Genomic DNA, 1,119,380 nt, shown 5'->3' with positions numbered 1-1,119,380 from the left:
GTACTTAAAGAAGTAATGGCTAAAAATGATAAAAATTTAGCAAAAGGCAAAAATCTATAGATTAAAGCCAAAACAGGATAAAGCTAAAGAAATCCACATCAAGACACATCACAGTCGGGGATGCCTGGGTGGCTCAGTCAGTTAAGTGTCCAACTCTTAGTTTCAGCTCAGTTCATGATCTCAGGGTCGTGAGGTCAAGCCCTGCATTGGGCTCTGGACTGGGCATGGAGCCTGCTTGAGATTCTCTCTCTCCCTCTGCTCCTCACCCTCTCTCTCAATCAAAAAAAAAAAAAAAAGACACATCATGGTCAAACTTCTGAAAACTAAAGACAAAGGTAACAATTGTGAAAGTGGAAAAAAAAAAAGAGAGAGATGACACCTTACCAATTGGGAAACAATTTGAATGATAAAAGATTTCTCATCAGAAACTATGGATGCCATTTTTAAAAAGTGGCACAACATTTTTTAAGTGCTGAAAGAAAAGAACTGTCAAACTAGAACTTTATATCTGCAAAATTTTCCTTCAGGAAAGAAGAAGGAATCAAAACATTTTCAGATGAAGGAAAACTTAGAGAATTCATCACCAGTACAACTACCTTAAAAGAATGGCTAAAGAAGTTTTTTACATGTAAATGAAATGATAAAAGAAGGAATCTTGGATTATCTGGAAGGAGGAAGGAACAATGGAAAGAACAAAAGTATGGGTATATACAAGAAGCTTTACTGCTCCTTTTGAGTTTTCCAAATTTTTATTCAATAACATTGTCTTATGTGGTTCTCAAAATATGGAGAGAACAGGGGCGCCTGGGTGGCTCAGTCATTTAAGCATCTGCCTTTGGCTCAGGTCATGATCCCAGGGTCCTGGGTTCGAGCCCCGCATCAGGCTCCCTGCTCGGCGGGAAGCCTGGTTCTTCCTCTTCCACTCCGCCTGCTTGTGTTCCCTCTCTCGCTGTGTCTCTCTCTGTCAAATAAATAAAATCTTTAAAAGAAAAAAAATATGGAGAAAACATATTTAAGACCCTTATATTATAAATGAGGGAATATAAAAGGACTTAAAAGTAGGTAAGTTTTCTGTACTTCACTTGAACTGGTAAAATTTTAACACCGGTAAACTGTGATATTTATGTATGATATACATAGGATAAGGAACAAAAAACCCTGAGGAAGACAAAAGAAAATAAAGAAACTGGGGCCCCTGGGTGACTCAGTTGGTTAAGTGTCTGCCTTCGGCTCAGGTCATGATCCCAGGGTCCTGGGATCGAGCCCCATGTCGGGCTCTCTGCTCAGTGGAGATCCTGCTTCTTCCTCTCCCTCTGCCCCTCCCCCCACTCATTCTCTCTCTCTCTCTTGCTCACTCTCGCTCTATCTCGAATAAATAAAATCTTACAAAAAGAAAACAAACAAACAAAAAAACACTAAGTGGCGATTTAAGCCCTAACATACGGATAATTACATTAAATGTAAATGGTCCAAATACAGCAATTAAAAGATGAAGATTGGCAGCTTGGATTTTTCAAATGACCCAATTATATGCGGTCTACAAGAAATTCTCTTCAAATACAACAGTATAGGTAGGTTGAAAATAAAACGGTGGAAAAAGATATGCAAACATTAACCAGAATAAATCAGGGGTGGTTATATTAATATCAGATAAAAGTAGATCTCAGAGCAAGAAATTTATCTGGAACAGAGAATGACATTACATAATGATCAAAGAGTCAATTCACCAAGAAGACATAGCAATTCCAAATTTGTATGAACCAGTCAATAGAACTACAAGACACGTGAAGCAAAAACTAATAGAACTGAAAGGAGAAATAGTTAAATTCACAAGTAACAGTTGATAAAACAACTGCCCATAAAATCAGAAAGAATATAGAAGAACTCAAAAACTAATGATGTAATGTATGGTGATTAACATAACAATAAAAATTTTTTAAAAAATAAAAAATATAGAAGAACTCAACAACATCATCAAGCAACAGGTTCTAATGATCATTTATAGAACACTCCACCCAACTACAGCAGAATATACATTCTTTTCAAGCACCAACAAATCATTTACTGAGTTCGATCATGCTCTGAGGGTAACAAAACCTCAACAAATATAAAAGGATTGAAATCGTACAGATTATTTCTGACCAAAATGAACTCAAACTAGAAATCAATTACAGAAAGATAACAGCAAAGTCTCCAAACACTTGGAAACTAAACAATACAGTTATAAATAATCCATGGGTCAAAGAGCAAGGAAGTTAAAAAATACATCAAACTGAAGGAAAGTGAAATATTCTGGTAACATACTTTATAATTCGGTAATTAAAAGGGGTAGCTTTTATTAAAAGTTAAAAAAATTTAAAAATCACAATTTATTTCTTAATTTGAATGTTTCCATAAGAATATTTTGTTAATTCCAATTACTACTGCTGCTCTTTAATGGTTTCTTGGAGTGGTCAATCAGCAGAGGTTAGCAATTTTGTTGAAAGAAAGCAAGAAAAAATTTATGAAATAATTATAGAATTTATAAATTATTTATCTCTATTGGATTCTTCTGTTCAAACATCACTAGCCTATCAAGAGAACAGTCAAACATAAACAAGAGTAGTAAGATTCCATCAGCTCTGATATTTTGTCAACTTTCAGCCGTATAAAAAACCGCTCTACACATACTTTTTATTTTTATTATAGACGTATATTTGTGAAAATAAGAGGCGAACATATTTAACAAATTGTAACTTGATTTGTATCTTTTAAATATTTAGATACACGGTATGTCTATCTCCCTTTCTTCTCTTACCCTGGGCCCAGCCGATGTTAGGGGCGGGCCTGTCCTAACCTCCTTAACTCTCAGAACCGCAGCTCCTTTTCCGGAGAAGGAGGATAACACTTCTGAGCTCACGGAATTGGGATGAACGAGGCAACTGAGAAAATGTGGCTAATGTAAGTTCTCTCACTCTCCTGCGGAGGAATCAGTGTCCAAGGAATGTTTTAGAGTTTTGTTTTTTTTTCTTTTTTTCTCTCGTTAAGAATTTATTTTTACTTTTATTTTGGGGGGGATGCAGGGGAGACGAACGTGTTTGAGGCTCGTGGTTAAGGAAGTGAAGACACCGAAGAGAGAAGTGTGATGGGGCGGGGTGGGATCGGCTCCGAGGAACTGGCTTTGGTAGTGGTAATGAAGAAGAGGAATCCCCATCCACCCCCGCAGGAAACGCTCCAGTGATTGGAGGTGTGTGTGGCTGCGTGTGTGCCTGTGTGTGAGGAGGGGGCTAGCTCCAACTCCCGCAGACATCACCACGCATGACGAAGCTACTTCCCCTCACGCGGTCCAAGGCGCACACGCGCGATCCACAGCCACGCCCGCACACACTCAACACACACAGGGCGTCCGAGGGTCCAGTTGCCATGGCGAACAGGAGCGCGTGAGCCCAGCCGCCCCTCCCGCCCCCAGCCAAGCCCGGTCAACTCCAGCTCTGATTGGTCGCTGCCTCCTCATTATGCAAATCATTTGCGTAGACTCGGCGGCCGGCTGCCTGACGTCACCAAGCACGGGGGCTGGGGCTCGGGGCTCGGCTCCGGGAGAGCTCGGGCGGGAGCCCGGATAGCGCCACGCGGGGACCTCAACCCAGACCCCAGCGTCCCGCCGCCTCGGCCCGGTCCTGCCCCGCCCCCGGCCCCGCCCCTTTCCAGCCCGCCCCACCCCCTCTACGCCCCTCCACCCGGACCCCGCCCCCTGTGAAGCCCCCCCGCCCCCGCAGCCCGGACCCCGCCCCCTCCCCCCTGGCCCTCGCCATCGGTCCAGGGAGGGGACGGCGGGACAGGCGGGACTGGTGGGACCGGCGGGAGGGCGGACCGGGCGGGGATATGGCCGCGGCGCCCGGAGGGTCTGCGCCGCCCGCCGGCCCCGGCCCGCGCCTGGGTTTCAGCACCGCGGACAGCGGCGTCGGCATGAGCGGGCTAAACCCCGGTCCTGCCGTGCCCATGAAGGACCACGACGCCATCAAGCTCTTCGTGGGGCAGATCCCGCGGGGCTTGGACGAGCAGGATCTCAAGCCGCTGTTCGAGGAATTCGGCCGCATCTACGAGCTGACGGTGCTGAAGGACCGGCTCACCGGCCTCCACAAAGGTGCGCGGGGTCAGCCCAGCCCAGCCCAGCCCAGCCCTGCCCCAATCCGATTAGAGTGGGCCCGGCCCAAACCCCAGCCTCAACCGCAGCCCCAACCTTAGCTCTGCCTAGAGTCAGTCCAACACCAGTCCAATACCAGTCCCACTTCAGCCCAGTCTCCTCCCCAGATCACAGAACCCCCCAACCCAGAATTTTCTCTCTGACATCCTCCCACTGATCATCACTCTGATCCCCTGACATGTTCTCCACTCTAACCTCTAACTCCCTACCCTTCATCTCTCACATCCCAACAGTCCCGACCTTTCAGTTGGACCTCCCTCCATCGTTCTTATCAGACACCCCAAAACCTGGAATTAGGAAACTTATTTGACCTTTCGGTCTCTAATACCCTCAATTTCCCAAACCCTGGACCCAATCATTTCTGACCTCCTCCCCCAATCTGGTGCCACCCCCACTCAGGCCTAACCACCCGCACACACATCTTGGACTTGTACCCCTCATTCTGGCCTCCAAGCTCAGTCAACCCCCACAGAGCTTTCCTTTGATGCAGATGCTAACCACCCCCTCCCCAACCCAAAGTCCTCCCTTCTTCAGAATCCAGGCCTGGCTAACTCACAAAATCCAATTCTCCTCGAGGAGGCTCTCGGCTCCAAATTCCACCCTTACGTTTGACAATAACCCAATCTCTCCAACCCCGACAGAATGCCAACACTCTGCCTCTTCTGACTTGAGTCCAGAACCCTGACGTCAGCTGGGAAAATCTGCCACCTTTTGCCCCCTCATTTCAGGTTTCCTGTCAGCTGAACCCACATTTCTTTTATCCTTTAATCTCCCCACTCTGGCGCCTCATCTTTACCCCTCCCCAATCCTCTTTATGGCCTCCTGCTTTCCCTCCTTCACAGGCTGGTCCTGGAGCAGAGCCTGTGGAACCAGAGCCTCAGGGTGGGTCAGGTTGAAGAGGCAGAAGAGATTTTTTCCCTGCCCTTGCTAAAGAGACAGGCACCACAGTCCTGTCCAGCCACACCCCTTTCTTCCTGTAGAGAGAGGGAGGAGGCTTGTTTACATGCAGAAAAGTCTGTCCAGGCTGGGCTAGAGTAAGAAAGCCAGAGTCACATGTCATACATGGGCTGGGGAAGGAAATTATTTGAAGAGAGACACTTCTACCTCTCCCCACCTTCTCCATGCTTCAGTTTCAGGATTTGAGGGGGAAGGGTCACCAACTATTCTCCATGATTTTCCTAGGAGAAAAGTGGTGGGCCCTGGGTAATAGCTAAAGGTACTTTCCTAAGGGTTGAGAGCTGGAATCAGGCTACCACCTCTTTTCAACTGGGAGGCCTTGGAAAGTTCCTAGGCACACTTACACAGGGGCTTCACAAAAATGCCCACAGAAGATCTGGGACCAGCGAGGTAGCAATGTGTCTTTGATACTTTGGGGTGGGATTACTTTAAAAGGGGCATGAAAGAATAAGACTATACCATCCAGATTCCTTCTAATGCAGTCCAACTCCCTGGCTGTCCATCTATCCATAGCAACTCACTTTCTTATTTTCCAGACATTTATTTCAGTATGTAAGCACAAGCTAATCTTTCTGGGCCATCTGTACAATAAGAGAAGTGTATAAGATACCTTTAATTCTCACTCTTCTCATTCAAATACCACCAGAGTCTCTGAATTGTTCCCTCATCCTTTTTCTCCCTCTCCATTTAGCTCTAATTCTTCCTGTTTTTTTATTTTCATGTGTCTCTCCCTCAAGCCATGCTTCTCTGTCTTTCCATCCCTCCTTCTTCCACCACCTACCCCAGGTAGTGCACATGGGGCTCCTTTGGGCAGCAGTTGGGCCCCTGAGACTTTCAGACAGGGCCCTGGCCCTGCCCAGTTCTGACGTCAGCTGATATGGCTGAGTGGCAGAAGATGGAGCAGAGACGTAAGCAAAATCAGGTGTTTGGTGATTTATCCCCAAACCAACCCGAAGTTCTCCAAGGCAGAGTTGCCTTGCAAGATGATGGGGAGGGTCTCCAAGTCAACATCTTCCCCACTTTCTCCCCAGGAACAGCGATATCCAAAAGCCAGAGTGACTCATTTTCCTTTTGATGACTGGGTACTGAGGGAGGCAGCCACGGTGCTTTGAAAACAACGTCAGCCTAGGAGTTAGGAGATTTGAAACCCTATTCTGCCACTGACACACTCTCTGGGTTCAGTTTCCCTATTGATACAATAGGAGTTTGTCTCAGGTGTTCTCTAAGGTCCCTTTAATTTAATGAATAACAGATAGCCACCCACCTTAAGGGGCAGCCACACAGAAGACGTCAGAAAAGATGTTCCATTTGCCTTCCTAGTCTGCTGAGGTCTAAGTAGAAAACTTCATGAAGCTCCTAATGGCTTCTCACATCCACTTTCTCTTCCTTCAGTCTTTCTCCTTCCTACACTCAGAAGGCTCTTTTTGAAAACATAGATCTTATATCATGTCAGATCTCAGCTTAAAATCCTTTAGTGGCTCTTCATTGCTCTTAGGTAAAAGTTCAAAATCCAGACTGAGGCATACAAGGTTATAGATGACCTGATCCCTGCACACCTCACTGTCCACTATGCCTCCTTTCACCAATCTCCAACCATACTAGTCTTCCATCCATTTCCCTAAGACATCAAATTCTTGCCTCAGTCTTCATATGTGCTATTCCCTCAGCCTGAAATAATCACCACTCTTTCTTGTCACCTGGTTAAGCCCTATTTGCTATTGAGGATTCAATGTGTTCTTTGAAGCATTCCTCAACCCTTTGGACTCAAATTACATTCCCCTCATGATTCTTTACATAATCCCCATGGGAGTAGGGAACGTGTCTGTCTTGTTACCACTTCATCCCCAAGCCCATTATAATGCCCCACTGTAATAAGTATTCAACTAATATTTTCTGAATGAGTGAGTGCTCAATGGCTGTTGGAAAAGAGGAGATCCCTGCCTCAGTGCGTCCTAGCAGGCTACAGTTTCTGAGGCTGAACCTAAAGAGGAGAAGGACTGATCCTTTGGCTCAACCGAGTCTCCTTCTCTGTCCCATAACTACTGGCTCTTTTAGAGAAGTAAGATTTTGGGCACAATAACCCTTTAACAGGCCCTATCTTGAAGTACTGGGAGAGCTGACAGATCAAGCTCCTTGGATAGGATTGGAGGTCCCTGAAAGCTCCTCTCTACAGAAAGTCCTTAAATTAGCCCCATCTTGCAAGCCTCAAATTAACCCATTCCTCAGCTTCAAACTTGGAGGAGGGAGGCATTAAGAAGAAGTTGTGGGGTCCTGGGTTTGGCTCCCAACCCTCTTCCTCTTTTTTGCCTCCTCCCATCTGAAACTGAGTTGGGAAGGAATTGAGGTTGATTCTGGGAGACTCTGTGAGTATGAATCCGAAAAGGAAGGGAGAGGCTGGGGTTAAAGCTGAAGGCAAAGCTGCTTAGGGAGGTTTAACCCCAACCGGACTTACGGCTGGAGTGGGGAGGGGAGATGTGGGATTGTATGAGCATGTGGCTGGATGTGGGTACACATGTTCCCTAGGCAAGAAGCCAGGAGCAAATGAGAGGGAGCCAGAATCTGGGACTCAGACACATGAAGCCCCTCCCTTCAGAGAAGGTGGGAGGCAGAGAAGACTTCTCAGAGCAGTGCCCTTGTTAAAGGAGAGTGGCCTTGAGTTTGTCACTTAATGGGGTCTTTCCAGGAAGAGTATTTGGGGGTTTCAGGAAACCCCCTGAGCCAGCCTCTTCCTCCCCAGGCTGTGCCTTCCTCACCTACTGCGCCCGGGACTCTGCTCTCAAGGCCCAGAGTGCACTGCACGAGCAGAAGACCCTGCCAGGGGTAAGTCCACCAGGGTTGGGGGGTGGGGTTCACCTCAGGCTGGGGACATGCCCTATGTGCATGCCAAAATAGGATGTAGGGGCTGGGTTGGGAGCAGGAACTAGAAGCAGAGTCACCTTTCTAAGAGTTGGCTTACCTGTGCCCTGAATAGCTATAGGTTCTTTGTTATATTTAGTCTTCTGGCTCAAAGAAATGGGCTTAACACTTGGGCCAAGTGTTCCACTGTACCTTTTCAGAGAGGCGTCAGTGTTGTGGGCTATGCTAGAATTTGTCAGCCTTGGCTAAAATCATGGCTTCATATGTCATTTGTCCCTGGTGTGAGAATATATGCAGATACATGGGGTAGAGACTCTGCTGGGCTGGTATCCTATTTTTTCCAGTTCTAGGGTCCTTTATAGCACTTCTCTCTGTCCTCTTCCAGTAAAATTTTTTTTTTTTTTTTGGTGCCTTGACTCACCAAGATTGCTTTCCCCCAAACACTTGGTTAAAGCTAAGAGGACCTGATTATATGTGTGCAGTTAGGCCATTATATATCAGTGGCACCTGGTATGGCCTTAGCTAATGGCTAATCATGGACAAAAAGCAAAGTGGGACCTATGGACCATGTGGCAGGAAGAGAATGGTGACTGTTAGGAACTAGTGTGGGTTCACCAAGAGCAAATCGTACGACAGAGTCTCATTTTCTCTTGTCAAAGGAGTGATGTGTCTACAACAAAAGCACTATTCAAATGCCCTGAGCAGGCCAAGCCTGGGACTATATCCAGTTTTAAGCTTCAGACTTAGGAGGATCATTAGCCTATCAGAAAGTGACCAGGATGGGATGGGGACATAAAATATGTCATGGATGATGGTTTGAAGAAATTGGAGATGTTTGGCTGGAGAAGATAGGGTTTAATGGGAGCCTTAATAGGGAGGCATCACAATGTAACGATTAAAAATACTACTTTTTGAGTCTCACAAATCTAGATTTGAATCCTAGTTTTGTCATTTAAGTTTTGTGTCTCCAGATACATTACTTAGACTCTTGAGCTTCAATTTCCTCATCTATAAGGAGTGGGTTATACTAACAGCTCACTGGGCTAGCATGAGGATTAACTGAGGCTTAGCAAGTACCTGGCACAGAGTAAGATCTCAATAAATATTACTGTTGGGGTGGGGGCAACCACCTTCAGATTCTGAAGAGGGATTTGGATTTCTATGGGTGGCTCTAGAGTGCAGGATCAGGATCAGTGGGTATAAAGAACAGACACTCTAATTTCAGCTCAGTATAAAGATATCACTTTTCTGAATTGAAGCTGTCCAGCAATGGCACAAGCTTTGCCTAGAGCTGATCAAGCTGTTAGTAGACCATCAGCTCATAGGACCAATCCCAGTAATTGAAGCATCTTGAGCCTCACGCTTGAAGACTCAGCATCAAGTAACACCAATGTATTACGCTCACCAGGTCTCTGTGTATAGGCTCTGGAGTCAGACAGACCTGGGTGTGGATCCAGGCCCTACCACTCACTAACTCTGTGTATGGCCTTGGGCAAGTCTTTACTTCTAAGCCTAAGCATCCTCCTATGTAAAACAGAATTCGTAGAATTGTTATAATAATTAAATGAGCTAACTCACATTGGCACAGTTCTTGGTAAAAACAAGGACTCAATATGGGTTAGCTGCTGGTGGTGGTAGTAGTAATAGTAACAGCAGCATTCGTAGGGGTAGTAGTAGAAGTTATTACTCATCCAGCCATGGGAGTAGATGACTTCTGCTGCTAAAACTGAAAGGCACTGAGACAAACTGTAACATTCCATGTGGGAAACAGCATGGTAAAGGTGCAGAGACAGAAGGAACAAGATGGGTGTGAAATGGGGTTGGGAGTGTGGAGGAGGGCCCGTGTGAGCATGGGCCAGGCCAGAGAGAAGATCCACCAGAGGGCAGTGGTGGAAGAGGAAACTTTGGATGCCAGACTGAGGGATTTGGACTTCATCCTGAAAGCAAATGGAAGCACTGAAAAAATTAGAATGAACTTTGGAATTAAAAAAAAAGGGGGGGGGCGGCGCCTGGGTGGCTCAGTTGGTTGAGCGGCTGCCTTCGGCTCAGGTCATGATCCCAGGGTCCTGGGATCGAGCCCTGCGTTGGGATCCCTGCTCGGTGGAGAGTCTGCTTCTCCCTCTCCCTCTGCCTGCCTCTCTGCCTACTTGTGCTCTCTATCTCTCTGTCAAATAAATAAATAAATCTTAAAAAAAAAAACCCTCTTCAACCAGCCACAAAGGGCTCCACAAAGGGAGGACTGTATGAGGCTGAGGGCACCTGAGATAAGAGTTGTGAAGCTCTAGACTAGTGGAATAATTTCTGAAGGAGAAAAGAGAATAGTAACTAGCATTTGTTGATTCCAGACAGTGTTCCTAGTATTTTGCATGTACAAAGTCATTTATTCCTTTGTGAAGAAGGTATTATCGGCCTTCCCATTTTACAGATGAGGAAATTCAGTCAAAGGAAACAAGTGACTTGCCCAAGGTTATGTAGCTACTGGTAGGAAGATCTGGAAAGATCCAGGTAGTCTGGCTCCAGAACTCATTCACTTAACCACTATACTATTACCTGTGCCAAGCTGATGGCAGACAGGGGTCTAAGGTTCTGGAGGGATCATGACTGGGTACATCTGCCCTCTCCCACCCTTTCATCCGCAGGCTTCCAACATGGCCTGGCTTTGTACTGCCAGGATGGCTTTATTCACCCTTTCCAGCTTAACAAAGTGAGAATTAATATTTAATTATTCTCCTAAATGAAAATCAATGGCTCTGTTGGCCAGCCCAAGCAATGTCCGTGCCATCAATCTTTTCTCTGGGCCTGCCAGGGGCAGCAGCAGCTTTAGTCACCTGGCCTCAGGCCCACCAGCATGAAGGGAGGAGGGTGTCCAGCTCCCTGTAGGCACTGGGCCCTGGGCACAGCTGCCATCTGCTGGAGAAGCAGGGAAAGACTTGAATCTGGGCTCCTACTAGAGACAGGCAGGACTGTCACTCTGGGAGCAGGAAAGGTTGGGTCTCCCCCAAGAGAAAGCCTGAACCCCTAGGGACAATTTCATAGTATCTACTGGACTGGGACCTCCCTTTGACTTCACTCCACATGCACCTGCTAATTTCTGTTACCTATCAAAACTTGGCTCCCTACTCAGGACTTCCTTAAACCTCAATGGTCTGTCCCATCTTCTGTAGCTTCTTCTCCATAAAGCTAAAGCTACTTCTTACAGCCTCATTTTAGGTTCCAGAACCTACCTAAAGAAGGTGGGCCCAACCTTAGCCCAGAGAGTGCCCCCCTACTTGTCTCTCTCCCTGCTCATGACCTCCTTTCCCTTGGGCATTCATCCCTTCAAACACTGTGAAGGAGACAGACAACTGAGTGCATTTGCTTTTGCAGGTTGTGCCCTGCACAAAACAGCTTGTGTGGAAAGGGCAGTGGGAGCTAAAATTCAGCCATGCTCTATTGGCCAAGCCATGAACATTATCACAGGGCTGTGTCAGCCCAAAGGAAGAGGCACATTTTTTTCTAATTCATCCACAGAGTTGGGGGAGTGCCTTTTTGTAACTCACACAAAGGCACTGTGTGTGTAGCAGCTGCCTAGTGAGTAAATCAGAACCTTTGCCCTCAAGGAGCTTTTTCCAGGCCAAAAATAACTCATTGCATCTCAGTGCAGTTTACACCTGGGCACATAAAAGAAGCATCAAGAGTAGAGAGAGAGGAGATGCTTCACAGAGGAAATGCTACCTGAGCCCAATTATGACTGTATTTCATCACATTTGAGGGTCTAGAAAGCTAAAAGACAAGGCAATTTCTGGAATTCTGGGTACAGTGTCAGGACTGGCAGGAAAGGTGTCCAATGGAGACAGCCAAGGCTCCATGTGAATGGAGAGTATTATGTATTTGGGGCAGCCAGGGAGGCAGGACTCACACGTTTGGACTGCCAGTCTTAGGATATTGGGCTTTATTGGGAGGCTTGCAATGGGGAACCATGGGTGGATATTAATCAGGGAAGAGTGAGGGACTGGTTTTAAAAAGTTCATTCCAGCTACAGTATGATGGTTGGGTTAGAGAGAAAGGAACACTGGAGGCAGATGATACTTTAGGACACTGTTGCTTGAGTGCAGCTGAATGATGATGCTGGCCTAGAGCTGGGGATAGGGCAGGAATGGGGAGGAGAGGATAGACTTAAGAGCTATATAGGATATCCCTATATATGCTAAAACTAGTGGGACTTGGCAGTGGATTGGATTAGAAGAGAGGGTGAGGTAGAACAGAGAGCTGAAAATTGTGAAGTTTGCTTTTTCTCTGCCTCTCTCTTCCCTGCATCCATGATACCTCTCTTAGACCCACCAGTAATCCTGATAAATATTCTTTCCATAATGGGGGTAAGAGGTTGAGGGCACAAATGCTAAGTGTAAGGAATAGTTGACATCAAGTCAGAATTGTCTGAAGAGGGCAAGGCTGAGCCCAAAGCAGGAATTTTAGGCAAGTCAAGCAGGGAAAAGGGGTAGGGCCTTGCCTTCCCTTCTGCTCACGGGAGCCAAAGTACCAGGGCTTCATATCTGTCTGTGCTGCCTCCAAACTTCCCCACTCCACTGCCTGGAATAGGTTCTTCTCTCCTCTTTCTGACATTCTCTCCCTTGATTTCCCTGGCAGGGCTGGGCCCTGAAGCAGACGTGGGCCTGGACTCTACCTGGGAAACTCTCAAGGGTATAGGTACGCAGCAAAGGGCAGGAGCTCACCTGAGGTCCCATGACAAATTCTTGGCCAAGGATGCAATGCCCTCTTTTCCTCAAGGGGGAACTGGGATTACCTCACCCTACTTCCACATCCTTCCCTTGGCTGTGGCAAGAACGAGGCAGGGTAGTGTTGCTTAGGCAGTTCATGTAGCCAGCTCTCTTTCTCCTCCAGTCACACAGAGTACACCTAAATCCCCGGTGTCCTCCCTAACCACTTCCCAGTGGGGACCAAAGAAAAACCACTCTCCCCGACTCTCCTCATCCTCTTGGGCTCCTCCCCTGGGACTTTCCCTGCATCTCCAAACTCCCAAACTGCCAACTTCCTCAACACCTAAGCCATAAACCTAAAAGTCAGCCAATATTTCCTTCTCTCCCTCAGTTCCCACATCCAATAAAACTTTAGTCCAGTTAATTCATCCTAAACATCTCTTGAATCTGCCCACTTCCTTCTGCCCTGGGCCAGGCCACCCTACCCCTTAACTGTATCATTGATCTTCCCACCTCTAATCTTTCCCTTTCCAACCTTTTTTTCTGCATAGTGACAGCTCATGGGATCTTTCCCCACTTAATATCCTTCCCTAGATCCCTATTGCCTTTGAAATACAACAAAGCCAAAATTTCTTGTGGTTTTCACAATCTGCCCCAATCTGGTCATTGGCTACCTTTTAGTTTTACACCCTTCCATTAAAAACAAACAAACAAACACAACACTGCAGGTTGGATCATGATTCCCTCTTTTACTAATGTGTATACTGAGGCTCAAAGACCTTAGAGAAGTTGCCAGTGATGGAGCCACAATTTAAATCCACATCTATATGACTCAGAAGCAATTTGCTCTACCCTGGCTACCTCCATGGCAGGTACTTACCAGAATCCTTGCTCCTTCAGACTTGCAGCTCCCTTTCCACCCCCCAGCCATCTGCAGTGCTCAGCCTCCAACTCTATCACTCCCACTACCTCCACATGGTCCAATGACCCCAGTCCCGCAAGGCCCAGGTCAAGTTTTGCCTCCTCTGTGAAGCTTTCCCTGTGTCAACCTCTCCAGCTGGAGTCAGCTTCTCCTACAGCACTCTACTTTGCACTCCTCCTAAGGCCCTGGTCACGCTATGCCTCATTACTTGTGTTCATTTCTTAAGAATGGAGTTGAGCAGCACAATGCAAAAACATGGTCTTCAGCATCAGACAGACCTGGGGACAAATCCCAGCTCAACCTCTTACCCATCCCGTGATCTCGGACAAGTGATTTAACCTCCCTCAGCCTCAGCTTTCCCATCTATACTACGGGGACAATGGTATTACCTTGCAGAGCAGTTGGAAGGAATTTAGAGACAATGTATGTATAGTGTCCCAGAAAGGGCCTGGTGAATAATGGCTCTTAGGAAATGGTGGCATTATCTTCCCCTCTATAAGTCATTGAGGACGAGATCTCAAGGGTCATTGCTGGGGCTCTTCACAGAGTTCAGGAAATGCAGGCAGCATGTCTGAGTGGTGGAAAGCTTAGGTGCCCAGACTCTGAGGCTTGGACTCTGCCAGGTCTATGGAACATGTATAGACCACCTAATGCCCACTCTCCATTCAAGAGTGAGAGAGCAGGGGAGGGAGAAAGGGGCATCCCCCAGAGCACTGATGAGCTCCATCTCTCCAGAAACCCAGCCGGGGAGGCAGCTGCCATGGAAACCACTGCTGTCACATGTGCTTGTCACTCTAGGTTCCAGGGAGAAATTCTCAGGATCTATTTAAGAACTAATAAAATAATGATGGTCTTGCTCACCCTCACTGCGCCCCACCCCAGGCTTCTACCCCTCTCTCCTTCTCCCCTGCCATACTCCTCCCTGCCTTTCCTGTGTTCCCTTCCTGACTCCTTATCCCTTCGTTTCCTTCCCATATCCACCAGTATTTCTCTCTTTCCTTGCCCCTTTCTGGGTCTGTCTCTTTCTCTCATCATTTCTGTCTTCTTGTGTCTCTTCATCTCTTCTTGTTCCTCTGCTCTCCATGGCTCTGTCTCTTGGTCTCTCCTCCACAATCACAGGTGGCCATGCCCAGGGACGGTTCCCGTTCCTCCTGGTCCCTGGTCCCGGCCAATCCAGACCTGTCCAGCTCGCCCTGATCTGCTTGGATTGATCTGTCATCCCCTCTAGACTGCAGCCTGAGTCCTGTCGGTGTCTCGGCCCCCACCCACAACCTGGTACACGGCAGGGGCGCCACCACCAGCGGGTGGGTGTGTCAGAGCGTATAAGATCCTGAGCCCTGGGTGGGAGGGGGATTGTGCTGGTTCAGGCTTGGCCTGTTTTCCTTTCCTTTCCTTTCCTTTCCTTTCCTTTCCTTTCCTTTCCTTTCCTTTCCTTTCCTTTCCTTTCCTTCTTTTCCTTTCCTTTCCTTTTTTTTTTAATAAGCCCTCCCCACTCCTCCACCCCCAAATTTGATCCAAAGGAAATTGCTCAACTGTGACTGCCAGGGCGTTGCCATGGTTACTGGGTAGCACTTGTGGCTATGGTAACAGGAAGCTGCCTGTTGTCTCGGCAACGAGCACATTGGTAGAGGATGGAGTGGCCCTGATTGGTGCAGAAACAGTGCATTTCCTGAAGGGAGGGGGTCAGATCATCACCTTCTCAGGCCAGATGGGCATCAGTACCCCTTCCTCCATGAACGGGAAGGCCGCTGTTCTTTCCTCCCGGCACTCAGCTGTCTGCCCCCAACAATAATTCCTCACATCCTACGCACCCAGCTCTTGGCAGTTTACAAAGATCTTTTGCGTCCCCAATATCTCATGTGATCCCCACAACACCCATGAGAGGAAGGTGAGATGGGGATTCAATCATGAATTCTCTCAGGGTGGTTGGGGGATGGGAATGTGTGGGGGTGTATGTCGAAATCACCTAGGAGCTTTTGCAAATGATACAATCCCCCAACTTGAGAGTCTGGTATGGTTCCCAGGTGATTCTTATCCACCCCTGATCAGGGAGCCCATGAATTAGAAGGTGAAATCGGTTGGTGGGGGAGGGGATAAAGGGAAGAGTCAAGCTGCTTTCCAGGTTTCTAGCTTGGATGATTGGAAGGATCAGGTCCGGGCAAAAAGATAAGCTCTGGTGCGGGTGCGTTGAGTGGAAGATGCCAGTGGGACGTTCTAGTCACGATGTCCAGCAAGTAGCTGGGTACATGGGTCTGAAGCTCAAGAGGGAGGTGTGGGCTGGGGATGCAGAGCTCTGAGTCAGCCCTGTGGGGATGGTAGCTGAGGCTGTGGGTGTGGGCGAGACTATCCAGGAAGAATGGGAACAGCGGGGTGAGCAGGGCCGAGGATAGTGCGCTGGAGATTGCCAGCGTCCTCAAGGGAAGGGGGCCCAGGGAGGGAACTGAGGGGATGAGTGTAGAAACTGTGGTGACACAGAAGCTGGGGAAGGTTTTCCCCCACTGAACAAGCTGACTCTGAGAGAGGGTGGCTTACTTGAAGTCATACAACCATGAAAAGGCAGAGTTGGGGTAGACAGCACTAAGTCTGATTCCCAGATTGTTTAATCTAAATGACATATAGAATTATATTCTCAGTTTTAGAACAAAACACAGATCTTCAGTATCCATTCCACCCTCCCACCCAACTCCTCACCCAAAGCCTTTTAAGGAGGTCCAGGAGCCAGAGGGACAGGCCTCACATAGTCCCAGGCCAGAGCCTAAAGCAGAATCTCTTTAGCCATCACAGTCCATCCTGGCTTGCCACCAAGCTTCCTATCACCCCACCCTTCAGGTTTCAGCACCTTCTGAATTCCCTAGTTTAAGGAAGAATCTTGGAGAAAATCTATAGTCCATCGTGAGAGTGGTGGAGTACAGAGTTCGCAGGGGCCAGGGTTTAGATCCTGAGGCATCCAGGGGAGGAGAAGCAGGGTGCCAGGACCAGGCAGTCATGCTGACTGGGTGTGTTGGTCCAATGTCTTTCAGATGAATCGTCCGATCCAAGTGAAGCCGGCTGCCAGTGAGGGCCGAGGAGGTAACTTCCCTATGTGACAAACCTCAGGGTATCACCCATGTCGGGGGTGGTGGGCCTACTCCTTGAGTCAGTCCTACCCATGGTTTATTAGTAGAGCTTCCTTGGGTTGGGAGAAAGTGGGTCCCAGAGTTGCTCAGCTCCGGAAACAGCTCAGTCTTCCCAGCTCAGACTGAGGAGGGATGGGGTCCCAAGGTCCCTAGACTCAAAAGAAGCAGGAAGAGCCTAAGAAGACGCTGGAGATAAAGAAGGGGGCTCTTGTCACCTTGCCCTGGAGAGAGTTCATTCCTGTTTTTTCAGGTGGGACTTCCAGATTTGTTTGGAAAACCAGGATGGAATTATTCTCTTTTTTCATATTCTTCTGATCAGAGAGGACCCAGTCCACTCTGCACTGGGGCCACTCATTTCTTCACTGCAATTGCCAATTACTTGTGGTAAAAGATGAGTCTGGTAAGACAGAATTTGCAGGCCATGTGAAGGAATTTGACTCTATACTGAGGACCATGGCAAGTCTTTGAAGGTTTTTTTTTTTTAGCAGCACTCTTTCCTGGTGCAGAAAGACCAATGCTTCTTAATAACAGGAGGGGTAGAAAGCCTGTGCTTTTTGACAACCAGCTATATTCCAGCAAGCTTCCATACTGGAAAAGTGATGCTAGCTTCTGGTATCAGTTCTTTGGTGTCTTTCTCACCCTTGGGTCTTATATCATTCCAGGATATCTGCCTATAGCCCTGATGTCTGCTGACTCTCTCCCTTGGATAAGACTGTCTCCCTGCCTTACCCAAGATCAGTCATGGTGTTGTTAGGTGGAAGAAGCTGCCCACGATCAGGGAGAGAACGGAACCCTGTTAACAGGACTCTATTAACTCCTACTAATTCTGCACATCCTCTCCGACTTCATGCTCCCTGTCTGCACTTACGAGGGGCTCTGGTAGCTTCATGGGTCCATTGTGGAGTTCTTTCCTCCATGAAATCCTTCCTTTATCCTTTTAGATTATCTGACCTCTGGTCTCTGATTCTCAATTTGAGGTCAAGATGTTATCACTTCTACTTTGCCTTGAAGAGATATTTCCAAGTTTCCTCCTCCCCTTCACACATGTATCCTCCTTTCCCACTTCATTCTTTCCAGACAGGTTTTTTTTTTTTTTTAAGATTTTATTTATTTATTTGACAGAGAGAGAGAGAGAGACAGCGAGAGAGGGAACACAAACAAGGGGAGTGGGAGAGGGAGAAGCAGGCTTCCCCCTGAGCAGGGAGCCCGATGCGGGGCTCGATCCCATGACCTGAGCCAAAGGCAGATGCTTTATGACTGAGCCACCCAGGCGCCCCTCCAGACAGGTTTTTGAGAAGTTCCAGCCTCCATGCGGAACCTCTGGTTCATTTGTTCCAAGAATTTCTGCCTTTTGGGAAGCTCTGTTAGGCATCAAGGCCATTGTTGGCCATTGTTGGTCATCTTCTAAGCCTTGTCCACAAACATTAACTACTCCCACAGCTCAGAGGCCAGTTTAGAGTATGTGAGTGAGCCAAGAAGCAGACAGGTTGAGCTGTAGTTTATTCAACCATCCAACCAGCATCTTCTGAGTAAATTACTCCACATTAGGAATAGAGATGTGAGCAAGGCAGACCAGGCACCTGGCCTCATTGAGCTCTGGAGCTATGAGGGGATAGTAAACAAGAGGTTACTATTCAGTGTGATCAGTGCTTTTCAAGTCCTGGAGGGATTGTGGGCACAATAACAAGGGGGCATCTATCTTAGTTGGGGAGGTCAAGGTGGATTTCCAGAGGTAGTAATATTCAAGCTGAGATCTCAAGGATGAACAAGAAGTAGTCAATTAGAGAAAGGAGGGGAGAGGGAGCAAGTTCTTAGTCACAGGGAATAGCATGCACAGAGTTCAGAACATGATGCAACTCGGATCTGGTTCAGGAACTAAGTCCACAGTGCTGGAGGCACTCTTACTGTTTGGAGTCCAATACATCTTGTCGGGGTGAGGGCAGCTCTCCAAAGGATGCTTCTGATGATGCTTCTGTTTGGCCTGGTCCATATGTCCTCATCATTTGGGCCCCACGCAGTGGCATCAGCCTGAGTTTTATCATTTTCCTCCCCTTTTTGCAGGGTTTTCAGTTGTCATGTCATTGACAAATTCTGTACCTGTGGCAGCCCACCTATACACACCTGTTCAGATTCAGAGCAGCTCAAGAGAGCAGGAAAAGCAAATCTAGTTGAAAAGAGGTCTGCCTGGCAGTACGATTCATAATTCTAGTAGTTATGTGTTGCACAGGTATTTCTTGACAAGTGATGGCTCTTAATGAGTATATACTCCAAAGGCATCCATAAATAATCCTTCTTGCCGATTTAGATGACCAGATCTCTCAATTCTTCCCTGCTCCCACTCAGAGTCACCAAATGTTCCCTGCTACATTTTCAGGAAAGAGGAGGCATACGTAATAAATCTTGCAAAAACAGTTGGGCCTTTACAATTTATAAGTATTTAACTACCAACTGATCCGTGTTAGATAATCTCGTTACTAATCAAAATGCGTTCCTTTTCTTCAATGTTTCTTCTAAAGTGAGTTCAGCTTTCTGCTGAATTTTAACACAAACTAACGCTTTAGAAACTCAGCTTTTAAAATGGTGTTGAATTTTGCTTTTGAAATGTAACATTTGACACCAGTGTAGGACAGCTTGCCCTATTCAAGTCTTACCTCTGTGATCCCAAACATTCAATAAACCTTCAGAGTTAATGGTCATACCTGTCCTTATATATTTAAGCCTATATACTTGCATATATTTTTATTATTCCTGAAATTAAATCCCTTAGTTTACAGTTGATTAATAATGATTTCTATATCTTTTAAGAATACTGGTATCAATACAGACATAATCCAAACAGTGTCAAGACAAACAGTATAATCTTCCAAGATTCCACCATTTTCTTCTGGAAGGGATTATTAGACTCCCCCCCCGCCCCATAAAACAGGGATCTCCAACTCAAATGCTACAGGAGCCAGGTAGGTAAATTTAAACGGATGAGACTGTCATGATTTAATTACAATTTACATTTTAATTATATTAAATGTTGGCAACTGATTCCACTTTTAAAAGTTTACCAGCACCGGGAGAACATAACCTAACTTACCAGTTTTGCTTCTTTGGCCCAAAGATTTCTATTTCTTCCCATCTGCATGTAGGAAGAATCTGTTGTGCACACATGAGCTTTTTAACGAAAATAGTTACTTTACATTCTCTCCCTTGAATTTTGATGCCAATGCAACAGAGTAGTATTTCTCTTACTTTTAATCAATAGACATGAGGTTTATGGTTGAAATAGCCTATGTTTTAAACACACTGTATGTTGTATTACTTTTAAAGATTATTGGTAACGCTTGTACATTCAATGCTTATAATGTAATCATAGTACCAACACAACAGGATCTGCCTGATAGCAGGTTCTGGGGTCCTCTTCTTCCATGACCATCCTCCGTACCCTTGATGATACTCAGAGTGTTAGCTGTGCGTCCAGGTCTTCATGGACTATGTTCTAGCAGCCTTTTCATGATCTCAGCCTGTTCCCATAAATTGTCCATGCTGTTCCTGTACTTTGTACTCTGTGCCTGTATTTTACATCCTGTGGCATTGAGCAGTATTCTTAAAGGAAAATGCGCCCTAATTTTCCAAAACAAAATGATATCCTAACTATAGTAAAGGCACATAGTGCCAGAAACTTTTCTCCTCAGCATTTGGATTTATTTGAATGTAAACATTAAAATGTTTGCCTTGGATAAAAATTCAAGGGTCGTGTATTTCAAAATGTTAACATCAAATTGTATGAGGTCAGAGCTAGGGATCCCTAAATCCTTCAGACAGTGGTCACTAAATAAGTCTCTTTTACTTGCTGTTCAACATGGAGGCTGTGGTTGATTTTTCCTAACTTACATGATCTCTACTATGGAAGCACAAAAAATAAGTTTATTTGTAGGTACCAATCTTATAGGAAAAATATTTTTTAGTCCTAAGGCAAAATCTTCAAAATCATTGAAACTCTTGTATATTTTTTTCTCTCTTTCAAATTTCATAACATAAAACCAATAAACTCATAAATCACAATAGTGATTGTTCCGCTTGTTCTATTCTCCAACTTTGGCAGTATTTTTTTACCGAGCACATATTTATGTTTCCAGGATGCCTGAGGTACAAATATAGGTTAAGACCAACCTGTGCACTCTTTCCACATTAGTTTTTTTAAACTTTAAAAATAATCTCTGAAGTGAGGCATCTCTTTTTTAATCTTAAAGTTTGGCTTAACTGAAGAGACCAATTATCTATTATCACATCAACCCTCCTATCACCGTCCTTTAATTAATTGTTTAGGTAATTTCTAACTGAATTTACATGGTTTTGTTTAAATATCAGCTTGGATTTTGAATAATAATAAATATATATAATTAGCAAACTAGGTGAGCCATGGTTTCCATATTTTTTTTTTAAGATTTTGTTTATTTATTTGACAGAGAGAGACACAGTGAGAGAGGGAACACAAGCAGGGGGAGTGGGAGAGGGAGAAGCAGGCTCCCCGCCGAGCAGGGAGCCCGATGCGGGGCTCGATCCCAGGACCCTGGGATCATGACCTGAGCCGAAGGCAGACGCTTAACGACTGAGCAACCCAGGTGGCCTGGTTTCCAAATTTTATCCAGGATTCTACTTCATTCAGTGTTTAACAACTAAACTTTGAGTTAAAGTTAAATTTTGAGCTAGAATTTTCAGCATTTCATAACCTGGGGCATATTCTCTGACCTAAATTGATATGGATCTTAGCTGCAACTGTTCTGCTGGTCTGTCAACACTCATATCTGTCTTTGATCCTTATACTTACTTAATTCTAAAAAGTATTCTTCCAGTGAAGACCTGACTGGATAAGTTTCACAGTACTGCTTAAGACTACTCAAGTTAAGGTTTCACTTCCTGAAATTAATTCTACCTCTGAAGGTAAAGGGAGGTACTTTCCTTCAGCTTGACTCAGAGCAGATCACCCAAAGCTGACTGTTGACACTTTTAGGTGATGGCATTGGCTAATCCTCTGACAAGCCCTTCAGGTACAGGTATACAGCCTGCAAAAGGAACATGAAATCTGGAGGCTGAGATTCTTTTCCCTCGGGGGGCGGGGGGGAACCTGGAATCTCAGGAGCGGTCTACCATTCCCTTACTTCCTGGTTCTCCTGGATCAGGATGAAGGGAAAATAGAGTCTCTGTTCTTCCTTGGTCTATGTACCTATTTTTCAGCCCTCCTTAAAGTCATTCTTCATTTTTAAAAATTATGTAAGATAGGAATAACATAAATTTTATCACCTTTACCATTTTTAAGTATACAGTTCAGTAGCGTTAAGTATATTTACATTGTTGTGCAACCTATCTCCAGGTTTCTTCCTTTTACAAAGCTCAAAATCTGTACCCATTAAATAATTCCCTCCCCCCCCAGCCCCTGGTAACCATCATTCTGCTCTGTTTTTATGAATTTGACTTCTCTAAATACCTCATATAAGTGAAATCATATAGTATTTGTCTTTTTGTCACTGGCTGATTTCACTTCGCATGATATCCTCAAGGTTCACCCATGTTGTAGCTTGTGTCAGATTTTCCTGCCTTTTAGAGGCTGAATAACATCCTATTGTATGTATGTACCACATTTAGTTTATCCATTCACTGGTTGAAAGACATTTGGGTTGCATCCACCTTTTAACTGTTGTGGATAATGCTACTGTGAACATGAGTGTACAAATACCTCTTTGAGACTCTGCTTTCAATTCTTTGGGCTATAATACCCAGAACTGGTATTGCTGGATCATATGATAATCCTATTTTTAATTTTGGAGGGAATTGCCATACTGTTTTCCATAGTGGCTATACATTCCCACCAGCAGTGCACAAAGGTTGCAATTTCTCCATATTCTTTCCAACTCTTTCTTTTCCTTCTCCTCCTTCAACTTCTCCTCCTCCTTCTACTTTTTCTTCTCCTTCTTCTTTCTTCTCCTTCTTCTTCTTCCCCTCCTCCTCCATCTCCTTTTCTCCATTTTCTCCTCCTCTTCCTCCTTTTCCTTCCTCTCCTCTTCTTTTTCTCCTTCTTCAACAGTCATCCTAATAGGTGTAAGGTGGTATTACATTGTGGTTTTAATTTGTACTTCCTTAATGATTAGTAATGTTAAGCATCCTTGCATATGCTTACTGGCCATTTGTATATCTTCTTTGGATAAATGCTTATTTAAGCCCTTTGCTCACTTATTTTTTGGGGGATTTATTTATTTATTTATTTGAGAGAGCGAGAATGAGAGAGAGAGAGAGAGAGCACATGAGAGGGGGGAGGGTCGGAGGGAGAAGCAGACTCCCTGCTGAGCAGGGAGCCCGATGCGGGACTCGATCCCGGGACTCCAGGATCATGACCTGAGCCGAAGGCAGTCGCTTAACTGACTGAGCCACCCAGGCGCCCCCTTTGCTCACTTTTTAATAGGATTATTTGTGGGGGTTTGTTTGTTTGTTTGAGTCATAGGAGCTCTTTATTCTGGATATTACCCCCTTATCAGATATATGATTTGCAAATATTTTCTCCCATTCTGTAGGTTGTCTTTTCACTCTGAGTGTGTCCTTTGATGCACGGAAGTTTTAAATTTTTATGTAGTTCAGTTTATCTATTTTTACACAACCGATTTTGTTTGTTGACTTTGTATTCTGCAACTTTGCTGGATTTGTTTACTAGTTCTCACAAGGTTGTTTTTGTTTGTTTAGTTGGTTGGTTGGGTTTTTTTTGGAATTTAAGCTCTTCTTGATGCTTATCAGATCAGGCCAGAAGACTCTGTTTGCCCTCACTGAATTTCCCAGGCTTTCTTGGTTCCTTATGCTGGAGTCATTACTAAGAATATCAGGGGAAAGATTATTTGCTCCATATGCTGCCACCAGCAGGATCCCCTGGGTTGGTATTTGGACTGAAAGGTAGATGAGTATTTTTAGGATGTATTTGGTGGTAGGTACCCCAATGCTGAAACCTTGTTCCTATACAGTCCCTACAATAATGACATCCCACCAACAGGAAGGTGAATGAGAATGAGAGGCCTAGAAGCTAGAAACTTGGGGCCCTTAGGAATTCCTCTGAGCCAACTTGAGGCAGAACCTCCTTTCTTGAACAGCATCTTGGTGCCTTTCCTGAGGAAGAGGGAATGGACTAACTCTGACTTTGGGCTCTCAATCCCATCATTTGCTGCATTAGAATCCCTGACCTATATGACCAGCTGCACAAGGCAGCTTTATGGAGCTGGGCCTCTGGGGCTCAAACAACTTGGTTTGGGTTCAGAAAAGCATTTGGTAGAAGAGCAAGGAGTACACATTAGTTGACAACAGGAGAATGCAGTTTTATCATTCGACTGTGTTTCTATCCAACTATGTCTCAACTCCATACTAATACTATCTTCTAATTCCTTCCACTCCAGGAAGACTGAGCCTCCTTATTTGATATTCCCATCTTTCTGGGGACCCACCCACCACCCAGGGGATGATTTTATTCAGACATTTCTGACCCACCTCTTACAGAATCCTCTCTTTACCAAACTGGTAGAGTTTGAACTAGAGGAAATTGAATTACCTGGGCTAAATCCCATCATCATCTCTCTCTGGGGGCACTGATCAGCCCTCAGAACCTTCAGGGCTGTATATTTGGGAGCTACTTTTAGGAGGTCTAGTCTGTACTTCTCTTAGACATGTCTCCTGAGAAACTTATCCCACCATTTCGGGATCATCTGAAACTCATGGTCATTGTGACCTTGATCATCTTGTTGTCAAACATAATCAAGCTCCCTTTAAAGTGGCAAAGAAAATACCAGCATTCAAGGTGATACCTGTGAAACAGGCAGTATAGAGCCCAGCCTCTAACCTAGCCTCATTTCAATTTCAAATTCTGTATAGCCCAGTAGTCCAGGACCACAGGGTCAGTGACTTCTCATGGAGATTAAAATTCTTGACTTGGCACTGGAAAAGAAGGATCAGAGAATTTCATGGTCTGTGGCACAAGGTTGAACTAACCACCATCAACAGGAAAGAGCAACAAGAGGAAGGGCAGATAAAGGATCAGACCACTGTCCACACAATCCTATTTCCTGTCTTGGGGTCTCCATCTCAGTCTTGATATTTCTCTTCCTACCTAGGGCTACCCGGATGCTGGTCCCTGTGGCATGGATATCTTACCTAGGTGCCATCACCATCTTGCAGACCCTATCCAATGACACAGCTGCACTATAAATTAGCATATTATGAAGCCCTCTTTAAGCCTTGGGACTCTGGAGGCCACAGGATCTTCTCTAGCCCCTCCTGGGCCTCTGACAGACACATGGACATGCTTTAGTGTCATAGCTCAGAACAATGACACAGTCTTCTGATGTTTGATTCCTTGACCAAACGGGGCCTGTCTTCCAATGTCAAGGCAAAGCCACTAGCAGACTGATCAAGCAATTTTTTCTTTATCTTCTTGGTTTCCTGAAGAGGGTGATCTAAGATCCCTCTTCCTATACCATGTGGAACTCTATTCACTATCTTTTAGGTCAGTTTTTAGGGGACTTTTTTTAGATTTTTTTAAAGGACTTTCCTTCTAACCCCCTTTAGGGGGTACTAGGAGAAGATTAAGCAAAAGGAACTTCAGCCCCATCCCCAGTCCCCACCTTTCTGGTTTCAGTCAGAGCAGTTCTACTCGTCTCTCATTTTTGAGTTTCATCCTAATATTTTTGTTAGAACAGCAGATTCCACAGCTTTTTAAAACAGTTGGGAAACCAGTGATCTGTTCCAAAAGCACTCTTCTGTGGCTAACGCTCCCAGAAGTGAAGCACACTCACCGATTATACTCTCACCACATCAGGTTGGCACTTCCTCTAGGATTCCAGCCACGAGTACGTTACACATCCCTCCCCCTTCGGGATCACTGGGCAGTAATCCTCTGGAGAGGAGGCAGGATTCTGCTGAAACATATTCTGCCTGTCCCATTTAATCACAGCCCCCACACGCCACACAGACACAGCACTGACAGACACTTTAGGGTCCCTGAGCAGCCTAAGCTGAACCCCACACCATCCAGGTAAAATACGGACATACATATAACCCTACTGGAAAGTCCCTCGACTGCTAACTCCAGGCAGTCTATTCTTTCTTCTCTTTAACACACAGGCTTCAGTTTATGACCCTCACCAGACTTGTCTCCCTTGCACTCAGGATCCAAGGATCCCCACTGGCCTAGCCAAACTTGTCAAGGAGTAAAGGAGTTTGGGATGGGTTTTCTTGGGCTCCAGGATCTGAAGGTGAAACCCGAAGCCAGATTTTCACCTGCTCCTTATCTCCCCACTTAATGTTCCCTGCGTGAAGCCACATCCTATTTCAGAGATTTATGTTGGTGCAGAAAGGAACAGGGCTTTGACAGCAGGCCCTGTGACCTGGGCCCCTCTACCCTGGGTTCCTGGATGGTGCTCCTGAGGCCTAACTTGCTAGATGTGCAGCTAAGCCCTGGTTTACAGCCCCAGCTCTCTAGCTTTCTCCAAGGAAAACATTCCCAGAGGAAGAGAGAACATAGGGAGGGATCAGACTTGTTCTCAGGTGGCCATCCAAGTCTACAGGCAGAACTTGTCCTTCTGTAGTGTGAACACCTGGGGAAGGATCAGGGCAGGAGCACAAGGGAAGCCAGAAAGGAGGCAGTAGGCCTGTGAGGGCCCAGGAAGCTCAGTGAGGGAATGAGGTGGTGGAGGTGGGAGTTAAGGAAAGGGGTTAAGGGCTTAGCAAGTGTAGAGAGGAAAATGCTAATGTTGGAGGCTCAGGAACCCAAGCTTCCTACCCTCTTTAGGCCTTTGGGAGGGGCACCCAAGTTGAGTTTGGTGCTAGGCTTAGAGAGTCATCATTCCAGTGCTCAACATCTGGGAATGAGGCAGTATGATGAGACAAGTTTTCTGTGCTGTTTTTTGGCCCAGAGCCCTTCTTGATTTGAGCAGGAAGGGGCATGATGTCACTGCCATTAACCTGACTAGCAAGGGAGTACTTCTTTTCTCCTAATCCAATCTGAATACAAAGGTCTTCTCTGAGGACCCCCTCCCTGAATAGGGCTAAAATGGTCCACAATTGCCTTTCCCAAACTTTCAGAACAGAAAGCTCAAACATATAAAAGATGCATATAGGGCCGTACCCAACTAAAGGTATCACCTGAATCACTTTCCACAAGAGCAGCAATCAGTCTTTCTTGTTTTTTCCCAGGACCCAGGTTTTCATGGTGTATCTGGGTTGAGTTCTTTTCCTCCAGATCTGTCTGTAGATCATCCTGCTCCTCAAAGAAACCCAACCTTGTAGCCCCAGGGCCTTCTCACTCCCTATACCTCTTCCCAGAGCTGGACTGTGGTGAGCTACCTTCTTAAGCTCCTCTGGCTACTCTGAGGAGTCCAAGAGGACTTAGGGTCTCCAGATCACTCCTGGATTTGTCCCCAGAGGACCGAAAGCTGTTTGTGGGGATGCTGGGGAAGCAGCAGGGTGAGGAGGACGTCAGGCGCCTGTTCCAGCCCTTTGGCCATATCGAGGAGTGCACCGTCTTGCGGAGCCCTGATGGCACCAGTAAAGGTGACTTGAGCTGACTGACCCTGGGATTTCCTGCCTCATTCTGGGCCTCATGACCCTTTGGCCCCTGTAGCCTGAGCCACCCAATCCTTCTATTCTGCCCCAGGCTGTGCCTTTGTGAAGTTCGGGAGTCAGGGGGAAGCTCAGGCAGCAATCCAGAGTCTGCATGGCAGCCGGACCATGGCGGTGAGGGCGGGTACCCCGGGTCCAGGGTGAGGCCAGTGGGGTGGGGACGGGCTTCTCCTCCCCATGTGTGATCGGTGCCCAGCAAAGGGCCTGATGGGTAAAGCGCTTGGCCTAGGGCCAGGGCTGGGGTCTGGACTGGTCACGGCGGACTCCCCTGCCCTACCCAGGGCGCCTCGTCCAGCCTCGTGGTCAAGCTGGCGGACACGGACCGGGAGCGCGCGCTGCGGCGGATGCAGCAGATGGCCGGCCAGCTGGGCGCCTTCCACCCGGCACCGCTGCCGCTGGGGGCGTGCGGAGCCTACACCACCGCGGTAGGTGCCCGGCCCCAGGGGACAGGGACGCGCGGACCCGAGGTCGGGAGCCGGGACAGCTGCCCGCCTCTGGGTCCTACACACCTGCCCTTCTTCCCTCCCAAAGATCCTGCAGCACCAGGCGGCCCTGCTGGCCGCGGCACAGGGCCCAGGCCTAGGCCCGGTGGCCGCAGTGGCGGCCCAGATGCAGCACGTGGCGGCCTTCAGCCTGGTAGCCGCGCCGCTGTTGCCCGCCGCAGGTACTGCGCTCGGGGGCGGGGCGGCGGCTGGGACCCCGCGGGGCAGGGCTGCGGCCTGACTCTCCCACCTCCTCCGCCTCCAGCAGCCAGCTCCCCGCCGGGCGGCGGCCCCGGCTCGCTTCCGGGTCTGCCAGCGCCCATCGGGGTCAATGGATTCGGCCCCCTGACGCCCCAGACCAACGGGCAGCCGGGCTCTGACACTCTCTACAATAACGGGCTCTCCCCTTACCCAGGTGGGCCCTCCGCTCCGCCCAAATCTCCCCGAAATGGAGTGGGGAGCGGGGGGGTGGGGGGAGGCGGCCACGGCCTTGGGAAGGGACTCCTCTTTCCCGGCTGCCTCTCACAACATCGCTCCACCTCCCTGCCCGCCCGCCTTCACCGTGGGCCTCGCGCCCCTCTCTCCCCAGCCCAGAGCCCTGGCGTGGCTGACCCCCTGCAGCAGGCCTACGCTGGGATGCACCACTACGCAGGTTTCACTTGGCGCTACGCGGCCTGGGGGGTTTGAAGGGCCCCAGAAAGGAATAGGGAGATTTGAGGGGGGCGGTTAGGCTCTCTTCTGAGGAGTCGACCCTCCCATCCCCCCACCTCTGGGCCCAGAACGACCTCTCTAAGGGGTGAGGGTTAATTGGACTGGGCCGAATTGGTCAAAGGTGGCCAGGCAGATGGGGCCATGCTTGGGGGATGGCTTCTGGGGGTCACTGCCCACTCCTACCTCTGTCTCCAGCAGCCTACCCGTCGGCCTATGCCCCAGTGAGCACAGCTTTTCCCCAGCAGTCTTCAGCCCTGCCCCAGCAGCAAAGAGAAGGTGAGGGACAGGGGGCTGGAGATCAGGGCCTGGTGGGGCTGGACTCAGGGTCCCTCCCCTGAGCCAGCCTGCTGCTGTTCCTGCAGGCCCCGAAGGCTGTAACCTCTTCATCTATCACCTGCCTCAGGAGTTTGGTGATGCAGAACTCATACAGACATTCCTGCCCTTTGGAGCTGTTGTCTCTGCCAAAGTCTTTGTGGACCGAGCCACCAACCAGAGCAAATGTTTCGGTAAGCTGAGCCCCATCCATGGACCCCTCCCACTCCTAACTTTGAGATTCACTACAGACCCTAAGCTTGTCTGTCCCTAAGTCAATGGCTCCCAGAAACTGAGTGTATGGTACAAAGCAAGCTCACAGACCAGTGACTTGGCTAAGCCCAGCCCAGGAACAAGTCTATTTCAGGTTCACCTGGGAAAGTCAGGTGTCTGGAAGATGCTCAGCCAGGTCAGGCTTAAGAGTCTAGAAGGACAGGAAGATGGACCAGAGGCCAGAGATCCCCTCCAACCCCCAGCTGCAGTTTAGAGGACCAGAATGGGAGCTGTAGAGGGAGAGAATCAACCCCTGCCAGGGAAAGACAGGCAAAACCCCCAAGCAGCACACTCCCCACCCCCAACACACACTTTCAGAATTGCCTCCTGTCCTTCCAAGAAACTTAGGCCGTCTGCCTATGTAAGTATGAGTGTGTGTTTGCGTGTGCGTGTGCACACGCAAACAATGGCGGTTGGAGGGGCATATGTTTGGAACTGGCCCGAGGGGAGAGGGACAGAGCGGCTGGTCAGAGAGAATGGAGGCCCTGCCAGGCAGAGTTCCCAGCTGATCTCTCTGTCCACACCCCCTAGGGTTTGTTAGCTTTGACAATCCAACCAGTGCCCAGACAGCTATTCAGGCCATGAATGGCTTTCAAATTGGCATGAAGAGGCTCAAGGTTCAGCTAAAGAGGCCCAAGGATGCCAATCGGCCTTACTGATCTTCTCTCACTGACCAGCCACAGAAAGGTAAGTCCGTGGTGGATCCCAGGCTGATGGGGCCTGAGTGACGGAGGCCCTGTCAGCTTTGATGTCCCTTTTGAGATGTTAGGAGCACCCACCTCTGAAAAAGTCTGGGAGAGAAGAGTTAAGGAGGAATCCCCAGTTGGAGACTTTGTGTTTCTCCTTCGGTCCTAGGATGGGGATAAATTTGACAACGTCCTGCCCCCACAGTCTGGGAGAGACAGTTATGGCAAGATCTAACCAGTTAGTTCTCCTTCAGAGATGGCCACAGGGGGCTGTGGGGGTAGAGAACCCGCGTGTGGGGAAGGACAGGGGGTTGGAGAATGAGGCTAGAAAACTTGGGAAGGCTCTTGAGTTTGGACTTTATCCTGAGGATGGTAGGGAACCACTGGGGAGTTTAGGCAAAGGGGAGAAGACACAGAGGCTGGGCCGATGGCAGAGAACCTGGAGATGAGGAGACAAGCAAATAAGCTAAAGAAGCAGGATCTGCAGGTTCCTGGTGAGTGATGGGGAGAGAGATGACAAGCTCCCTTAGGTTTCCAGCAGGGCCAGCTACCTGCACCTTCTAGAGATTTGCTGTCTCCGGAGGTCCACGTGGCCCGGCCTCACTGGTGCTACCCCAGGGAGTCCTTTGGGGAGGGTGTGGGGTCGGGGTCATCTTCCCAGGAGGCCCCAAGGTCACTTCAGTGGACCAGGCTGCTGCCTTGCCCCTGCTCCTCAGGAAGAGGTCAAGCCACTCACCTGCTCTGTCACTGCTGGGGCAGGCCGCTCTTCTTGTCTTGCCCTCCAGGGTGAGTTTTGCCTTTTTTAATTTTCTCTTTCCTCTCTCCTTATCAACAAATACCCAACAACAGAAACTGAAGAGTGAGAAGAAAGGAAAGGAAAAGCACAGAAATGCTTGAGCAGCCCTTCCTGGACGAGCAGCCACAGAGGGAGGTGGATCGGACCCAAGGCCGTGCCACATTAGGGATTGTTTCCATCAAGTGTGTTGTCCTGTGCCTGTGGCTTAGATCACAGGCCGGCAGGGCAGCTGGGGCTGGCTGAGGACCGACTGTCTAGGGGAACCAGCAGAGGGCCTTGGGGGTGCCAAGGGCTTCTCCACAAGGGAAGCCCAGATTTACTTCTTTCAAAATCATATCATTCCTTAGAGTTTAGGGACCAAAGGACTATTGCTTTTTTAAGAATATAAATATATCTATATAAATTAAAAGAAAGAAACAGAAAAACAAAAGAAAAAAAACCGCAAGAGAAACAAAAAGACAGTCTAGAGTCTCATACAAGCTGCCTTTAAATATCCCTAGGAGACAGGGTGAAGGAGACCCGTAAAAGCCCCAGCCTAGGCAGAGGGAGGCTGTGGAAAGAGTGTTCTGTGTCTCATTCCCTCTTAAATTGCCCCCCCCACCTTTTTAAAATAATTAAGGACTCAAGGTCTAGATTCCCATGCAGGCAGCAAAGAGAGTTATGGAAGCAGGGAACCCACAATCCCCAAACTCAGAGAAGATCCCTGAAGCCAGGAGGAGCTCTGGCCTGCCCTGGCCTTTGCTGTCCTGAGGGGCTCACTAGCCAGCGGGAGTGTCCTTGACAGTCTTTCCCGTGGAACCACTGCTTCCCCAGACAGGAAGAAAGAGGGAGTTTTAACCACCCCACCCTTTCCCTTCCCAACCCGGATAGACAGGCCCTGCCTTTGGCTGAGCTGAGACACTTCCTGTTTCCCCTCACCTTGAGCCGGCCCCAGTGTCCCCTTGCTCCAGGCCACCTTCTGTCTCCAAGTCTGTGTTTGCCCACCTGTAAAGTAGATTCAGGATATACGTAGAGGGCTGTGACAACAGACTTGGAAGGTTTGCTATTGTATATACTGCCATTGAGAAGGGGATCATTTTCAATATGTAGAAGCTTCAGAATTTAGAGGTCCCTCTTTACCCAAGACCTGGGAGGGAAGTAGATGTTTTGCCAAAATACTTCTTCATTCCTTTAAAAAGTACATCTTTCCTATGCAAGAGTGTCTCACATGTGCTTATCCAAGGTGCTTCTAGATGGTGAGCAGTGTTCCGCTTAGAAGTGGTGTGTGCTCTGTCTGTCTTTGTCTATCTGTTGTATTCAGTGGGTGCCATATAAAGCTGATCAATGGTGGTGCTTCCTGCCTGCTTCTGTGAGATGGGCAAAAGATTCAGCTTAGAACACCACGACTCACCTTGCCTTGGTCAGCCTGTCCTGGGCCTGCAGGGCCTTGCACATATTTTTCCCAGGAGGTGAATTTCCCCTCCACCTCACAGACCTGGATCAAAGAAGTATGGGGCCCCAGCTGTGTGGTGGGCACTCTGATCCCCAGATGTCGCTGAGGCTGGAGGCCTCTGATCTGCGATCATATCAGACAGTAAAGGAAAGGATGTGGGGGAGAGGGGTTGGAGGATTCCTCCTTCATAACAGTTTCTAAGAAAACTTGTTCCCACCTGTTCCTCTGTCTTTGACTCATTTTTGGGGGAAATGGGATGAAAAGTAGATACGGTAATGACATTACCAGGTAAGGTGTAATGCAATATCAACAAATTACTTACAACTGAGAGAGGAACAGTGTTGAGGGCATCATTACAGTGGCACAACGTGGACACATAGACTCATCACCCTGGACACAGGTGGACGTGTGGAGCACCTGTGCCTTCAAACAGATATTGCCATGGTGGCAGAGAGGTCCTTCACTGCTAGGTGCTGAGCACTGAGCTAGAAGCTAGGGCTCCGGCACGTTATACGTGCTCAGAGTTAGTGGGAAGGACAGACCAATTTGGGAGTTACGATGGAACAGGGTCTACGATCACAAGCAGAAGAGTATCTAATTCAGACTCGATTGGGAACAGAGGTCAGAGAAAGATTTCGTAAAGGAGTTGAAGGAGAGAAGGGTCTTCAAGGATGCACTGGGACTTTGAACAAAGCCGTTTGGACAGCTGCACCATTTTGATAAGTTATCTTTATTACCAAGAAATAATAATGATTACCATGTATTCAGTGCTGATTATGTGGGAGACAGTGGGCACGAAGACATCTCTACCCTGAACCTTAACTCATTACCAAGTCATATCAAGACACTTGAACCAAAATGGCACTTAAAGTATTTTGCTTCATGGTAGGGACTGACAGACTGTGTGTCAATGCTGCAGAGGGTGGCAGGGTCTAGATCAGGGGTTGGCAAACTGTGCTCTGTGGGCAAATCTGGCCTGCAACCTGTTTTTGTATGGCCTACAAACTAAGAATGGTTTTATATTTTTTAAAGGGTTGTGAAAATAAAACAAAGAAACAATGAGTATGAGATAGAGACCATATGTGCCCCCACAAAACTAAAATATTTATCTGGTCCTTTAGACAAAAATTTGCTGACCCCAGTAAGATCATGCAAGACTTGTACAATATCCAATGAGTTTGAACAACATTGTGTTTGTGTCTCTGTTGTGTGTGCATGTATCAGTCTGGACTCTTTCAGTTGCACGTATCAAAACCCCAACTCAAACATGTTTAATCCAGTAGGAAATTAACTGGCTTACACAATTGATAAACCAAAGGATGGATCAAAAAGCAAAACGAAACAACAAAAAAACCAAAGGATGGGTCTGCCCTCATGCATGGCTGGATCTAGGGGCTCAGTTGATGATGTCTCCCATCTCTTGGCTCTGCATCCTTCCATATGTCGGCCTCACTAGTTCTAGCTCTAAAGTCCTAGAGAGGACTTTGGCCACAATGGACATGTGCCTATGTCTAGGGTGGAAGAGTAGGCCACCATAATTGACAACTTCACCAGGATTGTGTAGAGGGGAGAAATGGGTCCCCAAAGGAAGGGATGGTGGGTAAATAAGCAATATGCATCCACTGTATTCCACCCCTTTATTGCCCAGCAGCTACCTATATTTTTCTTGACAAACATACAATTTCAAAAATGTACCTGCCCAACAGTGAAATGATCCTAGGCCCCCCAAAAAATGGGAGACAAAACGGAATCCTGTCCAATTGCTTTACTGAACTCTCAGTCCAGGGTCCTTTTGTGATGTGCATTTCTTCATCAGGTCTGGATGTAACTTATGATTCTACAATCTATGGCTAAAAGATTGATTTAGCTACCCCTGCATAATCAATATGAAATGGGAGGGGGAAATAGGGTAAGTATTTTTTTAAAAGAAAGAAACCTTCCATTTGGATTAGGGAAGAAGAAAAAACAACGGTCACTAACCTATAGCATATAGTACATCTTTCTGGGTTGTGGAACAAGTTTCTTGGTTAAAACTGATTGCTCTTAGTCCTTTTCACTGGGAAGCATCTCTTATTATCCACTGTTCTTTATGGAAATCCCTCAGAGGATGCTCCTTCTGGAACTGAAGCATTCCTCTTCCCTTTGGACATGGTTTCAGACCGTACCTTAAAGACTGCCTTAGAGATTATGCGTTCCCAGAGCCCTGTATAGCAGGGGTGAGGATTCTCTGGTGATACAATTCCTTTCAAACCAATTGATTTTATTCCTGGGCCCTCTGTGAGCTAGGAACCATCATCAAGAATCTTGCTGAGTCCTTGTCCTTGAACCTGGGTCAGGCCCTTGTGGTTTCTGTTTCTTAGCAATAGGTCACACTTTGCCCGTTCTCCTTCCCCTCAGTTTCATGGCTTCCACAATGGTCTGTCTATGCTGTCGATCTTAATCTGCTCAGTGCCCCCCCCACCAAAAAAAATCCATTATCTATTCAACACCTGGCAGGCTCATGCTCCAGTAGCCCTGACCAGATGATAGTCAGAATCCCTAGGTGGTACTGGCTCCTACATCTCAGCCCCAAGGAGATGCTTAGGATAGGAGTGAGACAGCCACACAAGCACTCCTTTTGGCCAACCTGCAGCTTGCTCTGTTCCCCGCCCCCTGGCCATGGTCCATTATTACACTGAGGCCACATCACCAAAGCAGTCCTAAGAGGAGTCTGTCCATGGACATCGAATTTGCGGGCCCTCTGAGAACTGGTATCACTTGGGGACTGTGAGCAAGCTCTTCAACCTTTGGCAGGGACTCTGGAATTTCTTTCTCCCTGGATGCAGCCTGGGTGTCTTAGATGTAGGAAGAAAAGACCTCTAGTCTGAGATAGGATGGATGACCTCTGACACTGGAAGCAGCTCTGGATCTGGTGTGTATTCTGACCACATCTGCAGTCTCGCCTCTGCCTCAGTGGAGCATAACATGCATAGAATACCCTCCCAAAGGAGGTGCTAAGGACATGGAGATCACTGAATCTCCCTTGATAATTTCCAGCTTCAGCTGTGATCTTTGGACATCCACTGTTCTGACTGCACCTGCCTGCCTCGCGACATGGCCAAATCCAGCCGGGACTCAGAGGCTGTTTTTGGTCTCCGGGCTCCCATTCATGGCCCGTACGTGTATACAATGATGTCACACAACCTTATGTTTTTGGGAGAACGAGTGAAGGAAGAAATCTCATAGACTTAGGGAGTTCAGAGTTCAGAGCCAATGCAGTCTAAGTGGCTGCCCTTCCAGGCTGAGCCATGTGGGGTCCACAAAGAGGTGACCAAATCTGTGCCAAGTGCAAACTTGGAAAGGGCAGAGAGCCACCCTTTCTCTCCCTAGTCCTGGTTTTACACTGCTATCCGTGTTCTCCACCCTCCACCAGCCTGGGTCGATCAGAGCCTTTGACTGCCCGGCCATCTGTAGAGGAGACTTTGAACTTCCACGCTCTGGCCTCCTGCTTTCGAGATGCCTAAGAGCAGAGACCCAGAAGTCAGACGCAGGCTGCAAGCCTGGGTCTGACTTTTCCCAAGGGAAGTATTAGGTGCCCAGGAAAAAATGCAGGGAAGCATGAAGACAGCCTGTGAAATGAGCCTCAGCTTCCCCTATGGAGTAAGCTAGATATGGCCCGATCTCTGCCCCCCAACCCCCCCAACCCCCAACCTTGGCCCTGGGCTCCTGATAGGAAGCCAGCAGTCTGGGCTAGATTCCCTGCATTTGGGCAGGAAATCTGCTCTGTCCACAGCAGTCCACAGTTGGGACTTAATGTTGGGACGGGGGCTTTGATTGTGGCTCTGTGTCTTAACCAAAGTACTCTAGAAACAGACTCTGAGACAAGGGTTACGGTGCTCACACTATTTGGGGAGATGGAAGGATGATGAGAGGGGAGGAGAGACATGAGTCAGGAAAGATGTGAAGCAATGCAAGACAAGGTATTACTGTGTTGGCGATGTCCTCACATGAGCCATGAGGAGAGGACAGGTCACATGACAGTGTTGTTTGCTAAGGACATGGTGCTTGCAAGGAGAAACCACCTTGGAACAGTTCACCAAGAGGAGAATTGGGAGGGAATTTATCTATCTGTTCCTCCCCTCATTTCCTGTTTCCCACTGACCAAGGTGCATACCTCCACCGTACTTCTGAGTTGCATCATTTGCCCCCAGGTGGCTGCTTGGGAAGTCAGATCCCACAGCCTGCCATGTGGCATTTCTACCACAGATGTGGAAGTGCAGGGGCTATTTGGCATAGGTGGGGATTTAAGTTTAAGAAGGCACATGAGGTTTGTGACCAATATATCCTACATTTTCCCACAGGATTCAAAGCCAATATCCCCACGCACACAGAATCCCCAGCACTGTCTGAATTCTAAGTGAAATAAATGTATAGTTCTTGGGGGGAGAAAAAAGATGCATTCAGGTGTGGCGTGGAGGATCAGACTTTTTCTTTGGAATTTCTCAGGCCGTAAGCTCCGGTATCTCCTGTTGGATGTCCCCATGTCTCTGCTTTTGTTTTCACTCACTTAAACTTGAGGAAGAGGATCTCCATCTAGAATGGATCCATGACCCAAATCTCAAGATAAGATAGGGGATCATTTAACCAGCTAATTTGATATCACATAACAGGGATTTCCAACTTCCCAGCCAAGGACTGTCAGATTCCCACTGCCCCCATTTCACTTCGGTTCCACCATTCTAGAGTCTGCACACCCCATTCCATTTTTGTATTAGAACTGGTTGGGGGACAGGTGATAGAACCCAACACAAACCAGCTTAAGCAAGAAGGAACTGAGAGGTGTAGTGGTATTACTGATTTAGGCGGGGCTGAATTCAAGGGCTCAATTAAATGTCATCAGCTAACCCTCACTCCATCTCTCAGGGCTCTGCTTCTCTTTGTGCCTTGGTCCCATTCTCTTTCCTGCCACAGACACACTTTCTCCGTGGGACAGAGAGAGCTGGATGCCAGCAGCTTCAATCTCATATGCTCCTAGCACCATGGCCTTAAAAGCAAGAGAGCTTTGAAGAGAAAACTGATTGGCTCTACTAAGGTCACAAACTCATGCCTAAACTAATCACTTTGGGCAGGGTGATGGGTCTTGTATCCATCTCTGTGGGGTGAAAGGGGGAGGGGGCAGAGGTGGCATTGTGACTCTCAGCCTATTGAGGACTTATGGAGTGTAAAGACATGTCCTGCAGGGTCTGTAAGAATGTGTGATTTGACCTGGCTGGAGTTTAGGATGCAGATGAAGGAGCAGTGAGAGTCAGGCGGGAGCCAAGTCCATAGAAAGGGTATCAGATTTATCACGGGGACAGGAAGGAGCCATTGAAGGGCTTTAAAAGAGGAGTGACATGATCAGATTTGTGTCTTAAAAAGATTCCACTGGACAGCTAAGTGGAGAATAGACCAGAGGAGTAGATACTGGGATTGAGGGTCTAGTTAGGAGGATAGTGCAATGGTTCTGGTGAGGAAGAGTAGGAATATAAAGGAGAGATTGATTTAAGATGTATTCAGAGGTAAAATGTAAGATGTTTACAAGACAAAATTGGTTTTTGTTTAAATGAGGGTGGGAGAACTCTAAGATGCTTCTCTCTCAGGGTTCAGGCTGAACAAGTCAGAGATGCTATTTACGAATCTAGGAACATGGAAGAGATGTAGACTGACAAGAAGATGTGTTTGCCTATGAGACGTACAAATGGAGTTGTCTAAAAGGCAACTTATCCAAAAGGCAACTTGAAGTTCAAGAAGGAAAGGAGGGAGATAGACATTTGGGAGTCCTAGTCACCTGCAGTCAGGGTGCCACCCAGGGTGATTTAAACAGAAAAACCATTTGTTGAAAGGGCACTGGGTGGGTCATAGTACTGCCAAGCAGGGCATGCAAGCTTGGGAAATGAGTGGGAACAACGGGAGGCCAGTCTGCCAGAGCAAAAGCCAAAGTCATATGTTATAACCAGACAGTGAGAATACTGTGGATTTCATCATCAGTGGGTGCTTGACGTCACCACCACCAGTACCCATACCACTATAGCCCCCATGCATGGGAGAGAGCTGACTTTGCTGTGTCCACTGCCAGGATGAATTCTCCACGGTTCTATTTCTCCGAATCATTTACCCCAGAATCTACGCTTCTGGGGGCTACTTGGCTAGGCCTAGGTCACATGCCTCTGCCTTAGCTGCCAACCTTTTCAATGTCTGTCATGGAATGTCGGCTCTGCTTATCTCCAAGACTTGTAAGAAGAAGGGGAATCAGATTCTGAGAACCCCCAAATTACCAAGGTCCGCTTCGGGTCGGTGCTGTGGAGGTCACTAGGAAGAATGAGGAGATGAGAAATTGGTCTGGACTAAACTGTTTTCTCATTTTGGGGGAAGATTTTTATTTTTAAGTAATCTCTACACCCAATGTGGGGCTTGAACTCACAACCCGAAGATCAAGAGTCGCATGCTCTGCCTGAGCCAGCCAGGGGCCCTGTTTTCTTATTTAAATAGTGAACGACACGAAAGGAGTCCATGAAGGATGCTGAGGAGTGTAGTGAGTGTAGGAAAAACTGCAATTGTGTAACGGAGAAAAGGGGTACAGGGTCAGGGTGATCAACAAAGCTAAATGACATCAAGTGGTCAAATAAGTTAAGCCTGAACATTTCCAGTGGATTTTTCAGTTCAGAAGTCATTTGCAACTTCAGTGAAAGTATTTTCAGTAGAGATTTTGGGAAGAGGTCACTAGATTTAAGCACTAAAGAGTGCATGGGAGGTGAGGAAGTGGAGATGGAGAGTCACATTACTCCTTAGAAGCTTGTCGAAGGCAAGAAAATATGCAACAGTCAGTAGCGTGTGGGATTAAAGGTGGATTTTTTTTTGTTTTTTGTTTTTTTAGGTTGGGCCATTTGATCAAGTTTATGTGCTGAGATCAAAAAGTAGGGGGCAGTGAAAAGTTGAATATCCATGAAAGAGAGGCATAAGTGAAGGAGCAAAGTTCCTGAAGAGACAAGAGATAATGAAATACACATCACAGTGAGAGGATTAACCTTGGATTTGAAGGGAGACCTCTCTTCTCTGAGAAAGAAAGGGTGGGAGAGATTCAGATGCTTGGAGGGGACTAGAAACTAAGACAGTTTCTTCCCACTTGCCTTCATTTTCTCTGTGAAGCAGAATGGGGGATGGTGGCAGAAGCTGCCATGTATAAGGATTGCTGAGTACACTATGGGCCCAACTGAAGAGACTGAATTTGCAGTAGCTCTGCACTGGGTACAAGTTAAGTTAGCTTAAAAGATTTATTCTAGATAAATGTGACTCAGAGACCCCAAGGTCAGAGGGCCTCACAAAGGGCCTGGGAAGCTTTTATTTTATTATTTTTTTTATTAAATATTGTATTTATTTATTAGAGAGAGAGAAAGCCTGACTGAGCCACCCAAGCGCCCCTCTGGGTATCTTTTAGGAACCAGAGACCAATCCCGCCATTTCTGGTCTCTGCCTCTAGATGGTTCATTCTCTCCTTGCAAGTAGTCTTTCTCCATCTCTCATTCCTCATAGTAGCTGGAGGTAGATGCACCATAGCTCCTGGATTTTTATCTCTTCTGTTCAGGAGACCAGTTCAGTCAGAATCATATTCTCTCATCCCTAATCCAAAATTCCCAGGAGAGTACATTTACTTAGCACAGCTTGGATTAGGAATCCACTCACAGTTCAAAAAACTGCAGCCACAGTGCCAGGGGTCACACAAAACAAACATGGCCCTGGGGCCCACAGATCTGGAGGGCGAGTATAGAAAATATAATTTCCAAAGAATAGGGTTTATGGGCTGGACTAACTCAAACAGTGTCCACTCACAAGCGCAGTTCTGCAGGATTGGGTGATTTCCCTTATCTTGGTTTAGGATGGGAGAGGAAAGGAGGTAAATGGCTGGAATGACCCAAGATTGCGATTTTAAGGGCAAGCATATTAACAAAAATGTGATAAAAGTAACTGACCATAGGATCTGGACTGGATAGGAAAAGAAGTGAAGCCAGGAAGATAATGATAAACCATGAGGCAGTCGAGATTCATGGGATTCATAATGAGTAGAAGAGCTGGTGGCATGAGATGGGAGGCGGTGAAGAGGGGAAATCCTGGAAGGTTGTGAAATACTGGATTTTGACATTTTACTCATGGGGACAGACTCCCTCTGCTTACCCAAAGTGCTCGTGTTCAAACACTGCCAGGCATGCATGGCTTTTAAAAGCTATTATGGGGCCCTTGCTAGGGAACTGTTGTAGGGAACAGAGTCAACCCCTTCCCCAACTACTCTGAACTTCTACACTCTGAGACTAAGGCTGTAAGTCCTGTTATTTTATATCCCTCGCTTTTTTCAGTTATTATTAATAATGGGTGTAACAAACTAATACTAAGACTGAGAGCAAGGTGAAAAGACTGGGGCAGGGGGCATCAAAAGGAGGGAATCAGAAAGGAGATGCTGAGGATATCCAAATGTAAAAAACATCACCAGGAAAATCCTGACTGCAAGGCTGCTCAGGATGGACAGACATAACATGCCTGTATTACTCAGGGCAAAGCCTTTCTTGAGCGTGCTGTATCCAGCTAAAAAGAGGGAGCGAGGAAGGAGAGTAGATCTAAGATAAGACTTTCCCCATTAGTGCTGATGGAAAAGAGGGGCATATGTGAGCCCTGACACCAAATTCTAAGGATGAAAGATCTGGCCATGTCTGAGATTAATAATCATAACTGCCACAATTATAGCTTCCATTTATGGACTACTTCCTAGGCGCAGATTCTCATATGTATTATGTTGAACCGTATGACACTGCAGGTATTTGACTCTTTATAGCCTACAAAACGGCAATTTCATAAGGTTCAAGCTATTATCTTATTTCATCCTCACCACAACAACCCCATTAAAAGGTATTATTGCCCCCACTTTACAGATGACAAAACTAAGACTCAGAAAGCGAAAGAAAGTCCCACGCTTTGAGGCTGAAGTAAGTGCTGAAACCAAGTTCTGAACCCAGATTGTTTGAATAGAAAGAGTGCTTTCCGACACGCCACAGCTACCAGGGGAGCAAGACCCCGAGGTCTTTGACTCCCCCATTGCAAACCAGAGATTTCTGGAGTCCGCGGGGTCTCAGGAAGCCCCTCTCAATCTCTACCTGCGGCCCGGCCTCCAACGTGGAAAGGCAGCGGGGACGGTCTTCCCTGCTCATTCCTCCCAACCACACGGGGCGCCAAGCGCCGACAGTCTTTTTCAGAAGGCTCTTCGCGCACCCCCAGAGCCCCTCCTTTTTCCACTCACCCGCCCTAACCCACGGCGCAGGCGCCACCTACCTCCGCCCCGCACCCCTCCCAACCAGCGCGCACCGCGCAAGCGTCGGAAGCCTGGCGTACCGGGCGGTGGCGCGCCCAGAAACAGGCCGCATGGCGATTGGTCAGAAGCCGGTCACGTGACTACGGTGTTGCCGCGCGAGCGTGCGCAGAGTGGCTCTGCGCGCCCGTGACGGAACGACGAGGCGTGGGGGTGCGCGACCTCGCCCGCCCGGCCCGGCCCCCGCCCCTTGGCCTGCCGCTCCGCCCCCGCGGGGCGTCCCGGGCCGCTCGTCCCCTCAGCGGCGGCCGCACGCGGCCCGGGGTCGCCGTGAGTACTCGCGAGGCCGGCCTCTGGGGCGGCCGCCACGGGGACGGGGCGGGGCGGCCGGGCCGCGGGAAGGGTGCGGGGCCCGCCCCGCCTCGGCAAGGGTGGATGAAGTGAGGGGCTTGGACCGGGGGGCTCTGAGGGGCGCTCCTCGGTTTGACAGGCTTCGCTCAAGGCCGGGCGGCTGGCAACACCGATCGGGCACAGAGCTTCTTCCCCGGGAGGCAGGTGTTGGGTGTCTTTGGGGGTCTCCGGAGGAAACCGGAGAAGAGCTATGACTGCTCCCCCCCAGGGAGGCCTCAGGGCCTGCCCTGGAAGCGCGGATAGCAGCCAGTGTTTTGGGGGCTAACCTCGTCCTCTTCCTCCACCGGGTGTACCGGAGATAGCGCCAGCCTTTGAGAATCTCCCCTCCGTGGGTTCTCCCCCGCACTCTTTGTTCAGTGTCTTAGTCTTTCTGAGAGAGGAGCACTCGGTATAGAGTGGAGTAACCCCCTTTCCCAGGACTACAAAGCTGAGAGTCAAACCCAGAGTTAAATGTTGGGATCGGAGGCTTTTTTGGCTAGATGAAAAGTTGTCAGAGCGAGAAGTGCCGGTGGACCTAGGGAAGGACTTTTGTGATCCGGACTTGAGGCTTATTTACATTTGACCTGTTCCCATACAGATCCGTAAAGCCTTCTGTCTTAGCTGCCATCATCCAGACTTTTTTTTTTTTAAAGATTTTATTTATTTATTTGAGAGAGAGAATGAGAGAGAGCATGAGAGGGAAGAGGGTCAGAGGGAGAAGCAGACTCCCTGCTGAGCAGGGAGCCTGATGTGGGACTCGATCCCGGGACTCTGGGATCATGACCTGAGCCGAAGGCAGTCGCTTAACCAACTGAGCCACCCAGGCGCCCCGCGATCATCCAGACTTAACACTGAGCTGAACACCCTTGTTTGGGTACTCTTCACACAGTGTATACTTGGCCCAGCTTCTCTTGAAAGGTTCCCTCCTTCACCTCATTTAGATAAATCAGATAGGTCTTTCTTGCTTAATTCATTAAACAACTCCTTTAATTAGTTATAACCACATTACAAGAAAATTGGATGCAATTAGGACCTGTCAAATGTTAAGTCTCAGTTCCACTATACTGATGCTAAGCAACTTGCTTGGCCTTCCTACACATGAGTATTCTATGTATAACAAGAAAGCACTGAGATACATGATCTTTTAGGCTTACTCCTCTTTCAGATGTCTGTGATTCTGTGAATTTCATGACCCACCACTTCCCTTTTCCCACTCTTTAAACCCATTCTCTACTTCCAGGGGAATGGGCATTGAGAGTAGAAGATGGGAGTCCCTTTCACTGAAACAGCCTGGTTTGGGAAAGATGGTAGTCTCTGAATTGTTTCTTCCCTGGACAAGAAAAATTCCCTCTGAACTGCCTTTTTCTCCTTGTGATAACAGCAGAAACCAAGCAGCAACAGCCCTTGGAGAGAGGCTAAGTTTTTCTTGACTTCTGCGGTGACAAAGACCTTGAGAAAGTTGGTACTTCTGGCCTACGCTGCCAACGTCTTACCACCCAGCCCAAGACAGCCCAAGCTGGACATTAGTGCCTCCCTCTTTATTCCTCTCTGATCATCCAGATCAGCACCTGACTGTTTATTTTCAAATCTCACAAACCCAGCTCAGCCCTCAGATCTTCATAATTTTGGTTCTCAGCTGCTCTTTAAGGTGAATGGAGTCTTGCTTTTTAAAATCATTTTTGTATGATTTTGTCCGTGTGTAGACACATTTAGGTTCTTCTGTGTATCTCCCTTTTGGTTTAGGTATCTAGCAGACAGTTCATTCATTCATCTGTTCATTCAATAAGTATGAGTTGAGGTACTGACAACAGACAATAAAGAGTCAAAGCCTCTGCCACCACAGAGCTTATATTCTGCTGGAAGATAAATAAAACAAACATTTTGTATGTCAGAGCATGGTGCTGTGGAAAATTGTAAAGCAGGTAAGGGGGATAGAAAGTGCTAGTGTGTGTGTGTTGAAGTTTTGCTGTTTTATAGAGGATGGTCAATATGACCTTTGAGCAGAAATATGAAAGTAAGGAGCATGCCATATGGATATCTGAAAAGCATTCCAAGAAGAGGCAACAGCAGGGACAAAGGCTTTGTGGTGGGAGTATGCTTGATATGTTTGAAGAACAGCAAGTAGGCAGTTGTGGAGTTTCAGGGATAATTTTCCTGTTCACACTTAGAGTTGACTTTTTAGGGCCCCTGAAAAAGTACAGGAGTAGGCTATGATTTTTTTTTAACTTGTTAGGGAATTTTCCAACTATACACAAGAGTATGAGAAACTCTCATGAACCCATCACTCAGATTGATCATTGGTATTTGCCATATTTATTTCATTCCCCCCCACCCCCCTTTTGGGGTGGAGTAGTATATACAAGTAAATCTCAGATATCAGGCCATTTCATCTCTAAGAACTTCAATTGCAGTTTCCCTTTGCATATTGTTTTTGATGAGTCAGGCACTGCTATCAGCTCGAGGACAGCTATGGTGTTTGCCTTGGCATTGTGCCGTATGTCCCCATCCTGGGTCAGTTACCAGGCTTAAGTTGGTTATCTGAGGAACAGACCACAGGCCCTTGGAGCACACAAGGATTTAGAACAGTGGTTCTCAAATTTTATCATGCATCAGCATAACTTGGAGGGCTTATTAAAACACAGATTACTGGACCCCATCTCTGGAGTTTCTAATTCAGTAGGTCTTAGTAGGGGTCTGAGAATTTACATTTTAAATAAGTTCCCAGGTGATGCTGATGTTGCAGATCCATAGACCCCACTCTGATCTATAAACCTAAGGTTCAGTAGAACCATATTAGAGACCAAGAACACTTCTGTTTAGGTTGGAGTGGGTGAGACAGATATGTGCAGAGTCAGGAAGGCCTAGATAGTTGTTCTTAATTTTGTGAAATGGCTAGGGGTTAGTGTTCTTCTGACTATTGGGATCATTATTGCATTTTTATTTGGGGAGTAGGTTCCGAGATCAGTCCAGGGTATTATTTTGGCCATGACAACTCAGACCGTGTCTACCAGAGGATGTTCAGTGTTGTTGAGGACTTTTTAAGTTAGCTATGATTGTCGTATAAAGGCTTCTAGTGATACTGATATTTAGTAAGACATGATGATTCAATTTGAGTAAATAACTAGGGGTAAAGATTCCCAAAAGAATCTGATTCTGATGAGGGTTGGTACTGTGAAGAATGTTCCTAAATGAACTGACTAGACAGAGTAGCATATCATCTGGTCCTGCTACCATCACTTTCGGCTTCAGGGGTTGATACAGCATTGTGATCTAGAGCAGGGACTTGCTCTAATCCAACTCTTGAGCTCAAATGGAACAGTAGTGTCTTATGTTTGTATAGTGCTTTCACAGTTCATTATCTTTAAAGAACTATGTGTACAAGTGTGTGTACATGCATGCAAGTATGTCTCTATGTGCAAGTGTCTGTAGTATGTCTAATAAAAGTGTATCCATAAACGTGTGCTTGTGTAAATACCATCTAGCTGTTAAGTGGTGATGAAACCAATTGTTGTCTACTTTCCACAGGACAGTGACTTGTTACCACCACCACAGCAGAGCCTGACATCCCCAGCAGATCTCCAGTCAGCCCCTGACATCACCCCCTCCCTTGTCTCCCTCTGTGGCCTCCTAAATGCCCATCCCGTTGGCCTGGGTTCAGCTGGTGGTATGGAGGGGTGCTGCCTAGCACTGACCTGGGAGTGTGTGTGACCCACTGACCCAATGGTGAGAACTGACTACCATCTCTCCAACTGATCATCCAGGGGATAGATGGGACCAAGTGCAAACCTCACTTTTTCCTGGTATTTTCCCTTCCATCCTTTTGAAAGGTAGAGTTGGTTATCTGACATTAAAGGAAGAAGGAGCATGGAGACTATATTACTTGGGGTGTGTACAGGTAGATTTTCTTGGGAAGGACAGAGAGAGTTAAATAAGGAATAGAAAGGGAGTGATAAGACAAGAGAGCTTAACTATGTGTGTAGCTGCTTTGCAGTAATGATCCGAGAAGAGGCCCAGCCTGCACTAGGATCTAGATATACCTAGGAATCGACATTGATGTTGAAGTCTGCATCCCTCCCCCACTGGCTACCAGAGCCTCAATCATCATACCTACACCCAAGAAGGCCAAAATTCCCTATCTTTTTCCATCCATCAGAAGTCAGAGGTAGGCCATGGATATGACCAGATCCAGGAAGAGACATGTCCCTTGTATAGTGCTTTCACAGTTGTCTACTTGTCTACCAAAGAGTGAAGTGAAGGGAGTAAAGGGAATAGGGCCTCAGTTATTCTTTTTTTTTTTTTTTAAGATTTATTTATTTGAGAGAGCGAGAATGAGAGAGAGAGAGTACATGAGATGGGGGAGGGTCAGAGGGAGAAGCAGGCTCCTCGCTGAGCAGGGAGCCCGATGTGGGACTCAATCCCGGGACTCCAGGATCATGACCTGAGCCGAAGGCAGTCGCTTAACCAACTGAGCCACCCAGGCGCCAAGGGCCTCAGTTACTCTGTCCTGAGGGGCTTCCCGTTCTTTGTGGGAATCTGTTTCCTATCACCCCACTCCGTTGCATGGGATGATAGGGATCCAACAAAGGTTGCATTCTTATTTCTCATCACTAGGACATCAAAGGCCAGTTCTGGAATGATGATGATTCGGAGGGAGATAATGAATCAGAGGAATTTCTCTATGGAGTTCAGGTGAGATTACAGCCCCTAAAGCCCATATTGGGTAGTCTAAATGTGTGCTTCTCTGAATACAACAAGTAGTGAGAGATTATTCTGGAGCAGAGATAAGATGATACAATACAGTGTTGGTGTGGTCTGAGCATTGTCTTACAAGAGCTCATCTCATATCCTTGCTCTTGCCTGGGACTCATACCTTTCTCAGAGTAAACTACATTTCTTGTATGTGGAAGGTACCCATGTGTTCTTGGTTGGAAATAATTAGTTTTTGACTCTTCCTTCACTAGCTAGTGGGTGTCATTTCATTCATTAGGGTCCAATTTTTAAAAGATTACCTTGCCAGTGATTGTACGCATAGTTCTTAAAGATTACGCTATCACTACCCAAGGCACAATCCTGAGGAGGAATGTTGGACTTTTCACACAGAACCATCTGAGTTAAATTCTGTGCTCTTCAGCCTGTCCTGAGTTCTCATGGAAGGGATACCTAAGTATCCCTGGTCAGAGTCAGAGGCAAAGCTGCAGACTTAAGGCTGTACTTCTTGAGCAAGGCCTGCATTTGGTCCGCTGAAAGTTCATAGAGTGGAGATGGTGGGAGACTTGTGTGCCAATGGTCGGTGGCTAGGGTCACCATCAAGAGCCCCTTCACAGAAGCTGCCTTTTGCTTATATGTACTACTGCTGTTTGATTTTCTTGTGCCTGCTGTTTGTTCATGTTCTTTTTATTTTGCATCTCTCTTTCCCCTCCCCCCAAACCTCCCCACTGTTTTTGCTGTTGACTCAGGGGAGCTGTGCAGCTGACCTGTATCGACACCCACAGCTCGATGCAGACATTGAAGCCGTGAAGGAGATCTACAGTGAGAACTCTGTATCCATCAGGTGGGACTCCACTTCAGGAGCGTGCCACTTCTTTCTGAGCTGTGGAAGGCTAGAGGTTTTTTTCTTTTTATGGTATGATAGGGGGTCTGTGGACCTGGATAAATTAGGAGCTTAGTGATAGTGGGAGTTGTTCAGCATACTTAAGCTTAGCTGAGAGCAGTGATGAAAGAAGTATAGCCACTTTTCTTAGAAGTTTCCTTTCATCCTAGAATCCCTCTAAGCTGATAGTTTGACCTTTGAGGTCAGAAGGGCTTCTGGCCTGGAGGAAGCCCTGATCGTGTAAGTGGCTTGAGGCTGTAGCTGAGTCTAGATACAGAGCTACCTTCCACTCTTCCCTCTCCCATGGCCCCAGGCTCAGTTTTCCCTCCACCTCAGTCTCTGTTCCCTTCTTTCTCCCTTACTGAGTCTCCCCTGTATCTCTGTAGAGAATATGGAACTATCGATGACGTGGACATTGACCTCCACATCAACATCAGCTTCCTCGATGTAAGTGGTGCTAGTACTGCCAACAACATGTCTAGCTGGACTTGTGGATTTTGTCATGTAGGCCAGGAGTCTTGTTCCTGAGTGCTGTATTTGGAGCACATATTCTTCATCCCTGTCTTTCCTAGACCATCAGCAGACAGTGGTGTGTACTGTCATGTGCATGTGTGTGTCATATAGGGAAAACTTCCAAGTCCATTCCTCTCTGTTGCTAAACTGGAACCTGTTTCCCTTACTCTTTTAGGAGGAAGTCTCTACAGCCTGGAAAGTCCTCCGAACAGAACCTATTGTGTTGAGGCTGCGATTTTCTCTCTCCCAGTACCTCGATGGACCAGGTAAAGGCAGTGACTTTGGGCATGTAGGTGTTTCAGTTGTGGACTAATCCAAAGTCCTAAGTTAAATGCGCCAAAGAAAAGCTAGGAATAAGGTCCTTGGGTATAATTTGCAGGCCATTGGTAGGGGCTTTTCAGTTTTCTGTCATTGGTGTCTTCATTTCCTGTCACCTGCTAGCCATCCCCTGAAGGCCTTCTTGGTTAATGAAATTGTTTACTCTGGTCCCCAGATATTATTTATTCTTTCTGTTCTCCTCGACCTCCTCATAGAAGCTGAAGTGATTTGGAATTGGTCAGAAAGCTCCCAGAATCTACCCTCTGCCTCAGATGCTTGCTTCTCCATCACTATTGGTTAGAGTACTCTTAGAATCTGAGGAAGCTCATCCACTGAACTGGGGCCTTGGATTCCCAGGAAAATAGAGACCTGTACATACTAGGAGCTTTTTCTTCTCTTTGCAGAACCATCAATTGAGGTTTTCCAGCCATCGAATAAGGAAGGGTTTGGGCTGGGTCTTCAGTTGAAAAAGTAAGAACTTTGATCTTTCTGGTTATGGACATATGAGGGGAAGAGACGGACATATGGATGGACAGGCAGACCTTTGGGTGGAATGTTTCCTCCCAAAAATATCTTTCTGAGATGTGCCCAAGAAAGACTAAATAAATTGGGAAAGCCAAATTTATGGTTAGGTGGGAGACCCTCTGGTTCTGGGATGTCTGGCCTTGAGACTTCCTAGAGGTGAGGTGGGGCTTATTAGTACTTACCATTTAAGGATAGGTACAACCCTAGAATTAGGGTCATGCTCTTCGTATTTTCTCTTGTGATTTTCTCTGAGTGGGGCTTTAGGAGTTCAGACAGTTTTAGTTTATGGAATGTGTTGAGCATCTTGCTGATATTTGGTGTACAAAGAGAAATAAATGAATTATATAGATTCTACCCTCAGTGAATACAGAGTCCAGTGGATACATGTTCTAATACAAGTGAACATGTAAGGTTTAAAAAGACTATAGAGAGGGACACCTGGGTGGCTCAGTCGGTGAAGCGTCTGCCTTCGGCTCAGGTCATGATCCCAGGGTCCTGGGATTGAGTCCCACATCGGTCTCCTTGCTCAGTGGGGAGTCTGCTTCTCCCTCTGCTTATGCTCTCTCTCTGTCAAATAAATAAAAATTAAAAAAAAAAAACTTAAAAAAAATATAGAGGAAGGGGTGACTCAGTCTGGTGGTGGGTGGAGGGCTATGAGTGAATGAATGAAAGGGAGATGATTCATGTTTTCAAGGATGGGTAAGAGTTGCCCATGCAGACAGACTCTGAGAGTGAATAACATTTACAAGGACACAGGTGAAGCAGCCTGTGTGTAGGAAGCTCAAGTAGTTAAATATTGCTAGTAAAATACAGGGGGAGAGTGGTAGGAACTGAAGCCAGAGAAGTAGGAAGGGGTCCAAATCAGAGAGGATCTTGGGCTTTTATCTTGTAGACACCCGGAGCTTTGAAGGGTTTTAAGCAAAGAAAGGACGTGGTCAGACTTCGTTTTAGAGAAATGATTCTGGTAGTGCTGTGTAAACTAGGTAGGAGGGGCTGAGACAAGAGACCAGAACTAGTTTAGTAGGAGACTTTTGTAGAAGTCCAGACATGAGATGATGAGGGCCTGAGCCAAAGTGTTAATGTGGGTGAGAATAGAGATGAAAGATGGACTGGAAAGATTTGTGGAGTGTAAAATCAATAAGACTTGAAGACCGATTTGGATATGTTGTATGTGGTCATAAAAACCAAGGAATAGTGGAAAACTGCTCTTAGGTTTCCAGCCTAGATGTCTGGGTAAATTAATAGAACACCAAATTAAATAGGGATGTAAGAAGAAGAGCAGGTTTATGGGATAAGGATAGATAATTAGTTCCATTTTAAACATCTTGTTTAAAGATAACCTGGTGGGGGGGGGTGTTACCTGGGTGGCTCAGTCAGTTAAGTGTCCAACTCTTGGTCTTGGCACAGGTCTTGATCTCAGGGTGGTGAGTTTAAGCCCCACATTGGGCTCCATGCTGGGGATGGAGCCTACTTAAAAACAAAAACAAAAAACCTTGGGATATTCAGATGGAGGCACTCAGTACATAGTTAGATATGTCACAGAAGTTAGGGTGGAAAATATATTCACTGAATGGGTGGAGATTACAACCAGTGTAGAGTATGCGATTGCTAAGGGAAAGCATGATAAAAAGAAAATAGGATCAAGGGCAAAACACCCTTTGACATCCAGACAAAATACCCAAGAAAAGCAGCAGGGTGGGCAGAAAAAGAACACTGAAGGAAGGTCAGAGAAGTTAGAGAAGAATAGGAAGTGAATGGTGTCACAGAAGGCAAGGGGGAGAGTTTCTACAAGGAGGGCAAAATGCCAGAAAGGATAAAGGTTAAGAAAGAGGAGATAAGTAAGTTTTTGTTGGATTTAGCATCAAGGTAAGAGCAATCATAGTGGAGTGGTGAAGGGAGAAACTGGACTGCGGTGAGTGGTTAGCAATGAAGTAGAAACAGTAAGTGTGGACCGAGATATTTGGATGCGGATAGGAGGGGAAGAAGGAGGTGTAACTAGACTGAGGTGCAGAAACTGAAACTTTTTGTAGACTTTGGGAAAGGAACTGACAGGAAAGGGGGATGATTGATGGATCAAGGTCCCTAAAGAGGCAAGGGCTGAGATCTAGAGAACAAATAGAGGAATTAAGAGAAGGGTCACCTTGTCTCCAGAGAATGGAGGAATCAAGGTAGAGTGGAAATGGAAATAGATTTTGTAGTAGGGTTGGAAAATTAAAGGAGCTGGTAACTGATGGCTTCAATTTTCCCTGTTAAGAAGGAAGAGGTTATCAGCTGTAGGTGAAGTTAAAAGCTTAGAGAAGGCGGTAAGGATTTAGAATAATAGCTTAGAGTAATGCCAGAGAGGACTGATCAAAGACCAGTGAAAGAATTGACAGGACTAGCTGGGGGCCCAGCTCAAGTTGGAAGCCATAAGTTTGGGGATATAATTTTTTGCCTAGCTGTGTCACTACCCCTCATGGCCCTACTCCTTCACGATTTACAAAGTAGAGGATGCTACTCAATTCCATCCCACTACTTCTGTTCCACTGTCAGTATAGTCATTCTTGGCAGTATATTCCCAGGTTTGTGGCCATTGAAGGCTCACCTTTGAGATCTTCCATTAAAGGCAAATCATCTCAGAATTGTTCTGGTCCATTAGACCAGGTAATGGGAGTGGATATTTAACCCCTAAGGTAAAGAGGTACTTTAGGACAGTACATTTCCATGTGCTAAGGTCATGATCGGGGGTCTTCAGACACACTTCACCACAAGTAGCTTTACAGCCCCTGGGTCTGAATTTTAGGTTAATTGCTTTTCATAGTTCTATTCCTTGACCTATTCCCCTGCCTGAGTTTTTGTAAGCCTATTCTCTTTGATTCCTTAGGATCCTGGGTATGTTCACTTCGCAACAATGGAAACATCTCAGCAACGATTTCTTGAAGACCCAGCAGGAAAAGAGGCACAGTTGGTTCAAGGCAAGTGGTACCATCAAGAAGTTCCGAGCTGGCCTCAGCATCTTCTCGCCCATCCCCAAGTAAGTGCTCCCCTAGGAGCAGATCATCTCTAATGACCATGGTGTTGTCTGAGCTTCCACCCCACTTTCTTGATTACCTAAAGTTATCTATTTTGCCCTCTCCCAAGGTCCTCTAAATTCTGCACCTTTAACTGTTAACACCAGCCACACGGTCCTGTCCCCTTGGTGTCTTTATCCCTGTAATTCTGACACCAGTATTCATACCTTGTCCTTTATGTAAAACACAATACCTAGCTCATGGTATGTATTTGAAGAATTGTATGCTAATTTTTTCCATCTTTTCTTTCTTTGAACCTCATCCATTACTCCCTCTCCTAAGAAGGCAGAATCTGAGAATAGTCATTAACTCCTTGTTCTCATGAGAGGGTGCACTGATTTATTATCTAGGTTTTAGAAATAAATATTGTCTCGTTCTCTGTCCCCAGGCCTTACATTTTGTCCCCCTGGGGCCTCTGACTTGCCCAAAGGCTAATATAAACCCAGATTTGTAGCTTCCCAGGCACTATTATCGACAGACATTAGGCTCTTTCATTCCATACCTGGCCTAGATGCCATAGAGATTGACTGAGGCTTTGCAACTACTTCTTGCTTAGTACAGTATTTAGCACTTAATCATATGTATATAAATACCACACACACACTCTTTCTCTCTCTCTGTCTCTGTCTCTCTCTCTCTCTCTCTAAATGAAACAGGCATCCTGTCCAAGGGATCATTCCATACCTGGCCTAGATGCCATAGAGATTGACTGAGGCTTTGCCTCTGCCTGTTCTCCGTGTTCCAATCTGAAGAACACACAAATAATGACATAATCAATTCAGGTTTGTGATACACTGTTTTAAAAGTGTTTAAAATCCAATGGAACTTTCCTCAGGTAGGAGTTCTTTGGCTTAAGTCACTTCACCCATCCTGGCCTAGGACCCACTTATCTCCAGTGTTTGTTTGTTTTTTTAAATTAAAGGTTTTTATTTATTTATTTGACAGAGAGAGACACAGCGAGAGAGGGAACACAAGCAGGGGGAGTGGGAGAGGGAGAAGCAGGCTTCCCGCGGAGCCGGGAGCCCGATGTGGGGCTCGATCCCAGGACCCTGGGATCATGACCTGAGACGAAGGCAGGCGCTTAACGACTGAGCCACCCGGGCGCTCCTCTCCAGTGTTCTTCTAGGGCTCATTCTGAATTCCCAGTTTCATCACTTCTCTTTGCTCTCTCTCCAGATCTCCCAGTTTCCCTATCATACAGGACTCCATGCTGAAAGGCAAACTGGGTGTACCAGAGCTTCGAGTTGGGCGCCTCATGAACCGTTCCATCTCCTGCACCATGAAGAACCCCAAAGTGGAGGTGTTTGGCTATCCTCCCAGCCCCCAGGCAGGTCTCCTGTGCCCCCAGCACGTGGGCCTCCCTCCCCCAGCACGGACCTCTCCTTTGGTACATGGGCTGGGGAGGGTTTGACTTGGGTGTCAGGAGGGTGGGAATGGAAATGTGGGAGTATGGCTTCTCAAAATGAGGTGGGAGTATGGCTCTTCAGGCATCCTAAATCAAACTTGGACATGTACCATGAATGGGTAGAATGGAGCACATTTTTTAATAGCTGAAAACATAACTGTCTGTCAAGCTTCTCTGATAGTAGGCCATGAAGCAGGGAGTCTGAGCTTGGGCATCCCAAGATGTCACGTATGATTTTATGTGGTTAGGACTTGGTCATCAGCTGCTGTATTAACCTATTCACCTACCTTGAAGAAGGTAGGAACCTTTGGCAAAAATGTCTAAAGGTCTTCTCTCCAGCTTTGGGATTATTTAGGCTAATTGGAGGTAAGGCATAGCTATTTCAGGAGAATCCTAGGTGATGAGTGTGAGGTCTCTCTGGCACCAGTTTCATAGGAGGCTCATGATGTCTGTCTTTCTACTCTCTTCAGGTCAGTGGTCACTGCAAGAACATCCCCACTCTGGAATATGGATTCCTTGTCCAGGTAATTGAGTTCAAAGCTTCATTCCTAAGCCTTTCCCCTGTTATTTGACTCATCTGATCCCCTAACATCTCCCAGCTCCTCAGTCAGTTAACAGATATTTCCTGAGTTGCTCTGCTCTTAGAACTGTACTAAGCATTGTGTGGATAGGAGAAAAGAAGGCATAGTTCCCATCCTCAAGAAGCTTATGGCATTATTGGGAAGATGCTAACAGATCATGTCTGATCAAGTGCCAAATGATGCATGACAAATTTTAAGTGCAATGGTGTCAAGATATGAGAGGGATTGACACTGATTTCCTTATGATCCCCAACATCCTCACTTGAGTGGTCTTAAGTTTTCCCTATACCGCTTTCATTGCCCAGCTTCTACTGGGTTTTTTTTTTTTTTTTTTATATCTCTTTATTACCTGGACATGCTTTCTTTGATTTTTGCGTCTCTATTATCTTTGTTCACATCATTCCCTCCACTGGCCTTCCTCCCCATATCTGCCTTTTGCAGTCAAGGCTCAATGCTACCTGTGCCATAAAATCATAATTGGTGGGAGTGATCTCTTCTCTCATTGAACTCTTAAGATGCTTTTTGTTTTGTATGGCACCTGTGTGTCACATACCATATGCTTTGAGTTGTAATTAATTTGTATACATGCCACATCTCCCTTGTTGGTGTTGAGGGTCTGAGAAGACAGTCTTTTATGTTATTGCATAATCAAGGAGACCATTCACCAAACTGGGTACGTAGTGGGCATTCAGTACATCTGAGTGAATAAAAGCCCTTGCATGTCCCTTTACCAGCCCAAAAGTATGTGAAATGCGAAGAACTTGATTCATACAAAACCTGCTACCTGATAGAAAGAGTCATGGTAAGACAGAGTATGGTTTGGGGTGCCTGAGTGGCTCAGTCGTTGGGCATCTGCCTTCGGCTCAGGTCATGATCCCAGGGTCCTGGGATCGAGCCCTGCGTCAGGCTCCCTGCTCTGCGGGAAGCCTGCTTCTCCCTCCCCCACTCCCCCTGCTTGTGTTCCCTCTCTCGCTGTGTCTCTGTCAAAATAAATAAATAAAATCTTAAAAAAAAAAGTGGTTTTATTTTGTTATTGTTGCTGTTTTTTAGGTTTTGTTTTTCTTTTTAAGTAAGCTCTACACCCAGTGTGGGGCTTGAGCTCATGACTCCGAGATTGAAAGTTGTGTGGTCCACTGACTGAGCCAGCCAGGTGCCCCTAGACAGGGCATTTTAAAAAATTCTTTAGTAATGAGCACTGGCTGTTATATGTAACTGATAAATCACTAAATTCTACCCTTGAAACTAATAAAACACTATATATTAACTTAAATTGTTTTTAGGGTATTGCCAAATGGCTCTGGATTTGTGCTCTCTTCCCAACAGAATTGTATCTATGCTTTTGACCAGTGAACGGGCCTCCTACCATATAATCATGGACTGAATATTCACCTATCTCAGAGGGACAATCTGTAATTACCACAACTAAGGTTAATAGTTTGGGTAGTACCTGTTAATGTTTATAAATACTACCATGAAGGGGCACCTGGGAGGCTCAGTCGTTAAGCCTCTGCCTTTGGCTCATGTCATGATCCCAGGGTTCTGGGATCGAGCCCTGCATCGGGCTCCCTGCTCCACGGAAAGCCTGCTTCTCCCTCTCCCACTCCCCCTGCTTGTGTTCCCTCTTTCGCTGTCTCTGTCAAATAAATAAAATCTTTAAAAAAAAATACTTTAATGAAATTATCTCATTAATCTCCATTCCTCTGTGGGGTTAATAATACCCACTTTATAAATGAAGACACCAAGGCTCAGGTTAACTGATTTGCCCAAAGTTATATATATATATATTTTTAAAGATTTTATTTATTTATTTGACGGAGAGCACAAGTAGGCGGAGTGGCAGGCCGATGGAGAGGGAGAAACAGGCTCTCCGCTGAGCAGGGAGCTGGATGCGGGGCTCTGTTCCAAGACCCCAGGATCATGACCTGAGCTGAAGGCAGTCGCCCAACGGACTGAGCCACCCAGGCGCCCCCAAAGTTATTTATGTTATTAAGTGGTAGAGGGGGGTAGGATTTTAACTCAGGTCTTCTGCCATGGCTGTTCCTATGTTTATAGTTGTAGCTCTAGAGTTGGGCCATCAGTTTAAGTGCAGGGCCCAAGAATAGATTCTGCCGTAGGCACAGGGCTGGGAGTAGGGAGAGTAGCTGGAAAGAAGCTTAAATAATTTCCCTTATCTGTGCCTGTACTTCCAAAGGACTTGATATAATCTCTTCTCTCCCCAGATCATGAAGTATGCAGAACAGAGGATTCCAACGTTGAATGAGTACTGTGTGGTGTGTGATGAGCAGCATGTCTTCCAGAATGGGTCCATGCTCAAGGTATATGCCCTAACTTATGACCCTCTTCCCTTGGACCCTTAGCCAAGGCTCCTTCACTCCTCATCTTGCCTTTCTTCCTTTCTTCCTAGGTCTATGGTAAAGGTAGAATTCTGTCCATACTCCCTGACTCTAGAAATAATTGTTTTTCTCAGAAAACAAATCTCAGCAGTCCTGTTTGGAAAGATGAGGATATATGAACATTTTTGAAGATACAACCCCCACCCAACATTTAAAAATAGGGATCAGGTATTGATCAAGATGATTGCATATGATGCTGTTCTTAAGGACTCCCAAGCGTAGGTAGGTGGACAGACACTGCACTATAAGTATGGAGAGGAGACACGAGCAGTGTTGTGGAAACTCACAAGAGAGAACATCTAACTACCTAGGGAAGTCATGGGAGGCTTCATAGAGGAGATAGCATTAACTCTCAAACTTATACATAAGGCGTTTTAATTAGGACTAATTTATAGTTTTCTTATGACGTAGAGGGCCCCAAATTCCTACCTCATTCTAGAGTTGTCTGAGGTCAGATTTGTCCTTCTCTCTATAACACCTTCTTACTGCACACCCTGTGCCACTATGTCTGTTTAATATGTCCATCCAGCCAGCCGTCTGTACTCGTGAGCTGTGTGTTTTCTCCTTCTACACGCTGGGAGTCATGTCCGGAGCTGCAGAGGAGGTCGCCACTGGAGCAGAGGTATGGGAGAGAGAAAAGCTGCTGGGGAACTGGTATCAAGAAAGGCCAGGCAACCTAGCAATTCCACTCCTTGCAATTTAACCTCCAGAAATGCTTACATGTGTAAGGATGTTCACGATACTCTTGTTTGCAGTAGTGAAAAAAAAAAAACATGGATACAGTTCCATCTCTGGGGTTCTGTTAAAGATACCATGGCATGTCCTTACAGTGGAAATACTCTACAGCTATTACTTATGGGTAGAACATTATATATAAAGAAGATAATGCAACAGTAAGTGTAGTGTAGTTTTCTTTTTCAGTTACCTATTTAATAAAATAACTAGTTCCATAGGAAGAATAATCTGAAAGGAGAGACATCAGACTTAACAGTAGTACCTGTGATATGTGAGATTTGTTTGGGGGTGGGGGATGATTTTTATCTTTTCTTTAGTCACTTTTTAATTCACTGTTACTTGAATTTTTATAAACAGTCTGTATTTTCTAATGAAACCATAAGCATATTTGCTTTTAAAGAAGAACAGCAGAGAGAAGTGCTGAGAGCCTCCAAAATGCTGGATACTGTGTGACTCCCAGCTCTGGGAGATCCTTTAGCTTCTGCCCTCTTTCTCTCTTTTCTCCTAAGGTGGTGGATCTGTTGGTGGCCATGTGTAGGGCAGCTTTGGAGTCCCCTAGAAAGAGCATCATCTTTGAGCCTTACCCGTCTGTGGTGGACCCCACTGATCCCAAGACTCTGGCCTTTAACCCCAAGGTATCGTTGCTTGGGAAGAAAGGGCTAAGGAATAGAAATGATAAGAGATAGTGGGAGTCTGTGGGCTGTCCTTCTGGTGTATATAACAGCTTGGAATGCGGGACAGAAGGAATGGAACACTTGGTTCTTGGGAACTCTTAAACCCCAAGCTTTAGCTGTTTTAACTAACTGAGTTTGTTAGAAGGAGGAGAGAAGAATTAACATTATTGGGTTTTACTAGTGAAGAATATTGACTTTGGAACCAGACAGACCTGGATTCCATTTGAGGTTGGTTCTACTGTTCCCTGGCTGAATGGTGTAAGAAAAGTCGCTTAACCTTTCTGAACCTTGATTTGCTTATCTGTAAAAAGGGGATAATACCTACTTTGCAGATTGTTATAAAAATGAGAGATAATATATGTAAAGTACTGTATTAGGGTTCTCTGGAGAAACAGAACCAATAGGAGATATATATAGAAAAAGATTTATTAGAAGGAAGTGGCTCATGCAGTTATGAAGGCTGAGAAGTCCCAGGATCTGCAGTTGGCAAGCTGGAGACCCAGGAGAGCCAGTGGTGTAAATTCCAATTCAAAAGCTGGCAGTCTTGAGATCCAAAAAGAGCAGATTTTTCAATTCCAGTCCAAAGGTAGGAAAAGACCAGTGAGTGTCCTAGCTTCAGCAGTCAGGCAGGGAGCGTTCCCTCTTCCTTGGCCTTTTTGTTCTCCTCAGACCTTCAACTGATTGTGTGAGGCCTGTCCAAATGAGGGCAGGCAATCTGCTGTACTCAGTCGGCTGATTCAGAGGTTAATCTCATCTAGAAACACCCTCACAGACACATCAAGAGTAATGCATGACAAAATGGGCACTCCATGACCCAGTCAGATCAACTTGATTAACCACTGACAAAATTAACCATCACAAGGGGCACCTCGGTGGCTCAGTTATTAAGTGTCTGCCTTCGGCTCAGGTCATGATCCCAGGGTCCTGGGATCAAGCCCCACACTGGGCTCCCTGCTCCGCGGGAAGCCTGCTTCTCCCTCTCCCACTCCCCCTGCTTGTGTTCCCTCTCTCGCTATATCTCTCTGTCAAATAAATAAAATCTTAAAAAAAAAAATTAACCATCACAAGTACCTAGCAGAGTGCCTCACTATTACCCTTTTTGCTATGTATCACACACTATATAGGTACTTTACATATGTTATTTAGTCCTCAGAACATCTCTGAGTATAGTGGGAATTTTTATCTTCATTAACATACAGGAATACTGAGGTTCTAAGAGGTTAAGTAACTTCCCCTATTACTTCCAGCTGGTAAAAGAGAACTAGCATGTGATTCCAGAACTGTCTGACATTCAATCTGTGTTCTTTCTATGACATGCTATTTCCCTGGGGCCTAGACTTCTTTTGTACATCTGGCCCTCCCTTTTCATTACATCCTACTCTCTACTTTTCTTCATCTGGGTCTTCTCTTCCTATTGATTCCCCACAGAAGAAGAATTATGAGCGACTTCAGAAAGCTCTGGATAGTGTGATGTCCATCCGGGAAATGACCCAGGTATTCTGCCTTCTGCCTGTCCTGCTTAAGTGCCCTGTTGTGCTTGGAATCCATGGGAATGGAGTGAAGATTTAGAAATGCTACTCAGATTCCTCACTGTATTTTCTTTAGTCTTCCCTCTTCAGCCTTCCCAATCCTTGTTCTCTGTTATTCCTCTTTCTCACTCCCGATGTCTCTCTCAACCTTTACCTTTGCTGCCAATTCCTTCACAAGTTGTTCACATTTAATGTTTTCCCCATAATTCTTAGGGAATTAGAGAAGTGAGGGAAAGACTTTTGCCCAGGGTTGGGAGGGTGAGGAGGGGGCTTGGACGTAAGGAACTAGCCCCAGGGGCCTACATCTTCTGTCCTTCTAGGGGTGGGGCAGCAACATGGAGCAGTGACCATCCTTTGACTCAAGGCTGCCCCTCACCAGACTTCCCCACCCCTCGTCTGCAATCTCTGCATGAATAGACATTCATTTGTACTCACATTTACAGGTGGGCCTCTTCTCAGCAAATCCTATATATCACAGTTCAGATTAACACATAAGATACACCTAGGAGGGATGATTTGTCAGAAGGACTCTGCTTTATGTAAAGTTTTACCACAGGATTCCTTAGCCTGATCTTCCTGGGACATTGATTTTATTTATTTTTTATTTAAAGTCAACTTTTTAGGGTTGTAGGAATTGCATAAAATGAGGGAGACCCACCTGCATGTTGTTTTGTAAGCATTTTCAGTCATTTTCATATTTATTTATGAGTCTTACCAATCTGACTGGGCTCCTTGAGGGTGGGAACCCCATCTCTGCTTGCCTTTGTGTGGCCTTCGGTGCCTATCTTGCCCTAGGCCCTGACAGTCTGTTTTAAGTGGGAGGGCCCCACCTCTCCTGGGAGATAACTTTATGGCCTCTGTCTTACAGGGCTCATATCTAGAAATCAAGAAGCAGATGGACAAGCTGGATCCCTTGGCCCATCCTCTCTTGCAGTGGTAAGTAGTATGGATAGAATGGTTCATCCTTCGGGGATTGGAAGGGAGGGAGGTGTGGGGGTGTATGATATTAGACATGGAACCTACACCTTCTTTTAGAGGCAGTTTTAGCATCCTCCCTGAGGTTATAGATGTTCTGGCTGCTTTTTCTTGGGGTTTTATTGATATACTTGCCCTGAAAAGAACTCAGAGCCTATTAAGAACTCACAAATTCTGACACCATGTTTCGGGTTCTCTTTAGGTGTTGTTTCCCCAATATGTTTTTAAGTATCCTCTTCATTTAAGCATTAGTACTGTTACAGCTCAGTTTTCTGTGCATCCAGAGAGGTCTGTCTCCCTCTTCTACTCTTTTTCCCTGTCTCAAGGCCTTCCCTGTTGATGTACACTATCCAGAGCCTTGAGGCACTATTATTATTCCTTTCTAACAAAGGTCCTGAACATTTCTACTGCCCTCCACCTCCTGCCCTTCTTCCCTGATCTTGATTTTTGTTGTTTTCCTGACATAGCTTTCCCCTCCTAGTCAGCTTTTGACATCAGTACTTTCTCAATGCAGCATGCTCCCACATAGCATGAGGAGTGATCAGGCATAGACTATCCAGGATGGCATCACAAGTAAATGGGTGAAGCCCAAAGAACCAAACTGTATCCGCTATATGAGATAACATTGCCTTGCTGAGCTCTCACTGTTTTATGCCTTTGTTCTCTCCTGCGCTCTGAGTTCAGCCTACACACAGCCCAATCTGTCCTTGAATCCTCAGGAAGATTGTTGTAGTTTCTTCTCTTTCTTTCTCCAGCCCAAACAGTAACTTTCTTTCCATTCCTCCCCATCCTCGAGAGCCCTGAAGGCTTCCTCTTAGCTCAGATGGGATGGCTCTTGAGCCCCAGTTGTGTGTCTCTAAATCCCAAGTACAAGTTGTCACCCTGCTAATAGAGATCCCTGCTTTCTGAATTTTTTTTTTTTTGTAGCTGATCTTATGTACTCTTCCTTTTGTATTATTCTTTTCTCTTCCTAGATGTAGCAGTCTCCCTTTCATCCCTGTCTTTCTTTCATCCATCGTTTACCCAGTAACTAGCTGGTCTCTGGTCAGTAGCTTCCCTTTTACATTTTTCTACACGAGCATTACAACCCCAGGAATACCCAGATAGTGACCTGAACATTTCACACAAAGCAGACAGCCCTGGAATCCTTGCTTGTTCTCCCAGGGGTTCAGCAAGGCTGCTGCTTTGTTCTGGATGGTCTGGCCACACATTCATTCTTTCCATTCCTTTTTTTTCTGTTTTATGCTAGGATCATCTCTAGCAACAGGTCACACATTGTCAAACTACCTCTCAGCAGGGTAAGTGACTATTCTTCTAAACTCTTTAAATTTCTGGTGAGGGGCAGGGAGGGGCTCCAAACCAGCTAACCACATTGGTCCTAGATTTGTTTCATTGGCTCTGTCCAACAGTAGTCTTTGGACCTAAGCATAATCTCTTTATTTGGGGTCAGTGCAAGCCTGATTTGCTCCCTCTCCCCAACCCTTCCCTCCCTGATCTCCATTTCTGCTCTATTTTCCTGACCCGACCCCCACCCTGGGCAGCAGCTGAAGTTCATGCACACCTCACACCAGTTCCTCCTGCTGAGCAGCCCTCCTGCCAAGGAGGCTCGGTTCCGGACCGCCAAGAAGCTCTATGGCAGCACCTTTGCCTTCCAGTGAGGAGGGTGGGGACTGGGGGTGGGGGTGGGGAGGACAACAAATAATTTAGGGGGATGGGAGGGCAACTTCACTTGAGGTATATGAGTGTGTGTTACCTATGTCCATCAACTGATCAGTCAAATATTTATTATTATTGTGGTAGGTGCTATAGAAGGTAGAAAGATACATACCATATGGTCTTTACTCTCAAGCTACTTATGTTATAGTTGAAGGAAAATGACATTTACATATAAAAAGATGTGGTTGAAGGAATAGATCGGAGGAGATAGATCTGAAAGCTACTTGGAAGGAAATCAGTGATTTATGCTGAATCGTGGGAGGGGAGAGAAAGTGAGAGAGAGATTAAGAAGGGCATGGTGGTGCCCTTTTCTTAAGATAGATGTCAAGTCAGGACTGGCAGCCATATTTGGGATCAGTGATAAGTTTGTTGAGTGTGAGATGCATCTACGTAACTTGAAATATCAGGAAAATAGATATATATACAAATAAAATGCTGAACCAGCATTTGGGGATTTAGGATGGGACTATATGAAGCACAGAGAAGAGGATGGGACTGGAAATTAAGATGGAGGGTTAGCCACACACACATATCTTGCATGCCTGTGACTGTATCCATGTGCATGTCCATCACTAGGTGTATCTGTGTCTATCATCATGTCCCGTGTGGGTGAGGATGGGTGGGAGTGGCAGTCTTAGAAGTGCTTCTGGGAACCTCATACTGTGAGGACACATGTCTTCTACCCTGCCTTACAGTGGGTCCCACATTGAGAACTGGCATTCGATCCTGCGCAATGGGCTGGTCAATGCATCCTACACCAAACTGCAGGTGAGGCTGTACCCCTTTCCCTTTCTCTCCACCGCCCCCCTCCCTGCCCCACTCAGTTTTGGGGAAGGCTGCTCTAGAGTACTCAGCTGTTTTTGCCTCAGCATCCTCAAATCTAGCCTGTTGTGGGGCTTCCCTAGGAAAGAGGTTGAAATTGTATAGAATGAATGTGGCTGTTGTATCATTGACCCCAGGCTGTATTTTTTGGTGGTTTTGGGAACGGGATTATAGTAATAGGCAGGAATATGAATTGCTAACTGCAGCCACTGTGATGAATTAACCTGTAAGACAAAGCTTTTTAATTTATGTGACTGTTCATTCAGTCAATTCAGAGAATTGATACAAAAGACTTATTTCTTTGCCCTGTGAGCCTCCAAGGAATGCGTATTGTTCCTCCTCTTGGCTACCTGTTCTGTAGTTCCTTTTTTGGAATCTGCATATGTGCCAAGACCTGGGGACAGGAGTATGGATTCTGAGGGACTGACTCAGTGGCTCTGCCACTCCTCACTTTCAAAGACATCAGTATCTAGTAGGGCAAAGGGGTTAATCTGCACCCACTTTTCAGCCAATCAGCTTTTCAAGAGTAGGTTCCTAGTGTTATCTGAATGAGTGAGAAGGTAATTGGAGGGACAGAGGGCTGGATAAGCCTTGTGGCTGCCTAATATACAGCCATGGGAGGGCCCAGGCTCATATTGCTCATCCTGGTGTTTCCCTGCAAGCTGCATGGAGCAGCCTATGGCAAAGGCATCTACCTGAGCCCCATCTCCAGTATTTCCTTTGGATACTCAGGTAAGAAATACTCTGTGGCCACCTTGACTGTATTTACGTCGCATTCATTTTGTAAATACATAATCTATGCTGTCTCCTCCTCGTTCATCACGGATACTTGGTCTATGTCAGCTCTCTCTCCAGTCATAGATACATAGTCTGTCTCTCTGCCTCCTCTTATTAGAAATTTAGATTCTTGGGCGCCTGGGTGGCTCAGTTGGTTAAGCGACTGCCTTCAGCTCAGGTCATGATCTGGAGTCCCGGGATCAAGTCCCACATCGGGCTCCCTGCTCAGCGGAGAGTCTGCTTCTCCCTCTGACCCTCTCCCCTCTCATGCTCTCTCTCTATCTCATTCTCTCTCTCAAATAAAAAAAAAAAAAAAAAAACTTAAAAAAAAAAGAAAAAAAAAGAAATTTAGATTCTTTACAAGACGAGGCCAGTTGTCTCCCTTTCTTTTAGGTAGTCCTCTTCTCCATGGGGATAGCTTTATTCATTGTAGAGGCTTGACTCTGAGATTAAGTTAGGGATTAACTGGGAGATTGAAATGAGGCTTTGTGTAGACTACATTTTTGGTGTTAGCGGTAGCCTGTCATTATTATGGATGCTGTATGTGCCCACGTGCATGTGAGTTTATATATGAATACACTTGAAGGCTTGAGTAACTTCCATTGGCTTACATGTCTGGAGACATTGTTCTCCCTGTCAACTACTTTTTTAAAATTTAAACTGTTTATAATTACATAACATTATAATAGTTACATTGGATGGAAGAGAAAGCCTTGTATTCCAAAGATAAGGCATGAATGAAGCCCATATTCTAGTCAGGAGATAAGTCCAGCTTTGTTCTGTTCAGAAAACAAATCTGACTAGAAGCTCTCTCAGTGTTCCAGGTTCATGTCTTAGTTCCTTTTCAGTCTTTTGTTCTTGTTCTGTATAGTCTCTGTATAAAGGATAACCACCATGTATTTACAAATCTGCCATATAAAAGGGACAGTATTAATTCTTTATAGGTTATTATTTAGTATTCTCCAGTAATTTAACTGTTACAAAGGTAAGAAAACTTAGATCCAGAATCATAGAACTTAGAATGAGTCTCTAAATTTTAAACTACTCTAACAACAACAGAAAAAACCCAAAAAACTCACCGAGCCCAGATAGTTTTATAAGTGAGTCTGAAACCAAACTTTAACCAAACCAAACCAATTATTACAGTCTTATACAAAATTACCCAGAGAATGGAAATAGAATTATAAATCATAAAAGATCAGTAAATTTGACTTTATTAAAACTAAAAACTGGTGTTCATCAGAAGACTTCTTAAGAAAGTGAAAAGCTACAAACCAGAAGACATTTAGCAACACATTTAACACATTAGTAATAAAAATGTTTTTTTTTTTAAATGTAAAGATTTGTTTTATTTTCTACTGGGGGAAGAAGGAGGATAAATAGAACTGTTTTCCAATTTGCTCTCCACTGTATACACACATACGCACACACATACATACACATACACACACCAAAAATACCCCAACGAAAAAACAGAAAACTGAGAATCAAACACCAAAACACCCTCAAACTGCACCAATACTTCGTATTTTGACTGAAAGAATAGATCCTGGGAGGAAGTGCAAAATGCAAAATCAAATGACCGAAAAATGCTGAACAAACAGCATTATTAATATACAAAATATTTATATTACTGAACTACTAGTAACAGTTGATGTTCTCCATGTCTGTAAAACTTTGGAACCACATAGCTGATTTGTTAAATCTAGTCCATGCCAGCTTCCAAACTCCAGAAAAATTTTTAGTTAGCTTCATTCTTTGATGCCTCATCAAAATTTTCTACAAGATCTGGAACATCATCATCCTCTTCATCAATGTCTTCTGGTTTTGGTGCTTTGCTATCCAACACTTGCCGAGGGAACTGTTCAGCTAACTTCCTAAGACTTGTTAAACTGTCAGCACCAAGCTGACTTAATATTCCAGGAAGCAATTCTGTGATTGGTTTGGCTTCTGCATGACCAGTAATTGCAAAGGTGTTAGCAGAAAGGGAAGCTTGGACTTTGGGATTGTTGAAATGAATAACTGTCCCATCATCTTTAATCATGTTCACCTCTTCAATACCAGCTATATTATTCACAGCCAGTTTTTTTTAGAGAACTCTGAAGTTTTTTGTCATCAGCCGTAGCTGTTCTATGTACCACCTTCTTCTTTCTGCGAGCTGTACCCTTGCCCTCTATCTGGACCTGAGCCTGAAGTTTGGCTAACTTTTCTTGATTCATGCTGTTGGTAAATCTGAAGCAGGGAGGGTCCTCCAACAACAGCACGCGGCAAGAGCAAGACGGCTGCCCAAAAATGTATTTTAAAAATCAGAGTGCTTGGGTGGCTCAGTCAGTTAAGCATCTGCCTTCAGGTCAGATCATGACCCCAGGGTCCTGGGATCGAGCCCCACGTCGGGCTCCCTGCTCAGTGTGGAGTCTGCTTTTCTCTCTGCCCCTCCCCCTGCTTGTGCTCTCTCTCTCTCTCTGTCTCTCGAATAAATACAATCTTTTTAAAAAAAAAATAAAATAATTAAAAATCAATAAGAAAAAGACAACTCGATAGGAAAATAGGTAAATGACATGAACAGGCATTTCACTGAAGAAATGACCAAAAAATATGAAAAGCTGCTCAACTGCTATTAAGGAAATAAAATCAAGACCAAAAAGACTTACTATTTAGCACCTATGTGGATTGGCAAAAATCAAGAAACCTGGTAATACCTCTAATGGTTCTAGAAGTTGTAGATCAGCAGGATCTCTTTTATTTTTAATGGGGATATAAATTGGTATAACCACTTTGGAAAATAATTTGGTGTTAAATTTCATAGAGCTGAAAAATTTTATCCCAGCCACCCAGCATTTTCATTCCTGCTTACATACACCCAAAGGTGTATGTGAATGTTCAAAACAATACTATTTGCAATAGCAAATCTTGGAAACAACCCAAATGCTCATTATTAGATTATCAGGAGGAAGGATAAATACATTTTAGTATATTCTCAGGGTGGATTATTATTTAGCAATGAAAATGGTTGAACAGTGGCTCTCAACTGTATGGAAAAATCTTAGTAATTAATTGATTTTAAAACAGGCAAGCCCAGGGGCACCTGGGTGGCTCAGTCGGTTAAGCGTCCAACTCTTGGTTTCAGCTCAGGTCATGATCTCAGAGTTGTGAGATCAAGCCCCATGTCAGGCTCTGCACTCACCATGGAGTCTGCTTGTCCCTCTCCCTCTGCTCCTCCCCCCACCTCCATGCTTTCTCTCTCTCTCTCAAATAAATAAATAAAATCTTTAAAAAAAAAAAAAAAGCAAGCCCAGAACACCACTGAATGATGTCTTTTTTATATTGTTCAAAAGCAAACAAAATTAAACATTTAGGTGCATGTGTGTATGTGTGTATGCTAAAACTAAAGAAATTTCAGGATAGTGGTTACCTCCAAGAAGAGGCAGATAGTTAGATGTAAGTCACTAGTAATGTTGGGTCTATAGGTATAATAGATAATGAGTAAATAAATTAATGATAGTGTGTCATGAACCAAACCTGATGATGAATCCACACAGGGTAATACTGATTGAATGCGTGAATGAATCTTATTCTGTGTGCCTGCCGTGCACAGTAGGGGTTGTGTTGGGGTAGTCTTTTTGGCTTCTTTGTCCAGGTTTCTTAATTTTTATCTTTGTCCAAGCCTGAGCTTCCCTCATTAAGCTCTTATTTTCTGAGTTAGATTCTTCTGGTTCTTGGTGCCCACAGAATTCTTGCTTCCTGATTGTTCTCTCCCTGTTCTCGCCCTCTTTCCTCTCTCACTGGCTTCTGTTTACTACTAAGTGCCTGAGTCCCTTTAGTTGCCATATGGAGCCAGGAATCTCTGTGGACCCCTTATCTTTCTTCATTACTTTCCTGATTACATAAAAACATCATATGGCACCATGCTTTTCCCTCTTGCAAAGGTCCATTGATTATGGATACAAAATGGCATAGGATTTTACTCTTAGAGTTACATCCAGTCCTTTATTACTTTACAGTTAGGAAAGCTCATACAGAGAAGTTAAAGGACTTTCGTGGGGTCACACAACTATGAGTAGCAGAGCTAGGATTAGAGTCTAGGCCCCCTAACTTCTAGGCCAGTTTTCTTATCACTTTCTTGGACTGACCAGGTAGGCTTTACTTGAATGACTGAGTCTTTGAGGGCCCAAAGATATGTGAGGGTCTCTATCATGTGAGATGTGTACAAATGTCCAGTTCATTGTAGTTACTCTAGCATTTAGCCAACTCTGTCTTCTTACATGTTTCCATCTACCCTATTTAGCTCTGGTTTTCTCTGTTCTTCCTCAGGGTATCCTTAGTTTTGTGGCATTCGGTGCCCTCTGGGAGCCGGTATAAATAGAGAGCATCCATTTGGCCCGTGGAGCCTCCATTCCAATGACTTGGCCATTGTGTGCAGGTTATAATGAGGGCCAGTGAGAAAGAAGATGGTAAACATCTGTTTGTTTAGTTCTGTTTAGAGACTTCTGATATGTGTGTACTCTGGACACAAAGCATCCAGGGATTATGTTAGCCACCATGTTCTCAGGTTCTGGTCTTGGTAAACTGACAGAAGATCATTGGGTCAATATGGACAGGGCAGTGTGCAACAGGATTGGGATGGGACAGGATTTGGATTGTATCATAAGGACCATCTCAAAGACCAGCCATAGAAGTCAGATTGTTCTTTCTTATCCTCTGGGGTAGAACTTGAGTGGGAATTTCACTCAGAATCTTGCACTGAAATACCCAGGATGAGAAGGTCATGATGTTTGGATTCAGAGCTAAACCTAGTTAAGGCTAATGGAGAAAGTGGAAATAGAGGGGTGGTAGGTGTTCTGTAGGAGGAAGAAATTAATTTAAGTCTTGCCCTGAGTTTTGTTCAGGCCGTAAATCTGTCATGGGACTTTAGTGTCAGTGCGTGATGAATTGACAGTCTGAGCAGTGAAGAATGTCAGTCCAGTCATCTGCACTCCTGCACCATGGCTAGCACAAAACCAAGAATTGAAGCAGAGTGGGATTAGTAATAGAAAGTTGCAGGATGGAGTGGTGAGATAGGGGCCTGGTTTATGGTCTGTTGTGATAGCATCATTTCCCATCTTCATCCATCTCCCTCTCTAACAGAAGGGGACGCGCGTGCGCGCGCGCGCACACACACACACACACACACACACACACGACTGTGATAAGGCTGGGCCTGTGAGAAAGCTTAGTACAAAGACTGAAGTCTTAGTCACAGGCCAAAAAGCAGTTGGGAGTAGGGGCACACAAGCACAGTTTTGTATCTAAATAAGAAAAATCTAGAAGGAGTCTATAAATGTTATAAATAGGGCTCTTCGCTGGGAGATAAGGATGGTGGAGGATTTATGGATTTAGGTAGGGGGGAAACTGGAGGGAATTGGCACCACTTCCTCAAAGAGTTGAGGAAGTAAGCAGGATTCTTAAGGTTGTTACCATTGTGGTTACTTGTGGAAAATTATTCATCACTTACCTGCTGTGCTTTCTGCCTTCTCTCTTAAGTGACTCTGGTCATAGTTTTCTGTGTAACTTTGAGACTAGAGCAGATCTGACTCACTCTGCTTGCTTCCTCGTCATTCATTTTGCTCAACCTGGCATTGATCCAAGGTGTTGATACCACTTTCCTGGCCCCTCATTCCTGGCTCACTTCATGTGTTCCTCCCCTGTCTTAGAGCCTTTTAGTGATTCTCTGATGTTCTCAGAATAAACTCCAGTTGCCTTAACATGGTCTGTAAGGCCTGCCTGATCTGACCTAGCTTAAAGCTTCCACATCATCTGTTGTCACTCCCCTTCCATTGACTATGCTCCATACAAACTAAGGCACATTGCTTTCTTCCTCCAGGACTTCCATGTCCTCTTACCTCTGCCAGAACACTTTCCTCCTCTTCATTTAACTAGTTCTTTCTAGCTGTCACTGGGAAGCCTTCTTCAAACCCCTAGAGCAGGCTAGTTCCCCTCCTGTAGCTCACACATTGTTCTAGATTCTCCCCATTACACCTCTTACCATACTGTGTTGTAATTACTTGTTCTTTGCTCTAGTCTCCATCAGACTAAATTGTGTCAGGGCAGATACCTTGTTTGTTTTATTCACTACATGTCTAGCTCAGTGCCTGGCACTTAGTATGCACCTTAGTAAATATTTGATTGAGGAATGGGTGCGTGAACTGGATTTGTTGTTCTGTGACAGGAATGGGAAAAGGACAGCACAGGATGCCCTCCAAGGATGAGCTGGTCCAGAGATATAACAGGATGAATACCATCCCCCAGGTATTATTGGTTGGCACTGCTCTAGTGAGGCAGAACCCTTCCCCTGGGATAAGTTTAGGCTACAGAGTTGGATGGGGAAACAGATGGTTGGGGAGGTGGGTAGTTTGCAGATCATTTGAAGGAATCAGATATGTTCTAAGATGAACACACTTTCAGAGTCATATGTGGCCTCAGTCATAAGTATGAAAGCAGAGACTGAGTTTAAATGCAGTGACGTGAAAATGTAAAGATGGAAGCTATGGACTCATCCAGACTGATTATGGGAAAGCAAATTTGGGCGAGGTGGTGTCTGGGGAGTCCCAAATATCCCTGATCCACACCCCTAGCCATCAGCAGCTAACCGTGCTGTCTAGGGAAAGCTGTAATAGTCTACCTGGCTCTGCTTTCCTTCTCTTCCAGACCCGATCCATTCAGTCGAGGTTCCTGCAGAGTCGGAATCTAAACTGTATAGCACTTTGTGAAGGTAGGTGGCTCACCCAGTCCCTGTTTTTCTGTGTCCCCAACCTTATGATCCAGCCAAGGGTGTTGTTGACACATCATGTCTTCCCTCCCCTCCCTGGACTGTGTGACTTAAGCATTATATCTATAACTTCTGGCCCCCTTTTCCCAGTGATTACATCTAAGGACCTCCAGAAGCATGGGAACATCTGGGTGTGCCCTGTGTCTGACCATGTCTGCACACGGTTCTTCTTTGTGTAAGTCTAGGAGGGTACCTTGGGGCTCACTCTGAGGAATGAGGGTGGGGGGGGGATGGTGTGATTACTGGGAAAGTCTGTTTCTGTCATCCAAGACTTGTCCCTGGCTACCTGCGTGGAGCTGGCACTGGAACTTTGCCTGTGGAAGATGGGGATGGGTATAGGTCAAGGTCTGTTTAAAGGAAATGAGATAAGCTGAATCTTTTCCACCCAGAAGAATAGCAAGAAAGATTTTTAACTTCTGGGATGGGATGGCCACACCTCCAAATATGATTCCACTGGTTGACATTATTCTGGTTTTGTTCTCCCCCTTGTGCTCACACTTGCCCTATCTTTGGCAGATATGAGGATGGTCAGGTGGGCGATGCCAACATTAATACTCAGGACCCCAAGATACAGAAGGAAATCATGCGTGTGATCGGAACTCAGGTTTACACAAACTGAGGGGGCCCCAGCCCTCGTACCACCCCTGTTCCCCCAGGATCCATCTGCCCTCATAAAAGGGCTCAGGAGCAGTGTGTGAGGCTGCCCTGAGGAATCAAGGGGCCATTACCAAGGGGCAGGAAAAGGATAGAAGAGGCGGCCTTCATGGTGGAGACTGACCCAGGAACCACTCCACATTTGGATGGCCCAGACTGACTCCCTACTCCTGATTTTCCCAGTTGACTTCACCCTGTTTGTAAATAAAACAATAAAATGGAAGGTGCTGTGGACTGGATATGATCACTGTGGTCTGACTAGCCTTGGCCCAGCACCTGCCCCAAGCCCCCAAATGGGGTGTTGGGTAGGGAGAGTGGCATATCCTCAGGGTTGGAACTAATTATGTTGGGTGGAGCCAAAGCTGAGTCCTCTAGCGCAGTGTCCTACAGATCTGGCAACATTTTTTTCAGTGGACTGGATAAAGAAGGGAAACTTACAGTTGTGCAGATGACACAAACTCAGAAGGATAGAGAATACCACTGATGCCTGTTCCTTAAGATTTAAAAGGACCATTGAGGCCAAACCAGCTCACATTTCCTACCCTTAGGACCTCTCTCTTCTTTCTGCATTTAACCTAGCCACTCTCCCTTGCTCTCTCAGGGGTTGGGCCCCTCTCTCTTCCTCCCAACTATTTCTTTAGGGAAAGGGAGGTGAGGGGGGAGTAGCTGACAGGTACAGGAAGTTGGCTTGGTCTCTAATTTGACATCTAGAGAAATGCAGCCTCCCTTGATAAAACAAAATCCAGATTCTACAAGAAAAGACAGCTGTTTCTAGGAGACCTAATTGTTTCATTGAAATTCCCACTGCCAACCTACTTCTGGCCTTTCAGGCTGTGCTTCATGTGCCTATAACCCTAAGTTAGTTCTCTGACAGGTTGGACATTGCCGAATATTTTATGAAATATTAATGAGGAAAAATAGATAAAAATAAGCACAGAGGTTACAAAAAACATTAAACAAGGCTGGCTTTTCAAGTATTGGCTTCTTATTCTGTTATAGCTGCCTTTTTTTTTTTTTTTAAGATTTTATTTATTTGACAGAGAGATCACAAGCAGGTGGGCCGACAGAGGGAGAGGGAGAAGCAGGCTCCTGGCCGAGCAGGGAGCCTGATGGCGGGGCTCAATCCCAGGACCCTGGGATCATGACCTGAGCCGAAGGCAGACGATTAACTGACTGAGCCACCCAGGCGCCCCTCCATTATAGCTTCTTGATTTACAGCGTCCACCCAACACCACCTATTGTCTTTCATTACCTTCACCCTACTTTGGAGATAACCTTCTCTGCCTGAGTACCTTACCTGTGTTGTAGTTCCTGACCTTACATAGAAGTACCATTCTTAAGGTCTGTCCCCCTAGGAACTTTTTCTTAAACTTCCTCACCCGTTCTTAATCAAGACTGTTACACTCTGACTCTGCAAGTCTCCTAAGGCTCTCTGTCCCATTCTGTTTTCAGGTCTAGGAGAAATACCCTTCCACTAAGTAAATGGCCCCATCAGGAAACCCACCCGGAATGAAATTCCTGTCTCCTAGGAGGAGCTCATCTGTATAGTATTAGAGATAGCTAACATTTTTTAGTTCTTACTAGGTAAGTGCTGGGCATTATACTAGTAAGAACCTTAATAATTTGCTAACAGTTTGGCTTACTGTATGCTTGGCATTGTTGTAAGCCCTCTACGTGTATGGACTAATACAATTTGCACAAGCCTATGAAGTAGGGGCTGGCATTCCCATTTTGTAGGTGAGAAAATGGAGGCACAGAGGATAAGTGATTTACTCATTCCACAGCTAGTGACCAACAGGTGACCTGACTTCCAGAACTGTTCCTCTGTTTCTAGGCTAGATAGCCTTTCATACTTTACAAGTCATTTTTTCATTTAGTCCTGATAACAAAGATGGAAGATAGGTTTTCTTTAGAGATCTTAAATAACATGTCTGAGGGCGCCTGGGTGGCTCAGTTGGTTAAGCGACTGCCTTCAGCTCAGGTCATGATCCTGGAGTCCCGGGATGGAGTCCCGCATCAGACTCCCTGCTCAGCGGGGAGTCTGCTTCTCCCTCTGACCTTCCCCCCTCTCATGTACTCTCTCTCTCTCATTCTCTCTCTCAAATAAATAAATAAAAAATCTTAAAAAAAAATAAATAAATAACATGTCTGAGGTCACACAGCTGGTTAGTGGCAGTGCTGGGTTTTTAACCAGAACTGCTCAACTCCAGAACCTGAGCTCTTAACCACTGTGTTAACTCCTCAGAGGTTCTCGGACTGCACACACAGGTGTTCCAGCAACTCAGCCTAGGTTCTTGGCCACTCCAGTGATAGAAAAACATTTTTGCTCAGTTTTCAGAAATTGTTAATGGATGTTTCTCAGTTGTAAGCATTTCTTATAATTTATCAGGGGCATCTGCTATAGAAAGTACTAGCAATAGCTAGAATGAGAAGTAAAGCACGGGTAGTATATGGCCAGGAAAAAACTCAAACACTTGAGCTGGTCTCATGGGTGTCACTTTTTTTTTTTTTTTACAGCATATACATAATGTCTTTTTTATGCCAATAAAATTGTAATGGCCCACCATTTTATAGTGTTCCACATTAAAGCAACAGGACTCTGAATCTAAGCAGTTTGAAAGCCATACATAATCATATCTGAAAAGTTTTAAAACCTATTTGATCTAAAACAAATCTAATTAAAACCTCTGGCACTTCTCTAACAACAATGCCTTCATTGCAGGGAACTTGCAGGGTTGGGCCCTGATTTTCTGGGGAGGAATGCTCCCACAGCCTGGAGGAGGAGTGGAGGGAGGATCGCCTCTTTCTCTGACCCAGGCCTGCCTACCAGGGAGGTGGGGAGGTGGGGCCTGTGAAAGCCAGGTCTGAACCAGAGCTCATCCTTCACAGAGGCCAAGGCTAGTACAAATACTGCACACACAGGTTGACAGTGGCCTCCTATCTTTCACATAGTCCTGGGCCCAAGTAGCCTTAGTTCATTTAGACCTCGACATGCTGAGTTAGGGCTAGGGCCAGGGAAAGAACTATCTTCCTCAGTTAGTTCCAGGTGGAGAGTAGATGGCTATGATTTCTGGATTGAGAACTCTGAAAAACCCCTGGAGTTTAACTTTCCTCTTCCTTCTCATGGTAGTTTTCCATACAGGCAGGGTGTGGTCCTGACTCAGTTTGTGGTGAGGATGTGGCCATCCATAGGGGAGGAGCCTTCTGCTTGGTTCTGCCTTTCATTCTGGCCAGTGGGGAGAGGGAGGAAAGAGTGTGGTGCTGAGTCATAACTGGGTTACTTAACAGCTTCTCATAGGATGGATTCTGACATGGAGGTTTGGGAGATGTCTCAGCTTCTGGGACCAATTTGAGAGTGGTGGGGAGGAAGCCTCATGGTCACACAATCCCCTCAGAGCGCCCGCCCCTCCCCAGAAAGGTGGGAATAAAAGTCGGCTCCAGTTCATTTGAAGAGGCATCATTCTCTCTCGAATATAGGACTTTCCACAGAGATTTCAGAACCACTCCCCCCCATACCTCTCCCAATGGGGCCAATGATGCCATCCTTTAAGTTAAAGCATTACCTACAAAAATATTTTATCTAGGAGAGAGACCAAAGTCTCCTTAGTTCTAGCTGTCCTTTCTAGACTAAGTGGGTCAGGTTAGTGGTAGCCAGTGAGCGTGGACATGAAGACTGGAGGTATGGTGCCAAGGAAAAAATTTGAATTGCAGCAGGAGGAATTTCTGGGGAAGGGGTCACTTAATCCATTGTTCACGGCTACTTTTCTTGGTCTTCCAAATCTCCGGTTACTTTTGGGGGGATAGGGTCTGCTTACAGTCCCACTAACATTTTAGCAAGCCTAGTTATGGTTACACTTGTAGGGAAAAAAGAGAGGGCACAGGGCCTCCGTGGGACTGGCTCAGTGGATAGGATTAAAGTACTTTAGGGAGACTTTGTCCTGTGAGCCCTAACAGTTATGGGCTAGAGACTTGCAATGGGTCACGTAGGCTGACAGGGTCACCTTGATGAGGCAGTACTTCTACTGGAATGAACAAGGACTCCTCAAGCTTCCCTCCTGCTTCTAAGTGCTGATGGGGCATTTCCTCAGGAGAGGGGACGTAGATACAAAGTTGCATTCAGAAAACATTCTTTATCTTTCCTCTCCCCTGGAATGGCCTTCCCATACTCATCTCTATGCTAACCAACCCTCCATGCCTCTTCCTACTTCATGTAGGAAGTTCCCAGACAACTTGTTCTCTCATTATCCCTAATTTGAAAAGTCCAACTTTCTCTTCCAGGAGTTTTCTGTGGGGGAACTCTGGAATTAAGATCTTGTGCGACCCTGGTGAGCCTGAAGAGCTCTTGGGAGTCTGAAGGAAGGCATAGAATAAATTACGTCTACTTGTCTGGCTCTGGAAAGGGCATATCAAGTCCAAAGTGATAAGCACTTCTGCTTTAAATTGGACATTCAGGGCCAATGGACTGCCCTGGAAATCTGTATTGGCCTGAAAGAGAAATAACTGGTGTTTCAGACAGGCCCAGAGTTCATGTAATGGTAAAGCCTGTAAACCTCACCCTCTTCACCAGGGCCAAAGCTTGTCTTTGGACCCCAGGGGTTTGGGTCCAGTACCATTTGCTGACACACTTACCCCATCAAGGGACTCCAAATGACCTTCGAGAATTAGACCATTTGATTCTGTGGTTCTGTGGCCATGAATCCAAACAGGTAACACAGCAATCTATACCCTCACTCTTACCCAGTCTAGTGAATCTAGCAGCTCCCCCTCCCATCCAGGGGAGGAGAGCATAGTGCAAGGACTGGCTCTAGGGGAGGAGCTTCGGGGGGGGGTCTGTGTTCTGCCTCACTTTCCCCCCCCCAGGTTCATGTAGCCTTGAGGTTACTTGTTGCTGGGTCAAAGGAGTGGAGATTCAAGATGACCAAGTGAAGGCAAACAGTTACTTGAATTCAGAAGGATGTTCTGGCACTAGTCAAGAGGACCAGCCTCCACAAGGTCAATTCCCAAAAAAGGGGAAGCCTGCTGGGCACCGTGCAGTACTCATTCACATACATCATCTGATCAAACCCCATCCTATGAAGCAGGAATCGTCTTCAATTTACTTTTAAGGAACTGGTCATAGAGCTAGTGAGTAGGATATGGTCATAGAACTAGTGAGTAGAATTGGAACTAAGATGGAATCCAAAGTTTCTTGTATATTATGCTGCTTTTTAGCAAAACAATGACAGTCACCTTCCATGTGACAAATTTTCACTATGCATCTAAATGTGAGCAAGGATATGCTGGATTAGTCTCTGCCAGAGTTTCATGGATGGCATTTTTTTATGGCTCTCCAGTTTAATACATGTGCATTTCAATCTTGGGAATACATCTAGACTTAGAACTTAAATGCAACATAGTCCAGCACTGGCCAGATCACTGACACCCCCACGCCCCAGTGTTGTCCACCACTCTTTTTAGTTCATCTTTAGCTCAGGGACAACCAACTTCCTATCTACAACTAAGGGGACAAGAAAAAGCTTCCAGAAGAAATTGAAGGATTCTATCGCAAACAGAAACTTAACTTTTAGTCATTTTCTGGTCCCATCTTATCTGAGCCAACAGGAAAGCAGAATGAAAGGCCTGTGATTCAGCTGCAAGGCAGATGTCTCTCTAGCAGGTCACACCCATTGGTCTCCTGTTCCGGGAAAAGGAAAGACCCAAAGAGAATAGTCTTAACGATTTTTAATGAGGCAACATTGTATCTGTTCTCAAAACTTGGCTTAATGAAGGCAAGAGTTAACAGCTGCTTCATTGATAACTGCTGTCCTCACTGGTTGTTGACCAATCATCGGGAATTGGAAAATACTTTGGAGAAAGATGTAAGGAAAGCTCTAACGATATTGATTTAAATACCTAAGGTTGAAAACAAAAGTGCTGATTCCTGCAGATTTTTTGGTTGTAACGTTCTGACATGTCCTGATGGTCAGTTCTGCACTAATATTAATACCTTCTATTCACTTTCTACTCTCAGGCACGCTCTGCAGGATTCCAGCCCCAACTAAAGTATTCACCTGGCCCCAACTTGTCCTTCCTTGTTCTAGCCCTAAGAACAAAAAGACCTCGCGCTCCCGCTCCATGTACACTCCGCCCTCCCTAGTTCTCCCCTCGCTCCAGTGCTGGGGCCCTTCCGAAGGCGACCTCCAACCATCCCACGAGTCTCCATCTCTCCCCACCTTCTGACCCCCACTCGGGCTCCCTAACTTCCTGTGCGACTCAGTTTCCAAGGTGTGTGCGGGGGCGGGCACCCGGAGGTATGGGGAGTCGCGGGACGGGGCTGGGGGAATGCTGTCGGAGATCCATAAATCTGGGCACTGCCCGGTTAGGTCAGGACGGCTGGGGCAGCCTGGGCCGAGGGTCAAGAGAAGAGCCCTTGTCCAGCACTCCCAAGTTGGCAGCAACGGGTGGTAGCCCCGGCGCCCGGGGGTCTGGGAGGGAGGTCTCCGGAGCTCCCGGGGCGGGCCCTGCCGCCTTGCCACTTCCCCATTGGCCCGCGCAGAGCGTCAAAGCTGCGAGTTTTCTGTAACGTGTCCCTCCGCCACAGAATATAGTCCTCCCCTAAAGGGCAACCTGACGGAGGGTTCCGCTCCGCTGCACTTCCTCCCGAAGGTGACTGCGCCCGGCGGGGACGCGGAGGGGCGGGGCCCGGCGAGCGGGGAGCCGGGATTGGGTGCGGGGCGGGGCGGCGGAGGGATTGCGGCGGCCGCAGCGGGGATAACCTTGGGGCTCAGGCGGCCGACTCTCGCACAGCAGCTCCGCCTCACGAGCGTGAAGACCGTTTTGCAGCGGCAGTGCAGCTCGAGCGGGACCGCGCCGGAGGTGAGCGGGGCAGAGGCCGGGGCCGGCGCAGGCTCCCCGGCATCTTGCACCCGGTGGGGTCGGGAGAGAGGAGAAAGACAGCTCGCGCCTAGGGCCTGCTCTTCAGAGCCCCCAGACGCCCAGCTTCTGTTTCTTCCAAAGCCGGCCCTCTCCTGCCCCAATGCTTACTCCCATTCTGGTCCCATCCTCACCTCCTCGATCTGCTTGCATCATCACCTTCCTTCCAGTATTCCCTCCTCATCGGGTTCCTTCCTCTCCTCCCTCCAGCCCCCGCTCCTCTGTTCGCTTCCTCCCGTGGCCCCTTAATACCATACCATTCCCCCTCCCCGTCTTCAACCTGGCCGTGTCCCCGATTCTGATGCTTTCCTTGTAACCTCTCCTCGAAACCCGTCCTCAGCTCCCTTCCCCCGTGTCGCCTCCATTCAGCGTCGTGTGCTCTTCCCGCGTCCTTGTCCCCCCCTCATGCCTACCCCTTCCCCCATTCATGCTCTGGTTCCGCCCCTCCCCCCTCCATTCTGGTCACGTCCGCTCCTCCGCATCCCTCTCCTCCGCTCTCTGATTCGTTCCGCCTGGGTCCTCGCCCCTCCCCTCCGTCCTGGTCACGTACGCCTGCACCCCCAGCCTCCCGCGTCTCTGCAGCGGGTGGGTCCTGGAGCCCCGGGCCCGCGTCCGGCGATCACCGCCCGAATCGCAGTGGTCTGCAGATGGGCAGAGCCGGCTCCCGTGCGGCTGGAGGATGCAGCGGCGGCCCGGGGCGCAGTTGGAAGATTACGTAACCCTCGGCCTTCTTGCACGGGGAGGAGAGGGTGGTTGCCCCTGTGGCGCATTCCTGCTTGAGAGCGCCCCGGATTCGCTGCGCTGGCCCCGAAGGGGTCGCGGGGCTCCCTCCCGCCGCGGCGGGGCTGCACGTAGCGGCCCGGGACCCGCCCCGCCCCTCCGGAGGACCAGCGCAGCCTCGCCTCTGCTTCACCTCGCTGAACATAGGCTCCCCGATCGCAGAACACGGAGGTCTCGGGTGGGTGGGAGCAGGTTATAGGCAGAGTAGAAATACGTCCAGAGCTTGGCGCCACGTACCGCGTTCACTCAGTAAAATCTCTTCTGTGCCAAGCTGTTTTGGGGAGGGGGGATGGCTAGAAAGGTCACAGCCCGCAACACGATGTGATTAGGGAACTAACATAAAAGTTACCAGTGGAAAGTGCTGCGAGGAAGGGACCGCTTCCTGAGTGAGGGATTGGGGGGGGCGGTGTGTGGAGAAAGGCCACACAAGGTGGCATCACACTGGGTTTAAAGCAGAAGAATACCTTCCAATGTGAAGGTTGTTTAAAAGTCCAGTCATGGAAAGGCATTCCTTGACGTTTTATCCGTGGTCTTTAAACCCGGCACATTGATCCTCTCCTGTACATGTGAGTCTGATAGTTAAGGTCCAGGCATGATGGACGGAAGCATTGGGAAGTTAACAGGCTTTTACATTCGGGTTTGACTCATTGATATACGGAAATGATGGAGGGAATTGAGCCCCAGGACCTCCGTTTCCCATTTGTGAACTGGAAGTAATATTCCCCTGGATCGTTGAAAGGATCGCTTACTTAGACACATACCTACATGTATATATGGTGAATACTGTCTGCACTGCCTAATCTCTAAATGAGATGTCCAGAAGAAATGGCTCCAGATGTATTCTTTGGTCACTGAGCACAATTACTTAAACTGTAATGGAGCGTGAGGGCTCATCTTCTCCATGCCATCCCCAAACACATACTCAGAGTTAATCTTGGGATTAACTATTTAGTCCGGTTTCTAAATACCAGACATCTCCTGGAAACCAGTCCCTTAAGGGATCGTGGTACACAGGGTTTACAAAGTAACTAATAATGTTACCTTGCAGCTCTCCACTTGGCTACAGGGGCTCTTTGGGTCTCCCGAGGATCAGGACCTGTAGACAAAGGAAGGCAAGGAGGGGCAGAATTCTAGCAGTTGGTGTTGGGCTGTAAGAGTAGAAACAAACTTGTAACCCCCAAACTGAAATCTGCACACCCTATCCCCACCTGCTCCAGGTGGAGTTCTAGGATTTGCTCAGCCAGGTGGTAAGTATGAGGATCGGAGGCAGGGACAGTAGTAGCCTCCTCTTGGCAGGACTGAGGGTGTGGCCACTCCCTGGGGTGCAGAGGATATCCTAGTCAGGACTCCTGCTCTGTGGCATTGTTAGCAAATAATTTACTCTCTTGTTGCCTGAAGATGCTGTTGGGAAATGGAGTGGGGCTGTCCTGAGGGGAAGGGTATGTAACCCATCACCAGGTCTGTGGGAGGGTGGGGGGCCTCTGGGAGGAAGATGACTCAACCTTTCAACTTCTCTGCTTTTGAGAGAATTCTCTATGTTGGGTGAGTGGGGAACTGCATTGTGGTTTTCGCAGGTTTAAAAAGTCCCTTCTCTCCATTTAGTGAATCAAATAGTGAAGCATGCATTTTCCCCAAGTTAAAAATGGTTTCAGTTAAGTGAAAAATGGTTGTCCAGGTGCCCTAGCTGTCTGTACTGCCCTAAGAGCTTAGGCATAGTGTGGCAGAACCCTGTGCCCTGGTCATGTAGTCTGTGCACCTGCTTTCCTGAGACATGGCAGCCCTTTGTGGGAGGGGGGCTGTCATGGTCATGAATAACGATGACTGAAAGAATGTCTTTGAACTCGTTCTTGAGTTACTGGACTTAAGTCAAAATAAATGGACATTAGTCTCTTCCTGTCTTAGTATAGCTGTTCTCATTTTAAGCACTGCATTAGGAGTAAATAATTTTAGTGTTGAATTCATAGTTTAACAACAAGCATTATTGGGTCTCTAATAATTTGCCAGTGACTTGGCAAATTTGGTAGCTGGGACTCCAAACAGACCTAGCACCTTGTAGGAGTTGCTTCTGTGCCTTGAATGTTGTGACATTAATGGGGGAGGGGGGGTTCACAGGAAAAGCCATTTTATTTCTTAAAGCTGTGTGTGTCTTAATGTTGAGGCAATGAAAGAAATGAGGAAATGCCTTACGAGCTAGAAAGCAGCTCTTAGCATTATCAGCTCACAGTACCCTGGTTCTAATTTACTTTGCTTCAGCTTGTATGAAGGCATGTCAGGATGTGTTGTTTTTGCCAAGAGCTAAGATTGAGCTCAAGGTGGGGGAAGATGACTCATCTGACATTTTCTTTCTGAATCATTCCAAACGTCCACAGTCAAATCTCAGTTAGTTGGCACACCACAAGGATAAGTTGCCCATGTGAGCAGAGTTCTCTTGCAACCTTTTTGAGGATGTTGGGAGATACAGAAGTGATTTACTTGAGAAGAGGTCTTAGAGGAGGGGCGCCTGGCTGGCTCAGTCAGTAGAGCATGCGACTCTTGATTGGGGTCGTGAGTTTGAGACCCACAGAGATTACTTAAAAAAAGAAAAATTTTTTAAAAAGTCCTCTAGGACCGTGAGTCATCACTTTTAACCTCAATTCTGGGACAGCTGAGAATAGAGCTAAAGGAAGACTGTTCTTAATACTAGCACACTTTCTGGGAACTTGGATTTTTCACCAAGAGCCAGCCTTAGACTCGATAAATAAATGGCCTGATTGTTTGGGGCTTTCGTTAAAGAAGCTGTTTTGGGAAAGGTGAGCGGGGCTGCCGAGCGAATGGCAGCGTGCAACATCTGGTGGGCCTTTCGGCCTCTCAGCTCTGGAGGGGAGGGTGGCAGGGCCATCAAGTGGTGTGGTGCCCCGCCCCTGCAGTGGTTTGTGCCTGTCTGCACGTAGGAGGGTGAGCCTGGTTGCAGTACCTCCTGCGGCCTCTGAGACTTACCTCCCCCACTTCTGTCCATAGGCAAAGCTTCTGGGGAGCTCTAAGCCGCTCTTTACTGACGCCAGCAAGCTATGTTTGGAAAGTTAGGCAGGGGCCCTGGTGGGGCAGATGCCAAGACCAGCTACGATAGTAGCAGCTTAGCTGACACAGTCTGAAAAATTCTCTAGAAAGGAGCCCATTCCTTCCAAGCCTTTGAAATCAACCTACAGCTAGTATTTCTTGAACTTTAGACAACTGGTGTCTTCCCTGTTTGCAGTGATGAGTGCAAAAGAATTACCCAGTCAGTGAGTTGGTCATGGTACAGGAGAAAAAACCATGGGCATTTTGGAGGAGCCCTGGGAGTTTTGATCTAGTTAGAGGTAGGGAAGTAGAGACTTTTAATATCTGGTATCCCTCTTTTGTTATTACATTAGAAAGCAGATGAATAAATACCACCTATCAGGAGGGTGAACATTTTAAAGCTCTGACAATATTGAATGTTGGCAGAGGTGTGAGAGGCCTAGAACTCACATCCCTCGTTGGTTGTAAATGGATATGACCGCTTTAGAGAGCAATTTGGCGATATTTGGTAAAATAGAAAATAAATATACCCTGTGACTCAGAAATTCCATTTCTGGGTATATGTAGAAGCTCACACTTGCACAAGGAGCCATGTACTAGGAGAGTTGTTATTGCATTGATTCATAGGAGAAAAATTGATTTAATGGGGGGAGGATGGCCAGCCAGTAAGGGAACACATAAATAAATGATCTAGTCATGCAGTGGATCAGGATAGCAGTTCATATGAATTAACTAGATCTACGTCCCCACTGGATAGATCTTAAATGTGCTGAAAAAAGCAAGATGTTTATTTGAACGGTATTCTACTTAGGGCATTTTAGAAAAACAGTATCATAGGGCTCAGCATAGATATCGATACACTTCCATGGATTAGAAGGATACAAAATCCCTGACAGTGGTTGTGTGTCAAAGTTCGGGAGGGGCTGTGGAAGGGTTGGAAAATAAACTACAAAATTGTAATGGGTTTTTTTTTTTTTAAGTCTAAAGGAATTCTGGCTAAAGGTTAGTGGTCAGTTCTGGGTGGTAGAAATACAGATGTTAATATTCCTTTTTTTTTTTTCTTTGTTTCAAAGTAAAACAGAATAGAAGCAGACCTGTGAAGGTCACTGTAGGAAGACCAGTGATTCGAACTAGGTCTGTTCTTGGAGAGGTGGCACTGTCCCCCCCCCCCGCTCCCTCCAGCCGTGATGCAGGGCGAGCTCCTGTAAATGCTGGGCTGGAACGCCTCACGTTGTGGAGCCCATCACCGATCCTGGTTGTATGTACCTGACTTTGAAGGGCCTTGAACTACAGAGTCCCCAGTCCCTTGCTGCTTCCAGAGTATGATTATCATGCCCTAAAACACTGCCTCATTACGTTAAGCCTAGTAAGGAGGCATCCTAACACAGGACAACAAAAGCTTCTTCCAAACTTCCTCCTTCAGGCTGAAACCACTTCTCTGCTTGGAGCATCTGTGGTCAAACAAGGGCATCTGAAGGTTCTCTGATTTGGGACTTCTGCCCTGGAGCTGTGGTCCTTGGTGGGGGCGTGGCGGGGGGGTAGGCCCATTTTGTATCTGCTTTTGTGCCCTATTCACACCCGAGTTTGAAATAGAACCTGAGATTCCTGTTTATAAAGTTGAAGTCCCTTAGGTTTAGCCCCAAATAAATAAAAGCAAGGGAATTTTATTTGAACCTGCAAGTGGGCTCATTTTGTTTTATGTAACCAGGTAAGCTAGACTTCGCTGTCTGTTATCAAGCCTGCTGAGGATAGAAGGGATTTCAGCTAAAAATTGCTTCTCCTCTATACCCCGTTCCATATGCAAATGCACGATATCATTACTCTAGCTGTAGATCAGGACAAATAGTCGTTTGGCGCAGACCTTCCTAGGTTCTGCGGGTGGCCCGGCACCCATTTTGATCTTCTTGTCATAGATTAGGGCCAGTCTTGGGAATTCTGTTGTACCATCATCTCTCTAGAGAGCAGGCTGGCCCGAACACCTCATCTGTTCTGAAGATGAGGGAATTGAAAGGCCTTCATCATGCTGGCTTGGAGCCTTGGAGGTGTAGGTAGCATATTGATACAGAACAGGGAAGACAATTGTGGGCATTGGATGCCATCATGATTGGGGTGCTCTGTGTGCTGAGGTCAGCATCAGAGCAGACTTGGTGCAGAGAGCCCTGGCTGGTTAGAAATTGGCATATGCACAGGGCGCCTGGGTGGCTCAGTTGGTTAAGCGACTGCCTTCGGCTCAGGTCATGATCCTGGAGTCCCGGGATCGAGTCCCATATCGGGCTCCCTGCTGAGCCAGGGAGTCTGCTTCTCCCTCTGACCCTCCCCCTCTCATGCTCTCTCTCTCTCATTCTCTCTCTCAAATAAATAAAATCTTTAAAGAAAAAAAGAAATTGGCGTATGCACGTACAGGCTCATGGGCCAGGTTGGTTTACTAGGGCAGAATGATTTGGGCCTTTGTGAAAGAATCGGTGGAGTGAAGTGTGAATCTGTCTTGGCACGACTTGCCAACAACAGTACTGGCTCTAAGAAGTGGCATGTCGTATTTTTTTATATGATCCCTCGCACTGTGGTTTCTGGAGCGTGGCCAGAGGATTGTGTCTGGCACAGAAGAGGCTCTAGTTTTAGAGAACCAGGAGCTGCTTCAGATAAGAACGGAAAGGTGGGAGTCTGCACTAAGGCCTCTCCTGGTGTCTCGTTTCTCACAGAGGAGAAATGGCTCTGAGGAAGATTTCCACTGCAGGGGCTCAGGCTCAAGAATAAGGTTCCCGTACCTGGACCCAGCATTTGCCACCCTCAGTGGATACACCGGGCTTCCACTGCTGGCTGGAGGTTGGCTCTGCATGTCTGTGCCTCCCGAGGAGGAGGATGCAGTAGTGTGTCAGACTGGCACCGGCTGGGCTACATGTCCTGGCAGGCCGCTGTCCAGATGGCCAGCACGAGGGAGGGGAGCTCTTCCCAGAGGCCCACCCTGAGAAGCCACGGCTCTGGCTGCTGTCCTGGGGCCAGGGGAGAGTCCCAGGATGTTTGAGGAAGAACTGGAGTTAGGTGGTTGGCAGGATGGGCAGTTGGTGCTCAGGAGGAAGAGGCTTCTAGAAGACCTGGGAGACAGGCAGCAGAGCGCTGACCTTTCAGCAAGGGAGGCTCCAGGGCACAGCCTGAGTCAGGAGACCAGTCGGTGACCTGGGGATGAGACCTGAGTTCTCCGGTTTTGTAGAGGTCTTGAAGGGCCTGTTGAGATTTCATAGGAGTCTGGACAAGCAGGCTTTTTTTTTTTGATTGCTGGTGTGTAAATCCACTCAAAATGCCAAATAAATTTTCTTTGTTATTTTTTGCATTTCATAGGCTGGGGTGAGCAAAAAATCAGTTTGCAAAACCTCAGATTTCATTTGAGATGGTAAAATAGGGTTATTGTTTGAGTGCAGTATAATTGTATCTGCTAATGGCATCTCCTGGCTTTGGAGACCGTCCTTCTGTACCAGAACATCCTTGTCATAAAGATTTTGCTGTGAAGCTGAGTCCAGACTAAAAACAGGAAAAGAAGTTTGCTGGATTTGGGTGTGTAACTCACAGGTTTTTGGCATAGAATTGTCCTGTGGATTATATTAACTTTTTTTTTTCTTTGAGGTTCTGAGTGGATCAAGGTTGGCCTTCTTAAGCCAGTGGAACAGTCTGGCAATGCATTTGTGATCTAGGGCCCGAGATGCGTTACCTCACCTCTGCCACATTTATTTTTATTTTTATTTTTTTTAAAGATTTTTTTCTATTTATTTGAGAGAGAAAGAATCAGACAGAGAGAGCGCATGATGGGGGGAGGGTCAGAGGGAGAAGCAGACTCCCTGCCGAACAGGGAGCCCGATGTGGGACTCGATTCCGGGACTCCAGGATCATGACCTGAGCCGAAGGCGGTCGCTTAACCAACTGAGCCACCCAGGCGCCCAGCAACCAGGTTCTTAATAGAATAGTGAAATGTTAGTAAACCACAGGCTTAAAGAGAACTTAGAGGGAAGATAATCTGGGTATTTGGGAGGAGATAAGCATTGTAGAGGAGCCAATAAGAACTTACCTGCAAATTTTCCGTGACCAGTTTCTTGGTATTTCCTTGGGAGGTATCTGTGTTTTTCTCTGTAATCTAGCTGAATCTCTAGGAGCAGCTACCACTGGTTACCTGGTTATTAAGGTAATTTTTCCATTGCCACAAAGAACTTCAGTTCCACTCAGCTTCTACCTTGATCCTTGTACAGCTCTGCAGAGCAAACCTTACTCAGCTCCGAGCGGTCTTTGCGAGTGGGGCCAAGTTGCCACTCTGAGCCAAAAAAAGATCATTATGTCACCGGAAGCCCAAGCCCCGAGAACACAAGGTATGACACAATAACCTGTGGGCCCCCGCCGGGTCTTTGCAAGGAAACCCTCATGTCTCAGGTCTAGAGAAGAGGCAGCTGATGATTTTTGCTTTTTTGTTTTGTTTTGTTTTGTTGGCAGCTGATAATTTTTAAGAAGATTGGGGTTTAGTTGCTCCAACCCACTCATTCAGATCTTAATTTGTTCATGACAACAGTCCTCAGACTGGATGATGACTCCACTTGGAGGCCACAGTAGGCCTTTGTGTTCCAGTTGGCTGGGTGTGCCTCCTGGTGCACATCTCTTCAGTCACGTTCCCTTAACAGCCAGTTGTACCTAAGCCCTGCCATGTGCTCTGAAGGCACACGATCCCGGACTGCCTGGAACCCTGGCCACCGAGGCAGTCCCTCCGGGAATTTATAAGTTCTCCAGATTTGGGGAAGAGGAGAAGGGAGGTATAACTTTGATTTTGACCACGAGGCCTTAAGATACACTGAAAGGTCATTCGACAGACCCTGGAATACTTCCAAGTACTAGGTGCTAACAGATCTAAAAGCGAATAGGTCATGGAGGAGAGGATCTCCAAACATTTTCGATTTGGTGCCTGGTGTGTATTAGGGAGTTAGGAAATGCACACTGAAAGAACAGTGCATTTGCCACGTGGAATAGTTAGCCAGTATCTTCTGTCCCATTTTTAAAGTTTGAGCTTCTGTAGCTGAAGACTTGTAGCCACCCGTTTTTAGTAGCTGACCGGAGGTTTGCTCACAGTTGGTCACAGAGCTTCTTGGGCTTTTAATCAGAATTCTTGAAGGTACAGAGATGGGTTGAGATGCTTGCTCTACCCAAGCTACCCTAAGAGGCCACAAAGTCAAGGACAGAGGGGAGGACAAAGAGTAGGAGGGATATTTATGGGGTGCCTTGATTTAGAGCGCTGAGATTTAGGAGGAGCTGGGATACGGCTGAAGAGGGGCTTGTTCTGGAGCCTGGGCTAAAGCCTATAGGCTCAAGGGTTTTAGGAGTAGCCTTTGGTCGGAGAACTTGAGGAAGGAATGGCCTTGTGATGAGGAATGTCGGGTTTCACACTCACATCCTTACCTGGTGGTTCTTCAGACGTTGCCTGGAAGCTTCTTAGGTCTTTGTGATCAGCTAACTAACCGGCTCAGTGAGTTCAGTTGTCAGTCAGTAATGAAGAAAGCAAAGGTCGGGACCAGTTGTCAGGATTGTGACCTGGCCTGGTTAATTACCTGAAACAGATAGTCTTTGCGGTGTACTTGTCAGAAAGGGAATTGGGATGGTGTATCAGAAAATCAGTTGGGAAATCAGTTGGGAAAAGGATTTGGCAAGTCATCTTGACTTCCTTGTGTTGTAACCATCCTGTGAAAATAGCTGTAATGTTTTTAGAACCAGACTGGTGCCATTGGGGTTATCTCTGGTTTTTTGCAAATTGGTTTGCACGTCCTAAAGTCCTGCTGACCAAAAGTGGTTGTAGTTTTTAGGTACAGACTCCTGGGGCAAAAGATTCTGCACATAGGGTTTTGGATCAACTTTGATTTTTGGATCAACTTCCTGTCGAAGGACTGGTTTTTACTGTCAGCGAACTGGGACCTACTCTCCTGCCAGACTGAGTTGAGGAGTGAACTTCGGTGATGCTCCAAGTTAGTGAAAATCTAGGATTCCCGAGCTCAAAGGACTGCCTGGATGGTGGTTGTCTTTACAACCAGGAAAATCACTTTGAGTTTGGGTGGGGATTGTTAAAAACCAATGTGGATGCCCCGCCCTGTAGCAGACATTTATAGCTTTGAGATAGCTTTTCGTACAAAGATCTATATTTGCCAAGGTACTAAACGAGGAGCCGGTTCTTTATATCGCTGGTTATATCACCGGAAGATTGGTTACAACTTTCTTTGGAGGTAGTTCCTTTGGTACTTGTGAAATGTTACTTGTAGGATTAACAGGAAAACTGTCAAGGTAGATACTAGCCCATTGTAAGGGAGGTTGGCTTACAGTGGATACTTGGGAAGTACATGCATTTGGTATGAGGTTTTAAATTATTCTCTGAGGTCTGTTCCGCTTGCTCACGGTCACGTGAACCCTCTGCCCGACTTGAGGAGTGCCCACATGGCCAGAGTGTGACGGGGCTCCCTGTGACTTGTGCACAGTGTGCTTATTGAGTTAATGTGTAAGCAGGAAACAGCCTTCTGTGCGGAGGGGTATATTAACCACCTGGGCCTCTCGGATTGATCACTTTCTCTTCAACTCCCCTGGATCCAGGACCTCAGCCATGTCAAAGCCCCATAGCGATGTCGGCACTGCCTTCATCCAGACCCAGCAGCTGCATGCGGCCATGGCCGACACATTCTTGGAACACATGTGCCGTCTGGACATTGACTCACCACCCATCACGGCCCGGAACACTGGCATCATCTGTACCATCGGTGAGTGGCTGTGGCCCCCCTGCCCCCCCCCCAAAAAAAAAACATGGGCTTCATAGGACCATGATCTTTTCTCTCCTGAAGAGTCAAAAGAAATGTAGCAAACCTGAGTGCTGAGTGAGATGCTACACAGGTTCTTTTGGAAGAAAGAAGTGGCGATAAGGAATCTGCATGCTCTGTGTTTGCTGCTAAAGGCAGAATTTAGATGGTGTCTTCCTTAATAGCACATCTTTTAGGAGCATCTCAGAAATCTAGGGAAGATGTTTTTGATATGCTCCAAGACTCTGTGGTTGGAAAGCCGACCAAGCTTTGGGGAGAGCAGAGAGGGCTGGCTAAGTCTTACTTAGGCTTTCCTTGTTAGATGTAGGAGCCTATAGGAGTTGAAGGGAATAGGAAAGGTGTTCCCTTAAATCAAGAAAATGGGTAAACACAGTAACAGCCATCTATATGCTTTTGAAAGAACCTTGAGTGATTTGTAGGAGGAAAATTTAGGGAAAAAGAATATCAAGGATTCTTCAAACTTGAAAGTGTTATTCCTCCTTTGAATAATTAACACCTTGGTTTTAAAACTTTTTTTCACTAGGCCCAGCTTCCCGATCGGTGGAGATGCTGAAGGAGATGATTAAGTCTGGAATGAACGTGGCTCGTATGAACTTCTCTCATGGAACCCACGAGGTGAGCCTCAGCTGCGTGGTTTGGCCACTGGGGCAGCATGCTGTTCCTTAGCCACAGTGGATCAAGCAAGAAAGAGTCTGGGGTTTATAGCCATTGCGGAGGCCGTCCTCACTGGCCGGTCCCTACTATCCTTCCCCCATCTCCTGCCATCCCAGCTGGCCAAGTCTCCTTACGTGGAGACGATCTCTTTGGTTATTGGCATGGTTTTCCCACACACCTGTGCTGACAAAAGTGTGCAAGGGTTGGGATGCCTGGCTGGCTCAGGCAGAGGAGCATGCAACTCTCGATCTCAGGGTTGGGGGTTTGGGTCCACGTTGGGTGTAGAGATGGCTGGGAAGATAAATAAACTTAAAAAAGTGTGGAAGGGTCTACTGGCGAACCCACAGTGCTTGCCATCTCCTACCCCTGGGTCTCCATAACAGTTCCTATTGCAGAGATGAACCAAAAGGTCACCCTGCAGGTGGATTTCTGGCGTAGTTTAGACCCATGATAACTGAGCAAGTCCAGGAGAGGAGTTTCTACCATTGCAAGTTAAGTGCTGAGTCTAATGCACCAACCCCGCTTCATCAACATTGTGTTCCTGGCCTCTCTCTTCCCAGGGGTCCTGGTACATTAAAACCAAGTCAGCACACTTCCCCAGCAGCCTGGTAGGAGTGTATTTGTGCTGAGGCTATGTAGGAGCTGACTTGCCCTGTGGACGGAGGCCTTACCCAGGGACCAGGTGGCAACTCCTGGGACGTGCTCCATCCCTTCTCCTGTTCCCAGACTCATTTAGAGGGAGGAGTGGAGGTTCCTTGAGGGATGGTTCCTTTTAAAACCCATCAGGCTCCATCTTAAGCTGTAGGATTTCATACTGGCATTGATACAGAAGAAATGGCTCAGCCAGACTTTCCCTTCTCTTGACTTCTGATACTTCCTGTTTGGAATAAAGAAAATGCTACCCTGTAAGGACAGGTGGTGAGGGGTTGCCCTCTGGCATTTGGAAACTGCTGTTAAGTTTAGACTAAAAATAAAGCCTCAGGAAGTACAGTCCAAGAAGTTAATTTCTCCTTCTGGAAATGTGAGACTCTCCATCGTGGGTTCCGTAACCTGTGTTTCATAAATAGTCTATGGCCTGGCAGGTGGCTGGCCTCCAAACGTCGTGGGGGCCTGACCAGGTTCACAGGAACTGTGTGCTCAGGTGGTACTTCAGGCAGCTTAAGACACATCAGTGCTGGCATTCTGTAATTTTCCAAAGTCAGGGGCCTTGGCGGGAGTCACCAGGAATTCTTGCAAGTGTTAGCTTAGCCCAAAGAGAAGAGCTAAAGATACCAGTGGGGATCGGTTCACCATTGATCCCTGCTGCTGGACCGTGCCAAGGTCTCCTGTGTGCAGCAGAAGAAGCAGAGATAGATTTGAAGATGTTGACCTTTAACTAGGCTTGATGGCCTCTTCCATCCAATCCAGTAAACTAACACTGCCACAGCTCCGAAATGGCAAGACCATGGGGTGTCTGCTGCACCTGCCTGCGGGGGCGGGAGGGGGCCAGCCCAAGGATTTGGGTGTTTTTAAACTACAAGAGGCGTTTGGAGATACTCTCTGCTTTAATTCTTATTCCCAGATTAGAATTGGGATTTAAAAAAACAAACACACACTCAAGTCCCTCTCCTGGGTTTGAGGTTTTTGACCAGGATAAGGTTGTCTCTGGGATCAGGGGTTTGGAAACTCATCTGAAATTGTTCTGATATTATATCCTGTAACGTAAAAAGTTTGACCGCATGTCAGGGCTCTTCGTAGGCACCTTTGACTAGTGGCTGCAACATGCTTTCCCAGCTCTTCACAATTTTTTAAGTGCTCTTCTAAGCAGAGCATTGAAATTGTTCTCTCTCGCTCACTCTGACAGAGGGACATCTGTCTGCATCTGCTCTTTTCTTCCAGCTTTGCCCACCGCGGTGCCCCTGGCCCCATTGGGCAGTTCAGGTGAACAAGATGCTTTCTTACTGAACGTGTGGCCCTAGAGATAATGACTTTGAAATGACCTAAATTTAGAACCTTCCACAAGGACAGTATTGATTGATGGAATTCTTTACCACTTGGTAGCATCCAACAAAACCACAGCCATAGCGGGAGACTGTAGTGTAGTACACCTCCCAGAAATATCCCCAGAGATGCCAGTAGAGAGGATTTGAATAATGTAAGACCTATAATCTCATTGGTGTCTGTACAGTAGATGATTTTATGTCCTCCAAGAACAAAAACACATGTTTATTTAAAATGCTTATGATTATAAAATTTATCAGGTCACCAAAAACCCTCAAGTTCCATAAAATGGAAATTATAGAGACCATATTCTCAGGCATTTTTTTTTTTTAATGGAAATTTAGGTCTAACCATAATCAAGAAAACTTACAGGGGCATGGGCACCTGGGTGGCTCAGTGGATTAAGCCTTCGACTCTTGATTCTGGCTCAGGTCATGATCTCAGGGTTGTGCTGAGTGTGGAGCCTGCTTAGGATTCTCTCTCTCCCCTCCCTCTGTCCCACCCCCCACCCCAAAAAGAGAAAACGGAAAAAAGAAAACTTACAGACTTAAATGTACTTACCAGAAAGCAAAAGTCTTAATGAAATAAATGAAATACTTCTAAATACTAGGAACCAAATAATCTAAAAGGGATGAAGGAAAAGCATTGATTTAAAAGCATAACTTGATGAAACAGAAAATAAATTTGACAAACCAAAAAATCCCTGTAAAACAGAAACTTTCAGAAAGCCTGGTCAAGTCTAAGGACTTCATGGATTCTTTTACCCGTCACATGAGCTCTGAGGAAAAGGCATTTGACAACATGAAACACCCATTCCTTCAAAAAATAAATTATCTCTATATTCTAGTTTATCTCTGTAGTTGGTTATGGTGGCAGTGTTCTAAAGTTTCTAAGATTGGCCCTAGAGTGAGTGAGTGCTGTAGAAGAAGGGGGCAGAAGCCAAAGAGATTGAAATGATCAGGTAGAGGGTGCTCGGTGACTGGCTGACCCTGATGCTAGACACAGCAGGTGGTCTAGAACATCACAGGTCTTTCCTGAGGGATCCTCTCAGCTCTGGTGCTGGATCCTTGTGTGGGAGCACCCCTGTCATCTTCCTACCTTTCCCTCAGTACCATGCAGAGACCATCAAGAACGTGCGCACCGCCACGGAAAGCTTTGCTTCCGACCCCATTCTCTACCGGCCGGTTGCCGTGGCCCTGGACACCAAAGGACCCGAGATCCGAACTGGGCTCATCAAGGGCGTGAGTATCACGGGGAGCAGCGAGAGGGAGGGCACAGGGGCAGCAGGCTCCAGAGAGCCATCCTCCGCAGTCTGTGCCCTGCTCAGAGGCTGTGTTCCTCAGGGTTCGGATCTAGATCTAGATGTGAGAGTTCTGTTTATCATGTTCTGTCAAAAAGGTTGATTTGGTGTACTTTGCTAAGACGTGATAGAGTGAGGAGCTTTTTACTCTAAAAACCTACTTCCCAAGTCTGTCTGTGTCGCTTTTCCCCCTATCATTTACATAGCGTGACTAAAACATTGTAGGTTTTCCTTGGGTGACTTCCTTGAGGTAAGTTCGAGAATATGATCATTGATTCGCAAAGCCAGAAGCTTTATTGTTACTTCTGGTGGAGATTTGAGCATTTTTCCCTGGAAGGAAGGGCTTTTCTTTGGACTCACGGCTTACTCTCTGGTCTGTAGAGTGGCACTGCGGAGGTAGAGCTGAAGAAAGGGGCCACGCTCAAGATCACTCTGGACAATGCCTACATGGACAAATGTGACGAGAACATCCTGTGGCTGGACTACAAGAACATCTGCAAGGTGGTGGAAGTGGGCAGCAAGATCTACGTGGATGATGGGCTTATCTCTCTGCAGGTGAAGCAGAAAGGTAGGTACAGGAGGTGGCATCTCATTCTCTAGAACCATCTCTAAATTCCCCTTGACCCAAGGATGATGGGAAGTTTGTTTGGCTGACAGCAAGAAGTCTATTTATTCGCAGGAATTCCTTTTCTGATTCCTTGTCCTTTATTTTCTTCTATTTTTATTATTTTTTTAAGATTTTATATATTGGACAGAGAGAGACACAGCGAGAGAGGGAACATAAGCAGGGGAATTGGAGAGGGAGAAGCAGGCTTCCTGCCGAGCAGGGAGCCCGAGGTGGGGCTCGATCCCAAGACCCTGGGATCAGGACCTGAGCCGAAGGCAGACACTTAACGACTGAGCCACCCAGGTGCCCCTGATTCCTTGTCCTTTAAAACAGACTTCAGTCCAACTTTATCGAGTGCTCGGGGAGCATACGAGAAGATGTCTTTTTTAATCCATTCTCACTGTTTCTGCCTTTCTGCTTTCCTTCCTCCATCCCTCAGTGTGATAGGTGCAGGAGTACCTGGGAATGATAGCTAATATCTAAGCATTTTACGTGGTAACTTGTTTAAATTTTAAAACAATCTCATGAGCAGGTATTATCCTGATTTAACAGGTGGGGAAACAGGCACAGACAGGTTAATTGACTTGCCCAAGATTATATAGTTAGTGAGTTGGGATCAGAATTCTGGACATACGACTCCAGTGCCCACAACGTGCCTCATTCCAGTTCATTCTACCGGGGGAGCCTGCTTCCGCTTGGACATTGTGCCCTCATTGCTCCCTCCCCAACCCCCGATTTCACATAGGTGCTGACTTCCTGGTGACGGAGGTGGAGAACGGTGGCTCCTTGGGGAGCAAGAAGGGTGTGAACCTCCCCGGGGCTGCTGTGGACTTGCCTGCTGTGTCAGAAAAGGACATCCAGGATCTGAAATTTGGGGTAGAACAGGATGTAGATATGGTGTTTGCATCTTTCATCCGCAAGGCCTCAGATGTCCATGAAGTCAGGAAGGTCCTGGGAGAGAAAGGGAAGAACATCAAGATAATCAGCAAAATTGAGAATCATGAGGGAGTTCGGAGGTGAGTGCCCCTCTCTGTCCCCTGGCCCTGCTTTCCAAAAAGCAGACTGTATCCTGTGAATACCCAGTTCCCAAACCTGGCGACCTGCCCATCCGACTACAGACTCCCTAGTTGAGGCCAGACCCACTGAGTCCAAATATCTGAAGAAGGGGAGTGGAAGGCATTGGTATTTTTATTTATTTATTTCATTTTATTTTTGTTTTTTAAAGATTTTATTTATTTGACAGAGCGAGAGAGGGAACAGAAGCTGGGGGAGTGGGAGAGGGAGAAGCAGGCTTCCCGTGGAGCCGGGAGCCCAATGCGGGGCTCGATCCCAGAACCCTGGGATCATGACCTGAGCTGAAGGCAGACGCTTAACAACTGGGCCACCCAGGCGCCCCTCGTTTTTTTTTTTGTTTTTTTTTTTTTAAAGTTTATTTAATCTCTACACCTGATGTGGGGCTCGAACCTGTGACCCTGAGACCAAGAGTTGCACGTTCTTCCTACTGAGCCAGCCAGGGGCCCCAAGGCATTGGTATCTTAAAAAACAAAAAAACAAAAACAGCATATATATCTTCCCAGGTGATTGGCATGCTGATGCTCCCCAGTGGTGATTGACATTGTTCCATAGGCCCGGGGACCAATGTTGGAGTGGACGGGGTCACTGCTTATAGGATCGTGCTGTTCTCCTGATCAGGAGTGCTACTTTGCTGGAATAAGGGGACATTGCCCCCCAAACCCCACCTCCACCACCATTTTTCCCAGTGGAAGATGGCAGGCTCTTAGGAAAGGGGGGGCTCTTTTGGCCCCTCACTTGGGACATCTGTGGAAGCTCCTTGTGTCCTTGTCTTCATGTAGAAAGCAGCTGGCCTGATGACTGGGCTGGCTCTGGCATGTGATCAGCTTCCTGGAGGAAAGCATGTGCCTCCTCCGGTGTGCCTGGGCCCAGCTCCACTTCACCACCTCCCCAGTGTTCCCAGTTAGAGCCAGTGAGTACGGCCAGCTAGGTGACACCTCTTTCTCTCCAGCTCCCTACTAGGAACATAAGTCAGCACAGCTAAAACCGTAGACCTACTTGTGTGATTTAGGCGCGTACTTGGGGAGGGCGGGAGGAGCGGCCCAGTGTTTGACCTTGCCATTCTTAGCTCTGTGTAGATGTCCTTTGTACCAGGCAGTGTGGAGTGCTCCTCCTGCCGTCCTGATAAACCGTGGGTGCCTGCTGACCTTGGCTGCAGGCCAGGCAAAGCCACATGTCCTCTTGCCTTCAGCAGGTGGGAGGGGGCTGCCTCAAGGAGCAGCCCTCAAGTGTCCTTAGCTGGAAGGCCACAGACCTTTGTATCAGGAGTATTCAGCTGGCCTTGTGTTCTCTTTCTGCTTTGGAAGTGCTGGCTGGAGTGCCGATGGTAGAGAGATGCCCTAAGAGGGGCCTCATGAGATGCAGATGGAAAGGAAGAAACCTTGTCCTCTCCCCAGCCCCTTCAGTGAAGTCCCCATCCTAGCACTAAAGAAGGTCAGCAAGCAGAACCGTTAGCCCGCCTTGGGAGATGAAGGTAGCTGGAACACCCTGTCACCTGCACACCCAGGAGGGTGGTCATGGACGGCTGTCCTGGTGAAGGGCTGCTAAGTCAGAGAATGCAGGAGAACCTCCTGAGCATCACTGCACTTGTGGCCTTGTTCCATAGAGCCTCTCTTTCTACTCCCTCTGGCAGGTTTGATGAGATCCTGGAAGCCAGCGATGGCATCATGGTGGCTCGTGGTGATCTAGGCATTGAGATTCCCGCAGAGAAGGTCTTCCTTGCTCAGAAGATGATGATTGGGCGGTGCAACCGAGTCGGGAAGCCTGTCATCTGTGCAACGCAGGCATGTGCCTCTCCCCATGCTCACACGCTCGTGGGGGGAGGGGGGGTGGCGGGTCTCTTCCCAGCATCCCACCCCCACCTCTCAAACATGCGCACCCTCCCTTCCCCTCATGCATGTACACAAAGCCATACTCTGTGCACAGACACACTCCCCAGGGAGTCAGGGTGTAGTCCTTCCTCTCTGAAGACTGCCCCGGCCACATCTCACTATGCTCTGTCCCCTCCCAGATGTTGGAGAGCATGATCAAGAAGCCCCGTCCCACCCGGGCTGAAGGCAGCGATGTGGCCAATGCGGTCTTGGATGGAGCAGACTGCATCATGCTGTCTGGAGAGACAGCCAAAGGGGACTACCCACTTGAGGCGGTTCGCATGCAGCACCTGGTGAGTTCTCGGGCCTCCCCATGTCCGCGGTCCACGGGCCGGGCCGGGGTGGAGGCAAGCTTCTGTACAGAGCGACACCTTTTGGGCTTCTGCGCCCACAACCTTTTATGATCCTCTGAGTCACAACAGGAGTGAGGAAGTGTGTGCTGGGGGGAGAGGAGTGTCTTGGTTTTTTTTCTCTTCTGCCTTCCCTGCCCACACTCCCTCCTGTTTCCTCCGGTTCTGGAGGCATCCTCCTCCATCTGTCATGACAGAGTTCACTTCCGGCTTCAAGGCTGTGAATCCCTTCCTCCGGACAGCCCAGAGGACCCGAGTACCTCTGCCCTGTTCTGGGAAAGGCCCTGGGCTCCTCCCAGCCAACCTGTTTGGTTTTTGTTTGGTTCCCCACCTGTCCCACATCAGCTGCCTCCCCCGGGGGCCCCTAGGCCCGCACCGGAAGCTGTTGCGTGTGCTGAGGTGACTTAGCTGGCCTTGCATGGCGCCGGCAGCAGGGCCTGCTTTGCTGAGCTGCTGCACTCGCCTCAGGCTGAAAGGTGGGGTTTAGTGACTGGCAGTAAGTCCACAAGTCGGGACAGCTGGAGAGAGACTGAGCCTACTGGGCCTGGCGTGAGAGAATCCAGAAGGGTCCGTGGCCACGTCCCACTGCCTGGCTCCTTCTCAGCTCCTTGGCCCTGTCTGGTCCTGCTCTCGACTCACTGAAGAGTTAACCCAGGGTTCAGTTACCAGGGCTCCTGAGGCCTGGGAGACGGAGTGCTGCAAATTCACTTTCTTACAATAGTCCAGTGTCAGTGCTTATAACGTGTGTGAGCTCAGCAGACTCGCCTCAGATCCTGAAGTGGTTTTTCTTTGAACTTCCAATTCTTTTCCCATCAGCAAAGGATCCCTGTGCCCTTTGTGTGACGCCCCCTCCCCTGCACTCCCCCAAATGTAAACACACCCCCCCCAACAAAGATCTCTTCCTTTCCTCCTTCACTTTCTGTGTGTCCAGTTATTAGGCTGTGTAGATTGATGTAATCTTTGTACCCTCTCCATGATCGATGTCACCCCGACTCACCGAGGAGGATTACGTGGTGATAAAGCCTCAGTTTGAACCCAGATCTGCTGGCTCCAGAGCCACTGTTCTCCTGTAACAAAGTGCTTTGTCTAGCGGGAGATGAGGCTAGGTCTCCAGCAGGGGCCTGTACTAAGAATCATGCTCTCGCCTCTGAACTGTTGTTTTTTCCATACCCCAGTCTTTCCTCTGAACAGACACCTTAGAGAGAACCACAGGGCTTGGATGGCCCTGCTCAGAAGATAAGTGATGGGCCCTGGGCTAGGCGGTGCAGGCCTCTCCTTTCCACGCCCCCAGTTAACACTGGCCAAGAGCTTCCCTTAATGGTTCACTGCTTTCTCTTGTGTCTAACTGAGGCAATTAACCACCCATGACTAAGGGCTAGGCAGCATCAGGTATGGTTCTATTTCCTGTTCACGTCTCCTGTCCTTTGGACTGCATGCCCTCCCTTAGAGAAAGAAAACCTTTAACCTAGTAAATCCTGCCATGTACCCGCTTCTACTGTCAAGTTAATGAGATGTTCTTACTGATTCTCCCTGCACCCCTCATCCTCCAAGATGCTGGTGATTGCATTATAATGTTCTGAAGCTTACATTTTCTTTCTAATCCTTGATGTTATCTGAGCAGGTGGCCTGTGAATAACTGAATGGCTTTCTCATGACTGTGGTAATCCTTACACTTTTAATCAAATGTCCTGTTAACACTCACCTGTGTGCTTCCACAGGCATCTGTCCCTTCACATGGCTGTTCCGCGTGCCCCTCACCAATCTGCCATTTTCCCCATCTTTGTGTTTGGACCACGGTTAAGCTGTGTGGCTTTGGCTTCATCTGACCCCAGCTTTCCGACGCTGCTTGGCGCGTTCCCGTGGCGGGCCATTGGAAAGGCTGGTAGCAGTCCCGTGCCTGAAGCCAAGCAAGTGTTCCACGTGTGCCTGGAAGCCAGGCGCCGAGCTCTGCGGTAACCAGACAGCCATGTGAGGAGAGAGGGCCTGTTCCTTCCTGTGAGCTGTGGAATGAGGCAGCATGGTCAGGTCCTGCCAGGGAGTGGTGTGGGTCCAGCCGGGGCATGTTTCCATGCCGAGGTGCTAGAGCCTGCCGCCATGTTGTCTCCCTCCACCCCTACCCCCAATCAAAAAATCCTTCCAGAATGGAAGAACCAATTTTCCCTCTGTGGGAGGGGAAGCAGTAGCAGTCGATGCTGGAAATTCTCCTCCCATCCCTGAGACTTGGGCTTTCCTCACGCTGCCTCTTTGCATCTGCATGAAGGACAGATTTAGCCAATTAACCTAAGTTTACCTTCCTCCGATTAATTCCCCGTTCTGTCTTTCCATGTGTTGTCTCTCTTGTTTCTTCCCTCCTCCTTCCCTCTCCCTCGCCTCTCCTCCCCCCTACACCTTACAGATAGCTCGTGAGGCTGAGGCAGCCATGTTCCACCGCAAGCTGTTTGAAGAACTTGTGCGAGGCTCAAGCCACTCCACAGACCTCATGGAAGCCATGGCCATGGGCAGCGTGGAGGCTTCTTATAAGTGTTTAGCAGCAGCTTTGATAGTTCTGACGGAGTCTGGCAGGTAGGGCCCCAAGGGCAGGTAACTCCGCAGGATAACCAGCCTCTTGCTCCAGCTGATCTAGAAGGCAGCTAGGGCCCTGCAGCTGCGGCCTGGGCTCCAATCCTCTTCTCGTCTGCAGGAAGACAGCCAGGGAGGTCAGGGCAGGGCACGACCAAAAGGGCCTTTGGCTCAGTAGGTGCAGTGGATGTCACTGGCTGCTGGTGAAGGGCTTGTTCCTATGAGTCTGGATCTTGCTCAGCTCAGCACCTCTGGTGGTTGGCCTTCTCTTGGCCTCACATCCAGGGACACGTTCCTCACCAGCTGTCTGGGCGACTCTTCCCCCCCCTCCCCGTCCATCGTGATGCGGCTCTGACAAAGCTCTGTCCCCCTCCTGTCCCTCTGGACGGATATCGCCCCCTACTAGATTGCCCGTGAGGCAGAGGCCGCCATCTACCACTTGCAATTATTTGAGGAACTCCGCCGCCTGGCGCCCATTACCAACGACCCCACAGAAGCTGCCGCCGTGGGCGCCGTGGAGGCCTCCTTCAAGTGCTGCAGTGGGGCCATAATCGTCCTCACCAAGTCTGGCAGGTAGGAGGTGGCGGCGGCTCCCCAGGGATGCCCTGCTCTGGGGCACCTTCCTTGGGTGTCCTGAGAGCGGTGCACTGAACAGGGCTCGGATGGCGCTGAGCCCAGGTAAGACCTGTCTGCCTGCCCCCTGGGCCCAGAGGACTCCAGACAGCGCCCACCGATGGTGTCGGGGCATTTGCATCCAAAGCAAGTTTACATCCTCAAGATAAACTAGAGAATTACAGAACTACAGATAGACCGATTACAGATGCTCATTTGATTATTTACCAGCTAATCTTTTTAAAAAGTAAAAGGTGGCCAGTTCTGTTCATTCCAGCTACTATGTGCTCTTTAAAAGTTCCGTTTGGAAAATCAGTGCTGTCCACCGACAATGCTGTTTGGTTGGTGCACCTGTCCCTGTCTGTCTTTGGGCCCCAAAGACAAGTGGGTTGAGGACCAGGAAAGGTCACCATGTTGTCTCGCGGGCCCTCTGGTGCTGTGCAACCAAGCTGAGGCCTATGCTTGGCCTTAGACTTAGACTTGGGATCTCTTCGTAGTCCGGCCTTGGAGTTAGCCTCTGTCACTGCCCCCGTCTGGGAGTGTGCTCCTCATGACTGGCCCTGTGCACCGAGGCAGGGCCAGTGGGGCTGCCTGTAGGACCAGGGCATGAGATCTGTGCAGATTGCTGCAGCAGAGGGCTCAGGATAAACAGCTCCTGCCATCAGAGTTGACCTTTGTGGAAAGGTCCAGCCTTTGCTATTTGGCTATTTTTAGTGCCAGTCTTCTGGGATTTCACTCTCGCAAGTCCCGACTTCACCAGTTGCTTCCCTCTGAAAGCCTTGTATGGGGCCAGGCCTTTAACGGGGCATTCTCTGCTGTGCTGTGGCTCAAGTTTCCCTGACACCTGTTGAGTGTTCTTAGAGCTTGCCTTCTGAGGCCCAGGGCCTCCTCTAAGCAAGCCCCTCCCCAACTCCCCAGACACATCTACAACCAGAAGGGTAGTGTCTGTGTTCAAGGAAGCATCTGGCACTGGGGCTCCAAGGGGCCCCCTACTCTCCAGAGGGGCCTTCACAGGCAGAGCCTCCCACACTAACCTTCCCATCTCCTGGTCTTTCCTCCTGGGTAACACCCAGATTTCGAAGCCTTGCTCAGAAATACTCAGTTTGGCTCTCGAGCCCAGTTGCTGGGACTGCTTCAGGGATGTGGGGGCCCTGTGGGCTGGGGAGAGGGCACAGCAGGAGAGAAGGCTTGCGTTGTAGATTCCTGGGGGGGGCTGGTGGGCTGTGCTCCTGTTCTTTGCAGATGTCAAAGAGTCAGGTGCTATTCACATGCTGCTTGGCTTGTAGCTGTTGCTGGCAGCAAGAGGAATGGGTGCAGGTGAGATTGGGCAGGGCTGTATCTGTGCCAGGATGGAAAAGTTCAGAGGAGGGGATTCTGCCAACTACGGGCCATGTTGGGTGAATGGGTGAGACTCACCATGCTGGGTCTGTATGATCCTGGGGCCTTGGGCTGTGGGGAGGGGAGGAAGGCAGTTGGGTAGTGTGGCATAAGAAGAGTCGTCTTCTATTCCTTGGAAGGTAGAGGACAAGGGGCTGCCCTGGCATCGGGAGCACATGATAAAATGGCCAGGGTCTCATACTGGCAGAGTGAGTTGGATTTAGAGGGTGAGCTGGTGCTGAAGGCCCTGCGGGGTATCCTGGGAGGCTCTGAACACTGTTTAATGGTCTCCTCTGCCCGTCCATCATCCCATCTCAGGTCTGCTCACCAGGTGGCTAGATACCGCCCCCGTGCCCCCATCATTGCTGTGACCCGGAATCACCAAACTGCTCGCCAGGCCCACCTGTACCGCGGCATCTTTCCTGTGGTGTGTAAGGACCCAGTGCAGGAGGCCTGGGCTGAGGATGTGGACCTCCGGGTGAACTTGGCCATGAATGTCGGTGCGTGGCTGGGAGCAAGGGCTAGAGCCTGGAGGGGTGGGAACAGTGTTTGAGCACTGGTCTCCTTAGGATCCTCTAGAAGGGGGAACACGCTGACCTTAGGCTGTGCAGGAGTCCTCGCTGTCATCCCTGGGAGTGTTCTCTGAATCCTCCTTCCCGTTCCCTGAAGTTCTGGGCTGAGCTGCCCACTTCTCTCTGTCTTCCAGTTTGGGGCTCAAAGCAAAGACTCCTGGATAGTCAGGGGTGTCCATTCTTGGGCATCTGCTCATTACTGAGAGTTAAAAACAGAAAATTAGCCATAGCTTCTACACCGTGGGGTGCCATACACACAGATGATGTACTCGTGGCCTTTGTCCCTGATAAAGTGGGATGTCAGTGGAGGAGAGGAAGCACTCTACTCTCTAGAGTGTAAAATGAGTGATGTCCAAAGGTCCCTGGCACCTCTGCCATTTGATTGATCAGGAAGTATCAGGGCAGGGCCTCCCCCGTCCCGGTTGCCTGGGCTGGGAGGCTTGCGCCACCTTGTGGTGTAAGGCAGTAATGGCCCGTCAGCCCTGCTCGCTACCTCCCGCGGGCAGTCGGCTAGGTGCGCACCTGCCTGGCTCGGCTTTTACTCACCAACCTTTCTTCTCTTCCTTCAGGCAAGGCCCGAGGGTTCTTCAAGAAGGGCGATGTTGTCATTGTGCTGACCGGGTGGCGCCCTGGCTCCGGCTTCACCAACACCATGCGTGTCGTGCCTGTGCCGTGATGGGCCCCAGAGCCCCTCCTCCTCCAGCCCCTGGCCCATCCCCTTTCCCCAACCCATCCGTTAGGCCAGCAATGCTTGTAGTGCTCACTTGGGGGCTGTCACGTGGCACTGGTGGGCTGGGATGCCAGGGAAGATTAATGCCTCTGTAAAACATGACTGTTTTTTAGGACCCTGTTCGGGTGAGGTGACCCAGAGCTGGGTTGCACATCATGTGACCTCACCCAAGCAAGGGACAAAGGAAGCCTGCAGTACTGGAAGCCCCAGAGCTTAACATGGAGGGCAAAAGCTCCTGCTTATCGTCCTTTGCCTACTCCATTCGGTACCTATAGAAAACGGATACCTAGAGAACTCCCAACCCTGGCCTGCGGTCAAGAGACTGCCAGCAAGAGTAGCAGCATAGGGCACCGGTTCCAGTTTTTAGGAGGCTGGCTCAGGCCCTCACTTGTATCTCCACCCCCCTCAGGCTCCCCCACTCCCACCTTGTGTGCGTTGTGCACTTATGTTCCTACACTCAGCTGTCGCTGCAGGCAAACACTCCACTCTCCACCCTCCATTTTCCCCACTGCTGCAGCCGCCCCCAGGCCTGTTGCTATAGAGCCTACCTGTGTGTCAATAAACAGCTGAAGCACCCGTTTCCTCGCTTTTCTGATGGCTTTTCTGATGGCTTTTCTGATGGGGGGGTGGGGGGTGAATCCTACCCTCCGAGTAGGGTGAAGGTGGCAAGACCCTTGCGCCTCCTGGTGGTCGCGCCTGTGTGGTGACCCAGGCCACCTGCAACCCGTCCTCCGCGGGGCGCAGAGGTGCTGGGAAAACGGGAGCTGTCTTGAGGAGATAGGTTATCCCTTCATCACCCTCAGGAGGTGGTAGCCGGGTCTCTAAAAGCTGCAGCTGGGACATTTTAATTGGCTTATTTGGACCAAAGAGGAGAGGGCAGCAACAAGGCCCCCTCCCTCCTGCTCTGGTTGGGTAGGTCTAATGCAGCAGAGGACCCTAATGTAAGGGCGTTGTAGGAGAACACCAGGTTCTGCTCCCAGTTTCCAGAATATTTCTGGGCTCCCTTTGTGCCCCACCTGTCTGCCAATGTCCTACCCCCCTGACAACGGGGCCAAGGGGTTGGTAGAGGTTTAGGAATGGAACGAGATCTGGCTTGCACCTTCCCTTTCCGGACCCCTCAAGAATCAAGCCCTACCTGGCAGGAGGGACTGGTCCTGAAGGCAGGGTAAGCTCGGGGAATCGGGCTTTTGACCGCATTCTCAAGGCCCAGGGCATTGTCCCATGGCACCACTCAGCTTTACTTGTCTTGCTTCCCGACTTGATTTTTGGCCATTGTGTCAGTCCCTCCCCAGGACCCAACTTGGAGAAATGGGCGAAAGCATCCTGGCTCCCGGGCTTTCCGACTGCCCGGGCTATCCTGTTTTAAAATCTGTGCTCCCTAAACTCATGTCACCTCTCTGGTGTGGGGAGAGGAAACCTACCCTGGAGCTCAGAGTCGGGAGGGTTTAGAGGAGGACGGGAACCGGTTGCTGCAGAGGGAGGGCTGAGGAGGAAGAACCTGGAGGGGACCCAAGGCCTGCGCTGGGAGGGGCAGGAGGTGCAGACCCAGGCACGGGCCACCCGGACTTGCTACTCTGGAGGTAGGAGTGGTAGAATCTGCGCAGAGCTCCAGCAAGAACCTGGAGGCGGAACGGCCAAGGGCCGGGGCTCGTCCCGCGCGAGCAGCCAATGGGCGGGCTGGGGCGGGCCCTCGGGGCGGGGGGCGGGGGCGGGCCGACAGGCGCGGGGTCTGGCCGCGCGGTTCCCGGCGCTCTCTGGAGGCGCCGCGATGACCGCTCTGAGCCGGGGCGAGGCGGCCGAGGCGGGCAGGTAAGGGGCTGAGGCCCGCGGGCTGGGCTGGGGGACGGGCGGGGGGTCCGGGGGCTGCCGCGAGGGGCGCTGCCTGGCGGGGCGAGGCGGCCGCGGGGGGCCCCTGCGCCTAGGCACATTCTGGCCGTGGGGCAGGCACTTCCCGGCCACCGGCATTTGGGCTCCGCTCCAGAGCTGCGCAGCGCGGGCCCGGGCGCCTCCGGGGACTGCGAGGTGTTGGCGAGGCGATAGATGGCCTGGCTGTCGGCTCCCCGTACCTGGGGGATGAGAGAAGTCCGGGCGGCATCAGGATGGGCACCCTCCTTGGGACGCCTCTTACCGCGTCTCCGCCACCATAGCTGTTCTTTCAACCGCGTTCTCATTCATTCATTCATTCCCTCATTCGTTTATTCACCAGCCAAACCGATTCCCTCGTCCTGACTGCCCCGCACCCCAAGTCTGGCGCTTCCCTGCTGGCTCTCGGAGGGGTCAGCCTCTCTCCTCGCCCAGCCGGGACTGCAGTTGTAGTGGCCCGCGGCGGCCCAGGAGGCAGCGTGGAGCTGTCCCGGCACGACCCAGCCGCGCCCGTGCGCCAGGCCCGTCCCGATCGGGCGCGCTGGGGCCGGTCTCTCAGCCGGGAGACCTGATCCAAAGTCGCTTTGGGAGGAAGGAAAGTTCTTGCAGCTGGGCAAGGGGCAAGGAGGCTGGGCAGGCTGGAGTGGGGTTTCAGGTGACACCAAGAACTGTGGCCTCGCTCCTTGAGGTCTTGGGTGCTGCGGGCGGGATTATTTAGGGAAGACAGAGGCAGTGAATGAAGCTGTAGCAAGTTCCTGCCCTTGCTCAGGTCCCAAGCCCCACAGTCTGAGCTCTGGAGGGCAGCCTGGCTCCCCTGGCCAGCTAGCACTGGGGAAGGTAGGGGTGAATGTGTGAGTCCTGTGCCCACTCTACACAGGTGTATGGAACTGGCTGAATCCTTAGGGGCTCCCTCTGCCCTGTTTTCAGAGGCTGGTGGGTCTCTACCCAGCTGTCATTTGCTCTTACTTGCTTTGCTTGTCTCCCCCCTCCTCATGGCTGTTTAAGGGTGCCCCCATCCTTGCAGGGGTCAGGCTCCTAGGGAATAAGACAGAGTGCCCTGACAATCTGTGATGTCTTCGCCCCATGTACATCTCTAGCTGGCTCCAAAGTCCAGCGCCTCTCAAAGATTTATGGGGTTGCAGGGAGAGGTGGCGTAGAGGGTGTCCCTCCCGTCCTGTAGTGAGAGGGCCAGGATACCCCCTCCACAGCCCTCTGATGTTGCTGGCCAGAGTCCAGCCCACGCTGACAGACACTCTCAGGTTTGAGGTTACAGTTTGACAGGGCCAGGTAAGCAGTGAGCATCCCTGAGGCAAATGGACAGGTCTAGAGGGCAAAGCTGGTGGAGGCTGCCACCCAGCTTCAGTGAGAGTTTCAGCTGGGACCAAGTCGAAGTTCTTCCCGACTTGCCTTAGGGAGAAATTTCAGAATTAGCCTAGAGGGGACAGCCCGGCCCGATCCATGCCTTGATGTTACAGGTTACTTTCAAATTTCTGAACTTAGGTGGGTCCTCAAAAGCCTTGATGCAGACCAGAAAGACCTGTGTGCCAATTCATCCACCTAAGATGACCCCCTGAGGTTGAGGTCGGCAGTACTCGGATGGGTTTATGCCAGCCGGCCTCCCTGAAGCTCTTTCAAGTGCCTGCTTAGGTGGCTCCGCCCAGTCCTTAACCTGGTTAAGCTGTGGTTTTGGCCACCCCCTCCCCCCCGCACTGCCACATATCTTGTTTATCGGACCAGCATGAAGAGCCTTGCTCCGGGAATCAGAAGTGAGTCTTAAGCCTCATGCTGTGAGACTTGGGAAAAGTCAGGTCCCCTCTCTGGGTCTACTTTGCTATCATCATAAGGTAAGGAGACTGGATTGTAGGCTCCCAAGGGCCTTCTCTATGATGTCATTCAGTGATTCTGCTAATTTGCCTCAATTTCCCCTCAATTTCTGGAGGTGCTTTATTTCTTCACATAATTTCTTCTTTGCTATGACTCCCTATAGAAAGTCCATGAAATCAAGGGGCGCCTGGCTGGCTCAGTTGGTGGAGCATGTGACTCTTGATCTCAGGGTCATGAGTTCAAGCCCCACGTTGGGCAGATAACTTAATAAACACAAACACAGGCCCATGAAATGGAAAACGGCGCAGCATTCCACTTGATACAGTGTCCAGTGTTTGAGTTTGGACACCAGAAAATAACTTGCTTTTCTCCTTTCCTGAAAAATGAAAATAGGCCCCTACATTTCTGCAGCTGCCTCTGGTGCCAAGTGTAAGTTTGGCCTGAAATCGGTCTGGGCCACCGTGCTGCCATTCACTTGGGCTGCAGGGCACCAATCTGTCACTGTCTGTTGTCACCAAACTTTGAAGCTTTGATGAATCCCCCAGGTGTTTACTCATGTAGGAAAGGAAGGAGGAGGGGAGAGCAGAGGCCCCTGGGAATGGAGCTTCCTGTGTGATAAGGAGTAACTGCCCCCCACCCCGAGGGGTACCTGCCTCCTATTGCACAGATTCCAGAAGGAAGGTTTTTTCCAAAGAATGTAAGCCTCTATAGAGTAAGCTGGTTCCTCCCCTCTCCCTGCCACAGCTACACATTTTTACTGGTTTAGAAATGCTTGGTCCTAATTTAGGACTGGAGTTTTAATAACCCGTGGAGGAGGTTGAACCACTCTTCAAGTGCTAGTCCTAACCGCATGTTCCCTCAGCTGATGTTTCATATCCACTAGAAAATCACATGGTGAGTTTTTTTAAACAGACGTGTTTCTGGGCTGGTACTATTTCTTTTCTTTTCTTTTTTTTTTTTTTTAAAGATTTTATTTATTTATTTGAGAGAGAGAGAGTGAGAGACAGAGAGCACGAGAGGGAAGAGGGTCAGAGGGAGAAGCAGACCCCCCGCTGAGCAGGGAGCCCGATGTGGGACTCGATCCCGGGACTCCAGGATCATGACCTGAGCCGAAGGCAGTCGCTTAACCAGCTGAGCCACCCAGGCGCCCCTGGCTGGTACTATTTCTTTCTTTTTTTTTCCTTTTTAAGTAATCTCTACACCCAACGTGGGGCCCGAACTTACAACCCTGAGATCAAGAGTCGCATGCTCCACTGACTGAGCCTGTCAGGCGCCCCACACTATTTCTATTTTAATCTGAAATAAGCAGCACATAAAGGATTAGGTTTAAATCAGGGGCACCTGGGTGGTGCAGTTGGTGAAGCATCTGACTCTGGGTTTTGGCTCAGGTCATGAGCTCAGGGTCATGGGATGGAGCCCCACGTCACACTCAGCGCAGAGTCTGCTTAAGTCTCTCTCTCTCCCTCTCCCTCTGTCCCACCCCATCCCCACTCTCTTGCACTCTCTCTCAAATAAATAAATACATCTTAAAAAAATAAAAATAATTAGTTTAAATCGAACACGAATTCCGTTTCCTCCTAACAGGCACATCAATGGTATATTAAGTAATTGTCAAAATTGTACTGGCATTTCATTCCATTGGCAACCGTCTTGTTTTCTGACTCAGGGTCAGAGCAGCATGGGTGGTATGCCTGAGCAAACAACTGTGACCAGTTACAAGGATGTTCGTTCTCTCTTCTGTAGAAAAAACTTTAAATGTTTCTAATATGTGTTAACATTAACTGGATTACTCAAAACTTGCCCATACTCACCCGGGCCACACAAAGTACGGGAGGCCTGAAATTCAAATAATTTTTGAATTTTGAAGGACTATCCAGAAATGTTATTGTAAAACAACCCAGCGACAGGGGCGCCTGGGTGGCTCAGTTGGTGAAGCATCTTGCTTTCGGCTCAGGTCATGATCGCAGGATCCTGAGATGGAGCCCCATGTTGGGCTCCCTGCTCAGCGGGGAGTCTGCTTTTCCTCTCTCTCTCCTCTGCCCCTCCCCATGCCCATGCACGAGCTCTCTCTCTCTCTCAAATAAATCAATCAAACTTTTTTTTAAAGATTTTATTTATTCATTTGACAGAGAGAGAGAGCACAAGCAGGGACGGAGGGAGAGGGAGAAACAGGCATCCCCACTGAGCAAGGAGCCCAGCGCGGGGCTCGATCCCAGGACCCCGGCATCACAACCTGGGCTGAACGCAGATACTTAACTGACTGAACCACCCAGGTGCCCAATAAAAAAATCTTTTTTTTTTTTTTAAGTTAAGAACAAAATAAAACAACCCAGTGACATTACCTCAGAATTGATATTCATACTGGGCTTCCTTGACTACCAAACAAGTTGAAAAATGCTTGTGTTTTTCATTGTTAAATCCTTTTATTGCAGAAAAATTCAAACATATATAAAAAGAGAGAATAGTATAGTAAGCAGGATGTGCCCATCACCCAGCTCCAATAATTACCAAGTTATGGTAATTATTGTTGTTTCATATATACCTCCCTCCTCTCTCACTCCTGGATTATTTTGAAGCAAATCTAAGATATTATTTTATCCACAACTATTTCCGTGTGTACCTATAAAAGATCAAGCCTTTAAAAAATATAACTACAATACTGTTACCACACCTAAAAAATAACAGTAACTCCTTAAAATCATCAATGAGTTAGCATTTAAAGTTCCCCCATTGTCTCATATACATGTTTGTACCTTTTGTTTGGTTTAATAACGACCTGAATGAGGTTTATGCAATTGGTTAACATACTGAATCTCTGTATCTATGTCTCTATAATCTTTTGTAATCTTTAGGTTCCCCTTCCATTTCTTCTTCTTCTTTTTTCTTCCTTGCAATTTTTAACTAATCTCTAGACCCAGCATGGGGCTTGAACTCACAACTCTGAGATCAAGAGTCGCTTGCTCTACCGGCTGAGCCACCCAGGCGCCCTTAGCTTGACTCTTTCTATAAAGAAATGTCTTTTCTTCAGCTATTTGGTCATTGAGGTATAGCAGCAACAGTGGAGATCTAGTTTTTTCGAGGAAGGAACAGGATGACAAAGGTTTGTTCCTTGGTGAAGGATCACTAGTTAGAACGAGGACCATTTAGGTGTTGGAAAGAACTTTCTAACAGAACTTTCTGCATGACACACCTGATGGATGATATTCACATGTAGGTACACATTTTTAAATTCCTTGTGCCTGATTGCAACTTTACCTTTTCTTTTTTTCTACCCACTGGACTATTTCCTTATACCAAGTTCATTGATGTGGGTAACACCTTTCTTTTCTTCCTTCCTTTCTTTCTTCCTTCCTTCCTTTCTTTCTTTCTTTCTTTCTTTTTCTTTCTTTCTTTCTTTCTTTCTTTCTTCCTTTCTTTCTTTCTTTCTTTCTTTCTTTTTCTTTCTTTCTTTCTTTCTTTCTTTCTTTCTTTCTTTCTTTCTTTCTTCCTTCCTTCCTTCCTTCCTTCCTTCCTTCCTTCCTTCCTTCCTTCCTTCCTTCCTTTCTTTCTTTCTCTTTCTCTTTCTTTCTTTTCTTTTTCTTTCTTTCTTTCTTTCTCTCTCTCTCTCTCTTTCTTTCTTTCTTTCTTTCTTTCTCCTCTCTTTCTTCCTCCCTCCCTCCCTTCCTTCCTTCCTTTCTTTCTTTCTTTTTTTTAAGATTTTATTTATTTGTCAGAGAGAGAGAGCATATGCAGAAGCAGGGGGTGTGGCAGGCAGAGGCAAAGGGAGAAGCAGGCTCCCCGCTGAGTAAGGAGCCCGATGTGGGACTCAATCCCAGGACCTGGGGATCATGACCTGAGCCGAAGGCAGACACTTAACCAATTGAGCCACCCAGGAGTTCCAGTTTTGTGTTTTTTTTTCTTTTAAGTCATTCTCAGATATGTAGTCACTGTGATAGAATAATAGGAATAGGCTGAGCGAAAGACCTGGATTCAAATCCTTTCTCCGCTACTGAATTACTACTGGCTCTGAGCCTCCCTTTCTTCGTCCGTAAAACAGAGTCACAGCGGCCGCTTCAAAGGTTCTCAGGCCGTGTAAGGGCCTGAGACACAGTAGGTGCTCACCAAAAGTTAGTTTCCCTGCAGTGCTTCCAGCTTTGAGAATCTGAGACCAGGCCTATGATGATCCAGCCCCAGCTTTAAGAAATCTTGGTCTGTTTTCCTTTTGAAGGTACAAAGTTTATTTTTCTGAAATAAACTTTATATTTTGAGGTAATTGTAGATTCACATGCAATTGTATGAAATAATACAAAGATCTCATGTACCTTTCACTCAGTTTCTCCCAGTGGTAACATCCTGCATAAGGAGAACACCATGGCACAATCAGAAAATTGACATTGATATAACCCATTGACCTTATTCAGATTTCACCGGTTTTATATGCACTCGTGTGTATGTGTGTGTGTGTGTGTGTGTGTGTGTGTTTAGTTTTGTGCAGTTTTATCACATGCGGAGATTTGGCAAAGTTCGTTTTTAAAATCAAGGTTTCTTTTTCTGTTGGATTCTAAGGGTTTTCATGTAAGAAGAATGAAGTTTTAGAAATCGGGCATTTCAGAGGTGTCTATTAGTTAATATTCTTGTGCCTTTGAAACATGTTTTTTTCTTGTTGTATCCTTTTTCTTCCTTTTTATTCTTTCCACCAAATGAAAATAGTGTATTGTGATCATAAAATTCAGGCAGAGTATACAGAAAAGTATAAAGAAGAAAATTTAAAAAAACACCTAAAATCCAACTCATGGGGAAAAATATTGTTGGAATTTTGGTGAGCATCTTTCCCACATATATTTTATTATGCATGCTGTTCTATATAATGCTTTCCCCAATGTTATGTAATGCTATCCTTTCATGTTCATATAGATTTAGTTTTAATAAATACCTCGATAAGTATCATTTTATTTATTTATTTTTAAGATTTTATTTTATTTGGGCGCCTGGGTGGCTCAGTCGTTGAGCGTCTGCCTTTGGCTCAGGTCATGATCCCAGGGTCCTGGGATCGAGCCCCGCATCGGGCTCCCTGCTCGGCGGGGAGCCTGCTTCTCCCTCTCCCACTCCCCCTGCTTGTGTTCCCTCTCTCGCTGTGTCTCTCTCTGTCAAATAAATAAATAAAATCTTTAAAAAAAAAGATTTTATTTATTTTTTTTAAGATTTTATTTGAGAGAGAGAGAATGAGAGATGGAGAGCACGAGAGGGAAGAGGGTCAGAGGGAGAAGCAGACTCCCTGCCGAGCAGGGAGCCCGATGTGGGACTCGATCCCGGGACTCCAGTATCATGACCTGAGCCGAAGGCAGTCGCTTAACCAACTGAGCCACCCAGGCGCCCCTATTTTTTTTTTAAGATTTTATTTATTTGTTTGACAGAGAGAGAGACACCAAGAGCAGGAACACAAGCAGGGGGAGTGGGAGAGGGAGAAGCAGGCTTCCCGCCGAGCAGGGAGCCCAATGTGGGGCTCGATCCTAGGACCCTGGGACCTGAGCCCAAGGCAGACACTTAATGACTGAGCCACCCAGGTGCCCCGATAAATATCATTTTGTTCCATAGCCTTTCCTCCATGAATAAACCACAATTTGTTCCTGGCTTATTCTTTTTTTCTTCTAACTACAGTTCAGTGAACATTCTTATACGTTTAAATTTGTGTCCAGTTATTTTCTAAGAATAAATTGCTAGAGTTGGAATTTATGGGCCTGACAGGTATCTACATATGAAGTGTATGTACCTTTTCTCACACTGCCCTATCACATAGTAGTGGGTGAGACTGCCCATTCATCAGCATGTTGATCAACAGTAGATATTATTAAGCTTTTAAGCCTTTGACATGTAATAAGTAAAAAAGATGATATCATTTATTCCTTTTACTTTAAATATTAAGAACAATCTTTCTTGTGTTTTGCTGATTTTGAAAGTATTACATGCCTGTTTTAATAAGTTTAAATAAAAGAGAAATTAAAGAGAGTAAAAATCAGGGGCACCTGGCTAGCTCAGTTGGTTAAGCATCTGCCTTCGGCTCAGGTCATGATCCCAGGGTCCTGGGATGGAGTCCCGCATCGGGCTCCCTGCTCAGCGGGGAGTCTGCTTCTCCCTCTTTCTCTGCCCCTCCCCCTGCTTGTGTGTGCTCTCTGTCAGAAAAATTAATAAAATCTTTAAAAAAGAGAGTAAAAATCACCCTATAATTGTCACACAAGATATAATCACTGTTGTTTGATACATACCCTTAGGTATAGAAGGTTAAATTTTATAAATGGATTAATTATATTTTCCTTACTAATCTGTACCTACTTTTCACTAAACAACACATTTTGGGCCTTTTTCTCTCTGAGCCCATGCAGCTGTACTCCACTCTTGTAGTCAATTGCATAGGAATCTATGATATTGATAACATATCATTTAGGTATTCCCACTTTTTCACCATAATTGTTAACCATATGAATACAAATTTTTGCCTACTTGTCCATTTATTTCCTTATGCCGAGTTATGTGAGATGGAGTTGTTGGATCAAAGGATCTGTAGATTTGTAATAAATCGTTGGTGGGACTGAGCACTATAAATTTTTTAGTGCTTAACAATAATATAGTTATGAGAAATATTATTTTGTGACTTGCCTCTTCAATATTCTTTGCTCGCTTTTCTATTAGATCGTTTACTTCCTTTTGCTGACTTGGATAAGTTCATTATATGTTTAAAAATATCAATTCTTTGTTTAAATGTACAAAGTTTTTAATTTTTATGCCATTAAATATTTTATGTGTTCTGGGTTTTATATCTTGCTTAGAAAAATCTTTCCTAATATTTTAATACTCTCCTCTATTTTTAGTTCTTTATTGATTTAGAAAATATTTGGATGTTTACTCTCCTTGGAATTTATTTTTGTGAATGATGGGTGCCTCAATACCATTTATTGGACAATCCATTCTTCTCTTACTTATTTGGAACACCTTCTTTATCATATACTAAATTCTCGGATAGCCATAGATCATGTTCTGGACTCCCTGTTAGGATCTGTTCATCTTTCTTAAGCTGATAAATACCATGGTATTTTGTTTTTTTTTTTTAATTAAATTTTATTTTATTTAAATTCAATTAATTAACATATAGTGCATTATTAGTTTCAGAGGTAGAATTCACTGATTCATCAGTTGCATAGAACATCCAGTGTTCATTACATCACGTGCCCTCTTTAATGTCCATCACCCAGTTACCCCATCCCCCCACCTGCTTCCCCTCCAGCAACCCTCAGTTTGTTTCCTATAAATACCATGGTATTTTGATTGCTCTAGCTTTGTAGTTTGTTCTGACATCTGGTAAGGCAAGCCCTTGCATTAAATTTGAGATAAATTCACTCCTTTAAAACTTTGTATCTTCCCACTCAAGAACATTTTATTCAAGTCTTTTATGTCTTTTAAAAAAGGTTTATGGTTTTCTTCTCATGGACTTTCGACATTTTAAAAGTTTATTCTTGGGTATTTTATATGTGTTTCCATGTGAATAGAATCATTTTCCCAAATATATTTTATGACTTTTATATATTTATATATATTATATAATTATATATATTTTATATATATATTTTTTTACTGTGGGTCTACAGAGAATCTATTGACTTTTATGTTGATCTTATAACCCCTAGAATAATAAACTCCATAAGAACTCACTATGTGTCTATCCCCACCACAGCTCTACCCAGCTTACTGCCAAAATATGAGTGGTCTGGGCCATTTTCTTTTGTTTGTTTTCAGTTGATTGTGTTCTCTAGATAGTTTACCTCACCATCTTTCAAATAAAAATTCTCTCTTTTTGGGGGAGTGCCTGGCTGGCTGAGTCGATGGAGCATACTACTCTTCTCGGGGTCGTGAGTTCAAGCCCCACTTTGGACGTAGAGCTTACTTAAAAATAAATAAATAAATAATAGAATTTCTCTCTTCTTAGTGTCTAAACATTTTCTTTCTTTTTCTTGCTTCTGTGCAATGGCTAGAACCTTCAGAACATTGTTGAATAATAGGGGCGAGAGCAGGTGTTCCGGGGGTTTCCACCAGTTCGGCCACCTGGAGTTCTCCCTGGAGGAAGAGGTCCCAGGACCCAGCAAGCCCCGTAAGACTAGGTCATGGCTCAGGAATCTGAACCCTTCGCCGCAGCACAGCTTGGGGGAGCCCAGTTGTGCAGCTTTGGGCCGTCCTAAATCCGGGCCAGCTACCAGGTTTGGTGCGGGACACCGATCCGAAAGGGGACCTCGGGTGGGGCGCTGGATCCCTTTTTGGAGAGGACCGGAGGTGCGGCGGGGCGTGCTGCACTCTGGACAGCACGCCCCGTCCGCACCAGCTTTTGCCCTAAACGCTTCAGGGCGCATCAGCCCCCTCGGAGGCTGGGCCGGCCGGCCGGGCGGGATCGCTGGCGCCCGGCCGCCGCCTCGGGGAGCTGAGCTCAGTGCCAGGCTGGAATTCCGGGTGTGGCCGCCCTCTGGCGCTGGGTGACCCCGGGCTTCCCATCCCCTGCGGAGGCAGGCGTCCAAAACGGACCGGTGCCTCCCGGGCTGCGGCAGACGCGCGCCGGGGCTGGAGGAGCGGCAGGTGAGGACGCCGGGGCGGGGCGGGCCCGGCAGTGAGGCTGCGGGCGCGGTGGGGCTGCGGGCGCGGGTAGCCCCCGCCCCGCAGGGAACCTTCTCCCGTCCTCCAGCATCTCCGCCGGCTTTCACTGGGAGCAAGGCAGCAGGATCCGAGGTTGGCGTGGCGCCGGGCTGGCCCCTGACTTGCGCTCAGCAGCATCCTCACTCGTACTCAGAGACCTGCCCTCACGGTCCGCCCCTGGGATGCGGTCACCAGCCTGGGAGGGAGGAAGGAGGAGCGGGCCTTTAGCACCCGAGTCTGGATTCATACCCCGACTACCCCACCGAGATTGCCGAAGTGACCCACCGTGTCCTTGCTGCTGAATCGACAGCCTTCAGTCTTCCTCCTACCTGCCTCTCAGCAACCACTGATTCCTATTCCTCCTTCTGACACATTCCTTGGGCTTCCATGACAACCCCTACCCCTAGGTTTCTTTCTAGCTCTCAGCTCTCTCTCTCCTAGTCTCCTCAGGGGGACCCTCTCCTGCACACAATCTTTAAGTGTTGTGCTTCTTCGGGTCCCAGGTTTCTCTCCTCCCTCTCCACCTCCTTGAGATATAATCCACATACCATAAGATTCACCCTTTTAAAGTGTACAATTCAGTCGCTTTTAATGTATTCACCAAGTTGCACCGCTCTCCCCACCGGCTAATTCCAGAACGGTTTCATGACCCCAAAAAGAAACCTGCGCCCATGAGTCACTTCCCATTTCCCCTTTCCCCAGCACCTTGGCAACCACTAATCTACTTTCTGTCTCCATGGATTTGCCAGTTCTCGACATTTCCTGTACATGGAATCATACACTATGTGGTCTTTCATAACTGACTTCTTTCACTTAGCATAATGTTTTACGTTTAATGTTTCTTTCATATTGTGGCTTGTAACAATACTTCACTCCTTTTCATGGCTCAGTAATATTCCATTGTGTGGAGGTACCACAGTTTATCTGCTCATCAGTTGATGGGTATTTGGGCTGTTTCCATTTTCGGGGGTTAATTATCATAATGCTATGAGTATTCTTGTACAAGACTTTGTATGCACATGTTTTCAGTTCTCTCGGGGTGTACACCTAGGAGTGCAACTGCTGGGTCCTATAGTAACTCTATGTTTAACCGTTTGAGGAACCACCAAACTGTTTTCCAAAGCAGTTGTACCATTTTACATTCCCACCAGCAATACATGAGGGCTCAGTTTCTCTGCATCCTCACCAACACCTAATACTGATTATGGTCCCCTAGTGGGTATGAAGTGGTATCTAATTGTGGTTTTGATTTGCATTTCCTTGATGGCTAATGATGTTGAGCATCTTTTCATGTACTTATTGGTCATTTGACATCACCTTTGGAAGAATGTTTAGTCAAACATTTGCCCAGTTTTAGTTGGATTACTTGACTTTATCATTCAATTTTAAGAGTTCTTTTTAGGGGGACACCTGGGTGGCTCAGTCGTTAAGCATCTGCCTTCAGCTCAGGTCATGATCCCAGGGTCTTGGGATCGAGCCCCGCATCGGGCTCCCTGCTCCACGGGAAGCCTGCTTCTCCCTCTCCCACTCCCCCTGCTTGTGTTCCCTCTCTCGCTGTGTCTCTCTCTGTCAAATAAATAAGTAAAATCTTAAAAAAAAAAGAGTTCTTTTTAGGGGGCGCCTGGATGGTGCACTCTTGGTTTTGACTCTGGTTTTGATCTCAGGGTCATGAGATTGAGTTGTGAGATGGAGCCCTAGGTCGACTCTGCCCTCAGCATGGAATCTGCTTAGGTTTCTCTCTCCCTCTCCCTGTGTCCCTCTCCCCACCTCCTGCAAGTGTGCGTGCTCTCTCTCTCTCAAATAAATAAATACATCCCCGCTGAACAGGGAGCCAGATGGGGAACTTGATCCCAGGACCCTGGGATTATAACCTGAGCTGAAGGCAGACGCTTAACTGACTGAGCCACCCAGGCGCCCCTAAATAAATCTTTTTTTTTTAAAGAGTTCTTTTTTAAAAAATTATTTTAATTGTGGTTAAGAAAAACACATAACATAAAATTTATCATCTTAACCATTTCTAAGTGCATTTGTACAGTTCGGTATTGTTAAGCATATTCATATTGTTGTGCAAACTGTCTCCAGAAATTTTTCATCTTGCAAAACTGAAATACCCACTAAATACCTCTCTACCTTCTCCTCCCTCCGGTCCCATTCTACTTTCTGTTTCTTTGAATTTGATACTCTAGATACTTCATATAAGTGGAATGATACAGTATTTATCTTTTGGGACTCGCTTATTTCACTTAGTATAATATTTTCAAGGTGGAGTTCTTTATATATTCTGGATATTAGTCTCTTATCAGATATATGATTTGCAAATATTTTCTCCCATTCTGTGGGTTGTCTTCACTTTCTTGATGAATCATTAGCACAAAAGTTTCCAATTTTGATAAGGCTCAGTTTATCTTTTCTTTTGTTTCCTGTGCTTTTGGTATCATATCTTTTTTTTTTTTTTAGATTTTATTTGTTTATTTGACAGGGAGAGAGACAATGAGAGAGGGACCACAAGCAGGGGGAGTGGGAGAGGGAGAAGCAAACTTCCCACTGAGCAGGGAGCCCGATGTGGGGCTCAATCCCAGGACCCTGGGATCATGACCTGAGCCGAAGGCAGATGCTTAACGACTGAGCCACCCAGGCGCTCCTCGGTATCATATCTTGAGACGATTGCCTAATCAAAGGTCACAAAAATTTACACTGTTTTAAAAATTTACAGATTTACACTGTTTTCTTCTAAAAGTTTTGTGGCGTTAGCTCTGACATTTTTGAGCTTATTTTTATATATGGTGTGAGATAGGGGTCCAACTTAAATCTTTTGCATGTAAATATCGAGTCCCAGCACCATTTGTTGAAAAGACTAATCTTTCTCCCATTGAATTGGTTTTGGCCCCCTTGTTGATAGCTTCTCTTCTTTATGTATCCACTTTGCTAGCTCCTGTACTCATTCGTGGTCCAATAACTCAGAAATTTATCCCTTTGTCCTGGACCTTTCTTCTGAGCTCCTTACTCCTATATAGCTTGACATCTCCACTTAAATGTTTCTCACACAACTTCAAGACTGAACTCTTGATTGTTTCCTTCAAATATGCTCTTTTTCCAATATATTTTTCCCTGTTTCATCTCAGTAAAACAGAGCAGTATCCTACTTGCTTAAGCCAGAAATCTAGAGTCATATTTGACATTTTTGCCCTTAGACCCCACGTCCAATGGATCACCAAGTCAGGTTGATTTTATTTGGAAATATATATCCTGAATCCATCCCTGGCCTTCCAATACCACTGCCACCAAGTGTGAGACATCATCTCTCCATTGGAATACAGTCTCCTAACTCATCTGTCTCCATGGAAAAATTTTATTTTTTTATTTTTTTATTTTTTTTTAAAGAATTTTATTTATTTATTTGAGAGAAAGAATGAGAGAGAGAGAGCACATGAGAGGGGGGAGGGTCAGAGGGAGAAGCAGACTCCCTGCTGAGCAGGGAGCCCGATGCGGGACTCGATCCCAGGACTCCAGGATCATGACCTGAGCCGAAGGCAGTGGCTTAACCAACTGAGCCACCCAGGCGTCCCTCCATGGAAAAATTTTAAACATATACAAAAAAGGAGAGAGGTGTAGGGTGGATACCCATCTATCCATCACCCAGGTATAATAATCATCAACAGCAGACTGTCCCTATTTCATCAATACTTACCTCTACTCCCCCCTTCCCCACCTCCTTTGGATTACTTTCAAGCATATCTATGTCAGAGTGCTCTCTTTAAGATACAAAGTTGATAGGGGTGCCTGGGTGGCTCAGTAGTTAAGTGTCTGCCTTTGGCTCGGGTCATGATCCCAGGGTCCTGGGATTGAGCCCCGCATCCGGCTCCCTGCTCGGCGGGAAGCCTGCTTCTCCCTCTCCCACTCCCCCTGCTTGTGTTCCCTCTCTCGCTGTGTCTCTCTCTGTCAAATAAATAAGTAAAATCTTTAAAAAAAAAAAAAAGATACAAAGTTGATAGTGTATTTCCCTGTTTAAATCCCCTTATTTATTCCCCACTGCTTTTAAGAAAATGAAAGAAACCGTTATTGGGGTGCACAGGGCCCTGCATGATCTAGCCCTGCCAACCCCTCCAGCTTCATTGCTCCCCACTTCACTACTTCCACCCTCTAGACACAAAGGCTCTGTTTATGTTCCTCATACATGCTACACACCTCTGGCCTCAGGGCCTTTGCACATCCATCATAAACCCTCTACAATGACCCCTCTCTAACTCCCTCCAAATACGCTCCCCCATCTGATTAGCACCCATTGGCTATCAGCTCAAAATGCCACTATTTAAGGAAAGCTTCCCTGCTTTCCACGGCTGAGTCAGGACTCCCTGATAGAGGTCCAACTAGGACGCTGGGCTCTTCTTTCGTAGCATAGATGACATAGTTATAATTATGTATTGATTTATATAAATAATTTGTTTCATGTCTGCCTCTCCCACCAGGCATTTTGGGGATAGTAGCTTGCCTTATCCCTCTTAGTACACACAGCACTTACACGGAGCTGAGTGAACAGCAGACGTTCAGCTGGGGTTTGTAGGAGGGAGGCAGGGAGGCTGGCAGCCCTTTGAGGACTGTGACCCTGCTAGCCTCTCCTGGGGTAGGGGCTTCTTCTGACCACAGGAGGGTCAGTGGCCATTTGCAGTTCACCCAGTTCCTAGCTCTGCTTTGTTTCTCCCTCAGACAACACTTGCTTTCCTTTCTGGGCTGAGGCTTTCTCGCCCCTTCACTGAGAGTAACTGAGGCCCATAGAGAGGGAGTGGCTTCTTCGAGCCCCCTTGGCAGTGACAGGTACTTCCAGGCCTGCCTCTCTGTCTTCTGGCCCCCACCCCCAGCCTCTTTCAGGACCCTAGACTCCTTCCACCTGGCCCCGTGCCCTGAGAAGAGCCTGGAGGGCCCACAGAGGCAGCGTGATTCTGAGGTGGGTGTTAGGGGATGGTTGGAATTGGGGTGCGTTGGATGGTATCCGTGGATGGACAGAGCAGGCTTGTCCGGAGAGTAGCCACACCCCCTGGTAGCCTTGGGCGGGGGTGGGGGGGTGGGAGGGGCCGCTGAGCGGGCCGAGCGGCCTGTGGGCCCTCCTTCAGCAGGCTGGGCAGAGGGTAGCTCCCAGGAGCACAGGAGTGCTCTGTTTCTTAATGAATGCAAGTCTGTTTTTCGACCTGAATGACCAGCTTCTTGTCTGGAAACGGCCAGGCCTGAAGTGGCCGGCCAAGAAAAAGTGGTCTGTGACCAGGTCCAGGGGTGCCAGCTCAAACAGATGCTTCCACAGCAGTGGAAATGTGGGATGAGGCCAGTGACAGGCAGGTCACTCTCCGCAGGGACCAACCGCCTGCTCCTCGCGGTGTGGCCTGGGCTTCATGAGAAATCCTGGCCGTGCCCAGCAGCAGAGCTTCCATGTTTCAGTTCTTTGTCCGTCTGTCTCCCTGGGGACTGTTGTCACTCTGCGGGCCTCTGAGCTCTGGCCGGGGAAGGGGGCGGCAACTGCTGGCCTCAGACCTCTGGGGGGGTGGGGTGGGATGCTGAGCGTGTGGGAGCTGAGCTGTGGGAGTACCTCCTGGCCGCCCCCCCGCAGCGGGACGGGGGGGGCAGTCCCTGGGTGGGGCCCAGGTGCAGAGAGGGCCGTCCCCGCAGAGGCTTGCTCGCTGTAGTCCCAGGGGAAGAGTCAGTCATGCAGGAGCTCTGTGGGTGCCGTTTGGGGCCTGGCGGGGCTTCAGTCTCTGCTTCCCATGGGCGGCTGCACTTCTAGGCATCCCTCAAGGGGCATGATGGGATGTAGAGCTCTCAGTGTTGCTGGCAGGGGTGGGGGGTGGAGGGCAAGGCTGTGAGAACCGCCCTCCCCACCACCCCGGGACTAGGCCATGACCTCTCAGACCCCCACAGCAGCCCTGAAGATCTGCAGGTCAGAGAGGGGATTTCCCCCCGTTTTATAGCAGAGCAGACCCAGAGGAATGTGACTGGGGACCACCCAGAAGGAGGTCAAGGGCAGCGAGAAGCAAACTTGAGTGACTTGCTCTCTCTCCAGGTCTTGTGTTTGTGTCCCGAGTCCCAGTGCGGCAGAACAAACTACACAGAGGAGCTTCTCAGCAGGGAGTGTTTGTTTATTCAGTATAGTTATTGAGCACTTACTGCATGCCTGAAGCTGTGTGCGGCCCCCGGGGTGAGAGATGAATAAGGAAGACGGTCTAGTGGGTCTAGTGGGAAGACAACCACTTAAATGGGCAGTACAGCAATGAAGATATCCGAGCAGGGGTCTGCTCTCCGCGGAGCTACAGGCTCGCCAGGCTTCGGGGAGCGGAGGTGTTGGGGGATAAGAGTGGGAAGGTCTCCATCTTGGGCAGGAGCTAAGCAGGACCCAGGCAGAGCCGGGAGGACAGCTCACTAGCAACCCTCCTGAATGCCTGAGAGGACTCAGCCTGAGCACTCTGATCCTGAATTCCATCCCTGTGAGGATCTGGGCCTTTCTAGTGTGCCCCGAGAGCCCAGAGCTGGATGGCGGGGGTGTGTGGGGGGCCCTAGAGCAGGGAAGAGGGCAACTGGGGTCCTTTAACCGGGGTGGGGCCAGTCAACCAAGCAGCTAAGGGCTTGGCTGACCAGCTCTGGGCTCCACAGAGAGACCTGGGCAGTGGGCAACGTCTTGGCTGCCAAGAGTGGGAGATGGGGCCAGCCTTGCTCTTGGCCCTCCCGGCTCCCATTGGGTGGAAGGCCCAGGAGCCTCTGAGATCCCTGTAGGTAGGTGTTCTTGTTGGCAGCAGAGCTCAAAGGGGTCCTTGTTCAGGCTGGATGCAGCCACCCCCAGAGGGCTAGCAAGCTCTCATCTCCTCCTGAACAACTAGCTCTCCCAGTTTGTTTGGTTCTTTGAGCAAAGAAGATAAAGCCTTGGTGGGGGTGGGGAATAGGAAGGGGTCTGATCTAGGGAACCCCACCTCTCAGACAGGCCCCTGCATGGCTGTCTCAGCTCAAGAGACCTCCTTTGGTCTCCCCCAAGCCCCGTCTACTGGGAGCACTATGAAGAGGGCAGAACACCAGGCCCAGAGCCCTCTGGGCGGCGTGCTGAAGGGGCAGAGTGCAGGATTTCGGGCAGACCGGAGTTTGAATTCAGCTCCACTCGTCCCTACTTGTGTGGTCGGGAGCTCGTGCCTTACCTGTCTGGGCTGCCTCCTCCTCTGTATGACCGGACGCCAGAGAGGGCCTCAGGGCTGGAGGTCCTGAGCCACAACTGTCCCCTCTCTCCCCAGGGGCTCCCTCCACTAATAGGGCTTGACTTGGTTTGAACCTTCCGAGTCCTTCCGCCTCCTGACCCCGAAGGCCTGTTGGGGGTGTGGTGGAACCCAGGCCTGGGTGTCAGACCTCCACGGGGTCCTGGCCCTGCCAACGACTGCATGTGGGCATGTCACTGGAGCCCGCTGGGCCTCCCTTCTGCCCCCATGAAATGCCAGCAGAACCACCTGCCCCACGTGAGTGGCTGAAATGACATCACAGGTGTGCCCTGGTTGTGGGGCTTCTGGTCTGGCTGCAAGTGCTGGGAAAGTGAACGGGCTGCAAGCGGGGCAGACCCTCTGCTCTCTCCCAGCCTGGGGCCTTGGCTCATGCCCTGCTGCTTCTCTCTCTGCTCTCTGCTCCCTCTTCGCCTGTGCTAGACCCAGCTCCGGGGACACCCGGAGGTTCTGCTCCAGTGTCCCTGCAGCATACGTCCGTCCTGCCTGCTCACTGCCTCTGGTTGGGCACCTCCCGTCTCTTAGGCTCTGGGGAGGATCCACTAGAAATGGAGTCGGATGGGCTAAGATCATCTTTCCCTCCAGAGAGGCTGCTGGTCAGTTTGCAGATGGCCCTGTGTAGGTCTGAAGCACCTGTAGTTCTGCCAGTGGCGGCCAGGGTCAGTTGGTCCAGACTGTGATGTCTTGGGAAGAAGGGCACCTGGCCTTCCACCTTCCCATTCATTTCAAAACTGCCCCGGGGTGTCAGAGGGAGCTAAGCACATCCCTGGCTCAGGTGTTCTCAGACCTCCTGGGAAGTAGGGCTCACAGCTGTGCTGAGCACTGCCCCTGCTGAGCCCTTTGCCAGGGCTGCTGAGCCAGACAGCTGGTTGGGGGACCCAGCGTGTGGCCCCCAACACACCAAGCCCCACCCCCTTATTCTCAGGATGGACTTCAGCTGTGGGCTTTTCTCTCCTTTTCTGGGCAGCAGAAGCAGCAAAGCAGTTGTCCTAGATAAGGAACATCAGCTTAGAAAATAAAGTGAGGTGCAGTTTCTGTGTAAGAAATACTAGGATTATTTTTGCAAAAGAAGATTGCCTTTTCTCTTCAGGTTTTAGAGTACTGATGATAAGCCTGACCCTATCAGCATTATGCCAGTTTCCCTTTGGCAGAGGTCTTGTCAGCCGGTGTCTGGGCTGTTTTTCAGGACTGTGGCCCTGGGAGGGACGTAAGGAGGCTCTCGGGAAGGACACAGAGCCAACCTCTGCCGCACAGAAAGCTACCCCTGCTTCCTTGGCGTGACCTGGTAAATGTGCTCTGTGACCTTAACAGATGAAGGAAATCTCTATGAACAATGTGGTTCCTGTCTTGCCGAGGGTGTTCCTGGAACTCCAGAGGGGCAGGGCCCTAGCTCCAGAGCCCAGGCGGGGAGATTCCACCTGGATTCCGGGGGAGGTATGCTTCTCCCTCTGAGCCCCAATGGAAGGAGAGACGTGGGGGTGAGAGTCATCCAGTGGTTTCTTTACACTGGTTGCATGTTTCAAATCACCTGAGAGCCTTGAAAAGCCTGAAACTGAACACAGGCCTACCTTCTGACCCACCAATTCCAATCCTAAGTGTTTACCCGTAGAAATGAATACTTGTGTCCACACGGCAGGTACTGGCATGTTCTTGACCACACTTTCACAACAGGCAAAAACTGAAAAACTGCCCAGATGCCCATCTAGAGTCAAATGAATAAATCAGTTGTAGTATGTCCGTGTAATGGGATACCAAACACTGGTGGAAAGGGAGTTTACAGCTACACACAACACCATGGACGGATCCCCCAAATGCACTGCTGAGTAAAGGAAGCCACATAAAAGAGTATGTGTGGTACGATTCCATTCACAGAAAGCCCGCAGAGGCAGAGACCACGTGTGCCGTGGAAGCCCGGATGATGGTCATCCTTGTGGGTTTCGGGGGAGGGGATGAGACTGGAAGGAGCAGGGTGGGGGGGCTTCTGGGGGCTGGTTTCCAAGTGTGTTCTATTTGTGAGATGCACTGAATTGTACACTTATTTTATGTGCGCTTTTCTGTATGCAAATTATTCTTTACTAAGAAGTTGAAAATATATAGTTACCTAGTGGCTCCCCCCAGAGGCTCTGATTTAATTGATGTGAGACAGGGCTCAGGCATCATTTTTTTGTTTGGTTTTTGGAGAAGGTCTCCATGTGATGTTCACGTGTAGCCAGAAGGCTGCACATCAGAGTTGACCGGACGGTCTCTCTCCTCTGTGAAGGAGGTGGTGCACCGTGCGCGGAGGTGGAGGTGGGCCACCTCGGTGGGCTGTGAGTTTTGTGCTTTCAGGGATGTGGTGCTAAGGTGTGTTTTTTTTGTTTGGAACCCTCTACTTGGAGGTCCCTGGGGCCCAGGGTCCTAGCTGGCTGCTGAAGGGGAGAAACTGTTGCTGGGCCCGGCCTTGAGAAGGGCTGGCAGGCCCCACAGGATGCTCTAGTATCTCGAATGCCCAGGAGAAGTCAACTTGGGAGGTAGCCGAGTTGCCCAGGGGACCTGCCTGCGACCCTGAAGGCCCGGCTCAGGCTGCTAGGCCTGGCTTTTTGCTTCAGCGTGGCTGGGGTATGGCTCCGGCTGGAGGCTTGGAGGAGCCCCGGGAGGAGGGGGGGGAGGTTTGCCCTGGGGCTACGAAGGGTTAAATGTGGACAAGGGGCTGGGTAAGCTGGAGGAGTGTTGCCTGGGCACAGGACAGCCCAGGGGCATGCCCTTCAGTGGACAGTGCAGGGGAGGCAGGAGGGCCCCAAATACCATGTCTATCCCATCCCGTCTGAGCCACTTTCTCCTTTTTCTTATGTCTTCTGCCTTCCACTTGAGCTCCCCGTTTGATCAGTCAGCCAGGATGGACTGGGTGCCTGGCGGTGCTGAGCTGGTGCTGACGACTGCTCCACGGCCAGGCTCCATCCGCCCGCAGGGGCCCCATGGGCTCCGTCCTCCGTCCTCATTCCCTCCTGCTGCCTGGCTTTTTCCTCCCCTCCCCCCTCTGGGAGTGTCACCATCTCTCTCTGTCTCCTTCCTTCACGGTAGCAAACACTAGGTGCCTGCTTTGTGCTGGGGATACGGGGGTGTATGAGACACACCCCTGGTGGAGCTCAGAGTTGACTGGGGGCAGACGGATGTGTAAACAGACAAGCACAGTCTGGTGTGGTAAGTGCTGGGGCAACAGCATGACGGAGGGGACGAGGGACCACAGAGGAGGGACTGACCAACTCTATAGGGGGGAAACTAGGGAAGGCTTCGCAGAGGAGGTGACATTTGAACTGGGGCTCGAAAGATGAGTGGAATTCCCCGGGTGGATGCGCGTGGAGAGGAATTCCAGGTGCGGAGGACGCGTCCCTGGGGAGGGCGACGGCGGCAAGGAAGCTGGGGCTCGGGGGAGCCTTGTGGGGGAGCCTGGGAAGGGAAGCAGGATGCTCAGGAAGGCCTGCAGAGGAGGCGAGAGGGAACTCAAGAAGGAACACCAGTTGCAGAGCGGCGGGATCGGGTCTGGGCCCCAGGTGGCTCTGTTGGCCGTGCAGGTGCGGAGAGGGCCAGGCATGTGAGCAAGCTTGTCGCCCGCATCCGCGGAGAGGACAGCGGTGATGGCGGCTGGCCCGCGCAGCAGGAGTGGAGAAAGTGAATGGTGTCATGGGTTAAGTGGTGGTAGGGCTCTTGGGGCCTTGGGGATCGATTGGTCGTAGGGGGCGTGGAGGAGAGAGCTACGGATTCTGGCTGGGGCCGCTGTGGCAGGAGGAACCTTTCAGGGATGTTGGGTGCTCGGAAGGAAGCAGATCGAGGGGGTGACACCGAGCGCGCCTTGCTGGGTGCATCCCGATGGCGGGCTGAAGCTCAGGAGGAGAGGGGGTGTCAAGGTTAGAGATTTAGATTTGGGAGTGCCCGCCTAGTGGGAGTATTTTGAGCCTGGGAAACATTGAGAGTGGAGTGCACATGGCAGGTGTCCTGTGAAGCATGATCCCTGAGTTTGTAGGACGCAGCTCAACTCTGGCACCTCTGGATTCCTTCCTCGTTGTCTCTCTTCCTCTCCTGCTCTCTCTGTGGCCCCCCCTTTCTTGACTGGCCTGGCTCCTCTCCTGACATCTCCCTGGATCTGCTAGCTGCCCATCCCTGCCCTTTCAGCAGCCCCAAGCGGCAGGCCCCACGCGGGGCTCATGGCACGATAAAGCTCAGTATTTGTGGAGGGAATGAAGGAAGGCTTGCGGGCGGGTCAAGTTCCTGCTGCGTCCTCTGGAGAGGCATCCTGCCCTGGGACCAGGCTCAGCAGGGTGAAAGGGCCCCATCGGGGCCTTCCCCAACCTTTTCTACCCTCTCTAATGTCCAAAGTATTGGGCCTCCCCTTGATTACAATAATGATATTTTGGGGTGGGGGGCTTTGATTGGAAAAACAGACACGGATTTGAGGACTTCTGATCTTACCCCACAGTGTGGAGGTGGGTGGGACTGGATGGGCTGGGGGCGTCGTTCACAACACACAGAGCAACTGGCTCGAGGAGGTCTGTGTGGGAATGCACAGAGGCCACCAGCATGGTGGGGAGGGGACCCAGGCTGGCCCCCCCATTCTCCAGCTTCCTGCTCTTGAAGCCCCCTTCCTGGCCTTCTGTGGCAGGGCCCAGTGGGTCCTTGGGGGCTCCCCTCCTGACTGGTTCTGTGGTGACCACTCTGCCCCAGGCCTACCTGTGCATCTGACTTCGCTCCCGTGTCTTTATTTTTACTCATCTAAACACTGTAGGGGAGAAGACTAATTGGTGGAAAGTCTGACTTGATCATTTTGAAAGCAGTATCTTGGGGCCCCAGGTGGGGTCTCTGTATCAGGAACATTAGGAGGCCGGCCAGGAGGGACTGGCCTTCACAGATGGACAGGTCGGAATGGCTTGTAACCATCCTGTTCATCATGCGTAAAGGAGTTGCTTTTAAGTTTAAGGATATTTGAAAGCCATTTGCTCCCAGTGACTGTGTTTTACCCCCGTTCTTCTCTTCCTGGAGATGCTGTGGGAAATGTGCAGAGCCTTCTTTTGTTTTTCTCGTGGTCTGTCCCTTCTCCAGCCTCACTTCCTGTCCCCACAGGGTCATTCCTCAAACGGGCCGTGTGTGACTGCCACACGCTGGCACTGCCCCCAGCTCAGGGCCTTCAGTGAGGGAGGAGGCAGGGTCCCTGCCATGCTGGAGCCCCTGGAGATGAGCAGTTCAGGCACCAACCCGGTGTGACGAGTGCCCAGAGGGAGGCAGGGATTGGGGTGCTGTGAGTGTCTGCCGCGGGGGCTCCTCACTAGGCCGGGAGAGGGCGGAGGGCAGGCTCCCCTCTCCCGGAGAAAGTCATGCCGGACCTAAGGATGAGTTCGGTCTAGGATCCCCGCACAGGCATGATTATGAACGGAAAGTTAGAGTATGGGAACCTATGCGGGGCGATAGTCCTACCCAGCCGGTAAGGTTCGGCTTCCTTTTCTCTGGGAGCCCTTCTGTGACTCTTGCTCTGTCTGCTCTCTGAGCTCCTGCGGCCCTGACACCTCCAATCACCCTTTCCAGTGCCTGAGTGACAGGCTCCCTGCCACTGAGACCATGGCCAAGGTCCTGCTTGGGGGTCTCACTCGATCCCTGGTCCTCCAGGTTAGAGTGTGTTCCTTCAAGTGGGCCCCACACCCACCCTTCTCTTCCCTGGTGGCCCAGGAAAGACCACAGGCTGCAGGGTCCAAGCTCTCCAAGGGCTCAGCGGTTTGACTTGTACACGTTCTGCGTTGGGGGACTCTCCAACCAAAGCATGCAAGCCAAGTGGGGAACCGAGAGATGGAAGACGTGGAAGGAATCCACCACAGAAAAATGGAACAAAACTAAAGGCAAATGACACACTGGGGGAGATGTTTGCAAACATGTTAAACTAAGGATTAATGTTCTCGAAAAAGCATTTAATACAAATCAATAAGACAAAGGTGGAGATCCTCATAGACGATTCACAGGTGGAAGTTCCAGGGGTTCATATGCCTACATGGGAAAACTCGTTCAACCCCTCCGTAAGCAGAAATAGAAATGAAAATAGCATGTTTTCACGTACCAAATTTGCAAAAGTGAGAAAAAGTGAATAGCCAGGGTAAGGACTCGATGTTGGGAAACAGGCTGATGGTCATGGTCACCAGTAGAGTATCTGGAAGCACTTTGGGAGTGGGTCTAAAGAGCCTGAGAAATATACATTCTCCACCCATGAATCACACTTCTGAGAATCTGTCTCAGCCATGGGCAGGGACACGGGGAATTCCTCATGAGATCATGTTAAGCAACAAAAGTAAGACTTACATTTTATAATGCATAATTCCATTCCCATAAATTGTATATTTATGCATAAACCTTTGGGTGATTTTTGAAGATTTTTTTCCTTCTGGGGGATTTTGATCATCATATTTATAGGTTTTATCTTTTTCATATTTTCTATAATGAGCATAATAAAAATCAAGAGGGGGAGGAAAAACCCTCTTGAAATGTGAAATGATGGAACCAAATAAATCTAGAAATTACCTTTGGGGGTCAAAAGGGTCAAATCACTAGCAAAACTTGTCGCTTTGCAAGATTCAGGAAACCTATGTTGATTTGTGCACCAAAATTCTCCATAAGGGCAAGGACAGAGGTCACCAGGCCACAGGGCTGTGGATGGGCTGATTTTGTAGGGTGAGGTCACCTGGCTCTTCACTGTGTGATACTGGGTCCCTTGGCTGGTCTGTTTCCTACTGTGTACACAGCATGGTAGGGGGTCAGACTATCTCATCTCTGAGGGTCTTGGCAGATCTCAGCTGAGTGGGCAACTCTGTTCTTGAAGAAGAGAACTTTGACTCACCCCAGTGAGAGCTGAGAGGGACTGCGGGCTGGTATTTGCAGGCTTCAGGTTCCAGCTCCTTATCTGCCCAGGACCTTGTAGCCTGTTTGCGACCACCACGGTGCCCTGCCTTGGCCCTGCTTCTTGGCCACCCTCTCTTCCTGTCAGCTTCTGGGCCCACTCTGTTGGGGGTGAGTTGGACTGCTCAGGCTTTATTGATTCCTAGCCTGTCTCCTGGAGGGGCAGGAACGGGGGACCCTATGCTTTAGAGCTGTTTAGGGGAGGCATGAACTCAAAAGCCACTGGGGAGCCCTACCTGCCCAGGGAGATGGCGGCTCCTCCCTCCAGGGCCCCCTCTCTGTGACATTTTTGAGATGGCTTGGCTCTCAGGGCCAAGGTGCCCTGTCCGTCCGAAGGCCACCAGACCACCTCCTGGTGCGGGTCCGCTCCTCCCCTCCCAGCCCATGGTTACCTGTGGGCTGACTGGAGACCCCCCCCCCTCACACACACCCTCACTGCACCAGTTCCTCAGCTCTGCTTCAGCCTCCTGTGCTCAGCATCCTTTCCCAGATCCCGATGGCTTATGGGAATGCCGCCCAGGCCCCTCAGGAACTTCTGTCAGCTGTGAGCAAGTCTTAGAGTCCTCCTTCCCACTGTGCTTTCTCAAGGGTGGGCCAGGCCTACCTGCCTGGTGCTCCACTAAGGTAGGCTGATTTTCTTTCCGGGCTGGGCATAAACTGACCTGCAGGCTTCCAGAAAAGGCGGCATGAGATTGCCCCCTCTGTCAGGAACCAGAGCACTCCTGCCTGAGCTGCTGCCTCTGACCGGTCACATCTTCAGCCTCCGCCTGAATAGCAGGGCCCGTCTGGGGTGCGGGCAGAGGAGCCGGCCTGGGCGTGTGAAGTTGCTAGGGAAAGGTGCTCCCACAGAGCCGCCCTTCCTGATGTGGGCCTGTTTCTGTGCAGCGACCAACAGATGCACGGAAAGACGGCTTCTCTGAAGAGCCCCGTGTCCTGCTCAGAGAAACTAGCCAAGGTTCAGGCACCCCTGGACTCCAGGTGAGGCCCCTCCCAGTCAGAGATACCTATGGATGGGGGGTGGGAAGCCTTCAGGAGGACATTAAAGAAAGAGGCAGGGCGCCTGGGTGGCTCAGTTGGTTAAGCGACTGCCTTCGGCTCAGGTCGTGATCCTGGAGTCCTGGGATCGAGTCCCACATCGGGCTCGCTGCTCAGCGGGGAGTCTGCTTCTCCCTCTGACCCTCTTCCCTCTCGTGCTCTCTGTCTCTCATTCTCTCTCTCTCAAATAAATAAAATCTTTAAAAAAAAAAGAAAGGGGCAGATAAAAAAGAATGAAATCTTGCCATTTGCAATGACATGGTTGGAGCTAGAGAGTATTATGCTAAGTGAAATTAAGTCCGAGAAAGACAAATACCATATGATTTCACTCATATGTGGAATTTAAGAGACAAATCAAACGAGCAAAGGGGAGAAGCGGAGAGAGAGAGGGACAAACCAAGAAACAGACTCTGGACTCAAGAGAACACACTGATGGGCACCAGCAGGGAGGTGGGTGGAGGGATGGCTGACATGGGTGATGGGGTTGAAGGAGTGCACTTGTCGTGATGAGGGTGATGTATGGAAGTATCGAATCACTTTATTGTACGCCTGAAATTAATATTGCACTGTATGTTAACTGGCTGGTGTTTAAATAAAAAATAAGAAAGGGGCAAAGGGCTTAAAGAAGGGGCAGAAAGGGGACCTTGCGTCTGGTGTTAGGCTGGGCATAGGCTGCCCCGCGCCTCTTCTTCCCAGTCCGGGGCCTGTCCCGGCACACGGGGACCTAGCAGAGTCTAGGCTTCTCAGATTACCGGCCTCCTCCCTGCCCACCTGTCCTCAGGCCAACCTGGCCAGGGCAAAGCTTTGCGTTCCAGCACCACCCCCTCTCCTTCAGCCTTGGTAGCCTCCCTCAGGTCAGGTGAGTCTGCTGAGCTCCAGGCTGCCGGGAGGGAGGAGGCTGCAAGGAGGGCAGTCCTGCCGGGATCATGGCCCATGGCCAGGCCCCGGAGCCGTGAGTCTGACATCTCCACCTCACCTGCAAACTGGTCCCGATCCCTGTGTCTCCTGCTCACCTATCCTTGGGTCTGCTCCTCTGCTTATCCTTTGGCCAGAGACGTGGGAGAGGGTTTTTGATACCCAGGGGTGGGCAGCTCCTAAGCATCTCTGGGAGATGGGAGATGGAGGCTCAGGAGGAGCATACCTCCTGGGGGGCCCGCTGCCCACTGCTGTCTGGGAGGAAGGCTCCCAGCGTGCACGAGTGCCCTTCCCCAGGGCTGAGCTCCGTCCTCCCTGTTGCTTATCACCTTGCTGTGGCTCCTAGAGAAGGGCCTCAGTCTTCAATCTCTCCCCCAAGCTTCTGGCTTGAAGCCAGGGCAGACCTGGCACCAAGGATGTATGGGCAGGACTCAAGGGTTCCTTGTCCCTGGAATGGAATGTCTCCTTTGCAGTCTGCACTGGCCAGAAGGCTTGAAGGGTGAAGAGATAAAGAAGTGTGGCCGAGAAGGGGTAAGTGCGTGGAGGCTGCCTTTTCACTGCCCATCAAGGGAGGGGCTCTGGGCAGCCCGAATCCAGGGACTGTTGGCTCCTTGGCCGCCAAGGCCTGTCACCAAGGGAAACCTGAGTGACTGTCCCCTCCTGGGTGGGGTGGTGCGTCCCCTTCCCGTCAGTGCTGCCCGTCAGGACCTCCTGTCGTCATGTCACCGAGAGACAAGCTGCGCTAGGGACTCAGCCTCTCACCCCTGCTGGCTCTTTGCCGACTGCTTGGTGCTAAGTCCCCGGAGCCCCTGCCCCCATGGCATTATTTCCTGGTGGCTGGTGCAGGGCCCCTTTGGGACTTCTCAGCCCCAGCTTGTGTGTTTGCAGACGCTACTGAGTAAATACAACCAACAATACCACAAGCTGTTTAAGGACATTCCCTTGGAGGAGGTGGTTCTCAAAGGTGAGCTGTCTCCCAGGTGTGCCTGGACAGGTGCCTAGAGTGCCTGAGGCCCAGGTCCTCTCCTCTGGAGCCTCCAAGGCACAATTTTGATATGGGAACTGGCTGCCCTTTGCATGTGGTTGCGCCTGTTTTCTTTAGAAGTCTGAGAAGACCGGGCAGATGGAGGATCTGAAATGGGATTTATGAAAGTATTCTTGGGGCAGTGTCAGGGCTTCCAAATTTATTTCTGTTCTGTTCTTATCCATGACTTTTCTTTCCTGCTCAGGCTTCTCAGTGAGCATGTGGGACACAATCGAGGCCCTCTCTCCAGGGCAGGGCAAGGAGTTCTGCCCAAGGGAGTGAGAATCCAGGCTTAGGGAACCCTCTGAAGCATGAGTAGAGGAAGAGGAAAGATCTAGCAGTTTGGTGGGCTCAGGTGGGGCAGTCAGGACTCTTGAGAAGGACTCAGGGTGCTGGTGGAATGGGTGGTTTGGGGCCTGGGGTTGGGAAGGGGGGTTCTGAGCAAGGCAGTCCCTGAGGCTGGGCTCTGGACTCCTGAGTGTGAGGACGTAGGCCCTGGGCCTTCGGGGTTGCTCATGGCAGTCTTCTTTCCTATGACTTCCCAGTGTGTTCCTGCGCCCTCCAGAGAGACCTCCTTCTCCAGGGCCGGCTCTACATCTCCCCCAACTGGCTCTGCTTCCATGCCAGCCTCTTTGGCAAGGATATAAAGGTAGTAATAAGTGGTAAGGGCTGCAATGGGCCCATGAGGCCCCAGCTGGGAAAGAGACAGGGCCCCTACCCTGCGGGCATTAGGCACCTGGTGAAGCCTCTCACTGTGAGGCATCCCACCTGGTCTCCAGGGAAGTAGCTTCACCCCTTCCAAAGCAGGGCCCCAATCTAGACTCCAGAGTCTAGAACAGTTCACAGCCAATTTATTCTGCCTATGGGTACCTCTGAAATGCCTTCAGAATCAGAGTGGTATGTCACACTTTGGGGGAGCCATAATTGTGGCCAGGTGGTGGCTCAGGGAAACTCCATTACTGGAGTATGGGGTTCACCAGGGCAACCAGCCTTGGCCTCCTGGATAATAGGGTGAGAGCCCAGAGGGCAGGGGCAGGGCGGTGGGACACCTGGAAGGGGAGCCTGCATCAGAGAGTAGAACGCTCACATATTCTCCCACATAGGGCCAGCCTTCTCCATGGTGTCCATGCTTGGCTGACTGCCAGTCAGGGGGCACTATGCAGGAAGCAAAGGGACTGTGTCCTTGGGGGTGAGTCCTGGAGAAGCATGCATCTCCTCCCTCAGGTGGTCATTCCCGTAGTGTCTGTCCAAATGATCAAAAAACACAAGATGGCGCGGCTTCTTCCCAATGGCCTGGCCATCACCACCAACACCAGCCAGAAGGTCAGTGAGTCTCTGGGCCGGCCATCCCTTGTAAGTCTCCTGTCCCAGCCCCAGGATCCTGACTCTGGTACTCTCTCCAGTCTGTACTTACACCACCCTTTTCTGTTTTCTTTCTCTGTCCCAGTACATCTTTGTGTCACTGCTTTCCCGGGACAGTGTATATGACATGCTGAGGAGGGTCTGCACACACCTCCAGGTATGGAGCTCCGGGGCAGGAGTTGGGCCAGGGCGGTTGCTCAGGCCTAGACTGAGGTCTTGGGACAAGGCTGTTGGGAGAGGTTGGCCCGTCTCTCCAGCACAGGGATCAAGAGCAGGGAGAGGCGAGTAATGGGCTCAGGCCCAGTGTATCTGAGCTTAGTCCTTGGACGGGGTGTCTATGCTTATGAGCATGTCTCTTTGAGTCCAGTGGCCGCTGTGTGTCCCCATGTGTATGCCCTCAGCGTGCAGACAGAAGCACGTGGCTGCTTTCCGGTATGCCTACAGCTCTCTTTGGCCCACGCTGAGGAAGTGGGGAGGGGCAGCAGCATGGGGAAGTACATTGCCTTGGATTTACCCTCTGCTCCAGCACTAACTAGGCGACTCTGGCAAACTCTGGGAGCTAGGCTTCCTCTGACCCAAGGTGGCTTATTTGGAGGTAAAGCTCTCTTGGAGAGTGCTAACACTTCCTCACTCCTGACCTTGGCTGTTCCTGGTGGACAAGTGACCCCAGTTCCCTTTCTTCCTTAGCCTTCCAGCAAGAAGAGCCTGAGTGTAAGAGAATTTCCGGAGGAACCTGAGTGCGAGTCCCTGGTGAGAACTGAGGTTGGAAGCGAAAGCTGCGGGTGTGAGGGAGCCTATGGCTCTGAGGCTTCAGGGCCTCCCGGGCAGCAGCCCACAATGTCCCCTCGTCCCCTTCCAGGCTCAAGAGCCAGTGGCCAGGCTATGCCAGGGGGTCCCCTAGACCTGACATGCTCCATGCCATGCGGAGCCACTAGGTCCTGGGCAGATCTGCTGACTTTCTGAGCAGAACAGATGTCCAGCCTCCAGAACACTGCCCAGGTTGGATCCCACACCTGTACAGCCACAGAGCCAGTGACCATCCTCTTTTCTTTAGCAGTGTTTAGGTCAGGAGGGCCTTCCAGGGGATGGAGATGTCCTCGGGGAAGAACTCCAAAGGCTATCACTGTAGAACTCAGACTCATTTGAGATGCCGAGGTCCCAGCAGTTTCCTTTGCTGCTGGGGTTCTGGGTAGGCAGAGCTTAGTTGCTAGAACGGTGATGGGGATGGAAATGACCCCAGGGTGTTTGAAGTCTCCTTCACTAACCACTAAGCATTTAGCCAAGCATATAATATGCACTATACTATGCAGGGGATAGAAGGTGCTGTTCCCATTTTTGTTGATGGGGACCCTAAGTACCCCCTGCTAAGGTCAGTGATGTACTTAGGGTCAGAGTCCAGATTAGGAGGACTTATCCAATCTAAGATACATCGTGCCAAGCTTTCCTGGGCTCAGCGGATCTGAGCACGTACCTGGGTTAGCTCACGTCTTGGATCCCACTGTGGTTCTATAGTAGCAGTCTTCAAAGACATTGTTCCCCGGAAGAATGGCTGGTCCCAGCAAGGAAGCAGGTAAGAGAGACATGTGGTTGCTAAGGCAATGGTTTCCCTCCTTCTGGGTACCTGCCATCATGCTCACTAGGTATCTGTATTGGTAGTACCTGGAAAAGCTTTGATAAACCCATTGTGGGCCCCTTAGGACAAGTGACATCCCAAGGGTCATAGAGAGACAGTTTCTCCTGCCTTCTCTGCAGGAAGTCCTCATCCCTGAGATGAAGTGGAGAAAAGTGTGCCCAGCCTCCAGGTCCCTGTCGCTCCCAGACAACATCCCTTGTATACCTCGGGCATCCATGGACTCCACGGACAGCTTCTTTCCCTCCAGGAAGCCTCCCGGGTCTGGTGAGCTCAGGGTGCTCGTCTGTGACAACTGTTTGCAAAGACCAGGCTTTCCCTGCCCCCACTTCTGCAAAATGGAAAAATCACAGCCAGCAAGGCTTCTGAGAGCTGTTTCGTACTTTATCCAAATCCATAAGGGAAAGCCAAGCCAAAAGCCTAAGCAGCTTGAGAATGAGGGGAGGTGGGCTTGCTCCTTGCTGGGCTGGGCGTCCTGCCACAGGACGAAGCCTAACTGCTCTCCTATCACAGAGAAGGCCGTCTGTGAGGAGGAGAAGCTGGAGGAAGAGCCCAGGAGCGACGGGGAGCTGAGGCTCTGGGATTACCAGCTCCTCAAGGTCATCTTTGTGCTGTAGGTGACTATATTGGAGATGGGAGGGGTCAAACTCATCTGGGTGTCTGGCTGTTTGGAGCAGGGGCCTCTGTGTGTGGGGAGGTCAATGTCCAGAGTGAGGGGAAGGTCCTAAGTCAACTGAAAGCTCCTGAGTGGTGTCTGGAGGCTACCTTCTGTAGCAAGACAAAGTGCCTCCAGTCTTTATTCATGCACCCCTGTAATTTAGGGTTAAGGCTGTGCAGTAGGGAGGGGCAGGATACGAAGCTATTGAAAAAAGGGAAAGTTGCACGGGACTGGGGAGGGGGACAGCTGACAAAATTGGAGAGGGCCATCAGATAGACTAGGGGAGAGCCATGGCCTTCCTGCCACCCACCTTTAGAGCAGTTTTTGGAACCCCAGACTTGTCTGTAATTCTGCCTAAGGACCAGCCGAATGGTGAGCATGGTGGGGCCCCTGGCTTCCCCTCACCTTACCTCATGATCTTCCTCTGGTTCTGCTGGCTGAGTTCCAACTGTCAGCCTCAGCACTTGCTGGGAGAAGGGGCGTACCACCTTGGGGGATAATCTTAGCGGCCTTGAAGAGGAGGCAGAGGACCAAGGTGGCTGGTCAGAGGGAAGGTGGGCTCAGTTTAAGGACCCAGAATTCCTGCTGGGCTTCAAAGACACCTCCATGGGGACGAGTCTCAGGACCCCCACATGGCCTCTGGGAACAAAGATTTCCAGGCCGAAATGTAGCTGAGAGGCAACGAGTTCTTTAATTCTGCCAGTTGCAGGAAGTAGCTTTGTCCCCACTCCTATTTTTGGTGAGCCTCCAAAAATGTCCTTTTTCCAGATAAGATATCCTTCTTATCTCTCTTCCTCTAGGATCTGCTTCTTGGTCATGGCCTCATCCTATCTGGCAGTCCGCATCTCCTGGCTAGAACAGCAGTTATGCTCCCTGAATTGGGATGGCCCGGTCCCTGGGCACAGGTGAAGTCCTGTCTCTTCCCAGTGCCTTAGGGATTGGAGGTAAAGGACAGGAGCCAATACCTATGGCCAGGCTGCTTGTTGTCCTGGTTGGACTTGGCCCTGCCCTTGGGCTGGCGCAAGCAAGGTTGGACACAGTGCGCAGGGTAAGGCCCCTTCTCTGATCTGGGGATCTCCTGTGTGCAGGTAACAACCACCTTGGCTTCTCCAAGAAGAACGCTCTGGGTGCTAAGCTTCCACCAGTGACCCCCGTGGTTTACGCTGTTGCTGTGCTGAGACGGAGTATGAAGGAAAATACTCCAGATCCTTCCTCCTCCCTGCAACTCTTATCCCTGCTGTTGACAAAGCTCCTACAATTTGGGGACTAAGACACGAAGCCAGATTCTTGGAACCAGCCGAGAAATTCTGCATACTAAGCTTCAGCAAGCCCTTGGACAAAGAAAGTTAGCGTGTTCCTTGGAAACAGTCTGGCACAGAGGCAGAGCACTAGGAACCACCCAAGGGACAAAGGCCACGATTTGGTACCTGGAATGCAGCTCTCCACGGCCACGTGGCTCGCGGCAGTAGTGGCACATAGGCCCAGACGCAAGCCACCAGTGGGGCTCTGCTCTCTCCCAACATACTGTGCTCTCACTGGGGCCCCCAAGGGTCCCTGTCCTGGGGCCCAAAGGGACTGGGAGCTAGGCACCTGTCAGGCCCAGAGCAGACAGGGGAGGTGGGGTGGGGGAGCTAGGAACGACCAGAGGAGGGTGCGTAGCTAGGATCCCAGCCAGAGGGGAAGGTTCCCGCCCCTCATGAGGAGGCTGGCTGAATCCGGAGGACAGTACTTGCAGCAGAGGATGGTGGCAGGGGCTGCGAAGGAGGGCCGAGGTCCAGCGTTCTGTGTCCTTAGCTGCCACTTCCTGGTGAGACAGGTGGAACAGGGCCTGTGGTCACTGTGGTCACAGACCTGGTACTGCCTCTTCCCCTGGTGTGCTCAAACAGTTCTAAGGTGCCCCAGGCAGGAAGTAGAGGATGGGGGGTGGGGAGGGGAAGGTCGGTGGCTTTGATTTGAGCTGGCTTTGTACTCCCTGCCTGACTGCCTGAGAGGCCATGACCAATAGCAGCCTGTTGGGGAGATGTGGCTGGGCAGCTGGGCATGAGGGTGTTGGGCCACCGCAGGGCAGAGCTCACTCGTGTCACTTGGAATCGGGGAGTTGCAGGCCATGGGGGAGGGTCCTCCACTCCATGAATAAGGTCGGGGTGTCCAAGGTGGGCCTGGTACAGTGCAGGGACCAGGTCAAGGGGTTCTGTCTGATACCTCTGGGGACAAGAGAGGTGGGGGATGGGAAGAGTGGACACAGTGGTAGCTTTGCCTTAGAGAGTTCTCCATCTCTCCAAGTGCCTCAGAACTCTGCCTGCTCTCCCTGGGACTCCAGTATGCCAAGACAGTGCCTTTGGGGGTTCTAGAAGGGCCTTCGTGAGGAGGTCAGGTGTGTCAGGCAAAGTCACTGGTGATGGGGTGAGTGTGTCAGAAACAGTCACTGCTTTTCCTTCTTCAAACACCTGAGAGGTTAATCAGGGAAAAATCCAAGTGGAAATGAGTTATTGTGGAGCCATGATTGTCCTGTTTATGACAAACCCAAATGAGGATGTGGGGGACGGATCTGTAGGTGACAAGTCCCTAAGCTCAGACGAGCGGTCTCTTTATTCTTCCCCGCTGCAGTTTCTAGGATTAAGCTTAGAGCCTGCCTGGGGGGTTGCTTGTACCACCTCTGTGGGTGTCAGGGGAACTCATATTCCATTCTCCCCACAGCACCACACTGGATAAAAACCCATCCTTTTTTTGGAACCAGCCCCCTTCAACACTCCTTTTTATCATTTTTCAGGGAAATAGTCCTACTTGCCCCAGTGTCTCCCCGCCTTGGTCCTTGCTGAAGGGCAGGGAGAACAGGTCCATTCTCTGAGCCCTGCTAGGTTGAGCCAGAGGCTCGTGAGAGGCCACCAGAGGTACCAAGTCATGGGTAGCTGTGCCAACATGCTGGTGAATCCGGTCTCCAGCCATGCCCTGGGCTCAGAAAAGGCAAGAGGCATGCTATAGGGGAGGTGGCTCTGGAGGTCCTCTTGGGCATGAGTGTGCCTGTCACTCTGGAGGGCCCCTTGTCCGTTTCTCCCTTTTGTTCCTCAGCCTGGTCCTGTGGGGCCACTGTCCTTTCCCTTGTGTTCATTTGTAAACTATGTGTATTTATACAGAACTGCTTGCACTGGCTGAGTCCCTTTGAGTCCCTGAGAGATTGGTTCGACTATCCTTGGGTTGTTCCAGCATGGCAGTAGCCTTTGAAAATATTTTAAAATATAAACATTTGATTTTTTCTAGTGTCCTGTGGTATGGAAAGTTCATTTTTATCTTTTGACGACTCACAAAAGGTCCTCATGTTAACATATTTGGCACTAAGGAGACTGACGGGGCCCAAGTCATCCCCAGAATCTCGAGTACTCTGCAAATCTCACAGGGCTGTGGCTGAGCCGCCTCATACTTCAGGCATACTGGGAAGGTGAAGAGCAGCCACAGGAAACCTCCGCAGCCTCCTGCCTCTGCTGAGGGGACACCGAGAAGGCTTCCCTATTTCTCTTGGGCAGCTCCAAAGCAACGTCCTGGGTTCAAATGGTACTGTGCTTCTGACTCAGGAATTCAAGTCCAGAACTCCGAGCCAGAAAATCCCTGTGTCCTTTTCTATGACATCGAGCCTAGGTTAGGGAGGTGAAGTTCCAATTTGTGTCACGTTACCTTTCTTTTTCCCTAGGATGCCCCTTCTAGTAGTGATTCATTCATTCAGCAAATACTGAGCCCAGAGCACGAGCCAGGTACTATGCGGGGCACTGGGGATATAGCAGTGAACATGTCACTCAGTATCTCTGTGTCCCCATGGCACTTACACACCATGTAAACATAAGTTCCAAGTAAATATGTAAACAAGCAAGGTAAGTACAGATTGTGGTTAGGTTCCATGAAGGGGAGAAACGGTGATATGAGTAAATGGGGAGTTGGCTATAGATGGGTGGTCGGTCAGGAAAGGTTCTCTGAAGTGACTTTTAGATTAATGTTAAAGGATGAGGAACCAGCCACGGGAGGAGCATTTCGTGGCAAATGGATCAGTAACTGCAAAACGTAGGAGAGAACACATATGTCTCTTCTGCACAGAGAGACTCTGCATGACGCTAGGATACTGATCAGGTGGGAGAGTGATGTGGAAAGAGGTTGGAGAGGTCAACACCAACAACATATACAACCAATTAAAAAATGGGTAAGGAACTTGAATGGACATTTCTCCGAAGAAGAGATACAAATGGCCGACAGGCACATGAAAAGATGCTCAGCATCACTAGTCACTAGGGAAATCAGAACCACAATCAGGCGCCACTTCACACACATTAGGACGGCTACTCTCAAACAGAAAACAAGTGTTGGTGAGGATGTGGGGAAATTGGAGGCCTTATGCACTGCAGGTGGGAATGTAAAATGGTGCCGCTGCCGCTGTGCAAAATAGTATGGCAGTTTTTCAAAACACTAAAGGCAATTACCATATGATCCAGTAATACCACTCCTGGCTGTATACCCAAAAGAACTGAAAGCAGAGTTTGAAGAGTTATCTATCTGCACACCCACGTTCAGAGGAGCATTACTCATAATAGCCGAAAGGTGGAAGCAACCCAGGTCAGGTGTCTATTAACCAATGAATGGATAAGCAAAATGTGGTATATGCATACAATGGAATGTTACTCATCCTTAAAAAGGAGGAAAATTCTAACACATGCTATAATATGGATGAACTTTGAGGACATTCTGCCAAGTGAAATAAGCCAGCCACAAAAAAGCAAACAGTGGGGCACCTGGGTGGCTCAGTCAGCTGAGCCACTGTCTCTTGATTTCGACTCAGGTCATGATCTCAGGGTCTTGGGATCGAACCCCTGTATTGGGCTCCGTGCTCAGTGGGGAGTCTTCTTCTCCCTCTCCCTCTGCTCCTCCCCCTGCTCACACACACACTCTCAAATAAATAAATCTTTAGAAAAAAAAAGATAAACACTGTATGATTCCACTTATATGAGGTACCTAGAGTGGTCACATTCATAGAGACAGAAAGTAGAGTGGTGTTTGCCAGGGGCTGGGGGGAAGGGAAGCGAGAGTTATTGTTTAATGGGCATAGAGTTTCAGTTTTACAAGACGAACAGAGTTCTGGAGACAGTGATGATGGTTGCACAACAATGGGAATATACTTGACACTATGGAACTATACACTTAAAAGTGATGACAGTAAATTTTATGTGTATTTTACCACACACACACACACAAACAAAGAGGCTGGAGAGGTAGACAGTAAAAGGGAATTTGGACTTTATACAATCCCTGGGTACTGCTGCTCAGATCAGAAAGTTTGGAGTCTGTAGGATCAGTGGTTGCTGAAAACAAATGCTTTCTTTTGCTAGATGAAATAAACACGTGAATGTAATATGCAGGAAAATATGGCTGATAATCTACATAATATACCCCTTTCCATTATTCTCAGGGACTGGTTCATAGCAGCAGCATCACAGAGAGGGCATACAATCCTTATAATTTTAAAGTTGAAATGAGCTAGCTTTATAAGGAAGAAACAACTGCCTTAAATTTGGAGACATTGGAGAATATATATATATATATATGCAGGAGCCTGGGTTTTACAACATGGGTGTAGCCAGACAAGGCAGGGTCGTGGGAGGAGCAGGGGCTCTGGTGAAAAGGACATTCAGGAATGAGGGGAGCTCTGGCTGAACTGTAACCCACAGGGGTCTCCTGTGAGTAAGAGACTGCCCCCACCCCTACCCCTGGCCCCCAGCCAGCCAGCCTTGGCCCGCCTACCTGGTGGCCATGGCATTAGGACACCTGTCGAGCTGGGTGAGGTCATGAACCTGGGCTGCCCCTCTCTCCCAGCTGCTGGGCTGCAGAAGCAGGGTGTCCTAGGGTAGAGAAGCTTCTCAGAGAAGGCTCTCAGGTTTGCCTCAGGCGGGGACTGAAGCCAGATCTCCAGGCTGGTCTCCTTGAGGGGGAAGAGATGCCATCTAGGCCACAAGGTGGCAGCAAAGCCCAGCAGGAGCTGGAGCCGCAGAGAGGACCAGACTTCATTCTCCTTCGGCAGAGAAAGGCCCCGGCTGCTGTTCCCTTGTGGGGTGAAACCGGGCCAGGTCTGGTCCGAGTCCAGTGCATCGCCTATCCAGCGGCAGAAGGGGAGCTCTGGCAAGCTCCCGTGGCCATTTCTCCACGGTCTCCTTTGGTCGTTTCTCTTTTCCTTTTCCTCTTCTTTCATGGGGGGGGAGGGGGGTTGGTGGGGGGCAGAATGGAATGCCTTCCCAAAGGCTCTCCAGACCTGAAGGTCAGGCCAGTAGGGAGGCAGACCTGGCAGGTGTGAAGAACCAGCATGTGTTGTTTGGGGGTGTGGGGTGAGGGGATGGGTGGATGTAGGAGGGGGAGGGTGGGGAGCTCGGCTACTCTTCCAACAAGGGCATAGAAATCCCAGGTTTCCCCTTGACCTGCCCTTGCTGTCAGCAGCATCTTCTTTTACTCAGGGCACAGAATTACAGAAACCTGGCTCCCCCAAAGTGTGATCTCAGGAGGCCACAACACTCCTTCCTCTCCTACCTTCATTCAGAGATGAGGGGCTAGAACCCAGAGAGCAGAGGATTCAGGTTTAGAGGTTTAGCACTGCTTTGTCCACCTGAAGTGAGAGGGAGGGAGGTGTTTAAGCCTCTGAAACGATAATCCAGAGAAACCCGAGTGCATTTCCCTGAGTGCCTGACCTCCACAGAGCCAAGGAGCACCTGGCGCCCAGCAGGCCCAGCTTGTCCGGCCCCCGTTGCGTTGGCAGGGCTCCTTGCCTTCCCGGAATGTGTTCCTTCTTGTTTGCCACTCAGTGCCTGGCCCAAAGCCAAACCTGGGCTGCTCGGAATACCAGGCCCCACTCCCTTCTCTCACAAGATCTGAGACAAGGCTCTCTTCCACTTGGGGAAAGGCCAGGACCTCTTTGCAGCCTCATCCCGCTGGTGCCCACTTCTCTAGGGATATCAGAGCCTCCAGCTGCTGAGAGCAGAATCACTTAGGGAGGTTACAGCTGGGACCCCAGCAAAGCTGAGTGTGGCCTATCGACATCCTATCCTATTCGGCAGCCTTCTAAAGTGGGCCAGAGTGGGCAAAGCTTACTCATGAGCTATTCATTAACTTGTTAAAGGCAGAAAGGTTGGCTTAGGCACCACTTTGAGAAAATGTGACACCCACTTCTCCTGGATTCACTCTAGCATGGAGGCGTGTTAATTGGTGTAGAATTTCTGATGCAAGTTTTTCTTTGCTGTTAGTTCCAAATACCAGGCTAGTCTGAATGCATGCTCTCTCCAGTACGTAACTACTATTAAAAGATTTATTAAGCACCTTCTGTGGGCTCCTGATTGTATGCTCCTATAGATACTATGATACTATAATTTTCTGAGCACTTAACTGGGTACCAGGCCCTGTACAAGGTGCTTTTTATACTCATCTCATTTGACTCTCAATACAAGAATCTCTCAATACAACCATACAGTTTTCACACCTTATGCTGTGCAAACTGAGACCGAAAGGCCAGAAATACAATGTGGAACCCTTCAGGGAGTTTATTGAGGAAACAAGATAGAGGGAAGAGCTATTCTAACAGTGTAAAACATGTGAGCCCATGGTAAGTACAGAAGGGAGTGGTACAAAAAAGGGACCAACTCATTGGCAGAGGGGTGTGAAGCGTGTGTGGGCTTCAAAGAATGAGTAAGAGCTGGATCAGAGAAGAGATGTGGGGAGGAGCCTCACAAGGTACGTGTGCGAGGGATAACATTGGTAAAAAGGACTGTGTGGAGGATGGTGCGGATGAAAACTTGTGAGAAGCAGAGTTCCTGCTGGGGAATGAAAACACAAGTGGGCAAAATCCTGAGGGATTTAAATGCCAGGATGAGAAGGAAAGATTTGAACTTTCAGGCAATGAGGGGCTACTGGAGCTACTGAAGCTTAGGAGTGATGTTTAGATAAATTTGGTGGTTTAGGAATGCTGGTTTGGCAGTGGAGTACAAAGCAGATTAAAAGTCCAAGCGAGGGGCACCTGGGTGGCTCGGTCATTAAGCGTCTGCCTTCCGCTCAGGTCATGATCCCAGGGTCTTGGGATCGAGCCCCGCATCGGGCTCCCTGCTCCGCAGGAAGCCTGCTTCTCCCTCTCCCTCTGCCCCTGCTTGGGTTCCCTCTCTCGCTGTGTTTCTCTCTCTGTCAAATAAATAAATAAAATCTTTTAAAAAAATAAAAATAAAAGTCCAAGCGAAATAAGTCAATCAGAAAAAGACGAGTATCATATGATCTCACTGGTATGAGGAATTCTTAATCTCAGGAAACAAACTGAGGGTTGCTGGAGTGGTGGGGGGTGGGAGGGATGGGGTGGCTGGGTGATAGACATTGGGGAGGGTATGTGCTATGGTGAGCGCTGTGAATTGTGTTAAGACTGTTGAATCACAGACCTGTACCTCTGAAACAAATAATACATTATATTTAAAAAAAAAAAGGTAGGAAGGGAAAAACAAAGGGGGGGTAAATTGGAGGGGGAGATGAACCATGAGAGACTATGGACTCTGAGAAACAAACTGAGGGTTCTAGAGGGGAGGGGGGTTGGGGGGATGGGTTAGCCTGGTGATGGGTATTAAAGAGGGCACGTACTGAATGGAGCACTGGGTGTTATACGCAAACAATGAATCATGGAACACTACAACAAAAACTAATGACGTAATGTATGGTGATTAACATAATAAAATAAAATTAAAAAAAAAAGTCCAGCAGAATAGTCGAGATCATGGTTTCTCAACTTCAGCACTACTGATATTTTGGGCTGCCGAGTTCTTTGTTATAGGGGTTTTCTGTGCATTGTAGGATGCTTAGCTGCATCCTGGGCCTCTGTCCACCTCACACCAGTAGCACCCCCCCCCCCGCCACCGCCCCTTGGTGTGATAACCAAAGACATCTTCAGATGTTGCCAAATGTCCCCTGTGAGGCGAAACTGCCCCTGATTGGGAATCACTGGTCTAGATGGCAGGAGATTAGGGCTCGGGCCTCAGGATATTGGCAGGTATTTTTACAACCACTGTGTCCATCTATTGACTTTTAGAATAGCTGACAAAAATAAAAGTGGTTTCTTTTCTACAGGAAATTCATCATCAATGCCAAAGAACTTAATGGCCTAGAGAAAAGAGGTCTCAGAAGTAGATCATTCTGCATATTAGAAACCTCTAGAGGATACTCCAAAGCTACAGATAATGTGTTCTACACTCATTAGTCAGAAAGTGGCTGATATCAGGGTTTTTCTCCCTATCTCCCACCCCCAAGTCCTATATTGCTCAACAGCCACTTTGAGTAAGGAATGCCCAATCTGTCTGCAGGCAGAGAAGCTACTCATCTGTAATTTTGCTAGGTTTGCATTCACTTTTCCAAAATTTTGTTTTTGGCAATTAGTAAAGTTGATGGGTAGAGCTTAGCCTGCCAATGAAGAGTTATGATTTACTGAGATATGTCTTTGTCTAAAGGAGAAATCAGTGAAGTACAGCCCACTAGTTGGCTGCTCATTTTTCTAAATAGTTTTATTGGAACACAGTCACGCCCATTTGTTTATATATACAGTCTCTGGCCACCTTAGAGCTCCCAAGGCAGAGGCTGTGTAGTTACAACAGAGACCGTATGAACTGTAAGCCTATAATATTTATTATTATTTAAGAAGAAGTTTGCTGATCCCTGGTCTAAAGGAAAATGTGTATTCTTGTATGAAATTGTGGACTTAGATTCTCATTCTGTTGCTGGGGATGACAGATTTCATTTTCATTTTCATTTTCATTTTTTTCACTCAGATAATTATCATTGAGTGAGTTAGGCATTGAATGACTTAGGCATGATGCTAAGTGCTTGGGATATATTAGTGAACAAGGTACAAAGAGATCTTTAGCTTCGTGGAGCTTATATATTGTAGTGGTGAGTGGAGGAAGATAAGATAATAAGCAACAAAGATACTAAATTATAATAGTTAATTATAACAATACATTATACAGTATGCTAGAAGGTGATTAAGTGCTAAAGGAAAAAGCGTAAAGCAAGAGAATTGGGATTGGAAATGCTGATGAGATACTGCAATTAAAAGAGGATAATGGTCATGCACTGCTGGTGGGAATGCAGACTGGTACAGCCACTGCAGAAAACAGTATAGAGGTTCCTCAAAAAATTAAAAAGAATTACCACACATATGATCCAGTAATTCCACTCCTGGGTATTTAGCCAAAGAATCTGAAAACACTAATTTGAAAAGATACATGCACCCCTATGTTTATAGCAGCACTATTTACAATAGCAAAGTTGTGGAAGCAGCCCAAGTGTCCATCAACAGATGAACAGGATAAAGAAGAGATGGTGTGTATATATATATATGTACATATATACACACCCTTATATTAATATTCCATATTATATATGGAATATTACTCAGCCATAAAAAATGAAATCTTACCATTTGCAACAACATGGATGAATCTAGAGGGTATAATGCTAAGTGAAATAAGTCAGAGAAAGACAAATACCATATGGTTTCACTCATATGTGGAATTTAAGAAACAAATGAACAAAGAAAAAAAAGAGACAAACCAAAAAACAGACTCTTTATATAGAGAACAAACAGATGGTCACCAGAGGGGAGGTGGGTGGGGGGATGGGTGAAATAGGTGTTGGGATTAAGAGTACACTTATCATGATGAGCACTGAGTAATGTATAGAATTACCGAAGCCCTATATTGTACCTGAAACCTACAACACTATACATTAACTATACTGGAATTAAAATAAAAAAATAAAAGAGGATGATGGTTAAGGGAAGATCTGACTGAAAAGTTGATATTTAAGTAAAGATGTAAAAGAAGTGAGAGAATACACTTTGTGGGGCATTCCAGGCAGAATAGCCAATGCAAAAGTTTTAAGGTGCCTGGCTTTGTTCAGTAACATCAAGGATGCAGGTGGAGCTGAAGAGAGACAACAAGGGGGCAGGGCAAGGAAGTGAGGTGAAAGAGGTAATAGTGGGGCAGGGCAGGGTGGCAGGGGATGGGGAGATCACAGAAGACCACTGGAAGAACTTAGGCTTTTACTGTGAATGAAATGGGAAGCAGAGGAGCAACAAGCTTTTCCTGTACAGGTTTTAAAAGGATCACCCTTGGCTGCTGGGGGTTGGGGGAGGTGGAAGCAGGGGGTTAATCTGAGACTTTTGTGGCAATACAGGTGAGAGATGATGGTGGTTCTGACCAGAGTGGTAGAAGTAGAGACGGTGGGAATGGGCAGATTCTGGATATATTCTGAAGGTAAAAATAACAGACTTGCCTGTCAAACTAGAGATGGGATATGACAGAAAAAGAGTGATAAAGGATGACTCTGTGTTTTGGCTTGAAAGGATGGATAGAGTTGCCAATGACCGAGATGGAGAAAACCATGAGTGGTGCGGTTTGAGGAAGGAATATCAGAAATGTAATATTGGACATGCTAAATTTGAGATGAGTTTTAAACTCATCTGGGTAAGTGGGGAATGTCAAGTGGGCAACACTGGAGAGAAGTCTGGGAGATACAAATTTGGGAACTGTCGACATAGGGATCGTATCTAGAAGCATGAACCTGGATGAGATATCACCAAGGGACTGAATCTGTCCACAGAGGAGAGGCTGGAGGTCTGGAGCCCTGTGGCACACCTTCACTGCGAGATCAGGAAGTTAAGTACTCTATATCAAGGACTGACAAATGCTGCTAATAAATCATATTTCTTTCACTGTGTCTGAACAAAAGTACTTTTTCAACTTGAATACAACTCCAAAGTTTCCGATCTGGCAACCCCGAACAATTTAATGTTTAAGGGTCATTCTCTCAATACCAAAATGGCCCCAGCCCCATTTCCACCCACTGTGGGAAGTCCTGAGACTTCAATTTCCCCAAGCGTTTCCAAGTTGCTTCTCTATCTCGTGGGTCAGACCAGGGTGCAGCCTGCTTGTCCTCTGGCTATTGCCCCTCTTGCCCATGCTGTGCCTGTCCTTTTCCTTCATTCTTGCAAATGACCCACCACCAAGATGGCTGGGTGTATCCAAATTGCACACAAGGTTTAGAGTTAATGGAAGGCTACAGCACAAAACAGAAAACAACTTCAAAGTCAGTGTATACGTGACTGCTCACAGAAATGGAAAGCCATTTTCCACTATCTTGGGAAACTTCTCACTAGTCATCTCCAGCAGGCCCCTGCCTCCTGCTGTGTTTCTGGCAGGCATCCCATCTCAGTTCTTCTCATCAATCTCCCTCCACTTCTTTCTTACCTAGGCTTCATTCTCTTTTCCTAGGGAATCCAACGAAAATTCAAATTTCTTTCCTTTTATTGTTTGGAGTAACTGATCTTTCTTTGTATCCCCCCAACCCACTCAAGCCAACCCAGGGAGTTGACTTTTCTCAAGCAAAAGGTCCATCTAGATATTTACCTCAACAAACAACAAGCTTTCTAGAAGTATATTACACTATACTCCTGAAATCAGAGAGGTTATTCCTTTTGAGAAAATAAAACAGAAAAAAACACCATCACTAACAAACATTATGTTGGTTAAGAGTACAGTTCTGGAATCAGTACATCTACATTTAAACCTTATCGAGTTACTTGACTTGAGCAATGCTAAGCCTTAGTTTTCTCATTACTAAAAGGGAGGAGATAGCATCTACCCTACAGTTTTATGGTGATTATTAAATGGGAAAATTCATATCAAATCCTTTGAAGTCCCTGGCACATAGAAAGAGCTCAATAAAAGTTATTATCTTTTAAACTTCACGAAATAAATTTAAACAAGTATAAAACCCAATGTTGGTAGGACTACATGGAATTAGATTTAGGTTTTGTATTATATATTGCATATAATACATAGCATATATATATTCAAGGATTTCATTTATTTTAGAGAGAGAGAGTGCACAAGCAGGAGGAGGGGTAGGAGGAGAGGGAGAGAATCTCAAGAGGGAGGAAATCACACAGAGGGAGATATTTAAGATGTGCAATCTCACGATGACCCTAAGATGACCTAGGCCGAAACCAAGTCAGATGCTTTACTGACTCAGCCACACAGGTGCTTCTGTATTATATATTTTTAATGGTACTATACACTGATTCTTTCTTTTGAGAACTCTCTATCTATATGAAGGGATAGAAATTGCTCATATGCTTTGATGTCCTAATTCCACTCTTATATTCCTCAAGGAGATAATTTGAAACAAAAAAGTTATTTATGAATAGTGTTTGTAGCACTGCTATTCCTAGCAACGTCAGAACTAACCAAAAGGCCTAGCAGTGGGGAAATGGCTAAGAAAATCATGACCTATTAACTTGAGGTAATCCCATGTTGCCTTTAAACATAACAAGTAGACAATGATTTAGGGTGGAAATTTGTAAAAAAGCAGAATTAAAACTGCTTACACATGGGGCGCCTGGCTGGCTCAGCTGGCACAGCATGCAACTTTTGTTCTCGGGGTCGTGAGTTCAAGCCCAATGTTGGATGTAGAGTTTACTTAGGAAAAAGAAAGTGGGGGAAAGAAATGCTTACACAGGGATTACAGCTTTGTAAAATGGGAAAATCTCAAATCAGCAGATAAATTGAAGAGATGTCCACATTAGAGTTATATGTTTCGTGAGTTTCTTGTTTTCTGTCAGGTTGCTTAAGTTCATCAACCTCCCTTCCCCCATGATAGCTTGCTCTTATGCAAGCATGAAACGTTATGCTGATAACATGGCATTTTGATTCCTATTGCAGTGCCATGGAGGGATGATGGGCTCTTTCTGATAAATTGCTTCTGTATTTGCACCTTTTCATTCAACAAATAACAACCAGTGTCTATGTGCCAGGCACTATATTAAGCAGCAGGGATTCAATGATGAACAAATCAGACATGGTCCCTAGCCTCCAGGGCATTTACAGTTTAGTGGGAAGAGAGATTTAACACCAAAAATTACATATGATTTGGGCACACTGAAAGCAAATTAGTCTGCTGCAGCAGGGAAGATTTCCCTGAGGAAGAGATGACATAGGAGTTTCCCTGATGAAGAGTGTGGGGGAATCAGAGGGAGAGAGATCATTAGGAGGGAAGACTTTAAGGGAAATAAAGAATGGGTTGTGTTGGAGGAACTACAAGAAAGTCTGCAGAGCTGGAGCACAGTAAACTAGGGCAAGGGTGGTTTAGCTCATAAAGACGTGGGAAAAGCAGGAAGGAGCCAGATTATGCTGAGCTTTAAGATATTGGCAGAATATAAAATGGACTGAGGGATGGAGAGTATGCATGAATACTGGAAGACTACCCTAGAAGCTATTGGGGCAGTCCAGATGAAAGCTGATGGTTGTTTGGACGACAGTGGTGGTATTGATGATAGACATACACAAATTTAAAGGATATTTAAGATGTGCAACAAACATGATTAGGAGATTGATAGATGTGGAATGTGTGAGAAAGAGACAAGTCAAGGATGGCTCCTAGATTTCTGGCGAGAACTTGGTGGGCAGTGGTGTCATTTCTGGAGGTAGGGAATATGGATAAAGCAGGTTTGATGATGGGGGAAGAGGAGTTGAGCTTTAGGATTTGTTGGGTTTGAGTTGCTAATGAAATATCCTAAAGGAAGATGTCTAGTAGAGGATACACAGGTAGAATTTTGGAAGAGTTCAGGAGAGAAGTACAGGTCAGAAGTGCCCAAATTTATCATTGGCCTGGGGAATGGCTGGGAGAGCCTAGGAAGTTTGGACAGAATGAGGAGAAGAGGGCTTTTGGGACAAAATCCTGAGAATCTCTATCAAGTTGAGAATAAACTTGATAAGAAACTTGAAAATAAGAAAGAATGGTCAGAGAAGTACTAGGAAAACTAGGTACCACATCAGTTAAAGAGTGGTTTGAAAAGGAAGGTTTAACATTGCTAGGAAGACTAGTAAAAATAAGAACCATAAATGATCTTACTGAGCATTTTTTGTACAGTAGTGGGAGCAGAATCTAGATTAAAGTGGGCTGAGAAATGAGAGGGAGGTGAGAAATTGTGACACTTTAGATTTGGCTGTTAAAGAGGAGGAAAGCAAAAGGTCAGTATCTAGAGGAAGACATGAGATCATGCTTCTATTTATTTTTAAAGATGGAGAGATTTAATACATCTATACATCTAGATGCTGATGGAAAGGAGCCAGCAGAGAAGTGGATGATGATGATGATGATGATGATGATGATGATGATGATGATGTTGTTGTGTGTGTGTTGTTTGCACAAGGTCCAGTGCATAGGTTAAGGGATTAGCCTTTTGCTATGAGGGTCATTGCAATAGGAGTGAAGAATGCTTAAAAATGGGTACAGGTGCAGGTAGGTTTGTAGATTTGGTGTCAGGAAAGCTGAAGGAGTTCAAGATAGTTGCTGTTTTCTCTGAAGTCGCAGAGTGCAGGAGGAGGTAAGGGCTTTGCAGGTTTGAGGAATGAAGACTGAGGTAGCAGCAGTGGAGAGCTGGCGGATGAGCCAGCTAGCAAAGCAGAACCCCCTGCAGAAAACCTTGATCCAGCTTGTGTCATGGGGAAAGGGTTTTCTTCCAAATACAGGATGCTTCATTTGGGTACACAGAGGGAAAAGAGCCATAAAGTAATTCTTCTCTTGTCTTTTAACACAAACTGCAGGATCTAAGATTAATTTTGTCCAGATTACTGGTAACTCCTCCCTACTACTGACATCGAAGTTGGCTACCATTTCCCCTGACAATCTGACACATTAGTTTCTCCCTAAGAAAACTTCGTTTACATGCATTTAGCACCTGATCTTTCCTTAGAGGATTTTGTCTCGTTTTCCCTGCTTTTGTACAGAGTGCTCCATCTGTGCTTAGTTTCATTTATATGAAATGAAATTCCTTTAAGTCCTCTTCTTTTTTATGAGATTCCTCAGGCTACTGCTCTCATTCTACCTCCCATCTTTTATATACAAGGAATCTGAAAGGAAGTACAATGTAGGACTTTTAAAATACGTTAGATCAGTAGAGCAATGTCAGGAGCTGATCCAAATATGACCTAATACATAAAACAAAGCCAGTTATTATAGAGGTTCTGCTACCTAGCAGTTAATTGAGATGACAATTTCTCACTATTGCTGTGATATGCTGGCTGAATTTAGGAAATTTATAAAGTGAGGTGAGATTATTTAAAATATTCAAGCAAGGAGTTCTGGCCACCATTTCTGGGAGAGGGAGAAAGGAATAAGTGGAGAATGTGAGGAGGGAGATGGAGGCCCTGCATATGAGTCTTGGCCCTGTCACTCTCAATCATGTGACTAAGCTTCTGAGTTGGGTTTCTTATCTATGCAGAGAACAAGGATAGCTGGCAAAACATGACAATTAAATGAGATTACATAATTATAATATGTAGTAACATATATAAAGTAACTTGCACATTATAAAGTGATACAAAGATTAGTTGTTGCCATTTACAATCCTTGAATAGTTTTCTCTTTTGTACATAGTAGTATTTATCAGGCCATTTTTTACATAGCTATTTAGTTGCAATATAAAACTAAGTTTTCAAACTTGTTGCTAGATTTAAAATGGAACTGGGTAGTGAGACAGAATGGGAATAGGTTTTAGTGTATGCTTTACATATAATAATCCTTTTGTACCCGCTTAAACAAGCTACTACTTTGATTTTGCAGATGAGGCTATGAAATCTTAAACCTGCCTGAGGCTATACATTTATAACAGATAGGGCCTGAATTTGATTAACACATTCATGCTCTTTCCCACAACCACAACCTGTAAATTTCTGTATTTTCCCTTTTTCTATTTTAAGTGATGGAAGAAAAAACTTAAATAACCACATGACTGAGAAATTGTCATTTCAATGAAATACGTATTAAAACATATGGTCAATATGGAAATAGTAAAAATAATAAGGTATGTATCAGAAATATAATCCACTTGTGATTTTTGAAAGATTCTGATCCAGTTAGGACTAGTGAATATAAACTTAAATAGCTATCTAGCCAAAGGAGAGAAATATTTTTGATTTGAACAGTATTAAATAGAAAGCTCACAGTATACCTAAAACTAATATAACATTGTTAGTTATAGTCAAATAAAAAAAAAGAAAGCCCACTGATACTTTTTATTTTTGACCACCATCTATAGCTGGGCTTACAAATGGTGACTTTTCCAAATTCCATGAGACACGGGTTGGATAAGTCTGAATATAGTATGGAGCAATACTTCAGGGTATTTGAAAGCAGGGAAGTTCAGTATAATAATTACTCAATCCAATTCTGAAAAACCTGCTTTCCTTTTGAATATTCTGAAGCTGAGTTTTGCAGACTGGATTATTCTGACTCTAAGAGAAAAGGAAACACAGTACCACAGAAGAGCTCTTCCCAATTTTGTATCGCATAGCATCAAAAGTGTATGGTCAAGCAAGTGCATAACCTATGGCTATTACAGTACCTAGGGAAATATTACAAGTAAACTCTCAAAGTCTCCTGTCATTTACAATGCTAACACTTACAAATAGCATACTCAAATATTGTATAGAAGACTAATCTGTGGCACAGTCCAACCATGTTATGTATTTGGAAAAGGAAACCTTAGATTTTTATCTTTTTTTCTTTTTTAAAGACTTTGCTAGTTTAGTTCAAAAAAATAACAACTTTTAGGGAGTCAGGAAAATTGCTCTCAGATGGATTGACTTGTAAGAGGGAGATAATCTGACATTTAAACAGACATACTTTGCTTTATCAGAACAAATTTTCCCAGAGAACCTTTGAGTCTTTCATAGTCTAGATACCTAAGTCAACAGTTACTGAAATGATAATTGCCTTCTTATCTTTATCTACACTTAATGGCCTCAGCCATCACTCCTCTTGCTGTCCTTCTCTCCCTATTTCACCTCTATGGCTGATTGCCAGTTCCGAATCTTTTATTTTCCTGCTCCCATTTTTATTAGGTCTCTTTTTTATCCAAAACATACTGACTTGAAATGGAAACTTTTTTGTAGCTTTCTCAGACTTTCAGTTTCAACTCATGTTCACTCAGCTTGCTATGTAACCTATATTACTTACACTGTGTTTTCCCTCCCTGACTAAAAGGAACCAAGTCACTGCCTTTGCGGTTACTGAGTGGTGAGGTTATTTTGGGCCATGAGGGCTGGGGGCAAAGGTAGGCTTGGGGAGGGAGGTGAAATAAATTTCACAGCTGAAACTAATCTTTGGTTTTCAAGCCTCATATGCATTGCAATCTAATTCTTGTTAGTACAATTAATGTGTGTACCCAACATATCATCTGGTTGTTAATTATCAGAAACTCAGAAAAACACACATCAATGATTTAGAAGGGATAGCGTTTCTTTTTATTCTTGGTTCCATATTTAAAAAATAACATCGTCTGCATTTTGAATTAAGTGGAAGGGTTGAGAAAGGTCACTTTTTTCTGCTTTATAATCGCAAAAACAAACCAATTTTTAGTCTGCAAGTTTTAGATACAATAATAGCCCTGATATCACCATGACATAACTGAAAACAATTCTGCCAGATCACAGATAGAGAGGAAAGGAAAAACTATGACTATCAGAAAGCAGCAATATTAGAAATAACAGGTAACTTTGGGAAGTTATCAGCTACGAGTTTTAAAACCACAGAACTTTGGATATAAGGAAGGAGTGTATGCATGGCTAACAGACAAAGTGAAGAAAAGCCGCTACCAATGCAGAGCAGCAAGTCGACCCCTTCACTGAGTGAACTAAAAGGTCTAACAGCCATATATTTTAATGAAGTTACTCAAGATTCCCCCTTTCTTAAAGCAGTCCAGGAATTAGATGGGGGAAGATGGGCTAACATCATCTTTATCAAATATCTGCAAAGGTTACAAAGATAGCCAGGAAAGCCTCTGCATGGTGAATGGAAGAGACACCACAGAAATGAGTATTTGATTCTAATATTTAGATCTTGAATTAGGTTAGATCTTGACCTGCTTCTAGCCAGTTGATCTCTGTGCAATACGTTTTTGATTCTTCTATAACGTTCTTCGTGCATTCCTCTAGATTTCACATATACTTGATTTCTTTAAAGATCACTGCTTTTCCTCTGGAATAAGCCAATGTGGATAAGGGAGACAAAAAGGGAATTAATAAATGTTAAGATAGCGTGGTTTTAAGGTTTTGATACATAACTTGAAGAAACTGTCACAGAGCATACACTCTCAAGTTAGGGTTAAAGTGAAACTTTCCATTTGGATAATGCAGAGGATGACATTCTTCCAGGGAAAAATGAGAACACTAAGCTTCCCTCTACTAGGCATCTTCCTTCAGGCACTGAGACTGCAGCCATCCAATAAATGGGGATGGGCAGAAAGAAGAGACTTCAAAAGTCACAGATACACTTTAATAGCTAATTTTTGGCAAGTCTGGCAATGAGAGCCTTCCATTCTCCTCTTTTTTTTGTGATGTATGTAGGAGTGAGTAGCTGCAATAGTGATTCTGGCTGTTGCCTAAAGAAGTTCTGACACAAGGCCTCAGTGTTACAAATCACATACATCCCACAGTCATAGCTGTTTTGTTGAGCAGGGGCTTTCTCTTCCACAAAGGCCAGTTTGTCTCCTTTTCTGCCTAAGAAAGCTTCCAGTTTCTCCGCTACCTGCTTTGCATGGACTGAGTTGCTTCTGCTATGGGAATCATAGTGAAAAAAGCTATTTTTATCTTGGACATAAACCAACAAACTCCAATGGGTTCCCCCAGCTGCCTCGTTGGAATTATCATTGATGGCTAAAAATACAACTCTCTTGTTGGGGAGGTCCAGGGGTTCAAGGAACATGGCAATCTCTGCTCGGTTGCTAGTGCACTTGATGAACTGGGTAACTTCGGGGCTGATGAAGCAGACATGGTCAGAACAGTCATGAAACTGACTGTTGGCAAAGTACTCAAAGGCAAATCCAATGATATGGTCATTGAGCCAGCTTGGAGGATCCAACAGTGAGACATCTGATTGCCGCAGTAGACTGTCCATATAACTCAAGACTACGGGGTCCATCTTGTACTGACCAGGGTTGATCAGAAATTCCAGAAGCTGGAGGAGAGGCAGAAGATAATATTTACTGTTGAATATGATACCGGGGTATAAAATGAGGGTCATAAACAGGAGCTACTCTTAGAGGGTTTTGGTAAAGATTAAATATAATTGTAAAATGTTCAGCAACAATACCTGGCCTAAGAGTAAACATTCAAGACACCCTCACTTACATGCTATATGTTAACAGTTAGAATGAAAACTTAGGAAATTTTTCATGCTGAAACAATAAGCATGAATTTGTAATTTCCTCTTTAGATGCAGAGTTTCGTTAAAATTATAAGAAACATTTATGAAACTTCCTAGCATTAACCATATACTTATTTGGCCCTTTATGCATGATAATAATGGCAAGTTATTTTTACATTAAAGTGAATTTTCAAAGAGTCTAAAGAAAAATGCTGCTCACTAGCAAAGGAAATAGTTTCCATTTCAACATTAATTTTCAAGAGATAAGATAAAAATATTGCTTCCTCATTCCATAATGGAAAGTGATAGTGATTAGAGTTGTAGTTAAAAGGAACTACAATTTGAAGAACAGAAAATTGTGAGTAACACAATGAAAAACATTCCTGGTTCTGCCTGAGTTGTGAGCATGAGTGATATAATATGTCCTAGTCCATTTCCCATCTTTAACCTCAAGTGGTAAGATAAAGACTATGTAATGTTTATAAGTTAGGTGGCACCTGGGTGGCTCAGGTGGTTAAGCATCTGCCTTCGGCTCAGGTCATGATTTCCAGGTCCTGGGATAGAGCCCCGCGTCGGGCTCCCAGCTCAACAGGGAGTCTGCTTCACCCTCTCCTCCTCCCCCTTGCTTGTGCTCTCTCTCTCTCAAATAAATAAATAAACCTTTAAAAAATATATATGTTAGAATTTTTTTTGTAAATTGAAAGGTAGTTAGGCACAGGAATCAAGAGACCTGGATCTAGCCCCAGTCCTATCACAAAATTTAAATGATTTTGTCCTTGCTTTTGTCTGTAAAAAGCGTGTACATTTGCTTTACATGCCTTAGTGAATTGTAGAAAAGGCCAAATAGTTTTACTTGAAGGTATTAAAAGAATATAAAATATTGTACTAATAGTATTTATATTATTAATTGATATTAGTAAGGTGATCAGAAAATCTAGATAGCACTCCATACCAATGGAAGCAAATGAGGTTTGGAAACAAACATCTATTCCTATTATCTTGTCCAAACAAAAGCATGACTAATTTAGAGTAGAGCAAGACAAATTATATGGTAAGATTAATACACTTATGATCACCCAAGGTAAGGTGCTAACAAAGACAAGAAGTCTGATCAGTGTGGAAGGTAACATAATATTTGAGCAAAAGAGAGTTAAGTGCTATTCATGACCTGGCAGCATTACAACATCACTACAAATCACAAAGCAATAAACAGTCACATGCAGATACAGTACAAAACAAAGCATACTGTAAGAAAATGTAACCATTTCTGTGAAAGACTGGGCTAGAATAACCAATTTAATCAATTCTCGCCATTAGACCAGGTTTCTACCACTTGATTACACTACTAAAATAATAAAATTTTGTGGCACAACCATTTTCCTGTGATTAAAACCCTGTGAAAACTATACAGAAAAATAAATATACCCCTCAAGAGAAAAAGCCTAAAGTAAATGAGGTAACTAAGAAGCACCAAAAATGGTTTTATGTGCATACATATATCATAATCTGAAATATTTCAGAAACAATATAAGGCTGTTTATGAGAAAATATATATATACATATTAATATACAAAATTAGATGGCATGAATTAAGATTTTCTTAAGAGAGAATAACTGCAGCAGAGACATAAACTAGAGCCAGGAACAAAGTTAACGAGGCATAGAGCACATTTGCTATGGGTGGGCCACAAATCTGGCTGTAAGCTTTTTGGCAGCTAACCAGAGAGCGTTAAGTTAGACATTCACAATGTCCATAAGGTAAAAACAAAGCAATTGCTCAGAAGAGGTAAAAGCATTCTTTGTATTAAGCTTAGACAGTTTTCTTTCAAGAAATTTTCATAAAAGACAGTGTCTCATAATGAATAATGTCCTACAATATTTTTATAAGAGATGAAGTAGTTTCAGAGGATTGTTTCTTATAATGATCCTTCATATCCAGCCTGATGGCAAATGAATAAACAGCAATCTAGTAAAGGCAAGTCTATGGAGGCTAGGTACTTAGCTTGCTGCTGATCTGACTTAAGAATAAACGATATGAAAAGGGAACGACTGCTTGTGCATCAAGCAAGTCTCCCTCAATCTCTCCCCCATGCTTTCAATGAATACTATGTAGTGGTAAGTGCCACATTGTACTGCCTGGCAAATACTTGGAGACCTACTTACTCTCTATGCTGTCAGCTGAAATCAGACCCACATCTTAACAGCCAAACCAACTAGGGATAGAAGTCTACAAGGAGAAGAGTGCCTGAAGAGACAGGCATCTCATCTTGGAGGGAGTGACCAAAGTGGCCAAGATTTCCTTCAGAAAAGTTGTAGTGTTTTGTTTGACTTTGAAAATACCCAAAATACAGACAATAGGTCAATCAAGGATCTGGCTCTACTCCACTGGGTGGAATGATTACATGACTGCAATAGTTTAACCCCAACAATCCTAAAGCAAATGGAACCAAACTAGCCTTTGGCCAAACCATCATTAGCCAAGAAAAATTCTAAACTTCACATCTGAAGACTTGAATTTTAGACTCAGTTCTGTTACTCATTGGCCATATGATCATAAATAAACTACTTAATTTCTTTAAGCCTCAGTATCCTCTTCTGTAAAGTGACAATATTAATACATGACCTTTAACAGAGTATTTGTCAATATAAAATGAAGAAACATTGATTAACTAAGATTTTTCAAAATATAACATAAAGTAGTATTTCCAGACATCCATTGTGTCATGAAGAAATTTATATCCCAATAACTGGTAACTGCAATGTATTTCATTTAACGAATGTTTATTGAGGGTGCTTGGGTGGCTCAGTTGTTAAGTGTCTGCCTTCGGCTCAGGTCATGGTCCTGGGGTCCTGGGATCAAGCCCCACATCGGGCTCCCTGCTCAGCGGGGAGCCTGCTTCTCCCTCTCCCACTCCCCCTACTTGTGCTTGCTCGCTCTCGCTGTGTCTCTCTCTGTCAAATAAATAAATAAAATCCTTAAAAAAACCCACAAAAAACAAAAACAAAAACAAATGTTTATTGAGTGTTTCCTCTGTGCTAGGAGTTGGAAATACAGAATGGGAATGAAATAGTCAATAGTTCCTACTCTCACTGAGCTTAAGCCTATTATGTTACAATGAAGACACTGTAAATATACAATTCTTTTAGTCAATAAACACCTACCAAGAACCTAGTATTTTTTTAAAAGATTTTATTGAGAGAGAGAGACACACACACAGAGACAGAGATCATGAGCAGGCAGGGAGGGGCAGAGGGAGCAGACCCCCGCTGAGCCAGGAGCCTTGATGTGGGACTTGATCCCAGGACCCTGGGATCATGACCTGAGCCGAAGGCAGACGCTTAACCGACTGAGCCACCCAGGCACCCCTGAGTACCTAATATTAGCTATTGTGGGAGATACCAAGATGTACAAGGTGGCTTATAGTCAATGAGATAAGAAACCCACAAGGGGCAGAAATAAAATGTATGGGAATTCAGAATAGGGAACAATCACTCCTGGCTAAGAGGGTGAAAGGGAAAGAGAGCTGAGATCAGGAACGACTTCAAGGAGAAAGTGACGTAAGGGTGGGCTGTTGAAAGGCAGGTAGAGTTGGATGCATGGAGAAGGGCATTAAGAAGGTGAGAGAGGCAAGGGAAGTGCCTTTAGAAGGGTGGTCCAGTCTGGCTGGAATGAAGTTTAAGAGTAAAGGTACAGGTGAGGGTAGAGGAAGATTAGAAGCTAAATGGTAACAGACTGAAGTCCAGGTGAAAGAGTTTGGAATTTATATTGGAGGAAATGGGAAGCCGTTATGGCAAGGCTGGTGCTTTAGGAAGTTTACTAATTCAGCCATGGTATATAGGATTAACTGGTAGGGAGAGAATTTGGAGGAAGAGATCAAGTAGATTTTTACTGAAAGTAAAGTTATAGGGGTGCCTGGGTGGTTCAATCGTTAAGTGTCTGCTGTTGGCTCAGGTCCTGGTCCCCGGGTCCTGGGATGGAGTCCCACATCAGGCTCCCTGCTCAGCGGGAAGCCTGCTTCTCCCTCTTCCACTCCCCCTGCTTGTGTTACCTCTCTCGCTGTGTCCCTTTCTGTCAAATAGATAAATAAAATCTTAAAAAAAAAAAAAGTGAAGGTATAGGAGGAAATGACCTAAATCAGGGGAAATGGTAGTAGAAATGGGGAGGCAAGGAGGAAAAGGTACTGTAGACAGAGACTCAGGAAGTGATCAGAGTAGTGGATAAGAGAGAATTAGGAAATGGTCTGTAGGTTTTAGGTGGGGTGACTGAAAGGATGATGATCCCATTATTAATGGGGTAGGGGAAAAGGAGACAGAAAGGGACCTAGCAAAAGAACCAAGAACCATCTAGAACCATCCTAGGGATATTTCCTTTCTATATAGTGAGCACTGTGCTTGGTGTATCTGAGGTACAATAAATGTCTGCCAGATGACTGAAACATTTCAAAAAAGGAGTCAGAACATAGAATAGGGAAAATAAGATAAATAAGGCCTCTTAAGATGTTTGTATTGTCTTTCACATCCCCATTTTTGCTTTGGTTTTGTGTTTTTTCTGTTCTCCTCTGTTAATAGTAAATAAGACCTATGTACTTGGTCTTGGTGGATGGTAAGGAATACTGGGGAGTGAACTGGGGAGACAATAACCTCCTAATTCTATTTGTAAAGTCCTACAAATTATATAGTTCTATATTTTGGGGTTAGGAGAGTTTGGGTCCAGGCTCTGACTTTGCCACTTGCCTATCTATGTGACTCTGGTCAAGTTATTTATTCTCTTTCTGGGCCTCATTTTCCTCATCTGTAAAATGAGGTAATAAAAACACCTGTCTCACAGGGTTGTTACACAAAATAAAAACATGAGTAAAAACACTCAGCATGGGGACACCTGGGTGGCTCATTCAGTTAAGCATCTGCCTTTGGCTCAGGTCATGATTCCATGGTCCTGGGATCAAGCCCCAAATTGGGCTCCCTGCTGAGCAGGGAGCCTGCTTCTCCCTCTGCCTGCCGCTCCCCCTGCTTGTGCTCTCTCTGACAAATAAAATAAAAAAACAAAACAAAACCCACAACACTCAGCATGTCATCTGACATACAGCAGGCTCTCAAAAAGAGTTTGCTTCCTTGCTCCCTATTATTTGGGGTGGTAATAATGGGACTTAGAATTTTTTTTTTTAAAGAATTTATTTATTTATTTGACAGCGAAAGAGGGAACACAAGCAAGGGGAGTGTGAGAGGGAGAAGCAGGCTTCCCGCTGAGCAGGGAGCCTGATGCAGGGCTTGATGTGGGACTCGATCCCAGAACCCTGTGATCATGACCTGAGCCAAAGGCCGACGTTTAATGGCTGAGCCACCCAGGCGCCCCTTTTTTTTTTTTTTAAAGATTTTATTTTATTTTTAAAGATTTATTTATTTGAAAGAGATAATGAGAGAGATAGAGAGCACATGAGAGTGAGGAGGGTCAGAGGGAGAAGCAGACTCCCTGCTGAAAAGGGAGCCCGATGCGGGACTCGATCCCGGGACTCCAGGATCATGACCTGAGCCGAAGGCAGTTGCTTAACCAACTGAGCCACCCAGGCGCCCTAAAGATTTTATTTATTTGAGAGAGAGAGAGAAAGAGAGAGAAAGCAGGGGGAGTGGCAGGCAGAGGGAGGGGGAGAAGCAGACTCCCTGTGGAGCAGGGAACTTGACACGGGGCTCGAGCCCAGGACCCTGGGATCATGACCTGAGCTGAAGGCAGACGCTTAACCGACTGAGATACCCAGGCACCCCAGAAATTTCTTGAAAATAAAGCATGTTTTTCTTTTTTATAAAGCCACAAAGTCATAAAGGATAGACCTAGCTAGGGCATGACTCTGCTCTGTGCTTTACCTTTGGCATAAGAAGAGTGAATGCTAACTCCAGAGAAAATTGTTCTCTCCACTGAGTGAAGCAATGATGTTAATGTGTTGTCAGTATACACAAGACTTGCAATTACAGTTTATCTTCCAACTTCTGTAGCTAAATGAAGCTAATACTAAAACCACAGCATGGAATATTGCCTAAACAAAGGCTTAATTTTTTAAAAAAGGGACTACTTTTTCATATTAATCTTAAAATCCTTAAACCCAAGCATATTATTTGAATATTTGTTATAAAAAATAAGGTAATTACATAAAAGGTAATAAAAACTACCTTAAAGGGAAAATTTATAATTTAATAGGAGTCAACCTGATTACCTGCTGATATAAGTAAGGGAAGAAGCTGCTGGTTCAGTAGAAAAAAACACTAGGTTGGGAGTCAGTTTCAATGAACTATGTTCTAAAGGAGTGCTGTCTAATAGTACTTTTGGTGATTTTGGAAATGTTCCTTATTGGCAATGTCCAAAACAGTAGTCACTTGCCACCTGTGGCTATCAAGCACTTGAAATGTAGCTAGTGTGAACTGAATATTTACTTTTACTTAAATTTAAATATCTACATGTGGCTATTGGCTATTATTTTGGACAGTACAGTTCCACAGATTTCATAGGTATTTCTTGAAAGAAAAAAAATAAGATTATATGATTAAATAAGTTAGGGAAATGCTGCATCCTAAAACTCCTTATTGGAGATTCATAACGCACACAAGCATATTAGAGGCTAGAAGAAATTCTGCAATAAAGAAAGGTAACTTTTCTTGGTCTTATTTTTTTCCCAAACTCATTTCACCATGAGACACTTTTTTTTTTTTTTAACAGAATTCTATTGACACCTTCTTGTCTGTGCAGTGAAGTTTGGAATATGCTTGCTGAGTTATTTAATAAATGGCATTGAGACAAACTGTTAAACATTTGATAAAAAAAGAAGTTAGATCTCTTAACTCATACCTTATATCAAATTATATTTTAGGTGGAGTAAAATTTAAATGTTAAGAAAGGAAACAAAAATATTAGAAGAAAATGGAGCTAATATACTTATGTGACTGGCCAATAAACACATGTAAAGAAACTCAACACCTCACTAGTAATCAAAACAAATCAAGTTGAAGCAAGATTTCATTTTTTACCTATCAAATAAGCAAAGATGACGAAAACTGGTAATAACTAGCATTGCTGAGAGACCATGGAAAAACAGGCATTCTCATTGTTTATAGGAATATAAACAAACGCAAGCTTTTTGAAGGGTATTCTGCCATTATATTTTAATTCTTAAGAAATGTCTACACGTAGGTATTAAACTTTCAGAAATTTATTTTAAGGGAAACATTAAGGATGTGTGCAATAATTTAACAAGAATGTTCATCACAGCTATGTTTATAAAAGAAAAACTGAAAGAATCGGAAAGTTCATAAGAGAACTAGTAAATTTAAATAACAGGCTTTCATACAATGAAATGTTTTCAGCCATTAAAAAATAAAGTTGTAGATACAAATTTATTGACATAGATATTCATGATATGCTATGAAAAGAAAGTTTATATAAAAACTTGTACAAGAAAAATAGACACAAAAATAATCAAGAATGATAGCCAAAGTTTAAATATCATTTTAAAAAGAGAATTATTAGCACTTCTTAACTTTTTTCCTTCTACCTTTTGATACTGTCTGCTTTTTTCACCCTTTTTACAATGAGCACATACCCAGTAAATACAGCTATTTCCATTAAGGAAAAAAAAGATATACCACCTCCCACTTTTACACTGACCTAAAATATGTCTGTTTCTTCAATTCACTGGTCTCACTTCTGTGCTCTGGAAAAAAACAGAGACAGTCTAATCTCTCTTCTATAACCCTTCAAACACAAAGATGTAAAATTAATCTTTTTACTAAAATTAGATTACGTCCAACTTCTAATGTATGATTCCATTTGTGATTTCACAAAAAGAATAAAATCCAAGACCAAATGTGCTTTTCATGGCAGCATAAGCAGAAATATTTTCAGGAAGGAAGTTCAAACTTTTTTTTTTTTTTGGTTTCAATTTCCCCCTATTAAACATTTCCTTTTAATGCTAGCTTAAACCATCCAAAGATTTGTATAAAGTGGAATATAAAAATTATCATCAAGATTTATACATCCCTCTTGAGGGCAGAGATTATTAGATTTTACTCATCCCTGTTTTCTTTAGTGCTTGACAAACTGGAGAAATTTTAATAAATGTTTTTCCTGAACAAAATACAGAAGTAAAATACATTTTGAAAAACTCTTAAAAACACAAAATTGTTATAAACATAGGAAGATCTCTCAACTTCATAAATTATTTATAAATTTGAACAATAGTCCTCTGACATCAATATTTTACAAGTAGCGGAATTCAGCTCTTAAAGTAGAAAAAGTACTTGGTATGATGATGATGCCTGTTACTACCATAAATTCCATTTGGTCCTGCCTTGGGCCAGGGAGATAAAACAGGTGGCTTTTTAGGATTTCTTCTAGAGTCAAGGTTCTCTATTTACTGCTCTGTTATTAGGTATGACTATCAAGGGCTAAGGTGTCATTGACCATGAAAAGAATTTTATTCTTGGGGCGCCTGGGTGGCTCAGTCGTTAAGCGTCTACCTTCGGCTCAGGTCATGATCCCGGGGTCCTGGGATTGAGCCCCGCATCGGGCTCCCTGCTCTGAGGGAAGCCTGTTTCTCCCTCTCCCAGTCCCCCTACTTGTGTTCACTCTTTCGCTCTCTCTCTGTCAAATGAATAAGTAAAATTTTATTCTTAGTCTATCATTTCTAACTCAAAGTTTCCATTTATAATTGTACCACACTTTTTTCCTTCATATATACCTGATGTAAACACCAGCCTTTTCTTAAACTGTGCTTTGCTGAGAATTTTCTGAGAAATGACTTTATACAATTGCAAAATTTAAAATACCTGGGGTTGTTAAGACAGTGTGTGGGGAGGCCAACAGGTTCAATGACAGGTCTGAGTAAGATAATATTTTAAAAGGAGGGGGCAGATTTTTATCATATGCATTATCAAATTAAAGCTAATAAGGTGTGATCAAGCTAAAGTTATAATCTGCCTGATTTCATAAATAACCACTGTATTCAGCACACAGTAGCTGTATGCAAACATAGTTTGAAAGAGTATGAAAAATCCATCATCTTTTAATCTTATTTGTCCTGTAGATTTCAAAGCCTGGTATATCATTTTTTCATAAATAGTTAGGAGGTAAACTGTTACTACAAACTCCTAACTACTGGGTTTCAAAAACATGGTTGACAACATAGTAGGGGTTCAATAAATATTTAATGAATGAATGAATGAATTTATGTTTTACTGTATTGTGCTCATAGGAAAATGAGATCTGAAGTGGCCCAATTATACATAAGGAATTTTCTGTTGTAGCAATTTGTCTTTAAATGTTAATTAACACAAATATTTGTGAGTTATCTGACCAAGCTTGAATTATATATTATTAAGCAGGGCTAAACATTTCTAGTAACTATTTATTTTAGCTGCTAATGTAAACTGCCAAGTTGCTACAACAAATAGTAGTGAGAATATTAGAGCCAACTAAGGCCCCAAATCCCCAAGCTATTGTTTTGAAGGAACTGAACCTACCACAGTACTCGGACAGAGTATTTATTCATTGGCCACCCGGAAGGAAGGCCACAAGTTTTTTTTTTTTTTTTTTAAGATTTTGTTTATTTGAGAGAGACAGAGATAGTGACAGAGATAGTGAGAGAGAGCACAAGCGGGGAGGAGAGGGAGAAGCAGGCTCCCCGCTGAGTAGGGAGCCCAATGTGGGGCTTGATCCCAGGACTCTGGGATCATGACCTGAGCCGAAGGCAGATGCTTAACCGACTGAGCCAGCCAGGCGCCCCAGAAGGCCTCAAGTTTTTAAACCTATAATTTAGATGCTCAAAAATAATAATTGTAATTGGGACAATTTCTTTTTTTTCAGTTTCAGGACTGTGTTCTAGTGCTTTTCTAACAGATGAAGGTGTGGAAGGGATAGCCATTTAATTGGAAGCCAGAGAAAGGAAATTTCAGAGATCTTTTTTAAGTAATATTCTTAAAAAGCTTCATAAGTTTCAAGTATTCTTGCTGCAGACAGACCTGTTTCCCCATTCCCCTAAAAAGTAGATAGATGAACCCCAACCTCTATATAAACTTGATTCTTAGTCTGTATTGAACCATAGCACTACCCAAATGGTCTCCAATAGTTACATGGACAAAATCAATATAGGCTAGTCATGCTGAAGAAGGTAGTCTCTCAGAGAAACTGATTCAGAAAGTTAACTTGACATTACTTATTTGGATTAGTAATACTTGGACCCCATAATTAACGTTTTGAATATGTTTAAAGCATACAAGTTGGGCACTAGCTGGAATTTGGGCAGTAAGTTTTGCATAGTTTGGTATTGATCAGTTTCTAAACAGATGGGTTATCTGGGCTTGGAGGACTTCTTTTTTGTTTGCTAATGCATTTTACTCATCCAAGAGGTTTAAGGAATTGACAAAGAGACAGCAATCTTGACCTTAAAAAGTCAGAAATATAGGACTTACAGGTAGATGGAATTTAACCAAGAAAGGCTTTAGCAACACCTGAGAACCTCTATCTATGGTAAAGCCATTGCCCATGTAAAATGTTAATTGACCTCCACACTAGTGTGTACATCTCTATTGAAAGGTATGTGATTTAGACCAATTTATGTTTCTTTAGTCAGTCACACTGGGGAAACAGTAACTTAGCAGACCCTTTAGAGATCACTTTATAGCAAAATTTAGTTAAAAAAATTTTAATTATTTACTGGTCCAGAGTCTTCATTCCTATCTTCTCTTTTGACAATCCAATCTACACACTACTAGTAGATTAACTTTTCAAACGAACTCTAATTACATTATTCTACTCCAAAAATTTTAACATCTTCATTATCTACCAAATTAAGTATAAATTATACCCTGGCATTCAGTGATTTCCACAAAAAGAGCCCCAACATACCTTTCCCAATTTATTTCCTAGTACTGCTCCTGCATATATAGCCACAAGTTCAATACTCCTGTAGGCCCAAATTATTAGGCAACAATGGATTAGTACTGGTTGCTGCCCTTAGGTACAAAAGGAGAAGAAAATAGCCAGTTCCCTACTCCCACAGAGAGGCTGGGAAGTGAACACTAGGCAGTACCTTCTGAAACACAGATCTGATCTGTCATGCTCTTGCTTAAAACCATTATAGTCAGCTTTTTATAAATCTACAGTCCATGGGCCAGGATGTAGTTAGAATTAAAGGCTCCATGAACTTGGACTGGGAAAAAATTGCATCTTGATTTTTGATATCTAACTGAAATTTAGCATTTTAATAAGTATAGGCAATGATCCATAGTAGTATTAGCAGTCCCTATATTTTTGTCACCAATAGAAATATATTTTCATATCACACTGAAGTTGTACAGGTATCTCAAAATATAATTTCTACTCATCACTATTTTGAAATTATTAGCTGCCAGGTGTTATTTAATGCATAAAGAAGCACATACATAACTACATCAGACACCTGTTTTTTAATATTTTTAAAACTTTCAATAAAATTGATTTTGTTTCTATGTATTTTATTTTCACATTTAAAAACATTCTGAGATAGGGCCCACAGGGCAGGCTGCCAAAGAAGTCCATGGTGTAAAAAAAGGTTATTTTATTTTTATCTTTGTTTTTTTATACCTATTAATTGCTTATAGTAGATCATCTAAACACTTTAGCATGGAATTCAAGGCTCCTCATAATCTCTCCACACCCACTTTATCATCTTTATCTCTGCCCCACCCCTACTCTCCATATTAAGCCCTAGTCATACTAGACAACAGTAACTCACTCTTTTCTGGAGGCTGATAGACAAGTTTTTGGATCAGCCCTAGTTAATAGACAGTAGCCGTGCACTGCCTTTGGCTTTGCCTTATAGAGACCTCTCTGCCTGCCAAGTGAATTGTTCTTTTCAAAGGTTTGTTTTCCCTAATAGTATGAGATCTTAATAGGGCCATATCTTAACTGTCTTTATATCTCTTTCCTAACTTAAATGATTGCTGAATAACAGAAGACAGATTCTAAATTGGCAAGGCACTGTATGCAGTAATCTCTAGGGGAGTAAAGTTAGTCCTTGAATCTCAAATTGACTTAGCTCTTTTTGGGGACAGAAATGAAGATGCCCTTGACTGAGCCCTAAGGTTGGATCCCCAGCTGATAGATGCTGGATGGTAGGGAAAGGGAAAGAGCCCTGAGATGGACTTAAGATTGAAGGATGGAACTGTGCTGAAGGAAAGGCAGAAGAAATGACACCTTTCCCATTGCCCAGAGTAGTTATCCCAAACTTCCATCACTCTGCTCCAGCTTCTCATTCCATCCCCAAATCTCTCATCAAGTGACTTCCATCTTAATGTTAAAGAGCCAACGCCATCAACTTCCTGCCCTTCCTTACTTCTGATCCTTTCCTTTCCTCAACCCTCACAGCACCTCAGGATCTTTAAAAAATACTGATGCCGGGGCCCTTAACCCCAGTTTGTTTAATTGGAACAACAGCATTGGTTTTATTAAAAAACAACAAAAAACAACTTCTCAGGTTATTCTAACGTGCACACAAGGTTGAGTTCCACTAGTGCTCTAGATGCTATAAATTAGCCACCTTCATCCATGAATTGTCCACTCCTGGGTTCCATGGTACACTTTTATGCCTAAGTCTCCTCCCATCTTTAAAGGAAACATTCTTTCGGCCCACATTCTCGCCCCTCATCTCTCTCACCCTTTACAACGATGCTTCTTTAAAGGGTAATCTACACCTATGGCCTCCACCAACTCTACTCCTCTAACTTTTTACTCTTACAGTCAATACTGTCATATACTTTTGCACCCGTCATTCTCTATGCTTCTATCTCCTATTTCTCGACCAGCTACTGCTCACTAGCCTTTTAACACAAGTTAGGAGTGACTCAAAGGTCACCTTGGAAAGGGTTTCCCCCAGTCCTTCCACACAATCAGGGGCCCCTCTTCTGCTATGCTCACAGGGTCCTGTGCTTTTTTTGTCATACTTTTATTACTACTGCGGATTCTCTCAACGTCTCCCACATAACACCGCACTTCAGAAAGCTGAAATTGTTTCATTTGCTTCTGACTTTCTAGAGTCTAAAGCACGAGAAAGCACTCTGTGAAAAGTCTGAGGAATGAATGGAAAATCAGACTAGGAAACGGCGGTCGGGGGCGGGGAAATGCGGCGGGAGAGGGCGTGTGTGTGGGAAGGGGCGGGGGCTAAGAGAGGCGGCGCTGAGAACCCTGCACCAGAACTGGGGAAGGGGCAAGGATATGCTGAGTCTGCGAGGGCTGAAAAGCGGCTCCCTGACGGGACAGACCGCCCGACCAACCGAAGTGGGGAGGCGGCTTCTTACCTGCCTCGGGCCTCACCACCCCAACCAGCCTTCAGGCACCTCTGTATTGGCCGGAAAGCGAGAGCTACAGTCGCAAACCCCGAGTTTTCTACCCCAACCTTGCGACATTCCTCTCCTAGTGGAGTGAGAATCTGAGGCACGGTTCCGAGCTCTGCCGTAAGGTGAGGAAGAAAAGTTTGGGCGGGGCCGCCCGGGGCGGGCGAATGGGGCGTGCCCGCGCAAGCGCCTGAGGTACTCTCTGGCGGCATCACGTGCGGGGGCCGGGCCGGCAGGCTGGCCGGCTCCCGCAGGCGATAGGGGGCGTGGGAGGTAAGTGCGCGCGCGCCTGCTCGTCTGCAGCCGGGGAGTCGCGCGGGGCGGGGCCGCATGCGCGGAGTCGGGGGCGCGCGGGCCTGAGCGGACGAGGGACGCGGCGGCGGTTGGCTGTGGCTGCTGAGAGTACCGCAAGGACTGTGAGAGGCGGCGGCGGAGGCACCCGCGGCCCCGGCAGAGACAGCGACAGCGGCTGAGGCGGCGGTCCGACGCGTGCTCTCTGGGCGGGGTGCGGCGGGGGATGTGCCTGCCCGGGCCGGGCGGAGTCTCTCTGACAGGGCGGGGGATGCGCGGCGGCCGCTCTCCCGGACCCTGAGGCTGCTGGGCCCACCCTCCCGGAACCGTCCGACCCTCGGTGGCCTCAGCCTCTGCTGTCTTCGGCGGCCTGACTCTGGAGCTGCGGGTAGGAGGTGGCTTCTGGCGAAGAGGAGGGGGCTGTGGTGGCCACCGCGGCGGAGCCCGAGGTAAGACCCGCCCAAGCCGCCCCGCGGCCCTGCTGCCCGGCCCGGCCCACGTCTCCGTCTCGCTCTTTGGCTCCTGCGGGGCCCCTCCGCCCCGCCCCAACGGAGACGCCCCGCGAGCGAGTCTGCCCGGGTGCCTCCCGGACACGCGATCACTGCGCCGGGTCCCTGGTAGACCCCACCCATCGTATCTTCCATTGGCCAGATACCATTCCGGCCCGCCAGACCCCCGGCGGTTCTGTCACGGGCCCCCACTCTAGCACAGCCCATTAGAAACGCCCTCGGACTCTCTTAGGACTCTTAATGGAGCCTCCAGACTCCGTTACGGCCTCCCGTAAGCTGACCTGATCACAGTTCCCCCGAGACCCAGTCACGGCCGCCCTCTAACCCATAGCGACCCCCAGCTCCACGGCAGATCCATCGCAGCCCACCCCCTCTCTGCTGACCCCTTCCCTCCCAGCTCGCTCCCGGTCAGCCCTACCCACCACCTCGGCTTTGGGGTAGTCTGTTTGGTGATGCTTTCACCTCCCAGGAGATGTGGTCAGCACCTCTGTAGACACCATCAGACAGCAGCCTCTCCCCCAGCCTTTCTCTCGGGCAGACCTTGTTATCTTTCTCTTTTCTTTGGTTGAAAGGGTTTGCTATTAGATCCTGAAGGGATGTTTGCTTAACTTAGTGCTCCCCCACCCCCCCGTGGGGCTTAAGGGGACCAACTGACACCGTGTTTGGAGGGTTTAATCTGGTGGCTGAGGAGGGAGGGACAGGGAGGAGTGTGGAAGCCCAGAGCAGAGGGTGTGTGTGCTAATAGAAGGTCACACAGCCTGCTTCTCATCTTGTCTCTTCTGTAGAACGTGTGACATTTAGGGACCTTTTAGGATTAAATCACATTACACTAAGGGATGTGACAGTGTCTCCATGTAATATCATTTGTCCCACCTTCCTGTAGATTTTTACGCATTTTTTTTTGTTTTTGAATGATACCGGGGGATTGTTTTTTTAATGTGTTGTTTTGAATTTGCTGGAAAAATACGTTTTGTAGCTTTCCTTAACCCCTGAAGATTTTAATGTCAATTTAATAATAAATTTCTGCTCCCTGATGCTGCTATCTTGCTTTTCTAAGGAGCAAGTACAGTTATCATGCAGTGTTGATTGATGTCATTACCAACAGCCTTCTCAACAGTAGTGATAATAGTGAATAAAATTTTGTGGAAGTTGAACTTCTGAGTTGTCAAGAAAAAAATGCAATGTTACACTAAATGATCAGTATCTAATTTTAACCTTGGTATAGGGATGTAGTGAGGTTTTTGTAGTTAGTACTTTTAAAATTTTTATTTTGTGTGTGTGAAGCTGAGGAGGGAGAACATCATATTAAAATTATAGGTAATAACTCGACATAGTATAAAAGTCAAGAGATTCAAAAGAGCATGCAGTAAAAAGTTTTTCTTCCCCCTATATCCTCCAACCACCCGTTTTCACTCTAGAGGCAACCTCTATTTCCATCTTTATGTGGGTCCTTCCTGTGATATTTCTAGCATGTACAAACCTATACATTCTCAAATTTATATTCTTAAAAATCACTACAAATACTTTACACTCTGTAGCTTCCTATACACTCTAGAGCTTTCCCCCCTCCTCTACCCCCTACTTAATAACAGATCTAGAAATCATACAACAATGCATATGGAAATGCCTCATTTATGGGCTGGACAGTATTGTTATGATCTTGAGATTATTTTTAGTCTTTGCTTTTACAGACAATGCTACATGCTTTTCTTTGAAATGTATTAGCTGTTATATGTATGTCCTAAGTAATTATCAGGATTTCAAATTTCCTGGTGACTCTTTTGTATTGAATTTACAAAAAAGGATATAACTCAAGTTCTCATTGAACTTCTGAGCTTCCATGGAGTGACTGGCTTTGATGCTGATTATAATATTTATCAAAGAAGTTATTGAAGGATATAAAGTAGGGTACTGAAATGATCAGATTGGCATTTTTAAAAGGTCACTGTGGCTGCAGTGAGTAGAATGGATTAAAGAGTAGTCTAAGACTAAAGGCAGGAATATCAGGCAAATGATGATAGTGGGTCTGGATTTGGGTATTGAGAGTAGACAGGACTTGGTGATTTCATTGGATTTGGGATTAAAGAGAAGGTTCATAGAAGATTTAGGTTTCTAGCTTGTACCTTTTACTGAAGTGGGAATCGATATGAGAGAGGAATGGGATTTTTATTTTTATTTTTGTCAAGAAAGAATTTAATTTGTGACAAGTTGGATTTGGGTGATTATACTTCTGTCAGATCTTGATGGCCAAGAGGCAGCTGGATTTGTGCCTTAAGTTCATTATCAACTTCTGGGATGGTAGTAATAGATTTTGGGGGAAAAATATATAAATGAGAGGAGAAAAGATTTTAAGACAGAAATCCAACATTTACAGTGTAGGTAGAGTTGAATGTCTAAAGCTAGTAAATTAAGTGATTAAATTCTTTTCCTTTTTTTAAAGATTTTATTTATTTATTTGACAGAGAGAGACACAGTGGGAGAGGGAACACAAGCAGGGGGAGTGGGAGAGGGAGAAGCAGGCTTCCCGCAGAGCAGGGAGACCGATGCGGGGCTCGATCCCAGGATCCTGGGATCATGACCTGAGCCGAAGGCACACGCTTAACGACTGAGCCACCTAGGCTCCCCTAAGTGATTAAATTCTTTTTTTTTAAAGATTTTATTTATTTATTTGAGAGAGAGAATGAGATAGAGAGAGAGAGCATGAGACGGGGGAGGGTCACAGGGAGAAGCAGACTCCCTGCTGAGCAGGGAGCCCGATGCGGGACTCGATCCCGGGACTCCAGGATCATGACCTGAGCCTAAGGCAGTCGCTTAACCAACTGAGCCACCCAGGCGCTCAAGTGATTAAATTCTTTAAAAAATCTTATTGTGGTATCAGTAGTGAGGTTCACTGTCTAACATGTGATTAAGTTTTTTTCCCGTAGTTAATATTAGTGGTAGATAGTTTATGAGGGAAATGGAATAAACTTAGATTTTTTTTTTTTTTAAGTAAAACCGCAGTAGAAATTAGTACTGTAAGTCCATCTTTTCTAATCATTTGGATTTTGCTATTTTAGAAGTTGGTTCAGTCTTCGTTTGTGGAGAAGTGCAGGATGTTTGAAAATATGGTTGCCAAAAATATTAAGTTTCTTAGTTTGCATCATTTTTTAAATTATATTAACTTAGTTTTAAATATAAGTCAAAGAATTTTGGGTCATGTTTTAAAATCTAACATCAACTTTATGTATTCCTAAGTCTAGAGCTGCTGTATAGATCTCTTTCAACTCTAGACCCCTGTGAATCACTGCTAATGGACTTCTGCACTTGGATTCACATTTCACAAACATTTCAGCCTTGTACAAAATAAAACTTTCTCTGCTTCTCTTCCTTCCAAAAAGGAGGGGGTAGAAGGAGGCAAACTGCAACAAATTTTGTTTTTGATTTCCTATCTTGATGAATTGTACCACTGTCCGCTCCAGAAGTCTTCAGGAACCTGTGAATCATCCTCCACTCTGTACCTTACTACCAATATCATTAAGTCCTGCACATTTTCCCTTATGCTATTTCAGATAATTTCTTATTGCTATTTTTGTTGTTTCTACTTTATTTTTTTATCTTATTTTTTTCTACTTTATTTTTTAAAAGATCTTATTTGAGAGAAAGCAAGTGAGAGAGAGAGAGTGCAAAAGAGGGGGGAGGGTCAGGAAGAGAAGCAGATACCCCGCTGAGTGGAGAGCGCTAAGTGGGGCTCTATCCCAGGACTTTGGGATCATGACCTGAGCTGAAGGCAGACACTTAATGGATTGAGCCACTCAGGTGCCCTGTTTCTACTTTATTTTAACCCCAGATGTCTGTTGTCCTTCTCTAATGGCTTTTTTTTTTTAAGATTTTATTTATTTATTTGACGGGGGGAGAGAGATGGGGGGTGTGGGAACACAAGCAGCGGGGCAGGAGAGGGAGAAACAGACTTCCCGCTGAGCAGGGAGCCAGATGCGGGGCTCGATCGCAGGACCCAGGGATCATGACCCGAGCCGAAGGCAGACGCTTAATGACCCAGCCACCCAGGTGCCCCTCCTCTAATGCTTTCTAAGTGGTCTTGTTGCTCTCTCTTTTCTGCCTCTTGTTTTGCCCTACCCTCCAGTTCATTCTCTGCACTGCTGCCAGAGTAGGTGTTCTAAAATGCTCTTTTTGTTAGGCTGTTTCATTTGCAGAAGAGACTCAAGTTACAGTAAGTAGTAGAGTGCTTTTTGAAGGGAAACATGCACAAGGGAACCTAGGAAAAGTTAAACAACTTGGTCTCAAGAAGAACAGAAGTTTAATAAATAAAACTAGAAGCAGGAAAAGACAGATTTCACTCTAGTGCTCTACGGTTAATTTGTCTTAGCTACTCTTACTATTTCTCTTTGGCTTACTTTTTCTCCCTACTCCAGTTTTTCCTCCTCTATCTCCCAGCTTCCATTTATTCCTAACTTCTGCCTTCTTACAAGTACTGTCACTCCTGTGCCAACATTTGCCTCCTGGTTGCTCTCGTTTTAACTTGAGCCCCTGTTTACTAACTTCTTCCTTCTCCCAGGGATTTTCTGGTTTGAATTCCTAAGAAACAATCTCTTTGGCTCAGCTCTTTTTCTCATGGACTGCTAGCAAGTCTGTATACTTGGGTCATGTGATCACTCCTGGCCATTTAGTGTTGGCCGTGTGTTTATTTGTGCTTGTGGGTGTGGGGCAGGATCATAACGGTGAAAAGCATAGGGGCAGTGTGCAGGTTAATTTCTCACAAATTGGGATTGCAAGCATGGAACATACTATTATTGACATTTGTAGTACAAATACAAATCTGATCATGTCCTTTCCTTTTGAAAGATCTTTAGTGTTTTCTTTTATTTTAAAGATTTTATTTATTTATTTGACAGAGAGAGACAGAGAGAGACAGCGAGAGAGGGAACACAAGCAGGGGGAGTGGGAGAGGGAGAAGCAGGCTTCCCACCGAGCAGGGAGCCCGATGCGGGGCTTGATCCCAGGACCCTGGGATTGTGACCTGAGCCAAAGGCAGACGCTTAACGACTGAGCCACCTGGGCGCCCCAGATCTTTAGTGTTTTCTCATTGCTTTCAGGATAAAGCTTAACTGTAGCATGTCATGTATGTGAGATTCTTCATGACCTGTTATTTCTCTAGGCTTTCCTTCCTTGCTCTCTTCCTTAAATTCTTTGATCCACCCTTATTGAACTGAGGTTTCTGCTCAGATAAAGTACTTTTTCTCTTGTCTTTGCATCTCTGTTCCTTTCCTGTCTCTCCCTTCTCCCATTCAGGACTCAGTTCAATCTTCAGGAAGCTTTTTTTTTGTTTTTTTTTTACCTACTCTAGGTTGAGTTAGATGCCACTCCTGTGTGCTCCTGCATAGTGCTTCCTTTTGTTATAGCTCCCTAATGAAATTCCTAATTACTTGTCTATTTTCTTCACTGGGCTTTAATTTCTTTGATATCCCTATGATATAGGAAGAAAGGTTTTTAGATTGGGGATTTAAAATTTATACATAAGCTTTTTATAAATTATAAAGTATACAAAAAAGTACACAGATCCTCAGTGAATTTTCACCAAGTAAGCACACCCATATTAAGATGCAGAATATTACAACTCCATAAGCCACCTCGTGCCCTCTTCTAGTCACTAATCCAGTTCAAAGAGGATTTAATTTTAAAATGGGAAAAAGTCTTTAACGTACAGATTTTTCTACATATTTTGTGTGTATCTTTAAACATAAAAGAGACAAAGATATTGGGATTTTGATCCTATAGAAAGAATAAACATAAGTTATGTTGTAGAAGTGCAATTTTTGCATACCTATATACAACAGACAAATTTAAAATCTCATTGTACTAATATTCTCATATTCAGTTGTGGGATGTTTGATTTAGGTAGATTTTCTCGTTTATAAGTTTACTATTTTAGAGTGGCAAAAAAGAATATCATAGATCAAAGAATATTTGTTGAAAATCACCTATTAATTTTGAAAGGTGAACTTGCTGGAGATGTGTATAGTAAACATGTAAAGCTCTTTCCAAATGGTGTTTGGCCTCTGAGTTTTAATGTGAATTATGTTGCTAGCATATTTTGGCAGTGGGGTCATCCAACGGGCAACTGGAGTGTAATTTTACATGTACAGTGAGGAAAGTACTAGCTGTCCTATGTCATAGACAGCTGGCTTGCTAAGAATTGGTTCTTTTTTACAACCAGCAATAATTTTAGAGTGTATTTTTTCTTTTTCTCAGTTTTGATTTTTCTTTAACATTATGTAGCTCTTTGAATATGAAGGTATTTTTTTAAATGTACTCTTTCCTTAGATGGACTTTTCTGTCTAAATATTAAATCCATTAAGGCCAATTAAGTGGAAAGAATATGGACTTTCAAACCTGGGTTTCCAATGACCTCAGTTCAATTTCCAGCCTCATCACTTACAAGCTGTCATTTATAGGCAAGTCATTTAACATTTCTGAGCTTCAAGAATGTTCATTTCTCAAATTGGAAATATTTACCTGAGACAAGATTATCATTAAACACTTTGTGTAAAACAGTAGGCACGTAGTTGATATTCAACAAGTCCCCCACTCCCCCCTCAAATGTGTCTATTTCTTGTTATATTTAAATAGGAGATCAGAAATTTAAAGAATTTCATTGGCATTTAGAATAAATGGCTAATCAAAGTTTGTTGCTAATAAAAGTAAATCTTAGAAAGATAGTTGGCTAGCTGTCTCGTGTGATCATACTTTTGCAGTAATTTCAAAGAAATGCTTTTCTTGATTTCTTACTAATAGTTTAATAGATGTGTTAGAATGTATTTTGATTCATTATGAGGTATCATAGTTCTGTTTGCCAATGACAAACATTCCTTAAATCATTGACAGATTGTAGTACTATTGCTGTTTGTAGTGTGTAAGTATTTGTTTGAAATCTGTTTACTTACATTGATCAGATGATAGTGGGCTAAGTAATCCCTGGATTTTTTTCTTAACTGTAAGGGAGAAAGTTCTTCAGGTGACCATGTAGATAGTGTTTATAAACGACTTTTAGATCATATTTTTTCCTTACTTGCTTTTGCAACTCTATCTTCTTTTAGTTCTCTTCCTGCCTCTCCCCTCCTTTTTTTTTTGTAATAAAAAACTTAGAAAATATTGAAAAGTTGAACAATCAGAACAAAGGTCATTGATATGTCTGCCACCTAGATTCAGGTTACCAATAGCCATCTATATATGCTTTATTGTTTTCTATATATATGTGCACTTGTATACTTTTACTGAACCTTTTGAAAGCTGTGAATATTGTGATGTTTACCTCAAAATACTTCAGTATGTATCTCCTAAGAAGATAGATATTCTTGAGGCACCTGGCTGGTTCAATCAGAAGAGCTTGTGATTCTTGATCCTAGGGGTCATGAGCCCAATGTTGGGTATAGAGATTACTTAAATAAATAAAACTTAAAAAGAAAATAGGTATCTCCACAGTCACCATTGTGCCATTACCAACACCTAAGAAAAATAGCAGTAATTTCCTAATAGCATTTAATACTCAGTCTGTGTTTAAAATTTTCCATTTGTTCCATAAAATGATTTTTTTCAAACCAGAATTCAGTCAAGATTTTTGCATTGCAGTTGATTCTTTTTAGTCTCTTTTAATCTAGAAAAGCTCCTTCCTCCACTCCTCTTTCTTATGATACTGACATTTCTTTGAGAAGATCAGGTCATTTCCTTATAGAGTGGCCTGTTTTCTAGAGTTATTTGATTGTTTCTTTGTGCTTTTGTTTTACCTGTTCTTTTGTTCACTGTATATCTTATAAACTGGAAGTTATATTTTAAAGGCTTGATTAGATGCATGTTAAAAAAGTTTTGGCGAGGGGCGCCTGGGTGGCTCAGATGGTTAAGCGTCTGCCTTCAGTTCAGGTCATGATCCCAGGGTCCTGGGATCAAGCCCCACATCAGGCTCCCTGCTGACCAGGGAGGCTGCTTCTCCCTCTCCCTCTGCCTCTCCCCCTGCTCATGCTCTCTCTCTCTCTCTCTCTCTATCTCTGTGTCTTAAATGAATAAATAAAATCTTTAAAAAAAATGTTTTGGCAAGAATACATCATAGGTGATGTTATATTTCATGTTACATATTATGGGAGGTACATACTATCACTATTAGTGATATAAGTTTTATGAAGTTTAAGGTTGGTGTTTGCTGTCTCTCCATTGTAGAAGTATATTTTTCCTGGTATGATCGTCAAGTGAAATAATCTGTGGGGGTGATACTTTGGTACCATATAAAATTCCATTCTTACGTATGCTTTACCTAATAATTTCAGCATCCTTTATTGAACCTTAGGCAAATCAGTTATTTAATTGAAGGTTGAAAATTGGTGATTTTTCTAATTCTGTAATTCTTTTACACTTATTAGCTATCATTCTTCAGTTAACAAGAGCTTTATAACCTTCCATCAGCTGGGAGTGAACTATATAGTTCTTCCTAAAGGGCAGAGTAAATAAATGCTTAATTCTTTCTCATCTAATTTTCAGAGTGAGCGGTTGGTCTAATGGTTATCTACAGTGGTGACAATGAATGGTTTTATGTTCTCTTGGATTTTTATGTGTTGTATTATAGTGAGTTACATTGTTTTTTTGATGCTGAAATTGTCTCAGATAAGGACATTGGGAGCCCCTCCAAGCATACTCCTCAGTTCTTTTTTTTTTTTTTGAAGATTTTACTTGTTTATTTATTTTAGAGAGAGAGAGTACGCTTGTGCAAGAGAGCATGAGCAGGGGGAGGGGCAGAGGGAGAGGGAAAGAGAGAATCTCAAGCAGAATCCATGCTGAGCATGGAGCCTGACTCACTCGGGGCTTGATCTCACAACCCTGAGATCATGACCTGAGCTGAAATCAAGAGTCAGATGCTTAACCTACTGAGTCACCCAGGTGCCCCTCCTCAGTTCTTTTTGCATAAATGCATTATTAGTCTTTGAGTGAGTCCTTACTTTTGGGTATAAGATATCTTGGCTCACCATGGACTTTTCCTGTTTTAGACTTCAATCAGCAATTTCTCTAAGTGTATGTGTATGCTCCTTGTTATGGGGCTGTCATTGCTTCCAGGTCTTGTCTGGAGGGAAAAAAAAGCATGAGGTCATATTGATAATTTTAATTCAGATTTAATATTGTGTGGTTTCTTTCTTCAGTCTTTTTTTTTTTTTAAGATTTTTTAGTTTATTTGTCAGAGAGAGCACAAGCAGGGGGAGCAGTAGGCAGAGGGAGAAGCAGGCTCCCTGCTGAGCAAGGAGCCTAGTGTGGGACTTGATCCCAGGACCTTGGGATCATGAGCTGAGCCGAAGGCAGACGTTAATTGACTGAGCCACCCAGGCGTCCCTTTTCAGTCTTTTTTTTTTAAAGTTCAGTTTTAATCTCTTTTACATTGAAAATCCTAGTTTTTATTAACATTGATATATACTTAATATATATTTATTTAAAGTACACCTAAAGTAGTTTAAAATAAATAAATCTACTCAGTGGAGCTTAAGATTTCTTTGCATTTCATTTTGCCCTTAGAATGTATCTCACTAAGGATATACTTTTTGTTAGTACTGTATTTAAAAGTTGCTTGAAATCATTATTTTCTCAGTGTAATTGTTACCAATTTAGTATGTATGTAGTTAGGTCCATTTGTTTTTCATTTTAGGGTTTGTTTCCCTTAGTTTTTTGGTTAATGTTACCCTTTGAATATATGAAAGATTTACATAGTTCAAAAGGAGACACCAGATGAAAAGGTATATATAGAAATCTCATTTTCTCTATCTCCCTCTTTCTCTTCTCTGTTTCCTCCTTGCTCTCCTATAAAGGTAACCATTTTTGTGAGTTTTTGATCAGTCATTCCAGTAAGATGTATGTGTGTATTCTCCCTTCATCTGCCAAAGGTAGTGTACATGTGTATCTTTATATACTGTCCTGTACCTCTTTTTTTTTTTGTCCTCTTAATATATTCTGGAGAGCACTCCATATTGATACATTCAGATCTTTCTTATGGAGGCATAATATTCTGCTCTGCTGATATACCATAATTTTATGAATGAATCTGGATCTGATATTTGTGTTTAATCTTTTGGATTAATAAGTAATACATATGGAATAAATTAATTAAAAAGTAAAAGTTTCTTCCCCCAAGTAATTGAGAAGCGGTTGATTTCTTTCAGAGAGCCTATATTTTGAGGGGACTTTATTGTGTTTGTTAGTTTTATTTATTTATTTTTTTTGTTAAGAGAATTTCAGAAGTAGATGTATCTTGGGACATAGGTACACTTTCTTGCCCCTAAATATTAAGTAATTGGTATCAGTGTTACTCTGCTTTAATTGTTGTATGAAACCTGGGTCAGACAATAGATAGTTTACTTGTTTTTTTTCCCTCTGCTTGTTGGCTTCTTGAAGGATTAGAACTAAAGATCTGATGTCGTGGGTGTTTTCATGTAAGGATAACTCAAGTTCTGTCCCCACTGTTTTTTTTCTCACACCTTCCCTCTCCCTAACTTTAGCTTTTTTTTTTCCTCTTTTCTGCCTTAAACCTCTCAGATTTTAGATTCCAAGCATTCAGTGACAGCTGCTGACAGTTTGATGTGTAGTAGGATGTATACAATGAGTATAAAGAGTAAGAGACTGGGAATATTAAAGGGAGAGGGAAGGGTATCTGTTAGGATAGAATTAATTGAAACTCTGGGGCTTGTGAATAGAAATTGGAAGTTAGGGAACCTAGCCATTCAGATGTAAATTGTCTTTTACTCCAGTGATTGAAAGTAATTTGTTTCATTTATCGGGTTTTTTTAATTGAAGTGTAGTTGACATACGGTGTTGTATTAGTTTCAGGTGTACAACATTGGGAATCCACAGTTCTTTCTATATGTGACCCATTAGGCAGTGTTCTCCATGGTAAGTGTATTTACCATCTGAATTTGTTTCATTTACTGAACAATATATTTGAGTATCTACCATAAGTAACTTTGGAGGATACAAAAATTATATAATTATAGTAGGTTTTTTTTAATGCACACTAGGTACCATACTTACGTAGGTTGCTTTATTGTATTAAATTACCATAGCAGTTGTATGCAGTTGTTACTTTTCCTCTTTATTTATATATACAGGAGAGTGAATAAAACTTGCAGTTTAAAGAAAATTATGAAGTGAATTGTGTTGTTATCACTCAGGCCAACAAACCAGGATTGCCTCCCCCGTACGTCTCCCTTCCCTTGCCCTTGTTGATATACATCCCCCTTGTTGGAAGTAGTTAATACCCTAACTTTTTTTAAAAAAGATTTTATTTATTTTTTGGAGAGAGAGAGAGAGAGAACCAGAGAGAATGAGTGGGGGAGGGGCTGAGGGAGAGGGAGAAGCAGACTCCCTGCCTAGCAAGGAGTCTGATGCATGGCTGGATCCCAGGACCGCAGCATCATGACCTGAGCTGAAGGCAGACGCTTAACTGACTGAGCCACCCAGGTGCCCTTATACCCTAATTTTTTTATTATCATTTTCTTGCTTTGCTTCATAATTTTGAATCTCAGGTTACCTTTTCATAAACAATATAGTTTAGTTTTCCTTGTTTTTGAACTTCATGTAGTATTTTATGTGATTTAAAAAATTGAGTTCAGGGGGGCCTGAGTGGCTCAGTTGGTTAAGCATCTGACTCTTGATTTCTGCTCAGGTAATGATCTCAGAGTCGTGAGATCGAGCACTGTGTCGGGCTCTGTGCTGGCCGTGAAGCCTGCTTAAGATTCTCTCTCTCCCTTTCCCTCTGCTCCCTACCCCTGCTCTCTCAGTAAATAAATAAAATAAAATAAAATAAAATAAAATAAAATAAAACGTTTAGTTCCGCATTTGTGAAATTTGTTTTAGGTTGTTGTAATTAGCCATAGTTCATTAGATTTCACTGTGGTCAAGTATTTTGTTTTATGATTACACTACAATTTATTCATTCTAGTTTTAATGGACATTTAAGTTTATTTCATTTTCTTGCTGTTATACACACAATTTGGTGGTGAGTGCACTTCTACTGTTTCATGTTTGCAAGTGTGCAAGTGTTTCTCTAGAATAGAATTTGTAGCAATGGAATTGCCACGTTGTGAGGTATGCACATACTCAACTTTGATAATGGTAAAGTGTTTTTCAGAATTATTATTTTAATTTATACTTCAACACAGTATTTGAGTTCCCATTGCTCTACATTCTTTTTAATTTATTTTATTTTATTTTATTTTTATTTTTAAGTAATCTCTGTACCCAGCATGGGGCTTGAATCTACAACCCCCAAATCAAGAGTTGCAGGCTCTACTGACTGAGCCAGCCAGGTGCCCCTCCATTGCTCTACATTCTTTTTTTTTTTTTTAGATTTTATTTATTTATTTGAGAGAGAGAGAGAGAGAGAGAAAGCATGAGAGGGGAGAGTGTCAGAGGGAGAAGCAGACTCCCCGCTGACTCGGGGAGCCTGATGCGGGACTCAATCCTGGGACTCCAGGATCATGACCTGAGCTGAAGGCGGTCGCTTAACCAGCTGAGCCACCCAGGTACCCATTGCTCTACATTCTTAATGCTTAGTATTGCGAGTCTGAAGGGTGTAATGGTATCTCATGATTTTAATTTGCATTTCCATGATTAATATAGTTGTACATTTTTCATAGTCATCTGAGTTTTCTTCATATGATGTGCCTATTCAGGTTGTTTGTCCAATTTTTTTCTTTTAGATGGTCTCTGCCTTTCTTACTGATTTTTAGGAATTGTGTATGTGTTTTGGATGCTGGCCCTTCAGTTATATTTGTTACAAGTATCTTACGTTTTTGGCTTGTTATTTTACTCTCTGTGGTGCCTGTTGATCCACAGAATTTCTCAGTTTTAATATAGTTGAATTTATCAACTTTGGCTAGTGCTTTTTGAACCCTTTTAAAGAAACCGTTTCCTAGGCTACATTACAGAAGATGTTCTAAGTTTTAACTTTTCAAAAATTTGCTCTTTACCTGGAATAGATTTTGTGTATAATGTGGGGTCTAGTTTCATTTATTCCCATCTGAAATGGGTACTTGATTGTCCTAGCATTGGTTTTGAAAAGTTTATCTTTTCTGCACTGATCTCAGTGCCACATCTGACATATATTAAGTATCTATCTTTGTGTAGGTGTGTTTCTGGACTTGGTCCTCTGCTGTATTGGTCTGTCTATTCCTGTATTTGTAACACACTCTTAACTACTTCTAGCTTTATAGGTTTTGATATCTGGTGAGGCAAGTCTTCCCACATTGTGCTTGTTCATCAGGAGAGTCTTGGCTGTTTTTGGCCCATTGTACTTTCATACATATTTTAGAATCACTGTGTCAAATTCCACACACAGATACACACACTAAATAATCCAATGTAAAAACAACATTTGGGATTTTTATTGAAACTTAATTGATTCTGTAGATTAATTTGGGGAGAACTGACATTTTTCCAACATTGAGTCTTATAGTCTATGAACATGGATATCTTTCCATTTCTGTAATGATTCATAATTAAGTCTCATTTTTTCAGTAGGTGCTTTGTCCATTATTTGTTAGATTCCTGAGCACTCATATTATCTGATGCAGTTTTAAGTAGTGATATCTTTAAAAGGTTATTTTCTAATTGTTGCTGGCATATAGAAATATGAAACTAAAATCAATTTATATCTGTTTCTTTTTTTTCTTTTTATTTCCTTGCCGTACCTTTCATCCCAGTGACTTATTCATTACATAACTAGAAGACTGTACCTCCCACTCTCCTTCACCCATTTTGCCCAACCCCCAAGCCCCCTCTCTCTGGCAACCACCAGTTCTCTGTATTTATGGGTCTGTTTCTGCTTTTTTTTGTTTGTTCATTTTTTTGGATTCCACATATAAGTGATATCATATGATATTTGTCTTTCTCTTTCTGATTTATTCCACTTACATAATACTCTCTTAAGCCCATCCATATTGTTGCAAATGGCAAGCTCTCATTCTTTTTTATGACTGAGTAATATTCCATCACACACACACACACACACACACACACACACACACACACACACACACCCACACCCCCACACACCCACCCACACACCCACCCACCACATCTTCTTTGTTCATTCATCTGTTGATGGACACGTAGGTTGTTTCCATATCCTGGCCACTTGTGAACAGTGTGCTGCACAAAACATAGGGGTGCATATATCTTTTCAGACTAGTGTTTTGTTTTCTTTCTTTCTGGTAAATACCCAGTAGTAGAATTATTGGATCATCTGGTATTTCTATTTTTAATTTTTTTGAGGAACCTCCATACTGTTTTCCACAATGGCTGAACCAGTTTGCATTCCCACCAGCAGTGTACGAGGTTTCCTTTTTCTCTGCATCCTCTCCAACACTTATTTCTTGTCTTTTTGATTCTAGCCGTTCTGACAAGTGTAATGTGGTACCTCATTGTAGTTTTAATTTGCATTTCCCTGATGATTAGTGATTTGAGCACCTCTTCATGTGTCTGTTGGCCATCTGGATGTCGTCTTTGGAAAAATGTCTTCTTAGGTCCTTGTTGTTAAATTATAAAATTAACAAGAGCTTATAGATTCTTTCAAATTTTCCATATACACAGTTATGTCATATGCAAATAAAAAGTTTTATTTCTTGTTTCTAATCCTTATGCCTTTTATTATTTTTTTTTGGCTTCCTATGCTGCTTAGGATCACCAGTATAATGTTGATAGAAGTATATGGGGGTCATCTTTATCTTGTTCCTGTTACCAAAGGGAAAATGTTTAGGCTTTCCCCATTAACTATGCTGTAGGTTTTTATAGGTGGTACCTTTTATCAAATTAAGGACGTTTTCTTCAATTCCTAGTTTGTGAAGATTCCTTTTGAGACATGAATAAATTTTGAATTTTTAGGGATTTCTTAAAATATGGTTGATTATATTAATTGGCCATCTGATAGTAATATCGGATTTATCTTTGCTTGGGATATGCCTAACTTGGTTATAGTATGTTATACTTCTAATGCTGGTTTTTGTTTGCTAATATTTGTTCGGAACTTTTGCATACAAGTTCAGGGGTAAGGTTGGCTTATGATATCTCTTTCTAGTCTGGTCCTTGCCAGAATTTTTGATTTGAGAGTTATGCCAGCTTCATAAAAAGAATTGGGAAGAATTTATTTAAGATTGGATTATTTATTCCTTGGGAGAACTTATAAAGCAGTATGGCTCTGGACTTTTCTTTGTGGGAAGATTTTTTTGTATTAGTCATTGTGTTTTGTTTTAATGGGACCACTTAAGTTTTCTGTATCTTCTTGAGTAAGTTTTGCTAAGTTATATTTATTTTTAGGATTTTTTCCAGTTTCATTTATATTAAAAAATCTTACTGTTGTAATGTTTGTAGTTTTTGCCCCCTTCGTCATTCCTGATCCCTTTCTCTTTTTTTTCCTTATCATCCTTGCCAGAAGTTTGCCAGTTTATAATTTTTTCAGGGACCCAACTTCTGGCTTTGTTGGACCTTTCTCTCTCTCTCTCTTTCTTTTTTTTTAAAGATTTTATTTATTTGAGAGAGCATGAGTGGGACGGGGTGGAGGGGCAGGGGCAGAGGGAGAGAGAGAAGTAGACCCACCTAAGCAGGGAGCCCAATGTGGCTCCATCCCAGGAGCCTGAGATCATGACCTGAGCCAAAGGTAGACACTTAACCAGCTTAGCCACCCAGGCGCCCCTGGACCTTTCTAATATATATTTTCTTTTATTTCTCATTTCTGTTATTTCCTTTTACTTGTCCTGGGTTTATTTTGCTCTTCTTTTCCTATCTTCTTGAATAGACGGTTCCCTAATTTTTGTTTTTTTCTGTTATACCTATTTAGAGTTATAAATTTCCTTGTCAGGTATTGCTTTAGCTGCATTTCACAAGTATTTTTGTTGTAGTTCAAAATATTTTCTATTTACTTATTTGTCACATGGATTATTTAGGACTATGTTTTATTTATTTTTATTTTTTTAAAGATTTTATTTATTTGAGAGAGAGAGAATGAGAGAGAGAGCATGGGGGGGGAGGATGAAAGGGAGAAGCAGACTCCCTGCTGAGCAGGGAGCCCGATGCGGGACTTGATCCCGGGACTCCAGGATCATGACCTGAGCCGAAGGCAGTCAATTAACCAACTGAGCCAGCCAAGTGCACCTATTTTTGTATTTTTAAAAGATTTTATTTATTTGAGAGAGAGAGTGTGCACAAGCAGGGGGAGAGGCAGAGAGAGTGGGAGAAGCAGACTCCCTGCTGAGTGGGGAGCCGGATGTGGGGCTTGATCTCAGGACCCTGGGATCATGATTTGAGCTGAAGACAGCCGCATTAACCAGCTGAGCCCCCAGGCACCCTAGGACGGACTGTGTTTACAACTCAGAGGATTTCCTTATATGTTAGGTATCTATTGTGGCATAACAAATTAAGCCCAAAATATAGTGGCTTATTATCATTTACAGTTTTTGTGGGTCTGGAATTCAGGAGCAGTTCAGCTTGGCAGTTCTGCTTCAGTTCCTTTCCAGGTGGATTTTTCCATGGAGTTTTTTTTTTTTTTAAGATTTTATTTAGTGAGAGAGAAAGCATGCATGCGAGCATGAGCAGGAGGAACAGCAGAGGGAGAGGGAGAAGCAGACCCCCTGCTGAGCAGGGAGCCTGATGTGGCACTTGATCCCAGGACCCCGGGATCATGACCTGAGCTGAAGGCAGATGCTTAACTGACTGAGCCACCCAGGCGTGCTCCATGGAGCTTTTAAAAGTGTTGTTCTGGTATGAACATTGGAATTCCTGAGGAAGAAAGTGCTAGGTAGAGGCCATGTTACTGTTTTTGAGCTAACCTCAGAAGTCATACAGCCTCACTTTACTGTATTTTGTTGGTGGAGACAGTTAAAAAGGTCCGTCCAAGTTCAGTGGGGGGAGAGAACGTAGGGAAGAGTGTGAACATTGTAAAAGGTATGTGGGATGGGATGTATGTTGGCATTACAGATACCATTTGTTACTCCTAGTCATCATTACTGATTTTGTTTTTTTCAAAGAGCATGATGTTATGATTTCAGTACTTTATTTTCCGAATCTCCAATTTACATATCTATTAATTTTTCTCTTTTTCTTAAATGTTTCTTCATCTTGTTTTCTTGTATTTTTCTTCTTTCATTATGGGTGATTTCTTCTTCACTGTTCCATTTTTTTTTTAGTTTTAATTGGTGTGTTTTACAATTTTAGAAGTTGTTTCCCAAGTCTTTCAAGGCATTTTTTATGGTTCTTGTTCCATTCAAATATTTTCAGTCTTGTTTATTGCTTTAAACATTAGTAAGCAGCTATTCTATGTTTTGTGTGTGATCATTTACAATATCTGACATTTTTGTAGATCTGTTTCTAACCTTTGTTTGCTTGCTCTCATACATGGTGTTTTGTTTTCTTTGTGCTTGGTCTAAATAATGCCTTTTCTTGGGACATTATTTGTGACATTTGCACAGTAAATGCCTGTAACCTGTTTTTTTTTTTTTTTTTTTTTGTAAAGATTTTATTTATTTATTTGAGACAGAGGGAGAGTGGGAGGGAGAAGCAGATTCCCCACTGAGTGGAGAGCCTGATGGTGGGACTCGATCCCAGGACCCTGAAATCATGACCTGAGCCAAAGGCAGACGCTTAACCGACTGAGCCGCCCAGGTGCCGGACCTGTTTTGTTTTGTGTTGTCATCTAGGTGATGTGAATTAGGGTCACAAATCTGTGTATGTAGGATAGTGGTAGCTTAGGTGGTGGTGTGTCTTGTGATTACAACTTAAGGCAGACTGCTCTGTGCCACCTGTTTTTGTAAGGTTGCAAGCTAAGAATGGTTTTTAGATTTTAAATGATTGGAAAAAATATTTTGTGACGTGAAAATTATATGAAACTCAAATTTCACTGTCCATAAATAAAGTTTTATTGGAGCTCAGCATGCTCATTTGTTTCTTTATTGTCTGTGGCTGTTTCCAAGCTACAACAAAAGAGTTGAGTAGTTGCGGCAGAGATCTCTGGCCTCCAGAGCGTAAAGTACTTACATCTGTCCCTTTACTGAAGAAGTTAAAGTTTGACAGGAACTCTCCTTTCCCCTTTTCCTTTACAGTTCACTGCCAAAGCAACTTTACTTACAGTTCTTAGGGGATGGATTAGAATGGAACAGCTTTTCTTTGGTTGATTTTATGGGTTCCAGTTGTATGGTATAGGGTCTCCTATCAGACTTACTACCTAGGGTGGGCCCTGGGCTTGGCTTCTATCTTTATGAGATTGTGATAATCAAAGCCCAAGTTTGGCTTTGGTTAGGGACTAACTTCGCTTCAGCATTCTGTTTTCCTCTGTGAATTCCTGCCCTTTCTTATGTTTTGGCTTTATGATTCCCTAGTATCTTATCAGCTTTTTGATAACTTTTAAGAATATATATATTTTTATTTTATTTAGTTTTTAAAATCTCTGTTTTGTTTCAAATAATTGGCCATATTATTAGAGATTGATATTGATACTATTTTTTAAATATGAAGCAATTAAGCCTTAGAGAGACTAGCTTGCCCCAAAGTTATATTACTAGTAAGTGGCAGACAGAGACTTTGACTTTAGAAAATTTATTCATGGGGCGCCTGGGTGCTCAGTTGGTTGGATGACTGCCTTTGGCTCAGGTCATGATCCTGGAGTCCCAGGATCGAGTCCTGCATTGGGCTCCCTGCTCGGCGGGGAGTCTGCTTCTCCCTCTGACCCTCTTCTCTCTGGTGCTATCTCTCATTCTCTCTCTCTCAAATAAATAAATAAAATCTTAAAAAAAAAAGAAAATTTATTCATGATCTAGAGTGTGAGTACTTAACGATTGCACATTCTTTCCCATGTTCCCAACACAGACCCCCTCCCCTCCATTGTTCCCAGTATAAGTCCTAAGGATTTCAGCTGCCTGGGCCATGCAGGAGAAGTCTCAGTTACAGAGGACAAGAAAGGCATAAAATACTCAAAAGCTATTTGGTGGGAGACACTGTAACACCATATATAGATACTAGAGAACTTAAAAATGTTGAAAAAGAAATGGAAAATTTTGTTGACTGTATAAAAGTTGATAAAATTGAGCATATTTGCCACGTTAACTTAAGTGAATCAAAGAAGAAAGTAGACCTTTTAATTGTGCACCGACTTTGTGAGAGTCATTGTTTTTTAATATTCAGTATCACATTTAACTTCATAGCAACTGTGAGGTGATGATGGTGATTACTTTTAACAAGTATGCAGACTTTTAGGGAAGATGGTTTATTATTTACCCAGGACTATACAGTTAATAAATGCTAAAAGTAGGATCTGAACCCCTGTGTGACTATAAAGCCCATATTTTCTCCATAAAATTATGTTGCAAAAAAGGAAAAAGTCTCCAAATAGTTAAGGGAGATTTTATGAAAATGTATGGTTGACATTTTTGTACTTGTATGAGAATCCCTTAGGCTTCCCTTTAGAGGTTAGTCTTATTTTAGACAATTCAGATAAGTATTTGGTTTCTAAGGTCACATGGATTAGAAGCAGCAATGAGAACAGAGGGGCATTTGTAGGTTGTTAGGCTGACAGCATGAAAAGCTTTTCTATAAACTAAAAGTAAGCCAATCTGGTGATACTGAGATAGGCACAGAGAACCATGCTTATGTATATCAGTAGTGGCTATGAATACCACTATGCTGTAAAAATTGACATTCACTACAAGATTTCCAGATTTTTCAGAAATACTTAAATTATATTTGGTATATTCTGCTTAAAAGGAAATAAAGTTAGAAATATGTTGTGGAGGGGCGCCTGGGTGGCTCAGTCGTTAAGCGTCTGCCTTTGGCTCAGGTCATGATCCCAGGGTCCTGGGATCGAGCCCCGCATCAGGCTCCCTGCTCGATGGGAAGCCTGCTTCTCCCTCTCCCACTCCCCCTGCTTGTGTTCCCTCTCTCGCTGTGTCTCTCTATGTCAAATAAATAAATAAAATCTTTAAAAAAAAAATATGTTGTGGAAATAATTTCACCCAGAGTATTTGAAAACAACTTCTCATCCTTAAAGAGCTGAAATTCCAGTGCTTTGGAAAAGTTGGATTTCTAGAATGACTTCTCAAAAATTCAGAGTAGCCGAGGGCGCCTGGGTGGCTCAGATGGTTGGCGTCTGCCTTCACCTCAGGTCATGATCCCAGAGTCCTGGGATCGAGTCCTGCATTGGGCTCCCTGCTCCTTGGGAGCCTGCTTCTCCCTCTGCCTCTCTCTCTCTCTCTCTGTCTCTCATGAATAAATAAATAAAAATCTTTAAAAAAAAAAAAAGGAAATGACATTTAAAAAAAATTCAGAGTAGCTGAGATTTTACCTATGTACTGATAAGTAATTTGTGACTTGCTATATATCTTAATTGAATAAGCAGTAAAATAATGGTTAACTTGTACTTTTATTTTACATAAACTGTTACCTTCTTATCATGAATACTTATTAATTTAGTTATTTATTATATTTAGTTATTAATTTAGCATTGTTACCTCACAGCGTAACAAAGTAGAGATAAGATTGTTTAGAATCCCACTTAAAGTCATTGGCACAATATAGTTTTTGGCACATAGTGAATGAAGACACCTTTTTAAAAGGATCAAAACTCAAGAAAACTTTTAATATTAAACTTTTCTGTAAGTGGTCTGGCAATATTGTGTTGATAAAAATCAAGATCTTGAAGGAATAAAAATGATACATTTTTCCATAATGTGTTGCTTCTTACTGAGACAGTAAGGCAATATTTGATGTGTATTTTGAAGCATTAACTTAGTTGTTCAGTGTACTAGTCTAATAAGAACAAAACTTTAGCCTTTATTCTTCAGTAAGTTGGTAAGGGATACTCTCTTTTCTGAACATACCCCTGTTTTTGGCTTTGTAGAAATGCCCATCCGTTGGTCAGAGAAGGGAGACTGGATAACTGGATAAATGAGCACAGACCTCTTAATGTAAGTTTCTACTTACATTAAGTCAACTCTTAGCACATGTTTTATTGATGGAAATCCACAAAGCTGGAATCTTTTTAGATAGTATTTGAAGAGCAGAGTTTTTCACTTTAATAAGCTACAGAGTTAAACATTGAATTTTCCCAACTCAGGGAACAGCTGCAAAAGATAGCCTATTGGTGTGAGCAATAAAATAAATAATAGAAAGCAGTGTGTTATTGTTTTGTTCATGGACCAGAAGTGCTCTCATTGGTTGGAGATGCTTCTGAATGCCAAGGCTGAGAAGTATATGTGAAGCAGATGGTAAAGGGCTGATTGGGGGTGGGGAGGGGAAGGTGTCAGAGTGGCAAGTGGCAAATATGTCAGATTACATATTTGATAGTATGTTGGAAAGCAGATGTCTATCGTAAATAACTAAGAGTAGAAATCAGAAATGATCACGGTTGAGGGGGTAGAAGAGAAAGGAATTGAGTATAATATTTCAAGCTCTGATGGGAAAAGAAAGCCATACGTATACGAGGCACAGAGGGGGAGGGCATTGTATTTCTCAGGCAATGGCAGAAAACTAGAGTTCATATCCTATAGAGTTCATTATAATATAGTGTCAAGGTGTATTAGTAATTGTGTGCCAAAGACTGTTACATAGTTGTGTTAGTTTGATAGGGCTGTCATAACAAAATACCATAGACTTGAGTGGCTTAAATAACAGAAATTTATTTTCTCATAGCTTTGGAGGCTGAAAGTCCAAGGTCAGGGTTTTGGCAGGTTTGGTTTCTCCTGAGGTCTCTCCTAGGCTTGCAGATGGCCACCTTTTCCTCACATGGCCTTTTCTCTGTGCATGTGCATCTCTGGTCTCTCTCTCTCTCCCTCTCTCTCTCTTTTTAAATAAGGACACCAGTCTGACTGGATTAGGGCCTGATGATCTCATTTAACTGTAATTACCTCTTTAAACATCCTATCTCCAAATATAGCCACATTGGGGGTTATGGCTTCAACATATGAATTTTGGGGGAATACAGTTCAGTCCATAATAGTAGTGTAAATCCAAACAGAGAAAAGAATAGAAGCTAAATCTTGTCTAGAGAAAGCCATAGTAGAAGAGTATAAGAGAAAAGACAAGCATAGGATAGTTTTGATGGTCTGGTACATTGTTTATTCATGTCGTGGTAGCATATCTCAGATCAGTTCTTGGCATATTCGGAAATAATGAATGCTGTTGAATGTTGTATTATAACTTCACTATTATAGTATCTGTCAGGATGTCAGACCCTATACTAGGTTTTTTGGAGGGGGTATCTAGGAGTCAGCTAAGTAGAGAAAGAGGAGGGTGCAATGGAAATACCGTAATCATTGTAGGGATAGAGTTATTGATAAACAGAAATCAGCAAATAGTGCTTGTTCCTTTCCCAATCACAGTTGAGTGATTTAAAATTTCTTATAGGTGTAGAAATATTTATAAAGATCTATGTCCACTGCTAATTCATGCCAAAGCTGTTTATTCTTAAAGGTTTAGGAGATGTTTTGGGGGTGCCTGGGTAGCTCAGATGGTTAAGCGTCTGCCTTCGGCTCAGGTCATGATCCCGGGGTCCTGGGATCGGGCCCCACATCGGGCTCCCTGCTGAGCGGGGAGCTTGCTTCTCCCTCTCCCTCTGCCTGCTGCTCCCCCTGCTTGTACTCTCTGTCTAATGAAAAATAAAAAACCTTAAAAAAAAAGACGTTTTGAAATTTGAGTTAAAAAATTAGTTAAAAATTATATTTGTTTTCTTCATTGGTACAGATTGAAAAGGTAGTGTTCTATTAATTACTTAATAGCATTAACAAGTTTGTTGGTATGTCTATGTGCCTTATGCTTTGCTTTCCTTCTCATTTCTAGTGAAGATGATATAAACTATATGGAGCATGCTCAATTTTTTATTATAGCACAGGAATGTCAGGTCATATCTAAATTTTCATTAGTTAATTTTGGATTTCAGCTTTTATGAGTAAAGGCCAGGTGATGTAAAGGTAAGTTTTTGTTTAGTGTTGTTCTTGTGCTATAAGGGCAGAGTTGAGTAGTTGGCAAAGAAACCATACAACCTGCAAAGTTTAACACATTTATTGTCTGGCCTTTTACAGATAAAATTTGCAGACCCCTGCACAGACCATAATTAAATGCCAATGAATAGTAATGCAAGTTAAATAACTTGTTCTGGGTCACACAGCTACTTTGCTTTTGGCTATCGTTTTTCATAACTTTTTGGAGAGCCTTTTAATTTCAGCAGACTGTGGTACCAAATTTACATATTACTTGTCATTGTTGGCATTTCCTATTGGTTGCTTTCTGTTAGTAGGCACTCAATTCCATCTATAAAAGTTCTCCAAATTGAGGAAGAATATTGTATATCAGTGCTGGTTTTTTCTTTTTTTTTTTGTAAAGTTCCCTAGGGAGCTTTTGCTATAAAATCAGTGCCTTGGTGAACTGTTGATAAAACAGCTAATCCCAGCTCTAGTTTATGTATTTGTTTGTCTCAATCAAACACATGGTTTCTGTGGCTCTTCCTAATCTAAATTTCTTTTTTATATTATTATGAGACTGTCATTGATGTTTTAATTTAGATTCCCTTGAGGTATGAAAAAAAGTGATATGTTGGCTCTATGGAATAAATTTACTAGAGTGGGGGTACAATTAAATCTAATGGTTGTAGCTAAATGCATTACTTGGCTATGATTTTTTCATGTTCCATGGACCCTTATTATAGTGGTGGTTGGTTGAGGTAGGTACACTTTCTGATTCATCCTAGTTACAAGAACCACTTGCAATAATTTTTAAGTATCTGAGGCAAATGTTGCAAGTTGTTGATCTTGATATATTTGTATTTACCTCTTTAGAGGTAAATGCAAATTCAGTGGAAGGTCACTCTTATTGGGTGGTTAGTGGTGGCTTAGCTTTAACTTCTGGGAACAGATGGTTTGCTCTATCTTCACAATGTCTTAAATACTCATATTACTAGAGGATGATACTATAAAAATAGATTACTAACCATGAATGATTTATAATAGGAAAGATGAGATGTCTGTTTATAGGTAGGTAATGGAATACTCAATAATAACTTATTTATCTCTCATACTGACCTCGTGAGGAGATTGGGGTAAATGCCCAGACTTAACTAGCTATAAAGAAAAATCAAATACAGAAATGGTGACAAATGATTTCCATGGTTTCAGATCTGTGGGAAATTTCTCTATCCTTGTCTGACTTCATTTGCTGCCTCTTGAAATACTTTTCTTTCAGGAGCCTTCACTTGTCTGGTGGTTTTCCTCTGCTAAGATGTGCTATCTAAAGCAGGGTGTTTATCCTCTGTTCTTCAGTTTCTCTATTTGAAAATAGTGATAATAGTGCTGCTTAGCTCCACAAAATTGTTCTAAGATTGAATGACTCAAATGAATAGTTTGGCACATACTAAGTATTCTAAGGGTTAACCATTAATACTATTTTTTTTAAAGAATTTATTTATTTGAGAGAGAGAGAATGAGAGATAGCACGAGAGGGAAGAGGGTCAGAGGGAGAAGCAGACTCCCCGCCGAGCAGGGAGCCCGATGTGAGACTTGATGTGGGACTCGATCCTGGGACTCCAGGATCATGACCTGAGCCGAAGGCAGTCGCTTAACCAACTGAGCCACCCAGGCGCCCCTACCATTAATACTATTATTACTAGTACTATTGCTATTATTACTGTGTGTTTTTAAGTTATTAACTGCTCTACTTTTGACTTCCATTCTTTATCTGCTGGACCACTAAACATGGTGACCCATACAGCTAGATCAAAGTTCTTTTTCTCGACCTACAGTCTCTTTGTATGTGAGTTCATCTAGTCTGATTGCCTAAAATGCCATCTATATGCTGATGGTTACCAGATGTGCCTTATCTGTAGCCCTTTCCTCATTTGTTTTCCCGACTTGTATATCTAGTTGCTTACATGGTATTTTCACTTGCATATCCTTTAAATGTTCTAGACTTAACATGGCCAAAGACTTACTAAGCCATATTCCCCCCTAAACAACAACAAAAACAACACCAACAAATGAACATGAAGAAACCTGTTTTTCTCCAGCTTTCTCATTTAATAAATAGAACCACTATTTACCTAGTTGCTTTCAAATAAACCTAAGTGTTGTGTTTGTTCCCACATCTAATCCATCAGTGAGTGCAAAATACATACCCAGTCTGTCCACTTCTTTCTTTCCCCACTGCTAGTACTCTATTCAAAAACCATTATCTTTTGCCCGGACTGCTGTAACAATCTTCTGACCGGTCTCCCTGCTTCTATTCCTTCTTCTCTCCCTCCTCTAATCCATTCTCTTTAAAGCAACTGGAGTAATCTTTTAAAAACAAATCAGTAATATTATTCCTTGTATATAAACAACAAAATAAAACAATACCTGGAGACTTTCTATTACATTTAGAATAAAATCCCAGGTACCATCCAACATCCAACCCCTTTCTACCTCTAACCTCATCTCTCACCATTTTCCTCTCAGAACACTTTGTTTCAGCCACTCTAACCTCCTTTCTGTTCCTCAGCCATGCCAAATTCGTTTCTGATTTAAACATTTTGCATTATCTATTCCTCTTAGCCTGGAGTATTTCTCACATATGTTATCATAGTTGTCTCCTTCATTTCATACAGGTTTCGCACCACCTCCCTGAGGCTTTACTGTGTACTACTGATAACTAAAATAGCATATGTAAGCCCTCTAGTATAATGATAGACAAACTGCTGTCCACAGGCCAGATCCGGCAGGTGGCCTGTTTTTGTTCTGTCTGAGAGCTAAAAATGGTTTTTACATTTTTAAACATTTAAAAGAGTAAAACAAAACAAACAGAAACCCTGAATATGTGAAGAGGCTTTATGTGACCCACAAAGCCTAAAATAATTATTATCTGGCTCTTTCTAGAAAAAGACCTATGGCTATCCAAAATTACTTTATTCGTTTGTTTCCTTGGTGTTTTGTTTTGTCCTCAGAATGCATAATTCTAAGAGTTTTGGAACATTGGTTAAATTATCTGGATTGGAGATACTGAGCAGTAGTTAAAAAGGGGACATTAGCATTATTGTTAAAGAGTAGAAAAACAGGGCAAATAAAAAATGTAGTAGGGATAAAAACTAAAGAGTCTGTGGGACATCTCTGTGGGTCAGAAGTGGACAAGAAGAGATGATCTATTAGAAGAATCTCCTGCCTACATGACTATGAAGGTCCCTCAGAATCATTCATATGGAGGATTCAAATCTGAGTTTAAAGTGTACCTGTAAAACTATTAAAGTGATTAAGAGTGTGCATATCTGAAAAGCCATTTAGTACCTGAAAGATGTCATATTTATGGAAATGTGTTCCATAAACAAAGTAGTAGAGTTGAAAGATACTCCTAGCCCATGCTTCTTAAATAAGTGCTGAATTCTTGTTGCTCAGGCTTAAGAATGTGGAAAGTGATGCTGAGCCTTAGCATTTTGATGTACATTTTATATTTTATAGTCACTGAGCATATCTGCCTTGTCAACAAGACTTTAAAATATGTGGACATTTATGAAGTTTGTAAGTGGATCAACCCATAGATGAACTCCCCAAGTCTCTGATTCTTACTGAAAGTTAAAAGGAAGAAGTGCTCAGAAGAAGGTTATCTTGAAAGAATTGAAGGAGTAAAAATTTATGAATATGTAAATTAAGAAAGTCTCTCTGCTTTGTTCTTATATTTACTGCTGGGTGTAAATAATATATGTTTCTACTATCTTTTTTTTTTTTAAAGATTTTATTTATTTATTTGTCAGAGAGAGAGAGGACGAGTAGGGGGAGGGGCAGAGGAGGAAGCAGACTCCCCGCTGAGCAAAGAGCCTGATGTGGGACTCAGTCCCAGGATCCTGAGATCATGACCTGAGCTGAAGGCAGACACTTAATCGAATGAGCCACCCAGGCGTTTCTATGTTTCTACTGCCTTACCACTATTCTTCCCTGCTCTCTTTTCTACTTCAAAAGCCTGATAAGTGGTTTATCACAAATTATATAATTGCTTATGGATCTCTTTTATATTATTGATTCTATTGACAGTGGCTATCGTGAGGTAAAGCCCTTCATAATAGAGTTTCACATATTTATTCAATATTTTTTGAGTTTCTACTAGGTACCAAACATTGTTTAGCAAATATAAAGACAAAGAAATAACTCTGCTTCAGGGGCGCCTGGGTGGCTCAGTCAGTTAAGTGTCTGACTCTGGATTTTGGGTCAGGTCATGTCTTAGAGTTGTGAGATAGAGCCCCACATCAGACTCCGTGCTGGGCGGGAAGCCTGCTTGAAATTCTCTCTCTCTCCCTCTGCCCCTCCCCGACCTTGAAACAAAAACAAAAACACTGTTCTTCAATAAGCATATAGACAAGTAGGGGAGACGGGCAAATACGGACTAAGCAGTTGATACTCAGTTTTAGAAGTCATTGGCAAGGCTGAGCTCAGACATCACTATTGCAGAGAAGTCTTCCTTCGGACCCCAGTGTGCCTCCTAGTGTCTTTTTGTTATTTACCAGTCCATATGCTAAAGAAAACCTAATGTTGAGCTCTAGTGGGGTCAGAAGATTTGATCTCTGCTCTATAAAAGCTTATGATTTCATAGAGGAACTATGACATGTACTTATCAACTATAACATGAAGCAGTTTATGAAAGGCAAAGTAGCATAATGTTTAGGAACTCAAATCCTAGGGTAGACCACTGAGGTCCAAATCTTGGCTCTGCCATTTAATTGTCCTATAACCTGATGCAAGTGGCAATCTCCATGTGCTTCAGTTTCTTGATTTGTAAAATGAGGATGATAATAATACACATTTGATTAGGACTGTTATGAGGATTAAATGATTTAAACACATAAGTGTGTTGCTGTTGTTATTGTCATCATCATGTTTCTTATTTATGCCAAGTGTAGCATATTGGTTAAGAAATTGGGACCTGGTTTCTAACCCCGTATCATTCACATACTAGTTATATCATCTTGGGAACATCACATAACCTTTCTGGAGTTTGTTTCTTCATCTGTAAAAGACAATAATAGAATACATTTCTTATTAAATGAAGTAATGCATACCACACATACAACACAGTGTCTATATGTTCTCAATAAAGAGGAGTTATTTTTCTTAAAGCTGTGAATGAAAATGTTACAGACTTTCAAAGAAGTGAAATGCTGCCGAGATGTAGCACATTCTGGAGCTTATAGGAGCCATTAAATGCATGTTCACTTAATACATTAATTATTTAGAGACTGGGAGCCTAGGGAGAAAGCTGTTTGAGGTACAGTTTTCTTCCTATAAAGGACTGTAGAAGAGTAATGTGATAGTCTTGTAGAGAAATATCATTGAGCTAGTAAAATGAAATCTTAGAATAAATGACCTAGAAAAAATCATGTAGAACTTTTTTTCTAATTACAAATAAAATTTTTGTATTTTCATTAAGAATTCTAAGGAATTGTAGGATTTGTATTCTGTCAAACTTTGCATTGTATAGTAATTACAAATAAACTTGTGAGGTTTTCTACAGAGTAGAAAATTTACTGAGTAAAACAATATAAAAATTTTTTTTGTAGCCTTAGAAGATTTTTATTAGAATGAATAAACATTTCGAAGCTTCTGGAATTTTATCAAGTGGATAAAAGCTCAGAAACATCATAATTACACCATCCATATTATGTTGGTGTATTAAGAAAGTCTTATTTGCAAATCTATCTAGAGATCTGTCTTGTAGAGGAAGAGATTTTATTTTTATTTTTAATTTCTTTTATTGTTTTGTTAATCATCATCATTAGTTTTTGATGTAGTGTTCCATGATTCATTGTTTGCGTATAATACCTAGTGCTCCATGCAGAACGTGCCCTCTTTAATACCCATCACCAGGCTAACCCATCCCCCCACCCCCCTCCCCTATAGAACCCTCAGTTTGTTTTTCAGAGTCCATAGTCTCTCATGGTTCGTCTCCCCTTCTGATTTCCCCACCTTCATTCTTCCCCTCCTGCTATCTTCTTCTTCTTCTTCCTCTTTTTTTTTTTTAACATATAATGTATTATTTGTTTCAGAGGTACAGGTCTGTGATTCAACAGTCTTACACAATTCACAGCACGAGGGAGAGATTTTAAATTAAGATTCATGTTTTGGTCTCCACATGGTGTCCCAGTAGAATGGCAAAAGGTCAGTGTATTTTGTATGTTAAAGTAATGTAATTAAAAAATAAATCTTTGGATTAATATTTAAACTAGATACTAATTTTTATACTTTACCCAGGTATTTAATGATAATAGTAAAGTGTAATTTTGAGGCTTTTTTTTTTTTTTAAAGATTTTTATTTATTTGACAGACACAGCAAGAGAGGGAGCACAAGCAGGGGGAGTGGGAGAAGGAGAAGCAGGCGTCCCGCCGAGCAGGGAGCCTGATGTGGGGCTGGATCCCAGGCCCCTGGGATCATGACCTGAGCCGAAGGCAGACGCTTAACAACTGAGCCACCCAGGCGCCCTGTTTTGAGACATTTTTAAGTTATACAGTAATAATTGCAATACTGGACTGATAATCAGTATTTATTACTTGGAATACCACTTTAGCTTCAAATAACCAATCTTATTGGTTATGCAAAAGTTTTTCCTTTCTTTTTTTTATTGAGGATACAGTGAAGTGCACAAGTCTTCAATTTTTACAGTTTAAAAATTATGTATATATCTGCTTACCCACCACTCAGATCAAGATAAAGACTGTTTGTAAAATTCCGTAAGGCTTCCTTTTGTGCCCTGCCTCCCTCTCCTAAAGGGAACCATGCTTCTGAAGTTTATAAACAGATTTATTTTGTTTGTAAACTTCATGGAAATTGGATAGCTTAGTTTATATCTCTCTGTATTTGGCTTTTTTCACTCAGCATTATGTCTGTGAGATTTATGTTGTGTGCATCAGCAATTTGTTCTTTTTTAATGCTGTATTGTATTCCATTTATTAATTTTATTGTTGATGCAATTTTAATTGTTTTTGTTTTTTGGCTATTTTGTGAATGAAGTGGCAATGAACATTCTTGTACATATCTATTAGTGGACATAGGGGAATTTTGGTGGAGGTTTGGTAGTTTCCCATTGTGATTTTGATTCACATTTCTCAGATGAATAATGAAATTGTATTTGTCAGATAATACTGCTAAACAACTTGAAAATTGCCAGTGGTGTACAACAATAAGTATTTATTTGTTGGTCATGATTTTGTGGGTCTGCTGGCAAAGCTCTGCTTTGCGTATCTCATCTTCCTACTGGGACTAGTAGGCTAGATAATGCATGTTCTCATAGTGTTGGCACAAATGCAAGAAAGCCTAGCTAACTGGGCAAGCATAGTTTGAGACCTTGTTTACATCATGTCTGTTGACCTCCCACTCTCCAAATTAAGTCATGCACTTAGCCCAGTTCAAGGGATGAGGAGGTATACCCCACTGGACTTGAGGATAGGTAGTGAATAGTTTTGAACAATAGTCTAATCCACCACAGATGTTGAGTTATTTTTCATATCCTTATTGGCCATTTGGAGATCCTCTTAAGAGCCATCTTCCATATATATTGCTAGGCACACTTACTATATCAGCAAAATCGATTAACTGCTTAGAAAAGAAATTTGATTACTTGCTCATTTTAATTAATTAATTTATTCTTTAAAATATTTGTTTTTAAGTAATCTCTACACCCAACATGGGGCTTGAACTTACACCCCAAGGTCAAGAATCACATGCTCTATCAACTGAGCCAGCCAGGTGTCCCTACTTGCTCATTTTTAAAGCCAGACATTGTCAAATTATTGTTAAAAACAGCTCTTACAGGAAGTCAAATAAAGTGATGTGTACAGATGAAAACAGGTGAGAAAGTAGAAAAAAGGAGAAAAAAGCTATTAATAAAATGACTACCTTAAGCAATAAAAATGATTTCTAAAATACATGAATTAATGCATATGTGAATTTGTTATTTCTTCAAATATATTTTTGAGCTGTGGATACCTATGATGGAAAAAACAAATCTTTTACCTTTTAGTGGGGAAGTCTTCCAATAGACAAAAAACCCAAATGAATAGTAATATAATTCTATGTAGTGTATCAGGTTCTCTGATTAAAAATAAATCAGGATAAGGAGAATAGAGCAGGGAAAGAGGGTTATAGATAGGGTAGTAAAGAAAATCCTGAGGAGTTGGCATTTGAGCAGAGACCTCAGTGAATGGAAAGAAGGTCCAGGTAGAAGGCGCAGAAGTGTAAAGGTCCTAAAGCAGGAATAAGCTTAAATTCAGAAAAAGACCAGTGAGGCTGCAGTGGAGTGGAGTGAGGGAAAGATGAAGTTAGACCACAGTAAGAGGTTGCAATTTTATTTAATTGTGTTATGGAGAGCCATTAAAGGTTTTGTTAAGAGAGTGACATGATCTATCTTAAGGGTTGACTCCCCCTGTTGGGTGTAAAATAGACTGTAGTAAAGCAGTGGTAGATACAGGCATATTGTACTCTTTCACTAATTTAGATGAGAGAATGATATTGGGCTTGAACTAGGTGGTAGAGATGGGAATGGCAAAAAATGGTTAGATTCAAGGTATATTTTATTTTTATTTATTTTTTAAGATTTTATTTATGTATTAGAGAGAGTCAGGCAGAGGGAGGGGGAGAAGCAGGCTCCCCACTGAGCAGAGAGCCTGACGTGGGGCTCAATCCCAGGACCCTGGGATCATGACCTGAGCCGAAGGCAGACACTTAACCATCTGAGCCACGCAGGCAGTCTGATTCAGGATATATTTTAAAGACAGACCCAATAGTACTTTTTGTTGGATTGGATATTGAGGAATTTCCTTATGGTGGAGGTTGGAAAAATTTTTAAATAATATATTAAGGTAGACTAACAGCTATTACTAAATGACCCCCAAATATCAGTGACTCTACACAATAAAATTTTGTGTTCTTATTTACATCAAAGTCCAATGTAGGTGGATGGGGATGGGGTGATGGTGGGTGCTTTTCTCAATGTGGTCGCTTGGGACTCAGGGTTCTTCCATCTAGTGGCTCTGTATCCCAGAGGGACCTTAGAGCTTTTCCCTGGATCCTCTCCATTTTCCAGCAGACAAGGAAAGGCAACTTCCCCCTCCTTTTAAGAGGCTCTTATTGGTTCCCCTGAAGGGATGTACATCACCCCTGCCCATATACCATTGGCCAAGGATTCAGTTGCATGGTACCAAATAATTAACTGCAAGGAAGGTTGGGAAATATAGCCTAGCAGTATGCCCAGGAAGAGGAGGAAATGGGTTTGTAAAAGAATATTTGGAGACTTTTGAAAAAAAAATGTTATTATAAAATACATAGTTTGCAAAAGTTTAAAAATAAAAATATTTACATATCTAAATGTTACATATTTATTTGTAAATTTAATTGTAAGTACTAAAAAATGAAGAAATATATTAGCTCTTGAACACCACTTTCTCAGTTATTTTTTTGTAAAATAAGTTCAGAACGTTCTGTTTAATAGCTCTCATGAAATTTACTGTATTGTTTTCTCAAATGGACCCTGCCTTGATAGCAGAATGTTTTCCTTTCATATGTACTGGTGAGATTTTTGCTTTGAGTTATTTTCTCTATAGTGAAACTAGATTTTTATTTTTTAGACATGAATATGCCTTTTATTCTACTCTCTTGTTACTGAATGGTAATAATATGATCTTACTAACATTCATCAGTAGATCCCTATGATAAAGTGAGTGTAAAGAGAAATAGATTGTCACCACTTTTTTTGTTTTTTGGAAATAACCTTGAGAACTTGGTGAAGAAGTAAAAGCAACCATAAACATTATTTGAAAATTAAATTTTATTAGCACACAGATGCAAAATATGGCATTAAAAATCTTTAGTTTTTTCTTTTTATCTTTTTAACTGAACTTCTAATTTAAAGGAAACTCAGTATTCCCTAACTCTGTTTTCTTTCTTCACCACAGTTTTCCTCTGTAATTAGTGTCTTCTAACTCAGTAGCATAAGCTGGCCTATTCTGAACCACACCCTACCGACCACGGCCACTGTCTCACCGCATTGTTTCCCTCTGTTAGCATATACTTTTGAAATAACTACTTTGGGATAGGGCGAAAAAAAGTATTAAATAATTTTCTTTATAACAGATACAGCAATGTGTCATTGCTATATAAGTGCCAGTAATGTGCTTAATTCTTTATTTGGATTGTTTAAATTATTTTATTCTCCCAATCAGTCATTTATCCATAATCTTTTTATCTGCTGGATGCCATCTTTATCATAAGGTAAATTTTCATAGACTTTTTTTTTGCTTTTTAAGCCTTAATTTGCTAATTTGAAAGGTATTAGTTTGTTCCCTGTCTCAGATTTCCTGTTCAACTCAAATGAGGTAATGCACATCAAACTTATTTTTGATGAAAACTATAAATAGAAATTTTGAAGATTACTCAGAAGTCTAATATTTTTGTCCTTTTTTATATATGTATGCCTTTATATATAATTTATATTTTAAGTTTTTTCATTTGACAATATATTGTACATCCCTTGCCATAGTTCTGCATGCCTGGCATTACAAGTATCCTTCACCATCCAAATCTGTCTTATCCAATCTTCAGTTTGGATAGTGAATTTGGATGTCAGGGGGTACTGCTCTGTTTGAATCTGTTTGGTTCCCCAAATTTGGGAAGCAAATAGCATGGTTGTGAAAAAAGTATCTAAAAGTTTACTTAAATATATTTGATTCCTGAGTTTAGACTATGAAATTTTTAGATATCAGGAATTTGAATAACAAGGGATAACTATATTGTCAAAGGGTATTGCACTGAAATGCTATCTATTGTAGTGGGTTCCTTTGATTGCAGAGAACAGAAACCCAACTCATAGTGGCTCAGGATAAAAATAATTGCTTGTCACACTTAATGAGAAAGTTCAGTGGTGGAGTTTGAGGCACAGCTAGATTCAGGGGCCCAAACAATGTTGATAAGGCTTTGCTATATGTATTTGTTAATTTTCTTTTACTGCATAGAGGCTTCTGTGCATTCAGGAAAGATGGCCGTGAACATTTCTAGATTTACATCTTTCCAGATAAACCAGCCCAGTAGAAAAGAAAAGGCTTCTTTCCTAAGAGTTGCAGCAGAGTTTCAGTATGGAATTTCAGTGAGCAACCACTGTTGCCAGGGGGAATGAATAAACTGATGGGCTGGGCCTGGGTCACGACTAATACTACCCTTCCCCCCTAACTGGGGGATGAGGTCAGTCCGTTCAAACTGTGTCAAATGACAAGGGGAGGTAGTTCTTCAAAGGCAAACACAGTATTGTACTTTCACTAGAAAAAGGGCTAGGCTAAACTGGTTAGCTGTCCGTGTACCTGTGTTATAGTGTGTTATAATTTCTTCCATCACCTTTTCTTAGTTGAAATACCAGAAAATGGATTTTCTCTCAGCACCCAATTTGACTTTTACTTGGCATTGACCTACTATAGGTAAAACTGGGCTTCTATATAATATCTAATGATGAAGATGAGCTAACGTGCACTTATGTCACATCTTACCGGAAAAGCCGCTTCTCAACTTTTTTTTTAAAATTCTTGAAGAGAAAGAAATAGTGTGTTTTATAGTTTCTGAGAGAGGCACCTGTCCACCTTGGACCTAAATCTCATTTAGTCTTGCTTACCAAAGAACCTTGGCTTATCAGATAGACTTAGCATTTTCTTAAGTTTTCAGTTTCTGCTTCTCTACTTGATTCTGTTGATAGCCATAAAGATGTGCTCCCAAGCCCTCTAACTTAGAAATGATTCACTCATACTTTTTTTTTCTTTAAAGATTTTACTTATTTATTTGAGAGAGAGAGAGAGAGATAGGGAGGAGGGAGAGCAAGTAGGGAAAAGAACAGAGCTCCAGAGAGGGACACACAGACTCTGTGCTGAGCTTAGTTGTTAGCCTGATGTCGGCCTCTATCTCATGACCCTCAGATCATGACCTGAGCCAAAATCAAGAGTCAGATGCTTAACCAACTGAGCCACCCAGGTACCTCTCACTCATACTTCTTTTTTTTCCTTTGTAGCAGATTTGACCATTCTCCACTAGTTTAGTTACTTGCCAGTCTATCTTCTGCCACTCCTTCCTTAACCTCTTGCTTCCTACTTTTCAGAGTCACCAATAATATCCAGAGACTTTTGTCTCAGGCTTAAACCTAGAATTAGTGTTAAAAGGGTTAAAAGGGACCTCAGATATATTTAATTAAACTTCTTTTATTTTTTTATTTTTTAAATTAAAAAAAATTTTTTTTCTGAAGATTTTTAAATTTATTTTTTAACAGAGAGAGAGACAGCGAGAGAGGGAACACAAGCAGGGGGAGAGGGAGAAGCAGGCTTCCCGCTGAGCAGGGAGCCCGACGCGGGGCTCGATCCCAGGCCCCTGGGATCATGACCTGAGCCAAAGGCAGATGCTTAACGACTGAGCCACCCAGGCACCCCTAAACTTCTTTTTTTAATTTTGCTTGATGCGATTTTGATTATACCAACTTTTTTTTGTCTAGAATTTACATGGTATACATAAGTTTTTTTTTTAAACTCTCAAATCTTGTATCCTCATATTATAGATGTGTGTCTATGGAATACAGCATGTAGTTGGATTTTAAAAATCTGTTGGCAATCTTTGTCTTTTAACTGGAGCATTTACATTTAGTATAGTTACTGATGTATGCTTTCCATTTGTTCCATCTGTTCTAACTCTCTCTAGGACCCCCCTCCTTTCTTGCCTTCTTTTGAATTGATTATTTTTTAATCATTCCTTCTTTTTCACACTGTTAATTGAGAAGTTATACTTTTTTTGTTTTGTTTTGTTTTTTTTTTTTTTCAGTGGTTACGCTAGAATAGGGGTCAGCAGCCTTTTTCTTTCAAGGGCAACCTAGTAAACATTTTTGGCTTTGTGAACCATATGGTCTGTCATTGTAGTGCAGAAACTTCCATAGATAACAGGTATTGATATAAATTACAGATAGAGGATTAGGTAAAGTCATCCAGGTGGAAGAGCACTGGGTTGAGACCAGAAACTGGGAGAAATTTTTTTTTTTTTTTTTTTGAAAGTGAGGTCATGGAAAAGGAGCTGTAAGAATGAGTCAGAAAAGGAGTGAGCCTATCAGGAAGATTACAAGAAAAATAATTGTCATGTGAGGGCAGTTTCAAGAATGAGAAGATGGCTTTCTAGGTTAAATGCTATAGTGTGGCATGTTAAGATGAGGATTCAGAAGAGGCCTTTGGATTTGGCAACTTTATGATAATTGGTGACATTTTCAAATAATATTGGTAGAGCTATGCTGTGTGGGAGGAGTAGTAGAAGAGTGGAAATATAAACCATTGATTCTCAAATACTATTTTTTGGACAAGCAACAACAGAACTGCATAGATTTCCCAACCTCAGAGCCATTATTGGGCTTAGAAATGTATACTTTTAAAACATTGCCCAGATGATTTTGATAAACACTAATGGCTTGCCATTAAGATTATTTATGAGTGATATCGTGAGGCAACCCCTCTTTCCCAAACACAAAGCAATGCTTGATAAAGTAAAAAGAGAAAACCAAATTGACATAAATGGGGCGCCAAAACGATAAGCATTTCAATGTTTCAGAAAAGCAGTAGAACACGAAGTAGTGAGTAGGGCTGTGGCTGGGACCCTGAAGGTAAAGCAGCTGAGGTTTGGGTTTCTTTGACATAACAGGGAGGTGGTGTTGGAATTGGGCTTATTGTTGGAAATTGTGGGCCAGGACGGATAAGGGCTCTTCTGTTAAAAAAGATACTTCTGAGTTTAGTTCTAGGGCCTGCCCTTTTGTACACCTTAGGAATCAGACCATAGTTATGCAGTGCATCTACTGGAGTAATGCAGGGCCTATCCTGCTTGGCTGTAAGGAGTAGCTTTGCTGCTGACTGCTGCCAGAAACCACAGTTTATATGAAGCCTTCTTATACCTAGGGATCCAGGGGAACACAAACAACTTTTCAACTAGGAACCTGCCATCTCAGAGCATATCCTTAATGTTAGTGCAGGACAGATCTCATTCGAGCAGACCAACTGTAAGAAAAATATTTATGAGATAATTGGTAAAATTGAATCCTGACCAGTAATACTAAATATTATTAATTTTTGAAGGTGTGATTAATGGTATTGTGGTTATGTTAAAAAAGTAAATAGGGGCGCCTGGGTGGCTCAGTCATTAAGCGTCTGCCTTCGGCTCAGATCATGATCCTGGGGTCCTGGGATCGAGCCCTGCGTCGGGCTCCCTGCTCAGCGGGAAGCCTGCTTCTCCCTCTCCCTCTGCCTCCTGTTCTGACTACTTGTGTTCTCTCTCTCTCTGTCAAATAAATAAATAAAACTCTTAAAAAAAAAAAGAAAATAGTAGGTTCTCAGTAAATGTATGAAAAGCAAAATTTCCATCAGAAAGTATATCTGTAAATCTAAATTTTCACAGATTAGGCCATCTAATGCTGAAAATATGAAATAAAATCCTAAGAGCCGTTTATTCTGGCTGACATTAAAATACTAGTCTGAAAATACCAAATTTTATATTTAGTATTTTCAAGGAGATGAGTAATATCCCTTAAATTAAAACAGTTATGGCATTTAAGGTAGAAAAAGATCAGGTGGATATGAAAATGACAGAAACTTTATAAGTGAAAGCTAGTGTAATTTAAAACAACAGCATGATGTTGATAAATAGGAAGTTGATAAATCGGATGTCTCTTTTCCAGTATCAGTCTATGAAATCAGTGTGTAGTGTTGATCAAAATGTCAGAAGGTTTTTTCATGGTGGACATCCTGATCTTAAAATTCTTATGGTAAAAAGTCAAAGTAACATTAAAGAAGAACAAATTGAAGTGATATGCCCTCCAGATATCAAAACTTACTACGGAGCTATAGTAATTAAGATAGGTTCAGGGATGGGCAAATAGACTAGTGGAAGAGAATACAGAACCCAGAACACATTGATATTTATATGGAATCTGCTACATGACAAAGGTGGCATTATAAATCAGAGGGGAAAGATTGGACTCTTGATTGTGATGCCACTAAAACTGTTAATCTGAATTGGCATGAAAACAATTAAAAGCCCTATGAAAATAAATTCTATATGGATTAAATGTGTAGATGAGAAAAGAACAATTTAGGCCTTTTAGAAGAAAATACAGGAAGATAACTTTATGTCCTCAGGATGAAGAGGGATTTTAAAAAAATTATACCAGGAGATAATGCTATGTAGGCGTTGGAGCCAGACTGCCTGCTTCAGATCTCAGCTTTATCACATTCTGGTTATGACTTTGGGCAAGTTATGTAATTTTTCTATGTTTTCTCATTTGTAAAATGATGATGATGATAAACCCTCAGAGGAATGCCTGGGTGGCTCAGTTGGTTAGGCGTCCAACTCTTGATTTTGGCTCAGGTCATGATCTTAGGGTAGTGGAATTGATCCCCAAGTTGGGCTCTGTGCTGGGCATGGAGTCTGCTTGGGACTTTCTCTCTCTCTCTCTCTCTGCCCCCCCCCCCACTTGCTTGCGCTCGCTCTCTTTCTCACACGCATGTGCTCTCTCAAAACAACAACAAAACAGCCCTCAGAGAGGAACTGTAAGAAATAAAACATGTGAAATGCTTAGAAAAATGACTCGTACAAATAAACATACAGAGCTAACTGTAGTTATTGTTACTGTAATTTACTAAGAAAGAAAGAAATAACCGGTAAAGGACTGATAAATTTGATTATTAAAAATAAAAACTTCTCTGCAACAAAAGGTAAACAAAATAGAAAGCTAAGGCACTGATTGGTGGGAGATATTTGTCACACATTTAACTGAAAATTGATTAATATCCAGGATATATGAAAAACTCATTCAAACCAATAAAGAAAAGGTAATTCAAAAACCGGAAACGAATAAGCAACATAGTCCATAAGACAAATGATAGGATAAGTGTTGCACTTGTCACACTAGTAATCAGGGAAATGCAAATTAAGGTAATGAGATACCTTTTGGCACTTAACGCTGGCAGAAACTCAAGTCTGCTGATACTAACTTTTATTGGTAAGGAGGCAGAGAAACATGAGCACTTTCTACACAGGCTGTGACATAGTTGGCACAACTACTTCAGAGAGTATTTTGTTAATACAATTCCACTCCTAGGTGTAAAGCCCAGCAAAGGCACAAGAAGAGACATATATGTGAACTGCAGCATTGTTTTAATAGTGTAATACTGGAAACATTCTAAGTGTTTGCTAGAAGGACAGTAGATTGATAAACTGTGGTATTTAAAAAAATACTTAATTTTTTAGAGCAGGTTTACGTTAGGTTCACAGCAAATTTGAACAGAAGATCCAGACCCTATGTCTGCCCCCACATATGCATGGCCTCCTCCATTATCAGCATCCCACCACCCCCACTCTGTGGCACCTTTGTTAAAATTAATGAACCTACATACAATGGCATAGTATTTGGCAGTTAATGAACTTTTACATGCATCAGCATTTATAAACAAAAGATAATGTGGGATGCGGACTATTAAATATGATATGACAATTTTTTAAAACTTAAAAAAGTGAAACAGTGGGACGCCTGGGTGGCTCAGTCGTTAAGCGTCTGCCTTCGGCTCCGGTCATGTCCCAGGGTCCTGGGATCGAGTCCCGCATCGGGCTCCCTGCTCAGCGGGAAGCCTGCTTCTCCTTCTGCCGCTCCCCCTGCTTGTGCTCTCTCTCTGTCTGTCAAATAAATAAATAAAATCTTTAAAAAAAGTGAAAGTACTATCTGTAATTTATGGAGACCCACATATGTAATAAAAATATAGAAATGTGTATGGGAATATCAAGCTCAGGATAGTGGTTATCTCTGCAGAGCAAAGGAAGGAGCTTTAACTATATCTCCAGTGTGTTGTTTATAAGCTGACCTGGAGTAATAGCAGTTTTCAAACTTGTTGAATTGGGTGGTAGATATAGGCCTGCTTTTTTTTTTTTAAATTAGTTTCAGAGGTAGAATTTCATGATTCATTAGTTGCATAGAACACCCAGTGCTCATTCCATCAAGTGCTTTCCTTAATGCCTGTCACCCAGTTCCCCCATCCCCTCCACCCACCACCCCTCCAGCAACCCTCAGTTTGTTTCCTAGAGTTCAGCATTTCTTATGGTTTGCCTCTCTCTCAATTTTCATCTTATTTTTCCTTCCCTTCTCCTTTGTTCATCTCTTCTGTTTCTTAAAATTCCGCTATGCGTGAAATCATATGGTATTTGTTTTTCTCTGACTTATTTCACTTAGCATAATACCCTCTAGTTCCATCCATGTCATTACAAAAGGCAAGATTTCATTCTTTTTTTTTTTTTTTTTTTAAGATCTTATTTATCTGAGGGATGCCTGGGTGGCTCAGTTGGTTAAGTGGCTGCCTTCAGCTCAGGTCATGATCTCAGGGTCCTGGGATCTCGAGTCCCGCATCGGGCTCCCTGCTCAGTGGTGAGCCTGCCTCTCCTTCTGCCTGCCGCTCCCCCTGCTGTGCTTTCTCTCTCTGTCAAGTAAGTAAAATCTTTTTTTAAAATATATTTTTAAAAGATTTTATTTATTTGAGAGAGAGAGAGAACATGAGCAGGAGGAGGGGCAGAGGGAAAGGGACAAGCAGACTCCGCACGGAGCAGGGCCCTGGGATCATGACCTGAGCCGAAGGCAGACACTTAACCCAACTGAGACATTCAGGTGCCCGTGATTTCATTCTTTTTGATGTCTGCATAATATTCCATTGTGTGTGTGTGTATGTGTGTGTGCGCGCGTGTGTGTATACCACATTCCATTGTGTGTATATATACACATACACCACATCTTCTTTATCCATTCATCTGTTGATGGACATCTGGGCTCTTTCCATATTTTGGCTCTGTGGACATTGCTGCTATAAACATTGGGGTGCATGTGTGCCTTCAAATCACTGTTTGCATCCTTTGGATAAATACCTAGTACTGCAATTGCTGGGTTGTAGGGTAGCTCTATTTTTAACTTCTTGAGGAACCTGCATACTGTTTCCCAGAGTGGCTACACCAGTTTGCATTCCCACCAACAGTGTAAGAGGGTTCTGCTTTCTCTGCATCCTCGCCCACATCTGTTGTTTCCTGAGTTGTTAATTTTAGCCATTCTGACTGGTGTGAAGCAGCATCTCATTGTGGTTTTGATTTGTATTTCCCTGATGTCAAGTGATATTGAGCATTTTTTCATGTATATGACTGCTTTTTATATGTTCCGTAATATTCTCTGTGTTTGAAAAATCATCTAGGAAAAAGGTTAAGAAACAGTTTCTTCATTTGAGGACTTGGACAAATATGCAGTAGTATGAGAAAGAAGTAACTGAAAGTATTTTTAAAAAATAACATGGCGGGGCACCTGGGTGACTCAGTTGGTTAAGTTTCTGCCTTCAGCTCGGGTCATGATCCCGGAGTCCTGGGATCGAGTCCCACATTGGGCTCCCTGCTCAGCAGGGAGCCTGCTCCTCCCTCTGCTCTTCACCCTGCTCATGCTCTCTCTCACTCTCTCTCAAATAAATAAATAAAATCTTTAAAAAAATAAAAAAAATAAAAATAACATGGCATCTTTATATGTTAAAGGCTGAAATAAACTAAAAAGGGAAAGAGTGATGACACATGAGAATGGTTTTTTTGATGGGGCAAGTTACTGAGGGAGATGATAAGAAATAGGTTTTATTAGCCCTGGAAAGGATGTGGAGTATTATTTTCTGTGTAAACTGGAATGGAAAAGCAGAGATGAGATGAAAATAGAAATATGTTTTGAGTTGGAAAAGACACTATTTTCTCAGTGAGTTTCCAAAGTTGAAATCATTCTCGAGGTGTTATATATGTGGGGTTTGAGAAGATTGGAAGGATATGCAGAATATTTGTAAGGAATGAAATAAAGTTAGATAAAAAAGTAGCTTTGAAGGAAAAGGGAAGGTTGAATGAAATTTATAGTAGTATTTTGCTGTATAATTTTATCAGCTTTGTTCAGCAAGCCAGTGGCAGGATCTTATTGTTGACTGCCTTAACTCACCACTTAGGGGAGGTGGAGAGTCAGAGCCCAAAAGTCCTTGAAAATATTTCTATTCTATAGCAGTTTTCTCTTATTATTCTCTTAGTTATAATTTCATGTAGTTTAGGTTCTCTGTGTATTTGATCTCATCTTCTTACTGTTTTTTTTTTCTCAAGTTTTTATTTAAATTTCAGTTAGTTAACATACAGTGTAACATTCGTTTCAGGTGTAGATTTTAGTGGTTCAACACTTACATACAACACCCAGTTTTCATCACAAGTGCCCTCCTAATTCCCATCACCTAAGTAACCGCCCCCCCCCCCACCTCTGGTAACCATAAGTTTGTTCTCTATAGTTAAGAGTCTTGGTTTGCCTCTCTTTCCGCCCCTCCATGTTCATTTGTTTTGTTTCTTAAATTCCACATGAGTGAAATCATGTGGTATTTGTTTTTCTCTGACTTATTTCACTTAGCATAATACTCTCTAGCTCGATCCATGTTGTAAATGGCAAGATTTCATTCTTTTTTTTTTAAAGATTTATTTATTTATTTTAGAAAGTGTGCATGAGTGGGGGGAGGGGCAGAGGGACATGGAGGGAATCTCAAGCAGACTTCCTGCTGAGTGGGGAGCCAGACTCAGGGCTGGATCTCAGGACCCTGAGATCATGACCTGAGCCGAAATCAGGAGTTGGACACTTAACTGACTGAGCCACCAAGATGCCCCAAGATTTCATTCTTTTTTATGGCTGAGTAATAGTAGGAATATTTGATATATATATATAATTATACACACATTATACACACACACATACATACCACCTCTTTTTATCCATTCATCAGTTGATGGGCATTTGGGCTCTTTCCATAATTTGGCTATTGTTAATAATGCTGCTATAAAATTAGTGTGCATGTATCCCTTTGATTAGTATTTTTGTATCCTTTGGGTAAATAGCTAGTAGTGCTGGATCATAAGGTAGTTCTATTTTTAACTTTTTGAGGAACTTCCATCCTATTTTCCAGAGTGGCTGCTCTAGTTTTCATTCCCACCAATAATGTAACAGGGTTCTTCTTTTTCTGCATCCTCACCAACACCTGTTGTTTCCTGTGTTGTTAATTTCATCTTCTTACTGCTTTTAATTTCACAAAAATTTGGCTTCATTGATGGCATTCTTTTTTGGTTTTGCTTTATTCATAAGAGCTTTTGGATACAGAGTGATTAGATTTGCATGATTATTCTGCCCATTTTAATTCAGCTTTGCTGAGGCTCTTCATATATAAAAAAAGAACTTGACTCCAATCTCAGGTACTTTAGAAACATTTGATATAGTGGAGGACAAAATAATTTTTATTTGTACTCTGGATTTTAAATTATTAGTATAATAAAACATGGAAAAAATCTTTGGCAATTTGCTGTTTTAGAAAGTGTCCAGATTTGGACAATAAAATGTAATATGTGGTCTTGAGACTGTTTTCAAGACTGTTTCTAGACTAAGAGTTAGGATTTTATGTTCTAAAAGATGTAATGAAATGATTTAAGCCTTCTTGAGTATCAGAAAGTAAAGATTGTGTAATATGATTTCTAAATGTTTCACACTTTTTACGTTACAGTTCTTTTGCCACAAAAATGGTTTGCACGGTCTTGAACACATACTATCCATGCTGATGGGACAGGGTCCAATATGAATATAAATGATGGAGGAAGACGACGCTTTGAGGATAATGAACATACATTACATATATATCCTGGGACAATTTCAGAAGGGACTATCTACTGTCCAATTCCTGCCAGAAAAAACTCCACAGCTGCTGAGGTGATTGACTCTCTTATAAACAGACTTCATCTTGACAAAACAAAATGTTATGTTCTTGCAGAAGTAAAGGAATTTGGTGGAGAAGAATGGATACTCAATCCAACAGACTGTCCAGTTCAGCGAATGATGTTGTGGCCCCGGATGGCTCTGGAAAATCGCCTGAGTGGAGAGGACTATCGCTTTCTTCTGAGAGAAAAAAACCTTGATGGATCAATCCATTATGGTAGTCTGCAGTCATGGCTACGGGTAACAGAAGAACGCCGCAGGATGATGGAACGGGGTTTTCTTCCACAGCCTCAACAGAAAGACTTTGATGATTTATGTAGCTTACCTGATTTGAATGAGAAAACTCTTTTAGAAAACCTACGAAATCGCTTTAAGCATGAAAAAATTTATACCTATGTTGGCAGTATTCTAATAGTTATTAACCCATTCAAGTTTCTTCCTATTTATAATCCCAAATATGTCAAAATGTATGATAACCACCAATTGGGAAAACTGGAGCCCCACATTTATGCTGTGGCTGATGTAGCTTATCATGCCATGCTTCAGCGCAAAAAGAATCAGTGCATCGTGATTTCAGGAGAGAGTGGTTCTGGGAAGACTCAAAGCACAAACTTCCTTATTCACCACCTTACTGCTCTCAGTCAGAAGGGATTTGCCAGTGGAGTGGAACAAATTATTCTTGGAGCTGGACCAGTACTTGAGGTAAGTGCATAGAAATACTTTGCTTACTCTTGTATGTTTATAAGGTATAAACTGATATGCTCTGACATGTTTATCTTTGAAAAATAAAAAGTAAAAATTTGGTAGATGTGAGAAAATGAAACTAGAAGTATAGACATCATTTTTAGTTACCAAGGAAAAATGGAAGATGGAAAGCAAAAAAGGCAGTGTGAAAGTTTAAAAGTGTGACAGTGGCATTATTTTTCAAAGGTGTTTTTGGGTCATAGTGATAAAGAAGGAGATGATTGGGGTTGTATGTATCCCCCTGTAAAGGGAAATAGCAGGGGCAGGACTCCTGTCTGTAATTGGGTTGTGGAATTAGGTGTTTGGGGAAAATACTCTTTTTTAAAAATTTTTTATTGTTATGTTAATCACTATACATGACATCACTCGTTTTTGATGTAGTGTTCCATGATTCATTGTTTGTGTATAACACCCAGTGCTCCATGCAGAACGTGCCCTCTTTAATACCCATCATCAGGCTAACCCATCCTCCCACCCCCCTCCCCTCTAGAACCTTCAGTTTGTTTTTCAGAGTCCATTGTCTCTCATGGTTGGTCTCCCCCTCCGATTCCCCCCCTTCATTCTTGGGGAAAATACTCTTATCAATATATTTATATCCTTGTAACTTTAACATCTGTGCCTAGTATTGAATTCTAAGAGTTCAGTTTGAAAATGTAAAGAATATGGGGAAAAGGTTTAGTTCTATAACGTTTAGAAGTAATATTACCAAAGGTAGAAAGGATAGAGAATACACCATTTTTGTTTTAGAGGTGAAAGGAAAAGGTAATGTTACTTATTTTTTTTTTAAAGATTTTATTTATTTGAGAGAGAGAGAGAGAGTGCGCACGTATGAACAGGAGGAGGGGCAGAGGGAGAGGGGCAAGCAGACTCCCCACTAAGCGGGAAACCAAGGTGGGGCTCAATCCCAGGACCCTGAGATCGTGACCTGAGCTGAAGTCAGATGCTTATCCAACTGAGCCACCCAGGTGCCCATATTACTTATTTTTTAAAAGGGATTTTGTGAGGTATAATTGAGATATATTAAACTGCACATATTGAAAATGTACAATTTGATAAAATTTGACATGTATACATAATAATTAAACCACCACCACAGTCAAGATACTGAATATATCCATTATTGCTAAAGTTTCCTCATATCTCTTTGTAATTCCTCTTAACCCTTTCCGGCTCAGTCATCTACAAGAAACCACTTACTTTGTCACTATAGATTAGTTTGTATTCTACAAACTAATTTTTATATAAATGGAATCATTTATTATGTACTCTTTTATGTTTGACTTCTCGTGGTATAATTATTTCAGGATTCATCCATGTTGTATGTGTCAGTAATTCATTCCTTTTGCTTAGGTAGAATTCCACTGTCTGGGTTTACCACACTTGTTAATCCATACACACACACACACGCACACACACACACACACACACACACACACACAGTGGTATCTCATTGAGGTTTTAATTTGCATTCTATAATGACTAATCCTGTGAGCATATTTTCATGTGTTTATTTGCCTTTTACATATCTTCTTTGGTGAAATGTTTGTCAAAATTTATTGTCCAACTTTTTACTGTGTTTTCTTACTGTTTTTTGGAAAGTTTTTTGTGTAGTGGGTATAAGTCCTTTATCACATATGTGTTTGCACACATTTTCTCCCAGATTTAACCACTTCTTTTTTTTTTTTTGAGTATAATTGACAATATGCTATATTAGTTTCAGGTGTACAACTTAGTGATTCCACACGTTTATAATATTGTGCTGTGTTTACCACAAGTTACCTACCATCTATCCTGATACATGCTGTTACAGTATCATTAACTATATTCCTTATGCTGTGCCTTTTATTCCCATGGTTTATTCATTCCATAAGTGGAAGCCTGTATCTCTCACTCCCCTTCACCCGTTAGGCCCAACCTCCCACTCCTTACCTCTCTGGCAACTATCAGTTTGTTCTCTATTTATAGGTTTGATTCTGCTTTTTATTTCTTTTTTTTTTCCCTAGATTCTTACGAGTGAAATCATATGGTATTTTTCTTTCTCAGCCTGACTTATTTCACTTAACATACTATCCTCTAGGTCCATCCATGTTGTCTCAGATGACATGATCTCATTCTTTTTTATGGCTGTGTAATATCCCTTTGTATATACACACTGCATCTTCCTTATCCATTCATCTGTTCATGAACACTTAGGTTGTTTCATATCTTGGCTATTGTAAATAATGCTGCAGTAAACATAGGAGTGCATATATCTCTTTGAATTAGTGTTTTCGTTTTCTTTGGGTAAATACCCAGTATCGAAATTATTGGATCATATGGTATTTCTATTTTTAATTTTTTGAGGAACCTCCATACTATTTTCCATATTGGCTGTGCCAATTTAAATTTCCACCAAGAGTGTACAAGGGTTCCTTTTTCTCCACATCCTCGCCAACACTTACTATTTCTTGTGTTTTTGATTATGGCCATTCTAGCAGGTGTAAGGTAATATCTCATTGTGGTTTTGATTTGCATTTCTCTGATAATGAGTGATATAGATCATCTTTTCATGTATCTGTTGGCCATCTGTATGTATTCAGGTCCTCTGCCCACTTTAATTGGATTATTTTTTTGGTGTTGTAGAAGTTTGTTTTTTTAAAGATTTTTTTGTTTATTTATTTGACAGAGAGATACACAGCGAGAGAGGGAACACAAGCAGGGGGAGTGGGAGAGGGAGAAGCAGGCTTCCCGCCGAGCAGGGAGCCTGATGGGGGCTCGATCCCAGGACCCTGGGATCATGACTTGAGCTGAAGGCAGACGCTTAATGACTGAGCCACCCAGGTGCCCCTAGAAGTTTTTTTAATATATTTTAGATATTAACTCTTTATTAGATACATCATTTGCAAATATTTTTCCCTCTCAGCAGTAGGTTGTTTTTGTTTCTTGATGGTTTCCTTCACTGTGTGAACGTTTTTTTTTGTTGTTTTTTTTTTTGGTGTCCCAGTAGCTTGTTTTTGTTTTTGTTTCCCTTGCCTTATGAAACATATCTAGAAAAATGTTGCTTTGGCCGATGTCAGAGAAATTACTACTTGTGTTCTATTCTAGGATTTTTATGGTTTCAGGTCTCATATTTAGGTTTTAATCCAGTTTGAGTTTATTTTTGTGTTACAAGGTGGTCAGTTTTCATTCTTTTGCATGTAGCTGTCCAATTTTCCCAGCCAGCACCATTTATTGAAGAGACTGTCTCCCCTTATATATTCTTGCTTCCTTTGTCATTGATTAATTACTGTATAAGTGTGGGTTTATTTCTGGGCTCTCTGTTCTGTGCCATTTATCTTTGTGTCTCTTTTTGTGCCAGTACCATACTGTTTTGATTACTACAGCTTTGTAGTATATGTTGAAATGTGAAATTGTGATACCTCCAGCTTTGTTTTTCTTTGTCAAGATTGTTTTGGTTAGGGTGCCTGGATGGCTCAGTTGTTAAGCGTCTGCCTTCAGCTCAGGTCATGATCCCAGGGTCCTGGGATCGAGTCCCACATCGGGCTCCTTGCTTCACGGGAAGCCTGCTTCTCCCTCTCTCACTCCCCCTGCTTGTGTTCCCTCTCTCACTGTGTCTCTCTCTGTCAAAAAATAAATGAAATCTTAAAAAAAAAAAAAAGATTGGTTATTCCAGGTCTTTTTTGGTTCCATAGAAATTTTACTGTCATTTGTTCTAGTTTTTTAAAAAGTGCTTTTGGTATTTTGATAGATATTGCATTGAATCTGTAGATTGCTTTGGTTAATAGAGACATTTTAACAATACTAATTCTTCCAGTCCGTGAGCCTGGAATATCTTCCATTTGTTTGTGTCATCTTCAGTTTCTTTCATCAGTATTTTATGATTTCAGAGTACAGATCTTTGACTTTTTTCGTTAAGTTTATTCTTAGGTCCTTAATTCTTTTTGGTGTAGTAGTAAATGGTGGTGTTTTCTTATTTCTCCATCTGCTGCTTTGTTATTAGGTTATAGAAATGCTACCGATTTCTGGGTGTTAATTTTGTATCCTGCATCTTTACTGAATTCATTTATTACTTCTAGTTGCTTTTTGGTGGAGTCTTTAAGATTTTCTATGTATAGTATCATGTCATCTGCAAATAGTGATAGTTTAACTTCTTTACCAGTGTGGATGCCTCTTATTTCTTTTTCTTGTCTGATTGCTGTGGCTGGGACTTCTGATACTGTGTTGAATAAAAGTAGCAAGAGTGGACATATTTGTCTTGTTCCTGATCTTAGAGGAAAAACTTTCAGTTTTTCACCATTGAGTATGATGTTAGCTGTAGGTTTTTCATATATAGTCTTTATTATGTTGAGGTATGTGCCCTCTAACCCCACTTTTTTGAGAGTTTGTATTGTCAGTGGAATTTGAATTTTGTCAAATGGTTTTTCTGCAACTACTGAGATGATCATATGATTTTTATCCTTTGTTTTGTTGATGTGGTGTATCACATCGATTTGTGAATACTGAACCATTCTTACATCCTTGGAGTAAATCTCACTTGATTGTGGTGAATGATCTTTTTAATGTATTGTGGTATGTGGTTGTGGTTTGGTAATATTTTGTAGAAGGTGTTTGCATCAGTGTTCATCAGGGATATTGGCTTGTAGTTTTTTTGTGTGTGGGTGTTGTCTTTTTTTGGTTTGGGCATCAGGGATGTATTTAGAAGCTTTCCTTACTCTTGTATTTTTTGGGATAGTTTGATGAGAATAGGTATTAATTCTTTTTAAAATGTTTGGTAGAATTCACCTGTGGATCCATCTGGTCTTGGACTTCTATTTTTCATTACTGATTCAGTTTTGTTACTTGTAGTGGGTCTGTTCAGATTTTCTGTTTCTCCTGTTCAGTTTTGAAAGATTGTATGTTTCTAGGAATTTATAGATTTCTTCTAGGTTGTCCAGTTTGTTGCCATATAATTTTTTATAGTATTCTCTTATAATTCTTTTTATTTCTGTGGTGTTAGTTGTTACATCTCTTTCATATCTGTTATTTGTTTGGGTCCTTCCTCTTTTCTTCTTGATGGATCTAAGGGTTTATCAATTTTGTTTACCTTTTCAAAGAACCAGCTCTTGATTTCATTGATTTTTTTCTGTTGCTTTTTTAAGTCTCTGTCATTCATTTCTACTCTGATCTCCTTCTACTCACCGTGGGTTTTATTTTATTATTTTTTTCTAGTTCCTTTAGTTGTATATTTAGATTGTTTATTTGAGCTTTTTGTTTCTTGAGGTAGGCCTGTGTCGCTATATATTTCCTTCTTAGAACTTCTTTGGCTGTGTCTCAGTGATTTTGGACTATTGTGTTTTCAGTTTAATTTAGATTTAACCCTTTCATGATACTACTTTTTGAAGAGCAGAATTTAAAATTTTTTACTCAGTTTTATTGAAATATAATTGACATACATCATTGTATTAATTTAAGGTATACAACATAATGATTTGATATATGTATATATTGAGAAGTGATTACCGCAGTAAGTTTAGTTAACATCTATCACCTGACATAATTTCAATTTTTTTTTGAGGTAAGAACTTTAAAGATTTACTCTCATAGTAACTTTCAAATATATGACACAGTACTGGTAAATATAGTCACCATGGTGTACATTACAGCCTCACAACTTATTTATCTTATAACTGGAAATTTGTACCTTTTGACCACCCTCACCCATTCCCCACTCCCCCATCCTCCCTGGAAACCTCCAGTCTTTTTTCATGAGTTTTGTTTTAGATTCCACATATAAGTGAGATGATACAGTATTTGTCTTTGCCTAACTTATCTAACTTATAATGCACTCGAAGTCCATCCATGTTGTTGCAGATGGCAGGATTTTCTTATTTTATGGCTGAATAATATTCCATCATATATACATAAACATTTAGCCATTCATTCATCATTGGGCACTCAGATTGTTTCCATGTCTTGGCTATTGTAAATAATGCTGCAGTGAACATGGGGGTGCAGATATCTCTTTGAGATAATAATTTCATTTCTTTCGGATATGTACCCAGAAGTGGAATTGCTGGATCATATGGCGTTTCTATTTCTATTTATTAATTTATTATTTATTTTTTTAGATACATAGTATGTGTGTGAGCAAGGGGGGAGGAGCAAAGGGAGAAGGAGAGAAAGAGAGAATCTTAAGCAGGTTCCACGCCCAGCATGGAGCATGATGCAGGGCTTGATCTCACAACCCTGAGGTCATGACCTGAGTGAAAATAAAGAGTTGGATGCTTAACCAACTGAACCACCCAGACGAGGGAGAAGCAGGCTCCCCGCTGTGCAGGGAGCCTGATGTGGGGCTTGATCCCAGGACTCCGGGATCATGACCTGAGCTGAAGGCAGATGCTTAATGACTAAGCCACCCAGATCCAGTGCTTTCCTATGAATATCTATTTGTTTCAAGACTATTTTTTGTTGAAAGACTTTTTTCTTTACCTTAGTGCCTTTGTGTCTTTGTCAAAAAATTGTCCATATATATGTGGGTTTATTTCTGAATTCTATCTTCTGTTCTGTTGATTCATTTGTCTTTATGATAGTGCTTTGCTACTTTCATTATGTAACTTTATAATAATTTTTGAAATTTGTTGTATTAATCCTTCTTTTGCTTAGTTGTTTGGATATTCTGTCCTTTGCATTTCCATATGAATTTTAGAACTAAATTGTCAGTTTCCTATAAAAGTTTTTTTTGGACTTTGGGATAGTGTTAAATCTGTAGTTTAATTTGGAGAGAACTGATATATGCTAACAATAGTAAGTCATCTGACTCATGAACAAGTTTATTTTCCCATTTATGAAGATCGTCTCTAATTTCTCTCAGTATTTTGTTGTTTTTAATGTAGAGAACTTCAACATATATAGTAAGTTATACTTGTCAGTATTTTTTGATGCTTTTGTAAATGGTATTTAAGTTTTCAATTGTTAGTTCCTAATATATAGAGATATAGTTGGTATTGGCACTTTGATTTTGTATTCTACAAACTGGCTAGATACAAATATTCTGGCTTTAAGTTTTCATTGGATTTTCCACATAAGAAATCATATTTATGAATAAAAAGGCAGTTTTGTTTCTTTTTTTCCAATCTGGATATTTTTTCCTTGCAGATTTCACTGATTATGCCAATATGAATATAAGTGGTTAAAGTAACATTCTTGTCTTAGGGGGAAAGCATTCAGCTTTAAACATTAAGTATGATAATAGCTATTGGTTTTGTGTCGATGCTCTTTATTAGATCGAGGACCATTCCCTTTTATTCCTACTTTGTTTAGAATTTTTATCAGGAATGGTTGTTGAATTTTGTCAAATGCTTTTTCTGTGTCTATTTGAGATGGTCATATGGTTTACAAAGAATAATTTGTTAATACGGTGAGTTATATTACTGGATTTTTGATTGGTAAACCATTTCAGCATTTCTGGGGTAAACACCACTTTTCATGATGTATTATCCTTTAATGTATTACTGGATTTGGTTTGCTAAAATTTTGTTTAGAATTTTTGATATGTTTTCTTTTCCTTCCTTCCTTCCTTCCATCCGTCCATCCGTCCGTCTGTCTCAGGTTAATTCTGGCCTCATGGGAATGAGTTGGGATGTTTTATGTTTTTGGAGGAGTTTGTGTAGAACTTTTTTTCCCCCTACTATCCGTGTTAGAATTGATATGAAACAATCTAGTCCTGTGTTTTTCTTTGCAGGAAGGTGTTTTTTTTAATTTTATTAAAAAAATTTTTTTTACATTATTAGCTCAGAGATAGAGTTAGTGCTTCATCAGTTGCTTATACCACCCAGTGCTTATTACATCAAGTGCCCTCCTTAATGCCCATAACCCAGTTATCCCTACTCCCCACCTACCTCCCTTCCAGCAACCCTCAGTTTGTTTCCTAGAGTTCAGCATCCCTTATGGTTTGCCTCTCTCTCAACTGTCATCTTATTTTATCTTTCCTTCCCTTCCCCTATGTTCATTTGTTTTGTTTCTTAAATTCCACATATGAGTGAAATCATATGGTATTTGTCTTTCTCTGACTGACTTATTTCACTTAGCACGATACCCTGTAGTTCCATCCACATCATTGTAGATGACAAGATTTCATTCTTTTTGATGGCTGAGTAATATTCCTGTGTGTGTATATGTGTGTGTGTAACATTTTTTATTTGCGAGGGAGCGAGGGAGAGAGAGAGAGAGAGAACAAGAGCAGGGGTAGGGAGACCTAGGCAATGCAGGGCTCAATCCCAGGACACTGGGATCGTGACCTGAGCCACAGGCAGATGCTTAAGTGACTGAGCCACCCAGAGCCCCATATACCACATCTTCTTTATCCATTCATCTGTTGATGGACGTCTGGGCTCTTTCCATATTTTGGCTATTGTGGACATTGCTGCTATAAACATTGGGATGCATGTGCCCCTTTGAATCACTGTTTGTATCCTTCGGGTAAATACCTAGTAGTGCAATTGCTGGGCTGTAGGGTAGCTCTATTTTTAACTTCTTGAACCTGCATACTGCTTCCCAGAGCGGCTACACCAGTTTGCATTCCCACCAGCAGTGTAAGAGGTTTCTGCTTTCTCTGCATCCTCACCGACATCTGTTGTTTCCTGAGTTGTTAATTTTAGCCATTCTAACTGGTGTGACGTGGCATCTCATTGTGGTTTTGATTTGTATTTACCTGATGTCAAGTGATGTTGAGCATTTTTTCATGTGTCTGTTGGCCATTTGTATATCTTCTTCAGAGAAATGTCTGTTCATGTCTTCTTTCCATTTCTTGACTGGATTTTTTGGTTTTTGGATGTTGAGTTTGGTAAGTTCTTTATAGATTTTTGGATACTAGCCCTTTATCTGATAAGTTTGCAGGAAAGTTTTAAACAAAGTTTCAAGTTTTAAAGTAGATATAGAACTACTATGAACTTGTCTGTGACTTTGAACCTCTGAAGTATGTCTCTTGGGGAAAGCATAGAGTTAGATCCTTAAAAAAAAATCTATTCTGCCATTTGTCTATCTTTGATCTTTGGAATGTTTGATCCATTTACAGTTAATGTAATTACTCATAATGTAGGATTTATGTCTGCCATTTTTTTATTTTATTATTATTATTTTTTCCTCTTCTGAGAGAGAGTGCATGGGGCAGAAGGGGAGGGAGAGAGGGAATCTTGTGCACCCTTCCTCCCAGCATGTAGCCTGATGTGGGGCTTGATCTCACAACCCTGAGGGTATGACCTGAGCTGAAATCAAGAGTCAGATGGTCAACCAACTGGGCCACGCTGGCTCACCTGCCATTTTTTTTTTATATGCTTTTTTATGTCTTGTATTCTTCCATTACTACTTTCTCTTATGTTAAAGAGATGTTTTCTAGCATACCATTTTAATTTTGTTGTGTCTCTTTTTGGGTTTTTTGGTTATTTTTTTAGTGGTATTTCTGAGTATTCCAATTAACAAAACAATTGAGTTTGGATTACTACCAACTTAATTTCAATAATATGCAAAAATTTTCTTCTGTACAGCTCTGTTCCTTTCTCCCTCCTTTGTGCTTTTATTTTCATATAGATATTTTTCTACATTGTATATCCATACACACAGATTTATATTTATTTTATGGAATTGTCTTTCAGGTCAGGTAGGAGGAAGAAAGTTACAAACAAAATATTGTACAATACAAAATGTATTGTACAATACAAAATGTAATGTAAATACAAAAAAAGTTACAAACTCTGTTTTGTATTTACATTACATTTACCTTTACTTGTGGTCTTTATTTCTTCATAAAGATTTGCTTTATTATCAAGTGTCTTTTCATTTCAGCTTGAATTACTTCATTTAGTATTTTTTGTAAGGCCTATCTGCTGAATGTATTCTTTCAATTTTTGTTTATTTAAATGTTTTAATTTCTCCTTTAATTTTGAAAGATAGTTTTACTGGACACAGAATTCTTGATTGACAGGCTTTTCTCAGTGATTTGAATATATAACTCCACTGTCTTTAATTTTTAATGTTTTATTTGGAGAAATTTTGTGTTATGCTTATTGAGGAACCTTTATATGGTGTGTGTTGCATCTCTTTCACTGCTTATAGGAACTATTCTTTTTTTTCTTTTTTTACAATTTTATTTATTAGAGAGAGAGAGTACAAGTGGGGGGAGAGGCAGATGGAGAGGGCGAGGTAGACTCTCTGTTGAGGAGGGATCCCGATGCGGGGCTCTGTCCCAGGACTCTAGGACCATATGAGAACTATTCTTTGTCTTTCAGCAATTTGATCATTATTTGTCTAGGTGCAGATCTTTTTTAGTTTTTCATGCTTGCAGTTTGTGAAGGTTGTTGGATATGTAGATTAGTGTTTTTCATGAAATTTGGGAAGTATTGGGCCTTTCATTGTGGAAATATTAATTTTGTGTTTTCCACTGTATCTACTTGTTTATGTCTCTACTGGAGCCCCTCCAATGAATTTTTCATTTTAGTTAATCTACTTTTCAATAATGGAATTTTTATGATTTCTAGCCCTTTACTGATATTCTCTATAGTTAAGGCATCTTTTTCATACTTGCCTTTAGTTTGAAAATATTTAAAATAGCTGATACAAAGTTTTGGCTTTGGTGGTCCAACATCTGGGCTTTGTCAGGGACAGTTTCTGTTTATTGCTTTTACAAAACTTTCCTGGTCCATACTTTCTTTCCTCTTTGCATGTCTTATTACAATGTTTTGGTGAAAAGTCGGCCATTGTATTAATACAGTGTGATAGTTCTGGAAATGAGATTTTTCCCTCCTCCCAGGGTTTGTGGTGATGGTTTTGTTATTGCTCTTTGGTTGTTCCATGACTTCTTTGGAATAAGTGTGTGAAGTCTGTTCTTTTTCCTGTGAGGCCTTTACATTCTTTCTTCATTTAACTTAGTGGTCAGATAATAATTGGAGGGGCGCCTGGGTGGCTCAGTTGGTTGGGCGACTGCCTTCGGCTCAGGTCATGATCCTGGAGTCCCGGGATCAAGTCCCGCATTGGGCTCCCTGCTCGGCGAGGAGCCTGCTTCTCCCTCTAACCCTACCCCCTCTCATGTACTCTTTCTCGCTCTCTCATTCTCACCCTCTCAAAATAAATAAATAAATCTTTAAAAAAAAAAAAAGATAATAATTGGACAAGGATTTTTTTTTAAATGTCCTGAAGCAATAAGGCTCCCAGTTTTTTTCTGTGAAGTTCTGTGTGCTTCTTGGATACTTGTCAACATTTAACCAGGCAGTTGTCAAATCTGCCTTACCTTTTACTTCCTATTTACATAGAACTTAAATATCAACCAGAGATCTCCGCTCTTTACTGAGCATGTGTATATTTCTGGGCATGTGCACAGTCCTGCACAGGTAAAACACCTTTTACATTCCCTGGAATATTTCAGATCTTTATTTTTTTTTTTTAAGATTTTATTTATTTACTTAGAGAGAGAGAGCACAAGCCAGTGGGAGAAGCAGATTCCTTGCTGAGCAGGGAGCCTGACTCGGGGCTGGATCCCAGGGACCCTGGGATCATGACCTGAGCCGAAGGCAGATGCTTAACTGACTGAGCCACCCAAGTGCCCCTATTTCAGATCTTTAAATGCCCCTTTTGTACAAGTCATTCCTATGTTTTCCTTTTAAGTTGTTTGGTTACTTCATTTTTTGCCTCATTCTCCTCTTGCTAACTCAGGCAGTTGCAGTGTTTAAACAGTTGCCTCTGGTTGTTTTTAACAAACATACACGGGTGAAAAGGCTGTCTCCTGTGAGTGAGCTCCAAGTCAGGTCAGGTAAAGATAATCTTTTGAGTGAGGTTTTCCAGGGAATTGCCATATAGCTCAAATTCTGACAGTTACCTGTGGGATGGGGCTTTAGCTGTAATCCTGTTTTGATCCTTCAGTGGCTTCTAGGCTGCCTTTTAAACAGACTAATTATAGAGTGTTGCATTTCTCTTCAGCATGGAGCTAGGGAGAGGGAGATGGTAATTGGGTAAGTTAAAATGCCACAAAGCCTGTTTTTCTTACTGAGATTTGGCTGTTTTCCTTGATTAAATGTTCCCCCACAAAGGATTATTATAAGCTTTTAGTTAATTTCTAGAATTGTCAAAAAGTTGATTTGGATACTTTTTTAAATTTTATTTCTCTTATGAAGAAGAGGGGATTTTCAGAGATCTTTATCATTTTCTCTAACCTCAGTTTCAATGATCTTTTCAAAAGATTTAAGTAATAAATACTTTATATATTTACATTTGTAGTTACCATTTTTGCTGTTCTCTATTCTGTACTTGATCATATTTGAGTATGATATTTTCCTTCTGCATGAAGGACTTCCTTTAATGTTCCTTTTAGTGTGGGCTGGCTTATGATGAAAATTTTCAGATTTACATATCAGAAATTGTCTTTTTTTGGGCCTTAATTTTTTAATTCACTTTTTTAGGAGATATTTAAATTACAAAAAATTAAATTTAAATAGAATTAAAATTTCAGTAAAATTTATGAATTTTAAAACATTAATTTGGGTAACTATCTCTATACAATCTGAATACAGAAAAGTTCCACTACTTCTTGAAACTCCTTCACACTGTTCTTTATCTTCATATTCTCTTACTTCTCTCCCATACTAATTCATGGGAACTACTTGTCTGATTTCCATTGCTGTTTTTTTCAAAATGTCACAGAAATGAAATCATACAGTAAGTAAAGTTTTGAGACTAGCTTCTCTCATTTAGCATTATGTCTTGGAAATTCATTCAATTTGTTGAATATGTAAGTTCAACCAGGGATTATTCTTTTAAATTTCAATTTTAAGAAATGTTATCGGGATATATAACTTACAGTACAGTATAGCCATTTAAAATTTATAGTTCATAGTTCAATGATTTTTGATAAATGTATATACACTTATATAACCACCATCATACAATGAAGCTATAGAATATTTTTATTACTCCTTGTGCCCCTTTTACACATTTCCCAATTCCCAGACAACTCTGATCTTCTTCCTGTTACTGTTGTTTCGCCTTTTCTAAAATTTTATAGTACAGTATGTACTCTTGAGTCTGGTTTTTTCCACGTCAAAATGTTTTCATATTTATCAGTGTTAATGTATGTACCAGTTTATCTTTATTGCTGGGTAGTATTTATTGCATTGTGTATACTTTGGTAACAATTTGGGCAACATATATTTTTAATTCTTTTTAAAATAGTACTGTAGCTTTGTTTTAGGTTGATGTGATAAAGTATACATTATGTAGTGAAATTTTATTTCATTTATACTGTTCTAAAATGGCAATTATTTTGATGTAATTATTCTGTTTCTAGCTCCTATTTAATTTAGCAAGATTTAAAAAAATACAGAAATATATTAAGGAAGCTTGCTGGCTCTCGAATGTAAAAGTTAAATTATTTTAAGGAGTTTTAAGTTTTTAAAATTAAGATTGGGCACCTGGGTGGCTCAGTTGGTTAAGCGACTGCCTTTGGCTCAGGTCATGATCCTGGAGTCCCAGGATTGAGTCCTGCATCGGGCTCCCTGCTCAGCGGGGAGTCTGCTTCTCCCTCTGACCCTGCCCCACTCATGTGCTCTCTCTCTCTCTCTCAAATAAATAAATAAAAAATCTTTAAAAAAATTAAAAAAATTAAAATTAAGATTTATTTTACTGAAAAGCATGAAGTACTTTCTACTTGGTTTTATTTCAACTGTTAATTGCTCTCTCTCTTTTTTTTAAAGATTTTATTTATTTATTAGAGAGAGAGAGAGCACAAGCAGGGTGAGCGACAGGCAGGGGAAGAGGGAGATGGAGAAGCAGGCTCCGTGCTGAGCAGAGAGCCCAGTGTGGGACTCGATCCCAGGATCTTGGGATCATGACCTGAGCCGAAGGCAGACGCTTAATGACTGAGCCACCCAGGCGCCCTGCTCTCTTTTACTTTACCTGAACCATATGAGTCTGAAGTTAAAGAGAATTGCATTTTGTCTCTTTGAGCCAACCTAAGCAAGATTTTCCATTTTTTAAAATGAAATTAATAAGAACTGTTTATTTTGACAGGCCTTTGGAAATGCAAAGACAGCTCATAATAACAATTCAAGTCGTTTTGGCAAATTTATTCAAGTAAATTACCAAGAAACTGGCACTGTACTTGGGTAAGTAGCAGTAGCAGGCTTTGGAGTATGTTTATATTTTCACCATTGTCTCTTCATAATCCATAGACTGTTCATTTGCTCTTTAATCAGAATAGTGACTTTGGTGTCTGCATTCAATTATTTTCCTCTAAACTTTTTTTTAAGTTGAAGTCTGAGAAATGTTCAAAGAATAGTGTAAGGCATACATCTGTAACTTAGATTTGCTAATTGTTAACAATTTGCTGCATTTGTTTTATTTCTCTGTATTATGCATACATTCATTTTTTTAAATTTGTTTTTGAGTAAGTTGGGCATATAATTTGACTCCCCACAGGAATCACAGCTGTATTTTCCTACGTAATGCTGTTATATTCAAGAAATTTAATTTTGTTACAATAACATTTCTTTTTTTTTCCCCAAAGATTTTATTTATTTATTTGAGAGAGAGAATTAGAGAGAGAGAGAGAGAGCACATGAGAGGGGGGAGGGTCAGAGGGAGAAGCAGACTCCCTGCCAAGCAGGGAGCCCGATGCGGGACTCGATCCTGGGACTCCAGGATCATGACCTGAGCCGAAGGCAGTCGCTTAACCAACTGAGCCACCCAGGCGCCCCTACAATAACATTTCTTATACAGTCTGTAAGTAGAGTACTTCTGGTTGTTCCAGCAATATTCCTTCTAACTTTAAAACATCTAATAGACTTTATTTTTAGAGCAGTTTTAGGGTCACAACAGAAATGAGTAGAAAGTACAAAGAGTTCCCATATACTTCTTCACCCTATCGACCAGTTTCCCCTATTAATATCATCTTGTATTGTTGTGTTCCATTTGTGTGGTGTGTTCTTTGGGCTTTGACAATTGTATAAAGACATTTATTCACCATTACAGTATCATGTGGAATAGTTTTACTGCTCTAACATCCTCTGTGGTTTGCCTGTTCATCCCTTCTTACTCAATAACTCTTGGCAACCACTTATCTTTTTATAGTACCCCTAATTTTGCCTTTTCCAGTATGTCCTATAGTTGGAACCTTATAGTCTTTTAGTCTTTAGGGTTTGGATTCTTCACCTTAGCACTCTATATTAAAGTTTCCTCCATGCCTTTCATGGCTTGATTTTATTGGACTAATGTTAAATGTGTATATTAATTTGGGGATAATTGACATTTTTGTGCTGTTTAGAAATGCTTTAAATTTTTTTGTATTTCTTATTGAGTGTTTTCCTGAGTATCTTATTTTAATGTTTTGTTGTTATTAAAAGTGTGATTTTCTCTTGCATTATATCTTCTAGTTGTTTGTATATAACATATATGTTCATATATATGGAGTTTATTAATTTTTATATTGTCTCTTGTTATCTTACTGAATTATTTTATTGTTTGCATTAGTGTTACTATTGTTTCTTTTACCTTTTCTTGGTATATCTGCAAAAATAGATATTCTTACCTGTTTTTTTGTTCTTATATCTTTAATTATTTTCTCTCTTGTCTGATTCCAAATAATATTGTTTCGGACCTTTATGTGAATGACTTTACTTTTCTCCACTGAGTAAAATACTGATTTTAGGACATTTTACCACATTAATGAATTAGGCATCAATTTAAATTTTCTATTAGTGTTTTTTTGAGTAACAAAATGATATTGCATTTTACCAAATGGATTTTGGGCATCTGTGAAGATTAGCATGATCTTCATTCTGAGATCTGTCAATGTTACCATTATTTTCCTAATACTGAATCATTTTGTGTTCCTGGGAAAACAATCCCACTTGATCGTACAAAGGTAGACTCACACACATGCATACATATGTACACGTATTTATACATGCACATATAAGTTGGTTGTTCTATTGTTTCGTAGTTTTTATTTATTTTATTTTTTTAAAGATTTTATTTATTTGACAGAGAGAGAGACAGCGAGAGAGGGAACACAAGCAGGGGGAGTGGGAGAGGGAGAAGCAGGCTTCCTGCGGAATGGGGAGCCCGATGTGGGGCTGGGATCATGACCTGAGCCGAAGGCAGACGCTTAACGACTGAGCCACCCAGGCGCCCCTGTTTCCTAGTTTTTATTTATGATTTTTGCATCCATATTAATAAGTGAGATTGGTTAGTATTTTTCTTTTTATGCTATTTTAGTTAAGCTTTTCATTTCTGCTTTTAATTTAAAAATTTTGACCAAAACTATGTGTATTCTACCTCCCCCAAGAAAAACAAAACAAGAAGGATAAGTCCTTCAGTGGCAAGTTTCATAACTCATTTCCTTTCTGATTTGAAAACCATGTTTCCAAAAGTATAGTTGGTACTTTTACTAAAAAAATGGGATGCAGTCAGGTTGTCAAGTTGCACTTTTCTAGTATTTATAATTGTGATACAAGAGATGTTGCTAATAGGTAAAGTTGTATATGTTGCTTTGTAACTTACAAAGTATCATTATATATATTCATTGATTCTTAAGACAGCTTCATGAGTTAGGAATGGCAGATATTTATTTTCCCATTTTATGAATGAAATTTTGACTCTTACATGTTAAGCGATTATCTGAAAAGGTTAAATGTTCTCTTACAACAGTGATGAGCAGAAATCTTCATCTTGATTAGTAAGTCAACACATACATATTGAAAATTTTTCATATTGAAAATATTTAACTCTTGGTAAATATATATTAAACATTTTCATCTTTCATTTTATCATTCATTAGGCAAACATTTATGGAGTACCAGGCACTGTGCTAAGTGTTCATGACAAAAAAAGTATACATGTTCTCTGCCATTAAAGTTCTCATAGTCTTTTGGGAGAGATAGGTTTACTTAAGAGGATTACAGTAAATGAGATAAGTACAGTTATTGAAGCATGTGTCTGGAGAAGGTCACAAAAAGTGATTTTTATTTTGGGTCTTGAAAAATTGCTAAGCAGAAAAAGTGGGAAATCACATTATCATTTGAGGAATTGGCATTAACAGATGAATGGAATCATAAGAACTTGGTGTACTTGAGGAGGTAAGTTCAGTGGCTTCAGATTATGGACATAGTGTTCAGTTGATTTCAGATTATGAATAAAGCTCTAATGTATCTAATTTATCCTCTTGACTGGGAAGCAGATTTTAAAGATTTTATTATAAAAAATGTGAAACATACCCAGAAGTAAAGAGAGTAGTAGAAAGACTGCCCATTTAGATTCAAGAATTATCACATTTTGCCATATTTGCTTTGTTTATTTTTTCTTTTTGTATGCTGATGCGTTGAAATAAAACAATCCCAGGTAGATGTAACCCTTGTGTACTTTAGTATGAGTAGCAAGTGAAAGTAGAGGAATAACATGAGTAGATCTTATTTTATGGATAACTAACTCTTATAGCAGTATAACTCATGGAGTGGAGAGGAGGAAGGTGAGATGTTTAGGAGTATGTTAGTATAGTTGAAAGAGGGAGCCTTTGTAGTTAATATAGACCTGGCTTCAAATCGTAGTTCTGCTGTTTACTGGCTGCATGATCTTAATATCTTTGAGCACCAGTTTCTCCACTTGTGAAATAGGCAGTAATATTTGCTATGCAGGGTGGGTTTAAGAATTTAATGTACTATGTGGAATCTAAAACATTAATGAATAAACAAAAAGCAGAATTAGACCTATAAATAAAGAGAACAAATTGATGGTTGCCAGAGGGAAGGAAGGTGGTGGAATGGGCAAAATGAGTGAAGGGGAGTGTGATATACAGGCTTCCAGTTATGGAATAAGTCATGGGAATAAAAGGCACCACGTAAGGAATATAGTCAATGATATTTTACAAGGGTATGGTGAAGGATGGTAGCTACATTTGTGGTGAGCATAGTATAATGTGTAAACTTATTGAATCACTATGTTACATACCTGAACACCTGAAACTAATGTAACGTGTGTCAACTATACTCAACAAAAGAATTTAGCATATTAGTTTATGTTCCCTTTCTCTCATTTTAGATAGATAAGAATCTGTTTCAGTAGTTTAGATTAGAGGTGATGATGGTAACTCAGAGGAAGTGATACAGTTTAATTACTGGTAGTGGTAGTAGTAAGGTGTTTGCAGAAAAGGCACGTTTGAGGTTCATTTTATGAATGAATGGAGCCTGTTGGAAAGAGAGTGGGTAGAGACTGTAGAATTAGAACTGGAAGGAAGAGCACGGACAATGCAGCCAGAGTGAATGGCATGCTTGAGGGAATGACCTGTATTTGGGAGTGACTGAAATACTGAGCATGCGATAGGAGGGAACTGATGGGAATAAAACTAAAAAGTCAGATTTTTGATTCCACAGAGGTTTGTGCTATGTAATTTGGATTCAAGAGTCGAAAACTTTTAAATTTCAGACTGTAGGATCCCCTTTTCCAGAGGGAGCTTACCTGATTGCTTCAGTTTGGGTGAGAGGTATTGAAGACTTGAAGAGGTACAGGCTGAATAAAGAGAATGACATATCAGAAATACAATTTATGTTTTAGTTCCTCATTACTTTCAGGATAAATTCCACTCTATATTGGTCCTTCTTCATGTAGTCCACTTGTCTATCTCATTCTCTCACCATGTTGAGGAATTATCTTCCCTGAGGTTAAGTACCCTCCTTTTATGCTTTTGCATAAAGCAGTTCTCCTGGCCTTCTGGTCAGTCTTTCAGATTTCAGAGTCATTTATTCAGTCAGTCACCAAATAGATTTTGTGAATGTTTACTATGTGCTGTGTACTCACCTCTCTGGGAATTGTTCCCTATATAATTGTTTCCTTCTTGGATGGAATCTTACCTGTATCTCTTGGTATAGCCATAATATTCTGGTCATTGCTCTATAATAAATCCTGTATCAACTCAGTATGATAGCCCCTTGTTTACATTTCCCTCCACTAGTCTGTAAGCCCCTTGAGAATAGATAGTGTATCACTTATTTCCATATTTGAACAGTGCTTAGCACAGTGCCCAATTAATGAAGTTGTTGAATAAATTAGTAAATAATAAATGGATTCCAGAATGTGGCAGTAGCATGAATATGTTAAGAAAGTATGTCTTTGAGTCTTATTTAGTCACCTGGCCAAAGTATAGTATCTGAAAGAATGTGTAGTGGCATATGAGCCTGGAAAGAAAGTAAAGCCTATGCCATGGGTGGGTCTTGGGTGCCATGTTTTGAACTTCTGACTTTATTTTGCTTTATTGAAAGCCAAAAAAAAAAAAAGACTTATGAGTTTATGAATTTAACACAGATAACACTAACAGCATTTATAACACAATTGTAATGGTAAGTGTACTAAAATGATCTGGATAGAATTCTTTATACTTTTGCATCTTCTCTGAAAAAATACTTATCTACCTTAAGCTTTATTATTTATATCAACCAATTTTATTTTTCTTCTAGTGCCTATGTTGAAAAATATCTACTGGAGAAGTCCAGACTCGTTTATCAAGAGCATAATGAACGGTACATATTTTTATTAGTATAATTAGATTAAGTTAACATTTTTATTATGCGATCGACTTTTAGGATGTTTGCATATTACGACCTTTAATTTAGCTTACACTGTGCATCGCTTTCCATATAATTGCTATTTCTGTCATGGGCAGAACATTATACTTTTCCAGAGGCTGCTAGATTTTTTAATAAGTACAAACAGACCTTGTTTTATTGCACTGCACAGATACTGTGTTTTTTTACACACGGTTTGTGTTGAGTAAGTCTTTTGGCACCATTTTTCCAACAGCCTTTGATCACTTCGTGTCTTTCTGTTTCGTATTTTGGAAATTCTTGCAATATTTCGAACTTTTATATTATTATTATATTTGTTACGGTGATCTGTGATCACAGCTAGCTGAAAGCTCAGATGATGGTTAGCATTTTTTAGCAATACAGTGCTTTTAAATTGAGGTATGTACATTGTATTTAATTAATTAATTAATTAATTTTTTAAAAAGATTTTATTTATTTGACAGAGAGAGACACAGTGAGAGAGGGAACACAAGCAGGGGGAGTGGGAGAGGGAGAAGCAGGCTTCCCACAGAGCAGGGAGCCTGATACGGGGCTCAATCCCAGGTCCCTGGGAGAATGACCTGAGCCGAAGGCAGACGTTTAACGACTCAGCCACCCAGGTGCCCCTGTACATTGTATTTTAGACATAATGCTGTTGCACACTTAAGAGACTACAGTGTAGTGTAGACGTAACTGTTACCTTCACTGGGAAACCAAAAAAATTATTTGCCTTATGTTATTTTGAGATTTGCTTTATTGTAGTGGTCTGGAACTGAACCCACGCTATCTCTGAGGTATGCCCGCATGTGGAACTGTTACTCTTTATAAATTCTAGGCATACTGTCCAAACAGAAAAACAGTGGTAGGGGCGCCTGGGTAGCTCAGTCGTTAAGTGTCTGCCTTCGGCTCAGGTCATGATCCCAGAGTCCTGGGATCGAGCCCTGCATCGGGCTCCCTGCTCAGCGGGAAGTCTGCTTCTCCTTCTCCCACTCCCCCTGCTTGTGTTCCTGCTCTAGCTATCTCTCTCTCTCTGTCAAATAAATAAGTAAAATCTTAAAAAAAAAAAAAAAGAAAAACAGTGGTAGTTCAGGTGTTTTACTGCTTTACGTGTCTTAGTATTCTGTTTCTAATGTGAGAAAATTTTTAATAAAGCACTTAATTTCATTATATTATAATAAGGTATACAGGACTTCAGAGATTATATATGTAACTTCCTGTAGATGAAGAAACCAAATGTCAGGGGGAAAAAAAAGAAACCAAATGTCAGAGAGGTAAATGATTTGCTTCATGCTGCAATGAGACAAAATAAAGAGCCAGAGTTTGAAGTTAAAGAGACCTACTATATTCAGATATTGAATATGGCTTTGGCATCTCTTTTAACTTTTCTGCTTCTTTGATATTTATTCCCATTTTATAGATAGATAACTGTCTTAGAGTTGTTTGGAAGAATAAATGAAGTAACATTTATAAAGTGCTTAGTGTGGTCCTTATGTATAATTATATTCAGTAATTAGTAGCTAACATTATCTAATGAATACCTGCCAGGTTAGGACTAGAACTCAAGACTTTCCTGTTCTTTTTTTTTTTTTTTTTTTTTTTTTTTGTGGCTAGTAGATAAGGAAATCTAAATTAGAGGTTTTTCTTGAAATGAAGGTAGAGAATTTTAGGAAGAGAATAACTTCATTAAAGTTTTGTAGAGTTAACAGATACTGCTATTAGAAGGTTATTATTAACTTTTCCAACACATTTTAATGGAGTGGTAGGGATACAGCATGGTTTCGAAGAATCAGTGGGAGGTGAAGATCTGGAACTTAAAAACTGATTCTCTATTATCTTGCTGGATTCTGTTTGTGAATGGGTCTTTAATATTTATTGGTATGTTGCTGAATGTGGGTTACTAGTATTTTGTTGAGGATTTATTGTGTCTGTATTCATAAGGGATATTGCTGTAAGGTTTTGTTTTTTTCTCCTGATGTCTTTGTCTAGTCTTGCTATTAGGATAATAATGGTTCATAGAATGAGTTGGAAAAGTTTGGGAAGGATTGGGTTAATTCTTTTTTAAATGTTTGCTAGAATTCACTAGTGAGGCCGTCTGGTTCTAGGTTCTTATTTGTGGGGAATTTTGATTACTAATCCAAACACTTTAGTTATTGTAAGTCTCTGTAGATTTTCGGTTTCTTCTTTAGCCAGGTTTGGTAGTTTTTATCATTCTAGGAATTTTTCCATTTCATCTAGGTCATCTAATTTGTTGGCAAAAAAAAATTGTTTATAGTATTCCCTTATAACAATTTTTATTTCTGACAGGTTGATAATGTTCCTACTTCTGTTCCTGAATTTGAGGTCTACTCCTATCTTTGGGCTGCTATAACAAAATACCTCAGTCTGGGTAACTTACAAACAACAGAAATTTATTTCTGAGTTCTGGAGGTTGGGAAGTCCAAGATCAAGGTGCCAGCATGGTTGTACTCTGCTCAGAGCTCTTCCTGGCTTATAACTCATACCTTCTTGCTTCATCCTCATATGGTGGAATGGGATAGGGAACTCTGTGGAATCTCTTTTATTAGATCACTAATCCCATTCATGAGGGCTCTACTCTCATGATCTAATCAACCCCAAAGGCCCCACCTCCTAATACCATTACCTTTTGGGGTTAGGATTTCAACATAGGACTTTGAGGGGCACACATTCAGACCATAGCAATCTCACCCACCTTTTGTGTCAGTTTAGATAAGAATGTGTTAATTTTATTGATCTTTTAAAAGGACCAAGTTTTGGTTGATTTTTCTCTATTTGTTTACTGTTCCTGTTTTATTTCTCTTATGCTTATCACTTCTGTATGCTTTGGGTTTAGTTTGCTCTTCTTTTAAATTAAAAAATTTTTTTTTAGTTTCTTAAGGTGAATGGTTAGATTTGAGATCTTTCTTCTGTTTTACCATGGGTTTACAGCTATAAAGACCCGTTGAACACTGTTTCAATGGTTCCCATATTTTGGCATGTTGTGTTTTGGTTTTTATGTACCTCAGTGTATTTTCTAGTTTCCTATGTGATTTCTTCTTAGAACCCATTTTTATTTAGGAGTGTGTTTTTGAATTTCCATGTATTTATGCATTTTGGAAATTTCTGTTATTGGAAATATTGTTATAATATATAAAATTCTGTTACTGATTTCTGATTTCATTGTAAGATCATCAGAGAATATAGTTTGTATGATTTCACTCCCCTTACATTGAGACTTGTCTTAGAGTTTAACATTTTTTAATCTGGAGAATGTTCCATGGGTATTTAGGAAAATATGTATCCTACTGTTGTTGGATGGAGTATTTTATAGATGTCTCTTAGGTGTAGTTGGTTTTTTTTAATAAAGATTTTATTTATTTGCGAGAGAGAGAATGAGAGATAGAGAGAATGAGAGGGAAGAGGGTCAGAGGGAGAAGCAGACTCCCCGCTGAGCAGGGAGCCCGATGTGGGACTCAATCCCGGGACTCCAGGATCATGACCTGAGCCGAAGGCAGTCGCTTAACCAACTGAGCCACCCAGGCGCCCCAGGTGTAGTTGGTTTTTAATAGTTTTCAAGTCCTCTTTTTCTTGTTGATCCTTTTTCATGTTCTGTTCATTATTGAAAGTAGGGTGTTGAAATATCTCAGTACTATTGTTGAATTGTTTTTTTTCTTTCTTCAATTCTTTCAGTTTTTGGTTTATGTATTTTGGGACTCTGTTTTTATATGCATTTACATTTAAAATTGTTATATCTTTCTGATGAATTGGCCCTTTTGTCATTATAAAATGTCCTTTGCATCTAGCAATAATTTTTGTCTTAAAGTCTATTTTATTTGATGTTAGTATAGACACTTTAGCTTTCTCCTTTTACTTTTGACTTATTTGTATCTTTGAGTCTATAGTGTGTCTATTGTAAATAGCATGTAGTTGGATTTTTTTTTTAATTCATTCTGCCAGTTACTCACCTTCGGACTCATTTATACTTAATATAATTGCTAAGATAGGATTTATGAATGTTATTTTGCTATTTGTTTTATGTATTTTTTATGATGGTTTAGTCCCTCTATTCTATTACTGCCTTATTTTGTATAAGTAGATGTTTTCTGGTGTACCATTGGCAAGTCTTTTATTACATATTTCTTGAATTATTTCCCTAATTGTTGCCCTGGCAATTACAGTTAACATTTTAGCAATCTTCTTTGGATTAATAACAGCTTAATTTTGATAATGTACAAGTAACTTTGCTTCTATGTAGCTCTGTTCCTTTCTCCTTCTTTTGTACTATTAAAATCATATAAATTACGTCTTTATAATAGTAGACCCATCAATACAGATTAGTCATTATTGTTTTTTGCTGGTATCTTTGAAATACAATAGGAGGGAAAAAAGTTATAGACAAAAAAGTGAGTTTAGGGGCACATGAGTGGCTCAGTCGGTTAAGTGGCTGCCTTCAGCTCACATCACGATCCCAGGGTTCTGGGATCGAGCCCCGCATCGGTCTCCCTGCTCAGCAGGAAGCCTGCTTCTCCCTCTCCCATCCTCCTGCTTGTGTTCCCTCTCTCATTGTCTCTCTCTGTCAAATAAATAAATAAAATCTTTAAAAAAATGAGTTTATACTATCTTTTATAGCCACATAGTTATCTTTACTAGTGCTGTTTATTATATGTTTAATTGAAACTTGTCTAGTTTCCTTTCTTTTCAGCTAGAAAAAGTCCCTTTATCTTTCCTTGTAGGGCCCATCTGCTAGCTATGAAGTCTCTTAATTTTTGTTTATCTGGGACTATCCTAATTTCTCCTTTATTTTTGAAGGGTATCTTTTCTGGGTGTATAATTTTTGATTGATAGTTTTTTTTCCCTCTCAGTACTTTGAGTATGTTATCCTTCTGCCATGGCTCCTAATGAGAAATCAGCTGGTAATCTTTTATTTTGTTTGTTTTAGTTTTTTTTTTTAAATTTCATTGTATTAGGTTAGTCACCATACAATACATCATTAGTTTTTGATGTAGTGATCCATGATTCATTGTTTTCGTATAACACCCAGTGCTCCATGCAGTACGTGCCCTCCTTAATACCCATCACCCGGCTAAGCGCCACCCCCCGCCAAAACCCTCAGTTTGTTTCTCAGAGTCCATAGTCTCTAATGGTTCATCTCTCCCTCTGATTTCCCCCCCTTCATTTTTCTCTTCCTTCTCCTAATGTCCTCCATGCTATTCCTATGTTCCACAAATAAGTGAAACCATATGATAATCGACTTTCTCTGCTTGACTTATTTCACTTAGCATAATCTCCTACGGTCCCATCCATGTTGATGTAAAAGTTGAGTATTCATCCTTTCTGATGTATATATGGACCACATCTTCTTTATCCATTTATCTCTTGAAGGGTATCTCGGCTCTTTCCACAGTTTGGCTATTGCAGACATTGCTGCTATGAACATTGGGGTGCATAGTGCAGTTGCTGGGTCATAGGGTCAGCTGGTAGTCTTTTATTAGGAATCCTCGATGAGGCATATCTTCTCATGGTGCTTTGAAAATTTGTCTTTGTTTTTCAATAGTTTTGATTTATCTAAGTGTGGATCTCTTTAAGTTTTTCTCCCTTAGGGTTTGTTGAGTTTCTTGAATGTGCAGATTGTTTTTTCATCAAATTTAAGGAGGTTTTGGTCATTTTTTTCAAATATTCTTTTTGCTCCTTTCCTCTCCTTTTGGGACTCCTATTGTTCCACAGATATCTGAGATCTGTTCAATTTTCTTCATTCATTTTTCTTTCTCTTCAGCCTAGTTTCAAGACCTGTTCACATCAGGTTCACTGATGCCTTCTTCTACCCACTCAGATCTGTTGTTGAGTGCCTCTAGATAGTTTTTCATTTTAGTTATTATATTTTTCAACTTTCTAATTCCTTTTTGATTATTTTTTAATAAGTTCTATATGTTTATTGATAGTCTCTATTTGATGAGACATCATTCTCATACTTTAGTTGTTTAAACATGGTTTCATTTAGTTCTTTGCACATATTTAAAAATCTTGTGTACTAAGCAATGCCTGGGCTTCCTCAAGGATGGTCACTACTGATTGTGCCTTTTTCTTTGTATGTACTATACTTTGTTTCTTTAATGCCTTATAAATTTTTGTTGAAAATTGGACATTTTAAATAATAATTGGACATTTTTAAAATCATGTGGCTGCTCTGGAAATGAGATTCTCCCTTTCCCAGGTTTTGTGGTTGTTTTTGTTTCTGTTATATCATGACTTTTTTGAACTAATTTTGTTAGATCTGTTCTCTTTCAAGTGTGGCCATTCTGGTATCTGCTTGGTTAGCTTAGTTGCCAGCTAATGATTGAACAGAGATTCACTTAAATGCTTGGAAATAGTAAATCTCCTAGTCTTTGCCTCAGGGCTTTCTGTGTGTATTGGGCCATGCCTTTAACACTCAGGTAGGCATTTTATAATTCTGCCTTTACCTTAACTTCTTGCTTGTGTATCCCTACAAGGTCAGCCAAGGGTGAGAGTTTAGTACCTTCTCTGGTCTCAGCTGAGAAGATGTAAAGCCCTGGGCACGTACACAACCTTATGCATGTGCATGGCCTTCTAGATTCCCAGGAATATATTGGAGCTTTTAAAACCCTGTGTGGTGATCACATTTCCCTTTAAATTTTTTGGTTAGCCTATTGTCTATTTATCATTTATCCGTTGTTTAACATTTATCCGTTGCTTCACGTAGCTGACATGTTAAAAAATTGCCTGTAATTTTTCATACCTGCCCCTGGGGAAAAGGTTTTCACACTGGGCTAACTCTGAGTCAGGTCAGTAAAGACAGTTTTGAACATGGCGTCTTCCAGGGACCCACCAGATAGTTCAAGTAATGATATTTCTCAGGGAATGAGGTTTTGAACAAGCCCCAACCTTCTTCTGCCCTCTTGTGATGACTGCCAGGCTTCTGGTGTCCATCATGATTGTAACCTATTGGTTTTGACGGCTACCCTGGATTTGGTGAACAGGAGATGGAATAGGGCAAGTTAAAAGGCTACAAAGGTTGCATTTTTTTATTGAGATTGAGCTGTTTTTCTTATGTAAACACTCCTTGGATTGCTATAAACTTTTGTTTAATTTTCAGAGTTCTGAAAAGTTTGATTCTGACAAATTTGCCAGTTTTCTAATTGGTTTTATGGAGGAGAGAATTTTCAGAGGTCTTAACCTTTGCCATATAGCTGCCTTCATGCCTCTCTTTTGAATTTAGCATCCAAAACATCATTTTATTTTATAGTACCTAAAATATTGAACTTACCACTTTTGTATTAAAAAATGAAACAAAGTTGAAACATTTCACTAATTAATGTTTGCTCATTTTTCTGTTAAATGATAACCATAGATCATGTTCATTATAAAGCCACACTCTTTGTTTTCAACAGGAACTATCATGTATTTTATTACCTCCTGGCAGGAGCAAGTGAAGAAGAAAGATTAGCATTCCATCTTAAACAACCAGAAGAGTATCATTATCTCAATCAGGTGAGAGTTCATGAAATGTATTTTGAAATGTAGGGCATTATTAAATTTTACTTCTTGAGAAAAATTTTTTTCCTAATACTTTGTGCCCCAAACCTAGTAATGGATATTAACTAGACTTTTCATACATGCAGTCTAAAAATTTATGTGATGTGCTTCTCAAATTTGAAAATTATTATTACTCATATGAGTTGGGAGAGGTTAGTTATATGTGTGCCCGTTGCTTTTTGTGAAACTCTTTCAGAGAACAATAAACTGTTTATATATGTACCTACATGTTAGAAAAATGGATTGGTCTTTTCAAAGTGATTTACCTTTTAAAGACAAGAGCATGTTCAGTGTTACTAATAATGTTTACCCTTTGCATGGGATTACTTGAAACCTTTTTGTATGTTTTGAAGTCTAATATGTATATCTCTTTGCATGATATTATACTAAGAGTTTGATTATTTTTATAATTTAGCAGATGATCCTATTCAGTATGAAATTCATTGTATCTTTCCATGAAACTAAAAATTCACTTCTAAATTTCCATAATTAAGGGATAATTTCTAGTAGTTTTTCATTACAATGGTTTCTCCAATTTTACTATTTCTCATATTAATAAAAATTCTAGAATCAATATATTAATGGAATTGGTATGACAGTAGATCACTTAAATAACAGATTGTCTTTTCTTGTTTTTTTTTGATTGTTCGAGGCAAGGTGTAATATACATGGAAATAAATGCCTTTATGGTAATTTAAAAAATCCTTGTGAGGGTTTTGTAAGGAAATTGACATTTTAATGATGGTTCAAAGGTTGTAGTATGTATTTAAGGTTATGAAAGTAACATCAGACTTTTCCCAAGATATACAGGATGCTATGTAACTGATATTTCTTAATTTTGAAACTATATATTTATATAAACTAATAAAACTTTGTATTAATATATTGATTTCAAAATTATTTAAAATATCACTTCTTGATATAATATTAGGCATTTGTACTGTATAAAATTAAGTAGATTTAAAAAAAATCATTGATTTAGCTTCTGAGCTTTTTCTTTTCCCTGTTAAACTCTTTGCAAATATTTGGGTGATTAAATATATCCTTTTTAAAAACTAATAATTGCTCATAAATGAGCTGATAGAACCGAGCTTTTTACTCTTCTTCCAGATACTTTTTTGTTATCAGTGGCCACACCATACATATTCTTGTCATAAAGTGGTCAGTATTCATGGAATATGAGACTGAGCAGTTAATACAAATCTCAGAGTCACTGGAAAACAGCAAGTGTGGATTGGTTGTAATAATATATGATCTCCCAGAATCTGAATGTTTACCTAGTTGTTTCTTGTTTTATGCTGCTACACAAAATAACTTTCTTTGGGTAGCAGCAGTGCTAACTGAATACTACATCTAAGAGATGATTAGAGAACAGTGATAACCATTACTTCTACCTAACTAATCTGCCTTACTTTCAGATAACAAAGAAACCCCTCAGACAGAGCTGGGATGATTATTGCTATGACTCTGAGCCGGTCAGTACAAGTACCTAAATATTCTGTGTTCCTGTTAAAGGACCCTCACTCACCTTGCTCATTTGCACCTATCTCATTACTTAGAAAATCAGCTGAAATACAAAGAACATAGGAAAGAAGATAAATTAATGTTTAATTTCTTTGAATTGATTTTGTGTGTGTATGGTCTGTGGATCAAAAACCAATTTACTTTTTAAAAAATTTATTTTTTTGTTGCTCATGTTTAGTCTATATTTATTTTGACAATAAATTGATTGTATTCCTGTCTTCAGCATTGATATGGATTCTTATGAACTACAGGTTTTTTTCTTGAGGTGTATTTTTTTTTCAATTATTATTTTAGTGGTTTCATTACTCACATGTTATGAGTAGTATGTAATGTTTATCTTAAAAAGGTATAGCCTTCCTGTTTTATGTGTCAGTTAACAGTCTTTTCACATGATGAATGCATGTACGTTTTTTCTTTGAAAGTTTTTTAGTGGCAAGAGAGGCTGTAGTCTTTATATAATTTTCTTAAAAAGAATTGAAATTCATATAAATAAGATTATTTTGTTTTTAATTGAGTGATTTAAGGGCATATATGATGTAATATAAAATGAGTAGGTAAATTTAGCTTTATTTTTATATTTTATAAGGACAAGTTTGTGATCAAAAAAGGACACAAAAAATCTTTTTCCTTTCCTTTGTAGTGAGGTCATATGTAAAGGCTGAAAACATGCACTCATCTATATCTATTAATTAACTAATGAACTAATTTATTAATTATTTCTTCTGGAAACATAACATGTCTTAGTTCTAGTTTTAAATAACTATGACTTTAATTTTCACTGTGTGTGATTACATACTCCACTAATTACAAAACTATACTGTTTCAGAGTTGAGAAGGATCAGGAATTATGGTCATTAATTTTTTCCTTCATATAAAATTTAATTGCATTACCTTTTTATAATATATCAAGTAATTTATGGTTTTAGATTTAACATTTCGGAAAATTTTAGACATTTAAGTTTATAGATTCTGATACATTTTAGTAGAAAAAATTTACACTGTTTTGCCACTCTTGAGAAGCTTCCATCTTTCACCTACTAACATCAAGTGACTGAGTCTCATTGGGAAGTAGGGAGGAGACTGGTAAAACTCAAATGGCAAGTGTAAGACTTGATTGCCTGTACAGAGCTTATCGTGACTTTATGAACTGATCTGCTGTTATTTAGACAGTCTAAGTTATGCTTCAGAATTTGGGCTCTGAAGCAGACAGACCTGACTTGAATACTGGCTTATCCACTTAACTAGTTTTTGAGAACCTGAGCAGGTCACATAATTCTTTTGTTTCCACCATCTTATATTTAATGGGATATAAATGGTCTTTAACTTTTGTGAGAATTAAATTAGACAATGCATCTAAATAGCTTGACAGAGTGTTTAATATTTAGTAAGTATACAGTACATGTTCCCAGAGCTGCTGCCACCATCAAAATCATCATTATCCATCTTTTCCTTATAGAATTTTGTACCCATACTCCTCTCCTCCCTTTATGTCTTTCATCACTAGCCTCTCACTTATTGTGTTTTCAATCTATTACTGTTTGAACTTTGAATAATTTGTTGCTTTTTCTCACAAGTTAATTAATGAAAGCAAGCAGTTAATCTGAGGATCTTTTGGTTTGTTTTTTCCTCTTAGCTCCTCAGAGTATATTTGGGGGCAAACTAAACTTTGTTTCCCTATGAGTTAGTTTTCCTGTAAAGTGTGCATGCATCTTAGAACTCATGTGACTTAGCATTATAAGAAGAGAGGATTGTTAGGTACTGTTTTGTAATTTGACCTATATTATCACACATATAATGGAATTGTATAGATGATCCCAAGAGGAACTGTGGTGAGAAAATTGCTTTTAACAAGGGATCTCTTGTTGCCCATTGAATGTTGATTTAATTTGTATTAAGGGTTATCCTATAAGCTTAAGCAACTGGTGTTGCCTGGGAGAGTGCAGAGGATTCAGAACTGGGTAGATTTTCATTTTGCCACCGCTGTCATTTAGGTGAATTATTTAACCTCTGAGCCTGTTTTCTTTCCTATTGAATGTATATATAATTATATATATGTACACATAATTATCCCCTTGTGTTTATATCAAATTTTAAACTTTATATCTACATTAGTAGTTTAAAAAGTTAAATGAGTACTTTCTCAAAAAGGAATGTTTCATTTAATTCAGTACTTATTCAGTAATTCAGTTATTACATATTTACTTTAGTAATTACTGTCCTCTTGGCACTAATATGATGCTGGAGATCAGCAGTGAATAAAACAGGTAACAGTTAAGGCATTTATTGAGTACTTGATGCAACATTCCACAGTAAGAGATAGACATTAAAAAAGTATATACCTGTGAGGAGGTTTTTGAAAATGTAGGTGTAAGGGACTGTGAGAACAAATAGTAAAGGGCTTTAAAAACTTATTTTAAAGATTATATATATGTTTGACTTTTTTGGGAGCTGAAATACAAGGGTTACTCTATTTTTTATTTTTTAAAGATTTTATTTATTTATTCATGGGAGAGAGAGAGAGAGAGAGGGGCAGAGGGAGAAGCTACCAAGGAGCAGGGAGCCCGATGCGGGACTCGATCCCAGAACCCTGGGATCATGACCTGAGCCGAAGGTGGACGCTTAACCATCTGAGCCACCCAGGCGCCCCAATACAAGGGTTACTCTAAAAATATTTTTTTTATTTTTATTTTAAATAAATAAATATTTATTTATTTAGTTCACAGCTATCTTTACTAACTAATGTGTGTATTTTGCAGATTTTTAATTTTCACGTATACTTTCTTTTGCTGATTGATAATCATGTTGTTTATATAATTTCATTAGGAACTATATTATCTAATATTGACATAAACATCTTTATATTATATAAATCTAGGCTCCATTTCTCAACTAAATCACTGCCTCTTCTAAAATTTATTTTTGTGTCTCAGCATCTAGTTCAGCGCCTTGCATAAGCGTAGGCATTTATTAAATATTTGTTGAATAAATAACATTTGTTTGTGGAATTGAGCTCTCTTTAATGCTTTGGATCTTCAGAACTCTTCATCACCACTCAGAACCAAACTTTGTATCAGAACATTTTATAATATTGTTAGCTCTTTATCTTAAGTTACTTTGAGATCCTTGCCTTGGTGATTGTGAAAGGGAGAATAAAAATGTAACTTACTGGTATTTTGGTAGGTATGTGTTTGGTATGCATACCTGTAATAAGAATTCTCTAAATATTTCACCAGCTCTAATTTTTATACACAGGTATGCTTACGTAGAATTATTCTTATTTCTGAGTGGCTTACCTTATTTTCAATAGATAATCTTGATTTCTTCCCCATTTTTCTTAAATAAGCAGGATTGCTTCTCGGTGGAGGGGGAAGATTTGAGGCATGACTTTGAACGCTTACAACTGGCCATGGAAATGGTAGGATTTCTTCCCAAGACACGAAGACAGTGAGTTTGTTTATTGTATTCTTACACCTTTGGTAGAGAACAAATCACAATGTGTGTTTCACAAGTTCCTCTTACTTGGTCCTTTGAAAGAATTTGCTAACAGATATTCCGGATCTAGTGCCTCCTCCTTCCTTGTTAAGCATTGCTTTGAAAATTTATTTTTTTAGAAGACTTGCTTTGAATTGCTTTTTTTATTATAAATTCTTTGAGAAGCTCTTGAAAGTTGGAACTCTTCTTCCTGTAAACTGTGCATGCATTAATATTTGCATATAGTTGCAGGAGTTCATTTTGCTCCTGAAGCCTGTCCATAGACCTTTCTTAGAAACTTGCTTTATAACACTATTTTTATAGCTTTATTTTCTGTATCATTGATCTCTAATCTTATTAAGGCATGTATACCTGTCAGTAAAACATAATTTTCTCTGTATTTAGTACTATTGTACTAAACATATTTTGTTTATTATAAACAAAGTAGAAATGTAAAAAGGTTGAGGGATAAAGATGAAGCAAATTATATTTAAAATAAAACAAACTATTTAAAATTAAAGCCCGATGATGGGTATTAATGAGGGCAGGTATTACAATGAGCACTGGGTGTTAACGCGCAAACAATGAATCATGGAACACTACATCAAAAACTAATGAAGTACTGTGTGGTGACTAACATACATAATAAAAAAGAAAATAGTAATACAAATAACCTTGACTCTCACCAGAAAAAAATAGTAACAGAACTATTTTTTTGGGAAGGGAATTAGTTATGTCAGATCTGATTATATTGTCAACTTTTAATGTCATACTAAAAGTAGAAGAATAACAGCTCTGCTGTTTTCTTGTTTGCTTGTGATTACTATGAATCTTGAGTTAGCAGATTATTTGCCAAACTCTTTTTTTGAAAGATAAATTAAGGGACGCCTGAGTGGCTCAGTTGGTTAAGTGGCTGCTTTCCACTCAGGTCATGATCCCATGGTCCTAGGATTGAGTTCCACATTGGGCTCCTTGCTCAGTTGGGAGTCTGCTTCTCCCTCTGCCTGCAGCTTCCCCTGCTTTTGCTCTCTCTCTCTCTCTCAAATAAAATCTTAAAAAAAAAGAAAGACAAAACCAAATGTAAATATGCAAGTCCATTTAATTGGTCACATAAACTGCAATTCACTGAAAGTTACTAAGTAAATGAGAGTAACCCTATAGTTCCTCCATGCTATATTACTTATATTCTTTCTTCAACATACCTCCTTTACCTCATGTGACACACCTGACTAATTGACATATATGGATCAAAGTGTCAATCTATATATTAAACGATAGTGAAACATAATTTCGTTTTTTTAGATAACATAAGTTGGAAATAAAATATGTACTTCTCATACGCCAAGGGGTTATGGGTTATGTGTCTTTCATACTTTCTGATATCACTGTATCCCATATTGGAAGCCACTGGAAAATATATGTAATATATTTAATAGCCTGGCCTGTAATTTGACCTTTCTCTATTTTAGATATTATCATCAGATATTCCCTAACACAAGTTTTGCATTTTAACTAGACTGATAGTATCCTCTAAAACATGTTGTATTCTGAATGTCCAGTATTTTCCCCATTTCTTGAAGGACCCATCTTTATCTCTTTTTTACTCATTGAAATACTTTCAGGTTTTTTTTTTATAACATACCATGTATACTGCTCTTCCCCTCTTTCTTTGACCATGATTGACTGTGCTAATAAATCACAGCATTCTTTTCACCTTCACTCAGATCTAACCCAAAATTCCTCCTAACACAACCTTGCAGGCATCCCAAAATTTGGTATGTCAAGGGAGACATGTTTGCTTTAGAGTACTGTTCATGTCCTCCCTTTTTATTTTTTAAGCTCTTTATTTATTTAAGTAATTTCTACACCTAATGTGGGGCTTGAACTCATGACTCCGAAATCGAGTTTCACTCTTCCTACTGAGCCAGCCATGCGCCCCATGTCCTATCTTTTTAATGAAAATTTTCTTAACTGTGCATTGTTTCTGTCTTTAGTATTTTAAGATACCCTGCCTTATAGTATAGAGTTTTTTTTTTATCTCCTAATGCAAGATTTTAAGCTTTTCGAAAGTAGGGATTTTTTATTCATATTTGTATGAATAAAAATAAAAATCTTTTTTATATTGAGTTATTATAGTATATTAGATTGTTTATATAACATTTATTGTTGGAGAATATGTATCATATATTTGTGTGTGAGAAAATATTAACGTACTGATTGTTGAACCCCAGATTCTGAAATGATATAATTAACAACCATATAAACTACTACTAAAAATAGTTTTTAATAAGTGGCCCATGAATTTGCATTTTTTAAAATTTTTTTTTAAAGATTTTATTTATTTGAGAGAGAGAGAATGAGAGATAGAGAGCACGAGAGGGAAGAGGGTCAGAGGGAGAAGCTGACTCCCCGCTGAGCAGGGAGCCCGATGCAGGGCTCGATCCTGGGACTCTAGGATCATGACCTGAGCCGAAGGCAGTCGCTTAACCAACTGAGCCACCCAGGCGCCCTGAATTTGCATTTTTGTATCTTTTGGCTTCCATTAGTCTTTATAATGATTCAGTTGATACTGTGTTTCCTCTCTAATTTACCCAGAGTACTTTTATGAATTATTCCTTTATAATTGACTTGTATTTTGTTTGAGTCATGTTAATGATTCAAACATTTACAATTTTAAATTATTTGAAAAATTAGATCTATCAATTAGATGTTGATTCAAGACCTTTGAAAGTGTGGCTGTTTGGTTCCTAAAGCAGTGTCTTTTTTTTTTTTTTTAAAGATTTTATTTTATTTATTTGACAGAGAGAGAGGGAACACAAGCAGGGGGAGTGGGAGAGGGAGAAGCAGGCTTCCCGCTGAGCAGGAGCTCGATGCGGGGCTCGATCCCAGGACCCTGAGATCATGACCTGAGCCGAAGGCAGATGCTTAACAGCTGAGCCACCCAGGCGCCCCAGCAGTGTCTTTATTTTATTTGGAATACTTCCTAATTGTCAGAAAACACATAGTTAAAATTTTATAGATAGAACAGGTTTATCATAAGGAAATAATTGGAAAGACACAAAGATATGTGTGTGTGTGTGTGTGTGTGCGTGCGCGCGTGTGCGTGTGTGTGTGTGTGTGTATAGGTTTCCAGGAAGGCTTTTAGATAGAGTGTGTGTGTGTGTGTGCGTGTGCGTGTGTGTGTGTGTGTATAGGTTTCCAGGAAGGGCTTTTAGATGCTGTGTTAAATGCCTTTGAGAAGTCAGATAAGTTAGGGTGTAACATAATTTTCTTAGTTATGTGGTGGTCCTTGGTAACTTCTCTGAGATATTTTAATGGGGTCAAATGTCAGGATATGATAGTAAGTAAGGAATGACAAAGTGAAGAAAAGGAGTATAAATTAACAGTTTAATAAGCTTATTTGTGAAGGTAAGGAGAAGATGTGGGATCTAGGATGGGTTGTTTAAGAGAAAAGTGAAGATAATATTATTTTGATAGAAAGTTCTTGTAGATTCAGGTAAGTGATAAGAAATATGCATAATAAAGTTCCTGAGTAAACTGGAGTTCATGAGATGTTGAAGAGCACAAGTAGGGGTCTAGTTTGACTGGAGGAAGGTCATGTTTTCCTCTAAGACAGAAGGGAAGAATGGAAGGGAGGGTCCAGTTGTAGATGTTTTATAGTTGGGGTCTGATATTAGGTAATACACCCCAATGGCCTCATATTGTTTATTTTAAAAGCATTTATCAGGACTTTTGTAGGAAACCATTTCTTAAATATAACTAATCATAAAAAGTCACCTAGGCTATTTGGTTAAGAAAATACAGATTCCAAGGCCTTGCCTTTGAAGATTCTGATTAAGTAGATCTGAAATAGACAATGTAGGGAAAGGGCATTCCAGGCAGGATGAAAAGCATTTGGAAAGGTATGGACTTTGAAACACTGTACAGATTCAGGCAATAGCAAATCCTCTTCAAACAACTATGTCCAGTGTTACAGTACTGAAAGTAAGGTTATGTAAAGCAGTTTGCATAGTGTCTGACATAGTACACATAAATTTTAGTTATTAGTTATTATTCCCATATTTTTTATTCTTATGAAGACTGAATACATCATTTGTACTGGTTTATTTGCTTGGTTAGAATTTTGCAGTGAAATAAGTTTGGAGACTGCACATAAGCAAGCTATAATTTATGGTTTTATTTTCACAGGATTTTCTCTCTTCTCTCAGCAATACTACATTTGGGTAATATCTGTTATAAAAAGAAGACATATCGGGATGACTCCATAGATATCTGTAATCCTGAAGTTCTACCTATTGTCTCAGAATTATTAGAAGTGAGTGATTATATTTTCAGTTATCATTTCTCAAATACTGGGTAACTTCTCACTTTTAATTTTGTGTAATTATTTGGTTAGGTGTAAATGGGTTAATGCTTTTTATTAATAGTATTTCTCCAAAAGATGGAATTTTTGCTGTTGATCGTGCCAGAATCTTTGGAAGGCTTGGGTTTTCTTGCCTGCCTCCCTTTGGCCTGGATATCCATAATCCCTCAATTTGCTGGATAGGAGCAGTATTTCATTCTAGACTGTACCATATTCTAAGCCATTAATAGTTTTTCTCCTTCTGTATTTGAGATTTATTCTCTTACTAAGATTTGGTTAGATTATTTATCTGAAGATGGACTATCTGGATGAGTGGAAAGAAAAAGGTACTAACTTTTTATCTTCATGTCTAAATAAGAGCCAGAGGTCTTCATCTACCATGCTTCTTCCTATTAAGGTCTTTATCACCTCATTTTTTCTTCCTGGAGTGATGATTTCTCATGTTTTCCCAGCTCACTTCTCATCTTGCTAGATTCATCTCGAAAGGGGCATCATTTCTTATAGGCCTTCTCCTCTCAGCAAGGAAATATATGTGTGTTTACTAACCTGTGTGTATTCACATACTATAGCTGTTTTTATATATCTATCATGTTTATCTGTTTAAAGATAAACATGAGGTCCTACTGATGTTCTTAACTAATACTTTATCTCATGTATCATTCTAGCCTTCTCTCCCTATCTATAAACTCCCATTTTAACAGTGAGGAAAGTATCTCCTACCTTCTGCTGTTCATTTACTTAATTATTCAATTTTAGTGTTCAGTTGACCCTTGAACAACACAGGGGCTAGGGGTACCAACCCCTCTGGCAGTCAAAAATCTGTGTATAACTTTTGACTCCCCTGAAACTTAATAGCCTACTGTTGACCAGCAGCCTTACTGATAACATAAACAGTTGATTGAAACATATTTTGTATGTTAGATGCATTATATACTGTGTTCTCACAATAAAGTAAGCTAGGAAAAGAAAATGTTAAGAAAATCATAAGGAAGAGGGGTGCCTGGGTGGCTCAGTCGTTAAGTGTCTGCCTTCGGCTCAGGTTATGATCCCAGGGTCCTGGGATCGAGCCCCGCATCAGGCTCCCTGCTCAGCGGGAAGCCTGCTTCTCCCTCTCCCACTCCCCCTGCTTGTGTTCCCTCTCTCGCTGTCTCTCTCTGTCAAATAAATAAAATCTTAAAAAAAAAAAATCATAAGGAAGAGAAAATACATTTACAGAACTGTATTTATTAAAAAAACCCCACAGGTAAGTGGACCTGTGTAGTTAAAACCCGTGTTGTTCAAGGATCAACTGTTCATGTATGGGAATGTACATGTATTTATGTATGTGTGCACTGCTATGGGAAATGACTTTATCAACTAGAGTATAATGTTCCTTTTGCCTTTAGTTTTTCAGACTCCATTAATTTCCAAAATTACTTAGGTTAGCACCTTTTCCTCCCACTCCCTTCACTGAGGCGGTTTCATATATTTGTCATACAGTTAGATTCTCTTGTCATGGTCTGCAGTCTTTCCTAGAATCCCCCAATGTCTGAAATAATTTTCTAAAAGATTCGTTCTTTGTGCTGTACGGTTTATGACAAGTGAGTAATGTCATGTTCCTCCATTACAGTATCATATAGAATAGTTTCAGTCCTAAAAATCCCCCGTGCTTCACCTATTCAATCCCTGTCCTCATACCCTTGGCAACCACTGATCTTTTACTACCTCTGTAGATTTGCCTTTTTCAGAATGTAGCGTAATTGAAATTATATAGTATACAACCTTTTTTCAGACTGACTTGTTTCATTTAGCGACATGCATTTGAGATTCATTCATGTCTTTTTGTGGCTTGATAGCTCATTTCTCTTTATTGCTGGGTAATATGCCATTGTATGGATGTACCATAGTTTTATTCATTCACCTATTGACAGACATCTTGGTTGCTTCCATTTTTTTTGCAGTTATGAGTAGCTTACCTTTTTTCTGTTAAAATATTACTCATCTTTCAAATCTTGGTTCATTTGCCACTTCAGTAGGGTTTAACCTTATTAAATGATCTAAACTGACTCCATTAGGTAGAACATTTGCATCTGCTTAGTGTAATTTAATTTTGATTTTGTAGCGGAAATTTAATTGTTTACTAGTTTGTGTCCATTATAAGGCAGCAATGCTCTTTGAGAGCAATAGATGCCTCTTTCTTATATATCTAACCTTACAGTGCTTATTATTTTGCACATGCCTGGGTGTTGTTTATTAACTTTAATGAAATGAGTTAGTCTGGCAGACGGGGCAGGAGAAGGGGATACATTAAATTGAAACTAGACTCACTCATTGGAAAGAAGTTCTACCAGGAGGTGGATGGAATGTGGTATCTAAAGGTGGTAATTTTCAAGGTCATGAGGATCAGGGAACAGATGGTATTTCAGTCAGACATTTTAGGTGATATTTTAGTCAACAGAAACACTTGGTATTGTGGTAATAATAGTGCATTGTAGCTAGTGGTTTTATTTATAAGTTCAGGCATTCAGCAAATTCCAAGGATTCTGGTCCTAGTACAGTATTGTTTCTTTGGTTAGAGACTGGTAAGAGCAATTCAGGTAATTCTAAAAGGAACCAAGTATTGGTGAAAAAGGAGAAATCTTGTTCTGAGAATTGGGCTTACCAGTGTCAAAGTTAGACCAACTGCAAATGTGATTGGTTACCAAATCTCACTTTTGAACCCAAGCTTCTTAACTTCCTTTTTTTTTTAATTTTGAACATTTTATTTATTTGAGAGAGAGAGACAGAGACAGAACATGTGAGTGGGGGGTGGGCAAAGGGAGAGAGAGAATCCCAAGCAGACTCCCTGCTGAGCAAGGAGCCCGTTGTAGGGCTCGATCCCACTAACCCTGAGATCATGACCTGAGCTGAAATCAAGAGTCGGATGCTTAACTGACTGAGCCAGCCAGGGACCCTTAACTTCCTTCTTGTTTGTTTAGTCTGGACTGGTTCTAGGAATGGAGGTTTGGTAATAAGTAGGAAGAAGTTATCTTCAAAGTTGAGGAGCTAGACAAGTACTGACAGGACCTATCGAATAGTATCCTGCTTGTATTTAGTTCTTAGAAATTATTTTTTAAAATGATTCCTAAACAAACAGGGTTTTGGGGGGGATGGGGTAACTGGGTGAAGGACATTAAGGAGGGCATGTGATGTAATGAGCACTGGGTGTTATATAAGATTGATGAATCACTGACCTCTACCTATGAAACTAATAATACATTTTTATATTAATTAATTGATTTTAAATAAAAAAATAAAATGGTTTCCTGTAATTGGTTAAAATTGATAATAATAATTGCAACCTTAAGGCTTTTGTTGAGGTAGAATTCAAAGATAGGAGCAATAACTGGTTTAATTAAAATGTAAAGTCTTTATTAGTTTTTTAAGATTTTATTTATTTGACAGAGAGAGAGATAGTGACAGCAGGAACACAAGCAGGGGGAGTGGGAGAGGGAGAAGCAGGCTTCCCGCAGAGCAGGGAGCCCAATGTGGGGCTCGATCCCAGGACTCTGGGATCATGACCTGAGCCGAAGGCAGATGCTTAATGACTGAGCCACCCTGGCGCCCCAAAATGTAAAGTCTTTAGTTAAGATTTAATTTAATTCCTCTCCTTCTTAAAGTGATTCAGTTCAATGATAATTATAGATTTAGTTTTTAAGAACAAATGTTTCTGAAATAATTTTATTTTATTTTTTCAATTATTTTTATAATTTTGTAGTTACCTCAGGCATTAGTGAATATTTTGAGTATTCTGTTCATTGAATTCTATTTGAGATATATACTTGTGAAATTATTGAAAGATGAACAAGCTCCAGTAGACTAATTGTGGGTAATTGTGGAACATATTTTTGTTGCATATTTTGGAGCATATTAGAACCATCATCATTATCAAAAACTGTTCAGTTTTTAGCAGATTTATGTATTTTGAATATATTTTAACATCTGTTGAAACAATATAAAGAATGGGTTTTTAACACATATCAGTTTCTCAATTAGGTGAATATGAGAAACATTGTAGACTTGGATGTTGAATCATTCTAAGTTATTTTGTGTTAATAAAATTTATTTTTTTAATTTTAAAAGTCACATGTACAACTAAGGACATTTGGGAAATTATAGAGGTAGTTGATTAAAATAGGAATTCACTAATATTTTCTTCAGGATGTTTATCAAAGATAAGCAAGATTAGTGTGTTTTGTATGTAGATCTTTGTATGATCATCATTAGGTTTTAGTGCCAGCATTAAGCCAACTCAAAATGAGTTGGGTAGTTTTTTATCTTTTCAAAACTTTTTCTGCGTTTAAGAGAAGAATCATTAGCAAAGAAAAATATGTTCCTTAAAGATTTGAGAGATATCAATCCTATGTTCAACTGTATTTGATGTCCTTCCAGTTTGTTTTGTATTAACTAGTTTTTTAGGATTTTCAAGTCTGGCTTGAGTTCATTTTTTTTTAAAGATTTCATTAATTTATTTAACACAGAGAGAATGACAGCAAGAGAGGGAACGCAAACAGGGGGAGTGGGAGAGGGAGAAGCAGGCTTCCCGCTGAGCAGGGAGCCCGATGGCAGGGCTCGTTCAGGACCTGAGCCGAAGGCAGACGCTTAAGGACTGAGCCACCTAGGCGCCCCTTGAGTTCATTTTGATGATTTTTCTTTATCCAGGAAATCATGTGTTGATTAAATGTTCAAAATTTATTATTTGGCATTCTTTGTAAATATTCTGTTAATGTTTAAAACCTTTTTCTTATGGTGTTAGCTTTCTGTTTGTATTTAATTTTTTTGATTTGGTGAGAGTCGTTTTTCATTTCTTATTTTCAAGTAAGTGGCCTTTAGATTTATCATTTCTACCAATTTACTTAATATGTTTTAATTTGTTTTAACATATTTTCTTCATTTTTCTCTTTGTTAAATTATGAATTGTTCTCAGGGCACAATATATATAGAAAACAATATAATAAACACCTGTGTACTCACAACTCCACTCATGTAATAAAATATTGCATATAATTGTAGCCCACTTTTTACTCTGCTATACCAGAAGTAAACACTGTTATGAGTTTGGTGTTTATCATTCTCATTCTTGTTTTTCTATTTTCAGAATAGGTAGATGTTTACGTAAGAATGTATAGGTTTCTATATAATTTCATATTTTATATAAATGTTTTACTGTATCATTCTAAAACTTGAATTTTTCATTCCATGCTATGTTTTTGAGATTTTTCAATACTGATTTAAACATTCTACATGATTCTTCTTAGTTGCTTTATAAAATTTCATTATATGAATAAAACATTTTTTTTAGTGGGGATTTGCGGTCATTTGTAATTTCTCATTTATTGGTAGTACTATGATAGACATTTTTTGTACATGTCTCTTTGCTGACATGTGTGAGAATTATTCTAGAGTATAAATAGTTTACTGATATTGACAGATTACTGTGTATAGTGGTTGTACCAGTTTATACAAGTATATGGAAGTGATTTTTTCTCCACATTGTTGCCAGCTTATATTTGTTTGTTCCTTTAAAAAAATTTCTTGAGTCTACTGCATAGATATTTTATTTTTTAAAGATTTCATTTATTTGACGGAGAGAGGGGGGAGAGAGAGAGAGGGAGAGAGGGAGCACACAAGCAGGGGGAGTGGAAGAGGGAGAAGCAGGCTCCCCACTGAGCAAGGAGCCCGATGCAGGGCTCCGATCCTAGGACCCTGGGATCATGACCCAAGCCGAAGGCAGTTGCTTAACCAACTGAGCCACCCAGGCACCCCAGATCATTTATTTTTAAATATTCACTTTTAATAATAATTGCTTAATCTCACAATATAATAGTGGTTTTTATCACTTAAGTTTTTTATTAGTTTTATTAGTTTTGTCATATTTGTGTAATCTGGTATTTTTGTTTTTCAAAATATTTTAAATATATGTGAAAGCTTGAGGTCTTATATTTAAACTTTGGCTATTTATTTTTAGTTTTACTGAAGTTGAAATTTTTTCCAATTTGTTTTGAATTTGAAGATTGAGCAGTGAATGCTCCAGAAGAAGGTATATTTCCTTTATGGTATCATATTTTAAAAAATGATTGATCTGTCATGAATTGCTGGTGGCAAGGTAATGCTTCACTCTGTTGTTTCGTAACTCAATTTCTCCTTATAATTGAATCTTTTTTGCTTGATATACTTCGTATATTATCTACTTAAAATTTTATGAGTGTTATGTCTTTATTTGTATGGATGCTTTTATAAAATGCCCTTGTTTTACCATTTCATGCCTCTCAGCGTGGCAAAAGTCAGTAGTCTGATAATACCAAGTATAGTCAAGGTTTGAAGAAATAGGAATGCTCAGGGCTGATGAGAGAGCAAATTGGTGAGAACTATGTACAGTAGTTTGGCAATATCCTTTAAAGATGAAAATGTGTATGCTATAACCTAGTAATTCCACTTTTAGATTTGTACTTGAGAGAAATTCTTGAACTCATATGTAAGAATATTCAGTTTACTTCCTAATAGTGTAAATGCCTACACATAGGATTACACACTGCAGTAATTTATATACTGGGAAGCTATATAGTAGTTAAAATGAATAAGCTTGATGATCAATGTAGTTAAATCTCAAAAACATATGGGCAATATGATTCCATACAGATAAGAGTTAAATACACTTGGCAGTATAATGTAGTGTTTACAAATACATCTGATAGATACATTATATATGTAGAAAAACCCAAACTGAGATAACATGTCAAATTCATGATAGTATTTACCTCTAGAGAGAATGAGAACAAAGGCAGCATCAACTTTATTTTAAAATTAACATATGCAAATAAATATAAACCATCTGAAACAAAAATTAGTACTTATTGTAATGTTCCTGGAATTCAAGAAGTATTGTCACTTTTTAGTCCTTGTCTGCTAGTTGTAGGATTATGGTTGATCTTCTTAAAATGTTTTTTGCACTATTCTATATTTTCCATATTTTGCACAAAGAAACACATTTCTCCATTATGATCAGAAAGAAAACTTTTAACTAGAAAGACCCATCTGTCTTACTTATCCTCTCATTTTGGGGGCGGGGTGGGAAGTAGGGTGAGTGGAACATTTAACTTTCACCTTGGCCAATATTTAAATGGCTAAGTGTACTGTCTTTGTTTTTTTCTGTTATATATTTGCTAATCTCATTAAACATTTTTTTCTTTATTTGGATTTTCAATAAATCATTCAGCTCGTCATAAATCTTATACACTGAATTTACTTTTCTGTTGTATAGGTTAAAGAAGAAATGCTATTTGAAGCGTTAGTTACAAGGAAGACTGTGACAGTGGGAGAAAAGCTTATTTTGCCATACAAGCTGGCAGAGGTATGAATAGATTTTCTTGAGATCAAAGTACTCTGAACAGTTTTAGAAGTTTGAATTTCTGTTCTTTCTTTTAACAGAATGAAAATAACATCAAAAAGAGTGTTGATTGAAATATTTTCTGGACCCTTGAAATTCAGCTGTGAACTTCCCATCAACTTGAAAATCGAATGTGATTTTAAGCAATAGGCATACATTTTTCTTCTGAGATCTTAATCTGTTCACCATTCTTAAGTTTTATATTATTAATATGGGGTGAACAGGTAGTAGATGGATTTACAAATGAGCAGTGTTTGATCCAGTTGATAATTTCTTCTTCGGCAGTTTCTTATCTTCCAGAATGTCATACTCTTCTGGTTCACTTTCTCATTGTTGGCCACTCATTTGTAATTCTTTTTGTTCGCTCTTTCTTTTTCACCTGACATAGTCTTTGTCTTTTCTTCTCTATATTCCTTATCTAGATTATCTCACATAGTCCCATTGCTTTAAGTATGATCTGTATACTGAGGCTTCCAGATGAGATTTTTATTGCAGCATTGCAATTATTATTATTAGAATATGCCACTCAAGTGTATATGAATGGGAAAATTATTGAAAAGCCTACTGTTCTGTAGTGTAATGACAGTGATGATAAATCAAACTATGACAGTTACTATAAAAATAGGATAGGAATGTGAGATTAGAAGACAGAGGTGGGGAAATAGTGATAGAACTGTAGAGAATGCTTTTTAGGCTGACACTGATCCATTTTTCCTATTTTTGGGGTTCTTCCTAACTGCCATCAAGTCTGCATTTCTTCATTATGTCATGTGTCTTATGTCATAATCTCCAAATTTAAGAACTCCTTTCTAAACAACAGAAAAAGCCAAACCTTTTTAAAAGTTTTAAAAGTTTCAGAACTTTTATATTTTCTTTTACAACTTTTTTCAATATAAAATATTTCCCGGGGCACCTGGATGGCTTAGTTGTCCTATAAAAATAGGACAGGAATGTGAGATTAGAAGACAGAGGTGGGGAAATAGTGATAGAACTGTAGAGAATGCTTTTTAGGCTGACACTGATCCATTTTTCCTATTTTTGGGGTTCTTCCTAACTGCCATCAAGTCTGCATTTCTTCATTATGTCATGTGTCTTATGTCATAATCTCCAAATTTAAGAACTCCTTTCTAAACAACAGAAAAAGCCAAACCTTTTTAAAAGTTTTAAAAGTTTCAGAACTTTTATATTTTCTTTTACAACTTTTTTCAATATAAAATATTTCCCGGGGCACCTGGATGGCTTAGTTGGTTAAGTGTCCGACTCTTTGGTTTCGGCTCAGGTCATGATCTCAGAGTTGTGAGATCAAGCCCTTGTGAGGCTCTGTGCTGGGCAGCGTGCAGCCTGCTTGAGATTCGCTCCCTTTGCCCCTCTCCTCTCTCACTCTCTCTTAAAAAGAATTTCCTTATGTTTATTTATATTTTTTTATTTTATTTTATTTTTTTATTTATTTGAGAGAGAGAGAGAGAGCACAAGACGGGGTAGGGTCAGAGGGAGGAGCAGACTCCCTGCTGAGCAGGAAGCCCGATGTGGGACTCGATCCCAGGACTCTGGAATCATGACCTGAACCGAAGGCAGTCGCTTAACCAACTGAGCCACCCAGGCGCCCTATTTATATTTTTAACTTTAAATTCAACTTTCTGAGATGATTTTTGTAGATCCTGATTTATTTTTGTTTATATCTGTTTGGTGTATTTATTTATTTATGTAGTAAATATTTGAAAATCTGTTTTGTGTCCAGAAATGTACTAGGCATTGGGGTAAAATAAGGAGCAGCCCTTAGGGATTTTAATATTTTATCTGACGAGCAATGGAAGAGCCTTAAAATGTTTTAAGCAAAAAAAGTGTCTTACATTTTTTTTTTTAAAGGATCACTTTCACAACAATGTACAAGAATCAATTAGAGGAGAGTGTATTGGTTTTCTATAATTGTGTAACAAACATAGTGACTTAATATTTTCTGACACTTTCCATGGATCAGTCTGGGCACAGGTTTGTTGGGTCCTCTGATCAGGGTTTCACCAGGCTGAAGTCAAGATGTCTGAAAAGGCTTGTGATCTCACCTGAGACTCAGCATCCTCTTCCTGGTTCACAGGTTGTTGATAGGATTCAGTTGTTTGCAGTTATAGGGTTGAGAGCCCTAATTTCTTTCTTTTTTTAATTTTATTTTAGTATGTTATGTTAATCACCATACATTATATCATTAGTTTTTGATGTAGTGTTCCATGATTCATTGTTTGCATATAACACCCAGTGCTCCATTCAATACATGCCCTCTTTAATACCCATCACCAGGCTAACCCATCTCCCAACTCCTCCCTTCCAGAACCCTCAGTTTGTTTCTCAAGTCCATAGTCTCTCATGGTTCGTCTCCCCCTCCAGTTTCCCCCCCCCCCTCCATTTTTCCCTTCCTACTATCTCCTCTCTCTCTCTTTTTTTTTTTAAACATATAATGTATTATTTGTTTCAGAGGTACAGGTCTGTGATTCATCAGTTTTACACAATTCACAGTGCTCACTATAGCACATACCCTCCCCAATGTCTGTCACCCAGCCACCCCATCCCTCCCACCCTCACCACTCCAGCAACCCTCAGTTTGTTTCCTGAGATTAAGAATTCCTCATATCAGTGAGATCATATGATACTTGTTTTTCTCTGATTGACTTATTTCACTTAGCATAATAGCTTCTAGTTCCATCCATGTCATTACAAATGGCAAGATTTCTTTTTTTGATGGCTGCATAATATTCCATTGTGTTTATATACACCACATCTTCTTTATCCATTCATCTGTCAATGGACATCTTGTCTCTTTCCACAGTTTGGCTATTGTGGACATTGCTGCTATAAGCATCGGGGTGCATGTATTCCTTCGGATCCCTACATTTGTATCTTTGGGGTAAATACCCAGTAATGCAATTGCTCGGTCGTACGGTAACTATTTTCAACTTTTTGAGGAACCTCCATACTGTTTTCCAGAGTGGCTGCGCCAGCTTGCGTTCCCACCAACAGTGTAGGAGGGTTCCCCTTTCTCCACATCCCTGCCAACACCTGTTTCCTGACTTGTTAATTTTAGCCATTCTGACTGGTGTGAGGTGGTATCTCATTGAGGTTTTGATTTGGATTTCCCTGATGCCGAGCGATGTTGAGCACTTTTTCATGTGTCTGTCGGCCATTTGGATGTCTTCTTTGGAAAAATTTCTGTTCATGTCTTCTGCCCATTTCTTGATTGGATCATTTGTTCTTTGGGTGTTGAGTTTGATAAGTTCTTTATAGATTTTGGATACTAGCCCTTTATCTGATATGTCATTTGCAAATATCTTCTCCCATTCTGTCGGTTGTCTTTTGGTTTTGTTGATTGTTTCCTTTGCTGTGCGGAAGCTTTTTATCTTGTTGAAGTCCCAATAGTTCATTTTTGCCCTTGCTTCCCTTGCCTTTGGCGATATTTCTAGGAAGAAGTTGCTGCGGCTGAGGTTGAAGAGGTTGCTGCTTGTGTTCTCCTCTAGGATTTTGATGGACTCCTGTCTCACATTTAGGTCTTTCATCCATTTGGAGTCTATTTTTGTGTGTGGTGTAAGGAAATGGTCCAGTTTCATTCTTCTGCATGTGGCTGTCCAATTTTCCCAACACCATTTGTTGAAGAGACTGTCTTTTTTCCGTTGGGCATTCTTTCCTGCTTTGTTGAAGATTGGTTGACCATAGAGTTGAGGGTCCATTTCTGGAGAGCACTAATTTCTTGTTAGCTGTCAGGGGCCATGCTCAGCAGCTGAGTCTGCTTGTGGTCCTGTACACAACATAGCAGTTTGTTTCTTTAGAGACCAGCAGGGGACTCTCTAATGGAAAGGGTCAGTCTCTTTTAAGAGATTTCTCTGATTAAGTCAGCTCTACCCAGTATAATCTTCCTTTGGTTAATTAAAAAAATCGGCTGATTTTGGGCCATAATTATATCTTTAAAATCCTTTGTCATATAATATAAGATGGTTACTGGAGTGAAATTCATCATATTTACAGTACTGCCCACACTTAACAGGAGGGGGTTATACAGAACATGTATACAAGGGAATGGGAATCTTGGTGACCATCTTAGGGTTCTAACATAGAGGGCAAGAGTGAATTTGGAGGCTGTAGTAGTACTCCTGAAGAGAAAGAGGTTGGCTGCTTTGTCTAGAATAGTGACATATTGATAGGGAGAAATGGGTATGAAAGAAATTTAGATGATAAAATCAACAGGATCTGGCAATGATTTGCTTACTGGGAAGCAAGGAGAAAGAAGGAAATATTAAGGATAAATCCTAATTTTCCGGCTCACACAACTGAAAGAGTATTAGTACCATTCATTGAGATAGGAAACAATGAGATCTTGTTTGGGTGGGAAAATGTTAATTGGTATTTGGGTTTATTAAGATTAAGCTGTGATAGGACCACATTTCAGAGAAGAGAGGCCAAAAGTATAATATTGGATGTTATGGAGTAAATACGTATTATATTGGTATATTTTGTATATCTGGATTCTGTCTGACTGGTTTAAACCATAGTAGGTGGGTTATAGTTTTTAATTTAATGTGAAGATCTGTCTTTTCACTAAAAAAATTCAACCCATTTGTATTTTTTATGGTACTATGTTTTCTTTCTCTGTGGTGTTTTTTTTTTTTTTGTTTGTTTTTTTTGTTTTTTGTCTATGCTTGTGTATTTAGTTTTAAAATCTTTTACTTTTGCTGAACTAGATCAGATTGTATTCATTCTTCCCTCTGGAGAAAAATAGATGGTTATTCTCTCTATGTATTCTATTACTGATTTTTTTGAATTTTAAAGATACTTGTTGATAACCTGCCTAAGTATAGAATTCTAGGGTCACATTCCTTTTTCTCTCAGAACTTGAACATTTTCCAATTGTTTTCAAGTTTCTGGTGTTGAAGATAGAGAATTTGATAGCATCTTCTCTTTCCTGTGCAGGTAATGGTTTAGGTAGTTAATTTTTGGTCTAGAAACTTGAAGCTTTCGTTTTTTTATTCACTGAAATTCAGAAATTAATTCATCATTCATGTGGTAAATTGTAGTATTATCTACATTTTACAAATGTATAAGCTGTAGCTTAAGAGTTAAAGTATCTTGGGCCAAGGTTACATCCCTAGAATAAGTAGAGGAACTGGGATTGGAAGACAGCCTAGCTTTTAATCATTATTCTCTATTTCCTCTAAACTGTAGGACAGATACATAAGTATGTACCTGAATATAAGGCTTAAGTAATTAGGACTTATATTCTCTAAGTGCTAGGACTCAATTCTCTAAAATATGTTCCCCTCCTTTTTTAGGTTGTAGTACTTTCTAAATGTTGATTGTTTTTTTAACTAATAGATTTTATTTTTTAGAACAATTTCAGATTTACAGAAATTTTGAGCAGTTAGTACAGAGAGTTTCCATAAACTGGGAAAAGCTTGAAGTGAGGGGGAAAAAAGAAATTTTAATGAAAGAATTATTACTCTATCTGGGGATGGAGAAATCCTTGAGGTTACGGTGGATGACAAGTTGAAGACAACCAGGAATGTAATTGTGGTGGTATTATTATTTTTTAAGAGTCTAACTAGGATTCCACAGATAACTGATGCCTGTTTGCCAACAGATTTATTCCTCTGCCTGGAATAGTCTTCCCCACTTTTGCTGGCAAGTTTGATTTGTTTGTAAACCTCCTATTACACCTTCTTTACTAGGTAAAATGTACACCCCAATTTTCAGTCAAAGTGTTTTGAACTAAGTGACCTACATTTTGTTTTTCTTACCTTTTAGCCTAGATTAGAGTTGAGACTAGATTAATGAGTATGGTTATATGGAAAGCTTCAGTTATAGGCTATTTAAATTGAGAGAAAATTAAATTTCTAACTCAGGATAGTAAGCTTTCTTTATTAGTTGAGCGCAAAATACACTTTGTTACAGTATCTTAGATTATTGCCATTTTCATTTGTTCTCCAACCCTTTTCTTTTTTTTTTTTTTTTTCAGGCTGTGACAGTGAGGAACTCCATGGCTAAGTCTTTATATAGTGCCCTGTTTGACTGGATAGTTTTTCGGATTAATCATGCACTTCTGAATAGTAAAGATTTGGAGCAAAATACAAAGGTACACATACATTGGATTATTATGTATTTTTCCTGGAAAATTGTTTTATTAAGATAATTGAAATTTAAAAACACAGAATTATGTAGAGTAATAAATAAGAATCACTGTTTGTCTGTATTCTGTGCTGTTTCCCTCCTTATGTATGTATGTTTTTATTACCCTGATATTTAGGGAAACTTGTTCTATGTGTCTTTCCAGACCTTTTTCTTATGTACATTTCTATGGATGTACATATACAGAGTTGCTTTTAAGCTTAAGAATAGAATTATGTTATCTGTATTGTTTCTAACTTGTATTTTTTATTTTACCTGATAGGTCTTGAAATAGATTTGGACCTCATTATTTTTAATAACTTTGTAATATTATATAGTATGCCTGTATACCATAAATTTCCCCTTAAAAATATACTGCTTTTGTTTTATTGTTATAAATGATGATGTAACAAATATTCTTTGTGTACATTTCTTTAGGATAAAATCCTCAAAATGAATTGCTGGATTTAAGAATATATACATTTTAGAATTTTGTTAGCTACTGCTAAATTGCTAAAGTGCTCAGAAAAGACTGCACTTCCACTGGTAGTGTATGAAAATGCCTATTTCCCTACACCTTTACTCATATTGGATATTATCAGTCTTTTCATCTACTAATCTGATTAGGACTATCCCAATTTATTGTCCGTTTTTTCAATGATAGATGAGAGTCGAGTATCTTCTCATGGTTTTTCATCATTTCATTATATATTCTGCTATTTTTATGTTGTTCATTTTGTTTTTTGGTTACTTCTTTCTTGGAGTCATTGTGGATATTGCAGAGATTCATAGTTTGATATATATTGCATATATTTTCTCTTAACTTTTAAGTTTTGTGTATGTTGTGTTTTAGGGCCTGTATGTTTTAAATTTTTGTGCAGTTAATTCTTCCATTCTTTTCCTTTATTTTCCTGGGTTTTATTTATTTATTTTTCTTATGTAGGAAGGCCTCTTTCAGCCTAAGATTATAAAAATATTCTCATACTTTTAGACTTTAATTTTTTTTATATTCGTTTTTTTTTCCATTGGAATTTATTTAAGATTTTATTTTTAAGTAATCTCTACACTCAATATGGGGCTCGAATTCACAACCCTGAAATCGAGTCACATGCTCCACTGATTGAGCCAACCAGGATCCTCTGGAATTTATTTTTTAATATGGCAGATTTTAGTATTTAAATCATTTCAAATCCATTTTTATTTCCCAGCAACTTTCTGTGAAGTAGTCTGCATCTTTAGGGTGATTAAAATATGTCATCTTTATTACTTAATCCTCCCATCTTAAATGTAAAATAGTTCTAACATTAATATTTCGTTGTTTGAGTAAGCCTACAGTTAGAAAATTGTAATAGGAATCTTATTTACCAAAGTGACTTATTTTTGAAGGTCATTACTTTTAGTGTTTTTCATAAGGGTTTAGAATTAACAGAATCAATCAAAAAATACTCTTTATTTTTAAAGATTTATTTGAGAGAGAGAAAGAGTGTGAGTGCAGGCAGGGGGAGGGGCAGAGGGGAGAGAGAGAGAATCTCAAGCCGACTCGCTGCTGAGTGCAAAGCCCCCACGTGGGGCTTGATCCCATTACCCATGAGATCGTGACCTGAACAGAAATCACTTGAGTCAGAGGCTTAACTGACTGAGCCACCCAGGTCCCTCAAAGAAAATACTCTTAATGGAGACTTTAAAAAATCTCTTACTGTTGGGGCACCTGAGTGGCTCAGTCAGTTGGGCGGCCGACTCTTGGTTTCAGCTTGGGTCATAGTCTTAGGGTCCTGGGATTGATCCCCACGTCAGGCTCCACAGTCCATAGTCCCTCTGCTTGAGGATTCTCTCTCCCCCTCTTCCTCTGCCCCTCTCCCTGCTCATGCTCTCCCTCTCTCTCACTGAAATAAATAAATAAATCTTAAAAAAAAAAATCTCTTAGTATTTATTACTCATTACATTAGTTTACCCATTATCTCTCAGTACTAGTGGAGAAAGATTTTTTTCATTTAACCAAAATTGTCATGTAATTGTATTTTAAGAATGAGGTGAGGTGGTGAGAAGAATGCTGGTTTGGGGGTATTAGAGCTGAACCCTTGTTATCTATAGTAAGAAGTTAGAATATAGTATGTAGAAGCAAAATAATCAAGACATAGAAGAATAAGTATTTGTATACTATACTGTACTATTTTATACCAGATAGATAAAATTTTGACTGTTGACTTTAGGGAGCAGAAATTGATAATGAAAAAGGGATTATTGTTTTTTATTATAATTTTTTAGAACTATTTAACATCGTAAACTTTGTACAGTTTTTTTTAATAAAAATTAAAAAAATTGGGGGCACCTGGGTGGCTCAGTCATTTGAGCATCTGTATCTGACTCTCGGTTTTAGCTCAGGTCATGATCTCATGGCTTGTGGGATAGAGCCCTTTCTTTGTCAGGCTCCACACTCAGCAGGAAGTCTGCTTGAGGATTCTTCCCTCTGCCCCTCCTCGCACTCTCTCTTTCTCTAAAATAAATAAATGAATCTTTAAAAAGATTGTTTTAAAAATTGAAGAAACCACAGATTCCGATATCCAGTTTCATCCTTAGCTTGTACAAGGCTGATTAAACATACTAATTAGGTTGGTTTGCAATGCAGAATTCTGTTGGGTTATAAAAGTGAAAATAGGAAAACTTGCATGGTGTTCTTTGCCTAACCTGGGATAGCCAGGAAAAATCTAGCTTTAGGTTATTTTTTACTTCCCCATAGGTGATTCTTTCTATTTCCTTGTCTCTTGGAATTCAGGGATTTCTGTGATTGAGATAACAGGTCACTAACCCTGCTTCGAACATTTTTGTAAACAGTGTATTACATGTGTTAAAATTTTGGATGTATTTTTATAATTGGGATAAAAAGAAAAAGATGAAAATAAAACTAAAATTGTTTTTATTTAGTGGAATATTTTGGTTGAATACTGGCTCTCCAAAATTTCCTGTCCACTGCTGTAGAAGAACTCTGAGCATTTTGTTAACCTGTAATTGTGTATATTATTCATGAAATAAATTTGAGGATCATTTTTTTAACCATCATAATTTTTTTTCTGTTTTACAGACTTTGTCCATTGGTGTTCTTGATATTTTTGGGTTTGAAGATTATGAAAATAACAGCTTTGAACAGTTCTGTATTAATTTTGCTAATGAACGTTTACAGCACTACTTCAATCAGCATATTTTTAAATTGGAGCAAGTGAGTACTTAAATGCATATACATGTTCCCCCCTCTCATTGTCTCACCCACTTATCTTCACACACATACTCACATATATAAATTTTTGAGTTGTAGTTAGAAGCATTTTAAATCTAATACTTCCATGCAGATATTATAGTCTTCATGTCATTGTTAGCAAATGAAAAATCAGAGCATAGTTTTTGAGCCATATGATACAGGGTTTCCTTTTTTCTTTTTTTAAATAGACCTCAAGTAGATTAAAAAATATGTGCTTGCTTGAGTACACCTTTGAGTGAAAAGATGCATGAGTTTGGTTTGGGTTTCTGTTGGTGATTTTTAATTGCTGCCCTGTGCTTGGTCACTGTGTGTAATGCTAAATATGCTTGTTTGATTGCTTTGGTCTCTTCGTTTCAATCACGTTGATTGCTTTGGTGTCTTCTTTATCTGTGGGGTAGAGGAGTTTATTAATAGAATCTTGAATCAATGTGGAGCACAGATATAGGGAAATAGGACAGTGTGGAGAGACCAAAATGGGTAACTAGGTATTTCTTGGGAGAAGCTCAGATTGATTTAGAGTCGAAAGAGTGAGCCATCAGTTTCCCTGAGAATGCTTATGGTAAATGCAGGGTCATAGAAAATATGGGCTCTTTCTCCAAGCTAAGTTTCAAGTTAGTAACAAGTTGAGATCGTAGCCCACCATTTCAGTTTGTATAGGCGGATATAAACAGGAGCAGGATTCACATTTATCTCAAGAGAAATGGTGAAGAAGTGAAATGAACAGGAGGACCACAACAGGTCTACAAAACAAAACAAAAAAAGATCTTTCTTATCACTGGGGCTTGTTGCCCTCTGTCCTAGCTTAAGCACATCTGTCTTGCTTACGGGGTTCTGAGGACTGATTAACAGTAGCACAAGCAGCACTAGTTTTGGCCATCTTGATGATGCTTAAAATTTTTAACACATAACCTTTTAGCTAGACTCTGATGGAGCTATTAAGAGGTAGTGCAGTATTATTTGTTATACTATTAGCTCACATTTATGTGGTACTTCCTATTTATCAGGCAGGTGCTATTTTTATTCTAGTTTTACAGATGGTAACTAAAGCCAATATTCAAGCCTTAACACTCTGCTTCCATAATTCTTGTTTTAGCCAAAAAGCTGGGCTGGGATTGGTCTACTTGACTCATTCCAGTGTTCTTTTAGCTAGATCATGCTAAACTAGTATTTTTTATCTCTTGCAAATGGATATATATGCTGGAGGGGTGGAGAAATGCATTTTGTTGACTGTGTGCTGTGTTTTACTAAGTGACATGTCAGTTGCTCTCTGGATCATTAGAAGAGTAAGTAAATTGCTTTTGAAGAGAAAAGGTATTATCTGACTATTACTGAAATTATTTTTACTTTTTCTAGAAGTGTAGATTAGACATTGAGGAGCCATAAGAAATACTTTGCCTAAAAACACGTATTAAAAAAAAAACCTTACAGTTTACGGAAAATGTGTTTGGAACTTTTTGGGGGTGGGTGATCTTTACTTATTTGCTACCTGAATATCATAATTTTGGGCAGTGTGGTGGAATTATGGATCAGAAGACTTAGAGTCTAAGATACATCTTGTTTTTCCTTTCAAGTTTCAGTATTCTCTTCTGTAATTTAATGTGGCAGGTATGCTTTTGCTATAATTTATAGAAGGTTTGGAGACCTTACACCTCTTTGCCATCTCATCTATTTTATTCTTCCTTTCTCTCCCTTACCATGTTTTTTCACTTAAAATGGATTTGCTGGGAATAGGATTTAAGGCAGTTTAAATATTAACTGTTTTATTTATTTGTCTATCTCTGGTACTTGAGATGGGTGTTTGTTAAATTCAACTGAATACAAAATCGGTTAAGTAGATAAAACTTTTTTGAAAAAGAAGATAGAAATAAAAAGTTATCAGATATGCTTTGGGAGGAAACATCTTGAAAATTTTGAATACTAAAGTAAATTTTGTCCAAAAATGTCCCATCCTGTCCCACAGGATGGGAGAGAGGTGTAATAATTGCCCTGCAGGAAGATGAGTGCCAAAATCGAATAGAAGGTTAAAGTAGTGATATAAAGGATGAAGTTGATTAGAACTTCCTAAAAGTCTACTAAGATTTCCCAGGGGTGATTCTGGAATATAGTTTTGAATAGAAGATTGAGTTTACCAGATTGTCAGTGGGGAGAAGATATTTTAAACAAAGGTAACATCTTTAAAATTGTGAGGCATAAAACAGCATGACACTTTTGAGGAACTGAAAATAGTATAGCCAAAATACATGATATAAGAATGCAGACAGGGAGGGAGATAAGTTTATGAAATATCCTCAGGTCATATAGTTGTGGGCTTTATATGTCATGTAAAGGAGATTAGAATTTTTCTTTTAGAAAATGAGGAGCAATTTGAAGTATATTTAGCAGAGGATTTGAACTGTGGAAGATGGACTGAAGAGAGGGTAAAATACCTGGAGGGAAGGACATAATCCACAAGCCAGTTGAAGTAGTGTGAGTGTGTGATTATGAGTCCTGAATTAAGGTATATGTAAAGATAATGTGGAATAAGAGACAGACCAGAAGAAGTTTCTGTGATTTGAAAATATATTTAATGTTGTCATTTATAATACTGCGCTCTTATTTCCTTTACTTGCTCAGAATTATCCTTCAAGGCATTGGCTCATCACTAAATTGAATAACAGTTGTGTGTCACACACTGTGCTAGGCATTGAAGACAGAAAATTTGGAGTGCAGGAATCTTATCTGAGGCATTTATAATCTAGTGAGGTTTTTGTGTTTGTTTCTGTCACTTCTGGGGATGTCAGACTAGGAAATCTGACCAAATTGCCTTGCAGAACACCTAAAAAGAATGAACAAGATATATTTGAAGGCATTGGGGGTACATCTAAATAAGTGAAGTTCTACAGGGCTTATATCTGCAAGAAGGAAACCCAGGGAGATGAGCCCAGCATTTTTGGACTGCTTTGTTGCTAAAGACATTTCTTTATTCTGGTAGAGAGGTGCTGATTCTGAAAGAGCCAGGCTTGAGAATCTGAGAAGATGAACAGGGTTTTCTCCAGATTCAAGAACAAGGAAGAACCTGCTGGTAACTCCTACAGGTTTTCTGCTTCAGACCTTAAAGGGTTACATCTTAGAAGTAAAGATAAACCAGAAATAGATCAGGCATCTTAGGGACTGAAGCCCAGTTTAAGATTTTCTCAGTTCCAGTTGGGTTAAAAGAGTATAGAATTCCTAATGTTCTTAGCCACCTGCCAAGAGCAAATTCACCGTCCAGTGGAGGAAGAGATCATCCTAGTGCTAAAATTATCTGTATGATTTTTCATATACAGGATCCAGCATTCAGTATTTTTCCTTTCCTTTTTTTTTTTTTTAAGATTTTATTTATTTGTCAGAGAGAGAGAGAGCACAAACGGGGAGCAGCAGGTAGAGGGAGAAGCAGGCTCCCCGCTGAGCAAGGAGCCTGATACGGGACTTGATGCCAGGACCCTGGGATCGTGATCTGAGCCGAAGGCAGACACTTAACTGACTGAACTACCTAGGCGTCCCTAACAGATTTTTAAAGCAAATACTTATTTGACATATATAGATAACTGCAAATTTACAGAATGTGTAAGATTTGTTTGTATACTGGACTATAACACAAGGCTCAAATTTCAAGGATTGAAACCATACATATTTAAATACCATAAAGAAATTATGCCTGAAACCAACAATCAAAAGATAACTGGAAAGAACCTTTATGGGTAAAAATTAATTAATGCACTTCTACATAGTCTAGAGGTTGAGGAAAATATACTGAACTGAATGAAAATATTGCATCTTAAAACTTGTAGCTCAGTCGTTAAGCGTCTGCCTTCGGCTCAGGTCATGGTCCCAGGGTCCTGGGATAGAGCCCCACATCGGGCTCCCTGCTCAGCAGGAAGCCTGCTTCTCCCTCTCGCACTCCCCCTGCTTGTGTTCCCTCTCTTGCTGTGTCTGTCTCTGTCAAATAAATAAAATCTTCAAACAAACAAACAGAAACTTGTGGGATGTAACCAAAGATGTATTTAGAGGAAAATTTTATAGCTGTTAGAAGATTTTAAAATTGAAGAGCAATGATATATATAAATATCCATCCCAACAAATTGGAAAAAGATCCGCAGACTAAACCAAAGGAAAGTATAAAGAAGGAAATAATGAAGATAAGAGAGGAAATTAAATAAGAGTGAAAACAAATATGCCATGGAAGAAGATCAACAAAGTCAAAAGTATTACTTTGAAATGGCTAATAAGACCCCTCAAGAAATTCATCCAAATGAGTGACAGAGAGACAGAGAGTGATATAAATAATCAGAATTCCAGTTATAAAGAGGACTTCACTGTGGGTCCTACACATATTAAAAAGATAATAGTATACACTAAACAGCTTTATGTCCATAAGTACACTTATGAAATGATATGAAAAAAATATTTTCAAAACTGACACAGAATACAAAATCTGATTCTTACAAGTATTAAAAATATTGAATGTGTAATTAAAAGCCTTTCTATAAAGAACATTTTAAACCAAGATGGCTCCATTGGTGAATTTTGCCAACACTGAAAGAATTAATATCAGTTTGACATATATTCTTATGTGGAATAGAAAAAGATGGGACAATTCACAATGCATTTTAGGAGGCTAAGATAATACTGATATCCACATCTTTTAGGGATATTATTAGAAGTGAAAATTAAAGTGAATTTCACTCATAAGCATAGATTAAAAAATTCTAAACAAATATTAGCAGACTAAATCCAGCAAGATAATGTAGAAGGATAATATATGAGAACCAAGTGGAGTTTTTTTCTGGTGTGTGCTACATCTAATCATCAATCGATTTAATTCATCTATTAACAAAATGGGGAAAAAACTTACGGTTATTTCAATAGAAGCATTTGATAAAATTGCATAACCATTCATGTTAAAAAATATCCTCGGCAAACTAAGTATAGAAGGGAACTTCCTGATAAAGGGCATTTACAAAAATCTATAAATAATATCAAACTTAATGGCAACAGATGAATCCCTATGACTAAGGCAGGGATTTTTCCTCAGAGTTTTTATTGATGAACATAGACATGTGAGGACATCCAAATGGAGGGTAAACATAGGAAAAGATTTTTCACTTATTAGTCATCAGAGAATTAAAATTAAAACCACAGTGAGATACCCCTAGGCATTCATGAGAATGACAAAATGAAAAAAACTGATAATACAAATATTAGAGATACTGTTCATGGGAAAGTCCCATACATGGGTGATGGTTGCATAAATTGGTACACGTACTTTAGCAAGCTGCTTGGCAGTATCTGCTGAGGTTACTATACATGTGTAGTTTAGAAGCCTGTGTTTTCAGTTTCAACATGCATATAAATGCACACTAAAACTTTTGTGCACAAATGTTAATAATGGCATTTTTAATTGCTAAAAATTAGAAATAACTGTAATGTCTATCAGTAGTGCAGTGGGTGAATAAATTGCATATAAATACTGCACAGCATTGGTTTTCAAAGTATTGTTCTCCTATCCCTACTGGTAGCATCACCGAAGAACTTGTTAGAAATGCAAATATTGGACCCCACTCTGTACCTACTTATTCAGAAATTTTGGGCCTGGGGCCCAGTGGTCTGTGTTTTAATAAGTCCTTTATGTGATTCTGTTGAATATTAAAGTTTGAAAACTAATGCTCTCTCATAGATTTGGCATACTTTTTCTGTAAAGGACCGAATAAGTCTTTTAAGATTTGGGGGCCATGTGGTCTCAATCCTGCTATAACATTGAGAAAGCAGCTGTAGATAAAGCATAAATGAGTGAGTATGATGTTCCACAACCCCTGCCCTACAGCAATTAAAATGAATGCTAAGCAAAATCATTAAGTCAGAGAAAGACAAATACCATATGATTTCACTCATACGTGGAATTTAAGAAACAAAACAGATGAATGTAGGGGAAAGGAAGGAAAAATGAAATAAGATGAAAATGAGAGGGAGGCAAACATAAGAGATGCTTAATTCTAGGAAACAAACTGAGGGTTGCTGGAGGGGAGGTGGTTGGGGGGATGGGGTAACTGGGTGATGGACATTAAGAAGGGCACCTGATGGAATGAGCACTGGGTGTTCTATGCAACTGATGAATCACTAGGTTCTACCCCTGAAACTAATAATACAGTATATGCTAACTAAATTGAATTTAAATAAAGGATTAAAAAAATAGATGAACTTTAGGGTATCATGCTGAGCGAAGTAAGTCAATCAGAGAAAGACATGTATCATATGATCTCACTGATATGAGGAATTCATAATCTCAGGAAACAAACTGAGGGTTGCTGGAGTGGTGGGGGGGTGGGAGGCTGGGGTGGCTGGGTGATAGACATTGGGGAGGGTATGTGCTATGGTGAGTGCTGTGAATTGTGCAAGAATGTTGAATCACAGACCTGTACCTCTGAAACAAATAATACATTATATGTTAAAAAAAAGATAGTAGGAAGGGAAAAATGAAGGGGGGGGATTTGGAGGGGGAGATGAACCATGAGAGACTGTGGACTCAGAAACAAACTGAGGGTTCTAGAAGGGAGGGGGTGGGGGATGGGTTAGCCTGGTGATTGGTATTAAAGAGGGCACGTATTGAATGGAGCACTGGGTGTTATATGCAAACTATGAGTCATGGAACACTATATCAAAAACTAATGATGTAATGTATGGTGATTAACATAACATAACAAAATAAAAAATGCAAAAAAAAATAAATGAACTTTAGATTCATCCTACAAACCTGGATGTGTTTCTGAAACTAATGCTGAGTAAAAAAAAAGCAAAGTGAAAAGAATATATATTGTATGGCTCTGTTTATATTAGATTTATAAACAGATGAGTCTTATCAGTGTTTTTTTTTTAAGATTTTATTTATTTATTTGACAGAGATAAAGACAGCGAGAGAGGGAACACAGGCAGGCAGAGGGAGAGGGAAAAAGCAGGCTCTCCATTGAGCAGGGAGCCCAGTGTGGGGCTCAATCCCAGGACCCTGGGACCATGACCTGAGCTGAAGGCAGATGCTTAACGACTGAGTCACCCAGGCGACCCTTATCAGTGTTATTAGAAGTTAGGATAATAGTTAACTTTGGCAAGGGGGTGTGAATTGTCATTGGGAAGAGGAGATGAGGGGAGGATTTTGGACTGCTATATTAACGTCTGTAAGAATCCATATGCTTGTTAACCATGCTACAAAAAAGAAACAGGACAAAAAACTTGCTTACTGCTCTGCAGGGTGACCTTTATATAGCAACTAATTTCTTGTGAAATTATTAATTTAAAAGGAAAGAACTAAGCATTTACCTTTCCCAAATTTGCATGTCATCCCTGCACAGGTGTCCTGCTAATATATGTGCTGCTGAAGTGAGCACAGACATTTACTTTTCCCAAGTAGAGTAACTACAGTTTATAGTATACCAGTCTTATTTACAGGTTAATAATAATAATAATAATACCCAAAGAATGATAAAAATAAAAAAATCCCTAATTTGCAAAACCACTATATTTGGAGAGAAGTGTGTGAACATTATCAGTGCATACTAAAGTCATCAGCCGACTGGGGTATTTACTTGGTGCCTAAATATTCTTGCAGTGTAGAAACTTAACCTTCTTTAGATTTCAGGTTTTGAAAAAACAGTTTAAAAGCATCACAAGGATGAATATAAGATTATTTCCCAGTACAGAGAAAAAATAAACAACAATAGGGGCCTAATAGTTGAATAGTTGTTCAGTGCCTGAGCTTTGACTTTTTAAAATCTTGGATTTGAAACTTTTTTTTTTTAACATATTCTAAGGGTGGTTTTTTTTTTTTTTTAACCCCAAGGGTTTTATTTTACCGAATGAAGTACATATGAATTCCATATGGTATCAGTGATCACTGGAGGTGATGGTTTTTACTTTTCCCAGACATTGTTTCATTAAGTTCATTATTGATAATCCAACAAATACTCAGTCCTTTCTGATGGTTTAGGAGAAATTAGGCTTCTTATATTTTATATTTTTCTTTAGTGCAGTCCTAACATAGTGTGGCTAAAACAAGTCCAGCCCTAAATTTTCACCTGAGTGGTATACAGATAGCGTTGTAACAAAAAAGTTTGATTGTATGTACTTTTTAATGAAAATAGACATATACTGTATGAAGGTTTTATATAACCCAAATTATACATTCTTCCATTGTGTAGGTTTAGTGATTTAAAAGGGAAAAGTTTAGTTCTTTTAAGCCTGGCAAAAGCTTTTCAGTTTTTATTATCATATACCTATTATTTTCTGCAAGATGAATAAATTGTGAATTTATTTCCTAGGAGGAGTATAGAACTGAAGGTATCAGCTGGCACAATATAGATTATATTGATAATACCTGTTGCATAAATCTTATTAGCAAGAAACCAACAGGTCTGCTCCATCTTCTGGATGAAGAAAGCAAGTGAGTATGATTCTTTCAGCAAGTACTTTTCAATCAAAAGTATGATTCTTTTCATTTGGGCTTTTCATGTCTTTTTAAGTCTTAAATTTTCTTCTTACATAATCGATAAGGAGCCAAAGTTTCTCTTGTGTGCATTTTATTGTGTGTGTATGTTTCTAGGAAAATTGGGTGAACTATAATATTGAATGCATTTTTTCCTTGAGTTTTTCCAGATTCTTCTACAGAGTTACTTTGATGTTAAATTTGTTGGCATATTTTTTTTTTGTTGCATATTCCTCTCTTCTTGAATTGAGTTTTATATGAGATGTGTTTGTAGTTTTCATGTTCAGTAGAAAAGAATATCATGATAGATTAGTGATGTCTGCCACAGCTGTGCAGGTGGAAAGTAGCAACATATGCCAAGTATTTGACATCCTTTGTTAGCACTGTGTAGTATACCAAACATATATATAAGCTTCAGAAGTAGAACTTCATATAGCATCCTCCAGAGTGTTTTTAGTACTCTGTAAAGTATTATTTATAGTTATCCTATAAGATGGCAAATCTAGAACTGGAGAAACTGAAGTGATGGAGAGTATGTGAGTTTTCTGTCACTCTCCACTAAAATATTAAGTAACTAAATTAGGTCACTTGATTTCTAGCTATAACCATTATACCCACTGAAGCAAGATATAAAATATTGGGGATTAACTATCATAGGTGGGATGACCATACATCATCAGGTTTGAATGGGACAATCTAAAGTTTATGCCTGTTGTCCAGTTTAGTTATTAAAGGTGCCTACTTTTACTCCCAAATATCCTGGTTTGTATGGTAAGTTGTATGTCACCCTATTAATATGCCATAAACATATAGACTATTTCCATTAATCTAAATGAATTAAAATGCAATTAACACAAAAATATTTTATGTACAAAGTTGTGTAAAAGTTTCTTTTTTGCATTGCTCTATATGCCCTACAACATATATTATCTTTTATAAAATTGTAAGGTTAGTAGTTCTTAACTGCTCACATACCTTACCTCTGGTGTATTTTATCTTGGAAAGCTTCATAGGTGATTTGATACTCAGTGTTGAGAACTATTATGGTTGATGTCAAAATATTAAGCAGTTTTATTTGTTTGAGGTATTTTATGATAACCAAAAGAACACAGTTTAAGCAAGTCTAGAAGAAGATCATATAGATAGTAAGTGATGGACTTGAGATGCAGACACTCCAGGCATTTCTGACTAATTAGCTTGTGCATTGAAGTATTGTCCTATAATGTTTCTCCATAATAGGCTATAGAGTCAGAAGTTCAGGGTTGCATTCCATCTCTGTTAGCTACCTTTGGCAAATCTCTGAATATTCTTGGTTCTTAGTTTTTTGCATGTAAAAAGGCAATGATGAGAAATGATAATGCTGTCTGCTATATATCTTAAGGTGGTTGTGAGTAGCAAATTGAGATAGCTGAGTATGTAATTAAAACATGAATAGAGGAAGGGGTTTTTGTTTGGCCTGTCATTCCTTATGTAAAATATTTTGAGTTCACATCTTATTATACAAAGACTATATTTCCCTGGTCACTTGCTACCTCACATAGATATAAATATTGCCCAATAAGAGAATATTAACTCTGCCATTACCCAGAAAATCCTGGGGGTAAGCCATGTGGCCAGAAATTACACAGAGACAGATTTTGGCTCAGTGTACAAAAGAACTTTCTAATCATTAGAGCTGATTAGCAGCTGCTTTATAAAGTAATAAAATTTCCCATTATAGTAATTCTTTTGCATCATCTGTCAGGGTATTGTTGATGGTAGGAGACTAGAGTGAATAACCTCTTTTTTTTTTTTTTTAAGATTTTATTTATTTGAGAGAGAGCAAGCATGAGTGGTGGGGAGGGGCAGAGGGAGAGGGAGAAGCAGACTCCCTGCTGAGCAGGGAGCCCTACTTGGGGCTCAATCCCAGGACCCCGGGATCATGACCTGAGCTGAAGGCAGATGCTTAACTGACTGAGACACCCAGGTACCCCTGGACACCCAGGTACCCCTGGACAAATAACTTCTTAATTGTCCCTTCAATTATGCTTCTATAATCAGTCCTCCATAAAAACTTTTTATAGATTCTATTATTATTTTCTTCACTTTATGTGTCAGTCCTGTTGTTTTTACCTCCTCTTGTAAAAGGACCACTTTGCTCTGTGCTTTAACATCCCAGAAGATGCAAAGGCATGAAATGTTTTCTCTCTGCCAGAGTTGGATTGAAAGTAAGTTAGTCACATTTAGGAAGGCTCTTTGGGGAACTCCTTTGAGTAGTTTTCCTCTAAAAATGGTTTTGTTCTATAGGGAATATGTAACATGAAATATATCCTTAGCGGTGTTCCCACCTCATTCAGTATTGTTTATAGTGCTTCAGGTGCGTGGGTCAGAGTCTTGTTTAATCTTTTCTCTGTTATCTCTTGGCTGTTTGACCTCGGGCAAGTTATTTAAGCTTGACTGTAAAGGATGCAGCATGAAATTTAGAAAGAAGGAGAAGAATAAGCAAAGTTAGGTGTGAGCAGGATGTTAGGAGTGTTACCAGTCTTTACTTCGGTATTCAAAGTGTGATGTGTTGACAGCAGGACTGGCAGCCCCTTGACGCTTGTTAGAAATGCAGAATCTTTGACTTCCACCCTAGTCTTCTTTTAACAAATGAAATTAAGATCAGAGCATTCATTTAGGATAGCATTTTGTCAGTCTTGCCTGCTCATAAGAATTACCTGGGGAACTTGGAAATAGTACTGGTCATCATGACCCTAGCATCACTTCAGTAAAATCACAGGAATGGGGTCGAGGTATTGGTATTTTTGAAAGCTAAAGAAACACAGAAAGAAGCATGGAAACACTAATCTAAAGCTTCCTGGCAGATAGCCTTTGCGGAACACTAGATGGAAGAGCTTTGAAATGCACAATAATGTCTGATTTGCCTCTGTTCCAAACTCTTTTACTTGATATTGCAGTGTGTATCCACAAGTGTTTGTTGAATATAGGACATATGGAGAGCTTTTCTTTCCATCTTTCCTCGTTTGGAATAAAAACTGTTCTCATATATGTCTTCCTTTGAAAGTTTATTTTCTCCATTTGAAAGTAAGAAAAATAAATCACAAGCTTTTTGATTGCTTGGAGGATTAATTAGAGACAATGAGATAAGTATCCTTCCTGAAGAAAAGCATCCTGCTGTGAAGTAGTGAGGCATAAGTTTGCAGAGGCTGAGTTTGGGTCTAGGCTTATGAGCTTGGATTTGGTCTCTTTGCCTTGGTGATCCATAAATTTTACTGAGTAGGGGAGGCACATGATTAAAGGAGTATTATAGGAAAATTTTTTTTGATTTGGTGACTTGAAACAAGGTAAGATTAGAGTACTGAGACTACTGTAGAGGCTGTCACTGTACTCTCTGTTTCAAATTGCAAGAGTTATAGTCCATTCTAGAATGGCTTTAGAGTTCTGGAATGGACGGGGAGAGCTGGATGGTGAAGGTGTTTTGAGGAAGGGATAGTACTTGAATGCAAAAGCAGGCCTAGATGAATAGGAAAATGGCAGTGTTGGCAACGTTAGAAAGTAGGTAACTTTTATGTCTTCCCTATAGGATGCCAGCTAGTGTTAGATGTTTTTACCAGTGTTATTTAATTCTGTTAACATTGCGATACCTCATTGTACTCATTTATGGAAACTAGTTCTTAAAGCTTGCCGTAGGTCACATACAGAACTGGTAATCTAAACTATGACTATCTGACACCAAAGGCCATTCTCCTTCCTGACTCTAATACATATAACATAATTAACTATTTCTCTTGTAATTTTGGAGTCATTTCTACACATTAGATTTTGTATTCAGCATCTTTACAACCTCATGTCACGTTATTTCTCATTATTTCAACTCTGATTAAATGAAACTTTTCTGAAAGATACTTGCTTTCTCCTTTTTCTGTCAATGATATTTCCTCTATATGAAACTCCTACCCAACCTTTAACATTTAGCTCATAATCGCCTCCTATATCTTCTTTGAATCTTCCCATTATTCCCAACCACGAGTGATTTTTTTCTTTTCTAAACTTTTGTTTAAAAAATAATTTATTTGTTATTTGAGAGAGATTGAGGGAGAGAGAGGAGAAGAGGGAGGAGGATAAGCAGACTGTGCTGAGTGCAGAGCTGACCTGTGGGGCTCAACCCCAGGACCCCGAGACCATGACCCAAGCTGAAACCAAGAGTTGGAAATTAATTAATTAATTTTTAAAGATTTTATTTATTTGAGAGAGAGACAGACAGAGATAGTGACAGAGCAGGAGTGGGGAGGAGAGGGAGAAGCAGGCTCCCCACTGAGCAGGGAGCCCGATGCGGGGCTCGATCCCAGGACCCTGGGACCAGGACCTGAGCCGAAGGCAGATGCTTAACGACTGAGCCACCCAGGCGCCCGCTAAACTTTTATATTCCTGTATTTGCTATCATGTAATTATTTCTTAATAAGTAGATATGAAATGCTCATCAATGAATATAAACCATTGAGACATATTTGAAATAATAATAGATATAGTATAAAATTATGTAGTTACTGGTATAGGTAAGAAAATTGCTACTTTATATATGAAGAAATAGGAAAACAGAAGATGACTATGAACTTAAGACCTGTCCAAATTGAGAGATCATTTTCTGTTTGGAAGTTCTTGGCCCGAACAATGTATCATTTGAGTTTTATTATCCTATAGGTATTACAGAAGTGCCACACAATGCAACCTGAGCTAAATATCTAAAGACCTGAATTAATTTTTTTTAAGATTTTATTTATTTATTAGAGAGAGAATGAGAGACAGAGGGCACGAGAGGGAGGACGGTCAGAGGGAGAAGCAGACCCCCCGCTGAGCAGGGAGCCCGATGCGGGACTCGATCCCGGGACTCCAGGATCATGACACGAGCCGAAGGCAGTCGCTTAACCAACTGAGCCACCCAGGCGCCCCGACCTGAGTTAATTTCTTAGTTCTACAACTTGCAAAGCGTGAGTTTGGGCAAATCGTGACTTTTGATCCCTCATCTATAAAACACCAGTCCTTCTTATACTCACTTTTTAGCTTGTTAGAATCAGATTAGATAATGTAAGTGAAAACTCATTGTAATTTGCTGTAAATGTGTTACATGGCAATGTAATTATAATGTATTAAAAAAAAGACTATATTAACAGCTACATCTTTCTTTAGTGTTTTTGTTTTTTGTTTTTGATTCAGCTTTCCACAGGCTACAAATCAAACATTGCTAGATAAATTTAAGCATCAACATGAAGAGAATTCTTACATTGAATTTCCAGCCGTGATGGAGCCTGCTTTCATCATAAAGCATTATGCTGGGAAAGTAAAATATGGGGTAAAGGTCAGTAAATTTCTCATTAATATGCCTTCAGGGTAAAAGTGTTTTCTTTACTGTATGTATTATCATCCCTGTCACACTGCCTTCTCTGTAGTTTATGGAGGCTCTTGATCAGTAACAGTTGGAGACATAAAGATACTACTAACATTCAGATTCTACCTTGCAACATATTACTGTCTTATGTGATATTTTTGTTGGTTTCCTCCTATAGATAAACTCAGCATCAGTCCCTTCTAATAGTTTTTTTAAATCTGAAGAATAGATAGCATCAGTATATCTTGAAACTAATATTTCATTATGTAGTTTGTTGAATTTTTCTCTTCTCTGCATCCGGGAGGCTTAACAGAGGCTTCATATCTTTATGCACCATTTGGTATTTGTGAGCTTGCACTCCCAATGAATATATTGAAACTTTTAACTCCTGTGGAGGGGAATCTTCATAATTGTGGCCATTTCTTATTTGTAATTAGTGAGCCTGTTACCTTTCAACCACTTGGTGTTTAAGTCTGTCATTTAAGATAATTTCCCAGGCAAGGCAGAGAATAGTGGAGCAATATATTTTCTCTTGGGTCTTGAGGTGAGAGTCACAACTAAAATCACTCATTCATCTGTAAATGATTGACTTATTCACAAAGTACCTGTTAAACACAGACTATGTGTCAGACTCTGTGCTTGGGGGCTTGGAATGACTTAGTGATAAACCAGACAGACATGTTCTTGGCTCAGCATATACAAGCATGCACGCATGTGTGTATAACATGGATAAATGGGATATTGCTATAAATAAATGAATGGGTTCTAGGAAAGAAGAGTAGTGAAATAGTGGACTTTGAATTTGGAGATCCATGAATACCTCTCTGAGAACTTAAATTTTGAGAGTTAACCTGAAGCAAGTGTCACCTTGGTGAGGAGTTGGGATGATGAATATTCCAGGCCATGAGATAGGAAAGAATTAATATGTTAAAATAATTGAAAACAAGTCAGTGTTAGTAGATTATGGTGAGCAAGGGGGAGATAGTGAATGAAACGAATTTAGAGAATGAATAGCAAGTTAATTCTTCATGGCTTTTAGACCAAGTTAAATGAGTTTGGTTTTTATGGAAGTTATTATGGGGAACCATGAAAAGATTTTAAACAGGTTGTGATTTGTGTTTTTAAAAGATTGCTTTGATTACTTTGAGGAGAAGAAACAGCAGAGGATGAAGAGTGGAAGCTGGGAGGTCAATTTTTTTAATAGTTGAGGTGAAATGTTAAGGTAAACTGAACCACAGGGGTGGCAGTAGAGTTGGAGAAAATATAGATGATTATGAGATATATTTTGGAAGTTTAAGTGGTAGGACCTGATTGATGGATCCTAGCTAAGTAAGTGACTTCTGGCTATAGCTGATGGGTGAATTTGAAGTGTTATTTCAAGATGGAAAAGACAGAAAGGAACAGATTTTAGAACAAACATTAAGAATAATAGAGTGGAATCATGGTACTCATGGTACTCATGGCTGGGGGCTGGGGGAATTGAGATATTGGGCAAAAGATACAAACTTGCAGTTAGAAGATGAATAAGTTCTGGAGATCTAATGCACAGCATTGAGATTATAATTAACATTGTGATAATAACATTGTCTTCAAAGTTCTTAAGAGACCAGATTTTAGATGTTCTTACCACAGAAAAGAAATGATAAGTTCTATGACCTGATGGAGGTATTAGCTAATGCTATAGTAGTAGTCATATTGCAGTATATAAATGTATCAAATCAACACATTGTATACCTTATACATTATATGTTATATCTCAATTTTAAAAAAAGATTTTAAAATGCAGTTTAAAACAAAAACAAGAAAACGAGCTATAAAATCATACAGTGAGGTGCATAAATCTAAAGTGTACAAATTTCTGTCATGCCCCTTCCCTACTCATTCTCCCCCATTTAGAAATAACCACTATCCTCATTTTTTGTCCTTAGAGTTACTTGTTATTACAATATTTCAGGTGAATGGAATCATATAATATATACACTCATGCCTATGATTGATCATCCTTAGATAGGTTGAAAGTAAATTAATGGAAAAAATATATATAGAAAAAATATATATGGAAAGTAGAAGGATGCAAAAATGTATACCACCCAAACCCTAACTAAAAGGAATTATTATCAGACAAGGTAGACTTTAAGGCAAGAAGTATTACTAAAGATGAAGAGGCACATTTCATACCAATAAAAGGGGCCAGTTTGATAGGAAGACACAATCCTCAAAAGTTGTATGTACTTAATGTTTGATTCAATATATAAAGCCCAAAGGGAGGACAAAAGTGGACTAGAAAAATCCATCTAGTTGTAGCTTTTAATACATATCTCTTAGTAACTAATAGAATAAGACACAAAGTCAGTAAAAACTAAAAATTTGAACAGGATTATTAAAAACTGACTTACTTGGCATATCATAAGGATAGCTAGACAGTCTTTGAGTGTTTAAACACAATTCTTCTATGAAACCCATGAGCCAAAGAAGAAATCACAATTACAATGCTAATTTTACTACTTATTTTTTTATATTTAAAGATTTTATTTATTTATTTGAGAGAGAGAGAGAGACAGAGACAGAGATAGCGAGAGTGAGCACCAGCGGGGAGGAGAGGGAGAAGCAGACTCCCCACTGGGCGGGGAGCCCAACGAGGGGCTTGATCCCAGGACGCTGGGATCATGACCTGAGCCGAAGGCAGATGCTTAACTGACTAAGTCACCTAGGTGCCCCCACAATGCTAATTTTAAACTGAGCATTAATGAAAATACAACATATTAAAATTTGCAGAATCTGTAGCAATTGGTAGGATGCATTTAAAGCAATAATTTATAATTTTAAATGCATATATTAGGAAAAGTGGTTGAAAGGAATTATCTAAGGTTCCATTTCAAGAAACTGAAAAAAGAACAGCAGATTAACCCCCCGCCCCAATTAGAGGGAAATAATAAAGGGAAGACTAGAAATTAATGCAGTAGAAAGCAGACATGCAATAGAGAAATTAACAAAGTCAAAAATTGGTTCTTTGAAAAGATAACAGAAAATAATAAAAGGTAATAGAAAATAATCTATAATAGAAAAAAGATTTTAAAAATACAGATATCAGAAAACTACATACTCAACAGATATTAAAAAGGGTCTGAACATATTTGCCAATAAATTTGACAACATAAATAAAATGGAGAATTCCATGAAAAGCTTACATATCAAAACTGACACCAGAAATATAGGAAAACCTGAGACTCCTATTTCTGTTAAATAATTTGAATCAGCAGTTTAAATTTCCCCACAGAGGCAATTCCATGCCTGTATGGTTTCACTGGCAAATGCTTCAAAACATTTAAGTAATACTAGTCTTATGCATTCTCTTTCAAGTTTGAGATACCTTTAAGATGTATAAATGGATCTCAGACATAACAAGAAAGGTCTGAGCTGGAAATACAGATTGGGCTTCATCATATAGATAGTGTTTAAAGCCATTACTATGGTTGCGATCCCCTGATGTCAGATGATTGAGTGAAAATTGTAGGAGTACGTAAGAGCAAACCCTAAGAATTTCAAATATGGAACCAGCAATAGGGTAAGTAGTAAATCACAAAATGTATTGTTAATAGAAACCAAGAGAAAATTTTTAAAACGAATTAGATGGGATTAGTTTATGAAATGTACTTAGAAATATGGAACTATGAAGACAGATGAGACATTACATTTGGAAAATAAAGGTTTCCATCAACATTTGACACTCACCATGGGAAAGAATTTTAGAATTTTACTTTGTACAGTGTAGTTGTTAATCAGATGGACTGGTCTTCAGTATAGAACAGACATATATTTCAGTTCCTGTAGTACTTATTATGTTTGATCTTTGTCAAGCTTCTTTATCTTTCTGTTTACTTATCAGTAAAGTATGGTTTGTAATTCTGCTTTATTAAGTAATTGTTAGAATTGAATAAGTTATGTATAGTGCTTAACTTCGTGCCTGACATCTTGTTTGCCCTTGGTAGGTATTAGCTGCTGTTGGTGGTGGTGGTGATTTGGATTTGAAAATTTTTAATCAGTTTTACTAACTTTTATAATACATACTTTTGCTGAAAGGGTGTTTAGGGACAAGCCAAGGACCAAGATTTCTGGCTTGTTTCTCCTTTTCCCCTGTTCTTAGGAGAACAAAGAGTAGGAAAGGAAACCCCTAAAGGACGACAAACTGCCTTCTGGAAAACATCATACTAGGCATGCTCCTCATAGAATTCTGAGTTAGAGCTGTTCTGTGAAGTTGCACCAACTCTGAGTGATTTACTTACCAAGCTTTAATCCTTTTATCTGGGTGTGGTTACGGCCTAATGCCTAGACTATACATATCAGTCTGGAACCTTCTTCCACAAGTGTAAACTTTTTGTTCTCCTCCTCTTTCTGTGGGATATTTTAACCCATTTCTTCTGTTATATCCCTGCCATCCCCCATTGGCAGGTGGTTTGTACTGCCTATTTATAGTCCTTAGGTAATACATACATTTTCTGAAGTCTCTGTAGGACTCATAGGCACATATATTCATCTGCCTACTTGATGTCTGTATGCAGATATAATATAGTGCTGATGAGTGGCTGTCTTTGAACCCCTTTTCTACTTACTGTGTGATAGGGGCCAAGATAGTTAATCTCTCTGTGACTGAGTTTCTTCAAGTATAAAATAGGAATAATGATAATAATATCTGTCTCAAGCAATTATTAGGTGGATGAAATGAGCTTAAATGAGATAACACATGTAAAATGCTTAGAAGAGTGCCACATGCATATTAACCTTTCAATAAATGTTACTTGCTGCTATCGATATCCTCACCATCTCAGATTTCACTTGCACAAAACTGATCTCTTGATCTCATTTCCTATCCATAAACCTTCTCTTTTCTCTGGATTTCTCCATATCAATATGGTACCTCTACCTAGTTCCTTAAACCCAAAATATAGGTGTTAACCTTATTCCCTCATTTTCTCACCATGCTCTAATATACCAGCAAATTCTTTGCCTTACTTCCAAAACGTATCCCAAATATAATAATTATTTTCCCTTTATGCTGTTACCACCAACGTAATCTAGATCACCTTCACCTTTTATTTGGAATATTGCAATAGTCTCCCTTTCTCCATTCTTTCAATAAATTCATTCCCTCTGTGGCATCCATGGTATTTATAAAACATCATTTAGCTTCCATTGGCTTTCCTTTATACTTGAATAAAATCTACAAACTCCTAACTCAGGCTTGCATAGTTTATTTATTTGCCAAATCTTCCACCACTCTCACCCTTGCCCAGAATGTTCCAGCCCCTGGTCTTACTGCTTGTCTCCTAACTTGTCCTACCACCTATAGGTAGTAGGTGTTGTGTTCTCTTTGTTTGGAACGCTGTTCCTTGTTTTCTCCTGTCTGGCTCCTTTCTGTTATTCAACTGTCTGGTCATTTTATGTGACCAGAGAGGCTCTTCGGAGGCTTCAGAGAGGCTCTCTTTTTAACAAGTTGCAATAAAATTGTGGAACATTCACTGTCATTTAAATGTATTACAGAATTCAATAGTTTTGGGTTGGCTGGGACTTTATAAAAGGTATCTGGTCCAGTTAGCTACCTAGAACAGAAATCACTTCTATAGTCCTTGTTAAGCCACTTTTCAAACATGTCACCCATTATCTTCTTGGTTCAATAATTTTTTCAAAAATAACACTGGTACTTTTTTCATGTAGGATTTCCGGGAAAAAAATACAGATCACATGCGCCCTGACATTGTAGCTCTTCTGAGAAGTAGCAAGAATGCATTTATCTCTGGGATGATTGGAATTGATCCCGTAGCTGTTTTCCGATGGGCAGTTCTCAGAGCTTTTTTCAGAGCCATGGTTGCTTTCAGGGAAGCTGGGAAAAGACACATTCAGAGAAAAACTGGTAAGCAGTAGATATTAGTATTCTACCATACTTCGTCTTTTAGTTTTTTACCTCTCTTAAGGAGTAGAGACATAATTTGTTCTCTTCTGTTTTCTTACTATATCCTAACATCATTTTCAGATCTGATTAGTTCCAGTGTACTTTATATGATTGAGTTAAGTGAATATATGGTGTTTGTGTGTATTTATGTGTTGGTACATTTTTTTTTTTAGTATATGTGCTGCCGAAGCGAGCACAGTGTGTTGGTACGTTTTTATTAATAAATAATGAGAGGAGTAATGTATGGGAAGCACCTGATATTTCATAGACAGTAAGACATTGGTAAAATTTTTAAACAAAATGATACTTTACCATTTACTTATATAGAATTAAACATTGATATCTTTCTTTATTTTCTTATGTAATAGTTTTTATGCAGATGAAACATACTTTAATGTGGAAGCATAAATCAGGAGATAGAAAAATTGGGATGGAGGTACGGCAGTCTAGTGGAGATAACCTGACTTCAGTAATCAGTCAAGTGTCATTTCTTCTCTTGACTGATTTTGTGACTATTAGCAGTTTTTTTTCAAAATTCAAAATTGTGGGGTAAGGCCAGATAATACATGTATCTGTTTGTGAATGTTAATTTTTTTCCCTACCCTTAATTTAGTTCATTGGATTTTACTTTGAAATTTAGAAACAAATGGAGCAGGATACTTTTTTTGTGTCTCTTCCCCTTAAATCATGAAATACTGTAGTTCACAATCTGCAGGAAGGCATCTTATCTTCATAAGCACTTGTCATCTAATGGAAACCACACCGTTGCTTGCTGTAGCTCTGGCCTTAGACAGATAATTGCTGCATAGTGAGGATTTACTAATATATATGTAGCCATTTAAAATAAAGTGTTCTGCCCAGAGAAGCTTCAGTAGAAGTACGCTAGGACACATCTGTACTTTCAGGACTCCCAGATTTACTTACATGGCATTTCGGCATGTGCACTAGCAGTACAACTTTTAAGTTCAGCTTTTACATATTTCAAATGAATACATGTATTTGGGAGATTGTATTTCTAAAATGAGAGGGAAAAGCTAATTGAACTTAGCTTCTGTTTTTCATATTATAATATATACAAACTGGCCTTTGTAGATAGGGAGAAATACAGTTTTTTGGAAAATAAAAGGAATATCTTTTTTTTTTAAAGATTTTATTTATTTATTCATGAGAGACAGAGGGAGAGAGAGAGGGAGAGAGAGAGGGAGAGAGAGAGAGAGAGAGAGAAGCAGAGGAAGAAGCAGGCTCCCAAGGAGCAGGGAGCCCGATGCGGGACTCGATCCCAGGACCCTGGGATCATGACCCGAGCCGAAGGCAGACGCTTAACCATCTGAGCCACACAGGCGCCCTAAAAGGAATATCTTAAACCTGCTTTACTTTTTACAAAATTATTTCTAAGAGGTTCTCTGTAAAAAGCTTTAAGGAAAAGTTTTTTCCTTTAATTTAAGATACATTATTATTTATTACAATGGATTTACCAATTTTGAAAATTTTAAAAATTGATAAGTACCCTGCTAAGATGTAACTGACTCTGAGAAGAAACTTTTCTTGTACTTACTATTGAAAATATTGCTTTCTGTAAAGATCACATTGTTTTTGTGTTCCTTTGGCATTTAAAATATTATTTGTGAAAGCTGGTTGTGTGTTTATTATTATCAGTTGGTACAAAGATACACAATGTTATTAATGATCAACAAAATGATACTGTATTATTTCTACTTTGATCATTTCTGGATTCTTCTTGTTTTGTAATCTAATTTTTTCTTTCTGGCCAGCACAGAGCATCCATATAATAAACTTTTTGAATACTCTTTTATTTTGGGTTATAACATGCATACAGAAAAGTGTGCCCCCCAAAAGGTAAAGCTCAGTTAATTATCATAAAGTGAAAACACCATGAAACTACCACCTAGATTAAGAAGTAGAATATTACCAACAACCCAGAAGTCTCAGTGGATAAACTTTTTAAATTTTACTTTTTATCAAGAAAAAGAAAAACTATAGTTCATTTGTATATTGAGGCACTGAGCAGATTTGTTACAGGAAATAATTGTATGGCAGTATATTACTGTCAGTGCCAGTATTCAGCATTTTTGCTCTTTCTATATGGATTTAGGATAAAAGGGTGCCATAAAATTAGAACATTGTAGCATTGTAAAATGAAGACTAACAGAGTAACTGAAAATGGATAAATAGTAGATTCAGAACTTTTAAAATGACCATAAATAGTATGCAGACAAAATGAAAATGAACTATAGGAATTAGAGATTATTTAAGTAGAAGTGGGATATATGGAAGGCAGAAGGTAGTCAAGTTCAGATTTTGAATTAGAATAAGAGTTCAAAGATAATACTTTAGGGAAGAAAGAAGGTGTAGACCGCAGATGTACAATATATCTTCACTTCCTTTGAGAGTATCTTTATAAAAAAATTTTAGTGTCTCGTAGCTAAATTGCTAATAAATACCCTGAGAGTAAACTAAAAAATATTGGATTTTCTTATAGACTTCCCTGACATTCTTTTTCTTCATCAAGCCATCCAAGCGCAAATAATATCAAATTAAAATCTATTTGACTGTTTTTTTATAGACTTCAAGATTGAGGGACACAATGCCATTTAAGGCTTTTAAATAAAAATTGAATTTAACTATTTAAGAATAAATTTGTTATAATTGCGTATTATGGTGATCAGGAAACCATGCAGTGTTCTTAGTGGAATTATATAAGTAGGCAGTGTGAGTGAAGCTACATATTGGCCTGGTTGGGATGTAGAACGAGAAATAGCATTGATTTGTCTGGTCAGCAAACAGACTTTACAGAATTAGTTCAGGAAAGTCCTAAACAGTAGCAACAATTATGTGAAACAGCAAATCCTGGGAAGAAGGGAGAATCTGATTTCGAGAGTTGCCATTTTAAATTTTTAAAAATATCTGGTGTTCTACACAAAATTATGAAACATGCAAAAAAATATGACCTGTATATGTGAAAAAAGGAATCAATAGAAAGTATTGCTGAGGAGAGCCAGACCTTGGATTTATTAAAGTCCTTAAGCTATTTTAAATATGTCCAAAGACAACCATATCTGAAGAACTAAAAGAAAGTATGAGAACAATGTCTCACCAAATACAGAATATTAATTTATATATGCATGAGAAATTCACTAGAAGAGTTCAGCAACAGATTTGAACAGGCAGAGGCCAGAATCAGTGAACTTGACTACAGATCAGTTGAGATTATCCATTCTAAGGAACAGAAAGAAAAAAGAATGAATAAGAATGAACAGAGCATTTAGACCTGTGGGACACAATAAAGTACCCCAATTTCTGGCAGTTTAGGACAGAGAAAGGGGTAATAAGAATATTTCAAGAAATAATGGCCAAAAACTCTTCAAATTTGATGAGAAGACTATATACCCAAGAAGTTCAACAACGTACAAGTGATCTAAACTTAGATACATCATAATTAAATTGTCCTGATATAGAAAATATTGAAAGAATCAGGAGAGAAGTAATTCATGTACAAAGTGTCCTCAGCAAGATTGACAGTTGATTCATCATCAGGAACCATTGAGGCTAAAGGGCACTACTTGACATATTCAAAGTGCTGAAAGAAAAAAGAGAAAGTCAATCAAGAATTCTGTATTCACAAATCAAAACATCAATGAGATACCAACTCACACCAGTCAGAATGGCTGAAATCAACAAGTCAGGAAATGACAGATGTTGTCAAGGACATGGAGAAAGGGGAACCCTCTTACACTGTTGGTGGGAATGCAAGCTGGTTAACCCACTCTGGAAAACAATGTGGAGGTTTCTCAAAAAGTTGAAAATAGAGTTATCCTACGACCCAGCAATTGCACTATGAGGTATTTACCCCAAAGATACAAATGTAGTGATCTGAAGGGGCACCTTCAGATATAAACCGATGTTTATAGCAGCAATGTCCACAATAACCAAATTATGGAAAGAGCCCAGATGTCCATTGACAGATGAATGGATAAAGATGTATATATATGCAATGGAATACTACTCAACCATCAAAAAATTGAAATCTTGCCATTTGCAACAATGTGGATGAACTAGAGGGTATTATGCTAAGCGAAATAAGTCAATCAGAGAAAGACAATTATCATTTGATCTCACTCATATGTGGAATTTGAGAAACAAAACAGAGGATCATAGGGGAAGGGAGAGAAGAATGAAACAAGACAAAATCAGAGAGGGAGACAAACCAGAAGAGATCATAGGAAACAGGTTGCTAGAGGGGAGGTGGTGGGCTGGTTGGGTAACTGGGTGATGGACATTAAGGAAGGCACATGATGTAATGAGAACTGGGTATTATATAAGACTGATGAATCACTGAACTCTGCCTCTGAAATAATACTATATGTTAATTAATTGAATTTAAATTAAAATAAATAATTCTGTATTCAAAACTGCTCTCCAGAGTGATGGTGAAATTAAGACATTTGTGGATAAACAAATCCTGAGCTAGTATTACTATCAGATCTGCCCCACAAGAAATACTTCAGTGAGTTCTGGCTGAAATGAAAGGAAACTAGATAGTAACTTGAAAGCACATGAAACAATAGAGCGCCATTAAAGGCAGCTAGTATAAAATATAGTATGAATATATTTTTTTACATTTTGTAACCTTTTATCTCCAATTTGATTTAAAAGACAACCATACAAAGCAATAATTATAAATCTCCGTTGATAGGCATGACATTTTAAGGGTGTAATTTGTATGACAGTAACAGCATAAAGGAAGAGGAAGAGAATGGAGCTATTTAAGAGAAACATTTTTATATACTGTTGGAATTAAGTTAATTTTAAATCCAGACTTGATTGTAATATGCAAATTATAATTCCCTTGGCATTTGTTAAGGAAATAACTAAAAAATAATATGGTAACGTAAATGACAAAAAAGTAAGATATACTGGAAAACATCTGTTTAATACAAGAGAAGAAAGTAATGAAAGAATAGAGGAACAAAAATAATACATAATAAGACATATATGGAAACTCAACAACACACTGTTTTTTAAAAAAGATTTTATTAATTTGACACAGAGATAGAGCACAAGTAAGGGGAGCGGGGAGGGCCCTGGGCCCTGGGATTATAACCTGAGCTGAAAGCAGATGCTTTAACCGACTGAGGAACAGGTGCCCCAACAGCACACTTTTTCTTTACCAGCGGATCAAGGAAGAAATCACAAGGGAAATTAGAAAACAGTTTTGAGATGAATGGAAGAAAATATACTGACCAAAACTTGATGGGATGCAGCTGAAACAATGCTTAGAGGGAAATTTATAGCTTCAAATAGCTCTATTAAAAAAGAAGAAAGATCTCAAATCAGTAACCTAATGCGTTACCTTAAGACTTTAAGAAAAAAAAAAAAAGAGCAAAATAAACCCAAAGCAAGGAATAGGAAGGATTTAGTAAAGAGTGGATCAAATAGAGAATAGAAGTCAATAAAGTAAACAAATAAAACCAAAGGTAGGTTCTTTGAAAAAATAAATGAAATTGATAAACCTTGAGGTAGACTGATCAAGAAAAGGAGAAGACTCAAATTACTAGTTTTTGGAATGAATGGGGGATGTTGCTACTGATCTGATTGAAATAAAAAGGATTATAATACTTGTATGGCAACAAATTAGAAGCTAGTTGAAATGGACAAATTCCTAGAAAGATGCAAACAACCAACACTGACTCCAGAAGAAATAGAAAATGTGAATAGGCCTGTAACAAAAGAGACTGAATTAGTAACAAAAAAAAAAGCTTCCACAAAGCAAAGCCAAGGAACAGTGAATTCACGGATGAATCCTATCAAAAACTTAAAGAAGAATTAAAATGAAAACTTTATAAACTCTTCCAAAGAATTAAGATAAGGGAATACTTTAATTCTCATTCTGTGAGGCCTATATTACCTGGATATCAGACAAGACATCACAAAAATGAAAACTACAAACCAATAACCCCCAACAAAAACCCTCAACAAATTACTAGCAAACCAAATCCAGCAATATGTAAAAAGAATTATGTATACAATCTAGTAGAATTTACCCAGGAATGAAGATTGTTTTAACTTAAAAAAGTCAAATCACTGTAATAAAAAAAATCACATGATCACCTCATAAAGAAAATCACTTAATGAAAGCTAACACCTTTTCAATTTTTTAATTATAAAAACAATGAACAAACTGGGAATAGAAGGGGACTTCCTCATTCTAGAAAGAGGATCTGTGAAAAACCAAAAGCTTACATCATACTTGATGGTGAATGACAAATGCTTTTCCCCCAAGATCAGAAACAAGATAAGGGTGTCTGCTTTCGCCTTTTTTTAAAATGTAATTTTATTATGTTAATCACCATACATACATCATTAGTTTTTGATGTAGTGTTCCATGATTCATTGTTTGCGTATAACATCCAGTGCTCCATTCAGTACGTGCCCTCTTTAATACCCATCACCAGGCTACCCCATCCCCCCACCCCCTCCCCTCCAGAACCCTCAGTTTGTTTCTCAGAGTCCATAATCTCTCATGGTTTGTCTTCCCCTCCGATTCCCCCCCTTCATTTTTCCCTTCCTATTATCTTCTTTTTTTTTTTTTTAACATATAATGTATTATTTGTTTCAGAGGTACAGTTCTGTGATTCAACAGTCTTACACAATTCACAGCACTCACCATAGCACATACCCTCCCCAGTGTCATTGCTTTCGCCTTTTTAACATTCCTGGAAGTTCTGGTAAGAGCAATTAGGCAACAAAAAGAAAAGACATCTGTATTGGAAAAGAAGAAACCATTTTGTTTGCAGGTGACATATTATGTATAGAATATCCTAAGGAACCCAGACAAAAATCTATTAGAGGTAATAAATGAGGTCATCAGGGTTGCAGAATACAAGATGAGTATGCAAAATTAGTTGTATTTTTACATACTAGCAGTGAACAACATGAAAACAAAATTAAGTTAGTGCTCCAAGAGCACCAACAAATGTAAAATATTTATTAATTTAGCAAAAGAAGTGCAAGACTTGTTCACAGAAAGCTGTAAAACACTGTTGAAAAAAACTTGAAAAATACCTAAATAAATGGAAAGATATCCTATGTTCATGCATTGGAAGGCTTAAGATGTTAGTACTTGACCTACAGATTCAACATAGTCCTTGTCAAAACCTCAGCTACCTTTATGCAGAAGTTGACAAGCTAATTCTAAAGTTGATAGGTAAAGGGATCCAAAAATGTAAGAACAAAGTTGGAGGACCGACACTTTCCATTTTATATTAGGCAATGGATTCTTCAATAGGACACCTACAGCATAAACAACCAAAGGAGAAATGGATGAATGTTGTCCCCAAAGGACAATATTAAGTGAAATGACAACTTATGGAATAAGAGAAAATGTTTGTAAATCATGATCAAGAATTGGTATGTAGAATATATACAGAACTCTTACAACTCAATAATAAAAAACTAGTAACCCAGTCAAAAAATGGGCAAAGGTTCTTAAAAGACATTTAAAAAAAAATGCATAGTCAAACACGTGAAGAGATGTTCAACACCCTTTGTTATCAGGGAAATGCATATGGAAACCACAGTGGATACCACTTCACATCTACTAGGATGGCTATGATAAAAAAGACAGGTAATAATAGATGTTGGTTAAGATGTGGAGAAACTGGAAGCCTCGTATGCTACTGGTGGACATGTAGCCACTTGGTGAAACAGCCCCTGCTCTTCAGTGGATGCCCAAAAGAATCGAAAACGTGTGTTTGAACAAAAACTTGTACACAGTGTTCCTAGTAACATTATTCCTGAAAGCCAAAAGGTGGAAACAACCTAAATGTCCCTCAGCTATTGAATGGATAAGCAAAATGTGGTATACTCATACAGTGGAATGTAATTTTGCCGTATAAAGGAATGAAGTATTAGTACGTGCTACAACATGGGTGAACCTTGGAAGCATTTTGTTAACTGAAAGAAATTACACAAAAGGCCACATTAAGCATGTATCACAAATAACAAACGTATGATTGCATTTATGAAATGTCTAGAATAGGCAAATCTGTAGAGGTAGTATGTAGATGAGTTTTTGCCTAGGCCTGGGGTAGGCAAGCTGGGAGATGATGAGGGAAAGGATAATTAAAAAAGGATAGGGTTTCTTTTGGGTATATTGAAGGTATTCTAAAATTGATTCCCAAAGCAACAGCTTTGGGAATTACATTAAAAACCATTGAATTGTACACTTTAATAGGTGAATTGTATAGTATATGGTTTATATTTCAATGGAACTATTATACATAAAACACAAAAAAAGAATGTTCATAGTGTCTATTCTTAATAGCCCCCAGTTGGAAACACCCACAAATCTATCAGTGGAAGAAAAGATAACTAAGTTGTGATACATTCCTACCATGTAACATTACTCTGCAGTAAAAAAGAACAAATTACTGATTCTCATAATGAGTATCATATGAGTCACAAAAAAATACTGAGCAAAAAAGCCAGACATGAAAGGATACATAGTGCATGCTTTCATTTAGTTTAAGAACAGGCAAAATAATGTATAGTGATAGAAATCATAACTTGATTGCTTCTGCAAAGGCAAGGGTGGTATTGATAGGAAGGGGATGAAATAACTTGCTGAGATAATGGAAATGTTCTATATCTTGACTGAGGATTACATGGATGTAAATATTTTTTAAGCTCATCAAATTTATACTTGAGATTGGTGGGTTACTGTGTTTGAGGTATACCTTTAATGGCCATGAGGCCTGGAAGCTGGCATTACAGAAACTGCTTTAGGATCAGAGACATGGCTTCAGGTTTGAATGATCAACTAGGATTGAGTTCCGTTATGTGGTGTAGTATCTTCAAAGAGCTTGGACTTTTCTGTCACTGAAAAGATGATTGAAAAATTCTGTCCATTGGCCTTGAACAGAGAAATAAAAAGGACCTTAGCAATCTGTGTTAGGCCTTAGATAAGGTTTTTCTTAAACTGCCTTTAAAAAAATCAGTGCCCCATATGTTTACCATGCATACATATGGGGTCTGAATTTATGTTGTATTTTGGTGCATAATCTCAAGGTAAGAAATTAACAAAACTAGACCAGGAACTAGCATAAACCAACACTACATAAACATGTTTTAAGAGTTTATGAGACTCCTTGGACAATAACTGTCCCTGAAAATGTACTTATAAACCATCCTAGGAAACCTAACCCCCTTAACAGGGCATTGTTAAGCAAATGAGAGGAAGATCAACTTAAGGTTTGGAAATAATATTTTAGTCTAAAATAATAAAGAGTTAAAAGAAGGCGTAGAAAGCAGAATGAAAGAAATTAAAAAAAAGATAGGTGTGATGGTGAGACATAAAACAGTCACAAATACAAAATTACCATATCCAGACATCATTGCCACAATTTATTAGATAAAAGAGTGCAGTGGCTGTAGTAATGTCAAGTGATTTCTTCAAACTGCTTACTAATTTAGTATATTTAATATCCTGAACTCTTACATAAAACACTTTAATACCATAATCTCCTTAAAATTATTTCTAACTGGCAGATTATCAAGATAGCCTGAAAGTCTAGTGATAACTTTTTAAAATTACAGTTTGGTTAGAGTATAAATAGAACTTTACAGGCATTTTTTTTTTCCCCTCAAATGGTCCCCCTCAACTGATATCTACCTTCCAGCACCACCAACTAACCAAGTATGTAGGCTAGTCTGAGCCTAAGCGTTCTTTCTTCAAGCAGCCTATCAAAAGTGGTGGGGAGAATTATTGATAATGGGCATAGAATATTTTTACTGAGGTAGTCTTCAACTAAGAAATGATGGGTAACTTGATATTTGTCTCTTTTTGAAACATTGAACATTTGCAGCTATGGGCTCTCCACCTTGGATGAATGAGATAGTGTTTTATTAATTTACTTTTTCAATATTGGATATGAAAATAATTTTCAAATCTATTTTATTTTTAAAAACCTGCTATTTATAATTATAGTTAAACTCTGCTTTGCAAACCTCTTTGAACTACTCTGCCTCTATTTAACTTTTTAAATGATTCTGCATTGAGAACTGTTCATAGATAGTATCTCATTCCTAATTATACAGTAAATATGCACTAATGAAACTTTATTCATTGTCTTGCTTACTTTGTCTCTATCTATTGTTAAACTGTTCCCTTTTGTTTTTTAAAAGGCAAACCTACACCAATTTGAACTAAATGTCCTAACTCTAGAGATGTTCTTTGAGTAAATGATAGTCAACACCCTCCCCACCCCAACCTGGAGATGCCTATTCTCTCTTAAATCCATCTGTTGCTAATATTAATGGTACTCCCCCCAATCCCCTCTATTGTTAGAGTGACTCACTGTTTCAGTAGCACTAATTTGGGGCTCTGGTCCTTACTTGAACATGCTCTCTTCCCTTTCCAACAAGTAGTTGATTCTGTCTCACTTGACTAAGTGGTGGTGAGGTACATTTTCCAACTTTCTTTTCAGATTTATAAATACCAAAGTGCTGCTGGGTTTTCCTGCTCTATGGTGCTTTTCTTCTTGCTCTTTAAACATTGACACACTTGTTGGAGTTCCTACAAGTGTGGTTAATTGCAAAATTTGTGAGGGAATTATTTAACTTTTGGCAAATTGTTTTGGGCGTATTTCTCTTTGAGGTTCCATCATTGTTCCTTGCATTGTTGCCAACTATATGCTAATTATTTTTCAGACCTGATAAAAATGGGTCTGTTAAAAAAAAACATAAATTGTTTTGAAATTTCCCATATATTTTAAATTAGAATTTTTTAGTATAATATTAACTCAACACTTTCAGTACTGAAAGGGATACTTGGAATACCTAAAAAAGACTTTTATATTTTCCTTTTATTTTTGTGTAATTTCCTCAAATCAATTTAGAAAATTTATTCACATTTAACCCATATTACTTGATACATTTTTATATATTCTTAAGATAGTTGGCAGCATTGTCCTTGATTCTCTATTGGTTTGGGCTTATATAATATCTTTTTCTTTTCTCCATTTTTTGTTTTTCTTTTGCTTCCTAAGGACATGATGATACAGCGCCATGTGCAGTTTTGAAAAGTATGGATAGTTTTAGCTTTCTCCAACACCCAGTCCACCAGAGGAGCTTAGAGATTCTGCAGAGGTGCAAGGAAGAGAAGTACAGTAAGGCTGCAAATCCTGATAAACTCTGTGTCATCACATATCTGTTTGGAAATGGAAACCAGGAGCATTCTGCACCGGGGTGGGACATAAATTGCATAGGCAATGTGACCTCCATAATCCTTTGACCAGTCTCAGGATACTTCCATTGATTGAGACTTTCTTTCTTCTTTCTTTTGAAAAAGTTGATACACCTCTTCTTTGAATTTGAATGAGTATTTGCCTGTGATCCTTGAGTTGTTAATTATACTTGGTTTTAGAATCTGAATTGGTTTTCAGTTTTGTCTTTAAAGTAGCTGAATGATGGTTAAAAATGAGTAATGATTTTTTTCCTGCTAATTTTTTAAAAAAGCTTTATTGAAACCTAATTGAGGTAAAATTGCATGCAAAAGCATAGAGTTTGGTAAGTTTTGACATATATATGCACTTGCGAAATCATTAGCACAGTCTAGTTAATTACCATACCCAATACTGCCAAAAGTTTCCTCTGCCCCTTTCTGTTTTGGCTGATTTTTATGCTTGCTTATGCTTGAATTTCAACATCAGCAGTGTTGCTTTTGTGTATCATTATTTGATCCATTTTGTTTGATTGCAGTTCTATCAGACCTTTCTGGGTCTGGTTTAGAGCAAAGTCACCACATTAATGTTTTGGCTTAAGGAAGAATGAGAATCATGGTGGATATTCTTTTTTTATTTTTTTCTTTTTTTTTTTATAAAATTGGTGTGAAAAGATGCCCTTGGTCTCCATTTCCTCCTTTCTATTTGTTATACTCATTCTGAATGAAAATGGATTCTTTTGCCTATTGTGGGATTATAGTTATTTGGCTATTGCTATAGTGAGAATAAAGAGATCCTGTAGAATACTCAAAGCCTAACTCAGCAATTTGCATATAATGGACTCAAATTACTTACATATTCTGAGCTTTTTACAAATCACCACAGATTTACTTTGTTAATTTCAGTTTGTGATTGAAATTTCATGAAATTTTAGAATCCAGTTATCAGTGAAAGGAGAATGTAAGTAGAATTTCTAAAAGCAATGTCGTGGGTTCTTCAGTTCTTCTTTGGCAGTTTTGGTATAAGAAAATGTGTAATGCATTTTGAAAAATACTATTAAAAATGTTTTCTCATTTTAGAAAGAACAACGGTAAGTATTTCATTTTAAAAAGACCATCCTTAAGTGTTACTATTAATTATTACTGTTGTTTCTAAAAGGTATACAATAAGTCTTCATTTCAATTACCTATCCTTTTCTAAATCTTTTAATCCATGGAACATTATTTAAAACAGCCTACAAATCTTTTTTGGGAGTTTAAATTAATTGTTTTCAACTTTTAAATAGTTGCAAGTAGTTTATTTGTTTTGTTGATTTTCATGACCCTCAGTGCATTCCAGCTTAGTAGATATGGGTTCAGAATAGGAGGGCACCATGTACAGCACAGGCTGCATGAGGAAATTATATATTTATATGTACATGCAAATTTATGGAAGTTGGAGCTTTTCCATTATTTTAAGTAGTTTATTCCATTTTCTATTATAGTACTACCAGTAATTAAAATTTTATAATATATAAAATTACAAATTCAAGTCTAGGAGACAGTTTTTAAAAAAACAGGGGACTACCAGCTTTAGGTAATGAATAATTGGCAAGGTGAATGAACCCTTCCACAGGTAACAATGATAAAACCTGGAGAAAATTTAAAAATAACAAAATGATTTGAAAGCACTGGAAAAAGACAAAACAAAAAACACACAAAAAACCACAAACACAAAAAAAACACTGAAAGACCAAAAAGAAGCAGAAACCAGAGGAGAGTTTATTCTTTGAAGTAAGTTAAGTAGTGGATAAGAATTGTGAATCTGTGGCTTTTTAAACAAGGTGCTCCCCAACTCTCATAGCCCCAGAGACAGCAGACTACAACCATACTGACTTGAGGTATCAGAGAACAAAGTTAAAGATTGGCAAAACAACTTGGAATTTAGGAGGAAAATCCTGGAACTGATGAGTAAGCTGCCAGAGGGCTAAAACCCCATGTTAGAGTATAAATTCTGCCAACCATACCTGGGTGACAGCTGTGAGTACTAAGGGAAGCTGGTCAACAAAGCAATGCAAACCAAATAGGAGATGACCTTTGAAAGCTACAACTGCAATAGGTGAGATTTGCAAGTTTGCTGCTTTTTTGACAGAGGGCTCCATAGCTCCGTGGGAGAAAAGCTGAAGTCTTGCTATCTTAGTCCCATAAGTAGAGGGGAGAGAGAAAGAGATAGGGAAATATTTGAAGCAATAGTGGCAAAAACGTTTCATGTTTGGTTAAAAAAAAAAAAAACAACTGACTTAGAGATCCAAGAAGTTTAGTGACTTCCAAGTAGAATAAATAAAAAAGAAAACCATTATTAGGCACATTATTTGCCAAATGTCAAAGATAAAGAGAAAATCTTGAAAGCAGCTAAGAGAAAATATGGCACATTAAATACAAGGGGATAATGATATGATTAACACCTGACTTATTAAAGCAGTGGAGACAAAGATACCCAAAAATCATATTAAAATATTGCCCCCCCAATCAAACCAAACCCCCTCCCCCAACAAAACCCAACTTTCAGGCAAAATTTCTTTTTTTTTTTTTTTTAAGATTTTATTTATTTGACAGAAACACAGTGAGAGAGGGAACACAAACAGGGGGAGTGGGAGAGGGAGAAGCAGGCTTCCCGCCGAGCAGGGAGCCTGATGTGGGGCTCGATCTCAGGACGCTGGGATCATGACCTGAGCCAAAGGCAGACGCTTAACGACTGAGCCACCCAGGCGCCCCTCAGGCAAAATTTCTATATTTTTAGTTTGGCTCTAGACGAGTTAACTACCTGTTAGAAGAAAAATCAACAGTTTTCAGAAAAATGTAATAATTTAGTGTTGCTACAGTGTATTTTCCACCGTCTAACTATTAGCAAAATATTCTTTAAAAATGAACCTGAGGGGCGCCTGGGTGGCTCAGTTGGTTAAGCGACTGCCTTCGGCTCAGGTCATGATCCTGGAGTCCCAGGATGGAGTCCTGCATTGGGTTCCCTGCTCAGCAGGGAGTCTGCTTCTCCCTCTGACCCTTCCCCCTCTCATGCTCTCTCTCTCTATCTCATTCTCTCTCTCAAATAAATAAATAAAATCTTAAAAAAAAATGAACCTGAGATAAAGGTGTTTTCAGATAAGAGGAATTTGAATTTGTCACCATAATATATATTCTACAAGAAATGATAATGGAAATTTTTTTTTAATCAGAAAGTTCAACTTTATTTTTTTATTTATTTAATTTTAGACAGAGAGAAGGTGTGTGAGCAGTGGGGGGGAGGGGCAGAGGGAGAGAGAGAGAGAGAGACTCTTAAGCAGGCTCCACACTCAGCACTGAGCCCAACATGGGGCTCAGTCTCATGACCCTGAGATCAGGACCTGAGCCGAAATCAAGATTCAGATGCTTAACCAACTGAGCCACCCAGGCATCCTGATAATGGAAGTTCTTTTAGCTAAAGGCTAAAGTTACCATCAGATGGTAACTTGGATGAATGGTAAGTGTTGGTATATTTTTCTGCAAAAGGCCAGATATTAAATATTTTAGGCTTTGTGGGTCTTATGGTCTCTGTTGAAACATCTCAGTTCTGTGAAAAGAGCCATAGACAATACATAAATAAATAAGCATGGCTGTGTTCCAATAAAACTTTATAACGGACACTGAAATTTAAATTTCATATAATTTTCACATGTCACAAAAACATTCTTCCATTGATTTTTTTTTCCCCCTCAACCATTTAAAAGATGTAAAAGCCATTCTTTGTGTTCAAGCCATACAAAAACAGGCCGTGGGTTTGATTTGGCCCAGGGGCTTAGTTTGCTGATTCATTAATTATTTCTATTATCATAGAAATAATAACTATGTATAAAAATAAATGACAATACATATTTCTTTTCCTTCTCTTAAAAACTTTTAAAAAGATATATGACTATTTAGAGTAAAAACTATGAGATTGTTCTGGTGGTATAAATTGTGTCCACAAATTCTTTGATACTCCTCTCTTAAAGAGGCATATGCTGTACTTAATGACTCACTTCTAACAAATGGAATATGGCAGAAGTGACAGTGTGTGACCTTTACGATTAAGACATAAAAGATATTGTGGTTCTTCCTTTTCATTTCTGTTGCTCCCACCTTCTCTCTGTAGTGACTGTTCTCTGAGATTTGGTCGGGAGGAAATTAGAGGAGAGGGGAGGGGAGAAATTGGGGTTCTTGGAAGCATGACCTTCAGTCCCACTTCTGCAAAGGTCAAGAGCCCTGGTAAGGAAAAGGAATAAAATAGTAGGAGGAAGAGAGGGTGGAAGAGAAGAATCTCACTTGAATTTGAACCCATACTTTTGACCTTCAGTCTACACTCAGGACATGTTTATGAAGAAGATGAAGGATCAGCAATTGTCAGAGAAATGCTGTGGGCTTGATATAACTTAATACTCTCACCTTGCTGACAATGCCTGCCTTAATGTCCCTGACCTCAGGCCTCAGTATGGTCCCACAAATGATTGAAAATTTAATCTGACCAAATGCAATTAATGGAATTCCATTGTAGAATCCAAATGGAATTTAAGTCTGACCCAAATGGAATAAAATAGAAATCAGTAACAGAAAGATATCTGAGAAATCCTCCAGTTTTTTTTTTTTTTTTTTTTTAAGTAATCTCTACACCCAATATTGCTTGAACTTACAACCCATTAAGAGTTGCTTGCTCGGGTGCCTGGTGGCTCAGTTGGTTAAGCGACTGTCTTCGGCTCAGGTCATGATCCTGGAGTCCCGGGATTGAGTCCCACATCGGGCTCCCTGCTCAGCGGGGAGTCTGCTTCTCCCTCTGACCCTCTTCCCTCTCGTGCTCTCTATCTCTCATTCTCTCTCACTCAAGTAAATAAATAAAATCTTAAAAAAAAAAGTTGCTTGCTCTTCTGACTGAGCCAGCCACGTGCCCCTTGAGAAATACTCAGATATTTTGAAAATAAACCACATGTGTAAATAACTCATGAGTTAAAGAAGAATTTATAAGGGCAACTTGAAGCTATTTTGATCTGAATGAGAATGGAAATAACATACTTGCATAATGCAACTAAAGAAGTGCTTATAAGAAAATTGATAGCTTTTAATTCCTTATATTAGAAAAAGGTCAAAATCAATGTTTTTACCTTATGAAGCTACAAGAGCACTTTAGACCCAAAATAAGTAGAGAGAAGTGAAGAGCTACAACCTGTGAATACAAAACAGACCAACAGTAGAGAAAATCAGTGAAAACCAAAAGCTGATTTTTCAAAAAGAGCAATGAAATTGATAATGCTCTAGTTCTATCCAGTAAAACTTTCTGTGAAGATGAAAATGTTATCCAGCTATGCTCTCTAAAACTGTAACCATTAGTATGGCTGTTAAGCACCTGAAATTTACTGAAAATTTGAAAACTGAAGTTTTAATTTGATTCAATCAAATAAAATTTGAAAGCCACGTGTGGCCATTGGCTGCTGCATTATTAGATAGTGCAGTTCTAGCCATTCTGATGGAGAAATATGAGAGAAGACACAAATACTGTTAATTGGGAATGAGCAAGTTGACACAGTTACATATGGTATAGACATCAAAAGATTGAGGAGAGATTATGAACACTTATGTCAATAAATTCAACAAAGATGAAATGGACAAATTCCTTGAATGTCAATTTTCCCTTGACCGAAGGGAAAATAGAAAATTTGATCACTCCTCTATCTATTAACAATGATGGATTCATAAGTAAAATCTTCCCCCACACCCAAACGGTCCAGGTAGCTTCAATAGTAAATTTTATTTAAGAAACGTTTAAGCAAAGAATAGCAGTTCTCTTCAACTCGTTCAGAAAATACAGGAGCAAGGAACTCTATGCAAATCACATCATGAGGCCTGTATTATTAAACAAAAACACTGCAAGAAAACTACAGACCAACATACCTTACAATGATAGACATAAAAAGCCTTAACAAAGTAAGGGCTAACTGAATTCACCAATATGTTAAAGGAGAATACATGAAAACCAGTGGAATTTATTCCAGGAATGAAAGGTTGGTTTGATAATAGAAAAATCAATCAATATAACTCTATTTTTTTTTAATAGACTTTATTTGTCAGAGCACAAACGGGGAGCAGTGGGTAGAGGGAGAAGCAGGCTCCCCACTGAGCAGGGAGCTCGATGCAGGACTCAATCCCAGGACCCTGGGATCATGACCTGAGCCAAAGGCAAACGCTTAACCTACTGAGCCACCCAGGCATCCCTATAACTCATTATATTATCCATCTAAAAAAAAAAGAAAAAGCTTATGCTATCTCAGTAGTTGGATAAAAAGATTTTGTCGTAATTCTTCACTCATTCCTATTTAAAAACTTCTAGGAGCCTAGGACTAGAAGGCAGCCTCCTCATTTTAAAAGAATATGCATGAAGATCCTACAGTAGACTTCATACTTAATGATCAAAGATTGAGTACTACTCTCTGACATTGAGAAAAAGCACAGATACCTGCTTTTGTCACTCAGATTTAACACTGTACTGAAGGTCATACATAGTGCTCTAAGGCAACAAAAAGAAATAAAAGGTGCATAGATTGAAAAGGAAGATGTAGACAACATGATCACCTGTATAAAAAGTGCTAAGGAGGGGCACCTGGGTGGCTTTTGGTTAAGCGACTGCCTTTGGCTCAGATCATGATCCCAGGGTCCTGGGGTCGAGCCCCACGCCCAGCTCCTTGCTCAGCGGAGAGACTGCTTCTCCCTCTCCCTCTGCCTGCCACTCTGTCTGCTTGTGCTCTCTCTCTCTCCGTCAAATGAATAAATAAAATCGCTTTTTTAAAAAAAGGAAATATCTCTATATCCAAGGAAATTAAAAAAAAAAGAAAGTGCTAAGGAGTTTAAAATATGCTATTTAGATGATCTAGAAAGTAAATTCCAACAATCTCACAGGATACCAGGTAAATTTACAAAATTAGGTTATAATATTTTAGCCATGAACATGTGGAAAATGAAATTTATGAATTTCATTTATACCTCTTTGGCAGTCAGCCTCCTAGATACTCTCCAGTTATCCTCATATTCTGGTATTCACAACCTTGTGTAGTCTCCTGCATTTTACCAGTCTTGGTCTGTGTGACTTTCAGGACATGGCAGAAGTGATAGTTTGTCAATTCCAAAATTAAGTTACGAAAGACTGCAGTTTCCATCTTAGGTAATTTCTCACTTGCTAGCTCTCTCTTGGATCACTGTTTCTGGGAGAAGTAAGCTGCTATTTGTGAGTAGCCCTGCTGAGAATCCCACTGAAGCCTGTAGTCAACAGTTAGGAACTGATCCTGGCTACTAACTATGTGAGTGACCTTGGAAACAAATCCTTTAGTTCCACTTGAGATGGTCACAGCTTTGGCCAGCAGGTTGACTATAACCTCTTGAGAGACACTATCTCAACCACCCAGCTAAGCAGCTCTGGAAATCTGTTTCTGTAGGAACTCTGTGATTATGATAACTGTCATTTTTAAGTGCTAGGGTTTTTTTTGTTTTTTGTTTTTTTAAGACTTTTTACTTTATTTTTTGACAGAGAGAGACAGTGAGAGAGGGAACACAAACAGGGGGAATGGGAGAGGGAGAAGCAGGCTTCCCCACCGAGCAGGGAGCCCAATGGGAGAGGGAGAAGCAGGCTTCCCGCCAAGCAGGGAGCCCAATGTGGGGCTTGATCCCAGGCCCCTGGGATCATGACCTGAGCTGAAGGCAGACACTTAACGACTGAGCCAACCAGGCGCCCCTAAGTGCTAGGTTTTGAAGTGCTTTAATATGTAATGGGTAATAATATAACATACCAAAACATAAAATACTTAGGGATAATTTTTATTTTATTTATTAATTAATTTGGGGGGGCGGAGAGGGGGAGAGAGAGAGAGAGAAAGAATCTTAAGCAGGCTCCATGCCCAGCAGAGTCCGATGGGAGGCTCCATCTCACAAGCCTGAGATGATGACCTGAGCTGAAATCAGGAGTCAGATGCTTAGCTGACTGAGCCACCCACACGCCTCACGTAGGGATAACTTTAATGAAATCTTTGTTAGACCTGTATACAACTAAGAGGAATTGAAAAATATCTTAATAAATGAGATTTTTTGGTAGAAATTCACAAGCCAATAACTAAGATTTACATAGAAATACAGAATATCTAGGATGACAAAACAATTTTGAGAAAGAACAACAAAGCTAGAGAACTTATACGATATGATTTCAAGACTAAAATAATCATGACATTGTTCTCAATGTAAAGATCAAGAGATCAATAGAACCAAATAAAAATCCAGGAAAAGATCTACACATATAGGTCAATTGATTTTCCACAAAGGTGCTGAGATAATCCAGTAGGGTTGAGTATAGTCTTTTAAACAAATGACATTGGAACAACTAGGTAGCCTTATATAAGAAGAGGACTTTGACCTTATCTATAGGATTGAACTCAAAGTGGGTCATATAGCTCTTCATAAAGCGTAAAACTATTAAATTTGTAGAAGAAAACCTGAGAGAAAATCTTTACAATCTTGGGACAGGCAAAGATTTCTTAGATGGGACATAAGAGCATGAACTGTTTAAAAAAGAAAAAGGATAAAAGTGAGTTCACCAAAATTGAAAATTTCTACTTTAAAAAAAGATCTTGCTAAGAAGACTAAAAGCATACCACATCCTGGGAAACAGAACTTGTGTAGTAATTTATAATACTGATAACTGATAATGGACTTGAAAACAATATTTTAGGAACTCCTGTAGTTAATAAGATAAGCAATTCAGTTAAAAATAGCCTACAGATTTAAACATGTGCTTCGAAAAAGAAGATATATTAATGATCCATAGGTTCATGAAAGATGATCAGTTTCATTAGTCATTAGGGAAATGCAAACTGTAATCACAGTAAGGTCACATTAAAACCCTGTATCATGGCTGAATTTTAAGAAGTTGACAATACGTAAAAAATTAACAGTATTAACTGATGTTGAGGTTGTGGAGCAACTGGAATGCTTATATATTCTACTTTAGTGTAAAATAGTACAATTATTTCAGGAAAGAATCGTTTTTTTATAAAGGTGAGCATATACTTTCCATGTATTCCATGAATACCAATTCCAGATACTTACCTGAGAGAAATGAAAATGTATGTTCACCCAAATACTTCTATATGTCAGTTGTTAAAAATATTATGCTGAATGAAACAAGTACTGCTATTTAAAATTGATAAAAATAGATTAACCTCATCAATTAAGTTCTCAAAATGAATTTTTCAAGTTCAATTAAATAATATCTACAAGATTCTTTTTTTTTAAAAGACTTTATTTGTTTGAGAGAGAGAGACAGGCAGATCATAAGCGGGGAGCAGAGGGAGAATCGGGGCTTGATTATCTAGTTATATAGGTAGTTATATACAACCCTAGCACTTAGGGTTGTATATAACTACTGAAGGTAGACACTTGGCTGACTGAGCCAGCCAGGCACCCCATATCTACAAAATTCTTAAAAATAATGAAAATAAAAGGATGGACAAAGGTCTACCAGGCAAAGGTGAACAATAGCAGTAAATAAAGTTAGATAGTAATCTGAACAGATCTACACTGATAGAACTTTATTAAAAGATTTAGTTGAGAAAGACAGAACCTGAACTCACTGGAAAGTTTTGAGATCTAAGCGACTGCCTTCGGCTGAAGTCATGATCCTGGAGTCCTGGGATTGAGTCCCACATCAGGCTCCCTGCTCAGCAGGGAGCCTGCTTCTCCCTCTGACCCTCTCCCTCTCGTGCTCTGTCTCATTCTCTCTCTCTCAAATAAAATCTTGAAAAAAAAAGATAAATATGTGTATAAATCTAAATAATTACTTTATAAAACTTAGTGAAGTTTAATTTGCTTGATTAATGGGAAGAAAACAAGGTGAAAATAAGAACTGGGTAACGACATCTGAGATGGGAAGGGGATAACTAGAATCAAAGCATTCAAAGGTTCTTGTACTCTTTAGCAAAAGGGAAGAAAGAATTCAGTTTAGAATTCATGGATATGCTAAAAATTCAAGGATAATCAAAGAGGAGAGTATTTATAACTTCTGAAACAAAAGAAACCAGAATATAGAGAAAATAATTTAGTAGAAATCTGGATAAAAGCATATAATAATTAGGGAGATTCAAGGCATAAAATACGAAGTCAGAAAAACCAGACACAACATAATACAAATAAATTAAAATGAACCGAATTAAATAAAAAACAGCTTATGCAATTAAGAAAAAACTCAAGATGTTTATTAGAGAAAAACCTAAATCATATGAACACAGATTCAAAATTATTGAATAAAGTTGTATGAAAATTTATTCTTGCTCTCTTGTACATTTTCCCACCTCCTTTAGGCAACTCTAAGATTTCTGTTACTACAAATGTTTTGCCTTTTCTAAAAATTTTACAGAAATGGAATCATACAGTATGTATTCTTTTGTGTTCCGATTCTCTTAGGCAATATAGTGATAAACACATTCATCTATGTTGTTTATGTACAATTAATTTGTTGCTGGGTTATTGTATATATATAAACAATTGTATATACAACTTTGTGTTTATCATTTGTTTCTTGATGGATATAAGGGCTGTATACTGTTTTGAGCTATTAGGAGGAGCCCTGCTATAAACATTCTTATTCAAGTCATTTTGTGTGCATATGTTTTCATGCCTCAGGTAAAACTTACGGTTGGTTACTGTGTTATTAAAGTAAGACTTGTTTAATGTCATTAGGAACTGTCAAACTTTGGTACCTTAAAGATACTTTGTTTTCTTTTGACATTATTTGTGATGATAAACTCAGATGTCATCTTGTTATAAATTCTTTCATATCTAATGTACCTTTTTTCCCTCTGGCTGCTGGGCATTTTCTCTTTGCTTTTTGGTTTAGTAATTTATTATTTCCTAGATGTGATTTATATTTATCCTCTTTGGGATTTGCTGTACCTTTTGGACCTGTGCTTCAACTGTTTTTCATCAAATTTAGAAAATTTTTGGCTAACATTGTTTCAAAATTTTTTTCTACTGCAATTTCTTTTCTTTCTGGATGTCAGTTATATGTTTTTAGAATATTTGATATTGTCTCAGAGATTCCTTATACTCTGTTCACTTTTCTCTTTATTCTTTTATTCTTCAGATTAGATAATTTTTATTTATTGATTTCAAGTTCATCCATTCCCTGTTTAAAGTCTTCTTTTAAACACATAGAATGGGGGTGCCTGGGTGGCTCAGTTGGTTAAGCGACTGCCTTCGGCTCAGGTCATGATCCTGGAGTCCCGGGATCGAGTCCCACATCGGGCTTCCTGCTCAGCAGGGAGTCTGCTTCTCCCTCTTCCCTCTCGTGCTCTCTATCTCTCATTCTTTCTCTCTCTCAAATAAATAAATAAAAAAAATCTTTAAAAAAAAAGAGATCTAAAAACACATAAAATGAATTTTTTATTTTTAGTTCCAGAATACCCATTTGGTTCCTTTTTACAGTTCCCAGTTTTCCCTTGAGTTTTGCTGTCTGTTAACTCATAAGACCATCTTCTACTTTAAGTCCTTGAACATTATGATAACTATTTTAGTTTTTTTTTTTTATGCTAATCCTAGCAAGTGGGGGATGATGGGATCTGAAGCTGTTGGAATGGGATCAGGGGAGAGGTGCACAGGCCTTCATTTTCTAAGTGATCAGTTACAAACGTTCACTGTATTACTCCTTATGTCCTCTTACTGTTTAAAATATTTAATAATTGATGTTGAAAATCATCACACTGAGGGAAAAAAGAAAGTCAAATAATATGCATAAAAGAATTACCTTCAAAGAAACACCCTATTGTGTTTGCAGGGAATATACTCCAAGAAAGAGAAGAAAATTTCCTGTGAGTACTTTACAGTATAGAAGAATTTAAGAACGTGTATCCAATAAAGCAGCACAAATTTAAGACTATAAAATATCAGAACAATATTAAAAAGAGGTATTGAACTACTAAAGCATTCAGAGGCATAAAGCTACATCTGTATGAGCTCAAAAAATAGTGGAAAATAGCTGAAAATCGAATTACTAATATTGAAGAAAGGCCTGAGATGGTTATGTTTCAATACATGGAAGAAAAGAATAGATATGGAGGACAGAAAATGATAATTTGTTATAGGGATAATTGGTGCCCATAACTAAGCAACTGATTAAATAAAAACAACGAATTCAGTATATAAGAAAATAAAGTTATTCAAAGTTCTAACTGAATTTGTTGATCACAAGATATATTTCCATTAACAGTTTACTGGAAATTCTCCTGGGAATTTACTTAGGAGTAGAATTGCTGGGTCATATGGTAATCCTATGTTTACTTTTTTGATGAACTGCTAGATTGCTTTCCAAAGTGACTGTATCATTTCACATTTCAACAGTGTATAAAAAGTTCTAATTTTTTCATGTCCTTGGCAACAATTATTATCTGTGATTTTGATTATAGCCGTACTGGTGGGTGGTATCTCACTGTAGTTTTGATTTTCATTTCTCTGTTGACGAATGATGTTGAGCATCATTTCATGAACTTATTAGCCCTTTGCATGTCTTCTTTGGAAAAATATCTGTTATAATCCTATGTTCATTTTTAAATTGGGTTGTCTTTTTATTATTCACTTGTAAGAGTTCTTTTTATTTTCTGGATTCAAGTTCCTTATCAGATATTTGATTTACAAACATTTTCTATCTTTCTGTGTGTTGTCTTTTTTTACTTTCTTGATCTGTTGTCTTTTGAAGCACAGTAGTTTTAAATTTTGATGATGTCCAGTTTATCCATGGTTTTCTTTGGTTGCTTATGCTTTTGGTGACATACCTAAGTAATTTTATTGCCTAATTCAATGTCAGAAAGATTTACTCCTATATTTTCTTTTAAGAGTTTTATACTTTTAGCACTTATTTTGATTTTTGGTCCAACTTCATTCTTCTACGTGAGGATATCTAGTTTTCCCAGCACCATTTTTTGAAAAGATTCTTCTTTTCCCATTGAATTGTCTTGACACCTTTGTTAAAATCATTAGATCATAAATGTAAAGGTCTATTCTGTATTCTCCGTTCCTTTCCATTGTCTTTCTTTATGTCAGTACCATACTGTCTCAGTTACTCTATCTTTGTAGTGAGTTTCGAATTCAGAAGTGTGAGTCCTCCAACCATGTTCTTCTTTTTCAGCATTGTTCTGGCTATTCTGGGTCCTTTGCATTTCCATATTAATTTTAGGATCAGTTTATTCATCTCTATAAAAAAATGATGCTGGAATTTTAATAGAGATTGCATGGACCTGTAGATAAATTTAGGGAGCATCGCTAACTTAACAGTAATTAAGTTTTCCAATGCCTGAGTATGGATAGCATTCCATTTATTTAGGTTTCTTTTAATGATGTTTTGTAGTTTTCAGTGTAGACATTTTATACTTTTTAAAGTTTATTCTTTTTGTGTTTTGATGTTATTAATGGAATTGTTTCTAATTTTATTTTCTGATTGTTTATTACTATTGTATAGAAATACAGTTGATTTTTAAATATTGATCTTATATCTTATAATTGTACTGAATTCTTTTATTAGTCCTAGTAGTTTTTTTGTGGGTTACTTAGGATTTTCTACATACAGGATTGTTATCTTGAATAGATACTTTAACTTCCTTTCCAATGTGTCTTAACTATATTAAATGTCTGTGTATATGGTGTTAGTAAGTTCATGGCCTTATGTGTATAGCGCTTCAATGTTCATCATATGATTTAAAGTAAATTATAACTTTAAAATATTGGTAATCCTTAGTAAGGAAATAATTTGTTGTTTTTGATTCGCATTGTCTATATGTAAGATTAATTGGCCTCTGAAATCTGTAGTCCGTGTTAGCAGTATATTTATTACTGAAAAATGGTGCAAAGGAATCGTTAGGAATTTTTTGAATATTTAAATAATGAGCTTATACATTTCTAGACCTTCAACCCAGTTATCCTTCATATTCTGATAATGTTTAAATGAGAGAAGAAATAAGATTTATTAATTAATTCCCTAAGTGGGTTCATTGTTGCCTAAGTCAGATTTGTAAGTAACAGTCATGGGACTTGGTTCATGTTGTTATTTAGACATTTCTGACATGTTTAGCAAATATTTACTATTGAAGTACATTATTTGTCCTTAGAAAAATTGTTTCATGTTTAGTTTCTTTTAGCATTGATTTGAAAATGTCTGCTTTTTGTTTGTTAGGTATAACCCGGAAAAATCCCAGAACACCTCTTTCTGATCTCCAGGGCATGAATACTTTAAATGAAAAAAACCAACAGTAAGTATGCTTGGTTTATGTTTTCAAGGAAGTATAGAAGAAATAAATAGAATTCTTATTAATACTTTTGTAGGTTAAAAAATATGAAGAAAATCAGGCCTAGTTTGTTTTTCTTTCATGATGCTTTTATGAATAGTGTAACAAGGTATGAAACTGGACTAATGTGTAACTAGTGTGTAACTAGTCACAGTACTGTTTGTGGTAGCATTAGCTCTAGTAAGAGGTAAGACTGAGAGGATTTGAAATAGTACATAATAAGTTTGATAAACATGTTTAGTGGGAAGCTCCTATTCAAACTTTATACATTAATGTAGCATTTGATAGAAGAAAATATACAGAAGACACATGTACATTAGGAAGCATACCAACAAAATGAACCTACTACCCAAGTTCAGAACCAGAAGATTTTAGTATTACTGCAACCACCTTTATATTACTTTCTGATCACTCTCTCCTCTCTACCCTCAGGTAACTGCTATCTGGAATTTTATGTTTATCATTACTGTGCTCTTAAAGTTTTACAGTAAACGTATGTTTTTTCTAAGCGACTTTTTTTCCCCTTCAATATTCATCTAAGACTCACCCATCTTCTTGCAAGTAGTTTATTCTTTTTAGTTGTTGTATAATATTATATGCTATGGGGGAGTGGGGAGTTATTGTTTAATGAGTACAAAGTTTCAGTTTGGCTAACACTGGAGATGGGTAGTGGTGATTTTTGCAGAGCATTGTGAATGTACTTAATGACAGTATACTCAGTGTACATTGAAAATATTAAAATGGACAGAGAACAGATTGGTGGTTGCCCAAGGCTGGGGTAGGGTATGGGCAAAATGGGTGAGGTGGTCAAAAGATACAAACTCCCAGTTCTAAGATAAATAAGTCCTGAGAAAGTAATGTGTAGTATAGTGACCATAGTTAATAATACTGTATTGTATATTTGGAAGTTGCTAAGACAGTAGATCTTAAAAGTTCTCATCACAGAACAAAAATTTGTAACTGTGTGTAGTGATAGAGAGTAACTACACATATTCTGGTGATCATTTTGCAGTGTATATAAATATTCAGTCGTTCTTTTGTATACCTGAAACTAATGTGATGTGTCAGTTATTTCTCAATAAAAAAGTGGTAAGTTTTATTTATTTATTTTTTTTAAAGATTTTATTTATTAGAGAGAGAGGGAGCACTAGCAGGGGAAAGGGGATGGGGTAGAGGGACAAACAGACTCCCGCTGAGTGTGGAGCAGACTCAGGGCTCCATTCCAGGACCCCGAGATCATGACCTGAGCTGAAGTCAGACACTTAACCAACTGAGCCACCCAGGCGTCCCATTATGTGTTTTTTTTAATCACAATAAAATAATTACATGGCACTAATATACTGTAATAGATTTGTCCATCAGTGGAAATGTGGGTGGTTCTTTTACCATTGCAAATGGTGCTACTTTAAACATGCTCATACCAATCTCCTGGTTCACCTATTATTACATCTCTGGGATATGTACGTAGTAGTGGAACTGTTAGTTCAGTAGGAGTTTTTTTTTTTTTTTTAAAGATTTTATTTATTTATTTGAGAGAGAATGAGGGATAGAGAGCACGAGAGGGAAGAGGGTCAGAGGGAGAAGCAGACTCCCTGCTGAGCAGGGAGCCCGATGCGGGACTCGATCCCGGGACTCCAGGATCATGACCTGAGCCGAAGGCAGTCGCTTAACCAACTGAGCCACCCAGGCGCCCCAGTAGGAGTTTTATAAGATAATCCCAAATTGTTTTTCAAGGTAGTTGTACTAATGTACACAAACAGTGGCAGCTGAAAGTTCCCTTTGCTTCATTCTTTGCCAGCACAACTGATTGTCAGACTTCTTAACTTTTGGTAATCTGGTGATTATGAAATGGTATTTCATAATTTGCTTTTCTGTGCTTATTAATGATGTTGAACAATTTTTATATATTTTATGGCCATTTATGTATTTTGAAGTGCTATTTGTTTGCCCATATCTCTTCTTTAAAAAGTATTCTTTATAAATTTTATGTACTGGTCCCATTTCAGTTATATGTTTCAAATGTGTTCTCCCAATTTGTAGCTTATCTTTTTACTTTCTTTAATGGTGCCTTGTGGTGAACAAAAAAAAAATTTTTTTAAAGATTTTATTTATTCATTTGAGAGAATGAGATAGAGCACGAGAGGGAAGAGGGTCAGAGGGAGAAGCAGACTCCCTGCTGAGCGGGGAGCCTGATGCGGGACTCGATCCTGGGACTCCCAGAATCATGACCTGAGCCAAAGGCAGTCGCTTAACCAACTGAGCCACCCAGGCGCCCATGAACAAAAATTCTTAAATTTAATGTAGCTAAATGTATTTTTTGTCTCTGATTTGTCCATTTTACAGCTTATTTTAAAAATTCTTCCCTAGTCCCAAACCATTCAGCCAGATTTTCCTCTAAAATTTTCTAATGTTTATCACCATTTCAACCCCAAGCTAAATTTGTCAGTTGGCTGAGTTTGTCAGTTGGCTGAATTTCCTCTGGTCTTAAACAGATGCATCTTGAATCAGTTTTATTTTCCCTTACAAATCTCTCCTGGCATTTTTTTTTATCTGTACTAACCTGGATTTGTCACATTGGTATCTTCCTTTACCTTTGTATTGGGCATTTTTTTTGTCATTCTTTTTGCATCAACTTTTTTCTACCATTTTTTCCTCTTTTATGTCTACTTTGTAAACTGTTATGGAGCATATCCTCTAGTAGCTCCATGTGAAAATATGTATGAGAGGAAAATATTTTGGTTCCTCCATAACTAAACATGCTTTTATTCTGACCTCACACTTGTTTGGTAATTTGCTTGTGTATAGAACTCTTGGTCAGAAATAATTTTTCTTCAGAATTTTGAAGACATTGCTACATTGCGTTTTAGTTCTAACTTGCTGATTTCTGAGTTTTTTTAAATAGCTTTTTTTATTTTTATTTTTTTATTTTTAAATAGCTTTATTGAGATATAATTTACATACCATAGAGTTTCACTCATTTAAAATATATAGTTTAGTGGGGTTTGGTGTATTCAAGAGTTGGCTAATCATCCCAAAATCTAAGTTAGAGCATTTTAATCACTCCAAAAAGAAACTTCCTACTCACTAGTTTCTCTCCATTCCTCATGTTCTTGCTAATTTTAGGGAAATACTAATACTAATACACTTTTGGTCTCTACAGATGTGCCTATTCTGGAAATTTAGTTTAAATAGAATCTTAACAATATGTGGCCTTTTGTGTGATGCTTTTTTCACGTAGCATGATGTTTTCAAGGATAATCTACATCGTAGCATGTGCCAGTATTTCATTCCTTTTTATGGCAGAACATTCCATTGTATGGTTATTTTGTTTATACATTTATCGGTTGACAAACACTCAGGTTTTCCCCTTTTGGCTATTTTTTTTTTAAAGATTTTTATTTATTTATTCATGAGAGACAGAGAGAGAGAGAGGCAGAGGGAGAAGCAGGCTCCCAAGGAGCAGGGAGCCCGATGTGGGACTCCATCCCAGGACCCTGGGATCATGACCTGAGCTGAAGGCAGATGCTTAACCATCTGAGCCACCTAGGCACCCTTCCCCTTTTGGCTATTAAGAATAATGCTGCTCTGAACATTCATGTACAAGTGTTTGTTTGGATATATGTTTTCCATTATTTTGAGTATGTACTTAGGAATGAAATTTCTGGGTCAAATCTCTGTGTTTTTTTTAACATTTTGAGAAATTGCCAAACTATTTTTCAAAGTGACTGTGACGTTTTACATTCCCACTGGTAATAGATAAGGGTTCCATTTTCTCTTTTGCCAATATCTGTTATTGACTGTCCTTTTAATTTTAGTGGTGTTAATAATGGGTGTGAAGTACTACCTCATTGTGTGTGCTTTTTAATTTTTATTGTTATGTTAATCACCATACATTACATCATTAGTTTTGGATGTAGTGTTCCATGATTCATTGTGCATAACACCCAGTGCTCCACGCAGAACATGCCCTCTTTAATACCCATCACCGGGCTAACCCGTCCCCCCACCGCCCTCCCCTCTAGAACCCTCAGTTTGTTTTTCAGAGTCCATTGTCTCTCATGGTTGGTCTCCCCCTCCAATTTCCCCCCCTTCATCCTTCCCCTCCTGCTATCTTCTTCTTCTTCTTTTTTTCTTAATATATATTGCATTATTTCAGAGGTACAGATCTGTGATTCAAAAGTCTTGCACAATTCACAGCACTCGCCATAGCACATACCCTCCCCAATGTCTATCACCCAGCCACCCCATCCCTCCCACTCCCCTACCACTCCAGCAACCCTCAGTTTGTTTCCTGAGATTAAGAATTTCTCATATCAGTGAGGTCATATGATACATGTCTTTCTCTGATTGACTTATTTCGCTCAGCATAACACCCTCCAGTTCTATCCACGTCATGGCAAATGGCAAGATCTCATTCCTTTTGATGGCTGCGTAATATTCCATTGTGTGTATATACCACATCTTCTTTATCCATTCATCTGTCGATGGACATCTTGGCTCTTTCCACAGTTTGGCTGTTGAGGACATTGCTGCTATAAACATGGGGGTGCACGTATCCCTTCGGATCCCTACATTTGTGTCTTTGTGGTAAATACCCAGTAGTGCAATTGCTGGATCGTATGGTAGCTCTATTTTCAACTGTTTCAGGAACCTCCATACTGTTTTCCAGAGCGGTTGCACCACCTTGCATTCCCACCAACAGTGTAGGAGGGTTCCCCCTTCTCCGCATCCCTGCCAACATCTGGCATTTCCTGACTTGTTAATTTTAGCCATTCTGACTGGTATGAGGTGGTATCTCATTGAGGTTTTGATTTGGATTTCCCTGATGCCGAGCGATGTTGAGCACTTTTTCATGTGTCTGTCGGCCATTTGGATATCTTCTTTGGAAAAATGTCTGTTCATGTCTTCTGCCCATTTCTTGATTGGATTATTTGTTCTTTGGGTGTTGAGTTTGATAAGTTTTTATAGATTTTGGATACTAGCCCTTTATCTGATATGTCATTTGCAAATATCTTCTCCCATTCTGTCGGTTGTCTTTTGGTTTTGTGGACTGTTTCTTTTGCTGTGCAAAAGCTTTTTATCTTGATGAAATCCAAATAGTTCATTTTTGCCCTGGCTTCTCTTGCCTTTGGCGATGTTTCTAGGAAGAAGCTGCTGCGGCTGAGGTGGAAGAGGTTGCTGCCTGTGTTCTCCTTTAGGATTTTGATGTACTCCTGTCTCACGTTTAGGTCTTTCAACCATTTGGAGTCTATTTTTGTGTGTGGTGTAAGGAAATTTTCCAGTTTCATTCTTCTGCATGTGGCTCTCCACTTTTCCCAACACCATTTGTTGAAGAGACTGTCTTTTTTCCATTGGATGTTCTTTCCTGCTTTGTCAAAGATGAGTTGACCATAGAGTTGAGGGTCCATTTCTGGGCTCTCTATTCTGTTCCATTGATCTCTGTGTCTGCTTTTGTGCCAGTACCATACTGTCTTGATGATGACAGCTTTGTACTAGAGCTGGAGGTCCGGAATTGTGATGCTGCCAGCTTTGCTTTTCTTTTTCAACATTCTTCTGGCTATTCGGGGTCTCTTCTGGTTTCATACAAATTTTAGGATGATTTGTTCCATTTCTTTGAAAAAAGTGGATGGTATTTTGATGAGGATTGCATTGAATGTGTAGATTGCTCTAGGTAACATTGACATCTTCACAATGTTTGTTCTTCCAATCCATGAGCATGGAACGTTTTTCCATTTCTTTGTGTCTTCCTCAATTTCTTTCATGAGTATTTTATAGTTTTCTGAGTACAGATCCTTTGCCTCTTTGGTTAGATTTATTCCTAGGTATCTTATGGTTTTGGATGCAATTGTAAATGGGATTGACTCCTTAATTTGTCCGTCTTCTGTCTTGTTGGTGTGTAGGAATGCCACTGATTTCTGGGCATTGATTTTATAGCCTGCCACTTGACTGAATTCCTGTATGAGTTCTAGCAGTTTTGGGGTGGAGTCTTTCCGGTTTTCCACATAAAGTATCATATCATCTGCAAAGAGTGAGTTTGACTTCCTCTTTGCCGACTTGGATGCCTTTGCTTTCTTTTTGTTGTCTGATTGCTGTGGCTAGGACTTCTAATACTATGAATAGCAGTGGTGATAGTGGACATCCCTGCCGCGTTCCTGACCTTTGGGGGAAAACTCTCAGCTTTTCCCCATTGAGAATGATATTCGCTCTAGCTTTTTCATAGATGGCTTTTATGATACTGAGGTATGTAGCCTCTGTCCCTATACTCTGAAGAGTTTTGATCAAGAAAAGACGCTGTACTTTGTCAAATGCTTTTTCTGCATCTATTGAGAGGACCATATGATTCTTGTTCTTTCTTTTGTTAATATATTGTATCACGTTGATTGATTTGCGGATGTTGAACCAACCTTGCACCCCAGGGATAAATCTCACTTGGTCGTGGTGAATAATCCTTTTAATGTACTGTTGGATCCTACTGGCTAGTATTTTGGTGAGAATTTTTGCATCCATGTTCATCAAGGATATTGGTCTGTAATTCTCCTTTTTGATTCTCATTGTGGTTTTGATAATGGATTTCTCTAATGCCTACAGATGTTGAGCATCTTTTCATGTGCTTATTGATCATTTGTATGTCTTCTTTGGTGATTCATATATCTTCTTTGATTATGTGTTTCCTTTGCTATGAAAAATTTATTTGGGGGGCATATATTCTTCTTTACAAGTATAAAAATATAATTGTCTTAAAACTGTTATCAAACAGTATTGTATTTAAATTTAAGGGCGCCTGGGTGGCTCAGTTGGTTGAGGGACTGCCTTCGGCTGAGGTCATGATCCTGGAGTCCCGGGATCGAGTCCCACATTGGGCTCCCTGCTCAGCAGGGAGTCTGCTTCTCCCTCTGACCCTCTTCCTTCTCGTGCTCTCTGTCTCTCATTGTCTCTCTCTCAAATAAATAAATAAAATCTTTGAAAAAAAATAAATTTAAAAATGTATGCTAACATCTTTTTGTGCCATTAAGTATTGTTATTGTTCTGCAACATGATTTTTTTTATGATTTATTTATTTATTTACTTAGAGCAGGGAGAAGGGCAGAGGGAAAGAATCTCAAGCAGACTCCCCCCGTGAGCATGGAGGGCCCCCCCCCCGTGCCCAGACATGGGCTCAGTCTCATGACCCTGAGCTGAAATCAAGAGTCAATGCTCAACTCACAGCCATCCAGGTGCCTCTACAACATGATTTTTAATGACCTCATAGACTTCCATTGGGTGGTTGTAACATAATTTTTTCCACCTGTTTCCAATTACTGGTTACTTAGGTTGGTTTTTAATTGTTTTATATTGATGAAAATTTTTGTAATTAAATTTTTGCATGTGTGATTATTATCTTCTGTCCTTTTTAATTAAAAGCTTGACCAGAAAGACAGAAAGAAGTTAGTATACAATTTTAAGGATATTGTCCCAGCTATCCAAAAAGTATAGTTTAAAAAGAACTAATCGAAAAATATTTTAAGGTTACATTCGATTTTTCAAAAGCAGGAAGTTTCAAAAATAGTACAAAGGAAAAAAGTTCATAGAGTCCCATGTACCTACTCTTCACTTAGCTTTCCTAAGTGACATCTTATATAGTGATAATGATAGTATATTATCAAAACCAGGAAATTTACATTGGCACATTAATATTAACTAGACTACAGTTTTCACCATTTTTAGAAATCTGCAGGTGTGTCTCTATATAGATTTTTGCAATTGTACCCCATCTATACATTTGTGTAACTAATGGTACAATCAAGATACAGAACTCTTTTATCATCACAAAATTCCTTCATGCCACCTATTTGTGTTTACCCATGTCCTTGTCCTGTCCTATAGCAACCACTAGTATGTTCGTCATTTTTATAGTTTTATTATTTTGATAATGTTATATAAATAGAATCATATAAGATGAAACTGTTAGGGAGAAAAATCTTTTATTATGTTCAGTAGCTGGGGGCCTGTGAATTAAACTTATGAAAGACAGATTAACAGGAAGAAAAACGTATAATTTTTATTAGTATTTTATGTGCATGAATATTCACAGAAAAGAAGTGAAACTCAAAAAAGTGGTGTAACACTTGGGGGCTTATATACCCTTTTTATAAAGGAAAGTGAGTTTGGGTTTTAAGGGATGGTAAAATGTGGGGAAGTGACTAGGGAATATGTGGGAGAACTAATGGAAGCTGAGAGTTATTTTAGTAAGGTTTATGTAAGTAAACTCATCTCAGTTCCTACTCTCTTATCTCAGGTGATAAAAGTTGCTCTCCTCTTCCTAATAGGGGAGAAGGGAACACTTTCACAAAGGGAAGTTTATGCCCTGCTTTTAGTGGGTTAAGGGGTAGGGATAGAACTGACTCTTCCTCTATCTGTTGGTTCTTCTTAGTTCCCTTATATGAAAGTATCATAATTTGGGGTGATGTGTCCTAATCCCCTTCATAACTTTGAGATGAGTTCTTTTCGCTAAACATTGTGCTTAATTTGTTAGGTTATTAAATGTATCAGTAGTTGATTTCTTTTTATTTCTGAATCTGTTTTTTAGTTGGGTTGTCTTATTGTTGAGGTGTAAGAGTTATTTATATATTCTAGATCTAGATCTCTTATCAGATATAGGACTTGAAAATATTTTCTTTTAGTCTGGGAATTGTCCTTTCACTTTTCTTATGGTGTTGTTTGAAGTGTAAAATTTTTAATTTTAAAGAAGTCTAACTTATCTATTTTTCTTTTTGGTTATACTTTTGTTATATTTAAGAAATCATTACCTAAGCCCATGTCACAAAGGTTTACTCTGTTTTCTTCTTCTAAGAGTTTTATAGCTTTAGCTTTTGAATTTAGATCTATGATTGATTTTGAGTTGATTCTGTATATGTTGAGAGAGATTCACCTTCTTTCTTTTGCATGTGGATATCTAGTCATCTCAGTACCATTTGTTGAAAATACTGTTTATTCCCTGTTGAATTGTCTTTGATGCCTTTATCAGAACTCAATTGACCCTAAATAGAATCTTTATTTCTGGATTCTCAACTCTCTTCTCTTGATATATGTGTCTTTCCTTATGCCAGTACCATATTGTCTTAATTATTATAGCTTTGTAATAGATTTATAAATCAGGAACTGTAATTCTTCTAGCTTTGTTCTTTTCTACATTGTTTTGGCTATTCTGGGTTCTTTGTATTTCCATATGCACTTAAGGATTATCTTGTAATTTTCTGCAAAAAGGCAGCTGGGGTTTTTGCTAGAGGTTGTGTTGAATCTATAGATTAATTTTTTTATGTGAATCACCATATATTACATCATTAGTTTTTGATGTAGTGTTCCATGATTCATTGTTTGCGTATAACACACAGTGCTCCATTCAGTACTTTCCCTCTTTAGTACCCATCACCAGGCTAACCCATTCCCCCAAACCCCTCCCCTCTAGAACCCTCAGTTTGTTTCTCAGAGTCCATAGTCTTTCATGGTTCGTCTCCCCCTCCGATTCTCCCCCTTCATTTTTCCCTTCCTGCTATCTTCTTCTTTTTTTTTTTTTAACATATAATGTATTATTTGTTTCAGAGGTACAGGTCTGTGATTCAACAGTCTTACACAATTCACAGCACTCACCATAGCACATACCCTCCCCAATGTCTATCACCCAGCCACCCCATCCCTCCCACCCTCACCACTCCAGCAACCCTCAGTTTGTTTCCTGAGATTAAGAATTCCTCATATCAATGAGGTCATATGATACATGTCTTTCTCTGATTGACTTATTTCGCTCAGCATAACACCCTCCAGTTCCATCCACGTCGTTGCACATGGCAAGATCTCATTCCTTTTGATGGCTGCATAATATTCCATTGTATATATATACACCACATCTTCTTTATCCATTCATCTGTCGATGGACATCTTGGCTCTTTCCACAGTTTGGCTGTTGTGGACATTGCTGCTATAAACATCGGGGTGCACGTACCCCTTCAGATCCCTACATTTGTGTCTTTGGGGTAAATACCCAGTAGTGCAATTGCTGGGTCGTATGGTAGCTCTATTTTCAACTGTTTCAGGAACCTCCATACTGTTTTCCAGAGTGGCTGCACCAACTTGCATTCCCACCAACAGTGTAGGAGGTTTCCCTTTCTCCGCATCCCATGTAAGTCTTACACCCTGTGTAAGACTTGTACACTAAAACTAAAAAATATTGTTAAAAGAATGAAAGATCTAAATAAGTGAAAAGATATTCCATGACAGCACTCTTCAAATTTGAAGTGTACAAGTCTTACAGTTCTTTTGTTAAATTTACTCCCAAGTATTAATATTATTTTCATGCTGTTATGAGTGAGGTTTTTGCTTTTATAATCAATTATTCATTGCTGTTATATAGAAATATAATTGAATTTTTAAACCTTGCTTAATTCATTAGTTCTAATAGTTGTTTAGTGGATTCCTTTGAGTATTCCATGTAAGATCATGTCTTATGTGACTAAGTATAAATTTACTTCTTTCTTTCCAATTTGGATATCTTTTTTTTTTTCTTACTTGAAAATTTCAGTAGAAATTTTAGTAGAGTTGAATAAGAGTGGCCAGAGCTCACATTCTTGTCTTATTCCTGATGTTAGTGGGAAATCTTCCAGTTTATTTTTAGTCATTAAGCATGATGTGTTGTTGTTTTTTTTTTATAGATGCCCTTTTTCTGATTCTTGAGCCCTTGTATGTGACATCTCTCCTCTATACTTAAGTACCAGAATCTTGTAGGATCTGTCTAGAAACTCTTTTGTTGGGTCTTGAGTCTACTGGAACTATTTTATTATCACTTTTCATCTTCTTTTGTTTTGATTTATAAGAAATAATGTCTCCTATTGCCTCATCTTTAAATCTGTTATTAGTGAAAAATCTCGAAGTCACCCTTAATTTCCGCTTTCTCATACATTCCCCATTTGGTCCATCAGCAAGTTACATTGGCTTTCTCATACATTCCCCATTTGGTCCATCAGCAAGTTACATTCCGCTTTCTCATACATTCCCCATTTGGTCCATCAGCAAGTTACATTGGCTGTACTGTAAAATGATATCCAGAATCTCACCATTTCTTATTCCTTCCATTGCTGTTGCCCTGGTATGTATTACTGTAATACCCTCCTAAAATAATCTCCCTGCTTTTATCCTTGGCCCCCCAAACAGTTTTCAATACAGCAACCAGATCATTATTTTAATATAATGTAATATATAAATATGTATAATACAAAATGCATTTTAGTATTAAAAAGCTGAATCATGTTAGCGTTTTCCTGAAAGTCCTTCTTTGTCATTCTTTCTCATTCCCATTAAAAGCCAAAGATTCTGGGGTGCCTGGGTGGCTCAGTGGGTTAGGCTTCTGCCTTTGGCTCAAGTCATGATCCCCGGGGTCCTGGGATGGAGCCCAGTGTCAGGTGTGATGGGCTCCTTGCTCAGCGGGGAGCCTGCTTCTCTCTCTCCCTCTGCTTCCCCGTGCCCCGCCCCCCGCTTATGTTCTCTCTCCCACACTCTCTCTCAAGTAAATAAATAAAATCTTAAAAAAAAAAAGCCAAAAATTCTTACATTTCCTAGAAGGTATATGTAACATGGCTTCCTCCTCCCTCTCTGACTTGGTCTACCATTTTTCCTCTGTTTATTCCACTCCAGCCTTGCTGATTTATTTAATATATCTCATATTCATCAACAAAATTCTTGCCTCCTACTGTATGTTTGCTCTTCTTTCTGAATAGAATGCTCTTTTTCCAGATAACTGCTTGATTTGCTTTTTTATCTCCTTCACATCTCTGTTTTAATGGAGTCTTATTCATGGAGCCTCTCCTGAGGTCCCTATTAAAGTCTGGCATCCTGGCATTCTTCTTGTATGTTTAAAATTTCTCCTTAGCACCTATTATCCAACATACAATGTATTTTTTATGTGTTTATTGTTTGTTTTTTTTCCATTTGAATTTAAGTAATGTGAAGATGATAGAAAAAATTGGTACTAGTTGGTACTCAATAAATATTTTTCAATGAGTGGATATATTTCTGCATTTTCATTGGTGTTACATTTTTAACCTTTTGGAGCTTTTCATTACTTTATTTTCTCAATTTTTAAATTTTTCATAATATCTTAGTCTATAGATGCAATATTTTCTCTCTTTTCTAAAAATATTACTGATAGCTTTAAAAATCTTTTTTTACTTCCAAGTTGTTTATGTCATGATTGTTTTGGTCTCTGTTTCATGCTAGGGGCTTTCCTCAGTTGTCTAGTGAACCTTGGTCACCTGTTTATATTCATATTGAAACACTAAAAAGCTAATTGGAATCTGATTAATTGGGTGTGTTGTCAGTGTCTAGAACATATCAGTATATCTTTGGGTCTTTCCTCTTGGGCTGGTCAAATTCCACACAAAAGTTTAATTTTATTCTTGGAAGATACAGTCCCAGCTGCCATATTTTCAGTATTTTCTTTGACTTTTTAAAGTATACTCATCCCCATTTGTACCTGGTGCTGTCTAGTCCATGGACTTTCTCTTTCATCCTCTTGCTTAGATAAAGGAGGGATGGTCATCAGGCTGCATGGAGTTCTAACTGCTTTTAAACTGACTTTCAACTAGTGCTCTTGTTCTTAACCCACCTTTTCCACGACTTCCATAAGTACATGGTACCACCAGCTCTGGAGCCTTTCAGAGTTTTGTAAATATGGATACTTCTCAGTCTTTTTCCACAGCCAGTTTAAGATTGCTTTCTATAGGGACAGCTGGATGGCTCAATTGGTTAAGGGTCTGCCTTCAGCTCAGGTCATGATCCCAGGGCCCTGGGATCGGGTCCCACATCAGGCTCCTTGCTCGACAGGAAGCCTCCTTCTCCCTCTGCTTGTGCTCTCTCGCTCTCTCTCTCTCTCTGACAAATAAAATCTTTTTTAAAAAAAAGTTGTTTCTATATTCATCTGCTTTCCATATTTCAAAACTGTGTTACTATTTTCTCAGTATATTTTCTTTGTTTATTCCCTTAAAAATTATTTTATTAAATTTTCACAGGTTTCTGGAGGAATCCAAATATGTGGCCAGTTTGCTATCAGTACCTGGAAAGCCCCCTATTAATTCTTCATATTTTAATCCCTGATAATTTTATCTGTTTTGTTCACTCCTCTATCTCCAATGGCTAGAATAGTGCTCAGCCCATAGAAGATGCCTAGTAACTTTGGTGGATACGTCATTCGTAGTGAGTGTGTGACCTTCCAGGAAGAAATTAAATATTCCATAGAATGGGCTAGCCTATTAGGATTATAAATTCCTTCAGTAGTATTTGGAAGTACTAATATCTAACAAAGACAAAAAAAATCACATTATGTATAATACCTTATATTATTTACTGATTGTAAATAATTTAATAGATTTAAAAATATTAGCTATATTAGGGGTGCCTGGGTGGCTCAGTCATTAAGCATCTGCCTTCGGCTTGGGTCGTGATCCCAGGGTCCTGGGATCAAGCCTCGCATCAGGCTCCCTATTCCGCAGGAAGCCTGCTTCTCCCTCTCCCACTCCACCTGCTTGTGTCCCTCTCTAGCTGTGTCTCTCTCTGTCAAATAAATAAATAAAACCTTAAAAAAAAAAGTTAGTAGCTGTATTATATGTGCACACTGGTATTTGAATGTATCAGAATCCATAGAAATTCTTCGTTCTGAACGAGAAAAAGATTAGTCCAAATTGATTGGTAATCTCTGCGATAATATAATTTTCTGCTGGTTTAGCTTTTTTTCTAAATTTTAATTTTAGTGTTTAAAGTTTTAGGTTTTCCTTATTTAAGCAATTTGGAGATTGTTCGGTATGTCTCAGTTAACTAAAGCAAATTGTACCGTATTTGATTTTTACAGAGATCCATTTGATATTGCGTGGAATGGCAGAACTGGGATTCGTCAGAGCAGACTATCAAGTAACACCTCTTTGCTTGATAAAGATGGGATATTTGCTAATTCAGCTAGCAGCAAACTCTTGGAGAGAGCCCATGGAATTCTCATGTTAGTATTGATCAGAAATGTGGATTGCTTTTTATGACTGGTTTAAAATTTCTGGCTGAAAAAGAAGAGGGGTGATGGTGAATCATTTTCATGAGTAGAATTTTGAGTGAAAATGGTGATTGGGACTTCCAGAATATTAAGTACAACAGCTCCTGTTTTTATTACGGTGACTTGAATGTCAGATTTAAGGGCCCCATCTCAAAGAAGATTGGCTTTGACTTTTTGTAAACTAGAAGAAGCACTTTGTGAGATGTTTATACAGCATTCAAGAGCCTGTCTTTCTACCAAACAATAAACTAGAAAGAACCATGGAAAAAAAAATGGTGACTGGGATCGTATATAGTGATATATAACCTTTATCCAGCCTGCCGTTCCTCATTACCTGATTATAGGACTGGTTTGAAGGCATGGATATAACTATGCAGGGTGGACCAGTAAAAAGTTCTTAGCTCCCTATATCCACATATTTCAGACACTATTTCAAAGCATATTTTTGGGCCACTAGCTAGATGTATGACTGAATTGGATTCTTTAATCCCTGTCAAAGTCAGTGCTTAACAGTGCTAATGGGCTCAATTTATATAAGTCTTGCTGTACTTCCGAATTGTAAATTAACTCATTTAATCCTCACAATAACTTGTATTGATGGTATTATCATCCCCATTTTACATTATTACATTCTACATTGTTTTACATTATCACGTTGATGAAACCGAGACTTAGAGAAAAATCCTACCCTAGTAGGATTTAGATTTAGGTAGAGTTTAGATTCAAGCTCAGGTCTTTTTGACTTCCCAGCTCATGTTCATAAGCCTTGGGCATTATTCCTTTTCTTTCTTTATCTATTAAAAAATCTTGATGTAAATATAATATTGAATTATAAGAAAAAAAAGAAAAGAGAATTTTTACTTTTTTTTAACATTTTTATTTTTTTAAAGGTTTTATTTATTTATTTGAGAGAGAGAGAATGAGAGAGAGAGAGCACAAGAGGGAAGAGGGTCAGAGGGAGAAGCAGCCTCCACTGAGCAAGGAGCCCAATGTGGGACTCGATCCCAGGACCTCGGGATCATGACCTGAGCTGAAGGCAGATGCTTAACCAGCTGAGCCACCCAGGCATCCCAAGAATTTTTAATTTCTAAAAGGGGAAAGTCATTAAGTTTTTTAATAAGTACATTTTAAAAATCCATGAAATTAGGCCTCTATTTAAAGTCTTAAAATGACAGAAACAAAGTTTCTATAGGTACAAGAAATTAGAACTTGATAAATGTCCAAAAGAAAATGACATTTTAGTTTTGAATGTACAACATTACATTACTGATTATCAGACTTAAATCTGTTTATAGCAATATTACAGAGCAGGCATTTCTTTTCTTGTTCTCTTTTCCTTGCTTTTTTTTCATTCCCAAAGGTGTCTGCTTAGTTGAATCAGTCAGTGTTTTCATATAGAGGACCTATATCTTGGAAATGGGTATATAAATATACTGTCTTAGTAGAGACCTGGAACTCATTCATCTGTATAATAGTTTTTTGTAATAATTTCTAATTTTTCAAATGTAATGATTTGTCTGTATAGGAGAAACAAAAATTTCAAGTCCAAGCCTGGCCTTCCAAAGGTGAGTATTATGAAAAACTTTTTTCTCTTGGTGCCCTACACCAGAATTGTTTTTTTATTACTCATTCAAACAGTCTTTATAAATAATCGAAGATAGGCAGTACCTTATTTGTACCCAAAAGAGGGATTAATTTTGTGTAATTAGTTAAATCCATTTTAGAAATAACACTGGATATTAGGAAATGGTTTAATGGTTCAGGTAAATATTTGTGATATATCTCACATTCTAGTGTTTGAAAAGCATCTGAATATAAATGTTAATTTTTGTTGAGTAATTGCATCTTTACGTAAGATTTTTTCTTTTATCCTTAAGCCAGGTTAAGGTCAAATTTTGAATTTTACCTGATTTTAAATAATTCCTAATTAGTGCTTATCTAACTCATTATCATTTAGCGCTCGTCAGACCAGTTTTTCGGTCGGATAGGCTTGCGAGCCTGTAGTCTCTGTTAACTACTTAGCTATGCCGTTGTAGCGCAAGTGCAGCTACAGACAATGTGGAACTGAGCAAGTGTGAATGTATTTCACTAAAACTTCATTTCTAGACATTGAAATTTGAATTTCATATTTTTCACATATCATTAAATACTATTTTAATGTTTTTTTCAACCATATAAACCATATAAAAACAGTGGATAGGATTTGGCGCATGGGTATAATTTTCCTACGGTGATCTACATAGTAGATTTTTGGATGGCATTCCAAAAATGTTTATTGAATTTAATAAAGGAAGAAAAATCTGTTTCTTTCTCTTGTACCACCCCAAAGAAGGAATCCTGTCACTTGTCACCTTTTTGATGAATTCCAAAATTAAAAAAAACAAACCCAAGAAGGAGCTGTTTATTCTCACAATTCTCTAGTTCAGAAAACAAAAAAAATGAGGTTATTATTTCTTCTACTTAAGCCTCTTAGGCTTCTAAGGAAAATGTAATGTACTGCTTATGTGGTTTCTGGTAGTGGTAAATATTATTTTAAACCACAAAGCACAAAGAAAACTTATGTTAAGTGGTTTGTAATTCTTCTCACGAAAAGATTTTATGTAGAGAAAAAGGGTACCACTTGCATTATCAAACATCTTTTCATTTGTGTTTCTTTTTTCATTCACTGTCTCTTTAGTCTCTTGTTTTTGTTTCAAGTTTTTATTTAAATTCTAGTTAGTTAACATGTAGTGTAATATTGGTTTCAGGAATAGAAATTAGTGATTCATCACTTACATAGAACACCCAGTGCTTATCACAAGTGCCTTCCTTAATACCCATCACCCATCTAGTCCATCCCCCACTCACCTCCCTCCATCAACCCTCGGTTTGTTCTCTATAGTTAATAGTGTCTTATGGTTTGCCTCCCTCCACCTATTTTTTTCTTCTTCCCCTATGCTGTTTTGTTTCTTAAGTTACACATATGAGTGAAATTATATGGTATTTGTCTTTCTCTTACTGACTTATTTTGCCTAGCATAATACACTCTAGCTCTATCCATGTCTTGCCAGTGGCTAGATTCTTTTTGATGGCTGAGTAATATCTGTGTGTGTGTGTGTGTGTGTGTGTGTGTGTGTGTGTGTACACATATATATATATAGCTCACATTTTCTTTATCCATTCATCAGTTGATGGACATTTGGACTCTTTCCCTAATTAGTCTTTTAGTATTTTGAATGCCACCACTGGGTCTAGCTATTTGTACCATTCTTTTTACTCTCCTCAAGTGAATAACTTCTCTTTAAACTTCATATGGTTTAAAAATATTCATGTTGGCTACACCTGAAGTAAAAAATTCTATTCATTTATCAGTCACGGAAATCCCATCTATTTCTCTATTTATTTTTATTGATGTATAATTAATATACAGTGTTGTACTAGTTTCAGGTATACAACATGTTGATTCATTGATTCTCAGTGCTCACCACCTGTCACCAACAATGTTATTACAATATTACTGACTATATTCCCTATGCTGTACTTTTTATCTCTGTGACTTTTTTATTTTATAACTGGAAGTTTGTATTTCTTAATCCCCTTTATCTATTTCACCCCTCCCCTCTAGCAACTATCACTTTTTTTCCTGTATGGGTCTGTTTATTCATTTGTTTTCTGGATTCCACATTATAAGTGAAATCATATGGTATTTGTCTTTCTCTGTCTTATTTCACTTAGCATAATACCCTCTTGATCTATCCGTGTTGTCACAAATGCCAAGATCTCATTCTTTTTTATGGCTGAGTAATAGCCCTATTGTGTATATGTGTGTGTTTGGATACATATACCTCACCTCTTCTTTATCCATTCGTTATTGGCACTTGGATTGCTTCCATATCTTGGCTGTTGTAAATAATGTTGCAGTAAACATAGGGGTGCGTATATCTCTTTGAATTAGTATTTTTCCTTTGGGTAAATACCCAGTAGTGGAATTATTAGATCATATGGTATTTCTGTTTTTAATTTTTTGAGGAACCTGCATACTATTTTTCATAGTGGCTGTACCAGTTTAGGTTCCACCAGTAGAGCATGAGGGTTCCTTTTTCTCCAAATCCTCACCAACACTTGTTCTTTCTTGTCTTTCTGATGCTAGCCATTCTGATAGGTATAAGGTGCTATCTCACTGTGGTTTTGATTTGTATTTCCCTGATAATGAGTAGTGTTGAACATTTTTTTCTTGTGTGTTGACCATCTCTATGTCTTCTTTGGAAAATGTCTCTTTGATTCTCTGCCCATTTTTTAATTGCATCATTTTTATTAACCCCTTATTGGATATATCATTTGCAGATATCCTCTCCCATTTACTATGTTGCCTTTCATTTTGTTAATGGTTTCCTTTGCTGTGCAAAAGCTTTTATTTTGATGTAGTCCCAGTAGTTTATTTTTGCTTTTGTTTCCCTTGCCTAAGGAGACATATCTAGAAAAATGTTGCTAAGGCTGATGTTCAAAGGGATTACTGATTATGTTTTTTTTTCTAGAGTTTTCATGGTTTCAACTCTCACATTTAGGTCTTTACTCCAATTTGAGTTTATTTTTGAGTATAGTGTGAGAAAGTAGGTTGAATGGTTGTCATTATGTTGTCATTTATACTTTATTTGAGAATTGCCTGTTTCAGGTCTTTTGTTCATTTGTTAATTGTGGGATGAATTTTTAAAGGAATTTTTATGGTTCTTATGTACAGATAATAAGTCTTTGTCATTGTTGGAAAGATTTTATTTAGTTGCATTTGTTAAAATATGTATTGTACTTATCACTTGAAGGTTTATATTTTTAAGTGTTTATATTGTCAAAATTAATATTTTTTAAAAAGACTTTTAAATTTGTCATGTTTTTAACTCAGTTCTGTGCTTCTCATATAATAAAATTTTTAGTACTTTTTGAGTAACGTTATATAGCTTACACAGGTACAGATATATTCTTTCCATGGACAGATTCACTGCCATAAATATGGTATGGTTTTAAAAATTGTGATTGGCTACAAAAGCTCTCAAGTACTTTATTAACATCCTATGTTGTATTCTCTAGTTGCTTTATGTACAACTCCAATCTTCAGATTAGTAATTAGTATATCAGGATCATGATTGATAGGGTTGATGTTTTGTTTTCTTTTTCTGTGTACATTTCTGGCTTACATGCTATAGCCCTAGGATTGAATTTAATTTATTGTCTCTGTGAGTAAGGATTCAGTTACAGATAACAGTAATAACTGTGGATATTTTTAAGTAGAAAAGGACTTAATTCAAAGAGGCACTTACAAAATCATTAGAAGTCTTAAAGAATTTCAGAGTATTAAAATAGCAGTGCAGAACTGACCCCAGCTGTAATCAGCTAGGGAAGCAGGAAACTGCCATTCTAGCTGCTGCATTCGGGCACATAACTATCTGTGGTGTGATCCAGGAGTCAGAAAGGAGGTGCTACAACTATTGGCTCCAGGGCTAAGGTGCATTTATTAGAGTTTCAGTGACAGCACAAATTCCGTGTACTCTGCCTCTCAACTCATAAAGGTAGTACCTGGACATTGGGATCACAAAAAGCTAAAGTACTTTGATGTGCATGCTTGTCAGAAGAAACAGAACCTAGTAGTCGAAGTCTCTGCTTCAGTTATACCTTCCTAGCTTCACGTGTGGGATTTTAAATGATGAACTTAAATTGCATCTGGAACCCAAATGCAAGAGAGTTTGAGAAATGCAGTTTTCTTTTTAGCTGGAAAGCAGGAGGGGTAAGATGGATGTTGAATATCCAACCTCTCATATTCACCACCGTCATTATACATAGGTGATAATGAAAACTGGCTTATAATTTTGTTTTTCCTGTTCTTTGATTAATTTATGTGAGGAATTTGATTTTTCTCCCTTCTTTTCAGCACTTGCTGGAGGTAAATTCTTTAAAGCACCTGACAAGACTGACACTACAGGATCGCATCACCAAGTCTCTTCTTCATTTGCATAAGAAGAAAAAACCTCCCAGCATCAGTGCCCAGTTTCAGGTTATTTCTTATTTTACCTTTTTATAACAAAAAGGTTTTTTTAGAGGAATCTGTTTCATTCAGATTGGCATTGAAAAGTCAAGATGATCTGCAAGATACCTGAATGGAAGATGATACATATGACTTAAAAGCCATATTATAGTGGTCATTTTGGAGAGAAGTAACAAGGGTGGAAAGCGAGCTGCCTTTTTTTTCATCCTTTTATGTGTGGGTAGTGGATATCCCAAAGAGTAATTCATTGTTTTCAGTGTGAGGAGACAGGCAGCAGAAAATTGATACTATAAACAAAACCTGCCTTTAAGCCCTATTGTCCATATATAGTCACTGTTAACATAATCTGTATGTTTTTTTTCTATATATATTTTAAACTTCATGCTACTGCTATCTATATTTAAATGGGATTGCAGGTATTTTCTGGTTTTATTTTAGTTTTATATACATAGAAATCCTTTTCTTTTTGTTGTGACTGGGCATTTGGCAATAAATGTGATCATAATAAATAACAATTACATAATTGTCAAGCTGACTTTTATTCTCTGAACATATATCTATGTCTTAAGTTTTTTACAGTACCTACGTATTGGCTTTATAATCAGAGGAAAAGATACCTAAAAAGGATTGTTTTTTCAAAGATAGTTTGTCTATAGCAGCAGGAAGCAGAATTGGTGGTTTCCTGGGGCTGTGAGCAGGAGCAGTTATTATTGCATATGGGCAGGAGGGAAATTTCTGGGGTGATGGAAGATTTCTACATCTCACTTGTGGTGATGTTTGTACAATTATATAAACTTACTAAAAATCATTGATGTGTAGACTATAATGGGTACATTTTTATATTATTTAAATTGTATTTCAATAAAATTTTAAAAACAAAATGTCACTTAAGAGAATGAAAGGGCAAGCTGCAAGGTATGAAAATATACTGGCGATACATCTGAAAAAGACTTTGTATATGGAATGTATGAAGAACCACAAATCAATTTTTAGAAAGACAGAGACCCTAATTGAAATGGGCAAAAGTCTTGAACAGCCAAAACTTGTCTGATATCAAAAGATATAATCCAGAAGGCCAGTGAGCCTATTAAATACCTGCCCAACATTATTAGTCATCAGAGAAATGCAAATTAACTACACACTTGCCTGCATGGCTGAAATAAAAAAGACTGATTATACAAAGTGTTTGCAGGGATGTGGAGCAACCAGAACCTTTATACACTGTTATTGAAATATAAACTGATGCAGGTATTTGGAAAACAGTTGAAAGATATGTAGAAGAATGCCCATAGCAACTTTATTCATAATAGCCCAAACTGGAACAAATAAATATCCATCTTCAATGGATTATTTAGTTGTGGTATAGTCATATAGTGGATCACTATTATATAGTCCTAAAAATGTACAAAATATAATTATATGCAACAAATACAAACTAGTATATAGTGTATCTTTGGTTTTATGTGAAGTCATAGAACAGGCAAAACTAACTTATCTTAGAAGTCAGGGTAATTGTTACCCTTGGTTCAGGTGTGGCGGTGGGTAACTTATGTACAGGTGACCTTGCTAAATTCAATGGGATGGGGTAAAGATGGGCTTCTGAGGTTCTGGTAATATTTTATTGAGTTGGGCCTTGTTTACAAGAGTGTGTTCCTTTTGTGAAAATTCATCAAACTGTATACTTGTGATTTAAGCATTTCATTTTATGTATTTTATAATACAATAAATATTTCTGACAAAAAAGAGCACTTAAAAGTAAAAAAATTATATGTTGCTGTAATATATATGACAATAATAATAGGAGTCTATATGGTTATATGGCTTCTAAGTTTTACTTGAAGTCACAAAATATTAACTCTGAGTAGACTGTGACAAGTTTGCATATTATAATCTGTAGAGCAGCCACTAAAAAATACTACAAAGAAATGTAACAGAGAAGCCAATAGATAAATAGAATACTAAAAAACAAAATATGTTATCTGACCATAAAATAGAATTAAACCAGAAATCTAATAAAGAAAAGATAACAATCCCCAGATATTTGGAAAATAAAAAGCAGACATCTAAATAATGCATGAGTGAAAGAGGAAGGAAGGTTTTAAAAATATCTTAAATGAAAGTAAAATATCAAAGTTTGTGCAGTGTAGCTAAAGCAGTGTTCCAAGTTTCACTGATAACATTAAATGCTTTTAATGAAAGGAAAAAGGCCTCAAATCAAAAACATAAGCTTCTATCTTAGGAAACCAGCAAAAGAAAAACATACTAATTCCAAAGCAAGCAAATAGAATGAAATGATAAAGATAAAAGCAGAAATCAATGAAATTGAAAACAAAAATAATAGAGAAAAATCAATGAAACCAAAAAGTTGGTTCTTTGAAAAGATAAAAAAAATTATAAACCTCTAGCTGGACTAACCAGAAAAAAAAGAGGTAAAGTACGAATTATCAGTATCAGGAATGAAAGAGGGGGACATCACTAGCATGAACACTGAAAGTGGGGGACACTAGCTAGTGGATACCCTATGGGAAATTTTCAAAGTTGTTTAGGAACGCATGAGTTTGAGTATATTGTTTCATGAGATGTGAAGAAAAGTGAAAAATTTATTCTAGACGTTATTCTTTAATATATCTGCAATGTATACTTTTGCCAAACTATCAGCTTTAAGATTAAACTACCATCCTTCTCCTTAATTTAATCAGTATGGGAATATACACAATTTGCTTTTGAGAAAGAAAGCTATTTCTGTGTATACCATTGTTTCACCATAGTTTGCCAACATTATTGTTTGTATTTATAAATTATTTTCTGCCAGTTTAGAATGGGAGAAAATGCTAATTATATTGCTTTGTATTGCAGGCCTCGTTAAGCAAGCTGATGGAGACACTTGGTCAAGCAGAACCCTATTTTGTAAAATGCATTCGTTCTAATGCTGAAAAGGTAAAAATGTCCTGTAAATGAGAGCTTCTAGCTCTGCTTACTTCAAATCAGGCTTTACATTTTTTTAAGGAGAGTAAGTAGAGGGGAAGAGCTTTTATAATCTTTTTAAGGAAAAACAGTGTTCTGTATTTTCTGTAGATATCCTATTTCTGTACTTACCTGCCTTTTTGGTATTTAAATGGGCTTGATTTAGTGTTTCCTAATAATCTGAGAAACAAATATGTTATGAAATTCCATCATAAAAAAGAGTTTTATGCAACTTTTGTTACCCTGAGATTTAATCTTATTTGCCTATAAGCTGTCATTCTTAAAGAATTTGCTTAGCATTTTTTATGTTTAGAGCTTTTTATCTCTGCTAAATAAGGAAGGTACTGTGGACATTCTTGATTCCTTCCTGTTTTCTATGATAGGTCTCCTAATTAGAGCTTTGCAAAATATATCTAATAAGTATAAACATTTGCCATATTTCTTTATGTTCATCATAGGAAAAAATAGTTCCCAGCCTGAATAGCTAAAATGTATAGTTCTCTAGTACTGTAAATATATAGTGTGAATTACGCCCAGCTTTCTTAATTTTTAGGAAGCAGCCTTCAACTCTGCAGTTTACAGACTTTGTGAACTTACCGTTTCTGTGGCTTTTATGTTCTCAACTTTGTAAGAATATACTATAATAGGACCAGTCTAATAGTGTGTCGGTATAGTATACATGGGTCAATACCTGCAAAGTACTTAGAATGTTCCTGGTCCATACTAATTGTTTAGTATTTTGTTAGCTATTCTTTTAGAGTAGCAAAAAAGGAAATCTTTTTATTTACAGTTAAGTAGAAGTTTGAGTCTTATTAGTTGAGACCTTGTTATACAGAGAGTTCAATTAGTGAAGTGTATTTCAGGGCATAGAATAAGTACTAAATAAACATTGACTGCTATTAGTACTATTTTTTTATTTTTATTTTTTAAAGATTTTATTTATTTGAGAGAGAGAACACAGAGAGGAGGGGCAGAGGGAGAGGGAGAAGCAGGCTTTCCGCTGAGCGGGGAGCCCAATGTGGGGCTCAGTCCCAGGACCCTGGGATCATGACCTGAGCCAAAGGCAGATGCTTAACTGACTGAGCCACCCGGGTGCTCTGACTGCTATTACTATTTAACATAAGTTGCCCATTTGATTTTTTTTCCTTGATAGTTGGTATGTCCCATGTCTCTGCAGGAAAATGTTTGGGATTGCCTTAGGGGGTCATTGAAAATAGTATTTAGGGAATAGGGAGAAATCTCAGAAGCCCCAAATAAATCTTTGGAATAGCTACAAACATGCCTACTGAGATACCTACAAGTGACAGGGTGTTGTGACTGGTGATGAATGACTACTTCCCATTAGCTTCTTCCTCATCAGTGCCTAGGCAGTGAGGAGATCAGTTCTCAGGAACTATAGCAATTTTTTGTTTTTCAGTGTGTCCTACCAGTATCATCAGCAAAAAAACATTTAGGGAAATAAGCTACTCTTTTTTTTTTTTTTTTAAAGATATATTTGAGAGCAAGAGAGAGAGTGGGGGTGGTGAGGTGCAGAGGGGGAGAAAGAGAGAATCTCAACCCATCTCCCTGCTGAGAGCAGAGCTGGATGTGGCGCTTGATCTCATGACCCTGAGATCATGGACTTGAGCCAAAACCAAGAGTCGGATGCTTAACCAACTGAGCCACCCAGGTGCCATGGAAATAAGCTACTCTTAAACTTGTACTAGTCATTGAAAGAAGAATCTGTCAGCTCTCAGTTAACCAAGGCAACTGGTAGAGTGGGTGGGGTAGGTGGTTTCTGAGTGAGATTATAGAGAAAATCTTAATTAAAAACAAAAATACAGACAGTCTTGACTATATATAAGTAGGTTATAGATTTCTATAGTGGCTAGGCTATGTGGCCTCCTCCTGTGGGCAACTACATTTCTTTTTAGCTTTGAAGGTCCTCTCCCTCTACAACTAGAGCAGCCTGGAAGCTTGGTTTCTCCTTTTTCCCCTAGGGTCAGGCAGTTAGACCTTTTCTGAAGCTACCAGCTGGGGAGGTAAGATTTTCCCATCACCTCTGCTGTGTCTTAACCAGACAATCTCCGGTCAATTTTTAGACATTCAAAAGCTAACCATACTTACAGGAGAAACATTAATTTGGGGATCTCTTAGTCTGGGTTAATTTTTTTCCATTTGTTTTGTTTTAGCTGCCGTTAAGATTCAATGATACCTTGGTACTTCGACAGCTTCGGTACACTGGGATGCTGGAGACAGTTCGAATTCGCCAATCCGGATACAGCTGCAAATATTCTTTCCAGGTTATGCTTTATAGTGATATTTAAATGTATATACACTTAAGTAAGTTATTCCTGTGTCTTATTTTTTATTTGGGTCTCACTTGTTTTATTTCTCCTGTTTCTTCATTTGCATTCCATCTTTTGTATACAGAATTGAAGAGGGGTCGAGAGTACTCACTTCCATTGAGTGGCAGCAATCTTATTAAACTTGTGGTGTGATAGAATCCAGTTCCTGGCTATTCTCGTTTGATCTGAATGTTTGCTAATACTAAGTTTACTCATAACACAGTAGTTCTTCCTACTGATTACTCCAGTAATTGAAAGAGTTCAATCAGAAAAGATTCCATTTAGTTTTCTGTAAAGTTATCTCAGTAAGATTTTCTTTCATCGTAAGCTGCCAGCAAGGCTTACAGTTATTCTCATCAGCTATTGCTGCTATGGGTATAGAAATTATGTTGAAGCTTTTCAGCAGCTGAGCAAGTTCTTTGCTGTTTGTGGGAGGGAAAGTTTCATTCTCAGTTATACCCTGACACCTTTGCATATTTTTCTGCTAGAAATTTCAGTTATTAAATAACTTTTTCTTTGGTCGTTAATATGGCTTTCTCAAAAGGGATCATTAGTTTCTGCTTTTTTCTTCTTCCATTCCCCTTTGATAACAAAATATGTGGAATTCACCATCTTCTCTCCACCCCCACCCCCATTTTACAAATTAACTGTTTTGCAGTTTTTTAAATTAAGGAGTAATTTCTTGGTTTCAGTCTCTAAAAGATGAGGAAAGAATCAAAAGGACAATTAGCTAGTTTAGGACCATGTTTACATATAATTTTCTTGTGATTTTACAACATTTTTCTTTTCATTTTTCAGGATTTTGTGAGTCACTTCCACGTACTTCTTCCCCGAAATATTATTCCATCCAAATTTAACATTCAAGATTTCTTCAGGAAAATAAATCTTAATTCAGATAATTATCAAGTTGGAAAATCCATGGTAAATATAACATATACAGTCCTTATCAAATTTGAGTAATTTTTATATTTAAATAATAATGACGATCATGAGAACATTTATGCAAAAGTTAGTGTACCAGATATCATAAGGAACTTGATTAGGCCAAGATTTTTACTTAATATAGTCATTATTAACCAAAGAGCTTCTTGCCAATGCTCTAGTTCTGTCTGTAGTTTTAACTGCCTAAAAACAATCTCTTCCCCAGGTATTCTACCATAATCTTCAACTCAACTTGCTCTAAGTGACCTTATCCAGATTCCCCTACTGTCTTTAACTTATCAACTGCTCTTTCTCTGTCATCCTTCTTCTAGGTTCTTAGGCTAAAAACTGTAATTATATTTGGCCAACCCTTCACTTTAATCCTTTTACAAAATTCTGTTTCTTTTTTCCCTCACAAATGATTTTCATCTCTCCCTTTTTCTTCATTCCTACTGCTTGCATTTTAGTCTGTTCCTTAGCTCTCACTTATATTTCTCTTACAGTAAACAGATCCCTCATCTGATTTCAGTCTGTCATTCCATTTAACTCACTCTACCCATAGTATCAAAATCATCATCTTAGTACCTCTTTCTTTTATGTTGGCTTCCTGCTTAATAATAATCCCATGATAACTCCTCATTAAATTCAAACATCTTTCTCTTCAAGAATCTCCATGTCATGACTGCACACCATTTAATGTCTTCTTTATGAAGATTAATTGTTCTGTTGACCCCTGTGTATGCTGCCCTGTACATGTACATTTATTATTATTTCCAACTCCTTGTTTTGCTCAGGTAGAGGCCTCTGTCTTTTGCCCTTATAGTTTACTGTTTTCCTTTTTGCGTATCTAATATCTATCTCTTCTTTTTTTTAAATAGTTTTAAATTTTTGACAGACATGGGAGGTGATGGATACATTAATTAGTTTGTGATAATTACTTCATAGTGGATACATATATCAAAATAACCCATTATACACCTTAAATATATATAGTTGTTTCTATCTACCTGCTCTTAAGGGTAAAGTGCAAATCCTATTTCCAGAGGGTCTATGTCTTAAGTTATATTTGTTTTCCCCTATATCCCCAAAGATTTATTAATGGAATGGAAGAGTAAATAAACTGGTTAATAGCCTTGGGTAACAAGAAACCTCTGATGCATACTGGGTTTCAAAAAGACTATTATTATCGGTTTATTCATATTATCATCAGACTTCAAGATCTGTGGTTCCCACCTTCCCCCCCGACCCTAACATCCTTGAAAATAGGAAAAATGACATGTTACCAGTGGTACATTGGCTCATGATGGCGGTGAATTTCCCATGGGAATAATACATCACAGTCTCTAAGACTGAGAATTTTATATTATGTTCATTTTTCCATTTCCCCTTCTATATTTTAATGTCTCTTTTTAAATTTGAGAACGACTTCTTTGGATAAATGGATAGAAATATGTATCAGTACTGCTTTTCATGTCTACCATTGTATTCTTCTTTAAAGAAGCTTACCACAGAAAGGATGATTCATGAAATAAATTTCTCATTTCTTCTTAAGCTGTATTCCTCATCTTTCTCCCTTTTGGTAGGTGTTCCTAAAGGAACAGGAACGACAGCACCTACAAGATCTGCTTCACCAAGAGGTGCTCCGCAGAATCATATTGTTGCAGCGATGGTTCAGGGTTCTTCTGTGTAGGCAGCATTTCCTCCATCTGAGACAGGCATCCATCATTATCCAGGTTGGAAGCAAAGGATTCCTCATATGAGATTTGCTAGTTTATGTGGCCTTTATTTTAGTAACTAGAATTTTACTGTGAAACATTTGAATAAGAATATAAACTTCAGAGATGAGAATGTGTCCTATTCATCTTTTTTAAACATTTATTTATTTATTTGAGAGAGAGAGAGAGAGAGAGAGAGAGAGAATGGACGGAGGATGGGCAGAGGGAGAGGGAGAGAGAGAATCTCAAGCAGACTCCCTGCTGAATGCGGAGCCTGACACAGTGCTGGATCTCATGACCATGAAATCATGACCTGAGCTGAAACCAAGAGTCAGTTGCTTTATCGACTGAGCCACCTAGGCACCACTCCTGTTCATTTGGGTTCATAGCACCAAACAGATTACTTATTATAATAATAGACTACTGATAAATATTGATGGAGTTGAATAAAATTAAATTGAATTTATGGCTATAATGTCTTATAAGGTATGGTTGGAGCAAAGGAGTTATGTGCCTTAATTTTTGTTGACATGGTTATTTTTATTTGATAGTTTCCTGAGAATATTTGAGAGTTATATATACATTGTTATTACTCTGTACTCATCTTGGATGATAGGAATCTTATTTCATATTTTTCTGTTTCATTTTCTCCCTCATTGATTTATATGATGACTGTTCTCCATAGGCCCCTTTTTGTTTATATAAGAAAATCTTTAGAATCTTAATCTTTGAAACATGTGTATGTTGGCCTTAAACCCACTAATATTGGCAAACTGTAGCATGAGAAGATAATGTAATTTGTTAAAGCATCAAAAATTTTTAAATTATTTTATGTTCTATATAACTTCATTGAGGTTATATTTTCTAAAAGAGTTGTTTTAGCCAAGCATATCTGGAAAAGAAAAACTTTTTTTCCCCACTTTAATCATGCAGAATTTAACTCTTTAGCTACTTAACCTTCAGTTGTGACATAATAAACTTATTCTTTTTTTCTGTGAAAATATGGTATAAGATAAGACAGCAGTTTTTATTGTTTTCCCCACAGCGATTCTGGAGGAATTACCTAAATCAGAAGCAAGTCAGAAATGTAGCTGTGCAGAAGGATGCTTTAGTTATGGCTAGTGCGGCCACTCTTCTCCAGGCTTCCTGGCGTGCTCACTTGGAGAGGCAGCGGTATTTGGAGCTCCGGACTGCAACCATCATCATCCAGCAGAGATGGAAGGAACATTATAGGCGGAGACATGTGGCTGCTGTCTACATTCAGGCAAGATGGAAAGGCTACAGGGAAAGTAAGAGATATCAAGAACAAAGGAACAAAATCATTCTTTTGCAGTCAATATGTAGAGGATTCAGAGCAAGACAAAGGTAATCTTTGTTGGTATGATAATTACTCCTCTCTTTCCAAGTATTTGTTTATATCTCTGCGCTAACACTTGCCTAACTTGTATTAGAATTGGTTATGTATAATTTTGTCTTCTCCACTAGGCTGTGGTACTCCTAGCAGTTTTAACCCACATTGTGTGGTCTATAATAGAAGCTAAATAGATGTTTATTGCATTAAATTGGATTGAAAACCTACATGGTCTATGGTTATAACTGCTAAGAGTTAACTTTTACATTTGGTTTAGTCTTTAAAAATTGGCAATATTCAGTTGTTTTTACCTTTAGAAACTTTAATTTCATTTTAAGGTTTATCTTAAAGATATTTTTTAAATGAGAGCTTTACTTCTGAGTTAATTTATGTTTTGACTGGAATGCCCTATTAGAAATTATGCACTTAATAAAATATCATCTCATTCAGAAATGGAATTGTGAAATGTGTACCCAAGTTAGCTTAAGAAGAAAAATCTGGAACTTTCCATTTATTAAATTCTCAGTAAAATGTATTCTTTCCAGTAGTAACTAGAAGATATCTCTAACCCATTTTTCCCTGTTTTTATATAGATTTAAAGTTTTAAAAGAACAAAGACTGAAAGAAACTAAACTAGAACTTGGATTGGCAAATACTGAGCCATCTGGAGCTCTGGAAATTCAGGGTTCAGACCCTTCAGAGTGGGAGGATTGTTCCTTTGACAACAGAGTAAAAGCTATAGAGGAATGTAAATCTGTGATAGAGAGTAATCGAATTAGCCAGGAAATATCAATGGACTGCTTGAAAGAGTCCCCAAACAAGCGACAGGAGAGAGCCAGAAGCCAAAGTGGTGTAGACTTGCAGGAAGAAGTGATTGTAAGAGAGAGACCTAAGTCCTTGGAGGATCTCCACCAAAAAAAAGTAGGTCGGGCCAAAAGAGAAAGTCGGAGAATGAGAGAACTAGAGCAAGCTATATTTAGTTTAGAATTGTTAAAAGTTCGTTCTCTTGGTGGCGTGTCTCCTTCAGAGGAACGGAGATGGTCTACAGAACTGATGCCTGAAGGCCTTCAGTCTCTACAGGGTACACCTGACAGTGAAAGCTCTCAAGGAAGCTTAGAACTTCTGAGTTGTGAGGAAAGCCAAAAGAGCAAACTGGAGTCCATAATTTTAGATGAAGGAGACTTGCAATTTCAATCACCTAAAATATCTAGCAGTCCAAAATTTGATTCACAGAACAATACCCTCAGTGCCTCAAGTGAGACTAACTATACATTGATTGAAAAGGGGGCATCCTCTGACTCAGTGTATTTGAAGAATGGGACTATGAAGGAAAAACTGGTTTGCAGTTCTGAATCTATTACCTGTAAGCCACAGCTGAGAGACCCCTATATTTCAAATAGTTTGCCTACATTTTTTTATATTCCTCAACAAGACCCACTGAAAACAAGTTCCCAACTAGATACAAGTATCCAGAGAAACAAGCTATTAGAAAGTGAAGAAACACTTTCAGCTCTCACTTTGGATATCAACAGGGAAGCCAGAAAGTACCACTTCCCAGGAGAAAATCAAGTTGTTACATCTTTGAATACAGATTCTTCTAATACTGTGCTGAAGAAGTTAGAAAAGCTAAACATTGAGAAGGAAGAAAGGCAAAAGCAGTTGCAGCAACAGAATGAAAAAGAGATGATGGAACAGATTCGTCAGCAAACAGATATTTTAGAGAAGGAGCGTAAAGCCTTCAAGACAATTGAAAAGCCAAGAACTGGGGAGTCCTTCCTGGCACCATCTTTCCATCCATCAGAGCAAAGAGTAGAGAGGCCATCCTCTCTCCTCATTCTGAATACCCCAAATACGGAAGAACCAAATGTAGTAGGGCCTCCATCAGTAACTGTAAAAGATGCAGCTCTTCTTCCAAAAGACAGTCCTTCTGCTCACCTACCCCAGAAGGACCGACCTGTCACCTTGTTCTTTGAAAGGAAAGGAGGCCCATGCCCATTTGCTACTACCAAGGAATTATCCAAAACAGACAGAATATGCACCCAACTGAATGTAGCCTGTAAAGTTTCTAATAATCGTATTTCAAAAAGAGAACACCATAGACCAACTCAGCCTTATAGCCACAAATCTGATGACCCTTCCAGAGATGGAACTACTAGGGTTATTTTCTTTATGCCAAAGGACAATATGAGTATTTCCCTGTAAGTGAAATGCTTATTTATTTTATGTATAAATGGGAAACTTTTTGGAGAATTTTATTAAGGTGCCATAATCTACCTCAACTGTTTGTATGGGTGCTACTGAAATTAGCCATTTTCTCTGTGTAAAAAAAAAATTCCCTAATTGTGGACTCTAGCAGCTACCTGAAGTTGAATAAAATTATATCATAGAAATCTTTGACTAAGCACAGATAAGAGTTTTTTGGTTCCTCCTCATTAAGTGAGAAAGCATTTGTGAAGGGCAGTACAGTGCCTGTAAACCTAGTAGGCATTCAGCAAATGCTGGTTGCCCTAGATCTCTCAGGTGTGGCAAGTCCAGTCTTGTTAGTGTCAGACTTTAAAGTTAATGTACTTTGTCCCAGCGATTAGCCTATTTATGGTCTTCATTAAGTACTTTATACTTTTTTTGTGTGGTAAAAAACACAAAAAGAATACAATTTATCATCTTAACCATTCTTAATTGTACAGGACCATGGTGTTAACTATATGCACATTGTTGTGCAGTGGATCTCTAGAACTTTTTCATATTGTAAAAGAAACTCTTATTACCCATCAAACAGCTACTCTCCTTTACCCTTACTCCAGGCTCCTGGCAACTACCGTTCTACTTTTTAAGAGTTTGACTACTTAAATAGATGGCTCATATAAGTGGAAGTTCTTCATAAAGTTTTCTTAACTAGTGGTCACCATGGAAAAGTACTTTTTAGATGGAACATGAAAACAAATTATAAAATTTAAGAAATTTGTATTAAGTCTTTGTATGTAGTGGATTCTTTCAGTTCTCGTGGGAGAATGTCAATGTTTAAGTAAAAGGAGGGTATATATCTTAGGGGTAAAAAAATTAAATTTCACATTTACTGTGAAAATAACCTTTTCTCTCATCATAGTTTGAGCTTTTAATCTTTCAGTCTTTAAAATTATGTACAGACTTTATAGATCCTTTGTAAATACAAGAAAGAGATCATTGATATTTTTCCATCAGGGATTTTTGTATGGTATTATGAAACGCAGTTGAACTAAATGACAGCTTGAGGTCCTATACTTGTGCATTAACCTAGAGATTGCCGCAAAGTTCAAAGACCTTGTGTAGCATATATAAGCTCATCAGAGTGTTAAAAATATTATTTCCTGTCATTCTGATTAAGTTTAGTGATGTGAGGAGTGTGTGTGTAAGCTGTTGGATCCATGAATGTGTTCTGTAGAAGGCTTACTTATAGATTTCAAAAACATTAATCATTCTTGTGAATTTTTGTAAACTCCTTTTATCATTTTCCAAGATAAACAATCTTAGGGCTACTCGATCTAGTTTGCTTTACCTCATAAGATCTCCTTATCTTCAAAATGATTATATATTAGGTTGTTTATGTGAAAGTTAAGTAACATTCATACTTCAGATCTCCTCTTGTTGCATTTTATAGAATTGTAAATGTTGGTGTTTCTCAATTATTTTGTCCTGTTCCCACATATTATAGATGAGATCACTGAGGCCTACAGAGGTGAAATGACTTGTTCCAGGTCACACACTGAGAAAGAGTTGGGAATAGAACTTGAGTTTCATGATTAGGAATCACTGTTGAGTTTCATGATTAGGAAGTAACGTTAGTATTCTTTCTATGCCATAGATAAGTGCATAGTGGTCTTCATCTGGTTAATGAAGGAGAACAAAAAAGAAATCATGGAGAAATCTAAAGAAAATGCTGAGTTTAAAAGTTGGCTAGGATTGTCAAGTGCTGTCAAAGGTCCTGTTAATTGTTTCCCTCTTTTTAGAATAAAGCAAAGGCCAATAGGCTCAACTGTGGCAAGAAATTTTAACAAAAGGGAATCTTTTAGGATAGCCTAGGATTGCTAGGCTTAATCATACATTGGTCAGAAAGGGAGATCTCTGAGAAGCCTTTAGCTAGCAAAGATTGCCATCTATTTAGGCTTGTTTTAGGATTCATTGCATAGGGCAAAGGACAAGATAACCTCTTACAGCCTCTAGGTCTTCATTTGTAAAAATTAAATGGAAGATTTTGAATGATAGAGCAATTACAAGCCAACTTATAAGTTAGTGTCTACTTTAAACCCAGCACTATGCTAGAAGGTCAGGTATGATTCTCAGTGAGCTTATAGTTCTGCTAAGGAGAGATTAGCAATATGTCGTTGATAAATTTTAAGAATCATGGTACTGAATTAATATAGGTAATTGGGGCCATGAAAGTCCTGAGTTCTATTCAGATTTTCATCAGATAACCATTTCTACACAGAATTTAATGATAAAGTAGTCACATTTTCTGGTTATTCAAGCAAAATTAAGTTTTCACAAGCTAACACCTCTGTATGGCACACCTCCTTTAACTTGATAACGATTTGTTATCATTAAACATCGTTTAACGATATCGTTAAACACAACTATCGTTAAACACCAACACTAGCAGTAGTGTTGATTTTGTTCTGAATAACAAAGTTTTAAAACTAAGATAGTAGATGAAAGCTGCAGAGAGGTTTCAGAAAGAAAATTTGCTAGCTAATAGTAACCATCTCAGTATAAAACAAAGTAATGGGATCTATATCACTTGATAGCTACTTATCAGGTATTTTATAATGGTTAGAATAAAAGCTCCCTTCCAAGACTAATTCTAAGGATTTGGGGATGTGGCGTTTTCCCTTATCATCCAATCCGTTTGTTTTCTTGAGCTAATTCTGCTGCTGCTATTCTTAAACTTATGTCATAGTGGAATATACCCAGTGATTATCGGGGACAGGCCTCTAGTAATCCAGTCAAACATGTCAATTCTTGATAATACTATTAATTAGGTAAGCAGAAAAAAATTGTTTTGGGAATTGAATAAGATCTGGAAGTATTTATGTAATTTGCTAGAATTCTTTGATTTGGCTTGTTAGGCTGTATTTCATGCTGTACTTAAGACTGCTGCCATGGGATGTCTGCTAGGAATTGAATTGTAATCCTGTTGTTTATTATCCTAAGTGTCAACAAGGAAGTCTTAAACAGTGGAAATCCTCAACTCCGTAAACAAGGTGAACCAACTTGGAAACCTGTGCAGTTAACTGGGCCGGGCCAAGGAGAGGTAAGTATTGAATTTTATCTATCTTTTATGCAAAATAGATGCACCTATTTTGGAAATTATTATTCTTATAGGTTGAGGACCTCATTTACGCATTTAGTCCCAAGTGTGTATGCGAAAGAAGCTATGAGTTAAGTCTGTTATACTCAGGGAGGTGTACTTCAGGGAGGGAATGGTGACTAAAATCCCAGATTATATTTACAAAAAAGATGTTGCTTAAAAAAGGAAGGCAATTTATGCAAGTGGCTTTGGTGACATATTATGGTAGTGAAAGATGATTTCCTTGGCTGTGGAGAACTGTAGATTTAGCTTCCATTTTTGTCCTTTGTCCAGAGTAATGTATATGGATTGCTTTTGGTTATCTCTGTCACTTCTAGTAGAAAGGACACTGCTAGTGGGGTGGAGGGATGTTTCAAGAAATTCATGAGCTCTCTGTCTTTCATTGGCATCATCTCCAAAAAAACCAAAACAAAACATTGTTGTGTTATTTGTTTTATCATTTGGTCAAGCAGGTTGCCAGACCGGCCCATAAAAAGAAAGCTCGAATGGCGCGGACGCGCTCCGATTTCTTGACTAGAGGTACTTTTGCTGATGGGGAGGGGGATACAGAGGAAGATGATTACGATGACATTATTGAGCCCCTTCTCTCCCTTGACCAAGCTTCTCACTCTGAGCTAGGGCCTGCACCCAGCCTGGGTCAGGCCTCTCACAGTGACTCCGAAATGGTAATTTTACAGCAATATAAGAAAAATAGGAAACAAACAAATCTGATGGGAATAGTGAATAGCCTTTGCTAATTAAAGCTAACCTTCACAGCTTCTTCCTCATATAATGGTTTGTACATGGGAAACCTCAGTGAACACAGCAACAAAGCTAAACCTTAATTTAATAGGACTCAGATAAAGGGCACTTTAACAGTGTATGTCAAATCATAAATTAGGGAAAACTAAGGTTATTTAATTTAGCACTAATGTAAAGACTTTCTGTTATATCTTAAAAGGTCTAGAGCAGGGGCCCTCACATTTTTTCTGTAAAGAGCCAGATAGTAAATGTTGTGGGTCCTATATTTTCTGTTGCAACTCTGCCACTGTAGAGTGAAAACAGCCATAGGCAATAAGTAAACAAATGGGCAGGGCTTTGTTCCAGTAAAACTATTTTTTTTTTAATTTTATTTATTTGACAGAGAGAGACACAGTGAGAGAGAGAACACAGACAGAGGGAGTGGGAGAGGGAGAAGCAGGCTTCCCGCTGAGCAGGTAGCCCAATGCGGGGCTCGATCCCAGGACCCTGGGATCATGACCTGAGCCGAAGGCAGACGCTTAACGACTGAGCCACTCGGGCACCCCTCCAGTAAAACTATTTACAGAAACAGGCAGTAGGCGGTATTTGATGTGCTGGCCATATAGTTTGCTGATTGATCCTTGGTCTAGTGAATAGGCTATATGTTAAATAATCCAGTTGCTTTTAACTGAAATGGGAATATCTTTTCCCTTTTTTTGTTGTTTTTGCCTTTAAACTTGTTTCCCCTCCCCCATTTTTTAGTACTAGAAAATAAGCATGAATTTAAAAAAAATTAATGAGCAATGCCGAAAATGTTTTCCTGGACCAACCTAGCCAGGTAGAAGGCTGTGTGTAATATGAATTTGTATTAATCACAGATTATAACATTGGAGTTATATTTGAATAAAGCTGCACTTAGTCAAAATATTTGACTAAGGACTATAACTTTATCATCATATTTCAACCAACATTAGGAATATATAGTTTGACAAGTATGAATGTATTTATGGACATAAAATGTTTGATTTTGGAATTGTCCTGGAAAATATACAGTATAAGGACTCTGTATGTCTACTATGTACTAAAAACATTATCACTGATGAAGTGGAGTGATATATGCGTTTTATTTCCATGCATATCCTTAATTAAGTTGGGTTTCTAATGTTTTTCCTTAGTATCTGTTCATTATGGTAGGAAAATTTTAGGTTGGTCTTCTTGTGACATTAAGTATTTTATCTTTGAACTGTTTTAAAATGTGCCAAAGAATGAAATTTTCTGCTAATTTCTAGAATATCCTCATTGTCTTTATCTTCTGTTAGAAATACCCCGTTTTTAAATGATAATATTGATATTCTAAGAAAAAGAAAAAATAAAAACAAAAATGCATGACAAGTTCTCTAATTAGATAAATGAGTAATTACCCTGAGCCAAACTGTAGGATTGTAAAAATTGGAAATAGTCTGTATATCCATTAATATATATAATTAGAGCCAAAGCCCTCTCTTCAGTGTAGGGTAAAATAACTCCATTTTGGAGGTGCCCTGTTTTTGAGTTATAAATAATGAAACATACTTTACCATATGATTAGTGAAGATGAGATTATATTATGGAATAACTAATTTTAATGAAAAGTATTGCTTTTTTGGTGTAAATAGGGAACATACTTAAATTATTCTCTAAAGTATACATAGATTTTTCATTTGTGGAAGAACTTAGCATTTGTAATTGCTGTTTTGTTCCTGAGAGTTTTCTTTGTTACAAACCTTAGTCCTTTTGGTGGTAGAATTCTTCCTCACTGAAAACTCTTAATGAGATGAACCGGAAGTTGGGCTTTCTGCTTGGAGCATTCCGCCCCTTTAAGGGTTCTAGCTGGTAGCCTCTGCCTGTGATTCTGTTCACCTGCTTGACGGTCACTGCATGCCAGTAGTTGTAGAGCACTCTGCCTCCCTGCACAGTGTATATAGTCTCTTCTCCAGCTTTCTCGCTGTCCTTCTGTTTCATCACTAGCTATTTTAGGAACAGGTGGTGGTGTTTGTTTCTGGTGGACACTTGCATGAAGAAGCTTTGCTTTCTAGAATATGCTAGTAGATACTTATTGGGGATGGGGGTGGAGAGGGTAGGAACAGTTTAAAGTGTGTTTCTGTTTGTTTATCTTGAAAATTTGCCATGTTCTAATGTTCTCTGATATTGTAAAGATAAAGACTAATTGTTTGTAAATGGGATCTACTGAGTTCTCAAAAATTCATATATCTCAGGATTTTAAATACGCTTGATTTTCTAGGCACATGGATTTTTAAAAACTTGATTTTTTTTTTTTCTGGACAAAGTGATCCTGTCACTCTGACATTTGCTAAAAAGAGTGTTATTCAATCTTGGAAGAAGCCATCTGACCTTTCCAGTTGTGAAATAACTGATCTAATGGAATAAAGACAGTTATAAATGAATTACCTGAAGAGGATTTGATAAGCATTACCTCCTGAATTCATCAGTCGTTAATTAGTTATTACCTGCTAGGAGGAGTAGAGACAAGAGTAGTAGTTTACCTCCTTATGACTTTGGTGTTTGTTTGTTTGTTTGTTTGTTTTAATTTTCTGCCTTTAATTCTGCCATTTGAATAACTTTAATCTCCAGATGCTGCTCTCACTCAGTTCTTCTATCCACTCTGTTGGCTTTTATCCAAGAAGAATGACATGTTCTGCCATGTAATATTTTTAAGGTGGTTTTCATATAGTTTTTTAGTCTCTCAGTATTCTAGATGGTAAGTGAGTTAGTCACATCATTTCTTTTCCTTATTAGTAGAATTGGTATAGGTAACATAGTTTCCTCTGTCATCTCTAGATAGAAAGCAATCATCTCTTATGGGCATGACTCCCAAGGAGCTCTCCAAAATTTGTCTTCTTTATCTCCAGTATGATAAATTTCTCATTTTATCCCCCAGACTGCTGTCACTTCTTATATTCCTGTTTCTGTTTGTTATTATCTGAAATATTCTCCAATCCTTATCTGTTGAATTTTCCTTCTCTCCACTGCTCACTCCACAAAAAAATGCCAGAAAAACCTGTTGATTGAGCAAGGCTAAGTTTTTTAGCTTATTTTACAGTAAAGGAAAATCTCCCTTGACTAGGTATTAGGAATTTCTCAGAAAGGGGAAGCCAAGAGAGGATGTTTATAGAATTTAATTTAATTTAATTTATTTTTTTTAAAGATTTTATTTATTTATTTGACAGAGAGAGAGAGAGACAGCCAGAGAGGGAACACAAGCAGGGGAAGCAGGAGAGGGAGAAGCAGGCTTCCTGCTGAGCAGAGAGTCCAACGCGGGGCTCAATCCCAGGACCCCGGGATCATGATCTGAGCCGAAGGCAGACGCTTAATGACTGAGCCACCCAGGAGCCCCTGTTTAAAGAATTTTAGAACCTAAGCTGGTGATTTTGAGATGGTTCTTTGAAATTGGAAATCTGGTTGATATTGAACAGAGTTTATGACATACAAGTGTATGTCACTCCCAGTGCAGCAGCTCTACTGTTGAATACGCTTAGTATTTATCTATTTATTATTAATTAATTAATTTCTTTTTAAAAGTTTTTATTTATTTATTTGAGGGAGAGGGAGAGGGGCAAGCAGACTCCCTGCTGAGAGGGGACCGACAAAGCCACCCAAGTGCCCCTACACTTAATATTTATATGTGTACTTTATTCTCCCCCAAAAAGTTAGGGACGGTTCGTAGCATCACAACTCTCTGCTCTTTAAAGATTTGGTATAATTTCCCTGTGAAACCATCTGGGATTTTTTTTTTTGTGGCATAATTCCTTGATAATTAACTGTATTTCTTCTAGAGAAATTAGTTTTGTAAGCTTTCTATCTAATGGAGTCAATTTTGATAAATAATTTTTTCTTATGAAATTATTCATTTCATCTAACTTTTCAGATTTATTTGCAAAGAAGTCTGGAAATTAGTCTCATGATTTTTAAAAATTCTGTTTCAATGGTTATTTCCCTTCTGTCATTTCATATTTTGTAGATTTGCGTTTTTTCCTTTTTTTCTTTAAGTTAGGTAGTCACTTGTCTTTGTTGTTACTATTTTCCAAAATAATAGGATTATGATTTATTTATTATGCCTAGTTTCCCCCACCCCCATTCTCCAATGAATTCTGCTTTTACCTTTATTATTTATTTCCTTATTTTTAAAAAATTTACTGTCTTATTTTTCTACCTTTTAAGTGGGGGAATGTAATTCATTTATTTATTTTTATTGATGCAGGTTTTTAAGGCTGTGAATTTTCTTCTGATCACTTCAGATGTATCTGTTTATTGTAATGTGTATTGTTTTTAATTATTTTTTTAGAAAATCTGTAATTTCAGTTTATATTATTTTTTACCCAAAACTTGTTCAATAAAAATCTTTTCATTTTCAGAAGAAGAACATTTTTATCTTTTAAAAAAACTTTTTTAACTTCTAGTTTTACTGTGTTGTGATTAAAAGTATTTATAATGATTTATAAAGATCAAATTTCCTGGCTATTGTCTTTGTTAGTTAATATGTGGTCAGTTTTTGAGAAAGTACCATGTGCATTTTTTTAAGTAGGTGTATTCTGTATTCAGAATGTAAAATTACAGTATATAACCATAATCTCTTCCTTACTGATTATGTTATCTTCTGTATCTTTACTATTTTTTGTACATTTGATCTGTCTTATATAGAGAATGTTGTGTTAAAAGTTTCCTCTTATTCATTCTGAATTGTGACTATTAAAAAGTGTCCTTTGTTACATTCAGTGCTTTTTCTTGAATTCTCCTTAAATCATAATTAATCACAGTCTGTGTTTTCTTAATTATTTCCATTTGTCTGGAATACTTTTTCTCATCCTTTAATTTTTAGCCTTTCTGGATCCTTTTGTTTTATTTATTTTATTTTTTTTAAAGATTTTTATTTATTTATTTGAGAGAGAGAGAATGAGAGAGAGCACGAGAGGGAAGGGAGTCAGAGGGAGCAGCAGACTCCCTGCTGAGCAGGGAGCCCGATGTGGGACTCGATCCCGGGACTCCAGGATCATGACCTGAGCCGAAGGCAGTCGCTCAACCAACTGAGCCACCCAGGCGCCCTGGATCCTTTTGTTTTAGATGTGTGTTTTGTATGCAGTATAGTTGGTTCCTACTTTGTGAGCCAAATTAAAAAAAATTTTTGCCTTATAGATGAGTTAAATCTATTCCTCTTTATTGATATAACTGATAGATGCAGTCTCAATTATCTTTCTTACAATTTAGTTATGTGTTATGCTAAATTTGCTGTGTTTATGTTACTTTTTTGCTGTTTTACTTTTTAAAATTTCTTTTGATATGGGGGTTTCTTTTTCTGTTGGTTTGTATATGACTTTTAAAAATGCCTTAACTTACTGTATTTTAATTTAACCAATTATTCTCGTTAGTCATTTATAAAAATATTTTTTAATTCTCACTTATTTTGGCACAACTATTGATGAACTATTCTTTTCTGTACTTTTCCTCTCCTGTTTTTCAGGATTTTATTTATATTTTGTCAGAACATACAATTTTACATATTCTTCTACATATTGTTATATATATAAATTCTGGTTTTGCCTTATGTTTGAAACATTTTCATGGATTACAGTTTTAAATATTGTGTCCCATTATTTTGTTTTTCTTGTTTAGGGACTCCAATTATAAATAAGTTTTTTTTTTTCTTTTCCTGTCTTCCATCTCAACCACCTTCTCTCTCTTTTTTACTCATTTCTTTATACCACTTTCTATTCTTTATTATCTTCCTGCCTTTGTTCAGTCCCTTTAAATCTGCATTTGCATTTTTTCTCCCTTGGGCATCTTCTAAGTTATTCTTCACTATCTTTTTATTTCTTTCCTGAGTTCATTCAACTCCCTTCATTGCTTCCTGGTTTTTATTGAGGGGGGGGCTCGTTTCTATTTTTAATTTTTGAATTTCTGATTCAGTATGGTGTTTCGTATATATGAGGTTTTTCATTTTTTATTTATAGTTTTCTGCTTCATGCTTGGTTTCTGTATGTTTGGTGAGAGATGGGTTAATCATCTAAGTTGTTTTGGTTCTAATTTTCTTTGTTTTCTTATTGTAGCTTGTGTAGATTTTGTCTTAATTTATTCATGTTGTGCATTTGGGATAGTTTATAAGTAACTTGATTTCAAGATCTTCCTCTTCTGTCAGTGTAAAAAAGAAAAGTTTCTTAGCAGGCAGCCTGTTTGGAGTCTGTTAGTTTTGTGTGTGTGTGTGTGTGTGTGTGTGTGTGTGTGTGTGTGTGTGTTGGAGGCAATGTTCTGTCTTCCATTTTTTGCTTCTCTTTTGCCTTGCTAGATTCTAAATTTTCCCCTTCTGCTTCTTCCTCACTACTCAGTCTCCAAAAGGAACCCTTTCTTTTCCTTTTTACATTCATTTTCCTCAGAATCAGTGCCTTTAAAAATATGTCACCTTGAATCACATGCAATTTTAAGTCCTTTCCCTTTAGTTGGTTCTCTGATCTAGCGCTCACTATTTGTATCAGTTTTGAGTCATTATAGATGGATTGACTTTTTCTCCTCCTTGTCAGTCATATATTATTTCTTTGCATGCCTAGTTATTTATTATCAGATGCCTGACATTGTAAATTTTGTCTTGTTGGGTGCTGGATACTTTTGTATTTGATTGATATTCTTGAGACTATTATGTTCCAGTGATATTTCAGAGCTGGTTCTGGGAGCAATTTGTTCCTAAGCAATTAGGTCTTCCTTTTAATATTTGTTAGTCTCATTGTATTGAATACTGGAAATTTTCTAAGAGAGTAGATTTCAGGTACTCTCACCACCAAAAAAAAAAAAAGAGAGATGAAAGAAAAAAACAATGGGAAGAGATGATATGTTAATCAGTCTGCAGTAATCATTTTAATATTTATATGTAAATCAAATCATTTTGTACACTTTATATACAATTTTTATTAAATAAAACTAAGATTTGTTAGGTCCAAACAGAGCAGTTGTTCACCTAGGACTTATTTTTGACTATCACTTATTCTTGACTCTAGAGGCAAGATCCTGCTATATACTTCACCCCGTACCCTGGGAATCATAAAGTTACATATTCTGACTCTTGGGCACAGGCACTGTTACTGGCTTTTTGTAAGTGCTGGGCACTATTACCTTTAATCCTTTCAGGTGGTCCTTTGCCTGGTGTTGGGTAGTTGTCTGACATAGAAGTGTTGATTAGTACTCAGCTAAATACCCTCTGAAGATCTCCAGAGCTCTTTTTTTTGTGCATCTCTTTCCTCTTCAGTCCCCGCCCCCCTTTCTTTTGGTCTTTAATCTCTCTGGACTTTCAACCTCGTGTGTTCAACTCAGAGAGTCTGCCAGGGTTCACCTGAAACCTCCTCTCTGTGTCACAGTCTGGAAACTGTCTCAAGGCACTAAGCTGGGGCAGATGAAGGACTCACTTCCTTTGTTTCCCATCTCTCAAGGATAACTGTCCATCATCTTGATAAATGCTGGTTTTTACTATTTTGTCTGGGTTTTTGTTTTGTTTTTGGTTTTGGTTGTGTCAGGCAAGAAGATAAAACAGGTCCCTGTTGTAGCAGACTAAAAGGCTAATGAAAAGATACTATAATTATAGAAAAATGAAATAACTAGGGAAGGATTTGAATAGGTAACAAGAAATTTTTTCTTCTGAATGGGCTTTTCTTTAAAGGGGCACATTGTAAATAAATGGAACAAGAATTGCCATTTGAAATTCAGGTCCCAGTTTGATAAAGCCATCTTAAGTTGTTTAGTTTAGAACAGTAGTGGTGATAATGATCTTAATTGTTTGGTCCTTTGGTTTTTAATTTTCCTCTCTTAAATCCTTGACTAGGTATAATAAGAATCTACAGTAGCAAGTTAGGCCATAAAAGTAATTATTACTTGTAGGGACACATAAAAGGAGGCATGACAGGCTATACTTAGTATTCTAGATTTATCAGATCCTGGATCTTTTGTCTGTATCTTTAGTTGGCTTTGACTTTTTTCTTACCTTTCCACTTGATATTGTTAAGTTGTCAGAAAACGGGAACTGGTAGGTCCTATTCAGCATTTCATTGACCCAAGTTCTCTTTACTTCAGATCATTCTAGGAAAGTAATAAAGTTTTTAGTAGGTTCTTTTATTTCAATGAATGGCTGAACAATATGAATGTATTTTTATATATTTTTAATAGATATAATTCTCAGTTCTATAACTTGAGTTTTAATTGCAGTGTTGTGATATAGTTACTTGGTTTTAAAGTCTTTCATATATGTAATTATTACAGACATCACAGCGATTTTCTTCAGTTGATGAAGAAACAAAGCTTCATAAGACTATGTCTCAAGGAGAGATTACAACATTGGCAGTGAGGCAGAAGGCTTCAGATTCGGACATAAGGTATAATTTGAGATTTATCTATTTTTCAACAAATATTAAGTACCTACTGTATGACAGGCACATGATAATTCAGATTTACGTGACAAGCTTTATCTTTCTATATGTTTAGCAGTGTGATTTGGGTGAAATCTAAATCATTATATCACTTGTGGTTTTTGTTTTAAGAGAAAGGAGATTAAATCAGATGAGAGTGAAAATATTTCCCAGCTTTGGATTTGGATTCTCTTCTGAGTTAAGTGTTTAACAAATGGAACTGGAAAAAAGAGTTTCAGGAAATAATTCTGTTCCCTTGAAGATATTATATGACGTTATTTGTCAAGTGAATATCTTTGTCTCTTACTGTGTTATATAAGGCAATTGAACCCTCAGTGAACACTTGAAGATTACATTGAAATCTTTCTGGTTCTTAATCCTATTAAAGGCCATTTCCTCCATGTCTGTAGTGCCATAATCCATGATAATGCAAATCCAGACCAGATTATGCTAGAGATTAAATTTTGGGAAAAAGATAACCGTAGTAGAAAGACATATATGGCTGGAGATAGCAGATTAAATATATAAATTTAATTTCTACTTCTTCCTCCAAAATTGCTAAAATGACAAAACCTATGCAGGACAAGCAACAACAAACAATAAAACAGCTGGAGACAACAATAATAAAACTATGGAATCCAAAAAGTAAATAGACAAATTTTAAATTGTCTTAGTAGATAGAAGAAAGCTGAATCCTAAACTAACTGGGTAAATCTGGGTAAAGCATCTGGCTGACTGATCTTCCCAAATCCTAGCAGAAACCTGGAGACTTATTCTCTGGAAAGGATAAAAAAGAAGATCTCTGTTCTTGGAGGTTCTCAGATACATTTGAGGACATGGGTACATATTTGGAATAAGGAGATTTAATGAATGTTTACATACTGAATGTTAAGATTCCCCTAATTTTTTCTTCCACTCAGTTTCCACATTTCACATTTTCCTAAGCAGATGGTTCAAAAAGTCTTTGGGACTTTTGTACAGCTCTCAAGGGAAGACCTAGAGATATTGGTACCAGGGGTTCTCCCTATAAAATGGACTAGTCAGATAATCATACAAGGAAAACCAGTTTGGAAGCTCCACCAATGCATAGTAGAACTTTCAAACAGTGTGTTGTTTTGTTTTTTAATCCTACTTTTTACATTTGAAGAAACACTTTATATCAACGAAACTAAAATTAATGGATATAATGCAACTTGGAGGAAATAAACTATGCAGTGTAAAGAAAACTTCCAGACAGACAAATGAAACTAATCAACAGACCTTCTGCGTAAATAAATATAACTGCATGAAAGAGAAACATTTATTATAAAAAGAGCCTTTGAAAATTAAAAATATGATAGCATAAAGAAACAACTAGAATAGTTGGAAAGAAAGTTGAGGACATATCTTAGAAGGTTGAGCAAAAAGACAAAGAGATGGAAGAGACAAGAAAAGATAAGAAAATTGATTTAGGTAGTATAGACATTTTAACAGTATTTGTTCTTCCAGTCCATGAGCATGGAATGTCTTTCCATTTCTTTGTGTCATCTTCAGTTTTTTTTGTAAGTTTTTTTATAGTTTCAGAATACAGGTCCTTTCACCTCTTTGATTAGCTTTATTCCTAGGTAGCTTATTGTTTTGGGTGCAACTGGAAATGGGATTGATTTCTTAATTTCTCTTTCTGCTGCTTTATTACTGGTGTATAGAAATGCAACAGATTTCTGTACATTGGTTTTGTGTCCTTTGACTTTACTGAATTTATTAGTTTTATCTGAGAGAAGATACTTACAAATGACATATCTGAGGAAGGGTTAGTATCCAAAATATATAAAGAACTTATAAAACTCAACACTCAAAAAAATGAATAATCCAATTGAAAAATGGGCAAGAGACATGAATAGACATTTTTCCAAAGAAGACATACAGATGGCCAACAGACACAAGAAAAGATGCTCATCATCACTCATCACCAGGGAAATATAAATCAAGCTACAGTGAGATATCATCTCACACCAGACAGAATGTCTAAAATCAACAACATAGGAAACAACAGGTATTGGTGAGGATGTAGCGAAGGGGGACTCCTCTTACATTGTTAGTGGGAATGGAAACTGGTGGAACCACTCTGAAAAACAGCATGGAGTTTCCTCAAAAAGTTAAAAATAGAACTACCCTATGACCCAGCAAGTGCAATACTGGGTACCCAAAGCATACAAAAATACTGATTCGAAGGGATACATACACCTTGATGTTTATAGCAGCATTATCTACCATAGCCAAATTATGGAAACAGCCCAAGTGTCCATTGATTGACAAATGGATAAAGAAGATGGTATAAAAGAATGAAATCCTCCCATTTGCAACGACATGGATGAAGCTAGAAAATACTGTGCTAATAAGCAAAATAAGTCCGAGAAAGACAAATGCAGTATGATTTCAGTCATATGTTGAATTTAAGAAAGAAAACAAGTGAGCAAAGGGGAGAAAGAGAGACAAACTAAGAAACAGACCCTTAATTATAGAGAACAAACTGATGGGTACCAGAGGGGAGGTGGGTAGGGGAATGGGTGAAATAAGTGATAGGGATGAAGGAGTGCACTTGTGATGAGCAACAGGTGTTGTATGGAAGCGTTGAATCACTATTCTTGTACACCTGACACTAATATTACACTGTATGTTAACTGGAATTTGTTTATTTTTTTAAATTAAATTTAATTTTATTATGTTAGTCACCACACAGTACATCATTAGTTTTGATGTGTAGTGTTCCATGATTCATTGCTTTCATATAATACCCAGTGCTCCATGCAATATGTGCCCTCCTCAGTACCCATCACCGGGCTAACCCATCCCTCCAGCCCCCGCCTTAAAACCCTCAGTTTGTTTCTCAGAGTCCATAGTCTCTCATGGTTGGTCTCCCCTTCTGATTCCCTCCGTTCATTTTTCCCTTTCTCCTAATGTCCTCCATGCTATTCCTTATGTTCCACAAATAAGTGAAACCATATGGTAATTGACTTTCTCAGCTTATTTCACTTAGCATAATCTCCTCCAGTCCCATCCGTGTTGATGTAAAAGTTGGGTATTCATCCTTTCTGATGGCTGAGTAATATTCCATTGTATATATGGACCATATTTTCTTTTTTTTTAATTATTATGTTAATCACCATACATTACATCATTAGCTTTTGATGTAGTATTCCATGATTCATTGTTATACGTATAACACCCAGTTCTCCATGCAGAATGTGCCCTCTTTAATACCCATCACCAGGCTAACCCATCCAACCCCCCTCCCTTCTAGAACCCATAGTTCGTGTTCAGAGTCCATCGTCTCTCATGGTTCATCTCCCCCTCTAATCCCCCCTTCATTCTTCCCCTCCTGCTATCTACTTCTTCTTTTTTTTTTAACATATAGTGTATTACTTGTTTCAGAGGTACAGATCTTTGATTCAACAGTCTTGCACAATTCACAGCCCTCATCATAGCACATACCCTCCTCAATGTCTATCACCCAGTCACCCCATCCCTCCCACCCCCCACCACTCCAGCAACCCTCAGTTTGTTTCCTGAGATTAAGAATTCCTCATACCAATGAGGTCATATGATACATGTCTTTCTCTGATTGACTTATTTTGCTCAACATAATATCCTCCAGTTCCATCGGTGTCATTGCAAATGGCAAGATCTCATTCCTTTTGATGGCTGCATAATATTCCACCGTATATATATACCACATCTTCTTTATCCATTCATCTGTTGATGGACATCTTGGCTCTTTCCACAGTTTGGCTATTGTGGACATTGCTGCTATAAATATCGGGGTACACGTACCCCTTCAGATCCCTACATTTGTATCTTTGGGGTAAATACCTAGTAGTGCTATTGCTGGATCATATGGTGGCTCTATTTTCAACTTTTTGAGGAACCTCCATACTGTTTTCCAGAGTGGCTGCACCAGTTTGCATTCCCACCAAGAATGTAGGAGGGTTCCCCTTTCTACGCATCCCCGCCAACATCTGTTGTTTCCTGACTTGTTAAGGACCACATCTTCTTTATCCGTTCATCTGTTGAAGGGCATCTTGGCTCTTTCCACAGTTTGGCTATTGTGGATGTTGCTGCTCTGAACATTGGGGTGCATATGGCCCTTCTTTCCATTACCAGTTAAATTAAAAAACAGAAAAGAAAGGAGCAGTTCAGGAGATCCAGTGAGCCACTAATGGGAGGTCCAAAAAGACAGAACAAAGAAAACGGGGAGGACAGATCATTAATAAAGTAATTCAAATAAGTTTCATAGAACTGAAGGACATGAGTTTCAAGATTCAAAGGGCCCAGTGATTGCCCAATATAATGGATGGAAACAGACCCATACTAAAAGACATTTCATTATAGAACAGTAGAGACAAAAGGAATTTCCATGATGATGGTGAAAGTAGCTTTTCAATTACAAGAGAAATAATTAAGATTAGAGCAGAGATCAATGAATCAGAAACCAGAAACTCAGTAGATCAGATCAATGAAACTAGAAGCTGGTTCTTTGAAAGAATTAATAAGAACAACAAACCACTGGCCAGACTTATCCAAAAGAAAAGAGAAAGGACCCAAATTAATAAAATTATGAATGAAAGGGGAGCGATCACGACTAACACCAAGGAAATAGAAACAATTATTAGAAATTATTATCAACAACTATATGCCAATAAACTGAGCAACCTGGATGAAATGGATGCCTTCCTGGAAACCTGTAAACTCCCAAGACTGAAATAGGAAGAAATTGATAACCTGAATAGGCCAATAACCAGTAACAAGATTGAAGCAGTGATCAAAAACATCCCAAAAAACAAGAGTCCAGGGCCTGATGGACTCCCTGGGGAATTCTACCAAACACTCAAAGATGAAATAATACCTATTCTCCTGAAGCTGTTTCAAAAATAGAAACAGAAGGAAAGCTTCCAGACTCATTCTTTGAGGCCAGCATTACTTTAATCCCCAAACCAGGCAAAGACCCCATCAAAAAGGAGAATTTCAGACCAGTATCCCTGATGAATATGGATTCCAAAATCCTCAACAAAATCCTAGCTAATAGGATCAAACAATACATTAAAAGGATCATCCACCACGACCAAGTGGGATTTATTCCCGGGATGCAAGGGTGATTCAACATTTGCAAATCAATCAGTGTGATAGAACACATTAATAAGAGGACCATATGGTCCTCTCAATTATGCAGAAAAAGCATTTGACAAAATACAGCATCCTTTCCTGATTAAAACTCTTCAGTGTATAGGGATAGAGGGAACATTCCTCAAGTTCATAAAATCCATCTATGAAAAACCCACAGTGAATATCATCCTCAGTGGGGAAAAGCTGAGAGCCTTTGTCTTAAGATCAGGAACATGTCAAGGATGCCCACTCTCGCCACTGTTGTTCAACATAGTACTAGAAGTCCTAGCAACAGCAATCAGACAACAAAAAGAAATAAAAGGTATTCACATTGGCAAAGAAGAAGCCAAACTCTTCTCTTTTCGCAGATGACATACTTTATGTGGAAAATCCAAAGACTCCACCCCCAAATTACTAGAACTCATACAGCAATTCAGTAATGTGGCAGGATACAAAATCAATGCACAGAAATCAGTTGCTTTCTTATACACTAACAATGCAACTGTAGAAAGAGAAATTAGAGAAACAGTTCCATTTACAATAGCACCAAAAACCATAAGATAACCTCGGAATAAACCTAACCAAAAAGGTAAAGTATCTATACTCTAGGAGCTACAGAATAGTCATGAAAGAAATTGAAGAAGACACAAAAAGATGGAAAAATATTCCAGGCTCATGGATCGGAAGAATAAACACTGTTAAAATGTCTATGCTACCCAGAGCAATCGCTGGCACCCTCAGTGCCATCCCAATCAAAATTCCAATGACATTTTTCAAAGTGCTGGAACAAACAATCCTAAAATTTGTATGGAATCAGAAAAGACCCCGAATCGCCAAGGAAATGTTGAAAAAGAAAAACAAAGCTGGGGGCATCACGTTGCCCGATTTCAAGCTATATTACAAAGCTGATCACCAAGACAGCATGGTACTGGCACAAAAACAGACATATAGACCAACGGAATAGAGAGCCCCAGATATGGACCCTCAACTCTGTGGTCAAATAATCTTTGACAAAGCAGGAAAAAGTATGCAATGGAAAAAAGACAGTCTCTTCAATAAATGGTGCTGGGAAAATTGGACAGCCACATGCAGAAGAATGAAACTCAACCATTCTCTAACACCAGACACAAAGATAAACTCAAAATGGATGAAAGACCTCAATGTGAGACAGGAATCCATCAAAGTCCTAGAAAGAGAACATAGGCAGTAACCTCTTTGACATCAGCCACAGCAACTTCTTTCAAGATATATCTCCAAAGCCTAGTGAAACAAAAGCAAAAATGAACTTTTGGGACTTCATCAAGATAAAAAAACTTCTGTACAGCAAAGGAAACAGTCAACAAAACAAAGAGGCAACCCACAGAATGGGAGAAGATATTTGCAAATGACACTACAGGTAAAGGGCTGGTATCCAAGATCTATAAAGAACTTCTCAGACTCAACACCCAAAAAACAAATAATCAAGTCAAAAAATGGGCAGAAGACATGAACAGACACTTCTCCAGAGAAGACATACAAATGGCTAACAGACACATGAAAAAATGTTCATCATCATTTGCCATCAGGGAAATTCAAATCAAATCAAAAGCCCATTGAGATACCACCTTACACCAGTTAGAATGGCAAAAATTGACAAGGCAAGAAATAACAAATGTTGGAGAGGTTGTGGAGAAAGGGGAAGCCTTTTACACTGTTGGTGGGAATGCAAGTTGGTACAGCCACTTGGGAAAACAGTGTGGAGGTGCCTCAAAAAATTAAAAATAGAGCTACCCTATGACCCAGCAATTGCACTACTGGGTATTTACCCCAAAGACACAGTTGTAATGAAAAGAAGAGTCAAATGCACCCCAGTGTTCATAGCAGCAATGTCCGTAGTAGCCAAACTGTGGAAAGAGCCGAGATGCCCTTCAACAGATGAATGGATAAAGAAGATGTGGTCCATATGTACAATGGAATATTACTCAGCCATCAGAACGGATGAATACCCAACTTTCACATCAACATGGATGGGACTGGAGGAGATTATGCTAAGTGAAATAAGTCAAGCAGAGAAAGTCAATTATCATATGGTTTCACTTATTTGTGGAACATAAGGAACAGCATGGAGGACATTAGGAGAAGGAAGGGAAAAATGAAGGGGGGGAAATCGGAAGGAGAGATGAACCATGAGAGACTATGGACTCTGAGAAACAAACTGAGGGTTTTTGAGGGGAGGGAGGGTGGGGGGGAATGGGTTAGCCCGGTGATGGGTATTAAGGAGGCACATACTGCATGGAGCAGTGGGTGTTATATGAAAACAATGAATCGTGGATCACTACATCAAAAACTAATGATGTATGGTGACTAACAACATAATAAAATAAAAAAAAGGGGGGCGGAGCAAGATGGCAGAGGAGTAGGAGGACCTGGATTTCCTCTGGTCTCAGGAATTCAGGTGAATAGGGATCAAACCATTCTGAACACCTACAAACTCAGCTGGAGATCGAAGATAAGAATAGTAACAACACTCTGAACAGAAAAGCGACCACTTACTGGAAGGTAGGACGTGCGGAGAAGTGAATCCGAGGCGATATTCGGGAGGCTAGACGGCGGGGGAGGGGGCCTCCATCAGCCACTTCTGGCAAGTGATAGAGCCGCGGTGCACAAAATCAGAACTTTTAGAAGTCGGCTCCGCTGAGGGACGTCACTCCAGGGGCTAAGCGGGGGGTGGAACCCTCGCGGGACAGTGTGGTCTCAGGACCCTCGTCACAGAAAGACCGGGGGTGCCTGAGGGCAACAGAGCTCCCAGGTATCGGAGCGGGGAAGCCGGCTGCAGAGACAGAGCCGAGGCACGGGCTCTCAGCTCGGGGTTGCCCATAAACCGTGATCCGCGGCCCAGTCGGGCCACTGCTCCTCCAGCAGGGACCCAACAAGCGGCAGAGCCGGGGAGACTCCCCTTCCTCCCCCAGGAGGAGCGGCGCAGAAGCGCACCGCAGGGATCTGCTGGGTTTGGAGACTCCACACGGGGTCCGGTGCCAGAGATAGAAATGCTTGGTCACAGGCCGGGTGAGCATGGAGTGTGGCCGGAGACTGGGGAGACAGGAGTGACTGCTTTTCTCTGGGGGCACACTGAGGAGCGGGGCCCCGAGTTCTCAGCTCCTCCGGGCAGAGATTGGGAGGCCACCATTTTCATCCTGGTCCTCCAAAGTTGTACTGAGAGCTTGCAGGGAACAACAGCTCCTGAGAGCAAACCTGAGCAGCTTGCTTAGCCCGGACTCACAAGGGCGGGTCAATTCCGCCTCCGGCAAAGACATTTGGGAACCACGGCAACAGGCCCCTCTCCCAGAAGATCAGCACGAACAGCCAGCAAGCCAAGACCAAGTTTACCGATCAAGGAGAACGGGAAAACTCTAGCGCTATGGGAATACTGCACATAGAATTCATGGCTTTTTTACCATAATTCATTAGTTTTCCAAAGTTAATTTTTTAACTTTTTTTTTGAATTTTTCTTTTTCCCTTTTTCAAGCAACATCTTATCAATCCCTTTTTTAAAAAAAACATGTATTTTTCATTTTTAGAGTCATATTTTTATCCCTTCATACTAGTTACCCTTATTTTTGGCATATATATATAAGTTGTTCTCTCTTTAAAATTTTGAGATAGTTTCTTCTAAAAGATCAAAATATATCCTAAATCACTAGTGTATGGCTTTGTTCTAGTCTCCTGCCTGATCACATTCTCTGCCTTTTTTTTTCTTTTTTTCTTTTTTCTTTTTTTTAAATCTTCTTTCTTTTTAAAAACAACTTCTTATCAATTTATAAAATCTTTTATAATTTTCATCTTTACAGTCTTCTTCCATCCCTTCATTGTATCAACCCTGATTTTGTACATATATAAGTCTTTCTTCCTTTAAAATTTTAGCAGGCACTTTCTTCTAACAGACCAAAATACTACCAAAATCTAGTGTGTGGCACTGATTTGTGCACTAGCCTGATCATATTTGATCATATTCTGTTTTTTTTTGTTTTGTTCTGTTTTTGTTTGTTTTTATCTTTTTCTTTTTCCTTTTTTTACCCCCTCTTTCTTCTTTCTTTCCCTTTCTTGTCCCCTGGTTTCAGGTCTTTTCTGATTTGTATAGGGTATATTTGCTGGAGACGTTTTTAACCTGTTAGCATTCTATTCTCTCATTCATTTATTCTCCTCTGGACAAAATGACAAGACGAAAAAAATCACCTCAGTGAAAAGAACAAGAGGTAGTACCGTCTGCCAGGGACCTACTCAATACTGACATTAGTACGATGTCGGACCTAGAGTTCAGAATCATGACTTTAAAGGTACTAGCTGGGCTTGTAAAAAGTGTAGAAGTTATTAGAGAAACGCTTTCTGGAGAAATAAAAGAACTAAAATCTAACCAAGTCGAAATCAAAAAGGCTATTAATGAGGTGCAATCAAAAATGGGGGCACTAACTGCTAGGATAAATGAGGCAGAAAAGAGAATCAGCGATATAGAAGACCAAATGATGGAAAATAAAGAGGCTGAGAAAAAGATAACTACAGGATCACGAGGGCAGAATTCGAGAGAGAAGTGATACGATAAGACGAAACAACATTAGAATAATTGGGATCCCAGAAGAAGAAGAAAGAGAGAGAGGGGCAGAAGGTATATTGGAGCAAATAATAGCAGAGAACTTCCCTAATGTGGGGAAGGAAACAGGCATCAAAATCCAGGAGGCACAGAGAACCCCTCTCAAAATCAATAAAAATAGGTCAACACCCCGACATCTAATAGTAAAACTTACGAGTCTCAGAGACAAGGAGAAAATCCTGAAAGCAGCTCGGGAGAAGAGATATGTAACCTACAATGGTAGAAACATTAGATTGGCAACAGACCTATCCACAGAGACCTGGCAGGCCAGAAAGGACTGGCATGAGATCTTCAGAGCACCAAACGAGAAAAATATGCAGCCAAGAATACTATATCCAGCTAGGCTGTCATTGAAAATAGAAGGAGAGATAAAAAGCTTCCAGGAGAAACAAAAACTAAAGGAATTTGCAAACATGAAACCAGCCCTCCAAGAAATATTGGAAGGGGTCCTCTAAGCAAAAAGAGAGCCTAAAAGCAGCCTAGGTCAGAAAGGAACACAGACAATGTACAGTAACAGTCACCTTACAGGCAATACAGTGGCACTAAATTCATACCTTTCAGTAGTCACCCTGAATGTAAATGGTCTCAATGCCCCAATCAAAAGACACAGGCTATCAGATTGGATTAAAAAACAAGACCCATCAATATGCTGTCTGCAAGAGACTCATTCTATACCCAAAGACACCCCCAGATTGAAAGTGAGGGGGTGGAAAACCATTTAGCATGCTAATGGACACCAAAGAAAGCTGGGGTGGCAATCCTTATATCAGACAAATTAGATTTTAAAACAAAGACTGTAATAGATGAAGAAGGACACTATATCCTACTTAAAGGGTCTATCCAACAAGAAGATCTAACAATTGTAAATATGTATGCCCCGAACATGGGAGCAGCCAATTATATAAGGCAATTAATAACAAAAGGAAAGAAACACATTGACACCAATACAAAAATAGTGGGGGACTTTAACATCCCCCTGACTGAAATGGACAGATCATCTAAGCAAAAGATCAACAAGGAAATAAAGACTTTAAATGACACACTGGACCAGATGGACTTCACAGACATATTCAGAACATTCCATCCCAAAGAAACGGAATACACATTCTTCTCTAGTGCCCATGGAACATTCTGCAGAAGTGATCACATCCTAGGTCACAAATCAGGTCTCAACCAGTACCAAAAGATTGGGATTATTCCCTGCATATTTTCAGACCACAGTGCTTTGAAAGTAGAACTCAATCACGAGAGGAAATTCGGAAAGAACTCAAATACATGGAGGCTAAAGAGCATCCTACTAAAGAATGAATGGAAATTAAAGAAGAATTTAAAAAATTCATGGAAACCAATGAAAATGAAAACACACTGCTCAAAATCTTTGGGATACAGCAAAGGCAGTCCTGAGAGGAAAGTATATAGCAATACAAGCCGTTCTCAAGAAACAAGAAAGGTCTCAAATACACAACCTAACCCTACACCTAAAGGAGCTGGAGAAAGAACAGCAACTGAAGTCTAAACCCAGCAGGAGAAGAGAAATAATAAAGATCAGGGCAGAAATCAATGAAATAGAAACAAAAGGAACAGTAGAACAGATCCACGAAACTAGGAGCTGGTTCTTTGAAAGAATTAACAAGATTGATAAACCCCTGGCCAGACTCATCAAAAAGAAAAGAGAAAGGACCCAAATCAACAAAATCATGAATGAAAGAGGACAGATCACAACCAACACCAAAGAAATACAAACAATTATAAGAACATATTATGAGCAACTCTATGCCAGCAAATTAGATAACCTGGAAGAAATGGGGACATTCCTAGAGATGTATCAACTACCAGAATTGAACCAGGAAGAAATAGAAAACCTGAACAGACCCATAACCACTAAGGAAATTGAAGCAGTCATCAAAAATCTTCCAACAAACAAAAGCCCAGGGCCAGATGGCTTCCCAGGGGAATTCTATCAAACATTTAAAGAAGAATTAATACCTATTCTCCTGAAACTGTTCCAAAAAATTGAAATGGAAGGACAACTTCCAAACTCATTTTATGAGGCCAGCATTGCCTTGATCCCAAAACCAGACAAAGACCCCATCCAAAAGGAGAATTACAGACCAATGTCCTTGATGAACATGGATGCAAAAATTCTCACCAAAATACTAGCCAATAGGATCGAACAGTACATTAAAAGGGTTATTCACCATGACCAAGTGAGATTTATCCCTGGGCTGCCAGGTTGGTTCAACATCCGCAAATCAATCAATGTGATACAATATATTAACAAAAGAAAGAACAAGAATCATATGATCCTCTCAACAGATGCAGAAAAAGCATTTGACAAAGTACAGCATCCTTTCTTGATCAAAACTCTTCAGAATATAAGGATAGACGGTACATACCTCAATATCATAAAAGCCATCTATGAAAAACCTACACCGAATTATCATTCTCAATGGGGAAAGGCTGGGAGCTTTTCCCCTAAGGTCAGGAACGTGGCAGGGATGTCCACTCTCACCACTGCTATTCAACATAGTATTAGAAGTCCTAGCCACAGCAATCAGACAACAAAAAGAAATCAAAGGCATCCAAATCGGCAAAGAGGAAGTCAAACTCACTCTTTGCAGATGATATGATACTGTATGTGGAAAACCCAAAAGACTCCACCCCAAAACTGCTAGAACTCATACAGAAATTCAGTCAAGTAGCAGGCTATAAAATCAATGCACAGAAATCAGTGGCATTCCTATACACCAACAACAAGACAGAAGAGAGACAAATCAAGGAGTCGATCCCATTTACAAGTGCACCCAAAACCGTAAGATACCTAGGAATAAATTTAACCAAGGAGGCAAAGGATCTGTACTCAGAAAACTCTAAAATACTCATGAAAGAAATTGAAGAAGACACAAAGAAATGGAAAAACGTTCCATGCTCATGGGTTGGAAGAACAAACATTGTGATGATGTCAATGCTACCTAGAGCGATCTACACATTCAATGCAATCCCCCTTCAAAATACCATCCACTTTTTTCAAAGAAATGGAACAAATCATCCTAAAATTTGTATGGAACAAGAAGAGACCCCGAGTAGCCAGAGGAATATTGAAAAAGAAAAGCAAAGCCGGTGGCATCACAATTCCAGACTTCCAGCTCTAGTACAAAGCTGTCATCATGAAGACAGTATGGTACTGGCACAAAAACAGAGACATAGATCAATGGAACAGAATAGAGAGCCCAGAAATGGACCCTCAACTCTATGGTCAACTCGTCTTTGACAAAGCAGGAAAGAATGTCCAATGGAAAAAAGTCTCTTCAACAAATGGTGTTGGGAAAATTGGACAGCCACATGCAGAAGAATGAAACTGGACCATTTCCTTACACCACACACAAAAATAGACTCCAAATGGTTGAAAGACCTAAACGTGAGACAGGAGTACATCAAAATCCTAAAGGAGAACACAGGAGCAACCTCTTCGACCTCAGCGGCAGCAACCTCTTCGACCTCAGCCGCAGCAACTTCTTCCTAGAAACATCGCCAAAGGCAAGGGAAGCAAGGGCAAAAATAAACTATTGGGATTTCATCAAGATAAAAAGCTTTTGCACAGCAAAAGAAATAGTCCACAAAACCAAAAGACAGCAGACAGAATGGGAGAAAATATGTGCAAATGACACATCAGATACAGGGCTAGTATCCAAAATCTATAAAGAACTTATCAAACTGAACCCCCAAAGAACAAATAATCTAATCAAGAAATGGCAGAAGAAATGAACAGACATTTTTCCAAAGAAGACATGCAAATGGCCAACAGACACATGAAAAAATGCTCAAAATCACTTGGCATCAGGTTAATCCAAATCAAAACCTCAATGAGATACCACCTCATACTAGTCAGAATGGCTAAAATTAATAAGTCAGGAAATTGCAGATGTTGGCAGGTATGCGGAGAAAGGGGAACCCTCCTACACTGTTGGTGGGAATGCAAGGTGGTGCAACCACTCTGGAAAACAGTATGGAGGTTCCTGAAACAGTTGAAAATAGAGCTACCCTATAATCTAGCAATTGCACTACTGGGTATTTACCACAAAGACACAAATGTAGGGATCCGAAGGGGTACGTGCACCCCAATGTTTATAGCAGCAATGTCCACAATAGCCAAACTGTGGAAAGAGCCAAGATGTCCATCGACAGATGAATGGATAAAGAAGATGTGGTATATATACACAATGGAATATTATGCAGCCATCAAAAGGAATGAGATCTTGCCATTTGCAACGACGCGGATGGAACTGGAGGGTGTTATGCTGAGCGAAATAAATCAATCAGAGAAAGACATGTATCATATGACCTCATTGATATGAGGAATTCTTAATCTCAGGAAACAAACTGAGGGTTGCTGGAGTGGTGGGGGGCTGGGAGGGATTGGGTGGCTGGGTGATAGACATTGGGGAGGGTATGTGCTATGGTGAACGCTGTGAATCGTACAAGAGTGATGAATCAGAGATCTGTAGTTCTGAAAGAAATAATGCAATATATGTTAAGAAAAAAAAAAAAGATAGCAGGAGGGGAAGAATGAAGGGGAATAAGTTGGAGGGGGAGACGAACCGTTAGAGATGATGGACTCTGAAAAACAAACAGGGTTCTAGAGGGGAGGGCGTGGGGGGATGGGTTAGGCTGGTGACAGGTATTAAAGAGGGCACATTCTGGGTGGAGCACTGCGTGTTATGCACAAACAATGAATCATGGAACACTACATCAAAAACTAATGATGTAATGTATGGGGATTAACATAACTAAAAAATTTTTTTAAAAATTAAAAAAAAAACAAAAGAAAGAAAATAGCTTTTCAAATGTTAGTTGTATAACCAGCACTGAGGGCAACCATGCCTGTTGGAGGAGGTTGGAAAGCTCTGGGAGAGATTTGTCAAAAGAAATGGAGTGCCGGGGCGCCTGGGTGGCTCAGTCATTAAGTGTCTGCGTTCGGCTCAGGTCACGATCCCAGGGTCCTGGAATCAAACCCCACTTTGGGCTCCCTGCTCCGTGGGAAGCCTGCTTCTCCCTCTACCAGTCCCTCTGCTTGTGTTCCCTCTCTATATCTCCCTCTGTCAAATAAATAAATAAAATCTTAAAAAAAAAAAATGGAGTACCTGCTTTGTTTGAACATGTTAAAAGGAGATATACACAACTAGCAAAACATTTCAAGGTGCATTGTATGTAGATAAATGAGCAAATGTAAAGCAAAACACTTATTAATTCTAGAAAAAAGGTTATGCAGGAAAGTGCCTACCTCAGTTGTGAATATTATTTGTATAATAAAAAAGTGACTGTTACTATAAGAAAATACTGTATATTCAGATAACTCAAATTACCTTTTGATTCTTTTGGGGATACACCTGTCTTTGTGGAACAGAGTGGAGAACAGAAGTGTTGGAACATGCTTAATCATTACTTGTGGTTTCAAGTACAACAGCAATATAAGTATGGTAAATATTAAAAAGTCAGTTAAATCAATTCAAAAGGGTTGCTTCCAGGGAGCAAAAAAGGAAGGAGAATGGCACAAGGATGCTGTCATTTGTAATAAGCATTGTGGAACAACTTTTCTTTACACTCTTGAGATGTTTAAGTTTAGTAATAGGCTTTTAAAAAAAAGGAAGAACAAAAAAAAGAATGTGAGTTTCAAAACTAGATAGACCTGATTTTAACTTCCAGCTTCATCAGTCCTCTAAGCCTCAGTTTGCTTATGCGTAAAATGTAAGGATATTAAGAGCTATTTATTATAGTAGGTGTGAAAATTAGGTATATCATAAAGGCATAGTGCCTGGCTCCTGGTAGATGCTCATGGTTTTTTTTGATTGAGTGAATATACAAAGGAAAAAACAAATACACAAATAAACTCCTCATACCGGATTCGGATACATGATATATGGTCAGTTTACGTGACCTGTCATTATTAACGTGTTTTTTTGATTTTCGTGATGGGAGAGAGTATATAAACACTAAGAATGAGGCCATATAGCAAAGTAGTTATCAGTTTTGTCACTCAGTGTGTAATTTAGGGAAAGTTATCTAACGTTCCAGGTTTTCACATAGATAATGGTTATAGGAGTTTGAAAGTAAACTTTTTTTTTTTTTTTTTAGTAAACTTGTTTTTATAAATAAATTAAGGTAAGCCAATGTAAGCACTTGTGTCTGGAGCAAAATAACTCAAATAAATGGTGGTTTTTGTTAATAATATAACTTCTAAATATAAAATAGTTAAAACCATTGTTATATAATGGTAAGTGGAAAGGTTTAAAATTGTATCTTCATCATGATTATAGTGATATAAAAATGGACATACTTATGGATAAAGAATGGAAGGAAATTACCCCTCCCCAAAAAGGTAAACAAATATGTTTTAGAGTGATGGGACATCAGTGATGTTTTAAAAAGTATTTTCTTTGTTGTTAAGTCGTTTATGTGCTAAGTCCAAGCGGAAGGAGGGCAAGAATATAAAGATAGCACCTTAGGAACCAGAAAACCTGAGTTGGAATTCTAGTTTCACTGCTTTTTAGCCATTTCATTTTGGGGAATTATTTACCATCTCTGGGACTTATTATTTCTTGTACTCAAGATGAAGCCATCTTCCTTCCAGATTGAAATTTAAATGTGAAATCGAAGATTAAATATGATTAAACTTAAGTGTGAAGGTTAAATGAAGTAATACACATGAAAGGTCTTTATATAGCTCAAAGTTATGTACAGATATTGTCACTGCAACATAGTAATTTCCATTTTTATCTTTATTTTTAAAAATAGACCTCAGAGAGCTAAGATGAGATTCTGGGCCAAAGGGAAACAAGGGGAGAAGAAGACTACCCGAGTGAAAGCTGCCACCCAGTCAGAGGTTTCGGGATTCTTTGCTGGCTCTGATATGATTCCAGCTCATCAGTTTCCAGATGGTAAAAATGGACAAAGAATGGAGATTGTCTTTATAATTTGTTCACTCTTTCTGAGAGTTCATTATTCCTCTAGTATTTGTAATGGCAATCCTGTTGGCCAGATAGTCTAATGGAATAGGACCAGAATTGTAAAATCTTTCCTTAAGTAAAAGATAATTATAAAATGACATTGTATAGAAGTTCCAAGGAAGTGTGGTACAAAACAGTGAAGCAACAACAACTAAAGAATGATGGTGCATCTTCAGTTAGCCTCAGTTTTCTAAAGTGTAAAAATTTAGCTGTCATTCATTCACTTAAGAAATATGTATAATTAGTAAAAATTAAAGATAATAGCAGCTAATATTTAAGTGCTTACCATGTTCAAGGCACTGTACTAAGCATGTTGTATGTGTTAACGCAGTTGATCCTCTCAATTTTGGGGGGTTGATATGATTATTATTCCCATTTTATAGATGAGAAGGCTGAAGCACAGAGAAGTTATTTCCTTATGCACTTATAGTAGTTGGCAGAGCTGAGATCTGAATTTAGGTAGCCTAGCTCCAGAGGCCACATTCTTAACCACTGTGGTACATATTAAATACCTACTGTATATTAAGTATTTGCTATAGTATACTGACTTTATAATTGTAGCTGTTATTTTAATTTTTGGGGCATCAATCATAACACACTTGAACATACCCGACAGTTCATCTGTTGAGAAAATTGGCCTTTCTAAATGCTAGAATTACTAACTCTAAGGATTCCAGTAATTCCAGCATTAGATGATTATGCAGTTTTCCCCAACCCTTTGCTCAAACATGTATGAGAATTTTTAATCGTTACGCAAAGATGCCAGCTATCTTCAACAGTGATGGGATGGACATACATCAGAGGTGGGTGTGTGGTAATGAGTGGGTAAATACCAGTGGGTAGGTGAATAAAATAGAAAGTGGGTCTAGGAAGAAAGTTATCTCTAAAGGAAAGAACAGGGCGAGTTACAATAAGTAAACAAAACTTCTCATATCTGGATAAGACAAAGGAACAAGGAGAATAAGATTATTAAGCTTCACGTAGGAATGGATGAGCCAAAGCAGAGGCACCTGTGTGTCAGAGAAAAAAATGGTTAGAGCCCTGTTTTTGTGTCTTGTGGCTTTGCTCCTATGAGTTGGCAAAACAATATAGATAAAATCAATAGTAAATTAAGTGAATACTACAAGTCCAGTTTGGAAATTTGGGAAATCCTTACCATTACATTACTGAGAGGATCGATTTCTTGTATCTAATCTGGCTTATAGTAATCATTCTAAATTTTTCATTTTTCTCAGTTCTATTCTCCTGGTTAATTCTTAAGAAGGAAGCATAAAGCTCTTAAGTTGAAGCATATATTATTAGCAGACTTCATTGTGTGTTGCTTCATAAGGAGATATATATATATATATATCTTTTTTATATATCCTTTTTATATATATATATGTATTTAAAGATTTATTAAGGTATCCCTTGTTTTTAATACTGAAGCAGTATTATAATTTCTTTAGTAATCATTATTTCTTTTATTATAGGAAAGATATTTACTTTGCTAAATGAAATTATTAGGTACTTCTATGTCTTGGTTCTATAATGGAATTAAAATCAATTGATACTAATTAGCCTCTATATCTTTATAATTTTTATTCTGGTGCCATATCAGAGATTGGGCTTGTCTTCCTTTCTGCCTGAGGTGGCATTTAGCATGTAGGAGGCTACTTTTTTCCTTAATTATCAGAGTTAGCTTTTAGAGGGAATGAGGACATAGCATTGGACAGGTGAATGAATACATGTGGGGGAAACAAATAGATATGTGAAGTGAGGAGGGGCCAACATATTTATCAAGCCCCAGGTAGGGCTTTGGCAAACCCAATATAGTTCTAGATTATGATGGACTTACATGCAGTCAATTTCCCTGTGTAAACAGAGAAGATTTGTTGTGCTTTCCAGTATTATATACAAAGGTAATGCATTCCAGGAATTCTCTGAGAAATTCAGACAGTTATTTGGGAGATGTATAAGAAAATCCTAAATACTAAGGAGACCAAGAAGTGAGCTGGTTGACTTACCTGGCTCCCTAGATAGGTTGCCAGGATAACTACAGGTAATATCACTGAAGCATTTATGGCTTTAGACCCTAGTAATGAAATAATAATAATTATCAAACTTCACTGGTTTGCTGAATTTATATATAGCTGAATATTCTTTCAAACAAATATAGTAAAGCTATGATTGGTTTAATGGTCAGCATTTAATGTGCTAGGGTGGTTACATATACTCTTCTTTTTTTTCCTTTGGGACTGAGGTATTTGGGATCCAGGCTTTAGTTCTATAAGATACCTCCATCCAGGTTTTTAGTATCAGACTTTAGCCCCTTCGCAGACATAATGGCATTTTCCATTGAAAAGTGGTAATTTTAAAGTACATTTTCTGTACAATTGTGCAGTCTGTATTTATTGTTTTGCCTGACTGCAAACATTAATATTACTTTGCTTTTCAGATACATATTTTTCCTTCAGTGACTTACTAAAGGAAGTTAAATTTAAAAAGAAGAATGTGGAGATTTCAATATTTTCACTAAAATTTTTTTTTTTGGATACTTTATCTTGAATTATAGAATTAGTTCAGTATCACCCGACACCTCCTTTGAGCCCAGAATTGCCTGGTAGTTGCCGGAAGGAGTTTAAAGAGAACAAAGAACCTTCTCCAAAGGCAAAGCGGAAGCGAAGTGTGAAGATCAGCAATGTGGCTTTGGAGTCTATGCACTGGCAAAATGACTCTGTCCAGATCATAGCAAGTGTCAGTGATTTAAAAAGTATGGATGAATTTCTTCTGAAAAAGGTACACTCTGCATGCTGAGTTAGGCTCCTAAGTGGCTTTGACCATGGAATGCTTGTTTTTATCAGAATATGGCTCCTATAGATCAAGTTTACATATGCTTCAGTAAGTTAGATGGTCTGTCTGTTCTTTATGAAAAAGATTTAACTAACAGGATATGCATTACTCAGACTGGGTGGACAGGAGTTAAGGTTTTATGCTTTACTGTTGACTTGCATTTTACCTTAATTGTCATTATATTCCATGTGTTAAGGTGCGGCTTGTCATTGCATACTTGGAGTTTTTTCTCTGGTAACAGAATGATAGAATAATATAGTGTTAGAAGGACCTTTGAAATCATCTGGTAGTAATAAAACATTGACTGTCTAGTCATGCTTTTACCTCGGTCCCATAATAGCAGGGGCTTGCACTTTCAGGACCATCGGGACCATCATTATTGAAGAACCAATCAATATCACTGTTGTAGTCACCTCTTTTTAATTAGTTGATTGTGTACAAAAACTTTTTGTGGCCCCCAGATGAATGACCTAGATAATGACGACAGCAAGAAAGACACATTAGTGGATGTTGTATTTAAAAAAGCCCTGAAAGAATTTCGGCAGAATATCTTCAGCTTTTATTCATCTGCCTTAGCGGTAAGTTGGACTGTGTTAGGAGATATTCAGTAGTTAACATATGAAAAATTTGTCTATGCTGTAGGAGATAATACGGAGGCTGTGTTCAATGAGAGATTTCTCAAATTCCTTGTTTTTGTTTTAGGAATAGGTAGGGGAAAGCATACTGACTGGTCTCAGATTAATACCTTCCTTCAGTTTCCTTGAGTAGTTTTTTTTCCTCTCTTACAATGTTGAATCTTCTTATAAGATGATAAATTCACATATTATAAATGTGATTCTATGGCTCTCTACTATTTTGACTTCTCATAATCCTTTAGCTCTGGCTTTAGCTTCTAATTTTCCTATGTGTAGAATTATACATTTTTCCCCAGTGGAATTAGAGCAGTTTATGTTCACTGGTTTATGTATATCAGTTTATTTCACTTTCAGATTTACCTTATAATTTTATGACAGTGGTCATATAAAGTTTATGGTTTTAGAAGGCTAAAGTAGATAATAATGCTTTGATCTCTAGAATCTATGAATTTTCATATTCTATAAAATAATTTGTATTTAATCATTTTTCTTTGTTCAGTCTATAATTCATTGTGAAAAGAGAAGTCAGGAGAACTTTCTTGTGTATCCTTTACTTTTTCTTTCTCAGTATAAGAATTTTTGCTTTTTTAAAAACATGAACCATGCAGTCTGAGAGAATAGGAATTTCAGGGCCATAGTAAGAGTAGTAATCAGGCTATAGCAAATGACTAGGTTTGCATAGAGACAACGTTGGCCGTATTTTTCTAATCCTGCTGAACTGCTTATTATGCTCATGTCTTTATCTCTGCTTCATACCTGTATTTCCTAGATTAGGGACTCCGGGTTGTTGGGTGCTCCAGTACGCTTAAATCACATAGGAAGAGCCAAAATTATGAAGTATAGCTTAATAGTGGTTTTCTAACTCTGATCAAAAATGTTCAACTTATTTTGAGGAAGTGAAGGAGAAACAAATTCTAAGTATATATGACACTTTTTGGTCATTTAAAGCGCCCCCCCCCTTTTTTTTCCTCTCACAAAAGTTCCAGACCTTATTTAAATAAGTTAAAAGTAATCCCATGTAGATTCCTTTATAAGTAATACAGTGTTTTTCAGGACATGTCATTCTTCTTTGGAAAAATAAAATAATGGTTACCTAATGTATCATTAGGGAAGGATTCAAGTATTTGTTCTTTCAATTTTAGAGTGGAACTATCTAAACAAGTTTCATTTCTGAGGCAATAGGTAATTAAGTGGGATGCAAATAATCTCTATAGCTAAATATAGTTTAAAAGCCAGACTTGTAGAGAAGTTCCCAGGACTTTCTGAAGCTGTTATGTTGTTTAAACTGTTAAGTATTTTGTTAAAATTTAATAGGTTTTATTCTGCAGACATTCCACAGTAGGGCATTTACAGATACAACATGACCTCATGGGCTTGCCCGTTAGGAAGGATCCTGATCTTTATTCTAAACACTACCCAATACAAGTTGAATCAATCTTCTATGTTTAGAGAATTTCTTTATATAATACCTTACATGTCTTCTCTTATTGCTCATTAGATAGACGATGGGAAAAGCATACGGTATAAAGACCTCTACGCACTATTTGAACAGATTCTGGAAAAGACCATGAGGCTTGAGCAGCGTGATTGGTGTGAATCTCCAGTCAGAGTTTGGGTCAACACTTTTAAAGTGTTTTTAGATGAATATATGAATGAATTCAAGACTTTGGATTATATACCCACAAAGGTAAATATTATATGTTTGATTTCTAAAAGGATACAGTTAAGAATTCTTTTTTTTAAAAGTCTGTTTGGAAGAGTGTTTGATATTTGAGAAAAACGTTACAGGGAACATGTCAACTTAGCACTACTTTAGATAGAGCAAACAATTCAAATTATCTTACAAGTTTATCAGACCGTATTATCTAAACCTTCTGCAATTAATAAGTCTTTGCTGAGTTAAAGTATAACATTGTTTCCTCAACATTATACCCTCTACTTTGATAGAGGTCACTACATGAATTTCCTTTTGAAAAACTGTGGTTAAAGATGTAATTCATTGTATCATTTGATGGCCTTTTCTGTAAGGAACCACAAATTATATTTCTTCTTGAGTTAGGTTTTAGGAAAATGTGTGCTTCTGGAAATCTGTATAACAGTAATAATATTTATTTATTGAGTGCCAGGAATTATACTAGATGTTGCATATTTTATTTAATTCTTGCTTCAGCCCTATTAAATAACTATTATAAAATCCATATTACAGAAGACAAAGTTATGTGTTACATGTTTCCTTTCAGTACCCCAGCTGAAATAATTAGGTATCTAATTATTAGGTATCAGGAATACTATTAATCCTTTTTATTGATTGGGTCCTATTTTCAGTTATTCTAGTTTATATGTGTTTAAATTTACAAGCCATGTTAACTAACTTTTGAAGTAGTCAGATGTAAATTAATCCTTGAAAGTTCTTCTGTTCTAGGTCTAGGTTATACAGAGATTTTTAGTAAGCATATACTGACTTTGTTTATAATCTTAAAGGTTAGGTTTGGATTGTTCTATACAGTGGTTATTAGGAAATGTCATGTATAAAAGAGCCTTCTGTGTCACAAGTGATACCTTTTCATATTTAGTTTTGGGATGGAGAGTATTTTAGAGCCAAAATATGGAAAGTGCAGTCTTAAAAGTTAGTAATCATTCAGTTAATGACTAAAATAAAATAATCACTTAAATTAATATGGAGTGGCTTCTGAACAGAAATGATGTTTAAAAAGATAAGAATCCCTAAAGTATCTACCTTTTATTCTGTTACTTTTATGAATATTATGTTTCACTGAATTTAAAAATTTTCTTACATTTGCTTGCTAGAACTGCACATTTTCTTTTGAACAATAAAAAGCTGCTTACACTATTACCTGTGGAGCAAAAATCTCAGCATTTGCAAAGAAGAAAAGCATGTTTGTCTTTGTTATATCACAGTTTCTGTATTTCTCTCCCATCAGGTACCAAAAACAGAAAGAAAGAAAAGAAGAAAAAAAGAAACAGATTTAGTAAGTTAAAATCTATTTCTTATGTTAACGAGAAGTAATTTTTAGCAGTGTGAAGTACATTTTACAGTATTTCTGTGGATATATTTAAGGAATATTTACCAGATGCCTACGGGGTTATCATTTACGTCTTTACAAAAATTTACAGTGGCAGACATATCTTGAAATCTATGACTTGTTATCAGTGGTGGCTTCCTAAAATGGCAGAAACGTGAAAATGTTTACTCATGAAAGGTATAAATATGATCTCTTTTCAGACATAGGAGCTTTTTAACTTTCCCTCCTTTCTAAAAAAAAAAAAATATTAGGACTATTTAAGATTTTACATATGTAACTACTTCTAATTCAAAAGACATTCCCAAAGGCATTCCAGCATATTTTACCATTGTTTATGTTCTTTTCTATTGTATTATGTATCTCTATTGTATACTTTATAATACTCTCTGTAATTACAAGGATGACTTAAACCCTATAGGAGCTCATAATTTGCCAGTGAGGGTAGGCATTTAAAAAGTCATTAGTAGAAAATAGTACAAAGTCTCTTGAATTATGGAAAGGGAAAATGAAGGAAAGCTTTACAAAAGAAAAGACATTTTTGCTCATTCTTGACAAAAGGAGTAGTAGCTTAGATAGTATCTAGCCAAGGGGAAAGAGTATAGTAGTCCCCGTTTTCCACTGTTTCACTTACCTGCAATTTTATATACCTGCAGTCAATCTGGAAGCAAATGATCCTCCTACATCAGCCCTTTCTGCTTTACTTTGCACCTTTATGTTATGGAGATGGCTTCCTTTCTTAAACCTCATGAACCACCCTCTGCTAGTGTCAAACTTTTCTTCTGCAGCTTCCTCACCTCTCTCAGCCTTCATAGAATTCAAGAGAGTTAGGGCCATGTTCTGGATTAGGTTTTAGCTTAAGGGAATGTTATGGCTGGTCTGATCTTCTATCCAGACCACTGAAACTTTCTCCATAATAGCAATAAAGCTGTTTTGCTCTTTTATCATTCACATGTTCACTGGAAAAGCGCTTTTAGTTTCCTTCAAGAATTTTTCCTTTGCATTCACAATTTAGCTAACTGTTTGGTGCAGGAGGCCTAGCTTTCAGCCTGTTTCAGCTTTTGACATGCCTTCCTCACTAAGTTTAATCATTTCTGGCTTTTGATTTGAAGTGAGAGACATGTAAAAAAAAAAAAAACGAGAGATGTGTGACTCTTCCTTTCATGTGAACACTTAGGGCTGTTAATCAGCCAGTTTCAATATTATTGTGTCTCAAGGAATAGGGAGGCCTTAGGAGTGGGAGAGAAACAGGAGAATGACTGGTCAGTGGAGCAGTCAGGACACACACCCATTTATTGATTACCTTTGCGCTCTTAGATGGGTGCAGTTTGTGGTGCCCCAAAACAATTACCAATAGTAACATCAGAGATCACTAATCACAGATCACCCTAACAAATATAATAATAATGAAGCCTTGAAATATTGTCAGAATTACCAAAGTATGACAGAGAGACACAAAGTGAGCAAATGCTGTTGGAAAAATGGTGCTGACAGACTTGTTCAATTCAGGGTTGCCACACACCTTCAGTCTGTGAAATGCAGTGAAGCACAGCGTAACAAAAGGACATATGCTTGTGTTTAAGTCCTTAGCCTGGCTTACTTTTGTTCTCTGAAGGAGGATTTTCCAATTGAGTAACCTTAGACAGCTTAGTCTCTGAGTTTCAATGTACTCATGTATAAAATAGGAATAATGTCACCCACCACTGAGGATTTTGGTGAAGGTTAAACGAGATTATATACTAAGGAAGGGGTAGAGAAGGTAGAGGGCCTGTTATTAACAGGTAGTGCTTAGGCACTTTATACACTTTAAGCCTTGCAAGAATAGTCTTTTTCATGTCTATACAGAAAAGAACAATACCTCAGGATAAAAATGAGCAAAGCATCTGACATTCAAAAAAAAGGACAGTAAGGACAGTTCGTTTATTCAACAATTATTTTATTTCAGGGACTATGATAAATCATAGAAATCTTAAATTGACAAATAAATGTTTATACTTGTTAGTCAAATTAAAATGAACAGTGATTTCCTATTTTGTTCATCAGTGGGCAAAACTGAAAATGAATTAGTTACCTAATTTGGAAGGATATATAAATACAGATTTTTCTCAGTATTGTGAATTGGAGGGTCATTTGCATAACCTTCTTGGAGAAGGTGCTTTAACAATCATGTATTTAGTTTTAGAAATATTTAAAAACAAAAAATGTTGACCCAGCAATTACACATGTAGGAATTTAGATATATCACACTTGTTCATGCTGCGATGTACAAGTTTTTTTTATTGAAGAGGGGTTTGTAATAGGGAGAGACTGAAAACAACGTAAGTTTATAAGGAAAGGGTTATATAAACTAGATACACTTATGAAATAGGATGCTGCTTTAACACTAAAGTAAAAGAAGCCATTCTCCAAGGTGTTTTGTTAAGGAGCTAATAATCACTATATAGAAAGCCACCATTTGTATATTTTTAAAAAACAAAAAGCATTTCCATATCTGTGCTCATACACACAAACTATCTGAATTAGACATAAGAAACTAATATCAAGGATTATTTTCTACAAAGAGGAACTAGTCAGAATCCAGAGGTAAGGAAAAACTTACCTTTTGTTGATTCTATTTTGTACTTTTGATCCATTCAGTATAAAATAACTTCATAAAAACAACTTTAATATTGGGGAGTTCCAATAGAAGAAAATAATACGCATGTGTGTGATTTACAATTTTATGAATAGAGGAATATCTGTGAGATAAAATGTTAGTATCTGGGAATAATTGAAGCATCACAGAACAAGGCCATATTATGAGACTGGGACGAACTGTGAGGTGAATTTTTTTTATTTAGTTAGTTTGTTATTTGATTAATTTATTAAGGCAAAAATGACTACTAACACTCCACTGCCAGGCACTTTATTTAACTTTTTCTTTTAAAAGATTTATTTAAGAGCACCTGGGTGGCTCAGTCTTAAGTGTCTGCCTTTGGCTCGGGTCATGATCCCAGGGTCCTGGGATTGAGCCCCGCATCGGGCTCCTTGCCCAGCAGGGAGCCTGCTTCTCCCTCTCCCCCTGCCTGCCGCTCCCCCTGCTTGTGCTCTCTCTCTCTCTCTCACTGTTTCTCTCTCTGTGTCAAATAAATAAATAAATAAAATAAAAATAAATAAAAGATTATTTGAGAGAGAGACTGCATGCCTGCGCCTGTGTGGGAGTAGAGGAGGGGCTGAGGGAGAGGGAGAGACAGAATCTCAAGCCAACTCTGCATTGAGCACAGAGCCCGATGGGGGGGCTTGATCTCATGACCCTGAGATTATGACCTGAGCCAAAACCAAGAAAGAGTCAGATGCTTAACTGACTGAGCCACCCAGGCGCCCCTATTTAACTTTTAAATTTGAGGCATAATTGACATGAAACATTAGTTTCAAGTGTACAACATAATCATTTAGTACTTGTATATATTGTGAAATGATCACAAGAAGTTCAGTTAACATCTGTCACTATAGATAGTTACAAAAAATTTTTTTCTTTTGATAAGAACTTTTAAGATCTACTTTCTTAGCAACTTTCAAATATGTGATACAGTATTATTAAGTGTAGCCACCATATTCTACATTATATCCTCATAACTTAATTATTTCATAACTGGAAGTTTATGCAACCTTCCCCCTACAATATATTTTAATAACAGGCTGTGTTGCCAGTCATCATCAATGCTATTCTTGGTCTGGTTCTGTTTTGTCAATATAATCTCTTAAATTTTTAACTAGTTTTATTCTTAATTCAGAAATTCATATAAACATAATTTAAAATGATATTCATTATAAAGTAAGCCTCTTTTCCAGCCCTTCTTCCTAGATATAACCACTGCAACCAGTTTTTTTTTTTTAATTCCAGAAATATTCTGTGCCTTTGTTAGCATTTGAATGTATATATATTCTCCTTCCTTTTTCAGGATATTCTGAGTGGGATTTTTTATTTTGTTTATAGTTGATTTGTTTATTATAGAAATGTAAATTTGTCACTTTTCTTTATATTTGAGGTTTTTCTTTTTCTTAGACAAATAATTATATGATTATTACAATAATTTTCTTTTACTTTTCCCAGGCCTTTCACTATTGTTTGATTTGTTTCCTTTAAAAATAGTAATCATCTGGAATCTATTTTAGTCTCAGGTCAGATAGGGATCAAAGTCTGATTTATTTTTAAAAGCATGTCAATTGTCTGAACACTGTTGATATATTTCTTTTTCACTGAAATATCGCTTTTATAATATACTTGATTCCGAATGTATTTATATTTAATTTTGAATTTTCTATTCTTATTCATTGATCTGTTTATGCATGTATCAAGTCTTTTAAATTACTTTTTGTTTTATCAAATATATGTACATGTATACCCCCATATACACATGACTAAAAAGTCTTGAAGGATATTCTTTTTGTGTATTTAAGTTTTTATTTTAATTCCAATTAGTTAACATACAGTGTTACATTAGTTTCAGGTGTACAATAGAGTGACTCAACACTTCCATACAATACCCTGTGCTCATCACAAGTGTACTACTTAATCCCCATCACCTATTTAATCCAGCCTCTACCACCCTCTTCTCCATTAACCATCAGTTTGTTCTCTATAGTTAAGAGTCTTTTTCTTGGTTTGCCTCTTTCTCTTTGTTTTTCCTTTGCTCATTGGTTTTGTGTCTTAAATTCAACATACGAGTGAAATCATATTGCATTTGTCTTTCTCTGACTTACTTTGCTTAACATAATACCCTCTAGCTCCATCCATATTGTTGCAAATGGCAACATTTCATTCTTTTTTATGGCTGAGTAAAAACCACATCTTCTTTACCCATTCATCAGTAGATGGACATTTGGGCTCTTTCCATAATTTGGCTATTGGTTGTAATGCTCCTATAACATCGGTGTGCAAGGTGAATACCTAGTAGTACAATTGCTGGATCACAGGGTAGTTCTATTTTTAACTTTTTGAGGAACGTCCATACTGTTTTCCAGAGTGACTGCACCAGTTTCCATTCCCACCAACAGTATAAGAGGGTTCCCCTCTCTCTGCATCCTCGCCACCATCTGTTGTTTCCTGTGTTGTTGATTTTAGCCCTTCTGACTGGTGTGAAGTAATATCTCCTTGTAGTTTTGATTTCTGTTTCCCTGATGATCAGTGATGATGAGCTCCTTTTCATGTGTCTGTTAGCCATCTATATCTCTTCTTTGGAAAAATGTCTGTTCATATCTTCCACCCATTTTTTTAACTGGATTATTTGTTTTTTTGGTGTTGAGTTTTAATAAGTTCTTCATATATTTTCCACACTAATCTTTTATTGGGTATGTCATTTACAAATATCTTCTCTCCTTCCGTAGGTTGCCTTTTAGTTTTGTTTATTGTTTCCTTTATTATGCAGAAGCTTTTTATTTTGATGTAGTCGCAATAGTTTATTTTTGCTTTTATTTTCCTTGTTTTAGAAGACATATCTAGAAAAATTTTTCTACGGCTGATGTCAGAGAAATTACTGACTATTCTCTTTCCTAGAATTTTTATGGTTTCGGGTGTCATATTTAGGTGTTTAATCGATTTTAAGTTTGTTTTTATGTGTGGTGTAAGAAAATGGTTCAGTTTCATTCTTTTGTATGCAGCTTTCCAGTTTTCCCAGCACTGTTTGTTGAAGAGACTATCCTTTTCCCATTGCATATTCTTAACTGCTTTGTCAAAGATTAATTTACCATATATTTGTCGTTTTTTTTTCCTGGATTTTCTGTTTAGTTCCACTGATCTATGTGTCTATTTTTGTGCCAGTACCATACTGTTTTCATTACTGCGGCTCTGTAAAATAACTTGAAGTCCAGAATTGTGATGCCTCCAGCTTTGCTTTTTCTTTTTCAGGATTGCTTTCTATTCAGGGTCTTTCTATCCCTACTTTTTAATCAAGAAAGGATGCTATATTTGGCGAATGCTTTTCTGCATCTATTGAGAGTATCGTATGGTTCTTATCCTTTGTTTTATTAATGTGGTGTATCATGTTAACTGATTTGTGGATATTGAACCCCCCTGTAGCCCAGGAATAAATCCCCCTTGATCATGGTGAATAATCCTTTTAATGTACCTTTGGATTCAATTAACTAGTATCTTGTTGAGAATTTTTGCATCCATGTTCATCAGGGATATTTGTCTGTAATTTTCCTTTTTTTTACTGGGGTCTTTGGTTTTAGAATCAAGGTAATGATGGCCTTATAGAATGAGACTGGAAGTTTTAACTTCCATTTCTATTTTTTGAAACGGCTTCAGAAGAATAGGTATTAATTCTTCTTTAAATGTTTAGTAGAATCCCCTGGGAAGCCATCCGGCCCTGGAGTCTTGTTTATTTGGAGATTTTTGACTACTGATTCAATTTCTTTGCTGGTTATGGGTCTGTTCAGGTTTTCTATTTTTTTCCTCTGTCAGTTTTGGTAGTTTATATGTTTCTTACGAATTTATCCATTTCTTCCAGATTGCCCAATTTGTTGGCATATAATTGCTCATAATATTCTTTCTTTCTTTCTTTTTTTTAAGTAGGCTCCACACCCAGTGTGGAGCCCAGCGTGGCACTTGAACTCACGGCCTTGAGATCAAGACCTGAGCTGAGATCTAGAGTTGGACGCTCAACCAACTGAGCCACCCAGGCGCCCCCATAACATTCTCTTAGAATTGTTTGTATTTCTGTGGTATTGGTTGTGATCTCTCCTCTTTCATTCGTGATTTTATTTATTTGGGTACTTTCTCTTTTCTTTTTGATAAGTTTGGCTAGGGGTTTATCAATTTTGTTAATTCTTTCAAAGAACCAGCTCCTAGTTTTGTTGATCTTTTCTTTTTTTTTTTATTTTCTATATCATTTATTTCTGCTCTAATCTTAATAATTGCTGGTTTTAGGCTTTAGGCTTTATTTGCTTTTCTTTTTCTGGCACCTTTAAGTGTAAAGTTAGGTTTTGTATTTGAGACTTTTCTTGCTTCTTGAGGTAGGCCTGTATTACTATCTTGTTTCAAGTTTCATAGCATTGTGGTCGGAAAATATGCATGGTATGATCCCTGTCTTTTTATACTGTTTGAGGCCTGATTTGTGACCCAGTATGTGATCTATTCTGGAGAATGTTCCATGTGCACTCGATATGAATATGTATTCTGATGCTTTAGGTCCATCTCCTCACTTTCAATCTGGAGGTGTATTTAGGTCTAAAATGAGTCTGTTGTATGCAGCATATAGATGGGTCTTGTTTTTTTTATCCATTCTGACACCCTGTGTCTTTTGATTGGAGCTTTTAGTCTATTTACATACAAAGTCATTATTGATAGACACGTACTTATTGCCATTTTATTACTTGTTTTGTGCGTGTTTCTGAAGATTTTCCCTGATCCTTTCTTGTCTTTCTTACTTTCATGGTTTGCTGATTTTCTTTAGTGATTTATTTGGATTTCTTTTTCTTTATTCTTTGCATGTTTATTAGTTGTTTTTGATACATGGTTACCATTAGGTTTGTACATAAGGTCTTCATATAGTAGTCTGTATTAAGCAGATGGTCTTCTAGGTTTCACCCCATTCTTTTCTCCTCTTCTCCCCCATGTTTTAGGTATATGTTATATTTTGTGTCCTTCTTTTGGTGAGTTCCTTGACTGATTTTTTACAGAAATATTCATTTTTACTGCTTTTGTGTGTCTTAGCTTTATGCTGTCACTTTTGATCTCTCCTTTCCACAGTGTCTCCTTCAGTGTTTCTTGCAGGGCTGGTTTAGTGGCCACAAACTCCTTTATTTTTTGTCTGGGAAACTCTTTTATCTCTCCTTCTATTCTGAATCATAGCCTTGCTGGATAGAGTATTCTTAGCTGCAGATCTTTCCCATGCAGTACTTTGAATATATCATTGCCACTCCCTTCTGTCTTAGAAAGTTCCTGTTGAAAAATCTGCTAGCTAGCTTTATGGGTTTTCACTTGTAAGTTACTGACTTCTCTTTTCTTGCTGCTTTTAAGATTTTTTTCTTTATCACTATATTTTGTAAATTTAATTACAATATGGTTTGGTGTGGGTCTGCTTTTGTTGATTTTGATGGGAGTTCTGTGTGCCTCCTGTGGATCTCAATATCTCTTTCCTTCCCCAGGTTAGTAAAGTTTTCCACTGTTATTTCTTCAAATAAATTTTCTGCCCTCTTTTCTCTCTCTTCTTCTGGAATTGTGGTAATACGAATGTTACTGTGTTTTATGGAGTCACTCATTTCCCTGGAATAAGTCTGTTCTCGTTTTGCGTAATTCTTTTCTCTCTCTCTCTGTTCAGCTTGATTACATTACTCTTTTCTAGGTCATTAATTTGGTCCTCTGCTTCTTCCATTCTGCTGTTCATTCTTTCAGGTATGTTTCTCATTTCGTTTAATGAGCCCTTTACTTCTGCTGTGTTGTTCCTTATCTCTGTGGTAAGGGCCTCACTGATGTCTTCCACTCTTTTCTCAAGTCCAGTGAGTATCCTTATAATCATTGCTTTAAATTCTCTATCAGACATGTTACTTACATCTGTTTTGCTTAGATCTCTGGCCATGGCATTGTCCTGTTCTTTCATTTGGGATAAATTTCTCTGTCTCCTCATTTTGTCTGCCTCTCTGTGTCCGTTTTCTTTGTGTCTAGAATGTCACCTATGTTTTCTGCTCTTGAAAATAGTGACTTAACAAAGAGGAGGTGCCGGGAGTGCCCTGCAGTGCAGTGTCCCCTGTTCACCAGAACCTGGCACTTCAGGAGAGTATCCTTGCTGTTGTGTCTGGGTCACTTTTCCTTTGAGTGCAGTCATCTGCGCTGACTCCCTGCCTGTTGTGGGCCATGCTTACTCCCTGTGGTGTTAGTGGGACCCAGACAGGCCAGCTCTGACAGGATATGTCCACCAGGGAACTTGGGAGCAGGGCACATTGTCAGCAAAAGTGGCATTGGGCTACGAGTTTTATGATGGATCCGTGACGCGCCGCGATGGCTTGGGGGCGTGAGGCTGGGTGTGACTGTGCAGTGACGGCTGGATTTCACTGGGCCTGGTATGTGACAGTGGCCGGGGGTGCATGGCAGGGCAGTGCTGCTTGCTGTGGGGCAAGGCAGCAGCAGTGCACCTGGTAGCTGGGCAGGATGCATGCAGCTTCAACAGAATTTTCCCTGCGGGGTACCTGGGTGGCTCAGATGGCTAAGTGTCTGCCTTCGGCTCAGGTCATGATCCCAGGGTCCTGGGTTGGAGCCCCGCATCAGGCTCCCTGCTCAGTGGAGAGTCTTCTTGTCCCTCTCCCTCTGCCTCTTCCCATGCTCATGCGGGGTCTCTCTCTCTCTCTTTCTGTCTCTCTCAAGTAAATAAATAAAAACATCTAAAGAAAACTTTTTTTCCTCTGATCCCTGGGCCAAGGCTACAAGTGTCTGTGCAGCCCCACCTCCCCCAGGTGGCTCTGTGTTTTTGCTGGGGGGTGGGGGGAGAAAAATGGTGATTGCAGGCTCCTTCGTTTTCAAAGAAGTCCCCCAAAAGGCTCCCAAAGCATAATTAACATATGGGTCTCCTGTTTGCCCCCAGCATTGTGTAAACTGCCATTTTTATGTTGCCTCTCCATGCAAGCTGCTGTCTCTTTGAGGGCAGTGATCCAGCTATCACTTGCCCTCCCAGTGCTGAGTGTCACCCAGTGCTGAGTCAGCTGACTTTTAAAGCTCCAGGCTCCAGGGCGCCTGGGTGGCTCAGTTGGTTAAGCAACTGCCTTCAGCTCAGGTCACGATCCTGGAGTCCCTGGATCGAGTCCCACATCGGGCTCCCTGCTCTGCAGGGAGTCTGCTTCTCCCTCTGACCCTCCCCCCTCTCATGTGCTCTCTCTCTCAAATAAATAAATAAAATCTTTAAGAAAAAAAAAGCTCCAGGCTCCAAGTCCCATTGCTTTTCCAAACTCATTGAATTCAGCTCCTTTGGGTGTTAAAGCCAAACGTTATGAGGATTATTCTTCTCCATGTGAGCTACCTGGTGCTGGGACCCATCTCTTTGCCTTCTCTGCACATGTAGCTCCTTCCCTCCTGTGGGAAGCCTCCCTCTACTTTTCTGATTTTCCTAACCTTTCAGATGCAGCTTGTTCTCTGTATTTAGTTGTAGAGTTTGTTCTGCCTGTCTCAGTTCACTGTCTGGTTTATTGATTTGGATACGGGTGATACCTGCTTGTAAACATGGGACAGAATGAGCTCAGACTCCTCCTACATTTGTATTTTTAAATTAATACATATTTATTAAGAAACATTGGAAATATAGAGAAAATAGTAAAGAATAAAACACAGTCATTGCTAGAAATAGTCACTATTAAAATCTTGTTCCTTGGAGTCCAAACCTTCCGTGTCCGCCGCGGGAGTTCGAGAGAACAGAGCTAAGATTTCAGAATGACTTCCATCTTGACTTACACGTTTAAAAATCTTCCCAATACATCAAAATGGGCCCTCCAATCTCTAAGACCTCTGAGCTGTTCCTCCCAGCTACGATCTGCCCCAGCTGCCCAGACCAAATCCAAGAAAACCTTAGCGAAACCCAACATAAGGAATATCGTGGTGGTGGATGGTGTTCGCATTCCGTTTTTGCAGTCAGGCACTTCGTATAAGGACCTGATGCCACATGATTTGGCTAGAGCAGCACTTTCGGGTTTGCTGCATCGGACCAATGTCCCAAAGGATGTTGTTGATTATATCATCTTTGGCACAGTTATACAGGAAGTGAAAACTAGCAATGTGGCTAGAGAGGCTGCCCTCGGAGCTGGCTTCTCTTACAGGACTCCTGCTCACACTGTCACCATGGCCTGCATCTCTGCCAACGAAGCCATGACCACAGGTATTGGCTTGATCGCTTCTGGGCAGTATGATGTGGTCGTGGCAGGTGGTGTAGAGTTAATGTCTGACGTCCCTAATCGTCATTCAAGGAAAATGATGATTGAGCTCAATAAGGCCAAGACTCTGGGTCAGCGATTGTCTTTAATCTTGAAATTCAGATTGAATTTCCTATCACCTGAGCTCCCTGCAGTGGCTGAGTTCTCCACCAGTGAGACCATGGGCCACTCTGCAGACTGGCTGGCCGCTGCCTTCGCTGTTTCGCGATTGGACCAGGATGAGTATGCACTACGTTCACATAGCCTGGCCAAGAAGGCACAGGATGAAGGACTCCTTTCTGATGTTGTACCCTTCAAAGTACCAGGAAAAGATACAGTTACCAAAGATAATGGCATTCGTCCTTTCTCTCAGGAGCAGATGGCCAAGCTAAGACCTGCATTCATCAAGCCCTATGGCACGGTGACAGCTGTGAATTCTTCTTTCCTGACTGATAGTGCATCTGCAATGCTGATTATGGCAGAAGAAAAAGCTCTGGCCATGGGTTATAAGCCGAAGGCATATTTGAGGGATTTTGTCTATGTGTCTCAGGATCCAAAAGATCAACTTTTACTTGGACCAACATATGCTACTCCAAAAGTTCTGGAAAAGGCAGGATTAACAATGAATGATATTGATGCTTTTGAATTTCATGAAGCATTCCCAGGTCAGATTTTGGCTAATTTTAAAGCCATGGATTCTGATTGGTTTGCACAAAACTACATGGGTAGATAAACCAAGGTTGGGTCACCTCCTCTGGAGAAGTTCAACAACTGGGGTGGATCGCTGTCCCTGGACACCCGTTTGGAGCTACTGGCTGCCGGTTGGTCATGGCGGCTGCCAACAGATTGCGGAAGGAGGGAGGCCAGTACGGCTTAGTGGCTGCCTGTGCTGCTGGCGGGCAGGGCCATGCTATGATTGTGGAAGCGTATCCAAAATAATAGATGATGAAGAGGTGACCTGGAGTTTCTGTGCAACACTCGCACTAGGCAATGCCATTCCATTGCATTACTAAATGACATCCTTAGTTCCTAGCTCCTCTTAGGAAAACACAACCTGTGGCCTTCTGTCAAATACTTCACAATGAAACCTTGCTAGTGCTCTGAGCTTTCCAGAAATCGTGGCTTACCACTCTTTCAGGGATTTCTTAGTCACCAGAATCACAGTGATAATGTTTAAGCAATTGTTTTTGGTCTCTGTTTTCATTAAATACTAAGAGTTGCAATTTGGGAAAGAGGTTAGCTGAGATTTGGAGTCATCTTTATAACATTTGCAAATTACACTCTTTCCTGTTTGTGACCTAAAGACAAGTGTTTTCTATAAAATACAAACCAATGTGCCTAAAGAAACTTAATTACAGAAAAATAATTCAGAGTTTAAATGTTCTTGACAACTTACAATAAATGTTTAGATGTATAAGTACCCTGTGAACCTTAATAAATGAGAAAGTATCGAAAAAAAAAATCTTGTTCCTTTTTAATTTTTTTCTCTGATTTGTATTGGTACCGATTAACATCAGAAGAAAAAAATCGGAGATTCATTCTTGTGAACTGGCTGTCATTTGCCTCTAGACGATGTTAGACAGAAATAAAGCCCAATTCTAGCCAAGCTTTCCTTTTATAGACTTCATGCAGATTAACTCTATCCTGTTAATATATCATTTCTTGAGATAGAATGAATATAGTTACTAATACATAAGCTTTCTGAATTAAACTATAATTCAGTTGTGCTTCCCTAAGTTTTACCAGTTGGATTTTGAATGATCACAGAACATTTCTTGCATAATTTCTAAAGATGGTTGAGTATTCCTTTTGCAATTTGTTGGAGGCTGTTTTTGTGTATTTCCCAGCTTAAATAGAAGTACTTACTTTGGGGCGCCTGGGTGGCTCATTTGGTTAAGGGGCTGCCTTCAGCTCAGGTCATGATCTCAGGTTCCTAGGATTGAGCTCCGCATTGGGCTCCCTGCTCAGCAGGGGGTCTGCTTCTCTCTCTGTCTCTCCCTCTGCCCCTCCTCCCTGCTCGTTCTCTGTCTCTCTCTCTCTCTCAAATAAAAAAATCTTTTAAAAAAAGTACTTACTTTTCCTTAAGCATACTATCCTTTTTTGTGCCTTTGCTCAATTCTGTGGATTCAACTCAATCATTACCTCCTCCCCTCTCCATGATACCTTTTCATCTATAGAAACGTTACTTTTTTCTTTTTGTTTCCATTGTACTTTGGAACTTCTACCATCTGCTATCAATACCTGTTTTCAAAGTCACTGCTTCAGGTCTCAGTCTCTTGGTCTGCATCTCAGCCAGCAGAGATAGAGAAAAGGCAACAGAGCCCGTAACTCTAGGCATGAACTACAAGTCCCATGCACCACTTATATTCACTCATGTGGCTGTTCATAGATACAAAAGAAGCTGGAATATGTAAACTTTAGATAGACAGTCATGTGCCCAGCTAGAGCTTTGCAACTCTATATTAAAATAAATTCTTTCTAAGGCATATTGTTAGCATTCTTTTCTACAAGCAAATACTTATTCCAGTTCCTAACAGATGGTAAGCATCTATAAATATTTAACTGAATGAGTGAATGCACGAGTGATTTGAAAGGGCTGCATGGTCTCCCCTGTACTCTTGTCCAGCCTATTTCTCACTCTTCTCTACTTGTCTTCTCACTGACCTAGATCAGTTCTTGTTTCATTTTTGTTTCTTTCCCCTCTCCTCTCCTCTCCATGGCCCTCCTATCCTTCTCTTCTACCCTGCTCCCTTTTCATTTTGACAGAATTGTAGTTACAGAAAATTTGCAGGAAAAGTAAAAAAACCCTATGTTTCTTCACCCAGATTTATTCAGATTTCACCAATTTTACCAATATTGTCTCTTTATAGCAAAAGATCTTTGTTGTATTCAGTTGTCATGCCTTTTTAGGCTGTTTTAATCTGGAACAATTCCTCAGTCTTAGGTTTTCATTGCATTGACATTGTTGAGGAACATATACCAGTTATTCAGAATTGTTCCTCAGTTTGAGTTTGTCTTATATTTCTTCATGATTAGTTTCAGGTTATGCATTTTGGGCATGGAATACCACAGAAGAGATGCTGTGTTTTTTTTTTTCAGTGTTTGATATTAGGAGATATGGTATCTATCTGCCCCATTACATTTGATGTCCATAAGGATGTTTCTAAAAAAAAAAAAAACAGCAAATTTACTATTATTTTCCTTTGTAATTGAGTATCTTTTGGGAAGATAACTTGAGACTGTGTAAATATCCTTATATTCCTTCAAACTTTCACCCACTAGTTTTAATATCCCTTGATGATTCTTGCCTAAATCAGTTACTACTATGATGGTTGCCAAATAGTGTTTTTTAAAATTCCAGCGTTCATTCTATATTCATTAGTTGAATTTTTGCCATAAAGATGAGTTTTTCCTTCTAAGTTATAGCCTCAAGGGACTCCCACTGAACAAATTAGTGACATTTGGAGCATTGAAATAAAGGACAGGAAAAGATTATAATCCATTAATAAAACAAGAATCTCTGAGTCTGTACTGATACAAATAATTTCTTTTTGAACAGTATTTTTTCTAATGGGTAATACATTTATATTATTAAAACATCTTTTGAAAAGTGTGTATACTGAGAAGTCTAACTGCCCCTTTCCCTTCTTTGTCCTCTACAGGTATATATTGTTGTTAGTTTCTTATTTATTTTCCCGATGTTTCTTTATCCAATATAAGAAGTAAGGCATATGCTTATTTTCTATCCTTTCTCACACAAAATTTAGCATATTATATAATAGTATAATACTCTTTTGTGTCTTGTGTTTATCATTGAACAATATATTTAGGAAATCACTCTGTGTCTCCGGTAGACAGAAGAATCTTTAAGAAGTCCTGCTTAAGGTTCTTGTCCCCTGGTTATTCAACCAAACACTAATCTAGGCACTGCAGTTGGAATTAAGATAGCTAATTACCTCACTGTTTTTAACATAAAAAGTTTATCCTGGATTGTATAGATGAGCCCAATATAATCAGAAGAGGAAGTCAGAAGAGTCAGAGAGATGTAGTTGAAGAAAGATGCAAGAAGACATAGGTAGAAAGAGAAGTCAGAGAAAATGGAAGCATGAGAAGGATGCAGTCCGCTGTTGGTAGCTTTGAAGATGGAGAAAGGGGAACCGTTAGTCATGGAATGTGAATGGCCTATTAGAAACTGAGAACAGCAACAGCCAGCTAACAGCCAGCAAGGAAACAGGACTTCCATCCTACAACTGCATGGAGCTGAATTTTGTCAACAATATGAACGAAAGTGTATTCTCCAGAGCTTCCTGAAAGGCACATAGCCCTGACAATACCTGGTTTTAGCCTGGTGAGAGTCGTGTCTGACTTCTAGGCTACAAAACTGGGAGGTTATGAATGGGTGTCTTAAACTGCCAAGTTTATGGTAAATTGTTACAACAGCAATAGAAAACTCATATAATAGTTGTGCCTAGAAATCTGTCTAATATTCCTTTCTGTACCATTAGGTTGTTTGTCTTCTGTTATAAACAATAATGGCATGAGGGATAACTCGTGTGTGTGAGAGAACGGACGGGGATTCCTGGTCACAGATAATACAGGGTCCTGCCTTTATCACCTGACGGAGTAATCGCATTTCTCAGTTTCAGCTACGAAAGTGGGTTGTTAAATTTTTAGATTTGCCAGTTCGGTAGGTAAGGAGTATTCTGTCTCCCTGTAGTTTCGGTTTGCTTTTCTCCTATTATTGGTGAGTTTGAGTGTCTTCTTAGGCTTCAGTACCATTTAGATTTTTTTTTTTCCTGTAGCATGTATATTTATGTTCATTGCTTGTTTTTTTGTTGGGGTTTGGTCTTCTTTCTCAATTTCTGGGAACTTCATATATGAGGGAGATTACTTTTTGTCTGTGACATGAGTGTAAGTATGTTTCCCCAGTTTGTCTCTCGGTGCTGCCTTTTAATATTATTTGCTATGTAGAAACTTTTTACTTTTATGAAATTAGACTTACCAATCTTTTCTTTCATAGCTTCTGAATTTTAAGTCACAGACTTCCCCCCCCACCACCTAAAGGTTATAAAGAAATTTTCAGTTTTTTTACTTCTAATACTTTAATGGCCACATTTTTTACATTTAAATTCTGGTCTTTATGGAGTTATCCTAGTGTAGTGTATGAATTACAAATCTAATTTTACCTCTTACCAAACCCATCATCATTTATTTTGAAGTCCAGCTGTACCTATCTACTTTGAGATATCACCCTTTTTGCATTCTGATTTCCCCTTTATCTTGGATCTTTTTGTCCTGTTCCATTAATTGATCTGAGTATTCATGAGTCCGTTCCACACTACTTTAACTGTTGAGCTTTTATTATCTGGCTAAGTCCTCCCTAGTTTTCTTTTTCTTTTTTTAAATATTGATTTTATTTATTTGAGAGAGAGAGCGCGCACACACACACATTCTCTCCCCCCCCCCCCCCCCCCCCCGCCCTTCTCTCTCTCGCTGAGCCAGGGAATCTCATGCAGGGCTCCATCCCAGGAACCCGAGACCATGACTTGAGCCAAAGGCAGATGCTTAACTGACTGAGCCACCCAGGCGTCCCCCCAATTTTCTTTTTCAGATCTTTTCTAGCTATCTTTGTTTTTCCATATTAGCTTTGAATTCAGTCATCTGTTTGAGGGGAAGAAATCTAGTAGTACTTTTACTTGGATTACCTTGTATTTATAAATTAACATACAGAGAACTGACATCTTTATGATTTTTTATCTTTTTATCTGTGCAAGTCTATTTTTGTGTCCATTAAGTGGGTTTTGAAAGTGCTATGCAGGAGTTTCTGGGCTACTTTCAGGGATTTCGCAAAATTAAAGCTATTTTCATAATAATAATGACATTATTTTCCTTTTTCACTGAGTTGAACAAAAGGAATCATGAGCGAACGGCTGACAACTTAGCACAAATCAAGGCAGTTTCTCCAGATGGGAATGGGAAGTATGCTATAGCTGCATATGATGGTTGTCTCAAAAAAAAAAAAAATCACTTGTATAATGGAACTGTAAACTGATCTTGTTTTAAAAAACTTCTGAAGTTTTAAAAAACTGTGACAATTCATGTGACCTAAAATTCACCATTTCAACCATTTAAAGTATATACTTTAGTGGGTTTTAGTATATTGACTATATTGGGCAACTACCACCACTATATAATTCTAGAACATTTTCATTACCTGCAAAAGAAAGTCCCTACTCATTAAGCAGTCATTCCCATTCTCTCTTCCTCCAGTCCTGACAACTACCAATCACCTTCTGTCTCAATGGATTTTCTTTTTGTGGACATTTCATATTGGTAAAAAAAAAATCATAAAATATTGGCCTTTTTTATGTGTCTTCTTTCACTTAGCATACTGTTCTCAGGATTCATTCATGTTGTGGCATGTGTAGTATTCCATCCCTTTTTATAACCAAATAATATTCCACTGTATAGATACACTTCATTTTATTTACCCATTGGTCAGTTTATGGACTTTGGGGTTTTTCCACTTTTTGACTCTTAGGAGTAATGCTGCTGTGAACATTTGTGTACAAGTTTTTGTATCAACATGTGTTTCTAGCAACTTTTTTCATAGAACATCACTTTTACTTTATTGACAAGGCTATTCTCATTTGGACTTGGGTACTTGGCAGACATTTTTTGAAAATGAATTAAGTGACTCTGTCACTTTAAGGAAAACACCTAACAATATTTGTTAATATTTGTAAAGTTTAAGCTTTCAAGCAAAAATTAGAATTGTAGAAAACTTCTGAGTGTGACAACTTTCCTGTAAAGAATTTTCTGATGAGATTGGTGGTAATATGAAGGAATGTGACCTTTTGATAGAGTATAATGAAATGTGTCAACATTTAGAAGAGTTGCATAACTCAGTGAACCAGTATTTTCCAGGTGACCAATGCCTAACACTATAAAACCATGTATAGGTAAAATGTCCATTTGAAGTACAGAATAGACTAGTAGGTTTTTTCAAACAGCTTGAGGCAAATGTACTTCCAATGTAGTATATCCCTTCTGAGTATACAATTCAGTGATTTTTAGTAAATTTATATAGTCATAATCATCATCTCAGTCCACTTTTAGAACATTTACATCATTATAAAAGGATTTTTTGTGCCAGTTTGCAGTCCTTGCCCTTTACTATCTCCAGCTGTAGGCAACTGCTAATGTACTATCTGTTTCTGTAGTTTTACTGTAGAATGGAATCCTATAAATGAAATCATAGAATGTGTAGTCTTCTGCATGTGGCTTCTTAGCATGTTTTTTTGAGGTTTATCCATGTTGTGTGTATCAGTAGTTTGGTCTTTTTTAGTGCTTAAATACTATCCCATTGTGTGGATATACCACATTCTACTTATCCTTTTATCATTTGATGGGGTATTTGGGTCATTTCTGTTTTTTGACAATTATGAATAATGCTGCTATAAACATTCTTGTATAGGTTTTCGTGTAGACATATGTTTTCAGTTAGTTCTCTTAGTTATAAACTTAAAAGTGGTATTTCTGGGTCATATGATAACTCTGTTTAACATTTTCAAAAATTACTTGTTTTCCAAGTGAGTGCACCATTTTACAATTCCAACTGCAATATCTGAGAGGTCTAGTCTCTTCACATCCTTACCAACGGAAGTTGTTTCCTTTTTAATTATAGCCATTCTAGTGGGCATGCAGTGGTATCTCATCATGCGTTTCCCAGATGACTAATACTTTTAAGCATCTTTTTCTGTGTCTTTTGGCCATTTGTACTTCTTTGATAAACTGTTAACTATTTTGTCCATTTTTTTTTAAAGTATTTATTTGAGAGAGAGAGAGAGCACAAGCCAGGGGGAGGGGCAGAGGGAGAAGCAGACTCCCTGCTGAGCAGGGAGCCCAACGGTGGACTTAGTCCCAGGACCCTGAGATCATGACCTGAGCTGAAGGCAGCCACTTAACCTACTGAGCCACCCGGGCGTCTCTTTTACCCATTTTTAATTCAAGTTATCTTCTCGTTACTGAGTTGTAACAGTTCTTCATATATTCTAGGTAGAAGTCCTTTATTACAGAAACAATTTGCATAGATTTTCTCTGAGTCTGTGGCTTATCTTTATTTTTTTAATGCTACTTCAAAGTAAAAGTTGTACATTTTAATGAAGCCCAGAACAATGGATTTTATGAAGAGTTCCTTGGTGTGGTTTTAGATTCCATATCTCAGTTAACTTTTAAGTTACCATTTGTAGAATTTTGATGTTATATTATTATCCAAAAGGACAATTAAATTGTCCCATTTTCCAATTTTATGTCTGTATGAAGGTGGATTTTCTTCATGTATTTCAAACTAAACTTCTTGGTGCCAACAGATTGAATGCAGAAATGGATACCAGAAATGCAGATAATGGATCTAGTTTTCTTTCATTAAGCCAGACATAAAAGAGATTTACAAAAATGTAAAACAATACCCCTTTTGTCACCACTTTGGTTTAAATATATAGTTGTTTTTCATGAAAATGTTACTTAGGTTAGCATGTACTATGTTTAATGTTAATGTTAAGTGAATTGGAAAAATACTTAAAATTTCTTTCAGTTTTAATTTCTAATACAGTATATATCAATAGGTATGACTCATATAAACTGAAGTTCTTTGAGACCAGTAATAATTTTCAAAAATGTAAAAGGCTCTTGAGGCTAAAATAAAATTTGAGGACCATTTCTTTTATTATTTTACATGCTGATTCAGAGCCACATAAGACAGTTCTCTTATGTTTATAGCATTGCTTTCTAATTTTCATACAAGTTGGTCTTGTTTCCCTACCAGATTGTTAGCTTTTTGAAAGCAGGGACCAAATGTATTGCTTTTATTTATTTTCTCAGAAGATCGTGTTTATTCCTGGAATAAGTGTCCATTGAAGACTTAACAGGGGATTGAAGGATTCCCCACTGGCTGACCGTGTTAGGGCAACATTTACTATGTTGGCTTTAACATATAGCTATATTTTTTCATTCAGGTGGAAGAGCACAATGGTCACATCTTTAAAGCTACCCAGTATAGCATCCCTACATACTGTGAGTACTGTTCTTCTTTGATATGGATAATGGACCGAGCCTCTGTTTGCAAATGTAAGTATGAGTGATTTTTTTTTTTTTAAGGAATTCATTGCAGCAATTGCAGACATTTCACCATGAATCTTCTTTTTGCTATAAAACCTTGTCACATCTGGCAGAACTCATGTACTTTGTGAGATCCCTGTATATCCATTCTTTGAAGCACAAAATAAAGTCCAGAGACCTGAACTGACTTCCCAGGTTCCCAGGGGTCCCACTTTAAGCTGTGGCTAAGAAGGGTCCTGTCCCTGCTCTCTGGACTCACGGCCAAGCAACTCTTCTAGAAGCTTTTTATCCACATCTAGTAACCTGAGGACTCAGTCTGAACTTCTCTGAAGCCAGAGGAAGAGCTGCTCTGAGGGAAGACACCTACCCTCTCACCATACCGTTACTGTATTTATTAGCCAGTATGAGTGATCTTTGAGGAGTTTTTTTAACCACTTAACATTTCTGTTTTCTAAGTTTACTCATATCTTTTTTAACATAAAGGGGTAATTTACATTTCCTGATTCTTTAGCCTCCTCTTGCTATGCTCTTTCACCTACTCTCTAGCCAAACTAGATATTTTGGTGTTGTTTGCTCATTGTACTTGCAGCTTACTTTATCTGAAATGCTCTTCTCCCAGATATTAGTTTGACTATTTCAGTTAATCTATGTCTCCATCCAAATGTTACCTCTTAGAGAACTCTTTCCTTACTGTCATATCTAAAATGCCACTTGGTCCCCTAATTCTTTGTCCCCTTACCCAGCTTTATAGTCTTCATAGCACTTATCACTACACAAAATTATATTAAGTATTTGTTTTCTTGTTTTCAGTCTGTCCACTAGAATGTATGCTCTGTAAGGTCAGGAAACTTAATTGTTTCTTCTGTATCACCAGTACCTAGAACAGTTCTGGTATTACAAGTTTTGATAAGTTTTTGTTGGGTAGATGGATGGATGAATTAATGAAAAAATTATTAGATTATAACCTAATTATAACCTAATTATAAAAAAGATACTTTTTTCTACTCTAATCTTTTCATTAGAATATATAAGCCCTAGAATGTGAGTTGAAACTTTTTTTTAGGTCACCTTCATTCTGGCTTACAGAGGACCTTTAGCTTCCACTTCTGTCATGCCATACATCTACTCTGGTGCTTTCAGTAATTCTGTGAGGTTTTGCTTACTAGTGGGCCAGAATTGAATGAATGAAATATTAGGAAGGGTTTGTCCAGTAGGACAAGGATGAAAGTCATGTTTGCCATAGTGAAATCACCACTATTGCTGGATATGTTCACTTGTTCTATCATTCAACAGTGGTTTCTTTTTTGTTTTATTATTAGTAGTCTAAAAAATTATAGTGAGAACAAAATGGGAAGTGGTTTGCCATTAACTTGACTGTTGAATGTTTGAATCTTGTAGGTTTGGCATAATTTTCTCTGTGTTTTGAAACTGAAAATGTAAAAAAATCTGCTTTTTTTATGACTTGGGTGAGCTTGGTTTGATTTCTTAATAGAATTAAGTAACTTTCTTTGTGATTATACTGGTGATTTCATCAGCAGAATGATATGGCCTCCCTTTCAGCTTTGAAAACCCCACAAGTTATACTTTAGAAGTTCAAGAAGGATATTTAGGTGTTGATATCCAGGAGCTAGAGCTGGTGTAGCAAAATGACTTAGTTCAAATACATTTCAGTATTCTCTCACTGCTTCTTCCCACCTATCAACTGCCTAGCCACCCTGTTCTCTGTTGCTCCAAGGAATAATTTCTCTTCTGAACATTTTCTTTATCTTGTCTTCCCAGTCACAACTGATATTGTTTATGTTCTGGTTCCTCAGAGCTCTATTCTGGACTTTCTAAGATAATAAGGCTTTTCTTCTATCTTAATGTGCTGTGTACTTTGTTTTCATTTTAGTAAGGGTCTTTGGCAGTAATGTCTTTCTTACCCATTGGAATGATTCTTAATTGGTATTTCTGGCACTTTAATAGATTGTAGAGCAGGCATATTAGGGGAGCATAAAGACTAATTTGTGAATCAAGTCAGAAAGAAAGTATTCTGTAGGAATATAGTGGGAGCAGGGGGAGAAGCAGGCAGTCTTGAAAGATTCAAAGCTTTTTCATAGACAGTTGTTAGAAATTTTAGGCATGTTTTTCAACTTCATTGTTCTAAATGGAATGGGCTAAATCCTTTTATATTGTAATACCATACCAAGTATGTATATGATATTACAGCAGTATCAGATTTAAAGAAAAAATTTATGTCCAAAATAAAGCTGTAAACTTTTTTAAATTCTTGTCATTGATGTACAGACTTCTAAAAGTGCTGCATTCCTATCCTGTTTTTCAGTATGCAAATATGCTTGCCATAAGAAATGCTGTCTGAAAACCACAGCCAAGTGCTCTAAAAAGGTAAGAAATTATCACCTGTGAGTAGTAAATAACAGATCTGTTGATCTTTTCTGCCTTGTGAAAGAAATCAAGTCCTCTTTGATGGTTTTATAGAGCAGTGGTTTTTAAACTTTTTGACCACAAATCACAGAAATATATTTTATGTCATGATCTAGCATATATATATATATATATATATATATATACACACATACATATATATATATATCAGGATATATTTGTATAATTGAATTGATTTTCCTGGAACTATATTTACCTTTACTACTTGGGAGAGCTACTAAACTGGTTTCACTGCTGACAGTTTATTAAAACACTGCTTTTAAAGATTTCCTACCTCATTAAATACTCATAAGCCTTCCTAGGAATTGTCTTGAAAGTGGTAGGCTATAACTATAAAGATTTTAACATTACAGCAAAATCCACCAGCTCATTGGTGTTTTTACATATTTCTACTTGGATACACAGACAGAGATCTAAAAGACACTAAACATGTACTCTGATACTTCATCTTCAAGGAAGCAATGAGTTTTGAAAGATTGCAGGCTTTTATTGATATATAATCGTATTTTTTTTTTACTTATTAGTCATATACTGACAGTCATGACAATACTGTGCAAATCTAAACTGTACTATAAGTGTGTGTGTGTGTGTGTGTGTGTGTGTGTGTGTGTTGTTTACAGTCCATGTACAGAATTTGCATCTGTACATGGACATGTGCTTCCAACTAAGATGGAATAGCTTGTGGCAGACTACTATCCATGCTAAGAACATTGGAAGAAAATGTTACTACACATCAGAGAGCTGCCCAGGCAGATTGGACTTTTGGGGTATAGATCCAAGAGAGAAGATAATTGCAGAGTGATGAATCTGTGTCTGTGGGATGTTTTTCTACTATTGGGAGTTTGTCAATTTTTGTTGTAGGACAAGAAACCAAGGTTCTGGGTAGAGGGCCACATTCAAAACTTAGAGAAGTCAGCAAAACTTTTAGGAATCGCATAGAGCTATGGAGACGAAAGTTGGAGTTTGGGATTGCCAGGACTTGAGGGACCATGATCCAGACATAACCCTGAAATTTAGAGGTTTTTCCCTCAAGGCATTTTTTGAGTTCTTAAGCTACATGGGGTAAAAGGCTAAGAAGCTAAACAGGAAAAAAAGATTAGATTTTTCTGTAGTTTCACATTGCTAAGGAAAGAAAAATTGGAGTTGGAAATACAGAAATAAACATGAGAAACAGGAAAGAATGAAAGGTTCTTAAATGTAAACAAAGACAAGATGAGAGAAACAAACAAATTAGGTCAGTAAAGAAAATACATAGATTGGTAGGTATAAGTCCAAATATATTGGTGATTACTTTGAATGTTAATAGGCAAGATACTTCCAATTAAAAGACTAGGTTAAAACCAACTGAAAATTCTCAAATGATATGCTGTTAACAAGCAACATACTTAAATATAAAGATACAGAAAGGTTAAAAGCAAAAGGATAGATAGAGCATGCAAAGACTAACCAGTAGAAAGATGGTGTAGCTATACTAATATCAAGGTGTAGTTTAAGGCAGAGAAACATTACTTCTGATAAAGGTGTTTCATAATGATAAAATGGTCAACCTGTCAGGGAGATATGAAAATTCCAACTTGTCTTAATATTATTGCTTCAATACCTGACGGACAAAAATTTAGTAAGGATGTAAATGATATGAAAAACAGGATGAAAAAATTTGAACTAGTTGATGTGTATTGAACCCTGCATCTTACAACTGCCTGAATCAGTCTTTTCAAGTGCACGGAACATTTGAGAAAATTGATCATATGTTGGGTCAAAAAGGAAGTCTCTACAAATTTGAGAGGATTGAAAATAATTGAGAGTACAATTTTTGACCAGAGTGGAATTAAGCTCTAAATCAACATAAAGATAACTAGACAATCCTCAAGTACTTGGAAATTTAAGGTTGGTTCTGGGGGAACCAGGAAGGTGGAGCCCTCACATTTAAAGAGATAGAATAACAAACAGTCCTGCTGAGATAAAGCATAGAAGCAGCAGTTTTTGAAAAATGCCTGGGATATATGGGAAGGAGATTTATTTCCTAATCTCAGAACATATGCTGGAGAGGCAGGGATCTTTGGGGGACTTCTTCAAGAACAGAAGAGTAGGTGGGTATCATTTTCTTCCCTGCCTCCAGCCTAGATACACAGGCATCTCCGAGAACTAGGGTGCTGCAACAGCACTCTCCTCCTAGCTTGCTGTTGGTGCACCTGCCCCCATGTTCTCCTGTGGAAATGCCCCCTCCAATACACTGTTGGCCAGAGCCCATCCAAAGTGGTACCATGAGACTGGTAGTGTGCAAGTGGCCCTGACAGGAGCCAGCACCACTCCAAAGCGTTTCCTGCTCCGGAGAGAGTGAAACATAACCAGACACACCAGTACAGTTGCAGCCCCGACAGTGGGCTGGAGGCAGATATCATGTCCAACTGCAGGCCTTGCCCACCAGCAAAAGCTTCTCAGGGGACAACACAGGGAAAGTGCCCTGTACTTCAGTGCTACCGCATCTCTGGCAAACTCCTGGTCTGTTTCAACCTAAGTCCATGGTGGTCTCAGACTGGCCCACTAACAACACAGGGACCAACCCTGCCCACAACAGGCAGAGCGAGCCATTGTAGATGACTGGACTGAAGACTCAGTCACAATAGCAGGGTGCATAAAACACACATAAGGAGACAGGTTGTGGTGAACAGGGGACATTGCATTGTAGGCCATTATAAGACCTCTCTTTCATTCTTTTTTTTAAAGATTTTATTTATTTATTTGACACAGAGAGACACAGCGAGAGAGGGAACACGAGCAGGGGGAGTGGGAGAGGGAGAAGGCTTCCCTCTGAGGAGGGAGCCTGATGTGGGGCTTGATCCCAGGACCTGGGATCATGACCTGAGCTGAAGGCAGACACTTAATGACTGAGCCACCCAGGTGCCCCAAGACCTCTTTTTCATAAAGCCACCACGTTAAGGAGCAGGAGATGTAGCTGACTTTCCTAACACATAGAAACAGACACAGAGAGTTAGACAAACTGAGGAGACAGACTTTCATATGTCCCAAATGAAAGAACAGGACAAAATCCCAGCAAGAGAACTAAATGAAACAGAGGTAAGTAATATGCCTGATAGGGAATTTAAAGTAATGGTCATAAAGATACTCACTGGACTTGAGATAAGAGTAGAGGACCTCAGTAAGATCCTCAAAAGAAAACATGCAAAAGGACCAATCAGAAATTAAGGACCTAATAACTGAAATTAAAATACATTAGTTGGAATAAATAGGAGACTAGAGGAAGCAGAAGAACAGGTCAGCAGCCTGGAGGACAGAGTAATGGAAAGCTAACTGAACAGGGGAGAGAAAAAAAAATAGTAAATGAAAATAGACTAAGGGAACTCGGAACACCATCATGCATAATGACATTCACACAGTAGGGACTCCAGAAGGAGAAGAGAGAGAAAAGGGGGCAGAAAATCTATTTGAAGAAATAACAGTTGAAAACTTCCCTAATACGGAGAAGGAAACAAATCCAGATCCAGGAAGAACAGAGGGGCCCCAACAAAATCAACCCTAGGAGGTACACACGAAGGCAGATAGTAACTAAAATGGCCAAAACTATTGATAAAGAGATAATTTTAAAAGCAGCAAGAGGAAACAGATACATACAAGAGAACCCCTTTAAGGCCAACAGCTGATTTTTCAGTAGAAACTTTGAAGGCCAGAATTGAGTGGCATGACATATTGAAAAATGCTGAAAGAAAAAACCTGCAACCAAGAATACTCTATCCAGCAAGGCTATGAGTCAGAATAGAAGGAGAGATAAAGAGTTTCCCAGACAAACAAGTTAAAGGAATTCATCACCACTACACTTGTCCTACAAAAATGTTAAAGGGGACTGACTGGAAAGGAAAGACTGACCATAAGTAGGAGTAGTAAGAAAAATAGGAAGCATAAAGCAGTAAAAATAAGTGTCCCTATAAAAATCAGCCAAGGGACTAACAAAAGATGTAAAATGTGACACTATATACCTGAAACATGGGGAGTGGTGAGGAGTAAAGAATGGGGTCAAATTTCAGTGACCACCAACTTAATATAGACTGCTAAATGCGTAAGATGTTATATATAAACCTAATGGTATCCACAAATTACAAACCGGTAATGGATATACAAAAAGTAAAGAAAAAGGAATACAAGCATATCACTAAAGAAAGCTAGCAAACCGTGAGAGAAGAGAGTAAGAGAAGAAAGGAACAGAAAAGAACTATAAAAGCAACCATAAAACAATTAACAAAATGACAGTAAATACATACCTATCAGTATTTACTTAGAATGCAAATGGACTAAATGCTCCAATCAAAAAACTTGGTGTGATGGAATGAATTAAAAAAAAAGACAAAACCAAGTCCCATGTGTATGCTTCCTACAGCAGACTCATTTCCAACTTAAAGATACTTGCAGATTGAAAGTGAAAGGATAGAAAAGCATTTATCATGCAAATGGAAGTGAAAAGAAAGCCAGGGTAGAGCAATACTTATATTGGACAAAATGGACTTTAAAACAGACTGTTAGGGGCATCTGGCTTGCTCATTTGGAGAAGCATGCAACTCTTGATCTCAGGTCATGAGTTTGAACCCCATGTTGGGTATAAAGAGTACAAAAAAAATAAGTAAAAACGTTTTAAAAAATTAAAAAAAAAAGACTGTTGAGAGACAAAGAAGAACACTATATAATCAAAAGGAATAATCCGACAAGAAGATATAACAATTACAAATATTTATGCACCCAACATGGGAGCACCCAAAATATATAAAGCAGCTGGTAACAAACAAAGTAATCAATAGTAATACAATAATAGAAAGGGACTTGATACCCCATTACATTAATGGATAGATCATACAGACAGAAAATCAACAAGGAAACAGTGACTTTGAATGACACATTGGACCAGATGGATCTAAAAGATATATTCAGAATATTCCATTCCTAAAACAGCAGAATACATACTGCTTTCAAGTGCACATGGAACATTCTACAGAATAGATCACATATTAGACCACAAATTAGTCTCAACAAATTCAAAAAGATTGAAGTTCTACTGTGTATCTTTTCTGAACACAGCAAGATGAAACTAGCAATCAACAACAAGAAAAAATCTGGAAAGAACACAAATACATGGAGGTTAAATAACATTCTACTAAACGATGAATGGGGCAACATTTCTTCTTGATGAAGAAATCAGAGGGGAAATTTAAAAAAATACATGGAGATAAATGAAGATGAAAACCAAACAGTCCAAAATCTTTAGTATGCAGCAAAACCTGTTCTGAGAAAGAAGTTTAGAGCAGTACAGGCCTACTTCAAGAAGCAAGAAACATGTCAAATAAACAACCTATCCTTATACCTCAAAGAACTAAAAAAGAACAACAAATAAAACCTAAAGCTAGTAGAAAGAAAGATAGACCAGAAATAAATGAAATAGAAACTAAAAAAAAAAAAAACCCAGTAAAACAGTTCAATGAAACCAGTATCTGGTTCCTGGAAAAGATCAACAAAATTGATAAACCTTTAGCCAAACTCATAAAAAAAATAAAAAAGGACTCAAATAAAATCAGAAATAAAAGAGTAGAAATAACCACTAACACCACAGAAATATAAAGGATTATAAGAGAACATTGTGACAAAACGTATGCCAACAAATTGGGCAACCTAGAGAAATGGATAAATCCTAGAAATATATAGCCTTCCAAAACTGAATCGGGAAGAAATAGAAAATTTGAAAAGACCAGTTACCAGCAACAAAATTGAATCAGTAAATCAAAACAAAACAAAAAAACTTCCAACAAAATAATCCAGGACCAGGCAGCTTCACAGGTGAAATATACCAAACATCTAAAGAATAATTAATACCTATTCTTCCAAACTATTCTAAACAAGAAGAAGGAAAGCTTTCATATTCATTCTGTGAGGCCAGCATTATCCTGATACCAAAACCAGATAAAGACAGTACAGAAAAAGAGAACTACAGGCTAATATCTCTGATAAATATAGATGCAAACATCCTCAACAAAATATTAGCAAAGTGAATTCAGCAATGCATTAAAAAAATCATTCACCATGATCAAGTGGGACTTATTCCTGGGATACAAGGGTGGTTCAGTATTTGCAAATCAATATGTTGTATCACATCAGCAAGAGAAAGTATAAAAACCATATGATCATTGCAATAGTCCAGAAAAGAATTTGACAAAGTATTCCATCCATTCATGATAAAAACACTTCAGTAAAGTAGGTTTGGGGGGTGTACATACCTCAACATAATAAAGGCCATATATGAAAACCCCACAGCTAACCTCATACACAGTGGGGAAAAATTGAGAGCTTTTCCCCTAAGGTCAGGAACAAGACAAGAATGTCCACTTTTGCTGCTTTTATTCAACATGGTATTGGAAGTCCTAGCCATAGCAATCAGACAAAAACAGAAATGAAAGGCATTTTTCCAAAGAAGACATGCAGATGGCCATCAGATATAGGAAAAGATGTTCAACATTACTCACTATTAGGGAAATTAGGTAGATGAAAAGCATAGTGAGATATCACCTCATTCCTGTCAGAATGGCTAAAACTGAAAAACGCAAGAAATAACAAGTGTTGGCGAGAATATGGATAAGAAGACACCCTTGTGCAGTGTTGGTGGGAATGCAAACTTGGTGCAGCCACTGTGGAAAACAGTATGGAGGTTCCTCAAAAAGCTAAAAATAAAATTACCACATGATCCTGTAATTGCCCTACTTTGTATTTACCCAATGAATATGAAAACATTAATTCAAAAAGATATATGCACCCCTTTGTTTATTGCATTATTTTCAATAGCCAGATTATGGAAGTGACCCAAGCACTTGTCCATCGATAGGTGTACGGATAAAGAATATGTGGTATATATCCACAATGGAATATTACTCAGCCATAAAAATGAAATCTTGCCATTTGCAACAACATGGATGGGTCTAGAAGGTATAATGCTAACTCTGAAGTAAGAAAAAGACAAGTACCATATGATCTTACTCTTATGTGGAATTTCAGAAATAAAACAAAGAAAAAAATAGACAAACCAAAAAAACAGACTCTTAAATATACAGAACAAACTGATGGCTACCGGAAGGGAGATTGATTGGGGTATGGGAGAGATGGGTGAAGAGGTTTAAGTGTACACCTACCATGATGAGCATTGAGTACTGTATAGAATCGTTGAATCACTATATTGTACACCTAAAAGTAATACAGCAGTGTATGTTAACTATACTATAATTAAGATTAATAAAAATTTTCTCCCTGAAAAAAATAAACATCAAGTGATATAATTCACATTGAACAAATAAAATAATATGATTATCTTAAAGAGGAAAAACATTAGATAAAATTCAAAACTCATTATTCAAACAAACCAACAAAAAATAATCTACCACAGAGTGGGAGAATGCATTTGCAATTTGTACATCCATCTTGGATCTACAGTATGTAAAAAGCATCTAAAAATCATTAAGAAAGATGGTCAGCTCTATAGAAAAATGAGCACATGGCTTAAGCACTTGACAAAAGACCAATAAACATGAAAAGGTGTCCACCTTCACTAATCATCAGGGAAATACAAATTGAAACCATAGTGAGATATATACCCATTTGAATGGCTAAAATGAAAAACATCCTAACAAGGTTGTAGAGCAGCTTGGACTTTAATACATTACTGGTAGGAGTATAAGTTGACATAAGTTATCTTGAAATTATTTGGCAGTTCTTATCAAATCTGAGCATAAGCATTTCTAATGACTCAGCAGTACCACTCCAAGATACTCCAAGATCCAGCAAATACATAGATGTTTGTGCCAAAAGACAAATAAAAGAACATTCATATCAGCACTGAGATATCCCCAAACTAGAAGAAACCTAAATGTCCCCCAGCAGTAGAATGTATAAATAAATTATGGTATACAGTTGACTCTTGAAAAACATTCCCTCCGGGACGCCTGGGTGGCTCAGTCGGTTAAGCGACTGCCTTCGGCTCAGGTCCTGGGGTCCTGGGATCGAGCCCCACATCAGGCTCCCTGCTCGGCGGGAGGCCTGCTTCCCCCTCTCCCGCTCCCACTGCTTGTGTTCCTGCTCTCACTGTGTGTGTGTCTCTTGCTCTGTCAATTAAATAAATAGAATCTTTAAAAAAAAAAAAAAATTCCCCCCGCACAGTGGAAAATCTGTGTATAGCTTTTGACTCCCCCATAACTTAATTACTTAAAGCCTACTGTTGTTGATTAACACTTATTTTGTAAGTTATATGTATTATATACTGTATTCTTACAATAAAGTAAGTTAGAGAAAAGAAAATGTTATTAAGAGAATTATAAGTTAAGAAAATACATTTGCAGGGCTTTATTTAGTTTTAAAGCTTTTATTTATTTATTTGAGAGGGAGAGAGTATGAAGTAGGGTGGGGAAGAGCAGAGGGAGAGGGACAAGCAGACTCCTGCTGAGCAGGGAGTCCGATGCGGGGCTCCATCCCTGGACCCTGTGATCATGACTAGAGCCAAAGGCAGACGCTTAACCAGTTGAGCCACCCAGGTGCCCTGTACTGTATTTATTGGGAAAAAAACCCACATATATATAATTGGACCTGCATGGTTCAACCCTTGTTCAAGGGTCAACTGTTTATTTATGGAATACTACATGAGCTTAAACTATTTTTACTCACAGACATGATGTTGAAGCCAGAAACAAAAGCACACATACCGTATTATTTTATTTATAATAAAGTTCAAGAATGGATGAAGGCAACTCATGGTCTACATATTATATGATACTATTAATATAATGTTCAAAAGTAGGTAAAACTAATTTATATTGATAGAAGTACATATGCTGGTTATTTGTGAAAATACATAGTGGCTGGGATGGTTTTGAAGAGAATTTTATACTGCTGGTTGTATTCTGTTTCCTGACTTGGGTCCTGATAACAAGTGTGCATCAACTTTGTCAAAGTCTTATCAAACTGTACATTTATAGTTTGTATAGTATGTATGTCATACTTCAGTGAATTTTTATTTAAAATATATAAAGTAGTTTAGAGGGAAAATAACTATAAAAACTTTTTTTTTAAAGATTATTTATTTATTTATTTGACAGAGAGAGCAAGCAGGCAGAGGGAGAAGGAGAAGCAGGCTCTCTGCTGAGCAGGGAGCCTGATGGGGGGCTCGGTCCCAGGACACTGGGACATGACCTGAGCCGAAGGCAGACACTTAACCAACTGAGCCACCCAGGCGCCCCACGTATATTGTTTTTACAAAGAAGACTCAATTAAATTTTTTTCAGTTGAAAATAGTGAAATTAATTTCTCTTAATTTCAAGAAGTAGAATTTTTTAGCATGTTTGCTTTAAATTAGTTGGTTTCAAATCAAATGATTAAAATTTTTTTTTAGTACCCTCAAGTATTCTGGGTTTTTTTGCTTTCACAGATCTTTATTAACATTCCTAATACTCTGGAGATAGCCATAACATTTAAATAAATAGATTATATATGTGTGTATGTATACATGTTTGTGTCACAGTAATAGCAAGGAGTTGGACTAAAGTTTATTTTAATCATTGCAATGAGCAGTATTTCTTTAACAGTTTATTGAGCATTTGCCATATATCAGATACTGTGCTATGTATGTTCATCTGTTACTTAATCTTATAATAACCCTGTGAGGTAGAAAAGTGATATTTCTATTGCAAATATGAAATTATGTAAATAACCTAATATAGTGACAAGGCAAAATTTTAATTTGCATCCTCTAAATATTTTAAGATTAAGTGTCCTTTCTCTTCTACCTCAGACCTGGAGAAACTTTTCAGAGATATTGCCTTATATTAAGATAACAACATGCTTCACAGTAGACATACGTTAATTCTCTTAAGAATTAAGTGCTGGACTGATATGAGGAATTCTTAATCTCAGGAAACAAACTGAGGGTTGCTGGAGTGGTGGGGGGGTGGGAGGGATGGGGCGGCTGGGTGATAGACATTGGGGATGGTATGTGCTATGGTGAGCGCTGTGAATTGTGTTAAGACTGATGAATCGCAGACCTGTACCTCTGAAGCAAATAATACATTAGTGTTAAAAAAAAAAAAAAGATAGGAAGGGAGAAATGAAGGGGGGAATCGGGGAGGGAGATGAACCATGAGAGACTGTGGACTCTGAGAAGCAAACTGAGGGTCCTAGAGGGGAGGGGGGTGGAGGATGGGTTAGCCTGGTGATGGTATTAAAGAGGGCACGTACTGAATGGAGCACTGGGTGTTATACCCAAACAATGAATCATGGAACACTACATCAAAAACTAATGATGTATGGTGATTAACATAACACAATAAAATAAAATTAAAAAAAAAATTACATGCTGGAGGGTACCTGGGTGGCTTATTCGGTTAAGCGGCTGCCTTCGGCTCAGGTCATGATCCCAGAGTCCTGGGATCGAGCCCCGAATTGGGCTCCCTGCTCAGCATGGAGTCTGATTGTCCCTCTGCCTCTGCTCCTCCCCCTGCTTGTTCTCGCTCTCTCTCTCAAATAAATAAATAAAATCTTTTGAACAGAAAAGAAGTAAGTTCTAGAATGCAGAGTAGATATAGGTGAAAACGTACGTCTTCCCTACTTAAAATTTTCTGTTGCCTTTTGTTAGCTGTCAGGACAAGACCCAAAGTCTGTGCCTTAGTACCTGAAGCCCTTTGTAATCTCTCTGCCTAGTGTTTTCTCATTTTTAGTTCAGCCATATCAGATTACTTTTAGTTTGTTTTGCCCAACTTTGTTCTGTGTTTTCTGTGCCTAAAAGGTTCTTCCCTTTTCTTCTTAAGTACTATTTGCTTTCCAGCAGTTAGGTTAAGCATCAGGTCTTCTCAAGGTGATTAGTCGTTACCCAGCCCAATCCTTCCCAATCTAGTTGTTTTACTTCCATGGTTCCATATTACCTAATAAATCTGTTGTTAACTGTTTACTTATCGCCACACATTTAACACTACTAGTCTTAGCACTAGTCTTAGGGTAGATACTCTTACTTGATTTTGTTTTCCTGTTACCTAGCACATAAATGACAAATGTATTAACATAAGACTGGAAGGGGAAATTAGGATCAATTCAAGCAATATCTTGAATGTTAGACTCAAGAATGTACCTTATTTTGATATATACTAGTTAATCACCGAAGGTTTTTTAGGATACTAAAGTAGATTATATACACTATGCAGTATATTAAAAGGGGAGAAAATGGATGTGGGGAAATTCACCAAGAAGCTGTTGGAAATAGTCCAAGTGGGCAGTCATAAAGATTTGAAATAGGGTGGTGGCAATAGAAAAGAAAAGAAAAAATAGGGTGTGCTGACTGACCACAAGAACTTGGCACTGATGCAGACTGAAGGAGAGAATTCCTGTTGCGTTAGAAAAGGAGAATGATGCAAGAGAAGGAAGAGACAAAAAAGATTTACAAAAAAGTTTTCAGTCTCAGAGGTAATAAACATTTTTTTCTGTGAATTACTTTAAATAATCTTCAGGGTAAGTATTTTCAGTTGCATAAACTATAGTTAGTTTATGATATCAGATACACTATTGAAGTAAATAAGAAAGGGCTCAAACACGAATCAAGGGCCAATCTGTGTGTGCCTCTGCCTTTAGCTATGGTATCATTGTTCAGTTAAACGTCCCTAAAGTTTACGTGAACTTTGAAGCATTCTTAAGCATCAGAAATTACTGACAACTCTAATTCATATCAAATCAGACTTTCTAGTAGTACTTGGTACATGTTTAGCATACAAAGGATATCCCCTTTCTCCCTTGTCCAAATCCCAGCTTTACATGAAGGGCTTTTTAACAGGAAGGGAAACAGTAGCCTGTTGCCACTGCCTTCATTCTCTACCCCATTATATTTTGAGGGGATTCCTAGTGGGAAAGGATTGAAGCTAACATGTGACTTGATATATATTGTCAATGTTAACCATAATTCCCTTTCCCTCCAACTCTTATAACTGTGCTCATGAAACTTCAGGGAAATAAAAAGTAGTTTCTCTTAAATAACTGGTTAAACACATTTAAAGATGTTTGAATGTATTTGGAAACAAAAATTTATCTTCCATTTAGTATGATCCAGAGCTGTCATCTCGACAGTTTGGGGTTGAATTGTCCCGTTTGACCAGTGAAGAACGAACTGTTCCTTTAGTGGTGGAAAAGCTCATAAACTACATTGAAATGCATGGACTGTACACAGAAGGTATTTACCGAAAGTCTGGTTCAACTAATAAAATCAAGGAGCTGCGACAGGGTCTGGATACAGGTAAGATGGTGCTCTCCCAATCAGGACCAAATGGTGTTATGTAAATAGATCATTTCCTGCTTTTAAAGTTTTCGTTATGTGTTAATCTTTTTCTTGCAGCCAGAAGAATGCCATCTTTTCTGTGGTGCTTGTTAATCATTTTGTGGCTTTCTAAAAGTCTTTGTTTTTGTGTGGTCCATTCAGCAAATATATATTGAGTGTATCATTTGTACAAGGCCCTGTTAGGTCCTTGACACAGCTCTCATTTAAAATCTTAACAATTTGGTAAGATCGGGGTATGTGTAATTAACAAAGAAGAAATTTTAGGTTCAAGGAAATTAAATGATCTCTTGATGATGATGTAGAGCAGTGTGCTGATGTTTTTATGCTCATCTTCACAACAGTCCTATGAATTAGGGATTATTATCCCTATTTACAGAGAAAGAAACTGAGGCTTACAGAGGATCTTGCCCCAAGACTCACCACCAATAAGTGATCAAGCGGGGATTTAACCCCAGATGTTCTGAATTCGTAATCTAAACTATTGCCTATTAGTGTCCATTACTCTGACTTCAAGTGTCTTTCTGATGCATGTTCTCACCTTCTTACATTCATGACATAGTTATTTAAACTGTTTAATTAGTGGATTGAACATGTACCTGTGTAGAACTATAGCCTCAGGCCTAGAATATATATGCAGGAGTTGGACTTTGGTTTCATGGTCAACTTCTGTTCTTTACCACTATAGGGAAGGAATAGATTGTTGTTGTTGTTTAAAGATTTTAGTTCTTTATTTGAGAGAGAGAGAGAGCGAGAGAGCGAGAGAGAGCACGAGCAGGGGGAGGGGCAGGGGAGAAGCCAACTCCCTGCTGAGCAGAACTCCGGGATCATGACCTGAGCCGAAGGCAGAGGCTTAATTGACTGAGCCACCCAGGTGCCCTGGAATAGATTGTTTTGAATCACACTTAGATACGAAGCTTATCTCTGTGTCTCCAAGAACCTACCCACATGCTTTTTCTTTATAGTTTTTTTGTTTGTTTTGGGTTTTTTTAATGAGCAAATCAGGGAGAGATTAGTCAGTATGGAAATAACAGAAAATGCTTGGTAAAACTCAAGCAGGGCAACCTGCCTACCAGAGATTCTACTCCAGGTTAAAGGCAGTTGACAACCGATCTCTTGTATCTTGGGTCAGCACAAGTGAAAAATCATCCTGTATCCTCCCAGTCATTTCTTTTGTATAACCTTGGGGAGTTTATAAGTGAAACAGAGTAAGGGTATGTTCATTACATTTCCTATGTTCACTTATTACTGTCCTTTCACCTTTAAAAATGACTTAAAATTAGGGCCTTTTTCCCATCTGCCATCCAAAACATTGCTACTCAAAGTGTGGCTCAAAGATCAATCCACAATGTAAGTACAGAAATTGAGAGCAAGCATTTAGAAACATCTGTAGTGGTATTTAACAGTTCTTTAACATGAAAGCATGTGGTATTTTATTTTACATATCTGTCAGTCTGCAAGAGATTTGGAAAACAAAAAGCTGTTCCTTTACCAAGGTTAGAAGTGCTATTCCAAAGCATGGAATTAGATCGTAGAAGATATTAGTTTGATTAAGAACATGAAGGCTTCTTTTGGTGCTGATAGTTTCTAAAGTGAATTATTTGAAACTCTGCATATTTTGGCTTTGTTATCTAACTCTTGTCTCTAAATAGATGCTGAGAGTGTAAACCTGGATGACTATAACATACATGTTATTGCAAGTGTATTCAAACAATGGCTTCGTGATTTGCCCAATCCACTCATGACCTTTGAACTCTATGAGGAATTTCTTCGAGCTATGGGTAAGCACAGACTTCCTGGATTCGAGGGAAGGCCTACACTTGGGAAAGGAATGTTGTCTTCATTATAGATTATTTAGCCATCCTCTAATGGTTTAGTCCATAGAGATCCAAAAGTAAGCTTTTGACAGTCAATACAGAACTGCTGGTGTACTCTCACCTACTCAAATATTGACTTTTGAGAGTCAGTAAAATGTCAGTATCCTGAAAGTTTTCTGAGTAAGTCACTTCGTTGCTTCTCACAAAGAGATTTCAAGACTAAGATTATAAATAAATTAAAAGACTAGATTTAAGGGCTGGCTTATATTCATTTACAATTGTGAATCTAGGCAAGAACTCTGTTTTATGCCAAACCTCCCAGGTGATGGAGTTTAGTTTTTCAGTGCTACAGTTGTGTAGAATGTTGCTGGAGGCCTGCCTAAAAGTATTTAGGCCCTGAGGCATGACTCCTCCGATTTCCATAAGACTGATTTTATAAACTATATGGCAATTAATTAATTTTAATCGGGAATCAGTCTGCCACAAAATGGCTAAAAAAAACTAGGGCATCTCTTTTCCCTTTGCTCTAATAAGGATTACTGGGATATAGATTAAAACTCATGGACTGCTTAGTGAATATAGAACTCAAGCAAAGGAAGATTAGTGGTAACTGAACTGCTCTTTTCCTGCCACACAGGTACACCTGCCTCTCTTTAAAATTTAGAGCCAGGTTCCCCTGCTACCTACTGTCTGTTCAGGAGGAAGATGTAGCATATGAGAGGGGATACTCAATCTTACTGGCTATCCTTAATCTTTTTAGGCCTTCAGGAGAGGAAAGAAACAATCCGTGGTGTATACTCTGTGATTGACCAGCTCTCCCGAACTCATCTCAATACACTGGAACGCCTCATTTTTCATCTAGTCAGGTAATTTCAAGAAACAAGGGAATGTATAATAGTTTTTCTTGGATGCTTTTTGATAAGTGAAGAACTCCTTCATTTGGAAAACTGACCTTTTTTTTCCTGTTTGTAAAGCTAATGCCTCAAACAGGTGCTTACAATTCCTTGGAGCAGAAATCCTCAGCTAAGTTGGGCTGCAGAGTAGGGACTTCTCTGCCCTATTTGAACCATGTAACAACTTCAGCCTCATGGTGGCACTGTGTAGCCTAGCCTGTTCTCATTCCTGAACTATAAAGTAGAAAGGAGGTATATGTCTTGACATAACCTAATTCATAGAAGGTGGGTTTAGGTGGGGCTCAAGAATTGACTGACTGAGTATAAATATCTGCAGTGGTTGGGAAGAAAGCCATCTTTATTTTGATTAGATTAATCTCTGGTAAATATTACATAAATGTTAGATGGGTTTCTGATATGACTGTCTGAGAATGCCTTTAAGTCTCTACTCTGCATTCTTCAGACATGTTCATCAGGTATATGGCAGTGGGTCAGAAATTTCCCTTGATAAGCTATCTGCTGGCCTGTATTGCTTCAAGTAAGGAACAGAGTGGAAGTGCATTTTCCAGAGGCAAAGGAACAGCTTTGGGAAAAGTCTACAAGTGTCTCCTTTCACCTGATACGAATATCCTTCTAGTACTCTGCGGCTGATGTCATACGTATTCTTTCTCTCATGTCCTTTGTCTATGTCCTTACTATTTTCCCTTTTAATCCCCACTTCGCCTGTTTTTTTGTTTTTTTTTTTAATTCCTTAGGATTGCTCTACAGGAAGAAACTAATCGAATGTCTGCTAATGCTTTGGCGATTGTATTTGCCCCCTGCATTCTTCGATGCCCTGACACCATTGACCCACTACAAAGCGTGCAGGACATCAGTAAGACTACCACGTAAGGCCAGTTACCATCACCTCCACAAGACCCCAGGGACTTCTGAGTCAGTGTAGCCACTTTATCTCGATATCAAACATAGTGAATGATTTCATAAATTCAGATGTTTTTAAGAAGATTACTAGACCCTGTTGGGTTTTCTTATGCTGAATATGAAAAATTTAAGAGATTCTCTTCAACTGGACATCATTTGTTTTGAAGGGTCATTTTAAATTTAGCTTTTCTTTAGGAATGTTTATATTCTCTAAAAATATTTAAAATTCCATTTTACCAAATTACATACACTTTGTCTCCCTGTAATCTAGTCTAACTGGCTGTGAATCCTTTTGGCCATAGTACTTCAGTATTTCTGTATTTCACTTTAGCCTTTTTTTATGACCCTCTGCTTTCCTTCTAGATTAATGATTCTTAACCTTGGCTCCAAAAGGAGCTTTAAAAAAATCCTGGTGTTTGTGTCCTATCCCTAGAGAGTCTAATTTAATTAGTCTGGGGTGTGACCTGGGCGTTGCAACTTATAATTGCCTCTCAGATGGATGCTGAAGTGCAGCCAAAGTTGTGAACCGCCATCATATAAATCTTGTCTTAGAGCTCATAAAATAAGGAATGTTGATTTTTCTTTCATCCTCCAAACGTCTGCCACATTTAGCTGAAAAGCAGTGTGGGAGGGCTACACTTTATTTGACTTACTTCAGCTCTTAACGGTTTTCTCTTTTTCCTCCTATTTCAGCTGTGTGGAGCTGATTGTTGTAGAACAGATGAATAAATACAAGGCTCGTCTCAAAGACATCAGTAGCCTGGAATTTGCTGAGAACAAGGCAAAGACCAGGCTGTCACTGATTCGTAGATCAATGGTAAGAAGTCAGATGTGGAGTCCAGGGGAAAATGGGAGCCTTCCTGATGTTTTAAGTGTGCATTTATGGTTTAAACAGAGATTATTCTTCAAATCTTTTTTACATGGAACAAGTAAAAAGAAACCACTTTTATCTCGGGGTACTATGGATGCCTCATGTTTGATCTTTTAGCCCTCTCTAGTTATATGTACAGAATATATGCAGTTAAATGTGTAGAATTTTTTAAATCAAGGATTTGGATAAGTTGGTGGTTTATTAATCTGTCCTGTTTTCTTTTTCTGTCCTTTGTATGAAAATTTAACCTATCCTAACTTTTTCTTTACTTCTTCTGCCATCTGTTCCCACCCCCAGCCATGTCACCTTTGATGTTCCTGGCAGTACTTCTGCGATGTAGAGAACTTAATCATATTCAAGAATGTGATTCATAAGGAAATGGAATTCCATCTATGAGTCTACTATTATCAAATAAAGATTTTTAAGGGTTTATTGTTAGGTTTTGGGAAAAGCCTTGCAAAAATGATCATTTATTTTCTCCATTTGCCCACTTTTCTGTTTAATATCTTCCTTTGTAACCAGTGACAATCAGTTCTTACTGACCAACAATCAGTAGGGTATGGATAACTGGAAAACTGCTGCATTAAAGTTTAATCATTTGCTACCCCTCCCCTCAACTGTAAAACAAAACTGTAGTAATGAGACCCAGTCAGATCCCCAGGAAAGCTCTAAAGAGAAGCAGGCTTCCCTGTCATCATGTGCATGCTTTTCCAAGGACCCAGCAATACTTCATCCATATCTTCATGATTTATACTTAGATTAAAATAACTCTGTTTCTTTGTTTAATACTTAAACTGCCTGGCACAGAATAAATCCTAACAAATATGTCAGTTGATTAAATTAGTGAAGGGTCTTCTCTAAAAACAAGCATAAACATAGACTTTTTCAGGCAGTAAAGGTATTAATTGTAGGACACTATTTGAAAATCTTTTCCCTAGAAAATGAAAACAACAACCCCATTTAAAAGTGAAACCCTTTCTGGTAGTCTGAATTTTCAGGAGCTCAGTTCTTAGAGGCCCAATTTAGAAGAAGAAAGGGAAGAGACCTTTTACTCTAAAGCTACTTTTCAAAGTAGCTAGACAACGCTGTGCTTTTTTTTTTTTTATTTTTTTTTAAACTGATGCTGCAGAAGATGGATATATTCAGTCCACTGAAAGATTAAACCTTCTCTTTTAATGGGGCAATGACATGTACATTCTAACCTTCTGCTTTCCTTTTCATGTCCTTCCTAATCCAGAAACCTGTACTAATTGCAGTTAGATTTATGAGCATTACCCGCAATTCAGTCTCGGTATGTATTAATATTGCAATGTGTCACAACCACTTTACATTATTGTCTCTCATCCATCTAGGAGTTGTTCTGCTCTGTCTATCATCCATGCCTGTCCACCCTCCATGTACAGCCCCAGTTCAGGTCCCACTTCCTGACCAGCCTTCACTTGTTTTTTCTCTTACTCTCTTTCTGTAGAATCTTCACTTGTCTTCTTCTGTATCATGCAATTGAACAGTGTCCATTTACAATATACTAGTTTTTGCTCTTTGTCAGATAAGCCACTTAGTGGATTTCTTCTTTGGTTGGATCATTAAAAGGTGAACATTGAAAGCATTGAGGTATCAAATTAATTTCTGCTTCAAGAACTTTGTTCTTAATCAGTCTCCTTCACTTTATTACTTGAAATACCTGTTACTATGTTTAGCATCCTCCATCATTAGTAATGCTTATTTGTCCATTCATATCTGTGACTTGGATGGTGACTTCCCAAACATAGAAGTGTACAGCTCTTATCTGCTTACCATTTTTCAGAAAGAACAGCAAATCGTAGTGAGAAAATGGATAGACTGGTTCTAGACTTAAATATCATAGTATAATAGAGCTCGTACCAGGATTTCATTTATTATATAAAAAAAGGAATGGAGAGATGGAAAGCTAAGAATACCAGTATATATGGAAACTTAATTTCAGAAGCTATCCATCTGTGGGTAACCAGTTCATTGAGGATCCCAATATAAACACAGATCAGTTTTGCTTTTTACCTAGTAACTGCCTGCCAACTCTACCATGTCTGACTCCCCTTTCCGATTGGATGTCAATTGCCTTCGCAGCATCTTGTCACTATTCTGCAATGTTTAAACACTCTAGTTTCATGCCAGTGTTTAAGAATTAGTTCTCTTTGTATTATAACTTGAGTCACAGAATTGATTCAATACCCTTATCACTTTTTCCTAGGACAGAATAGACCTTAATCTGGGGCTGAAAACTTTAGGGGTGGGTGAGTAGTTTCTTTTTGTCACACATGTCTGCCCTCCCTTTTTCTTGTTGTTTTTCTTCCTGGTGTTGAAACTAGGAAGAGTGATAGTGGAGGCAGAATTCTACATGCTATCCCACTGTTGAGGTGGCAGTCCTCTTTCTTGGTTGTTCAACACTGCTGTTATAGCTCATTGTCACTAGCCTAAATGTAGGTGAGTGGTAGCTTCCATTTACCCTGCTAAAAGTGAGGTCAGTCCTGTCGCATTTTTATAGGCATTGGCAATCCCTTGGAAGATTTGATTACATCTTCGGACTAAACCTGTTAATGGCATTCACACCATGGGACTCTGATATGTATGTCTTTTTTTGCCTCAAGACTTTACAATCAAATTTACCTCCCGGGGCACCTGGGTGGCTCAGTTGGTTAAGCGACTGCCTTCGGCTCAGGCCGTGATCCTGGAGTCCCGAGATCGAGTTCCGCATTGGGCTCCCTGCTTGGTGGGGAGTCTGCTTCTCTCTCTGACTCTCCTCCCTCTCATGCTCTCTCTCTCTCATTCTCTCTCTCAAATAAATAAATAAAATCTTAAAAAAAAAAAATCTACCTCCCAGTGCCAATTTTAGGGGAAAGGTTACATTTTTCATACTTCTGGAACCAGGCCCCAGGAATCAGGCCATAGTCTTGCCTATCTCTCTACCTGACACTTCCCCACCATATTTTCTCCCTATTTCTCTTTTCCATTATGTATATAACAGAGGGGCAAATCAGTAAGTCATTTGCCTATACAGTAACCAAATACGGGTGTTTCTTTTAGATAACCTCGAAATTTGATTCTTACCCTCTGGATTCAAGTATGACAACTTTTTTCTCCAAAGAAGAAGGGACTATCCTATTTTCATAAACTCTGTGTCCCCCTTAAAGTCCAATAACCTCCTCTTTCTTTTTATCCTTTTTAGATTCACATTGAGGGGAAAGTGTTATGATCATTGGTACGATAGGAGCTGGTTCAGTAAACTAGTGCTTCTCACTAAACCCTGAGAGAATAGGTTGGTACCAACCACAGTTGGCTTCTTAAGCTAAGAGAAGGGGTACTTAATTATCCTCAGCTTTTGGCCTTAGCCACAGTTTTGGAATGGGAGGAAAAATCCCACTTAACATACTATTGCTTTTGCATTTGCCTATAGTAAAGGCTGTGTGCTCAGTCTTAAGAACAAGACTGTGTCTAGCACATATTTAGTATTAGTAAGCATCTATGGAATTGAATCTAAGAATTAAATCTATGAGAGATAACAGTGAGTTTTTAGCATATCCACTACAAATGGACTAATCAAAGTCAGTAGTGTTCATGTATTCATAGATGAAAAATATTACTCTTCCATAATTAAATACAGTAGTGACTTTTCTGAAATGTAGAGTGAAATGCATTTATGAAAAGTATGTTGTATTATTGCCAATGTGGAAAGTCATTTGAGTTGGGTGTTGAAAGATGAGTAGTAATCTAAAAAATGGAGAAAAGAAAGAGGGGAAAGAGAATTCCAGAGGGAAGGAAGCATGAAATAACAATCTGTGAATAATAATTACCTTGTATAGCTAGAACTGGAACAGGTAGTGTGAAAGTAGCAGAATAATTTGGAAAAGTAGATGGGAACCGATGTGCAACATTAAGAATTTTGAATTTGCTGCTTTGAAAGAAAATTTAGGAACTGTGGAAAGGTATTTTAAGTAGGGGAGTGTCACCATCAGTGTGTCTTTTGGAAGATAACTGGTAGCATTCTGGAGAACAGATTTGAGATAGGCAAGACTGGCAGTCGTATATCAGGAGGGTCTTGACTCATAAATCACTGAAATAGGTTGAATCCTGATCAATTCATTTTGAAATGATTTTGAAAATACCTGTTCTGCCACCATGCAGAAAGAAGGTCATTAGGTTTATGGAGCATAATCTTTTGAGTGGGATACTCCCAGACTAGGATTTCAGAATATGATATGCTCATAGTCTCATCCAGTTATGCCTTTCCTGTAACAAATGGTTTTTTATTTATATATGGTATAATTCTAGGCATAAATGTTGATTTAGCACTATTTAAGCTAATATAATATGAAGAATATCATTTGAAAGAAATTTTACTGATCTGTAAAACCTTCACAAATTATTCTCTTGAAAGATGTTATACACAAAGGTTTCCATGGCCAAACAAAGTTTAAGATATAGTGTGTAGCACTTCCAAAACTTTGACCATGGAATGCTTTTCTTCATAACATATCTAGTTGAACAAGCATTCTAAGAAAGGCATTTAAAAAAAACAACATTCTAATTTTTTAAACAGTATCAGTTGCTACTTTACTTAGTTTGGAATTTATAAATTGCTCTAAGTCTTTTCAAGATTTTACTGCTGTGCTTAAATGCTTGTGAATTTTGCATGTTGTAGGCTTATTAAAGAACTTACCTGCATGCCTCTGTTAGAAATGAGCATACCTTCAGTTCTGTATTAACATGGATAGGTAGATCTGCGGGGTTAAGCTTTGTAATTGACTACACCAAAAAGATGCTAGAAATGTCCCTCCAAAAGTTAAGTATTAATAATTGGAAAACCAAGAATCAGTTGAAAAGTGGCAGCTCATCATTAGTTTTTGATGTCACTAATGATGTACTATATGTTGGCTAACTAAACGTAAAAAAAAAAAGCCTGCAAAAATAAATTAATAAATAACAAATAAAGGACACCATCAAGAAAGTGAGAAGAAAATCCACAAAAGCAAAAAAAAAAAAAAAAAAAAAAAAAGTGGCAGCTCTAAATAGCTCCAAAGGAAAGAGATATTACGAGTGTGGATTTACTTGACTCTAGCAAAGGGTTTTGTCATTTTCTTACGTTACTGTATGGTATCTAAGTCTATCGTTGACATTCAGGTGACTTAACAAGAATCAGATTTAGAGAGTGAAGATTTTCTCAAATTATAGAAGCATTCTTATTGTTTCTGATACTGACCAGCAGGTATTTTTGTAGTGTTACTTTTTTTTTTTAAGATATAATTGACATCTAACGTTGTGTTAGCTTTAGGCATACAACATAATGATTTGCTATATGTATATATTGCAAAATGGTTACCACAATAAGTTTAGGTAACATCGCCACACAGTTATAATTTTTTTTTCTTGTGTTGAGAACTTGTAGTGTTATCTTTGATAACACCACAACCAGAAGAACCCTACTCTTTCTATTTCTCCCTAAGCCCTTTCCTGAGATCATTATAGTATGCAAGAGGTGTTACTTACATCTGTATGCAGTAAATGTGCAAGGCCAATGGCAAGGAGGATTAGGCACAGGACCTTTTTGGGAGAGTAGGCAAAAGGGGAACAGTATTTGTGAAAGAAGCACCTCTTTCAAAGCCTTGGAATATTCTTATTCTCTCAGATGGGAACAAATAAAAAGAAAAATTATGTAGGGAATTCTTATAGATAGAATTGCATAGGAATGGAAGAAGTACAGTAATATCTGGGAAAGGAACTTAACCCTTTTCAGGAAGCCTAACAATTAGGTTTGAAGAAAAAAAGGCAGAAGGTAGGAAGTGAGAAAATACTAAGGATTACTGTGGTTTGGGGATGATGGGATTATATGTCAGAGATGAGAAGGTGAAGAGTTTACGAACAGTAGAGTGATCCTGGGAGGTTGTGTGTTTAGAGAATAAAAAGTACAGAATGTTAGACAAAAATGATTGCGGTTGGCTTCCTATGTAATTTTTGCTGCTAGAAGATGTCATGATTTTGACATTGCAGGCCCCTTTTTTTTTTAAGATTTTATTTATTTATCAGAGAGAGAGCATCAGCAGGGGGAGTGGCAGGCAGAGGGAGAAGCAGGCTCCCTGCTGAGCAAGGAGCCCGGTGTGGGACTCGTTCCTAGGACCCTGGAATCATGACCTGGGCTGAAGGCAGACGCTTAACCGACAGAGCCACCCAGGCGTCCCGTTGCAGACCCTTTTTAAATGGGCTTGGAGATACAACATAACCCCTGCCAGGAATCCACAGTCTACTACACATTGGGAACCACTACTCTACAGTACTATAATACTACTGGCTCACTGCATCGTACAGAAATATATGATGTGGATAATTCCTTTTCATGTGCAAGACATAAATACACACAAACACATACTGGTTGTGTTTAAAGTACTTACTAATTCTCATTATCTGATGAACCATAATTACAAGCATTAGAATTTTTTAAATCAAGCCTGGTAACCTAATTATAACACCATGCAAAACAACCCATATTCTAGAAAGCCTTGGATATAGGACCTGTCCTTACCAGGAAAGCAGGCTCCTCAGGAAGAGGTCTGATAATCCAATTCCTTGATTCCTATTTTTGTGACTTAACAAAAGACACAATGTGATCTTCCATCTTGGCCCAAAGTACTGTTTTGGGGTAAAATTTCTTCGTAAGGAATTTGAAATTTTTGCTTTAGCTAGTTGTATACAGTCCTGTCTAGATGATGCATATTTTCTTCTCCTTATGTATTCAGCCCATGGGCAACCTAGTTGCACATACTTTCCTTGGATCTTCATAAAGTATCATGATTCCCTGGTGAGGGTAGTACATGTTTTTCCCTATATAACCATCAGGTTTTTTAAGGGCGATGCAATCCAGTCCTTTATATAACCACCACAAGTATCTCTTGTCTTCATTTGTCTTTAACTCTTTGGGCTTACTTTGACTCATAGTGTTGAATTTCTTTGTGTCCCATTGATTGTGCCTTGCCAGTCCTTCTCACATCCTTCCTCCATCGTGATCCTTAAAGCATTTTCAGAAGAAATCGAAACTCTCTCATAGGCTCATAGGCCTTATTCATTTTAACACTTTGGTATACCTTCTACTCATATTGTTATCTCTTCAAGCCTTAGGAGAAAATGGAAATGTTGGGCCCAACTGAAGATTACCTCAAAGAGGGTATCTTCATTTAGATCCTCCACAATAAAGCATTTGGTTCCCAATGTTTTTGTTATAGTAAGAAGCCTTTTTACAGACTGGTCTCACAGAACAAGAAAGCCTAATACAGAGTCACAGAATTCTGACCCAAATCAGATAATTAAGGATCTTTGTTTTAGAATATCATTCTTAGAAAAAGTAGATAGTAGGATCATATAGACTTTCTCAGATAAAATATGGCAAATGTATACAATTAGATGACTGAATTTGTGGATATTAGAATGTTCTAAAAGGAAGGGAGGGAGGAATCAGATGGTACGTGTACTGCATGGTGAGAGTACTCAGGAAGAAGTACTAAATTCTACCTCAGTGTACTGGGAAGGCCTGTAGAAGAGGTGACACATGAGCTAGAACATAAGGGAGGAGTCTGAACTAACCAGATGAAACTCATGTTGGTACAAACCATACATGGTTTAATTCTGGAAAAAGCTATATAACTAAGAATGCTAGAAACTTGGATATGTAATTACACAGAAGGGAGGCCTTAAGTTAAAACCAAAATAGGCTTCGTTCTGTAGCATACTGACATTAGCACTGTGGGGCCATGAGGGTAAGCTAGGACTCACAAGGTCTTTTTTTTTTTTTTTTAAAGATTTTATTTATTTATTTGCCAGAGAGAGAGGGGGAGTACAAGCAGGGGGAGTGGCAGGCAGAGGGAAAAGCAGGCTCCTTGCTAAGCAAGGACTGCCCGATGTGGGACTCGATCCCAGGACCCTGAGATCATGACCTGAGCCGAAGGCAGACGCTTAACCATCTGAGCCACCCAGGCACCCCGGACTCACAAGCTCTTATACTGTAGATAGTTTAGTACTTAACATAAGTTTTGCTGTTTTATATCTTACTTTATATTTGTGGGAATGAGAGGTAATGTTAATTTTATTTTTTAACCATTATATTAAAATTTCCTCCTGGATCTCCTTCACGTTTCTCAATAATTATTACTAAAGAGTACCTTAAGATTTCAGGGCAGTCTGTTGGAATGGAATGGAAATTTGATTTTTAGCCACAGAATGTCTTCCTTTTTAGGGAATAATTGGTACCAGGAAAAGATTGTTTAAAGTGAATGTGCTTAAATAACATAATTAATGACTGGTCTAAAGTGTATATGCAGTAGTTCGTGCTTATCTATGGTTTGCGTTTTCTGGGGTTGTTACTCATGGTCAGCCATGGTCCAGAAGCAGGTGATCCTCCTTCTGACATACACCAGAAGGTAGTAGTAGCCTAATGCTACAGTGCCTACATCATTCATCTCCGCTTTACCTCAATCACATAGGCATTTTATCATCTCCCATCATCACAAGAAGAAGGAGGGTAAGTACAGTACAATAAGATATTTTGAGAGAAAGACCACATTCACATAACTTTATTACAGTATATTGTTATAATTGTTGATCACTTATTGTGCCTAATTTATACTTTATTATTGTAATGTATGTATGGTAAAAATATAGTATATACAGGGTTCAGTATTGTCCATGGTTTAGGCCTCCACTGGTGGCATTGGAATGTATCCCCCACAGATAAGGGGGGACTACAATACGTGTAATTATATATCCACAAAGAGAAAATGTACACTTTTTTGGCTGCCCATGGAATATTCTCAAAATGAGGCCACAACACTTCAGTATCTGGGTAGTAGCCACACAGGTATTTGTTTTATTATCTTTGAAACTATACTTGTAAATTTTGTATTATCTTTAAGTATAAAATATTTCATAATAAAATTTAAATAAAATAATAAATCTGTGGGAAAAAATCAGGCCACAAGAAAAACCTTAAAGGCAAAGAGGAAATTACTGAGTGATTTAAAAATTACTGTAAAAACACTATCTTGAGTTTCTGGGATATGTAGCTAAAGCAGTGTTTGAAACTTAATAAGAAAAAATAAATATCTAATCAAGAAGTTAGAATAACAAAATAAACCTCAGGAAAGGAGAAAGAAGGAGTTAATGAAGATACGACATACATTAGAAACAACAAAAAATGGTGAAACTAATAAAGTTGATTCTCTGACAAATCATTAGCTAATCTAGCTAATCTTTTGCACACAAAAAATTTAACGGCAGCGGAGTACAGGATGGGCTCTGGACTAGACTTTTGTGTATAAATCCCAGTGCCAATTTACTAGCTATTTTGTGATGGGCAGGTCATTTAATCTCCATGCCTCAGTTTTCTCATCTATAAATTGGGGTTAATAATACCAAACTCACAGAGTTAAATGAGTTAATATTCACAAAGTCATAGGAACAGCACTTGACACATTGATTTATATGTATGTGTGTGTATATGTATATATCAGTAAAAGACTTGATATATAAATTTAGAACTGTCTCATCTATTACAAGTTAATTGCAAGTTAAAATAGTAGCAAGCATAATTCAGTAACCCATAAACATAAACCTTGACCAAGTGCGATATAACCTAGGAATGAAAGGATGATTCTATATTGGGGTAACTGTTAACATAATTCACCTATGTTAATTGATCCTCATAGATATTTAAAATGCGTTCAATATATGTATTATTTTTTAAATTCTTTTTAAAATAGGGGTATATCTGTACTTCCTTAGCATGGTACAGTATATCTGTCTCAACCCCAAAGCCAGCATATTACTTAATAGAGAAACACTGGAAACGTTCTGATTAAAATCAGAAAAAGGCAAGGATGTCCATTATCCCCACTGTTATTTGACGTTGATTAGAGGTACTAGCTAATGCAATTAGATGATTAAAAAGGACTCAGAGGTACAAAACTTAAGAGTTATAATTATCACTATTTCTATTCTGATTGTAAGACTCAAAAAAACTAAAAGACAATTTATAGATTTTAAGAGAATTCAGTAGGGTGTCTGGGCATAATTAATAGTTAATAACTTTATTTTTTTTAAAGATTTTATTTATTTGAGAGAAAGAGAATGAGAGAGAGAGAGAGAACACATGGGGGGGGGGAGTGTCAGAGGGAGAAGCAGACTCCCTGCCGAGCAGGGAGCCCAATGTGGGACTCGATCCCGGGACTCCAGGATTATGACCTAGGCTGAAGGCAGTTGCCCAACCAACTGAGCCACCCAGGCACCCCAGTAGTTAATAACTTTAATAAATGCAACCAGTTGGATGATATAATGGAAAAAAATGCCCATTTGTATTTGTGTGTGCCTGCACATGTGCCTAATTTATAAATGAAACTTTATTACTGTATGTATGGGAAAAAATACAGTATATACAGGGCTCATAAAACCAACATAAAATACCAAGAAATACACTAAACAAAGAAACGGGGAAGAAGAAATATGAAAGATAAAAAGAAAGCCTTAAGACCCCAAGAATTACAAAAGCAGGCTTTAACAATTGCATTTGGAAAAGAAGACTAAATTTTATGGGGGTGTCAGTTCTTCCTCTTCTATTCCAGTTCTATTATTGTTCTAATACCCAGTAGCATGGAAAAGGGGTATCTCCTTAGACTTAAATTTCAGACTTATAAGGCTACCATGGGCTACATTTGGCATCGGAATCACTTAGCAGGATGTGGGACAGGAAGCACAGCATGCCAGCAGACAGCATAAGGTCTTTCTCTTCTGCCAGAGTCCCTGTTGCAGTCCATGCTGCCATACAGCCATCAAGGACTTAGTTATCTTTAGCCTCTTTATCACCTCACAGCTCAGATGCAAAAAAAGAGACCCAAATTTAGTGAGTGCAGATCCATTCTGCCTTAACAAGTTTCATGCCTCCATGGGAATCAGTGTCTTTTATAAAATTCCATAGACATAGTTTCCAAGGTCCCTGTAAGGAATTTGTCTAATTACAACAGACTGCACACTCAGGAAAGTCCAAATATATGGCTTTTGACCAGGTATTTATAATTTATTTATCATTGCTTCTTCTCTAGATGAATTTACCAATCAAGGTAATTTTTGCCAGAGGCAGTGTATTTAATAACATCATTTTCGTGCTACCTTTACCAGGTTTCCAGGGATCCCGCAGCTAGAACATTGAGCAAAGATCAAATTTTCATAAACAAGGAAGGAGGCTTATCTTTTTTTAAGTTTTCATTTTAATCATCCAGTGCTCATCATGATAAGTGCCCTCCTTAACCCCCATCACCTATTTCACCCATTCGCCCCACCCACGTCCCCTCTGGTAACCATCTATAGTTAAGAGTCTGTTTCTTGGTTTGTGTGTGTCTCTTTTTTTTTCACCTTTGCTGGTTTATTTTGTTTCTTAAATTCCACATATGAATGAAATCAGTTGGTATTTGTCTTTGACTTATTTCACTTAGCGTTATATTCTCTAGCTTCATCCAAATCTTTGCAAATGGCTAGATTTCATTCTTTTAAATGGCTAAATATTCCATTGTATTTATATACCACATCTTCCTTATCCATTCACCAGTCAGTGGATACTTGGACTGCTTCCATATCTCGGCTATTGTAAATAATGCTGCTATAAACATAGGGATGCATGTTTCCCTTTGAATTAGTGTTTCCATATTCTTTGGGTAAATACCCAGTAATGCGATTGCTGGATCATAGGGTAGTTCTATTTTCAAGTTCTTGAGGAACCTCCATACTGTCTTCCACAGTGGCTGCACCAGTTTGCATTCCCACCAACACTGCATGAGGGTTTCTTTTGCTCCATATCCTTGCCGACACCTGTTGGTCCTTGTGTTTTTGAGTTTAGCTATACTGATAGGTTTGAGGTAATATCTCATTTGTAGTTTTGATTTGCATTTCCCCTATGATAAGTGATGATGAGCATCTTGTCATTTGTCTGTTGGCCATCTGTCTGTCTTCTTTGAAGAAATGTCTGTTCATGTCTTCTTCCATTTTTTAATTGGATTCTTTGTTTTTGGGGTGTTGAGTTGTACTAAATTCTTTTTTTATTTGTATATGTTCTATATATATTTTGGATACTAACCCTTTATCAGATAATGTCATTTGCAAATATCTCTTCCCATTCCATAGGTTGCCTTTTAGTTTTGTTTCCTCTACTGTGTAGAAGGTTTTTATTTTGATGAAGTTTCAGTAGTTTATTTTTGCTTTTGTTTCCCTTGCCTCAGGAAACATATCTAGGAAGAAGTTACTATGGCTGATGTCAGAGAGGTTACTGTCTGCTCTCCTCTAGGATTTTTATGGTTTCACGTCTCACATTTAGGTTTTCAGTCCATTTTGAATTTATTTTTGTGTATGGTGTAAGAAAGCGGTCCAGTTTCATTCTTTTGCATGTTGCAGTCCAGTTTTCCCAACACCACTTGTTGAAGAGACTTTTTCCCACCTGATACTGTTTCCTGCTTTGTTGAAGATTACTTGACCATATAGTTGTGTTTTTTTTTCTGGATTTTTCTGTTCTGTTCTATTGATTTATGTGTTTTTTGTGGCAGTACCATACATTTTGATTACTATAGCTCTGTAATATAACTTGAAGTCCAGAATTGTGATGCCTCCTGCTTTTCTTTTGTTTTTCAGGATTGCTTTGGCTATTCAGGGTCTTTTGTGCTTCCATACAAATTTTAGGATTGTTTGTTCTAGTTCTGTGAAAAATACTGTTGGTATTTTGGTAGGGATTGCATTAAATGTGTAGATTGCTTTGGGTAGTGTAGACATTTTAACAATATTTGTTCTTAAAATCCATGAGCATGGAATATCTTTCCATTTCTTTGTGTCATCTTCCATTTCTTTCATCAGTGTTTTATAATTTTCATAGTATAAGATCTTTTACATCTTTGGTTAGGTTTATTCTTAGGTATCTTACTATTTTTGGTGCAATTGTAAATGGGATTGTTTTCTTAATTTCTCTTTCTGCTCCATTATTGGTTTATAGAAATCCAACAGATTTCTGTACATTGATTTTGTATCCTCTGACTTCACTGAATTTGTTTATCAGTTCTAGCAGTTTTTTGGGGGGAGTCTTTAGCGTTTTCTGTATTTAGTATCATGTCATCTGCAAACAGTGAAAGTTACTTCTTCCTTACCGATTTGGATACCTTTTGTATATTTTTGTTGTCTGATTGCTGTGGCTAGTTAGGACTTCCATTACTTTGTTGAATAAAAGTGGTGAGAGTGGACATCCTTCCCTTCTTCCTGATCTTAGGGGAAAGGTTCTCAGTTTTTCCCCATTGAGTATGATGTTAGCTGTGGGTTTTTCATATATGGCCTTTCCTATGTTGAGGTATATACCCGTCAAACCTACTTTGTTGAGGGTTTTTCTCATGAATGGATGTTGTACTTTGTCAGATGCTTTTTCTGCATCTGTTGAAATGATCATTTGGTTCTTATCCTTTCTCTCATTGATGTGATTTCTCATGTTGATTGTATTGAACCACCCTTGCAGGGGAATAAATGCCATGTGATCATGGTGAATGATTTTCTTGATGTATTGTTGGATTTGGTTTGCCCTTATTTTGTTGAGGATTTTTGCATCTGTATTCATCAGAGAAATTGGCCTGTAGTTCTCTTTTTTAGTGGTGTCTTTATCTGGTTTTGGTATCAGGGTAATGCTGACTTCATAAAATGAATTTGGAAGTTTTCTTTCCTTTTCTATTTTTGGAATGGTTTGAGAAGAATAGGTATGAGCTATTATTTAAATGTTTGGTAGAATTCGCCTGTCAGTTCTGTGAAGTCATCTGGTTCTGGGCTTTTGTTTGTTGGGAGTTTTTTTTTTATTACTGATTTGGTTTCTTTGCTGGTAATCAGTGTGTTCAAATTTTCTATTTCTTCCTGTTTCAGTTTTGGTAGGTTACATGTTTCTAGGAAGTTACCCATTTCTTCTAGGTTGCCCGATTTGTTGGCTTATAGTTTTTCATAATTACCTCTCATAATCCTTTGTATTTCTGTGGTGTTGGTTGTTATTTCTCCTCTCTCATTTGTGATTTATTTATTTGAGTCCTTTCTCTTTCTTTTTTCTTGATAAGTCTGGTTAGAGTTTTATCAGGTTTATTGATTTTTTTTCCAAGAACCAGCTCCTGGTTTTATCCATCCTATTGTTTTTTTAGTTTCTGTATAAATTATTTCTGCTCTAATCTTTATTATTTCCTTCCTTTTGCTTATTTTAAGTTTTGTTTGTTCTTTTTCGGTTAGGTTGTTTGAGATTTTTCTTTTCCTTGCTTCTTGAGATAGGCCTGTATTGCTATAAACTTACTTCTTAAAACCGCTTTTGGTGCATCCCAAAGGTTTTGAACTGTTTTGTTTTCACTTACATTTGTTGCCTTGTACATTTTAATTTCTTTTATTTTTTATTCTTGTTAATTTTATTTCCTGGTTGACTGATTCATTATTTAGTAGTATGTTATTTAACCTACACATACTTGGTCTTTCCAGATTTTGTCTTAAGGCTGACTTCAGTTTTCTAGCATTGTGGTCAGAAAAGATGCATGGTATGACTTCAGTCTTTTTGAATTTGTTGAGGGTTGTCTTTTTTTTTTTTAAGTTTTTATTTAAATTCCAGTTAGTTAACAGGACAGTGTGATATTAGCTTCAGGTGTACAATATAGTAATTCAGCACTTCCATTTAACAACTGGTACTCATCACAACAAGTACACTGGTTGAGGCTTGTTTTGTGGCTTATATGTGATCTGTTCTGGAGAATGTTCCATGTGCACTTGAAAAGAATATGTATTCTTCTGTTTTTGGATGGAATATTCTGAATATGTCTGTTAAATCCATTTGTTCCAGTGTGTCATTCAAAGCCATTATTTCCTTGTTGTTTTCCTATTTTAGGTGATCTGTCCATTGATGTAAGTGGGGTGTTAAAGTCCTCAGCTATTATTGTATTAGTGTCTATTAATTACTTTGTGTTTGCTATTTGCTGCTTTATGTATTTGGGTGCTCCTATGTTGGGTGCATAAATATTTACAATTGTTTTATCTTCTTTTTGGATTGTCCCCTTTATTATTATATAGTGTCCTTCTTTGTCTCTTATACTGTCTTTGTTTTAAAGTCTATTTTGCCTGTTAGAAGTATTGCTACTTCTTTTGACATCCATTTGCACAATAGATATTTCTCCATCCCCTCACTTTCAATCTGCAGGTATTTTTAGGTCTAAAATGAGTCTCTTGTAGGCAGCATAGAGGTGAACCTTGTTTTTTTAATGCATTCCCTCACGTTATGTCTTTTGATTGGAGCATTTAGTCCATTTATATTCAAAGTAATTATTGATAGATATGTGTATATTGCCATCTTATTAATTGTTTTGTGATTATTTCTGAAGGTTTCCTCTGATCCTTGTCTTTCTCTCTTTCATGATTTGCTGATTTTCTTTAGTGATATATTTGGAGTTATTTCTTTTTACTCTTTGCATGTTTATTCATTGTTTTTAATTTGTCTTTACCATTAGGTTTATATATAACCTCTTCTGAAGATAAGTTGATGGTCGTTAAGTTTGAACCCATTCTTTACTCCCCATGTTTTAAGTATATGGTGTCATATTTTACATCCCTTTATTTTTTGAGTTCCTTGACGGACTTTTTAAAGAAATACTCCTTTTTTTTTTTGCTTTTGTGTTTCTTGCCTTCTCACTGTCTTTTTTGTCTTTCCTTTCCACTGAAAGCGTCCCCTTTAATATTTCTTGTGGGCTGGTTTAGTGGTCATGAACTTCTTTAGTTTTTGTTTGTCTGGGAAACTCTTTATCTGTCCTTCTATTCTGAATGATAACCTTGCTGGATAGAGTGTTCTTGGCTGCAGGTTTTTCCCATTCAGCACTTTGAATATATTATGCCACTCCTTTCTGGCTTGGAGTTTCTGCTGAAAAAGTCGTTGATAGCCTTAGAGGGGTTTCCTTTGTATGTAACTGTCTTCTTCTGTCTTGATACTTTTAATATTTTTTCTTTATCATTATATTTTGCCATTTTAATTACAATATGTCTTGGTGTGGATCTGCTTTAATTGATTTTGTAGGGGGTTCTCTGTGCCTCCTGGATCTATATATCTGTTTCCTTCCCCAGATTAGTAAATTTTTCAGCTATTATTTCTTCAAATAAATTCTGTGCCCCCTTTTCTCTCTTTTCTTTTTCTGGGACTCCATAAGTTATTACATTTCATGGAGTCTCTGATTTCCATAAGTCTATTCTTCTTTTGTGTAATTCTTTTTTCTCTCTTTTGATCAGCTAGATTACTTTACATTACTCTGTTTTCTGGGTCATTAATTTGTTCCTCTGCTTCTTCCAGTCTTCTGTTCATTCCATCAAGTGTATTTCTCATTTCATTTATTGAGCCCTTTATCTCTGTATGTTGTTTCTTATCTCTATGTTAATGGTCTCACTGATGTTCTCCATTCTTTTCTCAAGTCCAGTGAGTATCCTTATGATCATTGCTTTAAATTCTCCATCAAGGGATACCTGGGTAGCTCAGCAGGTTAAGCATCCAACTCTTGATCTCAGAGTTGTGACCTCAAGCCGTGTGTTGGTGTTGGAGCCCAGTATGGAGCCTACTTAAAAAAAATAAAAATAAATTCTCCATCAAGCATGTTACTTACATCTGCTTCACTTAAATCTCTGGCAGTGGCCTTGTCCTGTTCTTTCATTTGAACAAATTCTTCTGTCTTCTCATTTTTTCTAAGTTTCTGTGCATTAGGAAAGTCAGCTATGTCCCCTATTCTTGAGGGTAATGGCTTTATGAGGAGGAGGTCCTTTAGTGCCCTGCAGTATAGTGTCCCCTGTTCCCAAGGGCCTGATACTTCTAGGAGTGTCTCCATTGTGTGCTGCATGCGCTCTCTTACTGTGTCCTGGCTGCTTTATCCTTCATGCCGGTTGTCTACAGAGGCTGTGTTTGCCTATTGTGGGCATTATTTGGTTCCTAACCTGAATATGGTATGTTTTAACTAGGTGTGCTCTGGTCTGCTTGTGAAATGAGATGTGTAGCCACCACCACTGGAACCAAGGCGTTGCAAAACTCCCGGGTCAGGAGATGCAGTATTGGCAGGGGTTTGAGGGTTTGGGTCAGTATTCTAGGGGAGGAGGCCTGCTGTGCTGGGACTGAGGCAGATGTGACTGGGAAGGGCAGTTCTTCTGGAGCATGGAATGCAGGGGACAGGGGAGAGGGGACTTGGTATAAGCAAGTTAGGTAGCAAGTGTCAGTGCTGTGCTGGTTCCTGCAAGTTGCCCTGTGCTTATGCTGAGTGGTAGGGAGGCAAATGACATCTGCCAGTTCCTTTGTTCCTAGAGGGGTCTCTCTGAGATCGCTGCCCCTCTAGGACATGCTCAGGAATGAACAACTAACCTCCCCACTGTGTGCCCTAGGCACTCTTCAGATTGCTGTCCCCACGGTATGTGCATGGGCTGTTTTTCATGCCTTTTCTCCAAGTATACCCCCAGTGTCTTCAGAGCTCTCCCACAGGGAAGCATGCTGACCTTTAAAACCAGGCTTTAAGCCTCGCTTGGTTGCAAGAACTCTCAAAACTCCAGACCTTTCTCTTTCCAGGCCAGTTGCTATGGGACTCATTCTCCCTGTGCAGTCTCCTGTGTGTTAGTCTGTCTCTCAGCCTTCTTCACGAACTCAGATCCTCCCCAGTGCACCAGCCACAATCCGTTTCTCTCCCAAGCTATGTTTCCTGCACTTCCTACCTCCTTCAGTGCGGCCTCCTCTCTTCCTGTGGAATTTGTTCTGCCAGTCTTCAGGTCAATTTCTGGGGTATTTAGGATGATTTGATAGTTGTCTAGTTGTGTTTGTGGGACGAAGCAAGCCTAGGGTCCTTCTACTCTGCTGCCATCTTCCCTCCAAGGTCAAAGAAAGTTTTGTAACCCTTTACCTACAAATGTGATCTCAGTAAAAATAGCAAAATAATATTTGGAGGGACTCTTGACAAGTTGATACTAAAATTTGTAAGAAGAAAATAAGAAAAATTTGGGAAATCCTTAAAAAAAAGGATTATAAAACATTAAAATGAGTGGCATTTTAAAGGTATATTATCCAGTTAGTGGTGAAGGAAAAATGGATAGCCATGTAGGGGAAAAACAAGAATTAAAATACTGATCCAAGTGAATCAAAAGACTGAAAAATACAAAATGAAAGTACTAGAAGTATAGCTCAGGCATTCTAGCTTTTCAGAGCTCTCACTGCCCTTCATCCTGCAGTCACTCAAGCATCCCACTCTTCACCTTCACACTGCCAAAATATCCAAGAGGAAGCTTTGTTTAGCCGAAAGGGCAGTTATGGAAGAGCCCAAGAGGAAATCAGCAAGGTGGTCAACTAAAACCTTTTTCTACACAAGTTTGAAACCAAGCTATGAAAAATGACAGTAAAGGATCAATCTTTAGGGGAAAAAAAGCAAACAAAAGGGAAAGGGGGGAGCAAAAGGTAAACAGACTGAAGTGACTACTAACCAGGAAACTGAAAACATCTTCAGAAAACAGAAACTAAGGCTAAGTGTTATTAAATTGATACAACTTATCAAGTCAGTGATCCCTGTATTACACTTCTGGTACAATCTGGAAGAATTTTTTTTATCACTGTTTTGTATATGTGACTTTTTTTAAAGGTCTAAAAAACATGTGTTTAGGTTTTTTTCTTTTATTCCCTCAGCTTTATTGAGCTATAATTGACATGTAACATTGTGTAAACTTAAGATTACATGTGATGCTTTAATGATATATGTGTATATCAGGAAATGATTACCACAATACAGTTAGTTAGCTCATCCATCACCCCACATATTTGCTTTTTTTTTCCTTTTTGGGGTGGTGGTGAGAACATTTAATATCTACTCTCTTAGCATCTTTCAAATATACAATATAGTATTATTAACTATAGTCAGCATGTTGTACATTATATCCCTGTAATTTATTCATCTTATAACTGGGAATTTTTACCCTTTGACCACTATTGTCCATTTCCCCTCTGTCCCCACCCCAGCCCCTGCAACCACCAGTCAATCTACTCTGTTTCTATGAGTTCGATTAAAAATACAATTTTTAAGGAGACAGGTGCCTGACTAGGACTGTATTTTTGAAACACGTATCTGAAGAAAGATTTGCATGCAAAATATTCAAATAACTAGGAAGATTCCACAATAAGAAAACAAGCTCTCCAAATTAAGATAAATAGGGCAATATGAGTAGATACCTTACCAAATAATATAAATAAATGGGAAATAAGCATGTGTAAATCGCTCAACTTGGGGAATTAGTGGAAAATGATATACATTGTGCATTAAGGAAAAGCAAATTAAAATGCCAGTGAGATTCTCTCTCCAACCATTAGAAGGCTGAATACCAAAACTGATGATACCAATTGCTGGTGAGGATGTGTGACAAGAAGAAATCTCATTCATTGCTGATGGGAATACAAATGGTACAACCTCTTAAGAAGACATCTTGCCAGATTCTTTTGAAGATAAGCATAGTGTCACCATATGGTATAGCAACTGTGTCCCCAGTGCATTTACCCAACTGGTGTGAAAAACATACATCCACATAAAAACCACTAAGAACATATATAGAGCAGATTTATGAAAAGAAGAAGGGAATCCCACTTCCTTCCATTTTGAAAGTGTGAAATCAAGTGCTAGTTTATTTTTTCTGTACAAACTAATAATCATGGTGAACATGGAGTAATGTATAGAATTGTTGAATCAATATGTTGTACACTTGAAACTAATATAAAATTGTATGTCAATTATACTTCAAAAATAAAAAATATATCGTGTAAGAGGATTTCCCTTTCTCCACATCCTTGCCAACACCTGTTGTTTTCTGTGTTGTTAATTTTAGCCATTCTGAAAGGCATGAGGTCGTATCTCATTGTAGTTTTGATTTGCATTTCCTTAATGATGAGGGATGTTGGGCATCTTTTCATGTCTGCTAGCCACCTGTATGTCTTCTTTGGAAAAATGTCTCTTTATGTCTTCTGCCCAGTTTTTAACTGGATTATTTGTTTTTTCAGGTGTCGAGTTAATTTTAAGTTCTTCATACATTTTGGATATTAACCCTTTATCAGAAATGTCATTTGCAGATATCTTCTCCCATTCCATAGGTTGCCTTGTAGTTTTGTTGATTGTTCATTATGCAAAAGCATTTTATTTTGATGAAGTCCAATAGTTCATTTTTGCTTTTATTTCCCTTTCCTCAGGAGACGTATCTAGTAAGAAGTTGCTATGGCTGATTTTAAAGAGGTTGCTGCCTGTGTTCTCTTCTTTAGGTTTTTAACCCATTTTGAATTAATTTTTGCATGTAAGAAAGTGGTCCAGTTTCATTTTCATTCTTTTGTATGTTGCTATCCAGTTTTCCCAACACCATTTGTTGAGGAAACTCTTTTTTCCATCGGATATTCTTTTCTGCTTTGTCGAATATTAGTAGACCATACAGTTGTGGGTCCATTTCTGGATTTTCTATTCTGTTCCATTGATCTGTGTGTCTGTTTTTGTGCCAGTATCATACTGTCTTGATCACTACAGCTTTGTAATATAACTTGAGAGGTCTGGAATTGTAATGCCTCCAGCTTTGCTTTGCTTTTTCAAGATTGCTTTGGCTGTTTGGGGTCTTTTGTGGTTTTATACAAATTTTAGGATTGTTTGTTCTAGCTCTGTGAAAAATGCTGTTGGTATTTTGGTAGGGATTGCATTAAATGTGTAGATTGCTTTGGGTAATATAGACATTTTAACAAATTTGTTCTTGTAATCCATGCACATGAAATGTTTTTCCATTTCTTTTTGTCACCTTCGATTTCTTTCATCAGTGTTTTACACTGTTGGTGGGAATGCAAACTGGTGTAGCCACTCTGGAAAACAGTATGGAGGTTCCTTAAAAAGTTAAAAATAGAGCTAGCCAATGATCCAGCAGTTGTAGTACTAAGTATTTACCCAAAGGATGCAAAAATATTGACTCAAAGGGACACACACACCCTGATGTTTATAGCAGCATTATCTATGATAGCCAAATTATGGAAACAGCCCTAATGTTCATTGACTGATGGATGGATAAAGAGCATGTGGTGTGTCATACACACACACAATGGAATATTACTCAGCCATAAAAAAGAATACAGTCTTACCATTTGCAATACATGGATGGAGCTAGAGAGTATTATGCTAAGTGAAATTCGTCAGGGAAAGACAAATACCATATGACTTCACTCATATGTGGATTTTAAGAAACAAAACAAATGAGTATGGTGGGAAAGAGAGGCAAACCAAGAAACAGACTCTGAGAGAGTCTGTTATAGAGAACAAAAGTGATACTTATTGTAGAGGAGGTGAGAGGAGAGAGGGAACTGCATAGGTGATGAGTATTAAGGAGGGCACTTGTTGTAATGAACACCAGGTGTTAGATATAAGTGATGAATCACTAAATTCTGCATCTGAATTACTATATTACATTGTATGTTAATTGGGATATAAAAAATGGGGAAAAATAAATTTTTTTAAAAAATTGAAAATAGTTAACTCTCCATAACGTCTTAAACTGCTCCCTGATGTTGGAGAATTGTGTGTTATCTGTGACATCTTTGGTAGTGGTAGTCCAGCTTTTCCTAGTAACTTGGATTGGAAATCTGAGTATTATGCATGATATTGAAACCTGGATTAGTCAGACTTCAGATCTGCACTTAACCAACATTTGCAGATAATTATAGTTGATATCTTGATTTTAGGAATAATTTATCTCTGAAGTTTTAAACTGAAAAATCATTGAATTAAGTTCTCAGAAAAGGATTACAATTTGACTTTATATCTGGTATTTGCCTGAAGAATTAGGTATAAATTGTTCATAAAGTGTGTGATAAATCCAAACCAATAAAATCCCTATTATGATAGAAAAATATACTGTATTCTTGGAGTAAAGGTTTTTTTGTTATATAAAACCATTAAAAGAAAAGTTGGTAGGTTCATCAGCATAGATATAAAGTATTATTGTATGCTAGAAATGACCATAAGCAAGGCAAAAGGGAAAGACACATCCTAAGAAAATATCTACAACTCATATCACAAGGTCTAATTTTCCCTAAATTAATAAGGAGGAGCTCATATAAATAAATAGGGAAAGACCTCCTTCCTAGTGATAAATGAATGAAGGATTCACCAACCACTGCTCAACGTGTTAACTGCTGGCTCTTCAGAGAGTCCATGAGGTCAAATGTATTTTTATTATAATGCCAAGAAAATATTTGCCTTTTTCACCCTGTTGACTTTTGCATAGATGGTAGAACACCCGTTACAGGTAAAACTACTAAAAGAGAATATGCAAGTGAACATTGCTCTGAAAAAAATTACATGCCGATCATGGGAAAATTTGAAAGTACAGAAAAGTGTAGAGAATAAAGAATATTATTCTACTCAAACTAGTGTTAATAATTTGGTATGTTTGCAGATTAAAAAAAAAAACCCCTACAGTATACAAATTTATGTCCAATTTTTAACACAATATTAGCAGTTTTCCATTTCCATGTTTCTAAAAGCTCTGTATAATCAACTTTAAAAAGTACTTTCTTTGACTTTGTAAGAGAACTGAGCTGTAGGGGTTTCACCTTTTCCTTCATCTTTGTTTAATGCTGATTAGAACTTAGGCCTGAATATCCTGTTTGATTTTCTTTGGCTCTCTTAAATAATTCCTAGCTAACCTGTGGTGAACTACTTAGTTGGCTAGATGATGATATGAATGCTGAACAAAGGCAACTCTTCTATTGAATACTAAGTATATAGTAGGAATAAGTTTAGATTTTTCCAGCTCCCTGAGGCTTTTATATTACATTATGTTTTAGTCATTTATTTTGCTTCATTAGAATAGTCAAAATCAAGATGTCCTGAAATTTATAATGTGATTGTGACCAGTCATAATGGACACTGTGTTGATGATAACTCCAGATCCAGTTCCACGGTGCCATCTTCTTCTGAATCATCCGTTCTTAAATTTGCAGACTGATCTTCTTTTTTGAGGGCCTTTTTCTTAATATAGCCTTTACTTTTTGAACTCAGAACTGAAAGTAGAATAGCAGTCTTGTAGTCCTCTTGATTTTCATCCTGCTCTGTGTTCTAGAATGCATGAATTTGGAAGAGTTAGCCTGAATGCCCTTAGAGCTGCCCTCCACTTTCACCTCACCACCTGGGCTAGATCAGCAGTTTCTGTTTCTGAGACAGCGTATCTTCCTTCTTTCTTCCCAAAATCAACTCAGAAACCTATCAGTTTATTTTCACATGCTATTCAAAAGGTACTGGTATATTTGCATAAATAGCAAACTTTGAAAAGAACCTCTTAAAATATCTTTTTTATTGTGAAATACAACACATATAGAAAAAGCACAGAAGCATACATACATATCTTAATGAATTATAAAGGGACGATCTAAATACCACGTTTAGGTCAAGAAATAGAACATTGCCAGCACCCCCAGAGGTTCTCCTCTTTCTCTTTCCAAACACAGTCCCTTCTCTCTCTCCCGAAGTAAGCAATAACCTGAGTTTTATGTTAATCACTTACACTGTTTTATTTGTTGTATGTATGTATCTCTGAACACTATAGTTTTGTTTCGCCTGTTTTGGGGCTTTATAAAAATGGAATCATGTAACATGTATTGTTTTATTTCTGACTAAAATAAGTATGTGTGTAGGACTTATCCATATTGTTGTGGTTAGTTGTAGCTCGTTGTTAACTATATAGTATCCAGGTATATATGTATACCACAATTTATCCATTCTAGTGTTGAAAGACTTTTGACTTATGTCTTGGGGAATTATGAATAATGCTGCTATGAACATTCTGATACATGTATTTTTGATAGAGACATGCACATATTTTTGTTGATACATAGGAGTGGAATTACTGGGTCACAGATACATGTATCGTCAACATTAATTACATAATAGTAAACTTTTTTCCAACATGGTTGTACTGTACTAGCAGTGTATGAGGGAGGGTTCCCAGTTGTTCTACTACATATGTTGCCAGATTTCTTCATTTTAGCCATTTTAATGGGTGTGTCAGAGTGGTTTAATTTGCTTTTTTATGCTGTGACTCTAATGTGCTTAAGCACCTTTTCATAAGTATACTGGCCATTTGGCTATCCTTTTTCGTGAAGGACCTGTTCACATCCCTTGCCCATTTTTCTCATTGGGTTGTCTGTCTTTGTTTGATTTGTAGGAGTTCTTTATGAATTCTGGTTACTTCTGTTTCAGATTTTTTCTTCCATTCTTAAAAGTATCTTTTTTTTTTTATGTTCAGTTAGCCACTATATAATATATCGTTAGTTTTTGATGTAGTGTTCAATGATTCATTAGTTAGGTATAACACCCAGTGCTCATCATAACCCATGCCCTCCTCAATACCCATCACCCTGTTTTAAAGGTATCTTTTGATTAACAGAGGTTCTTAATTTTAATGTAGTCTAATTTATCAATCTTAACTTGTAGGGTCATGTGTAAGAATTTTTTTTACTACCTGAGGTTATAAAGATCATCTTTACTATCTTTTAAAAAGCTTTATTGTTTTGCCTTTGATATTTAAGTATCCAGTCCACCTGGAGACAGTTTTTGTATGTGATAAAATGAAGGCAGTGATCTTTATCTTTCCACATGGATATCCAGTTTTTTCAGCACCATTTATTTAAAAAATATTCTTGGAGCTCCTGGGTGGCTCAGTTACTTAAGCGTCCGACTCTTGACTTCAGTTCAGGTCATGATCCTCAGGGTCATCAGATCTAGCCCCACACTGGGCTCCGCTCCTGGCCAGGAACCTGCTTAAGATTCTCTCTCTCTCCCACTGCCTCCCCACCCCCACTTGCTTGCTGTCTTGCTCTAAAAAAAATAAATAAAAAATAAAAAGCGTTCTTTCCATACAGCCATGAAGTTCCCCTTTTATTATAAATCAGGAGTCTCTGTGTGCATGGGTCTGTTTCTATGCTCTGTTTTGACCTTGTACCAACAACAGTGTTTTAATTACTATAGCTTTCTAAAATTATCTGCTGGAAGAAGTCATCCTACCTTCTTCTTCAATAGTGTTTTGATTATTCTTGGCTCTTTATGAATCAGCTTCACAAAAATTCTCTTGGGATTTTTACTGAGATTCCATTGAATTAGTAGATTGCTTTAGGGAGAATTGAAATTTTTTTTACAATATTGTTCCCATCCATGAACATGATTTCTCTCTCCATATAGACCAGTTCCTCTCAAAAATGTTTTAAAGTTCGGTGTGTAGTGATCTTACACATCTTTAGTTTGAATTATTACTAGGATTTTAATATTTTAATACAATTATAAATGTTATTTAACATTTTTATATCTGTTTCTCATTAAAAACAATTGATTATATTTTTCACCTTGTATCTGGTGACCTTTCTCAACGCACTTATTCTAATAATTCTGTGGTTTCCTTTGGATTTTCTACCTCTACAGTCATATTGTTCATGAATAATGATAACTTCATTTGGTCTTTTACAGTCTTTATGCCTTTTATTTCTTTCTCTTACATCAGCTAGAACCTCCAGTACCATGTAGAAAGGAAGTGCTGATAGGGATCATTCTTGGCATGTTCCCAATCTCAGTGGGAAAGCTTTCAGTCTTCTATCACAAAGTATGATGTTTGCTATGGAATTTTTGTAGATGCTTTTTAAGTATGTTCCCTTTTATTTGTGTTTTTCTAAGAGTTGTTACTATGATTTTATGTTGAATTTTATGAATTGCTGTTACTATATGTATTTTGGTGTTCATGAGACTATTTTATTGGGGCACCTGGGTGGCTCACTCAGTTAAGCATCTGACTTTGGCTCAGGTCTTGATCTTGGGGTCCTGGGATCGAGCCCTGCATCGGGCTCCCTGCTCAGTGGGGAGTCTGCTTCTCCCTCTCCCTTGGCCTGTCTCCCCAACTTGTGCTCTTTCTCTGAAACAAATAAATAAAATCTTTAAAAAAATTGAGACTATTTTATTGACACACACAGTGAATTTCTAATGTTAAACCATCATTTACATATTACTGCAATAAATCAACTTAGTCTTGCAGTAATATCCTTCTTATATATTGCTTGATTAGGTTTATAGTATGTTTTTAGGATTTTTGCACCTGTGGTAATGAGTAAAATTATCCTATAATAGTCCTTTTAATATCCTTGTTATGTTTTGATACCAAGGTAATGCTGGCCTCTGAAAATGAGTTGGGAAAGAGTTCTTTTTTAAAAAACTTTTGTGGAAGAATTTGTCTTCTTGTTTGCTAGTAAAATCATCTGGCCCATAGTTTTCTTTCTGGAAAAGTGTTTTGTTTTTTTTTTTAAGATTTTATTTATTTATTTGAGAGAGAGAATGAGAGAGAGAGAGAGCATGAGAGGGGGGAGGGTCAGAGGGAGAGGCAGGCTCCCCGTTGAGCCGGGAGCCTGATGTGGGACTCGATCCCGGGACTCCAGGATCATGACCTGAGCCGAAGGCAGTCACTTAACCAACTGAACCACCCAGGCGCCCTTTCTGGAAAAGTTTTAAATTATAGATTCAATTTATAAGATTTTTCACATTTTTAAATTTCTTCTCTGACAGTATTAATTACTTGGATTTTTGTAGAAATTTCTCCACTTTATATGAACTTCCAGATTTACTGACATAAAGTTGTTCATAGTAGCCTCCTTTTCATGTCTACAAGATTTATAGTAGTGTCCCTTTTTTCATTCCTGCCTTTGGTTATCTGTGAATTCTTATTTTTTCTTCAGTCTTCCAGGGTTTTAAACTTTTTATCAGTCTTTTCAAAAAGTTACATATTAGCTTTGATCCTCTTTTTTCTAATGTTCATTTACTCTTTGTTTCCTTTTTTTCCTTTGGTTTACTTTGTTACTCTTTACCTAGTTTCCTGAAATTGATGCTTATCTCTTTAATTTTTAACCTTTCTTCTTTTCTAATGTATGCATGTAAGGCTATAACTTTAAGGTAGGCAGTGTTAAAGTATATCTCACATATTTTGATACTGTTCAAAATAAGTTCTAATTTCCATTGTGACTTCTTCTTTGTCCATGGATATTTTAAGGTCTGTTTCTTAATTTCTCAATTTATAGGGATTTTTAGTTTTCTCTTTGTGATGACACTATCAGGAAACTTATTTTAAATTACTTTAAAGGTCAGATAAATTTTTTTAACCCCTTGGAAATATATTTTCTTGCTGTATGTGCTTGAAAATAAAGAATATTCTGAAGTTGTTAGATACTGAATTCTCTATATGTCTGTAATATCACTTATGTTTATCAGGTTGTTCCGTTCTGTAGCTTTACTGGTTTGTGTGTACACATTTGTTTTTTTCTGTGCTAGTTATAGCTTTGTCTGTTTCTTTGAGTATTCTGTCAGTATGTTACTTTAAGTTTTCAGGAGGCGTTTCTTGGGCACTTCCAAGTTTGGAAATCTTCTATCTTCTTCATAATTTGAGCTTTTGTCAAATATCCCTCTTCATCACGGGTAACACTTCTTACCTTAAAGTTTACTTTGTCTAGAATTTATATAGCTACACCAGTTTTCTTTTGATTAGACATGCTATGTCTTTTATTCCCATCTTTTTACTTTCAGCTTTCTGAATTCTTTTTTTTTTTTTTTAAGATTTTATTTCCTTATTTGACAGTGACACAGCGAGAGAGGGAACACAAGCAGGGGGAGTGGGAGAGGGAGAAGCAGGCCTCCCACTGAGCCCAGAGCCTGATGCAGGACTCGATCTCAGGACCCTGGGATCACGACCCGAGCCAAAGGCAGATGCTTAACGACTGAGCCACCCCAGGCGCCCAGTTTTCTGAATTCTTATGTTTTATATGTGTCCCTTATAAACTTCATATACTTGGGTTTTCTTTACTAAGACAGTCTGACAATCTTCAGATTTTAACTAGAGCATTTAATCTATTTACATTTAATGTAACCTTTGGTATATTGGGATTTAAATCTATTTTATTTTGAGCTTTTTGTTATTCCTACCTGATACATGTTCCTTTATTGCCTTTTTTGGGTTTGTTGTTTTTGTTTTGTTTTGTTTTGCTTTTTTCTTTTGGTTCCTTTTTATTCCATTTTTTCTTTTGTTAGTTTCAAGTTTTACATTTTTCCTCTTTTTTTTAATAGTTAACCTAAAGATTACAACATAAATCTATGACTATCAAAATCTATTAATTTGTGCTTTTATCTTAGATGATGTAAGGACTTTCACATGCTTCAGCTATTATATTATTATATATGGTATAGTAGCTGTTGTTATTTTTAATTATCTATATACTTTAAATCCAAAACATTCTTTTTTTTAAATTTTTTATTGTTATGTTAATCACCATACATTACATCATTAGTTTTTGATGTAGTGTTTCATGAGCAAAACATTATTCTTATGTTTTATGTAATCAATATTCATTCAAAATTACTTTTGTTTTCCTTGCTCTTCATTTATCACCCTGACTTCTCTTCATTTTTTATATGTCCTTTAGTGCAGTTGTATTGGTGACACATTGTCTTTGTCTAAAAATGTCTTTATTTCAACTTCATTCTTTTTTTCAACTTCATTCTTTTTTTTTTTTTTAAAGATTCCATTTATTTATTTGAGAGAGAGAGAATGAGAGAGAGAGAGCACGAGAGGGAGGAGGGTCAGAGGGAGAAGCAGACTCCCCGCCGAGCAGGGAGCCCGATGTGGGACTCGATCCTGGGACTCCAGGATCATGACCTGAGCCAAAGGCAGTTGCTTAACCAACTGAGCCACCCAGGCGCCCCTCAACTTCATTCTTGAAAGTGGTTTTGCTGTGTGTAGATTTCTAGATTGGTAGTTTCTTTCCTTTCATCACTGTAAAAATACTGTCTAGGGCGCCTGGGTGGCTCAGATGGTTGGGTGTCTGCCTTCGGCTCGGGTCGTGATCCCGGGGTCCTGGGATCGAGTCCTGCATCGGGCTCCCTGCTCGGCGGGGAGCCCGCTTTTCCCTCTGCCTCTCTGTCTCTCTCTTTCTCTCATGAATAAATAAATAAAAAAATCTTTAAAAAAAATACTGTCTGTTGTGTTTTGCTTTCCACTATTTCTGTTGAAAAGTAACCTTTGAACCTAATAATTTCTTTTTGTTGCACGTGTATATATAGTTTTCCGTTTCGTAACTCAGTTAAAATTTTTTTGGAGTATAGTTAACACAAAATGTTATATTAGTTTCAGGTGTTCAACAAATATATGTTATGCCTGTGCTTACCACAGGTGTATGCAGTGCTATTACAGGTAGTTATAGTACCACTGACTAGATTCCCTGTGCTGTACCTTCCATCCCCATGACTTACACATTCCATAACTGGAAGCCTGGATCTCCTGCTTCCCTTAACTCATCTCTCTGCCCCCTTCCCTCTGGCAGCCATCAGTTTGTTCTCTACATTTATAGATCTGATTCTGCTTTTCGTTTATTCATTTGCTTTGTTTTTTAGGTTCCACATATAAGTGAAATCTTGAATTTGTCTTTATCTGACTTTTTCCCTCTGGTTCCACCCATGTTGCCACAAATGGCAAGATCTCATCCTTTTTTATGACTGAATAATATTCCATTACTTCTTTATCCATTTATCAATCAGTGGACACTTGGGCTGCTTACATAATTTGGCTGTTGTAAATTAATGCTGCAATAAACATGGGGGTGCATATATCTTTTCAAATTAGTGTTTTCATTTTCTTTGAGTGAATATCCAGTAGTGGAATTACTGGATCATATGGTTGTCCTACCTTTTTTTCTTAAAGATTTATTTATTTATTTTGAGAGAGTGAGAATGAGAGAGAGAGAGAGAGAGAGCACATGAGAGGGGGGAGGGCCAGAGGGAGAAGCAGGTTCCTTGCTGAGCAGGGAGCCTGATGCGGGACTCGATCCCGGGACTCCAGGATCATGACCTGAGCCGAAGGCAGTCGCTTAACCAACTGAGCCACCCAGGCGCCTGGTTGTCCTACTTTTAGGTTTTTGAGGAACCTCCCTACTGTTTGTTTTTTTTTTTAAGATTTTTATTTATTTATTTGAGAGAGCGAGAATGAGAGAGAGAGAGCACATGAGAGGGGGGAGAGTCGGAGGGAGAAGCAGACTCCCTGCTGAGCGGGGAGCCTGATGTTGGACTCAATCCCGGGACTCGAGGATCATGACCTGAGCCAAAGGCAGTCGCTTAACCGACTGAGCCACCCAGGCACCCTCCCTGTTTTCTAAAGTGGCTGTACCAATTTATGTTCCCACCATTGGTGTAAGAAAGTTCCTTTTTCTCCATAACCTTGCCAATATTTGTTATTTCTTGTCTTTCTGATTCTAGCCATTCTGACAGATGCAAGATGATATCTCATTGTAGTTTTGATTTGCATTTCCCTGATGATGAGTGATGTTGAGCATCTTTTCACATGTCTGTAGGCTATCTGTATGTCTTCTTTGGAAAAATGTCCATTCAGGTCCTCTGCCCATTTTTAAATTGGATTATTTGTAGTTTTTTTGGTTTTGAGTTGTGTAAGTTCCTTATATACTTTGGATATTAACCCCTTATTGGATATATAATTTGAAAATATCTTCTCACATTCAGTAGGTTGCCTTTTTGTTTTGTTGCTGGCTTCCTTTACTGTGCAAAGGCTTTTTATTTTGATGTAGTTCTAGTGTTTATTTTTGCTTTTGTTTCCCTTACCTTAGGAGACATATCTAGAAAAATGTTACTGTGCTGATGTCAGAGAAATTATTGCCTATGTTCTCTTCTAGGAGTTTTATAATTTATGAAATTATTGCCTATGTTCTCTTCTAGGAGTTTTATGAGTTGCCTATGTTCTCTTCTAGGAGTTTTATGATTTAGGTTTTTAATCCATTTTGAGTTTATTTTTGTGTCTGGTGTGAGAAAGTGGTCCAGTTCATTCTTTTGCATGTAACTGTCCAGTTATCCCAGCACTGTTTGTTGAAGAGACAGGCTTTTCCCTGTTGTATATTTTTGCTTCCTTTGTTGTAAATTAATTGACCATATGAGCAAGGGTCTGTTTCTGGACTCTGTTATGTTCCATTAATCTATGTGTCTGTTTTTGTGCAAGTACCATACTGTTTTTTATTACTACAGCTTTGTAGTATCTTGAAATCTGGAATTGTGATACGTCCAGTTTTGTTCTTCTTTCTCTAGATAGCTTTGGCTAATCAGGGTCTTTTATGATTCCCTAGGAATTTTAGTATTTGTTTTAGTTCTGTGAAAAATGCTATTGCTATTTTGAGAGATTGCATTGAATCTGTAGATTACTTTGGGTGGTATGGACATTTAGCAATATTAATTCTTCCAATCCATGAGCATGGAATGTATTTTCCACTTGTTTGTGTCATCTTCAGTTTCTTTCATCACTGTTATGTAGTTTTTAGAGTAAAGGTCTTTCACCTCTTTGATTGTTTATTCCCAGGGACTTTATTCTTTTAGGTGCTATTGAAAATGGAATTGTTTTCTTAATTTCTCTTTCTGCTACTTCATTATTAGTATATAGAAATTTAACTGATTTCTGAATATTAACTTTGTGTCCTTGTTGCAGGTATACTTTTTTTCTGACTCTTGATTTCAGCTCAGGTCATGATCTCTCAGGGTTGTGAGATCAATCCCTGTATCAGGCTCCGTGCTCATCATGGAGTCGGCTTGTCCCTCTCGCTCTGCTCCTCCCCACCCTGCTCACCCTCTCACGCTCTCTGTCTGTCATAAATAAATCTTAAGATTATCTCTTGTCTTTAATTTTTAGCAATTGGTCTATGTATGGACTTCTTTTTATTTATCTTCCTTAGCGTTTGAAGGCTTTCTTCGGTCAGTAGGTTGATATATTTAATTGGTTTTGAAAAATGCTCTGTCATTATCTCCTCAGTATTCTACAGGATCTCTCGCCTCTTCTGGTATTCTTTTTACATATGGCAGATCTTTTTATTGTGTTCTCTCTAACTTTTTACCTTCTTTTCTGAAATTTTTCAGGAAAAATTTTGTTTTCTCTGCTTGATTCTTTGTATTTTCTTCTGACTTAACTTCCAGTATTTCAAATCTTTCTATCTCCTTCAGCATGGTTATTTTAAGTCTGTCTGATAGCCACAATATCTGGAGTCACTGAGGGTTTCTGGGTTTTGTTGTTTTCACTAGTTTTCATTTACATTGTCTTGTCTCTTTTTGTGCTTGGTTACCTTTGATTATGTGTCATATATAGTATTTGAAAAACTATTTGTAAAAGTATTTGGAAGCCTGAGAGGATATGATTTTACTCTAAGGCGTCTTTTCATTGTTTCTGTCAGGTTCTAGGGCACTAGCAATCTGGAGTTACTTTAATCCAGTTTTAGGAATTACAGTTTTCTGGACCTTTCAAATGGCTCGAAGCTAGGCTACAGCGTCCACAAGGACGTTTGTTTCAGTTTACTCTTATGTTTAGGATGCAAACCTTGGGGATCCCTGTGTCAGGCATGGAGGTTTTACCAGCAGTCCATACCCTTGTGTGTTTTATTTCTACCCCAGGGATTGGCAAACTTTTTCTGTAAAGGACCAGAGAGCAAGTACTTTAGGCTTTGTGTACCATACAGTCTTCGATGCAACAATCAATGCTGCCATTGTTCTTTGGAAGAGCCTAGACAATGTGTGAATTAATGAGCATGAATCTATTTCAGTAAAGGTTTATTTACAAAATCAGGCACAAGGCCAGATTTGGCGCAGGGCCATAGTTTGCTAACCCCTGCTGTAGTCTGTCAGAAGCTCTGCTCAGATTCTCAGCCATCTCTTCTTAAATTTAGATTAGCCGTGAATGCTGAACTAGCCTCTCTTTGGTTTGCCTTGTTAACTAGCTCTCTGGTGCCTTCAGGAATATTTTATGTTTGGTCCAATTGCTCTCAGCAGGAGGTTTAATCTGAAATACCTAGTCTGGTATTATCAGAAGCTAAAGTCACATACAAGGTAACCAAATTAAAAGCAATGAGATTTTTTTCCCCCTCTTATCTCAAGAAGGAAATTCCTTAAGGTGATCTCAGAATCTCTCTCACTAGCATCTTGTGATATATAAATGACTTTTTTTTTTTATGAAACTGACTTTTCAGGACGTGTTTCTTTAGTCTTCCTAGAGAGATTGTGCATTCCAAGTGTTGTCCGTTAGAACTTTGTAGGATGATGGAAATGTTCTCTATCTTGCACTGTTCAGTATGGTAGCCACTAGCTAGCTACCTGTGGCTATTGAGCACTTGAAATATGACTAGTATGAATACAGAACTAAAATTTTACTTTTATTTAATTTTAACTAATTTAAATTTAAATAGCCATGTGTGGATACTTAATTTGGAGTGGACAAAGCTTAGATTAAATGAAGAATCTCCTCTCAGTGCATGTGTTCCTACAGTCCCACCCACCAAAGTATCCGTTTTCTAGTGCTCTTGCAAGAAATAGTTAATCTAAATGTGTTTGATGGACAGTATCTTGTAAATGTCTGAGGCCTTGCCAAAAGTTACCATTTATTCCTACCATTCACCTGGTGTGATGGAAGTACACTTGCTATCCTGAATGGGCCACATAACAACTAATGCAGTCACTCACTTTACTTGCTAACACATATTTTTCTTTGCAGGGAAAGGGGCGACTTCGTCGAGGAAACTATCCAAGTCCATCCTCTCCTGTTGTAGTTCGGTTGCCCTCCATGTCTGACGTCCCAGAAGAGACCTTGACTAGTGAAGCAGCTGTGGAGACTGACATCACAGAACAACAGCAAGCAGCTATGCAGCAAGAGGAGAGAGTACTGACTGAGCAGATTGAGAACCTACAGAAAGAGAAGTGAGTTTCCAGGAGGAAAGGGAGCGACTAGTTATTACCTGCTTTCATTTTCTTCATTCTCTGCTCTCTTGATTTTTCCTTATTTAAATATCCCCTATGTGTCAAGCACTGTATCAGGTAATACAGGGGATGCAAAGATGACAAAGACATGTTGCCTGGACTCGGGTAAGAGAGTGAAGAGTTGTCACCTTAGCGAAGGAAGCTCCATGAGCAGGGAGACCTGAAGCTTCTTCAGTGACAGTGCTGGAGAAGGCTGGCTGGGATAAGGTGTGTCAGTCTTAGCCTGGATTCCTAACAGGTCTGAGATCAGTTACAATGAACAGATTGGTCTTTAAAAGGAGGAGTGAGGATTCCTAGGCTAAGACAGAGTCCCTTTCAAGAATGGGTATTATTCAGAACTCCCTGAAGTGGGACACCTGGGTAACTCAGTCAGTTAAGCATCTGCCTTCAGCTCAGGTCATGATCCCAGGGTCCTGGGATCGAGTCCTGCATTGGGCTCCTTGCTGGGCGGGGAGCCTGCTTCTCCCTCTGCCTGCTGCCCTCCCTGCTTGTGCTCACTCTCGCTCTCTGACAAATAAATAAATAAAATCTTAAAAAAAGAAGAACTCCCTAAAGAAGGCTATTATCTGAAGATCAGTATAGCCATGGGGCCACCAACTGGATGGTCAGGGTAAGGCAGCAACTCTAGTGGGTGCTGGGATACTAGTTAGGGAAATTGGTTGCAATTTAGGAGAGAGATAGTCAACTCTGTGCCCTCTACCATCACTGGAGCAAGGGTAGGTAACAATAACACTATATCTTGGGGATAATACGGACACGCTATGGTTCTTTTTGAGGGTACTGTGTACCGGTTCTTATTGACAATAAAGACCCTTTAAAGTTTTAAGGGGATTTTTGTTTCTGAGTTCCAGGATCTGAGGTCTGAGAGCTTGATGCATTAGGGGACATATGAGTCTGTTAAAGTAACTTTTTGCGTGTCAGGATTGATTCTAGAATTTTGGTAAGCTAAAAAAGCAGCTGAGGCTCAGCTGTGCAGAACATGATTAGGCAGAAGTGGTGCACATTGACCAGGGGCTAGCTATCTGATTTGAAAAGAGGACCTCACTCAGCTTTGATGAAAATGGTATTGGAGGTATAGAAGGATGAATAGTTTGAGCTAGGTAGAGTGGAAGCAAAGCTAAGAGGCTCTGAAAGAGGAGATTTGGTAAGGAGGTTGTGGACGGTTTGGGACTTAGAGCTGGTATATTTCCAGGTAGTGACAAACTCTGAGATCTGCCCATTGGAGAAGGTTGCCCACATAACATGAAGGAAAGGTTGTTAGAAGTAGCAGACACAAGGACACTTCGGTGTGAAAATACTGAAGTGAGCTTTTACAAAGATGTTTATTGACAGACCAGGTTGACATCAGGTAGTAGCAAGAAAGCAAGATTAGGAACCAAGTACCAAAACTTGAGAGAACAAGGGGGCACAACTGAGAGGTAGGTGGGTGCCTGATGAAGAGGAGTAGAGAGTGTGAGTGGAGGTGGCATAAGAGGCAAAGGACAAAAAGATCAGTGATGTTTTACTTCATCAGAGGTCTCTCTGTGGTTAAGGTAAAGGATATCATCTTGTAGCCAGTTAATGCCAGTTCATGGAAGATAGTTAAAGAGCTGGAAGGAATCTTAGAGATTATCTCATGTCATCTCTTTGTTTTGTGGATGAGAAAGCTGAGGTCCAGGGAGACGAAAGTAGTTTCCCAATGCATTATGTATGAGTTTAGAGTGAGTTTAGAACCCTGATCTCCTGGTTATCAGCCCAGGGTTCATCTTACCAAAATACCTTACAGCGGCAGCATTTTTTCCCACCTCACTTTTTGCTCTATTATAGGTCCCAGGCTTTGTGTTTGTAGCCTTCATCATCTGGGGCTTACCAGTCTTCATGACCACCTTGGATGGGAACAGTAGGAAATGTGACTATTTTGCTACTTAAATTTCTTTCATCATAGGTCTTTTTTTCCTGTTGTCTTCCTTCCTCTTCTTATCAAACACTAGTGTATTTCTTGTTTATATCCTACAGGGAGGAGCTAACGTTTGAGATGCTTGTACTGGAACCCCGTGCTTCTGATGATGAAACGCTTGAGTCTGAGGCCTCCATTGGGACTGCTGATAGCTCAGAAAATTTGAATATTGAGTCTGAAGGTGCCATCTCTGAGAAATCAGGTAAATGAACATATTAGATCAGAGACTCCAGGTTTGTTTTGCAAGGGAGGAATAAGGATTCCCAAGCTAAGACAAAATCCCTTTCAAGAATGCCTGATCTTATGTGAGAAGGTGACAAAGTCCTAAGGAGTTCAAATATACTGATCTTTGTGAAGCTTCCATTACATATTGTTCATCAAACCAAACATTTAATGTAATGGAGTTTTTTTGTCAATTTAATGTTTTCTCTTCTGTTTACCACAGAGAAAACCCAATAATCACAACACATGTTGTCTTACTGACCCATGATCCATGTTCTAAGGGTGGTTAGTAGGAGTTGTGCCCTGCTGAGAGATGGGCTTATACCAAAGGAGATATTTAACTACCTGGCATGGCTCAGGGAGACTTAGAATTACTACATATCCTGGCAGTATTTTAAATGACAGTGACGGTTGTAGACCTCTCCTAATGGTGTAGTCAAACTCCAGACTTCTTGGGGTTGATTCTTAAATGATACGTGTAGAAATGGATAACTTCTCAGGTTATGACTGTGGACAAAGTAGGTCAGCCTGGACCCTTCAGACCTCAGCCCACCCACCACACGGAAGTGGTGAAACCTATTCTTTTGGGATGATTTGCTTTAGAGGAAATTGTCACTTAGAGCTTTGATTTCTCCTTTTGCTTTAGAGAGAAGCTTAGCCCTGAGCTCCCTGAAGGCGTCTGGCAAACCTGAACCTTCAAGCAAGCTACGAAAGCAGCTAAAAAAGCAGCAAGACTCTTTGGATTCGGTGGACTCTTCAGCCTCTCCTTTATGTTCGTCTAACACTGCATCTTCTCATGGGACCAGAAAACGATTTCAGATTTATTCTAAATCTCCATTCTACCGAGCTGCCTCAGCTGGGGAGGCCCTGGGAATGGAAGGGCCATTGGGCCAGACCAAATCCCTGGAAGACAGGCCTCAGTTCATCAGCAGAGGAACCTTCAACCCTGAAAAGGGCAAACAAAAATTAAAGAATGTGAAAAACTCACCTCAGAAAACCAAAGAGACCCCAGAGGGGACAGTTGTGTCTGGCCGCAGGAAAACTGCAGACCCAGACTCCAGCTCCACCCAACAGCTAGCTCTCTTTGGAAACAATGAGTTTATGGTCTGAACTGGCAGCTGGGTGCCCCTTCATGGCTACAGAGTGGTAAACGCATCTCATCTTCGGGGCCTCTTCTCATCCCCTTGTCTACAGGAGTCCATCCTAACTGTGGTCCTGCCTCTTGCCCACGCATACAACTGAGGACTTGGGTGCTAATTTCCTGGGCCTCCGGCAGAAGCAGAAAGGCCTCTTTGAAGCCTGCTGGGGATGGTGCCGGCTGTGCCTTGGCTGCTGTATTTGCCTGGAGAGTTCACTAAGTGGAGCCGCCTGGGGCCAGAGGATTTGGGTCAGGTTGGCGGTCTTCCTACTTGCCTCTCCTCCACTCACTTTTCCTTCCCAGAGGTGGGTGTTGAACTGGCGGGGGGACATGGTGGGCCTGAGGGAACCACTGATTTTTGACATTTGAAGAAAACATATAAATCTTTCTTAACCGTGAAAGCAAAAGCCTTTGGGTTTATTTTGGGATAGTTAGGAGCTGGGGTAGAATATAATTTTTTTCCAAGGATTTGTAAACAAAAAGCCTAAGCCCTCTATTTTAAGATTTTTGAGAAATACTCCATGTTATATTCTGGGGAAAGTAAAAAAGTAATTGTTTCCATGAAGCCATCAGAGCATGTCTCAGACATCTGGTTACATGATGAAGAAGAGAGTACGTGTTTTGTTTTTTGATGATGTTCAGTGTCATAATAATGCTGGTTTCATTCCTGGTTAGTTCCTGCCAAATATATTGCATGGGCTGAAGTTTCAGTTGCCCTGCTGTTCTCATACTTCCTGGTCCTAGGATTAGGTTCCTCTAATTTTTTTTTTAAGTGTCTCAGAGACATGGTGATCCCTAAACATGAGGGTCTCATCCTAATCCACCCAGGCTTTCTTCTTTGTATAGATTAAACTGAAGATCGCATATGAACCTGTTCATCTTCCACCACAAATTCAGACAAGTAATGTGACCATCTAATCACTTCTCCCAAAACATTCATACACAACACTGCATGAATAAGTGTTAACAGAAAGCTGCCAAAAAAATAAAAAGGTTTTTAATATAACCATCTAACTATTATTTTCTTTTCCTCAGACCATCAGTATTAAATAGATGAAAAAATAAGGACTACTTGAAGCAGTTTTTGTTAATATTCTGGTTACTGAAGTTTATTGTAAATATATATGTATAGTATGCATATTTCTTTTTAACCTTATGCTTCCCTCCTCCTCCTTGTGGAATTTCTTTCCACAGATTAGGGGCCATTGGATAGGGGTGAGAGCCACTGTCCCTAGGTTGAGGGAAAAATCAGACCATCTTTTTCACCACTGGGTGTCTCCATACACCTGAGCTATAATAGCATTTTAAGCTTCTTAGCATTTGTGGGATTAGAAATCTGTTTTTGCTATTTATAATATATGGAAAATGAAACATGATACTCTTTCTTGAGATAAGTATGTGAAAGTGTTTATTTTTAAAGTTACTAAATGCATCTTGTCTAACTACCACGTGCACTGTTCTGAAAAAGAGCCTTTACCATCTGTAACCCGAATTTTGGTTATTCTTTCTTTTCATACTTCTTCCATTTGAAGTTGTAGAAATATTAAAACTTTTGTTAAGGCAGATTCTCTCCTGTTACACAACACTGAACCTCACGTCACTGCCTCGGTGGTTATTGTCAAGCCCCAGAGGTCAGGCTTAGAACAACATTCTGAGTGGCAGCTAATGGTAGCAGGAGTCTTAACCTCTTCCTGGTTTGGTTTCAGAAATGAGCTAGGGATAGGAATCTTTTTAAATCTCCAGAATGATGATGGTTGTGAGTAAGTGTTAGATTTTATGTCCCGCAAACACCTGCCACCTTGTTCATGCTGAGGAGTAATAAATGTAAAGCCTTTTGAAAATTGGAACTTCGGAGAATCTCCTAGAGGAAAACCCAACCCCTCAGCATGGTCGGGTCCAAGTGGGACTTCTGGGGCCCCTTGGGACTTCTGGGGCCCTGGGGCCCCAAGCGGGGCTGTGCAGGCTGTTTCAGTATTCCTGGGGAAGTAGTGTCCTGCTAGGCATTGACTGCTACTCTCTACTTGCTCCAGAACATTGGTTAAATACCGTACGAAAAAGAGAGGACCCTTGTTGGATAATTTCCTTTGGCCCCGAGGAGTGGCCTGGAGAACACATCTTGGCATATGTTCTCCCTTCTAAATTTTTTCAGATTTTGTTCGTTTGCAAAATAAGTTTTTGGCAGTTGAAAAAAAAAATATATAGGTCACTTTATAGGAACTAGGCGATGGATGTTAAGAGACTTTATATTTCTCAGGGACCTGAAACCTGAATTTGGATAAAATTAAATAAAAAATACTTGTTTTTTGGTTGCTAGATTTGTGGATTTCTAGTCATTTAACAAACTGCCAGAAAGGGGGGGGTGGGGGTTGGGGAGAGATCCACACAATCGTAAGAATGGAGAGCAAGTGTGGGACCCTCCCTCTGAAGGAAAGAAAGCTTTTCTTCTCATAGGATAACAAGTACTGTTGGCCTGATAAAGAGATGAAGCCATAACTCTTAGAAACTGTCAGAACCAAGTGCTGTATCTCCTTCCATCCGGTCTTAACTGATCCTCTCCGTGGTTAAAGTTATGTTACCACAAAGTGATGCTGTGTTATAATCACTTATAACAAAGGTGTTTAACCTTCATATGTGTCACAGTTGTGCCACCCATCGCTTCTCCTTTGCTTTTCTTTGATCTCAGATGCCACAGACAAAACCCCGTGTGGCCGCAATGTGCAGCCCCACATTTGGAGCCCATACTCCAAAATACAGAGGAATTCTGTTCATATCACACATTCCCAGCCCCAACCAAAGCCTGGATTTTCACTTCTCCACATTAAAGCCAACTGTCCCTTATCGTGGAAAATGTAGTAGAAGCAGAGTAGTATAATTTTAAGGTTACATTGTGTATCATTAAGTGAAGCAAATTTGTTTAACAGCAAGAATCAGGGAGGTGACATACTTAGTTTGTAATGCACTTCCTGCCATTTTAATTCCTTTGCCCCTCTAGGCTTCTGGAAATACAAAGGGAGATACAGAGTTCCCAGTATGGGCCTTGAAGAGACAGAGGGACCCGAAGTCAGGGGATGGGATACCAGAGCCCCTACCTTCTCATGCTTTGGAAACCAGCTGCAGCTCTTACCCTGCTGCTGGGAGGTTAGTGGAGACTTCTGTGTTCCTTGACAGTAGGATTGTTTTCACTGTCAAAGACAGAGAAGAAAGGGGGTCCTAGAAGCATGCTGAAAAGAGGAGGTCCAGCAAGGTTCTGCAGGTCCACTTCAGTGACTGTGGGCCATGGTTTTCCTTTTTTTTTTTTTTTTTTTAACTATAACGAATGTGTACCTTTCACAAGCACTTTGGTAAACTAGAGGAGAAATTCTCAGGATGTGTTCAAAGCTAAGAGAGTTTTAATTTTAAAAAGAAATCTAGTCCAGATGGCTTTCCTCATCCTCCTCTCCTCTTTTTTCTCCCTTGGTGGGGGAGCTAGGCATGGGGCATGCATCATTCTGTGTTGACAAATGCGTCATGCCTATCCATAATTTTGTGACAGTTCCCCAGCACTGTCCCCCAGTGGCACCATGCTAGCCTTGGTAGTAAAAGTCCTTGGTATCTGAGGGCATCCTCAGTCTTTCTGTGCCCCTCACTTACTTTTAACCACTTTTCTCTGGAAACACTCCCACATTTGATTTGGTGTTAAAAGGTAACAGCAAAATGATGATTGTGGAGATGGATCTATTAGGTCTTGTTGGTCTCTTGGTTAAAACTGTTCTTCAAAAAAGCCACACGAACGGGCCTAATCACCTTGCTATTCATTTATAATTAACACCTATTTATCAGCCCTCTTAGGTCACATTAAAAGTTGCACCTTTTGAACCAAGTAATTGTATTTACTAGGGGAAAGGTGTGGATTACAGATTAGTATTATATTATTTTAATGGATTTAAAGTAATTTATAAGTATGCCGAGTGTAAATTTTTTAAAAGACTATGTATTGTAAAAGGACGTATCCTGTGAAATATATCATTTTACTGTTTAACAGAATAATTCTATAAAAAGAATGATTTATCTCACCCACGGAACTGATTACATTCCTGATGCAATCAACAGGCACTTTGTAATTTCCTTTTGGGTTGGTTTTTTTTGGATCGGGAGGAGCAAGACATCATCTGTATAAAGTGCAGTTTGTGTCGCTCAGAATATGCACTGTATAGCTACACAAAAGCAGCTTGATGAACAGATCACTCCATGGCTCATTAAAGAACAAAGCTTCCAGAAGCAGCAATACGTGTGGTTTGTTTTCTGACCATCCTGGCTCCCACCCCAGCTCACTCCAGTCCCACTCCAAGAAACAGCAATGATTTTGGTTTGTTAAGCTGATCTTTGTTTAAGGAAAGGACTGAGCCCCAAAGTAACAAAGTGCAGAAGCAGTAATTATTGGAACTCTGCGGAATTCAAGTGAAGGTGAGATTCAAGATAATCTTTTTCTGTAAGAGATGCTAGCTGCTTCCTGTAAAGACTTCCTTTAATCAGCCTAGAGCTAGGTGGACAGTGAAGACGGTAAGTCTACAGTTAGCATCCTCACCAAAAAGACTATGAAGAAGTAGCAACATCTGCTAGTAGGGGCCCAGGAATTCATGCCTAGGTTGTCATTTTTGTTTTGCCACTATGCTGTGTGACTTTGGGAAAGTCATGAGCCCTTTCTGGGTGTCAGTTTTCCCATCTGGAGATGAGTTCTCTTCCTCAGGTTTACTTCTCTCTAACTCCTACGGACTCTCAGGTCTCAGTGTAAAAGGCAGTTTACTGGAAATTTCCTCTTCCCCCTTGAACTGGGTTAGATGTCTCTTGTTCTCAACAGTGCCCAGTATGTGTGGCATCAAAAAACTGAGGGGCGCCTGGGTGACTTGGTTGAGCATCTGCCTCTGGCTCAGGTCATGATCCCAGGGTCCTGGGATGGAGCCCCATGGCTGGCTCTCAGGAGCCTCCTTCTTCCTCTCCCTCTGTGTGCCACTCCCCCTGCTTGTGCTCTCTCTCTCTCTCTCTCTCTCTCTCTCTCTCAATAAATAAACCAACTGTTTGATGTAAGCTTCCCAAGGCAAGAAATGTACTTATCTTCCTGACTCTTAGATCCCCAGCACCTAATAAAAGGTACCCTTGCTTAAATATTGGACAAGCAGGTTGAATGAGATCAGGGGTTCCCAAATGCCAAACTAGGTCTAAGGTGAAATGGAAATTTATTCAGTTTTTAAAATCCTGAGATCATTTTCCCATTTCTTTTTGCATTGTTTACATTTTTCCATCAAATTTACATCAAAATGAAAAGGATAGTGAATTGTTTCTTAAAGTTTCTTTAATTGGCCAAGTGAAACCTAGAAATGCCATTTTGAAAATGTACCCCTGTGGTAACTAAATCTACAACAAACCTTCCCAATGCTTCTTGCCATCTTTGGGTCTTTCTCTGCCTTTCCTACCATCAAATAGTCCCTTAGGGTGGAAGAGGAAAACTGTCTCACAAATCTGAAAACTGCAGTTGAAAAGAAAGGCCCAGATAGGTCCACAGAGATAGTCTCTGTGTGCTTCATAACCAAAGATATTTCTGGCGTTGAGGGCAAAAAAGCTTTCACAGTATCCCCTCTCCTAGCAACGGCCCTAAATGCAATGAAAGCTGTTTCCCATTCGAATTTCATTGGGGCCAATTTACAGCAAAATGTTGAATAAATCCTAAGCTCAACTGAGCTCTGTATTGTATTAGGAAAACAAGAGCCACTCAGTGTATTTCAGGTGAGAGGGACAAAATACAGGAATTAGGGGTTTAATAATACACACTGGAAGAACTGAAGAAACAAAGGTCACAGAATCTCCCACAGAAAAGGTCGAGAAAGCCAACACAGATCTCAGCCAAAAGATCCAAAGTTAAGAGCTTGCCTGGAAGCTACTGCAATTCGAAAGGCAGCCTGAAATCACCTTCCCACACAGGCTGCAACTGCCTCCAGAGGAATGACTTCATCGTTTACCTTCCAAGGCTCATGTGAGTGCCTGCCTGCCTTCTATTAGCTAGCCATAGGGGGAAGAGGATCCTGGGAAATGTAGTTCCTGGCATCTCTGCAGTGAGGACCTACCTTAGAAGGGGGTAGTATTGATGCCAGGATGACAGTGGCTAATCCAGTTTATATATAATCTCCTCTATTTCTCCAAGACTTCCTCCTGGAGATCCCAAACAATCTCTCCCAGTGTAGAATTGCTGTGCTCACACATCCCAGACACCAGCCCATGAACTCAACAGGCCACCTCTGCACAGCTATGTTCTGAGATGCGTGACTGTAGAGTAGATGTCCAGGGCCTATCTGGTCCTATTTCAGCCTTCTTTCTTGCTACAGTGCCTTTGCGCAGGCTTTCTATATGCAGGCCTTTAAACCTTATGGATGAAACTTTTGATAGGGAACTGGATAGTATAATGCGCAGGCTTTCTATATGCAGGCCTTTAAACCTTATGGATGAAACTTTTGATAGGGAACTGGATAGTATAGTGGCATTAGATGGCTTGAATAACAGGCAAGTCTGGTGTTTTTAGAAGATCAAGAATATGGGGCATCTGGGTGGCACAGTCAGTTGGGGATCCGACTCTTGATTTTGGCTCCAGTCATGGTCTCAGGGTTGTGGGATTGAGCCCTGCATCAGACTCTGCACTGGGTGTGGAGCCTGCTTAGGACTCTCTCTCTCCCTCTTCCTCTACCCCTCATCCCCGCTCTCTCTATATCCATATATAAAGAAGATCAAGAATAGTTTTAAGTGCTCAAGTGGAAAGGGCTCAAGCTGGGCAATACTTGCCATACTCTTTCCTTTTTGGGCACCAGCCTAGCTATTGTCATTTCCAGAGCAGAGTGTCCTGAACCACCTCCTTCCATCAAGGCAGGATATCTCTGTGAGCTGGGAGAATTCATACACAGGCCAAAGAGCAAGAAACCCCTAGGATTTCACAGATTTCTCACATGACCTCCTCTTGACTTCAGGCATTTATTCTTGGAGGACAGGAAATGCAACAGAATCGTTCAGTCATTCCAGGGGTGGGGAGCTCTGGGCGGTGAGGGCAGTGCCAGAGTTAAGTGGAGTTAAGTAGAGTTGCACCAGGGTTTAAGTTCTCTCCAAGCCTCAGTTTTTTCATTTATCACTGGGGATGACTGGTCCCTGTCCCAGAGCTAATCTGAGGATTGAATATCAATGCCCATTCAGCACTCAGTTCACTGCCTGGTGTATCATCAAGTGGCGCATACAAGTTCACTTTTTGCATTACTATCATTTCCTAGGTCTTTTGGGTCTGTCTTTGCAGAGGAGGAGGTTTTTCTGAGCATCTCTCCATAAGGAATTAAGAAGTGAAAGAGACTCCCCTTCTAGAAAAATTGCCTGTAGCTGCCTGGCATCAAGTCAGATGTGCTCACCTTTGTTTATGGAGGGGTGAGGAAGGGCAGGAAGAGAAACACCGACAGCGCCTGTGGGGTGATGGGACCCCATCTGGAGAGAGGCTGGGTTTTGACTCTGGTGGGAGACTTTGAAGCTGGGCTTGAATGTGTTGCCCCTGGACTCTTGCCGTGGTATGGAAACCAGATGGAACACAAGAGCTTGTGCTCATTACTTCAGTGTTCTCCAATGGAGAGCCTTTAACACATTTGTTTTCTTGGTTTTATTTTTTTTTTCCACTTTTTTATTGAGATTTAACATAATACAGTAAAGTGCACAAATCTTAAGTGTGCGGCTCAATTAATTTTTATGAATGAGAGAATTTGTGAAACCACCACCTAGGTCAACATCAAGAGTATTTCTAGTCACCAGAGGGCTCCTCTGGGCCCCTTTCCAACCACCCCACCTCCCTACCCCAGGGGTAAACACTATTCCAGCTTCCGCCACCACCGGTTAGTCTTGCCTGCTCATGAACTTTGTATAAGCAGAAGCTGTGCCTGGCAAAGTTCTTTCGTTCTGCTTTTATGTCTGCGAAATTCATCCATGTTGTCACATGTGTTGGTAGCTGATTCTTCTTGATTGCTGTTTTCCATTAAATGAATATACCATAATTTGTTAATTCATCCTACTGCCGATGTACAGTCAGGGGCTATTATGAATAAAGCTGCTGTGATTATTTTCATAATATCTTCTGGTGGATATTTCTGCTTGGGACGCATACCTACTGGTGGGATTACTGCGTCACAGGGCAGGCAAGTGAGTGCCTTCCGTAGGCTGTTTCCTAAAGTAGTTGGACCCATTTACTTCCTCCTCCCTCAGTTTTTGAACATATCACAAAGGAGCTTCTCCATTGGAGTATTCCCTATGGTCTTGCGGAAAAAGAGGAGCTCAACTCGTTCGGAAGTGATAAACCTCAAAGATGGGAGAAGCAGGAGCAACTTCCCAAACCTGAACAGGAGAGAGGACACCATTAGTTTTATTACCAGCTTCTGAGCATGAGTCATGGGGGCACCGGGATAAAAATAGTGAATAAATATTGTTTATTATGTGCAAAGATTGTAAAATGAGAAGTTATTTATATTAATGCTACATAGAATGTGTTAATCATATATATGATTATTATGATAATTATGATTAATTCTATGTATATTTGAATAAGAATATAAATGCCCCTCTGTAAGTCCAGTAGGATGATAGAGTAGCCATTAGTGAAAGTGTTCTGGAGTGGAAGCATAATTTTTGTGGGCAAAAGAGATATTCATCCTAAGAAAAGCAACTGCAGTTTTAAATAAGAACCATTAAAAAAAAAATTTTTTTTTAAAGGGCTCGGTCAGTTAAGCATCTGACTCTTGATCTCAGCTCAGGTCTTAATCTCAAGGTCGTGAGTTCAAGCCCCGCCTTGCACTCCACGCTGGGTGTGCAACCTACTGAATGAATGAATGAATGAATGAACAAATCAATCAATCCATCAATCAATCAAACAAACCATCTGCCAAGGCAAGGATCCCCAGTGCAGAGAAGGTAGATGGTGAAGCCCCAAAAGACAGATGGGAGGATCAACAGAGGTCACTGCCCAACATCAAGGAGGCCACTTCAAAGTGCGGCAGCTCCACGCTCAACTCCCACCGTGGAGGTCTGTGGGAGGCCTTCTGCCATCTCCCAGTTATCTGCAGGACTTATTTGTTTCAACCCAAGGGCTTTCTTTCTCTTGCAAGTGCCAAGTGGGTGGGACAGAGAAGTTGTGCGTCTTAGGCTTGTTCCTTCCTCTCTCGTTTTTCTGAGCTAGGGAGTTTCAGGAAGAAGTAACTAGAAAGTCAAATAGAGAAATTGTTTTTTAAAGTGCAGGTATTCGTCCCCTAGTGGATCTGAAATTAAACTTAGTGGGTCACCACCAGCCACGCTCTCAGCCTCTCAGGAGCTACTGCCCCCAAACCCAGCCACAGCCGGGTTCTCATCCACGCATGTGGCTTAGCCAGGGGCATCCCTATGGGATGTTCCCCGGAGCTCCAACAAACCTGGTCATGGTCCCTCAAAACTACCTCTTCCTCTGCCTTTCCTTTTTATTTCTTGACTCCCGCTTCTCCCAAACAGCACCTCTTCTCTTGCTCCTTACATCCATCCACGTGCCAAGTCAGATGCATTCTGACTTCTGGAGGCCTCTGCAACTGTCCTCTCCCTACAGCCACTCCCAGAGAGCAGGACTCCAGGGACTCCCCTGGAGGATGGCAATGCGTGCTTCCCTCCCCGGTCATGTACTCTGGACTCACTCTAGCTCTGTGTACAACGCCCTCCCGCTCAAAAGCCTGCAGTGGCTCCCCTCTGCCTACCAAATCCCATATGGCCTTTGGCCGGCATTTGAAGTCCTGGACCGGCTGGCCCCAGAACGCTATTCTAGCTTAATCGCCTACCTTCCTCTGGCAGCAATCTGTTACGCCTTCCAAACCAGGCTCCTGCCCTAGCTGTCTATGTGGATGCATAGCGAGAGATAGAGGTACCCGAACCCTCACTATCTGATGGGGGTGGTTCTCATCTGTAGTGGGGCCACTGTGCTGGGCATCCTGGGAAGGCAACAACTTTGTCTTCTGCTCATTTCTGTCCCCACCCCTGGGACCTGGCACACAGGAGATGCTGGATTTGTGCTGGTTGAATCAGACCTTTGGGCCATCTAATGAGTGACACCAAGGATGGTGTCAAAGAGGTGGGGGGAGGGGGAGGGTAAAGAGGTGAAGGGACAGATGGGCAGGGAGGCAGGTGCTCAGGTCACCTCACAGGCTGGCTGGGGTGGTGCGCCTTGCTGTGCTGGCTCAGCATCACTTGGGACTGGTCCTGCAAGGCCTCCACGTGCTCAGGATCCTTCAGGCCCCGAGTTTCTGGAGAGAAGCATCGGCAGTGAGCTCTTCTCCCAGACCACCCTGCCCGTCCCCGGCCACAGTCAGCCAGGGCCCTCAGGCGGAGTGAGTCCAGCCCTGCACCTCGCTCCTCCTGCTCCCCAGGGAAGAAGCCTGCACACCCCGGGTCTATGTGGGGTGGTGGAGGCAGAGGGAGAGGCAGAAGGAAATCACTGGAATTCCCATTCTTTAACCCCAACCACACTTCCGTAAGGCTTGGGCGAAGACTCAGCCACCTGGTTTGAAGAGGACCAGGGCCTTCATGCAGGCAAACTCTGTGGGGTCCACCGCCAACGCTCGGAACCGTGAGATTGTTTCCTGCAGGATGCGGCTCTCGGTGCTGGCCAGAGCCAACCGGCCCTGGGAGCTGCCGGCAGCGGGAGCCTCGGGTGCGGCCAGCAGTGGGCAGGTGTCCAGAGGCAGAGACCACTGTATGGCCCCGAGGAGGAAGAGTTCACTCCATGCCTCCTCCAGCAGGATCACCTGTGCTCAAAGAAGGAGCGAGCATGATGGTGGAGATCCAACATCTCTGGCTCAGCCTGAGCCTCTGCCACCTTCTCCAGGGCCCTAGGAAAGGAAGGACTGGCCCTGGACGCCCAGACCATCTCCTGACCTCTGCCTGACATTGAGCCAGGGGCCCAGGGCTCTGGGATTTGGTATGATCTGGCTCAGCTGCCTAGGCTCCAAGATGCTCTATGCATTCCCTCCAGAGCCTCAACTAGAACATTTAGGAAAGCCTAGAGCCATGGAAGTTGGGCAGCCTCAGGGACAGTCCCCACAAGCGTCCCAAGTTGAGTGTGCTCAGCAGACTCGGCCTGACCTCTGAGCTGCTCCATCCAAACCACTGGCCAAGGGCTCAGACCCTCAGTGTGCCTCTCTTCCTGGGTTTATCGTGACAGGTCTGCTTGCCCTTAAGAAGCTCAGAGGGAAGTCCTACAGGTAAAGAGGTTAGGTGGAAACTCGAACCCTGAAGTCAGAGGCATCTGTGCTCCTAGAGAGCCCAGAGTCTCCCACTTGCACTACTCAGGGTGTGCAGACAGCCTTGTCACATACAGAGGGACTGTAGGACCTGAAGTTTTGTCCAGGAGGAGAGAAGACCCAGGGGACCACAGGCACTGCCTTCCAATCCCTGAGTGGCCCTAGCCACCATCACCCCCGAGGTGCACAGCCCACTATCACCTATGCCCAGAGATGTGAGCGCCCCCAGTGCTCACATCCCTGAGACATGGATCCCTGACCAACACTGACTCAGAGACACGTGCATCCCAACCGTCACCATCGCTGAGCTTCGGGCACCCCCAGGCATCACCTGCCCAGGGGCTGTATGCGCTCCCAACGCAGCTGACTCAAGTGCATCTCCCGACACACACACCTGATCGCGGAAGGGCAGGTTGGAGAACACGGGCAGGTTCTTGGCCCACTTGACAGCCATGAAGAGAAGGCGAGCTGATGTCTCATGGATGCTGTCCAGGCCACAGGGTGATGAGGAGGAGTATGGGGATGAGGGAAACTCCGGATCATCGCTGGTGACATCAATATTCTCGTCGGCTGTTGGAGGAGGAAGTGGTGACATCAGCCCCCAGTCTGGGGCCGGGGCAGGGGCTGCTCAGGGCCCCAGCCGGCCTCCCACTTACCATCCTCTGGCTCCAGCTTAGCACATGTTTCGGCTGTTATAAGGCTGGCCATGAAGTGGTGGTGCCCCGGCGGCGTGAGGGCCCCAGGCCCCAGGGCTCTGGCTGCAGAAACAGGCGTGGGGCCCCGTGGGCTGGGCCCCGCCGGGGCCAGGGGGGCCCCCAGGGCCTCCAGCCGGGGCTCCGGGTCTGACTCCACGCTGGCCAGCCGGAGCTGGGCCGTGCTCCGCGGCTGGCGCTCATTCTGCACAGCTGCGGAGGCAGGAAGGGTCAGGACACCCCCCGGGCCTGGGCCCCCATCTCTAACGTCACTCGTCTCTGGGATGGGCCCCGACTCACCGTCCTGGTTCATGCCCTCCTGCAGGCACTTCTTCAGCCGGCAGGCCTGGCACTGGTTCCTGTGGGCCTTGTCCACCGGGCACATCCCCGCCCCCACCTGGCACCTGCGGGCCGAGGGCGCCCAGGGTGTCAGTGCCCCACCACCCAGGCCCTCGACCGTGGGTTTGGGACATGCTTGGCCCAGCCCCTCCGCCCCTGAGAACGTCCTCCCCCGACACACCCCGCCCAGGGTCCCTCAGGGGCGGGAGAGGCAGGGCCGTCCCAGGCGGGCCCCCCTCACCGGTAGATGAGCCTCCGCCGCACGCTCCTCTTGAAGAAGCCGCTGCAGCCGTTGCAGGCGTAGATGCCATAGTGCTTCCCGCTGCTGCTGTCCCCGCACACGCGACACTGCAGCGAGGGGCCCGCGCCTGAGGGGGACAGGGGCCCGGCTGGGTCTCACCCCTCCCTCCCACCGGCTCAGCGAGCCCTCCCCGCCATCCCCGGCCCCGCCCACAGTTAAAGCGCCAGTCCCTCTGGTCCGGACACCCCACCCCGCGCCCCTCCCCGGGCTAGCTCCGGCCTCCACCAGCCCGCCCCCCATTCCCTCTCTGCCGGTGGCTTCAGGCTCTGCCCTCCCACAGAAGCCTCCGGGACCCCACCCCTGAGGGGCTCCGCGGCCACACCCCAAGGCTGTTTCTCTCTCCTTCGGGGTCCCATCCTGGCTCTGCCCACCCCCATGTTCCGAGGGTTCTGGGTTTGCCCGCCTGTTCCCTGACTCTTGCCCACAGCCCTTGGAGCTCCTTTCATGGTCCCTGCGACCCTCTGGTCCGCACTGCACTCCCCGAGGGCCCAGACCCCACCTCCAGGAAAGCCCTACCTGTGGGCTCCTCTCCTAGGCCCCACCTGCCCGGGGACTCCTTCCTGGGGGCAGCCACAGTCGCTGGCCCAGCTGTAGCCATGTTGGAGCTCATGCTCGGGCAGTGGGCCCGGTGCTAGTGGGTCCCAGGGCAGCCTGCACCTGCCTTGCTGAGGGAGGCGCCCTGAGTGGGCCCAGCCTTGGCCTCCCTCTTTTGACCGCTGTCCCTCTCTTGGTGCCCCTGTCTCCTGTTTCTACTTCTCCCCCTCCCTGGCCCTGGTGGTCTCCCTCACTCCCTCCCAAGTCTCTCCTCTTTGTCCTCCTGCCTCCTGTCTGTCTGTCTGTCTGTCTGAACTCAGAGCTGCCCCGACTTCCCCACCCCGACTTCCCCTCACCGCCGTGGCTCTGGCTCTAGGAGACTTCTCGCAGGGCAGTGCTGGACGCAGCTTATGATCCTCTTAATCTTTACTGTCTCCACAGGGGATCAACCAGCCACAGCGGCAGCGTCACCAAGGTGCCCCCGGAGCCCCCCCACACCCCCCGAGCTGCCCAGTGTCTCTGGTCTCTTCTGCCCTGTGCTCTCAGCGGGCTGGCCATCCAATGCCCAATCTTGAAGGGAGGTGTGGACTCCAGGTCCCCCAGGACTTTGAATCTCTTTGAGCTGCTGGGCATGTGTCTGGGAGCACAAGTTATGTCTGGGAGGTGTTGTGTGCATCCCCTGTGTGCGTGTGAGTCTCCACGTATATAGTGTTCACTGGGGCTCCAGCTTTCCACCCTCATGGTTCCCACCTGAACCCTTGATAAGGAACCACTTAGGGCCCAGGACCCTCAAATCCTGGAAGGGGGCTCCCCACACATCCAGCACAGAGGTGGTGCCCATCACACAGGGGAATGGGTCCAGTGTAGGGTTTGAGGCTGGCCGGGAGGCAGGAAGGCCTGGGGCCCAAGGTGGACAGCCTCCTTCAGGTCTGTGAGGAGCGGAAGAGGAGCTGTAGGCTCCTGGGGAGCAGGGCCTGCAGGATGGGAGGGCGTGAGGACCCAGCCCCTGAGCCTGGCTCCAGGCTCTCAGGTGGCCTCCCCTCCTTTCCCCGACTCGGCCTCACCGTCCCTGGCAGGCCGGCCTCTCCGCTGTCCCCAGACGCCGTCCTCCCAGCTCAAGCCCAGTGTGGTTGTGAGGTGAGGAGGCCAAAGGAGGAGTCTGGGCCTCCGCTGGACCAAGCCCCGGCTCCAGAGGGAGTGTGGAGAGAGCCCAGACAGAGCCAAATTTAAATCCCTGCTCCCGCTCAGGCCAGTCACACGGCCCAGCCCTGAGCCAGTGATTTAGCCTTTCTGAGCTTCAGTTTCCGTGTCTGTGAAAAGGGGTATCAAAAATTTCAGTGCCCAGTACGCAGAGCATAATACGTGGTGGGGGCTGTTATTATGATGATTTCTCTGAGGAGGTCACAGAGCAAGCCTCAGGAAACTGCCTTTCCTTTCCCTGCTCCTCTGCCCCCACCCCCACTCTCACCCCCTGCCCAGGACAGAGCCGGGTTGGTCTAGAGGCCACCACCCATCCTCAGCAGACCTGCTCACCTCTGGGGGTCGGGGGGCAGCGCCTGGCTCAGGCTTAGAGCCCAAGGGGGAGGGGGACAGTGAGAAGTTTCTGGAAGGATCATGGAGTGAAGGGGACAGAGGAGGAGGGGCGAGGCCTTTATGTAAGTGGGGTTAACCCTCATTGTGACAGGGAAGCACTACTGGGGATTTGGGAAGTCAGCTCGAGGGGCTTTGTGGGGTAATCCGCTTTCTGGGGCCTCAGAAGATCGAGGCCACCAGGCGGAGGCCCCATACCTGACCTCCCCTGCCTCTGCGCTCACCTGCACCCCTCCAGACAGGCAGCCCTCAGGGCCCTCTACTGGACATTTTCTAGCTCCATCTAACCTCCACAGCTCAGGGCATCTCCCTTGAACTTGATGCACGTGGTCCCTCCTTCCCAAAGCTTGTCTCTCCTACTTCTGGAGCATGTCTTTGCCATCTTCTTCCCCACTCTGAATGGTCATCACCTCAGGGTGCGCCAGAGCGGGCCCCATAGGATCTTTTCAGCTCTCCTTGGGGGATCTTGCACACACGCCTGGCTTCCGTGAGCCCTTGACCCCTGCCTGGGTCTGGGCCGGAGCTTCCACCCACAGACCCACCCAGAGTTCAGGTGTGGAGACCGACTCCACATGCCTCAACCAGCCCGTCCCCAGCTTGTCCATGGAGATGGTCACTGAAGCCCCCGGAATGAGGGGCCGCCCCGAGCATACGTGTGCGTGCAGGGAGGAAAGCGCCCAGGGCTGAGCTGAGGGCCTCGGACCCTGGAGGTCTGGGCCAAGGAAGAGCCGCTGGGGAAATCAGGACAGCGTGGGTCCTGGGAGCAAGGGAGGGAGAGGATTCGAGGATGGAGACATCGTCCAGGTCAAGTGTCCTCCCACGTCTTTGCATCACCAACAGTAAGAAGGAAAAAGCAAGTGCAAATACTCCCAACATCATACCCAAACCTCACAGCAAACCTCAACCCCCAGGTGAGGAAACAGAGTCTCAGAGAGGTTAAGCAAATCGCTTCAGGCCACAAAGCTGCGGAGAAGGAGAGGAGCCTGGGGGTGGAGTCAGGAGTTTCAGCCTCCTGCTTTCCCCCATGGCGCTCTTCAAGGAAGACTGAGCACCTCTTTGGCTTTAGCAGCAGAAGGTAACTGGTACCCACGGCGAGTGAGCGCGTTGTTCCCGAGGAGAAGGGGAGCATGCCGCCCTGGGGGGCAGGAAGAAACTCCAGGGCCGGGTCTTGTCCCCAGGATTGGACCTCAGTCCAGGTCACCTCTCTCTCCTCAGCCGATGGAAGGTTCCAGGGACTGGGTTCAGAGTTTCAGGTCAGCTGGGCGTGTGGATGACAAGGCACTTAGAGCACAGTAGCTCATTTTTAACTTGTCTTTTTTTTCCCTGATATTCTGTAGTGGCTATGTGGTACTTAGAATGGCAAAAAATAAATCCATCAGAATAAAAGACACTAACCGTGTTTGACGTGCCCGTTCTTACGCTGTTTGGACTTTATTACGTTGACCTCTCACGGGGGTCAGCCCGGCTCCTCTCTCACCCTGACCCTCTGTTCTTGGGCAAGTCAGGCCCAGCCAGAGCCTGGATGGTGCTGGATGACAGCCCAGCGGGGCTGCGGGCAGGGGCTCTCTCCCGATCTGTGACCACCAGCTGCTGGGGCAGACGCCAAAGGATTACGCAGCCCAAAGCCTTGAATCTGCTGACGAAGCTGCCAGAGGTCACCTTGTCACTAATACAGTTATTCCCCCAGGGGACAGGTCAGCAACTTCCCTGACTCCCTGGAGGCCTGGGGCAGGCAGGGCAGACGGGGAGGGGATGGATGAAAAAGCCTGCAGAACTAGACCTCCCTCCGGCAGGTAAAGCCCCCTGCCCCCGATGGTCTGGGGCCTGTCATATACTGGGTCACTGGGTCCCAGGCCTGAGAGTTGACCTGGGTATTGTCAGAGGCAGGAGGAATGGTTCTGGGATGAGGTCAGGCTGGCTGGGCTGAACACCACGGTTCCAGGAGCCTTGGGCTTCCGGTTTGGGACAAGCGTCAGTCGTGGCATTTGGTCCTGGGAACATATTTTCTGGGGCTTCTTAAAAATGCTCTTTATTGGGCGCCTGGGTGGCACAGTCGGTTGAGCATCTGCCTTCGGCTCGGGTCATGATCCCAGGGTCCTGGGATCAAGCCTCGCATCGGGCTCCCCACTCAGCGGGGAGCCTGCTTCTCCCTCTGCCTCTGCAGGCCAGTCTGCCTACTTGTGCTCTATGTCTCTGTCAAAAAAAAAAAAAAATAATAAGCTCTTTATTCCCCACCCCTGGATCTTTGTGATCTTGGAGAAGGAGACCAGGATACCAAGCCCACTTCCAGGAACCTATCCCATGGAAAATTTCACCAAGATTTAATTATAGGGCTGGTCCCTGCAGCAATTTTAGTAAAACACCCACCTGTAGACAGCAGGCTACCCCCAGTATGCTCCATCCCGACAGTGGCATGCTGGAGAGCCATGGCACGTGGTCGCATTTCTATATTCATTTACATGGAAATATGCCCACAGTGTTTCCACTCGAAAGCTGGCTACAAAGCAGCATGCCTGATTTCATGTGTCTCAAGGGAATTGCTGGCCAAAGATCACGGGACTCCTTTCTTCCTGGTAGGACCTAAAGGCATCAATAGTTTCTTTCTCTAGAGCAGTGTGTGGAAGGTTCAGGACTCCCAGAGGCAGATAACAGCAGGAAAGTTTCTCAACAAAGCCTCTTTCTTTTCTTTTCAAGATAACATTTAGAAATAATCAGATATTCTCCTGCAGTTTCCCCAGCCCTTGGCTTCTGAAGTCCTTCCCCCAGAATCGTTTTTAAGGTCTGAGCAGAACTTGAGAGGCTCCTTCTTCCATCCTAGGGGAGCAGACAAAAGGCAGTCTGTCCAGAACCCCTGCATCTGATCTGCAGCCCCACGCTGGGGGTGACCCCCTTCCTCCTTTGTCCCGGATGACTGGCAGTGAAGGGTATCTGTTTAACTTCTTCCCCTCTGTGCTCCCAGAGGTGGGCTTCTCCCAGGTCTAGCAGAGCTATTATTAAGATAGCACAAGCAGAAATTCTCACCCCAAACAGGAAGGTCGCTGTTGTGTTTGGATGTTTAATAATCAACATGTATTACAAGTATAAGCAGGATAAAATAAAGCTCTTTTCATTTAAAAAAAAAAGAATGGCTAATTTGAAATAAATGTTACTACTACGACTATTAACAATAATAGGAAATATTTATGAAGAAATTGTTAAACATTTCTATGTGTGAGAATGAGAAGTTTCTCCTGCCTTCGATTTCGCTCCCTCATTACCTGAGGGGAGGGCTAGAATCTCAACAGAACAGGGCGTCAGGCCTGAGCCCTGCCTCATCCGAGCTCTTGCGGCCCACTGCAGCCTGGTCTTGGAGGCGCCCCTTCTCTGTCTACACCAGCTCTAGACCCTTCCACGCTGTGCTGGGGCCGCGCTGGAGGCTGGGGGAGGGCCCAGGCAGGGGGCCCCCGGTTGTGGGGAGCTCTCTGAAAACCAGTACAGAAGTATTTTAAAGTTTAACAACGGGTATAATCATACCAGAGTATTCTAGCAGACTGACCCTCCTGGTTCTAATATTTATCATCTCCTAGAAATGAAACAACCTCAGGCAGGGTTTTTCAACTTGGGCCCTATTGACATTTTGGGCCAGAAAATTCTTTGTTGTGGGGGCTGCCGTGTGCTTTGTAGGATGTTTAGCGGCCTCCCTGACCTCTCCCCACTAGATGCCAGAGGCAGCCTCTTCTCCCCAGTTGTGACAACCAAAAATGTCTCCAGACATTGCCAAAAATGTCCCCCTGAGGGGCAAAACTGTTCTTGGTTGAGAACCACTGGTCTAAGCCATGTTATTTCCTGCTCTCTTGGAGACAGTTCACCAAGTCTGTTTTTACAGATGCAGAAAGCACTGCCTAAGACAAATGTCCACGAGGAGCCCCAGGCCATCAGGCATGTAACATTATCTTTGGTATGCAGACACAGGAACTATCTGGAAGGATGCTCAAAGGGTTGACAGAGGTTTCTCTGAAGGAGAATTTTACTATTTTCTTTTCTTCTTTATATTTTTCTATGTTGTTTGAGTGTTTAATAATGGACATGTATTATAACTGTAATCAAAATAAGGCTTTTTTTGTGTTTTAAAAGAGATTGGCTGGGGCAACTGGGTGGCTCCGTCTTTAAGCGTCTGCCTTCGGCTCGGGTCATGGTCCCGGGGTCCTGGGATTGAGCCCCACATCGGGCTCCCTGCCCCGTGGGAAGCCTGCTTCTCCCTCTCCCGCTCCCCCTGCTTGTGTTCCCTCTCTCGCTGTGTCTCTCTCTGTCAAATAAATAAACAAAATCTTTAAAAAAAACAAATATAAGAGATTGGTTAATTTGAAATAAATATGACCTATGATAATAATAATAACAATGGGAAATATTTATTAAGAAATCGTTATGTAGCAGCCACAGTTCTGAGTGTTGGTCGGTGAGAACTTTTTTTTTTAGATTTTATTTATTTATTTGACAGAGAGAGAGAGAGCACAAGTAGGCAGAGAGGAAGGCAGAGGGAGAGGGAGAAGCAGGCTCTACACTGAGCAGGGAGCCGGATGCAGGACTTGATCCCAGGACCCTGGGATCATGACCTGAGCTGAAGGCAGCCGCTTAATGGACTGAGCCACCCCGGCGCCCTGGTGAGAACTTATTTAATCCTCATGACACCATCAGACAGACATCATCACTATGTCCTCCCTTTACAACCAAGAACGACAGAGAGGTTTAGCGACTTGCCCAATGTCATAGAGGTAGTAGGTGACAGAGTTGGGATTCAAACCCAGGCAGAGAAGGTGGTTATGTTAGGAGAATGTATCTGCCCAAAGGTAAGGGAATAAAAAGTGGGAATATCATATTTACAAAAACCACCTTCATACATTTCGGAAAGAAAATCCCCTCTAGACACAGTCTGTCTCCAGGTGAAGTTGAAAGAAAACAGCAGATATTCTGGGCTATGGAAAGCCACTTTGAACTGACATTTCTGTTCTCAGCTTTTCTACAAGACGCAGATTCTTAGATTCAAATTGCAAAAAAAATTTATAGAGATAAGTGAAAGGATTATTCGCCAGAAAATGTCTTTGTTTTCTGTGTTTGCTTTTAATGGGCTTGCTCTGCACCAGGTATGACTGGGGATGACTTGTAGTGTGCATGTGTGAAGGTTAGGTGTGAGTATGTGTGTGGTGAGACCCTGGGCCTCCTGTGACAAAGGTAGGCTGAGATTCGCTCTATCGGCACAAAGATGCCGTCTCTGTCTGAGTCTCTTGTGGTTTAATCTCGAGATCCCAGACAACGTCGTGACAACTGCACAGGCTTCTAGAATTTGTCCAAAAAGAACTATTTAGATGAGCAGTGTTCAGATGTGAATTTGGCCCATTTGCCTTCCTGACTTTTGATATTGATGTAAGCTGTATTTTCTGACCTTACTTTTTAGCTATATTTATTAATTTGGTGAAAATGCTAAACTGAGGTCACAGATAACCAGTGCCTCCTCATAGATGAGGGATGTATTCTTTAGAATGACATTTTAGAAAATGCATACACTCCAAGCAATTCTCCCTATGATGTAACGGTATGGGAGGGGGTCCATCCTGTCAGCGGGGCTGCGGAGGTCTCTTGGATCCCCGATTGCAGCACACTCCCTCGAGTACGGGGACTTTGCATGTGCTGTTCTGGCTCCCCAGTTACCTCCCAAGGAGCCTGAAAGACCTGCTCTTTAGAATTTCTTACACAGACACCAAACTGTGATATGTCAAGATGTTGCTTTCATTCAGCATGCATTGGGAATAGCTAAGTATATATTTTAATGTAATAAATTATGGCACATTTCCAAGACGGCTGTTCTTCTGCCATTGGAAGGAGTTATATGGAAAATGTCATGATGAAGGAGCAAAAGACGCTATACTTGCAGACACACTAGCACTTGTACACAAAAGCAAAGTAGTTTGGCTAAGTCAGGGGCACTCTGGTTGATATCAAATTTAACCTATTTACATTTATTATTATCTTTAGTGTAACATACCACTGAATAGAAATTGGCATTATTTTACTGATCTTTTATGTTGTCATACTGTTTCTTCGGCATCTTTATTTATTTATCTGACAGTCTGTTTCCAGGAGGTAATTTCTAATTAGTTAAGGCTGTGATCTATCATTTTATTCCCAGACCCGATTTTAAGGTGAGATTCTTGACTAAGGACATTGAAATTTAAAAGAACTTTCCCGGGGGCGCCGGGGTGGCTCAGTCGGTTAAGCATCTGCCTTCGGATCAGGTCATAAACCCAGGGTCCTGGGATCTAGTCCCGAGTTGGGCTCCCTGTTCAGCGGGGAGGCTGCTTCTCCCTCTCCCTCCGCCTGCTGCCTTCCCTGCTTGTGCTCTCTCCCTCTCAAATAAATAAATAAAATCTTTTTTTAAAAAAGTTAAAAAAATGTAATAAAATAACTTTTTCAGAAATCTGAACTTATTTCAAAAATAGAATGTTAAAAAACAAATACGTTAAAGACTTGTTTTACATTTAGCTTGCTATGACAATGGTATTGTGCTTATGCTTAATGAAAAAGAATCCTGGTCTGTTAGAGACATATCCTAAAGTATTTACTGGTGAAGTAATTCAACGTCTTGGATTCGCTTTTTAAAAATGACAGCACAAAAATTTTGTTTAATAAATGAGTGACCAGAAGGAGGAGGTATATGAAGGCAGAACGACTAAAGCTGGCGTTGGCCGATGTGGGAGATGGGTCCATGGTATTTCATTGAACTATTATCTCTATAATTTTGTTTGTGATTGAAGTTTTATATAATAAAATGTTAATTTAAAAACATATATACATATTTTCAACATGAAAAATGAAACAAAAAATTGTGGTCATTGACTTTGGACATACCCTCTAGCCTAAATCTTCTTTTTCTCCCTTTGCTTCTACCACCTACACCCTAAATCTGTCTTCACTAACCATTTTGATCTTGCTATGGAGTTTTTGAGGAGCTAAGTTGAAGAGGGTGAGGCGTTAGTGGAAAATTCCAGGTGCTGGCTTTGGATGGGGTTGGCTAGCGCACTCATCAGTGCCCCCTCCTGGAAGAAGAAAAAGGCAGCGGTGCCCTTGAGCTTTCTAAGAGTGCCTGGCTTAAAAAAAAAAAAAAATTATGGTGCTATTTTGGTGACTTATTTATTTATTTATTTATTTATTAAAATCCTCCCCAGCATCATTAAGGTATGATTGACCTATAACATCGTATAAGTTTAAGGTGTACAATGTGCCGATTTGATACACACATGTATTATGAAATGTTACCCCAGTAGGGTTAGCAAAGGCTTCACCGCCTCACATAACGAGCACCACTTTTCTGTGATGAGAACATTTGAGATCTTTTCTCTTAGCAACTTTCCAGTATACAGTATGGTACTGTTCACTCTAGTCACCATGCTGTGCCCTCGATCCCCACGACTTATTCATCCTATAACTGGAAGTTTGTACCCTTTGGCCAACATCTCCGCTTTCCCTCTCCCTCTAGCTCGCTCTTTCTCTCACTTCCAGATGCGGCCCCAATGCCTCTTCTCAGACCAGGCTCTCTAACGTTGCTCCCCACACCCCAGAGTCACGATCAGAAACTCCTATTCATCTACTTGTTTTGTTGTTAGTGTCTATCTTGTCCAACTAGAACATAAGCTTTATGAGACCAGAGATCTCGTCTCTCGTGTTTAAGGGCTTGACACATGGAACCAGCCTGATCTGCTGGACGGCTGACTGAAAGCGTAACTGAGAGCTTCCCCTACTTCCCGGCAGTTCGGGGCTCCTTTCTCTGACCCTCTGCTCTTGCCTCTGCTAGAATACTCCCACTGCATCAGACCCCTCTGCTCCTGGGCCAGAGCCTGGCATGGAGGATGCTCCCCCACGCCTTCCTGCCGCTGTCACCCCCAAGGCCAATGTTGCCATTGACACTGTCACTGGAGGTTTAAAACATTTACTGGAAATCAACTTAGAGATTCTCTTGGGAAGAGACATGTAAAAATGAAGAGCTGCTAATAATCATGATAAGAAGAGAATGTGTTTTAATAAAAGGGCCTTGTCTGGCCAGAACAGGAAACTGGTCAGATAAACTACCTCCGAATGGAAGGACATCTTCCCAGGGATCCTTCCCCGGCCTTTCCCCCGATGTTTCCTCATCGATTCACCAGGGAAGCAGCCCCTGGTGTGGGACCCTGGTTTTCAAGGTGTGCTGAGCCAAGGGGCTGGCATTTTAACCAGAACACCTTCGCATTTGGGTTTTATAATTGGTAGAATTTAGTTTGAAGAAGGGTTTCCTCTGCCTAAAAAGTGGTCAGAGGACTGCAGGAGCCTGGGGTAAGATACTCCACGTATTAGCTGTGTGACCTCAGACAAGCCTCTTAACCTCTCTGGGCTGCTACAATAAAGAAATAGTGGCGCTAATAAACCTTACCTGTTTGAAGACAGGAAATGGAATTAGAGGACTTCTCAAGTTGTCTCCGGGATCTAAGATCCTCGATGGTGCTGGTAGCACTAGTCAGAGTATTAGAGGTAGCCCGATGTACTTGCAATAACTGGCAAGGCCACAAGATGTAGGTGTTACTCCATGAGAAAAGCTTTGCCTGCTCCGTGGACGGTTTCACTCTCCAAGTTCTAGCATGAGAGATTGGGGAATTTCTTCTTTGCAATTACAGAAAAGAAAAAGAAAAATCTTCAGTACTCTCAACATCAGGCAGAGGATTTAAAATCTTTTAGTGACGAATCCCGGCAAAGTTACCCAGTGTGTAATGCACAGCTGTGTTTTTCTACCAGAGCATCAAAGAAGAGTTTATGTGATGGAGCAATTAGTGGGATTTTGGTTTCTCTGTATTTTAGAGGCGATTGCCTCAAGGGCCGGATTACCAGGGGTGGGGTGGGGTGGGCATTGAGCGGGAAGGACATTTTCTGTATTAGGACTTGGTCAGGAACCTCTGGCGTGTCATACTGTATTGGTAGGAGAGAAAAGGGATGAAAGCAACGGGATCAGGCACAAACACAGCTCCGTCCAAGAGATCTTGTCCTACTCAGCAGACGCTAGGGGCGGAGGCCGGATGATACAGAGGAGACTAGGATGTTGACTGCTTGCTGCCATGGAGACAGGGAAGCTGGAGAGGGGTCCGGAGCAGGTTGTGCAGAAGGGGATGACTGAGATCACCAGGGGGGGGGGGGGCGGGGAGTCTGAGTGATGAGGAAGAGCGGGATGCCCTGAGCCTGGGAGCCAGAGAACTTTCTGGACATAGACCTGCCTACTGCTTCCCCCAGAGTTTGGTCATCACCAGAATAAATGAGCTGAACGTTCCCGAATCCGTGCTGGACCAACCTGTCGGGCGCCTGCCTGCTTGTGGAGGAGCCCTGGTGACCTTCATGAAGACACCTGGGCGGGTGATGACCAGCCTTTGGCCACTTTGACTGCTCTCCTGCGCTCTTGCCAGGGGGCCCAGGAGCGTGGGGCCCTGCCTGGGGGGTGACCAGTGAGGCAGCACCCGGAAAGCTATTTGGAATCATCCGATGCTTCGGGCTACTGGTTACTGCAGTATTGCTTGCGCTCAAGTAATGTCCAGACAGCTTTTAAAGGGAAATCATTGTTTCACTAACCTCCAAGGTCGATTAAATAACTTCATGTTTAATTATAATGTTACAAACATCGAACTAAGTAGAAGGATCAAACTCTGCTAAGGAAGTGAAAACTCTCCTGCAAGCAAACGGAATTAAGAGGAACAACATGGACAGACCAGAGAATGCTCTGTTGAAAGTCAGCTGCCCCTCAGAGCCTAGAAATAGGAATCGAGCGTAGGGTGCAGGTTTTTCTGGGTTCGGCGAGGGAGGGCCAGCAACTCTCCACTTTACTGCAGCTCTTTTGTCTTAAACAGCAAGTCTGTGATATAATCTGGCGTTTGCTTTGCGGGCATCCACTTTTTAATACTAAATCTGATTCCATATTAACTCCACTCATGACAATTAAAGCAATACCACCTGCTCTCAGTGATGTGGGGAACAGAGGCAAAAGAAAAATTAAATTTCCTTACTACCTACAGCCCACTGACAAGTCCTTGAAACAGGCAGAGGGACCTTCCTCTAGGAACTCAGCTGCCTCAATGTTGACACTTTGCTAAGGGCAAAAGGCCATCTTAGCCCGACCCCCAGGATCCTGTAAGTCTACTTTAACATATAAAAATTCCTTTGGAAACTTCCTTTATCTCTACCCCCAAGATACGTGTTGGCAGTCATCCTCCAAGCATATGACCCACCGATACACATCTGAAGGCTCTCATGACTCAGGTTTTACTAGACGGTAATAAATGACTTTTTCCCAACAAAGCTAGCTGCTCAAGGACCTGGAAACCTTGCTTCCAAAATTCCTTAGAGACTTACGCTGTCTCTAACCCCCTCCCAACCTGAAAGTATATAATGGGCCACTCCTCATGAGCCCAGTGCGGCTCTTTCTGCCCACGGCTCCTATCCCCGAGCTTTAATAAAACCACCTTTTTGCACCCAAGACGTCTCAAGAATTCTTTCTTGGCCATCAGCTCTGAACCCCAACATCTTTCCTACATCACCAGTGCCAGTCCCAGTGGTGGTTCTGGGCTGTAAGGAAGTCAACCAGATAATGGAGTATATGTACATACCTATTTTTAAAGGATTATCATTAATGTATGAAAACACAAAATGAAAAATTACTATTTAAAACACTCCTGAGGGCACCTGGGTGGCTCAGTTGGTTAAGCGACTGCCTTCGGCTCAGGTCATGATCCTGGAGTCCCGGGATCGAGGCCCACATCGGGCTCCCTACTCGGCGGGGAGTCTGCTTCTCCCTCTGACCCTGCCCCCTCTCATGCTCTCTCTCTCTCTCTCATTCTCTCTCAAATAAATAAATCAAATCTTAAAAGAAAAAAGAAGAAAACACTCCTGAAAAAAAAAAAAAACCCACCATTTCATTAAGTTCTCTCCCCAGGATGAATTCCCAGTCACAGATTGATTGATTGATTGATTGATTGATTTGACAGAGAGAGAGATACAGTGAGAGAGGGAACACAAGCAGGGTGTGGGATTGAGCCCCACATCGGGCTCCCTGCTGCGCGGGGAGCCGGCTTCTCCCTCTGCCTCTGGCCCTGCTCCTGCTCGTTCTCTCGCTCAAATAAATAAATGAATAAATCTTAAAAAAATAAAATTGTACCTCCTGATGAGGGAGCAGAAGGCAAGCCGAGGGCAAAGCACAAGCTGACACCCCACAACACCCCGCTCCCAGGTGGGACTTGTGTGACATTCCTCAGGCACCCCTGACTGCCCTAAAGCTCAGGGAAGGGAAAAACAAATGGTTAACTAATAAAGATCACAGTCCTGCAAGACAGGAGTCTCCCTCAGGTTACCAAAGTCTTAGTGATTTACAAGGAAAAGCATTCTTATCGATAGCCTAACTTTCAGAAACCCATAACTCAATTTCCTGGAGCCCTAACATCACCCTCCTCTCGAAAAGTGATATGGGAAACAGAGGCAGAAGGGAATGTAAACAAAGTTAAATTTCTTTTTTTTCCTTAAAGATTTTTTTAAAGATTTTATTTATTTATTTGAGAGAGAGAGAATGAGAGACAGAGAGCACGAGAGGGAAGAGGGTCAGAGGGAGAAGCAGACTCCCCGCTGAGCAGGGAGCCCGATGCGGGACTCGATCCCGGGACTCCAGGATCATGACCTGAGCCGAAGGCAGTCGCTTAACCAACTGAGCCACCCAGGCACCCAATAAATTCCTTTAAAGATTTTATGTATTTATTTATTTATTTGAGAGAGAGAGCCCACTCACAGGAGTTGGGGGGAGGGGCAGAGGGAGAAGGAGAAGCAGATTCCCCGCTGAGCAGGGAGTCTGACCCCTGTGCTTGATCCCCGGACTCCAGGATCATGACCTGAGCCGAAGGCAGACACTTAATGGACTAAGCCAGCCAGACGCCCCCCAAACTTGAATTTCTTTATGACCTGCAGCCCATTGACAAGGACCTGAGATGGGTAGAGTATAACATTCCTCCAGGAAGCTCCCAGCTGTGTTAATGTTCATCCCTTACTAGAAGGAAAAACAACCCTAGCTTAATGATAGCAAGGCCTCCAGTATCCTGAGAGTCTTCTTTAGCATATTAAAGTCCTTTTGGACACCTCCATTTTTCTTAAGAGACCTGGCAGCTTTCTCTTCTTCTTGCATGCTCTTCCTTCTCCTCCATGTTTGAGAAGCCCACGCTATAAGGAGAGACCACACGAAGAAGCCATGTGGGGAGGGAGAGGCCCCGAGAATACATGGGTGAGAAGCAGTGAATCCAGCCAACAGACAACTGAGGCTCCAGATGCAGGACCCGAGGCAAGCCATCCCTGCCCTGTGAGCTGAGCCTTCAGAGCTAAGCGTGAAGAGCCATCTGGGATGATCCAGCCCCCGGGGACATCACGTGGGGAAGAAAGGAGCTGTTCTCGGTGTGCCCTGATTGAATTCCTGACCCATAGAATTGTAAGAAATAGGAAAAGAGTGGTTTTAAGCTGTTGAGTTTTGGGGGAGTCTGTTTTTCAGCAACTGATAAGACAAACAGGGTCATCACCTGAGACTCTAAACTGGCTGTGAGGGGGCCCTGAGTCGGAGCTCAGGGGAACCACAGGGCAAAGATGACAGCAAAAGGTAGACAGCAGGCCCATCCAGGACTCAGGGCGGGTGAGAGGAGAGACTGACAGGGTATCAAGTTCAGGCGGATTTGATCCTTTGCGCCTCGCTGCTCTCACCCCTCCCTCCCTGGCCAGCCTCCAGACGGGATTGACTCTGCCTTTCTCAGAACGCTTGTGAAAGCAGGGCAGAGAAGGACAGGGGGTTCCTTGACGTGTTTTCCCTGGAGGCAACGGTGCGTGTGTGTCTGTGGGTAAGTATCAGAGAAGTGGGCTGCCCATTGTCCTTGGGCTCTCCACCTCCAGCCCGAGAACCCTTGTGAAGCCACCATCATCAGCATCTGTAACGTGGACCACAAGCTCGAGGAATATGTTCTGGCCCAAGTTTAGTTTTAAAGGGAATTTTTGTCTTATGCATGGATTTCTGCAATTCTTGCGGAGGGGGTAGTACCATGCGGAGGAACAGACACAAGACCCGGGTTCGAATTCTTTGGCCACCAGGAATGTGTGATTGTGAGTAAATTTCCTAATCTGGTGAGACTTGGCTTTCCCAGCTGTAAAACAGAGAGAATAGTACCCAGCTGTCAAGGTGGCTCCACGTATTAAATAATGCTGCCCAGAGGAGGCTAAGTGTGAGTTCCCTAACTGCCTGGTTAGGAAGATCTGTACGGCAACACCCATGACAGCTATTAGAAAACAGCCAAATTTGATGTCCATTTATTTGCCACTCATGTCAGAAGACTGGCTCATCCACTCCATCTGGCTCCTTTGGGGGTCTCCCTATCTGCAAATGGACAGCAATTTGTAAAGTCCACAGGACTCATATGTCTCCAGTACCCAAAGTGGTGCTCAGCACACAGTGTGTGCTCAAGAAATACTTGTGGTTTATTTTTTAAAATACTATTTATTTATTTATTTGAGAGAGAGAGGAAGAGCATGAGCAGAGGGAAGGAGAAGCAGACTCCCACTGAGCAGGGAGCCCGAGGCAGGGCTCGATCCCAGGACCCCGAGATCATGACCTGAGCCGAAGGCAGACGCTCAACCGACTGAGCCACCCAGGCGCCCCAAGAAATACTTGTTGAATAAAGGGAGATGGATGGCCTGAACCCATTTGAAGGAGTAGCTCTTCGACAGGCCAAGGACGAACAGAGGCTGTGGTGTTTGACCTTCGATCGCTCCTGTCCAGAAGTCAGTGCTCACTAAGGGCAGACATCATTGGTGGCCTCATCCATGTTTGTCCCCTCCTGTGTCTCTGCTCACAGAATCCCAACTGTGCCCAGAGCAACTGTGAGTCCAGCACCCGGTGGTGGATCCTAATTGGTTCACACTAATCATGACAATCCTTTCTCTGTCTTCCCAGTTTCCTTTGTAGGTAGGAATGGCCATGGAGCCCATTTTGGCCAATGAGATCTAAGTGGAAGCCTGTTGGGTATGGGAGGGGTTTCTGGGAAAATGCTAGCTTTCTTAGTACACGGAGGCCAATGCACCTGCAACTGTCCTTCCTCCTTCTTCCCCTGAAGATGGATGTGATAGCTGGAGCAGGAGAAGCTGTCTTGTAACCATGAGGAAGAGGCCAAGAGGATGGCAAAGAAGCTGGCCCCGAAACTGCTGAGTCACTAACGAACGCCAGCCAGACTTCTTGTTGTAAAAGAAAAATAAATCCCCGAGTCGGGATAGTCAGGCTTTCTTTTGCATGCGGCCAACGGATGCCTGAATGATACACAGGTTGTCTGTTTTTTCTGTTTGAAAAAACTGAATCACGTATGACACATGAGTACAGGCTTAAAAGAGTTTCAGAGCCTCTACGTTTCCTTGATTGAAGGGGTAAACTGGTGGATTAAGTCCAAGAATCTGAATTTTAAAGACTTTTATAAAGAATCTCAGTGGTCATGTGCTCAACTTTTCAATAAAAAGAAGAAAACCTGCAACTTTCTTAGTGTTGAATGCCTCATTTTCAAAGCAGCAGTTTCACCCTGGTGCTTGCTAGAAATACAGACTCTCAGGTCCCACCCAGCATTCACTGACTCAGAATCTTAAATTTAACAAGATCCCAGGTAATTCAAACACACATTAAAGAGTGAGAAACACCCTTCTCGGTGGTCCTCGGTGGTTCTCGGTCCTGGCTAGAATTTCTTGGGAAGGCTTTAAAACCACCAGTGCCTGGTCCCCACCCCAAACGACTGGAATATCTGGGAGTGAGGTCCCCACATCATTTAAACAAACAAAAAGTCCCAGTTGATTTCATTACACACCGAGGCTTCAAGAAAACCCAAGACAGCCCCTGCCACTGGATAGCCATGCCTTTGGTCAGGTTACTTATTCTCTTTGAATCCCAATTTATTTATCCACAAAATGGTCACAAAATGAAGTGCTTGCCTCATAAGTGTTGCTGTGAAGATTAAGTTGAATTATGTAAAGGACCTGGATAATGCTTGGCACAAAGCAGGTGCTCAATAAATTGGGGTTTCCCAGCCTTAGTGATGATAACGATCACCTGGGGCACGGGCTCGCCATGCAGACCGCTGGGCTCGCCTCTGGGGGAGGCACACAGCTGCGGTGCGGAGGGCTGAATGAGCACTCCAGGTGATTCTTATCGTTAAACAAAAAAAATTTTTAAGGGGGTTCCACGTGGGCCTTGAACTCATGACCTTTAGATTAGACTTGAGCTGAAATCAAGAGTTGGACGCTTAACCGACTGAGCCACTGAGGTGCCCCAATCATTAGACAAATGTGAAAAATTGTTGCCGAAATCTGAGTTCTTCTCCTTATCCTCTTTTTCTTTATCTGCACCCCCTTTTTACTTTAGAAAATTTCAAACCTCGGAAAAGTATAGTGTAATGAACACCACATGCCGTTCACTAATACCAAAGGACATTTTACTTTATTTGCACGTATTCTCTCTCTCCACACGTGTGCACGCACAAATTTTACTGACCTACATGAAAGTGCATTGCAGACGTTGTGACCTTCATCCCTAAATACTGCAGCAGGCATGTACTCCTGCTTGACCAAACGCTACCATCACATCCAAGAAGTTTTACGTGGATTCAACTGCATCATCTTAAGTACAGTCCATATTTCAAATTTCCTATGCTGATTACTCTTTCTGTTGAAATGTCTTTTCCCATTGTTAAGCGTCTCTATTACAGGAAGCATGTCTGACTCCCTGTCCCTTCTCTTTGCGGATGTGCTGGAGGTGTCCAAGTTTCTTGTCTGTCCCTGGCTGACTCTGAGATATCTGGAGATGGTTGAAGACAGTTTCCTCTCCAGATCCCTCCCACCCCCATCCTGGCCACCATCCTCTGGACTCTTTCCTGATGGTGGATGAACTTGTATGATGTGTGGTGCCTAAAATTGGGAGACAGAGGGTTCCAGCTTGGGTCTGACCCCTAGAACAGAACAGGCTTGCTGTCTCTCTCTCGGGGGCAGCTGTGTATCTTCAAATGTAGCCTACGATCATATCAGTCATAGGGAGCCTGAGTAAGCTACACAGTGTTGCACTTTTTCACCAACAGCTAAGCACGCCATTCTGTGCTTGTGCAATTATGTTCATTGATCAGAATTGATGTGGAGAAAGAGACTGAACTAATAGATGCTGGGACCATGGAACATGCCAGGCCCCGCAGAGATGGAGCTGGGAGAGACACAGGCCTGTCTCGATGGACAGCCAACTGTAGAATCCTTGAGCCACCAAGGCTTCGCTGGAGACTCTGCGTCTCAATGCTCTGTTTCCAGAAGGGGATAACATTATAGTTTCCTAGGTCTGCTATGAAGATTTGGTAAGAACGCTCAGCCCTGGGATTTGGGTGTTGAAGACAGAATGGACTTTGGGGGTCCTGAGAATGTTCCAGTGTTGGCTGCACGGTGCTGTGGATGTACTAAACACCACTGCACTGTACACTTCAAAATGGTTAAAATAGTGAATTTTAGGTTAAGTGAGTTTTACCAGAATCAAAAAGAAACGAGACTGTGTGGAGATTTTCCGGGCAGGTAAGGTAGGTGGGAGGGCCGGGAAGCCCATTGTAGGCACAATAATGAGTTTCTGAGAGTTACTGATGGAACACTGCGCGGGGCGGAGTCAAGGACAGACTCCACCCGAGACCGTCTCCAGTGCAGGATGGCTTTCAATGGGCACGAGGACCTAAGTCATACCTCACTTTATTAGGCACCAAGAGAGCCTGAAAGATTTTGTCAAACACTTGGCTAAACTCAAGACCAAGGTGAAACGGGCCCAAGGGGAGTTGGAAGAAGTTTTATTCAGTTGAAGAGACTGGGGCCACACTGAATGGGCGCACATGGGTCCCAACTTTCCTGCCTCCTGGGGGAGGTTTAAGGACATATCTGTAAGAGTGCATCCTGGGGGCGGTACGCAGACCTGAACAGCTTATCTTAAGCTCCTCAGGTGATTCTAACGTACAGCCAAGGTTGAGGACCTGGTAAAGCTAAAGCAGCCTAATGGCTAATGTCCTTCCTAGGGAAGGTGTTCTGCGTTCTCCAAGTGGCCCCACGTTGTGCAGAGCGCTCAGAACCAGTCTCACAAGCCAACCGAAACTCTAAAGGGCTCAGTTCTTTTTAGAGGGGGCCGCTTGAAGCAACGTGAGTAGAAATGAAATAAGGCCCAAGAAAGCACAGACGTGTTAACAAAGCGGATCATTTAACCAGTTTATTGTATTTTTACAATCATAAAAATAAATTAGTCATACACAAAAATAGTTGTCATTTTTGCTGAAGAGAAAACAGACTGCATTTACTCACAGAATTCACCTTCTACCCCCACCCGACCTGCTTAAACAATAATTTAACGCTCTAAGGGTGACATGGAGGCAGTGGAGTGTTTAGTGGGTTCCTTGCTCCTGGCTGTGCAGGTGACAGGACAACCCAGAGCCCCCACCCCAGCAGTCCCAGCAGAGCCCCTGCCAGCGGACCCTGACTCACCCACTGCTCTGACCACGCCTCCCCAGCAACTTAGTCGACGGAGGCAAGACAAAGAGAAGGGATGAGAAAGACGCTTATATTTCCTTCTCCAACTGGGGATGACGAGAGGGCAGATTATATGAGCAAACATAATATTTACGATGGAAAGGTGGCAATGCAGACAGACCTGTTTCAGGTACAAGGCCAGGAGTAAGAGCCCCTGAACGAGTCGAAAAGCAGAGTAATTTATATTCGATCTTGAAACCCAAAGAATTTTGGCTAGTCAGTATACTAAACTGTAACTATGAACCTAGAATAGGACATCGTGTCGCAACTTGCAGGAAGCTGGGTTAGTAGGATCAAATGATTTTACACAAATGTGGATTGTATATGTAAATAAATACCTATTAGGTCCCTTTAAAATTAACATATTCTAAATAATAGAACTATTTTGGTGTAGTGACTCATTCTGCCCATAAAGTTCAGAATACACATTTCCTATAAACATCTTGTATTTACAAAGAACAAAATAATAACTTATAACAAACTATATCCTTCTGTCAAACTGACCTGGAGGTCAAGGAGCTGGAAATTAGTTTATGTAACAGAATGGCTTTTCTCTCACTGAGGCAAAGGAAGATGCCGAGAAACTTGGCTGGAAGTTTCCACTCTCTCTTAGGCACTTTTCCTCAGCACATCAATGGAACTCTGTTACCCACCGAACAGAACCAGGAGTATGGGATGGTTCAGGGTGGAGAGAATGATTTTGCTTCAGTAAAGGTGCAGCAAAGCAAGTGAGCTGAGAAAGAGAGAAGGTATTTAGAGGGTCCTAGTCTAGTCAAGGTACTCCCCATTAAAGTGTGTGTGACCTTGGTCAGGGAACTAGCCATCAGGATGTTGGGTTACTCATCTACAAAGCAGGACCCGACAGGGCAGCTCTGACCAAGTTGCTAGTGATTCTGAGATATGAGGCCACATTCAGCTCAGGTGAGGGGTGCAACACTGGGATCAAAATGGCGGACACAGAAATGGGAAGGAGCCCAGACGAGGCAAATCACTCAAAGCTGTTCTACTGACAGAGTCACCAAAGCCTAGACTCAGAAGGGACCTTAGAAGTCATATTGCCCCAGCTAGGTGCTTGACTCCCTTCTCCAGCACCCCTGTCAAATGGCCATTGGGCCTCTGCTGAGACCTCCAGTGATGGGAGAGCCCTCTACCTTCGGGGGGCTCTCACCTGTGGAAAGTCGGTTCTTCTGCAGGAGCTAAAGTCTGTCTCCCTGTAGCTTTTACCTCCTGGCCTTAGGGTCACTCTCATAGTGCTAGGCCATCTCAGAGTGCTGCCCCCCACCTCTTCTTCTCCAGGCTAAACGTTCTCCTGAAGTCCTTTCCACCATTTCTAACTGTCTCCTCCCCTCCTCAGGGTTGGGCATGCTCACCTCAATGCTATGCACCACGGATACTCTTCAAGTGTGGTTCTGGCAATCACAACCACAGTGTGGCAGGACTCTCCCCAATGTTTTCTCCTTAGGTAGTCTAAGTCCCTTATTTTGTGTGTGTGTGTGTGTGTGTGTGTGTGTGTGTGTGTGTGCGCGCGCGTGCGCATATGTGTGTGTTCGTGTGCGGTTTGCAGGGAGTGCTTCCATCCCACTTCCTTGACTCACATTGAGCTTAGTCAACTGAAACTCTTACATCTCCTCCACCCCGTATTTGTATAATTTCATTTTTGTTTTTGTTTTAATTCCAAAGGTAGATGCATGTTGCTTCCTGATGAATTCCTAAGATCCAGGTTTTGGTCTAGTCTCCCTGATCTCTTTGGATCCTGAACCCGTCACTGTCACCACTTTCACGTCATCCGCCAGTTTCATCAGTAAGGGGTCCAACTTCCCATCAGAGCCACAGTAAAGACGTTTTATATGGCAAGTATCAGATGTTGGCCTCCAGCTGCCAGGCTGAGATAGATTCTTCCAGGTTTGATTTTTCAGCCTGTTTTAAGGAAAGCCATGTTTCTTTTTGCCACTTATATTTATGCCTTCTACATTAGGAAATCAATACTCAAATTCTAAAATGGCTGTATTAAACACGAGAGAGAACCAAGAAGGTTTAAGAAGGTACTAGTATTATCTGGATTTCTCTCTGCTGCAGATGCACCGTTAATGTACTCAGAGGACTCCCGGCTCCATCTGGCGGCCAGGGTTACAAGCTTTCCTTACTGTGTCTTAGGCTATTCCTTTCCTCTGGGGGAAAATGCGAGTCCCAGTGAGGGTGGGAGGCTGGAGCACACTGAATGGCTTCTGCCTGGGCTGCAAGAGGCACACTTTCCTTTTCCAATAAGTGAAAGTAGAACAGCCAACTCTTTCTGTTTGGAGCTTAGTCGACTTTTGTGAAAAAACGGGTAACACCTTCAATTCATCTAATTCTAAAATCCGGAGCAGGCAATGAGGCAATCCAGGACACAGAAAAAAGAAAAACGGCATTAAAATGTAACTTTCAATTCTACAAGTGGCCTGTTAAGGGAACATGGAGGGGGGCTGAGAAGGAGGTGGCAGGTCATGACAAAGAAAGGATGAGATAAGGGGGTGCCAAGGAAGGGAGAAAGAGGCATCTCTGTGGAGAGAGTTGTCAGAAGGTGAGCTCTCCTCCAACCCTCTCCAGGAACTTTACCACTGGAAACACTGAGGGACCTTCTCAGACGTGTTGTGTGAAGGACAAAGGCATTTAGATGTTGACATAAGAAACCAGGAAATTAGCAAAAACTGGATTTTGAAGACAAAGAAGTCATTAAAACGCCTGACCTCGTAATTTATAACCTTTCCAGAGTTGAATGGATTCCAAGAACAGCTCAACTATTTGTTGGAAGAGAAAAAAGACCCTTGGTTTGGGTACTTTTCCCCCCTAAAGACGCGGCACTAACCCTTTTGCTCTGACTCAGTTCTGCCATTGGCAGGATGGCCATTCTCCTGGGAAGATCCCTGTCCTTTTTAAACAACTGTAAGGTTTTATTTGGGGGTCACAGGACACCAAAGAGATGTCAAAGGGGCCAAGCCAGTATTGAGCCAGCCCAGTCATGAGAATCCCGAGTTCGAAGGACCTAGGATGTTCACCTCCTGCTTGATGAAGAAATCCCCTTTAGGGCAGAGTGTCACCCATGAAGGGTGGCCCAGACCTCTCCTGGGCAGGCTGGATGGCTTGAAGGTTTTCCCTCAATGTGAGCTGAAATTTGTCTTTCTCTGCTCTCCCACCCATTGATCTTCTTCCCCCTCTAGCATGTAAAGAAAGCTTCCTCCAAGGAATCCTTCAAATGTGGCAACGCTTCTATTGTGACAAAAAGCAAAAGCAGGTGGTGAGAGGGAGAGGGCACAGAGCAGAAATCATCCGTTTGGCTTCTCTGGTCTTTTTTTTTTTTTTTTTTGCTTGGTGGCCGTGGGAATCCGGGTCTCTGCCGGCCGCCATATTGCGCAAGTAACACTGTGTACGAAGGAGAGGTGGCTGTGCTCCAAGAAGAGAAGAATGGGTGAGGGACAGGCGGGGCTGGGTAGGGAGAGATAGGTGGGGGGCTACGGGATCAGGCTCACAGAAATCCCCAAAATGCGGAGGTGTAAGGAAACCAGAGATAAGGGAACACACCAGACCACCCTGCCCTGGGTGTCCGGGGTGGGGGTGGGGGCTCTTTTTTTATGACAGTCACCTGTGACCAACAAAGAATAACCAGACCCCAAACAAGAAGTAAGCCATTAAAGATGTTATCACTAAGTCCTTATGCAAACCAAGACGTCACAAGAATGATAAGGCCACAAGCTCCCTGGTCAGTTTTAAATAAAAGACCGTCAGTGGAGGCCCACGTTGATAACCCTGGCAGGGCCCCTCTCACTCCTGAGAGCTTTTTCTGTATCCTTGCTTAATAGAACTCTGTCGCTTTACTCACTCCCCTTTGTCTGAGAGATTCATTCTTCGACTCCGTGAGACGAGAACCTAGCTCTCCGGCTTCAGGAACACCCATGGAAAGGCCAGATAGAATTTCTGAAAGCCCAAGGGTAGCAAGGACCGGACACAGTGTGTCAGATCGGGCTGGAGCTACTCCTTCCAAAAGCTTCAGGTGATCATCAAATTAGCAAATTTTGGGGTTAAAGGGCTCACGGAAGAAACTCTATTACTAAGAATCCAGGCTTGCTTTAAAAGAGAAATAGACCCAGGACCATGGTACTGTATATGACAGATTTTCTATAAACTTATAATTTGTTTAGCCTAATTGGTGAAAGAATATGTATATATATATATAAAACCCTTGAACGACATGGGTTTGAACTGCATGGGTCCACTTATACAGAGATTTTTTTTTCTGACAAATACCCTACAGCACTGTAAATGTATTTTCTTTTCCTTGTGATTTTCTTAATGACATTTTCTTTTCTCTAGCTTACTTTATTGTAAGAATACACTATATAATGCATATGATATATAAAAATATGTGTTGATTGATTATGTCCTTGGTAAGGCTTCTAGTCAATAGCAGGCTGTTAGGACCTTTTTGGGGAGTCAAAAGTTATACATGCATTTTTAACTGTGCAGGGGGTGGTTGGCACCCTGAACCCCCACATTGTTCAAGGGTCAACTGTATGTATATATATGTTTGTGCATGTGCGTGTACACACGCACACACATATTCTTTCATTTTAATTGACTTTTCAGATCGTTTACCTTTCAATACGCACTGCATCCCCCTTGCAGCCTGAGGCCTCTGGAAACGCAGAGTTAGGTGAAGGGCACCGGGGACGACCCAGCCGCTGTGGCTGTCACTGAAGGAGCCCACGGCCCCTCTCCCTCTCTCCCTGGCTAGTGGCATGAATGCAGATCTCGAGTGCTCGAGTCTGGATGGTGAGATACAGGTTGCGAGTCGTAGTGGGAGGGAGGGATGAGAAATCACAAACAGAAATCCATAAATCATACTGGAAAAACCAAAGGGAGACTCTTTCTAATACAAACACAGGTTTTATGCTAAGACCGGTTGGTCAGACATTCCACCGGGTGAGGTGTGGCGCCCAGCCCAGGGTAGGTGGCTGCAGACGTGGGAGAGCCCAGGGCACAGACTTGAGAGGCACCACGGCTGGGGGCCCCCTGGTGTGCCGTTCCCTGGGGGGCACATATCCCCTGGGGAACGGAATCAGAATTTCAGGCATCACCTTGCTACCCCAGTGGCTTTCTTGTGTCAAGGGCAATTCCATTAAGGATGGGGTTTAACAAAACCTGCACAGAGTCCTGTAACCAGGATCCGGGACCTTGTCGGGAAGAGATAAACAGAAAGAGACGTGGGAAACAACTGAGTGCCGAGGATGCTGTCTTGACCTCTGGCCAGAGGAAAGAATTCTAGAGCTGGACTTTGATTGCTGAGTGGGAAATTTCTCAGTCGCTTGGTCTGAAATGAACCTGCATCTTGTAGACCTAAGGCTTTTAGGCAGGTGAGCTGTGTGGTTGGACTCAACCCTGCCACCGAACAGGTGAATATACCTGGCAGGTCAATTCCTTAAGTTGAGTCTCGGTAAAATGGGGATAATGATTCAGTCCCTGGCTCCCATTCCAGGACTTTGTGCGCCACTACTGATCTAGTATCTGTGAATACACCTGCGAAATAATCAAGCACTCTTTGACAGGAGATATTTATGTCACAAGGCAGGAAAAAGCCTCATGTCTTTGAGTGTATGAAAATAGGCACCACCGGCTGAGGTAACAGTGGGAAGCAGGCGTCTCAGCAAGGCTAAGTGGGGCTCCGGGGTGGGAGCCGCCTCTTCCGACTCTCCGAGGGACCCCGATATTGAAAAGGCCAGAAGCACCATGGACAAGGCAGCGCCGCATGAGGGCCCGACTTGCTGACTTAGAAAGTGCTAGCACGGGAGTTGATGGAGAACTACGAGCACCCCCCCACCCCCCACCGCTTGGCTTTCAGAGAGCACCTCACCAGGTGCCAGGGCTCCCAAGGAGGGATCATCGGTTTATGGCGATGCTAAAGGACAACAGTGGCTTGGCTCCGGGGCACCACGTGGACGCTTTCCCGAAGGTGGGGGTGGTGACTACGCCGGCTGGCAGCACGGGGGGGGGGGGGGGGGTAGGGGGCAGTCCCCGGTGGAGCAGCGGCCGGCCAGCCCCCCTGCTCCCCACCTCCCGGACCTGCCCTCCTGCCGCGGCGCGGGGGTGTTATCTGCTCCCCAGGAAGCCCGCGTGCCTGTTGGCCCCGCGAGTGCAGGACGCGCAGCAGGCGGTCTTGTAGTAATTGTAGACGCAGAGTCGCGCCTGCACCACCACGTTGCAGTTGTAGTACCTGTCCTTGCAGTTTTCATCTGCGGCAAGAGAACAGAAAAGACTCTCTGAGCACAGAGCCAGCCGGGACCAGTGGGAGGAGAAAGGGCGCGCGAGACACGGCTTTCTATCCTGGTCCTGCTTTAATGCCTGCGGGAGGTGTAGGGTGGGCCAAGAGCTTCCATTCTTCTCCTTTTCTTTTAAACATGGTAACAGAGTTAGGTGTAGAGAATATAATTCAATGGACTGTCGTCTCGCTGCTCACCAACACAGACACAATTCCCAGAGTTCACTCCGTGACCACCTCCCCCTTTCTCCTCACTCCCGAGGAATCAAGCCCCACATGTGGTGTTTAGTATCCCCAATCCTGTCTTTATACTTGAACTGTAAATGCTGGTACCCTAATCACTATGTGGCATTTCAACTTAAAAAAAGAAAAGAAAAGAAATGATGCAGAGTGTATATATTCCTTGGCAACTTGCTCAACGTTGACTTTGTGTGATTCGTTCATGTTTAACGAATGCTCGAGGGAGTTCATTTTCATTACTGAATAGTGTTCCATCATACATTCTACAACTTATTGATCCATTTTCCACTGACAGTTTTCAATTTTTTATGACTGCAAACTTTGCCCCTTTAAACAGCTGTTACACATGCCCTCTCTGGGTCTTGCTGGGTCATAAGGTATCTGCAAATCTACTGGCTCTCATCAGATTGCTCTCCGAAGTGGGTGCAACAATTTATATTTTTGTCAGTGGTAGAGAATGCTTTTGCTTTCTTTTGCTTATGCTGCGTGTTTTATTTTTTTGCTGATCTGGTGGATGTGACCTTACCCCCAAAGGAGGTTGAACAGCTCATCATACGTTTATTTGCCATTTGAGTTTCCTTTTCTATGAATTGCTTTACCTATCTTTTGACCACTTGCTAATTTAATTAACTTAAAACAAATGATTCATGGAAATTCTTGACATATAATGGATCCTGATCCTTTATTCATTAGATGTGTTGCAAATACCTTCTCCACGCCTGTGGCTTTTCTCATCACTTTGCTGCAGTGTTATTTGTTAAAAAGATTGTATTTTTAGGGCACCTGGGTGGCTCAGTCAGTTAAACGGCTGCCTTTGGCTCAGGTCATGGTCCCAGGGTCCTGGGATCGAGCCCCGCATCGGGCTCCCTGCTCGGCGGGAAACCTGCTTCTCCCTCTCCCTCTGCCTGCCTGCCGCTCCCCCTGCTTATGCTCTCTCTCTCACTATCTCTGTCTCTGTCTTAAATAAAAATAAATAGAATCTTAAAAAAAAAGATTGTATTTTTAATCTAACAGATGTTATAATATTTTCATTTGTGGTTTGGTATTTGTGTTTCTCATTTACAAAATCCTTCTCTACACTAATATATATATATATTTCCCCATATTCTCTTTTAAGAGTTAAAAAAATTTCTCTTCACATTTATAATTCACCTGGAATTGATGTGTATGTGTGTGGTGACAAGTAGGAATTCAATTTGTTTTTTTCCTATATGGGTAAACAATCGTCTCATCAACATGCACTGAATGTTCATGTTTCCTCCCCAGATTCATACTGTTAACCTTGACCATGTATCATGCACCGTAACATGCTCAGATTTATTTTTGGGCACTCTATTCTGTTCCATTTGTTTGTCTATCCTTGTGAAGTATGTCCTGATACATGGTAGGATACATTTCCCAACATTGTTCCTTATCAAAATTACCTTGGCTATTATTGGGTCTCTGCTGTAAACTTTAGACACAGTCTGTCTGATTTTTCTATGAAAAGCCCTGTCTAGATTTTGATTAACATTGCTTGAATTTATAGATTAACTTGGAAAATAACTGACATAATTTTAGCTGTTTGCTTTTCGATATTACAAATATATTGAATACATTTATGTATCATAACATACAACTTTACCACGTTCTTTTTAAGATGTCAATTCTATCCTGTGTACAGTAACATAATTAACCATTTCCTTCTACTGGTAGAAATATAATTGCTTCTAATTTTTATGAGTTACAAGAAATTCTACAATTCATTCATTTGTTAATTCTACACAATTTACTGAGCCTTATTCTTCGTGTATATGTATATCTGTACAATTTTGAGAGTCTATCTTTATTATTTTTTCATTTATTTGACACAGGGAGAGAAACTGCGAGAGAGGGAACACAAGCAGGGGGAGTTGGAGAGGGAGAAGCAGGTTTCCCGAGGAGCAGGGAGCCCGATGTGGGGCTCGATCCCAGGACCCTGGGATCATGACCTGAGCTGAAGGCAGAAGCTTAACGACTGAGCCACCCAGGAGCCTATCTTTAGTATACATTTCTAGAAGTGGAGTTACTGAGTCAAAGATATCAAATACTTTATATATTGAGTGATATTGCCAAAGTTCTCTAAAAAGATTATACTCAGTTACAAGCAGGAGCCTGTACGACTTCTCTCGCTATTTCTTCCTCCTGGCTCCCGGCTGGACATTTTCTTCTTATATTGGTTGTATCACATTCCAATAAGGTATGTTTCATATTTTTCTCACGATTGTTGCTCATTCTCTGTCTCTTTTCCTTTCTTCTTTTCTTCCAACTTGGGTTATGATGTCTATGATGACTAATTTTATGTGTCAAATTTACGGGTGATGGGGAGCGCAGATGAAACATGATTTCTGGTGTGTCTGGGAGGGTGTTTCTGGGTGGGGTCAGCATTTTAACTGATGGAGTGGAGACGGACCTCACTCACTGAGGGCCTGAATAGAACATCAAACAGAGGAAGGAGGAATTTGCCCCTTCCCTGCCTCGCTGCTTGAGCTGGACATTTCATGTCATCTTCTCCTGCCCTTGGGCCAGAATTTATACGGTCAGCTCCCCTGGTTCTCAGGCCTTCAAGACTCAGATTGAATTATACCAGCAGCTTTTTTGAGTCTCCAGCTTGTGACTGGTAGGTTGTGGGACTTCTCCACTTCTACGTTCATGTGAACCAGTTTGTCATAATGAATTTTTTTCTATCATCTATCTATCTATCTATCTATCTATCTATCTATCTATCTATCATCTATCTGTCTACTCATCCATCCACTCATCTATCCTATTGGTTCTGGATCTCCAGAGAACCTTGACTATTACAATGTCCTTAACAGAAGAAAAGTTTTTAATTTATTATGTTATGTTTTTACATTCAGCAATAAGGCCTCTGAGTTTTGCGTCTAGCTTATGAAGGCTTAACCAACCCCAAGAATATCTATCTTTTCTGGTATTTTTACAATGTGTTTTCTATGCAAAGGTCTTTAATCCTTTAGGCATTTATGTTTATATATGGCATAAAGCAAGATTTAAAATGTTTTGCTTTGTTTTTTTTTAAAATGGATCTTTGATTATCTGAATGCAATGAAAGTCTCTCCTCTCCCCACTTCCTTAACATTAGGTTTTTATTGGGCGCCTGGGTGGCTCAGTCACTTAAGCGTCTGCCTTCAGCTCAGGTCATGATCCCAGGGTCCTGGGATTGAGCCCCGCGTCGGGCTCCCTCCTCGGCGGGGAGCCTGTTTCTCTCTCCCTCTTCCACTCCTGCCTGCTCATGTGCTGTCTGGCTCTCGCTCTCTCTCAAATAAATAAAGTCTTAAGAAAAATTAGGCCTTTATCATACTTCACTTCCGTTGTATCAGAATTCTCTATTATAACACCCATAACCCTGTCTCTTCCTGACTCAGCATATAGTTTTAATTTCTGTATTTTTATAATGTGTTCAAGTATATGATAAGGCAATATACTTGAGCATATTATATGTTGAACCTCATGAACCTTCTTTTATCCTCTTTACAGATTTTTTTTTAAAGATTTTATTTTTTAAGTAATCTCTACACCCAAAGTGGGGCTTGAACTCATGACCTCAAGATCAAGAGTCTCATGCTCCACAGACTGAGCCAGCCAGGCGCCCCCTCTTTACAGTACTGAGTGTTCCCATTCAGGAATAATTAGTCTCTCTATCCATTCACATTTCTTATTATGTTCTATATCAAGGTTTTCTTATTTTTAATTATTAACAGCTTTTTTCTAAATAAGTTTAGACTTTTCTTACTAATTTTCTTCCTTCCACTGTTTTACACCTACAATTAAAAGTTGAAATCTCACTCCTTCGACCTTAAAGATAATGGAACCAAATCTCTGAAATCATTACCATTTTAGTCAATTTGCATTTAAGTTTGGAGGGTGGCTTGGATCACCACCCAAGCTATGGACGGTCATCTTAAACTATGAAACTTATCATATGGAAAGTGTTTTGAACCCCTGAGCCCCACGACTGTGCACAAGGTCATGGAGAGACAAGGATGGGCTTGGCATTTTCATACCAGGGAACTTGCTGGGGTTTAAGAAGGGTGTGCTTTCTCTCCGAGATAGGAATCCCTACTTACCAACTTCAGGGACACAGTCCTGAGGGTTACACGATTCTTTCTCTTCTGGTTTCAACTGAGGGTCACAGAGATTGCTTAGGGTCATGTCATCTGACAGGCAGCGCACTTCGCGGACCCGGAAGCCACCCTGGCAGCTCTTGGAACACTGCATGGTGACAAAAAGAGAGGGGTAGGTTTTTGGCCGTCCATTAGCTCAGCACACTGGAAGGGCAGATACTGCAAAATTTCAAACATCTTCGAAAGGAAAACAAACCCCCATGCATCAACAAACATCAACAATCATCAGCTCATGGTCAACCGTGTCCCATCTATACCCCATCCATGTCTACTCCACTTCTATTTTGAGGCAAATCTAGACATCACATCAGTTCTTCTAAAATATTGCAGTTTGTAGCTTTAAAAGGTGAAACTCTTAAAAAGTTACCACAATTGTATTATTACACCTAGAAATTAACAATATGTCCTTATCTTCAAGAATATATTCAGAGTTCCCATTTCCACTTCTCTTGTGAACCTCAAGTTTTTAATACTTTCTTTTTCTTTTTTGAATCAGGATCCACAACAGGCCCGCACATTGCAGTTGACCGACAGGCCTTTTAGGACTCTTTTTTTTTTTTTTAATATTTTATTTATTTATTTGACAGAGAGAGAGAGAGAGAGAGCACAACCAGGGTAAGTGGCAGGCAGAGGGAGAAGCAGGCTTCCCGCCGAGCAGGGAGCCCGATGCGGGGCTTGATCCCAGGACCCTGGGATCATGACCAGAGCCGAAGGCAGCCGCTTAACTAACTGAGCCACCCAGGGGCCCCTAGGACTCTTTTTAATCCACAGGTTCACCCCCATTGCCTTTGTCCCCCATTGTACTTTATTATCTGGAGGAAAGGAGTCATTTGTCCTGTAGAGTTTCCCATAGTCAGGATTTTGCTGACTGCATCTGCATCGTACAATTTAACATCTTTCTCTGTCCTCTGCATTTCCTGTAAATTGGAAGTTGGGTATAGAAGAGGCCCTAACAGGTGCAGGTTTGTTTGTTTTTGTGGTGAGACTGCTTCATTGGATGTGTGTGGTTGTCTCTGTTTTGGGGATGTCAGCAGCCACGGATGTGCCATGTCCAGATCTATTAATTCACTTGTGGTTGAAGAGTGGTGGTAAAACTCTATCATCTCTTCTTCTTTTATTAGCTAGAGAACGAAAATAATCCCTGCCCCCATCCCTACCTAGATTTGCTCTTTGGTACACCCAGTGGTACCGCTTGTTTAGGAAAGACGGGGTAAATGCTTGATTACTTTCCTTTATTTATCAGTCTTCAGAATAATGAGATGGTTTCCCTAATGGTGGATCCTCCAATGAGTTTATTATTATTATTATTATACACTTATTATAAATGGATGGGTTTAAATACATGTGATGTATTTCATTCAATCTATGGCAATTAATATCTTTACTGATGTTCACTGATGTCTCCTCAGTGGCTAGTCTGAGCCCTCAAAACTTGGTTCTTGAGTCCTTCGGGCATGAACTCCATTGTCTTTGAGAACTTCCTTGCCACTTGGGATAAAAAGATATTCTAATCTAATTTGTACATATACAGTCCCAAACCTGGAATCAGCTGTTCCCTAAGAATTCCTGGTTGCTTTTAGTGGAGAGTGGTATTTTGAAACCACACTTTGGCTGATAGGCATGCCTTTTGCTACTGGGTTGGCCATTGTTTCTAGGCTCTTTCAATGGGTAAATGGGTAAAACTGGGAAAGAACTTTTTTTTAAGATATTTTGTGAGTTCATACTGATGTTTCTGCTTCAAATTCAGGAAAACAGGATTTTCACTTAAACCTCTTCTATCTCATCTCTATCTCCATTCTCCTAAGTTGAGAATCTTATTTTCTCAAGGATCCTGGGGTAGATAGAAAGATACTACCATATTGTCATATATACTATCATATATATTATCATAAAGTAAATTACTTGTTCGCTTTATCACTCACCATCCACTCAACTATCTCAGGTTACCGTTCAACACTCTCACTAAAAACATGATCATTGCAAACAGTGTCAGCATTTTCTAATTCTCTTGGTCTTTAAGGATAGACAGTCAAATTACTGTTTTTGTTTTTGTTTTTGTTTTGTTTTTGTTTTTGTTTGTTTGTTTGTTTGTTTTCCACTGGGTGTGGAGCCCAACATGGGGATTGAACTCACGACCCTGAGATCAAGACCTGAACTGAGATCAAGAGTTGGATGCCTAACCAACTGAGCCACCCAGGTGCCCCAAATTACTGTTTTAAAGCCACCTGCAATAGTGCTGATGCTGCCAACTGGATACGTATTTAGGTTAATTTGTTTCATTATGTTTTCCATTTTTGGGGATTCCTTTTTTCAAATTTAATTTTGTTTTAGAATTATCTAAATATCAGTTTACTCAAATTTATAAAACAAGGCATATCCAAAGATATCTCTCTTCCTTCACTGTCTTTGCTGTTATCATAACCACTTATTTCATATTTGTTTCGGTTTACTTGTTTTGAATTTACATACAGAAAAAGTCACTTTTTCTGGTGGCGCACAGTTCTGTGAGTTTTGACAAATTCCTAGAGTTGTGTATTTCCTGCTGCAAATAAGATCCAAGAGTTTCATCAAACACAGCAGATCTTCTTGTCCTGCCCTTCTGTAGCAAGACTCATCCCACCCCATCCTCTGGCAATCACTGATGCGGTCTCTGTCCCTGTGGTTGTGTCTTTTTCAGAATATATAAATGGAAGCATACAATATGTAGCTTTTGGGGTCTTTCTTTCACTTAGCAAAGTGTATCTGAAGTTCAACCACGTTGGCTTGTTTGTTCTTGTTGCTGAGTACTCTTCTGTGGTTTGGGATGTACTGCTATTTGTTTATCCACTGGTCTGTGGAGGCACATCTGGGTTGTTCCCAGCCACGTGTTTTGGGAGGGCATCTCTGACTTGGCCTGATGAACTTGGCCCTTTCTAGACCTTCCAAACCAACAGGCAAAATAACATAGTGATCTGTTCTTGCATTCTCAAAGGCCATGGCCAACATCAAAACAATTGAATTCCATTTCCCAGAAGTTGACAAAACACCTTTCAAACTCAACACCTGCTTTGTTCCCATTTGCCTCTGAGGTGTGGTTTATCCGAGCCCAAAGCCTGTTATCACTGGAGTAGACATACACTGTTGGAAAACAGAATTCTCAGCTTTCATACATATATTTCATAAGCAAAATCCCTTTTATCACCTTTGCATGATTCTGAGAAAAGCTCTGGCCTCACTCTGGCTTCCCCTACAAGCTCTGCTTGATGATCTTCAGTGACAAAAGGCAGAACGAACCTCTGCCACCCCCTCATGTGTCCAAGGCATGGTCACCAGCAATGATGCCTTAGGCAGTTCCCTGCTTTAGGAAGGTTTTTTGAAAAAAAAATATTTTTTTATCCCTATTTTCATCCTTTCCCATTTTGTTCCTTAATTATCTACTTCTGTATTAACTCTTTCTCTCTCTGTATCTTCATTTACACACTACCCTCCCTTCTCACAGAAAGGTCTTAAGAAATACTTAATGGTTTACAAGATTTAAGGAAAAAAAAGGTGAGAAGGCTGGAGCAAAAAAGAAGATAAAAGTAGGAAAGAGAGAGAAAAGCTGGGGCACATTAACATACAAAATCCACTCTGTGAGGTCTGATAAACTCTCTGAGAGATGGACCACAATTGTGGTTCTGAGTTTCCAAGCGGCCAATTCAAAGAGAAAAACAGGATCAATCCCATAATCTACAAATCCATAATGTCTACAGGATGACGAAAAAAGTACGCACACACACACAGGTCCCTGAGGCCTGACAGAAATTCCTTCAGTGAGTTTTACAATGAGATCGCTGCACGATCTAGTATCCTCAAGAGCATCCTTGAACCCCTTCAGCCATTAATCTGAGGCAACATTTCTCAAAATGCAGTCCAAGGACACCTGCATCCAAGTCACCTAAAGAGCTTGTTCAAAATGCAAATTCCTCGGCTAGGGTGGACCCGGAATCCATTTTTTCAAACAAGATCCCAGTTGATTCTTATGCACACTGAGATTGAAAGTCACTGCTTTATGGCCTCTCCAGTTTAGAGATCAAGATGGTCCCAGCCTCTGGCTCCTCCCACCAAGCAGGTTGCTTCTAGGGGTGCCCCGAAAGTGATAGTCTAGAGTAGGTCATTCTGGCACGTAGTAGGTGGTCTGACTGTCTCTGGGAGGAAAGAAGAATGATGTACTAATGCAATCTCTGTCAAGAGCACCATGACTTACCATGCTCCATTCTGTGTTAAACCACTTGGCCCCGCAAGGCTTGAGGTGGCATGCTTGCTGGCTGGCGGGTCTCTCCAGGAAGGAACATTCATAGGGGTCCAGCACTTCAAAGGTGTCTGCATTCTTCCTAACACAAATCACCTCCCTCTGTTGGGTCCCACTCCCACACTCGATGGAACACTGGAGAAAAATCAGAGAATGATGGGTGTCACATGCTGGAAAGGGGACAGGAAAATCAAGGGATTTTTATGAGTGTTTTCTATCATCAATTCAGTTAGGATGAGCCCAGGGACACCTGGAAAACGTTACTGGGTAAGATGTAACAAGTGGATGCCAGTTTTCCTAAGAGCTCTGTGTCGGGAATGGAGCGTGGGTGCCCCGAGTTATCACAGTGCCAGGATGCTGGTCTCCAAGATCGTGGTGCCCTCTGTGTGAGATTGAAATGGTTTCTTTTAGGGGCGCCTGGGTGGCTCTGTCGTTGAGCGTCTCCCTTGGGCTCGGGTCATGGTCCCAGGGTCCTGGGATCGAGACCCGCATCGGGCTCCCTGCTCGGCGGGAAGCCTGCTTCTCCCTCTCCCACTCCCCCTGCTTGTGTTCCTGCTCTCGCTGTGTCTCTCTGTCAAATAAATAAATAAAATCTTAAAAAAAAAAAAAAGAAATGGTTTCTTTTAGGCCACCTCTTTAGACGCCCCCTCCCCTGGCACACACATCAGTCTGTCAATTTGGTTGTTCCTGTCCAGTAGATTCTGACACTTCTCACTGCAAAACAATGAACTATCATTCCGGTTGATCTGCCGGTCTCAGTGGGTGGATACTGGAAACGACTTAGTCTCTCGGATCCCGCACACTTTTGGACAAGGGGCTACATTAAAATTCTTTGGGACACACAAAGCTGAGAAGATCCCAGACTGGGGACAATGTCCCTAAGGTCAGCCCTCCCCTCCCAACAAGTGGCCAGCAGGAAACCTCTGACTGCAGGGTCCAAGCCTCTCACTTCCCCCTTTGGTGGGAAGCTCGAGAGGGTAGTCACCCAAAGAGGGTGGTCAATTACACATGTTGGTATGTTTTGTTAGTTTACAGAAACGTGATGTGTATAGCTGCTCACAAATTATTCTCTTTAGTATCTATTACTTTGTAAAATGTTTCCTGTTCATGTCTGGTTTACTCTTAATACTTCCTGATTACAACATTTTAAAGCTGTGATCCATATACATCTTAAATAATCTACTTAATAACCTTAAATAATCTACTATCTTTATAAAAGCCTCTAACAATTTCTTTAGTTGAAACTCTTCATATTAGCTCTGCTGTCCGTATGCAGGAACGTAGTCAAATAAAAACAGGGAAAAAACCACACATATCTACAGAAGAAAAAGGCAAACCCCAAACCAACAGACTATGGTCTATTAGTCACACAGGACGTAATAAGCATCACCCTCAGCAATTTCCACTTGGTGCCCTTTTTTGGGGGGGGGCATCTTCATAAGACATTCAGAGGACAAATCCTCTTGGTTTGTTTTTCTTATTTCCTTCCATGTGAGTTAATGACTGATTTGGAGTATATTCCGGTTTTCTTTTCTTTTAAATTCTGCGGACAACAACAGCACTGGAGGCCGGAGAGCCGTGACTGGCTACCAGGCAAAGGCCTGGCCTCCCCTGCAGGGGGAGTGAGAGTGTGTGCTAAGGATCCAGGGGGCAGCGGGGGGAGGGGAGGGAACAGGAAACATGGAAACTAGTCCAGACATCCTCACTAAATAGCTCCGAGTCTTTGGCCAAGATATTGCACTTTCCTAGGTGTCCACTGTCTCGCTTGCAAAATGGGGGTTTGGAGACCTGATCTGAAAGACCCCTGACTGCTCTGGGGGTCTGTGTCTGTACTGAGTGCTTGGCAGAATAGCAGACGACAAACCTTGACCAAAACTTGAAGCTACTTTCTGCTATTTTTTTTTTAAGATTTAATTTATTTATTTGACAGAGAGAGAGATAGTGAGAGCAGGAACACAAGCAGGGGGAGTGGGAGCAGGAGAGGGAGAAGTAGGCTTCCTGCTGAGCAGGGAGCCCGATGCGGGGCTTGATCCCAGGACCCTGGGATCATGACCTGAGCCAAAGGCAGACACTTAACGACTGAGCCACCCAGGCGCCCCTCTTTTCTGCTATTTTAACGAGGTCCTTAAGAGATTAGGCAATTAAGGGAGAATGAGCACATATCTCAGCCTTCTACCCTAAATGCCCAGAAATGGCAGAATATGTGTGTTAGGAACAAGCGAATGGTTTTGTGTGTGTGTGTGTGTGGGGGGGTATGTATGTATGCATGAAATAGCATTTGAAAACAGGAAAGGACACTCATCCTTGGTGGACGAGAAATTATGGGGAATATTTGAATGGTGAAAGGCAGGTGGGATTAAGTTGAAGGAGCACATCATAGTTCAAAAAGCACATAGAAGAGTATGCCCAGCAGAGAGGAAGCAGCTCAAGAGCTTCAGGTGAGAAGGAGTACGAGAAGCAGGAAGGAGGCCTTGGGATCGTGAGACAGTGATCAGCTAAGGCACTGACCAGAAACAGCAGGGCAGGGCTGACTGGCAGGGGAAAATGAAGGCATCTGCCTCTACTATCAAAGGGCAAAGTGAGGACACTTTTGGATATTTAAGGGTTCAGAAACTTACAGCTCATGATCCTATTCGAAAGACTTACTGGATAGTGGTCTCTGATAAAATGAAAAAGAACCAGGAAGAAGACATAACCGGGAAAGACACAAAGTAGAAGAGTTGGTAAGAGCTATTGTTAATAATGGATACAGGGGTTTGGGGGGATGATGTTCTGGATGTTCTGAAATTAGACAGTGGTGATGGTTGTACAGATTTGTGAATATACTAAACACCGCAGCATTGTGAACTTCTAAAAGGGTGATTTTTTTTTTATGGTATGTGAATTATATTTCAATTACAAAAATAACCTTTGGAGGGGAGACAGCTATTTTTAAACCTAAATCAGTATTTCCTATAAAATTAATTAACATTAATATGGAGCTAGATCCAGATGATGTCAACATCTTTTTGGAGATATTGTGGATTGAGAAACTGGAGGTAAGTACATGGGGACTTAAGGCTTCTGTCTGCTTTTGGGGGAGGATGTGATTGCTGATAGCTTGACACAGAAACATGACAGTTTAAAACTCTGTGCTAAAAATTTGAGTGTTAGGACTACATGAATAAAAATAGGATTTATAACTTCCAAAATGTTAGAGGGGAAAGATGGAATTAAGGAAATCTGATCTGTGCACATGTGCAGAAAGGAAAGAAGAAACAGATCAAGAAAGCATGGCAATAACCTAAATAGGAAACACAAATTAAGATGGCGGGGAAAAGTCCAAGCATGTAAGTGATTACAATAAATGTGAATGGTTAAAATTAAGAAACAGAGACTTGCAGATTGGGTAAAATTAAAGACAAAAATAGTCCTGCATACAAAAGACATTCCTTAAAAAATACATAAAAATTGACAAAGATATACCAGGTGAAAATCAACAATGAGTAATCAGAGTAATTCAAATATCAGATAGAATATAATTCATAGAATTCATAGAAGAAAGGCATAGAAGACAGAGGTGGTATTTAACAGCGATAACTACTTCCACCGAGCAGTGGTAGTGATTATTTCTACACCTGAATAATTCCTGCATTTGTACTCTGGTGGATCACTGATCCAAGATGAGAGTGGAAATATCCACACAGATGCCAGTGAAAATGAGTTCGGACAGAAAGGCAGACAAAAGAACTGCTCCCAATGGTAGAGACTGTGAAAGCCCCTCCCCCCCCCCGCAAGAACAAGGACAATCTACAGGTGAAGTAAACCCAGAACTGGAAGGCAAGAAAAGAAACATCTATGCATCAATCTAGGCACCAATCTAGATATTGGTGGAATAGCTTATGAGTAGGATTTAGGCTACTTTGGCACCAGGTATAAAAAAAACTCCTTAAGCTTGATAGGTCTCATTCTCTTGGGCTGGCTTTCTCCACAAGCCCCGACAAGGCCATCACCAGCACCTCTGCTCACAACTTCTCAGAGAGTCTCCTCCCTTAAGTCTACATTAAAGTCCCAGGGAAGGATTTTGCTAGGCTTGGCTTGGGTTCCATGTCCACCCTGGACAGTTCACTGTGCCCAGGCTCGTGGGGCGTTCCAGATGCCAACTTCATTCAAACCACATGGATAGAAGGAACATTTATTTTCACTTTGGTTTCAGTACATAAGCATGCTCTATTTCATTTTCTTTGGGCATAACATCAGAGTCCCAGGGTAGGGAGGTGACAGCAGGCTCCAACATCCTTATAAATCCAGAGCTAAAACCTTGTCTCATTCAATCATGTCCTGACCCTTTTGGGCATCAGGGCACTGAATTCCATGTGTCTAATCTTGGCGGAAACAAACACTGCCTTCACCCACATTCACAATCACTCTCAGTTCTCTGAATAGGCCTGGAGTCAACAGGAGGCCCACAAGCAAAAAAGACCCTGAATCCTGCTCCCTTCTCTTCTGAGATTGGTAGACGTTCAAGTTGAGTTGCACTGCTAATCCTCACCATGTGGAGGCTGTCCCAGTTTCCCAGAGGACTCTTGCCTTTGCTTTGTTTCTGTGGCTATTTGGTGTAATGCAGTCCCCTCTGAATTATCTTTGGGATTTGGGTCCTAGGTGTTTTGCTACCAATAGTGACATGGAAAACAGTGGGCAGACAAAATAATAAACACAGGGAACAGGGAACTAACATGCATTCGTAGGTATTCTCATCCTCACGTTTGGATGGGGAAACAGGCTCCCAGACGTTATGTTGCCTGCCCCAAGTCAGAAGAACTACAGAGAAGTAGAGCTGGGACCAGCTATCAGGTAAGTCTGACTCTGATAGGCACTCGTGTAGCTCTGGGAGTACCTGAATTCTCTTTCTTTTTGAATTTTCTATATTTTCCAGTTTGTATTATAAAAACATTAGAGGAAATTTGAGAAGAAAACATTTACCCACGTTGTTCATATAAAAACCCATTCTTCAAAGGGGCTGAGATAAAGTTCACTCACTGGTTTTCACTTGCCACTATATCATGTGTACTTTCTATGTCTCCCTAATTATCGCTGTTGTTGTTACATAGTATTTTAATGAGTTATGATACACTGTAATATCCCTAAGTGCCCTGCTGTCATGAACACCTCTGTTAAAAAAGCCTTTTTTTTCTTCTGTTAATTATTTCCTTAAGATGAATCCCCAGAAGTGGAGTCACTGGTTAAGGCAAATGAACATTTTTATGGTTCTTGACTTTTATTGCCAAATTGCTTTCCAAGGGGGTTGTATCAACTTACAAGGACAGGGCAGTCTATTTTTTCAGGGTCTGTTTTTAGAGCTACTTAAAAGAAATCAAATTCTATACGGAGCCAGGGGTCCTGATAATGTATAAATCATGATCATCAGCCAAAAAGTCCTTGGAGAACCAGCCAGTCCTGCCAAATGCTAAGTGGCCAGAGAACTCAAAATACTAACGGCAATCATAACAGGGCAGTAAAGAAGGAACGATCTTTTCCACATTTTCTTAGGGGATTTGTGTTCAATTTTGGAACACCGAGGAAAACATCAGCTGATCAATGAAGTTACTTTATTAAAGTATTTGGTATTATCTGTTCTTTATAAGGAACAACTGCAACTTTTCCTGTATCTGCTTCTATTTCCCCCCTCAGTTTTATTGAGCTACAATTGACAAATAAAATTGTAATATATTTAAAATGTACAAATGATGATATGATGTACGTATGCATTCTGAAAGGATTCTCACAATCAAGTTAATCAACACATCCATCACCTCACATACTTACCTCTTTTGTGTGTGCATGAGAATGCTTAAGTTCTACTCTCCTAGCAAATTTCAGTGATACAGTATTATCAATTGCGGTCACCATGTTATATATTAGATCTCAGAACGTATTCATCTTGTCACCAAAAATTTGTACGCATTTACCAACCTCTCCCCATGTCCCCACCCCCCAGACCCTGGCAACCACCATTCTGCTGTTTCCCTGAGTTTCATTTTTTTTTTTTCAGATTCCACATGTAAGTGATACCATGTAGTATCTGTCTTTGGCTGTTTGGCCTATTTAACTTAGCATAATGTCCTTCAGGTCTACCCATGTTACCACAAAGGGCAGGATTTCCTTCTTTTTTATGGCTGAATATTCATATATATATATATATACACACACACTATATATGTATATATACACACACCACATCTTCCTTAGGTTATCAACAGACACTTAGGTTATTTCTAGACCTCGGCTATTGTGAATAATGCTGCTATGAACATGGGAGTGCAGGTATCTCTTTGAGATACTGATTTGGCTTCCTTTGGATATATCCTTGCAAGTAGGATCGCTGGATCATATCTCTTTGTGCTTCTGACACTCAAATACAGACAACACTGGCTTTATTAACAACAATAATAGGAGCAGCAGCTACGATTTATTGTGTATTTGTTGTATGTCAGGCACTATGCTACATTCTTCATAGACATTACTTCATTTCTCCTAAAAATAACCTCACACAGTATGGTCATTAACCTTTTATAGACAAAGAAACCATGCTAGATCATACGCTCCCTGAGGGCAGGGATATTCGCGTTGCTCATTGACGTATTCCAAGTGCTGAGAAGAGCACATAATAGGTGCTCAAGAAACACTGTTGACTGAACGAGGCTCTGAGAGCATAAGCAGCTTCTCCAGGGCCACAGGTAGCACTGCTGGGATTCACACCAGGATGCCTGGGATACGCCGCGTCCTGTTTCCCGGCCCCTCTGCTATGCATGCTCTCTTACCAGGGACGGATGAACCCAGCCAGCTCTGGCCACTCACCTGACTCCAGCTCCCTGCAAACCACTCCACCTTGCCTGTGCAGGGCCCATTGTCACATGGCGTGGCCTCCGCGGGTCGGTTGTTCCCACAGCCCTCCAGGGGCAGGCTGCTGATGTGGTTGGTCATGCACACCACCGAGCGTGTCCGCACTCCAGCCCCACACTCTGCTGAGCACTGCAAGACAGGAGATGGGCACGTTAGAGGGCAGGCCCCCTGCAGGCTCTGAGGCTACTTTCTAATGATGTGAAGGACTGAACATCTCGTTTCCCCACCAACTCTTTCCCCTAGAGTCTCTGACCACTTTTCACGCCCAGCCTACTCCATTATGGGACGTCAGTATGGCAAACCCCCATCTTAGCTTTTCTAGGACAGTCTTCATTCCAAATACCCTGTCCCAGTGCTGTGACTGATACGTTTACACTTGTCAGACAACCTGCTTTGACTTTTGCTCTTGAAAACAGATCCAGCAGGAGAAGAGTGAGAGCATAAACACTTGGGCATAGGTCTACTTGCTGGTAGCTGAGTCTGGGCTGTTCTGGGGAAAGTGAGGAAGTGAAGTCTGTCACCTCAACCCTGCTGCCTGATAGTAAGGCAGGGGTCCCAGTCCTTGAAGGCACAGGGGTGACAGCATTAGCAGACAGCTTCCTATAGATGGAGAGCTTGGCCTGGGAACCAGACACATTGGTGTTAACATCCCTACCAGCCTGGTGGCCTGGGGCAAGGAACCCAGCCCCTTTCACCTCTGGCATGCTCATCTGGATAGCATATTCCTGGCAGGATTACAGGTAATGAATAATGTGCTCTGCATACAGAAGGTGCTCAATAAATGGTATGGGAGATTGAGATAGTCAAGTTCTCTCTCCCCACTCTAAGATAAAGAAACTGAGGTAAGGTCTTCACTTAAAGCCATGGAACTGCCAGTGATTTCTGTCCTACAAGCACACTCTGTCCTCATCTAGGGCCTACTGAACACATTCCCGAGTCACACCCCAAAGCTTGAAGAGCATTTTCCATCTGTCTTGAAATGCTTTGGGATGCTGCCTTATTTTGCTGCTCATCCTATCTGTTCAGACCTTTCTGGACCTCTTCGAGTGCTCCCCAAGATACCTCATGTTCACCATGTAAAACAATGGAGCACCCCCCTCACCACCATCCCCATTGCTACTCTCGGTTTTCCAATCTGTGCTCACATTTCTACCAGGATTCACAAGTTGACCGTTCTTTTGCATTCTTGCTTCTGCCATCAAGCCAAACTTCAGATCTCACAGATTCTGGTTTCACATTTTTCCTGTCGTGCTTCTTTCTGCCCATGGTTCCCAGCATTGATGTTCTTCCCCTGCGACTGTGGCCACAGTGTGTTCCTCGGTATCACCACCTTTTCTAATTGGCTGAGCTTCCAGGTGCTGGGAGTGCCATGGTGAAAATCCCTGACGCCGTCCCAGTCCAACATGGACCTCCCTACCTGGCCTTCAAGCTCTCCTGTAAGACGACCTGAGTCAGCCTCAGTCTTCTAGGCTGACTTCCCATTACTCTCTCCCACACAGCTCATGCTGGACAGAGCCTGGGTCCTCCCTTTCCCGACTGCATGAAGTGCTCACCGTGCCTTATGCATGCTGTTCCTTCTATCTGCTAGAGAGCTCTTCCCCTTCATCAGGACACACTGAAATCCATTCAGGCTCAGCTCAAAGGCCATCTCCTCTGTGAAAACTCCCTTGACTGCCTGATTCAGTATACTCTTTCCAGCCTCAGAATTCTCAAGACACTGCTCATCCTACTATCCTCCTTTGTACTACAGTTACTTATGTCTTACTTTATTTTTTCCTTTATAGAGGTAGGCTCAGTGAAAGCAGGGACAATTGAATCATCTCTACTTCCTTCTCAGGTCAGCACCTTACCCATGGGCAATGAATAGCAGTTAAATAAATGAACACAGACTTGGGTCCTTCCTTGCTCCTCTCTCTTCTGTTACCAATACGTTCCAACTCTGAAAGTGGCTGTTTAGAGGACAACCAAAGCCCATTCTAAGCGTTTCTGCTGGGTATTCCCTTAAAAACAGAGTCACTGTTTTTTGTTTGTTTTTACCAACATTACTATTTTAAAAAAATAAGCAAAAGCAATATAATTTAAATAAAATTCAAGAAAGGAAGAAAAAGAAAAAAACAACCCTGGTTCCTTACCAAAATTTCCATTTTCATTTTTGTATATTGATATCTAGTCTTATAAAATCACAGCCTGGATGAATAAGCAAACATTTACATGACCACTGCTGGGTTGGGCCTGACTCCTCAGGGAAAAAACTCTCTGAGGCAAAGAGCCTGAAGAGGATTAGAACATGCCACCCCAAAATGTGCTGCTTTGACATATTTTGAACTGAAGGTGATTGAGAAACATCAGATCCAGGAAGGGCTCTCTACCCTCCCAATCCTGCCTAAAAGCAGATCATAAATTTTCACGTAGTATCTGGAAGAAGAGAACATTTTTATAATTGGTGTTGGGAGCTGATGCCAAGATGAGTCTAAACAAACAAACTTTACCAAAATAACCCTTATCTTCCATTAGTATCCCCCATATATTTATCAGTCACTTTCCTACCTTTTATTGCCCCTAGAAGCCCCAGCCCCTTTCCTTTGTCTAGTCACTTCTTCAAAATTTATCATTGTTTGTTAAAATGGTATAGAAGCGTTCAAGCCTAACTGCTTCGTTGGGATTTTCATTTCTTTCCTATGAGGCTCCCTGTGCCATGTAGAAAAATGAACATCACATAAAATGTGTCAGCTTTTCTCCTGTTAATCTGGCTTTTGTCAGTTTAATTTGCAGGCTTCTATTGCAGAACCTAAGAGGATGGAGGAAAAGTTTTTTTTTTCTCCCCTACAGGCTCACAAACACTTTGCATGACTTACACTCTATTTGCATTGTTATTAGGAATTTGAGCCAATGAGTCAGTCCTTTTTACAACAACAACAACAAAATCCTTTGTTACAATAATTGGAATGTTCTAGGCTGAAGGGTTTTTTGTTTCAGCCGTATATTATCTGGTCTCTTTCCTAGTTTTAAACACTTGAGATATTTAAATCCTCCTGAAAAATACAAGGCAAATTAAGTTATCTTCTTATTTCAAACCGTAAGAATATTTCTTTCCATGTAGTTTCCATTTGACTAACTTAATTTCTGCTTTCCAAACCGAATAATGTCTTCACATCTGGGAAAATTTCCCCATATCCCCATGTGCTTCATATAAAAGAAGAAACGTTAAGGACCAAGCCAAGCGCTCAATGAGAGGACACTATAGGGATGAACCCTACAGAGGGACTTCTCTTTATTACACCGGCTCTGACTCAAGAAGCCTCTCAGCAGGAATGAGGGGAACGATGGGCCCCTACCAGGCAGCAGGGACTACCCTGCAAAACCAGGCACTGAAACACCCATTCACTATCCTTGAAGGATGTCCCGGAAAGAAGGATCAAATCCACTTGGTAGTCAGAAAAGGACCTGACTCCCAGCTGAACTTCTGGGCTGACAAAACACAGAAACACATAAAATTTCTAGGCAACCGTGTGGTGAGGATTGTCTTCTCACTCCAGCAACAGCTGAATGCTAAATTTGGCCCAATCAGCCCTTGAGGGACTGACTACAGGGTTCTAATGGCTATTCCTGATTTTCAGGTTCATGTATCATCTTCCATAATTAAGTAACACAAAGCTCAATGTCTTATTTCTTCTCTTGGAAAACATCCTTAGACATTAGGTGTTACAAAATTGAGGCTGGTGGACTTTCTAAAAGTTTTCTTCTTCTTTTTCTGTTGTGACTAAATATTGCACATGTGTTTAAACCTGTCATTGATTTATAGAACTAAAAAGTCTATGATGCCTATGTCTGATAAGACCCGCCCTCAGTTAAAGGTGGCTGCAAGGACATGTTTACGATGAGTCACTGAGTCAGAAAAACTACATAGCCCTGGAAGTTTAAGAGAAGATCCAGGTGTGAGTTTACAAGTTCAATTCAATTAGGTAGAGATTAATTAATTTTATTTTATTTATTTTTTAAAGATTTTTATTTATTTGACAGAGACAGTGAGAGAGGGAACACAAGCAGGGGGAGTGGGAGAGGGAGAAGCAGGCTTCCCGCCGAGCAGGGAGCCCGATGCGGGGCTCGATCCCAGGACCCTGGGATCATGACCTGAGCCGAAGGCAGACACTTAACGACTGAGCCAGCCAGGCACACCGAATTAATTTTATTTTAAATTAATAGTTAAATTAAATAATTAAAGAAATAGGATGTATTCTGGATCCTTAAGTGTTTGTGCACTTCAATCACATTTTCTTTAATCTCTCCCCCTTGAGCTCATTACATGGAAGCTGTATCTCATTCATGCCTGGCATCGTTAGGTGCTCAATACATGTTTATTGCAGTTGCAAAAAAAAAAAAAAATGGCATAGCTCAGGCTAAAGCTTAACAGGGTTGATTTTTATACAAAGCCACTACTCACGTGTGAAAGACTGCCACCAGCTGGTCATTCCTGGGGCTAAGTGGTGACTCCAAGGCCCACCCCATGATCTCATCATCTAGGTCATGGTTTCAAATATGTTATCCCCTCATGCTCATTCAGCTTTGTTGCCAATGAGGAAACGGAGGGTCAGAGAGCTGCTTGCTCAAGGTGTAATAAGAAATAAGTCCCGGGAAAAGTGCTACCAAAGCCTCCTTCCCACTCATCTACTCCAGCCATAAACATTCTGGAATAATGTTATGTTCTGGGGGCTGATAAAGCAAAATTACCTACTTGTTTATATCAGAGCACTAACCTGACATCTTTCTAAAACATCTTTCCAAAAAAGAACAAAGAAGTTCTCTAAACAGAAGAATACAGTGCTCATCTTTCCTCTATTTAGAATTTTAAGGCAAGGGTTAGATCCAGCAAGTACTCAATGTTAAAATGCAAAGCAAATTTACATTAAAGGGAAATTTACAAGTGTTTGTTGGAGGGGGAATAAAGAATAAGGGTGGATTCAGTTAGAGTTGGCAAACAATAGCTTAGTCTAATTAAAATTCACGCTTTACAGGTTTTAAATGCCATTAACGTGTTTATAATTAATACACATGTGAAAAAGGAAGGTTACTAAATTATACATATGAGGTATTATGATCTGTATCCTTCAAATATGTGTGAGTACAAAAAAGCTATGTATGTTAAGTATGTATGAGTAGAAAAAAGCTTGACAATATAGCTTACAAATCTTAAAATATTATCTGCTAGTAAAGAGATTATAGGTATGCTTTTCTGATTTTTTTATAATACTATATGTTACTTTATGACCAGAAAAGGTGAACATTATTTTCTTATCCATTAACTACATTAGTTCTTTAATTGGAAGTGAAAAATTCTTTGAGAGATGTTTGCAAACACACATTCAAAAAGTAGAAAATGGCATTTTTACTATTTTGTTAAGTAGAGATAAGTTATTAAGTGTGTAGTCATATAAGAACTATGATTAAATCTTTTAAATATTTCAGATGCATTATAAACTCAGCTGTCTTGCATTGTCTTATCTTTGCATATAGCCTTTTATTAATTACACTGTTTGTGTTATATAAATAAATGTTCTCTATAGTTTAGAATAATGATTGATGAAGATGAGGAAGCATTTACTGAGAAAATAATTTCAGCTGTTTTAACCTTTACACGAGCATTCTAAAACTTTGATTTCCTCTAGTGAATGTGAACCTTAAGAAAAATTTCCAAACTTCAGTCTACTCGGACATGTGAGTCATTGAACATTCATGGAAGAAATTATTACCTTAAGCTCTGCATATTCTTTATGAGATTTCATATAAATATTAAGGATTAAAAGGGTTTAAGTGCTCTAGACTTCAAACGATCTTGTTCCTTTTGTTTCATGACTTAAACTGGTATTATAAGTTCTCTGTTTGCATCACAAACTTTTATATTATAGGACACAGACATTTTAGCTTAAGGTCTTATGTATAGTTGACAAAAATAATTTTTGTCCAAAATTATTTTAAAGAGTCTTCCCAAGAGGAAAATGAAAGCCCGGCATCATTCTTTTTATACATTTGTTTGCACACTAACTTCACCGAATTTACCGCGAACACAAATGAGTTTTGGGATGGCTAGAAATCCAGAAACACAAAAGAGTTAGTTGAAGGAACTAGGAATTTTTAGGAGAAGAGGTGGAAGAGGTCTCCAAATATCTGTAGGGCTGCAGTGTAAGGAGGAACACTCATGTTCTGCAGGACAGGAGTGGGAGTTAGCAAGACACATTTTGGTCTGATGCCAAAGGAACCCTCTGGGCAACTGCCTGGACCCGCCATGAATTTCTGGGAAGGAGTTAGACTCAGGGACGCTGCAGAGGGCTCCTCATGCTGGCAGGGAGGCTGAGCACAGTGGCTTCTGGGGGGCCTCCCAGTGCTGCTTGGGCGCTGCCAGGAGCTGAGGTATGAGCTGGGAGGCTTGGAAGGAGGGAGAGGGGATGTACAGACAGAACGGGGCTGGGCCCTGCTGGACTCAGCCTCAGGGGCCCAAGTCTGAGTCCATGGACACCTTTCGATGGGCACCTACTCTTCACTGTTTCCTTTGGGTCAATGCCTTCTTGAGGACTAATTCGGTACCCGTGACAGCCCACTCTGGGACAGAGGCACAGTTAGCTGCTTGTCCTAAGAGTTCAGTGTTTGCACACGGGCTCTCTATCTGGGGACCATCTTGGGGCTAAAGGGGAGTGGCTGTAAGCCACGAGGTGTCAGTAATCCACAGCAGGTCAGTCACTCGATGAGAATCTCCAGGATGATCTCTGCATGTGAGGTGAAGCCTGCGTTGGCAGGTCTGTTCCTCGACGACTCCCCCCACCAAGGTGCAGTGTTACTGTGATGATGGGGACAAAATTAAGGGGCATCTCAGCACCAGATGGAGGGGAAACCCCTATGAATGCTTGCAGGGTGATGCTCAGAATACCGGACAATGCTCACCAGTCAGGAGGGATGCTGGCCCAGTAATCCACCCGTGTGGTGGGATGGCGACGCATGAAGGTTTCCTCCTCTGAACTTGAGATGTCGCCCTGTTGTTGTTCACATGATTCCACGGGGAGAGGAGGCTCCCGCGCTCAGTCTTTCCTAAGGCTCTAGGAACTTGCCTGGTCCCCTCTTACCCTTGGCCCACCAGCCTCAGTGCCCCCTGGGAGCCCGTTAGGAAGGCAGATTCCCAGGCCCACCTCCCTGCTCGGACTCAGCCCCGGCACCGTGCGGGGATTCCCAGGTGACCTGTAGGCACACTGAAGTTTGTCCGCATGGTGAGGAATTCTGATAAGGGAAACGGTGGCCACCTGGCCCAGCCAAGAGGAAGGCACTAAGGACAGAGACAGCCAGTCCTGGCTCCATCCCAATTCAACTTGCAAGGGCTCTAGACGATCCAGAAACCCAGAAACCGTTGGGGTGGGGCCAGCCCACTGCCCTGGGAAGAATCCCCTGATGGCCTGTCCCACTGCCAGCCCATTAGTCAGGGGCTTCCTCAAGAAAAGGAAGGCAAAGTTCACTCTCTCCTTCCCTCTCTCTCTTCCCCTCCCCAAGGTACACTCTGTAATTTTGCTTAATGCTTTTCCCTAAACTTTTTTTTTTACTGTGGTAAAATACACATAACATAAAATTTACCATTTTAATCATTTTCAGTGTACATTTCAGTGGTATTAATCACATCTACACTGTTGTGTAACCATCACCAGACCCAACTCCAGAATCCCTATAAATCCTATTTTTGTCATTTTTTTGGGGGGGGGGAGAGCACGCACAACCATGCATATAAGCGAGGAGCGGGAGGGGCAGAGCAGGAGGGAGAGAGAGAGAATCTTAAGCAGGCTCCACGCCCAGTGGAGCCCTGCATGGGGCTAGATCTCACGACCCTGAGATCATGACCTGAGCCGAAATCAAGAGTCGGATGCTTAACCGACCGAGCCACCCAGGCGCCCCTAGTTTTGTCTTTGATAGAGGAACTCTATCTCTTGCTGCTTTCCCTTGCACATAGGTAACTGATGGTTAACTATACATGCCTCAGACTTCATCTTTACATCTGACACCAGGGACCCCAAGGGAGGCCAGGCTACTGGGAGGGGAAGAGTCTGTGAACTGTGCTGAGTTAGTAAGAAGGAGAGAAGGGGCCTGCCGCCTGCTGAGTGCATTTATATGCCAGACACTCACATACCATATGAGGGCTGCAATGTAATTCTTCCCCTTCTTCAGTATTTCATGATTTAATGTTCATGTGCAGTGCGAAGGAGAAGGAATTCTCTCACCCCCACTGCTCACCCTTGTAGCCCCTCGGTCTTTGTATGAAGACAGAAAGCCTCTTCCCCAAAGTCAGAAGTTACCCTTGGGATTCTCAGCTAGTGATTCTCCTCGTGGTGTTGGGGTGCCTGTCACGTACAGCTCCTGCCCACTGGCCCAGCAGCCCTTGGTCCCGGCTGTAGGAAACCCACTCTGCCTGCCCTCAGCTCACCCTTTCACTCCACTCGGTGAGGAACCAGCTCTTGGCACAGGGCCCCATGTCACAGTTCTCAATGTCGTTCGGCCGGAGCTTCATGTTGCATTCCTCATCGTCGACCACGTCCCCGATGTTGCTCACACACTTCACGTCTCGGGTCCTCTGTCCCACCCCGCAGGGCACTGAGCACTAAAACAGCAGGAATAAGTCAGTGGGATGGGCAGCGTTACCTTTGGGGGCCTCTCCAGCTCGGGTGCCCTCATCCTTGTCACCTGCCACCCGAGCGACGACTATGGTGAGACCCCCTGGGTGGCTCTGAGTTCCCAGCCCTGAAAACCTCACCAGGTCTTTTCTCTAAGACCTTCTTGGATGTCCTGCCCACTTTGTGGCTCTGGGCCTCCGTTCTGTCATCTGTGAAACAGGGGTGCGAGACTGGAAGGAGCTGATTTCTCATGTCACACGAGAGAGATCACCTGTATGCACGTGACTACCACGGGCTCACCCTACAAGTCGGCTGTGGGCGACTTCTGCACACTACCCTTAACTCTCGAGTGCTATCGGTAACGTGCTTTGGTTTGCAAAACAGTCCTTCCTCTGCACCCCCCGCCCACCCCGGGAAGCGTTCCCTTTAGGAGACCTCAGGGCTGTCCTGAGTCAGGTCTTTGGTGGCGGTGGGGGCGGGGGATGGCAGGGAGTCTGGGAGGGGGAGCTCTAGAGCAGGCGGCCTGCCCCGCATACCGAGGTCCAGTCCGTCCGGATCTGCCACTCGCTGCAGATCTTGAGCTGGCAGGTGCTGGTGGTCTCGGGCTTCTCCAGGTGTTGGCAGCGGTAGGGCTGCACCGTCAGGCTGCGGTTGGCGTACACCTGGCGGCACAGGACCTGGCGATGCTGCATGCCCAGGCCGCAGGTTTTGCTGCACTCGGACCACTCTCCGATGTCCCAGCTAGCTCAGGAACGAGAGAGCGCGAGAGGGACAGATCACTGTCAGCCAGCGGAAGAGAGCACCGCCCCGAGAGCCAGCTCGCACAGAACCATCAGCATCGTTACGGGTGGTCCTCACCCAAGAGCGTGGCTCAACGCCTGCCTAATGGCCATCGGACTCCGTGAAGCAATGTAACTCTGTCGACAAGCTCTTTACCAGTGACGACGGCCCAGTTTGAGAAAATTAAAGAAAACCGAGAAGGTGCAAAGGATTTTTATCTAAAAAACGCCCCAAACTCCAAACGTTAGTTTTATCATCGCCCCGTAGAACATTAACCCGCGTTGGATCTTACAAATCTCCAGCATTCTTTATTGCTCATAAGCTACTTACTCATCAGTTTCATGATCTTCCCCTGTCATCCTGCTTTGTCACTTAGTTAAATAAGACATTAGCACACGGCTCAATACATAGGAGGATGTTTCTATTACTTTGAAAATTATGTTGGGACCCTCTTTGGGGGCTCTTTCTCCCTGTTCTTCTGGAAGTGTCCTCTTTATCATCCAGTAACCCACCCAAGACCTCTCCTGAGACACTCTTCCCGACTTCTCCTTGCCCATGTGCCTGTGACTCTCCTCATTCCCTCTGTTCACAGCTCACCTACAGCACCGACCACGCTGGACTGTAATTCCCAGCTTCCCTCTTTGCTTTCCTCACCAGGCTAACACGTAACTGCTCCAAATTACCAAAGGCGTGTGCTCACTGTTAAAGGCTACAAGCTTCTGCGTTCATCCCCAGAAACAGGTGTGCTTGCTGAACAGACTGCAGTTTATGCACAGACTGAGTCTCGTGTGTCTAAATGAGATGTAGACAGATTTTATGTCTGCTAATAAGGTCCTATGCTCAAGCACCCAGAAGTGACCCCATAACTGGCAACCTCCACAGAGAGGCCATCTTACAAGGCTGGGCAAGGGAACAGGTTGCAGGGCTCCTCCTCGGGGGTGGGCTTCATACTGGAGTCACAGTAGCTCTCGGGCACCTCTTCGTGGGTGTTCCGGTGCACACAGCGAAAAATAGGGAACTGCGATCCTGCAAGGACAAGGAGAACTTCTCAAGGACAGCCCCACACACTTGAATGTTGGGCTCTGGGCGCAGGTGCACAGAGATCCGGGTACTGATGAAGAGAGGCTGCAGGAACAGAGAAATGCACACACACACACACACACACACACATACTCCTCCTTCATTCATGCGTTTACACACACCTCCCACAACAGGGGCTGTGACAGGCCCTGTGGACACTGGGGGTGCAAACCGCGGACACGGTTGGAAAGTGCTAAAGGCAGATACAAACAATTTTCATAACAGTTCAAGATACCATGAGGCAGGAGAGTGATTATAACATGAGCACAAGTAATAAATGCCTGAAAGTTTTCTGGAGACACCACAGAGAAAAGGTCCTATAGGGTCCAGCTGGATCCTGCAGAAGGGTGGGGTTTGGGTAGCTGTGGGCATGTGTGTCTTGGAGGGAGGGGGCTGTCCAGGCAACTGAACAGGAAAAAAAGTGCCTGACACACTGGCTTGCATGTGCCTGGAATGTGTGAGAGGCAAACTGAAGCAGAGAAGTAAGAAGATTCAGGACCGGCTTAGAAGAGCAGCAAGCTTCGCCCTACTCTGTAAAGCATTTTACCCATTCCCCTAGTAAAGTACTGATCCAATGGTATTTTTAGTTATTTGAGCATGTCTGCTTCCCATGAGACAGAGAGCTTCTCAGGACAGCACTAATTCTTGTTCATCCCTGTAATCCCAGTACCTAACAGAGCAACAGCCGCTCAATAAACATGCTGAACGGATGTTTATCAGAAGTCTCATATTTGTTTTTATTACTTTGTTAAAAAAATTATACTGCCTCAGCGTTGTTGTTGTTGTTTTGTTTTAAATATGCAGCTGAGTTTCACTGGCTTAATATGGATAAATGTTTTTTGGAGAAAAAGTCAGAATCCGTTAAATGGAAAAAAAAAAAAAAGCCAACAATTCTGCCGGCCTCTCTCTGCTACCCCCTGGTGGCAGCTCGGGAGTATTGCTAAGGGATGTGTACAAAGTGAGAAAGGTAACCAGGAACACGCCATGCAATTGTTTGAAAAATACGGTGTTTCTTCACAAATAACAGTCTGTCCCCCTGCGCCGATCCCCAGTCTAGGCCACTACCCAATTCCTGCCGGGCAGAACATGATCACTCATCCTACAGTTCTGTCTTAGCTCTGTTGCTAAGTGGCCAGGCATTTGGAGTTTCTGAACTTCCAACTTACTACAATTTAATTGTAACTGGAGGGATAACTCTTCACAGAAACGTTTCCCTATTTCATCAGCCATGAAGGGTGTGTCAGTGCTTGTTGACGCTGATCTTGTGTGACCCCCAAGCCAGAGGGTGGTTCTTGTAAGAAACCTTGACATATTGGAAGACAGTTCTGAATCTGAAATGATCATTTGTTTAAAAACCACTCTGGCAGTAAAAATTCATAATGTAGCTATAACTTGGAGACCATTATTTAAAAATAATGTTCCAGGGGCGCCTGGGTGGCTCAGTCGGTTAAGCATCTGTCTTCAGCTCAGGGTCCTGGGATCGAGCCCCACATCGGGCTCCCTGCTCAGCGGGAAGCCCGCTTCTCCCTCTCCCACTCCCCCTGCTTGTGTTCCCTCTCTTGCTGTCTCTCTCTTTCTGTCAAATAAATAAATAAAATCTTTAAAAAAATAAAAATAATGTTCCAGTGAAGTGTAATTATTAGCGGAGTAAAAAGTGGTACTGACTATAAAACTAATAAGAAGCAAAAACTTTTGTGGAATGAAATTTTGTCCAGTGACATAACTGCTTCCATGAAGAAGAGATTTTTTTAATTAAATTCCACAAATATTAAGCACATTGTGCTCGCTTACAAAGATGAATAAGATTCCGTTCACGCCTTTCAGGATACCCATGTGGGACCCAGTTATTAAGGGATTAAGTAAAAATCTTATTATTTATCCCTTCAGACCATGTGGGTGTAACTTTTCTGCTGGCAAGTCTGTGGACTGGAAAGCAAAAGTTACTACTCCAACCACATGGCACTCAGGGGCAATTTAATATCTTTAGCTAAAAGGATACAGGCTACCATAGGAATGCTCTGTGCCTTGGAGGGATGGGTCCTGCCCAGGGCTCTTTGCACGTGGCCACGGACCTTCCTCACCCTCTTAGTGCCTTTACCCTACACTTATTCATGGTCCAGCTCCAGAGTTCAGCCAAGGACGTAAATCCAGAGGCTCACTCTCTGATGGTGAGAACTATAATTCTTGACTCGAATGACCACAGCGGTTTCTTTCTTTGGGTCAGTTTTGATTTCTGCAGAGAATGGGATGGTGACGTCAGGTGCTGGCTGGGCTTCAGGCAGCAGGGAGAATCTGGGATCATTTCAGTTGGGTTTTATGTTGTGCGTGTTGATCAGAACAGAGGTATATTATCCCGGAGGAGGGAACTGTACTGCAGGTAATCTGCAGATATTAAAGCAGGCAAGTCAGTGAGTTCAGGGGACGGTGTGGAGAGACTGGTGCGGCATTGGGGAGAGAGGGACAAAATATGGAGCAAGAAAACAATGAAATCATCTGAGGCTTGGAACTCCAGGAATCGACTGAGCCAAGCCAAAAGTTTGACCAGACAGAAGTCTGGGCAACAGCCAGGTGGAGTATGAGCCACTCTGGGCTGTCGGTGGCAGGACCCCTCTCTGTGACAGTGCTATCGTGAGGAGTGGTTTCCCCTGAGAGGCATGGAGACACACGGTCTGTTGAGTTCCACCAGAAAGGACTGGAGAAGATTTGTGTGGGGACGAATGGTGAGGTCAGAGGGAGCATGGATGTGGGTTGCATCTATAAGAGCAAGACGGTACGTGGGGCGTGGTCCTGGTACATTTGTCACTGCTGCTGAGCTAAACATGGATGCATCCACATGGCCTCATGTGCCCTGCAATCCAGCCAGCGCTGCTGGGAACAAACCTTACAGGCAGCAAAGGAGGGGCATCCAGGGGCTGCTGCCATTTGTCCAGCGGAAGAGCAAGGGGCTAAGAGTACGAGAGAAGGGAGGGCTGGGGGAGAAAACAGCTCTGCTCTTGTTTTATTTCCAAGGAAACTCTTCTGTAGCTCTTGGACTGGAGAAACCGTGCTGTTTCTCAAGGTAAAGAAGAGGATGAGCATGTCATCACAAGCATCCAAGTGGCAGATGCTGTGTGTGTGTGTGTGTGTGTGTGTGTGTGTGTCCACAAGGCAAAGGAGAAAGACTATATTAAGAACGTTAAACAAAATCATATGGAAATCTAGAGAAAAAGATTCTTCAGTTGTGAGTACATAAATCCACATTCTTTAAGCTACAATAGAACACAGTAAGGCAGTAACAGCCTTGCCTATCCAGGATGCAATGATGTAAAAACTACCCTTACACCTTTTCTAATAGCTGGATATGACCCATTTGACAATATATTCATCAATTGGAGAAACACTTGAGGAGTGTCTCCTTGTGTGCTGGCTACCATCCCAGGAGCAGGCGATGCAAAGTGTCCATGCGCGAAGACAGCCAGGCCAGGCAGAGCTGGGACAAGAATGTGTCCTGAGTTGCCATGGGGTCCCCTAGGATAAGTGCCCACCTGTGCCTTGCAGAACCAGGAAGGGCTTCACAGAGGAGGTGCATCTGAGCTAGATCGGGGAGTGTAAGTGGTTTGCTGGCTCCATACCAGAGGATATAGTAAGCGAGGCAGGTGTTTTAGCTCAGTGTGGATCACACAGACTGTGGTTGGCTGGGGGAAAGACAACCAGAATTTTTGGAAATGGGGTCCCTCCATCATGCCTTGAATGACCCGTTGAATGAACACTGGGGTATGTGGCATCAATTCAGTGAATGCAGGGCTGTGTGAGCAGCATGAAGGGTGAGTGGGCAATGGCACATGCTTTCGTCCTTATTCTATTAAAGTCCATGAGGCGATGCCTGATGGTCTCTGGGCACGGCGACATCTCACGCTACTTGAAAGACTGGGCCAGGCGATCTTTACGGACAAGAAAGGGGAGAGAATCTTCTACACATCTGCCATCCTTGATATAAAACCACAGGACGGCAATTTTTCTTCTTTTTATGACTTTCCCTTGTGTGTACCTAGCACAAATGTGTCTGGTTCCTCTGGTGGGCATTGCACCACTAAGTCCATGGTGGAAACTTCAGTAATCACACATTTGGACCCCGGGTTCCTATGTCAACTGCATTTCATCCTGCTCACCTCTACAGTTCCAGGGATGGATCCTGACTGAAATGATTTTGGCCTTCCTGTGTAATTAGCTTTCTGCCTCTGTTCAGACACATTCTATGGGCATATCACTTTCCCTCCGAAAGCTTAAAAAAGAGGTTAGGGCAATGAATCTTCAGTCCAAATTCTTTGCACATGTATTAAGCAAAAGCCCACCAATATCTGAAGTGTCAGCTCCAGAAATCGGTGCTCCAGTTATCAGTCATCACGGAACTGGCTGGGGGTCCAGGCAGGAGACGCTCCAGCCCCTGCGAAGAACCAAACACCTCAATTTGGTTCTCAAAAGCCACCAAGCTAATGCTCTTGGGAAAAAGATAAAGGCTTTACAGGCGGTTGTGAAAATTTCCTGGGTGCAAAATATGTCCGACTTCCTGAATTTTGTACCCTTGGGTACATGCCTCTTGAAGAAAAGAAAAAAAAAAATCCCCAAACCACTTTTCTTAGTGTATCAGTTTTCAAGCAACAGGAACTTCTTGGGATAAAGCCTTCCCATTTCCGTGGCCACCTCCCCTCCAAGGACAGCGGTTTTAGGGTCACAAATAGGACTTCCTTACAAACAGGAGGCCATTACCACGCAGACAGTACCCTTGCCTCATAGTTCCTCGTGGTCACAGACAGATCCTTGCACTAAGGAGCTAGGCCACCTTGAAACTGAGAAACAGCCTCAATTTCCAACCCAGGTGCCAGACATTCAATAAGGGGCTTCTGGACACATTCCACGCCTACCTTAACTTTGGAGTTTTCAAGGAAATAGACCCCAGATCCACCCCACAGTTCAGACTGATATTGATATTGACCACTTTGCCCACAGCCTCCTTTGCTTTGAGCCTATCAAAACTCTCTTTCTTTAAATGTCACCTGAACTCCATCTGCCCTTCTCCTAAATCCTGTAACTCTTTTCTTTTGTTTGGAGAGACACCGTTTGTTCCTTCTGGTGTCTCTGGCATGTGGTCTCCCTTCCTGCAAGGAGTGCATGGAGCTGGTGTGGCTGGGCTGCAGGCTTGCCCCCGGGGTCGTAGCTGATGGGGTTAGGATAATGGGACAATACACGGTGAAGATTTTACAGAGAGAACCGTGAGGAGCTGTGAGCGTTGGTGAGCGTAAGAGCCGGCTCACACCTCAAGCCCCGTGAGTGTGCTTTTTTTCTGGAATCTTAGATTTGAGAATGAGTTTTACCTGGTATTTGTGTACGTATGCCTCAACTTCTCGATCTTAAACTCAGTGAACACATTCTGTGGTTATTCATGAACTCGTCGTGCAGGAGAGGGTTAACTCAGCAGGCCTGGGGTGCTCAAACCCTGCACACTCCAAAGAAAGCCCTGTCTTCATGACTGGCCCCGGAGCAGGGCTGGAGACAACCTTTGAGCCTGTGGGATATTCTGCTGATAGGAGTGTTTTTCCACACCGTATCAGTTTGACAAGATGGTTTATGCCAACAATGCGATTTGGCTGAATGCCTGTATTTGTGGGCCTGTGGTCTTGGCCGTGTTCTATCTATCAGTCTGACTTCTGGGTGCTAAAGGCTGAGTAGCTAATGTCAGTCACGTGGGGGCTCCATGCCTATGTGACTGAGCCATAGTCAGCCCCCTGGACACCAAACCTCAATTATCTAGTTGGCAATAGTTGGTCTTGCTGTCACCCATCACTGCTGGGAGAATTCAGTGCATCCGGGTGCAACTCTCTTGGGATGGGACACCCGGAAGCCGGCCCCCGGTTTCTCCTGGACTTTGCCCCCACGTGCGTTTTCCCCTGATGATACCCACCTGTATCCTTTCACCATAATAAGTTGTGACCACGAGCATAGTTGCTCTTCTGAGTCTTGTGTGTCCTTCTTGTGGCTCATCAAGCTTAAGGGTGGTCTTGGGGACCCTCCACCCAATGTCATACCCATGAACCATCTCACAGTCAGGCTCAAGGAGGGGAGGCTGCGCCACGTCCCTTGAGCCCAGCCACCCAATCCTCGCCCGGGGGGTCTGCAGAGACCCTCCTCGCCCGCACTCGAGCTCACCTTTCCCACAACTTGTGGAGCATTCTGTGGTCCCCAGCTGCTTCCAGTTGTGGTCCCGGCTTCGCCGCGGGGGCTGTGGTGCTGCCGGCACCACATTGTCTGGCCGATGGGAAGAAAATCCATCCGGATGCCTGACTGGGAAGGTCTGTGCCGATTCCGAGGTGAATACTTCGGGGGCCCCGCCGTGCACATCTTCCTTCTCCTCAGCCTCCTCTTTCTCTTCTCCCTCCTCCTGGCCCCTCCCGTGTGTCCCCAGCTGGCCGTTGAAGGGCTCCCCTAGGAGAGGCAGGTGCACACACAGAAGTAAGACTGGTCTGGACCCGGAGTCCTCCCGAGGACATCCCTTGGACATCAGAAATTACGTAGCAAGAGGTCATTTCCAATCCACAGCACATGTGTTTTAAACATGCAGATACCAGTTTCCCTAATATTCAAAACATTGTTAAAAATGAATAAGAAAAAGACGAACGTCTCAGTAGGGAAAGCAGGCAAGGGCCAGGAAGTCACATAAAAAGAAATACTTTAAACAGCCCAAAGTCACACAAAAAGGCTCAACTTCACTCATAATGAAAGAACTACATGTGAAAACAAAAACAATCACCACAACTTTATTAGCCTCACAATAAAGAGGAGGAACTTTGGAGACCCCTAAATCCCTAAACCCCTCACTGAAGATACAGGAAAACAGGGGAGGAGGAGCCTGCTGATAGACACGGAGTTTTGGAGGGCAATTTGGCCATATCTACCCAAGTTTCATTTATTTATTTATTTATTGAATTCTTATTTTATTCAAATTCAATTAATTAATATATAGTGTACTATCAGTTTCGGAGGTAGAGGTCCGTGATTCATCAGGTGCGTAGAACACCCGGTGCTCATTCCAGCACGTGCCCTCCTTAATACCCGTCACCCAGTTACCCCATCCCCTCCACCCACCTCCCCTCCAGCAACCCTCTACCCAAGTTTTAAATGCACATACCCCTCGACCTAGGGATTCAGTTTCTAGGACATTTATCGTACAAATATTCCCATTCTTTTACACAAAGCTGTATGCACAAGCATGGTTCCTAAAGCATGTTTTGAAATAGCCAAATAGTAGAGTGAACTTAAATGTCCACCAGGGTACTGGTTAAAATACGCCATGCTACAACCACGAACGGATGCTATGTTATTTTTTTTCTTTTAAAGAATGAAGCAAAACGTATGTTGTGACACGGAGATATGACTGATGCATTGTTTGATGAAAGAAAAAGCACAGCAGAATTCATTTTGTATATACATCCACACGTGTGTGGCAGGACCCCTTGTGAGAGATTTAATTGGTGTTCAGCCCTTTGTGTCTGTCCCACGTCCCCCAGGCCAAGTGGCCAAGCCCTTAGGTGTTCTGGACTCAGAACCAAAAATTCTCAGGATTTTTGCAGAGAAGTAAAAGCTGCTGGACGTCAACAGCTCTTCCTTCTCACAGTGAAAGCCTGAGTTCTCAATAAGGATAACAGGCCCAGATACTGGGGCCAGCCAATGGGAAGAGAAGGAGGAAGAAAGAGGAGGGAAAAGTGGAAAGCATTTTGAGAGAGAGAGAGAGAGAGAGAGAGATGTTTTCAAGGCAAGGAGAGGCCGAAGTCAGAAGGTCAGAGTTTCCTGAGCACCACAGACTTTACCTGTGCCAGGCAGGGATCTTTACTCATACTGGGGGTGTGTGGGGGGAGCCTCTGTACTTACTGAGACCGAGTTTTCTACAAGTGTCAAGGAAATCTGAAGTTGAGGCGAGATCTAAGTTAGACTTCTGGAAAAGACCGGCATGAGATGTTCCCTGTACACTTAGACTGCAGACAAAGTTTCAAATTGCTTATAACCATGTTTCTACATGCACAGGAAAGGGCTGGGTGGAACCCCTTCAAATCATGGAGAGATATTCCCTCTTGGAATGGGATTGGGGGATGAGGTTGGGACATATTTTTTTTTTTTTAAGTAGACTTTATTCTTTTTTTTTTTTTTTTAGAGCAGTTTTAGGTTCACAGCTCAATTAAGTGGCAAGTACAGAGTTTCCATACCTCCTCTGGCCCCACATAATGCACTTACCGCCCCCATCAACATCCTGTACCAGAGTGGTACATCTCTTACCATCCGCGAACCTGCATGGACACATCATTATCACCCAAAGCCCATAGTTTTCATTAGAGCTCATTTTGGTGGTGTACATTCTATGGATCTTGACAAAAGTAGACTACCATGTATCATCGGGAATAGTTTCACTGCCCTAAAAATCCTCTCTGTCTGCCTATTCACCCCTTACTCTCCCTTAGTCCCTGGCAACCACTGATCTGTATACTGCCTCCAAAGTTGTGCCATTTCCACAATATCATATAGTTGGAATCATACAGTATGGAGACTTTTCAGATCGGCTTCTTTCATTTAATAATGCAGATTTAAGTTTCCCCCATGTCTTTCCATGGCTAGGTAGCTCATTTCTTTTTGTGCTGAATAATATTCCACTAGCTGAATGTACCTCAGTTTATCCATCCATTCACCGAATGAAGGGCATCTTGGTTGCTTCCAAGTTTGGGCAATTATGGAGCACTCGCATCTTACTTTATATATTTTTATTTTGCTTGAATATTGTTCAAGCATATACTAGTTTGATATAAAACAAGGAGGCAAATTCCAGAGTTACTGTAGAATCCAGTTAAAACTTAGGACTTTCCCCACCCTGTACCACTTAACAACACTTCGTGGCTTAAAATATTAAATACAATTTAAATCAATAGAATCAAGACTAGGCATACTGATGTAAGTAAGACTAAAATATTACCAGACAAAAACATTTAAAAATCTTTTGTACACCTTGCATGCACTGGGCACTACACTGGGATGGCACCTCATATTCAATCTCCTCCACGGCCTGACCCCTTCAAGAAAAGCCTTCGAGTGTAGGGTTTTTCTCTTCACTATTTTGTAGACTGGAAACGTGCTCAGAGAAGTTTCTGACTTGCCTGAGGGTGCACAGCAAGAAAGAGGCAGAGCTGGATTTGAGTTCATGGAGGGTAAAGCCTGAGTTCATGGAGGGTAAAGCTTACTACAGACTGCCCCTTCTCACTAACTTTTTACAACTGACTCCTTCTGGGCCCGCCCTGTCCCGGGTAGCCAATCCCATGCTACCCATTAGCTGAGACCCATCAGGCTTGTTATCAATCATCATCACCCTGTAGGATTTCAAATAGTCTGTCCAATTGTCCTTATCCATCAGCATCAGATTTCAGGAACCTCAATATTCTGCCATCTGAGCTTTGTTTCTCAGACTGTGGATCGTTCCTGCAAATGGCTCGAACGTTGTGTTGGGTTGAGTGTGCTGACTTGCAGTTTGGACAACATGCGCAGCCCACGTGCCCGGCGTACACCCTGCTGTCTCCGAGGAGCCAGATTGTTCTTCCCTGACCTGTGACAGTCAGATAACTCAGTTATCCATTTGGTGGGCCAGGCCTCACATCTGTGCCCTCACTGCCTGGGACAGGTGTCAGAGCAGGTAACCCTACGCGATATAACAGACAGCAGACTGAGGTCACTGTCAGACCGGGGCAGTAAGTCCATCTCTCTGAGCTTCCATTTCCTACTTTTTAAAATGAGGCCAAAAACAGCCCCATCCTCTGAGCACTGTCGTGATAATTTGATGAGTTCATCTATGTGAAAGGCTCAGCAATGTCCGGCACACGGCAAGGACTCCATGCACGTGAGTAATATTATCATTGATGTTTATGTAGGCCTTCCGGTTCAAAAGATGGAAAAAACAAGTCTCCATTTGGGTGGTGGGTTCCATTATCATTTGGTAAAGAAATATCTGCAGAGCCGGAGGGCTGCCTGCCTGCTGTATCTATCAGCAGAGCCCACAGGAAAGAGGTAGATAATTAGGCATGAACTCATTATTCTTTTCTTACAAGTCAAAGTAGTGTCAGGAGAAGCAGAAGGGGACCAAGAGAAAAAAAAGGCATGAGGCGGACAGAATAATGGCCTTCTGAAGGTGTCTGCCTCCTAATCCCTGGAACCGTGAGTATCGTACCTTATATGACAAAAGGGACTTTGCAGATGTGAAATTAAAGATTTGGGGATGGAGAATGGTCCTGGACTGTCTGGCTGGGCCCAGAGATGTGATGACGGAAGAAGGGGGTCAGAACCCGAGATCTGAAAGTGCTACTCAGCACTGAAGATGCAAAAAGAGGCCAGGAAGCGAGGAGTGCAGGAGGCCTCTTGAAGTGAAAAGGGCAGGGTGACAGAACATTTTAGAGCCTCCAAGGGGAGCGTGGCCTGCCAACACCTTGATTCCAGCCCAGCAAAACCCACTTTGGATTTCCGGAACTCCTGAACTGTAGGATAGCAAACGTGTGTTGTTTTAAGCCACCATGTTTGAGGTAATTTGTTATATGGCAGGCAGCTCTAAAAAAATAATATCAGGTATCTTAAAATGTTGAACTGGAAAGACAGACTTAGGGTGTTCACCTCATTTCTGAATCAAATGAATGAGACTCTCTTATCAGCAAAGGCTCAGACAAATGGTGAAGCATCCTCTGATGTCAAGGGTGTGTCCGTGTGTTTTCTCTCTGTTGACTGAGAGACACAAGGGAGATGCACAAGAGACAGAGGGCTTTGAAAAGAAACAATGGGCGGGGTGGGGGGTGCTTGGCAGTAGAACAAGAGATTTTACCTGGTCTCCTGTGAGGAGGCACCTGTGGGCTGATGGCATTGGTCCCCATGATGACGTACTCATAGTGGACTCCTGGGTTGGGCTGCTGGTGTATCATCTGACAACACAGAGGTCAATGTCACTGCACCGGGACACACTCACATGCCTTTCCTGCTGGCCCAAGGTCCCCCGCTATACATGGCACTATCTATAAATGATTCAGATCTAATCATATTAGTGAACCTGTGACAGATTAAAGGAAAGCTCTTCCCCGATGGGTTTTTTGCTTTTGAAGAATGAAGGACTTAGAAGAAAACTAGTCTGAAAGTCAAGATTTTATACATTCCAAATAGGAAGATGGGAACAATGGTAGCAGAGCCTTTCTGTTGGCTCTCAACCATCTCACACCATGGTTTAGATTGTGCTCGGTTCTCTCAAAATGGCCAAGCCATGTGTATGCTCCAGGGGAACTCATTTGAACACTAGAGGGCGAGATAGAGTCACGCCAAGAAGAGCCAGCCTGCGATCCTGTATGTTCCTCTAAAGAACCCTTCCTGGCCATGAGGCTGGCTCAGGAAAAGTCTGCCCCACCCTCTCCCTCGTCCACTTTCTGGGTCTCATCCCCTCTCATCCATGGAAAGCTCCAGAACCACAAAGACATGGGGTCAGGACAACCGGTGTCCGGGAAGTTAAGTGTCCCTGGTTCCTATTCTCTCAGGAACCAATGACAAAAGCAGGATATCAAGCAGGAAACTGCAGAAGGCCGTGGAAGTCAAGAATTAAACATCCTCTGGGACAGAAAGCACAACACAAATCAGCACGGCCTTGCAGAATACCTCCCTACTGGCTTCGGAACACACAGTCCTTTGTGCCCACGGCCTTGCTGGTGAGAAGGAGTAGGATGGGAATCTGCAGTGTGAATATGAGCCAGGCAAGGAGACACTGTCCTGTTCTGACATTTCTGTCTCTACTGCTTTCTAAAGGGGCTCTCCTGTTGACCAGTTGTATAACCTAGAGCAAGTCCCAAGAGCAAGTCCCATGGTCTCACAGTTTTTGATTTCCTCATCTGGAGGAGGAGCTTAGAATCACAGCTGTCTCTTAGATCCTTTAAAAGCACAAGTGTCTCCCAGTCACCCCTGCACGGTGGGTCCTGTTGGTTCATGAGAGTGTTCATTCTGTCCCCCATCATCCCTTTACCCGCTCTCTCCAGGGGAAATGGGGCCTCCATTCTACAAAGGCAGACATGAGAACCACGGAGCTCCTGACACCCAGGAATCATGGTGGTGAACACAGAACCCCAAGGGATGAAGGGGTGTGGCCTCTGGTTCCCCTGTTTACCCCTAATTCCCTCACTTCTCTTTTCACATATTCTGACTGTGGGTCTGAGGCCGGAAACCCTCCTGGCCTCTCTTATGCCTTTTCTGCATGAGCATCCTGCCAGTGCAAACGTTGTCTCGTTTACGAAATTATTGTTGGCCACCACATCCTAGACCACCCACAGTGGGCCCTTAACAACCGGGGTTTTTACCCCTGATGCCATTTGAAACTTACCTGGAGTCCAACAACCAACTGGACAGTCTTAAAAAAAAATATTCAAAATTAACTATAACAAGGCTTCTTTTATAGTTTCTAGTCTATGAGCCACCAGGCCCAACAGGAATGAACATGTAACTATATAGTTGGAGAACTAATATTTATGAAATTCTAACAGCAAATTAGCATGTAGATTCGCATGGCTTTGGAGATGGTAAGAGAAGGCAGATCCATGGGCGAGGTTGTCTTTGTCAAAACCTGATTTTGAGCTTTTATTTCTTGTCACTTTTTTTTTATTTCCTGATCTTTATAAGAAGACTGGATCTTAGTACTTTCTTCAAAAAATAAGGACCATTTTAAACTCTGGGGCGACTTCATAATTTAGTTTCTTGTAAAGTAAATCCCAAATTTTGTCTTTTGCCAGGCAAGGAACCTGTAGTAAACCTCTATATTGTTACTCAGAGCTTTATTGTATCATCTGGAGTACTCTGGAGCTCTCGTTTCTTCATTCGCTTTTAGTAGAATTTGAAGAGGGCTGGGAACTTGAGCGGTCTTGTCTTGCTTTAGGGCATTTGCTTTCTTTTGCCATAAAAAGAAAACATGCCAAATTAGCATTAGGAGAAAAGTGCCTGGAGGGGAGCCAATGCTCATGAAATAAAGGATATGTTTTGCCTCTGATTTGGTTCAACAAGTAAAAATGGTTTTAGGGGGTCAATAAACTCTGAGGGTAATAAGCATCTGGTAGAGTTTAAGGTTTCTGTGAGCCAGGTACATTCAGAGGTGAATGGCAAAGATGAACGCCAAGCACCTCGGCACCTCCAAAGGCTTAGCTCGGATGGTTTTATTGAGCACAGGCAACATTGCTTATTTGTGCTAAGTGTGGTCCCTGGAAGAAACATAAGATGCAAAATCCCAACAGTCCAGAAACATCCAAACTCACATAGACATCCAAGATCTCATTCGTGGGGCCTTCAGCCAAAAAGGATTCTCCGGCGGTGCTCGAAATCTCATTTGGACGCTTGTAGGTGAACATGGTCCCTCCGCCCTCGTATTTTCCCGGCCGGTCAATTGCCCAGTTCCCGTTGATGATGGAGCGGCCAGAACGACTTCGCAAAGCTGTCAAGAACAACAACAACAACAAAAGAACAACAAGACAGTTCCTTGAGTAAGCCCACAGGGTGCACAAGAAAGTGAACTGGCTTATTCTAAATTCATCAAAGTGTTTCCTGAGGATCCACTGTGAAGATCCACTATGGAGAAGATCCACTATGTGCCAGGCACTGAGCTCAGCCCTGAGGGGGTGAGGCATCTAGGGCACGGCCACTTCTTCAACCAACTCGATCCCTTCCACCACTTGGACTTAGTAGAGAAAAGAGGAGTGGGAGTGGTTAGGAGAGAAGGATGTGGAAATAGAGAGGGGAAGGAGAAAGTTAGAGGAAGAAGAGGAAAGGAGAGGAAGGGGAACTGTGTCATATCCCATTATCTAGGTGAGAGGTTGCACATGGGCAGCCTGGGAGCTGATTTTGGCCCATAGATAAGCTTAGTTTGGCCTTCATGGTGTTTTGTTTTGTTTTTAAATAATTAAACCCAAACTCAATTTGGGTTCTCTAGCTTCTAGCTTGTCATGTAAAACAAGAAGACATGTGAGCATTGGCTCGACATCCCCTCACCGCAGCAACCAGCTGGAGCTGAGGAGGACTGCCCCGTTAGATGGGGTCTGTGTGCTCTGGTTTGCCCCAACCCCACCGCTCCTTAGGAGTCCCCGACACTGAGGCTAAGTTTCAGTTTATTGCCCATTCATTTATGACTATGGATTATTTATTCCATCTATGATCATGCTGGCATTGTTATTTGTCTCACAGAATAAAAATTTTCTTATAGTTCTTTCTACTGGTAAGGTCTACTAAAAGTGACAAAGCTAAAGATAGCTCTAAGTGGGTCCCGTAATTTTCTCCTACCTGATCACCTTCATTCATTTGTATGACCTTCCTGACTTCTGTGGGCTTTTGAGGCTAGATGCGCCCACATACAGTCAAAATTGACCCTCATGACACTGCTAAGCAGGTGTCCCCAGCTCTCAGAGCATGGTTCAGGGATGAGAGGGAACTTGTTCAAGTTCGTGAAGATGAGAAGCGATAGAACGGTGTCCACACTTAGGAGGGAAGTAAGAAAGGAGAAGAGGGGCAAGGAACAAAGTGTTCAGTTAATGAGAGAAGAAAGGACAGCATGTGAGAGCTGACTTTCTTCCTTTAGGCATTTGGCACCTTTGAACCCCCAAGCCAACGGTGGATTGAGTTTAAAAGACATCCGGAGTTAAGTGTCATATACATAGTGGGCCTGTGACGGTCATTGGCTCTTTGCGACTTCACTTGCACAGAGTTACTAAATTTAATTTTGTACAATGTATTATGGAAAAATTTATATATACACCAAAGCAGTGAGAACAGTGTAATAAACCTCTGTGTATACATCAGCTTCAGAAATTATCAACTCATGGCTTATCCTGTCTCCCTCTGCAAATCCCAGACCCCATTTATCCTTACATTTTTCAGGAGGTGTCTCTAAAATATAAGGACACTTTGTTTCTTAAACCCATTTTCAGCAGCATTTCTACAGTGGGCCTCTGGGGGCTGGCAGAGTCAGAGCTGTTCCACGGCGTAGAAGAGCTTCCTATTTAGAGCAGGGGACCCCACAGACTCCATTCCTGGCTGGTTGGTTGCCATGGCCACCGGGAGACCACAGCTGTGGAGCATTGAATACCAAATTATAGGGCGCCTGGGTGGCTCAGTTGGTTAAGCGACTGCCTTCGGCTCAGGTCATGATCCTGGAGTCCCGGGATCGAGTCCCACATCGGGCTCCCTGCTCAGCAGTGAGTCAGCTTCTCCCTCGGACCCTCCCCCCCTCATGCTCTCTCTCTCTCTATCTCATTCTCTCTCTCAAATAAATAAATAAAATCTTTAAAAAAAAAAATACCAAATTATAAAATCAATTCAGCTTGAGTGGCAAAGAAGGTCAAGAGTAGAGACTGAGGAAGAGTAGGTTTGGGGCCTTTTCTCTCAAAAATCGCACTTGAGAGTGGCCCATACAGTCTCCAATTCCTCACTTCCCATTCATTTCTCAACCAGCTCCAACCTGATCTCTGCCCCCATTACTCCATTGAAACAATTCAAATTAATGTCACCAAGCCCTCCATGTTGCTAAATCCAATGGGCATCTTCCAGGCCTTCCCTTGCTAGACGTCTCAGTAGAATTTGGCACTACTGACCACTCCATCCTAATTGAAACATTCTTGCTCTGGTTTCTGGGACACCACAGTCAGCTTGCTGTCCTCCTGCTCTCAGGATGCTCATCCTTTCTTTCTTTTCTGTGTCATCTTTCTCTACTTGGCTACTGAGTATTAGCGTTCCTCGAGGATGAAGATTTGGGTGCTGTACTTTCTTGGGCAAGTTCATCTCTGCCATGGCTTTCATTACTGTATTCTGCTGGCTTCCAAATTTCTGTTTCCAATCCAGAGTTCTCCTCTGGTCCCAGACTTCTTTATCTGATGGCTTACTTGACAGTTTCACTCAGATGTCTAAGACTGAACTCACCCTTGACCTCTTCCAGTGTCTACTATGTTAGTAAGAGGTACTACCACCCACTTCATCAGAAATGGAGGAATTATCCTGGACCCCTCCCCCTTCCTTATCCCCTATATCAATCCAATCATCAAATTTTATTTGACCTCCTCTATATTTCTTGAACCCATCAACTTCTCTCCACGTCCACTGCCATAATCTAGGGCAAGTCCACCACCAGATCTCATCTGGACTAACTCGAAAACCTTCTAATTGATCTACCTATTCCCTTCTTTTCAGCCAGAGTAATCTCTTCACAATGCAGGTTTGACCATCAACTGTGGCTCAACACCCTTTAATGGCTTTCTATTTCTGTAAGAGAAGAAGCCTCAATCCTTAATGGGTTGGGGCCCGCAGTGATGTGGTGCTGCCTCATCGTGCACCACACTTGTCTGCTCTCTGAGCTCTGCTTCCTGGCTGCCTTTTAGCTCATCTAATACATCATGTTCCCTCCGCAATCCATTCTTTTCTTCCAGAAGCATTTCTCTGAACCTGGAATCATATTTGTTCTTTAGACGTCAGCTCCTTAGGGGAGCCTTTCCCAACCCCCAGTTCAGGCCTGTCTCTTTTTTATGTGCTTAAGAGACGCAAAAGCCTCTCCTCCAAGGCATTTAACTCAGTCTGTACACACATCCATTCAGAACATGATTGAACTAATGTTTGTCTCCCAGAGCACTGCAAGCTCCGAAAGGTGTTTCCTCACAGTTACAGGTCTAGTGACCAGCACAGTGTTTACCATATAGTAGGAATTCATACTTGTTGAATGCAAAAATACATAACAGAAAAAGACACCAGCTCAAAGGAAAGATAGGCAAAGAATGATGAACAGGCAATTCAAAGAAAACCAAGTACAAATACTCCATATGGAGTATTTGCCTTACTTAGAATTTAAGAAATGCAAATCAAAACTGCTATGGTATCTTCTTGACCCACCAGATTGACAAATGTTTGAAAACATTTAATATTGCCAGAATTGGCAGGTGCGTGAGTAAGCAAGTATTCACAACATTGTTGGTAGGAAGGTAAACCGATTCAACCACATCGGAGGGCAATTTGGTTATATTGCTAAAACTTTAAGTGCCTGTACACTTAACCCAAGAATTGTACTTGTAGGAAACTACTTTGGGGGATATACTTTCATAAGTATACAAAAGTGTTTGTAACAAGGATATGCCCTGCAGATTTTTTTAAAGAGAAAACCCCAAAACAACCTAAATATGGATTGCTTACATAGTTTGTCATACTGAATGTCCATGCAGGGGGATCCATGTGGCCCCCAAAACAGTGAGATAGGTCTGCATGTCGGCGTATGGGAAGAAATCCATGATAAATTTTTAAGAAACAAAAAATGCAGAACAGCGTGTTTGGTATGATCTCATTTGTGTATAGCATATACATAAGACGTATGCACATGCATAAAACTTTTCAGAGAAAATCATAAAACTGTTAACATTTGGGAACAGGAACTAGGGTTTAGTTTGGGATGTGAGATGAGAAGGGAAACATTTATTTCACATTTTATATCTTTTTATTGCCATTTAAAATTTGTTTTACCATATGCATATATTACCTTCTTTAAAGCTTAAATCTTTTTTAGTTAACATAAAGGACATGGTACAAGCAGAAATACTCCCGAGGGATATACATATTTTCCCTTTTTTCTTGGTTCTTCTTAAAATCCTATTCAGAGCATCCAAAGCTCAGAACTGAGGTACGTTCTGGCTAAGATTTTATTGCTCTTAATGGCAATCTTGTAGAAGAAGTTGTTATCTGGGAACCAAAAAAAAAAAAAAATCCATTAAAAAACTATCTGAAATACTGTACAGGAGAAAACTGCATGGGCTTCCCAGGAAATAAAACACGGGGACCCCGAATCTTTTTATCATCTACTACTGTTACCCAAGCACCCGCTCTCGGGGTTTAGATGAATCTTTCACCATATAAGAGCAAAGCGTAAAAAAAAGCCGTAGGAGTTTTTTAGCAGACAAGGGCCCAGTTCCATATGCCCACAGGTTAGCTTCTGAAATAGGTCCAGCACTAGCCCCCACCTGGGCTTGCATATTGAAAGCAGCTGCACCTACAATTTATGGGCCTGTAAGCAGTACCAGCGCTATGTAATGGGTGTCCAGAACTACCCCACAAAAAGGTGCAGGTGACTCATGGCTCTTGCTAGTGGGTGTGGTCACGGAAGTTCACGCTTTGGCGAAGCTTGTCACAGCTACGTCAACAGGAGGAAATCTCCACTCTCGTCTGACATATGGATTTTATTTGTTCTAGCTGTCAACGCTGGGCATATGTATTTGGCCTAAACTATGTGCACCAACAATGCCCTTCTCCAAGATCCATATAGGAATCACTTGCTCATCCAAGTCCTGCTTCTCAGACAATTTACCCGACAACCTTAATGCCCGCTGTTGCCAACCCAACCACTGGTTCCTGCATCCAAACAAGAAAGGTGCTTTCTTTACGGCCAACTGATCACTGCGATCTAGACATCTGTTTTTGCTTTTCTTTTATTTATTTTTTAATTATTCAGTTTTTTAATAAAGATTTTATTTATTTTTTTGTGAGAGAAAGAGAGAGTGAGCATGTAACAAGCAGGGGGAGTGGCAGGCAGAGGGAGGAGCAGGCTCCCTGCTGAGCAGGGACCTGGATGCGGGGCTCCTGGGATCACGTTTAACGGACTGAGCCACCCAGGCGCCCCCGTTTTTCCCTTTGGAAGATGAAAATTGACTCCTCCCACTAACAAAATTCCAAGTTTCGGCAGTTCTTAGAAGCTATCTGGGAAGTAGCGTAACAAGCTCGAGGGCGAAGGGGTCAGACAGACATCACTGGCTGCCACCACAAGGCCCACCGGAGGGCTGTAGCCCTGCCATTTTTGCTCCAGTCTATGAGCTTTCACGGAAGCTCACACGTGGGCACAAACCCAAGTGAGTCTCAGAATATGTTAGCTAATGTGGATATCCTGAAAATGGAGCATGCCTACTCACATCATACGACCACTTCGGAGGGGTCTGTCAGTTACATCCTTATGGTAGCCTTCCTTCTATTATAAATTCGGCAACCAATCATAATATTAGCAGTACTGTGACTGTGTCATCAATAGAAATCACACATGTATTCATATGACATGACAGCTGTTACAGGTATTTTGGAATTTTTAAGAAAGATTTTATTTATTTATTTCAGAGAGAGCAAGAGAGAGTGCAAGCATGGGTGGGGGGGTGGGGGGAGAGGGAGGGGCAGACTCCCCGCTGAGCAGGGACCCCCCCCCCAACGCGGGGCTCCATCCTAGGACCCCGGATCATGACCCGAGTCAAAGGCAGACGTTTAAATGACTGAGCCACCCAGGCGCCCTGGTATTTTGAAATATTATTGAAAAACTCACAGCTATCTTGAAATGGCAATAATTATTAGACCCTCCATGAGATCTCCTATTTTAATGTTAAAGAAGCACATGCGACTAAAAATTACTAAGAAGCAAATTTGTTTTCTAAAACATGGTGATAATTATATTTCAATATAATTGTTTCCTTTGTACTCTTCTATATTTTATTTTATGGATTTAAAAACGGTAGTCCGAGAAGGTATCTACAGACTGCCAAGGGAGTCTGTGACACAAAAAAGTGAAGGACTTCTGGCCTAATGATTTATGGTTTTCAAAGCAGAAATGAACTCACATTCCACGAAAGCCAGTTGCATAAGGCAAGCAGGACACATATTACATTTTTCATACAGATGCGGAAATAGGCTCAGGGAGATCAAGTTGCTTGCTCAAGCTCACAGATTGTTAGTAGTTTAGGACTTGAACTTTGATGTTCTGATTTCATCTTCTTCCCGTTATACCGGTAGTTCTCAGAGAGTGGTCCCCGGACCAGCAGAAACCCATCTCCTGGAAGTTGGTTAGAGGTAGAGGCTCAGGCTGGCTGACTCAGAGATTCAGGGATGGGGTCCAGCATCTGGGGTTAACAAGCCCTCCACGTGGTTATGGTGCATTTAAATTTGGAAACCCTCTCTTATTTTATTATATTTTAATTTCTGTTATAAACATCTCTTATTGTTGAGTCCCGATCAAGAGAGAAAGCTTCTCGATCAAGGGAAACATGGTTATACTTCACATATCTGGCTTTGCCTGGACAACAGAGCAAACGCTGAGAGTGGAGAAGACCAAGGGACAGTCTGGGGGTGTGGCCTTCATTCCACTCTACCACTGAAGCCCTCACTGCCATGCCCGCCCTCCCGGTCTGTGGGCATTTAGGATTCCCAGAGCCAACCTTCCCAGGGATTTCGTGATCAGTAAGCAATCCTAGAGGGCACCGGGAATCCTATATATACATGAGGCAGACACCATTAAGGGTTTGGATTGTGACTGACCCTGGGCGGGGGTGGGGTGTAAAAGAGAGTCCAATTCAGCTCAACAATAAAACATGATCTCAAGACACTGGCTAAGCCCACATACAGTATTGTTAAATCCGGGGATGCACACTTCTCCCCTATTCTCACATTACGGATGTGGCATGTGTCTTAGGACAGCAAAGCAATAGTTGGCAGACAGATGACTAAGTTCTGATGTCGTTGTCACTTCCTGAACACATGTGAGATTCGTTTGAGTAAGTCACTGCAGTTGAGCGAATTTCTAGCAGCCCAGTTTGTAGTTGTATTAATTTTTTAAAAGATTTATTTATTTACTTGAGAGAAAGAGAGGGAGAGAGAGGAAGTGTGTGAGAAGGGAGATAGAAGCTTGAGCCGACTCCCCAAAGAGGGCAGAGCCCAACACGGGGCTTGATCTCGTGACCCTGAGATCCTGACCTGAGCTGAAACCAAGAGTTGGTCGCTCAACTGACTGAGTCACCCAGGCCCCCCTCTGTATTAATTTTTTTAAAAATTAGGATATAGTACATCTAAGAAAGTATTTGAATTATAAGTTTATAGGCTGATGATTTTTTTTAAAGATTTTTTATTCATTCATTTGGGAGAGAGAAACAGGGAGAGAAAGTGAGAGCACGAGGAGGGGCGAGGGGGTAGAGAGAGAGGGAGAAGCAGACTCCCCACTGAGCAGGGAGCCCAATGCGGGGCTCGATCCCAGGACCCTGAGATCATGACCTGAGCCGAAGGCAGACGCTTAACTGACTGAGCCACCCAGGTGCCCTGCCTGATGATTTTTTTATATTTGTATTACACCTGTGTTACTACTAACTGGATAAAGATGAAGACCATCTAGACCCCCAGAAAGCAACCTCTTGCCCCCTCAAAGTCATTACTCTGTCTCTACAAGACCCAAGGTTCACTGCTACTCTGCCATCTAACACTACAGTTTTGCTCGTTTCTGTATTTCAAATCAATGGAATAATACCGTACATATTCTTTTGTGCTGGACGTCTTTTACTTAACTTCATGCCCATGAGATTCATCCAAATTGTTGCATTTATCAGTAGTTCATTCTTTTTCATAGCAACTTAGTGTTATATGAATATGCCACCATTTATTTGTCTTTTCTATTATCAGTTGTCTTTTGGCTCTTATGGATAAAAGAGCTATAAACATTTGTGTATGTTTCTGCCGGACACAAGTCCTCATTTCTACTGGCGATATACCCAGAAGTAGAATTGCTGGATTATGGGTATATATATATGCTTAGTTACAGTGGGCACTACCAAACATTTTTCCAAAGTGGTTGTACCCTGGAGTTGATGTTGGGGGCCAGGGATGTCACTGTGGAGAAGGAGACATAAAAGTGGAATGCGGGAAGGCCAGACAGAACCCTGTGGGGATGGATTTGACTTGGAGATAGTGTGAATTCATGATCTTGAAATTATGTATGTCACCGTGATGCCCCACAAAACTGCCCAAGGTCGAAAGTGGTTCGGAGCAAGTTTTAGGATCTGAATATGAAGAACGCTTAGAGTCCAAATTTGACAGGGACAGAAGGAAGTAGCATCTACACAAACATATATGTTATGTTTGATTTCTATTAAGTTTATTTCCCTGCACTATATATATTTACATATGCACCCCCTCTTGCTAGAAGATGAGTGCTTTATTTTATTTATTTATTTATTTTTTAAACGATTTTATTTATTTATTTGACAGAAAGACAAAGCGAGAGAGGGAACATAAGCAGGGGGAGTGGGAGAGGGAGAAGCAGGCTTCCCGCTGAGCAGGGAGCCTGATGCGGGGCTCGATCCCAGGACCCTGGGATCGTGACCTGAGCCGAAGGCAGAAGCTTAACAACTGAGCCACCCAGGTGCCCAAAGATGAGTGCTTTAAAGGCAGATACTGTGACATATACATTTTTGCCCACTATTTGGCACTTGGTTGGCACTTAATAAATGCTTGTTGAATAGAAGTAAGTTATGAGCTGTATTGTTCTGATCTATCATATTTTAACCTTGGAGTTGAGATAAGAGATTCTTGGAAACTCCTTCAAGTCCTGCTTATATCTGAATAATCCTGTTTAAGAATTCCAATCTCACAAATGTCCTCCATGCCTCCTGACCACAATGGTAAATACGTGCAGTGATGCATAAAAATGCTGTTAAAAAGAAAAAAAAAAACCCACAAGTATTTCTCTTTAGGGAGATCCAAATTACGGTTTGATAAAGTATCCAAATTACGGTTTCTGTTAAATAAATATACGTACATATCACACAGTAATTTTTCAGTTCAGATTTGCTTTGGCATTTTGGGTTTGGAAAGAATTGAGCCTGTGTGATTTTCTAAAACATAATGCAACACAGTTGGACTGAAAATCAGAGTATCAGAGAAAGAAGGTTGGCTCTCCCTTTGACACGCTATGATCACAGGTTGAATAAAGGGAAATGCCAAGTCTTTGTTCTTATTTCATTGCTAAATTATAGCTAAGTATGGCTAATTCTCATTCTTTAAAATATTAACATTTGATTTATTTTGACTCCAAATTTCCTTTGAATACTTACTAACTATAAAGGAACTTTGTGTGTTTTTAAGCCCCAAATAATGCTGTATGAAATAGACACCATCTACACTTTAAGTAAGAAAATAAGCTGGGCATGGCACTGGGGGGAGGCCACTACAAAGATAAGACCACCCACAACTTTGGGAGCTCAGATACGTACTAATACATGTGAACAGAGAGGCTGTCAGAATTTCCTTGGGCACATAGAGGATTTTGGAGAAGACATTTGAGCAGGAATTGGCAGGGTGAGGAGGTCACCAGGCAGGGAACAGGGGAGGGCATCTGGGGACAGAGAACGGTGTGGACAAAGACTGGGGCAGGAACAGGCCTGACCTTGGAGGGGTGAGGGACAGTTGTGGGGTGCTAGAGCCGGGGCATCCAGGGTGCTGGGGGCTGGAGTGGAGTGGGGGGTGTGTGAGAAGCACCCCTGGACATGGGGTGGAAAGGGGAGACCTCGGGCTGACTGTGGGGCTGGGTTTTGGCACTGGGGAGCCATGAAAAAATGTTGATCGGGATAATGACAGTGGACATCTGTTTGGAGATAACGCTGCTGCTGAATAAGAAGTCCCAAAGCTCATTCACACCACAGTTGCTGAGTACCTAACATGCGTCTTCCCACCCTCGGGGGCAGCAGGTCCGCCACGGCGGCCCCGGGGGGTCTCAGGGCTACTCTCCCCATCATGGCTCCAAAGTCTACTCCTTGGGAGCAGGGAAGGACCATGTTTAGTACTTTCCTTTAGAAAGAATTCCAGAAGTGTAATTACTGCAAAGGGCCTCACTACAGCTCAGCTCATCTAGGGATAAACCTAGTATCTTTCTCACCCTAAATGAGCCTACCTCCTAACCCCTCCATTTAAAACACTGTTCTCCCATTGCTCAGGTTCAAGTTTTGGCAACCATCTCCTGCTCTTTTTCCCTGCTAGCTGATCGCTCATCAGGCGTTTCATCCCCTTTGCTGCCACTGTGGTCCCCTCCGTCCCTCTCCTGCCCAGTGGCCTCTTGTCTCTGTTCTCTGGTTGCCTCACAGCTGGACTGCGGCAGAGAATCGTGGATCTCCCTGTGTGCCACTCTAGATGAACTTTCTGAAGTGCAGCTTTCCTGCTGTCTCCCGCCGGACCCCAAGCTTCCAAGCCAAGGGAAAAAGCCCACCCTCCCCTGATTCACACTCAAGGTCTTGCGTGATTCGCCCTACCTTCAGCTACTTCACACAGCCCCTTGTCGGCATTCAATCAAGTGTGGAAAATGTCAGAAATTTGTATGTCTGCTTTTTTTAAAAAAAATTCAGTTGTGATTTCTCATAGGGCAGGAGCCCTGTCTTATTTAGTACCGGACAAAAAGACACTCAGATGTTGTTGAGTATGGCTAGTATCCCCAGTTCATCCTGAGGGTCCTATATTTCCTGCTTCCAACCTCTTAACCCTACTCTTGGTGTCTATGCCCTGTTTTCTGACACTCTATCCATTGCTGTCTTCATTGTTTTACTATTCTAAATGCTGATTGTAAACTCCGCAAGATTTTTTTAACTTCAGGGGCAGACAGTTAAATTAATCAAACTCTTCAGCTTATGACACTTTTGCTGGGCAAGACCTCGCTTACCTTATTTTACTTTTCCCCTTCACACTGGATTCCCACTGCCATCACCCTGCCCACCCCAGCAAGTACCTACACTGATGTGATATATATGTGTGTGCAGAATTCAGGTAAATTTACCATGTTTCCAACAACCCTTTGCTTTTAAAGTCTACCTTTGTTTCTGTAATGACTAGAGTTTTCTAACTGCTGCATATATTCCATGGCATACACCTGCCTCAGTTTACTTATCCAATCTCCTAGTCCTGTGGGGACTGGTTTTCTTTTTATGGTCCACAGTGTCAGCAAAGAGCTGGTATTTAGAAAAGGCTCAATGAGTATTTGTTGACAAAGCCAAGAAGATTTATTTTTAAAAACAGCTACCTTATTCAATAGTTTATCAGGGCCCACAAATGTAGGTGAAACGTAGCAACATGTTTTCAAGAATGTATCCTCCCCCTGGCATAAACAGGCAAAATTAGGAGCTGTCTAAAAAATAATATGTCAGGAAAAAAATATGTCAGAGGTGAGACTAGAATTCAGCCTTTCCTGTCTCCTGGATGCTCTGGTCAGCTTTGTCCCAAACATTCTCACTAAGGAACATCTGTGGTGACCTCACAGTTGTGTTAGGATTCCACATGAGTGATCAGAACACATAAAAAAGGAGCATCCTGCATATCCAGTAAGAGGTGAAACCCTAGGAGGTGGAACCTGCTTGGCTTGAGGGAGGAAGGCCGCGGTAGTCAGGTGTATGCAGGATGCTAGCCCACCTGCTCGCTCGCCTGGCACCACCCCAAAAACAGGCCTCGAAGATTTACAGCATTGGTCACTAGACTGCAAAAAATCCCCAAACAACCATAACAAAGAAACACAACTGAAACATACACACAGCCCACACATATACTCTATAAAACAGAAAATGCCCTATGAACAAAAGAAGAGTGTAATGAATACTGCTGGGCTGTTGTGTGCGCTTCACGTGTGCGCAGCCACAGAGACTCTGCTCAGCTGAACAGTGTCTCCCCAAAATTCGTGTCCATCCAGAACCTGTGAGTGTGAGCTTATTTAGAAGTAAGGTCTTTACAGAATTAAAGATAGAAATACCATACAATCTAGTAATTCCACTACTTGGTGTTTACCCAAAGAAAACAAAAACACTAATTCCAAAGATATGTGCACCCCAATGTTTATTGCAGCATTATTTACAATAGCCAGGATATGGAAGCAACATGAGGGTCTATCAATAGAGGAATGGATAAAGAAGATGTGGTGCATATGTATATACAATGGGATATTACTTGGCCATAAAAAAGAATGAGATCTTGCCATTTGCAACTGCATAGATGGATCTAGAGGGTATAATGCCAAGTGAAATAAGTCAGACAGACAAAGACAAATACCATATGATTTCACTTCTTTGTGAATCTATTAAACAAAACAAATGAACAAACAAACAAAAAAACAGATTCTTAAATATAGAGAACAAACTGGTGGTTACTAGAGGGGAGGTGGGTGGGGGAAGATGGGTGAAATAGATAATGGGGATTAAGAGGTATAAACTTCTAATTATAAAAAAAATGGGGGGGCACCTGGGTGGCTTAGTTACTTAAGTGTCCGACTCCTGGTTTTGGTTCAGGTCGTGATGTCAGGGTCCTGGGATTGAGCCCTGTGTGGGGCTCCCTGCTCAGCGTGGACTCTGCTTGAGATTCTCTCTCCCTCTCCCTCTGCCCCTCCTTTATTTATAAATAAATAAATCTTCAAAAAAGTAAAAAATTGTCAGGGAGATGAAAAGTATAGCATAGGGAATATAGTCAAATAATGTCATAATAACTTTGTATGGTGACTACACTTATGGTGAGCACTGAGTAATGCATAGAAATGTTGCATCATTATAACACCGAGACTAATATAACACTGTATGTTAATTATACTTCAATTAAAAAATTGGTGACCAAAAATAGGAAGCTTGAAGCATAACTTGAATCCAATGAAAAAATTCGAGCATGTGAGGGAAATTCCCAACAATGGATCTGATGGTGGTGTTGTGGGGGGTTCCAAGATGGCAGCACTAATTCATCCCTAACAACTGCAAAGGCAGTTAATCTAAAAAAACATAGGATGTACTTTGATGCTAATTTAGTATAAAGGTTTTATGGTATGGATAGAAAGCAACCTAAACCTAGGTATGTTTTTTGAGTATGAGAACTCTGAGCAATAATTACCTATCAGTTTTAATGCCTTGGAGAGCAAACTTACAGAAAGAACTTCCTGCTTAATTATTTTGACTGTTGAGCACAATTCTTGCATGTGATACTCCTCTAAGACTGAACCACTTAGGTCTCTGGAGCTATAACGGTTACATATCTAAAGGTGGCAGCTTGTCCATCCACTAGGTGAACATGTAGGAAACATTTTCCCATGATGATAATAATTTAAAACATTATCTTTAGAGGAAACCCAATGGAAACTTATTAAAATGCAAGATCACATTTGGAAGAGAAAACAAAATTTCAGAGACATTTGGACTTGCAGTAGAACAACGCTGTGCTAACTCCTTAGTCTCTAGAAAGTATTAACTTTCCTAGGCTAGTACGGGCTTAAAGTTAAGAGACCCTAATGAAGTGGATTGTTCTCTCGCCATCTTGAGAATTTAAAAATAGCATTTACGTTTTCCTCTAGCACACATTCATCTTCTGTTATATTTGCAGTCTACTCTCTTAAAATAAAACACTTCGTTTAAAAAAATGGAAATATCAAATATATTAAAAATAAACAAAGCAGTAAAATAAAATCTCATGTACCCATCACTGAGCATCAGGAATGAGCAACATTCAGCCCTTCTTCATCTGTATCTCTCTAACTGCTTTCTCACTTTTCAACACTTTCCTCGGAGCCAGGGCGGGGGTGGGGAGAGGAGATGTAGTTTTGTTCTTCTTCCTGGAAATATTCACTCAGTTCAGACTCTAAGAATATAGCTGATTTTTTTACTTCTCTGCTTTAATTCCATTTCCAAATTGGGGTAAGGAATGCAGCAGGGGAGCTCAGAATGGAATTAATCCCATTTGGTTAGTGTTGCTGCACTTGGGGTTTTGAGCACCAAGGGATGATAGAGTCCAGTTAGGATGGCATAGGTGTAGAGCCATGGTTCCCAAAGTGTGATCCCTGGGCCAGCAGCATCAGCATCAGCATCATCTTAGAATGTGTTAGAAATGAAAACTCTCAGGCCCACCACAGACCTCCTGAACTAGAATCTCTGGAAGTGGGGCCGCCTGGTGATTCTATCGCACACTCAAATTTGATAAGCACTGCTCTAGAGGTTAGGCTAACTTGAGACACGGGCCACTGTACGAATCAGGGATATGATATCCAATCTACGTTCTCTGAATACCTGTGTGTGTGAGTGTGTGAATACATGCGTGTGTGTACACGTGTATATACACACTTGCATATAAGCATATTCTTATTTAAAATAGCTTAGAAATTTATTTCTATATGAAAAATGGGATACAAGCTTGATATAAACAATAGGATACAAACAGATGAAAATCCCTAGGCAAAACTTAAGCATCCTTGTTGCTATATGTACTCTTATTGCTTTCAGATTGTATTGTAAGTTACGTGCAATAGACATGTGTGATCCCACAAATTTTGACACGTTGTATTTTCACTTTCATTCAGTTCAAAATATTTTCTCAGTTCAAGACTTCTGAACTTAAGACTTCTGGTGTTTCATTTCCATATGTCGTTTACTTCAGGTATTTGGGAAATTTCCAAATCTCTTTGTGACTAATTTCTAGTTAAATTCTATCGTGGTTAAAAAAAAAAAGCATATTTTATATGAATACAATTATACTAAATTTGTTAAGGTCTGTTTTGTGGCACAGAATATGGTTTATCTTGGTGACTGTTCCATGTGTACTTGGAAAGAAAGTGTATTTTTGCTGCCATTAGACGAAGTGTTGTATAAATGCCAATCAGGCCAAACTGTCTACTTATTTTATTAATTATCTTGAGAGGAATGCTAAGTCTCTGAGTATAATTGTGGATTATACTCAGTTTCCCCTTTCAGTGCTATCAGTTTTTGCTTTATGTGTTTTCCGGCTTTTGTTTAGGTACATATGCATTTATCACTGTTATGTTTTCTTGGCCATTTTCCCCTTTATTATTATGTACTTTCCTACTTTACCTCTGGTAATTTTTCCTTGTACTGAAGTCTACTTTGTGTAATCTTGATATTGCCACTCTGCTTTCTTTTGATTAGTATTTCAATGGCATATCTCTTTTTAACCTTTTACTTTTAGTCTACTTATATCATTACATTTAGAGTGGGTTTCTGTAGATAGCATTTGGCCTTTTGCTAAAAATCCAATCAGACAACATTTATCTTTATTTGGTGTTTTAGACTATCTACATTTAACATAATTATTGATTGGATTTAGCTCTACTATTTTATGAGTGTTCTGTTTGTTTCTTTTGGGTTTTTTTGTTTTTGTTTTTGTTTTCTCCTTTGTTCTTCTGTTCACCCTTTTCCTCCCTTCTTTGGGATTTGAGTAATTTTTAGATTTCCATATAATTTATCTATTGACTGGTCACATTTTTTGTGTTACTTTTTTAAAAAAGGTTTATTTGAGAGACAGCAGGAGCAGGAGGGGCAGAGGGAGAAGGAAAGAGAATCTCAAGCAGACTCCATGCTCATGTGGAGTCAGATGCAGGGCTTGATCTCATGACCTTGAGATCATGACCTCAGCCAAAACCAGGAGTCAGATGCCTAACAGACTGCACCACCCAGGCGCCCCTCTCTTGTGTTTATTTTTTAGTTGTTGTCGAGGGATTATAATAACAAACCTCATTTGTCAGTTTACTTGAAGTTAATATTTACCACTTCAAGTAAAACATAAGAGTTCTTGAAAACGTATAGGTCCTTTTACCCACCCCTATTTATATTTGCCACATTTATTACATCTACATCCACTGAGATCCTTCCAATATTATAATTTTTGCTGTCCATCATCATGCATATTTTTTATAACTTAAAGGGATGTGACCTTGGCTTTTTTAACTTCACAATCCAAAACAGGCAGGGGGTATTATGAGTTCCATTTTAGAGAGGAGGAAATGGATAAATTGGGTGACTTGTCTGCATTCATACAGTTGGATGATAGCAGAACCAGGACTCCACCTCTCTGTCCTCACTTCCTATTCCTTTCCCTTCTACTTAGGCTGCCTTTTGTTCTTCACATGTAAGTTATAGCTTTGGTACAAAAACTAGAGTCTGTGCAATTCAAAGCCCGGGAACTTTCAACAAATAATATTTCAGCATTCTTCCTTTTGGAAATACCTTGGTGAGCTGGAGGAAGTGGCTCTTATATCCTACGTGTGGCACCGAGATAATAAGCAGAAAGATCTGGATCTAGTTCCCGAGGCACTGGGGTTAACCACACGCTGGCTGATGCTCTTCATGTTCCCAACTAACAAATAGTTCAGGCCCACGGTCATTTATGTTGGCTCTCCTCCATTTGGAATTTGCTACTTCTAGTCATCAAAATAATCAGGGTTCCAAATACAGATGGCTGAATGCAAATTTCATTTCTGTGGAAGTCCTATTTCCCTTCCCTTAAATTGGTGGTTTTTAAAAACTGTGTTCCCGGGAGTCCTAGAGATTTTCCTTAAGTTTCCAGATTTCCATGGAGTCTCCTCAGGGGTCAAATTGGTCTTGGGTGGGTGGGTGGGGTTGTGGGGAATCCACTTCCTTCCTCCTTTGTTTGTTTTGAATATTTTATTTCATTTGAACACACAGTTCCTTGGAACTATAACAGGAATTTGAAAACCTTCACCTCAGAGCCTTGACTCAGTCTTCCAGGATGGGAGGGAGATTGAGGTTTGTCTGCTTTAACCGTCTGGGAAGGCTTGAGCTCATCACCACCAGGTGACACGCAACATGGGTCTGAGCAGCTTCGATGGCAGGGAATCTCCCCATCTTTAGCACCTCCCTGCTTCTGTGCTTAGCTCCGATGCTCTCCATCCTTGTGTAGATCAATGCTTGGTGAACTTGCCTGCCCATTGCAATCACCAGGACACAGAAAGTTTTTTTGAAAATGCTGATGCCTGGGCCCAGGCCAGAGAGGCTCTGATTTAATTGGTTCCAGATACAGCCTCAGGAATGGGAGATTTAAAAGTTTCCTAGGTGATTCTAATTTGCAGCAAAGTTTGGGAAACATTGCCTTCAATGAGCTGAGACCTGCACCTGTGAAGTGCCCACCCTCCTCTGGAAAGACACATGTCACCAGCCAAATCCATCTTCCATAAGAACATTTACAAAACCCAGAGACAGCTTTCATTTTCCTCCCGGAGTTCTACACTTCTGATTAAAGTCCTGGGGCTCCCCAGATGTCTCCTGCTACCACCTATTACCAGGCATGTCTATACTTCTCTTAGTGAGGTGCCTCCCTGGAACGGAATAGGCGAGAATGGATTCGAGCATCACATCGGAGTAGAACTAGGTATCATCCCTCCTTCTCCATACTCTACTTGGCTTCCTGCATTTCTTAGGTAGCCCCAGCACATGGGTGATTTGATAAAGAGCCTCTTTCACAAAGGTGCTGCCACTAAGCTCCTTCCGCCCGTCCCCCTTGCATTTGGACAAGAATGACTAATTACTGACCATGACCGAATGACAGCCAGAAAACCAAATGAGCAGAGCCTGTGGACAATCCACCCTTACATCCCTCAGCCTTTTACGGTTTACAAAGTCAAGTCACACACCCTATTTCCAATCCCTCCTCCCTCTCCGCTGTCCTGATTCCAATCGTATCGTTTAGGTGCGGGAGGTAGTTTTCCAACAAGGAAGAGACGTGCCCCAGATCCCTGAGGTTAGTAAGTAGCGAGCAGAGCCGGGGGGCGCCACGCAGGACTTCCGGCTCCCGCAGTCAGCGATCGGGATGCCAGGCCCCACAAGTGCCCGCGGAACTGCACAGTCCATGGCAGACCGGGAACAGGACCTCATGGAATGTTACCTCCGGGACAGCTGCGGCCTGGCGTGGCAGGGGGCCAGGGCCACCCAGGCTCTCCGCACAGCCAGCACGCAGGAGCCTCGGCAGCCCGGGGTGGGGGCGTTGGGGGTGTCTCTGCCACAGTGTGTAGAGAATAAGGCCACGTTTCAGTTAGCGTTACCCTCCCCCTCCCTCCAAATGCTGCCAGAAATTATGTGGTGGCTTAAAAACCTCTTTGGAGAAAGACTGCCATGTGCGTGGCTGAACCAACATCAAAACCAAAACCCAAACTAAAAAATCTCCACCCAGCCCACCAACCCCAAAACACAAAACAGACCAGGCCAGAGAGTGGGCAATCTGTGTGGCAAGAATTCATAACCCATCTCATGATGGGTGCCCTCCTGCACATACACGTGGTGCCTTCTTCTTTTCAGTTCCTGCCTTACCTTTGCCCTGGGACTTAAAATCTCCTCTAGCACCTGACACTTCCACTGTCCGCCCTCGTGGCTCAGCTCGGACCCTGGACTTTGGTTTTCTCATGGCTCTTTGGATAGTCTTGGGACTTTCTCCTTTCAGACTCCCGTTGCTGACCCTACTCTGGGTCTTCATGTCACCTGTTTCACTGATTGAACTAAAGGCAGCATGACACGCACAGGCTGGGCAGTGGGCACGGTCTGTCCCAGGTGCAGCCAATAAGGATATGCATTATCTGTAGAGGATTTAAAAATGGTAATGAAAGCATCTAGGTGCGCCTGGGTGGCTCAGCCATTAAGCGTCTGCCTTCAGCTTGGGTTGTGATCCCAGGGTCTTGGGATCGAGCCCCACATTGGGCTCCCTGCTCAGCGGGAAGTCTGCTTCTCCCTCTCCCTCTGCCTGTCACTCCCCCTGCTTGTGCATTCTCCCTCTGTGTCAAATACATAAATAAATAAAATCTTAAAAAAAAAAAAAAGAAAGAAGGGTGGGTGCACTCCCACCTACCCTTCTCTCCTGCCGTGGTGTGCCTCCGGTAACATTCGGTCACAGATGTCCATCCAGACCTGGGCTCCATTTCTGTCCTGTCTGTTGGGCAGGACAGACGTCACATCTAACAGGCTCAGGAAGGCCTCTACAGAACATCCCACACAATTTGTGAAAGGGAACTCAGTTAACTCTGTTAGAAACAATATACCCCTAGAAGACAGAGTAGCTACTATGGGAGAACTTGAAAACTGGAGCAAACGGGACTTAAAAAATCTCCGAGAACATACTCTCAGATGACACTGGTTATTTCCAAGCACTGGAAAGTATCATGCTGGAAAAAGAGGGCATGAAATTGTTTTTATTTGAAAGGCATTTGTTTGAGAAAACCATACTTTCTCCAAGCAAAATGTTAGCTTGCCTGGTTAGAAGTTAATTACAGTATTTATTGCTTAAAGCCAGCCTGGAATTTTGGCTTGAATTCTTACGAGCCTGTGATTGGGGGGGTGGGGGGGAAATTACCTATTCAACGCAAGGCCAGTGAGCTAAAGGTTGATCTGATAACTGCCTATTTCAAAAGGACCCAAGAGATAAGAAACAAGTCCCTGAGGGAGGAAAAAACAAAACTGTGGTTTTAAATCCAGGAACATTATCGAGGAGCTGAAGGAATGTTTGTTACCGAGGATGTTGCTACATGAGGAAATGACTAAAAGGAATAAAGTGATTAGTTGCCTTGATTCTCGAATTAATAATGTCCTTGTTCTTTTGATGTCTTCCCTGTTCACATATTGGTTTAATTAAGATATTTGGAAGTGGAAGTCCAGTGTAAACAGAGAAATCATGCGCTTGATATGCTGCTAATGGACTTGAGCTTGACCATTCTAACCTGTCTCAAAAGCAAACATCCTTGTTAGTCATCTCCCTTCAGCCCGGTCTTCAGGGCTGGGTACCACTGGCTGACCTGTTTGGGCCTCTGGACATCCCCACTATGTTTTCCAGCTGTCCCCTCCTTGGTGCCTATTTGACCTTGAACTTTGGGTTTCTCCCAAGGTTCCGGCCTCAGTCCTTTGATTTCTTCTTCCTGCATGACCAAATTGATTGGTGGGGCTTCGGTGCTCACCCCTGTGTGACTCTCCAGCTTGGCCCTCCCACCTCAACTCAGAGACTTTAATTCCAAATGTCAACAGGTCTTGTTCTGGACCTTAATCCCTCCTGCCTCCTTCTGCCCGCCCTCCCAAGCATTCCTTCTCCTTTCCATCTCTTATCTCCCCCTCTCTCTGCCAGCTTATCTCCATCTTCCAAGAAAAATAGTTTTAAGTCTACCCTTGCCTTAAAAAGGGAAAGAAAACCACATCTTGCCTCAGCCCTGGCACCCTTTAATCTCTCTCCTCCTCTTCACTGTCAAATTTCCTACATAACATTGAATCTGGCTGCCTGGCACCTGCAAAGGTCAGGAGTCATGTTCTCGTCGCTGGATCCAGCTGTGTCATGTTTGCAGCACGTTAACCCTTTTTTGCTGGAACAGAGACCGCTCCCCGAGGAACCTCTCCCACCCCTCACCTCTGGGGAATTGCCTCCCCTGACCCCTGCCTGCCTCTGACCATGCCTCAGGTCCTCCTCGACCTCCTGCTCTTCAAAGGGAGCTGTTGCTACGGTCTTTGGTCAGCTCCTCCTTCTCCTCCACTCTCACTCTTGGACAACCCCAACTCTCCACTCTGAAGAGATGAGTCCCAATTCATATCTTTGGTCCTGATTTCCTTCCTGAACTCAGCACCCGGTTTCCCATGGTCTGCTAGAACTTTCCCTGGTACATTTCATAAAGGCCTCCAGTTCAACATGTCCCAAACCCCATACACCATTTTTCCTCCCAGCCCTGTCTGGGCTCAGGTATTCTCCCAGTCATTGGGCCAGACACCTTTGTTTTCCCCCTGCTCCTCCTTTAGCTCTGACACCTAATCAATTACGAAACCCTGTTTCCCGAGCAAACTGCGAACCTTATTCCACCATATGCATTTAGAACTTCCACACCCCCAGGCCCCTGCCTATACTGTGCTCAGAAGGCCTGCCCCTTGTGAGGAGGACACCGTGTGGACAGAAGCTGCCCCTTTCCAGGCTGGGCCTCAGTATCCTCACATGCAAAGTCAGGGGTTATAAAGGCAATCCTAAAGCTTTGTGATTCTCTGGATGAAATTCCTCACCAGGTCTGTAGGTCCACAACCTACTTATCTTTCACAATTCACGGCAACTCCTGCCTCCTTCCAAAGCCTTCTCTGACTCCCTCCCTGCCCCACCCCAGCTAGAAGTAACATCTCTCCCTCTGGATTCCTGTAACACTGTATATATTTCCTTGAGGGAATTTATCACTGATTACTTCTTATCTGCTGCATTCGATGAACTGACCACACGCTTTTGGAGGGAAAAGGTGAGTGTCTAGAGCTTTCTTCTTTAAATCCTTCTTGTGTATAGTAGGCAACCAACAAATAGTCGTTGAGTGAAGACATGAATGAGTGTGGAATCCTTTCCCTTGATGAAAATGCACAATAGCTTCTCATTTTCTCCTGGCAGCTATCCTGAAATAAGGCTGGAGTAGCCAGCCTGCCCTGAGATCTAGAATCAGGAGCTGGTGGGCCTGGCAGCTGCTGGGGGCATTAATGTGTAAGGGGCTCTGCCATCTCCAGGACAGCAACATCTTACCAGAAGATGAAGGAAATTGTAGTTACAGCTCCTCTTGGGCTCCTGTGTATGGCAAGAAGACGCCCTGCATAGGAGGTTTGGGCTAGAGGAGACCTCTCCTCCACCACGGCACCATACTTCACCAACAACCGAAGCCACTCAGATGTCTTCCAAGGAAAGTGGGTCTGGTTATCTTTGGGGTTCTAGTTTTGCTAGTTGAGAGTATGAAAATCGAGGCCCTGCCACCATCAGCCTCCCTTTTCTCATGCAGGGCTCAGCCTCTCCTCGAAATGAAAACTGAGTACTTGAAGACTCACTTTGAGGGATAGCTGGCCTTTCACTGGTCCTGGGTGCCCACCCCTCTGACCCTGCTTCTTTCCAGCAGGACCCTTCACCCCTGTCCTGCCAGCTCCTTGACTGCCCTTCTGTGGCTTAGGATTATCTGTGCCCTTTGGTTTCTGCTTTTCCCCTCCAGATTCTACCCTTTCTTCAAGGCTTGGTCCATGTTCCTCCACATCTGCCCCACCCCCAACATGTCACTTCTTTCTTTCTGTTTTCAAGACCCAAAGTGGACTTCTTATACCTTCTGAGGCCAAGGTCTTTAAATCAGAGCCCACGAAGATGGCATCACTATCCTCTTCTCCAAGAGCCAAAGGCTGCCACATTTGCACAGCTAACATGTCTGGGGGGGGTCTGGAGTCAAAGCTGGGTTGGGGGCCCAGTGCTCTTGTGACTTTCACGACATCATGTTCTCCCCATTCCATCATGTAAGGCATTGGAGGTAGGGCTGTATCAACATAGCCTTTGGATCTCCAGAGTCCAATGCCTGGTTCACAGTGGCCTCTGGATAAATGCACAATACCTCAATAAATACTTAGCTCTCAATCCTTTAGTTTAACATTATGCACTACCTTCATCTTGTCAGTTAGCAATTTCACTCTAAGAAAACAGATTTTTTAGGGTGAAATCACTTTAAGTTATGTTAAAATTTTTTTCATTAAATGAAAAAAAGTTTTTCATTAAATATTGGCTAAAATTTGCCAAGATCCAGGGCAGAAGACAGTCCTGACAAGGAAGAAATGGCGGAGGGTCCCGAGAATTAGAGTGTCTCCCCCACCTCCAAATTCCCCCAGGCAGGGGAACCTTGACCTGCAGCTGAGCCCCACACTTGTCCTGAAGACCTGCGCTCACTTCAGACCCACTGAGGAACCATTTCTCTTGCACCATCTGTCTACACTGCAGGCCCAGATGAGCTGTTTTCTGTGGAAAGACCAGCAAGAGGTCAGAGGGCAGGGCTGGCTTTAGGCATCTGTCAGAGCACAAACCCTGGGGGCCCTAGGCCTTGGCTACTTAAGACCTCCTTGAAATCTACCCCCTCTCTTTCCCTTGTGCCTCAGGTTACAACCTCTCACACTCCTTGCTGGCTCCCGCCACCACCTAGGAATGACTGAGTAAAACATTCAGATGTCAATGGACAGCTGAGCAAAAGACACAGCTAAAGGAAATAGGTTCACTCACCCTTGGAATGCATACAAATTAAAATAATAAAGCTGTATCTTTTCTCACTTCCAAAAAAATTAAATCCTAATAACACATTTCCTGGGCTACATGAGGAGACAATCACAGAAGAGCAGTGGCCAGAAACCTTTAGAAAAATGGGTATCAGATTTGTTCCTTCATTTGCTTCAGTGCTTTCTGAGCACCTACTATGTGCCCTGGGCCATGATGGGAGGTAAGAACACAGCAAGGGAGACACGGAATCTGCTTTTCTTTGAGGGTAACGGTTGTTGAAAGGGAGGGTCTAGTTTATCTGCGGTGGTCAGAGAAGGCCTCTCTCAGGAGGTGCCTGGATGTGGGGAAGGAGCCAGCCTGGGTGAAAAGCAGGGAACGGCATCCCAGAAAGAGAGAATAGCCTGTGCCAAGGCCCCAAGGTCAGAAGAACTTGGTTTGCGGACATGACAAGAGGCTTGGATGACGACTTTTGTTCTCATGAAGAGAGGTGACTGTGGTTCCCCTTTTGGAGGTGGGCAGGCAGGGGCATGGCAATAACATTCTCACATGGTAGCAGAGGGGAAGGAGTTGACTCAAGAAACTTAACAAGGCTGGGTCCCCAAATTCAGGCTCTTCAATCTAATACAATTTATTAACGCTCCTTCCCTGGACCTCCGATTCCTCATACATGAAATGGTGAAATGTTAGGATTGAACTGGAAGATCTCCAACGTCCCTGTGAGTGAAAATCTCTCTTCAAAGATGAAATGTCATTAAAATAATGAATTTGAAATGATGACCTGAATCAAATAACTAAGACTTTAAATATGATGACGCACTCCAGAGACTTAAGGGCCGCCTCCTCCTACCTCCTCCTGGGGCCTGTGACAGCACTCCAGGCTGTGGTGACAGGGGTGGGGGCGGGGCGTGGATGAGGCAGTGCCCTCAGGGAGCAGCCCTGGGCAGCCGGTGGAGGGAGCGATCCAGGGGAAAGCCTACCGGGGCGGAAATTCACAGCCACCACATTTTGGAAGACTGACAGTTCAGAATACCTCAGACTGGGGCTGGGGGCTGGTGGGGGGGGGGTAGGGGGTTGGGCAGGGAGGCCTGGCAGGGCGCACCTGGTCCAAAAACACTTTTCAGATTTGATTTATTGGTCGAACACGAGTGTTACCTCTGGCAGTTTTATTTTCCATGTGGTTTTCATCAGAACAATTTGATTTAAAAAAACATCACAGAAGTAATTCATTAAAAAAAATTAAGCATTCTAAAGGTAAAAAGCCAGGGTGCTTGGGTGACTCAGTTGGTTAAGCATCTCACTCTTGACTTTGGCTCAGGTCATGATCTCGGGGTCCTCAGATGGAGCCCCAGGTCAGGCTCTGTGCTCAGCAGAAAGTCTGCTTGAGATGCTCTCTCCCTCTGCCCCCTCCCCCAACTTGCGCACATGCACACGCACTCTCAATAAATAAATAAATAAAATCTTAAAAAGTAAATAAAAGTAAGAAGCCAATGTTCTCACCTCTCCCCTTAGCCCCAACCTTACTTCCCTCCACGAGGATAACCACTTTTAACAATTTGGTGCTTATCCTTCCAGACCTTACTGGGCATGTGCAGACACAGACCTATATAAAATCATGTATAATTTCATACAGTACATTTTTAATACAAAAAGGGGACCCTACCATAACTTTTTTTTTTCTTTTAAGCCCAGCATCCTTTCAAGGATCTTCATTCCATGTCATGGGATGTAGAGTGACTCCATTATTTCTATTTTTAGGATGGAAATATAGCATTTAATCACTTTCCTATTGTTGGGTGGTTAGTTTGCATTTAATTTTTTTCAGCTTATAATACTGGTTGCAATGGACACTCTTGTTCTGGTCTTTCTTTGTGATCTTAAAGGAGTATTTGAATAGGGTCCCCAGCAGTGGAACTGCTAAGTCAAGGCTTTGCATGGTAAGGGAGATCTGTGTCCTAAGATGGCCAACTGAGTCAGCAAGGGAGTCCCAGCCCCTACCCCGGGGCTTTTCTGGGTTTTTCTCCCTGCTCTGCTTCCCATGGCGCCAATCCGGGTTCCTCTCCCTGCCCCGCTTCACGCACGCGCCAAGAGTGCCCAGTATGTGGAAGTAGAAGTGTATAAATTGCCCCCTTTGTTGTGCTCGGGGCTCAGATCTTCCGAGATCACTCTTCTGTGAGTCCCCCCACCCCCCTCCCCGGCATTAAATAAACCTCCTATCCTCCAAGATCTCCGAGTGATCCAGTCCAGGTTCAGTAACATGCACACTGTGGTATTACACACTTGAGATTGACCAGGTGGTTGTGCCTCCGCTCCCACACCATATTTGCGCCCACACTTAAAATGTCTGCAATCTGCAAAAATTGTACTGCGACACTTTGCATTTTCTTGATTACTGATGGGGTTAGATATCTTTACATATAGTTTTAGATCACTGGCATTTTCCCCTCTGGGGATCACTTGCTTCTATTATTTGTCTGTTGTACATTCGGTTGTTTTATCTTCTCTTAGCGAACTGTAGGATCTTCCCCCAATATTAAGGATATTAGTCATGAGCCCTTTGTCTGTTACATATCAAAGATACTATCTTTCAGTCTTTCACTTGTCTTTAATACAGTCTTTAGACATAGAGAATCCTCTAATTTTTATTAAATCAAATTTGTAAATCTTATTAATGCTTACAGAGGCAAAAAGTGTTTTGAATCTCGTTTGAAAGTCTCTCCTCCCCACATGATTTAAAAATATTTAACTCAGGTATTTTTACAGTTTTTGTTATCCTATATTTACTTCTGGTATATTTGTAGTTTTTATATTGGTATACATTGTGACACAGAGATCTAACTCTACTTTTCCCTTCATAATTATCCTAAGGCTGATTACTGAATTATCCAAACTTTCTTCAATTATTTAGAATGTACCTTTTATCATATGCTATGATCTTATATTTACAGTCTATTTCCAGACTACTTCATTTTTTGCAATCTCTTTGGCATCCTTGGGTCGGCCCCATACTGTTTTAATTGCTGGAGACTTCTAAACTTTTGATATCTGGGAAGAGATGTTCTCACTTCCCCAATGTGTTCTTTCCAATACGATATTCTAGAGAAAAATGCTAGCTATCTAGCTTTTTAAAAACTTCAAAGAGGAGATTCCCCCATCTTGTGCCACAAAATGAATTTACATCTTGTAACCGGAAAGATGTGATGGTTCATAAATATCCAATAATATTTTCCCTTCAAATACTTAACTCAAATACAGGTTTTCCAAATATCATAATTTGCAAAAGCCGAAGTGTTGATCAGTGTTTTCAAGGCTGCTCTGTCTTCCTCCTCTCATTCCATATGGTGCATTTTGGACCCCAGTGACCTGAATTCTACATCATTCCTATTCTGTGGTGTCTGTAATCACCACTTTTCTCTTTTCATCTAGGTCCTAAATGCATTTTCTTTCTTGACAGCAGGGCCTCTCTCGATGTTTTACTGGCCCCCTTCCCCTGCGGGTTGGCCCCAGGATCCTCTGGTAGAAGTCTGCTCAGAGAATAGGGTGTATTTATGTCTATGTGTCCACACACCCACTTTCCCCAAGTTGGTGCTCCCCTTCATTTTCCTGAAATGAATGAGAGTTTGGCTGCCGGAGCGTGTGTCCAAGCACGCGCCCCCTTCCACTTGCTGGTTCCTAGCTCCCTTCTTCACGCGTCTCTCACAGACCCCGTTCACGTCACTGTCCCCCCACCTCCTCTTCCACACTTCTGGGACAGCTCCATCATCTAGTGTTTCTTTTAAAGCTCTCCAATTTCATATTCCTTCTAGAATTCTCCCTGGCATACCTCTCCTCATAATTTCCCTTTGCACATAACAGCTTGTAGCTGCGCTCTTAACAGTGGCTACCCTAATTTCCCCTTTTGCTTCCTTTCCCCTTTACCACCAGATGATCAAAGGGCACTTCTCCCTGCTTTTCCCGTTCCTCTGACCCCGGAAGCTCTGCATTCTGAAGACCGCCCCTCAACTCACATGCATTTCCGATTCCCCTGGAGTCTGCGCTCTGATCTAGCTGGACACAGGATTCAGTGGGCTTCTTCTGCCTGGGAGTGGTTTTAGACCAACCTGAGGCCTCCCTGCCTCTTCCCTTCTCTCCTCCCTACAGATTCTGTGTGTCTCTGCTTGTCACAAGGCAGAGGAAGCAGGAGCTTCGGTGTGCTGTGAATTTGGTGTTCTTTCTCCTTTTAGTTATGCTTACTTTAATGTTTGGGCATTCTCTGTCCTCAAGTTATACCAAGCATGGAATTTTTGTGTAGTTTTGTTTTCCCCTCCCCTGAGGGTCTATACTGTTTGTGGAGGAAATACTGGGAGGTGGGCACCTAGCTGCCTCCACTATATTCAGCTACCCTGTTCTTCTTTTAAGAAGATAATAGCTACCATGAAAGAACTGCTTCAATAGACCAGATACTTATAGAATAATAGTAAAACTAGCTAACATTTACTGAGGACTTACTGTGTGCCAGGCACATCCTTAATGCTTCCCCTGTGTGAATTCATGTCATTATCCAACCACCCTATCAAGTAGGTGCCTCTATTATTCACAGTTTACAGAGAAGCTGAGTCCTTTGCCCAGCATGCCTGTTAGCCTATAGAAGCTCCACGAAGTCTCCAGGTGGGCATTATTAGCTCCGTTATATAGATGAAGAAGTGGAAGCTCAGACAGGCAAAGTAACTTGCTCAAGGTCACAGAGCTCCTGAGAAGTAAAGCTGGGATTTGATTTTGGTTCCAAAGCCATTCTTCCCTGCCCCCGCCCCCTTGTGAAGGAAGAAGAAAGTAGCACGTGTGCTGGATCCTGGCTGTGTGGTGCTGAAGCTGTTCTTAGATGTGGGGACCCTGACTCTCTAGACAGGGTGGGAGTCAGGCCAACTTCTCACCAGCCTCTGCTGTGGTGCCCACCACATAGCCCTTCACGAGGGGGCCCGGACACAGTGTGGTAGAGATGGCAGAGGTGGGGCCCGTCTGGACTCCTCCTTCGCGCCGTGAGACTGTGCCCGGCCTTCACAGAGCAGTGGTCTGCCTTCTTTGGGGCCATGTCCAGGTGGCCCCCTCTCCTGGGATGGTAAGGATGGGGCAACGGACACAGGAGGGGGTGTCGAGGGGATTTCTGGAGGGGGGAAGCTACAGTTTGCCAGCCTATTGACTGAGCTTGGTCAGCTAGAGAGCTGGCAACGGAGGACCAGCATGTCACTCAGGGGATTGAACCTGACTCTGACCTAGCTTCCGATCCAGCTGCCACACGGCAGAATACAGCATACAGAGGCGCACGGTAAGATGCACCGTGACCGTGCCATCAGCAAACTTACCAATGCGGGGATTGTGACAACCGAGCACCCTGGCTCCCCAACAGGTAAATGACATAGAAGAGAGAATCTGTAGAGAAAGAGACACTTAAAGGACCTAAATAAAATGGGCAATACAATCAGGTCCAGGGATGCACACCTGGGCAATGCAATCATAAACAAATGTAAGGAAGAGATTTCTATATCAGTCAGGAGAGGGAGCAAGAATGCAAGGGAGCAGAGAGGGTGACAGGGCACGTGGAGGGGCTTCTGGGGACTGGCAGACTCTACCTGTAGTTCTTTACCTTTATACCAACTCACTGAGTTAGACACTTGTTCTGTGGGATTTGGGGGTGGGCAGGGGGAAGGGAGCTATGAAGATACAGAATGGTAGGTGAGCTCAAGAGGTACAGAAGGAACAGTTTAAATTAAGACCTGAGGGTGGCTGGCAATTACACACACACACACACACACACACACTAGCTCCTTCATGTACCTCTCTGCTTCCCCTGACCTGCTCCAGTTACAGGCTATCCTGGCCGCCGGGTGCACACAGCTCTATGTGGATGCCATGGGGTGCTCTGTGTGGTTTGCTGTGGTCCCGTGGGGTCTACTGGGCTGGTCTGCAGCACCATGGCCTGCTCCGAGTCGGGCTTCTCCTGACAAACATGCTCTGAAAATGCAAGTCCAGAACATACGTATGCTTCCTTGGGACGGGAGAACACTGACAGCTATCGTTAGACTCTTCCGTTTGTTTCTTCACTTTTTTGTTTTGGAGCAGAAGTTTTCCGTTAAAAACTGAAACAATTTGGATTATTTCTCACAACTGAATGTGAATCCACAATTATTTCAATCAAAATTTCCATTAAACTAAACAGAGGAAGGGAAAAAGAAGTTGTGAGGAAACTTGTTGAATAAATTGAAAGCAAAGGTATAATTCTGGAAAAGCTTTTTTTTAATCTTATTTTTATTTACTTGAGAGAGAGAATGAGCAGGGAGGAAGGGCAGAGGGAGAGGGAGAAGCAGACTCCCCGCTGAGCAGGGAGCCCGATGCAGGGTTCGATCCCAGGACCCTGAGATCATGACCTGAGCTGAAGGCAGACGCTTAACTGACTGAGCCACCCCGGCACCCTCTGGAAAAGCCTAACCCTGTTAAAAGAAAATGTGATAACCTAAAGTCATGCTTAGAGGGTGTCAGGTCTCTGTTAAAAGTTATCAGAAACTGTGCTCTGGAAGCAACTGATGAAAAGCCAACCAGACCAAAATCTATATTGTAGGGTAAAGTATAATGTAAAGGAAAAAGTGCAAGAGAAGAGAGGGAACCATCCAGAACGAGATGAATGGCTATGGCAGTCCAAGAAGGTTAAAGTCACTAGAACATAAATGAAAATCCATTCAATGGCTGGTAGCTTTTCTGAACAGAGGGACAGACTTTCCCAGATGGTCTTCACCAAAGATTCAGCCTTCATCTGAAAGATCTCCACACGTGTCCCTGCTCAGAGCCCCACACTTGACACGGGCCTTGTTCCTCCCCCTTCTCCCTCCAGTTCGAAGTCTTTTGTTGCTAGAGGCCCCCAGGAGACAGATCATGGGACTTGGCCCTCCTTGCCCTGCATGTATGCATGTATGGATCTCCCCATGATGCTTCCTGCTAAGGGATTTTTCTGGCTTTTCACATCTTTGATAGCGATGAGAAAAGAAAAGCCTGGCTACTGAGCGTATGAATTGGGGGGGGGGGGGTTGCTTTTCCTCTCCCATAGGCTTTATTTTCCTCCACCATCCCCATATCCTGAAATCAATCGTGCTTAACATCAGGGTTGAATCAGTCTTTAAATGAACCTATGACTAAACACCTAGAACACAGCAAGAAATTTGAGACATTTTTGAATCCACTCTCATTATTGGTTGAGGAAACTGTCCTCTCCTCCTTAAGTGTCCCCCCCCCCAAATTGGAGGTTTTATGGAATTATAATTCCAGGATAGTGACTTGTAAAGAAGGTTTATCCAACTACTTAAAAAGTAGATGCAAATATGAAATGTCACTCGGGGTAGCGTTTCCAAATTGTCTTCCCTGGAACACGAGTCCCTCCAGACATTGGGATGCAGCAGGATTTCTTACTGCTGGGAGCAGAGCCAGTGATCCTGGTCTGCGGCCACCGAGTGTCACTTCTCTCCTCCACACTATCTACTGCTGCTTCTCTAAGAAAGCGTCAGATGCCAGAGCTACCCAGAGATGCCCCGGTCTGACCCCCCGGGGCACAGAGGACACGGAGGGGTAGGCAGCTGGACAGATTGGCTCTGTCTGCTGAGCTGAGCTCACCTAGGTTGGCTCCTGACCCCCAGCTCACTGCTAGCTTCCCCACACACTGCAGAGCTAAATCTCACCATGCAGTGAATGAAAAAAACAAATCCAGTGGAAGAAAATGTGTCCTGCCATAAAGGGCAGCTTTTGTCTACCTAAATCTCCTTGGCATCCAGCACAGTAGAGTGTTCTGAAAGATGGCTTGGGAGCATGATTCCAGTAAGATGACCTCATAATCTCTATAATTCTCAAAACCCAAAGCAGCAATTCTGCTTAGAATAATGGAAAAATCAAAATTAGACTCAAATGTTCTCTTACATGTGCACATACACCCACGTGTCATTTATCAGTTTGTGCCTGGATGTTCTGGAACACTCATTTGTATATATTAATGTCCTGGTATTTTGTTGCCTTTAAACTAATTATAGGGGAAACTGACTTTACTAAGGGTCTGGTCACTGGAAGAAAAGAACACACCCATGTTCTTTTGGTGAATGTCCCAGCCAGAATTTTGTTACCCCCTGGTAGGGAGGCCAAACATTCCAGCCCAACCACACTGCCACTTTCGGTTACTCAGGCTCTCCCCTGGATGACATGATCTTCGGGAATCTTGATCCTTGTTTGGCTTTGACCTTCCTATGATGAGCACTGCCAAGACTTCATGTATTCGTTGCCCTTGGAGAAGAGGCTGTCCAGCTGCCCTGAATCCAGCTGGTGGTCCAACAACCCGCAGTGCCATCACCCGGAGTCCCCAGAGCAAGGCTACCCAGCGCTAGACAGGGGAGAGAATGTCAGTCTCCCACACCCTAAAAAAGAGAAACTCTTCCCAGGGGAGGGGAGGAGAAAGAGGTACAAGTCAAGTCCTCATCATGTGTTGAGAGCCCACGAGGTACCAGGTACTCCACTAGGAGTACTTTCATGATCCCCATTTTATAGATGAGGATAATAAAGGTCAGAGAGGTGAAGCCATTTGAATGGGGTGGGGCAGCCAGGGAGTGATGACATTGGAACTCAGCAACTCTGCCGGGATTCAATGTCTGTGTTCCTTTCTCTCCAGACAAGCTGCCTCTAAATGATGAGTTAACACCTTGGCGGTCACAGTCTCTAGCCAGGTGACAGTAAAGAATGACACACCCACAGTGGGGAGGGATGGGTTGATAATGAGAGAAGGGGAGTGTATTTGTTTCCTACTGCTGCTGCAGCAAATTACTATAAACTTAGTGGCCTTTCCATTTATTACCTTGCAGTTCTGCGGGTGGGGGAGTCAGAAGTCTTAAATGGGTCTCACTGGATTAAAATCAAGGTGTTGGCAGGTGCTTCTTTATGGAAGTTCCAGGGGATAATCCATTTCCTTGTCTTTTCCAAGTTCTATAGTCGCATTTCTTGCACTCCCTTGGCTCAGGGCCCCTTCCTCCATCATCAAAGCCAGCAATGAAGCCCCTCCAAATCTCTGACTCCTATTTGTCTGCCTCCCTCTCCTCACAAGGGCCTTGTGATTTCATTGGACTCACCCGGATAATCTTGTCATGGAGCTTGATCAAAACCTTTAATTCCATCTGCAACTTCAATACCCATTTCCCAAGGAACCTGACACGTATACAGTTTCCAGGGACTAGGATGTGGGCTTCTGTGGAAGGCCTATCAATAAGCTCTGCCTCCTCACAATTTTACTTGAGGTTGGGCGATGGTGGCCCTCGGGTACCCATGTCCATCACTGGCATGTGTCCCGACCCCTGGCTCCAACCTGCTAGACAACTTCGTGAGAGTCTTATAAATATAGATTCTAGTGTCATCCCGGCAGGGGGGTAGCAGGGGCTACAGCTCTGCAGGGACCCAGCTCTTCAGCAAGGATTCTGAGCCGGTGCACAGCCATCCCAGGAAGGGAGCCAGTGATGCCAAAGAGGACAGTTCCACCAGGTGGTCTTAAAAATGGGAGGTTCCCTGAATAGCCAAAGCAATATTGAAAAAGAAGAACAAAGCTGGAGGTATCACAATTCCATATTTCAAGATATACTACAAAACCAGAATAACCAAAACAGTATGCTACTGGCACAAAAACAGGCACACAGATCAGGAACAGAACAGAGAGCCCAGAAATAAACCCACATGTATGTGGTCAATTAATCCATGACAAAGGAGGCAAGAGTATACAATGGGGACAACACCTTCCGTCAATGGTGTTGGGAGAACTGGACAGCTACATGCAAAAGAATGAAACTGGACCACTTTCTTATACCATATACAAAAATAAACTCAAAATGGGTTAAAGACCTAAGTGTGAGACCTGAAACCATAAAATTCCTAGAAGAAAACATAAGCAGAATCTCTTTGACATTGGCCTTAGCAACATTTTTCTAGATAGGTCTCCTGCAGTGAGGGAAACAAAAGCAAAAATAAACATTTGGGACTACACCAAAATAAAAAGCTTCTGCACAGTGAAGGAAACAATCAACAGAACTAAGAGGCAACCTACAGGAGAAGATATTTGCAAATGACATATCTGATAAAGGCTTTGTATCCAAATCTGTAAAGAACTCATCAAACTAAACACACACACACACACAAAATAATCCAGTTAAGAAATGGGCAGAAGACCTGAAGAGACATACAGATGGCCAACAGACACATGATAAGATGCTCAACATCGCTCATCATGAGGGAAATACAAATCAAAACCAGAATGAGTTACCACCTCACACCAGTCAGAATAGTTAGAATCAAAAAGACAAGAAAGAACAAGTGTTGGCGAGGATACGGAGAAAAAGGAACCCTCGTGCACTGTTGGTGGGAATATAAATTGATGTAGCCACTGTGGAAAACAGTATGGAGGTTCCTCAAATATTAAACATAGAAATACCATATGATCCAGTAATTCCTACTGGGTATTTATCCAGAGAAAATGAAAACACTAATTTAAAGATATATGCACCTCTAAGCTTATTGCAGCATTATTTATAATAGCTAAGATATGGAAGTAACCCGAGTGTCTATCAATGGACGAATGGATAAAGAAGATGTAGTGCGCATGCGCGCGCGCGCGCGCGTGTACACACACACACACACACACACACACACACACACACACACACACACTGGAATATTACTCAGCCAAAAAAAAAGAACAAGATCTTGCCATTTGTGACAACACGGTTGGACCTAGAGGGTAGTGAAATAAGTCAGACAAAGAAAGACAAGTACCATATGATTTCACTTACATGTGGAATCTAAAAAACAACACAAAACAAATGAACAAAGTGGAAACAGATCCATAAATACAGAGAACAAACTGATGGTTGTGGGTCTGGGGGGCTGGGCAAAATGAGTGAAGGTGAGTGGGAGATACAGGCCTCCAGGTATGGAATGAAAAAGCCATGGGGACGAAAGGTCCAGCATAGGGAATATAGCCAATGGTATTGTAATAGTGTTACATGGTGACAGATGGTAGCCACACCTGTGGTGAACGTACCATAATGGACAGAGTTGTCGAATCACTATGTTGTGCACCTGAAACTAATGGAACATTGTGTGTCAACTATACTTCAATTAAAAAAAATACTAAAGATAAAAAAAAAAAAGAGGCTCAGAGACACATGTGTAATTATCCATCCATCACAAAACCTCATTTATACCATCAGGGCCAAGACAAAGGGTGAGGGGAGAGCCCCTCTGCAAATATCCCTATGGCTGGCCTTTTGATTTATTTTTCTCTTTATTTTTCCCTTTAAGATTGACTTCGGTGCTTAATTGAATCTGATTCAACTGGCATAGGAAAAAAAAAACCTTACCTGGAGAAAGGCTTGGGCATTTATCCCATTTTATGGATCACCAGTGGGAAGGTCAAAGAGGCAGATTTTGGTTGAACAGAAAAGACTTTGGAACAATCAGAGCTGTTCATGGTTGAAGAGGCTGCCTCATGAAGAAGTCAGCTCTGTGCCTCTGTTTGTGTTCAGGGAAGGTGGGGGTGGTGGAGTGGGGTCCAAACAGAGCTCCAGACAGGATTCTAGACTTAGAACCCAAATGGAGAGAAGCAGCACCTGCAGAGTCCTCTCCAGATGAGGTGCTAGCATTCTTATGTGCGCCTTATTCTTAGTCCCCATGACCTCAATGAGGGTGATAGTATTTGCTCCACTTTATGGCTAAGGAAGCTGAGGGGAGGCACGGAGACTTTGACGCAGGTGCTCAGCTTGTCCTCGGGTGCGAAGCACTAGGAGGACAGCCCGGGCTCCTGGCGCTCAGGTCCCACATGCCTTTCTGGCTTCGAGTGAAGCCGGATGCTCTTGGCTCTCCTTCCCAGCTCACGGATTTTATGGTAGCCCCGAGGGTGGAGGCAGCGTTCCATAACATCTCGCTTAAACCTCTCACCACTTCCATCATTCCCATGTGAGGAGAAGGAGATTCAGAGAGTTCAGATAACATGCCCGAGATCACAGAGCCGCCCAGGGCTGGATACAGAATTCAAAGACCGATTGCGGCTCCAAGTCTGGGGCTCTCTCTGCTGCCCCTTCATGGAGGCTGCTTCTGGAAGCCCAGCGCTCCCAAGCACCCCGAGGAACCCGGGGTGGCTTCCAGAGCCAGAAGTCCACACCAGCTCCGCAATCCATCCCTGGCTGACTGTACACACCTACGTGAGGATACTAAAAGGATAAACACTTTTTGAGAGTTAAAAGCACTTCGTAGAAACTGCCACTAGGAGGAGGAGAATTATTTTGGGGGTCATTTTAGACACTATCAGAATCTCAGCGAGGAGGACTTAAACTGAAGGTCTCTGCATGTCCTTGTGGGCAGAGCTTCGGAATGTAGGATCCCTGGCACTTGCTTGGCACCCATCGATGGACAGAAGACTTTCGTGTGCGATCCCTCATGGGCTGGCCGGGAGGGAGAGGAGGCAGTTAAATGACCCTGCTCTCCAGAAGGGCCAGATGCATGTGGTTCGGGAACAGCTGTCGCCAACTGGAAATGGAAATGTCAAAGTGAATGACGAAAAAGAAATAAATAACGGACAGGGTGTGATTATTCCAAGATGCCAACATTTTGCCCTCAAAAGTAGGTTCTTAAAAATTACAGGCAGCTCACGAAAAGAAAAAAAAAAAACAAAACAACCAAGAGTATTAAACAGGTAACTTAATAGAAAGGCGTTATTCTTTTTAATTATAAAGGTTTTAATTTCCCCTTTCCCCCCATTATTTCTGCTAATAAGCTTGTCGACGGGGCTGGAACTGATTATGAGAAGCTGGGAACAGATTTTATTACCTGGAATAACATTTTTTACACATTAGTATTTTACTTTCAATTTTATGAATCAAATGCAATATGGAGTCTCTAAAAGTTAGGACACGATTCAGGTATTAACCTCAGATTACTTCATTTGAGCATGTGGCAGATACACACTCATCTTTAGGGTGAAGTCTGGGTCCTAGTAATTCTACACAAGCCCTTATAGGCAGAAAGGAAAATGTTCTTTGCAACCTTCGGGAACTATAGGAAAATTCAGGGAAGAATTCTGGATGGGGCTTAAGATAGAAGGCTGGATTCTAAAGGCTTCCCACCAGTCAGTAAATCAAAATCACGTGCTAAGGGGTTTACTGCATGCAGAGCATCCAGATGGGCACTGTAGAGCATCATGAAGAAAAGGGGAAATACAGACTCGCACTCAAGGAGCTTTCATTATTAAAAGGGAATGTAGAAGAAATTATTACACGGAATACCTACGAACATGTGAGAACAAAACAAACATTTACAAGAAGCTATAATTGAAGTCATGACTGTAGCCTAAGACAGACCCAGCTCCTAACAGACTCAATGAATGTCTATTGAATGAATGAATGAATGAGTGAATGAATGAAAGAATGAATGAGTGTAATCTGCATACAAGCACCCAAATATTTTTGACTAATGGTTGATACAGATGAATTTCTGAGATGTTATTTGTTAAGGTTGGTTTGTGAGCTCTGTCATTTAAGTGGTGGTTCATTTTTCTCTGATGCCCTTTTCCTAAAAATAGAAAGTGCCATCGGGGAGAAGCAATGATGCCCTGGTTATGGCCTCCGGGTCCAAACAGCCAAGACCCCATAATTTTGAAAAATTAAAGTAGATCAGCATAATTTTTCATATAAAATCAAATTCTTATTTAAAACAGCAGAACATAACAACATTAAGAGGTAAACTAAATAGCCCTATAGAATAAGCAATTAAAGAAAATGAACAGTCAGTAAGACATTGGCAGCTTAATTTTTATTTCGTAGTGGTTGCTTGCCACTATCTATCCTTAAGCTTAGAATTGACCATGAAACTTTTCTCAACTAAATGTTGGAATGAGGAATGAGCCCAGTCTTGGTACTTGTTAGCAGGCAGGGTACGTGACTGTCTCTTGCCCTGGTTCCTCTGCGTCCTGGCAGAAATCTCCTCTATGATGATCAACTTCAGGTCACAAAAGAATGCGATAGAACTCACAGCTAGTTTTCAGCTCTACCAGGCATTCATTTAGTGCAGGTTGGCAAATGGTAGCCTGTGGGCCAAATGTGGCTTGTTATCCATTTTTGTAAATAACGTTTTATGGGAAACCAGTCACTGCTTTGGCACTACAACAGCAGAGTTGAGTAGCTGTGGCAGAGAACATATTGTGCGCAAAGCTTTAAGATATTTACTCTCTGGTCTTTATAGAAAAAATAAATACTTTATGGTATTGCTGGAAATCTTCCCCTTACTCCTAATGCCAGCTTTCTCCCCAGAGAGTGAAACAATGGAATTCATCATCACCATCACTACCACCCACCCCAACGTCATCACCATCACCACTACCACCACCATCGACCACCACCACTATCACCACCACCATCCTCGCCACCACCACCACCACCTCCACCATCACCACCACCACCACTGTCACCTCCACTATAATCACCACCTCATACCACCATCATCACCACTACCACCATTATCACCTCCACCATCATCACCACCATATACCATGACCATCACCACCACCACCACATACCATCACCATCACCACCACCACCACTATCACCTCCACTATAATCACCACCACATACCATCACCATCACCACTACCACCATTATCACCTCCACCATCATCACCACCATATACCATCACCATCAATCACCACCACCACCACTATCACCTCCACCACATACCATCACCACTACCACCATTATCACCTCTACCATCATCACTGCCATACCATCACCATCACCACCATCACCACCATTATCACCTCCACCATCATCACCACCACATAGCATCACCATCACCACCACCACCACCACCATTATCACCTCCACCATCATCACCGCCACATATACCATCACTATCACCACCACCATCACCACACCAACAACAACACAACTCCACTCTCTAGCAAGCATGGCTCCAGGGATTTCTTCCTCTCTCTGTCCTTCCAACCTAAGCTTAATTACATGGTGTTTATGGGTAAAAGGCCATGTCATCACTCTCTGTCCCCAGTGTGTTCTGGTTTCGTGGTTTATACAGAAAGACAAGTTCTGATGAAGTGATGAAGGAAGAGTCCTCTGGCCATTTCAAGACAAAGGTACTCTTATGTAGAGGGACGGCTGTCAACCTTTTGGTTTGGTATAAACCCTACAGCTCTGATTCAATTAGTACAGAGTAGGGGAACAATTTTTCTACTTTTCTTGCTCACTCCAACTCCTGAAATTATGCAGATCACATTCTCCAGAGCAATAAAATCAGAAATTAACAGCACACATATAACCCTTAAACATGTAAATTAACACCATAAATCATTTGGGTTAAAAAGTAAGTCAAAATTATACCCAATGGATAAGGAGTTTCAGTTTTGGAACACAAGAGAAGTTTTGGGGCTGGATGGTGATGATGGTTGCACAATGATGTGATTACACATAATGCCACTGACCTGTGCATGTAAAATGGTTACAGTGATAAATTTTTTGTCATATATATTTTACGTTTTTTTTTAAAAATTAACATTAGGGATGCAAGGTAAAGGGTATATGGGAACTCTGTAGTAGCTTTGCAATTCATCTGTAAATATAACATTATTTCACCAAAAAAAGCTTTAAAAAAATTATACATACTCCATTTACTTAGAATAGCGTTTCTCAAAGTGTGGTCACTGAGACCCTGCCAGGGGTTCTGTTATCTCACACGTTTTCATATTAATGCCAAGATGTTATATGAACATCAAGGGCATGAGAGGTTATTAGTATGGTTTTGGATTCCACATTGCAATTAATCTTTAAGAAACTACCACTTTTCTAGTTTGGTGTAGTACCAAAGAAAAAAATCCACAATTATCTGAAAAGACTTACTAAACGTCATTCTTCATTTTCCAACCACGTATCTATGTGAAGCCAGATTTTGGTCACGTGCTTCAGCCAAAACAACATACCACAACGGACTGAGAGCAGAAGCAGATATGGAGTCCAGCGGTCTTCTATTCAGAATAGCCAGCCATTAAAAAAGATTTGCAGAATTGTAAATAATGCCTCTCTTCTCACATTTTTGTCTTTGTCTCAGATTTTAAAATACTTTTAAAAGAGATGTTATTACATAGTGAGTTTGTGACTATTATTTAAAAATTAATCGATAAACAATTTTCAAATTTCAGTTTAAATTTTGAATACTGTAACTATGAATACATACAACTGATATAAACAAAGGTCCTTTGGGGCCTTTAATAACTTTGAGTGTGTAAAGGGGTCCTGAGACCAAAACATTTGAGAATCACTGACTAAGAAAATAAAAATAAAATGGATACATACTGAATTTATGAGATGCGGTCAAAGCCATCAATACTTGTATTTCTTAAAAAATGAAAATCATGGTAGAAATCTTAGTTTGTGAATTAAAAAAATTCTTGCATTACATACTGAGAGTTGGTTCCTCAAAAAAATTTTTTTTCGAATTGAAGATTATGACTGGACCCATTTTTAAAATCAAGGTATAGGGGCGCCTCGGTGGCTCAGTTGGTTAAGCGTCTGCCTTCGGCTCAGGTCATGATCCCAGGGTCCTGGGATCGCGTCCCACATCGGGCTCTCTGCTCAGCAGGGAGTCTGCTTCTCCCTCTCCCTCTTTCTCTGTACTCCCTCTCTCTCTCTCTCTCTCAAATAAATAAATAAATAATCTTTAAAAAAATAAAACCAAGGTATAAATGACATGTCAGTTTCAGAGGTACAACATAATGATTAAATATTTGTATGTATTGCAAAATGATCACCACAAATAAGTCTACTTAATATCTGCCCCCACACACACTTACAGATTTTTTTCTTGTGATGAGAACCTTTAAGATTTATTCTCTTTGCAACTTTCAAATATGCAATACAGTATTACCAACTCTAGTCGCCATACTGTACATTCCATCCCCATGACTTACTTACTTATTTTATAACTGGAAGTTACCTTTTTAATAAGCAACTTTAATAAAGAAAAAAAGCAACAAAGCCCAAGTAGATGATATTACTGCTAAAGAAAAATGCATCAGAGGACATCCAAATTATAAGTACACTTTACATGTACTTCTATACCATGACACTTGAAACTCTCCATGAAAAAGATACACTAAAAAAATTACCACATTGACTTAAGAGGAATAAGAAAATATGATAGAGTAGTACCGTAGAAGAATTTTTAAAAGTTACCAAAAATCATTTCTTCCAAAAAGATCTAGGGCCAGATGTTTTTTACTGGTGAGTTTCCATCAAAATATAAAGGACTAGGTAATGATATAAACTTTTCCAGAGCATATAAAAATTGGAAAGCTAACTTAACCCAAGCTTCAGAGAGGTAGTATGAAAGGAAGCAAAGGGGCCAATCTCACGGATGAATAACGGTTTGCAAAATCCTAAGTAAGGTACCAGCACGCTGAGTTCAATGGGACATTAAAAGGAACACTGAAGAAGATGAAGCAGGTTGTATTCCAGGAATGCAAGGATGATTTAATATAGGAAATTTTTAGGAAAAATAACATCAATAGATGCCAAAATGACATTTAAAACTCACCCTGGTAAAAACATTTACAAAATTAGAAACAGACCTTCTCCATCTGATAATAAACATGTAATCATATATTCATTTAAAATATTTATTGAGCATACACCTATCTTTCTTCATAGTGATAATTAGAGGTATTCACATTAAAATCAGAGATTGGTTATGGATGTCTGCTATCACTCATTTAGAAGTTGGGGTAAACTTTTGGTAATATATCACAAAAAAGAAATCAGAGGCATGACTATTAGAAAAGAAGAGGCAACTTTACTATTATTTTTACATGATACGATTACGTCATTAGGAAATCATGAGAATCAATTGCTAATACTCAGAATTAACAAAAGTTCAACAAAGTGGCTGCATAGTGATAAATGTAAGAAACCTGTAACCCTCCTTCCCTCCCTCCCTTCCTTCCCTCCTTCCTTTTTCTTAGTAAGCTCCACACCCAGCATGGAGCCCAACACGGGGCTTGAACTCACAACCCTGGGATCAAGACTTGAGCCAGGATCAAGACTTGAGCAAAGATCAAGTCAGATGCTTAACTGACTGAGCCACCCAGGCGCTCTATAGAAATCTGTAACTTTTCTGTATAGTAATAATAATTTTGAAAATAAAATAGAAACAGATTTCATTCTCCATCATCATCATCACACAACAAAATACAAGAAAATATTGAAGACCAATCTTCACAACTAAAATGGAAACATGACATGAAAAATCTCAAAATTTTACTGGCCGATAGGAAGTGTTGGAATAAGTGGAAATAAATGCTATGTTCTTGGCCTGGAGGTGTTAACTATCTATACCTCCCAAATTGATTTATAGATCTAAAATTTATAGCTTTGGGGATCCTGAGTAGCTCAGTCGGTTAAGCGTCTGCCTTCAGCTCAGGTCATGATGCCAGGGTCCTGGGATCGAGCCCCGCATCGGGCTCCCTGCTCAGTGGGGAGCCTGCTTCTCCCTCTCCCTCTGCCTGCCACTCTGCCTACTTGTGCTCTCTCTCTATTTCTCTGTCAAATAAATAAAATCTTAAAAAAATAAAATAAAATTTATAGCTTTATAGATCTCCTGGTGGGATGCAGGTGCCAGTTCAAGTGTGAGAGACCTTCTGTGACCACCGGCCCCAAGCAGCACCCTGCTTCTCCAGCCAGGCGCCTGTTCTCCTCTTTCCCTGGACTGTTTTCTCGATAGCACAAATCACCATCTGAATGATGTTTTTGTTCTCTTGTCTCCAGTCTCCTGGACTAGAATGTAAATCATCAGCGTGGTGGTGTGCCTGGTGTTCACGGTGCCTAGAGCAGAGCCCGGCACATGGCAAGTGCTTGGTGCCTGTTTATCCAGTGGATTTAACACAATCACATGAAAACACCAATGGGATTTTTTTTCTTGAATGTCACAAAATGGTTCCAAAATTCACCTGGAATAGAAACATGCTGGATTGTCTAAAAAAATCATTAAAAAGAGGCACAAGAGGGACGCCTGGGTGGCTCAGTTAGTTAAGCATCTGCCTTCAGCTCAGGTCATGATCCCGGGGTCCTGGGATCGAGCCCCACATCGGGCTCCCTGCTCAGCGGGGAGCTGCTTCTCCCTCTGCCTGCCGCCCCCCACCCCCTGCTTGTGTTCTCTCTCTCTGTCAAATAAATAAATAAATAAACTTTAAAAAATAATAAAAAAAAGACGCACAAGAGGGTAACTTGCCACGCCAAATATTAAAGCACGTTTTAAAGCTGTGATAGTCCAAACGTGGTACAGAAATTATATGACAGATAACTGGAACAGAACACTCAGAACAGACCTAGGATAAATATGAGGACTAGCACATTCTAACTTTCCAGTGTTATATAAACAAAGTATTCAACAAATTGGGTTGGAAAAGAGGCTAAATATTAGGGATGAATCTTTATTCTCATTTTACACTACACTCCAAGTTAAATGTAAAATTGTTTAGCAAACCCCCCACCTTAAATAAAGCCAGATACAAAAGAGTATATGCAGTGTTGTACCATACACACACACACACACACACACACACACACACACACACACATATACCATTTATATATATACTTTTTCAAAAACAGGCAAAACTAATCTATGGCATTACCAGGGTAGTGGTTCCTTTTGGGGGTGGGGCAGATCAGTGGCAGATATGGGGGCACTCTAAGGGGTCCCTGGAATGTCAGTAAAGTTCTATTTCTTGCCCTGGGTACTAGTTATGTTAGTGTGTTCACTTTGTGAAAATTCATCAAAGCTGTACGATTTTGAACTGAGGGCTTTTCTTATGTATTATATTTAATACTTCAACAAAAAGCTTATTGAACAAATGAATAAGTGTTAGGTCAGTTGATGGTTCTGGCCAGAAGTTAGGCTTTCTGCATTTAAACATGCATTTCTTTTTCACCTGTGCTTTGAGAAGGGGAGATAAAGCTCTGTGAAGAAAAGTTAAACTTAACTAATTGTAATCAATGAAGGAGGCCGATAAAGACCTCGGGTTGAACCCCTTCCAGGAAGGGTCTGTGTCACGGGGCCCCTGGGAGTCCCCACGCTGAGCAATCCTGAGGACCGGTGCCCTTGGCTCTCAGGTGCTCACAGTAGAAATCTCATTGTTCTGTGGGTCTCCGAGAGGCAGCTGGGTATTTTAAAGACTAACGCATTACAGAATAGACAGTGTTCACGTTAAAAATCTAAATGTCTAAAAGGAATGTCTAAAAGCCCATTCCTCGTTCCTTGCATTGGTCACCTTCTGACTGCATCTGTGAATACCTTGGTAACACCTCAAGCGAGTGAGCTGAGTCAGGGGACACTCCAGTGACTGGATACAACCCAAACACTTCTTGATCTAGTTCACTGTCAGTTATAAAAGCATGTGCCCTAAAACTGTGATTTTCCAATTGGCTTAATATGGTTAGAAAAAAGGTCTTTTGCTTTTGGAAAGGTATTTATTGTCCAGATAAAATCTCAAAGCACAGATACATGGCCTCATAAGCATGCAATCCTGGACTAGTTTATATAATGGCAATGACAGCAAAAATAGCAATCATAACATCTGATCCTTGTTGAGTAAGTATTTCCTACCAGACACTGTGCTAAGTGCTTTACCAGCAGTACCTTATTTAATTCTCCCACTGACCCATAAGCATTACCGTCGGCTCATTTTACAGAGAAAGCAAATACATGGAGAGGTCAAGAAGTGGCTGAAGGCCACAAAGCCAGAAAGTTACCTTGTACAACCTGCACAATCTTGCCTGTACCGAAATGTTCGGGATTTTGTACGTTTGTATGTTTGAGGTTTTGAGAATATACTCTGGGTACTTTTGCCAGTGAAACTGGTGACTACTACTTTTTCTTAAAATTCCAAGTTCGTTTTAGCCATTCACATTTTTCTAAGTAAAGAAGAGGCTGACCACAATGTGGAGTATTTAATCAGAAGAAAATTTAAGTCAGTTGATTTGATCCTTTCTTGGATGTACGAATTTCTACCATACTAATAAAAAGCTATCTTAAGGGCTGGTACTGGTCTTCTTGCAGTAATTCTGGGAACTTATCAGACATATGATGTGTTAGGGATAATTGAAAATAGAGAAATTCAATGTAAACAAAGCACTGATGGAGGATGGGGACAGGCTCCCTCTGCTGCCTGATGAGAGCTTGCTACAAGGATTAGGTCCTTGTCAGGGTGAAGGTCAAGATGATCACTGAGCTCTGGTGTCCCCAGAACTCATCAACAAGGAAGATGAGACCGAGCTAGGTTTCCAGAATGCTGTAACAGAGAAGAGGGAAGAAACTTAGCTTCTCTCAAATACAACTCAGACTTCCCTTTGCATATTATCTCCCCCTTTGTCTTTTAAAGTGGGATTGATCACTTACATTTCCAACTCTCGAAATTACTCATCTTCCCTTCTACTTTCTTTTGCTTCAGATCATCTCAAAATGCCAAATGCACTTTATCATTCTATCATCTAGCAATACTTTGATGTGTATTATGTTTTTGTATAATAAGAGGCTTAGCCTACGGTCATGGAGTAAAGAAATGTACTTAGACTTGAGTTTTCAATTATGGTTCAGTTTATATTTGGAATCACTGAGCCCACTGATAGGCCAATACCTTTGCTTATCAGTCATTTCCTGTCTGCAGACTCTTGGTATAAACCTGGCCTTTCTGAAACACTTGCTCTCTGGTTCCTCTCCTTCCTTATAGCTGCCAAAAAAAAAAAAAAAAAAAATGTCTTTAGAGCAGAGGTATGATCCTGTCGCAATATTTCTCCTGTGCAGCATCTTCGGGGGCTGACCATGGCCCAAAGATTAATCCAAAGGATGGAGTTTGGAATGAAAGGTCTTCCACAGTTGGCCTCATCCTACAGTTGCAGCCTCAGAAGGCAAGGCTGCCCTCACATATTTATAAGGTGCCGTGTCCGGACATGCCTCACCCCTCCTTCCTCCTTTGTAGCTCATGATGTTCTTTTGGACTGGAATGTTCTTTTCTCTATTTTTTCTGATAATAGCTTATCCATCCTATAAAACAGGGGCTGGCAAACTACAGCACGGGGATCAAATCTGGCAACTGCCTTTTTTTGTAAATCAAGTTTCGCTGGAACACAGCTGTACCCATTCACGTATTGTCCACGGTGCGCTCTCCCTATGACCGAATGGCCTGCAAAGCCTAGAATATTTACTAGGTGGCCCTTTCGAAAAGCAGGTTGCTAATCCCTGCTCCAAAAGCCCAGTTTAAACACCACCTCCTCACACTCCTCAGATTATGCCGTTAGAAGTAATTTCTCCCTCTCTCCCGTAGTCCCATGGTGCTGGGTCTCTTACCAAAGTCATCAGAGGAATCTCAAATGGATTACAGAGGCCTGCGAGGCAGGGGTATGTATTGTTCAACTTCACGTCTCCACAGCACAGAGACAGTTGCTTAGAGACATTCGCTGAAACGCTTAACTATTTTGAATGACTATTAAGTCAGATAAAGAGCAATGCTTTACCGAATCAGGTTACATAACTACTAGATCAAGGGAGAAGTAAATACAGATTGAGGAGACAAATTATGCTCCCAAAGCATAATAAATCTAGGTGTGATTGTCAGCCACAAAGAAGGGTGGGAGAGGAGGCAACGGGAAAGCCTATTTTCCAAGGAAGGACATGAACATTGACTTAGAACTCAGACAGAAGCAGTAGACCGTTCCCGTACTGTCATTTATATGATCTCTAATTCAATTAATTCCTTTTTTAATTTAATTTTATTATGTTTTTTTGTCACCATACAGTACATCATTAGTTTTTTGTGTTTTTTTTTTTTTTAAAGATTTTATTTATTTGACAGAGAGAACACAAGCAGAGGGAGAGGGAGAAGCAGGCTCCCCACTGAGCAGGGAGCCCGACGTGGGACTCGATCCCAGGACGCTGGGATCATGACCTGAGCCGAAGGCAGACGCTTAACAGACTGAGCCATCCAGGCGTCCCTATATCATTAGTTTTTTTTAAATTTTTTATTGTTATGTTAATCACCACACATTACATCATTAGTTTTGATGTCGTGATCCATGATTCATTGTTTGCATATAACACCCAGTGCTCCATGCAATACGTGCCCTTTTGGGGAAAGGGTAGAGCAGAATTAGGAGAGGCGGAAAGTTCTTCTGAGAGCTGTTGATGCTTGGCTAAAACAGCTGGAGAAGAGCTAATAGAGGCAACCCACAGGGGAAGGAGGAAAGAGGCTTATCTTCAAAGCTCACTCCTTCAGGGATTTATTAGCAAGAAGAAGAGCAGAATCTGACCGGAGTTCTGCTTAATGACAGAAGAGAAAAGGATGCTCAGTTTCTGCCATGGGAAGGTGAGACCCGGAGAGAGGAGGGGACGGTCCTGGAAGGCAGATTTCCCATTTCTGAAGCTCTAACCCTTGACAGAAAATAAGGAACATCCCAAAAGATGGCATGACCCTGGAGCAGCCAAGGACGGGTGGCCCCAGCTGCTAGTTAAGAAAACCTTGAAGTTACTGTTTTTCTCAGCTGCCACTTCTCTTTCATTAAGTCAACTATAGTTCATAAATGTTATTTAAAGCCTTAGATAGTTCTTCCTCCTCTTGTATTAATTCCCTAATATGGAGGCTCAGCGATCTAACACGTTGCAAAAAGCCAGACTTTGATTCAAAGAGGGAAGGCTTAGCCACACTACCAAGCGGGTTAGGGAATGGGGAGATTTTGGAAGGCATTATCCGTGCCAGACTCACAGATAATGGGTTCTGAGTTATTGCCCTAATCCAGGTAGGGGACCTGGGAGTGATTAGCAGCCCTGCTAAAGATGTTCTTCGGAGGCACTGCTGTCCAGAGCGGGCTGGGGGAGAATCCTATTCTCCCTGCAGGGACAGGGCTGTCATATCACTTCCGTAAAAATCCAAGGCCCAGCCCACTCAGCAGCTGTTTCCTGCATTTGAGCAAAGCCTCCCATTAGGTACAGAAAAGCAGGTGTGGGAGCTCTGCATATGTCTGAGACAGATGATGCAATTAAAAGGAAAAAAAATCGAAGCTTAACTCTTCCCCATAAAGCAAAAGGCAGACCCAAGTACAAACAGGCAAACTCAGTCTTACATTTCCAGGCAACTAGTTGCTAGCCAAAAACAGGAAAATGGGTAACAATAATGAGCATAAGGGAGTGGGGCAGAATTGATTTCATTTTGCTCCAGCGTATGCGAAAGCCTTTCAAGGCAGAGTGACTGCAGAAGTGAAAAGAAAGTCTGCGTGAACGGATGCAAGGACAGCTGAGCTTTTCGAAATCAAAGGGCTGGGCGCTGTCAGACACCAGGTGGAAAGTGTGTAATGCAAAATGAAGTCCAGGAGCGCTAACACAAACAACCGCATCTTCCCAAATCACAGCAAGACGGCACAGTCTCTCAGGCACAGGACCTTTGTTTGCAAAGATTCGGTTTTGGACAGGAATCATGCAAGCTTGCTGCTGAAGAAAAAGCGAGAGCTGAGTCCAAATAAAAAAATCAAATACTCAGTGATCCTCTTTGCTCACGTGCCGGCATTGATGAGGAACATCCAGCCATGAGGTGTTTGCCTTTTGACCATCTCCTGGGGCTGCCACTATCCGCAGCAGGTAAGCGAGGAGGGTCACCAAGGCCATCTCAGGCATCCTGTTCAGATGCCCGAAAGCACACCACCGAGGCATGTCATATCATCTGCTTAAATACTCTTAAAAACATGCCTGAGGTGTTGGCGAGGATTGGAGAGGTTGAATCCATGTGCGTTGCTAGTAGGAACAGAAAATGGCGCAGCCACTGTGGAAAACAGGTTGGCAGTTCCTCAAAAGTTAAGCACAGGATTACTCTACGACCCAGCAATTCCACTCCTGGGTACCTACCCCAAAGAACTGAAAGCCCAGGACTCAGACAGTTATCTGTACACAATAGCCAAAAGGTGGAAACAACCCAACCGTCCATCAACCGATGAGTGGATAAATAAAGTGTGGTATCCTGCACAAAAAGGAACAAATTTCTGACACATGCTATGACATGGATGAACCTTGAGAACATTACGCTAGGAGAAATAATCCAGACACAGAAGAAGAAATACTGCTATGATTCCACTTGTATGAGGCACCTAAAATAGGCAGCTTCCTGAGGCAGAAAGGAGAACAGAGGTTATCAGAGATTTAGGAGCAAGGGAATTATTGTTTATGAGGTACAGCTTTGGGGATGATGAAACAGTTCTGGAAGCGGAGAGTGGTGATAGTTGTACAACATCATGAACGTATTTCATATCACTCAATGATGTGCTTAAAATCATGAAAACAATAAATGTTATGTTTATATATATTTTACTACAATTTAAAAGAAAGAAAAAAAAAAACACATGACGTTTCATGTCTCACAAATACTCCACTCTTTTTAAGAGCTGGGTGTTCTTGTAGATGCTGGTTTCACAAGAGCTCTGCTAAGGCAGATGGTGAAGGTCCAGTGACCAAGATAGGACCATGGCAACCTAGCCCAAGGGCTCCTGGTGTGAGGGCAGGCCACATGACACTCATCAAGTTGGAGGTGGTAGTGGGGGGAGGGATGAAACAATGTGGAGGGGACAAAAAGGCACAAGGAATTAGAATACATCCTACTTCTATTGCTGCGGGGAGGGAGAAGGCAGAGTTTCTCCCCTACCTCCCATCACCCGACCACATCTTTCTTGTCAATGGCCATGGGTATATACATGTAGAATATAGGTCAGGGACAGTGCCTGGATTTGAGTCCTTGACTCAACCACTCATAAATTGCTCACCTCGGCAGGTCCCTCAACCATGCTGGGCTTAGCATCCTCAGCTATAAATACAGGTGCTGATACAACACATCACCCCCTTCCCCCAGTTGTGTGAGTGCTGTGTTACATGAAGGAGGTGGACCCAGGATTCCATCAGCCTAGTACCATGAATGGGGTCTCGTGATCAAGGTGGGCTAAAGGTGTCTGAGCATAGGCCCCCAAAATGGCCTGCATGGCACATGTGTAGCCTCAGGAAAGCCTTGATTTCTGTATCCCACTACTCCAGCACTGTTGCTGGCACACAAAGGTACTTGAGAGAAGGAATGTCTAAGGCTGGACTGTTTGTCTTCAAGGAGTACACAGCCTAACTGGGGAGAACACAGGCATATGAACGGATAAATTACAGCAAAATATGGTTAAGTGCCAAACTGGAGATATGATCAAAGTCTTATGGGACTCCAAAGGAAAAATCCAACTCTTTGCTGTTCCTTTTCTCGGTCTTTTATTCTTCTGCCACGTATTGAGAAAGCAAGCAAGGACTCTGAATGCCAGAAACGCAGGCTATAGGAAGGTGCTCTAAGCTGGAACTTCTGTTGCTGGGGTTGTGACTCAGGGGCCCATGGCCAACAGATTGAGTGAAATATTGAAGGGAAGTGGAAGGAGGGGTCTTGGATTGCAAACTTGGAATTCATAGTGAGTTGATAAATGCAAAATTAATGGCAGATAGAATAGTCATTCCAGTAGCACCTTAGACATTTATTATTATTTTTTAGACACCATTCTTAAATAAGTGACCCATGAAGCTTTAGCACCAAAGGGATCAAGGTGAGCACACAGGCCAGGGTTTCTCATCTCAGCAACACGGACATTTGGGGCTGGACAGTTTTTTGTTTAAGGGCTGTCCTATGCATTGTAGGGTGTTTAGCAGTATCCCTGGCCTCTTCTTAGGTTGGGGGGCAAAATAGCTCCTAGTCAAGACCCACTATAATATGGAAATGGTCTTTTGGCCTGAAAGGACATTGGAGTCACCTAGGGAGCTTAAAAAATCCAATACCCAAGCTGTGCCCCAGGCCAATTAAACTGGGAGGTGGGAGCCAGCCATTGGTATATTTCAGATAGGCCTCAAATATCACCCCCCCCCCGTGATCCCAATGCACAGCCAGGGTGAGGACCACTGATCTAGAACGATAAGGGAACTCACAGTTATTAAGTACCTCTAAGATGGAAGGTATTTTACATACGTCTCATTTAAAGCCAACAACTGCATGAAACCACAATTGTTTTCCTAATTCACCTAGGAGGAAAGGGAATCTCAGAAAAGTTAAGGAACTTGTCCAAGAGCATCCCAGCCAGGAACAGTAGTTCTACAAAGGGCAGGTTCAGCGGCCAGTCCTTGCTTGCTTTCTCAATACGTGGCAGAAGAATAAAAGACCGAGAAAAGGAACAGCAAAGAGTTGGATTTTTCCTTTGGAGTCCCATAAGACTTTGATCATATCTCCAGTTTGGCACTTAACCATATTTTGCTGTAATTTATCCGTTCATATGCCTGTGTTCTCCCCAGTTAGGCTGTGTACTCCTTGAAGACAAACAGTCCAGCCTTAGACATTCCTTCTCTCAAGTACCTTTGTGTGCCAGCAACAGTGCTGGAGTAGTGGGATACAGAAATCAAGGCTTTCCTGAGGCTACACATGTGCCATGCAGGCCATTTTGGGGGCCTATGCTCAGACACCAGTGCTGGACTGTAAATGGAAGACAAAACCAAGGACTGGAGGGTGGACAGGAGCGGAGCAGAAAAAGGCACTCAAAGCCCAAGGTGAAGTCTGAGGTGGAAGGGGGGAGCCCATGATTACAGATGGCTACCTCACCAAAGCCATTTTCTGATTAGAATGAGGTCAGCACAGGCGAGAGGCTGAACACACAGATCCACTTTTGTTTCTCTCTTTGTTCTATGGGGAGAAAGGAACTACTCCCAGAAAGATAGTGGGGTGCAGAAGCCATAAGGACATAGAGCAATTAAGTTAGATCAGGTAGGCTTTGGAAGTCTAAGAAGAAAGGTAGCAAATTTTACACTGGAGCTGGGATAATCCTGGAAGCTTCTAGCAGTGGGGTGGAGGGGAAGGCTGTTTCCTGTTTAGCCATTATAAGGAAACCTAGAGTCTTGGTATAAGGTAGGGAAAATATGGACGGGCATGCTAGATGCTTCATGTTTATTATCTTACTGAAACGTTGCATATCTCTAAGAGATCGTGGGCATGTATCTACTCCTTGCCCATACACACTCAGAGGAGACCTGTCAGACACTGACACCATAGTGGGTCTGTTCCATTTGAAGGAAAGTCCTGTTACAGAAACAGACGCAGGTGTCACTTAGTCCATTCAAGCTGCTGTAAGAAACCCCACAGACAGGGTGGCTTGTAAACAACAGATGTTGATTTCTCACAGCTCTGGGGGCTGGGAAGTATAAGATAAAGAAATCTGCTTCCTAGATGGTTGTCACTAGGGGTCAGGGATCTCTGCGGGGCCTCTTTTAGAAGGACACTAATCCCATTCATGAGGGCTTTGCTCTCATGACCTAATTACCTCCCAAAGGCCTCATCTCCTAAAACTACCATCTTGGGGATTAGGATTTCAATAAATGAATTTGGGGGAGACATAACTGGGGGAGACATAAACATTCAAGTCACTGCAGTAACTGGAGGAAACCCACTTAATGTATCTATAATAAGCAAATATCCATCAACTTTATAAATATAAATTGAGAAGTAAGGAAAATCAGACACTGGGAGAAAAAAGAAACAGGAGCAAGTTCTAATAAAAATTGTTAAAGGCTGGTTACAGAAAGAAAATTCCTTACTTTACAATAGCCTAACTATGGAAGGAGCCAAGATGCCCTTCAACATATGAATGGATAAAAAAGATGTGGTTCATATATACAATGGAATATTACTCAGCCATCAGAAAGGATGAATACCTGCCATTTACATTGACATGGGTGGAACTGGAGGGGATTATGCTAAGTGAAATAAGTTAATCAGAGAAAGACAATTATCATATAGTTTCACTCATATGTGGAGTAAATAGAAATAGCAGGGAGGATCATAGGGGAAGGGAGGGAAAACTGAATGGGAAGAAATCAGAGAGGGAGACAAACCATGAGAGACTCTTTTTTTTTTTTTTTCATGAGACTCTTGACTCCGGAAACAAACTGAGGGTTGTGGAAAAGGAGGTGGGTGGTGGGATGGGATAAATGGATGTTGGCCATTAAGGAGGGCACGTGATGTGATGAGCACTGGGTATTATACGCAACTAATGAATCATTGAACACTACATCGAAAACTAATGATGTACTATATGCTGCTTAATTGAATTTAAATTAAAAAAATGAAAATTCCTTACTTTGATAAAAGTTATATATCAGAAAACTCAGCAAACATCTATTAGAAGCATTCCCAATATCAGGAACAAGATAAAAAACCCCACTAACATTATTATTCCAAACTTATGGATTATTCCAAAATTTTTTAGAGGTCTGAGCCTTTCAGCCACAAGACAGGAGAGAAATAAGAGGTAGATTATGTCATAGGAAGACAAAATTATTATCTATAGATACCAAGATTTTCCATCTAGAAGAATCCGTGTCAAATAACTGAAAAAATTTAGAATTGTTAAAGGAGTCTAGCAAGATGTCCAGGTAGAAAATAAATATATAAAATAAACTGATTTAACACATACTGGCATGACTAATTGGAAATATAGTGGAAAGAAAGATCTTCTACCATATTAGCAAAACCCATAAAATACTTATGGATAAACCTAATAAAACATATGCAAGGTGTAGATAAAGAAATTTTACTAAAGAACACAAAATGGGAAGATAAGCTACATTCCTGAATCAAAAGAATCATGTTATTAAGACATTTCTTTTCCTCTTCAAATTAATCCATAAATGCATTGCAATCTCAATTAAAATTTCAATGGAAGTTTTACGGAGTTTGACAAATGGATTTTAAAGTGTATGTAAAACAAATGTACAAGAAGACTCAAGGAAATTTAGGAAAAGAACAAAGTGTTTGGGTAGGGAACTGGGGAAGGGGCAGAAAGTTGACCTTTAAAAGAATACAACAAAGAACTATAGTGATGAAAACAATATGCTATCAAAGCAGGAAGAGCCAAATAGATCGATGAACTTGAATCCACATATATATCAAGAATCCACATTGGGGAGGGTATGTGCTACGGTGAGCGCTGTGAATTGTGCAAGACTGTTGAATCACAGATCTGTACTTCTGAAACAAATAATGCAACATATTTTAAGAAAAAAGAAAAAGAAGAAGATAACAGGAGAGGAAGAAAAGGGGAGTATGTCAGAGGGGGAGACGAACCATGAGAGATGATGGACTCTGAAAAACAAACTGAGGGTTCTAGAGGGGAGGGGGGTAGGGGGATGGGTTAGCCTGGTGATGGGTATTGAGGAGGGCACGTTCTGCATGGAGCACTGGGTGTTATGAACAAACAATGAATCATGGAACACTGCATCAAAAACTAATGATGTAATATATGGTGATTAACATAACAATAAAAAAATAAAAAAAAAAGAATCCACATATATTTGATCCAAATATCTATATATATTTGAATTTAACATATGGTAGAGGTGGCATCTCAAGTTAGTGGGGGAAATTTAATAAATAGTGTTGTGACAATCGTTTATCTATTTGGAAAAAGGAAGTTAGATCCCTACCTCACACCACACACAAAAATTAATTTCAAATAAATCAGTATTTAAATATACAAAATGAGTATAAAACTAATAGAAGAAAATATTAGAGAATAATTTTATAATGTTGGAGGTGGGCAGGTCTTCCTAGGTAAAACAAAACCCACTAGCTATAAAAAAAAATGATCAACAGATTTGACAAAAAAGATAAAAATTTTTCTCCATGGAAAAATAGATATCATAAGCATAGTTGAAACACAAGATAAAGACTAATACATATATATATATATATGAGCAGAAGACGGTTATTATTCATAACTTATATATGAGTTCTTAAAATCAGTAAGAAAACCACAAACAGAATTTAAAAATAGCAAATTCACAGGTGTACAAATCACAATAAAAATGAGTGGTCAGGAAAATGCAAATAAAAAAGATATAGTAAAAGTTAAGTACATTCATAATATTTTACGTTGGTATGGGTGTGGAGAAAGGCACTTTTGGTGGGGGTACCAATTGCTTACAACTGCTCTGGAGAGGAATCTTGCTTCATCTCTCAGAATTTTAAGTGTTCATTCCATTTGACCTACAAATTTTATTTCTAGGAATCTATCCTACAGAAATATTTATGTAAGTATGAAAGGATATACCTATTAGGATATTCATGACAGTATTACTTGTCAGAGGACTTTTATTTAGATTTTCTTCTCCAAGAATTTGCTCTGTTTCTTCTAGAAACAACTTTCCCAGTTATTTATCTTGGGCTTTCTCTTTCATGCTATAGGCTTTAGAAAAATGTCTACTGATCCTTGGTTGTCCACTTACATTAGATCCATTGATGTTTAAGACAAAAGCAATGGGAAGGCTGCCTGAGAAGTCTGTAACAAGCTCGGTAGAGCTTGTTAACAGGGCAACTTTTAGAGGGTGAGAGAATGGAGCTTCAGTCACTGAGCCACTCCTTCCTCCAACTCCACAATGAACACTGAGATCTTGGGCACCAATCCTCACAACCATGCCCTAGTTCCCATCAGCTTTTAGATAAGGAGGTTGACGCCAGTATTCTGAATGTGTGTGCAGGGGAGCCTGTTCATATATTCCCCCATTTTTCAGTTCCATTCTCCTCCCACCGTCCATTTTATCTGCTGCCCCCAGACTTAGAGGCTCCTGGGCTCTGCATGCAGGCTGGCCTCCCCTCATCACAGTCCCCTCTGCTACCTAGGTAGGCTGTGATTTCCTCTGCTCTATTAGTGAACATTCTTCCACCTGCTTTCAGAAACTTGTTCCAGAAATTTGTTAAAATCATTTCACAGATGCCCCCCTCTTGTTTTCCTGGTGGTCGTAGGTTCTATCCTGTCTTATTCCTTTAGGTTCATTTTGATGGAATCTTGGGAGGAAGGAGGAAAAAAAAAAAAACCTCATGTACTCAGTCTGCCATCTTGAACCACAAATCAAATGTATTATTTGCAATATAAGAAAATGGGACAATTTAAACATCCTTCAATAGAGAACTGCTTAAGTAGATTATATTACCTCTGATGTATGGAATACTCTGTACTCAGAAAATAATGAATTAGCTTTATGCAGTAATATGAAAAGGTATGATATAATATTAAAGTAAAGGAGCAAATTACAAAAAGTATGTATAGTAACACCACTTTTAGAAGATATTATTTGTACTTCCACAAAGGACTGGAAGATGCACAGAGAACGGCTAAGGGTGGTCATTTATCTGCCTTAACACTCGACGGCAGTGGACCAGGTGTGGGGCTGGGACACAGAAGGAATCTCATCTTTTTGCTCTATATCATCTGTATTGTTCAAAATTTTTATAGTGCATATGGAAAATCTTTGGGATTAACTGTCATACAAATATAAGACATCCTATTATTTAAATACTCCTATCCTTCCTATATACATAGCTGTTCAACTGAGAAGTTAAAGGTTTGCAAATTACACATGATCCATGATACCTGATTTTTTAAACGCTGGTGGTTATTATGCTTGTTTAAAACTTACGAAAACGTGCTTAACAGTAAAGCTATTGCCAGTTTATGTTTAAAAGCTTATAGACCTTTAAAAAATGTCTTCCAACTCTAAGGCTCTGTGACAATGTTACATGTTGGCAGGTAGAACATGTCCTGTAGAATCAATTTGGCTTGGTATGCTTTTATGTCTGATTTCTGAACTGTTACATAATGACATTGGTAAACTGAGCTAGCTGAACTACGCCAACTTTGATATTTCGGCTAGAAAAATTTTACAACATCTTATTATTAAGGAAGTGGTAAGGAATATAAAATGCCAATCATTTTAATAAAATTAGATTTAGCTTTTTATTTCCAAAGAGCAGGGTTCAGAATAACTCACATGCAAAAGGAGAATACATAGGCTTTAGCAGATGCATGGGTTCCAAAGTCTTTTCCGTTAAAAAAAAATGTGTATCTAGGAATCTATAACCCACCAACTTGTCAATATTTTGGAGTGTATGAACAAGTTCAAAGAAACACTGAAAAGTGGAGCTCAAGTCTGCAGAATTTCATTGGCTTCCAACCTAAAATAAGGCAAAGATTCTATCTCCTAAAATCTGTGCACCATTAAAGGTCACAGTTTCTCTAGCTTTGCTCAGAGAATAGTGAGCATCGTGAAGTGCTGCATTTGGCCTGTTGCCCCAGCTCCACGTGGGTCTGTCCCCCCTGTGAGTTATAGCAGGGCTAGGGCCAGAACTCAGGCCTTCGGAATCTGAATCTAGAACATCCAGTTCTCGACGGTCAAACCAAATTAAGCCATAAACTCAGAGTCAGGTTGAATGCACCATCACTATTTACATATTAGGCAAGATTTGGGGGATGTATGCCTTCTTCTTCTACATACATAGTTTCTGATTTTTTTTTCAAGATTTTATTTATTTATCTGACAGAGAGAGATAGCGAGAGCAGGAACACAAGCAGCAGGAGTGGGAGAGGGAGAAGCAGGCTTCTCGCGGAGGAGGGAGCCGGATGTGGGACTCTATCCCAGGATCCTGGGATCATGACCTGAGCCGAAGGCAGACGCTTAACGACTGAGCCACCCAGGCGTCCGGTTTCTGATTTTTAAATGTCAATTTTCACATCTTCACTCTATAATTGCATCTTTAGTAAAGCTAGATCTTTCTTGAAGGAGGCAAAGTAAAGAACTTTCAATTTGAAAAATCAGAAGGCCAGGCACATCAAAATGCTTGGAGACTGAAGTACTTACTATACATAGAGCATGACTCCTATCATTAACTAGGTGACTGGCATATTGAGAACATCACTTATATATTGAGGGTTTTAAAAAACCTTTTAAAATGAGGTGGTAAGACCATCTTCTCTGGCACTAATAATACAAGTCCCTCCGTTTTCATAGAAATCTACTTTCTATTTCTAACAAGTTTGGAGAATTAGTCATTAAAAGATACCGAGTGTTTCACAAGAAAAAGCTTGATTTGCATTACAAATAACTAAAGCTAATTCTGGGAAACAATAGGGCACCTGAAAAAATCTTTAAAAGTTGTGCATTTTTTGAAAGCAATGATAAAAATCTGAACTGTTTATTTCCTGTCTGTTGCCTATTCTACGGAACAGCTGTATGTGAACAGCCAAATCAATTTTGTGCGAGTCACATTTTTATACAAAATAGTTTTCCTAGCCAGGAATACAAGGTAAGAACACTGAAACCTTCATCATTACCTGGAAGACTGTAGAGAAACCCACCACGTATCTCTTTGAAAAACATTTAAGTGTCTGAAAATGTGTAACGTAAGAAATAGTCCTTGAACAGTTCAAAAATAGCTAGAGAGACCCATGCTCTAACCTCAAGCAATCCCATGCAATTTAACTTTTAAAATACACAGACCTCACAGAATAGGAGATTTAGCAGCATGGGTGAGATAGGTAGAGAGAACACCTGTGATGAGAAGAAGACTATCTGGGGCACCTGGAGGGGGGGCCAGTCGGTGGGACATCCGACTCTTGGTTTCAGCTCAGATCCGGATCTCAGGGTCGTGGGATCGAGCCCGGCGTCTGGCTCTGTGCTCGGCAGGGAGTCTGCTAGAGATTCTCTCTCTCCCTCTCCCCTTCCCCCAACTCTCAAATAAATAAAGAACTCTTCAAAAAAAAAAAAAGACCCATTTAAAAGGCAGAATTTTATGTATGATACGTGAATTATATCAAAAGGAAAAAAAAAGAGTGTTCCAGTGCTTTAAGTGATTTAAGTGCTGCAGACAGAAGCTCTGGATCATCTCCTCTGGAACCTTTCACTACAGTCTCCTCTTCTGTTTCCATTCTCCCTCCTGTGCCCACAGAACATCCATGTAATATTGCCGATGGACTCTGGCTTTCTCAGGTACCCCACTGGTCTCTGGGAAACTACAAGGGTGAATGTGGCTTTCTGAATCACTCTCCCATTGAGTCTTTTTTAGGGGGACAGGGAATTTTGACTCCATGAAGCTTTGGTGTACTGACAAGTTCTCTGAGACAAAAGAAAAGGGAATGGCCATTCGTTAATTGCTAATAAGGGACAGGGTTCTGAATATCTGTTATCCTATTGATTGTCACGAATACTTATAAGGTCAAGATTCTTACTCCCCTACTCTAGATGAAAATACTGAGGCTCTGAGAGCAGGTTCCATTTAGACATCTGGTGGATATTCACCCAGGATTTTATCTTCAGAGGGCACAGCTTAAAACCAGCCTTCTGAACTGAGCAAGGGAAAATTTACTAAAAATAACACCAAGTTCATAAGAAGTGGCATTATTTGCTGATACATTTGAATGGAATTGCACTTCGAACAATCCCCTTTAGAACACTTGTCATTCTAGAAGACAGGATATTTATGGAGATGTGATTTTCTAATATTCAAAAAAAAAAAAAAAAGAAGGAAACAGACGAAGACGATTTCCTCGCAACTAAAGATAACAACACAAACCACTAGTTGGGAAAACTAGGCTATTGCCACTTTGGTGGCGCCTGGGCTTGCCAGAGCAAATGAGACAGCTTTCTCCTTTAAATGGACTTGTCTCAGAGTCTCGTCTGCCTTCCCCTCCTCCTCCTGCCAATCAATCCAGGTGAAGCGAATTTTGGTTGCGCTTTGCCGGGTGCAGAAAGAAGAGCTGCAGCACCTGCAGTTATCAGGCCTGGAGTTATCTTCTTCGGTGTTCCTGGACTCGAAATTTGCAAAATTAATCCTCTCTCAATGGTTGCAGCCATTGACTGCTGCATGGCCAGTGGTGTATGAGAAGAACTCGGGTTCTGAGAATTGCTCATGGGTATTACATCTTGATAGACTACCACGCTTGGAGATCGACTCCCTGGGTTCGAATCCCAGCTCCACCTTTTCCTTGCTGTGTGACCTTAGCAAGTTACATAATCTCTCTGTGCCTGTTTCCTTATCTATATAAAATATGGATGGAACAGCTCCTATCCCCTAGGGTTGTTGAGAGGGTTCAGTAATTTAGCACATGAAAAGCACTAAGAATAGCGCCTGGCACATAGCATCTGTGCTGTTTAAGTTCCTGTTCAAGAAATCATTACAAAATGAAAATGAATATGGCTGTTCACTAAATGACTTGAAGAAATTGCTTTCCTTATGTTATTTTGTTAACTAATCTGTGCATGCTCACGTGAATTAGGATTGGTCAAAATGAATTCGTATGACCTGATTTGCTTTGCATAAAATACAATCAGCCAGCAACCCAGAAGGAAGTATCAACGAAGATCTAAACTTCCGCGGGAAAATGGGTAAAAATGGCCTCTCGATGTTGATGATATTACCCCAAATGACTGCAGCTCTTCAGAAGATACACACATACTATACACATATACCATCGCCCTGGGCAGATGAAGCAGAAAGAAGAGAAACACGGCTTTTACTTCAGACCTGTAGGGAATGAAGCTCCAGACAGGATCATCGATGGCCCCTTTTTGAACTCCAACAGAACGAAGACTGGACCGTACCTCGGCTTTTCAAAGAGCCTCCCCCATCTCAGAGAAACCATTTAGCCCAGTATCTAGTGCATAACCATTTTTCTCTTGGAAGGAACAAAGGCTGGCTTAAATATGTAGGTGTTAAATATTTATTTGCAAGGACTTAAAAAATTTCCTCCACCCACGCTTCTCATGTCAAGGAGGCCAGGCGGTGCTTTGGCATTCCCCAGTGGCACCTTCTCCAGGTCCAAGGACGTCTGGACCCTGCTGTGTCACGCTCCTGGGAAGGAATGAATCATCCAATAGTGACAGACGGTTTCCTCTGGAAACAGACCAAGCTTACCCAAATAGTTGTTGCTCTTGTGCATCTCGGTGATGTTGATTTTGGTGGCTCCTTGGGGAATCTCGACCACTCGGTGGTAGCCCAGGCTGGTGAGGGCGTGCTTGAATACGCCTGACACAACCTGACAGCCCGTGTTGTCGCCTCCGCACACCCCGCATTTGTCCACCACTTTGTCCGAGCCCAGGTAGTCATCACAGCCAATGCTCTGCCGAGAGGTGGAAAACAAAAGACTTGGAGCACATCACAGGAGCATGGGGGGGAGATGGGGAGAGGGGGCAATGGAAGATCTATTGGTGGGTCTTGCACTGACCTCCCTCATGCCCCCATTCAGCTCCTGCAGGTGTCCAAGTGCATTCTTTCCTCACTCGACAGAGAGTCACAAAGCACCCACTCTGGGCAAGCAACTTCTTCACAAGGTATGTGTGAAATGTACACTCTAGGGGCAGGGGGCAGGCCACAGACAGCAAACAGGACAAGTAAATCAAACGGTATGCTTGGTGATGGCGAAAGATAAGGAGAAAAGTAATGTAGAGAGAAAGAACCGGGAGGGGCTGCAGACAGGCCACTTGTTTACATTGGTTGGACAGGGAATTTGTCCTGCAAATCCATCCCCCTGTTGGGTTCAGAGGAGAGATCACCTGGGATGTTTTTTTTTTTTAAGATTTTATTTATTTATTTGAGAGAAAGAGAGAGAGCATGAGCAGGGGGAGTGGCATGGGGAGCAGAAGCAGGAGAAGCAGACTCCCCACGGATCGGGGAGCCTGACGTGGTGCTCATTCCTGGGACTCTGGGATCATGACCTGAGCTGAAGGCAGACACTTAACTGACTGAGCCACCCAGGTGCTCCCTCCCCCTAATCTGGGATTTTTATATAAAGTTCTGTGGGACCATGATGAGTACTGCATCTAAAATTAGGGTTTGTCCCCAAGTCCTGCATTCTAAATGACAGACTGTATAAACATTTAACAAAGTACTCTCAGAAGAGGTATTTGCAGGCCCAATGTCTTAGGAAATTAAATCAAATTGGTTGAGATCTGGGTCTCCACTGGTCACTGGGGCTCTGAAGAGCCTGGAGCAGCAGGATTTTGCTTGGCTCTCTCAAAGCATATTTCCCAGGGGAAAAGGGGGAAGGGAGGCAATGGCCAGAAACATCAGCAAACCCGATGATCCGCATCTAAATAAATAACGGGGTGGTCCTTGTTCAGACAGGCTTATCGGCATTTAAAGGAACTCCACTGACCTTCCTGAATTTCCTTCAAAAAAGATTCTTCCCATTACTCATTCTAAGACCTTTTAGCTTTATCATTCCCCTCCCTGTTCATGTTTTCTGTTGGGACAATTTTATTTTGCATGAAAAAAAAAATCAAACCTTGGAACAAAGTGCAAGATCATTATCTTTATGCCATCCTTTCCCACTGCTGAAGCTGATTCCATAGAGCTCACGATCATGCTTCCTGAATCTAAAATTTGGACATGTGGTCTGAGCAAAGAATTCTGTCACATTTCTATGGGCCGATGGAAGGGAGCAGATGATAGCTTGGACAATGAAGTACCCGGATGACAGGATTAGTTCACTGGGTTCTGGGGATTGGGAATGATACTTGAAATCAGAATGGGATTCTAAAACTTGAGACACATGTTTGCTGAAATCACAGGTTTGTGTTAGTTCTCGAATTCTAAGAGCGATCATTAGACCACATCTCAGAGGGCAAAGTGGTCAACGAACCATTCAAAATCCACGTCTGATTTTGTGAAATACGCTTCATTTGGGTATTTCATTTGGGTCTCTTCATTTGGGCCCTACAGGTCAAATCCTATATGCAGAGTCAAATCAGAAGGTGTTCAGGCTTTCCGCTCCAACCTCACGCTTGACTGACATCTTTCTGTAGGCACTGTACCTCTGCATTATTGCTTCCATATTCCTGAGGGCCCATTAACCCATCAATAATAACTGGTCTCTCTTCAGAAATAGCTTCTCTGTAAAACATTATTTCTGACAATAACAGAACATCATCTCAATATGTTCATCCACATCCAATTAACCTTTCAAAATGCCATGTTTGCTATGTATTTCTCCTCCCTCAAATATTTCTTGCTCCTGCCCCATGCACATTTTAGTAGAAAAATAAGGAAAATGTTTTCCATGCATGATTTCCATCCCTGACCCCTTGGGTTTCTCCTTGGCTTTGAAAGAAAGCAAGACACAAACAAAATGCCACATTGCCAAAGCATGATTCTCATCGGGGCGCCCGGGTGGCTCAGTTGTTAAGCGTCTGCCTTCGGCTCAGGTCACGATCCCAGTGTCCTGGGATCGAGCCCCGCATCGGGCTCCCTGCTCAGTGGGAAGCCTGCTTCTCCCTCTCCCACTCCCCCTGCTTGTGTTCCCTCTCTCGCTGTGTCTGTCAAATAAATAAATAAAAATCTAAAAAAAAAAAAAAATACCTAGCTCCTCCTAATTAAAAAAAAAAAAAGCAAGATTCTCATCAAATTAAGGACATGCCTCTGATTGTCACAGATGGGGAAGATGGAGAGAAGAGTGAGTCAGCACACGGTCCCTGCCCTGTCCAGCAAAATCTCACCCTCCACCTTTTCCATTCCTGCTACCCCCTGGACTCAGTTTGTCCCAGACCGAGCTCATCTTCATGGGGCACTCCAGTAAAGGGAACGCTGTGCACAAGGCATGAAGTAGGAAAGAACACTTAGGAAGTAGGAAACCATGTTCGAGGAATGACACAGCTCGAGTGTAGGGTTGCTGGGAGGGATGAAATCAGGCTGGAGAATTCAGCTGAAGTGTTGAAGAATCTTGGTTGCCAGGATGAAGAATGAGAATTTTATCTGATGGCATCAGCAATAACCATTGGATGTCTCAAGAAAGGGAGGGCCGTGCTCGGATTTGTTTTCCGGACGATAGTTCTGGCTGCTGTGGAGAGGGTCCCAGAGTGGGGAGAACAGGCAGGCTAGTGAGTCTCTCTCTTCTAAATAGGGTGTCAGGGATAGTTCAAGGACAAATGAGAGCTGTCGAAGACAAGGACAGACATCCCACGAATCCTCAGCCCTCAGCCCAATTAGAATGGGATGATCACAAGGCTGGCCTCAGACAACCAAGCCAGACTAAATGTCGTTTTATCTTGTGAAACAGATATTACATTAAAATGCTCTGCACAGTTCAACGAATGCCACCCCCACATGCCAGACTTCCGGAGTAGCATGGTCGCTCTGGAGGAATCTAGATGTGGGGAGGGAGGGCTGTAGCAGTTTTTCCTGACTGATGTCCAAATGGCCTGGAGGTTGGCTTCAGTGAAGTGCGTGGCCTCACAAGTGCTGCCAAGAACTAAAGGTGACATCCTGTTTCCTCAGGGCTGGATGGTCACTTCCTTCTGGGGTCAGCATGGAAAACATCTCCACCGCCATCCAGAACTTTCAGGGGAAGATGCCCAGAAATGAATGGGGCCTGAATCCTGGCTTAGGATTCAGGTCAGTTGGTCCTTAGGAAGCTGGTCAGTTGGTCTCTGATGGGGATGACTTAATAATGCTGGTCTGTATCTCCAAACTCAGAGGCGCCACCCAAGGGCCATCCGTAGGGACTTAAGTGGGCACTAGAGTCTGCGGGACCCGGGTTTTGTGCTGGCTCTGCCACTTAGGAGCGCTAATCTTTGGATGTGTTAATTAGCCATCCTGAACCTCTGGTTCTTTGTGGCTGGGGATGGTATGGTGTCTATCTCACAGCAGTGCTGGGAGGATCTAATGAGGTAAACATAGAGGGCATCTAGCAAAATGCTTGAATAGGATGGCTTCTCAGAAAACATGGGGTTTTGTTAATTATTGCCTTCATATACTGGATTTCATTGGGAACCTATCCATTTTTAAGTAAATTCCATCATCACATAACCACAGACCCACTCCTATTTCTAGAACAACACTCTCTAGTACTTCTCAGTCACAGATACTCTCTTCTTCATTTGGAGAAAGTCAGAAAAATCCAAAGAGCTAAGAAAGGGCCATTGTTCCCCATAAGGGTAAGGCACATTGCGTGGCCCCTTCACCCTTCCTGTTCCAAAGCACCTCGTGAAAAGGGACAGGATGAACATCTGCTCCTCGATCTACCTTTATTTCATTTTTTTTTTTCTTACCATGTACTGCGGTTCAAAAGAGATATTTCTTGCTGTTACAAAGGCAATTGGACAACGGCCAGTTTCTTCCAGTGATTTCTGCAACATGTTGTAGGAAAATTTTACATGTTACAAGCCATCACAAGAGAAATTGCTCAAGAATTGCCCTCAATTGTGTGCCAAAATTAACCTAAATGAAATTTCCTGAGGGAAATGAGCAATCTGCGTGACGTATCTGGTGGTGGATTTCACTGGGAGGAGGCCTCTGTACATCATGGCAGGGTAGGCTGGTGCCAGGCGTGCAGATAGTGGAGCTTCTGATTCCCTAATGGGAAACAGATGTTTCTGTGTGTGCTCAATAAACACACCAGATACGGCAACCTCAACTGGTTGGCTAGATGACACAGACAGGTAACACAACGTGCCTTAATAATCATGCTGTCACAACAGTGTGGGAGAATGTTATTATTAAAATGATTAGTATCTAACGCCAATTTACTTTTATTTGCAGTAAGCTAATTCGCGGAAATACATACGGATGCCAAAACCTTTATTCATGACATTCTGTTGAAAGAAATCCTTTGCATAATGATAAATATCTCCCTCTTATTACTGTTAGGAATGTACATCAATACCACCTTCCTGGAAAGCCATGTAGCAATATATACTGTTTGACCCTAATTCTTCTAGGAATTTATGCTAAGGAAATAAGAAATCAGGCCAATGATTTCTGTAGGAAGCAGCTCATCACAGTTGTTATTATTAATTTAAAAAATCAGAAACATCCTAAAGTGTCCAACATAGAAAAAGTTAAACAATATGTAGAAATTCTCTGGGAAATGCTGGATGGGTCTTCTCCCACTGTTATTCTTTTAAAATCTGCTAGCACTTATGTCTACATGATTGACCCTCAATATAGTTCAGGAAATATTTCCTGAGGCAACCCCTACTATGTGCCAATAAGGTGTAGGCAGGGAGACATGAGGGTAAAACAAACATGATTCCTACCTATGGTCTAAATCAGTGGTTGGCAAATGACAGCCCACAGGCCAAATCTGGCCCACAACCTTTTTGTTGTAAATAAAACTTTATTAGAACACACACATGCCCATTTGTTTACTTATTGTCTAGGGCTGCTTTTGTGCTATAACAGCAGGGTTGAATGGTTGTGACAGAGATAGTATGGCCCACAGTGCCCAAGATATTTATGATCTGGCACTTTCCAGAAAAAATGCCAACCTCTGGACTAAACCAGAAGGTGGACATGATCCCATGATTCAGTATATCAAGGTGGGAGGGAGATGTGCAGAGCCCTGTATGGTCAAGACTGAGGCTCAGGCTGATGCTTCCAGATTTACCCCTGATTGCCCTCACCTGTTTCCTATATGCCACCCACTTGACTTCTCCCAATCTGTCTCAACCCTAAAACAGAAGGCATAGAGTTGCCATCTTCTACCTCGGTAGTCTTCAAGTGCTTTTTCTTAAGCAGAAAAAAAACATACTTCTCAAACAAAACCTCATGCAGAAATGCAGAACTCCAACATGCAAAATGATGCAGGGTTTGGAAGTTCAGCATCTCACCTTCCCACCTTCTCCCTCATGGCCATGGTTTCTCAACCCCGGCTCTAGGGACATTTTGGGCCAGAGAGTTCCTGGGTGTGGGGGCTGTCTTCTGCATTGTAGGATGGTTGGTGGCAACCCTGGCTTCTGGATGCCAGTGGCATCCCTCCCCTCAGTGGGACAAATGAAAATGTATCTAGACATTGCCAAATGTCCCCGTAGTAACAGAATCACCTCCAATTGATTGAGAATCACCGCTCTTGCATAATCCATAGCTCATGGGACACCAGAGAAGAACATGATAGATCCCCCAGAAAGCATCAGAACAATGACAGTTCCACAGAAGCAACAAAACAGCACTCTGTCCATGTCAGAAGCTCATGAGCAAAGAATACTTAATTATCCAGTGAAAATAAAAACCCATTTCCACACTGCCATCAAACTAACAAGTATCCTGGGGCTCTTCAAGCTTGCCATTTGGCTTAATTTCAGCGTGAGCAGGATTATGTACTGGAAAGAGCACAGTGCCTGGTATACAGCAGGTACTTACTGTTTGTTGAATGAAAGAGCAGCTGGTTGAGGCATCAAGAGATCAAAGTTAGGGACGCCCGGGTGGCTCGGTCGTTAAGCATCTGCCTTTGGCTCAGGTCATGATCTCAGGGTCCTGGGATGGAGCCCCGCATCGGGCTCCCTGCTCAGCAGGAAGCCTGCTTCTCCCTCTCCCACTCCCCCTGCTTGTGTTCCCTCTCTCGCTGTGGCTCTCTCTGTCCAATAAATAAATAAAATCTTAAAAAAAAAGAGAGAGATCAAAGTTGTAGGACCAATTTTCTCCCTCAACTGGATCATCTCTAAGGTGTCTTTTGGTGCTAAACTATTTCTGAAAAAGAGAGATACAGCCCCGATGTGAGAAATACTGCCATGTCTAAAGTCAGAGGAATTTGCCGTATGTCGACAAAATTAAATTAGAAACAGGAATCCATGGGAAACAAACTGACACTGTCATTCATTTGAAGAGAAGAAATGGTCCATGGGATGAAAGGGATTTTGGCTTCCCTAATGAAGGCAATTGTGAAACTAGTGATCTGGTTTTAATCAAGCTTATGGTTGTCGCTTTTCAGTACCTCATCCTGTTTCATTAGAGAATAGCACCTTCACCAGTGACTTAACTGGAAGAAAATGTTGGTGCTCTCATTGGATAAAATTGGGTGAGAATCAACTGCAACGATGTTTACAAATCTGATGAAAGAAGCCCTGAGAGGGAAACATTTCACATGCTGTAAGAGAATTACCACCCTCCTTGCCATGAGGGTCATCTTTCTGTGGCGAGTGGGGTGCTCCAAACTGTAAAGTGCCGATGTTTCACTTTCATGGTCTTCCTCCCAATGGATTAAAATGACAATGACAACTGCTTTTATTACAAAAATAAGGTGTATATATTTTTGCATCCAATAGTAGAAACCTCTGGACTTCCACTTTGCTTTTTTTTTTTTAAGATTTTATTTATTTGTCAGAGAGAGAGCGCACAAGATCACAAGCAGGAGGAGTGGCAGGCAGAGGGAGAAGTAGGCTCCCTGCTGAGCAAGGAGCCCAACATGGGGCTCCATCCCAGGATCAGGACGGGTCCTGGGATCATGACCTGAGCCAAAGACAGACACTTAACCGACTGAGCCACCCAGGCATCCCTCCACCTTACTTTTAAAATGTAAGGCTGTTGGGACGCCTGGGTGGCTCAGTCGTTAAGCATCTGCCTTTGGCTCAGGTCATGATCCCAGGGTCCTGGGATCGAGCCCCACATCGGGCTCCCTGCTCTGCGGGAAGCCTGCGTCTCCTTCTCCCACCCCCCCGCTTGTGTTCCCTCTCTCGCTGTGTCTCTCTCTGTCAAATATATAAATAAAAATCTTTAAAAAATAAAAAAATAAAATGTAAGGCTGTATGGTGAATTCTCTGTTTAAAAAGAATTCTGTTTAAAAATTTGGTCAGAACAGACACATGAAAAAATGCTCAATATCACTGGGCATCAGGGAAATACAAATCAATATCACAATGAGATACCACCTCACACCAGTCAGAATGGCTAAAAATAACAAGTCAGGAAACGACAGATGTTGGCGAGGATGCAGAGAAAGGGAAACCCTCCTACACTGTTGGTGGGAATGCAAGCTGGTGCAACTACTCTGGAAAACAGTATGGAGGTTCCTCAAAAAGTAGAAAATAGAGTTACCCTATGACCCAGCAATTGCACTACTGGGTATTTACCCCAAAGATACAAATGTAGTGATCCAAAGGGGCACCTGCAACCCAATGTTTATAGCAGCAATATCCACAACAGCCAAACTAAAGAGCCCAGACATCCATCGACAGATGAATGGTTAAAGAAGATGCGGTTCATATATACTATGGAATGTTACTCAGCCATCAAAAAAATGAAATCTTGCCATCTGCAACAATGTGGTTGGAACTAGAGGGTATTATGCTAAAGGAAATAAGTCAATCAGAGAAAGACAATTACCATATGATCTCTCTGATATGTGGAATTTAAGAAACAAAACAGAGGAGCATAGGGGAAGAGAGGAAAAAATAAAACAAGATGAAACCAGAGAGGGAGACAAACTATAAGAGACTCTTTTTTTTCTTTAAATTTTTTATTGTTATGTTAATCACCATACATTACATCATTAGTTTTTGATGTAGTGTTCCATGATTCACTGTTTGTGCATAACACCCAGTGCTCCACGCAGAATGTGCCCTCTATAATACCCATCACCAGGCTAACCCACCCCCCACCCCCCTCCCCTCTAGAACCCTCAGTTTGTTTTTCAGAGTCCATCGTCAACTCTAAGAGACTCTTAATCATAGAACACAAACTGAGGATTGCTGGAGGAGAGGGAAGTGGGGGAATGGGGTAACTGGGTGATGGACATTAAGGAGGGCACGTGATGTAATGAGCACTGGGTTTTATATAAGACTGATGAATCACTGACCTCTATCTCTGAGACCAATAATACATTATACGTTAATTAGTTGAATTGAAATTTTTAAAAATGGGAAGAAAAGAAAATTGATTCAAGAATCAAACTTCAAAATAATAAACTATACATATTTAGAAAAAAGTAAAATGCTTGGTCAGATTGTATGGAAACTCTATAGGGCCGCAGGAGGGGCCCATACCATGTGGGGCAGGTCTGTCAGATACTGTGGCTTGGGTGGCCAAGGGGTCAGATCTAGGAAGTTTCCTGAAGAAAGGAACAGAGAGACACTGTCTACATTCTATAGGGTCAAGTTCTGGAAGGAAGTATTGGCAAAAAGGCAACGGTGAGTTGGGTTGATGAATGTGCCCTAGGATGGAGGCTGCTTGCACCCTGGCCTCATTTCTATGGCCTCCTGGGCTCAGGCAGCCTGAGCCTGCAGGTGTGGGTCCAACCAGAAGGCCTGCAGAGGACTGTGGGTGAATCCAGCACCAACCAGAAGGCAATGAGGGAGACTCTTGCTTGCATCGTTGTCATTTCCTTGACACACAGCGTCTCTCCAAACATGCCTATTTGCATCTCTCTCCACAAGATGGCACCTAGAAGCCTTGGTAAAAGGGTACTCACCTAAGCAACTAGTTTAGGGACAGGAAACAGTGGTTGAACGTTTAAAGGATGATTGTTGAGAAATACCAGAAGTGTGGGCTCAGCAATTCAGGTTGATTGCATATTTATGGTTGTTAAGATAGGACGTTCTGCTTCTCAAAACGTTTTTGTGGAGCATGTAAAAATGTGAGTGAATGAGTCAGGCCTTTTGTTTTCTGATTGTTCATGACAATGCTTAGAAATCTGCGTAAATGTATTAAACTTTGGGAATTAATGGGCTTATGGATGTCACTGGGTGATCACCAGGGATGGCTGAGAAGACTGGCTGGCTGGCTGGGTGGGTGGGGAGACGAAGAGGGAAAAGTTCGGGGGCTTGAGTCCCAAGGCTGTGGAGTTGGGAACAGCATGCTGAAATGCTGTTTTGGGGAGATGCTTAGCAGACATAGGCGTGGAGTGGAGATGGAGAGACTGGAGGTTGAGAAACACAAAGACAGCTACATTTGGATGGGCATAGAGGGAAGGAGGCCTGGATGGAGAGAGGGAATTAGAACAGAGGGCAAAGGCACAGTGACAATGTTACACTGAAGAAACAGCCAATGGACTGAAGAAGGATGCTCTATTGAAGGCAAAGTAGGGAGGATTTCTAGGTCTATGGCGTGGGAGCCTGGAAGACCAGCAATGTTGCCTATTTCAGGCAGAAGCCTTACAGATGCTGTGGGGGGTGGGGGCGGGAGCTAAGGGGTGTGCAGGCCTGTGATGGAGTCATCTTAGAGCCAGGATCAAGGTGTAGATCTTGGTGATCATGAATTTGCTCATTGGATTTGGTCATATTAATCCTCTCTCTTTGGGTGGAACTTTCCTCTAACACCCTAAACATTTTCATTTTAGCTTTTTGGATGGAAATCCTTCCAAAGTATATATTTTTTCTCCTCTGTCTCAGTTTTTTTTTTTTTTAAATCAAGAATAATAAACATTATTCAATCTTTTCTCGACCCTTGTTACTCAAAATGTGGTCCATGGACCAGCAAGCATAGGCATCACCTGAGTGCTTGTTAGAAATCCTGGCCCCCACCCCAGGCTGACTGAATTGAAATCTGTGTTTGAGCAGCACCCGTACGTAGGTGATTCTTGTGCAATCTGGGGTTCTTTGGCTTTTGGGGGTCACTTCACTTTTTGTTTACTTCATGTTCCTTCTACTTTTCTCAAGTTGCACACCAACCCCTAAGTGGCAGCCAACTCTCCCATCCAGGCAAAACAAAGCCAGCGCAGCACTACTACCCTTTTGGTTACAAACTGGAAAGAAAGAATGCCTTCGGAGAGCTTTTCTCCCTGGGAGATTTTTAAGGCGGGGGTCGGGGGTCGGGGTGGAGGTAAGACACACATTCACACACAGTCTCCTGAGAATCCCAGTGATGCACAGCAGGAGAGGCTCTGGGGCCCCCAGCTCCGTGCCTCACGGGTGAAGAACCAAGACCTGGGAGGGGAACTGATTTCTCCAGGGTGGCAGAGAGAGGACTTCTTGCTGGGACTCCTTTTCATGACACTGCGATGTTCTCCGGAGACAGGGTTTTACTGTCTCTTCGCCACCAATGGTCCCTCTTCTTTCCTTTGTGCTTATTATGTCCCCATAACCATGTGAGAATGCTTTTATCTACCAGCTAAAAGAGCAACTCCTTTTAACAAATGGTCTTTGTGAAAATACTTGGATAAACTGCTTGGGGTCAGCAGAAACCAAGGCAACAAGATTGGTTGGCCAAACAGAGATATGGCTAAATGGGAGCAGTCCGGTTTTGCTTCCAGGGCTAGAGAGAGAAGAAAGGGACAAAGCAGGAGAGAAGCTAAGAGGCGGTGGAGGGCCAAGCAGAAGCCCTGAGTGGGTGGGAGGATCGTGGTTAACTGACCTTGCACCTGAAGCTCACTTGCTGAGATGGAAACCTCCCTCTGTTCCTGGCCCTCCCACGTCTTTCTTGAATTTCTACCCCTGCATTAGGCCTATTTTCCTGCCTTTAGGATTCCTGGCTTAGACTCCTTGAAAGCCCCCCTTCTTTCCATTTCCATCATCTGAAATTTCTCTTCTACGTTCCCCGTCTCCAAAAGTCTTTTCTTCTAGACACATGCATGCCTAAGAGCATCCCTAATGCCCTCTACACCTGCAGGTGACATCATTTTTCTGAGTCTTAAACGAAACCATTAAGGCATAATTCTCAAATCCTTTGTGAGGATTAAATGAGAACAGGATTAAATGAGATGAAGACACCTAGTTCAGAACGGGCATAGAATAGGGGCTGGGGAAATGTTGGTATGCTTTCCTCCTGGAGGGTGTGTCTGTCCTGCTTCAAGTGACCTGTCCCTGGCAGCGCAGGCATCCTTCTTCTCACACAAGGCACACACATTTCTCTACTCGTAGAGGAGGCTGGTCTGTTCACACTGTCCACCACAATCTTACTTCTACTTACACACGATTCTCAGGTGGTGTTTGCAGCCAGGGTTTAACAGGCAACTGCTGTGATCATTCGCATTTCCACGGTGTTCTGGAACAATGGCGATCAAGATTTTCAGAGAGTATCCTATAAATTTATTGCCTATTTTTTTTTAAATGTGTTTCTTTTGTGAGTCTCTCCTGGCTTGTGTTGGAGACCAGCTATGAAAAACCTCAAAAATTGTAAAGGGGTTATGTTCATTTTAGAAACAGAGCAAGGGAGGCTATGGACAGAGCTTACAGCTTGGGCATATTGGAGCACAGTCTTAGAGGATTTGTGGGTAGAAACCAGAGGCAAGCAGGGAGGCAGGCAGTTTGCAGGGATCCAGGCGGCAGGAAGACCCATGTCTGTAAAGGACAGCTACCACGGAGCGAGCACTCACCCTGTACTAGGTATCTTCTATATGTTAGCCTGTTTAATGATCTTTTTTTTAAGACTTTATTTATTTATTTGAGAGAGAGAGTGAGAGAGAGAGCACATGAGAGGGGGGAAGTTCAGAGGGAGAAGCAGACTCCCTGCTGAGCAAGGAGCCCGACACGGGACTCGATCCCGGGACTCCAGGATCATGACCTGAGCCGAAGGCAGTCGCTTAACCAACTGAGCCACCCAGGCGCCCAGCCTGTTTAGTGATCTTGACTCTCAGTATTTTATCGAAGCTCAGAGAAGGTAAGTAAGGTCACACAGAGGTGTGATAGAGGGTTCGAACAAAAGGCTTTCTGGCTTTAAAGCCCAGGTTCCCTCTCCTCTGCTGGTTGCATAGTCCCCTAGTCCAGTGGAAACCCTTCTTGTAAGAACAGGGCCTGTGGCCACGGGTCACATATACCAACGGCTAGAATGACCAAGAAATCAAATAGGAATGATTCCTTCTCATTGCTCATATCTCTGGGGGCTGCTCTCTGGCTTTCCCCAAGACCCTTCCACGTGGGCTCTACCTATAGTCTGTTGCCTCTTCTTTCACGAGGACTAACAATTGATTCGGCATCTCCTAGAGCTTCTCTTTAATCTCCTGCTCTCCCATGTTGCCTCTTCCCATTCATTCAGTGCGCATTCACCCAAGGGAGGTAACATCTGTAACACTACCCTTTCTTTCATAGCAAATTCCTAGGTCCAAAATTATTCACCAGAATAGTAACTGTCTTTCTCATCTGTCTTCCTGGGAATGGAAACTGCTGGTTTATCAGGCTGGGAAATATTTACGACGTGAGGAAAAGCATCCTGTTCCACGGGAGATAAGATTACCCCATCCAAGAGCTTGCTCTTTGGTGCTAGAATGACCAAGAAATCCAATCAGGATAATTTCTACTGATTCCCTCTTCTAACCATCGATGCATCCAATAGGAATATTCATTTCATTAAGAAATAATGAACACTGTGTGTTCCACGCATGCTCAGAAGGGAGAAATTGGGCTGAAATATTTAAACACGAAGGCTCCTTCACGCTTCTTTTGAAGGATAGCGAAGAACAGGGTTATCTGTCAAACTCAATGTGTTCCGTAACAATAATTCAGGTGGCAGCCAGATGAATAATTCTCATGCGTGCGGAGAATTTCCCGACTCTTGCAACTTTAAAGCGAAAGGTAGGGCAATGGCACGTAAGACACATGGCTTCCAAGTGATCACATTAACAATATGCACTTGTGTACACAAATATTTAGGACGTGCAAACTGGTTGGATAAATACTGCTCCTTCACCTTCTTTGGTGGAACCTTGACATTCTCAACTTTCACCAGTCCCTTCTTTAAACAGATCATATTTATGAGCTTTTAAATCATGCCTCCCAGATGTGTCAGCATTAAGAAAGGCTAATGCTGTGGTTTCAGGTAATCTATCCTGCATGTGGCTGGGAAATTTATCTTCCCAAGATACTGCTGTCATCATGTCATTCTTCTGGCTCAAAAGGCTTCCTGATGTCAGCTGTCACTTAAACAAGCTGATTATTTCCTCCCAGGCATTATGCCTATATTTGAGTCCCTGATTCCAAGTGGGAAGGAGCCCCCGGGGCTGTAGCAGCTCCAGAAAAAGCTCTACCCCAGGTGTGGAAAACCGAGCGAAGTAGGAATTTTGAAAAGAGTCTAGCCTCCCTACCCTTCGACAACAAAGGTACTTTATTAAAGTGACAGTACATGCTAATTAGGAACACTAATTATTAATGATATATTCTAATTTATTGGGTTGGTTTGGCGACGTTAAAGGCAGATGAAGTTTGCAAAAAGCATCTGACACATGGAAGGCACCCAATACGTATTATGTTTTATTTAAAGTCAAGTTAAAGATAACACAGAGGGCACATTCAAAGAAATACAAACAAATGATACTCATTCCTAGCTTAAACAATAGCTGCCTTGGAATGTTATTTAGGGAGAGAATGGCCTGCATGTACTTTAAAGAATGTGGAATGGCAGCAAATACGGAAGTAAAAAGAAAACGTTTCTTTGGCAGAGTAGAATAAACCCTAGTTAAAAGAAAGCCAGAGCCAAAGTCAAAAAGTCAAAAATTCTCTTTTGACAACGGATGGACTCCCTGGGCCCCACGAAAATGCTGTGCTCTCATTACTCAGAGAGGTCTGTAGAAGTTCTCATGAACATCCCCAGAAAAGTAATAGAAAGAAGGGAAACTGGTGTTTGTTGAGGATCTCCTCGGGTGAAAATATTTACTGCCATTTTAACAGAGGAGGGAAGAGGGAAGTTCGGTGACTCACCCAAGGTCACACGCCGAGGCATCAGGACACTAGCCCATGTCTAAAGAGCTCAAGAACCCAGAAGCAGGGTAGGATAAGATGCAGGCCAAACAGGTGAGGTGAACATGGTGATGAGACAGGGACTGTGGTGGTGGATAGCACATGCTGACAGGGGAGGAGCAGGGCCTGCAAGAGGAGGGGGCCGGAATTGCTCTGGAAGTGGGTGAACACAGGGGCCCCAAAAGCAAATGTCCACTGAGTGAGGACATGCAGCCTGGGGTTGACAGGTGGTAGCTAGAAAGGTGACTTCTGAGTGCCTGCTCTTCCCTGACATTTCATGGAAAGGAGTCACCTTAATATCATCATGGACTTGCCCTTCACACTCATGGGACAGCTCCGATTTCCCGGAAACTTTGAGTCCCCTCTTCTCCATTGTCCCCACGGGCTGCTAGAAGCCCTGACACTAAAAAGTCTCCCAACCACTTTCTCCTGTTGTAACAAAAGGATTTGATGGAGACTTGCTCTCCAGGGCAGACCCAAGGGTCTGGGACAGGAAATCCTTCGGGAGACTTCTGTTTCCTGTGAAGATCTCTCAGCCTCAGGCCTCCAGAATACTGTCCTTTGACGAGCAGAAGGGGAACCATGAGCTGATAGGTCAGGGTTTCCCCCAAGTCCACCTTTCCTTTGGGTTTACTTGGGTCATCCTAGTGATCCTGGGCATTTTCAATCCCTTTTGAAATCTAAGCTCACCCTTCTTGTGACTGTATCCTACATATATTTGAGTGCTGCAAAGAAGTCACTGTATAATTTCAATTTCTTCAACTTGTGTTTTTAAATGATGATAGGAAACAGCCTACTCCCTTTAAAATAAATAAATTTCTGGAAATCTTGAGCACAGGAAGGCTATAAACCTATAGCTTAATAGGCCTTGCTGCAGAACATTGATTTTTAGTTGTTAATGCCTCCTATGGGTTTTGTGAGTTAGCCAAGGCATGAACCCTGAGATAAGGAGTGAATTGGACTGCTAGAGAAAGTGTCTACTCGAACACTGGAAAATCCTCACCTCAAGTAAGCTGGTAATGGCGACATGGTTGACACAAAGCTGTTGAGGTAGTAACTAGCAAAATGATTTATTTGCTCCTTAGGATGGCCAGAAAACCATGTTGTTAACAGAGCTGAGGATGTTTGTCTTCCTCTCTGCTGTGGCTCAAAGTCATCAACAAATTGAGCCAGGTTTTTTAATAGAGGCTAAAATGTCAGGGAACAGAATACATGCAAGGGTGGCACAGGGCATCTAGCTGGCCATGAAAACCAAATTTGGGTTTCCTCATAAATTTGGACCTTACAGGTACCAAGGCATGTCAGCCACAACCATTCACTCTCCTTGCTGTAGAAGACCACAGTTCTTTATTTTACACAAAGATTACTAAAATGGATTTGAATAAAGGTCATATCCTTTTCAGAAAATATAACTTTGAAATTTCATTTCATAACAGATTTTTGTAATATAGAGAAGAAAAAAACGGCCCAACCAATAAGATGAGGAGGAAGCCTGTCATAGTAAAATCAGGTCTCTTAGCAAGTATTTCCACTAAACACAGCATGCTGGAACCACAGGATTTTGGGAGTAGAAAAAAATCATAGAAGGCATGTGGTCTAACCAAGGTCAGAGGAAGTGCCGTAGGGGTCAAGTTCCATACCGGAATCAGCCTAGGAACTGCTGTTCCCTGCCAAGACCCTGGACAGGTCGCAGGACTAATTTAACTTATAAAATGTGTCTGCTAGAGGAGTTAGATCAGTAATTTTAAAACTATTTTAAGGTTTTAATGTTTTCATAATCTTTAAATCATATTTTTAAAATAGGAAGAGCTTGAGAAATACCATCCTCAACTGTTGTATACACCTAACACACTGGATGCTACAGTATTAACTTATTTTTATGCAGCCCTCAGGACAAACTGCTCCCATTTTTATTGTAATCAAAGAGATTACCTGTCTAGAATTTGCGATTTATTGTCTGCATTAATCAAGAACTCCTCAAGAGTCGTAAACTGAAACAAAACTCAGAAATGGATTGCGGGGGGGGGGGGGGTGGTGCCTGGTGGCTCAGTCAGTCTGCCTTTGGCTCAGGTCATGACCTTTCTTTCCTGAAAGAAAGTCGTGGCGGAAAAGGGGAGAGACCTCGCTAGGTTCCAGTCTTGCCCTCCTCTGGACTGCCCGCATGTTACCTTGGGTAAGTCACTCTCCATCTTAGAAAGTCAGTTTCTGTATTTGCAAAACTCAGCAATGAGACTTGAGGGTCCCTTGAAGAACGACTGACCTCACCCCTACCCTCCGAACTCCACCCTACCAGCCCCAGACAACCCCCCCCCCCCACACACACACCCTCCCCTGCTTTGGCATTCTATGATGAGACGCTAAAAGGTAAGTTGACACTTAAAGAATATGACATCAAAACCGTCCTACAAGACAAGGTTGATGAAAATGCTCTTTTCTTCTTAGACAAAGGGAAAAGTAGGATGAAACTCTTCCACATTACTGACGTTTCTCAGTCTCTGGTTCTTTGTCAGCAAACGGAGGACTGCAGTCCCTACCCCTCCGGAGTTAAGCCTGACCACGTGACTAGTTCTGGCCAATGGGATGTGAGTGGGCGTGGCGCCTAGCGCTTCCAGGTTGAAGCATTTAATCGCCAGTGCTCAAACTCTCCACCCTTTTTTCCTCTGCCAGAGCAAGTCTTGTGGACTTGGGTGAGATGGCAGCTGCCGAGGATGCCGAGCTGGCGCCACTGCCAACAGAACCCCTTCTGGCTCTGTAAGGACTAGAGTGAAAAATCTCTGTGGAACCACTGATATTTTGTTATTGTCGGTCAAGTATAACACAGACTAATCTGATTGATACAGAACTCCCAGTTACATTCTTAAACCTACCGCCAAAACATGTAGAATTTCCTGCTAGGTCACAAAGTCTAGATCATACTAATTTCTAATGTCGATACAGTCAAGTAATGTTCTGAATTCTTTCTTTGTAATGCCTGAAAAAAAGCGTACTATTATACTAATATATCTTAAAGGAAAAGTACTGTGACTATGAGAATAATAAAGTTTTAAATTGAGTGGCTGGAATTGCTTAAAAAGACTCTTTTCTTCATTGTATAGAAAAGACAAACTGCTAATAAATACAGACTGCTACTTGCCAATCCCATATGCAGTTCATTATTTTCATGTATAGTGTTAGTTTTCAAGGGTTCAGAAACTACCTCTAACTCAGGGCTTCTGGGTTATGAGACATAGTTTGGAAAGCCCCATGAAAGACCCTGTGGGGCATCTAAAGGACATTTTATCACAACTTTCATGTATCAAACAAAGCCAGAGTGAAACAGAGGCCCACAAGTATCTAAATGGCCTTCAATCTTCTGAAAATACAGCCTGGAGAATCCTGCATTCACTTGTCCACACTGCTTACTATCAGCTCAACATGATGCCCCACAAGAGTAACCATGGCCTGTAAAATGTGGAATGAACACGTGGGATCTCTGACAATCCTCACCTTCACCACAGCCCCAAACTTGATGCCGCATCTACTTTTGGCTGTTAACCTCTCACTACCAAATATCCCACCAATTTTCACCACATTCATGTCTCCTTAACCTTTGGCCATGGACTTTCACCCACACCAGGTTACAGACATTCTCCCCCTCCAAGATACTCATGACTTTATTTTCCTGTAACAAATGGGGTCTTACTCGTTTGCAAGAACATTGCTCATGCCTCGCCTTTTGAATCATTCTCTGCCTCTGCATTGCTTGACAGCAGCCACCTTGGCCCTCTACGTTCTCCTTCCTCCCTTTCCTTGTCTCCTAACTGTGGGCTTCCAAAGGCTCAGTTCTTGGCTGCACTTTCTCAGTGTATACAGCTCAAGATGTTTTCCAAAAGCCAAACATTTTAAGAATTTGTTAGTAAAGGTGTTTTAGTTTTCATCTAAAAATCTCAAATGCAGGTGTTTTGAAAGTAAATGAGAAATTGAAGATCTGTAGACAATGGTTAAAAAGAGTTAATCAGGGGCACCTGGGTGGCTCTGTTGGTTAAGGGTCTGCCTTTGGCTCAGGTCATGATCTCAGGGTCCTGGAATCGAGTCCTGTGTCTCAGCAGGGGGTCTGCTTCTCACTCTTCCTCTGCCCCTCCCCCCGGCTCGTGCGCGCTCTCTCTTTCTCTCTAATAAATAAATAAAAATCTTTTAAAAAAAGTTAATCAGAGTTAAAATAGCAGTAACTGCCTTGCCTCCCTTCTACCTCTTAATGGTGGGTGCTCTTCCAAGAGAACCATTTACCCTCAGAGTTTTCTATTTATTCTGTTGCCTTTGGTAAACTCATCCAATTGTTCCCTCTTCTCACCTGAACTCCTAATTCAAAAGATCGCTATCTTAAGGAGACCTTTAGGTGTTGGTGTTTTCCAGTTAAAGTCCCCGGGTTATATTTGAAATATATTCTGGTGATTATTGTCTTTTCTCTTTTTTACTCATGCTCCAGGAAACTCAGAAAAGATACTAAGGGAGGAATGCCTTCATTTCTCAAGGAACGAAACCTAAATCTGGAAAGCTGTTTGAGGGCGAGACTTGCTGTCATTCAGAGCTCTTCTCTTAGGAAGATGCTTACAGGTGAGAAATCCCCTGAATAGAAGGGAGAGCTGGGCCAGCGATCAAGCCTGCAGGTGTCTCCGTGACAGGTCATCCTTTGCTCAGTGATGTCATGGGAGTCTCAGAGAGCTGGGAGCTCCTGATTCCAGGGGGGCCAGCTGGGGTTGGGGGATGGAAGGCACAGCTGCCCGACTGCTAGCAAGAGCTAAGCAAAGACAAATTTCTCGGTGCTGGGCTCCACAACAAAGAACCAAGAAAAAGCCAAGGATTCAGGGACAATGTCGCAGAAGATGGCGGGAGATTCAGTCCAGTGACGGGAAGAAGAAATAACTGGAATGAAACGAAATGGAGGAGGAGTAGGAACTGACATTTGTTAGCACCTCTGTATTTTATTTATCCGTATTTCATTTAATCTTTAAAATACTAACCATGAGGCAGCTATTATTTGTTTCCCATTTTACTTTAGTGGAAGAACTGAGGTTCAGAAAAGTTAAGCCATTTGGTGAAGGTCACATGACAGACCCGGAAGAAACCCTGGTCTGTGTGCAAAGCCCACATGCCTTCCTTCCGTGCTACCCAGATAACAGAGGGTGATGAGCGGGAGCCTCAGGGCAGACAGACCTCACTGAGATCTGAGTTCTGACCCTGCCATTGCCCAGCTGGGTGACCTTAGGCAAATTCCTTAAGCTGGTGAAGCCTCAGTTGCCTTATCTATGAAATGGGCATATAGTAGCACCTACCCCAGAGTCTTTTAAGAGTCAAATGAGGTCATACGTGGAAACGCATACACTTAAGTGCCATGTAGTTAAGCACCTAATAAACATTAACTCCATTAATAATTATGATTGTGATTATTTTCAGTATCACCTCCACCACCTTGCTCCTGCTCCAAATCACACTGCTGGGAAAGAATCAGTTTATTTCTCTGATAACTGGCGATCTCTATAGAGTATGTTTTTTTATTCTCAAGCATTTGGTAACCAGAAGATCATGTGTTCCAACCAATCCATGTGTTTCCTTTAGAAAAAGGTAGATATAAAAGAAAATAGATAAGCCTTTCAGCCTTCTAGCAAAGTCACGGTTGTAAATTGGTCCATTTTTGCGTTCTCAGAAAACCAAGCTGCTATAGTCAGACCATCTTCTCACATGATTACTTTTCCCAGATAGCTTTTCATTTTCCAGGGTGCCTCAAATAAAGCGCGTGTGTGTATGTGCGCATGTGTGCGCACGCGCGTGTGTGTTCCCACCCTATAAATCTCCTGCTTGGCAGAGGGTGTTGATGGTTTCTGTGAAAGGGTCTTTGTGTCCCTTTTTGTCTAAGAAGCTTTTTCATAAGTAGCCTGGAAGTCAAGGTAAGTGCCACAGGGATTCGAGGATCTCTTGGCTTTTCTCTCATGTCCAAATTATCTCCTGGAAAAATAAAGTCCTACATTCTCTGCACTCAGTTAATAGAAGTGACAGCTGTGAGAGCTTCAAATCTGGCCTTAATTAATGGGCACTGCACAAATGTGACCAAAGCATATTTGCAGAGAAAGAGGCTTTAAATAGCATCAAATGTTTGTGAGCACGAGGCCATGCGATGGCAGGAAATCTCTGACCATCTTAATGGGATCAGGCTTTTGTGTGCAAACAATGGTGAGCAAACCACAGCCCAGCTGACAGCCATTAGAATGGCGTTCTAATTTGTAGTGGTGTGTAAAGGTTCTTAAACCACCACTCATCAAAATGGAGGAACATGAACTATGGCGTGACATAACTAATAAAACTGGGTGTCCAAAGGAGTGGGCCCCACGTCGGTGTTCGTACAGTTTACCTAGAGTGGTCTTCCCCTTGAACTTGCTGCTACCATGGCCATACAGGAGCATCGGATCCTTCAAGAAAGTCTGCCTTTCACCTCTGAGGCTAGTTTTTTCCCACTCAAGTCTGACCAATCTCTCTTCAACTTGTTCTTCCCATCCCCTCGGTCCCCAAGTCACTGTTCTTCTCTGCTCACATTTGCCATGTGAATTATTCCCCAGGGGAGACTCCTTCTCTCAAATCCCATAGGAACTTAAGACTGTCACTTGTCCAGTTGTGGCCAAAGTACCCAATGCACCAGCGGGCTGCAGATGTGCTCCTACTCACCTAAATACTTATACCGAAGACGGCCAAGACCTGAACACATAGGCATGACGTTCACTGATTCATTTCAGATACTTTCATTTCTAGATACTGATCTAGAAGTGGGTGATGCCCACAGAAGACTCCATGTTCTCAAGGAACTTATAGAAGCTATCCCCTGTCCCTGCTGGCTGAGCTGGGTTGGGTAAGCCAACCACTCTGCTAGGTGCTCTACTTATGTGATCCCACTTAGTCCTCAGAACAGTGAGGTGGCTACTATTATCCTTTCCTTTGACAAATGATAAAACTAAATCTTGAGCGATGGTGCAATCAGACAACTTTCCCCCCCAAGCCAGGGAGCTGGTGAGCACAGAAGTAGGACTAAAATCAAGCTTATCTGTTGCTAAGTCCCATGGCCTTGTCCATTATGCTGTGCTGACTCGCCTGTCTCATCATTTGCCTCCTAGTCTATGGAGGCAAATAGACAAATAAGTTCACAATTATTGGCAATTATAATCTAGCGGGAAACTGAATTAATAGGAAGACAGCTATTAAAAATCTAGACCAGTACCCAGGTGAGCTGTATGTTCAAGGAATAGAAATTTATCCCTTCAAGGGAACTACTGTTCTTGGTTTCACGTCACCATGTTTCTCTAACTACACCTGTCTTTCCCCTCAGTGGAATCATCGTCACAGGTAGAGCTAGCTGGTCATCTGTACACCTGACTTAGAACAAGAACCTGAAGAGTCCAACTCTGGGGGCAATGCAACAGAATATTCCTGGAAGCAATTTCCTGTTGAGAGTCAGCAAATGCCCAGGGGTTCCGAAGAGTTTGATTTTGGTCTTTTGGTTGCTTTTCTTAAGTCCTCTTTCCTTTGCTGTCCCATCTTGACCCCCAAAGAAAAGGGCAAGCTGTCAGGTAAGTTGCCAAACTTACCTGGCATGAAATGGGGAGACCTGGCATGAAATGGGGTGTCACAGTAATGGGGAGACTTGGGACAGCACTAGGCTCGGATAAGAGCTGAAAGAACCCAGATTTCAACCTCCCCTCACTCATGAACTAGGCTTTATCATCAGCCTCTGTGTCCTCAGGAGAAAATTTCACATGTAAGCTGTTTGTATAGTCTTCTTATTAATATAAATAAACAAGACCCTACATGAGATGCAAAAAAGAAATTAATTGGGACCAGGCAATGTTTCCAAATCACTTACAGTACTTGCTGGGAAAACAAAACTTTATATTTAAAACATAACAAGAAAAAAATGTGCAACACTTCAGTCCAAGATATATAAACTCTGGACAGGGGAGCTCATTCAGCTAATACTTAGAGTGACTTGAAAACATGCAGACATTTAAAACACCAACAAGGGAAGCCAGTCAACACTCTGTGGTCGTGGGAACCAAAACTAACAATTCTGAAACACTGGGAAACCACAGGGTGGCCAACGAAGTAGGTTCTGGCCATATGGCTTTTGGAATTCACCCTGTTGGTTGCAAAGACCCCCTGAAAATTTTAATCAGGAGCCACATGAGCCTAGTGACTCCTGGGAGAGGTTAGCTGGGTGGCAGAGCAAGGCAGACCCACCAGAAGGGGTGAGGTGGCGCAGAACTCAATACCAAAAGAGATGGGAAGGAGGGCACCATATTGTCAAAAGACACTTCCAAGGAACAGGAAACAGGATTTCTTGTCCCACTAAATGTTGGGGCCACAGAATATATAATGACACAGGCTGATATTTAGTGAGCACTGCACTCAATACTTTTCAAGGATTATTTCATTCAATTATTGTGCCAGCTCTATGAGATAAGCATGATTAGCATCCCCATTTTATAGAGGGGACACTGAGGCCCAGGGAGGTAAAATGGGTTATTTCTCTAAGGGCTCTCAATTAGTAAGCCATGGGGTCAAGAACTGAATACAACCCTAGTGACTCCTAAAGCTTGTGCCCTTAATCTCCCTGCTATAGTAGGAATCAGAGTGCAAAATGATGGGAGACTTTCTAGTTTAACATGTTAGGTGGGATGATAGCTTCCTGAACTGAAACCTGGAAGTCTGGCATTAAAGCAGCCCATTGTTTTTCCTATCCCTTTAGCAGAGGATTTATGTACCACAGAGGAAAACGGAGGGACCTCAGGAGACGCCCCAGGCCTATACTGCTGAAACCATTTCCCTACCTTTGGTGAACTGGAGAAGGAGTACCTCAAGAAGGACTGACTTCTCGGCCTCAGGGCTGCATCCCTTCTTGGTCTACCTTTCCATCCTTCCCTCTATCCATAGACCTCAAAGTCTCAGCCTCCTTTTCCTTCTTAAAATCTCCAGTACCCCTTCTACTTAGGACTCTTCCTCTCACAGCTGCCTGTGGAGTGTTACCAGCTTCCCCAGCCCTTCCCAGCACATCTGAGAGCTCTACCAGCCATTAAGTAAGACATAAGGAGTAATCACAGACTGAGGATGGTTGTTAGTGGGTCTTGGAATTTCCAGTCTGACTGCCAGGGCCACTGCTCCTTTCACCCCTTTAATGGAAGTCATGAAACAGTCCCTCCTTACGAAGTTCTCTCTCTCTCTTAACCCGGAGTATATATTAGAGTCACTTGAGGGGTCTTTTTTTTTTTTTAAGATTTTATTTATTTGAGAGAGAGAGAGAGAGAGAGAGAACAAGTGATGGGAGAGAGAGAGAGAAAGAGAGGGAGAAGCAGACTCCCCGCTGAGCAGGAAGCCCAATGTCAGGCTGGATCCCAGGACCCTGGGATCATGACCTGAGCTAAAGGCAGACGCTTAACGACTGAGCCACCTAAGCGCCCCATCTGGAGACATTTTTGATTGTGTAATTGGTGGAGGCAGGGGGACAGTACCACGGACATCTGGCAGGTAGAGGCCAAGGATGCCGCCAAGCATCCTACAGTGCATGGGACAGCCCCCTGGCCAACATGATTCGTCCAAAATGTGAACAGTGCCGCTGTCAAGAAACCCTGTTCCACCAGAACTGGAGACACACACTAGTACATTCGAACACTCTTGCGCCTCGGAGGGGATCCCCAGTGCTGCAAGAGGCCCTGGTCGGAAGGTCTCATTCTTTGTGAGGCTCCTTCTTTCCTGGACAGCCTGATGGTTATTACCGTTCTGGAAACGTTGCAGCGAGGGGTGTTTTGCTGTCTCCTTACGGACTTTGTGCCTGAAAGATGGGAAGAAACCTTTCTCTGTCTTCAGGGGAGGGGATCCCGCTTTGTATTTCTACCGCACAGAGTCATGCTAGAGCGCTCGCACCTCTTCAATTACATAAAGCAAGTTCTCAAGGAAAGCATGACAAGAAACAAGAACCCTGTAATTGGGGGTAAAATATAAACAAATGTTTTGGCTGATGTACTGCACATTTTTTCATCACAAAGTGTGTTTTCAGAGCGTACTGAGCCCTGCCCAGAATGGCTCTAATTAAAGATCAAAGGCAGTGCCGTGACAGGCCGAGCAGAACGCTGGGCCAATTCCACATCCCCTGCCCCGCCCTGGAAATATCCATGTGGTCATCCATTTTGCCTCAGAAGCACCAGTTCAGCAAGCAGTGATTAAAGGAGGGTTTTTGTTTTGTTTTGTCTGTTTATTCTCTCTCTCTCTCTCTTTTAATTGGGGGAGCTTGAAAATGTGGTTAGATAGCAACACGTTTTCAGAAAAGTCAGAAAGTGATTGCTTGCCAGGGCACAAACACACAAGTCTGATGCTTGGAAAGTGTCCCCACTTTTATTGAGAGATTCCAACTTCAGGCAGGAAGACGAGAGCTGCGCAGGGGGGATGGAGGCCCCTCTCTGAGCACACACAGGGCATGACCATGTTGGCCAAGGAGCCAGGAAGGGTCCCGGAACCGAGCCGTCCCCTGTCGCACGGGCAGGGCAGCTAGAGAAAACAGGCCCCTGAGCGCTGACAAGGTCCCCGAAGTTCCCCTCAGGAGGCAAGGGCACCCAAGACTGGCTCTAGCAGCCGCATATAGGATGAAGTTGCTTGAGGATGGGGATGGGGGTGGGGAGTAAGTAAACAAAGAGAAGCTTACAGAGAGGCTGACACAACAGTCTAGGTGTGGGATGTGAGGTCAGAGGCCGGGGGCTAGACGAGGAAAAGGCAAACCTAAGGATGACTGTCCCAAAGGAGTAACTAGGAAGTCCTGAGAATGTTCTTATGGGTCGTAGCTTCCAGAGCTGAGCTTCTTGAACTGCCCTCACCAAGAAATAAGAAATGGAGATACAACCACAGAGGTGATAAGAGCTAGGAAGGAACGAAAAGGCGGACCTGTGGTAAGGAGTACTCGGGGAGGCTGCTCTAGCGTGGCTAGTCAGGGAGGGCGATGTCTGAGTGTGGCCTGAAAGACAGGAGTCATCCCTGGGAGGACGATGGAGGGGGCTCGGAGGTGGAGGGACAGCTGGGGAAGGTCCTCAGGGTCCCCTGGGCGCTCCGTCTTGAGGCTCTGTCAACAGTGCTTGATGCGACACGGCTCAGGTCTCCTCCCCTGTCTGGCTGCTCTCCCCTGGATGAGGGCCAGTTTGTCACAGTTCCCGCTGAGATAGGTCCCAGAGATGTGAAGCCAGTCAGCCTGCTGCGGGCTGACCGGGCAGAGAGAGCTCGTTAAGGACACGTCTATTCATGCAGACGGAGCCTCTACTCATTTTCTGGCAGCTCTGTTGCATTGTTTATTCACAGTGAGCCAGCCTGGTGACAGATTGGACATAGAGGCTGACAGAGTGAGAAAAGTCAGGGTACTGCAAGGGTTTGGGCCAGGAAAACTGTGAGGTAGACACATAACCAAACCCCACGATCACTGTTTTGGTTTAGGCTCACTCCCCTAGATTATAAAAGTGCCTTGTTTATCTTTGCATTTCAAGTGCCTAGAACAGTCTCCAGCTCACTATGGGCACTCAATAAATATTAGTTGAACGATGAGATGACCAACCTTATTTCTGTCACTGCCAGCCCCATAGGTAGAGACTTCCCAAACATGAGCAGACACTGGGGAATACCTCCCTGTTTCTCTTGATTTTCTTACTTGGAAAATAGAGTCATCAAATGCATGTGTAGTCCGACTCCTGAACAACTTTATCAAGATTGTCTATACTCACAATACTCAAAGCGTCTCCTGTAGACCAGCAGCGTCAGCATTACCCGGTTCTGCTTGTTAAATGCAGAACCTCAGGCCCCACCCAGGACCTCCTGAAATAGGATCTGCATTTTAACAAGTTCTCCAGGGGACTCCCATAGGTGCGCCAAAGTGGGAGCAGCCCTGGTCTCTGTCCAGATGGGCTCAGCCTTGGTGCCCCTTGGTTCAAATCCTGGTTCTGCTCCTTAGGCGTTGGGCAACTTCAGGCAAATTTTTTAAATTTTTTGGGTCCCTGGTGTCTTCCTATTTAGTATGGGGATAAGTAATGCACTGGGTTGTTAGGAAGCATTAAGGAGGTTGTGGGTATAAGACTATCCAGTGCAGAATCTGGAATCTGGAAGGGCCCAGGGAATGTTCCACATGTGACCCTTTCTAAAATGTCTTCTTGAGTGTACAGTCTGCTAGCAACCCTCACTTGAATTTCAAATTCACTTTCAAATATGAATTCCTGCCTTGTCCCAGAAGATGCTTTGCTTGGAACCTCCACGTAAACTTTTATAGCAACGGAGGACCCACGGTGCCACCAGAAAGATCCTTCCTTACTCTGAACTCAGACTTGTTTCCCCCTGCCTTCTGGTACCACAGAAATAATCAATAACCTGGCCCACTCCAAGGGGATTCTGTAAATATAAGACACATCTGTCATGCCCCTTTCTATCCGTTCCTGCCCAGCTCCAACAGGCAGTCTTCATAGATTTCTGGACCCTTCCCAACCCTGGTCAAACTCCTCTGAAGGCCAGTTATTGGTTATTTGATATATATATATGCCCTAAAAGCTAACCCTATTTCTTACCTAATGAAAGGGTTTACATGTAAGCTCCGACTCTCCCTGAGAGGGTTTTCAGTCTTCGTTGGCCTTTTGCTGCCTGAGGCCCAAGTCAGTGATCCAGAAAAGGCCAATGCCAGGATGAAGAACTTTGAACACTAGTCACAGATGAAGATGTTAGAGAGTTTTCATCCTGTACAAACCCACATGGGCTGAGCATCTTGCCTCTTGAGGCCCCCTTCTTAGAACAAATAGAATACACTCGTCACAGGAGGGGGCATTTCATTCCCCTTTACACAGACAATGTATTCTGATAGTCCTCTGGCTCCGAGGTAGGATGCCTCTTTGTCCTTGTATAGCTCACGGGGCACTATTCTCCTCCTGTATCACCCAGGTGGACACCTTTCTTTTCCACCATGAGCATCTAAATAAAATGGGTGCCAAAACCAACACAAAAGAAACAGAAGACTTACATAGACCACTGACCACTACCTAAACTGCTACAGTAATAAAGAATCTCCCTATGGCCCCACTTCCCTCCCCCAACGTAGTAGGCCTAGATGGTTTTATGGGTAAGTTCTACCAAATGAAAAAAAAAAAAAAAGTTCTACCAAATGTTCAAGGAACAGATGATCCCTACTTCGTAAGTCATTCCTGAGTACAGAAAAAGAAGGAAAGCTGCTCATTTCATTTAATGACATTAGCCTATCCTTGATTCCAAAGCTAGATAAGAACAATGAAAGAAGAGAGACATAAACCTATGTTCCCTGCTTTAATAAGCACAATCTTGAATAAAATGTTAGCTAATGGAATCCAGTGGTGGATTAAAATGGTAATAAGTATAATCAAGTGATTTTATCCCAGAATGTAAGGACGGCACAAGATGTGATAAATCTATCAATGCGTTTATTCCATCATTGGTATTAAAGAAAGAAATCATATGGGCATCTCAAAAGATGAAATTTAAATAAAGCGTTTGATGAAATCCAATTCATATTTAAGATCAAACATTCTTAGAAAAACTTAGAAAGGCACTTTCTGAACCTGAAAAATCTACTAACACCTACCCGGAGAAAACATCACTCTCAAAAGAGACAATTGAGACACATTCTTAATAAGACGAAGTGAAACAAGATCTATGAGTCGTTGGTTTTTCATAATCCCCTATCCCTGCTCTCTAGTTCCTCATTCTGTGTCCTTCGTGTTTTATTAGAGGGCAGAGTTTTCCAACATCTCTTTACCTTCTTATTTCTAGATGAGAGTCCCCAGCTCCTCTAAGAAGATCCTACATTCTGAGATTTAGCCCATTGAAGAGCTCCAGCACATCCAGTAGGTGATCTCATCCCCCAAAGACTCCCACAGAAGAGACTGATTTATCAAAAGTCTCCACTGGCTCACTAGAAAGGGGTTCTCAAACTCTGGCGACTCTTGGAGGCTGTTAAAAAATAAACATGCCTGGACCCCACTCCAGCCACCAGGAATCAGATTCTTTAGGGAGGTGAAGTCCAAGTACGCATGTATTTTGTATGTGATTCTAGCACACGGTCTTTCTATACACCTCCTCTCTGCAGGTAAGCCCGGTAAGGTCTTTTTGATGGACTTGAAGGATGACTTCATGACACCATCTGAGTTGGATTCCTGGCCAGTGTTGACCCTGCCTGCCCTTTCTTCAGTTTGAAGCAAGAAATCCAGACTAGCCTTCTTTTATGAACAAGGCATCATAAAAAAGAGGGCAGGTGTGAAAACAATATTGGATTTACACATTAACACCAAATGGGTCCAAAACACAGTGTTTCAATTAAAACACACACACCAAATGCCTCCCATATTGATTTTCAGCTAGAACTAAGGCCACCATGGCAAAGAAATGTACTGACAGATTTATTGGGTGTCTCCTCCCCACCAAAAAGTACTTTAAAAGGGAGTATTCCTTAAAAATATGACTTACGGTGTTTACATACTGAAGAGCAGATCATTCAAAAATACAATATGTTCTTATGTTTTGTTGTAGTGGATGCTGTGTGGTGTTCTGGCCAGAATTCCTTCAGGACTGAGGGTAGGGACTCACAGCTGAGTCCCTCCCCAAGACCTGTCATCGGCAGAAAAATTTGCTTTGCTCCAAGGTGACCCTCCCTTCCTGGGGCAGCCAGCATCCACTGACTGCTTGATGAAGGAGCATAGAGGCCTGGCCTCCTTGCATTTATCCGGACAATCTGAAGGGTCAGTCTAACTCCCGAGCTCCCTATGAGATCAGCTGAAGCCTCTGCCCATTCCTGCCTCCCTCCCTTCTGATGGATGTTGTTCCCAAGTACTCTCTCCAGTAAGCTTCCTGCATCCAAATCCCAAAGTCTGTTTCCTGGGGAACCCAACTTATGACATCTGTCTGGTTCACGTTGTATGATTCTCTGGTTGGGTTTTAAACTCTTAAAATCCTGGGTCTTAACTACTTAAAATGTTCTAATACCAAGTACAATACAAAATAAATACTGGCTAGTTCTCATTTCTACCCTTCACATGGTTCTAATTTCCTTCTTTTATAGCATGGGTTCAGGTATCAGGAGATTCTCACTCTACCAATTACTTAGGGGATATCATTTAATTTTTCTAAGCCTCAGTTCCTTTATCTGTAAAATAGGATTGATAATAAGTACTTATCTCATAAGGTTGTCGTGACGATTAAATGAAATAATCAATGTAAATCACTTAGCAACAATGCCTGGCACGTCATAAGCATTCAATAAATGTAGCTGTTATTGTTGTTGTTAATGCCACAGCAGTGGCACCAGTCCGGTGACCTTCATTGTTACGTTACCCCACCATTACCTTATCCCTTGCTATTGTAATAGAAACCAGTCTTCCTGCATCTCAGTTTTCCTTATCCTCCAGGAAGTACTCCAGGAAGGAGTACTTCCTGCCATTTCTATACAGTGCTACTGAATTGTTTTCTTACAGTATTGCTTTCACCATATCACTTCTCCACTCAAAATTCTTCAGGGACACCTAATTACAAAGACCTTCATCAGCTCGCACCACTACGGTCATCCGACCATCATTCCAATGGAAAAGACTCTTCTTCATTTTCTTTGAACCACTGCTCAGTCTGAAGACTGAATTCCTCTCACTTATTATTTTTTTTAATTAGTCCAAACCCCGCGCAGATCGAAGTGGACCCCTTCAATCAAACTTCTTTTCAATTTAAGTCCATAGCTACTCCTGTCCTGAATCTTCACTTACCCTAACATTCTTCCATGCTTCCAATGCTGCATAAAGACATCCTTTAAGTTCTGGATTTTTCCTCAGGTTTCATAATTGGGTCAAAAAATCCCTTGATAAGCTCTTCATCAGGAACTCCTACAAAGGTTGCTATTCTGAGTGTCTTCATTGGTCCTTGGGTGCATTTCACATCATTAAAATTTACAAAAGACTGACAGTAAAAAATGGAGTAGACATCTCAAAAAAAAAAAAGATTTAGAAAAAAAGTGACTCCCACCTATAAATAATACACAAGACCAAATGTTGAGCTGCAATGAGGTAATAAGACATATGGAATTTGTCTAGAAGGAGTCGACTGGCTTCCAGATTTGGAGGTTTGATGCCTCTGAGTTATTTTTACTGGTAGAGATTCCATTTTATGAGTAATATCTGGAGCATGGTATCAACAGTCAACAGTTCACAAACTCTTTAAAAAGTCTCCCAGCAGAAAAGTTTAATTAAGCTTGACAGAAACGATCTAGCAGCTTTCATAAGTAATCGCTATTACCCAAAATAGGACCGACTCATAAACTGCATGATTTCAGAAATGATGAATCAATAAAAATGTTTATAGAAACAGCATTTTGATTAATTCCTTCACACTAACAAATTCATGGCCCATGTGAAAAATTGAGATTTCTACTGTCAATTAGGGAAACCCAGAAGTCAAACCCAGCCCTTGAATACCGCCTTTTGGAAAACTGATCCCAGATTTTGGCATTGGGAGTCACTTTTTAAGCGGCTCCTCCAAGATCAACTGCACCACACCTCTGGGCCGTATTCTTGGGACAGTCAAGTTCAATATCGTTTCAGTTCTCAGCCACCCTAAGAGCCCCAGTGAGGCTGACTACAGACAACACGTGTTATGATCATTATAAAGGCTTGATAAATCAAGCAACAAGTCACCCATAACTAACTAATGGCTTCTTTTTATGCATATAAGCTCAACAGCAGCCCCAAATCACTACCAGTTATAATCAAGTAAATCTCCTCTAGAAGTAGGATAAGAATTAACATGGAAGTTCCATTTATCTAGAGTACAAAGAATAAATATATTCTGTTATATGGCACTATGCTCATAGCAAATAACCTTTGAGTTCCTAGAAGAATCTAAAGGACCTATTAAGCCATCAACACATACGAAATTATTTTCACTATAATTTTAGTGTCCAAACATATTATTTGAAAATAATCCACGGGTGACGGCTATGTTAAAACTCAGCTGATCAGAGTATCAGGAACTTAAACATTCCAAAGGAAATCTACATATAACTGTTTAATAGGTACATTACCATGTCATTCCCGTAAACCATCTTCCGTTTTTTCCCATACCCCCTATAGTTACTTATTGAGTACACAAAATAGCTAACCAGATAGCAGAAATAAAGTTAGTGTGTCAGAGCATCTCAGGGCTGAAAGGGACCTTCGGGGACACCCAAACTCATCGATCCTCTGGGACAACTGTCCTAGCAGCTCCCGGGTTGTTTCCTGTTGACATTCTCTATTGAAGTGACGAGGATTGTGCACTCTCATTTTCAGTCAATATTTGGACAGCAATTTTCAATTATTCCTGTGGACACTCTTGGCAAAATAGTGCTTATTACAAGCACCTTCTCCCGCATTTAGTGCCATATTTCACAGCAATCTCAATTGCCATCAATTTAATACTCTGGTTTCTCTTCAGATGGCATAAATCTTTCACCTTTTAAATTACCGTCAATTTTAAATTACACCCTGATGTCCTAAATGGTAAAATATGAAAAAAATGTGCATTTTAGAATAGAACACATGGTCGTTTTAGTGTTTAATCATACTTGGAAAGAACAAGAAATCATAAACATGCAGGATACTGCCGCAAAGGGCTTCAGAAATCATCTAGTCTAACATCTTGCATTCCCCTCTTTAAAGACCAGGAGATTTAGAGCCAGGGGTTATTTGCCCAAGATGACACCACAGCGGGTAGCTGATAGGGAGACTGGAAACAGGCTGGACTTCCAGCCCGCCAAGCCTGCTGCTTGGTAACCTTTTCAACTCTCATCCCACCTGGGGGCGATGATGTGTCCCCACCAGCAACAGGGTAACTAGATAGTGGGTGCAGGCTGAAGGGATCGCACGGCACAGGCCCAGCTTGAATTTCCCCACCCAAGGCTCCACTTCTCAACTTGTACAAGGTTACACAGAGAATTCGTAGATCTAATTATGTTCATTGGATACCACAATTATCACCAGGGTTGTTTCAGCTGAGTTCTTTGGCTAGAACACTGAGCTAATCCTGATGTCCTCCTGATGACAAATCATCATGCAAGATGACCTTTGTTTGGTAAAGAGCACATGGATGGTTACAATCTCCAGACAAAACCTTGATCTGCCAATCTGACCAAAGCCGGACCAACATTCTTGCTATGTTAAAGCACTGCATGCAAATCATGTGTCTTTACAGATAAGTGTAGCATTCATATATCTCTACCTGTGTCTTGTGTCGGGGACGAGGAAAGTACATATATGCTTTCAAATACCAACCATATGTCAGGCACTGTAATAAGCATTTTACATTACTTATCTCCCTTAACAACCCCATAAGGTAGGAATTACTAACCTCATTTTCTGCATGAGAAAACAGAAGATCAGAGATGTTAGGCAACTTTGCTAAGGCCTGACAGGTGGTAAAGTGGCAGAGCTGGGATCTAAAGCCCCACTTGTCCGACCCCAAACACTGGGTTATTTCCTCAGTGCCTCCCCACAGCCCTCCCAAAGGTTCTGAACCTTAGCATCAATACAACATGCAGTGCATCCAATGTCTTTCTTCAAGCTGACTTCTGGGAATGCCCATTAATTTCTAAAGAGTTCTGTGTAATTCTAGTCTTCTAGGCTGGTCACTCTTGAAAGAGAAGATGTTGAACAGAGACTAGCTGAACAGAAGTAATATTATGTATCATTTCGATAAGCTCACACCTTGGTTGGGATTTCCAATCTGAAATTGGAAAAATGAGTTGGAATTTCCAACTGAGTTGGAAAAACGAATTGCTCCTGTCAAATGGACCTACCTCCATGTGTAGGTATCTATTTCCACTTAGCAAATGAAGTTCCATCTGAAATAGAGAGACAGCGTTGCCATTCACTTGTATGTCCTATTTGGGTCTACACGTTTGAACATAATGTAGAGAGAAGAGGTAACTTGGGTCTCAGAGTAACAGAAGAAATAGGAGCAATGGAAATTATGATTTATATTATCACTGACTAGGAATAATAATTTGTACCAGGCAAGAGGAACGTGACCAGGAAGTGAAGTGATTAAACGTGAAGCATTTATGGAGCCTGAGGAGCAGGCTGCCGGAAGAGAAAAGAATGAACTGGTTTGAGCATAACACTCCTGGTACTTCTGTTCTCTCCAAAGACCGGGGTCTTGGCTTGTTTTCCCAGATGCCAACTCTCCCCACTCTGCTGGGTTTGGACAGTGACCACCCCCCTCCTCCCCGCCCCCCCCCCCCCCCCCCGGTGCTTGATAGCATGTCCACCCTTTTTGTTTAAATCCTAGGTTGGGCTTTATTTTTAACTTGTAGAATATGTAAAGCTGTAGAAAAGTATAGAAAATAATGCCCAAGTATTCACTGAATCAAATTTTTCTTAAATAAATAAATACATATTTAACAATATATATTTTATATTATATATATCAATATATATATCTCAAAGCCTCTTCAACATTGTTTATAATGTTGAAGAGGCGTTGATATCCCCCCCTATCCTATCAGAGGCGGTCTCTGAAGCTGGGGAGTATCAATGCTCTTACAGTGTATGTTTGTGTTCTATTTAAAAATTTGCATGGTGGTAACAGTATCTTTGGTAGCTTGCTTTCTTCACTCAGTGTTCTTGAGATCTATCCATGTGGGCACATATGCATCTAGTTTATTCATTTTAACTGTTAAGTGTACACATGTGGGCGAGTTGCCCTCAAGTATATACCTAGAAGTGGAATTGCTCACTTTTACGGTGTGCGCATTTTCAGTTTTACTGGAATGTGCCTCTGTCTTTGAGTTTCGCTCATCAGTACACGCTGTTTCTACATCTAAATAAGACTACCTCCATCAGCACTAGGCTGAGAGAGAAGTTCTATGAAAATTTAAGTGGGGTTAAACAAGCATCATAATTTTCTTCAAAAGACCACTTTTGGTACTTCTTGGTTTTAGGTCTTTCCATGACTGAATGTGTTTCCAAGCTTTGGGCTAGGACCAGGGATGGAAAATAAGGACCCTTGTTGTTCAGAGGTGTGTGCTGATTGTTTGGGGTCTGTGGACATCAGCTCATGCCAGCCGGGTAGGAACTGGTAAATGGCTCCTTTGAGGAAAAAGATAAACAGAAATAAATGTCAGAGCTAACTGGAAAATTGTTTTCATAATTCAATTTTGTTTTACATAACCTTGCACCCTAAATGTTAGCAATTTCCCTGAAAGAACTGTTGGTGTTATTAAGTAGTCACTAAATGTTGCAAAGAGACAGCTCAGCAAAACTCATGGATCAAGAAACCATTTTATGACCATTGTTTCACCTCTGGGGGTGGCTCGCTGCATTTTGTTCCAGGTCCCTGGGGCCCAGAGGTAATAACATCTGTATTTTTAAGACCGGCTTTGCACCACACCTGCATATCAATTCCCTTTTTCGACTGCTGCCTCTAAACCAAAGCCAAATGTGTGGCTGCAGATTGGTTTCCAGGGTTCGGCTAAGTATGAAATGCAGCAGCTCCAAAACTTCACTGGTCCCACAAAAATGTTTTTAAGTGATGCTAATTGAGTCCTGGGAAAGTTCAGAAAATTTAAATGCCTAGAGGAAAAGGAGATGAAAGGAAACAAAAGACAGGAAGGAGAAGAAAAGGGGCAGGCAGTGAGAAATTACTGACAAACACAGAAGTTAAGTCTAAATGATGGGGGAAAATTTTGTAAACTCAAATAATTTAACAAAAATGCTTACAGTCTAATTTCTTGTACTTCCATTCATTTATTTCTGGCGTGTGTCTGATCTTATTTAAAAAGTGGAAGACTGCTCTTCCCTGTTCTAGAAGCAACTGGAGGAGAGGGATACAAAATAGGGAATTCGAAGAATTCAGGACATCTCAGACTGGAGTTTCTGTCAGTTGATGTACCGCGATAAACTTCTGCTGAAATGGGCCATGATCTCATACGATGCGATGTAAATCCATTCTCTAACTTACAAATTATCTTCTACTAATGAGAAGTGATTAGAGATTGGTCACTCCCGGGTGACAGGTAGGACGTTACTTAGTTAATGGCTAACCTCTTTTGAATCCCTATTACAGGCATGGGTTACCCTGAGCCATTGACCTGGAAAGCAATGTGAATGGAGCCTCCAAGGGGCTTTGCCGCATAGTGGCTCTAGTCTGGCAAGGTTTCTTGAAGAGCATCTATCCTATTCATGATGAATGAAGTGGGACAGTCACGGATTCTTGGAGTTGAAGACCACCCAGTTCAAACCTCTCGCCCAGTGCAGGAATTCCACCTGCAGCTTCCCCGAACAGCTCAGGCCAGCCAGTGCCGCCGAACGTTTGCGATGAAGGGAGCTCTCTGCAGGTGGAGTGGCACAATTCTGGTGTTTGAATTTGGGCCCCCTATTACTTCCACCTCTCGTGCCCCTGCCAGTGGTAGAGGAGAGATCTACATCTATTTAACGGGGCTTTGAAGATGTCATTGTTGAGTCCTCCTGCCTACCTCCACCGGGGTCTCCAGGGCTAAACCATGCCAGCTCTCAACTGTACTCATCCGACAGGGACACTAATAATGAGTCCTGGTCGCCCTCCTGCCCCCACCCCCACCCCGGGGTGTACCCCTCTTCAAATGAACTTCTCAGAACAGAACATACTGTGCTCTGTCCAGAAGAACACAAAAGGACCATGATTGCTCACGACACTCTTATTTCTATTAACGCACAATGCAATTAGATTTTTTTTGAAAATCTTTTCATGGCACTAGTGGTTTTTAATGAAGGTCAGTTCAAATTTCCTGATCATGTCTAGGTGAATTGCAGATTTTTTCAATCCAGCCACTTAGGTCTGTTCCAGATTGATTTTTTTTTTTGAACTATCATCAAGTTTAGATATCTGCAGTTCGCAAATTATTACCCTCCTTCATTTTGAAAATGTAGACATCTGTCCATTCCAATCTTGGCACATTCAACTGGCACATTTGTGTTGTGTGTCTATTCTGAGCCAGATGCTGTGCTTGGAGCTGGGAATGGCAGTGAATGAGACAGTCTCTACCCTTGAGGAACCTCTGTCCAGTGAGGTGAGTCCCATGAGTGAAGAGAAGTTTCCAACAGCCCAGGAACAAGTTGCTAGGGGAACACATGGTCATCCACACTGAAGGGGCATCGTTCCCCCTCTTCCATTTTAAAAAGAAGCTTTGGGCTAGGACCAGGGATGGAAAATAAGGACCCTTGTTTCTCCTTAAAAGGAGAAAGAACTTCCTTGTCTCCATTACTGTTCTCTTCAAATATTACATATTCTTCATCTCCACTCAAAATTTCATCTTTTTTAGGAACCTTCCACGATGACTCTAACCAACATCAACCTCTCCCCCTCCTTCCTGTTCTTGAAGTATGTCTTCCAACTAAGCATTTCTGGATTTAATTAAATATTTTCAGAGGCCAGTATTTAAACATTTCAGATTTATGGCTCTTCTTTCCAGTAAGATAATGCTTTGTAAAGTCGGAACCAAATCTTACTCTGCTCTTCTCAAAAACCCTGGACAAGGTGAAGCAGGGCAGTAAGGTAAACCTCTGTTCTAGGTTTAAAAAATCTTTAACGGACATGACCACTCACCACAAGACGGCTACCAGAATTGTAGATAAATAGAAGGCTCTGATAAAACGTATATGTCTTATCAGAAGATAAAGCATACGGTAGGGGGTAAAGTTTTTCCCTTCTAGGTTCTTTGGATGACCTAATAATTAAATTAACATAAGACAGATTAACAGAAGAAAAACAAATTTAATTTGGTAGGTACAGACCATGAGACTCAAAGAAGTGACCAAAGCAGGCAGCTCTTATACCTTTACTTTTTAGACAAGGAAACAATAAATTTGTGAAGAATCAACAAGACAAACAAGTCTGGGCTTGAAGTAGTAAATTAGGGAAGTAACAAGGTTTGTTTATACAGCCTTCTCCATCCTAAGTTCCCTATCTCTGGTGATAAGGATGTCTCTCTTTCTCCTGGTACAGGGAAGGCACCTTCCACATGAGAGATTTATTTCCTGCTTTCAGGGGGTCACGGAGGTCAGAGTGTCCTTCTTGTGCTGGCTATTTCTTAAGTAGCTTTAATTCAAAATAATCAATATGCCAAGGTGGCATACTCTGGGGAAGCCTGGACCAAACCCCATCGATACATATTAAAGCCAGGAAGCATTTTGAAGTAATTTTGAGAATATTAGAGAGCAGGATAGCTTCACAGCATAAAACCAAAATGAGTTAAATAAATTTCATTTATTTAAGCAGGACACAGAAGAAATAAATGATCTTTTACAGATCTGCCCTTGTGCTTCCTAATTGATGACATGGTCACAAATGTCACAGGAGGTCAGGGAGACAGGGAAGTCAAAGAGAACCCTGATGTTTTAGGTTCAATGTTCCTGGGAAATTTACAATCCCATTTGGAGAAACAGTAACGTTTGGAGGAAGCAACAAGTTCAGTTTGCTTATTTGTTTATCCCCCACAGCATTCCCAAAGAATTGGAGGCGGGACTACAAGCACTGGTAGCTGGAATAAATGAGATAAATGAATGGGAACATTCCCTGCGGAAGACGGGAGACTGGGTGGGTTGACTTCAGGATGATGTGTGAGGACCAGGAGAACTCAGTATCCTGGGGGTCAGGACAACTGAATTCTCAAGAAATCTCCAAGGAGGTGGGGGAAAAAAAAACCCTGTAAAAGATACAAGTGTAGGGATCTGAAGGGATACGTGCACGCCAATGTCTATAGCAGCAATGTCCACAATAGCCAAACTGTGGAAAGAGCCAAGACGTCCATCGACAGATGAATGGATAAAGAAGAGGTGGTATATATACACAATGGAATATTATGCAGCCATCAAAAGGAATGAGATCTTGCCATTTGCAACGACGTGGATGGAACTGGAGGGTGTTATGCTGAGTGAAATAAGTCAATCAGAGAAAGACATGTATCATATGACCTCACTGATATGAGGAATTCTTAATCTCAGGAAACAAACTGAGTGTTACTGGAGTGGTGGGGGGTGGGAGGGATGGGGTGGCTGGGTGACAGACATTGGGGAGGGTATGTGTTATGGTGAGCGCTGAGAATTGTGCAAGACTGTTGAATCACAGATCTGTACCTCTGAAACAAATAATGCAACATATGTTAAGGAAAAAAAAAGAAGGTAGCAGGAGGGGAAGAATACAGGGGGGTAAATCGGAGGGGGAGACGAACCATGAGAGACGATGGACTCTGAGAAACAAACTGAGGGTTCTAGAGGGGAGGGGGTGGGGGGATGGGTTAGCCTGGTGATGGGTATTAAAGAGGGCACGTTCTGCGTGGAGCACTGGGTGTTATGCACAAACAATGAATCATGGAACACTACATCAAAAACTAATGATGTAATGTATGGTGATTAACGTAACAATAAAAAATTTAAAAAAGAAAAATATAAATACTAAAATCACAAAGGGAAGTAAAATCAGCAGATATTTCAGTATCCTAGTAAAGAAAAAAAACAGGTGAAATTTAAACACCTAATTCCCGAAGCAATTAACAACTTCTGTGTTGACAAACATGTGATAAAAAAAAAAACCCATTAATGATGTAATGTATAGTGATTAACATAACAATAAAAAATTTAAAGAAAAAAAAAACCCTGTGAAAATGGCAATCAGATATGGTGATCAGGCAGTTATCAGTGTCCTCGAGAGTAAGGGGTAGGTGGACCCAGCCTGGGATGGGTAATAAACCGAAGTAGATGGCGGCAAGGAAATGCACTTCTTCCAAGACGCTTTTGGGAAGAAGTGCTTTATTTGGAGCAGAGAGAGAAATACCCAGCCAAAGCAGAATGGCTGGGTTTTGGGAGCAAGCATTTCGATTCTACCGTTCTGATGTCCAGCCCTAACCACAGAATTTCCATGTCTGAAGCTGGCTTCTATGGCTACAAGTTGCTTTAATAAATATTCCCTGGAGTACGAAGAAGACAGGGAAAAGGGTCTATTTCTTCAGTGAGTTTATGGTCTCGTCCACATGCAGCAAACCCCCAGTCAGACCATAGAAAGATATCAGTTACGCATACGCAAAGCCCAGGTGGGCTATAGTTACACCCCACATAAAAGGAGGCATATTGGTCAGCTGGGAATTTGGCCCAAATGTGACACTTCATTTCACCTAATCAGGACTGGTTTATTGGTGTACATAGTTTCTGCATGGATTTAGTCGTTTAGATGGGATAGGATCCCCACATGTGTGTAAAAGAACCCTCCGGAGCACAACAGTTGGTGTGGACATAGGTTCATAAACAGGTTGCAGAGGAAAAAACTGACATGGCCAGGCCAGTCTCGTTTGGGTTGATGTGGGGAGTTATAAAAATGGGAGGGTCTAGATTAGGAGGGGAGGTTTGGAGGGAGAGAGATTATGACTCATTTACATATGTGGCTCCATATCTATCATCTGTCTATCTATCTATCTACCATCTATCTATCTTCTGGTTAAAGATGAACTAGCTCAACCTTGTCAAAAGTAAGGAAAGACAATTAATAAATCAATAAATCCTATTCCTACTTATGTCTTTGTTCTCCCAATCAGCCTTTCCTAAAGTTGTTCTCAATATGCAGGATTTTAAAAGAGGTTAGAAATGGAAAAAAAAACAAAACAAAAAACAAAAAACCCAAATAATGGCTCCACGGACAACAAGTTCGGGAAATGTTAAATTACACAAAGTCAACCAGGTTTCCTTAGTGTAAGTTATCTTAGAGTCTTTACTATGCCAGAGGGCCTTGTGAATGTCTAAGAAGGGTATATAACACACAGCATTTCTTGAATTTATTCTCACATAAAACCCTTCTTGTGCAGGACTCTCACAGGACCGAAGGTACTGGAACATGCTTTAGGAAAGGCGGCTCTTCACCAGCTCCACCTATGTAAACGCCATGCCTATGACTATGGCCACTGCAAATGGAAATGCATCTGCTTTTCTATAAAGTGAGGTGAATTTCACGATGCTTTTTAATTAAAGAAGCAGACTCCACAAATGCTTGATCTTGGTTATTCATGTGACCACCTGACAAAGGCCTTTATTAAGCCAACAATACCCCTCAGGATAGAATTATTGCTAAAAGCACAGTTTATGAATTTGCCAACTCCTTCCTACTGATGGCAAGAGCATTCTGTCTTTAGCCACATTGAGCAACAATCAGAAACTTCAGAACAACTACAACAATCATCCACCTTGCTCTGAGCTCACTGGAGTAGCCTGGGTCGGGTCTTTGGAACGTATTAATGCACTGGCTCTCTGTTGGGAAATAATTTCACGGCTGGGGCCTCTTTCTAAGTGTGACCTTTTTAATTGTAGAATCCAGAAGGCGTAGCAGACGTGAGGGAGGAAGTTGAATGGCCTCTCATTCCAGTCCCATAGCAATGTGTCAAAAGTTGAAGGAGCTGCATGTCCTTCTTTTCTCTGTCAACAGCTGCAGCCAAGGATCCACCCCTTTTCACGGGTGGTGGCCCAGAAAAGAGCCATGGAAAACCTTGCACAGGTTTGCGGGCTAATAAACCAAGTAACTTCACAGAGCCTGGGCCATCATTCTGGCTTCCTGCAGCCTGCCCTTTGAATTCCAGATCCTCCATCTCCATGCAACCATTTTCTCTATGAAATACCTGTTTTTAGAAATTCTTCACTTCAAGGTGCCATCTTACAAAGAAACCTGCAGACGAAGTCTGGCATCAACCCCACTGGGGGATGATTAGGTGAAATTGCTAGCTCATCCAACCTTAGAAAGCCTCATTACTTTGCAACGACATGGATGGATCTAGAGAGTATAATGCTGAACGAAAAAAGCCCGAGAAAGACAAATACCATATGATCTCACTCACATGTGGAATTTAAGAAACAAAACAAAATGAGCAAAGGAAAAAAAAAAAGAGAGAGAGAGAGACAAACCAAGAGACAGACTCTTAACTCTAGAGAACAAACATGGTGCCCAAAGGGGAGGTGGGGGGGGAGGGGGAAAGCAGGGGGTGGGGATTAAAGAGTACACTTACCACGATAGGGGAACAAAAAGAAAGCCTCATTACCTCTTTCACAAAAGGCTTTAATCCTCCTTTAGTGATGACACTGACAAAAGCACAAAGATCTCAGTCATTCCTGACCCTTCCCCAAAGCTCTTCCAGGCCTTCTGGCCCCTCCCTGACCACACAGCTAGTGCGTTCCGTCTCTGAGGGCTGTCCATTTCCAGAGAACTAGCAAAGGGGGGTTGTCTTTCAAAAGACCAGCGCTCCTGGGGGCCCACGTATCTTAGCCACGAAGGGTACAAAACACTCACCGACTGAAATGCCTCTGTATAGCAGCTGGTCTTGGCCAAAAGTGCTTGCTCAACTTCTGCTCAGCTCAGAGCCTCTAAGACCTGACCCCTGCCTAATTTCCCAACTTTACTCATAGCCCTATCCCACTCCTCAACCTACATGCTCCTCCAGCACCCCCAGGGATCCTGGCATTCCAAACGATTCCCTGTCCCTTCATCCTATCATGCTGTAGGCTCTGCCTCAATCGTCGTCATTGGCCTCGCAAACAAAAATCATCCTTTAAGTTCCAACTGATAGTGCATTTCCTCTGAAGTCTCCCCTGACCTCCCCAGGCAGGGTTCATCCCTCTCTCTCCTATCATGTTATACAACGGTCAGTGATCTGCCTCTCCTAGGTCTACACCATGATCTCCTGAGAGTTCCCGGTGCTGAGCACAGAGCAGGTGTCCATAGGGTGCTCACCATAAAAACAGAACTGCTGGGTTTCCACCCTGGCTGGGCACAGGGGTTGCTGAGGGAGAGTTAGCTTCTGCAGGAAATGCTGGCCATGGGAGGTACGTAACAGCAAAATGAAAAAGGCTGGCCTGGACAACCTTAGATCGAGTTCTAGAAGGAAACTGGCAATTCTTTCATTTCCAGTGAAAAACCCAGGACCCTCCAAATGCCTGGTGCAGAAAACAGGAGATTGGTACAGCAATACTAGGAGACAGAGAGGCTTGGGAGTACAGAAGGGCAATGTCATCCAACCACTGGACTAACAACCATTGATAATTAGCATATTTACTGACTGCATAATTGGTAAGGTGATATGACTGAGGCTCGGGCCCAACAGTCCTGGAGTAGGTCTGATGCTTTTCCTTTTAAGGCACCTAGGTGCACTTTTCAAATTGCCAAGTCCTCTGTAAGTAACTGTATGCTAAGAACAGAGGTCAGCATGCTGTTCATCCGGGTGATCCTCCCCGCACTCCAGCCTTTCTCCTTCACTCTCTCTTTCTCTCTCCACATGCACGCACACAGATAAATGCCTATGCACATACATACAAATACCTATACATATGGATGCATATATACATACACACCAACCCGCCCCGGGGGCACCTCTCGAGACCCATAATCCCATGACATAACTGTTCTATCTGCTCCATGTTCTCTGTTCCCCTCCAGTTTATATTTGGGGAGTGACTGTCAAAGTTTTACTTTCCCTTATGTAGGCCAAGAGATATGAAGACTGCCATTTTATAGCCAAATTACGGAAGCAGCTCAAGTGTCCATGGATAGATGAATGGATAAAGAGAATGTGGGTACACAACGGAATGTTACTCAGCCACAAAAAAGAATGAAGGCTTGCCATTGGCAACAACATGGATGAATCCAGAGAGTTATAAGTCAGAGAAAGTAATAAGTTATAAGTTATGAGTTATAGTTGTAACTCACAACTTATAACTTATAGTTATAAGTCAGAGAAAGTAATAAGATCGCTAAGCGAAATAAGTCAGTCAGAGAAAGACAAATACCTTATGATTTCACTCATATGTGGAATTTAAGAAACAAAACAAATGAACAAAGGAAAAAAGAGACAAACCAAAAAGCAGACTCTTAACTGTAGAGAACTATAGAGAACAAACCAGAAGGGAGGTGGGTGGGCGATGGGTGAAACAGGTGATGGGGATTAAGGGTACACTTACCACGATGAGCGCCGAGTAATGGATGGAAGTGCTGAATCACTGTATTGTACACGTGAAACTGATATAACACTGTATGTTAACTATATGGAATTAAAATTTTAAAAAGACTAGCATTTTATACAACATAGGGAAGGAGAGTCTATTGCTATAGGAGTATATTCCAGGAAATATGTATATAAACGTATATAAATTACCTGAGTATACTCTTTTTTTTGAGAGAGAGAGAGAGGAGGGAGTAGGGGGGTGGGGAGAGAGAGAATTTTAAGCAGACTCCATGCCCAGTGCAGAGCCCAGCATGGGGCTCCATCTCACGACCCCAAGATCATGACCTGAGCTGAAATCAAGAGTCAGATGCTTAACAGACTGAGCCACCCAGGCGCCCCATTTGGGTATACTCTTGAAAGTGTTAGTAAATTCCCGGAAGCAGGACTGTCTTGCACACCTGACCTTGCTAAGTGGAGCCCCCTTCCCCACGGTAATCTCCCTCCTGCTTCAGGATGGACTGTTTCTCAAAGGGCAGTCTATTTGCTAATATGAGCCCTATTTCCACAGGAGCTCTGTTGTGAGAGCATTACCACTGCCTTGAGAATGTCCCCGTGCCTTCCTGAGGATCTCCATTCTCTGGATGCTGGTCCGTCTCTATAGTGCACACGTACTTAGGGAACCTGCTGTTTTATCTTAATGACAGGAGCAATGAATAAAAACCAAGGGGGAGGGGTGAGAGAGGGCAGAAGGTGGAATGAAGGGGTCTGAGTTGGGGGTGACACATCCCTCTGGGCAAAGCGCCACCACCATGCTGTGCCTCTCTGCAGCAGAGATGTCCTCCAAGACACGCGAGTGGTTGCCATTATCAATTACTTGTCAGTCTGATGCTCTCCCCTATTGAACACCAGTGTGCTCTTCTTTACATTAGGGAAGGAATGTGCATGACTCCATGTGCCTTGAAACAGATTATTTAAATCCCTTTGCAAACAGTTTTCACCTCTTTATTGCTGATGACAGTCTTGGACTCCACGCGAGGGAGCCTGTCTTTAATTTGGTTTTTGGTTTGCTTATTGGGCCCCAAACGTGCCTGAGGGAGTTCATTTTCTCTAAGTGCCTGGCATACAGTAAGCACTCAATAAATGGTAGTTCTGATTGTTATTTTTTTTATACTCCCCATGTGTGACCAAGTGAGATTATTGACCAATTTGGGTCTTTCAAGAGACCAAATCGGATCCATGTGGCTAAGTTGGCCACAGCCTGAGTTAAATTCTGAGGTGACCCTGGACCTGGGGGTGCATTTACCTCTGACCTTCAGGTCTGAAAAGCTGAAGAGATTCCGGAGGTGTCAGAGACGTGGTCGAGCTGAGAACAGCTCAACTTTGCTCCTAGTGAAATGACCCCTTCTACCATTAATAACTACCCAACACTGTGTAGAAATGACAGCAGGGGGTCCTGTTTGTGAACTTACTTGTATGACTCACATATATGTTACTTATTAACATTAATAACCTACATTACATTTTTTGTTCTTTTGTTCCCTCTCTCCACGTAATCATTGTTCAGCTCATAAATGCCTGAAGAACAAGAAGCAGTGTGTTAAGAAAGGGTTCTCTCGTGTTAGTGGTAGCTAATCTCCTTCAGCCTCATCACCACTAGACAAGGCAGCACTGGGAACAGCACCCAAGGGGACCTCATGCTTCATGTCACTCTCCGGATTTTAAAACCTCCAGCGCCCTTTACCTGCCTGGGGAGAGGGATGTGGCTCTCGAATGAGCCAGACCTGGTGCTGGTTCTGTCTCTGTGTCTTACTAGCTATGTGACATGGAGCTAGTAAAATAGCCTGTCGGCCACAGTTTTCCTTATCTGTAAATTGGGGATAATACTCATTTTATGAGACTATAACGAGGTTTAAGTGATAGCAAATTTTTGATGACAACATCCACTTTTGGAGAGAATGTGGTGACATGCTGCCAGTTGAAACAGAGATTGGAAGGATTTTTTGGGAAAGCTGTTTGGCAATAGGGATCAGAAGGCTTAAGATGCTTGTGCTCTTTGACCTAGACATTCCAATTATGGGAATCAATCCTAAAGGCGTAATCTAAAACAAGGTCAAAGATTTATATACAAGGATGCTTATCATAGCTTTATTTATATTTACATAAAACTGGAAACAACCCAAATGCATGATGCTGGGGGAATGATTAAACAAATTATTGCATATTCATACAATAGAATATTAGATATAGTGCTGAACATGATGTTTATAAAGAGTTTTTAATAATATGGAAAATCCCCTTTAAAATGTTCAGTGATAGGGGTGCCTGGGTGGCTCAGTCGGTTCGGTGGCTGACTCTTGATTTCAGCTCAGGTCATGGTCTTGGGGTCCTGGGATCGAGCCCTGCGGTGGGCTCTGTGCTCAGTGGGGAGCCTGCTTCAGGGTTCTCTCTCTCTCCCAACCCTGAGACTCGGGGTTGGGTATGGTTCTACCTCCTCATTCCCCAGTTATACTGTATCATGCTTTGTGCTGTAATGACCACACACTTCTGTTGCACCAAAATGACAAGGATCATCAAATATAGGCACTGTACCTTTCTCACCTTTGAATCCTCAGTGCTGGTCATGATACTTAGCAGTCTTAGCAGTTAGTCAAACGAGTGCAGGAGTGAAATGCTATTATTCCAACACCTTAATTCCCCTTGGTCACCTCTCAAGGTCCTTGTCATTTTTAAGTGCCATCCGTCTTCACCTATGGGCTATCTTGCAAGCTGGACCATCTGTCTTTGACCTTCCCCATTACTACTTATTCCCAAGAAAGTTGAGCTGCCTTTCTCCAACCTTTGCAAAGGCTCCTAAATCCCACCTTTTCTATGAAACAGGACTGCCTCTGCCACTTGCCAGTCAAGACTCCTGGACCCACATGGAGCCATTCTGGCTCTCTAGGCTCTGTGTATAGCCGGTGATAGATCATCTCCATTTGTATCTCCTGCAAAGGTCCCAAAGTGAACTTACCGTGTTGCCCCCAGCTGTTCCCTCTTCCTCCCAACACATTTCTGCTAGGCCCTGCTCAGCCTTTGGCTCCCCCCAAAAGCTTTGGTGATTCTTTCCCCTTGCATGCATCCCCCAAAGGCAAGCTCTCATCTAGCCCTGCCTCTTCTCTTTTTTCACTCCGAAACATTTTCAGATTTCATCCCCCAATTTTAAGGATAACCACATTACAATTGCCACTTGAAATGTGTTATTTCTGGGAGGTCTTGTTTCTTTAAGCCGTTCATCCTGTCTCCTTGCTGGAGTCTGCATCCCCTGAATTGCATTCATTTGCTGCAGAAGCTCAAGTGGCAAGGAATATGAGATGAGTTAGCGCGCCCCTGCAAGATGCCCCCACCCCCAAAAGGAGCCAGATGCCAACAACAGAAAGCCACATAGCTTTTGTGGTCTCTCTGCCCAGACGCTGCACAAAGTAAGAGAGAAGAGGTCTCTTGGAGAAATTTCCTAAGGACAAAGGGGAATATGAGAGTGGGGAAAGGAAAAACCAAACCAAACCAAAAAGTGTCCCACAAAAACAGAGACAGCAGTTTCTCTTGACCTCGCTGCTACCAGGCTTCTGCCCTATGCACACGCATGCCCACTGCCGAAGTCATCGGGGACTGCCACGTGACTAAATCTAATGGCCAGTTCTGAGTCCTCATCGTACCTAACCTAACAAAACCACCGGACCCAGTTGATTCCTCTACCTCCTCGGAACACTTTCTTCAGTGGGCCTCCAGCCCCACACTCTCTCCTGGTTTTATGTCTGTTCCGCTGGTTGGGGCTTCTCAGTCTTACTCGCTGTACTGGCCAATTCATTGACCTCACACATCACAGCAACCAGGGCTCAGTCCTTCGACCACCTTCCTTCCTCCATCTGTACGTGGTAGGCTCATCCAGTCTCTTGGCATGAGATGCCACACTTATACCTCCAGCCAGAAGCTCTCCCTGAACCTCTGACTTCCGTAGCCACTGGCTCTCCGATATCAACACCGGGGTGTTCAAAAGATGCGGCAGACTTCACAATCCAAAGCCTGGCTCCTGATCTTCCCTCCCCAGTCTGTTCCTCCCAGAATCTTCTGCATCTCAGCTGCAGGCTACTCCATCCTTCCCATCGCTTAAGCCCAAAACTTTGATGTCAACCATTTACTCACCTCTTCTTCCCACACCCACCTCCAATATGCCACTCCTCCTTCAAAAGATTTCCAGAATCCAGATACTTCTCATCATCCACTGCCACCTTGTGACCCAAGATACCCTCAATTCTCACTTGGTTAACTAACCCATCTTCTGTTCTGCCCACTTGTCATCTCTTCTCCGCAAGGCAGTCAAACGATCATGTCGGAGCTGAATCTCTGGTTGAAACCCCCCAGAGGCCCCCTTCCCAATATGTGTGAAGGGCAGAGTCTTTAATGACCTCTACTCAGGGTTGCCATAAAGTCTCTCTTCCACACCAGGACATCTGTTAGAATAAAATAGTATCAGGACAAGAGGTGCAAACTTGGATTGTCCAGGAAAACAAGTCATATACTTATCTGCCCTCTAAGAGCTCACACAACCTGGTCCCCTGTCAACCTTATGAGGCCATCCCCTTCTCTCCCTTGACCCTTCTGCTCCAGCCACACAGATCTCCGTGTTGTTTCCTGAACAGGCCAGACCCTTCTCACTGTCTCTCTGCTCGTCATAATCTCTCCCTGGGCATGTTCTTCTCCCATTTGTTTCCACGGCTCACCCTTCACCTCCTTCCAGCCTCGGAACACTTAAGTCACCTTCCCAGAAACGTCTTCCTTGACCATTCCACTTAAAACGGAGGCCCACTCCCCACGCATTTCATACTGGCCTTTCTTGCTTTATTTTTCTCCATAGTATTTCTTCTGCCATCATTTCTAAAAATTATTTTTATTGAATGTAGAATCTAGGTTGACAATTTTTTTTTCTTTCAGCACTAAAAGACACCATTCTACTGTCTTCTGCCTTGCATATTACGACTCACTTTTTTTTTTTTTTAAGATTTTACTCATTTGACAGAGAGAGACACAGCGAGAGAGGGAACACAAGCAGGGGGAGCGGGAGAGGGAGAAGCAGGCTTCCCGCGGAGCGGGGGATCCCAATGCGGGGCTCGATCCCAGGACTCTGGGATCACGACCTGAGCCGAAGGCAGACGCTTAACGACTGAGCCACCCAGGCGCCCCACGACTCACGTTTTATATACCTTAAAAGAGTAAATGATCGAAATAAGTCAGAGAAAGACAAATACCATATGATCTCACTCATATGTAGAACTTAAGAAACAAACAAAAATGAGCAAAGGGAAAAAAAAAGAGAGAGAGGGAGAGAAACCAAAAAACATACTTTTAACTACAGGGAACAAACTGATAGGAGAGGGGTCCGGGGATGGGTGACCTAGGTGAGGGGGATTAAGGAGCACACTTGTGAGGAGCACCGGGTGATGGATGGAAGTGCTGAATCACTGTATTGTACACATGAAACTAATATAACACTATTATGTTAACTATACTGGAATTTAAAATAAAATAAAATAAAATAAAAATAGTAAATGATTGACACTGAATAATACATATACCTTTCCCAGCCTTTACCTGCTAGAACTTTTCTGGAGCTCCCATTTGTGTGAATGAGGCATTTGCTGATTTGATGCAGGTAACCTCCAATTCACCAGGCACCGGGGGGGGGGGTCTCATCTTGCATCCAAATATTCAGGGCCTTTCTGATTCTTCTTGGACTTCCCATGTCACTCACCTGAGGTCACCTCTCAGATTTAAGGATATTTGATCTGAAATCCTCAAACTGCTGAGTGGAATGTCATAGGAAATCCAACTATGCAGTTTCAGGCAGGGCAAATTCACCATCGGGGAAGGATTATAATAAAACTGTCACAATAAATAGAACAAAAGATAGCAAAATAATCTGTAAACTATAAAGTGTTATACAAATGCTTGGGATTGTCCGTGTTACTACTCTTTTGTATTTCCCGCTGACACAGAGTTAGGATCTTGCCTCTGTAAAGTGGAAGAAGAGAGGAAAGGCCGCATGTGTCTGGGATGAGGGCCTCTCCATACTTGTTCCTATGTCACCACCCCAGACTCATTAGGACCCCAAATGATTTTATTATCCTTGCCTCCTTTCTATTTCATGTCCATCCTTACCACCTTCAAGTTTCTAGTCTTCCAGACTGTAAAACCAGGAGTTAAAAAGGAGAGAAACTTAGTAGAGCTCTTAATTACTATATACCCTCATCTGTGGCCGAGGCTACCATTTTCCCCCATAAATATCACCCTACTTCCCTCCTCTTGTCCACTTCCAATACCAAAACCTTGAAGTACACTCTTCCCACCTCATGCTCGGATGGCCACAGCTGGATTCCCTGATGCACACATGATTCCTTCACACTAACCTACTCTTGTAAACTGCCGAAGAACTCTCTCTAACTCACCACTACCCACTGCGCCAAATTATAACTCCCCCATGAGAGGGGAGGGCATTTCCAGCCCTTTGTAGAATGGCCCCTCCCACGGACCCTACCTGTCACAGTCCGCCAGCTGCAGGCCCCCAAAATACCCCATCATGAGGTCTAGGTAGTCCCTGGACCCCTAGGAGCCAGCGTACCAAGATCCCCCACCTGACGTTGGGTGGGGTCCAGGACAGGTCTTGCTATCCTCAAGGTCAGTATCTTGTGTGTTACTTCCTTCTCAAAACTTTACTATGTATCTCCTGACCCACAGCTTTCCCTTGGTATCTGTCAGGCAGTATTATGGCATTTGTAGTAAAACTACATTTTGTTCACTGATCAAAAGTTTGTGGCCAACCTCATGGCTATGCCTTCATAGGGTCCTGACAGAAATGACAGAAGGAAGCACACGTTTGGGAACCAGGAAGCCCTCGGTCCAGGTCCCAGTTTGCGGACTGACCCCTAGCTTCGTGACCTTGAGAACGTCACTTGATCTCTTCGAGCCTCAGTTTCCACGCCCCCTTTTGGAGACATAATCTTATCATACAAATCATACAATCTATCATTTTAAACTACACAATTCAGTAGTTTATTCACAAAATTGTACATCCATCATAATGACTTAATTCCAGAACATTTCCTCACTCCAAAACGAAACCCCATACCCTTGATCAGTCTCTCCCCCTTCCCCTCTCCCAGCCGCTGTCAACCACCAAGCTGCTTCCTGTCTCGAGATTTGCATGAGCCTTGGCTCTGATTACCTCCTCCACACCAAGCATAACACTTACCATATAGGATGGCTGTGGGGATGGAGGAAATGTTTGCAAAGCTTCTAGCTCAGTGTTTGGCCTTGAAGAGGACTTTAATCAGTTACTAATAGTGTGATAATTATTTCTCTGGCTCTTTCAGATTTCTCAGGATGAAACCCTTGGCTCTAGCCAACTTATCTTCTTTATCACTCGTCCTTACCTTGCTTTCTCTGTCCTTACCCCTCAGCTCATTTGAGCCTCCCAGATTCCTGCCTCTCCAAACCCCACATTTAAGATCCAGCTGAAATCCTACATCCTACATGTGAAACCTTCCCTGGTGTAACTTCTGTTTTCCTAAGCTACCATGGAGAGTAAAAAATGCCTTTTCAGCCTGACTCGAAACATTTCCAATATAGTGAGATTCTGGCCACAACTCCAAGCTAATCAAACTTATGTTTATTCTAGATTTGGCTTTGTGACACATACAGGGCTGCTCATACACACAGCTGCTTTGTCGCAATGAAGAAAAACACCGCTACAGTATTTTCGGGAGAAATTTCTGATCGTGCAACCAAACCTCCATTACAAGATGACGTTGAAGCAATAAACAGTGACATTTCAGTAGCCTGTATGTGGCAGCTATATTTTTCCACATTCTTATGATTCGTAAATTTAGAGCCATCAAAGATTACAGCCTCTTCAGAGTTTATTTGGTCTTGGAAAGCTTCCTAATGAGTTTGACATTTTTATTAGGCTCAAAGTCTTCCACCAAAGCCTGGTGCAATTACAGTCATTTATAAAGTAGCCAACATGAAAAGAGGCTTGGCAGGCCCAAGACAATGGCTCGCGAGGTCCAGCGGCCCGGGAATATTCACCCGGTTTTCCATTCCCCTGTCCTGGAAACAGCATGGAGGCCAGGGGGGCAATCGCTGGGGCTGGGGTACGAGTGCATGACGACCTGCAATGCTCTTTCTGGCCGTGGAATGCCTTCCTTCCAGGCTGCCCTCACAGATGCCTCAGTTCTTCCCAACCCCCTACCCACCCTTGAGGGAATAAAGGGAAAGAGCCTGCCCTCCCACACAGTAGGCATTGTTCAACGACAGTCTTCAGCACAACAGAACGGACAATGGCTCTCTCTCTGTAGTCGGACGGACCTTGGTTCCAACCGCGCTTCTCTCATTTACTCATTTCAGACTGTTGGGCAAGTTATTTATTCTCTCTAAAACCAAGTTTCCTCAACATTAAGATGGGCATCATAATATGGAAAGTGCTTACCACAGTGTTTAGAACATAACTGTTCAGCCAGTGATGGCCCTCATTACTATTTTAGGTGTCCTTCTCCTCCTCATCAGACAACACACTCACAAACCAGGCATGGAGGTCAGTAAAAATGTCTGGGTATAGACTTCCAGTTATAAGATAAGAAAGTTCTGGGGATGGCATGGTGACTACAGTTAACGACACAGTATTTTATGCTTGAAAGCTGCTAAGAGTGTAGATCTGAGGCATTCTTACACACACACACACACACACACACACACACACCTGTAACCATGTGAGGTGAAGGATGCTAACTAAACTCCTATGTGCTATGGACACATATCAAATCATTATACTGTACCCCTTAAAATAATTCAATGTTATATTTCAATTGCATTTCAATAAAACTGAAAACCAAACCAAAATGGTTGGGTATGATTAATTCAAATAATTCCCGGACATTCCTTTTCTACTCCAGTGCCCCAAATATTCAGAAAGTACTTTGTATGTATACGGCCCTGTACTAGGTACTAAGGAAATTATGACTAAGAAGACATGGATTCTTCCTTCAAGAATCTTACAGAAAAGCAAAAGGCAACAATGCATGTATCAAGATAAGACAAAGAAGAAAAGGGAAAGAGTTCCAAGAGAAGAGCAAATAGAGTCTTATGGGAATTCAGAAGGGGAGTGTGTAGAGGACTAGAAATCAGAGAAGGCTTCCTGGAGGAGGTGGTACCCGAGCTAGCGAAAAAAAAAAAAACGATGGTAAGATTTGACGATTTGAAGGCTAGGAGAGAGGCACTCCGGGAAGAGGGCAGGGCTTTGAAATCCAGACAGAACTGTCTGTGTGAATGGCAATATTGTACAGAATACTGTCTAAATCCACAGAATTAACTGTAGCTAATTAGTGGTATTTTCCCAAGGCCACATTGCTATAAAATCTTAATTGCTGTTTTCTTCTTTAAAAAAAAAATAAGCTTTTGCTGCTCTAATCAGTCACTTTGGAAGGGCAGTTAAATAGGTTTTCACCAGATGGAGTCATAACAGAAAGATGACACTAACCAAGCCTGGATGGTGTAGAATTTGAGACGTGAGAGCTTTCAGGAGAACAGAGACCCAAAGTACCTATCAGTGAGATTTGTGGCTGTGCTGCTGAAAAGGGCCTTCTCATACTAGGGGGCCTTGTGAGGAAGACATTGGGGCTTTATGCAGCTCCCAGTCTTGAGGCACAAAGGGAACCTCTCCACACAATGCAGGGAGGCGACATTCGCCCTTGAATGCACACACATTCCCCCGGGCCTGTGGCCAGGGTCCACCAGAGCAGCTGAGTGGCAGAATGGAACAGTTCTTACTTTAAAAAATGCTTCTCATCAGGTCCTCATCAGTGGAGCAGGGCCTTGCCAGGGCAGGGTGGGGGTGGGAGTGCATACCACCAGATTAATGTGGTGTCATCACCCTGCATTAGGATTTGGACAGGGCTCCTGGTATTAGGTCCTTGATACCCTTGAGATATTTGACAGCATTTCTGTGACCACACAGGTGATGAACAAGGTCTGACCCGAACAGTGAACAGTTTGCATAAACATGAGCATCAAATTTAGGAGTTAGGAGGGCACAAAAATGATGTGTATGAGACGGGCCTGTCATAGTAGGGGCTTAGTCTGTGTCTGAAAGCATGTGACAATGTGAAGAAATATATTGACAGAAAGTGGGCTCTGCATGTGACATCAGCCCGGAGGATTGGACTCTCCCCAGGGATGAGCATCCCTATTTCCACTTGGTTGGGAAAAAACCCACAGCAAATCAATCAGTCAAGTATTTATCTTGCACGGACCATGCAACCAGCATTACACCACGCTAACTTCCAGTCAGAGGGCTGGAGTCAAAGAAACATGAAACATGGTCCCTGATGTCAGAGATCTGCAATTTCATTTGGGAGACAAAACTAAGCCACATGGAATACATACTTGTATCCAATATCATTTAGGGTTTTACGAAGGTTTTCAAGTGGTCTCAGCTGTAAATATTGACTTTGAGTGCAAGTGGGATTCAGAGTAAATAAAAAGGTCAGCGCAAGTCTGAGGAGCTGAAAAAGATGTCACAAGGGGGGTGAAACTTCAGCTAGGTTGCCCCTGACAAGGGTGACACATACCTTCACCCACCCTTAAAACATAACTTCTGAGAGAATCAGGAAGAACTTTGTCTATTAGGTCGTCTCTAAGCCCTTAGCCATCTTGTGAGATGGTTGCTGTTCCGGGTTATTGGCTTTGTCAAAGGCGAAAGGGGGTTTGAACCCAGAGCTGTTCTGGAACTTCACACAGCCATACAAGTACACTTGCCTGAGCCCTGTTCTCCTTCTAAGTATCATGAAAATATGGTTCTTTCAGGAGCATATTCAGAATAACGTGGCTCTTCCAGATCCTGCGTGAATTCTGTGGCTGGGAGGGATGGAGAGTAAAAAGCAGCATTCGATGGAACGAATCTATTGTGCATTGGCGCTAAGTTAAGAATTTATGAAGGAGATTTGTTCTCCCACTTGGGAGCTTAATTATGGAAACACTGTTCTTGGCATTAGCTTGAGGCATCTGCCATCTTGAAGACTATGAGCAACTCAATTAGCAGCGACATGGATTACAGAGAAGCCTTCAAGGGGTAGCATCTCTGCTCCTCAGAGCATGTGGCGGGGTTCTCTCAAACACAAACCCGTGGACCTGGTGGTTCTGACTTCAAAAGACTGTCTGAGTCACTGTCCACACCTGTGAGTTCCTGGGTGCGAGCGGCAAACTCCAGCACAAAGCACGGGGGGCAGGGGGAAGAGGGGGGAGTGCTACAGGGCAGGAGGGAAATGGACTCAACAAAATACCGACCACTCTCCTCAACCTTCGGTCAAATCCTGGCCTTCACAAGAATCACCTGGCTTGCTAGAGTTGATATCATGTATACACTCCAGTTCTCAATGCCTACAGATTAAAGGTCAAACTCTTGGCCTTGGCAAGTGTCCTGGCAGACCTCTCAAGCCTCCTGATGTAGCCCACCAGCCAAACCACCATTTTCCAAACATATCATGGGTTGCATACCTTCTGCCCTTGGTTCTTGCTCTTGCTCCCCTGGCCTAGAAGGCCCTCAGCTTTCACCTACCTGACCAACTCCTTTCAGAACTAACCTCACAGTGACTGGCTTTATAAGCCTTTGCTAACCGCCATGACTCCACCTTCTGGAACAGCCCTTCCTATATCGCTTTTGCCATTCTCCTTACTCAGCTTCACTTGTTCTCTCTCCCCAGATAGGCTAGGAGCACCTTGAAGGCCTAGGTCATGATTTATTTACCTGGATGACCCTGGGGTACAGCGCCGGACCTGGCTCACAGCAGGCACTCCCTAAATGTCCGAGGGAAGAATGAAAAGCAATTCAAGGGGACTCAAGGGGGGGGGGTGCCTGAACTCACTCCCATTGGAGCTGTTGCCTGGTGACATGCACTGCACAGCTCTGGGGGCTCAGAAACTGGGCTCGGGGATTGGGTGGGATCGGCTCTCCCACCTGAGGAGACCGTGGATGGAAGAGGCCCTCTTACATGGGGTGCTGAGCTTGTTAAAAACCCATAAGTATCATCCAATGACTCGGGGGGGAGGGGGGAAGGATTCAGTAGAAACTTGCATAATTCTCAGTGGTTGGACCAGGGAGCTGTGCATCTTGTTCTTCCAAGTGAAATATAAAAGATGTATTCTCTGTAAACACTTTTTTTTTTTTTTACAGTGTGTGTTGTCTATTGAAAGAACCAGCATACATATTCTGTACTAAGAAGTTGGGAAGAGCTGCATATACTGTAAATATATATCATCTATTCGGCAACTCTCTGGAAATTTGCAAAATACATACCAGATGCTGAAGATCCAAACTGTCTGTTTTAGCCAGGTTGTTTTTTACACGTACTTGCCTCTTTGAGAAAGGAGATTCTGAGTAGTCCCAAAGAAGGCCTATGACAGAAAGTGTAGCCAGGAATCTAAGAAATCTGATGCTATAATTTAGAAATAATCTAAATAGTCTATGTTCCACCCAAAAACAAGATTAAAAGAACAATATTGTTGGAACATTAAGAAAAGAAACAACTTCAAAGCTAAACCTTCAAGCAAGGAATTTGGACTGAAAGACAAAAAGCGAAATGTAGTCAAATATTTTGGTTTAGCAATAGTTCCTGTTTGCCTCACCCAGCCCTGTTCCCTAAAGCCTGTGGCTCCGATGTTTCTTGGCCGCTTTCCTTCGGTCACCCCCACCCCACCCTGGCGGCCACTCTCAAACAACAGTATTCTAAGCCCCAAGGGCCAGGGTCACCCCAGGGCCCAACAAACCCCAACATTTCTCCACCTCCCTCCGCTTCTGCTCTCCCCTGACAGAGCATCATTCCCCTGCTAAGAAGCCGGGTTCCATCTCCACCATGCGCCACGGGAAACGAGCAGAAAGTGATCCCATCACTAACAGGTGGCCCAGACTGAGCCCACAGAGCACTGTCCACGCACGCATCACGCTCGGCCTCTTCAACACCAGGAAACTTTAGAATCCAGAGTCTTCATGTGCATCTCAATGTGGAGTCATAAGATAGAACGAAGTTTCTTAGCTTGCTCCCAGGGAGCCAGGCTTAGGTAGGTAGTGTGGCCCCTCGGAACGGCAATTCACAGCTTATACAAATACAACATTCTTAGCAATAAGCCTTCACAGCACCTTTTGGAAGGTGGACGCTTGATGCCTTTATTGGGTGAGAGAAACAAATGGCTGCTTCTGGAATGTGGTGGAAGAATTTTTTTTTTCCATAAAAAAAAGGGGCTTTGGATAATTATCTTGTGTTTGTACTTGGAGGAAAGAGTTAGGAGGAGAGAAAACCGCAATAATGTCGTGATTTTGACTACGCATCTACCCAGAGAGGGGTGGCACGCACCATGTTATTTGTGGAAGGCCACTCTCCCCTCAAACCAGTCAGCAAAAGAAAAGTCGCCTCGATGTTTCAGTCATCACTCAGTGATTTATCCAAGACATGTTTTTAATAAAGGATGGAATGAATACTTATAAGAAACACAAACACAAACAAGGAATACCTCAAGGACATTCTGGTTGTGATTTGAAAAACAACAACAACAAAAAATCTAAACAGAACCTTTTTTGGGAAAGGAGAGTGGTGATGAGGTCGGACAGAAGGACGCATGTCCCTACTTTAAAGGTTAGGGGATGGCAAAACAGTGTACCTTCTCTCGCCGTGAATACACCGTGTGGGTTTTGCAAACACGGTCTTGTACCCTTCTCTGCCACTGACGCTGACCTTGGGCAAGTTTCTCTGGATCTTGGTTTCCTCATCTATAGAATGGGCATAACAGTACCTTCCATCTTTAAAAGGAGTGTACTGAACTAGCAGATCTTGGGATAACGGGGTGAGGGGATTCTTCTGCTCTAATAATTCAGGGGGAATGTTCTCCACTGCGGTACAACTGCAGTTAATTATGAACCCGACTCTTTGGAAATAGGAAATAGAAGAACCAGTGAAAGACGCTATCTGCTTCCCTGGGACTCGCACACACACACACACACACACACACACACACACACACACACACGCACGCACGCAATTTTAGGTCCTTTGAACTTCCAAAGCTCTAACTACGCTGCTGATCAAAATAACTTTTTAAGATTCACAGTGTCTGACTTCCAGGCCCTTGTGCCCATCGAGTCTTCCCAGAATCATCCAATATCTACGCAGAAGTACCAACCTGTGGTACAGCTTCCAGTCCCGATCTGGTTAAAGGAGAAGTTTGTAACGATACCATCAAGCCGACCCTTGTCCTGTATGTTCTGAGAGGAGCAGACTTCCTTGGTCCTACCACACCCTCCCACCCGATTCCCACCACTGGGACTGTCCATGCCCCTACACAGTTGGTAAATGCTTCCGCTGCTTCAATGCCCAGCTCAGAAGTCTCCTCTTCAGAGAAGGCTACCCCAGTTCCCTCCCTCCCAAGAAGACCTAGCCACTGACTTACCTGTTCCCAAGCTCTTTGTGCACCCCTCCTGCATAATACATGCTCAGTTTATTTCTCTCTTTCTTTCAGCGATGAATTCCTGCAGACCATGCCTATATCTTATTTCCCTTCATGCTCCAGCACACCACACAACGTAGCAGTGGGTTAATGCTTGCCGGATGAAGGGAAGCAAGGGTACTAGTGAGCTGCAGTATCTATCACCTCCATGCACCTGCTGCCAAAGCCACAGAGGCCACTGAGACTCCAAGAAGGAGGCCTCAGAGCTCCACCTGCAGCAGCGTGGGCACCTCTTCAGTTGGGGAAGCCCGGATCACCTGCTAACACCCGGGCCAGGCCGGAGCCTCCTGGGCTAAGACAGAGGCTGGCTCACAGAGAGGCAGAAATCCCAGGAGGAAGAGACCCATGGACTGTATCTTGGGAATGGACTGGAGCAAAGGGTAACAGCAATCTGGTGGGTCCCTGGGCTTCGGGGCAGAAGGCACAGGGGAGGCATCTGGCAGGAAAGGGCAACCCCCACAGTGCTGCGCTCAGCACCCGATGGAGCTCACTTCCATATGCCCACCTCACCTCATTCTTATGACCCTCGCACCTTGAGCACCAGCCCCGCTTCCCTCTTTCCCACTGACCCCCTCTCTCAGTGACTTTAAATAGTCACTGATTGGGTATAAGACTATCCAGCTAAGCACAGAGAAGAGAAAGGGAGACTAAGGCCAGCATGTGGGGGAAGGGGCAGGAGCAAGTGTGAGGGGCATTCCCATCCTGCCCATGCTACACCATCTCCAGCCATGTAGTGTGTTTTGAAAGGCCGCCTGTGAGGCCTTCTTGCAGGCTCTTTCGGTCACAATGCTGTTAATGGAAAAGGCTGAGGACAGGAAGAGAACGTCTACTTACTTCTTCATTCGATCTAGATTTGATCTGACTCCTGGAAAGAACTTGAGCCTCACACCTCCCCTCTCCCCAGTTGTATACCCTTGGAAAAGTTAATTAACCTCTCTGAGAGCCCAATTCCTTTGCACTAAAATGAGGATGCTCCTACTGACCTCACAGAATTAAAGCTGGAACAGGCTCTGGTAGCTGTCACTCAGTGTCACACACACACACAACACCCCCCCCCCCCGCCCCGTGCTCTCCCTCAGTCACTGGAACCTGGCCCTTGACACCTCAAAGCTCAATTGCAGGCTGTGTTCCAGATGTCCATTTGGAAAATTGAACCACGAACACGTTCTCCTACAGTATGTATGTTCCACCTGTGGCTGGGTCCCCAGACCTGCCCATAAAAGCCAATCCAGCCCACAGTAGATTCCATCAACGTTCTACAAGCCAAAACCCAATCCCCAAGGAGGACACGGCTTGTTCAGGAAAATGTGTTCTGAAATCCAACTTGTGATGCGGGGCAAATGGCTTTTCTGCAAAGACGCTCAGCAGCCGGGACAGCGGGGGGCATGTGGCTGTGCACATGCTCAGAGGGTTCCTACGGTGGCAGGGGGAGGGCACTGCGGGACCCCCACAGCCTCCTGCGCCCTGTGCCACCCTTGTAGCTCCTGCCCCCTCGGGCATTTCACTGCTGGGTGGAACATGCAAGAACAGAGCATTCGCCTCGGCAAGCATCTGCTCAAGAGCCTTGAATGGTTTCCTTGCTGAAAGATCCAAATTTCCTCTTCCAGTATTCCAGGCCCTCCAAACTCTACTTCCTCCCCTGGTAACCACATATTGGCTTATAAATGCATGTTCTTCTCTCTTTCAGTGTTTACTGCTGCGTGATATGGAGGAAACACTGTGAGCTAGGAAGCAAAACTCTAGTTCAAATCCCAGATGCATCACTTACAAGCCTGTAACCTCGGGCCAATAAGCTCAGGTCTTAGGTCTCCCTTCCTTCTCTTCAAACTCAGGGATATTAACACCTGCCTCCCAGGGGTGTTGGGAAAATTACATGAGATAATGTTCATAAAAACCTATCACAGGGCCGATCACACATTAGGTCCACAAACATTTGTTTTCATCTTTTCTTCCATGATTTATCCAGCGAAACCACTTCTGAACAATACCATTCACATTGACTTGCCTTCTGCTTATTACACAACCGCTTTTTTGTTTGTTAGTTGTTGGGATATGGGAGATGTCTGGGTTTGATGTTTTTTTGCTAAGGAAAACATCTGGCCCCAGTCTCAACCTCTCTCGCCACAAATGAGCTGGTTGCAAACATTCCTGCAGAATGTCGCACCAGGCCCCAGTCCCCCAGCAGCTGCTCTCTGACGACTCCCAATGCTCTGCCCTCATGAGTGCACCAGGTGCTCACCCTGGATGTCTCCCTTTCAGTGTCATCTGTCACACATGGAACGTGCCACATGCCCAACGGGGAAGGCCGGCAGATGACCTGCTCCGGCACCTTGACAATGGAAGGGGGCCAAGAGGATGGTTACAGCAGTGTTCCAGCTTCATGTCTCCACAATAAACATCTTTCTATCACACGGCCGTGTGTCTGTGACACACCGCAATGAAAAAAGAAAACTTAAAGAACGACACCTGGGCTTTGGTCACAGGTGGGCCAACACACCCATCTTGAAAGCTTGAAAAGCTTGAACAGGCAGACCCATTCAGGTCCCCGCCTCACTACCCGCTCCTGCCTCCCCTTAGACAAGTCATTCAAGGGCTCTCGACTTCAGTGTTCTGAGGTTTATGATAGTAAATGACAGCCCGCCTCTTTTGTGACAATAAAAGGAAAAGATGTACGTGATGTAGAAGTGCTTTGGGATTTTGAAAAGCCCTGCCATCGTATGAGGCTGCATTCTTCCTGCTCTCGTGCACACGACTGTACAGTGTGGTCTGCTGGCACCCCCACACCTGCTCCAGAGCCACATCGCCTCAGTCTCCCCATCAGCCTCTGCCCAGCGCTGGCTCACGAATTATCCTATAATTCTGTTCTAAACAAATGCACCACAGACTATTTCATACCCACAGGCAAATCTAGGGGATGCTATCATGGACCCTTGCGTGCCCACCATGCAGACTTCGCACAACAGAACAGGAGGAAGTCTTTCTCCTGATCCCACCCTCCTCTCTCCTTCGTCTGCCAGACCCCTAACCTCAAGCAGGTACTGTTATTGTCATGCATGCTTATATGCCTACTAGTCTTTACAGATCCATAAATAACGTATTTTTTAGTTTTGTATGTTTTTAAAGTTTATATAATGATATAAACATACATAAATCAGAAACCATCTTTGTTCTTCCATCTTTGATTTTTTTTTTTATCCACGATGCTATGTTTTGAAGTGCTGCTCTGAGCTTCATTACATACGTAAGCCACGACTTACTGATCTAGTCTCCTGAGGATGGACATTGAAGGTGTTTCCAACTATTCACGATTATAAATGGTGCTGCTAGTAATATTATTGTACTTGACTCTGAGTATACACGTGTAAGAGTTTCTCCGGGCAGTATTTTTCAAACTCTTTTGATTGAAGCCCACAGTAAGAACTATCTTTTATATCACAATATACTAGATGAAACACCAAATATGTACGTACACACACACACACACACACACACACACACACACACACACACACAAAGTGGAGCTGTTTCAAGAAATACTTATTACCCTTACTGCATCCTCTGTCCTTTAACATAATCTATTCCATTGATATTTTAAATGCTGGTCAAAGCCCACTAAATTGATTTCATGATCTATTAATGGGCCTGGGGTACCTACCCAGGCATGGAATTGCCGAGTAGATGGAGGGCTATGTGAACTTTCAACTCCCTATTAAACACCGCTATTTTAAATCACTCCCCAGCTAAAAAAACACAGCCGTTCCCTAAGGTCTAACACCCCACAGCAAATTCCTGGGTCTCTTTGACAGGTCATTAACCCTTTGACAGGTTTCCCTCTTGCCCCACTACACACTTGGCTCGATCCTGCCTTTGCTACACAGTACCCTCTGCCTGCCCCTTCTCCCTCCCCCCTGCATACCTGTGCCCATCTCCCCACCAAGGATCCCAGGCTACCCCCCCCACTGCCTTTGAACTTAAGCTGCATTAAAAACACCACTATGATATTTACTCTTTAGTTTTCAACTGCTTTCTGGTCTCACTTTGTTCCCAAGGGACAAGATTCATGAGGCTGGAACGTTATCACAGTGAAAGTTCTGGTCCGAGAGCCAGAGAAGCTTGCCCTGGAGTCAGAAGTCCCAGCTCCAAGTCTCGAGGTTTGTTACCTCAGGTTGATCTTTGAACCCCTTCAAACTCTGGTTTCCTCACATATGAAATGAACATGTGGTAGAGTTTTTTTTTTTTTTTTTTTAAGGGTAAATGAGATCTCAGATATGGAAGTGCTTTGCAAACTGCAAAGGGGCAGAAAAGGGCTTATGTGCATTTCACATCCTCCACAGTGGACATGATGCTTGCTGGTTGTGACAAGCAGCCTCTCTCAGGGGATGCAGACAGCTCTGTGAGGGAAACAGAATAGTATGGTGGGCAGAATTCTAAGATGACCCCCCCGACACCCCATGCCCTGGACAATCTCGCAGGACTGTGTATGTGATGGATTTTATTCTCATCATGAGGTAATATCAAATGGCCCAGATGACTTTAAGATAGGGCGATTATCTGAGGGGCCTGACCTAATCACACGAGCCTTTTAAAAGCAGAGAGTTTTCTCTGGCTGGTTGCAGATTTGAAGCATAAGAAGGATTTGTCACATTGTTTCTGGCTGGAAGATGGAGAAGTCACATGGCAAGGAATGTGGGAGCCCAGAGGGCCCCCAGCTGACAGCCAACAAGGAAATGGGGGCCTCAGAGATGAAGTCGGCCAGCAACCAGGGAGCTCGGACAATCACTCCAGGCTCCTGATGAGGACGGCAGCCCTGGGGGACACTCTGATGTCAGCCCAGTGACACCCTGAGCAGAAAACCTAGGGTCCAGACTTCGGACCTATAGACATGATGATGTAATACACGATACACATGCACTCCTATAATGTATATGCCTCTGTATATAATACAGAATCTATGGAACAGTACATCAATTGGTGGGTTTAGCCACTGGCTAGGTTTTTCATCCCTCTGCCTGTAAAATGGGTGTTTCTCCTTCACTGTGGTTTTTACCTTCCAAGTCATGGTGGCTCAGATACTTTAGAAGTTATGACTGGAAAATACAAACCAAGGTTGAGGGTAGGGAGAGATAAAGGAGCTAATTTGGGGGGTATCCATGGCCAGTGCGGCAGAGGAGAGCAGAATCATGCTTTGGGAATATAGTAGGCGTCTTTTCCGAGGGAAATTATTTGGATAAAATAACAAAAGTTTTGAAATGCATCTGGTTGAGAAGGTGAATCCAGGTAAGTTGAATTATTTTTCACACATATGCTTTCCCTCTTCTGGGCACTTGTTTATCCAAAGGTTTTTTTTTTGTTTTTTTTTTTTTTTGAGAGAGAGAGAGTGAGGGGAAGGTCAGAGGGTGAGGGAGAAAAAAATCCTCAAGCAGACGCCCTGCTGAGCATGGAGCCCAACACAGGGCTTGATCCCACGACAAGCCGCCATCGAAAGTCGGACGCTTAACCGACTGAGCCACCCAGGCACCCCATCCAAAGGTATTTCTAATTCCTTTCTGTCATCAGGACCTCCATAGACTTGCAATAGGCAGATCACCATGACAGCAGGCCTGGGACCCCTTTCAGAGGGACAGTTAGCTCCAGGTAATTCTCTTTCAAAATGCCGGCCAGCCTCAAGCAAGTTAACAGTAGGTACTGGATGCTTACGAACAGCCAGATCTTATGGAAAATGTTAAAGAAATAACATAATAATATTGCCTTACCTAAATTCAGCTTATCCCCAACTTATAAGGGCAAATTAGCTTAAATTGAAAATGTAATTGCCACTAATTTCATAAGAAAAAAATGAACGCAATCCAGAGCCCCAAATTAAATCAGTGTGTATGCAAAGAAGACAACAGCAAATCTCGCTAAACTGGTCTTAATTACTCTACTAGGAAACATTAGTGTCATAAAATAACTTAACCGAGTGTTTTTTCTTTATTAGTTAGTCTAACAAATAGCTGTTTATCTGTTCTCCTTAGGCTATTACTCCTGTATACTTAAGACTAGACTAAAAAATCAAAACATGTATATAACACCGGAAGTTTAAATAATTCAGCCTTTAATTTAAAAAAAAATGGTAAGTCAAAATAGATCAACAAACACAGTGCAAATGATATCACGCTCACTGAACGAGTTGGCATCATCAAGAACAGCATCCCTGCTATAACTAGTAAATCACGAGTCATCTGAAAGGAGCGTGCTCAGCCAGATGTTGGTGCCAACGGCACCACAGCCCAGATGACCACCTGGAGGCTGCCACAGCTGCTCACAAGGTGAAATCCAAACTGGTTTTCATAAATACCATGACAGCCCCCTTGGAGCTAAATCAGGGGCACAGAGTGGAAGTTTTAGTCAAGCCAAATGGTTGTAAACCAAAGAAGCATAATTATACAGCACTTTACAGTTTACAAAGCCTTTCTCTACCTTGAAAGCTTCACAATACCACATTTACTACCTACCTCCATGTACCTGATAACTGTCATTCACCACGTTCCAGGCTCCTGTCCTCCGACTTAACCAAGACTGTAACGTCCCAGAATGTTAGAGACCTTAGCCATCATGTTTAAAACTTGAGAAGCCACAGATTAGGTGAATATCTTCCCTTCTGTCCATTTGCTTGCATCTCATCTTGGAAAGCTTTTCTGATTCCCCCAGAACTCAAATCAGTGCATTAGTCAATCAGCACGTAGTCATTGAGCATTTCTTATGTTCCGGCACTGCTCTTAAAACTACAAGGGATTTAAAGCAACCTACAAAACAAAATTTCTTGCCACAGCAGGGTACGTTCTAGATCAGGAAACAAGGCTTAAACAGGTGATAATTCTGGATAAAAGAATACTAAAGGTCTTTTTGTTAGGATAGTCCTGGAACATACTTCGGAGGTGTTTGCAGTTTTTACTGAATAATCCAGTACATTCCAAAAAACATAATTTATTATATAAAAAATTCTATTTAGCTTTAAAAGTATTTATATATCACTCCAACATAGGCTTTGGGCCGGGGGGGGGGCTGGCTATAATAAAAGACATTTAAGGTTGATAGAAATTGAAGAAGAAACCTGGAAACTGAAAATGTATGGATCTTAAGGCTGTAAACAAAGTTGTTTTGGCTGAGTATAAAATCTGAACTTGAGGCCACTGGCAGGAAGGCAAAAAAAGATAACATGTTACCTTGTTATCTGAAAGGAGGAGAAAAGACAGGCCCCCAGGGCATTGGAAAGGATCCTAAAATGTCCTTATATGGAACTTGGGGGTCCGCTATGTAAGAGAAGAGAAAGTATCCTTAATGTCAGCTTTAAAATAAAACAAAGACAAAATTGGCTTTTTAACTGATTGTTTCAACTTTTGATCTTGCTCCAAGGGTAGATTCAGAATTCTCAGCTAGAGGGAAGGAAGGAGACTATTTTCCTAAATACCACCTTTTCAAAAACATGGTTTAGGGGCACCTGGGTGGCTCAGCCAGTTAAGCCACCTACTCTTGGTTTCGGCTCAGGTGGTGATCTCAGGGTTGTGGGATCCGGCCTGGGTGTTAGGCTCCTGTGCTCAGCATGAGTCTGATGTCTCCTTCTCCCTCTGTCACCCCATCCCCCACCCCGGCTCTTGGGCACTCCCTTTCTCTCTAAAATAAATAAATAAATCTTTAAAAAAAACGAAGACAAAACATGGTTTATAAAAGGAGCTGGGCTGTAAATGACAGGAGATCATATTTTCTGTTAAGGACTCAACACAGACAAATGTAGTGAGAAGGGTTATATTAAATATTCCTATGTTGGTTCCCTTTCAGAATTTTGGCCAAAATTTAAAAATTCCCATAAAGAACTTGGAAGGCTCTATGATTTGTTCACTTTGTATTGTCAAATAAGAACAATTTTTTTTTACAGAAAACCAAAAAACAAGTGTCTGTTATCTACTCTTAATGTCATTTCATTAAAAAAAGACTTTTTCACACCAAAGAAGTAGAAAGGGCATGATATCAGAGTAAAAGAGAACTTTAAAAAATGAATAGATTTAGCTTCGTGCAAGGCTTTATAAGATAGTCTTTAACTTGACATTTTGCTCAGGGCCACCAAAAACTGAGTTTCGGAGCGTAGGAACCTCTGACCTAGACTGTAAGCATCTTGCAGGCAGGGGCTAGCCCACACACAGTGATACCATCCCCTCAACCTTCTTCACTCCGTTTCCCAAAATCTGCACATCCAATTCTATATAAAAGACAAGTTTTATGCTTTAGAGGGGCCATTCATAAATGTCCCACAGTCCTCTGCAGAGTCCCTATAGCTAGCTAGCTACAGCCACCTTAGAGATGACAATGAGGGGGTGTCATCTAGTGGTACGAAGGGTAACTGCAGGCATTCCAAAATAAAAATCTTTCTAGATGTCAGGTCCAGGTATGAATTTTGGCTCAATGTAGGACTTCCAATACAACTTATTAAAAATAAACAAATAAAAAAAGACACTGATTTTCAGTACCATTCTGGGTATATGGGCACCCTGCTTGCTCACTCATTCATTTTATTTATCATCTACTATATTCAAAACTTACAACTTACCAAAATATATAATACAATCAAACAAAACAAGACGCTAAAAGTCAGTAGGGAAGAGGTATGTTAAAAGGAACAATAATACGAAACTGGAAGTGAAATCAGTACCAAAATATATGTCACTAGGTCTCTGTATTTATTAGTAGTGGTCAATTTTGAGTTTTGAGTTTTGAGTTTTCTAGTAGACAACCTGAAGAGCTGCCCGAGTCACAAATCTGTAAGATTCAAACCCAGTCCAGCTCTAGAAGAGCTCAGCTGTGCCTAGGACGGAAACAAGACAGAAATCTCTCCCATGTGTCCTAACATGGGCAATGTCTGCAACAGCAAACTGGGAAGAAATGTGACAAATAAATAAATATAAATAAAAGCGAACTCTATAGTCCGGTTTTCTGTAATTTCCCCTACGTACGGCTGATGCGTCACTAAAGCCGTCAGTCAAGGTAGAACATCACATAAAACAGCAAGGCTGGGGTTCGGGTATGGAGCTTCTGCCAGTCTGGTTTGATCTGAAGCTACTCTAGGGTCTCTAGAGAAGTGGACTGGTTTCATCAGCTTCAGGCAATCACTGTGGCCATACTTGTTCATGCCAAGTGTCCGAGCCCCCAGCAATGTGACTTTGGAGCTCCTCCCACGAAGAGAGGGGAGTCTATTTCTTTACCTCTTGGAAGTGCTGCGTGTTTCTACTACGATCTTGGAATTCTAACACTGCCACGTGACCAAGCCTGGGCTAGCCTGGTAGAAGATGAGTGCAGTGTGGTCCATTTACCCCTGTCACGTTGGTGGATAGCCAGGCAACTGCCAGATGTGTGCATGAGGCTCTCTTAGCTCAGCCAGCTCCCGGCCGACCGCAGATGCATGCGTGAGCCCAGCCAAGGTCAGCATGCATGGCCCAGATTGGCAGAACCAGCCCCACCCCCACCAGCTGACCTGCAGACTTGAGGGCAAAAATTAATGGCTGTTATTTTATAGCCCCTCTTTCCCTCCTCACCTTACATCCATCATCCTGTCCAGGATGATGATTTTCTCCTTCCCCTCTCACCTGGGCACTACAAACCGAGGCTCAGAGACAAGAAGGAACTGCTCAGGGTCACACAGCAGAAAAGCAGGGGGCTTTGCCACCCTGACACCCCACCTCACAGCCACCACTGCTTACATAATTTGCAAAAGGAGATCCCGAAGCTGGTTTTGGTACCATGAGGATGCAGGTGAGAGAGCCAGCCTCCCCTTTGATAGCACCACCTTGGAGGAGTAGCTCAGTACTTCCAAACTTCATTGTGCTCATCTGCACAAGAGGATGATGAAAATATCTACCAGGGTGGTTTGCAAGGTTCAAAAGGAGGAAGCTCTTGTGAATCCAAGAGACACTATGAATGTTTGCTATTATGCTTGTACACTGTGGATGCTCCATAAAGGCAGAATGCATACATGAAAGGCTGCATTATTGTCTAAAGCACAAGCTTGAACTAAGAGCTGGGGCTCACCAGCAGACATTGCTATAGCAGGGCTTGTCGGGCAGCAGATATTCATTGAGTGCGTATTATATGCTAGGGCACCAGGATGAACTGTGTGTCAGAGCTGGAGGTCCATGTTACTTTCCCAAGGACGGAGCTGTGGCGTCACCTCTTACGTCCACGCTCACCTGAGCCGCAGAGTTCTCTCTAACCTCTCTGAAATTTCTCTGAGGAGCATTTTTAAAGGACTGAAAGTCCTCCTTTATTCAACAGGCATTTATGGGGCACCTTGCTTGCTCTAGGTACTCTACTAAGTGCTGCAGTTACAGTGAAAATCAAAGGTAATCAAAGCGACACAATTAGTATTAAGTTACTAAATGAAGTCACAACGAGTGAGGTTGCAGGAAATCAATCAGAGCTCATACTGACATTTATTATGGCTCATAATCCTTCAGAAACAGTAGATTCATAACCTACCCTTCCAGCAACGCAGAGCACGTGAATGGAGCACATTGTATAGGGGAAATTAGATTATCCTATTCCCTAAAGAGTAATTAATTTATACAGTGGATTTGAGGAAATATTTTTACATTAAAACAGTATGGTGTTTAACTTATTTCACAGGTGGTATTTCGGGAAAAAAGGGACCCATTGAATAGAACCAAACTATGTAATTCACAAAGCAGAGAGTAGAGTTCTGAGAGGTCTAGAAACATTCCATTGGTCGATTGGTTCCTAAGTCAAATCCTTTTTTCAAAAACCACATTCTAGTTTTTGCTCAGGGCTAAAAAGTAAGGTCTGTTGGGGTCCTTGGCTTTAAAATCAGCAAATCGCATCCATGCCCCTTCCTATACATCTTTCTTATAGGACCTCTCCATTCTCACTGCTGCCGCCCTCAGTGTGCCCTCCTGGAGTCTTGTAACAAATGCTGAGCCCTTAGTGTATGCCAGGCAGCGGTAAACAGAAGTCACAATTCGTGCTCAGGAGGCTCAGAGTCCTCACCCACTAACTGTCCCCAGAAACCCCCCAGTCTGTTGTCCCCCCTACAGATGCCACGGTGAATTTCCCCGAAGTGCATGTCTGCTGAGTTCAGGCCTCTATGTGTAGTCTTTAGTGGCCTCCCTAAGTCTTTGGGATGAAGTTACTTTCCTTGGTGGGGCATCAAAAGCCTCTTAGGATGTGTTGCCTGCAGGCCCCTCCAGAAGCCGCCTCCGTCATGCCCTCACAAGACTCTAAACTCAGGCCAGAACAAAGCCCAGGCATGTGCCCAGCCCTGCCAAGCTCCCTTTCTTGGCATGTTTGCCTTTTCTGGAATGACCTCTCCCTTCCCCCTCCCAACCATCCTTCCCTCCTCCATGTCATTTTGTCCTTCAAAAAGTAGCTCGAGAGTCAGCTTCTCTTGGGGAGCTTTCTCCCCACCGCCACCCCTAAGAAGACTTTTCAGGCTTAGAAAACAATAAAGATTATACTGAACATGACTTAGCACTAGATGGTTCAGCAAGCCCTTTCAGACTCCACTGTGCCCTAGGGGGATGGCTCCTAATAGCAGGTATCACATTAGTAGATGTGACAAGGGCCCAGTGCCAACGCTCCCTGCCCCCTTCCTTGGGGGCAAGTCGGCGGCTTTTCTTTCTTTATCTCTGGACCTAGCCCAGTGCCAGGCATGAGCTGGATACTCTGTAAATGGCTACCACCGTAAAGCTACCACCACCATAAAGGTGGGTTGGAAGTAAAAGTGTGGAAACTAGCTACAAGCCCAGCACAAAGGAAATGTTTACAATAACTCTATGCCCATACAACTGTATATTATGCAGCTATTAGCAGTCAGGGTTTTGAAGACTATTGGATGATTCAGGAGTATTGCTCACTATCTAACATTGTTATTATCCGCCAGCTGGAAATTCATATAATTGGCAAGGGTTGAGGATAAATAACTATATGTAAACCCAAGATAGTAACAGCAAGAAATTTGTTACGGTGGGATTTTATTATGTTTTTTCTACATTTCTCTCTGCAGTCTCTCTGTCTCTGTTTCTGTCTCTCTGTCTCTGTCTCTCAACAATGAACACAAATTACTGTTATAATAAAAGACAAACATTTTAGGAGGGAGAACAATTTAGGGTTGGCAGAGACCAGAAGCAAACGAAAAAAACCCAATCTTTGAAGATGCCGGAAGAAAGAGAATACAATTCATGGAGAAATTGCCAAGGCAGGTCCTAGATGTCAAGTTAGCAAGAGAGAGAAGCTGTTTGTGGCCAATCCCAGAGCTGGAACGTACATCATCCTGGGGAAGGACAGACAGCCACACAGAGGTGCTGTACCGCAGAACATAAAAGATCCACACACGGGGACGAAAGCTTGTCTGTGGGCTAATGCTGGAACTTCTTACCGATTTTGATGCAACCTTCACAACTAAATTATAGGGTGGGCTTTGAGACTCATTCAGAGACTCTGTCTCCTACAGGGCTCAGAGGAGAATCCTGTCCATGATATGTACTCAAGTGCATTCTAGGGGCTAAATATAGGCATTTTCAGAAAAGCATACCAGACATCTGGGGATTTGGTGAAGCGAACTTGCCTTAATGCAATGGGAACATGGAAATCACATTTTGAAATATAAGCTCAGGGATCTCTTTTTTCCATTAAATAAGGAATTTCTTGGGATTTGCTAAACATTTCTGTTTTATTCAATACAGAAACGTTTAGGCAAAGGGATGCCAGAAACAAACCTGGAGCCTACAGCTTCGGACAGGGTTTATTTATTTGGGCAAGGGAAACTAACACACAACATTCTACCCCCCAGGGAAGCCCTCCACGGAGACAAGGCTAACTTAGAAGAATCCAAGATGTGTACATGGGATCTTTGGGCTCAGAAGAGGCTTAAGAGGGAAGGGTCGGGGGAGGGGGGAAGTGAGTTCTTCACCAGGTCCGGATCAAACTTGAGGCACTTTCTACACTTTGAATCTTCCTCAGAAAATCCACTGAAGATGAAGTATCAATCAGTAACAACAGAATGCTACTAATACTGTGGAAACATCCTATAGGACACTGTGGGCTCAAAGGGAGTTCTGTCTTTTCTCAGCCTGAAGACGCAGCCCACAAGGCCTGGCCCCAAGCAGGCGAGACAACAGGGAAGGATAAATGACCCACAGAGGTGCAGCCAAGCTACCACAGAGCAACTGCTAATGCGAAAATGACTAGGAACACTCTGGAGTGTAGTCTGGGAAACCGCCTGGAGCCACAGAAACCCAGCGATGAACAGGCTGTCACAGCTGGAATGAATCTTCCCAGAGAAGTCATCAGCCTCCTGATTTTCCAGTGGACAACCCTGAAGCTCCGAGGGAAAAGAGACTTGCCCAACACCACACAGCCAGTCAGTGGTGGGCCGGCGAGTAAATACCTCACGTGAATTCAGCCTGACATCCCAGAGGCCAATATCCATATTCCTATTGCCATGGCTTTGTCCCCTAGATCATGAAGTCATGGAGAAGGTACATCTGAAAAATCTGAATTTATAGTCCAGGCCTGCCCATTACTAGCTAATTGACCCTACTTTCCTCATGGAAAAATAATGTCTTTCTGACCAATATCTCACAGAGTTATTGTGACTAGCTGAGTAAGAAGACACATGGGAAGGCCTTTTGTAAACCATCAATTCTAGTTTTACGAATATAAGCAGCTGTGTCTCACGCATGGGGGTGTGTGTGCAGTGGTTACACTGGTGAGGGTCGTGCTGGGCATGGGAGTACTCCACTGATGTTAGCTGCTGTTACTCTCAATAAAAATAGCAATAACCTTCATTCTCTCGGACATAAAAACCATTACCAGGAACGTTGAAACAAATCACTTGTGTGTTAAGTCATATTCAGAGAATTAATATTACCCATAAAGTAGCTATTATACAGAATATTACAGTGCAAAACCATTGTGGTGTACTTAAGAGAATGTGTATTGTACCTAGAAAAAATAACTTATTTTTTATGTTATTAAAGTTACCAAATGCTCTTGTTTTATTCAAGGCAGGGCACCGTTTGGTAAAATTGTCACTGAATTTTTCTTTCCTTCTCTCTTTCTTCTCTCTTTCTTTTCTCTCTCTCTCTCTTTCTTGTTTAGTTGAATTATAGTTGACACATAATATTATATTAGTTTCAGGCGTACAACATAGTGATTCAACAATCACAAACTTGGAAATTATGAAAAGTATAAAATTACAAAATGCTCACCATAAGTGTAGTCACCATCTGTCACTATAAAAAGTTACTGCAGTATTATTGACTATATCTCCCACACTGTATTTTTCATCCCCGTGACTTATTTATTTTATACCTGGAAGTTTGTACATAGTCCCCTTCACCCATTTTGCGTGGGCATTATTGTCTGTCTGCATGAAGAGAGGCACTGACCTTCTGAGTTCAAGGGTTAATATCTTTTCTCCTCTTTGTATATATTCTATCCAAATACTTCACTCAGTACCCCGTCCCAAATGAATTAGCTGTTTTTTTTTTTTTTTTAACCTATGAGTCATATATTTGATTGTGTTTCCTTCCTTGCTTTGGCTGCTGTGAAGCTCAAAGTAAAATTTCTAACCCAGACTCAGGAGGACTTGATGACATGGATTTTAGACGCCAGCCTTACTCCTCCTACTTTTCTCATCCCATGCTTTCCCATTGTTCCATTTTCTTCCCTTACTTGTTATCTTGTACATTACATTCACTAAACTTTTTAAGGTTATTTTAAATTCTTTTTAGAATGAAGGAGTCATAAATAAATAACTTTCTAGAGATGTGCAGTTAACGTTGTTGAATACTGTAACAAAGAGAGCCTAGGATTCCTTCCTCCCTTCCTTCCCTCCTTCCTTCCTTCCTTCCTTCCTTCCCTCCTTCCTTCCTTCCCTCCTTCCTTCCTTCCTCCCTTCCTTCCTTCCTCCCTTCCTTCCCTCCTTCCTCCCTTCCTTCCTCCCTTCCTTCCCTCCTTCCCCCCTTCCTTCCTCCCTTCCTTCCTTCCCTCCTTCCTTCCTTCCTTCCTCCCTTCCTTCCTCCCTTCCTTCCTCCCTTCCTTCCTTCCTTCCTTCCTCCCTCCCTTCCTTCCTCCCTTCCTTCCTTCCCTCCTCCCTTCCTTCCTTCCTCCCTTCCTTCCTCCCTCCCTTCCTTCCTTCCCTCCTTCCTTCCTTCCTTCCTTCCTTCCTTCCTTCCTTCCCTTCCTCCCTCCCTTCCTCCTTTTTACTGTGACATCTGGCTTAACATTTTCCTTGAAACAGGAAACCAAATGGCAAAGAAATACTTAGTATGGGTCTCACTCACAACCATGAATATCAGACAGAATCTTCATTTCTTCAGGGCTTCTGACCAGCAAAGAAAACAACCAAAATCTTAGATTTCTGAGTGGCAGACCACATTTTACCTTGGATGCTTCCAGTAAAACATCTATTTTTAGAAAACAAGACATTTGGGGGGGGAAATGTCATGATTAAAGAATATTCCGATGAAAGGAAACGCTTTTTTATCTTCTCCTCAGTTAAAATAAATGCTCATTGAAGAAAATTTGTCATACATTGTACAGACAAGCAGTGGAAACATGAATCAACAAAAATCAGGCATAGGAAGAACTATTTTAAATATTAGTCTAAAAAAAAGAGGTAGAGTTACACCTATTAAAAGTTCTGGAGGCTGCTTCTGCTATACCTGCCTTCATTTATTTTATTTTATTCATACTATTTTCCATGGTAGGAACAGGGTCCCACATCCTGACTCAGCAAAACTTTGAATCATGGGCTCCAATTTGGCCTTTGGGGACCTCTTGTCACATCACCCACGTGATGCAGGAATCTCTAATTTTATAGCATCGTGAGGAGGATGAACATCAACATCCTTTTTTTGGGGCCACTTTGAAGAACACCTGTGGTTTCGTTTGTTTCCAGTTCTCTGGTGACTCATGACAAACCTGACGCAGGAACAAGAATTCTGTGGCTTCCCACGTAGTCGGGACCTTCGTGTGGAGACCAAGAAGCTCGGACAAAAAAACTCTTATGTAGGTAAAGCAGCCTGGCAGGTGCTTATGACCAGTCCTAGGTTTGTCTTTTTTTAACTGAGTAACCTGTTTTTGTATTTATTTGTACCCAACTTATACCAGCACAGAAATTCAAGGGGGGACTTTTAAAGGCATATGCAAATAGGGTAAGAATAAATATACCAAAAAGCTGAGGCAGAAGCAGACTAGGTAAGAGAAGAGAAATAAAAGCGTAAGGTTGGTGGTACGAAGATTGCATTCCTGGAAGGTCTTGTCCAATAGCTAGAGGGAGGCTATAAACTGGTTCTGACCTTCCAAACTGCCAAGACTGAGAAGCAAGCAAGATGAAGCATCAAAATCACTCTAAGTCCGACTCACGCACACATGCACGCACGCACGCACGCATGCACGCACCATGTGTCCCGGCTTTCTTGCTTTCTGACTGCTGATGGAGAGTCTTCTTGGGGACTGCTGCAGAGTCTGCCTGTGCCCGTCTGCCTCCTTTCCACACTCAGTTTGCTGCTCCAAAGGTGGTGTGCTGGGAACACCTGTGACTTCCTGGATGCTTTGTTCTTGCCAGAAGGAGCTGGAAGAACTGGAGAGGTAGGGCTGCTGGTGGGGCCCTCAGCTGATGATGCCAAGGAGGGCAAGTGCACCAGCTTCCTCGTTCCTCGGTTGGCTAATTCTGAGTTATGTGCTACGCTGACTTGCAGAGGTCATTGTATCGATATCAGTGTGTTATCACTGGTTCGATAACACACCTGGACTGGGTGCCTCCCCTCCCTGTCCCACCTCCCCTCTCCCCTCCTGGGGTTCCTCAGACCATCTGTCAAATGGACCACTTGCACTCGGGTGTTTGGCTCAGGGTCTGGGTCTGGGGGACCCAAACCAAGGCAGGGACACAGTGGGATCTAGTGAAATGCAGTCAACTTAATGATGATTGTCATGTGTTGCCTCTTACAAGGACCTCCAATACAGCCAAGGGCAGTCTTGCACAATCAGTGTCAATGGCCACCCACTTACTGCTCCCGGGGAGGTCCATGTGATAGAACCCACTTCCAGCATTGCTGTGCGAGACTGAGCCAATAACTCTATCTGCCCACAGATTTCTAATCTCTCACATGAGAGGGGTGGCCCATTGGTCCCCTCTGGTGCTAAGATTCCTTGACATAAAATATGCCACACCTACCTAAGTTTACGTTTTTAGGGAGAAAAAAAAAATCACAGTGCTCCCTGATAAAGAATTTTTCAGAGACGCCCACTCTGTTCTGTAGAAGCCCTCAGGCTTGGAAAAGAGGAGGGGCCCTGGAGGAGAAAACAGTCAGCTGTGGGACAGTTCTCACGCGTCTTCGCCTGATGCCCGAGGAGGCAGGAAGGGCGTGGTGATGGAGGAAGCGAGGACAAAGCGGGGGCCCTCGAGGGAAGAGGACCATTTATAAACCAAGAGAGGAAACAGTGGGGCCTTCTGGAGGCAAAGCGAGTCAATTAGAACCCACAAACTTTGGCTGCAGGATAAGAAGGAATTATGGGGCAAAATGGTCTGAGAGATCAGGTCTGTATTATAGAAACTCAGTGTCCTGGGGAACAAAGAGAAATCCCCATTGTAGCCCTCAGCAAGTTATGTTCCGCATGTTACTAACCCGTCTAGCCCAGCTTTCTCATCCAAAAATGGGATAATGATCCCTATTCACAGAGGATTTTGCTGGGGATTAAATGAGAATGCCGAACACCTGAGCACAAAGTAGATGCTCAGTAAATACTGATGTCGCAATCTGTTGACCGATCCCGAGTTAAGGAAATCTGTGGACATCTCTGATGACAAGCCTCTCAACATTTACAAAAAAAATTTTTTTTAAAGATTTTATTTATCTATCTGACAGCGAGAGAGGGAACACAAGCAGGGGGAGTGGGAGAGGGAGAAGCAAACTTCCCACTGAGCAGGGAGCCCAATGCGGGGCTCGATCCCAGGACCCTGGGATCATGACCTGAGCCGAAGGCAGACGCTTAACAACTGAGCCACCCAGGCGTCCCAGGCCTCTCAACGTTTAAAAAGTAGGTATTTTTACTCGTAGCTATTTCAAAACTCGTTTGCATTTTTATTTGGTTAAATCCCATAAAGAGGAAACACACACAACATTCAAACCAGGCACTGTTACGGAATAACAGTGCCTTAAGGATCCTTGACTGTGCTATTGAATTTCAGCAAAAAAATTCTAACACAAAACTAAATGAAATGCTTTGCTTGTGACCGGTAAGTACTGGCTGTGGTCTTATCAAGTTATTCCTCTCCCTGGACCTCAGATTTCCCATAACTAACAGCACGGGGCACGGGGCCAGATGCACTTGAGGAGCCTGCTCACGTCTTTGGTCTGTTTTAATTCTAGGAACCCCCTGGGAAAAAAGAGGATGGAGTTCTTTATGTGGCCACGGAGTTACTTCCGTCTGTCATCGTCATGCTTGGGTTCTAAGCACCTCAGAGGCCGGCTTAGAGTGCCTAAACCTTAATGAGTCCTTTGCTTTTCTTCCCCTGTCAATAAATTATAGGGCGATGGTTTTCCTCTTGTTACCATTCCCCGTGATTTATGTCCTGTGGTCTCAGAGGTTCATTTAGGGCTCAGGAAAATCTGCCTATTCTGTCCTCAAATTCAATGTTGGTTGGCAGTTAAAGTTACAAGAGAGTCCCTGGAGCTGAAGGCAGAGACATAAGGTCTGTCCCGTCACTTCCAACGCACCCTTCAAGGCTCAGCTCAGAGTCTGCTGCTGCCCTGAAGCTCTGGCCTATTAACATCTCTTACCTCTCTAAGTCATTTCAACTAACGGGCTCTCTGTACTCCACGTAATTAGCGCCATATTATATACTTTGCTAGGCTCTAATTGTCTGCATCATATAATTGAGCAGTGGGTTGCACCGGGCTAAACTTTATTCGCTGGCAAGCAGCCTAGTCTAACATGGGCTCTGGAATCAGAAGGGGGTCCAAATCCTGGTTCTGCGGTTAGGACTGTGTGACCTAGGCCATATAATGTGGGCACATGTTGCCATGCACATATAATGGACATCTGTGATTTTTACCCGCTGAGTCCTCCTTTTTCTAGAAACAACCAATCTGATATCACTGTGTGATTCAGGCAGGCTGAAACAAATCACTCAGTTCCAGGGGTGGGTGGGAGCCCAGGAGCTGGTCTGGCCAATCACATCTGTATCCGCTTGGCTACAGTGATTGGCTCAGGAACGAGCACATGACCTGGCTCAGCCCAGTGAGGATTAGCACTAGGAATTTGCTGGAATTATAGCCACAACCCTTTGATTCAACACTCTAAAATCCGAAAGGCTTAAAAACCTAAGACTTTGGGGCACCTGGGTCGCTCAGTCAGCTAAGCGTCTGCCTTCCACAGGCAGGTCATGATCCCGGGGTCCTGGGATGGAGCCCCAGGTCGGGCTCCCTGTTCGCCAAGGAACCTACTTCTCCCCATGCCTGCCGCTTGCCCTGCTTGTGCTCTCTCTCTCTCTCTCTCTCTCTCAAATAAATAAATAAAATCTTAAACAAAACAAAAAAAACCTAAGTCTTTTTTTTCTTTTTGGTAAGTTCGATATTCAAATTTATTTGGTAACAAAACATGACTTAAATGATGTGATACTATTAATAATAGTCTTTAATTAATCCCACTTAGTATGAATATTCAAACTTTTTGCTCTGGATACATGTATGTATTTGATGAGAACCCTACTGGGCGTGTTATGTAATATACAATATGTGTATCATATTATCCTTCTAATATCAAAACAAATGACCACATTATAAAACACATCTGAGCCCCAAGAGCTTTAGATAACTTGTACAGATTTCCTGTCTTTGCACATACTGTTCCCTCTGCCTGGAAAGTTCAGCACCCCTCCCCTCATCTTCCTCAACTGATAAATTCTTCGTTATTCTGTATGCCCCAACCTAAATGTCCTCTCCTCTGTGAAGCATTCCCTGACTCTCTTCAGCATAATTAGCCATGTCTTCATCTGGGTTCCTATGGTGCTTGATCCACACACATTACACTATAGAAGTGTTCACACCACATTTAAGGTCCTCTCTCTGTGCACCTTTGCCCCCCACCCCTACCCCGTGGGCTCCTGAAAGGGGACCAATCTTTGCATCTTCAGTTTCGGATACAAAGCCCTAGGGACAGCAGGGCATCTCACCTCTACAAATTCCCAAAGAGAGGGGAAAATGGGCAGAAATGTCATAGAATTGTTGAAAGTACATTAATCCCGTTCTGTAAGTTGAGACACAGAAGTTTCCGTTCTAATCAACTTTGTGATGCTGCAAATCCCCATTTTCCATCTATATAGAAAAGTAAAATAAAGAAAACTCACTTTAGAATCGGCTGACTGGCACGTAAACCAACACAAGTGACGGAGAGGGCTGCCCGCCGGCCCCATCACTAACAAGTCAGGGCTGCTTGAATGTACAAGTCAAGCTACACCTCTGGGGAAAAGTACAGGGCTCCAATACACATTTGGCACATGGGATGAAGAGTTTACCCTCCAAATGGATCCATTTACAGGAGACAGGAGCAATGACTGGGAAGAAGGGGCCCGTGGCTGGATAGGAAGGATATATCCTTCTTTGCGGCTGGACAAAGCCGTCTCTATTGAGGTTACTGACAGCTATACTATGAAACATGAAAATCAGAGGCCATGTAAGTACTTATTTTAACCCAATAAAAATATGTGGACTTTTGTGTGTGTGTGTCTTTCTACTTCAGTGTGCTTTCTTTCTCAGGTATAAAAGGCAAAATAATTAAGCGTTATTTGGCTTAACCATTATGGTGTGTATCCGGCTTTAAGCCTTGGCTTAGAATTCTATTAATCATCAACATGCTTCATGATTAGAGGGCTCCCTTCATCCAACAATCCCAAGTGCTTACTCAGAGTTCTTAGATGTTTTCAGTGGCATTTGAGATTTCGATTCCCTTTGAACGGGTTTTCCAGAGCATTTAGAGGACATGGTTCCAAAGAAGCTGCCTCCAGGGTCCTCATTGGGTCTTCACCACCTGCCTGAGCCTCACAGGGAAGATTCCTGGAGTGGTTTCACTAGTGGGTCCCCCGGCAAGACTCTGCTGCACCTCTCGTCTCTGAAGGGTGTCCTCCTCAGTCTTGATGCAGGTTTACTGCTCCAGTCTGACACGAAGCCTCAATAAATGTGTGCCAAACACACATACCTGGTGTTCAGTGCTGAGCTCCACAGGACAAAACTGGATGTAGGAATGGTTTCCCCCCCTCGGAGTGCTTACAGGCACACTGGGAGACCAGATGTTCATGGCGGAAACTTGTACGAGAACAAACGAGATCAAACCAGGTCCAAGGCTTGATGTTATAGAATGTGCCAAAGCAGACGGGGTTCCAGGACCAGAGATGGTGTGCGAGGGTGTCCTGGAAGAGGTGGGATTGAAGTGGGCAGCAAGGGGGAGGTGTGATGAAACCGACGCAACCCCACATCTAGGCCCTGTTTTTCTGCTCCATTTCCGGGGGCAAGAATGCTAGAGTGTGAGGTCAAGATCTTCATCTGATTGGCTCACTCACTGATACACGCGAACCCCTTAGAACAGTGCCTGGCACACAGTAGGTTCTGAATGAATGAAGTGTTGATGAATGCAGTGGAGGCCTGGGGTTCCCCGTCTTCCTCTATTGTCCCCACCACCTTCCAACAGACTCATATGGTTGATGTACAAATCTAACCATCACTCGGGGTCAGCATACTTGGGGAACAAACTGTATACAGCCGAGGTCTCTTACAAATAGCTTTGAACACATTCAACGTATCTGGTTTAACTGTTGCTGCCATAAAGACAGAAAGCCACAACCACTGTCTTTCAAGTTACCCCCAAGCCTTCACTCGCCCAAGCTCCCAGATGCAACAACAAGGCCCAGCATGCTTCTGTTGCTTCTAGACCATTTGCCCTCCACCTCTGGGCTGAGCAACTGTGTGGTCTTGAGCAAGCCACATAACCTCTAAAAGATTCATTTTCCCTCTATGTGAAATTAGTGGGTTGGACTACATTATCTCTAAGGTTCCTTCCCAAATAGTGATTCAAGAGACTGGAATTTGGTATTTAACACCACTTTTTGGCTCTCGGGAAGACAGATTGTTTTTCATTCGAGCCCCAGATCCACCCTTCTGCTGAGAAAACCACAGTGACCTCCTGGCCCCCTCCTTCACCAGCTGGGAAGGTGTGGCCAACTTGTTCCAACGTTAAGGTATTCTGTGTTTGCTCCTCTCCTTTTGCAACTGCCCATCCCTGTCTTCCCATTGTCAAGCACCCTAGATCTTTTCTTCTCCTTTCTCTTCCCCTCAGGCCCTTGACTCCTTAAGATTTGGTTAAAGAATCTGGGGCCACATTTTGGGTCCTTGACTGTCACCTCCCCTCTGTAGGACCACCTGCTTCTCTTTGTTCTCACGCACTCTCCCCCAACTCCATTTTCGCGCCCTCTCATTTTATCCCTTTATGTTCTGCTTGAGTGTGACAAATACCTCCTCGTGGCCTCACACCATTCCTCTGCCCTGACTGAAAAACCCTGCTCCACTACGCTTGAGAGATCAGATGTTTTTATGACAAGGACAGCTACCATGCATTGAGCATCTGCCATACACCAAGAACTTTCCGAAAATTACCTCCTCGATCTTTACCAAAACTCTATAATGTTGCCACACTCCTCAACATTTTGAAGATGAAAACACGAGGGCACCTGGGTGGCTCAGTCAGTTAAGTGTCTGCCTTCGGCTCAGGTCATGATCCCAGGGTCCTGGGATCGAGCCCCACATCAGGCTCCCTGCTCAGCGGGGAGTCTGCTTCTCCCTTTCCCTCTGCCCCCCCCCCCACTGCTTGTTCTCTCCCTCTCTCTCTGTCAAATAAATAAGTAAAATATTTTTTTAAAAAGATGAAAAAATGATGCTTAGGGAAGTCAGCCTGCCCAAGTGAGTACAAGCAGGACCAGAGATTCAAGCTCAGGCCTATGTGTCTCCAAGCCCATGCGTGGGTCTTCTCGTCTTCTGCTAAAGACATCAACCCTGTTCAGGGGTTTGTGATATGCATCTGTAGTTTAGTGGTCACTCTTAGATTCAGAGAATTTTTAAAGTTGGAACATATTTAAGAAATCATTTAGCTTTAGTGACTTCTAATAGAGCCTAAGAAATACAAGAACATACCCACACTGAAGGAAGGAATGATACAATTACATGGAAGAATGCGTGCATATTATATACATCTATAATAAAAATGTAAGTATATCTTTACAAGCTTCCATGGGACATTTACAAAAATTGGTATATTTGGCGACAAAGAAAACCTCAAGCCTTTTTCTATGGCTAAAATTGTCTTGTGTACAATATATCCCTGAGCTGCATTATCTTCACCGCACATACTTGATGTTCTAGCCAAAAGAAAAACAAAATCATTTGCCATGGTCTAAGTATGCCCTTATCTTTCCCAACTGAAAACCTTTTTTTACTCATACTGTGTCTGAGACTTGAGATGGCTTCCTCCACTATCTGTCCATGGAAGTCCTAAACATTTTTCAATCCCATCTTGAATGTTATTTTCTTCAGATGGCTGTTCCTGATCCTCACAATAAGGTGTGATGTGTTTATTAGAGTAATTTATATCTTAGCTTTAACTAACCTACTTGTTGGTGGCTACCTTTAGAGGATGCAGGGTGGCAGGTCTCATCTCTTCACACCACAGCACTTAGCACAAACCTTATACACAAAATAGCACTCAATATACAGTTTCAATTTATTTGAGAGTTGTGTATTTTGCTTTGGTGCAAAGTAGAAATCTAAAAAATGGTAGATGGGCAGATTTTAGTGCATTCTAATACAAAGTACTTGGTCTTTTACATCAATGCCTCATTCTGTCCCTTAAATATGGCTGGGTTGAATTTTAGCATTCTTTCTGTCAGTTCATATTAACTTTCTAAGCTAAAGTAAATAAATTTATGAATATGCTGAATCAGGAAATATGGATTTTTTTAAGTAAAAAAAATATTTTTAAAGGACAAGTGCCTAATTGAGTATGCATGCCAACAACACAGTGCAAGAGGAAAAGAAAACACCCACTAGAGCATTCGTTTTGAGACTAAATAGATTTTTCCATTTATTTTGTGACTTTCTATTAAAGCACCCAATAATTTCTTGCAAGCAAATTTTCTCAAAAAGTGTCAAATAAAATTTTGTTTCAGCCTTTCATGACCTGCCAAGCACAATTAATCACTTTTCTCTAATGTAGCCGAGCTGCTTAATAACATTAGCCACACAAAAGGAAAGGAAAGTTAAAGAAAGTTGCTAAAGTTATCCTTTGCATTTGTACAGATCTTAACAGTTCTGCAAAGCATTTTGTTGATGTTATCTTATTAATATTCCTCATATGCCATCGAGATGAATATTATTATTATCATCCCCATTTTATAGATGAGGAAATAGAAGTCTAGAAAGGTTATTTGCCTTATCTTAGGAGAAAAGGAAAAGGACGGAAAGAAGAAAGGATAAAAATATGTCTTACAAAGGGTAAAGACAGCAGCCAGAGCAGAGACATTTGTTTTTCCCTTTTCCAAAATGCCATTCAAAAGGCAGAAAAGATCCACATGTTACAACAACTATAAAACAAGAAAGCATACAATCAGCAGATAAATTTTTTGAGGAATTTGTGGGCATTAGAAAGTTTATGTTGGCAAGAAACCACTGCAGAAGAAATCACCAAAATAGACTATTGCAGAGATGGAAAAATTCTAAACTCCGAAACCACAGGTACAATGAGCAGGAGTTGCCATCAGGTTGGAGTGGTCATTAATGTTGAGGACAGGACTGCCTAAAGAACAGTGAGGTGAGTCATGCCCCATCTCCCCCAGAGGCCAAGAGAGCAGCTGGTGGGAGATTCAACATGTCTGTCTCAAATACCGATAGATGAAGCAGGCAAATGTCAGGCAAAGATATAAGACTCAGACAACTCAATCCATGGTCTTGATTCAATAGCTATATAAAAAGTCCCTATACCCAGTTATTAGGCATGAACATTTTTCTCAAGCTCACTTGGAATGTTGACAAAGACTGTCCATATACTAGGCCATAATGTAAGTTTCCAATAAATTTCAAAAAGTCAACCTCACAGATACCACATTTTCTGACTGCAGTACAATCAAGTTAGAAATGAACTTGGGCCATACTTCTGAAAATATAATTAAATAAAGCATGGGTCAGAGAAAATATCATAATGACAATTTTTAAAACTACTTAAAGCCAAATAATAATAATAATAATAATAATACTATATATCAAAACTTAAGGGATGCGACAGAAGTGGTATTTTAAGAAAAAGTTACCATCTTTAATGTTCATATTTGAACAGATTAAAGGCTGAAAATCAATGGGCTATATACATAAATTTACAAAGCTGATAAAGTTAAAGAAAAAAAAAAAAAAGAAGACCAGATGAATCCATCCAAAGAAAGTAGAAGGAAAAAGAAGAGCAGAACTGAATGGGATAGAAAGCCGAGAGCTTCAGTGCAGAGGATTGACAAAGCCAAAAGTTGGCTTTTCATAAAGACTAATAAAACTGACAGACTGCTGGTGAGAATGGTCAATAAAATGGAATGGGGAGAGAACAAAGGATGTCTGTAGCAGCTCTAGACACACCTCGAGGTGCTACAGACAGTGGAAAGATAATCAGAGATTTAATATTAATCTATTTAATAAAAACAGAAATATATCAAAACCAAGTTGGATCTATCTCTGGAATGCAAGGATGGTTTAACATTATATAATCTATCTCTGAAATTTATCACACTGACAGAGTATAGAAGGAAAACAGTATGTTCCTCTCAACAGACAGAGATAATGCATTATATAAAATTCAATAACTATTCATGATTAAGAAATAAATCGCTTAGCAGACCATAAATAGAAAATGGTTTACCAATGTGATAAAGTTTATCACCAAACACTTGCAACTAACTTCATTTTTTTCCAGCTAACTTCATTTTTTTTTGGTAGAAAGCAACTTTTTTTAAAAAAATTTAAAATCAATTTAAGCTAGCTTCATTTTTAATGGCAAAGTGGTAGAAGCATTCCCTTTAAATAAGGAACAAAATAACAGTGCCTCCGAAGGTCCTCACCAGAGTAATAAGAATTGTTTGTTTTTTTTTAAAAGATATAAGAATTGGAAAAAGGAAAAACTCAAAAGGGTCATTATTCACAGTCGATATATAATTATGTACTTAGAAATCATAAACGTTCCTATAGATAATTGATTTAAATTAATGTGAGTTTAGCAAATCTTTTGGACATAAGATCATTTGTGTTTCTAAGCATTAGCAAAGCAAAAAATTAATTTAAAAATATAAACAAACTCTGGAAAACAGATTGGAGGTTCCTCAAAAAGTTAAAAATAGAGCTACCCTACCATCCGGCAATTGCACTACTGGGTATTTACCCAAAAGAGACAAGTGTAGTGATCCGAAGGGGCACCTGCTCCCTAATGTTTACAGCAGCAATGTCCACAATAGCCAAACTATGGAAAGAGCTTAGATGTCCATTGAGAGATGAATGGATAAAGAAGATGTGGTATATATATATACATGGAATATTACTCAGCCATCAAAAAATGAAATCTTGCTATCTGCAATGATGTGGATGGAATTAGAGGGTACTATGTTAAGTGAAATAAGTCAGTCAGAGAAAGACAAATACCATATGATTTCACTCCTATGTGGAATTTAAGAAACAAAACAGAGAATCATAGGGGAAGGGAAGGAAAAATAAAATAAGACAAAAGCAGAGAGGGAGGCAAACCGTAAGAGACCCTTAACTATAAGAAACAAACTGAGGGTTGCTGGAGGAGAGCTGGGTGGAAGGGATGGGGTAACTGGGTGATGGACACAAAGGAGGGCATGTGATGTAATGAACACTGGGTGTTATATACAACTCGTGAATCACTGAACTTTACCTCTGAAACTAATAATACAGTATGTTAATTAATTGAATTTAAATAAAATAAAATAAAATTTAATAAAAAACAAACATAATTTACAATAGCAGATGATAACAAGATAGCTAGGAATACACCTAAAATTAAAGACACGCAAGACCTTTATGTAGAAAATTGTACAATTTCACTGAAAAACTTCAAAGAAAACCTAAATAAATGTAAAGCTTATAGTATATTCATGGATAGAATGGCTCAATATTGGAATGTTAGTGCTCTCATATTGATTTATAGATTCTATACAATTCTGATAAAAATTCCTAAAGGATTTTTTCAAGGGAAATTGGTAAGTTTAAATTTCACAAAGAAGAGCAAATGTCTAAAAACAGCTAACAGCTAACAACTCTCCCAAAGAGTAAGTAGAGATTTCAATAAATGGTCCTGCAACAATTGATTACCAGTATGCGGAAGAAATGAAGTTAGGTCCATTATTCATATTATTCACATATTCTTCATACAAAAAACCCCAATTCTAAGTGTATCAGAGACATAAATGTGAAAGGCAAAACTTCAATAATTTTATAAATGAACATATAGTATCTCTATAAGCTTGGGATGGATAATTTCTTAAGTAAGACATTCAAAGTGTTAACATAAAGTAACTTAAATTCAAACACACTAAAACTGAGGACTTCTGTTTATCAATAGATACTATAAAATTTTAAATTCAAGGCACAAACTGGAAAAAATTACATGGAATAACAAACAAAGGATTCATATTCAAAATATACAAAGAACTACAAGTCAGCAGTGAAAAAGTGAAGAACCACATCTAAAACCAGGAAATAGACATGAACAGGTATCTCGGGGAGAAGGAACATGGATAGTTTGTACACATGTAAATATCACACTATAGCAATCGTTGTTAATTAAAGAAACGTCAACTAACAACACTAATAACATGTTATACCGACAAAAATTAATCTGTCTGATGATGCCAAATATTGACAAGGAGATAAGATAATTGAGAACACTTAAACAGGGCTAGTGGAAGTGAAACCTGATAGCCACTTTAGAAATCAATTTAACATTATGTTGGGGAATTAAACAAACACATACTCTATGACCCACTAATTCAACTCCTAGGTTGAATCTTTCATATACGTGGGAATAGACGTGCTCCAAATGACTCACAGCAGCATTGTTTATAACAGAAAACAAGCCAACCTAGAAAGAACTCAAATACCTATCAACAGGAGAAAAGATAGTTTATCACACAGAATGCTGTGTAGCAGTAAAAATGAATGAATGCTATATGCATCCTTGTGTTGAATAAAAAATCAAGTTGAATAAAGGAAAACAAGATACCATGTTTATATAACTCAAAACAAAATAATATATTCTTAGAGAAATATATATATATGTGTATATATATATATATATATGATAAAATTATTTTTAAAAAAAAGCAAGGAAATGACAACCATCTTCTACCTGAGAGAGAAGAGAGGAGGACAGACCTGGGCGCTAGCATAGAGTACTGGGCATATTTTATGTCTTTAGTTGGGTGGTAAGTCCACAGGTGTTTGTTTTATTATTTTGTTTCATAACTTGCTTATATAGTATATATATTTTCCTATATATATTAAATATTACACTTTTTTTAGAAATAGAAGAGAAAGCAAAACAAGTACTCAAAAACCACCTCTTCATAAAAGGGCTGACTATATGACAGAGTTCAAGAGACCTTCAAGAAAAGGCTAATTCCTCTGTTATTTAAACTGTTTCAAAGCACACTAAAAGATGAGAAACTTTTGAATTTATTTTACAAAACTAGCAAAACCCTTGTCTCGCACAATAAAGGAGAGCCATGAGCAATAGTACGCATTTAAAAAACCCCAAATTCAAAATAAAATATTCACAAATCAAATCTAATAGTGAATTTAATGAATAAATCACCATGACTAAGATAGTTCCAAGAATGCAAAGAGAGTCCAACATTAAGAAATGTACTAATATAATTCACTTTTTTAAATTTATTTTTTAAATTCAATTACTCAAGGTAAAAACACTGGTTTTTTATATAATGTTCAATGATTCATCAGTCAGTATAATTCACTTTTTAAGTAGATTAAAGGAGAATACCACATTAGCACTTTGTGAAGACAGACAACGTTTGCTCAAATTGAACAACACTGATGATAAAAACTTAGGGAATTGTCACTGGATAAATTTGATCTACCTAAAACATCTGGCAGGCATCACACTTAGTGATGACAAAGTAGAAACTTTCCCATTTACATCTGGAAGATGAGAATGTTCACTTTCATTGCTCTGATTTAACACTGGATACTGGAAGTCCTAGCAATTGCAAGAGGACAAGAAGTAGAAACAGGAAGTACCAGGTATCAGAAAAGAAGCAGCAGAACTGTCATTATTTGCAAGTTATAGGCCTATACACACAGAGGCAGATACATGTAGGCATATACTCACATGCGCATGTAGTCATACACGCGCATCTGTATGTAGTCATATACACACACGTGTGTGTAGGCATATATGCACATGCGCATATGGTCATATACACACATGTATGTAGCCATATGCGCACATACACTCATAGACACACATGCACATATGCACACACCCTTGTGCTTAGAAATGTGTAGATATGGTTCCAGAAGAACAAATGCCAAGTTGTTAACGATGGTTTCATCTGGGGAGGGAGGAAGGATTGGGAAGGGAGTGAGGGTAAAGAGGAACCTTTAACTTTTTATTCTTTGCATTTCTTGAATTTGTTTCTATAACAACCATAGCTTTCCTAATTTAGAAGAAAAACAATTCAAAATGTGGGAAGTCATACAGCCAGACATGGTAGACCCAAGGCTCAAACTCCGTTCTTGCATTATTGAGTTAGCTCCACATAGCTGGTAGTTCACTTTGGACATCAGAAAGCAAAAAAAAGGTCGAGCCACTGAGAATTGTGCACAAAGAATCAGTCACTAAGGGCATTGCATGGATCCTTCATTTCTATTTGCCACAAATAAACTAAATAGACTAAAATCTATTAGTACAAAAAAAACTAAATAGACTAAAATCATGGCTAGCTTAAGGCTACCACTACTTACAAAGCAACTCTACAATGATTATTTAATTTATTTTAATCCTTAAACAATTTCAATAACGTATGACCATGAAAATGTCGCACAATAGTAATCTAAATGGCATGTCATAAAAGATAAAATTAATCTTAAGACTTTAGATATGTAATTTCTGGAACTTTCAAAAGCACAGAGAAAAACTCCAACCCTAGGGATCCAGGGACAAGCCTTCTCCTGCCACATCCCCTCACAACATATGCTTCTGTAATCTGAACCAAGCATTGTTTCCAGAACATGTCATGTTCTTTCTAATTTCTGGGGCTCTGTAGATGTTTTCCCTCTGCCTGGAATGTCCTCCCTCCCTCTTTTCCCACTTAAAATGCCTACCCATCTGTGAAGAAGAGAGTTAACACATCAGACCTGAGTGCTCGCCTTTAAAAAGACCTGCCTAACAAGGTTAGCCACTGACTGGTGTCTGGGAATGGATTTGGGGAGGGTTCCCACCATTCCCAGGACTGGTGAAAGTGGCTCCCTGTGCCCACACTGTACTAACAATATGTTTATGCTGAACACCCTGCTTGCCTTCTGGAAATCTGTACTGTTGGGACACGGCAGGCAGAGGGTGCCTATGTGGACAGCCTCCCACAAAAACCGTAGGGGCTGAGTCTCTAACAACATCCTGGTTGACAACATTTCACACGTGTTGCCACAACTCATCGCTAGGGGAATCAAGTGTGCCCTGCATGACTCCATTCGGAGAGGACTCCTGGAATGTCGCGCCTGGCTGCCCCCAGACTTCACCCAAGCACCTTGCTCTGTAGCCTTTCGCTATAATAAATCACAGCTGTGAGGGCAACTATGCGCCGAGTTACTGAATCACTGTGCATCACTGAACCTGGGGATTGTCTTGAAGAGCCCGGATACACAACCCTTCGAGTCTCAGTTCAAATATGACACTGTTTGTGGCATTTCTCTTCACTTCGTTAGGCAGATTTCACTGCTCCTTTGCCCTTCTGTCTCCGCTCTTGCAGTTACAGAGGATTTCATATTGCGTGATCATTAACTGTTTGCACTCTGTGCCCTTATTCGAGGGGAAGCTCGTCAAAGACAAAAGACCTTCTCTTTTTCACCTTCCTTTCCTGAGCGTCTAGCTGGTACACCCTGGCAGCATGTGCAATAGTAACCATGGTGATCGCCAGTAAGCGCTGTTTACTACACTAACACACCGAGCTAAGAGCTCTACACACACTATCACATTCGATCCTTCCAACCACCTCTTAAAGTAGCTACTACTACTATCCCTCCTGGTAAAAATAAAACCAGAGGGGTAACATGCCAGATGATATGCACTACTAAGCGATTTTTTATTAGATCGTGCATTTTATTATATTATTATTATTATTATTTTACCAGCTAAGACAGGTTTACTGTATACAGTTCGAAAGGTACACAGGTGTATGGTACAATGGGAATCTCTCAGCTGCCCTCCACTCCCAGCCACCCCATCGCCTCCCCTTTCCTGTGTATCCTTCCAGAGAGGGGATGAACAAATATGTTCATCCATTTTACGCGAAGAGGAGTATTTTATACATGTTGTTCTGCAACGTGCTCTTTTCACCTCACAACATATCCTGGTGGTCATTTCCTACCAGTACGACCAAAACCACATCATTCTTTTTGAACACCTGCCTAGTGTGTGCAGTTTGTGGCATTTCTCTTCATGTCGTTAGGCAGATTTCACTGCTCCTCTGCCTCTTTGAGGTTTTTGCAACAACCTAATTCTGAAAAATGGTTCAAAGAGCGTTTTGCACATTTGGAGTAGATTTATATGATAAAGCATTAGAAATGGAGAAGTTGGGTCAAAGAACTATTTCTTATTTATCTTTAATGTCAAAAAATTAATCTTTTAAAAAAGTTTTTATATAAATTCCAGTCGGTTAACAGTGCAATATTAGTTTCAGGTGTATGATACAGCAAGTCCACACTTCCCTACAACCCCCGGTGCTTGGCGCAACAAAAATTGAGATATAACTCACATACCATAAAATCTGCTCTTTAAAAAGGTACAGTTCAGTGCTTTTTTTAGTACAGTCACAAGATTGTGACCACAATCTGTACCCTTTACATTGATTTAATTTTAATTTTGAATGTTGATAGGTTTTGCCAAATTGTTTCATCAAAATTAACATAAACGTCTTTTTGACCCACTTCTAGAACTGTTTGGATTTCCTCTCCCTCTGCCTCCTCACACATAACAGTATCTCATTGACCTTTTCTGAGGAGGTTAGGTCCAAATTCAGGGAAGAAAACGCACCCTTCCACTCCCACATACCATCCTGTGGCGTCCAGCAAACAAACTGGATCCCGGCATGTTTTGCACTCTGGCGAACGCACCAGAAGTCCAGCCTGACTTTACAGTCCTTTACATTCTTCGGGGGATGCACACAATCTCTCCAAGTGAACACTGCTTCTCTCCTAATTTTGACAAAGCCAAAGGCTTTCTGGTGACCTTAATGTTCTTACGAGGTCATGAGAACCTAATGCTCCTGCAACTGGAAAATCAAGGAAGGAACAGTCCTTCCCTGTGTTTGTTCTCAAACCCATGCACCCACACCATACCAGGTTGTTTGTCCGTGGTTCACCGTTACCGGGGCCAACAGTGCCAGCAACAGGACGCCAAATAAGGCTTGCTTGGAATAACAACCCCTCCTCCCACCACCTGCTAGCCCCTGCTTATCTGCAAGGACTTCACACCCTAGAAAACGGACTCTCAGCTTCTCCCCAGAGCTCGCCGCCTGGCTTCCAGCCCCACGCTGAGCCACAGGCAGCTATAAGCAATACTAGGTGCACAACCCTCTCTTCCCCTTTTTTCCTCTTCCTCGTGTGTTTTTATGAACATCCAAAGGGAAGATAATTAAAACCTGCAAGAACACCGGCTGGCAGCGAAAAAGAAAACCTTGGTGACTCGGGGACGACGCCACATGTTTATGGGTGAGTCTTGTAAGTAACAGGGCTATAAAAAAAAAGAGACTCTTATAAATAAATGCCACATTCTTCAAAGCTCTATATAAACAGCATTCTTTTCAAGGAGGGAGGGGAGCTACTGGCATACTCATGGTCCTTCCTCATCATTTCATTTCCAGCAAGGGGAAAGGAATCCTAATTGTACGATTTCCTAGCGGCCCAGTAGTTATGCAGCCAAGGCTCCGCAAGTGACGGGCGCACGGGTGCGCGCACGTGCACACGCGCGCTCCGAAGCCGGGAACCAGAGAAGAGGACCAGGCACCCCAGGGTCTGTATTTAGCGTGGCAGAGCAGAACAAAGGAGCAGGAGAGCAGGCATCTCGTCACCTCTCACTGGGTTTGCTGGCTACTAAGCACTCACACTTGAACTCGAAAGACAGAAGTCGTATCTTTCTCTCCCGAGTGCTGAGGGCTGGCCGAACAGCATCAAGATTTGGGTGAGCCAGTGTAATCCCCTTTCGTTTTTCATCTGCTTCGCCGATTGTAAAGAGAAACAGGGCCGCCCGCCGCTCTGCATGTGACACAAGGCTTGAGGCACACACATTCCAGAGTGGCCTTCCCCGGGAGCCAGCTGTGCGCAGGTAACTGAAGCCTGCCCTTAGCCTTGCTGTTAATAAGAGTAATTGGCCCGCCACTGAGGGGCTGCTGGAGCGCTGTGATTTGCTCTGCACGGGGGTCTCCCTATACCATATGCGCAGGCAGCGGTGATAGAAATATTTTCCATATGAGCTCTCCTTTCACATGCTTAAGTGCTCCAGGCTGAGTTAGGCTGGCCCATTTGTCATTTACTCTACACAGTAAAAAATCAACAGGGAAGTTGCAAACCCTGGCTACAACTAGAGGGCAATGGTCTGCTTTCAGCTTTCCAGCATCACAAACCCATTCAGTTCCTCCACCTCCCATTCAAGCCCTCGGACAACCTCCCCCCCACCCCCACGCCTCCACCCCAGGCCCAGAGAATATCTGCAGAGCAGAGGACACGGGTAACTAATAGGCTCAAAGCCTGAAGCAAATGACCCGTTGCTGCACACCTCAGAGCCATATGTCTATTTTGAACCCACGGCTAGCCCTGCAGCCGGGCTTTGGGGGCGTGCTCTTGCTTCCACTCACGGAGAAGGGAAAGTCATTACATGAAGCTTTCAGAGCCTGCTCCGTCCTGACAATGCTAACAAAAGGCAAAGCTGTGATGTGGTCCCTGGCCTTTTTAGGAGATAGTCTTTTCACTTGGCTTTTCAAGAGGAAGATGGATTCCAGAAAGAGACTGTTCTTCCATTCATTACTCGGGCCTCAGTCTTTGAGATCTTTCATCAGAATAAAGAGTAAAAGGAGCGGGTGAGGAAAATTTGTTGCAGCCTTACTTGCAGGTGAGGGTGGATACACCTTAAGTGCTTCCTCTCCAGACCACATGGTCCCCCCTTCCAGTCTCTTTGCCTGCATCAGGAACTGGCTCCCGGAGCATCTGTGATGTTCAGAAATGTATCCAGCAAACATATGAGCTAAACCCCTAAGAATAAATCACCCCCGAGGGCCTTAAACATGCCTCCCTGCCTTAGTAGCTCTGGGCATATTCTAGCCCTGTCATGTATCACTATCCCGCTGCAAACCTATGATCCAAAGTTAAACACAGATTTTTCCAAGTACATCAAAGCAAAAGGGAGGAAAATGTGATGCAAAAGCAGTAAAGAAAAGCATTTCCTCTAGCATGCGTATCCTCTCTGCAACACTGGAGAAAAATTCTCAAAAGGTAACAGTCCCTATCGGAATCTGACGTGCACATTTATTTTTCTGCAACAGCAGAAGGAGAAATGTGCACGCTCCAGGCATCTGTCACCAAGGCCATGCCAACTCCCCAGTGTGGCAACTGTACAGACAACCTCAGAATGAGCTTTTAGAAATGACGGGATTCTTCAAGAAAAGAAGTCTTTCTGTAAGAAAAGGCAAAGCAAGCCTAAAAACGCAATATAAAGCATTACTCTTTGCACACCATAAAAAAACCCGTTCCCTGATCCCTCTTGGTAGATAGAAAAGGAAATATAGTGCTGACAAAAATACAACTTCTGACAAGATATTTTATTTGGCTTACCTCTCCCCCAGGTCTTGCTAACACTGCTGTTTGAACGTGGAGCAATGTTAATATCAGGTAGCTGACAAACATTATTACCCAAAGTTAGAACTACCCTAGAGGAGAACTCCGTCTGCCAAGTGCTAACAGCTAGCAGATGCACTTGTGTCTCGGGATTCCAGCCCTGGAGTTCCGCTAGGCACCGCGCTGGTTCCCTCTGCTCTCCCTCACGGTACTACCCGGAGCTCCGAGCTCAGCCTCTGCTCTGAAGAAAACTGGTAAGCTGATCTCTTCATGTAATAACTTCTCCCGGCTGGGGGAGGGGACAGGAGCCAGCTGGGAGCTGGGGGGCTGCCTTGAACAGAAAGCAGAAAGGGGAGGGACAGAAATCAATGTGGAGTTCTGCATCTGGTCTCATTCATGAAAAGGGCTCCAAGGTAAGCGCTCCGCATGCAGGGGGAAGACCCCTGCTTCATCAGGAGGCAGTGAACTGCAGCAGGATGAGCTCCAGGCTCAGAGCTGGGAGACCTGGGGCCTTCCTAGGCCAGGATCTGCCGCTGACAAGCTGTCTGCCCGGGGACGCTGCCAATCCATTCTGGGCTTCAGTTGGTTTTCTTGCTGCTATGGTCAAGGGCCGGGTAGATGACCTCTGGGTTCCCTTTCAGTTCTGACTTGAAGGCTGTAGAACTCTGGGCAGTCAAAGACTGCGTTATCAAGGGCAGCCTTGAAGGGGAAAGAAATCACCAGGGTGCTGTGTGTTTATGCACTGATCATGTGGGCATGCATGGATGGGGACCGAAGAAGCCGCTCTATCCCCCCTCTTGCTGCCTCCCTGGGTCACTGTGCCTAAGCAAGAGCTTGAGGAATTCTTGCAGATGATGTAAAAATAAATGATAAGTGGGAGTAAGTGAAGCCCAGGTGCTAGATGGCGCTAGCACAGTGCACTGAAAAGCAGGATGGTTTTCAAGAAATACCTCTGGGTAGAATCAGTTGACCATCAACGTGGGGCTTAGGGACATAGGGAACACGGGAGTGGGCCGGGAAGTGGGTCCTGCAAAAGCCTACAGTCTACTTGAGATGCACCCTAAGTGGCCACCTTATTATGAAATAGCATGACCCATTGTCTAAAATAGGTGGAGAACCCACCAAGTATTAGATTTTGCTTAGGATGGGCTCAAGAAAGCATTCTGAGGCCAAGGAGGGGATGCCTGCATGATGCAGTGGAACAGCCCGGGCCCCGGAACCAGGGAGACGGTTCAAAGCCCAGGTCTGCCACTAATTCCCTGTGGGTCTGTGGGAGAGTATTTAACTCCAGTGAGCCCCGGCTGCCCCACCTGTGAAATGGGGAAGGGCCATCTGACGGTTTTGATGACCATCAGTGAGGTCACCAAGGCACAAAACGTGGCATGGTTCCTGACACACAGTAAGTGCCGAAGACATCAGCTTTCCTTCTGATCTGAAATTAATATCGACACTCTGTCCCAGAAAGGAAGTTAATCAGTCCTTGAAAAGTCTCAGGTTGTGGGCATTTTTCTTGCCTTAATGAGGAAACTTTAAACCAACTGTAGTTTGTAACCATCTCAAAATGTTTTTTATCACCAGTCACATGACAATTTACTAGTGGGTTGTTTTTTGGGGGAGGGGCTAGGTGAAGGGGCTTAGAATCCCTTAGAATCCCTTCTTCCAAGGCTAGAAGAGACAGCAAGTTGGAGATAATATCTCCAGTGAGAGGACGGAGTTTCTTCTCTTCCTCTTCTACCTCCTTCTTGTTCATTATTATTATTACTGGTTAGCCTTGGGTCTGCCCTGCTAGCTGGCTGGAGGGGCACTGTCATCTGCTCAACAACATCCCCAGAAATGCAGGCATCGTCTAAGAAAGCCAACTTCCGGAAAGACCAGGGGTTCTTGTCTGGTCCAGCGTTTGGGAAACTTTCTGAAAAGGGCCAGAAAGTATTTTTGGCCTTGCAAACCATATGGTTTCTGTGGCAACTATTCAACCCTGTTGTTGTCACACACAAGCAATCGGAGACAAAATATACACTAACGGGTGGGGCTGCATTCCAAAACACTTTATTTACAGAAACAGGAAACAGGCCAGATTTGGCCGTAGTTGGCCAGTCTCTGGTATAGGCAACTTCCCAATCGTCCTTCAACGCACTGCAATCTGACTTTTGACCTCTGCTCTCTGACAAGGGCTCTGGAAATGTCTCCGATGACCCTGGTGTCATAAAATGCAGAGACTAATTCGTAGGGCTTATCTTATTTGACTTCTCTGCGGCATTAATCACGTCCTCGATTTTTTTTTTTTTAAGATTTTATTTATTTATTCATGAGAGACAGAGAGAGAGAGAGAGGCTGAGGGAGAAGCAGGCTCCCAAGGAACAGGGAGCCCGATGCGGGACTTGATCCCAGGACCCTGGGATCATGACCTGAGCCGAAGGCAGACGCTTAACCATCTGAGCCACCCAGGCACCCACGTCTTCGATTTTTTAATATTACGGTAAAATATGCACGCCATAAAATGTTACCAGTTTCAACATTTTTACGTGTACAACTCAGTGGCATTAAGTACATCCACAGTGTTGTGCAACCATCACCACCACCCTTTTTCAGAACTTTTTCATCATCTCAAGCAGAAACTCTGCATTCATTAAGCAATAACTCCCTGATTCTCCCCTCCCCACAACCCCTGGTAATCTCTACCCGACTTTCTATCTCTATGAATTTGCCTCCTCTAGGTTCCTCATCAAATTGCAATCATACAATATCTGTCCTTTTGTGTCTGACTTATTCCACTTAGCATAACATTTTCAAGGTTCATCCGTGTTGTACCACGTATCAGTACTTCATTCTTTTTAAGGCTGAGTAATATTCTGTCGTATGTATATACCACATTTTGTTTATCCATTCGTTTGTTGATGGGACACATGGAGTGTTTCCACCTTTTGGCTCTTGTGAATAATGCTGCCATGAACATGAGTGTGCAAGCCCCTGGTTGAGTCCCTGCCTTCCGTTCTTTGGGGCATATACCAAGGAGGGGAATTGCTGTATCATATGGTAATTCTATGTTTGACTTTTTGAGGAACACCCAACTGTTTCCCACAGTGGCCGTATCATGTTGTATTTCCACTAGCAATGCGTGAAGGTTCCAATTTCTCCATATCCTTTCTAATGCTTGTTATGTTCCACTTTTTTGACAATAGCCATCTTCAGGGGTATGAAATCCATGTGTTCCTTTCGGAACCACTCTCTTCCCTTAACTTCCAGACCACCACACTCTTATTTTCCTTTGCCTCCAATTAGCCAACATTCTTTGAACACCAAGAGCCCAGCATTATTCTAGGAACTTTCCATATAGTGTGTCACATAACCCTGACAACAGCCTTATTAGATTAAAGAGCTTGTTCTGTGTCATACAGCAGGTAGGTGGCAGAGCCAATATTCTGACCCTGGCAGCCTGCTTCTAGGACCTAGCTCCCAATGACTACATGCGCTGTCACCACTTTCTCTGGACATGCTCCAGTCCCCTTGCTACCTCCTGGGCCTATTCCCCTAAATGGTTGTGTTCTACGCCCTCTCTTCTCTGTCCCCTCTCCCTGGGTCATATCACTCTCTCACTGGTCCCAACCACTCTTTATATGCCAGTGGCTCTCCACAGCCGTCTACAGCCAGCTCTCCCCCCTGACCCGTCAGCCCATGTATCCAGTTGCCTAATGCATACTTGGATCTCTCAGATGTACCCCAAACTCAACAGTCAACTCCAAGACTGAACTGTTTCCCTGACCTGTGTTCTTCCTGTTATCTCCATCCCAGTGAATGACATCATCACCCATCTCATTCTCAGAGGTTGAAAACTGAGTGTTATCTTGAGTCCCCCTACTGCCTCACTTGCTTGTCTAAACCATCACCTGGTCTGACTGAGTTCTTCTAGAGATCTCTGCAACCTGCCCATGGCCTCAGACTCCTGCCCTTGCTCCCCTCCAGGCCTCCAGCATCCGTTCTTGACTTTTTATAGCCTGACCTTGTAAGCTCTTCCTCTGGTCTTTCCCCTTCTAGTCTTCTTCCCCACTGCAACGACTGGCATTCTTCTAAAATGTGAATCTAATCAAGTCACTCCTCTGATTCTTTCTTGTTTAACTTTTTATTTTGAAATAATTTTGTATTTACAGAGTAGTTGCAAAGATGGTACAGCTCCTTGTAATGATAACATCTTAGCGATTATCTGCACATTTCTGCAGACTAGGGCATTAACACTGGCCCAGAATTAACTAACATAAGGACTTTACTCACATTTTCCCAGTTTTCCCCCAAATGTCCTTTTTCTGTTCCAGGACCCAGGCCACGATCCCATAGTGCATTGAGGCCATGTGACTCCTTAGCCTCTTCTGGTCGGTGACAGTGTTCCACCCTTTGTTTCTCATGACCTTGACACTTTTGAAGAGTACTGGTCAGGAATTTTGTGGGATGTCCCTCAGTTTGGTTTTTACCTGGTGTTTTCTCATGATTAGACTGAAGTTACAGGTTTTGGGGAAGGATACCGTAGAGGTGAAGTATCTTTCCCATCACATTGTCAGGGGTACCCTCTATGAACATGACATGCTGGTGACGTTAACCTTGATCGCTTGGTTAAGGTGGTGTCTGCCAGGTTTGCTCACTGTCAAGTTATTTTTCCTTTTCTATACCCTATTCATTAGAAGTGAGTCAGTAAGTCCAGTGGAATTAAGCTCCACTTCCTGGAGGGGGGCATATCAAAGCACGTTTGGACAGATGTTAAAACCATCATAATAATTAATACATTTTTGGGGAGAGATACTTTGAGGCTATGCAAATATCCCAGTTCTCAAAGTTTTGCCCACCAATTTAAGTATTCATCAGTAGCTCTTGCCTGTAACAATTATTATTGTACTGTTTTAAGTGGTGATTTTCTGTTTCCTTCATGCCTTCTACATTATCTATGAATCAGAAATCACCAGGATGGAAGATTTGTTTCTCCTCCCACCTTTATTAATTCAATAATTTATTTATTCTTCCCTGCATCCTCCATGTCATGTGTCCTTGTGCTCTGGGCCTTCCTGCCTCATGGAGAATGTCATTCTCCATCTTCACTGGGTTAGCTCCATCATTCTTTGCCTCTTTGAAAACTCAGCTTGCATTGTTTATAAGCACCAAATACTGGAAACCACCTACATGTTCAGCAGTAAAGACTAGATGAATAATGTTGCTATGAACATGAGTGTGCAAGCTGGGATACTCTACAGCAGTAAAATGAATAAACAAAAGAAAGAAAAAAATGAGCTTGCTTCCTGTGTAATGATACGAAACATCTCCAAGATCTATTATTAAGCGAGAAAAGTAGGATGCACAACGATGTGATTGCCATCCACTATTTGTACATGTATGTTTACGATTGCTCCTATCCTATCAACTATCTGTGGAAGAACACACTAGAGACTAGCAAAAATCGGCTGCCTGCAGGGAGTGGAAGTCAGCAGCTTCAGGGCAGAAATGGGAGGGCAACTGATTACTATGTAGTCACTTAGTCCCACCTGTGAGCATTGAGCACTTGAAATGGGGCTGTTCCAAATTGTGATGTGTTATATGTAAGGTACACTTTATACCCGTTCAAAGACTTGGTACAAAAACAAGGAATGTAAAGCATCTCATTAATAGTTTTTATGCTGATTAGATGATGAAATGATAATTTTATATATATTGGGTTAAATAAAATATAGGATTAAAATTAATTTTCCTTGTTTTGTTTTACTTCTAAAAGATGTGGCTACTAGGAAGATCTAATTTTTTAAATTTTTTATATTTTAAAGATTTTACTTATTTATCTGAGAGAGAGAGAGAGAGCATGAGCAGGGTGAGGGGCAGAGGGAGAAGGAGACTCTCTGCTGAGCAGGGAGCCCAATGTGGGGCTCGATCCCAGGACTCTGGGATCATGACCTGAGCCGAAGGTAGATGCTTAACCGACTGAGCCACCCAGGCGCCCCTACAAGGAAGATTTTAAATCACATCCTGTCTTTTATTGGATAGCCCTTCTATAACCTTTTCATACTTACTGAATTGTGAAAGTTGTGTATCAGCTCCTATTCCAAAAGTAAATAAAAGTGAAGTAACAGTAATAATAACAATTAGTGATAAAAATAAATAAATGCACAAATCCCCCTCCTCCCAATGATCTGCTCACATGTCATCTTTTCTGGGAGTTGCGCCTCGCTAGGCTCCCTGCCAAGCTGAGGGCAGTGCCCCTGGCCTCTGTCCTCAGGCATCTTCTGATGACCTTCAGCACTATATTAGTCTTACTGTACTGTAACTGTTACCTAACATGTCTGCCTTCCTCAACAGAGAGCAAGGCCTTGATGACAGGAGATTGTCTTTTTGTGTTCCCAAGACTCTGCACACGGTCAGCCTTATTCGGTGTCTGCTGAACAGGGAATGGATACAGGGGAGGGTCCAACGGGAAACTCTCGTCAGCTTGTGACAGGAGGTCTTCTGATGGTGCGTCTTCGAAATCCCAAAGGGGAAAATGAAAAGGAGAAATTCTCAGAAGGCACACCCCTCAGGGAAACACAAATAATTTCCAACCTAACTTTTGGGGGACCTAGATAGGGAGAATATAAGTGAGTGGAGGACACGGGAGTATCAAAAAACTGGGAAACAAATGTTTTTCTAAAGCCACACATTTCATGTAAAATGTAATCACGCACTTCTGTCTTAATAACAACAACAATAGAGTAAACCCATAGCAGGTAGCACCTCTACGGCTATTTTATTTCCCTCAAAAAATGTCTGTCCCTTTATGAAGGAAGAAGTGAGAGGTAGCCCTCTCCACAGAGGTATATACTGTATGGTTAAGCTGTTAAAACTATGTTTATTTCCTTAAATATGCTTCCATTGTGGGGAATAGGTGGGAAAAGCCTCTGTCAAGAAGTTGCCGATGGGACTGGGAGCAGAAGCAGGTGTTAGTAATTAACTCTCCCTTTGTGTGGAGCCATTAAATAGCCAAGGGATCGGGAAATGAACAAAGCGAAGATGAAAATGCGTTCTTGGTCCCACTGCCCTTGAACAGACGGAAAGTCACGAGAGCCTAAAACAAAGGGAGTCAGCACATCATTCCCTTTCTCCGGTGTCTGCCTGAAAGGGGCCAAAGCCTGGCCGTGCGACACCTGTCACCAACAGGGCGGCTGTGTGCTTAGGCTGAGCACCTCTCTGGGTCACTGAAAGGAGGGCTATGTGCCCTGGGTCGGCTTTGAAGTAGAGCCAGGGGCAGGGCCAGAGACTGTCAGGGAGGTACTCACACAAAGCGCACAGGGCAGGCTCACCCGACGTCTGAGAGCACGTTGGGCATCAGGGCCATTCTTGGGCTGACCATAGTCTTTATTTCACATCTTCACTCCATGGCAGAGGTTCTCACATCGTGGTGCCCGGATCAACATCACCAGGGAACTTGTCAGAAATGCAAACACTGGGGTGCCTGGGTGGCTCAGTCGGTGAAGCGTCTGCCTTTGGCTCAGGGTCCTGGGATCGAGCCCCACGTCGGGCTCCTCACTAAGTGGGGAGCCTGCTTCTCTCTCTGCCTGCCGTTCCCCCTGCTTGTGCTCTCTCTGTCTCCCTCTTTCTTAAATAAATAAATAAAATCGTAAAAAAAAAAGGAAATGCAAATACTTACTGAATCGGTGGCAGCTGGGGGCCCATGGATCTGTGCCGTAACAAGCCCCACGGAGTCCCGCTCAAGTTCGAGACCTCCTCCAAGCTGCAGTTCTCTGTCTAGCAACCCTTAATTCAAGTTGTAGAACTTAAAAATATTATTTTATAAAAACACGTTTTCTTAGCAAATGTGACTATTGGATATTAAAGCATAGTCTAGAGCTATAATAGTTAAAACAGTGGCAAATACTAGCAAGATAGGAAAGACGGATTATTTCCACAACTGAATATGGAAAGGATTTAATGCGCAGCCAATGAGTCACTTCAAGCCAGCAAGGAAAGGGTGACAAAGGCTGAGAATACTGCTAACCACTTGGCAAGTAAATAGAGTTATTTCCCTGCTTTACAGCATATGCCAAAAATAAGTGGCAGGTAGATTCAGGATTTTAATGCAAACAATGGAAGTATGAAATCAATACAAGAAAACAGGCCAACATTTCTATATTCTTGGAGCCAGGAAGGACTTTTAAGCAAGGCTCTAATAAAGGCAGAAATCATAAAGGGAAGGATTTACACAAATTTTTAGGATTCTATACATTAAAAATAGCATGAGTGAAATTAAGAGTCAAATACATATTAGAAAATGTATTGATCTTGTTTATTTGCTAAGATATCAGTACCTGTCAGGTGCTGGAACCTGGAGGTGTAGTTATCAGCAAAAGCAGAGTCCATTCCTATCCTCACAGACCTTACTAGCAGGTGCAGGAGACCAACATTAATGAGACCCCAAAAGTAAATCTGAAATTGCAATGTGGAAAGGGCTGAAGAAGAAAGGTGTATAGGGAGCTAGAGGCCTGTCCTCATTGGGGAAAAGTGGGAAAAATGGAAAAGGTGGGAAAAGTCTCAAAAAGTCCTATTCCATTTTTTGAAGAAAATCAAACCCACGATAAAAGCACTTGCATTAGCAGCAAATGGCTTTCCTGAGGACCCGAGAGGAAGAAGATGCGTGTGGATGGAGAGAGTGAGCAAGTGGGGGCACCCCATACATAGCATTAGGCTCAAGGCCAAGAGGGGGCTGTTTCCTATTGAAAAATCTGTTTGAAGGACAGAGGCAGCCGGTACATGATTAGATTTGCATTTTGAAAGGCCACTCTGTAATGGAAAAAGGGCTGGAGAGGGGCAAGACTGGAAACTGGGAGACCAGGTAGGAGAGAAAGGCTGTGGGCCAGATGAAAAGGGAGAAGAGCTTAAACCAGGATGGTGCAAAGAAGTGAATAATTTCAATGATAATTTACAACACAGATAATGGAAAAGGGTTTATGCCCATCATGTATTTAAAAAACCCATATATCAGATAAAGACTATTTAATAGTGAAAGGCTGGAAGCAATGTAAATACACTATGGTATCTTCAAAAAGTGAAATCTCATCCGGTCGTTCAAAATGACCATGTCACATATTGGTGGATATGGGCACCTTTGGTGTTATATTGTTTTAACACATAAATGGAAGGACAGTCTTTTCAGCAAATGGTGCTGGGATGACTGGATATCCACATGCAAAAGAATGAAGGTGGACCCTCACCCAACACCACGCACAAAAATTAATTCAGAATGGATTACAGATTGTGGCAGGCGGGATAATGAAAATGTTACATTAGGTGGCAAAGGGGAATTAAGAGAGCAGATGGAATTAAGGTGACTAATCAGATTATTTTGAAAGAGGGAGATTATCTTAGGATACCCAGGTGGGCCCAGCATAACCCCAAGGGTCCTGAAATGTGGAAGAGTGAGACCGAGGAGGAAGTGGGAGTGATTCAATGTGAGACCTCAGCGTGCCATTGCTGGCTTTGAAGATGAAAGGGAGCCGTGAGCCAAAAGAGGCGGGTAGCCTCTAGAACACGGAAGATGTAAGAAGGCAGGGATTCTTCCCTACGGACTCCACAAGGAATGCAGCCTTGTCGACACTTTGATTTTAGCCTAGTGAAACCCATTTCAGACTTCTGACTTCCAGAGCTATAAGAAAATCAATTTGTGTTGGGTTACTGACTCAAATGTGGGAGCTAAAACTATAAAACCCTTAGAAGAAAACATCAGAGTAACTTCATGACCTTGGGTCATGATGGTTTATTATTTATGACACCAAAAGCACCAGTGTCAAAGGGGGAAAAATGGGACTTCATCAAAATTGAAGACTTCTGGGGCGCTGGGTGGCTCAGTTGGTTAAGCATCTGTCTTCGGCTCAGGTCGTGATCCCAGAATCCTGGGATCAAGACCCTCATCAGGCTCCCTGTTGAGAGGAGCAGCTCCCCTTCCCCTCTCCCACCACCCCTCTCCTTGCTCATACTCTCTCTCTCTCTCTCTCTCTCAAATAAATAAAATCTTTAAAAAAATGGAAGACTTCTATGCTGCTAGTGATATCAAGAAAATGAAAAGACAACCCATAAAATGGGAGAAAATATTCACAAATCATATGTCTGATAAGGGACTTATATCCAGAATATATAAAAAATTCTTACAATGTAATAATAAGAAGATAATCTAATTAAAATAGGCAAAGGGACTTGGATAGACATTTCTCCAAAGAAGATACACAAATGGCCAATAAGCACATGAAAAGACGCTCAACATCATTAGTCATTAGGGAAATGAAAATCAAAACCACATTAAACCACTTCATACCCACTTGTCAAAAATATAGGTAATAAAAAATGTTGGTGAGAATATGCAGAAATTGGAACCCTCACGCACTACTGGTGATAATGTAAAATGGTGCATCACTGTGGACCACAGTCGGGCATCTGCAACATAAAGTTAAATGTAGTTACCACAATACCCAGAGATTCTGGTCCTATGTATATATCTAAGAGAAATGAAAACATAGGCCCACATAAAAACTGGAACATGGATGCTCATGGCAGCAATATTCATAATAGCCCAAAAGTGGAAACAACTCAAGTGTCCATCACAGGACGAAAGGATAAATAAAACGTGGTATACCCATACAACGGAGTATAATTCGGCAATAAAGAGACACGATGGCCCTTGAAAATATTATGCGAAGTGAAAGAAGACAGTCACAAAGGACCACTTATTATCCATGTAAATGAAATGTCTGGAGAGGCAAATTTATAGAGACAGAAAGTAGACTGGCAGTTTACTGGGCCCAAGACGTGTGATGACGAACGGGGAGGGCATGTGAACGGGTACAGGACTTCTTTTTAGGGGGATGAAAATCTCTGAAAATTAGATCGTGGCATTGGTTGCACAACTCTGAATATACTAAAAATATGGCATTGTACACTTTTAATGGGTGAATGGTATATGTGAATTATTTCTTAATAAAGCTGTGTTTTAAAAAAGTAGGCCAGGGTGCCTGGGTGGCTCGGTCAGTTAAGGGTCTGACTCTTGGTTTCGGCTCAGGTCGGGATCTCAGGGTCGTGAGATCAAGTCCTGTGTCAGGCACCATGCTCAGCATGGAGTCTGCTTGTCCCTCTGCCTCTGCTCCTCCTCATGCTCTTTCTCTCTCTCTCAAATAAATAAATAAAATCTTTAAAAAAATAAAAAAATAAAAAGTAGGCCATTACTCAGCCATCAAAAAGAATGAAATCTTCCATTTGCAACGACATTGATGGAGCTAGAGGGTATTATGCTAAATGAAATAAGTCAAAGAAAGACAAACACCATATGATTTCACTCGTATGTGGAATTTAAGAAACAAAACAAATGAACTTAGGGGAAGAGAAGGAAAAATAAAGTAAGATGAAAACAGAAAGGGAGGTAAACCATAAAAGACTCTTAACCCTAGGACAAAAACTGAGGGTTGCTGGAGGGGCGGTGGGTGGGGGATGGGGTAACTGGGTGATGGGCATCCAGGAGGACATTTATTGTAATGGGCACTGGGTGTTTTATGCAACTGATGAATCACTAAATTCTACCCCTGAAACTAATAATATACTATGTGCTAACTAACTTGAATTAAAAAAGAAAAAGTAGGCCATGATATGGCATCCTTAATATAATTCTATTTTGGGTAAACAGAAAGGGTGACTTATCACATTCTTGTTCTTAAAAATTTAGTTATGCTTAAGAAAATTTAATGAGCAGCAGAAAAATAAATATAGTAAGAAAAGCAAAATTATTTTCCTTTGGAATCAATGGTGACGATAACAAATGGGAAAGCCCATGAAGAGTCAGCTCACAAATGAAGATACACAAAGGCACTATGAAAATGGAATGTGAACAACGAATTAACATCGGTGGTAACCAAAGTATTACAAAGACCAAACAGCCTGATGCCAGGTTCACACGATGCCCTGGGAAATACCTGGTGAAGGACAAACAGCTCTATCAGGGGCAGGAGTGCAGGCAAGCAGGCGGTCTGACATAGGGTGGGCGAGAATGAAAAGCCGAGCAGGTGCTCTAGGAGCCGGATGTGCACATGAATCCCCTGGCCGCCTCCGTGAAGAGCCACCCAAGTTTTCTCACCCTGGGCCTCCTTTCCTCCTTCAGTCCCCCACCCCCTTTTCTTTATCTTTTCCCTCTCTTTCCTCTCTCCCTCCTCCTAGCATAGGAGCTGCGTGGGAAGGAGGAGCAGTTAACTTCTGTTAACCTCAGCTTGCTGGAACCAGCAGTGATCTTGGCATTGGTTCTAATGGGCCCCCAAGCCACTGAAACAGCCATTCCGATGGCTAGTAATCGGCTCCGCCCGAGCATTCCCCAGCTTGCAGACAGAACTTGTTCATTCTTTAGCAATAATTTCTACCAGGGGTGTTTTATTTTCTTCTCCCCATAGCAGGGGAGAAAACCATTCAAAGATAACTTGAAGGTGTAGTCAGTAAAATGTGGCAAGAAGAAGTCAATACAAATTGTAAAAGTAGATACCACAACTCAAAGCTCGGCCCTGTAGCTCCAACTGATGTCGGGGTGAGCGGCCAAGGATACTTTACAAGTCTCCGAGGGCGAAAATTCATGTTCCTAAGCATAATTCCAAAGCAAAATCCAATAAACCAAATCATTCAGAAAGAGGTCAAGGTTTCAATAGTTACTGGGTATATTATTTAATAGTTATTGTGCCAGGTATTAGGCTGGGAGGTGGACCTGATCCCCATTTAATCCTCAAATCCTGTGGATTATGTATCCCCTCGTTTTATGATTGATGAAGCTGAAGACTGGGAAAAGTAAAACTATTTTCAGTATACTTTGTTTAAGAAAACATAGATTACGTAGGATGCTTTAGAAAAATTTTAGTTTTCTTTTTTTTTTTTTTTAGATTTTATTTATTTATTTGACAGAGAGAGACAGCGAGAGAGGGAACACAGGCAGGGGGAGAGGGAGAGGGAGAAGCAGGCTCCCCGCTGAGCAGGGAGCCCGATGTGGGGCTGGATCCCAGGACCCCGGGATCATGACCTGAGCCGAAGGCAGACATTTAACCGACTGAGTCACCCAGGCACCTCCAAAATTTTAGTTTTCTAATTTCTGAACTTCTAATAATTTAGAAAAACATAATTATCTTTATTTTTTCTGTTTTTACTGAGGTCCCCCTTCCCAGCCCAGCACCTGGCATCAGGAGTGGTTAATCTAATTTAAAACGGAATAAATGTAGTTAATCACTAACCTTGGCTTTCAGCTGAAACTCTTAGGCAAAAAAACAAATAGACTCCGTGCTGACAGAGAACCTTGTTCCATATTTCTTATGGTCAATATACAGTCTATTTTGAACGGATAGACCATGTAGTCAGTTTTTAAGCAATTATGAAATTTGTTTTCCCCCCAGTAACAAAATATAAAATGGTGCTGTCATGTTCAGAAGAATGTCAACGTTCCATCATAAAGGATTTAAAAATTTACCTCTTGTGTCATCAAGATTATTAGTTGAGTAGTGTTATAGCTGTTTAACAGATTAACCCGGAAGTTCTAATGGCTTCATACACAGAGAGTTTTTTTCTTGTTTAGGTCAAGTCCAGATGGCGGAGCAGGTGGTGCTCCACTCCACACGGTTACTTAGGGACCCAGGCTGTCAGAGGGCCTGCCCGCTTCGGTACGTGGTGTCCAGGGTCGCCCTGGACACTGACATCTGTCTGGCAGACGGGGAGGGGAGAAAGTGGAGGATCGCCAGGCCTGGCCACCTTCCATTGGCCACATTCAGCTGCAAGAAGGTGGGGAAATATGACCCAGCTGTGGGCCCAGGCAAAATGAGTCATTGGTTTGGCAACAAACGGAACAGTCTGCCATAGTAGTCAGCATCTTCTGAAGGGGAGAGTTCAGCACTGTTACCTGTATTATGTAAAGTGTGATATATGTTTCTAGTAAGGTGACTCTGGATAGCCCAGACTTACTCCCTGCTATCTAGGATGCTGAATATCTGCTTTCGATCCAGATTCACTCCCTGCCCCTGCTTCATCTAAGACCAGCCAAGAAATCTGATGAATACGCTAAAGAAGCAGGTCTCATCATTCCCATCAGCTGATGTGCAGATATTCCAGAAGCAGAAGCTGAGGCCCAGTGAGAGAGTTATTGCTCATATTGTGGGGTAAAGAGACGCAAGGAAATGAACTTTTATCAAGTGGCTGCTCTAGCTGGCTCTGGACAGACATTATCTTATTTAATTTTAATAACCACGGAGGAAGGAATTTTAATTCCATTTTCCACAATGAGAAGGCTGAGGCTCACAGAATAGGCACCTCTCCCCAGGCTGCACTAGAAGTGGACCCAGTCTAGGTCCTGTCTTAGTCTGTGTACTTTCCAACATGCTCCCTCAGAGCCAGGAGCTCACAGGTGACACTGTGGGGAACCCGAAATGGGAAGTTCCTGACAACGCCCTCCATGGCAGCTCCCCATGTCCTTCAGGGCCACCACTCTCAGCGTTAAGGGGCCCCATGTACCACAAAAATACCCACAACATAGGGGCCAGGGCACTTGCCTCTAATCCTTATCACTGACCTTGACAAGGTGGAAGGATGAGGGGTGTTTCCAGGTTAGTGGTCCTCCACTTTCAACTTGGGTGGTTTCCACTTTGCAAAGTTGGTTATTTGCCTGACAGCAAGGGATGTTGGAGTTCTTCAGTCTTACTGAAAGCAATTATCCTAGGCTCACGCGTAGGAGATATCAGGCAAAATATTATAGTATAAACACAAACACGGGTGGAAATCAACAAAATCTGAATAATCTCAATGAAGAAAAGCAGCAAAATTTGAAGAAAATCTAAAAGAAGAATCATAAATGTGTACTGAAGTGTGTGTGCGTGTGTGTGTACCAGAGCCTAACTGATGTTCTTGGGACTAGATCAGTGGTTTATAACCTTTTTGTGTGTGTCCATAGCACACTTTCAAATACTCAAATTTTTGGCTGCACATTTGAAGGGGCTTAAAGGTAAACACTGATTATGAAAAACAAAGCTTCAGGAAGTTCCAAAGGCTTCCCACAATTGTCACATGATTCACTTTTGCTGCCCTCCGTTTGAGAAAAATTGTTTACCACCCTGAACCACCTGCTTTTTTTTATATTCCCAAGAAGTGTTTGCATATGTCAAGAAATGGCCATTTTCCATAAGGGCTAACTTGATGGGACACCGTGCCTCTTTTTCATGGCACAGAAAAGCGTGCCTCATTCTCTGCCACATCTGATAGACACTGTAAGAGAATCTATTTGAGGCTGAAGCAAAAATACCTTTCACATCCAGAGCAACATTCGGCAGAAGACTTAGGTACCCCTTGTCTGCAAGAACCCATCGCGGGCTCTGGGGATTCACATCGGCTAACTGGAAATGTGTCCAATATAAAAGTCATCACATTTGCACAAGTGGGACCCAAAGCTCCCTTTCACACACACACACACACACACACACACACACACACACACACACACAGCTCTTCACCCAGCCTGTAAACATGCCAAGAGAGACTCAAGGTCATGTTCAAGTGCAGCCCCGCTGAAATAGTCTCTTTCAGGGGGGAAAAAAAAAACCCACAACCCACCAAACCCAGCTTTTTTAAAAAAGAATCTCTAACTAGACCTAAGAACAGCGCCATAAAACTGCCAAGAACCACAGCATTTCTGTACTCGGTAGGCCTTTCAGGGACGGTCTCCTAACGAGAAAGAAGTAACTTGAAAATATTCTGCCTGTGCCAGTGATGTGTGATTTAAGAGAGGAAATACTTAGGGGCTTAAGAGACCTTTGCAGGGAGCCGGGAAGCTGGCTGCAAGTTTGAAGACATTTGCATTCCCTGGAATCCAGGCTCATTTATCTCTGGGAACCACCAGGATGTAGAGTCCATAAACTGTGATTTTAGAAGGTCCCTAAGTGAGCAATGAATCAGAACCAAATGAAACTCAGCACAAGTGGGTAGCAATTTATCGTGGCTTTGTCCCCAGTATGTGAGGGAAAATTCAGACATCTGCAGTGACGTGGTGATGGGTCAGTGAAAACACTTCACAATTTGATAATGAATCCAGGAGCAGAATGTGGCTGAACGGGGTTGGGTCTCATTTCCTTGCCTCAATCAATTCAGCTCTATTTCCGGGGTATCTGCAGTGTGCCTGGTGCTAGTAACTCGTGCAGACCCCTGCTCCGGGGTCTCCAGGTCTTGAGGGGATGGGGAGGGTACTGAGTCTGTAGTTAAGGATGCTAAGGCACAGTTGCAGAGTATCAGATCTCCTCACCAGTGCCCACCGAGGACCATGGTGTTCTCCTGCACTTATGGGGCCAGAGAGATTACTCTGCTTCTCAAAAAATCCCCACTGCTTCTGACTTTCCAGCATGATTTAGGACATAAGACTTCTGTGTCTGGGTCCCATTTCCTCAGAGTTGGAATGTTCTATCCATGGACTGTGATAATAGTAGTCAGTTATTTCTAACTCATTGTTTGGGAAAACATCCCACTAACACATAAAATCTTTGCATGAAGTTCTTTCTGCATTGTAAATCTGTTCAACTGAGTCTCGACCTCGTCTGAGTAAACTTATCCACGGGCACCGTGCAGCCACCATCTCTCCCGATGGCTCTGAACCCAGGCCTGACCTCATCTGGTTCTGTATCCTCCACTGTCTTCTGCATACTTCCATGTCCAAGTCTCATCAACATTTGAAGTCCAAAACATCTATAATTAAATTCAAAATCTGGTGGTTATGAATCTCCATTTTAACATTAGACGGCTTGAAGTCAAATTCTGGTTGCACCACACCCTAGCTGTGTGTCCTTGGGCAAATCACTCAATCTCCATGCGCCTCGTAGTCCCCATCTATAAAAATCTGATGATTAATGGTACCAATCCCTTAGGGCTAGCCTGAGAATTAAATGAGATATTACATGTAAAACAATGTGGTGTGTGATGCATACTGAGAGCTCCGTAGATAGTCACTCTTTTTACTATTCATTACAAAATCGATGTCTAGATTTCTGTCATTGGTGCCAACCGTTCTCTACCTGAGGCAGGGAATGCTAAAGATTGGAGGGTCCAGTGGTGGGGGTTCTGCAATGGTGGGGGTTCGGCTATGCTCTTGGGTGGCCCCTTTCCATCCATGGAGAGGGAGAGCAAGGCAGGCGGGAAAGGTGGTTCTCCCAGATGTAAGGGAAGAAGGGCCCGCAGCTCATCCCCACCCCCTCCTGAGCTCATCATTCATACCACTCTTCCCAGCGTCCTTCTGGCCCCATAAGAATTGCAATCCCCTGGATCTGAGCTGGCATGATGGTTGAAACTTAAATGCCACACGGCCTCAGAAGTGAAATCTTCTCCTGTCTAGAAGAAGCTACCAGTGAAAGAACTCAAACCACAGGACAGTCCCACAGATGATTCAAGTCAAAGAGGTTATGTGTAAGGCTTCCGGTGGCTTCTTCCAACTGCTGCCAGTCCCGTGGCTATCCTTGTTGCTGGCAGGGGTCTGGGAAAACAAACATGGCCTCTGACAGATCACCTGACTCAAGTTTTCTTCACTCCATCCTCCTGGCCCTCACTTACATTTTCTTTTCTCCCTCATCCCTGTCTCAGAGGGTGGGGAATCTAAGAGCAATATTCTCCAGAGGTGTGTGGATCATGGGTCCTTCAGGATAATCTAGGCAGAAGAGGTCCACAGTCGAGTAAGTTTGGGAGAGGCTGTCCCCCAGAAACCTGCCTTTAGAGACGCACAAAATGCATGAGCATGCTGAAGGCTTAGAGAAATCCTGCAGAAGAGAAGCCTGTTTGACCCTGTCTGATGCAGTGCTTCCCAAATGTTGTCTGTCTGTAGGACCATACCCACCCCCCCTCATAATATCCATCGATATTCCAAGATCCAGTATTCTACAGCACACAGCTCCAGGAAGCATGTTTTAGAGTCACATTTAAAATGTCTCTTTCTCTCATTCATCACACCAGTTAGTGGCCAAATCCCGGCGAATTTTTTGATCAGATGTCTCCTGAATCCACCTCCTTCTCTTCACTCCCACGGCCTCCACCCTGACCCAGGTGCTCACTTCCTCAGTCCTAGACTAAGGCCTGGGCAGCCAGTGAGCCCAGCATTCCTGCCCTACCCTTGCCATCCCTCTCTCCTTGTCAGACCACCTTCACAATACACCCATGTCATTGTAATGGGCTGAATGATGGTCACCCAAACGATACATCTACAGGGATTAGGAATCCCCAGAACCTGTGAATGTGAGTGATGGGGTTCAGGACGTGCTACCGCAAAATATGGCGACCTGGTAAGTTGAAGATTTTAAGTTAAAGGAACTGGAGACATGGTAGGTATAGGAAAGACTGTCTGATCTTCTCCTGAAACAGGTTATAAGACCCTCATATGAGAGGTGCCCTCCCTATACCCAGAGGAAAGGGGCACCTTTATCCCCAAGATGAAGGAACAGCCACAGCAGTCTGAACAACAGGCCTTGCTAAGTTTCCCCCAGTTTCTCACTCTCAGGCCCCTTTGTCCTGTTCCAGTTTCCCATGACTCTCCACCCTTCATCAAATCAGGTATAAAGACGCTCAAGGGGCGCCTGGGTGGCTCAGTCGGTTAAGCGTCTGCCTTCGGCTCAGGTCATGATCCCAGGGTGCTGGGATCGAGCCCCGCATCGGGCTCCCTGCTCGGCGGGGAGCCTGCTTCTCCCTCTCCCTCTGCCTGCCGCTCCCCCTGCTTGTGCTCACTCTCTCCCTGTCAAATAAATAAATAAAATCTTAAAAAAAAAGAATCTCAAGATGAGATCATTTGGGGTTATATGTGTGGGCCCTAAATACAAGGACAAGTGTCCTTACAAGGGATAGAGAGGGGAGATATGGAGAGAAGAGGAGAGGCCAGGTGCACATGGAGGCAGAGATTGCAGTGATGTAGCCACAACCCAAGGAACATCCGGGGCCACCAGAAGCTGCAAGAGGCAAGGACTGCCTCTCCCCCAAAGCCTTTGGAGGGGGTGCAGCCCTGCTGACACCTTGATTTTGGATGTCTGGTCTTCAGAACAGTCAAAGAATAAATTTCTGTTGTTTTAAGCCACGTTTGCGGCAATTTGTGCAGTCATAGGAAATGGATACAATCATCATGACATCTTTTTAGTCCTCTCCAAAAATGAAGCAACGTGAGCCAGTGCTGATTCCCCTTAAAGTGTTGACTTCTCTGTTCCCATCACATGCCGGATAACAAAGCATGGCCATCATGGTGGTACATCCATGTGTGAAGGCATAGTGCAAGGGAGGCTTCTAGAACGCTGGCTGCCCTTACTTCAGGTTCCAGACTGGAGTCTGATTAAGTTTCTGGCTAGAAGCCTCCAACTTTGGAGCTTTCTAGATCCTTCTTTTCACCTCCAGATTTACTCCCACCATGCCTCTTCCCTCACTGAATAGCATTTGAAAATACACATCCATAAACTCTGCCACTGAAAATTTTCAGTCCCACTTAAAGACACGAAAGTGTTAAATCACACATTCCAGGGGATGCACAGAAAGTCAATGAAGATTCTGGGTTTGCTTGTTTTCTTTGCTTGTATTTCTCTTTCCCACATTCATTCATTCATTCATTCATTCATTCTTCAACCAATGTTTATTGTGTGCATGCTATGTGACAACCACTATACCCAGAACTGGTTATGGTTAAGCATGAAATTCTGAATATATCTTTCAATCAATAAGCAACATTTTTTGCTTTCCCAAACACTCAGCCTGAAACTACACATTCCTTTTATTAAAGCCTATGTCCTGGATTTCCTTCACCCTGACTCCTAACCCCATACCTTCCAAGAGAACAATCTTTTACAGGTGGCCTCTACGTGCCTTGGACGAGAGAGGCAGCCCAGAGGACAGTTATACCTTCACTTCCACCAAGACCTTACAGTACAACTTGTTGGCTAATCTAGATAAATACTGGCTGTCAATAATAAATAATAATAAATAAACAATAATACTAATAAATTTGGGGAGGTGTAAAGCCGTAGACAAAATGTACATCTAACACAAAGAATTTTATTTTAGATGGGAAAAAATGCACTCAAATAGGAATTTAAGGTCCAAGGCCTGGCTCTGCCATTTTCCACTTGGGTGGTCTCTCCGGGTGCCATCACTCCATCCTCAAGAGTAGGCAGGCCTCAATGATTGGCAAAGCCCAAGCCATGTCAAGTGTAGGACTACATTATTTTAACACCGTGTCAGTGATGAGGATCTGAAAGTTATGTGAACGTGTTCAAGACTTTAGGCGCCAACTCAAGGCACCAACGTGTTCAAGACTTTAGGTGCCAACTCAAGACACACTTTGTGTGTCTTTGTCACACAAAGAGATACAGACTTGCTCTCCACACAGGTGGCTCCAGCTGCCCCTTACCGATTTCTGGAATAATTCCTTCAAACAAGGAATAATCCCTTCAGAACAAGGATCTTATTTTGTCTGTTTTTTGAGGTCTGTAGGCTGGAACACAATATGTATGCAATACACTTTTGCAAAATAAGTCGACAAAGGTCTACTGTTAATGACCTTTTTCTCCAAGGAGCTCAAAGGAGCATTTAGTGAAAAAATCTGATCCACCAGGTGAATCAAAAGAAAACAAACTGATTTACAGGCTAATGAATTCTTTGGGAATACAAATGAAGGACCAAGAGCAACGGACAAGGCCCTTCTCCTTACTCATGGCTACTTGGCAGACACATTCGTGGCCCTTCCACTGGTCCTGCAAGTCTAGGTATTTTCAGGTTGGAGAAACACACACATATGATTAAAAAGTGACTGTGCCAAGATCACCGAGCCTAAGAAAACTGAGATCAGATTACCCACCCAAGTTTTTGGATAGGAACAGATGAATGTCAAAGAAAATATATTTTTAAGAATGATGATATGAATTCAATTAAATATGATGCCTAAAGAATCTTATTTCATTTATTTAAATGATTTCCTTTTTAAAAATACTCTGCATATTTGTTTTCTTTTAAAAATCATGGGAAACTAAAATACCTTACCAAAAATTATCCATAATCCCACCACTTTCCTTGTTTAGGGGGGTGTGGAGAATGGGAAAGTAGGTAGCTTTTTAGGTGTTCATTGAGTGGAATTAACAGGGGGGAACGTATTATCTGAATGGTGACACTGTTAGATTTAATAGAGGACAAGTAAGTAGAGCAATGATTTCTTTCTCTCTATTCACATCAACTTCCCCTTTCCATCCTGCGTTTCCCCCAGGTCCATCACCTTCAGGGTGCTCTCTGATCCTGACAGTTGGTCTACCGACATTTCAAGATCAGTGTGGTCATGGAAGACCTCAGCTGTTCGTCCCCAGCATCTCTCCTCCACCTCTGTTGCTGCAGTCACTCATTCTTTTGGGGTTTACAAAGTCTTCTTGGGAAATACTTGCCCCATCCCGGCACACGTATGTTCCTCACCTACAGCAGAGTGATTAAGGATTGACCTCACGTACCAGGTCACCAGGGCTCAGATCTCAGATCCACCATTCACTATAGCCTTGGGCAAGTCATATAACCCCTCTAGAGCTCAGTTAGCCCATCTGAGAAGGGGGAGCGAGAAGAGCAGCTATATCATGATAGGTGTGTTTATGGAAGGAATACTATATGTCAAGGGCTCATCATATAACCTGATTGGTAGTAAGTGCTTAATTAACCGTAGTCAGTGATTATTACTTCCAAATGAGAGTCACAGTAAAACATCCCAGGAATGTGGAAGTATGAGCCTTCCCCCCTGCCCAAGAGCAGTAGGATTAAAGAGGTCAAGACACCGTCTTGTTTAGATGACACTGCTCTCCCCCCACAAGCTGCCTAAGAAAGCAATCCCAGGGAGGAGGCCCTGGCTCAGCCTGTGGCTCCCCTCTACCCACAGGAAGCCGTGGGAAAGAGCCGCTGCCAGGGGCTGTAGGCTTCCAGTGTGGGCTGATCCAGAACCTTCTTCTGGTGTCAGTCAGGGCGAATGGCATCGCGGAGCAGACTTGTGTATCTTCACACTACCTCTCAGATCACCTATGTCATCTGGGTCCCATCTCCAGACCAGTGCACCCCTCCCTTAGTGAGGTCGCTCCCCAACCTTCCTTGACAAACCCCAAACCTCGCTGCTCTGATCTCCCGAATTAAGAATCTGTCGTGCCGGCCATATCACTTAATAGCTGCAAGTGTCTCAACTCTTCCTTGTCTCAGTTTCCTGAGTAATAATGGTACCTACACCTCAGGATCATTGATATTCCACAAAAGGCATTTAAAATACTGCTAGACACATGGCACACTCACCATAAAACTGTTATTACTGTGATTTGCCACCACTGCACGTGAAGCAAGCTCCCTATAGCTTCATTGTCTGTTCTGAATGTTCCCTGCCCTTCAGCCCAAACACTGGACCTGGTTGGCCCCTGCGGCTCCTCCTCACATCATGAGTTCCTCAGGGCTGGGACAGAGGTAGAATAAATATTGTCTTGCAACCACCCCCTTTGCTGTTTGCAAGGCACTGTCCTCCTCCCTCAAAAACCTCCAGCCCCTCGAAGTTAATGTTCTTCCAACCGTTTACCCCACTTCCTGTCTTGCTCCTGTACCCACTCTTCCCCACACAGAAACTAGAATAATCTTCTAAAAACTTAATTCAGATCCTGTTCTCCTTCTGCTTAGAATCCTTCTGTGGTGTGCTATTGTACTTGGAACAAAACACAAAGCCTGTCTACATGTTTCTCACTCACTTCCACTGACTAGATAGCAATGTTGACCTTTGTAGTTCCTGAAACACTGACCCTCACTCTCACCCCAGGGCCTTTGCACTTCCTGTTTCCACTGCCCTCAACACCTGCATTCTGGATCCTTCATGTCATTCAGGTCTGAGTTCAAAGGTCATCTTTTCAGAAAATCCTTCTAAGAACTTCCAGCATAAATAGCCCCACATTCACTATCTCTTTACTCCATCTATTGTTCTTAAAGTGTTTACCAACATCTGAAATGATCTAGATTTTTTTTTTAACTTACACTTTTCCTGTCTTTCCTCTCTAGGATATAAGCTCTGTAGATCAGGGCTCTCTTCTTTATTGTTCACTGTAGAATCCCCTGAGCCTAGAATAGTGCCTGGTCCACAGTAACCCTCAATAAATATTTGATGACAAAACGAACAAAGAACTACAGGGTCCAAAGACCACAGAGCTCTGGCATTGGACTCACCTGGCTTTGAATCTGAGCTCTGCCACCTATTGGCTGCATGACCTCTGGCAAGTTGTTTACCTCTCTCAGACTCAAAATTCCTCAAACTAAAATATGGGCAAAAGTGGTCCACAGCACCAGGGTTGTGATGAGGATTAATGAGGTTGCATCCACAGCACCTAACACACTGCTGAATTCCAAGCATTCAACAAATAGTTGTTATGGTTATTATTAGCCAGAGGACAACGCAGACTTCAAATTTTAGTAAGATTAAGGTTTGTTAAACTTGGATCTGTTTCTCTTTTTCAGAGAGTGGAGCAGTGCAGAATGTAGCCAAAAGGATGGTTCCACGACTCCCACCCAGGTAGGGACTCCGCGTTTTGGACAAATGCCTCCCTTTGTCTGAGAAAGAGAGCAGATCAACACATCACCTTCCTGGGAATAATCAATCCCATATTTAAGGTTTAAAGCTGACAGATGAAGGATCCCAAGGTATCATAACTTCTTGTATAAATTAGCAAGAGGAACTAAATTTTCCAAAGCCTAATTGAATGCATTTAGAATGAGGGGGAAGAAAAAGGAAAACACATTTCCCTGCAAGGAATAAGAGAAAGTCTCAACTTTGTCCTCCTAAGGAAGGGTCCATTTTGTGCAATCAAGCAACACATATATGTTCCCCAGGGCATCCTGCACTTCTCAGAGCTCTTGGGTCCAACTTCTTCTTTGCTCTCCTCTCTGGGATCTCCGGATAATTAAAATAAGGAGAAAGGGGTCTGGTCTGTTCTCCTCAACACTGAAGGCCAACAGACAAAGCATACATATGTCTATGCAGCATTTCCCTCTCTCTGGGGATCCTCTCAAGCTTTCCAAGCACTAGGCAGGGTTGTTTTTTTATTTTAAGAGAAGTTGCATCAAGCTTTTTAAGCAATTCCCAGCTTTTAGCCTGCTCAACGAAGGTAACCAATGGTAGCTTTGGGTTCCTCTTCTATGGGTCTGCAGAGAAGTGTGATTAAAAAAATTCTCTTGTTCTTTTAAAGGTGGCTTTGGATGAGGAGTAGGCTAGAGCAAGTAGCTGGGTGTGGTTACGTTGGTGAGGGGCAGCCGGGGGTTTGCATGGGCAATGGGTCAGTTTTAGGCATTTTGACAATGTTGCCAGTGGACTTCCAAGCAGAGAGGTCCAGTGTGCTGCTGGCCACAGCTCCACGGAGACCGCTAGGAGGTATCGCTTATTCACGTTACAACCGACAACGTCCTTTAGCCTGACATTATTGCAGTTGATGAATAATTTGCAAAACAAAATCCAAATACGCTTGGGTTTTGAATGAGGGAAGTTTCCAGTTGGGAAAGTGAAAGGAAGCTAGGGAATAAGGTAGAAAAAGGACAGAGGCCAGGAGTGCAAGCGAGGCTAGGACTCACGGAGGTGGAGCAAGAGATGGAAGGAGCAGGAAAGCAGAAAAACACACAGCCAGGCACAGAGAGGAGGGAGCCGGACTGGGAGGGTGGCGAGGGGACAGCGGGGTGGCAGGGAGGGAGGGCCAGCAAGGTCTGTAGGAGAGAGGTGGTTTAGAGCATACTGAAGTGGATCTGTTACTTGAGCTTGCATGCGTCTACCTGTCTTGCCGCTTGCTTGGACAATGGCCATTGGAATAAACTATTAGTTGACATTTTTGTTAGCACCTCCTAAATGAATCACTCTTCACAGTTCTTTCGGTAACCTTACCATATAGTAGCTTAGCTTGAGACAATGAAAGCAGTCAACATGCCCGTGGCAAACTGTAGACAGAACCATCCAGCACAATTTTCTCCATCTGTATGGTCTGACATGGTAGCCACTAGCCACAGTGGCTACTGAGCATTTAAAATGCGGCTAATTCAACCAAGGAACTGAGTCTTAACTTTTATGTAATGTGAATTAGTTTCTCAGAGGATGGTAAGTACACCAAAGGGGGTACAGGCAAGATATATTACTAGTATACAAATGACCAATCTCAAAGATTTAATAGCTCTAAAATTAAAAGGAACATTTAAAAAATAATAGTGAATTATTTTAAGGTATATTGGAAAACTATTATCTGGTACATCAAATGAATGGTTTCGCAGATATTGTAGTGCTTGGAATAGGAAAATGAAATAGGCATTTATCTGAAGACAAATATGAGATAAATAATAGTACACGTGATACACGAACACGGCATAAATTATGAAGGCTGAATGAGCAAATCACGGAAGTCTGGGGGATACTAGACTGGGGGTGGTTTCCAAGCACATTATACTGCAAGTTGACAAATGACTTTAATTTGTGACTTCAGACTCACGGGGTAAGAAAGAAGAGCTGTTTTTCAATGGTTGCCATAGACGGGTGAGAGAGAAGAGGAAGGAGGTGAGAGACTGCAAAAATCTGCCAAGAAAGCAGAGATTTAGGGCCATTCAAGCCACTCTCTGTGGTTGTTGTAGATGCGACTGGGCCACTCACCACCAACACTTCACTCTCGTATTCGCTTGCTGGGCAGACTGGGGGCAACAATGCTGATGATACCCCAGAGATACCGTGTGGCGTGAATAAGGCAGAGCTAAAGAGGCTGCAAACTACAGAGAATCAAATACCAATGTTATTCCATTTTGTTCCCTCCTCACTTTTTTTAGCTTTGTCTCCTCTTCCAGGACCCCACCTGGACCCCATTTCAGTGGATCTCATTATATTATTATAATTTATTAAGGAATATTAAGCAGTTTCTATGCTTTTGGCTGCCCTGTTTCCTATGGTATGTTGACCAGAGTGTTTCCAACTTGGTCCAAAACCCCTGCCAAGGCCCAGGGTAAGCGGTCCATTATAAAACCGAGGCCTCTGACTATAGGTCTAATTCCGGTTATTAGCGGAGGGTGCGTGTCATTGTGCAAGGAGAGCAACAACCAGGTCCCTGCTTCTGCTGATCCTCTGAAAAAAAAAAAAAAAACCTGCCAGGTCTCTGCCAGAGTGTGCCCTGAAAAACAGCCAAGGCACAAATTAACACCCACTTTCCGGCACTGGGAACAATTCCTGAAAAAAGCCACTTCCACAAAACCCGAGGCAACCTGGAATAATCCGGGAGCCAAGACACAATTTATTACTTCACAAAGAACACTGAATTCTGATCCAGCAGCAAAGTAGCTGCTGGGTTTTTTCCTTTCCCACACAAGCTGCATTTCAAAGGTCTGACACTTGCAATTTACAAGCCCAGCCTTTGAAAGGAATGCTTTCCACAGCGGAAGATTTATAGAATGTCATAAGTGAAGACAACATAGGGATCGGGTCCTCCTTAGTCCCTCGTCTTAGACATGAGGCCATGGAGGCCCGGGTAGAGCAAGCAAGAAACTTGCCCAGGATCGCACACAGTGATAGGTGATGAGACAGCCGGCCGTGAAACCAAACTATTTGGACCCCGGATCACTTCTCTTTCCAGCTCATCCAATCTTTTGACTACATTCGAACATCAATCATGTTCTCAAATTAACGTTTTAAAAGAAATATTTTTTCATTTTCAAACCAGCAGAATCCAAAAGGGGATTCAGGCATTGCTAAGGAGATGGAGCCTCACAACATCAAGGGTTAATTTGTAACCCTGCCAGATCATGTTTCCATGAAAAGAGGTAGTAGGTAAGATGGGACCTGAAGTTGCAGTGTGCATCCAAGTGACCCAGGACAACACACGAATGCACTGCTGGGGAGAATGTGAATTGGCAAAACCATTCTGAAAAGAAAAAAATGACAATATGAATGAGATGTCCAAACCTCAGTTTTGAGCCAGAATTCCTACTTCTAGGAACTTTCCCTGAGGAAGTCCCTAGAAAGACGAGCAAACATGCAATGTACAACATGTTTCCAGCAAAACACCTGGAAACAACATAAGTAACAGAAAGGTTTGGTGAAACACACTTGGATATACCCGTCCATGGGATGTTAGGCACTCAAGAGAAAGGGTATCCATGTATATCTTCTAACAGAGGGATGGTCTTTAAAAAGCACATCATAAAATGGCACATATAGAATGATCCCACCGTTGTTAAAATAAACCCTTTCTGAGGGGAACCCTCCTACACTGTTGGTGGGAATGCAAGCTGGTGCAACCACTCTGGAAAACAGTATGGAGGTTCCTCAAAAAGTTGAAAATAGAGCTACCCTACGATCCAGCAATTGCACTACTGGGTATTTACCCCAAAGATACAAATGTAGGGATCCGAAGGGGTACGTGCACCCTGATGTTTATAGCAGCAATGTCCACAATAGCCAAACTGTGGAAAGAGCCAAGATGTCCATCGACAGATGAATGGATAAAGAAGAGGTGGCATATATATACAATGGAATATTATGCAGCCATCAAAAGGAATGAGATCTTGCCACTTGCAACGATGTGGATGGAACTGGAGGGTGTTATGCTGAGTGAAATAAGTCAATCAGAGAAAGACAGGTATCATATGACCTCACTGATATGAGGAATTCTTAATCTCAGGAAACAAACTGAGGGTTGCTGGAGTGGGGGTGGGGTGGGAGGGATGGGGTGACTGGGTGATAGACACTGGGGAGGGTATGTGCTATGGTGAGTGCTGTGAATTGTGCAAGACTGTTGAATCACAGATCTGTACCTCTGAAACGAATAATGCAATATATGTTAAGAAAGAAAAAAAAAAAGAAGATAGCAGGAAGGGAAGAATGAAGAGGGGGAAATCGGAGGGGGAGACGAACCATGGAGATGATGGACTCTGAAAAACAAACTGAGGGTTCTAGAGGGGAGGGGGTGGGGGGATGGGTTAGCCTGGTGATGGGTATTAAAGAGGGCACGTTCTGCGTGGAACACTGGGTGTTATGCACAAACAATGAATCATGGAACACTACATCAAAAACTAATGATGTAATGTATGGTGATTAACATAACAATAAAAAAGTTTAAAGAAAAAATATTCCTTTTCTTTTGGACAAGTTTTAAATGTCAGGAAGGAGAACTGATTCCACATTAAAACTTGTTTTTTATATAAATAAAGTTTTTGATGAAGAAAAAAAAACCCTTTCTGTTTATTAGCAAGCAATAAAAAATATCTGAGATTACCACCCTATAAAAAGACCTAGGAAGTGTTGAATTTTTCTCCTTTTGTTTGTAGCGTCCATTTTCTTGTAATGGAAATGCATTAATTCATGAAGAGTTTTTTGAAAGGTCTTACAAATAAAACAGGTTGATTATTTACTAACCAAGGTAGATACCCACAAAAGAATAACCTTAATACCTTCTCTACCGGCAGGATCTCGGAGCTGGATGGTGATGCTTATCTCTGCCCCAGCATCTGTCAAGCCTTCCTAATTACTCCGCAGGTGGCCAGAGGGAACAGGCTCTTTCCATCACAGGCCATTATGAGCCTCGTGCCCAGGACAGAAATGTGACCTCGATGACTACTGCCCTTCCTTCCCCTGGTACAAAGGAGTCTTCTTTCTGCTCCCTCGCAGATGTGCTCAACTATTCTTCACCTTCCATGTATGCTCAGAGAAGGTGATGTAGCCAAGGGGGCTCTAACTCTGACATCAGCTGGCCTGGGTTCAAGGACGGGCTCTGCCATTTATTTGCTGCCCGACTTTAAGCAAGTATCTTCACTTCTCCAAACCTGATTTTCTTCTTTTGTAACAAGGTGTAATTTATACATCACAAAATGCGCAACCCTTAAGTGTACAGTTCCCCGAGTTTTGGCATTTACAAACATTACAGATATTTACACTCATGTATCCTCCACCTAAGTCAAAGTACAGAACACTTCCATTATGCCAGAAAGTTCCCTCCTGCCCCTTTCAAGTCAATTTCTGTAAACCAAAGCATCTACTTCCTGATTTGTGCTATCATAGTTTAGTTCCGCCTGTGCTAGAACTTCATAGAAACCGAATCCTGTAGATCAACTCTTCTGTGTCTGGCCTCTTTTGATCAAAATAATGTTTTGGAGATTCAGCCATGTTGTTGGATCAGTAGTTTGTTCCTTTTTGTTGCACGTGTCTGTTGTGTGAATATTCTCTGATTTGTTTATTCTCTCACCTATGGATGGGTATTTTGTTTTCTGTTTGGGGCTGTTATGAATAGAGCTGTTATTAACACTCTTGTTCAAGTCCTGCCTGTGTGTATGTGTGTGCACGTCTTTTGATTTCTCTTCAGTGAATACCTAGGAACAGATTTGTTGAATCAATTCTCCAAAGTGGTTGTGTCATTTTACACACCCACCAGCAATGTATAAAAGCTTCTGTCTCTCTTCCTCACCAACACTTGGTATCATCAGTGAAGTGGTATTCATGGTATTGCGTGGAGGTTTTAACTTGTGTGTTCCTGATTACTAATGATGTTGAGCATCTTCATATAATTAGTGGCCATTTATCTATCTTCTTTTGCTAAGTTTCAGTTTAAGCCTTTTGCTCATTTTAACAGTTTGTTAGTTTTATTATTATTAGTTATGGGTTCTTTATATATTCTGGGTATAAGTCCATTGTCACATAAATGGTTTTAAAAATACTTTCCTATCTCAAACATTTAAGGTAAGGAGCAAGGTAGACAAGGCTATGACAGTCTATAAACTTCAATGATAGCCTTCCTTAATAAAAATCGCAATTCTGCTATGTGTAAGAAACAGTAAAATGGGGGCTGAAAGCGTTGCAAGGAAGGCACGTCCTCCAGGGACACAGAGGACAGGAAGTCCTTGGCTTCGACCCACCACCTTGGAAAGCCTCCAGCACTGCTGGTCTACCGCAGGATTCTCGATTCTGTGTCCTGCCCAATGCTGCTTCCCCATCACCTCATGTCATGATTATCATTCCCTTGTCTTGGCTTCAATTTTGGATCAAACTTTTTGCTCTGATCTCTGATTGCTTTCCTTGTTCCTGAAATACTGGGTTTTGAGCTTCTTACAACCACGGCTTATGTTATTTTCTTGTGTGACTGTTGCTTATCCTGCATCTTGTCCTTAGCCCACGTTCCTGCCTGTCCCTCTGGTTTGCATGGCCTTGCTTTTATACCAAGAGTCAAAAGGTTCTTGTACTCTGGCTTGTTTATGTGGCTTCGGGGCCCCTGGATCTGTCCTGTGTCCAGCCCATTCTTTATTTTTTGCATATCTGGGCTTACCCATGATGTACAAGACTTGGTGCCTCATTTCTAAATACCCTAGAAATAATATTGCCAGGATGTCCGTGGGGTAAGAGGTTTATTCTGTTTCCCAGGATAAAATATTAGCATGGCCTTAGCCATCAAGGTCTTTAATAACTGACTTCCTATCATCTTCCCCTACCTAGCTTTGGTTGTTTTTCAAATAAGTTTTCCAACAAGAAAATGCATTTCTATTTTTCCCCATTAAGTGAAAGGATCAGTATAAAATAATAAGCAAGGATCACAAGAGTTGACAGCTCACTGCTGTTTCAATGGCAAGTTACTCCTAGCTAGAAGAAAGAATCTGGGCTCATGGTTTTTTTGTTTTGTTTTGTTTTGTTTGACTCTTCTATGTGTTCGTTTATTCATTCATTTATTCACTCAGCATTTACTGATCACCAGCTAGATGTGAACTTCTGTGATCGGAGCTAAAAATATAAATAAGCCTCAGACACAAATCCTTACTCTGAGATGTTCATGGACTGGTGAGGAAAGTCAACAGGTAAAGAACCTTCCTTCTACAAAACAGGAAAGGTTATAAGGCAAGTACACGGTGTTTAGGAGTTTAGGGGAGAAATGGAATATTCATTCCAGAGGCCATAAGGATGGCCATCTTTCACAGAAAAGGTTGTATTTGAGCAGTGCCCTAAAGGATAACTAGAAATTTAACAGACAAAGAAGATAGGGAACGTTGTGAGCAGAAATGTATTTCACCAAACCCTTAATCTCCAAAGATGCTAGAAACAAGTTGGTTATAAAAATGATACCTAGGTCAAAAAGAATGTTTAAGAGAGAGAGAGAGAGAGAGAGAGAGAGAGAGGAATAAAGAAATAAAGTAATGGCTATCTAACAATAAAAAGAAGAAAGTATACGTAGGTCGGTCATGCTGGGATGGTGTATCTCCCACTGCAGGGCTCTCTGGGGTGAGCACAGGAAAAGACCACGAAAGCTAGCAACACATGGTCCTATCTGTAGTGTGACTGTGATCTTCCTTCTTTTTTTTTATTATGTTCAGTTAGCCACCATAGAGTACATCATTAATTTTTGATGCAGTGTTCAATGATTCATTAATTACGTATAACACCCAGTGCTCATTACAACACCTGCCCTCCTCTGGACCCATCGCCCCGCCTGTGCTCTTCCTTCTTAACACTGGCTGATCTGACTACCATCTGCCTCATCTAAGCAAACGAAGACCAGGTCCATTTTGTGCACGGTTCTATCCCCAGAGCTGTGTCCAGCACGTTGAGGCACCGAATATTTATTAAAGAAATGGATGCGTGAAGCTGTGAACGCAGGGAGCTTGAGAGTGGCGCCGCTCCTGCAGGCAAATCGTGGCCCGTGTGTCAGGGCCTCCCACACCTGGACTTTTGTCTTTCTGTTTCCACCCTGTGTTAACATTTTGATTCAGAATATTCTGTGCCTGCTTGGGAAAGGACTCTTGGGGAAATACTTTCGTAACAGAAAATTTTTTAAAAGCACTCCCTCTAGGACTGGCTCAAATCATTTTTACTCATACAGACTGTTTCTAGGGGGCGAAGCTCTGCCTAGGAATGTGACCCAGGAAGAGTATAAATGTCTCTAATGTCTAACTGGGCGCCAAATGGTTACACGCTATCACCGCTGGTTTCAGTTTGTAACTGTGTCACAGAAGTAACCTCTGTTATTTCAGAAGAAACGACTAAAATGGAACTTGCTCTTTTCTTGCAAAACCGCAACTCTGGGGCAAATCTACCTGTGGGAGGGGCCCACATGGAATGTGAATGGGGGGAGGGGCAAAGAGCAAAGGACTCTAGGAAACACCGCTCAGAGCTCCAGTAAGATACCACCTCACACCTGCTGGGATGACTGTAGTCAGACAGACAGACGGTAAAAAGTGCTGGCAAGGACATGGAGAAATTAGAACCCTCACACACTGCCGAGGGGAGTGTGAAATGGTGCGGCTGCTCTGGAAAACAGTCCGGCAGGTCCATGAAAGGTTAAAGGTAGAGTGAGCCCGTGACCCAGCAACTCCACTCCTGGGTGCCTATCTCAGGGAAATGAAAACATACATTCACACAAAAACTCACACACAAGTGTGCACGGCATCTGTACTCGTAGTAGCGAAAAAGTGAACACAACTCCATGACCAGCAACTGGTGAGTGGATAAAGAAACTGGCACATCCATACAACGGAATGTGATTCCACACTGAAAATGGATGACGTACTGACATCCACCACCATGTGGATGGACCCTGACAACATCGTGCCGGGTGAAAGGAGCCAGTCACAAAAGACCCCATGTTGCATGATTCCACTTATATGAAATGTCCAGAGTAAGCAAATCTGTGGAGATAGAAAACAGATCAGAGGTTGCCAGCGGTTGGGGGCGAGGGTTCTGGGAGAAGTGGGGGGTGACTGTGAATGGGTACAGGCTTTCTATTTGGGGTAGTGAAAATGTTAGCAAATTGATAGTGGTGATGATGGTTGCACAACCTTGTGACTATAGTACAAACTATTGAATTGTACACCTTTAATATGTGAATTGTATGGTATGTGACTTATATCAATAAAATTGTTATAAAAAAAAGAGAGTAGGTAAGGCGAAATGCAGAAGAGAAGGGACAAAGTTCAACCATAAAGGGAGGGGCCAGGCTGCCCCAGGACCTGGTGACAGAGAAGTTCAAGGTAATATCAGAACGACTCTTGATTTAAGTTCTACTTTTGTCGTGGGGATATATGCATTCTTAAGCTAACTCTTGGGAAACTATAAATTTGTGCTAGTGGTAGCCGCTAGCCACACGTGGCTATTTAGAAGTAAATTATCAAAAATGCAATAAAATTCAAAATTCACTTCCTCGGTCGCACAAGCCACATTTCAAGAGCTCAGTAGCCCCAAGTGGTTCTTGGTCAGCACACAGTGCAGATAGGGAAGATGTCTATCATTTCATTCTTATCAGACGACACGGCTCTAGATGGCTCTTGTGGCTACTTGGCAGGTTGTCAATGATTTCCCACCAATCCTCTTCGCTCTCTTTAAAGCCTAGAGTTAAAAAGAACTCTTTCCAGTATTGTTGCAGGTAAGAATCCGGGCCCAGGCCAGGCAAAAGAGCAGGTCCCTGCAAAGAATGGAGGCTCAGCCAGACCTATTCCCACAGGGCTGTGTCACTCCACACACTGGCATTGCTCTATCCTGCTGGGATATTGGATGCTTTTTATTTCTTAAACAAAACAAAACAAAGAAAGAAGGAAAAGAATTCTAGTATTGTTTTTATAATGCCGGTGGAATAATAAACAACTGTTTAATGTTCTGAGCTGTGAGATTAAGCCCCCAGGGGAAGAAGAGGGAAGATAAATCAATATTTACCAGTAGTCCTTACCCCACGTTAGATATTAGCTTAAACTTAAAAACCCACATTTTTGGTGGCTGCCTGTCCTTACGCCTGCATTTCACTGGTCTCTTGCTCTGGTAGAGAAATAATCATTTCAGAAGCAGCGGGTAATATCTGAACAATGTCCGTCATATATGTTTTACTGTCATCTTTAATAGTTACTGTAAGCACAGGGGTTGTACGAAAACACTGCCTGATCGAAACGGTTCACCCTTTGTCACAAGCAACACATGAATGTCAGCAGGAGTCAACCGATATTACTAGTAAAGCCAGAGGGTGAGTAAAATGAAGAGGAATTTGCTAGAAGGTTTGCCGATCTGGGTGGGGGTCTTGCATTTCACAGATACACGTTAAGCCTCAAAACGAGAGACATCAGCAGTCGTGGTTTGTCCTCCGCAGACAGAATCTGGACTTCCACACCAAAGGAGGAACATGCTGGGCAGAGAATCCACCGTGTGTTCGGCCTGTCCAGCCACGCCCCTGGTCTCTCAGCCGCTGGGGAAAAGAGCAAAATTCCATCCCCAGAGAAGCCAGAAGAAGGTCTCGGTAGGGAACGTGGGGCCACAAAACCAGGTCATTATATAACATTGGCTGGATGGTCCAAACAGATTTCCTATTGCATATTAAAATGTTCATGGGCATCCCCCTCCCTTGGGTCTCCAATAAAGATCCTTTATAAACACTAAGTGAATAAAAATCCCTACACTGTCTCCATGGGGGATGTATATTAAATACCAAGCCTTTCTTATCAATGCGTAAGGCTAAGCCCCAAGAGGTGAAATAAGTTGCCTTAAATCACAGTGCGCCGGGAGGAGTCCAGGTGCGTTGGCATCTGAACCTGCTTTGTAAAACCTCATTATTATTGTATAGATTATAACAAGAAATGCAGTCATTATACAAGAATTTTGGAAGTTAAGCGGTTATTTAATCAAAGTCACTTAAATGATTTATGGCTGGAAGGATCAAAGAATTAATGTTACAAAATTAAGCAAAGGCCTGAAAGCAGTGGCGGGGTGGGGTGGGGAGAGTGTAGCAGGGTGTGGGGTTGGGATTTGGTTTTCCCACGTTTTAATTCTTTTGTGAAAGTGAACCCAACAAATGCTTGAATATTTGCAATGAAAGTAAATCTCTCTCTCCCTCTCCCTCTGAGAGGAAGGGAAAATGACAATAAAATGAGTGTGGTTTAACTCAGTGAGAAGACCTGGGCCATCTAAAAGTCTCCTCACCCTCCCATCTTCTGTTAAGAAGGTGAGAGAATCTACTCTTCCTTCAGGCCTCTAAGCCAAAAGCTGAGAGAAAGAGGCTGGCCTCGGCCCAATATCAAATGCCCCTGAAAATGCCCGTTGTGGCCCAACCCGGCGGCCAGTTCCATAAACCACCCACAACCAGCACGACTCTCTCTTCCTCCGTGTCCCCCGCTGTTTCCCAGAATTTGGCCCCCTCTTCATCTGACTGGCTGTACTGGACATAGCCGCCATCTTGTATTTCTCCTCATCCCCACTCATACTCCTCCCTATGCTCCTTAGAACAAAATGTGACTACATCACACCACCAGACACAATCACACTCCCCCTCCGGTATCAGAGCCTGGCATGTGGGAAGATAGATGTTTATTCCATTCAAATAGAAATAAAAATTTCTGCTTCTTTGATGGACAGCTGTGGTAAATGATGAGCACTCTAGTCGTCCATTCATAACGCAAAGACTGTGCTTGCTGCCTCTCTCCATGAGGATCCGCCCCAGACTGGAGGTGAGTTGGGCCCAGAGAGAGACCATGGTCCAAAATAGAACAGAAGGTTGGGCTGCAAGGAAACCTGATTCTTTTTCACATCATTCCCATGTCTATTTGTAACCAGGAAGTATCACCCACACCTTCCTGCTGCTCGCTCCCCACCACTTCCTGAGATAGCATCTCTGTGCTAAGGCCTCCTCTGACCACATCTCACAGAGCACAACCCTCACCATCTCTCTCTAGCCACTTCTTCCTGTTCAGCTTTTCTTCAGAGCAGTGATCATCACTGACACCCTGTCTGCCTCTAGAGCACAAGTTCCATGAGGGCAGGGACCTCTGACATGATCATTGCTATGTTCCCAGTGTCTGTCCTTGGAGCAGCCACACAATCAGTTCTTATGGAATAAAGACCTAGGATGAACAAATGTATGGAGAGCATTTGCCAAGTACCTAATCATGATGTCTACTAGTTACTGAGGGCTGAGAGTACTTTCAGCAAGCTCCTCGGGTATTCCATCAACACACGCATTTTCTGTCAATGGGCAATATTCCATCTTATACAATAGAAAGTCTCTTATAGCGAACCCTAATGTCAGCTATGGACTTTGGGTGATAATGATGTGTCAATGCAGCTTTATTAGTTGTAACAAATGTACCAGGTGGGGGATGCTGATAGTGGGGGAAGCCATGCATGGGTGGTGGGGGGTATATGAGAAATCTCTGTACCTTCTCAATATTGCTGTGAATCTAAATCTGCTCTAAAAAATAAAGTCTTTTTTTTTTTTTATTTTTGAGAGAGAGAGAGAGGGAAAGTATGAGTAGCGGGGAGGAGCAGAGGGAGAGGGAGAAGCACACTCCCCGCTGGGCAGGGGGCCTGATGTGGGGCTCAATCCCAGGATCCCAGGATCATGACCTAAGCTGAAGGCAGACCCTTAACCAACTGAGCCACCCAGGCGCCTCTAAAAAAAGAAAGTCTTAAAAAAAAGTTTCTTGCCCCAGGATAGCAGGGACACATGGTCCTAGGGTTATTACCTTACCTTCTCTTCTCACCAGCATGGGAAGCTAATTACTTCTGCCAAAACAGGTCTTAGAATGATTCCTACTGTGTTCATTTTTAAGAATATCTGTAATATTTGCGCACTGCAGCCTGCTGGAGAAAAAAATGCTTTTTAAAGCCAATAAAACACCACAACAATCAGATTTAAATGCTTTCATTTAATCTAAATAAACCAGTTCTGCAACTTGGTAGATGAGTCCTCCAAATAGGTACCAGATGGTAAGCTTTCTGGGGAAAGTAGCTTCAGACTTGCCATCGAACTGAGACCAACTACTTTTCTTAATGAAGGATCCATTTGAAGTTCTCAGTTAATTTCATACCAAGTGGTTTCTATGGAATAGAGGATATGGTATGGTGTCTGAGTGGTGAAAGCAGCCGATATAATGTATGGGGTTTGGATTCCAACAGACCCAGGCTGTTCTTGTAGCAGCCATGCAATCGTATGATACCTATGGAATTGACTTCTAGCTCGGCCACCCATCAGCCATGTAAAGCATATTGCTTAACTTCTTAGAGTCCAAGTGTCCTTGCCGCTCAATTGTCCTCATTTAACTAACATGGAATAATTGTTTGGTCTGGGGGTTGACTCTATCCCACTTTCAAGCTAATGAGTTAACTCTTGCCGGCGAAAGATATGTGCCTCCTGTGTCAGAGACAAAAGACATCATGACTCCCAGCCCAGCAAGCAGTGTAGACATGAGCACTTCCATCAGTTAGCCTCAGGCCCAAGCCCACAGGGAGACAAGGCAGAGGGGTCCAGAAAGATATTGCATGTGCAGTGGCTTTGCTCTGCCCCTGAGGGACACTGAGCTTGGGGAATGCACTGCTTCTAAAGCAAGCACTAAGCAAACCTGCTCTTTGTTCTAGAGGTAGTTCTGACCTCATTTCTCAGTGTTGCTCACTGAAAACCCAATGCTGAAGAATGGCTCAGTTAAAAAGCAGTCACAGCCTCGTATTCTTGGCATAGACACGTAAGACCATGAGGGAGCCATGGAGGGCCGCCTCCCAATATTCATATGATTAAACTATGCCCCACAGTTCCTACAACCTGGTACCCAAATATGCTACCTCTCTCTCAGAAAGGTATCCTTTTTTTTTTTTTTTAAATCTAGCACCGCTCAAAGAATTCTAAAATGTTGGAGATTGGAAGCATTTTGGAAACCAAATGCTTGTGAAAGTTTAGGAAGCTACTGACAAATAATATACATTGTTTTTCTTTAATGAACAGAGAAGTGTTTCATATAATGTTAGGAGCAAAAGCAGGATCCTAATTTGTTTTCTAATATCTGAAAATACTTTACATGTGCATGCCATTTTTCTGTGTTCCACAAATTCTGCAAGGAAAGGGTGTTATATCACCTCTATTCAGAAGAAAAAATGCAATGTTCTAGTCCAGCCCCTTCACCTCATAGATGAGGAACTGGGAAGCCGACAGGCCAAATGGCCTCCCCCAGATCCTTGGCAGGCCCTTTGCGGAGCTGGTATTGGATGCACACCCTCTGATTTCCAATTCTGTGGCTTATGCCTTCAGAGGATTTGCAAGGGGGCAGCAGGGCTGGGCATGGAGGGGCTGGCCAGGGTGACCATGACCCTCTGAACTTGGGCAAAGCAGTTTGTTGCATGTTGAAGGACTGCTGGAAGCTGGACTCAAGTTCATCTATCCATGACTACGCTGGACATGAGGGAGAAGATGAATTCCTTTAGGCCTGAGCTTCTTATGGTAAGCCACTCATTGTTAATAGTTGGCAGCCAACAGAGATGTGGCTTAACCCAGGGCAAAACAAAGCCCTGAGACTCCAGTAGGCAGGACTGAGGTTGGGCTCTGGCACAAACTCCTGAAGGGCTAGCTTCGGCCTGAGCTATCTGAATTATTTGTCTAGACAATTCCCATTTCACTGGATAATTAAGCGGTCCTCCCACTCCCTGAGCAATGTTCACAACCCATGTAACATGTCTTTCTCAGTCATGTACTTCTCTCTCTCTTCTTCCCCCAATATTATTTTCAAATGACATTTTTGTACCCCACGCTTTTTATTTTATTTTTTGGTAGCAATTACTTTGCCATTCCTTCTTTCAGGAGAAGAGCCCAATGCAAGTGATTAAAAGACCTAATGGGGGCATTGGTCAGTTAGCTCACCTGAGTTAGAGTACACTGGTTGGAGCATCTTGGGGTTTATCTCTTAAAGTCTTACAATATAATTCTGGTCCTGCTCCCGTGGGGAGTGTATTTGGGGAGGGCATCTGGCTTTCTGACACCTGTTATATACAACTCAAGTTAACATTCCAGCACTGAGTCTGGGCTTTCTTCTAGGCATGAGGGCTATAGAGACCAAAGATGTGAGCTTTCCTTCATGGGGTTTGGGGTCTAGTGGGAGGCAGAAGTCTGCAGGGCAATTCATTGAGGTAATTGCTGGGGACTGCATGACTCAGCGCCCCCCCTTCAAACTTTGGGACAATGGAGGGAGCAGTGAGGGTCCCCGGCTGAGAATACACCAGAGGGAAATCTCAGTGTGGCTGAAAGGAAAACAAACAGCTGAGGATAGGTTCTCAATGTGCACTCTCAAAAATCCTTGTGTCCTGCCATATCGTGTCCTAAAAATAGTAGTTGATGGGGAAACTAAGGACCGACCACTTAAAACCTATGCAACTCTGTGACCAGAAGTCAGCAAAAGCAATTAATTGGTTTCTGGGATGTAATTTAATACCCCCAGCAGAAAGCTTAGCATTCTAGAGTCAGCCTCCAGGGATATGGAAAACGTACAAAGAGCAGAGAGTGGTGTTGCTGGCTTGTGGGTGTTGAGGCAAGATGAGGAAGCAGAGCTCTGAGCCACAGGGCAGCCATTGAAGGGTGCAGGAGGAAGCACAACTATCTCCCCGGGGTCCGGGAGCCCCACGAGGCTGACGGCATACTTCTGGAGGAGTTTGAGACCGACACGTATTTTTACGTTGCTTCCAATAGATCTCAAAAAGCTCCTGCCAGTGCAGCACTCTACTGAAGGGTTTTGGTGTTTTTGGTTTTTTGGTTTGGTTTGTTTTTGGTTTTGTTTTTGTTTGGTCCTGTGGAAGTTTATAGCTCTACCTCCATGATTCCATCTCCTCCTGCCTTGGAAAAATCACAGATGAATCAATCTAGTTTCCATGGTATATTGACATCATTCCTCCCATTACCTGTCATTTGCGGATAAACCAATGTCACAACAACATGAGTTATCACAGAATCGGTTACACCTCCCAGGATGGCTGCGCCTAGAACACAAACCCCATGAAGCTGGCAGAAAGATCTGGCTGCAGCGGGGGTCTTGGGTTGGTTCCAGCCAGGAAAGACAACCTGTTCTTCAAGCAACCCTCAGTGGTGGAAATGAGAAAGCTAAAAAATAATGGGGATTATGGGATACAGTGGGACATTTGTTTCCTATATGTAACCTGAAGGTTTAATGGATTATATTGTTTTGTGCGGGTTTCATAGATTTTTCATAACCTTGTGTTGACATTCTTGTATGGGATGGAATGCCCAGTGTTGGCCCTTGTGCCGGATGGGACCACAGTCTGGACAAACCTAGGCTGGTCTGGCATGGGCAGCTCCTCTTGCACGAACGCGGGGAAGTGAGAGTGAGGGGATCCGTACAAGTATTTAACCTGGGCCTCAACAGAGGGGGGTGGGGAGAGGCGCCGAACAGGTCACTCATCCCGATGGGTAACGCACTGTCCTCAGTGACATGGTGAATTCTCTGGGCTACAGAAGGAAAAAAACCAAAACCCCAAATCCTGCTTGCAAAAGAGATTTGACTCCCAAGACCTAACCCAGCAAATGTGCAAATGGCAGGTAAGGAACAAAATGGGTATATGCTAACTAGATCATAGACCTTACGCAGGGACCAACTCTTGACACCGAGACACGGAGCAGAGAAGATGCACAATACATTCTTTTGAGTGAAAGAAAACATTCTATAGGACATTGTGGGCATGAGTCACCTTTAGAAAACATAGTCATACTTTTTTTTTCTTTCTCAAAAACAAACAACGCTTTGACCAACTTAATTTTCTTTTTAAGAAAGATTTCAGATGTCTTTGTTGTTTGCCTCTCGGAACAAAATGATTCTGCTTATACAAAGAAAATAATAGGCATAAATTCGAGCCCTCTGGACAGTCCTCCTTGGACCTCATCATTGAGCCCAAGCTGATCATTATTAATCACTTCGCTGCCAGAAGTTTCCTGCCCTTTCCAAATCGCGGTACTTTCCCTTTGTAAGATCAGATAACTGTGTTATTTGGCTGTTCATTAAAATTTGCCTTACCTATTTGAAACATATTTTTCCATCTATGTTTCTGTTCCCATACAAACTCGAACCACTTAAATTTCCTTTACTTTTGCAAAATTTCATTTCAAAGTTGGAAAGTTTTGATTTTTAAACTTTTGCTTCTGCACACCACTTTTCCATTTTTGCATTTGCTATTTTGATCACAAACGTTGCCCCTGTTTGATTTGGCTGTCAACTTCTGGCTGACATTTTCCTCTCATCTTTCTCTTCTTCTAGATCGACTTTTGCATTGCAGCTCTTTGGTTTCCTTCCCCGAGCCCTTAAGAACATCTTTTTTAAGTGTATGTCTGTTTCATTCACTCCCTGTCATGATGTTGAAACAGATACTAAACAGATAACCAACCTCCGAAAAAGGACAGATTGTTGCTAACAACACGAGAGAGTAATCATGGGAGCAGAGTCTCGGTTGGATGAAGGAAGAGGCTTCTGCGGATGTCGGAAAGGAGCTTCCATACAAAACTTCCATACCACTTAATGTGAGCCTGGAAGGATGGGAGGTTGGCCAGAAGGATGCGACCATGTTGGGCTAAAGGCAAAAACTTTGGTCAAAAAAATTAATCAAGATTAATATCCCCAGTGGTGTCACGTGGCTGTCATGTGCCCCCGATAGGATGTGACAAGAAAAGGACTTCACCTTGGTCGTTGTCTTCCCCAAAACCCGTAACCCCAGTCCAACCATGAGAAAATCTCAGACAAACCCAGTTTGAGGGGCCTTCTTCAACAAACCTCACGGAATTCCTCAAAACTGTCAAGGGCATGAGAAACAGAAAAGACAGAGAAAATGTCACAGACCAGAGGAGGCTAAGGGGCATAGGCACCTAATGTGATACGGGATGCTGGAGTGGACCCTGGAACAGAAAAAGGACAGTAATGGAAAAGTTGGTGATCCCAATAAAGTCTAGAGTTCAGGTAAGAGTGACGTACCAACGTTCGCCTCTTAGTGTTGACAAATGTACCCCGGCAATGGGTGATGCCAGGTGTTGCCATCAGGCAGAGTTGGGACTGCCTAAGCCATTGCAGGGGCTCTCTACTCTCACTGCGCTCTTTCTGTAAGTCTACAACAGGTCTGAATAAAAAACTTTATTTAAAAACCCAATCCAAACCGTAAGTTATTCTCAAACTCCTTGTACTTGGGCTTGAATCCGTGGCTCCATTTTTTAAAAATCTTTTCTCTTCTCCATCTTCTATAATTATTTGCCTACTTTGCGAGATGGACAAGTGACTTCAGTGTTGATGCTTCCAAAATTGGGTCTCCCAGGGTCATGTGACTTAATTAAACAGTCCTTGTATCTTTCATCGATTCTTCCACACAAATCAACAGCAGCGACCATGCTCACTTTTAATCGTCTCAGCCTCCATGACCCTGCACGCATACATTCATTCAGCCCCTCGTGCATTGGGCCCTGAGCTACCCCTCCAGATATGCTGGTGACTTCGGGTCCCTGCCCTCAAGTCATCAAGATAAAGAAAGGTGAAATTCTTCACAACTTGCTCATCATAAAACAAGGGCATGTCCCAGGGGCCTTGCTGAATCTGAAACGTATGATTTGCTCTGCTATTCGGAAGGCCTTCCCTTTCCACCCCATTTCCCGCCATTCTTTCCTACCTCTCCCTTCCCTCCCTAAGCCAAGACCATGCTTTATGCCCCCGAAAATCATAACTTACTGAGTAACTGGATTCCACAGGCTGTCTGCATGGTGAGTGCCAGTATGAACTGGTTTTTCACAGTCACTTGAGTTAGGAAATTACAGCACAAAAATTTCCATTTTCCTGTTTTGTGTATGATTTTCCTCTGTTTAAAAAAGATGGGAGGGTTGGCGGACTCAGTGCTTCTCTTGGCTTTACTGTGCCACCTGCCCCTCAAAACTCTCAGTTTGGGGCCTAGGAGCAAATCAATAGGCCGTGACCCTGGAGGGTGGCATTCGGAGGAAGGGGAGGCTAGAGGTCACTGGAGAGAGACACTGAAAATGCACCACAGTCGGGGAGCTGCCGCAGGTCCTTGCATGGGTGGGAGGCAGAGCAGCCCTGAGCTGGGTCCCGGGCAGGCTGATGGAGCTCTGCTGGCTCGAGGTCTTCCCAGTACAAGGGGATTTCTGCCTCGTTTTCACGTATGGACCAACCTCCTAATAGGTGGGCTCACAATCCCATGGCTGAACAGCTCCATAGAAAGGCCAGGTCATGAGGCCTGAGCCAAGGGGTCTTGGGGAGGATAGTAAAGAGTGGTGTGTACCTGGGCACCTGGGTGGCTCAGTCGTTAAGCGTCTGCCTTCGGCTCAGGTCATGAACCCAGGGTCCTGGGATCGAGCCCCGCATCGGGCTCCCTGCTCTGAGGGAAGCCTGCTTCTCCCTCTCCCTCTCCCGCTCCCCCTGCTTGTGTTCCCTCCCTCGCTGTGTCTCTCTCTGTCAAATAAATAAAATCTTAAAAAAAAAAAAGAGTGGTGTGTACCCGAGTCACAGTGGAAATGCTCCTGAGGAATAAAACCCTTAGGTCCTAGCTCTTGTCTACCCCCTTAACCTTATCTCCAACCACCCTCCCAGCATTTTGGCAACACCTGTCTTTCTTTCTTTTTTTTTAACACCTGTCTTTCTATTCCTCAAACATGCTGGGATATCTCCTGCTGCCTTTGCACATGCTGTTCCCACTGCCTGGAACAGTCTTCCTAACTGATCTTCACAAGGTCTCATGTTAAACCTCACCTCCCATAACTCCTCCTCAGAGAGGGCTTCTCTCCCAGCACTCAAAGTTGCCCCCCACCCCCACCCTGATACTATCACAGGAACCTATTTCAGTGGTTCCCAAACTGTCCTGGCTTATGGCATTCTTAATGTGCTGATAATTTGATAATTTTTTCATGGTAAACCTAGACCTAAAGGAATATCTGATAGTTTCATTTATTAAATAGTTAGGACCAAACAACTTAATACAGCAGTTTTCACAGGCTCTGACAGACATTGTGTTTCCCTAAAACTGTAAAATTTCCTCTGGTATCCTGTGAGTTTACTGCAGTCCCTCAGGGTACCCAGGCAAGCAGTTTGGGAATCATGGCCCTATTTTATCTGCTTCGTGGCATTTTTCTCTATCTGAACAACCATGTAATCTGTTCACTGGGTTTTTATCTGGTTTTCCCCACGAGGAGGTAAACTGGGGGTGTGCAAGAGCAGATAAGCTTGCCTAAATCTTGTTCACCTACATATCCATAGAGCCAGGGGCCGAGCAAATGCTTGATAAACGTTGTCTGGGTGACAATGAAACAAAATGGGAGCTCACGGAAAGCTTCCCAGTGAAGGGGACATGTGACCTGAGCTTGAGTGGGGACAGAGTGAGCCAGGTGAGAGGTGGGGACGGGGCATTCCAAGTGCAGAGAGTGGGAGGTGGAGACGTCTGGGGGCCTTGCAGAGTCTGCAGCCCCTGGGGGAGCCAGATCCTAAAACTCCCTGTGGGCCGACCTTCCGAATCCTCGTGTGGTCCTGGAAGCTTTGGTGAGCCACTCTAGGGTGTTATGCAGGGAAACAGCATGAGACGAGGCTGTCCTAAGATCTCCCTAGAAGGGATAGGGTGGGGGGCCTGGAGCAGGCAAGAGATAAGAAAACCAGGGGCGCCTGGGTGGCTCAGTTGTTAAGTGTCTGCCTTTAGCTCAGGTCATGATCCCAGGGTCCTGGGATCGAGCCCTGCATCGGGCTCCCTGCTCAGCAGGAAGCCTCCTTCTCCCTCTCCCACTCCCCCTGCTTGTGTTCCCTCTCTTTCTGTGTCTCTCTCTGTCAAATAAATAAATAAAATCTTTACAAAAAAAAAAAAAGAGAGATAAGAAAACCAGTCAGGAGGCCACCTGGGACAGGACCAGGTCCTCCTGTGGAGGTGGAGGTGTCCCCCAGTCAGGACACCTCCAAAGTGAAGAGAAGCGGCATCCACCTGCAGAGGGCAATGGAAGTAGAAAACAGAATGGAGAAGGAGGCCTCAAGACGTCAGAACCCACAGGGCTTTGGGAGTCCCTGGATGAATCAGCTGGATGAATTCACATTAGGACCAGACCAGACTTCCCAACTTGGGTATCAGGGAACGGCTGTACCATTCACCCAGGGCACTCCACGGGTGGAGCAGATTTAGGGGAGATGAGCCAATCACGTGTGAGTTTGAGGTGCCCGTGGGACGTGTGGGCAAAGCTGGCCCGCGGACCACTGCGTATGTGGGTTCAGGTATAGAGAGAGGTCTGTGGTCAGCATCCCTCAAGGTCAATGAGACTCTGACTCAAGTTAGCTCTGTGGAGTCTCCTTTTCTCTCTGGGGGCAGGCGTCCTGGTGGCTACAGAGGTTGAGCTGTGTGCTTAAGAGAGCCAGACAGAATAAATCAGGTGGGGGTGGCTCCCTACTTTACCAATTTCCAGACCCGACTTGCCTGGTCTCTGCAGGGATCACTCTGAGGGCTGAGGCAGGATTCTCACATAACAGGTGACTGGGGCATGACTCGTGGGATGCCTGCAAGAAGTTTTACTTGGATCAGGGGCTGAATTCTTGCTGAAAATGCTCGCACTGCTTTGCGCCATCTGAGTTTGGGTTTGAGATGAACCAATGGAACTCAGTGATACTCCGCGAGTTAGAGACCTCCTATATCTTCATCTTTGTGACATGGGCAGGGTCCCCAAAGCAGCAAGCCTCAGAACAGGGAAAGATATCCCAGGTGTGTGTGAAGTTTACACCAGCCTTTTAAAGGCCGGCCTTCCCCTGGGTCTGCAGGTTTTTCTTAGGGCAAGACCAGGCCTGAAGAAGTCTCTAGTTGATAAAGCCACACGACTCCTTAGGGCCATAGCTAGTCATCCCCAGGATTGTTGCTATCGGAGCCAAAGGGAGAGATGCTTGATGTAGCCAGGAGTCAGGGCTCAGATGCTGGGGACTCAGAGAATGCCTAGATGCAGCCCTGAGGTGGGACTTCACTACTGCACTGTAAGCTGGGACTGACGAAGCAGGGAGGAGAGCATGCTACATTTAGCACATGGGACCAGAAAGATAAATGGGAGTCAGGGCTTCTGTAAAAGGTGATGGTGGTCAAGTCAAGCAAGAGGTCTTGAGCAGATACTGCTCGTTGCCTACACAATGACCTCTCTTGACCTCTCCCTCACTAACAGTACAGTACACCGATCTTGCTGGTGCAGCAGGGTATCCAGCCAAAAATCGACCTTTCCCATCGTCCCTTGCAGCTTGCAGTGGCCATATACAGTTCTAGCCAATGAAACGCAAGTGAACATCGCTAAGTGGGACTTCCGGGAAAGATCTTTACATGGGAACGTACCGTTGGCAGGTCCTTCTTGCCTTTTCTCTTCTTCCCAGCGGGAACACAGATGCTGTGCTGAAGGACAGCTGCCTTGGGATCACACGGCACCAGGTATGAAGACAAAGGATGAGTGGGCAGAAAGGCAGGAGGAGCCCGGGTCCCTCACGGCATGACGGAACAACCACACCAGCCCTGGACAGCCTATCCCAGGGCTTCTTGCTATGCGAGAAAAACAGAATCCCAATCCGGTTCAGCCCTGTTTAGTTAAACTAGTTAGTCTTTGTCACTTGCAGCCAGTCAAATCTTAACTGACAGAGGGTCTTAAGTCAGTTAGATGAGAACTAGATGGACATCGATCCACGGTAAAATGGTAACAAATCAGGAATTATAGTAACTGACGTGGTGGCAGAAAAGAAGAGGCACCAGGAATGCGCCCTCATTTCCTTTGTAGTGAGAGCCAGTCCTGAGGTGCAGTGGGCTCTGCTGTAACTCCAAGAGCTACCTGCATTCACCTGCTCAGAGTGGGAAACCATGTCACCTGACTCCCATAAATACCACAGGTGAGAACTGTTAGGACTCTGCAGGCAGTGCCACAACTTTCTGACTTCTCCCCAGGGAAAGGGTGTCACATGAAGAGAGAAGCCAGGGTCCTCCACAAACCTGGTATGCTCACACTGACGCCGTAACCTACTAGAGCCCACCAGAAAACGCATTCTTGGCTTTGTGTTGCTTGATTTTCAGTAACACTTGAGAAGCATCCTTATAGGAAGACTCTGCCCCAGCATGCTGGGGTTTTAGTCACATCTCCTGAAGTATTTGGTACCGTGTGCTTTCCTGAACTGAATATGTTCACTCAATTCAGACTGTATCGGTTTATTTATTTATGTATACCATACATCCTACAATGTATACTATATATGTTACTATCTATACTGCGCATATCCATATATTATCATAGTATATACATTGAACAGCACGTTAATTTACTTGACTCCAAGTTCCCTGAGTAGGACATCAGGCTTCTGACATGGCACCTGGCACAGAGGAGGCCTGAAGGAACAGCATGTGTGGTGTCGGGAGGGAGGGCTCCGATATTTGGCCGTTTGTCAGAAAGACCTCATTTATTTTTTTAAAAAGATTTTATTTATTTATTTGAGAGGGAGAGAGCGAGCACAAGTGGGAGGAGGGGCAGAGGGAGAGGGAGAAGCAGACTCCTTGCGGGGCTCGATCCGAGGACTCTGAGATCATGACCTGAGCTGAAGTCAGACGCTCAACCATCTGAGCCACCCAAGTGCCCCTGGAAAGACCTCATTTATAAAATGATTTGTCTTCTCCACCTCTCATGTAAAATGTTCTCTACCCTTTTTCTATCTAAAGATGGACAAGAACCTGAAATTATCTTCTGTAAAACATCTTGCCACTATTCAATACAACAATATGTATATAACATATATTATGATCCAATCTATTACTCTTCTCGTCAACTGTCTCGGGTCTTCTTGCGTTTTACTTTCCAATGCTTTAATTATATTTGTCCTTTCCTACCCTCTTTCAAAATTCCTTCATTTCTCTAACTTGTGAAGCATAAAACTTGATACATTATTATTGTACGCAGTTAATTTCAAGCTGGAAGATTTTTAAAAGGTTTTATAATTGTTCAGTCCTCTGTACTTGCTTTTGGATGCTATAGTGTGTTCCTGTTCGTCTGTGATCCATGATGACCTCAAACTGTTTTCCTCCGTAGAAATTCACAAAGCAACACATCCTATTATTTTCATTAATCTCCCCACCCTAATTTTCATGAACTTCCGTGCTCCTAGTTAATTTCAATAGCACATAAAAAGTGTTGAGATGTATTTTTAAAAGCCTTCTGAACTGACCCGTGTTCTATACAAGCACCTCTAAACATCTCCAGTACTAAACGCACAGACTTGCCCTGATTATGCACCATTCCTTTCAGTAACTATATCAACTCTAACGATCACGCTATTTATCCCTGTACAATAGGGCTCTAATTAAGGTCCAGTTCCCACAAATGTTCTGGAATTTTATGAAAATATTTCTCTATGAGATCGGTATCGTGGATTAGTTCTACTTTATTCCTAAAATCAATCAATGTCAGAGGCCTCATTCTCAGTTTTATATTTAAACATATTCCACATTCCTGGGCAGATCCTAAACACAGTTAAATAGATGTGTTCTCTGTGTGATTTGTTCCTTCTTTGGTGGCAGAAATTACGTAACACGAATTAAACAGAGGCGGCAGAGACAGGAAGGGAAGCCACAAAGATGACTCCATGACACCAACACAAAAATGATGCTGGGGGTGTGCAAGGTGTCAGAATGGAAAGGGTTGTTTGTGTCGTTAAATTCAAATCTGCCTTCCACTACCAGCTATTCAAAAGAGACTCACAAGAGTTAGTGAATTAAGCCATTGGACACTGGATTGTTCTATCAGCTCAGCCATGAAATTCCCTTGCCGTGTTGAAATGCCCTCTACAAAGACGGCTGATAATGACCTTGGCATTCCCTGGCCCTGGTATGAAGGCAGCCAATAGCTCACGTTGGCAGGACTGGAAAAGACGAGCATGGAAGAGAGAACAGGAAGGGTGGGGGTTGATGATGACAATAAACAGCACGCAGGCTTGGAAGCCAGAGAAGTCCACTTTGGGCAAACCCAGGCTCCACCAGGTATTAGCTGCGTGACCTTCAATAACTGAAGTTTTTCAATGTGAGTCCCGGTTTCTTTCTTTGCAAAATAAGGAAACCAACACCTACCTCCGAAGTTTGTACAGAATAATCAAAATAGAAACTTTTTGGTACACTGAAAGTGCCAAATACATGTTCATTTCTTTCTTTCTCTCTTCCTATCTCCTCAAAATAAAAACGAAACAACAACAAAAAACAGGAAAAAGAAAAAGAAAAAAGGAACAACCCACAGCTTTGGTGATCTTGATTTTTCACGCCATCTCATCACCACCAACAATTTTATTATTATATATGAAGAGTTGCACTAGTCACCCAAGACATATAGCACCTGGCCCTCAAATTGCTTCGTAGATAAAGATATGGGAAATGTTGTACATGGTATCCTAGGTGACACGGCAAAAAATCATCAGGGACAATATGTGCTTTGAAAACTCAGTGTTGGAGAGACCACTGCTCCGTGGAGAGAGCAAGGCTTCAAGGAGGGGACAAGAAACTCTGGGCATCAGGAATTAGAATGAACAGACCAAAGTGAAGGGTTTGTGTTTGGAAATAATGAGAAACAAGGTGGAAAAGGTAGGACCCCTTTGGTCAGTACCAACCCACAGTACTTCATCTGTCATTGATTTAATACTAATGAATGTTCTTGAACTTGGTCACGAAATGACCAAAGTCATGTCATGATATTAATCCGGCTGCCGGGTAGAGGATCGATGGAGAAAGTAGGAACCAGGGGCAGAGGCAGCGCTCATGGTGGCCACAGCAATGTCTAGGAAGCATGGATGACACCTGGCCTGGGGGTTGGGGGGTCAGTGGTCATGCAAGAGGAAGTAATGATTCTAGAGAGAGCCTAAGGAACAGGAGCAGTAAGAGAGGCAGTCACGGGATTAAAAGATAAAGAGAGATCTCTGGTATCTCAGAGATACCAGAAACTCTCTGGTCCCCAAGCAGAAAATACTGATTCTCCACCACTATCAGTAAGATACCAACATACAAGGACAACTGGGCTGAAAAAATTTAAAATATTCTAAAATACATTTAAGGCGTTTGTTCACAGCAGGAATTTTGTGGGTCTTAACTTGCAATGGGCCCTAAAATGTTGGCATTTTAATTAGGTGAGAAATAATCAGCTTTCTCAAGGAAAATGAGTTGTTCCCCTCGTAAAGCATGATAAATTACAATACTATATGGATTATTCCCATGGATTCTTTCTGATTAGAGAGTGTTACAAAATTTAATATTGTTTTCAGTAATATAATCCACCAGCAGAATTTCTATCTATTAAAAACTACTTAATTATTAAATTTGAGTGAGTATTAGATTTCTATCACCAATCTATGCTGGCTCCAGGCCATTCCCAGTTAGGCTGAACACCTAAATCATTATAAAATCAACCTATACCCACTCTTCCCTTGTAAAGAACTGAGTTTTTTTAAATTTTATTTTATTTATATATTTATTTTTAGAGAGAGCATGCGTGCGTGCATGAGCTGGGGGAGGGGCAGAGGGAGAGGGAGAGAAAGAATCTCAAGCAGGCTCCATGCCCATTGGGGAGCCTGACATAGGGCTCGATCTCACAACCCTGAGATCATGACCTGAGCCAAAATCAAGAGTCGGACGCTTAAACAACTGAGTCACCCAGGTGCCCCCTGAGTTTTCTTTTAAATATAATTTAAACTCAAATATGTTTAATTCCTCACTTTGACATTTCCACTGGCGTATACTACACATTCCATCCATGGAGCATACACGGTTGATGATCCTGAAGCAATATTCTAGATTCTACTTCTCAGGGCATCGAAACCTTTTTTTTTTTTTTTTTGGACAATGGCAATCAAAACACAGTATGCCTATCCAGCAACTGAGAAATCTTTCTGGCCCCATGGTTCTGGTCAAAGACTGACAAGCATATGCGGATAAAAAGGAAGAAAACACTCGAAACAGACTGCAGTGGCCTGAAGGGCGACCCAGGGCGGCGAGTATTCCTTTTTCCCAGGAAATTTCAGTCCAAAGAGATTCAACTTGATCTCTGTAGACAGGACTCTGAACAAGGAAGCAATGTAGCATGCCCTATAAAATGAATTTAAATATGTATTTTCATATATTATTTAGATGGATATACAAATTTCATGGACATATATGCCTTCGTACACATAGCCATTGAAAGATATCCTATTGAAAGATAATTAATTCGTCATCCTGCTCAGGGCACAAAGCCTCCAGCAAATGCTTCAGGAGTGCTTTCTCTCATTTTGGGCTGCTATACCCCAAGTGGAAAGGGGGTGGGGGCCATGGCACTGTCTTTTCCTTTCTCCAGTATTGCTTGTGGCAGATACTCAGAGTCACTTATCTATTCTTATCCTGTCATTTTTCCCTTAGGACAGAGAAGTTCTATTTCATGCATCGGCGTGCCTCCACTAAATGGCTACAGTGTCTACCCTCTCTTGTTGCTGGGGGTGTCCAGTGAGATGTCAGTGAGAGTTGTACGGTGAGTTTCTGGGAGTGTTCCCTAAGAAGAAGTATACTTTTTTCCCCTTCTCCTCTTCCTTCATCCCACTGCCTGGAATGTATCTCTGTCAACAGGAGCTCCAGTAGCCACCTTGGACCCTGAGGCAGCCCGGATGAAAGCTGCATGAGAACAAAAAGCCAGAGGAACTTAGGATCCTCACTGCCTACATCCAGACTGCTTTGTAACGAAAAAAAAGAAAAAGAAAACCCTTTTGGAATTATATCATGGTTATTCTGAGTCTTCCGTTCAGGCAGCTGACTCTAATCCTAATTAATATGAGACTTCATTCCAACACTTTTTTTTACTGCACACAAAGTCAATTTTTAATATGAAAAACTTATTTTTTATATACCAGAAGTAACATTAGGAAGCCAAAGTTGTAGTTCAGGTATCATTACACATCCCTAAGTTATCTTAGTTCAACTTAACCAACAAATATCCCAGATTCACACCTGACATGTGACGTTCCAAACTGATCTATAACTTCAGAAACCAAAGGATGGTATTATCTATCATCCATTCCCCCACCAAGGGAGAAGCCTCTGCTCCAAGTCGGGCCAGCACATGAGCTGGTGGTTTACTGCACAGGGAAGAGATGAGTGTGAACCCCAGTCACCCCTCTGGAGGACACACAGACGAGGCTCTGTCCTACACACTTCCAGAGCCTGAAGTTCTCGTCGACCTCTCCAGTGACTCTACCACAGGCTTAAACAAGACGCACATTCTTTTTCTGAAGTGAGGTTTCATGAAAAAACTGAAAGACGAGATGGATTGGGTTTGTGGGAGAGTCCCTGGGGGTAGTGAGATGTGTTTGTGAAATAAGGCATTAGACCTTCTCCTCTCTCACCCACATGAGAGGTTTCTGAACCCAAATCCTTTTCTGTTACAATGATAATAATGTTAACCCTCATTTTAATCCTTTACGACCTCTGCAGTCTGCGGGTTTCCTGAACCACCAGCTTGGGCATGTCCTACTTGATTTGTTGGGTATCAGATCCCCTGAGCAAAGAAAAAATGCCTCACTTTCTCCTATATCGTATTTCTAATAAAGAGACACTATATTTTTTAGTATTTTAGTTTCATTTAGGCTGTAATTTGGGAGGGACTGGATACTGGGGACCATCAGCTAATCACAATGGGATGTTCAAAGTCCATTCCTCTCTTGGGGCAGACATCTGCTCTGGGAGAGGCTGGTTAATGGGCCATCCTTGTCTCTAGATCTTCACAGTAGGGCTGGAACTGCTCCAAGCAGTAGGAGGGGGGTGCTCCATTTTAGCATTCTCCAAAATAACCCAACGATTCAAGTTTATAGTGAGGAAAGCAAAGTTGGGTTTCTATTGGCAGTTGTCAACTTGAATTGTTAGCAGTTTCTACCTTTCGAGGGAACTGTGACTTAGGTCACTCATACCATTTCTTCTCCCTCTTTTTGAAAAGCAATAAATTGTCTGCATGTCCCAGGCCTCCCTCTTCTCAGCCGTCACGGGCCTTAGCCAGGTCAGCTGTATCAATACTTTGGAAGGTGCGTGGACCATTAAGTGGGGATTCAGTGGAGGTCTTTCTACCAGCACTTCATCAGAGCACATAAATCGCTTCCTAGGCCCTGAAAGAGAAACATATGCCAAAAATATGTCGATTTACAAAATGTTTTCATATCTTTAGGGTATTTTATTTCTCCTGCTTCTTGTGACATAAATAGCACATAACACTGACCCCAGGATTTTTTAATAACCAGCTGTGAAATTTCACTAGCACTGGCATAAAATCAAGAGCTGAAAATAATTCATCCCAATGTATAGGGGCTTCTGTCATCCTCTGATGGGGCTTTGATTTGGTAATGGTTTATAAAGCCACTCTTCTTCCTGAGCTAAAACAGAACTTAAAAGAAAAATATTGAATTCACTGTGGGCAAGAATCCAGACAGTATTTCTTCTGGGATCCATGGTGTGGTGGGGGAGGGGAGGGGGCCAGAACATGGAAGAGTAAAGAGGAAACTGTATAATACATACTTAGGTTGCTTGAAAGATTTTTAAAATATTTAATTAACAATCAGTGTCCCGTTGGGCTGGAGAGCTGTCTGTGCTTTGTGCTAGGGACCTCTCTTAGGTGACAAGGTTTCCCAGCTTGGAAGGTGAGATTGAAAAGGAAAAGATGGGGACAGAAATGAGTTCAGTACTTTTTTTTTTTTCCTATGCTGGCATTCAGCTATTTTATTATAATTAAAAAAAAATAATGTCCTCCTCCCGACAAGTTCAGTTTGCCGATAAAAAACAGTAGGTCCAAATCGAAAAATAGTTTTCCCTAAATTTTTTCATTTATGAAGGTTCGGGTGTGATTTTGAAAGCCTCCTGATACTGGTGGGCATAATTTCCTTAGAAATTGACCACCTCCCAGTCTTTAATCAAATTAAAGTTGGATTATATCTGGGTGTGCCATCACTGAGATGCCACCTGAAAGCAATGTTGTGAACTAGGAACGTGTGGGTTAAGGCTGCTAGGTACAGCCATGCCCTTGCCGGTACTTACACAGTATGAGTCCTAAGCTGTTAGCACAGGACCAGTGCTGGGGCGGTACAGGGCTGAGGTCCCATCCAGTGCAACTTCTGATGAGCCATGCTGTGCTCTTGGGCAAGGTGGCCACTCTGAGCCACCCTTTCCCCAGTGATAATGATGGCAACAGCCCTTCCTTCACAAGGCAGCTGTGGCTGACTTGACGTACCGTCTGTAAAACAGCTCGCAGAGTGAACAGTTGATGGTGTGAGCTCAACCAATCTTTGCCCTCTGGATGAAAGAAGCTGTCCTCAAGACAAAGAGAGCTCATGCAGCAATTTCAGGCCAATTCAATTGTGTCCTTTGTTCACATTGAAACGTAGGGAGTTCTTGGAGTAAAATTAAAGCCCGCGTTTATTTACTAATTTTGACGCATACTAGCCATGCGACTCACACCCAATACATTCAGCTTCTTGGAGCCTCAGTGTATGCAGCTTATAAACTGAGGATAATGATCAGCTCCATTTTCCTCGCAGCTGATAAAGATCACAGGAAGGAATCTCATTGCACCTGCGGGGTACTAGACAAATACAGGCTAATAGCACATTTGAGATGGCTCCAGTCCTTAACTCAGTAGAAATCATTAAAAACTTATTTAAAAAATCAAAGGAATATAAGAAGGAGAGGCACAGGGAGCACTGATTTGTCAGCCAAGCTTCAGAAGAGCCCAGAGGCAGTCTCCCAGCTACATGTGAAACCCTCTAGCTCTCCCTAGAAAACTGCTACCATCTCATTACCTCTCAGAGCACACAGAGTATGATGAAGTGAGAGCTGGCTGAGTGTCTGTGCTTTGATGCCAACCTACCAAGTCTTCCCAGACCATTTTTACCCTGAGTAACCCACGCAGGTTTGTTTATTTTAAGACCGGGGAATGACCATATGGTTCAGAAATATCTTCTTGCTGCCTCCTCCCAGCCAAGACGCCCACCTGAATTCACAGACTTTTATTTGGAAAGTCTGATGGCTGGTGTGGTTTTTAGAGGGGCTACTTTACGCATTATAGTGATTAACCCTTTTTCAACAGTTCATTAACGGTTTCTGAAAAACATAAAAAAGACATTTCATGGAGGGCAAAGGGTTTAAACATGGCATGCTTCAGGAATAATGCTTGCCACACACAAATCAATTCCTGCTACCAGGTTCCATGAGTATGGAATTGATTTAGGGGCTTATTTAAGAACAATGGGGAATTTTCCACTTTGAAGAAGACCCTGGGTTAACTCAGGGCCTGAGAAAAGCAAAGAAAGAGGGATTTGCTTTCTAAATTGCTGGGTTTCTTTTCTGGAAGCCTTCTTTCTCTCATGCTTGGGGAGGTGAAGCCAGGTCCTAGCTTGCTTTCCTACACAATTATGCTTCCCTTTAGAACAGAACCTGAGACCATAAGAACTGCCAGATTCCCTCAGACCAGGGGCGGCTGAGAGTACACTGTTTCAAAAAAAAAAAAAAAAAAAAAAGCAAAGTTGTCGACATCCAAAGCATTAAGTGCACAGTATCTGTAATATTTAAATATGTCTCACAGATTGTGAAGAAAAAGCAAACACTCCAAAAGGAAAAACATGCAAAGGACATGAACAGGCAATTCAAAAATGAGATAGAAGTCACAAATAGGAAGAAACGTTCCACCTCACTAGAAATAAAAAAACAGGTAAACAAAAATAAGACTTACAAAATGCATAGATTAAAAAAATATGTTTGTGTCCAGTGATGTCAGGGATGGGGGGGGAAGGCAAACTTTAATATACTAGTAGTGGATGACTTGGCAAGTGCCATAAAGATATTTATATTCCTTTGACCAAAAGAGTTCCTTTTCTAGGGGGTTATGTTGAGAAAACAAACATACATGCATACAAAAACTAACATGGAAGGATGTTCATTGTAGTACAGCAGCGTGGGAAACTATTTCTATAAAGGGGCAGATACTATAAATATTATAGGCCTGGCAAGCCAATCAGGCTCTGCTGCAACTATTCAACTCTACCACCGTAGGGAAAAAACAGCCATAGACTGTAACCAACTAGGCATGGCTGTGTTCCCATAAAACTTTATTTACAAAAATAAGTAACTGCAGGCTAGATTTGGCCCATGGACTGTAGTTTGCAAACCCATACAGTACCATTTATAATAATAATGATCATTTTTTGAAGAACCAGAATCACTTCATGTCTAACAGTATGGAAATGGTAAACTAATTTATTTCATACAGCTATTACAACTTTTTTCTCTTTAGTGATGTGCAAAAATGCTTATGTGAAAAAAAATCAGGATACGAAACTGTAGGTTTAGAGTGATCCCAATTTTTTAAAGGAAAGAATATGTAAGCATGGAAAAAGGATTAGAAAGAAATACACAAGGATTTTAACAGTAATGGTTTGAATTTTCTTTTTTATACTTCTCAGGATCTGAATTTTCTATTATATATGTGTGTTTTATTTTTAAAATAGAAAAAAAATGTTTTAAAAGACAGAATTGGACCTCTGGTGTGAATATAGTTGCATAAGCCAGCATTCTCCCCCTCTTGCTTGTGAATATAATCCAAAAATGAGAATGAAAAGAAAAAGCTTGGGGCGCCTGGGTGGCTCAGTCGTTAAGCGTCTGCCTTCGTCTCAGGTCATGATCCCAGGGTCCTGGGATTGAGCCCCGCGTCGGGCTCCCTGCTCCGCAGGAAGCCTGCTTCTCCCTCTCCCACTCCCCCTGCTTGTGTTCCCTCTCTCGCTGTCTCTCTCTCTGTGTCTCAAATGAATAAATAAAATCTTAAAAAAAAAAAAAAAAGAAAAAGCTTACCATCTTCCATTTCTGGTAAAACCAGGCGACAAACACAACATTTTTGTAAGGGGCACAAAAAGCAAACAGATTTTCCCTGGAGCTACACAGGAGGTAGTATAGAGAAAAGGAAGGAGAGTCTAGAGCAGCAGATTTCAGAGACCCAAAACAATGCACTTCTAAAGGGTGATGGGCACACCTGAGGGCGAAGGCAGACCCATTGTCTACAAGAAGGGTTCACTGATGGGGGCGAGCTGGGCAGCAGCTAGGAGTAGATCCAGGGTCATAGGCCTGAAGTTCATGCAATCTGTGGGTCCCTTTTAAAGACAGATCATACATTTTAAATACAAAATTAGGTACAAATGTATTTATTTAGAATGAACAAAGAATGGGTACTAAATGTAAAATTTTTAAGCGGGTAAATTCTACACACACCACCAAGATCCAGAAAAATAATGTTTCTAATAATTAACAGCAACTATCTGCTTGACCCACCTCTACAATATCCCTCCTCTGTGACACCCCATCTCGAAATGCCTTCCTTCCCTATATTTTTTGGCTGCATAGTCCTTGATCATCTCTTCATAAGATAATAATTTTGCTCCCATGAGCTTTCTGAGGAAATCTATAGAAGATGAACTACAGCCAAGTAAAAGACGACTGGGGAACCACATCAAAATGACTATTGGGGCACTCTGATCACACTTAACTGTAAATCCAAAATTATAACTAATTTTGAGTATTGTTAAGTTAGAAAAGGAAAAAGAAACTGAAGAGAAGCAGAAGAACGGAATTAATAAAAATAAAAGCAGGTACTCGTGAATTAGAAATAGAAAATAGTAGAACAAGTAGAACTAAAAACTTTCTTGGGGGGTAAGACAGTTGATATGCTAGCTAACTCAATCGGAAAAAAAAGGAGGAAAAAGTAAATATACAAAGTAAAAAATATAGAAATAACTACAAAATCTAAGCAAACTGAAAGAACCATAAAAGACTACTTGCTAAATTCAAAACAAATACGTTTGAAAACCTGGATGGATAGGCAGTTTTTGAAGAAAACAGAATTTACCTAAACTGATACCAGAAAAAGAGAAAATCTAAACAGACCAATTTTCATGGGGGAAAAAATAAGGAAAATTGACAAACAGCCTCATCTCCTAAAAAGTTGGTTCTTTTCGGGAAGCCCAGCACAGAATCCAGCTGGTTGCCTATAGGATTTCCACCAAATTTCAAAGAACAGAAAATCGCAATGTAATTTAAACTATTCTAGAACATAAAAACTGATGAGAACTAAATTTCCTGAAGTGTGCAACAACAGAATGCAACAAAAATTTCAAAAATAAAGTCCCAGGCCATTCTTATGATTACTCAGGCAAAAATCCTAAATAAAATACTAAATTGTCAAGAGTTTAGGTGAACTACTTCATGGTATCGTTGCCTTGGCATCCATTTTTTTTGGCAAACTGGCCTGCAGGGATTTTAAACTGATTCTAGCCCATCATGCAAGCACATGACCTAGACAGCACCCCAAAGCACTCCATCTATGGACCCTAACAAAGGCATGTGCCCTGGTTCTGCCTCTCACTGTCTACACGCTACCTTGAACTCCCCAGGTGGCCCCTTGAGGCAAGCTATGTACTTCCTCTAGGACCTGTGAGTAATAAAGGTCTCTGTTTTGATTTCTCTTGTGGTCTGTTGGAGAACTATGGCTCACCATTTGACACCCTGTGCTCCACTTCACAAATGTTAATTTAATGAAGTCATAACACAAACAGAATCCAGGACATTAAAAAGAACAATGCATCCTAATCAGGTGGAGTTTGTGCCAGGAATACAGACAGTTCAATGTTAGGAGACACCTTAATGTAATTCATCATATGAACAAGTTTATGGGGAAAAAGCACAATGCAACATCTATTCTTGATAAAAATATTCAATGATATAAAAATGCTCCCTTAACATGATGTGAATAAATCTACCCCTGTTTAAGAGCTTGCATCATGCAAAAGACAAAAATACAAACAGCATCTTCAGTAAAGTTGGGAACAAAACAAAGATACAAAGACTTATCTCTTATTCAACTTTGGACAAGAAGTAGTAGCATATATAATTAGACAAGAAAAAGAAACTAGAGCTAAAAATATTAATTAGGAGGATGTAAAATTATCACTACTTGCAGATGATAAGGTTATACACCTTGAATACCCAAAAGGAAAACGAATTAAAAACTATTGAAATAATAATAGAACATAGGGAAGATAATAAAGTAGAAAAATTGCACAGAATTCAAGAACTTTCATATTTACAAACAATTATCAGATTGAAGATATAGTGGGAAAAAAGATCCTACTTACAATAGCAATAAAAAGATAAAATGCATAGAAGTCAATGTGGAAATCACTTCTAAAAATCTTTAAAATAGGGGTGCCTGGGTGGCTCAGTTGGTTAACTGTCTACCTTCGACTCAGGTCATGATCCTAGGGTCCTGGGATCAAGCCTGGCATCTGGCTCCCTGCTCAGTGAGGAGTCTGCTTCTTCCCCTGCTTGTGCTCTGTCTCTCTCTCAAATAAAATCTTTTGTATGAGCTTTTTTTTTTAATTTTACTTATTTATTTGGCAGAGAGGGAGAGACAGCGAGAGAGGGAACACAAGCAGGGGGAGTGGGAGAGGGAGAAGCAAGCTTCCCGCCGAGCAGGGATCCCAATGCGGGGCTCGATCCCAGGACCCTGGGATCATGACCTGAGCTGAAGGCAGATGCATATCGACTGAGCCACCCAGGCGCCCCATGAGTAAAATCTTTTAAAAAAATCTTTAAAATACTGTGAGGACCCAAAAGAATATCTGAACAAATGCGACGTCATACCATGTTCTTGAATTGTATACATTTAACATGATCTTATTATAAATATCAACAGTTTTTCCCCCTTGGAACTAGACAAATATCTACATGCAAGATTCTGTGCTGGGCTTTAGGAAGCCGGCAAACACAAGTCAAACAAGAATTGTTCCATACCATGTTAAATGGGACCTCATATTCTTGTTGACAATTTCTTACAATTACAACTGTCAAAATATTTTTTTTTAAATCTATGTACACGGAGATTCAGAAAAGGCAACTGGATTTAGGAACAAAAAGGTTAGTTGGAGAAAGTAGTAGTGGGGCTGAAAATTAGCTTTGCACTCCTTAGCAAAAGCCACTTACTTCTGTGCCAAAGGAAAGCAAGAGAACTTCTCCACTGGATTACAGAGAATTCATCTTCCAGTATTTTCCACATAGATAAATAAAATATAGATATATACACACAAAGAAAATCCCACATAGCCAAATTCAGACTAAGAAAGGGAAATCCTGAGGCATCAGAAATAAGGAGGAAATGTAAAGTCAGAATGTTGTTGCTGGCATAATGCCAAATTCTTACAGCAGTACCAAACCCTGATCAAACTGCAGGGACAAGATTTGAAAGTAATTTTAATATAGTCCGCTACAGAGACCAAAGCCAATGCCCTCTCCAGCTAGAAGGGAGCTGGACTTCAGGGGTTTTCTCAGCATAAAGGTGGAAGCTTTATGAACTGTGGGGCGCTACTCAGTTGGTGGTGTCTTCCCAAACCAAGATGTTAACATTAAAACACGACTAAATGCTGGAGAAACCTGTAGCATCCCAAAAAGGCAACTTCACAATCTTCTCAGAGGTATTCCTCTTGAACCCAGGGCAAGTGGGCCTGTCCAGGAAAAAGGACTCCTGCTCAACCAGCTCACACTCCAAAATTGCAAGGCATGGGAGAAATATCCTACCGTGAGCTGACATTAACACTCAGTGCACCAAGGAATCCACACCCAGGAGCTGCAGATGAAAGGCCCAGCTGAAAGAGACTTCCAAAAACTATTTCTAAAATGTTTACAGAGTTAGAGGAAAGAGTGGTAAAAAACAAAAACCAGAAGAGAAACTTGGCATCAGGGAGGCAGACAACTGGTTCCAGTGAAGGTTTCGGTAAGAGCAGTACCTGCACACCGTAAACCAAAATGGAAAAACAAATAAGTGGGAGAATGAACACTTATTAAGAGCTATTCACGTAGCAGGCACCACCCTAAAATGTCACTTTCTCATATAATTCCCACAACAGCTATGCTGTGGGGCAAAATAATTATCCCCATTTTTTTTTTTTACCTGGGTCTCAGAGGGTTTATCTCGCCCATGCTCCCCCACTGTGAACTGGAATTGGAACCCCAACCTGGTAAGGAAGAAGCAATGACAGCTGCTGAGGAAAAACAATGGGGCACTGGGAGCTCCATATCACCAAGGGGACAAGAGAGAGGATTAAAGAATATTTGTTTTTAAAAGAAGGTGGATACCGCCTTCACTCTCTGTGAGAAAGAAAAATATTTTGACGAGTAAGGATGCTGGAGATGAAGTATCACGTGACATGTAACACCATGAATAACGTCCCCAAACTGGAATCTCCTCTTAGGCACGCAATTATTCTAGCAGGAGAGGAGAAAAATGATCTGACTTCAATTTGTTCTGCATTTGTTTTCTAAAAAAAGGATATTTGCCACAAGTAATTACTGTGAATTAGGAGCTATTCCTGGTTAGAAAAGTTTTTAATCATGAAGTGGTATTTGACGATGTAATTATTTCCACAGGCCCCCAAACAAGCTTGTCACCGAACTGTAGTAGAACTGGGTTCGACCACAAAGAAAACGGTGTGCATTGCTGATCACACGTGGTCACTAATTTTATACGAATAACATTAAAATGTATATTAACAAAGGTTTGCCATGCTATGAGAGGTATTGTAAAATAATGCAAGAAACAGTTTCATGCTCGATTTTGTTCTTAAAAGTAGGGCGACCTTGGACACGTTATCTGGGCTACGTCTCCCCTTCCACAAAAGTGGGAGGAGTCTAGGATCTTCCAGGCACTTCCAACTCCAAATGCCACTTTACCCAGGCCTCCTTCTGCCCAGCATGGCTGGTAACATCAAATGCTCTGGAGGCAATGCTGAGCTCAGTTTTCTCGTAATGGTCTCAAAACATTTTAGAGATGAATTTGCAGTAAGTTCCTCTTTTACCACTGAACCACAGTCATTTTGAGCCAAAAATGGTCAGTGATGGTGAGCTGTAACTCTACCCATGGAGGAAAATGAATCACTGAAAAATTCCTTAGAGGGTTTCTAGTTCAACCTCCTCAGCTTATGGGTAAGGATCTGAGGTCCAGAGATGGAGGGTACGATCGCCACTAAGGGCGGACCTTGGCCCGGAATCCGTATCTTCCAGCTCCACATCCAGGGCTCCATACCATGCTGATGAGAACCAGGTCAGCTGAATCATGGCAGAAATACGTCTACAGCTGTTGAGCTAATGAGGCCTAGAAAAAGCCATTAACGTTAATGAGGATAGCAGGAGCCGTGGAGGTGGTTACTCATCAAACACCCTTCCTCAGCCCTGCCCTCTCTTGCAAATCGGGAAACACTAGCTTCTAGAGCAGCTGAAGAAAAGAGAGTGGAGAAATGGCATACTGAAGACACAGACTGGCTGAAATGTTTGTTGAAGGCCACGCGGGCTAGTCAGCAACAGTCAGGAGGAGAGCAGAGGACTCTGGTCCAAGGTCTGTTTCTGTGAAGATGGGAAACCTTAAGTGAATTCAACAAGAATGTATATTTTACCAGTAAGGACCAAACCCTCTGTAACCACGACCTCCTTTACATGAAAATGTTTCTCATTGTCATGGAGGAAGACTGTTGACCTCAGGTCTTACTTCCTCCATCATGAATTCCCTGTGGCACCAAGGAGAGGACACCTCCCGTCTTTATGCCTCAGTTGCACTTTGGGGCTAATAAACTCACAGTTCAGTAAACCTCAGGGTTGAGAAGAGGTTTACAGATGATAAAGGGTGTGCTTAAGGGATAAGTAGAAGGAGGAGCTAGAGGAGGAATCTGATGGTGATGATGTTCCCTTTGACCCCTGACTGCAGCTGGGGCTAAAAGCTCCACCTTCGGACAAGCCAGGTCTGATTTAAAAGCCAGGCTCTGCACAACACAACATTTTTCTGAGTCTTGGTGTCTTCAAATTTAAATTTGGAATAATAATAGTTTGGAAAGACAATTTGGGAAGAGACCCAAAGCCAATTTATTCTTCTGATGTTACTCGTGGAAACAGTAGCATGTGGGGCTCCTGAAAGCTAATTTAGAAAAGCAGAACCACTGTCTGTAGATGTTCTTCATGATTAAACTATGCCAGTGGCTCAGTCGGTTAAGTGTCTGCCTTTGGCTCAGGTCATGATCCCAGGGTCCTGGGATGGAGTCCCGCCTCAGGCTCCCTGTTCAGCGGGGAGCCTGTTTCTCCCTCTTCCTCTGCCCCTCCCCCCACTTGTTCTCATTCTCTCTCAAATAAATAAATAATCTTTTAAAAAAATAAAATAGGGGCACCTGGGTGGCTCAGTCGTTCAGGGTCTGCTTTCAGCTCAGGTCATGATCCCAGGGTCCTGGGATCAAGCCCGCATCCGGCTCCCCACTCAGTGGGAAGTCTGCTTCTTCCTCTCCCACTCCCCTTGTTTGTGTTCCCTCCCTTGCTGTCTCTCTCTGTCAAATAAATAAATAAAATCTTTAAATAAAATAAAATAAAATAAAACTATGCCAATGGAGTCAATAAAATCAGTAGGCAGAATTTCCCCAGTCATCAGTGCATTAGGAATTTTGCAGCTTCCTTCTGGAAATACGGTCTTGCTTCCATCTCAGTTTCAAATGCTGAGAAAGCTCAGGTTCAGAGAAAAGCTGTTTGATGGGCCCCAAATGAACTAGACACTCTGCTAACACATATTGGCAGGGCCTCGTTGTTTAGGGTATACCTTCTCATCTGTTGCTCACAACCCTAGGAGGTAGGCAGAGTGGATGCTGACTCCGTTCCCCCACAAGAAGAAACTGAGGCTGTGCAAGTTCAAGTTCAAGTCACTTTCCTAAGTCAACTGCCAACCAATTGAATGCTCTTCTGATGACACCACACTGCCTCTCACTCCACCTGACCAAGCTTGAGAACATTACTCTCACCTAAATCAAATGTCCAGTCAGAAGCCAAATATGCCTCAACATTAGTAATTAGTAACATTTTATCTGTTATGATACCAAGATATCAAATAAGATGTAGACCATAAATTAACATATATCACACATGTAAAGTTGGGGGAAGCTAAAGAAGGGGGTACTCAAGAAGAAGTGAGTTATCTGATACCATGTAGCTGTTCTGTGGGACCTGAGACTGCAGTCAGCCAAACTTGACCTATATATCTCCCCTTTAGGCCCCTCTCTATCCGTGGATGGTGCTTTTATGGAACTGGGCTTGCATTCCTACACTTATGTCATCCCCAGGAGAACACACATAACTAGATGGCATCAATGTGAGACGAGATCCCGGAAAGGGATGAGAGACTCATGGAGCAGAGTCTCCCCACCCACCTCATCAAGTATCAGTGGCTGTTCTACAAACACCTACTATTCTACAAACTCTTGAGGAAGAAACACTTATTTCTGAGATTTTATGGTTGTGTGTTATGCAGCGTTACTATGACTATAGTTGACAATACACAACATAAATGTCAAAATATAAGGAATTTGATAAATCGCAATACATTTAATGGAGTATTAAAGTCACTATTATTAATGATAATGATCTATATACATATTGACTTGGGAAATACCTAAAATAAATTAAGAAAAAAGCAAGTTATAAACATGTATGTATAGTATGAATCCTTTCTTATATATTATATATGTTATATATAATGTGTGTGTGTGTGTGTGTGTGTGTGTGTGTGTTTACATGTACAGGAAAGAGCCTAGAGAGAAAGATACCAAATTTTATCAGTGTTTCTCTCTGAGTGGTAAGAAAATAAATGTTTTCATCTTCTTTACAAACATCTGTATTTTTTTATATTAAAAATAAGCTTACAGCAATTTTAAGTCAAAATGAAAACAACAAAGTTATTTCATTTAGAAAAACAATTAGAACTTAACACAGAATTCTGGCTATAATTTGCCGGGTATCATTGGCCTTCAATAGGAAAAACAGTTTTCTTCTTCTCCTAAAGAGTTAAAGATATATTTTTTCAAAACCTGGCAACTAAAGGCTGAAGGATCCTTCAAAACTTAAACCAAATTCCCATCAACATACCAAAACCAGCCCAGCGCATTCCCTAATCTGTCTGTTTCTTCCACCCACTAATGACAAGTCTTTGTTTCTGACTTTGAGTAGCATATCTGTGAATTAGCCCTCATCCAGTTTCCCAAAGGTAAAGTTAACCTTCTCTCCCAGCTCTAACTCTTGATCATCTATCCTTGATTTTCCCATAAAACCCCCAATCCAGATGCAATGATTAAGAAAGTGCAGACTCTAATGAAAATCATGTCATTAGTGTCAGGGAAAGAGAGAGCTTACCCAATTAAAAGGACGAATGTTTGGTATCAGAAACAGAAGCTATGAATATGATCAGTAACATGGACAAATGGACACAGAAGATGGTCTGTAAGTCTACTCGGAATTTCTGCAAACTATGTCCACCTAATACCCCACTCACGTAGAGGGGAGTCTTTGAAAACACTTGACCAAAAAAAAAAAAAAAAAAATCTGCCAGGGATCAGCTAGCATTTACAGATCCCAGACGTGGCTTGCAAAAAAACGCTCTGCCTAATTTTCCCGCAGGTGTTTCTGTTCCCCTGGACTGCCAAAGCACTATTGGAGGCCCCCTGCTCTCTGGTGTTAAGGATTATAGTTGTTTCAGTTACAAGACACGAAGCAGACCTGTGGTTTCAGGAAATATTAAAGACCTGTTCGCTTGCAGAAAAATGACAGAAACTTTCATCTCTGTTAACCAGCAAATAGTCCCTTTCTCTAATGGCCTATTAGGAGAGCACAGGGACGAACAGGTCCTTAGAACACTTCGCCGCACGGCCCAGTGTCTGGAAGAAGGCCCGTATGGTTCCTGTTCCTTGAGGTCACTCATGTGGTTGCCAGGGGTTTCCCATTATCAGAAAACGGTCCCCAATAGCTTTTTGTTATGTGTTACATAATTATAGTGAGTGTGAGTGTGTGTGTGTGTGTGTGTGTGTGTGTGTGTGTGTGTGTGTGTTTTAAGCCACATAAAAGTACTTGAAGTTTGGTTGCTACCTACAACCCGAATTCTCTCCAGCTGAAATTCAAGATCCAAATCTCTCTTCACCATGCAGCACTATTTTATAATGGGTTTCTAGAAGTGCTGTTACTTGGATGTTGTTACTGCCTAATATACCCCTTGTGTAGAATCTACCAAATCATGTTCTCCAATAAAAGTTGCATCTTTCTACTTCATAACCGTATCTCTGCAGGTCCTGTATATATAGGTGTTCACTTATACAAATATGAGAATGGTGGGTGTAACTTTTAATATTTTAGATCTCGTCTTCTAGGAGGTTTAAATAAATACACGTAATAATACAAGATGATATAAATTAAAGTAAGTAGCTGAAGACACCACACAGCCCGGAGCAGAGTTCACATACAACACATATTATACCTTCTGCTGTATTTGCTACAGGAAGGCTCTGAGCTCTCTGCCGTGAGCAGTAATGTGACACCGGCTTCCCAGGACCAGAGGACCAGAGCAGGCTGCTTGCTCAGGACAGACAGCTAATTCTACTCAGCTAAACCTGAGGGAAATTTCTCACTTGGGTCCTCATTAAGAGGCTGCTGTGGAATGCAATGAGCAACATCTTCAAGGAAAATGTTGCACCAAGGCTGCCAGTGGTCTCCCGGGGCTGTGTCTTCCAACAGCCCTCAGAGCAGGCTGAGAGCATAAGCCCGCCCTCCTTGGGACCAGAACAATTGGATCTGGGCACACCGTTCTGCTGCGTCGCCCCTGACCCTGGGACAGATCTGGGAGCAAGCAGAATGACTGTTCATAATTGTTCTTTAAGCTTCAGAAACAGTGTCTTCCCGCAAAGACTTACTTGGGAGTGTGAAGTTCAGAAGGAGAAGCAGGTTTGGTACAGTGGGCGAGGAGGGCGGTTTTAGGGATGTGGACAGCGGGGATGTTCAGCTGGAGATGCCAGGGAGGGGATTGGGAGGGAGATCTGGGCTGGTGATGAAGACAGGACTCCCCAGCGTGAAGGGCAGGTTGAAACACGGGAGAAGAGCCGACCCAGCTAAGAGGGGGTGGGAACAGAAGGGGCTGAGGACCCACAGATGAAAGAGTTGCTCAAGAAGAAAAGGAAACAGCAGGTCTTCTCTCTTTTTCTGCAACAGGAGTGAGGCTCCCAGTGTGGCCTCCATACCCCGAATCTCGCCCTGGCACCTCTCAAGTGTCTCTTGCGATCTGCCTGTCCTTTCATCCTCTGGGCACTAGCCCTGCCTTCAGTGTGGGGAAAATGAATTCAAGACCCGGGGCCTGCAGCACAGCACACCCACTTCCTCCACCTCTGGACTCCTCTGGGCAACTCCTAAACGCCATTTTCTACCCATATGCTCACAGCTTTACCAGCTGTCTGCTCATGTTCAACTCCACAGGAAACAGAAGAATGAGGTCACGTTCGACAGGGGCCAGGCACGTCCCACTCTCAGGCAGCTGGCTCTGGCTGGCTCTGAGCGGGTCTGAGGCTGCTTCGCCACGCTGTGATGTCATGGCTCTGGGCTTTGAAATGTTCCTTTGTAAACCAGGATCTGGACTACAAATGACTTGCATGTTCACCTTGGTGAACAGCGCTATTTTGGGGACCCATCTGCATATATATTCCCAGGGGCTAAGGGACGTATGTGTAGACAAGCGTGGGCATTGGCCAAGTTCCCTAGAAACCTGAGTTTAGATACTGCTGGAGGCGGGGAGGGGCTCTACCGCTCTGCCAAATGGGAGGATGCCACCAGGAGTTGACTCAAGCTCATCGTGAAGAAAAGAAGGGTTGGAGAACTCGCTAAGGGCTAGGACTAAGACCCTCCTGAAGGAAAGAACAACTCAATGCATGGGGGACGGCTGGGGCAGCTGGTGTGTCCTGGAAAGACTGCCCAGTGGCAGGCTGGACAATGCTGTGGGGGTACAAGCTCCCCTCCCGAGGTGCCGGGGCAGCGTAGCACTGGGTCCCCGCTACTGCTTTGGACTGGGGGCCGCCCTGAAGACAAGCGGGGTCTTCCGGAGGAGCTGCCGGGCTGGGACACTGGAAGTTGCCTGAGGGCAGCTCAGGGCAGCTGAGTGTCAGGAACAGACAGGGCGTAGGGCATCTAACAGTGTAAGTTACCATTTGTGGAATGGCAATGATGTGTCAAGCTAAGCCCTGCACATGCATGGACTTCCTGACTTGGTCATCATAGAACAACCCCCATCTTATAGATGAAGAAACTGAGGCTCCAGATGATTAAGCAACTTGCCCAGAGTCACAATTACTAAATAGTTGAGTGGGGATCTGAACCCCAAACCCACTTCTTAGCCATTTCTTTATGCTTATTCTCTAACCCCCGGTTATTCAGGACCAGCATGGGCCAGTATCACCAGGAGGCTTGTGAAGAATGCAGGCTCTCAGGCCCCACGCCAGACCTCTCAAATCGGAATCTGCATTTCAACAAGCCCCCTAGGGGATCTGTGTGCACCCAAGTCTGAGAAGGGTGACCCTAACACACGGCAGTGGTCTGGTTAGTTCATTGTCATGGGAGACGTGACACAATGTGAAATAACTAGAGACCAGTTTAGAAAATAGCAAATTGGGACAAGCTCTTTGGGGAATAATTGGGAATTATCTACCTAAATTTAAAATGCACATTCCCTTTAACCCAGAAATGCTACTTCAAGGAATTTATTCTACTTATAAACTCACACACATGTGCGGAGATCTATAAACAAAGATCACAGTTGTGTGGACAGCAAACCTAAGATTAGGGCATCAACAGGTGCTCCCAAGAGGAAAAAGATGGCATGTTCAAATTAAGACAATCTGAGGAGGACTTAGAAAAGGGATTATTAGCAAAACTGTGCATAAAGCCAAAGAGGAAAACACAGTGCAGTGTTTTTCAAACTTAAGTGTCCATCAGACTCACCTGGAGGGTTTGTCCCGATGCCGGACCCCATCCCCAGAGTGTCTGAATCGCTAGGTCTGGGTGGCCTAGAGAGCTGCATGTCTAAGTTCCCAGGTCCAGCAGCCATGCTTTGAGACTGACTTTCGTAGGGAAGTAAACCAGGACTAGCGACAGTGAAGGAGATGCCTCCAGGCCCCATGGGACAAGGGGAGAGAGAAATCATGGGAACCCAGGAAGAGATGGTCATGTAGAGAAAACACCTAAGATGACCTGTGAAAGGAGCAAGGCAAGGGGATAAATACCCAACCCCACTCTCCTCTCTCCTTTCTGTCTCATGTTGGGCTTCCACTGGCTGACCCCAACAGGAAACCAGAAGGAAAGGGGGTCTGATGTTGCATTCCATAGAGAGCCTCCTACAGGTGGACAAAGGATGGATAAGGGTGGCCGAGGGGGTCTGGAGGGGCAAGAGGAAATATCTGGTACAACAGCAGACTGGTTGCGTGAAGCCAGGCAGCACTCTGAGTCATGAGCCAGAACAAAGCAGCAAGTGCCGAAGCACGAACACGAGCGTGATGCTGCCATTTACGTTTGAATAAAGCAGAATATCCCTGCCGGGATACAGGGGCTATGAACAGTGGGTGCCTCTGCCTCTGGCACACTGGGATTCCATGAGGGGGCAAAGCCTGACCATGGCAGAGGTCAGGGGGGCCCATCAGTGGGGCTGACCAGAGAACTACGTGGGGAGGAGCTATTAGCATCAAGAGACTGTCCAGCACCAGTGGGACCTGGGAGCGGACCACGGACCCCCGTTGCATCTGCTCATGTGAACCATCCTGAGGGACCTCGTTGGCGTGGGTCTCAGCCTGGACGTACATTCGGACTACGAGGGAAGCTCTGAAAACGACCACATGGGCCCTAATCTTAGAAGTTCCCATTGAATTGGCCTGCGTGCCGTAGGGCCGGGCTGCTAACTAGGAATGTCCCAGGTGATTCTGCCCTGTGCTGGTCACTTCCTGATGAGAGCCTTCAACAGGTGGCAGCCTTCGTGACTCTGTACATTGTGCGGCATCCATAGAGGCTTTGCTGGACCCACTCAAACTTCTCCAGGATTCAGTGTTCTTTACTTTCAATAGCCCCCCAAAATAGAGGGCAGGGTCCTTGGCACCCCATCTCCTGCCCTCCAGGAGCAGTGACCATGGGAAGGGAATGCTCCCTGCCTCTCTTCTCTGTGTGGGGTTGGGGGTACAGTGGTGAAACCACCTTTGTTACAGTGTATGAGGCATTGGTGTGGAGGCTATTACTATAATTAGAATCATAATTTACCAACAAATCACCTCGCGGATTTGAAGACTGGGAAATAACAACAACCTCTGAGTAATCCAGAGTCCCGGCTGGGGTGTGGCCTGGAGAAAGGGTTGTGGTTCTTAAAATAACATTGAATGAAGTAAAAACAGGTTAAGCTTCACCAAGCTGGATACAGTCAATAAAAAATGTGAAAAGATTAGAAAATCAAAACCTCCCTAAAAGGAGGCTCAGTCAGTTAAGCGTCTGACTCTCGATTTCGGCTCAGGTCATGATCTCAGGGTCATGGGATGAAGCCCCACTTGGGCTCCGTGCTCAGTGGGGAAACTGCTTGAGGATTTTCCCTCTCCCTCTCCCCCACGCCGCCCACCGCCCGTGCATGCGCGCTCTCTCTAAAATAAATAAATAAATCTTAAAAAACAAAACAAAACAGCCCTTATCAGTAACAGTTGGCCTGCACAGTCCAGGTATTCTCCCCACCAGAGATACATAAAACAACTCAGTGCCTCTTCCAGTGTTTCAGAGGTTACAAATCCTCCCAATGCCGTTTTTCTAAATTTAGAATGCGAAGTTTACCACTCACACATTTTCAGTTAAGATGACACGTGCTTTATGAGAATAACATACAACCTCCTGCAAAATCAACCTTTCCTAAAATCAAGATTCCCGTTTCCAAGCAGGTCAGCGAACAGGACTTCCAAAAATGCATCGAGAGAGGGTTGTTTCTGGAACATTCATCTTGGAATGAAGGCAAATTCCTTGGGGACACAATCCTAGTTTGTCGGGTGGAGGAACTCTGCCTGTGGGGGTAGTCTGCTAAGAAAAGCAAAGAAACCTTCAACTGGGAAACTTCTGGCCGGGAACTTTGAGTGAGAGCAGAAGTAAAGGCTTACAAGAACAGTCTGAGCCGTGTTGCGAAGGATCCCGCTCAGATGAACCTTCCACAGATAGTCAGAATAATTACTCTTGGATGGATTAACTCCAACAGGTGTGATGAAGATCACCAATGACAAACAACAGTGGTATTTTTTGAACAGCTACTATGTGCATGCTGAGCACTTTGCTGTATTAAGTCTACAAGCGAGAAATCTTTGCAACAATCCTTTAACATGGATGCTACTATTATTCCATGTTGCAGAGGAGAAGTCACCTGGTCACAGGTTACATGGTTAGATGGTGGCCAAGCTGGGATTCAAACCCACTGTGTTCGACTCCAGAGCCCAGGCTCTAAACCACCGCACAGAGCCAAAGTTATTGAGCGCTATGGATTATCTGATTCGAATCCTCATGACAATACTGCAAGGAAGGTCTTATTGCCTCCCTTTTATAGATAAGGACACTGAGAAACAAATCGTTTAGGGGACTTGCCTAAGGCGACATACTTAGTACGTGGCTAAGCCAGTGTTTAAACCTAGGTGTGTCTCCTGACCACTAGACCGGACTTCTCCCTTCACATTGCAAAAGGCAAATATCTAACGGAGGTCAAACAAAGTGGGACAAGGGCGAGGCTGCGGTGGGGAATGGAGGGCGGTGGGCTAGAAGACCCCAGAGGAGCATTCTGTGTATGTGAGACCAGTAGGTCACCTCAGGGCTGGCGTGGGGAGCAAGAAGGACCCCTCAAGAGGTGACATGGATATGCCCTGCTCTCGAGAGATGAAACAGAAAGGATTACGCATGCTTACCATCTCAGAGGGGGCAGGCCAGTCTGGGAACTCTGTTCCCCCCGCCACTTCCTCCAGGAAGGGGCGGGGCTCCTCTGGAGATGTCAGGGCCCACGGGCCTATCGCCACACCAGCAAGTTCTTCCTGGTTTTCCCCATAATGTGTTCTTTGCTTAGCTAAAAGCTCAAAAACAAATAATACAATAAAACAAACAGTCTGGTAACTTCAAAGACACGATCAAAGTTCAGAACTGGATAAGAGTTTAAAGTCCCGATTCAGCCACTCCTTAGCTTTGTGACCTTGAGCAAGTGACTAAATCTCTGTGACTTGGTTTCCTCATCTATGAAATGGGGGTAATACTAGTCCCTACCTAGTAAGGCTATTATGAAAATTAAACAAGTCAGTACATATAAAATGCTTAGACTGGGACTTGGTCCCCTGTCATGTGACTATTAGCTACTGATGTTTTCTGGCTGTGGTATTTTTAAAACATCTTTTTTTTCTTGATTTTTTTTATTGTTATGTTAATCACCATACATTATATCATTAGTTTTTGACGTAGTGTTCCATGATTCATTGTTTGCGTGTAACACTCAGTGCTCCATTTAATATGTGCCCTCTTTAATACCCATCACCAGGCTAACCCATCCCCCACCCCCCTCCCCTCTAGAACCCTCAGTTTGTTTCTCAGAGTCCATCGTCTCTCATGGTTCATCACCCCCTCTGATTCCCCCCCCTTCATTCTTCCCCTCCTGCTATCTTCTTCTTCGTCTTTTTCTTTTTTAACATATAGTGTATTATTTGCTTCAGAGGTACAGGTCTGTGATTCAACAGCCTTTACACAATTCACAGCGCTCACCATACACACACCCTCCCCAATGTCTATCACCCAGCCGCCCCATGCCTCCCACCCCACCCCCACTCCAGCAACCCTCAGTTTTAAAACATCTTTACACTGGGGCCCCTGGGTGGCTCAGCCTCTGACTTGTGATTTTGGCTCAGGTCATGATCTCAAGGTTGTAAGATTGAACCCTGTGTGGGGCTCCGTGCTCAGCAGGGAGTCCGCTTGGGATTCTCTCTCTCCTTCTCTCCCTCCCCCGCTTCTCAAACAGATAAATCTCTAAAAATAAAATAAAATATCTTTACATTGAGATGACTGGCATGCAAGCATTCACTAGGCTCTAAGTCGTCAACCTCTAGGAAAGAAATCAAAATTTTCCGTTTTCACTCATGACTCGGTGGGGAGTGGAGAGAATGCTAACAAATGACCAGATCCTGTTCCATAAATTTAAGTGCAAATCATCCTAAATCAAAGCTCTGAGTTTCGGTAAGTTAGTAGTAATTATGAATCACTTCTAGAAGAAAAAAGTTTAGTTTTACCAAAAAACTACTTTAAAGACTACAAGGTCTTTAAGTTGGGGGGCCTCCTATACTTACTGCCTGAACACGTGAGGATGTTTCATGCCTTTACACCTTTGTGCCAGTCAGTTTCTCTGCTCTTAAGACCTCCATCTCCACCTCCCTAGGCCTAGTAAACTCCTACTCGTACATCAAAATGCAGCCCAGGCATCTCCTCTGTGCCACCGTGACACTGTGCATAGATTTATACTGCATGCTTTTCTCCATAACATAATTGCTTATGGTTAGCCTCCCTCACTAGATTTTGAGCTATGAGGACAAAGACCACGTGACAATGATCGTTGTATCACCATCATTCACGCGGTGTTTGCTCATCTATTCATTAACAAATATTTATGGAGAGCCTACTGTATGCCAGGCACCACGTGAGACACCAAGCAAGGACACAGCAGTGAGCAAGACCAATGCGGCAGGGATCTCGGGAAGGGAGATAACCAGTTTATGAATTTACTACCTTCCTTCCCAAACAGGGCAGTCTTCCAAAGATATATTTGAAGCAGATGTGTCGAGCACACGTTGAATACATATCCAGCTAAACGTATTCATATGGGTGCTGTTTAGTAGATAAATAGCACCTGTGCCTTACTCCGCCAGAAGGGGGCTAGCAGAAGAAGTTGGTGGGTAGTTTCTCAGCTTTGAAACCAGCCACCTGTGTGTGTGTGCATGTGCGCGTGTGCGTGCATGTGTGCGCACACGCGCATACCTGTGGCGTATGAGAGAGCCACACCAAGGACAACTGCATAGCTCATTCATTCTTCATCACGTCTGTGGACCTATGAACCTGCTGTTGCCTTCTGAGAACTGATAAATCTGAAACCGTGCCCTCAGTCAGCCGGAATCACGATGTATGTGTGCAGAGCAGGCCTATGTGTGCACTCCAAAGAAACCCACTTGTACAGACCCATGGCAACCTCATGGGGCCAGGGCAATGCAGGACACAGGAAGGTAGCATGGTTTGTAGGATGGAGAAAATTTTTTTCAGCACTTCCTCTGTGGAAGTGAGCTACAGGTGTTTAGGAAAAACACACAAACAAGTTCCTAGGTCAACTATGAAGCTTGGAGGGAGGCCGATCATATGTCAAACTAGGCAGGGCAAGAAAAAGGGATGGATGTTTATTATTGTAGCTGTAACAGAGTCTGCAGGATGTCCTCCAATATTTATTCTTCCTTTCTTCCATAGTAATAGAATTCCCCAGGTTTTAGCTGGGCACAGGCATACCCAGAATAAAGACTACACTTCCCAGCCTACTACTATGTAACAAGGTGCGGCTACGTGACTAAGTTATGGCCAACAGAAGAGATGTGTAGTAGTATGTGCAAATTCTGAGAAATATTCTTAAAAGGAGAGTACATGACCTTTTTGCTGGCTGGACTGTATGTGTGATGGCTGGAGCTGCGGCAATCATTTGGAATGGTGAGATGATCTTGGGAGCCAAGCATGAAGTCTCATACTGAGGACAGCAAAACTTTCCTGCCACGCTCAGACTTCTTTAATGTGAGACAGAAACAGACTTCTTTAAATCATTGCAGTTATTTTTGTTTTCTATTAGAGTTGACTTTAATGTAATGGGGAATAGGAGAAAGGGAGTGGAATAAGGGTTGAGCCAGTGAAGGCTGTTGAACCTATGGCCAATCACTTGTTAAAGTCACCGCTCATGATCATCCTAATCTTCAGGAAAGTTAGTCCATTCCTGAAAAGTAAAGGCACACCATGTGGATTTTTGTGGAAACTGGATTTGGGGGCTTGACAAATGCGGACAGAAACCAAGGCAGCACGTGAGGATGTGGAATTGAAGAGGCAGAAGCATGAAAAACACCCTGGAAGTCTCTGGAAATCATGGGAGATGCTTTGGTGTTTTTAGGGCTTTCCATTTGCCCTGGGGGGGGGGTGGGGTTTGGGGCTCTGGGTAAGGAAAGCTGTCTTAGCTGAGCCCAAAGGACCTGGAGGCATTAGGGCCAGAGGCCAGCGAGCACCTGGCCAGGCTTCCATAGCAGACAGGGAGGTGGGTGGGGTAAGGGCGTAGGACTGTGAGATAAGCAGAGGCCAGGTCACAACCGGGGAGGGGGCAGGTTTCATCTTAATGGCAATAAGGAGGGAGTCCCTGGGGGTTTAATCCGAGGAGTCCGAGGTCAGCAAAACGCCTTCTGGAAGAGGAAGAGAGCCCTGGCTGCATCCCAGAAAGCGGATCGGCGAGCCACCAGCACGAAGCAGGGAAGTCCGTTTCCGAGCCACTGCCACAATCCAAGCAAGAGGGAATGGTGGCTTCTCCCAGGGGCCCGGAAGTAGAGCAGCATTTGAGAGAGACCCAGAGAGCAGAATGAACCCTTGAGGGAAGAAGACTCGAGGCGAGTCTACTTGGAGGTTTCTGCCTCAGGGCCAGAGAAGGGAGGTCTGACAGATAAAGAGACATGACATTTTTGACCTTTGAGGACCTCAAGATGGAGGGCCTGGGGAGGGGGGTGGCGGGCAGTGAGGGGTCTACAGCACATCTGAGTCTGACCCCCTTTCCCTGGTCCAGCTTCTCCTTTCCAGGCCATGTCTAAGTAGGAAAGGAAAAGAAAAAGAAGAGGAAGAAGAAATAGTCTTAGAATTCTCAAAGAAGGGTAGGGCAGATCCTCTTCCCTGCGTCAACTCCAGCCTGAGCCCTGCCTTCTGGACCTTTCACTCTCTCATTGCAGGAAACTTTAGCACCTACCCCTGCGCCCCCAACAGAATGGCTAATAAACACTGTGAATAGGCATTCTCCTATCGGCCACTATTTTAAAACTCATGTAAAGCGACCAAAGCATACTTTCCAGCTCCCTTCCCCCTCCAGCTGATGCCATACGCTTTACAAATAAGCGAGCAACAAAGCCAGTTTGGGGAAACAACCTATTAGATTAAGCTTTTCCCAACTGGGGAGATGCAGCCCGACAATGTAACTGATGAAGTTTGATTTATATGTAGGTAACTTGGGTCTCAGGGATAAAAAGTCTGTGCAAATACAAATCTTAAATTTAAATGCACATCACCCAGATTTTAAATAATGAGTCCCCTTTCCTTTGGGCTCATTAAGTCTGAAGCCAAGGAGGGAGGCCAGGGAGAAAATAAAGCATAAATCTATCATTTAGCTTTATAATGTAGAAAGGACTTGAAACTCCCCAAAAGGTAGCAGGAACAGCTTTTAAATCCTGCCTTTTTTCTGCCCCTGTCTACCCCTCACAGCCACCCTAATTAACTGCGGCACAAGTGTCAACTGTGGAACCACAGCCAAGATGCAGTAGGAGCCTGAACAGCGGAGTTCAAAGAGGGCTCATTTGTTTATAACTATTATGTAATGACGAGCAGTCACATTGCACATCCTGTGAGAGATCCCGCTTCAATTAATAAAAACCTTGTTTTCTTCAAACTGAAATGGAAGAAGAGATTAGTACGTTTGAAAATATGTATAAACAGGGCTCCTTTACGAAAGCATTTCAGTGGCTAAAAGCTCAGATTTCCTAGGGTGTAGGGGGAGAGCTGGGAGCTTGAGTTCTATTAAGAGTCACCCACCCACCAAGAAAAAAACAACTCAGGTGAGGGCCACACGCAAGTACGCATTTTACCTAATTCATAAAGTTTTAAATGTTCATTTTCACTTACCATTTAGGGGACCTACATTGACATTAAAAATGCATATGTTCACTCTCCTAAGTAGGGAATTAAAGATTTTAGGAAAGAGGCAAAGTTTTCATCTCTTACTTCATTTTCAAGGTTACAGTTTTGGAAGACATGGAATTGATGGGAAATTGGTAGAAGGCTACCTACGTGGGGCTCAGGAATGAGAACTCCGTGAATTGCTTGGTAGAAACAGTGTATATCTCACCCCTAAAAGAAAACACAGGGGTAAGCTCCCAGACATCAGCCTCGGTAATGACTTTTTGGATTTGATACCAAGAGTAGAGGTGAAAAGAAAAGAGAAGAGAAGAGAAGAGGAAAGAAAAAAGAAAAGAAAAGAGAGAGAGAGAGAGAGAGAGAGGAGTGAAGGAAAGAAAAAAGAAACAATTGGGACTATACCAAACCAACAAGCTTCTGCACAGCAAAGGAACCACCAACGCAGTGAAAAGGCAACCTATGGAATGGGAGAAAATATTTGCAAATCATCCATCTGAGAAGTGGTGAATAGCTAAAATACATAAAGAACTCATATGACTCAACAGCAAGTAAACAATCAGATTAAAAAATGGACAGAGGAACCGAACAGACATTTTTTCCAAAGAAGACAAAGACATGGCCAACGACCATGTGAAAAGATGCACACCATCACTCATGATCGGGGGAACCACAGATCAAAACCATAGTGAGATAGCACCTCACACCTTTTGGAATGGTGGTCATCAAAAAGACAAGAGATAACAAGTGTTGATGAGAACGTGGAGAAAAGGGAACTCGTGGGCACGATTGGTGGGAATTAGTAACTTGGTACAGCCACTATGGAAAACAATATGGAGGTTCCCGAAAAAATTTAAAAGACTGCCATATGATCCAGCAATTCCACTTTGAGGTATCTATCCAAAGGAAACAAAATCAATATCTCAAAGAGACTCCCATGTTCATGGCAGCGTTATTTACAATAGCCAAGACATGGAGACATAGATGGATAAATGGCTAAAGAAAACTTTGTACGTATATGTGTGTGTATACACACACACACACACACACACACACAGGAATGTTGTTCAGCCATAAAAAAGAAGGGATTCCTGCCATTTGTGACAATATGGGTGGTACTTGAGGGCATTATGCTAAGTGAGATGCCAAAGAAAAACAAATACTATATGCTCTCACTTATATGTGGAACCTAAAAACAAAAAACTGAAGTCATAGAAACAGAGAATAGATGGGTAGTTGCCACAGGCAAGGAAGTGGTGGAGGATGGGGAAATGGGTAAACGTGGTCAAAGCTACAAACTTCCAATTGTAAGATTAGTAAGTTCTGGGGATGCAATGTACAACATGGTGACTATACTTAATGCTGCTGTATGGTACATTTGAAAGTTGCTAAGAGAATAGATCTTAAAAGTTCTCATCACAAGAAAAAAGTTTTAACTATGTGAGATGATGGATGTTAACTAACCTTACTGTGATAATCATTTAACGATATATACATATTTCAAATCGTTGTTATACACCTTAAACTAATGCAATGTTATATGTCAATTATACCTCAATAAAACGGAGAAAAACAAAACAAAATTCTAAAAAAAAAAAGAATAAAAGAATATGGCAGAAGAATTTCTGATCTTAGAAAGTTTTAAGCTTCAGCTTTAGAGGGGAAAATGTTCAGATGAGGTTCTATGACTATACTAGAAGACAATGAGTATGTCCCATTGACATAATGGGAAAAAATACCAAAGCTCTGTATTTTCCATGAAAAAATTAGGGCAAGCTGATTGAGTGTGCTGCTTATAACTGAAAGGGCCTGCAAACCGAGAGACACACTGTGGGTAACACAGTTACCTTGAACTGTGACCCTTGATGGTGAGTACCTTTTCATTGGGATCACCAAGAATTACGGTTGGGACTCATAACCACAAATTAGGGGAAAAAATGTGCAAGCCAGGGCAGGAAGCCAAAAAGAACGAAGAAATCACAGGCCCTAATACATAAGGCTGGATGACTAGGATCGAGGGGAACTGGCATGAGTTTGTGGGAATTCCTAAGGTGGAGCACAACCGACCAGGACGGCTAGTTATGGATCCGTATCTGGGTTAGTTTGGATGGTTGTGCAGGTGCCTGACAAAGTACTGACATGGCATGGACAGATCTTGCACAGGAACATATATGACGCCCTCAGATATTTGGTGATTTGAATTATGAAAATCCATGAATCTGAGGCTTAAAGCACAGTAGACAGCAGACAAATGAAGTTAAAAGGGGAGGATGAGCTGAAACCAGGAGAGCTAGAAGAGCATCTGATTAGGAGTTAAGAGGCTTGGATTCTAAACAGGTTTGTAATGCTTGGTCTCCTGGTCCTAAAGGGTCAGGACAAGGGGTCAATAAACTTCAGGAATCTGGCGATCCCCTAGACTGACCCAGGAGTTTGCTGTTTAGGGAGCACAAGCAGAGGACAGAACAGTTCCCATTTGCCCCATTTGCTTTCTTCCTGTGGAGTGAGAAGCAGGTCCCTATATCTGACAACTGTGAATGTCAGAGACCCAGAATGTATTGATTAATCAAGGCATTTGGCAAAGTCTCTCAGGAAATTCTTGTGGACAAGATGGAGAAATGCAGACCAGATGACAGTATAATTTGGGCGACTCATAGTTGGCTGAAAACCTATTCTCCAACAGTGCTGATGGAAGGGGGAAGGGAGGTGCTAGTGACCTGCCAAATGGCTCTGCTGCTGGTCCTATTCTACTCCTCATTACTCCTGAGTGACTGGGGTACAAAGATAGGAGGGATGCGCACCAAACCTGCAGATGGCACAAAGCTTAGAGAAATACCCAGTGCGATGAAATCAAGATTTAGGAGCTAGCAAATATCAAAATGACTTCAGTGGACCGAAACAATGAGCTGGACCCACGAGGTGGAACTGGATAGAGATAAACGTGAAGTCTTTCATTTAGTTTCAAAAAATCAATTACACTAAAACAGGGTTGGGAAGACCTGAACTGAGACTAGTTCCCCTTAACAAAAACTGATCACCTTAGTTGATCACAGCCAAAAATAATCCAATAGTTTGACATGGCTGTAAAACAAAACAAAAACAAAAACAAAAACAAAAGCTAATATAATCTTTAGTTACATCAGTAGAAATACAACCTCCAAACCAACTGGAAGAAACAGTCCCACTCGACTCTGTCCTGTTCCGACATCTGGATTGGCACGGTGCCTTGCCCATAGACAGCAGTCAACAAATACTTGTCACACAAATGAATGGATACCACATTTTCAGATGGACCTTGAAACTAAGATGGTAAGGGATTTGGAGACTGATCTCAGAAGAGAAGGCTGAACAAACAGGGAAATGTTTAACCTGGAAGAGAGTAAGGAGACCCACATGAGAGTGGTTTTCAACTATATGAAAGAATTTCACATTTGGTTTTGCTCCAGAGGGGGGAAAATTGAAGGTCAATGGTTAGAAGATACACGGAGATAAAACTTGGCTCAAGTAGAAAATGAGAACTCTTGGACAATCAAAGGTAGTGGTAGTAAGCTTTTTCTCATTGCTGCTATTAAAGCAGAAGTAGGCTGATCATCTATCACATCTTTCGCAGTTCAGGATATAAACCCGTATACATTGGAGGTTAGGTCTGGAAGGTCTCTCAGATCTCTTCCAACTATAAGGACATAACAGATATGATTCTACACTGCTGCTGGTCTTGTTTCTTTAGCTCCAAATGAGCTTCCCACTCATTGGAGTTGGCTTGCCAGCACCCAAAACTTTGTGCCAGGCAATCTTGGCTATGGATTTCAAAGCAGCACCTAACAAAAGAACCTGGCCTGCGCTCTACATGGCAATCCATGAAATGGTAACTTTGTGAAAAGAGGTTCAGTTTTGATTTGTTTGTTTAACTCTCCTCAATGCAAACAAGAGGGAAGGAAAGGAAACTGACAGTGCCCATATGGCTTCATCGTGGTGGAAGAAAATTCTGCTTGGAAACTGTGATCAAAAGTGGACTCTGACCTTGACTTTTCTGGACCGTATTTTTGTTTCTTAACAAACATCAAATGAGATGTTTGGAAATGAATACGTCTTTTAACAGGACTCAGTATAATACTGATATTGTTAGACGTATTTAATACTGATGGAACCTACAGATCCCAAGAGCAACTTTTGGTTCTTTATTGGAAAACGGCACTATAGGAAATTTCCACTAAAGGGGACTGAAAGTTCTGAAAGGGTCTAGAGAAGGTGGTAGCCCACCTCGAACATGGCCTCCAATAATCCTGGCCTACTGGTACTCAGGCCTTTCTGTAGTTCCCTCGCAGATGAAATAAGGCTAGCCTGTGTAACCAATAAGATGGTGGAAATGTCAAGGTGTGCTTCAGAGGCTAGGTCATAAAATGCATTAGGGCTTCTACTCTGGGCTTTCTTGGACCATCTGGGAAAGCCAGCTGCCATATTGTAAAGATGCTGGATAGAGGCACGTTCAGAGAAGAACTGAGGCCTCCTGCCAACAGCCATTATTAACTTCCTAGTCGTGTGAGTGAGCCATCTTGGATGCAGATCTTTTGGCCCCAGTCAAGTCTTTAGATGACAGCAAAGCCAGCTAACATCCTGACTGTCACCTCATGAGAGTCCCTGAGTCAGAAACACCCAGTTGAGCAGCTCCTGAATTCCTGACCACCAGAAAATTTGTGGGATAATAAATTTTATTATTGTTTTTAGGTCAGTAAGTTTTGAAATAATTTGTTACACAGCAAGAGATAACTAACACAGGGGAGTTAACACAGATCTGCAATTAATAAAACTCAGTTCTTCTTTGTCGCACTTAAATAGTGAGGGACCTCACTAAGGAGACCAAACGTGGATAAAATGAGGACATAGGAAAGCCATACAGAAAACACAGATTTCATTTGTCTTTCCAGGACCTACTATACCACACAACGAATGATTAGATAAGCATCTCCAGCAAACTGTACTCTGGTAATTTCCAGAGGAATTTCTAGCTGGGTGGCAGTGACTAGACACCAACAAGAAAAAATGACCTTGACCTTAAACGCTAAAGGTGGCTGAACTGTACTCAAAGAGGGGACATTCATCATTGTCATAAGGTAGCTTTTTCTATTTTCACTAAAGGAACAGCCACCAGCCCCATGAGAGAAAGGCCAGAACTCAGAGAGTGAAAAGTGAAGACTTTAAATGGTTCAGGATAAATCAGCTCCCTTAGAGTCATCGGCATTGCTGTCAGAGTCTGATGTGAGCGCAGGACCTGAGGAGCCTAAACCAAGCTGTTTCCACAATGTGCAAATATGTCCACATGCCATCCAGCCCTGCTGGCAGACATAATAAATCCAATGGGGAATGTACTCTGATCCATTAATTTGGGGAGAAGAGGCATGATACTTAAGTGCCTTTTAATATGCCATTTAATCTACTCTTGGGGTTATCTGGGGTCAATGGCATGCTTAAAAAAATAGGAAACTTGTATTTCTTCTTCTCCTTGCTTATCTACCTCTATTTTTTTAAATGCTGGTGATTTATTTCTTCGATTAGCATGAATTGGCTCAGAACTGCTACTGGCCTGGAGTTTCAACCTCTTAGCTATTCCCTTAGGGAATCCTTTGGGAATGTGCTCGAGAAAGAAAATTAGCATTGGTATTGTGAGCCACAGAGATCAAGGGGTAGAGAGGGGACTGCTCCAGAGAAACACCAAAAAAGGACCATGGCACTTCTTACAGGAGAGATGTCAGTTGGCCAGAGGTAGAAACTTGGAGGCAGGCCCAGAGGTAGACAGTGCTGGTCACTCTGGAGCTAAAAAAGGTAGGGTTGAGGGGCGCTTGGGTGGCTCAGTCGGTTAAGTGCCCAACTCTGGTGGGTTGTGAGATCAAGCCCCATGTCAGGCTCCACATTCAGCAGGGAGTCTGCTTGAGAGTCTCTCCCTCTGCCCCTCCCCCTACGTGTGTGTGGCTGCGTGTGCTCTCTCTCTCTCTCTCTCTCTCTCAAATAAATAAGTAAATCTTAAAAAATAAAGGGGTATCGTTGCAGAGGAGAAGGTATAGATCCAGGCCATGTTAGACTGACTATGTGGCCTTTAAGAACATAATCCAAAAAATAAAGACGTGTAAAGCTTACGGGCCTAAATATGTCTCCAGAATTCATCCATCCACCTGCCAACCACTAGTTCATAGTTACATAGTGGGCTATCCTCTCACAAACCTTAAATGTTATTCTGAAATAGCATTAGTTATTATATAATTCCCTAGTTTATATATATTCGCTTCTTATATACATTTATATTTTGTTGTAGTTCAAGAATCATGGGTGATTTTTACTTTGCAGGTACATGTATGTCTTTTCGAATTTTTCAAATGAGAAGGGAATCTAAGTAAGTCTTACTTCAAATAGTCTATCAAAGGCAAGATATACAACTTTTTGAAGAAAACTTACAGAAGAAATATTGCAGTCCACTTTGAACCAAGCAAGGTGAGCAAACCAAAACTCCACCTGTAACAGCTCTGAACGCTTTGCTGAGTGACCAGCTGAGAAGCATGGGGACAAGGCAGAGAACAAAAGAAAATGAAAAAGCCTGCCCACTGCTGAAGACCCAAAGAGCACTGACACAGGTATAACTAGGAACCATGAGAAAGCTGTCTCAAGAATCCCTGTCAATCCTTCGGATATAATTTTCAAATGAAATACGAGACCCTAATGGCAGTAGAGTTGAGGATTCCAGCAGAGGTCTCATCTGAGCCTCCAGCAGATGACAGACCTTGTGACTGGGCCATCTATACTTAGTACCACTGAAAATAAACAGTAGAGCCAAGAGCCAAGGTTGTTTGGAAGCATCTCTAAAAAAGTTCCGTGTAGAGGAGTAAAACATAAAGTTGCAGAAACCTCACAGGATGAGAATGATTCTCTCTCAGTAACATAAATGCCTTGAACAGTTTTTCCAGCAATGTGTAAGGATGAAAAGAACGTTCCCATCACCATTATTTCTCTTTTAGAAAGTTCTAGGATGTCTGGTGTTTTGAAACAGGACAGTTACACGATCAGTTTGCATCATGGGGATGCCTGGGTGCCTCAGTGGGGTTAAGTGTCTCCCTCTTGATTTTAGCTCAGGTCCCGATCTCAGGGTCGTGAGATTGAGCCCCATGTCGGGCTCCGCACTGGGTATGATCCCTGCTTAAGATTCTTTCTCCCTCTGCCACTTTCCACTCATGCTCTCTCTCTCTAATAAATAAATAAATCTTTATGTTAAAAAAAAAAGCCATTTGCATTATGTGTTATAGTTAATGAAGTATTGTTGGCACCTTACTTTGAGCTTAATAGCAACCCCGAGAGGTAGGTTTAATATTTTATAGGTGAGTAAATAGGAAATAGGAAATAAGTCAACTAGCATTTATTGAGTGCCTAACAAGTATGTTGGACTTTACTGAAGGCTTTAATATTCCATCACAGGTAGTCCTAATGAAGTCCTTTTTTCCCCCTAATTTATTATCTTCATTTTACAGATAAGAACACTAAAATTTAGAAAGGGAGTTATGTTGCCTGTGATAATATTTCTATAAACATACTAAAACACAAGAACAACAAAATGTAAAATATTAACCTTCTGACTCAAAACTCTAGGCTCTTTCCACTATATAGCAACAGACATGCAAATTATATTTCCTTGTGTATTCGTATCATAAAATCCTTGTTCAAAGCCTATATGAGTTTTGGCAAGTAAATGAATTTCTCTGAGCTTCAGTTTTATCATCTGTGAAAGAGAAATACTGATAAAATTATAACCATATACCCGTAGTCATTAAAACGTTAAACTAATGCACATACAGAAGAGATTTATTATAACAAGATTAGATTTTCACAGCATTGTGTCGCTTTTGGTCATTCATCCCAGAACGAGAAAAGCCCAGAAATCCTCTAGTAAAGGATTCTGGTAACAGCAGACACCAGAGAACCCCTGAACTCATTTGTTCATTCAATGCCCATGTGCCAGGCACCATAATGGTGGAGGGAATCCAGTGGGGAGCAAGACGGAGCAAAGACCCTACAGGCATGGGGCTCGTGTTCTGGCAGGGATGACAGGCCATACACATATAAGCAAATCAATACAGTCCCCTCAGGTTAACGGGGCTATGGAGAAAATGAGGCAGTAGGAGGAGCACAGTGTGGCAGGGGAGGCTGGTGAGAGGACCCTCTGAGAGGAGGGTGAAAACGTGATGGACTGAGCCCTGCACACATCACAGGGTCAAGCGCTCTAGGCAAGCGTCACGGCAAGCGTCCGGCCCCTGGGGTGGGCAGAGCTTGGCAAGACCCCAGAGCAAGAAGGCAGGGGTGCCAGACCCCGAGCGAAAGCAGGGTAGAGGAGCGGAAAGCAGGGGAAGTGGCAGCCTGCAGATCACTCCGTGGTCCACAGCCGGGAGTTCGCATTTTCTTCCAGGTGATGAATCTCTGCTTCTTAACCCCAGGCTGCATGCACAGCTTCGGAAACCACGGACACACCATTACTCCAGGCCAGCTCCTGCAGAGGCCGAGAGATGGAATTCCACACACCCCTGGCCTTCATCCTGTCCAAAGGATGTCCATGAGGCTCTCTCTTCATCCACTACTGTCTTGCTGCCCCGTTCCACCCCAACTCTCTTTCAATTTCTAATTAGGGCTTGTTAAGCAGGAAGCAAATATTGGGAAACAGTGCAGCCTCTGGATGGGGCTCTGGGACCCAGAAGGCTCGCGGACAAGGTGTGATTCCTGCCTCAGCCACCCACCGGGTACAACTCCTCATATGCATCAGGGTTCCCACGCATGAACTGAGGATCCTGATGGAACCCGCTTCATGATGAGCGTTAGTTAGAGCACCTGGCCCACCTCCACTATGCATGCCACAATGCTATTCCTTTCTGGTCCCGCAAGTATGAGCATTTCAGCATTTCCCCTACCTTACTGACACTGTAAGGCAGCTCCTTTTTGCTACTGGCAAAAAATTCTCTCTGGAAATGGAAGAAATTATGTAGGAAAAAGAAATGCATAAGATTGCCTTAAAATCTGAGCTGAAAGGGAATACACAGGCTGGCAAATACACGGATAAACATGGCATGCTGCCTTGGCACTCCCTGGTTGCTTAACTGGGGACATTTTCATCTATTTATTTAAGTAATCCAAAAGTAAACCACGAGAGGAAAAGAGAGGAAGAGAAACGTTCTTTCCTCATACCCAAACCAAACATCACAAAATAACGCTGCCATTCATACGGAGGGATTCCAATTAAGGGAGGGAGAAAGCCTGACCTTGTTTACAAAAGACGCCCAGTCTAAAAAGTCAGTGGGTCAAACTGGGCTGAGCTTGACCCTTGACTTTCTGGCAGGCTCAGAAAGAGAGAAAACTGACCTCCGTGAGACAGGGCAGTCATCCATAGCCTCTGTTGCTCAAGGGAAACAACAGAACCTACAAAAATTGTTGAGAAAAGCACAAAGGACTGTGCTCCTTCTTGCTGCAATCGGGGGCCACCCCGAGGTTGAAGAGGGCAGTATTATCTCTGACACCCCCTCCCCCCTTTCAGCATCTACTGTGACAAATTTCTGCCCCCTCCCTCAGTCCTCCTCATGCCTCCCCCCCACCTCTCAACCAAATTGGGGTTCATCTGGAACGGATTACCTCCACCAATTCACTTTCACACTAGGCCCGGGTGTCACGCCACCAGAGGAGAACAGCGTTTTATTACAGGCCCATTCCTTAGGTCAAAGGAACGAATGCCTAATGCTGGACATGCTGATGGCATATGGACCCGCCTGAAGGGCCAAGCTACCCTGAGGGTTGAATGATGGCTGCTTGAGAGATGAGTCTCCCCCATCCGTGGACTAGCAGGGCCAACGGGATAGCTAGTTGGGGGCACAGCTAGATGGGGGGGGAGATAAAGGATGTTACCTTCACTGTGCTGCGCGTCTTCAAACCCTGCCCACCCACCCCACCTCCAATTCAGCTGAGAGTCTGAGCAAAACCCGCAGGCTTCACATTAAGCACAGCAATGAGATGAGCACCATAACACCACCTTCCAACTGGTCTGCAGCCCCGGGCCCTTCTGATTTAGTCGCCGGGGAGCTCCCCGCTGCATTATGTATGAAACCTTCTAGCTCGGTGAGGCCCAGTGCTTCACCCCAGGGCCGGCGGCGGGGGTGGGGAGAGCACAGTTCCCCCTTCTGCTGGTTCTTACCCACCCTGCCCTGCAGACCTCCAACAAAGGCGGCCTTGACCCAGAGAAATCAGTTAGGAACTTATTGATGGGAGAAAACCAAGCCCCACGTGATCAGCAGGGGAGGAAGGTATTTTTGGATGGCAAAGGTGAGTGTGGGAAGGCAGAGGGAGCTTCCCTGGCCCTCAGATCGAACCAGAGAAGATTCTGGCTTTGGAAGGCGAGTGCACTTCCTCCTCTCACCGTGATCCCGTCCACTGAGCTCTGGAGTTTTTACTTATGCAGGCAGTTTAGCATGTCTTAGTAATCCATTCGTGTTAATTCTGTTCCTCTTTGGAATGACCTTCGTGTCAGGGAGAGACGCCTGGGGGAGGGAGGAAGAGGGGCCGAGGAGGGCACTGGGCTGCCAACATTGCCCTGAGAAACCCTTCTTTTCAATTACCTTCCTGACCATTTAGAATGAATTTTAACGGGCTATGCTTTTCCTGGGACGTTTTTGCTTTGAACTCCCAGACTTCCCCTTCATTGCAAGTTGCCATAATATGAACCAGATTTTTTTTTTTCTCCCTCTTGTTTGCTTAAAAGGCGTTAACTATAAATTAGAGTATCTCAAGAGTGAGGTGTCACATGCAGGGCCTCGGGCTCCTCAGCCCCGGAGCCCCACAGCTGGGAGAGGGGCCAGGCTGCCTCTTTCTTTGGCAGCCTGGCTCCAAGGCCCAGGCCAGGGATGATCCCGCCCTCCTTCTCAAAGCTATCCAGTTACAGCGATGTACAGAAACGGCCTTGTTTCACTTAAACATCAAGTTTTATTCCTTTCTTTCCTAGAGGAAAGGGAAGAGTGGTTGTAAATGGACATGTATCCTGAGTCATATTCCACGCGGTGCTTTCATTCTAAAGGGTATTCACCCAGTGTGGGTAGCAAGGCTCATTTACATCCAATATCTCATGCTCCCACGCCTGGAGCGCCTCGCCTCTGGGGGCTGCCAGTCCTGGCCATGACAGTCACTCTACAAGAAGGCAATGACCACCACACTGGATTGATTGATTGATTGATTGATTGATTTACCGTACTATCCATTAGATTCCCATCAGAGAATCTTCACAACTGCACTCACCCACATTCTCCAGATCCGAATGTCATGCCTCCAGGGGCCAAAGCCACCAAGAAGCAGACAACCATTGTTTTAGTGTGGTTCAGCTTTGTTTTTTAGGACACTCAAGTTCACAGCTGTTACTCAAATGTCAGAATTCAGGAAACGTTCACTGAGTACCAGTTGTTTGCCAGGCACAATACTCAACAATTTCACATCTGCTCACGTCACCAATGTATTGTTCGTTCGTGGTAGGCAACACCACATTGGTCCATGGTCCTCCATCCATTGAGACGGTAAAGTACAAAGGAGACAGAAGGGCAGTTCCCGAAGCTCATCTTAGACACGAGAGTCTGACTTGCAACAAGTAGGTGCCTCAGAGTCAAAAAGTTTGAGTTTGAATTCCAAAAAGGCTCAGACTGCAAGATCACCCAAAGTTGGGGGGCTGAGCGCAGGGTATGCCTGGAAATGAGAGGCAAACGCTCGCACGGGGCAGTGTCTTGCCACAAGGGGACACGGGGTGTCTTCACTTGGGGGGCGCAACAAAATACCACAGCTGGCATGACTTAAACAACAGACATTTATTTTCTCACAGTTCTGGAGCCTAGAAATCTAAGACCAAGGTCTCACAAAGTCAGTTTCTGGGGAGGACTCTGTTCCTGACTTACAGTGTCTTCTTGCTGTGTCCGCACAGGACCTCTCCTCTGTGTGTCTGTGTGGAGAGAGAGCAAGCCAGCTCTCCGGTATCTTCTCTTCTAAGGGAGCCCATCATGAGGCTCCCACCCACCTCATCTAAACCTCCTTACACCTCAAAGGCCCCTACCTCCAAATACTACCACGTTTTGGGACAAAGGGCCAAAATTCAGTCCAGAGCAGGTGCTAAGTGTCTTTAAGAGCTGGGAGAAAAGCAAGTGGAGACAGGGAGGGGAGGGGCTGAGGCTTCACGTGGGGCACCTGTTCCTTCGCCACATGCAGCCCCCACCCAGCCCAGGGCCGAAACACTGAAGGGAGGGACAGAAACCTCCAGAAAGAGCTGGGAACCCAACGCCAAGGAAATGTGTGCTGTCCTTCCCATGTGGGAAAGTGGGAGCTGGGAGGCCCCCTCCCTGAGTGACTTCTAAACCAGGAATGACTAACATTGACAAGAGGAAATGCCACCCCCTGCCCTGGGTGTCCCTGTCCCCAAGAGAAAGTGAGGCCTTGTGAACAACTGGAGCTCAATGATGAACAAAGTCCTGTCTCCACAGACTCCTATTTGCAGCTGCTTCATTTGTACCTGTTACACCATGCTGGGTGTTACGACATTCACTATTTCCACTTGCAGATGGGAAAGTGGAAGCTCAGAGAGGGAAAGCAATGTCTATAGGCACGCCACTCATAAGAGATGGAAGTCGGATATGAACTTGGGTCTGCGGAGCGTCAGTTCAACATGCACCCTCCTCCCACTCCCTGAGTGGGCATAGCTCGCCTGGGTGACACAAAGGGCAAGGAAAGAGGTCCTCAGCTGCCTGCATTGCTTTCACCCTGGCCCACGATCACAGGGCACCAAGTGGATGAGTCTTCACTTTCTTCCCTAGGCCTTGCTTCCTACGGGCAGCAAAGCCACCCAGTGAGGGGGACACGTGAGGTGACGCAGACACACAACCACCCAAGTTGTTGACCACAATGACGCGACCTGATCTGGTTTAAGAGAGAGGCAACAGATCTGCCGTTCCTCTCAAGTTCTCAAACACACACTGCAGGACCCGTATATCTGTCTAACACCAAGGCCCTCTACTCTTTGGCTCTTCTTTTGATTCCATCCAGATTTGTCCCTCATACCTCCTTAGGGCCATCATGTCCACCCCGGGCAGTCATTCAACATCAGAGCCCTGACCCACCTCTTTGCATTGTCATGTGGCTTTAATGCAGGGAGCAATTTTTGTCCTACTTTTGAACCCAAATGTGTTTTTTCTAAGTGTCTACAAATCCTAGTATGCATCTATGGTGAAAGCTACTCAGAGAACTAGACACTGACTTTGACCAGCAAATCCTACAGATAGCCGTGGATGACAAAATAACCTACCTTTCATTTGCTAGTAGTTAGGGGTTGGAATTTTTGGTGCAAGTCAAGTGCCCCCCCAATTAAATGTACTTATTCCTAAAATGTTATTTTAACTTGAACCCAGTAATAGGTTTCACTGTCAAATTTTACTGATTTTGCTCTCAACACGTGTCAAACTCAAGTTAAATTGGTTACCAAATGTCTGTATAGCTTGGGAACAAGTGATAAATCTCACTGTCCTTTGTGATTTTCATGAGTGTGGATTAATGGCAATAATAAGAGCTCATTTTTTGGAGCACTTACAGTAGAAGGAGATACTGTGCTTGGTGACTGACACAGGATTATCTCACTCAATCCTCACAACGACTCTGGGAAGTAGGTCCACTTCTCTGAGGCACAGAGGTGCCAACTGATCTACCCAAGGCCACACAGTAGTTTGTGATAGAACCTAGACTAGAAACCCAGGTCCCTCTAACTCCAAAGCCCTTGTTCTTCACCTCTCTACTGCCACATGGAAACAATGTCCAATATTCTTCGGGATAATTTGATCAGTCAGGAGAACGAAAGTTTGATGCCCGTGATGTTGAAGGATAATTGCATATGCGCTTATGTCTATGAGAGCAATTTACAAGCCAATCACCCTGTTTACTAACTCGACCCCACACATAAACCTTCTCTTCTGTGATGGTCATCTCGGAGTCTGTGACCCACGTGAAGAGGCTACCCAGGGTCCTCTGGGGGTAGTGCTAAGGCCACCCGTGGGTTAGACAGATACACCCAGGTAAGACCGGCCAGTCTGCCTCTGGGTCAGTAGGCTGTGCCTGGGCCAGCAGGGACCTGGGACTGGAAGCATGAACAGAAGGCAAGCAGCTTTCTGTGTAATCGTCCAATGTGTTTACAGCCAGTCCCTGGTTTTCACCACCTCTCCTTTAACCAGTCCATTCCCCAGCCAGGCCTGAAAGCCATCTATATTTAACTTTTCACCACCTTGATTCAAGAATTTGTCAGTTTCTACCAGACAACCATCTTCCGATCAGTGTACGAGCGCCATCTAGGTGTGAATGGCGGTAACTGCAGGCCACAGCAGGCGCCCGTGTCCCGGCACTGTTCTTTCCTAAGTCTTTCGAAGAAGCCCTTGCAGAGGGCTTCTCGGCATGAAGATCCTCATAACACGACTTTACACCGGGCATTGTATCCAGCAAATCATGCAAATGTGGTTCGGCTTTTGCAGACTCTGTTATGTATGACTGGAAAAAGAAGTTAATAAATCTTTTACCTCAAGATCATAGGCACTGAAATCCCTAAATGCCAGTACATTAAGGGAGTTAAAACTGAGATAAGGATAGGTTATTCCCCAGTCTCTGCCACCAGACTTCTGATTGAACTTGGGCAAACGGCATCTCCCTGGGCCTCGGTTCTCTCGACACTGTCCTCTCAAATATTCTCAGTGAGGATATTGGACAGCATGATATACGCCATTCTTACAAGGCCCAGCTCTAGGCTGTCACAATACTTCCACATAACTTCCAGCTCTAGGGCACATGATACTTCCACAATACTTCCAAGTCTTCTAGGCTATCACAATACTTCCAGCTTCTAATGGCTGCTATTTTGTTTCAAGCTGGTAGACGGAACAACCAATAAAGAATAAATTATCTAGAGATGCTCTGGAGGTGACTGGGCAGGCACCGCCTAGGTACATTCACATTCTCCCACTTCCCCTTCTTCCTAACTAACAGAACCCTGACAATGTTTGTGTTGGCAACGTCCCCATAAGACCAGACCCCGGTCTCACTAATGAGATGGAACCACAAGTCCGTTCGGTGGAGCTGTTGAGAGAGCTACTCCTTGAGGAAAAGTCACAGACCTGGTTGACAGGTACACTTAGGCGTCTGCGTGCCTGGAGCATGGGCTCAGTGGACTAGAGTAGTCAACTTGTGCTCACGAGAACATGCAGTTGCATGCTGAGAACAGAACAAGACACCAGAAGGAGCCTGGGTCCTTGACAAGCTGCAAGAACATCTTCATTCACTGAGGTGAGGACCTCTTGCTCTGGAGTTGTTGCTCCATGGGAAAAACAAAGCTTCACTGGGTGAAACCACTACTGTTGGGTTTCTCTGACAAGCAGAAAGTCATCGCTGACACAACTCAGCTTTTGTCATTCATTTTCTCATTCAGCAAAAATACGAGAGTATGTGCCTGCAAGTATGTGCCAATAACTGTGTCAGATCCGAAATGGTCCAGCCTTGAGGCACTTGCACTCTGGTGAGATAAGGTCTGGGGCAATGTAACTCATCAGAAGGCATCAGAGGCAAGGGAGGGGGCCAGGGATGTCTCCCCCACGGTGACTCCTTAGCTGAGTATTCAAGAATTAGCCTGGAAAATCACTCAGAATTAACCCGGTAAAAAAGGAGAAAGAGGGGTCTGTGCCAACCTGATGGGCATTACCCCCTTCATCCAGGCTCAAAGTGCCTTCATTCTCATTCCAGCGTCCTTCTTTGCCTTCCACTAGTGACTGTTAAATCTCTTGGCCCATGATCAGTTGAGGATGGGCAGGAGACTTGGTTCTGATAAATAAGACAGGAGGAATATTCTGCTATGAAGGCATCTAGAAAATTTTCCTTCACTCTTACAAAGAAGATGCAGAAGAAAAGAGTAGTCTCTTCTTCCTCTTGCTGGACCTTGTGTTTGCCCGGAATCTGTCCATGGCAGATATCCTGAAAGTGAGGGAAGGGAGCCCAACTCAGAGTTCAGCAGAGTGAGAAGATGAAGGGAACCTTGACCTCAGTGGCACCACTGAACTGCTGTGTTCAGCAACCCCAGAACCACCAGGAGCTCCAGGTTATGTTATATGCATCAGTAATGTCCCCTTCCTGTTTTACCCTTTTGGAGAGCATGTCCTGTTACCTACAGCCCAAAGTATCCTGCTACAAAGGCATTCTAGAAAGAAGTAGCTGCGTGTACTAAGGGAATGAGAACTATGATAGAAGATGGCCTGTTCTAAGAACCACAGGTAGTAAAGACCAACATGGAAGGTGAAAGAGTCATGTGATGAGAGGATATGGCAAAATTAAGCAGAGACCTAAGGACCAGCGGGGACCTCATGGGAGTTTTCCAGCAGGGGAGTGACACTTTCAGATTCACATTTTAGAAGATGATAAGGGTAGTTCTGTATAAGGAGGGGCAACACCAGAGACAGGAAGACCTTATCACCGTGGTTGCTCTACTCATCCACCCCAGTGATGGTAAAGACTTGAAGAAAGGAAGTGATGGTAAGAAGGAGGGTGAAGAACAAAACACAGAAACCTATCAAGGAGGCAGTTTCCTCAGGGCCTCACCACCACTGGCTGTGATGCAGGGAAAGAAAGAGGAATGGAAGATGGCATTCCTATTTCTGAACCGGGTAACCAGGTGGGTGCTGCTCATGGAGATACGGGAGAAAGCATCTGTGATGGCAAAGTTATTATCTTTTGGAGGAGTTGGGGGGAAATGATAAGAAAATATTCCATTTTAACTATCCCGAAGTCGGAGGTGTCTGTTGGACATGTATGTTGCTAAAGGGGGTAAAGTATGGGCTGGTCTCCATGACTGAGCTTTGCCAAATGTCCCCATGCTTGATGTCTTGATGCACAAGGAAAACACAGTATCATAAGGAGTTTGTGCACTGTCATGGGTAACGTTTGAGTCTACAACTGTGAAAAGAACTTTCTGAGGCTTTAGCTATAAAGCTAAATCATTGCTTCTTCCTAGTCAGTCAAAACCATGATTCTGACCAGTCCCAGAAATTCAGACGTGGATATCCAGCTGTCTACTTGATATCATTATTGGAAAAGACTGGAGGATCAGCTGAGAAAACATAGAACCTCCTGCTGATCATGTTAGCGCAGCTCAGAACATGGACTCTCAGAGGTGTTGCTTTATAAATGTGACATCCCTGTACTATGTGATTGTGCATTCACGGGATCCCCAGATAAGACCTGGTGAAGAATGAATAGATTGTATGACGCCAGCAACTTCAGATGATCAGGGTTGAACAATCCTGTGCTGGCTAAAGAATAGATTGATTTGTTCATCTGAACAAACGTCTTTGGAATAAGTACTGCGCACCAACTCTCTGTGCTACCTAATGGAGGATCAAAGATGAGCGAGACAAGGTTGGTCACTAGTTCAAGGCATTTCTGGGCATCCACGGGGAGGCAGACGTGTAAATCAAAAAGGGCAATAAAAGAATTACAGGTGTCTCAGTAGAAGTCTAGTTGAGGCACAACGGGGAGAGGCATGCACCCTCTCCTGGGACCAAGAGTAAGAGCATGATAGAGGAAATGGCACCTAAGCTGAGTCTTGCCTGGTGAACAGCTATTTGCCGTTTGTATAGGGAAGAAGAGACGTTCCAGGCGGAAGAAGAGACGTTCCAGGCAGAAGAAGGAGCGCAAAGCCCAGAGGCATAAAACAGAGGCGTGGCCTATTCAGAGAGCTTTACCTGGTTTGGCATGGCTGGAGTTTATGACGGAAGAGTGGCGAGGCAGGCAGGGGCGTGGTCACCGTGCCTGCTGAACGCCATGCTGGAGTCCGGACTTCATCTATGGACGGTGGGGATAGGCACAATGGGCCCAGAAGCAGGAGAGTAATGTACTCTTAAATTTTAGGATCCCTCTAGCGGCAAAGTGAAAGCTCAACTCAAACAGAACAGGGCAAGAGGCAGGAGGACCAGTCAGGAGAGTCGTCAACAGTCCAAAGAACAAATGAGCGAAGACCTGATATACAGCAATGGCATCAAGAGGGGAAGAAGGGATGGACACAGGAGACTCCAGGATGCAGGAGACAGAACTTGACCATCTCTGGATGTGGGGAGGCGAGACTGATGAAGGCATCCAGCTGGTCTGGCTTGGGAGATGAGCAGGATGGAGGGGCGACTTGCCAAAATCAGAAGCACAAGAGGATGAGCAAGTTGGGAGGGAAATAATAATGAGTTCTGGGCTGATCACGTTGGGCATCTCCAGGTAGGGATGCAGAGTAGTGAGTTAGCATGAGTCTGGAGCTCAGGAGAGAGGCCTGGCAACAGAAGATGCATCAGTTCTCTTAGTAAATATCTGTCTTCTGATGAAGAATTAAACTGATTAACAACCGGAGAAGTCAGGAATGTCACTTGTGGCCACAGAGGAGATGGTGTCAGTCTAGGACACTCCAAATTGATTCAGCGCTTCTGGCTCTCCATTCTCTAGAAGGTCTGAGTTGCAGTATCTTACACAGAAAGGGATACAGAGGGGATCTTGTCCCAGCCTGCACCCAATTTAAGCACTTTTCCCCCACCAGTTTATCAGCTTGTCCACATTTTGCCTGTACATCTCTCTCTGTGGCTACCTGCCCAACATGCCCCATTCATCACACATTGACTAGGCGTTCAGCTGTATTTCCTAGGGAAGGCATTACCATGAGAAATGGGCCATTCCAGTATCAGAACTATTTTTTAATGTTGACAAAAGCTCTATTCGAAAATATCAGAAAATACTGCCTCAGCCTTGGATAATCATGGCATCTGTTCTTCAAGCAATCCACAGAACAGAAGGGATGTAGGACAGTCTTTACTTCTAGGATTGCCTCAGGCACTTTCTCTTTTAAAAAAAAACAATAAAAATAATAAAATAAAATAGCAGGATTTGAACAGCATTTGTTATACGGTTTTCATTTTGAAATTACATTCGCCCCTTGTGCTTTAATTCAATACAGAGCTTATAACACTTTAACCAAGGCTTGCTGCAGAAGGGAACGGGGTAGGATACAGCTTTGAACATGCATGCACCTTTGACGCTTTTCAAGGGCACAGGGTTAAGGAATTTTTTATAAGTGAGCCGGGATGCCTCAGTTCTCCAAATGTCCAGCAGGGGGATCTGCAAGTGACACCGCATAGTTTTTTGGGATTTTTTTTTTTCCTTTAGAACTGAACATGCATTTTCAAAAGACTGTTTCAGTGCTTCCTTTTTGCAAAGTTTAACATTGTCCCTCCTCCTCCCAAATTCCAAAATAGATCGTGGCTTCCGACAACATCACGAGAAGTTTTACTCTTCATGACTGATGGAACCCCAGTTGATCAGAGCCAAATCCAGTAGAGACTTGCGGGCAGAGGGCAGCCTCACCATCTGGACACAAACAGTATTTATGAGGAGCTCAAGCAGCCCAGGGAGTCCAGACATGGAAGCCAGAAACATAGGGCAGATGTCAAAGCCCAGTCCACCCTCCTCCAAAAGAAGGGCTCTGAATGCAACAAGGAAAATGGGAAATCTTGCACTTTTTTTGCCCTCCGTGCCTACGTTTTGAAGAATTACAAACCTAAAGGGAAAAGTTGCAATAACAGTTCCAGAAACATCCACACGCCCTTCCCCTGGATTCAGTGCACATTTCACCGTACCTGTTGTACTCTCTGCTCCTTTCCTCTCCTTCTCCCTGGTATTCATTAGTTCTATCAACACTTCCTAAGTACCTGAGTTCAGTCCTTCTGTTCTGGGGGCTCACTGTGGACCAGGGATGTCAGATATGTAGACAAATAAGGTCACTCCTAATGAGAGCAGAAAGAGTATCAGGACAAGGCACTACGGGGGCTGGGGACACAATACGAGCAGTGATGGTACCCCCCAGGGTCAGGGAATGCTTCTCAGAGGTGACCTATGTGGAAAATAGAGGGAGAAAAGGATTTCTAGGGAACAGGGTAGAAATGCAAGGAGGAATCAGTCATGTGTCCAAGGGCTGAACAGATTTTGCTTGTCCCATTTCTAATCTTCTGCTTGCATGTCCCCCCTTTCAAAAACAGCCAAGAGTTAGCACCTATTTTGAGCTTGCTAAGCCAGGCCAGGGGTGGTGCTAGGGAGCTTATCTGCATCTCCGCCTCAAACCCTTGCAGCCTCGCCAGGTTGGTGCAGGTGTCCTCACTTCACAGAAGGGGGGAAAGGGGGCTCAGAAAAGCCAAGAAATTTAACAAAGGTGACCCAGCTGGTGAGTGGCGGAGTCCGTAATTGTTTCTGTATATCTTCTCAAAGCTCTACTGGTGAAACACTCTCCCCAAGGACGCCTGGCACTTCCCTCCATCCCTCTCTCCCACACCCCCTATCCCAGATCAACTGGGCAGTAACTTTCTCAAACCCACTGACTTTTCAGGGACCATGGCTCACTTCCTCTGAGCCTCATTCAATCCACATTTTCTGTTCATGTCAGGACATGGCTCCCATTGTTCGCTGTTCCCAACCAAGATCCAGGTATAATTTCCTGGACAATTTCTGTACCTTGTCCCCGTCTGTCTTTGCCACCCCCAGACATCAAGATCCGTGTAAATAAGCCCCCAGACACATCACTGCTACTATCAGGTCTTTATACATGAAACAATATTTAATTCTCCCAGATTTTTGTGAGGTGGTCTCAGCATCTCTAACTTATATCTAAGAGTATGAGTCTCACAGAAATTACAGGACTTGCTCAAGGCAATTTGGTTAGTGAATTCACACCCATGCCTGGTTTGGGAAGAGCCAGAGGGACTGAACTAACACAACTTTCAGAACTAAGTCTGAAAAAAACAGCAGTTTACTTTGTGCGTCCATACACAGTTGCCCTCAGTATTAGGCAGAGTTCTGGGTGTTGTCATCAAGGAGAAATTGCCCTTCTTACTCACATGTGCCCCAGTGATCGCCCCCATTACTCCACTTCCATTTATTTTAATTTTGGCCTGTTCAGCTTATCCTCATCTCTGAATTAAGCTGTAATTTATGCCAGTTACCTGAGGAGCCGCTTTTTTAAAAGACATGTAATTTCAACACTGAACACTAGGTGTCACTATCAACCAGTTCTGCAAAATCGTCCTTCAGAATGTCATCAGAAAGTCATCGCCAAGAAATATTGAACTCGTATTTACTTCATATCGTGCTACATAATCTATAAAAATTGGAACACAGCAATAAGACAGATTCTCATGTGCAAAATATTGCATGATCTCTGGCCTCACTTTGTAGGGCTCAAATGCCCAAAAACAAAACAAAAACCCAAAAAACCCTATTTTTTCCCCAAGTGAGAAATAATAGCAAGAACACAAGCAGGGTGCTTGAGTGGCTTAGTTGGTTGGGCTTCTGACTCTTGATTTCAGCTCAGGTCAGTCTCAGCGTCCTGGGATGGAGCCCTGCATCCAGCTGAGCGTTCGGTTGGGTGTAGGCTTAAGATTCTCTCCCTCTGCTCCTCCCCACGGTTGCTCTCTCTCTCTCTCTCTCTCTCTCCCTCCCTCAAATAAAAATAAATAAATTTGTTAAAAAAAAACAACACATCAAGCACCACTGGAACGCTAGGTATTGTACTTTATTTATACCATATATTTGAAACCTCACATTGCATGTGTGAAGTATTTAGATTAGGCTTTTAGAAACTAATTTGAAACCCAAAGGATATAAAGATCTTTCCCTCAGAAAAAGCTAATCAGCCTCCTCACAAGGGAGACAAAGATACTTTACAGCTTTGTCAAGGATAGTTTTAAGAAAACAAGGCTAGTATTTGAACACCAGATGTTTGAGTTCCAAGACCTTTTTACATACATGATCATCTTCAGTTTCTCAGCAATCATGGCCATCACTGATCTTCCGTCCTTAGTCCATTTGGGTGAGTTTGGAGGCAGGGCAAAAAAGAATCTTTTCTCCTGGCACCTTCTCAAGATTTGGTTAGGAGACCAGATCCAGAATATCCTCGAATGCTATAATTATTAGCATTTTGCTGAGAATGGTGAAAATAAGACCCGAGAAAAATAATTAGGATAAACTAAATTTCAAACCATCAGGAGATGGGTTGATAAACTTTAAGGAATTGATAGGATTTGTAAAAAATAAATAAAATCAAACTTGTAGAAGATATTGCCAATTTACTGAATGACAGAAGATAGCACCTCAAGAGCTGGGCTGCTCTTAGGGGCAGCAACATTTTTTCCTGTCAAATTCAGTTAATTCTAAAACAAAATAGCAGTTAATTCTACAAGAAAACGCAAAAATGTTCTGTGTTTTTCAATAAACCTTCTAATTCTTTTTTTTTTTTTTTTTTTTTTTTTGCTTTCCCCCAACCATCCATGGGATCTTGACCTGGCCTACCATGGTTTTGTCATCAGGAGTACTTTTGATGATTTTAACTTTCGCTATTCCAGTCCTAAAAGTCATGGAACATTCATTTTTTTCCCATGAAGTAAAAATGTGTTGTGAATATGAAGTCTTGCTAAGGCCCCTGAACACAGATGGCTTTTTCAAGTGATAGAGACAGGTCTTCATTCAAAGTCTGTGAGTGCATTACTTTCAAGCAAAGAGCAAGCTTACCTTTCGTAAGTGTAGGGGAGCAAAATCTGGCACCATACAAATGTGTCTCTTTGGCAGGTGAATTATTTCAGACTGATTTATTATTATTATTATTATTATGTTATGTTAATCACCATACATCATTAGTTTTTGATGTAGTGTTCCATGATTCATTGTTTGCGTATAATACCCAGTGCTCCATGCAGAACATGCCCTCTTTAATACCCATCACCAGGCTAACCCATCCCCCCCTCCCCTCTAGAACCCTCAGTTTGTTTCTCAGAGTCCATCGTCTCCCATGGTTCATCTCCCCCTCCGATTCCCCCCCCTTCATTCTTCCCCATCTGCTATCTTCAGACTCAAGAAGTTTTTCTTTGTTGCCTTCCTACTAACTGCCTAAAAGGATTTAGATAGAGGACCTGTTCCAGGAAGAGAGATATCGCCACAAATAACTATACCTTGATATACACTAGGTATGGTAGACAGGGAGGACCCTAGCAAGGCCTGTTTGAGCAAAGCCCTCTCTGTCCCATTGTTTCTGGATGGCCCAGCAAGCACTCATTCTTTCCATTCTTGCTATGAATTGCCTCCCTTCACTTTGAAGCCCTAGTCCTGTACCTACTTCTCCTTGGTCCAGAATGACATAAATACCTCATTTTGACTGACTGTCTTTGGAATCTCTCATGTTACTGTGGGTTTCCCATATGTACATAATTAAATTTGATCTTCTGCTATTAATCCATTTCAGGTCAATTTATTTTTTATTTTTTTTTTATACTTTTTTATTGTTATGTTAATCACCATACATTACATCATTAGTTTTTGATGTAGTGTTCCATGATTCATTCTTTGTGCATTACACCCAGTGCTCCATGTAGAATGTGCCCTCTTTAATACCCATCACCAGGCTAACCCATCCCCCCACCCCCCTGCCCTCTAGAACCCTCAGTTGTTTTTCAGAGTCCATCGTCTCTAATGGTTCGTCTCCCCCTCAGACTTACTCCCCTTCATTCTTCCCCTCCTGCTATCTTCTTCTTTTTTTTTTCCTTAACATATATTGCATTATTTGTTTCACAAGTACAGATCCGTGATTCATCAGTCCTGTACAATTCACAGTGCTCACCATAGCACATACCCTCCCCAATGTCTATCACCCAGCCACCCCATCCCTCCCACCCCCCACCACTCCAGCAACCCTCAGTTTGTTTCCTGAGATTAAGAATTTCTCATATCAGGGAGCTCACATGATACATGTCTTTCTCTGATTGACTTATTTCACTCAGCATAACACCCTCCAATTCCATCCACGTCGTTGCAAATGGCAAGATCTCATTCCTTTTGATGGCTGCATAATATTCCATTGTGTATATATACCACCTCTTCTTTATCCATTCATCTGTCGATGGACATCTTGGCTCTTTCCACAGTTTGGCTATTGAGGACATTGCTGCTATAAACTTTGGGGTGCACGTACCCCTTCGGATCCCTACATTTGTATCTTTGGGGTAAATACCCAGTAGTGCAATTGCTGGATCGTAGGGTAGCTCTATTTTCAACTGTTTGAGGAACCTCCATACTGTCTTCCAGAGTGGTTGCACCAGCTTCAATTCCCACCAACAGTGTAGGAGGGTTCCCCTTTCCCCACATCCCTGCCAACATCTGTCGTTTCCTGACTTGTTAATTTTAGCCATTCTGACTGGTGTGAGGTAGTATCTCACGGAGGTTTTGATTTGGATTTCCCTCATGCCGAGCGATGTTGAGCACTTTTTCATGTATCTGTTGGCCATTTGGATGTCTTCTTTGGAAAAATGTCTGTTCCTGTCTTCTGCCCATTTCTTGATTGGATTATTTGTTCTTTGGGTGTTGAGTTTGATAAGTTCCTTATAGATTTTGGATACTAGCCCTTTAGCTGATAGGTCATTTGCAAATATTTTCTCCCATTCTGTCGGTTGTCTTTTGATTTTGTGGACTGTTTCTTTTGCTGTGCAAAAGCTTTTTATCTTGATGAAATCCCAATAGTTCATTTTTGCCCTGGCTTCCCTTGCCTTTGGCGATGTTTCTAGGAAGAAGTTGCTGCGGCTGAGGTGGAAGAGGTTGCTGCCTGTGTTCTCCTTTAGGATTTTGATGGACTCCTGTCTCCCGTTTAGGTCTTTCAACCATTTGGAGTCTATTTTTGTGTGTGGTGTAAGGAAATGGTCCAGTTTCATTCTTCTGCATGTGGCTGTCCAATTTTCCCAGCACCATTTGTTGAAGAGACTGTCTTTTTTCCATTGGACATTCTTTCCTGCTTTGTCAAAGATGAGTTGACCGTAGAGTTGAGGGTCCATTTCTGGGCTCTCTATTCTGTTCCATTGATCTATGTGTCTGTTTTTGTGCCAGTACCATACTGTCTTGATGATGACAGCTTTGTAATAGAGCTGGAGGTCCGGAATTGTGATGCCGCCAGCTTTGCTTTTCTTTTTCAAGATTCCTCTGGCTATTCGGGGTCTCTTCTGGTTCCATACAAATTTTAGGATTTGTTCCATTGCTTTGAAAAAGGTGGATGGTATTTTGATGGAGATTGCATTGAATGTGTAGATTACTCTAGGTAGCACTGACATCTTCACAATGTTTGTTCTTCCAATCCATGAGCATGGAACGTTTTTCCATTTCTTTGTGTCTTCTTCAATTTCTTTCCTGAGTATTTTATCGTTTTCTGAGTATAGATCCTTTGCCTCTTTGGTTAAATTTATTCCTAGGTATCTTATGGTTTTGGGTGCAATTGTAAATGGGATCGACTCCTTGATTTGTGTCTCTTCTGTCTTGTTGTTGGTGTATAGGAATGCCACTGATTTCTGTGCATTGATTTTATAGCCTGCTACTTGACTGAATTCCTGTATGAGTTCTAGCAGTTTTGGGGTGGAGTCTTTTGGGTTTTCCACATACAGTATCATATCATCTGCAAAGAGTGAGAGTTTGACTTCCTCTTTGCCGATTTGGATGCCTTTGATTTCTTTTTGGTGTCTGATTGCTGTGGCTAGGACTTCTAATACTATGTTGAATAGCAGTGGTGAGAGTGGATATCCCTGCCATGTTCCTGACCTTAGGGGAAAAGCTCTCAGCTTTTCCCCTTTGAGAATGATATTCGCTGTAGGTTTTTCATAGATGGCTTTTATGATATTGAGGTATGTACCCTCTATCCCTATACTCTGAAGAGTTTTGATCAAGAAAGGATGCTGTACTTTGTCAAATGCTTTTTCTGCATCTATTGAGAGGATCATATGATTCTTGTTCTTTCTTTTGTTAATGTATTTTATCACGTTGATTGATTTGTGGATGTTGAACCAGCCTTGCAGCCCAGGGATAAATCCCACTTGGTCATGGTGAATAATCCTTTTAATGTACTGTTGGATCCTATTGGCTAGTATTTTGGTGAGAATTTTGGCATCCATGTTCATCAAGGATATTGGTCTGTAATTCTCCTTTTGGATGGGGTCTTTGTCTGGTTTTGGGATCAAGGTAATGGTGGCCCCATAAAATGAGTTTGGAAGTTTTCCTTCCATTTCTATTTTTTGGAACAGTTTCAGGAGAATAGGTATTAATTCTTCTTTAAATGTCTCTTAGAATTCCCCTGGGAAGCCATCTGGCCCTGGGCTTTTGTTTGTTGGGAGATTTTGGATGACTGCTTCAATTTCCTTAGAGGTTATAGGTCTGTTCAGGTTTTCTATTTCTTCCTGGTTCAATTTTGGTAGTTGATACATCTCTAGGAATGCACCCATTTCTTCCAGGTTATCTAATTTGCTGGCATAGAGTTGCTCATAATATGTTCTTATAATTGTATGTCTTTGCTGTTGGTTGTGATCTCTCCTCTTTCATTCATGATTTTATTGATTTGGGTCATTTCTCTTTTCTTTTTGATAGGTCTGGCCAGGGGTTTATCAATCTTGTTAATTCTTTCAAAGAACAAGCTCCTAGTTTCGTGGATCTGTTCTACTGTTCTTTTGGTTTCTATTTCATTGATTTCTGCTCTGATCTTTATGATTTCTCTTCTCCTGCTGGGTTTAGGCTTTATTTGCTCTTCTTTCTCCAGCTCCTTTAGGTGTAGGGTTAGGTTGTGTATTTGCGACCTTTCTTGTTTCTTCAGAAAGGCTTGTATTGTTATATACTTTCCTCTCAGGACTGCCTTTGCTATACCCCAAAGATTTTGAACAGTTGTGTTTTCATTTTCATTGGTTTCCATGAATTTTTTTAATTCTTCTTTAATTTCCTGGTTGACCCATTCATTCTTTAGTAGGATGCTCTTTAGCCTCCATGTATTTGAGTTCTTTCTGACTTTCCTCTTGTGATTCAGTTCTAGTTTCAAAGCATTGCGGTCTGAAAATATGCAGGGAATAATCCCAATCTTTTGGTACTGGTTGAGACCTGATTTGTGACCTAGGATGTAATCAATTCTGGAGAATGTTCCATGGGCACTAGAGAAGAATGTGTATTCTGTTGCTTTGGGGTGGAATGTTCTGAGTATGTCTGTAAAGTCCATTTGGTCCAGTGTTTCATTTAAAGTCTTTATTTCCTTGTTGATCTTTTGCTTAGATGATCTGTCCATTTCAGTCAGGGGGGTGTTAAAGTCCCCCCCTATTTTTGTATTGTTGTCCATGTGTTTCTTTGCTTTTGTTATTAAATGCCTTATATAATTGGCTGCTCCTACATTAGGGGCATAGATATTTACAATTGTTAGATCTTCTTGTTGGATAGACCCTTTAAGTAGGATATAGTGTCCTTCTTCATCTCTTATTACAGTCCTTGGTTTAAAATCTAATTTGTCTGATATAAGGATTGCCACCCCAGCTTTCTTTTGGTGTCCATTAGCATGGTAAATGGTGTTCCACCCCCTCACTTTCAATCTGGGGGTGTCTGTGGGTCTAAAATGAGTCTCTTGCAGATAGCATATCAATAGGTCTTGTTTTTTAATCCAATCTGATAGCCTGTGTCTTTTGATTGGGGCATTTAGCCCATTTACATTCAGGGTAACTATTGAAAGGTATGAATTTAGTGCCATTGTATTGCCTGAAAGGTGACTGTGACTGTATATTGTCTGTGTTCCTTTCTGATCTATGCTGCTTTTAGGCTCTCTTTTTGCTTAGAGGATCTCTTTCAATATTTCTTGTAGGGCTGGTTTTGTGTTTGTAAATTCCTTTAGTTTTTGTTTGTCCTGGAAGCTTTTTATCTCTCCTTCTATTTTCAATGATAGCCTAGCTGGATATAGTATTCTTGGCTGCATATTTTTCTCATTTAGCGCTCTGAGGATATCATGCCAGTCCTTTCTGGTCTTCCAGGTCTCTGTGGATAGGTCTGTTGCCAATCTAATGTTTCTACCATTGTAGGTTACATATCTCTTCTCCCGAGCTGCTTTCAGGATTTTCTCTTTGTCTCTGAGACTCGTAAGTTTTACTATTAGATGTCGGGGTGTTGACCTATTTTTATTGATTTTGAGAGGGGTTCTCTGTGCCTCCTGGATTTTGATGTCTGTTTCCTTCCCCACATTAGGGAAGTTCTCTGCTATTATTTGCTCCAATATACCTTCTGCCCCTCTCTCTCTTTCTTCTTCTTCTGGGATCCCAATTATTCTAATGTTGTTTCGTCTTATCGTATCGCTTATCTCTCGAATTCTGCCCTCGTGATCCTGTAGTTGTTTCTCTCTCTTTTTTTCAGCCTCTTTATTTTCCATCATTTGGTCTTCTATATCGCTGATTCTCTCTTCTGCCTCATTTATCCTAGCAGTTAGTGCCCCCATTTTTGATTGCACCTCATTAATAGCCTTTTTGATTTCGACTTGGTTAGATTTTAGTTCTTTTATTTCTCCAGAAAGGGTTTCTCTAATAACTTCCACGCTTTTTTCAAGCCCAGCTAGTATCTTTAAAGTCATGATTCTGAACTCTAGGTCCGACATCGTACTAATATCCGTATTGAGTAGGTCCCTGGCAGACGGTACTACCTCTGGTTCTTTTTGCTGAGGTGAACAGCAAAAAGGAGGAGAGGAGAGATGAATGATGAGAACAGATGAATGAGAAAACAGAATGCTGACAGGTTAACAACGTCTCCAACAAATATACTCTATACAAATCAGAAAAGACCTGAAACCAGGGGACAAGAAAGGGAAAGAAAGAAGAGAAAAAAAAAAGAAAAAGAAAAAGATAAAAACAAACAAAAACAGAACAAAACAAAAAAAAACAGAATATGATCAAATATGATCAGGCTAGTGCATAGGTCAGTGCCACACACTAGATTTTGGGCATATTTTGGTCTGTTAGAAGAAAGTGCCTGCTAAAATTTTAAAGGAAGAAAGACTTATATATGTACAAAATAAGGGTTGATACAATGAAGGGATGGCAGATGACTGTAAAGATGAAAATTATAAAAGATTTTATAAAAGGAATTGATAAGATAAGAAGTTGTTTTTAAAAAGAAAGAAGATTTAAAAAGAAAAAAAGAAAAAAAAAGGGAGAGAATGTGATCAGGCAGGAGAATAGAACAAAGCCATACACTAGTGATTTAGGGTATATTTTGATCTGTTAGAAGAAATTGTATCTCAAAATTTTAAAGAGAGAACAACTTATGTATATATGCCAAAAATAAGGGTAACTACTATGAAGGGATAAAAATATGACTCTAAAAATGAAAAATAAAAAATGTTTTTTTTAAAAAAGGGATTGATAGGATGTTGTTTGAAAAAGGGAAAAAGAAAAATTCAAAAAAATTTAAAAAAATTAACTTTGAAAAACTAATGAATTATGGTAAAAAAGCCATGAATTCTATGTGCAGTATTCCCTAGCGCTGGAGTTCTCCTGTTCTCCTTGATCGGTAAACTTGGTCTTGGCTTGCTGGCTGTTCGTGTTGATCTCCTGGGGGAGGGGCCTGTTGCCGTGGTTCCCAAATGTCTTTGCCGGAGGTGGAATTGCCCTGCCCTTGTGAGTCCGGGCTAAGCAAGCTGCTCGGGTTTGCTCTCAGGAGCTGTTGTTCCCTGCAAGCTCTCGGTACAGCTTTGGAGGACCAGGGTAAAAATGGTGGGCCTCCCAATCTCTGCCCAGAGGAGCTGAGAACTTGGGGCCCCGCTCCTCAGTGTGCCCCCAGAGAAAAGCAGTCACTCCTGTCTCCTTGGTCTCCGGCCACACTCCGTGCTCACCCGGCCTGTGATCAAGTGTTTCTATCTCTGGCACCCGACCCCGTGTGGAGTCTCCAAACCCAGCAGATCCCTGCGGTGCGCTCCCGCGCTGCTCCTCCCGGGGGAGGAAGGGGAGACTCCCCGGCTCTGCCGCTTGTTGGGTCCCTGCTGGAGGAGCAAGTAGCCCGTCTGGGCTGCGGATCACAGTTTATGGCCACCCCGAGCTGAGAGCCCGCGCCTCGGCTCCGTCTCTGCAGCCGGCTTCCCCGCTCCGATACCTGGGAGCTCTGCCGCACTCAGGCACCCCTGGTCTTTCTGTGACCCCGAGGGTCCTGAGACCACACTGTCCCGCGAGGGTTCCACCCCCCGCTTAGCCACTGGAGCGACGTCCCTCAGCGGAGCCGACTTCTCAAAGTTCCAATTTTGTGCTCCGCGGCTCTAGCACTTGGCAGAAGCGGCGGTCGGAGGCCCCCTCCCCCGCCGTCTATCCTCCCGAATATCGCCTCGGATTCACTTCTCCGCACGTCCTACCTTCCAGAAAGTGGTCGCTTTTCTGTTCAGAGTGTTGTTACTCTTCTCATCTTCGATCTCCTGTTGAGTTCGTAGGTGTTCAGAATGGTTTGATCCCTATTCAGCTGAATTCCTGAGACCAGACGAAATCCAGGTCTCCTACCCATTTCAGGCCAATTTAATTCTTAGATCAGGCAGAAGAATTTTGAAGGAAAGAAGAAAAATTTTTCCTCCCCAACATAAGTTTAAATGCTGGTATGTTTTATTTCTCTCTCAAAAATGTATGTTCTGGTATTCATATATGAATAGACATATAGATTAATGGAATAGAATAAAAAAGTGCCAAATATATGTTTACATATATACATATACACAGTAATAAAGAGGGAGCCTCAAAACAGTGAGGGAAAGATTTATTCAATTTTGGTAAGGCATAACCTAGGTAACCATCTGAAAAAAAGTATAACTGAATCCATACCTCACACGATACACTACGGTAAATTCCAAATGGATTAATATAAAATGTAAAAATGTAAAAACATTAGAGCCATAAATTAGTGAAAGAAGCAAAGAAGAAGGTTTTTAAGCTTCAAAGTGTAGTAGGTCTTTCCATGACACAAAACCTAGAATCATCAAAGAAAGAATTGCTAAATTCACCATTTAAAAAAATTTAAAACTTCTGCATGGCAAAAAATAAACAAAACCTCACGATCAAAGGCGTAAGTCAAAAGGCTACTTGAAAAAAAAACACTTGCAATTTATACCATAAAAAAACTCTTTCATGTATGAAAACCTCCTACAAATTAAGAAAAAGATCAACAACCCAATAAAAAACCAGATCACAGAAAAGGAATATAAATGGTTCCTGGGTCAAGAGGGCAGTGCTATTGGGGGGAGGGATTACAGCAGGGCAGGTGAGGTGCCTAAGGCTCAAAATTTAAGGAGGCCCTGAGGATTTAATTTCATTAGGTACCTCCTTAAATTCTGCACCCAAGGCACCTCACTCATCCTACTCCAGGCCCTGAAATGGTTCTTAAACATACGAAAAGATGCTCAACCTCACTCAAAATAAGATAAATGCAAACGAAAACTACCCAAGATACCATTTTTCACTTATCAGATTGGCAAAAATCCAGTGTTGGACAACACACCACCCACAGATATCACTGGTGGGAATGTGAGTTGTTTCAACCACACTGGAGAGCAATTTACCACCCACTAAGCATTAAAATCACAAATACATATGGACTCTTGACTCACTTCTAAGAATTTATCTTACAGATACTTGCAAACAAGTAAAATGACCCCCACACAAGTCTATTTATTGCAGATTTCCTGGTAATGGTAAGACTGGATGTATCCTAACTGTGCATCATCATGTTTAAATAGACCATGGTTAATTCACACAGTGCAATGCTATGCACCTGTAAAGGCAAGAAGGACGTCCTTTAGATATTGAAATGGAAAGCTTGCCAAGGTATGTTAAATAAGAAAAGCAAGGTCCACAACCGTGTGTGTGCTACTATATGTGTCAAAAAGAAGGAGAACAATAATAAATCATGGGCTTATACATACATAAAAATATCTGCCTTAAAAAAGAAATGATCAAACAATGATTATTTCCTCTCGGGGCATGGGGAGCTGGGCGGATAGGGGACGGGGGATCATACTTTTTGATGTCTGAGTCATGTAAATTTATGTATCTATTAAAAATATAAAATGGAAGTATTTTCATCTGGCACTTTTGTCCTCAAATACCCATTTCCACCTAGATGTCTGACACCTGAGGCTATTTTTCTAAGGCTTTTCTATCACACTAACAGAGCTACCCACAACTCAGTTTGACCTAAATTTGGCAGCAATTTAAACGAGATGCCCAGACTCACAGTTAGGATGATGGGCTTCCCCTTCAAATCTTCACTCAGACTTTTAGGCTCTACGGGAGTCATCATCAGGCTCAGCAACCTCCATTAAAGATGTCTGATCCTACATCAACATCACTGGTCAAGAATACTCAGGGAGAATGTGCAGACAGACCAAAGGGAAAGCCGGCGACTGCCCCCTCAGCCTTGTGAGTCTAAACAGAGACTGCCTGGGGTTTCCAGATGCAGCACGGTTTTCTGCATCCCTAAAATGTTATCCCGTGACTTGTGGAAGAGTACTTGTGGGGTTAAGCTTGTGTGCAATGACTGCTGCATAACTCTGCAGCGTCTGCACATAACAGAGCATACCCAGACAGTGCTTCTAGTCTGTGATTGGTTTAGGGGTGGTGATGGGGGTACATACATGGGGGCAGAGGTAGGTATTTGGCCCAGGGGACTCTGCTGAAGCTTCCTCTGAGGTCTCAGTTACAAGTGCCAGTCACCAACCCTGCCTATTTAGATAGAACACTTCTTTAAGTTCCCTTTGGGGGAATGCTGCCCATTCCTTCAGAAAGTTAGGGGGAAGGGGCCCTAAATTCCTCTCTCTGGAGGAGGGACCACCAGGAAGGGCAGGTTGAAGCTCTGGACACCATACCCCAATTTTACCTGGGCAGCCTCTCTTTCATCTGCTTTCATATTGGAGATCCTGGTTGACTCCAAAACTTGCTCTTAATATCATCCAGTTTCCAGGAGAGTTTTTCTGGGCACACAGAATGACTTCATGGAGGACTTTCCATTGCTAAAGCCAGCATGTGTTCAGGAAGATGTGTGGGCACCTTGGAGGAACCAAGTCTGGCACCATCAAGGGGAGACTAGGTTAACCCAAGGGCAGGGAGCAGGGAGAAGGTGCGAAAGGTTCATCTCCATATCTATCAGCTCTGGAGCACTACTCAGATACTAGGGCCTGGGCTGGAGACTTGGTGTGAATTTTCTCCCATCCCTCGGGACTTACAAGGTCAGGAGCACCTCAGCCCCTGCCCTCCCCTACAGTCCATCTAAGGTATGCCTCCTCACCAGTTCACCAGCCCAGCTCCGCCATTAATTTCATGATGCTCATCAAAATTCCTAATTCTTTTGCTTCTTAACCGACCTTTTCTCTTTATTACTTTTTCCATTAGATTTTAAGCTCAGTGTGGGTAGGACCATGTTCATCTTTTCCACTATTTCATCCCCCAGACCTAGCACACTGTACAACAGTGAGCAGTTAAGATTATTTGTTGAATTAATTAATAATCCTATAATATTGCTTGGGCTGTTAATATGTAATAAGTATGCATTAATTAAGAAATCTAACCAGACTTCTTACATTAGTAGTGGTCCCAATGATTGGAAGTGAGAAAAATTATGGATAATGGAAAAGGAGTGCATATAAAAGAGCAAATTTCATCAGCTTTACTTTAGGTGTCAGTTTCAGATGTCAAGAGGTCCTGAGAACAGGGCCTGGGATCTAACATTTCAATGCTTCTTTAAACTTATTCTTGATTATTTGTAGGAAAGGAGGTTACACAGCCAGTTTCTAACTTGTTCTTTTACTCATTCTTTCTTACATTTTAAGAATATTTACAGAATAATCTTAACATGTTAATTAAGCACCAAAGATACAGACACGCATGACACTCATTCCCCCTCCTATATAGGAGTTCAGACACGTGTCAAAATAACTATAACATAATATGATAAGCATTTTAATAGTCACAAGCAGACAGTCTTTTTGGAACACAAGTTTGCTGGGGGTGGGAATACAAGAGGGAGTCCACAGAGTATCACGTAAGCTTCAAGCAAAGTAAAAGCTCTCTACCCTCTTTCAAGGCTGAATCATGCAGATATCTGGCCAAGGGGAGAACATTTCACCCAATACAATTATCCTCTTGGTTTCACTCAAGTGGCAACAGAACTCAAAGCGAAGTCCACAAAATAAAGCCAGTAACCAAAAGGAAAATAAAAGAAGCAACTTTGGGCAAACAAGCAGAGAAGTGAGCAGGGTCTACCCATTTGGCTCAGGAAAGCGCAACAGTGGGTTACACAGGAGGATGACGGGAATTCGGGCCTGAACACACGCAGGGACACTCACCCATATGCACACACCCATTATGTCATCCTTCTCCGTCAGGGCAGCACGCTGGCTCAGAGCTTATCTCTGAACATTTGGAAACATTTATCTTGCTTTAATTTACTGAATAAATCTGAAAGTGTCTGTGGATGTGTCCAGATTGAAGGCAAGCAGTGTCCCAGCTGGGAAGGGAGGTGCGAAGGCCCCCCGCTGAGTGTGGGCCGATGGTTGCCGCAAGAGTCGCCCCACGTGAAGGCGAAGACCGACCAGGGATGAGAGGCAGAGGAAGTTCAAGGGCAGAAGGTCTTCTTCTCCCTCCACAGAAGGAAGGCACCATCGGAATGCGTACTCTCACACTTGCTTATGTTCTTCCTGCCTTAGCTCTAAAGGGACTCAAGAGATTCAGAGTGAGTGAAATAAAATGAGACGAGGGATCGAGAGCTTGGCAGATGCCAAGAATTTTCCCCGACCTCTGAGGCCTGGGGTTCTGGGGATGTAGCCAAGGGGGCTTCGTGTCCTTGTTTTATCTGCACTCAATTGCCCATCCCAGCCGAAAATGAGAAAGCTCTGTGCTGTGCTGGTTTCAAGACGAATTTCATTTGCTGAAATCCAACAGACTGAGTCACCGAGACCTCAATTCATTTACACATTTATTTTAAGCACCTAAACATTTATTTTAAGCACCTATTCAATGGTAGGCATTTTGCTAAAGCAAAGTGCCTGGAACTGCTCCTAGCTTGCTGGGTGGTAGGTGGGGGCAGTGGGAACGGAAGAATAAACACAGTGCTCAAGGGGGTCAGCTGGTGGCTTTTGAGCCGAGGCCACCAAGTGGACCAAGGATGGACACAGAATAGCACTCAAGGCTGAGGGGACAGCATGTACATTCTCGTGGATGCACAGCCCCGCAGGCCTGTTTGGGGGGGAGGGGGGTGGGTCTTGGGGGTGGCTCTCACTTTCAGGATCATTCAAGTCTAGAAGTCTGAGGTTTCTGTAAGGCTGGTCTCCGGGGAGTTGAGAGTATTTTTCTCTTCCTCGTCCTTTACCCAAGTGACCCCGTTCTTTCAAAAGCCTGCTATGCCACCGAAGAGAAACTTTCATCTAGGTTTATTAAGTGGTGAGCAAAAATAATACATGTGTCATCAAACAATTAAAATCCAGAGTTATTTAGACAGAGTTGAGATCAAGCAAAAAAAAAAAAAAAAATCACAGGACAGTTAATGTGGTGCTTAATGATAGACATTATTACTGCGTTCTCTGTTAATTAGATATAAATGCTATTTTGTTCCCATAAATGACAACAATGACTGGGCAGGGCTAGAAGTGTCTCAGAGACTTCTCAAGACTGGCCAGACGTTCCTATTTGATGTCTACAAGGAAGGGGTCGAGTTGAGGAAGGGAGGGTCTCTGTGGGCTCCAGATACATTCTTTTGCTTGAGGAAAAGGTAGTTCTTTCCCCTCAAAGCTTATCCATATGCAGTCCTGAGCCTGAAGACAACTTTTGGGACCCTTCAGTCCCTGTCAAGAAAAGAAAGTCTAACCCAGCACTGAAGGACTGTAGAGGGACCCCCATTTTCTCCAGCCCGCAGCCCCTCACAAAGGCAGCCCTAGGACGTCTGCATTCTTCCTGCCCCTCTTCCAACTCTTGGACCTAAAGCACAGAGGATTTCTAGCAACAGGGTAAATGCAGGCTGGCCAGAGGGTGCTCTGCCAGCCCAGGAACAGAGCATTCCAGCTTGCCCGGGGTGGGCCTGGGGCCTTTCTTTGGCTTGGTGTCAAGGGGGACGGCACCCTTCTCTCTTAGCTATTCTTTTGTGGGTTTAGCTCGTATTCTTATTTGATGCTCGTCGCCTTTCACTACCTTTTGTTGTAGACCTGGGGTTGCACGTGAACTTTATGTAGCCAGAAGAGGCTTTCTGGAGCCATTTAGATGTCTGCGAGTGACGGCTCTCTCAGCCACAAGTCAGCGAGGCAGAGATATCAATTTGAATTCTGGGCTTCCAATCAAACATGCAGAAAAGGACACTGTACCCTTTGAAAGTTGCAAAATAAACAGAACTTGGGCCTGGGAAGCAAATGTACTTCTGATTACTCTGAACTGAAGTTCTGGAGAGGACAGTATAGTCAGTGATTCCAACAACTTCAGGGAGGATAATTTCAGGCAAGAGCACAGAGAACAAATACAGTGATATCAAAGCAGCCCTTGTAACATCAAATTCCTATGAATCTACTCACATCCTGGGGTACGTCTGTCCCGATCTTTTAGCAATTATCATCTGCAAACCATGCCGCCCTATAGTCTGAATGGTTTTCGACAATTAGTAAGAATCCATACCCACGTCCTTAGAAGTGTTTGTTTTTCTTCCATATCATCAGGTCACAGACACTCAAAGCAACACTAGGAAAACACGTTCCTCCAGCGGAAAGAGCCCACATTTCATCTTCCTTCCAAGTCATGACACCACTCTACATGTACATTTCTGAGTCTCAGTTAACTGTAGTTTCATCACTGTATCCTTTAGAACTTTGCTACTTGAGAACCAGAGGCATCAGCATCACTTGGGAGCTTGCTGGAAAAGCAGACTCTCGGGACCTTCCCCAGACCGGCCGAATTAGCATCTGCAATCTCCTGGCATTTCACCCTACAGTGTTCTCACGAAAGACAATGTGAGTCTCACAAATCTGTAATCTACCAACAAAGAAGATGCTTTTGCATCGGAAACTCAAATACGACAGGACATATGTGGACATAAACAATGTATTAATACTAATAAATGTCAGCATGCTTACTAAATGCCAGACCAGGAGGTAGATACTGCCCTCTTCATGTGTTGGAGGCACAGGGTGCTTATCTAACCTGCACAAGATCACACAGAAAATCACACAGTGGACGAGGCAGAATTTGAATCCAGGTGGTCTGACTTCCGAGGGCATGTTTTTAACCATTACACTCCACCCGCTCCTGGCGGTGTGCACTTGTACTCAGGAAATGAAACAGCTCTGATTCAGGGCCTGGAAGAAAAAGCTAGGTTGCTGTAAGGCCCACCATTGCAGGCTCAGTCACATTTAGAAGCAGAGACCACGTGAGCCAGAGATCAAAACCTCTAACAGAACCCTCTTGGGTCTGATCTGAGGTCAGCGAGGCACAGAGAGGGTGTGTGGAACCCTGTGGTTCTCCCGATTGGGTGGAAAATGGGGGCCAGACAGGTCTGAGCCCCTACTGCACTTCCCGTCATGCTCCCCTGTCTCTTCCCCGCCGTGTCCTACCTCTCTTGGGGTTTTGCTCTTCCAAAGACCCCTCCCACCCATCAGATAATCAAGGACAGCTGCTCCTTTCTTCACTTTCATTGAAAATCTGAGAACATCTGTTCTGCTTGAATAAGTCATTTTGGGTCCTATCTGAAACCTCCTCATGAAAAAAAAAAAGTCCAGTCCAGGAAGGCTGTGCTTTTATATCACCCGTCAGTAACTCTTCAGCTAAACGACATAGAAGGTGTAACAGGAAATTTCAGAGGTGATAACCAAGAACTCTTCCTTTTTGAAAATAAAGCCTGCCAGCTACTGGGCATTAATTAAGATGGCGTTTTAGTCTGGGCTCCCAAGAGTCATGTACCTGCCGGGGTCTCAGCTCCACTCATACATTTAGAGGTGCAAGAAGGGTGGCAGTCCAGGCCCAAATTAACATGGCCGTGGAATCTGTGCCTATCTAAAGTGCCTATTGCTAACCAAAGGTTCTTTCTGGCACAGGTGAGCACCCCACAGAGATGTTCTCAGGCCCCAAGTGTTTGCAGAGTAGGGGGGCAGGGAGTTGCTGGAACAGACTTCACAAGTCCAAAGAGGCTGAAAAACTCTTCCTGTTTAAGGTACAACTTTGCTATAAAAGGCACTGAACCACTTTCATTTGGAAGCCTGCCCCATTTGGTGGGAGGCAAGATTAAATACACCCTGCCCTTAAAACGCCACCCTTGCCCTTGTGATGCCAACAGTTTCTTGATGGATCTGGCCGGGCCTTTTTCATAACCTCCACTTCAGAGGTAAGGAATGATTGTTGAGTCCCCTTTGAGGCACATGGTGGAAATATAAACCACTTAATACTTGAAATGTCAGACTGTGCTGTGGAAGATGTTCTAAGATCAAAAACACAGAGAGGACTAACCTGCCCTATTTTAGCCCACTTGTCCCAGAGCTCATGGTTCAGTGCTCCGTGGGCTGTGGGGAGGTAAGAGGCCATGGCCTGGCCAAACACAATGGAGTGGGCAGTTCCAGATTGATCACCCAGAGAACGTGCTACAGACACCCAGTCCAGGGCACTTACCTTGCACTGCCCAGACACGCAGATGGCCGTGCCATTCTGGTCACAGGGGGTACCATCAATGACCTTCTCAGCTTGCCGGACGTAGAAGCGGTAGCCCATTGCCTGGCAGTTCAACTCACACTTTCGGTTGCCCTTTACTACCAAAAAAAAAAAAAAAAAAAAGCATCTTTTTGCTTCCAGTATTCCTTACTGAGATAAAATTCACATAACATAAAAATAACCATAATAACCAAAGTGTACAATTCAGTGATTTTTAGTATATTCCCAATGTTGTGCAACCATCACCACTAACTAATTCTAGAACATTTCTATCACCCCAAAAAGAACCCCTGGACTTGTTCACTGTCACTCCTGGCCCCATACTTTGGCAACCACCAGCCTATTCTATTTTCTTTCTCTGGATTTGCCCATTCTGGACGTTTCATAATCACACGCTTTTATTTATTTATTTATTTATTTATTTATTTATTTATTTATAAATTTTATTAATGTTATGTTAATCACCACATATTACAACATTAGTTTTTGATGTAGTGTTCCATGATTCATTGTTTGCGTATAACACCCAGTGCTCCATGCAAAACGTGCCCTCTTTAATACCCATCACCAGGCTAACCCATCCCCCACCCCCCCAGAACCCTTAGTTTGTTTTTCACAGTCCATAGTCTCCCATGGTTCGTCTCCCCCTCCGATTTCTCCCCCTTCCTTTCTCTACACCACACACATTTTTATTTTTTTAAGATTTTATTTATTTGAGAGAGAGAGCACAAGGAAGGGAGAGGCAGAGAGAGAGAGAGGGAGAATCAGACTCCCCGCTGAGAAGGGAGCCTTACAAGGGACTCGATCCCAGGACCTCGAGATCAAGATCTGAGCTGAAGGCAGATGCTTAACTGACTGAGCCACCCAGGCACCCCATAATCACACACTTAAAAAACTGCACTGAAGTTATGACATCTCCCCATATTTGATGGTTGAGGGAAGAGACTGGGTCTTGATCTCCTGGCATATAGTAGAGATTCAATGCTGAGCAGGTATCATAAAGAGATTCTTAAGGAATCTCACAATGCAAATAATAGACTCTACTTTTAGAAATCCTCCCATGCTTTAACATAGTTGTGATTATATCTTACTTATCAGCAATTGCAGTGAGCACACAATTTTTATATTCTGCTTTAAAAAAATTTTTTTTTACTGAATATCTACGCAGTTATATCACTTTTATGCTCTGTCAAATGGCCGGAGTTTCCTGTAATCATTCCTCCATTATGAGATATTTAAGTGGTCTCCCCATCACCTGAGGTGGAAGTCCAAAGTCCTCAGCAAGAGATAAAACATCTTTCAAGAGCTGAACCTTGGCTACCTTCACAGTTTCGTTTCCTACTGTTCATCCTTAAATCCTTATTCTGTTCCCAACTAAGCACTTCCTCTGTCCGGCTACTGCTTAGCTTTTCCTTCTGCCTTTGCCTCACTTGGCTGGTACCTGTTTCTACTTGGATTTAGTTCCCAGGTCACCTCCTCTAGGAAGCCCTCCGTGGATACACCCACCCATCTAATCTGGCCCCCTCTATGATAAGATTAACCAAACATGAGGGACCACAGGGATGCATCTGTCGTATTTACTCTTGTATCCAGTACAGAGATGGGTACGTAGAAAATACTCTAACAACCCCTGAGGAATAAAAGGCGGATGAATAAATATTGGCCTTTTTTTTTTTTTTTGGCTTTCTCTCCTCTCCCCCGACCGATATATTCCCCTACAGAGTCTTTCTATTTCTGTTACATCACACAGAGCCTGGCACACAGTCAGTGCTTAATAAATGCTAAATTAATTACTGCTACAACCAATACCTTCAGAGCAATTTAGCTGCCTCCAAAATAAGAACGAGAAAATTTTTCAGGCGAGATATATTTCCATATCCAAAACAGACAGACAAGCCAAGTACACACTGATTTTTTTTTTTTTTAACTGTTTTTGGAGACAAGACGAATGCAGTACTCAGCCATAGACAGCATGTTCCAGGGTCATGCCTTTGTCTGAAAATCTGATTACTGGATTGGATAACACTGACTTTTTCCTACACAACACAATACATCATATTTTCCCCAGTGTGGCTGCCTGACTGTCATAGCAATGAACTTTACTCCAAAGCCATTGAAAACCGCTAACAGGAAATAACATGGAGCCTCTGGGACCACAAGGTTTAGGGAACACTGAATCTTCTAATGTACTCTGAGCTCTGTCTTAGAAGTCAAGAGACAGTGTTTCTTACTCTGGCTGCCCAAAAGATATAAGAGGCGATCTTGGGAAAAATCAAAAAATACCAAAGATAGAAGCACCTTTGGGACTTATCTAAAACCATCTTTTCATAGATTAAAAACACAACACCACAGCGGGCCTAAGAAAGGAGGTGACAAGGAAGGGGTAAACTAGTCTCCAAAGCTTGCTTTCTCAGGTCATCTATCTCCCCAGACTCTGCTTCCTCCTTCCCAGCTCCTCACTTCTGAGGTGACAGCAGGAACTATCCACTGGGCATTGTCTTTTACATAATAAAAGTGTCTGAAAGGCAGCCTCACATGGGGCAAGGGTTTGGAGTTCTCACTTCTCTTGGCTTTGGGATACTATCTTTTGCAGCCACAATTTTATTTCTCAATATTCGCAACCGTATGACAGAAAAACATTCTGAGAACAAAAAACCATGGCTGAATGTGAGACAGTTATGGCAGAATCTCTGAACAGCTACATGAAAACAACCTGGAGGACTGGCCTTAAGTCTGGGCTCCTCCTCCCTGTGGTCCAAACCAGCCACTAGGTCTGACCCTCTGCTTATATGGCTTAGACAGTGTCCCTGCCTTCTCAGACTTGAAAGAAGGAAAAAGGGGGCTCTAGCAAAGAACTGAAACCTGCAGACAAGGGGCTGCCTAACAGAACTGCCTAGAATCCTGCTGCCTTAGCAATACTCAACCTGGTGCATCTCATAAAAGCACACAAGGACTGACTTCTCTCGACCCCGCATACACCCCCCAGCCACTTTAAAATTCCACATAATTTTATGGGCCTCAGATTAAGGTTTTTCATGGATAATCACTTGGTTCCTTTTTTATCCCCCATGAATACAATCACAATTCTCCTGCCAAAGACTCTTCTCTAAGCAGTTTTTATCAGGGTTTTATCAGTGCAGACAGAGGAGGAAAATAGAAGAGTGTCCACGAGCGGGGAGCAAGGGGCTGAGAGCAAAGTGGGCACATCCTTCTCTCCCCGATTCTCCTATTGCTCTCCCTCCCTGTTCTCATCTGCTTCCTAAATGTCCTCCCCACCCCCAAGAGGGACACCTTTCTATTCCACAAACTGAGGGGGTGATTCTCAGCGTGTCCCAGGACTGGAAGCACAGCATCACCTGGGAACTTGTTGAAAATGCAAATTCTGGGGCCTCACCTCCAACTCTTACAGCAGAAATTCTGGCAAGCTGTATTTTAATAAGTGCTCGGGGTGATTCTGGGGCAGTCAGGTTTGGGAGCCACTGCTCTAAGGAAAATCAAGTACTGAGAAGGCTTGGAAGCAGCCGACTGTTCTTATTTTGAACATCTTCAAGATGTTCAAATTCCACACCTAAATTTCAAAGGTAATATAAGCACTATCTTGAACTACATTTAGAATATTGCCAGGTATCTGGATCCCTGATGGTAAAAAAAACCCCTCTTATCATTAAAAAAAATGCTGCAGATTACACAAGAAAATTCAGGTGACTTAGAATAAAGCAGCTAACAGCAAATCTACCCTCAAGAACAGGTTAAATATTTAAATCACTCACTGAACTGTGTTCCCTTGGAAAACCCACTGATATAAAGACATTTTTAAAAAAATGATTTTATTTATTTGAGAAAGAGAGAGCGAGAACACGAGTGGGGGGAGGGGCAGAAGGAGAGGGAGAAGCAGACTCCCTACTGAGCAGGGGGAGGGCTGAGCCATGCAGGGCTCAATCCCAGGACCCTGGGATCATGATCTGAGCTGAAGGTAGATGCTTAACCAACTGAGCCACCCAGGTGCCCCAAGAGTAAAGACATTTTTTAAGTGGTAAAGGACAAAGAAAATAGAAAAGGAGTTAACAGTTACAAAATTTTGGAAGGTAGGAAGCAAAAGGACCCATAGAAATGACATAGCAGACCCAAGAAAACTGAGCCTAAGCAGGAATTGAAGCAACGAAGCCACCTAGTATTGCTGCATCTCCAAGAGATAACTTTGGAAATAGGGCAGAAAGCAGGCCTAAAAACAGAAAAATCATCTGTAAGAAGTAGTCAGAGATTCCACTTTCCAGAATGGTTAGCTCAAAGCCTTTGAAAATCGACTCCTTCATAAAAGCAATGAGAACACTGTCAAAAGACAGCTGGGGAGGCTATCGTAATATCACACCAAATAGACTTTAAGATAAAAATGGTTACTAGAGACAAATAATAGCATTTTATGATGACAAAAGAGTCAATCCATTAGGAAGACAACAACAGAGCCCCCAAAATACATGAAGCAAAAACTGAAAGAATTGAAAGGAGAAATAGACAATTCAACAATCATAGTTTGAAATGTTGATACCACACTTTTAATAATGAACAGAACAACTAGACAGAAGATCAGCAAGGAAACAGAAGACCTGAACAGCATTATACACCAACTAGACCTAACAGCTGTCTATAGAACATTCCACCCCATAACAGCAGAATACTCATTCTTCTCAAGTGTACATGAAACATTCTCCAGGAGGGGCCAAATGTTAGGTCATAAAACAAGCCTTAATATATTTATAAGGACCTAAGTCATACAAAGTATGTCCACTCATCACAGTGGAATGAAATTAGGAATCAAATGCAGAAAGAAATTTGGGGATTTCAAAAATATGTGGAAATTAACATACTTCTAAATAACTGATCAAGAAAAAAAGCACAAATAAAATAAGAAAAAACTTTGAGGTAAATAAAAATAAAAATACAACACATCAAAACATGGGATGCAGCCGTAGCAGTATTTAGAGGAAAATTTATAGCTGTAAACACCTATGTTAAAAAAGATCTCATATCAATAACCTAATCTCCCATGTTAAGTACCAGAAAAAGAACAGACTTAACCCAAAGCCAACAGAAGGAAGAAACCTAGAATGGAAATAAATTATACAGAGAAGGGAGAAATAATAGAGAAAATCAATGAAACCCAGAGATGGTTTTTTGAAAAGATAAACAGAACTGACAAACTTTAGATAGACTGACCAAGAATGAAAGAGAGAAGACTCAGACTACTAAAATCAGGAATCAAGAGGGACTATAACTACTGATTTTACAGAAATAAAAAGGACTTCTAACCAGGGTAATTAGACAAAAAAAGAAAAAAGCATCCAGATTGGAAAGGAATAAGTAAAACTATCTGTATTCACAGATGACCTTATCGTGTATATAGAAAAATTTTTAAATGCACCGAAAAACTATTTAAACTAATAAAAAGTTCATTGAGGTTATAGGATAGAAGATCAATATGCAAAAATCAATTGTATTTCTATACATTATCAATAAACAATGTGAATATGAAATTAAGAAAACAATTCCATTTACAATAGCATCAAAAAGAACGAAATATTTAGGAATTAATTTAACACAAGAAGTTTAAGACTTATACACTGAAAATTACAAAATATTTTTGAAAGAAATTAAGAAAGGCCCAAATAAATGGAAAGACATCCCATGTTCATAAATCAAAAGACTTAATATTATTAAGATGGCAATACTCCCCAAATTGATCTACAGATTCAACACAATATCAATCAATATACCAGCTGTCTTTTTTGCAGAAATTGACAAGTTCTTCCTAAAACTGATATGGAAATGCAAGAAACCAATAGCCAAAATAACCTTGGAAAGAGAAAAAGTTGGAGGACTCATACTTCCTCATTTTGAAACTTACTACAAAAGTACAACAATGAAGACATTTTGATATCATAAGTCCTGGCATATGGATTGACAGAATAGAATTGAGACTCCAGGAATGAAACTTTAGATATATGGTCAATTGATTTTTGATAAGAGTGCCAAAACAATTCAATGGGCATAGAATAGTCTTTGCAATAAATAGTGTTGGGATAACTTTGCATATCTATCTACACGGAAAAGAATAAAGCTGGACCCCTACCTCACACCATACGTAAAAATGAACTCAAAAGGGCACATCAACCTAAATGTAAGAGCTAAAACTAAAAAATTCTTAGAAGAAACATAGGCATATGTCTTCATGATAGTGAATTCATCAATGGTTTCTTAGATAATATGATATCAAAAGCACAAGTAACAAAAGAAAAAAATAGATAAATTGGGCTTCATCATAGAACTCCATTGAGAAAATGAAATGACAACCCAAGGAACGGAACAAAATTTTTGCAAATCATATTATCAGATAAGGCACTTGTATCTAGAATCTACAAAGAACTTTTGTAACTCAATAGTGAAAAGACAATTCAATTAAAAAAAATGGGCAAAGAATTTGAATAGGCATCTCTCCAAGGGAGATATATAAATGGCTAATAAGCACATGAAAAGATGCTCAATATCACTTGTCATTAAGGAAATACAAGTCAAATCCATGATGAGATAGCACTTCACACATATTAAGATGGCTAAAATTAAAAAGAGAGTAAGAAGAGATGTAGAGAAGTCAGGACCTTTGTACAATGTTCACAGGAATGTAAAATGGAAGAGTTTCATTGGAATACATTTGATAGTTTCTCAGGGTGTTAAACAGTGTTATCATATGACCCAGCAATTCCACTCCTAGGTATATAACTATGAGAAATGAAAACATGCTTCAAAAAACTTGTACATGAATATTCATAACAGCATTATTCACAGTAACTAGGAAGTGAAAACAATCTAAATGTCCCTTGACTGATGAATGAATAAACAAAATGTGGTATATCATACGTGGAATATTATTCAACAAGAGAAAGGGAAGAAGTACTGATATGTACTACGACATGGATGAATCTTGAAAATATTGTCCTAAATGAAAGAAGCCAGTCAAAAAGTCACCTATTATCTAATTACAGTTATACGAAATGTTCGGAATAGGCAAATATGTAGAGCTAGAAAGTAGATTAGCAGTTCCCAGAGGAGAGAATGTAAAGCAAATGCTAATGGGTATGGACTTTCTTCTGGGGGTCCATACTGAAATTATTTAGTGGTAATAGTTGCACAATCCTCTAAATACACTAATAAACATTAAACTGCAGTATTTAAGTTGGTGGCTTTTATGGTATATGAATTTTATCTCAATAAAGCTGTTATTAAAAAAAAAGAAGCAGTTAGCTTCCTAGATCTCCAGGAAATCATCAAATAAATAATTCAAGAAAACTTCCGTTTCCAGATTGAAGGAGTCCACCAACTGCCCAGGACAATGATGTTAGGGGTAAGATTTGATTTTACCCTACTTATAATTAATAAGTTAGCCTGACTGTTTCATGGTTACAAAAGGAGGATACAAGACTCCTGAGTCAGAGATAAAGGACTTTATTGCTCTTGGAAGAGCCAGCAGCATGAGCATCAGCATGTTTATATCAATTCTCCTTGCCCCCAAGTTTCACAGAGGCAATGCACAAGGGCCCAGATGGATATTGCACACGCAGCTGAGGGACACTTTGCTTGAGGAACCTGCTGCATTTATGGAGAAGCAATAAGGATCCCTGCTCTTTGTCCTGGGTGGAGATGTATCTCATCCTTCGAGGTTGCTCACTGCAAAAACGACCTTGAGAAGTGACCTGGTTTTGGGGTGGGCAATGTCTTGCATTCTTGGCATACTCCACAAGACCTGTAGGAACATAAGAAGTGTCTCCCAATGAATGGATGATAATGAATAACACCAAGGCACATGGCTGTGAAATTTTAAGACACCTGGGACAAAGAAAAGATAACAGAGGCTACCAAAGAGGAAACAAATAAAATGGTATTGGATTTCTCAACCACAACTTTGAAAGCGAGAAGATAATTGAGCAATGGCTTGTGATTTTTGAATGAAAGTCATTTCTAGAATTTTCTATCAATCACTAGAATTCTATATCTAGTCAAGTTATCAACCTCTGAGAAAAAATAAAGGCATTTTCAGAAATCCAATTCTTGCACAATTTCCCTCTCATGCACACCTTCCATAATGTTCTACCCCCAAAATTGGGACCCATTCAATCTTGGTGCAACTACATGGACCAGTAGATCAGTAAGCACTGCTTACAGTATGACTGGGTGCAGGGTCTTGTGCAACTCCATGGACCAGTTAGATCAGTAAGCACTGCTTACAGTATGACTGGGTGTAGGCTCTTCACAACTGAGCCATATGGTGGACTCGCTTAGTTCAGGTCTCCAGGATGCTGAGCCTGAGGCAGAGACTCATATTCTACCATAATGAAAGAGAACATACTCTACCATAATGAAAGAACAGACTAATAAGGAAGTAGAAGGTGTGGGTTCCAGGAAATAGAAGATCTAACCCAAGAGAAAAGCAAGAGGGAATGTGCTGAACTAGGGTGAAAGGGGACCCTGACAAGACAAATGTGCACTAGGCTAGGATTAGAGCAGGTCAGAAGAGGGGGACTGGCTCAGTCATTTAAGATCTGACTCTTGATCTCAGCTCAGGTCTTGATCTCAGGGTCATGAGTTAGGCTCATGCTACTTAAAAAAAAAGAGGGGGGGTTAAGAGAAGATGAAATGGATAAAATATCCTATCAATTTTAAGATATTGATATTTTACGATATTGAGATATCAAGTAATTGATAGAAGATTTACACAACTTAGAAGTGCTTGGGGTTGCATTAGTGTGAAGTACACAGAAAAGCAGACAAACTAAAAGGAAAAGGGTATTTATTAACAACAAAGAAAATAAGGACTATAGGAAGAGAAAAGTAATTACAGCACCTGGAACGGGTGCTACAATGTGAAGCCCAGATTACCCACCAGCACCACCAGATCCAGGTCAGAAATCCCCTGGCAGCTGGGAGTGCTGCCTGCTGGTAGCTCACAGCTGTGTCTTTCTGGAACTTGCCCTCAGCCTAAGGGAGCTGTCTCACGCAAGGTTAAGCCTCCTCCCTAGGGAGAGCCCAACGACTGGTCCATGTAGTTGCACAAAGATTGAATGGGTCTCAATTTTGGGGTACTCTGCAAGCTAGCCCAGCTCGGAGCTGTCCAACTCTGCATTGCATATCTCACACACACACACACACACACACACACACACACACACACACACACACTCTGCAAGCTAGCCCAGCTCGGAGCTGTCCAACTCTGCATTGCATATCTCACACACACACACACACACACACACACACACACACACACACACACTCTGCAAGCTAGCCCAGCTCGGAGCTGTCCAACTCTGCATTGCATATCACACACACACACACACACACATACCAGGCATTGTACCAGGATCACTTGCCAATAAACACCAGACACGAATCTCTGCCTCAGGCTCAGCATCCTGGAGATCTGAACTAAGCGAGTCCACCATATGGCTCAGTTGTGAAGAGCCTGCACCCAGTCATACTGTAAGCAGTGCTTACTGATCTAACCAAAACTAAACCATAATTACATTGAGAGAGTGTGGGGTGGGAAGTGTGCACATGTGGAGAGGTGGAAGGAGAAGATGATGAAAGTGGGTTCCATCCTCATCTTCAACAGAACACACTTGAAACTGAAAAATTCAGAAGTAACAACATAGGCAGTATTTATAGATATGAAGGTACATTAAAGGAACAGCTAAAATAGTTGGGGAGTAAGAAATTGTGGGGGTGGGGCAAAGTTTGTGGAACTATTTGTTTCTGTAAATTATGCCCACATTATTTGGATTAAATGATCTAAGTTAATTTTAAAAAGAAGAGCAAAAACTCAGGTTCAACAATTCGAGTTCCCAGAAAGGGAATCCTTCTGCACAGTGTCTGTCAATAGTAGGCTCCCCTCCCAGCTCTGTTCAAAATTAACACGAAACTGTCAAACTCCCTGCTGTCTTTTCAGGAACTTTGCATAAGTGGGACAACAAAACAAAATGCTGCTCTCTAGGAAAGCAAAACGTTGTGGTAGTGTGGAGACTCTAAACCTTACCTAGCTTTGCTACTTCCTAGGTTTGCATTAGGTAGGAAGCAAGACTGGCAGGAAACAAGGTTCACACCTTTCCCGTAACTGCACATTTTCCCATCCTCATGTAAGCAGGGAGAAAATTTCAGGTAAGAAAAGCGGACAGATCCTGTGCATAAATACACAAGGCTATTCTTAGAGAATGGGCAACATCTGTGCTTAGTTTCGGCTCCATTCAAACTTCACAAGTTCACTCCAAGTTTAGCACCGAAACCTTCATTTCCCAGGCTCAAGTTCCGTTTTTTTTTTTTTTTTTTTTTTTGGTGGAATACATGATATCCCTGTTCAAGAAAAGCAGCCTCGTAAACACAGCTCATAAAACTCAGATGTGGCAGGGTGCTTACCCAACACATGCTGATGAGTGAAGTGTAAACGAATTAGAAACACGTGGAGCAATGTCTTAAGTGTATGGGCAGGGTTTACATAAACGAAAAGGGGCTGGCTCAAAGCTGGAGCAAGTGGGGCAGAGTTTGCTGCACTGGCTGGGGGATGAATAGTCCAGGGGACAGCCAAGCCAGGCTTGACCTCTGCCTGCATTATCAAGGCAGTATTCCTGTTTATGACAAAGGATCTGCCTGCCCCTGAACTCCGAATTCTCGACTAGACGCGGATGATTACTCTTTAAACTGCCTTCCCCCCAGACTGCATTTTCCAGGACAAAGTTATGGAAAATAAGATGAGGAGCATGCCTGTAAGAGCCCAGACTCTTCTCTGGAATTAGAAAACTGTTCTGAAAAAAAATCAGAAGAGAAGAGAGACGAGACTGTCTAATTCTTAGCTTTTCCTGTTCTAAAAAGGAAATTGTTTGGGGAGCATTCTGTTATTAAAACTCAAAGGCAAAAACATGCAGCTTACCAACTGCTAACGTCCCTAACTTTCAATCCCACACTTGTGACTCCTATGTTACTTAAACTTCAGAAGTTCACATGCAGTGCCCCACTCAATCTTATTTCACTGACAGTCTTAAGAGGCTTGGAGATCTAGATTATTTACAGTGAACAGAAATATCTTTTGGAAATGCTGAAAAATTATTGGCTCGATATTCCACAAGTGATAAATTCCTCTTAGCACCATCACTCACACTCTGGTCTGCAACACTCAAAGGCAGTGGTTCTCAAACGCGAGTGTATTCAGTCACCTGGAGGTCTTGTCAAAGCGCAGACTGATGGAATGACTCCACACCTACAGTTTCTGATTTAGTAGGTCTGGGTGGAGCCCCCAGAATCTGCATTTCTGACAAGTTCCCAGGCAATGTCACTGCCGCTGGTCCAGGAACCGCACTTTGAGCACCACTGTTCTAACTGAAGCTGTTGAACCAGGATGGAGAAAGGAGACCTGGCCATAACCACACCACTACCTGACACCCTCGGAATGAACTGCCAAAGCTGCCATAAAAAAAATGATTTGTGGCCGGCTAAATAAAAGGTCACAGTTCTAAGCTGTCAGGTAGAGCCCACGCTGTGCAGAAGGCAGAGTGGGAAAAGGGGCTTCTCTTTCCTTAGCATCCGCATTTGGATTTGGCTGCCTAACCTTTCCCATTTTTTACAATTTTTAATGTCTACTGTTTATTGAGCACCTACTGTATGCCAGACCCTTCACACACATATTAACCCAGCTAATCCTCACCTATGGAATATGAGGACACCGAGGGTCAGGCAAGCTTAGCGACTGGCTCCCGAGGCAAAGGTGGTAGGTGGTAGAGCTCAGCTTTGAGCCCAGGGCTGTGGGACTCTGAGGTGCGGGTGTTCCACCCTCCCATGCTGTGCTGGAGCCCAAACCTATTCCAGAGTTTCCCGCTGCTGTCCTGCCAATGGGATATGGCTGGGACACCACTCACCCCGAAGTCACCTACTAGAAGCCAAGTTACCTACCTAGCTAGCTCTATCCTGCTTGCATCTCTTGGGTACCTGAGGACTTTGGGTCTCCCCCAGGACAGCCAGCTAAAGGAAGCCCATTTCCTGCCTCACTCCAGGGGCTCCAGAAAGTAGCCTCTGTTTCTGTTGTGGATTTCTAAGCCTGAGCCCCTAACCTGCCCAATTCCCAGCATACTCCTATCAGAACTGGGCAGTTCTGCCCCGGTGCTGGACCCGTGTGCTGGCTGTTGACCTCTCCTTCTATTTCTGCCATAATATCGTGATAGAAATATGTTTGGTTTTCGACCTCAGTTCCCGGCACAGAGCTTCTAAAACCCTGGTGATTTCCTGAGAGATGGGGGTGAGGGGGGGTCTTTTGTTATTCACAGTAAGCCCCTCTCAAGCATACCTGGGCTTACGCTAATGACTGACTTGCTGGTAGGTCCTAGATAACTTCAGGATGGGGACTGGTTGCCAGAAAGACCAAAGCAGGATTACAGGGGAGGGGAAGGGGCTGGAAACTGGGTTGATCACCAATAGCCAATGATTTAATCATTTGTGCCTATGTCATGGGACCTCCATAAAAAAAAAAAAAACTCTAAATGACGGGGTTCAGAAAGCTTCTGGATTGGTGAACACACTCAGGTACTGGGAAGGTGGCATGCCCACAGAGGGCTTGGAAGCCTGAGTTTCTTCCCTCATACTTGGCCCTATGCTTTTCTTCCATCTGGCTGTTCCTGAGTTCTATCTTTTATCATAAACTGGTAACAGTAAATAGACTGTTTTCCCGAGTTCCATGAGCCATTCTAGCAATTGTATCAAACCTGAGGAGGGGGTCATGGGAACCTCCTACTCGGAGCCAAGCTGGACAGACGATAACTTGGTGACCGACCACTTGCAAATGGTGTCTGAAGTGGGCAGTGGGCTTGCGAGACAGCCTCTAACCTGTAGGGTCTATACTAACTCTGGGTAATTAGTGGCAGAGTGGAATTAAATTGCAGGACATCTGGTTGGTGTCCGCAGAAACTTGGAGAATTGCTTGGTGTGCAAAACTCACACATTTGGTTTCAGAAGTGTTGGGAGTAGTAACAGATCTTGGTGCTTGCCTTCTCCCGACGGCTGCTAGCTTCCAGTGAGGAGGGTCTAACCCTCTGCTGGCAGACGCCAGGTCTTCTTCTGGGTTGACAACCACTGATGCACCTTTCTAGGGCACAACACACTTTTCTTCAGAACAGGATACATTTCTGTCCGTGCAGCAAGCATTCAAGAAATCTCTTTTACTCCCTCCTTCTGCTCTGCACGAGGCTATGTCATTCATTCATGCTGGATTCTTCTCTTCCCATTCGCTACTCCTGCCAAACCCCAGTCCAGGCCCTCATTAGCCTGTGCCAGAAGGGTTACAGGGTCTCCTGGCTGGTTTCCCTGATTCCAGCTCCCTACCTTCTCCCCATTGATCCAGCTTAAGCTATACTACTACTCCCAAAAACTTCCTTCTTCAGGAAAGAGGGGGGTGCTCCTCCTAAGAACCTGACACAGCATTCCTTTTGCATGAATCCTAAATGCCCACCCTCCCCACTCCACCCTTTCCCCAAATGCCCCATGTCCCTCCCACCACCATGGCTTTGCACGTGCCATTGCCCTTGGTTGGTATACCTCACTTTCTATTCTCTGCTTAAGCAAATTCTACTTGATCTTCCAGATGTGGCTCAGTCTGCCTGCTCCTGGAAGCTTCCCCAGACCACACTTGCCCCACTGATCTAGTTATCTCTAAATAGAATGTCACACCTAAAAAGAATCTGTCACCTAATCCTCTGTTTACACAGCAGAAAATTGAAGCTCAGAAGTGAACACACTTGCCTAGAGTCATGCTGTTCATCAATGACCTCACCACACTTAAAATGCAGAGGGACTTCCTGAATTAATAATAATGATACCTAACATGGCTAGTTAGGTAGTAGTCGCAGTATGCCAAGTCCTGTGTGATACACGGCATGGGCATTATTCCATCTTATCCTCACAACTCAGCGAAATAAATATTGTTATTATCCCATTTGACAGATGAGGAACCTGAGGCTCAGAGAGGTTAAGGAACTCGCTAAAACCCCCACCACTAGAAAGTGGTGAAGCCAGCAGGGTTCCAATCCAGGTTTGACCCACAAACAGAATCCTTATTCTCATTGCCTGGTGAACCCTTACTTCTTTCACCTGCGTACAAATTATGTCCCTAAATAGAAATTTACTTCCTTGAGGTAAAGGATGGTACTTCACAGGGTACGACGTGTGGAGCAATGCTCGTTCATTCACCCAAAACACACTTATTAGGCACCTGCTGTGTGCCAGGCACCGTGCCAAGATCTAGGTATAAGCGAGTAGATAAGACAGAGTCTTTGCCATCACAGGGCAATCAGCAGTCATTCATTTTATGAATTCACTCATTCAGTAAACATGTACTGCGAGTCTACCTTATGCCGGGTACCATAGTGAGTACTGAGGAAATGATAAGAAAAGGAGACCAAGTCCTTGACCTAGTGCGAGACCAAGTCCTTCCCTAGCCTCACAGGGAAGGCAGCCACTCACTAGGTCTTCACACAGACAAACGTGAGACTGTAACTGAGAAGGACAGTTGACCACAGGAAGGGGCAGAGAGGAGAGAAGAAAATTCAAGGCAGAGGTATAGTGGAGGCCATACCCAAGAGGCAGGAATGTGGCCCATTCAAGGGGTGACAGACACCTCTGGGGCTGAGGTAGATCGTGAGGGGAGATGACATGAGGGGAGATGACGTGAGGGGAGATGACGTGAGAGGAGGTCACAGAGGCAGACCCAGGCCACGCTAGACTGTCATTCTCACAGAAAGAAGGAACACACTTGTCTGGAGTTCTATGAAGCAGCATGGTCTGCACTGCCCGCGCACTTCCAGAAAGCAGAACATAGAACGGCAGTAGCTTCCTGTTTGGAGCAAGTTACTAGACACGGAGTCTCCTGGGAGTTGGATCGGCTGACGTGGTCCGTGTGACCGACCTCTTTCTGAAAGGTTTCCTTTTCCCCTCATGTCACAGTCAATCTACGGCTGGAAAAAGCGACTGAAAACAAACCCGTTATGGAAAAAAAAAAAAAAAAAAACGCCATGCTGTTCAAAACTCTTCAAGCTGTGTGACATGTACCGTTACATCTGAACATGTTACATTTAATAAAAAATAAATGTCGGAAGGGGGTTTTGTCAGTAGAAAGCCAGTTTGGCCAACTGTCAGGAAAGCAGGCTGATAGCTGCACTAGACGCGGGAGGTCATAACCGGTTTCCTAGAGCTTGGGAGAACACAGATCTCTCTGAGTGGATATGGACATATTAATATATGGAACCTATACAGATCCTCCAGAAAAATGAGGTGGCTGGGGTTTTTCTTGTCAAGAATGAAGGATGTTGTGAGCTCTGAGCAGGAACTCACGGCAGAGAACTCTGGAACAAATGCCATGTAAATGAGCAGTGTCAGAAGCCAGGGGAACCCAGAGCCTGAGGAAGGGGTACCACCTGTGCAGGCGATAGCCAGAGGAAGGTGGCCTGCCTTCCCATCTCCCGCTATTATCGCCTTCGTAAAACACGCATGTGTGTGTGTGTGTGTGCTGTGTACACGTGTGCTGTGTGTATATTATGTGTGTGTATATAATGTATATATCTGGGGGCACGAATATGTGTATGTTTATTTATATATGTAGTATGTGTACGTGTGTACGTGTGCATGCGTATGCGTGTGCATGTATGTGTACACGTAGCTTCCAGTCTGTTGGCACTGGGCCAAAGCAATCAACAGTGATAAGAACACAATGCCAGCTGGTTCATAAGGCAGAAAAACTTACTGCGCGCATGTGTGGGCAGCGGCAGAAAAATCCACATGCCTGAAAGCCAAGCAGTGGTTCTAACAAAAACCCTCTCTGTCTTCTCAACATTGAAGAGCAGACATGGTAAAACAATGGAAAGAGATTTCAGCAGGAAGAAAGTTCTGGTGGCTTCAGGGAAGGAATTTTTTAGTATAACAAATTCTCCAAATTCAGGGGAAAACGGCAAGGGTTCCAGCTTATCTCGTCTCCACTTTTGACAGGAACCCCGGGAGCTGGGCATCGGCTGCGTTTCACCTGCGTCTTCATGAACTGCCCCTGCTTAGCACAGACTCAGTGCCCGGGAGGCAGAGGTTAACTCAGCAGGTATTTCTTGACATCATGCTCTCTCGTGGTGGCATGTTCCTTCGCAGCCACCCTGCCCAGGGGGCTCTGGGCTCAGCTTTCCCTGTCAGGCTTTAATAACGCCCACCAAAGAGTGACTTTTCACTGTGTGACCACTCTCATGACCACCGAGCAGAGTTCTTCACTGTCCTAAGATGGGTTTCAAGGACACTGTTCTTTACGGTTCGGACTCTAACTCCTCCACTGCTCTTTTTATGTTCTGGAAACACACCATGGGCACTCTCACCTCTGTGGCTCTATTTTTTGTTGTTGTTCACCTCTCCAGAATGTCCTTGATATTCCAATATACCTAACACAAAACCCACCTTTAGCATAGGTTTGTGAAATACACCAACAGAAAAACTGTGGCAAGTGGAGGCAGAGCCCGCACCCCCCGCACACCTGCCCAAGGAATATGAAACAGAAAAACTGACTCTGTCTGGGGGTATCGGGAAAGGCTTTACTAAGAAAGTGACTTTTGAACTGAAATCTAAAGGAAGAGTTAGTTTATGAGGGAGGGGATAGGACAGAAGCTGTCCTAAGCAGTGGTACCAGCCTGTGCAAAGGCCCTGTGGCAGGAGGTGGAGTAAAAAGGTCAGTGTGGCTGAACAGCAGAGAGTAAGCCAGCCTGGAGAGGTGGCTCTTCTTAAATCCACTGTTCTCATGATCTCTCTGGATTGGGTTGCTAGATAAAATGCAGGATACCAGAAAAATTTTTTAGATATACAACATACACTGCATAGAATGTATTTATACTAAAAATTTTTAGTAAATCTGAACTTCAAATTTAACTGAGCCTTCGTTATTTTTATTTGCTAGCAACCCTAGTCTGGATACAACTAAAGGACATATTGCTACATAACTCGTTTGTGTTCTTAATCACAACGGGTCTTATTTTTCAGCTGGCTTGATGTCTTTCTGCCTCTGATGACTTCAAAGAACCTTAGAGGAAGAAGAGTCCTTCTAGAAACCAGCCAGTCTGACCTTCAAGATCTACAGACAAGAACAGGAGGCTTACTTAGCAAGGCACCTGGAGCTGCTCAACGTCACAGATAGAGACCCCACTGGGGCTTCTTCCACGCCTCCCTCTGGTGCCTAGGACGGCACTGAGCACATTAAAAAAGAGCTTAATCAATTGCTCAGTAGAATTAACAAGCTCATTTACATGCCTCTGTACAGAGGGGGGTGAACAGACAGAACCCTAGACAGCCAGGAGCTTTCCAAACAAAATAAACAGCAAGCCAGACAGAGAAGGGGCCCATTTGCACATGCACAAACACAAGGGCAGACACAAAGGACCTCAGCAAGTGGCTACTTCAACCAGCTACACTCCTGCCTTTTTCTGGAGATTCTACAAGAGCCCAGAACCAAGGCTCTCCTCCATGCTGGCTTGGTGAATTCACTCCTGCATGGTGGCCCACTGGATTTCCATAGCATGTGTGAAAAGTGATCATTTTTACCTTAAGATGAAAACTGTGACCCACCCTGAAGGGACTCAACAGCCAGCCTCGTTTGTCCCTTTCAGGCCCCGCATATTTGCTAAGAGACTTTTTTTTTCAGGCCCTCTCTGCAGGCAGAACACGTTCTGTCCAAATATGCACAACCACCAGAAGAGAAAGGCAGGGTGGGTCCCTCCACCACTATTTACCAAACGAATGCAGCCCTCCACATTCAACTCCACTGAATGCAGGGGCTAATCCCCCTGAGTGAGCTTGGCTTTCATTCCAGGACTTGAAAAGACGTCAATCCATCCCAATCACAATCAAATGCAAGCATTTCACTTTCCGAAGACAAACACGGATTTGGACAAATGAGAAACGGAGGTTCCCTTGTGGAAGGATAAAAAGGGAACTCAGCAGCCCCAGCTCCCTCTCAAAGGAAGCCCCGGGAAGGATGTTCTAGCCATGGCCACACAAAGCGGGGCATGAGCTCATCATGCCAGAACCTAATTGAAACCTCAGGCTGAAACAGTGTTTTGTGGTATTTGGGGGAAAGGATGGGCAGAGACAAAAAGGAAAAACAAAGGATGTGTACAGAAGCAGCATGAAAAGCAGCCCACTTCTTGACTGTGGGACAATTTGGATGGTGGCCATTGAGTTAAATGAGGTGTAGCCTTCTTCCCCTCAATCTCGCTGAGACCCAGAGACGTTTTGCAGAACTTGCTGCTGCCGGCATCATGGCTCCAGAGCCAAGGACTTTCTGGTCCATGAGGACCTTTGAAATGCAACTGGTTTCCAAGAAATATGGCAGAAAAGATGCTGGTTAGACCTTTAGGCAAACTACCTAGCATTTGCAAATCTACTAAAAGGCATCGAGGTAGAAGAAAGAGCACAGTTTTTGCATGTCCTTAGCTGGGTCTGAATCTGAATTCCATCACATACGAAGCTTGTGTCATTGCACAAATTATGTCTCTGAACCTTGCTTTTCTTCTCTTTTAAAATAGGTGTTCCAGGGGCACCTGGGTGGCTGAGTTGGTTAAGCGTCTGCCTTCGGCTCAGGTCATGATCCCGGGGTCCTGGGATTGAGCCCCACAGCGGGCTCCCTGCTCAATGGGGAGCCTGCTTCTCCCTTACACTCTCTCTGTGCTTTCTCCCTCTCTTTCTCAAATAAATACATAAAATCTTTAAAAAAAAATAGGTGTTCCAATGCTTATCTTGCATACTAGCCTGACAATCACATAAGAGATTGCTTGTAAAAGCACAGGCGCTCAAAAACGTTCACTTCCTTATTTCTACCCTGAAACTGGGTGCCCTGGGAAGTGGCAGAATGTCTGCACTGGGAAACTTTAGAAGAATTGCAGACGTAGAAATAATCTGCCTTTATCAAAACGTGGCAACCCCTGGCAGTGGAAAGATGGGCTTGGTGGTAGTCTCCAGCAGTCTCCAGGCTTTATTAAAAGTACTCCCTTGCTTGCAGGTAGTTCATCGACGGTTGGCCACCCCCAAAGCCCTTCTGAGCTGTTTGAATTGTCTTTGATAATTGTTATAGAAGGATGGCCAAGCTAAAATATCCCTGGAAGAAGAGCAGAGAGACTGGTTCCTTGCTTTTTGGTGGCACCAGGACTCAGTAGCAGCCAAACCTTGGAGATGGCATTCAGGATCTCATTATTCCATTTTCTTTCCTTATGACTCTTGCAAATTGCCATCTGCAAGTTTCATTTCATTCTTGGATCTGCACAGGGAAATGGTTTTCCTCTTCCTTCTTCTGAGAGTCTCCTGTGCTCTGAAGGGCCATACTCCCCTGCAGTTCAACCATCATCTGTTAACACACAGGTCTCAGTGAGTGAACTTGGTCTTCAGTGAAAGTTCTCACCCACAAACATGCTTAGTCCCATTGAAAAATCTGTGAGGACAGACGTGGATAACTGGAAAGAACGTGCCCCAACTGTAGCCATAGCCAGTAAACCTTTGGGATATTGATTGTTTTCCTCAGTCCCCTACTTCACTTGACTTTGTAGCTATAGCCTGATGCTCTGGTTTCCTTTGGATAGATCTGGCTATCCATAATTACCTAGAAAAACTTGGGGGAGAGGCCAGAAAAAAGAGAGCATCCTCCTTAAATGCCCTATATATTTGAAATGAAAGGATGTGATCTTTTCAACTGGGTTATCCAATTACTACCTGCCCCTGTCCTACTATACTCTGATTGGGCTCCAAGAAAAATTCCTGGATAATTCAAAAGCGTAAACTACTCCTCATGGCAAAACTCTGACAAATGGGCAAGCAAGCACAAGTTGAGACCAAGGATATTCAAGAACTTTTCCCTGGCTAAGAGGGCTGGAGGTCAGGGGAAGGTTATATGAGAGTAGACATAGGAAACACAACATGCAACATTGGATTTAACCTTGTATACCTCGGTAAAGAAAAGTCAAACTTTCCATAGTTGGTCTATGCAAGCTGGAGATTTTCCAGTGGTTCTACCCATATTTCTAAGTCCTCTCTAATCCCCCCACCCTGCTTTCCTTGTCCAGCTAAAGCCATACAAAGAGTTCACCAAAAAGTCTCATACAAATCAAACCAGATAACATAAACAGAGAGGAAATGTTATATAAGCTCCCTTAAACCTTTGGCCTAGATTCCACTGGGCCCATCCTGTTTGGTTTTTGATAGTAGGTGTATAGTGGCAAACACTAGCATTTCCTGATTTGTATCCTTTTATCTGAAAATGCAGGCATTGCTTAGGATATGCTGTAGATACTGTTTTATTTTTAAAAATAGAACCAACATCTCACACCCATTAGGACGGCTGCTATCAAAAAAGAAAGACTGAAAGAAGGAAAGAAATGGACAGGTGGGGAGGACTGAAGAAATTGGGAGCCCTGTGCACTGTTGGTGGGAGAGTAAAATAGGGCGTAAAATAAAGAGTAAAATAAGGTGGTCACTACGGAAAACAATATGGCGGCTCCTCAAAAAATTAAAAATAAAATTACCATATGGACCAGCAACTCCATTTCCCAGTATATATCCACAAGAAGTGAAAGCAAGGTCTTGAATTGATGTTTGCAAACCTATATTCATATCAGCATTACTCACAAGAGCCAAAAAAGTAGAAGCAACCCCAAACAGAATAATAGCTCCAGGGGATGGGGGTGGGGAAATGGGGAGCTACGGTTTACTGCTGAACAGTTCTGCAGGATGAGAAGGGTTCTGGAGATGGGTTGTACGACAGTGTGAATGTGCAGAACACTACTGAACTGAACACTTAAAAATAGTCAAGACGGTAAATTTTTGTTATGTGTGTTTTGCCACCATTTTAAAAACCATGGGGCCAATATGCCAGAACTCATACAAACCTTCCAAGTGATATTCCAAGGCAACAAATCAACCCTCGAAAGAAACTCTCACTGAAATTGGTGGCCAAATTCCAGCAACGGGGATGATCGCCTACCAGACCACTCTGCCCTATTGAGATTTGCTGGCTGGTTTCTATTCTTCCCCTCTTCCTGTGAAGCTGGGCATAGAGGAAAAACAGAAAACCTTCTGAAAGGGCACACATCCTGCTAGATGGAAAAATCAGCCATTCTCTGCAAACAAAGATGACATTACTGACCCCAAACCAATAAAGCAGGCCTGGAGCCTGAAGGTTGCTGTGTTCCCCATCACTGGGGATACATTTTCATCGCTCCACCCATCTTCCCCTACTCTAAAGTGCCTGGCACATCGTGGGTGCTCCGTGTGGGTTTGGTGAGCAAATTAAGGAATCACGGAAAGGAGAGGGACAGTGAAGCAAGCAGCTATACAGCAGAAATGTAAGCAGCTCTCAAGAGTGTTACAAACACAAACTGATTGCCTCTTTCTGGACAAACTCAAGGGAGGATTTATGTGAAACAAGGTGAAGTCAGTTCTTGTGAAAGTCTCAGGTTTTACTGAGAATGTGAGATCCTGAGTGCAGTTTTGATTTGTCTTCTGTGTATGTGTGCAAACCACAAAAGCAGTGAACTGCTGATGGCCAAATAACAAATATCCCTGCCTCTCCCAGGAGAGATTAAATAGCTCTGGGTTGAGGGGAAAAAAAAGGGAATATCAAAAGAAGAGCCAGACATCCCGGGCTGGCAGGCAGCGCTGAGAGGTCCCCCTGGCCAACGGAGGGTAACCTTTGCTTGAACTTAGAGGAATGCAGAAAAGGGGTTCTGGACTGGGAAGAAAATCTCCAAGATACTTCTAAATTGTGCTGACCGGGAGGATTCTGAGCTGCATGCCTGGAACTCCCCGACGGGACCATAATATTTACTCCTAAGCCTTTGCCGTGTGTACTGCTAATTAACAAAAAAATTCTTTTTTTTCCCCCAATAATAACACGTAAAGCAAATTCAAGGTCAGGCTGGTGTTTCTGTATGATTGATCCAATGCTTTTGGGGAAATAAGGCAGATACCAGGCGACATAATTCATGTCCACCAACCCATTCATCCCCCTCCTGGAATTTATTCTGAGACTAAAATCTCAATGAAGAGTAGAACATATTATGGTTTTCCTGAAGACGTATTTGAATGAATTTTGAGTTCTTTAAAAAAAGAAAAAAAACTCATGAGGAAAAAGACTTTTGGGGGAAATAAAACATCTTCCCTTTACACCTAAGGCCATAGAACCTATATCTATGGCCAACCCCTACAGAAGCCCTGATTCATGGGTACCACTTCCTTGGTTTGGAGACAATCACCAAGCACAGCATCCTCCGCTGATCTGAGAATGTTTCTCTAATACCTGAGATCACCCAGACAACATTGTCAAAAAGATCCCCTTCTATAGCCACTTAGACAGGTTTTTTTTTTTAATGTTAATGAGTTATGCCTAGCAGCTAGCTTGCAAGGCACAGCTATTCAATTCTTCAAATGCAGATAAAAGCATCCTGCCCAAGTCTTCGGAAGCCTCCAACAAAATGCAAGCAAGCTGTGAAAACAACTTGACCCTATGCCCAAGGCCGCCAGGGAATGTCTAGGGACCAGAAAAAAAAAGAAAAGACAACAAAAACCACCCTCCCACCCCCCACCCTGAAACCTTGACTTCTAAAGTAGCAAGTAGTGTAATGCAAATGAATGTTGATTAGAAGGCAAACAGAACCCTTTTCTGCCTACGGTTTCTAGACACAAAGCTTAGAAAACAGATGATTTTTGCCAAATCCTCCCCAACCCAGGAGGAAACAACTGGCCAAGGCTCTCAGAACTTAAAAAGTTTACCCCCTGAATTAGGAACCTAGGTAACGCCTACATTTTCTTTTTATAAGTGTTACGTCCTTAAAGATCAGAGTCTACGTATTTTAGGGGTCCTGTCTTGTGTCCCACTCTCAAGAAACAAACCATCCTTTTCTGAAAAGTCGGGAGTCAGGGGCCGGGCCCACCTGGCCCCACTTCTCTTTCATGTGGTAACATCTCCATCTGCTGGAAAGTCAGATGTCTGCATCAAAGGCTGATAATGTTTGTTTTATTCACCTATAAATCTAGGTCAAATTTACATGTCCATTTTCCTGTTTATACGTATTGCCATTTCATTTAAAACATCTGCTTGTTTTCCTTCACTTGTGAGGCCCCCGTGGACTTTATCCCCATGGCATTTGTGGGACCTCCCCTGCCCCAGCTTGGTCCCCTCCCCAGGCTTTGGGCAGGTCCCATCCGTCTTTTTTTAGCCTGTACATCCTCAGGTCAGCCCCGAAACCCTTCTCTGAATGTGGACGCTGTTGACCTGGAGGTCAGGCGCTCCTGTGGCCCTCGGGCTGGCATGCCTTTGAACTACGATCTTCTTAGCTGTTCACAGCAGGAGCTCTTTTATTTGGCCGGGCACGCTGTGCAAGAACTGCCCGTTTTGTCTTTGATTTTAAAAAGAAACAAACCCACAAACATTTAGGCAGTGAGGACGAGGCTGTCTTTGGCATCTGCCAGGTTCTTACTTCTCCAGTACATCATTCTTTCCTGTCATTTCTGCTTCTCTATTAGCTCCTTCAGTGCCACCTTCCTCTCCTTCCTTTGGAGTTTTGTCTCCATTTTGCCATCCTTTCTCTAAAGTAAACCAAGCTACGAGTCTGTTCAGAAATCACTGCCTGCTGGTGTGAAAGTCACGGCATGAACTTGAGCAGCATCCTGGGCTTCCATCTTTACCTGCACAGCGGGGAGGCTGGGATGCCCTCTTAAGTCCATGCTAGTTATGAAACGGAGGCCCAGACAAGTCAAGAACGGACTACAAACCTGACAGCATCAGTCGCTGGCAAGGAAATAGAAGCTACTGGGCTCATTGCATTCTCCTCTTAAGGACGGAGGGCTGGTGCAGGACAAACTGGATACCAGAGCACCTGACCCTAAGAAAACAGCAGTCAGATAAGCCCGAGAGCCCAGTCCCCCTCCTTCTTCCCTGAAGGAAACTTAGAAGTGTGGGGATGAACAGGTAGGCCTTCAGGGAAAAAATCCCCTGAGAAGGAGAACGTAGAAAAGCTCAAGACCACCCCCTTTACTCTCTCTCCCCTGACTCTGTTTGGGTCTCTCTCCACAGCTGCGCATCCAGGGGCAGAAGGCTTAAAAAGCTTTCCATCTCAACAACTGACATAAAACAAATGGATCTCCTTCCGCCTAGAAGAAAATACTTCTGTTTATTAAGCGGTGACTCCCAATAATAAAAGATCCTTTAAAGGAATGGTTTAATTACAGCTAATATTTAAGCTTTTTCCATTAAAAGCAAAAGCGCAGTGGAGGGGAACAGGGCATCTGGAAGGACGGAGTCCTTTTTGATTTGTCTTCTGTGTATGTGTGCAAACCACCAGCACTGTACACACATATGATCACTGCATGGCGATGTTCTTCTTGTGCCCCATTTAGATTCTGAGTTCCTTGAGGATGATGGAACCTAGTGTTTTCCATCCTTGGAGCCCAGACAGAGGTCCTCTCACACACCAGGTATTCGACAAATGCTTGTCAAACTGAAATGAACTGAGCAGGGCCCATGTTCTCCACTCGTGGAGGGAAGGTGGCTGGTGATCGACTTGCCAAAGCGCTGGCCCGAACTCACTGGGTGGGAGCTCTGCAGGTCTCCTTCATGGGGCCTTCACAAGAACTAGAAAAGGTATCCCTTCCTCAACACACTTTACGTCCCCTTTTTGATATAAAGTTGTCATAACGTACTGATGTTGTTAGAAAAAGCCACTTTACTGCCATCTGCCAGAAACTTGTAAGAGTAAACATGCAAATCACTCATCTTTAGAGTCAACACAGTCATAATAAAAATATGAAAAAAATCAAAATAATAAAGGTACCTACAATGTAAATGCCACCCCTTTAGATAAAGTAACTTGTGCAGTACACAACCTGAACAACTGTGTAAAGTAGATGATTTTCTTCAGCCCTTGAAAAACTGAGCCTATGAGTTGGCGGCAAATGGTAAAACAATTTATGTTCTGCTGCTTTTGCACTGGCTTTCGGAGTCACTCATACAAAGAGGTAGGGGTAAGTGTTTCTGTATGTGGTTAGAGGGCTGAAAAGGGGGCCAAGGTGGGTGATCAAGTTAGATCGCAAGGATTGTAAAAATGACTTCTCTCTCTCACAGAGTTCTCAGGCCCAGCAAGTGTGACCTGCAAACCTGTCTACAAAATGACTTCCCTGGAAATACACTGTTTAGATACCAAAGAGCTTTCCTGACCTCTAAGGGCTTGGGTCTTTCCTCCACCTCTTCCCTGGACTCTGGGTGTTGTCCATAAGGCCCCCAGGCATGCTCATCAGGTCTGCTCATTCCCTGTGCTCTCTGCAGTATTAACACTCTGCCACCTGTCCCTTGGTGCTCCCTTGGCCACCGGCAGCCCTGCCCCTGCTGTCTCCTGCTTGCTCTGCTCACGGGCTAATCCTTCCCTGTTCTCCCCTCTCCGCCCCAAGACAGGCATTCTCCAAGGAACATGCCTCAGAGTCCAAAGTTCCTCTTCCACTCTCCTCTTTTCACCAGTCTCCTGGGGTGGGGAACACCCCCATTCCGGTTCGCCCCCACCTGCACCCTACCTTCGGTCCTGGCTCAGCATCTACCCGCTCAGCAACCCCGCTGGGGTGTCGTACTTTCGCCTCAAACTCACTTTGTGGCTAAACTCAAACTCTCAACTTCCTTCCACCTCCGTTCTTCCCCACGTGACTTCCCTCATTATGTCAGGGCCGGAGGCATTGTTATTCCAGTCACATAGCTTCAGAGCAGGGTCCCTTTTGGCTCTTCTCTGTCCCTTTCCCCCTGCATGACGTCAGCCATCCCCCTCAGTGGACTCCCCACTGGGACTGTCTCCAGCAGTGTTTTCATAGGTCAGCTTCCTTGCACTCCTACCACACTGCCACGTGTCGCCCTGCAAAAGTGAGGTCAGAAAGCCCGCAACACCTCGTGTAAGTGTCACTACCTTCCCAACCCAGAGCCGAGCTCCAGAGCTGGTGTTAGGACCTTCTGCAATCTGATCTTCCCACCTGTTTGCCAGTGTTGCAATCCAATGTGCCTCGGCATGGGTTCTTACCCCCGCCAGACTGGTCTCCTCATGGAACCTGATCCGATTTTTACATTCTGACCTCCAAGCCTTAGTCTGTCCTGGTGCCACCACCTGGAACCCCTCCTTGGATACGTGGACCCGCGTGCAGAGACAGCCAGGACTGAGGGTTTGTGAACATGAGCTGGCCGAGACTGAGAGAAGAGTTTGCAAATGAGAGCAAGGGGAAAGATCTGTTTTTCTCAGGCCATACCAGGATTGTGTTTGTCCAAGGGCATAACTGAAAGGGTCTGACCCAGCCACAGGAAGACTTGAGGACAACTAGAGAAAAGGTCCCAATTCAGAATGAGGGGTCTGGTGAAATATTGGCAGGGCGGGCCATCAATCAAGACCAAGAGGGGTGCTGGGCAGTATGGGGGAGGTCCAATGGCTGGTACTGAAGGCCCAATCATGGAGACACTAGTGTCAAGGAGCAGGACACCCACACTGGGTCACAAGGAAGGAGGCTGAGTCCTGGAAAACCAGAGCATGAAGGTCAGAACAGAACCTGTAGCCAAACCCTCAGCCCTAAGCACCACTTGCATCACGTGCTACATAAATTCAGGAATGGCTCCAGATCAGAGATGCCAGATGCAAGGGGCGTGAATACTCCTTCCTCGGCACCCACCGCAGATATCACTAATCAGTGATTACACTTCTTCACCCCAGGCACAGCCATAGCCTCAGAATCCTTCACAGAAGCTCTCTAGACGGCCACTGGCCATTGATGGAAAGTAGCACATAAACAAGTTCTATCTGTCATACCTGGACCCAAATTCACAGGTAGGGCCAAAGCTAGTGAGAGCTCACAGATGTAAATAATATGTTATCACAGTCGCAAGGGGCTAGTTCTCAAAATTGGATGTGCCCCATAATCATCTGGAGGGTTTATTGAAACCCAGACTGCCAGGTCCCACCTCCAGAGTCTCTGATTTAGGAGGTGTGGGCTTATCCTTTGGGTCCAGCTGAATCCTTTCTCCTTGGCTTCAGAGGCCGTCTTCCAACTCCAGTCTTAGAGAACATCATCGATACTGTTCATACGATCAGTCTATCACCGTGTATTCTGCTGGGCGTGACACAGGAAAAGTCCACGCTCTCAAAAAAGTCGCGGTATGGGGAAGGGAGGCCACAGACAATTTAACAGGCAGGTACAGTTCAGTGTGGGGAGTGCTGTGGGGGGTAAGCTCAAACAGCTGTGGGAGCACTTAGCCCAGGGACCTCCCCCAGCCAGGCCTGGAAGGTCAGAGCAGATTGCTCAGAGGAAGGCACGAGCTAAAGCTGGGGCCTGAAGGGTTAGGAGGAGGTGGTTGGGAAGAGGGAGAGGAAATTTACTCGCCGCCTTGAGTTGTCTACCTTGTGCACACACATGTGTACACATACACACACCCACACGCACATACTACCATACCTCCACGTCTAGACAGTGACCTCCCCTCGACAAAGAGACAATCTTTCATCTACACAGGCATTCCTCAGGTGCTTGGGCTCCAGCCGGCAAGGACATTTTTATTCCCTGACTGAAGGCATCCACTGGCAATGGGCTGGAAGTGTTCATATTTAGGAAGGCGCGGGAGAGAAGAAAACATGAGACCAAGTGGGTTTGGCCTGAAACTATCATCCACCTCCTGCCATGGACTTTTGGTGATTTCTGTGGCTGTGAGGATTTCTCTGATCTGCAAGACAGGGGATTTGCTGTCCAGCCCCGCCAATAAGCCCCGCCACGGCCCGGGATGCTGGCTTGCACCAAGCAATGTATCTGCAGCCTGGTGATTAATGGCCCATGGTCCTAGCCTCTGCAGCTCCCCCAGCCCCACCCCAGCCCAAGCCACCATCTGTGAACAGTCTCCTGCTTGAGTAATAGCTGAGTCTAGCAAATTGTTTTGTACATTCATAAACAGAGATTGGGCGTTTTCCTCTGCGGCCCTAATTTCAAGTGATTAGGCTGAGCTCATTCCTGCAAGTAACCTCTTTCCTAGAATTCAAAGTTTGAGGTTCAGGGCCATTGCTCACCCTCCAGACTCATTCCCCAATGCAGCCTCTGAGGAAGCTGGAGGGAGGCCCAGAGCTCTGATGAGGTCAAGACAGCTTTTTCTGCCCGCCGAATTGGTAGACCATGACTCCTTCCCCCGAGAACCACCACGTTCTGATTTGGAAATTTAGATGGAAATTTTCCTACCATACTTCCTCTCCTACCACACCCACTTATTTGTATTTAGAATGCGGTTAGCTCATGTCTCGCTGTAGGTGGGATAAGAAGTGACAAATATCCACTGGCCCTTCTTGTCTCTTATCCAGCCCTGTCTCCACGGAAGACAACACGACCTGACACGTAATGAATGCTCCACAGATGGGAAATGAATGAAATAATGAATGATTCAACGGTGCATTTGAATTGAAGAAAACAAACCAAGTGCCTCATACAGGAGGTTACTTATCCCTCTGCTTCTCCTATCTGAGAGCTTCGCTCACCCCACGGTCAAGGGCGTCAGGGGAGAAAGTGCCACAGTGAGTGCTGGAAACAAGTGTTTGCATCACCTTCCGGGAGTACACACATCATCCAGCCTGTGTGGAACTGTTCCAGACAAAGAAAACACAAGCCAGCCTTGTGCCTACCCTTCCAGATCTACCCTCTGACCTCGTTTGTACTTGAACTCAGTCTAGTGTTCAGACCACTTACCAAGGAAAGGGTTAGCTTTGTTTTTTGTTCTTTGGGTTTAACTTTTTTGTTTTGTTTTGTTTTACAACTGATTATGGACCATCAGTTCCAGTGTTTTAAAAATAATGATTTTGTAATTCCCAGGGACCGGTGTACAACATTTGCCAGTGTATCACGCTTTCTCCAAGAAACGCTCCCTCTCAGTGGGAACACCCTCTTTCATGACTGCCGGTGACCCTCAGGAGAGAAAGTCAGAGGCCCACCTTGCAAAGTCTCAGACTCTGAGAAGCAGAACTGACCGTGAGAACATCTGCCTTGACCCTGGTACTTCATGGGGAGGTAATTTGCCCAGGGGCAAGTTCGTGGCAGAGATGGGCCAAGAACCCCCAGGTCCTGCCTCGCAACCAAAGTGCTATTAGAAGTGGGGGAAAAACTCACCACCAGATCTTAGGGATCTAGAAAAGACTTCCAGCTTGGCTGGGAATGCAGTGACAAAAATGTAGCTGAGTTTCAGGTATGCAAATGTTTTCAATGGTGATTTGCTAGTTTGGTCATAAGCACCTCCTGAATGTCTTTGTTTCAGCTGGCGGGCTCTCCTGTGTGTAAGATCCTGACCTAGGAGCCAGGAAGTCCGAACTGAGAGAAAGCCACAGAATTCTGCACCCAACGATAAAAAAGCAAACACATTTGTCTTCAAATATCCAGGGAACAGTTACTAAAACTGCCCATGTATTAGGCCACCATACAAACCTCACTATGTTCTAAAAATTGGAACACATTCAGGGCTATACTTCTGACCAAAAAAAGCAAACAATAACACTAGATAATCAATAGTAAAAGAATTATTTTGTAATCTATCCCTTGAAAGTTATCTTCCTTTAAATAACTCTTTGATTAAAGAGGCCATCAAACTGAGATTATACACTATTTAGAAGAACTGTTTCCAATCCCTGTCCTAATACTACATCTGAACACTTCTGGATATGTCCTATCATATCTCAGTTTCCTTCTTTCTAAAAGGAGGTCGTTGCAAGGGTTGAGATAAGAAGAAAAAGGTCTAGCATGGAGTGACTGTTCAACTGATGTGATAACAACATTAAGGCCAAGCTTGTGTAACTGGATATTAAAATGGGGCTGTTCCTGTCTCCTTTTCAGCTAACATGTGGCAACAGTGAATGGTACATTTTGAAGAGACTACCATACAAAGATTTCAAAGCTGAAAGGCAAAACCTCACTACATGACTCTTGAATCCCGGACGCATGGTGAGGACAGCATAGTTTTGAGAAAATGGAGCTACAAAAGGGAATTTCTCTGGATAGAGCTGTGCCTGCATTCCTCTCCCCTACTCCAGGAAAGGGGCGGGGCGCTTTTCCCTCAGGTGAAGAGAGAGGAGCTTCAGTGCGATCCCTGGAGGGTTGGATTTGGTGTCCTCACAATCACTGGACACAGGGCACTGACTGGGTCTAATTCCTGCCTGGGAAATCTGAACGATTAGATGCTCTAATGGTAGGGGAGGTGTCTGTTGGGCACTGCTCTCCCAGACTGTCAGGGTAGATGATCTGGGAGTGCTTCTGCCATGAGACACAAGGCATACTGCAGAGAGGGTCAGTCTGGATCTACTTTTATTTTTACTTTTATTTTTTTAAGTAGACTCCATGTCCAGCATGGAGTCCAATGTGGGGCTTGAATTCATGACCTTGAGATCAAGACCTGAGCTGAGATCAAGGGCTGGATGTTCAACTGGCTGAGTGGCCCAAGTGCCCCTGGATCTATTTCAAATCCCACCTAAGAGGACTCCATGGGAAGGTGACAGAACCCCAACCGAAAAGGTCTGTATAGGGGCGCCTGGGTGACTCAGTTGGTTAAGTGTCTCTCTTGATTTCGGCTCAGGTCATGGTCTCAGGGTCCTGAGATTGAGCCCCGCAATGGGCTCTGTGCTGTGCGTGGAGCCTGCTTGAGATTCTCTCTCTTTTTCCTCTCCCCCTGCCCCTCCCCAGCTTGCAGTCTCCAGACATAAAGAAAGGAAAGGAAACAAAAGGAAAAGAAAGGAAGGGAAAGTGGAAAGGGAAAGGAAAAGGGAAAAAGAAAAGGAAAAGGAAAGGGAAAAGGAAAAAGAAAGGAAAGGTCTGTACAGAGTGGACCACTAAAAAAAACAGAGCCGAGGAAGGGACAACTAGCTAAAGGAAAATGCATCATGCATCAGGGGAAATATTGGTCAATATTCAGAGTAAGGGTCTCAGGAGAACCCACAAAAAATCCATGAGAGGAGTTGGCTCTACAGATCTTCCAGGCCCACCCAGAGAAGACATCTTCCTACAGGATTTGTTGAGTAAGAGCTTCCCTGCCTTTTCCTCCCCACCTCTCTACACAGAGGAATCAGAAACCTGGTCAGCAATGCAAGGGAGGATATGTGAGAGCAGAGCAAAGAGGAAGCTTGGCTCTTCGCACCTGCAGCAGGCTCCAGCTTGGACAGTGGAGCAGGCATAACGCTAAAGCAAACCAGAAATTCTGATGACAATGTAGACTGGACATTTTACTTTTTTAAACATTTTATTTATTTATTTGACAGAGAGAGAGAGAGAGAACACAAACAGGGGGAGTGGGAAGCAGAGGAAGAGGGAGAAGCAGGCTCCCTGCTGAGCAAGGAGCCTGATGTGGGGCTCGATCCCGGGACCCCGGGATCATGACCTGAGCCGAAGGCAGACGCTTAACCAACTGAGCCACCCACCCTAGACTGGACATTTTAAATAACCGAATTGAGACTGTGTAGTCAACTTCCAGGGGCCCTCGGAATTCCTATTACTTGAGAGTGATCAGAGAAGTCATGGGACTTCCTGTATTTTCAACCAAGGGCAGTGAAAGAATTTCTCCCGCTGAGCTGCTTTGAAGAGAGGGAGAGAGAGAAAATAGGTGCTTATCATTATGTCCCATGGAGTCTCCTGGTCAACTTGCTGGTTGCACTTACAAGTTATATCTGCATGCCAACAAGGACCACTTCGGGAGGCTATGACATCAAGGGTTCCAAAGGAAGACAAAGAGCAAAAGAGACCTTTCATTTTATAAAATCCCTTCCTTGTCCCCATCCCGGCTCCCCTCTATCTCTACAGAGTATCAGCAGGTTGTGCTGTTGAAGGCTATCGCTGGGAGAGAGGGAAACACGGTAGAAGGAGGATTCTGGGAGACTTACAAGGATGGAAGGTGGAGAATTAGGGCAACCACAGCTAAAGGATGATAGGGTAGGAATCCCAAGCAGAAAGAGAGCTTGATGGAGTAGAGAAGGTGCCCTGGAGTTAGGGCTCCTACTCTGGAGTCCTGCCGGGACCACCATTTTGGCAGCCTTGTTACTGTTACATCAGCAACAGGGGAGTATGGAAGACTGACAACGCGGAGGCAAGCTAATTCTCTGCTTCACCTGGAAATCCTCATGCAAATTCCTTGTTACACAAAGTGGGCCGTGGCTGGTGAGCTTCCTCACTGCCTCCCCCCTGCTCCATGCACGGGCACATATGTACACGTACACACGTGTACACACACACACACACACACACACACAGAAACAATTTCACGAACTACACGTAAAGTGAACATCATCGCCAATGGTCTTATAAATGATTTTTGTACCGTTTGGGGGGAAAGGGAAAATCTGAGAGACGTTGTTTAAGTGCGAAAATAATGGAATTCCTAAGATACCTTATTGTTTAGCCGGAACCAATAGGTCAAAATATTTGCAATTAGGGCTATCCCCCAAACCTGCAATTTAACAGAGCTTTAAATAACCATGAATTCATATGCACAATAAATGTTCCATTTATAACCCACCACCAAATAAGCGTAAAACAATTTCATACTGTTTCCCACTTACTATGCCCCTTACCATGACGTGCTTTAAAACTCAGTGCTATATGTGGCTAAAAAGACAACATGAATGGTCCCAAATGATGTGATCAAAATAAATAAAATAAAACTGAATTATACAAATGCTAATTATTGTGCTGGGAAATCTTAGGAAATCTGGAAATGCTGATGTACTCTACCTTTACTCATCCATCAAGACCTGACTTAGTGGCCATCTCCTCTGTGAAGCCTTCCTGAACCCTCAAAGGGAAACTAGTATTTCCTGGCACTACTACCTGCAATTCTCTTAGCAACCCTGTGAGGTAGATGTCATTCTCTGCCTTTGAACAGATAAAGAAACCAAAGCTCAGGCTGCTGAAGTAACTTGCCCAAGGGCACACAGTGTCCAGTGAGCACCCCACAGGGAAGGTGGGAAACTAATAGTTATTACAAACTTTCACAGGCAAAGTGCTCAGGATTGAGAAGTGTGCTTTCTCATCTAACACCACGGCCTCTGAGGCAGTTCACAGTCTCTCCCTAACCACAGGTGAGCAAGCTGGTCCAGTCTTGCCCAATGTTGCAGGAGCGGTAAGTCCCATAGCTGGGACTCAGATTCAGGCCCCTAATTCCAGTCCTGTGTGATTCCTTGTCACCACACTGCCTCTTCTGAAATGGTCCCAGGATCGTCCACGCCAGCCCTCCTCCACTGGCCAGAGGTGAGTCCTCCCCTCGAGTTGTGCTGGGGAACGTCTTTCTTCCTGCGCTTTGGCCTTGCTCTTCCATGGGCTCAAGAATCTGCCATGGCTGCCACCACCCATCAAAGGGAGCTGGAAAACCTCTTGCCTGGATTTCAAGACCTTCTATAATCTGGAGTTTACCAAATGCCACTTCTATCACATAAAATCGTGGAAAACTTTGAAAAGAGCCAAAAAAAAAAATAAAAATAAAAAGATTTCTGAGTATCTTTTCTAGAGAATAATTAGGCACTGTTTAATAACCTTTTCTGGATCATCTAATTTTATAGGTCTGCACCTTTCACTGTGTGTAGCTGAGCTATTGTGCAACTCTATAAATTGTGGAAAACTGATAGTAACAAGTAAGTTTTGTCGGTGGAAAGGCAAATAATAAGCCCTCCTTGTTCCCCAAGAGGCCAGTTTTACATGGATAGCAAATTCCTTTCAGCACTCCTGACGGCCTTTCCGTGTGCCTGCTTTCTCCTTTCGAAACAGTTGTAACAACATACTGATTCCCTCATTAATTAATGGGCTAAATAAAATCTTTGATCCATGTTCATTTCATATTTGGAAGAGAGTCATGATTTAACCTTTTCTTAAAAAGTTATTCCTTAACCTTTCACACTGTTGCCTGAGCCAGTCTCTAGTAAAGCCTGGAGCCCTCAGTAATCTAGAAACACACTGTGTCTCTCTTCCTTCCTTTCTCACGTCGCCCTGCCCAGGGACCACAAATGCATACGAATACATACACAAACACATGCACGCGGACACCAGGAACATCAAGCCTTTTCCTAGAGGAAGCCAGGGAAAGAGAAAAGAACAAAAGGGTCTATAACAACAAATTCAATGTTAGAAAACTGTGAATTAGATGATAGCAAGCTATGGCCCTCGGACCCATAAAAAAAAAAGCACTGCTTTTTATAAATAAAGTCTTATTGGAACGCAGGCACATCCATTCATTGATGTATTCTCTAGAGCTTCTGTGTTACTGTGGCAGAGCAGAGTCGTCACCACAGAGACGGATGGGCCCACAACACCTAAAATATTTACTATCTGGCCGTTTACAGAAAAAGTTTGCTGACTTCTGAATTAGACACAATCTTTGCCCTCGATATAAAATAAGGTCCCCATGTGTGGAGGGTGGCGGCGATGACCCCGAGAATGGGTGTTGAGTACGCAAGAAAATGGAGCTAACTGCCTTCAATAATTCTAAAATAAACACCAAAGCCATGCCATGTAAATGATTAATTTGTTTATTTATCTACTTACATACTTTTCTTTTTTATTATGAAATATAAGATAACGCAAGCATATTGGAAGACAGTATGAAATACTTATAGACTCAGCTCAACTCACTTTAATATTTTGTCACATTTGCTTCAGTTTTTATTTTCCTGGTCTTTTTTTTTTTTTTTTTTAATTTGGGAAGAGTTAGTTGGGTTTCCTCTCTCCTTAACTGGCTGTAAAATGAAGAGGATCCATGGAATATTTATTCTACCCCGTGATCTGAAGAAGCTCTCAGTGGTGGTAATGGTTTATTTGTTTGAATTTCCTGCTTTGTCTCGTTTTTTAAGATTTTATTTATTTATTTGACAGAGAGAGACACAGCGAGAGAGGGAACACAAGCAGGGGGAGTGGGAGAGGGAGAAGCAGGCTTCCCGCGGAGCAGGGAGCCCGATGCGGGGCTCGATCCCAGGGCCCTGAGCCAAAGGCAGATGCTTAATGACTGAGCCACCCAGGTGCCCCTCATTTTTAATTTTTTTAAAAAATAAGATTGATATGGTTCAAAATTCAAAAGGTACAAAGGATTTAGCGATGAAATATTTTTCTCCTACTTCTGTACCCCAGCTACTCATTAGGAGCAATATAAATTTCTTATGACTCCATCCAGGGATATTTTACATATATTTGTGCAAATACGTATGTACATTTATTTTTCTGTTTTCTTTTTACATTTTTTTTCTATTCACCCAATACTTTATTTTGGCAATCCATCCATATCAGTACATACAAAAATTCTCATTGTCTTTTTTTCAAGACTTCATGGCATTCCTTTGTATGGATGAAATATAATTTATTTGACTATTTTTCTTTCTATGGCATTTAGGTATTTCCAATCCTTTGCAATTACAAACAAGACCACAATAAATAAGCATATGCATTTGTTGCTTCCTCTCAATATAAGAATAGCTGTAGGCAGAAAAGTAGAATTGATAGATCAAAAAATATGTGCATTTATAATTTTGATAGATATTGCCATGCTGTTTTCCACGGAGAAGGTACGAAAGTTACACTTCTACTAGCAATGTATGAGGAAGCTTATATCCTCACCACCTCAGGTGATATTAGCCTTTCTGATCTTTGCTGCTCTAAGACGTGACAAGTAGTATCTTAATATAGTTTAAAATTGCTTTTTCCTTATTATGAATAAGACTGAGCATCTTCTCATATAGCTAAATCATTTGCATTTGCATCTCTAAGAACTGGATATTCAAGTATTTTTGGTCCATTTACTTTTGGGCTACTGGTCTTTTTATGGGTGGTGGTGGGGGGGAGGTTTAAAGTCCATCCAAAGTGGCATGGCCATGATAGAGTCTGAAGGCAGAGAAGTCAGTCAGTAAATAAGCCTTTAAACTCTTTCCCAGATAAATGGACCGTGTTAAAGGGCCACATGTAGGTCCTACTCTTTAGCAGCTCCCCATTACCTAAGGAATCAAGTCATGGCCCCTAAGTAGGACACTCAGGCTCTTCATGCTCTAGGAATATCACATGGCACGTGCTACCACACACCCCTACCCTAGATCCTGCCTCTTTCCCTTTGTCTCTCGGGCCATTCCCTCTGCCCCAACAGCCTCCCACCTCTCTTTGCCCAGAGAACTTCTGTGGAATGGAAGACTCAGTTCAAGGTCACATTCCCCAAGAAATCTTCCCCGAACGGCAAATTGGATTACATGCTTCTCTTGTGTACTACTACGGGATCATGCGTAAACTTCTAGTAAAAAGATCTCTAAGATATCCATCGCTCCTATTAAACTGTAGTCTTTCCAAGGGCAGGAACTGGGTCTTCTCTCTCCCTGTTCTTCTAGCTTAAGGAAGATAGTTTATAAGCACTGACTGACTTGAAACTCCATAAAAAAATGAACCATATAATTTTGCATATACCCTCTTGGGGTCCTGGTTTCCTCCTCTGTAAAAGGAGATGGTAAGACTAGATGACTTGTAAAGTCCCTCGTGGATCTATGAATATATGAACCAATGGATGAACAAGGCATGTGATGAAGTTTTGTATGCTAGCAAGATACACAAGGGATTAGGAGCTGGGCAGAGAGTCAGAACCCAATTAGGAGATGCTTGTTCTGTACCAAAAATGAAGCACAACAAAATTGGAGCCTACTAAGGTGGTGGCAGTAGAATAGAATAGTTAAGAGGGATTTTTTTTTTTTTTAAAGCAAAAACGTAGATGGGCTTTGGGGTAATCATCAATTACTTCCTTCACTGTACTCACATGCTGCTTCCCATTTCAAGAAATCAAGCCTAATAATGGTCCCATTGAATCTGGACTAGCCTTAGTAACTTGTTTGACCAATAAAACATGGTGGCAGTGAGGATCTGGGACACGTAAAGCTCGACCGTAAGAAGCCTTAGCAGCTCCCAGTGGATCCTTTAGAACTTGCTCTGGGGAAAGTCAGCCGCTCTATCAGAAATCTGACCACTCTGAGACCACCATGCTGTGAGGAAGCCCAAGCTTTCTGCATAGAGGGAGAGAGACACCTGATCTGCTGTAGCTCTTCCCAGCCCAGGTGCCAAATATATGAGTGTAGAAGCCTTTAGATAACTCCAATTCCAGCCACCATCTGAGTGTGAGTACAGGAGAGATCAAGCAAGAATCACTCAGTAGAGGGGCACCTGGGTGGCTCAGTTGGTAAGTATCTGCCTTTGGCTCAGGTCATGATCCCAGGATCCTGGGATCGAGCCCCACATCGGGCTCCCTGCTCAGCGGAGGGCCTGCTTCTCCCTCTTCTTCTGCCTGCTCCTCGCTTGTGTGCTCACTCTCTCTCTTGCTCTCTCTCTCTCTCTTAAATAAATAAAATCTTAAAAAAAAAAAATCACTCAGTAGAGTGCAGTCACTCCCCATGAACCATGAACAACAACAGCAATAATAAAATACACTGTCATTTTAAGCCATTCAATTTTGGAGTTGTTTGCTGTACAGAAATAGCCAAAACATAAAGAAACCAGCGGACACGAGATACCAGAGGGGAAGTGCAGAAGATGGATTCTCACATACTTGGCTTTCAATCCCAGCTTAGCTGATTACTGAGTGGCCTTCGGCAAGGTTCTTAACCTCATGAAGCCTCAGTTTGTTCATCTGTAAGTTGGGATGCTTACGGTTCCAACCTTCCACTGTGAGAACTGTTGAGGTGACAAAGTGAAGTCACCTAGTAACGTGACCGCAGGCCTTCACTCAGGGTGACTAGGAGAATGGTGACACGAATGATGCAGGGAAGTTTTAGGCATGTTGAGTCTGACATCCAAGGAGAAAGTCTCACACATCTCCCATGAGCTCTGAGCCGCCTAGCCGTACCCTGGACACATACAAGGTCCTCGAGACTAACTGCCCGACTGATTCATGGCAGAAGAGAAGATGGGAAGGGGAGACCTGGAGATGGGAAAAGTTGCTGGCTGTTCACACTGAAGTTTATGGTAACTTGCATCCTATTAAAATACGTAACAAGGACTCTGCTTGCCACCACACAGCCAGCCCCATTATAATCAAACGGGCCCTTCAACCCCAGCAGCTGACAGTCTATACTAGAGGCAGGTGGTGTTGGAGAGGACAAGGGAACTCACCAAGTTTCCCCTGGGTGTCAAGCAGGTGTCCCATACATTCTCTCTGAATCTTCCTGACAATCCTATTGGTATCACCCATTTTACACGGAAGGCTCGGAGAATCAAAGGATCTTGCACCAAGCCCCCACGGAGAAAGTAGAGATGACGATGGCCATGCCGACGAGGCTAAGTACTACTAGCTGAGTGGCAGTTGGCACTGCTCTAAGCACTTTATGTGTATCGATTCACTTACTCCTCACAGCAACCAGGGGTAAACACCGGCTTTGCACCCATTTCACAGATGGGCAAACTGAGGCACAACGAAGCGCTGTCTTTGCCCAAGGCCAACCGATTTAACAGTGGCTAAGCCGGGGTATGCATTTATGAAATCTGGTTCCAGAGCTGAAGCTCCAGAAAGCCCTGTGCTCGTTCATGTCTGTCATGCTGTGAAGCTGCTTCTCCATGGACACCTATCCAGTGGGATTTCTGTTGGTCAGCTGCCCGAAATCCCATCTTATGGCACTCCACAATTCAAGTCTAGTTATTAACAGTGACTAAATGTTCCCTGGAGTGGGAACAGTGGTTCCCTCACTGGAAGGGCAACCCTGACGTGGGAACCCCCCATTAAACCACCACAAGGAGAGGCCAGGGGCAGAATTCTAGGGAGAGTTGAAAGGAGGGGCAGGGAAACTTGGACAAGATGAGAAGCGAGACAGGCCCCTCTGGGGTCTCTGGCCAAACCTGACTAAGTCCTTCAAAGCCCAGAGAAGGAGAAGGCCCAGGGGGAGGCCAGGCTACAGGGGCACTGGTCTGGAAGAGTAGGAGAAGCCAGCCGCCCCTTCCTCCAGAGGCTGGAGGCCGGCTGGTTCTCATTTCTAGTCTTAACAGACAGCAGAATCACCTCTTAGAACCTGGCCCAAGTTTGAGGTATTTGGTAGGAATCACAGCAATGGGCCAAAACGAATGCTTCCCCTGCCCCTCTTCAAATCAGCGAGGCAACTGGTAGTATGATGGGGAACAGGAAAAACCTCAAAACAGATTATTTTACAAAATAACATAACTCAATTATTTTCAGACGGCAGAAAGGGAAAATCCATTTCTCGCCACATTTAATTTTCTCACTCTCTTTGCTTTATCCTTCCCAAATCTCTGTCCCTGCATTTAGAATGTGATCCTGATGTGCACTCCCCATCCTCTGCCAGAAAGGACTCCGGTTGCTGGATTCAGCCAAGACACTCAATCCAGCCCCCGCCCATATTAAAACTGCAGGCCTGAGAGCCCGGAGAGGAGAGGGAGCAAGGGCGTGGGGCCCTGCATGGCCTCGATGCCTCAAATACTTTCTCAAAACCTGGCAGCAGCCCCCGCTGCTCTGGGCTGTGCAGCCCGAGCCCTCTCGAGAAGTGGGCCTGCAGGCCGTCCCACCGGGTCGACTTGCTGAAATACACAGTGAGGAGCATTTCAGCTCCCACCCGGGACCAGGAGCTGTAGCCAAGGAAACGCACGCCTTCCCGGGTCGAGCCCAAGTGCGGACAGCAACACCTTCATCACGTGGCCCAGATGTCCTGCGGCACACTGCCTGGCCCACATGTGGCAGCCACCAAACCAAGAGACTGGGAGCCATGAGCCAGCTAACGCGGGAGGCAGGTCGGCAGGAGGGGACCTTCCTTCGCTTCTCTCCACCTGCTATGCAACAATGAGCAGGAGCATGCCGGGAAGTAACAGCCCCCCACCTAGATGCTGCAGGACACATACGGAGCAGATACCATGTCCCGTGCACCCAGGAAGCCCTGGGAGTGCTGACATGGACGTGCTCTTGTGACCCCAAATGTACGAGGATAATGTTCTCTTTCATACTTGTGCGGTAGAGAGCAGAGGCTGAACTGGGCAGCCTCGGCCCCTCTCTGGGCACCCCCTACTCTAGACTTGATTGCCTGCCTGCACACCGTTCCTTGGTGTTTTGGGGTGTTTGGTGCTGTTAATGTCCTGGGAACACAGCTCCCCTTAGAGAGAAGGAGATGTGAGGACAGAGGAAGCTGGCGGAGGAGGAAAGGGCAGTTCTAGGCCCCTCAGAGCTGAGTGGTGATGGCAGACTCCTCTCTGGCCTGGGGCAACACTGTGGGCTCTAGGATTAGGTGAACCACACTAAGGGAACAGGGTACCCCAGAGCTTTGGTGACTAGGGTCTCCTCCAATTCAGACTGCTTCATACAAGAAGAGTTACTATTCCCACTAAAGCCTCCTTCCTCCTTCCCTTCCCTCCTTCCCCCGTCTCTCCTTCCCTTTCTTTCCTTCCCTCCACTTTCCTGCTTATCCATTCAACACGTTTTCATTAAGTACCTACTATGTACCAAGGCTCTAGAAACCTAGTAGTGAATGAGGTCATTGGGTCTCCACTCTCACCAAGTAATGCCCTATTGAGGGTGGGAAGAGTGACAGGCAGTAAGTAAGTAAGGAAACAAATGTCCCCCACCATGTTGGACTGTCATGGGTGTGATGGAGAGAGCTGGAATGGTGGACCAAACAAGGAGTGACTGCATGGCCACTCTGGTCTGGGTGCTCGCGGAACGTGTTTGGGTCCCCGAAGCAACTATCTACAGAGTAGTTACCAGCCTCATTGGAAGAAGACATTATATAGAAATAAATAGAAGAACCTACATCAGAACACTGGGGAAAGCCTTATGTTGAGACTCCATTTTTTAGCACAGGAAGAAAATACTACTTCATGCCTTGACCCTGGGTCCTGCTGACGGAGACTCAGTCGAGCAACAGCATCCTCCTTGGGCCCCAGCATCCGTGAACTCAGCTTCCCGAGGCCCAGGTTCAGCTGCCCAAGAGCACGTTCCCAGATGAGCAGGGGCTGAGCCAGCAGCGCAGGCCAGTCTTCTCTACCTCGTGAACCTTCCCTCCTTTCAAAGCACCAACGAACAATGCCTAACCCAGTGATACTCGGGGCTGTAGGTCCACACTCACCACAGAAACAAGAAATCAATCTCTGGGCAGAGAGGGTGATACACCGACAGACATTCATTCAGAGCTTCTTTTTTTTTTTTTTTAAAGGTTTTATTTATTCATCTGACAGAAACAGAGACAGTGAGAGCAGGAACACAAGCAGGAGTGGGAGAGGGAGAAGCAGCCTTCCCCCCGAGGAGGGAGCCCGATGTGGGACTCGATCCCAGGACCCTGGAATCATGACCTGAGCTGAAGGCAGACGCTTAACGACTGAGCCACCCAGGCGCCCCATTCAGAGCTTCTATTGTGAGTATGCATAGACAGGCGCACGGAGGAAAGAGGCAAATTTCAAACTAGCTGAAGGAAAGCATGTCTTGCCCAGAAAGTCACCCGGGTTTGGAGGCCAATTCCAAATAGAGAAGAGCTCCTCGGTGAGCTAGTGGGGTGTGAGGCAGCCAGGATTAACATTCACCTCATGCAGGAAGCTAGTTCAAACAATCTTTTATGGCTTGTGGTTTTGCTCCAGGAAAACCTTTATTTGCAATATTATTTGGTCTGCAGGGCTTTGAAATCTCCATAAAGAAGACCCTCACCCCAAACAAGGTCATGCAGATGAAAGAATACAGCACTGGGCCCAGCTCGTGGCCCGCATTTATGAAATGTTATTTTTGTTTTACAGAACATCCGTAATACTTCTGTGTGAAAACGACAGGATTCCCTGGGAGGAAAGCAATCCTCAGATGCAATGCATTTATCCATCTGCCAAGCAGGGACACGGGCACCAGACAGGGGAAACGCAAGGAAGAACTAGAGGAGTGTGAAGTTTATAGAGGGACAGCCTACAGGATGACATGCTTGACGCACAACCAGAGTTTTGTATGTGAAAGGCATTTCTTGACCAGCAGTACCCCCCCCCCCCCATTTTGACTGGGCAGTGCTGTGGGATTCACTTTAGATTGGGGAAACTTTATGGATAATCCAGTTTCTAACCTTTAGGCCTGGAGAGATCACGTGGCCCACTCAAGGCCACATAGCAGACCTACATTTTTGTCTGGTGGGTTCACTCTATGTTCGTTAACGGAGGTAGAAATCACATTGGAGCCTAGAGTTTCTAAACGTGAGACCTCACGAATCGAGCTCTGTGGCATCAATAGCTATGCCTGGTATACAACTGGCATTCAGTAGATTTATGCTGAATTAACAAAGGAGTCTTTAGCTCATCACCTACTTCCTGAGCACACTTTGGAGCAGTATGATCTGGGATCAAAATGAAATATCAAAGGTGCCTTCTGAGTCCTTATCTCTCATCCAGCTGGATTAGTCTAAGACCATTCTGAGCTCCTGGTTTCCCTCCTGGGTCCCTAGCCTCTCCTCGGTCCACTTGGTCACTCCCCTTTTCTCAGCAGCCCCTTGGGTACAGATGCTCCCCAGGGTTCCATCCTCAGCTCCTTCCTTCCTCAATCACTTGGCAATCTTGTCTGCTCTCTTCATATTACATGGGTGTGAATCCCAGTATCTGCTCCCATATTTTCCACGTTCACAGGGAGGACACTAAAGCCAAGGTGACATAAGCAGCAAATGGCAGAGGTGGGATTTGAATCCAGGCCTGTCTGCATCTCAGCTCCATGCCTCCTGCATCAAAAAGCTGGGATTTTACCATCCAGGCACTGAAGAACTAGTGGGAACATTCCATTCCACAGATAACCTATGTATCAGTGGCTCCTATTATTTTGGGGACCAGCAGATCTTTTTGAAATTATATAAAAGCATGGACTTTCTCCATAGAGTTGACATATGAATGTGTTAGTACAGGAAACGTTTGTATATAATTTAAAGAGTGTCTTAGATCTCCCTGAAGCTCATTAATGACTCGCTCTGGGTCAGGGACCTCAAGTTAAGAACCAATCCTGTAAAGACACAGAAAATATCTTTGAAGTACTTTATTTTATTTTTTTAAGTAGGCTCCACACCCAGTGTGGAGCCCAACGTGGGGCTGAATTCACGACCCTGAGGATCAAGACCTGAGCTGTGATCAAGAATCGGACGCTTAACCGACTGAACCACCCAGGCTCCTCTAATACTTTAAATAAAACCATAGTTTAGGTGTTCTTTCTCATCTGTTCCGACTTGCCTCTAGTAAGCAAACTGAAAACTGCCTCTCATCATGGATTGTTTTGTGATCAGATTACGTGATTTCCAATAAAAAACTGGACACCTGATTTCTGTCACCATGGCTTATTTATTACAAAAAATGTCACTAGGACCTAAACCAATCAAAGATGCTGTGTGACATGAAGATCTTATTTCCTTCCCGCCCCACTGCTCTTCTAGCCTTGACAGCTCTGGACGAAAATAGAGAGACCTGGTTCTGCCCCTCGTGTCATGTGTCTGTTCACACCGGAAGGATCTGGTAGAGATGCCATGATCACTAAATAAGGTACCAAATAGAGAGTACTCACCAAAGGGTCTGGTACCTGAGATGCTATTGAATGAATGTGAGTTATTGCCTTCAAGGTCCTTGGAAAGCCGCCATAGCCCACCTCCATAGCCTTAGGTCCTAATCCCCCTACCTACTCGATTCTAGACCAGCCACCCAGACTAAGGAGCACTTCCCAGAGCTCTCAGACTTCTGGACCTTCACCCATACTACTCCCTCTTCCTAGGATGCCCTTCCACCCATGTGTCCTTACAGAAAATTCCATCAAGATCCAGCTTAACTGTTAAGCTTTCCATGACTCCATGTCTACCCAAACTCTGGTTGGCATTCATTTTCCTTTTGGAAAATAAAAAGCACTATGAAGCACTGTGCCTAAACCTTTATCACAGCACTTATGATACTGTGCCACAATCATTCATCTCTTCGCCCTGGGGTGTCAGCTCCCAGGGACAGGACCCTATCTCTCACATGTGTATCCCTAGGACACCACAGAGGATGTCCATCTGCACTCTTTGAAATGAACTCCACTACACTAGTAAATCCTCTCAAACTCCTCTCCAAGTCCCAGCGTGTCTAGAAGCTTTAGTCAAGTCCAAGTATGCTCCAATTTACCTGATTTTAAAAGGCCCATACTTTTCAATCCCGTTCATAACTGCCCCAGCAGAAACAGTAATGCCTGCGACTTGGTCACGGGGCCATCCTGTAATTTATATCCAGGCAAAGTCATCTCCAAGGGATAGAAACACGTCTGTTCCTCAGAAACAATGGCTGGCCACCATCAGGGCTCAATTCAGATAAACGCAGACCATGTGCCTTCAGCCAGAAGTTTACCGTGTGGACCGATCATCAAAGCTTAACCTGGCTGAGGGCTGCGCATTATTATTCTATTGAAACAGTAACACCAGGTGTGATGGTCCTGGAAGTTTCAGCCTTTCCAAATGAACATTCAACATGTTCTTGATTGGGAAAGGATGCGAAAAAAGAGAGGACAGGAAAGTCTCGACTCCGTTCCAACCACCAACCTGCCAAAAAGAAATGGACATGGTAATCTCTTCTTCTGTTTAATTAATCGGGCCCCTCTGGAAGCCAGAGAGGGAAGATGTGAAAAGCATAGAGTTGCCGTGATTCTTCGAAAGGGGCTTTTAAGTGCTTAGCTGCACAAATGTATTGAGAGGTTTCAAAAAGAACCAGCGCAGGCAACGTGCAGGTGGAAGAACAAAATGACAAAAAGCAGCGGGCTTCCCAAATGCAGACCAGAGTTGGCACGTTCCCATGATTCAGGAACCGACACCTGACTCAGTATGGCCGTGGGAAGGGAGTGGAGAGACAGAAGCGAAGGTGTGGACCGAGCCGGGAGATGCTCTGCAGAAAGGAACTGGCCTCCACGCTGTTTCCGGTACAGTGTGGCCATGGAGAGAACCATAACCAGCCGGGGAGAGACCAGGAAAATGTCATCTCCACCCCCTGGTAAGAATCTTGGTAAGACTCTGGAAATAGCCTGCAGACTCAGCACAGATCAGGAGAGCGAGAGAGCATGTGAGAAATGTTTAAATACTGTTTTGAGGCTGTAAAAGGGTGGTTTCGTTTTTGTACAAGCTGGAACTGAAGGAGCAGATGGCTGGGAAAAGCAGCAAGGTTGGAAGTCTCACGAAATCCATAAGTTAAGGGGGAAAAAACGGTATTTAGAGAGTAAAATCAATCAACAGAAGCAATATAGTTTAAGGGCCTATTGTATATGTCTGTCTTACTTAGGTATACTTTCCCTAAAGAAGGGATTTTTTTTTTTTTTTTTGGTAACAGTGACATATATATAGTGTGTTACAGCGGGAAATGCAGACAGCTCAGCTCAGCACCAGGCCCCACAGATTGGCTCTGCCCTCCCTGACTGAGTTTGGGCCTCTCCTCCACAAAAGACAGGCTCTTGGGCTAGATGATCTCTAAAGCCTCTTGAAGGGCTCACATCCCGTGATTGATTTACCATGCAACATTTCATTGTGACTTAGGGCTGGTTCCCTACGGCATACACACAGCCTTCTACTGCTCCCCAGTGGTCCCCCAACCACTCACCTGATACCCCAGGACCACAGCTGGCCTTGGGAAGCACTTCCCAAACAGAGGTAATTGGTACCCCAGCCAGTGCTCACAGCAAAGCTGTTCCAACTGCAGCCTGTTGACAGACGTGTCTGATTATGCTCCTTGAACGCAGGGACCTGACTGGCCTCACACATCAGATCAGCTTTAAAGGTAATAAAACCACGGAACCTCCCAGTGGTATTTCGTAGCTGAATTACCAACAGGCTTAATACAATGAAAACGATAGAAGTGTAGCCACATGCTTTGCCTGCAACTCTGCACTTATAAAGAAGAGGCTCCCCAAATCTGGGGGTGGCACACCCTCGTCCCCGACTCTGTTCTTTTCCCCATTTGCCCTTCCCACAAGGCCTCAGTTTACCTGCCCTGCCCTCCTCCTAATCTTTCAGGGACATCTCAAGCATGTTGGTCCATTCTTACTGGTTGAATGTTTTTTGGAATGGAAGATATTCAACTTTAGAGCTGCGTAAAGGACTAGGTGGGGAGATTTTATTTTAAGGGATGAGAAAAGAAAAAGAAAAATTCAAGTCACAAAATGTTCACACTAGAAGTTACAGCGCCTTGGCTCCTTAAGTCACAGAGACCCAGAGAGGAGGTCACTTCATCGGCCAGTCAGCCCCAAAGCAGAGCTCAGGGTTCCAGATTCCCAGCAAAGGTCGCGTTTCTGTTCCACTGTCTGAGCTCTAGGACGCTCGGCTCTCCACCAAGAATGTGTGCTTCAAAGCCAAGGTGCCAAAAGGAAATATTAAACAGACACCAATCTCCCCTCTGTTATACACTGGAAAGCATAACTGTGGGATATTTTTAGTGAGCGAATGTGGTCAAATTCAAGGACAAAACAAAGTTCAGCTTAAAATAATGAAGCTTAAGTTAATATACCCCACCTTGTTTTTGGCATTGCCATTCACTTCCCCCCCCCAACCACATTTTGCTGGTACTTTGCAGTTTATATAATTATAAGGCTGGAAATCTATCACAACAGCTGGGCAAGGTACACTATAAATGTGCTAGAATAAAATATTGACGGAGATTTAATTATCAGGCTACTCATGCCTTTTAAATAACAGCGTGTCAGCACTTCCATAAACCGATTTGCATTACGTTAAAATTAATGGACTGTAAGCCCAGCTCCTGGTGAAATGGACCATACCTTGTCTTTCTCATCCGCCTAAATAAATGCCTTCCTGAGACCAGCTGCTCCCCTGGACGGGCCCGGACTGAACCTCCCGTCAAGTACAAAGCCCCCCTGCAGCCTCTAAGAGTGAGGACCCACTATCCTATTCCAAACATACGCACCCACAGCCTCGTCCTGTTTCTCCAAAGCACGTGGAAGCAAAACAAAATGAAAAGCTGACCCTATGATTCCCCTCTCGGCAATCCCTCTCTTTGCACATCAGTCTTTGGCCAGGGCTGGCTGTGGCCCACCCTCACCTGGGAGAGCACCACTGAGCAAAAAAAGGAGGCCATTCCCCCTCACCGAGGTGAGCAGCTCAGAGAAAATACAGGATTGTCAAGGCCAAGGAAGGGCCTGCACTCCAGGGTCGGGGTCACTGCAGGTGCTCGGCAGGGAGGGAAGTGGTGAGGGCAGTCAGTGGGCATGTCTTCGAGAAGTCTGTCAACCGAGGGAGGAGGGGAGATGGAAGAGCAACCAGGAAAGTGAGCCAGTTCAAGTCTTGGTGTTTTCCAGATAGCGGAAAGATGCACATTTGAATGAAGAAGGAAAGAACCGAGCAAGGGAGGGGTCAATAATTAAGGAGAGAGCCAATTAAGAAACGGAAACAACATTTCTGGGTACTTTGCTGGCCTGGGCACTTCTACATCCAGTTTATCTTTTGGATGCACTATATCTAATTTAATCCCCGCACGTCAGAGTAGCCTCATTTTATTTTTTTTTAATTTGATTTTATTATGTTATGTTAGTCACCATATATTACATCATTAGTTTTTGATGTAGTGTTCCATGATTCATTGTTTGCATATAATACCCGGTGCTCCATGTGATACGTGCCCTCCTTAACACCCATCACCGGAGAGTAGCCTCATTTTAAATCAGAACACCAGAAGTTCAGAGAAATTAAATCTTTTGTCTGTGATCTTACTAATAAGAAGCACTGACCTGGGATTTGAACCCAGGTTAGCCTGACTCTAATGTCCTGGCTTCTCTACCACGCCGTTTTAGAAAGCCACGGGGGGATGAGATGGATTTGAGCTCACAGGTAGAAAGAACAATCCAGAAAAAGAGTAGTTATATCCGAACTTCAGAATGGGTAGACACAGAAACTGCAATACAGGGCAGGACTGTAAAGGAAAGCAAATTTCCTAACTATGATGTGAAAACCTGCCTATCCAAGTTAAAGCACTGCTCCCCTCCCGAGGAGTTTTCCCTCTGGAGACTGGGCACTCATTGCAAAGATGCTGCTGCCACTCAAAATGCTTATATGACTCTTTGTTAAAACGGAGTTATGGAGGGCAACTGGGTGGCTCAGTTGGTTGGGTGTCTGCCTTCGGCTCAGGTCATGATCCCGGCGTCCTTGGATCGAGCCCTGCATCAGGCTCCCTGCTCCATGGGAAGCCTGCTTCTCCCTCTCCCTCTGTTCCTCCCCCCACTCTGCTCTCTCTCTCTCAAATAAATAAATACAAATCTTTTTTAAGAAATGGAATTATGAAACATGTGGCATACTCCTTTAAATAGCTTGGTGGTAACAGTTGTTCATCTTTTGGAACCAAATCTGGAGCAAAAGGTTGTAGTGGGACATCTACATTTTATTTAAAGGCCATTATGATTAGGTGTAACTACAAGATAGGCTGTAGCTCTACCTAGCTCTGCACACCAGCAAGAGCTAAAACTCTGAGGTGTTTTCTGGAGTAGGGCTATCATAGAGTACAGACCCTCAGAGTGTCTCTGTTGAAAGTTACTCATCTAGGCATCAAGTTTTGGGGAGCAGGTGTTCTGAGGGAAGGCAAAGGGAAAACAGAGGAGAGTGTGGACATTCCGAGATTCCGCATCTCAGACATCTGGGTCCCCAGACCAGCCATATCAGGACCCACTGGAGTTCATTAAAATGAAGAATCTCAGGCCTACTGAACCAGAATGTCTTCATTTTTATAACATTTCCCTGTGGTTCTGCTTCATGTTTAAGTTTGACAAGCACTAGTCTGGAGGAGAAAGCCCTGTGCCAGGGGTTAGGTACTGAGGAGCTGGAAAGACAGCCTGGAATCAAGATTCCCAGGAATGCCCCAAAAAGCAAATTTTCAAAGGCTTAGACAAGCAGGAGTTTGATTATTCTCATTTTATAACTATTGCAACTATAAGTCCAAGAATTTCCATGACATTCTCAGCACTGATTTTCTGTTGCATTTGCAGACCACGAATCCTGGATGGTCTGGAGCAATGAGGATGGACAGAAGGGTGTTATAAATAAGTACTAACAGGTGAGATTAGTGAAGTGGTTACCATGTGGGTATAAAGACGGGCTAGTTAATTTAAAGGACTGTCAAGCATTTGGGTGATCCAGCTGATCATCTGAATGGAAAGTTAGGCTGAGAGGTGCCTGGGTGGCTCAGTCGGTTAAGCGTCTGCCTTCGGCTCATGTCATGATCCCAGGGTCCTGGGATCGAGCCCCACATCGGGCTCCCTGCTCAGCAGAGAGCCTGTTTCTCCCTTTCCCTCTGCCTCTCCCCCTGCTTGTGCTCTCTCTCTCTGACAAATAAATAAAATCTTAAAAAAAAAAAAAACAAACAAATACGGAGTAAAAGAAAACTTGAAATGAACCTTATGATGTTAGGTTGCAACTTAAGTTTGAGTGTGAACTCCCAGTTTTCAGTATATACAGATCAACACAAAGTGAATATAGATGGAAATACGTGTGTATATTGCCGGGGTCTGTCCACTGTGAGGGCCTGGCAGCAGCCATACCCCAACGGCAACAGGCATACCTATTTTCCAGATCTTAGCTTCTAAATACCATTCTCCACTAAAACGAACCAGGTCTCCTCGAAAAATGGCTGATTCCAGGGTTGGGACTCAAAAAATACAATATAAGCTTGTACAAAAAGTACAATACCTTGTGCCAGAAAATTGAAGAAGTAGTCAAAGAATGATGGAGACTTATGAAAAAAGGACAGGGAGCAGGCTCACAGGGCTACCGCTATCCAAACTGGGACAAGCTGAGCCTCAGAATAAGGACTGATAGTAATGAATCGTAACCCACTGAGTAAAAGAGAAACCCCTGTGTCTATACAGATATAAATAAATGACGGAATAAAGGAACAAATGGACATTGGGTGCCACCTGTTAAGGATGCAGTAAGGGCACACCGCTCCTACTGTGATTTTCCTGCCAAAGAAGCATTACCTGAATCTATTCACAGGGAAACATCAGATGGACCTGTACTCTTCAAATATGTCAAAGTCATGGAAGTCAAGAAAAGACTGAGAAATTGTTCCAGACCGAAGAAGACCAAAGACATTGACAACTAAATATAACATGTGATTCTGAACTAGATATTTTCAATATAAAAACATTCTTGGGACAATTGGTAGAACCTGAATGATGTCTGATCTACCTATTTTGGGCCAATGCACTGTAAGCTGAAGTCTTTAGAGACATCTCAGAAAGATGTTCACCTCTGGCAAAAAGAGAGAACAGTGTGTGGGAAATTTCTTCCCATCTACCTGACACGGACATTTGTATGTCGAGGCTGATGCCCAGAGCTGCAGCAACCATCTTGCACCTAGAGAAATGCCACGAAAAACTCAGAGAAGCCAGACTGACATTATTGAGCTACTAAATAACAATTTAGCCCACAAACTGGCTACCCCCAGATTTCTTGTTATGGGTGATTTACTGCCAAATCCAAATTGTTGAAGTAAAAAGGAAAATTCTGCCATTAGGCAGCACAGGCTCTCCTGTATGCAGAAAGGGGTCAAAGAACCTGGCACTTTCTCCTACTACAGGCTGTTGGGGCATCCCTCCCTCCCCCATCCCAGTGGCTCCTTTATTTCGGCTTCCCATCCCCCACCTCCAGTGGTGCAAGTCCAGAGTTGCTGACTGACACTTGAAATGCCCTTCTGATTGGCAGGCTGTGGGGGTACAATCCCTCTTTATTCAAAATCAGTCCCTCCCTTTACCCTACACACACACACACACACACACACACACACACACACACACACACACACCCCCCACTACATCCTAAAACGCAAGTGTACCCTAGGGAAACAAGAAATCACATATATAATTGCAGCCAGTCACAGACCCTGTGTAGACTAAGAAGTCAAGGATAAAGATGAAGAAAACAGTTTTCTTTTGGACTTTAAGTCTCATGCTGTCCGTTTACAATATTTTGCCTAGTGTGTAACCTGCACCCTCTTCCCGCACTTCTCCATTGTGACTGCCTACATACTCAGAATTCTTGCTCACTTTCCCGCCTTCCCTAAAGGGCATCTTCCTTCCACCTCAGCCACTCTGGAAGGCTGGACATGAGAAACAGATGTTGATACCGCACCAACTTCAAAACTACACCCTTAAAATTCAGGTGAGTCGAGGTCAATTTGTTGGGTAGATCTCATGCATATGAACTCAGAACCATGGAGGCAAACACAAGAAATCCTCTTGTACGCTCACGACACAATCTGGCATTTCCATGGTTTTTTTTCTGACTATGAAATAATACCCTTACCCTAAGCCCAGGGAAACTTTCACTCAATTCACTGTTTTTCCTAAATTACCGTGTCTGGCAAAAAAACAACTAAAGATAAGCTTACAGCTCAGTGCTAGGTGTCCAGGAGGACACGGAGGATAAAGGATTGTGAGGGTTTTGGGAGCAGACACCCAGCCAGGACCCTGCCTGTGTGCCCCTGTGAGGCAGCTCACACGTTTTGGGGGAGGCTGCCAACCCTTCTCCATAAGGTGGGCTTAGAGGGTTGAAGGCCGCCTCCTTCTCCAAAAATATGTCCAAGTCCTAACCCTGGAGCCTCTGAATGTGGTCTTATTTGGAAAGAGGAGTAACCCTAAATCCAGTGACATGCATCCTTTTAAGAGAGAGGCAGAAAGGGGCACCTGGGTGGCTCAGTCATTAAGCATCTGCCTTCGGCTCAGGTCATGGTCCCAGGGTCCTAGGATCGAGCCCCGCATCGGGCTCCCTGCTCCGCGGGAAGCCTGCTTCTCCCTCTCCCACTCCCCCTGCTTGTGTTCCCTCTCTCGCTGTGTCTCTCTCTGTCAAATACATAAATAAAATCTTTAAAAAAAAAGAGAGAGAGACAGATGGAGATTCAAGTCACAGAGACACATGCCACACACAGAGGAGAACGCCATATGAAGACAGACAGAGATGACAGTGATGTGTCCACAAGCCAAGGAAAGCCACCAGAAGCTGGGAGAGAGGCCTGGAATGATTCTTCCCTGAGCCTCCAGAACCAACCTTGCTTTCTGGCACCTTGCTTTCACCTTGCTGACACCTTGCTTTCAGACTTCGGCTCTCTGAAATGGTGAGAGAGTACACTCTGGTTGTTTTCAGGCATCAAATCTGTGGCCATTTGTTACATACAGCAACCCTAGGAAACTAATACGGTAGGTAAGGCAGGTTCTTTAGGGGTGGGCTTTTGTCCAGAGAGGAAATCGTTTTCCCTCCTCGTTATCATAACATAAGACTAGTAGGGCACAAAGTCGCTGGCTACTTCTCTTGAGACCCTTTTACCCGCACAACTGGAAAACGAGAAGAGGGAGAAAGCCCTGAAACAAACTAGGACCTTACACACCTTCTGAGAGGGTCTGACACCAAAGGCCCCAGAAGGGAACTCAGCATGAGGAGAGGGGCACCTGGCTGGTGTCCAGGGTGGGCGGCTGGGGCCCCTTCAGGCTCTGCTTATGGCTGAGGCTTGGCTCCCCACTCGGCACAGCCAACTGTTTCGATAACAAAGCACCTACAACCACGCTGTGCCCCAAGGGCCACCCTGTAGTCCTGCGGGGTATGTCCCTGCAGGAACACGCAGGCAAGGGGACAGGGAGACAGACATGGGCAGGCAGGGGAGGAATCTAGGCAGTAGGAGATGCTACAGGGTGCGGAGACCAGTTCAATGGGAGGGCAGAGAAAGGAGAGACACGTGTGCTCACACTGCATTTCTGTGGTCTCCTCTCTCCTGCTCCCCGATGTCCTCAGCCTTGGGGCTCTCTGCAGGGTCTGTAGGGAGAGGGCCCTACACCCGAGGCCAGGATGGCACCCCACTTCTTTATTCAATTTGCTGCACACACCAGGAATACTTTGCCCTCCCGTACCATCTCTACAACCCGCATGGCCACTCCCTTCCAGCTTCCTAGAGCGTCCTTTAAAAACTTCATCTGTTATGTTATTTTTAAACTCTAGGAAAAAAATGAAATTCAGTAGATGTTCTTTAAGAACATCTTTCTGGTGCTTCTTTAAGAACATCTACTGACCCATTTTTATAAAAAAGCACTTCTTTCAATCAATGTATCAGTTTCTCCATCTGGACATCCAACAATCGACCCACTCATCCACCCTCTGTATGTGTGTGTGAGAAATACATGCATTAGAGAGGTAGCGATGTCTGGAATTATGTTCACCTACTGTTCACAAGAATTAGCTCTCAGGGGTGGGATAGGGAGTAATTTTTTACCTTCTTCTTGGGTCTCATCTGGATTATTTGAATTCTTTACTTTGGATCCATGTTACTTTTAGAAAAAAACATTAAGGCATTAAGGTCATTATCCTAAAAGAAATATAATTAAAAAGGCTGTAAGTGGAAATAAACGGAAAGAAGGAGAAGAAGGAGAAGGGGGGGAGGAGAGGGAAGGGAAGGAAAGCAAGCTGCAGAGACAGAAAGCTACGTGCCAGGAAGAAGGGGTGCGGCCATCACCTACACACCCATCTTAGGAACTCTAGGGCCCTCCAATCCCGTTCTCACAAGGGAACCCCTGGGGAAAGCTTATGGAAGAGTCTATGGAGGCTCCCGTGGATGACATTTTGGACTCTCTGGTTCAAGCCTCTCTAAGTGTCAGGTTCCTCACCTATGAAACAGGGATAGGAGACTCACTCCAGCAAGGTGCTGAGCCCAAGTGTACAAGAAACAGGCAGGCCCCACTGCCCTTCCTCAGCAAGCACACAGCCCAGAGACCCACAATGCAAAGCAAATCAGCATAGTTCCAGTGAGCCCGCGCTAAGCTCCAAAGCTGTAACGGAGCCTGGAAATTCAGATCAACATCATCATAATTAAGATCTACTGAGCAATGATGTGTTTTACACATATTTATCTTCTCATTCCACAGAACTTCCCTAGGAGGTGGATACTTTAATTATTCCCATTTTATAAATTAGGAAACCAAAGCACAGAAGGTCAGGAATCTGCCTTGAATCACAAAGCTTGCAAATGGCAGCATGACGATCTTCATTCAGTCAATCCATCTTCTAAACACTATACCTTATGCCTACTCTAAGGCATATTATGTGGCTTTCATTTTTAAGGAGGTTACATTTTTAGATAGGGACAGAGCACGGAAAGATATCTAAAAGCACGCACTGTCAGTTTAACAAGATATGTGTGCAAAGTACAGAGGTGACTGGGAGCAAATTGTTATATGCTTTCCTGATCCGAGAGGATCAGGAAAGATTTCCTAAGAGGGATGAAACCCAACCTTGGTTTTGACAGATGAATGGGAGTTTTTCTGGGTTAAAAAATACAGAAAAGGGAGGCCCAGACAGAAGCAATGGTTTGGGTCGGCAGAGGCAAAAAAAGAAAAAAAAAAAAAAGCAAGAGACAGCACAGAACATGGAAAACGTTTAATGGGGACCAAATAGTAAGAATGGTAACATGGTGGGCAGAGAAGCGCACAGTACACAGAGGGCACGATACCTAAGGGCTGGAAACTGGCTGACCAGAAGACCCGGGACAAGGTCTGGAAAGGATGGCCAGAGGAGAGATGAGCCACAGAGAGGGCCAGTGGCTGTAGCAAGACATGGTGTGGCCACTTTACGAGGAGCTCAGCGCTCATTCTGCAAACGCCAGCCATGCGGCCTCCTGTGGTTCCTTCCACAGGAACAAAGGACAGAGGTCCCTAGGACAGATGTCTTTTTACTGAGAGCCCAGAACTCTGACCTGGGTTTCCAGACACAGGCCAGACTCTGGCCACAGTTCTGGCCCCACTACCCTGGAGACTTTGCCAGGCCCACTCTGGTGGCTTGAGCGGGAGGGTCTCTTCCATTTTGTCCCACTACCCCCCCCCCTTACCTCCCACCAAGTGCTTGTCAGCTCAAGAGGCTGCTTAGCCTATTCCTTCTAATAACCCTAGTTCTCAGAGACGGATTAACCAAACCCAAACAACAGAACATGCCCCAAAACAAAAAGCGAAACCCCAGGCCTGCCTTGCTGCACACAAGTGTCTTTGTTAACTCCTCAGTCAACTGCCCCCTGGCCTCCCTGTCTTTCTCCAGACACCATAAAAGGAGAAATCAGAGCCGAAGGAACCTCACTGTGGTGCAGATCAGCATATTAATTTATAATAGTTCGTATACTGTCCACATGACCTCACAGCCCGACTCAAGGTTCCACACGTGAGTATTAACTGGGACAACGTGCAACTCCCTGATATCTGAGGCCAGTTCAGACACAGCTCCAAGGAAAACTGCAACACATAAGGAGACTCTGCTTTTGGATTCTCCTGTTCCGCCGAGAGCCCAGAAGGAAGGTCAGTGCAGGAGGGGCCTGGGCCATTGCCTGAGGAGTTCTCCTGTGGCAAGGCAGGATTGCAAGATTGGCTCCAGGTCGCTCAGTGAGCGAGGGAAACTCTAGGAGTCAAAGCTCACACTTCTGGATTCTTCAGTGTTGAAAACCATACTGTGAACCCAGTTCTTAGGGAAACAAGGTGGCAGAACTTGAGGGTGGGGGTTGAGAGAGTTTAACCATAGCACAAGGAAGGGAAATAGGAACACCAGCCTTGGTGAAGTAGCGCTGGGTGTCTGCCACACAAAGTTTGATGAATCCTCAAGAGTCCTTCGAGGAAGATATTATCAGTACCACCGATTCATTTACACAGGGAGGGAGCTGAGGTTGAGAAAGGCCCAGACACTCGGCCACAGTAAATCAGTGAATGAGAGGCTGGAGCAGAGCTCAGTCTGACCTTTGGATGGGACATTCTGCCTCCATGACACTGCATTCAGGAGTCCCTTCACTAACCCTCGAGTCTTCCAGGGACGCCTCCCTCCTGGGTGTCTTGGCCCTCTCACGGGCTCTTCTGTGGTACCCAAAGGCTTCTGCATGCACAGGCAGGGCCCTCTCTTCCAGCCTGGCTGGTGTCCCTACCACCGAGGGCCTGGGCTTCTGTGGCCCTCCTGGGGTGGAATAAAGACTTGCCGGGTGCAGCACCTTCCCCAGGCACAGTGTCAGAATGTCAGAGGGCTCCCTCTCCCCGACCCTGGCTGGGAAGTCTTTTCGTTCTATATGAGGCCTGACCAGTTTCTCCAGTTCCCATTGAGGACAACTTTCTACATGCTAACTAGTTGATTCTTGTAGGGTTTAGCTCACAAGGCAAGTATTTGTGGTTTCTCTCCTGGGGCAACACACATTGAGCGAATAGGGCCAAGTCTTCCGGTGGCAGGTGTCCTCCCAGGGACCCTGGCTCTGCACGCGCCTCACTGTGAGTCCTCCAAGGGCCCGGCGGCCCGACTCCATTCAGGTCTACCTGGGTTCTGATGCAGCTGCTGGTTCTCCTGGCTTCCCTGCTGGGGCCCCTGTCGATTCCACCTCGAGCCCGGCTGCTGAGGCCACAATGGCCACCCACAGTTCCCTCTTGGTCTGGGAACAGCCGCTTCACTCTTTTGAGCAGTTCTTAGGGCTGCAGCTAGAGAGGCAATTTACTGCTGTACCCAGTCAAGCCCCATCCATACCCACAGACGTCCTCTGACCAGCCCAGGACCAGGGTGGTGGATTGCAACGCTTCTTCCTCCCCTCTTGTGCCACCCCACCAAAACACACACATGTGCGGCCCCCACACTCATCCATCCTAAGGTCTGGATCACGAAAGGCCCCCCCAAGCAAATGACGCCCATGCAAACAGGGCGTCCTCTGAGGTCCTAATGTATATGCTGCCCTGTGACCAAAGCCTCCTCTAGCTGACCTTAATAAACAGCATTTTCCCCCGATGAAAATACGAAAGTCTCGCCCATTTTGACAGGTTTGTGCGTCATTCTTTGCATTTCACCCACTTCCTACAGAAAAATGAGATTAGGGTTGAGTGTGTTTGTTGCCTCAGAAACTGCATCTGAATGACCAAACAAGAGGAAGTAAGTTATGAATTTAAAAAGATGTTTTGAGGACCAGAAATGATGAATGGTGGCCTGGGGTTTTGAAAGCATGTCTAACAGAAATGTAATATTTGTATGCCTTTTAAAAATGTCTAATTCCATGAGAGCTATTGTTTCTTTGCACATGTGGAACTTCAAGACAAACGGAGACATGGTTAAATGTGGAATATAATTAATGGCCAGTGGTAACACCAACCGTTCCAAATACTGATCTTCAACTTGAAGAAAAACAAGTCACACCCACATGACTGCTTTACTTTTTTCCTTAAACGTTGAAAGGGCAAACTATAAAATTCAATGCTTTAAATATTGCTAATCAGAAATTTTTAACTTCCCAGTGACTTTACATTTCTTTTATGTTTAAATAGAAACTGCACTTCAGGTTTAACAAAATCAAGAGTATTAATATATTTATTAGATACTACTTCTTTCCACGTATCATTAGGCTCTCGCCACTATGACCAAGGCTGTAAATTTTATTTTTACATCAAAAGTTGAAAAGCAATTGCCCTCAGTCACTTAACCGATTCGGTAAGTTCTAGAAGCTTGTGCATGTGTGGGGGAGGGAGAGAGGGTATGTATGCTTGTCTCACGTGTGTTGGAAAAATGGCAGCCGTAGCTTTATTTCTCTTCCCTAACGGACTGCAACTGAAAGGCCATCCACCAAAGTGATTTCGCCAAAATTGGAGAATTTTTTTTCTCTTTATTAATTGTGCTTTATTACAGTTCAGCTCCTTGGTTCGGCTTTGCTCACCGTTCCTCTACAACCCACCCCCCACGCCCTTTGAGAAGAAGGATGACCCCAAGTGGGGAACAATCCCCAGCATCTGCTTAGGGCGTTGATTTCATGGGTTTATTTTACACATCCTAATTCTGCAGGAAACTCCCTGCAGATGTGGCAGAGCCCTTGATCACTGACCTCTCGTTAAAAGACAAACAGCCAGAAAGCAGAAACATGACCGGGAAGATAAACAGCTGTACAGGTCTCAGCTGCTTGCCAGAATGGCAACATCTTCAGAAATGAGCCTCATGCTTGTTTTCACCAAGGCTGGTCCTTAACTTCCCTTTGCTTAGCGAGAGACAGTAAAAGGGGAGGGCATACACTCCTTCCCTTTCCCACACCCATGACAGACATCACTAATCAATTACTCTACCCTTTTCCTCTGAGCCTGAAGTCCCAGAATTCTTCTCAAAAAGGAGTCCAGCCAGACTCCATAGCACCAGATGAAATCTACTTGCCATCATGGGAGTCTAGACGCTAGGAGATGAGGATTAGACAAAAATCTTCATGGGGTACAGGGAAGGGGGTACTTCATTCAAATCCTAAACAGACTAGGAAGTTCTGTTTCATTGAAGTATCATATCTGACTGAGCTCAACAGCCTTGATTTCAGCAAAGAACCATCAATGAAAGGAAGATGCAGGTGCTGATGATTATTTGCATTAAGTGAACGTGAGCTGTGTGCCAGGCACTGCTCTAAGCACCTCACATGTATTGTCTCATTTAATTAATAAAAGATGACTCTGATGTTAACATGACCCAGGATCCAAAACTTATTTCTTAGAGCCAACATGTTTCACAGATGAATGCAGCCACAGTCACAGGACAGCTACATGCCAAGAGTGCTCTCACCCTCCCAGGACCTGAGCTCCATTAATTCTGCTCAAAAGGGAGGGCCCTTCTCAAATCCAGTGCAGCCCTGGCCCATCTGCTCCAGTCTGTCACTTAGCCACATTCTATTTCTGAATGTGCAGCTTCAAAAAGCAGCAGACTTTGTTACATATTCTGCCTCTGCCCCAGATGGACAGCACAGCTTCTAAAAAAAACATACATTTTTCCTTCTTCCACCCACCATATCTGCTGACGTTTCTGAGAGCCATGAGGGCCACAGGTCTATCTAGCAACAAATCCAGATGATGCCAAGGGCTTAATTTCAGAGAACTGGAGGGAGCGAAGCTATTGTGTTTCTTCTCCCAGGCCTGGGTCAGACCCTGGCCTGCTAAATCATTCGCCCCCATGGGCCAGCATTTGGCCGTAGACTTGGCCAATGCCAATCCGAGCGCCAATCCCAGACCTCGGGGATTCTCCATGGATCCTGGGTAACAGCCTTGCACCAGCTGCCTCCAGAGCTGGGGAGTGAGAAAATAACAAGAATGATGATGAAAATAATAAAAATGAGAATTACCAATTTTACTGGGTGCTTAGTGCCCAGGAAATGTGCCGAATGCTTCCCATACACTCTCATGCTTAATCCCCAAACTCTTGTATGACCTGTTAATTCAGAAAGGCTGCTGATGGATTCTCTTGGAGAAACGGTTCTAGAGAGATCATGTGTTGGTTTTAAAGCTAGGATTCTGAAAACCGTCTTTTAACTCTGTTTCCCCATTTGCGAGGAGTGAATTGCCCTCGTTTGTCACATGTCCTATGTCATGAAGAGAAATGATCCATGTGAACATGCTCTGGACCATTTTGTGGAAAAGAGCTAGCTAAGTTCTCACTCTATAACTGTTCTAGTTGTTGACCTACTACTCTGGCTTCCTGTTTGCTGGATGTGCCTTATCAGGCTTTCTTCCATACTGTGAATTCTAAAGCTTAAAAAACTGCCTTTCTTTAAACACTTTCATCAGCTAAATTCACAACTGAAACATCAGGCTGGGAGGTCGTGAGCTTCTTGAGGGCAGAGGTTGTGTCTTCCTCATCCCTGAGCTCCACAGACTTGGCATAAAAGAGGAGAGAAATGTTAGCTGAGGATAAAGGACCGAAGGGAGGGAGGGAAAGGGAGGCACAGTCCACAGTGTCACAACGTTCTGTAGCAGTATCTTGTCAATTAAAGTCTACACTTTCTCAACAAGCATCAACCAAGCCCTGCAAAAAAGAAAAGTTTGTGTCTATTTGGTACCCTCTTAAAAACTGGGTGTTGATGCAAATGTGACTTACCTCTTTTGAGAGGGAAATAGCGCTAAGTCAAGTTTGAACCAAGACTTACTATGTGTCCTCAATGATACAATGCCTAGCACCCTTGGTCTGGCTGATTCTTGGGAAAATAAAAATGCCCACACCCATGCCATGGGAATGTCCCCTAATACCAGTGCACTTCTGCATTGTACCACTTGCCAGCCACTCAAACCCACACTTTTCCTGTCCAAAGTTGTAGATGCCAGAATGACAAGGCTCATGGCCAAGAAGAAAACAAAGGCTCAGCCTAATGACAGCATGTTGAGGGTGAGAAACTCAAGTCTGAGAGGCCCACACACAAGAAACGGGAAGCTAACATAGGCAGCTGTTTGGAATCTTGGTGGGCTATTTCGCATTCCACAACACATTTGGGGCCACAAGCACAGTAACAAGGGGGCTTTACGTTGGCTGGGACCCACCCCATAGACACCATACCTCATCTGAAAGCTGAGCCTAGGTATACTCCTCCTGATGCTCTTCAAGCTTTGAGATCCCAGAGGAAGGAAGCTCGAGTTCTTGGGCTGAGCAGCTAAAGCTTGCATCACACCCTGCTTCTTGAAGTAGAAAGCACAAGGCGCGGTAATGGTTCTCTCCTCCACGACCTTGCAGCTAGCCAAGAGGGAAGATGTCCCTCTCACCTAGCATCCCTCGCTTCCCAGAGGAACACCACTGTTAGGGAGGCCTAATGGGGTGGGGGTCGGGGGGGACTCAAATGGAATCTGGGCAAGCTAGACTGGGCACCAAGCTAAGCATTTTAGTCAATGGATTCATCCCTCCAGTATTTACTGAGAGCCCTCTGTCTACCAGGCAAGTTCCAGGTATTGATTACACAGACAAAACAGACAAAAATCCCAGCTCCCATCAGGAATGATGATCCCTACCTTAACCTTGTGATAGCCACTGGGTCGTGAAGTGTTAATGTCACAAGACTTGAACTGGGTTTCAAATCTCAGGCATGGTACGTTCTAACTTTGTGACCTTGGATACCCAATTTCCCTGGGTTTGTGGGGAGGATTAAATTAAGGAGTAATCTGAAGGACCCTGAGCTGGTTCCTTCCCTCCTCCCGGGCCTCCTGCTCCCAAGCCTGATGTTCTTCCTGCTATCTCCTACAACCACGAGTTTCCATCCAGGCATGTACCCATGCCCACATAGCCACCCTTAAAATAAGACTTGACATTCTCCACATCTTTGATCTCAGACCCTCACAGCCACCCCATGGTGTAGCCATTCGTGGCTCCTGTGAGAATGAATGTCCTATGTGGACCTCCAACTACAGGGGGCATAATTGACTAAAGGCCCCAGCCGCTGGGCTCTGAAATCCATCACTGCACTGAACACTGGCACTTGGCTGAGCTTCCCAGGGGCCAACGGCTGAACCTAGCAGGGGTGCTGAGACAGGACTGTCCGGGGAGAGGGGAAACGTGAATGTCTCGAAGAGCCAACTCTGACTCCAGGGCTCCCCAGTACAGCCCTGCTGAACCCTCCTTGGAAATCTAGGACACTTCCCCCCAACATTCCCTCCCTCTCTCCTTCAGTCAGGGACACACCCTGCATTGCCGTCTGACCATTCTCCTAGTCTACCAGTTTCCCCTAATAAAATTCCTTGCACATTTAATCCTGTCTTGGTGTCTGCTTCTTGCAAGAGCCTGACCAACAGGATCTTATTACAGATGGGGAGGCTGAAATTCAAGGGACAAGTACTAGCCCAGTGCCACACAGGGGCCGAGGAAAGAGAAATGATTCAGTATTGGCTCCTTGTGCGAATCTAAATGCCAGAGACGCTGCCCAACCCTCCACAAAGAGCCCCAGGGATGGGCTCCAAGGTGTTTTCTGTGAAGCCCTCCATCTTTCCCCAGGTCCCACAACTGATCAGCGGTGAGCCAAGACCAAAGCCTCGGTTTTCAGCATCTGAGGCTGGGATCCCTCCTCCCACCCTGCCACATGCCAGAGCCAGAACGCAGCAGGGCCATCCCGGCTTGCGCACGCCTCTGCAGCTCAGCCCGCCGCACGGAGCCTGCGGAGCCACAGCAGGTTTTTGCATTTAGTAAGTGTGTTCGGGGACAATCATTTCATAAAAGCAAATCCATTCTGAGTCGGAGCCAGCTGAGACTGATAACTCCAAGTTTCCCCAAATGCAGAGTTCAGATGCAAAGCCACATTTCTTCCCAGTGATCTGGCCGCCCGAGACCCGACGGTCTACAGATGAAACCAAGGCTTCGTGTGTCCGAATCCAAATTTTCTTGGCCTGCCCCAGTCGCAGATTTCAGAGCTGCTTCCCCAGTGCCAGGAGCAACCTGACGAAGGGCAGCCACCCCTCCGTCACCATCACCGGCCAAACACCTAGGTGGCTGGGGGAGACGCCCAAACACCACTGCAGGAAAACCAATCAACGCTGTTGAAATGATTGTAGCAGAGAGATGGGAGGGGAGACAGACAGCTTCGCGGGCCAGAGGGCACTGAGAGGAGTGCAGGGAGTCCAGCTCAGTTCTCTGACTCGACCCCAGGAGACACACAGGTGGGAGAGCAAATGAGCACAGCCAGGGCCAGACCACAGAGATGCCCACAAGGCAGGCTAGTTAGGGTCTGTGCCATTCCAACCTTGGATGTGTCAACGGCTGTCTGTTTTATTTTAAGTTACTCACCGAACTAGCCTCCCTCTTACTCTTGGCAGCCAACAGACCAATGGCCCAGTGACAACTGTAGCAGAGGCAGAGAGAAAAAGAAAGTGGGTTATAAAACGGTATTTGAGGTCTGAAGGAACACAGTGCAGGAGCACTCTCTTCAACGGGGTCCCAAAAGAACAGAGAAGGCAGGAAGGAAAGAGCTAACAGTTAGTGAGGGCTTTGCGGCACACCAGGCACTGACCCTCACAGTGACTCTAGACGGCTCATCTGACCTTCACAGTGACTCTAGACGGCTGATACAATCATCATTTCCATTTTATAGAAGAAGAGACTGAAGTTCAGAGTGGTGAAGAAACTCTTCCAAGGCCTCCCAACTAATAACTGGTCAAGCCTGGATTTTAACAAGTCAGTCTAACTTTAGAGCTCACTCTATCAACCATAACAAGGAACCATTCCCTGTGTTTACTGAATGCCCACTGTGCATGTTGGGCTCATGTACTTCTTACAATAACCTTACAAAAACTGTGTTGTACCCATTTCTGAGACATGAAAACTAAGACTCAGAAAGATGAGTTTAGTCAAGGTCACATAGTGAGCAAGTGGGGGACACAGTTGAAACCAAGACTGAGTGACTCCATACACCCATGTGGCATAATCCTGCTAGCAATGATACTGAGCACTTAAAATGTCCTCAGTACGAAACCCAGCCCTTTGTACAAATCATCTCATGAAATCATAGCCATGGCCCTGTCAGGTAAGTGGTATTACCTTATGTCACAATCTGAGGCTCAGAAAGGCAGAGCCACATGTGTCATCTGAGCAGAACTGGAGTTCTACCTCAAGTCCGCCATATTGCCTGCCAACATGGTGTATTACAGGACAATGACATCAACCCAATCTTCACTGTTCCACTCAATTAAAATATGCCTTTTGGCTGAAGAATCTCTTTTAAGGCAATTGGTTAAGGAGGCAGCAAAGGAAATTCCTGGGTTTCATTCTGAACAGGAGTCCCTGAAAGAACCTTCTAGAAGCTCTGGGTAGTGTGGGTCACCCAGAGGCCCCGCCACCGTTCTCTCTAACTTGAACTTTCCTCAGGCCAAAGCCTCCCACGGTCTGCCTCAGATTTCCCAGGATGCGGCTCTGGCCTTTCAAGTCAGTGAGATTCTAGCCGAGGCCTGAACTCACACTCAGCCTGGCCCACTCCCTGTAGCCAGGCAGCCAGTTCCTTATTTTTCCTCCCATGATGATGAATACAACCTGTCAGGAAAACCAGGACTATTTTTAGCTCCTAACTGATTTTTATCTAAATTTAACTTTGGGCCCCAGCACCAGCAGTTACGTCCAAAGGGCAGCCAACATTTTCATGGTGACACATCATAACGGAGGCTTGGTATTTGTCAGATGCCCTGGCTGTGCCCTAAGCTAAAATAAGACAGAGCACGCTTCAGGAAAAGGATCTGGATCTTGCAGGACTAGAGGCATCAGACCGGAGAGCTGGAGAGAACCATAGATATTATCTCCCCCACCCCCATTTTACAGATGAAGAAGCTGAGGCCCAGGGAGCAGAAGTGACTTTTTTACCACGACACCACACTGCCTCTGGGAAACACAGTGACCAAATCAGATGTGACATCTGCAGAGGATCATCATTTTTTGTTGTTGTTGTTGTTTTGTAAATCATAAAATCAAAAGCTCTGGGTCATGGAACTAAAGTTTGTTGAACCCTGATCTCCAGAAAGCAGCAGTAACTGTCGGGTTCAGCATATTTAATAAGCCCATGGAAAGTGGAATTTTTCCAAGGTTCAGAGTTTATAAAAAGTTCCAACTGAAAAAAGCCAGCATGGTATGTTGTTCTCTCTCCCCTGCTAGACTGTTGGCTCCCGGGGAGGAGGGTATTATCACTTTTATTCACTGTTCTAGCTCCAGAGCCCAGAATAGCACCTGGCTCAGAGTCGGCAACATGATAAATATTTATTAAATGGCAGACTGACCGAATAAATGAACAAATGAGTCAATATGAGAAAGATACGCCTCAGGCTGGAACTGACTATTGGTAGGTAGGAGAAAACACAGCCACGAGTGAAAGGAAGCGAGGCTGACCTTTTCCCTTCTTCCCAGCCAGGGTATGTGGCCAATGATGTCTTTTAGGAGAATCAGATAAAGGCCTGGGCTGAAATAAAAGGCAGCCTGAAATGCGCAAATGGCCACTATCATTCACACAGAGGGTGAGACTGTATGATTGAAGACTGAATTAAAAAGAGATAGGAAGGAGATGCCTAAACCAGAAAGAGCTGCAGAGCCTGCTGATAGCAGAGGGGTCGCAGTGGACTGCACGGCAGAATGCAGCCCTGGAACCGAGGCCTCTCCACTGAGCCAGAGTCCTCAATGTTTTCAGAGTCAGATCATATCAGGGTTCGGGGAGAAGGACACACGGCCAATCAGCGAGGCAGTTAAGAGAGTAGCTTTACCTTTTTTGTCCCATTCCTCATTTTAGTAACTACAGACTGTATTCACTACAGTATGTTTGTTTATATTGAGAAAGCAGTATTCTCTCACAGACACAGCTAAATTAATTAATATATTCTGAGGCTCAAATGGTATCAGGTGTCCCAGGCCCCACATGGTAACACATTTATTTTCACAAGCAGGTCACTAAATATATAAACATAAAAGGTTGTCTTTGTGTATATTTTAAGGCACATGATATGGGGAGTGAGGTGAAGAAAAGGCAGCAAGACAAAAAGAATTTATAAAAAGGGAATCCAAATATGGCTTTATTTATTGAATGCCCATTATATGTTCAGTACTACATTATAAAGGATTGCAGGGGGATGTTGGGATTTGGGGTAAGAGAAAGCAGATGACATTCAAAAAATAAATATAACAGAACTCTTGACTTCACAGAACTCTAATTTATTAGGGAGACAAAACAAACACATTTATGTATAAAATAAATATACATACTTAGCACAGTAAAGCATGAGTGAATTGATTTATAAATTGCATGATTTGTAAAGTCCCAAGAAAGTGAGCTCTAGGTGGGTCAGATCAGTCAGGGAGGGCTTCCTGATGGAGGTGACCAGAACCTGGTGGAGGAAGGCTAAGATCTGGACTGGCAGGAGCTGCCTGAAACAATGGTGGGTGGCTGGACACTGTGAGCCCCTCCACAAGCATGGGAATTCATGCATTTCACAGGAGGAATAAAAGGCCACCATAAACAAAGGGAGGAAATGCAATAAAAAGAGTGGTCCATAGGAGTGTTCAAGTTGTTAACTGAATATCCCTTTCATGAACACAACCAACGTCTACTGGGCCTGCCCACCACCAGCTGCTTTCACACATACTAGCTCCTCAACCAGCACTGCAATCTGAGGGAATGTCCTGCTCCCATTTCACGGGGGACAGCTGAGGATCACAGAGACTACACATCACAGAGTCAATGAGGGTCGGGGCAAAATGCTGCTCTCGGTCTGTCGGCCTCCCACCCCTCTCCTCCCTCTATGCTTTCCCATTGCCGAAGAAGTTTCATGCTGTCCAAAAGGAAATTGCTAGACTTTTCCCTTGTCCCTGCATCTCAGCTAGAGCTGCAATACCAGAAAAACACTCCTGATTCATAGTAGCAATATAGTTTTCACTTTTTAATCATAACCATCACACCACCACCATCATCACTGTCACTATTACCACCACTACCACTACAACATCATCATCACCACCATCAGCAGCATCACCACCACCACCACCATCACCACCATCATCACCACCACCACCATCACCACCATCATCATCACTACCACCACCACCATCACCACCACCACCATCACCATCATCATCATCACCATCATTATCATCACCACCACCATCATCATCACCACCACCACACCATCATTACCATCACCACCACCATCATCATCACCACCGCCATCATCATCACCACCACCACCATCATCACCACCATCACCACCATCACCACCACCACTATCATCATTATCACCACCACCATCATTACCACCATCATCATCACCACCACCACCATCATCATCACCACCACCATTATCATCACCACCACCATCATCATCACCACCACCACCATCATCATTACCATCACCACCACCATCATCATCACCACCGCCATCATCATCACCACCACCACCATCATCACCACCATCACCACCATCACCACCACCACTATCATCATTATCACCACCACCACCACCATCATTACCACCATCATCATCACCACCACCACCATCATCATCACCACCACCACCACCACCACCATCATCATCACCACCACCATCATCACCACCACCACCACCACCATCACCACTACTACCACCATCAACATCACTCCCACTACCATCATCAACTACAATTTTTTGAGTGTTTGCTCTGGACCAGAAACTGGCTCTGGAGCAGGTATTAATATTAAACCCTTGACATATAGTGACTCACTGACTCCTCACAACAACCCTGTATGGTATATGAATGTCATTTTTATCCCCACTTTGTGGATGTGGAAACTGAGGCTTGGAGAAGTTAAATCACTTGCCCTGGGTCACAACAGTGGTTGAATCTGGGTTCAAACTGTGTCATTTCTTCTCCCACGCCATCCACTTCATGCTATACCCAACTGACCAAATTCTACCCCTGGCAGCTCTGCAAAGCAGTTACATGAAATTATTAAGCAGATGTTCTTGCTCTACTAGAATGCAACATTTATTACAGAGGCGGAAATTGTTAGAGGATTTGCCATAATGTATTTTACATGCATATCATTAGAATTACTCAGGAGTTAGAGGGAAAAGGTTCCCAGGGAAAATCTTTATTTTCATGGAAAAACAAAAAAAAATCTTTATTTCTTTCTGGCTTTGATGTCATCATAAACTCACAATGTCCCTCTGGACAAACTATCCAGAATTTCTAGGGAGTTTTTTGTTTAATTAAGGTCATACTCAGGAATCATACTGGCTCTAATTTGCATTTCCTCTGGCTTCCCTCTGCTCTGGGCTTGTCATTTCAGCAGCTGAGCCCCAACTGCAGAAGGTTTAAAAAAAAAATCCCTGTGCAGCCAGTATTGCTAGCCCATTTTACTGATGTGGAAATTGAGGTTTGCAACAATCACAAATCATGTGATCTTATGCCCTGACCTGAGTTCCAAGGAGGACTGGAGCTATGGCATAACTCATGTTTGAACGCCTTGGCCCATTCTGAGGACTTCTCTGGGCACCTAAGTTCCCTGCCTCCTTTCCTTTTTAAAAGATTTTATTTATTTATTTGAGAGAGAGAATGAGATAGAGAGAGCATGACAGAGGGGAGGGTCAGAGGGAGAAGCAGACCCCCTGCTGAGCAGGGAGCCCGATGCAGGACTCGATCCCGGGACTCCAGGATCATGACCTGAGCCGAAGGCAGTCGCTTAACCGACTGAGCCGCCCAGGCGCCCTCCCTGCCTCCTTTTTATCCTCACGTTTGCTTGCTTCCTTCCAGTGGGCATGGGCTCTGGACAGATAAAATGGGCTTCTCAGTCATCTCTCTATTACCAGTGTCAGACTCAGGACTGGGTGGCACCAGGTAGGCACTCATGCACTACTGAACTGGAGAATAGAGAGAAAACTCACAGTGTTGAAATCAAAAGGGAAGGGGGAGATCAGAATCAGACTGGAGGTTATGGATAAAAGTCTGATTCCTCTGCATGAGAGAAATGATACCTGAACATGTGTGAGGAGTTTGTTGCAACATTGTACAGAACAAGTAAAACATTTTCAGTATTGAGGGGTTTTATATAAATTATTATACACTCATATAATGAAACACCATAAAGCTATAGAAAATGTTGCTACAATACATGCAGTGTCAAAGGAGGCAAACATTTGTTCTTTGGAGGTTAAAAAAAAAAAACCTTAGATGTTATATAATTATTTGCTCCTTCCAAAGGAAGACAATATATAAACAGATATACAGTGTGTCTGTGGTATTAAAACTTCATGCTGGTTGAGAAACACTTCTGTAGTAGAATCATCCATGACAGGGATCAACATTAAACGTGAGAAACCATGATACATTAAACATGAGTATTACATGAGAAAAGTAGGCTTCAGAGGCATGACACTGCCTTGGTAAAAACACGTACACACAAAGCCAATACACATACACACAGGGATACTGAGATACATACTGTCACTGGGAAAAACAGAAACCATAATTTTCTTTGAGTAGTGAGATTACAGATTACTTCGACCTTCTTACTTACCTGCATTTTTTTAAGTTCCTATCAAAAATATATTCCTTACAAGAAAAAGGGCTCTACGTGTGTTTCTAGGAATCAGATTATTGTTCGTCTTGAGCTAAACCAGAGGGAACAGCAGAGCCCTTGATATTTACTGCTTCATCCTCAATCTTTCTTCCTACCAACAAGCTTTTCTCTTACCACCTGGGGACTCATACAACTTAACTGTAAGGATCCGCCATGGCATCAAAAGCCCAAAGCTTTCAGCACAAGATGACCTACCTGGGACCCAAACCAGCCCAAAGCCCTGCAGCCAGTTTTCAGGGAATCTGAGAACTGAACAGACTATTCTAAGTGCCCCACTTCCCACCCCTCTCCTGCTATGCTCCCCCTCAGCTCCTCGATGGGTGTCTGAATAATCCTGTCTTCTTTCCAACCGTCCTCACTGGGATTTAGTTGGTTCTTTCCCCTTTTCCAAGCTGCCACCATTTGTCTATCTCATAGACCTCCGCCTCCTGCGCAGCTGGAGAGAGCAAACATGGGGTTTCTCTGCTCTCTTTGTGACCTTTAATTCTTTGTTGTGGTACACAGCCTCTCCAATGGCCCCCATGACCAGTTCCTCCTCCTGTTTGCACCTTTGTGCAGTCTCCCCACACACTGCATCAGGACTTGTCTGCGTAACCGACAGAGAATGACAAAGGTAACAGTTTATGCCTTCTCAGATGAGGACATTATGGGTGTTGCACCTTCCACGTTGCCTCTTCGACTGCCTGCTTTGAGGAAAGCCAGCAACCAAGTGAGCAAAATACTTAGCAGCCCTGTGGAGAGGCCTCCATGCAGAGGAACTGACAGCAGCCAGCACCGACCTGCCAGCCCTGTGAGTGAGCTACTTTGGACGTTTATCCCCCAGCCCCGGTCAAGCCTTCAGATGACTGCAGCCCCAGCCAACTTCAGACTCTCAACACCGCATGAGCGACACCAACCAGAAACAGTTGGCCAAGCACTGATGAACTCCTGACCCAAAGAACTTTTGTCAGAAGCCACTAAGCTTGGGGATAATTCATTACGCATCGATAGATAACTAATACATTTGTGTTTTTAGAATTCTACCCCAGTACCCCCGAAACAGACAGGGTTGCAAGTTTTAAAACAAGAGGAAATAACAATGATTCATCGGTCTTAATAAGTTATTCTGGTCTGTTCCCTGCACTAAACTTCCTCACTTTTTCCTGGATGGTTCTGATGACCAAATATTCTCCAGCAGGCCCTGAGTTTGTCAGCCCACATACAATCTCAGCCTCTGGGTCTCTTTACCTCATGGAAACCCTCTCTCCCAGCAAGTGAGTCAATAGGTAGAAATCAGGCAGACTAGGGGTACAACCCCTCCAACTTCCTAAAAAGTCACCCATGACTTCCAGGCAGAATTCCACAACACTGCTTGACCTGACTTGAAGTGGATTTTTAAAAACCATTAGTAGGGACACCGGGTGGCTCAGTCAGTTAAGCGTCTGCCTTCGGCTCAGGTCATGATCCCAGGGTGCTGGGATCGAGCCCCACAGTGCTTCTCCCTCTGCCTGCCACTCGCCCTGCTTGTTCTCTCTCTCTCTCGATCTCTCTGACAAATAAATAAATAAAATCTTAAAAAAAATAAAAACCATTAGTAGGTGCATTTTAATATACTCCAAGCTTGATTTCAACTTAATCTGACCCACATTAAAAGCCAAAACAGAAATCTATGCTATCATTTTACTCAGTTCTAAATTGGCCCTTTTGTTCTAACGGGTTTTGATTGTTATTCACATTTGCAATTCTTGACTCTGGCTTGAATTTTTTTAGCTACTTTCCAGGGTTTTAAGAAAGTAATTTTTTTTGCCCATATTAAATTGACTATAATATTTTAAGATTCTTTTCAACTTTGCTCACATTTGCCCATTTGTTGCTTTAACAGGTCTTAAGTTGTTTCAGCTGTTTTTTGGTTAAATATTTTCACTTAGGAATCATCATCTGATTTTAAACCATCTTAAGAATGCAATTACATTTATTTCAGTGCTTTTACCTTCATAGCTGCTTTTAATATTTTAATACTTTATTTAGTTCTAATCTATTTTTGGAATATGATTACAAAATATGGTGAGGAGAGGAAAAACTATTGTAAGAGACTACTTTAAGCTTCCGTCTTAGTACAAAGTGCCAATATAGAGGTTTTAATGAGTATTCATGGGAATTCAGAAGATCTTGGTTCCAGCTCTGGCCATCTTAGCCAAATAACTGAGTCAAAGCCATTTCACAGCTCCGAGTCTGTTTACCCATCTGTGAAATGACGCATCCTATATTTGGGGCCAAATTTGGAAGGTGACATGGCAACTGTTATGACAGCAGCTCCAATCTTCACCATTTTCTGCCATCACACGGACTTCTATATGTTCAAAATTTTTAAAATTTATTCTCAAGAAAAATTTTATCTTACCCTGGTAGATGGAAAACCTACAGCACTTTCCATCAAGGAGAGGTCAGAGTAGAATAAATACAAAAGAAAACCAGCAGAGTTATTAAATTCTAGCAAGGCACTACCGAAGGCTGGCCCAGTTTGAGAATTGTTAAAGGCATAACTGGTACCAACTGAGCCATTTTTCTTTTCTTTTTTTTTTTTTTAAGATTTTATTTATTCATTTGAGACACAGAGATACAGAGAGAGAGAGAGAGAGCATGAGCAGTGTGGGAGGCAGAGGGAGAGGGGGAAGCACGCTCCCCGCTGAGCAGGGAGCCCGATGCGGGGCTCGATCCCAGGACCCTGGAATCATGACCTGAGCCGAAGGCAGATGCTTAACCATCCGAGCCACCCAGGCGCCCTGAGGCATGTTTCTTGATGTTAAAAGAAGATGTAACCTGGGGTTGAAAGAGAACTAGAAAGCACGACTTTCTCACTCTATGATTCAGTGTCATGTAATAAGGTTTCTGTTTTCACCTAAAGTCAAGGGCGAGCTACTCTGCCGGAAGTGAGTAGTCTCATACTTTCTGAAAACCCGGTGTAAGCTATGTTGTGGAACAAAACATTTAATGATATTCCAGGAACAGGTTTCCTGCCTCCTCAGATCTTCTCTTTTATGTACTGTCTCTTTACCAATCCAAGATGGAAGGTATTCTGTTAAAAGGCCAGAAACGTAAGCTGATCTATTTTATTTTATTATTTTAAGATTTTATTTAGTTATTTGAGAGCGAGGGAGAAGGAGCAGGGGGGGAGGGGCAGAGGGAGAGGGAGAAGCAGACTCCCCACTGAGCAGGGAGCCTACACGGAGCTTGAACCGGGGACTCCGGGATCATAACCTTAGCCAAAGGGAGACGCTCAACCAACTGAGCCACCCAGGAACCCCTATTTTAAAGCTTATTATATTAGGGACCTTTGGGAAGGGGAGTAATTGGGACTGCAAAGGAGAGTCCCCTTTGCTAGAAGGTGGCTCCCCCATGGAAAGAGGAAAAGGGAAGAGCTTGGGAGAAGGGGATTTGCTACAATACAGACACTCAAAAATAATTTAGAGGTTCCAGTCTGGGATAACTGATGGTCTTTAGTACATTCCAAATATACAAAAGTGTTTATGAACTCAAATCTTACACCAAATGTAAGGCATTATGGAATTATCTCATTAGACTGTGATGTGGTTATTATGAGTGACAGAAGAATGACCCTTACGCAGTTCACACTGATGTGGGAAGGCGATTCATTCAAAGGCCAACTTCGAGAAACTGGGAGTTCATCTAGGGGTGACCCAGTCAATTTTGAGCTCAGCAAACATGAATCCCTGAGTCAGCATTTCCCAGAGCACTTTCTCAAGAATGTCAGCACCAAAAGAACTCTGTGAAAAAACCCTCCAAATTTAAAAGAGGTTCTGTGACCCTTTTGGTAAAGTCTACTTACTATACCATCCTCTTAAAAATCTATAATCCACATTAGTACAGTAAAAGATCTAAGAAGTCCTGTAATAAAGAATTTGCTCACTTTTATTTGATCATGTTTGTCATTTGTTGACAAAACAAGCTTTCATTAATAGCCTAGCAAAACTCATATTCACAGCCACCCTAACTGATTTCTAATGGGGTACCACCCCCAACTGGGCACTCTGGAACCAGGACAAAGGAAAATACTGAGGAAGAAACAATGTTCTCTTTTCTTAAATGCTTTAAGAAAGAGTGGCTTTACTCTGGAATTAAGGTAAAAGTATTTCCTGGAAATTTCAGGAAGGACTTTGGGACATATCAGGCATTTGGGTCATCATGCATGTGAGGTGGCCGATCTCATTTAACACCACAAGAACCCTATGAAGGTAGGCACTATGGTTTCCCCCATGTATACAGAGGAGGAAAAGATAGCTCGAAGAGGTTGAGCAATTTGTCAAATGTCAGTGCTAAGTGGTGGGTCCAGGACTTGAAACCAGATCATCCCTAGTCCTCAACTATTCGGCTGCCCCCTTTCGCAACCTCTCCCTTGGAATCTTCAGGAAAAGCAAGTTTTCCAACGGCCACATTTTATCACCTTCTCCCAACTTCCATCATATGTACACAGAAATGGGTTCACAGAAGACAAACACCCTTTTTCCCTCCGTAGCTCCACCTCACTTCTAATTCTCTGGACCACAAGTCTGCTTCCGAGATGAAGAGGCTAGAGAGCTAGTCACTTCCGGAGCAGCTGCTTTAGACACTCATACCCAAGCCTGAGAACTAAACTTGTGCCATTTAATCAGACTATTCTTATACACAGCAAACGCTTAGGTAATCTAATCTGTCCAAACATTTATATCCCACCCAATCTTTTAAAAAACCTTGGGTTCTGCCAGCACTTTCGAAGGGGCCTTGGAAGGCAGTTCCCATGGCTCATTGTGGGTTGCATGAAAATATAAATGTCAGATTGGCAATGGTTTATTAGGTCCCACTGATAACTATAAAGTACAATACTTTGGGTATTTTTCCAGCATGGGCTCTCCCAGAAGAGGCAGAAAAAAAGGTTTTAGCTGAGACTCCTCAGATTCTGGTCCTATCATCCATTACACTACACTGTCTTCTTAGAACTCCACTGAGAGGCTTTGAATGTAAGACTTCCAGCCCATTCCTGTGGCTCACTGGGGACCCAGGAGATGCCCTAGATCCAGGGAGCCCCACTCTGCTTGGCAGCTGGAACTGAAGGTTCCTTCCTATTCAGTCCTTCAGCCCCTGGGAACCAAGCCTAGAAGCAGGGTGAGCCTCCAGCCCTACCTGCAATGGGTTGAGACTGGGGTGTGATACATTTAAAGAGCAAATGATACCCAGGCCCTGCAGGGTCACAGTTCTCTATCACTTGCCCTCATAAAGGTAGACCTGTGTTTGACCGACAGACTCTGCAAAAGTCTGGAACAATCACCTCAGTAACCTGTTGGGCTTCCTTATTCATTCATTCACTCTCCTGTCAATCTACCTTCACACTCTCCTTCCCCCGCCCCCCACTCTCCCCTACTTCCTTCCTTCCTTCCTTCCTTCCTTCCTTCCTTCCTTCCTTCCTTCCTTCCTTCCTTCCTTTTCATTAAACCGTTACCATAAGTCAGGCACTGTTTCCGTTGCTAGGGAGATGGAGGAGTACAATAAATATCGTCCTGCTCTTACTATGAATCCTATCTGGGTCTGAATGAAGGGGTACCTATATTCACCTGTTGTTCACCTAACCCATTTCCTCTTCTAGCTGGACTAAATTTTCCGGGACCTCTCATAGTTGGTGCAGCCACATGACTGAGTTCTGGCCAAAGAAATGCAGGTAGAAGCCATGTACACTACCTCCAGACCTTGCAGATGAAACCTCCCACCAAACCCCATATGCTTTCTCTCTTCCATCATGAACAGCCCTATGGCAGAGGGCCCACTGAAGGTCCCCGAGGCACTAAGTGATAGTGAATCCATAAGGTGGAAGGAGCTAAAGTCCTTGAATGACTTTGTGGAACTGAGCGATCCCACCTACCCACTACCTACTCACCCTGGTCTGTGATGTGAGTGAGAAATACATCCTGATTGGGGTAAGCCACTGAGATCTGGGGGTTGTTTGTGATAGCATTCAGTCATGAGATTAAGTTACTAATTATACCCTGTTTCTTGGGCAGGGATCCTTAGGAAGTATCTCTCAACAGGAGTATTTAAATTTTGCCCAACTGAGAGGCCTCAAGCTGGGCTTAATTCTTCATGTAAAGAGCAACCAATAGGCAGCAGCTTAGTGTTGTTTCCGCAGAACTTAACAAGGGTTATATCTACACAAATGGGTATAAGCAGAGGAGGCAATTTGACAAATCAGTGGAGGAAGATGGACCATTTAATCAGTGGCTAGGACAAGTGACCCAGAAGAGGAAAATTAAAAACGGATTCGGAGTTCACATTGCACAAAAATACATTCCAGGCTGACTGAAAACTTAAATGTAAAAGGCAAAACTTTAGAGCTTTTAGAGGTATAACTAGAACAAAGTCTTCAATACGAGCAGTAGGGAAGAGTATCTTGAACAGGGCACAAAAGCACAACCAAACAGGAAAAGACCCGAAGAAAACTGATTACATTCAAATAAAGAGCTCAGTATAACAAAAGCCTTTATAAACAAAAAGATAAGCAATAATCTAGAGCAGGGGCCAGTTGACTGTAGCCCCTGGGCCATAATCTGGCCCTCTGCCTGTTTTTTGTGCATGCAGTGTTACCGGAAGACAGCCGAGCTTATTTGTCCATTGGCTGTCTATGGCGGCTCTCACACTCTCAGGACAGAGTCGGATAGTTGCGCCAGAGACTCTGTGGGCCACCCCGCCTAGCACTATCTGGCCCTGTGCAAAAAGAGCTTGCTGACCCCTGGTTTAGAAGGCATTATTTGTCACACACATAACTGACCAAAGATTAGTGTGTGCCCAATTCATGTGTGTGTGTAAGGAGGCACTGTCCACAGGGGCTAATAAATGAACACAGCACACACGCCCGTTCAGTGTGGGAAGAGATAAACTGTGAAGTGCTTACACACTAGAATATATACCATAGGAGTGAATTAGGTTTGCATATATCGACAAAGACAAATTTCAACTGAAAGTCACAAAAGATAACATACAACATGACATCATTTTTAAAAAACATGGAACAAATACCCCATACATTGTTTAGGGATGTACACAAGTCATAAACCATAAAAACATGCAGAGAAAAATACTCCTGGCCTGCAGTATAGTAGTTTCTGCTGAGGGGATTAGAGAATATGAAGAAATGATGAGGCAGGTTTAGTTACCTCTGTATCTTTAAAAAATTTGTGTTAAATACAGGAAAATGCAAGCACGCAGTAAATATTAGTGGTGAGTACGCCATGATGTATTATTTTCTGTACTTTTCTCTACATTTAAAGTTCTCTAATTTGAATAACAATAATATGAGAGTATAAAAAAGCCCAAATCATTGGATAAACCTTTTAAAAGCAGCTACCAAATTATAAGGCAAAGAAAACCGTGTCCCCTAAACATGGGGGCAGTATAGGTTTGCAATAACACCAGCTCTGATATTTACCAGGGGTTGCTCCAGCCCTCTACGCCCCTTGGTCTCACTCTGAGAATAAAGAGAATATCTACCTCATAGGTTTGTTTTGAGAATTAAATGAGATAATCCATGTAAAGCACTTTGCACAATGCAGACATGTCATAATTGCTTAATGAACGATGGATATGATAATTACTATTTTTAGTACTGTGAGTAAAGCCCTAAGCATAAATTGGTACAACCAATGCAAAAAACAAAAAACAAAAAAAAAAACTGAGTAAGACTGCATCAATCATAATTCACCCTGAAGGCAGAAAGTCTGTCAGAACAGGTAAGTAAGACCTGGCCAAATTTATTTTTGAAGGTGATCTTTGAAAAGCAATTCACAGAAGGACTGCATCCGTAGAAGGGGGCTGTCCGCCTGGAGTCTCAGGAAGGGGAGGCCTTGAAATATGAATGACCTCCAGCTGCACCCTAGGGAGAGCATGTCCTGGCAAATCGGATGAGTGTCTATTTTTTGGACACAGGCTTTCTGATCATGAAACAAGAAACATCAGACTCCAAAGCATTAAGCCCTCATAGGGTGCCTCTGCTCAAATTCCATGGTCAAATGACTTTTTAATAAAAATACTGTAATATCAGCAACTACCCTGGTGCTTGGCACTTACGTATTATGTCAGGTAATCCTCAGTACAATTCAGTAGAATGAATGACTGCCACCCTATTTTGTAAATAAGAAAACTGAGGTTCTGTGAATTTAAGATCACAAAAGCTTCACACTGTAAATGGTAGGGCTGAATTGCCAACTTATTTTTAAGTTATCCTTGTCCAGCAAAACAGCTCATGTTCATTACATCATATTAGGATAACTGCTCTTCAACCAGAATAATAACTGGCTTCCCCTACACGTATTCCTCCAGGGAGAAGAATGTGGGGACTAACTTCTCTGTCTTTAGGTCACCTGGCAGTTGCATTTAACTACTCTTAATAATTTAGAGCTCATGTAATCCAAGTCACTAACATGTAACATCTGCTTCCACAGGGGAGAACCAGGCTCTGTAATGTTGGGTTCAACAAGTCTCCTCTTTTTAGGGGTGCTGTCAGAGTGGCTACTCGGTCTCCCTCTCTCCTATTTTGACATTGCTATATTGTTCAAGTTTAGCACACGGACTACAAACTTAGGGCAACTGGAGAGAAAGAAGATGGTCCACACAGAAAAAGCTGGGCTCACAAGGGAGTGTGAGTGACCATTACACAGTACCATCACTTAGCCCAGCAAAGCATATGACACTTTTGGGTTACATATGCAAACCTGGCAGAAACCTGACTCAACAAACCAAAAAGATGCTGGCACAAATTAGTCGGCACAAGAATCAACAAGCACCTCGGATTTCTCCTTCAACAGCTACATAGGATCATCGCTGCTCAAGTAGTGTAAAGTAGCTAATTTCTGTTAGCCAACGTGTTAAAGAAAGGCTTTCTTATGGTCTTAATTCTACTTATTCTTCACCCTGGTACCATAAAAAAGATAATTCAGCCCAGAAATTTTCAATAGGCTCTCGAAATACCTCTCCTTCCTGTGCATCTTGTCCTTTACTCTTAAAAATCTATCAAAAGGCCATAATACAAATTCTGGGGTTATTAACAAAAAGAACCTTTAAACAGTAATTGTTCAAATAGCGAAGTGAAGATGTGTTGCAAGATACTCCGTAAGCTTTGATGTAACTAAATATCAGCCAATCAATCAGAACCAACCATGTAAATATTTAATCATGTATTTCAATACAATCCTTTCTTGGAAAACTTATTCAGGGATAACAAGCGTTCCAGCATGATCACCCAAAATATGGCACCATCTTGAAAGTGTACAATGTAATGGATGGGTATCACATTATTCATGATTCCTGCTCTGAACATTTTTCATAAGGACACAGTAGCCTAAATTTCCCAAAGAACAGAAATGTGGTGCTGGAAAAGTACAAAGATATCCAACTTAGAAATGAAACTTAGATGTGAAATTTCAAAATCAAAGTTGTTTTGAACATATCCCACAATGTTTCAGTATCTCTTACTTGTAGAGAGGTTGGATTCCTTTAGCTAGAGTGTCATCAAATAGTTGTGATTAAAGTAGCGTTAACAGAATTCAAACAAGGGAAAGGTAACTTTCACGTTGATTTCATGTTATTCTTTTTCTGTAGACCCAAAGGTCATTTTCAAGCAGGGACTGGTCTGGAAATGGGGATAAAACTCTCTGGGGACAAACCAATAGTTTTCAATACTAGGCAGAAATCATCCTTAGTGGTACAGAACAAAAAGAACAAAGGTAGGCATTTATGGGTAAATCCTACCGGTATGTTTCTAAAATTCTCAGGTCTGACATTCAGCCTGTATGGGAATCTGGTTCCAAGACAGGCTCTTGGCTAGGACTGAAGCCACATACCACCTGATTCTGCTCATGCAGTAATTTATCCCTGTTGCCATTCCTGGCCTCTACCCTGCTTTTCATTCTCACATTTCCAACTTCTGCTCAATAGTTCTTCTTTAATATCCCAACTTTACTTCCAATTAAGTACATCTAAAACTAAATCCCCTGTTCAAAACAAACAAACACACTTACAAACAATAAACAAGACCTCCCTGCTCCCAACCCAAAGGGAAACATTCAATCTTTCTCAATAAATCATGACTGTTTCCAAACCTTTAAAAAGAGCTATGATCATATGACTAAAGCGATACTTTCTAACTCACCCAGAAACATTTTTAGGGTCAATAGTCTCTAAAGACTGGGTAAAGCATGGGACTTTCAGCAAGTTTGTATTCAAAGCCCCTCAAGACAAAATAATCCCCCAGTAAAAAAGCCTCTATATGCCTCATCACCTGTATTAGGACATTTAGAGCTAATTTATTTTCTTAAGTTTTTTTTTATTTTAATTTCTGTTAACATATAGCATTATACTAGCATGAGGTATGCAATATAGTGATTCAATACTTCCATCAGAGCTCATTTAAATGATAGATTTCATTTGCTTTTGTTAGTAGAAACCTGTGCTATGTTTTTTCTCACTACCTGAGTCCTTGTTCTAACAGAGAAATTTCAGCTAAAGAGATGGTCGTGAGGCATCAAAGCCTCAGAGGGCTGGTGTCAGTACGAATCTGCCGAGATGGAGGGGAGTATACACACCACAACCAAGAGGTCAGTTGTTTGGGGGCAAGGCTAAGTATGACAAAACAGAAGTCAAAAATGACACGATTCTCCTAAGAAACTACCGCAAGAGGTGGACTTGTTCCTTCCCTCAAGGCGATGTTTTTAAAATTTGTAAATTATTCATTTATTAAAACTAATTTTATCATTACTTATTCATTCCAATGAATATTTATTCATTGGAATGAATAAGTAATGATACTTATTCATTCCAATGAATGAATAAGTATCTACTTATTCATTCCAATGAATATTTATCGAGCCCCATTATGTGCCAGTCATTGTTCTAGCTGGTGGAGATATGGCAGTGAACAAGGTAGAGGAAGTGCCTGCTCCCATGGGGCTTTCATTCCAGCAAATAAATAAACAAACTCTATGAATTTCAGACAGTTGCAAATGCTCTGAAGGAAATAAACAGGGTGATGCATTAGAGGGTGGTGGGGTATGATTGTGAAGGCGACTGAAAGGAGGTGACTTGAAGTGAGACCTGAATGACACAGATGGAACCCTAGGAAGATCTGGAGGCCAGATCATTCCAAGGAGTATAAGCAGCATGTGCAAAGGTCCTGCCAGAGGAATGCAGAAAGACACCAGTGTAGCTGGAGTAGAGTGAGAGAGGGAGAAGGGGTATGAAGCCAGAGGCATCGATCAGGTGTGCATAGGAGGTTATATTAGTGTGCTGGGGCTGCCATACAAATACCACAGACTAGGGGGCTGAAACACCAGAAATTTATTTCTCATGGTTCTGGCGCCCGGAAGTCCAAGATCAAGATACTGGCAGGGTTGGTTTCCTCTGAGGCTTCTTTCCTTGGCTTGCCAATGGCCACCCTTTAGAGGCTACTTCACAGGACTGTCTCTCTGTGCATACTCGTCCCTTGTATTGCTTTCCACGTGTCCTAATCTCTTATCAGGACGCCACTCAGACTGGATCTGGGCCCATCCCTGAAGGCCTCATCTTAATTTCACCTCTTGAAAGGCCCTATCTCTAAATACAGTCGTATTCTGAGCTCGTGGGAGTTAGGGCTTCAACATATGAATTTCAGGGGGAAACATTCTGCCCAAAAAGAATTCTGAATTTTCTCCTAAGCACACAGGAAGGCCAGGGAGAATCTGAAGCAGGGCAGCCTAACAAACAGTAACTGCCTGCCGTGCTGTATGGAGTATGGACTGTGGGGAGGAGCTGTTGGAGGTGAGAGAAAGAAGGCCACTTGGGAGGGTATTTGCAGCAGCCCTGACAAGCACTGGTGGTGGTGTGCACCAGGGTGGATGCACAGAGGTGGAAAGAAGAGGCCAGATACAGGATGTATGTGGGAAGTAGAGAAGGTAGGACTTGTGAATGGATTGAACAGGAGCAATGAGAGGAAGACTGGCCTTAAGACTCTCAAGTGTTGACTCCCAACGGTTTGGCTTGAGCAACTGGGTAGGCAGTAATGCCATTTACTGAGAAGGAAACATTTTATTATATTACACACATGCATAAAAGAGAAACATGACTTCAACACATGATGCAAGGTGCATCATTAGAAGTCTCGAAAACAGATGTGTGAAGATAGAAAGCAGGGCCAAGTGGCCAGTTAGAAAGCAAATCAGGAAATCCCTGGATCAGACTAAGAAGGGTAAGAGCACAGTACTTTTCTAATCAGTTCAAACAATTTCTTGGAAGAGGCTGGATTCTAGGAGTTATTCAAATCATGGGTGTGACAGAGAATGTTGGATGTCTCCCAAAACCCATGATTTTTCATGATAATAGAAATTCTAGATGAGATTATGGATGCCCCCTCCCAAGACTACATTTCTGGGCCTTCCTTGCAGCTAGGTGTGGCCACAAGATGTCTTTCTGGCCACTGGAATATAAGTGGAGGTGTCATGTGGCAACTACATGTAAAAAGGCAGGTCTATGCGCTTTGCTCATTACTCTCCTTTCTTCTTCAATATCTTGCCACTTGAGATTAAAATATGATGGCTGGAACTCTAATTGCCTCTTGGAATCTAAGAATTAGGACCAAATTCTATGGATGGAACGGGATGAGGTGGAAGGTTGTAGGTCTTGGAGACTTTGTGGAGCTGAGCCAGCATGCCAGCATCAGATTATCTTCCTCTGGACTTTTAAGTAAGGGAGAAATCAACTTCCATCTTGTTTAAGCCACTTTGTTTTGGATCTCTGCTTCTTAACACTGAACTAAATCTGAGCTGATATAATGTGAGAGGGATATAGTCGTTGGCACACTGTGGTGGAGTCAACCACACCCTGTTCTAAGCATCCTTTCAATTTAGTGATAACTCGTTTCTAAAGAATCTCTCCCAATCCCATGGTATACAAGAGTGCTGGGTTCCTATGATAAAATCTAGGTAGACAGGTAGGTAAAATTTTAAGAGCATAACTATTTGGATTAAAAGGGGCAGAGCTCCAAGGACCACTATTTGAAAACCACTGCCCTAAATGACAGTGGTGCTGGAGTTATTGAACTGACATCTTTCTACAATCTACCAGCTAATGTTCTCCCGCAAAGCTGATAACAGTTGTATTTTAGGAGTTACGTGAATAGTAAATATATTCTGGGTGAAGACAAGCTACACAGGTGAGGAGCCATCAATACTGGAGGTCTGTCTGAGTGTACACAGAGCAGAGAGCAAAGCAGGAGATCGGTATTTGGACTTATCTGGGTATTCTGTATTGTCAGTGTAGCAGGGCCTGCATGCTATCCATTCATCTGTCAAGCATATCTCTTTGTTAAGAAGAAAGGAGGGGGGGGGAAGGAGAAATAAACCCATATATCTATGGTCAACTGATTTTCAACAAAGGCACCAAATCATTCAATGGGGGAATAATAATCTCTTCAACAAATGGTGCTGGGACAACGGGATATCCCAATGCAAAAGAATCAAGTTTGGCCCCTTCCTCACACCATTTACAAATATTAACTCAAAATGGATCAAAGTGCTGAATGTAGACATTTAAACTGAAAATCTTAGAGGGAAACATAGGTATAAATTTTCATGACCATGGATTAGGCAGTGGATTTTTAAATATGGTACCCAATGCACATGCAACAAAAGAAAAAAATACATATTGGACTTCATCAAAATAAAAAATTTCTGTGTTTCAAAAGACACTATAAAGAAAGTAAAAAGACAACCCACAAATTGGAGAAAATATTTGCAAGGCATGTAACTGGTAAGTGTCTAGACTATATAAAGAATTCTTACAACTTAACAATAAAAACACAACACAATTTTAAAATGGACAAAGGATTTGAATAGATATTTCTCAAAAAAAGACATACAAATGTTAAGTAAGCAGATGAAAAGATATTCAACATCATTAGTTATTAAAGAAAAGCAAAATGAAATCACAATGAGATACCACTTCACCCTCCACTAGGATGGCTGAAATGAAAAAGATTGACAATAACAAAGGTTGGCAGGGATGTGGAAAAATCAGAAACCCCATACATGCTGGTAAGACTGTAAAATGGTGCAGCTGCTATGGAAAACAGTTGGAATTCCTTAAAAAGGTAATGATAGAGTTACCATATGACTTAGCAATTCCACTCCTAGGTACATACCCAAGAGAATTGAAAATACACGTTCACATAAAAATTTGTACATGAATGTTCACAGCAGTATTTTCAGGTTAGCTAAAAAGTGGAACCAATCCAAATGTCTATCAATAGATGAATGGATAAAAATGTGGCATATCCACACAGTGGAATGTTATTTGTCAATTAAAAAAAAAGAACTGAGCCATGCTACAACATGGAAGACCTTGAAAATATTCTAAGTGAAAGAAGCCAGTCACAGAACACCACATATTATTGTATGATTCCATTTATGTGAAATGTCCAGAGAAAGAAGGTAGATTAGTATCCACAGCGACAGGAGGAGGGGGTCAATGGGAGATAAGAGGTTTCTTTTAGGGATGACAGGAACATTCTGGAATTAGGTCGTGATGATAGTTATACAACACTGTGAGCATGCTAAAAATCACTGAATTGTATACTGTAAAATGGTTAAAAGAGTGAATTTTACATTTTGTGAATTTTATCTGTAAAAATAAATAAAATAAAGAGAAGGAAAGGAGACAGGGCTATCCTGACCTTCAAACCAAGGCCAAAAATTGTCTCTGCCATATTTCAATAAGCACTCAGGCAGTGAAAAAAAAAAAAAAAAAAAAAAGATCAATGTGAAGTACCTGTCATTTTACTTGAGTTTAGTCATTCTGAGAAAGTAGCAACTTACAGGAGCAATTTAAACCTTAGTAGGCAGGAAAGGGTTAAGAAAGGACTAACTCAGGAGGCCTGTGATGCCCAAACCCTGTACATTTCAGAGAAAGACCTGTCTTCAGGACTGGCCCTTGGCCAGGCTCCTTGGAAGATAAGCCCTGAGCCCTTGGAATATTGTCCAATGAGAGTGTTTACATATGCCCAAGGCCTTGGACATACTATACAGTGTGATGACACAAGTTGATCCTAGCAATGTGATTTCATGATGAAAACCTGTTTTTGCTTGGGGAGGTGAGTGGGGAGGTGCAGTCTGAGCATCTGAGGTCAGTCATGCAGGTGCTGTATGCCCCCATGACTGACCTCAATAAAAACCCTGGACACCAAGGTTTGAGTGTGCTTCCCAGGTTGGCAACACTTCTCATGAGTTGCCACATTCTCGCTGGGAGAATTAGGTGTGTCCCTGCATAACTCAACTGGAATCTTGCACCTGGTTTCCCCTGGACTTTGCCCCAGGCACCTTTTCCCTTCACTGACTGTAATCTGTAATTTCTCACTGTAATAAACAATCACTGTGAGTACAACACCTTTCTTGAGTCCAGTGATTCCAACTATCGAATCGTCAATCCTGAGGGTGGTCTTGCGAATCCCTAACACATGAGTTTTGAAGGTTCAGTATGCTGGCATATCCAGTGTACTTAACATACAAGCAAATCACAGAGGTATAGAAGCTGAGTATAATATTCAGTCACACAAGGGAAAGATGGAAACTGACCACAGCCCACAGCCGTAACTGGGGCAAGATGGAAACCTAGGGACTGAGTGGAGGACTGGAACACATTTACTCAGCTAGCCTTAATAACCAGCTAGCGGGAAAGGGGTCCCAGTCGAGAAAAGCAACGTTCACAGACCAGAACTCCAGAGAATCCTCAAGAAACAAAGGAGACAAAGTTATCCCAAAGCCTAGAAGAAATGTGGTTTCCTCAAGAGTAGGATCTGAGGGATGGCCACAGAGCAAAACCAGGAGAGAGCATAGAGAGAAAATTCTGGCATGGAGCCTAAATATCCTTCCAGACTTGAAAACAGTGCCAACTTAGAAATCTAAGAAATTTATGCTTGTTCTTCATATCGTTATTTCCATAGAATGATCTGTGAAGTAGAAGTGCAACAGGATATTAATATGTGTTTCACAGAGATCTTCAATACATTTGGAAGACACTGGGTTAAACAAATATACCTATTTTTTGTTGTTGTTTTTAACCGCAGGACTTTCTCAGAACCTTTAATATCCTAATCTGCACCATGAATTGTCAAGATAGGAATACAACACACAGCATTCCCAACTATATTTGGCCACAGATTTCCCTTCCAAGCAGGATTTCAGAGATCCATTCGATCAAACACCAGATTGAGAAATACTGTTCATCCAGGGAAATGGAAACCCATACTCAGCAAAACACAAGTATGTTTGTTTCAAGACTCTTCCTCCTGTGAACTGTCTTGCATGTGCGATGCTTTGCTTACCTTAGTTTCTTAGTAGAAGTATCTGAGAAGCAGAAGGTATGTTGGAATGAGTGCAGGCTTTTAAGGAAGATAGACCTGAATGTGACCTCAGTTTCCCCAGATGTGGTGATCACACTCCTCAGCGTTGTTAGGAGGATAACAATGAGATAAAATATTTGAATTACCTAGCAAGGGGCCGACCATAAGGGAAGGTAACAATAAGTATGTAATTCCCTCTGTCTCCATCCTTATCTTTGAGGATTCAAGATCTTATAGCTGTTTAAAGGGCAAAGTAGGCATCTTCATACTTCCTCCAGTGTTAACGGGAAGGTATGCACGTTGGTCATCATGGTGGTGGTGGCAACCTGTCCAATTCCAGGACCCAGAGAACCAGGGACACTGGGGATGACGGTGAGTGGGAACTCTAGGATAGATTTGGAATTGGCCATGAGGGGAGGCCTTTCTCAGCAGAGGAGGCCCTGTGGCTAGAGGCACGTGTAAGCATCACTCTGCCATTAGAGTAAATAGCTTTCACTCACAAACTTCTCCTGGACAACGTCATTCTGCATCAGCGGTAATCCTGTAAATAGGGTGATAATAGCTACCACATTGTAGGTGCATCCTGGGCACTGGGCAGCTTATAATAACAACCTCATTAATTCTCCCAGCAACTCAGAGTTAACAAATAAAGAAGATGGGCAAAGAGAGGTAAAGTATCTTTGAAAGTCACAAGATTGGAACCGGGATGTATCTGGCTTCAAATCCCAATTAACCACTGCCCTCAGCTCACAATGAGCTCCAGCTTTTCTCACAGTGGGCTCCTCTGCTTTGCAGTCCTGCAGCCAACTCCTGGGGGTGGTCTTGGGAAGAAAGTTCACCCACATCAAGAACCTGGTGTTGGAGGATAAGTGAAAATGTCTTCATCTTTCTATCATTCTATCCTTATATGGCAGATTGCAGGGGGTCCTCGAGGACTCAAGTATGTCCTCTGGGGACTGGTAATGTCTTCCATTTGTACTTCGATGTTTTAGGAAATTTGTACTTCGATGTTTTAGGAAAGAAGATTGATGAAGAAAAACTTCTTGGTTCCAGGTTGGTAGATGATTGGCCATGTAATTTTCATTCCCCTATCACCCATCAGCTCTGGGTCATGGGGAAAAGTCTCCTACCTCCCTTAGGGTTTTCCCTAGAATCTGTATCAGAAAACACTCAGCCACCTTTCACCAGCAACCAAGCGGGTGGGGAAAGAGGTTCAAAAAATATGTGTGGGACCACTGGTGATGGATGGAAGAGAGGTGTTATAAACAAGCCTGGTGTGTTTATTGCCCGAGCCAAGGAGAGAAAATAGTCTTCATTGGACACACATATCTGATAGCATCTGGATCCATTTAGTAAGCATATTTATTTCATAACAACATGAGATCATGATGCCAGGATGATTAATGATCTTTTATATCCTACCACTCTTTTTGCATAAATCCATACGTCTGTTAGAGAGATTAATTATCTGAGAGGGGGCAAATATGCATTTTGGTTCCTTCCAAATTAGCAGCACCTGAGTTCTTGGAAAATAATTTCAAGGTTCTCAGGTAATGTGCTTATGTTTTCCCAAGGGGAAATATTGATATAATCTTCAAACTGAGCAAGAAACAAACAAAAAAAGTAGGAAAGAGAATTTGGGCCAAAATTTTAGTGATAAGACTGAAAAATTTACTGCCAAACGTATTTTTAAATATGCAGTATAATACCATACATTATAACTGCACTGGAGACAGAATACATTGGAATACATTGGAAGAGAAATGCTGTTCTCTATATGGCCAACTTCAGGATAAGTGATGTCCCCCTTGAACGCCATCCAGGAGGATTTACAGTCTGAAGGAACAATTGTCAAGGCACCACCCAACCTCTGAAAGGAGCACAAGACTTTCTCTTTTCCCTTCAGGCCTCACCTGGGAGGGCAGCCCAGACAGTCGCCTCCAAAGGGTCTGGTCACAGCCAGATGGGGCAGGCTTTTTCATATTTCACAAAGCATGAGAGGTCCCAGCCTTTGCATGATAGTCCTTTTGGATGGCCTTCTAGAGCAAGTTCCCCTCCTGGGTGGTTTCTGCGATGAGCTGCCACTGTGGGAGGCATCCTACCCACAGATGGAATAAAAAATGGAATGGGCAGCTGGGGCCAGCTCTGCTCTTCAGCCCCTAGTACTTTTCCTTAGACACATGTCCTTCTTGACTCTTGCTCCCTGATCCTGAAGGCCCATCTAGAACCAACCAGGCAAAGGGAACCAAAGGAACCTGCTTCTGGTCCAAGCCAAGGAACCCTTGTGGACCAAGGTGGAGCAGCCCAAAGCTTCTAGTGTGAGGAGCAACTACGAGGGGTCTGGAGACATAATAGCCGGTGAGTTTTGGAAGACCTCCTGCAGCTGCCCAGGGCTGTTCTCTAGGGAAACATTCCTTCAGTAACCACGCCACAATGTCAGGCTCAGACTAACCTGAACACCAGTGAAATATTCTCCCTGAGGACCCCAGGCACCAGCATCACAGCCGGTGATGAGGCAGTGTCCCCCAGATGAATGGCACTAAACGCAAGACTCCAGGGTAGGAGTATCAACAGTAACATGGAAAAACCTGAATGGGAAGGTTCTAGAAGAGGCGACATAGTCAAGACCCAATACCAATTGCTATCAGGCCCACAGCCCTGGTCCTTCCTACAAAAACAAACACAAACAAGCAGAAACTCATCTAAAATGTCTTGCTTTATCCACAGCACTGGCTCGTAGGAGTGCCACATTTATAAGCTAGCACATATCACATTATTCATGACAACTTGAGAGACCATTTCTCATTTGCCTCCCCATTCCCTCTTTAGCCAAAGCAGACAAGACTGTCTGCCAGAGATTTGTAAAAACAGCCCATGCTGACTGCCTGCTTCCTGAGCTATGCTCTCTCATCTGAGGCTCTGTGGGCCTTGCCAGGAGCCTCTCTCCCAGCTGATGGGGGACGTAGTGGTGCCCGGAGCTAGTGACACCCACACGTGCTGACTGCCGGAGTCACTTGGGGAGCCCTTATCAACGCAGACCCCACTGTTTCTCCCAGGACTGGCAGATCAGAGTGTCCTCCCAGGTGCGGGAGTTTAGGAATCGGAACAGCAAGAGTTGCAAGAGGTACGCACCTCATAAATGCAGACCTTACATCAGGGCTCAGCAGACCTAGAGCTGCATGTAACATTCTCCAAATGTCTCCAAAACAGACTGCCATTTGTAGGGACCGAACCGAGGCTTCACAGGGAAGGGTGCCCTCCTGAGCCCCTTGTACAATGCAGGGTGGCAGAGGAAGGAGGACAGAATGAGGAGCCAGAAGGCATAGCAGCTTGGGAGCCACGGTGTTGCAATAAGGGGAAAATGGGTACAATCTTGATCGGATGAGGGGAAGGGACTGACAGATCAGTCCATGCCACCTTCCTCCAGCCAAGGAGGTGTCCAGCTGACCCAAAGGAGGGATGTGCCCACTGGGCTCAGCACTGGTAGGAGTGTGTTTGGAGAGAGCAGGCCTTCATTTTCACCTGTGGCTTTAGCTCATTCCCCCTGAGCATCCCCAGGCCGTCTCACTTGGGTCCTGGACATTAGCGGGTCCTTTGCCAGTAGTATGCACCAAGCCAAAGATGGGGCCTGCTCTGCGCAGCAGTCCAGCACCTCCCCTGTGGAGAGGACTGCTGGCCCTGCTCTTCTCCCCTCCCTGACTGTGGCCTTTCCGGTGGTGTTCTGGCTTCTGTGCCTGTTTCTGGACCTCTTGGTTCTGCTGACTCACTGGCCTTCCCTCCTGGGGTCATCAGAGTTTGGCTTCCCAACTCTTTTTGGGTCTCAGCTCCGCTCTGCCTACCCCCACCTTCCACCACTTCTGGTGTCCTCTACCTACCCCCCACCTTCCGCCACTTCTGGTGTCCTCTACCTACCCCCCACCTTCTGCCACTTCTGGTGTCCTCTACCTACCCCCCACCTTCTGCCACTTCTGTGAAGACAATGTCTGTGCGGTCTCAGGCCCATGGAATTCCATCCGAAACAAGGACTGAAAATCTTAACCAGGGAAGGGAGACTGAGACAATCATACTTGGAAACTCGCATCTTGTGTGCGGAAAGATTTTCTGGATTGGAATCTACTACTCTGAACCTCAGTCTTCAGAAATGTGTCCCCAAATAAACCAGTTCAACCTTGCTCCCACAGACACACTGTCCAGTTCTTGCCTGACCATACAAAATCAGAGCATCCTGGAGTTGCTGTGGCAGACCAGTGTGTTCATCAGGCAGCAGAGGTCAGCTCCCCTCAAGGCCCAGCCCCCGAAGGAGGGATCAAAAGGCACTCCATATCTGATGTCACGTACTGCTAACACCGAGTGGTGTCTCCTCCACTCTTGACAAGTTCTACTGGCTAGAAGAGTGGACACTTATCACGCAGGTGCCCAGGCAGAATACAGTTGAGCTGCGGTGAAGCACACATTCCAATCAGAGACCCTGGGTTATAAATTGAGTCTCTTCAAATCACTGGAGGAAATCTCCAGGTAGCCCCAAGAAAGTGTTATAAAAGAGATATTAAATTACTCCTTAAAGCAAAGCACAAGAATCACTCTAATGTTAATCTGGAAAAAGGATAGCCCAGAACAGCAAGGAGAGTCTTGGAAAAGGCAGAGTAATAAAGGGAAATCCGTTTTTCCAGATATCAACACATAGTACAAAGGAATTATAATGGAATCATAGTAGTGGATGCAATAGACAGTTTATTTTATTTTATTATTATTTTTAGACGGGCAGAAGGAGAGGGAGAGAATCTCAAACAGGCTGCATACCCAGTGTGGAGCCGGATGCAGGGCTTGATCTCACAACCCCGAGTCTCGACCTCATTACCCCAAGATCTCGACCTGAGCCGAAATCAAGAGTTGGACACTTAACCAACTGAGCCAGCCAGGTGCCCCATTTTTTAAAAATTTTATTTATTTGTTTGTTTATTATAATAGTTTTAAAAATATCTCATAAAATATAAATGTGAAAAAGCTTTAAACTATATATATCTTTATATATATAAATTTTAAATAAGTTATTGCTAACAAACTCGAAATGGTATAGTGTAGGCCTAAAATGATGGCTAATAAACAAAGAGGCAGTTTGGAAAATGGCTTATGATGTAATATGAAATCTTTAGAAAGGCAGAATTGAAGATGTATAGACTCTGAGTAAACTCAAGACAAAATATAAATGGAACAAACTGGAAAAATACACACATCTATGGAAGCACGCATGATGACTGATGTCCCCAGAGCAGTGGCCCATGTCATCCCCACCAAACCGATGTCTGGGAGTGGGAGCCGGGCTGCATGGTCTGCAGAGTTCCCCAGAAAACTGACTTCAATGTTCTGTCTTGTTTAGAAACCTCTGGGCTAGAGTTCAGAGCCTGGTAGAGGAGTCCAAAGAGAGCCAGGCTTCACCCCATAAATAAAAATTTTATAGAAATCTAAAGAGAAGCTGTCATTATCAAAAAACATTAACGAACAACTCATAAAAGTAGAATATAAATGTCCAGAAGACCTGGGAAAGTGCTCAAAAAGAAACTAAGAAATACCACATTTTTAGAACAGCAAAGATGGAAAAGAATGATTATCCCCAATGCACAAAAGTATATGTTTAAAGATGTTTATTGAAGCATTGTTTTGTTTATTTTTTAAGATTTTATTTATTTATTTGACAGAGAGAGAGAGCACAGCAGGGGGAGTGGCGGGCAGAGGGAGAGGGAGAAGCAGGCTTCCCGCTGAGCAGGAAGCCTGATATGAGGCTCGATCCCAGGACCCGGGGATCATGACCTGAGCCAAAGGAAGACGCTTAACCAACTGAGCCACCCAGGCGCCCAAACATTGTTTTAAATATCAATATCTTACAGACAACCTAGATGGCCATCAGTAGGTGATTAATAAAACATGTGATGATCTATCCATTAAATGGGGGTACTTGGAGCAACTAAAAATCATGATCTTAGTCTCTCTCTGTTGACCTAGCAATACAGGCTAAGCAACATTATAAATAATATGATCTCAGTTTTTGTTTAAAAAATTAAATAATCTATAAAATCAAATAATTATGGCAGTTATTTCTGAGTGGTGGAATCAGAGCTGATATTTTCTCTTTTACCTTCAGTCCCTATTTCTGTTTAAAAACATACAGACAACAACAAAACCCCCCAGCCTTTAATGAAATAAAATTTTTAAGTATTTAGGAGACAAAGACCTCAGGGCAGAGAAGTTTGCCTTGTCTTATAGCAAAGGCACAGATTATTTTAAATAAAATAAGCTCTGTCCAGACTCTACCTTCCCCTTTAGAAAATGTTATGTCCTGGGGCACCTGGGTGGCTCAGTTGGTTAAGCGTCTGACTCTTGATTTCAGCTCAGGTCATGATCTCAGGGTTGTGAGATCAAGCCACACACTGGGCTCCATGCTGGGTGTGGAGCCTGCTTAAAATTCTCTCCCTCTCTCTCTACCACTACCCCCCATCCCAAGAAAGAAAGAAAAGAAAGAAAGAAAAGAAGAAAGAAAGAAAGAAAGAAAGAAAGAAAGAAAGAAAGAAAGAAAGAAAGAAAGAAAGAAAGAAAGAAGGAAGGAAGGAAGGAAAGAAGGAAAGAAGGAAAGAAGGAAGGAAGGAAGGAAGGAAAGAAGGAAAGAAGGAAAGAAAGAAAGAAGGAAAGAAAGAAAGACAGAAAGAAGGAAAGAAGGAAAGAAGGAAAGAAGGAAAGAAGGAAAGAAAGAAAGAAAGAAAGAAAGAAAGAAAGAAAGAAAGAAAGAAAGAAAGAAAGAAAGAAAGAAGGAAAGAAGGAAAGAAAGAAGGAAAGAAAGAAGGAAAGAAGGAAAGAAAGAAAGAAGGAAAGAAAGACAGAAAGAAAGAAAGAAAGAAAGAAAGAAAAAGAAGGAAAGAAAGAAAGAAAGAAGGAAGGAAAGAAGGAAAGAAAGAAAGAAAGAAAGAAAGAAAGAAAGAAAGAAAGAAAGAAAGAAAGAAAGAAAGAAAGAAAGAAAGAAAGAAAGGAATTCTTATGTCCTAAAAGGGGTTATCCAATTAAACAGATACTGTTTCAGACAATGGTAAAATTTCAGAGCAAAGAGATTCCCCTGGCTGTGATTCAGAAGGTGGGAGATGGTTCTCTGGGAAGAAGATGTTTATCAAGGCACTTTGTTGTTTTCTTAAAGCTTGCCAGCACGATCCATTTATTTTATTATCTGGTTTATGATTTCTTAATTTGGAACTTAATTGAGTTCTCATATACCCTCGCTACTGCCAGACATTACACACAGAGCTGAAAGCAGAAAAAGCAATCAAAAAGAGCACATTATACTCTCTAGGTTTTTACTGTTACCTCTTACTCTTATACTTTTATCTTCATGGATAATTTTGGGGGATTGATAAGTGTTATGGCTATAAAAAGCCAAACTCTGCGTAGGGTAGGAACTGAGTGATTTAGTGGGTGAAGTGATGAGAAACTTGTATGAACACAGCATCTGGTCCAGAAATAACAACTAAGCCAAATTCTAACAATCAGCATTAGTTAATCCATCCCTAGTTCCCAGCCATCCTGTGCAGCTCTGAGAGCCCCTTCAAGACAAAAGGTCCTCATCCTGGAGAGATACTGCTCTGATTCCCATTAAAGGTGCTGTTTCTGTTCCTCTGTTAACCTGGGTAGGTTTTGAAGGAAACACGCACGCACGCACACACACACACACACACACACACACACACACACACACGCACAGGAATGGTGTATCCTTGAGGACAGAGTAGATAAAAATAAGATTTAAGAAAAGGTTCTATTAAGTATTTGGAGGAAAACATCTATGGATAGAAAACCTTTCTTTATATTAAAGCTTGGCCTTCACTTTACAATAGGGGTGAGAATTTATCAGTATGTTCCAGACTGCTCCAATGTAAGAATATATTCCAAAGAGATTAAAAAAAAAAAAAAAACTATCAAAAGGCACAGACATGAAGATTCCATTTCTTATCCCCTGGGAGTGTGAGAGTTAACCTCCATTAGTTTAGGGCTTTCTGGGTCCAGAGAGCATGTACGCTCAGCAATTTTCTCTTACAGAATCCCCTACCCCACCCTGGGCCCTCAGCTACAATGCTCTTCAGAACTTGCTTTTTAAAAAGGTCAGGGTCTCTTCTGGTGCCAGATTAAGGGGCAGGCTAGCCAGGAAGCTGCCAGGATGCCAAAATATAAGGAAAACTAACTGGAGAGGAGAGAGAGAGAATAGTATTTGCCAGAACTTCTTTCAAAGAGGATCTGTAAATGGTTGAAAGTTTTCTGAGGAGGGGGCCGGTGGGGGCCATGACAACAGTAAGAGGTACACTTAGGGGACAGTAGCTGGTCACCAAAAGGCTTCCTCAGGTAGGCGGATCCTGTTAAAGGCATCATTTTTATTTTGCTCAGTGTGGCCTGCAAGCTTGAGGACAGAAGTGAAATGGACAGAGCAACAAAAGAGCGGCTGCCCCTGGCAGTCCTCCACTCTCCCCCATCACTCAAATCAGCTTCTCTTCTTAACAGCGTGGAAGAAATATTTGAAGAATATCAAAACACCCACAGTCCTTAGTTTGCCCCTATCAAGAAATGGAACATTTGATGGCCAACAGACACATGAAAAAGTGCTCAACATCGCTCGGCATCAGGGAAACCCAAGTCAAAACCTCAATGAGATACCACCTCACACCCGTCAGAATGGCTAAAATTAACAAGTCAGGAAATGACAGATGTTGGCGGGGATGTGGAGAAAGGGGAACCCTCCTACACTGTTGGTGGGAATGCAAGTGGTGCACCCACTCTGGAAAATAGTACGGAGGTTCCTCAAGAAGTTGAAAATAGAGCTACCCTAAGATCCAGCAATTGCACTACTGGGTATTTACCCCAAAGATACAAATGTAGGGATCCGAAGGGGTACGTGCACCCCGATGTTTATAGCAGCAATGTCCACAATAGCCAAACTGTGGAAAGAGCCAAGATGTCCATCGACAGATGAATGGATAAAGAAGATGTGGTATATATATACACAATGGAACATTATGCAGCCATCAAAAGGAATGAGATCTTGCCATTTGCGACGACGTGGATGGAAGTGGAGGGTGTTATGCTGAGTGAAATAAGTCAATCAGAGAAAGACATGTATCATATGACCTCACTGATATGAGGAATTCTTTTTTTTTAAAGATTTTATTTATTTATTCATTCATGAGAGACAGAGAGAGAGAGGGAGAGAGAGGCAGAGGGAGAAGCAGGCTCCCGAGCAGCAGGGAGCCTGACGCGGGACTCGATCCCAGGACCCTGGGACCATGACCTGAGCTGAAGGCAGACGCTTAACCATCTGAGCCACCCAGGTGCCCCGATATGAGGAATTCTTAATCTCAGGAAACAAACTGAGGGTTGCTGGAGTGGGGGTGGGGTGGGAGGGAGGGGGCGGCTGGGTGATAGACATTGGGTAGGGTATGTGCTATGGTGAGCGCTGTGAATTGTGCAAGACTGTTGAATCACAGATCTGTACTTCTGAAACAAATAATGCAATATATGTTAAGAGAGAGAAAAAAAAAGAAGAAGATAGCAGGAGGGGAAGAATGAAGGGGGGGAAATCGGGGGCGGAAACAAACCATGAGAGACGATGGACTCTGAAAAACAAACTGAGGGTTCTAGAGGGGAGGGGGGTGGGGGGATGGGTTAGCCTGGTGATGGGTATTAAAGAGGGCACGTCTGCGTGGAGCACTGGGTGTTATGCACAAACAATGAATCATGGAACACTACATCACAAACTAATGATGTAATGTATGGTGAGTAACATAACAATAAAAAATTTAAAGAAAAAAAAGAAATGGAACATTTGAAAATAAGAACTCTAACAGGCCCTAAGTTTCAAAAACATTCAAAGTTCAGTAAAATATTTAAAACAGTTCCATAAAAGTCACCCAACTCCATCCCCCCTCTTTTCATTATCATTCTGCTTTGTGTTTCTCATCCCCACTGTCCAGCTCAGCAGGATGAAGCACAGCTCAGAGCAGAGACTCACAGAAGCCCAGGGCTGACTCTGAGAGCACCAGGCTGGTGCAGGGGGACGGGATGATGGAGATGTCTGGCACCAAACTGGGGGGTGTGCAGGTTGAAGGCCATGTGTGAAGGAATGCAGTACTCTGCGGGAATTTGGAGAGTCCACACACTGGGAGACATCATTGCCAAGGAGGTTGGAGGTCTTTAAAGATATCCAGCACCTGTGTCAAGTATTGTGCTAGGTAGTTTCCATTCCTTATTTCATTTGATCTGAGCATTAATCCTGCAAAGTCAGCCCTGCTATCTCTATTTCACAGATGAAGAACCTGAGGCTCCCAGGGTTTAAGAAATGGCCCCAAGTTTGTGCAGTTAGCAAGGGCCTTGCCTCGAATCAAACCTACATTTGTCTGAATTCAGTGTTCATGCTCTTCTCAAGAGACAGAGAGAAAACACAGCCATCAAGAAAGAAGGCAGAGTCACTGGACTTGACATCAGAAGATCAGTGTTCTAACCATGGATTTCAACTCTTCCTAACTGGGAAAGATCTCTGGGGAAACAGTACAAGTGTGGATGAATTGGGAAGGTCCAAGAGCAGTGATGGTAAAAATTACAATTCTGATTATAATAAAACCCAAGAGGCTCATTGAGATTTGATGCAGAGGTGCCCAGTCTGTGGGAGGAGCACCAGTATCAGGGTAAATGAGGAAGGTAGAAGCTGCTGGATGGGGTCTTGGGCACCTTGAGAGGGCTCCTGAGATAAGGGTCCCTAACCAGGCTGGATGGTCACAAGGGGAGAACTAAGGCTGAAGCCAAAGTCATCCTCGAAACCCAACAACAAAGATTCTGTTTCCCCAAACATGGAAGGGGAAATAAATAGGAAATAAATAAAAAGGTCAGCAGGGACTTAAAGAGGCTTAAAGAGGACCCGGGGTTTACAGAGAAATTAGGTGTAAAACTCCAGATTGAGGAGAGAGATGGAGTCCATCATTTTGAAGGGGGGAATATCTAGGGGATCCTAGAAGAGAAGAAATGAAGCCTCATCAGGTGAAAAGGAAACAGTGAGATCAGACATGTGTAGCTGACTCTATAGTACACAAAGTTGATATCCTGGTCCAGTAGCAAAATAATGAATGTGTTGTGTTTTTTTAAATGTGTTTTTAAGTGGGTACGCAGAAGACTGGAATGGCCAGTGACTAATGGAAGAGGATCTTGAAAAAGGACAAAATCAGAGGACTCAAACTTCACAATTTTAAAACTAACTACAAAACTACAGTAATGAAGACAATGTGGTATTATCATAAGGCTAGACATATAGCTCAATGGAACAGAATCAAGAGTCCAGAAATAAACCTGTATATATACAGTCAATTGATTTTGGAAAAGGTACCAAGACCATTTGAAGAGAAAAAAATAGTCTCAACAAACGGCGCTGGGACAATTGAAGAGCCACATGCAAAGTAGAGTTAGACCCCTATTGCACACTGTATACAAAAATTAATTCAAAATGGATCAAAGACCTAAAATTTAAGAGCGAAAACTATAAAACTCTTAAAAGAAAACACGGGGGATCAATCTTTATGTCGTTGGATTTGGCAATAAGACACCCAAATTATGCACAACAAAGAAAAAAAATACATGCATTGGACTTCATCAAAATTATAAATTTCTCTGCACCAAAGGATATTACCAAGACAGTGAAAAGACAATCTACAGAATAGGCAGAGAAAATATTTGCAAATGATATACTTGATAAGGGTCTAGTATTCAGAATATATAAAGAACTCTTACAACTCAGCAACAAAAAGACAAAGAAAACAAATTAAAACACGGGCAAAGGACTTGAGGAAACATTTCTCAAGATAAGATATACAAATGGCCAATAGGCACATGAAAAGAATATCAACAGTCATTTAGGAAATGTAAATCAAAACCACAGTGATATAGGGGCGCCTGGGTGGCTCAGTTGTTAAGAGTCTGCCTTCGGCTCAGGTCATGATCCCAGGGTCCTGGGATTGAGCCCAGCATCGGGCTCCCTGCTCGGCAGGAAGCCTGCTTCTCCCTCTCCCACTCCCCCTGCTTGTGTTCCTGCTCTCGCTGTCTCTCTCTCTGTCAAATAAATAAATGAAATCTTTAAAAAAAAAACAAAAACCACAATGATATACCACTTCACATACACTAAGATACTATAATTTGTTTTAAAAGGGAAAATAACAAGTGCGGTGAGAATGTGGAGGAAACTGCTTAATTTTATGTTATGTGAATTTCACCTCATTTAAAAAAATAATGGAAAAAAGAGAAGATTCAAATAAAATCAGAAATGAAAGAGAAGACATTACAAGGGATACTACAGGGCGCCTGGGTGGCTCAGTTGGTTAAGCGACTGCCTTCGGCTCAGGTCATGGTCCTGGAGTCCCAGGATCGAGTCCCGCATCGGGCTCCCTGCTCGGCGGGGAGTCTGCTTCTCCCTCTGACCCTCTTCCCTCTCGTGCTCTCTATCTCTCATTCTCTCTCTCTCAAATAAATAAATAAAATCTTTAAAAAAAAAAAAAAAAAAAAAAAACAAGGGATACTACAGAAATAAAAAGAACCATAAGGGGCTACTGTGAAAAATTACATGCCAACAAAGTGGATAACCTAGAAGAAATGGCTATATTCCTGGAAACACATAAATCAAGACTGAATCATGAAGGAAAAGATAGTCTGAACAGACCTATAACTAGTAGGAGATTAAAGCAGAATATAAAACCTCCCAACTAAGAAAAGCCCAGGACCAGATGGCTTCACCAGGGAATTCTACCAAACATTTGAGGAAAAACTAATGTCAACTCTTCTCAAATCCTTCCAAGAAACTGAAGAGGAGAGAACACTTCTAAACTCATTTTATGAAGTCAGCTTTACCCTAATATCCAAAGCCAGACAAAGATACTACAAGAATATAAAGTTACAGGCCAATATATCTGCTGAATACAGATACAAAAATCCTCAACAAAATACTAGCAAAATTTAAAGGATCTTACCAAATGGGATTTATCCTTAGAATGCAAGGATGGTTCAATATACAAAAATCAGTTAATGTGATTCACCACATTAGCAGAATAAAGGATAAAAATCACATGATTGTCTTGAGAAATGAAGAAAAACCTTCTGAAAAATTCAACACCTTTCATGGTAAAAACTCTTAACAAACGAGGAATAGAAGGAAATTACCTCAACATTATAAAGGCTATATGTGGAAAACACATAGCTAATATCATACTCAATGTTGAAAAACTGAAAGTTATTTCTCTGAGATCAGGAATAAGGCAAGGATGCTCACTTGCTATTTTTATGTAAAATAGTACTGAAAGTCCTCACCAGAGCAAGTAGGCAAGAAAGAGAAATTAAAGGCATCCTAATTGGAAAGGAAGAAGTAAAAGTGTCCCTGTTTGCAAATAACATAATCTTACAAATAGAAAGTCCTAAAGACTCCACAAAATACTGTTAAAACTACTAAATAAATTTAGTAAAGTTGTAGAATACAAAATCAGTATATAAAAATAAGTTGTGGGCGCCTGGGTGGCTCAGTTGGTTAAGTGACTGCCTTCGGCTCAGGTCATGATCCTGGAGTCCCAGGATCGAGTCCCGCATCGGGCTCCCTGCTCGGCAGGGAGTCTGCTTCTCCCTCTGACCATCTTCCCTCTCGTGCTCTCTGTCTCTCATTCTCTCTCTCTCAAATAAATAAATAAAATCTTAAAAAAAAAATAATAACTTGCATTTCCATACACTAACAATAAACTCTCGGAAAAGGAAACTCAGCAATTCCATTTCCTCCAAAAAATACCCCAGAACTTAGAAATAAACTTAACCAGGGAGGGTGAAGGACTTTACACTGGAAACTACAAAACACTGATGAAACAAATTAAGGAAGACACAAACAAATGGAGAGACATTCTGTGTTCTGGGTTGGAGGACTTAATATTGTTTAGATGTCCACACTACTCTAAGAAATCTCCAGATTCAATGCAATCCCTATCCAAATCCCAATTTTTTACATTTTTTTACAGAAATAGAAAGCAACAGTACTAAAATTCACATGGAACCACAAGAGATCCCCAAATAGCCAGAACAGTTTTGAGAAAGAACAAAGCTGGAGGCATCACACTTCCTGATTTCAAAATATACTACACAGCTACTGTAATTAAAATAGTAAAGTGGGGTGCCTGGGTGGCTCGGTCAGCTAAATCGTCCGACTCTTGATTTTAGCTCAGGTCATGATCTCAGGGTTGTGGGATCGAGCCCCACGGTGGGCTCCGCCCTTAGTGTGGAGTCTGCTTGTCCCTCTCTCTCTGCTCCTCTCCCTGCTCACTCTCGCTCTCTCTCAAATAAATAAATAAAATCTTTTTAAAAAATCATAAGGTACTGGCATAATATAGACCCAATAGAAAAAAATAGAGAGCCCCAAAATCAAACCACATATATATAGTCACCTGATCCTCTACAAGAGTGCCAAGAGGAGAAACGGGGAAAGAACAGTCTCTTCAATACATAGTGTTAGGAAAACTGGGCATTTACATGCAAAAGAATGAAACTGGACCCTTATCTTACACCATACACAAAAATCAACTCAAAATGAATTAAAGACTTAAATGTAAGAAGTGAAACTATAAAACTCCTAGAAGAAAACATGGGGGGAAAGCTATATGACATTGGTCTTGGCAGTGATTTCATGGATATGACACCAAAAGTATAGGCAACAAAAGCAGAAATAGTGAGACTACATCAAACTAAAAAGCTTCTATACAGCAAAGCAAACAACAGAGTGAAAAGGCAACCTACACGATGGGAGAAAATATTTGTGAACCATATATTAGATATGGGGTTAATTCCCAAAATATATAAGGAACTCCTACAACTCAACAGCCAAAAAAAAAAAAAAAAAAAAAACTAAAACCCAATTAAAAATTGGGGCTGAAGACTCAAATAAACATTGTTCCAAAGAAGACACAGAAATAGCAGGTACATAAAAAGATGCTTGACATCACTAATCATCAGGAAAATGTAAATCAAAAGTACAATGAGATATCACTTTGCACCGGTTAGGATGGCCATTTTAAGAAAAAAACAAAAGACAACAAGTGTAGGCAAAGGTATGGAGAAATTGGAACTCTAGCACCCTGCTGCTGGGAGTACAAAATGGTACACTGCTGGGGAAAACAGTATGGAGATTCCTCAAAAAGTTAAAAATAGAACTACCAAATCATCCAGCAATCCTGCTTCTGGGTATATGTCCAAGAGAAATGAGATACTAGTACTTTCCTGTTCTTGCAGCACTATTCGCCAATAGAAACAATCTAAATGCCCATTGATGGATGAATGGATAAAGAAAATGTGGTATATAAATACAATGGAGTATTACTCAGTCTTAGAAAAAGAAGGAAATTCTGTAATGTGTGGTAACGTGAATGAACTTGGAGGACATTATGCTTAAAGTGAAATAAGCCAGTCGCAAAAGAACAAATACTGCATGCTTGTGCTGATAGGAGATATCTAAAATAGTCAAACTCACAGAATCAGAGTAGAACAGTGGTTTCCAGGGGCCTGGAAGAGGGAGAAAAGCAGAGTTGCTAATCGATGGCATAAAGTCTCAATTACTTAAGATGAAAAAGTACACCGTCTCTGTAATACTAGACCACACACTTAAAAATTTAAGAGGATAGATCTCATGTTATGTGTTTTTGCTACAACAAAATAAAATTTTTTAAAAAATAATGGAAGGCGGCACCTGAGTACTAGTACTAGAAAGAAAGAGGGAGGAAAGAGCACTAAGGCCCATTTAGTTACATTTCAAATGTTATCTCATTGAATCCTCACAAAAGACCCCACGATGTCGATATCATTAATCCCATTTTACAGATAAGAGCCATTAAGAAACTAGGCACAGCTAATAAATGGCAAGGTTGGGACAAGGCTTCTAGATAAGTTACCAAAATAGCAGCGCCATTGACTTAAAGCAATACGACGCTTTCAGACACACTGAAAATTGGACCCTTGATTTTATGGCACTTTTACAGTGTGATAACACATAAAAACCTGTGATAAAATTTTATGTCTATGAAACCATGGACACAAAGCTTTGGCCTGTATTAAGGATAATGCAGGACAGGTGCTGCACAGATTTATGCATGCTACTTGGCCAACTCCCTCAGCCCCCGCTCTGCATCACTGCTTCCCTGATCCAAAGACAAACACCAAGAAAGACTTGGCAGGAATATGCATCTTGCCCCAGAGGCACAAACTAACAGAGACAACTGGCCTCAGGGAGGCTTCAGAGGTTACCTGGTCTTAGTGGGTCTGAACATACATCCCACCCACCAGATGCACCTGAATCCACCTAGGAAGCTTATAAAACACAAATTCCTGGGCCTCGCTCCAGACCTCTGGGGAGTAAGGCCCAGAAATGAGAATTTTTAAAAAGCTCCCCAGGGGAACCCTTACACACTGGTGGTGGGAATATAAAATGGAACAGTCCCTTTGGAAATCGGGTTGGCAGTTTCCTAAAAAGTTAAACACAAAATTACCACATGACCCAGCAATTCCACTTCTAGGTATATGCTCAAGAACAATGAAAACATACATCCCCACAAAACCTGGGCATGAATGTTCTTGGCGGCATTCCTTGCTGTCTGCTAAGTCCTTCAGCTGGACCCAATGTCCGTGAACTGGCAAATGGACAGGCTAGGTTCAGTGTACCAGTATAATGGAATACTAATGAACAAGGAAAGGGGCAAACTGCTGATGCATATGGCAACATCCCTGAACCTCAAAGACTTCATGTTAAGTAAAAGAAGCCAGATGCAAGAGACCACAGATTGTACGGTTCTATTTCCATGAAATGTCCAGAAAAGATAAGTCTGTGGAGACAGAGGCAGGGGATAAGAACGGGATTCACATGGGCACAAGGGATCGTACTGGAATGACGAAAATGTTCTAAAGCCGACTGATGGTGATAGTCGTACAAGTTGTAAATTTATTAAAAACAACTGAATTGTACAACGTAAACGGGTAAATTTTATAATACGTAAAATACACCTCAACAGTGCCATTTCTTTACCGGCAGATGAGAGAGCCAATGAATTCCAATACACTTATCTTACAAAGAGGAAACTAAAACGCAGAAAGGGAAATGATTCACCCAGGGTCACAAAGTGAGTTTATACAGAGCCAGAAGACCTCTGATCTGTATCTCTGCAAAAGGAAACAGAGGGCTGGGGGATGACCTGGTAAAATGATCCGGAGGGGACAGCCAACCTCAATGAGTCAGTCCCCACTAAACCCTTTTCCCCCACAAAGAGCAGGAAGCCAGCTTGTTTTGCTTGAACGATCCAGGAAAGGGGCTCAGGAAGCAGCTGGAAGGCAGTGGAAGGAGCAGGGACCTGGAGTCAGGAGGCCTGAGTTCCAATCCTGGTCCCCAAAATTCATGGTGACCCCGGGGCAGGTCATTCTGCCTTCCTGGGTCTCATCTTGTCCCTCCATTTGTAAATGGGAGCTGATAACATCACCCTGCAGAATCACCATGACACTGGTAAGGAAGACATTGAGTACTCTGGGCAAGAGATGATTCCAGATGATTTCCTCCCTGCCTAACTAAAACTACAGATGTCCGGCCCAATCTGCTTATCTAGATGCCACAATTAGAGCATCCCTTCCAGCCTCTGGGCACCCGCGGGCCCTTTCAAGGTTCCCTGACGCAGGCACCCTCTGATCTTAGTCCCAGCCCCAGCTTGATCCGAGTTTCCAGGTGTCATAAAACTCTGGAAAGGGGAGACAGGATTATATTTCTTCACAGATACGACAGCCCCAGACTGAGAACAATATATGTTTAAAAAATAACAACTTTCCAAGTGGCCACCGATGCATCGAATACTAGATGGGGCGTGGTGTTATTACAAGACCAAGAGAATGTAAAACATCCTGTAACATATCTCAGCAGAAAATCTTTGCCAAGGGAAAGAAATCTGTATTCTATCTAAGAGGAATGTTTGGTAATTGTTTGGGCCTTGGATAAACTCAGGCCATAAGTTTTGGGCCAGGCGCTTACATTATGGACTAATCAGAGAGCCCTGATGTGAATACAGACTTTACAGAGCAAGGATCACGAGTTACCAGGATGGGTCACGGCAGCTTGAGCCCTGACGGAGCAACGTGCAGCCCGTGTCAGGGTGGGGGAACCTTTAGACCAGGTTGCTTTATGAGAAGAAAAAAATGGAAACGCTGGTATCTCCCGCACCGAATCCACCTCAGTGGATCCTAAACTCTCAGCCTGTACTGATCGGACAGGAAGGTCAACGTGGCAGAAGGTGAGAGAAGAGATCCGTCCCGCTCTGCTTGCTTAGGCCACACTGTGTTTGCTGTATCCGTTCCAAGGGAAATCTGACTTCTTGGAGGAACCTGTTTGTGTCATTGAGGAGTCAGCGCCTGGTAACTCAACCAGACAGTGACGAACAGGCATTCTTTGCGAAGGGTCATTTGGGACAGGCAAGCGGACAAAGGAAAGAGAGACACACGGCTCACGACAGTAGAGCAGGCTTAGGCTGGCAGACATCAAGCCTTGCTTGAGAGCATTTAGCTCGGAGAGGTGTGAAAGACTTGCTGAAAATGTAATTTTAAGTAGTAGTGGAGGATAAATGAGAACAGAAGGAACTAAAGGGAGAAAGTAGTAAGGCGGGGAAAATATGAAGAAAAGCGAAGGACAGGAGGACAAACATCCAAAATAGGAATGGCAAATATTTAGCAAATGAGCTGCAAATGACCCCGCCCAGGATTCATGGTAGCCTCAAGAGTCCCCCAAGCAGCAATCCCCGCTCGCCCGACACTGGAAGTGTGTTCCTCGTGAACCTCTCAGGCCTGAAGGGAAAGCCTAGACTTTTACTTCCAAATAAACACAGAGCAGTACCCATCTGCCTTTACCTCTTCTCCCTCCTCAAATGCTACTAAAATGTCAGTCAAACAATTACAAATAATTTAAACTACAAGCATAAAGGCAACACAAGGAGACATCAGCAAAGACAAGGTTTCAGCAAGCTTGGAGAGAAGTGGATGAAACAGTTATAAGGGAGCAAGTCGCAAACTCAGTATCTGCAATGAAGGGCCCTGCTGGGGCCAGCACCAACTGGCCTGATGCCCCAGCTGCTCAGCCCTTGGAGGCACGGTTTCACGAAAGATGGGGCCCAGGTACATGACGGAACACAGGGACCGAGCACGCTCTATGCGGCCAGACCACCTTGTATCCCCCACTCTCCTCTCCAAGCGGGCAAGAGGTGTCTCCTCTGGAGACATTGAGGAGGGGGCTGCAGACTCAGCGAGCAGACTTGGTGGAGGCCAGTGGTAAGGGGCAAGGGGCTCCCACAACACAGCCCCATGTCCATCTCTCCAGGCAGGAGATTAAACGATTCTTCTCTGGAGAAAAAGAACAGCCTCAGAGGAAAGATAGCCAGATGGCTGACATCTGTGTATGAGGTTTCAAAAACAAAGGCCAGCTCAAACTCTGTTCTCTCCAAGGAAGGCTCATCAGCCAACTACCCCACCCATGCGCGCAGAAATTTCAACCTGGATCTTAGTGCCTTACCGTCAAATGTGAATACTTACTATGGGTCACCAGACATTCAGGGAAAGCCTGTGACATGAAAGGAACAGTCAAAACAAACAGAAAAATAACCTGGAGGTGGAGGAAATACAGGGAAAATAAAACGAACTTTTAAAATCCTATTATTTTCTTAGAGGGTAGATACATTAAGATATTGCATCCATGAAACAAGAACAGGATACAATGTTAAAGAATCAGAAAACAAGAAAGAGCTCTTGGAAATTGCATGATCATAAAAATTAAAAAGTTCAACTGAGAATCTAAATGATAGCCAAGCAAACTCCTGAGAAAATAGACCTAAAAATCACAACAATGGAAAACAGGAAAGAGAATTTGAGACACTAGCCAAAAAGGAGTTCCAGAAATAAAAGAAAACAGTAAATACAGAGAAGAAACTCATCAAAGAAATATTAAAAGAAACTACCCAGGAATGAGTTTCTAGGTTTTAAAGGCCCATCAGGACGTGTGCATGGGTCACAAGGGACATTCTCAAGACAAATGACTTCCAATACTGATTTCTAAAACTGGCTTAATTATAAGCCAACTTTGGGGGTGGAATGAACACATTTTTTAGATATGCAAAAACCAAAAATATTTCCCTTGCGCCCTTCCTTAGAAAGCAGCTAAAGGATATGTTTCAGCCAAGCAAGAGACCAAACCAAGAAAGCAGAGGCTATGGGATATGGTAGACAGGGGCTATCACAACAGAGGATGCTAGTGGTGCCCCAGCCTAGAACACAACCAGTCCACATTGGAGCAGGAGGTGGAGGAGGAGGACTAAGTGAAGTAAGGTCTCAAAGAGAAAGCAAAATGTAAATGAGCACTTGGAAAAATGGACAATGTCAGAAAAATACCACTAGAGTTAATTTTATGTGTCACCTCATTTGGGTCATGGGGTGCCCAGATATTTGGTCAAACGTTATTCTGGGTGCATTTGTGAAGGTGTTTCTGGATGAGATTAACATTTGAGTCAGCAGATTGAACAGAACAGATTGCCTTCCCTTCCCTACTGTGGGTGGGTCACATCCAGTCAGGTGAAGGCCCAAATAGAACATAAAGGCTGACCCCTCCCTCCTGTGGTAAAAAGGAACCCCTCCTGTCTGACTGCCTTGAGCTGGGGCACCAGTTGTTTCCTGCCTTTGGAGCCAAACGGAAATATCAGCTCTTCTTGGGTCTTGAGCCTGCTGGCTTTCAGACTGGAATACACCATCGGCTTACCTAGGTCTCCAGCCTGCCAACCACACATCTTGGGGTTTTCCAGTCTCCATAATTGTGTGAGCCAATTCCTCCCAGTAAACATACACACATGTATATAAATGTATACATACATCTAATTGGTACCCTTTCTCTGGAGAATCCTGACTAGTACAGATATATTATTTAGAAAGTAATATGGAAACATATCAACGAAGTGTAGTTAAGCAGTATTTCCATAGTCATAATCATGTAAATAATGATTACTTAAAAGTTCACTTGTAACTACACGGAGCAGGTTAGGGAAGGGAAGGGAAGCTGGGGGTGGCTGGTAGAAGATTGTTAAATCCAGTTCCTTACAAGAAGTCAAGAAGGAATATGCAAAATGGATAACTCACATTGCCTAGAACTATGGAGTTAAATGCCAAGAGAAACAGCTCAAAAAACTGAAGAGAGCTGCTTCTGAGGAATGGCTAGGATTTGGGGGGAATACTGTTTTTCATTATAAGCCTTTCAGTACTCTTTGAGTTTTAAATTATATGCATGTGTTCATAAATAAAAGTTACAGAAGGGGAAAAAAAAAAAAAGGAAACCAGATTTTCAAGACAGATCAATTAGGATGTGATTATACATGTTAAAAATAACTTGATTGGAATTGGCAGCAGAAACAAACCTCCCGACCACGTTAACACGTGATGACAAGGTTACTTATTTGCAGCCAACAGCTTTTTCATGCAGTCAAGTGTTTTACAGGTTTTAAACAAAACACAAAGGTAACTAAAATCTATATTATGACTAAAATAGATATTTATATAATATAAATATTTTTGAAATTAAGTACTAATGAATGATGTAGCTCTGCTCTTCTTGGTAATCAAAGCCTGAAATAAATCTAATTACCACGCATTCGGCTTTCTTGGAATTCAGTTCTTGGAAGCAAAGAGCTCTTGCCAGTGGCTGTAAATCAGGTCATTTTTAGATCACAAGGGATCTAAGATCATTGGATGGATGATGGATCCATTGGATGGATCATCCAAGATCCCTGGATGTTTCTGTAAAAAAGATCATTTTTAAAAGCAGCCCAGTAAGTTGATCAGCATGGAGGGCCCCCAAAAGACATTATAGCACGGCTTTTATAGATGGAGAAAAATCTAAATGATGTATAAATGAAAGCCTGGGACTTGGACTAAAACCTCCAATGGCAGCATCATTCATGGATTTTAAAAGTGTTCTGCTGTGCTCTTGTGAACACAGAACCCACCCTCACTGGTTTAAGCGGAAAATGTATTTAGAGGACGTTAGGCTGTTGACAGAATCTCCAGAAGAGCCAGCTTAGAGGCCACTCAGCCAGGAACCCAGGACATGCCATCCCAGCACCCGCTCCTGGGATGCCCACTGCCCTGGCACCTCCAGGACTACCAATAGGACATGCATGGTCCAAGGGACTGAGGCAGTCTGATCCAGAGCAGAACTTATGCCCTTCTCCCCACTCCATCTATTGCTGGAAAGAAAGAACTAGTAAATATTTTGGGGGGTGTGATGCATATCTGCTCCGGGGAAAGGTGGGTGAGGAGGTGCTCAGTCTGTGTGGGTACTCCCCCTGTGCGCTGGCACCATCCCCTTATTCTGGATTATTTGGCAGGGAGGGATCATTCAGCTAGAAAAATAGGAAAGTGAATTCCCATCATTCTTCCCCTGTCAGGAGGAGGCAAGAGACAGGTCTTGTGATAAAAGATGACCCAAACAAGGGCTAAGAAGCTGTCAGGGTAAGGCAATGCCAGATGGTTTAGAACTCTACCCTCTATTATTCTTTATTCTTAAGATAAATGGTCGTTGTTGTTTTCTGAGTCACAGAGGCATCCAGTTACTTATAATAATTAGGTCTCTGATTGGTCCTCTTAATGTCCTCCATACTCATTTAACAGTTGCTTAATTAGTTCCTTTGAAAACTGGACCTCAAAAGGGGACCCACAAAGGTATGGCCCTGGTGTCTACCCTGGCCTGGGTTACCTGAAGCAGAGCTACTTACTTTATTCGGAATGGAGGGATATGGGGAGTGAAGTAAGGAAGGAGAGACAGAAAATGAGACGGGGTGTCTTCCCAAGCTGACCTCTGCCTGCTGTCCAGGGCAACTCACCCTGGGACCATGCAGGACCGGATCCCTAGAGGCAGTATGAACTGCCATGTCCCAGGAGGACGCCCATTTCCCATTAGGAGAGGTTCACTCTCAGTATGCTACCTCCCCACATTTTCCGTGGCACATGCCGGAGTACCTGAGGGCCCCTGGGAGTCTCCCCCTCAGAGTCGACAGGAAGCTTCAGGGTGGCAGATGAGAGGTTAGGAGCTGCTGGGTGGTGTCCATAGTGGGACAGGTATGGCAGTGACTGAGCCAAGACCCTCAAGTTAGTGAGGCCAAGAGAATCTAAGGTAAGAGATGCCTCACATTGTGTCTGGCTCACCATCGAAATCCTAATTCAAAAATTCTGGTCATATTTAGCTATTTTGTTAAAAGGCAGAGCTGATTTTATTTTCAAAAATCCGCGCTGATAAATAGAGACCAATGCCAGGTGGGGATTTGCCCAGTGAAAGTGTTCATTTCTTTATGCAGGAATCCCCCACGCAGAAGCCTGCACACCCCTAGATGGTTCTGGTACTGCGGTAAGGGGAGCTTGAATACAGGAACTCTACCACGTGCTGTCAGCAGAATGTGCCCATAACACATTTCACACATGAGCAAAGGCACTATTTCAAAAGTATGCAGACGCTGTTGTGATTAATTAGATACTGAAATCTACTCAATGAGCTGACTCTCCATTCAAAAGAGCTCTTTTCGTTAAGGACGTAATAGATATGCTCATCATTCTCTGTCTGCCTTCCCAGACCCGTTCTTGGCCTTTCTTTGCCCTGCTCTGTGTCTCAGGAGGGAGCCCTTGCCCTTTGGCTTCTAGCTGGACTTGACCAACAGGAGATGGGATGGTGACAGAAGTCAAGCTATTTGTTCTCTCAACCCCCACCCTCACCTGCTCTTTGACCTTGGCTGGTTCCAAAACACCTCTGGATTTCAGTTTCCCCATCTGTACAATGGGGGACTTAAGATAATCTCTGAGGTGCTTTTCAGTTGCTGTTTTTACTTCTTAGATCTTCGGAAAGAATAGTTATTCACATCTGCCAAATCCAACAGGGATGAATTCCAAACTGACATTCCCTTGTTGCTGTCAGGATGCCTCTTCAAAAATGGATCAGAACGACAAGACAGAAAAAGTTTCCGATTTGGCTTTATCTCCTTCCACATGAGGTGTTTACTATGGACTGGCTCCTTTTTATCATCGAAACCCAGAACTGCATTTAGTAAATACCAAGCCAACAGGCAGGCAGGACTGTAGAGTTCAGTTTTTTCCTAAACATTGTGTATGTCTCACTGGGCATAAACGAGGGCATCTGCAGTAGGAAATATCACCTAGCACACTTTGTAGGCGACCTCCCTGTATTTATGGGGTGTGCTGCATATATTGTATAAAATGGCCCAAAGGTGAAAGGGAGTCGATTTCTTCTCAAAAAGTTTTCCCGAGTTGATTGTAGGGAGCGTATCAGCCCTTGGCCACATAAGTCATTCATTTCTAAACATAGAAGGGCTAAAAATTTCTTCTTGAACTCAACAACATCTCCTAACACAGTTTATCAATCTCAGGGCTGCACCCAACTCCAGCAGCTCAGAACATCAAACGCAAAATATGAAGCATCTGAAATATGCAAGTTCATCCTCTTGGCATTTGACGCCACAGTGGTCCTTGCCTCCTATGTGGCTGGAGGCTCGTCCTAATTTCAAAAGCGTGCGAGACGATTTTCCACAAGTTATGTTTGCCTCGCTCAAAGCTGTTTTTATAGTCTATATCTATCTGTTTCCCAGGGACATGTTCCTATTTCTCTTCACCACATGAAGTTTGATTGTTTTTTTGGGTACTGTCTGGAACTGCTTTGGATATAAAACATTTAAATTTAAAAATATCCTCATGCATATCAAAGAAGAATGTAAGGACATTAATATTATCCCATAATGCTTATTACAGATAGCACAATGGGTAAAATTCTAGACCTGCAGGATTATATAAAAACACTATGGGATAGTAAGCATATTATTTTCAGTTTTTCTTGGATACTATTATGATTTTCTAAATATTAAATATTAACACGGTATTCTGTAAGATGCTGAGCTTTCTTCCATTTCCCTCTGTAAATACAAGCATCTTACACTGCTGTATTCAACCACCCAAAGGGTACTTTTCCTTTGTTTCCTAAATATTTCCTTTTCTCTGGGATATTTTCCAGGCAGTCACAATTTTTAGTATTAATTTAATTGTGACTATGACTTTAATGTCATGCTTCTCAAACGAGAGTCCACATTGCCCTAGAAATGGCAATCATTCGTTAAAAACTGGAGGTTTGGGGTGCCTGGGTGGCTCGGTCAGTTGAGCATCCGACCCTTGATCTCGGCTCAGGTCATGATCTCAGGGTCATGGGAACGAGCCCCATATGGGGCTCCATGCTCAGCGCAGCATCTACTTGTCCCTCTCCCTCCCCTTCTGCTCCTCCCCCCACTCATGCTCGCTCTCTTTCTATCTCAAATAAAGAAATAAATAAATCTTAAAAAAAAAACCTGGAAGTTTTTCAGATCAAAATGATTTGAAATCAACACAAGTTGAGATTTTCTCACTATAAAACCAACAAGAAATAATAATAACAATAGCAAAACAACAAAAATAACAGGATGATCCCAAACCCAACTTACAGCAAACAGGTCACAATCAATCTAAAATGCAAAGGATGCCTTTATATATATATATGTCAAATTTTAACAATGCCTCCTATGTATATGTCAAATGAAAGTATACCATTGCAGAGATACAAATGGGCCTAAACCTGTTTTTTTTTTTTATTGTGGTAGGAAAAAATATGAATTTAAGCTACATGAAAACAATTTCTTGCAATGGTATTTATTTTTAAAACTATGCAAGTTTTTGAAGAAAAATCACTAGGATTTTTAAAAATATGTTATTTATTTATTTATTTGAGAGACAGCCCACAAATGCACCTGCTCATGATGGGGGGGGAGAGGCAGAGGGGGAGGAAGAGGGAGAAAGAATCTGAAGCAGACACCGCAGAGCCTGCTGCGGGGCTCGATCCCAGGACTGTAAGATCACGACCTTTGCCGAAACCAAGAGTTGGATGCTCAACTGACCGAGCCACCCAGGCACCCCAGATTTTTTTCAATTTAATGGAGAAGTTGGGATTTGGAACAATCCATTGGAAAACCTGATTCGTGAAGCACTAAGTTGCTTGAAGTTTCCTTCGGGGTCAGTTTCAGAAACACCTTAGGAGGTGAACAAAGCTCCATGAAGAGCATGGTGGTGATGCCCTGATATATACACATAAACTTTTCTTGTTTGGATCAGAAAGAGATAGCCAGGCTAAAAACCAGGAGTATTACCAAACAACACATTTCAGACACAAGTGAAGGAGCAATGAAGGGACTCTCCAGCCAGCTGAGAAGTCTGGAATGAGCGATTATCGCATTTGTTTCTATAAAATGGTTCTGTTAATAATGTTGTTGTAAAGGCTTGTTAATGTGCAAAATGCTTAGTTGTGGGATATCTGAAAAAGTAATTTTCAATAAGGTAAGATTACTGCATTCCATTCCATTCTGTTCCATCCCATTCATAGTAAGGATGGTGCTCACATCTCTGAAAACACAGAGACTGTGCCTAACATTGAGAATGGCAGCCAGGATGGGGGCTGGTGAATGTGCCCCAAACTGCTGGGGCCTCCACAGAGAACAACACACTCTTAAAAGGAAAGAATGAAATGCACTCAGTGGCTGACTATTCGATTTTCTAGACACACTGTAATAAAAAGTACACCCGAAAGCTTGCTCTATTACCTAGTTGAATCCCAGCTATAGGGGGCGGGGAAAATAGATCATGGCTAGTGTTCTTAAACTTAATATTGTTGTTTTTCTTTTCTTTTCTTTTTAAAGATTTTATTTATTTATTTATTTGACAGAGAGAGACAGCGAGAGAAGAAACACAAGCAGAGGGAGTGGGAGAGGGAGAAGCAGGCTTCCCGCCGAGCAGGGAGCCCGATGCGGGGCTCGATCCCAGGACCCTGGGATCATGACCTGAGCCGAAGGCAGACACTTAACCGACTGAGCCACCCAGGCACCCCAATATTGTTGTTTTTCTTAATGGAGGAATAATTGTTCTCAAAATAAAGGGGAAAGACCTGGATACCCTGAATTATTTTCATATTCTCAAGTTGACTTATTTAGGAAATTTTTTTAGGGCTGAAATCTCTCAACTCACCACTGCAAGGCAGAGCTGACTGCTCTAGTAAAAAAAAAAGTCTGAGTTATACGAAGAGCATGGATCCCAGAGACTATGTGTCTTTGAGATAGTTTATTTACCTTAATGGTCAAAACAAAGAATACCAGTTATTTCCATTACTGACCTCAAAAATGCTTTGGGTCCACAATATTATAGAACTCCCAGCAAGAAGAAATGCTCACTGAAACTTCTATCACTAGCAGCCTGAAAATGTAGCATGGAACCGCTTCTTTGGCAACATTCTGGGCATCTCCCCCTCTACACAGTACCCCAGCATTTATTTGTATGAGTTTATGCTTTCAAAATGTTATCACACCAAGAAAGAGGGAGAAGCTGTCTGGACCCAGAACCTATTATTATACAGCATTAGCACTCACATAGCAATACAAATTTTAAAATATCCAAACAACAGTATCTCCCTATTTTCATCAATGGTAAGCAATAGAAAAGTATTTTTCTATTAAGACCAGCATGCATATAACATTGGGTATAGTGGAAAACCCATGTGCATTTCTAAGAATGTATAGACATTTCTAGAGTTTCTTTGTGTTACTTGGGGCCACACACCCAGGGTTCTCATTCATCCACTCTGGGATTAAGCACACTTGAGAGAAAAGGCATCAGAAGCTCTGTACCTCCAGTTTAAGTAGGACATGATGGTACTGACATAATTCTATCCAACCAAAATGTGAAATTATGCTAAGTATCAATAGGCTGTTTTGTTTTTTGGGTTTTTGTTTTTTGGGTTTTTTTTTTTTTTTTGGTTTTGGGTTTTTTTTGTTTGTTTTGGGTTTTTGTTTGGTTTTGTTTTTTTGGTTTTAAGATAAAGGATCCAAATGGGAGGAACCAAGATCTTTTTCACCCAAATTCTTCATTTACTATTCCTGGGACACTGTGCTTTCAACAGAGCAGAAAGACTGCTCCCCCTCCCCAACAACAATTTAGCTCATTGTCAATGCTGCTGCTGAATTGTAAGCTATAGAGAAGTCTGAATTTAAAAAAAATAAAACACACCAGGGGAGCCTGGGTGGCTCAGTTGGTTGAGCAGTCAACTCTTGGTTTTGGTTCAGGTTGTGATCTCAGGATCATAAGATGGAGCCCCGTGTTCTCTGCACTCAGCGGGGAGTCTGCTTCTCTCCCTCTGCCCTCCCCCAACCCCCGCTTGTGATCTCATGCTTGCTCTCTCTCTAAAATAAATAAATAAATCTTTTAAAAATATATAAGTAAATAGAACATACCAGAAAAACCCTCCCATGGTAACAGCGATCTTTGTGATGAGTTAAAGCTATTTACTAGTTCTTCAATCTACCTGATCTTAAGGGCGTTTCCAAACCTCTCTGAACCTAAACCTACTAATGGCACCTAGATGATGGAGGCATTCTGAGAACTAAGTCAGACACTGCCTGTAAAGAAGCTCAGCATGATGCCTGCCACATAATAAGCATTTGCTAAACATTACTGTTATTAAGCACCAGGTCTTTAGTGAGCTGGATACGGGGCCAAATGCTATTCAGAGGTACAGCAGTAAAAGACATTTCCCCTTTGAGGAGGGCACATTCTGCATGGAGCACTGGGTGTTATGAACAAACAATGAATCATGGAACAGTACACCAAAACAAATTATGTAATATATGGTGATTAACATAACAATAAAAAAATTAAAAAAAAAAAAAAGACATTTCCCCTGACATCAAGAGTTACAGACTAGGGGCGCCTGGGTGGCTCAGTGGGTTAAGTGTCCAACTCTTGATCTCAGCTCAGGTCATGATCTCAGCATCATGAGATCGAGCCCCAAGACAGGCTCCATGCTCAGCGGGGAGTCTAATTGAGATTCTCTCTCTCTCTGCCCCTTCCCTGCTGCTTGCTCTCCCTCTCTCTGTCTCTCTCAAATAAATGGATAAATAAATAAGAGTTTTACAGACTAGTTAAATAGATGATATTAACAAACAAAAAACAAGTGCTGTAAAACCATGTTTGGGAAATAGGCCTGGTAGAGAGGGTGAGTTTAAGTGTCTCACTGGCTGTATGGGCTTGGCCAAATAATCATGTACAGTAGGGGCTGAAAATATCGGACCTGCCTACCTCATAGGGTTGGTAGCAAAACCAAAGAAATCAGCAAGTGAAAATGAGGGCTAGAGAATTTGATGTGGGTGTTTGAAATTATGGCTGTGATGTCCAATAATTATAATAGGGTACTCTGCTATGGGGCCCAGGCTGAAAAAGAAACATAAGCTGACTCAGGAAGAAATGAGTGAGGAATAAGGCAGTCAGGGAAGGCTTGACGGATCTGATAAGGTATGAGCGGGTCCTGAAGGCCAGATGGAATTTGGAGAAGTGAATGTGAACTGCAGAAAACCCCAGACAGAGTCGACACATGAGCAAGTTCATGGTAGTCACCTGGTGAGAGTGGAAATGCAACTGTGGGTTAGCTGTGGGTGTTAGACTATACAGACCTTCAAAGTCAAGGAGCAGAGCCAGATTTGATGTCAGAACCAAGGCCCCACTGCACCAGCAAGAGGTTATTGCTGGAAATAAGACAGTGACAAACACCAGGAGCAACGTAACATTTACATAAAAGGAACACATGTTCCTCTCTTCTTCCCCCTTCGCCCCCTTTTCCTTCTTTCTCGGGCTATGGTACAGTTGCATAGGGATACCATAAATCAGTGAACTTTAAAGCACTTTAATCCAAGCACCAGATAATGCAGGATCTCCTGATACTGCTAGACACCAGAAGTTTAAGTGAGATGCCCAAAATTTCCTCATTTGGGGAAATGTACAATAGTTTCGATACAGAATGGAAGTTGGATGAAAAACACTCACTTGGAAATAACTGCTCAGCTTGAGTTAACTGATTTCATCTCTGGGACTGGAAAAATAAGAGTAGTACTATAAAAGCTAACATTCATTGAGTACCTACTGGGTACAAGATGCATGAATTATTTCACTTAATCTTTCCAAAGATCTTTGAGGGGATACTACTATTTCCCCATTTTCTTGATGGAGAATCTGAGGCCTTTGGTCCCAGAGCAGGTAACCATCAGAGTCAGGGTTTTAAAGGCTATTCTACATGGGCCGAAACCAAAAGACAGTGAATATAGTAATAACTGAGAATAACAAATAAGAACCTTTGTTATTAAACAGCTTTGAAAATTAGAATCATCAATGCAAAATTCCTTGTGGTAAAAAACAAATGGATAATTATGGAACAAATACCTTTCATCTATGCAAATTAATTTTTTAAGTGGAGAAATGAGTATCTTAAAATTTCCTAATGCTATGAAAATGAGATTCCACTTAACATAATACACGTATCCAGAAACAGTTGTATACACTGAATTTCTGTAAATCAAATATTAACTACATTTACTAAAGGGCTTCTCTAAGGTAAGCAAGCAATAAATAGTTAATAAAATGAAAAATCATTTTGCAATCTGAATAGTCACTCAATAATTTATCTGTTTTGTGAATTTGGATTTACAGCAGACTCTTGACATTCCTGAGGCACACATCCGGAACCTTCTTGAATTCCCAGATTCACAAATACAGAAATGTTTATAGAGGCTCCTAGCTTTCTTGTGAATCACATTTCCATGGAGAGTCGTATAAATTTTCTGTTCCTAGCCTTATGCTACACACTACAAATGAATCACACTTTCACATTTCACTTGAGGTGTATCTCTCGCTTGGCTGCCATTTCTCATGAAAAAAAAAATTCTAATTAATTAATGAGCATATTGCCAGCGCACAAGTAAGTAGGGAACAGCAAAGCTAAATGCCCCTTCTCTGTACATGTATCTTGCAAGACAGACTTTTTAGAGCCAATATCTCAGTCAAACTTTGTGCCATGGACCCTCAGGGGACTCACAGAGAGTCACAAACCTGCAAGTTAAATCCATGAACACCTAGGATCCAAACACATTTATGAAGTTTGCTTGGGCAAGGGTGGGGGTCATATCTACAGAATCCATACAAATCCCACTGTTCTTGCTAACCCAAGAGTTTCACAACTCTGCTGAGCTTTTTGGTGATGAGTCCAGAAAATGCAATTATAGGAACCTTGGCCACATGAATGACAGGAATTTGCCTACTCATTCAAAATACCTATACTTTGTGTGGTTGGGGATGGTGAAAATCAGTTGGATGGTTTCTCTGCCTTCAGAATGGAACCCAGTCACAGTTGGTACACTGGGCACAGAGCCCGGCAGCTGGACCTTCTCAAAACACTGTCCTGGGACTCTCTGCCTCTGACTGGAGTTGAACCCCCAAAATGCCACTAACCATGAAAAACAAGCAGGACAAAGGGAAAGCCTGAGTGAATGACACAGAGAGAGAATGAAAAAAAAATTAGCTGCCATGTGGCGGGGGGGGGGGGGACAAGAAAGACATTATCATTTCAAAATATACAGCTTATACATTTCAGAACATATTTGAAAACGCTACTGCCAGATTTTCAAATTATTTATTTATACCCCTTCTTGTTCCAGCATTTTGCTGCCAGATTAATTTTCCTGAAGCTCAGCTCTGATCAAGTTACTCCCCTGCTTAAAAACCCCAATAGCTCCTCACTGCCTGTAAAATGAAGTCCAATTTCCTTAGCTTCCTATTTCAGGCCCTCCATAATCTGGCCCCAAACTTCTAGCCCAACCTTCTCCTGCACTTCTTCCCTCTATACATCCTTCGCTCCAGCCAAATTACACTCCCTGATGTTCCCCTGCACATTTTCTGTATTTTCTGCTCTTGCATCTTTGCTCGTGCTAGTCCCTCTGCCTGGAATGCCTTTCCTGACATCTGCATGTGCCCCATACTCCTCACCTTTCTAGACTCCACCTGGAGGATGCCGGGCACGAAGTAGGCACTCAGTTGTCAGTAGCTTTATACATGTGCTTTATACACATCGTGTCACTGAATCCTCACAAGAGGAGGAAGTAACTTCTTATTGTGGCCCAAGGAGGCTGGGGCTGGTGCCTCTGGGGCTGTGCCCTCTGCCCACTGCTCTTCCTGCTGCCCCAGGGCTATCTCTCTCACAGAACAAAAGGTGGCTGCATAAATTAATGCCAACATGTTGCAGCAAAAAAAATGTTTAAAGGAGAAAAAGTGCACCTTCCTATTCTGTGTGAACTTGACTTTGCTTGTCCAGTCCCGAGGCACAGTTTCATTGGGTAGCCCCTGCACAGCCCTCACCAGGCCCCGTGAGGCAGGACACCACACCAGCTGATTCCAAAGGCCCCAGAGATCCAGGGGGCCAGGGTGGGGGCTGACGCCCCAGACGCCCCTCGGCGCTCCCCGCCTGGAGATGTCATGAGCACAGACATGGAGGAAGAATGATAAACATCGCAAATGTCAGTGGCTTCAGTCCTCTGAACCCTAAGAACATGCTGAAGGGCTTTTTTTTTTTTTTAAAGGTTTTATTCATTTATTTGACAGAGAGAGAGCACAAGCAGGGGGAGCAGCAGAGGGAGAGGGAGAAGCAGGTTTCCAGCCGAGCAGGGAGACCGATGTGGGACTCGATCCCAGGACCCTGGGACCATGACCCGAGCCGAAGTCAGATGCTTAACGACCGAGCCACCCAGGCGCCCCATGAAGGGTTTTTTAAGGTAACATTTCTCACCAAGGGTTTGAGAGCAGGTTGCCCCCGCTCTCTATACAACCTCTAGAGCCTGCTTAAACAAACACAGCAACCGGGTGTAGGACAAGGCATCACGCCTGATGGATGCGGCCCTACTGAGTACGCCAAGCCGCCCACAGCTACACGCTCAGCGGACAAGGGCCCAAGCTCTTACATGATGAGTATTTGTGTAACCTTAAGACAAGAGGAATGTGGGCTGTAGGCATCTGGTATGCTTCCCCTTTCTAACTGTTGGCATCAAGAGGTAACCTGTATTGACTGGAAGGCAAGAGCCCTCCCCTCCATATACTCCCCTCCCCATGACAGGCAGGCCTCATGATCACAGCAGACACCTCATCCCAGTTCCTGTAAGTTTTCCCCCAAACCAAAAGTCCCACTGTCCTGTATACATCTGACCCATTTTTAATGGGCAACTCAATTAAAAAAAAAAAAAAAACAAAAAACGAAAAACAAACATCATCTATTAGAGCATGACTTGAGATGAAAACTGTTTCAGGGATTAACCCAAACTTCACATCACTCCCCTGGACAAAACTTGACTCAGTCCAATAAATTATGGCTCCCTCCATAAAATTTTAAAACAAAAGTAAATTCAGTAACCACGTGAAATCTACGGTTGCCCTGCTGGTCTCTTGCTCTGTCTGCTGCTGACTTCTGGACTCACTAAACTCAGGACAGGGCTTGTCTGCCTCGTGCCTCTGACCCCTGCCAGGGCTGGCCCTCTCCACCCTTAACCTACTGCCGTTCAGTCTCCTCCTCCCCAACCTGGGACCACTCACCCTTCTCCTTGCCTCCACGCTGAAATGCTGTCTGTAGCAAGGTCTAGGAGGAAAAAAATTAACTGAGCATAATGTAGAACTTTGTTTTCCCGAACCTTTATTAATTACCAAGTACCAATCTTGAGTTGGAAATTCTGTTGACCAGCTCCAAAGCTGCTGCTCAGTTATTCATCACTTCCATTTACAAAACTGCTATCTGCTTTTTGCAGTCTTTAGTTCCAAACTAGAATTCATACCGGGCCTTCCCTTGTTTTACTTCTGAGCCATTTAAACATAACCAAACACAAGTCTGTCAACAAAGGGTGGTGGTGGTGGTGGGTGTGTATCTGGACACCTCAAAGCAGAGAATGAAAAAATCCAGATTTAAAAAAAAACTAAGCATGGCCCATGGAAGGGTCAGCTGAACAGGAGGCATCTGATGCCACAAAGTAGTGATGACTCCTTGGGCTTTGCCCGGGGGAACCTACAGAACCTCACTTAGTCCCAGCACAACAGGCCCAGGAAAGTGTGTCTTCCTCAGTGGGCTGCCCAAAGGTCACCGGATACCATCAGGGGCAAGAATGGAGAAGTGGGACTCCCCAAACAGAAAAGAGAGGGACAAGTAAAAAACCCAGACATCTCTCCCAAGTGAACAGAAATGGCTGTGAATGAACAAAAGCCTTATATTTCAGGGTAATAATATATACCGCAGTCAGTAATCTTAAAGAGAAACATATCCCAGGATATACTCAGTGGCAAAGTATTCCGATTGAAAGGACCTCCAATAGTGAGCTGTTAGGGCAGCCAGGGTTTGCAGGGAAAAGGTGTGACAGTGATGCATGGGAGCTCAGGATCTGATGACGAGCGCTCTCCACAGTTCAGGCTGAAGATAGCTGGGTTTGGAAGCAGGGTAATCCGGATACAAATAATTGCCTCTATTGTTATTTTGTTTTGCTGGAGGAGATACAGCCTCAGACGCAGACAAGAAGTACAATTCCAAAAGCAGAGTGAAAACTGTTTAATACATAGATATCAGGCAATCCCGTTTTTAGAAATTATTCCCGATTTAATTCCTCCACCTCTAGATACCCTGCACCCCTGAAGGAATCTCTAATTTAAAGGATCATTCTGGAAGGTGCCTGGGTGGCTCAGTTAGTTAAACATCTGCCTTTGGCTCAGGTCATGATCCCAGGGTCCTGGGATCAAGCCCCGCATCATTATCATCATCATCATCATCATCATCGGGTTCCCTGCTCATCGGGGAGTCTGCTTCTCCCTCTGCCCGCCCCCCTGCTCGTGTTCTCTCTCTCGAATGAATAAATGAAATCTTTAAAAAATAATTAAAAAAAAATAAAGGATCATTCTGGAAATCAGGCCTGCCCCCAACTATGACAGCTATCCTAAAGTCTTCTCTTGGAAAATTATAACTAGTTACCACCTGTTGTTTGGTTTTTATTGTTAAATGTGAACATATTTTAGAGACAGCATACCATGTTATGTGTTCATCATATTTATTTGCATCATTTCCCTGATTACAGAAGTTTTATACAGGCATCTGTAGCTACACCTAGGCAATGCTTGGTGCACTTTACGAATCATTCAGGGATCTCATCTCTGTTCAATGGGGTCTCATCCCAAACTTTCAAGCAACTAAAAGGGTTAACTGGGACCTGTGTAGCCACAATCTGAAAGACTGAAAAAATGGGTGCAGACAGCAAAAAGGCAGCATACGTGTGGCCATCTCCCTTCCCGTGCCTGTGCAAGACATCACTAATCAATCCCAGTGATGGCCCTGGTTCCTGAGTCCCCCACAGCACAGCTACACTCAGCCAGAGCCAGCACAGGCTGGGGGACCTGCTTGGTAGGACTCACATACTATCTTCTAAAGAGAACAGCCACACTGATAAACAAACGGCACGCCCTGATACCCAGGGGATCAATGGAAGGAAACAAGTATTCAGCAGGCTGCTCAAGCAAGGTCCTGGGGGACAAGACGGCTGCTTTCAAATATCTGAAGGGGGAAACTGGGCCTTTCATTCACTGTGGTTCCAAAGGGTAGCCAGGCTATAAATATCATCCCAAACACTGGTGGCAACACCCAAGAGTGCGTTGAGGCAGTGTAGGCAGTAGGAGGAGGCAGGTGAGCGGACTGGGTAAACAGAGGAAGCGCTGATGCATGCTCTCTCCCTTCTTCCCGCCCAACCGTAGGTAGACAACAGATTTTTCCTTTAATCCTTTGTAAATGAGGCCCACTGACCCATGGAATGTTCTCACTGAGATTTCTAAGAAAACAGAGACGGACAGGTACGGTTGCGGTTTAATAGCTGTCGGGGAGGGGCTATGCAGATAAGGGGAGAATTTCTTCAATAAATACGTGAAGGACAGGCTGGATTTGCAATTTAAGTACAAATTGCATATTCACTGATTACTTTCTAGCTCTAAACCCCCTAACTCTAAAAACCTCTCGATGTCTGCCCAAAACTAATTTCTCGATGTCCACGCAAGGTGCAACAAAATGTCCCATCTGCTCCTTCGGGACACGTCCCTACCGATTTATAATAAGAGCCCTCTGCTCAGGGGGCACAAGGGATGAAGACCGAGTCCCAGGATTTCCCGGAGAAGTCTTGGTAGTCTTGATGTAAAAACACATTTGTTTGTTTATAGAGGAAACGGATCTGTCCTGGCTTGGTTACACAGAGCAGAGCGAGAAATTCTTCTGGAGCCCCTGAGGCAAGGCATTACTCTCAGCTCAGCAGGCTGTGGTTATGTAAGTTCTTGTTTCATCTTAATCCTTCTGTGCGATTCTGCGCCCCGGGGCAGACCATCCATCCCTTGGACTCAGTTCCTACATCTGTAGAATAGGAACACAGCAGTAACACCTGATCTCGCCCACCCCCACCAGCCACACTATAGGACGGAGGCAGTCTTTGTGGAAAACTGAGCTTTGGGGAAGAGGGAAATAACAGGACCGAGTCTCAGTATTTAATATTTTGCAATGGGTTTAACCTCCACACCAGGTTTCAAATCCTTAAAGTTATTTCATGTTTAGATGAATCTGTTCACTCGATGTTGAAATCTATCCTGAGGCTCTTCTTTACTAATTACTTAGAATGACACTGGTTCAAGTGCCAGGAAAGAAACTGCTTTTACAGGAATCATTTACACTTTCCGGAATACCCTCCAGCAGGGACGATTTTCTCCCTCAATCTTTCCTTTTCAAAATCTTAAATTGCCCGGGGAAAAGACGAACTGAGATGTGTGATTCCTATGTGTGCCATTCCTACATTCTCCTTACTCTTCAGAGAGAGAGAGAGAGAGAGAGAGAGAAACACAGTGTGGACGCCAGAAGTATGCACATAATCCTACAGGGGAGCAGGAAGGCTAGCCCAGTGACCCAGACTGTGGAGATCAGGGGTGGTGGGAAGAGTCATTCCTAACACTTCACTGCTCCCTGAGATCATCTGACACAGGGCGCAGTGGGGTGGAAAGGGTACCACGGAACCCCAGCCTCTCTCCCACACCCCTGTGTGAATGCTCCCTGGTCAACTTGAATCATGTTAGCACAATGTCCAGGAGCAAGGGGGATCCACACAGGTACAGGTCATGCATACATAAAGGGGCCTATCTACAGAAATCTTCAGAAACGTAAACACCACAAGAAAAATGGAAGAGTGATACCTGTATGTTATATTCCAATTCCAATAATCCCTCAAAGGTATTAAGAAGCCCTGTGAGCCTATGGATGAAATGAGAGTTGACAAGCCAGGTGGGTACCCTGACTTGTCATGAGTTTCTGTTATGGACCTTGGCTGGGACCATTTAGGATCCACCCTCCATTCTTGTGGTTCAGCATCTGGATTTCCTTTTCGGGAATTAATCCCCCCCCCCCCCACTGTGTATAGTCTTGGTGGGAATGTCAATCAGGGGACCCACCCCCTCACCCCTCAGGCCAAGAGGGAGGCATGTGGCTTACACCAAGCCAACTGAGCTTTTACTTGTTTCCAGGGCTTTGAATCTTAGATGGAGAAACCTGTTGGAACTTATCCATTGCAGCACTAGCACGCAAAGGAAGACCATCAATTCTGTCCCCCTGAACCCCCAGAGCTTCCTCAATTTCTGTCCTTCACCAAGCCTGGTTCTGCACACTTCCTGTTGATTCTCTGACCTCCTGGCTATCCTTCCAATAAAACCTTTTTTTTTTTTTTTTTGACTTAGCCAAAATCAGTGTCTGTTGCTTGCAAAAAAAAGAAAAGAATATTAACCAATACAGATGTCTAGCTTCTGGACCTATCTGAGGATTTCTGGGCCCAACAAAGCCCTATGATTCTAGATGATTCTAAAAATGATGCTATGCATCTGAATCTTATTCTCCCTAAAATTCTCTTGTTCCTCCATGGTCAGGAAGAAAGGGTAAGAAAAATAAAATGAGAGAGAGAGAAAGAGAGAGAGAGAGAGAGAGGAACATCACCTCGTTCTAGAAAGTTCTATCATGTCCCTTTCCGGCTGACCCTTCCTCACTCCCATAGGTAAACACTATTCTGATTTCCATCACCCCCGCCTATTTTTTCCTGTTCTAGAACACCGTGTAAATGTAATCAGACAGAATATTCTGAGATTCATCCAGGCTTTTATACATATCAGTAGGGTGTTCTTTTTTTCCTGCTGAGTAATACTCCATTGTATGAACGTACTTCAGTTTGTTTACTCAGTGTCCCGTTGATGGATATTTGGGTTGTTTCCAGCTTTGGGCCTATTAGGAAAACAGCTGCTATGAACATTCTTCAACAAATCTTTCTTATGGACCTATGACTGCTTTCATTTCTCTTGAATAAATGAATTTTTATTAAATGCTGAAGAAGCTTTCTTAAAAGTATAATACTTTGCAGAGAAACAATAATATACTTTCTGAGGGGAAAAAGAAAATGCCTATTTTTCTTTTAGAACAGGATAGGTTCATAGATACCATCCTATTAACCCCCAACTCCCTCTTCAACAGCTTCATTCTTTCCATCTGCACACACCCTTGTTTCTCAACCATTCTAAACAAACCTTTCTCTCTCCCCTTAAACTAGCAAACACTCTCAATATGACTTTTTCATGGCAATTCTTTTTTTTTTTCAATTCCCAGTCGTGTTCTCAACAGCCCATCGTGGATTTATTTTCTCACTTCTCATTCTCTCTTTGACCTCTTGCACTGTTTGGCTGTGTTAACCGGCATTCACTCTCTCTCTTCCTCTCTCTCCTTTCTTGCTTTTTAAGAAAAGCTAAACTTTAATTACTCAGTTAATTTTTATCATGAAAACAGGTAGCCAAAAACTGGTCTTAAATGCTCACAACTGTACAGATCCTTCTCTTGGCTTCCATACACATTGACAAGAGAGATTCCATAGCCAGACTCTGGGGTTTGAACCTGGCTCTAGCCCCTGCTAGCTGGGCGACCCGGGGCAAGTTATATAACCCCTCTGTACCTCTGTTTCTTCTGTAAAATGAGGCTGACAATAGGACCCACCTCACAGGGTTATTGTGAGCATTAAATGAGCTAGCACTTACAACTGTGCCTGGTATGCAGTAAGTGCTCAATAAAGACAAGCAGTTTCTACTACCTCATTTGATCCTCATTGTGGTGTATGTGATAAGAGAACTTTATAAAGCATGGTAGACTTCATTAATACAAGGGATGAAACCATAGCATTATGATGCCTTCCCTTAACAACCCTCTTTAATGGTTGAGCCTCCTTCCCCTGCTTCTTTAATGTGGACATACTGCAAAGCCGCCTCCTTGATGTCATTGTCCTTATGATTCTATACTCTCTTGTCTCATCCGTTGCGGTGGCTTTAATTATCACACCAAGTCCAATGACTTCAAATACAGGTCGACAATCATTCCACTTCAGTACCTCATCCCCAACTTTCTGCTCAGCATCTAGCTACCATTCATTCAAACTCAACGTGTATAAAACCGAAATCATTGTTTTTGTTTTCACAAAGAGGTTGCCCTCGGGATTTCTCTTTGTCCTCAATGATATACTCATACACCAAATATACGTGGCCTAGTCTTGCCAGTTACTCCTAGCCATGTATAACAGAGCCCGAGAGTGGATCTTGTTAAGGTATCACTGGAACACTCTTCTTGTTTCCCTAAGGCCTATCCTGTCCTCATGGAAAGGTTCATAATGACTACAGACTCTGCAGGAGGGCTGGGCTGTGGGGGTGAGCATGCCAGGTACCTGGGAATGAAGCTGCTCGATTAAAACACGAGCATCCTCATCCCGGTCCAGCAGGACTTGGTCCCAAGCCTTCCCGCCTCATGTCCCACAGTTTTGATAACACTGTGAGTCAAATCTGCAGAATAAAACTTCTTAAAATAAAGTGCTGGTTTGGTCTGTTTGCCCACTATTTGCACTTTTGTGCAGCTTGCCCCATGCCCAAACGTGGTGTCCATACCAGGGCAGCCTCCGGGGCTAGCGGAGGAAGCAGGAGCACAGCTGGGCACCTGGGCACCTGGGTGTCAACGTTCCATCTCTGCGCCTCTGAGCTTTACTCAAGGGGAAGAACTTGAGCTCAATGGCTCGGGGCCCTGTGCCCATGAGAGGCTGTGTGGCACCTTTAATTTCCCTGGAGCAAAATCTAGTCTTGCAAGCAGCCTGGTCAAAGTCCCCTGGATGTCTAAGGAAGGCACTCGAGGGATTTTGTCGCAGCTTCCTGCCTGTGCTAGTCATGAAGGGCAGGTTGTGGATATTCCATTTCTCCTCTGAGCACACAGAGGGATGGCACCTCCTTGCTGCCCTTGAAGTTCAGTGTGACAGGAAACTTGCTTTGGCCAATGAGATGGGAGCAGAAACAACAGGGATGGCTTCTGGCAGAAGCTTTAAGAATCCATGCATGATTCACTTCTCCCCTGTCCCCACCTCCATGGAAGCATAAGGTGACAGGCAACCTCTGCTAGCCTGGGGCTCCGAACGAGCAGAAAACATACTCCGTTACACAGGTAGCATAAGCAAGAGACAAACTTGGCTTCATGAAGTCACTGGGACTGGGGGGGTTCTTTGTTACTGCCGCATAATCTAGGCAATCCTAAGGGATAGCACGGCCCGCTCATATGACCGGTCAGCAACCTCCAACTTCTAACTCCACCTCACCTCTGGCTTTTAGATTTCCCCTCTATTGAGTTCAGCCCTCAGGGCCACAAAATGGACTTAAGCTACCCACACACCAAGCTGTCTCCTGACTCATGGATGAAGACTGATACCTACAGGTAGCCCACAGGGACCCGGCAAAACCCTGGCCTCTAATGCTACCCAGCCCCAGTGCCCTAGGCATGAAAATAGGTACCATGTTCCCCACTGTCAGCACCTACACCAGAGTCTTCCTACTAATGTGGCCCATGCCAGCTAGGCCGACCGCATAATTTATTGTCCAAAATGATCTTGAGAGTGAAAGGGGACTGGGTGACAGGCATAAACCTCTGCTGTCCGGGGCACACAGGGACGCGTGGACACCCTAACTCCGACGCCATCATCTCTACGGTCTTAGGCCTAGGGGGTATGAGAAAAATGCCTAGAGGCACTATCTCAGGAGAGAGCACCATATCCAGGAAATGTGATTTAAGGCCGAAGACGAGGCATGTGGTAAAATGAATGTGTTTATCAGAGTGTACTCTGCTTTTACTATTCTACGTGGCATTGGGCTGAGTGGGTACAGCTGTTTCTCTAAGCAGGCGCATGCGAATAGCACTAGGCGTCCAAACGAAACCAAGAGCCCCGTGCAAAATCCAGCCGGGAAGTCTGAACACCCTGCAGAGGCATGAAGAGCGTCTTCCTCCCGCAGGTCAGCCTGGGAGTCATTTAAGAGGAAGAAGGACAAAATCAAGAAAACAATCTTAGCAGCAGAAAGAACTATGGAAACAAAGTCAAAGTAAATACAATATCAGGGACCATGGGCTCCTCCTCTCCTGGGCACCTGAGACATATTAATGTCGGTAAATATTTTCAAAGAATGCTGAATCTTCTAGACCAAGTAACACATTGTAGACGGTAGTTGATTTTTCTAAACTGCTGCTATTTTGCATTTTCCTTTACTTTGTAAAATACCACGATTCTAATTGGTTCTCAAAATCTTATGGCTTATGATCAAGAAGTAGATAACGATTTTTGAAGAATCTGTTTTTCTGTGTCCCAATACAAAAGTTCTTTGCAATACACAGGGCTTTGGACACAAGACCCGAATCTATGAGGGCCTGACAGGAGTAGGGGGCCTTGGACAGACATGGATGGCAGATGACCAGCCCAAACTACGCAGACAAGGTTCAGCCATGCGTTTCAACTCCAGGCAAAACAATGGAGTATTCATCGCCCTGCTGGAAGAATCCGCCCTTCCTCCCAGGTAATCCCAATAAAGCAGCTATTATCCACCGCAATAAATATGCAAGGGTGTGGCTCAGACAAAGGCCTGGGTTACTTCTCCAAATGTTCACTGAGGACCACCATTGTTCTGACACAACAATGTAGCTCACAGTTTATAAACGCAGCCACGATTCTGTCTCTTAATTTAGGTTAGAGCCACCACCGCTCATGGGGTCCTGCCTTCTCCTGGGATTAGAGGTTCTTGACCCCAGCTACCCATTAGAATCACTTGGGATCTTTAGAAAAATCCTGATGCCCAGGCTGCACCCTAGACCAATGAAATCACAATCCCTGGGAGCGGGGCCCAGACGTCAGTATTTCCAGAAGGCTCCTCGATGATTCTATTTTTTTTTTTTTTAAGATTTTATTTATTTGAGAGAGAGAGAGAGAGAGAGAGAGAGAGCACAAGAGGGGGGAGGGTCAGAGGGAGAAGCAGACTCCCTGCTAAGCAGGGAGCCCGATGCGGGACTCGATCCCGGGACTCCAGGATCATGACCTGAGCCGAAGGCAGTCGCTCAACCAACTGAGCCACCCAGGCGCCCCTCCTCGATGATTCTAATGAGCAGCTAGGGCTGAGAACCACAGACTCAGGTAGACCTGGATCTGTCAGATGCTCACTTACTGTAGATTCGTGCCTCACTTCTCTGGGCACCCCCTGCTACTGCTCAGACTACCCCCACTTTCTGATCTACTTGTGTGGGCAGACCTCAATCAATCCAGAACCTAGTTCTTTCCTCTTTCTAGGAGTTTCCTAAGGCTGCATGACAAAATACCACAAAGTTGGTGGCTTAAAACAACAGAAATATACACTCAGAAATTTAGTTCTAGAGGCTAGAAGTCCAAAAGCAAGATGTTGGCAAGCCATGCTCTATGCCAGGATCCTTTCTTGCCTCTTCTAACTTCTAGTGGTTGTTGGCAATCCTTGGTGTTACTTGGTTTGTGGACATATTACTCCAATCTCTCCCTTCATTGTCACTTGGTGCTCTCCCTGGAAGTCTGTGTCCTTTGTTCTTATAAGATCAGCAGTCCTACTCGATTACGAGCCACCCTACTCGGGTAGGACCTCAACACCTTCCACCTGCAGTAACCCTGTCTCCAGATAGGGACACCTTCTGAGGTTCCAGGAAGCACAAGGTTTCAATCCAGGACACTCTTACTCACCCATATAAAGCAAATCTTAGATTTTATCTTCATCGGAATGCATATAAGACCTAGCTCACTGGGAGCACAATGCCTTTTAAAACATGTTTTTATCTTGGAATCATTTTAGACTTCTAGAATGGTTGCAAAGATAGTACAGAGAGTTCCTGTATGCTCTTCACCCAGCTTCCCCTAATGTTAACATCCTATAAAACCACGGTACACTTATAAAAACTAAGACAGTCACACCAGGACAATACTGTGGACGTAACTATATACTTTATGCATCTTTCACCAGGTATCCCACCCATGCCCTTTTCCTGTTCTGGGATCCAAATCAGGATACCACCTTGCATTTAACACAATGCTTTTCAGGATGAAAAGGGCCCCAGCCAAGCTCTGATTCATGGCATCAAAACTTCACTTTAGGCATCTTTCCCAAGCTTGCCCTCTAGCCTCCTAGCCAGCCTCACATTTGCATCTAGCCTCCCAGCCAGCCTCACATTTGTGTCCAACTGACTATGTTTCATCTCTTCTTCCTTCCTGTTTGGATCTGGTAACCCGAAGTTTTTAGTCAAGTTAGTTCTTAACAGTTTCGAGGTCATGGGACCACTTTGAGAATTTGTGAGAAGCTACAGATTCTCCTCTGAAGAAAATGCACAGACAAAAACCATTTTGCATCCAATTTCAGAGCAGAAATCAACCTCCCTCTTCCCCCAGGGTCCCCACTGAGACCCGACTTCCCATAGTTTGGCTTCCCTGGGCATTGGTTTTGTGATGAAATCACTATGAAGCCCTCTCCCAGGACAAATTCTCCAGCTCCTGGACGTGACCACAGTACTTTGCACTCTGGGTTTTGGCCAATACCAGGGGTCCCAGCCACTGCCTTGGGCCAGCAGTGGACACTGAGAGTGGCTGGACTCTCTGCTTCTGGCCAACTTGACCACCAGTATTTAACTCCCCAAGGTTTGGTTGACCCTTCCCCTCTTCGGAGCCCACTTTCTCTGGGATGGAAGGAATCTCCCACTCCATAAGTGTAGGATGGAACAGAGAAGAGATGCCTTCTCTGTTCAAAAGGCATGTATGTCATCACTTCGGTTTCAACTAAGAAAAGTGACTCTGGGATCCAGAGCAGTATTATCAAGTTCTTTCAAAATCAGACCTGCTGCCATTTTGAAAGGGCAGGAACCTTGATACCAATGCCTGCCTATGGCATTTCAGCTTTGGAAACAGCATGTGAAGCCCCCCCGCCGCCACACAAACAACTCGCAACTCTAAAACCCTACACGTCCTCTGAAGCCACCACAGAAGCCTGGAGCAGGAACCAAGGAAAAGGGAACCGTCCCCACTCAATCCTCACAACCTTGGTTTGAACGTTTCGCTACCCCCAGTTCCTCAAACGCTGTTCTGTCCCCCTCACACGGTCATCCTCAGACGCTGCTCTTTTCTATCAGTGCCTCTGAGCTAGACTACTACCTGCAGGCTCTCCTGCGTCCTGGGGCCATACTTTGCTCCCTATTGCAGCTTGAATCAGGATCACACCAATTCCTCCAGCATCAGGCAGAAGGGAACAGGGTTGGGGAACAGACAAGAATAATTCCTCTGGACAGGGCTAGGTCTAGTCTTACCTTCTGCAAATGGTTCCCATTCATAGAAGCGGCCCATGAACGGCTTGTTGTTGTAGGATGCGCACTGGACCTCCCGGATGCTTCTACTGCTTTCTGGACACACCTAATAAAACAGATATTAAATATGCAGTTAGTGTCTGCATCTTTTCATAGCTCCAGTCCTGTCCCAGAAGACCTCTCCAACTTTAAATGCCAATCCTTCTCCACCAAAAGCAGTGTTTCTGAAACTGTGCGGATCACCTGCATCAAAAATTTAAAATGCAGATCTCAAGGCTTCATTCCAAGTTTACTAAATCAGAATCTTTGGAAGGACACTAAAATTTTAACAAGCTCCCCAGGTTAAGCTTTTGCACCATAATTTGAAAACCACTAACTGAAACCTTCTGCTCCTGACAAATTGGTCTGCTCGCCTCCCCCACAAAGGCCATCCATTTCCATCTGTTTGACTTTGTTCGTGCCATTCCCGGACGTGGGATAATATTCACAGCAAGCATGTACAGAATCCTTACCATGTACACGTGCTGCTTTAAACATATTACACTTACTAATCCTCGTATTACACTTTAATCCTCATGGTGACCAATGAAGCCACTCTGATAGTTTTGCAGATTTTTCACAGATGAGCAAACTGAGGCACAGAAGAACCCACACAGCCAGTGAGGGCAGAGGCTGGAGTTAGGGCTAAGTGGTCTGGTGGCCACCAGGCTGCATCTCAGTGTCCTTCCCATCTTGTCTAAATTCTCTCCACCATCTAACGTCACAGCTCCCAGCCTTTAGCATGCAAAAGAAACACCCAGAGATCTCACAGGAAATGCAAAGTCCTGGGTCCCTCCCCCAAGGATGGCCAGTCAGTAAGTCTGGGACGAGGTCCAGGCATCTATATTTTATCAAATTATCCAGGTAATCCTGATATACTAGATGACTCAGAGAAAATATCCAGCTCCCTGTGGTTTATCTCTTTCTTATTTATAAATGATAAATATAAGCAAAGTGTGACATGAAATAAATATGAAATATAATAATAAGATCAGAATCTCTAATTCAAATCATGGATAAAGCATGATCTAACTTTCTTAAAACCTAAGTATACTCTTATTTAAGTGTGGGGTATGTGTCTGTGTGTTTTAATAATCAGAGGAAAAGGAATCTGGCCCCTTAAATATTAAAAACCCTGTGTATAAGAAGTCTCCGGAATAAACTGTTAATAAGGTAGCTCAAAGTTCTGAAGGTTTTATAAAGAAATCTACGGTATATGTCAGAAACACCAGGTCTTTTGAAGAGGAAGGAACAAAGGGAGGAATAAAACCAGGTGGAAGGAAAAGCATCTCTTGCGTGATAAAGGACAGTCAGGCGAGGCTGCTGGTACAAACACCCGGGTGGTCATAACCCTGCTGCAGCCTGAACCAAACCATATGGAGCAGGAAGCTATGGGAAGCAGAATGTGGTCGAAACTGGTGGGGAAGAAAGGCCCGGTGGACAGGCTGGGCTGAGCTCTGACAATCAGTGAGAAGCCAACAGGCCGGGGAAGGCTGTCTCCTTGGGCGCTGGAAGCCAGGCTGCTGGTGGCCCCCAAGCCGGAACCGTGTAGGCATCCAACAACACCAGCTGTCTCCATGAAGGACTTGGCATTGAGATGTTTTTGACAACCCTTAGGCCAGAACCAGAGCTTGATGAGGATATGATCAGTGGGGTGACTTGGGAGAAAGAATCACTAAGTGATTTGTTAAAAACACAGATTCTCTTGGGTGCCCGGGTGGCTCAGTCGGTTAAGCATCTGACTCTTCATTTCAGCTCAGGTTATGATCTCAGGGTCGTGAGATCGAGCCTCGCATCGGGCTCTGTGCTGAGTGCGGAGTCTGCTTGAGATTCTCTCCTTCTCCCTCTGCTCCTTCCCCAACTCATGTTCTCTATCTTTCTCTCAAATAAATAAATAAATAAGATCTTTTAAAAATACAGATTCCCAGGCCTCGCCCCAGTGGGAGGGGAGGGAAAGGGCCCAGGAACATATGCTTGAAGCAGTCCCTCGCTGATTCTGGCCCAGCCAGCCTGGCACCGGACCACGGCAGCAATGAAAGACCACCCCCAAGCCTCAGTCTTACTCTGCGTTAGTTAACAGGCAATCACAGTGTTGGAGCAGTGATAGTCAGACCCAACCCTTCACTTTATCGATGAAGACACTGAGGCCTGGAGAAGAGGCACAGCCGGCCAGAGGTCACTGTGACAGAGCGACAGAGCCCAGAGCCTGATCACCCACTGTGGCCCTAATCAGAAACTAGAGATGAGCTACTGGGTTGCATTTTTTTCATAATGGAAACAGACCAGAACAAGTGGGCAAATATCCTGTTCCTCAAATAACCACACCTATGGAAAGCCAAGCTGCTCGGCAGTGAGGCTCCAGCCAGAAGCCACCCTTAATTAGTCTGGTGGCAGTTATCAGAATTGGAAGCTACAGACCACAAAAACCCAGCCAGGCTGCTTAACCCCTTTCTCTTCCATTAGCAAAATATGCCAAGAGGCTAGACCATGAACCAATGCATCTACAGAATTATTCTGAATTGCTCAGTACTTGATGATATAAATGTATATTTCATGACATGGAAAGTAGTCCACAACCCATTAAGTGAAAAAAAGTGTTAAGCGATTGTGTGTGTGTGCGTGTGTGTGTGTGTATGCACACACATAGAGAAAGAAAGGTTAAAAGCATTATCTCTGGAAGGTGGATTATAGACTTTTTCTTTTCACAAAGAAAAAAAAGTTTTTGGTGTATTACACTAATTTTTCTGCAATAAATATGTAATATTTGTGTAATAAGAATGGATCATTACTGAGCCCGTTCAAACACTTTGGCCCTTTGCCAACTTTACATGTGCTTGTAGTTTATAATCTTACGGTATATCTTAATGCCCCACTGATGCTCCTACTCCATCACATGCATCCGCCAAGCCAACCAGTCACATGTGAGGGATCATTCAGGGCCCCCTGCCCCAGGTCACCAATAAGTTCTTTATATCTGAGCCTGGCCCAGTTACCTCCTGAGGCAAGGGGGGCTTCATGTGCCATTGGACCCACAGTGGGGGGTCAGGTGCTGAGGCAGCAAATCCACCTCCAGTTGCCCAAAGGCAGCTGAGCCCAGCAGGTTGCCTGTGGTATCCAGCCCATGGTGAGCACAAGAAGATGCTGCAGGAGATGACCAGGAGCCCTGGCCTGGTCCTGTGTGCTCCCCCAGCAAGGACTCACAGGATGCCACGTGAGCTGCCAGTTAGCATGTAGGAGAGGGCCCAGGCCAGAGATATTCGAGGCTCACAGGGTCCAGATGTGGACATGGGTCCTGAGATAAAATTACAGTAAAGGTGATGAAGGCAGAAGCCTGGGCTGATGACGACATTAAGAACAGCTCACTTTTACTGAGCAGTTACTAGATGCCAGGCACTCCACCGCGTGCTCCTATGTATCTTAGCTCATGTAATCCTCACCACAACTATCATACCCATTTTATAGATGAGGAAGCCAAGGCAGCAGAAAGCTAAATGAGCTGCCCAAAGCCATGGGCTGATAAATGATGAAGTCAGGATTTGAACCCAGACACTTTGGATCCAGAACCCATGCCAGTAACCACCATACATGGTGCCCCTCGAGACTGGGTGGACAGCAAAGTGAATCTGTCACAGGTCCTCAGACAAGGGGGCCTTAACTCCTTGCCTGAGAAGTCCTAGTGGCTGAGGTCAGATTCAGCCTCTGAGGCCTGGTGGAGTAGCCTCAGCTGTAAAGATCAGGCAGTTGTGGATTGAGGATGAAAACCAAGCAGGCCAGGGAAATTCTGCTTCATGTCTTGTGTGGGTTACATCTGTTTGTACTTGTCATACTATTATCAATATATGATCTCCTCTCATTTTAACAGACTTTCTGAAGTTAAAACTTCCAGGTTACAGATCATTTTACATTTGTTACATTTTAAGTGGGCTGTTTCCTGATGCCATAGACTGAGTCACCCTCACCTTATCAGTAACTGTCTCTAGTTTACACTGTGAGTTGGCTTTGGGCAGATTTCCTGCAGACACTAATCCTTTCCATGGACACAGATTCTTGTAATCTTCAGGCCAGAAAAGTGGGACAGGGAAAAAGCTGTGCAGATAGAGATCAGGCTCACGCAGGATGGGGCTAGCAAAGAGCAGCGCTTCATTGCCATGTAATGCCTCTGGGAAACCTCCCTTCAAATGACTTCCGTCCACCCAAAAGAGGGAGGAATGTTTCCACTGGTCTCTTATGGGAAAAGGAATAAAGATGGACTTTGATATAATGAGCTGAATCCTTATAAAGCACTTCAGAGCCTATCCAAAGTTCCATCTAGACAATCGCCTAGGGTTGCTATGAGTTACAAAGAGTATTATGGAAACTCGGGCTACGTTCCTAGAGACCCCAGTTAATCTGAGATGACAAGTGCCTGCACCTAACTGCATTGCTCAAGAGGCCACTCTTGGTGATCGTATACTTACCTCTTGATAAATTAATTACTTTCAGTTCCTCAGTCGACCGAAGGGTGTCATCCCCAGTGAAGGTGGCACCGAGGAAAATAGGACCTTGAAGTCTGCCCGGGTCAGACAGGCATCGTTCTTATCCTTTGCATTGCTCTGGATTCAATCAGAAGACCAGGGACCAGCCGACAACATATGATGTATTTAACATCCCTGCACTGCCAGGGAAAAGTGGCTGGGTGGCCTTGGGCAAAGCACTTCACTTCTCCAAACCCAAGTTACCGCAGGTCAGTAGCAAGCCGCAGCACTCCCATCCCGCAGGGGTTTTTTGTGAAGACTGACTTAGTAATACATTAAGATTTCTAGTTCATAATAATGCTCAGTAAATGTTAGCTGAGCTGGAATCTAAGCAGACATCAAAGATGACTCCAGCAGTTCCAGAAGCTTCAAGTGCCCTGACAGGTAGCAAACGTTCCCCTTTCTCTTCCCCAGCTGGAAAAAGGGGTTTGGGTTTCCAGCTGCAGGATAATACAACCACGGATCGAAACTGCTTAGAAATTATCCAGCACATTTTTCAAATATGTTTCATATCTGCTTTCTCAAATCACTTGGAACAAATTCAACCTTGCAAAAACTCTTGCCACCTGCTACCACTCCTAGTGTTCTCTGGACAGTCAGTAAATTGGTTTGTCCAAAAGAGTTGGGTCAAGGTTTTGGATTTAAAACAAAAAACAAAACAGAAAGACCCCTCCAAAATCCTGAGGTTTTCTTAGTTCTCAAACACCTTTTTTTTCCCCATCCAAGTTCACAATGTTCTCCTAGAGAAAGGTGTTTCTCTCTCATTCAATACATCCATCAAAGATCCAATGGATGTTAAGATGACTAAGCCCATCTCTTCACCCAGGAAAACTGCGTATTTTTAAGTACTCTGGATAAACGTTCGTACAAATCTAGGCCTATCCCAGGAGTGCTGTTCATTCCTCCCTCCTTAGATTTATTTATCTCTATGCCTGTAAGAGGACCTAAACAAGAACATCTTTCTTCTAACTAATCAGAAAGCATACGGCCAAATGTGAACTTTTTAAAACATTTAAGACTTCTACTCCCCCCTAGTTGCTACTTTAGGGATCACATTAGTAAGAGTGGCCTCCTGACCCTCTGCCATCTGCTAGGACAGGGGGAGAAATTCCTTCAAAGGCAAAGACTCACTGTGCCCCTACTACTATGCGTCAGGTATTGCGACTACGGAAGATAGACAGATACAGGGTCCTGGGATCGAGCCCCACATCGGGCTCCCTGCTCGGCGGGAAGCCTGCTTCTCCCTCTCCCACTCCCCCTGCTTGTGTTCCCTCTCTCGCTGTCTCTCTCTCTCTCTGTCCATTAACTAAATTAAAAAAAAAATCTTAAAAAAAAAAAAAAGTCTCTTGCAGGGATTTTACAGGCCATAGGGAGAAAAATACATCAGCCGAAACATGTAATGCAATGAGAAGAATTTGGAAACCGGGCACTAAATTTTCTAATCTTGCAAAACAAGGAGTTAACGGATCCTCCCTAATGTTGATAAATCAAGAAAATAAAAATTGTTAACATACTATATGTAATCAAAAATATAACAGAAAATAGAAACATGGCTAGCAGGGATCAGCGGTGTGGGAGAAAAGGGGGTCATTTCTTCATCTTTTGGAGTGAGGAGCTAACAGAGAAAACTTGAAGTTGCTGTATCAAGAAGCACAAGTATTAGTAAACTATTAGAGTTAATGGAGAGAAGGACTCTAGGAACTAAAAAATCAAAAATGACTGACTGCAATTATATCGAGGGAGAGGGACCGGGATACAGCTTCTCTCTGCCACTGGGATATTTCTTACCATTTGCACTACTTTTTATAATTATTAGAAGTGACGAGTGAAAACAACTCGTGTGTGTGTGTGTGACTCATACATGTATCTTTCAAATATATGAAATATATTTATATGAAACATGTAAATATTGTACATACAAAGAAATATCTCTACTATTTATACTTGCATACATTCACATACATATTTCATATATATTTGCGAAAGGTCCCTGATAGAGTAAGAAAAAATCAGTAAGAGAACTTTCTATGGGGAATTGCAAGTGGTCTGAGGAGATGGAAAGCAGAAATTGATGCAAAAAAGCACTGACACCAGCACATATTTCCCAGATGAGGAGGTTGGTGATAAAGTCATGATAAGAGAAACTTCCACTGAGACCACGGTTAGATGGCTTGTCCACCCCATAATCAGCCCCACAGTTCCTGGTAAGTTTCACACCTTACGGAATTGTTCTGAATTCTGGACCTGGCCCATTTGTTTGCTAAGTTCCTCCTTAAAGTACAGTCAGGAGGCGTCAGATCCTCTGCCGTTCAACAGGAGACTAGAAATGGGGTAGAAACAGAACCTGCCTCAAGAGAGCTTAGCTATATCTGAGATTTGTCCAGCATCTTCCCTTCATTTTCACTTAACTTGGAGACAGAACCAACTCCACACAGACAAATCCATTGTCTGAGGCCAGTCCCACTGCAGGGAAATTTACTGGAGAGGCACTGATAGCAGAACTCATCACATTGGTGTTTGCTAAAATCTGCTTTTAGCCCCAGGGGTTTTTCCCCATAACGTTAAATGCACTCTGTCTAAACTCAGGATCACGTCTCCTTTGGCAGTGAAGCCCTTTAAAGTCGTAACCCCGTCCCCACCCTGCGCCAGCCGACTCACTCCAGCCGCCTTTCACCAGAAGGAGCCAGAGTGTCAGTGTCCCGAGGGAGAAAGTCTGAATTCTGAGTGCTTAAGAGAAGAAGGTGGGGAGAGAGACACCTCGGCCTCCACAACAAATGGCATAAAGTGTCTTGGTTGTTAATGTATTTAGCAAATAAAAATACAAACCCCCAGAAACAGCTAGTAGAACAATTTTAACTGCATCCCCTCAGGCACCAGAGGGACCATGACTTGGTTTTCTCCTTCCCCCTTGGCACCCTTATCAAGACTCCAGTTCTTTTGCTTCCAAAATCTTGGCCTTCCACGAACTTCCACGGAGAAGAAACCTATTTACTTGATTCCTTGAGCACTCATTCTTTTTAGCCACAGAGGAGAAAGTGCAGGGCTGTGGATAAACCACGGAGACCCGTGCTGCCCTTTCGCTCCTGAGGACGTACTTGCAGGGGAAGCCTCCGCTCACAGGAAAAACATCTGGTTCCACCGAGAGGTCCCCCGAGAGCCCCCTTCATGCTCCTCAGCCCTTCTGGGAGCCCCTGTCACTCCCCCTCCCTAGAAAACCTTCCTGTACCTCTCCAGGAGGCCAAGCCGGGCCTACTATGATTTCAAAGAGCCTCCCAGCACATGCAGTGGTGCCTGCACTCCATAGTTGTCATGATCTATTTAGGAGTCTCTCCCACTGGGCTGTGAGCCACTGAGAGCCAGGACTTGCCTTCATCTCAGTGTCCCTGACCCACAGCCTCATGCCGGACCCCACCACCGATGTCAATGCTGTGTTTATGGACTCCAAGTAAGAACCCACACTAGCGAGTGGCCTGGCGTGTTGTACCAGTAGAGGTCGAAGATTGGTGTCTGCTCTAAAAGACCGAAACTGTCTCTAGTTATCCTGGGGCTTGTCACCTTAACTTCCTCACATACAATGTAAGCAAGAAAAAAAAGAAAAACAGAACCAAAAAAACCCTTCCTTGGGGCGACTGGGTGGCTCAGTCGATTAAGCATCTTCCTTCAGCTCAGGTCATGATCCCAGGGTCCGGGGATTGAGCCCAGCATTGGGCTCCCTGCTCCGTAGGGAGCCTGCTTCTCCCTCTCCATTGGCCTCTCCCCCAGCACATGCTCTCTCTCACTCTCAAATAAATAAATAAAATGTTAAAAAAAAAAAAAAAACCCTTCCTTATCTTTAAAGTCTACATGCAGAGATCATTAGGACTGCATTTATTATTTATTTTATAGTATTTCATAAAGGACACCTTAATAGAGTCAAACAATCCTAAAGACACACTTAGATGTTTAAAATTCCCAGATGACATCACAAGATGGGGCTTCACATTAAACATTCACATTTGAGGGTGGTAAGCATTCACTGGCAGGAACTTATCTGTAGTTTCATTTTCTTATCACTTTACACCTGACCCAAGGGTGACTGCAGGGAAGCTACATTACACTTGACATGTTGGGGCTCTTGGCAATTGTGTTTTGTTTTGTTTTGTTTAGATTTTATTTATTTGACAGAGAGAGTGAGAGAGAGCACAAGCAGGGGGAGTGGGAGAGGGAGAAGCAGGCTCCCCAAGGAGCAGGGAACCCGATCCTGAGCTCAATCCCAGGACTCTGGGATCATGACCTGAACTGAAGGCAGATGCTTAACCGACTGAGCCACTCAGGCACCCTGGCAATCGTGTTTTATTGATGGGCGAAGGGAAAGGACTCTGAACCCCAGGTAATCCAGAGGACAAAAGGGGACTCTGAGCAAGTCTGACCACCTCAACCACAATTTCGTGACTGAGCACTTGGAAAGTGACATGGCGAGACTTTGCTCTGCTCCAAGCTCCGGAGAGGCACGCGAGCCACGTTTACTTCCCCAGGTCAAACCACCGTATTTCCTAACGTATCAGCTCCTAGTGTGCACAATCAACCCTGTGGAACAGGTGTTTTTATTATCGCCGATTCCCTGATGGTCCCAGGGAGTTGAGCGCCTTGCCCAAGGAGACTGGGGCTCGAGTCCAGCACAGCCTGCCCCTGAGTCCACTATTTCAGATGCCCTGCAGCCTAACCCCAATTAAACCAGTTGATTAGATCACTTTCTCACTCTGCACTGTGTTTCTAAATGTTTTCCCACGCATCTACCTCATGTATAGAAGTCAAGCAAGGCCCATATGAAATCTCTGTATTTTGAGATGTTAAAGAACAAAATGCCCACTAAAATTGTGATTATTTAAAGTGGATAGGAGGAGGCCAGAGGTTAAGAAAGGAAGGGCCCTACAACCTGGCAGGTGTCTCGGCGCCTTTTGAGGCTCTGGCAACAATCCTGCCTCCCTGTCTTTGACTAAGCTCTTTCTTTTGCCCCTAAATGCCCTTTTCTCTCTTTTGGCCAACCTTAGAAGCTCAGCTCACCTGTTCCCTCTTCAGTGGAGTCTTCCCCAACCCAGCGGCCTCCTGCTCTGTGCTCCCAGAGTTCCTCCCTGTCCCCAGGTGCTCCAGCACCAAGGGCAATGACATCCAGGCCGCTGCACTGGGCACCTTCTCTGCCCCTGGACCCCAAGCGTGTTGAGGGAGAGACTGTGAGCAGTGATGAGATACTGTTTCCAGATCTGGAAGCCTGCCAAACCATTCACACCACCCCTCATCATATGCATCACCATGTAGTGGAGGTCACAACTGAGACCTCCACTGTGGGGGTAGTCTTAGCAAGTGGGGTATTCCATCGAGAACTTGGGTGGGATCTACTGGGCACTTAGTTTAAGGGATGGAGTTCTGAAATCAGGGGATGTTTCCAACATGCCCTGGCCTAACTTCCCTTCTTTCTCTTCTCCCAGATAGGAATGGGGAGAAATCTCTAAATGCACATATTCCTTTTTAATCTTTGGAGAGGACATAAGTGATAACCTGTATTCCCTGGGAGACTAGTACAATTTTTCACAATACTGCCCTTCACCTCTTTCATCTTGGAGTAGGAAATTTACACAATTTGGAGATTCATGTTATCTCTTCATGTTGCCCACTGGTAGGGGAGGGTACATAAATGTCCACATGTGGTCATTCATGCTAAGGTGACGGAGCACATGGGTCCACACAGGAAGTGTGCAAATAAGACTCCACACAGCAGGACTGAAACAGCTCTCTTCAGAAAGGCTTGCTTGCAAGATTGGTCCTTGGCTGGCATCTGGGAACTTGGATTTCAGAAGGGTTTCCATCACTCCCTGAGTGATAAGAGTGACTCACTTTGCCCAAACTATTTGTATTAGCAATATAGTTTATGCTCAACACCTGCTTTCCTTCTAGGAGTCTGGAATTCTGGTATGTGGCAGGCAGAGGGTGCCTATGCGACCAGCCCCCAGTAAAAACCTTGGGCACCGAGTCTCTAATGAGCTTCCCTTGTAGACAACACTTCACACGCGTTGTCACAACTCATTGGTTGGGGGAATTAAGCAAATCCTGTGTGACTCCACTGGGAGAGGACTTTGGAAGTGTGTGCCTGGCTTCCTCTAGACTTTGTCCCATGTGCCTTTCTCTTTGCTGATTTTGCTCTGTATCCTTTTATTGTAATAAATCATAGCTATGAGTCCTCCCAGCAAATCATCAAACCTAGGAGAGGTCTTAGGGAGCCCTAACACAGGGAGTGTTAAGGTGTTCATGGGGGCTAGGGGATGACCCAAGAGCCAAGAAGCCATGGGCTTATAAAAAGAAGACAGGCAGTCATGGGACCTCTAAGGAATGGCATCTCTCAATCAGGGTAAGTAAGATGGGACTTGGGATGATGGGGTGCACTGGGGAGGACACTGTGTGAAATGTTACAGCCAAGAAAACGGAACTAAAGCTATATAATCTTTTGTCGACATTGACGTCTCTGTCCTGGGTTTGCGGTGTTACTTTGCCAGCTGCCAAATGATGGCAGACATCATAAATTCACAGGCATTTTCTAAGATTCCTTGCAATTCAATGTCCTTAATAGTGGAGTCATCCCAGTACCCAGAAAAGCTACAACGTGCACATGGAGAGAGGTGGCCCTGCTGTCAGCAGCACAGGCCTAGCAAAATGTGCGTACTTGCAAAATGTAGGTGAAGTGACAGAAATACTAAGTAGATACCAGGTCCACATATGTGCCAAATGTTCGCTCTCTTTTTCTTTCTCTTTATGATTTATGTGGTCTTCAAAATTAAGAAACATACTAGTCAATGGGAGACTGTGTTCTACATTACAGATGAATTCATTTCATTTATTTTTTAAAAGATTTTAATTTTACTTCTTTTTAAGAGAGAAAGAGAGAGAGTGTGGGAGGGGCAGACTCCACGCCCACCTCGGAGGCTGTCACGGAGCCACGGGGCTCTATCTCACGACCCTGAGATCATGACCTGGGCTGAAATCAAGAGTCGGATGCTTAACCGACTGAACTCCCCAGGTGCCCCTGAATCTTAAAGATCCTTAAAAGGATAGTAATGATATTCAAGAACAAGGACCATGTATGATCACGGACACAAGTATTTCTTTTTGATTTATAAAGACCTGTCTTAACATCACCTCATTTGATCCTCCTAACGACTCTACAAGATAGATAATACGACTTTTCTTTCATCTTCCATGTCTCCCAGTCCGTTACAAGCAAGCAGTGATGCTTAATTAAGACTTAATGGTTGACTGATTTGTAATGGCTTTAGAAAAATTACTGCTTTACAAAAATTAATAATTCCTGAAGTCTGTCAGTGGAAGAACAGGCTAAAAAGCAATTCAGGCATTCAGAGGAATTATTAAGATCACAAATTAAGTCGTTTCTATGGACTCTATAGCAGGAAATATATTTTTAATGAGGAAATTGAAGCTAATATGTAACAGCTGTCCTGTTGCCCAGTAACAGAATATTAAGGCAGATTAAATTATTAATGAAAAACAGAGCAACTTGGAAATTTAACCTTTGAACATTCTCTTATTCCTTTCTCCTTTAGATATACTCTTTAAGCTGATTTTTTTTTTTTTTAAAACCACATCTGGTCATCTTATGTAGTTCCCATTTATAATTCACTTTGCTACTGATTAGCTATGGAATCTTCAGCAAGTTATTCACTCTCAGGCTTTTTCATCATACAATATCCAAAGCGCTCACACCTAGAATGGCAGGACACTGACTGGAACATACGGATGCTGGTCAAACCTCCGCCAACTCCCACGTCTTGGGCACTGCCACCTTTGGCCCTAAACTAGCCAAACTGCCCTTGACCCACCGACCTGTGCACAAAGAATAAATATTGTTGATACGACGCCCCTGAGAATGTGGAGGTTGTGTGATACGCAGCAACAGCGACCGTCAAGAAGTTATTCCTAAGTTACTAAAGTCACACCTTACGAAAAGGGGAAGTATCCATGGAGAACTCATGGAGAGAAGAGAGAGGGAGAGAAGATATACGGGTGCATTAACATGGCCTAAGGGACCGGGCCCTCGCTGTCTTCCACGTGACGGCAACGCAGAAAGAGGAGCGATAGTGGTCCCCAGGCCCGCGTGAGGCCGTGTGTACTCACATTGGTGTTGCACAGCTTGTACTGCCGATAGGCCCCAATGCAGGAGATGGCTGCAGACCGGGCGGGCTGCGAGAAGCTCTGAGCTGCCCTGGGGGCCCCCATGCCATGGTTGCTGCTGGTTTCTGGGCCGTGGAAGAGACTGGAAGCTGCGGGAAAGCCTTGGTCGAGGGTCAAGGGCCGCTGGTAGAGGGAGGCCTTGGAGGTCTGCAGTCCAGAACGAGGGCCACCATCACTCTGGTACAGAGGCCCATGCTGGGGAGCCCGGTGGGCCGGCGGGCCGTAGCCGTGGCTAGGACCGGATGCCCCCTGGGTCCTGGAATGCCGGGACGGGGACCTCTGCCTCCGAAGCCTCTGCGGCGAGTGTGCGGAGTCCGTCTGCAGTGGTAAGATGTACGGGGCCTTCCCGTAGCCATACTTGCCAGGGCCGATGGGACCGCGGGTCCTGCTCCTAAAGAAAGACACACAAGCGGAGAAGAACCGAGTCACAGGAAGCTCCGTGTTAACCCCGAAGCTGTGGTCCACGATGGAGGGGACTGGGGAGGGATGGAAACTCTGGGACAGAGCCTATGGTGGACCAGGGAGGTAGAGGGAGGGCATTCCAGGAGAAGGGGACGTCATGGAAGCTGGCGCAGAGGGGCTCCACAGAGGCTGGAAAGTCGAAAGAAGGTGGGCGATGTGAGTGGTGGAAAGTGAGGTTGGAACAGTAAGCTGTGGTCAGTATGTGACTGACGGCAGGGCCTTTGGGCCTGTTTGCAGGCTGTAGGGAGCCACTGAGGTTTTTTGAGAAGTATAAGGCTATAATTGTAATTTCGGCCACAGTAACTTCCTATTCATTTGTTTTCTCTGAAAATAATCTGTGGGGTTTTTTTTTCTCACTCAACTGTGCCTGATATTTCAGACCAGTTTCCTTTACCATTCATGCCCAAATAGCTTTTCCAGGTAAGTGGAATTTAGCTAAGCAACCACACCCTAATGCAGCCCTGAGGCCTGACTTGCTCTCGGTCAAAATTAATCCCCAAAGAAATTAGAGGAGGTCAAACAGTTGGCTATCCATCACTCTTGAGGCAACACACGCTGAACACTGGGTGAACAGGCATCTTCGTGTTGGTATAATCTTTAGATTTTGTCAAGACCTGCTGTCTTGTGACCTTAGAAAAATCACATAAACAGTTGTGTGCTGGTTTTCGGGGGTGGGGTGGAGATAGCCCTGGTTTGTGGCATTTATCTACATCCAGGGTGTAAATGTTTCCTCCATGGCCAATCTCAAGCCACCATCATGAAGACACAACCAGCTCTAGTGAATGGGATAGAACAGCTCCAGCACACCACACTGCATGTAAATTTATTATGCGACTACTGTTTACAAAACCCAGAGCTAGGAATGGTCAGGAATATAAAAGTGAGTCAGATATGGTTCCCAAGCAACCTTACAACAGAAAGCAACCAGAACATGGTGGGGTAAGGTGGAGTAAGGGACTTGCGAGCAACTACACACTTTTGTTTGGAATTTCAACTCAAAGCTGTGGGATTTTTGAGGCAAAAAGAAGCATTTCTGTCTGCAGGGATGTGAGAAGGGGTTTCACTGTCACTGGTCTGAGTTGGGGAGCAAGGTTCCAATACTCGGTGGCAGGACCTGAAGAAATCATTTCTTCTTTGTAAAATGTCTGAGCTGGATCTAATGACCATGAAGGTCATTCCAGCTCTAAAATTATATGCTTCCATAATAATTAATTCTACATTTATGTAAAATTGGAAATGTGCCCAAGGGTTTCTACAGGATGGCCCCATTAAAATAAGCACATTAAAATAGCAATGAAGGTGAAACATTAATTTCTGTCCTCATGAGGAAATTCTTTCTTCATTCTATGTAACCACTGAATATAAAATTTAACAGACCACAACTAATTATTAACATCTTTATCACTAATTGCACCTTCATTCTTAGCTGATATGGTTTTGAATTAAACTGTGCTACAGTGTTTATTTTGCCTTGAGGCATTTCTCGATTAATCTTGGCAACACTTGGGACTCTGTTAATGATGGGGGATCCAGTATGCCGCTTTAAGACAGGCAATTAAGAAGTTAGTCTTAAAAATATATATAACTTGGATGTAATCTGCCTTTTTCTTTCTTGTGGCAGGCCAGGTAAAATGAATGACATCATGTAAAGGCGAGGGAAAGAATTTCTCTGTGTGTGTGTCTTTTCTTTTTAAGATCTGAAAGCCTACCAAGAATTCCAGCCTCAAAGTAAACGCTGGGTGGAGATGCCAGCTTGGTTATTGAGAAATGAGGACACATGGAGCAGTGCTTCTCAAACTTGGATGTGCCCAGGAATCAGCTAGGGATCTTGTTAGAGGCAGACTCTGATTCACTTGGTCTGGGGTGGGGCCTGAGACTCTGTGTTTCCAACAAGCTCCCAGGTGCTGCTGGTACTGCTGGTCCAGAGTCCCACAGCTTTGAGGAACTGAAATTCCAAACAAAAGGGTAAAAATGCAACCATAAAAGATTGTATTTTTAAAAGATTTACTGATTGATTTGAGAGAGAGAGAGTGTGCAAGAGTAGGGGGGCAGGGGCAGAGAGAAAGGGGGAGAGAAACTCAAGCAGACTCCCAGCAAGGGCCTCCATCTCAACACCCTGAGATCATGACCTGTGCCAAAACCAAGAGTCATATGCTTAACCGACAGCGCCACCCAGGTGCTCCAAGAGTGACCATTTTTAATGGAGAACAACAGCTGTAAAATTTTCTTCTGACGTAACAGAAATCTGCTGGCCTGGGCCAGGATGCACTGCTGCATCTCACCTACCGAGAGCTACTGAACCGGGACTGACTTGATCCTGCTCTTAGGGAACAGAGGCAGCAGAGGGAGAACCTACTGTTGGCTGATGACTTGGGTAAGCATCTTTCCAAAGGCCGCCCATCACCCTGAGGATGAACATTTTTGTATCCAGGTTACCTTCCAGGAGCCTCGGCCTAAATGGAGAACCATGCAAAACCCACAGGAACAGCATCACCACTGGAAAGATGATGTTTCAAAAACAAACGAGCGGTTAACTCTGATAAACAGGCTAACAAGAGTGAGCCGCCAGTTGGGGTGTGATTGTGAGAGATGTGATTTCTGCATCCTTGAATCGGGATGCTGGATCGAAGGGCAGTTTCATCGCCACTTGGCCAAGAGAGCATGTGTTTTCCTTACAGCGGGCAGAACTCATCATCCTGACGGTTCAGGATGGCCCCTTCCCCACCAGGACAGGGTCCATCTGGACACTTGCAGGGTGGCCGACACGAACTAGGCAGATTTATGCAGTGTTGGGATAACAAGCACAGATGTGGCCAAGGGAAACTGTGTGGCCAGTTAACCCTTCCAGGGAACATGCGGTAGGTACCTGGCAAGCTGTGAGCTCAGTTAGTTCTGTTTGGTCTCCCTATAACCCATCTTTGGGATTTTACTTTGCATTCCTCACTTGTCAAATTTGGGAAGCGTAGGTCTTGAGAAAGAAACAGAAAAAAGCCCAGTTTGGGCATCAAAGGCCTACGTGTGAGCACAGCATAGTGGTTAATGGCTTGAGCTCTGAAGCCAGGTTTCCTGGGTTGGAATCCCAACTCTGCCATGTACTGACTTATGCAGCTTCGGGTAAGTTACTCCATCTTCCGCTGTGTCAGTTTCTTCACACAGGGTCAGGGCTAAGATGAGGCCAGTGAGGCACAAAGGATGCAGCACGGAAGGGTCGTGTAGGTGCTGGTGGAATCTCAGAGTGCTGTCTCCTTCAGTGTTGTGCCCAAGGACCCCAGCTCTAGGCCCAGTCCTGCCCTGTATGCATTTATAACAGTACCTTCCTTTCAGGTTGTTGTAAAGAATAAATAGTAAGAGCAAAAGACTTAAATAATGCCTAGCACAGAGCATGCATCATACAAGTATTTGCTTTAAAGAAAGAAAAAGTTCTAACTTGGCAACCTACTAGGCTCTATGAACTTTGGTAAACAATGCACCATCCGTTTTCTTACCCATAAAATGAGAGCACACCCACCAGGAGGGCTGCAATAAAGAGGACAAGTGTTGGAGACGATGCAGAGAAATGAACCCTCGCATATTGCTGGAGGGAATGTAAAATGGTGCAGTCACTTTGGAAAGCTATCTGGAAGTTCCTCAGTAAAGGTAAATGCAGTTACCATATGACCCAGCAATTCCGATCTCAGCTATATACCCAAGAGAAATGAAAACATGTCCACACAAAAACTCACACGTGAATGTACATAACTGCTTTCTTCACAACAGCTAGGACACAGAAACAACCCATGTCCATCAAGTGATAAGTGGACAAACAAAACAGTATACCCAAAGAATGGGTTATTATTCAGCCATAAAAGGGACAGAGTACTGAGATATGCTAAAACAGAGATGAACCTCAAAAACATTCTAAGTGAAACAGGCCAAACACAAAAGGCCACATATCCTATTGATATGCACTAACCAGAAGAGACAAATCCACAGAGAAAGTAGATTACACAGTAGCCAAACTATGAAAAGAGCCCAAATGCCCATCAACTGATGAATGAATAAAGAAGAGGGGGTATACATACCCAATGGAATACTACTCAGCCATCAAAAAAATTGAGATCTTGCCATTTGCAACGGTGTGGATGGAGCTAGAGAATGTTACGCTAAGCAAAGTAAGTCAGAGAAACAAATACCATATGATCTCACTCATATGTCGAATTTAAGAAACAAAATGGATTAACATACGGGAGGGGGGAATAAAAGAGAGAGGGAGAGAAATCATGAGAGACTTTTAATGATAGAGAACAAACTGACAGTTGATGGAGAGAGGTGGGTGGGGGATGGGCTAGATGGGTGATGGGCATTAAGGAGGACACTTGTTGTGATGAGCCCTTGGTGTTGTACATAAGTGATGAGCCACTGAACTCTACTCCTAAAACCAATATTGAACCATATGTCAACTAGAATTTAAATTTAAAAAATAATAATTAAAAAAGTAAGATTAGCAGTTGCCAGGGGATTTAGGGAGGGAAAAATAGAGAGTGACAGCTGAAGGATATGGGGTTTCTTTTTGGGGTGATAGAAATGTTCTGCAATTAGACAGTGGAGATGGTTGCACAGCCTGTGAATATAATAAAAACCACTGAATTATGCACTTCATTTTTTATTTTTCTTAAGATTTACTTATCTATTTTAAAGAGAGAGAGTACTAGAGAAGGGGGAGGGGCAGAGGGAGAGGGAGAAGCAGACTCCCTGCTGAGCTGGGAGCCCGACACAGGGCTCAATCCCAGGACCCCGAGATCATGACCTGAGCCGAAATCAAGAGTCAGACGCTTAACTGATTGAGCCACCCAGGCGCCCCACTGAATTACACTTTAAATGATTGGTTTTATGGCATATTAATTATATCTCAATAAAGCTGTTACTTTTTAAAAAATTAGACCATGAATAATTCCTGTCTTATCAACTTATAATGATGTTTTAAAGATCAAATTGAGGTTACCAATAGGAATGCACTTTTTGTCATTTTGTTTTCCATCATTTGTTTCAATAACCATCGACAAACCTTTATTGAGCAGATTCTATGAACATCTATTGAGCATCCTGTGTAATGTCTTCTCTGCTTATTCCACATTTCAGACCCTGAAACAGAAGTAAATGCAGAGCCTCCCTCCCCCACAGGATGGCCCAATGACAAGAACCTAACAGTAGGGCTCTGACACCAGGTTCCGGTCCCAGTCCTTCTCATGACCTACTGTGGGTGTCTGGGAAATTGTTGTTTCTTGAAATAGTGGCTGCAAATAGCATTTTGGAAAGGGTAACAAGCACATAAAATGTTTTCCTTATAACAGGCTGGCTGCCATCCAGGGCCTCATTATGTGTGATGTTGTGCAGCTTTGTGATGTTAGTCCCAGCCAGCGTGAGCATTCCAGCACAGACACCACATCTAGTCTCCTTTTCTCAACCCTATGCACGTGCCTGGGAAATGTGTCATTGCAACCATCACCGGTAACAGACAACACCCACACTTCTTCTGCCTGCCCAGACCCTTCTCCTGAGTATACCGCATAGTCCCAACTGACCTCTAGACTACAGAGAGTCTGCTTCTCACCTGGGAATCTTGTCAAGGTACAGCTTCTGATTCAGGAGGTCTGGCTGGACCTTAGATTCTGCATTTGCAACAAGCTCCCATGTGATGCCAATGCCATGGGTCTTGGGACCACACTCGCCCACCCATCCCCACACACATCTCAAACTCCACACATTCGAGCCCAAATTCATCATCTTTCCCCCCTCCAAGACTGTTCCCCTTCTAGTTCTTCCTATAGTCTCCACATCAGCAACTCTCAAACTTGAGGAAGCATCAAGATCACCAGGAAGTCTTGTTAAAACGGGCCACTGAGCCCACCTGCCAAGAGTCTGATTCAGGAGATCTGGGGTGGGATCTGGGAATCTGCATTTCTAACACGTTCCCAGGCAATGCTGATGCTGGTGGTCTGGGGACCACACTGTGAAAACCACTGCTCTGTTTCACCCCCACATGCCCCCCATCGCCCAAAGCCGGCTGGCCCTTCCACTCTCCCCCAGCTGTGTCCAGTCCACAGTCCTCGGCTTTGCCACTCAGGCTGCACGACACGACTCCGGCTGCCTGTCTTGTCACAGCCCCTGGCACCTCACGGACCACCCACGCCACACTCCGTGCACTCATTTCTCATACGCTGTTCATGCTATTTCCTCTCGGGGCTGCCTTCTCTACCGCCAGGTCCTGGACTGACTACCTCTTCCCCCTTTGGGACTCCGCAGAAGCATTACCTCCCCAGTAATGCTCTTCCTGGTGCGAACTCCAGCCCAACGTTTCACTGCATAAAATCCATGTCCTTCTCTTTCAGCTTCCTCTTGGACCCCATGGAACTGTTTAGTTACAGCATGAGTGTTTAGTCTGCCTTAGTTTACCAGGCTGCAGGCTCCTTCGGGGCCGGGGATACCTCTTGTCTTCTATCCCGAGAACCTGGCATAGGAAGTGCTGAGCAACTGTTGAAGAACTGAAATAACGAATGAATGAATGGCTCAAACCACAACTGCCAAAGGAAGGAAAACCCCCCTTCCCATTAATGCATTTGTTTCATTTCTGCTTTATGAAATATTATATTTTATGAAAAGACGGTTAAACTGGTGTGGCACTGAGGATAAGGCCACCTTCCTCTACGTAAGAATAAAAGTCTCATCCACTGGGAGAGGCCATTCCTGGTATCAACCCCTGGAGAAGAAACAGGTTCTCGGAATGGAAAGAGGGACCCGGCAGGGGCTGGGACTCGGCCTTTATTCTCAAAAGGAGGGATGAATTATGGGGTCGGGGTGCCTCCACGCATGTCTGTCAGAGCTGGAGAGCCACCGGGCAAGGCTGCTTGTGGTTATCGGATGGCTTCCCGCCTCTTTGCTGAGCACTGAGTGGAATAGGCAGAGAGAGAAGCCTGCCCTCTGAAAGCCAGGCTGTTTGCATTTCTTAGACTCTCCATGTTGAGTTCCCTTTTGTCTGGCCTTAGAGCTCAGACAACTCTCTGTGTGGGGCCCGGCCTCTCTGAGCTGTGCTGACAGGAGCCACACATGGGCCTCCGCGTCCAGCAGAGCCACAGTCCCTGGGACAGGCCTGCGAGGAGCCCCAGAAGTCTGAGCCCGGGCACCATGGGGAAGCGGGACCTCCATGAAGGAGGCTGGCAGTGAGACCAGCTCTCCCAGCTCCAGGCGGAGGTCTCCTTGCCCTGCTTGATCCTGGGGGCTCTGGCTCTCACGGCGTTTAGAGAAGCAGCATTCCTTTGTAGCTAGGTACCTGAGTTGAATGGCTAGGAAGCAGAAATCAATTCTTCCATAGGGAAGATGGGAGATTACTGACAACTAGAGATGCCAGACAGAATCAGGGGAGCTGGGGAGTCCCTGTGCCAGAAGCTGCTCAGAAAGTCTGAGCTCCTACAGACTCCTACTACATCTAATGAACCATCTCGCCATGATTTTAAAGAATCCTTGATGCCATATTTGTACTTTCCATTGTTATGATGTATCAAAATGAAACTCTTACCAAGCCAACATTTTGGGGCACATTTGGCTGGCCCATCTCCAGACCTGAGCACAGGCCTGAGGAAATACTAAACTAAGTATCACAGATTCCTGGTTACAGATGGGGGGTGCTGCCTCCACACAAGCCCCCCAGATATGCACACCCTTCTTCCTTTCCTCCCCTCACTGAGGAAACAAAGCATTTCCACTTGGCACCTTAAACTGGGAGAAAGGGAGGAAGATGTCATTTGCAATTACCATCAAGTGAAATATTTTTTCCAAAATCCATTGGTATGACCAAATGCATCTTTTACGAGGTTTTTATAAACATTTTAAAAGATGCTGGGCAATAGGAATCGTATGTAGGAGTTATACTCTTACATGCTTATAAAAGTATATGGAGGGAGTACCTGGGGGGCCCAGTAAGTTGAGTGTCCAATTCCTGGTTTCAGCTCAGGTCACGATCCCATGGGTCGTGAGATCGAGTCCGGTGTCAGGCTCCACACTGGTCATGGAGACCTCCCTCTCCCTCTGCCCCTCTTCCCACTCGTGCGTGCGTGCGTGTGTGTGAGCGCGCGCTCTCTCTCTCTCTCTCTCTCTCTCTGAAAATAAATAAATAAATAAATAAGTAAGTAAATAAGTAAATAAATAAATAAATAAGGGCATCTGGGTGGCTCAGTCGGTTAAGCATCTGCCTTCTGCTCAGGCCATGATCCCAGGGTCCTGGGATCTAGTCCTGAGTCAGGCTCCCTGCTCAGCGGGGAACCTGCTTCTCCCTTTACCTGCGGCTCCCCCTGCTTGTGCTCTCTCACATATGCTCATTCTCTCTCTCAAATAAATAAATGAATAATAAAATCTTTTAAATAAATAAATCTAAAAAAAAGGTACACAGAGACGTGGGCTCAAGGGTCCTCACTGCAGCCATGGTGAACTGGCAGGACACCAGAAACCACCTGGTAGGACAATGTTTTCTGGAACTAGCCCTAGTGCATTTCTCCCTCTTAGTAATCCCTTCTTTTCCACACAGTGCTCCTGGAATGACCTTGAGGTCATTCCAGCACCAGACAAAACCCAAAGATCACCACAAGGAGAGAGTCTGAAAAGCTAAGCTTTGTCAAGAGTCAAAGTGTGGGGCATAAAGAGCAGAGGTATGGTTTATGTATATGAAGAAGGTGCTAGGTAGGACCTTGTAATTATCTTCTCAAACCAAAGGAAATAAAGAGTTTGATTAGCAGGTAGATGAGGGAGGAAGTGAGAGGCAGTAAACAGAGATTAGGCCAGAACGCTCGGGCCTGGGGTGGGGTACGACACAAACTCCAGATCCGTTTAGGAACCTGAGACGGAAGGGACCTGCCAGCTTTGTGGGGAAGACCTCGTCCAACATGCCACCTACCTGAGCAAGACACGGGAGGGAGGCGTCATGGCGGAGGGGCCTCCCCCAAGGGGTCATCCCAAAGGAGTGTGGGGATTTCAGCAGCAGTTACTACAAAGGGTGGAAAGCACTGAGGCAGAGCAGACACCGTGCTCCCCTTACCATGACTGTGCAGGAACCCCTCCTGCGGGAGCCCCATTCCCCAGGGAGAAGGCTAGAATACAAAGAAGGGGGAGAGTCCTGACTGAACTAAGCATAAACCCTGAACCGATCATGTCCAACATGCTGCGTCCGACCATCAGAGTCTCCTAGAACTGGCAGTTGTCCTGCAGCGGCAGACACAGAGGCTCAGGAACCAAGTCTGGTTATAGAAAAATTGAGTGCATTTTGCATATCTGAGTTGGGACTTAGAAATTATAAACGTGAGGGGCGCCTGGGTGGCTCAGTCGGTTAAGGGTTTGACTTCAGCTTAGGTCATTGTTTCAGGGTCCTGGGATCGAGATCCACGTCAGGGGGTGGGGGCGGGGGTCCCTGCTCAGTGGGGAGTCTGCTTCTCCTTCTCTCTCTGCCGTTCCTCCTGCTTGTGCTGTCTTTCCTCTCTCTCTCTCTCTCTCTCTCTCTCTCTGTGTCAAATAAATAAATAAATTTTATATATAAATAAATTATAAATGTGAAACATGATCCATGTGTCCTTAAATGGGGGAATAAGGAGCGAGTTAAATGATGGTACATGTAGACACTGGAGGACCATGAGGCTGCTTAAAAGAACAAGGCAGATGCATATATACTGAGATAGAGTGGCCTCTAAAACACAGTTAAGTAAAAAAGAACAAGACACCAAAGACACTGAACTGAAGATGTCCACGCTCCTCTTTGTGTGAATAAAGAAGAAAGAAACAGAACAGAGAAAAAACGTACATAGTATATGAAAGTGCATATAGGCAGGATGTATTTCTGAAGGTTACTGATGAAACCTGGGGAATCGCCCAAGAGGGAGGAATCGAGACAGACTCATTTGTCATTTCTTATCCTTTGTACTACCATAAAAAATGTCTTTTCTGTAGTATCCAAGATGTATAAAGAACTTATAAAACTCAACACCCAAAAAACAAATAATCCAATTTAAAAATGGGCAGAAGACATGCACAGACATTTCTCCAAAGAAGATATACAGATGGCCAACAGACACATGAAAAGATGCTCCACATCACTCATCATCACAGAAATACAAATCAAAATCACAATGAGATACCACCTCACACTCGTCAGAATGGCTAAAATTAACAACACAGGAAACAACAGATGTTGGCGAGGATGCGGAGAAAGGGAAACCCTCTTACACTGTTGGTGGGAATGCAAACTGGTGCAGCCAGCCTGGAAAACAGTGTGGAGGTTCCTCAAAAAGTTGAAAATAGAACTACCCTAGGATTCAGCAACTGCACTACTGTGTATTTATGCAAAGGATAAAAAAACACTAATTCAAAGGGATATGGGCACCCCTATGATCATTGCAACATTATCTACAATAGCCAAGATATGGAAGCAACCCAAGTGTCCATCAATTGATGAATGGATAAAGAAGGTGGAATATTACTCAGCCATGAAAAAAATGAGATCCAGGGGCACCTGGGTGGCTCAGTCAGTTAAGCATCTGACTTCAACTCAGGTCATGATCTTGGGGTCCTGGGAGCCCCACGTCAGGCTCCCCACTGAGCGGAGAGTCTGCTTGTCCCTCTCCCTCTGCCCTAACCCCCGCTTGTGTGTGCTCTCTCTCAAATAAGTAAATAAAATCTTAAAAAAAAAGAATGAAATCTTGCCATTTGCAACAATACGGATGGAGCTAGAGAGCATTATGCTAAGTGAAATAGTTCAGAGAAAGACAAATACTGTATGATTTCACTCATATGTGGAATAAAAGAAACAAAACAAACAAGCAAAGGGAAAAAATAAGAGAGACGGACACAAATCAAGGATCAGACTCTGAACTCTAGAGAACACAAGATGGTCACCAGCGGGGAGGTGGGTGGGGGGATGGGTGACATCGGTGATGGGGACTAAGGAGGGCACTTGTCGAGATGAGCACCGGGTGATGTTATGGAAGTGCTGAATCACTATATTGTACACCTGAAGCTAATATAACACTGTATGTTATCTACACTAGGATTAAAATAAAAACTTAAAAAAATGTTTTTTTCTGCCTTTTGCACAGGTTTTCAATACATGGAAGCAATAAAAAAAGGAAAATGCTAACCTGTTTCGCCACTGAATTTTTTTAGAATGTAACTGTGTATGGGTGTGGGACGATCATAAGGAGCAAACACAGAAACCTCCCCTCAGCCTCTTTGAGGCTGAATCTGCTGTACAAACAACATCACAAAGAGAAACCAAGTCAGGAACCTTAATACTTAATTATACAGACATTTGGATTAGATATAAAATACCCACTTATAAACAGGCTGTGACCCCCAAAGACTGAGGGGGCAGAAATCATCAGGGGACCAAATGTTCCTCTGAAATGTCACTGTCAACATCTGAAAAGTCATATACTCCCAGAAAGTTTTTAGATCAGTGAAGGCCATCGCCAGCCTCATGCCCGGGTGGAAGCTTCTTTGGAGTCTTGAGCAACACAGTCTGTGTAAGGAACAGCAGTGACGATAATGCCCAATCCAGTACTTTTGGTGATGACAAACATCCCAGTGCATATTTCCAGATGGCCTAACACCATCTCCACCCATCAGGTACCCAAGTCAGGATGAGCAAGCTCATGCACTTTTGACTTCTCTCTCCACTGGATTTGTCTTTCTTAACACGGCCCTGGTCGTTACCCTCAATTTCATAAAGCCCTCATGGCTCATCTCTGGCTAGAAAATAAAATTCAAACCTAGGTGAATTGAAGGCACATCCACCTTGGTGCCCTGTTGCGTTCTGCATCATCTGTTCTCAGTCTGTCTTACCAGATTTAACTCCAGTCTTCAGCACCCTCCCCCTGCCTCCTCCCAACCCTACACTTTCCAGGCATAACAGATCACTCAGCATTTCCCAAACACACTGAGCTCTTGGGCCTCCAAGGCCCCGCCTGCAATTCTATGCTACCTACTTCTGCACTGGAGTAGCCTTCCAAGCTCAACATAAATATCAGCGCCTCATGTGCTTCCCCTGAGCCGCCCCACACTGTTAGTGCTCTCGGGGGCACAGTTTGCACACACCCCTGCCATAGCATGAACACTGCAGCTTGGTAACATCATGAGGCACGAGGCCTGCCTCCCTCATGAGTCTTCTGGTTCTCCAGGGCAAGGCTTACTCAGTTTCTGACCCTGTGTGCATAATCCCTGAGACCAGCAGCAGCATTTGCTGGGATAACATATGTGGGAGACCACAGCTTAATTCCTCAACATTCTGACCAATGCGTCAATAAACCCTACCTTTCTGGATCAATTAGTAGAGACGAAAAGGCTCTGAGTTCCAGGAAACAAGAAAGCAAGGCAGCCCTACACATCTGGTGGGAAGCAAAGGGAGCTGGTGAAACTGAAAGTCAGTTACCATTGGCCACCACCTAGAAAGCCCCAAGAGCCTGAATTCCAGAGGAGGAAGAACGCAAGGGCGCAGCAGCAGGAGAGCAGAACCGTGTGTTCACCAAGAAGCCGTGTGATTCAGGGCAAGCTGGACTAAAAGGAGTCGGCAGCCTAAAACGGGAAAGAGCGCCCTGGGGTCCTGAAACTCACCCTGTTCCATTGTGAACAATGCAACCTGCCAAAGGGAAAAAGGAGAGCATGTGCGAAATTCAAAGAGGCTGCGAGCAAGTGGTTTAGGTTGAGTGCATATGTCTTCTTAGAAGTTCAGAAGACTGTAGCTCCTGCCAGAGCTGTTCTGGGCAATAAATTATCTGGTGTCTACGGAAGGTAAGAGGCAAAACTCTGACCACTTAGGGAAATAAAAATTAAGATGATGAAAACAAAAGCTTTCCTGGTTGGCTACTGTGAGGCACACATGGTCACAGACATTCACCAACTTGACCAGATCTGCTGCTGGGCCTCAGGAAGTATTTAAGACTGGCATCTAAAGACCAGCATGAGAGTCAGTGGACAGGTTTGCTCTGAGCCTTCAGAGAAAAAGGATCTGGAAGGCTTCTAAATGGGGGAGGGAAGACAGAGGGCAGAAGAGAGAGATGGGACACAAGGGGAAGTGATGAATTTGTGCTAATGAGAGAAAGGAAAGAAGTCTTTTCACAAAGGGATTCAGGAACACTACCAGGAGCCAAGAAGCAAGCAAGCTAGCAAAGGAAGCAGAAGGGTGGTTGTAGAGGAATTCTGAGTTTGAAAGGTTGTTTTTGCACCAGGAAGCCAAACCTCAGGAAGACCCTATCCTCAGTGACCCACCCACTGGCCTCCCAGGAGGTGAGATCCATAGGGCGGCCGCACACACCCCCTTAAAAATAAAACTGAGGAGAAGTCCAGAACAGACCCAGCCCTTCTGGAGCAATCCTGGGAGCGGACTTAGATTCTGACTTTGGATATTATCATCAGGCTGCTTCTTCTTGTTTAGAGTGTTTGAAAATCAGCCGAGGGTCCCTAAGAATAAGTCATCATTGTGCTCACTGGTGCCCCATGCATCTGAGTGATCCCGGATTTCCAGGACCAATCTTCAGGTACTTTTGTTCAGTGTGGGCTCAGACAGAGCGGAATAAAGACAACTGAGTGGGTGTTCAAGCAAACCAACTCCAGACCAACAGAAAGCAACAGTGTCCAGCGGCTATCGAGGGACCCTACTTACAGCTGAGGAGGTTATTCACTGCACAAGGACATCTGGAGGTTGAAATCCAGTGTGTCCCCCCAGTGGAGAGAAGAGTCTGGCTAGAGGAAGGGGAATCTTTTTGGATTCATGAATAAAAGCGAAAAAATGAACTAGTGCTGGTCCAACAGAGAGCACTTCCAGCTGAGACTAAGTTAACACTAGAGGACTCAGAGTCAAGACGACAGCCCCACCCCGCTGGGCAGGGCATCCCTGAAAAGCAAGGAGGGTAAGAGATCAACTGGAACAAAAGCCCAGGTAGTCCATCAAACAGGCCCGGTCAGCTACTTCTTACCCGTGTAACCACGGGTGAGTCGTTCCGCATCTCATCCCCAGCGCTAAGATGGGGCTAAGAGTGCCCACCTCACATGACTGGCATGCAGAGTCAGTGAAATAATGAAGGCAAAGTGACTAGCACAGGCCATGGCCCTCAGTGGCCCTCCGTAAATGGTGGTTACCATGCTGGCTGCACTTTCCAAAGGTGAGAGACACAGAGCCTCCAACCTTGACACATGAGGGTCACCGCAGAGGCAGAGAGCCAAATGTGGGCTGAGTGGTACGGAGCTGATTTTGCGTGAGAGAACAGTAAATGCATTCACTTCTCTAGCGTCACTGAGAGGAGTCCTCCTGGGAGTCAAACCCGTGGCTGGTGTGGGACGTAATCTGAACCTGCGCTGCCCTCCAGGACTACAGGGGCTTAGGGGAAACCCAATGAGATTACCTGTGGGGCACAGTGCCTGGCCCAGGCAGGTGCTAAGCAAATGTGAGCTACTAACCCCTCTCCCCTGGGGACCCACAAACAGTGCCCCCTGCCCCAGAGGCTGATCCCCAGCAGGTTGAAGCAGGTTGAAGAACGATTTTCTCCAAGTCCTGCTGAATTCATTAATATAACAGCAATCGTGATTATAATGCAACTTACATTTCTTGAACATCTTTTATGTGAAAGGCCCATGAAGGAAGCACTTGTATTTCTCTCATATTCTGGATGCCTCTCCTGCTCTGAATATTTAAACCACTTTCTATGTATCCACATACCATATATCACTTCATTTTTTTCTTTATCATAAATATGAAATATTTCCAGCATAATAACCACGTGTGAGGAATGATGCATAACTTTCTTCCTTGCATTAGGGGGAAGTTATTTAGGTGCAAGTCTGTCACCCTCAGTTAACTGGAAGAAAGAGGGATTTGTTCTAGAGTTTTATTCCATCCCCCAAAATACCGAGCATCGTGTATTTAAATAAATTCAGTATTCAGATAGCAATGATTTACGGAACACCCGCCAAATGGTTTATGCATGTTACCCCACTCAACCACCCCTGCAAACAGCAGAGTGGATCATTACTCCTATTTTATACACAAGGAAACTGAGTCCACAAGACATTAAACAACCTGTCTGAGCTGTAAGTCTGCGTGAAGGAACAGATATTATTGTAATATTAACAAATGTTACCAAATGAATGAATGGTAAGCTCTTCAGGAGCTCAAACAGCTGCAATACAGCACAGCTTATAAATACCAAATGCCATTCACAAAGGATTACAGGGATGGACTGTTTGGAATGAGAATTTACTGGAAAACAGGGGGAAGAAATTACTGTTTCCCTCCAAATCCAGAAAGAAAACATTTGCAGCACTAGCCCACAGTGACCTGCGTTCTAATCTCAGAGGGAGAGGGAAATCTCAGCTCACTGCTCCTGGGTGCACGTGGCCCACAGGGGACCAATGTTTCTGTAGGAAAGAGATTTGGGAGGGAATACAGATAATATCATGCACCTGGAAGTCGAAGCATAAAGAGGAAAGGGAAGGCTCTAGGGGCAGGCCCTAATCTTTTTTTTTTTTTTTTTTAGATTTTATTTATTTATTTGAGAGAGAGAGAGAGAGCACAAGAGGAGGGAGGGTCAGAGAGAGAAGCAGACTCCCCACGTAGCAGGGAGCCCAACGCGGGGCTCAATCCCAGTACTCCAGGATCATGACCTGAGCCAAAGGCAGGTGCTTAACCGACTGAGCCACCCAGGTGCCCAGGGCAAGTTCTCATCTTGACCCAGGCCTGACCTAGGGGGCATTGGCGCGAGAAAAGAGTTGGGGCAGGAAGGGAGAAAAACACAGTGGTGAAGAAAAGACTTGGAGGCAGACTCTCCTTAGAATCCCTCCTCTGTAACCTACGAGCTCTGGGCCCCAAGGCTCGTGCTTCAACTCTCCAGGTACAGAGTTCGACTCATACAAAAAAGGGACAATACAGACACTTTAATCATAAGGGCCCTTTGAGGTTTAGCTCCAAGCCTTATACACCATGTATTCGTTTCCCAGGGCTGCCATAACAAACCACCACAAACTTGGTGGCTTAAAACAACCGAAATTTATCCTCTCTTAGTTCTGGAGGCCAGAAGTTTGAAATCCCTATCAGTGGGAAGTCGGCAGGGCTGTGCTCCCTGAGGAGGTTCTCCAGAAGAACCTGCTTCCTTGCCACTTCCGGCTTCTGTGGCCTCCACACGGCGACCTTCAGGGACAGTACCCTCAAGTCTCTGTCTTCCCAACACCTTCTCCTCTGTGTGTCTGGGTATCATAGCTCCCTCTGCCTCTGTCTTACAAGGACACTCATGGTTGCACTTAGGGCCCACCTGTACCATCCAGCAAGATCTCCCCATCTCCAGATCCCTAATGTAATCACATCCGCAAAGTCCGTTTTTCCAAACAAGCTGGCATTTGCAGGCTCCGGGAATGAGGACCTGGTACCTTTATTCAGGCCATGACAGACAGTCCACCCTCAGTAAACATCGGTTGTGACTCTTCCTGTTCTGGTTAACAGAGGAGAGCTGAAAGAACTATGCATCCAGGAAAGAGCCACTGGATAGATGAGCAAGGCACGACTCAAGGAGCCCGTAAGGAGTGGTTAGCACTTTGCCACGAGAACCGACAGAGAGGCCACAGCACTTGTGCCCCAGACCCTCTCACCTACAGCTACATCACCTGGCGCCACAGTCTGGGCTCAGAGTGACAGTGGGAAGACTGGGGACACGGGGGTCGGGCAACGCCGCCTTCAGACCCCGCTCTGCCCCTTACAGCAGCACGACGCCAGGCATTTTTCTACCTCAGCTCAGAGTCCTACACTGTGAAATGGGGCTGGTCGAGGCCCACATAACGCATGTAAATGGTGTGGCACATAGTAGGTGCCGTAAAATGGTCATCATCACGACGACCGAATCAGCGACGTGCAGGGAGGATCTGTGAAGGAGACCACAGTAACGCAGGCATTCAGGCTGTGTCCCCCATCCCCATCCTCACACAAAGGCATCTCGGTCTGCCACCAGGCGTGCGTCCAAGGAGAAGCCCTACGGGTCCCAGATGCAAAGCTGAGATCCCCTTTCTGGGACATACATATTGTAGTTAGATTTTTTTTCCATAGCCCATATCTTTCTTCTGGAACCTGGAGTTATGAATGACTTGGAGGAAGTTCAACGCAGCATTCTTATGGCGAATGTGATCTTTGTTCTGATAACTAATGAAATACTTCTGACACTTAATGAAATGCCACAAGAAATGAACAAGGGCTCTTTGGAGCCTTGTCTGAGATCAGAGTAACTCAAGCTTAAAATCTGGCTCCAATCTTTCCTAACCTACAGGCAGAAATGTACATACCAGTGGGCCCAGCTCTGCTACGAAGCTCTCTCACTGAAAAGGGCCAAGGTTTCTGATTTAGAAACCAAAGTGTATTAAAACACCGTTTATCTGGTTAGCATCAACGGGTAACCTCTTGTCAAACAATTCAGGGACTAAGTGGAAATCCTGCTTCGGAAGGTAAGGAAACAAAACTCTCCCTGCAGGAGGATATAAAGAGCACCAAAAATGCAGAGTGTGCATTTCAGACGGATGTACCCGCTTGCTCTGCTAACTGCCCAGGATCACCGGGGAGGCTTTCCAAGGAGAAACACAGACAAGGCCAAAGATTTCCCTTCTCCTTGCCATGTGGTTTCTGCTCCCCACCCCACCGCCCCGTATGTAACGTGACTCCCTAGGTAACGATTGAGGGTCAGGAAAATGGCATGTGGCTTTGTGAAGTTTAATTAACAGCAAGTTTTCCTAGCCAGTATCATGAAGGGGTCCACTCAGCTCCAGGAGCCCTCAGGACAGAAAGAACATGTTGCTCCAGCGTTATTAATGATGAAACGCAAATAGCCTCCAAGAAAGTGGGTGGGAAAGAAGGAGTTGGAAAAAAAAAAAAAAATGATTCCTACCCACAGCCAGGGACAGTTCCCCAGGGAGGTGGGAAAGGGTAGGGGAAAGCCTGTGATCTAGGCCTGACCTTGTCTGTCTGATTTCCCCAGATGAATGGACCTTCCCAGTAAAAACACACACCTGCGCACGCGCACGCACACACGTATACACATTCATACAAACACATACCCGTGCATATGCACACACATACAAGAAATTACAAAAGGAGACATGAGCCTCTAAAACCCAAAGATGCTCTGGTCAGTGAGAATAAAATAATCAAGCCACATTGTTTTAAAACATGTCTTACGTTTTTCAAAGTACTTGTAGAGCTGTTACCTCATTTGACCCTCTCAATGGGCCTGTGTGGTAGACAGAGGACATATAATTATCCACATTTTATAGATTAGATGAAGTGATTCCCGAAGGTCATCCAGTTAGCAGATGATGGAGCGGAGACAGGAAGTGGGGTCTAATGACTCCCAGCCCGGGGCTTCCTCCCTCCGAGGTAAGAAATGTGAATGCTTTCAACAGAAAAGGGCCGAGCCCCAGGGGGAGACCACCAAGAGGTCAGACATGTTGATGGTACTCTTAAGAAAAAGTCATGTTATGAGGCAGAAGTCTCAGCAGAGGGATTTGAAGGGTGGTGGTGTTGATGCATCTAAAGAGAAGAAAAACCATCGCATTTCCGAGCATGTCTGGAAACGTGGCTGAGAGCTGTGTCTTCCAGCCACCTTCTTCTCTTTCCATGACTCTGCATGGCAGAGTGGTGGTGGGAACATTTAAAACAGCAATTGGGCCTCAGGAACGTGCCAATACCAAGCAGGAGACCCTAACAGATGGAATAGAATCCCTTCATTTCACAGACATGCAAAGTAAGGCCCAGAGAGGTGACCTACCCAAAGATGAAAGCATTCATGAGAATCGGGAACTGGACCTTGGACCCTGGATTTGGACGACAGAGCCCTTTATTCCACACCAGCTGCCTCGGGCGTCCGTTACCTTTCATTTTATTAATGTCACTATCCTTGATTAATACTGCATGTCCAAAGAAGGACACTTAAGGGAGGGGTGGGGAAAGCATGGCTTTTCTTCTTTTTTTCTGGGAAACAGTACTGCTAAATTTCCCATGGAAATTATCAGACATGATGTGGGGCAGCAGCCGGTGGTCCTGCTAACCCAGAAACTGTCCTATGACTAGGGTATTATTAAGACCTCCAAAAGGCAAATACTTTATGGTAGGTTGGATCATGTTCCCACCACCCCCGGAACCTGTGAATGTTATCTTATGTGGCAAAGGGACTTTGCAGATGTGACTAAGGATCTCAGGATGAGGAGATAATCCTGGATTACTGGAGTGGGTGTGAGGTAATCACAAAGGTCCTTACAAAAAGGAGAGGCGGCTGAATTTGATGAGAGGCGGAACGATGGAAGGAACGGCTCATGAGCCCAGGAAGGCAGGCAGACTCTAGAAAAGGGAAAGGGAAGGAAACGAATCCTCCCCTGAAGCCCGCAGAAGGAACAAAGCCCTGCTGACACCTTGATTTTAGCCCTCTGGCTTCCAGACTGTATGAGAATAAGTTTGTGCTGTTCAAGCCAGTAAATCCTCGCTTCTTGTGACGTATGAAGATGGGGTAGGGGGGTGGCATGGCCATTCTGAAAATCACAAGGGCATGAAGGAGCAATTTAGGCTGACTGTACAATGGAGGCTTTAAAACGGAAAAGAGATGGTCATCTGTATTAACAGGACCTATCTTTCTCAAAGACATTCTAATGCAATCCACTTAGTCCTGCTTGATAGGCCCTCCCTGGAAGGGAGCCTCTGGACTTCCCCAGACTCGCCCTGACATTTCCTTATATACAGCCTGGGCTCTAGCCCCATCAGACTGTTTACGACTTCCAGAACGTGACAGGCTCACACATGCCTTCAGGTCTCCATCCCTACAGTTCGCTTTTTGGGGGAACGCCCTCCTCCCTCTCGGGCTCTGCTAAAACCCTTCTTCATAGCTCAGCTCAGTCATCACTTCCTCTGTGAAACCTTCCCTGGCTCCTCCAGTCCTCTCTCTGTCCCTTTCATTCCTGGGCTTGTAAATGTCTGTTTGCTTGACTTCTTCCTCCACCCCACCAGCACGAGCCTCTTGGGAACAAGGAGACGTTCTCATTCCCCTGGTGTCACCAAACCACTGCCATACCCCAACCATAAAGTAAGTACTTCCCAGCTCCTTCCCACCTGAGAAATGCAAGCCCATCCTTTAAGGAAATCACCCTTCACCACGAAATTACCTTGATTCCTCAAGAATGAGCTGCATCTCTGTGCCCCCACAGCCCTCTGCTCCCCCACAGGGGGAACACGCATCATACTCCATCATGGGGGTCATCCCTGGGCTACTTCCTCAGTAAACACGGAGGTCCTCAGAAACCACACCTCCCTCACCGGTCTATGCCTTCTGTGTTAGCACAGTGCCTGGTTCACAGCAAATATACAAAGAATGTTGACCGAATTAAAATGAAAACAAGGGGGGCGGAGCAAGATGGCGGAGGAGTAGGAGACCTAGATTTTGTCTGGTCTCAGGAATTCAGCTGAATAGGGATCAAACCATTCTGAACACCCACGAACTCAACAGGAGACCGAACAGGAGAGTAGCAACAACTCTCTGAACAGAGAAGCGACCACTTACTGGAAGGTAGGGCGTGCGGAGAAGTGAATCCGAGGCGATATTCGGGAGGATAGACGGCGGGGGAGGGGCCTCCGTCGGCCGCTTCTGGCAAGTGCTAGAGCCGCGGAGCACAAAATCGGACCTTTTAGAAGTTGGCTCGGCGGAGGGACGTCGCTGCAGTGGCTAAGCGGGGGGTGGAATCCTCCTGGGACAGTGTGGTCTCAGGACCCTTGGGGTCACAGAGAGACCGGGGGTGCCTGAGTGCGCCAGAGCTCCCAGGTGTCAGGGCGGGGAAGCCGGCTGCAGAGACGGAGCAGAGTCGCGGGCTCTCAGCTCGGGGTGGCCATAAACTGTGATCTGCGGCCCAGTCGGGGCACGGCTCCCCCAGCAGGGACCCAACAAGCAGCAGATCCGGGGAGACTCCCCTTCCTTCCCGGGGAGGAGCGGTGCGGGAACGCACTGCAGGGATCTGCTGGGTTTGGAGACTCCGAGCGGGGTCGGGTGCCAGAGATAGCAACGCTCGATCACAGGCCGGGTGAGCACGGAGTGCGGCCGGAGACCGGGGACACGGAAGTGACTGCTTTTCTCTGGGGGCGCACTGAGGAGCGGGGCCCTGAGTTCTCAGCTCCTCCGAGTGGAGATTGGGAGACCACCATTTTCACCCTGGTCCTCCAAAGCTGTACCGAGAGCTTGCAGGGAACAAAAGCTCCTGAGAGCAAACCGGAGCAGCTTCCTTAGCCCGGACCGACAAGGGCGGGGCAATTCCACCTCCGGCAAAGACATTTGGAAACCACAGCAACAGCCCCCCCCCCCCAGAAGATCAGCACAAACAGCCAGCAAGCCAAGACCAAGTTGATCGATCAAGGAGAATAGGAGAACTCCAGCGCTAGGGGAATACTGCACATAGATTCATGGTTTTTTTTTTTTTTTTTACCATGATTCATTATTTCATCAAAGTTAATTTTTGTTGACTTTTTTTTATTTTTCTTTTTCCCTTTTTCAGCCAACATCTTATAAATCCCTTTTTAAAAAAAAAAAAAAACATTTTTTATTTTTTTTTCATTTTTAGAGTCATATTTTATCCCTTCATAGTAGTTACCCTTGCTTTTGGCATATATATATAAGTTGTTCTCTCTTTAAAATTTTGAGGTACACTTTCTTCTAACAGATCAAAATATACCCTAAATCACTAGTGTATGGCTTTGTCCTAGTCTCCTGCCTGATCACATTCTCTCCCTTTTTCCTTTTTTTTTTTTCCTTAAATCTTTCTTTTTTCAAACAACTTATCTTATCAAGTCCTTTTATAAAATCTTTTATAATTTTCATCTTTACAGTCATCTTCCATCCCTTCATTGTATCAACCCTTATTTTGTACATATATGTCTTTCTTCCTTTAAAATTTTAGGAGGCACTTTTTTCTAACAGACCAAAATACGCCCAAAATCTAGTGTGTGGCACTGATCTATGCACTAGCCTGATCATATTTGATCATATTCTCCTTTTTTGAATTGTTTTGTTTTTGTTTTTATCTTTTTTTTCTTTTTTTTTCTTTTTCTCTTTCTTTTTTCTTTCTTTCCCTTTCTTTTCCCCCGGTTTCAGGTCTTTTCTGATTTGTATACAGTATATTTGCTGGGGACGTTGTAAACCTGTTAGCCTTTTGTTCTCTCATTCATCTATTCTCCTCTGGACAAAATGACAAGACGAAAGAAATCACCTCAGCAAAAAGAACAAGAGGTAGTACCGTCAGCCAGGGACCTACTCAATACGGACACTAGTACGATGTCGGACCTAGAGTTCAGAATCATGACTTTAAAGATACTAGCTGGGCTTGAAAAAAGCGTGGAAGTTATTAGAGAAACCCTTTCTGGAGAAATAAAAGAACTAAAATCTAACCAAATCGAAATCAAAAAGGCTATTGATGAGGTGCAATCAAAAATGGGGGCACTAAATGCTAGGATAAATGAGGCAGAAGAGAGAATCAGCGATATAGAAGACCAAATGATGGAAAATAAAGAGGCTGAGAAAAAGAGAGAGAAACAACTACAGGATCACGAGGGCAGAATTCGAGAGATAAGTGATACGATAAGACGAAACAACATTAGAATAATTGGGATCCCAGAAGAAGGAGAGAGAGAGAGAGGGGCAGAAGGTATATTGGAGCAAATTACAGCAGAGAACTTCCCTAATGTGAGGAAGGAAACAGGCATTAAAATCCAGGAGGCACAGAGAACCCCTCTCAAAATCAATAATAATAGGTCAACACCCCGACATCTAATAGTAAAACTTACGAGTCTCAGAGACAAAGAGAAAATCCTGAAAGCAGCTCGGGAGAAGAGATATGTAACCTACAATGGTAGAAACATTAGATTGGCAACAGACCTATCCACAGAGACCTGGCAGGCCAGAAAGGACTGGCAAGATATCTTCAGAGCACTAAACGAGAAAAATATGCAGCCAAGAATACTATATCCAGCTAGGCTATCATTGAAAATAGAAGGAGAGATAAAAAGCTTCCAGAACAAACAAAAACTAAAGGAATTTGCAAACACGAAACCAGCCCTCCAAGAAATATTGAGAGGGGTCCTCTAAGCAAAGAGAGAACCTAAAAGCAGCAAAGAGCAGAAACGAACACAGACAACAAACAGTTAACAGTCACCTTACAGGTAATACAATGGCACTAAATTCATACCTTTCAATAGTTACCCTGAATGTAAATGGGCTAAATGCCCCAATCAAAAGACACAGGCTATCAGATTGGATTAAAAAACAAGACCCATCGATATGCTGTCTGCAAGAGACTCATTTTACACCCAAAGACACACCCAGATTGAAAGTGAGGGGGTGGAAAACCATTTACCATGCTAATGGACACCAAAAGAAAGCTGGGGTGGCAATCCTTATATCAGACAAACTAGATTTTAAAACAAAGACTGTAATAAGAGATGAGGAAGGACACTATATCCTACTTAAAGGGTCTATCCAACAAGAAGATCTAACAATTGTAAATATCTATGCCCCGAACATGGGAGCAGCCAATTATATAAGGCAATTAATAACAAAAGCAAAGAAACACATGGACAACAATACAATAATAGTGGGGGACTTTAACAGCCCCCTGACTGAAATGGACAGATCATCTAAGCAAAAGATCAACAAGGAAATAAAGACTTTAAATGACACACTGGACCAAATGGACTTCACAGACATATTCAGAACTTTCCATCCCAAAGCAACGGAATACACATTCTTCTCTAGTGCCCATGGAACATTCTCCAGAATTGATCACATCCTAGGTCACAAATCAGGTCTCAATCGGTACCAAAAGATTGGGATCATTCCCTGCATATTTTCAGACCACAATGCTTTGAAACTAGAACTCAACCACAAGAGGAAAGTCGGAAAGAACTCAAATACATGGAGGCTAAAGAGCATCCTACTAAAGAATGAATGGGTCAACCAAGAAATTAAAGAAGAATTAAAAAAATTCATGGAAACCAATGAAAATGAAAACACAACTGTTCAAAATCTTTGGGATACAGCAAAGGCAGTCCTGAGAGGAAAGTATATAGCAATACAAGCCTTTCTCAAGAAACAAGAAAGGTCTCAAATACACAACCTAACCCTACACCTAAAGGAGCTGGAGAAAGAACAGCAAATAAAGCCTAAACCCAGCAGGAGAAGAGAAATAATAAAGATCAGAGCAGAAATCAATGAACTAGAAACCAAAAGAACAGTAGAACAGATCAACGAAACTAGGAGCTGGTTCTTTGAAAGAATTAACAAGATTGATAAACCCCTGGCCAGACTGATCAAAAAGAAAAGAGAAATGACCCAAATCAACAAAATCATGAATGAAAGAGGAGAGATCACAAGCAACACCAAAGAAATACAAACAATTATAAGAACATATTATGAGCAACTCTATGCCAGCAAATTAGATAACCTGGAAGAAATGGGTGCATTCCTAGAGATGTATCAACTACCAAAACTGAACCAGGAAGAAATAGAAAACCTGAACAGACCTATAACCACTAAGGAAATTGAAACAGTCATCAAAAATCTCCCAAGAAACAAAAGCCCAGGGCCAGATGGCTTCCCAGGGGAATTCTATCAGACATTTCAAGAAGAATTAATACCTATTCTCCTGAAACTGTTCCAAAAAATAGAAATGGAAGGGAAACTTCCAAACTCATTTTATGAGGCCACCATTACCTTGATCCCAAAACCAGACAAAGACCCCATCAAAAAAGAGAATTACAGACCAATATCCTTGATGAACATGGATGCAAAAATTCTCACCAAAATACTAGCCAATAGGATCCAACAGTACATTAAAAGGATTATTCACCACGACCAAGTGGGATTTATTCCTGGGCTGCAAGGCTGGTTCAACATCCGCAAATCAATCAACGTGATACAATACATTAACAAAAGAAAGAACAAGAATCATATGATCCTCTCAATAGATGCAGAAAAAGCATTTGACAAAGTACAGCATCCTTTCTTGATCAAAACTCTTCAGAGTATAGGGATAGAGGGTACATACCTCAACATCATAAAAGCCATCTATGAAAAACCTACAGCGAATATCATTCTCAATGGGGAAAGGCTGAGAGCTTTTCCCCTAAGGTCAGGAACGCGGCAGGGATGTCCACTCTCACCACTGTTATTCAACATAGTATTAGAAGTCCTAGCCACAGCAATCAGACAACAAAAAGAAATCAAAGGCATCCAAATCGGCAAAGAGGAAGTCAAACTCTCACTCTTTGCAGATGATATGATACTGTATGTGGAAAACCCAAAAGACTCCACCCCAAAACTGCTAGAACTCATACAGGAATTCAGTAAAGTAGCAGGATATAAAATCAATGCACAGAAATCAGTGGCATTCCTATACACCAACAACAAGACAGAAGAGAGACAAATCAAGGAGTCGATCCCATTTACAATTGCACCCAAAACCATTAGATACCTAGGAATAAATGTAACCAAAGAGGCAAAGGATCTGTACTCAGAAAACTATAAAATACTCAGGAAAGAAATTGAAGAAGACACAAAGAAATGGAAAAACGTTCCATGCTCATGGATTGGGAGAACCAACATTGTGAAGATGTCAATGCTACCTAGAGCAATCTACACATTCAATGCAATCCCCATCAAAATACCATCCACTTTTTTCAAAGAAATGGAACAAATAATCCTAAAATTTGTATGGAACCAGAAGAGACCCAGAATAGCCAGAGGAATACTGAAAAAGAAAAGCAAAGCTGGCGGCATCACAATTCCGGACTTCCAGCTCTATTACAAAGCTGTTATCATCAAGACAGTATGGTACTGGCACAAAAACAGACACATAGATCAATGGAACAGAATCGAGAGCCCAGAAATGGACCCTCAACTCTATGGTCAACTTATTTTTGACAAAGCAGGAAAGAATGTCCAATGGCAAAAAGACAGTCTCTTCAACAAATGGTGTTGGGAAAATTGGACAGCCATGTGCAGAAGAATGAAACTAGACCATTTCCTTACACCACACACAAAAATAGACTCCAAATGGTTGAAAGATCTAAATGTGAGACAGGAGTCCATCCAAATCCTAAAGGAGAACACAGGTAGCAACCTTTTCGACCTTAGCCGCAGCAACTTCTTCCTAGAAACATCGCCAAAGGCACGGGAAGCCAGGGCAAAAATGAACTATTGGGATTTCATCAAGATAAAAAGCTTCTGCACAGCAAAAGAAACAGTCCACAAAACCAAAAGACAACCGACAGAATGGGAGAAAATATTTGCAAATGACATATCAGATAAAGGGCTAGTATCCAAAATCTATAAAGAACTTATCAAACTCAACACCCAAAGAACAAATAATCCAATCAAGAAATGGGCAGAAGACATGAACAGACATTTCTCCAAAGAAGACATCCAAATGGCCAACAGGCACATGAAAAAGTGCTCAACATCGCTTGGCATCAGGGAAATCCAAATCAAAACCTCAATGAGATACCACCTCACACCCGTCAGAATGGCAAAAATTAACAAGTCAGGGAACGACAGCTGTTGGCGGGGATGTGGAGAAAGGGGAACCCTCCTACACTGTTGGTGGGAATGCAAGCTGGTGCAACCACTCTGGAAAACAGTATGGAGGTTCCTCAAACAGTTGAAATTAGAGCTACCGTTCGATCCAGCAATTGCACTACTGGGTATTTACCACAAAGATACAAATGTAGGGACCCGAAGAGGTACGTGTACCCCAATGTTTATAGCAGCAATGTCCACCATAGCCAAACTGTGGAAAGAGCCAAGATGCCCATCGACAGATGAATGGATAAAGAAGAGGTGGTATATATACACAATGGAATATTATGCAGCCATCAAAAGGAATGAGATCTTGCCATTTGCAACGACATGGATGGAACTGGAGGGTGTTATGCTGAGTGAAATAAGTCAATCAGAGAACGACATGTATCATATGACCTCGCTGATATGAGGAATTCTTAATCTCAGGAAAGAAACTGAGTGTTACTGGAGTGGTTGGGGGTGGGAGGGATGGGGCGGCTGGGTGATAGACATTGGGGAGGGTATGTGCTACGGTGAGCGCTGTGAATTGTGCAAGACTGTTGAATCACAGATCTGTACTTCTGAAACAAACAACGCAACATATTTTAAGAAGAAAGAAAAAGAAGAAGATAACGAGAGGAAGAAAAGGGGAGTATGTCAGAGGGGGAGACGAACCATGAGAGATGATGGACTCTGAAAAACAAACTGAGGGTTCTGGAGGGGAGGGGGGTGGGGGGATGGGTTAGCCTGGTGAAGGGTATTGAGGAGGGCACGTTCTGCATGGAGCACTGGGTGTTATGAACAAACAATGAATCATGGAACACTGCACCAAAAACTAATGATGTAATATATGGTGATTAACATAACAATAAAAAAATTAAAAACCCAAAAAAATAAAATAAAATAAAATAAAATAAAATGAAAACAAAACACAAAAAGGTAGGGGATGCCTGGGTAGTTCAGTCAGTTAAGCGTCTGCCTTCAGCTCAGGTCACGATCTCAGGGTCCTGGGATCAAGCCCCACATCAGGCTCCCTGCTCAACGGGGAGTCTGCTTCTCCCTCTCCCTCTGCTCCCGCTCGTGCTCTCTCTCTCTCCCTCTCAAATAAATAAAATCTTTAAAAAGAAAAAAAAAAGGTAATGCTAGGTCATCTCTCCTAATGAAGGGCTGTGATCCAGAGGCAGCCTTTAAAAGCAAGTACCTTTATGTTAAGGTTTTGCCTGGCCAGCGGCTGACTATCCCTAGTTGGTGTTTCCCCTGGGCTTCCGGTGTAGACTTCAAAGTTCATGGTGGAGACAGTCTCAACGTTACTATATATATATATGTAATTGCACATATATATGCATACTATATATTTTTAGCATACTTAAAGTTTTTATATATAAGCTATAAGTATACTAAAAATTTTAGAGCAAATATTGGATAAAGATCCCATTTTCCCTCATCTCAGAGAGGTATTAGTTTATAAAATTTAGCTTAACCAATGAGTGTTACCTTTAATTTTGAAAAAGCCTTTCTAGAAGTACAAGTCTGAGAGGAGCATAACATAGCCCAGATGGGTTTAAACCCTGACTCTCTTGCTTTCCTTCTATTTGACCTTGATCTAGACATTTTCTCTCTGACCCTTGAGTCTGTCATCCCTCAGTGGGAACAATACCAGTCTACCACACAGGGCTGAGATGAGAATGTGCTAAAATGTTGTATATGCAATGCCTGCTAATATGCTTGGCAGGGGGAAGGGGTTCTGCCGCCTCTCCTGAGGGTTTATGAGTGGCCCAGCCCTGTGCTTAAGCACTTTGTATGAATTACCCACTTCACAGCGGCCCCACGAGGCAGGCGTGTGACCCTCCCCCTGGGGGGGAGCGCAGCCATGTGGCAGGACACACCGCTGGGAAGCGGCGGGGCTGGGCAGAGAAACCAGCCCTTCCGGCTCCAGAGCTAAACTCTTCACTGTCATGCAGGCCTCTCCGGATGTGCTGGCTCCTGCTCTCACCTGTCACCTGAAGGTCCAGTTAAGAGACTGAACACAAATGCCTGCTGAGACCGAAGCCAAATACTAGAAACAAAACTAAAAGCAATCATTGAGTCCTGGCCACAAATTGCTCCTGAGATGTGGGTCTGCGCCATCTGGGCGAGGGCTCCCCTCTCCAGCCGGACGGGCTCCCCCCTCCAGCCGGACTACCTCCCGATGGGAAACCAGCCCCACCTCTCCAGAAAGTTCTGGGAAGCCCGCCCGCCACAACCATTCTGACGTCTGAGGGCAACGATGTGCCGACTGTCACACACCCAATGGAAACAGTGACTTCCATGGTCCCTGGCTCCTACAACTGTCTCCAGTGGATTAAAGGTCTCAACTTGGCCATGCCCACTGGTGGAGGGAAGGAGTGCTCCCTATCCTGAAAAAAATCTCGGCATTAAAGCCATCAAGCACCCCAGTCCCGATTCCAGCTAGTTCCCATGTGCAGTGATGAGGACCACTGACTAGTGTAGGCGAGTCTAAGGAAGCCTGCGGGGAAGGAACGCCCATTAGCAGGCTCTCTGGCAGCGAGAGCGGGGAGAGAGTTACCCGACATCGTCCGCAGACAGGAGTGGGGTCTATTCTTGTATCCTGTCTTTGTGAAAGCTGACTTAAACTGGCCAATAGACATTTACAACAGGTTTCTGTTCGGTTGTGTACTTGGACTCTAGGCAGGAGGACGCTCTCTGGATTTCGGCATCACCAGACAGGTTGGGAATGAGAAAAAATCCATTTGGTTTATGTGCTATGGAAGTCACAGGGGATCCTTCCAGCTCCCTGCAGCCTGCAGGCACCCATTTCCAGAAACTGGGGCGGGGGGAAAGGCTCCTCCTGAGGAGGGTGAGTGGCTGCACTGTGGCACAGACGGCCGGGCTCACCGAGTACCCTCTCCCCCGCACCCCCCCTTCAGCCATCTCCAGGACGTGGCCTTGGGCATGGAGAGAGGGAGGCCTTGGGGAACCTGTTGGCCAAGACCCGCAGGCTAAACTCACCCAGTCCAGGGCCTCCGCAGGTGCCAGTGCTCTGACTAAATCCCAGGGGGAGGCCACCCTTTGTGGCAGGTTTTTCCAAGCAGGTCATGCCAAAACAGGGCACAGGGCAGGGTGCCCTGGCCCTGGGATCCTGGCTGCACCCGGGCTGGGCTGCCCAGAGTCCTACCCTCCTGAACTAGACCTCAGTTCCTGGCTCCCTGTCTTCCTCTGTGGCCCCAGCTCTCCACCTGATCCTTGCTGAGGAACCAGACTTCTAACTGGAACTCTAACACATGAACACCCAGCCTTTAAAGCCCTACAGGGAGGTATAGCTACAATTTCCTGAGCACCTACTACAGGCCAGGAAATATGATCACATCATTTCTTTTAATCACTCAACAATCCCATGTGCTGGGTATTGTTATTACTTGCATTTGAAAGATGAAGCCCCTGAGGCTCAGAAAAATTAACTAGTAAGCTCAGATCCTTGGGGAACCACTAATAAATATGGACATGATTTCTTTTTTTCAAGATTTTATTTATTGGGGCACCTGGGTGGCTCAGTCAGTTAAGCATCTGGCTTGGGCTCAGGTCATGATCCTGGGGTCCTGGGATTGAGCCCCGAGTCGGGATCCCTGCTCAGTGGGGAGCCTGCTTCACCCTCTCCCTCAGCCCCTACCCCCCACTCCTGCTTTCTCTCTCTCACTCGTCCACTCTCTCTCAAATAAATAAAATCTTTTTTAAAAATTGTGTTTGAAAGAGAGAGAGAACATGAGTGGGGGGAGGAGCAGAGAGGGAGGGAGATGGAAGGTGAAAGAATCTCAAGCAGACGATCTCATGACCCTGAGATCATGACCTGAGCCAAAACCAAGAGTCGGGCACTTAACCGACTGAGCCACCCAGGCGCCCCAATACTGACATGATTTCTAAGGCTTTTTAGAGTGTGATTTGCAGTATGTATGTGTATGTTTTAATGACACAAAGCTCTGATATGGAAGAAAGTAGACTCAAGAAATTCCTAAATATATTCCAGCTAAGTGCATTTTACTTATTTTTCAAGGTTGGGTTCAAATCCTACCTGCTCTGTGCGGTCCGCCCTGACTGCTCCAACCCTCAAGGATTCCCCATGTTCCAAACCCCAGCCCTATCTCTACAGCTTTCCAGCATGTGCAGCATTTTGTGGGTAACGCCACTCATCCCAACCATCACAGTGTCAGGCCCCCAAGGCCAGGGACTGCACTTGCCAAACTTTTTGAACCTCCCTGCTGCAAAGATTTCCCTTGCTATGAGAGCTGAACCCTGCAAGGAAGAGATGCAGTTCATTTTAAGCCTTGACTCCCAAATCCCGTCCACCTTTCAAGACGTGGGCAGCAGCTTCTCTGACCACACCCGCTGAAAGTGAGCGGCAACACTTTTTGCAATTTTGAGCAAGTCACTCCATTCCTCCCAGCCTCAGTTTCCTCATCTATAAAATGTGAATATATGCACCTGCCTTACCGGGTTGTATGAACTGTAAGTGTTACAATGCATTTGATGTAGTGCCTGCACATAAGCCATGATCCAAAATGATAGCCAGCATCATTACTGTTACTATTTCATCACACTGTCTTTTAGGGAAGGCATTTACACACGTGCCTTTTCTAACCTTCTAGATCAGTGGTTTCTCCAATTCTGGAGTATGTCAGAATCACCTAATATGAAGCTACCTAGGGCACACCCCAAACCTACAAAACAGAATCCCCATTAGGCAGGGGAGATGGTGGGGCCAGGGCAGCGCCACTTTGAACAAATCTCCCCAGCCCACTGCAAGTGATTCTGGCATGTGCTCTCCGAGCCTGGAAAATTCGGCTAGACAATATTCAATTTCCAAGTTTTTTTCCCATAGAACTCTAAGGTTCCAAAGAGATACTTCCAAACCTGTGGTTCCCAACCTCGGCTGGACTGCAACCCCTAGAGATTCAGATGTTGGTCTGGGATACGACCGGGGTGTTGAGATTTCTCAAAGGTGGACAGAAGATTCCAACGGTCGGTCGGCCAAGGTTGAAAATCACTGGTCAAACATTTGCATGCCCTCTGTGACAAACTGAGCCCCAATCTGACACTGATTTTACAGAAAGGCCTCTTATGCTAAAAGAAAAAAAGTGAGTTTGCACACAGCTGGTCTAGCCTGTCAGTAAGAGCTTTCAGCCCCCAACCTGGCTTTTATTCACCTTTGTGTCTGTCCCAGGACCTTACAACATAGTAAATACTTAATAAATATTTGCTGGAAGGTTGAATAGTTCTGTTTTATTTGTTATCTGGCTCCAATTAAGTTTTCGGTTGCCTAGCGTAACAGCCTAACAGTTTCTTAAACATCTAAGCCTTAACAGCCTTTGCCTCAAACCTCAAACCTGAAGCAGAAAGTGAGGCAGACAGCCATCCAGCAAACACACTGACATTTCTTCTGGGGTCACATATACTATGCAAGTTCCTAATGACTGATAAATATAAGCAAATGTGATTTTCGTCAGCCGGGAAGAGCGTGACAGTTGTCGGCAGCGCAGGCCTCCCAGCCTAATATTTGGATTGTTCCATCTGAAACTGTCAAATTACAAGAGCATGATAAAAACTTGTAGGAACTTCATAGTAAACAGTAACTGGCCCCCTGTCAATACGTTAGGAGAAAAAAATTTCCTGCTGCCAAAACACATGGGCCAGAATGCCTGCAGTTACAGGCCTGCAGCCAACTAGAGCCTGTTCCCTGGGCAGCTCTTCTAGATTCTCAACCACAGCAGCTGTAAGAGAAGGCTCTGAGCACTCCAGGGATCTGGGAGCCAGAGCACCTTCAACTCTTAGCTTTTCCACGGCTCTGGGGCTCTGGAAGCCCTTTCACCTCGTAGGTCCTCAGATTCCTCGTGTGTAACTGCTACTTGATTGGGTCCTTAGCGCCATGACTGCCTAGGTTTGAATCCCAGCTTTTTACACACTGGCTGTGTTGCTCTGGGCAAGTTTCTCCACTTCTTGGGCCTCCTTTTCCTCACCTCTAAAATGAGGATGATATTAGCACTATTTCATAGAGCTGTCAGTGTCAAGGGACAAGAACAGTGTCTGGTATAGAACAGGCATTCAACAGATCTTAACTATTATAAACCTGCAAATCTCAAACCAAGAGTTTTGAAAATGAAGCTTTTGTCTTTCCTTTTCTCCTTGTTTTTGTTGGTTTGGTATCAAAATTCCCCGGGCGGCACACCTGAGCTTAAGGGACACAAGACTATTGGGATCTTTTGTTATCCTACTTAATACGAACTTTCAAAAGTTTCACTGCAGAAGTAATAAGGCAGTCAATTATGGGACGCTGCCCCATACCACAGAAGAAATGCCATTAATATGTGAAATATGCCCTGAATTACCTTTACAAAAAATCTGAGAAGTTCTGGATTCTGAAATGCACTGGCCATAAGGATTTCAGGTAAGGGAATGGAGAGCAATCCTCTTACGGGGTTGTGGTCGGATAAAAGGAAGGAAGCACCCTCCTAGCGGATGTCTCTTTTCCCTCCCCCTGCCAGGCCCTGCCAGGCCTCAGAACTCACAGCTCTTCCCTTCTTCTATCCACCCAAATTCGATTTATCCTTCAGAATTCGGCTAATGCACCTTCCCTGTGAAATGGTCCTCTCTAAACCCTACTGACCATGTCAAGAGCATGTGGCTGGGGAGGGTGGCTGGGTTGCATTTCCTCTACACCTCCGGGTGGCTGGCACTGATAGCCTACTGCACTAGGCTGACAGGGACCCTCCTGAAGCATCTAGCCACAGGGGGAAAGGGTGGTCATCGAGGCTGATGTCTGAACTGCAAGTGACAGGAGGGGCTGGGCAGCCCACCTGACAGCTCATCCCACCCGCCCTGCCCGGGGTGGACACTAACTTGGCTTGATGACTAAAGTATGCATTTCTGAAGCACAGGGAGCGTATCTCACACTTCCCGTTCTCCCGGTAAATGTTCGTTTATTGTTGTTGCTGCTTTTGTATTAATAAGCTCTCGGAATCCATCGTGGACCTAGGAGCACTCAACAAATACTTGTGAATGAATGCTGAGTCACCTGTAAATATTGGCTGATTTAATTCACTGACCTTGCTACCTTTCCCATGGGCACCGCCCAGTTGGGCATATTGGTGCGGGCCTAGCCATGGGAGGCGTTCTAGAGCTACACAACCGTTTTAATGCTACCATGCCAACAGACTCGACGCAGATTCTAAAAAAAGTCTAGGTCCTTAATTAGACATAGCCTCACAGCAGCGTATTCACTCAAAATTCTCTGGAGAAAATTTCTAGAAAAGTGCATAGATTCCTGAAACCAACTGGGAGCACGTGTGACTCCAGACGTTCAATTTGTCCAAGGATTCGAAACTCGTCACATCCACCCGGCCGGCGGCCACGGACCTCCCTTGCCCCCTGCTCCCAGCGCGCACTGGCTCCGGCGGGCTCCCCAGGGCCCGCCTTCTTTCACCCCTCCATGGGGCCTCCCTAAGGTTGATGCGGAAAGGCCTTCTCAGAATTAGCTTCACTTTGAAGACTATTCAGAACCAGAGTGGGGTGGGAGTGGCCTCAACGCTTTAAAGGGCTGCAAAATAAATCAAAAGATGAAAGGAAATACGCAGAGCCAAGAATTCCTCCCCAGCCGGCAGAAGCCACGCATTCACCGCGCCGGCAGGGGCGCAGAGCCGCCGACGGCACGTCGGGGAGGGCGAGGGCGAGGGCGGGGGCGGGGGAGGGCGCGCGCGCGTACCTGCTCTCCGCCGTGGGGTCGCGGCCCCGCGCCTGCGGGTGCCGGCTGCCCCGCTGCCCCGGGCCCTGGCGGCTGGCGTCGGGGCCGGCGGGGGCGCGCGGCTCCTCGCGGTCGCGGCTCCGGTGCAGCGGCACCGACGTGCGCACTGCCGACACCACGTGGCCCGCGAAGGCGCGCGGGGGCGCTCCGGGCCGCAGGGCCCCGCGCGCGCGGTACGAGCCGGGCAGGCAGGGCCGCGTCTGCTCCATCACGCCGCCGCTGCAGCTACGCGAGCAGGCGGACCAGGGCCCCCAGGCGCCCCACACGCCCGGGGCGCCGCCGCCGCCGTCCTCGGGGACGCCCTGGGCCGCCGCCATCCGCTGCGGGACCTGCAGAGACAGAGGCCGGTTAGGGGACCCGAGCACCCGCTCCTGCTTCACCCGCAGAGGCTCTGGATAACCCGAAAGCCCCATCCGTTAGACACTAGTAGGCACTGGGCCGGTTATTTTAAAAATCAGAAGAACGAAATGAATATAATCCAGCCTGGGTGATATTCGTCTTTATACCAACGCACTCATAAAATAGAACTTTAACTTTTTTAACGGGGGAAGGGCCACACAAAGATAAAAAAAGCCTAAGAGCCTAAGGCTCACAAACGTCCTAATTCGGTCCTCGCTTCCGCTGTCATGGCCTTGGAGAGCTCAGTGTGGTGCCCTCAGCTCTTACTGAGGCTTACCCCTCGGGAGTCCCCCTTAACCTCCAACTTTGGTCCTGGGGTACAGGCCAGAGGGACTGGACTTCCTTTTAAGCTGCTGGGGAGGCCCCGTGGCCCAGTCTCCATGCAGTAAAGACGACGGGACTCTGCAGTTTAGAGGCCCTGCCCTCAGGTCGCCTCCCTGCCACCACTTCTAGCTGTGTGACTAGGAAGTTTCTGAATCTCTCTGAGCGGAGCTGTGTTCTAAAGAAGGATGGTACCTACCTCACGGGGACATAAGGAATTTAACTCCGGTCACCCATGTGCAGAGCAGGGAGCCTGGCACCAAATATTTGTTAGTAACCATAATGATTTTCCTGCTCCCATGGTATATCAGAAGAAGTGAGAAATGTCAGAAAGTTTTAAAGTTCTAACCTGGAGGGTGATTCTAAACTCCTGTTCACTTCACCAATCATTTTACAGAGAATAGCTATGCCAGACATGGTGCTCAGTGTGGGGACACAGTGTCCCTTCATTATGCGGACACGCTCTGAGCACCAGCTATCCCCCTGCATGGAGCTAGGCCCTGAGGACCAGGAGAAAAGCATCCCAGATCCACACAAATGGCCTGGACCCAGCAGAAGAGCTCTATGCAGCTAGCACAAGATTGGGGAGCCTCCCGGGGGGACTGGCTGCACAGGGTTGGGTGGGGTGGGGAGGGGAGAGAGATCAAGAAGGCCTCAGAGGAGGAGTCCCAGTAATAGCTATAATAGTCCGGTGTGCACTCAGTACCAGGTAACAGGTGTAATCTCCAGGCTTCACCATGGGCTTCACCGTGGCCCTGGTGTCTACTAGTCTCACCTCTCAGAGGTGAGGTTTGCCAACTGAGGCTCGGAGCCGTGTGACCTGCCCCAGTCATGCTGCTGCAGCTGGGCTTAGAGTCAAGTCTCCCCAACTCCCAGTCCCACAGCTCCAGCACTCCCTGCTCTCCCGCAGCAGACAGCCGCCCTTGTGTTTCTGGATCCTTCGCCTGGAACGTCCTTCTTACCTGTGGGACACTGACCAACACTATGACTTTCCTTGGAACGTGAGTTTTTCAGAGAGCCTCACCCTTCCATCTGAAGTACAAAAAGCCATGATTAACTTGGCCTTTTTTTTTTTTTTTCTCTTTAGATCTTGGTTTCTGACAGCATTTTTTGGCCCAAAGCTCAAAGCTCAAAGACTTTTCAAGGTGGAGTCCTCTGTCTCCACAGTACCACTGAGCTATGAGACGGTCCAGGGGTCGTCCTCCCCTTTGTGTGGAACAAATCCAAGAAGGCAGAGCGCCTTCACACCACATGGAGATGAGAGGTGGAGCTAAGATTACCTCGGAGGGGGGATGTAAGGACTGGATGAGGAAACCCACCTGATGCGCCTGAGGTAAGTGTTCAGGAAGCGGTGGTCCCCGCTGTAGCAGGGACTGTAGTCACTACAAGGGAGGGCTCAGGCCTTGGTTAGAGTCCTTGCCCCCAGGCAGTCAGTCACCCTGAAGCCATGGGGCTTGTTTAATTGAGGCCATTTGCCTTTGACTACATTCCAGTGCAGAGTAGTCGGTGGATGACCTCTGTAGCTGGAGTTCCTGAAGGTTCAGGGAGCAACTAAGGCAGGATGAGACAGAGCTGAGGGAACCCAGGGAGCAAATGAGCATCTAACCAGAGGGTTAAGCCCAGAGCTGGATGTCAGACAGCCAGCCTTTGGGAGCCATGTTCAGAGAGCCAAGGCAAAAGGCTGGAGGTACCGTGGGCTGGAGCCAGCGGGAGATGGGGTCAGAGCAAGGGCAAGACAGAAGGCTCGGTGACAGGAGGACTGCGATTCCTTAACACCAGTATGTGAGCAGCCGCAGGGTGGATGGGTGTGTGAACAGTGAGCACATTCAACGCATCACTACTAAATGGGGGATCCGGGAAAGAAGACTTTTTGCCTGTTTATAAATACAAACAAAACAAAACAAAAACAAGCTTTTCTTCTTTCTTCCCCTCTCTTACAAGTCCTGATTTTTAAATATCAGACTGCTCATGGATTCGCTGAGGTGATTGCAAAAAAATGTGCTTCCTCAGGCCACGGTCTTGATCTAGAAAGCAATCCCTAAAGTGTGTATAGTGAGTTGAATGGTGGCCCTCCCGAAAAGATATGTCCCGTGCCCTAATCTGCAGAACTTGTGAATATGACCTCGTTTGGAAAAAGGGTCATTCTCTGTGTCATTAAGGATCTTGAGATGAGAACATCCCAGATTTTCCAAGCGGGCCCTAAACCCAATGACAGGTGTCCTTATAAGACACAGAAGAGAAAATACAGAGAGCAAAGGGCCGTGTGACCACCGAGGCCGACCGGAGAGATAACAGCCATGAGCCGCAACACAGGGAGCCACCACGAGCTGGAAGAAGCCAGGAGGATGTCCCCCTAGTAACTGGAAGGAGTATGGCCCTAGCAACACCTTGATATTGAACTTCCAGCCTCCAGAACTGTGAGGAAGAAATTTCCGTTGTTTTAAGCCATCGAGTTTGTGGTAATTTGTGACAACAGCCCAAGGACGCTAATGCAGTGCTTAGGACTTTCAGGACAAGGAAGAAAAGTGGACAGGCATCTGCTGAGCACCTTCTCTGAGTCTGGAATTGTGCAGACGCCTCATATAGGGACCGCTCTCTGGCATAGGCACCATTAGCTCCATGGTACGCTTTACAGGGTGCCTCAGCCACCCTGAGAGGTTGGTGTCATTTTGTCCCTTCTCCGGAGAAGAACTGGGGCCTCCAGAGGCTGCATGACTGCCCAGGCACAGGCTGGTAAGGGGCACAGGCAGGGCTGACCCTGAAGCCTGCTCATTCCTATTCCTGGGTTCTTTTTTCTTTTCCCCTGTGGCATGTTGCCTCCCTGCCTGCTTTTGGTGGAAAATCGAAGGGTAAAATGAGTCGAAATTAATCCCCTTTGATAGTTCTAGAAGGATAAGTGGGGTAAACAAACAAAGGCAGAAGTACGTGTCTGGCACATCTGGGGATTTCAGGTACCCTGGCCCTCTGGATTTCTCATGAATATAGAGAGGGAAGGCACTGTGGCTAACATTTGCATGAGACATGCAGCTACACTAAAACTCCACTTCCTAGAACTAATCCCACCCTTAATTTAGCTTCCCATTGCCAAATTGGGCAGGGTCCCTGGGGGAAGAAAACATGAAACCACATTCCATCCTATTCTATTCATAAGAATTCTCTAATTTATAGTTGAATTATGGTGAGTGACTTGAAATTCCATCTCAGTCCCCATGGTAGGAATCCAACCACATGCTCCAAAATTGTATTTTTATAGTACACAGCCAGAAACAAAGAAAAAAGACACGGGGGGGGGGGGGGGGGAAGGAAGGAAGGGAGGGAGGGGAAGTGCAAAGAAAGAGAAAAAAAGGAAGAAAAAATAAAGGGAGGGGGGCTTTGGATATGGCTCTCCCAGCTGCATCAGACCCCCAGCCTCAGCCTGCTCCTCTCCAGCCCTCCTGGTGACCACCTTCCTCCTTGTTTTCTGACAGTCAAGGAGTTTTCTGGGAGGCAGGATGGGAAAACTTTCAAGTGCCCTGAGATACAATATTCCCCAAATCATGATTAACTAACAGGACCTGTTAGTGACAAGCATCAAAACCAAGGACTAAATCATGATTGGACAAAACCAGAGAAAGAATAGAACCTTAAAGCCTTGTAACCTGCCAGCACATTGCTCCTTCCCCAGTACACACATGTCATGTTAAGACTGAAGCAGAGAGAGATGTCTGGGTGGCTCAGATGGTTAAGTGTCTGCCTTCAGCTCGGGTCATGATCCCAGGGTTCTGGGATTGAGCCCCATGTTGAGCTCTCTGTTCAGGGGGGAGCCTGCTTCTTCCTCTCCCTCTACCTGCCGCTCCCCCTGCTTATGCTCTCTCTCTCTGTTAAATAAATAAAATCTTTTTTTTTAAACTGAAGCAGAAAACCTGAGGCACTTCTAAAATGCACCCTAAACTGCTGTTTTTCCTCACTTACAAAGATTTCTAACCAATCAGTCCAAAAACCTGATGGAAATAGGGACAAAGGGCATGAACGGGTAGTTTATGGTCGTCACAGACTGAATGTTTGTGTCCCTCTCAAAATTCAAATGGTGAAGCCCTGCCCCCCAATGTGATGGTATTTGGAGGGGGGGTGGGCCTCGGGAGTTCCTTGGGTTTAGATGATGTCATGTGGGTGAGACCCCATGATAGGATTCATGTCCTTATGAGAAGAGGAAGAAAGATCAGGAATCTCTCTCTCTCTCTCCACCACACGAGGACATAGTGTCTGCAAGCCTGCAAGCCTGAAAGAGAGACTTCGTGGGCTACCAAATCTTGAGCCTGGATTTCTCAGCCTCTAGAACTGTGACAAAGAAATGCCTGGTATTTAAGCCCCCTGGTCAGTGGTATTTTGTCATAGCAGCCCGGGCTGACCAATACAACAGGGAAATAAATGTAACATATGAAAACTGTTGAACATCACCTATAATCAAACAAACGCAAAATAACACAACAGAATTCCATTTCACGCTCATTAGATTGGCAAAGAATATAAAGTTTGATGATACTGATGCGGGAAGAACATTCACTGCTGGTGGGAGTCTACATCGGGGCAACTGCTTTGGAGGGCACTTTGCAATACCTATCCCGATTTTAAATGCACATACGCTTTAGCCCATTGGCTCTGCTTCTAATAGTTCACCCTATAGAAATGCTCAAAACTGGTACGTAAAGTTGTACATAGAATGACTTCTGTTGCATCATTTGTTGTAAAGAGCAAAACCAAAAAATCCGGAAACCACATAAAGATCTGTGTAAATGAAATCTGTTAAATGAAATCTGTTAAATGAAATCTGATCCGTCCAAACAATGAAATACAATTTACCTGTTAGAATGAGGTAGATTTATATGTGTTAAAGTGACAGCTCTCCAGAACATATTAATTAGTGAAAAAGAAAATACCAAGAAGTAGAAAAGTATGTAAAGAATAAACCTATTTACAGATCTCTCTCTCTAAACATTAGGTTGAAATATAAACAACTGCTGACATTTGATGTTCTGGAAAGAAAGCCACATTCTGTTGTACGGAAAGGAGTGGGTGGTGCGGTCCATATGGGATGGTCTCAGCCTTGTATGAAAGAGAGAAGATCTGCCAGTGAAGGAATGGGACAGATATACTGGAGGCTTATAGAAAGAAGAGGTGACCAGGGAGAGCAAGATATCCTTTATCTGCCTGAACTGCTTTAACACAGGCTCCACTCTGATACTCACAAGACGTATTTCAAGGATTTTTATTTCCATTTTGCAGGTGTGGTAATTGAGGTACAGAGCGCCCTAGTGGACGAAACACGGGCTTTGAAAATACATACAAGAGACAAAGTAATGCAAATCTGACAATGGTGTTTGGTATATGAAATGCAGTAAGTAAAGCATCTAGCGCACTCCCAGTCACCCTGCGGGGGTAAGAGAGACCTCCATTCATCCCTTCTCCGGAAGAATTTATATCACCAGTCGAAAGGTTTATAATGTGTAAGAAGCAGATCCAACCTTCAAACCTAACCGGGGCTTGCTCCATTCCACTGGAGGTTCTGAAGGATGGGGCAGGGTGGGTGTAGGGGCGAGACAACAGAATTAGAAGTTTCTCAGACTACGCATGGCATGCCATGCCCCTTCCCCAGAGATTATGACATGTCCTGCCTGGAGTGAGGCAGGGCTCAAGGAAGAAAGGTGCATTTTGGATAAAATCCTCCAGACCTTTAATATCCCCTTCGTCATTTAAAAGCAACTATTTGATATTATGGTGCTTCTCTAACTAGTCAATACTGGGGCATGAGCCAGGGAGCAGAAAAAAGGGAAGGCATTCAGGGAAGTGAGAGAATCGGGGCGGTTACATTCCTATTTAACTCAGCTTGGGCCATGCATAAGAAGAGGTGGTAGCAGAACCAGAGGGAGAATTGAAATCCCCCAAGACTTTGGGTTTGGAGCCTGACGCTATACTAACAACAATTTGGGATCAGTTGTACAGAAGTTAATGGTAGGCAGGGATTTTTGTGTATACGTGTGTGTAGGGTAGCCTGGCAGTCATTCCCCTTTCCCTGGGTCCTTTAGGAAATCACCCCTCCACACTGGATGAAGTGTGGTGGGAATGCATTCAGGGGCCCTGCCAGCGGAAGCCAAGGTAAGCAATGTGGGCCAATCGAATGCTCCCTCCCTGAAATTTGAATATCCAGTGAAGGGGCCAAGAGACGACAAATGGTTTGGAGTCCTTCATCCTGACCCCACTGCTTATGCTCTGAGACCATTTCTTTTGCTCTCTGGCATGTCTCAATGCCCACCTGCTTCCCAGGCTGGTTCCAGTAAACGATTACAAACATTATAATGTCAAGTGTGGTAACCAAGGTAATGTGAAGTAAGCTGGGTCTACCTTTGGCACGGGATTTGGAGGAGAAAAAGCAGCGCTTGGTTTGACCAGAGTGGTCCAGATTTGGCGGAAGCCTCGGGTTAAGGGGAGTCCAGGGCTCCAGGATTCATGGAGACCACAGTTGACCACAGTCAGCATAACCAGAGAACCAAGGTCTCCCTAAAACAGGATGGGCTGACAGAATAGGGGGTTCACAGGGACAGGGTTTGAACTCTGAGAAGAGCAGGAGAAGCAATAATCCGAGCAGTTGGGGCCGTCTTCCTTCATCATGATGTTTTTAAGGGGATGAATACATACGACCATAATAGAAGGATGGTCAAACAAACCAGGGTTTGATAGACCCCGTGAAATATCAAAGCCAATGAGCAATCCAGAGCAATATGGAAATAGTCTTGTAATATAACAGTAAGTGGAAAATACCAGATACAAACTTGTAACTAGACCATGATTATAATAATGTAAAGATTATGTAGGCATATACTAAACAAAGCCTGGAAGGGGAATGTGGAAAAATGAAAACATACAATGTGTTACTGAAGCTGGACCCAGGGAAAGCTTTCTTGTTATTAAAAAAAAAAAAAAAGTCCAGTGATGGTTACAATACTGCTTGCTCAATAAATAAAAGTAAATAGATTAAATGAAGAAAGATTCAGAACAGATTGTGGGCGGTGGGAGGCACCGAAAAGTAAACCAAGAGTTGGTGGCAGTCCTTGTCAGAGAAAGCCCTGGGAATCTCTCATCACCACCAGTATATCTGTAACTAGGAGCAGCTCTAAACGTTTTCAATGTATTTGGTTTCAGTACTAATGTGAAATCATGTAAGATTTCACTGGTTTCTAATTTTCTTTCTACAAAATTAAACCTACCATCTGTTCTTCATAGAAAACGAGTCACAAGCAAAGTCTGAAATTCTAAAGTCTCATTCTAGAAGAGACTGGAAAACGTAGGTTTGGTTTTAGCCACATAACCAAGTCAACACCTTAAAGCAAACATTACAAAAATATACCTTGGAGTTTGCGCCCAGAGAGCACAGTTTTGGACAGCTGAGAGCACACAGGAGCAGGAACACATAGCCGGCAGCTCGATGGGACATCTCTTACCTGGAACCCTGGGCAGGAGCACGGGGGAGGGTGGCATGCTTTGATAAAGCTCCAAACTCGAACCTGATCTAAAGGAAGGACCACCACAATGGTGTTCTCGGAGACACAAATTCAACCCTACATCTTCATCGCCTATCTCGACAGTATAAAGGCCCCCTAATCTTATGTCTGAGCATAACATCAGGGCCAGCAGCTGTAAAATCAGTGTAAGAACCTCCATATATGGGAGACTGGGGCAAAACATGCTCAGCCTTGCATTGTATCCAAATTCCCCACACAGTAATTTTTATTGGAATGAGTTCTACAAATGCATTTCAGGAACAGTTAAAAGGAGGCCTGTGCACAAAGCCATCACAAAGGAGGAGTAAGTGGAGGCCAAAGGAGAGGCAGAGATAGATGGAAAGAGAAATACTAAGCCTTGGCTAAAGCAAGAGCCATACGGAGGAAAAACCATTGTCATTCAGTCACCCAAAAGCTAAGCACGAGGGAGTTTGGTCGCCCAGCAAATTCCAGCTCTGTGTGCCCAGCCCTAAGGCTCTCTCTCAATACCGTGTCCTTACAGTTGGTGAATTCCTTGCAGTAAATGATCTTAGACACATCAAGCCCCTCCACAGTCACCTACTTACGTGATATTGAGTATATACTCTGGCCCAAACACTGGAGAACACAAACATACCCTTGTCCTCCTTCTCCTGGTCTGTGTTCTTGCCCCATGTGACTCACAGAGTACCTACCGCACAACCAACCTCCCATCTACTGAGACACACAGAGTCCTGGCTCCTATACCACATCTGGTGAATAAGAACCTGGGGGCGGGGGCAGGAATATGCATTTTAAACAAGCTTCCTGGCAATCTGAATGCATCCTCTGGTTGGAGAATCACTGGCCACTGGACATCTCTAGGTGAAACTCAAACAGGAAAGCATTCAACTTATCCCCTAGGCCTGGGACCTCCACCATACACCGCTACATCCTTAACCTCCAGATGCTCTAGCTACATTATTTTATTACCCTCAAATTCACTGCTTTTTGGCCCACCCCTTCCATTTCAGCCATTCGAGCTTTGGCCAGCTTGGAGTTTATCATATGAGATGTGAAAACATTCACAGAATGACACCTGCCTAAACGTAGGACTCGCACGTGTATGAAGCAGACTCCATCTGAAATGTATTTTTAATAACAGAAGGAGAGCCACAGCGGGAAGTCAGAAAGATGAAAGAAGAGGAAGAGAAGACTCATGGGAAACCCTGGACAGGCCCCTGTGATCTGGTCCCAAGTCTGCCGTTAGCTCACTCCACGATTTGGAGCAAGTCAGTCTGCAGCTCACGACCTCAGTTTCCATATCAGTAAAATGAGCTGGTTGGGCTTGATGAGGGCCGGGGTCCCTTCCAGGGCTAACAGGCTCTGATTTTTCCTGGAAGAGATCCAACATTCCTTGCTACGTATTGATTCCCTTCGAGGACCACAACACAGGGAGGCAACCCCACAGGTTGTGCCCCGGGTTCCCCACCACCAGCAAAGAGGAGGCTCTCAGCACAGAAGATCTCCCCTAAATGCAGGGCAAAAGAGGCCCGGATGTGTTTCCACGCTATTCAAAGGCAGGGCCTGGCCAAAATGATGGAATGAGGTAAATATTTGGATGTGATCTGCATAATCAGAAACAATCCCCCTTACGAAATTGACCTGACTCTTTCATCACCAGCCACATGGAAACCGTGCTCAAGTTATAACTCGAACAGAACACAGAGCATGTGCCCGGGTACCGAGTCGGCCCCGTGTTGCTGCACAGTTACTCAGGAAACAGAAGCAGATGTCTCTGCGCAGTGCCTGTGTGTGTTCTTTTGTTTGGTGGCTGGTCCATTTGGCCTTGTGCTCTCAACAACAATTGCCTATCTGCAACCCAAGCCAACCGGGACAGTCAAAATAATGAGTAATGTACACAATAAAGAGTGTCAGCTTCTGGACCTGGAGGTTGACTTGGGGGATCAGCAACTTTCCAGCAGAGAATTCTGCCTGGTGAGTTGGCCATCTGCATCTGGGTTAATAACCAGCAGGCTCCTGGAAGACAGGCGATTCCAAAGCATTTTCCTGAAAGATGATGTCCCCATCCAGCACAGAGCAGAGCACACAGTAGGCATTCTATAAATACTTCACTGAATGAGTGACAGTACAAATGGCCTGAGCTTGGAAGCTACCTGGATTCGCTGCCACCAGCTTTCCCTTGCCCGCTCAGGCCTCCCCGTGCCACCAAAGCTATTTTCTCGAAATCTAGCCCTACTGTGTTACTCTTTTGCTTACCAACGTCTCTGGAATTCTCACTCTCCAAAAGATGATTTCCAAGCTTGCTCTTTGCCATGGCCTTCCAAGGCTTTCATCATCTGTGCTCACCCTTCCTTTCTGGCTTGAACTCTACCACTGCTCTCCCCTGATCCCTAATGTTCACAACATGCACGAAGCAGGCTGTGCCCTTTCTCCCCTCCCGCCTTCCCCTTGCTGTGTGTGCTCTCAGTTCAAGTGTTCTCTCCCTTCTCCCCTGCCTGTGAACTCCTACTCAGCTCCAACCAAGTCCAAAGTCCAAACCCAGCCTCCAGGACCAGTGGTCTCTCTCCCCTGCTCCGGGGCTATCACACGCATCTCTCCAAAGCACTTACCACTTGGCACTATAATTATCTGTGTACACACACATCTCCCCCAACAACCCTTTGAGCTCCCCATGGCAGGGATTTTGGCTTCTTTATCTCTGTGTTCCATCTACTCGAATAGCACCTCATGCAGAGTCTGTCACCTGGCAGGCCCTCAGGAAATATTTGATGGGTGGATGAATGAGCACATGGATGAATGAATGACACATATGCCAACTGCTTAGTTTCCTGCCCATTTGCTTTGCTAAATGTCAGACACTTCCTCTCTTCCGATAGCAGCACATGGCATGGCTGTTCAGCCACTTGGCTGGTCTCTGATGCCTAAATGTTCCTTCCATGTGCCTTAATGACAAAAGGCTAACAATCCAAATGACAGTTCTCCTGTCCCTTCAAAGTCATGCCCTCAGTATTGGATCCCCTGACCATCTCCTGCTGGTTGAAACTTCCTCTCTTCTTGACTCCAGGATGCCACACGATCCTGGTTTTCCTCCTCAACTTCTAGCTGTTTTCTCCTCTTCTGTCCATATAGCTCTTCTTCTATCCCTGGCTCCTCCTCTTCTAACTGCTCCTCAAGTGTTAAGGTTCCGTTATTGGCCTTCCAATCTTATCCAAACCTTCTTACAGAGAAATACTGTAGCATCAGCAATAATCTTCATGGTGATGTCTCCCTTATCAAGAGACTCCCAAGCCCTAGATTTACATTCCCAGTAACCAACTGGACACATCCTCCTGGATGATGCATGGGCTCTCCATACTCAATATGTCATGTAACCGGGACCTGATTACCCACTCTATCTTCTGGTTCATGCAGATGTGGTCCCATCCCGTACTCTCTTCCTCCAACTGGGCACACAATTCTGACAGTTTTAGCACAGAACTCTCTCTGCATTCTGTCTCTTTGTCTCTATACTCACAGCCCATAGTTGGGTCAAGGTCTCACTCCCATTGGCTCTTACCCAGTCTCTGTCCATCCAACACCCCCTCTCACACCATTTATATCCAGAATTACATTCTTAAAAATCACACCATCCAAGTCCCATGTTCACTGACCTCCCTGAGGTCCTTTCTGCTTCCAGGACTCAATCCAATTGGCCAGCCTGGCTGACACTGTAGCCTCCCCGGCCCGCACTTCTCTATTCTTACATTCTTACTCCATCACACCAAGCCTTTACACTACTCTGAGCCTCGTATGACCCACATCACTGGCCTCGAAAGCACTGCCTCACCCCAACCTCACCTCACCTGATAAATTCCTGCTCATTTTTCAAGACCTACCAAATGGTACACCCTCTTTGCAGACTGCCCGAACTCTCCAGGCAAGGACCATGGCTCTGTCCTTTAGGCACCCACAGCATTTTGGGCACACTTTACTATAGTCCGTTATAATTTCTGTTTTTATGTGTCCTGTACCCCAAGTTGTGAAACAAAACCAGGTCTAAATTTTTTACGCTGATTTACAAATAGAGTAAGTATAAACCACGCCTCTTTAAGGAAATAATCATTATCCATTCTTCCCATATATTGAATAGGTTCCAACTCAAACCTGATATTATTTGATTAAGAAGGTGAAGATCTATTTACTTGCTCCCTGGGAGTAGGTGACGGCAACAGGTGAGCAGAAAACTTAGGTTTTTGCAACAGTGAAAAAGATACTGATAATCAGGGCCCCAGGGATGAAGGCAGTGACAGAAACCCTCTGCTTACTCGGGAGCCCCACGGAGCAGCTGTCTCTGGGTGGGGATGCGAGCATCGGGGATGCAAACAAATTTGACTGTATCCTTTCCAAAATCCGCTTAAATTCCCTGGCTACATGTTAGTCATTTCCAACAATTTATAAAACCTACCTCCCCACGTTTAAGTAGTATTTCCCTGATTCTTGAAGAAAGAGAGGTGGTTAGTGTCTACCAAGCCCCTACCACATGCCAGACACTCCACTAATTTACTCCACTTAATCTGCAAAGCTGGCTTCCTCTTAGCAACCAAATCCTAATCCAAATGTCACCTCCCTGAAGAGTCCCCCACCCCCAGGCCACACCGTCTAGAGTCGTGGGCGCGTGTGGGCAGGCACACACGTACCCAGTCACTATCACGTTGCCCTATTTCATCCTCCTTGTAGAAGTTGCTATACTTGGAATTGTTCTTATTTGCTTAATTTATTAGTTTATTGTCTGTTCCTCTCACCTGGAATAGAAAAGCCTCACTTTCTGTGAAGGTCTTGTGGAGTTTTTTCACCTCAATTCCCCACCCCTATAACACAGCCTGCTCAATAGTTGCTCAATGTATGCACCTATGCCAGGTAGGAAATGCTATCCTGCTGTTTTAACCAAGAAGCTGATAGGATCTGCCTAAAGTTAAGCAGCTAGGAAGCGATATAAATAGAATTCAAACTCAGGCTTACCTGCTCCAGGAGTCAAGATGCCCACTACCCAGGCTGCTTTAACTGGAGTTGTTAGTGTGCACCAAGGGCCCCAGACATTCCAGAAAAAAATGTGTGGCATCTTCTCGAACTATCAATTTCCTCAAGGATTTTTTTTTTTAAAAGGTGGGATATGTTAATGTGAATTTTGTCCTAATGTTAAGTAATTTAAAAAATTGTTTTAAAGATAAACGGTCAAGGTGCCTGGGTGGCTCAGGCGTTAAGCATCTGCGTTCGGCTAAGGTCATGATCCCAGGGTCCTGGGATCGAGTCCTGCATCAGGCTCCCTGCTTGGCGGGAAGCCTGCTTCTCCCCCTCCCACTCCCCCTTCTCATGCCCCCTCTCTTGCTGTGTCTCTCTCTCTCAAATAAATAAATAAATAAATCTTTAAAAAAAAAAAATAAATAAATAAATAAATAAATAAATAAATAAATAATCAGGGGCGCCTGGGTGGATTAGTTCGTTAAGTGTCTGCCTTAGGTTCAGGTCACGGTCAGGAGCAAGTCCCAGATCACGCTCCGCACTCAGTGGCAAGTCAGCTTCTCCCTCTGCCTCTGCCCCTCCCCCTGCTCATGTGCGCGTTCTCTCTCATATAAATAAATAAAATCATCAATAAATGAATAAAGCAATCAGTTATGTTTGGGGACAGAATGCCACATTTCCATGACTTTTTAAAGAAACAGACCTCAGGGAAATTCTGAGACTTCTGTAGGCCACTTTGGGCTACCCCAAAGGCTGGGTGTGTACATGTGTGTGTGTACTCATGTGCACAGGTTTGCACTCTTCTGCTGGTGGAAGACTTGTGTGGCAGACACATGCAAAGCCTGAACTATGCCGGATGCTACCCAAAAGTGCTGGGGTTGAAATGATTTCAAAAAGAGGAAAGTTGTCAAGGGACAACCACACTCAGTGATGACCTTCATGGCCATGAAGGGTGGTTCAGCGAAAAGAAAGGCCAACAGACCTCAGCTGAAGGGGTTTGAGCAAGAAGGCAAAAACACAGACATCATTAAAAATAGACTCTGTTTCCAGGGATGGCTGTAAAGTCTCCTCCCCAGAGCAGTTCAAAATAGAACGGATTTGTCTTTCTGGGATGGCATAGGTGTGGTCTTGCCTGAAAGAGAAAATCTCTGGAACTTATTTCCATCTCAAGAACTCTATGGTCTAGACCACCCGTGACAGCCACATTGAGAGCTTCCCCCCCCCCCAACTGTTTCTGGAATGATTAAGAAAAGGGCCCCTCTTTACAGGAGCTGGCTTGATCTGAAACTTCCGCCCCAAATAGTAGCAGACAAGGTTTCTTGGTCTAGAGTACTCGCTCAGGCAGGGACCAGAACATTCCAGCAGTGCCCGTCCCACCGCAGGAGCTCCCCCTGCACGTCAGGTGAACAGGAGTGCCACCTGCCCATGCTGACGCAGGTTGTGTGTCAGGCAGAGAAGGAGCCCCTCTCCGCAGCGCTCGGAGGCTTCCCCAAACTTTTCAAGTCTCCCTGGCTCTGAACCAAGAATCCCTCTCAGAGCCAACAGCTTACAGCCCATTAAAACCCTGTGCAAATGCAAACGCTCTCTCCATTAGACAAGGAAGAAACAAGAACCACATCTTGGGACCAAGTTAGCAGTTGCTGAAACTGGACTAGGGGCTAGAGTCTCTGAAGAGGAAATATCACTGTATTAAAAACCACAACTATTTCCAATGCTCACAGTCAATTACATGGGAGAACAAAGGAGCTGCTGGGAGCCCCGCGAGGGCGAGATAATTCCGCGCCAAGCGGGCAGTACTGGCTTGGGGAAACTGGAGGCACCTTTGCATTTTTGAGCCACTTGAGGCCTGAGACCGAGCGTGTGTAATTGTAAGAGTACTACACTGGTCCGTGCACGACGCCACTTAATCCACACCCCAAGCCTGTGATAGCAGCATCGTCCTCATTTCAGCCAAAGGAAAGTTGCTAATCGAATTGGTTAGAATCCCAGATGCTGACTGGACCACATTTATCAGCAAGCAGAGGTGCCACTTTGGCTGTTTCCTCCACCCCCTGGGGTCCTCTGTCTCTTTCTTTACAACCACTTGAGAGTGCGGGTCACTGCTCTGGGCTTAAAGAGGTCAGAGGCTCCATGCAGGCCTCAAGGCCGAGCTGTACAATGAGAACTTCATCAGAACTCTGCGTTGGGAGCCATGAGGCGCTGACCCGGATAAAGTGTTTTCTGGCGTTTTCCTCACAACATAAATCTTTATACCGTGAACTGGGTATAACAGGAATGATTAAAAGTGAACACAGCCACCCTCACTCAGATGTTGGCCATGTGAGATTCCTGTGGGAAGCCAGTCTGGGGCATGGGAGAAACCACAGCTCCCATAACATGGCACCAACAGGGCGTCTCACTCTTCCCTTGGTGGTGGTTATGAATGGAGCTGCACTGAGGTTTGATTTTGTGCTCCCCACCCCCGATGTCTTATTTCAGTTTTGTACTCTCTTGATTATAACAATGGATTATGATGACAATGGCCTGAAAATATTACCAAAATATACCTTGTGGCCATTAGAAACACTGTATTAATTACATTCTTCCAGAGAGAAATGACTTTGTTATTGCAAGAAAAACCTCTCGAAACTTAATCTTAACTTTTCTTCCTTTGGAACAATGGCTTTGATCACTGATGTTTAGCACAAGGACTTGCCAGGATAAAACTGATGCATTAGAGCAAGACACACCGTATTTTGTCACCCGTCTGCTACCATTCTTGGGATCTCTCTCCCCTGGGAATGCCACAGGCAAGATGCAGGCATTTCGGGGTCTCTGGCTATCATATCATTGGGTGATGTGATGAGCTCACCAGAACACAGCGCTGACATGACACACCAAGTGCTCTAAGTCACACAGCCAGGGCGGGGCCAAGCCAGGATCTCTCAGGCTCTATCCACCATGCCTCCCCCAGTCAACCTGACAGGGCAAGGTCAGGGACGCTGCAGCCTGGCCTGTCCAGGACAACAGGGACTCCGCGAGCAACAGAACGATGTGAAAAGTGAGGGGGTTTCTGGCTGAAAGAACAGCCACAGAAATGAAAAAGAAGCATGCTGGGCCCAGGGATGTGGTGAGAATTCTAGGAAATGCCCTCCATCACCCCCATCAGGATTTGCCCCTGAAACTACCAATTGAAGGAGATACCCGGGGAAGGTTCCAGAGGCCTCTGTACCTCCTGTATGTACTGTTGCTGTCGCTTCTAGAACAATGGTTCTTAATGAGGGCAATTTTGCCCCCCAGGGGACATTAGATAATGCCTGGAGACAATATTGGTTGTCACAACTGCGGGGTAGGGGAAGCTACTGGTACCTAGTCGACAGAAGCCAGGGATGCTACTAGAAGCTACCGTGTACAAGATAGTTGTCCCTTCCCCACTCCCTGCTCAGTTATCTGTCCTCCGTGGTGCCGAGGCTGAGAAACCCTGCCCCAGTGAAAGCCAGGGACACCTTAACACCCCGCACCCCGCCGCCCCAGGCTTTTTCTCTGCGGAGGCCCATTTCTGGCCAGTGCAGAGCAAAAGAATCCAGTCCCCAGAGTCACTGGCATTAGAACTGAGAGGAGGGAGGGGGTGGGGCACAAAGTGAGAGGGAGCAAAGGTACAAAGTGAATGGGGATGCGGGGGTGTCCTTGTGGGGACCCCAGATTGCACCTCCGGCCCTGACTCTTACGTGTCGTGGCACCGGGCAAACAGCCCGGGGAGGCCAGTGTGCTTCTTGGTCCGTGACTAGTGGATGTTGATATGGGCTCGTTTCAAACAAGATCATGAATAAGAATGACACATCAGGGGATTTCCAGTGAATCTATTAATAGGGGAATTTCTTGTGTCAATTTCATTAAACTTGATACTCCTGAGGTTAAATCGGGGAGACACCCCGACTGGAACTGGTCCGTTGGGATGGAAAGCAATGCTGCGCTGACTCATTGAATGGCTGAGGCAGGAATGATCGGGTCACCCGTAGCCGTGGATGGCAACAGGCCTCCACACGAGCAGCCGACAGAGCTAACTCTATCTACAGCCTACACATCCCGGCTCGCCTGCTCGGGTGCTAGGGATACCCAGGCAGGTGGAAGAGGTAGACCATGCCCAGTTAGCTAGCCCCCTGCCCTGAATGTGAGCATCCTTCGGATCCATCCTGCTCTCCTAGTCCAAAGCTTGTGACGCCAAGACACTGTGATTCACATTCCTCCAACCATCTGTGCAAACAGAGGCAACTGCCCAACTGCAGGGAAGACAGAGAGAGGGGGGACAGGTGACCCTGGGAGGCCCTCCCAGCCTGACAAAGAAGAATCTCAATGTCCTGGGGCGCCTGGGTGGCTCAGTCAGTTAAGTGTCTGCCTTCGGCTCAGGCCACGATCCCAGGGTCCTGCGATGGAGCCCCGTGTCGGGCTCCTTGCTCAGTGGGGAGGCTGCTTCTCCCTCTCCCACTCCCCCTGCTTGTGTTCACTCTCTCTCTCTCTCTCAAATAAATAAAATCTTAAAAAAAAAAAAAAAGGCATCTCAGTGCCCTGGATGGAGGGGGGCGACTGAGCTCAAGCACATGGGATAGGGCGGCCCACCAGGAGGAGTCAGGGCATGAGTCAGCATTGGGGCAGCCCAGCCTGTGCCAGCCTCACAGGCCACACCTTGTTGGTTTTTCCTGTCCCTGCTTTGATCTCTTTCCCCCACCACATCCTCCAGCTTCTAAGTCACACATGTATTTCTCCAGGAGCCCTATCTCTGTGGCATCAGCTCTCTAGTCTCCCAAGAGTGCCAGACACACACAGGGCCATACTCCCTGACCACCTCCCCACTCCCCAGTCCCTAGTGAGGATGTGCAGGGGGCTGACAGGATGCAGCCAGGCAGCAAGGCCTCTAGGCAGATACCCACTGGGCCCTGCAGCCCCTGGGCCCCCAGAGGATAAGAGGCCAGTCCCCACAGTTCATCTGTGCTGTCTTAACCTTCGGAGCCATCTAGGGACCCTGTTATCTGCTATGGAGCACAACAAAGTGTGTTTTCCCCCTGGTGGGGCAAGTGAGAACACCACCGACCAACAGAAGGGGGCTCTGGTCTCTGTCTGAACTGGGAGAAGAAAAATGAAAGAGAGCCATGTTGGAACATCTGGGCCAAAAAGCACATTAAAGGACGGGAAGTTCTAGAAATAGATTCTTTTTAGTACTGAAAAGCCACATGAGGCGGCAGAAATCAGGCATGATTGACTCAACAGCCCAAACCACTGAAGAAAGGATGCGACTCCCGAGGAAAGCAGGCTTCCGTGTGGCGGGCAGGAAGGTCCCCAGGAACTGCCCTTCATTCTCTTGTCATCACACGTCCTAAGCATAACTGAGCAAGCACCATTAAGCTCCGAGCACCATGCAAGTGTTGTACATGCATCAGTTCTGAGTCTCAGAACCATCCCCAGCCACAGTACCTGCCTGGAGGCTGGGATTAGTATGCCCGTTCTATATATCAGGAACCAGAAGCTCAGAGAATGACAATCTTGGGCTAAGTGGAAAAGACACATTTCAACTCAAGTGTGTCTCCGGAAGATTTCCTGAGACTTTCGAGAGCAGGGACTTGCCTTTCCATCAAACGTAAGGCTGGGCCTATGACAGCTTCCATGAATGTGCCGTGGGTTGAACTGAGCCCTCCCAAGTTCACACAGGGACATTTATCTTGACTTCTCTGACATGTATGGCGGCCTTGACAACTCACTTGGAACCAACTCCCCTGCTGGTTCCTGCCATGCATGCCATGACACCATTTTTATTCCTCTTCCGGCTTCTCTGACAGCTACTTCTACTGCCATCCCTCATTCTACTTCCTCCAGAGTCTCTCCCAACATAAGAGGCTTTATTTTTCCTGTGTTTTTGTTCATCCATACTCACAGTGTATCTAGAATGTGAGTCAGAGGATGTGACAGACAATGGTTACCTGGCATGTCTGCCACTACCCAATTGCCACATTTCCAAAACTCATCTCAATACCTTCCTTCAGCCCCTCAAGACCACCTCCGCCTGGGGGCTGGGGGCCAGGGGCTGTCCTGCAGCTTTGCCAATATCCAAGACTACAAAATGGAGTCATGACTTTTCCCTCTGAGTGTCCTGGGCCCCCTCAAACCTGGTCAGTTCTCAAGCTTTCTTGATTCTTCCAATCCAAGTTACTGGATCATAACTCCCCGAATTTGATCCCCAAATTCATATTAGAAACCCTCACCTACTTTAGCCTGGGCTTTGAAAGAAGGCTGTGCTGAGTTCAACTGTTGGTTCTGCCATTTACAAGTTCTATGACTCTGGGTGGGCTCTTCAACACAGATATGCCTGAATTTCTTCATTGGTTAAGTGTCCTCACTTTGTAGGGTTGTAAGACAGAAATCACGCATGTACCATATCTAGCATCTAGGTGCTAGCTCAATAATTGGTAAAAATCATCATCATCACCATCACCACCACTGGCTTCCCTGTCACCAGTCTCTCCCCATCCCCATCCACCTACATACACCCCAGCTAACCAGACAAATGTCCCCCCCACCTGCCTCCATCTATTGAACTCTTCCAAATTCCACCTTACAAACCACTCTGGATCCCAGCAGAGAAGATTTCCCTCACTGAACTCAATAATACTCAAGCGTCTTTTTGTCTTATGGAGTAGAAAATTATATCTTCATATACATACCTAAAGATTTCAACATTTCGTAGCGTCTCCCGTGGCCCAAGTGCTGTCAGGTACACCCACAAACATTGTTTTTCCACCTTCTGCGATGGACTAATGTGACACTTTGCGCATAAGAGTGGTCAATAAATATTTACTAATTTAAGAAAATAGTGCCCCTGAGAGCATAGAGAACACATCCCCCATTGTGGAGGGGCACAGCCCCACCCTGGGCTCCTGTTTCATTCCTGTTCCTGTTCTCTGGCAGCCTAAAGCTCTTCCCAGAGCAGCTTCTCCGACTGGGATTCCAGGTGTAACAGCCCACCACGTGATAGCTCTCCGTGGTTCTCATGCCTCTACCGTGACGCCACCACAGTGGGTCTTATAATCCAACGGTGTAAGTGTGAAAGCCCTCAAATGGACGTCACGGAAGACCGGGGACTGCTGGTGTCTACAAGGCAGAGACGGGCACGTTTTGCTGAGGCACTTAGAAGATAGCAAAAAGTAGGTGCAGCCTGGGACTGGTAGGCTCTAAATGGGTTTGTGGGGGCCTCTCCAGTCAGGGCCGACATTCAGGGTCAGGCCTTGATCTCAGGGAGAAAGAAAGTGACAAACAGAAACCAGGCCCAGTAGGGCAATGGGTCATCCAGGATGGGGTTACAGGGAAGCTGTCCACTAACATTCCCACAGGTGCCCCGAGGAGCTAAATTCATCCCCCAGGTCCAGAGTGTGTAAACGGCAGACTATTTCCAGATGCTTCCACATTGGGCTTAGTGCCAAGGCCGTGGGCGGGCCATGCTCCTCAGCTGCTAGAGCTAGTAGCTGTCTGGAGCTAAGCCAAAGGAGGCAACTTCTACTCAGTGGCATGAAAAGCAAGCCGAGCATGTGGGACAGGGATGTGGTCATCACTTTTCATCATCTATTAAAAGGAAGAAAGAAAGCACAGAGACGGCATATGTCCTTCATATGTCCTTCACCATCCCTCGGCACTCTCACCAACCCCAGCAGCTCTGATTGTGTGACACTGGCCTAGAACCATAATCCAGGCGGTGAAGGATCTAGAAATCCTGGCAGTTGAGGAACAGTAGAACTGTACCACCTGGACCTAGATGTTTGCTTCACTACGTCAGATCTCTAGGTGATGTGTGTTCATACGGTTGACCTCATTCTGTTTAAGGGCTTGTTGCTACTATTCACATAGCTCTGTACGTTCATGTCCCAAGCTGCCAACCCAGTCACAACCAATTTGTGCCCGTCAGCGAGAGGCCACTGGAAGCAGAGGTGGCCCTTTCTGACTGGGGACACCAGTCAGTTCACCCTCAGCAGATACAGAGCAGGGAGGAGGCCGCAGGGGTGCACGGATACTCAGAGTCCCCGCGCCAGCCCAGGCCCTGATCCAAAGCGGCAATGGCGGCTGGTACCCCAGGAGGCCCGCCCATTCTGCCAGAAGTCATTTGTATTCCTGTGCCGTCAGCGGTTTGCAGCCAGGTTTGGCTGGGGAGGTCCCACTGCTCATTTCTCTCCTGAACCTCCCTGGTGTACAGTCAAGTCTCCATTTTATTCAAACTTGAAAAACAGAAACGTATGAAGAAAAATGATTCCCATGAAGGATGGAAAACTAATCTAACAAGCAATTATGGCTGCGCAGAGCACCGGTGAGGGATCAGGGCACCTTCGCAGAACAGCTCCCTGAGGGCGGGCAGCACCTCATGGCCTTATTCCTGGGGCCCAGCACTGGCTGAGGCAAGGGACAAGAGATTTCAAAACGCCCAACATGGATGCACACCAGTGACCAGGACCACTGAACAAGGAGGTGTGCTGGGAGCCCCTGAAGCTGAACCATGTCTGAGACATAGTTCCTGCCCTCAAGGGTTTAGAACCCATCAGGATAACACTGAAAAACCTGAAAAGGGGTCCACAACAGTTTCATATTAAATAAAATACGAAAGTACACAAAAAAGACTTTGGAAATTCAGAAGGTCTGGAGAGGTCAAGAAGGTGTAGCTCTAGGAGGGGCCCCGCTCTGGGGTACTGGATGTCACCAAGGGTCTGGGCAAAAACACAGAGAAGAGAATGAGGGCATGACCTGAGGGCCCAGGAGTAAAAAGAAGGTAAACCCGCAAAGGTGGGCAAGGGCAGATCTAGAAATGCCTCATTTGCCAACCCAAGGAGTTTGGTCTTTATTTTATGTGCGCTGGGCAGCAGCCGAGCCCTGGGGGCCAGGGGAGAGGCAGTGAAGGAGAGTGGTTAAGAGTGAGGGCTCAGAGGCCCAGACTGAGTTTGAATTTCTGTTCCACACTTGTCAGTGGTTAGGAGCCTTGGCCCCGTTCCCACGCATCTCTGAATCTGTGTCCTCACAGGCGAAAGAGGGATAAGTGTTTACTGATTCCTAAGTTTGCTGTCAGGTTGAAATGGGTACTAGATGTAGCGTGCTCAGCACTGTGCCTGGCACACAGCAGATGCTCCATGGACATATGCATCCAGAGAGAGGAGGAAGGGCATCCTGGAAGTAGGTCTCTAAGAGTGGTGCGCAGATGGGAGGGGAGTGAGACTGGAAAGTGGGCGGCTGGCAGGAAGGTTATCACAACAATGCAGCACAAGGTAGCAGAGACAAAGGCAAGTATGGCTATAGTGAGAGGCCTCAGGAAGGCAGTGTGGACCAGAGGCAGTTATCCAGTGGATCACAGAGCTCGGCGCAGGTGAGGTCCCATGCCTAGGAAATCTGAAGAGATGGTGGGATGGAAATAGGGGAGACAGGGTTGATTTGGCGGTTTATGGATGCTGTTGGGAGAATGGTACTCACATATGTCAGGTCAGTGCCTGGAGTCTGGAGAAGAAATCCCAAGATGTGCAGAGAAGTGCAAAGGGTCCAAGATGGTGGCACTGGGGACATGCTCCCATTTAAGGGGCAGGAGAAGGCAAAGAAGTTAGTGAAGGAACAAAGAGGAAGCAGAAAAGTTAGGATGCTGGGAGAGGAGAGAGTGGCCAATAGAGGTGATTCAGGGAGAGCAAACAAAAGGAGCAGTGTCACTCGGGAGGGGGCTGGTCACTTCTGGAAAGGGCGGTTCAGGGAGGCATGAGGGGCAGCCACAAGAGAGTGTTTGGATGAAGGTGGTCATAGGAGCCTGACGTGAGTGCAGAGAGAAAACTTTGGGGCTGAAAGCCGGGGAGTCTCTACATGGAAACACTTCCTCACCAGGGGACACCACGCATCCCCAGATTCACAAAAGATAAGGTGAGCAAGGAGAAGCGACACCTTCTGGGCTAGAGCTTGGTTCCTTTGGCACTGCTCCAGAAACACAGCTTCCTTCTGACCACTCTGGGACTGTGGCCACCAACCATTTCGGCCACTTGTCAGGGATCCTCAAAGACAACAGTGGTGTCGGGTGGGCCTTTGGCTGCTTCCCCTTCCATTTTGTGTGGCAGAAAAATCAAGAGGTGTGTTGGACGGGGAAGGGAGAGAAGGGGCACTGTGCAAGGAGAATCTGCAGGCAGACATGGGGCGTTCGCATGACACCTGGTTTATTAGGGGCCTGCACAGAGCTACCGGCTCCGGACCACACCTGAGGATCATCTGGGATGCTCTCAAGGCCCAGGCCCCACCTCCAGACGCACCCATCCACCTGGTCTGCGAAGGGGCCCAGCATCAATTGTTTAGTTATTTTTTGTAACTTCTTAGGTGATTCTACCGTGCAACCAACCAAGGTTAACCACTCCCCGAGGGGTTCCTTCTAATGAACACAGACAGCACAAGTTCCAGAAACAAACAGACTTTTTTTATTGTTATGTTAATCACCATCATTGACTTGGGGGGTGCCAGTTAGGCTGTCTAGCTTAGCAAACAAAAATAAGTTCAGCTTGTGAGCCAAGTCCATTTGGTTGGGATTGGCAGGCTGCAGGGAGTTGAGAGGGATACTGAGCCCATATCCACATTCAGAAGAAAGGAGCACAGTGATCTCCCAGGTCGGGAGGAAGGGAGAGTGGCCGGTTAGGTGGGCGTCCTGGGTCCAGCATCTCTAATCCTCTTACGACTTCAGCAAAATAGACTCAGACAATTTGGGCCTCAGTCAGAGACCATGAACCCCCCAGTCCAGCAGCCCCTGGACTGGAGGAACATGGGCCACCCCTAGAGCAGCAATTCTCAGGGTGTGCTCCTCAGACCAGCAGGGTCAGCTCCACCAGAAACGCAAATTTTCAGCACTCCTCCCCCCACATCCTCCCCCCACATCCTCCCCTGCACCCTCCCCTACACCCCCCACCACAGACGTCCTGAATCAGAAACTCTAAGGGTGGGGCCCAGCATCTGTGTAATAACAAGCCTTCCAGGAGATGCTGAAGCATCTATAGTCTGAGAACCGGGACTCTAGGGAACTTTAAACACACATACATACACACACACACACACACACACACACACACACACTCGCACACAGATTCATAAGCTCACCAGGACCCAAAATAGAATCTCTGGGGGATAGAGCCCAGGAACCTGGATTTTTTTAAGCTCCTTCAATGGTGCTAAAGCACTTTCAGGCTCGGGCACCACTAACCTGGTATTGCTTTCTGTCTGCTGTGGAATTCCCTCAACAGCATCCCTGGAAATAGACTATTCTCAGACACCTGCTTGGCGATAATCCTCCTGGGAGTGGGTTCAACACCACACACGGTTGGTCACCTTGAGCATCTGCCTTAACCTCTCCAAAGCTTACTCTCTTCATCTGTGGAATGGGCAGGCTCTGATCTCATGGGATTGGATTGATGCTTCAACAGCAAGCTTAGAGTATGGCCATGTTTTGAGCACTGAATAAACAGTTTTAGTTGAAAAGAACCAAGAAAGGAATGAAGAAAGGAGATAGACACAGGACAAAATGAACAACCCTGCGGCCCCCACGGAGCCCTAGCCCTGACTATAGTCCAGTGAAGTTACTACTGAAATCATGACCCACCTGGAGCCCAGATAAACACGCCACACTGAGCCGTTCTCTGACGGCCCCTGAAGGACTGGACCTGTCCTAACTGCACAGCCTGCTCCTCTAAATGCAGGCTTCTGGTTTTTTTCCTGTCAAAGATCATGCTAACATAATTTAACTGATGTGACAATAGCAAGCTCACGTCAGCTCTTGGCTGGAGGCTTCTGCGTAGAGGGAACAAAGACACCAGAACATCCATTTGCCTCACCCTGTCATGTGTGGAAATTTTAATTTCCCTCGTTAATCGTGTGGGACATGGGAGAGAGGCAGGCAGGAGGGTAGAGAGCATGGTCCAGGGGCAGCCTCCACGGTCCAAAGGCTGCATCTGCCACTCGTAGTGGGATGGCCAGCCCTCGACCGGGACCACTGAACTTCCTAGTCACCTGGGGCTCTTCGTGCTCATGCCTCTGCTTCCTCCAGCCTCCACGGCCAAGCTCACGTTCCCCACCTGCCCTTCAAGCGCCCAGATCCGTCCCTCCCACCCTCCTTGGAAGAAACCTCCCTTTGTGTCTCTGTGGCCCCCTAGGAGCCCAGAACACACACCTCTCCTCACGCTGCTCCCCCACCTTCCCCCTTTGTCTGGGTCATTCTCAAAAGCCTAGGCTGGCACAGGCCTTCCCTGCCGATCCCAGCCCTGGGGCGGCGACCCTCCTGCACCATCTGCCCTCCTCTACTTCCAGACTCTACCTCGTTCTGGAATTATTTCCGTTCATACTCTCCACCCCTTCTAGCTTACGAGCCCTTGACAGGCATGAGTGTAATTCATCATTACAACCGGATCGCCTCTGAGAGTGAAACAGGGGCACTAGTAATAATTTTATCAGGATGACAGGCATAAACAAGGATTGTCCCAGATGGAGCAGGATGTCTGGTGACCTTAAAATCAGCCCCATCTTATATATTCTTAAATTCTTCTCAGCGCCTGGGCCTTATAAACATGAGTTGAGAAAAAGTGAAAAGCTGGGAACTAAACTAGCTCTTGATGGAGGTTTAGGAAGATTAATCTGGCTGCGCTGTGTAGGAGAGAACGAGAGCTAGAATAATAACGGCCCACAGTTATGAATAGAAATGAGTAAGTGACATGCTGCTTTTATTTCGTTCTCTATAGAAATGCAAATGCAGCCCAAGGACTGATGTAAGGTTGAAACAGGCCTTGCATGAGAAATGCGGTTTGCATCGTTTAATACAATTTAATATCTACTCAGGGCCAGCTAAGCATCTGTCTCTAATTCCCAGCCACGGTCCTTTCAAAGTCACTGCCTTTGGATGTAAGTTTCTCAGAGAGAATGAGCCTGTGTCCAACGCCTGGAAAGCAACAGCATTTGGCCACCAAGTTCCCCTCTATCCCCACCAAGCAGCCTTTCCTGTTTTGTTTTTAGCTCCAGGGGGAGGACAATGGACAAGTCAATCAGTGCAGATTACCCTGCAACGGGGAGGAGAGACACCTGACAGCCATACCCTTCACGGAGTCCACAGGCACAAAGGCACAGGGTAATCAGGGCTGCATGGGGAATGCAATTCTCATCAACCCTTAGGGTCGCCTCATTGTTTTTGCTCTATTTTCCAGAAAGTCTTTAGAGGAGGGGAGAGGGTGTGGAGGAAGGCAGGGTCTTGCCTATTAGCAGATACTTCAATGCGGTCACCACCCTCCCCCCACTCAGTGTCAGGGATCAGCTCCTGCAAAGGAGCCATCAGACAAGGCACAGTCAGGGACTTGGGGCGTTACCGTCCTGCTGCACACGCAACCTGCCTTCCCCTGCTGGAAAGGCTGTTTTTCCAGTAGGGCATGCCCCAGGTATGGAAAAAAATTCCACCTCTGGTTTGCTCTCATTTGTACCCACCCGCTGTGAGCTAAAATTGCATGAGGCAGAGGCCAAGATGGTTTTCCTAGTAACCGGCACATCTGCCAACTCTGCACATAAGGACTTAGACCAGTGATGACTAATTAATTAAGGAATCTTGAGAAGTGGGGTTATTTATTTATTCCTTACCTTTCACTGAGCAGTTTAAAGGCTTTCATTTGAACTACAATCAATCACCCGAAATGCCTTGCAATAACTGGTATCCCCATTTTAAGGATTATAAAGCACTAGTCTCTGCAGTAGGTTCTAGAGATACTGACTTGAGTGTCCCAGGGACAAAGCAAATGTCACAGAGGTTAAGTGAGTTGCCCAAGGCTACTTGAAGTCCAGCTTGGAAGACTGGGGATCCTGCCAGCCCTGTGAATTTCCCAGAGAGGCCCAGATGTCATTTCCCCCAAGCCGAAGTTCAAAGGCACATGAACAACCCCTTCGAGGTGGAGTAGTGCTCCCCAGCCACATAGGTGTGTTACATAACTAAGTGGCCCATCACTTGAGGGTGGTTTAACCTGGAGTGGGGTGTTGGGAGGCATAGGTTGCTTTTCACTGGAAACCAGTCCCATGGTTGAAATCATTTAACCATGGGCAGAAACGGATGGTGTGACCCCAGCTCCCAATGCCTCCTTGATACAGATAGCATCTCATCCATGCACCTCTTTGTACCTGCTGTTCCCTCGTTCCAGAATCTCTGCTTTCTCCTTCTTCCTCCTACATAGTTCTTACTTGGCTTTTAAAACCCAGCTTTGGGAACTTGGAGCCTCAATTTCCTCAACTGTAAAATGTGGATAATAGGACCTCTACCTCACATAGTTGTGAGGATTAAAAACTAAAGGTGTAGAAAGCACAGTGCCAAGCATGTAGAACGTGCTCAGTAAATGTTAGCTGTCACCACCAACATCGTGCTGCTCTGTGATCCCAAGCTCAACGTCAGACTTGATCACAGCATCTCCCCAGCTGCAACCAGGTTATTCTTGCTGCCCCCCATTAGGCTCTGAGCTCCTCCAGGGAGGGGCCCGTATGCTGCCATCTTATCCCCAGGGCCTCGGATAGGGCCTGGCACATGGCAGGTGCTCAGTAAACCTCCTGCACTATTTGAATCGTGAATAATTCCAGAGCACACTATAAGGCCTCCTTGTGTGGGTCTGGGCATCTATGTGCTGTGTCTCCCCTGTGAAGGGTGCAAGAGGAGAAGAGAGGAAGAGAACGGGATGTTCTCCATGCTACTCAGAAATGTTCTCAGGCAAAGATTCTACATTATTCATTTGTATTTTGACATTTTATGACCTTCATTTTCTGTGAGTGCTTTCTACAGATGCTGATGATTTTACTAAAACTGTTAGAGGACAACGGTCTTCAAGCCAAGGGTTTAAATACAAAGTGGAAACTTAAAGCAGATCCATGTGGCCTCAGGGGGGCGGAAAAAAAAAAGCAAGGAAGGCCAAAAAGAAATCAGGTGATATATGGATTTATGGCCCAAATCATAACCTGGGAGCATAAACTATCAATTTACCTGGGGAAAAAGATACCATACCTCCTAATGGCCAACATAGTGTTTGACAAAATAAAATTCTAGTAAAGGCCCTTTCAATTAGGTTAAGTTCTTTATTTTTGGCTTATAGGATGTCCTGCGTCTGGGACAGAACTGAAGATATATTAAAAGTGATCATTTTTTACCTATAGAATTAATCATTTTAAAGAAATTAGCATTATGGAAATTTAGACGTGAGGACACCTGCTGCCAGCAGGGTAAGTTCTGTGGCCTAAGGGCTTAGCTCGAGAGTTCAAATCCAGTAAACAAGGTTGGTTTATGACCCCTGAGACCTGACAGCAGAAGCGCATAGTCAGCCCGCACGCAGGGAAGAAAAGAGAGTGAAGCAAGAGGGCTGGGGGAGGGGCGGGTCTCAGGTGTGACGTCACATAATTAAGTGGCCCCTGTCACAGCTCAGGTCAGCATGAGGCTACTGATGGACAGTTAGCTGTATGTGACCGGGATGGGATCTAGGACTTAGGGCTCAGACAGGGTTCATGCCAGGAGTGAGATGCCGCTTTCTAGAGACCAGGGGGAGGCACAGCCTGAGCTGACGTGAGAGGACAAGCATTGCGGGGGTTACAAACTCTGCAATCCACTGCCCAGCTTTGACACTGTGCCCCTGCTACTTGGCCCATGGTCTCAAAGCTGACATTTTCTCATCTGTGAAATGGGAATAAAAATATCTGCCTTCGAGGGAGGGTGTGAACAATGACAGGCGGATCCTCATCAAGTGCTCAGTGCAGAGCCTGGTGTGCAGTATTCTTCTCTCACTGTCCACCATCAGTGCTCACCGGGCAGAGGAAGCAGGGAAACACGGACCAAGGGCGTGGGCATGCGATCTCACACAGCACGATCCAGCGACCCCGGCTTGTTCTCCATAGTAATGACAGTACAGTCATTCAGCAGCAAAGCGCCGGGGGGGCTTGTTTTCAAGGGCAGCCCTGAACAGAAGTGCTGGGAAGACCATGTCCCCCACTCTCTTTCTAAAGAAGCCCAAGAGATTGAGAAGGAGGAGGCTATCTTAAAGAGGAGTCCCTCCTGCTAAGGAGGCTTCAGTCATAACGTAACAACAGAATTGTCCCTAAGGTTGCCAACATGGGGGTAAGAGGCACATGGAACACGGAACTTGGATCTTCAAACACAAGTTCAGGGAGAAGATGACAACACGGAATGTGAGCACAGGAGCCTTAGAAAGTGGAAGGAGCCACAGTGCTGCCTCTGCAGGAGGCTGTACCAGTCTAAACAGGTGAGCAATTTTGTCCTCCAGGGGACACTGGGCCATGTCTGGAGACATTCTGGGTTGTCCTAACTGGAGGATCATCTTCCTTGCATCTAGTGAATAGACACCAGCGATGCTGTGCACGGCATCCCACAATGAAGAACTGGCTGACCCTGAATACCAACAGCACTAAGGCCGAGAAACTCTGGGCTAGATAAATCAGGCTTGGGTAGAGATAGTGGCCATGCATGACATTAGAAGGAAAACACTTCATCCCAGGCAGGCGCCAAGCTGAGGCGGGAACCCTGCCGTTTTGCCCAGCGTGACTTTTAATTTTCTGAGGAAATGCGGAGTGTGTCGCTGCGATGCGCTAACCTATTATTCTACCACCAAGGGACAGCAGATTAAGAACCTTTGGTCTGGAGGGGGCGGAGCAAGATGGCAGAGGAGTAGGAGACCTGGATTTCATCTGGTCTCAGGAATTCAGCTGAATAGGGATCAAACCATTCTGAACACCTACGAACTCAACAGGAGATCGAAGAAGAGAGTAGCAACAACTCTCTGAACAGAAAAGCGACCACTTTCTGGAAGGGAGGACGTGCGGAGAAGTGAATCCGAGGCGATATTCCGGAGGTTAGACGGCGGGGAAGGGGCCTCCGTCGGCCGCTTCGGGCAAGTGATAGAGCCTCGGACCACAAAATTAGAACTTCTAGAAGTCGGCTCCGCTGAGGGACGTCGCTCCAGTGGCTAAGCTGGGGGTGAAACCCTCGCGGGACAGTGTGGTCTCAGGACCCTTGGGGTCACAGAAAGACCGGGGGTGCCTGAGTGCGGCAGAGCTCCCGGGTATCGGAGCGGGGAAGCCGGCTGCAGAGATGGAGCGGAGGCGCGGGCTCTCAGCTCGGGGGTTGCCATAAACTGTGATCCGCGGCCCAGTCGGGCCACTGCTCCTCCAGCAGGGACCCAACAAGCGGCAGAGCCGGGGAGTCTCCCCTTCCTCCCCCGGGAGCAGTGGCGTGGGAACGCACCGCAGGGATCTGCTGGGTTTGGAGACTCCACACGGGGTCAGGTGCCAGAGATGGAAACGCTCGGTCACAGGCCGGGTGAGCACGGAGTGTGGCCGGAGACCAAGGAGATGGGAGTGACTGCTTTTCTCTGGGGACACACTGAGCAGCGGGGCCCCGAGTTCTCAGCTCCTCTGGGTGGAGATTGGGAGGCCACCATTTTCACCCTGGTCCTCCAAAGCTGTACCGAGAGCTTGCAGGGAACAACAGCTCCTGAGAGCAAACCCGAGCAGCTTGCTTAGCCCGGACCGACAAGGGCGGGGCAATTCCGCCTCCGGCAAAGACATTTGGGAACCACGGCAACAGGCCCCTCCCCCAGAAGATCAGCAGGAACAGCCAGCAAGCCAAGACCAAGTTTACCGATCCAGAGAACTCCAGCGCTAGGGGAATACTGCACATAGAATTCATGGTTTTTTTTTTTTTTTTTTTTACCATGATTCATTAGTTTTTCAAAGTTAATTTTTTTAACTGTTTTTTATAATTTTTCTTTTTCCCTTTTTCAACCAACATCTTATCAATCCCTTTTTTAAAAAAACATTTTTTATTTTTCATTTTTAGAGTCATATTTTATCCCTTCTTAGTAGTTACCCTTATTTTTGGCATATATATATAAGTTGTTCCCTCTTTAAAATTTTGAGAACAATAAAAAAATTATTTAAAAAAATAAAATAAAATAAAATTTTGAGATACAGTTTCTTCTAACAGATCAAAATATACCCTAAATCACTAGTGTATGGCTTTGTTCTAGTCTCCTGCCTGATCACATTCTCTCCCTTTCTTTTTCTTTTTTTTTTAAATCTTCTTGTTTCTTTTTTCAAACAACTTCTTATCAATTCCTTTTATAAAATCTTTTATAATTTTCATGTTTACAGTCATCTTCCATCCCTTTGTTGTATCAACCCTTATTTTGTACATATATAAGTCTTTCTTCCTTTTTTTTAAGATTTTATTTATTTATTTGAGAAAGAGAGAATGACAGACAGACAGCACGAGAGGGAAGAGGGTCAGAGGGAGAAGCAGACTCCCTGCCGAGCAGGGAGCCCGATGCGGGACTCGATCCCGGGACTCCGGGATCATGACCTGAGCCGAAGGCAGTCGCTTAACCAACTGAGCCACCCAGGTGCCCAGTCTTTCTTCCTTTAAAATTTTAGGAAGCACTTTTTTCCAAAAGACCAAAATACATCCAAAATCTAGTGTGTGGCACTGATCTATGCACTAGCCTGATCATATTTGATCATATTCTGTTTTTTTTTTTGTATTGTACTATTTTTGTTTTTATTTTTTTCTTTTTTTTCCGTTTCTTTTTTCTTTCTTTCCCTTTCTTTTCCCCTGGTTTCAGGTCTTTTCTGATTTGTATAGGGTATCTTTGCTGAGGACGTTGTTAACCTGTTAGCATTTTGTTCTCTCATTCATCTATTCTCCTCTGGACAAAATGACAAAATCACCTCAGCAAAAAGAACAAGAGGTAGTACCATCTGCCAGGGACCTACTCAATACGGACATTGGTACAATGTCGGACCTAGAGTTCAGAATCATGACTTTAAAGATACTAGCTGGGCTTGAAAAAAACGTGGAAGTTATTAGAAAAACCCTTTCTGGAGAAATAAAAGAACTAAAATCTAACCAAGTCGAAATCAAAAAGGCTATTAATGAGATACAATCAAAAATGCAGGCACTAACTGCTAGGATAAATGAGGCAGAAGAGAGAATCAGCGATATAGAAGACCAAATGATGGAAAATAAAGAGGCTGAGAAAAAGAGAGAGAAACAACTAAGGGTCACGAGGGCAGAATTCGAGAGATAAGTGATATGATAAGATGAAACAACATTAGAATAATTGGGATCCCAGAAGAAGAAAAAAGAGAGAGAGGGGAAGAAGGTATATTGGAGCAAATAATAGCAGAGAACTTCCCTAATGTGAGGAAGGAAACAGGCATCAAAATCCAGGAGGCACAGAGAACCCCTCTCAAAATCAATAAAAATAGGTCAACACCCCGACATCTAATAGTAAAACTCACTCAGTCTCAGAGACAAAGAGAAAATCCTGAAAGCAGCTCGGGAGAAGAGATATGTAACCTACAATGGTAGAAACATTAGATTGGCAACAAACCTATCCACAGAGACCTGGCAGGCCAGAAAGGACTGGCATGATATCTTCAGAGCACTAAACGAGAAAAATATGCAGCCAAGAATACTATATCCAGCTAGGCTGTCATTGAAAATAGAAGGAGAGATCCAGGACAAACAAAAACTAAAGGAATTTGCAAACACGAAACCAGTCCTACAAGAAATATTGAAAGGGGTCCTCTAAGCAAAGAGAGAGCCTAAAAGCAACATAGATCAGAAAGGAACACAGACAATGTACAGTAACAGTCACCTTACAGGCAATACAATGGCACTAAATTCATACCTTTCAATAGTTACCCTGAATGTAAATGGGCTCAATGCCCCAATCAAAAGACACAGGCTATCAGATTGGATTAAAAAACAAGACCCATTGATATGCTGTCTGCAAGAGACTCATTTTAGACCCAAAGACACCCCCATATTGAAAGTGAGGGGGTGGAAAACCATCTACCACACTAATGGACATCAAAAGAAAGCTGGGGTGGCAATCCTTATGTCAGACAAATTAGATTTTAAAACAAAGAATGTAATAAGAGATGAGGAAGGACACTATATCCTACTTAAAAGGTCTATCCAACAAGAAGATCTAACAATTATAAATATCTATGCCCCTAACATGGGAGCAGCCAATTATATAAGGCAATTCATAACAAAAGCAAAGAAACACATTGACAACAATATAATAATAGTGGGGGACTTTAACATCCCCACCCCCCAATTGAAATGGACAGATCATCTAAGCAAAAGATCAACAAGGAAATAAGGACCTTAAATGACACACTGGACCAAATGGACTTCACATATATATTCAGAACATTCCATTCCAAAGCAACAGAATACACATTCTTCTCTAGTGCCCATGGAACATTCTCCAGAATAGATCACATCCTAGGGCACAAATCAGGTCTCAACCGGTACCAAAAGATTGGGATTATTCCCTGCATATTTTCAGACCACAATGCTTTGAAACTGGAACTCAATCACAAGAGGAAAGTCGGAAAGAACTCAAATACATGGAGGCTAAAGAGCATCCTACTAAAGACCAGGAAATTAAGGAAGAATTAAAAAAAGTCATGGAAACCAATGAAAATGAAAACACAACTGTTCAAAATCTTTGGGATACAACAAAGGCAGTCCTAAGAGGAAAGTATATAGCAATACAAGCCTTTCTGAAGAAACAAGAAAGGTCTGAAATACACAACCTAGCCCTACACCTAAAGGAGCTGGAGAAAAAACAGCAAATAAAGCCTAAACCCAGCAGGAGAAGAGAAATCATAAAGATCAGAGCAGAAATCAATGAAATAGAAACCAAAAGAACACAAGAACAGATCCACAAAACTAGGAGCTGGTTCTTTGAAAGAATTAACAAGATTGATAAACCCCTAGCCAGACTTATCAAAAAGAAAAGAGAAAGGACCCAAATCAACAAAATCATGAATGAAAGAGGAGAGATCACAACCAACACCAAAGTAATACAAACAATTATAAGAACATATTATGAGCAACTCTATGCCAGCAAATTAGATAACCTGGAAGAAATGGGTGCATTCCTAGAGATGTATCAACTATCAAAACTGAACCAGGAAGAAATAGAAAACCTGAACAGACCTATAACCCCTAAGGAAAATGAAGCAGTCATCCAAAATCTCCCAACAAACAAAAGCCCAGGGCCAGATGGCTTCCCAGGGGAATTCTATCAGACATTTAAAGAAGAATTAATACCTATTCTCCCGAAACTGTTCCAAACAATAGAAATGGAAGGAAAACTTCCAAACTCATTTTATGAGGCCAGCATTACCTTGATCCCAAAACCAGACAAAGACCCCATCCAAAAGGAGAATTACAGACCAATATCCTTGATGAACATAGATCAAAAATTCTCACCAAAATACTAGCCGTATGATCCAACAGTACATTAAAAGGATTATTCACCATGACCAAGTGGGATTTATCCCTGGGCTGCAAGGCTGGTTCAACATCCGCAAATCAATCAATGTGATACAATACATTAACAAAAGAAAGAACAAGAATCCTCTCAATAGATGCAGAAAAAGCATTTGACAAAGTACAGCATCCTTCCTTGATCAAAACTCTTCAGAGTATAGGGATAGAGGGTACCTAACTCAGTATCATAAAAGTCATCTATGAAAAACCTACAGCGAATATCATTCTCAATGGGGAAAAGCTGAGAGCTTTTCCCCGAAGGTCAGGAATGCGGCAGGGTTGTCCACTCTCACCACTGCTATTCAAGATAGTATTAGAAGTCCTAGCCACAGCAATCAGACAACACAGAAATCAGTGGCATTCCTATACACCAACAACAAGACCAAAAAGAGACAAATCAAGGAGTCGATCCCATTTCCAATTGCACCCAAAACCATAAGATACCTAGGAATAAATCTAACCAAAGAGGCAAAGGATCTGTACTCAGAAAATTATAAAATACTCATGAAAGAAGTTGAAGAAGACACAAAGAAATGGAAAAACGTTCCATGCTCATGGATTGGAAGAACAAACATTCTGAAAATGTCAGTGCTACCTAGAGCAATCTACACATTCAATGCGATCCCCATCAAAATACCATCCACCTTTTCCAAGAAATGGAACAAATCATCCTAAAATTTGTATGGAACCAGAAGAGACCCCGAATAGCCAGAGGAATGTTGAAAAAGAAAAGCAAAGCTGGCGGCATCACAATTCCGGACTTCCAGCTCTAGTACAAAGCTGTCATCATCAAGACAGTATGGTACTGGCACAAAAACAGACACAGACATCAATGGAACAGAACAGAGAGCCCAGAAATGGCCCCTCCACTCTACGGGCAACTAATCTTTGATAAAGCAGGAAAGAATGTCCAATGGAAAAAAGACAGTCTCTTCAACAAATGGTGTTGAGAAAATTGGACAGCCACATGCAGAAGAATGAACTGGACCATTTCCTTACACCACACACAAAAATAGACTCCAAATGGTTGAAATACCTAAACGTGAGACAGGAGTCCATCAAAATCCTAAAGGAGAACACAGGTAGCAACCTCTTCGACCTCAGCCGCAGCAACTTCTTCCTAGAAACATCGCCAAAGGCAAGGGAAGCCAGGGCAAAAATGAACTATTGGGATTTCATCAAGATAAAAAGCTTTTGCACAGCAAAAGAAACAGTCCACAAAACCAAAAGACAACCGAGAGAATGGGAGAAAATATTTGCAAATGACATATCAGATAAAGGGCTAGTATCCAAAATCTATAAAGAACTTATCAAACTCAACACCCAAAGAACAAATAATCCAATCAAGAAATGGGCCGAAGACAGGAACAGACGTTTTTCCAAAGAGGACATCCAAATGGCCAACAGACACATGAAAATGTGCTCAGCATCGCTCAGCATCAGGGAAATCCAAATCAAAACCTCAATGAGATATTACCTCACACCAGTCAGAATGGCGAAAATTAACAAGTCAGGAAACGACAGATGTTGGCGGGGATGCGGAGAAAGGGGAACCCTCCTACACTTCTGGTGGGAATGCAAGCTGGTGCAACCACTCTGGAAAACAGTATGGAGGTTCCTCAAACAGTTGAAATTAGAGCTACCATACGATCCAGCAATTGCACTACTGGGTATTTACCATAAAGATACAAATGTAGGGACCCGGAGGGGTACGTGCACCCCGATGTTTATAGCAGCAATGTCCACAATAGCCAAACTGTGGAAAGAGCCAAGATGTCCATCGACAGATGAATGGATAAAGAAGATGTGGTCTATATACACAATGGAATATTATGCAGCCATCAAAAGGAATGAGATCTTGCCATTTGCAACGACGTGGATGGAACTGGAGGGTGTTATGCTGAGTGAAATAAGTCAATCAGAGAAAGACACGTATCATATGACCTCACTGATATGAGGAATTCTCAATCTCAGAAAACAAACTGAGGGTAGCTGGAGTGGTGGGGGGTGGGAAGGATGGGGTGGCTGGGTGATAGACATTGGGGAGGGTATGTGCTATGGTGAGCACTGTGAATTGTGCAAGATTGTTGCATCACAGATCTGTACTTGTGAAACAAATAATGCAACATATGTTAAGAAAAAGAAAAAAGAAGGAGATAGCAGGAGGGGAAGAATGAAGGGGAGTAAGTCGGAGGGGGAGACGAACCATGAGAGACGATGGACTCTGAAAAACTGAGGGTTCTAGAGGGCGGAGTGTGGTGGGATGGGTTAGCCTGGTGATGGGTATTAAAGAGGGCACGTTCTGTGTGGAGCACTGGGTGTTATGCACAAACAATGAATCATGGAACACCACATCAAAAACTAATGATGTAATGTATGGTGATTAACATAACAATAAAAAATTTTAAAAAAAAGAAGGAAAACACTTTGAGAAGGAGCATGTTTGGGTACCCAGCATGAAGCACAAGGCTGCCATGTGTCATAACAAGAGCAAATAGTGACAACAACACTTAGGTAGTATTTTCTATGGCTCAGAAAACATCCTAAACTCTTCACTTACAAGTCATGTAATCCTCTAAAACAACCTATGAGATAGGTACTATTATCATACCCATTTTACAGATGGCAAAACTGAGGCACAGGACCTGCCCAAGGTCCAGAATTAAGTGAGCAGCAGATATCAACTAGGCAGGGATATCAACTAGGCAGTCTGGCTTCAGAGTCCAAAGTTCACATAGGAAGCACTTGATAAGTATTTGATGAGTTAATAGGGAGAAAATGAACTTGGCCATAAGTAAAAACATGCACAAAGGGAATACAATTAGGAACAAAAGGACATTGACTTCTTTATTCCCAAACTAACCAAAGGGTGAGCAACCTGTGCGGAAGGAAGCCAGCTGGCACGTGAAGGATTCCACTTGCGAAATTCCTCCATCATTAAGAATCAGGTAGCATCATCGTTCCAAGAAGAAGGTGGACCACTAACATACACACAAGGGCAGTGCCTAAGGACTTTACAGACAGTCCCTGACTTACAATTTTTCAACTTTACAATGGTGTGAAAGAGACATGCATTCAGTAAAAACTGTACTTTGAATTTTGAATTTGGATCTTTTCCTGGGCTAGTGATTGGAGGCACAATCCTCGCTCATGATGCCGGGCAGGGGCAGGGGCAGCTCCCAATCAGCCTCAAGATCATGAGGATAAACAGTCGATACATTTACCACCATTCTGTATACCCAGACAACCATTCTGTTTTTCACTTTCAGTACAGTATTCAATAAATTACATGAGATATTCAACACTTTCTTATAAAATAGGCTTTGTGTTAGATGGTTTTGCCCAAAGGTAAATGTTTGAGGCACTTTAAAGTGGGCTAGGCTAAGCTATGACTTTCGGTGGGTTAGGTGTATCAAATGCATTTTCAACTTAAGATGGGCTTACTGGAACATAACCCCATTGTAAGTCAAGGAAGATCTGTACTACAAGTCGTTTTCTTTTCCAAAGACCAAGATTTGTGGCCTAAGTGATAAGTTATTCTGTCTGTCAAAACTTTGTTTTAACTGTAATCTGGCCTGGAAACATAACATAGTGGGGAATTTAGAAGTTATTTTTAAAACACCTTTTTATGGTTTGGATTTTGTATGTATAAGTGTAGGAGGGAATGGAAATTTCAAGAAAAAAAATCAAAGTACATAAAATACTCATTTTTCTTAGGACCCATTTATAGTCCCAAAGCCACTTTGATAGGGTCAAAACACACACACACACACACACACACACACACACACACACACACACACACACACACAAATCTATTCTGTGCAACTGCTTGTTTGTAGTAAGATCACATTTGCGATATGGGTATTAGAGTTTGTTCAGACAATAATAACAAATGTTTTTAAATACTAGTACAAATGGAACTAGAAATTTCCAAAGGAAAGAATTTATAAACTTGTATTGTGTGTTTTTCTGTGAAGCAGGAAGAATACTTAGAACACAAGAAATATTCACAATATAGAAAACAAAGGGTTTTTTTGCCCCTGAACTTAGGGGTAAATACTAAAAGAGTTATTTAAAGAAACAAGGGCAGGGGGCATCATAAGGAAGGAACACGCAAAACTCGGTATCATTTTGCCATTAAAAATGTGGGGTGGTTGCCTCAGTTTCCCCAGCTTCTATTATGCCCAGCATCTGCTTCCTCTGATGGTCCCTTGGCATCCTCACAAACTTCTACAGATAGAATACGTGACCCAAGTTTTTCTAGGTCTTTCATGGTTCATTTCTTGATGTGGCGTTGTCCCTCAAGCTAACAACTCCTTTCAAATCTAGAGGTGGGGGATTCTGCAGCTGGTAAGGTTTCACAAAATAGTCGAGGGCAGAGCCACCAGGCTGGGGACAAGGATGGCTAAGCCTTCCTTCTAGTCTTCCTGGCACCAGGCATGGGCTGGTGACATGGCCAGCACCAAGGCTGGGAGGATGAAAAACCAATTCGAGTTCAGTCAGCCAAGGACGGAGAAGGCAAAGAGGTCCCCGAAGGCCGGGAAGGCCAACTCTGTGCACCGTCAAGGAAGTCAGTAAGCATTGGCCAACATCAAAGCCAGGTTCCAGGCAGCCTTGTTTACTCCGTGTTCCACTTCATGCCACCTACCCACAGGTATTAAACATACCCAGAAAAAAATTCAGAGATCTGAAGGGGAATCCTGGCCCTAAACAAGGAAGAGGCGAAGAAGCCAGGGCTGCCCCATCGTGCCCAAACCAAAACCTGATGTTGCGCGCTTTCTGCACAAAGGGCTTTCCAAACACGAAGTCTTAAGCTCGAGGCTCCATGTGTAACAGAAGCAACTTTGATTTTTCTGCCCTGGGATTTGAATCCAAGAGATCTGGCACAGCATGAATTAGTGAACACTGACATTCTTCCCAGTCCTTAATAAGGTCTTTTTACTTTATTTCTTCATTTCTCATAAGTAAAAATACTCTCAATTTTTCAGAAGCCCGCGGTTATATTTATGCCATCAGAAACAGAAGGCCTGACAAACACCAGCTGGGAACAACACAGTGCCTGCCTTAGAGTCGGCTTCCAATTCTGGAAGGGTTCTGCGCTGGACAGTCACGAATGAGAGTGTGCCCTATGCTGTTCTTTGAAGAGCATCTTTGTTTCCCGGGTGCTCTCCGAGGACAGTCCCACAGTGCTCCAAAGCCTCCCGCCACCACTTCCACACACGCCGTTTGATACGCCGTGTCGCCTTCTTCCTCCTCTTATTGAGGCATAACGTATAAAAGGCATGAAGTATGCTGATGGCAAACAGATGACTCTGTATACTTTTAAGCCCTAACTCACCACCACCTGGGTCAAGATGGAGACTATTTCCAACATCCTGGAAGCTATCCTCGTACCCCTCACTGGTCAATCTTATCCCTTCTGTTGGTGTCCATTACTCCGATTTTCTTTTCAGCACAAATTAGCTTTGCCTGTTCTTGAATAAATATAAATGGTTTCAGGGGCGCCCGGGTGGCTCAGTCATTAAGCGTCTGCCTTTGGCTCAGGTCATGGTCCCAGGGTCCTGGGATCGAGCCCCACATCGGGCTCCCTGCTCGGCGGGAAGCCTGCTTCTCCCTCTCCCGCTCCCCCTGCTTGTGTTCCCTCTCTCGCTGTGTCTCTCTCCGTCAAATAGACAAATAAAAAAAATCTTTAAAAAATATATAAATGGCTTCATACCATAGGTGCTTTTGTGGTTGGCTTCGTATGCTCGATAAGAAAAACTTATTCAGGGAGTTCAGTGAAGGCATTCACGTGAAATTCATTCAGTAGATGCTTATGTCAGTTTATTTCTAACAGCTTTGTCGAGGTATAACCGATGCACAATAAATCGTACATATTTGAGGTGTACAACTCGAGATGACTCACACATGCACCACAAAACTATCACCATCCTCAAGATAATGGGCATGTCCAGCACCCCAAAAGTTTCTTAGTACCCCTTGGCCATCCTCCTTTCCTCCCCTTCCCTCATCCCCCCAAACACTGATATGCTTTCAGTCGTTACACATTAGTTTACATCTTCTAGAAGTTTATATAAATGGAATAATACAGTATGTCTACTTTTTTATATAGGTTCTTTCACTCAGCATACTTATATTGAGATTCATCCATGTTACAGCATGTATTGATAACTCCCACCTTTTTATTGTGCAGCAGTATTTCTTAGTAGAGGTAGTGAACTAAGTTTTATTTATTCATTCACCTGTTGATGGACATTTGGGCTGTTTCCAGTCTATGGCAAATAAAGCCGTTATGAACATTCATGGGCAAATCTATGTATGGATACAAATTTCCTTTCCTCTTGGGTAAATATTGGACCCTATGATAGGTATGCATGTAACTATTTAAGAAAGTGCCAAACTGTTTTCCAAAGTCATTTACCATTTTTAATTCCCGTGTATGAGGAAACCAAGTCCTCCACATCCCCATCAGGATTTGGGATGATCAGTCTTTTTAATTTTAGCCACTCTACTGGGTGTGTAGTCATATCTCACTGTGGTTTCACGTTGTCAATTTGTATTTCCCTAATGACTAAAGACGTTGAGCATGTTCTCATGAGCTTACTTGACAACCGTTTATCTTCTTTGGTGGAGCATCATTTCAAATCTTTCGCTTACTTTTGTGTCGGGTTATTTTTTCCTTACTTTGACTACTGGGAGTTCCTTATATATCCTGGATACAAGTCCTTTATCAATTATATGATTCATAAATATTTTCTCTCAGTCAGTGGCTTGTCTTTTCACTCTGTTAAGAATGTCCTAGAACAGGGCACCTGAGTGGCTCGGTCGTTAAGCGTTTAGTTGTTATGGAGGAAGTTGAGACCATTGATTTGAGGTCTTTTTATCTTTATAGGTATTTAGTTACATAAATTTCCCCCTAAGTGCTGTGTTAGCAGCATTCCACAATTTCTGATTTTTCATGTTTTCGATTTCATTCAGGTCAAAGTACTTTCTAATTTCCCTTTCATTTCGTCTTTGACCCATGGATCATTTAGAAGTGTGTTATTTCCAGATTTGGGGGAATTTTCCAGATACATTTCCATCATTGATTTCTAATTGAATCCCATTGTGATCATAGAATAAACTGTTTGAGACTTGAATCTTGTTATATTGAGACTTGTTTTATGGCCCAAAATATGACCTATCTTGGTAAGTGTTCATCAGGCACTGGAAAGAATGCATATGTGATTTTGTTTGAGGGATGTTCTACAAATGTCACTAGGTCAAGTTGGTTGATAGTCATGGTCAAGTCTTCTACATTCTTACTAATATCTCTGTCCACGTGTGCTATCAATGTTAGGAAGGGAATGCTGAAATCTCTGACCATACTCGTGGATTTGTCTGTTTCTTTTTGCAGTTACATCAGATTTTGCTTCAGTAATTTGAAGCTCTTTATTAGGTGCATAAATGTTTAGGATTATTATGTCCTCTTGATAAATTGGTTACTTTGGTTATCAAATGACCCTCTTTATCCCTGGTAATATTTTTTGCTCCAAAATTTACTTTATCTGATGGTAACAAGGTCCCTCCAGCTTTCTTTTGACTAGTGTTACTATGGTCTATCTTTTTCCATCCTTTTAACCCATGTGTGTCTTTATATTTAAGTGTGTTTCTTGTGGACAGGACACAGTTGTATGTCTTGTGTTTTATCCAATCTGCCAATCTCTGCCTTGGTTGAGTTGTTTTTGTGAATATTAATATAATCATATTTAAGTCTACCAGCTTGCTATTTGCTTTCTAGTTGTCCCATCTGTTATTTGATCCCTTTTCCTTTTTCTTCTTTTGAATTATTTGAAAATAATAATAATAAATTCTATTGTTTCCCTTTTTTTGACTGGTGAGCTAAAGTTCTTTGTTTTGTTATTTTAATGGTTGTTTTAGGGTTGATAGTAAACATCTTTAACTCATCAGTCTTCCTTCAAAGTAATATGATGCCATTTTACATGTATTATAAGAATCTTACAATACTATATTTCCATTTATCCTCTTCTGGCATTAACATTTTATTATACATATACTCCCCAACACATTGTTATTATTGCTTTATTTAGACTCGATCTTTAAAGGAGATTTAAATAATTTTTTTAAACCTTATATATTTATTCAAATCCTGGACGAACCCCTCTTGGGGTGCCTGGATGGCTCAGTAGGTTAAGCATCCAACTCTTGATTTTGCCTCAGGTCATGATCCCAGGGTCCAAAATCAGGCCCCATGTCATGAAATCAAAACTCCCTCAGCAGAGAGTCTGCCTCTCTCCCTCTCCCTCTGCCCCTCCCCCTGCCCCCCCAACTTGCACATGCACATTCTTTCTCTCCAAAATAAATAAATAAATCTTTAAAACTTTATACATTTACCCATGTAGTTATCATTTCTGGTGCACTCATTTCCTTTATGGAGATCCATATTTCAATCTGATACCATTTTCATTCTGCCTAAAGAACGTCCTGTAACAATTCTAGTGGTGCAAGTGTTAGTACAGCATTTGTATGTCTGAAAAAAAATGTCTTTATTTTACCTTTTTTTTTAAATTTTACCTTTATTTTTGAAAGGGATTTTTTCTGAGTGGAGAATTCTAGGTTGACAGTTTTGTTCTTTCAGTGCTTTAAAGATGTTTCCCTCACAGGAGAGACAGGAGACAAGGAATCTGCTGTATCTTGATCTTTGTTTCTGTGAGTGTAACATGTCTCTTTTTTTTAGGGGCTGTTGAATTTTTTCTTTTTATTACTAGCTTTGAACAACTTCATTACGGTGTGACTTGTGCTATTTTCTTCATGTTGCTAGTGCCTGGAGTTCATTGATATTCCTGAGTTTATAGTTTTCATCAAATTTGGAACATTTTCTTTTTTTAAAAAGATTTTATTTATTTATTTGAGAGAGAGAAAGAGCATGAGAGGGGAGAGGGTCAGAGGGAGAAGCAGGCTCCCCGCTGAGCAGGGAGCCCGATGCGGGACTCAATCCCAGGACTCCGGGATCATGACCTGAGCCGAAGGCAGTCGCTTAACGAACTGAGCCACCCAGGCGCCCAGAAACATTTTCTAATTTTTAAAAATTTTCCTTTCTGTCACCCCCTCCCCCCTCTTCTTTTGGTATTCTCATTGCACAGATATAAGCCCACGTGAAGTTGTCCTATGAATGCTCATGAATGTTCTATTCATTTTTTAAAATTCTTTTCTCATTCTGTGTTTTGTTTCAAAAGTTTCTAGCTTTCTATCTTCAAGCTCATTCATCTTTCTTCTACACTGTCCAATCTGCCATTAATCCCATCCAGCATATTTTTCATTTTAGACTTTGTCATTTTCAACCTGAGAAGTTTGATAAGGTTTTTTTAGTTATCATCTGTGGTTCTATTTAACTTTCTGAATCTGTGAAATACTGTCTTAATAACTTCTAATAGCCTTTTTTTTTTTTTCAAATTCTAAAATCCATGTCAGTTCTGAGTTGGCTTCAATTGATTGTTCTCCTCTTTATGAAGAACAGTGCTGTTTTTGTGCTCCTGTGGGTGCCTGGTCATCTTTGAGCAAATGTCAGACATCTTAAATTGTACCTTTTTGGGTGCTAGATATTTTTACATTCCTATATTCATGAGCTTTGTGCTAGAATAGTTACATCATTCAGGAACAGTTTGATCCTTTCGTTTATGATTTCCTTACATTTATGATTTGTTAGTTAGGTCCAGAGCAGTACACAGTCTAGGGTCAATTACTCCCCCAGGACCTTGGCAAGAGTTTCCTGAGTATTCTCTCCAATGTCCTCTGGATTGTGAGTTTTTAAAGTCTGGCTGCTAGGAAGAGTCACTACTTCTGGTACTGCACGAGTGCTGGACATTGTTTCCTTCAATCATTTTGGATGGTTCTTTCCCAATCTCAGGCTGTTGTGTCCCATGCCTGTGCTCACTGGTCCTCCCTGAGGAGGACCCCTGCGGTCTCTGTGTCTTCTCTCAGTGTCGCTCCACTCTCTGGTACTCTGTCCTGCAGACTCTTGCCATCACGGTCTCGCTGGACTCTCAAGCTCCTCAAATCAAGGAGTCCAGTGGGTTCTGCCTGGGTTCCCATTCTCACTTCACTCCAAGGGTAAGAAACTCTCTCAAGGCAGTTAGCTGGGGAAATTTTAGGGTTCAACTCATTTGTTTCCCATCTCTGAGAAATCGTTGCCTTATGCTGACCAATATCCATAGTTTTGAAAACCATTGCTTCATATATGTTGTCTGGTCATGTTTTGTTTGGGTTGTTTCAGGGAGAAGGTAAGGGGAAATCCAGTCCCTGTTGCTCTATCTTGGCCATTGTGCTCTTGTTCTAGATGGGAAGGTAAATCCAATCTTGGCTGGAATCAGAAAATTATTTTTTAATTTTGTTCAGTGTTATCTTGTATGGATACACTATAATTATTTACCCATTCTGTTGTTGATAGACTTTTGCATTATTGCCAATTTTGAGTAACTGTAAATGAAACTGGTTTGAATATTTTTACACATATTTTGGTGGGTACATGCACTCATCTCCCTTGGGTAAATAGTTAAGAGTAGAATAGCCCGGTCACTGAATAGACATATGTTTAGCTTTAAGAGACGCTGCCAAACAGTTTCCAAAGGGGTCCGCTATTTTAAACTCCCACCAGCAATGTACGGAAATTCCAGTTGCTCCACATCCTCATCAGCACTTGGTACTGTCCGTGTTTTTCATTTTAAGCTATTCTGGTGGTATCTCATTTTAATTCGTATTTCCCTAAGGACTAATGATTTTGACTGAGCACCTTTTCATATGCTTATTGGCCATAAGAATATCCTCTTACATGAAGTGTGTATTCAAGTCTTTGGTCCATTTTAAAAAATTGGATTGCTTAACTTTCTTAATGACCAGCAGGGGTTTTTTTTACATATGTATTCTGAACATGAATTTTTGTCAAATATATTATTGTGACTATCCTCACCTGTTTATGACTTATCTTTTCCCTCTTTTTCTTATGATGTATTTCGATAAACAAAAGTCATCAATTTCAACATAGTCCAGTTCTTTGGGTGTCTTGTTTAAGAAATTCTTACCCACCACAAATCATGAAGATAGTTTCATATATTTTCTTCTAAAAACATTACTGTTTTTTCCTTCTTTCTTCTTGAATACAGCAGCAATGATATGAGAAATTATATGTAGCTTAAAAACTTCTTTTTGCCCTTCTATCGGCCTTCTGTTCAATATCCAACTGTATGACACTGTCAACAGGCAATGTGAAGTCATGGGCTGCACATCCTACTACACTAATAGTAGGCTCTAAACCCATTACAAACAAGGTCCCCCGCTGTTGACATCATGACTTGTTAATCAGTTAGCAAAACAAATATTTTACTTCACCCTTACTTCATTCTGTAGTGTCTCTGTTCTTTTTGTTTGAGAGTTTCTATAAATAACAGGTTGAAGAGCCCTTTTCTTTGGCTGGGGGCCCAAGGAGTGAGTTTTTATTTCCTTCTTCTAGTTTTTCATTGTTTTCTAAATTCTTTATAAGACGTGCATACTTTAATTTAAAACGTAAACTTAAAAAAAAAGCCATATTGAGCAGTTGTGATGAAAGTATACGTATGTTTTTTCATTTGTAGGAGTAAAATACGACATTTCACAGCTCTTTCCGGAACAGATTATGTTGACTATACACGTTATGACTTATAAAATCAACTTGCTCGGTCAATGTCTGTTGGGCAGACACCATAGAACAGTTTCATTAACTTAAAAGCTTTCTACAATTTCCATAGTTTCCCTTATTAATAACGTATGGTTTTTATTAAAGTCTTGGTCAAGTTTTTTTTTGTTCCTACTCTTGGTCTTACCTTATCTGCAAATGAAGCCACAGAAAGCTTTAAAAATACAATGATTTGCCAACTGTCATTAAAAATTACCAAGAACCCGGTGATGGGTATTAAGGAGGGCGTGTACTGCATGGAGCACTGGGTGTTATATGAAAACAATGAACCGTGGATCACTACACCAAAATCTAATGATGTATTGTATGGTGACTAACATAACATAATAAAATAAAATAAAATTTAAAAAAATAAAAAATAAATAAAAATTACCAAGAACAGAGGTTGAGCAATCCTTTGTGATACTCTCCTTGTTGCAGGAGCAAGAGGAAGACACCTGGGTAGAAATATCTGAAAAGAGCTACTGATGCTCTGCACCAGAGTTCTCTTCTCCTGCACCAATGTGAGACAGAGATGTATCCAGTCACCTGAGCCATATTTAGAAAAGCATAGTTTACTTGACAGCATTTACAAATTATGTCTTTTCCTCAGAATAACTTACACTGCAGAAATGCTTCCATATGCTAAAGTTGGACATGCTATTGTAATGAAAAAGAAAAAGAGAGGTCTTTTAGTGGGTAGTTTTCATATACATACTAAACTGCAAGATGCACAAATTAGTAATGCTGTCCCTTAAGAATTCACCATAAATGGTTTTCCAATTCTTTCTGCCGCTCTCTGCTACAGATTGGGAGTGGATTGTCATAAAACAATGGGTCAGCAGGGATTCAATTTTGATTTATCTAAGCAATGAGAGCAATTTGAGAGCAATCATAATTCTTATGTTTTAATGAAAAAATAGACTTTTTTCTCCAATCTTTTGTGTTCCTTCAAGTTCCGGAAGGAGACAACTCCCAACTTCAAATTCCAAAACACATATACATGCAGTTCACTCCTCTCTATCAGACTTTAGAGTGGCGGTCTACCAACTATGGGCATGGGCCAAATCCAGGTAACCACCTGTTTTTGTAAATAAAGTTTTATTGGAATACAGTCATGCACAGTCATTTACCTATTGTCTACGGCTGCCTTTGTGCTACAAAAGCACAGCTGAGTAGTTACAACAGAAACTTTGTAGCCCGGAAAAGCCTAAAATAGTCACAACTGGTCCTTTACAGAAAACCCATTTCTGACCCTTGTTTTACTAAGTACCTACTTCTCCCGTTGCAGAAATAGATGGATGCTACCATTGTCAGTACCTCTGCCAGGATTCTTAGGATAGAAGCAGGCAGGATGACAGCCACAGTTCCACAAAGCTCTAATGAAACAGCAGGAAGAAATTCAACACCCAAGAAGTATTGAATCCTTTCTTCTCTAGGGTGAATGACAATGACTCTGGCAGCCAAAATGCATATAATTATACTTGAAAGCTGTCCTAAAATGTATGTTCTCCAAGGAAATTAATCTATAAAGGATTTTGAAAAAGAAATTAATGTATCTTTCTACTGCAAAGTTCTTAACAATATTTTGGGGAGATACCATATGCCAAGATGGGATACTCTCGGCTCAATTTTAAAATTCAACATTCCAGGGGTGCCTGGGTGGCTCGGTCGCGTAAGCGTCTGCCTTCAGCTCAGAGTCCTGGGATCATGGTCTCGGGGTCCTGGGATGGAACCCTGCATCAGACTCCCTGGTCAGTGGGGAGTCTACTTCTCTCCCTCTCTCTGCCCCTCCCCCTACTCGTGCTCTCTCTCAAATAAATAAATAAAATCTTTAAAAATAAATAAAATAAAATTCAACATTCCAAAGTAACTCATAAGCCTTTTTTCTTTCATTTCTCAGAACAAATACTTAAGAAAGATGAAGGCAATACCTATTTGTGAACCTTTTGTTCAGGATAGATAGATAGATCGATCCTATATCCTACATCATATATATATATATATATATATATATAATCAGTCATCAGGCTAACTTGAAAGATTAAGAGAAACAGCAAAGTTAGTTGATCATTTATAAAATATTTTCAGCTATGATGGTCTATTTGAGCAACAAGAACAAAACACTGGCAAACTGATTCAACTATTCAACAATTCATTCGACAATAGAGTCAACAATTCAACTATTAGGATTAACAACCCTGATACTTTTAAACAGTAATAAATAATGTAGCTTAATAATGAAAAGACAGGTGTCTTAGTCCACGCCAGCTACTATAACAAAAATCCCATAGATTGGGGGAGAGGGGGCTTATCAAAAACATACATTTATGTTTCACAGTTCCGGAGGCCCAGACGTCTGAGATTAAGGGGCTGGCAGATTTGGTGTCTGGGAGAGCCAATTTCACGGTTGATAGACAGCCGGCTTCTCACTGTACCTTCCCCTAGTAGAGGGGGCCAGAGATTTCTTTAGGATCTCTTTTATTAGGGCAATAATCCCCTCATGACCAAATCACCTCCCAAGTGCCCCCATCTCCAAATACCATCACACTGGGGATTAAGTTTCAACATATAAATGTGGGGGGACACATTCAGTCTTTCATATTCCACCCTTGTCCCCCAAAATTCATGTCCTTCTTGTATGCAAAATATATTCATTCCGTCTGAATAGCCCCCAAATTCTTAACTGGTTCCAGCATCAACATTAAAGTCTAGGTCCAAAGTCCAATCTAAATATCACCTAAATTCGTACAATTCACCTGAGGCAATCTGCTCTCCAAATGTGAACCTGCTGGATCAAAGCTGTTTCGTGCTTCTGAAATACAACGGTGAGACAGGCACAGGACAGGCAGTCCCGTTCCAGATGGGAGAAAGAGGAAAGAAGAAAGGAGTAACAAGTCCTACGCAAGTCCAAAACCCAAGGGGGCAAATTCCCTTAGACCTTAAGGCTCAAGAATAATCCTCTTTGGCCTGATGCTCTGGCTCTCCAGACTCAATGGGACAGTGCTTCTGCCGGCAGCTTTGCTGGGTAAGGTTGAGGCCCCAAGGCTCCTGGTTGCCCTGCCCCCACAGCTTTGGGCAGCCCTGTCCCCTCTGTGGCTCTCCAGGGTTAGGGCCTGGGATCATGGCTCTGCTGGGAGGCCTGATCCTTTGAAATCAAGATGGAGGCAGCCACGCCCCTGCAGCTCGCTGGGCACAGCCCGCGCCTCACCCGGTTGCCGGAGCAGCACCTGGGGCAGCCGAGGAGAGAGTGGAGACCACCTAGAGAGGTGGTAGCTGGAGGGTCGGGCACAAGCAACCCCTCCTTTGCATTCTCCCATTGTCTTGGAAAATATTCCCTGGTTTCTGTGAGATGGTGGACTAGTCTCTCATTATCAAATGGTCTCTTGGCCACACCCTTAGTGTTGTCTCCTGAAGACTTTCTCTTTCTCTTCAAGACGGATTAGCTGAGAATTTTCCAAATCTTTAAGTTCTATGCTCAGCTTTCTTTCCAATTAACAATTCCATCTTTAAGTCATTTCTCCTTTCTCACATTTTACCACAAGCAGGCGAGAGAAACCAGGCCACTCCTTCCACATTTTGCTTCGAAATAGCTTCAGCTAAATATCTAATTTCATTGCTTGCAAGTGCTACCTTCCACAAAGGCGAGAACACGAACACAATTCGGCCAAGTTTTGTTTTTTTGTTTTTTTGCCACTTTATACCAAGCCTGGCTTGTCCTCCAGTTTCCAATAACATGTTCTTCATTTCTGTCTGAGACCCATCCTTCACCATCCGCAGTCCAGCACCTTCCTGTTCGGGATCACCGTTCTCTGAGCAGATGAGGCTTTCTCTACAGCCCTCCTCTCCCCTTTCTAAGCTCGCACCACAAACACCTTGAAAAGTCCACCCGTGGCAGTGTAGGCTCCTCCTAGCACGCACTTCCCTGTTCTTCCGGTCCCTGCCCGCTACCCGGTTCCAAAGCCACCCCCACCATCTCATGCATTTGTCAGAGCAGCACCCCCACTTCCCAGTGCCCGTTTTTGTCAGAGTCAGTTGGGGCTGCTAAAAGAAAGTACCAGACACTGGTGGCTTATAAACAAGAGAACTTCTCACCGTTCTGGAGGCTAGAAATCCAAGATCAAGGTGCCTTTTCTGGCTGGCAGATTTCTTTTTTTTTTTTCCATGTAGTACGTGCCCTCTTTAATACCCATCACCAGGCTAACCCATCCCCCGACCCTCTCCTCTCGAGAACCCTCAGTTTGTTTCTCAGAGTCCATAGTCTTTCATGGTTCGTCTCCCTCTCCGATTTCCCCCCTTCATTTTTCCCTTCCTACTATCTTCTTTTTTTTTTTTAAACATATAATGTATTATTTGTTTCAGAGGTACAGGTCTGTGATTCATCAGTCTTACACAATTCACAGCGCTCACCATAGCACATACCCTCCCCAATGTCCATCACCCAGCCACCCCATCCCTCCCAGGGCAGGCAGCAAGCTCTCTCCAGACTCTAATAAGGGCTCTAATCCCTTTCATCAGGGCTCCTCTCCCCTGACATAAGCACCTGCCAAAGGCCCCACTAGCAGATACCATCATACCGGACATGAGGTTTCAACATGTGAATTTAGGGGGGGACACAAACATTCAGTCTACAGGAGTTGTCCTCTCTGACTTCCTGAAATTATGAATGGGAATAATGCAGTGAAGTGAGAGGGGTATAAATTTCCAGTGACTCTAACAAAATGATGCTTAGACCTTGGCCCGGTTTTCTATTCATTCATTCATTCATTCATTCAGTTGGTCACTCAACAAGTATTTTATTGAACACCTACAACATGCCAGGCTGCCTTCCAGGAGCTGGGAAGACAGCAGTTTCGTGGAGCTAACATCCCAGCAGGGCATACAATACAATACAGTTCATATCTGGTCTGGAAAAACAAAGCCAGAACATAAGCCACAGACCTAAAAGAAGTTAGACGATGCAGACAAAAGCATTAAGAATCTTGCAAGAAGGATCTCATCCAGGCAAACCCTTGTGCATACTCTTGTCTGCTCCCTTGTCTCCCAGATTTCCTCTGTGAAATCCCTCTCTCGGGAAAGCTTCCCCACCAACTCGGTCACACTCAGATACGAACGCCTGACCTACCATCCTTCTCAGAAGTGTCTGCATTTTGTGACTTACAGAGAGGAGGAGCGCCTAGGTAGCAGAAAGGGGTTTTCGGGACCTACTCAGAGTCACCTCATGCATCTGCTTCTAAGGAAGCATTTATCATGCACCTGTCCTGGTTCAGCTTGTTTCGGCAGCAGCGAATAGCTCATCTGCTACAAAACCCACAGAGCCTGAAGGGAGGCATGCTTGATACTGTCCGTGTGTCCCCCACCCCCATGTTCTGTGCACCATTCTCCATCCAGCCCTGTTGCCTTGGAGGCCGGCCTCTGAGGACCGGACCAAGGGATTTTTGTCTTCTTTTGGTTGGGCTCAGCTCAACGGAGTCCCCAGGCGGAAATGGAGAAGGGGAGGAAAGAGAGGGCCAGCTCTTAATTTCCCTGCTCCCTCCCTGCCTGGCTGCTGGTTGCCTGGGGCTACGTCCTCCTAGCAAAGATCAGGGCTCCCCATGGGGCTCCTCTTGCATATAGCTACAGTTAAAGCTCTAGCTAGCTCTCTCTGTAACCATTAGTACCCGCGGCCCCTGAAGGTGCCCCTAGAGGGGGTCAAAGCTCCACGCTGGTGCTCCACCACTCCCGGGTGGGTAGTCTTCTCAGTGCCCTCTCCCTCGGGGTCGCGTCCTCAAGGACACAGCCAGCAACACCAGCGATGCTCTCAGGTCGGACCCTGACTCTGGGCACCAGCTTCATTTTTAAGCTCCGAGGATTTAGGAGGGAGAGGAGGACTGGTGAACATTCTAAAAGGGGTGCTCCCTTCTCAAGATTAGCGGCGACTCCCCCCCAAAGAGAACCAAACTCGGGCAGATGCCTGGAGTGCCCCTAGCCCCTTGTGTGGAGAAGCAAAGCCTCTGAATGGTCGTGGCTTACCTTTCTGTGTTCAGTGGAGGGCTGTGGGCAGACGAGCTGGAGTCCAAGCAGTAGGAGGGAACCCAGGACGCTGAGAAGGAAAAACAGCAACAGGCAGGGCCGTGAGTGTGTCGCGGGCAACAGCACCCAGTCAAAGGCAGCAGCTCTGCCTCAACCCTGGAAGGGAGAGAACAGCCCAACCCCCTCCCCGGGATGTGACCCAGCCAAGGTGCCAAGCGCCAGCCTCGATGCAGGGAAGGCAGCCCAGGGCTGTGTGCTTGGCCAAGGCGGGGGGCAGATCTGGGATCAAACCCTTTACCACTCACCAGCAGGGTTTCTAGGTCAGGGTGTGGAACCTCAGGAGCCCCAGTCTCCTCCTGGGTAAGAGGGGGCCGACAACAGAAGCTGGCTCAGAGGTTTGGGGAGGACGGACACAGAGAAAGTGCTAGTGCATGCTTGGTCCTAGTGGAGCTGGTCAGGTCCAGATAAAGGTGGGGCTCTGAACCTGGCCAGGGAAGCTCCTCTCCTACACCCCATGCTTCCCTTGGAGGCTTCCCTCTGCCCGTTCTTGGCCCTCTCGTGTCACAGATGTTCTCCATGGGCGGGATTAGCTGTGTTAAGCCCTACTGTCACCAGCCCTGATTAGGACTTGTCATCAAATAAAGGGAAGGTATGGTATAGGAGCCAGCTGGCCCTGAGACAGCAGGGTGTGCTGGGAGGGATGACGCCTTGGATTCGAACACATTGAGACTAGAATCCCAGCTCCACCATTCCCATCTGGGTGATCCTGCGCAAGCTAATGTCTCTGACCCTCAATGTCCTCACCTTCTGGAGGGATCACGGGATGACAGAGGTGGAAACCCCCACACAGCTGGTTAGTCAGAGGAGAGACAAACATTGTCAATTAACTAAAATGCCCGAAGTCCCTTGACTTGAAATCATCAATGCCATTGTTTGAAGCCTCCCTGCAAAAAGGGCACTTGTCCTACTTGGTTGTCTTTTGGATCCTTTTCTAGGGTTTAACCCTGAGGACAGTTGAGTGACCCGGGTGGTCCTCACCCTTTTTTAAGGCTTCCAACACAATTGTGAGATGTGAAACACTGCTCCAGTCCAAGCAGAACTCACTGTGTGGAGGTAGACATGAGGAAACCTGTCTGAACGTGGGGGTTAGGGCGTGTGGAGTTAGAAAAGCCTCCCACCATCTCTAAGTATCCTAAATGCTGCACTAAGCTCCTCTTTGTATGAAAATTAGCCAAGCCCTGGCAGACCACCCAGAATGGATATGAACAGACTGGTCAGAGATGGCAATGGGGCAGGAATCGGGGCGAGGGGGACATGTAATGAGGTGCCAGATGCATCCTTTCCAAGGCTGTCTTAGACTTGCGGCTGGGGCCCCAAAGCTGAGGCCCAAGGGTAGTACATAGACACCCATTCCAAACAGGAAGGGCTGCACCCTCTATTGAGGACCAGAAAAGGAGGTGCCCCCTCTGCCCCACCCTCATCCCATGTTGTCGCCCCTCCCCACCTCCAGCCTGCACAAGGAGCGGGCCAGAGGATGAGAGAAGTTTGCCCTGTGTGGATTTCTTTGAAGAGAGATGCAGGAGTGCTGAAGACAGCCCCCTCCTCTCCTGTAGGAGAAGAAAAGTCAGAGGTCCCTCCCCAGACAAGCAAGAAGGACTACCATGTAGAGAGCTTTATCTGAGCCCCCATGTTTGGGATATAAGGACTCGTGCCAGATTCTCCCCTGAAAAGTAGCTAAAGGACAAAACCTAGCTGGAGTGTCTGGGAGGGCAGAGTGGAGAGAGAGGGCTGGAGCGGGGACAACCTACATTTCTGGAACTTGCAGGGACAGAAGATGCTGGCTTTTTCCCGTCAATTGAATGCAGGCACCGTGAAACGCTGGGTTTAGGTTGTCTAGAAAGGACCTCATCAAAGGCTGCTTGCTGGGGTCAGGTGATGTGTGGTGGGTACCCATGGAGTATGGGACTTGGGGGAGGGTCATAAAGAGATGTGTAGCAGGAGACCCCAAGTGAGGGGGAGGTTCTTAAGGACCACCCAAAGTGCCCCAGGAGAGAATGCAGAACTTAGACATCTGCCAACCCACGATCAGCAACACCAGATCACCAGGAGCACCAAGTCCATGGAAACCCTCTGCCCAGTTACCTCTCCTCTCCCCTGCTCCACCCTGGAGCCCCCAACAGTGGCAGAGGGAGGGGCCGGGCAGAGAACTGGGCTGTGAGAATCAAAGAGTTGGTTTATAACTTGCTGAGGATCTGGCCAGTGCTGTCCAATAGAACTTTCTATGACAATGGAAATGTTCTTTTTCTGCACTATCCAGTGCACAGGTACACGGATCTGATGGTGAAGTGACTCATGTTTCAGAAGAATACCAAAAACTACTGAAGGAAAACTAAAACTACAGCTTCTAAAAGCCAGGCATTCCACCAATAAGGCTCTCCCTTCCTACACATATACCTTTTTTGGACTTTTCTTTTTAAAGATTTGTTTATGTATTCCAGAGAGAAAGAGAGCAGGGGGAGGCGCAGAGGGAGAAGGTGGGAGAATCTCAAGCAGACTCCCCGCTGAGCTTGGAACCCGATATGGGGCTCAATCTCACCACCCTGAAATCATGGCCTGAGCCGATATCATGACCAGAGCCAAATTCAAGAGTCGGATGCTTAAGAGTTGGACTGAGCCACCCAGGTGCCCTTTCTTTGGACTTTTTGATACTTAAAAACAAGACTGCTCATTAACCTGCAACAAACAAGAAAACTGCCCAAGATGTCCTCCAGCCACAAGGCAGGGGCATCTAAAGGAGTGGGTGTGAACACACTGGTGGGAAGAGAACAGGGATGTTCTAGCTGAATCCTTACTGGATCCAGTTTGTCCTCCAAACCTGGGTGCATGTGCATCTCAACTAGGAAGTCCATGCTCCTTAGTTACATGAGCTTGTGCAAATAAATCCTCTATGGACCTTCGTTTCCCCATCTGTAAAATGGGAATAATATGACCTGTCCGGCCTCCCTCAAATGAGTTAAGGTGAAAGACAGCCTTTCATGAACCTGTGCCTACAACTCTGAATCATGATAACACATTCTGGCACTGTTTACTCATAAAAAAAAAAAAAAAAAAAAACCTAGATTGGAGTGGTTTTGTTAAAAAAACAAACACCAGCTCCATAAATGTGTTATACCTCAGCCCTTCCAAGTTCTTGGCAGACAGCTAAGCCACGTATTTATAATGCAATCAGGAGCACTTTTGGTTTTTTTTTGTTTTTTTAAATAATTTTTTATTGTTATGTTAATCACCATACATTACATCATTAGTTTTTGATGTACTGTTCCATGATTCATTGTTTGTGCATAACACCCAGTGCTCCAGGCAGAACGTGCCCTCTTTAATACCCATCACCAGGCTAACCCATCCCCCCGCCCCCCTCCCCTCTAGAACCCTCAGTTTGTTTTTCAGAGTCCATCGTCTCTCATGGTTCGTCTCCCCCTCTGACTTCCTCCCCTTCATTCTTCCCCTCCTGCTATCTTCTTCTTTTTTTTTCTTAACATATGTTGTATTATTTGTTTCACAAGTACAGATCCGTGATTCATCAGTCCTGTACAATTCACAGTGCTCACCATAGCACACACCCTCCCCAATGTCTATCACCCAGCCACCCCATCCCTCCCACCCCCCACCACTCCAGCAACCCTCAGTTTGTTTCCTGAGATTAAGAATTCCTCATATCAGGGAGGTCATATGATACATGTCTTTCTCTGATTGACTTATTTCACTCAGCATAACACCCTCCAGTTCCATCCACGTCGTTGCAAATGGCAAGATCTCATTCCTTTTGATGGCTGCATAATATGCCATTGTGTATATATACCACTTCTTCTTTATCCATTCATCTGTCGATGGACATCTTGGCTCTTTCCACAGTTTGGCTATGGTGGACATTGCTGCTATAAACACTGGGGTGCACGTACCCCTTTGGATCCCTACATTTGTATCTTTGGGGTAAATACCCAGTAGTGCAATTGCTGGATCGTATGGTAGCTCTATTTTCAACTGTTTGAGGAACCTCCATATTGTGTTCCAGAGTGGTTGCACCAGCTTGCATTCCCACCAGAAGTGTAGGAGGGTTCCCCTTTCTCCACATCCCCGCCAACATCTGTCATTTCCTGACTTGTTAATTTTAGCCATTCTGATGGGTGTGAGGTGGTATCTCATTGAGGTTTTGATATGGATTTCCCTGATGCCGAGCGATGTTGAGCACTTTTTCATGTGTCTGTTGGCCATTTGGATGTCTTCTTTGGAAAAATGTCTGTTCATGTCTTCTGCCCATTTCTTGATTGGATTATTTGTTCTTTGGGTGTTGAGTTTGATAAGTTCTTTATAGATTTTGGATACTAGCCCTTTATCTGATATGTCATTTGCAAATATTTTCTCCCATTCTCTCGGTTGTCTTTTGGTTTTGTGGACTGTTTCTTTTGCTGTGCAAAGCTTTTTATCTTGATGAAATCCCAATAGTTCATTTTTGCCCTGGCTTCCCTTGCCTTTGGCGATGTTTCTAGGAAGAGGTTGCTGCGGCTGAGGTCAAAGAGGTTGCTGCCTGTGTTCTCCTTTAGGATTTTGATGGACTCCTGTCTCACATTTAGGTATTTTAACCATTTGGAGTCTATTTTTGTGTGTGGTGTAAGGAAATGATCCAGTTCATTCTTCTGCATGTGGCTGTCCAATTTTCCCAACACCATTTGTTGAAGAGACTGTCTTTTTTCCATTGGACATTCTTTCCTGCTTTATCAAAGATTAGTTGCCCGTAGAGTGGAGGGGCCATTTCTGGGCTCTCAATTCTGTTCCATTGATCTATGGGTCTGTTTTTGTGCCAGTACCATACTGTCTTGATGATGACAGCTTTGTAATAGAGCTGGAAGTCTGGAATTGTGATGCCGCCAGCTTTGCTGTTCTTTTTCAACATTCCTCTGGCTATTCGGGGTTTCTTCTGGTTCCATACAAATTTTAGGATGATTTGTTCCATTTCTCGGAAAAGGTGCATGGTATTTTGATGGGGATCGCATTGAATGTGTAGATTGCTCTAGGTAGCACTGACATCTTCACAATGTTTGTTCTTCCAATCCATGAGCATGGAACGTTTTTCCATTTCTTTGTGTCTTCTTCAATTTCTTTCATGAGTATTTTATAATTTTCTGAGTACAGATCCTTTGCCTCTTTGGTTACATTTATTCCTAGGTATCTTATGGTTTTGGGTGCAATTGGAAATGGGATCGACTCCTTGATTTGTCTCTTTTCGGTCTTGTTGTTGGTGTATAGGAATGCCACTGATTTCTGTGCACTGATTTTATAGCCTGCTACTTGACTGAATTCCTGTATGAGTTCTAGCAGTTTTGGGGTGGAGTCTTTTGGGTTTTCCACATACAGTATCATATCATCTGCAAAGAGTGAGAGTTTGACTTCCTCTTTGCCAATTTGGATGCCTTTTATTTCTTTTTGTTGTCTGATTGCTGTGGCTAGGACTTCTAATACTATGTTGAGTAGCAGTGGTGAGAGTGACAACCCTGCCGCGTTCCTGACCTCAGGGGAAAAGCTCTCAGCTTTTCCCCATTGAGAATGATATTCGCTGTAGGTTTTTCATAGATGACTTTTATGATATTGAGGTAGGTACCCTCTATCCCTATACTCTGAAGAGTTTTGATCAAGAAAGGATGCTGTACTTTGTCACATGCTTTTTCTGCATCTATTGAGAGGATCACATGATGCTTGTTCTTTCTTTTGTTAATGTATTGTATCACGTTGATTGATTTGCGGATGTTGAACCAGCCTTGCAGCCCAGGGATAAATCCCACTTGGTCATGGTGAATAATCCTTTTAATGTATTGTTGGATCCTATTGGCTAGTATTTTGGTGAGAATTTTGGCATCCATGTTCATCAAGGATATTGGTCTGTAATTCTCCTTTTGGATGGGGTCTTTGTCTGGTTTTGGGATCAAGGTAATGGTGGCCCCATAAAATGAGTTTGGAAGTTTTCCTTCCATTTCTATTTTTTGGAACCGTTTCAGGAGAATAGGTATTAATTCTTCTTTAAATGTCTGAAAGAATTCCCCTGGGAAGCCATCTGGCCCTGGGCTTTTGTTTGTTGGGAGATTTTTGATGACTGCTTCAATTTCCTTAGTGGTTATAGGTGTGTTCAGGTTTTCTATTTCTTCCCCTGGTTCAATTTTGGTAGTTGATACATCTCTAGGAATGCACCCATTTCTTCCAGGTTATCTAATTTGCTGGCATAGAGTTGCTCATAATATGTTCTTATAATTGTTTGTATTACTTTGGTGTTGGTTGTGATCTCTCCTCTTTCATTCATGATTTTGTTGATTTGGGTCCTTTCTCTTTTCTTTTTGATAAGTCTGGCTAGGGGTTTATCAATCTTGTTAATTCTTTCAAAGAACCAGCTCCTAGTTTCGTGGATCTGTTCTACTGTTCTTTTGGTTGCTATTTCATTGATTTCCGCTCTGATCTTTATGATTTCTCTTCTCCTGCTGGGTTTAGGCTTTATTTGCTGTTCTTTCTCCAGCTCCTTTAGGTGTAGGGTTAGGTTGTGTATATGAGACCTTTCTTGTTTCTTCAGAAAGGCTTGTATTGCTATATACTTTCCTCTCAGGACTGCCTTTGCTGCATCCCAAAGATTTTGAACAGCTGTGTTTTCATTTTCCTTGGTTTCCATGAATTTTTTTAATTCTTCTTTAATTTCCTGGTTGACCTATTCATTCTTTAGTAGGATGCTCTTTAGCCTCCATGTACTTGAGTTCTTTCCGACTTTCCTCTTGTGATTGAGTTCCAGTTTCAAAGCATTGTGGTCTGAAAATATGCAGGGAATAATCCCAATCTTTTGGTACTGGTTGAGACCTGATTTGTGCCCTAGGATGTGATCTATTCTGGAGAATGTTCCATGGGCACTAGAGAAGAATGTGTATTCTGTTGCTTTGGGATGGAATGTTCTGAATATGTCTGTAAAGTCCATTTGGTCCAGTGTTTCATTTAAAGTCTTTATTTCCTTGTTGATCTTTTGCTTAGATGATCTGTCCATTTCAGTCAGGGGGGTGTTAAAGTCCCCCGCTATTATTGTATTGTTGTCCATGTGTTTCTTTGCTTTTGTTATGAATTGCCTTATATAATTGGCTGCTCCCACGTTAGGGGCATAGATATTTACAATTGTTAGATCTTCTTGTTGGATAGACCCTTTAAGTAGGATATAGTGTCCTTCTTCATCTCTTATTACAGTCTTTGTTCTAAAATCTAATTTGTCTGATATAAGGATTGCCACCCCAGCTTTCTTTTGGTGTCCATTAGCATGGTAAATGGTGTTCCACCCCCTCACTTTCAATCTGGGGGTGTCTGTGGGTCTAAAATGAGTCTCTTGCAGACAGCATATCGATGGGTCTTGTTTTTTAATCCAATCTGATAGCCTGTGTCTTTTGATTGGGGCATTTAGCCCATTTACATTCAGAGTAACTATTGAAAGGTATGAATTTAGTGCCATTGTATTGCCTGTAAGGTGACTGTGACTGTATATTGTCTGTGTTCCTTTCTGATCTATGCTGCTTTTGGGCTCTCTTTTTGCTTAGAGGACCTCTTTCAATATTTCTTGTAGGGCTGCTTTTGTGTTTGCAAATTCCTTTAGTTTTTGTTTGTCCTGGAAGCTTTTTATCTCTCCTTCTATTTTCAATGATAGCCTAGCTGGATATAGTATTCTTGGCTGCATATTTTTCTCGTTTAGTGCTCTGAAGACATCATGCCAGTCCTTTCTGGCCTGCCAGGTCTCTGTGGATAGGTCTGTTGCCAATCTAATATTTCTACCATTGTAGGTTACGTATCTCTTCTCCCGAGCTGCTTTCAGGATTTTCTCTTTGTCTCTGAGACTGAGTGAGTTTTACTATTAGATGTCGGGGTGTTGACCTATTTTTATTGATTTTGAGAGGGGTTCTCTGTGCCTCCTGGATTTTGATGCCTGTTTCCTTCCCCACATTAGGGAAGTTCTCTGCTATAATTTGCTCCAATATACCTTCTGCCCCTCTCTCTCTTTCTTCTTCTTCTGGGATCCCAATTATTCTAATGTTGTTTCGTCTTATCGTATCGCTTATCTCTCGAATTCTGCCCTCGTGATCCTGTAGTTGTTTATCTCTCTTTTTCTCAGCCTCTTTATTTTCCATCATTTGGTCTTCTGTATTGCTGATCCTCTCTTCTGCCTCTTTTATCCTAGCAGTTAGTGCCCCCATTTTTGATTGCACCTCATTAATAGCCTTTTTGTTTTCGACTTGGTTAGATTTTAGTTCTTTTATTTCTCCAGAAAGGGTTTCTCTAATAACTTCCACACTTTTTTCAAGCCCAGCTAGTATCTTTAAAGTCATGATTCTGAACTCTAGGTCCGACATCGTACTAATGTCAGTATTGAGTACGTCCCTGGCAGATGGTACTACCTCTTGTTCTTTTTGCTGAGCTGATTTTTTTCTCGTCTTGTCATTTTGCCAGAGGAGAACAGATGAATGAGAGAACAGAATGCTAACAGGTTAACACGTCTCCAGCAAATATACTCTATACAAATCAGAAAAGACCTGAAACCAGGGGACAAGAAAGGGAAAGAAAGAAGAGAGAAAATAAAAAGGAAAAAGAAAAAGATAAAAACAAACAAAAACAGAACAAAACAAAAAAAACCAGAATATGATCAAATATGGTCAGGCTAGTGCATAGATCAGTGCCACACACTAGCTTTTGGGCATATTTTGGTCTGTTAGAAGAAAGTGCCTGCTAAAATTTTTAAAGGAAGAAAGACTTATATATGTACAAAATAAGGGTCGATACAATGAAGGGATGGCAGATGACTGTAAAGATGAAAATTATAAAAGATTTTATAAAAGGAATTGATAAGATAAGAAGTTGTTTTTTAAAAAGAAAGAAGAAGATTTAAAAACTAAAAGAAAAAAAAGGAAAAAAAAAAGGGAGAGAATGTGATCAGGCAGGAGAATAGAACAAAGCCATACACTAGTGATTTAGGGTATATTTTGATCTGTTAGAAGAAATTGTATCTCAAAATTTTAAAGAGAGAACAACTTATATATATATGCCAAAAATAAGGGTAACTACTATGAAGGGATAAAAATATGACTCTAAAAATGAAAAATAAAAAAATTTTTTTAAAAAGAGATTGATAAGATGTGGTTTGAAAAAGGGAAAAAGAAAAATTCAAAAAAAAAACAGTTAAAAAATTAACTTTGAAAAACTAATGAATTATGGTAAAAAAGCCATGAATTCTATGTGCAGTATTCCCCTAGCGCTGGAGTTCTCCCGTTCTCCTTGATGGGTAAACTTGGTCTTGGCTTGCTGGCTGTTCGCGCTGATCTTCTGGGGGAGGGGCCTGTTGCCGTGGTTCCCAAATGTCTTTGCTGGAGGCGGAATTGCCCCGCCCTTGTGAGTCCGGGCTAAGCAAGCTGCTCGGGTTTGCTCTCAGGAGCTGTTGTTCCCTGCAAGCTCTCAGTACAGCTTTGGAGGACCAGGGTGAAAATGGTGGCCTCCCAATCTCCACCCGGAGGAGCTGAGAACTCGGGGCCCCGCTCCTCAGTGCACCCCCAGAGAAAAGCAGTCACTCCCATGTCCCCGGTCTCTGGCCGCACTCTGTGCTCACCCGGCCTGTGACCGAGCGTTTCTATGTCTGGCACCCGACCCCGTGTGGAGTCTCCAAACCCAGCAGATCCCTGCAGTGTGTTCCCGCGCTGCTCCTCCCGGGGGAGGAAGGGGGGTCTCCCCGGCTCTGCCGCTTGTTGGGTCCCTGCTGGGGGAGCCGTGGCCCGACTGGGCCGCGGATCACGGTTTATGGCCACCCCGAGCTGAGAGCCTGCGCCTCGGCTCCATCTCTGCAGCCGGCTTCCCCGCTCCAACACCTGGGAGCTCTGCCGCACTCAGGCACCCCCGGTCTTTCTGTGACCCCGAGGGTCCTGAGACCACACTGTCCCGCGAGGGTTCCACCCCCGCTTAGCCACTGGAGCGACGTCCCTCCGCGGAGCCGACTTCTAAAAGGTCCGATTTTGTGCTCCGCGGCTCTAGCACTTGCCAGAAGCGGCCGGCGGAGGCCCCTCCCCCGCCGTCTATCCTCCCGAATATCGCCTCGGATTCACTTCTCCGAACGTCCTACCTTCCAGAAAGTGGTCGCTTTTCTGTTCAGAGTGTTGTTACTCTTCTTATCTTCGATCTCCTGTTGAGTTCGTAGGTGTTCAGAATGGTTTGATCCCTATTCAGCTGAATTCCTGAGACCAGACGAAATCCAGGTCTCCTACTCCTCCGCCATCTTGCTCCGCCCCAGGAGCACTTTTGTATAACCACTCATCCCAGGCTGTACTTCCATACCTTTCCAGGGGACTTGGGGCAGGACAGGGAGTGGAAGATTAGAGGAGGGAAGATTCTGGGTGTTCCCCTGTCTCAGAGGAAGGGCATTCCAAGTTGCCTGGTCTACTCCCAGATACTTATATAGCTCGTCCCCTCCCCTCTTTCGGGTGTCTGCCCAAAGCTGAAGCCTTCCCCGGCCTGCACAAAAGAGCCCATTTCTTTTTCTCCACAGCGCTTACTATCTCACAGACTGAGTATTCGTTTAAATGTCTCCATCCACCCACTAGACTACAAGCTTCATGAGATCACGGAGTTGGTTTTGTCCCTACTTTATTCCCCAGCATCTAGCGAGTGTTTGCTATATAATAAAAGCTTAATTTACTGAATTAATGAAAGATGTCCCATCATCCTGACAACTTATGAAATTTCAAGATAAACGGAAATAGTGCGAATTAACAGATTCAAAAATGCCCAGACTCACTTTGGGAGCTTTTAAAAGTTAGTTTATGAGGGATTTACTAAAATCAGTTGTATTTTTCAATTTCTGTGTGATGCCCTCAAAATTTATTCTTATCGGATCGACACGAGGTATGGAAACAAAAAGTTTGTTGGTGCCTCTTGTTGCAAAAATGCAACACAAATTATATTTAGATGTTCAGATGCTTCTTTTCTTCACTGAGCTGGGTTCTAGTGGAACTAAAATGCAAAGGGGTACCCAATAAAATTCACTCTGGAATAAACTCTTAGTTATTAAATGGGCTCTGCTCTGAATGGAATAGAATAAATTCCCCCAGAGGGGAAATTATTCTTTGGGCTGCAATAATGGCAGGCCAGAGCAATATATAACCCCAGGGGCCAGAGGAATCTCTGCCAAGGGCTGGAAGTTTCCCACCCCTGCTCAGTAGAGTCTGTTTTAGGACACCCCACCCTGCTCGCACATACCTATGTAATTGGTCGTCCATAGCCGTGCCCACAACCGCTTCAAAACACCAACAATCTAGCCCAAATCCTTGCTCCTCCTGACCCGACTCAAAATTAATATTTGGGGAATGGGAGAGCATGTGTGTGTCTCTGTGTGTGCAACTCGTGTGTTATTTCACTTTGATAGTTTGCTTTGGCAATCTGCTCCCAGCTTGCAACGTTTTGACAGATTGAAGGCTACCAGGGCCTTTGGCAAACAAATCACACTCTCCCCTCCAAGCGGCGGGGGAGGCCACATTCCTACCAAGACTTTCCGATTCACCTTGCAGTAGAAATGACCCAACATTTCACACACAGGGGGAAAAAATGCCATCTCCCCAGTATTGTTCTAGATTTTAAACACTGCACCGTCTCATTTCCTCAGGTAGAAAATAACGCACATTGAAATTTGGCACAAGATTTACAGCATGGGGGGCACCTGGGTGGCTCAGTCCGTTAAGCGTCTGCCTTCGGCTCAGGTCCTGATCCCAGGGTTCTGGGATCGAGCCCCGCATCAGGCTCCCTGCTCAGCTGAGAGCCTGCTTCTCCTTCTCCCTCTGCTGCTCCCCCTGCTTGTACTCTCTCTGTCTCTCTCCCTGTCAAATAAATAAATAAATAAAAGATTTACAGCATGAAACTGGGGCTCCGCTCTGGGCTTCTGGATTGGCCTGGGTCAACCCCTCCCCACCCCCCACACCACCCATCCTCAGCTCTGGGTGTGTGGGGGGATCACATCACAGCCACCATGTACCTGGGATCACCTCAATAAACTCAACACCACTTGAGCATTATCAAGTAACAAAACAAGGAAAACACAAAAGAAAAAGAAAACAAAAAAACAACCAAAACCCAAAAATCTTACTTCTTTAGTTAGTATAACCCAAGAGATATTTGGGGAGCAACCTGGAAACTAATAAAACTATACTGACCTTAGCAAAAGAGAGCCAAAACCTTAGCACTAAAGTGAAATCTCCCCCTACTATGCTCTGGAGATGAAAAAGTTTTGCCCAGCATGCCTGTCACTACGTTCAGCCTTCCTCTGACGGCAGTTAAGAGTAGAGGCAGACAAGAGAGGGAGATGAGCTACAAATGACATTGGAAATGAAGACTGGATCGTTTACCATGGATCTCAACACTTACGGGTATAATTTCATTGAATCTCCACAACCATCCCACCAGACACTTTTATTACATACCACTCTGCAGGTGAGGAATTTGAGACACAGAGAGGCTTAGTCATTTATCAAAGGTCACACACACCTACTAAGTGGCAAAGGCTGATTTCGATGCCAGCAGTCAGACCCTTGGCCTGGACCCTCTTAACCACTGTGCTCTGGGGCCTCATTAACACAACACCCCTTTAAACCAAGCATTTGCATTTCATCACATCGATTTTCCTCCCCAGTCTTAGGGGGCTGTGGCTTCACACATTTGTTTTACTTTCTGTCATGCTTGCAAAAATAATCAGAAAGTAAGTACATGTGATAAAACCTAGTTTATGCAGCCTCACTAGAGAACCTTCGAAATTTTAAAATAATTGAAGCTAACCATTTCAATCCCAAACTTAAAAAAAAAAACAAAACTGCATTCTACTTATTTTCCTGCTTTCTTCTACAGAGCATGCTGAGCTTAAGTCACCTCTTTTGGATGGCTCAGAACAGCCTGAGTATCAAACCATTTGTGGGACACAAGGTGGTAGCCCTGGACCAGGGCAGGTTGAGAGGCGCAGACGCCTGGGGTGTTCTGAATCCGGTGGGCCCTCTGCTGTCTCCTCCCGGCCGTCAGGCACTGCTTACTGCGTTGTGGATGAGCCTGTGTCCTCCTAACTCGGCTCCCTTCAGCTCAGCCCTGGCCTCAGAACCAACCTGCAGCCAAAGCAAGACCAGCAGACTCGGGGAAAGGGCCCGCCTGGCTTTCGTGGGGTGAATGTTTCTGATTTGGAGCCTGGATTTACAGACACCTATTCTATGCATATTGGCTTTTATTGCTTATTTCCAGGTTCTCAACTCTTGCAGCCACTTGAGTTTTCTGGACCAGGGCCTCTGGAAAAGGGAGGTGTCTGTCACGGCCCGACTTTTTAAGACACAACACCCTTTGGTAAATTCCCCTCCTCGATGGTAGATTTCTTGAAGAGATGGTTTCTGATACAGCCTTGCAGCGAGCAGGCAGTCGACACAGCTCTGTCCCACCTCAGGGCCAATAAATAGCCAGTAGGTGCAAGAATGGAAGGATGGAATGAAGTGAGAGAGAAAGAAGAACCAGAGGGAGGGACGCACTGTCGGTCTCAGAAGAGAGGCAAAGTGCTGTCGTCAGCCACACTCCAACAATGAAAGGGTTTTCTAAGTGCATCCCAGAATTCTCTGTTGGGAAAATAGAAGAACTGGCAAAAGGAAGACAGTCCGAAAATGAGGATTTCCACAAGTTGGTAGTCACAGGATCTAGCCCCTGAGGCCTAACAACCCACTTGGGTCCATATGGAATGGGTCGCTGGCAGCCCAGTGATCACACCTTGACTCCATTGAACCCCTTTTGGTACAGAATGTTCTAGCAAATCCCACAGTCAAGTACTGAGTGATGAGGACATGATCCAGGTGCAGGGCTGTGCCAGGCAGAAAGAAAAATCAATACTGTTTGAATGCCTGCCATCATTTTATAGGTAGGGGTTTGCCAGGGCAGTCCTCCAAAAAACAATTTTATTTCCTCTCTTCTCTGCCTACCATTCAGATGGCTCTCCTACCAAGCTTCCCATAAAAGATTCTTCCCCGGTTCTTCCCTGGCACCCTCATACTTTCCTGCTGCCACCAGAAGAGTCGTGCTCCTACAGAGTCAACCATGTTCCCAAACTTGCTTATGCCGGTGGCTTCGTAAGTACCTACAAATATTCAAATAGTGCACAAGCCCACGAAACAGAGCACAAAAAGAAACGAGTAGTTGTTAGCTGTTTCTACAAAAATGAAGCTGAATGCTTTGGAAAGACTCAATAAGGCAAGTAGCCAAGAAAAAAAAAAAAAAACTGCTGGCAAATTAGGTGTGGAGGAGACAACTGTAAATGATTAGGGGCAAAAATAATAAAAATTGAGAATCATCTGAACTCGGATTGCTTCGTGAATGTCTTTAAATTCTCACTCCACGTTAAAGAAAACCCAAATGGAAACCTTAGATAATGCTTATGGGTGTGGTCTGTGCAAGGACAATCAAGGGCTCATGCTCAAAGAAAAGTCCTTGGCCCCACATCAAAAAATAGTGAGTGAATGTACATGTGCTTTAAGTTAAAAATAAGCTGTTAAAGGTGTGTATCATTTGTATGATTTTCTGCTTTAATCTGCTTTTGTAATTAACAATCCTCATCAGGAAAGAAAAATGCTCTACTTTCTTTTACACAAAAGGTAATTATTAATGTATTCATTCAATATTCAACAAATATTTCCTAAGCATCAACTGGGTAGTGGTTTAGATGAGGGCTACCCAAAGTCTCTGCAGCCTTATTAACACCGTGCAGTTCAATACTAATAATCAAAGCTGGGCCCCTCTCTTTTTCCTCCCCCTCCCTCCTCCCACCTTCCTCTCCCCCACCTCCACCCCTCCCACACCCTCTCCCCTGATCCCCCTCCCCTCTCCCCTCCCCTTTCCCTCTTCCCCCCTCCCTCTCCTTTCCACTTCTTCCTCCTCTTCCTCCTCTTTCTTGTCTTCTTCCTTCTCCTATTTTCCCCTCTCCTGCCCCATTTCTTGGTCACTGGCATAGGGACACGGATTGAGCCCACAATCCTTCCCAATGCCCACATAGTTCTCGATCCCGGAGGGGAGTCTCCATTTTCACTGATCCATCATACCTCAAACATCACTATTTTGGGCATTCTCATACAAACACATCTTCTCAACCCACTTCTTTTTTCCTTTCTGTATTCAGAATCTTTTTCAGTTGCCCCCAAAACGGCCACCTTTCTCTTTCTCATTTCCAGTTCCTTCTGGTTGTATTTCTAAGTGAAGTAGCTGACAGGCATTACAGTAATATTACTTTACTGAAGTGTATATCATGGCAAAGAAAAGCTTTACATTTCAGAAGACTAAAACCAGACACTTGACCTAAGGCCATCAACCTGTAAACCCCTTAAAACAATCCAGAACCCTACTTCATAAGATCTATAAAAATCACCATCTACCTCTGTAATCTCTCTAATTACATCTGCATTCCTTCAAAACCTACCATTCAAAATAAGGTTCACCGAGTCAACGTTGTTTCCTGCCAACTTAACCACTTGTCTGGCATTTTCAACCGTTTTGTTTTCCTCTGTGTTTTCATTTCAAATATCAGCGCTGTCGACTATACTAAAGCATACTGCAAGGTACAAAATGAGCCCCTGACCAAGCAGACCGGCTCGAGAGAGATTTTTGTTGGCTGGCCATCATGGTAGGTGGTCCTCACCACTTGCTGTACTGATTCTACAGAAAATTGTGTTTGCTTCCACTCAATCACTAAACAAACACATAAAGTTGTCACTGTGCATATATATATATATTTATATAAATATATGTATCTATATATATATATTTTAAGGTGCACCATTTGGAGCAAGACTTTAAGAAATGTATGTACTTCTGTTTCATTTAGTATCTTTTCCTCATTAATCTATAACAGGTGAAAAAGACTCCCTAACGTAGCCTTGACCAACCGTTTGGCCCAAATGGATTTTCCTTGCCCTGAATTTGGCACGGCATCCAGGCTTGTCCCATGTTCAATGACAACTCACTAACAAACTCTATCAAGAGTTAAAGTTTTAGTGTTGTTTTTTTTTTTTTTTCCTGCCCCTGGGTTTAACAGTGATTCTTTTTATGACTGCAGACTCTGAGCAGGGCAGAGATATTCTTACTATGTTATTACTCAGGGCTTCTCTGTCTTTTTCAATGAGGGAGAAGCTGGCTTTCTGTTTCTTTGTGGCTTGGCAAAAACCGGGGAGGGATTTTTAAAACAAAATCTCTGCCTATCAGAATTGCGAATCCCCTTAAATGGTTTTTCCTCTCGGGGATTTTCTTGGCAGCTAACTTCTAATTTTGACTGTTTTCTCTTTAGGTAGAGAAATCCTCCAGCTTTTCCAACTGATCTTTATGCATTTGGTTGCCTTGAAAAATATTAACAAGCCCTTAATATTTGTGTGTGTGCATCTGTGTATCATCTACCAATGTTATCAAAGACATCTTGCTCTTAAATTAAACATAGCCCTTTCCCCAAGAACATTTTCTAAAGCATTTATACAAAAGTCACTCTAGTTTTGTTTTTTGGGTTTTTTTTTTTTCAGATTAAAATAGATTTACAAGGCCTTAGAAACAGAATGCAAAATGGTTTATGAGAACCTGGCTTATGAAGAAGGAGACCTCATGGAAAGCTCCAGCTGAGCCCTTGCAAAGAATTACCCATCCTCAGAGCTCACATTTGCTCTCTCCTTAGAGCAGAACTCTTGAAGAAATGTCCAGCTGAGTGGCCCTGTTCAAACAACCCCTTCGGAAGGACCCAAATGCTGGAGGCCTGGCAAGACTTCCAGAGTTCCATCCCAAGGGTAGCAAGACCACATCTAGCTTTCCACTACTCCTACCCTGCTCATTTCTAACCTGTGGGCACTTTCTCCAAAGAGAATGCACAGCCTGGAGGGAAGCCCACCAGGCCTGCCTCGAAGAAAGATGGCTTCCAACCACCAATCAGGTCATTACAAGAGGTTCATTGTTTTTGCAGGGGCATCAGTTGAAATTCCATCAAGAAGAAAACTGCAAAATGGAGTTCTCCTCAGTCATGGCCTTCCTTGTGCAGCCTCGGTTGCCACATTTTTGAGGATCCTCAGTCCTTGCAGGGGCCTTTCTGATGGTGGCCAGACTTTCACTTGCTTTCCACATGGTGAACCCACCTTTGGTCACCCGCTGCTCTTTTCAACCCAGTTCATTATATGACTGTGACCACTTCTCTGTCTCCCATTGGGTCCTGGTGCTCAAATATGTTCTGAACTGACCCAGTGACCCAACTGCATCACTCACTCCCCTGTGGTTAGACAGAAGAATATCAGAGCTTCTACAAAGAGGATACATAGCTCGTGTCTTGAAATACCTTTTAAACTACTTTTCAAACTATGGTTTAAGAATACAAACATACTGATTTAGATTAGTTACCAAATTCTAACTCTGAACAGATCTGGGCTGCCCTGTGAATGGCTGGATTTTGCAGAAGCTTCAGGATGGAGCTTTTCCTGACTTCTTTGACTCTTTGTGACACACTTGTGAATGACATTAATGAAGAAGGTTGTAGCTCTGCACGGGTCTTTGGATTTCAGGCCTGCACATGTCTGTTCATGTAAAATTATACAAGCAACTACAGACTAAAGCTCACACACACACACACACACACACACACACACACACAAACACACACACTACACTCAATTAAATGCCAGGCGTTGGCCTAAGAGCATCTGCCCAGCAAATCCTCTAGCTCTCTAGTTGGGCAATCATATGTGGCACCACCATAATAACATATTATAGACCATTTTATTTTTTATTGTAAGCTCTAAGCATTTAGGGCTAATGTATAGTATAAGAAAAAAAGTACAAGATATCCTTAGTGACTCAACTTTTAAACAAAACCTTCTTCCTTCCCTGCTTTCTAGATTCTGAGTCTATTTAGAGAGTCTCTTGAGATAGCAAGACGAAGTTCCTCAAGGAACCGCAATTGCTTACCTGTAGGGATCAAGATTCTTTTAATACTACGCAGCCAAGACAAGCACAGAACAATCCAGATGCTGAGGCTGATATATGAGCTATCATCCATAAATCCTGATTTTAAAAGTTGGTGTTTATCAAAACAGACCCATTGAGCTCATAATGTGTAAATGTTACAGATTCAAACTTAGGAAATAAATTTATCTTGATAAAATACTGCCATTGACCATTTTGTATATCGAGTTTTTACATAGCATTTGGACTGGAATTTTTAAAAGGATCCATCAGCACAGAGAAAAGTTTGGGGGCAACTGGGTGGCTCAGTCAGTTAAGTGCCTGCCTTCGGCTCAGGTCATGATCCTGAGGTCCTGGGATCGAGTCCCACATCAGGCTCCCTGCTCAGTGGGGAGTCTGCTTCTCCCTCTACCTCTCCCCCAGCTCGTGCTCTCTTGCACACTCTCTCAAATAAATAAAAATAAAATAAAATTTAACAAAATAAAAAATTTTTTTAAATTAAAAAAAAAAAGTTTGAAAACAGCCTCGGTGGCACGGACAACAGTTCCAGAGCACTAAGGTCTCTTCCCAACCCCACACTCAAGCAATGTGCATCCAGGAGTTGGCTGCATGGTCTTCTTATGCACGAAACAGAGATACTGCTACTTGTTCTATTTACCTCGCCTGGTTGATATCAGGATCAAATAAAAAAATGCAGGTGAAGGTCAAGATGTTCTGAGCAGAAGGAACCAGAGAGGTCACTTTTTAAGCACACTAGGTCAATTAAGTCAAGATCGGTACTGATGCGGCCAGAGGACAAAAACTATCTGAAGTTCTCCAGGTAATTCTACTGTGCAGCCAGGATAAATATCCATAGATCCAGGAACATCTTTACTCAAAAACAAAAATCTGAATCCTGGAGGTCTCCTGGGAAATAGCAGACCACAGGGTAGCAGCCAAGCCTCTTGGACCTCAGTCCGAGCCCCTCTTCCCGCAGCACACAGCTCCCTAGGCCTCAGCGGTCCCCGTGAAGAGCAAACTCACCACACATATGTACGGAGTATATCAAAGAGATCACTGACATGCAGACCCATGAGGCTAGTTACTATAAAGACTATACAGTAAAAGGCAAATATCGAATTTCCTATTTTCCTGTTTTCATTTTTAAAAGGTTCTCCACTTACCTGAGAGACCCCATGAAATGAGAAAACATGATGCTGGGCGTCCGGGAAGAGGCAAGGGCTCCTCTAAGATGTTACCAATTTTCCGCAGATGGGAGTGGTGTCCAACTCCTGTAGAAGGAACAACAATACTATTTTCAGCATCGTTTGCTTAGGAAGATCCTAGAGCCTAAGTGGGCCGATGAAACCAGAAGCGAGCAAATGGAAGACATTAAAACAAAAATGCCACTGCCCAGTTGTGGTTACAAGATTTCCCAATCGAAATCTGATTATGTATGCACATGAGGTAACAAATTTATGGGACATTCATCACAGGGATTGATCCATAAAAGATGTTCAGTAAATTACTATTAGTACGATTATCTCAGAGTCCGGCTAATAGAGTTGGCATTGGGGCTAAAGATGGCGTTGGAAATCTAGCTCCCTCTATTAAAGGTCACGCGACCATAGGAAAGTCATTTCACCTCTGTGTGTCTTGGTTTCCCCAACTGTACCCTAGAGCTAAAAATACTGCCTAACAATAAAAAGAAACAGACTGATACATGCTACAGTGTGACAAACCTTGAAGACATTACCCTAAGTGAAAGAAGCCAGCCACAAGAGGCTACATACTGCAGGATTCCATTTATAGGAAATGTTCAGAACAAGAAAATCTATAGAGACAAAAAATACATTAGTGGTTGCCAGGGTCAGGAAGGTGGGGAGGAGCTAACGGGAGGTATAAGGTTTCCTCCTGGGGTGACAAAAATGTTCTCCAATTACACTGTTGTGATGGCCACACAATCCTGTGAATGTATTAACAACCATTTAATCGTAGATGTTAAATCGGTGAAGGGTATGCTATGTAAATTATATCTCAATGACACTGCTTAAAAACGAGGCCTGAAGAACTGCCACAGGTGGTGGGGAATTGGTGAGCAGACGCCCGTGCTGTGCTCAGCCCAGTGCCTGGCACCGAGCGACATCCGTCCCCAAGTCGCTCTGCTGATATCGATGTAAGAGGTCAAGCGACACTTCAAATGTGTGATCACGGTAAAAACAGGACAGCAGAACCCCTCACCGACAAATACCCCTTTACTCAGAAGCCTTTACTAGACAGAATGCCTGAACACTGTCAAATGAGCCAACAGTTTCAAAGGTAAATTATAAACAGCATCAGAAAGCCTGGGATGGGAGGAGAGGCTTGGTTGGAATGTAGTAGAACTCGGGCAGAAAACCTATGGCCCAGCCTCCCCCCCTCCTGCACCTCCTTTCAGGGAAAGGCATCTAAATGAAGCAAGGTTTCAAGGCGTGCCCCGGGGTCCTCTCCAATAAAGCCAGTTTTCCAAAATCACTGGTTTCCACATTCTTCCCAGGACTTCAAATTTCCTTCCTACTAGAAAGGGAGTAGGGTGTGGAGGGGAGGGGGAGATAAATTATAAGGACTTAAGGAAAGACAGTAATGAGAATCAGAACATTCCATTTCCAGGAAAAAAATAATCAAGATTTTAAAAGTTACCACCAGCCCTTTCTGGGGGCTATTAAGAAAGTAAAGCCTCTTAACTGTAATCACCCCTAATTAGCCATCAGCAACTCATGAAATTACTCATGGCATTGAAGACCCTCAAAGTCTTGGGCCTCAGCCAGAAGTTACACTGAGATCCACCAGGAAGAAGGCCAACAAGTGTAAATTGAAACAGTTATAACTCCTCTGAATCCAAGGCATTGTCTTGCTCTTGGCTGGGCAGTGGGTATATGCGAAGATAGGATCTGACTCGGGAGGAGGGCAAAATCTTTGCCGAGCTCCTTAGTAATAATCAACTCATCAATAATTATTTACTTATTATGAGATTCGAGGAAAGGACAAGTCAGTGCTGGGTCTGGCTTTATAATCTAGCTTTGGTGGATAAGATTTAGGGACATGGAATTGTCTGAGAAAAGGACAGTGTCATCTAGGACGGCATAGGGTAAAGAGTGTTATACAGAGACCCCACGCACAAATCAAGCTAGTTCAAAAGAAGAATCACGATAGAGGGCTGGTCAGACAACAGCAAGGAAGATGGGACGTAAAATCAGCCTTTAGTACATGCAGGTCATGAAGGAACAAACCCGAGCATCTGGTAAAAGTGTACACACTGTAACCCGCACAACCTAGGTGTGAGACCAACATGCTCATTCATGAACCAGCTGACCTTTGGCATTACCACTCTTGTCTCTCAATTTCCTCATCTGTGAAGTGGGGATCCTGTTTGGAGCTACCCACAGGGTTGTTCTGAGTATTAAATATTTGTTAAGATTGCACGAACTGGGTGCTAGACACACACACGGCCCCACAGCCATGGTCCCTGTCCCCAGGGAACTTTGAGTCTAGATGCTGGAGGACTATACACTTTAAACAAACTGAAACAGAAGTAAAATGACAATTGTGATAAGCACCAGGAAGCAAGTCTAAGGTGCCTCAGAAAGTATACCGGGCAGTGGTCAGGGAAGGGTCCCTCTGAGGAAGTCACCGTTATCCTGGGGTTTGATGGGTAAGCAGGTGTCAGTCAGGTGCGGAGGGGGACATCGCAGGAGGAGGGAGCCCCGGGTGCGCAGGCGTGGGAGGAACTGGGAGGAAGAAGGAAGCAGTGTGGCACAACATGGCAATGGAAGGCGAATGTGGGAGGACCTGACCCTCTATCGAGAGCTATAAATCCCCAGGATGGGCTAAATGAATGGCTGAGGGCATGAGGGAAAGAGAAGTGCTAGTGACGGCTCCCCCCAGATTTCCGGTGGGTGGAAGTAGCAAAACAAGGTACCACCTGAGGTTTTCTGGCTCTGTCAGGGAAGGAAGGGCAATGTGGAAGAAAGGAGGTGTGCTGCAAAGCAATGGTTTCCAAATCTGACAAGAAGTCAGCCAGAAAAACAGCTTACATTATCAACACAATTTGAAAGATTTATAGCCACTGCTAAGAACCATGGACCCCATCCTCTCTGTGCATTTTGCCTTCAGATATTTGCTGATAATAGAATGAAGCCACCATGATTAGCGCGTCATCTTAAAATAGCGTTTCTTTCATCTTTATCTTATGCTTTTATTTTGAGAGAGAGCATGCGTGAGCGGGGGGGGGGGGGGCGCGAGGGAGAGAGAGAGAATCCCAAGCAGACTCCACACCCAGCATGAAGCCAAATGTGGGGCCCCATCTCACAATCCTGAGATCACGACCTGAGCCAAAATCGAGAGTCAGAAACTTAACCGGCTGAGCCACCCGGGCGTCCCAATCTCATCCTTTGAAGATGTGTATTTGGTGTGTAGGTTTTATGTAGTCACATCACACATTGGTTAAAAAAGGATAACCAAACAGTACACGGGACTTATACGTGTAAACATTTTTTACTGATGGAGGGTGCAATGAAAACAACTTTTTGGAGCCCACTAGCCTAGAATGTTTTTTGACCAACTTCTTAGTCAGACTTGACTCACTACTTTTATCTCACGATATGGTTGATGAGCTTGTCCGGAAGAGCTGGGAGCAGCTCAGCTATTTCCTGCTGTTCACTTGTGCGTCCATGATTACTATTGTGCTAAATCAGTTCCGCTTTTCAAACTGTGGGTCACGACCCCTTAGTCTGTCATGGAATCAATTTTGTGGGTCATGACCTGCACTTTTTTTTTTTTAACAATTTATTTATTTATTTTAGGGGAGTGAGGAGCAGAGGGAGAGAGAGAATCTCAAGCAGACTCCCTGCCAAGGGGGGAGCCCAACCCAAGGCTCGATCTCACAACCCTGAGATCACAATCCAAGCCAAAATCAAGAGTCTGAGGCTTAACCAAATGAGCTACCCAGGTGCCCCATAACCTGCACATTTTAAGATGAAAGAGAAAAGAACGAAAGAGCAGAGAAATGCACTGGTGTCCGTCGCACACAGGGAGGGTAACCATGTCTCGCTACGGCTCACGGAATTGTTTGAATGCCCTTGCTCAGGAAGACCAGAAGGCACGGCAGGGTTCTACCTGACCAGGGGGAATAAAATCATGAAGATGAGGCAAAGCCACATTATCCAAACCCCTGAAAAGCCGCACCAGCAGAATTTTGATGAGAGGCCAAGAAAGAGCCGTTGTAGGTTCTGGACCAGGGAGGTTTGATGAAAGTGAGGTTTCCCGAAAATTCGTCTGGCAATACTGTGCCGAGCTAGCGAGCTGAGTAAACATGCTATCTGTGGAGCCCATTCTGCTTTTTGAGGTTTGCTTCTGTTGATTTATAACTTTTCTTGACAGTGATCAAAAAATCCAACAATCTAGTTTCTGTTAGGACATATGCTCCCTGGGGGATGGAGGCCCGACCCTGTCTCCTTTCCACAAAAATCCTGCAGGAAGGCTGAACAGTCGCCTGGTTCGGGTCAGGCTCACGGCACAGTCCCCACACACCAGGAGGAAGAGGCAGGGGGTTCCAAGGCCCAGTATGGTGGAGACGGAAAGGGGAGCCATGACAGGTCTGACCCGGGGCAGAAAATGCCTCCCAACCCCAGAAGAGGCCACTGTGCCCTGGACAGTGGCGCTATCCTGCTGCCTCTTCCCCACAGGCCCACCTCTGAGGATCGTTCCTGCCCCTTCTCCTCATGGCCTGACCAGAACTCCTGGAAAAACCCACCCGATTTCCGCGTACCCCGGAAGTGAATGATCTGCTCAGCTCCTTGTGTGTGGGTTCCGAGAGGCCACACCCCAGGTCCAGGGGTCCAGTTCCACCTCCCTGCCTTCCCCCCACACTCGGGCTTCTCCCTCTGGAACTCCCATAATGTAAAGCAACCACCCGCTTAGACAAAAGCCACACTCCCTGGGGCAGTGGACAGGATGCACTGCCACAAGAATGAGGACCAGAGATTTTAGGAGGCAGTTCCAGACCCCAGATCAGCACCCAGTACCATGTGTTGGGGGCAAGTCTCAGAACCTGCCCTTTCCTTTATGAAAGCCACCCCCTTGAAGGTCCTGACAGAACGAGAGCCTCCACACCGGACCTACGTTCCACCCTATCCTGTCTTTACCAACATCACCAACACCTCTTCTTGCTCTGCCACCATTTCTGCCAATTTTCTTCCCCCAGAACTGTGGCCAGCCATTTGCAGTGCCCCCTACCTGACATTCCAGTTGTCGGTGGACAAAAGTACCAGGATGTAGTCTCCCAACATCAGTGTTCAACCCACGACTGTCTTCCATTATCAGTCAAGGGGAAGAAGAGTCAGGAACCAGCTTTTACTAAGCACCTGATATGGGACATGAATCATATGATTTAATCCTCACAACAAACCTGAGGCCACACGGTGGGTGGAGGGTAGGCCTGGGACTTGAGCACAGATCACCGACACCAGAGCTGGTCCTCTTTTCATTCTGTTAGACTCACTGCCTCCCACCTAGCAGAGATTCATGCTCAGCTAGACATTTAGTAAATAAGTGAATGGACGGATGGATGGATGGACGCTCTCCTAAGGGGTTGGGTGTGCCTCACGGATTTGCTGGCAGATGAAACACTTCAGGACATGATTGTTTACTGTGCCATGAACATCGTCTAGAGCAAAGTGAGCCAAGATGAGTGACTTAATAATCTATTATTTCAGATAATAATAATCATGAGGCTAAGGATATTAGCAAACATCTACTGAGTGGCTACCATGTGCCAAATGGCATTCTCCATGCTTGACATACATTACCTCATTTCATCCTCACAACAGTCTCATGAAGGGAGTACCATTGGGAAATGGAGGTACAGAGAAGTTAAGTCACTTTTCCAAGCCACCCAGTGAGTAGGTAAGGGAGTTAGGATTCAATCCAGGCAGCCCGAGCCCAGATTTTATGCACTAGATCATCGTTTGACACTGCCTTCTACCCTCATCTGGGCAGGGCTGGCTTAAATGATCAGAGCAGAGACGTGTGACTTTCACTTCTTAGAAAACAGGGCCCACGTCTGATTTCTCTCTGCTCTTGCTGATACTTGATCAGTGGCTGCAGACTGCCCTAGAACCAGAAGGAAGGTGCTGACCCACCACAGACCTGTGCTGCCTCCACAGAGGAGCCGACCTTCCCAAGCCCTCTGGTGGCTGTCATCACACCCCACAGCCCTTGCAGGAAATCCGGTCCCAGGCAGCAAGGTATTCCAGGCCAAGACCTGAGGAGCCCCCGGCCAGGTCACATTTCTAGCCTCTTCCAGCTGGGCGAAGCCAGCCAGTAAAACGTTCCCCTCTCCATCTTCTGTGCTCCCTCTTGCGTCCTACCCCCTTGCAGGGCTTGTCCTTCTCTGTCATAGGCAAACTCAGCCATATAATTCATTTCTTCCCAACGAGCTTCCATTCTGCAAACTGGCTGGCTTACCCAGAGCAACCTCCAAACCCACAGAATCCCAATTTAGGGAAAATGTTTGAAGAGCCATTGAAACTCCCCGGATACTTCCAAGCAAACACATTACAGCAGGCTTGGTTACTCAATTAAGAAAACACCTACCTCTCCTTTCTTACCTGGAGGAATTGGTAATCAGCACAGATTAGTTAAGGATTTCAATACAGATTGCATCATTTTCACGGTGATTAACACTGATGTGGTTTTACATTTGTTTTCAGTCCTTAAAAAACGTTTCCCAGGTAACTAAGGAGAATATTCAAGGTCAGAAAAATCGGCAAGGCAAGATATTTAAAATAAATGAGCCATTTGTTCCTGCTTCTGTCCAAAGTTGCTTTTTCAGTTTCAAATGACACGATACTACGGATCAAAGGCAGAAATGCATCTGGAGAAAGACCTTTTCTCTTCCCCAAATAGTACTTGGTCATTTGATTTACAGCACTCGATAAACCCTGTTAAATGTCTTTACTTCCCTGTAAGTCTCCAGCAGAACCCCGATCTAGCAATCGTCACAGTGTATCACTGTGATTTGCGTTTGTCTTTGAACCCCCATAACACAAGACTACAGAAGAGTAAAGACTTTTCTAAAAGACTTGTTTTTTTATGTTCCTGAAGCCTAGAACAGCGCCTGGGGCACAGTAGGTGCTCCTTGATGACAGAGAGAATTTACATTCAGTCTCCCTCAGGAGGGCCTTCTCTCCAAAACGATCATACTGTGTCTCCAGTGTTTCCAAGGTACCCTTGTCCAGCCCCGCCTCTGAACAGCCACTCTGCTTCCACAATAATTGCTAACGCTTTCTGAAATTAACACTATTGATAATATTCTCGGGCCCCCTCTGGAAGCCTCCAACATGCAAATCAACAGCTGTGATGGGCTGCTGCCACCCAATCTAGGGATCAAAAACACCCAGAGACAGCCCCAGCCCTCCTCCCCAGTCTGAGGACTCAATCTTTCCCCAGCACCCTCTGCCAAGAGCAGTTTGTGATCCCTAGGTTATAGTTATCAAAGGAAACAAGATCAGACTCCCACAACTGAGCTCTGCATGGGAACCACAGATATGGCGGCCCAGGCCCTGTCCTAAGATGCTGAGCTAGCTCATTTCAAAAAAACCAGCTTGGTCAAAAGCAGGTGGCCATGGGACTAACGGCAGCTTTGGCTCAGGCTGAGCCAACCTCCTGGTCCACCTCCTTTCCTTCTGATACAAACTCAGGTCCTGCCACCAGCAAATAACCTCTTGCCACTCCAGCAAGCAGTGTGTACATCTGTGCGTGTGTGTGTGTGTGCACGTGCACACACGTATCGGGGAAGAAGGGTGTACCAGAAGAACTAACAGTAAAAGAACACATTCATAGAGGGCAAGTACCATGTTCATCTACAGAATGGGTCCAGGCGAGACTTCAGGGCTGGGAGGAATGGAGCACATGTGGTGTTCTTTCAGGAAAAAAGTTATCTATAAAATTAGGCACACTTATATATGTTCTCAAGACAACCTAGGAGGTAGGTGCCCTCGATCTCCCCATTTTACAGAAAAGGAAGCTGAGGCTGTGAGCAGTGAAGCAGTATGTCCACAGTCCCAGAACTAGTAAGTGAGCAGCAGGATCTGAACCCAGGCCACTGGATAGCCGTCTCCCGGGCCTCCTAACGCGCTACATCATATACACATTTCCAGGAAAGCTGCTCGTGTTCACGCTGACCTGGTGCACAACACGCAGGCTGCAGCATGAGCCCCAGCCGGGGGGGCTGCTCTGGGTGAGGTTGTGCTCTGTCCTGCTCAGGGCAGGGCAGCTTTGGCCTTGGCTCCTGGAGATTCCCTCAGTGCCCGCACGCACTTGCCCAGCCAGAACACATCCTGGCTCAGTAAGCCTCGGCCGCCATAAATCAGCCAGCCTCACGCTCTGCCCTTGGTGCTTCCGAACATCAGGGGAAAGGATTTGCCATTTTTTTTTTGCTTGGCTCCTGGGGCTTCTGCATTGACATTCGAATTATATCATTATCTTTTTAAGTGATAGAAATCTAGTCAATGATTTGTAGCAATCACTGCTGTACCATGTATGCCAAGAGGCTCCGTATATCCTCCCAGAAAGAAGCAGAAGCCTAGCAAATTAGTCTTACTCCCTTTACACAATTCTGTGATGGGCCGGTATTAGGTAAAGCTGAAATCAGGTGCTGTGATTAAAAGATTATGATAATGTGAAACAGACAGCCATGTCATGAATTAGGAAATATACTTAAGGAAACCAAGAGAAGCAAGTCATTGGAGTCAAAGGTCACACAGAGGTCAAGGGGGACAATACAAGGCAATTAGGTGTAGCAGAATGAAACTGTTATCATACCCCTTTTCTCAAGCTTCAGTGGCCATGCAAATCTGTTCTCTTCCTGTCTCGTGTCTGCTTTGTTGACGCTCCCTGTGACCCAAACCAGGACGAGAAAAATATCAACAACATCAGCTTCCACGAATGAGCTGTGCATGCGGGGGAAGGACTCTGACCTCTCTGATTATTATCTCAGGACTCTTTCCTCCCCATTCTATCATCCCACTAATCACTGAGATCATTACACTGTGTCCCTGATTTCCCTGTGAACCTTTGTCAGCGATCAGATGGGCGTGTTTCTGGGTTCTCTATTCTGTGCCACTGACCTATGTGCCCGACCCACTGCTAACACCACACGGTCTGAATTTGTGTAGCTACAGAGGTCTCGAAACCTGGCAGACCGATTCCTCCTACTACATTCTTTTTTTGCAAAATGATTTTTAGAAGTTTGATTATGATGTACCACGGTATGGGTTTCTTTGGGTTTATCCGGTTGGGGATTCACTAAAGCTTCCTGATTCTGCAGGTTTGTATCTTAGCCTAACCCCAGGAAGTTTTAGTTCACTGAGTATTTTTCAGTCCTGCCTTCTTTCTTCTGTCTTAGGATTTCAGAGACATTATTATAGTCCTACAGTTTCCTAAGGATCTGTCTTTTTTCCCCTCTCCCAGTCTGTTTTCTCTCCGTTGCTCAGATCCAGGAATTTTTATTGTTACAGCTTCAAATTCACTGATTTTTTTCCTCCGTCATCTCCATGAGATTTTATTTCAGTTGTTATATTTTTCACTTCAAAAGCCGTCATTTGGTTCTCCTTTATGTCTGCTGTTTTTTTTCTGAGACTTTCTGTTGTTTCCTCATTTGTCTCAAGCACGTTCATAGTTGCTCACTGAAGCATTTTACGATGGCCGCTCTAAAAGCTTTGCCAGATAATTCTCACATCTCCATCATCTTGTTGTTGGCCTTGATTGTCCTTTCTCATTCAGTTGGAGCTCTTCCTGGTTCTTGGTATGATGAGTAATGTTCAATCAAAACCTGGATGTTTCAGGTATCATGTTATGAGGCTCTAGATCTTATGTAAACCTACCATTATGGCTGGGGGAGAGGGAAGCCCAAATTTGCCAGTTGGCCTCCACTGACATTGGCAGGGGAAGGGGGGACCCATCATAACTGCTGAGCAGGGATGGGAGTCCAGCTCTCCAGCGGGTCCCATTGATACTTCCCTGGCTGGAAGGGGTAGGAATGGCTCACTACTGTGCCTCATATGGTCTCCTTTGGCACCACTGGTGGGAGGGAAAGGGAGACAAATAACCTCATTACTACTGGGTGGTGTTAAGAGTCCTGACTCTCCACTAGGCCATCTCTGATCACCCCAGTGGGGAGAGGGAGGGATGTCTTATTGATGCTCGGTGAGAATGAAAGTCTAGGCTCCCCACATATCTCAACTGAGAAAAGAGCCCTCCGAAATGGTCTAGGTTGTCACCATGCACTTAGGAATGAAGAATGAGTGACCCTAGAGATGGAGAAGGTATGGCTGGAGGTCATCCGGCAAGTTCGTGCAAAGTCAGGACTGAACACCCATGCCCCTGGCTCCAAGATCACTTGTCTGTAAACCAAAGAGCTCTTAAAGCACAGGAAGAATACCAGCCCCCAGCCAATGCAAAATGAAAAGTCTCACTGGCCAAAGGATAGTGGCTGCCTCCTTTCACATCCTGCCAGACCCCAGGCCAGAAAGCACACGTGGTTATGCACCATAATCCTCTAAACAACACAAACAGACATCTACTCAAGACAGGCCTTCTGTCCAAGACACACAGCAAAAGCACACTCGCGAGCCAAGAGCTACAGCATCACGGTCACCTTCGGGGCTGGTGGTCTTCCATCTGGAGAGGATCCTGGCTTTCCTACCATTGGAATCCCTGAAACCAAGATACACCCAGGAGCTGCAGAACTCAGAGCAGCCAGCAGGCCAGGCGCCCCCCCTCCTGGCTGGAGAGCTGGGTCTGCAGGCCCCGGACCTGGGGCCTCTGGTCTGGTCCCAGTGGGCCGGCCAGCAGTCTCAACCCAGCACTGCTTATTCTTCTGCAAGGGAAAGCTGGTGACCCGGGAAGGGAAACTGCTGTCTAACAGCCTTTGTTTTCATTTCCATTTAAAAAGGTTAGTGACTTTACTGCATGTGGAAAGAACCAAAGCCACAGTTTCAAAGTGGCTCAGCATGTTTGGGGGCTGATCAAATATACAGAACTTTTGGGTGGGGAGGAAAAGAAAGGGAAGGAGGGAACAAAAGTTTATTCCACGTTCACCATGTGCCAGACATACGTCTGGTTCCTCCTTCCATGCCTTCCCGGGCCTCTACAGTAAAAAGTCCAGGCAAAATCAAGTTCCAAGGCCCTTACATAGGTCATCATGCTGTTGGGAGTCAGGCAGAATTGCCAGACTCCGCAACAGTATATGACAATAAACAATTTCATGGGATACAATTGGAATCAGGAAATGGAATGACGATAACAATGTGAATAAAGTCATTTGATGCCTAAATTTTGAAATGATACGATTAAAATTTTTTAACGCGTTAGAATAACTACTTAAAGAATTACAGGGGTGCCTGGGTGGCTCAGTCGGTTAAGCAGCTGCCTTCGGCTCAGGTCATGATCCTGGGGTCCTGGGATCGAGCCCCACGTCTGGCTCCCTGCTCAGCGGAGAGCCTGCTTCCTCCTCTCCCTCTGCCTGCCACTCTGCCTATTTGTGCTCTCTGTCAGATAAAAAAATAAAATCTTAAAAAAAAAAAAAAAGAACTACAAACTATGTCGAAGTAATTGCCTACCTTGGTATCACCCAAGATGGTAAGACCCACAATCATTTGAATTAATTTGTGAATTAAGCTACATACTCTTATGGGCACTCGGACTTCTACAAGTGATTTTGTTAAGTACTGAGATATTTTAACATTCACTTTTATAATTTAAAACAATTTTGAAGCGCTTTATAGTCAACAAACTCTGACCAGTAGGCCAAACCTGACCCACTGCCTGTTTTATGGTATCTTCAAATTAAAAAAAAAAAAAAAGAATAGAAAAAATCAGGATACTATTTTATGACATAAAAATTATACGAAATTCAAACTGAGGTATCCGCAGAAAAACAAACAAACAAAGGTTTAACTAGAACACAGCCTGGCCCACATCTTCACGTGCTGTCTATCGCTCTTCCCGTGCTCAAATGGCAGAGGTGATTCATTGCCACAAAGCCCATCCAGCCTGCAGAGCTGAAATACTAATTCTCTGGCCCTTTACGAAAAAAGCCTGCCGAGCCCTGATCTAGGCCCTCTGTCAGATAGTGGTGCCAGATTAAAAACATACCAAGATGATGATGATGAACCACCACCACCAGCGTGGTTCTTGAGGGAGCCAAAGAGCGGGCATGAGATACTCAGTGAGCGTTTATGAGCAACCTTAGAGATAACGCTGATCCACAACGGGAAAAGCAACATTAAAGCAACATTAAAGCAAAACGACACTTTCTAGGAGAATGTATCAAGCACACAGCACGCTCTTTACATTTATTTTATGGGAACAAAGAAAGTCAATTATGAGAGATCTGAATCCTGTGAGGTCTTCAAGAATGTAGCCCTCCCATCAAACCCAGCAGGCTTCTATTTCCTTCCCCTCCGCCCACATTGATTCCCTGTTACGCTGAGGGCCCCCTCAAGTCTCTGAACTCCCACCAGTCAGAGTCTGATGCCCCTCTCCTGGCCCCCAGCCTTCCTACTGCATAATGTTTACCGCACCCATCAACCTCTCGGCCTGCCCCCTCCCCAACGATGTAAGTACCCCCCCCCCCCCGACCCAGGCAGGAAGACCATCTTCTTTATCTTCAAGATGGTAAGTAAGGCACATTGGAGGCCCTTCCTTTCATCACAGAGATGAACACTGTCTCCTCTAACTCTTACAGTGCCTACCGGGATTCCTGGTCCATTTCACACAGGAGGAAGCTGAAGTTCAAGGAGGTTAAGACCACCTGTCCGTAGCCACATGGGCAGCAAGTGGCAGAGTCAGGATCGGAGTTCACACCATTGACAACGCAGGGCGCTGCTACCTGAGGGGCCCCAGAGGCTCAGAAAGCACTGGATGCAGGAGTAAGGGACTGCCCGGAGCTGCCCATACGGAACCCCCGTCCCCCCCCCCACACACACACACACCAGCGGAGGAACACGACCTCGGAAGTTGCGAGACCTCCGGACCCACTCTGCTGAGAGGAAGCAGCCAGGCACCGAAGAGCACACACTGCATGATTCCATTTTCAGGTGAGTGCCCGATGAACGCTGATATGATTGCCTGTGTGCAAGTCAGGGAGGCCGCACCTCCCCGCGCCTCTTGCTAGGAGTGAGGTGCCGAGTTGTCCCGGTGCCCGCCTGAGGACAGAATGGAACAGAAGAGGGAAAGGGAAGACAGAAAACAAGCGCCCCTTCTGTTTCTCAGCACTCGCACCTGAGCCTCCCAGGTGCATTTTCTCTGCAGCGCCTCTGAGCTGCACGGATCGCTATGGGAACGGCTCTGGCTTTGGACCTGGTCATTACATGGCTGGGAACTGAATTTCCAAACAGAACATGAGATGGGGGCGGGGGGAGAAGAGGTGGCGGGGAGAAAAATAATAGCAAGTTGAACAGGGACCTTGGTAGTTACTAATTTTTTCTTTTCTTTTTTTTTAAGATTTTATTTATTTGAGAGAAAGAGAGAGAAAAAGCGAGCACAAGCAGGGGGAGTGGGAGAGGGAGAAGCAGGCTCCCCCCTGAGCAGGGAAGCCCGATGTGGGGCTCGATCCCGGGACCCTGGGATCATGACCTGAGCCGAAGGCAGACGCTTAACCGACTGAGCCACCCAGGCGCCCTGCTAGTTATTAATTTTTTGATTAGGGAAAAACTAGAAACAACTGAGACCACGAACTAAAATGATGGAAATTGTCATTTATGCCTAAAAGTGAGAAGCCTGACTAGGTCAAGAGAAATGTTTACACAAAATCACAGTCTGTAAAAAAGACAGATGTGCGTGTGCTTCCAGGCAAATATCAAGGAGAAAACAGAAGGGTGTAAGCGGTTAGTGTACTATGTAGACATGAGAGGGACCGAGGAGAGCAGAAAGAGGAGGGAGGGATGTTTTGGTAAAGTTACATGCACAGTAAAAGTCAAGTTAAAAAAAAACATATTTGTGGAATCATAAATTATACCGTCTTTCTGGAAGGCCAGTTGGCCCATATGCATCACATACCTTTGGAGTATTTGTATCTTTTGTCCCCCAAACACGCACAAAACAAGCAGTTTTATTTGTAAATAATACTGAAAAACCAAAAACAACATGTCCCCCAAGAGGGGGCTGTTTAAGCAAACAGTGATGTTTTTAAAAATACTCTCCAGCCATTAAGAACACCATGTTTTGGAAGAATACTGAATATTTAGTATTTAGGGGAAATGTTTATGATTTCGTGTTAAATGAAAAAAGTACTGAACCAAACAATATGTTTAGCATGATACCAATGTTATAAAACTGTGTGTGTGTGTGTGTGTGTGTGTGTGTGTGTGTGTGTGTGTGTGTAGGAAGAGAGACTACAGAGGCACACATTACAACTAATGGTCATCACTGGTTGGGGAATTATGGATCATTTGTGTTTTTCTGTTATTTCCTAAGTTTTCTACAATAAATATACCTTGTAATTGAGAAACTTAACTAGCAAATCAGCAGTGCTGTCATCGGCAGGCCGAGTTTGCCACCATGGTCCACCTGGGTTACAAGTGCCGCAGCCGATGTGCAGCACCCACACTGGATGGACTATGACAAAGGTCGCTCCTGAGCCCCCACCCCACCCCACCCCACCCCCGGCCCACTTCTCCCGGGCACAGGTCCACTGCACCCACGCCACCTGTCCAGGACGTCTCCCGACAGACTCCACCGACCGCATGAGCCAAGGGCGGTGCAGCAAGGTGTCTGGAGGAGAACAGCTGGGCATCCCGGGCATCCCGGGCACAGCAAGCCAACCAGGCCCGCACCCGCCTGCACCTCCACACTGGTAGGAGCACTTGCTCCACCCGCCCCGATGTTTCTGGTTCTCTCACATCTGCCCACAGTAAAGAATGAGCCCCGCTGTGTGCTGCATCTGTTTTGAGGCTGGAACTCCATCCCTTCTCTAAGCAAAATCGCTTAGATTTTACTTTAAGAGTGGGTTATGTGGTGATAAAAAGGAATGAGGTACTGATCCATGCTTCAAGAGGGATGATGACATTAATCTTAAGAAAGAAGCAAGGCGCCGAAGACCACATATTGTAGGATTCCATTTATCTGAAATGTCCAGAATCCAGAGAGGCTGGTGGGGAGGGAGGATGGGGAGTGACTTCTAATGGGTATGGAGTTTCTTTTGAAGGTGATGAAAATATTCTGGAATTACATAACGGGTGATGATTGCACAACTCCGTGAATAAACTAAAAACTACCAAATTGTACGCTTTAAAATGGTGAATTTTATGCTATGTGAATTACATCTCAATTTTTTAAAAATTGTAAGTGGGTTACAATTAGACTTTTAAGTGGTTACCATTAGACTTGCCAGTGGGTTACAATTAGACTGAGGCACTAACTAGCCCATTAGTTTGCCCAGAGCACAAGTTTTGGAGTCAGATGATTGGAAATTCAAACATCACTCTGACATCTACTTGCTGTGTGAGCAGGTGCAAGTTCCTTAACCTCTCTGTGCCTCACTTTTCTAGGCTGTAGAATAGGAATAATAATGTCTAGCTCACATGAATTATTGAGAGAATGCAATAACTTAATGCAGGTAAATCCCAGGACCTGATACAGAGCTCCGTAAATGGTAGCTCCTTCTCCTCAGCAGGCCAAAAGATCCCTTGAACTTCAAGCAGAATGAAACCCTGGGCCCTGGGGCGCCTGGGTGGCTCAGTCATTGGGCGTCTGCCTTCGGCTCAGGTCATGATCTCAGGGTCCTGGGATCGAGCCCCGCATCGGGCTCCCTGCTTCTCCCTCTCCCACTCCCCCTGCTTGTGTTCCCTCTCTCGCTGTGTCTCTCTCTGTCAAATAAATAAATAAAATCTTTTAAAAAAAGAAACCCTGGGCCCTGACTGGAACATCACTAAAGTCAAGCAGGCCCTGGGTACTTGTCTGTTCTGACAAAGACACTAAATGAGCCAGAGGCTAGGATGTCAGTGCACACCCTGTAATGAGACTCAAAGCTTGAAGACACAGCTCCACGCCGAAGGCTCGCCTTATAACCAGCAGTAAACTCCCCCGCCCCTCCTCCCCGCCCCCACAGTCCAAAGGGCCTCCTGTCCACTGTTGGCTGTGACCGTCCTCTCAACCATTAGATAAGTGTTACTATTATTAGCCTCAATCAAGGAGGAGGCAATGGGAGCTCAGAGAAACCAGAACAGGGGACAGAGCTGTGACTTGCATCCGGATCAGACTGTCTCCACTGTTCCTAATTCTGCTCGCGAGGCAACTGCCCTCTCTACCCTCAGCCTCTTCGCTTGGGGCCGTCAGGTCACAGCAAGGCTGTCCACGGGCTGGCGCGCAGCGGGCTTGCCACAGGAGGACCAGGCAGGTGTCCCTGCCCGTCCACCGCGTCTGGCCGGCGAGCATGGAGGCAGGGGGCAAGGGGCAGGGCAGTGTCATCCAAAGGGCAGCTGGAGGCCAGGGAATCAGCAGCAGAGGGAGGGGAGAGGGGGGCCAGAATTCAAGGCATGTGAGGGTCAGGGGTCAAATAAACGAGATCAATCAGAGAGAGAGTCGTCAGTTCCCCCACAGCAAGGCTTAGAGACCTGGAGGAGAAGCTGCTCAGAGAAGCTCTCTGCTTCGCAGAGAAGCCGTGGTCTCTGGGCTCGGCCCGAAAAGCCGGGGGAACAGGACAGCACTCCCACGGGTCTAAGACTGCAGTGAGCACTTTGTGCTCTCATGCATCTCACCCGGGGTCTGTACTATTATCACCCTCATTCCACAGACCGGAAAACCACAGCAGAAAAGGAAACTGTCCAGGAAGCCGCAGCTTAGTGGAGGCCAGGTCCGGAGCCCAGGGAGCTGGCTCCGAGGGGCTCCCACCCTCAGCATCCCTGAGCCCGCTGCCCGGCCCAGGAGAAGGTGGACCCTACTACTAGAGATATGGGCCAGCCATGGCCACACGCCCTCCTCTCTGCCTTGAAATGACACGTGGTCAGAGGCACTGCATTTCAGGAGGAGAAGTCTGTTTGGCAACTACGAATTTGTAACTTGCTGATAGGATCGGAAGGTTTCCAAGAAGGAATCAGGTAGAGCAGCCTCCCGGCTGTCCATGTATCCATGTTCCTAAGAAATTAATCTCTCTTGACTGAGCCTCCAAGAAAAATGGTTAAGTCAAAGGCGTGGCTTGTCACCCCGCACCCCTCCCCCCGTGGTGATGTGGCTGCATCCCGGCCATAAATCAAAGGCCATGCTCCCCCTTTCATCAGATGCCTGTACATAATTCCCTGGCGATTTCCCTGCCGGGGCTCAGAGGGCCACGGCCTAAAGGGTTAACATCTCATTTCCTCTGTCTTTCAAGCCTTAATCCCCATCCTGAGCTGGGTGCATTCCAAGCCCACCTGGAGCAGGTCATGACGAGCCCCAGCCCATGGCTGGCCCTTCATTTCCCCTGGCAGGAGATTAGATGGGGCGCCCATTAATCACTCATTACTTGGGTCCTCACTGCTGGCCAGCCCTCAGGCAGCCAGCCAGCGGGCAGGGAGGGTGGGGCAGGCCCGCCTGCTGCCCAGCCCAGGCCCCGAGCTGCCCAGGGTCACATTTCTGTGTCGACGGCCTGGCTCTCTGTCCTCTGGACCACGCCCAAGAGGAGAGGGCCTAGAGAGAACACCGTGTAGTATCACTGAAGGGACCTGCTTCTGCAGGGCTCACCGGAGGGGACAGTGATATGCGCACTGGAAAGATGAGGTAAAAAGAGAAAGAGGTGAGCAGAAAGAAGCCACTCTTCCAGGATAGCTAGCCATCAACAGAGAACACAGCTGCCCCTCTGTGTCTGAGGTTCTTCCTTGAGGAATCTCAAGGAAGGGGAAGGGAGTGGGGTGGGGAGGGGATGTTGAATGGATAATTCATCATCATCACCATCATTATTATTATCGCACAGCTGCAGGTGTTGATTTGCTGGGTTGGAATATAAGTTTGCAATATTTTGCCCTTCCGACACAAACCCCCTGGACTTGAGGGGGCCTGAGATTATGTGTATGTGTGTGTGTGTGTGTGTGTGTGTGTGTGTGTGTGTATTTATAGCACATGTATTGAGGGCCAACTGCCTGCCAAACCCTGACTGGGTACAGAGAAGGTAAGAGAAACCGAATGACTACAGGCATTGAGCACCCACTCCATGCTGGGCCTCTCCCTAATGCCTAGGGGGCCGGTCCACCCGTCCCCACACCAGCCCCCCAGGTTTTGGCCATCCTTCTGTCACACACGGCTGAAACTTAGAAAGGGGGCAAAATAAGGGCTTGTAAAACAGAGGAGATGTGTTGGTGAGCAGACTTCGCTCTGGGGAGGGAGGAGCGACTCACCAGGCCAGCAGGGAAGGCGGAGGCTGGCAAAGCGTGTTCAGCCCTATTTGGGGGGGTCCCAGCCCATTTTTTTACCTCAGAAAACTTGGGGCTCTGGAACCAACCTACCTGATCCTTCTCCCTCAGCCTTGCTCAGGCCCAGAAAGAAATTCACAAGGAGCCTGGTGGGGGCAGGGCTTGCGTACCTTTGCAGGGAGAGGATGGGGAGCATGCAGTTCAGGACTGAACTGAAGATCCCTTTGACTAAAACAGGGCTCTCTGTCTCCGCCTGGCTGGGGCCACGATGCGCCACTGCTCACTCCTTACAGTCAAGGTCAAGGCCTCTGTTAAAAAAGGACACTGTGACCTGGGATAAAGTGGCTTATTAGCTCATCACCTGTCACTAGAACCTCACGGTTGAGGCAGCCTAGGGCAGTGGTCCTCAAACCCAGCGTGTAGAATAACCAAGCACTTGAGGCAGTCTTAAAAAATGCCAATTCCCAGGCCCGGCCTCCACCCTGGAATCTGAGTGTCTTCCCAGCAGACCCTAATTCGGATTCAGATGTTCCGCAGACAACGCTTTCAGGAAACAGTAAAATAGTGTAAAGAGCACCTGACTTATAGAGCTGGGTTCTAAGATTTAGGTTCAAAACCTGAGTTGTTGACCCAAGGCAAGTAAGCTGGAGTTTTCTTCCTTGTAAAATGCGGATTATACCGTCTCCCTCACAGGTTGCTGGGAGGATTAAGGCATCAGGCATAGCACACCTCAGTGCTCACTAAACGGGACCTGAATGAGTTCATTGGGCCAGCGAGGCTCCAGAAACTGGAGAAGTCAGTTCTGAAGGGCTGGGGAGAGAAAAAAGGGCAACACAGGCCCAGGAAGTCCCAGCGTCAGCCCACGGGACCCACAGAGCAGGAGGGAAGGGGGGGCCCGAAAGAGGGCAAGAGTCCACAAAGCCTCCTCCAGCCGGAGAGCATCCCACCGCGGCTCCCCCTTCCCGGCGCCCGCCCCTGTCACGCTATAGCTCCTGGCCTAACACGGCTCATCCACTATTTTCACAGAGAAGAGTCAATAATACGTATGGAACCCTTACATCCACGCAGATGTAAATACCTATCACAATTCTCCGTGCACAGAAAAAGAGAGTTAAACAGTTGGGGAAAGGGGAGAGAAGAAGACGAAAGGAAGGAAGGTCCAACCCAGTCGTGTTGTCAAGCCGGCGGGAGCTGGCCAGGGGCTGGCACCGGGCTACACAGCCTGGAAGGGCTCAGGAAGGAGGAGCCCAGGGGCCAGTCAGGAGAAACTTCAGGATGCCTGGGAGATGAGGCAGCCCACATGACTAGGACATGTCAGGCTGCAAACACAGTAAATGCAAAGGAGGCAGGGGCGCACTTCAGCTGAGTTCAGGGAGGACCGAGACGGGGGTGTGCAAGAGAGGCTGGGGTACACTTCCTGGCAGAACTGAATTTCTGAGCTGCGGTTAGAGTGCACACAAGACCATCATAAACACACTGGGTACATCAGGCAGGAAAGAGGTGGGCTGCTCTTGGATCAGCAGACTTGAATTAAGACAATTCCAACTGCCCAGACGAAGACTGACCTTGGCCTTGTCTACCATGCCCATACCAGCATGTTCACGTCGCTAGGTCGTTGCTCAATCTCATCCCTTCGCCTGGCATGCCCTCTCTACCTCCAGCCTTTCCCATCTCTTCGAACTCCTCCTCATGCCTCAAAGCCCAGCTGTAATTTTCCTAGCTCCTCCCATGCAGAAAAATCCTCTCCCTCATCTGTGTCCCCAAGGTTCTGCATTGTTTCGTGGTTACTTTTTTTTTTTTTTTTACATCTTTTTCTCTCCCGGGTGGCTATTTATCATCTGTTAGTCTGTCAACAGATCCAGGGCACGGATATTGTCTTGTTCTGAGTTTAAGCCTCAGCACATGGTAGCAGTCCCTAGAACACAGCAGATGCCCAAAAATATCGGTTGGAGAAGAATTTAATAGAAGTGAATCCCGGGGAGCCATTGTGATTTCTTGAGTGGAATGATGTGGCGAAATCAGAATTTTAGGAATATTAATCTGTCAGCATGAAAGAAGATGGATTAAAATGAAGAAAGTGATTCGTAGCTGGGAGTCAAGAAGGGAGATTATTACTATAACCTGGACATGGTTTATGGAGGGGGCAGAGGGAAAGGAGACAGGAAAATGATCCCCTGCGATATCACAAAAGAATGTGGAAGGAACTCAGTAATGAGCGGGCTCTAAATGTGGGGGACGGGATGGGGGCATCGAGGGCATTCAAACACTGAGACTCCAGCCAATTGGGAGGCAAGTGCTGTGCAGAGAAATGCTGGGCGGAGAAGAGGGGGAGGGTAATGCCCCACCACTCTAGGATAATTGGATGCAATCACAATAAGCATTTCTAGGCAACAAAACAAAACAAACAAACAAACCCCCCCAAAACACTCAGTCAAAACATCCAACCCTGATCTTACACCCAAACTCTGGACTGTATTTAATTTTACTCATTTTTTTCCTAGCAGCCAGTTAGAAAGATTTCTTCAGGGCAGGAGATACTGACATGGAGATAAAGAACTACCCGGGTGCTCGTGGCGGCGGTCACGTGAGCTCATCTCACCAGCCCTCTTCACGAGAGGCCAGCCAGGTGGCTCATTCCGTAGGGACTCCAGGATTCGGATCACCCAAACTCATTTCCCAGGCCGGGACCTCTGGGAAATCCCTGCTCCAGCCCTGCAGAGGATTATAGGAAAGTCCCAGGACTCCCATCTGCTTCCTCGTATTAATTCCAGGGCTAGGATTTTGTTTTCCAAGGAATTCAACTATGGTGCCAACAAAAATCTACAGGAATTGAGTAGTACCGTATTTAAATCGTGTATTTCAAATGTTTGCTTCTTTGTATATGGAGACCCAGTAAGATCCTATTAAGCCCTTCATCACCCCTTAATCAATGAAGTAAAGACATGCAGGTTGTGCAGGTTTTAAGAGCTGTGTGAGCTTTGAAAAATCTTTAGAATATTACTCTGTGCCTGGGTGCCTTCAGCCGTGCAGACAGTTGGACAAGATGATTTCTTGGACCTCTCTCGGGTCTCCCTCCACGTCTCGTATTCCCAGTTCCAACAGGCATCCCCCAATCATTTCAGCTACCCAGGTCCGAGGCTTCAGATTCACTTACTGTGCGGCGTGGGGGTGGGGGGTCACAAAGGAGACTTGAAGAGACGCAAGCATGCACATTTAATAGGCAGTAGGGGAGGCTGGGGGTGGGGGGGAGCCAGGGCTGGGTGTAGACTGCTTAGGAAACACCAGATTTCCAGATGCTAAGTGGGCCTGAGAACGCCCTGAAATCCACTTCCCAAGTTAGGGCTGATGTTATTTCAAAGAAAAAAAATATATACTAACTTGCAGATCTCTAAAGCCCTACGAGCTACTTCTGGAACAGCCAATTCTATAAGCGCGCCAAGGGACTGCAGGTACTTGGGCTGCACTTGAGGAAGTCTCCGGAGTTGGCGGAAACAACCCATCCACTCCGGCTCCCAGAGGCGCTGGGCTGCAGCGGCTTAGCTCAGACACACACAAGGATTTGAGGCTTTCTAGAAAACATCGTGGCCAAGGCCCCGGGCTGGGGCTCGATGCGCGCGGACCGAGACCGACCAGCTCTCCGACCCGGGGCAGAAGGGAGGCGAGGCTGCGGTTGGGGCGCACGGGCTGGGTGTGCCCTCGCCGGCCCCCTCGGCCCCGGCCCAGGGAGCGCGGGGCCCCGACTACGGAACGGCCCAGGTTGGCTGTCCCTAGAGTTTCAGAGTTGGAGGGTTGAGGGGTGAGTGCTGGCGCCGGGACAGAGTAAATCCCCAAGGAAGGGAAGGAAGGGAAGGGAAGCGAAGTGGAAGGAAAGCTAAGGGAAGGAGAGGCGGCACAGCCGTCGGCACGGACCTAGCGCGCGCTGGCTCCCCAAGCCCGGGGTGGGCTCAGCCCCGCGGCGCCCCGGACACACCCACTGCGCCCCGCCGCCCGCGCCATCGCGTCCTGCGGTCCAGAGCGGGCCCGAGAGGAGGGCAGCGGCCCCGGCCGGGTCGGGGCGCAGGGGGCGCGGGGCGCGCGGCGCGGGCAGCTCTGCTCACCTGGCGGTCCGCGTCCCGGATCGGCCGGCGGCCGCCTCGCCTCGCCCCCGCGTGCTTCCCGGCGCCGGGCAGCCCCGAGCACGCCTCATGGACGGCCGCCGCCGCCGCCCCGCACCCGCCCTGCACGGGCTCCCGCTGCGCCCCGGTTCAGCGTCGGGCTGAGCGGGCGGCCAGAGGCTCGGGTGCGCGCGGAAAGCTGTGGCTCGGAGTTTGCGATCGGAGAACCGGGATCCGCGCTCCTTCGGTCCCTCCTCCCTCCCCCACTCGCGGCCTCCCGCTGTCATCTGGAACCGCTCCTGTCGCCCCCTGGCGGCCGCCTCGGGAAGGACCGGCCCCCTATCCACCCCCTGCGACCCTGGAGGGGCCCCTTGCAAACCCGAGCGGGACTAAGCACTGGGTACCGGGACAACAGACATCGTCCCGTAAAGAGAAGGACAAGTCTAGGCAGGAGGGTGGCGAGAGTGGAAGGAAGCGTGGTCCGGATCGGCCAGGACCCGCTGGGGGAGAGGAAGAAGGGCTGAGACCAGGAGGTAAAGGAGGGCCAGATGGTGGAAGGCCTTGAATTACGGGTTCATTTTTTCCTGCGGTTTGTGGGAGCCATTGAAGGACTGAGGTCCAAGAGGGACAGGTGCATCCTTGTGTTTGGAACAATCATTCTGGCTGCAACAGGATGGGGCTGAGGCTGAAGCAAGGAGCCAGCAAGGAAAATGTCGCTGTAAACCAGAGCAGGGAAGAGCACACGACTCTAAGGATAGGGAAGGAGGAGCCCTCCTCTAAAGGCCACAGAGGTCACCACCCTCACTCGCACACTCACATCCAAGGTAAGACTCACTGCGCTCCCGAAGGCAACAGAAAAGGACCAGGGCCCTCAAGTTATCATCAAGGGGCATGAGGTAGACAGGAAACACACTCCAGGGGGATTCAGCAGTGTTTCTTGCCTTATTCAAGTTACCAGTGTGGGAAGGAAAAAGCCTGCTGCAAACCACCACCGCCACCACCATCGTCATCATCATCAAACTTTGGTCTGTATATCCAAGCCTTTCCAGTATTGTCCCAAGGAGGGCATGAGTAAAGTTAGTCAAAGGCAGAAAAAGTGCTGGAGCCCCGTGTCTCGGTTCCTAACGCAGTGCTCTATTCCTTACATTCAAACCGAGATGATTGCCGCTGATGAGGTAGGAAGTAGTGAAAATGTGCCTCCTCCCCAGGAGGGGGTGGGGATGACCTTAAACATTTGAAGAGGCTGTCCACCTATAGGCAGTCTCCCTCAGAATGAGTCAGCCTGTTGATCCTGCCTCTAAAGCCTGTTTGCAGGAGCTGTTTTGAAAGCGCAGGTGCACAGCAGGCAGATGGAGGTGGCTGCAGAAGGCAAGCTCCCTGCCCACAGCCAGTCTGGGCGGGGATGGGTGCGGTGTGTGGAACCAGAAAGGAGAGCAACAGGGCAGGGAACCCCAGGAAAAAAATTAACAAAGAGAAAGTGGCAACCCAAGAGGTCAGGCCAAAGAATTCTGAGTGCCCGCTACTGGCCAGGAGCCTGGGCAGAGCCAGTTCTGACTGATCCATGCTGGTTCAAATGGGAGGAAAAAATTCCACACTGGATCAAACAGAGTTTGATTGGAGGCACCTGGTGTGAGTGGGATTAAATTAATTCCCAGTGTCACAGGTCCCATGGGTCCGGATTAAGGGGATCTAACAGCTCTAGTAAATTCTGACCAGTTTAAATCATTTATACAACATTGTACTTAATGCCACTGAATTGTACCCCTAAAAATGGTTGAAAGGGTCATTTTTATGTAATGCATATTTTACCACAATTTAAACAAAGCAAAACTAATAAAATTTGTTCAAATTGGATTGATTCATTAATTCATTTAAAAGACATATACTGAGTGCTACAGATGAAACGAAGAAATGTTCCAGTCCAAAAGAAGCTCGGAATCAGGTGGGAGAGGTGCCGTATAGTCAGGAAATTATACTAACAGGTGGTATCATTGCGGGGTATACAGAAGTCTCTGAAGACTCCTGGGACGGGAGCAGAAATCTAGGATGTTCTGCTTGAGCTGAGTCGTCAAGGATGAGGGGAGTTCTTCAGGCAGTGCCTGGTATGAACAGGCCTTAAGAGCAGGGATATGGATTTTGTAAAAACAAGCTTTAGACTTACAGATAAATTACAAGACTAGTACAAGGAATTCCCTTGTATCTTCCTCTTCCTTTAATGTCAACATCTTGCATAACCGAAGTGCAGTTATTATTGACCAGACTTGACCCAGCTGACCAAGGCTGCTTCTTCAGAGCAAATTCTGATCCACTTCAGACTGGGTCAAATTGTAGAGATCATATTTTGCTTACCTGTCACAAAATGTTCTCTTTATTTATTTTTATAGACATTTATTTTTTAATTTATTTATTTATTTGAGAGAGAAAGAGAGAGCACACTTGAGTGGGGGGAGGGGCAGAGGGAGAGAATCCTCAAGCCGACTCCACGCTGAGCATTGAGCCCAATGCGGGGCTCCACCCCAGGACCCTGATCGTGACCTGAGCCTAAATCAAGAGTCAAACACTTAACTGACTGAGCCACCCAGGCACCCCAAATGTTCTCTTTATTTAAAGTCAAGGCTAGGGTGCCTGGGTGGCTCAGTCGGTTATGCAGCTGCCTTCAGCTCAGGTCATGATCCCAGGGTCCTGGGATCAAGCCCCACGTCAGGCTCTCTGTTCAGCGGGGAGCCTGCTTCTCCCTCTCCCTCTGCCTGCCAATCCCCCTGCTTGTGCTCTCTCTCTTTCTAATACATAAACAAAATCTTTTTTAAAAAAAGTTAAGGCCATACTGTGAAATCCAATCTCATTTTAAACAAAGAGATATTTACATTATGCATAGGCACCAGTGAATATTAATTATGCTAAAAACAGCAAGCTTTTCATCTTTCAGTCCTGCTGTATTTCTACTTTTATCCGAGTGCGTATGTATGCGTAAAATCAGACAGGCAGGATTTGGTCCTTCCATATGAGATAAGCTACTAACCCTTACCAATAAAGAGGGCAAAGAAGAGCAGGCACCTCAGAATAGTAGGGGTCATCTAGCCCCAGTGACTTCCTGGCACGTCAATGTCTTCCATATACAACATCTTGGAGCATGAGTTGTTAATTATGCTCTTGCATATCTGCAATGACAAGGTGCTCACTACCTAATAAAACAGCTCATACTGTTGTTGGAGGCTGTCCGTTAGAAAGCCCCTTTTCATTTTGAACTGAAACCATTCCCCTGTAACTACTAGCCTGACCTCTTGAAATGACAGACAAAACAACATAATTCTTCAGTCATGTGTCAGCTCTGCGACATGTGGGACAGTCCTAGGTTATACCTGTGGTCCTGGTGTAATTCTCAATAACTAATAGTGCCCCTTCACTCCGTTGGTTGTCTCAGTTGTGATGAGAAAGGCTCCGGTCATCCTACAGAGGACTTCCACTGCCCCACCTGGCTAAGTGTGCCCCCTGCCTAGAGCCACATCCTGGGTGGTCAGCCATTCGTCTGGCGAAGCATTGGCACATGGGAAAGGCTCCCAAATGCCTGAGGAAGAACGGCCTACTGCTGAGAGCCACTTCCTGGGATTTCAGAGCATGTGGAACCAGAGTAAGAGCCAAGTGTGAACAGACTCCAGGAAGGCAACTCAGGACAAGCAGACCTTTGTGGGGGAGATTTACCAGTAACACAGCTTCTGTACCTCACTAATAAGCACCAACCAGAATCCTTTTACCAGCAGAACATTTCTTGGGGCTAGAATTCCAAAAATTACACTTTGAAAAGCACTGCTTTACACTCTTTCGACAAACACCAGTGTTTTCATCCTAATGGCATTTCAGGGGGTTGTGTCCCGGCAGGGAAGGAAACCCCTGTATTATCCCTCCTTTGTTAACATTGGAAGGTTGAAGGGAAACAGACACGTACTCAAACCCTTAATTTCAGGCTCCAGCGAGGTACCAAGATCCATCACGATGCTGATACAATTGTGCCTTTTACTTTCTTGGTTGAACCTTTGCAGACTGTAAAGTCAAGGCAAGCTTGTGCCCAGCAAATAATAAGGAAATAAGGGAAACACAAAAACGCAACACCACACAACCTGTCGTGAGCTGGTAAACTTGTCATCTGTGGTTTTCAGCTGTTTCTAAGTGCCTCGGAGGAGTACAAAGGAGCCTTTCCTCCCCTTCTTGCCTCCTGAGCTCACTTCATTCACTTCTCCCTCCAGGGGATCTGGGATGTCAACCCAAAAACCAAGTCCCAAGCTCGAATGCCCCTGGCCTGGGGCTGCCCCCATACTTGACCTGGAATCCACAGCCGTGCAAGAGAGGAGCTGTGGCCACCAGCTTGGAGCACAGAAGCAAATGGCTTCTAGATGGCACATCAAGGTTTCCTAACCAGCGTCAGAGTTGACAGGCCACGTTTCAGATTTTACCTAATTCTTATTCCCTCTCTCCCTTCACTTTTATCCCTTCCTGCCCCATGTCTGGTCCGAAGAGATAGGAAACTTCATGTTACCTGGCACAAGACAACTTTTGGAATCCCAAATATTCAGATTATTTCTCTTTTCCCTCTTGGAGAGTGATAATACTCACAGCTCAAAGGCATCACCCAGACCGAAGCTGCTTCTCTCCAGGAGAGGCAACACTGAGCAAGAAAGAGAGTGGACATCACAGCCCCCAGGGTCACGGGCTCCCTTTGTCCGTCTGGCACCAATCACCTAGATGAAGACAATCGCCATTTACGGACTAAGTCCACGTGCTAGTGCTTCCTCCCAAACACGACTGATCGATCATCCTTTTATTCATCCACCCAACCTATATTGATTGAAGCTGACGATGAATGATTGCAGGGAGGATGAGAAAAGTTAGCCAAAGTAAAAAGAGGCCAGCGTTGGAGAGACTGTTCTAGACAGAAGGTAGCACATTTGCAAAAGCCCCGGGAGAGGCATGGCATACACAAGGAGCAGAAGGAAGGGGAGCGTGGCCAGGACTCAGAACCCAAGAGAAAGGAGGGAAGTGGGTCAGGGAAGGGTTGAAGTCTGACTGTGCCAAGCCTTGCAGGCACGGTTCATAATTCCTTGACCACCACAAAGGCACAAGGGTGTCCCATCAGAACAGATACAAGGAGTGGGGTCCTGGACCTTCCTGCTGCCCTAGATGCTGGATTGGGGGGGTCTCGGGGTTCCAGAGTGGAAGAAGACGGGAGACAGCTTTGGGTAGTGGCCATTATTCTAACCAATATAGAAGTGTATCATTTTGTAAATGATATTGCACAAATCTGTTAAAGTTTGGAGTTGCTTATGCCCATTTTTGTAAGTTGGGTTATTTTCAAATGAGCAAGAGGAAGCTTCTGAGGGGGTTTAAGCAGGGGCTGACATGATCAGTTCTGTGTTTATCCAAAGGGAGAGGGAAAAAAATCCACTTTGTTATTTAAAAAAAAAAAAAAAAGGTAAGGCAAAAACATCATTCCACAATTCTTTTGTAATGAAAAAATTAAATGCAAAATAAAACAAATCCATCATCCTAAAGGAATGCCTTGTATCTGCCTTCCCCTGCTTCCTGGGAGACTCTCCTAATAAGGTCTTGTCCTTCACCCATTGCCCATGCTGACCTTGTGACCAGTGCTGCAAGCCTCCCAGATGGCCTGGGGGTGAGGGGTCTCAGTGCAGGAGGCTGCTTCTCTGTTTGAGGCTAATCAGCTTACACTGTGCCTGAAATTGCTGTCACCTTGGCCTCCCTGGCAATTTCCCCCTCTTTAGCAAACTGGCTTTCTTGTTGAATTAATTAATTTTTATAAAGTCTCAGAGATACTGCATAGCCAGCGAACCCTGGCCAGATATGGTTTGTATATAAACCCAGGCCACTACGGGCTCACAAAGTCAGTCTCCAAGTTCATTGCTTTATCTTGCCTACTCACTTTCATCTTGCCTCTCTTTAGCACACAGAGACCCTACCAGACTTTGCTGCCAAGATGTTCATGGTTCCTATGTTCCTTTTTTTTTTTTTTTCATTTTTTCCTTTAGTGTTTCCTGTGTCACTGTTCTCTGCATGATGGAGTCTTCTGCCTGCAAGGAGCAGTTCCATGTAGTAAAAGCAAGCAGTCAGCCCCCCAACCTCTATACCAGCGTCACCCACTGGCCGTGTCATCATAGGAATCACCAACCCGAGACCTGTAGTCACCTCGTCTATAAAATGGGAGGAAGGTATTTATATGTTGGAAGAAAAGGGGCCTGGCTCACCCCAAGTCTTGAAGCCCCTTCCAGCTCTCCAATCTATGATTCTCTCAGAAAATCTGCAACAAGGAAATTATGTGGCTCATTTCGGATCCATCTGGGAAAAGATGACATACACAGAGAAGTATGTGACTTCTTTTTTTTTTTTAATTTCAAGCTGCATTTGAAATGGTTTCTTTCATTTCCACCCCTCATAAGTCCACGGATGGAAGAAACTAGGGGTCTCGTGACTTCAGAAACAGCCATCACAACCACTAACATCATCTTGAGTTCCAAATCTCATACACACTGAAGCTGAGGATTTCAGGGCCTACTCAAAGCATATTTAATCTAATCGAGTGGTGTTTTTTCCTTTTTTGGGGTTAAAGCACGAACACTGCTAAGTCTCCTTCATGGGCTTGTGCAGAGGCTCAGCCCAGCAGTATGGACATGAGCTTCTATTACTACTACACCTCTTTCTAGAACTTTTCTATGGATTTTGGATTTGTTCAGGAAGAGTTCTGAGACCTGAGAAGCATTTCTTCTAAAGCGTTTGGAAGACTGCAGCCTCCAAGGACCAGCTGCCTGAGAGGGGGAGGGGGCTTACTGCCTCACCTCTTAGGTCTTGTACCCATCACAAAGAAAGCCATGTGAAGGCACATGTCTTCAGACAAGGCAGAGCTCCCCCTGTATCAGCTGGGCTACTTAAGGGCATGTTTCCCAGGAGTTGGGGAGGCAAATGGAAGTCTTCAGTGTAGAGGGAACAGGAAACTAACTTCCAATTCAGAAAAAAATAGTAACAGCTTGTTTTAATCAGGTTTAATCACTTAATCTGTCTGTGCCTCAGTTTCCTCATCTGCAGAGTGGGACTAAACACTCACTGCTGACTTCTCTCAAGTGGGGAAATGGGTTGAGAGTACTCTTTTTAAAAGATTTTATTTATTTATTCATGATAGACAAAGAGAGAAAGAGGCAGAGGGAGAAGCAGACTCCCCGCTGAGCAGGGAGCCCCATGTGGGACTTGATCCCAGGACGCTGGAGTCATGACCTGAGCTGAAGGCAGACGCTTAACCGACCGAGCCACCCAGGCGCCCCAGGTTTGAGAGTACTCTCATGCCCTCTACCTTCCCTCTTAGAATTGTAAGTCTGCGAGAAGCTGGACTGTGTACTTGTTCTGTCCCTTTTTTTCTGGCTAGCTGCACCGCCATTCTTCCATGGTCATGGGAACATTCCCAAGGATGGCTGAAGGGTACAGGATCAAGCAGGGAACAAACATAAGCAAGAACAAGCATGTAGATTAAGACACAAGCTTCTTCTGATCCAGTTCTATGAGTGGAAAAGACCACACAGTGAGAAAAAAACCAAATCACCCTGACGTGCATGCAATGAGATATTGTGGAGCAGATCAGAGGTCAACCCAAAGGGCTTGTTGTTTTTCTTTTTTTCTTTTTCTGTTTTTCTTTCTTTTTCTTTTCTTTCCTTCTTTTTCTTTCTTTCCTTCTTTCCTTCTTTCTCTCTTTCTTTTTTAAACAGGTTGTTTCAAGAGGAGAGAGAAAAAAGAAACACACTTTCACAAGATTAACTTTAATTGGGGTCAAACTTTTTACTTGTCAGCATCTGGAGTTCCTTGAAGCTAATAAGAACCATCTTCTGTGTGACGGTTTCATGAAGAAGAGACATCTGACTTACGGAAGATGTGGGAATTTTATAGTTAAACAAACGTGCACCTGGATCCTTGCTCTGCTAACTTATTAACTGTGTGACTGGAAAAATGACTTAATGGAGTCTGAGTTTCTCGACTCCTAAGTGGAGATAATAGTTCTTAAGTGCATGGTTTGGTTAGTCATTACTGAGGTTCACCATTTCCCCCTTAGGGGGAAGAGAGAATTTAACTTCCCTGTCCCCTGTCCCACAGTTAAGTGTGGCCATGTTACTTGCTTTGGCCAATGGAATGTGACTTCTCTTTCTAAAAATTGAAAGAAGGGAGGGAGGGAGGGAAGGGAGGAAGGAAGGAGGGAAGGAAGAAAGGAAGGAAGGAAGGAAGGAAGGAAGGAAGGGCTAGCAGATGCTTTAAGTCTTAGTGCACAAATCATGTTCCCTTCCCACTGATGTTGTGATCGTGGAAACCATGGTTAAGATGTGGCCTTGGTTAGCCTGGGTCTCAGAGGTCTCTGAGGAGCAAAGCACCCCCCCCCTTATTGTGTAAGCATGTGTAGCATCTTTTGTTGTGTTAAGCCACTGAGATATGGGCTTATTACTGCAGCACCACCTAACATACTGTGATTGATACAGTGGTTGTTACAATAAAATATGATGGTGTTTGCAAATACAATCTGGCAACGGCAAAGTGCTTCAAAAGTCTTGTTGCTTCACCATACAGAGGTAATTGTGCTGATTAGGAGGCCCAAGCAAATTCTTGCATGGGTCAGGCAGCCACAGAAGGCTGCAATTTCACCCCCAGATTGCCTCCACCAGGGGCTAGAATCAGGAAGATCCAGAAAAATCTCCCCCAGTGGGTCTGCCATGGTGACCAAAATACCACCTCTGCCTTTGAATAAACTCCAGATAGAGGGCCCTGAAAGCGGGCTGCTTAGAGGGAATTCACCAGGCTCTGGGGAGTAGAGTGAAACTCAGGAAGGCGGGAGGACATAGTGAGGGGTGCAGTTTGCAGGGCAGGGATGCAGAAGTGAGGCCGGAACTGCGGTGGGAAGTCCTTGGTCATGGGAGGCTTAAGCACACCTCTGGACACGGTCCCTGCCTCTCTTCTCTTGCCATGCCAGCTTGTCTTCCCTCCCATAATCATTTTCTTCCTCAGACCTTCCACAATAACTTCCTGGGGAGTGATTCTTTATGCCACCCCAGTCGGACCTCTGACTCTCAACTCCAGGCTCCCATTGCCTAGATATTTTGGCGGGCTCTTCCCATCGATGTGTTATGGACAGAACACAGAACTATCCCCTCCCTCCCGCCACCTGAACCCCTGTTTCCCACTCTACACTCCATGTCTGGGTGAAAGCCACCCTCTCCCAGTCATTCAAGCTCAAAATCTCAGAGCTCTTATGGTCTTCTCAGAGCATTTTTTCCCCCATTAATGTGAAAAGGGAGGGTACAAATAAGAAAAACCACTGAAAGTATTGTGCAGGCCTAATGAGGTTGTGGTTCAACCTTAGTGTGAATGTGTTCCTTTGAGAATTTGTCTTTGGGAAAAATGCCTCTAATTATAGATTCAGAAAATAAGATGTGGACAGCCTAACTCTTTTAGGTCATAACAAAGAGCTATTACTGAAATTTTTTAAATGCAACGTTTTCTTTTGCAATAAATGCCATATATAAAGACAGCATTTTTCACATAGCAAATGATGAATGATTTAAGAAGCAAAAGGAGACCTACTAATTCCAGAAAAGCCAAAATAAGGGGAGACACACTAAATACAACTATAAATCCTGGACAGACTAGATGGAGCAGGTATCTGAGGGCTCCAAAGCATAGACTGTAGCCTGCAGGTCGGGGAAAGAGACCAGAATGCAAAGTTCCACTAAACCAGCAGTGAGTTTGCCATTCTTCTTTTCCTCCAGTGTTGCCCAGCCTGGACTCAATTGCAGTCAAAAACTTAGATGTGTGCTCCGGAAGCAGGCAGAAGGAGCTCCAAAAGAAGTCCTCTCTTTCTGGTTCAAGAAACAAGAAAGGGGATTCCTAAGAGTCAGAGAGAGGGGGGGAAATCCTCTGGGTTTTGTTTCTTTTTTCCAGCCTTGCCCACTGGCAATATTGTGGTAGCCGTGGAGGTGGGGGTGGCGGTGGCAGTGAGCAGACCCCTAATGGGGGAACTGTTCTATTTGAGCAGAGGAGAAGTGATCACATGAATGTGCAGCAAATCTTCATTCTTCCCCCCGCCCACCCCGTCTTCCTGACCTTTGGCTCAAGGTACAGAAACAGTTGCAGGAAGCATGTGGCAGAGCAAGGAAACTAAATCCCAAGCTTGCTGGCTGGAGTGCTCAGAGTGAAGGCTCCACAGAGCCAGAGAGTGTTGCAGAGATCATAGAGAATGGAGAGATTAAGAAAAGAAATCCCATAAACTGATGGATGAACTCCTGGGCTCCCCTCCAAGCTACACATGTGTGGATCTGACCCTAAACAGCATACCACACAGGTTTTGAGGACTGAACTAGAGGGTAGACCATGATCCAGGCCCAAGACTGGCCACTGCGTAGCTCACACACAGGACTCATCTGAATGGCACTGCACTTTAAAAACCAAACTGACGTTGGAACCAGAGGAACCACAGAGGAATGTTGGAACTTACAGCCAGAATAGAACCTGGTCCATAGCCTGCTTAAAAAAAAAAAAAAATCAATGTTCCTTTTAGGACTTAAACCAGACTTAGAGTCTCATAATATAATATTCAGAAGGTCCAGGATATAAACCAAAATCACTCGGCATATAAAGAACCCTGAAAGTCTCAACTGACAAGGAAAAAGACAAAGAGCAGATGTCAACCCTGAGAGGATTTTTAAAGCAGTGATTATAACCATGCTCCAAGAAGTAAAGGCAAGTACTCTTGAAACAAATGGAAAAATAGAAAGTCTCTGCAAAAAAGAAGATATAAAGATAAACCAAATGGAAATTTTAGAACTGAATAGTACAATAACTGAAATAAAGCCAGTGAGTGGAAATAACTTAAGCATAAATCAATAAAAATTATCTAATCTGAACAACAGAGGAAAGAATTGGGGGGATAAAACCAACAACTAACAGTGCCTCAGGGATCCCTAGAAAAACAACAAAACATTTAATATTTTTGTTACTAGACTCCCAGAAGGAAAGAAGAGTGTTGAATGGGAACAAATATCTTGAGAAATTATGGTAGAAAAACTTACACATTTCACAGAAGACATAAACATACAGATTGAAGAAACTCACTGAACTCCAAACAGGATAAAATCAAAGAAACCCACACAACATAATCAAACTGATGAAAGAAAAAGCCAAAGAAAAAATCCTGAAAGCAACCAAAGAAAAATGATGTATTTCAGACAGGAGAAAAAAGGTTCACATGAACGTTTCATTTCTTATCAGAAACCCTGGAAACTGGAAGGAAGTAGAAGAACATTTTAAAGTGCTGAGAGAAGAGAACTGTCAGCCCAGAATTCTATATCCCGTGAAAATATCCTTCAGGAATGAAGATGAAATAAAGACATTCTCATTTAAAGGAAAAGGAAGAGAATTCATTGCCACCAGAACCATTCTCTAAGAAGTGGTAATGAAATTCTTTGTAATAGGAAATTACAGAGGAAAATCTGTAACAATAATGAAGGCAGAACAACTGAAAAGGCAAATATCTGAGAAATATAATAGAATTTAAGTTCTTTAAAATATATACGACAGTTGAAAGCAAAAGTTATAACACTGTCGGATGGAGTTGTCAATGTATACAGATGTAATACTATAATGAGTACAACATGAAAAGGGATGCCAGAGGCACTTACATGATGATAAAGTTTCTATAATTCACTTGAAATTGCTGAATAGAATTCCACATAGGTTGTGAAAAGTTAAGTATGTATATTGTATTTCCTAGAGCAACTACTAAAAATGTTTCCTTTCAAAGAGCTATGGTAAAAATCTCAAAAGGAAACTAAAACAAAATACAAAAGTATTTGAGTAATATGAGAAAAGATAGGAAAGGGAACATGAAAAACAGATAACTAAAATGGTGATTTAAGTACAAACCTATCAATTCTTCTGTTAAATATAAGTGGTGTAAACACATATACCAGTTATTTGTTGCAGTGAAACAAATTGCCACAAACTTAGCTTAAAACAATGTTATCTCCAGGGATATCCACTATCACCACTGCTATCCAACATAGTACTAGAAGTCCTAGCCACAGCAATCAGACAACAAAAAGAAATAAAAGGCATCCAAATCAGCAAAGAAGAAGTCAAACTCTCACTGTTTGCAGATGATATGATACTTTATGTGGAAAACCCGAAAGACTCCACCCCAAAACTGCTAGAACTCATACAGGAATTCAGTCAAGTGGCAGGATATAAAATCAATGCACAGAAATCAGTGGCATTCCTATACACCAACAACAAGACAGAAGAGAGACAAATCAAGGAGTCGATCCCATTTGCAATTGTACCCAAAACTGTAAGATACCTAGGAATAAATCTAACCAAAGAGGCAAAGGATCTGTACTTAGAAAACTATAAAATACTCATGAAAGAAATTGAGGAAGACACAAAGAAATGGAAAAACGTTCCATGCTCATGGATTGGAAGAACAAACATTGTGAAGATGTCAATGCTACCTAGAGCAATCTACACATTCATTGCAATCCCCATCAAAATACCACCCACTTTTTTCAAAGAAATGGAACAAATCATCCTAAAATTTGTATGGAACCAGAAAAGACCCGAAGAGCCAGAGGAATGTTGAAAAAGAAAAGCAAAGCTGGCGGCATCACAATTCCAGATTTCCAGCTCTATTACAAAGCTGTCATCATCAAGACAGTATGGTATTGGCACAAAAACAGACACATCGATCAATGGAACGGAATAGAGAGCCCAGAAATGGACCCTCAACTCTATGGTCAACTCATCTTTGACAAAGCAGGAAAGAACGTCCAATGGAGAAAAGACAGTCTCTTCAACAAATGGTGTTGAGAAAATTGGACAGCCACATGCAGAAGAATGAAACTGGACCATTTCCTTACACCACACACAAAAATAGACTCCAAATGGTTGAAAGACCTAAATGTGAGACAGGAGTCCATCAACATCCTAAAAGAGAACACAGGCAGTGACCTCTTCGACCTCAGCCGCAGCAACTTCTTCCTAGAAACATTGCCAAAGGCAAGGGAAGCAAGGGCAAAAATGAACTTTTGGGATTTCATCAAGATAAAAAGCTTTTGCACAGCAAAAGAAACAGTCCACAAAACGAAAAGACAACCGACAGAATGGGAGAAGGTATTTGCAAATGACATATCAGATAAAGGGCTAGTATCCAAAATCTGTAAAGAACTTATCAAACTCAACACCCAAAGAACAAATAATCCAATCAAGAAATGGGCAGAAGACATGAACAGACATTTTTTCCAAAGAAGACATCCAAATGGCCAACAGACACATGAAAAAGTGCTCAGCATCGCTCAGCATCAGGAAATCCAAATCAAAACCTCAATGAGATACCACCTCACACCAGTCAGAATGGCTAAAATGAACAAGTCAGGGAACGACAGCTGTTGGCGGGGATGCGGAGAAAGGGGAACCCTCCTACACCGTTGGTGGGAATGCAAGCGGGTGCAACCACTCTGGAAAATAGTATGGAGGTTCCTCAAACAGTTGAAAATAGAGCTACCATACGATCCAGCAATTACATTACTGGGTATATACCCCAAAGATACAAATGTAGGGATCAGAAGGGGTACATGCACCCCAGTGTTTATAGCAGCAATGTCCACAATAGCCAAACTGTGGAAAGAGCCAAGATGTCCAACGACAGATGAATGGATAAAGAAGATGTGGTGTACACACACACACACACACACACACACACACACACACACACACACACACACAATGGAATATTATGCAGCCATCAAAAGGAATGAGATCTTGCTATTTGCAATGACGTGGTTGGAAATGGAGGGTATTATGCTGAGCGAAATAAGTCAATCAGAGAAAGACATGTATCATATGACCTCACTGATATGAGGAATTCTTTTTTTTTTTAGTGTTCCATGATTCATTGTTTGTGCATAACATCCAGTGCTCCACACAGAACGTGCCCTCTTTAATACCCATCACCAGGCTAACCCATCCCCCCACCCCCTCCCCTCTAGAATCCTCAGTTTGTTTTTCAGCGTCCATCGTCTCTCATGGTTCGTCTCCCCCTCTGACTTACTCCCCTTCATTCTTCCCCGATATGAGGAATTCTTAATCTCAGGAAACAAACTGAGGGTTGCTGGAGTGGTGGGGGGTGGGAGGGATGGGGTGGCTGGGTGATAGACATTGGGGAGGGTATGTGCTATGGTGAGCGCTGTGAATTGTGCAAGACTGTTGAATCACAGATCTGTACTTCTGAAACAAATAATGCAATATTTGTTAAGGAAAAAAAAAAGAAGAAGATAGCAGGAGGGGAAGAATGAAGGGGGGGAATCGGAAAGGGGGGGAAATCAAAAGAAACCTGGAATGTCTATTTTAATACTAAAGTAGACTTCAGAACAAGGAAAATTACCAGGGATAAAGAGGACACACTGCATAATGATAAAAGAGTCAATTCATCAAAGAGGCAGCAATCCTCAGTGGGTACGGTACCCAAAAACAGAATTTCAGAATACAAAATTAGTAACTGATGGAAATGAATGGAAAAATGACAAATCCAGTTAGAGTTGAAGACTTCAAAACTTCTCTCTCAGTAACTGATAGTATAAATAGAGAGAAAATCAGCAAAGATGTAGAAGAACTGAAAACACACCAACCCAATCTAAATGCTATTTATAGAAACACTCCACCCAACAGCAGAACACACATTCCTTTCAAGTACACAAGGAGCATGTTGGAGCTCCTGATGCACAAACAGTTCTCAAAGGGGGCCAGAGAAATAGAGAAGTGGTGGGTGGTGGGGGTGCAGAAGGGGAGAGGCATTCTCTTACTTTACCATCGAGCCTCCTAGGGGACATCTTAAGGCCATGGTCAGTGAAACTTTGAAATGAAATGGCAATTCTCACTTTAATCCAACTTAATATAGCAGCTTAAACAATTGAGAACAAATTTCATTTGCATAAAACTCTTTAAACAAGTTTGATCTGATCAGACCTGGTGTGCAGGTTTGTAGGTGTCCAGTTTTGAAATATAAATTCCAACATTTTCCTTGTCTGGGAAATATATTTGTTTGAAATGTGGTTCACATAAATTACCTTTACACTTCAGTTTTCCTGTTCATTGCAGTACAACTTGTATTCTCATTCATTCTCTACATCTTTCCTTTCTGCTTTTTTTTTTTAAGATTTTATTTATTTATTTGAGAGATAGAGAGCACAAGAGGGAAGAGGGTCAGAGGGAGAAGCAGACCCCCCGCTGAGCAGCGAGCCCGACGTGGGATTCAATCCCAGGACTCCAGGATCGTGACCTGAGCCGAAGGCAGTCGCTTAACCAACTGAGCCACCCAGGCGCCCCCCCCCCGCCTTTCTGCTTCTGCATTGGTTTGCCATTTGGATAAATAAATGTGATTATGCATCCATTTAGGCGGCATGTAGGCAGTCAACGTACTTTTGAATTCATTCCTGTTTGCACTGTCCCTCAGGCAGGAAGTCTGTAACTAAGCAAAAGTGTCAAATATCCCTATATCAAGTTAGGATTTAATTCAGAAATTCTTTGAAGAAAAAAATGCAGAAGTGTTTTTATTGGAGAGTTATAATCAGATTATGGAAAGATGGTTAGCAGTTCAATAGAGTCAACATATTTTCCATAGAAACAGCACCACCTGGGACAGAGCCCTCACAGAGCTGGGCAAGTCTTGTCTCTTTGAAAATGTCTCTTACTGTGGATCTAGGCTCCTCAGTAATTACTTTTGATAAAGTAATTCAAATCTTAGTCTTGTCCCTACGGGAAAAAAAAAAAAAGATTTCCCCCCAAAAACGTGAGAAGGTTGATGCCTGGTCATGTACAGTAGCCCACCCCATATCCATAGGGGCTATGTTCCAAGAGCCCCAGGGAATGCCTGAAATGGCAGTACTGAACCCTAAATATATTGTTTTTTCCTATAAATACATATGATATAGTTTAATTTGTAAATTAGGCACAGTAAGAGATTAACAATGATAATTAATAATAGGACAACTAACAATACAGTATAATAAAAGTTATGTGAATGTGGTCTCTCTCTCAAAATATTGTACTGCACTCATTCTTCCTCTTAGGATGAGAGATGATAAAAGCCTATATGATGAGATAAAGTGAGGTGAATGACAGACGTTTTGATATAGCATTAGGCTACTATTGACCTTCTGACCTACATTAGAGGAAGGTCATCTGCTTCTGGGCCACAGGTGACCATGAGTAATAGAAAGCGAAATCAGGGGTGGAGGGATGACTTCACTCCCACCGATGGGCTCTCATCTCTAGATAAGCAGAAAAAAAAATTTTTTTTTGTTTTGTTTTTGCAAAGAAACTGCCCCAATTTGATTAATCTGGGACCCTCAACAGTGTAAGAAATCATTTCAATGGTATGAGTAAAAAAGCTATAGACCAGTGAACATTACAAATAATGTACTGAATCAGTAAAGAGCTTGTTTTGGATTTTTGAAAATATATATACCTTTTAACGAACTATGTAAGCAAAATGTAAATAAGATACAGTGGATAATGGCATCTATAACCTATCCATCTCTCTCTTTTTTTTTTCTCAATAAATAGTTAATATATCTTTGAAGCCATCTGGCAATGCTGGCCAGATTGATCTGGTTTAAACTGGCCAAAGCTGGTTTTAATCAGCAAAGCTATTGACATTAGATCCAGTTTGAACTAGGCTACTTTGACAAATGTGACTTTAAACTGGTTTGATTTAGTTGGAATCCCTTTGCTAAGAATCATCAATCTCTCTGTCAAGAATCATTTTATACCATGTTCCCCTAATAGGAACAGTATCACCTGGCTGAATCCAGTTTCCTTCTTCTGAACCGTTGTGATTCTGTTGGTCTGACCCAGTAAGGACAAGTGGGAACCAGGCTTATTGGGTCTCAATCAGCATGAATTGCTCTCAATTTGATTTGTTCCAAGTTGGAATGTTTTATTCTACTTGAGCTGGCCTTAACCAATTTGATCCAGGAAGGTTGGATTTGACCTGTTTAGAACAAGTTAAAAACTGATTTTAACCAATTTGGAATCCATTTGCTACTATGATAGCTGGTTTCCCTTAGAAACCTGACATTCAGAAATGGCTTAACTAGTGTGAGCCTATTGTGAACCATATGGACCCAGAGGAAATCAGTTATTAGAATTCTTCCGTGCAGTCTCATACACTTAAAGAAAATGGGGGTTGTAGAAATCCAGGTTTCATAGGTTAGGGAGAAACAGCGGTGGGGGATGGAAGGTGCTCTATCTATATTCTTCTAGGTACAGGTCAAAACGGAGAGTCAGGGTCAATAAATTATTTTTTTTTAAATATGGATCAAGCCCCCAGAGAAGTTAAGAAGGCATAGAATAGAGGGGCTGGATTGGAAACAAAGTTGGGACAAAGGGATATTGTAATTAAATTGGGAGAAGAGGGGAATTATATGGATGTGGTAATGATTAGTTTTAATATCATATGAAAAAAATTTAATTTTCATCACACAATTGTAACTTTGGTTAAACAATTTTTGTAGCTGATTATATTCTTTTGACGATTCTATCAATTTTCCAAGAGCTATTCCCCACTGCCCCTGAGACAGCTGGAGAGCACCACGCACCTCTGTGGTCTTCCTCACCATACCTCCTTCATCCCCGGGGAAGGAGGAGAAAACAAGCAAAAGGCTGGGGCCTTTGCCAGCCAAGGGAAGACAATGTGCAGGAGTTCACAACGGCCCCTCCGGGGATCCTACCAAAAGGACACATGTTCTGGGCTACAGCAAGCGACCACCTCTCTGCCACTTCCTGCTCTCGTGTAACACATGCCAGGGCTGTGGCAAAGGCAGTCATCACCTAGCCCCTTCAACAGAGGTGACCCTACTGTTAGGCAACCATTGTGTGTGCCTGAGACAATCCTGGTTTACATCTGAGGTCCCAGTGTCATTACTAATAGCGGCCCCTTTCTCTCCCAAAGCAGTTCCAGTTTGGGCAACAAATCTTATGATCAAGCTGCCTAAGGCCCAATCTCCTCCCATCTGCCCTAATCTCTCTCTCTCTCTTCTCTTCCACAGAGATTATGACCATTCTCATAATTCAAAATTCTGTCTCTTTGAAGATAACTCCAGAATTTTCATCTCCATCTTTTTTTCCCCCTGAGTCCAGTCCATAATCTCCACTGGGATATTAAAAGAATAACCCACTTAGTGCCGGTGCAAATGGCCCCGACTGAGGTATTGCTATAGCCCCACCCCCATCATCCACTCCTGCCTCCCAGAAACATGTCCCCTGGATAGTTATTGACACCAGCCTCCACACTAAAGAAAGATAGGAAATATTTGTTCCCATGTCGGAAAATAAAAGGGTATGTGCCTGTGTTGCCAGGGTTCCTCTGGAAAGCATCCCAGGAATCATTCCAGAAATTCCATTTCCAGGTGTGTGTTTCTTTAAGGAAACATTCTGCCCCTGAGAAGGAACAGCCTGCATGGTGCCACTGTCTGTAGGCGTTGCTATGGCAGATTGGCCTTACTGTGGAATAGCAAAGGAAGGAGTCATGGGGAAAACACAACATGAACGGGCAGAGCACACACTCCTGAGGAAGCCATAATCAGGTAGCTGCCACATTTTCCGAATTAAACAGACCAACTTCCCCGGCTGCAGACCCACAGCAAGGACCTGCTGGATGGGGAGATGTGTTCCACCCCGGGATCAGGAGCCAGCCCATATTTCTGGAGAGAAGGGGCGAACTGTGAAGAATCTCTGAACCAGGTGCACCTATTCACCGAGAAGGAAATGCTGGAGGTGCATCTATTTCTTTATTCTGCAGCATGGACCACACTCCATTGACAAAATGATTTGAAGACCATTGACTGGAATAATAAAAGAAGAGAAAAGCAAACTTAAGCGGGTTTAACACCGTCTTGGGTGGGGTTTCCCGAAAGGCAGACCCTGCGACAAGGATTCCAGGATGTGTAACTTACTCCGGAGGTGATCTTGGGAAGCACGTGAGGGGGTGGGGAGGAGACAGGGAAGAAAGGAAAGCCATGCAGGATGTGTTGATGAATAGATTACTGCTGTGGATAAGTGGGGCTCAGTCCTGCTGGGGACCCTCTGGGAAACTGCAACACACTGCAGAGTTGTGCTGCTGAGAGCGGCAGGGAAGACGTTTCTATCTACCAACTCCTGTCCCTCAGTGGTAGAGGGTCCCTCTCATGCTAACTCACTGGCCCCTCTTGCCTGTTGCCCGCCAGGAGGAAGTACACTCCTGGGCTGGAAATTGCCCTTAGGTGGAGAGAGCCAGGAAAACATTCTTAGGTGGGGAATGAGCTCTAGGGCAGACCCAGGGCATATGGTTGGGGAACCAAGAGCGTCTCCTAGAAAGAACTCCCCCCACCATCCAGAAGAGGAGGAAGGGAGGGCAGCAAGAGAAGAGTAAAGCTGGAGGATGAAGACAGCAGGAAAACCTGAGGTGTTTGCCCCATGTCAAAGCCTAGACTTGAAAGACCAGACATTTGAGTTTCCAGGGTAGACTGCTTCTGTCCCATTCCACCTCTGCTCCTCCTCTTCCCCTCCCCCACCCGCACTGAAATACGAATTCATTTGTAGGGGCTGGGCAGGAGAACTGGAGGCTGAGAGTGTCCTCACAACTCTTCCCTAATCAACGATGGCTCTTTCCATTCCCATTAGACTGGAAGGAGCATTATGGTGGCCACATGCAGAATTCATAAGCAGGGGATCTCAAAATGGTTTCACTGGGACTTTAACTGATAGAAGAGCAGTCTTCGACGGGGGCAGTATAATCTCCCGTGGTGAGACCGAGCTGGGTACATCCATCCCCTGCTCGTTGTGTAAACTTAGGCAATTTTCTTCATCTTTTTTGTTTGTTTGCTTGTTGTTTGTTTTTTGTTTTTTCTTTAAATTTTTATTGTTATGTTAATCACCATACATTATATCATTAGTTTTTGATGAAGTGTTCCATGATTCATTCTTCGTGCATAACACCCACTGATCTACGCAGAACACGCCCTTGTTAATACCCATCACCAGGCTAACCCATTCCCCCACACCCCTCCCCTCTAGAACCCTCAGTTTGTTTTTCAGAGTCCATCATCTCTCATGGTTCGTCTCCCCCTCTGATTTACCCCCCTTCATTCTTCCCCTCCCGCTATCTTCCTCTTTTTTTTTTCTTCACATATATTGAATTATTTGTTTCAGAGGTACAGGTCTGTGATTCAACGGTCTTGCACAATTCACAGTGCTCACCATGGCACATACCCTCCCCAGTGTCTATCACCCAGCCACCCCATCCCTCCCACCCCCCCACCACTCCGGCAACCATCAGTTTGTTTCCTGAGATTAAGAATTCCTCATATCAGTGAGATCATATATGTCTTTCTCTGACTGACTTATTTCACTCAGCATAACACCCTCCAGTTCCATCCACGTCGTTGCAAATAGCAAGATCTCATTCCTTTTGATGGCTGCATAATATTCCATTGTGTATATAGACCACCTCTTCTTTATCCATTCATCTGTCGATGGACATCATGGCTCTTTCCACAGTTTGGCTATTGTGGACATTGCTGCTATAAACATTGCGGTTCATGTACCCCTTCGGATCCCTACATTTGTATCTTTGTGGTAAATACCCAGTAGTGCAATTGCTGGATCGTACGGTAGTTCTATTTTCAACTTTTTGAGGAACCTCCATACTGTTTTCCAGAGTGGTTGCACCCGCTTGCATTCCCACCAACAGTGTAAGAGGGTTCCCCTTTCTCCGCATCCCCGCCAACATCTGTCGTTTCCTGACTTGTTCATTTTAGCCATTCTGACGGGTGTGAGGTGGTATCTCATTGAGGTTTTGATTTGGATTTCCCTGATGCCGAGCGATGTTGAGCACTTTTTCATGTGTCTGTTGGCCATTTGGATGTCTTCTTTGGAAAAATGTCTGTTCATGTCGTCTGCCCATTTCTTGATTGGATTATTTGTTCTTTGGGTGTTGAGTTTAAGAAATTCTTTATAGATTTTGGATACTAGCCCTTTATCTGATATGTCATTTGCAAATACCTTCTCCCATTCTGTCGGTTGTCTTTTGGTTTTGTGGACTGTTTCGATTGCTGTGCAAAAGCTTTTTATCTTGATGAAATCCCAATAGTTCATTTTTGCCCTTGCTTCCCTTGCCTTTGGCTATATTTCTAGGAAGAAGTTGCTGCGGCTGAGGTCGAAGAGGTCGCTGCCTGTGTTCTCCTTTAGGATTTTGATGGACTCCTGTCTCCCGTTTAGGTCTTTCAACCATTTGGAGTCTATTTTTGTGTGTGGTGTAAGGAAATGGTCCAGTTTCATTCTTCTGCATGTGGCTGTCCAATTTTCCCAACACCATTTGTTGAAGAGACTGTCTTTTTTTCCATTGGACGTTCTTTCCTGCTTTGTCAAAGATGAGTTGACCATAGAGTTGAGGGTCCATTTTTGGGCTCTCTATTCTGTTCCATTGATCTATGGGTCTGTTTTTGTGCCAGTACCATACTGTCTTGATGATGACAGCTTTGTAATAGAGCTGGAAATCTGGAATTGTGATGCCGCCAGCTTTGCTTTTCTTTTTCAACATTCCTCTGGCTCTTCGGGTCTTTTCTGGTTCCATACAAATTTTAGGATGATTTGTTCCATTTCTTTGAAAAAACTGGATGATATTTTGATGGGGATTGCAATGAATGTGTAGATTGCTCTAGGTAGCATTGACATTTTCACAATGTTTGTTCTTCCAATGCATGAGCATGGAACGTTTTTCCATTTCTTTGTGTCTTCCTCAATTTCTTTCATGAGTATTTTATAGTTTTCTAAGTACAGATCCTTTGCCTCTTTGGTTAGATTTATTCCTAGGTATCTTATGGTTTTGGGTGCAATTGTAAATGGGATCGATTCCTTAATTTGTCTCTCTTCTGTCTTGCTGTTGGTGTATAGGAATGCCACTGATTTCTGTGCATTGATTTTATATCCTGCCACTTGACTGAATTCCTGTATGAGTTCTAGCAGTTTTGGGGTGGAGTCTTTTGTGTTTTCCACATAAAGTGTCATATCATGTGCAAGGAGTGAGAGTTTGGGGCGCCTGGGTGGCTCAGTTGGTTGGGCAACTGCCTTCGGCTCAGGTCATGATCCTGGAGTCCCAGGATCGAGTCCCGCATCGGGCTCCCTGCTCGGCGGGGAGTCTGCTTCTCCCTCGGACCTTCCCACCTCTCATGTACTCTCTCACTCTCATTCTCTCTCTCAAATAAATAAATAAAATCTTTAGAAAAAAAAAAGGAGTGAGAGTTTGACTTCCTCTTTGCCGATTTGGATGCCTTTGATTTCTTTTTGGTGTCTGATTGCTGTGGCTAGGACTTCTAATACTATGTTGAATAGCAGTGGTGATAGCGGACATCCCTGCCACGTTCCTGACCTTAGGGGGAAAGCCTTCAGCTTTTCCCCATTAGGAATGATATTTGCTGTAGGTTTTTCATAGAAGGCTTTTATGATATTGAGGTATGTACCCTCTATCCCTATACTCTGAAGAGTTTTGATCAAGAAAGGATGCTGTACTTTGTCAAATGCTTTCTCTGCATCTATTGAGAGGATCCTATGATTCTTGTTCTTTCTTTTGTTAATATATTATACCACATTGATTGATTTGTGGATGTTGAACCACCTTGCAGGCCAGGGATAAATCCTACTTGGTCATGGTGAATAATCCTTTTAATGTACTGTTGGATCCTATTGGCTAGGATTTTGGTGAGAATTTTTACATCCATGTTCATCAAGGATATTGGTCTGTAATTCTCTTTTTGGATGGGGTCTTTGTCTGGTTTTGGGATCAAGGTAATGCTGGCCTCATAAAACGAGTTTGGATGTTCTCCTTCCATTTCTATTTTTTGGAACAGTTTCAAGAGAATAGGTATTAATTCTTCTTTAAATGTTTGGTAGAATTCCCCTGGAAAGCCGTCTGGCCCTGGGCTTTTGTGTGTTGGGAGATTTTGGATGACTGCTTCATTTTCCTTAGTGCTTATAGGTCTGTTCAGGTTTTCTATTTCTTCCTGGTTCAATTTTTGTAGTTGATACATCTCTAGGAATGCATCCATTTCTTCCAGGTTATCTAATTTGCTGGCATAGAGTTGCTCATATTATGTTCTTATAATTGTTTGTATGTCTTTGGTGTTGGTTGTGATCTCTCCTCTTTCATTCATGATTTTGTTGATTTGGGTCCTTTCTCTTTTCTTTTTGAGAAGTCTGGCCAGGGATTTATCACTCTTGTTAATTCTTTCAAAGAACCAGCTCCTAGTTTCGTGGATCTGTTCTTGTGTTCTTTTGGTTTCTATTTCATTGATTTCTGCTCTGGTCTTTATGATTTCTCTTCTCCTGCTGGGTTTAGGTTTTATTTGCTGTTTTTTCTCCAGCTCCTTTAGGTGTAGGGCTAGGTTGTGTATTTGAGACCTTTCTTGTTTCTTCAGAAAGGCTTGTATTGCTATATACTTTCCTCTCAGGACTGCCTTTGCCACATCCCAAAGATTTTGAACAGTTGTGTTTTCATTTTCATTGGTTTCCATGAATTTTTTAAATTCTTCTTTAATTTCCTGGTTGACCCATTCATTCTTTAGTAGGATGCTCTTTAGCTTCCATGTACTTGAGTTCTTTCCGTCTTTCCTCTTGTGATTGAGTTCCAGTTTCAAAGCATTGTGGTCTGAAAATATGCAGGGAATAATCCCAAACTCTTGGTAGCAGTTGAGACCTGATTTGTGACCTAGGATGTGATCTCTTCTGGAGAGTGTTCCATGGGCACTTGAGAAGAATGTGTATTCCGTTGCTTTGGGATGGAATGTTCTGAATATGTCTGTAAAGTTCATTTGGTCCAGTGTGTCATTTAAAGTCTTTATTTCCTTGTTGATCTTTTGCTTAGATGATCTGTCCATTTCAGTCAGGGAGGTGTTAAAGCCCCCCACTATTATTGTATTGTCCATGTGTTTCTTTGCTTTTGTTATTAATTGCCTTATATAATTGGCTGCTCCCATGTTAGGGGCATACATATTTACAATTGTTAGATCTTCTTGTTGGATAGACCCTTTAAGTAGGATATAGTGTCCTTCCTCATCTCTTATTACAGTCTTTGGTTTAAAATCTAATTTGTCTGATATAAGGATTGCCACCCCAGCTTTCTTTTGGTGTCCATTAGCATGGTACATGGTTTTCCACCCCCTCACTTTCAATCTGGGGGTGTCTTTGGGTCTAAAATGAGTCTCTTGCAGACAGCATATCGATGGGTCTTGTTTTTTAATCCAATCTGATAGCCTGTGTCTTTTCATTGGGGCATTTAGCCCATTTACGTTCAGGGTAACTATTGAAAGGTATGAATTTAGTGCCATTGTACTGCCTGTAAGGTGACTGTGACTGTATATTGTCTGTGTTCCTTTCTGATCTATGCTGCTTTTAGGCTCTCTCTTTGCTTAGAGGACCCCTTTCAATATTTCTTGGAGGGCTGGTTTTGTGTTTGCAAATTCCTTTAGTTTTTGTTTGTCCTGGAAGCTTTTTATCTCTCCTTCTATTTTCAATGACAGCCTAGCTGGGTATAGTATTCTTGGCTGCATATTTTTCTCGTTTAGTGCTCTGAAGATTTCATGCTAGTCCTTTCTGGCCTGCCAGGTCTCTGTGGATAGGTCTGTTGCCAATCTAATGTTTCTACCATTATAGGTTATGTATCTCTTCTCCCGAGCTGCTTTCAAGATTTTTCTCTTTGTCTCTGAGACTCGTAAGTTTTACTATTAGATGTCGGGGTGTTGAACTATTTTTATTGATTTGAGAGGGGTTCTCTGTGCCTCCTGGATTTTGATGCCTGTTTCCTTCCCCACATTAGGGAAGTTCTCTGCTATAATTTGCTCCAATATACCTTCTGCCCCTCTCTCTCTCTCTTCTTCTTCTGGGATCCCAGTTATTCTGTTGTTTTGTCTTATCGTATCGCTTATCTCTCGAATTCTGCCTGTGATCCAGTTGTTGTTTATCTTTCTTTTTCTCAGCTTCTTTATTTTCCATCATTTGGTCTTCTGTATCACTCATTCTCTCTTCTGCCTCATTTATCCTAGCAGTTAGTGCCCCCATTTTTGATTGCACCTCATTAATAGCCTTTTTGATTTCGACTTTGTTAGATTTTAGTTCTTTTATTTCTCCAGAAAGGGTTTCTCTATAAGTTCCATGCTTTTTTCAAGCCCAGCTAGTATCCTTAAAATCATGATTCTGAACCCTAGGTCCGACATCGTACTAATGTCCGTATTTGAGTAGGTCCCTGGCAGACGGTACTACCTCTTGTTCTTTTTGTTGTGGTGATTTTTTTCGTCCTGTCATTTTGTCCAGAGGAGAATAGATGAATGAGAGAACAAAATGTGAACAGGTTAACCACGTCCCCAGAAAATATACTCTAAACAAATCAGAAAAGACCTGAAACCAGGGGAAAAGAAAGGGAAAGAAAGAAAAAAGAAAGAGGAAAGAAAAAGAAAAAGATAAAAACAAACAAAAACAGAATGAAACAAAAAAAACAGAATATGATCAAATATGATCAGGCTGGTGCATAGAACAGTGCCACTCACTAGATTTTGGGTGTATTTTGGTCTGTTAGAAGAAAGTATCTCCTAAAATTTTAAAGAAAGAAAGACTTATATATGTACAAAATAAGGGTTGATACAATGAAGGGATGGAATATGACTATAAAGAGGAAAATTATAAAAGATTTTATAAAAGGATTTGATAAGAAGTCGTTTGAAAAAAGAAAGAAGATTTTTAAAAAAATGAAAAAAGAAAGGGGAGAATGTGATCCGGCAGGAGACTAGAACAAGGGCATACACTAATGATTTAGGGTATATTTGGATCTGTTAGAAGAAACTGTATCTCAAAATTTTAAAGAGAGAACAACTTATATATATATATATGCCAAAAATAAGGGTAACTACTATGAAGGGATAGATTATGACTCTAAAAATGAAAAATAAAAATGTTTTTTTAAAGGGATTGATAAGATGTTGGTTGAAAAAAGGAAAAAGAAAAATTAAAAAAAAAACAGTTAAAAAAATTAACTTTGAAAGACTAATGAATCATGGTAAAAAAGCCATGAATTCTATGTGCAGTATTCCCCTAGCGCTGGAGTTTGGCCGTTCTCCTTGATCGGTAAACTTGGTCTTGGCTTGCTGGCTGTTCGTGCTGATCTTCTGGGGAAGGGGCCTGTTGCCGTGGTTCCCAAATGTCTTTGCTGGAGGCGGAATTGCCCCGCCCTTGTGAGTCCGGGCTAAGCAAGCTGCTAGGGTTTGCTCTCAGGAGCTTTTGTTCCCTGCAAGCTCTCAGTACAGCTTTGGAGGACCAGGGTGAAAATGGCGGCCTCCCAATCCCCGCCCCGGAGGAGCTGAGAACTCGGGGCCCCGCTCCTCAGTGCGCCCCCAGAGAAAAGCAGTCACTCCCGTCTCCCTGGTCTCTGGCCGCACTCCGTGCTCACCCGGCCTGTGACCGAGTGTTTCTATCTCTGGCACCCGATCCCGTGTGGAGTCTCCAAACCCAGCAGATCCCTGCGGAGCGCTCCCGTGCCGCTCCTCCCGGGGGAGGAAGGGGAGTCTCCCCGGATCTGCCGCTTGTTGGGTCCCTGCTGGAGGAGCAGTGGCCCGACTGGGCCGCGGATCACGGTTTATGGCAACCCCGAGCTGAGAGCCCGCGCCTCGGCTCCGTCTCTGCAGCCGGCTTCCCCGCTCCGATACCTGGGAGCTCTGCCGCACTCAGGCACCCCCGGTCTTTCTGTGACCCCGAGGGTCCTGAGACCACACTGTCCCGCGAGGGTTCCACCCCCCGCTTAGCCACTGGAGCAACGTCCCTCAGCGGAGCCGATTTCTAAAAGGTCCGATTTTGTGCTCCGCGGCTCTAGCACTTGCCAGAAGCGGCCGGCGGAGGCCCCCTCCCCCGCCGTCTATCCTCCGGAATATCGCCTCCGATTCACTTCTCCGCACGTCCTACCTTCCAGAAAGTGGTTGCTTCTCTGTTCAGAGAGTTGTTGCTACTCTCTTCTTCGATATCCTGTTGAGTTCGTAGGTGTTCAGAATGGTTTGATCCCCATTCAGCTGAATTCCTGGGACCAGACGAAATCCAGGTCTCTTACTCCTCCGCCATCTTGCTCCCATCCTGAAATTTCTTCATCTTTTTATGCTCATGTTTACTCATCTGGGAAACTGAGTAAAATAATAGTAAACTTCTCGCTTTCTACGCTACCCAGGGAAGGGTCCATACGGCGTTGTTTTGCGTTCCCTTCGTAACTTAAAGGGAAACTTTCACAATGTCCAGAGCCCTTGATGTCCCGCAAATGAAGGAGGAGGATGTCCTCAAATTCCTTGCAGCAGGAACCCATTTAGGTGGCACCAACCTTGACTTCCAAATGGAACAGTACATCTACAAAAAGAAAAGTGATGGTATCTACATCATAAATCTGAAGAGAACCTGGGAGAAGCTTCTGCTGGCAGCTCGTGCCATTGTTGCCATTGAAAACCCAGCTGATGTCAGTGTCATATCGTCCAGGAATGCTGGCCAGCGAGCTGTGCTGAAATCTGCTGCTGCTACCAGAGCCACTCCTATTGCCGGCCACTTCACTCCTGGAACCTTCACTAACCAGATCCAGGCAGCCTTCCAGGAGCTGAGACTTCTGGTGGTTACTGATCCCAGGGCTGACCATCAGCCTCTCACAGAGGCGTCTTATGTTAACCTGCCTACCATTGCTCTGTGTAACACAGACTGTCTTCTGTGCTATGTGGACATTGCCATCCCTTCCAACAACAAGGGAGCTCACTCACTGGGTCTGATGTGGTGGATGCTGGCCGGGGAAGTTCTGTGCATGCCTGGCACCATTTCCCGTGAACACGCATGGGAGGTCATGCCTGATCTCTACTTCTACAGAGATCCTGAAGAGATTGAAAAGGAAGGGCAGGCTGCTGCTGAAAAAGCTGTGACCCAGGAGGAATTTCAGTGTAAATGGATGGCTCCAGCTCCTGAGTTCACTGCTACTCAGCCTGAAGTCGCAGACTGGTCTGAAGGCATGCAGGGGCCCTCGGTGCCTATTCAGCAGTTCCCTACTGAAGACTGGAGTGCCCAGCCAGCCACTGAAGACTGGTCTGCAGCTCCCACTACTCAGGCCACCGAATGGGTAGGAACAAGCGCTGAGTGGTCTTAAGCTGCTCTTCCACAAAGGTAAACAAAATGGAAACAGAAATGGAAAAGGTTGACAGAAAATAAACAGTTTGTAAAAAAAATAAAATAATTGTAAATTCTCATAGGGTTGCCTGAGAGTTAAATGAGACAAGACGAGCAAAGCCCTTATCACAGTATCTGGCACACAGTAAATACTCTATGAATTCTAGCTCCTATAATTTCTCACTCATTCAACAAATTTTACTGAGTCTCTACCATGTGTCAGATCCTATTTCAGGCACCAGTGATATACCAATGACCAAACAGACTCAACTCTTGCCATGAAATATATATTCTATTGCCTGAGAGACTGACAACAAACAAGTAAACACATTAATAACCATTATAATATCAGGTAATAATAAGTGCTTAAGATCTGCAAAGATCCTCGACAGCATTCTAGGCAGTGGGTAGAGGAAATATGAACGTCATGAGGTGAGAATAAAGTTAGTGGGTTGAGAAAAAGCATGAAGGTCGGGGTGGTGAGAATGGTGGGCAAGAGAGAAGGTGAGAGGGAGAGGCAGCTGTGGTAAGGAACCTGGATTTCATTCTAAGTTTTGAGTAGGGTTTGACATGATTTCATTTGTGCTTTTAAAACATCTTCCGGGGGCGCCTGGGTGGCTCAGTTGGTTAGTTGTCTGCTTTGGGCTCAGGTCCTGGGATTGAGCCCCAAATCAGGCTCCCTGCTCAGTGGGGAGTCTGCTTCTTCCTCTCTCTCTCTGCCCCCAACCCCACTTGTAATCTCTCTCTCTAATAATTAGATAAAATCTTTAAAAAATAAAATAAAATATCTCCTGGCTGGCCATGGAGAGAATAGACTGGGGGAGGGATAGCAACAGAGGGTGCAGAGGGATGAACTGTGCAGCTAGTGGAGTAGGTCCAGAGGGAGATGGCTGTGGTTCTGACGGGTGACAATAGTAAAGATCAAAATATGTAAAGATATTGAATCTGGCTTATATGTTGCAGATGGAACCAACCACACTTATTGGTGGTTTGGATCTGGAGTGTAGGACAAAAAGAAAATTCAGTTACAGTGTATAGGCTTGGAGCCTGAGTATCTGAGTAAATGGTGGTGCCCTTGATTGAGAGAGGGGCAAACTAGAAAAGACATGTACGAGGAGCGGGCCTTGCAGGAATTGGAAGGAAATGTTTGGGTATGGTTAAGAGACTGGGTAAGATCACCTGAAGAGTGAGAGAAAATAAAGAACAAGTCTGAAGACTGAGCTCTTGAACACCCCAACACTGAGAGGGAAAGAAGAGGAGAAGAAACCAGCAAAGGGCATGAAGGAGTGACCAGTGAGTAGGAGGAAAGCCAGGGGAATGGGCTGTCCCAAAATTCAACCAAAGAAAGGGTCTCCAGAAGAAGGATATGACTTACTGTGATAAATGCTAATAAGAGGTCAACTGATGTGAAGGTGTGATGTGACCAGTATATTTAGCAAGATGAGAGTTGTCGATGACTTCAAAATTCTAGTTTCAGTATTACTATGGAGACTACAGCCTGACTGATAAGGGTCAAAGAAAGAACGGGAAGAGAGAAAGTAAAGCTAGTAGCAACAGCTGTTTTGAGGAGTTTTACTATAAAGAGAGCAAACTAAAGTAGTAGATAAAGGAGGAATTGGAGGTCAAGGAGAGATTTATTTTTAAATAGAAGAAGGGATGTTACAACATATTCGTATGCCAATGGGATGATCCACTAGAGATGGAAAAATCAGTGATACAAAGGAAAGCTGCAAAGTCCTTGAATGGGAAAAAGAGATAAGAACGTGTGCACAAGTGGTGGGGTTCCTGAACAGAGGCAGTGACGGGTCATCCTCTGTAACAGGAAGAAATGCAAAGGCTAGATACACAGCTGCATGAAATATTCCTGGATGCTTAGGGCAACTGCTTCTTTTTTCTAGAAAATTTCCCCAAATACAACTTAAGCAACTATTAAATGGCTCAGCTGGGGCTGTAGGTTTTGTGCTGCCCGCCAAACAATGATTTGGGGTTCACAGCCAATCCCAAGACAGTAAAGGCAGAGGACATGAGGACAGAGAACACGTTTTTTCCTATCCTTGCAGGCCTTCAATAAATGTTGGATTGACTTGAATTATGAGAAATTAAAATTCATTCCTTGACGACCTGCTTAAAAGATACTTACAGATGGTGCAGAAAGCCATTTTTCTGAGGAATTAATACAGCTTCCGCAGTCTTCTGAGCAAATCTGTCTGCAGATGGAAAATGTGGAAGGATGGACCCCTCCACCATGGAGAACTGGGACTGGTTCACCAACCTGACCTCTGTTAAAAAATATGGCATCCCTTTGGTTAGTATCCAAAATATACAAAGAACTTATACAACTCAACACCCAAAATACAAATAATCAAATTTAAAAATGGGCAGAAGACATGAACAGCCATTTCTCCAAAGAAGATATACAGATGGCCAACCGACACATGAAAAGATGCTCCACATCACTCATCATCAGGGAAATGCAAATCAAAACTACAATGAGGTATCACCTTACAGCTGGTTAAATCAACAACACAAGAAACATCAAGTGTCGGTGAGGATGTGGAGAAATAGGAACCTTTGTGCACTATTGGGAGGAAGGCAGATTGGTGCAGACACTGTGAAAAACAGTATGGAGGGTCCTCAAAAAATTAGAAATAGAATGACCCCATGATCCAGTAATTGCACTCCTGGACATTTACCCAAAGAATACAAAAACACTAATTTGAAAGGATATATGCACCCCTGTGTTTACTGCAGCATTATTTACAATAGCCAAGATATGGAAGCAGCCCAAGAGTCCATCGATAGATGAATAAAGAAGATATGGTATATAGATTTGCAATGGAATATTATTTGGCCATGAAAAAGAATGAAAATCTTGCCATTTGCAGCAACATGGCTGGATCTAGACAGTATAATGCTAAGTGAATAAGTCAGAGAAAGACAAATAGCATACGATTGCATTTATATGTGGAATTTAAAAAACAAAACAAAGGAACAAAGAGGAAAAAAAGAGAAGGACAAACCAAGAAACAGACTTTTAACTCTAGAGAACAAACTGGTGGTTACCAGAGAGCAGGTGGGTGGGGAATGGGTGAAATAAGTGATGGAAATTAAAGAGTACACTTATCATGATGAGCACTGAGTAATGGATAGAATTGCTGAATCACTATATTGTACACCTGAAACTAACACTATATGTTACCTACACTGGAATTAAAATTTTAAAAAACTTTAAAAAATTGAAGCAAACATTTTGGTAATGAAATCACCACAGGCTGGAACATTTGATGATAATAACGATGTTTGTATTAAAAAAAAATATGGCCGACATGGATGGAACTGGAGGGTGTTATGCTGAGTGACATAAGTCAATCAGAGAAAAACATGTATCATATGACCTCACTTTTATGAGGAATTCTTAATCTCAGGAAACAAACTGAGGGTTGCTGGAGTGGTGGCGGGTGGGAGGGAGGGGGTGGCTGGGTGATAGACATCGGAGAGGGTATGTGCTATGGTGAGCGCTGTGAATTGTGCAAGACTGATGAATCACAGATCTGTACTTCTGAAACAAATAATGCAACATATGTTAAGAAAAAAGAAATAGAAGAAGATAGCAGGAGGGGAAGAATGAAGGGGAGTAAGTCGGACGGGGAGACGAACCATGAGAGATGATGGACTCTGAAAAACAAACTGAGGGTTCTAGAGGGGAGGGGGGTGGGGGGATGGGTTAGCCTGGTGATGGGTATTAAAGAGGGCACGTTCTGCGTGGAGCACTGGGTGTTATGCACAAACAATGAATCATGGAACACTACATCAAAAACTAATGATGTAATGTATGGTGATTAACATAATAATAAAAAATTTTAAAAAAATATGGCATCTTTTTAGTGCCACTTACCAATCTTAATGTGTTAGATTGCAAGCTCCCTGATAAAAGAGGCCAGGTCTTAGTCAATACTCTATGGCTTCCCCCAACCACCCAGGTGTGTAGCCAATGTGTGTCAGTGGACATGATGGGGCCTGCTGCTCACAGTCATTCGAGATGAAGAGCAGATCCCCTGGATAGGAAAGGAGACCCTTGTCACATCATGTTCCCTTAAAAGCTTCTGATTGAAACCCAAAGCGTAGACCCCAAATACCTCTGATAAAGAGACTTCTGAGGTTAACAAGGAGAAACAGCTTCCATATAGGAAAGTCTGGAGTATATATCTAGTATATTTCCCTGGTCACCTAGCACTTCCTGCAGTGGTAATTATGAGATTTTCTTACTAAGCTCATCATGTTGGGAGGGTGGGCAATACTTTACCCAAAAGTTTTACTATCAGCCTATCCATCATGCTGAAGCAGAACATTCACTTTGTATTTGAAGCCACTTCCAACAACTCACCTATAGCAACTTTTGAGGGTCCACACAAGGTCAACAATCATGAACGGTCCCTTGATCCAGTGGGATGACAAGCCCCTAGGATTTCCTGGTCCCTTGGGAACTGCCTCATCCATAGACACTGTCTCCTTCCTTCTCCCACCACTCCCATGGGTCCTGTTGCCACTTACATACTCTCCTCCCTTATTCCCTTCACCTCCATACCCAGGACCCCACTCCTCGTTGGCCCTCTATGATGGCTGTCAGACCCATGGACTATTTTCTCTCAAGGATGAGCTAATGAGGACTAGCAAATTTAGAAAACCAGCCCTCAGAGTCAAAGGTCCACAACATAAGTGAATCCTCCATACTTCCAAGAATTACCTCCTATGTACTTCCCAAGCCCCCTTTTCATATCCCCATGGTGTATGCTATGAGTGCAGAAGGGGTGAAGCTGGAGAAACAGACCTGTCCCACCAGGAAAACCTCCACATATGAGTGGCTGTATGGGAACCCAGAATTGGGTGCATGACAAGTTGCTTTCTATGACCCTGAACAGCATACACAAACTCTCTTTTCTCTATGGGATGTCCAAAGAGGGCACCAGACATCAAAGCAATTCTGCATACAAGCTGGTAACTGAGCTGGAGCAAAGGACCATGAGTGAGGAGTGCCCCCAAACTTGGACCAAGTTGCTCTTCAAGAGCCAAGTCAACACATCAGGTTAGAGACAGATACTGCCATCTTACAGAGGGTGAAGCCCACAGGCCAGAGCAAGACTCTGTATAAGTTACCTGATTACACTAGCATATATAAAGAAAGAAAGTGTGGAAACCAAGTGGAAGTAGGTCAACTTGGAATCTAGAAAAACCTCAGTGAGAAAGGCACACTTGGGAAAAGTGCACATCCATGCCTTGCTGAGGGAGTCTGTCCTGAACATTACCTGTGGCCAGTTCCTCATGATCACCCTCCTGCTGGTGTAGGAGGTGAACTGCAAGCAGCTAGGGAATTCCCAGCATCAACCATTGATAGACCCCAATATACTCCTTCCTTGTCTCTGATCTGCCTCTGCTCCAGGACAAGTAAATCAAGACTGAGAATGCTGTGCACACAGGAGGGAAGATCTAAGTACAGGGACGTAATTACTCTTGTGAAAAGAGGTATGGGACAAAGACCAGTAGGGATCATCAAAAACAGGGTCAACAAAACTATCCAGACTGGAATCAACACCTTCCTTTAACCCCACCTGGTTAAAGAACTTTTTAAATTATTTAGTGCAGGGGAATCTGGTCGTTAATTTTTAGAACCCCACCCTGTAGCAGATAGTGGTTTAGTGTTCTGTCAGAGTCCTCAAGACCACCTCTAGCGTCAGCGATTTGCTAGAGGCACTCAGAGGACTCAGCATATGGTTGCATTCACAGCACACTTATGGGATTTATTACAGTGAAGGGCTACAGAGCAAAATTAGCAAAGGGAAAAGGCTATGGAGAGAAATCTGGAGGAAACCAAGTGTAAGCTTTCAAAAGTCCTCTCTCAGTGGAGTCACACAGGACCAGCTCAATTCCCCCAGCAATGAGTTAGAGCAACACATATGAAGTGCTGCCTATCAGGGAAGCTCATTAGAAACTCAGTGTCTAAGGTTTTTATTGGAGACTGGTCAATCGGTACCCAACTATACTAAAATTCCAGACTCTTGGAAGGAAAGCAGGTGTTCAGCAGAAACCACCACTGTATAATATAGGATAGGTACAGTGAGCTACCCTTATCATTTAGGGAAAGCTTTATACCCATTCAGAAGGCAGTTGGCTGGCCAAGTTCCCACACCAGCCAAGGGCCAACCTTGCAAGCAGGCAAGCAAACTTGCAACCTTGCTCTTTCTAAGGAGAGCAGTCCCAGGCCTGCTGTGTTAACTCTCCTGCACAGGTGTATGTAATCAAAGAGGTCCTCCATAGAGTAACAATATAAAGTTCTCATTCAAGACTATAGGTTCAAAAAAAAAAAAAAAGATTATGGGTTCAAATGTCATCAACCATTCCTTTGCTTCCTTCTTAAAGTCCTCAGATAAAGCACTCCTCCAGATATTGATGTGGACATATTTTTCTACCAGGAGAACCCCGTATGCTACTGCCATCAAGATTCTAGTGCTTCAAGTTGGCAAAACAGAACATACCCACAGCCAATCCACCCACACCCCTGCCTTCTACCACCACCATGCACTGCGGACCCTTACTGAATCAAGCTTTAAAGGAGCCCATTTCACTTGGAGTGCTAAATATTGTCACAAACCATCCCTTTATCACCCTCTTCCCTAAACCAAGATTTCCCAGCATGGTGGTCCCGAGTCCTGGTTCCCAGACCTGGAGAGAGACACACTCTTCACCCTGGAGAACTGTTTCAGGGACTCTCCTGGGGACAGCACACAGTGAAGCTCAGGGAGGAGCCCTTCATTCTGAGCCACATAAAAGTGCATTCACACAGCTTTCTCCTTTCTCCCTGCAACAGTCTCTACACCCACACTCTTCCACAGCCACGTTATTTACTTATTTTTGCCTTTCTGAAGCAAGTTATTACCTTGGCTCAGGCTAGGTCACAGTGAAATTTTCTTTAGACGGTGTCTCAAATATCCTGTGATCTATGAACTCAACTACCCTGAAGTCAACCTTGAATCCACACAATGGTAATGACTCAATTGCTCTTAGACCCAAGGAAATCCTAATCCCCAGGCTCATTTCACACGGTAACAACTTTGCCCGGTTTATTTTTCTTTTCTTTTTCAAAGGACAGAGTTTAGGGGAGCAGTGAGAAGAGATTAGCCCTCTGAAGTCTACAGGCTCAATCAGTCCATTCATCGAAGCCAGGTTTGGGTGCCTCTCTACACCCAGAACATTATCCCACTAGGAATTCCCCTTCTGGTTTGTGTTTCCTTCCAAATTTAGAATCTGGGCTGTCTGTGTGTGAGGCTGGGGGTGTTTCGGGACAAATGACATCACGTAGACCCATAGAAACAGATGTTCGGGCTCTCTGTGCTTCATGAACTCAGTTTCGTGCCATCTACTGGAATGGAAACTCACTAGGGCCATCCAGAGGGAGTTTCGAAGATGAGTGGGAGGGACTGCAGGGCTTTCCTTTCATTAAAACAGGAAGGGTCTGGGCTAGAATATGTTAGTGAGGACATCCAGAAACAAGCATGGAAACCCAGTGCTCAAACCCACGGTAGGTAAGGACTCTGGTCCACTGAGCAGATTTGTAAGCGAGATGCTGAAATAATTTTTCCACTCCACTTCCCCCCCTCCCCTACCTCCAGAAAGGAACAGGATATTTTTAGCATGAAAAATAAATGCCCCATAAAAATGAACATAAAAATACCATACAGGGGACAGGGTACCCTCCCACCCATTACCAAGAGATCCCTGGAGGGACCATTAAATTAAACAGGCTTCAAAGCCAGTATTGGAGAAGTGGATAGGCACAGGCCGGCACTGGTCTGAAGAGAGCTGGGAAGGAAAATAGAAAAAAAGAAACTGGCCCAAAGAGCCCCACCCAGAAGTAAGGGGCATGTGGAACTGGGTGGAAATCCACACCCCACACTGTGTGTCTCTTGTGATCTCAAGGCTGTTTATCTGCAAATCCAGTGACCTCCCCTCTGAGCTCATCTCCCCATCCTTTCTGTGGGATCTGACTCAGTTTTTTTTTGCCCCTGGCCTCTGTGGCACTGCCCTACGCTTGTGTCTTCCACATCTCTGCCTCAAGCTTACCAGAGGCCCCGGCTTTGGGTCCCATCCTCTTGCCTCCTCCTCTCCCTCTCCCCCTGCCCCGCCGCCCTGGTGCAGTTAGTCACTTCTGGTTCCAGGCCAAAACGCCGGGGTCATCCTTCACTTCCCCTCACACGCCACATCCAATCCGTGGCCCAGCTTTCTGCATATGTTGAGGTTGGACCACTTTCACCACCTCTGTGGCTCCCCAGTGTCACCTGGATCACTGCTGCCCGATTCTCTTCCTGCTTTGCCTTTGCCCCTTCGGACCATGGACCCCAACATGGAAACCAAGTGGACATTGTTGAAACAGAAGTCAGATGGGGTTACCCTCCACTCAGGACCTTCCAGAGACTTCCAGTCCTGCATGGACGGAAGGCTGTAGTCCTTAGGATGGCCTTCGAGGCCTGCAAGGTCCAGCCCCTTCTCTTTTGCCTTTTCGCTGCCAGCTAGCTGCAGGGGAATCCAGGCTGGTGCGCGGACTCCCCAGGCATACTCTTGTCTCTAGCCCTTGCTCTTCCCTCTGCCAGAGCACTGTTCCCCAGATGTCCTCAGGTTCCTGCCTTCCATTTCTTCAGGCCTCTATTCAAATGCTACTTTCTTGGCCCCTCCATGTAAAATTGCAGCCACCCTGATGTTTCTGTGCTTCTCTCCTTCATTTCTCTCCCTAGTGCTTATCACCATTTATCCTACTGTGAGTAAATTCTTTATCTTGTTTCTTGTTTGTTTGTTTTTCGTTTTCTGTTTTAGAGAGAGAGTGTGTGCACCTGTGAGCAGAGGAGAGGGGCAGAGGGAGAGAATCTTAAGCAGACTTCCTGCTGAGCACAGCCCCACATGGTTGGGGGGCTCCATCTCAGGACCCTGAGACCATGACTTGAGCCAAAATCAAGAGTCTGAGGCTCTGGGGTACCTGGGTGGCTCAGTCGGTTAAGTGTTTGCCTTCGGCTCAGGTCATGATCCTGGGTTCCTGGGATCGAGCCCTGCGTCGGGCTCCTTGCTCAGCGGGGAGCCTCCTTCTGCCTCTGCCTCTGCCTACCACTCCCCCTGCTTGTGCTCACTCTATCTCTGTCAAATAAATAAATAAAACCTTAAAAAAAAAAAAAAAAAAGGACTCTGAGGCTCAACGAACCCAGGCATCCCTCTATCTTGTTTATTATCAGCCTCCTCTCTAGGACAGAAGCTCCATGTAGGCACAGGTCTTAGTCTTGTTTTGTTTGCTTTTGCAGCAGCAACTCTAGCAAAACTTTTACTGAATAAATAGAATGAATGAATGAATGAATTGAAGTTCCATGCCAAAAATCCCCAACCACTCCTGAGTGCCCTGCTCTAAACACTGACACCATACATATCTCATTGTCCTGAGCTGCTCACTGCTTAACAGACCCTCAGTTGTGCTGCATCTTTGCCTAACGGGGGTCTTATTTCTGATGACTTACCTCAGTCTCCGCTCAAGTCAGAAAACCATGGCAAGCCTCTCAAAGTGATGCAAGGCAAATGGCTTTGACAAACTCCACCCCTCTACTTCCTCGTTTGTAAAGTGGGTGTAAAAACACCACCTTCCATTAGGTTATTGTGACGGTGGTGAGGTGACCTGTCAGTAGCATTTCTCCCAGTGCCTGATTTTGCAGGGGCTCAGTTAACACCATGGCCCTCCCCCACTGTGTTAGTGCCTTCTGAATGCCCCCAAGGGCTGCCAGACTCTCCTGGGGTCTCTCTGACTCCAGTCCCTTCATTGACCAATTGCCTTGTTTATGACTACACCATTTCTTCCGGTTATTCTTTGGTTCAAAAATCCACACCTTCCTTCTGAAGAGGCAACATTTCATTAAACCCAACTGTATAGAGTTGAATACAATCAAATCAAGTGAAATCATTCCACATGGCCAGCCTAAGCAAGCCAATTCCTTCCTAGAAGCTGCTCAGTAAACACTTGAGTGAAGATGGGGTCCAGCCCACGATGAAGTGTGGGGTCAGTTCGTCAGCTGAGCTCTCTGGACCACTTCTCGGCCCCCACGGCCCTCATGATCTTCCTTATCTCTGAGCCATTGTGAAAGCTGCACCCCCCTCTCTCCCCTGTCTAAAAGACCCTGTGTCTCTTTCCCTGCCCCTTCCTCACCCATGGAATACAACACCACATCCTCAGGACCCTGAAGGCAGGGCCTCCTTTGGAAAGCCCACTGTACCCGCTCATCAGTGTGACTTAGCTGCCCTTCTCCTATGCTCCCACCACATCATCTGCTCACCACGGCATGGACCAAGCAGAGGGGCATCTGCCTGTGTAGTCATCTGCCTCCCCAGCCAGGGCTGTGAGTCCTGGTGGGCAGGAACGGCATTCTATCCATCAGTGTGAACTTAGTACCTGTGACAATACATGGCACAAGGTAAGTGCTGAATAAATGCTTACTGGGAGAATGAACAAGCGAGTACGTGAAGGAGTGGACAGCTCAGTAACAACTGAAGAAATGCGACACACCACCAGCCTAAGTGGGGGTGTGTGAGGCATGAAGAGGCCAGAGACACACACTTCTTAGGAACAGACCAAGGAGGGCGCCACCCACCAGCCTCCTGCCCTGTGTCCTCTCCTCTCTGTGCACGTTTGTTCTGCCTGAGCAGCCTCACCCCTGCCAGAGGCCTCCGTTCCTGTCTCAGTGCCACTGACTCCCAAAGCCATGGTCCTGAATTCTATGCCAAACTTAAGACAAGCTTCTCTTGCCTACGGCTTTTTCATTGAAACTGTTAAAGCTCCCCCTTCCTCCACGAGAGATCTCTTGCATCTCTGGATTCAAGGAGTGTTTGCATTCCAGGAACAAGCCACTCTGGTACTGGCTGCATTCTGAAACTTCCCAACTGAACACTAACTCCTGCTACAGCATGTTCTAGATGGATTTTTTGAAGGGCTGGTAAAGGTAAATACATCCCCAATTGCCATGGAGATGTGGTGTATCATAGTCACAGAGGACAGAGAAGCAAAAATTAGAGTTCCTTGCCTTGCAATGTAGTAGAAAATGTAAAAGCCTAGAGTCTAGACTCTATGTAGGGCAGGAGTGGGGAACTTCTGGCCTCCAGCTGTTGGCTCAGTTTTCTTCCAACCTTTGGCAAACACAACAAACCACGGCTACATTAACGAAGAAAGATGCTTATCAGTCAGATACCACTGTTTGGAAATTATCCAGAGCCAGTTGGAAGGCACATGGGTGGTGATACATTTTACAAGCACATTCTTATCGTCCCGCTCCATTTCAGAATTCATTTGGGCTTCTTACCTTTCAAGTCAACTCTCTTTTTCTCCAGAACGTGTGCTAAATTTTAGAGGAAGTCTTTTGCTTTCCACTCTTGTTTTATATTGTTGACTGAAGCCATAAAGTCACTAGACGTGAGAGCTGGAAAGACCCTTAGAGATTATCTGGTCTAACCCCCTCGTTTTATGGGAGAAGAAACTGTCAGTGCTGACTTTAACTTTGAATTTTATGAGGCCTATTTGTGTTGACAACGTGATTGATTGCTTTGCTTCTGAGACTGAAGATTTGCAAGGGGAAATAGGAAAAACAAAGTCAGTGCTCTTTCTGATGGGAGGGAGCATAGGGTAACAGCTTTCACAGCTGTAACCTTCCCTGGGCCACATCCACCCCATATAATGCAAGGTCTTTCTACCTGGTGTAAGCCAACCACCACAGGAATGGCTGTAGGAAGTTGCTGCTCCTCTTAAAGAGGAAAGTGTCAGAAGGTTAGAGGTCACTCCCTGTGACCAATGAGAAAGAATTGAAGAACTTTGAAGCAATAGGAGTCCCATCAGCGGTACTCACTATTCCCAAAGGGGGTTTCTCTCAGGGGTGATGGCTGTTTGGACCTCTTGAAATGAATCTGCTCCTGCATACTTTACTGTCCAATCCCCCTCCCTGCTGAGCACGGAGACCACAGAATTTGGCCAGAGAAGGTTCCCTGGCAGTAAGGCACGGCTTGGTTTAGGAATAGTATATATCTTATGCTATGGTGGTTGATGCCAGGGGAATGGAGCTTGGAGTCATTCTGGAAAAGGCACAAAGAGCAGAGCTAGAAAAGCAAAAGCAAAACCTGTTTGCAGAGCCAATGGAAAAGATCAGGAATGGAAAACTGGTTTCAAGTCAACTCTAGTTTGATTGGGAGTGCCTGCCTGGTATCAAGAGGGGCTGGGAGGCCGTGGGTCAGCAGAAAGGAGTGCCATTATGGATTAGTGATGCCTGCATCAGGCCCAGGTTGGGGAGGAGCAGTAAGCATACCACGTCTTTTCTTTTTTTGTTTTAGATTTTATTTTATTTTATAAAAGAATTACACATATCAGTCTTTTTTTAAAATATTTCTTTTCTTCTTTTTAAATTTTTTATTTTTTAAAGGTTTTATTTACTTATTTGAGAGAGAGAGAGCACAAGAGAGGGAAGCGTCGGAGGAAGAAGCAGACTCTCCGCTGAGTGGGGAACCCAGTGCCAGGCTCAATCCTGGGACTCCAGGATCATGACCTAAGGGGAAGGCAGATGCTTAACCGACTGAGCCGCCCCAGCACCCCACACATATACAGTCTTAAAAGTCAAATAGTCTTCCAAGTTTTATAATGTAAAGCAGCATCCCTCTTGCCAGGGTCTTGCCAGCAGTCTCCCTCTCCTCACTGGAGAAACATGCTAACAATGAACTTGGGTTAGAGAGTGCATGCCATGGAAATATTAGAGTATGAAAATAGCTGAGTGAAAAATTAAGGTGGATTTAAGAGTAAAAGCAAGAAGGTAGGTATTGGCCCTGGAGCACATAGAAACTAAACTAGAAACCCACTTTTGTAATGCATCCAGGATGATCAAAGAGTCAGGTGGGTTGAACGGTAAACACTGTTCACCTGCCGTATAGTAAAAGCCCTAAAATGACCACTTACCCATGATCAAGCAAATGGGGTGGGGGAGTACCTCAGTAGTGGTGGAGGGGGTTGTCAGTTCCAGTGACTGGGGAAGAAGCACCTGGCTACCAGAAACCAACCCTACAATCCTATTTTGATGAAATCAGTAGCCAAAACTAAGGACTAATTCTGATGGACAAGGAAGCAGGCAGGGCCATCACACAGAGCAGGTCTGGGAAGTGCTGGTAATGAGGCAGAGAGAAGCCCTCTCTGTCCACTCGCTGGAGCCAGCCCAGAGGCAAGAATGCAGGAGCAATCTGGATGTCTATGTGGAGAGATGACTCTTGTTGTCATATCCCAAGCTGTTAGGGATGCTCTTCCCTGTGTTCCCTGCACAAAGTACCTTTCCTGCATCTATTCAGATAATCATCTGATTTTTCTTTTCTAGTCCTTAATGTGGTGAATTACACTGATTAATTTTTCAAATGTTGAACCAACCTTACATTTCTGGGATGAAATCCTCTTGGTCATGATATATTATCTTTTTATGTAGTTATTGGGTTTGATTTGCTAAAATATTGTTAAGAATTTTTTAAATCTATGTTCATGAAGGATTTTGGATTGTAATTTTCCTTCTTATAATGAATCTGTCTGGTTTTGGTATCAGAGTAATGTTAAAGAATAAATTGGGGACTGTGTTCTCCTCTCCAATTTTCTGGAAGAGTTTATTTAAAATTAGTGGGGGTTTCAAAGAACAAATAATCCAATCAAGAAATGGGCAGAAGACATGAACAGACATTTCTGCAAAGAAGACATCCAAATGGCCAACAGACACATGAAAAAGTGCTCAACATCACTCAGCATCAGGGAAATACAAATCAAAACCACAGTGAGATACCACCTCACACCAGTCAAAATGGCTAAAATGAACAAGTCAGGAAATGACAGATGTTGGCAAGGATGCGGAGAAAGGGGAACCCTCCTACACTGTTGGTGGGAATGCAAGCTGGTGCAACCACTCTGGAAAACAGTATGGAGGTTCCTCAAACAGTTGAAAATTTGTGTGGAACCAGGAAAGACCCCAAGCAGCCAGAGGAATACTGAAAAAGAAAAGCAAAGTGGTGGCATCACAATTCCAGACTTCAAGCTCCATTACAAAGCTGTCATCATCAAGACAGTATGGTACTGGCACAAAAGCAGACACACAGATCAATGGAACAGAATAGAGAGCCCAGTAATGGGCCCTCAACTCTATGGTCAACTCATCTTCGACAAAGAATGTCCAACAGAAAAAAGTCTCTTCAACAAATGGTGTTGGGAAAATTGGACAACCACATGCAGAAGAATGAAACTGGACCATTTCCTTACACCACACACAAAAATAGACTTCAAATGGCTGAAAGACCTAAATGTGAGACAGGAGTCATCAAAATCCTAAAGGAGAACACAGGCAGCAACCTCTTCGACCTCAGCCGCAGCAAGTTCTTCCTAGAAACATCGCCAAAGGCAAGGGAAGCCAGGGCAAAAATGAACTACTGGGACTTCATCAAGATACAAAGCTTTTGCAGAGCAGAAGAAACAGTCAACAAAACCAAAAGACAACTGACAGAATGGGAGATGATATTTGCAAATGACATATAGATAAAGGACTAGTATCCAAAATCTATAAAGAACTTATTAAACTCAACACCGAAAGAACAAATGATCCACTCAAGAAATGGGCAGAAGACATGAACAGACGTTTTTCCAAAGAAGACATCCAAATGGCCAACAGACACATGAAAAAGTGCTCAACATCGCTCGGCATCAGGGAAATCCAAGTCAAAACCTCAATGAGATACCACCTCACACCAGTCAGAATGGCTAAAATTAACAAGTATGAATAAATAAATAAATAAATAAATAAATAAATAAATAAATAAATAAAATTAGTGGGGGTTAAAAAAATTAGTGGGTTTTTTTTCTTATTTAATAGAATTCACTAGTGATGACATCTGAGTGTAGTTTTCTTTGGGGTAAGGATTTTAAGTAAAAAGTCAGTTCCTTAATTTTTTTATTTTTATTTTTATTTTTTAAAGGTGTATTTATTTGGAAGAGAGAGAGCACAAGTGGGGAGGGGGGCAGAGGGAGAGAATCCTCAAGCAGATGCCCTGCTGAGTGCAGAGCCTGACTAGGGGCTTAATCCCATGACCTGTGGGATCATGACCTGAGCCAAAACCAAGAGTTGGGTGCTCAACCAACTAAGCCACCCAGGTGCCCCAAAAGTCCGCTTCTTTAATTTAGGGCTATGTAGGTTGTCAATTTTTTCTTTTTTTTTTTAAGATTTTATTTATTTGACAGAGAGAGATAGTGAGAGAGGGAACACAAGCAGGGGGAGTGGGAGAGGGAGAAGCAGGCTTCCCGCTGAGCAGGGAGCCCGATGCGGGGCTCGATCCCAGGACCCTGGGATCATGACCTGAGCCGAAGGCAGATGCTTAACTGACTGAGCCACCCAGGCGCCCCTCAATTTTTTTCTTGAATGAGCTTTTGCAGTTTGTGTCTTTCAAGAAGTTGGTCTGTTTCATTTAAGCTGTCAGATTATGCGTGTAGAGTTGTTCATAGTGTTTCCTTGTTGTCCTTTTAATGTCTGTTGAAACGGTAATTATGTTGCTTCCTTCTTCTTGATATTAGCAAATTGTGTCTTCTCTTTTTTCTTAATCTGACTAGAGATTCATCAATTTTATTGACTTTCTAAAAAACAGATGGTTGGTTTCACTGGCGTTCTCTTTGATTTTGAGGTTTAATTCGGTCTACTTTTTTAAGGTGGAAACTCAGGTCTTTAGTTTGAAAGCTTTCTAACACATTCCCTCTCAGCACTACTTTACCAGCATCCTACAATATTTGATGTGTTTTCATTTTCATTTAGTTCAAAATACTTTTTATTTTCATGTTTGACTTCTTCCTTGATCCATGGGTTACTTAGAAGTATGGTAGTTTCCAAGTATTTGGGCTTTTTTTCAGGTATTTCTCTCTTACTGTTTTCTGATTTAATTCCATTGTAGTCAGAGAACATACTTTGAGTGAGCTGAATTATTTTCAATTTATTGAGGCTTGTTTTACATCTCAGAATAGTGTCTTAGTGAATATTCCCTGTACACCTGAAAAGAATTACGTTGTTGTGAGCGGGAGTGCTCTATAACTATATGAATGGTTTGGTTTATAGTGTTTATTGTGTTTTCCAAGTCTTCTCTGTCCTTACAGATTTTCTACTTATTCTATGAATTATTAAGAGAGCATGTTGAAATCTCTCACTACAAGTGTAACTGCCAATTCCTCCTTTCAGGTCTATCGGGTTTTCTTACTTGATGTATTTTGATCCTCCGCTCCTTGGTGCAAAAACATTGA

The 1,119,380-nt window shown here is 43.0% G+C and overlaps 8 protein-coding genes and 3 pseudogenes across 24 annotated transcripts; 7 read left to right on the top strand and 4 right to left on the bottom strand.

Annotated features, from left to right (window-relative positions):
* The first annotated feature begins 3,861 nt into the window (after positions 1-3,861).
* On the top strand, positions 3,862-30,981 carry CELF6 (CUGBP Elav-like family member 6). The gene is made up of 13 exons (XM_028100120.2): positions 3,862-4,123; positions 7,878-7,960; positions 16,636-16,684; positions 27,172-27,300; positions 27,404-27,483; positions 27,651-27,794; positions 27,901-28,033; positions 28,120-28,266; positions 28,441-28,503; positions 28,758-28,838; positions 28,925-29,068; positions 29,679-29,834; positions 30,683-30,981. The coding sequence occupies exons 1-12, from the start codon at positions 3,862-3,864 to the stop codon at positions 29,804-29,806; spliced, it is 1,443 nt and encodes a 480-aa protein (XP_027955921.1). The 3' UTR covers positions 29,807-29,834; positions 30,683-30,981.
* Positions 30,982-41,601: 10,620 nt separating this feature from the next.
* Positions 41,602-71,046, top strand: PARP6 (poly(ADP-ribose) polymerase family member 6). Of its 9 annotated transcripts, none has more exons than XM_028100183.2 (24): positions 41,602-41,701; positions 43,143-43,409; positions 45,287-45,484; positions 46,373-46,450; positions 47,218-47,312; positions 47,738-47,798; positions 48,040-48,130; positions 48,587-48,653; positions 51,571-51,720; positions 52,934-53,144; positions 53,633-53,686; positions 55,963-56,058; positions 56,666-56,758; positions 57,381-57,506; positions 58,974-59,039; positions 59,943-60,010; positions 61,299-61,347; positions 61,591-61,703; positions 62,461-62,533; positions 63,250-63,319; positions 69,570-69,649; positions 70,049-70,112; positions 70,260-70,344; positions 70,686-71,046. In XM_028100183.2, the coding sequence occupies exons 3-24, from the start codon at positions 45,482-45,484 to the stop codon at positions 70,786-70,788; spliced, it is 1,896 nt and encodes a 631-aa protein (XP_027955984.1). In that variant the 5' UTR covers positions 41,602-41,701; positions 43,143-43,409; positions 45,287-45,481; the 3' UTR covers positions 70,789-71,046. The 9 variants fall into 9 exon arrangements, 8 of the variants coding, with proteins under 8 accessions (XP_027955984.1, XP_027955985.1, XP_087881011.1 ...); XM_028100184.2 differs by having other exon boundaries at positions 41,604-41,701; positions 43,146-43,409; XM_088024885.1 differs by lacking the exon at positions 41,602-41,701 and adding an exon at positions 41,720-41,922.
* Positions 65,012-65,645, bottom strand: LOC148163959 (transcription factor BTF3 homolog 4 pseudogene; annotated as a pseudogene).
* Positions 71,047-77,590: 6,544 nt separating the features above from the next.
* Positions 77,591-102,638, top strand: PKM (pyruvate kinase M1/2). Of its 2 annotated transcripts, none has more exons than XM_028100432.2 (11): positions 77,591-77,678; positions 88,155-88,318; positions 88,899-88,990; positions 92,119-92,250; positions 92,691-92,877; positions 93,662-93,932; positions 95,621-95,771; positions 95,999-96,151; positions 99,174-99,340; positions 101,075-101,256; positions 101,898-102,638. In XM_028100432.2, exons 2-11 carry the CDS (start codon positions 88,165-88,167, stop codon positions 102,002-102,004), a joined length of 1,596 nt encoding a protein of 531 aa, XP_027956233.1. In that variant the 5' UTR covers positions 77,591-77,678; positions 88,155-88,164; the 3' UTR covers positions 102,005-102,638. The 2 variants fall into 2 exon arrangements, with proteins under 2 accessions (XP_027956233.1, XP_027956234.1); XM_028100433.2 differs by lacking the exon at positions 99,174-99,340 and adding an exon at positions 98,604-98,770.
* Positions 102,639-124,964: 22,326 nt separating this feature from the next.
* GRAMD2A (GRAM domain containing 2A) lies at positions 124,965-136,077 on the top strand. The gene is made up of 13 exons (XM_028099918.2): positions 124,965-125,186; positions 126,784-126,864; positions 127,189-127,269; positions 129,323-129,522; positions 130,968-131,025; positions 131,383-131,458; positions 132,064-132,167; positions 132,743-132,841; positions 132,966-133,037; positions 133,568-133,630; positions 134,633-134,777; positions 135,024-135,123; positions 135,969-136,077. Exons 1-13 carry the CDS (start codon positions 124,965-124,967, stop codon positions 136,075-136,077), a joined length of 1,410 nt encoding a protein of 469 aa, XP_027955719.2.
* A 17,418-nt stretch (positions 136,078-153,495) lies between these two features.
* Positions 153,496-168,886, bottom strand: SENP8 (SUMO peptidase family member, NEDD8 specific). 2 transcript variants are annotated; one of them, XM_088025132.1, is made up of 3 exons: positions 168,736-168,886; positions 163,070-163,115; positions 153,496-155,229 (listed from the first exon to the last, which is right to left on the bottom strand). In XM_088025132.1, the coding sequence occupies exon 3, from the start codon at positions 155,191-155,193 to the stop codon at positions 154,555-154,557; it is 639 nt and encodes a 212-aa protein (XP_087881258.1). In that variant the 5' UTR covers positions 155,194-155,229; positions 163,070-163,115; positions 168,736-168,886; the 3' UTR covers positions 153,496-154,554. The 2 variants fall into 2 exon arrangements, with proteins under 2 accessions (XP_087881258.1, XP_027955839.1); XM_028100038.2 differs by lacking the exon at positions 163,070-163,115.
* Positions 168,887-169,313: 427 nt separating this feature from the next.
* Positions 169,314-460,710, top strand: MYO9A (myosin IXA). 6 transcript variants are annotated; one of them, XM_088024884.1, is made up of 44 exons: positions 169,314-169,511; positions 213,197-214,107; positions 228,160-228,254; positions 233,595-233,657; positions 241,106-241,205; positions 242,669-242,725; positions 246,121-246,218; positions 250,434-250,560; positions 257,888-257,977; positions 264,006-264,122; positions 267,234-267,368; positions 275,735-275,856; positions 281,095-281,236; positions 286,979-287,174; positions 298,280-298,399; positions 312,692-312,767; positions 326,677-326,820; positions 328,394-328,433; positions 332,768-332,890; positions 335,738-335,818; positions 338,017-338,127; positions 338,971-339,093; positions 340,677-340,826; positions 341,854-342,173; positions 342,753-344,357; positions 347,344-347,443; positions 347,950-348,165; positions 356,513-356,625; positions 373,214-373,356; positions 375,980-376,203; positions 376,719-376,835; positions 378,391-378,579; positions 379,835-379,882; positions 399,826-399,937; positions 402,252-402,313; positions 414,488-414,680; positions 416,372-416,500; positions 417,297-417,402; positions 418,185-418,316; positions 419,044-419,167; positions 420,459-420,512; positions 452,888-453,090; positions 455,146-455,288; positions 455,955-460,710. In XM_088024884.1, the coding sequence occupies exons 2-44, from the start codon at positions 213,268-213,270 to the stop codon at positions 456,416-456,418; spliced, it is 7,947 nt and encodes a 2,648-aa protein (XP_087881010.1). In that variant the 5' UTR covers positions 169,314-169,511; positions 213,197-213,267; the 3' UTR covers positions 456,419-460,710. The 6 variants fall into 6 exon arrangements, with proteins under 6 accessions (XP_087881010.1, XP_027955836.1, XP_027955835.1 ...); XM_028100035.1 differs by lacking the exon at positions 420,459-420,512 and having other exon boundaries at positions 347,953-348,165; XM_028100034.1 differs by lacking the exon at positions 420,459-420,512.
* Positions 390,280-392,014, top strand: LOC114206364 (trifunctional enzyme subunit beta, mitochondrial pseudogene; annotated as a pseudogene).
* A 3,985-nt stretch (positions 460,711-464,695) lies between the features above and the next one.
* On the bottom strand, positions 464,696-469,688 carry NR2E3 (nuclear receptor subfamily 2 group E member 3). The gene is made up of 8 exons (XM_028099937.1): positions 469,595-469,688; positions 469,019-469,145; positions 468,739-468,842; positions 468,403-468,651; positions 468,141-468,316; positions 467,005-467,251; positions 466,645-466,750; positions 464,696-464,828 (listed from the first exon to the last, which is right to left on the bottom strand). The coding sequence occupies exons 1-8, from the start codon at positions 469,686-469,688 to the stop codon at positions 464,696-464,698; spliced, it is 1,236 nt and encodes a 411-aa protein (XP_027955738.1).
* A 25,265-nt stretch (positions 469,689-494,953) lies between these two features.
* Positions 494,954-1,075,026, bottom strand: THSD4 (thrombospondin type 1 domain containing 4). Of its 2 annotated transcripts, XM_088025131.1 has the most exons (18): positions 1,074,743-1,075,026; positions 1,052,406-1,052,513; positions 1,033,207-1,033,276; positions 980,832-981,199; positions 945,942-946,389; positions 933,232-933,334; positions 803,156-803,292; positions 594,687-594,891; positions 534,505-534,680; positions 532,053-532,149; positions 527,360-527,635; positions 520,993-521,122; positions 519,853-520,057; positions 519,130-519,303; positions 510,633-510,806; positions 503,751-503,930; positions 499,469-499,613; positions 494,954-495,096 (listed from the first exon to the last, which is right to left on the bottom strand). In XM_088025131.1, the coding sequence occupies exons 2-18, from the start codon at positions 1,052,432-1,052,434 to the stop codon at positions 494,954-494,956; spliced, it is 3,060 nt and encodes a 1,019-aa protein (XP_087881257.1). In that variant the 5' UTR covers positions 1,052,435-1,052,513; positions 1,074,743-1,075,026. The 2 variants fall into 2 exon arrangements, with proteins under 2 accessions (XP_087881257.1, XP_027956264.1); XM_028100463.1 differs by lacking the exons at positions 803,156-803,292; positions 933,232-933,334; positions 945,942-946,389; ... (2 more) ...; positions 1,052,406-1,052,513; positions 1,074,743-1,075,026 and adding an exon at positions 687,956-688,027.
* Positions 1,075,027-1,102,101: 27,075 nt separating this feature from the next.
* On the top strand, positions 1,102,102-1,103,006 carry LOC114206492 (small ribosomal subunit protein uS2 pseudogene; annotated as a pseudogene).
* The last annotated feature ends 16,374 nt before the right edge of the window (positions 1,103,007-1,119,380 follow it).

The sequence above is a fragment of the Eumetopias jubatus genome, unplaced genomic scaffold, assembly GCF_037043125.1.
Source record: "Eumetopias jubatus isolate StellerSeaLion01/CBP00866 unplaced genomic scaffold, mEumJub1_p1.0 scaffold_7, whole genome shotgun sequence".
NCBI lineage: Eukaryota > Metazoa > Chordata > Mammalia > Carnivora > Otariidae > Eumetopias > Eumetopias jubatus.
Note: the sequence above shows the minus strand (reverse complement) of the source record. Positions and strands in the feature narration are given on the sequence as shown.

What these genes read in the sequence shown, in the direction of transcription:
- MYO9A (XM_088024884.1), top strand. Translation starts at nt 213,268, where the DNA reads ATGAATATAAATGATGGAGGAAGACGACGCTTTGAGGATAATGAACAT. An exon ending in GTGCAAGGAAGAGAAGTACA is followed by an intron (nt 298,400 to 312,691) that starts GTAAGGCTGCAA and finishes TTTGTTTGTTAG; the next exon opens with GTATAACCCGGAAAAATCCC. An exon ending in GCTGCAAATATTCTTTCCAG is followed by an intron (nt 338,128 to 338,970) that starts GTTATGCTTTAT and finishes TTCATTTTTCAG; the next exon opens with GATTTTGTGAGTCACTTCCA.
- GRAMD2A (XM_028099918.2), top strand. Translation starts at nt 124,965, where the DNA reads ATGCGCGTGGAGAGGAATTCCAGGTGCGGAGGACGCGTCCCTGGGGAG. An exon ending in CAGGCACCCCTGGACTCCAG is followed by an intron (nt 129,523 to 130,967) that starts GTGAGGCCCCTC and finishes TCTCCTTTGCAG; the next exon opens with TCTGCACTGGCCAGAAGGCT. An exon ending in AGAAGTGTGGCCGAGAAGGG is followed by an intron (nt 131,026 to 131,382) that starts GTAAGTGCGTGG and finishes GTGTGTTTGCAG; the next exon opens with ACGCTACTGAGTAAATACAA.
- NR2E3 (XM_028099937.1), bottom strand. Translation starts at nt 469,688, where the DNA reads ATGAGCTCCAACATGGCTACAGCTGGGCCAGCGACTGTGGCTGCCCCC. An exon ending in CCTAGGAGAGGAGCCCACAG is followed by an intron (nt 469,146 to 469,594) that starts GTAGGGCTTTCC and finishes TGTCCCCCTCAG; the next exon opens with GCGCGGGCCCCTCGCTGCAG. An exon ending in CGGCGGAGGCTCATCTACCG is followed by an intron (nt 468,843 to 469,018) that starts GTGAGGGGGGCC and finishes CTCGGCCCGCAG; the next exon opens with GTGCCAGGTGGGGGCGGGGA.
- CELF6 (XM_028100120.2), top strand. Translation starts at nt 3,862, where the DNA reads ATGGCCGCGGCGCCCGGAGGGTCTGCGCCGCCCGCCGGCCCCGGCCCG. An exon ending in GCGGAGCCTACACCACCGCG is followed by an intron (nt 27,795 to 27,900) that starts GTAGGTGCCCGG and finishes TCCCTCCCAAAG; the next exon opens with ATCCTGCAGCACCAGGCGGC. An exon ending in GCCGCTGTTGCCCGCCGCAG is followed by an intron (nt 28,034 to 28,119) that starts GTACTGCGCTCG and finishes CGCCTCCAGCAG; the next exon opens with CCAGCTCCCCGCCGGGCGGC.
- THSD4 (XM_088025131.1), bottom strand. Translation starts at nt 1,052,434, where the DNA reads ATGTTTTCTCATTTCATGGGGTCTCTCAG. An exon ending in GCCTCCTCACAGGAGACCAG is followed by an intron (nt 527,636 to 532,052) that starts GTAAAATCTCTT and finishes TGCCTCTCCTAG; the next exon opens with GGGAGCCCTTCAACGGCCAG. An exon ending in CTGTTCCCTTGCCCAGCCTT is followed by an intron (nt 520,058 to 520,992) that starts GTAAGATGGCCT and finishes TTCCTGAGCTAG; the next exon opens with CTGGGACATCGGAGAGTGGT.
- PARP6 (XM_028100183.2), top strand. An exon ending in AATTTCTCTATGGAGTTCAG is followed by an intron (nt 46,451 to 47,217) that starts GTGAGATTACAG and finishes CTGTTGACTCAG; the next exon opens with GGGAGCTGTGCAGCTGACCT. An exon ending in TGCACACGGTTCTTCTTTGT is followed by an intron (nt 70,345 to 70,685) that starts GTAAGTCTAGGA and finishes TATCTTTGGCAG; the next exon opens with ATATGAGGATGGTCAGGTGG.
- PKM (XM_028100432.2), top strand. Translation starts at nt 88,165, where the DNA reads ATGTCAAAGCCCCATAGCGATGTCGGCACTGCCTTCATCCAGACCCAG. An exon ending in TCTCTCATGGAACCCACGAG is followed by an intron (nt 88,991 to 92,118) that starts GTGAGCCTCAGC and finishes CCTTTCCCTCAG; the next exon opens with TACCATGCAGAGACCATCAA. An exon ending in CTGTCATCTGTGCAACGCAG is followed by an intron (nt 95,772 to 95,998) that starts GCATGTGCCTCT and finishes GTCCCCTCCCAG; the next exon opens with ATGTTGGAGAGCATGATCAA.
- SENP8 (XM_088025132.1), bottom strand. Translation starts at nt 155,193, where the DNA reads ATGGACCCCGTAGTCTTGAGTTATATGGACAGTCTACTGCGGCAATCA.